General features: G+C 40.5%; 15 protein-coding genes across 20 annotated transcripts in view; 7 read left to right on the forward strand and 8 right to left on the reverse strand.

The window, feature by feature from the left end:
• Positions 1 to 37523: 37523 nt before the first annotated feature.
• On the reverse strand, positions 37524 to 38681 carry LOC128740339 (kinesin light chain-like). The gene has a single exon (XM_053835877.1). The coding sequence runs from the start codon at positions 38679 to 38681 to the stop codon at positions 37524 to 37526; it is 1158 nt and encodes a 385-aa protein (XP_053691852.1).
• A 519-nt stretch (positions 38682 to 39200) lies between these two features.
• On the reverse strand, positions 39201 to 40379 carry LOC128740340 (kinesin light chain-like). Its single transcript, XM_053835878.1, has one exon. It carries the CDS (start codon positions 40377 to 40379, stop codon positions 39201 to 39203), a length of 1179 nt encoding a protein of 392 aa, XP_053691853.1.
• A 33760-nt stretch (positions 40380 to 74139) lies between these two features.
• Positions 74140 to 100405, reverse strand: LOC128743656 (coiled-coil domain-containing protein 170). The gene is made up of 10 exons (XM_053840275.1): positions 100319 to 100405; positions 92283 to 92327; positions 84181 to 84922; positions 83932 to 84113; positions 83549 to 83719; positions 83311 to 83475; positions 83127 to 83237; positions 74988 to 75125; positions 74596 to 74901; positions 74140 to 74535 (listed from the first exon to the last, which is right to left on the reverse strand). The coding sequence occupies exons 1-10, from the start codon at positions 100403 to 100405 to the stop codon at positions 74140 to 74142; spliced, it is 2343 nt and encodes a 780-aa protein (XP_053696250.1).
• An 18842-nt stretch (positions 100406 to 119247) lies between these two features.
• Positions 119248 to 120934, forward strand: LOC128740341 (cytosol aminopeptidase-like). The gene is made up of 2 exons (XM_053835880.1): positions 119248 to 119463; positions 119528 to 120934. The coding sequence occupies exons 1-2, from the start codon at positions 119248 to 119250 to the stop codon at positions 120932 to 120934; spliced, it is 1623 nt and encodes a 540-aa protein (XP_053691855.1).
• A 69239-nt stretch (positions 120935 to 190173) lies between these two features.
• LOC128740342 (sialin-like) lies at positions 190174 to 192824 on the forward strand. Its single transcript, XM_053835881.1, has 5 exons — positions 190174 to 190239; positions 190309 to 191123; positions 191270 to 191684; positions 191755 to 191795; positions 192681 to 192824. Exons 1-5 carry the CDS (start codon positions 190206 to 190208, stop codon positions 192822 to 192824), a joined length of 1449 nt encoding a protein of 482 aa, XP_053691856.1. The 5' UTR covers positions 190174 to 190205.
• Positions 192825 to 204317: 11493 nt separating this feature from the next.
• LOC128742734 (zinc finger protein 182-like) lies at positions 204318 to 207270 on the forward strand. The gene is made up of 9 exons (XM_053839182.1): positions 204318 to 204541; positions 204602 to 205158; positions 205213 to 205471; positions 205527 to 205649; positions 205720 to 205847; positions 205910 to 206177; positions 206238 to 206523; positions 206581 to 206708; positions 206787 to 207270. The coding sequence occupies exons 1-9, from the start codon at positions 204407 to 204409 to the stop codon at positions 207222 to 207224; spliced, it is 2322 nt and encodes a 773-aa protein (XP_053695157.1). The 5' UTR covers positions 204318 to 204406; the 3' UTR covers positions 207225 to 207270.
• A 2590-nt stretch (positions 207271 to 209860) lies between these two features.
• On the forward strand, positions 209861 to 212830 carry LOC128743043 (zinc finger protein ZFP2-like). Its single transcript, XM_053839553.1, has 11 exons — positions 209861 to 209931; positions 209991 to 210114; positions 210180 to 210486; positions 210612 to 211078; positions 211133 to 211391; positions 211460 to 211546; positions 211606 to 211721; positions 211805 to 212075; positions 212138 to 212423; positions 212488 to 212615; positions 212669 to 212830. Exons 3-11 carry the CDS (start codon positions 210352 to 210354, stop codon positions 212819 to 212821), a joined length of 1902 nt encoding a protein of 633 aa, XP_053695528.1. The 5' UTR covers positions 209861 to 209931; positions 209991 to 210114; positions 210180 to 210351; the 3' UTR covers positions 212822 to 212830.
• Positions 212831 to 214967: 2137 nt separating this feature from the next.
• On the reverse strand, positions 214968 to 216938 carry LOC128743659 (uncharacterized). Its single transcript, XM_053840277.1, has 4 exons — positions 216890 to 216938; positions 216131 to 216825; positions 215707 to 216063; positions 214968 to 215642 (listed from the first exon to the last, which is right to left on the reverse strand). The coding sequence occupies exons 1-4, from the start codon at positions 216936 to 216938 to the stop codon at positions 214968 to 214970; spliced, it is 1776 nt and encodes a 591-aa protein (XP_053696252.1).
• Positions 216939 to 353148: 136210 nt separating this feature from the next.
• LOC128743483 (COP9 signalosome complex subunit 8) lies at positions 353149 to 354038 on the reverse strand. Its single transcript, XM_053840075.1, has 3 exons — positions 353874 to 354038; positions 353740 to 353810; positions 353149 to 353668 (listed from the first exon to the last, which is right to left on the reverse strand). The coding sequence occupies exons 1-3, from the start codon at positions 353928 to 353930 to the stop codon at positions 353233 to 353235; spliced, it is 564 nt and encodes a 187-aa protein (XP_053696050.1). The 5' UTR covers positions 353931 to 354038; the 3' UTR covers positions 353149 to 353232.
• Positions 354039 to 355672: 1634 nt separating this feature from the next.
• On the forward strand, positions 355673 to 360829 carry LOC128741341 (MPN domain-containing protein CG4751). The gene is made up of 7 exons (XM_053837102.1): positions 355673 to 355881; positions 355943 to 356050; positions 356127 to 356376; positions 356437 to 356539; positions 356599 to 357017; positions 357250 to 358749; positions 358810 to 360829. The coding sequence occupies exons 1-7, from the start codon at positions 355810 to 355812 to the stop codon at positions 360549 to 360551; spliced, it is 4194 nt and encodes a 1397-aa protein (XP_053693077.1). The 5' UTR covers positions 355673 to 355809; the 3' UTR covers positions 360552 to 360829.
• Positions 360830 to 373394: 12565 nt separating this feature from the next.
• On the reverse strand, positions 373395 to 834811 carry LOC128742338 (insulin receptor substrate 1). 2 transcript variants are annotated; one of them, XM_053838670.1, is made up of 10 exons: positions 833760 to 834811; positions 812914 to 813446; positions 695619 to 696477; positions 427521 to 427701; positions 427180 to 427305; positions 419852 to 420000; positions 395324 to 395660; positions 395114 to 395234; positions 394449 to 394615; positions 373395 to 387489 (listed from the first exon to the last, which is right to left on the reverse strand). In XM_053838670.1, the coding sequence occupies exons 3-10, from the start codon at positions 696388 to 696390 to the stop codon at positions 384474 to 384476; spliced, it is 4869 nt and encodes a 1622-aa protein (XP_053694645.1). In that variant the 5' UTR covers positions 696391 to 696477; positions 812914 to 813446; positions 833760 to 834811; the 3' UTR covers positions 373395 to 384473. The 2 variants fall into 2 exon arrangements, with proteins under 2 accessions (XP_053694645.1, XP_053694646.1); XM_053838671.1 differs by lacking the exons at positions 812914 to 813446; positions 833760 to 834811 and adding exons at positions 744852 to 745953; positions 755444 to 755603.
• LOC128742339 (trypsin 3A1-like) lies at positions 794382 to 795200 on the forward strand. Its single transcript, XM_053838672.1, has 2 exons — positions 794382 to 794433; positions 794497 to 795200. Exons 1-2 carry the CDS (start codon positions 794382 to 794384, stop codon positions 795198 to 795200), a joined length of 756 nt encoding a protein of 251 aa, XP_053694647.1.
• Positions 834812 to 841829: 7018 nt separating the features above from the next.
• Positions 841830 to 842138, forward strand: LOC128740343 (uncharacterized). Its single transcript, XM_053835882.1, has one exon. It carries the CDS (start codon positions 841830 to 841832, stop codon positions 842136 to 842138), a length of 309 nt encoding a protein of 102 aa, XP_053691857.1.
• Positions 842139 to 854001: 11863 nt separating this feature from the next.
• LOC128744322 (protein argonaute-3) lies at positions 854002 to 858208 on the reverse strand. The gene is made up of 7 exons (XM_053841217.1): positions 858066 to 858208; positions 857337 to 857927; positions 856699 to 857280; positions 855451 to 856642; positions 854991 to 855138; positions 854664 to 854915; positions 854002 to 854607 (listed from the first exon to the last, which is right to left on the reverse strand). The coding sequence occupies exons 2-7, from the start codon at positions 857914 to 857916 to the stop codon at positions 854521 to 854523; spliced, it is 2841 nt and encodes a 946-aa protein (XP_053697192.1). The 5' UTR covers positions 857917 to 857927; positions 858066 to 858208; the 3' UTR covers positions 854002 to 854520.
• Positions 858209 to 876340: 18132 nt separating this feature from the next.
• Positions 876341 to 1142345, reverse strand: part of LOC128744227 (cGMP-dependent protein kinase, isozyme 2 forms cD4/T1/T3A/T3B) — a 416751-nt gene continuing 150746 nt past the window's right edge. For 3 of the 5 annotated variants that reach the window (XM_053841072.1, XM_053841070.1, XM_053841071.1), the window contains exons 5-13: positions 1080008 to 1080174; positions 925754 to 925973; positions 896177 to 896413; positions 895963 to 896112; positions 895578 to 895782; positions 895219 to 895507; positions 895023 to 895148; positions 877545 to 877734; positions 876348 to 877468 (exon numbers count right to left, since the gene is read on the reverse strand). In XM_053841072.1, the coding sequence (XP_053697047.1) occupies positions 877303 to 877468; positions 877545 to 877734; positions 895023 to 895148; positions 895219 to 895507; positions 895578 to 895782; positions 895963 to 896112; positions 896177 to 896413; positions 925754 to 925973; positions 1080008 to 1080174 (1750 nt within the window). In that variant the 3' untranslated portion in view covers positions 876348 to 877302. Of the gene's footprint in view, positions 877469 to 877544; positions 877735 to 895022; positions 895149 to 895218; positions 895508 to 895577; positions 895783 to 895962; positions 896113 to 896176; positions 896414 to 925753; positions 925974 to 1020575; positions 1022436 to 1067839; positions 1068060 to 1080007; positions 1080175 to 1142345 lie in introns of those variants that run through there. The other 2 variants (XM_053841068.1, XM_053841069.1) reach the window with 2 other exon arrangements.

Consider the following 1142345-nt stretch of genomic DNA (forward strand, 5'->3'; position numbering starts at 1 on the left):
AAAACGTGGCAAAAGGGCAACCCTACACGCCCACGCGTATGCAGGTACTTCTTATAGCACCCATGACCTAACAAAAATTGAGTAAGGTAAAAATTTATCTCACCGTGTCTTCTGCCGATCCAGGAAGTTTTGGATCAGCCTATGCGTAACCTGCTATGTTCAGCGTGGTCCCATTCCACCTGCCACCTCCTAGTAGTGTCTGACCTAACTCTGTCCCGAATGCCCCTGACGTTCCTCTGCCTATGGCACACGATAACAGCACCTAGAAGTATGCATATGGGAATCATACCTGCAATGACCCCGATCGCATCCAGCGAACACGTTGTCCAGACATACTTGATTGCGCTTACTACCCAAAGCCGGGGCCCAAGCCGGTGCACCGTACCTCAGCACCGACATGGCAACGCTAGCCATCAGACGTCTCTTACTGCCATTCGGTATAATCTTGGACAACGCAGTAACTGCTGTTGACGTCTTACCACAAGTATAATCCACATGGCTGATTAAATTCAACCTGATGTCTGCCGTTACACCCATATACTTCAAATTACGCTTAGAGACAATCACTTGTTCCCCTACGACAGTTTTGGCCTCTAGGGCCGCCTTGCGGTTGCTAATCATTACCGCTTCTGTCTTGGGGTGTACCAATCGTAGGCTGACACCAGCCATCCATCCCTCTATTATTCTATTATGCTTGTGTCTGAAGCCGGCATTTCCACCTATTTGAGAAACTCGCCTACCACTGTTAGGACGATATCATCGATGAAGCCTGTCATCTCGATCCCAGCGGGTAGCTCAACGCCCCACCGCGTACATGACAATCCAAAGTGTCGGACCGAGAATCAAGCCCTATGGAACAACCGCTGTTGCTTTGTACTTCCTCGCCCCATCAGCTGTGTCATACAGTAGAGTTCAGTTTTCGAAGTACCGTAAAACGGGGTATCATTGATCATTGGCTTATCAGCTCAGAAAAGTTGGCAGAAGTTGTTTATTTCACATATTTATGCGAATGGTCCATTTGATTAATGTTACCCCGTTTTACGGTAGCTTTTAAGCAACCTGCATAGATGGTCCGGTTCCCTCAGCTTATGTAGCGCTAGGCAGCGTTTTAGACATCAATTGTGAAGCGTTTTAGACATCAATTGTGGCTGATAGGCTTCTCGTCCCTCTCTATCATGGATGAACTTGATGGCAACGACAGTAGATTTCCCCTTGCGAAATTCAATCTGCGTCCTTGCCAGCCCGGTATCACTTTACACAACAAGTGTTAGCCTGTTTAGGATTAACCCGTTCCAGTAACTCGTCCAACGTGTTATGTAGGCAAATCGGCCTGCACGATGAAGGATCCCCTGGTGGTTTTCCCGGATTTGGTAGCAGTTCCAGATTTTGGATTTTCCACTTATGCGTGATTCTAGGTAGTTCTGATTCTGAAGCGTCTCTCTAAATATATCAGGATATGCTTGGATCGCCGCTTCCAGGGCCTCGTTCGCTCGGAATCCCGTCAGGACCGGGCGCTTTCTTCGTTATTAGACCCCTGCTGGCAACCGCAGTGAGTTCCTCATTCGTGACCGGAGTGAGTATGTCATTCGCTTGACCGTAAAACCTGGATAAAAGTAAATTTGGACGGTAAGAACAATCTATAACTCGAGAATGGAGTATGCTATGTATAAACTTGATATCATTGTTGAGGAAGTGATAAAAGGCTCAGTCTTCAGTCCACATTCCTTGTCAGATCATGAATTTCTTTGCAAATTAATCCCCAAACACGAACTTATATGTCTAACACTTGACCACGTCCAGTTGCGTCAAAATTTTTGACCAGGAAGTTGCTTGAAATCCTGTCTCACGTAGGTTTCATCGTCAATTAAAATACATCCATTGAATTTCGTCAAAACTTGCTCGTACAAATGCCTAGCACGCTTCTTGGCTACCAAATTCTGCTTCAAGCGCCGACTCGGGTGTTTACTGGCACTGTAAGACTATTAGCCTTCTCGAGCGAGAAGATTCCGCGTGGTTTGATAGTTGGCATCATACCTTCTTGCGATACACCGGATGGAGATGCAACCATTGGACTAAACGCACCTCAATATCTTCTCCTCGGCTTTGGGCCCCTGGTTCAGATTTTCCTAAAAGTTCTTTGCCACCTTTCCACACCTAGGTAGGTTACGCACTGTTGCTTTTGGCATTTTCAGCACTTAAGCCAACTTTGATGCAGACAATTTCAAGGATTTTCAAGTGTTTGTGAACGATTTTTTTTACGTGGTTCAAGTTTCGTTCTGTACTGCTCCGCAACGTGGTGAAATATTTTGACGAAACTTACATCGGTTATTCTTCAGTAACATGTAAACAAAGTTATGTCAAATAGTTCCCGTTCTTACTACAAGGGGCGTGCCTGTAACGCACGATGGGCGTCCAAATTTACTTTTAACCAGGTTTTATGGGGTCGTAAGCCACACCACTGGATCGTGTTACTAGAATAATCCTTCTTCGATGACTTTCAGCTCGTGTGGATAGGTTTCCTACGGAGTAGATGCACCCGTTATCTTTTTCACCATCTGGTAAGCCTCACATCAGCGCACAGTGGTCCAAACAGCGAAATATGTGATCGTTTGATATAGCGCCGAAACGTGAAGTTTTTCGCATATAGTGTCTTTAGGAACAATTCTTGGTGTAACAAGCCCCTTCTTGTGAGAGAAATCTTCGAGTGATTAATTCCCTTAAAAGTGAGATGCAAAATTTATTTTCTCGTATATTTGAGATATAGGTTTGGTACTTTCGACAAAGTTTTAGTAAATATCAATACAAAAAGCTTTGTCAAAGACACCATACTTGTATCTCTTCATAGAAATTGTCTATGAAGCGTTATTCGTGCACAAACCCTTCAAAACAGTTTTTAAACGTTGACTTATTCTGGTCAACTTTTACGGTCGCGCAAAATTTTCTTTGAAGCAACTTTCGATTGCGGACTGTACAGTTTTTACCGTCATTTCCGATAACTTCATAATGCTGCTGAACAGCTGACTGTACGGTTTGCTTAACAAAATTTGTCCAAATATGATTTCAATTCCGCATAAGTAATGGTTCCTGAGCCGTCTAAAAGACAAAGAAAGTCCTATTAATTTCTTGTATTTCATGTGCAAGCCCAATTATATTACCTGTTATTTCGACGCTATCCAAAACTTCTTCGTGTACGGTTTTGGGGTTTTTGTCATAGTTTTCGTCATTGTTATTATAAATTTGTGCTGGCCATTGCTGTGAGAGGGGGAAATTCGTTGAAAAATCTGTAATGTTGATTAGAAAAAAAAAGTAAACTAATGGCATATTATCGCATGTACAAATACTGGATTGATGTGAGATCTGTGCAGTTTACTAGAATAATCATCAATTATGCAATAAATAGGATTGTCTGAAGAACATGGTTGCGTAGCACTCTGTCCTGGACTTGATTTGATAAGAACTGAAAATAGTTTGTATATATGTTTAGTTACTTTCCGCACTAAAAAAGGTAAAATAAGTGATGACATTTACCTTCACACATGCTGCCATAATCCGTTTGCGACTGTGGTTTCGGTCGTTTAAATGACTTTAACAAGTTTTTTTGTCGTCAACATCTGAAACATCTTTATTTTCCAATGCCTCGGCTGCTTCTTCTGCCGGTCGGAAATTGCGAAATTTTTTTGAAACGATTACCGGGATTTTTCTCATAGCTCCATTATATTGAGCACCAGCAATTCTCAGCTGTTCAATTTTTTCATTTTCCAGGTTTTTTGGCCACATCAGAATATTTTTATTCACCCACGACAAGGTACAGTTAAAACCTTGAATTTATTGTTCTCAAAAAATTGCACCACGTAGAACATCTGAAATGGAACTTATTAATAGCCAAATGAATTTTACAAGCTTTAATACTTACTTTGAAACGTAACGTAAGACAAAATAAACTGCCGGATAGAATATGTATTTCTGCAGATTGTTTACGTTTGTGCAGGGCTGCCATTTCGACTTTTTGACAAGAATTATCGACTTTTTCCGGTGCAGGATCGATAACGGACCGTCGCCAATAAAGTAAAGTTTGTAAGTCGCCCGAAAATTAATAATAGTAATAGAAATCTTTTTCTAAACTAATAGTGATTCAAATATTTCAGTGCAGCAGCATTAATAACAACAAAAAATAAAATATTTTCTTATATTAAATATTCAATTTAAACTGGCATCTTTTTATGCACTATGCACTTCGCTTTGTCCTCTATGTGATTTTTTATATCATCAGTTCTGACATAAATATGAACACATATGAAACCATTTATGACTGAATATGAACACATATGTGTAGCTTAAGTTGTAATTTTATCGCATATAGTTGAAATTCTCGTTATTATTCATTTTGTGTTATATAAATAAATTTTCAGCCGAATAAAATGCTATTTGTGACATTATATACAAGTAACTAATTCTCCACGCTAGTTTTGAAGTGAACTGTTTTGAGATGCATATGATGTATTATACGATATGGCGCAATGGATTTGTTGCGGACAGGCGATCTAGAAGTCAGGAGTTCAAAACCGGGTAGCAGCTGAGTTAATGTTAAGTATATTATAAGTCTAATTTTAATACATCAATATGCATTACTGAAAAATATCCAAGAGCCTAAATAAATGTAGATGGAATGATTAAATAAAGAGTAAAAACGATTTTTTTATATATTTGCTGTTTTTTGTAATTGTATATTATATTTAGTTAAGTCGTAATATGCGAAAAAGGCCATTGCTCTTCTGTTCGAACAGCATCATAAATGACGTTGTAAATGATGAAAAACCGAATCACTCGAAAGATTAAAAAAAGTCATATTTCGTTGACAAGAACATTGTAAACACGTTATTATGAGCGTTAGTAAAAATTGTAAAAATGTGTAATAGATTGATAAAAAAGTTATATATTTCTTGATTAAAATGAAAGGTGGTGCGTATATTGCCTCCACTTTGATACGTATATGGTTTTATAAGCCATGATATAAAACTTTTTCGTGTCGTATATTAGTTTGTATATCTTGATTGCAACTGTGATATATGGAATGAATTGTTAGCTGGGAACTTATACCTAGTCATGAACATGTAACTCAGAAAAATGATCTGTTCTACCACATAAATCATGGCATTCGATTCGTCATTTTGAATTCCAAAATGACAAGGTTTAATCCCGTAAACTAATTTTATGTCCAAAGCAAGAGCAGGCGTTCAACAAGTTCAACAACAAAATCTATGAAATATGCACTATGATCATTTTTTTATTCCTTAGGTATGATTTTCACAAATCTTCTAGGAAGAAGCAAAATAAATCAGTCTGTTTAAAAAGAAAATTTAGATCGAATTCCGAGATCCGATTGATCGAAAATCGTTCCGAGGAATTTCACACCAAAAACGCTAAAAATGTGTGTAAATTTTAAAATGCTTTCAGATTTCGTTTACAATGAAATAACGGAAGAACTAGTCCCAATTGTTGGCTACACTGCCACTCGGCGAGAATTCATTATACTGAGCAACAGCCGACTGCTCAGTCAACGAGCGATCAGGCACGAAGAAGCATAACAAAATAAAAAGATCAAAACAGAGAGAAATTATGCGTCGGTGCGTTGATATTGAAGTTACTGGTGCGTTGGGCATCGGATCGGCCAAACTCTCCGGCGAGGCCGGTCGGTGGGTGGTGAAAAGAGTGCAGTCGGTCACCGTATGATGACGTCATTGTTGTGCAGATTTGCTCCCCGTCGATGCTCACAGCACAGCAGCACTAGACAACGACGAGCTTTCGGTATGTTCTCTCTGCTATAACGAGAAATAGTTATGTCGAGAGAAGGGGTAATTGTAATGCTTACCGGCCACTATAGTGACCAGCCAACGGTCTAGTCCATTGTCACGAGATATAAAGCTAGAATATTTCATTGGAATCATGTTGTGCACTACTTGAACGAAAACGTGAGTTACGCTGGTTGATTAGGTATATTAACCTACACAAAAGATGTCTTTAACTCTATTTTACACAATGATGAAGTTAAAATAATTGTTTAAATCGCAACATCAATGGTCAACAAGATGAATTGAGAAATATCTTTGTATGCTATTACAAAGGTTGCTCCTATTAATCTCGTTTAAAAGGAGTTGTAATCGGATGGATCAGTATTGAATGAGCTCATGCTCGTACTTTTTTTTAATGATTAGCAAACCGTGAAAACTTTTTAACACAGTTTGCACAATTATCAGTTTAGTTTGCAGAGTGCAGCAGTTGAAGGAGGATTATCCTTTCATTGCAATAAAAGATAAACAGAGATAAACTAAAACAAAAATTCCTCATTCTGAAAATACCTAATAAGGTATAAAATTAGAAAGAATCGGCCAGAGGATTTCATTCGTCAATTTGAAATACAACCAACCCTTTTATTGGAATCATCAACTTTGTTTACTATGTATAAAGTAAAGCCCTTTTCAACACTGTTTCAGTTTGGCCGTGGCAAATATTTTATAAAGTGTTTTTCCTTGCGATGCTAGACAACTGAAGAGGAGAGGCGTCTTTAACGTTTTTGCTGAATTATCATTTCATCACTGGATTATTGTTATACAAGGCGCCTCCATCAAATCCAAAGGAAAAGCAAACGTATGATAATTTTCAACTTTCAACAATAACCACAACAATTTGTGTTCAAAAATCTGATGAGAAATGAGGAATCTGAATGAGAAAACACAAATCCAAACATTCTGATAAATATTAAAAGAGTAAAATAATAGTGGATAGAACTGTCATAACCTTTAGGCTCCAGTATTTTTTTATTAATAGCAAAGCAAACCAAAACAAAGCCTAGGTGCCACATTCCGTTAGCGAAACTTGACCTTGCTACGATCCTATTGACTCTAACAGCCTCTCTCAGCCGAGATTCGAACATACGACAACTGACTTATTAGACCAGCATCATACCTCGAGGCCAACTGGGAGGCTCATTTTTGTATTAACATTAACTTTAAATCTAATCGACCCGTTTCTCACAAATTCCTGCAATAACGTATTCATCACATGGCTCATTGTGCATTGCCCATTTCGCCGCTGCTAAACTACAACTACGTGACCGTAGAAGTTTTAGGAGATACAGTTTCCGGCGTACCTAGTTATGAAGATGCCGAAAGTACGCCACAAGTAGCTTTCTCACGCTTCCAAGACGCTACGAGTGGGTCCGTCGAGAATCGTCCCCGCCATCCATGTGTGTGCACTGCACAGCGCTAATGCAGGCTCGCTGCATGCAAATCTCGTGACTGCTCAACCAATTCAACTGCGTGATTGCGGATATTATGACAGAATGGCACGCTGTGGCAATGACAGTGTCGTGGCAACAATTTGTGCACCGCACAGTGGTCCGAAAGTCCAAAAAGCTGGCAGAAATGTCAAAACGATCTCCTAGAGGATAGGTGACTTCTGCGAAGTTGGTTGATATACTCAAGAGATCTATGTGATATCATTCAACTAGTGCTTAACCCTTAAATTATAAGTTAACTCTTTAATACACGTTATTACCATAATATAATATTAATTATTGGTTAAGTTTTTCAGTAATGGTTGAGTTGATTTGATAACTCTCAGTTGTCTTATAAGGCACTGAAAGGTTGGATAACATTACATTTTCATTTTATTGGATTGTTATCCAATAATTGCTTAAGTACTTTTTTATTGAAAGATTTTTTCACATTTCTGCGACTCATTCGATTTTCCCAGTACATTTGATTCAGCATTCTAATTGCACCCGAATGGTTTTATAGACAAGCTATTTATTATTAAATAAGTTTTCAAATAAAGAAATACAAATAAAGTTCAAATTCAAAACATACACTGATGAAGCCGGCAAGTCGTAGGCGAAATACGTATCGGTCTGACTAATGAAACAACAAATTAAAATTAACCAGAAAAACTTTCTTGTAATTGCTTTGTTTGCGACCTCTACTATGCCCTTGATTAATTAATATTAGACTTCTAGTTTCTTCCACTGAAAAGTATGAAACTATTTTTTTCATATTTTATTTATTGTATTAGATATATTGATAATAGTTACGAAATTAGACTGGAGCATACATTAATGTAATGTAACATACAGCGAACGATAATTATACATCCATGATTTGTTTCGCTGTTGTGTCACATTTTGAATACTTTTGATTACTTTTTGAATTAAACATTAGTTTTAGACCTTGTATATCCTTATCGTAAAGGGGTCTTCCATCTAAAATTCCATCTTAATGCTTGTCCCTTTCATTTCCACGATATCCTGGAATAATCGATGCAGAATAATCAATGCCTACTATCATATATTGAAACCATTGCAAGGATTATTCGTTAAAATCAAATTTGCTTACATGAATTCGTACATCCTCTCTAAGATTTGTCTTTACTTTCTTAGTTGCAGAAAGTTGCAGGCAAATTTAGATTTAATCGATTCCTTACAAGTATACCTGCAAACTAAAAGTAATATGGCAGCGGAACTCGACGGGTTCCATAAGTTACGACTGTCAATTCGAAAGAGTTTAGATATTCGTCCTCATTTTTATCATAATCAAGCCAGACTCGGTGAACCAATAATATTTTAAATTAGTGTAACCTTCTCAATAATATTGAAATAGATGTCTTTCAACTAAATATGTCATTGTTTACGATATTTATGCAACGTTTGCTTCATACCTATAAGAAACAACCATACGTGTTTTTGAAAAGATTTCACCGGCTTAAATGTTATTCAACAAGTTCAGAAGGCTATAACTTTTAGAAAACTAAGAAACGAACAACGAAAAACAAGGATTTAGGCTCATATGGGTATGTAGAAGAATACTTTTGAGTTATTTGATCAATTAAAAATACTTGCAAAATGGGGTTTCTGCCAACTATTTTGATTTTCGGACCACTGTGCACCGGTTCGCGAACATGTGCAGTACATGCTAACCGGGCGCGTCCCAGAGAACGCAGGCAGCCTGAACTTTTGGCGTATGGTGCGACATGTATGCATGATAATGATACGCCCTGGAAGATGCGCCGCGCTATTCTCATGATTTCCCCGAAAGCCACACGAGTGCCGTTACATGGTGCAGGGCTTCCTGATGGCTATTATAATAATTGCTAATGTAATATGGAACCTATTCATTTGGCAATACCGAGTTGCAAAAAAGTCACCTCGGTGATTATAGGCTATTATATTTCATTAAACGATATTTTACAGGGGGAATTAAACTCTGCACTGTTTAAACTTTCAGCTCACAAATGCATGAAGTGAACCTTCTGATGTGTGGAGGAAAGAGTAAAAACTCAAGAAAGGATAATCTGTATCCGATCAATTCAAATGAAAGCATTGAACTGAGCAACTTTGCAAAGTTTTTTTTCTAAAGTATGTCTTGGATACTATTTGGAAAGGGCCCACATTTTATTTTTTTTTGAAATCAAAATTAAGACTTTCTTTTGTGTATGCAGAACAAGGTCTGACTTTCTAGATTAAAGAAACAAGAACTGTAAAAACTAAAAATTTAAACCTAATCAAAAATTTAGACAGTTTCTTCAAACATATGCCATGCATTGATCACATGTTTAGTATGTTCCATCAGTTGTCATTTATATCCAATACTGCAAACCAGTTTAATTCTCCTACATAATGAAATTGTATTCTGGTAGTATACTGCAATAACTTGAGAACGGCTGGGTTTAAGAAAAAAGGTTTATATGTGTAAATTTGTTCAAAATTATGCGTAGAATTTGATTTTGTTTAAGTTTTTAAAAAAAAAATTGGATATTTTTGAAAAAATCCGAAAGGGTGTCCATCGATAGCTATTCATCAGATTTTAGGGGATAATTTGAGCTATTTAAAAAAAATAGGCAAATCGGAGAGGAAGGTTTTGAGATAATTGACACTTTATGATTTTTATCATGGTTTTGAATAGTTTTTTCTTTCAGTGTAATTTTTTCCTACACTTAATTTCATATAACTTTTCCTTTGACGTCATTTTGCTCAAAGCAGTTGACGCGGATGGTAGACCGAGTATCAGTTGTGCTGATTGTGGCGACCTTAACGCTTAACGCTCCGGTAACCTTAACGCGGTAGAGTGGGAAAATCGTCGCACGAACCATAGGGGTCGGACTCTGCTTGAAGCTCTGGCAAAGCTCAACGCAGATCTGGCCAACGTCGGCACCACAAGTACCTTCAGTAGGAACGGTGCGGAGTCTATCATCGACGTGACATTCGGCAATCCTCGTCTGATAGGAGACTGGAGGGTGGACAATGGCGGTCCGCTATGGTGTCGGTCAGATAACGAGGCGGCAGGCGGCGAGTAGAGCCAACACTCCAACCACCCATGGATAGAAGACATCATACTTCGATCCCGAAGTATTTGTGGAAGCGAACCGAAGAGAATGCGGTGATCGCGGTATGCCCGATCCGAACGCTGATCATTTGGTTTAGGTGCTGTCGCGAGCGTGTGACGCTACCATGCCTAGGAAAAGCCGACCTTGGTATGGGAGGTCACCGGCTTACTGGTGGACAGCTGAAATTGCGGAACTCCGGGGAGCGTGCTATCGTGCGAGGAGAATTATGCAAAGAGCTCGTTCGGACGAAGGCAGGGCTAAATGTCGAACAGCATTTGTTGTTGCACGCGCAGCGCTTTTTTTTTTTTTTTTTCATGTGTGGACTCATTACTGCGACCAGTATAGTTGATCTATTGTAATATCGCCCGGGTGTTTGCTGTATGACCTGCACTGCATTTCTTTTTGCTATAATCGCTATTGAGTGAGCGATATGCTTATTAAATTTATGCGTGCTTGTGTGTATTGGGGTTTACCCTTCCTTCTAAGCTTGATCTACTTTACCCACTTATTCCTCGCTGCCAGCACTATCCCATATTATAGCCGTCCCTGGCGAGGACTCATTCGTACCTCTGACCAGTACACTTAACTATAGGAGGGACATTTGCACTGTCAAGAGGCTTCAGAGAATAAATATAGAATTCAGCACGAAGGAAGGGTAAATGGAGGGGCCTGAGAATAAACCCATGCTAAAGTCACTTGACATCGAATGGCGCGCAGCGCTTAAGAGTGGGATAAAAGCTAGTAAACGAGCTTCCTTTGAAAGGTTATGTGCTAGTGCCAATGCGAACCCGTGGGGTGACGCCTACAGGGTCGTAATGGCAAATACCAAGGACGTGATGGCGCCTGCAGAGCGATCGCCAGAGTTGCTGGAGCGGTTCATCGAGGATCTCTTTCCGCGCCACGAGCCAAAGCCCTGACCTCAGGTCGCGGAGTCGTCTCACGGGACGGCCGACGTTCCAGTATCTCAGACTATAGCGTAAGATGGTCGGCCTCTCAGCCGTACATCCAAAGTAACGTGGGCGACGGCGGTTTAGAGGTCGAGGAGGAAGCGACAGTTACGAACGAGGAACTTATTGAGATCGCTAAGTCCCTAAAGGTGAGCAAGGCACCGGGACCAGACGGAATCCCGAATGTATGTATGTATGTATGTATGGGGGTAGCCACCATCACCTCAAGGGTTTCCCATTGTATGCAAGTAGAATTGCTGCAGAATCGAATTTATCTACCCAGCAACTTTCATGTCAATGCTGTTCGTGAAGGACCAAAAGGGGTTGGGTGGATCTATAAGCAATGTCGCTTATATGATCCCACGGGAATATAAGACACTTCTTCCAGCATAGACCTCCGGTTTCTAGATACATAACTTCGCCGTGCAAACTCATCTTGCGTGATGATTTGTGTGCTAGAAGGGCGCGTCAAAATCCTCTCCGAGCTTATATGACTTGGGCTGGTTACCACATCCCTCATCCAGTCTTCGATTCATTTGGTACCCTGATGCTCCCTCCCCTCCCTTTCAATGATGTATATGTAAATATAATAAATAATGAGTAATATGAATATATAATATAAGTAAAGAATATCTATTAGAGTAAGGCGGGGCATAAGTGCGATGTTTGAAGTTGTCATCAATTTTCGCGAGATATAAAGAAGGACAACAACCAAATATATTTTATAGTGATGCAGCTACTCAATGTCTTTACATTCAACTATAAATCATCTGGAATAATAGTGTTATTGAAAATAAATTCTTCATTCTTCTGATCAAGTGCCGATTCGCACTTTTACCCCACTAGCGGGGCAAAAGTTCGATTAGCGCGGGGCAAAAGTGCGAAGCTCGAATCCATGAAATTAACACAACAGTAGCTTACAAAACCATACTATGTTCAATCTGCGGTATGTTTCGGTAAGGAATATTCTCAATTTACACCTTTCCTATTTTGCGCTGGTGTATTGCAGCCTCCGTCAGATCGAAACTTTCCCAAACGTTTGTTTTTTGTTTCATCAGCGGAAAACATTTTTTTCCTTCGACCAACATCTGTAGAGCACACAGTTTTCTGCAGATCTTCCATTTCTAGTATCTGTAATATAGTGCCAAAAGCTGTATTTAATTAGCTATACATTTTTGCCTTGTTCATGAATCGCAATTTTGCCCCGCTAGGCGCTTAACAGGGTTTGATTTAATTATGGAAAAACGAAATATATTTTGTAAACTCTTTTCACCGGATTTTCAAAACAGATATGCGAGTGATGTAAAACACTGCTACAAATTTTCAACAAGTAAAATCAACCTGTTGATATCGTATTACCCGTATAACGAAAAATTACATCAAAACCGCCCTAAAATAAGATTTGCATATAACTCAGCAACTATGTTTCGTAAGCAACCAAAGTTTACGTTAGATTCAAGCTGTCAAAGTAGTCACCCATCCATGCCAATGTAGTCAATTTACTCGGAATCTGCACCGATAAATCATTAAATCGCAGTTTTACCTTCAGCGCACTTTTACCCTCCTCGCCCTGACTTTCGCTGACAGACGAACAGCGTCGCGCGCAGTACCATACAAGTCGCAAGGACTTGCATAGTGTCGTCGTCCCGTCAGTAAAATGAGTTAGATTCTCGATCCATGAATCGAACTTTTACCCCGTCAGTAAATCGAACTTTTGCCCCGCTAGGCGTTTGACGGGGTTTGATTAAATTATGGAAAAGCAAAATATATTTTGTAAATTCTTCTCACCGCAATTTCAAGAGAGATATCTGAGTGATGTAAAACGCTGCTACAATTTGTCAACAAGTAATATCTTCCTGTTGATATCGTATTTGCCGTACAACAAAATATTACATCAAAACCGTTCTAAAATAACATTTACCCATAACTCAGCAACTATGCTTCGTAAACAACAAATGTTTACGATAGATTTAAGCTGTCAAAGTACTCACTCATCCATGCCAATGTAGTCAATTTACTCGGAATCCGCACTGATAAATCATTGAATCGCACTTTTACCCTCATCGCACTTTTACCCCTCCTTACTCTATAGTTGCAATGATTCTACACTTGTTTATGTATCGCAGTCATATACTAATTATTAAACTATATTTTAAAAGTGCATCCAATTGTATAAAACTCTACACTGTATTATTAACCGAGGCCATCAGTCTGCGACTGTGTAAGGTTTAAAACGAACAGCACACAAGAAAATCATCGCCACACATCAGTCTTTAACCTAAAAAACAAACAGTCAAACCACTACTTATCTAAGCACTCGTCGGATCGGAACGTCCTCTGTCCCCTCTACAGTACACATCAGACCATACACATGCGGAGCATGGTACCCGTCTTGGTACCCGTACACACTAACTGCATAGTGATCTGTTATTCCCACCACTAGCAAGCGAAAACACGAAAAGACGAACGGCGATGATCCGGTTTATTCGTCAGCGGCTTCAACGGCAAGCACAGCGACATGCACACACGGAAAGCACGAAACTATGTGCTAGCAAAAAAATTAACAATCCCCAACTGCTTCACTAACACTTATGCACTTTGCATTCGAAACACATTATTACACGAATTGCCGAAACGGAATTTTCTTGCGCTCTGTAAAGATGCACATAACTGAGTGGGCAATGTCATTACTTGAATACACAGACATGCATAACCGACAAAGGAAAAAGCTGAAATAGCTTGCTTTGGAATCGCACTTTTCATCACATCACAATTAGCCCAAAACATCACTCATTCCGATCCGCGGAGTATAAACTCATCGTTAATCACTCTTGGGTATACGAATTCCAACTAAAGGCACTCGCGTATATTAAATCACAGCGAAAACTACTGATCTTTCGATTCTACGTCTCACAAAACGCACAAGCGTCCGATCTCTCTGCTTTCCCATACCGAACTGACCAGACGGAATCCCGAATGTAGCCACTTAAGCGGCTATTTTAGACGCCCCCGAATTATTTGGAGCAGTAATGAGTAGATGTCTGGAAAATGGCCACTTCCCGGACAGATGGAAGCGACAGAACCTGGTCCTATCGGCGAAGCCGGGAAAACCTCCGGGTATCCCCTCGTCATATAGGCCGATCTGTCTACTCGATACTGCCGGCAAGGTGCTGGAGAGGGTTATCCTTAACAGACTCGTACAGTACACTGAGGCTACAAACGGTCGAAAGGCAAATCTACGGTGGATGCCATCTTGTCTGTCACTAAGACAGCCGAGATGCAATCCAGCGCAAGAGGACAGGTATCCGCTAAATAGCAATGTTGCGCAATTGTCACGCTCGACGTGGGAAATACGTTTAATAGCGCTAGCTGGGACTTCATAGCCAACTCGCTTCGGAACGTCCAAGTGTCGCTGTACAGACACGGAGGAGGGTCAGAAGTGCGCTCCAATCACCGCAGGGGTTCCGTAAGGTTCCATACTGGGCCCGGTATTGTGAAACGTCATGTATGACGACGTGTTGAAGCTAAATTTCCTGGTAGGGATTGTGATTGTCGACTTTGCGGACGACATCACCTTGGAAGTCTACGATGAATCTGTCAGAGAGGTTGAGTTGACGGCTGCCCACTCTATAAGCATTGTTGAAGATTGGCTGCGATCCAGGAAACTGGAGCTAGCGCATCATAAAACAGAGGTTATCGTAGTGAACAACCGTAAGTCGGTGCAGCAAGCAAATATCAGCGTCTGGGACTGCACTATTTCGTCAACGCGGTCCTTAAAACTCCTGAGAGTCATGGTCGACGACAAGCTCAAGTTCGGGAGCCACGTCGACTATGCCTGCGAGAAGGCTTCCACAGCTATTTCGGCATTGTCTCGTATGATGTCTAATAGCTTGGGGGCTCCGTAGCCGCAAGGTTACCTAGTCTGCTTTGACATGCGAGTGGTCGTGGGTTCGAATCTTAGTAGAATCAAGCCATTCGATGTCAAGTGACTTTAGCATGGGTTTATTCTCAGGCCCCCTCATTTACCCTTCCTTCATGCTGAATTCTAAATTTACCCACTGAAGCATCTTGAAAGTGCAAAAGTCCCTCCTACAATTAAGTGTACTGGTCAGAGGAACGAATGAGTCCTTGCTAGGGACGGCTATAATATGGGATAGTACTGGCAGTGAGGAATAAGTGGATAAAGTAGATCAAGCTTTGAAGGAAGGGTAAACCCCAATGCACACAAGCGCGCATAAAATTTAATAAGCATGTCGCTCATTCAATAGCGATTATAGCAAAAAGAAATGCAGTGCAGGTCATACAACAAACACCCGGGCGATATCACAATAGATCAACTATACTGGTCGCAGTGATTAGTCCACACAGGAAAGAAAAGCGATTGCTTCTATTTTGACGACCTAATTACGTGTTTCTGGAGAAATAGTGGTTTTGATGTTTATTGAATAAAAATTAGCAAATTAGTTACATTTTATGAAAAGCCAACCCAAGCAGCACATATTTAGCACTTTTAGTTGCAGCGATTCATTTATGACAAAAATTAGTCACAAATCGGTTGCCACAACCGGTTTGTAACAACTGTGCTGCTAGGGCATGAGTGGAACATTCGTATCAGTATTGTTATATAGCGGCAAAGTATTTATTTGGGAGAGCGCAGCAAAAAAAGGGAATGTTTGACGTTGCGTGCTGAGAATACCCTCCGGTACACGGACAAACAAGACACAGTACTTATGGTTCTTACAAAACTTTAAAAGTACCTTTTACGCTAACCGGTTTCGGGTTTGATCCAACCCATCTACGGAGCGGTGGTTGACTGCATACGTATTGTGATTTGTTGTCTGCTACAGATTCAGTTTCGTCAGCTGGAAGAGAGGCGTTGAGATGAGGGCCTCATCTTCATTCATTAGAAGCCGGTCTGCGGTGCTGATGCACATCGATTCCCCACGCATTCAAATGAGAGGCCTTTCTCACATTTTTAGGAGCTCCCAATCAATTTTGTGTTGGAGGCACATAGATTAGTTTTCTGGATTTTTTGGCTTTCGGCTACAAAGTCCTCCCTCTCCATGGGTATATTGACCAGGTGGTGCGCCATGGTACCGCCTCCGGTACCCTACTTATTTCTCACTCCGTACCGCGTACTAGTCGTAATTACTTACATAATTCTGGCTAGTACTGTAAGTGCTCTTCACTGAATTCAATCCTGGGCTACTTATCGTTAATTTGTTGAGCGTCTCAATACACACAAATCGTGTCCAATCTGGTCAAGCCAATTAGCACGTAAGGTTCCTCTATTCCTGATACCAGTGAATATTTTGAAGAGAACAAATTTCACTGCATAATCGTGGTTCGTACGTCTCCGAAGCTCTTTGCTATCCGTTTTTACTCCGCAGCTCACCAGTCACTTCTCATTAATCACTATTCCCTACTATACTCCCTACCTACTCTCTACTCCCTACTCGCTACTTCCTACTCCCTACTCTCTTCTCACAACTCTCTTCTCACTATTCTCTTCTCAATATTTTCTTCTCAATACTTTTTGTTCGATAGCTAAGCGGAGGGCGAATGTGGACTGTATGATGACCGAAGCGAATTGTCCTAACACCTTGATCGAGAGGATCGTTTGATGCTTGTTGGATGGCTGGGTTGGGTAGTTGCAGGCAATTAAGGCCTGCGTAGTATTCCTGTTACACTCGAGGAATATCCTGTGCACCATGCACTCAGCTTTCCGGACGCGGGATGATACATTGCGGAGTTGTAGTGAAGTAACACGAACAATTTGACTGTATAATTGCTAACTAAACACTACTATATACAGAAAGAGTTCACATATTATACTAAAGACACTTAGAGGCTTCCATGCCGACTGTCTTAGCCATTGGTGACACGGGTTTTTATAACCTTGCAAGACAATATACCATTGTCGGTTGTATTTATTGAAGAGTTATTGTTGCGTAATAAGCGAGAGAGTCGATGTCGATTATGCATTTGGGCACTCACTGCGCTTACAGTAAGTCTTTCATAAATACTGGTTGCAGCGCAACTGAACACTTTCTTCTCGCTACTCTCTTCTCTTCTCTGTACTCTCTTCTCAATACTCTCTAGTCACTAGTTTCTTCTCTGATACTCTCTTCCCAGTATTCTCTTCTCAATACTCTCTTCTCAATACTATCTCCTCACTGCTCTCTTCTCACTATTCTCTTCTCAATACTCTCTTCTCAATACTTTCTTCTAAATATTCTCTTCTAAATATTTTCTTCTCACTATTCACTACTCTCTTCTCACTACTCTCTTCTCAATACTCTCTTCCCAATACTGTCTACTCACTACTCTTTTGACGTTTTCTAGTGAATCTACGCTCAAAATTATGGTAGCCCAAACATGACTATATTAGTTGCCCCACTCTGACAACAAAGGCTTTTGTAATATTTCATCTTACAATATGTAAATGGTAGCGTAGCACACTTATGATACTTTCATTTAAATCAACTTATATCCAGAACCAGATGAATCACTTAAGGTTCTGTTGTAATTACACTGGAAGTGGATAAGTTCCTGAATCTTTAGGTGGCAAGATTGTCCAAATCGGTCAAAAATTTTCAAAGTTATGAGCGTTTCAATTTGAGAGTACCCGGGTCGAGCACTTAAAGAGTAAAAAATTTCGAAGCCCCTTCGAAATTCTACCCCCTTAGGTGCTACATGTAAACTTATTTTATAAAAAGTTGTAATTTAACTACCTAGAGCTGAGAAGAAAACTTTAGAATTTCGTACTTTGAAATCTGAAAAGGTACCCGGGTACTCTGTCGAACAAGTGACAGATGATTAACCGACAACCGGAGTAGTTATATGTTTTTATCATAGTCACTTTGCCAACTTGGCTCATTCCCATTCGCGATTCCTGCATGACTGGGATTTGAACCCGAGTCCTCGACAATGCAGTCTGCACAAACCTTATCGAAATTTTTCTTGATTCTGTATCAATGCAGAAGTTAATAAATGTGTACCGAAACGTGATTCCTCCTCCTCGCTTACATCCTCAAAATAACAACCTTCCGCATGATCGAATCCTCTGAAAAACTAGAAAACCATCACTCAACGAGAGCAAGTGTGAATTTCCGCGTCGACTGGTTTGCCCCTAGGTCAACAAAGGCCGCTTCCCAGTCCGGTTGTTAGCCAGTACCGTACCCGGTCACGCGGCAAGTGTCAACCCCACAACCGTTCAGGTGTGTATTTAATATATTCCTGTGAGATCACTACCTGATGCGATGCGATGGTGTGACACGTGCACTGGCAGCGTAAATATGTTTATATCGCTTGTGTGAACAGCGAAAAGGTGTCGATTGTGGATTGTGTACAAAGACTGTGAAACGAATGCTGTGGAAAAGTTGTTTCAACGTGCTGCAAAGTTTGATAATGTCAAACCAAAAACAAAAGATACAACTGATTCGTTTTACGGGTGCACATTTCAAAACACATAGAAAGAGTTTTTTAGTTTGTGAAAGCACTCATTAATGAACTTACTGACAAGCTTTATTTTCCCTTTGAGCTGAAACCGCACCAATCTATTAAACTATTTATTTTAAAATTTTAGAGCCCGAACCAGTCAGCACAAGATAAATTTTACAATCAAAGTGAAACTTCCAGATCAAAATCTAATGAAAATTCTCTCCCATTTATTGCCGGTTGCGTCAATGGAACAGGGAGCGGAATCGAAAACAACAGACCCGTAAAAAGTTGAGAAAAACATCGTACTGTGATTCAGCACAAATCCGTAAACGAGGGATTTGGGATGCTTAGGACGCTTCTGCTGATGCGATGGCGTTGCCATGGCAGAAGCTATTTTTCTTTGCCTTTCCCATTACCAACTAACCTCGTAACAAAGCAAGCTTTTTAGTAGAACGAAGATAAATGAAATGCCACTATAAAATCGAATGCCATTGTAAAGTGATACCCACGGTTATCGATTCGATAGCAGTTTGTTCTTTCACGGTTCAAAACTTTCGCAACCTTCGATTTCCGTAAGAATTTATGGATTGGTGGCAGCGGTCAGCGACGATCTCCAGATAGTGTTACCCCTCCACCGGTAAAAGCAGTCCCATTTCATTTGGGGTTCTCAAATTACCTTCGTGATTAGCGTCGTTTAGGTTGTATTTGCTATCCGCATCAAAGTGTTAATCGAACAAACGAGCAGGCAATTGTAAATCGGCTAATTGTTTGACACGCCAAGTTGACTGACGTTTGTTGTCCGATGTGGTTATTAAAAACCCGATTTAATCCACCTAGTGGTGAAAGGAACCTTTGTTATACGGTCTTACTTGCTATTTGAGATAGAAATCGAAATCGTCTTCGGAACATAATTCATCTATTGGTTATCGTTGCGTTGGTTTACAAAGAATTTTTGAAAATTGAATAAGTTTACAAAATTTGAACAAAATGGGAACACTTTCAAATTTTGATAGATCCTTTTTTCATGAAGTTACTGAGTAAGGATAAGTAAGTTGTTATTAACCTGAGTAAGTGCAAATAAAAGTAAGTTGAAAGAGGAAATCTTATTCTTTAACATATACATTGTCTAGTAAAAGTCTAGTTTATAAGTTTTTGAGCTATGCATAGTTTCCTGTAATGCCATTCTATTTGAATCACATCATTAGAGTTTTCTTGAATAATTTTCATCAATTTTTATTAACCTTCGGTTACTCACGCTGTTGTATTTTGTACAACACGTGTAGGTTTTTCAACGCCATATTGTTATAAAGTTACAAATCGTTGTTTAACTAACGTATATTCTTCAACAAACTTATTGTGTGCAAAATGTCATAATTATTCAATCTATACCTATAAAGAAGGATTTCTGTCTGTCTGTCTGTCTGTCTGTCTGTCCGTATGTTCCTTATAGAATCGATAACTACTGAACCAATCGGCATGAAAATATATGCATGTAGAAGTTTTTTGGGACCAGGAAAGGTTTTAGTGATGGTTAGAAACCCCTCCCCCCACTAAGAGGGGGGCTCCCATACAAATGAAACACAAATTTCTGCATAACTCGACAACTAATCAAGCAAATAGAACAAAATTTGGCATGTGGGTGTTTTCGGTGACAAGAATTTATTCTATGGTAAATTGAGACCCCTCCCCTCTTTATAAGGGGAATTATAACTCCTCTCCTCTTTAAAAAGGGGGGGGGGGTTCCATACAAATTTCCTCATAACTCGAGAACTAATCAAGCAACTGGAACCAAATTTGGCATGTGAATGTTTTCGAGGGCAAGAATATTTTCTATAGTAAATTAGGACCCCACCCCACTTTAAGAGGGGGGGCTCATGTACCAAAGAAACACAATTTTCCTCATAACTCGAGAAGTAATTAAGCAAATAGAACCAAATTTGGCATGTGAAGGTTTTCGAGGGCAAGAATATTTTCTATAGTAAATTAGGACCCCACCCCACTTTAAGAGGGGGGGCTCATGTATCAAAGATACACAATTTTCCTCATAACTCGAGAAGTAATTAAGCAAATAGAGGGCAAATGTGAAGGTTTTCCAAATTTGGCATGTGAAGGTTTTCGAGGGCAAGAATATTTTCTATAGTAAATTAGGACCCCTCCCCACTTTAAGAGGGGGGGCTCATGTACCAAAGAAACACAATTTTCCTCATAACTCGAGAAGTAATTAAGCAAATAGAACCAAATTTGGCATGTGAAGGTTTTCGAGGGAAAGAATATTTTCTATAGTAAATTAGGACCCCACCCCACTTTAAGAGGGGGGGCTCATGTACCAAAGATACACAATTTTCCTCATAACTCGAGAAGTAATTAAGCAAATAGAACCAAATTTGGCATGTGAAAGTTTTCGAGGGCATGAATATTTTCTATGGTGAATTAGAACCCCTCCCCACTTTAAGAGGGGGGGCTCCTATACAAACGAAATACAAATTTCCTCATAACTCGAGAACTAATCAAGCAAATGGAACCAAATTTGACACGTGGGTGTTTTTGGAGACAAAATTTTTTTCTATGATGAACTGGGACCCCTCCTCACTTTAGGAGGGGGGGCTCCTATACAAATGAAATACAAATTTCCTCATAACTCGAGAGCTAATCAAGCAAATGAAACCAAATTTGGCATGTGAAAGTTTTCGAGGGCAAGAATATTTTCTATGGTGAATTAGGACCAGAGTTGCCATTTTCGCAGATTTTTCTGTAAAAACACAGATTTTTTCGCCATTTTAAAGCACAGAATCTATGATCACAGATGACAGATATTTTTGAAAATCACAGATTTTCACAGATATGCTACATGTTGAAGAAAAGTTTATCAATTTTATCACTGGAAGCGAAATGGCACAAAAAATCGGGAGGTAAAGTTACAAAACCGAAATTACTAAAAATATTTTCTATGGTGAATTAGGACCCCTCCCAACTTTAAGAGGGGGTGCTTCTACACAAATGAAATACAAATTTCCTCATAATTCGAGAACTAATCAAGCAAATGGAACCATATTTGGCATGTGGGTGTTTTTGGAGGCAACCATTTTTTCTATGATGAATTAGGACCCCTTACCTTTTTAAGAGTGGGGGCTCTCATACAAACGAAATACAAATTTCCTCATAACTCTAGAACTAATCAAGCAAATGGAACCAAATTTGACATGTAAGTGGTTTTGGATGCAAGATTTTTTTTCTATGGTGAATTGAGACCCCTCTCTTCTTTAGAAAGCGAGTTATGGCCCATCTCCCCTTTAAGAGGGTGGGTTTTCATACAAATGAAATGCAAATTTCCTCTTATCTCGAGAAGTAATCAATCAAATGGAACCAAATTTGGCATGTGGGAGTTTTATATGGCAGAAATTTTTTCTATGGTGAATTACGACCCCATCCCCTTTTAAGAGGGGAGCTCCCATACAAATGAAATTCAAATTTCCTTATAACTTGAGAACTAATCAAGCAAATGGAACCAAATTTGGCAGGTGGGAGATTTTGGAGTCTTGAATTTATTTTACGATAGTTAGAGACCTCTCACCCCTGTGGTAGGGGGATATGGACTCTCATACAAATAAAACAGAAATTTTTGCGAAACTCAAAAACTAATCGAACTCGAGAAATTCGAGACTCTTCCATAAAACATTAGTCAATACAAGACCACAAAAACTATCTATAGTAACACTAGATCATTCAGGACGAGACGGTCGCGAGTGTTGCCGGTGACCCGCCGTCGGAAGCGCCGCCCACTGGGGGGCTTGCAAAACTCGAGATTGTGACAAAGATCATCCGAGATTCATGATTTATGTACAACACAGGTTAATTTGTGGCAATACGAAGTTTGTCGGGTCAGCTAGTGCATTAATAATTTAAATTGTTGGGAAAGTATATGCAGCAAAACTATCAGCAAATGTAAAATGTTTGAAATGTATTCCTCTGCTGGTAGTCGAGTAATTCGGAGTCAAAAATAGGGTATTCTTTATAATCAAAGTTCTACAGTTCCTAAACAACCGTATGTTTGGTATACTATTTTCAGCAAAGTTGTGTATTTTTACTATTTGTACAATTTTGTAGCACATGAAAAGGTCATACAACAATTACAAAAAGAGCAAAAATATAAAAACTGATTTTACAAATTCATATACAATAAATAAGATTTTTCTATCTTCGCTGCAGAGATAGAAGGTTACTGTCTTCAGCAAAATATCTTGTAATAATATGCTCTATAACTTTGCAGAACACATCAATGTGTTATATTGACACTGAAGAAAAATATTTTATTTATTTCACTTTTAGGGGGATTAATCAAAATTTGAATTCCACCAAACGATAGAGCTATCAATTTCAAGAAACTCTTCCAAAGGTTTGATAAACCTAAAACCAAGTTTTCCCAGTCAAAACTCTGGTGCACACGTTTTCTTTGGTTTACGGCTATTGTGCGCGCGAGTAACTGCGTTACAAAAGTTGGCGCGAGTGTTCGAGGGTTAATATCTTTTGACCGGTAAAACCAATTCTTATGAAATTTTGCATATATATTCGTAGTGTCAAAACCTCTCGTTTGATATTAAAATAATTGAAATTAGGGTAATTATCTTGGTTAAAATCTGAATCAATTTTTGTTAATTTTTTTGTTAATGGTGTGCTGCATAGGTTGCTCGTAACTTTCAAATAAAACGTCCAATCAAAAAATCATTCAATAGTGATCTATAAGAATATATTATCTTTCAAATGAGACTAATAGCGCATGAATCGGTTTGGTCATCTCTAAGAAACAGACGATAATTATTACCTTGTCAAAACAGGCTTTTTAAGCATAACTTTTAAACTGCTTGTTTGTTTTCAATTAAAAATTCCTGAACAATTCAGTTTTAATAAGGGCTTTCATTTGATACTAAGATCGTTGAAATCGGTCATGTAGTTCCGGAGAAACCCGTGTCACGTATTTTTCACATTTTTGCTTATAACTTTTAAACGAAACTTCGTATCACGAAACAACTCAATAGTGATCTACTAGACAATAATACCTTTCAAACAAAAGTAATAGCGAACGATTCGGTTCAGCCATCTCTGAGAAACAGGCGATAGAAAAAATCATTTCATACATACATACACACACACACACACACACACACACACACACACACACACACACACACACACACACACACACACACACACACACACACACACACACACACACACACACACACACACACACACACACACACACACACACACACACACACACACACACACACACACACACACACACACACACACACACACACACACACACACACACACACACACACACACACACACACACACACACACACACACACACACACACACACACACACACACACACACACACACACACACACACACACACACACACATTGCTCAAATCGTCGAACCCTATCGATTGGTATATGTGACTTGGCCCTCCGGGCCTCGGATCAATTTCGTGTTTTTCGACCAATTTTTAAACCTTTGTTATAGTATAACAAAGGTAAAAAATATTTATATCCAATCGGATGAAAATAATCGACGCACTTGTGTGGTTTTGCACCGGTGTAAATTGAAATTTGATGAAATGGATGTTTGTTAGCACCAGTTAGTCTGTATTGCCATAGCTATTGCAGTTTGGCTTGGTGAATGGTAGAAATGTGATTCTACAATTTCGATTTAACGATGCACTTATTCAAAGCTCGGATTCAATTTCAGATTTTGATGAATGATACTGGTACTCGATAGGTATCGTTCAATAAAATAGGTATGTTGAACATGCATGTGTAGTTAGGATTAGACCTGTCTGATACGTTATCTTCTCCACTAAAGCACTTTGACCTGTTTAATTATCTGCCGTCATAAATTTAACAATTGACCTAAATCAATGAAAAAATGTCAATAATTTACTGCTGCCCATCCATAAATCACAATCGAGAGCTCACAGTCTACCAACAGTAATTGCAATCATGGTTGAGTTCCCTGTCGAATGCCACTAGATGCGATGACATCGACAGTCGATTTAATTTCTATCAAGTCTACTAGTTTGTCTGTCGAGTGCAGCTAATAAATCGTTTTGATGGCTTTATCATGATCTGCGTTAATAGTGCACGTGATAGTTGAATTTAGGTAGCGACGATACCCGTTTGAAAAGTGCGACAAGGGCACTAATAACTGCTAATGATAGAACTTATGACGAACGTTCTTGGACCGGTATTATTACAAACAGATTATCAGATATCATGCATCCAAGAGTTCTGCTTTTCAGCCGTCTTGTAACAATTTGCTCCCCTTTTGACGAAGAGTTCAAGAGTTATGAATTTTTGAGTTAAGCCTTGTCCGAAAAAATCGAAACGTTTCCATTCGAGTTTTCTAGAAAAATAGTTGTCGTCGTTGTCGCAGAACAAAGGTGTAAATTCAGATCAGGTTTCTATACTATCGATACTCACCTGCCGACAGGAGAGGTTCACATCTTCTTCTTCTTCTTCTTCTTCAGCATAGAGCCGGGGTGGCCCGTGCTGTTTCAAGCACTCGTCTGCATTCAACTCGGTCTTGGGCCACTCGTCGCCAATTACCTAGTCGTCTCAGAAGTCGCAAATCGCTTTCGACCTGGTCGAGCCATCGTGCACATTGGGCCCCCCTGTTCCTGGTGCCGGTGGGGTTATTGAAGAGGACTATTTTCGTCGCACTGTCGTCCGGCATCCTTACGACGTGTCCGGGCCACCGTAGCCTGCTAACTTTCGCTAGATGTACGATGGGAGTCTCCCCAAGAAGTGCCTGTAGCTCGTGATTCATACGCCTCCGCCACTCTCCGCTTTCAGTTTGTACTCAGCCAAATATCGTCCGCAGCACTTTCCGTTCGAACACGGCAAGGACGCATATGTCCACCGTGAGCAACGTCACGGCTTCAAGTACATAAAGAACTACCGGTCTAATAAGGGTTTTACACATTGTTAGCTTCGTGCGGCGGCGTATGCTTCCTGATCGTAGCGTTTTACGAAGGGCAAAGTAGGTCCGATTTCCCGCTTGGATGTGCCGTTGGATCTCCTTACTAGTGTTGTTGTTCGCGGTCACCAGCGATCCCAAATACACGAACTCCTCTACCACTTCTAGTTCGTCGCCGTCAACGGTTACCGTCCATGGGAGATGCGCGTTTGTTTCCTTTGAGTCTCTTCCTTTCATGTATTGGGTCTTCGACGCATTTATTTTTAGCCCAATTTTCCTAGACTCTGCTTTCAGTCTGGCGTAGATTGCCACCGACGTCGCAAAGTTCCTGGCTATGATATCGAAGTCATCTGCAAAGCCTAGAAGTTGGCTACCCTTGGTAAAAATCGTGCCTCTCATTTCGATGCCCGCTCGTCGGATCACCCCATCAAGAGCGATGTTGAACAGCATGCAGGATAAACCGTCACCTTGTCTCAACCCTCGCCGCGTCTCGAAGGGACTCGAGAGTGTTACATCACTCGATCCAATGTAGCTCTAATCAGTCGCGTCACCGAAAACCGTGTTCATGCATTATCTTCCAAAGCTTGTCTCGATCGACTATATCGTATGCTGCTTTGAAATCAATAAAGATGTGATGCGTGTGCACGTTGTACTCTCGACATTTCTGCAAGATCTGTCGGATAGTAAAAATCTGGTCCGTGTTTGCGCGAGCCCCCATGAAAACCGGCTGATAATTCCCTACGAAACCTTGTGCTATCGGTGACAACCGGCCGGCGTAACAGGATCTGGGAGAGTACCTTGTAGGAGGCGTTTACCAGTGTAATACCACGATAGTTGCAGCAGTCTAGCCGATCACCCTTTTTGTAGATGGGACAAACCACTCCTTCCATCCATTCCTCCGGTAGCTTTTCCTCCTCCCAAATCCTAGAAATAACCCAGTGTAGAGCCTTTGCTAGCGTTTCTCCGCCATGTTTATAAAGCTCTGCCGGTAGGTGGTCCTTTCCAGCGGCTTTATTGGTCTTCAGCAGCCTGATTTCTCGTTTGACTTCTTGGAGATCAGGTGCTAGGATATTACTATCTTCCATGGGCGCTCCTAGGTTAATTTCCGTTCCGCCTCCTTCTGCGACTTCGCCATTGAGGTGTTCATCGAAGATCTGCTTCCACCTATCAACCACCTCGCGCTCGTTTGTGATTAGATTCCCTTCCTCGTCCCTACACATGTCAGGTTTCGGTGTGTAGCCCTTCTGAGTTTGGTTCACCTTCTCATAAAACTTGCGCGTGTCATTAGCTCGGAATAGTTGTTCTAATTCTTCACGATCTCTGTCCTCCTTTTGGCGCTTTTTCCTCCTCAGGATCGTGGTCAACTGGTTGTCGGTATTTGGCCAGGTTATCTCTAGTGGCAATATTTAGATAATTTTTCCAAGCAGTTTTTTCCCCTCCACCGTTTGATGGCATTCCCCATCAAACCAATCATTTTGTGTACTCCGAAGCTCAATACCTAGTGCGGTAGCGGCCTCTCCGATGGCCGAGCGTATTCTGCCACAACCGTCTTCGAGGTATGAAGCACCTCCTCGGAAGAAGGCAGTACCTCAGTCAGTATTCGCGCGTAGTTCCCGGGTTATCTAGCTGCCTGGTGTTCAGCCGAGGAGGGCGGCTTTGACGTGTCCGGTATACGGTGGATAGCTTTGAGCGCACATGTACTGCTACTATGTGATGGTCAGAATCAATATCCGCACCCTGTCGGGAGCGTACGTTCGTGATGTTAGAGAAAAACCGGCCTTCTATAAAAACGTGGTCAATTTGGTTCATGGTACGTTGGTCAGGTGATCTCCAGGTGGCTTTGTGGATATCCTTGCGCGGGAAAAAGGTGCTTCGGATCACCAGGCCTCGGGAAGCTGCGAAGTTTATACATCGTTGGCCGTTATCGTTCGTGTCGGTGTGCAGGCTATACCACCGGTCTATACATTTCTTCCCTACCGACCTGGGAGTTCATATTCCCGATGACGATCTTGAGGTCTCGTGACGATCAGCTGTCGTACGTTGCCTCCAGCCTCGCGTAGAACGCTTCTTTCTCATCGTCGGGTCTACCTTCGTGCGGGCAGTGCACGTTAACGATGCTATAATCCATACCTTCCATACCTTCTCTCCTTTGAGACAGATTTCCTGCAGAGTTATGATGCCGAGTTTGCGGGGTTCAAGCTGTTCAATCAGCATCCGCTCGCAACCTGCGAAATTTAGCGATCTGCAGTTCCAAATACCGAGTCTCCATTCGTCGTCCTTGTTGGTCGATGCCGAATATTCCTCTCCGAATCTGCTTGAATTTTGTAAGTATGGTAAGTGAGATTCACATCTACAGTTGGAATATTGTTGCCCGGGGAACATCTCCAGGAGCCTCTGGGTCTGCCTTTTCTGCACTGTTCCGGCGGATTCTAGTTGAGTGCCTCATAGTAGATTTGTTCGCATCTCTTCTCAAGGTATATCCACCTACGCTCCCGAATCTCCTTTTGTATTGGGGCAGCCAAACCCGACTGAGGCGTCGTAGGTAACGGCTTACGAAGTTGTGCAGTTTCCACAATATCTCCGCCATCTCGCCCCACGGATTTCACGTTTGTATTTGTGTTTTGATGGCTGAGATGAACTGCTTCGAGCTCTGAATAATTCGAAGACCTGCAAAGACAGCCATAGCCTATCCGATCCGTGTTTCTATATCAGTCTTATCACGTACCACCATCTGAGAATACCTCAACTCAAAAAAATCGGCACGTCAAGCTTACGTGAAAAGATAAGTAATTCTCATTCATCACACTTTTCATGTAACATTCACGTGAATTGTTGGTAACTCGCACTCATACTAACCAGTTTACATGTGATCCCGGTAAATTTTATCAACTTTCCCATCAACTAGTACATGAAGTTCATGTGATTGCTGTACAGAAGTTTACATGATTTTTCACGTGGATGCGTCGATTCTTTAGAGTGTATCAGGTATCAGGTATCAGCATCTTTGGCTCGAGCAGCACGTTCCTCACAATCATGTGGAAGATTTGTGCCTTGCCCATCTTGCCGTGCCATCATTTACCTGATGAGGACGGGAAGGAAAACAGGAGGAATAGGAAGGGGTGGATGAGGAATTTGGACAAACTCAAACATATATATACCGAGAGATTTTTGTACCCCCGAGGGGATACTGCAATCCTTGGTAGTTAACTTATCAAAAGTACACCCCGTGGGGGGTATACTCATGATAAATAAGAGCTTATAGTTCAATACCGCTTTCGGTAAGAAACATCAAAATGTCTCGTAATTTTAGTTTCCTAAAATCCGATTCATTTAAGACGTAGGATCCAAAGATCCTATAACGCAATTGTGCTACTGCAGGACAGTTGCAAATTACGTGATATGGTGTACCGTAGTCGGATTCACATAAATTACAATGAAACGATTCAGCTCGCTGAATCGTAGCCATATGATAATCTAGTCTGCAGTGACCAGTCAGTGATCTGACAAGAATACTGCAATTTACCTTTGAGTGTTGCAAAAGAAATTTCGCAACCTTCTCACAAGGCTTAACAATGAAACTTTTCGTTTGACGACAAGTTTCAAGATTTTCCCAATAACGTACATGTTCAGATGAAAACCAAGATCGAATCTTTTGTTTTATCCAACATGCCGCAATTTGTAAAGCAGGTTCCGGTCCGAAAACCGACTTTTCTGCTCCAGATCTTGCTAGTTCATCAGCCCATTCATTTCCGGTTATACCAGAATGGCCAGGAACCCAAACCAGATGAACGGCATTTAGAATGCTTAGTTCTTCTAATTGGGTGTGGCAGGCGATGACTGTTTTAGATTTAGAATTAGCCGCACAAAGGGCTTTTATAGCGGCTTGACTGTCAGAACAGAAGTAGATAATCTTACCTATCAGTTCTTTCTGAAGTGCAAACTGAGCTCCGCACATAATTGCAAAGATTTCAGCTTGAAAAACGGTGCAGTAACTACCCAACGAATAGGATTCCTCCAATTCCAGCTCACGGCAGTAAACACCAGCACCCGCGCGACCTTCGTACAAGGAACCATCGGTATAACAGACCACATAGTCGGAAATTTTCCTTTCCATGTAGCCTGACATCCAATCCTCTCTAGGAGGAAAGTCACTTGAGAAAGTCCTATACGGGAAAGTACGCATGAGCGTTACATCGCTAGGAGCAAGGGCAAACTTGTCCTCAGCAACAATTTGCGACCACAGTCGAGTATGACCAGTGGAACCGTCCACAGACTGCCAAAGGCCAATCGCGTGTAGTCGATAAGCACATATTAGTGCCTCTTGCTTCAGGTGGAAGTGTAGAGGTTTAATATTGAAAATAGCTTCTAGGGCGGCAGTAGGAGTTGTAGTAAATGCACCAGACATTGCCATTAAACACATTCTTTGAAGATGGTTTAGCTTTGTCTGGACAGTCACAACTTCCCCTCTCTGCCACCATACAAGACAACCATACGCCAGTATTGGTCTGACAACGACCGTGTATAACCAGTGTATGTATTTGGGTTTAAGCCCCCAAGAGTTGCCAATTGCTCGTCTACATTGCCCAAAGGCCATGCACGCTTTTTTAATTACGGAAATCAATATTTGTGGACCAGTCAAGCTTGGAGTTGAGAATCAACCCCACGTACTTCACTTCGTTCACAACATCAACATCCGAATCATAAAAGCGCAGAGCGCGAGCTCCATTGCTATTTCTACGTCTTGAAAATAAGACGATAGATGTTTTGCTCGGATTTACCGAAAGTGCAGTTTCTTGGCACCATATTTCCACGACGCGTAGTGCCTGCTGCATTAAGTCAAATAATGTGCTTATGCACTTTCCAACTACTAGGATGAGATAGTCATCCGCAAAACCATATGACGGATAGCCTAGACCATTGAGTTTCCTCAATAGGCCGTCCGCCACAAGGTTCCATAAAAGAGGCGAGAGAACGCCACCTTGTGGACATCCACAAACACTTTGCTTCCAAATGCTTGCTTGCCGTAAGGACGAAAAAAGCAATCGGTTACTAAGCATTTGTTCTATCCACTTTATGATTATTGAAGGCACATTATGATAACGAGCAGCCTCCAAAATTGAAGCGAAAGATACGTTATCAAATGCGCCTTTAATATCCAAAAAAGTTCCTAAGCAAGATTCCTTTTGTGAAAAAGTAACCTCAATTTTATCCACCACATCATGTAATAAAGTGGTTGTAGACTTGCCACTTTGATAGGCATGCTGTGCTGAAAGAAGAGGAACTTCTACTAAGCTTGTTTCGCGGATGTGGTGATCAACAATCCGTTCAAGTGATTTAAGCAAGAAAGACGTTAGACTGATTGGTCTAAAACTTTTTGCTTGCTCGTATGTCGCGCGTCCACCTTTAGGAATAAACTTAATGGTTATTTCACGCCATTGAGTTGGGATGTACCCAATAGCAATACTACACATAAACATCCTTCTCAGAATGTGTAGAATACGCGTTTGCAGTAGAATAGGGTATATTCCATCTGTTCCAGGAGATGTGTATGGAGAGAAGCTGTTCACGGCCCACTCAATCGCTTCAGTTGTGACAAGTCTCCGAGCAAAAGCCCATGAGTCTAAGCCACCTAAAACGATTTCTGGATCGTTTCGAACTTCAGGTTCCACACAGCCCGGAAAGTGACTATAAAAGAGACATTCCAGGATTTCATTGTCATTCGAACAGTATTCACCGTTCGAACTTCGAATGTTATTAACCTGATAATCTTTCGATTTTGACAGTATTTTATTAAGTCGACTTGCCTCGCCGAAACTGGAAACGTTGCTACAGAACCTGTGCCAGCTCGTGCGTGCTGAAGATCGTAGAGCCTTTGCATAGGCTTTCCGGGCCTGCTTGAAAGGCTCCACGCCATCCCTTCGACGTCTATTCCAGGCTCTCCTGCATCGTTTCTTTATTTCCGCGAGATGAGATTTCCACCACGGTGTTCGTCTAGTCGTTTTAATAGTTTTTAGCGGGCAAGCTACTTCAAAAGCTTCCGCAATAAAAGATGTTGTGACATCTACAGCCACATCCAAGTCGATCGATGACTCAATGATGATTTTTCACGTGGATGCGTCGATTCTTTAGAGTGTACGAATGACGGAGATACAAGTGGTGAAATCACGAATAGCCGAAACAGAGTTGGCCTAAATGGAATAATAGACCTTACGATCGAATTACAAATGGCCAAAATACGAATAGGTGAAACATACATGGTCGCTCGTTAATAACCGAATGTCAGGAAATATTTACTGAAATAGAGGAATCCTTTTTTTCCTGTGTGGACTAATCACTGCGACCAATATAGTTGATCTATTGTGATATCGCCCGGGTGTTTGCTGTATAACCTGCACTGCATTTCTTTTTGCTATAATCGCTATTGAATGAGCGATATGCCTATTAAATTTTATGCGTGCTTGTGCGTATTGGGGTTCACCCTTCCTTCAACGATCGATCTACCTTACCCACATATTCCTCACTGCCAGTGCTATCCCATATTATAGCCGTCCCTGGCGAGGACTCAGTCGTTCCTCTGACTAGTACACTGAACTATAGGAGAGATTTTTGCACTGTCAAGAGGCTTCAGTGGGAAAATACAGAATTTAGCATGAAGGAAGGGTAAACGAGGGGGGCCTGAGAATAAACCCATGCTAAAGTCACTTGACATCGAATGGTTTGATTCTACTAAGATTCGAACCCATGACCACTCGCTTGTCAAAGCAGACTCGGTAACCTTGTGGCTACGGAGCCCCCTAGAGGAATCCTTATTCTTATCAATATTTTTTGAGTTAATAATTTGCGGGGAGATTCAGCCATGTAGTGTTTCAGTCTTTTGTGAATGAGTCAAACACTATTTCGGTTTTCTGTGACAGTTGCTGAAATTCGGCCGTGTGGATTTGGGGTATTTGTTATTCGGTCATTCGGTGTCAGCCCTATCGTCTGGTGTTGTCCGGCTTCCGAGATATTGGAAAGCTTTCACCTCCTCAACCTGGTATCCCGCTATTGTGAAGTTGGAGAGGTTGTCAGTGTTTACACCTGTCGACTTGGTTTTCGTTATCGAGTCTTTGGGATCTGCTTCTTAGAAGCGATTGGAAGAGCAAGAGAATGACGTCGGTTAAGTCGAAGTAATTAAGTTGTTTCATTGGTTTCAGGATAATCCTCGATTCGGTTTACGACCACTAACTGATTTAGGTGGCTTGCCGTGCTAAAACAAAGACCAGGAGGAGCGAGAACTGGCGGTGTTTGAGTACTCTCCGCCAGATCTCGCTCCACCTGGTCGTCTTGTTCAGACCAGGCAAACACCATCTTTGCAGGGTAGTTATCTGACATTCTTACAACATGCCCTACCCGTCGTATCCATCCAGCTTTAGCCACCTTTTGAACCTCCTCAAACATTGTCTTCGTTTCATGTCCGTAGAGAATAACCGGTCTAATGAGCGTCTTATACAGGGTACACTTTGTACGGAGATTCAGTCTGCTCGACAGCAATTGCTTGAGAAGCACATAGTAAGCATGACTTCCGCTGATACTACGCCTCCGAAACTCACGGCCTGTGTCATTGTCCGCTCTTACCAGCGTGCCAAGGTAGACAAATTTATCGACTACCTCAAACTTATCGTCGTCGATCATTATACTACTACCCAAGCGGCGTCGGTAGGCCTCGGTTCCGCTGGCCAGCATGTACATACTTAGTTTTAGACGTAGTTACTACCCAATCTTTTCTGTTTCGCGCTTTAGTCTAGTGTACTGCTCGGCTACCGCCTCATATGTTTTGCCGATAATGAATGAACTTGACAATCCACCAGAAATCCGAACACAGTCAGCACTCCGTACCATCCATCGAACTTTGAGTCAGTTTGATGAGCTTCCTGGGGAAGCTGTTCTCGTCCATGATTTTCCATAGCTCTTTCCATTCGACGGTAGCATATGCGGCTTTGAAGTCAACGAACAAATGGTGCGTGGGAAGGCTCAAAGCCTTTGCAGGATCCGTTCAGTTTCTGTGTAGAACTTTCGCGTTTCCTCAGAACGATGCAGCCGCTCCTATTCTGCATATTTCTGCACTTCCAGGTAGCGCTTTTTCTCACGAAAAATTTGATTTCGCTGCATCTTCTTCTGTTTGTGTCTTTCCACGTTCCGACGTGTGGCACTACCTATTTTGGCAGCTCGCGCAGCGTTTCCTTAGCCATCACCCTCCTTCTATCATCGCACGGTGGGCAGAACCGATCGAAAAAATGGAACTTTTTGTTGTCGCTGTTTCTAAGGGGTAAAAAGTTACTTTTCTTAGGTAAAAAATCACGAGAAATCGATTGGTGATTGTCTCAACGCGCGGAAATAAAGGAGAGTAGCTTGCTTTGCCCCATTCATCCTTATTTTCAAATAGTTTTGGAAGAATCAGGTACAAACTCTCTGTTTTGAGATTCTATGGTGAATGAAGAAGAATGTTATGAAAGAGGTATATGAACAATTTTATTTTAATACAGCATAATCTAGAAGTCTGTTTTGCCCCATTTTACTCAAAGTTTTTGTACTACAGGCGAAATGTCAATTAGATACTTTTACCAGAGATTTTCAAGAAGGCATGCTTGTTGTGCAAGTTGAAAAAGTCAGAAGATCGAACGACGATCAAGTTATTCACTAAAATATCACGTAAGAGAATATTTTGCCTTGTTTTACCCTACAATTTGTAATGAAATCCGAGTTTGTATTGATAGGAAAAGGAGCAACTGTAAAAGTGCTCCGATTTTGTTCAAATTTAGCGTTTGCTCCTGATCGGAAAAGTTTAGACCCATATTTTTTTATTGGACGCTTAGGGTGCCTCTTTCTGAGTTAACCGTGGCCGTCTCAAGGTTATAGCATAGTTAAAGAAAAAAGTAGGCATATCAACCTGAAATTAAATAAAAAGAAAACTGATCTAATTCAATTCTACTATGTATATTTATTCTTGACAGATACGTATTTCGCCTACGACTTGCAGGTTTCCCCAGTGTATGTTTTCGAATTCTGAGAATGGAAGTCGTAGGCGAAATACGTATCTGTCGAGAATAAATATACATAGTAGAATGAAATTGGATTAGTTTTCTTTTTATTTAATTCCAAGTTTCGTATTCTACTAAGACGCTCCAAAAACTTCAGTTAGTCATATCAAACCAAAAAGAATTAATTCTGAGTTTTTCATTATTTCTACACATTCTGTGCCTATTTCGGATCAAGTTCCGGATCCGACAACTTTTTAATCAGTTCACCTTTCGAATTATTTCAAAATAATACGAATAGTTAATTCTTTCGCATGTTTTCCAGACGCTTAGACATCATGTTAATAGTAATGAAAATTATTAAATCCTTGCAAAATATACATCTACTATAATCTACCAAGTAACGGTAGGTTAGTACGTACGTAACTTGTAGCATCAGCCAGAATAAAAGTTTATTTTTCATTGCTTGGATGAATTTCAACATACAGTGAAACATTCTCCTTTATAAATAACTTTCATAACAAACAACAAACTCCAGTCGTTACTGCCGTAAATCACCATTTCCTAAAATATCATGTTCTTCAGTTTTACTGTCATAAATTGGTCTCTTTTCATAACCAGAGTCCGCGCAGCACACCAAAGGAACGAATAACCACGTCGGCCCGAAACGTACGTTGACTTAGTTTTTGCTTCGTAAAGTACAGTCGTTTGTCGTGTTCCTATTCATATAGGTTTGACCTTCCGGTTTGAATTTAAACTATTCTTCCATTTTCCGTGGTATTGAGCAGGCAGTTCTACAGTGGAAATTGAGCAACGAACGGGCTAAACCCGGGTCGGAGGGCCTGACATGGTGCCCCAGATCGAGTGTCCCATTGCTGCGTACACAACCGTATACGTACCTACATACGTGCAAGTGGTGGATGGAAATGGCGCAGTGATAGTCTTATATCAATTGATGCAGAGCTCACATGCATAGTATTAGGGGAAACTGGTCAACAGTGCGGTAAAATTAGCCGTCAGTCGATAATGCCGTTGGGTTACACCAATTGTATTCGAAAATGGTTTGTTTAGTTATTCTTTAAGTCTTTAAGTTAAGATATTTGTCCTAGATTGCGAAGGATAAGACTATGAACTCAGAATTATACAAAAGTGAGTGCGTCATCAAACGGATTTCAGCCTACAGTAAGTCCCATAATGGACAAAGCAGTCAAATTCCCCAACAAAAAATAGACCCGTGATGGTCCTGTCACGTTTTGGCCAGATTTAGCCCGCTTTAAGACTATTGTATCGCACAAATAAAAAGGCTTTATTAATTACTAGCTGACCCGACAAACTTCGTATTGCCACAAATTAAACTGTGTTGTACATATATCGTGAATCTCGGAGGACCTTTGTCACAATCTTGAGTTTTGCAAGTTTCTGGGGAGTTCATGGATGTTTTAATATACAAATTTTCCTCACAGTAAAGTAGAAAACAACTCCCCCCATTGCTTAGCCTGATAAAATAAAGCGGATAGCATTTAAATATTCGCCATCATTACAAACCATTTCGCCGAACACCATTTTGCGGAATACCGGAACACGCGGTTGACCATAACGCGGAATATAGAGTTTCGCAGAATACCATTTCGCGAAAAACCTTACGCGGGATATACCATTTCACAAAAAATGTTTTCGTAGAAAGTACCACTCCGCAGGGGTGACCCAACTGAAGGAAAGTAATAGAGGTCAGTAGATCTAGGAAAATAAAAAAACCAAGATAGAGGTGAACTCTACGGGGGGCTGCCCCCCGCAGTGGCCGGCGCTTTCGACGGCAGGTCGCCGGCAATACTCGCAACCTGTGGCCGTCTCGCGCTGGATTATCTAATGTTACTATTGATAGTTTTTGGTGGTCTTGTTCTTAATTAATGTTTAATGAAAGAGTCTAAAATTTCTCAAGTTAGTTTTTGAGTTACGCAAAAAATTCTGTTTTATTTGTATGACAGTCCTTATCCCCCTACCACAGGGGTGAGGGGTCTCAAACCATCACTAAAAAAATTCCTGCCTCTAAAACCTTCCACATTCCAAATTTGGTTCCATTTGCTTGATTAGTTCTCATAAAGAGGGGAGGGGTCTCAATTCACCATAGCAAAAAAAATGCCTACAAAAACACCCACATGCTAAATGTGGTTGCATTTGCTTGATTAGTTCTCGAGTTATGAGAAAATTTCTATTTCATTTGTATGGGAGCTCCCCCTCCTTAAATGGTAAGGGGTCTGAATTCATTATAGAAACTCTCCTAAAGTGGGGAGGGGTCTCAATTCTCCATAAAAAATTCTTGTCTCCAAAAACACCCACATGTAAAATTTTGTTCCATTTGCTTGATTAGTTTTCGAGTTATGCAGAAATTTGTGTTTCATTTGTATGGGAGCCCCCCTCTTAGTGGGGGAGGGGTCTCTAACCAGCATAAGAACCTTCCCTGGTCCCAAAAACCCCTACATGCAAATTTTCACGCCGATCGGTTCAGTAGTTTTCGATTCTATAAGGAACATTCGGGCAGACAGACAGAAATCCATTTTTATAGGTATAGATTGGCTTTCAGCTGAAACAAAATTTATTATGGTGCTCGTATAATTACATCTATTATTACACTCCTGCATTATACAGGGTTTTCCACATCACTATGATTATGACTAAAGGAAACTACATCGAAACTATATTTAATTATATATTTATCTGATTCATTTAGTATTTAGTATAGGTAAATACAACAATTCAGAACCTATTTGTATTGTTTTTCACGTCTTAATCTATTGATTACCGGCGGTAAACCGTTCTTGGGACAACGGCATCTCTTTCGTGGAAATCTTGGGTTCGGTATACATGGGATGTGTTCGTCTGTCATTCGCATGACGCATTTTACCACTGTGCACGCTGCTATTTTTAGGCCTTTTTTGCCGTACAACCCAGCAAGGTATTGCAACGCTTGCTTTACCGTTGCGCAATTCACCACGTCGACCCGGTGCCAGTTGCCGTAAATGCTGTACGGCGTATTATCTCGTTTTATCCGATTGGCTTCGTGTTCTTCCGCAATCTGCCAGATCGGCTTGTTATTATCGTCGATAGGGCCAAACTTCCTCTCATGTACTCTCGTTAGGACCTGTTTGTACATTCTCTCTGCATCATCAAACTTTCCCTGCTCTATGTAGCAACTAGCTAAACCATTACTGGTTTTTGCGACGTTCAGGTCATGTGGACCGAATATCGATTCAAATATGTGCAATGCTTGCTTGCAATAGAACTCACATTTGTCATATTTATGCTGGTTTCTGTATATCGATGCCAAAGAATACATATGCCAGGCTACATCGGGATGATATTTACCCAATGTGCGTTTCCGAATTTCTAAAAGCCGCGTAGAGTGGCGCGCCGCTTCTGGCCATATGCGGCATTTTCCGTGCAACGCCGATAAGGTAGACAAAGTTGCCATGAACAGAGGATGATTATCTTTGTGCGTTTTCTCTCGAATAACCAGCACTTCATTTATCACGTCTTTAGCCTCCTCGTATCTGCCCAGATCGCGATATGTTAATCCTAGAATATTCAGCACGGTAGCGACGTTCCGGTGATTGCGGCCATGTTTCTTGGTCAAATCGTCTATAGCTTCCTCACAGAGGAGGATAACCATGGTATGGTTGCCTTCTACAGAATATTTAAGAATCAGATTGTGCATCTCTCGTCCCGAAAGCTTTTCACGGTATCCGGTATTTTTACTTCGGTGAGCGATTGACGACTGCTGCTGCGATTTTTCGGTTGGACGGCCCACGGTAGTCCAGTGATCAGCAAGCTCGTTACGCTCCTTCCCAGAATGCGGTCCACTACTATCGTCACACTTAATAGTCATTTCCTTGATTTTGTTAACGAACTCTTCTTGTGACATTTTCACACGATGATTACACGGTTGTACTGCTGTCAATCTGCGGTGATTTATGGTTTATCTACTTTTATATAGACCCTTTCCTGGTAAAACCTTACCTAAGGTTTAAGGTGACAAGGTAAAACCTTACCTAAGGTGGTAAGGTAAAACATTACCTAAGGTAATTACCTGCAGTGCAGTGGTGGTAGGCTAAAACCTTACTTAAAGTTTAAGATGGTAAGGTAAAACGTTACCTGGAAATATGGATAGCGATTATAGCAAAAAGAAATGCAGTGCAGGTCATACAGCAAACACCCGGGCGATATTACAATAGATCAACTATACTGGTCGCAGTAATGAGTCCACACATGGAAAAAAAAAAATTAGTGTGCAATAAAAGCTTTTAGGTTTTAATCAAAGAATGATTTTATTCGTCATGCAATTGTTCTAATTATATAAATTCGTTTGAACTACTTGAAATATGTGGCAAGATTAATAAAAAGGCATGCTATACAACAACTTAGTACAAGATCTGCAAACTTTCTATTTGTATTGTTTCTCACGCCTTAATCTATTAATCACAGGCAGATTATAATTTTTGTTTTTATGATTCTTTTTACTTTTTCGTGGCCTCGGTTCTGCCACAAATGTGACATTAGTGGCTTCCATCCGCTTGGCGCAGTTCTCCAGTATTCTCGAGGCTTCCATCTTGCCCTGTTTGTTGTATAACTTAGCAAGACGCTCCAACGTAGTCCAAACCGTCAATGTATTCACCAGGTCGATCCTGTGCCAGCTGCCGTAAATACTATACGGTGTGTTGTCACGTGGCTTTGTTCGGTCGTTCTCGCGTTCCTCGGCAATTTGCCAAATTGGCTTATTACTATCGTCAATAGGGCCAAATTTAATCTCATGTATCCTGGTCAATTCCTTTTTATACACGGTTTCTGCATCGTTGAACTTTCTTTGCTTTTGATAACACCTAGCTAAGCTATTTCTGATGGTTACAACAGTCATAGAATCTGGTCCCAACACCGTTTGGTAGATCTGTAATGCTCGCACGTGATAGGCTACCCCTAAGTCGTATTTTCGCTGCTTCTGGCACAGCAAAGCCAAGTTGTAAAATTGCTTGGCTACGTCCGGATGATTTGAACCCAATGTGCGTTCTCGAATGTCTAAGACTTTCCTACAGAATCGCTCCGCTTCCTGCCAGTTGCCACATTTTCCATTCACTTCAGCTAGGGCACTGAAAGTTGAGACCATAGCAGGATGTCGTCTTTCGAGAGTTTTCTTGCGAATTGCCATGGCTTCGTATAACAGATCTACAGACTCCTTGTTTCTACCCTGATCACGATAGACCAGCGCAAGAATCGTCAGCATCGTCGCAACGTTCGGGTGATAGTGGCCACATGTCTGCTCCAACTCTTCTACAGCTGCCTTACAGAGAGGGATAACCTTTTCGTATTGGCCTTTTGTAAAACATTTAAGGGCTTCAAAGTGGATGTCTTGCAACGAACGGCTGGAACTGTTGCAAGAGACAGTTTGCAGAGCGGTTAAATCTGGAAGCTCGCCATCGCACAAGCACGCCTTAGGTTTTTTCTCCTCTGGTATGTTCAGAAAGCTTATCTCGGACAATTGTAACCGTTGTTTGGGCTTTTCTAATTTTGCATTACCGAAGCTGGCAGCTTGCTGGCAAATTTGTTGCGAATTTTTTATAATTGTCATCTTTTCAGAATCCAATTCTGAGCTACTTGTCAGAGCGAGATGTTCACTGGATGATACGTTCTGGACTTGCGGTTCTGTCTTGATATTATTCATGACTATGTTCAAACGTAGATAGTTGCTAACTACCGTCGATCTGTCCATCTGTGCTGGTATTTATGGAGAATAAACTAACTTTGATACCTGACTATATGTATTTATCATCAATCATAAAATAATGATTGCTCTGAGTGTTAGGTGTGAATTCGATTGATTACCTAACTATGTTCTTCTGGGTATATGGTACCTGTTCTTATGTAGCAATAATAGGTAGCATAATTAGGTAGCAGATTTGTTTGTTTGAGAAACCTCACAAGTGCCATTTGACACGAGTCAATTTGTATGATTATTGAATTCTAGAAAGAGGTAATTCCACAAGCCCCCTTCCATTAGCGAGTGACAACTAAAATTTTGGAATTTTTTTCTTAAGCTTTCAAAAAAAGACAAAGATAAGGGTAGGCGGGGTAAGACCGCCCACTTAAGCAAAACCACCTGCGTAAAAAAAAGTTGTAGCACAATTTCTAATTTATCTGCTTTAAATGAACAATTGATCTATTACCTACATGTAAAAAATAAAAACATAAATATTTGTAATGACTTTCTATTTATTATTGCGATTTGAAAACACGTCCAAAAAATAGAATATTTTTTCCATGCGGGGTGAAACACGCCCACTAACGGGGTAAAACCGCCATAGCGTGTTACTTTAACAATATTCAATCGATTTGAACGAAACTAATGGCATTGGATTCGTGAATTTATCTAATTTAAACAAATTAAACCAGTTTGACATCAAGCAATACATGGTTCCCCGAGATTCGCAATTTCCAAAGAGTCTCCGGCAACCACTCGTATTGGAAGAATATCAGTAATATAGGTACCAACAGTTTTAAAATTAATACCGTGCAGTTTTCTTAGACAACGAGATGGATCGGGATTGGGCATCCATGAGTCAATCTTTAAGGACTAGAGAGGATCTAAGATAAAATATAACAATATGGGTATTAAAGTTCCTGAAATTGATCTGGGGGGTAATTTTTTGCATTTCAAATTGTTCTGATTGAAAAACCAGATATATATTATTTTTGCATTCCTAAGAAAATTTGATATATTTTCATAAAAAAAAGTTTATTCCATGATATTTGTGCCAAGAGGGAAGAATTATTAAAAAAAAGCTATATTCGAGAAAACAAAGAAATGTTCATAGCGCCCGCAGGGAAAATTGGCGATTTAGATTTTTTGAAACAGTCTACCAGCTACAAGTTAAGCACATTTACATTGTTTTATGTAAATCTGAGATTCTTTGGTCCAAACTATGCAATTATTTTAAAAATCTCCTTATTGCACTAGCATTATGAACGACGGTCTTGCGCCGTTCGTTGTGGGCGGTTTCACCCCCAAATGACCGATTTACAAATTTCACTATTTATTTCAACAAAACTGCACGAACAGCTACCTAATTTAGGTACTGTCGGATGAAGACAGGATCAGAGAGGCGATATGGGTTGGATTTACTAAAAGTTTTAACGTTTTGAATAAAATAAGCCCTAAGTTCTGCGGGAAAAAAGTTATAAAAAAACGAAACGATTGTAACGAAAAATCTGTTTTTATTTATTTCTCCGATAGTTTATACGATATTGCTGTACAAGGTATTGTAAATATTGCAAAGGTTAAGCAAAACATCGTTTTGTAGAGCAACGGCGTGTTTATTCCACGTGTTTCAACTTCTAGAAGACTGTGGGTTCTTTTTTACACTTGCTTCTGGTGAAATTTCCTAACAAATTCAATCCCGCTGTGATGCATTCTACCCCTGTTTTGTATTTTGAAGTTTTTTTGCAATATAAGTTGATGCCGTTTTTGTGATGAATCATCGAGTATGAGAGTATATCAATTAGATAGACTGTATTTATTGTGAAATTTGCATACCGACTAGTGGTAAAAGCTTAAGTTCTCTGATTTCTTACATGTGGAATGAGATCGCGGCAAATCGCTTGATTTTATTGGATGTGGCTATATTTGATGCTTTTACATTCTACACAATTATGAATTAGCTTGTTTTACACCAAAATAAAATGCGCATTCATAATTTTACCAAATATTTTCCGCGTTTTTAAACAATTAATAGCATGGGCCATTCTGCCCCCACGGTGCGTTCTGGGCAGTCTACCGTATACTTTTTGCCGAGATTTATGTGGCAGTTCGTAGAAGTGTACAACACGCTCTCGAAATGCTTCTTGTTTCGACGTCATTTTAAGTAAAACAAGGTAAGCATAAACAAAACAAAAAATATTGACAAAAAGAGGAGAGAGAGAGAGCTAACACATACATACTCTCATTTCTCTCTGAGCTCGTTTGTTGTGTAGTGTAGGGGCCTGAAAAAAATTCCAAAATTTTAGTTGTCACCCGTTAGAATCGAAAATTACTATGAAGTATTCCACCACGCACACATATAAAGATTTTTTGACATTAGCTGTGGACCTCGCTGAAGCTGTTTGCAGTAGGAATAATATCAAGAACATCAAATTCCAAACTCCCGGATCCTCTACTCCACTCTTTGCTCCCCTCTCACTCCTACATAATGTCATTCTCGTTAGCTAATGTCATTCTCGTTAGTGACGAAACCGCAAATTACTTCATATTGATCGGCGTGAAAACTTGCATGAGAGGGTTTTTGGGGCCGGGAAGGATTCTTATGACGGTTGAAGACCCCTCCCCCACTAAGAGGATCTCCCTCCTCTCACTAGGGGTGCTCCTGTACAAATGAAATACAAATTTCCTCATAACTAATCCAGTAAATGGAACCAAATTTGGAATGTGAGGGTTCTAGGAGGCAGAAATTTTTTCTATGGTGAATTAGGATTTTTGCGTAACTCAAAATCTAATCGAGCTCGAGAAATTTTGGAGTCTTCTATAAAACATAACAGTCAATAACAAGGCCATCAAAAACTATCTGCACACCTTTTATTTTTCTGTTCAATTTTTCCAATTTTTCTCCTTTTATCCCGTCTTATTTCTTTTTCCTCGTTTCCGTCGTTGATTTTCCTATTTGTCACTCGCTATTGTTTCTTTTCCCTTTTGATTCCTATTGTATCACTATTTTTCTATCTGGTTTTTTCCCGCCCACTGTTGCATTTTTCTTTTCCTTTTCTCTTCTTTTCCTGTTCCGTTCTTCGCTCTTTTCCAGAGTTCATATTTTCTCTATTCGCTGTTCCTCTGGCCAACGCTAGGCGGTATTGTCATTTTTCTATCCTGTTTCTACTTTTTTCTTTTCTTCGGTCCCGGTTTTCGTTTTTCTTTCCTGTTTTAACTTTACGAGTTCCATGAGTTTATTCTCAGGCTCCTCTACATATCCTTATGTTTTCCTACTGCATTCTGCATTTACCAACAATGAAGCCTCTCACCAGGGCAAGTTATATAAGAACGGTACTTGCTCGAAGTACGAATGAAGCATCTTGTCCAAGGGTAAATTATAACTAATCTCCATATTTCCTCGCTCTAGTGAGCGAGATTAATTGAAAAGTAGTAAAAACCATAAAAGAAAAAAGCGTGAAAACACTGACACTTAAGCACGGATAATAAACAGCCAAACAGTGAATGTGGGTGTCATCTCCGGATTGTCGTGACGATATTAGCAGCATTCATGAGCACGTGGACTCTACCGGTGCTGTTGTCTCCAACCTAAAACTCAGTGGTTATGCTCTGCAGTTTAGGGACTATGATCAGCCTCAAGTTTGGTGGTGTAAATCAAATGGCGGGACTGCTCATCTTGGATCTATCCAGAGTGGTCTCTTGCGTCAATTTTGCCCGAATTTGCATCACTATACCACAGACAAACAGACGAGACACTCATGTTAATTCCATCGTCCAATCAAAAACCACTCATTTTTCAAAAAAAGCATGTTTCGCAACATAACCACACCGCGGCGCGCGGGTATTGCTCCGAGTTTTCAGTATAAACATACAAATGTAAAAACACTGCAGTATAAAACCCTGCAAATGCAAGCTACTCCGCAATATGCATAACAGAGGGTGCTAGTGTGCAAGCAAAATGTGTATGACAACGGTTTTTAAGGGATTTTCTTCTATGTGTCATGTCAGTTCGTAAGTGACTATACGTTTGCCGTTTGACTTTGATGATGATATCTACACTGATCTCAAGGCAGCATTTGATCGTGTGGATTACGGAATTCTGTAAAGTAAACTAGAGAAACTAGGAGCCTATAGATCTTTAATTGCCTGGTTCAGATCCCATTTGATAAACCGATTGCTTTACGTTAAGATCAGAGCTTCTCGGTTTGAAGTGTTTACCAATGTTTCGGGCGTCCCTCAAGAGAGTAAACTTGGGGATTTGGCATCTTTTGTTCTCGTTATTTATCAACGAACTCTCTGTTGGTGTCCCACACGAAATTGCATCACGGAGAAAAACGCTTTAGAAAATTACATAGTTGACCAGTAAAAAAAAATTTTGGCGGCTATCTTGGATTTGGTCGCCATATTGGATTTTATCAAAAAATCGCCGTTTACACCAAGAGCCCCAACCGATTTTCGATTTAAGACCACCATTGGAAAGCTGAGCAAAAATACTATAAGGAACATTCATCAAATTACATGTGTAGTGGTATTGAATAAACGAAACAATTAATCATTAATCTGTATCAGCTCACAACTCTCATATAATGGAGTAGCTTCTACAGAAAGCTAATTGTTTTATTAAGTTAATGCCATTGCACATCTAACTTGATGAATGTTTCTTATAGCATTTTTCTCAGCTTTCCGACGATGGTCTTGAGATTAAAGTAGGTTTGAAAACGGCGATTTTTTGATAAAATCCAACATGGCGGCCAAATCCAAGATGGACGCCAATTTTTTTTTCACTTTGTTTATAAGCCCTACCTCTCCTCTTTACAAAACCGTGTCGTTTATAGTTTGTTTCATACCAAATTGTGCAAATAACACAATAATTATATGAAAATTGTGAACCTTGTTACAAATAACTGGATGTTTTATTTAGTTAGGACCATTAGAGATCTAATTTTATGAATGTTTCTTGTAGCATTTTTTCTCAGCTTTCCAATGGTGGTCTTAAAATGAAAATCGGTTGGGGGCTCATGGTGAAAATGGCGATTTTTTGATAAAATCCAATATGGCGACCAAATCCAAGATGACCGCCAAAAATTTTTTTACTCCATTTGAAAGCCCCGTTCTTCTTCTTTACAGAACCGGGCCAGGTGTGCATATCACGGGCAAATTTATGAAATATCACGTGATGTAGATCTCAAGGTTTGCTCAAAATTCAACTTTTTTTAAACTGTTAGGCCCCTTGGCGAACGAGGAATCCACTATTTCGAAGTATTAAAAGTGCAATTCTTATTTTTAGCTATTTCAACTAATTAAGTGCAAAAGTTCCAATTTTTGAAGACCTCGTGTCAGTGGTGGCCCCGTTTCAGCGAGAATTACTCAGCTTGTTTTATAAATCAACATTCTCAATAACTTGAAAAGGAAATCGTTTGGTGAAGGCGAAATTGAGACACTTGCGAGAAAATCTATTATTTTGCTTAAAAATCTTGTTGTTTTACAGGAAAAGGCGTCACGTTAGATGAATAATGGATAATTACCATAGTACAGCCGACGTCAAATTACATTTAACATAATAAACCGTCGAGAAAAGATACAAATACTATGAATTGAGCAATAATTGGCAAATTACCCTAGTTGTGATCGGGAAAGTGTGCTTAAGATTGGGGATCACAATTGAAATATGAAATCTTTGTACAATGCGACATCGTACACACTTGAAAAACTCGGCAAAATTTGCCGAGATTTGGACAGCTGACCGCTTGATAAAAATATCGGTGGTGCATATCGACGTTTACTGATCTTTACTAACGTTTGATATCATACAAAATTTTATCGAACGCTCGGCTGTTTAAATCTCGGCAAAATTTTGCCGACTTCGGTGTGTAGGACTTGCAGTTAATTTTCGGATCGGAGTCGGAGTAGTTAGATTGCAGTAAAACAAACAAACATTTTTGTTGTATATTAGCTTATCAAGCGTTTGCTTACTGGATACTAACTGTATTATGGTTGAATAAACTGCTCTTCAAATAAAATGTTTGTTGGGTAAATATTCTGTGTATTAAAGGTGCGTCAAACCGAAACTATTCCAGTTAAAATTAAATATGCTACAACTTTGTAGCTGCGAAATAAGCAACTGACAAATCGGTGTTTGAGTACAGAGAAACAGACAAGACGCCTGCGTTACTTTTATTGTCTAAACAAAAACCACTTATTCTTCGAAAAAGCATGTTTCGCAACATGGCCACACTGCTACAGTGTTCTAGTGTTGAGTATAAAATCGTACAACTGTGAAAATTTTACAGTATAAAACTCATAAAACAAATATGAGTTACTCCGCAACATGCATAACAGATGGTGCTAGTAAAACGCGTAGGACGATGTTTTTACAGGACTTTTTTCTATGTGGTATTTGACTATCGGAAATCACTGTGATATACGTAATATTTGTCTTGCATTTTCGACCAATTGAAAAACTCGGCTTGCAAACACAGAACAACGAACGGGTTCTTTCCTCTTTGGCTGCTGTCCTAAAAATTTTAAATTTTAAAGCCAAAAATATTATCTATCCAAAGTATGAACGAAATTGAAAGGCAAATTCCCGTCGCGACAACAATCTCCCCTAAATTCCGGTTGTTCCGGCGAATGCATCGGAAAATCTTCCCTACCGATGTTCCCGCGTTCTGAATTACGATTGTGCCTACAGTATACCATGGGCCAGACCATTGTATTGTCGGGTGTGGTATCCACTGCAATTCTCATCATTCCCTTTCTGCATCACCAGACCATTCCCGAGTGGACGACGAATTTGCATATAATGAAGTGGCTGCACTACTGTTCTCATCCGATTGGGGAACAGTGATGCATACACTGTTTGACACCCGGTCGGAACGGACTTAACATTACCCAAGAAAAGGTACCTTTGGTTGAAGTCTGACTTCGAAGCTTTGGTTCAGAATCAAATTTCAGATCTAATATATTTTCATTTTTTCCTCGTTCTTTTGTATTGTTAGCACTATTTATGTTGAATTACAATTTGGTTTGTACAGTTAATACCAACGATTTGGACTTCGACTGTAACGAGGCATTACATAATCCGACAGAACACGTGATTATGTTGTATCCTGGAAATAGTGACAATATCCACCATAAACTGCTTGCTTCTTGTTTCGTTTCACCCTACCACCCGTTTCGGTCAGTCATCAGACTATTTGGCAGCCTACGCTCGTATGACCATGTAGCAGTAAATGTGCATCATCGCATTGTTGTAAACTGCATAATATTTATGCGAACTTACTTTCGGAATCCAGCGAAGCCCAGTTGCCCAGGCCGCGCGACTGCGGACCTCTGGTGAAGTGAGTTTTATGCAGTTATCACATATCATGAAAATTTATGCTCACATTCACGAGCATTATTTTCTGCGGCTCTGACACTACCAGCCATGCGACACTTACCACCACTCTCCCTCGTGACCATTCACAGGACTCAGGTCCGTTATGGGTGTGCGAAAGTTATTTCCGCAAGCCTGTCACAAATTAGGCTACATTCAGTCCGTTTCAGTCCGTACGTTCAGTCGTCCGTTTAAGCGAAATATGTATGTACTTGGTACAGCATGTGTTCCTAACTTCTCACCATTTTATCATTTGTTTCGGATTAGTTTTCGGAAGCCACTGCACTGTGCTGAAATTGGTCCGGGCTGTCGTTAATGTAGATTTGGTGCCAGCGCTCAATGCATGAAGGCTAACTTTTTTTCCTGCGTGGACTCCACCATTGGAACTATTGTGGCACTGTCCGAATAAACTGCTATATTTCGCATTGTATTTTCTCATCCGTTATATCGCTGAATATTGAATAAACGATATGCGGAACGTTATTTGTGCTGGAGTTTTCCATACAATCTCAAAACATAACTTTTATTGAAAAGAAGGGACAGGAAAACTACTGTCATATGATGATAGTTTTAATATCTAATTTTAAATACCAGGATAGTAAAAATTTTACGTTCGAATTTTTGTTTTATTTCTTGATTTTTTTCCTCTTCTGTTGGGTATTGCACCACTGCGTCCATTATATTGAACTATAGTGGCATGTCCAGTTTTACCGTTACGTTTCAAGCCTACAGATATTGGCAAATTGTATTTCCTTTTAACCTTTCGTTACTCGCACGAACTTCGATTTATAGCCATGCCAAAGCCTAACAAAATTTACTCGAATACTAATGACACTTGGTGAAAAACTTATGAAACTTTGTCCACCGTTTGAAAGATCTTGGTCTGCGGATCAACTTTGCTTAAAACAGTAATTTTCTTTATTGCCAGTATCCCGAGATATACCGAGATGCCCGTTTTACAGGCATCGTACAAAATACAACAGCGCGAGTACCGAGGGTTAAAACACCCGTTTATGCATTCGCCATTCCCCGTCACGTCTGGTGTGCCCCAAGGCAGTCATCTAGGCCCGTATATATTCCTCCTCTACTTGAACGATATCAATTTTGCTTTGAAATGCATGAAATCATCGTATGCCGATGATTTTAAACTCTTTGCCGTTATCAGAAATAACACAGACACTGATTTTCTGCAAGCGCAGCTGGATAATTTCGCCGACTGGTGCACAACGAATAGAATGGTACTGAATGCCTCTAAGTGTTCGTGCATTTCTTTTACACGCAAGAAATCAATTGTGTGCTATGATTACAAAGTCTCTGGAACATCCTTGAAAAGGGAAACATGTGTAAAAGACTTGGGAATTCTGCTCGATTCAAAATTATCTTTTAAAGAACATGTGGCCTATATTTCTACCAAAGCCTCGAAGAATCTAGGCTTTTTATTTAGATTTACTAAGAGCTTTAACAATATTCAATGTTTAAAAACACTATATTGTTCTTTAGTGCGGTCAATAGTAGAATACGCTGCAGTTGTATGGGCACCATACTACCATAACAGCATCCAACGGATTGAGTCTATCCAGCGAAAATTTGTTCGATTCGCCTTACGCCTTCTCCCTTGGAATGACCCTTCAAATCTTCCTAGTTATGAACACCGCTGTAATCTGATCGGGCTTGACTCTTTAGCTATACGACGAGATATTGCTAGGGCTCTGTTCATCTCTGATATTCTAAACTCTCAAATTGACAGCCCAGATATACTCCAACAACTAAACATCAATACCCGTCGGCGATCCCTCCGATCTCACCCCTTTCTCAATCTTCCTGCTTCACGCATCAATTATGGCCAAAACGAGCCTCTCTCGAGTATGTCTCGCGTCTTCAACCGTTGTTTTAATGTGTTTGATTTCCATTTGTCCCGTTCTGTCCTTAAAAATAATTTTCTGCATGCTTTGAAGTAAATCACGTGCAAAATGTATAGTGTTAGTCATCAACTTATAGATAATAAGGAACTTTGTGTTATAATTTAAATCCTCATTATGTAACTGCTTATAATTGTATCATTTGGTGTAAACTGTTGGTGCAAAAATGAAGGTTTTGTGCCTACGGAAGAAGGAGCGTCGAACAAAGTTCCACTTCCGCGGGCTTTTCCCTTCTTGAAAAGAATGAAATAAATAAACATTACTGTATTATTGCAGATCTCTCTGTTTGGTAAACTGTCGGCTAGATACAGCTATATTTATATTTAAATACGTTATATTTAAAATATATTTTGGAATAATAGGTAGCTTACATTGAAATAGATTCCTCACTTACGGTTCAAAGATAGACCAGTACATAAAGTCACGTGGGTTCAGCCGCGACGGCTGAACAGAAAACCAAATCGACCACATCTGCATCAGCCGGAACGGAGCGAAGGAGCCTTCTAGATGTACGCAACAAACGCAGCGCTGATATTGCATCCAACCATCATCTTGTTATCGATGAGATACGTCTGCGCGTCGCACGTGTCCAACAACGGGAGGAGAAAGTTGGGTGCCGCTACGACGTCCGCCGATTGGAGAATCCTGAGGTGAAAAGGACCTTTGTCGAACAACTTGAATCTCGAGCCTCGGAGCTGTCACCTGGTGGAACCGTCGAAAAGCAATAGACCGGCATCAAGAACGCTTTCATCACAACCAGTGCAGTGATAAAACCCTCGACAAAGCGCGCAGCAGGCGGAGGGAGTGGATTTCGGATGAAACTTGGAGGAAGATCGACGAGCGAAGAGAGGCGAAAGCCGGCATTGAGTGAGCGCGGACCAGATCGGCTAAGACAGCTGCCCGTCAACGATACGCCAAACTGGAGAGGGCTGTTAAACGTGCTTGTAGGCGGGACAAGAGAGCCTGGACTAACTCCCTAGCCGAACAAGGAGAAACCGCCGCCGCCAATGGTGATATCCCTTTGTTGTACGATATTTCTCGCCGCCTTAATGGTGCCAGGACGAATACAAAGATGCCGCTAAAGGACAGAGCTGGTCAGCTACTGACTGACCGTACAGAACAGCTTAAGCGATGGACTGAACATTTTGAACAACTCTTCCGAGTTTCAAATGTCAGAGACCAACAAAACCAGCAGCGTATGACGCCTACAATTCGTCGAATTAATCGCATCAATTCGGAAGCGCCATCGCTGGATGAAATTGTAGCAGCCATCAAGCGTATGAAATCCAATAGAGCGCCAGGGATAGACTGTATTTCAGCCGAAATGCTCAAAGCTGACCAATCTTTGTCAGCCCAGATGATGCATCAGCTCTTCAGCAATATATGGGAAACCGCAACTTTTCCGCTGGACTGGATGCAGGGCATATTGGTCAAAGTCCCTAAGAAAGGAGACCAAACTGAATGCGATAACTGACGTGGCATCACGTTGCTCTGTATTACTCTCAAAGTAGGGTAACCAACTTATTTTGGACCCCTTCAGCAACTGTTCATAATTTGGACACTTCCATTTGATTTGGCTGTAAGTGTCCAATTTATGTACAGCTGCTGATGGGGTCCAAAATACGTTGGTTACCCTACTCTGTAAGGTAATCCTCAACCGGATCCAGGAGAAGATCGACGCTACTCTCCGGCGGTAGCAAGCTGGATTTCGTGCTGGCCGTTCATGTGTAGACCATATCACAATGCTCCGCATTATATTGGAGCAGATCAACGAATTCCAGTACTCTCTTCTACTGGTGTTCGTTGACTTCGAAAAGGCGTTCGACCGACTCAATCACGAAAACATCTGGGGCGCACTTAGGCGTAGAGGAGTTCCAGATAAGCTAGTCCATCTCATCGAGGCTCAGTACGAGGCGCTCGCGTGCAAGGTTTTACACGACGGCGTCTTGTCCGACCCCATAAGGGTTACTGCTGGCGTGAGACAGGGCTGCATTTTATCACCGCTTCTGTTTCTCATCGTTATGGATGAGATATTAGTTGGAGCAATTGACAGTAGACCAAATCGAGGATTGCCTTGGAATCCTCTAACGATGGTGCAGCTAAATGACCTCGACCTAGCCGACGACATTGTCTTGCTCGCACAACGCCGAAACGATATGCAGAGCAAGTTAGATGACCTCTCCGAGAGCTCCCAGGCAGCAGGTCTCACAGTCAATGTAGCGAAAACTAAGCCTATGATAGTGAGCACTGACAATTCCACCAACTTCACAGTAGCGGGACAACAAGTTGAGCAGGTAGACGCCTTTCAATATCTTGGTAGCCAAACAACGCCCAATGGTGGTACCAAGACTGATATAGCCACACGGATCAGGAAGGCCAGGGGTGCCTTTGCAGGCCTGCGAAACATTTGGCGCTCAAACCAGATCACTCTACGTACGAAAACCCGAATCTTTAATTCAAAAGTTAAATCCGTACTGCTGTATGCCTGCGTAACGTGTGTGTGTCTCAGCGGAGACAACGCAAAAACTGCAGGTATTCATTAACCGGTGCCTGCGATACAGGTTTGCAGAGAAGCACTCGACTGGAATCCACAAGGACAGCGTAGAAGAGGCAGACCCATAGGCTCATGGCGACGGAACTTAGCCAACGACATCCGGGCTGTAGACGAGAACCTGTCCTGGCGACAGGTAAAAGCCATGGCGGGTAACCGTCAGCAGTGAAGATCTCTGACTTCATCCCTTTGTTCTGCCGGATCGGCGGATATGGACACATAAGTAAGTAAGTAAGTATCAGCCGGCTGCGAAGTCTGCTGATAAAGAAGGCTGATGCCACAGAACAGAAGTGGAAGTCCGAACGATCCGGCGATCAAAACTGGTAACAGATTCTTTTTTGTTTTTCTTTTTCTTTGGGAAGATTTACGCATCGAAGCGAATAACAGCAATATAAGCAGAACGCTCGCTGCCAATCGCATAGCAGCTTTCACATGCTTTCGTGTGCATTCGTATGCGTTCGTATGTTTTCGCGGAAAAAAGTGACTCGCTACCGCCAGGTTCGCTAGTATCTGTAGAGAGTAGCAAGTACGTGTTTGGATTTCTACTTCCACTTCTGTTCTGTGCTAATGCCTTAAGACGGTATAAACCCAAGGCTTTGCTTTGCATCTAACGATCTTCAGCATGAGTAGTCAACTACTAGCCTTCGCAGATGACCACGACATCATTACCAGAAACCTTGGGTAGGCGGAGGGAATCTACGCTAGACTAAAAACGGTGGCTAGGAGGATAGGGTTACAAATCAACGCGTCGAGAACCAAATATATGCTAGGAAGACATTCCACAGAAAGTAATGTTTGCCACCCACGGACAGTGATTATTGATGGCGCTAAAATAGAAGTAGTTGATGAGTTCATATATTTGGGATCTCAGGTAACCACCGACAATATTACGAGTAGGGAGATTCAACGATGCATTCTATCTGGAAATCGAGCCTAGTATTTCCTCCGCAAGTTGTTTCGGTCAAGAAGCATACGCCGCCGCACAAAACTGACGTTGTACAAAACGCTATTCGAACCGGTAGACTTCTACGAACTTGAAACAGTAACTTTGCCTACGCAAGACATACGTGTACTTGCCGTATATGAACGAAAGGTGTTGCGGACTACTTTTGGCGGTATACAAACGGAAAGTGGCGGAAACGTATGAACCACAAGTTGGATGCACTACTTGGAGTGATTCCCATCATAAACTTGTCGAACGTTAGGAGACTACGGTGGGCCGGCCACGTCGCAAGGATGCTGGCTGATTGTGCAGTGAAATCCATTCTCTTCAAGAGCCCAGCCAGCATCAGAAATACATGCTAGATGGCTTGACCAGGATAAAGTCGACTTGCGTGTATCGAGACACGGCGCAATGCATTGGCGACGAGTAACCCGGGACCGAATACAGTGAAGATGAATTCTTGATATGGCAACCTAAGGCATTGCTTTGCTTTGTGGGACAGTGCTCTACATGTTCGTCCATTAAAATGCACTTAAGTTCACTTGTTTTAGAACTTGGATTATGGTCGAGGTTTTATTTAGATTGAACAACTAAAACATCTAACCGATGTTATTCTCTTTATATCAGTATGTTATTGTTACTTATAAATATACTATATCGTAATTTGCTCAGTTATGGCTTAGGCTTCAAGCCCGTTTGCCAATAAAAAAACTTAGTAACTATGAACATTAACTATTAAAAAAAACTCAAATGGGATGCAACTGTCCCCTAAAATACAAGCTAAGCCTATTTTTAATATTCGCTGGTGCGATCACTATATGCTGTAGATCGTTGAAAGCTTTCATGAAACGGCAAGTTGGCTCATGTTGGGAGTAATTCCTGTTTCGATGAGGTGGATTAAACACCCGGGTATTCCGAAGTGCAACTTGGCTGTGATTTAAGTGCAACCTTGAAGCAAGCATTTGACTGTCGGCTCGTCCAGATAGGATGTTTGTGAAGAACACTATGTCGGCAATCTTATGTCTGCAGTGGATTGTGTCAATGTTTACTAGAGAGCATAGGTCGTGATACGGCGGTAGTTCATCTCCATTGCACCTCAAGTTCCGCAACGCAAAACGAACAAACTTTTTTTGGACTGTCTCTATCCTTTGTATATAGGTTACATATTGCGGACGCCAAACTACACTTGCAAAGTCTAATTTACTTCGCACAAGCCCTACATATATTGCTAGTATTGCATATGGATCCTTAAGGTCACGACCGTATCGTCTCACAAGAGCGAATAGCTTTAAGCAGTCTTTAATAACGTTGTCTATGTGACTTGTAAACGAAAGTGAACGATCAAATATGATTCCTAGGTCACGAATGGTTTCCTTGCGTGGCAAAACGATTCCGTTGTAGGAGTATTGAAATTCGATTGGACGTAGTTTTCGGGAAAAAGTCATTACAGAGCATTTATCTGGGTTGATGTTCAAGCCGCTATTCGAACACAATATTCCAATGTTATCCACGTCAAGTTGTAGCTTAAGACAATCACTGTCAGTCTTGATAGGTAAAAAGATTTTTACATCATCTGCGTATATTAAGATTGTAGCATTGGACAACATATCTGGAAGCCTGTTCATCACTAGTACAAAAAGCAATGGCCCTAGATGACTACCCTGCGGTACTCCCGAATTAACAACAAATGAAGCAGAGACGTTTTCCTTAATTTTAACATACTGAACTCTGCGCGAAAGGTAAGTTCTTAGCCAGTTGTAAATCGGTCCGTCGATTCCGAAGTCTGTAATCGCTTGCATAATACTATCCGTCTTAACAGAGTCAAAGGCTTTACTCATGTCAGTGTATACACAGTCTACTTGAAACCCCCTTGAGACATAGTCGTTTACCAGAGACGTAAATTCACAAAGGTTCGTGGTTACAGATTTTTTCTTCAAAAATCCGTGTTGAGCAGAAGAGATACGATCAGCAACCATTTCATATAGATGTCTACTTGTTATCCTAATAATAGAATCTGGCGTTTCTTTTATCCTAGCGATTCTTTGTCTTTATAATAAAACAACCTTCTGCTGTTGTTTTTGTTGCTGTCAGACGAACCTCATGTTTTGTATGAGCAGCAAAATTATTACCAAGAAGCTTGTAAATTGCGGTTTATGAAGTCAAAAAACTTGACATCAATGCAAGTATCCAGACTATAGTATATCTTTTTCTACTTTGAACAGATTTATATTACTTTGCGCATCCTTGTGTTAGACTAACTTTACGATGGAGTTAACATATGTTCCTTCACATTGTATCGATAGGGATAACAGTTGGCAGCAGTGGTGTGGTGATAATTCACATGAAGCAAACCATAAAAATGCTGAAGTAATAAAAAGTTGTACATTTGCTTCTTCTGAAACTATCGATAAATTTAATATTAGTTTAATGTAAATCTACAAAATACTTCTCTCCAGTGGATGTTTTCATTTTCAGCGAAAGTGAAAGTAGAGCAGCATAAGTTATCGCACATCCAACATATCCTCTCACGTAACAGGTACTTTCTGCTTATCACAAATTACTGCAGGAGTGCCGCAGCATACCACACCACACCACACCATGCCAGCATAGTCTCCGGCGGAGCTCCTTGTTCAATACCAGTTTTACACAGCGACAGTGAACAGGCGAGCGAGTGGTCAGATTGCATGAATCGACAAAAAAGCAAAGAAATTCAGCTTCAGTGACCGGCAGACCGGCAGTGACCAGCCGGCACGGCATTCATTTATGGGCCGTCGTCAGCACATGAAGTCAACCTTTCTCTATCTTTGACCACTAGTCGTCTGAGTCAAGTGGGTAAGTAACCACATGCCGAAAGGTACTGGTTATGGCAATGTTACCACTTCATTATCATAGTGCAGAGCTGTACTGTTACGAAAATGTTGAATTAATATGCTTGTATCGTAATATGATTTTAAATTTTACATTTTAAACAAAGAATTCTTAATGAGGAATTTCAAATATCTTGGCATTGCAACGTTGAATTTTGACCATTGCATCAAGATATTTAAACTTTAAACATTTAAATAGGCTTGCAGATCCATTCCACCTTTTTAAATCAAACATTGTATAAAAGAAACATTCATCTGAAGTTTTTTAGAAGTTCCCTTGAAATTGTAATGGAAGTTTGTGATGACTTAGCTTTTGAAAGATAAACCAAATTTTGAGGCATCATAACGTCTTATGCACGAATGCCTCAGTAATGATCATGCTACACACAGCTTTCAGTATGGAGCCTACAATAGATCAATAATGTTGTGGTCAAAGTGATAAGCCCATATAAAAAAAAAATGGAGCCTAGTCTACCTTTGACCTATACAACATATAGTTCATTAAAAATGTTACAAAATACAATGCCATCATCTGCTTGTCGAGTGGCATCGAAGAAAGAATAAACATTTTAAATAACTCGAATTGAGTGAAAGTTTTTACCGAAAAGTTTTCCCTTCTCTGCTTGACGCTGATAGGATACATCTCCGACAGTTTGAAACATTAAACTAACCAAGCAGTCAGGTTGATTGCCGAACTATGGTTTGCCACTATCGGCACAAGAAGGCGAGCTTCGTCCCGAATGATGGGGTGAATACAGCAGTGTGTGTACCTGCTAGCAGTCTGGAGAGTTTTCCAACAGTTTTTCTCAAGAAAATGCTTGAGAAGTACAACCTCAGATTGGTGCTAGAGATGGCTGAAAAGTTTTGAGGGGTTGGTAAAGTTTTCTGTTACATGCACTATTGTAGAATTTGTTTACAAGAGCTGTTTTTTCATCACAAAAATGTTTTGACCACTACTGAAGATGATGATTGCTTGTGATTGCAGTGTCGACATTGTGAAGCAAAAAGTTATGGAAAATGTGAGGGGGCGATCGCACGAGCTGGTATCGAAACGAGAGCCACAATTTTCACCAAAGGCAAGCAACTCATAGGCTTCGCAGATGACTTTGACATTATAACCAGGAACTTCGAAGGCAATCTACGCCAGACTAAAAGCGCTAAAGGCGTAGTCTAGGAAAATTATGCTAATAGAGTAGGGCGGGCATAAGTGCGATGTTTGAAATTGTCAGCAATTTTCGTGAGAAGGACAGCAACATAATATATTTTATAGTGATGCAGTAACTCATTGTCTTCACATTCAACTATAAATCATCTACGGTAATAGCACAGACTAACAGACGTAACACTGAAGCCTCATTCCATCGCCAATAAAAACGATCATTTCAAATGTTCACTTAAGCCAAGACTCAAACAACACAGCGCCGCTCGGTTGCACTGGCGCTGTTGTCAGATAATATACAAATAAATTTATAGCATTGCTAAATTTATGACAAGCTGCTTTGCGTAGCGCGAAGACTGCACTAGGTGACGCTAGTGTTTTTTCCAAGTTTTAGGGGTGTCATTGAAACGATGTTTTGTTAGAAAATATGTTCGTAGTGTTACGTCTGTTAGTCTGTGGTAATAGTGTTTTGCAAAATAAATTCTTCTTTTTTCTGATCAAGTGCCGATTCGCACTTTTACCCCACTAGCGGGGCAAAAGTGCGAATGCCGCGGGGTAACAGTGCGAAGTTCGAATGCGTGAAATTAGCACAGTAGCTAACAAAACCATGTTATCTTCAATCTGCGGTATGTTTCGGTAAGGAAATTACGGAAAAGCGAAATATATTTTGTAAATTCTTTTCACCGTATTTTCAAAACAGATATGTGAGTGATGTAAAACGCTGTTACAAATTTTCAACAAGTAATATCCTCCTGTTGATATCGTATTTGCCGTATATCGAAAAATTACATCAAAACCTCCCTAAAATAACATTTGCACATATGTAACTCAGCAACTATGCTTCGTAAGCAACCAAAGTTAACGTTAGATTCGAGCTGTCAAAGTAGTCACCCATCCATGCCAATGTAGTCAATTTACTCGGAATCTGCACCGATGTATCACTAAATCTGCACCGATAAATAATTGAATCACACTTTTACTCCTCCTTACTCTAATTACACAGAACGACAAAATGAATCACACATTCGACGTAAACTGAAACGGATGTAGATTAATGAACACGTAACAAAAATCACGGGCTAGTATCGAATGGCCGAAATCCAAATGACCGAATTTCAACAACAGTCACAGAAGGCCGAATTACGAATGGTCGAATCATGAAAGGCCGAATTTTTCGAAATGCCTAAGTAAAAAGTGATGAATTGTCAAGTAGTTAACAAATAACTTTAATCAAACAAAAAATAAAATAAGCCACACAACCATTTACTATCGACTGTTGAAAATATATTACATTTTCTAATGGAAATATTTTTTCAACCTTAATATATTTAATTTTAATTTTGATTTCGAATGAATTTCGAAGCCTTCATCTTTGATATAATAAAACATCGCACAGACATGTTACTTAGTACTAATAACCGCTAATCCTTAATCTGAACACATTTTTTGACATGCCAAAATCAAACAAATAATAAACTTCATTGAAACGACTACAACAAACTTCCAGTGGGTTGTTTTTTCCGTAGACCGTGCGGTGAGTCGATCGTCGAAAGAACTCCGATTGGCGCAACACTCGTGACGGTGCGTTGAATCGTAGTTTCTCAAGAATAGCTGGACAGTCAATGCGATCTGCTAACACGTCAAATAATACGTCGGTAGGTTGATCAGCATACACCGGTTTACATATGGTGGCAGGTTTGTTCGGTCTCTCCAATTAAGATTCCGCAAAGCGTATCGGATGAACTGCTTTTGTACTCGTTCGAGTCTGTTGACGTGAACAGCGTGATATGGTGCCCAAACTTGCACTCCATATTCGAGAACACCGCGTACGAGCGAGCAGTAAAGTGTTCTGAGGCTATAAACATCAACAAAGAAATTGGTGTTCCTTTTCAGAATACCTAACATTGCATATGCCTTAGCCGTAACGGCATAGATATGTTCCAAATTTCAGTTTGCTGTCGATGAGACTCCTCAAATCCTTCACAACGCCTTTACGTTCTAAGCTTGTTGTCTCCATGATGTAATCAAAAACCATCGGCGCACGTACCCTCGTGAATGAGATTATGCAACATTTCTCGGGTAATTTTTCAAATAGACCTAAGTGACAATGAGAGATTCTCCTCGCGTCTCCTCTCTTCCGCTTTTTACGGCGATTCTAAAGCATTTTAACACATCAGCTTTGCATAAAACGGTAGCCGGCGTCACTAGTTAGCTAAATGTTTTGGAAATTTCCTTTTCTATGCATTTATGTAGCCATGAAAGACGGAAGAGAGGAGACGCGAAGAGAATCTCTCATTGTCACTTAGGTCTATTTGAAAATTTACCCGAGGTTTGTTGACGTAAGCTTTCATCCCATTCACTCTACACCATTCAATGAGCGCGTCAATGTCCATTTGGAGCGCACAGCAGTCTGTAAGTGTTATGATTACACGGTAAAATTTCAGGTCATCAGCGTATAACAGTTTCGGGGATTTCAATTTTCCACAAAGATCGTTGATGAAAAGAACGAACAGCAAAGGTCCCAAGACACTGCCTTGAGGAACTCCAGACTGAATCTGGAACGGAGTAGAGCACGCCCCGCCAACTCTCACCGTTGAGCTACGCCTCGTCAGATACGACAGAATCTATTCTGTCAGCCACTCAGGTAGTCCAATTCTCCTAAACTTCTCAACCGCTAGAGCATGTGGAACATTGTCAAACGCCTTGGCAAAATCAACATATACAGCGTTGATTTGTTGTCGTTTTTCGATTTTATCCACAATAGTCGATACATAGCTTAGCAAGTTTGTAGTGGTCGAACGGTTTTTCATGAAGCCGTGTTGTTCTACAGATATTATGGACTTGGCAGATTGGTAGAGCGAATTATGTACCATACTTTCAAGGGCCTTCGGCAGACAGCTAAGAATGGAGATCCTATGGTTTACCGTTCACGTACTATAATATACCCTAAAGCCCTATTTATAGGGCTTTAATAAGGCCAAATATATTAATATATGATAATGTTATGAAGTGTCTTATCCCTCGTTTACTATAGAGTATAGATGATTGAAAGTTCTTACTTCCCCTAAGCGCAAATGAATTTCATTCATATTTACTGTGTCAGAAGCAAATGTTTCATAGATCGTTCAGGGCGAGACGGTCGCAGGCCGCGAGTGCGCGCCGGAGACCCGCTGTTGGAAGCGCCGGCAACTGCGGGGGGGCAGCCCCCCGCAGAAACCACTTCTATTTGGGTGCAAGCATTTTCCTAGGTTTACTGACTAGTAGGGATAAACCCTCAGTTAAGTCCGAACGACAGTTAAGTGACACATACAGCAGGTAGGGATATACTACAAAAGTTCAATTCAATGGACAAAGTAATTTTGGTCCTCTCCAATAAAAAAGGCCGAAAGAGCGGCAGCGAGTAAGGACAGCATGCACACAACGTTTGTACAGGTTGAAGGCCGTGAATATTTTCGGCCGATTATGACGTTCGCTTATCTCCCGGTTGGCTTCGAAGTATGACGCTGGCCTAATAAGCCAGTCGTCGTATGTTTGAAGCTCAACTGGGAGAGGCTGTTAGAGTCAATAGGATCGTGACAACTGGCCATGCAATTGTCCTGCACTCTAACAGCTGGCTGCGAAGTCTGTCGTATAAACAGACAATAACAGAAGGTCAAGTTTCGGTGCGGAATGTAGCACCTAGGCTTTGCTTTGCTTTTGACGTTTGGCCATTCGTGATTCGATCATTAGATATATTATGCCGTGTGTAATTTCGGCCATTTGTGTTTCGGCCATTCGTTGGTAATCCAAAATCACATATATTTCCATTAAATAAAACGTAAATAGCCTAAACCGTTTTTAAAGATATATTTTTATATCAAGCGTAAGTAGTTGTCTCTTAAGAAAAAAAGTTACGGAGTGAAACTTGCGGGTACCCCCTTAATATTGTTTTTTATATAGCTCTTTTACTTTAAGTCTTATAAACATGAAATGTTGCACATTTTTGTAGAATGTGCAAAAACTCTACAACTGGCGGTTTTCAAGCTGTTTAAATTTTTTGCTTTTTGTATGCAAGCTTTAAGGGAGTGTTTCTTGTGCAGTAGCAGAATCTAGCAGCTGACTCATAATGTTTTTGCAACACCCACTCTTCATGTATAAGAATTTGTATAAATGACAGAGGGATCCCTAGGGCCATATGAGCCAACTGTTTTTAAGTTTATCATATCTAAAGAATAAAAAAAGTTTTAAGCCTCCAACGGAAAGACTGTCTGTGGACCTAGATCCTCAGACTCAGACAATTATATGAAATTTGGTTTGAAGAACAATACAAACATTTTCTTTAGAACAGAATTCTTGAGACGTTGGAAGCAAGATTATAACATTTTGACTATACGTTCGTGGGTTATCATCATTCAAAAACAAGAATTCATGAGAAGCGCGAAAAGATTACTCCATCATTTTTACTTAGAAAAGATCATCTAGAACAAAAATGTCGACTTCAACATTTTTCTGTGAGGTGTTCATATGCTGCCTCCCAGTTGGCCTCGAGGTATGATGCTGGCCTGTTAAGCCAGTTATCGTAGGTTCGAATCTCGGCTGGGAGAGGCTGTTGGAATCAATAGGATTGTAGCAACTGGCCCTGCAATTGTCCTGTATTCTAACAGCTGGCTGCGAAGTCTGTCGTATAAAAACAGAAGGTCAAGTTTCGAAAACGGAATGTAGCACCTAGGCTTTGCTTTTGTGCATATGCTTTATTTGAATTTTTTAATATAGGGATTATTTCTAATTTCCGCCGTAGTAAGTAAAGCCACTCTAATTTTCATTATTTCTTGGATGCTATACTATATACAGTTAAGAGGCTTAAAAAAGTGGGTTTTTCCAGAATTTTTTAGAGAAAACTCTTTAACTGATTAAAGTGAAAATTTGTATACATCTTACAATAGCTTTTGGCTATATTTTAACATATTTTGTTTTTGAAAAAAGTTATTTAAATAGCTGCTACAGTTAATCTCCTGGAACTCTTCTAAAATAGGGCGTCTTGCGGTGAGCACGATATCTTTGGACTGAATCGTCGAAAATGGAAAAACCAAAAAGAAATCGGTAATAAAATATATTATCTATAGATTGATCGAAGGATTTAGCAATATAATCATTTTTGACGAAATGGCAGCTTGTTAAACATAAAAAATCGATTTTTGGGGTAAATTTTGCTCTTAAATTGTCTATAAAATAAGAAATATTACCTAAAAATAAAAAATAAGAAAACTTATCCAATTTAATTCTACTATGTGTATTTTATTTTTTATTTTTAGGTTTCTACTAAGACGCTCCAAAAACTTCAGTCAAGATATATTAATCGGTGAGGAAAAACCTTCGATTAACCTGTAGAATACAGTAGACTCTCGGAAAAGTTAATCGATTGGGGAATCGGTCGATTAACTTTTCCGAACCATTAACTTTTCTGAGTAGTCCTAAAAGTCATTGAAAATGATAAATACAAAAGCTAAAAATGCATTCCGGGATATAGGGTACATATTTTTATGTACCTGGAAGTTGTAATGGAAAGAAATATGTAGCAATATCTTTATGAAATAATACTTAGTTTTATAGTTTTTTATAAAATAATACCTTGCACTAAGTTTAAAACAGTCGGTTACACTAGTTTACTTTTGTTTTTTCGTTGTCTACGTTTTGATTAAAAATAAGCGTTCGCGCTAATTTTTAGTTCCTTGCTGTTCCTTCTTTTGCATTTAAAATTCAATCTGAGTTTGCGCTTTTCCAGTATACCGTGGACTCTCGGAAAAGTTAATCGATTGGGGAATGGGTCGATTAACTTTTCCGAAATATTAACTTTTCTGAGTAGCCCTAAGAGTAATCAAAAATATTAAATACAAAAGTGAAAAATATATTCTCGGATATAGGATACACATTTTTAGGAATCTGGAAGTTGTGATGTAAAGAAATATGAAGCAAGATTCTTATGAAATGATACTTAGTTCCTTTCAGTAAATTTAAAACAGTCAGTTATTCTAGTTTACTTTTGATTTTTCGTAGTTTACGACAACGTTTTGACAATATTCGCGCTTATTTTTTGTTCCCTACTGTTCCTTCTTTTGCATTTAAAATTCAATCTGAGTTTGCGCTTTTCCAGTATACCGTGGACTCTCGGAAAAGTTAATCGATTGGGGAATGGGTCGATTAACTTTTCCGAAATATTAACTTTTCTGAGTAGCCCTAAGAGTAATCAAAAATATTAAATACAAAAGTGAAAAATATATTCTCGGATATAGGATACACATTTTTAGGAATCTGGAAGTTGTGATGTAAAGAAATATGAAGCAAGATTCTTATGAAATGATACTTAGTTCCTTTCAGTAAATTTAAAACAGTCAGTTATTCTAGTTTACTTTTGATTTTTCGTAGTTTACGACAACGTTTTGACAATATTCGCGCTTATTTTTTGTTCCCTACTGTTCCTTCTTTTGTATTTAAAATTCAATCTGAGTTTGCGCTTTTCCAGTTTGTTATCAAAAATCCTGAAGCAACTATGTGCCCGTATTGACCTATTACTACAACTGTCCGGTACAAGAGTTTAATTTAATCCCAGCTATGATGATACTCTGTATGAAGCTGTGGAAAGGCGGTAATAAACCGAAAAATGAGAAATAAAGATAAAAGGAAAACACACGTGTGTGAATAAATATTTTGGACAACCAATAAATTTAAACTCTCAGAAAAGTTAAGCCAAAAATTAACTTTTTAGAGCGTTGCATGAGAGCTAATATTCGCTTAACTTTTCTGAACAATTAACTTTTTAGAGAGTTAACTTTTCCGAGAGTCTACTGTATATCCTTAGAACGCTTGTGTCAAAATGTGAAGTAATTCGGTTCAGCCGTTTTCAAGAAATCTTGCTCACCGACTTTGAAAACACGGTTTTGAAAAATGCGCTTTCAATGTTTCGACGTTACAAATATGCGTTTAACTTCCTTAATATTTGCCGGATTGGCATGAAATTTTCTGTGTGCATACTTAAATATATGTACACTAGGATCATGGTATAAGCAGTAAATCGATTTTTCGAAAATTCTAACTGTATATGACCCCTTAATGAATATTCCAAAAGTTCTTGTGCTGATTTGACTCAAACACACTTATCTTCCGCTCCGTGCACTTTGAATTAGTGCGATAATTAAAGCATTATAGAAATTACGCAACTGATTTTATTTCTTAAATTCGTCGTACCGTTTTAAAATCCGTCCATCAAACTTTTTTCATCGTCCGAACTAAAAATCACAACAATATTTACGAAATCAGCGCGCATGGATTCGTGTAGGACGGCATGACAAATGTTATTCTGCAAAAATTTCTCTGGCCATGCAAGTTTTCCCGGCTGCAGAATAACGATAATGCGTTACGTGAATTATTTTCGTTCAATGAATGACGGAAATTGAAACGATTAGCCGACATTTCCTTTTTCGTCGCACCAAAAAACATAGGAAATTTAGTTGGTAGGAATTCTTTAATGTAAAAAAGCATTTAAAAAGATCTTAGCTCACTTTGATTGATCGCGTATGATAGTCAACAATCTAAAATATTAGGGAATAATTAATTTTGAATTGTGTGCCATAAAAAACGCTAATATTTTTAATAATTTGTGTTCCGAATCAATGTACACCACATTTTAGCATAATTTATAACCATTAGCGTTGTGATTTTGGATTTTTATCCAAAACAAATATTGAAATTCTAATATATATCTCCATTCTTTAAGATTTCCAAAAAGTAAATTGATATAGACCAGTCATTGCAATTATCTAGACTATATCACTAGGGTAGCAATATCACCACTGATTGGCTTTTTTGGTTTATTCCCCTATTAAATTAATACACACTATTGATCAGATGGAACAAAATCGTTTGGTCTCGAAGCTACTACAACCGATTGGCGAATGGCATGACAAAGGCATCAGGAATAACTTGACCGGAACATGTGACTGGTTTATGCGTATTCATATGGCCATATCCTTCCACCGGCCGGACCGGTCCCCACTGACCGGCAGGCAACTGAATCCGATAAATTGAGCTACTGGAAAATTCAGATTGTTGTTATCCCTTTTGTAATTTGCATAACGGACCTCGACTTGCTAACATAACAGGGCCCCTGCAGATGAATTATGGACGTGCTGGGACCGGGTTTCTGTTCTATTTGCATCGCCGGCTGTGGATGGTTACAATGTCGAAAAGGCCACTTTCAGAAAACATATACCTTTTCAGTTGGTGATTTTATTGAGTGCCACCAATCACACGGGGCGTCTCGGGATCCCTGGGTGGAAAACGATCCCGTTCACGTAGTAATCGTGTGCTGAACGATTGGGTTTCGTGAGGTAGAAGTTATCTCGAACAATCAGGAAAGAGATCAAATCATTGGAATGGAGAAGGAAGGGAATAAAATTTACTTCTTTACGGAATAACAGTTTTCTCACAAGGGAAGCTCCTCTGATCTGAAATCGTTTATTTCCGAATAGTCATAAACAAGACAAAATTGCGTCCTGCAGCATTCGCTGCAGTTTTCGCTGAACCATATTAAATTTGTTTTGACGCTATGGTTAAATAATGCAAATTAAATCGACGTCGCAAATAATCAGTCAACTGGCGGAAGAAAGTTAAATAGAGCATAGCACGGACGCAACAATAAACATTACATTACAATTTGCAAATTCCTTCATGCCGACAATCTGTTGTAACATAATCGATGTTTGGACCGTTGAACGTTTTGCCCATAAATCCTCTCGTCGCAGGGTTACATAACTGATTTTATTTTCTGATTGTTTTAGTCATTTTATGAATTTTTCATAGCTTTAATCAGCATAAACGTGGCAGCATGTGCTGCACGGCGCACATAGGAGTATTTGAGCCGAAAAGTTGGTCAAAAGTATTGTTAATTAGTTTTATTAGAGTAAACAAGCGGTAATGAGTGGAAAATAGTATCATTAGTTCTATTAAATATTTTTTTATAGAATTATGTTTGTATCTACCTAGTAGTGTAATATAACTTTTCTGATATTGCTTTTACTGTAGTTGAAGAATGTAAACTTTCTTAGAAATTGTGTGAATAAGAGAAAGAGATAGATAGATAGATAGATAGATAGATAGATAGAGAGAGAGAGAGAGAGACAGAGAGAGAGAGAGAGAGAGAGAGAGAGAGAGAGAGAGAGAGAGAGAGAGAGAGAGAGAGAGAGAGAGAGAGAGAGAGAGAGAGAGAGAGAGAGAGGGGAAGGGGGGGGTGAGATCTTAAACATTTGCCTTCGTATTTCTGCGCATGCTTCTCTCTCGGTTCATTACTGAATCCCTTCGATTGGTGACTCTCCGGAAATTATTACAGGAAAACCTAATACAAATCCAGCATGTACTTATTCTTCTTACAAAACAGGCCTTTTGATTGATAACACGCTTATTGAATAAATTGCGTAATGAAGAGACTCAAAGGTTGCGCAAATTTGATAGAAATTAAAAAAATTTGGCGAATTTTTCTTTCAATACCTAGAACTTCTTGTTCAATCACTTTATAGAGCATTCCTCTGGTGTCTCACAAGCACAATTTATCTTTCAAATGCTTGAAATTTCATGATAGTATAATTTATCGCAAGAAAAATGCTGCAATATTGAATATTTCATCGGTTAGTAAAAAGTTTTTATTTCATAAAATTGCAAAAAGTTGCAAAAATTTCACTCCCAGCGCTCTTCCTGGGACTCTAAGCTATCAAATGGCATCAAAGATTGTGATGAGAAAAGGTGAGAACATAAACAAATATCACTTTAAAGTAGCAACATATTTGTGCTTATTTGCTATAATAAATACTGCTCGCTTGTCTTCATTATATTCATTGAAATCTAAAGTCCATATCAACAAATAATTGTAAAATCTTTGAGCTTCAAAAGCCTTTTTACAGCTGGTCGATAGGATATATATAGCCTTAGAAATATGAAAGGCAACATCCTTACCTACATGAGCGAAAATATGTAGCCCATTTTTACTCGAAGTTTGACTGCTCTATGCACGATGTAAACAAAACAAATGGTTTCAAAATTAACGTTACATTGTGTGATAGGTATCTGGGAAGACAACAAGGTTTAATTGGAGAAGCTTGAACGAGTTTCAACTTTCCTCATTTTGGCCAGCTTTTTGGTCCAAATACTCCTCTGTGCGGCGCTTTTGCACTTCCATTTGTTTATTTAGATCTTCGAAAATATCGTAACAGGTATGTTTCGGTAATTTTCCTGTTTCTTGTGACATTGGCAATTTTTATGCAGTCAGTGGTGTGATGCAGTTATACATGCCGAATTTAATGTTACGATCTGACTTCTGGGAAAATGATATGTAAACTGTGAAAAATTAATTATTTTTCACAGTTTGCATATCAATTTTCCCAGTTCTTCCAATGTTCGTTCTTCACAAAAACACATTTACTCCCTAATAAGAAGTACGAATGCAATATAATTGCATCATTTGGGTTTCCATCAGTGCATGTAATATCCAATAATTAATTCAATTTTTCATTCTGATATCCATGTGCATTATTTAAACTTGTCACGGCCCAAATTTTCACTGTCCAGTAGGAGGTGCTTGATGAGCTAACACAAAACAAATTATTAGAATAATATATTAGGCTTCCCTGGCTGTATGGCTCAGATCGCAGTTTTGAAATCAGGCAGCCGGGAACCACGCAGCATCGCACCTCATAGCTACCTAGCATAACTACTCAATAGAGCATTACCGGGTACGGCGGCGTGGAGGCGCTAGGTAGGGGCTTGAGATGGCAAGAGGTCGGTCACTTTCTTGTTTGCTTTCCCCATTTGAAACCCATAATTGGAAAACTGATATAATCGAAAAAAAAATTTTTTTTTCGCCCAAAGTATGTCAAGTTTACTACACTCAAAAAAATCGACACGTCGCATCCACGTGAAAATTCATGTAAACTTCTGTACAGCAACTTACGTGAACTTCATGTACTAGTTAACGGGAAAATTGATAAAATTTACCGGGATCGCACGTAGACTGGTTAGTATGAGTGCGAGTTACCAACAATTCACGTGAATGTTACATGAAAAGTTTGATGGATGAGAATTACCTATGCTTTCACGTAAACTTGACGTGCGGATTTTTTTGAGTGATAATGAATCATATTCTTATTTTGTATTACTAGGGTGGTAATGTTTCTGCTTATTAGAGTGATTAATAAAAAAAAGTTTTAAATACGTTTCAAAAATACAATGTCTTTACAAAAGTTGTAGAACATACTAAAATAAGTAACTTTGACGAATGTAGTAGCTCTCTATCTCTTATGATTGTCGAAATATAATGATTTGTTTGTGAAAAGCACTTTTTAAAATAACTGTAACCTTTGATATAGTCAGATACGGACAGCTGATACTTGCTTTTACAGGTTTTTGTTTTTGTATTTTTATGTGTAAGTTGTTTGATCTGCCACTAATTACCACCTTGATAAATATTTGAGCTCACAGAAGTACAGCTTTTTATCGAAAGAGCTCAATATCTCGGAAAATTTAAAAAATAGCGTATGATGGTGTTCTACTAAAACGTAGATTTTAGTAAGATAAATAAATTTCTAGAACACTACGAACAAGTAAAAATTAACCGGAATAAGTTAGGGGCAAAAAAATGCTTATGCGGTTTGTCCACAAATAACGCTTCACAGCTAATTTCTATGAAGAGATACAGCTATAATATCTCTGACAAAGTTGTCTGTATTGATATTTACCACATCTTTGCTGGACGCATCAAACCTGTATCCCGATTATATGAGAAAATAAATTTCGTATTTTTTTAAGGAGATTAATCACAAAAGGGCTCCTGTCAAACGAAGTTTTTTACATTTTGCCAAAGACACCATAAGCAAAAAATCTTGCGTTTCGGCGTAATCTCACGCGATCACGTATTTATTTCGCTGTTTGGACCACTAACCGACCTGGTCCATAAAGGGTTAAAACGCCTAAAACACTCATTTAACTGTTCATATGACCCCAAAATAATCATTATATAACTTAAAAAGAATAAAAATATTCTTGAAGCTGATATAATCGGAAAAAGTTGATATCATCGGAGTAGATGTAATCAGGAATAGATTTAATCGGGGGCTGATAAAATCGGAACCATGGTGTACCATAATCGTATGCTCGCACCTTACGCTTAATTCTACTCATAAGGTTCTGTACAACATCCGGCTGCAGCTTCTTGTACTGGGTGGTGAAGAACAGTAGCTCTGGAAGCTGCCGGAAGTCCGCTTTGACGCAAGTCTCATCATCCATGATGAAACAATGAGGGCTCGTCAGCATCTGGGTGGACAGTTTCCGAGCCTGTGACTTTTCCACTGTATTTTTCCGTTCGTCACGATTTGAAGCCTTCTGCACTTTGCACGCATGCAGTCCCTTTCGATGCTTGACTCTCAGAACGAAAGACTTGGACAGATTTAACTTTTTGGCCATCTCTGACCGAAGCATTGGGATTTTGATTAAATACTTTCACGACACGACGGTAATAGAACATGTATTCTGAACGCATTTCTCCTTCATTTCTTCTCCACCACACGACTCACCGTTGATTGCACGATTCCGAGTTGTTTGCCTTTGCCGATGTCCCGAAGAGAGAGTTGAGAATTTTTCAGGTTTTCTTAGTTACTTAAGTGTCCATGTCCGCCGGTCCGGCAGAACAAAGGGATGAATTCAGATCTTTACTGCTGACGGTTACCCGCCATGGCTTTTACCTGTCGCCAGGACATGTTCTCGTCTACAGCCCGGATGTCGTTGGCTAAGCTCCGTCGCCATGAGCCTCTGGGTCTGCCTCTTCTACGCTGTCCTTGTGGATTCCAGTCGAGTGCTTCTCTGCAAACCTCGTTCGCTCCTTTCCTCAAGGTGTGTCCGATCCACTTCCACCTACGTTCACGAATTTCTGTGGCTATCGGGCGTTGATGACACTGACGATGGAGTTCCTCATTGGATATCCAGTTATCAGGCCACCAGACACGATGATGTATCGCAGGTACCGGTTAATGAATACCTGCAGTTTTTGCGTTGTCTCCGCTGAGACGCACCACGTAACGCAGGCATACAGCAGTACGAACTTAACGTTTGAATTAAAGATTCGGGGTTTCGTACGTGATCTGGTTTGAGCGCCAAAGGTTTCGCAGGCCTGCAAAGGCACCCCTGGCTTTCCTGATCCGTGCGGCTATATCAGTCTTGATACCACCATCGGGCGTTGTTTGGCTACCAAGATATTGAAAGGCGTCTACCTGCTCAACTTGTTGTCCCGCTACTGTGAAGTTGGTGGAATTGTCAGTGTTCACTACCATAGACTTAGTTTTCGCTACATTGACTGTGAGACCTGCTGTCTGGGATCTCTTGGAGAGGTCATCTAACTTGCTCTGCATATCGTTTCGGCGTTGTGCGAGCAAGACAATGTCGTCGGTTAGGTCGAGGTCATTTAGCTGCTCCATCGTTAGAGGATTCCAAGGCAATCCTCGATTTGGTCTACTGTCAATTGCTCCAACTAGTATCTCATCCATAACGATGAGAAACAGAAGCAGTGATAAAATGCAGCCCTGTCTCACGCCAGCAGTAACGCTTGTAAGGTCGGACAACACGCCGTCGTGCAAAACCCTGCACGAGAACGCCTCGGACTGAGCCTCGATGAGATGGACTAGCTTATCTGGAACTCCTCTACACCTAAGTGCGCCCCAGATGTTTTCGTGGTTGAATCGTTCGAACGCCTTTTCGATGTCAACGAAAACCACCAGAAGAGAGTCCTGGAATTCGTTGATCTGCTCCAATATAATGCGGAATTGCGGAGCGTTGTGATATGGTCTGCACATGATCGGCCAGCACGGGATCCAGCTTGCAGCCGCCGGAGAGTAGCGTCGATATTCTCCTGGATCCGGTTGAGGATTACCTTACAGAGTACCGCATTCAGTTAGGTTTCCTTTCTTAGGGTCTTTGACCAATATGCCCTGCATCCAGTCCAGCGGAAAAGTTGCGGTTTCCCAAATATTTCTGAAAAGCTGATGCATCATCTGGGCTGACAAAGATGGGTCAGCTTTGAGCATTTCGGCTGCAATACGATCTATCCCTGGCGCTCTGTTGGATTTTATACTCTTGATGGCTGCTACAATTTCATCCAGCGAGGGTGCCTCCGAGTTCACGCGGTTGATTCGACGAACTGTAGGCGTCATACGCTGCTGGTTTTGTTGGTTTCTGACATTTGAAACTCGGAAGAGTTGTTCACAATGTTCAGTCCATCGCTTAAGCTGTTCTGTACGGTCAGTCAATAGCTGACCAGCTCTGTCATTTAGCGGCATCTTTGTATTCATCCTGGCACCACTAAGGCGGCGAGAAATATCGTACAACAAACGGATATCACCATTGGCGGCGGCGGTTTCTCCTTGTTCGGCTAGGGAGTTAGTCCAAGCTCTCTTGCTCCGCCTACAAGCACGTTTAACAGTCCTCTCCAGTTCGGCGTATCGTTGACGGGCAGCTGTCTTAGCCGATCCCACCGGCTTTCGCCTCTCTCCGCTCGTCGATCTTCCTACAAGTTTCATCCGAAATCCACTCCCTCCGCCCGCTGCGTGCTTTGCCGAGTGTTTCATCACTGGTCGTGATGAAGGCGTTCTTGATACCGGTCCATTGCTCTTCGACGGTTCCACCAGGTGGCAACTCCGAGGCTCGAGATTCAAGTTGTTCGACAAAGGACCTTTTCACCTCAGGATTCTCCAATCGGCGGACGTCGTAGCGGCATCCAACTTTTTCCTCCCGTCGTTGGACACGTGCGACGCGCAGACGTATCTCAGCGATAACAAGATGATGGTCGGATGCAATATCAGCGCTACGTTTGTTGCGTACATCACTTCTCCATTTCCCGCTGATGCAGATGTGGTCGATTTGGTTTTCTGTTCGGCCGTCGCGGGAAACCCACGTGACTTTATATACTGGTCTATGGGGGAAGACCAGGTGTTCGCGCAAAATCAATTCGGGACGTTGCTTTCGGGCGACGCCATTTTTTCCAATTTTCGAAAAACTGACAGCGTTGGAAATGCAGTGTAAACAATACACACGGAAAGAAATCTGATTCCGATACAATGAATTAAGTCATGAAATCATGAAACTTGAATTGCTGTCAAATCATGACTGAACTGCCATATCAGGCAGCGCAAAATCATGAATAATAGTTCATGATCTTGCGTTGTGTTGTACTGTAAGAAGTTCGTGATATCATGATTATTATTCATGGTGTATTTTCATAAAACATAAGCTAGAAACCTGGAATCATGAGTCATTTTGCTCATTTTGGAGATAAATTTCTATCCGTGCACGCTAATTAAACCACTTCTACCCAAATATTCAAGAGAAAATATCCAATTCGTAATTTTATACAGCGTTTCGTCACTAAACGAGAATGACATTAGCTGAGGCTCGTATGTGTAGGGTTCAGAGGGGAGCAAAAAGTGGAGGAGAGGATCTGAAAGTTTGGAATTTAATCTTGTTGATATTATTCCTACTTCAGACAGCTTCAGCGAGGAACCCAGGTAATGTCAAAAATTTATCGTGTGGAATACTTCATTGAAAAATTGATCAGTTAAGTCTTTTCAATACAACACTGGCAAAAATTGTCATGATGAACAGCGACATGTGTGTGTGTCTTCGCGGATGAAAATGCTTACAACATATTATTCCGGTTAATCTCGTTGTCCCCAATCTCTGGCGGTAAGATTAAACAGATCTTACCATCGTTGATTATAGTTTACTTTACGTTCTCATCATCTTGCAGTGATAAAACTGCAAAAAGAATTCTAACTTCGAGCAATTAATAAATTAAGTGAATATGAATAACTTACACTTGTACACAGTCCTTGTGTTGATAATGTTCACGACTCGTCTTTCAAATTGCGTAATGCGGCTATGCGTGATTATTGAAGTAAATGATTAAATTTATGAGCTTCCTTTCTCGAAGAGCCGACATGAATCACATCACTTGCGTGTGGCCGGACAAATGCAACGCTCTCAGTAGTATCTCATTCCGGTTTTTCGTTTGCACTTTACCGGCCAAAAATCGCATCGATGGCAAATTTCTCCTTTATCCGATCCAGCCCGAACATACAGACTGGAAGAGAGTTGACCGAAAGGTCAACCTGCTTCATTCAACCACGATTATACCTAGTCCGGAAAATCTTGTTTTCTGTACAAGTTCCTCCCTGTCCCCGTGTGTAGAAACGCTTGGTTTCCACAAATGGAGTAAAATGTCTGGGAACTATACTCGGATTGACCATTTCTGTGCAAATGGTTTTAACGATAAATAACTGTAAATTACAACTATCTAATTGATTGGAATCTGTTTCAACAGCAATTTAGCTGTATCGGCAATTGAAACTTTTCTCAGTGGCATAATGAAGGTGATAAAATTTAGAAAGGTAATACAAAAGTGAAATAAAATAAAAACTTTTAAAGACAAATGCAAAATACGTTATCATAATGAACAGTGATAACCGCACAGGACCGGAAAATACACGTATTTACCACGACTTGGTGTGTTTTATACTAGTTAACATTTATTGCATACAACAATCAATCCGTTATGGAAGTAAAACGATCCCGCTTCTGCTATCTCCCTATAGGTGTCTCTAGTATGCTACCGTTTAGTTTGCTATGAAGTAAAAATGATTCTATTATGGTAAGCTTTAAAACGAACACTTTATCTTGCGACCGGTTTTTGTTTAATCGCTTCGCAGTGAAATGGGCAGTATTGAGTGTAGTTGTTTGATTCGCTTTCCAGCCGCTCAATATTTCTTTCCGAAATCAAAATCATCATCGAAATGATGATCATGGTCATTGAAACCTGAATCAATGTATCGCCGAGTGTGTACCGGGCTGGAACTTAGTGGTCTACAACCGACGGAAGACGACGCCGGTGCTGGTCCTTCATCGTACCGGGAGCAATGATGATCGCTTCCAGTCGTTCCCACCGGGGATGTTGACCCGTAATGACGACCCAAACAGGTACAATGGTGATGTGCGCTGCACATAGACTGCAACTTGTGCAGTAAATCGGATTCGGGGCTCTCATGCATGTGCAGCAGCTTTGCGACTGAGGTACGGAAGGCTTGTAACTGCGACAGACGGTGGCTCGTATCCGACAGTTGTGTTTTCAGCCGGGAGAGTTCCTCACGAAGATGCTGCAACAAAATCACAAAATAACTCAATAAAGTTGGATCCATATTTGACTCATAACATACAGAAATTGCGTGTTCATCGCGAACTCTTCGGTCGTGAGAGCTTTCAACGGCTGACCTGGCTCGGGATTTGTAGGCGGCGAGCTGACTGACCAGTCGTTCTCGCTCATTCTCCAGCTCACAGAGTCGTGCTTGTAATTCATCACATTTCCGGGCTCGTTCCAGGGCTGTTAGTTTATAGTCTGAAGCTTCGTTAAGTTGAGCTTTCACCTCAGCCAGTTGATGTTTTACTTCGGACAGCTGCTGCGAAGTACGTTCGGCGTTTTTGGAGTTTCGACGAGCTCTGTGAACAGCTTCATCACGTTCGGTCTGTAAAACAAAAACGAATGACCGTTAGAACTTTTTTCTGAACGTCAGAGTTCAGCAACGAATAAACGAATGAAATGGAAATCTACTTGTAGCATGACTTTCCCCCTGGCATTGTCTTCAAGAAGTGCTATTTTACGCCGAAGTAGTTCCAGGTGCAGATCCCTCCGTTGAACCTGTTCCCTAAGAACACGAACCCGCCGTTGCAAATTGTACAGTGCTGAGCTCTACAAAGTGAAAATGTGGTGAGTGAATAAGTGAGAAAATATGTGAGCAAACAATGTAAATAGGGCATTCCAGGCGGCTTTCATAAATTAATTCGACACAACATCTTCCGTTTCGCTAAGAAATTTAATATTTATTCAATGTGACTAAAGGTGATATTCATTTGTATGTATTGTATGTAATGGACTTATGGTGTTACTCAAACAAACCATTTATTATTATATACGTATTTCGTGGACGCTTAGGGGCACTAACGTGGCTAGGACCTTAAGAAAAGGTGGCGCACCAATTTGAAACCTAAGCTCAAATTAAACTGGAAATTGGAGTTTGAATTGAACTCAAAATTTGACTAGAATTTAGACTTCCAATTCAAATGAAATTTTGGTTTATATTGCAAGTCCCATTACAAGTCCCATTTTAAGTTTTGTTTCTACTTCTATTCAAAATCCAATTTTAAGTTCTTTTTCCACTTTAATTTTGGGTTTCAAGTTTCAATTTCTAAGTTAATTTTCAACATCAAATTTGTAAATTCAAGGAAAATTTGAACTTCAGCAGCATACCCAACGTCACGCCTAATGTCAAATTCAATCGAATTTGAAGGTATCCAAGGCAGTTTTCGTACCAAATTCTGGTCAAGAATTTTATATCTTGTTCGATCAGCAGAGTGCCTGCCCCGAAAGACTGCAAAATAAAACAACTTAATTGGCCTAACGTCTTACGACAAGTCCTGTGCAATATAATTTCTCCATCTGTTTCGGTCCATGGCAACTGATCTCTAGTTCCGCGGGCACCCAGTGCACGCCAGATCTCGCTCCACCTGTTCTTGCCACCTGTCTCGTTGTGCCCCTTTTCGTCTTTTTCTTACCGGATTCGTTGCGAAAACCATTTTTGCAGGATAGTTGAAGACTAATCTCAAGTTTTTTAGTCTTGACCTTGAAATGAGGTCATACATATATTAATATTTTTTTGAAACGATGGTTCTACAATTGACGAAGGGACGGTAGGGGAAAGAAATGAAAATTTTTGGTGAAGGAGGGGAAGAGCGGAAAGGAAGGGGGGGGGTATTGGTAGCTATGCTTGACAAGTAGTCATTTTGACTCCTACCTTTTGTCCAATGCTGGAAGATGCATGAGTCGAACCAAGCTGTAATCTGAGATTATAACCGGATTCGAACCCACAATGCCCACAGATGCCCTGGAGGGTGCATCTCATGCACCTTCCAGCATTGGACAAAAGGTAGGAGTCAAAATGACTACTTGTCAAGCATAGCTACCAATACCCCCCCCTTCCTTTCCGCTCTTTCCCTCCTTCACCAAAAATTTTCATTTCTTTCCCCTACCGTCCCTTCATCAATTGTAGAACCATCGTTTCAAAAAAATACAGGATAGTTGTCCGGCATTCTAGAAACATATCCTGCTTAACGTATCCGTCTAGCTTTAACCACTTTCTGAATACTTGGTTCGGCGTAGAGACGCGCGAGCTCGTGGTTCATTCTTCGCCTCCATACATCGTTCTCTTGCACTCCGCCAAAGATGGTTCTTAGCACCCGCCGTTCAAAAACTCCGAGTGATCGTAGGTCCTCTTCTAGCAGTGTCCACGTTTCATGCCCGTAGAGGACAACCGGTCTAATTAGCGTTTTGTACAGTGTGCACTTTGTACGGGGGCTCAGATTGTTCGACCGCAAGTGTTTATGGAGTCCGCAGTAGGCCCGACTTCCGCTGATAATACGTCTTTTAATCTCAAGGCTGGTATTGTTGTCCTCTTTTGCCAGTGAGTCAAGGTATACGAACTCGTGGACTACCTCGAACACATCTACGTCGATTACCACGGTACTGCCCAAGGTACTGCTCGGTCCCGACCCCAGCTTATACTTCGTTTTAGACGTATTTATCTCCAATCCAATCTTCTCTGCTTTGCGTTTTAGTCTGGTGTACTAATCTTCCACCGCCTCAAATGTTCTGCCGGCAGCATCCACGTCGTCAGCAAAGCAGATAAATTGACTGGATTTATTGAAAATCATGCCCCGCATTTCGATCGCCGCTCGTCTTATCACACAAATTCGAATGGGTCCGAGTCCGACAATCCACCCGAAATTCTCACACAGCACAGGATCCCATCCATCGTAGCCATGAAAAGTCTAGTAAGCTTACCCGGAAAGCCATTTTCGTCCAAAATTTTCCATAACTTTTGTCGGTTTACGCTATCATATGCGGCTGTGAAATCGATGAACAGGTGGTGCGTGGGGACTCGGAATACGCGGCACTTCTGGAGGATCTGCCGCAAGGTGAAGATTTGGTCCGTTGTACACCAACCCTTTATGATTTCCCACAAATCTATTAGCTATTGGCGATAGTCGATGAAAGATGACTTGGGACAGCACTTTCTAGGCGGCATTCAGAATAGTGATTGCTCGGTAGTTCTCACAATCCAGCTTATCACCTTTTTTGTAGATAGGGCAGATAACCCCGTCTTTTCACTCCTCCGGTAGTCGTTCCGTATCCCAAATCTTGACAATCAGTTGATGCAGACAGCCTGGCAACTTGTCCGGGCCCATTTTAATAAGTTCCGCTCCAATGTCATCCTTTCCCGCTGCTTTGTTGATCTTCAGCCGCTGGATGGCTTCTTTAACTTCCTTTATCGATGGGGGTGGCACATCTTCGTTGTTTGCTACTCAAATGTGGTCACTTCCTCCGCTATCATGGTCTTCCGCCTGTACGCCATTTGGGTGTTCATCGTAGTGCTGCTTCCACCTTTCTATCACCAAGATACCTCCAAGATTCCAAGATATTCTATCAGTCAAGATACCTCCATCTTTATCTCTGCACATTTCGGCCCGCGGCACGAAGCCTTTGCGAGTTCCGTCTCTGATAGAACTTCCGTGTGTCGTGAAAGCGGTACAGCTGTTCGAGTTCTTCGCACTCCTTCTCCTCTTGGTGGCGCTTCTTCTCCTTGAAGAGTCGGGTTTGCCGCCTTCGCTTCTGTTTGTATCGCTCCACATTCTGACGGGTGGCTCTACGCAGTATTTGTAACCGCGCTGCGTTCTTCTCAGCCAATATCTGCTGGCATTCTTCGTCAAACCATTCGTTACGTCGATTCGGTGCCACACGGCCTAGGACGTTCTCCGCTACACTGTTAATGACTGTTTTCACGGCATTCCAACAGTCCTCAAGAGGGGCTTCATCCAGCTCACCCTCTTCCGGCAGCGTAGTTTAGAGAGATAACGCGTAGCTTTCGGCGACATCCAGTTGCTTCAGTCGCGCTAGATTATACCGTGGCGGGCGCCGGTATCGTTGTTCACAACAGATAGTTTTTGACGTATCCTTACCATCACTAGTTAGTGATCCGAACCGATGTTAGCGCCCGGATGGGCTCTGACGTCGATAATGTCTGTGAAGTGCCGACATTCTATCGGAACGTGGTCGATTTGTGATTCTGTTTGGTTGGGTGGTCTCCAGGTGTACCGAAGGTAGAGGTTATGCTGGAAAAAGGTACTACGTATGGCCATGTTCTTGGAGGCGGCGAAGTCGACAAGTCTTATGCCGTTTTCGTTCGTTTGCGGGTGTGCGCTGAACCGTCCAATCACCGGTTTGAATTCTTCCTCCTAACCAACCTGAGCATTACAGTCCCCGATGACGCTCCAGCTGCGCGTAAAATTCGTCTTTGTCATCTTCGGTACTTCCGAGGTGAGAGCACGTTAACTATGCTAATATTAAAGAATCGGCTCTTGATTCTTAATCTGCACGTTCGGGTGCTGATCGGCCACCACCTGATCACCCGCTTCTACATCTCGCCCATCACTATAAAAGCTGTGCCCAGCTCGTGTGTATTGCCGCAGCTCTGGTAGATGGTATGACCATCTTTATACGTACGTGCCATCGTTCCTTTCCAGCATATCTCCTACAGCGCTACGATGTCGAACTTGCGACTCTTCACTTCTTTAGAAAGCACGTGGGACTTCCGAGGCAATTTAGAGACCGACAGTTTCAAGTTCCTAATCTCCAATCGTTAGTCCGCTTTCGTCGCCTGGGTCTTTGCCGATTGTTCCGATTACTTACTTACTTACTTAGGTGGCTTGCCGTCCTAAGACAAAGCCTGTTGAAAAAAATTTCTCCATGTAACTCGGTTGAGGGCTACCGCTCTCCAATTCCTCGGACACCGAGTTCTCTCCGACCTCGATCTCGCTCCACCTGGTCCAACCATCTTGCTCGTTGCGCTCCTGGTCGTTTTGTTCCTACCGGATTTGAGGCAAACACCATCTTTGCAGGGTAGTTGTCCGGCATTCTTGCAACATGCCCTGCCCATCGTATCCGTCCAGCTCATGCCCGTAGAGAACAACCGGTCTAATAAGCGTCTTGTACAGGGTGCACTTTGTACTGGGACTTAGTCTGCTCGACCGCAATTGCTTGTGGAGCCCATAGTAAGCACGACTTCCACTGATAATACGCCTCCGAATCTCACGGCTGGTATCATTGTCCGCCGTTACCAGTGAGCCAAGGTAGACAAATTCATCGACTACCTCAAACTCATCGCCGGCGATCAATATACTACTGCCCAAGCGGTGTCGTTCGGCCTCGGTTCCGCTGGCCAGCATGTACTTTGTTTTAGACGTATTTACCTTTAACCCAATCTTTTCTGCTTCGCGCTTTAGTCTGGTGTACTGTCCAGCCACCGCCACAGATGTTCTGCCGATAATATCCATGTCATCGGCGAAGCAGACGAATTGACTAGATTTGTTGCATATCGTGCTCCGCGTGTTGATATCCGCTCGGTTCATAACACCTTGTAGCGCTATGTTGAACAGCAGGCATGAAAGACCATCACCTTGACGAATCCCTCTGTGTGATTCGAATGAACTTGACAATCCACCCGAAATCCGACCACAGCACTGTGTACCATCCATCGTAGATTTAATCAGTTTGATGAGCTTCTTGGGGAAGCTGTTCTCGTACATGATTTTCCATAGCTCTTTCCGGTCGATGGTATCATATGCGGCTTTGAAGTCAACGAATAAATGATGCGTGGGAACTCTGTATTCACGGCCCTTTTGGAGGATTTGCCGCAGTGTAAATATTTGACCCGTTGTAGACCGACCTTCGACAAAGCCGGCTTGATAAGTTCCCACAAATCTATTCGCAATTGGTGATAGACGGCGGAAAATGATTTGGGACAGCACTTTATAGGCGGCATTAAGAACGGTGATCGCTCGATAGTTCTCACAGTCCAACTTGTCGCCCTTTTTGTAGATCGGGCAGATAACCCCATCTTTCCACTCCTCCGGTAGCTGTTCCGTATCCCAAATTCTAACAATTAGTTGTTGCAGACAAACGGCCAGCTTTTCTGGTCCCATTTTAATAAGCTCCGCTCCGATGCCATCTTTTCCAGCTGACTTGTTGTTCTTTAGCTGCATGATGGCCTCCTTAACTTCGCCTATCGTTGGGGCTGGCACCTCTTCCCCGTTTGTTGCACCGTCGAAATCGCTTTCCCCGCCGCCATGGCTCTCCGCCTGGGCGCCGTTCAGGTGTTCGTCGAAGTGCTGCTTTGTTCCGAAGTGCTGGTTGTTCCGATTAGAGTTATTATTACTTACGGAGTCCATTGCTTAGATTTTTTAGTGGTTCAGGCTTGCAAAGCGCGCAACCAACACCACAGTATCGCCGGAGGGCCAGCGTAGCTCGAAGGAGCCCCCCTCCCCTGTCAGCATACGACCTTGGTTTCCACCGGGGTTGGTTACCCGATCTCCACCGAGGTTGCTCGTATCCCGGCTGGTACCACGAGGAGGTAGCGGTAGGAGTTGTTGGGTAAGAGGCAGTGGACCACTGTGGGGTCTATTTTATGCCCAGTGCGCAATGCATCGATGGTACGCATTACCCAGCTGTTTACCAACCAAAATAAAACAAGAAATTTTCGAAAAAGTTACTCGTTTGGCAAGCGATCCCCAGTTACGGACTGAAAAGTTACTATCGAAATTTGTGGAACTAGGAAATTTATCAAAAGTAATGTTTTCAGAAAAAGTTGTCTATTCAGTTTTAGGTTACTCGTCACTCCACTTTAGGCTTATCGAATTCCCTCGTACGCTGTGCTCTCGACAGGAATCGTTGCAAAGAACAGTTTTCTCGACACGGTTGTCTGGTTATATACGCAGTATGTTCGGTACAGCTGTGTGAAACCGAATTGTGATTGTGATTCGAATTGTGCCCACAAATGATAGCAGCGTGCCGGCTCCCGATCTCGAAGAGATCTGGCAAGAAATTCGTCAGTTGAAGAATAATAGAACCGGAAAGGACTGTCTCCCGACAGAACTCTACAAAAATGATCAAAAACCGCTAGTAATGGCACTTCACTGGATAATTTCAAGGATTTGGGAGGAGGAGAAACTGGCGCAAGAGTGGATGGAAGGTGCAGTCTATCCCATCTACAAAAAGGGCGACCGGCTAAATTGTGACTACCGCGGTATTACGCTGGTTAACACCGCCTACACGGTTCTTTCCCAGATTCTGTTACGTCGTCTATCTCCAATAGACAGAGCGTTCGTAGGGTAGTACCACTGTGGGGTTTAATGAGAGCCCGTGCTACTACGGATCAAATTTTTACTCTCCGACAAATTCTCCAGAAATATCGAGAGTACAACGTGCACACGCATCATATTTTCGTGGATTTCAGAACAGCATACGATACATTTGAACACGAACAGTTATGGCAGATAATGCACGAGTACGGTTTTCCTCACAAACTGATTAAAGCTACCCTGGAGCGAGTGATGTGCTACGTGCGCGTTTCGGGGACATTCTCGAGCCCTTACAAATCGTGCAGAGGGTTGCGGCAAGGAGATGGACTGTCCAGCATCATCAAACTAGAGGTGCGATATTCAGGAATAGTAGCCAACGCCTAGCCTTCGCAGACGACCTCGATATCATTACTAGCAACCTTGGGATGGCGGAGGCAATCTACGCCAGACTAAAAACGGATAGGGTTACAAATCAATGCGTCGAAAACCAAATATATGGTAGGAAGAAGCTCCACAGAAAGCAACGTTTCCCTACCACGGACAGTGACTTTTGACGGCTATGAACTGGAAGTGGAAGATGAATTCGTATATTTGGGATCTCTGGCCACTGCCGACAATAATACGAGTAAGGAAATTCAACGACGTATTCAGGCTAGAAACCGCGCCTACGCCTACACAAAGCTAACGATAAACAAAACGCTAATCAGACCAGGAGTCCTCTACGGACTAGAGACAGTAACGGAAGACATACGTGCACTTACCGTATTTGAACGAAAGGTGTTGCGGACTACTTTTGGCGGAATACAAGCGGACAGCGGAGAGTTACGTATGCGTATAAACCACGAGCTGCAGGAATTACTTGGAGAGATTCCTATCATACACCTGGCAAAAGTTGGGTGACTAAGGTGGGCCGGTCACGTCGCAAGGATGCCGGACGACTGTGCAGTGAAATCCGTTCTCTTCAAGAACTGCACTGGCACCAGGAATAGAAGGTCCTAATGTGCTAGATGGCTCGACCAGGTTGAAGCCGACTTGCTTGTGTCAAGACGCGCAACGAATTGGCGACGAGTAGCCCAGGAACGAGTACAATGGAGAGGAATTCTTGATACGGCAAAAGCCACCTGGGTTCTCGGCTGGTAAAATAAGTAATAGCTTGGTTCAATCTGCGAATTTCTCAGTTTTGTGAGAAGTTACGACCTACGAGTCTAGTAAGTGTTGTTGCAATGACCCTGCCTGGCCCTACCTATAAAACACCTTTGATTTCATTACTTTCTTCTACCATTCTTTTTGTCTATTGGAAAGACTACCGTCATAAAAATTATGTAATGCTTGACCTCATTATAAATGTCAAGACAACAACCTGAGGTTGAACATATTAGGTTATAGTTCACACGATTAGGCAAATTTTCATCCAGGTTAGAGAAGATCGGTTATAAAAGTGAACGATTTTTGCAATTTGCCACGGAATGCCCCGGATATTGAAAACAATCATTTGCTTTACTTCTTTCATTGGCAGATCGGTACAGGAACGTTCCCGTCTCAGTTTCGGTTGGCCGCTGTGGTGATGATGAGAATGGGAGTGCGTATGATGGTGAGCCAATTCCCAGCAATTCTGAATGTGAAACATGCATCCTCAGCAATCGTATAACATATTTTGTTGAAAAAAGATTAGACATTTTCCTTACCTTATCACAAAGTCCGTGAACATGATGATCGTGGTGACTAGACAACCGTTCTGCTCTTTCCAGTAATGTTTCTCCTAGAATTGTGGTATCGCTTCCAGGAGCCGGAGGTTCCGTACATTCGCTCCAACATAGCGCACGAGCAAGTCGTACCAGGTATTCACTTAACTGTGATTTAGAAGAAAAAAAAACAATAACTGGCTAGTCGTTAGAATCATTCATGCAATCACTGTTATCATACCGTCGTATGTTCGGCTCTAAGATGCTGTAACTCATGACAAGCTTTTTCTAATCGCTGTTCGGCACTTATTCGATGTTGCTCTTCAGATTTTAGCCGGCATGTTGTACTTTCTTGATGCTCACCGTGACGGGCCGCTTCCTGATGAAGTTGTTCTTTGAGGTGAGCCACTTGCTGAAAAATAAATGTCATCTTAACTCTTTCAAGAAACGTGTTTTCAGTGTGGGATTGTACTCTCAAGCAAATATGCAAGTTTCGGTATACAATTATCCTAAATTTGTCCTAAATTTGAAACAATTTTCAAAACGACATAGAACCTACGTGATTCCAAAAAATATCTAAATGGAAAATTATATAGGTAATTTAGGAACGTTCCAGATACTTACATCATGAAGTGACTGATTGTGGTTTGTAATTTCGCGCACCTTATCTCGGATGTTATTTTCGCAGGGTTCATTGACTCCTACAATAGTAGCCACCGTCCTGAGGAACTGCGATCTCTCCGTGTGCAGTCTGTCGTTAGTATTTTGCAGTCTACAACTGCGCGATTCGAAACCTCTAAGTTCCTCTACAAAAGTTACCATTTAGTAGACAATTTTCCTCTAAATCAATTCTAATCTATACATCAAACATACCTCTAAGTTTATCACCGTTCACCTCACTCTCGGCCAGTCGATCACGGGTCACCTGCAGATCACGCTCCGCTTGACGACAGCGTGCTTCCAACCCTTGGGATAACGTCTGCAAACCGTCAATTTGGGTTTGCAGTCGAGTTTTTTCCGCACAGGCTGTTGTTTTCGTAGTGATGAGTTCCGCTTCGGTAGAGGTTAGGTGTTCGCAGGCCCCTGCTAGCTTCGATCGCAGACGTTGTAGCTCGGCAACCGTTTCCGCCGCTTTGCTCAGTACACACTCTGGTGTCAGATGAGTCCCATCACACACATCGATTCCCAAACAGAGGCATAACCTGCGCACCAAATCCTGCAGATGTGCTCTGGCCTGATCCCGGTTGGCTTCCTCTTTAGTCAAGTCACACTCTAGACGCCTTGTTTTTGCACATAACTCTTTTATTTTATCCTCCAGGTGCTTTTTATCGCGATTCAACGTACCAACGATGCTTTCACTGCGGGAGTGCAGGGTTTTCTCACGTGTTTCAGTAGCCGAAAGACGCTGCTGCAAGGAACTTATCAGAGACGTTTGACGGGCGCTTTGTGCCCGCAACGCCTCGCATTCGTTCTCTTTAGCGCACAGGGAACTTTTCGCATCGGACAGCTCGGCCATGAGGCGGTCCCGTTTGTAGGTGGAAGCGGCCAGCTCGCTCCGAAGCGTCGTGGCCAAATCTATCGAGTGCGCCAGGTGATCGTTGCATGATGGTTCCGGCTGAAAAGGTATCATCCATTAACAAATTTCGAAAATAATATATAATTATATAAGTAGTTATGCAGTCATGCCTCTGTAGTTGAAAGCTTGCTTTGTTCAGTCACATATGCCATTTTTTCAATTAATTTTAGACTCTTTACATCAGCAATGCATTCGTGTCTGTACCAAAAGAAAGTTTCTTCTTTCAAAAAGCACTTTCTAATGGTAAAAAAATATTTGGAAATTATGGTTTTCCTAAGGAGATACAAAAAGTATTTTCTTGATTTTAAGTTAAAAATGGGTGCTATCTTGAGAAAAAGTTCGTCACATTACAAAAGTTAGCGATTACTCTACAGGCTATGTATAAGAGTTAACGAATTTCCATATAACAAGCAAAAATATGGCGAATGACCAAATGGCTAAAACCACATTAAAAAATAAAATATATAAAAAAGCAAGAATAATTTGCAGACTGCCAACAACGTAAATAATCAATAATGGACCTGGAATAATATCATACATTGAATTGTTCATTTTATGTAGGGGGAGGATGTGGCATCCTGGTATAGCATAGGTAAAGGTATAGCATTTTAGAGGATTTTCCTTGAAAGTGATATGTGTTTTAATGACACATTATTTGGGTAGTTGCCGGTAGCGTTTAACTGCCACAGAGAGAAAGAGTCGCTTGATAGCTTAGCGCGTAAATAGTAGTTAGTTTGTGTTAGATGGTAAACCGCAGGACGTCACACCAACTAGTTTTATTATGATACTAGTTGAGCACGAACCTTACGATCCGGAAAATACAAATGTCTGTTCCGAAAACTGCGGATACATTCCATTGGCCAGTGTTAGCGAAGATGTTTAATCTTTGTTCTTTGAGTTCTTTGAGTTTGAGTTCTTCATATGGTCAGTGTTAAGTCAGGCAGAACCTAGTGACAAAATTGTGACTTCGAGAAAAACGTAATCAAAGTTTGCTGCTCTGTATGGTTTATAGCTATCAATCGTTCGAAATCATATTATAACTCTGGATATTTGCGACATTTATATAGTCTGAGTAGAGCAAAATGTTGCATAGAAAATTTTTGATCGTTTGCTTTCATTAACTCATTTTTTGAAATTTTGCGACTTGGTCCGGTCTGATTTAACACCGACCATATGATATCGCGACAAGCAATCGAGTTGAGCAGGCGAGTCGAGCAGTCGAACCAAGAGTCGAGTCAAGCAGTTGGGTCGAGCAATTGGGTCTAGCAATCGAGTCGAGCAGTTTAATCAAGCTGTTCAGTGAAGTAGTCCAGTCGAGCAGTTCGGTCGAGCAGCTAAGTCAAGCAGCTAAGTCGAGCAGCTAAGTCGAGCAGCTAAGTCGAGCAGTAGAATCGAGCAGTCAATTCGAGCAGTTTAATCTAGCAGTCCAGTCGAACAGTTTAATCGAGCAGTTGAGTCGAGTAGTCCAGTCGAGCAGTTGAATCGAGTAGTCTAGTCGAGCAGTTGAATCGAGCAATCCAGTACAGCAGTTGAGTCGTACAGCCGATTCGAATAGTCCAATCGAGTAGTTGAGTCGAGTAGTTAAGTCGAGCAGTTGAGTCGTGTAGTTCAGTCTATGATGATGATGATGGAGCCCACCTCATTCCCCTACAAAGGTTTGAGGTAGTCGATTTATCTAATAGATAATTAGTGAATATACATTTGAACCAGGTAAACAAACAAAACGATCTGGTTTTTAACACAGATATAAATTCCTTCGATAGTATTCAAATACAAGTTATAACTATTAAAAATATATAATTTTTCAAGTTATTGCCAAACCAAGAATCTTCAGTACCAATTTGCAGCCTACTGTCAGTTACCAAGATGTTCATATAATTTAGGTTAAGCCGATACCCAGTTTAGTCCGCTACTAAATCGAAGCAGTCCCGACGAGGCCATTCCCGCTGTAATCAGCAAGCAAAGCACAAGTCCAACCTTCAACTTAGTATGAGACTTATAAGAGCATCCCCACCCAGGGAAATCAAGAAAATTTCCAACCCGAAAAAATCCTTGACTGGCTAGGAAATTATACATCTAATAACAAGCAGAAGCATCCAAATCTTCCTGAACAATCACGAATTTGTCAACTACTAGTAGTTAAGTCAGATATTTCTAATAGCAAGAACAGTCAAATTTTTAAGTCAGTCCTCTATATCTGTTTATCGCGCGCGATTCTCAAACCTTTGAAGACTTCTCTTTTTTTTTTTAAAACTACATTAACAATTACAAAATCCATCATCACCATGATGACGAACATAATAGTTTCATTGTGCTTCATTAATCTCTAAAAAAAAATACTATAATAACAGGTGTCAAAATTAAATAATCAGTTGCAAGAACTTCGTCAAATATCATTTAAGCTCAAAATACAGCCTTTACGTGTGAAATGCATTGTCTCTTAAATTCTGATAGCGTCGTTGTACGTCTGATGTGCCTAGGTATCGAATTGTATATCTTAATTCCTTTAAAGAACAAAGAATTTTGAGAAGCACCAGTTATAAAATTAGGTGTTCTAATCTCTGCCGCATTTCTTGTATTATATCTATGGATGTCACTACCCCTTACAATTCGATCACACAAATATCGAGGTAGCAATCCGTTAACTACTTTAAATATGAACACCATTGTCAAGAAAACAATTCGTTGCTTCACCGACAACCATTGCAAAGCATCCAGCATCAGCGTTGAGGAAGTGAATCTATTGCAACGCAAAATTAAACGCATGATTTTATTTTGCAAACGCTGTAACCTCGATATTTGTGATTCATTCGCTAAAAATAATATGGAAGTGCAAAAGTCTAAGTGGGGAGAGATGATTGATTTATAGAGATGAATCTTACTGAAAGTATTCAGCTCTTTTTTCAAACGACAGAGAATCCCGTACTTCTTGGCAACCTTTTTGATGACATTGTCAATATGAGTATTGAACTTGAGTTTGTCATCAATAATAACACCAAGATATTTAATCTCGTGTACCCGTTCAATGATTTCGCCGTCAATCTCTACATCAACGTGATCATTCAAACGGTTGCGCGATATTACCATGAATTTGGTTTTACTAGTATTTAACTTCAATTGTTTGAATTTCAACCATCTACTCAGCGAGCGCAAATCTACATTCAAGTGTGTTATGGCATAATCGAGATTTTTAGCTGCTATGAACAACACAGTATCATCAGCGAAAAGATTGATGTCACAGAAACGTAAAACTCGTCTCATGTCATTAATGTACATAATGAATAATAGAGGCCCCAATACACTCCCCTGAGGTACACCTAGAGTATTCGTCACGGGATCTGAGATAAAATCATTAAAAATTGTCTTTTGAGTTCTGTCACATAAGTAGCTCTCAAACCATTTATATGCAGTACTCGTTATTCCGAAGCGCTTTATTGTTTGCAACAATAAGGGCCTAGAAATCGTTTCAAAAGCACGTTTCAAATCCAAAAACACCGCAACAATAGTATCTTTACGCTCGATATTCTCTTTCCATTTTGCTAACACCAAATTCAATGCAGTTTCACAAGAATGATCTTCCCGATATCCTGATTGCTCTGGTATTAGCAAATCGTTATTATTAATATAGTTCAACAGCTGGCCTTTCACAACAAGCTCTAAAATTTTCTCTAAAGTGTGCAACATATTGATAGGGCGAAACTCTTCGGCTTTAATCGTCCCAGCAATTTTTTGAATCGGAACCACTAACGATTCCTTCCAAACATGTGGCACGTGCCCAGTTTGCAATGATTCATTTATAAGGCTCAGCAGGTCGTGTCCAATGACATGAAAACAATCTTGTACGACTCTAGCGTTAACATTATCAATTCCAGTCGTTTTTTGTAACGAAAAACAAATATTTTTAAGTTCTACTAATGTTATTGGATGAAAATCGCTAAAACAACAGTTAGTGGCAATCGGTTGTTTTATTTCATCTGGTTCATCAACTAATTCAATAGATTGATTAATTGAAGAAACACTATCGATGAAATAATTATTAAACTTAGAAGCGATTGTTTGTTCAGATTGCTCTTCAGTGCCGTTAAAAGTTATGGACCGCGGCTTACAATCGCCAGGTTTTAACAAAGACTTTAGTATTCTCCATAACTCTTTGCTATTGTTTTTGTGTTGATCAATTTTCCTCTGTATATATTCACTCCGTGTCTTTTTTAGAGACTGTGAATACATATTCCGCGAAACGGTATAATTGTACCAATGATCACTTCTATTTGTTTTACAAAACTTTTTGTACCATTTGTCTCTTTTGCGTTTAAGACGCAATAAATCCAAATTGTACCAGCTATTCGAGTTCTGTATAACAACGAATTTTTGTTTGACTAACTGATTGGTACATGCTTTTAAGGTGTTATTAAGCACCGCCGTTTTCTGATCAAGGCTTCCTGTTAATGGAGAATCCAAGCTTCGTGCAACAAGTTCCGATACCTTTTGTTTTGAGTAATTTTTCCAGGTCTTTAATTCCACCAGATTACTACTACTGTTCATGCTACGATCAATATTTATTACTATCGTCTCATGATCAGTAATTTTTAACTCAGGGCACACCACTGCCAAAACAGAGTCAAAGTTAACGTAAACGTGGTCTATTAAAGTTCTACTGAACCTGGAAATACGCGTATATTCCTTAATTATTTGTTTTAAATTAAAGAATTCCGCTAATCGCTTCAAATGATTCGAATTATAGTTATCGCGCCAATTTATGTTGAAATCTCCCGTAATCATAGTAAATCTACTACAATCCACGAATATCTCAAACCAATTTTCTAAAATCTCTATAAATCGTTGGTCACTAGAACTGGGAGAGTGATAAATAATACCATAATTTCCCATCTTCATGCCGCTTTCCACTGTTATGCCTAAGAACCAATTACAATCGATTGCTTCGTTGTAGCGAAGAATAATTTGAACAGATTCTTTGACATAAATAGCAACCCCTCCAGTATGCCTTGAATGTGAACAACAGGCAGATATTTTGTATCCCGGTATAGAATATTGATCAAATGCATCAATATCTACAATATGTGTTTCTGACAAACATATCAAAGATGGACGTTTTTCCTCTACAATCTGTCGCAATGCAACGTAGTTTGTAGATAACCCAGCAATATTCAAATACATTATGTCAAATTGATTCACATTTCTCTTGGAGCTTGGTTGCTATTTATCGAAATGTAAACTGCCTTTTTTTTGCTCATACAATTTCTTGTAAACTAAGCATTCTGAACTAGATGCTGCGTGGTTAACGTCCAAATTCATTTTACGTTCTTTATTGAATTTAATACAATTAACACATTTCGAAACAGTGGACGTACAATCAGATGTTCTGTGTTTTTCACTGCACAAAGAGCACGTTTCGTCATTCTTACAATCCGTACTTTTGTGACCGAATTCTCCACATTTGAAGCATCTCAAAACATTAATTGCCGGAGCAATATGGCATCGATCCCAACCGACATTCACTTTTTTTGAAGTCAATAAACAGTTGTAAGTCTGTTTGTCAACTTCAATTATCGCATTGTACTTATTATACTTGAAACGTGGATTCTCGTACATATTAACAACCTTGACTTGATCTATGGAAATATCCTCATTTTGACTTCTTAAAAAGTCAATGAAGACATCAGAAGAATACTGATCACTCATGCCCATTACTTTTAACCTTGGCACCGGGGGAATGGGAACAACAGCAGTGTAACTCTCACCAAGATTACTTTCAATGCCTTTTTTCACGTGTTCCACAATATCTTTTGTTGCACACTCAACTATAACCGAGCCATCTTTCCCGTTTTTAAAGTTACTTATCTTGTGTGTTTTTGGATTTAATTTCGATTTTAAAAAATCCCGTGTAGCCTCACTACTCTGGGAGGACTCTTTTGGTTTAATCACAATAACTGGACCAGCTTTACGTTTCTTTACATTCCCTTTCAATACGCTAGCAAAGGTTACCTCTTCCTCTTCATTATTCGCGTTACTACCGCTATCATTCAATTTACGCTTTTTACTTTTCACGCTCAATTTTTCCGAATCTAAAACATGTTCGTTCATAACAACTAATTCCTGTTTACGTTGCATTTCAAAAAATGACCCAGCCATATTTTTCATTTTTTCAAGCATAGCTTTTTCAAAGCCGAGAAATCTATCATTTATAGCACCATTTACTTTTAATCCCAACTCTTCCATCCCGCTCTTAAACGCGTTGTCTATCTGAGCAGCAATGTTGTTTTGGATATCTGTGATGGAGTCTGAGTCTGGAGTCTAGCAGTTGAATCGAACAGTTGAGTCGAGTAGTTGAATCCAGCAGTCCAGTCGAATAGTTTAATCAAGCGGTTGAATCGAGTAATCTAGTCTGTAGAGCAGACATGTAGTAGACCAAAAAATATATACGTATAAGAAAAAAAATACATGGACGCTATGGACAGGCAGCAGCAATCGGCGGGTGCAGTTCGGTTTACGACATAGTCGAGCAGTTGAATCGAGCAATTGAGTCAAGCAGTTGAGTCGAGCAGTCGAAACATACAGTTTAGTCAAGCATTCCACTCGATCAGTCGGAACAAGCGGTTCGGTCGAGCAGTAAGTTTCACAGTGAAATCGAGCGATTAAGCGAAGCAGTAGAATCGAGCAGTCCAGTAGAGCAGTTGAATCAAGCAGTTGAGTGGAGCAGTCGATTCGAGCAGTAAAGTCAGTAAAGAGATCGAGTGGCTAAGTCGAGCAGTTAAGTCGAGCAAATTAGTCGAGCAGATGAAATAAGCTGTCCAGTCATCAGTTGAATCAAGTTGTCAGGTCTAGCAGTTAAATCGAGTAGTCTAGTCGAGTAGTTGCATCGAACAATCGAGTTGAGCAGTTGAGTCGAGCGGCCAATTCGAATAGTTCAATCGAGTAGTTGAGTTAAGCAGTTGAATCGAGTAGTTTCGTCGAACAGTTGAGTCGAGTAGTCCAGTCCAGCACTTGAATCGAGCAGTCGCATCGAACAGTTAAGTCAAGCAGTTGAGTCGAGCAGTCAGGTGGAGTGTTTAAGTCGAACAGTTAAGTCAAGCAGTGAAATCAAGCTGCCTAGTCAAGCAGTCCAGTCAAGCAGATAAGTCAAGCTGTTAAGTCGAGCAGTCGAATCGAACAGTCCAGTCGAGCAGTCTAGTCAACCAGTTGAGCAATCAAGCAGTCCAGCAGTCGACCAGTTAGGTGACTGAGAATAGAACGTCCTGTCAGGGGCCTGTTTTTAATTACCGATAAGCCTCTTATGACGTCATGTCAGAGACCTGGGTTTGGCTACAGACAAGCCTCTTATATAAATAGATTAAGATTATAAGCAACAGCAATAGAATTTGTAGATTATGAAAAAACTTACGTGGTGATGGTGATGTACAGGCGAGTGATGGTGCTTTGGCATAGTCTGAAATTAAAACATTTGACTGGGTTAAATTTTATGTCCATTTTTTCGACTGCATAAATCATTTGTAAATTACGTGCTGCATTGAATAGATATATGCATACATTTTTATTCACATATTTGTCCGCGCACTTTCTTCGTGTCTTTTCGAAACATTTTTTTGTTGTATTTATTACAGTTTACCTTTGTCGTGTACCTGAGCAAAGAAACTCAATAAGAAACAAAGAAAAGATTATTCCTTCATAAATAGGGTACCGGAGGATATTTTCAGCCCATTAAGCGGTAGCCGGAACAATATTCAGGAATTAGGTTGAAACTATATTTGAATCGTTTGTTTGAGAAACCCCACAAGTCCACTCGACACTATTGTTGGAAAACAACAAAAAACTGATTTTCTCAAAATTTTGACCAATCCTTATATTTTTTGGTATGAGGTTCTATGATAATATCTAAAATACATTATGTAGACTTATCTTTTGATCAAAATAATGATTCTAGCTGAAATTACAAGGCTTTAAAGTTGATGGATATTTGGGGTTTCTCAAACAAACGAGAAATTGACAGTGCACTTAAGTAGTTTTAGGCCGTTTTTATTCAAACTTGTGATCTTTCCATGCTCATAGTATGTAATTTGCTACCATATATCACTGAGGATGTTAAAAAACTACGTACCGCTAAGAAGAAAAAGAGGGGAGGGGCGCTAAATATTATTTATTAAAAATTTTGAAGTAGAATAATACAAGTTTTAGAAAAAGTTTTGTTCTTTTTCAATCCAAATTTTTATCATGGTTTGCATTTACCTATTAAAAAATAAAAGGTTAATGGAGTAACAGCGGTTTTTGAACTGCATAAATGGACCACAGTAACAAGAATTCACATCGAATAGAATACCTTGATACTTTGCTAGTAGTAATTAAAGATATTATAACCAGAAAATAAACATTTTAAATCTTGGATAATAATCGTACTATGATTATGGAACAGAATCTGAGAATAAGGGCCTGTTCTCAAATTACGTTATACCAAAAGGAAATGAAGATACGTGAACAGCATCTTAAATACTTCGAAATGATAAATTATTGATTTTACAGTTACTCGGGAGTGCTCGACGGATTATTTACATTAGGAAAAGCAACGAGTTAACAAAAAAGATAAATAGAAGATTAAGCCTTTTATTTATATATTGTGCTATTATTAACAGTGTATAGTAAATGGTGGGTTACTGCTTTTGTGAGAGACGCATGGATAGTTTAGTCTGTCGATTTCTGGAACGAGATTGCTACAGTTCTTACTATATCTAGAGTACAAGTACGGTTTATTTGCGTTTATCTTGTCGACTAACTAATCCAAGCTTATCTGCATTTGCAATCAGCTCGCACTTTTTCAGCTAAAACATCCTTTTCTTTTCGATTTTATACGCCGTTCTTTTACTTTTAATAACCTTCGCCTTGCATTCTTTAGTCCGCCGAACACTATGTTTCTTCTTTTTGACTGTGTCCAACTCGTAGTTTTTCGATTCCGAAGACATTTTTACACTATTGAATTGTGTTGCGAATACAACATTGCACGTAAATATTGAATGATAATTTTGTACCTATCGCAGCACCGCTCTAGGTGATTATCGGAAACATGGATATTTGGGGTTTCTCAAACAAACGGATATTTGCAACCCCAATTAAAAGGGGTTCGTGGAACTAACTTTTTCTGGAATTTTGAGGGAAGGTGTGGATCTCCTCAAGGATTCGAAAACTGTTAAAAAGTCCATTTTCATAAAAATGGCGTTTGTGGGGTTTCTCAAACAAACGATTCATTTATTTGAGACAAGACTTTTATACCAATTGACAGAATAACATTCACTGAATATCGGAGTGCATTTTGGTCTCAATGAAATGCTACTGAATTTGAGTTATAGTCGCGAGAAATGAACGTCATCATTAATAGCTGCGGCTATTTTGGGCCCATTTTCTATAGTGGTGTCTGTGTTGTTTGAATGTCCGGCAGGACGAAAAAACCTGCATGGCACAAACCATAACAGTTATAAAGCAGTCCACCGAATAACTCAATAGGTGATACTGCGCGAGTGCCCACCATAATTTCTTAGTTGCACAATTAACAATAATACTGATTTTTGGCATATTGTTGGGGTGGGGCTTATCAAAGGCTGATCGTCTATCAAAAACCAGCTGTATCCTTTTGAAGAAGCCTGAGAAATTACAATGAGTACCACCCAGGGGCCTATTCAGTAGATTACTGTCCTTCAAAAGCAGATTAAAAAAGAGACAGATGGATAACGTGATAACGGATAACGGATAACGGATAACGTGTCGGTATTGTCTACATACCGGCTCATTGAAGATAGCTAGTTTTGCAATTTGCAGTGACAACAGCTTGCTTCTGGCGCTAGTGTACATTAAATCGTGCATATACACTAGCACCAGAAGCAAGTGGTTGTCACTCAAAAACTAGCTATGTCAACATGATAGAAGAGTTTCAGGCGCATCTGCCTCGGATATTTGTAGTCGTGTAAATAGAGCATCATATGCTGAAATTAAAAACAAAATGCTAGTGAATGAAAATTTTTTTATACAGTGTTGCGAAGCCCACACACGCGTACTCATTCTAACGAACATGTTGGCATAAGCATCCCGTTCGAACTCCCACTCTATTTATTCATGCACTGCAACAAGTTTTTGCGAGTGTGTGTTTAGCTAACAGCTACAGTCGTGACTCGTCGTTTGTCGTTGCAGCCCGAGCTGCTGATGCCGATTACACGCGAGGGCTCGCACTCCCGCCCGTGAGTAGAATCGAGGGCAAAGATGAAGAAGAAAAGAAAAAGTAATGCAAAATTTGTATCCCAGTGCGTCACTAGCCCCACGGACAGTTAATTGCTCTGGATTTGACTCGGGATCGGAAATAAGCTATGCAGGAAGACGATGTAAGGATGTGCGTGCGCGAGTGTGTGGGTAGCAGAATGTCTGAAACACAGCAACGGTGTCTGTTTCTTTTACACCTGCGTGTGCGGTGTAAGCGTTGAATGCTATGTATCTCATACTCACTCGCGTGTGAGTAAGCAACGCTGATTTCTCGCTCAATTTGCAACATTGGAATAATTTATAAAAGAAGTAGAATTGTTCTGTGATACCGTATTCACAGCTGTTTAATTTCTAGAATAAGTAAACATGCTCATAATTGTGTGTTTTTCAAACCATCACCGAGAGCGGATACACGAAAGCGATTGCTTCTATTTTTTCGCCCTAATTACGCGCTAGTGCAGAAACAGTGGATTTAATGTTTATTGAATAAAAATTAGCAAATTACTTACTTTTTTTAATAGTTATATTAAAAAAACTAGTTATAACGCAGTCAATCCTATGAGTTGTACATTCGTTTCAGTATTGTTATATAGCGGCAAAGTTTTTATTTGAGAAAGCGCAGCAAAAAAAGGGAATGTATGCCGAATTTAGTAGCGTGCTGAAATACCCTCCGGTACCCTATATAGTAGAATCAAACAGAACTAAAGCCTTTAACTTAAATTTAAGATTCGATTAAGAATAAATGAGCAGTCATTAACTTTTCGTCGGAAAGCTCAATTTCGGAAGCAGCTTTTGTACCCAAAACAGGGGTTCTGTTTTTAAAAATGTATTCACTGCATTCTTCTTGCCAATCTGAATACAGAAAATACATTTTCATGAACAGAATTTTTGTTTCAAACAAAAAAACTGTTTTTAAAATTCATAGAATCAATGACGACTCATTTCTCCTAAAGGCACTCAAAAATAATTTTTGTTGTAGACATAGTTAAGTTGTGTTGTTTGAATATGTATAAGTTGTTGTTGCGAAATAAAATACATGGTACAGACCAAACAATAATCACCCTGCTTCTTTTCCTTTTTCCATTGGTAATAACTAATAGGCTTGAATGCATTTTCTTCCACTATGTAAACCGGATTCACATGTGTTGGTAACACCATAGAAAAGCACAACAAAAAATAGGTTAACCTGACGGTTGTGAGTGATTGAATTGAAATATAGGGCGAACTCATTTTGGGTTCCCCATTCAAATTCAGCCTTCTCAACGTCTGGTTAGAACTTTAGTAGAGGTACTCTACAGAAAACGTAAAAATTTCAGTGTTGGTATATGCAGAACTGGAATTGAGTATTCGATTGTTTATGGAGTCATAACAAAAATTACTCACATTCTGCCTAGGCATTTGAATTAAGTGCTTACGAGCACGAGTAATAATTTTTGTCATAAATTATATGATACAATATTTAATGCTGTAATGATGTAACGTCCCAGTAACGTATCCAAGAAAATCCTACAAAACTAAAAATGAAATGACTCGGTGTAAGTTTTTAATGTAGTTTTGAATATCACACTTTTTTCGATTGAAAACAGCTCTAGCTTTTTATCACTTTTTGTCACTAACAACTATGACCGATAATATTCCAAATAGTTTTCACTCATTCTCTGATCATTATTACATTCATCATTAAAAATTTATGCCATTTGAGAAATATTCTTCTAAAGCTCACCTCAACTTTAACACTTCACTTCACTGTTCATCATATTTCCTCCGAAGCTGAACTACCGAAAACGGGTCGTGTTCCAATGAAGGCTTCCAGCAACCTAATAATGCTTCCGAGTTTTCATTTAGGTAGTGTAATGGTATCCTTGCAAAACCACGACAAAGTTTGATTCACGATATCGGAATTTTTCGCCAACGAGCAACACCACTAACAAAGCAAACGAACGCATCGTTTCAGTTTGGTGGAAAACAGCCACCCCATCCCCTGCTTAATTTTCCCAGCCCTTTCGTACACATACCTGTGTATCTGTTAGTTGCTTATAATGCGCTTTGGTACAAGCACCAAACCTGGAAGCAAACAGATGGCAGGTTATTTCGGGTTTGTTTCGTGCGTCCTTAATATTAAACTAGTGGTTGCTGTACAAGTATTTGTTTACTACCAAACTGCACAGGTTCAGTACGAAGGTAATTGAGCAGTACTATAAAAATGAATCGATTTATAAACAAACTCAGCAGCAACTGGTAAGAATTGAATGCGATTCAAATCGAATATACAACTTAACAATCTATACAAATGTTGCTTGTGTAGAGGAGCTTTTTACCATCAGCTTTAAAGCAAATTCATTCAATGAAAACAAACCTGCCTAGAGGGTGGCGACTACATTTTCCAACCTGACGCAGAGGTAAACAAAGTTGTAATATCCATGGAAACGGCTCGGCGAGAACTTGCTGCAATTAGGACCTACAATACGATGGACGAGCGCGGTTTTATTTCTGAGCTTTTGTGCAGTGCTTGCGGAAAAGGACGACTTACATGATTGAATGGCTTTTCTAACAATGAACTTGCAATGTGTTTGATGACTTTAATTATAGAATAGACCTAGGGCAGAGTGGCATAACGGCGGTAAAATACGTTTTTCGACATTTTTGTTATCTTTTGTGGAAAGGCGGCAAGACAAATTGTGCGATAAAAATTAAGGTTCCTTTTTTATAATGGTAGTTTTTTTACAATCGAAGGTAGAATAGTAGAAGAAAGTAATGAAGCAAAGGTTTTAATAGTATCCAAACAGCACGGGACAAGGAGTAAAGGCGAAAGAGTGGAAAATTAGGGAGCGTCGTTGAAGCAATGTTTAAAAAGTTGTGTACCGCATCTTTTACCCAAGTTGGGGGATCCGCGGATCAAACCAAGCTATAATCGGAGCTAAAACCCAATTCTTTCAAGCCCTGTGCATTGGTTAACCTTTGAATCACTGCAGACTGCATAAAAGAAGACTCCACATCCCCCTTCAATAAGCGTGCGACGTACTTCAAACTCCACCAACAGTGACCCCTTCATTCCTTGTCCCGTACTGTTTCGATACTATCAACACCTTTGTTTCATTACCATTTAATTATATGCCTTACTTCATCATAATGACCAACCAAACAAGTGGTTGGTTTACGTTTCTAAAGTAATTACCTTACCAAATAATAGTAGGCAACACAGAACGAAAAAATGAATCTCACATTCGACGTAAACTGAAATGCATGTAAATAAATAAACACGTACTTTTGCATTAAGAAAAACGTAAACAGGAGGTAGGCACATTTCCGCTAATCCGCTAACAGCTAATTAGCTCAGCTAACATTTTGGTTAGCGGTTAGCGGTTTTGCTAATTTGTTTGCTAATGAAGTCGCTGCGGCTAAATTGAGCCCATTTTCTATAGTGGTGGCCGAAATAGCTAGCACAGCAATTAAATGCTTTTCAAAAACAGATCGAAAGAGACAAGAAAAGAGAGACCGATGGATAACTTCTCGCTATTGCCTACTGCCTTGCTGCTGGCGCTAGTGTATCATTGAATCGTTCATATACACTAACGCCAGTTGTCACTCAAATACCAGATATGTCAGCACATATATTGACAGTAGTGTAAATAACGCACCATATGCTGGAATTAAAAACAAAATGCTGGTAGGCTAGTGAATGAAAATTGATTTATATTTTCCTATCAGAGGGGAATTTTTGTGTTCTTCCGTGATAAAAAGAAGTAGAATTATTCTGTGACAGCATATTGACAGCTGTTTAGTTTCTAGAATAAGTAAACGTGATCATAATTGTGTTTTCTAAACCATCATCAAGCGCGGATACGCGTAAGCGATTGCTACTGATTTTTTCAGCCTGGTTACGTGCTAGTGGAAAAACAGTGGTTTTGATGTTTATAGAATAAAATTAAGCAAACTACTTACATTTTTATGAAAATAGTTATAACACATTAAAGCCTATGAGTGCTACATTCGTTTCAGTATTATTATATAGCGGCAAAGTTTTTATTTGGTAAAGTGTAGCCAAAAAAGGCAATGTATGCCGAAATTAGTAGCGTGATGGGAATACCCTCCCGTACCCAAATATCTATCAATATTATCGCACAGATTTGAGTCGAATCTCAAAGCTTCGTTAAGTTTTGTACGCCTGGAAAACAGTTTTTCACCACAGAAACAGATTTTCTACGGCTGCGGAATTCCAAAGCAAACTTTGAAAAACTCTATCTTATGGAAAATTTCCAAAATGTTTATTGTTTCTTGTTCTTGTACTTGTGTCATTCATTTATAAATGTGGTCATTGACTCATTGGCAAATTTCATCATTGACAATCCGGATAAAATATTATTTGGAAAAATCTTTTACAAAATGTTCCACAGCGATAGAAAACTGCAAAGAATAATCGAAAAAATCAAAGCCTGTCTCTTGGAAATATTTTCTATCTCTTCTATTTTCAATGTGAAAATGTTCTTCAAAACATTTTTTATGAACGCCTGTGATTTTTTTCATGATTTTTCCAGATATATACTTTATCTTAGACTTTTGCAACGAACATTTTCGTTTTTGCCAAAATTATCAAAGTATTGCCAAATTTGCGCTACCAACCAATTTAGCGGTTAGCGCTTAGCTTTAGCTTCCGCTAAATTTTTGGTTACTTTAGCGGTTAGCGGTTATCGAAGCTAACGTTTTGAATTAGCGGACTAGCTGTTAGCGAAGCTAAAATTTCGGTTAGCGGTGCCCACCTCTGGTAAACAGCCTAAACCGTTTCGAAAGGTACATTTTTATATAGCCAAATGTAATATATAAGCCTACATGTAGGCAACACACGCTACGATATTTTATATTGTGATTTTCGATGCTCCATTTATATGCATGTCAAAAGATGTAAATTTACAGGATTTTTTCGTAGAGTGTATATAATACTATGTTAGATGCACATTCTATATTAAGCACATTGACCATATTATTATGTTATGCTCTTCCCACTTATAAGAATTGCTTCAACGTGCTTTCATAAATACATACTGTCCATTAATCAAACGTTTTAAACGTTAGCGGTTACGAGTTGTGCAAAATTATTTATTCTGGCCGAAAATAAGATATGTTGCTTGGAGCAAATTACATGTTATTGATCAATCACAGCAAATTTAGAGTTTTTAATCTCACCTCTTCCCCACCGCACAAAATATCGAATATCTCCCAATCACTTTCACTATTTCCGGAGTTATCTTCACCGTTTTTCTTCTTTGACATACTTTTTAGCTTCAATATCTGAAAATAACTAGCTAAGATTTATTCAATAAATGTTTATCCTTGAAATCATCTACACAATCCCTGTAAACTTCGCAAAACTCTTCTAACGTATTTGAGCAGGTTCCTCGCGCTCACGGCCAGCATAATACTGATAAATCGATGATGAAGTTGGCACTGCTTGCTATAGCAGATGAAACAACAACTTCCGTTTTCACTCCAAGGACACTAAACTTCAACTGTAGTCTCGTTGGCGACCTACCCGTCGCTCATGATTCCTTCTAGTCTAGGATAGTAGAATTCCCCTTTTTAAAGAAATTTAGTTCCAAAGTCAACTTAATTAATCAAAACTGTGAACTGTCCTTGTGGCAGCCACAGTATGCAGAATAAAAATGTGTGCACATACACGGTCGCTTAACAATACTCACTTCAGTCGGGAGAGCCCTGCCGATAGTTAGGGAACCGTGCTTGCAGGATTCCGGCTGCTCGCGCGCACCCAGTCACACAGCCAGTCGGCAACAGGAGTGCGACTAACGACCTACAATGTTTAGCCGAAGCTCCAAGGAATTGTTTATTCCTCCGAGGGCGTTTCCAGGGGAATATTCGCAAATACTTCAGCCCACCCGTTGGTCGTTTTTCCGCTACAAAGTATTACTTGGCTTTTTCACAATATCGATTTGAAGCTATGTGGATGCGTTTATTCTTTACTTATAATATTGATGACAAATGTAAGATATTTTCTGGTTTACATTTTACAGTTTTCTGCTAATTCGAACAAATGGTAGTTCTATTTCATCGGATATCGTTAACAATTGAAACGTGATAAAAATTTCAATGCAATTACTCAGAACAAGGCGCAACAAGCCACTTGCATCCCATTCGATGAGCATTCAACTCCGAATAACAGCACAGGAGGAACTCAGGAAAATGTACCTCTTTCACAGTCTACCTCAACGTCAGGATGCAAGCGCTCCGTAAAAGGGCGAAGCGGTCAGTTATTGTACTTTGGTAAACACTTCTCGGCCACAAAATGACCACAACAACCGAAATCACTTGCACTTTACCAGCATCCCATGCGAACGAGCTTCGGAGGCGTGCATTGGAACGCGGCAGAGAAATACAAATTATGCGCTCGTTTTCTCCTTCTTCCATCGCCGGCTTCAGACCGCTAAAAGGAACAATAAAAAAAAAAAGCCGAAAAGGGCCCAAGCCCTTTCGTGTTGCATTCTCTGCATGTGATATAGGCCGGGGTCCGAAATAGGGCGTGTTTCAAAAGTGTATCATTCGAACAGGACTGCAGCTTGCACGGGATGCAGCATAAGGGCTCGCCGTGAAGTTCGAAGTGCTCGAAGGCCAAGTGATAAATCAACCCGAATGCACTTTCCGCATCGTCGCATGTCCTCTTTCCCGGTGCATGTTCTGGCCGTCGTGGCAGGGTTTTGCAATTGTTCGATAATTCTCTGCATCATGGGTGTGCTACCTGCGAAACGAATGCGTTTTAATCCTTCTCCGACCTTGAGTTTTGCATTTTACGTAATTTATTAATAAATAATGTAGTAATGTTTTAAGCGTATGCAGAAGGATGTCACTAAATAAAAGCTTACTTTATTTCACCTAGCAATAAATGGTACGCTGTCACATGTTCACTCATCTATGTTATGTTTAACACGGAACATACCGTGAAGGGGTTATTTGATCCTTTGCTTTCTGGCTCATTTTCAGAGTGTTATAACAATATTCCATTAACATTATTAGAAAACATATCCAAAACATAATGCAATGCTTGCTGCTCTACTATTTGATATTTGATATTTATTGAATAATTTCAACCGACTCATTGGTCTAAATGAAATGCTGGCTGGGAAAAGCCGCCTTGAGAATGCCCAAATCACGCATCCTCAAAGAGGCATAAAAACCCAGCATCTTTTCTTAACCATAAATACATTTTAGGACAATAGCAAATAACATATTACATTACATACCACACTAAATTCCATATATACATATACAATTACAATTGGTCAAGTATTAAAAGTCAAAAAGTAGTCTACTACGATTGTATTCTACTGCCAAATGTCGAATTGGCTCATGCAGGCCATAGTTGGTACGGTGTGTTCCTATACGTAAAAGCTGTTGATGTCGTTGAGGGCGCAAAGGGCAATACAGTTGGAATGAGGAAAGTACAGCAGGGCTATCGTATATCCCCACTAGTATCTTGTGTGCCATGGCACACTTAATTCCAAAATAAAGTCTCGGTAAAGTAAAATACCGAACTACACAAAAATAGGTCTGTTTTTCCGTGATATCGGTAAACATTTCTCGTTTTACCGTAACTTGGAATATTATTTTACTGAGATATCGGAAAAGAAGCTTATTTACTGAGATACTGCAATATTATTTGCCGAGAAGATCAGTAAAACAGTAAATCCCCGAGCTCAGTAAAATAAAGTGCCGAATCTAGGTACTTCAATATCGTTTTAACGAAATTTCGTTAAATACTACCGAAAAAAGCCCCAAACTGTTTTACCGAGATTTCGGAAAACAATGTCAAAAATTAACTGCGCGATCGACAGCAGTTTCGTTACCGGTGAAGTTAAAATTGTGAAAATGGATGTTTTTTTTCATAGATTGACATCGATTTTCGTAAAATACACAAGTGTACGACAGTATTTATAGATCAATGGCGGATGTGGCAGGAGAAAATTCTAACCGCGTATCGGCATCTCTTCAATGAAATTTCGGATGGTAAATGGAATGTTTATGAATGTGTGAATGTTTTAATTTTAATTTTAACGCATAAATTCTTGCAGATTTTTTTCGATCCCTGGCTACGTTCGGTCTAAGAACACCTACCAGAGGCTGTAAGCGCACGCGTGATGCAGCCGCAATACAGGAAAATCCTTTAAACGGGTTGGTGCAATGGATTGGAGTAAGCTTTTTTAATTACTATACTGAATTTTGGAAGATAAAATATGAAAAACATTTCTCTAGTTCGACGATTCCCTCCCAACCCATAACGTGAATCCAGTGCTAGTAATTCGTGGTGAGATGTTGCAGTGTGGAGGCCAATGGGTCATCTCATGGAAAGAATACAACATCCCCGTTGGCTGCAATGCAGTAATAGGCTTTTTTAGACAATGCGAATGCTACGATTAGAATAGTTTTATGGTTTTATTCAAAATTTTATTGATTTTCATAAACTTCAGCATATTAATACCGTAGTTCGGCATTTTCAGCTAGTGTTTTACAGAAAATCTCGTTAAAATTTGACAGTTTGGGTCGCTTACGCTTTACGAATTTTCGGCAATTTCAACCGAGTTTCAGTATTGATTACCAAATATCTTGGAAAAATAATACCGAGATTGTCGGTAAAGTTTGACAGTTGTTTGATGTTTTGGATTTCCAAGATCTCGGTGTTTCAATGTTTTACCGAGATTTTCACCGAGATCTCAGCTGTTGGGATCTCGGCAATTTATTTTACCGTGCTCGGTGATAAATTCTAAGTGACTAGCGATAATATCTGCGATGATAAGCGTTTCTGAACTCTTTCAATTCGTTGAGACTAGTAGCCATAGTGGGGGTCCCATACGGCGCAGCTTGTTTCTAAAATGGAACGAACCAGCGAACAGTATAAAGCGCGCAATGTTCCAGGGTCTTGAAATTCTTTGCCAATCCTTAGTACCATTCCCAGTTGTCAAGTTGCTTTGCTGATGACCATCTCGTAATGTTGTCTAAACGTTATTTGCTCATCCAAAATAACTCCGAGATCAGTAACCCTGTCACCACGTTGCAAGACTTGTTCATTGATGCGGTAGTCGTATACTATTGTATGTTTTTTTCCGGGAGAAACTGATGACGATACATTTTGGGATGCTTATAGTCATGCAATTGCAAGTGCACCATTCAGAAAACCGGTCAATCAGCTCTTGAAGTCTCAGACAATCGTCGGAGTTGCGAACGATCATGTAGATTTTGGCATCATCCGCATAAAGCAATCTACTTCCGCACGGTAATAGACGGGATATATCGTTTATAAACAAAGAAAACAGTAGTGGTCCTAACGTGCTACCCTGAGGTACTCCTGAATTGTTTTGGAACCAACAAGATAGAGACGCACCAAGTTTTATTGCCATCCTGCGGTCTCGTGAATAAGAATGGAGCCAGGCTCTTAAACCAGCAGACACACCCAGTTTATCAAGCTTAGCCAGCAGAATTTCATGGTCCACGCGATCAAATGCAGCCTTCAAGTCAGTGTAGACTGCATCAACTTGAAAACGCTGGTCCATTGCGCGCAAGCATAGAGAGGTGAACTCCAGCAGGTTAGTTGAAACAGATCTTCCAGGAAAAAAACCATGCTGTGACGTAGATATGTAGTTCTTAACATGTAACCAGAGATGCTTATAAACAATTGCCTCGAAAACTTTTGAGCAAGCGCACAGAGAAGTAATTCCTCGGTAGTGTTCCACATTCCGTTTGTCACCTTTCTTGAACACAGGAATCATAAAGGAGGACTTCCAAATACGAGGAAATTGCTGACATTGCATGGAGAGGTTGAATAATGAAGCGATTGGCGATATCAAAACTTCACAACATTTCTTCAACAGCACAGCAGGGATGCCATCAGTTCCCGGGCAATAGCACTGTTTCATTCTGCCAACGGCTTCAGCAACTTCAACACCAGTAATGTTGAACGTTTCAGCTACAATCTCATCACTCGGAACAAAACGTAGTGCTGATGCTATACTTTCAGATGAAGCGCACTCATTACTGAATACTCCCGAAAAATATTTAGCGAACAGATCACATTTACGGTTTACGGTAGAAGCTTCGTCGTTTTCAAGATACACACTAGAAGGTAAACCATCCTCCTTACGCTTTGAGTTCACAAACTTCCAATAACTTTTCGGATTAAGCCGAAGATTGCGCTCTGTTTTTTGTACATAGGTTCGGTAGAGTCTCCTGTTTAGGGTTTTATATTTTCGAGTGGCTGTTGTAAAGCGTAGACGCTTGGAAGAATTTTTGTTTCTATGATAGGCACGAAGAGCAGATTTTCGCAAATGATTAATGCTGGAAAGTTCAGTGTTGCTCCAGGCGGGCTTACGACGTGAGCGCATTCGAGGAACGAGTCGTTCGATTGCCTCATGAATTTTAGAAGTGAATTTGTCAACAGCTACATCTAAATCGGCGCAACTAATAATCAATGTCCAGTTAATTGTATACAGGTCTGCGTTCATCGCCGCGTCGAAAGTCGAATTCGGAATCGTCAATGAATACATGAATTAGGAGGGGGGGGTCCTATACAAATAAAAAACAAATTTCCTCATAACTCGAGAACTAATCAAGCAAATGGAACCAAATTTGGCATGTGGGTGTTTTTGGAGACAAAATTTTTTTCTATGATGAATTGGGACCCCTCCCCGCTTTAGGAGGGGGGATCCTTTAGAAATGAAATACAAATTTCCTCATAACTCGAAAATTAATCAAGCAAATGGAACAAAATTTGGCATGTGGAGGTTTTTGGAGGCAAAAATATTTTCTATGGTGAATTAGGACCCCTCCCCGCTTTAAGAGGGGGGGCTTCTACACAAATGAAATACAAATTTCCTCATAATTTGAGAACTAATCAAGCAAATGGAACCATATTTGGCATGTGGGTGTTTTTGGAGGCAACCATTTTTTCTATGATGAATTAGGACCCCTTACCTTTTTAGGAGGGGGTGCTCACATACAAACGAAATACAAATTTCATCATAACTCTAGAACTAATCAAGCAAATGGAACCAAATTTGACATGTAAGTGTTTTTGGAGGCAAGATTTTTTTCTATGGCGAATTGAGACCCCTCTCCTCTTTAGAAAGCGAGTTAGGACCCATCTCCCCTTTAAGAGGGTGGGCTTCTATACAAATGAAATGCAAATTTCCTCTTATCTTGAGAACTAATCAAGCAAATGGAACCAAATTTGGCATGTGGGAGTTTTAGATGGCAGAATTTTTTTCTTTGGTGAATTACGACCCCTTTCCCTTTTAAGAGGGGGGCTCCCATACAAATGGAACACAAATTTCCTTATAATTTGAGTACAAATCAAGCAAATGGAACCAAATTTGGCATGTGGGGTTTTTAGGGGGCAGAAATTTTTTCTGTGATGAATTAAGACCCCTCCCCTGTCTAGGAGGGGGGCTCCCATACAAATGAAATTCAAATTTCCTTATAACTTGAGAACTAATCATGCAAATGGAACCAAATTTGGCATGTGGGAGATTTTGGAGTCTTGAATTTATTTTATGATAGTTAGAGACCTCTCACCCCTGTGGTAGGGGGATATGGACTCTCATACAAATAAAACAGAAAGTTTTGCGAAACTCAAAAACTAATCGAACTCGAAAAATTCGAGACTCTTCCATAAAATATTAGTCAATAACAAGACCAAAAAACTATCTATAGTAACACTAGATCATTCAGGACGAGATGGCAGCGAGTGTTGCCGGTGACCCGCCGTCGGAAGCGCCGCCCACTGTGGGGAGGCAACTCCTCGCAGAAATCACTAGTGTCTAGGTTTATTTACTTTCCTATATCTACCTGGGTTTCCTGGAACGAGCGACAGCGAGTAAGGAGAGGATCGCGAAATGGTACTTTCCACAAAAAAGTTTTCCGTAAAATGGTACATTCCGCTTAAGGTTTTTCGCAAAATGATATTCGGCGTAATGTTGTACAATCATGGCGAATATTACTATCCGCTTTCTGGCTATGCAATGAGGGGACAGGGGAGTTGTTTTCTATTTTACTGTGAGGAAAAATTGAAAATTTGTATATTAAACTACCCATTCCAGGTAACTAATAAGCCTTAACGTAAGCAGCAAATCAGCGTATCTGGCATTTTATACTGCACGTTATTGTATGTTTGCTTTTTGACTGCATAGGTGTTGTAAATTGGCATCCAAAATTGTATTCAAATTCTTCGTGTCGGTAATTAGCTGTAAATTAGCATTGTCAGCACTATAAGAAGGTTATCAGTAAAGTAGCTGTATATTTTGCCAAAATAGCATTTAAGTAGCATTTAAGGCGACTTAAATGCTTATTGGCCTATATTTGAATAGCATTGGTGATGCTTATCGGTTACCTGGGATGCTTTCATATTTACGTAACTGCCAAAATGAATCATCTAAGGTTGAACTCCTCAGAAACTTGCAAAACTCAAGATTGTGACAAAGATCATCCGAAATTCATGATTTATGTACAACACAGGTTAATTTGTGGCAATTCGAAGTTTGTCGGGTCAGCTAGTTATTTATAAAAAAAAACTTGCTACATATTTCTATCCACTGTAATTTCCATTTATTTTAAAATGTGTATCCTAAATCCGCGAATCAATTTTTCACTTTTAGTACGGGTAAGGGATCTAGTTTTCGACCCTGTGCTAGTTTTCGCACCGTTGCTGAAACATTCATCAAATAAATTCCTAAGGAAAAGGTAGAGGAAAGCTATTATTTAGAATATTGTCCAGGTTGTTATTTTGCCAGAGATTTTTCAATACCCCACCAAAAATTGAGTATTTACATATATCCAAATAATCAAGTTATTTTTAAGCTGGAACTGGAGTTCGTGTTTTCTTTTCGTCTAGTGAAAACAGATACGGAATTAAAATTTCCACAAATTGTGTATATTAGGACACTGAATTCTTGCAATATGTTATTAAACAAAGAAAAGGCAATATTTCTGTTAATTTTTTTTGTTGCAGTGCATATTTGTTTTTCATGCTGTAATTAAAGACGTTTAAAAAAGCATGAAAATTGAAACGCGAAACTGTTTGTCTTTTTAGATTTCGACCGGTCGAAACTACAGAGACTGTAGATTACAGAGGCGCCGAGACACTCAAAATCCGGTAAATTTTGAAACAAAACGGAGAGTACCATCATAAATAAAGGTAACTCTCCGCTTTCGTTCAAAATTTAGCGGTTTTTGAGTGTCTCGGCGCCTCTGTAATCTATTTACAGTCACTGTAATCGAAACAGCCGGATGTAGGGTAATGTCGTTATCGTCGGGCCACTGTTATGGTCGGGCCAACACGATTTTACAGTTTTAGTAACTCATGATATCTATGATACAACCATTGTAAAACTTCTTACTGTGATAGCGAACTTTTCACAATATTGTGAGGTTCAATCGTGTACTCAAAACACCCGTACTGCATTCAGTGACTAAATCTTACAAAAAAAAGTTTTCCAGGCGCAATGAACTTTTCTTCAAGAAATGATTCATGAAATGCAATTAACGAGATAAATTTTGAAAATGTATTAAGTGTGTTGTACTGCACATGAAGACTATAGAAAAATCCCCTCCAGTAAGATGTTTGGAAAGGCTAAGGCGAAATACTAGAAAAGCGCTATTTGTAAAGGTCGGCCCACTTGAGTAGTCATGGTTGGGCCACCATAATTTTAAGCGCAGAAGCCCAATAATCGCTAGAGAATGTCATTCACGTAAAATGTGATGAAATAAAGCAAAATTAATACGATAGAAAAGCTAAATTTTTGTTGCTTTTTTTCATTGTGCACACTTCGGAAAAGACGATTGAAGCAATATTGATTTTACAAGATCGCCAAAATTTCGCAAAAATGCAATTAAAATTAGGGTATCTGTACCTATATGAGTCGTTGTTCACGGAATTCATTCTTTTCATGTCTCTATATAGAATTTCAATACGTATGTCTTAGATTTTCTGCGGTGGCCCAACCTGTACATCATGGCACGACTATGACAACATTTTTTGTCTTCGTGTAAATGCCTATAACTTTTTTATTTTTCAAACAATCAGTTCAAAACTTTCCGGAAATATACCTTATTCTTAGACCTTTACAACGATGTATTTAGATTTTCAAAATTCTTTTTGAAACGAAAGTTATGGGCGAATTCCAAAACGTGGCCAACCACGACGGCACTCCCCTATGCTTTCAAATCCGCTTGTTTCATTTTTCGACCCATCGTTCAAAAGCCATGGCAAGTAGCCAGATCCGAAAGTAGTTGTATGATTTCAGGCGTTTCCCGGGATTGCATTTCAAACATTTTCCATTTTTTCATTAGAAGGAGAAGGGTAATCGAAATAGTCTACAAAAAAAGTTTACGGTTTTGTCTAAAAAAATAGTACCAATGTGAATATAATATTATTACAGAAATACTGCAGTTATTTTTTTGCATTAAATTCATCAATTTAAACGACCCTCAACTTTGAAAATACATTACTTTGCACTTGGGTCGAATAATAGAACACGCAAGGGTTGAAAACAGGGGGTCGGAAATTAGCTCAATGGGATATTGAATTGAAACGAGAAAATGTGTAAAAAATATACATCGTACACTTATTTCCTTTTAAATGTTACCTGAATATACATTCTATCATATTTTCAGCGCTATTTGGACAATATATTGTAATTTGTTGGCCATGCGTTGGTTTTATAGGTCGAATTATACTGCCCATGGATGCATAGTTGACGTAAAAACCAAAATGAACAAAATGTACTTTTTCGGTCCTACGCACTCTTAACTATGTTGTTCATATGCCCAATACTCAAACAACATATGTTTGTTCGAAAATATTCGAGAAATTTAGGAAAATTGAGCTACTCTGCTATTGGTTTCACGTAATGCTAATGCTTGACGTAATTCCTCGCATAATCAATCAGCATAGTAACCTATTTGTTTTTGTAGCTTTACGCCAAGTTATGTGAATAATCGTTCAAAAAACAGTCTGTTTATTCGCATTAACTGGCGTTCGCATTTTTTAAACACAATAAATGAGGAATGAATCGTACCCCATCAGTCCTGTTTTGATTAATAAACCCTACTAAATTGACAGATTATTCGAACGAAAAAGTTTATAGCAAAGATTATATGGCTTTAAACGTTTTTCACGATAAAAATGCGTTTTCTCAACAATCATGGTGCTGGTCGTTACGTCGGCTATGCATCCATGGGCCCTTACCCTATTTGGTTTTACTACTCAGAAAAATTAATATTTCGATATAGTTAATCGACTAAATTTCATTTCGATTAACTTTTCCGAGAGTCCACTGTATTTATATTGTTTCATTACTGCTATGTGATGATTAAAATCTGGGTAACAGTTAATGAAGATAGCAACTGAAGTAGAAAAGGCAGTAAAGCTCTTTTACCGTGTTGCAAGAAGCCTTCAGTTCAACTAATCTATTTTGCGCAGAAATCTTGGGAGAGTTTGGTGGGAAGGAGCATGGAACGTGCTGCTCCAGCCACACTTACTGATTGATGAGTAGTGGTGATTGATGATTGTGGGTTACAATAAACATGTTTCGCAAAGAAAGGAAACCGTTAAAATGTCAAATGTCTCGTTTTGACTCGATCAGTACATCAATGTTTATCAACCGTTTAACAACCATCAAAATGTATATTATAAAAATGTGTGTGTCATCGAATATGACGGAACCATTAAACAATTGCCTTCTACCAACTTCTTACACTACCTAACATCAACATTCGTTCAAGTTCTGCCATGCCGAACTACCTGTGGCCTGTAGTACCAACCATTACGCATGTCTCCCTGATTGTTAGGGCATCGTATTGACGTCATTTTTGATATCACCGATATTTTTTAATCGAAATCATTTTCACTTGGTTGATTTACGTAGGAATATGACACCTGACATGCCTTGCTCGATGTCACGTACGTATTGTAGAGCGTTTCCCGATCTTTGTAACGTCCCGACTGTTCTGCTCGCCTTGTGAACAGAGGCAGAAGTCGGAATCGATTGCAACAAGGAACCGTTCGAGACATCGCTCGGTTCCAACTCTCACTTTTATTTTCAACAAATCACAAGGGTAAGGAATGTATTTGCAGTGTGTCTTGTAGTCATGCCACAAGGGACAGCAGCGTACATGACAATTTTCAATAAGCGGTAAAGGTTGTAAGAGAGTTATAAACGTGGTTGAATATCACACCGCATGACATCCTGGTTTGTCGTTTGATCCATTCGTGAAGAAAGAAACAAAAACCACGTGAGGTGTCGTCGCAATCTTGGCACATACAGTGAGTGAGATCCGTCTATCCTTCGTTTTCTGAGACAAATAGTGTAGTGGAACCAGTGGAACAAAGCGTTCTGTACATGTTTCCGTGCTGCAGGAATCGGTTTGAGTTTGGAATGAGAAAGAAGTAGCGCTTCTTTGTTTTTCCTCAAGCAAACGGCCGGCTGGGCGACATCAACGACGATGACTGTTGCTAGAATGGTTAGCGGCGCTTCTCACAATCCATACCTTTACACAGCGAAAGTAAAATTGCCGTTTTTGGTCTTCTGTGTATGCAGCTTTTTCCGCGGGTCGCATGCACCCGAAAAGGAGTTTTACGGTTCGGATGTGAAAACGGCACGTACATATGTGCCAGTACTTAAATGAGCAACTATCACCACGGTACTGCTTATCTTCGAGTAAAAAAAAATTCACTGAGTCAGGTCATGAACAGTTGTTAAAAAGAAATAAGGAAAAACTAATTCTAGTCGTACAGCGAGTCTGATGATATAACGAGAAATATCATCATTGCTCAGACTCAATTAGATCATACAGAGTATGAAGCGTCCTAATTCAAGCCAACAAATCATTATCAATACACATCGATAATATCGATATCGATATTACACGGTTTGGTTTTTCGGTTATTAGGAACGGAGAAATTTAGGGAACATTCATTTATTCCTCAATACATTTGGGAGAGGCTCGACATTAGTCACGTAGTTTGTAAATGGTCCCTAAGTTGCGCCCAAGGTTAGTCAAGAGCACCTATTTTAACTCACCTTGGTTGCACCGTTCTTGAGTAATCGAAAAAACAAACCGTGTAAAAAAGACTTGAGTGTAAAATTTAATTTATGGTAATTAACCATATTCTAAAATTTAGTTTCGTATACTCTAACGTCGCGGCTTTTGCACGTTCGGAGCCTATGATAATTGCTTGTTGTTTGATTGAAATGTATTTCCAACTTTCAAAGCGACGCTCACCGACTCGACGCTCATTCGACTGTTTATTGCCTCATAAAATCTGGAAAAATCATGTATGAAACATTCATGAAGTTGAGTCTAACCTACAAAGTTACATTGCTAAATTTATAATAAAACAGTGATGAGTACTCACATGATGGTGCATAGCAATAAATGAGCAAAGCAATACTTGGTTTATAGTGATTTTGTATAGAAATACCTACATGTAGCCTGACCAACTATTGGTTGTCGCACGCTAACAGGAAAGTGGGCACAGTGGCTCCCGCTCATATTAAGATGGCAGCCCCGTCAGCGGGACAAGGACCATAGGTTAACAGCCTACTGTACCGGAACACAAAAAGTGAATGAAAATGAAAGAAGAAATCTATCTGGATTATTGGCAACGACCTTTAGCATGAAAACACGGACACGTATCGGAACATGGAATATACTGACCCTTGCCCAGTAGGGCAAGCTGGCTCAACTTGCAAGGGAAGCTGGTCGCTTAGAGCTTGAAATTCTGGGGCTTAGGGAGGTCCGCTGGCCAGGTACTGGCGAACACAAGACATCACCCGGGCAAGTCTTGCTCTACTCTGGCATACGAGGTGAAAATGCTACTCGAGAAAGAGGAATTAGATTCCTACCGAGTCCAGGGGCACATGGGGCACTGATAAGGTGGGAACGAATAATCGTTGCCAGATTTAGAACATGGGTTAGAAATCTTACAGCTTTCCAGTGCTATGCGCCAACAGATGCTGCCGACCTGCAGGAGAAAGAGTGTTTTTACAGCCAACTGAAGAGCGTGGTTGAGAAAAACCCGAAGGAGGACATCCCGCTCCACTTGGGCAACTTCAATGCGAAGATTGGCGCAACAATGCGGACCTTGAACGGTAATTGGTGGATCGCTCGTCCCCCATAGACCAGTACATAAAGTCACGTGGGTTTCCCGCGACGGCCGAACAGAAAACCAAATCGACCACATCTGCATCAGTCGGAAATGGCGAAGAAGCCTTCTTGATGTACGCAGCACTGATATTGCATCCGACCATCAGCTTGTTATCGCTGAGATACGTCTGCGCGTCGCACGTGTCCAACGACGGGAGGAGAAAGTTGGGTGCCGCTACGACGGCCGCCTATTGGAGAATCCTGAGGTAAAAATGGCGTTTGTCGAACAACTTGAATCCCTAGCCTCGGAGTTGCCACCTGGTGGAACCGTCGAAGAGCAATGGACTGGCATCAAGAACGCCTTCATTACGACCGGCATTGAGCGAGCACGAACCAGATCGGCTAGGAAAGCTGCGATACACCGAACTGGAGAGGGCTGTTAAACGTGCTTGTAGGCGGGACTAGAGAGCCTAACTCCCTAGCCGAACAAGAAGAAACCGCCGCCGCCAATGGTGATATCCCTTTGTTGTACGCCGCCTTAGTGATGCCAGGATGAATACTAAGATGCCGCTAAAAGACAGAGCTGGTCAGTTACTGACTGACCGTACAGAACAGCTTAAGCGATGGACTGAACATTTTGAATAACTCTTCCGAGTTTCAAATGTTAGAGACCATCAAAACCAGCAGCGTATGACGCCTACAGTTCGTCGAATTAATCGCCTCAACTCGGAGGTGCCATTGTAGCAGCCATCAAGAGTATGAAATCCAATAGAGCGCCAAGGATAGACTGTATTTCTGCCGAGATGCTCAAAGCTGACCCATCTTTGTCAGCCCAGATGATGCATCAGCTTTTCAGCAATATATGGGAAACCGCAACTTTTCCGGTGGATTGGATTGAGGGCATATAGGTCAAAGTCCCTAAGAAAGGAGACCTAACTGAATGCGGTAACTGGCGTGGTATCACGTTGCTCTGTATTACTCTCAAAGTACTCTGTAAGGTAATCCTCAACCGGATCCTGGAGAAGATCGACGCTACTCTCAGGTGGCAGCAAGCTGGATTCCGTGCTGGCCGATCATGTGTAGACGCTCCGCATTATATTGGAGCAGATCAGCGAATTCCAGGGCTCTCTTCTGCTGGTGTTCGTTGACTTCAAAAAGGTGTTCGATTGACTCAACCACGAAAACATCTGAGGCGCACTTAGGGGTAGAGAAGTTCCAGATAAGCCAGTCCATCCCATCGAGGCTCAGTACGAGGCGTTCACGTCCAAGGTTTTGCACGACGGAGTCTTGTCGGACCCCATAAGTGTTACTGCTGGCGTGAGACAGGGTTACATTTTATCACCGCTTCTGTTTCTCATCGTTATGGATGAGATATTAGTTGCAGTAATTGACAATAGACCAAATGGATGATTGCCTTGGAATCCTCTAAACGATGGAGCAGCTAAATGATCTCGACCTAGCCGACGACATTGTCTTGCTCGCACAACGCAGCAACGATATGCAGAGCAAGTTAGATGACTTCTTCGAGAGCTCCCAGGCAGCAGGTCTCACAATCAATGTAGCAAAAACTAAGTCTGTGGTAGTGAACACTGACAATCCACCCAATTTCACAATAGCAGTACAACAAGTTGAGCAGGTAGACGCCTTTCAATACCATGGTAACCAGACATCGCCCGATGGTGGTACCAAGCCTGATATAGCCACACGGATCAGGAAGGCCAGGGGTGCCTTTGCAGGTATACGAAACATTTGGCGCTCAAACCAGATCACTGTACGTACGAAAACCCCAATCTTTAATTCAAACGTTAAATCCGTACTGCTGTATGCCTACGAAACGTGGTGCGTCTCAGCGGAGACAACGCAAAAACTGCAGGTGCAGGCGGTGCCTGCGACATATCATTCGTGCCTGGTGGCCTGACAACTGGATATCCAATGAGGAACTCCATCGTCGGTGTCATCAACGGCCGAAAGCCACAGAAATTCGTGAACGTAGGTGAAAGTGGATCGGACACACCTTGAGAAAAGGACCGAACGAGGTCTGCAGAGAAGCACTCGACTGGAATCCACAAGGACAGCATAGAAGAGGCAGGCTCAGAGGCTCATGGCGACACAACTTAGCCAACGACATCCGGGCAGTAGGCGAGAACCTGTCCTGGCGACAGGTAAAAGCTATGGCGGGATCCGTCAGCAGTGGTGATCTCTGATTTCATCCCTTTGCTCTGCCGGACCGGCGAACATGGACACCTAAGTAAAAAAGTAAGTACGCTTAATTGGAAATGCCATTCCCAGAATAAAAAGACCACTAGCGCGCCCAAATATAAACAAAAGGTGGAGCACCCGACTTTTCAGAAAGAAGTTGAGTACTTCATTTTAGGATGGCGAATCCATTTTTACTTAGCACTAAAATGCCGGTCGATCAGATTGAAAATCTTCTTCTTCTTCTTCAGCAGCATAGAGCCGGGGTGGCTCGTGCTGTTTCAAGCACTCGTCTCCATTCAACTCGGTCTTGGGCCACTCGTCGCCAATTTCCTAGTCGTCTCAGAAGTCGCAAATCGCTTTCGACCTGGTCGAGCCATCGTGCACGTTGGGCCCCCCTGTTCCTGGTGCCGGTGGGGTTGTTGAAGAGGACCGTTTTCGTCGCACTGTCGTCCGGCATCCTTACGACGTGTCCGGCCCACCGTAGCCTGCTAACTTTCGCTAGATGTACGATGGGAGTCTCCCCAAGCAGTGCCTGTAGCTCGTGATTCATACGCCTCCGCCACTCTCCGCTTTCAGTTTGTACTCCGCCAAATATCGTCCGCAGCACTTTCCGCTCAAACACGGCAAGAGCGCGTATGTCCTCCGTAAGCAGCGTCACGGCTTCAAGTCCATAAAGAACTACCGGTCTAATAATGGTTTTGTACATTGTTAGCTTCGTGCGGCGGCGTATGCTTCCTGATCGTAGCGTTTTACGAAGGGCAAAGTAGGCCCGATTTCCCGCTTGGATGCGCCGCTGGATCTCCTTACTAGTGTTGTTGTCCGCGGTCACCAGCGATCCCAAATACACGAACTCTTCTACCACTTCTAGTTCGTCGCCGTCAACGGTTACCGTCCGTGGGAGGCGCGCATTTGTTTCCTTTGAGCCTCTTCCTTTCATGTATTTGGTCTTCGACGCATTTATTTTTAGCCCAATTCTCCTAGACTCCGCTTTCAGTCTGGCGTAGATTGCCTCCGCCGTCGCAAAGTTCCTGGCAATGATATCGAAGTCATCTGCAAAGCCTAGAAGTTGGCTACTCTTGGTAAAAATCGTGCCTCTCGTTTCAATGCCCGCTCGTCGGATCACCCCCTCAAGAGCGATGTTGAACAGCATGCAGGATAGACCGTCACCTTGTCTCAACCCTCGTCGCGTCTCGAAGGGACTCGAGAGTGTCCCAGAGATGCGTACGAAACACATCACTCGATCCAATGTAGCTCTGATCAGTCGTGTCAGTTTGTCCGGAAAACCGTATTCGTGCATTATCTGCCATAGCTTGTCTCGATCGACTGTATCGTATGCTGCTTTGAAATCGATAAAGATGTGATGCGTGGGCACGTTGTACTCCCGACATTTCTGCAAGATCTGTCGGATAGTAAACATTTGAGATTCAGATTGAAAATACCTGGCTGAAAATTGAAATTACAATTAAAAACTAAAGTTGAAATTGGCCTAGAAATTAGGGCTAGAATTGTACTAGAAATTAGAGTTGAATTTGGACTTGAAATCGTACTTGACATGGGGCATTGAATTAGGCTTGAATTATGATTAATTTGAGTTTGAGAGTACCCAGTTAGCTTCGAGGTACGATGCTGGTTGTATGTTCGAATCTCGGCTGGCGGTATTACTAGATATGGTTTTGCACTAGCCCCGTAAATGTCCTCTACTCTAACAGCCGGCTGTAAAGCCTATCGATAAAGAAGGGTCAAGTATTTGTAAGACGTTTAAGCCCAAAGCTTTGCTCTTTTGGGCTTGAAGTTTTATTTCAAATTTAACTGGGAAGCAAAGCAAAACAAAGCAAATTGTTGATAAAATTAGAAAATGGACTTAAATGTAGAGTAATTTGGACTGGAAGTGTGACTTGGAATCAGACATGAAATCCAGACTTAAAATCGGACTCTAATGGAATTAGGCTTGGAATCGGACATGAAATTAGATTTGAAATTATACTCGAAATTGAACCTAAAATTAGAACCGAAATTAGACGTAAATTGGTATATTATTAGATTTGAGATTTGACTTGGGATTCCACTTGAAATTAGTCATGAAATTGGAATTCAGATTTTACAAGAAGTTTGCTTAAATTCAGAGTTTAAATTTGACTTAAAATTAAAACAAAAATGGGACTTGAAGTTGAGTTTATAATCGGATATGTAATTTGACTAGAAATTGAACGTGACATTGGACATTAGATTAGTCATGAATTTGGCTACGGACACTAAATTAGACACGAAGTTTTACATGAAATTAGGATCGACATATTTCGTCTTTCTTTCTCACATATTTTACCTTTTTCCTGTTTCTTTTTCTCTTTTCATCAGTCCTATTTTTCACCTTTTGTTTCGGTTTTTTCTTTGCTGTACCATTTTTTCTGTTACATTGTTCTTCGTTGTATTCCATTTTTTTTCGTATTTTCTGTTCTGTTTTTTCTTGTTTTTCACGAATTTTTTTGAAGTTTTTTGTTTTTTAATTTCTAATTTTTGTCTTTTATAACTCAACTCTTTTTTGTTTTAGATCTTCGTCTGTTCAGTTTTAGACCAAACTCGTGTTTTTAGTCTTTGACCTTGAAATGCGGTCAGGCATTAATATTAATTTGTTTTAGACACGGTGGTTCTACAATTGATGGAGGGACGGTAGGCGAATTAACAAGTTGTTAAGCGTAGCTACCAACCCCCCCCCCCCCCCCCACACCTTCCCGTTCTTTCCTGTCCACTCCAAAAAAAATTTATTACTTTCCCCTACCGTCCCTCCATCAATTATGTTCAGTTTTATTTTTATTTTGGTCAGTTTTTCTTGTTTTACTTTTCTTATTTTCCTGTCCCGTTTTCGCCCTCTTTAATCGTGAATTTTCTCTAATTTTACCTGTGTTTTTTTTCGTTTTTCATGTTTTTCTGCCATTTTCAGACTCATTTTTCCTTTCTCTTTCTATCTTTCTATTTTCTGTGCCGTTAACTCCTTTCCTAATTTTTTTTGTTTAAGTCTGTTCCGTTCTTTCTTTTATTTGGTCATGCTTTTCCTCCTATTCTAATGCGTTCTGTTTTTCGTTTTATCCCGTTTGTCTTCCGTTTTTATTTTTTCTTTTCATTTTTTCTTTTTCGGTTTTCGTTTCCTAATTTTTCTGCTTCCATTTTTTCACCTTCTGTTGTCCTTCTTTTCGAACCCGTTTTTTCCTTTTTTGTTCCGTTTTTTCTTTTTTTCTGTACAGTTTGTTCCCATTTTATTATTATTTTCTTTGTTTTTCCGTTTCTTTCTCATTTTTTTCTGCTGTTTTCTTTTTCCAAAGTTAAATTAGTATTGACAATGGGCATAAAATGAGACTTAAAATTAAACGGAGTAAGCAAGTAAAGTAAGAAATAAAATTTGACTTGAAATTAGTTTCAAATTGCACTTGAAAAATATATTTGGAATTGAATTTAAAACTTTACTGAAACTTGGACGTGAAACCTTTGTTTGAGTTGAAAGTTTGACTTGTGTTAAAATTGGACATGAAATTATAATTGAAATTGAACTTGAAATCAAACTTAAATCAGGCTTGAAAACAGAGAAATTGTCTTTACTCACCTTGTACATGTGCTAACCGTGCGAAAAGCTCTGAATTATTTTAACAAAGCAAGCTATTTCTCTCACAATCCCGTTTTTCATTCCTGTCAAGCGCACGGTTCAAATAAGCAGTCAAATTTTATTTTACTGAATTACGGTCTCTTCCGGATATTTTTTTTGCCGTGGAACCTACTCCAGCATGGCTGCCCCGCTAAAGCTCCAAACTTACGTACCTGCGATGAGGAAACAATTTCTTGCGTTGACATTACGAAGAAACGCTCACCAGAAGATTGTTACCGGACAAGAAAGTTGCACCAATCCTCCTTCGCGGGGTCTCGTTTTAGGTGTGTATAGCGATGAAAATGATCGGAATGATATTGGCCTGTTGACCCCAACTGCTGCTAAGTACAACGAGGTAAGTAAGATCGTCAGTAAAAGGAGTGATTTGACGGTGGATTAACGCCATTTTCTTCCTCCAGCACTACACCAATGGGTTACTGCTGGACTTGCTACACATTGCTGGTCCTATGCCAAGGAGAGGAGAAACGAGAATATTCTATAACCTTGAGCCGACCTACTCCGCTGTCGCCGTGTGCGGGCTTGGAAGCGAATGTCTCGGATATGATAAGGTGGAGAAGCAAGATATATCAAAGGAAGCCATCCGCATAGCAGCAGCTACCGGGTGTCAGGAGTTGCAGAAATTGGAAACTAATCGAATTTACGTAGAAGACATGGGTCACGCTGAATCAGCAGCGGAAGGGGCACACATGGGCCTGTGGGTAAATCAGGAATTGCGAAATCCCGACCGCCGTGTGTTCATCCCGCAGTTGCAGCTCTACTACGAACCGCAATTACCATGTGATTCTGATGGCTGGCGTATCGGATTAGCTAAAGCAGAAGCTCAAAACTTAGCGCGTCAATTGCAAGAGGCACCGGCAAATCACATGACTCCGACCACATTCGCTCAAAACGTGGTGCAAATCCTTTGCAACTCCGGAGTGAATGTAGAGGTAAAAGTTCGAAGTTGGGCTGAAAGTCAAGGTATGACTTCCTTTTTAACGGTTGCCAAAGGCTCCTGCGAGCCGCCAATATTTTTGGAGCTAAGCTATTATGGCACAAATCCGAAAGAGCGACCAATCGTTCTTATTGGCCAGGGAAATACCTATGATAGTGGTGGCATATGCGCCAAAAAATTACACGCTCTTCGTGATATGCGAGGTGATATGGCCGGTGCTGCCTGTATTGTGGCGACATGCCGAGCAATAGCAGCTTTGAAACTGCCGGTTAACATTCGTGCATTAATCCCACTGTGTGAGCATATGATCGGTTGTAATGCTATGAAACCTGGCGATGTTGTGATGGTAAAAAACGGAAAAAGCATTGAAATCGTCGATGCTGATTATGAAGGTCCGCTGGTTTTAGTGGATGCTCTACTCTATGCGGAAAGTTTTGGCCCAAAATACATTGTAGATGTGTCCACTATTTCTGATCACGTGCTGGAAGCTTTTGGAACGATTTGCAGTGCGGTCTTTACTAACTCGGAAGACCTCTGGCAACGCATCAAGAATGCTGGCATTCATACCGGGGACCGACTTTGGCGCCTTCCGCTGTGGGACTATTTTACGCAACAGATGTGTTCGGGCCAGCATGTGGACGTGCAAAACTTTGGCAGAGGAGTGGGCGGCGAATCCTGCAAAGCCGCCGCGTTTCTTAGAGAGTTTTTACCTTGTGGCCAATGGATGCATATCGATGCGTACAACGTGATGACAACAAAAGGAAACGATTTTCCATATTTGCGCAAGGGTATGGCGGGCCGTCCAACGAGAACTCTTATTGAGTTCATAGCTCAAGCCTGCTGTCCGAACAAATGTAGCCAGTATAAGTAGAGTAATTTCTGCCGGTGTATCGACCGGAATTAGCATGTATTTTGATACTATATTAAGCACTTGATATTGGCCTTAATAAATTATTTGTATGTTATAAAAGAGAAGCCTAAAAAGGGTTGAATAGATCTCTTTGAATTTAGTATCTGGGCAGATATGAAAAAGGTGACCGAAAAATTTAGAGGGATTGCAACCCCCAGAATAAATTATAAACAGGAACGCCATGATTAGTAATTATTTTCCTACAACTCTCCTTAGGTGTAACTTAGGAATAATCAATAGTTTTCGAGATGTAATACGCCCATGAAAATATATACGCCCTTTTTAAAAATGAGTCTTGAATCAAAAGGTTGCCAACCTCTGCGGAAGATGCACGTCTCTTTCTATCAAGCAAAGCAAAGGACCAAATCGTGTCATTTATCTATTTCACGTGGTATTGCTCTATTGCTTAAATTATTCTGTGATAAGATACAATTTCAAAGTTTTATTCTTTTCGTGCTGATTGATGAATGCAAATTAGTGCTGCAAATAACAATCCATTCTTGTACTTTTTCACGAATAATTATTTTCGGTTTATTCGACATAAAATATTGTTGATTGCAAGAAAAGTTTTACATTCAAAAGTGCGCAATCGCTCATTAAAATGTTGTTATAAATTGAATCGTTTTGGTAATTCCGGCGTGCATTTTCACTACCTATATTTCAACGATTTAAGCTCAAATAGCACATTTATAGGAATAGGAAAGGCACACTAAAAATGCTACAAAATGTGCGTCTCTCTTTTTTGTACATCTCTTTTAAGTCGCGATATTTTGAACTTTTCAACTGACTTACTTTTACTATTTACTCAATTCAATTACAACTTACAAGCAAGTACAAGCTCAGCAATTTCACGAAAAAGGATCTAATCAAAATTTAAAAGTGTTCCGATTTTGTTCAAATTTTGTAAATTTATTCATTTTCAGATTAAAAATCTTTTGGTGCTTCGGGTTTGGGGCCCAAAAATTATCATTCTGCCTGTTTTTGAAATCATAACTTTTTAACGACTGAATCGATTTGCATGATTTTATACTAAAAATGTATTATACTGACCATAAAAGGATTACCAGCTCTAAGTTGCCATATTAATTCTGCATGTTTTGCAATATTATTGAAATAAAAGTAACAAACTATTAAAGTAGTGCATCGTTTCTAATAAAAATGCAAAAGAATAATTTAACAGTGGTACCTATGAAACGTCTGTAACAGCCGAAATTGAATACATAGCCACTATAGATTTATAACTGAATAATATATAAAAATGAAACGATATATCTAAATCAAATAAATCGCCGGGCTGTTAACCAGGCAATCCTTTTATCCTAAAGTTACTGAAAACTCGATAGCGTGCTACGATGATAAATTTACCTAATTCCACCAGGTCGGCAGACACGTGGGATGGTAAACACAGGTACACGCAAGCTAAAACACCTGCCTGCCAATGCCAACACAGCCTACAGCAGTGCAGCGCAGCCCAAACGAACGACAGCCACTGAACACGGTGAGTACCACTTCGAACAGGTAAAAAGTGGAGCCCACCACAATCCCAGGCGGAGAGAGGAGCTAGGAGCTGAAACGTGAAGCCTTTTACCGTTTTTGGCCGAGCGATTATTGCACGTTGTTACCTGAGCTTTCGCCGCGGTTGAGCTCGAAGGAGGCATTTTAGGCTCGTCCGCTGTTGGTGGCTCTCTAGCAAGCGGCTACGAGGAAGGCTTTTCGACTGTTGCTAGCCAAGCCCTTCTCTGCTTCGGAGCCCAAAAAGTATCTTGTAACTCCTTCTGTCGATTCTTAATTCTTGGCCCAATTGTAAGCTCTAAACAAAAGGGTTAGCTTCGTTGGCTGCTCCTCGGCTTGCTGCTGATTGGTTGGGATCGGCAAGTTTGAGGTCTCTGGGGACCATTTGACCCGTTCTTCTCATTGCTATCATCATCATCGCATAACTATACGGGTAGGTAGAAGGCGTATCCTCATAAAAGACGACTTAATTTGGCTATTGAGTGCCCTAAAACTCTAACCCGTTCAGTCTTTTCGAGCATTTTGATCAGGAAAACAGGTTTCAGTCACAAGCAATCCTTGCAAGAAGGCTTGGCATTTCTTTCTCATTTTACCTCGAAAACATACATTTCAGATTACTCCTCTCTGTTTCACACACATGAACGGTAAAGCATATATCCTGCCTGTCCGTATCAGCCTAGGTCTGAAGGCATCCCGAGCTTCGCCGTAGGAGAGAATAGCAAATTTTTGTGTGTGTCGAAATACGTACCCTAAATTATCCGGGCACCAGACTAAGCAGGGGTAAATAGGAACATGGGCTGCTTGTGATAGTCCGGGCACACCCCCACTTGGCCACGGCTGGCACGTCGGACGAGGAGAAAAAAGCGCACAGTCGTGGTGTATGTTGTTCGACTGCAATAAGGAACAGGCAGCACCTACCTCCCTATAGAAAACACAAGTTTCGTTTTCAGATACGAGGACGAGTGGTTGCCTCTTTTTCATCCTTCAGAGATTTGAAATGCGTGGGCGTTCTGTTTCGAAGAAAAACAGGTTGATTGGACTGACGTAATACCAGAGTGGCAGGCTTCCCGAGGGAGTATGCTACGGAGCGTTTGGATTTGTTTTGGGAAGTAGAGTAAGACGGGGCATAAGTCAATTTTAATGAGATATACAGGAGCACAAATACGAAACGAAATATATTTCTCATTGATATCTGCACATTCAAATCATTCTAAATCATCTGTAGTAACAGTATCATGATAAAGAAACTTTTCATTTTTCTATTCAGATGCCAAATTGCACTTTTGCCCCACTAGCGGATGCATATCATACTGTTAATCCATATTGATGATACATCTATCAGGAGTTTATTAGTCATCATTTCATTTCTGATTAATCATTAAAAACTACAGAGCGTATACGCAAAAAATTAATTTGTGAGTACAAAAGGGTTTTTTGGCCGTAGTCCAGGAACAATAAGAAATATTATCATGAAAATGAAAAGTTGACAAACAAGAGAAAAATATTTTTTTTAATTCCATGTGACGGAACATAATATACCGTCATCCAAGGTGGAATTGTGCCAAATAACCACACGTTTTTGTTCTTGAGCTTATTGCGGAGATTCCACCTATTTAGCCTGCCACATGAAAATTATTAGCGTGGTTATTTTCCGCGTGTCGCACACATGTTTGCAATTTAGCAATTTGAACCATCAGTTTTTCGTTACGGCCTCCCTACTGCACCCCCTTTTGTATGACAAGCATATTTTCAATGTAATTGGTAAGTACAGGATAATTATTATTAAAATATGAATTTGCGTAGAGCTTGTAAAATTGCTGCAAGACACAATATTATGCACAGTAATTAAATTCGACACCATCTTTTGACTTTATCTAGCTTTTTACGATCCATAATGGCAGACGGCATAATCTGCGTGTTCAAATATCACGAACGCAGAATATGCCGTCCGCCATTATGGATCGTAAAAAGCTGGATAGAGTCAATATAGGATCTTTGCACTAGCCACACAATTTTCTTGTATTCTAATGACCGGCTGCGAAATCTGTCAGGTGTCAGCAAAGAAGGGTTAAGTTCTTAAAGACGTTTAGTCCTATGGCTTTGCTTTGCTTCATTTTTGTGGCACAATGTCACCCCTTAGAAAAGGTGAGATTGTGGCAAAGTTCGTGAACTTTTATTAAATTAGGTTTCATTCTAATTAAACCATCTCTGTGGCAGTTGTTACATGAATAATTTAGTATTTATTTACAGGTTTCAAATCAACTCGGCACCAACATTTCAAAGGGACCAATCTGCAAAATGTAAACAAACCGAATAATAGTTATTTTCTGCTGGACGAGCATAGGCAAAGAAAGTTTCACTCGATTTATTTACATTTTGCAGACTGTCCCTTTAAAAAAGTTAGTGCCGAACTAAATTGCTAAATTGTCTGCATAATAAGTTAAAGAACAAAAACATGTGATTTTTTGGCACAATCTCACCCCGGATGACGATACATTATGTTTTGTCACATGAAATTTTAAAAAAAATATTTTCTTCTTCTTCACGAGAGAAAAATAAGAAAAAATGCTATGATAAAACATGGGATGCAATCAGGGACATAAAAAGAAAAAAGTTAAATAACTGAAAATTTCAGGAATAACAACTGGACCGCAATTAAAGGAAAAAAGAAAACTTCTCCCAAATTATGTAATTCTATTATTTATATTTAGTCTCGACAGATACATATTTCGCCTACGACTTGCAGGCTTCATCAGTGTCTGTTTTCTTTAATTTCAGGTTTCGTATTCTACTAAGACGCTCGAAAAACTTCAGTCAGAAGAAAAGGGCAAACGGTGGAGCAAAAAAGAAAAGTAAGAGAAAACAAGCAAAAAAAAAGGAGAAACAAACTGGGAAGAAAAGGAGAAAAAGCGGAACAAAAGACGGGAAAACCGGATAGAAAAGGAGGAAAAGAAAACGAGAAAATATGGGAGCAGAAAAATTGAGAAACGCAAACAGAAAAGAAAACGGAAACGGGAAGAAAAACAGAATTTAAAAAAAAGAGGAAAACCAGGACTTAATAAGAGGCAGAACGGAACAGACGAAAACTATTTTTCCGTTCCGAAAAGGAGTTAAGGAGTCAAAAACTAGACAGGAAAAGAACGGGTAAGAAAATATGGTAAAACGCAACAAAAAATGAAAAACGTAACAAAACAATTCAAGACTAAAACGGACGATAAACGGAAACAAAAAGAAGAGAAAGAGATGAAACAACCGACAGATCAAAGAAAAACGGGAAAGAAAAAGCAAATAAGAAAAACAGCGAGAGAGAAAAAACTGATAGAGCAACAAATGAGAAAAGATATAGAAGAGAAAGAACGGATTAACAGGACAAGCGGACCAAAGAAAAAAGTAAAACGTGAGAAAAAACGAAATGCGGGAGATTAAAGAACAAAAGAAAAAGGGAGCCATAACAGAATAAAGCTGAAAAATTGGAAATTGGCTTGAAAAATCGGGGGGCAGAAAAATAATTTGTAGGATATGAGTCAAAATTTTTTTTATAAAATCAATTGTCTGTGGGCTCTACAGTCGGAAAACTTCGAAAAATGAGTGTACAAGTTGCGTTAACGCTTCTAGCACGTAACAGGAATGGAAATTCGAACAATGGAATTTCCGAAAATCGTCCCAAAGAATTTTCCTTCGTTTTTGTCTTTTTTTCGTAGATTTTTGCATAGAAAATAATAACGTAAGGGTAAGCGGGGCAAGACAGCCCACTTAAGCAAAACCACCTGTGTAAAAAAAAGTTGTGACTCAATTTCTAATTTATCTGCTTTAAATGAACAATTGATCTATTACCTACATGTAAAAAATATAAATATAAATATCTATAATGATTTTCTATTTTTTATTACGATTTGGAAACACGTCCAAAAAATAGAGTTTTTTTTCCATGCGGGGTGAAACACGCCCACTAACGGGGTAAAACCGCCATAGCGTATAACTTTAACAATATTCAACCGATTTGAACGAAACTGGTGGCATTGGAATCGTGAATTTATCATTGAATCAGTTTGCCATCAAACAATACATGGATCCCCGAGGTCCGCAATTTCGAAAGAGTGTCCGTCAACCACTCGTATTAGAAGAATATCAGTAATATAGGTACCAACAGTCTTGAAATTGATACCGTGTAGTTTCCTTAGACAACAAGGTGGATCAGGTTAAGCATCCTGGAGCCAATCTTTAAGGACTAGAGAGGATCTAAGATAAAATATAACAATATGGGTATTAAAGTTCCTGCAATTGATCCGGTGGGTAATTTTTTGACATTTAAAATTGTTCTGATTGATAAACCAGATACATATTATTTTTGCATTGCTAAGAAAATTTGCTATATATCCATAAAAAAAAATGTTTATTCCATGATATTTGTTCCAACAGGGAGGAATTATTGAAAAAAGCTATATGTATCCGAGAAAACAAGAAAATGTCCATAGCGCCCGCAGAGAAAATTGTCAATTTAAATTTTTTCAAACAGTCTACCAGCTACAAGCTAAGCACATTTACATTGTTTTATGTAAATCTGAGATTCTTTGATCCAAACTATGCAATTATTTTTAAAATCTCCTTATCGCACTTGCATTTTGCACGACGATCTTGCGCCGTTCGTTGTGGGCGGTTTTACCCCCAAATGATCGATTTACACATTTCACTATTTATTTCAACAAAACTGCATGAACAGTTACCTAATTTAGGTACTGTCGGATGAAGACAGGATCAGAGATGCGATATGGGCTGAATTTACTAAAAGTTTCAATGTTTTGAATAAAATGAACCCTAAGTTCTGCGGGAACAAAGTTATAAAAATCGAAACGATTATAACGAAAAATCTTTTTTTATTTACTTCTCCGATAGTTTATACGATATTGCTGTAAAAGGTATTGTAAAATATTGCGTACGCATTCAGTAATATGACTGTCATCAACATTTAACACCAATTTGAGCAAGGCCCTGTAAAACCATGGTGGGCGGTTTTACCCCGGCGGGCGTTGTTACCCCGTTTACCCTTATATATTATAAGCAAGAATAGATTCGGTTTTCACGTTTTCACGTTTAAACTTTAAATAAAAATGCTAAAACCCAAGTTTTTTTTGCTCGATTAAAAATTCACTTTGTTTTTTTTCGCCCCCCCCCCCTTCAGTGGCCGAACACCGGAAGGACAAAAACTTTATAAAATATTTGTAATGGCCTTATTGTCGCCTGGAAAAGCGCAAACGCAGTACGCAGATTGAATTTAAGGTTCAAACACGCATTATTCATTTGACGGATTTCGGAAGTAGTTTTTGTTTCCAAAATAATAGTTTTTTCATTAAACTATTCTTATATCATTTCTTCTGTCTATCACAATACATTGAATTTATTTTCGTCAATATAACTTTTATTTTGAGTACAAAAACTGCTTTTGAAATTTCAAAAATTAATAACGCGTGTTTGAATCTTAAATGTAAAAGAAGGAACAGCAGGGAGCAGAAAACACGCTCGAGCATTATCAAAACGTAGATTACGAAAGAACAAAAGCAAACTAGTACTAATTTAATTTTTTTACCTTTGTTATACTATAACAAAGGTTTAAAAATTGGTCGAAAAACACGAAATTGATCCGAGGCCCGGAGGGCCAAGTCACATATACCAATTGATAGGGTTCGACGATTTGAGCAATGTCTGTGTGTGTGTGTATGTATGTAATGATTTTTTCTATCGCCTGTTTCTCAGAGATGGCTGAACCGAATCGTTCGCTATTACTTTTGTTTGAAAGGTATTATTGTCTAGTAGATCACTATTGAGTTGCTTCGTGATACGACGTTTCGTTTAAAAGTTATAAGCAAAAATGTGAAAAATACGTGACACGGGTTTCTCCGGAACTACATGATCGATTTCAACGATCTTAGTATCAAATGAAAGCCCTTATTAAAGCTAAATTTTACAGGAATTTTTATTTGAAAACAAACAAGTAGTTCAAAAGTTATGCTTAAAAAACCTGTTTTGACAAGGTAATAATTATCGCCTGTTTCTTAGAGATGGCCAAACCGATTTATGCGCTATTAGTCTCATTTGAAAGATAATATATGCTAATAGATCACTATTGAATGGTTTTTTGATTGGACGTTTAATTTGAAAGTTATGAGCAACCGTATGCACCACACCAAAATTAACAATAATTTATAATGATTTTAACCAAGATAATTTACCTAATTTCAATTATTTTAATATCAAACGAGAGGTTTTGACACTACGAATATATATGCAAAATTTCATAAGAATTGGCTGTACCGGTCAAAAGATATTAACCCTCGAACACTCGCGCCAACTTTTGCAACACAGTTACTCGCGCGCACTATAACCCCAAACCAAAGAAAACGTGCGCACTAGAGGTTTGACTGGGAAAACTTGGTTTTAGGTTTATCAAACCTTTAGAATAGTTTCTTGAAATTAAAAGCTCTATCGTCTGGTGGAATCTAAATTTTGACTGATCCCCCTAAAAGTGAAATAAAAAAAATTATTTTTCTTCAGTGTCAATATAACACATTAATGTGTTCTGCAAAGTTATAGAGCATATTATTACAAGAAATTTTGCTAGAGACAGTAACCTTCCATCTCTACAGCTAAGATAGAAAAATCTTATTTATTGTATATGAATTTGTAAACTCAGTTTTTATATTTTTGCTCTTTTTGTAATTGTTGTATGACTTTTTCTTGTATTACAAAATTGTACAAATGATAAAAATACACAACTTTGCTGAATATAGTATACCTCTATGTTTGCTTGTTTAGGAACTGTAGAACTTTGATTATGTAAAATACCTTAATTGTGACTACGAATTACTCGACTACCAACAGACGGATAAGGTAATGTCGTTATCGTCGGGCCACTGTTATGGTCGGGCCACCACGATTTGTTCAGTTTTAGTAACTCGTGATACCTTTGTACAAGCATTGTAAAACTTCTTACTGTGACAGCTAACTTTTCACAATATTGTGAGTTTCAATCGTGTATTCAAAACACGCGTACTGAATTCACTGATAGAAACAATACAAAAAAAGTTTTGCAGGTGCAGTTAACTTTTCTTCAAGAAATGATTCATGAAATGTAATTATCGGGATAAATATTGAAAATTTATTAAGTGTGGTGTGCTCTTTTCGCAGGCTATTGAAAATCCCGTCCAGTTAGGTATTTGGGAAGGGTAAGGGGAAAATGCTACAAAAGCGCTTATTGTAAAGGTCGGGCCACTTGTGTAGCCATGGTTGGGCCACCATAATTTTAAGCACAGAAGCGCAATTTTCGCTAGAGAACGTCAGTCGCGTGAAATGTGATGAAATAAAGCCTAATTAGTACAATAAAAACCTAGATTGTTGTTGATTTTTCATTGCAGTAGTACACACCGGAAAACGCGATTGTAGTAAAATTGATTTTACAAGATCACCAAAAATTTCGCAAGGATGTTATTAAAAATAGGATATTTATACTTATATGGGCCGTTGCTCACGAAATTCATTCTTTTGATGTCTCCACATAGAGTTTCAATACGTATTTCTTGGATTAAGAGCGGTGGCCCAACCTGTACAACGTGGCCCGAGTAGGACAAAATTTTTTGTCTTCACGTAAATGCCTATAACTTTATTATTTTTTAAGCAATCAGTTCAAAATTTTCCAGAAGTATAGCTTATTCTTAGACCTTTCCAACGATTTATTTAGATTTTAAAAAATCTTTTTAAAACCGAAGTTATGGGCGAATGTCAAAAAGGCGGCCCAACCACGACGACATTCCCCTACATTTTAAACATTTTACATTGGCTAGTTTTGCTGCATACAGACACCATTTTTCCATATGAAGAAACGAGAGAAAATTCCACTTGGGGCAATTGCGGTACACCTCGCATGCTGATTGTTTCGTTTCTGTGATGGCGGTTTATGCTGATCTATTTTTCAAACAATTTAAATTATTGATGCATTGAATAATTATGACATTTTGCTCAGAATAAGTTTATTGAAGAATATTCGTTAGTTAAACAACGATTTGTAACTTTATAACAATATGGCGTTGAAAAACCTACACGTGTTGTACAAAATACAACGGCGTGAGTAACCGAAGGTTAATAAAAATTGATTAAAATTATTCAAGAAAACTCTATTGATGTGAATCAAATAGAATGACATTACAGGAAATTATGCATAGTTCAAAAACCTATAAACTAGACCTTTACTAGGCAATGCATATGTTAAAGAATAAGATTTCCTCTTACAACTTACTTTTATTTGCACTTACTCAAATTAATAACAACTTACTTATCCTTACTCAGCAATTACATGAAAAAAGGATCTATCAAAATTTAAAAGTTTTCCTATTTTGTTCAAAATTTGTAAACTTATTCAATTTTCAAAAATTTTATGTAAACCAACGCATTACGCAACGTTAACCAATAGATGAATTATGTTCCGAAAACGTGTCGATTTCTATCTCAAATACCAAGTAAGACCGTATAACAAAGGTTCCTTTCACCACTAGGTGGATTAAATCGGGTTTTTATTATTATTATTAAAGATCTAGAGCTACATATTTCGTTTTATTGCATCTTCCACATACATTAAGATGTGTTTCCTAAATCTGAAAATCAGAATAGTTTATTTCAGAAAAGTTAATATTTCGAAAAAGTTAATCGACCCGATCCCCAGTCGATTAACTTTTCCGAGAGTTCACCGTACCTACATCGTTAATAACAATTCGGAAAAAGAAAACTTCATTCTATACAAGTCTTTTCGGAGCCAACGCAGCTGGTGAGCTTTGATTCGTTTTTCAAGACAAAAAATCAGTCGTGAAATCGCGGAAAGCATTTCTAAAGGCTGCTCAGAAGGTGTCTCCGAAGAAGGACGGCAGACATCTAAAGACAGACCAAAAGTCACACACGCTCTTTCATACGATTTAAAACATGTTATTTTTTATGTTATAACATGATTTGAATAAAGTTCATTGAGTGAATTCGCTGCAAAAATGTATTTTTATTTTGATCCATATTATGACGAAAATTTTTTCATAATTGTGACCGCTCCCAAAAGTGATCCATAATTATGTATTCGACGAGTCATAATATAATCATAACTTCCGTGGAAAACTTGCACTAAATGGGAATAATAACTGAATCATCTGAAAGATTACATATTTCTGTAACTAAAAACATTTATAAACTGATTTTAAACAATAGTATCCGCTAGAATTGATTGTTTTAAACTCATACTTCTGCTTGAATGGTCCATAATTGTGGGGGAACTGTAATGAAAATAAAATAAAGTCTTAAGAAGTCCAAACCCATATACGAGTTTCCGAGCCAACAAATAATAATGAATATTTAGTTATCTCATACAGTCAACATACTATTTTTAACGAACAAACAGAACTACGAAATATGAAAAATGTTATATTTTTTATATTTTGATTTTATAATATTAAATGAAAAAATCTAAAATTCATCATTTTTACTTTGTCTTCCTTTTCCCAAAGCAATACAAAAATATAAGACTTTGTAAAATTAGATCACAGTCAATCATAAACACTCAAGTCCTCTTTTTACACGGTTTGTTTTGACGTAGGACTACGTCTTTGTTTACTATACTGGGACTGGGTAGCACTTTGTGAAAACGAAAATAGAAGTGTAACGTTTGAATGAAAGATTTCAAATGCTAATAACTATTAAACTACTGAACGAAACTGAACAATTCATAAGTCCCTGGATAGATAAAATGTTCAGCAATTTTATGGAGGGGGTAAGAGAGCAATTTTATGTGGGGCGTAAGAGGGTGGGGGGGCTCCTGTACAAATGAAACACTCATTTCCTCAAAACTCGAAAACTAATCAAGCAAATGGAACCAAATTTGGCATGTGGTGTTTTTGGAGGCATGAATTTATTTTATGATGGTTTGAGACCGCCACTCCTGTGGTAGGAGGATAAGGACTCTCATACAAATAAAACAGTAATTTTTGCGAAAGTACCATATTTTCTTCTATGTAACAAGCGGTAAGGTGTGAAAGTAAATTAGTAAAACCTTCTCGGAGCAAAAGACAGTGAATCAACGCCGCTAACTTACGTGCCTGTTGCCAGTAATGTCAAAAGAGAAGGACATTCGAATGGTACGTCATATTTACGATGAACGTACTTTGGCTTCAATGTTATTTGTAACTTTTAAAGGCCACAAGCGAGTTAAAGTAAGATTATTGAAACATGTCAAAATCATATTTAATACAATAATCTGTGGGCTGGACATTCATAGTAATAATGGTTCAACCTTTATGATGCACACAAGTGATTTTTAAAAGAAATCTCTATGTCTCAATGGTTGCAGGCGTTGTACTTATGAACCCCCGTCCACGTATTTTCTAAGCCGCCATCGCGTTTAATGAAAAATTGAATCTGAATATTTCGCTTTTCTCTTTCAAACATTCACTTAAACAATGGCACTCCCAGATTTTTATAAACATACATATCTAATGATCTGATAGAGTCCTACGTCACTCTTTCGTGCAACCCTTAGGGCTGTATACCTTGTAGTTTTTTCGAATATTGAGAACGGGGCTATTTAGGGACCATTCATTTATTTCTCAATAAGTTTGAGAGAGGCCCGACATTCGTCACGTATTTTGTAAATGGTCCCTGAATTGCAATTCTTGAGTAATCGAAAAAAAAACAAACCGTGTAAAAAAAGACTCGAGTGTAGGTACAAGAAAATCTATGATAATGTTAATTTTATGTCTAATCTATATATGCAGATATATGCATCATGCAGCTGTAAATCAGAAAAAAATCAACATTTTTTTGTCAGCTATAAAATTTATTATAAGTTAATCAATACACATTTTAACACACTGGTCGAGTTCGAACATTAAACTACATACATCAATGGCATCTTTATGCTGTTTATAAAAACAAAGAAAAATAGCACATGGTAAATGGCGTTTTCGGTCGAAGCAAACCAATGAATGTAAACATTTTTTGTTGTTATCTCTTGTTTCGCGTTTCCACGCGAACAAAAAAAAGACTTGTATCAATTTATGACAGCCTCATTAAAATGGCTTTCACACGCAGATGCAACGATGCCCGTCAGCGTGTACCGGCATACCACCGCATGGTAGTAGTAGCATTTATGACTTGTGACGCCAACCAACCGTCCATGCTGGCAACGTGGCATCCCAGTAAGTTGGCCGCTCAACCAGTATACAACGCCGGTCGGGTCGGTTGTGCTGTGAGCGCTCGATGCGACATTCGCGCCTGGCTCCCCAAAGGTTTTATAGTAGGTAGTAGAGTCGCAACAACCCTACTCAAATACCCAACCGTGCAGTGCGGGACACTAAAGACATAATATTTTAAACTCGCTCACCACATGATGCACGGTTGCGAAAGATTTAAAAAGACCTCGACAAGTGGAATTTAAGAGGTCTCGTTAATAGGCGTTCAGGAAAATCGAGAGTTACACCGACCGAGCAACCGACCGACCGACCGACCGAGTGGCAGCGTTTACCGGTACTCGACTCGGTGAAGTAGCAGAAGCGATTTAAAGAGCTCGCACCAACAACAACGTCTCGGTGCATGCTTGAGTGTTGATAAACGAGCATGTAATCGTACCTGCGCTGCGTACGTGCGGCACCCAAACAGCGAAGTCGGCTGTCGAAACGAGCTACAGTCATTGTAGCGTGCATGAGTAGTAGGGTGACAATAAATATGGGCATTTAGAATTCATACAAGAAATATGCCAAAGATATTCTTCGGCTTAATTTAGTCTGACAATTTACGGAGGTTAACAAACGGATGTGCCTCGTAATTGAACATCAAGTTAAGTAAAATCCACATTCTAAATCGTTGAACTTTATTCGTCTTTCAACCGTCGATAGCTACAAAACACTAAACACTTGCTATTAATATTTGTTTCTTGCTAAACTGGAACGGTAATTGATCCGCAAATTGATGACCAATTCAGTAAAAATTTTGTAATTTATTTTGTTTAATTGATGATCGGTTTTATGATTCCATATTATTTTTGTTCTACACAAAGCTTGTCGCCCTAATGAGATACTAATACTAGTGAATGGTGCAACGTAACCATCAGCTTAAGTGAGATATACGAGTGGACTTATCAAAGCCTATTTGGGGAGACCCTATTCTGGAAGGTCAAAAAAGTAATGGATTTTCGTGATATTTTTCTGCTGAGATTAAAGTTAAATGTTAGGGTATTTTTGTTCTTGGTTTAGGTATATTTGAAGATGTATTTCGTATTTCTTGGATGCAAAAATAGTAATAATTATGCTGTTGGCAGCTGGACGCGTGGATGCTCTCTAGCAAACAGTATCGTAGAATTTTTTTTAAACGGTGGTCAATTGATGAAGGGACGGTTGGGGAAAGTAATGAAGTTTTTTTTTGAATGGAGGGGAAAGAGTGGAAAGGTGAGTGGTTGGTAGCTACGCTTAATAAGTTGTCGTTGTGACTCCTACCTTTTGTCCAATGCTGGAAGGTGCATGGATCGAACCAAGCTATAATTTCACATTATTAGATTCGAACCCAGAACACCCGCCAGGGCAGTGTTCGTTATATGTATAAAAATTTGTAAAACTTGATAAAGATATTTAATTATTTCGTTTAGTTAATTTGACACACACCTAATTTGATGAATGCTTATTGTAGCATTTTTTCTCAGCTTTCCTCAGACCATCGATGGTGGTCTTAAAATTAAAATCGGTTGGGGGGATCATGGTGAAACCGATGATTTATTGATAAAATCCAATATGGCGACCAAATCCAAGATGGCCGCCAATTTTTTTTTTCATTTCATTTATAAACCCTATCTCTCCTCTTTACAAAACCGTATCGTTTGTAGTTGGTTTCATTGCAACTTTTGGAAATACAGCCCGAACTCGATTATCCGGGTGATCACTTTTATTTTCAGCCCGGATAAGCGAATCACTCGGATCATATTTTTGGCAGTTCGAAATTTTTTTTAGTTCGAAAACAGACACTGAGGAAGCCTGCAAGTCGTAGGCGAAATACGTATCTGTCGTGAATAAAATACGCATACCTAGTAACATTAAATTGGATAAGTTTTCTTATTTTTTATTTTTAGGTTTCGTATTCTACTAAGACGCTCCAAAAACTTCAGACAAAATTTTTTTTTGAGTGTCATGTTTTTTGACTTGTAGGTGTCATAAATCTATTTCTAGTATTGATTAATCTCCCCTAAAGTTACAAAATTCCTTTCTTACGAATTTTTTCACTGATGAATTTTATTTTTGGTACAAATTTTTTTTTTGTATGCCATATTTTTTTCTTTTAGGTATCAAAAATGTTTTCTATTATTGAATAATTTACCCTAAAGTGAGAAAATTCCTTTCTTTAATTTTTTCACTGATGATTTTTTTTTCATGTGTGGACTCATCAGTGATGATGATGATGATGATGATTATTATTTTGATGATGATCATGTTAAGCGTGATGATGATGATGGTTTCTTTTTGATGATGATCAAAATAAAGAAGATGATGTTTAAAATGAATATCACGATGAAGATGGTTTTGATGATGATGATGATTTTGTTGAGGATGATGATTAATTTGATGATGATGATGATGATAATGTTGATGATGATAATGATGTTGATGATAATGATGATGATGATGAATTATGAAACATACCACGCAACAATTTGAAAATTAAAAATTGATACTATTGTCTGCCTTACTCGCTGATAAAAATATATAGGAAAGGAATTTTATACCTTTAGGGAGGTGAATCAGTATTTGTCATGCTAGAATCATTATCTAACGTTGAAACTATGACTTTTTTGGGTAAAATAAATTATTTAAAAGAAATGTTTTTTTTCACCCGGATAGTCGAGTCTAAAAACCCGAATCGAATCCCCGGATAATCGAGTCCGAACTGTATCACAATAATTATATGAAAATTGTGAACCTTGCTACAGATAACCGATTGTTTTATTCAGTTAATGCTTTTGCAGACCTAATTTTATTAATGTTTCGTGTAGCATTTTTTCTCAGCTTCTTAATGGTGGTCTTAAAATGAAAATCGGTTGGGAGTTTAACTTAATTTATTGATTAACTTAATGAGCGCAAAAGTTCTAATATTTGAAAAATTCGTATCAGTACCCAGCCTGCATTTCCATATGTATCTATCATTAGATTGCAAATAAGAGTTACGTACTGAGGCGATATACGCACTGAGGAATAATTTTGTGCAATACACTTATATAGGTATTTCAATACGATAAGATCCGATTAAGCGCGACCAGCTACATACAGCAATACAACTTTGTGCTGAAAATCGTATGGTTGTCAGCTACTAGCAATATAAACGATAGAACATAAACTTGTGCACGCTTTATTGGGCTTTATTTACAAATCCGAATTTGTTAAGAGATATTTACGATATTGTTCGTACAATGATATACGAGTTGGTGCTGGCTGGGTAGTGCCCCGTTTCAACGAGAATTACTTAGTGGAGTTCAGCTCATTTTGTCGACAACATATGGAAGGTGGATAAAACCCTTCCTTGAAAATCGATATCGTTCTGTGTAACTGGAAAACACTGAGTCTTACGACTTTCGGTGTGCCTCAGGTGTTCCTCAAGGGAGCACCGTCGAATCTTTGCTATCCTCGCTGTCTGTATTACAACGAGGTCTGCATGATACTTTCTACAGGATGCAGAATCGTGACGCTGGTGACCTGGAAACCTATCTTGCAGTTTGCTCAGTTGCTGAATTTATCGAATTACGAGAACCGATCCATGATTTTTGCGTATGCGTATGTATAATCAGTTACAGCCGAAAGAAGACTCCAATTCAATAGGGTTATTTCATAAACAGCCAGAAGTTTGAGCGCGTAATGGTCGTCAAGGATTTTTTGGTTGTATAAGATATCGAACGAGCAGTTCATCATTTACAAAGTAAACCAAAGAACCTGGGCTTCATAATGAGAATTGCAAAAGAGTTTCGTGATCTGCACTGCTTGTAAGCTTTATATTACGCACTTTACGCTCAACACTGGAGATGGCAGCAGTTGTTTGGAGCCCTTACACTGGCCTTGCCTTTGTACTTCACGGATCGAATCAATACAAAAAAATGTTCACGGACACATTCGAAAAGAGAAGGGACGATATGCGTGCCGTATTTGGTGGGAAGCTACTAATGTGAATGATCAACGTGAATGCACTCGAACGTGAACGCAAATTATTCGCTCAACCGACATACGTGGAATTCTATTTCACCGAACGGTTTCTTACTTTACCAACCGAGAGCCGGGATGGCTCTTGCCGTATCAAAAACTCTTCTCCATTGCACTCGCTGGGTTACTCGTCGTCAACTCGTTGCGCGTCTCGACATACGCGAGTCGGCTTCAACCTGGTTGAATCATCCAGCATATTGGGCCCTTCTATTGCTGGTGCCAGTGGGGTTCTTGAAGAGAACGGATTTCACTGCACAGTCGTCCGGCATTCTTGCGACGTGGCCGGCCCAACGTAGTAGCCCAACTTTCGCCAGGTGTACGATGGGAATCTTTCCAAATAGTGCCTGCAAGTCGTGATTCTTTCACGCCACTACGCCACTCTCCGCTATCCGTTTGTACTCCGCTAAAAATAGCCCGGCGCTAAAAATACACCAAGTGCACGTATGTCTTCCGTAAGCAAAGTTACTGGTCTGATTAGCGTTTTTTACTCGTCTGTTTTGTGCGGCGGAAAACGCTCCTTGATCGAAGCGTCTTGAAGAGGAAAAAGTCGGTTCGATTTCCAGCTCGAATGCGTCGTTGAATCTCCTTACTCGTATTATTGTCGGCAGTGACCAGAGATCCCAGATATACGAATTCATTAACCATTCCCAGTGCTTCACCGTCAATAGTCACTGTCCGTGGAAGGCAAACGTTACTTTGTCCGGTGCCTCTTCCTACCATATATTTGGTTTTCCACGCTTTGATTTGTTGCTCTATCCTCCCAGCTTCCGTTTTTAGTCTGGCGTAGATTGCCTCCGCCATCCCAAGGTCTCTAGTAATGTTGTCGAGATCATCTGCGAAGGCTAGGAGTTGGCTATTCTGGCTGAAGATCGTATCTCTCGTTTCGATGCCCGCTCGCCGGATCACACGTTCAATAGCGATATTGAATAACATGCAGGACAGTCCATCCCCTTGCCGCAACCCTCTGCGTGATTCTAGTCGACTCGAGGGTGTCCCCGAAATGCGCACGTAGCACATCATTTGCTCCAGGGTAGCTTTGATCAGCCGCGTCAGTTTGTCCGAAAAACCGTACTCATGAATTATATGCCAAATCTGCTCGTGTTCAACTATATTGTATGATGCTCTGAAATCCACGAAAATATACTGCGTGGGCACGTTGCACTCTCGACATTTCTGGAGGATTTGTTGAAGAGGATAAATTTGATCCGTAGTAGCACGGGCCCCCTTACAGGCCGCCTGGGACTGCCCTACGAATTCTCTTGTTATTGGGGATAGTCGACGCAACAAAATCTGAGGGTGCACCTTGTAGGTGGCGTTGACCAGCGTAATGCCGCAGTAGTTACAGCAATCTAGTCGGTCGCCCTTTTTGGAGATGGGACAGTTTACACCTTCCATCTACTCCTCCGGTAGTTTCTTCTCCTCCTCCGAAATCCTTAAAATCATCTAGTGAAGTGCCGTTGCTAGCGGTTTTTGGCCATTTTTGTACAGTTCTGCCGGGAGTCGGTCCTTTACCGTTTCCTTTACCGTTACCTTGACCGAGAGTTCTCTGTAGTTACTCGGTTTTCACTATTTTCCTGCGATAAAAATTGACTTGTCCTGCGCAAAAATAAGACAAAACTGAAATAATTAATACTTAATTAAATAAAATCAAATGAAAATGGTAAAGGTAAGTAGGATGGTAAATGGTTGAATAATGCGCTCCAGAACTACCACGAAGCTCCACAGCCTCTTATTCAGCAACTTATCTCGACCTCCTCGTGGTACCATCCGGGATACGTTCCTTAGTGGAAATCGGTCAACCGGTGGAAACTAGGGTCGTATGCGGACAGAGAAGGGGGCACTCATGCGAAGGCTGAAGTGTAAACTCTCCGCCCGCAGGACGGTTCTTTTGACTCCCAGGAACCAAAGCAGAGCGTCCAAAGCCCCTAAAGGAGATAGTTGTAATAGCTGTTATCCATGGCTATTATGTAAAAATTTGAATAGATAAACCCATAATCCAAGGTGTAACGCGACCCGTGCCGAGGGATGAATGGTGGAGGAGGTTCTATAAATTCTCTCGCCGCAACGGAGCCTGTGGAGTACCAGGGCGCCCTCCGCAGCAATTTGCCCTTGCTGCATCAAGCCGGTCATTGATGCAGTGGACGATTTCTTACCGTGGATGCTCTCTCTGTCGAAAAACAAGGAAACGAATGAGGTGGAGAGGAGAATAGGGGAGGAGCAGGACTTGAACGATGCGCTAGCAGAGGTTCAGTCCTGATCCTCGTCTATCCTCAACAGGCCGACTCGTTGTGAGTCGACAAACGAAGATTTGGCTCCAACTCTCTACTCACGGGTCGAGATTCACTCGGCTTGATCTCTGACTGTGTGCTGGAGGGTGGACTGAAACAAAAGGATGGCTGTACAATCGCTCAAACAATCTAAAAATATATAACGTCGAATATGAGGGTTACTCAAAAGTCGCTGAGTCTCAATAAGACAGATCTCAGCAAGCTTTCCGGTCTTGCGACAGGACATTGTCCGAGTAAATATCATCTTCGGAATCTCAGTTTTGTACAAGATGATATCTAACTTCGGAACACTTGCTGTGCAATCGTGGAGCACAAATAGTACGCAGACTGCAGTATCTCAAAAAGGGGAGATCTGGTTGGCGTCGCCGATCAGGGTACTAGGTTCATGAACCTAGTCATCCCTGATTGGCACATGTCTTACTTCAGCTACCAGCCTGTCACTTCCTTAATAAGTGATAGGTAAGCTGTAAGCGTATAGTAAAGTAATAAAACGTGGCATACCACAATAGTTCAAAATACTGGACGCAGTGGTAAGAGTACCCAATAGAGGAGGAAAGGTACGTAAAACATGAAACGAACAGTATTTAGTTCAAATCGACAAACAAAGTTATATGTTCGAATCTCTACTGGGATAGACGGAAGTACTAGCTCCGCCATTGTTGTGTACTAACAATAGGTTGCGAAGTCAATCAAACAAAAAAATCAAAAAGTCAAATTACGAAAACGGAATAGTGTACGAGAGCGTATTTTCGGCCTATTAAGCTATTGCTTCTATTTTTTCGGCCTAGGCCTAGTCAGGAGGAAGAACAGCTGGTTTTGACGTTCTTCTAAGAAAAACAGCAGATTACTTACATTCTTGAGAAAATAGTTATAACACATTAAAGTTGTATATGTATTTTTATTGGCGAAAGAAAAGTATATTTTGCGAAATATCAATCCAGCATTATTCAAAAAATTGATTACTATCAAGGTTGTTATTCGCATTTGACGAACACTATCAACTAGTGTTTTACGTTATTTGATTTTAAAAGTAAAATTATGCACAAACGCCAGAATAAATTGTGTATTACACTCCAAACGTTAGTGACCTTTCTTTAATATATGTAATACTACTGCAAGCAGAATACTTCACAGACTCACAAGCCGCCATAGATCGCACACTGCATTTTCCCGAATAACTTTCACCGTCCGTTGGCGTAAAAGAAAGTGTAACTGCCCCTCTCTTGCGATGCAGCGAGTAATAACAACCCGTGTTGGTTTTCCCCTGCACAGAAATGTAAGAAACCTTACACTGGGCATCAGAGCCGCATGAACTGTGCACTTCCTTCTCGTGTAAGTACCGAAACACGCCCACCGTCGCGTCGCAAACAACGATAACGGTGCACGACGGTGTCGGTTTACCGCTGCGACCGGAAGAAAGTAAACGGAACACCTTTTGCTCACCGATGTTTGCCTGTTAACTTACAACGTTGTAATCTTTTGAAGTAAAGAAGAAACAGCACGGGTTTGCCCCTGTACTCAGTTGAGAAGGGCTGCTATTAGCGATGAGCGGTGCATTTGAGCCCTTCGTTAGAGATGAATCGAAGAGGGATTATGCACTGCTCTCGACCAGGGGAACGGATTTCGATTACAACTCTATTAGCGTAGCGAGGGCGAAGCGCCATCATGTAATCGGATTCAAATGCAATGTGAATCGACCGAATTATCTCGGCACACAGCTTCCGAACAGCTCACGGGTGTAAATCGCCGCTCTCGTTCATCTCGAGTACCATCGAAAATCGTTTCTAGTTCAGTAGAACACGAGATGAAGCCAAACAGCATCCAAGAGTGAAGTTGGCACCAGGGCATCATGAAGATGCACCGCGTCAGCGGAACTCTGGCACAAAGCCGCCAATGAGCAGCAGCATCAGCAGATGCGGAGGGAAAAACATTTGCTTAAACAGTGCGGATGCCCGCAGCAGAGCAGATCTGAACATCTCTTTTCCTCTTTCGCTTCGCGAAAGGCATTGGTATACTTTAAAGAAGCTGATTTGCTCCATTGGAAGTTTGTACTGGAATGAAAACTGTATGCGGAGTATGAGGCAATTTAAAGAAATCATAGTCAGACTACGTATCAAAATTTTATTTTTCAATTTGGTTAAAGCCACAATTTTGTATTGGTTTTTGAAAAAAAATCGGTCATAAATGACTGCTGTTTCACACTGCCCATATTTTACCAACAGTTTGACTATTGAAACTTCTGCATGTTTTCGACTTAGTCGGGCAGATTTGACTTCAGTGTTTTGGACTGTTGTTGTCTTCCAACAGCGCAGTGTGATGGAATTTTCATGTTTCGATACCCATATCTGTAACATTTTAAAATTTGTCCATCGTTCAAATACGAGTTGGTGTTGATGTCGGCTAGTGCTATTTATTGCCAAAAAATATTCTGGCGTTTCAAATCGAAATTGATATTCAATAGATGCATAAGTTAAAAATAGGCAAACGAACGTACTTTCTACGTAATTTGAATCTGTACAGCAGACTTTAAATTACTTTACCTTCTGGCAATGGAAGTGTTCACGTAGTTGCACACTTGAAGCACCCGCGACTGTAAGAGCCACACACACCGCGTGCTACGGGCGAAAAATGTTGTTCTTCCATGATGATGCTCTGTTACTTTCGTCGGTAGGGGAGTGAGAATGAGTCCCGACTTGTCGTGCTGACTACGCAGTTGGTAGCACCATCCTTATCGTCGTGTCGTCCTCGTCATTGTCGTCCATGCCATGTGTCGAAACAGAAACAACGTTCACCCGGTGCACTCTGTCGTGCTGGCATTAGCGATACTGCGAGGAATCGAGACAAACCGAACGATAGAACAGGGGAGAGAATTACGATTATTACTGTACGAATCGCGGTTTGTCTCAGATGATGCGAAAGGAAAGTGTTTCTTCTCCTCATCGCTTGTCGCAGCGTAACAGGACTGCATCTAAGTCCGAATGTAGCGAAGAAGTGCAAGTTAATCTTATTATCAGCTTCTTGTCTTGGTGTTCCCCGCGGAGGAGTGGTCTCAAGATTACGAAGCTATTTGTCACTGCAAATCAGTGAAACATATTTCTGGACGAGTGTGAAAAACTGTACCTCTTATTAAAAGGTAAAATTCGATTTTTTTTTCAATTTGAATTGCTTTGATTATATTGCTTAGTAATTTTGCATAGAATGGTAACATTTATATTTTGTAAAACAAAGTTTAACTAAAACAGATTTGAATGCATGACAATAATGATGCGTTCAATAATGCATAGATGCATTCCGTTGTGAGGAAGGAGTCCATAGAGTTTGAATTGGTCAAAAATGCAGTCAAAAACGTATTCGGACAGTAAACTGTTAGTTGAAATGATTATACTTTCTTGTTTAAACTATTCCTACTATTCCTGTATGAATTGCTGATCATTTTCCAGATGTCTGTTCAAGTTCTCTTATCCAGCAACTCCTATCCCTACCCCCTCGTAGTACCAACCGGGATAAAAGCAACCTTAGTGGAGATTGGGTAGCCAACCCCGGTGGAATTCAAGGTTGTATGCTGACAGGGAAGAATGGCTCCTTTGAGTTACGTTGACCTTCCGACGATGTGAGGTTGGTTGCGGGTTTTGCAAGCCTGAACCAATAAAACACTAAAGCAATGAACGACGGAAGTAATATTAACTATAATCGGAACAATCGGCAAAGATCCAGGTGACGAAAACGGACTAACCATTGCCATGCATTGGAAATCACAAGTTTGATATCGTAGCGCTTCAGGAGATATGGTGGCAAAGAACAATGGTACGTACGTCATTGGCGTAGCTAGGTAATTTCCCTGGAGGGGGCCTAGGGGGTGCTTTCCAAAAAAAAATTCATTATGATCCAGTTACGGCGGCTGTCACCGATAACACAGGGTTTGTAGGGAAATACCAGATGGGCTTCATGAGAGCCCGCGCAATTACGGACCAGATGTTTACCATCCGACAGATCTTGCAGAAATATCGGGAGTACAACGTGCCCTTGCACCACATCTTTAAATTTCAAAGCAGCATACGATGCACTCGATCGAGGCTAGCTATGACAGACAATGCACGAACTACATTGGATCGAGAGATGTATTTCGTGTGTAACTCGGGGACACTTGCGAATCCTTCTTGTATACTGTACAACATCGCTCTTGAGGGGGTGGTCCGATCTACGCCAATGACGTACGTATAGGGATGGTCACACCATTTATCAAAGCTGTGGCAATACACTGAGCACGGCTCTTAGACGAGATGCAGAAGCGGATGATCGGGTGGTGGCCGGTCAACCCCCGAATGTACAGATTAAGAATGAAGAGCCGATTCTTTAATATTAGCATAATTAACGTGCACAGCCCTCACCTCGGAAGCGCCGATGATGACAAAGACGAATTTCACGTGCAGTTGGAGCGCGATACGACCGTTGACCAAGACATAATGTCAAAATCATCATCGGGGACTATAATGCTCAGGCTGGTCAGGAGGAGGAATTTAAACTGGTGTTTGGACGGTTCGGCGCACACCCGCAAATGAACGAAAACGGCGTAAGACTTGTCAACCTCGCCGCCTCCAAGAATATGGCCATACGGCCTTTTTTCAGTATAACCTCCATCTTCGATACTCCGGAAGATCACCCAACCAGACGGAATCACAAATCGATCACTTTCTGATGGATGGTCGGCACTTTTAAGACATTATCGACGTCTGTTGTGAACAACATACGATACCGGCGCCCGCCACGGTATAATCTAACGCTGCTGAAGCAACCTTTCAGCCCCAAGCGTTTTTGGTCGTTTGTCAATGAGAAACGGAAAGAACGTGGTCTGCCGTCAACCATGTTTTGGACACTGACTCTTCGAGTTCTACCCAAGAAGTCTGCAACATGTTTGCCAAACGCTTTAGTAGTGTGTTTGCCGATGTGATGTCTAGCCAACAACAAATTGAAGACGCGCTAGGAGATGTCTCCACTGGCACGATGCCAATAAGAAGCTGTGAATTTGATAATGCAGACAGCCCATTAAGCGGTAGCCTGAACAATATTCAGGACCTACGTTGAAACTATATTTATTAGAGACAAGATTTTTATATCAGTTGACAGAATAATATTTACTGAATACCGGCGTGTATTTTGGTCTTAATAAAACGCTACTGAATTTGAGTTATAGTCACGAGAAATGATGAAGTCGCTGTGACTAAATTGAGCCCATTTTCTATAGTGGTGTCTGTGTTTTTTAAATCCGACAGGCCGAAATAGCTAGCACAGCGATTAAATGCTTTTCAAAAACAGATCAAAAGAGACAAGAAAAGAGAGACCGATGGATAACTTCTCACTATTGCCTACATTCCGGGCTCATTGAAGATAATTAGTTTTGCAGTGACAACAGCTTGCTGCTGGCGCTAGTGTATCACTGAATCGTTCATATACACTAGCGCCAGTTGTCACTCAAATACCAGCACATATATTGGTAGTAATGTAAATAACGCACCATTTGCTGGAATTAAAAACAAAATGCTGCTAATGGCTAGTGAATGAAAATTGATTTATATTTTCATATCAGAGGTGAATTTTTGTGTTCTCCCGTGATAAAAAGAAGTAGAATTGTTCTGTGATAGCATATTCACAACTGTTTATTTTCTAGAATAAGTAAACGTGATCATAATTGTGTGTTTTCCAAACCATCATCAAGGGCGGATGCACGTAAGCGATTGCTGCTAGTTTTTTCAGCCTGGTTACGTGCTAGTGGAAAAACAGTGGTTTTGATATTTATTGAATAAAATTAAGCAAACTACTTACTTTTTATGAAAATAGTTATAACACATTAAAGCCTATGAGTGCTACATTCGTTTCAGTATTGTTATATGGCGGCAAAGTTTTTATTTGGGAAAGTGTAGCCAAAAAAAGGTAATGTATGCCGAAATTAGTAGCGTGATGGGAATACCCTCCCGTACCCTATTTATTGCTGGTTTTAGAAAAATGAAGCCTTCAACCTCGCATGGACCTGACGGAATTCCTGCAATTGTTTTAATAAAGTGCACCGAAGTTCTCTACGCGCCTTTAAGAACAATTTTCAATCTGCCTCTCACTCGTTTTCTCGGAATGCTGAAAGAAATCAGTGGTGTTCCCGGTGCTGAAAACGGGTGATAAATGCAATATTTCCAACTACCGTACTATGGGCCAGAAATTGAAATTTCGGGACAAAAATATTTGCGGTTAAACAGCATGTCTCAGCTCAATGCGGTCTCCGGCAACTTTTTGAATAAAAAATTGATGCATATTTTGAAGGGGTCGTCCAATATTTACGTGTTACTTAAACAACAATTTAAGTAATAACTTTTTGAGTAAACTTTTTTTTCACCTTTTTGGTTTCAAAATATTAAAGATAAACCAATTTCAAGTAATTTTTGTGAAGATATCAAACTTCTACCTTTTACCCATTTTCAGCAATAGACCTTTGTTTATAAACGACCCCTCAAATCACATTTCTTCTTGTAACATGTTTATTTCAACAGACAGCTCAATGTGATGTTCTAGAAAATATTTTGCACATAAAAGAGGAATATTTTTGCCGAATACTGTTTTGCTTCATATGCATTAATTAATAAGATATAACTAATTTTAGATTAAAAACCGTCTGATGAAAAATCCGAATATCTTAGCCATCTGCAAGTATCAGCAATTAGTTTGCATACCAATTTGTAGGGAATTATTAAAGCTATCTGCCCAAATGTGTATTTCAGAGAATACCTGGGAATACTATGGCTGGGAATACCTGGGAATAGGGCGGATTTTTTTCATACATTTTATAACTTAATAAATATGCGTCCTAGCGTCAAACAGTCTTCACAGAAAATATGTATTTCAACATACTCAATAATTTTGTAGAACATTTGCAAGCAATAAAATAATGATGTGCAAAGTTATTGAGTGTAATCAATTTTTAAATGCTCTTTTTTAACACATCATTATATTTCGTAACCGGTGAGAGATAGATAGTTACTTTATTCAGCAAAGTTGCTTATTTTAGTATTTTCTGCAATTTTTGGAGAAAAAAACTTTTTTTTTAATTATTTAAGAAAACAAAAGTTTGTATCACCCTAATAGGTGAATTCATGGTCACCCTAATAGTGCAAGAAGATGCGCTATATTTTATTATTTTACTACTCCGAAGATACCACCCTTGAAAAAATACACATTTTTCATCAAACGGTGTTTAGCCCAAACAGTTATATCTTATTAATTAATGCAGAAAAAGCGAAACAGTCTCCAGCAAAAATATTCCTCTTTAATGTGCAAAATGTTGTCTAGAACATCACATTGAGCTGTCTGTTGAAATAAACATGTTACAAGAAGAAAAGTGATTTGAGGGGTCGTTTATAAACAAAGGTCTATTGCTGAAAATGGGTAAAAGGTAGAAGTTTGATATCTTCAGAAAAAATACTTAAAATTGGTTTATCTTTAATATTCGGAAACCAAAGAGGTAAAAAAAATCACTCAAAAAGTTATTACTTAAATTGTTGTTTAAGTAACACGTAAATATTGGATGACCCCTTCAAAAGATGCATCATTTTTTCATTCAAAAAGTTGCCGAAGACTACAGGCGAGACACGCCGTTTAACCGCAAATATATTTGTCCCGAAATTTCAATTTCTGGCCCATAGAGTACCGTGGATCTATCTATCTATCTATCTATCTATCTATCTATCTATCTATCTATCTATCTATCTATCTATCTATCTATCTATCTATCTATCTATCTATCTATCTATCTATCTATCTATCTATCTATCTATCTATCTATCTATCTATCTATCTATCTATCTATCTATCTATCTATCTATCTATCTATCTATCTATCTATCTATCTATCTATCTATCTATCTATCTATCTATCTATCTATCTATCTATCTATCTATCTATCTATCTATCTATCTATCTATCTATCTATCTATCTATCTATCTATCTATCTATCTATCTATCTATCTATCTATCTATCTATCTATCTATCTATCTATCTATCTATCTATCTATCTATCTATCTATCTATCTATCTATCTATCTATCTATCTATCTATCTATCTATCTATCTATCTATCTATCTATCTATCTATCTATCTATCTATCTATCTATCTATCTATCTATCTATCTATCTATCTATCTATCTATCTATCTATCTATCTATCTATCTATCTATCTATCTATCTATCTATCTATCTATCTATCTATCTATCTATCTATCTATCTATCTATCTATCTATCTATCTATCTATCTATCTATCTATCTATCTATCTATCTATCTATCTATCTATCTATCTATCTATCTATCTATCTATCTATCTATCTATCTATCTATCTATCTATCTATCTATCTATCTATCTATCTATCTATCTATCTATCTATCTATCTATCTATCTATCTATCTATCTATCTATCTATCTATCTATCTATCTATCTATCTATCTATCTATCTATCTATCTATCTATCTATCTATCTATCTATCTATCTATCTATCTATCTATCTATCTATCTATCTATCTATCTATCTATCTATCTATCTATCTATCTATCTATCTATCTATCTATCTATCTATCTATCTATCTATCTATCTATCTATCTATCTATCTATCTATCTATCTATCTATCTATCTATCTATCTATCTATCTATCTATCTATCTATCTATCTATCTATCTATCTATCTATCTATCTATCTATCTATCTATCTATCTATCTATCTATCTATCTATCTATCTATCTATCTATCTATCTATCTATCTATCTATCTATCTATCTATCTATCTATCTATCTATCTATCTATCTATCTATCTATCTATCTATCTATCTATCTATCTATCTATCTATCTATCTATCTATCTATCTATCTATCTATCTATCTATCTATCTATCTATCTATCTATCTATCTATCTATCTATCTATCTATCTATCTATCTATCTATCTATCTATCTATCTATCTATCTATCTATCTATCTATCTATCTATCTATCTATCTATCTATCTATCTATCTATCTATCTATCTATCTATCTATCTATCTATCTATCTATCTATCTATCTATCTATCTATCTATCTATCTATCTATCTATCTATCTATCTATCTATCTATCTATCTATCTATCTATCTATCTATCTATCTATCTATCTATCTATCTATCTATCTATCTATCTATCTATCTATCTATCTATCTATCTATCTATCTATCTATCTATCTATCTATCTATCTATCTATCTATCTATCTATCTATCTATCTATCTATCTATCTATCTATCTATCTATCTATCTATCTATCTATCTATCTATCTATCTATCTATCTATCTATCTATCTATCTATCGATCTCGAGAAATGTAGGAGGCGAAATTAAAATTACAGGATTATTAGCAATATTTGTCTGCATAGTAAATGGTAACCAAAATAAGACGCTTGCATAATTTTTAATTTTGAGTATAGAAAGCAAAGCCTTCCGTTATCGAGACTTGACCTTCTGTTTGAATACGACAGACTTCGCAGCCAGCTGTTATTTATTTATTTAGTCGTCAAATCATAGTAGACCTTTTACATTAGTTATTACATTATATTAGTTCTATCACTACAACACAGTCTACAAAGAAAACTGAACAGTGCAACTTTTAAATTACATAATATTGCTTACATTTTTTGCATCTAGCGCGTAGAATTAAAGTATTGTTTTAATTTTAATTTAGACATAGTAAAGTCAATATTTTCGCAATGTTGGTTATAGGCGATCATCATCTGATTTAAAGGCCCGAATTTGGCATAGTTTGTGCGACAGTGACTTATGCTAAATATATTTCGGTTCCGCAATTGACGGTTCGGTACATAAAAGCTGAGTTTGGATAAAATTTCCATAGAATCTATACGGTGTGAAACAATATCGTTTACAAATGACACTTTGGCGAACTCACGTCGCTGTTTTAGTGTCTGTATATTTATAAGCAAGCAGCGGGCTTCATAAGAGGGAAGAGGAAAGCTTGTCCAATTTAGTTTACGCAAAGCAAACAGCACGAATTGTTTTTGTACTGATTCTATTCGTTCCTGGTGTATTAATGAAAATGGTGACCAGACTATGCTACAGTATTCTAATATTGACCTCACATATGCAAGATATAGTGTTTTTATTGTGTATGGGTCACGGAAGTCGTAGCTAAATCTTTTTATGAATCCTAGCATACTGTTAGCTCTGTTGATAATTGTGTTATAATGTTCAATAAATGTTAGTTTTGAGTCTAATATAACTCCTAAATCTCTGATTTTTTCACACTTTTCAACCAAATTATTTCCTAGAGAAATTGTAATGTTTGGCATGTTTCTTTTTCTACTAAAGGCTATTGATCTACATTTATGAGTGTTAAGTTGAAGAAGACTTTTGTTACACCAAATATAGAAAACCTGTATTTCGAGCTGGAATACTCTGACGTCCTCCTCGTTTGTTATTTCTAAAAAGAGCTTCATATCATCGGCATATACTAATACCCTAACATTTCTCAGCAAGAAAGAGATATCGTTCACAAATAAAATGTGAACCTTGGGGAACTCCAGAGGTTACTTCTAGAGGGTTTGACTTTTTCCCTTCAAATTTGACTATTTGCTGACGATTAGTCAGATAGGATTCGATCCATTTAAGCAGATCTGATTGGACTCCTATTTTTTGTAATTTAAATAATAGCATGGGTATATCAACGCGATCAAATGCTTTGCTGAAATCAGTATATAATGCTTCTACATAGCTCCCTTTGTCCGTTGCATTCAGCGAATAACTAACGAATTCAATTAGATTTGTATTAGTTGAGCGGCCCTTAAAAAACCCATGTTGCATATTTGATATTCTATTTTTGACTTGATTGAACAACGATTCATTAATGATTGCTTCAAAAAGTTTGGGAATACAAGAAATAATAGCAATACCTCGATAGTTACTTATATCAGATTTTTTACCGCTTTTAAAAATTGGAATGAGGTATGAGGTTTTCCATGCCTTAGGGAAATTGCCGGATTCTAGTTAGAGTGCAGAACAATTGCAGGGCCAGTTGCTACGATCCTATTGACTCTAACAGCCTCTCCCAGTCGAGATTCTAACATACGACGACTGGCTTATTAGGCAAGCGTCATACCTCGGGTCATACCAACTGCGAGGCGAATTTTGAGTACGTTTCGTATGAACTATATCTGTTACATTTGTTTTAAATTAGTCCAATTCAAATGTTTCTCCCTTTGCTTTAATTACCATTCACAATCTTCGTTGAAAAGCGTTACAGCTGGCACCCAAGGTATCGTAAGGCATTTCATCCCAAATCTTCTTCAAACATTGCTCGAAAGCAGTGTTAGACACAATTTCGCTAATTCGCTAAATCGTTAGTTAGTGTCGCTCAATTCTCATCAAATAACATTAAAAGTAAATAAAAACAAATTTCTTCACAAAATTATCTCAAGGTCATATGGCTGAGCTGTGGTTAGCCATTGCTGAGATTGTAACGAAATAGTAACCGATTTTAATCGACGTATGTATGTGCTTATTGCCTATGCATGGCAGAGACTTATTTCTCATACAGAATCTCACAAATTAATACTGCCAATACAGAACAGTATTTTGTCCACAAAACTGCACCCCTATTAGCATATGGTTTGAATTTTTGTGCCACTTTTTTCCTGTCACTCTGTACACGGTTCTGCTACGGTGCGCTATGTACTCCTAGTAATTCGATCCCTCCCCGTATTGTGACACACAACTTAATTTGCATAATCGTACTTCGGTTGCTTCGGTTTGTACAGTGACTGTTAAACTGGGTTTAGGTCTTTTATTTTTGTTTACATTTTTCTTTTTCTTTTTCTTTTTCGTCACTCGCTGATTCACCCATGTGTGTCTCATGACTCGATAGTAATTTTAAACTCTAGTACAGGGATTTTCCGTTTTTGTGTAACGAGAACATAAAACGAAATGCTACCAAATTTAGAAATTGGTTTAGAAATCGTTAATTTTTTTTTATTTTTCTGAAAACCAACAAAACATTTGATTTATATTGTATATGAAAGTTATCATGGATTGTGACTGAAATGCGCTGATAGCTGTAACCAATGTATCAAATTCATATATTTTTATTATTTTAACCAACTTTACGGCAAAAAATGTTACCAAAAACAGACAAGCCCTGTATTGCTTTGTAACCTACATGTAGGGCTTGGCACGGACAGTTTGTTTACCATTCGACCGACAATTGGTACCGTACTGGTACTGCACCCACTGCAATTGCACCTCACCGGGTGCATGTGTTCTTGGTAACGCTACCTATTCGATTTACTCAATAACAAAAGAGGAGAATTTTTCTTGTCCTGAGCCTGACAAGGCCTGTGCGGTTGCATATTTTTGGGCAACGAAACATAACAAAAATCGAAAAGGATGTGCGCGTTTCCCGGAAGTGAGCATCCTACACCTCTGCCAGCGCTTGTATGATGTTCTAGTACATAAGTATTCCAAAAATGGAACTGAGTTCTGGAATTCCGGTTCATTCGTCCCCTACAGTGGAATTCCGACGTGGACCGGAACGCTACAGCAGATGATTCTTCTGAGATGACGGCAACGGCCACAGTTCCGGAAAGAACGAAACTCAAACACGGGAATCTTGGGCTCGTCTGGTTCGCTTTTATTCCACGATTCCGGAATTCTAAAGGGCAGAAGGAATTCCAAAACCTCCGGGTGAATTGCAATGCACCAAGACAACATGAATCTAACGGACACAGTTCCTTGTTCGCATTATTGATATCCTGCACACCATGGAAACGGTAAGGACGACATGTATAGCAAGTACATGCGTAATAGTTGTTTCTTTGCCATCAATATTGTGCTTCCTAGGAAAGAACGGCATTGATTTTCGCGCTTTTTATTCAACCGTTCCATTGTTGTGTTCTGCATTCCCAATCCGAGCGGGACAGCAAACGCATGCGCGACGATTTTTCACAGGATTTGGAAATTCTTGAATAGATTATAATAACACCAACAAACTATATATCAATCTCTACGAAAAATCATAGTTCTTGTATGTTATTCAATTCAAAAAACCAGCAAAACATTTTTGATTCCGTTATCTTTTAATGACTAAACATTCTATTTTGCTTTTGCTTTATAAGCACAATTTATAAGCAATACGACTATTTAATGAAAATGATAAAGGACAAGACACCACTAAACTCGTGGCACAGTGGTTAGCGACATCAGACACCTGGTTCTCACGGTAGTCGATCGGGTTCTATTCGTCACCAGGTAAAAGAACTTTTCTGGCTGCAAATTGTCTCGATTAGCCTCGTCGCATAGACTGTCCTTGTCCCACAACATCACTCAAATGTGGCAAAAAAACGATTTCGACATTCTCTCGACAATTTTCATTTCTTGCTAACAGGCTGCAGTCTCAAAAAGTCACCCAGCTAGCATTTTCATATGTATAAAAAAGCTAAAAATCAGCATTACGTTCAGATATACATGCTAAATAAATCGTATTTCATGCGCAAAATTGGCATATCCGTACTATTTTGGAGGCGATATACGTGATTACGAATAATTTAGAGCGTTACGACTATAGAAGTATTTATATACGATACTACCCGATTAAGTGCGAGTCGCTCCGTACTACTCTACGATTTTGTGCTGAAAATCGTATGTTTGTCAGTCATTATCATTATATACGACAAAAAATCAACTTGATCCCACTTTATCCAGCTTTAGTTCCGATTTCGAGTTTGTTAGGAGATATTTACGATAGTTTTCGTACATTGATATACGAGTTGGTGCTAGCTGGGCAATACCGGGATACCTCGATATAAGACAATCACGACATAAAAAACCTCGATATAAAACGTTATAACTTTCAAAAAAATCGAAAAATTGGATAAAATAATAAAAGCTCAAGCAATAGTAAATAATTCGAAGACCATAAATTCGCAACACAAGGCAAAATTGTCGATTGCAGACGCAATTTTTTTTTGAAAAAATCATGATTAGAGAATTTTCACATAAGACAACTTTTCGAAATGATAAATTGTCTAATATGAAGTATCTCTGTATTATTGTTCGTATATAATAAGAGACACTTGTTTTCAAATTTTCAGGAAACCATTAAGGTGATTTATCTATTTTGGACAAGCGTTACGCATACTCTATTTTGGACATTTTCCATTTGATTTTACCGTAAAAGTCCAAAATAGAGTACGCGTAACGCCTGTCCAAAATAAATAAATCACCCTACACAGAACAAATGTTACTAGATAAAAACGTTGACGTTGACAGCTACAAGACGATGCAAACAGTGAATACAACTCTTCTCACGAAAACAACATTATAAATTGCCATTGCTGTACAAAGTGATAGTCGATGTGTTTTTATTGAGAAAAATTATTCGTATTATTATGTATTTATCATGTGATTTAATTTACTTTTGGAATAGTTGTAGACACCTGCGATAAATATCTCAAATTTGTCGGATATTTTCATGATAGTTGGAAGACAACCAACAACCGCTTCAACAGTTTATTACATTGTATACGTCTATGACTTTTTAGGACTATCGAAATAAAAAATGGGTTGTTTTAATAAAAAAATTATAAATCGACAACCATAAATTTGATTCGGACGAACATGGATGCTTTTTGTGTAGAAGAAAAAGAAAGAGATGGAATCAAATTTTCATTCGAGAACAGACAGTTAATATTTAGTCGCACAAATGAGACCCAACTCTTTATCTTCATGAAACACAAAGAATGTTTCACCACATATTCAAACTGCAGTTTTTTACATTGGACAGACCGTCCCCATGTCGAAAAAAACTACCCTTATAAAAAATAAATTATATGCCTGACCTCATTAAATGCCAAGACAAAATTACCCACGAGGTAGGTCTATTAAACATTAAAATAGATTTGAATTGGTATTAGTTTGAACTTAAAGTTTTATTTCAAACCGCAAAAAGTAAAGCAAAGCCAAGCGTGTAGGGCGCTATATCTCTGCATATTAGCGTTGATAGGAGGAAATGCTTATCAACTTAGGAACTATATTGGCTTGTTTCATTATGCCTGATTTTTGTTTTCAGGTATAATAAATTCAAATTTGTCACGAGGTTTTCGAGTCACTTTAAATCTCGCATGTGCATAATATTTTTAGATATAAATTATCAAATTATGGTTGTATATGAGCACCAATGGCATTATATTAAATTTATTAAAAGGTATTTTTTAAAGGTATCTTAATTTTCGTAATTACTGGCTTTACCAGAAAATTTTTGAATAGTCAGGTTAGTCTCATATAACTCCCCCCACCTACTAACAACAATTCCTTTCCCGAAATACTTGTGAAGATGCAGAGGATTCCCTGGTCTTTAGTAGCAACAAGTATTGGACTAACATTCCTTCCCATCCCACCAGGACCCGCATTCGGACGTGACCGGCGTCGGTATTGATCAGCATGCAAGGACCTGATAAGGTTGCACAATGAGGAATAGCGTGCTGTCCCAAGTATGCTCTTTCCAGCCATCATTTTGCAATTTTCATCGGTCCTGGTCAATAACGGAGTAGCAGCACACGGGCGGTATCCTATGCTTATGCTAAACCGCAAAAAGTAAAGCAAAGCCTAGGTGCTACATTCCGTTATCGAAACTTGACCTGTTTTTGTACGACAGACTTCGCAGCCAGCTGTTAGAGCACAGGACAATTGCAATGCCAGTTTCTACGATCCTATTAATAGCATCTCCCAGCCGAGATTCGAACATTCGACAATTGGCTTATTAGGCTGGCATAATACGGCGATGCCAACTGGGAAGCTTCAATTTCAAACAGCACATGGATACGAAATTAGACACAAAGTTGTATTTATTAGAATTGACATTCTTTCATTACCGTTTTTCCACTTTTTGTTTCATTTTTTCTTCTTTTCTGTACCTTTTTCTTGGTTTTTGCTCTAATTTTCCTTTCGGTTTTTCCTCTTTTTCTATCGTTTTCCCTTTTTTTGTCCCAGTTTTCCTGCTTCATTGTACCGTCTTCTTCGTTTCCTGTCCCATTTTTTCTAATTTTCAGTCCTGTTTTTCCTCATATTATTCATGCGTTTTTTCTTATTATCATTCCAGTTTTCTGTCTTTTCTCTTCGTCTTTTTCTCCATTTTTTCTTATTTTAGTCTCTGTCTGTTCCGTTTGTGTTGGCTTCCTTGCTTCTTGCCTCTTTGGGTTTTCATTTTCATTTCCCGTTTTGTACCTTTTGTGTCCTATTATCCCGTTAATTTTTACATCTCTCTACTTTCATGGCTGTTGCACCTCTTTTTCCCATTTTCTTTATTTGCTTGTCTTTTTGCTCTGCCGCAATTCTTCTTTCTCCTTTGGGTCTCTCTCTCTCTCTCTCTCTCTCTCTCTCTCTCTCTCTCTCTCTCTCTCTCTCTCTCTCTCTCTCTCTCTCTCTCTCTCTCTCTCTCTCTCTCTCTCGGGGTTGGGATTTGAACCCTCGGCGTAAGAGGCGTGAATACTAACCACTACGCCGGGACCGACCCCGGTGTTCATCTTTAATGTGCGTGACGATTATTTTTCCTTCTGTTTATAGCAAATACGGTTTCGCGAGTTCCTACAACTCTGAAAATGGCTACAAAGTTTTCACTTAGCAAAACAAGCCAAAAGTTCTCTTATTGACGTTCCCTGCTGCAGATCAGTAACATCTTCATATGAACAACCGGAATCTTGTTCCACATGTCCTCGATTATAGTCAACTCCTTCTCCATATCATCAATGGAGCCGGAAAGATTCACTTCCAGTTGCTCTTCCAGTCCAAAAATTTAAATTAGTACACTCAAAATATATTTCAAGTCGAAGTTACCTGAAAAGTTATGTGAATATTTTCCACCCAGCTTTTCTGTACTATTTACGTGATTTTCAGGTAGTTCGCACGCATAGTAATGCGTTAACGTGAAAATCAGATAGATGTTATTATTTTTTCCAATAACAATCACCTGAAAGTCACGTTAATCACGTTAAATCGAAATTTTTTTTATTGATTATTTCGAAAGATTAACATTTTGACCATATGTGTTTCAAGTCATTTCGATGAATTCAAAAAATTGACAAAGTTACAGCTATTTGTACCGCGCATGTCTGGAGCGATACACAGCGAATAAAAACTTCAACGTCGTTTTTCTCGAAACCAGGTTTTGAAAGTCGGTACCATAAATATCTCAAGAACGGCTGAAGCAATTCTCATGATTCTTTTTTTGTTTCAAAGCTAACAAAATTATCTAGTGTTTGACCCATCCTTTTTTCGATATTACAATTTTTGTATTTTTAAGAAATGTTTAAAGTCAATTTTTTCGGCTAAAAACCTTACTTTTTTGTTTGAATGTCCGTCATTTTGTTATGCGTTCGAATTTTAAAAAAAGGATGGGTCAAACACGAGATAATTTAATATTCTTTCATGTCGTTTTGGAATTTTTCAACTCGGATAAACCCCCCAGCGCCAATCCATGGTACCGCAAATAATGTTTTTTTCGAATGATCATGTTCAAGGAGCCGTAGGAGAGAGGGGAAGAGGTTCACATATGCAAACAAAACTGCAAATATTTGTATAAAGTGCAATGTTTAGCAAGCGATAAACCCGAATCGATTCGCTTTTCGCGTTATCGAGAAAAAAATATTTGAAATAAGGCAAAAAATATGGTGTAAAAAGTACTATGCCTCCTTAATCCCTGTAGAGAAATTTACGTGATTTTTCACGTGGAAAGGACGTGTGGATTATTTTGAGTGTAGAGTAAGAAGGGGTAAAAGTGCGATTCAATGATTTATCGGTGCAGGTTCCGAGTAAATTGACTACATTGGCATGGATGGATGACTCTGTAGTAGTGCTACTGGGTAGTGGACGTCGCGCGAGTAACGAAAGAATATTTTTCGGTTTTTCGGCGAACATTGCGGAAATAAAATGATTTCCGCCTAGTACACTAGTTGCTAAGGACATTTGATGTCCTAAAAGTGCAAAGTGCAGTGTTTTACCGCGATATGTGTTGCTAAAACTTCAATTTTAGTTTACCGAAATCGTCGGGAAATGATCGCTTTCAAAGCGTTGTTACCTACATGTGAATGTGTTAGCTCATAGCTGCCAGTTGGTCGTTGTGTTGTTTCAACACATGAAACGGTGTGCTGTGATGACCGTGATAGTGTTCTGTTTTCAGATTATTTAGCTGTCGCTATGAAAATAATTTTTCCATCTTGCTGCATTTATTTGGAAATTTTCCGGAGCAGCTATAATTTCGTGATGTGCGGTATCTCGCCGTAAAACGCGCAAATCTGCAAATGTTAACTTTTGTATATGCGGTAGCGGCGTGTACTCTGTAGTGTTAAGTGCAAGGAAACACACGCACCAATCGCTTAACGTTTCATATAAAGAAGCTGTAAGTGACGAGATGATAGTGCTGGTACGAAAAATAGCAGTATTCCGACTGTTATAACGTTCCTCCAGCGTTCTCATGCAAGTCTGTGATAGTTGCCTCAGTATTCCTTCGTGTAGCTGTTCAACAAAAACCTGTCGGTGGATGCTGCAGGGGATGTAGGCTACAGAGGTGGCATGGAGCTCAGTATTTGAAGCTAAACGGTGAATTCGCATTATAAACAATGCAAAATTGCCGTTCTGGTTTTAGAATATTTGGGTTTTTTGTCGCCTCTGTGGTATATACCCTCTGTAAATTACTCACACCGAGTTGAGTGTATTGGATACACAACAATCCTTTAGATAGGGCTACCCTCTAAGGAAACGATAAGTATCAGTTTAAATTATATCCATTTATATTAAACATACATATATTTTTCCAATCGAGTAATGCGTAACAACCCAGTGAAAATTGTCGAACGGACGTCGTTAGACACATTTTCACTGGGTTAGTTTTGCTTGCGTCGGTCCGATGTCAGGTAACAAATTCCTACTGGGCATACGTTTGCTGCTTGCCGTGCTCATTGATTGGGTTTTTATTATCCGTCATGTAGAGCGACAATGCACGAAAATTGAAACAATAACGTTTTGTTTCTTTCGACTGGCAATGCACTAATGGTTCTGCTTCACACCGAGAAGTTTGAAACTTTGAGAGGGAGCTTCATCGGCAGTTTGACTGTGTAAAGCATACATTATCGTGGCTAAGGGAATGCCCTTTCCTCGGTGATGTAGATGACACATGGTTGGAAGCTGTTGGTGGATGTTTCTTTCGGGTATTTCAATTTTTCGGAAAGCAAAACGGTAGCTGTGCGATCATGCTGTTTCCGTTGTGCGATATTGGTTTAGTATACACAACATCCACTTAGCAGTTTAGCAGTGCATGTCGGGCGGTGATAAGATGTGACAGTGCTTTTTCTTTGCGTTTTTGCAAATATTCTTTGCTGGCGCGAGCATTATGCATGCACATTTTAACATCAATATCGATACACTGTGATACTGCGATTTCATGCGGATATGTTATAGTTTTAATGTTACTAATATAGTGAAGCATGGTTACGTGTTCTGTGATAGCACTTAACAGTTCTGTGGATAGTCATTCACAGGTATACCGAGATTATTCATCTAGTAGAAAAATCGGTCTACGGGTTTTTTCTTTTTCATGATGAACTCTTTTTACACTTACACAAGTATGAAAATACGAGTACAGTGCAAATGTGGTCAATCATAGAGTTAGTATAAAATATTATATATAATTATTTTATTCTAATACAGGCTTTTGCTGCGATTGTGACCTCGTAGCACTAGTTAAACAGGCAACGCGCTCTTCAACGTTTACCTTCTACAGCATTTTAAATAGATGCTCTTTGGAGTGACCTCTATGTGTCTCTATTTACCGTTTCTTCAAACTCCTTTGTGCCAACTTTCAACGGGCATAGATTGAGATTTTGGGTGACATGGTTTGTTGAGTATTCCGGTTTAACTGCAGTTTTCGGAAAATTTCGTCAACAGGGTTAAAAACGGGTTTGAAAATGGTCAAGTTTTCAAATAGAATGCTCGATCATTTTCCAATCCTTTTTATAACTGCAAACGGCGATATAAAGGCATTGTATATGCCACGTATCTTGTAGGATTCTAGCATAGCGGATTTCTTAAATGCTACATCTTAAATGAATCGGATTTCAGGAAACTGAAATTGCGTGACATTTTGATGTTTCCTACCGCCAGCGGTATAAAGCTATAAGCTCCTATTTATCATGTGTACACCTCCTAGGGGGTATACTATTGATAAGTTAACTACCAAGGATTACGCACCCCCTTGGGGGTGCAGAAATTACTTGGTATGTGTGTTTGTGTTGTCAAATTCCCTTATCCACCCCCTCCTATTCCCTCTGTTTTCCTTTCCCGTCCTCATCAGGTAAATGATGACACGGGCAAGATGGGCAAGGTACAAATCTTCCATACAATCGCGAAGAACGTGCTGCTCGAGCCACAAATGCTGATACCTGATACCTGATAACAAAATTATCTAGTGTTTGACCCATCCTTTTTTCGATATTACAATTTTTGTATTTTTAAGAAATGTTTAAAGTCAATTTTTTCGGCTAAAAACCTTACTTTTTTGTTTGAATGTCCGTCATTTTGTTATGCGTTCGAATTTTAAAAAAAGGATGGGTCAAACACGAGATAATTTAATATTCTTTCATGTCGTTTTGGAATTTTTCAACTCGGATAAACCCCCCAGCGCCAATCCATGGTACCGCAAATAATGTTTTTTTCGAATGATCATGTTCAAGGAGCCGTAGGAGAGAGGGGAAGAGGTTCACATATGCAAACAAAACTGCAAATATTTGTATAAAGTGCAATGTTTAGCAAGCGATAAACCCGAATCGATTCGCTTTTCGCGTTATCGAGAAAAAAATATTTGAAATAAGGCAAAAAATATGGTGTAAAAAGTACTATGCCTCCTTAATCCCTGTAGAGAAATTTACGTGATTTTTCACGTGGAAAGGACGTGTGGATTATTTTGAGTGTAGAGTAAGAAGGGGTAAAAGTGCGATTCAATGATTTATCGGTGCAGGTTCCGAGTAAATTGACTACATTGGCATGGATGGGTGACTACTTTGACTTAGATTTAACGTAAACTTTGGTTGCTTACGAAGCATAGTTGTGAGTTACGTGCGAATGTTATTTTAGGGCGGTTTTGACGTAATTTTTCGTTATACGGCAAATACGATATCAACAGGAGGATATTACTTGCTGAAAATTTGTAGCAGCGTTTTACATCACTCACATATCTTTTTTAAAAATACTGTGAAAAGAATTTACAAAATATATTTCGCTTTTCCATAATTTTATCAAACCCCGTCAAGCGCATAGCGGGGTAAAAGTGCGATTCACGGACGGGGCAAAAGTGCGAGGCAAAAATGTATAGCTAATTATATACAGCTTTGGGCACTATATTACAGATACTAGAAATGGAAGATCTGCAGAAAACTGTGTGCTCTACAGATGTTGGCCGAAGAAAAACAATGTTTTTTCGCTGATGCAATAAAAAACAAACGTTTGGAAAAGTTTCGATCTGACGGAGGCTGCAATAAACCAGCGCAAAATAGAAAAGGTGCTAATTGTGAATATTCCTTACCGAAACATACCGCAGATTGAAGATAATTTGGTTTTGTTAGCTACTGCTGTGCTAATTTCATGGATTCGAGCTTCGAACTTTTGCCCTGCGGTATTCGCACTTTTGCCCCGCTACTGGGGTAAAAGTGCAAATCGGCACTTGATCAGTAGAATGAAGAATTTATGTAGCCTAACACTATTATTCCAGATGATTTATAGTTGAATGTGAAGACATAGAGTTACTGCATCACTATAAAATGTATTTGGTTGTTGTCCTTCTTTATATCTCACGAAAATTGATGACAACTTCAAACATCGCACTTAGGCCCCGCCCTACTCTACTGTTATTTAGATTGACGATTGAATTACATACCCATACAATAGCTTGATATGTAATTAATTTAACAGACAACTTAAAAATTCACGCAGACTTAAAAACTTCTGCTCTTGTTTACTGTTTGTGTGCTTACACAAAATGCACAAAACTCATCTGTCAAAGTCGTCCGCAGCGGTGCTAGGTCTGCGCCAACGCGAACGATCGAAATCGTTTAGTGGTGGCAGAAATATGGCAAAGACATTGGGTTCTTGACTACTTTTTAAAATAAAGGGTGCGGCAGGAAAAAATGTGGAAATGTTCAAACTTTAATATTGGGTTGATTTTTGTAACTAATGACTTATTTCTGTTGACAGCGTATTCAAGTGTAATATCGAAATTGTGTTATTGCAAATTTCTGAAAATGTACGCCAAGTTTATCGCATCAAAAAGTCTCTATAGTATGGTCCTAAGCTGCGGAAGCCGATAAGTGAAGGTCCGTGGTTTGCACGTACGCAAAACGTGGTCAAATCGGTTTGTACAAAAATTGGTCGCAACCCGGTTTAATAAGAAAATTTACCAAGGAAGTCAATATTTCTGCAAAATCCATGAGAAGAATCATAAAAAAAACTTGCACGCATCTTCCCGGGCAAGAAGATCGAAATGCCGCTTGATTACGGGCCGGGTAATGGAACTACAAGTGACTCGTTCGAAAAGATTGAATTCGTTGTTGAAGAGGGAAAAATGATAATCATGTTCTCCGACGAAAAGCTGTTCAGCATTGATGATGCGTCCGACAGCCGCACAGACTGGTTCATTTGACCAAACAAATTTGAGGATTTCCCGGAAAAAATGAAGCTTACGTTCCAAACCATGATGTCATGATGTTTGGCTTGGTGGTTGTCCAACTATTTGAAATTGCTATCGCTATTGTTTGGATATAACGTATGTTTGGATATGTTTCGAACTAACGTTTAACTAAAGTGTTATTGTGAAGCCAAATAAAATGATAGATCATATTGGAAAATAATAACATTTGATTGTCTGTACTTCAATATTGAAACAAGTTTCATTAAAAAAACTTCGAGTTCAAACCACATACCTAACTATTACTGATAGGTGAATTCATTGGATTCATCGCTTGTTTCATTACAATAAAATACAGCGCATTGTTATGCAATTCCTAGTAGCATGATTACCCTAAAACAAATCTTGCATGTAAGTATGTATGTACCTATATCCTTTTCTCTGTATCCTATCGATTTCACCAGAAGGGAGAGCTCGCAGCACGCTTCGCTTTGAGCGTGCACGTGTTTGCGTTTAACATTCGAAAAGAACTAGAATGGTGAGAAAATTGTATGCGAAGGCGATGCTTACAGAAAGGTATACCGAATAACGCATCGTGTTGACGGAAAAACCGAGGGAAATACTTCGCTTTCCACTAAATATAACCTGTACCCTGCAGACCGCGATTTGCTTTTGTTGTGACGTAAATGAAAAGTTTCTAATACATTGCCTGCGGATATTTCTCTAAGACTATGAAAATTGTATTGTGAAGGTGGGTGGTTTTCCACGATTTTCCGCGGAACGGGAACAACTCTTGCCAGGCATGTCGGCTTGGCATCGAAGGAATCGAAGAAAATTCGATCCGTCGTCCGGCCGGACAGCCGAAAACTGCTCCATGCACGACCGTGAATGGAGAAATCGTAGCGATCCGGGAATTCACGAGTTTTCCACGACCATGATAAACCATTTTCCACGATTTTCCGGCATCGCGACGTCAGTTGCTTTCCGTTAAAACGTACCAACCGAACAGGATCGACAGGAGGCCAAAATCACGATACAGATTTTCCCGAGACAAACGGTCACGAGTGCGTCCCACGATAGCAAAAAACCATGAATTTCAAATAGATCAACAAGTGTCCTTTTAGGGGTAGTTTATATTTAGCCTAGCAGTGCACTCGCAGCCGAAAGGGAACGCACCGACATATGCGCAAGCGTCGTCTAACTCGCAAACGGGTGGGTTCGGAACTGTGTGTTGCGTGCGTGCGGTATGGGATGCGGAGAGCGGTAGCATTCGGTATCGGTTAGACACCACGCAACCAGATATCCTTGTTCATGCTACAATTCCCAAGTGCGCTGGTACTAGCAGCCGCTACGCGAAGTACATTTTTGAAACCATAAAACTTATTTAACGACCTAACGCGAATGTGTAAAAAGGACCGTTAAAACATATTTCAACGATCAAAAGTTTTATATAGACGCTTTTATGAATCCGTTTTTGATGTCTATCATAAATTGATTATGTTTATTATTAGCCGGATGAAGCGTTTAAGCACCGGCTTGATGGTATTTAAAAAATCTGATTTTTTTATATATTAACAATGTCAAGGAAGTTCGTTTTCCAGCAGCTCTATTTTTATCGCGTAATTAAAATAAACGGAAAAAGTGTCCGCTGCGAAAATTTTAGTTGTATCAATTAGGATCCCATGGCTAGCGAAAGGTACTATCACGGAAGGGGAGAGAGACACAGTCACAAATACATACACAGTCCGGGCGAGATAGACGGTACGTGCTGGCCCACGGGTGGATTTTCCCAGACCGGTGGAAAAATGACCCCACCCCAAATCGGGCATCGAGCGCGCCCTGCCAGCCAAGCTTGCTGCAGAACGAAGAAAAACATCCCCGGACTCATCGGCTGCTGGAAAAGGAAACAGCTACTTCTTTCCCTTGTTGTTGGCTGATGGCATTTCCCATGCTACAAGTTGTCACCACGCGCACATCCTCATATCTTTCACTCGCTACCAAAAGGACAGAAATTTGATTCGATGTGTTTGGTATGATTTTGCCTCTTCTGAGGAACACAAATTAAAAACATTCAACAGGGACCTACCATCTCGCATCTAATGTCTAAATTGTAACTAAATCAAATAGTCAGAATGCTTCTTGAGGAGGAATTCTTAAATTACAGCAATAAATATCTAATCTTCTGTATAATGTAGATTGGAATAGTAGTTTATTTTTGACTGGAACTATTTTTGTTGCACAGCAATAATTCTTAATCATCTAATTATTCTTGTTGAATATTAGAATAACTCAATCTCAATTGTAGTTCTCCGATTTAATATAGGCACATATAGGTAAACTTAGAAAAAAATCTTACATTCTTTCAGTAGTCACAACCAGAGATTGTCCGATCACTTTGACTCAATTTTGATTTATTTGACAATACCGTCTCGGCAGAAAAAAAATTGACAAAGTTATGTATGGGACATTAGTAGAACTAGTTATTATCTACAATTTTGCTGGAAAATGTTTTGCAGTATCTTTTGTAGTTAGGGAGCCGCAATGCTAGTACCTCTTTAGTAACTAAATGAAGGTTCACTTAGTTACTAATAAGGTACTAGCATTGTAGCATCGTAACTACAAAAGATACTGTAAAACTTTATTCAGTAAAACTGTAGATAATAACTAGTTCTACAAATGTTTCATATATAACATTATCTAATAAACCAAAATTGAGTCAAAGTAATTGGACCATCCCTGGTCACAACAACAAATATGGTTCCAAGTGGATCAACTGCTACTTATTCCGAGCTTGAACATATCGAATAAGATTGTCGAATAATAGTAAAAAATCTGTCTATGTCTAATAATTAACAATTGCTACATCCAACAGAGTCATGATAAAAAGTAAAGTTAACGCAAAAAATTGAATGAGTGACTTTTCCTGTGGTAATAATTTGATTCTTGTAAGTTGGTTTTCTATTTACATTGCTTTACTATCTGAAAGCAGTATTCCGTTCGACTCCTGTATAACAAAAATATACCCAATTCTTTGTTTATTAGTTTAATAAAATTTAGCAGAATAAAATTAAATATACTTTCTAACATTTAAATAATTACATGACTCATCGATCGAAAGGTTTAGAGAGGTACTCAATATATCCCCCAAAATGTTGTCCAACCGGAAAAACAACTTTACAAGTTGTTTGGACAGTCGCACATTTTTATTTGGAATGCCGTTTTACAAAAGCTCCTATCCTCCTATTGCTATGTGTTTCATTAAAATTTTTGTTGGGTACTCTTTTTGAACAACAACACTGCAAATTTTTCGCCGGGAGCAATTTACAGTCTTCAGTTTACTTTTACTATTTCCTACAAATAATGTCATAGTCATGTCAAGTCAAAAATATCATTTGATTCCTATAAACCGAAAAGTATAATTTAAACGAATAGAAAAGGATACATTTCTCCTAATTTTTCTCGTTTATTCGTCAATTCTATCAGTAAGATGATCGAAAACAATTTATATTTTTTTTTGTTAGATTATAGTTGGTGGTTAGCTTTGGTCATTCGTGACTTCTGCGGGATTGGGATTTGAGCCCGGGTGCTCGGCGTGAGAAATGTGAGTGCTAAACAACACCTGGACTGACCCCAATTTATAATTATTCTGAAAAACCGGAAGGTAATATGATCAAGAACTTTGTAGGCGATACACTGATGGTTTGAAGCGTATTTTTCTTCACAGGGAAATAACTCTTGGTTCAAATGGACCACAAAACCGAAGTCGGAAGATTACATAGAAACACTGGAGATAAGTTTATTGGAATATTATGAGGCGTTGATGGATCCGGATTTCGTTTTGCAACAAAATAATGCTGCAAAACACAACTCCAAACTAGGGTACGGGAGGGTATTTTCAGCCTGCTTCTGATTTCAGCTTACATTCCTTTTCTTTTGCTGCGCTTTCCCATATAACAATACAGAAAAGAATCTAGCACCCGTAGATTTTGATGTGTTATAACTATTTTCACAAAATTTCACATATTTCGCTGATTTTAATTGAATGAACATCAAACCTACTGTTGCTCTACTAGCACTTAATTAGGCTGAAGAAATAGAAACAATCGCTTACGTGTAACCGATCTTGATGCTGGTTTGAAAAACATATGTACACACTTAAATTTTTTTACCGAACTCTGAGCAGCCGAACGTTCGGTAAAATTCGATGGTGCCAATCGACGTTTACGGATCATTAGTAATGCTTGGCATCATAATTTTTTTTACCGAACGTTCTGCTGCTCAGTGTTCGGTAAAATTTACGATATTTTACCGAACTCGGTACTTTTTTTTAGGTGTGTACAATATTGTTCACATTTGCTGCTGCTAGAAATTAAACAACTTATAATACGGTATTGCAGAACAATTCTACTTGTTTTCATCAAGAAGGAACACAAAATTTACATTTTGACATGAAACAATAAATTAATTTTCTTTTATTGGTTGAAAATTCATCTCGTTTTTAAATCCAGCCTAAATAAAGAGGTGCATCATTTACACTACTACAAATGCGCAAAGCAGAGGCATATTGAATAAAAATTTATACTATATTAATCATAGAGTAGGGCATAAGTGTCACTTTTGAAGTTATCATCAATTTTCATGAGATATAAAGAACCAACAACTTAGAATATATTTTATCTTGATGTAATAACTCAATATCTTCACATTCAACTACAAATCATCTGGAGTAATAGTGTTATATATACAAAATAAATTCTTCATTTTTCTGATTACGTGCCGGATTGCACTTTTGCCCCACTAGCGGGGCAAAAGTTCGAAGCTTGAATTTATGAAATTAGCACAGTAGTAGCTAACAAAACATTAATATGTATCTTCAATCTACGATATGTTTCGGAAAGGAATATATTCAATTTGCATATTTCCGCTTTCCGTTATGCATTTTTGGCTCATTTATGAATCGCACTTTTGCCCCACTAGGCGCTTGACGGGGTATGATCAAATTATGGAAAAGCGAAATATATTTTGTAAATTCTTCTCACTGCATTTTTAAAAGAGATATATTAGTGATGTAAAACGCTGTTACAATTTTTCAGCAAGTAGTATCCTCCTGTTAATGCGCTTAATCGTATATTATCGTATATAAATACCTATATAGTCGTAACGCTTGTAATTATTCCTAATCACGTACATCGCCTCCAAAATAGTATGGATATGTCAATTACAGAAATACGATTTATTAGCATGTATATCTGTACGTAATGCTGATTTTTATCTTTTATATAGGTACATAAGAAAATGCTGGCTGGGGAGGAGAGAAACGAGCGCCATGTGGCCGACAGGTAGAAGCAGTTCTTTGATGGGCATCTCTGTAGCGATAAAATAGAAGGAGATGGAACGGAAGTTAATCTAGGAGTGACTACAAACGATAACAGCGTGACGGCTCCCGATTTCGAAAAGATCCGGCGAGAAATTGGTCAGCAGAAGAATAATAGAGCCGCCGGAAAGGACCGATTACGGCAAAACCACTAACAATGGCGCTTTACTGAATGATTTCAAGGCTTCATGAGGAGGAGAAACTACCGGAGGAGTGAATGGAAGATATGGTTTATCCCATCTACAAAAAAAGCGATCGCCTCGATTGTGGTAATTGCCGCGGCATTACGCTGATTAACGTCGCCTATAAGGGGCCCGTATAAGATTTATAAGCCGCCTATAAGATTTTGTAACGTTGTCTATCCCTAATAGCTAGAGATTTCGTAGAGCACTATCAAGCAGGCTTTAAGGGGGCCGTATTACTACGGATCAAAGTTTTACTCTCCGACAAATCCCCAGAAATACAACGTGCCCACACATTACAGTTTCGTGGATTTTAGAATAGCGTACGATACAGTCGAGCGCGAACAGCTATATTAGATAATATACGAGAACGGTTTTCCGGATAGGTAAACTGACGCGGCTGATCATTCAACTATTCTGAATCGAGTGATATGCTACGTGCGCATTTCGGGGGCACTCTCAAGTTCTTTTGAATAGCGTAGAAGGTTGGGCCAAGGGGATGGACGGCCATGTTATTTAACATCGCCATCGTCAACACCTTGAAATGTGATTTGGCAAGCGGGCATCGAAATGTAAGTAACGCCAAAAATAGCCAACTCTTAGCTTTTCCAGACGAGTTTGACATCATCACTGAAAACTTGGGGACAACGGATACAATCTACGCCAGATTAAAAAGATTAGGTTACAAATCAACGCGTCTAAAACCACACCTATGGTAGAAAGAGGCTGTAGAGAAAAAAGTATTTGCCTCCCATGGACTATTGACGGGATGAACTGAAGGGGCTGATGAGTTCATTTATTTGGGATCTCTGGTCACCGCCGACAATAATACGAGTAATGGAAAGCAGAGAGTGGTGTAGGCCTATGATGGGAATCTCTCCAGTTACTATTTGCAGCTGGTGGTTCATACACCTACGCCAATCTTGGCTTTCCATTTGTACTTCACCAAAAATAAGAGGGGTTGTGTACAAGACACGACCGATATATTGGTGACGCAGGACTACGTAAGTCTCATTGCAGTGATTGTAGCATGTATTCATGCTTGTAGTCATTCGATTCTTCATGTATACATGCTATATGCAACATATATACATGCTACATGCGTTGTATGTAACATTTATCAAAGTAGTAACATTGCATACGTTCAATTCTCAAAAGATAGTGCATTTGAAAACAATTTAACAAAATCAAGAACACAAACCATGCATTACTTTCCTGCTACCTTACTGAAATTAAAGATTGTTTTTATTATCCAAGGTTTCCCACGTTGAAGGAATTTTACCAATTCAATCGTATTTTATCAACAGCACATCTTTTCACTACACTTCTAATGAAACGGCAAGTATGCCTATTCATACAGAGCCGTATTATAACCGAACACTACAGCTGTAGCACATTTTTCCAACACAGATATCAAATTCGCCGAGGTTTAATCGTCACGCAGTAAAGAATTTGCGATCTGTTGGGATAACGAACTTGTATCATTTTTTCTGGCACACTTCCCTAACACAGACATCCGATTGGACTAGGTTTAATCGCGTTCGTAAGAAATCTGTTGGCACGAGGGGGCTTTGTTACTCTCTCTGGCGTACTTCCCAAGCAAGGACATCAAAATGGTCTAGGTTGAACCGCGGTGTTAAGAAATCTTGTTGAAATGAGGAAACTTTGTCACTTGTTTTGGCTTACTTCCCAAGCACAGATATCAAATTGGTATAGGTTTAGATCATCGTAAAGAATCTTCCAATCAATCACGAAGCGAGAATTCTGGTAAAACATAGGTTCATTATTTTCAATTTTTCAATAGTTCAACATCAAGAATCCATACTTTTTTTCATTTAGGTCAATTCTTAGAAGATTTTTAGATCGATTGGTGTAAGAATATTGAAAATCGATCGGAAAACCGCTGAGCTATTAGCGCTCAAAACCTTTCATTTTTCGTGACGCTCGCATTTTTCGATTTTTTGGAATGACACCCTATCTCAAAACTTGCCGTAAGACGTAGTCCTACGTCAAAAGTTCGTATTGCAGTGCTTCAAAATTTTAACCTGGCTTGGCATATTCCGTTTACGTCGTTTTTGCTCTTTTGACTACAGGGTCGCAGGCCAACCGAATTCGAAAAAGTGGTGTATTGGACCATTATAGAATTAATTATTGCCTACAAAATTGTTGGTCAAAGTAGTAGTTTAATCATTTTCATTTATGGCGCTATAGGAAAGAGATGCAAAGTCGTTACTAGCAAAAAGAGCGCTTTTTTCGCTACCAACAGAGTCTCACCCACATAAATACAAGAGATAATACGAAAGTGAAAGATAATACTATACTTTCTTCAGAAAGTTTATAAACAATAATTCTCTACAAATCGCCTATATAATTGGTGAATGGCCCTCTGGGCTAAAACCACTTTGATAATAATAAAAAATAACCTATACACTTCTTCTTCGTATTTAGTTTGGCTAAGGCTAAGGTGGCTAAGGTTTGCAACAAACCCTAAAGAATAAAATACTCAAATAAATCTGATGGGAGTCGTATTGTCGCTAAAAACATTTGGAAATTTTTCCGGAGATTTTCGAATGTCTATTTAAAATCAGTAACGATTCATCTTTCGATGACGCAGCGAGATATGTGGCAGAAGTTTATGTTTATGTTTGAGTTTATGTTATGTGTTTCGGAAGGTTTATCATTCTGGTAATGGGTCTGAGCAGGCTTGTCCTGCACTCAGTGAACTTATTTTGATTTTGTAACTGTAACACCTCACCCAAGCAAAATTCGAAAATATTATTTATGGGGCATTTATAGAGTAAAATATTATCCATAAGATTGCTGAACTAAGTATTGCTCTAGTATTTACGGCGCACTCCCAGTTCACACTGGGATTGCACCTTGGTGCACCATCCGGTGTGAACTGCGTGTGCGCCGTAAATACTAAAGATAGAGGAATACTTAGTTCAGCAATCTTATGAATAATAATTTACTCTATAAATGCCCCATATATAATATTTTCGAATTTTGCTTGGCTGAGGTGTAAGTTCACTGAGTGCAGGACAAGCCTGGGTCTGAGGAAAACATCGATGATGCAAGAGGAATGCCGATTAATTTGACTTTGATACTTCGTTCATCTTCGATTGAATCCGCTCCTGTCGCAAGAAGAAATATTTCTATTTATATGTAGTAGATAGACAATGAAAAATGTATTTAGAACAGATTTTTTGACATTTTGATATTAATATCACAAAATTCTCACCATGCGCTCAAAGGTTGTCATCTTTCAAAAACAGGAACTTAGGAAAATTCCAAAAAAAATTCTAGAAATCTAGAACAAAATGAGTGACTTCAAATATTTTCTATGGGTAATTTACAGCCTTTATTTCAATTTTGTAATATATCTGAATTGAAAAATCATCTGGGTAGAGCGTTAGACTTGAAAAACGAATAAAAGAAAATTGGACTATTTCTTACTTGGCTCTCTTTCAGATAATTATTTTTGCATGCAAATCAAAACTGGAGCTTCTTTTGAGTATACTTTCATAGAAAAATAATTATTAGCTTGATCGCATAATGTTAACGAGATTGCCCGTTAAAGGGTTTAGGATGTTTTGACGAATGTTAAGTATTCAACGGACGCGAAAATTAATTCAAAAACCGGGAGAGTTAATTATGAAGCGCAATTTTAAGAATTTGCATGGAGCGACAACTTGGCTAACGCCGGCCCCAGGGTACGTAGAACTACGAATGCAGGTTAACTCGACAATGCTTGTTTTTTATGCCAATTTATACTAATTACTTTAGCATAGCATAGCATAGCATAGGCAACCGTACACATCATGGGTGGCTGATATGATGTACCCGTAAGTACACCATACACCTGGCCATGTCCTTACGATTGTAGAAATGGAAACGTTAGTTGACCACCTACTTTAAGAGGATGCGCAAAAACTCACGCAATCTTCATAGGTGTTCTTGTACCCAGTAATATACGATATGAATAATGTACCGTGCAAGCACCACATTCAAAACAGTGCATAACTCCGAACAGTTGCAAATTCTTCACAAAAATTGACAAAACTCTAGCTATTTAAAAAATTTAATCACTACATCTGATGATTATTTCATAAAATTAAAATGGTTTAAACAGCTAGAGTCCCGTCAATATTCAAGAAAAACCTGCAACCGTTCAGAGTCAGGCACTGTTTTGAATATGGTGCTTGCACGGTATTAAAAATACAATGAAATGGAGCATATATGAGAAAAATAGAACAATCTCACCATCAATCCTTCGGAAGAAAAACAATTGCGTCAGTGTCCATCATCTAATATCCAATAAATAATTTAATTTTTCCTTACAATATCCATGTGCATTATTTAAGCTGGTTACGGTTAGGTCTTAATTGTACAATAGGAAGTGCTTGATGAGCTAAAACGAAACAAATAATTAAAATAACATATTATACTTACCTGCTACCAAGGCCGTGTAGCTCAGCCGTCTGCATCTGGGAACCACGCATCGCACCTCCTAGCTTAGCTACTTAATAGAGTATTACCGGGTATGGCCACGTGGAGGCGCTAGGTAGGAGCTTGGGCTGGCAAAAGCTATGTTGGTCGCTTTCTCGTTTGCCTTCCCCATTTCATACCCGCCAATTTGTACTAATTACTGTATTGAATAAATACCCAAAAACGTTCCTATACATTTGATAGAAGTCAAGTTTGAATTACCTAAATGCCCGTGCTCTGTATATCATTTTTATTCATTTCCTAGAGTTTGTATTATCATTAAGAGTAAAACCATCAGGCCACAGTCACACATCTTCTGGTTGTTGGCGACTGTTACCACTCAAAATTTGACCACTTTTCGCGATTAGATTTTTGGAATGACACCCTACCTTGCCGTAAGACGTAATACTAAGTCAAAAAAGCCAAGAGTTAAAAGTCAAAATTTTACTCAAACGTTAAAAGTGAAAGTATAAAGACGAAAATTAAATATCTAAAGTCAACAGTCTATGAATAAACAAAAAATCAGGGAGGTTGTGTACAAGACACGACTGCATGTTCAACGCTGAGAATCGCGGCTAACGCGCTGACAGACGAACAGCGTCACACGCAGTGCCTTGTAAGTTGCAAGGGCCTGCTTAGTGTCGTCGTCCCGCCAGTAAAAACAAGGTTAGATTAAAACTTTTCGGTCGGTGGTTTCTACAGTAAATGGAGGAAGAGGCAGAATTTGTGTCTAAAAATAACCCAACCCATGTCGCTAGCTTAATAAGGGAGGTTGCGCAGTCTTCTTTTGTCCAGCGCCTCTTTGGTTCAAAGGTACAAGTACCAGCGAACCACATGCCCTGGCGGGTGTTGTGGGTTCGAATCCGGTTATAATCTCAGATTATAGCTTGGCTCGACCCATGCACCTTCCAGCATTGGATAAAAGGTAGGAGTCACAACGACAACTTATTAAGCGTAGCTAACAATCTTTCGCTTTTCGCCATAGCTGAGGAATAACGAAAAATGCTATCGTGAAATTAACGAACAAAAAAATATTTTAAAATTTTTGCATAATTTTTCCTGTTTTTCATTGAAGTTTCCACTGCCATGGAAAATTTTGTAACATACATTTTCCAGAAAACATTTTTTTGTTCGTAAGCAAATTTTCTCGCTTACATTATTATAAAAAAATATTTGTTTTACGATCCATCCTTCATCCTTTGAAATAGGCGTTGAGATAATTAAAAAACACGCGGTTGTTAAACCATTTACACTGTCTCCAGGGTTCGTATCTGTAAATACCATTTATTAGACGGTCCCAATTACTACAAGTAATTGCTTACACTGCAAATGCAGCTATTTTTATGTCACATCTTTTAAACCAAATACACTAAGTTACATTTTTTAACATATCTTTTTACATCTTTTAAACCAAATAGGCTAATAGGTCTAAGTTCCAGGTTTTAACACTGTGAGTAATAATGACATCTACTTTAGATTTGACATATTGCAATGTGACCAACGTTAATCATGCTTTACACGAAAACATATAATCTATGAATCATGTCTTATATTGTTCCCATACCATAATCGAAATTAAGTTCAATATATCATTTTTGCCCTTTAGCGAGCATATTTGCCGTAAAATAGAAAACACCTTGTAAGCTTTACGTCACCTATTCGAATGCCATAGAAATACGCTGGGAACAACAAACTCTCTCCAGAATCACTCACGCCTCAAATTTTCCCATTTCCCCAGCAGAACACACCCATCATTTTTCGGTAACGAAAGTCGCTCAAGCCGCGACGGAGGTGTGAGTCGCTTGGGTTGGAACCGATACACGAGCGAACTCAGGCCAACATAGGCAAGCGAAGACGATGAGGATGGGTCTGCCTCCAGGCGGGATGGTGCTCACGTTTAAGGTCGTTGAAGCATTACAGAGCTGGCATAAAAATAGAACCGAGCATCGCATCGGCTAGCCGCCTGGCACTGGCACATCGCATATCGTCGTCATCGCAACTGAAGCCAAACCTTGTTTAGTCGGGGCGGAGAGAGAGTGAGAAATCGACTCAGTCTATCTTTAGGTAACCACGCCGTTTCGAACAGGATCGCAGCAGTGCCGGCCGGTAGCTCGTCTGCCGTTCGTCGGTTTCACCAGCTGCTCTTAGTGTCGATTCCGCTTTCGAATGGTCGGAAGGCGGCGCACACAGCTGATAGGGTAAACGAGTGTCGTAAAGGCGCACGGAGGAAAGTGGTCGTGTCAAAAGTGCGCGTATTCATCCAAAAGAGTTTCTTCACATTCTTACGGTCAGATCTAACTCATTGGTGCTTTTATAAAATATATGGTCTAGTCTATGGTATAGTTAGGGAAAATGCTATTGGTTTATTTCTCAGTGTCTATCAATTCGACACAGCAATAAACCCCACTGATCGCTCGCTTCCCGATACTGTTTGTTTGCAATGAAAAGACCGCTCACAAGGCCATACCCCTATTGTCGGTCGGCCGCTTAATGCGCTGTACCACGGGTGTGAGCGTCGCTCGTGGGCTGAGAAACGGGGCGGACCAGGGTGGGATTTTCACGCCACGCTTCTGCTGTGCTCGAATGACGTTAGCCACGCGACTGAACTCGACTATCGAAGCCGGCTGTGAGTGATTAAAATATGTGGGCGTGTATGGGATTCGGAAATGATTGAATTGAGGCAGTCCCACCTGACTTCTGCTGGGAACAGGACCGCAGGCCTAGTCGAACTTTTAACGGGGGTTTTTGTTTCGTACCGCGACCGGCATCATTGTTGCACGATATGACTGCGAAAAGTGAAACGTGCCGTCTAATTAAAGAAAACACTTTGGTGTATGCTTCATCGAATATGAACCTTTAAAACCAGAGTAAAACATTAGAAATTTGTTTTTCATGCTATGGATATTTACGTGAAATACATGTGTATTTGTAGAATAATACCATCAGATAGTTGTTATTATTTTATGCATATATTTTATTTCTGTCGTAAAGTTTTGATCGAAACTCAATCGTTTGATACAGTTTAAGAGTTGCACAGATTACATAGAGTTATCAGTACCAACTGCTGCTTACAAAAATAGCTTGTTGCCGACTAAAGTTGCATGGCTGTATTTTGGTTTGCAGCAAGTTACTTACAGCAAATCGGAATCATGTAGACCTCTTCCATCAATGCGACGTGGGTGAAAAGCTAGTGCCAAACTCCACAAAATAAACAAACACGGTACAGTAATGGTAGCTCTGTATCAAGGAAATGTGCACCCGACATCGACCCCTATCGAAAGCTGAAAAAGGGAGAAAAGACGCGCTAGATCTACGAGTCTGCCGGCTGCAGGCAAGCAAATGTACTTTCGTCTGTACTGATTTCCTGTTAGAAACACACCATGCGTCATTTTGACTGACGTAACGGAGACAAGCTGTCAGTTAGCCATCAAAGGCCGATGCTAGTCTAAAACTGGTAATGTCTTCTCATTGTATCAAACAGCAATCATCATTATGACCGTATATTGTATGGTTGGGAAAGGATCTCACAGTTTAATCATCACCTTTTGTCATTTTGGGACTGGTGGTAAAAATATATTAATACCGAATTGTACGTCGTTAGTTTCCATCCCTGTTATCGCATCATCGGAATCGATATCGAAAAAAGGAAATCGGATTAGCGATACTAACAGACCAGCCATAACTGCTAGGAGGTGCTACAACTTTCAGGCAAGTTGTACGCTGGAGAGTATGATTTGAAACAATTATTGACTGTTGATGGAGCTACTGAACTTTAGCATTTAAAGCCTGGGCAATTTGATTTGTTGACGGATATCCGGCTATATGACATAATTTATTAGAAGAATGATGAGTAAAATATTCTTGACTCACCATGATTGTACGAATCCGTTAAACGCAACATGAACTGCATCCTATGGTAAATCTCAAATTAACGTATAAAATTGCAGAAAAAGTGTTGGCTGCTTATGGCTGACTGTTGAAGTGTTAATTGGCCAGAAAAACCTCAAGACTTATTTTACGCAAAATAGTAAATGACTAACAATATTTCGATTGGCGGAGATCTAAACTCTTTCCAATTCCATGAATAAATTTAGTCGGAATTGAAAAGGCTATGGAAACGTGGTCGTAGGACTATTAGTTTATTTTAACCTATTTATTGCTGATTGCAAGGAAAATTGAACCATCCAAAGTGCGATATCGCTCATAAAAGTGCTATTTTAGCTTAAATCGTTTCGGTATCTTCGGCGCACTTTTTCGTTACATTCCAAGCAGTAAGTGCGAAGACTGAAACGATTTAAACAAAAATAGCACTCTTAAGAGCGATTTCGCACTTATCGATTGGACAATTTTTCTTGCAATTAGCAATAATTATGCGAAAAAGAGTTTTTGCCCAAAATAACTTTTGATTATTCAAGCGTGTATGGCGCTATATCTCTGCATATTAGCGTTGATAGGAGGAAATGCTTATCAACTTAGGAACTATATTGGCTTGTTTCATTATGCCTGATTTTTGTTTTCAGGTATAATAAATTCAAATTTGTCACGAGATTTTCGAGTCACTTTAAATCTCGCATGTGCATAATATTTTTAGATGTAAATTATCAAATTATGGTTGTATATGAGCACCAATGGCATTATATTAAATTTATTAAAAGGTATTTTTAAAGGTATCTTAATTTTCGTAATTACTGGCTTTACCAGAAAATTTTTGAATAGTCAGGTTAGTCTCATATAACTCCCCCCATCTACTAACAACAATTCCTTTCCCGAAATACTTGTGAAGATCCAGAGGATTCCCTGGTCTTTAGTAGCAACAAGTATCGGACTAACATTCCTTCCCTTCCCACCAGGACCCGCATTCGGTGGCCGGCGTCGGTATTGATCAGCATGCAGGGACCTGATAAGGTTGCACAATGAGGAATAGCGTGCTGTCCCAAGTATGCTCTTTCCAGCCATCACTTTGCAATTTTCATCGGTCCTGGTCAATAACGGAGTAGCAGCACACGGGCGGTATCCTATGCTTATGCTTATGCTAAAATAACTTTTGATTATTTGTTGCGTTAGTTTGCTTCATTACTTTGTTCTTTTGCAGGGTGAAAAATCTTATTCTATGAGCAAAAACCGATTTAATCCACTCAGTTATTGGCGTCTTTCGAACACAATCCAGCTATCTGTACATAAAACTGTATATAGAAGTTCGTTGAATAAGTGCATAAACAACTTGAACAAATTGTTCAGTGCATATCATTCCATAATATGCCGTTCCATGCTTAGTTCAGCGATCATACAAAAACAAAACATGCGAAGTGTTTGAAAAACGTTTAAATGTGAATCTCACAGTGTGCGTTTTCGCTAAACTAATTCTGGCAAAAATGCATTTTTTTCGAAAATATATAATTTAATAATCTATCTATTTTGGGAGCTCCGTAGCCGCAAGATTACCGAATCTGCTTTGACAAGCGAGTGGTCGTTGGTTCGAATCTTAGTGTATGAGTTTAAGCCCCCAAGAGTTGCCAATTGCTCGTCTACATTGCCCAAAGGCCATACACGCTTTTTTAATACGGAAATCAATATTTGTGGACCAGTCAAGCTTGGAGCTGAAAATCAACCCCACGTACTTTACCTCGTTCACAACATCAACATCCGAATCGTAAAAGCGCAGAGCGCGAGCTCCATTGGTATTTCTACGTCTTGAAAATAAGACGATAGATGTTTTGCTCGGATTAACCGAAAGTGCAGTTTCTCGGCGCCACGTTTCCACGACGCGTAGTGCCTGCTGTATTAAGTCAAATAATGTGCTTATGCACTTTCCAACTACTAGGATGAGGTAGTCATCCGCAAAACCATATGACGGATAGCCTAGACCATTGAGTTTCCTCAGTAGGCCGTCCGCCACAAGGTTCCATAAAAGAGGCGAGAGAACGCCACCTTGTGGACATCCACAAATGCTTTGCCTCCAAATGCTTGCTTGCCGTAAGGACGAAAAAAGCAATCGGTTACTACCCAGCTAGCACCAACTCGTATATCAATGTACGAAAACTATCGTAAATATCTCCTAACAAACTCGAAATCGTAACTAAAGCTGGATAAAGTGGGATCAAGTTGATTTTTTGTCGCATATAATGATAATGACTGACATACCTACGATTTTCAGCACAAAATCGTAGAGTAGTACGGAGCGACTCGCGCTTAATCGGATATTATCGTATATAAATACTTATATAGTCGTAACGCTCAAAATTATTCGTAATCACGTATATCGCCTCCAAACTAGTACGGATATGCCAATTTTGCGCATGAAATACGATTTATTTAGCATGTACATCTGTACGTAATGCTGATTTTTACCTTTTTGCCTTTCTACTATATAAATATATAGTATAAAGGTATAGAAATCACTCGAAAAACCGAAAATGGAAAGAACGTCCTGCGGGCCGAATGTCATATACCATTCGACTCCGTTTCGAAAACTGAGCATTTTCTGTGTGTGTGTATGTATGTGTGTGTGTGTGTGTGTGTGTGTGTGTGTGTATGTGTGTGTGTGTGTGTGTGTGTATGTGACGCTTTTCAATCTCACTCACTTTTCTCGGAGATGGCTGTACCGATTTTTATGATCTTAGTGTCAAATGAAAGGTCTAGGTGTCCCATCGGTCGCTATTGAATTTCATTTTGATCGGACTTTTAGTTCAAAAGTTATGTATAAAAATACGAAAAATATGGGACTTCATTATCTCATAGGTCCCTTAACCGATTTGAACCAAATTGATTGCATATGAAAGAGGAGCCTTGAAAACCCTTAACTTCCGAATTTCATGACGATTGGACTTGTAGTTTAAAAGTTACATAAAGAAATGTGAAAAAAATGTATTTAAAACATATTTTTGTAACATATAAGCATTAATTCAATGTAAAGCATCACCAGATTTATTATCATTTGAAAATTACTATTGAGATCTATCAAACGAAACCGAGTTATTGAAAATCGGACGGTTCATTCAAAAGTTATTCAAACTTTAACACTTAAGCACCGTATATTAAACCGTTCAAAATCAAAACATTTCAATCAAATGTTGATTGTATTCAATGTGTGTGATGTATGTGTGTATGTATGTATATATGTATGTGTGTGCGTATGTATGTATGTATGTATGTATGTATTTATGTATGTATGTATGTATGTATGTATGTATGTATGTATGTATGTATGTATGTATGTATGTATGTATGTATGTATGTATGTATGTATGTATGTATGTATGTATGTATGTATGTATGTATGTATGTATGTATGTATGTATGTATGTATGTATGTATGTATGTATGTGTGTATGTATGTATGTGTGTGTGTATGTGTGTATGTGTGTATGAATGTATATGTGTGTTTGTGATGACGATTTGCAATTTTGAAATTTGCATTGAAATTCAAGGAGAGTGTGAAACATGTCAATTGTCTGAAGTTTTCGAAGCCTCTTAGTGGAATGTGGAATACGAACTCTGAAATTAAAGAAAAGAAAAAACTTTTTCCGACTAAATTCCAATATTTAAAATTTATTCGCGACAGATATGTATACACTTCGAAATAAGACAATGATGATGCCTGCACGTTGTAGGCGAACTATGCATCTGTTGCAAATAAATATTAAATACAGTAGGATTTCGAATTTGGCGACAAATGCTAAAATCGAAACCGTGCCAAAATCGAGACCCTTTTTGATATGACAAAATTGAATGTAAATGCATTGGAAATTAACTAAATGTTATTAATCAACGATTGCAACCTTTTTCACAAAATCCGCCAAGACCTATCCATGCGGTGTAAGTAAGTTTTTGGTGACCTACGGTAAGACATAGTCCTACGGCAATAAAAATATTATTGTTCGAAATATTCTATGATCGCAAACGTTTTTTCATGAACACACTTAGGGCAATATTTTTTCGTCATTTAAAGTAATGCGGAAACTGACTGATATTTAAGCATACTTTTGGAAGTAAAATATTTTGTGTTGCCAAAAACGGATACTTTTGTTGCCAAAATCGAACCATGCCAAAGCCGAACCATGCCAAATTCGAAATCCCACTGTAGTGGGATTCAATCGGAAAAAGAATTTTCTTATCTTTAATTTCAGATTTCGATTGTCATTTTCTTCACTTGCTGTAACTCGCAATTAGACAAGAAAAGCAAAAAGCGAAGAAAAGCAGTTAATTTAAGCATTTAGATATAGTGGTGTATAGGATTTAATATACTAATGGATTGATTTTTCCAGATAAACTTATATAAATTGCAAACAATTTTTGCGCATCAATAGATGCTGTTTCCAATCAATAAATACTAGAGCTTAGAAATTTTATATAAAAATAGGAGCAAAACATTGTACGGTAGTAATTTTGTACGATTTGTTTTCGTTAGTGACACTTTAAAAGACAGAAATCTTATGTCATGCATCATATTTCAATAAATAAATCGAATTGACAAGCACTGGAAATCACATCGATCATATTTACCATTCTCAAGCATGTTTATGGCACAGCTTTTGCGCTATTCGATCTCATCTTTTCATCTTTATATATATATATACTAGCTGACCCGACAAACTTCGTATTGCCACAAATTAACCTGTGTTGTACATAAATCATGAATCTCGGATGATCTTTATCACTTCTCGAGTTTTGCAAGTCCCCCAGTGGGCGGCGCTTCCGACGGCGGGTCACCGGCAACACTCGCGACCGGCTCGTCCTGAATGATCTAGTGTTACTATAGATAGTTTTTGTGGTCTTGTTATTGATTAATGTTTTATGGAAGAGTCTCGAATTTCTCGAGTTGGATTAGTTTTTGAGTTTCGCCAAAATTTCTGTTTTATTTGTATGAGAGTCCATATCCGCCTACCACAGGGGTGAGAGGTCTCTAACTATCATAAAATAAATTCAAGACTCAAAAATCTCCTACATGCTAAATTTGGTTCCATTTGCTTGATTAGTACTCAAATTATAAGGAAATTTGTATTTCATTTGTATGGAAGCCCACCCTCTTAAAAGGGAAAGGGGTCGTAATACACCACAGAAAAAAAATTCTGCCATCTAAAACTCTCACATGCCAAATTTGGTTCCATTTACTTGATTAGTTCTAAAGTTATGAGCAAATTTGTATTTCGTTTGAATGGGAGCCCCCCCCCCCCTCCTAAAAAGGTAAGAAGTCCTAATTCATCATGGGAAAAATGGTTGCCTCCAAAAACACCCACATGCCAAATGTTGTTCTATTTGCTTGATTAGTTCTCGAGTTAGGAGGAAATTTGTATTTCATTTGTACAGGAGCCCTCCCTCTTAGAGTGGGGAGGGGTCCTAATTCACCGTAGAAAATTTTCTTGCCCTCGAAAACCTTCACATGCCAAAGTTGGTTCCATTTGCTTGATTAGTTCTCGAGTTATGGGGAAATTTGTATTTCATTTGTATTGGAGCCCCCCCTCCTAATGTGGGAAGAGGTCCTAATTCATCACAGAAAAAATTCTTGCCTCCAAAAACACCTACATGCCAAATTTGGTTCCATTTGCTGGATTAGTTCTCGAGTTATGAGGAAATTTGTATCTCGTTTGTACAGGACCCCCCCTCCTAAAGTGGGGAGGGGTCCCAATTCATCATTGAAAAAAAAATTGTCTCCAAAAACACACACATGCCAAATTTGGTTCAATTCGCTTGATTAGTTCTCGAGTTATGAGGAAATTGGTATTTCATTTGTACAGGAGCCCCTCCTCTTAAAGTGGGGAGGGGTCCTAATTCACCATAGAAAATTTTCTTGCTCTCGAAAACCTTCACATGCCAAATTTGGTTGCATTTGCTTGATTAGTTCTCGAGTTATGAGGAAATTTGTATGGAAGTCCCCCCTCTTAAAGGGGAGAGGAGTTATAATTCCTCTTATAAAGAGGGGAGGGGTCTCAATTCACCATAGAATAAATTCTTGTCACCAAAAAAAACACCCACATGCCAAATGTTGTTCTATTTGCTTGATTAGTTCTCAAGTTAGGAGGAAATTTGTATTTCATTTGTACAGGAGCCCCCCCTCTTAGAGTGGGGAGGGGTCCTAATTCACCGTAGAAAATTTTCTTGCCCTCGAAAACCTTCACATGCCAAAGTTGGTTCCATTTGCTTGATTAGTTCTCGAGTTATGAGGAAATTTGTATGGCAGCCCCCCCTCTTAAAGGAGAGAGGAGTTACAATTCCTCTTATAAAGAGGGAGGGGTCTCAATTTACCATAGAATAAATTCTTGTCACCGAAAACACCCACATGCCAAATTTGGTTCCATTTGCTTGATTAGTTCTCGAGTTATGAGGAAATTTGTATTTCATTTGTATAGGAGCCCCCCCTCCTAAAGTGGGGAGAGGTTCTTATTCATCATAGAAAACATTCTTGCCTCCAAAAACACCTACATGCCAAATTTGGTTCCATTTGCTGGATTAGCTCTCGAGTTATAAGGAAATTTGTATTTCGTTTGTATAGGAGCCGCCCCCCCCCCCCCCCTCTTAAAGTGGAGAGGGGTCCCAATTCATCATAGAAAAAAATTTTGTCTTCAAAAACACACACATGCCAAATTTGGTTCCATTTGCTTGATTAGTTCTCGAGTTATGAGGAAATTGGTATTTCATTTGTACAGGAGCCCCCCCTCTTAAAGTGAGGAGGGGTCCTAATTCAACATAGAAAATTTTCTTGCCCTCGAAAACCTTCACATGCCAAATTTGGTTCCATTTGCTTGATTAGTTCTCGAGTTATGAGGAAATTGGTATGGAAACCCCCCCTCTTAAAGGAGAGAGGAGTTATAATTCCCCTTATAAAGAGGGGAGGGGTCTCAAATTACCCTAGAATAAATTCTTGTCACCGAAAACACCCACATGCCAAATTTGGTTCTATTTGCTTAATTAGTTCTCGAATTATGCAGAAATTTGTGTTTCATTTGTATGGGAGCCCCCCCTCTTAGTTGGGGGAGAGGTCTCTAACCATCACTAAAACCTTTCCTGGCCCTAAAAACCTCTACATGCAAATTTTCACGCCGATTGGTTCAGTAGTTTTTGATTCTATAAGGAACACAAAACAGACAGACAGACAGACAGACAGACAGACAGACAGACAGAAATCCTTCTTTATAGGTATAGATATATATATATATATATATATATATATATATATATATATATATATATATATATTCAAGTCTGCAAAAATTATCTTTTGTGTTTATGTTTCTATAAATCACGTAAATGTTATAAAACTAAATAATATGTTCATCAAGTAACATAAATGACGCTTACAAGTATTTCTGCACCCAAGGAAAGAAAATATAATTATTGTACGCAATACGGTGTGAATTTGACTGGCAAATAAGAATTTTGAGAAATACAGAACGGATATTTCAAAATATAGTCAAGTTAATTATAGATGTTCCTGAGAAATTAAATAGTGATTATTGTGGCAGTAGAAAGGCTAGATCACGCCGCTAGGTGGATTAATTCGGGTTTTATACGTATGAAAATGCTAGCTGGGTAAGCATTTGTTCTATCCACTTTATGATTATTGAAGGCACATTATGATAACGAGCAGCCTCCAAAAGGAAAGCGAAAGATACGTTATCAAACGCGCCTTCAATATCCAAAAAAGTTCCTAAGCAAGATTCCTTTCGTGAAAAAGTAACGTCAATTTTATTCACCACATCATGTAATAAAGTGGTTGTAGACTTGCCACTTTGATAAGCATGTTGTGCTGAATGAAGAGGAACTTCTACTAAGTTTGTTTCGCGGATGTAGTGATCAACAATCCGCTCAAGTGATTTAAGCAAGAAAGACGCTAGACTGATTGGTCTAAAACTTTCTGCTTTCTCGTATGTCGCGCGTCCACCTTTAGGAATAATTCACACCAGGGCCCGACAACGTCACCTTCAATTGCATAGCGTCACTCAACACTGAAGCAGTGAAGCTTTGGTTTCAACAGAAGCAGCACCGTCTCAGTTTTAAACTGGCTCAGTCAGCGTCAGCGAAACGGATTTCACTTCATCATGACTATCGGTTTCAACTTTTAATTTGTACCTTTCTATCAAATATTCTGAAGAAGGCCAGCTACTTTGAATGCAAATGAATTGAATTTGAGTTATATTTCCTACAGTGAAACGCATATTATAGTTAACCTAGTCAATGTCGACAAATCGTGCCTGACTTTCTGCCGTTGTCAATTGAAACAGCCACCAACTTCAACTGAAGCTTGCTTGAAACGTTCTGTTCAACAAATGAAGCAAGTCACTTCATGTATGAAGCGAAGGTAAGAAAAAGTCAGTTTCATTTATTTGTTTCGACGATGCCGGGCCCTGATTAACACCATTGAGTTGGGATGCATCCAATAGCAATACTACGCACAAACATTCTTCTCAGAATATGTTTGAAGTACTTGAATTCTTTCTGCAGTAGAACAGGGTATATTCCATCTGTTCCAGGAAATTTGTATGGAGAGAAGTTGTTCACGGCCCACTCAATCGCTTCAGTTGTTACAAGTCTCCGAGCAAAAGCCCATAAGTCTAAGCCACCTAAAACGATTTCTGGATCGTTTCCTACTTCAGCTACCACACAGCCTGGAAAGTGACTATAAAAGAGACATTCCAGGATTTCATTGTCATTCGAACAGTATTCGCCGTTCGAACTTCGAATGTTATTAGCCTGATAATCTTTCGATTTTGACAGCAATGGTTCCCCCACGTTGAACAGATTTTGCCAAGTCAATCCCATTTTATCAACAGCACATCTTTTCACTACACCTCCCAATGAAACGACAAACATGCGTATCCATATAGTATAGAATAACATTAAAAGCGAACACTATTCGCGTTGACGGCATTAACCCATTATGACCCAGCGTATGATATATCATACCTCGTCTTCAAAACCTGTTTACTGCTGAATTTCAATAGTTAGCATTGTTAATATATCACTACAAGAGAGATAAGACATCAATCTGATGTGTGTGTGATATAATTTGTCAGTTATTGTCATTTCATCTGTATTTTCAACAGTGCAAAGTTGTGACAAATGGCGGAAAAAAAGTTGAAAAAATGGCGAAAAAATGTTTGTCTCCAAAACGCATGAAAAAGTCTACATTTAGTGACAAAACATTACCTGACATGTAAATTAGTATTTATATGTAAAGTCTATCACAAAATTCGATAAGAAATCTGTAAAAAACTTTGTGATTTGTTTGTTTGAAACTGAGCCTATAAAATATTTCACCTGCGATATTTTGGCCTTGAAAGCATTCCAAATGACGATTTTGCGTTTCCCGACACATTCGAGCCATAATATAATAGATTACAGAGTTTCACTTCATTTGGTCCAAATTTAGGTATACCCGGGTCATAATGGGTTAAACGATCTCTTGCACTCTCATAAAAATGCCCGTATGTACGAGTGGGTGAAAATCTGCCAAAATGTTTCGATCTCTTGCGCTCTTTAAGAAATTCCTATTTCGCTTCACCCCTACAGTAAACTTTTGGAGGTGCAGCAGCTTACGTTCGTCAACGCGAATAGTTGTAGCGCATTTTTCCGACACAAATGTCAAATTCGCCTAGGTTTAATCCAAAGTAAATTGATATATACCAGGTATATGACAATGCGAGCTGTCATATACACTTTGCACTAACACATCTACACTAGTTCTGAGATTTCGAGCATTTTGTATGGAAAATTAGTTAATTTTTTAAAAAAAATCGTTGGATACGCAAGATTTGTCTATTTTTTTCTCACAGTTTTTATGTTTATGCTTAGAACATTATTTCTAGTATGTATTTTCATGAATACAATGAAGTGCAACATTCCAAATTGCAAGCGGAAATTTTTTCGTCAAAACGGTATCAAGATGTCTCAAAGAAATGTCGTTATATCGCTTTCCTACAAGTAGTAAAACAAAAAAGAATTTTTTAAAAATGCTCGGACATGATTGTTCAATAAGCAGCATGAGCAACATTGTTATCCGCCCGCGATATTTTTCGTCTGATTTCTGGTAAGCTTTTAAAGTGTTAATTGTCTAAGACCGTTTTGTAGCAATCTAAGATTACTTTTTATGGTTTTCTACGTAGTGTTGAGACGGGTAAATTTATGATAAAAAGGTATCATCTTGGAACAGTGACTTCAACTTAAGCATTTTCAAGCAGTAGCACAAGCATCTATTCGAATAAAACTATTTTTTAAAAGTAGACAACAAAGGCAGATATTCAAGAGCATCATGCAAGCAAAATGTTGGATGGAACGTGTTTTAATTTAAGCAACCGTATACCGTATTGATCGTGAAGTATTAGAAACATTAATTCATTTTTCAATTGCACATCGAAATAGTTAGTCACCCATGTTCTCAAATTTTTTACGCATAATAAAGAAGGCTACAAGTGTAAATGACTTTAAATATATTCCTTACATTTCATTATAAATGTTCAAATATTTCTCTGGAATAATATAGCTGCATTTATTAATTACAATTAATTTAGTTTTAATTTTCATGCAAGTTCCACCATATTTCAGAACTATTTCTTCTTCTTTCTACACACACTAATGCAACCCTCGATGGTCACATACCTGGTATATATCAATTTACTTTGGGTTTAATCGTCTTGCCGTAAAGAATTTGCGATCTGTTGGGACAAAGGACTTGTAATTTTTCTGGCGCACTTTCCTAACACAGACATCAAATTGGACTATGTTTAATGGCGTTCGTAAGAAATCTGTTGGCACGAGGGGGCTTTGTCACTCTTCCTGGCGTACTTCCCAAGCAAGGACATCAAAATGGTCTGGGTTTGGGTCGATTTCCTCGGTGCTGCCCAAACGTTGCAAGTTCAGTGTTCAGTGTTGCAGGATTCATCCACTTGGCACATATTATTTGTTGGTAGTTTTACGGTTATTGCTTTGCTCTAGCGAGACAACTTGCAGCCGTGAGCAATACATGCTTAGTTCATCGTCAGCCGCAGTAGTGTCGTTGATTTTCAGCCAGCACTCGGATTATTTTTTTAAATTTAGCTTGTATACGGCAGACAATTTCATCTTCGAGATGGAATGAACTTCTGTAAAAATATTTTTAAGAAAAGTGCAAGGGCCATTATTGAAAGATTACTTAGTAAACATAAGAAACACTTACATGATCACGTCATTCGATGCCATTTGCGAGGTACTTTCACAAGTGTTGGTGCCATCCATGAACTGTTTATAGAAAACAATCCGCACTGATTTAAAATAGTTTTGACCTCGCACAGGACACAGGACGACCGCTTTCCTTTCTCTTTTTCTAGTAACTAAATCAGGAGTCCAGATGATAAAAAATGCCGTTCCCGATTTTTATCAACTTTGTTCAAGTAAGTCCTCAGTGAGTGCGCTAGGACTCACATTCATCAATCTTGTTGAAGTTTGTAGAACCTTTTCGGGCGTGGGAATCAGTACGTTTTCGACGTATGTGAGTACACCTCGATGGATTTTCACTCGAGTTTGGCGCGACGTTCTTCGAAAGCAGCAACTCCTTTTGCGGGAGTTCCTTCTCCTATATTCCGTTTCATTCCAACAATATCCAATAGATGTGTAGAATCATATACTTATCTGCAGCAGTGTATTGACAATCATCATATCTTTGTAATCATCCGCCTAACGTAGCACCGATCTGTACAATTTCCGTATCCCACTACCGCCCAAGGATGCATCTAAAAACAATGCATTAAACTCGCTCAAGAATATTAATACAATATTACGAACTTACCATGGTTTTAGTTTTTCTAAAACGAAAAAACATGCGGCAAGCGATACGTGTTTACAGTTGTCAATATAGCAGCAAAGCAATTGTTATAAACAATAACCAAAGCAACAAGAAAAAGCTGCAAACTTCCTACGTCACAGAACAACGTGTTTTCTCCTGCCCTGCACAACAAAAGCATATGCTCCACTTCGCCAACTGTTTCACATATCTGTTTCACCATGTCTAGATACACCATGGTTGAGAGGACGAGGAAAATTTGTCACATGTTTTGGCTTACTTCCCAAGGACAGATATCAAATTGGAATAGGTTTAGATCGTCGCAAAGAATCATCAACCAATCACGAAGCGAAGATTTCCAGTTGGACAATACTTCATTATTTTCAATTTTTCAATAGTACGTACTTTGAAATCAATAGGTTTCATGCTTGATGTAGATGCGTAGAAGATTTTCCGATCGATTGGCGTAAAAATATTTAAAATCGATCTGGAAACCGCTATGCGCTCAAAATCATTCATTTTTCGTGACGCTCGGATTTCTCGATTTTTTTTGAATGACACCTTATCCTAAACCTTGCCGTAAGACGTAGTCCGGTTAGCTACCATTAATAGCTTGGTTCAATCCACGGATCTCCCAGTTTAGTAAAAAGGAACAAACTACGAACCTGTAAGTGGTGGGCCCGTCCAGTTAACTTCGGGATACGATGCTAGCCTAACAAGCCAGTCGTCATATGTTCGAATCTCGCCTGGGAGGTGCTGCTAGAGTCAGTAGGATCGTTGCTCTAGTCCCGTAATTGTCCTGTATTCTAATAACCGGCTGCGAAATTTGACGATAAAGAAGGGTCAAGTTCTCATAGGACGTTTATATCCATGGCTTTGGCTTGGCTGTAAGTGTTGCTTCAATCACCCTCTCCTTATCTAATTTTTCTCTCTCTCCTTTCACCTCTTGTCTCGCCCTACGTCTCTAACATAAAACCTATGTTTCATTACTGTCGTTATAGACTATCGTTATAAAAAATTATATCACGGATTTTTTACATCGTATAATCCTATAGACTAACTCAATTCACTGGAAGTCAAAGTTTCATTTTGAAGTAGGTAGCGCTCAACACCGGCATTGTTTCGAACGATTGTATGGATATACTGTCCGAACATATTATTCAGAACTGAAGTCTTGTAAGTAAAAGTGCTGAAGGCGAAACCCAATGTTTTATACATAAAGTGTTAAAGCCCAATAGTCCCCAAAGTGCAGTGCATAGAATCTTATTTGAAATATTTAGAGATTTGTGGTGACTGGAAGACCCCTGAGATGTTGCGAATTTCCGAGATGTAGGTATATCTAATCTAAAACGTATTTTTTGCATGGCTTGTATTTTTTCTAGTATGAAAACTCATTTGCTTGCATATATTTCATGAAATCTACAATCCAAACGGATCCGATCCGACATTCGTTTGAGAAGCAATCTAGATATGGTCGTTTTTGGGAAATCAGTGTCACTAACAGTGTCAGTGTCTATCTTTATGACAATTTTGACTAGATTTTACGGAAATGAAGAATAAAATCGATTGTTGCAGTTTTCGGAAAACTAATGCACTCACCATGGCATAATAGTGTGCCATGCGAAATTTAAACCGGAAAAATGAATCCGAAACTGAAGGCTTTCTGTCAAGCAGGTAGCGAATTACAGATATCATAAAGTGTAATATTTTATGTTTAATCGTCACATATTCTTCTACTCGCAGTATGTTGCATCTCGCAGCAACACCTAATAGCCTTGCTGGCGTTCTTCGCAATTGTCAACCAATACACCATGCGAATCTGCCTAAACCTTGCAATAACCGAGATGGCTGCTCCAACTAAGGAACCCGAGTCGGAGGAACCTCTCGCGACATGTCAAGCGTTCAGGTTTAAACAATTTCAAAATTTGTACGGTGAAGCCGAGGCAGGGGAAACATTCGACTGGGATGAGCATACTCAGGGTATTATCCTGTCGGCCTTTTTCTGGGGCTACGTATTGTCCCACTTTGTCAGTGCATTCGTTGCGGATAAGCATCCTAGAATTCTGCTGGGACTCAGTGTGTTGATAACGGCCATCATGACTCTACTGACTCCGCTGGCAATAGATATCGGAGGAGCTCCGCTACTAATAGCGGTCAGAGCGATCGAAGGAATTGGTGAAGGAGCAACCTTTCCGGTCTTGAGTGCCATCGTCGGTCATTGGATTCCACCTCGACGACTCGGATTTCTCGGATCGTTCATTTTTAGTGGAGGTCAAATCGGATCTCTGGTCGGAGGCATCGCAACTGGTTATATTATTTCCGATCTGCATAGCTGGCGGTTGGTGTTTTACGTGTGGGGAACGCTGGGTGTAGTTTGGTATGTTTTTTGGGTTTTGCTTGGATTCGAAAGTCCGGAAAGTCATCCGTTTATAAAAGATAAGGAAAGAGATACACTATTGGAGCAGTTTGCTGAGGCCAAGAAAGAAACGACAGCTGGTCCGATCCCGTGGAAAAGGATTTTTACCAGTGTTCCAATTTGGGGGCTTATTGCTGGACAGGTAATTATTAAAATTATTTGGAACTGTAAATCAAACGAATATCAGAGGTTCATGCTCTAAACTACCATTTGGCATTCGCATATTCGTTTGATATAATATAAATAAATAGAACGGAACGTTTCTATCATAATTGAACATCGTTTCAGGTCGGCCATGATTGGGGCTTCTATTTGATAGTTACGGATCTTCCCAAGTACATGAAAAGTGTTCTCGGCGTGTCAGTAAAAGATAACGGTCTGCTCAGCTACTTTCCATTTTTATGCATGTGGATATTTTCGATTGTAACCGGATGGATATGTGACATTCAAATTCGGAAAAAATGCGTTTCAACAAGCACAGCCAGAAAACTGTGGACCACGGTTGGGTCATTAATTCCTGCGATTTCTTTAATGGCTGCGTCTTATAGCGGATGTAACAAAACTGCTGTCGTAATTTGCTTTGCCATTTGTGTTACTTTCATGGGAGGTTTTTATCCGGGAATTAAAGTGAACGCAAACGATTTGAGTCCAAACTATGCCGGATTCTTGATGGCTTTCGTCAATGGCATCGGCGCTATAACAGGTTGGTCATTCATTTGGATTATGAGTACTCTTGTTCATTTGTAGTTGTGTCTCTTTTATTTGCTTTTTAGGAGTGATAGTTCCTTATATCGCAGGAGTTTTAACACCAAACGTAAGTAAATGCAATAAAAACTATAATTTAATGTAGTGCAATGAGTAATTCTCGTTCAAATGGGGCCACTAGTGACACTAGGTCTTCAAATATTAAAATTTTTGTATTTGGCTAAAAGTGGTCAAACAATAAAAATTACACTTTACCTCGAAACAGTAAACGGTAAACCCCTCGTTCGCCAAGTGGCCGGACAGTTTCCAAAAAAGTTGTTTTTAGCAAACCTTGACAAAAAAATCTTTATCACATGATATAACCCTAAAATTGCTATGAAAGCAATAACAAATGATAGTTTATGGGTTAATGCTGTACAAGGTACTATAAAATACTGCGCTCATCATATAACTGAAAAAATAATGTAAAGAATTAATGCAAATAGCATTAAAAAATCATTATTTGTGATTAAATCACAATATAACATCCTTTTTTAATTTTTGTTACGCTTACATTAAAAAAGTTCTTTATTTTACAAAATGAACGTCAAACGTGCATAATTACTGCTTCATACATTGTCGAAAAAATGTGACAAAAATTAGGATATTTCTATAAATTACAAGTGCAATTGCAATCCAAATCTTAAAACAATTAACGGGAAATTAGCAGTCATTAACTTTTCGTCGGAGAGCCCAATTTTGAAAGCAGTTTGTGGGCCCAAAAGCGAGCTTCGGTTTAAAGAAATATATTCGCTGCATTCTTCTTGTCAATCTGAACACAGCGAATATATTTTCATTTTCATGAATAAAAGTTTCGTTTCAAACAAAATAAACTGCTTCTGAAATTTACAGAAGCGACGACAAATTTCACCTTAAGCCAAAATATTTTTCCGAATTATCGAGTCAAGCATAATCAAACATAAATCATTTCCTGTTCACTTTTTTGGCATTACAGCAATCAATCGAAGAGTGGCGCTACGTCTTTTGGCTCGCCTTTTGGATCCTCAACGTCACTAACGTCATCTTTATACTTTTTGCCTCCGGAAATATTCAGCCTTGGAACGATGTGAACAAGGAAGCAAATTCAGACACAAATTAGTCTTTTGCAAACATTTTATAAGGAAATATATAAATCTCTAGAGAAACCGTCCAAAGCAATGAATCAATTCAAAGCGCCTGAATTCACTTCGTCTTGCACAGGCTGAGCCGTACCGTACCGTACGTTGTTGCATTCCGGTAATCGTCTGCTCCAACTCAACGTTGAAGCCGAGCTGTTGGAAACTAAACAAAACCACCGATCCGTATGGTGCTTACTGCGTTCCTGTTCAATCGTTGTGTTTAAATTTCACATAAAGCACCGATCGCTATCACTTGAATTCGCACAGTTCGGTGGGTTTTAAAAATTTTCTTTGTGTGACAGAGCTGTGAACTGTGACATTCCTGCCATGGTCGTTGTCGATAATTCGTTCCGATTCGCTTTTCATCGAGAAACTCATTGGCTCTTAGTTGGAATTTCTCAGCCACCATGTGACTGACTGTGCTACCAGACAAACGCAACATACCGACCGTTGCCGCTTTGTTTCGTTGGTGTCATGTGTAGGTACGGTATTCCACTCGGTTCCAATTTCATGTTCCTTGTATTCCTTGTACACAGTCGAAAATCCACCCTTTCCCAGACGTGCATCTCAAACAGACGTGAAAGAAACGACGACAACGTCCTGTTGGAATTGGAACAGCCAACGAGGCCACATGGGAAATGTTCATGTGACTGCGGTAACAGGAGCGAAGCACAGCGTCTTTCCCACACGACTGTGGTACCTTACTGCACTGGCACTGGATGCGACTGGCTGGTTTGCCACTCGGTTGTAGGTACACAGTTGTACCGAATCGACGCAACGCATGGTAGAAGACGGTTGTTTCACATCTACCAGTATATTCAAAATGTAGAAAACTGTGGTAAGGTATAGTGTAAAGATATATCTGAGAGTATACATGATAGTCCATTTGAAAACAAACAGTTCGGTGGTTCGATATATTGAAGATCTTTACTGAACATAACTAAATAAATAAAAAAAAATCAGAGGGGTTGTGTATAAGACACGACCGCATAGGTGACGCAGGACTACGTAAGTCTCTTTGTAGTGATAGTAGCATGTATCCATGCATGTAAGAATACGATTCTTCATTATACATGCTACATGCAGCATTTGTTGAGACTAACTCACGGACTAACTGCAGATTGAGAAAATTCGATTATCTTTAAATGAATGTTAATAGAGTCTCAAATCCTAGTTCAACATCAAACACTATTTACATAAATAAGGTACCCCGGGGTAAGTGGGACCTAAAAAATGCATAGTTAGTGTTTATTTCACTGTGTTATTTATACCTAGGGTTGCCAAGTCCCAAAATTACAAAAACCAGCCGAGCGGTCCTGCCTTCAAACACGCGGGGGGTTGTGGCAGCATTATTTTTAGAGGATTTGCCTGGAATGTGTAATGTGCGTTAATGACATATTATTTGGGTAGGCGCCGGAAGTCAGTTGGCAGTTTCCCGTGTAAATGGGATGAACAGTCAGTTGTGGAGATAGCGAACGGTAGGAATCAGAGTAACAACTACTTGCTTCTGGCGCTAGTGGACAATGTAATGTATATTACCGCCAGAAGCAAAGTATTGTCACTGCAAAACGGGCTACCTTCAATAATTCACTGCTCAGGATTGCTAATAAATTTATTAGAAAATTTACAAATTAGACAAAAAGTACAAATCCGGCTTCGTGTGACGGAAAACCGGCCTTTTTGCAGAATTGACCGGCCACCGGCATTGCAAGTGAAAAACCGGTCGGGACGGCCAAAAACCGGCCACTTGGCAACCCTGTCTATACCTATGATTATTTCAAAAGTCTTTAAGCACAGAAACTCTTCAGTGGTATCACTTCGAAGGTTTAATTACGAAAAAGGCCTATCAATTTACATAAAATGAATCTGGAGGAGAATTTTCAAAAACATGGCGATAGGTCCCACTTGCCCCGGTAAATGGGGCAAGTGGGACCTATATTCAAATTTGATTAAAAAGCATAAAATAACAGAAAATTGTGTAAGTTAATATACAGCAATGTTAAAGCATTGCACGAAGCAATCAAAGACAATACTTGTACGAATGGTTCATCCAAAAATAACGAAACAAAATCAGATCACAACAGGCGACTTCATAATTTATATAAAACACAGATCGTGAGCAATTACGCTGTAATACATTGTTGTAATGAGATGTAGTTGAATATGTCGCTGTATCCAATTCTTGCGAGACATAATTTCGGATTAACCATTGTTTAATAGCTCGAAAATACGATTATGATCTGTTTGTGCTACCATGCCCAATTCGGTAGAGATACTCATAAGAGATAGTTACGCTATAATAACCACAACGCTTTATTGTTTCAATTCCAGTTGCAAATTTGCTTAATTATATCAAATTTGCCTTTCCAGGTACAATTAACATTGTTTAGGTGTAACCAAAATGTGACCAAACTGTTTGTTCCCTCATAAGCCGTGCTAAAGATCTTCTTTTCTGGGTGCCCTTAGTTTAGTCCTTTTTGGTTTTATTTTAAAGCTTTACTGATATAAATATTATGTAATTGAACTGAAAATGTTCGGTGGTACATCTAAAAAATGTATTAAGACAGGAAGTTTTGTGCTGAAACACTTTATTTTTAATAGGTCCCACTTGCCCCAGGTTTCTAGTGCCGATCTTTTTCCGATCCATTTTTTTATTGCCTTTTGTCAAATTCAACAACTAGTTTTCGGGTTTATTTTGTTAATACACTCATTATGTTTACTTACTGCCAGCAAAACATGTACTTTTACGAAAAGCATGTGGCCAAAATATCATTTATAGAAAGGTGCGTCAAACTTACAACGCAAATTTAAAATAATGCTCAATTTTAAAGTCCAATTTTGGTGTTTGGAATGCCTGTTATAAATAATCTATAATTTTAATACATGCGTTTGAGTTGTATCTTTCATTTCTAGAAAAGTTCGGTAGGATAAAATGAGGTTGAAGAGAGTTATGAGCTCCGTTCCCACTTACCCCGTGTTCCCACTTGCCCCGGGGTACTTTCTGTATTTTGATGACATCAAAAAATTATTATGTTAAAATGACTTCACTGTACTGCAGGTTGAAGAATTCAAATTTTTGCAAGTCGACAATTTTTTGCAGATCTATAAATTTTTTACTTGTTTTTACTGATTTTTACTCATTTTCATGATTGAAAGCTACTATATAAGCACTGATATATATAAGTTAAAGTTGTTTGGAAAATGTTTTGTACTTCACTACCTTATACAGCAAAGTTTCGTTAATTGGTGGTTCGTTAATTGGGCGGTTCGTTAATTGGGCGTTCGCTAATTGGGCTATGTGACAACTTGAATGTCAAAATTGTATGGAATTTTCGAGTTTAGAATTTTCTAACAACTGTCAGTCGGCCCAATTAGCGAATCAGCTGGAGTGCAGTCGTGGCCCAATTAACGAATTCAGGCTGTACTAAGTTGACGGTCAAATAAACATTGACATCACTACGGATCTCTCCTGCCTTGTCTTTTCCATTGTTTTTGAACGAAATTAATCTAAATGTAATGGTTGACTATTGAAGCTATGTAAAGAATTGCAGGCAACTAATTGAAGCAAAGCAGCAAATGAAATGTTCAAAACTATTCTCGGATAAGAGAGTCGCTGATTTTCCTCGCTTTGAGAATTGCTGCGTCACGTCAAATGCACAAATATCCTTTCAGCTAGTGATGTCCGTTAATCGTTCGATTAATTCAACTAATCGAATAACACATGGAATATTCGAATAATTTTTAATCGAATACTGCCAGCACGAGTAGTTGAATTAATCAAATAGTTCAATGAGTACGAATAATGCCCGAATAATGCTCGTTAATCGTTCATAATCGTTCGATTAATCGATATAATCAAAGAAATATTCGAATATTTTTAAGGGGGCATAATACTTTTTACACCATATTTTTGCCTTATTTCAAATATTTTTTTCTCGATAACGCGAAAAGCGAATCGATTCGGGTTTATTGCTTGCTAAACATTGCACTTTATACTAATATTTGCAGTTTTGTTTGCATATGTGAACCTCTTCCCCTCTCCCCTACGGCTCCTTGAACATGATCATTCGAAAAAAACATGATTTGCGGTACCATGGATTGGCGCTGGGGGGCTTATCCGAATTGAAAAATTCCAAAACGACATGAAAGAATATTAAATTATCTCGTGTTTGACCCATCCTTTTTTTAAAATTCGAACGCATAACAAAATGGCGGACATTCAAACATAAAAGTAAGGTTTTTTGCCGAAAAAATTGACTTTAAACATTTCTAAAAAATACAAAAATTGCAATATCGAAAAAAGGATGGGTCAAACACTAGATAATTTTGTTGGCTTTGAAACAAAAAAAGAATCATGAGAATTGCTTCAGCCGTTCTTGAGATATTTATGGTACCGACTTTCAAAACCTGGTTTCGAGAAAAACGACGTTGAAGTTTTTATTCGCTGTGTAATCGCTCCAGACATGCGCGGTACAAATAGCTGTAACTTTGTTAATTTTTGAAATTCATCGAAATGACTTGAAACACATATGGTCAAAATGTTAATCTTTCGAAATAATCAATAAAAAAAATTTCGATTTTTTTAAATTGAAAAAGTACTATGCCCCCTTAATCGAACACCACTGACACGACTAGTTGAATTAATCGATTAGTGCAGGTAACGCTCACCGATTAATCGCTAATCGAATAACTGAAAATTTCGGACATGACTACTTTCAGCCCTGATTCCGAGCAAGACAACAGTTCCGAACAAACTCTTGCATCATATGGATGCAATCTGGCAAAAGGAAAGGGTGACCGCTCACTGTTCTATGAAGTTTCACTTTCAGGACATCAAATTGGACTAGATTTAATGTTTAAAGGTGATAACGGTTGAAGGAAGGGGGTGGTTTTACATTTCAACAAAATTGTTTACGTTGAAGACATCGAATTGGACAAGGTTTAATGTTTAAACGCTAACACCGGTTGAAGAAGAGGGGTGGTTTCGCAGTCCGGCAGTTTTCCAAGCACAGATATCAAACTGGACTAGGTTTAATCGCGTTCGTAAGGAATTTTGTTGGGACGAGCGGACTATCACTCTTTCTGGCGTATTTCCCAAGATATCAAATTGGTCTAGGTTCAATCGTCGTAAAGAATCTTCGACTTGTTGGGACGGGGAGATTTCGTCACTTTTTTTTCTAAAAATACGTTAAAACTATGATGGCGTTTTTTGCAACCATTCACGAAGCGAGGATTTACAGTTGGACAATGCTTCATTATTTTCAATTTTTCAATAGTTCAACATCAAGAATCCATACTTTTCTTTATTTGGGTCAATTCTTAGAAGATTTTCCGATCGTTTGGTGTAAGAATATTAAAAATCAATCAAGAAACCGCTAAGCTATTAGCGTTCAAAACCTTATCACTTTTCGAGAAAGATTTTTTGGAATGACACCCTATCCCAAACCTCACCGTAAGACGTAGTCCTACGTCAAAATCAGTTAATAAAAATGTGATAGCATTTTTGATTTGCATAAAAATATATTTATCGGGACGAGGTTTTTTCCTTACATGTAGGTTTTAATCCCTACTATTAAATAGTCTTAATTGTCGTAACAAATCGTAAAGATGCGTTTAAACTGGGCAATTTTTTGGTAATATGTGGAATGTTACGAATCTAAACGCTCATTAAGAAATCATCATATTATAATAATAAGTAATGCAACACACAATATAATATAGGATAGTTACTCTTGAGTATTTTATGTAATCGAATATTTACCCCAATAAAAAGCGACGAATGCCAGGTAACCAATAGGTAATCGAAAATTTTATTTTGTTTGTTTTTTATGTTCAACGCTCTAACCAGTTATTTTCTCAAATCAAATTTATCACAAAATCCAAATGGAACTGCCCAAAATTACTCACAGAAATATTTTGAAGTCAATTATTTTGTTCTAGATGCCCTTTATTTTCAAAAATAAAAATGGTCAAAAATCGCCAATTTTTTTTCGCAATTTACCTGAATTTACCTGAATGATAACTCTGGAAATCATGATCAAAATGTTATAACATTAATGTCAACTAAAACGTCAAGATACCTGTTCGGAACATATTTTTATATGTTCCATTCAACACGAATGTCGCATGTGGTTCGGAGGCTCTAAAAGCGAAGGCTGTCTACAAAGGGTTCTTAGGTTTTTATACGACACACTTCGCAGCCAACTGAGTAATTCTCGTTGAAACGGGGCCACTACTGACTCAAATATTAGAACTTTTGCACTTAATTGGTTGAAAAGGGTTGAAAAATAAGAATTGCATTAACAGTTTAAAAAAAAGTTGAATTTTCAGCAAACCTTAAGATCTATATCATGTATATAATTCATAAATTTGCAATGAAATAATTAACAAAATGCTAAGGGTAAGTCGCTGAGAACATTCCGTTGACCTCATTCATAGAAATTTTGTTCAGTCTATGCCTTACAGTGCCGCTGAGGTGCTGATCGTGTGAAACCTGCCAAACTCGGCTGCGCCCAGCCAGACTCTTTTGATCGTTTTAACAAAAACAAACATTAGTAGGGCTGCCAATTTCTAACATTTCAAAATTTAAATGTCAAAAAGGTGGGCCACAGTGTGCCATAAACTGTGAAATGAATGTACCGCAATTGCAATCAATGAGGTAAGCTGTTCTCTAAACTGAGCCTACCACAATGTTCTAAGCGACGTAACCTTGCAAAATGCCCTATTCTGTAAAGAAGAACAGGGCTTTTAAATGGAGTAAAAATTTTTTGAGGGCCATCTTGGATTTGGTCGCCATATTAGATTTTAACAATAAATCGCCATTTTCGCCATGAGTCCCCCAACCGATTTTCGTTTTAAGACCACGATTAGAAAGCTGAGAAAAAAATACATAATCAACACATTCAGTTATCTATAGCAAGGTTCATGTAGGATAAATATGGGAATAAACAAATTTAAAATATATGCGTTTGCTTAAAATACTACTTGAGTTTTCGTCTCATTCATACAACATAGTCTTTTTCAGCGAAATGCGCTACTTTTCCCCTCCTGAGCATTCTCTCTTCTGTTAGGGGAAGTAAGAAGATCACCAACTATATAAGCTGGCGTACAAGCCAGCCTCGTTATTTCGGAATTTGATGCAGTACTGTACACATCTCTGGAGCCGCCACAAGCTGAGAGCCATTCGCTCATTAAATTCAACCGCTTGCACGACGCTGGGCGGAGCAGTCATAACGCGACAACCGCCATTAGCTGAGGACCATCTTTGGGGATAGCATTTGTTGCTGAGGACAAGCAGTTGCTCGCGTGACGCCGGATGGTGACGACAGGAATAGGCTTGCCCCGACAGACGCAAAATGATGCAAAATTACGACAATGGTGCAGACGGTAGCAGCGAACAACATTTGAACAAAAGGTGGGTACATAACGTTTGCGCTCTGGGAATCAGAGTATTTTCTCGACGAAGAGTAGAAAATGATTTTCTCACTGAAGAATTAGAATAAATTTTCTTGCGGAGGAGAAAATAATATATTTCTATTGAAAAGGGGAAAGTGTAAGGCAGTCGAGGACAGTGTGCGTTTTCCGATAGAAATGGCAGAGAATGCTGGAATAAGAATAGATTTTCTCATTGAAGAATTAGAATCGTTTTCTGTAAAGAGTCGATATGGTGAAATATAGTGTAAGTCTCTGATAGAAATGGCGGAGACATTGTGTAACCAAAAACTGAAATAGTTCTCCGATAGAAATGGCGGAGAATGCTAATGTGTTGGGTAAAGAGAAAGGCCTTTTGTTTCTCTGTTCTCCGATGGAAATGGCGGAGAATGCTGAAATAAGAATAGATTTTCTCGCTGAAGTATGAGAAAAGATTTTCACAATCTGCATAAAAAGCATTGTTCTCCGAGGGAAATGGCGAGCAATTCTAAACTTTTCACTTCTATTGAAAACAGAATTGGAAAGACTGTTTATCAAAGCTTAAATTTGTGAAATATTAAAATTAGTTTATATTTTTGTTTATAGGCACGTGAAGCGAACGAAAAGGAAGGAACTGAAATGTGAGATACTAAGGATGAAAGCAGAATTGGAAAAGACGTTGATGGAAAAGGAAGAGTTAAGTCGTCGTTTGGCTGAAATAGATGATGCGAACTTCGGTGAACCCAGATCTAGTACGATGTACGACCAGCAGAACAGCGAGAACGAGACTTTTTTACAACAATCATGAATCATTTTCATAATTATTATATTTCCAAATTTTGCTATGAAACAAACTACAAACGACACGGTTTTGTAAAGAGAAGAGATAGGGCTTATAAATGAAGTGAAACCCAAATTGGCGGCCATCTTGGTTTTAACCGTCATGTTGGATTTTATCAATAGATCGCCGTTGGCGCCATGATCCAAGATGGCCGCCAAAAAAATTTTACTCCAGTTGAAAGCCCTGTTCTTCTTCTTTGCAGAACAGGGAAATTTGTTAGTTGTTTCATTGCAAATTTATGAAATATCACATGATATAGATCTTAAGATTTGCTGGAAATTCAACTTTTTTTTGAAATTGTTAGGCTCCTTGGCGAACGAGGGGTCCACTATTTCGAGTGACTAAAAATGTAATTCTTATTTTTTAATCATTTTCAACCAATTAAGAGCCCAAGTTCCAATATTTGAAAACCTCGTGTCAGTAGTGGACCCGTTTCAACGAGAACTACTCAAATAAGCCTAATAGCGACCCTTTCTGCTGAACCTGAGCAATCCACTTCTAAAGTCTAAACATCAACTCACTTTACGGTAGGCTGACCAGACGTTCTAGATTATGCGGGACTGTCCCGGATTTGGATGGCTTGTCCCGGATTACTAAGTGTACCGGAAAGTGTCCCGCATTAATTTGTTTATCGAAACAGTTTCTGAGGATGAAACGTAGAAAATTATGTTACATTGCATGAAAAAACCAACTGCACACACCGCTCGTCAGCCGGTACACACCCTCCCCAGTCGCTGTCCCGAGCAGCCGGCACCACTAACTCTTCATCTGACCAATGTCGCTGGAGACTGTTCTCTTCATCTACAGCTTTCACTTCATTATCCTCCAATAGTTCAATACTGGACGATCCCGGGGACAATTTGGTGCGCTCAGCTGTTTTGAGATGAACTGAAGTTCATTCTCCATTGTAGCATGCATGCTGAAACTGCGGCAGGCTATCATAGAGCTACAAACCCTACCGCGAGCCAGAGCATGAAGAATTTAATCCCTGGGTTTGGCTGAAAGCGGCCTTCTCTGAAGCTCATTCATAATCGAGTCAGACATATGCGCCGCGTTTCATCATCACTCGGCCGCACAGCTCACGAGACCGGATTCTAGCCTTTATTTGTTGTTTGAGGCTTCTGTTGGGCTCCCACTTGCTCGGTAACACTTGTAGTCATTCCGAGAGAGATTCACCGCACAGTACAGCGGTCAAGATTCAGTTTTTTTCGCCAAAGTACAATCCGTGATGCTGAGATCAGCCTTGATTTTCCGAATGACCCTTAACCGCAGTTCGACGATCAAGAGTTCAACTCTAGCGTTTGGCCTGCTCCTTGCGGACAGCCCTGAGAGTTTCCTTGCACCTCTCAATTACTCACACTCACACCACAGCTCTTTTAGGATAATGGATGCTGATGGATTCTGTCACCCTATTGGCAGACAACCAATAGACCAAATCAAGGTGACGTCATCTGGCAGATACTGGCGCCCTTGTTTACAAACAGACCGCAGAGTCAAAAAATTTGAGGCTGTTTAAACGGCAAGTTTGTTGTTTAAACCGAGTTTAAACAGCATTAGGACTAAATTTTAAAGCCATTATGCCTGTGAAATGCTAAAAAACACGCTACATTCGCTATAAACGGAAAGGAAAGTTTTCCAAAATGTAAACAAGGGCGCCAGTATCTGCCAATTCACGGTATGATGATTTGATCTATAGGCAGGGGCTTGCGATGGGTGCCATGTTTTTGTTGCCAACATCTCAGCACATCTCGACAAAGGTTGGCAGCAAATCTACCTGTCAGACGGGCGCTATTTCTTGCATTTTTTGAAATAGCGCCCTTCGTTAAGTGGACTGTCAAACACCGTTCGTTAAGATACGGATAGCACCCCGCTGTCTATAGGCTGCCAACATGATAGCGTGAGCAGAAATGAGATAACACTTCGTTGCTACGTTTCACTCACCCCACTGTAACAAATGTCATTCCCATAAAATTTTCGTGTATCCCGCATCTCATCTATAGCCGACAACAAACAACAAACTTCGCCTCGGATAAATTAATGTGTATTGGTAAGCGCTCGAACAAAGTTGGTGTTTTGCTTTTTTCGTTTGTGTTGGGCATGTAGCAAACGTAAAAACGTGTTAGCAGCTTCTTTACCCTTCAGTTTCACACTCCTGTATTGGATGCATGAAGGTTGATTAGATGACTGGAAAACCATTGCAAAACTATATCACTATCTAAAACTATAATTGACAGCATTACACAAATCAGCTATCCAGCTTTCCACGAGCGATAATGGCGGATATTAGGCACAATCTTTTGACATTAATTGGCGAAGCGTCGAGTTCGCCCTGACGAAGTTACTATGGAAACATCCATGATTGTTTGTTGTTCGAGTGTAAAAATGTAAACATAACTGATCGAATTCAAACTTTTGCAGTGGTCTGCGGCCATAATTTCCTGCAAGCACCGGCTCAGGCATTTTCAATCGTGCTAATTAAACATTAGAGTGCACTCAGAGGCACACATTATAATATAACTGAAGTTATAACTTCATATTGGTCAAGCCCTTGCCAAGTTTGCTCTCGAAAAGCATCTCGACTTGATAAGAAACTTTCCGTTGCGTATTTGGACATTCTCCCTGAATTTTGCGAAAACTGCGAAGCCACAATCCATAAAACTTCTTGTCCGTTCAATTATGTTCCTCTTTAGCTGATCGGCAAAATTGAACAATGTTTACATTTTTACATTTTACATTTTACAATCATGAATGTATCCATAGTAACTCCGCCAGGACGAACTCGATGCTCCTGCAATGAAAGTCAAAAGATTGTGCACACTTGTGCTCAATATCCGCTATTATCGCTCGTGGAAAGCTGGATTCAAAAGCGCGGAAAAACCAAGAGAAAATCCTTTTTATAAGCTCTTTGCAGCTCCGAAACCAGTCGCTAAAAAGCTCCCAGGTAATCAGATATAAATGTTTCGAACTAACAAATGTTTTTATTTCTAATAACAAAACCTTGGTCCAGACAAAAGTTGAATAAAATCAGCTTCAAAAGTGATTGTCTGTCAGTAATTATTATTTGCGAATTCACTAAAAATAGATATTACTTAGTTTAGAGTAGAAATAAAACAACGTGCAGAGAAAACAAACTCATATCACAGGGTGATGCAATTCGATCACGGTAGGTCTGACATCTGACAGCGGCTTTCGCAAAAAAGTTTTATAAACATAAACATGGTCGCATCTAGTTGCGAGAAATTAATTAAAACCGAAAATGTTTGAGTATTTGAGATAAATAATTTCATTTCTACCGGTGCAAAACTGGTAAGCATGGATTACAAACCGAACTTTATTTGCTTTGATCAGGTGTGTAGGATTTGCATGAAAAGTAGTGATGGTTTGCAGTCTATATTTGAACAGCCACAGGATATTCCCGAGTTGGTCCGATTATTATCGAAAGTAGAGGTAACTGTTCACTTTTTTTGTAAATAAACGCATTTGTGAATATTGTTTATTTGTTTGTAGGTTTTGGAGAGTGACAATTTGCCAAAACAGATTTGCCCGGAATGCATTGTGTATGCAGGCAATGTGATAGAGTTCAAGGAACGATGCATACAGTCCGATCGGACGCTACGAGAGTATATGTCCGAAGGATGTGACGATCGTAGGCAAAGTTTTTTGAAACAAGAACACTCTCTACTAGGGCTAAACGATGACGGAATGCCATTGGGACCGGAATTCATCAAATGTGAAATCGATGAATCGGCAAGCGATAAGTCAGATGGTGGAGGACATGATTTTGAGATTGCAGATGGCAACGATAGTGACAGTGAGGAAGACGACGATGAGGACGATGGCAACGGAGAGGATGATGAACAGGAAAAAATCGAGCGACGAATACGAAGACGGCGTACTCGAACTTCCATGTTGCAGGATTCGGATGATGAGCCTTTGAGTGCAAAAAAATCTAAAGCAGAAACCCATGAGTGTACAATGTGCGAGGAAAAGTTCACGAACAAATCGCACGTCAAGTTCCACGTGAAAAGTGATCATGCAGATGAAAAAACTCTACCCCAGGATCGGTGAGCATAGTCTAGAAGATAACTAATTGCTAGGAATTAATCAATTTTTTACAGGATACGACGGTGCTTCTATTGTCCGAAGGCATACTCCAACTACGAGTTGTTGAAGATTCACCTGAATTTTCACCCCAGGAATGAGTGGACCTGTCCGATGTGTGCTAAGGAGCTGAAGAAAAAAGGCAAATTCATTGATCATTTACGTATGCACGCAAATGAACGACATTATAAGTGCGAAATCTGTGAAAAGGACTTCACCTCTCACAAATATATTTCTAATCACATGAAAATGCACAAGAAGAAGGGGGAAATAGAAGTAGGTATTTTCACGTAAGATCGGATAAGATATTGAAATGATAATTTCACTTTAGGGTAAATCAAAATCAGATGATTCCAGTGAAAGTGAGTATGATCCCGGAGAGGACGATAAAAACGGCGAAGTGGATGATGAGGATGAAGAATCAGGCTTTTCTGATCGGGAAGAGAAAACAAGGGTAACTATTACTTAATGTGTTTTACTATTTCCAGAATGGATCTTATCTTTACTATGTTGTATTATTCTAGAATTCTTATCAACCAAACCCCGATGCACCGAAAGATTGCCCAGTATGTGGAGAATCATTTGAAAAGGTGATCCATGTTAAGTTTCATCTAGAGAGTGAGCACATCCCAGTAGACGAATCTACTACAAAGTGAGTACAAATTGAATGAAGTCTACCTATTTATCAATTGAAATTCATCCCTTTTTTTCTAGAGTTCATCACTGCGCTACATGCAAAAAGAATTACATGACATTCGAGCAGTTGACAAATCACATGAAACTACATCCAAATAAAATTTGGAGTTGTCCCGAATGCAAGAAACAGTTTCGTCGGTTAGATAAATACAAGGATCATCAAAAGATACACCAGAATGACCGAACTTTCCTGTGTGCTCACTGTGGAAAAGACTTTCCCACAACAAAATACATGAATCGGCATCTTCAAACACATATTAAAGAAAAGGTACGGAAAGTTGAAGAGGTCTGTATTATACTTACTACGCTCGGTTTGTAAAAGTTTATAAAATGAGCTTAATTTTAGGAATTCGAGTGCGAAGTATGCGGTAAAAAGATGAAATACAAGTCCAATTACACTAATCACATGAAAACTCACGGACCAGAACATTCTAAACAGATTAAAGCGGATCCAGACTCACCACCGAAAAAAATTTATCTGTGCAGTATATGTGGTAGAAATTGCGGTTCTTCCAGTAACCTAACGGTACATATGCGACGACATAATGGACAAGCAATATGCTCCTGTTCGGTGTGCGGCAAAGGTTATCCAAGAAAAGCTGATTTGGTCATGCACATGAGAAGACACACAGGTTAAATAGGTGCTGTCGGCATTTGTGCCACCTTAAAATAATATACGTAACTTTCAGGTGAGAAACCGTACGAATGTCCTACTTGTGGACGTGGATTTGCGAGAAGAGATAAGCTTAGAATCCACATCCGAACACACACCGGAGAGAAGCCTTACGCGTGTCCTTGTGGGCGCGCCTACGCTCAGGTATGTTCGAACACTTGCTTGGTCTTTTACTTTCAGGTTGAATAAACAATCAATAATATCGTTGTCCATTATATTTAGAAAAATGATCTCAAAACTCATCAAAAGCGCAATACATGTGGTCAAAACTTTGACATCACGAAGCTTATGGCACCCTATCAGCCATCTATATGCGTTCGACCTCAAGTCCCTCCACAACCAATTCCCCAAAGGGAACTTCCACCACCTTCGGTGCCGGTCACCACGAGTGCTGTAACTGCCGTTCCTTCTAGCTCTCAAGCGTACAATAACACAAACTCCGCGTACACGATTGCTCAACCGACAATCGGCGGAGGTATTGGACAAAGCATTACTCCATCTCCTCATCACGATCTAGGCGGAATGTCCGATTCTGTTCCAAACAGTCCGGTCGATCTAATGACCCATCGGCATCAGTTTGGAGTTTTCTCGAACGCCATGGGAGTTCCGGTGTTTCCCAACTCGTACCAACAGTCTAAGGTAGACATGTGCAATCAGTGAGCGTACTTTAGCGTTAAGATCGTGCTGCGTTTTGATGGCAATTCGGTTTTCGTAATAAATATTTTTTAAATAAGCGGCAAAGTCTGATATTTTTAGTGTTAAGCATTCTGTTCGATGACAACCGCTTTGAATCAATATGCATGCTGACTAAAAGAAATTATTCCTTTATTTTAGGACAGTTAAAGTTATGTTGATTAAATTCTAGCTACCGTCGCAAAACCATGTTTTAACATCTGCCAGAGCTCGTTTCGTTAGACAGAATCGTACGCCGACTTAAAGTCCTCAAACTGAACTGCTGAAACTTGTCTAGTAACTGACGCAGGGTAAACAACTGATCCATCGTGGAGCGACCCTCACGAAAATCAGCTTGGTAATCGTCGACGAAGGACTCTGCTAACAGTCTCAGTCTACAGAACAGGATTCGGAAGGCAAAATTGAGCAATGTAATGCCTCGATAGTTTTTACACTCGAGTCTATGTTCTTTTTTGAAAATTGGGGTTTTTTAGATGTTTAGGGCAACCGGGATACCGCTCTTTCCAGCAACCTTACCATTTTTCAGCTCACTGACTACCTTCTTCACCTCCTCTTGTGATGGTGCTTCTATAGCTTGATCATCACTCACAATTCTTACCCGGTGCCTGCCTGTCAATCTCCTGGTCTAATATCTCTATACCTTTCCCTGCTCTAACATGTAGCCGCAGTGAGCATGCGACTCTTGGCCTGGTTCTTTCTTATTTGTCACTCTGGCATTCGGCATCAAATCAGCTGTCCCGCTGTCTTACACGCATCGTGGCTACAACCTCTCTCGTTCTCCGGAATTTGGGCACCGAACTTGTTAAATAGCAGCGATCTCCACTCCGGGTCGACGTAGTAAGCAAGCCAGCTCATGCCAGATCATGGAGAATTCAGACATTTCAATCGTTATCCATTAATCATTTCCTTATTCTTTACCTTACCCATGCCGATGGTTCCGTCCCGTATTTCCATTTTCGTTAGAGTTGTTTAATTATCCCGACATGCAGACCAGGACATTTGTCAACATGCTACATCGATATCAAAAAGATGTAAATCTTTTCATAGCACAAACCACGCAGCAGACGTTAGTAGGTGCCAGATATCGCAAAACTAGATAAGCTTGGAATCGGAGGCTCGTTGCTACGATGGTTTAATTCATTCCCCGATCGCGACCTAGAAGTAAGCATCAACGGTTTTATCTCCTTTATCACTACCCAACAAACATTTTATTTGATGAGCAGTTTATTCAACCATTATACAGCTAATATCCAGTAAACAAGCGCTTTTTTTCCATGTGTGGACTCATTACTGCGACCAGTATAGTTGATCTATTGTAATATCGCCCGAGTGTTTGCTGTATGACCTGCACTGCATTTCTTTTTGCTATAATCGCTATTGAGTGAGCGATATGCTTATTAAATTTTATGCGTGCTTGCGTGTATTGGGGTTTACCTTTCCTTCAAAGCTTACTCTACTTTACCCACTTATTCCTCGCTGCCAGCACTATCCCATATTATAGCCGTCCCTGGTGAGGACTCATTCGTACCTCTGACCAGTACACTTAACTATAGGAGGGACATTTGCACTGTCAAGAGGCTTCAGAGGGTAAATATAGAATTCAGCACGAAGGAAGGGTAAATGGAGGGGCCTGAGAATAAACCCATGCTAAAGTCACTTGACATCGAATGGCTTGATTCTACTAAGATTCGAACCCACGACCACTCGCTTGTCAAAGCAGACTCGGTAACCTTGCAGCTACGGAGCCCCCCAAACAAGCGCTTGATAAGCAGTTGTTCAACAAAAATGTTTGTTGGGTACTTACTCTGGAATTCCACAAGGTAGCCATCTTGTATCTTGGGTCTTCCTCGCCTACTTCAACGATGTCAATTTCCTGCTTAAAACTCCGCGACTCTCTTTTGCCGACGATCTTAAGCTATATGTCAAAGTTGATAGTTCGTCCGATGCAACGTTTCTGCAGGGAAGCTATCGATTTTTGCGAAATGGTGCACAGGTAACCATATGCCGCTGACCGGCGACAAATGGGAAATAATTATATACATTCTCCAGGAAATTAAACCCTCTCGTCTTCGGCTACATGCTGTCACACGTGCCTTTGCACCGCAAAAACTGTGTCAAGGACTTGGTAATACTGCTCAACTCTAAACTTGATTTCAAACAGCACATCGCATTTATTGTCTAGAAGGCCTGCAGGAGCCTGGGACTTATCATGCGGATCGCCAAAAACTTCTGCGGTATTTATTGTCTCAAAGCTCTTGTCTTGTCTTGTCTACTGCGCTCTTGTCCGAAAGAAGAAGACTAAGAGAGTTGCTATTAAAATAATAATTTTATCATCAGACAATAAATTTCTAATCCTTAAAAAACAAGTTTCAAAAAATATTTTAAAGATGCAGTAAATTCGTCAGTCGCAGCTGCAGCAGAAAATGTTCATCCATTTGCGTGAAGTGAACGACGGCAAATCTGGCATCCCGGTCAGTGTTTGTTCACATCTTTCAACGTCAGGCTTGCCACATATCAAGTTATTTTCAGACAGAGAGTTTTGGAAATTTTCCTTCTTTAATATTGGAATTAGTGCATTGATCGTTAATAAAAACTAATTTTATCGTTTATTATTGCCTATTTCAGTCATATCTGATTAAAATATTAAAAAATATATTATATGTGATTTCAGAAGGTGAGCCATACATTTTGAAAACTAATTAATGTCGACTATTGACTAATTGTAGATATTAGAATAGATTTAGCTCCGCATGGAAGAATTTAACCGGACTGCGATTATACGACAAGCCAATACAGAAATATTACACTTTTATAAACAACAATAAGGAAATCGGAACACCTTCAATTGCAAAGGATGGTAAATATAAATTTTGCAATATTTAGTGAATTTTGGAAGTAAAAAAAAGTTTTTTTAATTTGTAGGAACGAAATTAAGGGCGAATAAAATGGGCTATTAATGAAATGTGTGGTTTTGTCGGTCTTGTTGACTTTTTTTTTGAAACGCAGACACACTGATTCAATAATTCGACGTCTTCAAACAATATTAATTAAGTGCATCTGCTTGAAATTATCTACTTAAAGAGAAAATCTCGTAATGGACGCAGGATCTGAAGATATTTCAAATCAAGATTTATGCAGAATTTGTACGAAAAAAGCTACCCGTCTGCTACCAATATTTGACCAAACACAAAACATTCCGGACTTGGTTTGGTTACTCGCAAAAGTAAAGGTAAGTGTATTTCCAGCATTTCCATACATATTATGAAAATGATTGTTATCATTGGTTAAACTTACATTAATGTAAACTTCAAGCCACCAAAGGCGTCTAATTTAACGAAACATAATTTTTTTCAGATTGATAATAGTGATAAACTACCACAGAAAATTTGTTTGGAATGTATGACTTTCGCTGAACACGCATTCGAGTTCAAGCAACGTTGTTTGAACTCCGATCGAAATTGGGAAAATTATGTGCAAAAGCAAAGGAATAAAGATCAGAGATCAGTTGTCGCTAAATTTGAGATTTGCATGCTTGAAGAACCGGAAGTCGATTCTTCAACTCCTGAAATCAAAATTAAAGATGAACCTCTTGGTATACCATCCGAAAATGACGTAAATGAGTTAAACCAAGACAACGAAATTACCAAAAATGACGACAATAAACCCGTACAAAAACGGAAAGGTTCAGCGTTTGATAAAAAAGATAGATTCGCTCGAGAGGTGCAATGCACAAAATGCAATGAAATGTTTGCCAACCAATCATTTCTTAGATTACACATTAACAGCGATCACGCCGATGAGGATACTCCCAACGAGAAAAAGTATACGCCTGTGCGCAATACACTCACTACACGTTCTAACCGAATCTTTTTCAGATTACGAAAATGTTTCTTTTGTCCAAAAGAATACTCAACCTTCGAATATCTAGGAATCCATTTAGGTTTCCATAAACGGAAAATATGGGGTTGCGTTTTATGCGGCAGAGGAATCGAGAAAAAATGTTTATTCATTGATCACTTGCGAATGCATGCAAACGAACGACATTACAAATGTGACACTTGTTCGCGTGCATTTACCTCACAGTCACAACTTACGGCGCACAGAAAAACGCATATTGCAAATGAAGTGAAGAACGTGAGCATTTTTTCCTATTATTACCAAATATATATGATATACTATTTTGATACTATTTTATTTTTAAGAATGGGACACACGACGAAAGTGAATATATTGGTGTCGACGCTTTGACTCGCGATGAGAATACTTCAGATAGGCCGATTGCAACTGAGGCATGCTTGTGAAGATAAACCTAGAAATGATAAAAAATAACATTCTCAAATTATTCCAGAATTTGGATGGCAAGCCAGCTACCTGTTCGATCTGTAAAGAATCATTTTTATACTATAAAAAACTCCACTTTCACCTTAAAAGTGAGCACGTCCCTATAGATGACTCGTTACCCAGGTTAATATAAAAAAGAGATGGCCGAGCTCCCGATTTCTAAGTTACTGAAAACAATCTAAAGAATATTATTGTTTATTTTTCAGAATTCACCAGTGTGTTACATGTAACAGAGCATTTATGACCTTGGAGCATTTAGTATATCACATGAAGTTTCATAAAGAAAAATCCTGGAGCTGCCCGTCATGTAACAAACAGTTTAGGCATTTGTACTGGTATAAAATCCATCAATTAAAACACCAGAACGATCCAAACGTCCCCTGCCCATACTGTGGCAAATTCTTTCTGCATAAAAGTAATGTGAATATTCACATTAAACGTCACCATATGAAGCAGCAGGAGGAAGCTCCTAAAGAGGTGATTATTTATTGTCCCTTTTTTTCAAAGAAAACTTAATTTAATTGCTACTATTTTGTTAGGAATATGTTTGTGAAATCTGTGGTGTGAGAATAAAACGAAAGGCTTCTTATGGCAACCATATGAATACTCATGGTGTAAAAAAACTACAGAAATTATCAAAAACTACAAATTCTGCCGACAAAGGAAGATTCACATGCACTCTCTGTGGCAGGCAACATCGATCGTTGGTTAACCTAGAGATACATATGCGTCGACACAACGGAGTATCGATTTGCTCCTGTTTGGTATGCGGCAAAGGATTTCCCCGTAAACACGATTTGACTGTGCACATGAGGAATCATACTGGTATCAATACGAATCAAATTTCAATAGTGCTTATATGTTTTAAACTTATATTATTTCCCTGTAGGCGACAAACCCTTCCAATGTCCTACGTGCAATATGAAATTTGTCACCAGTCCAAAACTACGAATTCACATGCGAGTACATACCGGAGAAAAACCGTATGCTTGTCCTTGTGGTCGCGCTTACTCTCAGGTAAATACTTAGTTTCATTGAACTTCTTTCTGTATGCTAAAACCTGTATCCAGAAACAGGATCTGAAAGCGCACAAGAAACGAAATACATGCGGCCAAAATTTCGACCTAAATGAGTTGAACGCCAATTCGCAGTGGTCAATCCTTATTCAGCCAACGCAGCGAAAGAACGACAGCGCAGGTTTCACAAAGCAGCAGGTAACATAGGTAAACGTTTGCGTGTATTGATAAAATAAATGTTTATTACCACGCTAGATTCCAACTGATTAAGATGACTATGTCGGTTGTTTGTTGAAGTATGCTCACTCAACTTAGTAGATCAGAGCCCGGGAGGAAGTTCTCTGCAAGCAGGGCGTTTTCGCCGTTGTCTTTTATGTGTAGGTACTCAATCTGATCGTCTCAAACCCACAAAGAACAACCTGTCAAGTTTTGTACAGCTTAAACTCGTGTTGCGATGCCCTCGAGTCAATCGTCTTTCGAGGTGAAAAGTAAATCGAACTTACCATCGCCATCTACGGTAACACGTTGCTGGATGCTGATGTTTTCATGATGAAGTCTCTTCAACTTCCTCTTTTAGTGAGATGTAGGTATACTGCTCCAATGCAAGGTTTCGCTCTATGATATCAACATCGCCAGCAAAGCTAGAAAGATTCATCCTTGAGTAAATCGTACCGCTCATGTCGAAGTCCGTTCTCCGTATCCCACCCTTGAGCGCAATGTTGAACAGAAAACGCGAAAGTCCATCAGCTTTTCGCAATTCTGCGTTTCCTAGACGGACTCGAGAGTATTCTGATGATTCACGTATAACACATTCTAACGTTCACATTCTAACCGTCTCTGTCCCAAGGATATTTTGGTGGTTTACAATTCTTGTTCACCTGAAAAAACTTTTAATGAGCGATTCGTCAAGCACAAGTGTACGGCTTGTAAAGCTATGTTTTTACTACGTTCTGAAATCGAAAAATCCGTAATTAGATGCCTTAAACATTTGATATGCTGAATTTAGTATCGGAAGTCATGGATCATCTGTGGTACTATGAGACAGAGAGGGTTAATAATTGTGTGGAAGATTTGTTCCTCATGATTCTCACGATCTACCAGAGCTATGCTCCCGATAGCTATGTTTCACCAATCTTCGACTAGATCTCGTGGAGGTATGGGTCTGGTATCCAGTCATTTGAGAATCGGTACCGGTAAACCTTTAATCGCAGTTCGCTGAATTTCATGGCTGGTTAAAGAGAGCTGCCCCTAGTGGCACCTCAGAAGATCTGTTGCAAAGATGAAAATATGCAGATATGCGAAGTATCTGTGGCAGCAAAGCAGTTTTACTCTAGTACCTTGGGAACGATGTGAAGTAGTGGATAAATTTATATACCTTGGTACACTCGTGACATATGACAATGATGTAAGCTGTGAAATAAATAAATCGACGTATTGCAACTGCGAATCGAACTTTCTACGAATTCTGTAACCAGCTGAAGTCCCGTAGTTTCCAAATTCAAACAAAACTGGCATGACCCTTGGACTTAGTGTCTTAGGAAGCTTAGGAAGCTGATTGATAAGTACTTTGGGGGTTACAGGGTAAAATTCTGCATTCTATACTTGGTGGTAAAATGGAAAATTTTGTAAACATCATTGCTGATCGATCAAGAATACAAAAAGAGTTGGCTTTTTAAATAGTTTATTCTTCGTCTTATCATTTTGCATTATGCAAAAGTTTACTGTTTATGGTTGAGTTTACTTTTTTGCAGTTTTATCAATGGTTAGCCACTGTAACATACCTGAAACATTGAACAACAATATGTGAGTTTCTACACCAATTTTCAATCGATGTATTTTTTCTTTTGGTTTAGCGGCAAATTGTCTGTATGCTATTTAATAATGTATGATTGCAAACTCTTCATTCGTTTAAAATAATTACAATTTGCGTAAGTCTTGATTTCTTCTATGAAGTTTAATACCGCAGGATGCTCAAGCTGAATCTAGATAGCACTTTGGATCATGACCTATGCTTCTAGTGTAGGTATATGCATTTTTGCTTCGATCGTCAATACAGAGTTTCACTTGGTTACCGGTGCATAATCCAACTATTCTAAATTGTGAGTTGTAATGCTATCAGATTACGAATTGGCACATGTCTATATCAACATAGCATGTTCAGGGTGCGTAATCTGTACGGTTTGTGCATCTTTTTTCGCGGGTTTGGAATGTATAAAGCTTTTACGATTGACACTTCACTAAATGCTAGATCTAATCGTCTAACGACTACCAAATAGTACTTTAAATGATAAATTTCAAAAATATTGCACAATTCTAGAGCTATATACAATTTTTCTAACGTTCATTTTATGTTCTACCATGGTCGCCACATGCTGTCATCGCTGGAACCATCGTTATGGTGCTCGTGTGAAGTTCCCTCATTTGAGGAAATATTTTCATATGAGCTCCCTGCTGCAGCCGCAGCATCCAAATCATCTCCGGGTTTCTCCTCTGTACAATCACGCGACGATGATGCAACAGGACTAGATGGGTTTAGCTCTCTCTTGACACTGTGATTAGAGGAGTCATTTTCTGGTTCATCGACTTCGGTCGTCAAAGTGGGTTTCTCATCAATCGGTTCATCGACTTCCATTTTGCTAACAACTTGTGGAGATGGAGCTTTCGGAGCTGCTCTTGCCATTAGTGCGCGAACATCTTCCAACGTCATCTTGCTAATGGAATCCGGAATTCCGAGTGATTTTTTGTACAATTCCCAATAATTTTCGTCGACATTTTCTGGCAGACTGTGCAGATTAGCAAGGATATCAGCAGTCATTTTTTCATGCAATGCCGATTGCCGTCTATTCTGTTCGATTAGTGTCTCGAAATCTGTGGCAGGGTGCGAGCTCGGGTGCTCCAGGACAGGTTGAGTATTCAATCCAAGTGCCGTCGCTAGTTGAATATAGTGGTCTGGTATCAATAGAGCCATTTGGGTGTCGTTCATTCGTACTTGTGGTGGATACGACAAAGCAGAAATATGCTCGGAATGCTGTGGATGAATCCAATAGTTTAAATCTGTTTGAACTAAATTTATTATAACTAAACTAACTTACATTGGAAACTTCTTTATCTGATTCGATATGGCCAGCAGAAGGAGTTGGTGATGGCATGGCCGGTGAACTTGCCGTAAATCCGTTTGGAATAGCTCCGGGCTCTTGCTTAATCGCCAGTGAATCCATTCTACAGTTCTTCAAGTTCGATACATCGATCAACTTTTGCTGCTGAGACAGGATCATTTTGTTCAGCGAAACATGACTAGAAAATGGTGATATGTTGGAACTACTCCCAGGTTGCGCCGTCAATTCTGATCCATGCGCAACTTCCTCCAGATGGTGTGGAACTAATTGTTGAGGTGAGTGTAAACTTTTTGTTCGATGACTTCCGCGGTTGTTATTCTCATCTTGATGAAGCTGGAAACCCCACAAGAGTAACCGTCATAAAAACATTTTTCATTTTTAAATCTTATATTATACTTACTAGTTTCGGCGTTGCAGTTAGGAGAGCCAGATCAGAGGATGGGCTTCTGTAAGCAAACGGTGATCGGCCAATTTCACGATTTGTTTTACTAAAATCAAGTGGATTTGAGTCCTGGCCGCTGTAATCCATGATGTCTTTTGTCTTTTTTGCCCCGCCATGATTCTCGTAGATGTTTTCAATTTTTGGCGCTTCAACAGGTTTTCCATTCGGCAGAATGTTGGGACAAATTTCAGTGTCGATTTCTGCAATGCAATTATCCAGATGACGCAGCAAGCGAGCTTTCGATCCGGCATCTGTGAGTGTCGGAACGCTGGGCAGTGGTGGAGGTTCGGGGGTTGCCAAATACCTCGCCACTTCCCTGGCACAGTCCGTGTATCCTGCCCGGTACTTATCAACTGCCGGATTATCTAAATTTCGATGTCTTTGAAAATGCCGCACGGTAAGCTCCAGGATATCGGCCTTTTCCAGCTTTGAGTGTTTTGTTTGTCCGTCTCCCGATTTGGTTTTGACAGTTGATTCCAAAATCAAAGCTTTCAGAATAGCAAGACTCTGATTGATGCGTGCACGTCTTCGCTTCTCCATGAGTGGTTTATTCGTTCGTTTCAGTGGATCCTGAGATGTAATGAGACCAGTCGCTGTACTGCCGTTCTGTAGATGGGCGTCTAGTTTTGAAGTTAATGCTGTTGCGCTCAATTCTGGTGGATAGAAATTATTGTATTTTAACAAGATTGTGATTGAAGATGAAGGCTCATAACTTACCACTTCCGTGTTTGTGTCCCTTATAGTCTTTATCCTTTTTTGCCGTCATTGTACGTTCAATGATGATAAGAAGGAAAAGAAAAGTCTAATCTGTTTGAAAAACGCCAGCGTGCACGCTTTCAAAAACATTCATCTGGTTTCTTCCAGTTGGTGCCAGTATCAGTTTATTAGACAGTTTTGTTTCTTCTGCGTGCTGTAAGAAATAATAAAAATAAAAATATTTTTTTTACATTTTTTTTGCACTGAGGGATAAGATTTATCATTTGAAGTCATTAATTAATGTAAAAAACAGTTTCGTATTTATTAAGAATGTATCCGTGCGCCTCTTCTTAAATGGTTTATCAGAAAAAATAAATAGTTTAGGATAAAGCAACTAAATTGTTTCTTACTGTTATTGTTTTATTGTTAGCGTTTGCCAGTGTCCAGTTACCAGTTACCAGTGTCAAACAACCTCAATATAGTTCTCTATGGGCCGACTCATGTTTTAGGCAATAGAACCAGCGAGTGTGGTTTTGTCAAATCATGTTTTATTTCGCATTGGCAGAATTCCGAATACAGAATATATTTTCGCAGCTTTGCAATGCTGCAATGCTATGCAATTCTAAATGACGGGCAGGCTGCTGATGTTCGATGAAACAGAGCTAGTAAGGGTCGCTTTGTCTTTGTTGTCGCTCACCGGATAGCCGTTTCCGTCCATAATTTTCCAAGCTCTTGTCGGTTTACATTATCATATGCGGCTTTAATATAAATAAATAGCAGGTGATGCGTGGGGACTCGGAATTCGCGGCACATTTGGAGGTTCTGTTGCAGGGAAAAGCATTTTGCAGGTGGCATTCAGGATACCTGATCAAATGAAAATAACAAATTTATAACAGGATGAATTCTAAATAATAAGTTTTTATAACAAAATCTCCTTTGTGTTTTGTTATAAAGTTGGAGTCGCTAGTAGTTAAGATAACAAAAATTGTAACAAAATCCGCTCTAGGCATATCACAATTATATCAAATTATGATATAATTTGATCAAGTTTATTTCAAGATGAGTTACAAAAACCAGTATTCTGCTCTGCTTTATAACCATAATGTAACAAACTGTGTTATAAGTAGCAAAACGAGATAGATTCTTTGTAAAACATTTCCTGTGGCGTAAGTTTTGCTATCACATTTATAACACACTCCAATGTAGCCAATGTAGCTCGAAAGTGCCCTCCCTTCCTATCAGCATACGACCTTGGTTTCCACTGGTGCACTGGTTCCACTGCACTCCAACCAGGTTGCTCGTATCTCGGCTAGTACCACGAGAAGGTAAAGATAAATGTTGCTGGATAAGAAGCAATGGACCACTGTAGGGCCTATTTTATGCCCAGTGCGCAAGGCACCGATGGTCCGAGTCAGGTTGGGTAGCTGACCCGCTATGGTCACATAAGCTTTGAACCACCATCTTGAAATCGATAGATGTATCATGCCGCTTCGCCTTAAATGCTGAGGTCGACCGCATTTTATCCAGCGAGTTAGGGTTTGATGTAGAGCTCGTGGACTTTGAGCGCTAGGTATAACCCCGGGAGATTCTGCAGATTTAACATTGTTCAGTTTAGAGCTTCTTGGTCCTAAGTTATCAAACATCGCCCGGTTGAGCAGTAGTTTTGGCTTTCAGAAGGGAAATAATTGGTAACTCACTTGGAGACACAACGAGAGATTCAGAAAACTTCACCCCCTTCCTAAGCTATTGATGTTCTGGCGCAACCATTGGTGTAAGGATACGGCATCCTGCATGAGTATCCTGAATCTTCTACCTGTTAGTCCAGTTGCGGAAATGAACAATGATTGTATGGAACCTAGAACCAACTACGACATCCCAAACACGGTGAATGAACCCTCGCGTTCAGTATGGTAGGAGCGGGGATCGTTCGCAGTGGTTCAATCAAGTTCTATACCGACAGATCAAAAATAGGTATTGGAACAGGTGCTGGAGTATACAGCTTTCCAGGCAGAGAGAGTTGCTATAATAGAATGCACAAGCGTCTGTCTTAAAAGAATTACAGACTTGCACATATCTACATTTTCTCTGATAGCCAAGCAGCACTTAACCCTTAAAGCTTTAAGGTGGTCCTCAATAATAGTCTAGGACTGTATTTACTTACTTACTTATGTGTCCATGTCCACCGGTCCGGCAGAACAAAGGGATGAAATTAGAGATCTCCACTGCTGACACCATAGCTTTTACCTGTCGCCAGGGCAGGTTCTCGTCTACAGCCCGGATGTCGTTGGCTAAGCTGCGTCGTCTGGGTCTGCCTCTTCTACGCCTTCCTTGTGTTATCCAGTCGAGTGCTTCTCTGCAGACCTCGTTCGCTCCTTACCTCAAGGTGTGTACGATCCACCTCCACCTACGTTCACGAATTTCTGTGACCATTGGCCGTTGATGACACCGACGATGGAGTTCCTCATTGGACATCCAGTTGTCAGGCCACCATGCACGAATGATATATCACAGGCACCGGTTAATGAATACTTGCAGTTTTTGCGTTGTCTCCGCTGAGACGCACCACGTTTCGCAGGCATACAGCAGTACGGATTTAACGTTTGAATTAAAGATTCGGGTTTTCGTACGTAGAGTGATCTGGTTTGAGCTTCAAATGTTTCGCAGACCTGCAAAGGCACCCCTGGTCGTCCTGATCCGAGTGGCTATATCAGTCTTGGTACAACCATCGGGCGTTGTCTGGCTACCAAGATATTGAAAGACGTATACCTGCTCAACTTGTTGTCCCGCTACTGTGAAGTTGGGGGAATTGTCAGTGTTCACTACCATAGACTTAGTTTTCGCTACATTGATTGTGAGACCTGCTGCCTGGGAGCTCTCGGAGATGTCATCTAACTTGCTCTGCATATCGTTTCGGCGTTGTGCGAGCAAGACAATGTCGTCGGCTAGGTCGAGGTCATTTAGCTGCTCCATCGTTAGAGGATTCCAAGGCAATCCTCGATTTGGTCTACTGTCAATTGCTCCAACTAATATCTCATCCATAACGATAAGAAACAGAAACGGTGATAAAATGCAGCCCTGTCTCACGCCAGCAGTAACCCTTATGGGGTCGGACAAGACGCCGTCGTGCAAATCCGCCGTCGTGATCTTCTCCTGGATCCGGCTGAGGATTACCTTACAGAGTACTTTGAGAGTAATACAGAGCAACGTGATGCCACGCCAGTTACCGCATTCAGTTAAGTCTCCTTTCTTAGAGATTTTGACCAATATGCCCTGCATGCAGTCCACCGGAAAAGTTGCGGTTTCCCATATATTGCTGAAAAGCTGATGCATCATCTGGGCTGACAAAGATGGGTCAGCTTCGAGCATTTCGGCTGAAATACAGTCTATCCCTGGCGCTCTTTTGGATTTCATACTCTTGATGGCTGCTACAATTTCATCTAGCGATGGCGCCTCCGAGTTGACGCGATTAATTCGACGAACTGTAGGCGTCATACGCTGCTGGTTTTGTTGGTCTCTGACATTTGAAACTCGGAAGAGTTGTTCAAAATGTTCAGTCCATCGCTTAAGCTGTTCTGTACGGTCAGGCAGTAGCTGACCAGCTCTGTCCTTTAGCGGCATCTTTGTATTCATCCTGACACTACTAAGGTGGCGAGAAATATCGTACAACAAACAGATATCACCATTGGCGGCGGCGGCTTCTCCGTGTTCGGCTAGGGAGTTAGTCCAGGCTCTCTTGTCCCGCCTACAAGCACGTTTAACAGCCCTCTCCAGTTCGGCGTATCGTTGACGGGCAGCTGTCTTAGCCGATTTGGACCATGCTCGCTCAATGCCGGCTTTCGCCTCTCTCCGCTCGTCGATCTTTCTCCAAGTTTAATCCGAAATCCACTCCCTCCGCCCGCTGCGCGCTTTGCCGAAGGTTTCATCACTGGTCGTGATGAAGGCGTTCTTGATGCCGGTCCATTGCTCTTCGACGGTTCCACCAGGTGGCAGCTCCGAGTCTTGAGTTTCAAGTTGTTCGACAAAGGCCCTTTTCACCTCAGGATTCTCTAATCGGCGGACGTCGTAGCGGCACCCAACTTTCTCCTCCTGTCGTTGGACACGTGCGACGCGCAGACGTATCTCAGCGATAACAAAATGATGGTCGGATGCAATATCAGCGTTGCGTTTGTTGCGTACATCAAGAAGGCTCCTTCGCCATTTCCGGCTGATGCAGATGTGGTCGATTTGGTTTTCTGTTCGGCCGTCGCGGGAAACCCACGTGACTTTATGTACTGGTCTATAAGGGAAGAGCGATCCACCAATGACCATGTTGTTATTACCACAGAATTCTGTAAACAGCTCCCCGTTTTCGCTCATCTCTCCTAGGCCATGGCGCTCAAGGTCCGCGTTGTTTGAGCCAATCTTCACGTTGAAGTCGCCCATGTGAATTTGCATGTCCCCCTTCGGGATTTTTTCAACCACGCTGTTCAGCTGGCTGTAAAAACTCTCTTTCTCCTGCAGGTCGGCAGCATCTGTTGGTGCGTAGCACTGGATTGTTGTAAGGCTCCTAACCCGTGTTCTGAATCTGGCAACGATTATTTGCTCATTTATCGGTTCTCACTTCATCAGGGCCGCATGTTCCCCTGGGCTCAGTAGGAATCCAACTCTTCTTTCTCGAGCAGCATTTTCGCCTCGCATGCCAGAGTAGAGCAAGACTTGTCCGGATGTTGTCCTGTGTTCGCCAGTACCCGGCTAGCGGACCTCGCTCAGCTTCAAGATTTCAAGCGTCAGGCGGCTAGCTTCCCTTGCAAGTTGAGCCAGCTTGCCCTGCTGGGCAAGGGTCAGTATATTCTATGTTCCGATTTGTGTTCGTGTTTTCATGCTAAAAATCGTTGCCAGAGAGAGTTCTTCTTACATTTTCATTAACTTTTTGTGTTCCGGTACAGTAGGCTGTTAACCTAAGGTCCTTATCCCGCTGATAGGGCTGCCATCTAAATGTGGGCGGGAGCCACTGTGCCCCCTTTTCTGGTAGCGTACGACAACCGAGGTTACGTACCACAGCCGACACCACGTGGAGGTAGGGATAAGAGTTAATGAACAGAGGTTATGGAATGCACATGTTCACCCTTTGCCAGCCAGGACTGCCCAAGCAACCAAAAGTTCCGATAAAAGTGGATTTTTTAGCTTAATCAGCTATCCAAATTATCATGAATAGAATTCTATTCAGCTTAATTTTTAAGCAGCTAACTGTACTTTCAAGTTTCAAGTAGGAATGCTAAGCAACTTTAAAACAGAACTAGAAAGTTCGCAAAAAGTTTGCTTAAGTCGCTGCATAGAATGCTGTTCAGCTCGAAAAAAACTTTGATAATCTCAAAATTAAAAGGTAATTTTCCACTTTTCCCTGTTTTTTCTTTAACTAAACCATTTGTTTTGGTTATTAAGGATAAGCTTAGATCGAAAACCTAGATCAGAAGAATAATGATTGTTTATTAATATTAATTTATTTTCATAACTTGCCTCGAGTTTCGAACTCGAGTACTCCTCTTGATAACCTAGACACATACCACTGCTCCATTGTTGAAATATGAGATCTGCATAAATTTCACTCGATGTACTGATTTCTCATTTACTGTAACATCAAGAACAGCCCCTGGTTTCTTTTTGAACTTGAAAGTCATGATCTGAACTTAAAGTTCAGAAATAGTACGCGCAAAACTTCATCCGAACGTGAAAGTTTTGGAATAGTACGCGTGAAACTTTATCCGAACGTGACAGTTCAGAAAAAGTACGCGCGAAACATGTTTCGAACTGGATGGTTCGAAAAAAAATACGCGCGAAGCTTTATGTGAACTTGGGTTTGATAGTACACCAGTTTGTTTTGAATGTTTCAGCAGCAGCAAGCGGTAATTTTTTCTGCAGCAACATTTTTCGCAAAATCTAGATTAGTAATTATATACAATGCTAACAATATTGATTGACGCAAAATTAATTACAGCTTAATTGATTACAGATATGCCGTTTGTCGCAGTCGAGACTATGAACGCAAGGGCCACAATGAGCTTTCGGCGGTGCCAGAAAAATGGATCCGAAGCTCCAAATCCGGAAGCATTATGCTGTGGCCCAATTCACAGCGAGTTCAAGATGTGAAAAAAATGCTTCGGGATGCCAACATCATCCCTAAAAAAGCATGGCTAAAATATAAATGTACAATCAAGTGGAATGGCATCCGGTCCTACCATGACGCGATGGGCTTATGTCCTCATCAGATGCGCGGCCAGCCAACAGTCAACGCAAGAAAAAGGTTAACCAGAATCCTGTGAGCTTTCAAAACATGCTGGTTCTGGATAGTGCAGGTTTGCCTTTACCTCCAGTAATTGCAAAGCTGGAACCACCAGTCGCTCCACTACGACCAACCTTCGCACCATTGCAGCCACAACCCATACCAATGCAACCACCACTCGCTTTACCGCAGGCTTAGTTTCAGTGTCTGCGTCGAAGTTTCGCTTCAATTTCAAACTTTCAAATCGCATGTTAAACTTTCAAGTCGCATATTTAACTTTCAAGTCGCACGTTGTATTCTCAATTCACATGATGAACTTTCAAGTTGCTACAAATATTAACGGTACTTTATTAGAAATCAAGTTCGGTTTGGAAATGCAGTATCATGTTGTTCAGCAAGAAAGTCCTGCGGAACTAAATTTGAACCAAATATGAACTTCCGAGTTCATTCCTTAAGTGAAATCCGAACTTTTGGTTGCTTGGGTGTATATGCTTATGGTAATTAAACCAAGTAAACTCGGTAAACTTGTATTGGGTTCCTGGTCATTGCTGTACAGCAATGAAGGAGAATGAATTGGCGGACAAACTAGCCAGATGTGGCTTTAACTCTCCATTCTTTGGTCCGGATCCATTCTGCGGAATCTCTGACTGTGTGCTGAAACAATCGGAAAGCCGACAAGTCATGGCCAATTGGATGTACCATCCATCGCTTAACCAATCAAAAAAAAATTATAACACCAAGTACTATTAGAGCCTAGGGAGGTCTACTTTGTGTCGCTGATCAGAGTGACTAGGTTTTAAATCAAGTCATTCCTGATTGGCAACCTTCACGCTTTAGCTTCCAGCCTATCACTTCCTCATAAGTGATAGGTAAGCTTGTTCAAATTAATTGATACAGTGGTAAAAGTATCCAACAGAAGAAGAAGAAGGCACGGCACCATTCTGGGTATCGCAGCACTTCATTTCTTCGGGTTCAGGTTTCTTCACATTTATAACCCGTTTCCTTCGATGAGTTTGTCATTGCACAAAAAGTACCTAAAATGTATAGAAACAATTGAGTGTTTCGTATTTGCATGGCAAGAATCAACTGACGCTTACTATCTCAAGTTCTGGAAGAAAAAGTAACCTTTGAAAATTATGAAAATCAGCTAATTGTATGTAATCTTTTGCTAATTAGTTATTTAATATCATGAATTCATAATTTCGGTTGTGGTCAGACTCTTGATTATCTTAGAAATACTACTACTGTCGAGAAAAATTCGACTGCAGATGTTCGTAACAGAAACAGTAAATGGAAATCACCTGGAAAAGCACTGATTCAGGAGTGGTAACTGACATCTGCATTTTAGCTCTTTGCGAATAAAAATTTAAATAAAAATGTCCGTCACGAAATTAGACTTTTACTTTTGCACTGAAGTCAAATACTGTTTGAAATATTACGCATTTTAATAAGTGCTTTCATCAAGTCTCTTCAAGGAACGGAAACCAATACTTTTTCACAGTACGTATTTTCATTATATTTCATCACTTAAACGCCCTCGTCATCATACTGTCAACAATTTACGATTTTCAACGTGTAGTGCGTAAAAATACCTAAACCGTAAACAAAATTTCACACTGCAGAATGCTCGCCCTCACAAAGCTCGCGATTTAGCAGGTGCTACAGCGGTCGGCGGAGAGACGCTGGTCCAATCTTCGAAATAGCATCTCTATTTATGCGATAACCGTGTGCGAAAACGGAGGCCGCATTTGTCCTTTCAATCGAGTGCTCAGAGCAAGTGGCAAAAGTTCGCTGTAAGGCGTGGGCGACGATACGGAAAAAAATGGGAGAAAGCACGCGAGCGTGGTACCTACCATGCATAAAAAATGAACCACCCTCGGTACAATGCCACCACCACACTCGGCACCATTGCTGCCGTCATCATCGCGCCATGCCCAGCCAGCACCAGGCAGCGACACGGCGTGCGCCCATTCGAGATCCGATTCGACCCGACCGGCTATATGATAGTATTAATAATAAGAACAGTAGCATGCGCGAACACTGGGTAGTCTGATGGTGAAAATGGTGAAAATACACAGTGCTGACACTTTTTGGGACTATTGCGTAACTTAAAGTGCTGCCCAAGCAGCAATTTTGGTTTTATTACATACTTAAGGCGGCTTCTATGGCTAAAATTGGTCAATAAAACCAGCATAAGAGTACAATAAAATTATATTATAGTACCTCGGGTGATCTTTGCTCGATGCAGATGAAAATGTTCTGTTATGCTTCACTGCAAGACTATTAGCGAGATAAAAAACTTTATTATAACAGCTTTGTATATTTCACTTCCTCTTTATCTTTACAGTTGACTTGTGTTTGTGTTTTATCATACATCAACAAAATAGGTTAAACAATACTATATTGTAAGCCGTCAGACTTTCTATTAATTAACAAACTTTCCGCATTTGAACTATTACAACTTCATAACAGGCCAATCGAACATCGCATAATCGAACTTTGAATTATTTCTATGTCTAGCAAAAACAAGAAATCAGCAATTTGCCACTTTTTTCGCAGCACTGTGCCGCGCTGCAGCGCATTATGATTCGCTCACTCACCAAAGTTGACTATGGTTTGCACGCACGCCACGCTGCCACTTATCTGAATCATCACCTCGTGCTGGTGCTATTCCTCCTATTCACCGAAACCCCCACAGGACCAACTAAACCGCCGCCACCCCATTCAGTCGTTTGCTCGGTCACCCACTCACTCATCGCCAGTGCGCCTCAAATAACATTGGCAGTTGACGTCGTCGTCGTCGTCGTTGTCGACGTTGCCGGCTCTCGACACATTCCCGGTAATCGTTTTCGTGCACGCGCCATGCCAATCCAAACCAAACGTAACCATTACGCCTCTTGCTCCGTCTTCCTCCGGCATTGCCAGACCTTTCCGGCTGAACCCCACTGACTCCGACGATATGGCTATGGCTATAGCGCCTGACACAGCTTACCCCAATGGCAGGATTCCACAAACTTTTCCGAAAGCAGCAACTCACCCCACCCTCGAGGGAGCGACAAGTCTGCTGTTGCCGCTGCTTCTGTGCGGTAGGGAAGTGGCGCCAAACCGCCCTTCCTTTCGGTTCGCTTCTCTGATTTACGGCACCGCATATTTCACTCTTGCTGGCTGTTGTTCGCGTGCCGCCTGCTTGCCAGTTGCTGGTTTGCTGCGATGTATTCTGCTGCTATTGCCACTGTTCTGCGGGCGGTTTGCGAACCCCCGTTTCCCGTTCCATTCCGAAATAATAAAAAAAGTGAACCGAAACCACCACCTGTGACAGACACACGAATCTGACGGCCAGCAGGATCTGGCACGGGGGAAACGAAACGACCGGGCGGGACAGGAGGTAGGTCGAGGGTTACTGAACGAACGAACGGTGGGAAACGAAAACTCCTCGACTAACAGCACAGCGCGCACACAACAGGACGTCTGTAGCTCTACCTATTGCTATATCTGCTGCCATACGACCCCGCCACCGGCACCGGTACCGTTCCGTATCCGGCTCAACGAGATGCTCGCTCAGTCAGCCTGACGCGTACCGAGGGTTGGGGATGCGTACCGTTTCTGGAGGTTAGTTTGAGATTGTGATTTAATGTGAGTATATGAACTTAACAAAATTGTGCGCCAATTTAATTGGGTTTAGTTTATGTGCAGTGCAGTTTTTGTAAGGTGGGTGCAGGGATTAAAATACAGATCCTTGACCGGTTTTTACAGATCAGTACTACCTTTTTTTGCCGTCACCAGTATTTGTGAAAAGAGTAATTCTCGTTAAAACGGGGCCACTACTGACACGATGTCTTCAAATATTGGAACTTTTGCACTTAATTGGTTGAAAATAATTAAAAAATAAAAATTACATTTTTAATGCCTCGAAATAGTGGACCCCTCCCAAGTTACAAAAAGGGTTTTATTACACTCTTATGATGGTTTTCATGACCAAAATTGGTCACAAATACCATCATAAGAGTGCAATAAACTCAAATTGTTGCTTGGGCTCGTTCGCCAAGGGGCCTAACAGTTTCAAAAAAAGTTGAATTTTGAGCAAACCTTGAGATCTGTAGCATGTGATACCTATTTCATAAATTTTCCATGAAACAACTAACAAATGGCCCGGTTCTATAAAGAAGAACAGGGCTTCCACATGGAGTAAAAAAAATTTTTGCGGCCATCTTCGATTTAGTCGCCATATTGGATTTTATCAAAAAATTGCCGTTTTCACCATAAGCCCCCAACCGATTTTCATTTTAAAACCACTATTGGAAAACTGAGAAAAAATGCTACAAGAAACATTCATGAAATTAGGTGTGCAATGGCAATAACTGAATAATATCTACTATGTATATTTTATTCACGACAGATACGTATTTCGCCTATGACTTGCAGGCTTCCTCAGTGTCTGTTTTCGAAATCCGAAAACAGAAAAATTCATAGATGTGCAATGGCATTAACTAAATAAAACAATTAATTTTCTGTAGCAACATATTCCATTATATGAGAGTTGTCAACCTTGATACAGATAATTAATTGTTAATATATTTAATGCCACTACACATGTAATATGATGATTGTTCCTTATAGAATTTTTCCTCAGCTTTCCGATGATGATCTTAAAATTAAAATCGGTTGGGGGGATCATGGCGAAAACGGCGATTTTTTTATAAAATCCAACATGGCGGCCAAATCCAAGATGGCTGCCAATTTTTTTCACTTCCTTTATAAGCCCTATCTCTCTCCTCTTTACAAAACCGTGTCGTTTATAGTTTCTTTCGTAGCACATTTTGGAAATATCACAATAATTAAACGAAAGTTGTGAACCTTACTACAAATAACTGGTTATTTTATTCAGTTATTGCCATTGCACACCTAATTTTAACAATGTTTCGACCATTTTCAACCAATTAAGTGCAAAAGTTCCAAAATGTAAAGACCTCGTGTCAGTAGTGGCCCCGTTTCAACAGGAATTACACAAATTATAAATTTAAATTACGAAATTGTTGTCATTTCATATCATGTTAGAACTGTTATTTTTACCATTAGCGGCACGACTGCCGATTAATCAATAGTTTTGTAATAAACGGAATCTGAATTAAGTTTCAGAGTGTAACCAGTGACCGAATGGCAACCCAACAATGCCGAGATTAACGCGAATAGCTCGTATTAAATGAAAAAAAAAACACAAGAAAATAGTTGCCATTGGTCACAGGTATTGCCTCTAACAAATCCCACGAATGACACGACGAGAAGCAACTGCAGTACTTCTACCCACCGCCAGAGGACCCATGCGTCACAACGTACGGCTGAAGAAAAGCGGTGCAAACGACGGAAAATGGGGAGGAATTAGTGGGTGCACTGTTGGAGAGCGCGAAATGTTATCCGCCATCCTGAACGATCCAATAATCCGGCAAACCTGAAAGTGAAAGGTCACAAAGGTGACAGACTGCAGATAAACACAAAAGAAAGCAGTAGAGCCACAAAGATGAAAGAAAAGATGATGAAGAAAGTTTACACTGAAAAAATTGTTATGCTGAAAAAAGTAAAGCTGAGACGGTGAAAGAGTGAAAAAGAGTATCGTGCCGGATATACTGGCCGTTCAGGTAAAACTAAAAGCCGGAATTGAGCGGAATACAGCCTCCAAATGACGCCCACCCTCCATTTTCTATTTCCCCCCATTGTGCCCACTGGACCTCATTGTATAGTTTTTATACCTCGTATACTGAGGATCAACCCGATCCCGTGGCCCGGTCGCTACAATACCGGCCGTAAGTATGAGCACGTTGGCTTCAGGGACGGTGATCGACGCTCAAACGTATCCTCCCAATATCCAGAAGGGAAAGTGGCGGCGGTGTCCGGAAGGTGCGAAGCGGAAGTAGGCGATTGCGGACGGAAAGGGGCCCCGAAGTGAAAGAAGAAAAGTTAAAGAGGTAGGAGACAGACAGTAAGAAAGTAGGTTGAATAAAGGGTCGACAGAGAAGAATAAAAGAGAGTTTGCTTGAGACCGATTCCAAGTGTTTTCTTGTCCGGTAGCCAAGAGCGTATGCCGAGCCTGAGGCAGTGAAGAGGAGAGTCTCCGCATTGCTGCGTGTGTCCTCTACCCGCTAATTATAAGAGACAATAAAGACAGATTAAGAGCACACTTATTGCCACATTTATTCCAATGTCGGAGGGATGCAGAGAGGTGTGTCCAGCCCATTGCAGATTAATGTCTTTTGCGAAATTTACAATAGACTTCCTCTCAAGCAACACATGCAGCTCATGGCTCATGCTGCATATATCTCCGTCATCCCTCCAGGAAGCACTATAGGTCCTTTTTTCTTTCTGCTTCAATTCAACGACGTTAATAGGCTGCCCCGGCAATAGGCTGCCCCGCACTTTTGGAATACATTTCCTTACACGTACAACTACTATCACTATGTAACAACGTAATATTTAGATTACCACTTTGTCGCACTAATTGTAGCATGAACGGTGCGATCCATGGCCTGCAATGGGGTTTTACCCAAGTGTCATCTTCGATGTTCATTTGCCACAACGGAAATTGCGCCGAAGATTTGCTTACTTTCAGTAAACCACTAATGACACGCTTTTTAGAATTTTTCTCACGTAAATTTTTGATAATAATTTGGTCCACCTGCGTTAACTTTGATTTTGATTCTCCGTCTACTATCTGTACTTTACCGTATACAGTGGACCCCCGTTCGTTTGAACGATTCCTCATGCAAACTAACGGGGTTAGTTTTTAATTTGAACAACTGGTAACCCTAAATATGCTGGAACTTGTGTGAACTGGCTGCCCTGCTCTTTGTTATTGTTTTGGTGGTTTGATTCAGTTGGCAGTTGCAAGCAGCGAATATTTCATTCTCCGATCGGATTTCTACCATAATCGTTGGGAAAACGCAATGTGAAACAGTTTAAACACGGTAGATCAGCACAAACAAATCGTGTTTATGTGCATTGTCTGCATAAGCAAATGTTGTCATATTGAGAATGACGTTTGAACCATTTTTAATTTGCACGTCGTGCAAACCAACGGGGTTCAAATTAAAAAGTGTTCAGATTAAAAACGGTCAAACGAACGGGGGTCCACGGTATTGTCCGCGACAACTTTTACTCGAAAACTCTAGAGGATCCTACCTAAGTACCACGATTTTTGGTATTTTTAGTTGCAGCGACATATTTATAATCAGAATTAGTTATATAGTCAGTTGCCACAACAACTTTGTAACAACTGTGTCAGTAGGGCTCTCAGCTAATATATGGCGTGGTCTTCTGAAGCCCATAGAGTTGTTAACTTTATGTGGCTTGATCGCAACTTTTACTGGAGTAAAAAGTATTGAAAAGATTTTCAGATTAAATGCGATTCTGTATCTTCTTCGTCATCATGGTTATCGTCGGCATAGAACCGAATTGACTCGTGTTGTTTCAATCAGTCGTCTTCATCGAACTGGAGCTTGAGTCAAAAAAGCAAAGCCGTGGGCTTAAATCATCATTAGACATTACCCTTCTTTATCGACAGTCTTCGTAGCTGGCTGTTTAGAGTACAGGAAAATTACGGGGCCAGTGGCCGAGATTCGAACATGCGACGACTGGCTTGTTAGACCAGCATCGTACCTCGAAGCTAACTGGGCGGTAAGCTTGAGTCATTCGTAGCCAATTTTGCACGCGACCAATTCATCACTTTCAATTTGTTCTCCACCAAATATCGTCCGCAGAACCTCCCGCTAGAACATGGCAAGGGTGCGTATGTCCTCCGTGAGCGGCGTCACAGCCTTAAGTCCACAAAGAACTACTGGTCTAATGAGGGTTTGTACATTGTACAGCTTTGCACGGTGACGTATGCTTTTTGATCGTAGAATTTACGAAGGGTAAAGCAGGCCCGATTTCCCGCTTGAATTAGCTAATGGATCTCTTTACTAGTGCTGTTCGTGGTCACCACCGATCTCAACCGAATACAGCAACTTACCTACCATTTATAGTTCAGCGTCGTCAACGGTTAACATCCGTGAGAGGTGCGCGTATGTCTTATTTGAGCCTCTTCCTCTCATATATTTAGTCTTCCACGCATTTATTTGTAGGCCAATCTTCCTACAATCCCCTTTCAGTCTGGCGTAGATTACTTCCACCGTTGCAAAGTTGCTGGCTAATATCATAGTCATCTACCAAATTTAGGAGTTGTTTACCTGTGTTGAAAAGCGTACCTCTTGCTTTGATACCCACTTGTCGAATTACCCCCTCAATAGTGATGGTGAATAGGATGCAGAATAAGCCGACACCTTGGCAATCCTCGCCGCGTCTCGAAGGGATTCGAGAGTCTTGCTGAATTGCGCACAAAACAGATAACTCGATTCAATTGCGTCAGTTTGTCCGGAAAACCGTTTTCGTGCATTATTTGCTATCGCTGGTCTCGATCGACTATATCGTATGTTGCTTTAAAATTAATAAAGATGTGACGCGTGGGCAAGTTTTACTCCCGACTTTTCTGCAAGATCTTTCGGTTGATGAAAATTTGGTCCGCAGTGGAGCGAGCTTCCATAAAACTTACCTGATATTTTCCTACGAAACCTTGTGCTATCGGTGAAAGCTGGCGCAAAAGAATCTAGCAGAGTACCTTGTAGGCGACGTTCACCAGCGTTATGCGACGATAGTTGCAGTCGAACCGATCACTCTTTTTGTAAATGGGACAAACAACTCTTCCCATCTATTCCTCCGGATGGTGCTTGGAATAGCTGGATTATTATATCTTCACGATCTCTGTCCTCTTTCTGGCGCTTTTTACTACTTCTCAAGATCTGGCCAACTGGTGAAGTGGTTCTTTGCTCGTCAGTATTTGGCCTCCACCATTTTTACCCTAATAGCAATGCTCAGACAATTTTTGTATGCCATTTTTTTCTCTCCGCCACTTGTTGGCATTGCCCATAAAATCGTTCATTTCGTACATTCCAGTCCGGGATAGTTTATTTAGTACCGCGGTAGTGGTCTCTCCGATGGCCGAGCGTATTCTGCCTCAACCGTCTCGGAGGGTTGAAGCACCTAACTCCTTGGAAGACGGCAGTATCTCATCCAGTATTTACGCATAGTTCACGGCAGATTGTGGGTTGTCTATCTGGCTAATATTCAGCAGAAGAGGACGTCTTTGACGTGTTTGGTACACACTTGACAATTTTGAGCGCTCATTTACTGCTACTATGTGATGGTCAGAGTGAATATCTGGACCTCGTAGGGAACGTATGGTCGTGATGTTAAAGAAGAACCGGTCATCTATGGAAGCGTGGTCAATCTGGTGTTCCGTGAGTTGGCCAGGTAATCTCCAGGTAACTTTGCAGATATTTTTTCATAGGAAGAAGGTGCTTCGAATCTCAAAACCTCGGGAAGCTGCGAAGCTTATACATCATGTTCGTTATCGTTCGTGTCGGTGTCCAGGCTATGCGGCCGCATCACATGCATATCTTCCCTGCTAACCTGGACATTCATATCGCCGATGACGATCTGGATGACTTGTGGGGAACAGTTGCTGTACGGTGCAGTACTCCAGCGGCGTTGCAGTACTCCAACGGCGCATAGATCACTTCCTTCTCAACGTCGGGTCTACCTTCGTGCAATGCACGTTGATAATGCTGTATTAAATTTAAGAAACGGCCCTCTATCCTCAGCATTCTCTCATTGGTCGCGCCTCAATCTATCGCGCTATCCTGCATTCTGCTCAATACTACAAAGCCCGTTGGCAATTTGTTGGTAGTGCCACTGGTAAAACTGGACCTTGTCACCGCGGATCCTCCAAACCTTCTTTCCTTTGCGACTAGATCGATGCCGAATATTGCGATCCGTGTTTGCCTGCATGTTCGTAGTAATCGTTGGTTAGGTAGATTGCCTTACTAGGGCCACGCTACCGAGTCTCGTGATGGGGTTATCATCTTAATTTTAATACCGAGACATCACCTTTTTTAATTCAACAGTCCACTCCGGATTACACGCTGTCGTGAGTCGCTCTTCATTTGGAATGCAGACGCTCACTTAAATTGAGAAATGTAGAGCCGTCAAGAGCTGTCCCCGAAATGGGGACAGACGTTCCCGGTGCCGCTCAACAAGCCGTATGAGTACCTCCTTCGCTGTCCGTATACAATCTTAGTTTCTGCCTGGGTTGGTTACCTGATCTCCATAAGGAGTATTCTATCGACTGATATTTTTTTATCTTCATTTTTTCACGGCTTTTCAGTCTATTATAGTAATCAGAACAGTTTTTTAAATAATTTCCGACGTTTTGACTTCAATCCTTGAAAAAGATTTAAATACAAAGTCGAAACGTCGGAAAGAATTTAAAAAACTGTTCTGATTGCTGAAAAGCCGGGAAAACAGTAAAGATCTCCATAAGGATTGCTAGTACTCTGGTTGGTTCCAGGAGGAGGTATCCAACCATTTCAAGTACGTTTCTTGTTTCAGTAAAAGAGTAAAGGCAAGGTAGGACGACGATTTCTTTAGTTTTTATTTGTTTTTAGACTGTTATTTTATTTAATTCACAAAATGCTTATTGCGTAATATACACAACCTTGCCAACATCAACATCAACAACTGCTCAAACCGCAGCCTCCCGACGGTACGGCCATAATTTTTTCTTCACACTGTTTCCTTCCGCACCCAACGCAGCACAACGGCTGTGCAGTTGCCGCCGTGGTGTTCTGCTTTTGTCGGTTTGTCTGTCCGACTGTTTTCGTTTTGAGGTTCTCTCCCACCCACCGACCGCTCGGATCGCTATACTTCCACAGCACAGCACACAGCTTATTCCGGGACATACCTATACCCGCGGTGGCATGTGCACGTGCGAGCATTTTCAACGGCAACGGCGGGGGTGCCGGCGAGGCGTGAACAGTTCCACTCATCGCCAGTGGAACAGTCGGCCCGGGAAGCGAGGGAGGTGGGAAAGCGTACGAAAATTGCTATCGGAGCTTTCCCCGGAGAAGGGGTTTTCCCTGCATGTCATACTACAGCTACACTCCTTTGCTTTGCTGGCTGCTCCGTGCTTACGCCGCCGTTATGATGGTCATTGCGCTAGGAAACATTGTACGATTGGCGGAATTTTCGGTGGTCGTGCACGTGCTGGCTATGATTTTTTCATCCTCTCTAGTTTGTTTGACCGCTGATGTGATTTACGGATGTTTTTATTTTCAGAAATTGCACGATAAGGAAATAATTGTCGGTGAATTCGAGCCGAGAATGTTTCCACAGATCTTATCGACTCGCGTTGCTGCTCGTCGATTATGAAGACTAATGACTTCAAATTTGAGAAACTGATTTGGAATAGAGTTTCAAACCATGTGAAAATGATAAATTTCCTATCTTGATATGAAAAATGCACGTTTATAAAAAAAGAGCTTTGCAAACTGAATGCAGTCACAGTTATCAATAATCTACATCTACAAGAGCCTGTAGATAGTTCATTAACTCATGTGCATATTCCGTACTCAATCTTTGCATAGGAACTGTCGTTTTTCATACACAATCAAGAATTGTGGAAATCCTCAAATCATTCGACGTAAACCTTCAGACGAGCTGGTTATCAAAAAATGGATGTAAATAAGTACGCTGAAATTCGTCCTATTTTTTGTGCAGGTGGGTGCTGTTTTCGTTTCCAAAAATTCTACACCTGTATTTTTCATTTTGTCATTCGGGCGCAGTTTCAGAATTATGTATTTATACTTGAGTTTGGAGGAATTAGAAGTAGACTTCGGATTTTTTTTTCTAAGAAGAAAATACAGGAAATTTCGATGACCATCGTACTTTATTGAACATTTTATCACGAGTAGACCCCCCTGTTTGTTTCGTTTTTGCTCTTTTGACAAAAGCGCCAGAGTGATGTACGGAACCCTTGTAGAGTTGGTTATTATCTACAAGATTTCTGTAGTAAGCATTGCCTATGTTTTGAATTAAGCTTCTTATAAGAGCGTTTTTATTGCTTTTACCGGATGTGAAATCCAATAGTGCTATAAATACAAAGGGGTTAAAGCAGACGAAACCAAAATAATATTAATTATTTGAGTGTGCCAGTAAAATTTCCAAATTTGTGCGAAAAAAGTTTATTTCATGATTACAAAGACAGTAATGACTCGAATGACTGGCAAGAGTGCTGCCGAAGATGAAGGTCTAGGTTGCAGCCATCCAGGAAGTGCGATGGCCGAAGACGGGAGAACGCGAATTCCGCACAGTAGATCGTTTTGCGGGCGTGCGGACATTCCAGTATCACATCTACTACAGTGGCGGCAATAAAGCAGTAGCAGAGCATAGAATCGGATTCATATTACATGGAAAACAAACGAAGCATGTCATTAGGCGAAGGCCCATCAATGACCGTCTATGCGTGTTGAGGATTAAGGGCAAATTCTTTAACTACAGTCTGATAAATGTGTGCGCAACGACGAACGACAAACCCGATGACGTAAAAGAGGCGTTCTATGATCTTCTCGACAGGACATGTGAAGAGTGCCCAAAACATGACATAGAGATAGTCATCGGAGATACAAATACACAGGTCGGACGTGAAGAGTTATTTCGTCCCGTTATTGGCAGAGAAAGCCTCCATCCTACCACAAACGACAATGGGCTGAGACTAGTCAACTTCGCTACAGCCAGAGGTTATCTGTAGTACCCATTTTGCACGATGGAATATTCGGAAGTACACCTGGAAACACTCTAATGAAGAGGCCTGCTCTCGTATCGACCATGTTCTGGTTTATGGCCGGCACTTTTCCGATGTCGCAGACATGCGATCCTTCCGGCAACCAAACGTCGACTCGGACCACTATCTCGTTATAAGCAAGATCCACGCCTGGTTTTCCAACGTATTCAAATCGAAACCAACGAGGAAGATACGACCCAAGTAGCACACTTTTGTCATTTCTAGTTGCTGCAACCTATTTATGACTGAAATTAGTCATTAATCGGTTACCACAACTAGTTTATAACAACTGTGCTAGTAGGGGTATCAGAATTTGTGGCTCGAGCAGCACGTGTTAGTAGGGGACTGAACATTCGGCGGTTATCAACGAAAGAAGTTGTTGCAGAGTACTCTCGGAAGACTGGTGAGCGGATCGGTGAACAACTCGGAAAGAACCTGAACGAACAGTGGAGGCACATCCACGGCGCGATCAGTACTACAGTGCGGCAAGTGTTGGGTACTACTGCTGCAGCCACTTCCAGTGAGTGGTTTGACACAAAGTGCCAGCGAGTGACTGATGAGAAGAATCGAGCCAGAAGTCACATATTGACGGCAACTGTGACACTCCAGAGTAGAGAGAGATACCAAGATGCTAAAGCTGTCGAAAGGCGTACTTCACCGTGGTAAGAAACGCCAGCACTTGGAGCGCGTTCTTGCGGAGGAGGAGAAATGCTTTGAGAGGCACGATACTAGGAGCTTCTTCAATTCGATCAACGGAATCAGGAACTGAACCGTGCCAACACTGTTATGTGCAACGACAAGGAGGGGAACCTGATTACCGAAAAATCGGAGGTGAGGAGGCGTTGGAAACAACATTTCGATGCATTGTTGAATGGTCTACAAGATGGAGCGGTGAACAGAAACAGATTAACAATTGAGGATGATGGACAAGCTGTGGATCCTCCAACCTTGGACGAGGTTAGAAAAGTACCGAAAGAGCTGAAAAACGGCAAATCAGCTGGAAAGGACACAATCCCCACCGAACTTTTAAAAGTTGAGAGCGAACGGTGGAGGAATTACCTACGGACTGGTTGAAAAGTTTCATATGCCCTATTTACAAAAAGGGTCTTCGGCTCGAACTCAGCAATTATCGAGGCATTACCCCCCTCAATTGTGCAGACAAAACTCTCTCCTGTATCCTGTTTCTCAGGCTGAGGCCGTTGCAGGAAACCTTTGTTGGCGAACACCAGTGCGGTTTTCAAGAGGAATGCTCTACAATGGACCAAGTGTTCACCTTGCAACAGATCCTCGATGAATTCCGGGAATTCAACTTGCAGACTCATCGTTTGTTTATAGACTTCGAGGCGGCGTACGATTCTGTGAAACAAAATGAGCTGTGGCAGATTATGTTTGAACATGGTTTTCCAGCAAAAGTGATTAGGCTGATACGTACTACCCTTGATGGTTCAAAATCAAGCATCAGGATAGCGGGTGAAACATCGGACTCGTCTATCGAATTTGCTGTTCAATATTGCATTGGAAGGTGCTATTCGAAGGGCAGGCGTGCAGAAAGGCGGTACCATCATCACAAAATCTCATACAAAGTATATGGTGGCTGGTAGAGAGCGTGGTAGCCCTTCGGGAACTGCGGCGGTGATAGATGGAGATACTTTTGAAGTGGTCGACGAATTTTTTTACCTTGGTACGTTAGTGACATATGACAACGATGTGAGCAGTGAAGTAAAAAGGCGGATAGCGGATGCCAACAGGGCCTTCTACGAATTACGTAGCCAGCTCCCGTATGTCCCTTAGCCTACAACTCCGTACAAAACTCGCGCTCTATAAGACGCTAATTCTCCCGGTGGTACTCTACGTTCACGAAGTGTGGACGTTGAAAGAGAGCGATCGACGAGCTCTTGGCGTTTTTGAGCCTAAGATCCTGTGATCAATTCTTGGAGGCATATTAGACGATGAGCTGGCCACGTAGCAAGGATGCCGGATGAGAGACCAGCGGAAACAATATTTAGCAGAGAACCCAACAGAGGCCGACGGCTTCAAGACAGACTTCGTACCCGTTGGATGAGCGCTGTTGACGTGGATGCTTGAGCAGCGGGTGTCAGGGGCGACTGGAGAGCGACAGCCCAGACCGAGAATAGTGGAGACGGCTCCTGAATTCGGCATGGATTCGATAAGCGGATTGTTGCCGAAAAAGTAGTCATGATGAATTGATTGGTGACGGGGCAGTGACAAAAGTGTACAGGTAGTCCGCCTCTTGCTGCTGGTAGAGAAAAAATGGAAAAAAAGCACGAGCGAAAACGTGACAGAAAAAAAACAAACGAGAGGAAAAAGAGGAAAACGCAAAAAAGAAAAAATAAAAACACTGTTTTATTGTAAACCAAAAAATTAATGAAAAAACGTGAAACAATGTGAGGAAAGCAAAACGAAACAAAAAATGGAAAGAAAGAGAGGTAAAAAGGAAAAGATTGGACAGAAAAAGGAGACGAACGCAAGAGAAAAAAGGACGAAAAGCCAGAAAAAAGATAAGGATAGCGAAAAAACCGAGAAAAAAGAAAATAAGAGTAAACTGGATAGAAAAGTAGAAAAAACGGATTAAAAAACGGGACCGAAAAAGAGAAAATACGGGTGCAGGATAATTGAAAAACGAGAGCAGAAAAAGGGGCAAATGGAGAAAAAATAAAACGGTAGATAAAAGGGATAAAATGCAAAACAAAACGTGAAAGAAACTAGGGAAAACCAGGTCATATTAAAAGGAAGAACGGAACAAACGAAAATAAAAAATATACAGGAAGTTAAACGGACTGAAATCAAAAAACCAGACAGTAAAATAGGAAAAACGGAAGAAACAAAGACGGAAAAGGGAAGAGAAAAACGAAAAACAATATGGAAATCAGAACTGAAAAGGGCCAAAAACACGAATGAAAAAGAGGAGAAAGTGGAAACAACGGACAGAAAAAAAGAAAAAATAGCGAGAAAAGGTGGTAAACCGTGACAAGAAAGGGAAAATGGAACATAAAACAAGGGACAAAACAAATAGAGAGAGAAAAACGATAAAGGAACTGAAGAAATCGTGATATAAAAGGAGAAAAATAGAACAAAATGGGAATGGAATAAGAAAATGAAGAGAAGAAAAACCAAGGAAAAAAGGTAAAACTGTGGAGAAAGAGACGAAAACAGGAAGATAAAGGAAAACCGTAGAACAAAGGAAAAAAGAGCCAAAAACAGAATTAACGTGACAGAAAAGACAAAACGGGCGACTTAAAAAGAGGAAAAACGAAACAGATCGCGAGAAGCGAGAAGGAGAAAAGTAAGACTCCGGTACCAGCTGTTAGAATACAGGAAAAGTACGTGCTTCGATCCTATTGACTCTAACAGTTGCTCCAAGTCAGGATTCGAACATGCAACGACTGCGCTGTTAGATTTGTGTCGTGTCGTGTCGACCAAATATGAGGACGCACATTGCTATTACTAGTATTACTATTCTTTGGTTCTTCTGCTAGTACAAGCATGGTCTCGTTTACATCAAAATTTTGATTTTTTTTTTGAAGACTGTCTTAGTGGTAAAGTTATTTATTGATTATGAATTGTAACATTAGCTTGTGTAAAAGAGTACGTCACAATAATGTTTCTATTTGCCGAAACGCTCAACTAGAGTCATCTTTTCAACTCTAACACAAAATGCCAAAAATCCGAATTGAACAGTACTTTTGCATTGGTTACAATAACCAAGTGATCTTAAAGTTGCCGCATTCTGATTTTTCACACGACAGAATACCTTGCGACCCCACCGAAATTTACGCGTACTAGCTCTTGCCAACCGAATTACAAATGGTATATTTTCCATTAAAATTAAATCCATTCAGGTTGCCTTTTGCAGCCAGCATTTTGTCGTCCGTCCCGCCCCCAAATCGCAATCGGAACTGACGCGCGCCCGTTTATTCAATTGCCCCGCTTGACGTGGTGAGGTTAAACAAAAGACCGCAGCAAGCAGTAATTGCAATCATTCCAAGGAGTTAAACCTGAGATCCTATTTCCTGGAGGCGAAAATCCTCGTCCGTACACAGACAAGGGCAAGAATTACGTATCACATTCTCGGGTAAAGCGTGAGAAGAGCCGTAAAAAGATGCGAACATTATTCCCCACAGCAAACCGTGCCTGGTTGCAGCTTAAGGCTGCCAACGACGGCAGCCACCCATTCCCAGAGCGTCGAAACCCATAACTTATTCCGAGCAATTGCATGGCATGGGGGAGTAAAATGGCAAGCACATACTCCCATCACGCACCATCACGCCGTAGCCGCTGTCGCCGAAATCGTTAGCATAGCACCGCAATAAAACTTTGACGATGTCGGTCGCAACTCGCAAGCTGCCGGTACGAGTAGAAGTAGCAGAAGGTACGGCAAAGGATCGCCGTCGTCGTACTGGCTTGTATTGCCCGGAGGATGGTTGTAGTGTACACGGTAAGGCACGTTAGGATGCGATGGTAATGCCATCGAACCTTGTCGGACGGTACCGGATCTAAACCCAGTAGAAGGAACAGATGACAAATAACCGAGCCATGAACTTGTAAATTTTATTCCATGTATTTGCCCGCACCAGATTGCCGGGTTGCGCTTGTACACTGCTGGGTCGATCAGTCCTTGCCGTCCGTCGGTCGTCAGCGTGAGGAATTAATGTACGGCCTTCACCACCCGCTGTACCATAGTGGTTTTGTTGACTGCCCAAAAAGGACGGCCAGCACAAGCAAAATGGTGACTGATTAGAAAAATCACATTTTTGTTCGGAAAAATTCCAACCAACATGCTTGATAGCATATAAAATATAAGATCCAGACACACGTTTGAGTAGAATTAACCATAATGAGCGTGTTTACTTCAACAATTGAATAATAAATCGAATCTAGTAAAAATTTTGGCAGAAAAATATCTACAGAAAGTCTCCAGCGATGTTATTTCAATTCATAAAAGCTTTGGTATGGCATCCCAACAAAATTTGTTATTAGGCACTATTAATCACAGAACAAACCTCGAAAAAATGTTCTAGTCCATTTTACATTGCTTCCGGTGGTTTTTCGCGGGTGCGTCTTAAATTAGGACTGATGGTGGTAGGTATTTTGTGTCAATTTGTATTAATTATTGAGATTGGTTCAATAACACAGCAGCAGTTAACAATGATTTACATGCTTGAATATTTGTCATAAAATTCCAATGGCCGTACAACTAATTCGTTTGCCAACTAAGCCAGATATGCTTTTCTAAAACAAATTATTGTGTGAAATCATTGCAAAACTGAACTACAACTGAACAAAGTGAGTAATTTATACTCTTTGAAAGGAGTTAGGCTTCTGGAATTGGCGTTTTACTGTACAATGTCCAATCATAGGAAGCGCTCAATGATATGCAAATAACCCTACAAAGGATTATTGTTCAATGATCGCACAACATTACGGACGTTTTACTTTAACCACTTAGTTCCACGCGACGGCGACAAATGCAGCACAGTTTCAAGTCACACTTGAAATGTAAATCGGTATTTTGATGACATTTTTTCATGGTGGAGATTGAACTTTTTAACGAGCAGTTGAAGAAACTAAAATACAAATTAAAGAAACATGTGATTGAAACCAACATTTACTGTAACGGGACACAATACTTATAGTTCCAACAAAAACGGATAGGTTACGGATAGGAATTTAACGGCAATTTTCAGTGTAAAATTTTCTCAGCTTTCGAATAAATTGCCGGGTCGAAACTGTTGGAGTTGGCTTTTTCCCCAAACGCTCAATCAACACGAACCTTCTGCAGTTCTGTCCATTTTGTTTTCGTCAGGTTGAAGACGCTGCGCAAGTTGATACCATTTACACGGATCTTACAGCTGCATTTGATCGTATTGATCACCAAATTCTGCTTCGAAAACTGAGTTACTGAGTTAATACTGATCTCGGAGCTTCTGATGGCTTTGTCCGCTGGCTTAAGAGTTACTCAACAAATCGGAAACTCTCAGTAAAGTAGGGCTCTACTGAGTCGTACAGTTTTTGTAATCGATCAGGAGTTCCACAAGGAAGTAACTTGGGACCGTTACTATTCCTTATATTCTTTAACGATGTTTGCTTTGCGGTACCTCCTGGCTGCAAGCTGTTGTATGCCGATGATTTAGAAAAGTTCCTCACTGTGCGATCTGCTGAAAACTGCAAACAACTGCAAGATTATATTAATCTGTTTACAGAATGGTGTCACTTGAATAATCTTACCGTCAGTGTCAGGGGCGGACCGGGAGCCAAAGGGCCCACCGGGCCTTTGAGATTAGGGGCCTCAGTTTGCAATATTCTCATGATAGTAAATTAACACAAAAAACGACATCTGCGTTACAAGGACAGTAAATCGAATGAATATGGGCTCTATTTTGTAAGTCATGTCATGCAACTCGACTCAGGCACTGTCGAGTGTCAAATATCGGGAGAATAGGCAGCATAACGGCTCGATGCTCGAACTCAGTCGTTATTAGGACCGAGTCACCAGCTTTAGCATATGCGTCATATTACCGGTTCACGGTACTTTAGTTTGGACGCATTGATCTTCAACTCAATCTTCGCTACTTTGAGATTTAGTTTGTTCAGCCACCACCACGGATGTTGTTCTATCGACAATATCCATTTCATTGGCAAAGCAGACAAACTAACTAGATTTGCTGAAGATTGTGCATGTGTGTTGCTCCTTTCATAACAGTCTGTAGCGGCATGTTGAACAGCCCATATGAGGGACCATCACGTTGATAAAGTCCCCTGCGAGGTTAGAATGGCCATGATTTTACGGTCGATGGTATCATACGCAACTTTGAAATCAATGAAATAATTGTGCGTTGAATTCTGTATTCATAGACTTTTTGGAGGATCTGCTGCAGCGTGAATATTTGATTCTTTACTGACCGTCCTTCAGCGAACCCGGAAGAGCACTTTCCACATTCTGATGAGTGCCACTGTGCATCTTTGCCACCAATGCAACGTTTTCCTCATCTATCACCCATTTATATTTCTGCAGAATTTAAGTTATAGAGTTAATTACATGCAAAATTGCAAGCGTCAAATAAGCTGATTTTATAAACGATAGGATGTCAACAGTTCAATGTATATGAGTAGCTTACTGCGTTTACACGTCAGAACAGAACACTTCATAGTGCAGACGATTCCCGTGCAGAGTTATAGCTATCTCTGAGGTTTTCATGAGGGTCGCTTCACGATGGATCAGATATTTACCCTGCGTCTAGTAACTGGCGAGTTCCGGGAGTACAACTTGCAGACTCATCATATTTTTATGGATTTCAAGGCGGCATACTCTTCAGTCAAACGAAATGAGCTGTGACAGTTAACGCTAGGACATGGTTTTCCCATAGAACTAGTTACGTTGATTCATGTGACGCTGGATGAGTAAAAATTATGAGTCAGAATAGCAGATGAGACCTCACGTGCTTTTTGATTTTGCGGATGATGTCGATATCGCCGAAATCAAAAGTAGAGCAGGGAAAGAAGCCTTTAGGTCATTTATTGAGAAATTGGTACTTACCATTAACACCCCCAAAACGAAGTACATGGCGTGGAAATCCAAATGGTGAATCCAAAATTTTTTAACGTGAATCTATTTTTACAAATAGTTTTATACTATTTATCTTTCCTATCGGAATTTATTTATACTGACATGGCATATATATACATGGAGGGTAAAAAGCAACTGCAAAATAACAGAATCAACATAATCATTTAATGCAACATACCGCATTTTGCACTGTTAATTTGACACTAGAGTGACTTTTAGTTTAATCAACTTAATATGTGTTTGACCTGTTTTTCCTTCTTGCCCTTCTTTTTCACTTCATTTTCCTTGAGCGAAATCGTATGCAAGATTCGACTGTGATAATCGTGTAAATCGTCTAAATAGGGACAAATGTCGCAATAGTAAAAACAATCTGAATCAACCGAATTATAAATAACATTCGTATATGCATCATGCCTCCGTGGTTCTGTGGTTAGCGTTGTCGTTTAGTTATCCTTTATGGTGGCGATATCGGATTCAATTCCCAATCAGATCGAAGATTTTTTAGCACTGAAGCGGGGTGTATTGCAATGCTTACCACAGACACCCAAACACAAACTAATAAGCAATGAACAATAAACAAATAAATTCGGACTGGAACAATCGGAATAGACCCATGCAACGGAAAAAGAACCCTCGGAACGTAAAACTGCCGATCTCTCAACTTCCAAGGAAGCACACGAATGGTCTTTGACGTATTGAAGAGCAGCAAATGGACATACTCTACTAGAGATGGGCGGGATACGGATACGGGTAATTGGGTAGCCAATTGATCCTCGAATGCGTAGATTGAGAATCATGGACCAGTTCTTCAATATTAACATCATCAACGTGCACAGCCCTCCCGGCGCAGTTCGAGCGTGAATACGACCACTACCCAAAATATTTTTTTTTGTTTGATTATAGCCACTTTAACAGCTTAGGTCATTCGTGACTTCTGTGGGGTTGGGATTTGAACCCGGGTCCTCGGCGTGAGAGGCGTGAATGCTAACCACTACGCCCGGATTGACCCCGTCTACCCAAAATATGATATCAAGATCGTCGTCGGGGATTTCAATGCTCAAGTTGTCCAGGAGGAGTAACACAAAACGGTGATTGGATGGTTTAGGTTCAGCGGGCCAAGGAAATGGGCCACCTACAAGAACAAGGCGCAATATAGTACTATCCTCCAGCATAGACTCCTACATAAATCCTAGCTTCGGCTGGATATATACTAAAATTGGAACGATACAGCGACTTCTCCACTAGTACACTTAGTGGTCACCAAATCAAACAGAATCACGGATCGATGACATACTTCTGAGACATCATTGACGTCAGATCCTATTGAAGCAATATCGTTGAGTCGTACCACTACCAAGTGATGAAGAAGCTGCGTCCAAAGTGCTTCGTTTTAAACAACATTTGCTGTAGTGGAGTGCTTCATCGGAAATGTAGCACGGAATCAGCGGATCGACTGGACGATGAATGTAGGTGGGTGATGGATGAGGAGAACGCTGCGCTGGTTGCGAAGATACGCAGTGCCACACGTCAAAAGTGGAAAGTGGCAAACAGAAAAAGACGCAGCGAACCCCAATCTTCCAGGGATAAAAAGTGCTACCTAGAAGCGCAGGAGTATGCGGAGCTGGCACGGCAGCTCCGTTCTCAGGGAACGCGAAAGTTCACTGCGACAGATCCTCCAAAAAGGCCGCGAGTACAGAATTCCCACCCACCATTTGTTCGTTAACTTTAAAGCTATATTTGACACCATCGACCGAAAAGAGCTGTGCAAAATCATGGATGAGAACGGCTTCCCTAGAAAGCTTATCAAACTAACTCATTCTACGATGGATAGTACACAGTGTTGTGTTCGAACTTCGGGTGAATGGTCAAGTTTATTCGAATCGCTCAGAAGGCTTCATCGAGGTGATGGTCTTTCATATCAGCTGTTCAATCTAGCGCTAAAGGTGTTATGAACTGGAATCAACACGCCGGACATGATCTTCAACAAATCTAGTCAAGCCGTCTGTTTTTCCGACAAAATGGATATTATCGGCAAGGGGTTTCCAACAGCAGTGATTACTACGCACCATAGAAAAAAGTTACTTTTGATTACTTTACTGATTACCTCTGATTACCACTAATCAATCTCTTGTGATTACTAAAAATTAATTATGATTACCAATGATTACTTAAGATTATCATTGATTACTTTACTGATTACCTTAGATTATCTAATCAATTCGTAAATGATTACAAAAGTAATCTCTGGTTACTACGCACTAATACGCCTTGCTGGAAACCCCTTGATTATCAGCAGAATAGCTATGGCGGTGGCTGAACAGTACGCCAGACTAAAACGCGAAGTAACGGGTGACAATTAATATTTTGGAATTTTTTTCTCAAGCTGTAAAAAAAAGACAAAGATACATGAAGAAGATCTGATCTACCGAAATTAAATCCATTGTTGAAAAAAATTAGTGTACATTTGAAAACGGTCCGTAATCGGCTGTTCGGCGAAACTTTCGTTTGACGTCGAAACAAGTGCGTTGTACGGTCGTCATGTTAACTTTGCGAATGCATCTCTTGATTCTACCAATCAACTGTTTGCAATTCGTGGCTCTCCAGTTATTTTTGTACACCAAAGAACTCAAAATCCCGAAGAAATCTTCGATTGGGCGCACTGAGACAGATATTTTGGGTCGTGGTTTTTGGGTAAAAATGGGTTCGAGTGGGTATTCAGGAACGATTGTGTTTTTTTGACTTAATCCGATGATGTTCTATCCGGCCAAAACACGTATTATCCATCTGCATGATGTTTTTGTAGAAACGGGATCAAAATTTTCTTCAAACATTCGTCTGGTGCATCTTAATTGGAGAAACGAGAAAGAGAACGATATCCTTCTGCGTCCATAATTTTGGCTGGTCTTCCACTACCTTGCTTGCGAATAGTTGTTGGGCATCTTAGGATACGGTAAACATTAGAAGCCGCAATATATTTGCTTTTCAAATGTTGTACCGTATACTTTTGCCGAGATTTATGTTGCAGTTCGTAGAAGTGTACAACGTGCTCCCGAAATGCTTCTTGTTTCGACGCCATTTTTAGCAAAACTGGGCTAGCATAAACAAGACAAAAAATATTAACAAAAAGAGGAGAGAGAGAAAGATCTAACACACAATTATCCTCATTTCTCTCTGAGCTCGTTTGTTGTTGAGTACAGGGGCCTCGAAAAAATTCCAAAATTTTAGTTGTCACCCGTTAGAAATATTGGGTAACAGATAAATACGTCTAAATACGGCACTGGTAACAGCGGACAATAACACCAGCCGTGAGATTACGGTCGAACAATCTATGCCCCATACAAAGTGTACTCTGTACAAGATCCTCATTACACCGGTTGCTCCATGCGGACATAAAACGTGGACAATGCGCAAGGAGGGCCTTCAAATGCTCGGAATTTTCGAAAGACAAGTGTTAAGAACCATCCTCAACGGTGTACAGGAGAACGAAGTATGAACGCGGAGGGTGGACCATGAACTAGCACAGCTCTATGGCGAACCCAATATTCAAAAGGTTGCTAAAGCTGGACGGATACGATGGGCAGAGTATGTTGCAACTGCAAGAATGCCGGACAACTATCCTACAAGAATGATTTACGCTTCAAATCCAATAGGAACTAGACGACCAAGGGCTCAGGGAGCGAGACGGCTAGACAGGGTGAACAAGTTAAAAAAGTCGTTGTAAACGTGAAGTTTGTGATGCATGCCGAGGCTTCAGTTTCCGACATCGAAGACCCAGTTTTCACCATACCTGCGCCCCAGCTTCCGCCACCCCCAGAAGCATTATTTGCATCGTGTTCTAGTCTGGAAATTCATTCATATTTATGTTTTTTCGAAAAATAGAATCAATTTTCAGTTGAACAGAATGAATTTCTGTTAAGATACAACCGCATCATTGGTTCCTGTGATGAGCTCAGAACGGTCCATTGAAATTCGCCAACGATGAAAAGTAAATCACTTTCGCGAAAACAAAAATATCGCAATTTGAGGACACCAACCAAAAATAATACCAATTTGAGTTGAAGAACCATTGAGCTAAGCGTTGGAGTCGCGTTTCAATAGTTCAGTACATAACTATGTCTATGTAATGCTAATTTTATTGAGTCCGAAAAAAACCATTAAGCACGTGTAAATCTCTAGAGTGACGAAAATTGGTGCCGTTACCCTATAGGATCATAGTTGAATACTAAAACGATTAAACAAAAGTGTACTCTCATTGAACATTGCTCCTTTTATACGATGCTTCGGTTTTTAACATTTTTAAATCTATTTTTAAAATTTGGTCCAAAATCACTACACAAACCATACTATATCAACCTAACCTAACATTGCGGGTTTATGCTAAATTTCTGCAGTCGTACAGCTATAGTATTCAAGTTGCATATCAATATTTAATAACAAACTTTGATACGAATTACATTCAAATTATTACTTGGCATTACTGTTCATGGATAGCCTCGACGAAAAGATAATGTAAGAAAACCATTAGGTATATTTCCAAAAAACAAAAACCCTCTCGGTTTTTCTTGGTTTGCATAGAATATGACGAAGAGAATGCAATGCTGCGCGACTGTATCGCGCAGCAGAAGCTGAAGTTGAAGACAGAGAGCAGACAGTGACCTCGTCGTTCCGCGCCATGGGCCGAAAGGTCGAGGCCTCCGGTTGAACGGTGAAGAAGAACTTGGCCAAAATAGACATGTTTATGCGAAAGTGTCTGTCGAAGCTGGCTGTCTCTGAGTAGCAGGCAATCGCCCAGAGAATGGCCGGACCCAGCAAACAATTTGGTTTGTATATCTAGGTTGCAACTGAGAGATACGAATCATATCCGCACGAAAAAGTTATATTTCACGTCACATAAGAACACATACTTAAGTACCAAAGTGGAAGCAATATACGTGCAAAAATTTTGACAATCATTTGTAATTCTATCTTGCATTCTATACCACAGTTTTTAGAACACGCAACCTAATACTCCTCAATATGCAATCAAGATATAACTAAATGTTGCAATCAACTATACTGCTATATAATTCACAGCCATAAGTTGTATATGACGACACGCACGACTACAAAACAATTTATTGTACACTTCGATTTGACATACTCTAATCATTATGCAATTCCAATGTAAAACTAACTCGACTTAATGAGGATTTTCTATTACGATCTTGTGTTATCTGGGGACTTGGCTTTGGTCCATTATGCCAAGATATCACTTGGCGCGTTGAACCGGCTGTAAATAAACGTGGTACCGGCGACCACCAACTCTCCCAACGTCCTGCAACTGCAACAAATAAAAAATATTTGGGCCAAACTCAAACGGAGCATTTATTCCAACAATTTTGTGACCAAAAAAATTAAGGAGCTGAACGCCAAGGCCACGAAAGAGTTGAATAATATACCGACGTCTATCCTTTGATCGACCAAAGCGATGGTTCCGGTGAAGGCACTTGGCAGAGCGTCGAAGACTTTTTACAGGAACTTTAAAACGTTGGATTTAAGAACAATTTGTTGTTAGTTTATGATTGCAATTTGCAAAGTTAGTTCACTTTTCCAATACATACGTTAAGTAAGGCGAAGTATTAGATAAGGAGTGAATTGGAAAAACTGATAAACTTGGAGGAAACACTGATTTAAGGAACGAGGGGGCGTCGAATTGGGTTTCCGCCAAAGGCAGGAAAATCTTGTATATGACGAAATAAAGTTTCTGAATTTGTTTCAACGAAAATGTTTAGTTTAAATTAGTTTAGAATTTTTTTTATCTGTCTAATGTGTATCATGAACTTGCAAGAAGTATATGATATTTAATTTAATTTATTTATTTACAAGTCTTCGACTAATTCGTACAGACTGTCGCTACATATTACTTATTCTATGTTTAAAGGTTATTTTACTAATATTAAAATCATAGCACTCTGAGATATTGTCAAACTCTCTACAGCAAACATTAAACGGATTATTTTGGGCATATTGAGTACAATACACAGGAAGCCGAAGGAAATGAGGCTGGCGAGTAGGCCTTGGAGGCACGTTGATTGGAAAACGGCTCAGCAAGTCGGGGCAGTCGATATTATTTTATAAGGTCAAAAACAAAAAGCCGTTGCAACAGTGTCCTTCTAGTTGTCAGCGTCGGTGGATGGATAAACGCGCATCGGTTTTCGTAAAGCGGTAGATTAACTGGAAATGATTCATCTCATGTGAAAAACCTGAGCATTTACGGATACTTTTTTTTTTAACTCGAAATAAACTATGGATCGCGTTTAAGTATGACGAAGGAGGTCCTGCACCCTAATCTTCCAATTATTCTTTATTGATAAATTTTCAAATCCTAAATTTAATATCAATCCCAACCCTCTCACTATTTTTGTAATCCCTAAAAAATCGTATTATCACTGAACTCTATGAAATATAATTCACATGAAAATACAACGCAAAAAAAACCATTTTAATTAAAGAAAAAAAAAATTTGAAGCTACTATGATTTAAATGTACAAACATTCTGCCACGAAACATAGGTACCTATTTTTTTGTTTTGTTTTGTGGAAAAAAACCTAAACAACAAATAAATTATGAATGTATTTTAAATTCACTCAAAATCAAACAAAAACTTGTTATGCGCTTCTATCGGCTTTTCCAGCTAAACTCCTAAATATTCCTATACTCCTATACTATTGTAATTAGAAATGTCGCGACCGAGTTCGAGTATTAGTCCGGAGTATAAATTATAGTTCATTGCCCGCGTTTTACCAATGCATTTCTGTCGGTTATCTATACTTCCACCGTCTGGTCGATGTTCGATCGAAAAAAAATTGATTCATCATCATTTTGTTTTCATTATTAAATTTTATTGATATTTTTTGGGGAACTTTTAGCCAAGGTGCCTTCACGCAAAATAAATCTTTGCTTGATCGGTCCGCGCCCCGGTACCTGTATATTATTAATATGTACCTAGTGCCGTCGGTGAAATATAATTCCAAGCGGTTGAACTTATATTTGGACGCTTTACGCTAGATTTCGCCCGAGTGTGCGAGCGACCGACGACGTACGGGAGTGTCGGTGTCCCCTCGCATACCCACCGTGTCGGGCAAAGTTTGCCAACGGGGATGGGTGTAGCAGTAGTATCGAACAAGGACTTCACCTATATGAAGACATGTGGGTGGGTTGCGGTCGGTGACTGATTGCTTCAAGTGGTCGAACCAATATGGACCGCTAACCGGTCAGTCAGCAACGACAGGCATGGACAAGGACCGACCGACACACGGCCAAAGGATTACGATGTGAGTGACGGGTGTCGGAAAGGTTATGATTTTACGCTCATTTTCTTTTTATGGTTTGAGGGATTACTGCCCGGCTGGCTGTTGCCGTTCTTCGTTTTACGGTTAGAACCGACATGTCAGAGTGATGGTATTGCAAACCGAAAGGTGGGGATTAAAGAAAATCTACCTTTTTCACACCGACTCCAGATTAGCCCCGCCGGTCTGTGCTTTCTGTTGATTTAGTATCCTTGGGTGAGCTTTATATCCTGGAACAGTTACTAGCCACACCAGACTGCAGAAACAGCACTCAGAAACCACTAAATCTTATTTGTATCTTCTTACGATCACCACAGCCTACACGCTTAGAGTTATTATTTAGCAAAGGATAGCACCAATTCACACACGTGCTTTCGCTTAGATTTAACAAACGAAATCGAACCACACAATCGACTAATTTCGACAGCTCCGGTAGAATGCGTGCGAACGTTCCGACGTCGTGCCACAGACTGCTGTCTGTTATTATGCCACGCTTCTGGCTGGTTGGCTGACTGGCAAACGGCAGTCAGGAAATCCTTCGAATCGTACGACTCGTTGGGTGGCTGGCTGGCTGGCTGGCTGGTTGGCTGGCTGGCTGGCTGGCTGACTGGCTGGACGGCCAGGAAGAGAAAAATGAGAAATTGGCACGCGCACCCGAGAGAAGATTTATGTTACGTGAGAGAGTGCCAAAGCGATTATCAGACAGCAGGCAGGACCCATCGTACGTAGGAGAGTCCAAAAAGGTCCTCACACCAGATGCCCTTTGCCACCCACAAAAGCCTCGTTTTGATCGCACGTTGGCTTTCCTGCCCCGGATGGAGATGGCTGGCGATGACGACGATTGCGGCGCGACGGTCGGCGATGAGTGATGGATACAGAGCAGGCAGCCAACCAGCCCGGCAGGAAGAAGGATTTCACGCGTGGTGTAATGTTCAGGTGGCACGCGCGGTTGAACTGGAATCTGCCGGTAGAGGGATGACGGGTGGAGAGAGGATGCCGACTAAAGGGAGGAGGATTCGCGCTGATGATTTTATAATACAATTTCGTAACTTGACTCTCGCAGTCGCTGCCTAGAATATCTTTGACGACTATCGGAACAGGGATGCATAGGACGATTATTGTGCGGTAGGATGGTTTCCGAGTCAGAAATGGACGTTGATAAACACCATAGGAACATTCTTCTTGCCTTCGGTCCGGCAGTCAGAGTATTGAACGGACGTTGTAGGGCATCCGACATCAGTCAGTATGCTACGGTGAGAATCGACGAAGGATCAGACGGAGGTACGCCGGAAGAAAAACACGTGGGATGTCCAAGCCTGTTTCCGTGCATCCGTCTGTGTTACTTGTGCCACATTCGATAGCGGGTGAAGGATTTCGTTGGCACATCAGCCCGGAGCTTTATGGATGTCTCTTCTTTTTTGATTCCCACCGAACGACGGTCGACCGTAAATGCGGGGTTGTTATGTTGGGCATTGCTCGAAAACTTTACGGTATAAGCTGAACAAAGTTGGACGATACTTAGCCGCTTCCGTCATTGCTTCGGAAAAGTGATGTGGGTCGAATAGGTACCCATCGAGGTGCTACGATGGCGTTATATCCAAAAGTTACAAGCTACTGGCGCAGGATGTCTGGCTTAGATTTTGTCACGCAGCTTTAAAAATAAACAAAGTGGAGTTGCAAACAATATTTATACTTAATTGATAAAAACAAACGTACTTTTTTAATGTTATGTTCTGACAATGTTAGAGTTTCTAAATCACATCCTATTTTGAACAATTTATGCTTCATGTTGAACGTGACACTTACATAAACTGGCTTTTGTGCTTCTCATTTTTACTCGTTCTGCCTCTGCCTTTAATAATTAAATGTGGATGTTATTTATGAGCACCACAAAAATATATTATCATACAAACTTAAGCAATATTGGTTGATCTGATTTGATTAAAACTGTTTAATAACATATAGAAAAGAAATAAGTGTACTTTAAACAAAGATCACTTTTGTTCCAAAAGCAGCGAATATTTTATTTAAATTCCTCATTTTAAAATTCGTTTTAGTTTTTTGTTCCCTTGTTTGTGATACACAATCCATCCATTTACATTTCGAAACTTTGGGCACGTTTTATCACGAATCATTTCTTACTTTATGCACGAATTCTACATATTTTGTTTTAAGCTGTACACAGGGATTCCTCGATATAAAATAATCGAATATCGAAATTGTCTTATGTTGATTTAGGATTTTTTCGGATATTTTTTACATTGATTGTTATAATTTCTTCCTGAGTTGAATGTTTTCATTACATTTTTCATTAGATCTATTTATAAACGATGGTTCATGCTCCTATTTTTGTACGATGTTTGGCACTATCTCAAAATAATGAAGACGGACATGCAGCAGAATGATGAACGCAATTGTGAATTCTTTGCACCAGCAATTCTTCTCTGAATATTTATACATGTCAATTTAATTCACTTTACTGGATTTCTTATGATATTGTTACAGTAACGTGTTATGATAATTTGTATAATGTTCTGCTCTAAAGGCTGTATAATTGCCGTGATATTGTGAACCACTGGCGTGCCCCGCCTTCTGTACGTGAGAGTAATTAGTGAAAATGTGTTGCTACACATCTTGTTCGTTTAGTGTACTTCGGAGTACCACAAGATAGTCACTTTGGACCACTGTTGTTCGTGTTTCTGATGACCACAGTGCAAGAAGTTATCTCCCGTGCAAATATTCGGATCAACACAGAGGATGGGAAAATGTCTTCTCCCATTAAGTCTTTTAATGACTGTCAAAAATTGCAACTCGATTTAGGACATGTCGACAAATTCTGTGTAAAATGCAGAATTAAAATAAACACGAACAAGTGCTCAATTATTACATTCACCAGGAAAGCTAGTCCGGCGATGTTTGATTATGTTTATCGGGATAAAGTTGTGCCTCGTAGAATTTTTCCGGGACTTAGGGGTAACATTCGATCGCTCGCTTTCCAATTTCATATCCCATTTAATTTCGCTATACAAGTTCAATTCCAAATCTAATTTAGTCCGAAATTCACCACTATTCAATTTTATATCCCATTTTACGTTCAATTTAAATTGCCCAACTTCAATTCTGATTTGAAGTCCAACTTCAAATTCAATTTCAAGCGCAATTTAAAATCGGATTGAGGTTCAATTTCAAGTCCATTAAATGTCCAATTTCATGTCCAATCCAAATTTAATGTCCAATTTCAATTTCAACTCCGACTTAACACCCAATTTCAAGTCCAATTAAATGTTAAAGTCCACTTGTCTAAGTATAGTTTAAAGCCCAATTTCAAGTCTTATTTCAATTAAAATTACAACTGCAATTTTAATTCCAATTTCATGTCTAATATTTAGTCCAATTTTATGTTAAATTCCAATTTTGAGCTTAATTTTAAATTCATTTTTATGTCCGATCTAGCTCAATTACGTGTTTTAAGTCTCTTTTAGTCTATTCCATGTTTATTTTAATTCCAATTTCTACTTCGATTTGAAGTCAAATTTTTAGCCCAATTTCAAATCCAATTTAATGTCCCATTTTAAGTCTTATTTCAAGTCTAATTTAGTGCCAGTTTCAACTCCGATTGGATACAATTACACGTACAATTTCATGTCCAATTTAATGTCCCAAAACAAGACCAATTTCAAGTCTAATTCAATCCAAATTCCACTTTGACCTCAGGTCTAATTTAAAGTACAATTTTCTGCCCCAATTAAGTCCAATTTCAAGTTTAATTTCATGTCCCGCTTAACGTCCAATGTAATTTGTTTAAGTTCAAGTCAACCATGCCTACTCACACGCGAAAGAGTATGAGAAACATAGCATGCTTCAATTGTTTTGGTCACCGTATTCCTTTGTATTTTCTTTCGAATTGATATATATCGGTGAAACTTTTAAATTTTCCTCTACTTTTATTACGTTTCGGCTTACTTTTTTATATCTGTTCAGCCATCATCAGATTTCTTAAAACAAACAATCTTCAAATGTACATGTTTAAACAAAACACAAATAACTTATAAAAAAGTACAACACTTTTGTTGCCCGCTGTTATTCCTTACGGCGACGCTGCTCGTGCCGTGAGTGGTTGTCTTCTGCTCTGTTCAAACTTTCTTAGTTTGTGCAGGGCGCTGTCAAGAAATCTGATGATGGCTGAACAGATATAAAAAAGTAAGCCGAAACGTAATAAAAGTAGAGGAAAATTTAAAAGTTTCACCGATATACATCAATTCGAAAGAAAATACAAAAATAGAAATATAGCATTCAACGCCCACGCCGCACACGCAGGCGTAAAAGAAACAGCCGCCGCTGCTGTGTGCAGACATTCTGCTACCGACACACTCGCGCACGCACATCCTCACATCGTCTTGCTGCATAGCTTATTCTCGAGTCAAAAAAATTGTGAGGAATCAGCTGACCGTGACGCTTGTGGCGCACTGGGCTGAGATACAAATTTTGCATTACATTTTCTTCTTCTTCTTCTTCTTCATCTTTGCACTCGATTCTACTCACGGGCGGGAGTAAGAGCCGTTGTGAATAATCGGTATCAGCAAATCGGGCTGCAACGACGAACGACGAGCGACGACTGTACCTGTTAGCTAAGCAAAAACTCGTTGCAGTGCATGAAGAAATAAGTGCAGGAATTGTAAAGGGATCCCGGGTAGAAATGCATAACGAATATTAATGTAAAAACATTACGGTTACTATGAATTTTACTGTTTACAACACATTATGCTGTAACTTCACTGTACCGTTCTTAGAAAAATTTTCATGTTAATGTAAAAACTTTACGATTACAATGAATTTTACTGTTTACAACACTTTATGCTGTAACTTCACTGTACCGTTCTTGGAAATTTTTTCATATAATTCGGCAACAATGCAAATTGTTTCGAAGCAGGAAATAATCTATCTAAGGTCCAATCCTTGGCAGGTTGAGTTATTTGTACACACAAATTGTGTCTCTTCCTCCGTCTACTGTAGAAACCGACGAGCCAGAAGTTTAATCTAATTCGTTTTACTGACGGGACGACGACACTATGCAGGCGCTTGCGACTTACTTGATCGTCTGTCAACATATTAGCCGCGATTCTTAACGCGGGTGTTCGGGGAAAGACTCCGTTCCTATGGAATAGACCAACCTCGTTGTGTGTTCACCTTTATTCTTGTTTACGGCCGGATCCTGCATTCGTACGAATAGTTTGCTTCGAACGAATCGGGAAGCACTATTCTCATATTCGTATGAGCAAAAGGAAGGGGTGTTCGAACGTTCGAATTGATTCGAACGAAAGCAAGAATACGAATCGGTTTAACTTTCGAATGAATGTCATTCGAACGAAAACAAGAATAAGGGTGTTTACAATTGACAGAGGGAACGATAAAAGACAGTAATGAAATAAAGAGTCGATAGGATCTAACAGATAGAGATAAGGCGTAAATGGGAAAAAGCGGAATTTGTTTAAGTAGGTGTAGTGACCTCTAATACTTTCCTAATATGAGCGATGAATGCGGCTCGAAAATCATAATAGTTCGAAGCCTATCAAATTCATTGTCATCATACCTTTTCAAAAACATGAAATACCGTAATTAATCAGCCGGTTTTATTTTGTCCTAATAATCCGAAAGCCTACAATTTTTTTTTGCAGAACTTATCTTAAATTTCATTGTAACTTCGTTGTAAAACAGTGTAAAACTTATAGTGAATGTACCACAAATTTTACTGTTTTTGGTTTTTATTTGTATGGGAAAAAGCCGAAAAATTTAGTGTTACATCACTTAATCACCCCCTTATTCGCTGTAAAATTGGCGGTTTCCATTAAAATTTACTGTGAAAACAGTGATATTCATGGTAACTTCAGTGTAACTTTTACAAAGATTTTCACTGTTTCAATGTGGTTTTTCGAAGTTTTTCAATGTTTGTAACAGTGAAATTTAATGTTTTTTTGCTATACATTTTTATTCGGGATGCTATCCCGGATAAAGATGCATAACGAATATTAATGTAAAAACATTACGATTACTATGAATTTTACTGCTTACAATACTTTATGCTGTAACTTCACTGTAAAAGTTATTAAATTTTATATATTACAGTGAATGTATCACAAAGTTAACTGTTTTTGGGTTTTGTATGTATGGCAAAAAGTCGAAAAATTTACTATAACAGCACCTAATCACCCCCATATTCGTTGTAAAATCGGCCCATATTCGTTGTAAAATCGGCGGCGGTCATTAAAGTTTATTGTGAAAACATCAATATTCATGGTAACTTCAGTGTAACTTACAGAGCTTTTCACTGTTTCTGTAAGGTTCTCGATGTTTTGTATCAGTGAAATTCAATGTTTTTTCGCTGTACATGTTTATTCGGCATGCCGGCGTGATCGATAGAATGAGTACGCGTGTATGAGAAAATTAGGCAACACAAGAGTGGGCATCGCAACACTGATCTGTGATTTAGTCCAATTTTAAGTCAAATTTCATGTCTAACTAATTCCAATTTTAACTCCAATCTGAATCCCATTGTCAAATCTAATTTCAAGTTCCGGTTCAGCTCAAATTTAATGTCCCAATTTAAGTCCCTTTTCTAGCCTAATTTCTTTCAGTTTCATCTCCGATTCCAAGTCCAATTTCAAGTACGATTTTAAGTTCAATTTCACGCACCATATTACGTTCAATTTTAACTTCGATTTAAAGTCTATTTTCTAGTCTAATTTTAAGTGCTATTTGAATTTCGATTGTAGTTCAATTTCAAGTTCATTGTCCCATTTTAAAGCCAAATTTAAAACCATTTCAATTCCGACATAAAACCCAAATTAAGTCTTATTATACACTCAAGTCGCTTTTTACGCGAAGGATACGTCCCGCGTAAATCAAAACAGCGTAAAAAAAACCGCGTAAATTCCGAAAATCGCGTAAAAAACCGCGTAAATTCCTAGTTCGCGTGAAAAAACCGCGTAAATTCCGAAAATCGCGTAAAAAACCGCGTGAATTCCGAAAATCGCGTAAAAAACCGCGTAAATTCAAAAATCACTTAAAAAACCGCGTAAATTCCGAAATTCGCGTAAAAACAGCGGAAGTTCCAAAATTCGCGTAAAAAACCAAAATTTCGCGTAAAAAAAACTTTGTGGATTTCAACACTACGCGAAAAATAGACGTTTTGAGCACATCCGCGTAAATTTCGAAAATCGCGTAAAAAACCGCGTAAATTCCGAAATTCGCGTAAATTCCGAAAATCTCGTAAAAAAAACCGCGTAAATTCCGAAATTCGCGTAAAAAAAATCGCGTAAATTCCGAAAACCGCGTAAATTCCGAAATTCGCGTAAAAATAGTCGCGTAATAAACCGCGTAAAAAGCGACTTTAGTGTATATCCAATCGAATGATCAAGCCAAGCTGTCGACGTACATCTAGTTTGAAGCTAAATTACATATCTAAAGGGTGTCCAACATCAAATTACATCACGGAAAAAACGCTATAGAAAATTACCCAATAGGTATTTTCTTTTGAAAACATGAGTAGAAGTAGTTTAGAGTGTATTGTTTACAATGTATATTTATTGCTGTCAGTTTTTCGAAAATGGAAAAAATGGCGTCACCCAAAAAGTAACGTCGCGAATTGATTGTGCGCAAACATCTGGAAAATCCTCAACTATCTTATCAGAACATCGAAAAAAAACTCGGAATCGTGCACTCAACTGTGAGTCGACAGCTTCCAGCACAAGTTTGATGTTGCCAAGAAATGATGATTTGGCAAACGATCTGCTCATGTGGCAAACCGAGTGCGCCGTTCGTGACTACCGGGACTGTAAACGGGCAGACTTACCTCAAGGAGTTTCCTGTTGAAGCAACAGGAGGGCCCTACGAACTCCCCCCCAACGCACCGGAACTAAGGTCCATCGAAAAATACTGAACGAGATTATTTTCTACAGCGTTTTTTCGGTGATGAAATTTGATGTGTACACCCTTTATTTTTATTAAATACCAAATTTAATTTAGAGACCAAATGTTCGATGTTCGATTTCATGTCTGATTTTTAGTTCAATTTTATGTCAAATTTCTATTCCAATTTTAAGTTTAATTTCAACTGCAATTTTATGTTCGATGATGTTCAATTTCAAGTCCAATTTAAAATCAATTGCATGTCGCATTCTACCTCCGATGTACTCCAATCACCTCTGATTTGAAGTCCAGTTACAAATTTAATTTTAGGTCTAATTTAAAGCCCAATTTCAAGTCTAACTTCAAGTGAAATTTGACGTCTGGTTAAAGTCCATTTTCGGGTTCAATTTAATGTCTCATTTTAAACCCAATTTGAATTTCGATTTTACGTCCAATTTCAAACCCAATTGAATGTTTAATTCAAGTTGTCCAAGTATAACTTAAAGGCCAGTTTTATGTTTAATTTTAATTAACTTTTAAAATTCAATTTTAAGTCCAAATCAAAGTTTCAATTTCTCATTTTCAGACCAATTTTAAGCCAAATGTCAATTCCAATTTTAGGTTTAAATTTCTCGTCCGATTTCAGGCCCAATATCAAAAGCAATTTCGACCCCAACTTAAGGTAAAAATCAAGTCTACTTTCACGTCTTGTTTTAAGTCCAATTTGTAGTCTATTTTAATGCCAATTTATGCCCGACTCAAAATCCAATTTCAAGTCTAATTTAATTCAAATTTTTTGTCTAATTTCGAAGCAGAATTTTCCGTCTAATTTCAGGTCTTGCTTGATTTTCACAAGTCCAATTTTCAGTTCAATTTTAAATAAAATGTCAAGCATTAGTTCACGTCCGAATTCAAATTACAAGTCAATGCTAACTCTAACTTAATGTCAAGTCTAGCTTTAAGTTTAATTTCAAATCCAATTTGACGTCTACGAGTGTTTAGATTCACGAAATTTCTTTTGAAACGGGTGTTATTGGCTAATGCCAAAAGGTGGCTCAACCACGACGACGTTTACGTATAATGAATAATAATTTGCAAAATTTGCACAATGTAATCTCTTTAAAGTAGTCAGAATACCTGCCATCAATTTGAATAGAGTTGTTAGTATACGAATAGTGACTGCATATAATATTAAAATTCAAGAGAAAACTACGCTAATCGTTAGAATATGTGTAATTGTATCCGGCTGATTCAACTCTTGATGTACAACAACAAAAATTGCATCGAAAAGATACCCATCATCATTTTCAAAGTTTGGAAAAATCATCTGCAATTTCCTGACGAACTATTAAAAATGTTATTTGTATTGTATTGTTGTTTTACCATCTGTTTCAAATTTTCGCTTTCCATACTACCGATAATTTCAAAACAGAAAGAATAAAAAACTCAGTACAGGTACACAACTTCGAGCAAATACTTATGTGAGTAGTCGAATTTCCCCAACCAAGACGGCATGGTTTCGGACTCGTGAAATTATCCTTAAAAATGCAATACCTTCGTCCAGCACAGGACCGCTGCCAACGTTCAAGAGTGAAATATATCCACTGACTTTCTAAGTCACAGTCCTTCCTCCCTAGGAAAAGGTAAAATGGCAAACGAAAGAAGTGGAAAAACAAAATCCGTAAAACCTACATCCTTTCATACCCTTGAGCGTGACTCAGGCAAGCAAGTAAGCGAGCAAGCAAGCGGCAGCATCAGACTTGGTTCTTGGGAATCTAAATGCCGCCACCACCTCCATCGGCGAAGATTCCACTGGGGCAGGCATGAACACATGCCATCCGTTGCCGACAGGGGCTGTGGGAAAGTTCGAGTGAAACGAAGAGGAAGCACACCCAGCCAACGGCCGGAAGAAGCAGACGCCAAACGAGTAAGTACGATCAGATGGGAACACACCATAAGCACACAAAATTTACACTGCTTGCAGCATATATCAGTGCATGCCGTGTAGGTGGCATGACGAGTCCGGAACGGAACCGACTGGAGCTATCATCAGCACACGCTCACACAGGAAATTCTCCTCTTCCGACCAGCCACCGCACTGTTATGTACCTATGTAGCAGCCTTGCAGTGCCGCATTGAAGCGGCGACACGTCAGGGCCGTGTCAAATCGCCCTGCTCCTGTGCAACTGCCCTGTTGGGCTACGGTGAACCATCCATCGTGAACTTTTATGTAGCCATCGTCGATATCTGGTCCTGAAGCGGAAGCAGACTACACCACAGAATAAGGGGAACTGGAGAGTAGGTCTTTTTCGGAAGTTCGAATGAAAAGCTGGTGCTGGGCTTAAGCGCTTCATTACATGGGACTAATTCTGTGATGATACACAAAGGTCAGGGTCTGAAGCAGATTTTAAAGCATGTCGTACGACGTTCGTGCTGTGTGCCGGAAAAACCACATACATTTGACGAATACTTCTCAATGTCGTCTATGAAATTAGCCTTTGAGCAGAACAGCATGTCATTAGAATTATTTTGGAAAGTAGTAAAGCCTGCCTAGCAGTTATTGCAGTGTTTCTTTTCGAAGTTTGTCTATGTTAACGTGGCTTTCTTTCAGAACACGATCCTTTGGTATGTTGTTATTCTATTGACATTATATTTTGGGCCACTTTAAGGCTTTGGTCACTTAATATTTGTACAGGAATGTTCAAATCTTAGCCATTTTTCACCGGCCAGGTACACCGCCAGTAGACATGTTAATTCGTCCTATTTCACTATTTTGAATAAATCGCGCACGGTGGTGTAATAAAATATTGAGCATTGTTAATTTTTTTTAATTTAAAGAATGTTTTCAATTCAGATTTTATTTTACAATGAGAAAAAAAATCATATTCATTGAAAGTGCAGTAAATCAACAACAAAAGGCAGTCTGGATTGAGTGTTTTTGCTCTTCGAGACGTTACGAAGGATTTTTGTTACTTTTTCGACCGCCTTATTTTACCCCGATTGGAAAACTATTTAATGGACCTTTCAATGATCTCCATTGCACGTAAATGAAACGCAATCTTCTCGGAACTCAAAATTATCAAGCAAAAAATAAACAAATATTTGCAAAAAATATTCCTCGTCGTTTTTAATATTAATGGTAAATATTATCGCCTCCCAGTTGGCCTCGAGGTATGATGCTGGTCTAATAATCCAGTCATCCTATGTTCGAATCTAGACTGGGAAAGGCTGTTAGAGTCAATAGGATCGTAGCGATTGGCCCTCCAATTGTCCTGTACTCTAACAGCTGGCTGCGAAGTCTGTCGTATAAAAAGAGGATCAAGCTTCGATAACGGAATGTAGCACCTAGACTTTGCTTTTTTGGTAAATGTTATATTTTAAATTTTCAAAAATTCATTTCATAAAAAACTTATTTTAATTTACCAAGCAATTCGAGATTGACAGATAAAATTTCGATTTTTTTTTTCCTGTATGGACTCATCACTGCGACCATTATGGTTAGATCTATTGTGATATCGCCCGGGTGTTTGTTGTATAACCCGCACTGCATTTATTTTGGCTATAGTCGCTATTGAGTGAGCGATATGCTTATTGAATTTTTTTTTTTATGCGTGCTTGTGTGTAATTGGGTACCCTTCTTTCAATACTTTACTCTACTTTACCCACCTCGTTCCACATGACAGCGCACAGTCCCCAATTATAGTCATCCCTGGCGTAGCAAAACCAGTGCATTTTTACTATAAGGGTCTCATTTTTGCACTGTCAATAGGCCATATCGGGATAATATAGAACTCAGCATGAAGGAAGGGCGATGAGGGGCCTGAGAATAAACCCATGCTAAAGTCACTTTGACATCGAATGGCCTGATTCTACTAAGATTCGAACCCATGACCATTCGCTTGTCAAAGCAGACTCGGTAACCTTGCGGCTACAGAGCCCCTCTAATTTTCTAAAATTTCGATTGGTTGTTCAGTACATACGCTTTCTCTCATTATCTCTCGCTCTTTCTCACTCTGTCTCGCTCTCTCCCTCTCTCCCTCTTTCTTTCACTCATGTTCTCTCACTTTGATTTTCTACCTCCCTCTCTGTCATTTTGTCCATCCTCCACTCTGCTTGTTTTGTGCGCGTGCGCCCTTGTATGAGCACATCTATTTGTGTAAGATTAAAAAAAGAAAGCGTCTTAGTAGAATACGAAACCTAAGATTAACAATAAGAAAACTTATCCAATTTAATTCTACTCTGTGTATTTTATTCACGACAGATACGTATTTCGCCTACGACTTGCAGGCTTCTTCAGTGTCTGTTTTCGAACCAGACACTGAAGAAGCCTGCAAGTCGTAGGCGAAATACGTATCTGTCGTGAATAAAATACACATAGTAGAATTAAATTGGATAAGTTCTCTTCTTTTTAATCTTAGGTTTCGTATTCTACTAAGACGCTCCAAAACCTTCAGACAGCTATTTGTGTTGTGTGTGTGTGTGTGTGTGTGTGTGTGTGTGTGTGTGTGTGTGTGTGTGTGTGTGTGTGTGTGTGTGTGTGTGTGTGTGTGTGTGTGTGTGTGTGTGTGTGTGTGTGTGTGTGTGTGTGTGTGTGTGTGTGTGTGTGTGTGTGTGTGTGTGTGTGTGTGTGTGTGTGTGTGTGTGTGTGTGTGTGTGTGTGTGTGTGTGTGTGTGTGTGTGTGTATGTATGTGTGTGTGTGTGTTATGTGTGATGTGTTATGTGTGATGTGTTATGTGTGATGTGTTATGTGTGATGTGTTATGTGTGATGTGTTATGTGTGATGTGTTATGTGTGATGTGTGATGTGTGATGTGTGATGTGTGATGTGTGATGTGTGATGTGTGATGTGTGATGTGTGATGTGTGATGTGTGATCTGTGATGTGTGATGTGTGATGTGTGATTAGGGCTGTCTAACCGGTAGTACCAGTAGTACCGAAACCAGTAATACCGGCCAATTTTTGGATACCGAAATACCGGTTTTGGAAAGGCAAAAAACCGGTATTTCCGGTATTTTCTAATCTGCTTGTTGTTAAACTCCTTATTCGAATAAGAACTAAGTTTGATAAAAGATTATAAAACTCTTAGAAAAACAACTTGGTGTTAATGCCGACGAGATTCTTCGCTGTAAAAATGTTTCATTGTATGAGCCAGACGACGCGTTTCAATTTATTTTTGAACAACTTGATGTTCAAAAGCCACCAAATTATTCGAAGCATTCAAATAACGAATTTGGGAAACAAGATCAGGGCCCAGAAACGTCACTTACAATAGTAAATTGCAGTGTTGGGCACCGCTAATTCGCTAACCAATAACCGATAATAACCGATAATCGTGGAAATTTCGCTAATCACTAATCGCAAACTGCAAATTAACAGTCACAGTTTATTTTTGAACATATCACAACAACTTGCATTGTAATCTATCACTGTACAAATCATTACTAATTTATCTTTATTACATGGCTTTTCTTAATAAAACTAAGATTAAAACCTATAATAATGGATAAAATGCTCTACAGTTTATTAGTTTCAAAATTAACAGCGACACTTCATTTGGAATTACGGATCAGCAATTCGGCTAGTCTGAGTATAAATTATGAAGCCTAATTAGCGTTTCGCGATTGCTCGGTTAGCGAATTAGTGGTACCCAACACTGGTAAATTGTTTTTCAACAATGAAGTAATGAAGCTTCAGTTTTAACAGAAGCAGCGCCGCTTCGTTTCAAAACTGGCTTTAATCAGCGTCATTGAAACGATTTTCAGTTCATCATGACGACCGGTTTTAAAGTTTCATTTGTATTTCTCTATCAAATATTCAGAAAAAGGTCAGCCTAGACCTTGAATGCAATTGAATTGATTTTGAGTAACATTTCCTACATTAATCTACTCGACATCGTCAAATCGTGCATGACTGTCAATCGTCATCTTTTGACACAGTCAGTAGCTTCAGCTGAAGCTTGCTCGAAACGTTCTGTTCAACAAATGAAATAAGTCGCTTCATAAGCGAATGTAAGGGAAAGTTAGCTTCATTTATTTGTTTCGACGATGCCGGGTCTGATTAGAATACGGGGATCTTTGCGCGTTTTGACCATTCTTGCCAACAAAGGATCTGCCAGCAAAGAATTTAGAATATTTTTCAAGTCTTTCGAGTGATACATACAGGAGATGAAATCTGCATCCCACTATCTGGACCATCGGCCTGGATTGATAACAGAGAAGAGAAGGTATTTGTGAACGATGATGAAGAGGATGACTTTATGCAGGAGTTCCGGTTTGGGGATGTAGAAAAAAATGTTGAGAGGCTGTAGGAGACCGGGGCATTAATTATGCTGGAAACAACAATACAAGATATTTTGTAAATAATTAAAGGCGGGTCTCCTTACTATAAATTTAAAGAAATGAAAGGAAAGTTCCTGATGTGCTTAGGGCCGTTCGCTAGCCATCGATGAAAGCGGAAGTTTTTTCAATTGTTGGAAGTGTTTGCAATAAAATTCGTTCTATAGTAAGGGAATTAAATCGCTAAGTGTATTCTATCTGCTTCAATTCAATTTTGCTAAGCAACAATACTGAAGCTAATGTTTTAAAATAAAAAGATTTACTGAAAAACATCGATATTTCTATTGATTTCGAATAATCTGCCAATACCGGTATCTTACCGGTATTACCGGTATTTTCTACGCCAATACCGAAACACCGGTTTTCACCAAAAGCGCCCAATATCGACAGCCCTATGTGTGATGTGTGATGTGTGATGTGTGATGTGTGATGTGTGATGTGTGTCGGAAACCTGAGGACCATCCCTTAGTTTTCAATCGGAACGAACGATAGTGGGTAAGAACAGCATACGTCCCAATAACTATACAATCCTAAGACCGTGGGTATTTCTTCTTACACACTCCATCATTACCGGTATTTTGTTCTTCACCTCTCATTTCAGTGCATTTATTCTCATCCCATCAAATAATGTACCTACACTGAAATTGGTTTTTACGCAAAGGATACGTTCCGTATGAATCTAAGGCTCCTCCTTCTCCTCTAGCAGCATAAAGACGGGGCAATTGTGTCAACAACTTTCATGCAAATCAAGAACTTTCAAGTTTTTCGTACTAAAATAATTACATCAAGCCGAGTGGCGAGTAAGAACTAGTCTAAATTTGTTTTGTTTTTCCTGCCCTACGCTTTACTTAGATATTTTTTCAATCTTGATATATTATAAAAGTTAAACAAGGCATTCAAACTACTCATGAAAGCTTTCAGATTCATCAGTTTGTTGTTTACGGCTCTTTAATAAACCGTCTTTTAATATCCCTAATATTTAATATTTATTTAATTTTATTTATTTAATTTATTTATTAACATTGATCCATCTGACAACAGTGTCTACATGAATAAAACATACTAAATTGCTACTAACAGGCTAACTAGATTACATTCAAACTTTGCAAACGATTTCGAAAACAATTAGCAGAACAATTAAAATCAAAGTGACTATATACACGATTAAACATACAACACATAGCTCTGATTGGCTCATTTTGTCCGTAATCAGTTCTTCTAAAATCCAGCCGAAGAAAATCTGAGCTGCGAAGGGCACGTGGAGCAGCGTTTATGTTAATTTGAGCGAGGATATTTGGAGAGTCCAATTCGCCCAGCAAAACTTTCCTGATGAAGAGTATCCTATCAATATTTCTCCTTTTGGCGAGAGTTTCCATATCGAGTAATTTACAACGGTCTTGATACGGCGGGAGCACTGAAGGGTTTTGCCAGGGAAGGTGTCTCAATGCGTATCGTAAAAATTTCCGTTGAACTGCCTCAAGTCTGGAAGACCAAATTCCAGTGTAAGGGCTCCAAACTACAGCAGCGTATTCCAAGATCGACCGAACGATAGAATAGTACAAAGCGCGTAAACAGTACGGATCTCTGAACTCTTTGGACACTCGAAATATAAAACCCAAATTTTGATTGGCCTTGGATATAATATAGGAGTAGTGCTCCCGAAAGTTAAGATGCGAGTCGAGTATCACTCCTAGATCTTTAACAGCATATACCCTTTCCAAGCACTCGTTGCCGATGTGATAATTCCAAGTAATGGGTTCTTTTTTACGGTTAAAGGAAATAACCGAACACTTGCACACACTAATAGAAAGTTCATTCTTTCGACACCATTCCACAAAGATATCAATGAGCTTTTGCAATGTTTGGCAATCTTCAAATGATTTGACCAGTACGTAAATTTTCAGGTCATCAGCGTAGAGCAATCTACAGCCTCTTGGAAGCACAGTACACACGTCGTTGAAAAATAAGGAAAACAGAAGGGGCCCGAGATTGCTTCCTTGTGGTACGCCAGATCGATTGCAAAATTCGCTAGAAGATGCGTTACCTAGTTTTACTGAGAGGCGGCGATTCACTAAGTACGATTTCAACCAGTTAACAAAGCTCGACGCTGCACCCATACGCTCTATTTTAGCTACAAGCAGATTGTGATCCACACGGTCGAAGGCAGCTTTCAGGTCAGTGTACACTGTGTCAATTTGAGCACCATTTTCTATTTTTCGTACGCAATATGATGTAAATTCCGCTAGATTAGTGACAGTGGATCGTCCAGGGTAGAATCCGTGCTGATCACAAGAGATGTGTCGTTTTGCCTCGTACATCAGCTGTTTACTTATAAGGATTTCAAGCAGTTTTGAGCCACTGCTCAGAGATGTAATTCCACGGTAGTTGGCCACATCAGCACGATCTCCCTTCTTGTATACAGGAAATAAGATGGACTCCTTCCAGGCATCTGGGAACGTCGATTGCGATATGGACTGGTTACAAACAGCAGTGAGAGGTGCACAAAGAGCATCACAACATTTTTTAAAAATAATCGGTGGGATGCCATCCGGTCCAGGCCGCCACGATGATTTTAGTTTGTAAATCGCATTTTTAATGTCTGCTTCCGTAAACGTCACATTCCGCATTTCTAAAATCCCCTGTTCAACATTCAGAAGTGCCTCGTCGATTCGCTGTGCAGGAATAAATCCGTTTGTAATCCGTGTATATTGTACATTAAGTGCGGTTTAGAGTTGATTTTACTCTGCGTTGTGTTCGATTGTATTCCGTGTTTGTGGAATATCACGTCCTCGCGTTTATAGTTATTTGTTATCGTCTGTGGAATATCGCTTAATCGAGCTTACTGTTTACATTTGCCGATTTCACCACATCAACCAACGTAGATCGTATTAAGGTCGCCTACCGTCGCTGTCGCTGCTGTGTCCAAAGTAACTGGATCTGAAAGCCCAAACCGTTCAAGGGACTGATGAAACTATCACTTGTATGGGTTTTTGCGAGCAGGTCACTCATGCGAAATGTGTACTATTGAACTCGTGAAAGTGCTTCACGAACGAAAAAATCACATCCGTCGGCCAGGCATCTTCCGTCGGTCTCTACATCGCTAGCCCCTAGAATTGGCGTTGGCGAACATCCGATGAAACGTCGTCGTGATGTGTCAAGGGTTATCAAGCCGCTCCTGAGAGTTATGAAGCCACCGACTTCTGAAGCCGTAATAACTGTTCCTCCTCCTAAGGAATTCTTCTGGCTGTTTCTGTCTAGAACTCTAGCGTAAAGCTATTACTAACCTGGTAAAGGAATGTTTGCAGTGCGATGGACCGTTCAAGGTTATTCCTTGACAAAAAAGGGTGCAGACTTGTCTGCTATGAACTACATCTTGTTTAAAATCGGAAAGGATATACAACTGTGGGACTTTGCGCTGAATACGGGGACCTGCCCACAAGGGAGTTTGAAAGTATGTCTCGAAAAAATTTTGAGCACCATCAATCAAACCACCTCTCATCGCCTGTCCCTCCACGGATCACACTATCTCCTGCGACGACTTCGGATCCAGTTGTAGCTCCTAGAGCTTCGAGAATGTACTTGTTTCTGACTCTACGAGCACCACCGCCACTCCATTCTCAGACCGGATACTGGCACGCAACGTCTCCAGCATCAAGGAGGCTTCTGTTCCCCCTGCCAGAATCGAGCTCTTCTTACCAACGCATATCAGTCGTCCTGGCCCTGTGTACAGTTATACAGAACGAAGCCTCCGAAGGGGGGCCCTGTAGCCGCAAGATTACCGAGTCTTGGTTCGAATCTTAGTAGAATCAGGCCATTCGATGTTAAGTGACTTTAGCATGGGTTTATTCTCAGGCCCCTCTACATCCTTCCTACTGCATATTCTGCATTTACTAACAATGAAAGCCTCTTGCCAGGGCAAGTTATAAGAGTGGTACTTGCTTGAGGTGCGAATGAAGCAAATTATAGCTTGTTCTGCTTCCTGGTTCTAGGAACGAGATTGGTGATGCATAAGTAGTAAGGAACACATACATACACACATACACACCCTCACTCTTCGCTGAACTCTACTTTACCGACCACGAAGCCTTTAGCCGGGGCTGGTTATAAGAATGATACTTGCTCGAGGTGCGAATGAAGCCTCTTGTCCAAGGACAAATTATAGCTAGTCTCCGCACTTCCTGGCTCTAGAGCTAGATTGGTTGAAAAGTAGTAAGAAGCGTAGAGGGAAAACGGGGTGAAAACACACCGACACTTTAAGCACGGATAATAAGCAGTTCGCTCACTCTATAGCGATACTGCAATAACAACGAAGTGCGGAACAACACCTGGATAAGATCACAATAGATCAAAATGCTGGTCGTAGTAATAATATCCACATAACAAAAAAAGCCTCCGAAACGTAAGCTCTGACAAGTATTAGTGGGATTATTTTCTCACTACCGATGATATACACTCTGTTTCCAGTAACTGAAGCGTCTCCTCACACGTAGTATTCCACTCTAGGTAGCTCACCACATCTCTACTGACATTCAAGGCTATACAGGGATGCAAAGATTTCGGTATATGGTAGACCTCCTCACCGCAGTCGAGTCATTCCTGCTAGCGAACAACAGTCGTCCCGGTCCAGCGTGTGGGTGTACGGAGCGGGGTTCCCAGGCAAGTGCAACAATACTCCCGATGACGTAGTCCCCATTTCCACCTCTGTGCCTGACCCGCAGCAGAACTCTAATTCGCTGCTAATTTACTACCAGAACGTGCGCGGACTTCGGACCAAGAGTCGAACTATAATGTGATCGTTTTAACGGAAACCTTTCTTGACGAGAGGATTCATTTGCAACAGCTTTTTTTCGGGAACGCATTTTCCGTCTTTAGAAGTGATCGCAACCAGTAGAGCAGCAGAAAATCTTGCGGTGCTGGTGTGTAGATCGCGATCTCCAGTAATGTGAGTTGCTCCATTGACTCATCCCCAATTTACAAAACGCTTAAGCAACTGTGACCGGTCATACTCTGAGCATCGGTTTAATCTGTCTACCCACCAACCATAAGGATGATGCTAGGATTATCAATGAACATATCGAATCTGTTGGAAGTGTGTATTCTCGGTTAGCACCGAATGATCTAACGCTGCTCTTCGGTGATTACAACCAGTCCGGCTTAGTTTGGAATTTTCCTGTAAACGGCTGTCCTAGCATCGAATACCAACACTCTCACGCTTCCGCAGCTTTAACCACACTTTTAGACGGTTTCTGTTTCCACAGTATGACACAAATTAACCTAGTGTTAAGCAGGAATAATCACTTATTAGATCTAATACTTGTCAATGATCCCACCATACAACTTTGCTCGATTAACGAGGCGACGCTTATCACGCTCGATGTCGATTATCCTAATCTTGATGTTACATCGAGTTTGTCATTTTCCGTCGTGTTTGAGAATTTTGTAGACGGCAATGGTTAAGACTTCTACCGAACTGATTTTGACGACCAAACTATGGCAATTCCACAGCTCGGCTGGCGATCCTTGTTATCTTCTCCCGATGTTGACATCGCTGTTGATCAATTCATTCGCACATTGAATAGCTTGATTACCGATTACGTTCCCATACGACGACCTGCTCGCCAACTTCCATGGGGAAACGTGCATCTCCGTCTATTGAAACGTGCAAGATCTGCTGCTCTTCCCGCATTTCAAAGATCGCGCTGCAAAACCACCAGGCGACACTGTAATCGTGCTTGTAGTAATTTTCGAGCGTACAACAATCTTCTACATAAACAGTGTACTCTACGTATGAAGGAAACCTTCGCAGAAATCCGAAGAGGTTGTGGTCTGTTGTCAACTCTAAAAAAATTAAGAGAGCCTGCCTGTAGATCTGTTTCTGGACAATCGTAAAGCCAACGCAGCGCACGATAAATGCAACTTCCTTACAACACACTTCACGCAAGTTTTCAATCGATTTCATGCTTCCTTGGAACAAATTGCCTCCGCTGTTAGAAACACTCCTAACGAAGTCGTCAAACTCAATGTTTTGCGGGTAACTGAGGAGATTTTCGAGACTTCCATCGGAAAACTATAATATTCGTTAGTGGATGGACCTGATGGTATTTCATCTTGCATCATGAAAAAGTGTTCTACTGTTCTCGCTGGACCTGTTTCACCTGTTGTTCAATGTTTAATTCCTTGCCCAATGGAAAAATTCTATTATGTTCCCTGTTCATAAAAAGGGTGACAAGTGCAATAGTTGAAAAACTATCCAAGGATTACATCGTTGTGCTCCAGCTCTAAAGTATTCCAGATAATCGTGAACGCCGCTATGTGCGCTAACTGTGAACACTACAATTCTTCAGACTAGCATGTTTGTTTTTCTAAAACGTTCAGTCTCTATGAATCTCGTTGATTTTGTCTCGTTCTCAGGTCCGAGTTTTCCAACTCATTCTATAACATCTTTGGCGTACCACAGGGGAGCAACCTTGGACCACCGATATTCTTCATAAATGTTCGCCGCGTTGTCACACAACGCTCGGGTTATTTGTTATTTTATTTTACCTCTTCACTACTGGCACTGAGCTCTCCTACCACCTGGCTGTAGATCATTTAAGCCGACGATGTAAAAAACTTTAAGGTAATTAAAATGGATTCCGACTGCATTGAACTGCAACGCCTAGTGGACAAATTTGAAGACAGGTGCTCGAGTAACATGCTTACCTTCAGCATTTCAAAATGTTTCGCCATCTCTTTTCACCGTAACAATAAGCCTGTAGCTTTTAGGTACAACATAGCGGGACATGCGTTACATTCGTGATCTTGTTCTCGTCCTGGATAGCGCACTAACTTTCCGTATGCACTATAATGACATTATCACCAGAGCCAATAACACTTTGTATGTATTTTCTGTCGTATATGTATTGTAATTTTATTTTGTATCATAGAAACTACTATGAGTCCGATGATTTTTTTACAAATAAATAAAAGGTAAAAATGACCTACATTCGCCGAATAGTTTTTTACCTTTGTTATACTATATAACAAAGGTTTAGAAATTGGTCGAAAAACACGAAGTTGATCCGAGGCCCGGAGGGCCGAGTCACATATACCAATCGATAGAGCTCGACGAACTGAGCAATGTCTGTGTGTGTGTGTGTGCAGCTCATTTTCTATCGACTGTTTCTCGAAGGTGGCTAAACCGATTTGACCGCTTTTACTTTTGTTTAAAAGGTATTATTGCCTAGTATATCACTATTGAATTGCTTTGCTGTCCGACGTTTCGTTTAAAAGTTATAAGCAAAAACGTGAAAACTACGTGACACGCATTTCTCCGGAACTACGCAACCAATTTTAACGATCTTAGTACCAAAAGAAAGCTCTTGCTATTATTAAACTTTTCACTAAGTTTTATTGAAAACGGACAAGCAATTTAAAAGTTAGCCTTGAAAAACCTGTTTTGACTAGGTACAAATGATCGCCTGTTTCTCAGAGATGGCTAAACCGATTTGTGCGCTATTAAGATTTAGCTAGCAGTGCAATTTCTTTTTATTTCAATTTTTCATGGAAATTCCCACCAAAGTTACCGAAACTATGTTTTTCTTAGAGTATTAAATGAGCATTAAATTATTTTCATACTTGGGGAGCTCTATCTGCCCCGGAAGTGCCATTTCGGACATTGCACAGCTAGCTTAATCTTAAGCTAGCAGTGCATTGTTTTTTCCTATAAAACAATGGAGCATTAAATTCGCCGTTTGGAGCATTAATTAGCATTAATTGAGCATCAATTAACTGCATGGTTCAGCTAATGTTCTGCTAACTTTGTACTGCCAGCTTAAGCGACATGAAAGTTTTCACAATTTTGTTTATAACATCAGTAGGTGTATGTCTCAATATGTGTGCTGATATAGACGAATTTTAATTATTTATTTGGAGCATGATGAAATCTACGCAGAACTATAAATTTATCAATAAGCATTATTATGTGGCTGTCCAGAATTATATGTATGAAAAATTATAAATAATATAGAAATCTCTCTTTTTTCATTATAATTACGAGCACGTGCCTTACCGCTATGCAAGCGCTCGGTTGCCCTAAGGTGCTATCGCAAGCCATCATCACCGGCACCATCACCGTAGCCGTCGTCACCGTCGCCGTTGCCGTCGTCGTCGCAGCTAATAATCAACCAACCACCAGCCGCGCCACGGCTGCTAAAGTTTAACACCCAAACCGTACGGCCACCCATCACACCTTGTCTTCGCTAGGAATAAGGAAAGAATCTAGACGCATAAGGATGTAGCCTCACCTCGTGCAGAACGACCGACAACGACAAGCTAGGACGACTTATTTTATCAAGTCAACCGCAACTACCTTCCCACATTTTGCTGAAGCAGCCCGGTGCAAAATTTTCGCAATGTGACTCATTCCACGGCACTGTTGCGATGCTGCCGTGCCGTGTTCGCTTCGGTTCGCTTTTTTATCCCCACTTAGACTGCTGAACCGGCGGCGGTAGCAGTCAGTGAAGCAGCAGGTCAAAGTGTGGGGTAGAAATTGGGTGGCTTCGCAAAACTTTTCCTGCAGCTTCAGTCTCCGGAGGGACATGACTGCTGTGCACATTGCATACGATTGGCAGGTCGCGGTGGCCAGCGCTTTTGGCGTGGCATCCTATATGAGAACCAATTGCCAAAAATATCTTTGAGATGACACGAACTATAACTTGAGAAAAGTTCAATATACGCAACACTTGTATACATTCGTTCAAAAAAAAGTTTGACTCTTTAAGCCCACTGTTCAGTGCAAAGCTCAATGTCAGGCGTGGAAAGGTTCTTCTAAGTGGCACGAGGGTTGTGGAAAAGGAAAATCACCTCCAATAAAAAAGGCAAAAGCGAAAACGAACGAAACGTTATGATGGTACACTTTTTTGCCCTGAGGTTGGCCAGGCGAGGCGTGCCAAAGGCAAAGAGCGAGAAAATCTTCAATGAAGGACGACGTGATGCTAGTTCCTCCGTTCCGGAAAGGCTCTTGAGGAGGTCGATCTACCAGCGGTGGTGGTGGAAAGACGCGGGGAAGAAGATTGAGCCTGCATTCGGTGGCAGTGGATGCGGACGGAAAGTGAAAATACCCACGGCTGCTGTTTGTGCTACTCGTTGTTTCGTGTGATCCGTACCCGCACGTGTCTCATCTCTTCCTACACACTATGGAAACAATCCCAACCGTAACCGGTCCGTAAGGTTCAGGACTTGCTTCTTCTGCACGACACATTTGTGCTCTTTCCACAGCTTGAAACCACCCACACCACTTGGGCACCCGGCAATCGTATTGAAGCTGACGGCAAAGTGCGGCAGTGCCACTGCCAGAAGCAAGCAAACGAAGGCGATTATCATGCTGCTACTGGTTCTACGACTGCCTGGCTGCCTGCCTGCCATAGAGCAGCAGACGACCGAACGACACCGTTCTCTCTGTTGGCGCTTTGCCCGTTCCCTTTCGACACACAACTCAGTGGAAAACAAGCGAACCAGTAAAAACCACCCAACAACCAGCCGGCCAACCGAAGCGACCCATTGCTGCCCACCAATCCACCCACCATCAAAGGCTGCAGTGCACGAGAAGAGCTCTACCGTCCGGTCCAATGTACGCCAACCAACAACAGCAGCAAAAGCAGCAGCACTCGGCATAAACTTTTCCTTTTCCCATAGGAGGGTTACGGTACCGTCATCAAAACACGTTGGACGGATGTGTTGCCGGATTGTCTGTTCTGATTAGGTTTTCCGAATTACAGAATCGAAACTTCATCGATTACTGATTACATTTCTTTTTCATTGAAAGTTTTTGTCATTTTTGAGCTTTTAATTTATTTATTTAATACATCCATCCTTCCAGAATATAAATATATATCAAGGTTATATAAAAAGTCCGCTATTAAATATTTCGAAATAATCAGTACTTCACAAACTTGGCACAATAATTTCCACCACAGATTTCGAATTACCACTCTCAATCAGATTCAGTAGTTTTAGTTTTGTACAGGCCATCTGCTTCTCCCAGCATGTCCAAAACTTCGATACAAGTTCGAAGTTCGAGATAGGTACAACCTCGATACAAAATTTCATAAGTAAAATCCCCTGGACTATGTACCCTTCGTAGATCCACTGCCACGCGAAAAGCTTCTTTGGGCGAAATGGCCATTCACTATGACGTCTGAAGCTTCCGGATACTTATCAGTGTATCGTTCTTAATATATTGCGACCAGCGGAGCACGAGGAGCAGGCAGATCCAAAAAATGGCTACATCCGTTACAAATGTGGTCGGGCTTTCACCACTGTTTATAGAGCTTCGTCAAATTATGCAGATTTATTGCGTGAAGGGGCACACCGTCCGAAATCCATTTGGACCATTCGGACAACGATATAAGTTTCCAGCGAGCGCCAAAGGAATTGCACTAGCCCCGTAATTGTCCTATACTCTAAAAAGCCGGCTGTTAATGCATGCTATGTAGATGATGTATAGCAATGATGGATTAGAAAATATCTAGAGTAATCACAAGTTTTTAGTCTTGGCCTTGAAATGCGGTCATACATATATATTGATATTTTTTGAAACGATGGTTCTACAATTGATGAAGGGACGGTTGGGGAAAGAAATGAAAATTTTTTGGTGAAGGAGGGGAAGAGCGGAAAGGAGGGGGGAGGATATTGGTAGCTATGCTTGACAAGTAGTCATTTTGACTCCTACCTTTTGTCCAATGCTGGAAGGTGCATGAGTCGAACCAAGCTATAATCTGAGATTATAACCGGATTCGAACCCACAGCACCCGCCAGGGCATGTGGTTCGCTGGTACTTGTACCTTTGAACCATAGAGGCGCTGGACAAAAGGAGACCGCAAAATCCACTTCTCAATAATAGCGACGCTTTTGGTTGGGTTATCGACACATATTGTGCCTACATCCTACATCTGTTGATGTACAATCAACGAAGGAAAATCTGGTTCCAAGTTTTTAATCGTATATTATGGCGACGATAAAAACTTCCTATATTCGAATACAATATTTATATAGCTTATATAGGATTATTTTCAGTTTAGTTTTCTTCACTTACGTTTAGTGTTTCCAATTTAATTCTTCTTTCCTATGGTTCTTCCTCTTATCACTTCTCTTTTTCCTTTACTACAACCTTTGGCTATCTCTCGCATCTTCCTCTATCTTGCATTCTGTATTAATAATTTTAAGCTATTTATTAGAATCTTGCATGTTACTTTTCAAATTTCCTACCGGTACAAATTGCATACACAAGTTAGCTCGGTTAAACATCAGCATTAGCATACTGCACTCATTGCGTAGGATACGTAACCTAGAGAGCGATTTTTCATTAGGTTCGATTTAGTTTGCACGATAATTTAGTATATTTACCTAGCATTTAAGCACTAGTATGTAATTTAAGCTGCTAAGTAGTTTTAAGCACTTTGAGCCTTAATAGGTACGTAATTCTAGCATGTAGCCACCAAATATTAATTAGTTATAAGTAAATGATCTCACCGCATGTAAATCACTTTTCACTGTTTTGCCTGCCGACTGTTTACTTTTTCGCTGATGATGACACTTGCTACGCCTGAGTTGCCAGATAGCCGCTAGAAAAGGTGAGGTGCGCCGACCAGGGGTCGTCACATACATCAATTGCAGATTACCACCGAGCGAGTCAGGTGGAGTCTAACTTGGTTATACTGCTTTTCGTTTCTGAAGAAGTCCATGGGGTAGCACGGGCTATCCTAAATTGTGGTGACAGCGGTTGAATAAGTCAGAAATGGCGTAGGTTCGAATCCCACCGCTGTCACCACCGTGTACAGCCCAGGGCCTTAGGGGCGCCTGTAGCTGCCGAATTAAAACCCGGTGTTAAATTTGCCTTCCGACCTGAGGGATCGGTTGGTCAGTGAACGAGTTCTTTATTCTTCCATATTACAAGCAGTTTTGTCAAACTTACTTCTAAGAGGAGAAAACCCTCTCCTACTCTACTTTCCACACTAATGTCAACCTACTCTAACATGTATTAGTTCGTCCTCCGCAGGTGAGCTCCACCACCCTTCACATTCACTCAAGTATTCATCCGGCCGCTCCGGCGGTCCGCTGTGCAATACAACTCTTAGATACCCAAGCGGCTAGCGAAAACGACGAAACCGGCCATCTCGCCTAGCTCAGCATAAATAATATGGGTTTGCTTTTCCGGGCAAACGAAGGCACGCGGAACAGAAACGGTGTTGAAAAGCATTCTATGCGGCCTTAATTTTGCATTCTTTGGAATTTTATTTTATACCGGTGTTGATCGTTCTACGTTTTCCGAATCACCACGGCTGGTTTGAATTAGCTTAGCCTGACTTATCCAGGCAAGATAATCATAATCGGGATAGGTAGCGGGCATGGTCCCTACAATGTGACTAGTTGTTGTAAATTATATTGACAGCTTAACAGTAGCTTCCAATGCGTTTATTTGCTAGCTTCCTAAATATCGTTATACTCGAACCGTCCCGTAAAACTGGCTACACTGGCAACATCATAACCAAACGTGTGGCGGTATGCCTCTAGATATATATCAAAATAACACTGAGCTAGCCCCTTAGAGCAAGCGGCCGCCGTTAGGCAGGCCCGACCCGACCGACCGGGCTATATGAAGAGCATGTATAATAGCCAGCCGGGAATCGCGTGCTGTGCTATGGTTCGTTTCCATCCTACGCCAGCCGGCGAGAACAGAACACACAGACAGACCAGCAAGAAGAAGCCCGAGGACGGAAGTGCTACACGTGATGGCAAGAGGTGTGCTGTGGTCGGAAGTTGAGGCCAGGGAGCCATAAACGACATCGTCGAAAAGAAGGACTAAACCCGGACGGCCTTTCGGAGAACGACTGCTCGTTTCTGCCGCTGGCATCGCACACTTCTGTAGTCATGCTGTTATATATAAAGACATATATATGTATAGTCATCCAGCGGTTGCTAACAACTAGAGTTTTTCGTAAATTAAAACTTTCTTTGGAAAAAAATTCTTTTTCATAATTTCTTTATTTACGATTTCTCTAACTGCAAACAAACAAAAATTTGATCCACCGAAAAAAATCTCTAGACCAAGTCAAACTGACCACCCAGTGTCTCATAAAAAAAAGGTTGAAAATGACTGGCTTGAAACCGAGTAATCTTGAACCGACCGTGCTTGGCGCGATAGTCTACCCTCCGGCCCGATGATGTGGGGTTTTGTGTGGTGAACGATTCAACATTGGTGCCACGGAGGACACTCGACGTCTGCCAGGAGGAAAACTTATGGCACACATGTAGCGAGCACTAGGAAGGATGCACGCTCATGGAATGGAATGATTTTATTTTTATGCGGTTCTCGTCGGTTGTTACGAATGGCTGTGATCCGGAGGATTCGCAGATGATGACACTTTAGGGGGCAGTGCCACTGCACTTGGAGGTTGGCAATTATTGTTTCATAAAGGGTTCAAAATTTCGATGACCGCTTACCGCGGGAGCCAAAATTAGTAGCCCGGCTGATTTAGGAAACTTAGAATAAAGGCATTTCGTTTGTTATCGTGTTAAAGTATTAGCGGCGACGTGACGGGTGGGTTATGGAAAGCATTTTATGATACCATCGTTTATCGAGTTGGCAAAAAGCCAACTAATATGAAAAAAATTGAGCAAATTCAATAATTAACGGTCAGTGTGTAGTGTCTGTGACGGCGCAGAAAGTCGCATTTTTTCAGAATTTCATGTTACCTTATCGATAACAATTTGATAAAAAGTTTCAAACAAAACCAAAACAAAAAAATCATTTATTTATTACCGGAAAATATTTTTGTCTCCATTGCGCAGCCTTCGGAAAACAACACAACTCCAAATCATTCTCCATTCCCTTGTAAGTATATCACACTGTGAAATACTTTTCTTTTTCTTACCCAAACAACATCGAAGGTTCAATTTGGCAATAGATCGCCAATATGGTATTCCAAGACATGTGATATTTGTATTTCATTCCATTCCATTCCATTCCAAGTGATATTTGTATTTCTGTCCTACGCGACTGACTCACACTCCGTTTCCAAAGGAATCGGAGCTAAGACTCCTGTTACTTTTTCTGTATCAGTTACACGCTACGAGTAACTACTTAAATAAAGTGTAAATCATTCTTAAATGAATTTGTGTGTAAATTTGATTTGTTTGACCTAAAACTTGCTTAATACTACTTAAAATGTCCTTAAAGTGTAAAAATTCAGATTCTGAGTAGTTTTTCAGCCAAAAAGTTGGTACTAGAAAAACAAAACTGTATTATGTGTTATATCGAATAATCCTATTTTCAAATCAAAGTCTGAGTTTGTGCAGGGGCATTTTAGTTTTAACGAAGTTTAAGCTAAATTCAACCTATTTTCAATCTAAGAAACAATGAGGGTTGTATTATACTCTTATGATGATTTAAGTGACCAAAATTAGTCTCAAATACCACCATCAAATTGTTGCTTTTTTTCCATGTGTGGACTCATTACTGCGACCAGTGTAGTTGATCTATTGTATTATCGCCCGGGTGTTTGCTGTAAGACCTGCACTGTATTTCTTTTTGCTATAATCGCTATTGAGTGAGCGATATGCTTATTAAATTTATGCGTGCTTGTGTGTATTGGGGTTTACCCTTCCTTCAAAGCTTGATCTACTTTACCCACTTATTCCTCGCTGCCAGCACTATCCCATATTATAGCCGTCCCTGGCGAGGACTCATTCGTACCTCTGACCAGTACACTTAAATATAGGACTTCAGTGGGCTTCAGTGGGTAAATATGAAGAATCCAGCATGAAGGAAGGGTATATGGAGGGACCTGAGAATAAACCCATGCTAAAGTCTCGACATCGAATGGCTTGATTCTACTGAGATTCGAACCCACGACCACTCGCTTGTCAAAGCACACTCGGTAACCTTGCGGCTACGGAGCCCCGTAGGAAGCAAACTTATTTAATAGTGCTGGCAAATCCTGTAATATGATATAAATACTAGGATGCCATATTGACAATTAGTCTTTAACACAATGTGCTACAATTCAGATAAAGCCATAGCAAAGTTTGTTATGAATCAGATATTGACTAGAAGAAATTCAGTTATTAATGAACTATTGACTAGCAGAAATGCAGTTAGATTTTTTTAACAATTAGCAAAGCAAAGCAAAGAAGGGTATCGTAGCAATGTAGCAATCGTAGCAATACCAAGATGATACAAGTCAAAAACTGCATGTAGCTCGCTATAAAGACAAAATAAAACTGTTGAGAAAGCGAATTTATTAAGGTTACTTGTATTACAACGATAAAACTAGTTGGCTGCGCCACAACAGGTCGTTGCAACCCTGTGTGCAACAATGTGAGTTTTACTGTACTCTTATGGTGGTTTTTGTGACCGATTTTGGTCGTAAATGCTATCATAAGAGTATAATAAAACCGAAATTGTTGCTTGGGAATACAATATGATGCACCAATTAATATTGACCTTATTATGGTTGGTTGTCATACCGCAATAAATCTATTAGTTTTATAGAGTTATTAAAACAGTAACACTCTGACCAATCAGATTTATTGTATGATGTAGAATATTAAAGAGCCGCCGGAAAGGACCGACCCCCGGCAAAGCTCTACAAAAATGGCCAAGATCCGCTAGCAACGGTACTTCATTGGATAATTTCTAGGATTTGGGAGGATGAGAAACTACCGGAGGAGTGGATGGAAGGAGTAGTCTGTCCCATCTACAAAAAAGGCGACCGGCTAGGTTGCTGTAATTACCGCAGCATCAAGTTGGTCAACGCCCCCTACAAGGTGCTCTCCCAGATTTTGTTGCGTCGTCTATCCCCAATAGCAAGAAAATTCGTAGGGCAGTATCAGGCGGGCTTCATGGGGGCTCGTGCTACTACGGATCAAATCCTCCAGAAATGTCGAGAGTACAACGTGCCCACGCATCATATTTTCGTGGATTTCAGAGCAGCATACGATACCGTTGAACGCGAACAGCTATGGCAGATAATGCACGAGTACGGTTTTCCGTGCCTTTCGAATCGTGCAGAGGGTTGCGGCAAGGAGATGGGCTGTCCTGTATGTTATTCAATAACGCTATTGAAGGTGTGATCCGGCGAGTGGGCATCGACACGAGAGGTACGATCTTCAGCAAGAGTAGCCAACTCTTAGCCTTCGCAGACAACCTCGACATCATTAGTAGAAACCTTGGGACGAGGAAGGCGATCTACGTCAGACTAAAAACGGAGGCTAGGAGGATAGGTTTACAAATCAATGCGTCGAAAATCAAATATATGGTAGGAAGAGGCTCCAGAGAAAGCAACGTTTGCCTCCCACGGACAGTGACTATTGATGGTGATAACCTGGAAGTGGTTGGTGAGTTCGTATATTTGGGATCTCTGGTCACCGCCGACAATAATACGTGTAAGGAGATCCAACGACGCATTCAAACTGGAAATCGAGCCTATTTTTCCTTTCGCAAGATGCTTCGACCTAGGAGCATGCGCCGCCGCACAAAGCTGACGATGTACAAAACGCTAATCAGACCGGTAGTCCTCTACGGACTTGAGACAGTAACTTTGCTTATGGAGGACATAAGTGCATAAGACATAAGGCCGTATTTGAACGAAAAGTGTTACGGACTATTTTTGGCGGAATACAAATGGAAAATAGTGAGTACCGAAGGCGTACGAATCACGAGCTACATGCACTGCTTGGAGAGTTTACCATCGTTCACCTGGCGAAAGTTGGGAGACTACGGTGCACGCTATGTCCGAAGGCACTTATTATTTAACTTTCATGCACCTCAGATTTCTCTTCACAGGATGTTAGTATTGGTTAAAACGATTAATTTAAAAAAGGTCTTAAAATATTCTGCCTTGGGTTTTTCGAAAAATTCAATTTTGACGTAAAACTTCTTCTTTGATTTCTATTCTATCTATATGGGGGAGCACTTCAGAAAAACGAAAAGGGAACATGTAACGAAAAGTGGTTATAGTTTGCACGCTTATAACTCAGTCATCCGTCAATAGATTCTAGAGGTATTAGTATCAATCGATTGGAAATTTCAAAAAATCCAATACAACACAGTAGATTACATGTTTCCCTAACAGACGTTTAATAATTGAGAAAATATTAGACGACTATTCATCATTTCATTATTTTTATTTTTTCGTCTTCCCACGTTAATGCTTTCCTAGCACGGATGACAACAATATGTAGGAGATGGGCTATGGTTTAAGTTGCCTTATGATTGTATTTAATTTACGCCCTAGCTGTTGCAGCTTCCCCGGATAAGGGAACGAAGACATCCAAATTCACCAAGCGAGACGCCAACAAGCCAACAAACAAGAATCTATCGACTCATCCGCCAGCGAACGATATGGTTTTGGCTGCTATGCCTTTTACATTTTTATATTTTTCTAGTATGTTTGTTTCTGTAACATGCATAGTTTATGAAGTACTTTGATTATCAGACACATTGGTAGAACCAGACCTCACAGGAACTGACCATATTGGTGGGTCCCAAATTTATGGGTGTGAAAAAATCGGTGAAAATGGCTTCTATGCTTCTACTTACCTGCCTTTTGCTGTTCATCGTCATTCGGTCGCGACACATCGGCAGGAAAGGTTTTATTTGAAACATTGCTTCTGCTTGCCTGCCTTTTGCTGCTCATCGTTATTCGGTCGCGACACATCAGCAGGAAAGGTTGTAACATTGCTTATGCTTGCCTGCCTTTTGTTGCGCATCGTCATTCGGTTGCGACACATCGGCAGGAAAGGTTGTATTTGAAACATTCTTTCTGCTTACCTGCCTTTTGCTGCTCATCGTCATTTGGTCAGCGGCTTTGGTTGGCAACACATCGGGCAGGCAGCTTTCAAGTCGCATCCGTGGCATCATTTTAAAGGTTGTATTTGAAACATTGCTTGCCTTACGGAGCGCATCGTCATTCGGTCAGCGGCTTTGGTTGGCGACACATCGGCAAGCAACTAGCTTGCGACACATAACATTATCATAACACAACATTATAAACATAAAAGTCTATCTTGATTACAGATCCTACCAGTAGCGTTTGTCCAGTAAACAGTATTCCCACCATTAATCCACACACCAATAACCTATCTGATGGACGAAAGTAGACCATGAGTCGGAAATTTGAGAATTCGAGATTAACAAACGGACCTTTTCAGATCCACTATTTAAATTACCTGAAGAGTTGAAATTATGAATTTCTCACATGTAAGAACATAATACTTTAATGCGCAACTTGAGCATCTACGGTAAAGAACCGGTTTTAAGCACTCTAAGCGGGTCACTGATTGTTTGATTGCACGATGGGTTGACTAAGTGGGGGATATCAGCATTCCAATCTTCTTGCTACATTTAGTTCTTCAAGCTATTACCAATGGAAGACACTATTATTGATCCAAACATTTAATTTTTCGTTTTAAAAGTTGGAGCGATGGAACTAATTTTGATCAGACCGAACATATTTTCACCCTCAAAATGCTTTTTAGGCAGTCCTGAAATCTGAATTTGTATACGCCCCCATAAAAAATCCCTCGAATTTTTCCCCCTATTCAGTAAGTTCGCGTTCCTATCCGCGACCTACTAATCGGCATCTGCATTAATAGATTTGATATTTTTGGACGGAAGATGCGTAAAATGCCATCTGTCTAAATTGTTTATCGGGGCATACACTCACCGCACCGTTTGGCAAACGGTATTCGTCGTCTCTTTTATTCTCCAGTGTTCTTATGGGAAACTGCGAGTTTGACGTCTCACTTGCTGTTCATAAGGATGGATCTTTTTTGATATGTGACATATATCACTGATGTTGAAATGTCTTCTTGTGGGAACCGGCACCGGATTCGTAGTGTCCCCGGATGACGCATACCGCATTGCTCGTAACTGCACTAGACTAACTGACAAGACCACAATCGATAATTCCTTTGAAAAATTCAACGTGTTTCAAACGAATTTCAAAAATTGACAAAATTATCTCAAAAACGCATGTGCACGATCTGTAGGCATTATAAGATTATAAAAGATTTTTGGGAAAGTTTCAAATTTAGTGGAAATATATTGAAAGGCAAAATACGCAGTGAAACAAACAGTAAATTTTGTGACGCTAAAACTGATCTAGATTTTACAGAGCTTAATGCTCACATAGGTATCTAGTTAAAACGAGGAAGAAAGAAACTTATGAAAAATTTATTGCATAGACAGTATGATCTATCTAGCAGACTATTTGGATTTAATCTGGCTGGAGAATATACAGAAACACAATTATGGAGGCGCATGGTACCTTTCACATTTTTGTTCACCTTTCGACACAAAAAATATTCCAGGTTTCCATTAAAATCAGCCTTGAAGAGCTTAGTTTTATATAACTATATATCTAATATTGAATTTTTAATCAAATAGCGTTAAGAGCTATATTTTCTTAAAAAGAACTAACAGCTTTAAAGCAACAAATAGAGAATATATCGTTTTGATTGTATTTGAAGCATTACACTCCTCAATGTTAACTAAACGCAATGCTTCCTAGTTTTATTGATTTCCAATAATTTCAACACACTTTGGAAAACGACAAAATGAAGTTTCGACAGCTTGGCTCTAAATAGTTTAACGCAATAAACTTTCAAACCTTCGCTGTGAAAGTTACCAACTGCATTTTCGCATAACTTACACAAAGTATAGACCACCTGCTGGAAACAGTATCCCCTCGATCCGCTGCGACGATAGGGGAGCGCAAGGCAAGGATTTGCTTCAAAGTGCCCAATAAAATGTCCTTTCATCCCGAAACACTATCTCCAAGGCCGGTGTGTGGTGAACAGCGTAGCAAAAATTACCGCCATGTCACATATTGGATCCGAACCAGCGGCACTTGAACCGTGCATAAATTTCGGCGTGTGATTCTCCTGGCTACCGGGACGTGTAAAAAGGAGATAGATAGAGATGGAGGAACCCGCTGCGGAACTCGACAATGTTGCAATGGTGCAAATGATGAAATCATACTGTAGCAAATCTCGTCGCTGGATCATCATGCTCGCATCATCGTTCTCGACGTTCGTAGTCGTTGTCACCGTCATCATTTGGCTGGTTGGTTCTGATGGTCGGATGTCACCATGTGTATCTACCGCCCATTTCGACCCCGAGTGGAGTGGCAATTTCAAACTTTCAGCCTGTCACAGCGTCGGTACTTGCCCGGTATCTCAGTGTGATATGGCTGCTGCAGGCTGCCATCGACGTTAACTATGTTACCACAAAGCTCAAGGAGGCTCCAGCGAGGACTACGTGGCGGAGGTTCGGAACAGGACTTAGCGCAACTGTGCAATCATACTTCAATGCAATGTGGATGTTGCTGGCTGCCATGCCTTCTGGGCTCGGCCAACCGTTTGGTTAGGAAAGGATGGAGCTGTATGATGACTCTGACGGTCGGATGGTTTGGCCTGTGCTGCAGGATGAAATTCACACGAGAGAACTCTGACACACAAGGATAGTGTATTATACCGAGCTGACGTTCCCTAAGCGAGCACTGTTGGCTGTGCGAACAGATACAGACGTTGCCAGCATGGAACCCGCTTGGCTCGGTGGAAAGAAAAAGTCCTGATCTGGTTTGTATGTTGCGGAAAACGACGGAATTGGCACTACCGATGAGAGGATGGGAACGGAGGCTTAGGTCAGACACAGTATACCCACCGCACTTGTACTTTTGAGCTCTTGCTTGCTTCTGGGCCCCCATTTACAAAGTATTCTATAGTGGGTATGGTATATGTTCGTCTGCAGCACCATCGCATCGCTTCGGTACGATAAAACTGTACAGGTTGGTCTGACTACGGGCCGGGATGTTGATGGTACTTGAACTAGCAATGCCGAAGAAAAATAACACCAACGGTGGCAGTACGGCAGAAGCAGTACCATATTCGGCTCTATAGTCTGTACATGTACGGAGAAATAACGACGACGACTTTAACGGCGACGACCAACCGACACGAGCAAGTTTTCACCAGCAGCGGATGCGTGTTCGGCGTAGGGTTGGTTGGTTTAGCAAAGTGGCAAACGGATTGCTGGTTGTGGGAGGAAGGATGAACCACCAAACTGCACCCGGTCGGAAGTTGTGCTGATGGATGGATCCGAACACGATATAAGGTGGATAACGAAAAAAAAATTCTCTCGTGCTTCTTTTATTTTTGTCTTACCTGAATTAATTATAGTAGGAAATGAAACCGCAGACGCAGATTAAAATTAAGGAATAAAACAGAAATTGCAGGTGTAGGTTTCCGTTCGCCATGGTTAGCGAGTTCGGCTGTTTTCTTTGGTAGACTATTATGGCAGACTAAAAATGCCGTTGAAGATGTTACAAATTTAGTACCAAACATCACTTGAAGGCATTTTGAACTATCAGAAATATCATACTGAGTGAAAATTTACATATTCAATAAAGACAAATAACTTGGATTTATATACACACAATGTAGCATTCGTAGAACAGTTTGATTTATGAATTTGAGGAAGTTTTTCGAACAAAAATAACGTTAATTGTGAATAGACAAGTAGATTCTGCAACGTTCAAAGCTGCATATGACTCTGTAATTAAAAAAGTGTAAGTTAAGAATTTGTGCTTCTTATTAGGGTGTAAATGTGTTTTTGTGAAGAACGAACATTGGAAGAACTGGGAAAAATGATATGTGCAAACTGTGTAAAATATTTAACTGTTCAGGTGGGATTTCGGTAAATTTTAAAGAATTTTTTTAGTGTGTAAGCCCAAGGATACATTTTCCACCAATTAGATGGCATTACAATCAAAACAAGAGTGCTTGTAAATCAATTAAATTTTCTGTTTAAAACTAGGCTTTGATTTTGTATGAGATGCAGAACAAATATTCAGATAGGCATCTGGTTGACCGAATCCGAATTGCCCGGCCTTTCGTTTTACTCCTGCCATCAGATTATGTACAGCCACCACATCCAAGTTGTTGCCATGCCAGTTTGCCCCAAACTGCTTTTCGCTTCCAAGTTATTTGGATCTTCTTCAGGTTTCGCTTGACGATGGCCTAACATTTTTCGATAGGGAGGAAGATTCTTGCCTTTTGGCACCAACACGTTGTTGGTGGCATACCATTCCATGGCCGTTCTTCCATAATGGGAGAATGTCAAAATCGGCCAAAACAGCACGGAACTATCATGTGGCTTAAGAAATTAATTATGAGTTATAGTGGAGATTTGACGCACTATTACGTCTTTTTTTAAATTGTTTATGCAGGGAGAAAATCTTCATAGACAGCACCTTCACGTTGTCGAATAGGATTCGCAAGGTGCCAGCATGCGCCTACCTACTAAAAACTCTCCTGCTGCCCGTTCCTGAACCTCTCCCGGAACTACCGTTAGGTTTTACTTCAGGAGGGAGGACGTGCCTAAGCACTCCGACTTATCGGTTGCGTATGTGGATTCACACAACACCCTTGTCACTTCATACCGCCAGTACCCTTCACCTAGGGCCTGGGCTGCCCAATCAGCCCATTACTGACCCTAGCTAAGCTATGTCAAGCCCTGTCGTTGCAAACGTTCTAGCTGTTGCAACTCCGTTATCACATCCGTTGCCGCCCTATTGAAGGCACCCCATGCGCGCTGCTCAGCGCACATTCTCTGCACGATGTTGTCGGCGTTGGTGTCTTCCCCAACGACCGCAAGCATCACCCGCCGAGTGGTCGTGAAACGTGGGCAGTGAAACATCACATGCTCCGCCGTTTCCTCGACTACCGTGCAAATGGGGCAAAAGGGTGTGCCTACCTGCCCACGCGTATGTAGATACTTCTTAAAGCATCCATGTCCCGACAGAAACTGGGAAGAAAAAAGTTTACCTCACCATGTCTTCTACCGATCCAGGACGATATGTTCTGGATCAGCCTATGGGTCCACCTGGCGTGATCGGTGCGATCCCATTCCGCCTGCCAACGCCTAATAGAGTCCAGTTCAACTCTGTCCCTAGCGCCCCTGACGTTCCTCTGCCTATGGCACTCAATGTCCTCACCTAGAAGTATGCATATGGGAATCATGGCTGCAATAACCCCAATCGCATCCAATGATATGGTTCGGTAGCCGCACGCAACGCGCAATGCCAACAGCCTGAACACCTTGTTCAGACATACCTGATTGCGCTTACTCTGCAAAGCCGGTGCTCCGGCATGGGCGCACCATACCGTAGCACAGACATGGCAACGCTGGCCATCAGGCGTTTCTTACTGCTGCTAGGACCCTAGCTGTTCGGCATGATCTAGGACAGCGCAGTTACCGCCGTTGACGCTTTACCACAAGCATAATCCACATGGCTGGTGAAGTTCAGCCTGTTGTCTGTCATAACACCTAGGTACTTCACACTTCGTTTGGAGACAATCACCTGTCCTCCAACGATTATTTTGGCCTCTAAGGCCGACTTCCGGCTACTGATCATCACCGCTTCCGTCTTGTGGTGGGCCAATCGTAGATTGACGCCCGCCATCCAACCCTCTATTATGCTTATGGCGTCCGATGCCATTTCCACCTCCTCTAGAAACTCGCCTACCACTGTAAGGACGTTATCACCGGCGAAGCCAGTGACCTCGACCCCAGTGGGTAGTTCGAGCCTTAGCACCCCATCGTACATGGCATTCCAGAGCGTAGGGCCGAGGGCGACGCCTTAGTAGTGAAGCTGACAGGCAAGCTGTCGTATGCTGATCTACTGCGCAAGGTTCGTGTGGACCCCAAGTTGCAGGAGCTTGGGGCCAACGTTGTAAAGACCCGCCGAACCCAGGCAGGGGATATGCTTTTCGAACTTAGAAAGGACCCAACGGTCCAGAGTTCGAATTACCAGAAACTGGTTGAGCAGTCCCTGGGCGAAGCGGGCCAGGTCAAGGCGCTGTCGCAGCGTGTTCTGGTCGAGTGTAAAAACCTCGACGAGATTACGACGACAGTTGACCTGAGTGATGCTCTGCGGGATCAGCTTAAGGTTGATGTGGCACCCGCAGACATCCGCTTGCGGAAGGCATATGGAGATATGCAAACCGCGACCTTAAACGTGCCAGAGGCAATCGCCAACAAAATGTTGGCGTCTGGCAAAATTAAGGTAGGATGGTCAGTGTGTACACTGGTGTCGAAACGGCGTATCGAACGCTGTTTCAGGTGTATGGGCTTTGGCCATCGGGCGGCCAAGTGTAAGGCCCCCGATCGGTCCAAGCTGTGCAGGCGGTGCGGCGAAGATGGCCACTTCGCCAGGGGATGTAGCAAACCCCCCAGGTGCATGCTCTGCACAGTCGATGCGGGAAATAAGCATGCCACAGGTGGCCCACTGTGTGCGGCTTATAGGCGGGCATTGCAACGATAAGGGTGCAGGTTATACAGATTAACCTAAACCACTGTGAAACGGCACAGGAGTTGCTTTGGCAAACGGCAGCCGAGACGGGGTCCGATATTGCCATTATCGCGGATCCCTACCGGGTCCCCCGTGGAGGCGCTAACTGGGTTATCGATAAGGGTCGGATGGCAGCGATCGCCGTGATGGGTAGATACCCGATCCAGGAGGTGGTGTCGTCCGACCAAGAGGGGTTCGTGATCGCGGTGGTCGATGGCGTCTGCATCTGTAGCTGCTATGCTCCACCTAGGTGGTCGCCGGAGCAGTTTGACCGGATGCTGGACGTGCTCACCGACGAACTCACGGGCCGCAAGCCCGTTGTCATTGGAGGAGACTTCAATGCTTGGGCTGTCGAATGGGGTAGCAGGTGCACTACTCCGAGGGGACAAAGCTTGTTGGAAGCTCTGTCCAAGCTAGATGTAAGTCTGGCTAACGTGGGATCCGTCAGTACCTTTTGTAGGGGGGTACAACAATCGATCATCGACATCACCTTCTGCAGCCCAACGTTGCTTGACAACATGGGCTGGAGGGTGTCAGATGAGTACACGCATAGTGACCACCAAGCTATACGGTACACGATTGAACGACGGGCGCTACGGCCACGCGGGGCGAAGTCGACAGGGAGGAGGTGGAAAGTGAAGGCCTTCGACAAAAACCTGTTCGTTGAAGCACTCAGTGCAGAGAGCACCCGCCCGAACCTGAGTGCTCGTGAGCTGACCAACGTCCTAGTACGGGCATGTGATACCACTATGCCTAGGACGGGGCAGCCAATGAACGGTCGTCGCTCGGTATACTGGTGGAGTGATACCATTGCCCAGCTCTGTTCCAGGTGCCACAGAGCGAGAAGGCTAGCGCAGAGGGCCCGGACCGATGCAGATGCTGAAGCTCGGGGAGTTGATCTTAGAGCGGCAAGATCGGCGCTTAAGAAAGAGGTTAGGCGTAGCAAGAAATCCTGTTTCCAGGAGCTATGTCGCGATGCGGATTCAAACCCCTGGGGTGGTGCATACCAGGTGGTAATGAAAAAGATGAAGGGTACATCTGCGCCGCAGGAAACCTGCCCCCAAAAGCTGAAAGTCATCGTGGAAGGGCTCTTTCCGCAACACGATCCAGTTTGGTGGCCTCCGACCCCGTACGGTCAATCGAATGATGTCCTCACTCCGGTCACGAATGAGGAACTCATCGTAATTGCCAGGGGTTTGAAATCGAAGAAAGCGCCCGGTCCTGACGGGATTCCGAACGAGGCACTCAAAGCGGCGATCCAAGCGTATCCCGATATGTTTAGAGAGACGCTTCAGAGTTGCCTAGAGGTATGCGAATTTCCAGACAAATGGAAAGTCCAAAGATTGGTACTGCTGCCAAAGCCGGGGAAACCGCCTGGTGATCCCTCGTCGTACAGGCCAATTTGCCTATTGGACACGCTAGGCAAATTGCTAGAGCGGGTAATCCTAAACAGGCTGACGCCTGTAGTGGAAAGTGATGTCGGACTGGCAAACACGCAGTTTTGCTTCCGTAAGGGGAAGTCCACTGTAGATGCCATAAAGTCCGTAGTGGAGAGGGCCGAGAAGCCTATGAAACGGAAAAGGCGAGGCGACAGGTATTGTGCTATAGTCACAATCGATGTCAAAAACGCCTTTAACAGCGCTAACTGGGGTGCAATTGCGTTAGCGCTGCATAGGATGAGGGTACCGGATCATCTATGCAGGTTGCTTAAGAGTTACTTCGAGAACCGGACGCTAGTGTACGACACGGCGGATGGGGCGAAGAGGTACAAAGTGACAGCGGGTGTTCCACAGGGTTCGATTCTCGGCCCCACGCTTTGGAATGCCATGTACGATGGGGTGCTGAGGCTTGAACTACCCACCGGGGTCGATATTACTGGCTTCGCCGATGATATCGTCCTTACGGTGGTAGGCGAGTTTCTAGAAGAGGTGGAAATGCTGGCATCAGACGCCATAAGCATAATAGAGGGTTGGATGGCGGGCGTCAATCTGCGATTGGCCCACCATAAGACGGAAGCTGTGATGGTCAGCAACCGAAAGTCGGCCATAGAGGCAAAAATAATTGTGGGGGGACAGGTGATTGTCTCCAAACGAAGTGTGAAGTACCTGGGTGTCATGACAGACAACAGGCTGAACTTCACCAGTCATGTGGATTATGCTTGTGGTAAAGCGTCAACGGCGGTCACTGCTCTGTCTAAGATCATGCCGAACGGCTACGGTCCTAGCAGCAGTAAGAGACGCCTGATGGCCAGCGTTGCCATGTCGGTGCTACGATACGGTGCACCGGCGTGGGCCCCGGCTTTGGAGAGTAAGCGCAATCAGGCATGCCTGAACAAGGTGTTCAGGCTGTTAGCATTGCGCGTTGCGTGCGGCTACCGTACCATATCGTTGGATGCGATTGGGGTTATTGCAGCCATGATTCCAATATGCATACTCCTAGGTGAGGATATCGAGTGCCATAGGCAGAGGAACGTCAGGGGCGCTAGGGACAGAGTTAGGCTGGACTCTATTAGGCGTTGGCAGGCGGAATGGGATCGCACCGACCATGGTAGGTGGACCCATAGGCTGATCCAGAACAAATCGTCCTGGATCGGCAGAGGTCATGGTGAGGTAAACTTTTTCCTTACCCAGTTCCTGTCGGGTCATGGATGCTTTAAGAAGTATCTACATACGCGCGGGCGGGCAGATTCACCCTTTTGCCCCGTTTGCACGGTAGCCGAGGAAACGGCGGAGCATGTGATCTTTCACTGCCCGCGGTTTACGTCCACTCGGCAGGTGATGCTTGCGGTCGTTGGAGAAGACACCAACGCCGACAACATCGTGCAGAGAATGTGCGCTGAGCAGCGTGCATGGGGTGCCGTCGATAGGGCGGTAACCGCGGTGATAACGGAGTTGCAACGGCTAGAACGTTTGCAACGACAGGGCCGACATAGCTTGCTAGGGTCAGTAACGGGCTGATTGGGCAGCCCAGGCCCTAGGTGAAGGGTAGTGGCGGTATGAAATGGCAAGGGTGTTGTGTGGACCCACACACGCAACGGACAAGTCGGAGTGCTTCGGCACGTCCTCCCTCCTGAAGTAAAACCTAACGGTAGTTCCGGGAGGGGTTCAGGAACGGGCAGCAGGAGAGTTTTTAGTAGGTAGGCGCATGTTGGCACCATGTGAATCCTATTCGGCACCGCGAAGGTGCTGTCTATGAAGATTTTCTCCCTGCATAAACAATACAAAAAAAAAAAAGAGCGTAGGGCCGAGAATCTAACCCTGTGGAACACCCGCTGTCACTTTGTACTTCTTCGCCCCATCCGCCGTGTCGTACACTAGCCTCCGGTTCTCGAAGTAACTTTTAAGCAACCTGCATAGATGGTCCGGTACCCTCATTCTATGCAGCGCTAACGCGTTTGCACCCCAGTTAGCGCTGTTAGTGGCGCTTTGGACATCGATTGAGACTATGGCACAATACCTGTCGCCTCACCTTTTCCGTTTCATTGGCTTCTCGGCTCTCTCCACCACGGACTTTATGGCGTCTACAGTGGACTTCCCCTTACGGAAGCCAAACTGCGTGCTTATCAGTCCGACATCACTTTCCACCACAGGCGTCAGCCTGTTTAGGATTACCCGCTCTAGCAATTTGCCTAACGTGTCCAATAGGCAAATTGGCCTGTACGACGAGGGATCACCAGGCGGTTTCCCCGGTTTTGGCAGCAGTACCAATCTTTGGACTTTCCACTTGTCTGGAAATTCGAATACCTCTAGGCAATTCTGAGGCGTCTCTCTAAACACATCGGGATATGCTTGGATCGCCACTTTGAGTGCCTCGTTCGGAATCCCGTCAGGACCGGGCGCTTTCTTCGTTTTTAATCCCCTGGCAATTACGATGAGTTCCTCATTCGTGACCGGCATGAGGACATCATTCGATTGACCGTACGGGGTCGGAGGCCACCAAACTGGATCGTGTTGGATCGAAAGAGCCCTTCCACGATGACTTTCAGCTCTTGGGGGCAGGTTTCCTGCGGAGCGGATGTACCCTTCATCTTTTTCATCACCACCTGGTATGCACCGCTCCAGGGGTTCGAATCTGCTTCGCGGCATAGCTCCTAAAAACAGGATTTCTTGCTACGCCTAACCTCCTTGTTGAGCACCAACCTGGCTGCTCTAAGTTCGACCCCCCGAGCTTCAGCATCTGCATCGGTCCGGACCCTCTGTGCTAGCCTTCTCGCTCTGTGGCACCTGGAGCGGAGCTGGGCAATGATATCACTCCACCAGTATACCGAGCGACGACCGTTCGTTGGCTACCCCGTCCTGGGCATAGTGGTATCTCATGCCCGTACCAGGACGTTGGTCAGCTCACGGGCACTCAGGTTCGAGCGGTTGCTCTCTGCGCTAAGTGCTTCAACGAACAGGCCTTTGTCGCAGGACTTCACTTTCCACCTCCTCCCTGTCGACTATTACGACTATTACGCACTATTACGTCTGCTCCGACCGTCCGACAGTGCTGTTCGTTCTGGACGGCAACGACTGGCAAGAGACCGGGTATTTTACGCCCTTCATCAAGGAGGTGAGCGATGACGTCAAATATATCTCAAGCCAAGTTCCATTCGAAAAGTCTTCCGTGGTTGTCAATCAGCGAAAAGGAAATGTCCAATGTATTGTTCTCTCCTTCGGAGCTTAAGGTGAATGGAATGGAGTACGAAATGCATGCCGGAAGTCATCGCCTTCATCACGAAGTATCTCATCGACAGAGGATGTGGTCTATTGGTTGAACCGAGCCTCAGCCTGATATACCACGAAATCACTGAAGAAGATGCACCGACGGAAGATAACGATGTGCTACGTGCGCATCTCGGGGACACTCTCGAGTCATTTCGAAAGGTGTTGGACTGTTTTGTATGTTATCCAATATCACTATTGAAGGTGTTATCCGGCGAGCGGGCATCGAAACGAGAGGAACGATCTTCAGCAAGAGTAGCCAAGTTACCAGAGAGCCAGAGTTACAATTCAATGCGTCGAAAACCTAATACAGGATAAGAAGAGGCTCCAGAGAAAGCAACGTTTGCCTCCCACGGACAGTGACTATTGTCGGCGATGAACTGGAAATGGTTGATGAATTAGTATATTGGGATCTCTGGTCACCCACAACACTAATACGAGTAAAGAGATTGAACGACGCATTCGTGCTAGGAATCGAGCCTACTTTTCCCTCCGCAAGGCGCATCCATCAAGGAACATTCGCCGCCGCACAAAGCTGACGATGTACAAAACGCTAATCAGACCGATAGTCCTTTACGGACTTGAGACAGCAACTTTACTTACGGAAGACAGACGTGCTTACGAAAGCGGAGAGTGGCGTAAGCGTATGAACCACGAGTTGTAGGCATGGCTTGGAGAGATTCCCTTCGTACACCTGGTGAAAGTTGGGAGACTACGGTGGCCCGGCCACGTCGCTACGATGTCGGACAACTGTGCAGTGAAATCTGTTCTCTTCAAGAACCGCACCGGCACCAGCAATAGAGGGGCCCAACGTGCCAGACGGATCCACCAGGTTGAAGCCGACTTGCGTGTGTCGAGACGCGCAACGAATTGGCGACGAGTAGCCCAGGACCTAGTACAAAGGAGAGGATTTCTTGATACAGCAAGAGCCTCCCCGGTTCTTGGCTGACACCCACCCACTCCAATAACTTCGTGGCCAAAACGAAGAAGCAGTTAATCGCCAATGTCGCTAAAAAGCCAAAGAAAATGCTAACATTCATTCTCTTCATCGGACATGGTTAAGGCTTCGCCATCTTCCGTAAAGTCACTCGGCATAGCGTTGAAGCTTTTTGGAGAAGGTTTAATTAACCGCGGCTGGCAAAGAGCGAACATATGCAGATCTTGGCTCCCGCCCACTATTAAATGATAGAACTAAAGCTGACAAGCTTCTGTATCGAAAACCAAACACAAAAGTTCGAAAGCAGACACTGATGAAGCCTACACCTCGTAGGCGAAATACGTATCTGTCAAGAATAAATACACATAGTTGAATTTAATTAGAAAGTTTTCTTTTTAATTTAATTTCAAAAAAAAATACTGAAAATGGTACAAGAAATTGATCTGGATTATTAACAACAACCTTTAGCATGAAAACACGAACACGAATCGAAACATGAAATATGCTGACCCTGGTACAACAGGGTAAGCTGGCTCAATCTGCAACCGGATCTAGCCGCCTAAAGCTTGAAATCCTGTGGCTGAGCGAGGTTCATTGGCCGGATACTGGGAAACACAAGAAATCTTACGGGTAAGTCTGGCTCTACTCTGGCATGCGAGGTGAAAATGCTACTCGACAAAGAGCTCAAGCAACATTGTGAGTTTTATTGTACTCTTATAGTGGTCTTCAAGACCAATTTCGGTCTTAAATGCCATCATAAGAGTGTAATAAAACCCAAATTGTTACTTGGGAGGAGTTGCTTTCCTACTGAGCCCAGAGGCAGATTAGTTAAGGTATCTTGCCGTCCTAAGACAAAGCTTGTTGAAAAAAGTTTCTCCATGTAACTCGGTTGAGGGCTACCGTTCTCCAATTCCTCGGACACCGAGTACTCTCCCAGTGCCCAGGGCCAGATGCGGCCCAGATAAAGTGGGAACCGATAATCGAAAGAATTATTGTTGCAAGACTTAGAACATAGGTCAGAAACCTTACTCCAATCCAGTGCTATGCGCTAACTGATGCTGCCGACTTGTAGGAGATAGAGGAGAAAGAGAGCTCTTGCAGCCACCCGAACAGTGTGAAAACCCCGAAAAAGGCCATTCAGATCCACTTTGGCTATTAACAACATGACCATTGGTTGATCGGGCTTTTCCCATAGATCAGAATATAAAGTCGCGTGGGTTTCCCGCGACAACCGAACAGAAACCTTGGGTATCGTCACGATGTCCACCGATTGGAGAATCCCGAGATGAAAAGAACCATTCTCGGAAAATTTGAATCCCGAGTCTCGAAATTGCGCCACTTGGTGGAACCGTCAAGGAGTAATAGACGTTTATTGAACATCTTTTTCACGATCAGTGTCGAAACCCTCGGTAAATTGCGCATGCGAGGGCGGAGGGAGTGAATTTCGTATAAAATCTCGTAAGATCGAGAAGCGGAGAGATGCGAAAACCGGCATTGAGCGAACGCGAAACCAGAGCGGCTTAGACAGCTACCCGCCTGAGATACGCCGATCTGAAGAAGGCTGTTAAACAAGCTTGTATGCGGGGCAAGAGCCCGGATTAACTTCCAAACCGAAGAAGGGAAACCAGCCTCCACCAGTGGTGATGTACGTTTGTTGTACGATATTTCCTCCCATCGTCAAAAACACTACAAGAATGCACCATACTGCTTCCAACAAAATTCTGCACCGTCTCACCAGGCGATAGCTATACACAAGCTTAGTGTGAGGCTGAGGACTAATTTCCAGATTTTGTTTTTTCGAAAGAGTGGTCTGCCTCTTCGCCTGATTTAAATCGTCTCGACTTCTATGCATGAAATTACACGCTAGGCATATTAGGGAGCACCAAGAGATTGACGGTGGATACTTTCAAGCAACGTTTGGAGAAGATTATGGATATACTTTACATGAAATACCCTAAGGCTATGAACCATTTCGCGAAAATTTTAACTTTTTGGTTAAAATTTGACAGTTTGATAGTTATTTCCCGTCGAGTAGTTAAAATCAGTTCCGAATGCGAACCATTTCATATTTTGACAGACGAGTAGTTATTTTACCTTCAATGAGTGTAAATATCAACGTGCAGAAGATAATAATAATAATGTCAGTAGTATCGAATTTTGATATTCCATCGCACCTGCGTGCGTATTGCCAATGTCTGGAATAACTACCGAACTGTCAAGAATAATCATGCTTCAGAGCAGGGTTATTTTCGAGCCAAGGAGAAATAACTACTGATCTATCAAATTTTAACTAAAAAGTTAAAATTTTCGCCAAATGGTTCACAGCCTTAAAATTATAATTTTTATGCAAGCGTCTTACTTTATGACTATTTACTCTACTGACAGTTATTACTACTCACCCTGTAAACAAAGCAAAACCTAGGTAGATACTTTTCTCAGTTTTTAGAACCCAAACTTCCATTTATATTCCATATACTTCGCAGCTAGTGGTTAGCAACTCCAACAGTTACTTCCAATCGAGTTTCGAACATGGCACCTGAAGGGCACGCGGTAATCGTTTTCAACAGAATTTGATAAATACTAAAATATCACATAATTGAAAACCGTTCGATCAAATCATTTCCTATCACCAAATTTTGACGTGTCCAAACCTGTCGATCCATCTTCTTTCTGACCCTCGGTCATAAAATCCAACCCGGCTTCACTGCTGCAACCTGTGTCAGTTGCGCTGGGAGCGCGAGAACAGTAACTGATCATTTTTCCAGCTGCTTGTAGCAAATGTATCGTGCCGCCTCCATTACTCACTGTAATGTTGAGGCAGAGGTAGATGCTATCATATGAGTCATAGTCATGTACCCGTGACACTGGAGCTGCTCAGTGGGGTGAACCGGCAGAACCCAATCATCTTCCAGTTGGTTGAAGTAGCTAGAAAAGCTTTGGTTTACAGGACGATGCACCAGTAACGTCGTCGTCATTTCAACTCCGTTTTACGTGTGGGTGAGGTATGGGTTGAGAGCCGCCTAAGTGTAAGCGTTTAGTTAATTATGGGGGGGTCAAATAGCTAGAATATTGTTTCGAAATAGGATATGATATGATGTGTAGCATTCAGCCGAGCACGCGCAAGTATGAATCTTCCTGAACGGACGTGGAGCGCAATATAGACCGACACTGATGGAGGCAGAGCCGTTTGATGATTTCAATACTGACGACGGGCACGATGATGCGTTCTGTGCCGCAGTGGCACGTTCATCTGAACTGGGGACAAACATGCATGATAATGGTATGCCGGTACTGTTGGATGGTTAGGTTTACATTTCTATACTTAGTAACAACATTAATTTGTTAGAGCTACGTTTGTTGCTGAATGACAAATGAAAAATGTCAAATTTGCCATTTCATTGATCATATTCGGTCTCTTTTAAAAAGTACCAGCTAATCAGACTGAATGAACCAGATTCATAGTTCAATGAATCAATTCTTAGATTGTTATCATTCTGCTGTGCTATAAATCCTATGCTCGCAAGGATCGCTACATTCAAAAATACTAAAATCTCTATTTTAACCTACAACAAGATTCGTGAAGCTCATCAAATTACTAAGGTCATATTTCCATGAATTCTATCCAGTTATATTCAGCAAGAAGTAGCATTTGCAGTTCTGTTCACAATCTACATACAAAGCGTTTTCATTGAACATGAAATGATGCGGCCGCATAGTTACTGGTCATAAACAAAATACGAGACGAAATTTATTCCTCTGTGTTGATGTTTTTCGAACAACCGAAAAATTAAACTTTCGATCATTTTCTTAGAAATCGTTTGATTTTTCGTAAAATATCTTTAAAAACTTTAATGATCTAGCTATTTCTTGAATAACTTCTAATCTCCTGAACGAGTGAAAACTGTTATAAAATGAAAAATATCCACACAAACTTTTAACTTTAGTGTACAGGTAACAAGACAAATTGAAAAAAACGGCCTTATAACTTTTGCCGATGGATTATGTTTGCAAACGGCAAATAACTTCTGGCTATCAAATCTTACTAAATCATTCCAGTCATCATCTTATAGTTGAAGCTGCGTACTTCACAAAGCAAAAATGTCAAGCAAACAAACCGAAGCAGGACAATGGAGACAAACCACACCACGTTGGTTTGTAGTGACTTCCTGGCAGGGACCTCGAGCTCGTAATTTATCCACATCCGCTCTTTCAACGAAAATTTTATCATTGCTTCACCAAAATCTATCTCGTACCTATTTTATTTTCGGCTCAGTATCATGATTTTCCCACTAGCTGCCAGAAGGCATGCCAAACACTATATAGCTATTCATGCAGCATACACACAGCTCGGTCGCGTTCTTCCTGCTTCTCAGCTCGAGATGTTATTTGACCGAACGAATGCCAAATCCTCAACGTGACCCCTAGGCAATAGACTGTTGGAATATGGACAACGGAGCTGCAAATGCCAGCCACTAGAAGCCATAAGAGGAGCTGCACGGGAGTGAGAAGCGGAGATCAAAACCGAATCATCAACCCAAACCCTACTCGACAAGAAAATACTTTAACCTTTATTTCCACACAACCCACATACCGCTCTCTGTCTCTCTCTGACCGAACCGAAAGTCCTTCTGAGCTGAGGTTGAGTTGCCCGGGGAGGCACGGGCCACAAGGCATTCGGCCGTCGTCATCGTAGTCGTCGGGTGTTATAAAAGAATGAAGCTTGAGTTTTTTATACCCTTCCTCCTCCCCCCATCCACACACTTTGCCGGCGTCACCGCTCCCGCTTGCCGGCATCTGGACCCGTCTCCTGTGACCGTGCTTTTGCCACAAAAGTCAGCACGCGCGGGCGAAGTCGTTTCATCGCTTCGATATTTTTTACTGCTTCTGCAGCATTCCCGAGGATCTTCCGCACCGTCGAAACGGTACCCGTCGTCGTACTGAACCTGTGACACAGCGGGTTATTGTGATTTCGGTCAAATTTGGAAAAAAAGAAAGATGCGTCACATGTTATTGTATGGTGAAAATATTACATTTTATTGAAGTATAACGGATGGCAACTAAAATTTTGGAATTTTTTTCGCAAGTTGTCAAAAAAAACAAAGATACATGAAGAAGATCTGATTTACCGAAATTAAAGATACATTATCCAATGTTGAAAAAAAATTAGTGCACGTTTGAAAACGGTCCGTAATCGGCTGTTCGGCGAAGCTTTCATTTGACGTCGAAACAGGAGCGTTGTACGGCCGTCATGTCAACTTTGCGAATACATCTCTTGATTCTACCAATCAACAGTTTGCAATTTATGGCTCTCCAGTTATTTTTGTACACCAACGAACTCAAAATCCCGAAGAAATCTTTAATTGGGCGCACTGAGACAGATTTTTCGGGTCGTGGTCTTTGGGTAAAATTGGGATCGAACGGGATCGAATTCAGGAACGATTGTGTTTTTTTGGCGTAATGCGATGATGCTCTATCCGGCCAAAACACGTATTGTCCATCTGCTTGATGTTTTTGTAGAAACGGGATCAAAATTTTCTTCAAACATTCCACTGCTGCATCTTAATTGATAGCCAAACCGGAGGGCTTGTTGTTGAAGAAACGAGAAAGAGAACGATGTCCTTCTGCGTCCATAATTTTGGCAGGTCTTCCACTACCTTGCTTGCGAATAGTTGTTGGGCATCTTAGGATATGGTAAACAGTCGAAGCCGCAACATATTTGCTTTTTAAATGTTGTGCCGTATTCTTTTTGCCGAGATTTCTGTTGCAGTTTGTAGAAGTGTACAACGCGCTCCCGAAATGCTTCTTGTTTCGACGCCATTTTTAGCAAAACTGGGCAAGCATAAACAAAACAAAAAATATTAACAAAAAGAGGAGAGAGAGAGCTAACACATACATACTCGCATTTCTCTCTGAGCTCGTTTGTTGTTGAGCATAAGGGCCGCGAAAAAATTCCAAAATTTTAGTTGCCACCCGTTAAGTAAATCAATTATACTTCAAATGTATATTTCAACTGATGTTATTGTCAATTGCAAGGAAAATTGTTCCATCCAAAGTGCGATATCGCTCATAGAAGTGCTATTTTAGCTTAAATCGTTTCGGTATCTTCGGCGCACTTTTTTGTTATCTTCCAAGCAATAAGTGCGCCGAAGATACCGAAACGATTTAAGCTAAAATAGCACTTCTATGAGCGATATCGCACTTTGGATGGTACAATTTTCCTTGCAATTGACAATACTGACTGTTAATTTTCTACTATTTCACACTGATTTCGGTACATCGTTTCATTGTTATGTTTGTAACACCAATTTTGGACCCTATCTTTTTTGAGCCTACAAATCCAACCCCGGATAGGATGGTGTTCGTGAAGTACTCCGTAGGGGTAGCACAGGGTAAATTAATCGTTAGTGGACCAGTTAGTACTTAAGTAGTTTTCTTACACGATTTTTTTTAAACTGGTAACACTAAACACGCAACCGATGGCACTTACAATACGAGTAACTTTCGATTAAGATATCAATTTATATTGAAAATCTCTATATTTTGCACATTTTTTAAAACAGTTATTAACCTATAAAAAGATATCAATTTATATTGAAAATCTCTATATTTTGCACATTTTTTAAAACAGATTGGAATGTCCGTTTTCCTTTAATGGACCTTGTGGTTTACAATAGGATAGCGACCGGGTCCATTATAGAAATTCTAGTGTATTTTGCATGGAGAGGGTCCACTAATGGCGACATGTTTTGCATTATTAACCTATAATGGACCCACACTTGTTGAAAATATCGATTAATAATTGAATGCTGCTAAATCTTTATAAACTGGAATGTGTGGTATGTTTAGTACTTTCTGTTTCATGTCATATTTCCTCGGAAATAAGAAGCACAAGCTAATAAACGCCGAAACTGTACCTGAGGTCCATTATAGGTAAAGGGTCCACTATAGGATAAATAGTTTGGGTGCACGAGTATTAGTTTCAGCTTTGTGTAAAAATTTTGGGGAGTGAGCAGCGATGATTGGCACGACAGCATGTCATCTTGTCAGAGGTCTGGTTTTCTTTACAGACGAAATATTGCTTTTATTGTTATATTTGTATTTTTTAATATTTTCTGGAATATCTTTAATTAACAATTAAAATTTTATTGCACTCCTATTAGTCCTTTTCAAAAACGAGTTATAAAACTGCTAAAAATAAAGTCCACCACAAGCTTCTCCACGGGTACGGGTCACCAAAAGAATGACATTTAAACTGCTTTCAAGCTCTATGAAAACGATTTGCACGATGTAAAGAGTCAGAGAGAGTGAAAGAGATAGAAAGAAAGATAAAAAGAATATGAGAAAGAAAGGGAGAGTGAGATAGACAGAAAGAGAGTGTCAGAGAGAGAAAGAGAGATAGTACAAGAGTGAGAGAAGAAGGGAGTCAGAAAGAGAGACAGACACACAGCGCGAGAGGTCGTCGGACGAAGGCCAATAATTATTGCTAATGTTTGACTGTATTAGTGGTTTGTGTGCATCGTGAAAAATTTTTCGAAGCGAAAAAAAATTTGGAGATGCAAACAAACCGCGTATACGTATACGCGGCGAAGTGTGCGTGCGATAAGTATCAGCAATCTCTATTATCATTAGAGAAGACTTCAACGCCTTGGCTGTGGAGTGGTGTAGCAGATATACTAACGCCAGAGGGCTAAACCAGAAATTGTACTGTTCAACGAAGGTACCGTTAGCACTTTTCATAAAGATAGCCGTGACTCTACCATAGACGGCACCTTCGACAGCCCATGTTTGATGCTGAGCTGAACATGAACTGGAGGGTCTGTGAAAGATATACCCACAACGATCACCAAGTGATTAAATATACCATCCATCATGGCTGAATCCGGTTATAATGCACCTACGAGCGAAAGTGGAAGACGACGACCTTTGACAAGGGTATTTTCGTTGAAGCACTCCGGGTGGATAGTGAAAGATCAATCCTGAATGCCCACGAGTTGACGGATAGGTTAGTGAGGGCATGTGATGCTACCATGCTGAGAAAACTCAGTTCGCGAAACGTCCCGCTCCTAGCCTACTGGTGGAACGAGAGTCTTAGCAACTTCCGCGCAGGTTGTCTTAGAGCCAGAAGACGGGTTCAGAGAGCCAGAACTGCAGTAGACCGTAAAGAGTGTAGTGTGATTTTCAGATGTGCTATGGCTGCATTAAAACGGGAAATAAACCATAACAAACGCAACTGCTACGAGGAGCTGTACCGAGACAGATGTCAGCCGCTGGAGTGAAGCGTACCGAATCGTAATGGCGGATGGAATAGCTAACGTAGCTCTTAAGGCATTCCCGGATATGTTCGGATATCCCGGAATGCAATGGATTTTGAGCGCACTCGATAAGACATTGCAAATATTACGAGGGACGATTTATTCATATCATAAGACGTTTTATAGATATTTTAAATGCTGATTGCGAAAGCACTGTAGTTGTTGAAAATTCAGTGGATTTTCATTCACTGCTATTTTATTATATAACTAGCTGACCCGACAAACTTCGTATTGCCACAAATTAACCTGTGTTGTACATAAATCATGAATCTCGGATGATCTTTGTCACTTCTCGAGTTTTGCAAGCCCCCCAGTGGGCGGCGCTTCCGACGGCGGGTCACCGGCAACACTCGCGACCGGCTCGTCCTGAATGATCTAATGTTACTATAGATAGTTTTTGTGGTCTTGTTATTGATTAATGTTTTATGGAAGAGTCTCGAATTTCTCGAGTTGGATTAGTTTTTGAGTTTCGCAAAAATTTCTGTTTTATTTGTATGAGAGTCCATATCCCCCTACCACAGGGGTGAGAGGTCTCTATCATAAAATAAATTCAAGACTCAAAAATCTCCTACATGCTAAATTTGGTTCCATTTGCTTGATTAGTACTCAAATTATAAGGAAATTTGTATTTCATTTGTATGGGAGCCCACCCTCTTAAAAGGGAAAGGGGTCGTAATACACCACAGAAAAAAAAATTCCGTTATCTAAAACTCTCACATGCCAAATTTGGTTCCATTTGCTTGATTAGTTCTAAAGTTATGAGCAAATTTGTATTTCGTTTGAATGGGAGCCCCCCCCCCCCTCCTAAAAAGGTAAGAAGTCCTAATTCATCATGGGAAAAATGGTTGCCTCCAAAAACACCCACATGCCAAATATGGTTCCATTTGCTTGATTAGTTCTCGAATTATGAGGAAATTTGTATTTCATTTGTGTAGAAGCCCCCCCTCTTGAAGTGTGGAAGGATCCTAATTCACCGTAGAAAATATTTTTGCCTCCAAAAACCTCCACATGCCGAATTTGGTTCTATTTGCTTGATTAGTTCTCGAGTTATGGGGAAATTTGTATTTCATTTGTATTGGAGCCCCCCCTCCTAATGTGGGAAGAGGTCCTAATTCATCACAGAAAAAATTCTTGCCTCCAAAAACACCTACACGCCAAATTTGGTTCCATTTGCTGGATTAGTTCTCGAGTTATGAGGAAATTTGTATTTCGTTTGTATAGGACCCCCCCTCCTAAAGTGGGGAGGGGTCCCAATTCATCATTGAAAAAAAAATGTCTCCAAAAACACACACTTGCCAAATTTGGTTCAATTCGCTTGATTAGTTCTCGAGTTATGAGGAAATTTGTATTTCATTTGTACAGGAGCCCCTCCTCTTAAAGTGGGGAGGGGTCCTAATTCACCATAGAAAATTTTCTTGCTCTCGAAAACCTACACATGCCAAATTTGGTTGCATTTGCTTGATTAGTTCTCGAGTTATGAGGAAATTTGTATTTCATTTGTACAGGAGCCCCTCCTCTTAAAGTGGGGAGGGGTCCTAATTCACCATAGAAAATTTTCTTGCTCTCGAAAACCTTCACATGCCAAATTTGGTTGCATTTGCTTGATTAGTTCTCGAGTTATGAGGAAATTTGTATGGAAGTCCCCCCTCTTAAAGGGGAGAGGAGTTATAATTCCTCTTATAAAGAGGGGAGGGGTCTCAATTCACCATAGAATAAATTCTTGTCACCAAAAAAAACACCCACATGCCAAATGTTGTTCTATTTGCTTGATTAGTTCTCGAGTTAGGAGGAAATTTGTATTTCATTTGTACAGGAGCCCCCCCTCTTAGAGTGGGGAGGGGTCCTAATTCACCGTAGAAAATTTTCTTGCCCTCGAAAACCTTCACATGCCAAAGTTGGTTCCATTTGCTTGATTAGTTCTTGAGTTATGAGGAAATTTGTATGGAAGTCCCCCCTCTTAAAGGGGAGAGGAGTTATAATTCCCCTTATAAAGAGGGAGGGGTCTCAATTTACCATAGAATAAATTCTTGTCACCGAAAACACCCACATGCCGAATTTGGTTCTATTTGCTTGATTAGTTCTCGAGTTATGAGGAAATTTGTATTTCATTTGTATAGGAGCCCCCCCTCCTAAAGTGGGGAGAGGTTCTTATTCATCATAGAAAACATTCTTGCATCCAAAAACACCTACATGCCAAATTTGGTTCCATTTGCTGGATTAGCTCTCGAGTTATAAGGAAATTTGAATTTCGTTTGTATAGGAGCCCCCCCCCCCTCTTAAAGTGGGGAGGGGTCCCAATTCATCATAGAAAAAAAATTTGTCTTCAAAAACACACACATGCCAAATTTGGTTCCATTTGCTTGATTAGTTCTCGAGTTATGAGGAAATTGGTATTTCATTTGTACAGGAGCCCCCCCTCTTAGAGTGAGGAGGGGTCCTAATTCAACATAGAAAATTTTCTTGCCCTCGAAAACCTTCACATGCCAAATTTGGTTCCATTTGCTTGATTAGTTCTCGAGTTATGAGGAAATTTGTATGGAAACCCCCCCCCCCTCTTAAAGGGGAGAGGAGTTATAATTCCCCTTATAAAGAGGGGAGGGGTCTCAAATTACCCTAGAATAAATTCTTGTCACCGAAAACACTCACATGCCAAATTTGGTTCTATTTGCTTGATTAGTTCTCGAGTTATGCAGAAATTTGTGTTTCATTTGTATGGGAGCCCCCCCTCTTAGTGGGGGGAGGGGTCTCTAACCATCACTAAAACCTTTCCTGGCCCCAAAAACCTCTACATGCAAATTTTCACGCCGATTGGTTCAGTAATTTTTGATTCTATAAGGAACACAGGACAGACAGACAGAAATCCTTCTTTATAGGTATAGATTTTGGGCATTCGCGACATTCTCCATCGATAACGGAACGGTGAAGTTCTACAAATAGCTACTCCAAATAGTTTACACCAGCATTTATCAATCTAATGAATGAAAAGAGATCAGCTTTGAAACGGATGCGTCGACACCGTCAAGCAAAAACGTGACAAACTACAAACAAATCCTAAGATTGGTTTTGTTTAAAGCGGTTCACAGCGGTTTACATCGCGGATATACAAATTCCGACCCCCCGGCACATCGACATATTTCTATGACTCAAATCTAAACGTCAAAAGCACTGGGCGGGAAATCACTTCATAGAAATTCTATGGAGCGGCCATTGTTGTTTGGGGCCCAGCACCGAGGGGCCCATCAGTATGGGGGTACTGTCAAATCGTATGTGAGAGTGTATTGGTGACACCGGGCTGACAAATTCGCTTAAAGACTAACCCAAAATCATTCTGAAGATTCGTAAATGGTAGAAGACAAAGATCTGGCGTTCCGGATTGCGTGAATTACAATGGTGTCACGTTTCATCTAGGTGATTACGGATTACTTCGCAAGTGGTCTACAAATGGAGTAGTATGCAGAGAAAGGAGTCCAGTTTCTTCCGAAAGACCTTAACCCACCCAATTGCCCCCAGTTCCACCCTATTGAGAAATACTGGGCAATCATGAAGAGGAGGCTCAAGGCAAAGGCAAAAGTTGTCAAAGACATCAATCAGATGAAGACCTGGTGGAATAAGATAGCCAAAACGATGGACGAAGAAAGTGTGCGCTGCCTAATGAGCCATATTACAGGAAAAGTTCGAGAATTCTTTCGAAACCGTGATGAATAATTTTTGTCGTATTTTTTCTTAAAAGTATAAAGAAAATGCTACATTTGTGTAAGAAAAGATCTTGAATTCAATAATAAATAACTGAAATACACGCAATTATTTTTGTTCCAATACTATCTGCAGCAACTTTCAAAAGTTAATACGAATAAGTGTTCAGTGATGACATTTACTAGAAAAGTTAGCACCGTGATCTTCGACTACATTCACCGGAATAGTAGTATACCGCGTGTAGAATATGCATGTGATCTCGGGGTAACATTCGAGAGGTCACTTTCCTTCGTTAGACATATCGACAACGTGATTAACATGAGCCTGAAACTTTTGGCGCTTGCAAGGAGGTTTGGCCGTTACCTCAATGATCCGTATACAATACGACAATCTACAAAGGTGTCGTCAGAAGCAAACTGGATTGCGCTAGCGTTATTTAGCATCCGCAGTATGTAACGCATATTCAACGCATCGAGAGATCCCAGAAGGGATTTGTAAGGTTTGCTCTCAGGAATCTTGGATGGAACGCAGAAGAGCTACCACCGTGCCATGACCCCTGTTCTTTGGTGAACATTGACACGATACACTCGAGGCACAAGATAGCTGATATCGTCTTCACGAATATACTCTCAGAACGAATAGTTAGCCAACCATTGACCATTTTGACCTATTTTCAACAATACAGCCCAGTTACAATCCTGACGACGTAAAATCTTCGATCCACCGTTTTATTCTAGGAACTACTCACAGCATGAACCCACTTCCCGTTTCATGAACGCCTTTAAAGCGCTTTAGCATATTATAACCACTGACATCAACTCGAATACCATTAAACATAGGCTTGTAAATTAATCATGAGGAAGGATAAGGGGCTCATAGCCTATATTCAAATACAAACGCTCAGCACAGTCCTGCAGAAATACCTAGAATATGGTAGCTTCCCGGACAGATGGATGATCCAGAAGCTAGTGTTATTGCCGAAGGCAGGAAAGCCTTCGAAGAATCCGGCGTCATACTGGCCGATATGTCTGCTGGATACATGCGGAAAATTTCTGGAGAGGATAATTCCTAACAGACTTACGGGGCATACAGAAGGTGAATACGGTCTGTCAAATATGCAATTCGATTCGATGTTCCGGATTCCGAGTCCGGAAAGTGTAGTCCACATTGGATGCTATTCGGACAGTGGTCGAGCGAACCGAGCAGTCGTACAAACAGCAGCGAAGAGGAGATCACTTCTGCGTCATTATAACGAACGACGTGAATACGCCTTTAACAACGCCAGTTGGGAGACCATCGCCGAATCGCTGCATAGAATGCATGTCCCGAGATATCTATGCAAAATTCTGAGGCGTTACTTCAAGAGTCGGCCTGTTTACGAGACCACTAAGAGGTGCAAGGCGATGAACATTGGGTCAAGATTTTCACTAGGCTCCATCCCAATGCCCAACGCTTTGGAACGGGATGTACTACGGTGGCAAGATGATTGGTTGAAGTTGCCCAGAGGCCTGGTGATCGTCGGTTTTACGGATGTCATCGTGCTACCGGTTATAGGCGAGTCACTGGAGGAGGTAGAAATGCTGATCACAGAGGCGATTGGAACTATCGAGAGCTGGAACTGGGCTGGCAGAGGGCAAAGCAACAAATTGTCCACTGTAAAATGGATATCCTACTGGTTAGCAACTGTAAAGACGAACAACGCGCTGTCATCACTGTCGGAGAGCACGTTATTACTTCAACGCGTGCTGTAAAGCATCTGGGAGTAATGATAATGACGTCCGGTTAAACTTCCACCGTCACGTTGTCTACGCTTGCAAGAAGGTGGCGAAGACCATCAATAGCCAGGATTATGCCGAATAGTAACGGACCTAGTAGTAGCAAGCGGAGGCTGCTGGCTGGTTTACTGTTGGAAACAACTGGAATAGCGGCACAGAACAGAAGTGGAAGTAGAAATCTAAACACGTACATGCTACTTTCTACAGATACTAGCGAACCTGGCGGTAGCGAGTCACTTTTTTCCACGAAAACACACGAACGCATACGAATGCACACGAAAGCCTGTGAACGCTGCTGTGCGATTGGCAGCGAGCGTTCTGCTTATATTGCTGTTATTCGCTTCTATATGAAAACCTTCCCAAAGAAAAATAAAAACAAAAAAGACTCTGTCACCAGTTTTGATCGTCGAATCGTTTGGACTTCCACTTCTGTTCTGTGATAGCGGGGTACCTCCATTGCATTTGCACGCCGCTGGGCTCTTAGGCGGCAGCATAGCTGTCACCTATTGATGTCATCAATCAGTGCTATATACATATACGAGAGAAAGTTGTTATGTAGGTACTCATATTAAGAATAAATTTTACCACGTTAACACACGGTTTTATTCACTCGACAGATTGTCCGAAATTTCTATAAGTTTTATCTTGTGTCCGCGTCCCGGTACCGCGTATCGTAATCGGCTATCCGTGCCGGGTCGTGGGATGCATCATACTAATACGATATGGAGGTCCTGCCTGGATCGCAGCATTTCGTTCCAAGAGGAATTGCGAGAATTCGAATAACAGTACATTCCGACTCATGGCTGTTAGAGTCCCCACTCCCCAAAGCGTATAAGATAATATCATTGAAAGCAGTATGTGTCATCCCTGGAATGATCCCCATCGGCATCATACTTGTGGAAGATAATGACTGCTACGATCGAAGAAACTCCAGAGGAACCCGAAAGCTGGCGAGGGAAGAGTCGTTGGTCAAATGGCAGTAAGAGTAGATCACGGCAGAGAACGGTAGATGGACGCACCGACTCATACCGAATCTGTCAACCTGGTTGAATAGGAAACTTGGAGAAGTCGGGTTCCACTTGACCCAGTTTCTCTCCGGTCACGGTGGCTTCAGGCAATACCTGCATCGGTTCGGGCACGCCGAGATGTCAGCCTACACGGAATGCAGAAAGACGGTAGAAATACCACAGCACGTGGTCTTTAAATGTTCTTGATTTGCCTCGGTGCGAAGAGAGATGACTACCGTGTCCGTGAAGAACGTAGTAGGCGAAATGTATCGAGAGAAGAGCGTGGAATGCCGTCAATGGCGTTGTAGCACAGATTCTCGAAAGATGCAGAAAAAGTTGACGGTCAAGCAACATGGAGTAGCATCAAGTATGATAGAACCCTGCGAGGGTGATTAGTAATGAATGGATGTCAGGACGGTCGTCATATCCAAATCGACTCACGTCTCGACAGATAACACACCCTCCCCCGAAGTAATATTTAACGGTAGTTCCGGGAGGGCAGGTTAAAGTTAGGCGTCATCATTAGTGTGCCTGGCATTGAGCGTTTCCTCACGAAAAATTTACTAATCGCGGTGCCCGGATCCTAACAGTGGCCTGACTCCAACGACATCTATAATAGAATGTACTGTGGGGTGTACGATATTGTTGGTTTCTTGTACAAAGATCACGCCAGTCGGTAGTGGTGTTCAATCTCGTAAGTTAGAATTAGTGATGTTGTTTTAAATATTACGAACACAGAAAATATCGTCCGCCATTTATGACTTGTAAAAAGCTCGATGTTGTTTTTAGAAAGGGTAATATAATCTGCTTTTGGTCCAATTATTTACTAGGATTTCCTGCAAACTCTCAAAGTCGAAAATAGTAGGTATTGGGATGCTAAATGAAATAAGAGAAATCTACAGTTCTGATCGGTTTAATCTTGTTTCGGGTTTCTTGTTTGAAAGTCCTGACATTACTGGACTGGAACTGGAGCAAAACATTTTAGCCTGGCTTTAAAAAATTTGGGAGGAATCCCTATTATGTTTTATAAGTATTCTTCGCAAATAATATTTCCAATAAACTATACTCAGAAATCAAATAAATAATAATTTTAAAAACGATCCAAAATTTATATTTAGAGTCGCAGTTTTTCGAAAGTCGTTTAAAAATAATCGGTTTTAATTCAGCGATGTTAGTTAGCAGTAGACAAAAAAATTGAAAAGTGTCAAAAATTTCGACAGAACACTACAGACAAACAAGTTTAGTTAAAGCTGTCGAATTATTTCTCAAAATGAGAGACGTGTTCTGGTCTTAACAATAGAACCGTTTTGTTTTCGATACTTCCTCAATCTGTGCAAATTAAATTTTTATAATTTGATTTGTAATTTTCTTCAAAATTCCATCTTTTGCTTAAATCAGCATTAAGCAACCTAGAAAATAATCTCTAAAAAATTACATTTTTGGCCATCACCGTCTGCTGCCATCACTGTGACCTTTTCCAGGTACTCGGTCTTCTCATCCCGCCTGGGTTGGTGTGCGGTGCGCTGTGCATGGGAACCAAGCATCGAAACTCCGGTCTGCCGTAGCTGACGCTGGCGAAGAGAAGTGGCTGTGTACGGTCGTACGGTTCAGCACGGTTTCTTTTCGGTCGAGTTTGTTTTCTTCTCACCAGGCTGCAACTTATCTTCCTTTTCCGTTCGTTCGTTCGTACCGTGCCTTCCAACAGTGCCTTTTCGCCAAAGGATAACGACGACGGGTTTTGCCATGCTGCTATAGATCCTGCTTGACGTCCATGCCGTCGTCGGATGTGGCAGGACGTAAGGTTCGGGCTGGGATGCTATAGTCCTGCCGGCGAAAGTAGCACACGGACCTGCTCAACCAACTTGCGCTCCACCACTCACTGTCAGCCATCATAAGGAAGGATGATGTGAACCGACTGACGACTACGACGAAGTGATCTTAGCCTGTTAAGCTGTTGATGAGTGGGCTGTGCTACATGGGATGAGTTCGGTCGGTCGTTTTGGTCTTGTCACAGACTGCCATGGCAGCTGCCATGGTGCGCCGGGGTTCTTTGCTAAAGTTTTATGTGGTTTTCCCTCGGGGTGATTGCGGAAGGGTCGACTGGATGGAGAGATAGGGAAAGAGAGAAAGGTAGGGGACACGAAACATTGGCAAGGGAAAACAACGTCAGTGATGATGGCAGCAGACAAACACTTTGCCTTCCTACAGTATGGCTCAGAAGCCCCAGAGCAGCAGCACGTGGCAGCTTTTCGCCAAACCAGAGAGACTTTCGGGTCGTTTTGGTCCTTTGTGCCATCACCCGTATGCTGGTGTTTTTGCTCCAATTTTCTATTTTTTGTTGGTTGTTGGTCTTTTTTGTTTTGTTTTGAAGTAGACACGGGGAAGGTGGGGAATTTTTTGCTGTTGTTTCCTTCTGCACCTTTTACCGGGTCAGGACACCCTCGGTTTCATCCACCATAAATTTTGCTAAAAGAAGAAAAATCTCTGGCCTTTCTTGGCATGAATGCGGCTTTCCGATGAAACGGCAAATGGGTGGGTAAGAAAAATTGGCGCAGTTTTTCTTTCGTCTCTGGCTCGGTTTCCACTGCTAAACCACGTGCCGCCTGCTCTTCGCTTTGGCGAAGGTGGCTGCCGCTGATGTGCCACGGGAGATGTGTTTTTGTTTGTGTGTGGATACCTCAAATGGAAACAACCGGAACCGTTTTCAATTGTAGATATAAACTATGAGTCTGCACCAATGTTTTCCATTAAATTTTTTTGTGGAAAGTTGGCAACTTAAAGAGTCCATGTCGAACAACACCTGCGAGGATTGGTTTAAAACTTTATTTGTCTTGGTTTGATTATTTGTCTTGAAATCAATTACCGCATGTTGTATAGTTTGCAACATTCGTAGTTTGATTATTTAGCTCGTACAACAAACATGGTAACGTACTCTGTATTTTTATATAAATATTGCATATACTTCTAAATGATTGATAGAAATATTGCTTTAGTAACCGCAAAAATGCATGGGATTAGTTATCCGAAATAAATTTGATAGAATCAACAAACTATGTGAACTTTATACCGTTTTTGTTTTTGCTTGATCCTAGGTTCGCTCTAATTCCAATCAAACGGCTGTCAAAACGTTTATTTTTTCACTCAGGTTGAACTTAGTTTCGCACTGGTTTGCACTTTTTAGACGACTGGTTCGCTCTGGGTTTTTTCACAGTTTCAACAAATACACTGACAACCCAAAAACGTCTGATTATTCTCCCAAAATGCTTTTTTATTCAGTGGGCGGGTTGGAACTAACCCAGGTTGAAAGTTCTTCCATATCAATTTTCATGACAAATAAATAAATATATAAGCTGCGCTGTGACTTGATTTTTAAAAATATGATAGTTCTTACATCAAAGTTAATTCAGAAACTCTTATTTTATTTGTACTGAAAGACTGTACAATACAAAATTTTAACATCATAAAAATTATCATTAATGATTACACAATTGCCTACACAAGTCGATTGCTGGAAAACTGCTTCTCACTCTATGTATGTACAAATTTATTCTTACCAAGATTCTCGGTCAACAGTAGAACCCTAACAATTACCTCGTGTCACCCATAATGCTGTACAGATTTTATCCGAAGCCATCCGTTCATCCGCACCACCCTTCGAAACATTAATTCAATCATGTCGCAGGCAAACTATATGTAGGTATTATCCTCGCATTTCACCGAGGCTAGCCCGTAAGGTGCAACAATGGAAGAAGTTTGCGATAACTTTTATTGACAGAATAAATCACGATTATTAAATCGTTTTATTCGCTCAGTTGGGCTGGTCGAATAATTTCTTAGAAAATTGGTATGATATGAAAATGATTAGTTCACACATTGTAGCAATACAGCCAAAAGTATGTAAAGAATTGCAAGCAACTAACTGACGCAGATCTTTGAGCGATTCTTTCATCTTTATTCTGTATTTCGATCGAACAAATATTTATTTCGTTCGACTTGTTTCGAAAGAGTTGTTTTGCCCATTTGATTTTGCTGGCGGCATGAAAGAATACCATCCACTTTCGTTCGAAATAACAATCCGTTCGAAATACAGAATATGAGTGTTTGATTCTTTGCATCGAATTGCTGCGTCACATCACATGCATGAATATTGCTCGTTTTGATACAAGATCTCAGTTTCGAATATATTTTTAGAATTGGTGGATGTGTTACTCTTTTCTACGAGTTCATTTTACTCTCAGGACATCAATTTCGTCTAGCTTCAATGTTCAAATTTTAAAATTGACTGAAGAGAAAGGGTAGTTTTAAGCTTTCACAACATTGTTTACTTTCAGGGCATCAACTTGGTCTAGATTTAATCGAAACGAATATATCTTTACCTATTAGATAGGAAAGCCTTGTTGCTTTTTTCCAATGTCGAGGCACTTGAATTCACTAGTGTATAAACTTATCGTCGCGGGCCTGGAAAGTAAAATTATGCTTACATGTGATTGGTTGATTCGTTAATTCTTGCCAATGATTGATGTTTATGCTTCCGCCAAGTTAGCTTCGAGGTACGATGCTGGTCCAACAAGCCAGTCGTCGTATGTTCGAATCTCGGTTAGGCGGTGCTGTTAGATAGTCAGAAGGATTTCTTTGCTAGCCCCGTAACTGTCTTGTAACTAACAGCCGGTCGTGGAGTCCGTCGATAAAGAAGGGCCAAGACTCAGAAAGACGTTTAAGCCCAAGACTTTTTGACGTAGGGCTACGTCTTACGGCAAGGCTTGGCTAGATAGGCTGTCATTCCAAAAAATCTTTATCGAAAAGTGGTCGGGTTTTGAATGCTCATAGCTTAGCGATTTCCCGATCGATTTTCAATATTTTTACATCAATCGATCAGAACATCTTCTACGCGTTGGCCCAAATAAAGAACGCGATTAATTCGTATGTGTACACTATTTGAAAAATTGGAAATAATGAAGCATTGTCCAACTAGAAATCCTCGCATTCTGATTGGTTGCAAAAGACGTCATCAAAGTTTCAATACGTTTTTTGCAAAAAAGTAACAAAAACAATACCTCCCCGTCTCAACAGACCGAAGATTCTTTACGACGTTTTAACCTATACCAATTTGATATCTGTGCTCGGGAAGCACGTTAGAGTGCAAAACCACCCCTCTACTTCAACATTTAACCTAATCCAATTGGATTTCCTGAAAGTGAAACATCAAAGAAAAGGTGAGCGGCATCTATATTGACACTGCAAGAATTTGTTCGGAACTGTTGTCTTACATGGAAACAGGGCTGAAGGGATATTTGTGCATGTGACGTAACGCAGCAATTCTCAAAGCGAGGAAAATCAGTGACTCTCTTATCCGAGAATAGCTTTGAACGTTTCATTTGCTACTTTGCGTCAGTTGAATAGTTGAATAGTTGCCTTCAACTCTTTGCATAGTTTCAATAGTCAAGCATTATGATTAATTTCTTTCGAAAATGTTGGACAAAACAAGACAGAAGCAGGATCCTTAGTAAATTTAATTATTTGTTGTCGATTGAAAATGATTCAAGCCACTCGATGCCCCTCAATTCTAATCTTTATCAATTCCAAATTTGGCATGCAATCAATGCGATCAAATGCTTTGTTAAAATCCGTATAAAAAGCTTTTCCATTATCAATTGCAGTCAATGAATAGTCTGTGAACACCAATAAATTTGTCATGATCGACACTACTTGAAGAAGCCGTTTATTTTTGATTTGAAGGAATGATTTTGTGTTGATAATTGATTCGAATAATTTTGGCATCGAAGAGATAATTTTTTTTTAATTCTATATTAGAGAGGTTTTCAGCCTGCGGCTGGTTCGACTCTCAAGAAGAGATAATAGTAATACCAAGATAACTACGTACACCAGATTTCCGGCCCGATTTTTAAGATCTTTTGCTCAATTGCAACGAAATCTGATTTTAAATCAGATAACATTACTCAATTTTGCCTATAAGGTGCTATCCCGTATCCTGTTCTGTAGACTGAGACCGTTAGCGGAGTCCTTTGTCGGAGTCGGAACGATGTTCACCCTACGTCAATTACTAGACAAGTTCGGGAAATACAACTAACCGACTCATCATCTGTTATTGACTTTAAGGTTGGGCACGATTCAATCAAACGCAATGAGCTGTGGCACATAATGTTGAAATATGGTTTTCCGACGAAAATAGTTAGGCTGATTCGTAGGGCTGTAGCAAGGAGACGCTCTCTCTAACTATAAGTAAAGCAAGCGGTGAAAGGAATGGAACTATCATCACGGCATCTCACATGTTTCTTGATTTTGTGGATGACAGCATTTATATCGTCAGAATCTAGCGCAGAGTAGTGGAAGAGGTCTTTAGGCCTTTTAAATTAGAAGCAGCGCGATTGGGCCTTACCACTGACACTGCCAAAACGAAGCACATGGTTTCTGGCAGGGAACAGCTGGTACCGAGGTGGAGCTGGATGAGGAACGATTTGAAGTAGGGGAGGAAGTAACAATTTTAAATTTTATTACGTTCCACTAGTGGATTTCATGATCAATTCCATAAAACCGCTATAAAAACTATGAGCTCTACCAAAACTTTCTGATGACCGCTATAAAACTGCCTTCCGGCCAAGTGGCCCACTCTTCAGCAGGTTTTCAAAACCTCTATAAGAATCAGGTCATAAGCTGAAGTAGTCTTATCACGCTCTGCTGAAAGCACCAATAAAACCGATTATGCTTTTCGCTGCTTAACAGCTTCCGCCATAATTCAATAAAGCTTTTTGCTACAAAGCTATAAAGCATACAGCTTGCTCTGGTAAAAAGCTAAATCTGTCCGCCAACTTTGTTAACTTCAAAATATATTCGTTAGCAGAAAAGATAAACTTTGTCTGTCAGATCATCCTGATCGATTTGGTTTGCAGCGACCATAATAAAATATCCCATAGTATAATTAATAAATCTTAGCAGTTTACATTGGTTCGCAGTACATGCGCATAAAATTTTATCGTGCGTATTGACACGATAAGTGGATAATATCAACGCGCCATCAAAATTATGCAGTTTTTGAAAACCGGTTGTTTTAACAAAATAAATATATTCAGTTAGTCCATCTCAATTTCTAACAAAATCAATAGGACACTGCCTCTAACTTCTGAATAACAGAAGTTGACGCAAGTGTTTCATCATGCGCCATGCGTGAGAGTATACTTGAAACTATCAATGTTTCCCTGTTGAATACAACAGATGTCGTTACTTCGAAGCACATAGTGTGCATTTCCGTAACAGCTGAATTTTGCGCGACAATAAATTTACTGAACACAACACCCTTACTCTCTCATGCAGCTCAGTTTCTTTTGTGTTTATCGCTAATCGCAATATAACGTTTGACACCTGAACCATTGTTTTTGTTTATTGCGTTCATGTTGCGAAATTTAATTTTTTCGAATTAAAATGTCGCAAACAGGGCTTTTCATAAAGCCCTATAAATGTACCTTTATAGGGCTTTAGCTTTTTAGGGCTCTCGGATGACTGGTAGTAAGATGCTATGGAGAGGTATAGGAAATGTTTGTTGTTTATCAAAATTAGGCAGAAATCATGAAAATTAAGTATAACAGAGTAACTGTACCACAAATAAAATATGATTAGTGATTGTTTTTCAGGTAGGTAAACATAAATAAGTGAGAAATTTTGATTTTACTACCACTAGAAAAGCGCCATCTCTTGAAAAGCAACGGTTCGTATGGTGTCCTATTGGTGCTTCCTGTAACAGGAAAACCGACTGATAATAACTTTTTTTCTGCAAAACACTTTGTTTTGATAAATTTTTCTTTTCGAGCTGAGGGATTCCACGCCAAGTGACGAAAAATAACATATTTTTTAATTTATCATTTTTGATTTTGCTGAAACTTTGCATAGCTGTTCTCCTTAAAAAATGGTGTCATTTAATCATATCAGGTATTTTTTTAAGATGTCGACTTCTTTTTCAAAAGGGCCCTTTGGCTAGGCCTTTTTGAGAAAGCAGTCGATATCTTAAAAAAATAATTTTTTACAGTGTATAACTTTTTCTAAAGATGAGAATTATAATACCATACCATATATCTCGTACCATTTTTCTGAAAACGCTTGCTTTTTGAAAGTGCCGTGAAAAGAGCTATTTAAATTAACCATGATTCTTGTACAAGCAACATGTTCTCAGACATTTTACCACCTTTCACGGTAACGTATAGTAATTTGGACTACGATAACGGTAACGCCGAAAGTAAAGTATAGTAATTTTGACTAGAACAATGCTTAATCTAAACAGCAATCTTTTTAGCCTCAATTTACTAGTGTGTCCTCTTAATTTTACCCCCTAATATGGTAACAGTTACCATGGTCCTTGTTTCATTGTTTTTGAGAGTAGAATTCTGCGATTAACACTTGGCGGCAAAATGAAAAATGGAACCTAGCGCAGACGCATGAACCACGTGCCACATCATCGTCGTCGTCATCAGCAGCACAAAGGTGGGATGGCTCGTCCTGTCTCAAGCAGTCGTCTCCATTCAACTCGACCATGGCTCACTCGTCGCCAATTTCCCAGGCGTCACAGAAGTCACAAATCACTGGTCGATCTGGTCTAACCATCTTGCACGTTGAAGTCCTTTGTTCCTGGTATCAGTGGGGTTATTGAAGATAACCGTTTTCATTCCACTGTCGTCCGCCATCCTGAGACGCCATCGATAAAAACGAGTGAATAAATCTAAACTAGGTATTGGGCTACCTAATATAACGGGCGGCAGTAGTTTAGTGAGTAAAACATCCGGGTATCAGTCGAAACAGCTACCTGCCATTACACAACCCAATTAATTTTTGGTCTATTACGAATTGTTCCCAGTTCATCCTATTAATCATTCTTCGTTTCAGACACTTTCTCCTTTTCCAAAATAGTTTACGTCATGGGTAGATGTACCAATAATAGTGGAAATTCGAAACATTTCAAAATTTTGGCGGATTTTAGAATAATTTCGAAAGAATTTAAATTTTCTATTGTTAAATACATATTTGTTAACAGTTTTATCTAAGGTTGGCTGTTAAAATTTAGAATGTAGGTGCAAAAATTGCAATTTCTTTTTGAGTATACCAATAAAGTGCAAATTCGTAACAAACCATAGAGTTTTAATAAGCCCACACTGTTATTACCTGCTGCTATGGGCACCGCAAGTGATTTAAAGGCGGTAAACAAAATTCCACTATTGTAGAAACATTTTCCACTATTAGAGGAACATTACCACTAGGAGCACCACGAATGTCAGGAAAAGTAATATTTTAGATATATTAACGAACAGAATGGTATAATTTTGGTATGTATTTACAGCCAACATTATGGCGCACCATATTATTATATAGTTCAATTAGAATCTGATAAATTGAGCTTTCAAATTGTCTGAAGGTGCAATCCCCTGATATAATGCCACTATTACTGGAGCATCTACCCTAGAGTCTTAAAAGTGTAAATAAAAAGACTGTAAAAATATATTTCGGCACCAACTTTTCAAAAGAGTCTAACTGCATGATGTAAACAAACCGAGTGAGGGATACTTTCTGCTGGACTTGTATAAGAAAAGAAACCCTCACTTGGTTTTTTTACATTTTGCAGTTATGCCCTTTTGAAAAGTTGGTGTCGATTTTTTCAAATTTTATTCTTTATTTCCCCATGGAGAAATTGTAAATCTTGTACTGCCAAGTTTTGGATAGAACATACCTTGGAACATTGTTTGGTTACGCAAGAATCAAGATGTTTCTATAATTTTATGCATCATTTATATCTAAGTTTTAAGTGGTTTTAACCCCGGGCTTAGCTTGAGCATTTAGAAAACTTAGTCGGCAACTATCTAATCTTATTGGATTCCGCTCTAACCTAACTAATAAAATTTATCTTATCTGATCGTTTATCAATAATTAAACCCAATTTGGATAATTTTCATTTTCTATGCATGAATGGTAAACATGGTGGTCAGACAGGTAGTACACATCCAAGGCAAGATTCTAATAGTTACAGTAACACTTCTCCGGTGAATTGCACACTTTCCACTAAATCAGCGGCAGTTTAATTCAATCATACTCGAACCGACAGAAAGCAATTGATCAATAATCATTTCCACCGGGCAGTTTCGTGCCGTCGCCCTGATAATTGCGAACGCCACATCATTGTTATTACTGGCTTCTGTGTTGTTCCAGCTGGTTGCCTGAAAAGTCTGATACTTAATCGTTTTTATGTGCACGCGCCACGTCGGAATACCCCCGATGTCGCGCCCAGACTCGGGGATCTGTAGAGTGGGATATTCGAGGTGAATAAAAATTTTCGCCGTCATGCTCCAACTGATATCCCTGCTCCCCGGGGAAGACCAATTGAACCCAGCGCAATGGTAGCGCTGAGTTTCACTAGCGCTTGTTACTGCCTATTCATGTAAATATAACCACCACCCAGTCGTCCAGCCGCCCACTGAATAACTCAACCCTCCGCGGCGGTACGAACAGAGGGATGAAGGAATAAACCACCAACGCAGCGCGACGCTCCATAATTGCCGGTCCTGGTTTGGTGAATGTGTGAAACATTGGAAATGGAGTCCGCAGGTGGTAACGCGAAGAGCGAGCGGTCGGTTTTCCAGTCACTTTTTGTTACACTGCACACCACGTTGCGGCTCGTGCCGGTGGGTTGCGTCGCTTGGTAAAAGCAGACTCTCCGGTCGGTGGCGGCGGTGGTGGTATATACATTCTACGGCCTGTGTCGAACTACCACCGGAGCAGGTATAAATTGTTCTAGGGTAGCGGAAAATGTGAATTGTGTGTCAATAACAGAAGCGTGCTGGAGACAACCGTAACTAAAATCCACAACGATACCCCCTACACATGACGCGTCATGGTGCCCTCGTTTGGCGATCTTCCGGGAACCAATCCGTAAGCACCATACCATCGAATACCTAAAGAATAAGAAAGGATTATTATTAGGCGTTAACAATTCGTTCTTGTTCACAGTTTGGGCTGGTAATCAGATATACAGAAATTGATGTATTTAGAAATTAGAGGGCTCTAAATTTTCTCATTCACTGATTTTGCACTACCAAAAACAGACTTAGATAGACAAACAGCGAAGGACATATCTCCGCACACTCTTTGTGCAGTCAAAAGTTACAATTATTCTAAATATCAAAGCTCATTTTTTCAATCTATCATCGGTTCAATTAAAACAACTTTTTGATTTAAATTATGAAATGGTGAGAGCTGTTTAAGTATTTTACAATTACTAAATGGTGTTTCTGGTTTTAAGACTTCCAGGCTGTACCTAATCAGGGATGGAAGAAACCGCTTCTAGCGATCAAGAACATGAGAGCGATCAGATTCAGATTCGTTGACATCACTACTTGTAACCGTCAAATACTTTCTTGCGATCTGTACAGATTATGATAAACGTCTTATTGGATCATACTCATTGCTTGATTGCGTTGAGAAATAAAACAAATACAGACGATCTGTTGTGTGCAATGCGTGAATCTCACTAGCAATACAAATAACATGAGTAACCCTTTTTCTTGTAGCTAGGTAAAGTGTAACACTGTGATTGAAACATTGGATGATGCAGAAAGACGTATTACTTCTAACTAACCCATTAATAAGCATTCTCCTAAAAATTATATGTTGCTGTTAAAACTTGTGATCCTAGGTATGCACCATGTGACCATAGGTCACATGAACAGTGAAATTCATTCTACTTGCAAAGTATTCGAACCTAAGTCCCACTGTCCTCTCCAGAATCGACAGGGGCGATATAATCACTCTATTACAGGACAACGCACGAAGCAGATACGTTAGTCGTTTATTCCTACATATCAGCGGTAAAAGTTAGGAACCGGCTTCACAAACTACGTGTAAGACAACCTGCCCATCGTATTTCTGGTGACATCATTTAGGGTGCCCTGGTTTTTATTTTACTTACCGTACTACGCAGAGTCAGCTATCAGTATTATGGCTCGAGTGACGCGTCTTCTGTAGGTTTTTGGAGTTTTGCCCTATTTGAGACTTCTTGAACTTTGACATTGGCCTTGAACTCATCTAGTACATATTGCGAATTTTACAAATGGCCATGCGTTCTCATTATTTTCAAGCGATGTAGGATTTGAATATTTGATTCAGAAACTGTTAACTTTATGGTATTTATTTTAGCAGTTAACTCCCTTTTTTCAAATATTCTGTCAAAAAGACCAGCAGCCGCGAACTTGTGTAACTTTTGTTCAATACCGAATAGTGTAATGATTTAAGATTACATTATCATTACCTTTTGTATGTATTCCATACATAAAATTGAATATTTATTAATTAAAATGCTATTTCTCTCATCAGCATATACAGTCCCAGCAAACATTTTCGTACGTATATCAAAGTAACAAATTTGATGTATGTACCGATATATATCTAGAAAAATCGCATTCGATGCACGAAACCAGCATATGCGTACTATTTTGGAGGCGATATACGTACTGCAAATTATATGAGAACAATTCACATTCATAAGTATTTGTATACGATGAAATCCGACTCAACATGATTAGTTCCATAATGCTATACAATTCTGTGACGAAAATCGTTTGTGAATTAGTTACTATCATTTTGTACGAATAAATGTAAACTAGTGTGCGCTTTATTAAGCTTTATGTACGATTTTGAGTTTGTTTAGCGATATTTAAGATGATTTTCACACATTATTATACGATTTGTGGTTTGCTGGGGTCAGTCCACAATCATGGGTCACACACAATTGCGGGTCATTTTAGCTCTAGCTACTGATTAGCGGTTAAATATCAGCTAATGATTGATCAAATTATTAGTGCTACTTATGAGTAACAATTTTATCAATCACTTTGTATAATATTCCCGCATTATTCAGCAGAAAAAGCTAAAATGACCTATAATTGTGTGTGACCCATGATTGTGGACTGACTGTACACATGCTTGGTACAATTGGATTCCAATTAATTTGTGTTGCAGCCCAAAAAAAATTAATTTATTTTTAAGATAAGTATCAAAATTTTTAGCGTTTTCTACTACTATTTCTTGTAGAGCGCAACCAATGTTGGACATTCTATCGTTCATAATATCCAGTGTGTATGTTACCACCAGAACACACGACCGATGAAGGAAAAGCTCGAGGCATACCTAGAAACCGTAGTATTCCTCTATAGGTATGTATACATACGTACAGCTATCGAACAGCCACAGCACAGGATCCTACTTCTACTTCCTGTAGGGCGGTAGAATGCCGTTGTTTTTCATGCTGTTGCCATCAGTACGAGCCAAATGGCCCATCCAAGCCAAGCCAAGCCGAGCAAAGTAGCTTGCCACGTAACGTTGGCGCAAGTCGGGTCTCGGACCGTAAGAAGCAACCGTCGTCGGTAGGTACATGGGAATGGGTTGCACGTCCCAAAAGTCTGGCATGTCATCCGTTTCGCAAGCAGCCGTCGAGCACTGTGCTGTGCTGACTTGTCTGCTAGCATGTATACTGCTTTCGCTGTATTCTCTCGTCACATCGCCGAAGCTACAGCGTACCTACTCACAGTGTGAAGAGCTCGGCTGAAGATTTCTGGATGAAAATGTCATTCCACACCGGAAAAAATATCTTCGGATTTTCGATAATAATACATTTAAAATCGTGAAAAACTCTAAAATTTATTTTTGTTTTCTTTATTTTGTTTAATTTTTTTAATTTCTATTGCCACAGATGCATCTCAATTTGAACCGACTTTTTTTCCTTTCGCAATTTTGTGCAGTTCATCTCATTATTAATTGATTCAATTTAGTGATTTAATTATTTATTGATCATAGTGATCATAGTGATGTTATATTATTATGGGATCTATTTTTTCTGGATGGACAATATCACGGCGACCAGCATTTTGATCTATTGTGGTATCCCCCAGGTCTTTTTCCATATTATGTCTTACTACCTTTCAACCAATCGCGTTCTCTAGAACCAAAAAGTGCGGTTTCATTTGCACATCTGGCCAATATCACTCTTATAAGGCCTGGTACACAAGTTACGTAACGCAAAAATTCCGGTTTTTTGACCCCCTCCCTCCCCTATGTAACATTAAGTAACGCAGGGCATAAACCCCCCCCCATTAAATTACGTAACGTTACCCAAACCTCCCCTCCCCCCGTACCTCAATATTCAATAAAAATAACTTGAAGCGCATATTTTTTTCAATTTCTAAGAAATTCAACCAAATTAGCTAGATTAGCAAATTAGCAAGCTTCATATTAAAAACAACAATCAGGTATCTGCCCATGCTGAAATGGTAAAAAAGGCAAAGCCATCGGTATAAACGTCCTGTTGAGAACTTGACCCTTCTTTATCGACAGACTTCGCAGCCAGCTATTAGAGTACAGTACAATTACGGGGCTAGCGCAACGATCCTACTGGCTCTATAGCAGCACTTCCCAGCCGAGATTCGAACATAAGACGGCTTGTTTGGGCAGCATCGTACCCCGAAGCAAACTGGGCAACCTGAAATGGTCTTCAACCGCAATAACTGGAAATTTAGTTGGATTATCTTCATCAGCTACAAACCATAATTTTGTATCATAATTTTCATTAGTATAAACCGATTCACTGTTTTCCACCTCCAACACGTCCTTTCCTTTTTTGGCAACTGCCATTTTGGTATTCATAAATTTGTTATGTAACTATTCTCATGACTCCCCCTCCCCCATATGTAACAACAAGTAACGCTAACTCGACCTCCCTCCCTCCCCTATAAGCGTTACGTAATTTGTGTACGAAGCCTAACTAGCTCCGTCCAGAAGCTTCATGGTCGGTAAAGCAGAGTTTAGCACTAAGGGAGGTCCCATTGGAACTTAGGAACTGGAAAGAAATAAATGTACACACTAACTGGAACATTGCCTCGAATGCCCGGCAATCAAAACGTTTTATAAAGCCAAATGTTCTTCAAACACAAAAACTATTATCCTCTCAATGTCCGACTTGCACATAAACCGGTTTGATAACAGGAACATTGTCCTTGTATTAAATATCACCTAAAACTTATCGATAAATTTAATGAAGCTCACTGTCGCTTTTGTATACTTAAGATTGAAAGCTCCGAACATTTGTTGTTCAACTGTGTGTCCACTATTTCAAAAACGACGTAGTTATCTTGACATTTGATAAATTTCACACGGAATGCATCACCTGATTGGAATAAATGCCATGCCAACAGTAGTAGAGGTAATTAATCAAACTTTGATGGCTTACTGATGCGACATGACATAAAATAAAAGAGGACACACCACAATACATCAAAATAATGGTCTCGGTGGTAAGTTCCCAACACGGGAAAAAAAGGAAGTCCAAATTCATAAAACCAGGCAGTGGAACAAATTATAATTTACTCATGGCTAAGAGCTTCCATTATGCACCTCAAGCCAGTACCACTCTAATATGTTGTCTTGACAAAAGAGGCTTCGTCGTTGGTAAATGCAGAATTTAGTATGAAAGATACGGAGAGGCCTGAACAGGGAATCAAAATACATATCATTGTTCATATCCAGAAATAAATGACAAAAACGAAGAGCATTAAACTCGTTATTCTCTGCCTATAAAACAAACATACGTAGCAACCAGAATGTATCACGACAATAAAATAATAGGACAAACAAATGTTGTCTCACTGGTATGAGTAGGATAACTTTCGTTGAGAATATTTTGATACATACTCGCTCTCACAAGCGCTTGGTTTGGTGTAGCAGGTGTACAATAAGATATGTGTTTGTCGCAAGTCGGCTGGTTAAATACAATACTTTATCAGTTACTCAAGCAAAAGGGACGAACAGCAAAAATCTTAAGAAAAAGTTTAGCTTGCTTTGACCCAAAGTCTGGCGTACAATGCTTACCACCGGTAAGTTACCAACGTTACCTTGGTAACTACTAGACAGTGTCGCTGCCCGGCATAGTGCGACATGATTAGGTTTACCTTTGTTGCACACAATCGTACTTGAAGAGACAACTGGTTTGATGACAAATGCAAGCAAACCCTTGTTGTTACATTCCGTTATCGAAACTTAACCTTCTGTTTTTACACGACAGCCAGCTGTTGGAGTACATGATATTTGCGGGTACAGTACTACAATTTTATTGACTCTAACGACCTCTCCCAGCCCAGATTCGCACGTATGACGACTGGTTTATTAGACTAGCATCATACCTAGAGGCCAACTGGGAAACAAGCAGTTACTGGGGCAGAAAAATCTAGCATGTGCAGAAATGCTGCACCGTACGAGAGCAAATGTGAAACGGCACAGGCTCGGAACTGGCATCTGCTTGATGACACTCTGCATCCCTCTGTGGAGCTAGGTATTTCGATCATTGAATACAGATGGGGCAAATGAAAAAAAAAACAGATTGCACGAAATGTCTAGCTTGACGAAAAATGCCGACCAAGTATCGACGAATGTGGAATGAGTTGATCACAATCCAGAAGAGGCAAAACCAAAGGACAGAAGGATAGAGATCTTGAAGAATTACAACAGGCATTGCGGGTTAATGACGCGCAAGTTCTCTGAGGAGGCTACTCAATGTCGTAAGGGCTGCACACCAAAACCTATAGGGACGAAGGAGAAAATCTGATCACAAACGAACGCAATGTCATTTTTGGAAGCAGTTCTTTGATAAACACCTCAATGGAAAAGTTGCAGAAGGAGACGGAAAGAAAGTTAACCTTGGAGCTCCCATGTAATGTTTCAATAGACTAATCTCAAGTTTTTAGTCTTGACCTTGAAATGCGGTCATACATACATATTAATATTTTTTTGAAACGATGGTTCTACAATTGATGAAGGGACGGTAGGGGAAAGAAATGAAAATTTTTTGGTGAAGGTGGGGAAGAGCGGAAAGGAAGAGGGGGGGGGTATTGGTAGCTATGCTTGACAAGTAGTCATTTTGACTCCTACCCAGCATTGGACAAAAGGTAGGAGTCAAAATGACTACTTGTCAAGCATAGCTACCAATACCCCCCCCCCCTTCCTTTCCGCTCTTCCCCACCTTCACCAAAAAATTTTCATTTCTTTCCCCTACCGTCCCTTCATCAATTGTAGAACCATCGTTTCAAAAAAATATTAATGTTTCAATACATATTCTCCAAGAGGTCAAACAAAAAATCGGGTTGCTAAAGACTAACAAAGCCGTCGGTAAAGACCGCCTACCAAGAAACATTTATAAATATGGTCGAGTTGATAAACGTTGGCAACGGCTCTGCAGTGGGTTATTTTCAAGATTTGGGAGGAGGATAAGTTATCGGAGGAATGAATCGAAGGAGTTGTTTATCCCATCTACAAAAAGGGCGAGCGACTCGGTAAATGCCGCCTGCACGGTTCTCTCCCAGATCCTACACCGACTTTCACCGACAGCACAAAGTAGGCCTGCTTCATGGGTGTGAGCTCCCATACTCCCACTACAGACCAAATTTTCATCATCCGAAAAATCTTGCAGAAATATCATAAGTAAATTGTGCCCACGCATCACATTTTTGTTGGCTTCAAAGCAGCATACGATACAGTCGATCGAGACCAGCTATGGCAGATAATGCACAAACATGGCTTTTCGGATAAACTTCCGGATATCCTGCCGCACATTGAAGCGGGAAATCAGGCCTACTTGAACCTTCTCATAAAGCTACGATCACAAAACAAAGCAAAGCCTAGGTGCTACATTCCGCTATCGAAACTTGACCTTCTGTTTTTATACGACAGACTTCGCAGTCAGCTGTTAGAATGCAGGATAATTGCAGGGCCAGTTGCTACGATCCTATTGACTCTAGCAGCCTCTCCCAGTCGAGATTCGAACATACGACGATTGGCTTATTAGGCCAGCGTCATACCTCGAAGCTAACTGGGAAGCTAGCATATACCGCTCACGAAGCATATACCGACTTACAAATCTGACTATGTCATTATTAGACCAATTCTTTATATAGATGCTGCAGACGATATTTGGCGGAGTACAAACTGAAATCGGAGAATGGCATAGCCAGAGGCTTTGAATCACCGAGGCTTTGAAGGCAGAGATCCCCATCGTACATCTTGTGAAAGTCGGTAGACTACGTCGGGCCAGACACGTTGTAAGGATACCGGACGACAGTGCGACAAAAATTATTCTCTTCAATAACCCCACCGGCAAAGACAGAAACAGAGAGAACCAACGTGTGAGATGGCTTGACCATGTAGAATGCAACTTGCGATTTCTAAGACGCTAGGTAAATTGGCGAGTCCAAGATCGAGTTAAATCGAGAGAACTGTTTAAAACAGCACGAACTACCCTGGCTCTATGCTGGGGACAATGACGAGGAAAGGCTATGTATCGAAACGAGCACAAGATGGTCGACGGGTGGAAGCAGTGCTTCGCTGAGCATCCCATTGGTGATATAACGGCAGGAGGTGGAAGGAAAGTTAACCTGAGAGTGCTTGATACTAGTTTTTCGGCTCCCAATCTTAAGGAGATCTAACAAGAAGTCGGGCGACTGAAGACAAATAGAGCTACTTGTATGGAACTTAAACAGGCAGAACTCGACAAACATGGTAAAAAACACTAGTAAAGTACTTCATTGGATAATTTCCAGAATTTGGAAGTGGAGAAACTACCGGAGGAATGAACTGAAGAATTGGATTGTCGCATCCACAAAAAGAGCGATTGGTTATCGTCCAGGCTGGTAAATGGGTGAAAAATACGTATCGTCGGTGCCTTGCGCACCTGTAGACATAAAATAAATCATACACTGGTTCACAACCTCTTATCTAGCAACTCCTATCCTCCTCCTTGCCGGGATACCTTAGTGACCTAAGTGGAGATCGGTAATCGACCTCGGTGAAAACCAAGAGCGTACGTTGATAAAGAAGGGAGGCTCATTCGAGCTTCCACGGCCCTCCAGCGAAACAGGTTTTATACACGTTCCTCACAATCGTGTGGAAGACTTATGCCTGGAACATCTATGGTCAATAGTGCACGTATACGGATTTCTGGATAAACAGATGCGGTTGATAAATTAAGGAACATACGTCGCCGCACGAAGTTGAAGATCTACAACACGCTAATCAGACAGTCTGTCTGTCTGTTAAGTCTACTGACTTCAGGCTGTAACCTTTATTACAGAAAACACACAAGCACTTACCGTATTCGAACGAAAAGTGTTACGGATTATTTTTAGTAAAAAACAAACGAAAAGTGGAAAATGCGCAAACGTATGAACCACGAGCTGTAGCCAGTACTTGAAGAGATTTCCATCGTACACTTGGCGAAAGCCGAGAGATTACGGTGGGCCGGCGGGCCACGTTGCGACAGTGCCGGACGATAGAACGGCAAAACCTGTTATCTGCATCCGGAATAGAGGGGCCCAAAGTGCTAAATGGCTCGAGCAGATCGATGAATACTCTAAAGTGTTGAGACGCTTGCAGAATTGGCCACGAATATCCAGCCCAGCAAACCATTTGGTTTGTATATCTCGATTGCAACTGAGAAAAGCGACCTCATATCTGAACGAAAAAGTTATATTTCACGCCAGATAAGAACATATAAGTACCAAAATGGAGACAGTATCACGGTGCTCCCCCAGACCGTTATTATAAAATAAAAAGGTCCCTAGAAATCGGACCTCACCAGTCGATTCGTGAGGTTGTACTGCATCTCTGGTGAAATTTTCAAAATCCTCCTACGGTGGAAATTTGAGTTACGCCCTCTTAAGTGCCGTAAGTAGTAAAAACAATGTAAAACCGACGAAACACTTATTGCAAACCACGTGTTAAACCATCAGTTCACGAAAAAATCTGTAGAAAATGCTCTACACATTTCAGATACACCATTACATGATCTTTACAGCTGCTGGTAAGTCAAGTTTGAAAGTTTAAAGGGCGTAAGTGCATTTTATTGAATATCTAATATGTTAAACGTATAAATTCGACTACTATTAATGTTAGTTCCGTATAGAAAAGAACAATGCAATTTGTAAAATTTCACTTCTACTTTGCGTTTCCCTGCAAGATACATTCGAACTGCTCCCATCAGAACACGCGGAACTACCCAAACGTGCCGCACCCAAGTACGAAAGTTTCGTTATCCCGGTTAGTAAACGAGGTAGATTAAACTTCTAGGTCTTTGATTTGACTACAGTAACTACAATAACTAAATATAACTGAACCTGCCAGTGTTTGTGGTGTTTGAAGTACGTCGCAAGGTTAATAAAGGGGTTGTGGTTCAAAGGTTAACCAATACTAGCGATCCACAAAGGTCTGGGAGGAGAAGTGGGTTCGAATCCGGTTATAATTTGAGCTTCGATAAAAGTTGCGGTACACAAGCGTAACATCCAATGAGTCTTCTTTACCTAATTTTCCGCTCTTTTCTCCTTGTCACATTCTATTTGGACACTATCAACACCTTTGTTTTATTACTTTTTTCCACCATCCTGTCGTCAATTATAAAAAAAACTACCGTCATAAAAAAAACATTTATATGCCCGACCTTGTTAAAAAACCAAGACAAAAAACAATGAGCGCTACGTCGAATACTGGATATAAAAGCGTACAAATGTAAAAACTCTACAGGGTAAAACCCTTCAAATATAAGCTACTGCGCAACAAGCATAACAGAGGGTTTCAGTGTGCAACTACCCAACAAACATTTTTCTTGAATAGTAGTTTATTCAACCGTTGTATAGCTAATTACCGGTAACAAGCGCTTGATTAGCTGTAATTCAACAGAAATGTTTGTAGGGTAGAATGTGTAGGATGATGTTTTTAAAGGATTTTCTTTCACATGTGTCATGTCAGTTCGTCAGTGAGCAAACTATCCTTGAGATACCAGCAAAATTTCCACTGAAAATTTTCCAGTTCCATCCGCAGCCTCCATAAGCGTGTCAGACCAAAGCTGTACAACCCAGTCGCGGGCGAGTCGGCTTCGAGCAGCTGACGGAAGACAGGAGCGACCGTCATCATCATCACCGCCGGTCGTCGTCGAAAAACACCATCCCTGTTAGTGTGCCGTTCGAAGTGTGCCGAAGCGCTCGTATCCACCTATTCGAGGAGAATGGAGAGCAAAAACAGCAGCCGTAGGTATTTTGACGTCCCTCGCAAACCAACCGCATTCCAATTTCCACTTCACGATACTTTTCGGTACTCCACACAGATTCTCCGCTTGCGTCCGAGGAACGGGATACGCCGGGTAGTTAATGGTAGGGTAAAGAGGATATTTTCTCGCCTTCAACTTCAGCACCCGGGCAGTTAGTGAAAAGCAGAAGCCAAAGTCCGTAGCGTTTCATTCGTTTTACGCTTTAGCATTTTTTATTGGGCGAAGTTTGCTATTTCTGAGCATCGCCATCGCAGCACTCGTTCCATAAGATCTCGACAGATCCTGGGCCTGAGGGTAACCGTTCTCGTTGGGTCTTCTCCATTCTCTCTACCCGTCTTTTTCTTGTAACATAAAATATGTAATCACGCTAATTTTAGAGCAGTTCTGAAAAGCTAAACATATACTTTACATATTTTTGGGTAATTATTCTGAAGCTTTAAAAAACACACGATTTGATAATTTATCGATAATATATTTTATACTTTGGCTGCGCCAAAATCAGTGCTTTTCACCCTACCTGGTTACCGCAAAAGGTTACGACCATGTCGTCGACGGGCAAAGGAAATGAGGAACTAAGTTACAATGCACGAACTTTGGCTCCGAACGGATAGATCCCAACAGTTTTTCCGGCTGGTGGATCTTATGAGGACAGCAACGGCCAGGAAAGTGTATACACGCGTGTGTATGTGCTCTACGTGTATACCCAGTTCGTGTGTATGACTCGATAAAATACATACGGCGGGTAAGCTCAGGCTGACCTACTCCCTTCGACGAGTGAAACTCACACGAACGGTGGATGGCGGTGTATGCTCAAGAGCTTATGGTATTCTTGTTCTTTAACTCGAGTGGTGGACTATAATGTGGCAGGGTTCACATCAGCCGGAGCACACCCGCGTATGGGAAAATGGAAAACTATTTTTATGTTGAGGTGCTGAAATGACTAGCAACCAAATTTAAAGTTTAAAGCACGGAGCACTTGAGGCTGCCAGGCTGTTTTTGGATGTGTTTCAATTTTGTGTCAACTGCAAAATGTAGGATTCAAAATTCATAAATAAAATATCACTATCGCTATCACTAGGTACCTGTTTGTCAGTTGTTTTTTTTTCTTTCGATTATGGTGAAAGTTCGTCCAAAAATCATGCCAGTATTCAAACTCGATGCTCGCACAATGCATTTTACGCATCAATAAAAAAGACGAACTGCACACTTCAAGTGATTATTCCTTCTTACATTTTATTTATGGTAAGGATGATAAATTATGCGCAATAGGCGAAGCAACAAAAAATGTTACTTTCCTCGGCGTAATCAGGTTTTCAGAACTGGTTGTCAAACCTTGTTAGCCAACGGAATGGTTTCAATGTTGAAACCTGCCGCAGGAAATCAACGTTTCAGCATAACAATTTGAATACATTTGCTGACCAGCCGCCGATGGAAATTGCGCTTCTTGAGCGTGTTACTTTTGCACAAGAATTAAATTATACGAGCGAGATGCAGTCATCATCCACACCATCCTAAATTCCGAAACAGCATCCTTCAAACAAGGAACGCCGCCCTTAAAGTGGTTACGTCCCGCGGCGTCCAATTAGGACTCATTAGATGGCCGAAATTAATGCCCTAAACAGTCCGTTAGATACAGGGAATGATAAAAAAAACGCCTCACGCAACGCTTTCGAGAGGCACCAATAATGCCATGACAGGCCAAAGTTAGTGAGCTTGTTTGCGAATGAAGTATGAAGTAGAATGATGCGGAAAGTGAATATCAACTCCATTAAACATTAATTGAGCAGCGATTGTTCTTTACCCGGCACACTTTCCGACCTGTAACGTAGTTATATAAGAAGTCTTGTGTGGTTTGATCTCCAAATATAATTTCTGTGTTTTGTTTCAACTTGCGATTGTTTGAGAGACCATGTCTAATTCCTAATGTCGAGGGCCTGTACATTCTAAAATGAGCCTGAAAAAAGGAGTGAATTTTAAACATAAAAAAATATTTATATTTTTCTTAAATCTGGTATAGGAACTACATAGAAATTAACCAAATTACGCACAGTTTCTCTTTAAAGTGTATTGTTTACATGCTGTGAATTCCATAGCTTTGCATTTTATTTCGGCTAAGATAGGAACGAGTCACAGGGAGGCATGTGGACAAAAATTGTAAGCTCATATGAAAAATAGCTAACTGGGCGGTCTCAACTCTCACGTACAATATTATTCAGTAGGGGAATGCCGTCGTGGTTGGGCCGCCTTTTGGCATTCGCCTTCAACTTCCGTTTCAAAGCGGATTTCGGAAATCTAAATACATCTTTGGAATGGTCTAAGAATAAACTATTTTATGGAATAATTTATGGAAAATCTTAAACTGATTACTTAAAAAATAAAAAAATTTATAGGCGTTTTCGTGAAGACAAAAAATGTTGTTATAGTCGGGCCATATGGTATAGGTTAGGCCATCGCTAAAAATCCAAGAAATACGTATTGAAATTCTATATAGAGACATGAAAAGAATGAATTCCGTACACAACGGCCCATGTAAATACAAACCCCCTATTTTTAATTACATCTTTGCAAAATTTTTGGCGATCTTGCAAAACCAATATTACTACAATCGCCTTTTCCGAAGTGTATTTCTACAATGAAAAATCAACAAGAATCTAGGTTTTTATCGTATGAATTTTGCTTTATTTCATCACATTTTACGCGACTGACATTCTCTAGCGAATATTCCGCTTCTGTGCTAAAAATTATGGTGGCCCAACCATGACTACACAAGTGGCCCGACCTTTACAATAAGCGCCCTGCCCTACCCAAACACCTTACTGAGCGGGATTTTTCTATGGTCTTCGTATGGAGCACAACACATTTAATACATTTTCAACATTTATCTCGATAATTGCATTTCATGAATCATTTCTTGAAGAAAAGTTCATTGTACCTGCAAAACTTTTTTTGTAAGATTCAATCACTGAATTCAGTACGCGTGTTTTGAATACACGATTGAAACTCGAAATACTGTGAAAAGTTAGCTGTCACAGGAAGAAATATTGCCATGCTTGTACATAGATATCACGAGTTACTAAAACTGAAAAAATCGTGGCCATAACCATAACAGCGGCCCGACGCTAACGATATTACCCTTAACTTTTTCCTATAACGTACAATTTTGTTACTATCCGCAACTCTTATTAGGGTAAAGAACTAGTTTTAAGCAGTCTAAGCGGGTCACTGATTGTTTTACCTTATTACAAGCGATGGGTTGACTAAGTGGGGGATATCAGCATACCAATCTTCTTGCTATCTTTAGTTCTTCAAGCTGTTACCATTGGAAGACACTATTGTTGAGCTAAACTTTTGATTTTTCGCTTTAAAAGTTGGAGCGGCGGAACTAATTTTGAACACACCGAACCCATTTTCACCCGCAAGGTGCTATTTTAAGCAATCCTGAAATCTGATTTTTTTTACGTCCCGTTAAAAAATCCCTCGAACTTTTCCCCCTATTCAGTAAGTTCGCGTTCCTATCCGCGACCTACTAATCGGCATCTGATGCGTAATCGGCATAGCGTATCGGCATAGATGCGTAAAATGCCATCTGTCTAAATTGTTTATCGGGGGAAACACTCACCGCACCGTTCGGCAAACGGTATTCGTCGTCTCTTTTATTCTCTGGTGTTCTTATGGGAAACTGCGAGTTTGACGTCTCACTCGCTGTTCATAAGGATGGTGGGAGAACAAAAGAGGTAAACATATAGCAGTACAAACGATCAGAACAGTGTTGTCAAAGCAAATAACATTGAAACACATCGTTGCTTTATTAAATCACTGAGAAAATCTTCGAAAATTATTGAATTTTGTGTTGTTTTTAATAAAGAAAAATTAATTATGAACATACATTTCTCTTGAAAGTATTGAACCACGTTTTCAGGTAATTTCAAACTTAAAATTCTTATTTCCAGAACCGAAACAGTGTCTTGGCAACACGATAGTTCATCAGTTGTGCTGCAGCTGCTGCTAGTGGTGAACAGGTTCCGTCAATTCAGAATTTGTTTTCAGTTTTGTTAGAAAATAATAAAACTTTTGGCTAGTGACAAAGCCTTAGATAATAGAAAAAAAGAGACTGAATAATATGGTATGTGACAATTGAGTGCTTGACTTTCAGAGTGGTTGTAATCAGTGCTGAAAATTTGATGAATTCGTTAGTAGCGAGGTGGCGATTGCTGAAGAGCAGCTGAAAAATGTACGTTTTTGGACAACAATTTTTAATTCATCATATTTCTTGTCGGAAACCCAGTAAATTGTGTTTGTGTGAATCAAATGTATGGTTAAGTGATTTGTGAAGATGATCCTATCAAAAGATTTTGAAAATATGAATAAAAAAGTGCATTTTCGGATCATTTATGTTCAACTGATTAAAATAGGTAACACTGCTTAACTCGTTCCTTACCCTATTTTATAACAAAACTGAAAACAAAGTCTGAGTTGACGGAACCTGTTCAGCTGTAGCAGCAAGAAGTAGGAATTCTACGAGCGTAAATGCCCAACACATGACATCAAGATCGTTATCAGGAATTTTAATCCTTAAGCCGGCCAGGAAGAGGAATACCAGAAATATAAACCGATGGCTAGAAGGTTCAGTGCATACCTGCTGACTAACGAAAAGGCCGTAAGAATTATCGACTTTATGACCTCCAAGAACATGGCGTACGTAGTATCCTCCAGCATAAACTTCTACACAAGTACACCCGGATAACGGATTACCTACGAATGACCGAAACACAAATGGCCGAATCACAAATGGCCGAAACACAAATTGCCGAAATAACAAATGGCATAATATATCTAATGGCCGTATCACAAAAGGCTGATACACGAATGGCCGAACGTCATATTCGGCCGAAAATAATCACGGTACCTGCACAAATGTAGGGTATATGCTGGGATAATCCCTAGTAGTCAATAAACCTAGGAAAATGCATGCACCTAAATAGTAGTAGTTTCTACGGGGGGCTGCTCGAAGTGCTACGTCTGTTAGTCTGCGCTCAAACCGTATCTCAATGATAGATAGGAACCACGGAAACGGGACAAATACGAAGTACGAAACAGCTACCAGGTTACGGGTTTCTATAGGCTCGATGAGCAAATAGTTGATACGACACCCTAGAGAAAACCCACGACGTAGGGTGGCAATTCCACTTGTACGAAGAATGTAAAATTAGCGAATAATGTCGCTTTGGTAAAAACTCGTTACTTTAAATACAATTTTTTATTTTCCGTATCCCAACAATTCTTTTCGCACATACTAAACTGCTTGCGATTTCTACTTGCTGGTGTGTTTCTAGGTTTTTCTGCAACAGTCGCAACGATATCGTATGTAAGTTCACCACAGGATAGCGGGTCTGGCCAGGCCACCGTGGCTGGTGGTTGGTGATTAGTGGCTACACTGCAGCTCTGGGGCCTCACAACACTCGGTAATGGCAGGGCATGTATAGCGGTCTGGATCGGCAACCGTTGAGTAGTTTGTGGCTATAATACCTTTGCGGAATATCCGTTGCTTCGACGAAACTTTAGTAGTATAATGCGTCCTTCCAAAAGTTCACACCGGAAGCGGCAGGCGGTGGAATTATCTGGGAAGTAATGTCCAAAAATGAAAGGCCCCTCGAGGACCTGTTCGAGGGCCATTAAAGATTTACACCATTTACACCAGCTTCAATAGTCATAATTGCTAAAACAAATTTTACCTTTTTGTTTTCTGTATAATTATTCACACAGGGTTTCACTATTATTATCTATCAGTGGTCTTTAAATTGGTATTTAGTTGTTATTCTTACAGTATGAATGCCTCTGTTTGTTCACCTTTTTGTGGGGCACTATAGTTACATGCAACATTATACTGGACTTTTAACATTATTTTTTATTACTATTTTACACAATTAACAATTACCTAATACTTTTCCTCACAGCTAAACGACATGTACACTTATTTTACACCATAGAAAATTAAAATTTTTCAAATGTTTAAATCAACACGCACCTCCATTGCGTTGCGCTTTCACAACAAAATGAGTCTAATTATCGAATCTGAGCCGTTTTAAAACTTAGTTCTGTTAAAAATCGGGATCCTTTCCAGTTTTCCGATTTTTATCGAACTTTTGTTGTGGCAACAATTATCCTGGTTGACACCCTGTGGTATTGAATTCCTTGATCTTACGTTTCAGGTTACGTGTGAGCGATCACATATGGGTGACCCCTCCGTCACAGACATAAAGTGATAGACTTGGTGTGTTATCACGCATGTATCTGAGTCTTTGTGGCTTTGTGTAGTAGAAAAAGCCTTCCCATGGGAGTAACCCATCCGTCCCAGACGTAAAATCCAGACGTGCAGGGATATCACTGCCGCAGTCGACCGCATCACCGTTTCTCCTACAGATTCCAGAGAGAGCTTTCCCGTGTGAGAGACCCCTCCGTCCCAGACGCAATGCGACAAACTTGGAGGGATATTATTCACTCAGTAGACACCTGAGTCAGGTCAGTTTAGATATCGCAGAGCGTACTTTTCCGCGTGACTGACCCGTCCGTCCTAGACGCAAAGCGACAGACTTGGAGAGATATCACCCACTCAGTAGACAGCTGGCTCAGAGGTGTACTTAGGAAATTCTGGTAAGGAATATTCAGCAAGGTTGAAGACGCAATTGGAATTGACGGAGCTAAATCACACATTGTAATCGATGGTTGCAACTGTTTAAATACCATCGAAACAGTCATTAACGGTATAGCAGAGAGCAACATGGTGTACGTGGTATCTGGTATAGGGTCAGTGGAACAACTGGTATGACGATGAATGTCGAAGGGTGATGGATTAGGAGAACGCAGCGCGAGCTGTAAAGATACGCTGTGCCATTCGTGGAAATCCACAGGTAGAAGAAGATGTAAGAAACTCAAATCTGGAAGAAAAAGCGCAGCCTGGAAAAGCAGAAGTATGCGGAATTGAATTAGCTGCAACTTGCTCAGGAAATGCAAAAATTCTACCAGAAACTAAACGTATCCCACAAGGGCTTTGTGCCACGAAATATGTCGAGATAAGAATGACAATATCTTGACGGATGTTTGACGCAGCAGCACTTCGATGAATACCTGCATGGCGCCCAGATGTAGAACCTTGGCATTTTGACGGTGAAGTTATCTGCCGGATCCATAATAGGAAGGTTATTATTTTTTGAAACGGTGGTTCTACAATTGATGTAGGGACGGTATGGGAAAGTAATGAAAATTTTTTGGAATAGAGGGGAAAGACTCCGCCGTCGTTCGAAGGGAGACGTTTTCTCTCTGAGTTAGAACGAATTCTTGCAACCAATGCTAGTGGCCAAGCATGTATCTTTTTTTTTTTTTTTTTATTTGCTCAATTAAGGTTTAGGCTTGAAGCCCGTTTTCCAATAAAAAAGTACTTAGTAACTATGAACATTAACTATTAAAAACACTCAAATGGGATGCAACTGTCCCCTAAAATACAAGCTAAGCCTATTTTTAATATTCGCTGGTGCCATGGTAACATTAACTACCGTGCCGTATCGAAATCCGTACACCTAAGAGCTAGACAATTTTAAATGGTCAATATAAAATTATGATATTGTAATAAGCAATTCGTCATGTTTTCTTTTGACAATATAATGCTCATTTTAACGTTATTTGGAATAACAGGAAGCTAAAATTAATCCTAGTTATAAAAAAACGAGATCAAAATGTGCATCTCTTGATTCAAAATCCGTACACTTTTTTATGCCTGATTCAAAATCCGTACACCTGTGACTCAAAATCCGTACACTATGTTAAAAATCAATCAAGGTCCGCATAATTTTGAATCTAAATCCGTGTAAGTTTGATCGAAATGAGTTTAAAGTTTGTGGCTAAATTGTTTTTCTTTATTTGACTGATTGCTTTAAAAAATATGCTTTTCCCGATAATTGACGCATTGTATTTTAGTCCTGCTCATCTAAGAGTCGTTCACACGCACAGTAGGTACACTACAAGAAATCAATCTTTTTGTTTTTAAGCCAAATTATGGGTAATTGTTCATTTTCGGTCGGAAAGTTAAAATATCAGGTTTGGTACTGATTAAATATTGCCTCTATCCATCCCACTTGTAACAAAACCTCGTTTGTGTTAAATGTTCTTACATTCTTTTCCTTATGCCTCAGGAAATATTAGGCTTAGAAACAAACTTTTTTAACATTTTAGAGTAAATTAACTTCACTTATAAATAATATATAACATTTTTTCTTGATTTTTGTTGCAAATTATACGGAAAGCTGAAAAATTGCAGAAAAGACTCCGGTATTTCGAGAGTACCAATACAATATAGTAGCTCTTATCGCAGTGACTGGAACTTAAACTATCTCGATGCTTTTATTAAGGGATTATCCACCATGTATTATCGTAATTGCCATCTTCCAGTTTATCGACATATATTTAGTTTTAGTTATTTCCATTTTGTTTGGCAAAACATAGAATAGAGTTGGATCACTAAGGATACTGCACAGGTGTACGGATTTAGATTCAACTAGTAAAACTGAATCAAAATCCGTACAGTACTAATTATGATGAATAAATATTATTTCAATGCCATAATGAATGAAATTAAGCTGTAGAACGATAAACACCTTTAGTTCAAATTGATTTTCGGGATTTTAAATAGGAAAATCACTTCAAGTGCGCTTTACACTTCATTTTATTGGAAGTTATTTTCTTAGCAAATTGCTAACAACACAGCCAATTTAGAGGGAAATCTGATAGGCATTAACGTTTTAATTTTTATTACTTGTATTTGATGGCCTACTACCTATATTTTGACATTGACGTAATGCTAATAAACCACGGGTCTAGGCCTATTATTAATATTTTGCATTTAGACTTTTTAATACATATAATCAAGCAAATTGTATTAGGTGTACGGATTTCGAAGCTGTACGGATTTCGATACCGCATGGTATATGCTGTAGATCGTTGAAAGCTTTCATGAAACGGTACGTTGGCTCATGTTGGGAGTAATTCCTGTTTCGATGAGGTGGATTAAACACCCGGGTGTTCCGAAGTGCAACTTGGCTGTGATATGAATATACCTGTGAATGCGGTTGCTAACAACGTGGTGCGAGAGTACATTCGGATGCTGGCGTCTTATAATATGGTAGTCACTAACACTGCAGTAACGAGACCGGCCAGCAACAATATACTGGATCATATGGTCTGTAGTGAATTGCTGGCCAGTAAAATCGTCAATGAAACCATTTTCAACGACCTAAGTGATCACTGCCTGATTTCCTCAAGCTTTAAAATGCCGTGTCCCCCGGAAAAACGGAGTTTGGAAAAACAGATCGTAAATCATCAGCAGCTGAACATTAGATTTCTTGAATCCCTGTCAGGGCTGTCCCAACTTCCTCATGCCGATGCAAAGCTATCTTATGTGATCAGTTGCTACAATTCATTACGCGAGCAATGTACGCGAACTGTAACAATACGAGCGAGAGTAAAAGAACATTGCCCTTGGATGACATTTAATTTGTGGAAATTAATACAAATTAAGGAGAACACACTGAAATCCAAACGGCGCAATCCCAACAACCAACGATTACATGATCTCTTGACGCACATTTCCAAAAAAGTACAACACGAAAAAGCTGCTTGCAAAAGGAATTATTACGCCAATCTTCTGTCTAATGGAGATCAAAAGTCAGCCTGGAAACTTATAAATGGTGTTTTGGGAAAACAGCAGTCGCGCGTCTTCCCGAAAGAAATACACAGCAATGGAAACACCATCTCGAATAGCACTGAAATTTGCCAGGCTTTTAATGATTTTTTCTGCGGAATTGGGCCAACACTGGCAGCATCAATTGATAGTGATAGAAATGTTCGAAAATTTGGCACCCTCTCTCCCATTCAATCGTCCATCTTTCTTCGGCCTGCATCCGTGAATGAAACTACAATATTGATTAACGACCTCTCCTCCAAGAAATCTTCCGGCCCAGATAACATTCCTACAAGTTTTGTCAAACTACATCATAATGTATTTGCTCCTCTTCTAACCGACGTATTTAATGAAATTGTGCAAACAGGAATTTATCCTGACTGCTTAAAAATTGCTCGAGTGACTCCTGTGCATAAATCTGGGGATACGAAAAACCCTAGCAACTATCGCCCAATATCCTGCCTGTCCGTCCTTGATAAAATAATAGAAAAGCTTATCGTTAGTCGGATTATGAGCTTCATCGATTATCATGGCCTCATTTATAAACATCAGTATGGATTCAGGCAAGGCTTAAGCATATTGTCAGCCTCCTGTAACTTAGTGGAGAGCATCTATGACTCATTGGATAATAGAAAAATAGTAGGATCCCTGTTTATTGATTTGAAAAAGGCCTTTGATACAATAGACCATGAATTGCTAATTGATAAACTGGATGTTTATGGAATTAGAGGGGTCGCAAAATCGCTCATTAAAAGTTACCTCACAAACAGAACCCAGTTCGTGTCTGTAGGAGACTGTAAAAGTTCGCTAGGAACGGTGCCTACGGGTGTGCCCCAAGGTAGCAATCTGGGGCCTATATTGTTCCTAATATTTATCAACGATCTAGCCAAGCTGAACCTCCGTGGAAAATTGCGCCTCTTTGCCTTTGATGATACATCAATCTTCTACCAAGGAAATGATTGTGCTACAATACTGCTCCATATCAAACAAGATCTTATACTTCTCGACGATTTTTTTGCAACCAACCTGCTATCGATGAATCTAACGAAAACTAAATACATGCTGATTCATTCACCCCGCCGAAGTCTCCCGGATCGAGTTCCAATTGTAGTCAATGATGAAGTTATCGAGGAAGTACAGGATTTCCCGTTTCTTGGTTTAACGTTAGATAGCAAGATGAACTGGAACGCCCACGTCGAAAGCGGAAGTTATCGTCCTTGTGTGGAATTTTGAGGAAGGTTTCCTCCTTCCTGCCCATCACCACGTTGAAAACACTATATTTCTCGCTGATTTACTCCCGACTCCAATATCTGGTTGCCAATTGGGGACTTGCCTGTAAGTCATCACTACGAGAACTCCAGGTGATACAAAACAGATGCCTAAAAGCTGTTTTCAGAAAACCCGTTATGTACCCCACAAGGCTGCTATATCAGAATCCTGATGATTCAATGCTACCGATTCGGGCGCTACAAGAGTTCCAAATGTTGGTTTACTTGCGGAATACCCTTACTGAATCCTCTTCGATACCGAGTAGAATGCACGAAAGTCGCTCCAGCAGACAAATGGGTCACCTTTACCTGCTTAGATTCAATACCGAGTTCGGCCGCAAAAAAATTTGGTACATCGGCAGCAAACTATTTAACAACCTCCCTCCCTCGTGCAAGAATGCCCCATCAATCCATATTTTCAAACGTCGTCTGCGAGCCGTCATCAAAGCAAAAATTCCGCACTACCTCTCTTAAAGTTAGTCACCCTAATGCCACACTTTATTTTTATTTATTCTTTCCGCCATGCACTGCCTGCCACCACCAATGCCGCCACCAACCGCTGCACGTCGCCAAACATCACCATTCGTCGCCACCCACCGTCATCACCACACTTCGATAAGAAACCACCGCCCACATCACCCGTCATCAATTTCCACATGCTGTACAAAAACTGCGTAACACTTCCTTAAAAGAGCAAATGCTCACTGGAAGTGAAATCAATCAAACAGTTCTTTGTAAAATTATGGATAAAATATGGAAAAGAAGAGGAGGTTTTGTGCCTGTTGGAGAAGAAACCTGAAAGAGGTTTACTCCAACGGGCTTTTCCCTGCTCCCTAGAAAAAAGAAAAGGATAATAATAAAATAATAAATAAAATAAACGGAAAGGTGATGGGGGGGGGGGGGCTTTATTGGTACGCTTAACAAGTAGGTGCATGAGTCGAACCAAACTATAATCTGAGATTATAACTGGATTCGAACCCACATCACCCGCCAGGGCATGTGGCTCGCTGGTACCCATGTGCCTTTGAGTCACAGAGGCGCTGGACTATGCTTGACCGCATTTCAAGGTCAAGACTAAAAACACGAGGTTGGTCTAATTCTAATAGGAAGGTGACAAGTTGGACTGAGGCACTATTGTGCGATCATCGTTCTCAATGCCGCCCCGCCTATAAAGTACTGTTTCAAATCATTTTCCGTCGACTACACTCCCTCCATAATTATGGATCACCCACAATTATGGATCACTTTTGTGTTTCAAGTCAAATATACCCCATTAACTAGCTTTTAACACATAAAATATCCTTTAAATCCCGACATTGATGCATTGATGCTGATGAGCGTACAAAGTTGTTATCGAGAATCTATCAAAATGTATGTCGTTGTTTCAATCAGCATAAGCAGTACGTTCCTCATTCATAAGGTTGCTATGTGACAAAATCACCAATTTTCGAGCAGAAGATGTCTCGTACATAAAGATTAAGCTAAGTTCTTTACGATTCAGCGAAATATTGATATTGGTTGCCAATGGTTTTCCTGTAAAAATAAGTAATTTTCAAACTGATCCATAATAGGAACCAAAACAAGGTAATTTTTCACAATTATGGATCACTTTGATTCCAATGTAATTTTTACAAATTCAAACAGTTTAGCACCAATTACAAACATTTTTTAAGCAGAATCGAAAGCTGCACAGAGCTGAGTTTTTAGAAAATGCTGTTTCTGAACTACGCAGGACAAGAAAGCTGCGTAAGGCAGTAAAACGCTATGATGGTACATTTGAAACGGTTCATCGCAAATGTTAAGCGAATGCTAGCTTTCATGCAACAATCTAAAACGTTAATTTTTACCTTAACTTTTTAGAGAGTTTGAATTTACTGGTTTTTCGAGCTTTTGGACACATACAAGCTGGTGAGCCTAAGATTCTTTTTCCAGGACAAAAAATCAGTTGTGAAATCGCGAAAAGCATTCCAGAAGGCTGATCGGTGGGTGTCTTCGAAGAAGGACTGCAGGCATCTAAAGACAGACCAAAAGTCACATAAGGTCATACGATTTGAAACATGTTATTTTTATGTTATTACATGATTTGAATAAAGTTAATTGACTGAATTCGCTGCAAAAAGTGTATTTTTATTGTGATCCATAATATGATGAAAATTGTTTCATAATTGTGACCGCTTCCAAAATCCATTCCAGTGATCCATAATTGTGTATTTGATCAGTCATAATATAAGCTTAACTTCCGTGGAAAATTTGCACTAAATGGGTTTAATAACTGAATCAACTGAAAGATTACATATTTTTGTAACTAAAAACTTTTAAAAACTGCTTTTAAACAATAGTATGCGCTCCAAATGATTGTTTTAAAATCTCACTTCTGCTTTAATGGTCCATAATTGTGGGGGAACTGTATAACGATTAAAGGCGATGAGTTCGACATAGTTGATAAATTTGTCCATCTTGGCTCACTGATGGCAGACAATGACACCAGCCGTGAGATTCGGAGGCGTATTATCAGCGAATGTTGTGCTTACTATGACTTCACAAGCGATCCAAATTATGGTCGAACAGACTAAGCTTCCCTTCAAAGTGTACCCTGTACAGGTCATTTTTAGACCGGTTTTTCTGTACCGGCATAAAACGTGGTCAATATTCGCGCAGGACTTCAAAGTTCGGATTTTTTGAGACACTAGTACTGAGAACGACCTTCGACAGGAGAATGGAATATGGAGGCGGAGTATGAACCATGAATTCGCGCAGGTTTACGGCCACGGCAAACCTAGTATTCAGAAGTGGCTTTAGCATAAGAAAACCAGGAGCACAGCGAGCAGAATCTGGTTGAGCAAGATCTGGCGGCGAGTATACGCGGTGTCCGAGGAACTGGAGAACGGCAGCTCACAACCAAGTTAATTGGGTATTTTAGCGGTATATAAATTTTCACATATTTTGGTAACATATGATATCACTGTATCGTCACATGTAGACTTTTTCAAATATGACGAATGAAAGTAATAAAAAAAGCATTTTTTTAATTTAAAGAAATTTTTTGGGATAAGACGATAGCTTAAAAGCAAAAACATTCCATCAAGAAGACTGGCATCTCTTCCTCACACCCATACAAATGACAAGTAACAGAAGCAACAGCGCACCCCTCCCGACCAAAGTTGAATCTGTGTGTACATGTATTGGTGGGAAACGATGTGTGCGAGCGTGACAATGCATTGCATACGTGTTGGTTTGCTTCCATATTCTAATATACACACACTAGTATGTGGTAGTTCAACTTTAACTTGGCAGAGAGCATTGCTGTTACTGTCGCTCGACTTTTGACACAGTTGCCAGTCTTCTTGATGAAATGTTTTTGTTAAAAGTAAACCACTTTTCTTCTCAGCTCACCTCAGACAACACAGTGAATAGATAAACTATGGTCATCGGACGATACAGGTTTCATATAGGAGCTGTCAAAAGCTCGGTCAAAATGAAGAGCTCTATCAGAAAGATAGAAGAGAGGGAGAGAACTGCTGACATCATTTCAATCAATCAGCTTGGTTGTTATCTGTCAAACAGCAAATCATTCTATTTTTGATTTTTATTAATTTTTTCATTAAATATTGACTTAATTGAAATAAAAAAAGAACCTTTAGATTCAGGAAACGACGGGCTATCAAATGAGGTGAAAAAACTAACCTTTTTGGGGAAATTAAAATACCCAATTGCAGAACTTGTTTTAATCAGACTATATCTAGAACAGAACTCCAATTGGGTATTTTAGCGGTATATAAATTTTCACATATTATGGTAACATATGATGTCACTGTATCGTCACATGTAGACTTTTTCAAATATGACGAGTGAAAGTAATAAAAAAATCATTTTTTTAATTTAAAGAATTTTTTTGGGATAGGACGATAGCATAAAAGTAAACCACTTTTCTTCTTAGCTCACCTCAGACAACACAGTGAATAGATAAACTATGGTCATCGGACGAAACAGGTTTCATATGGGAGCTGTCAAAAGCTCGATCAAAATGAAGACCTCTATCAGAAAGATAGAAAAGAGGGAGAGAACTTCTGATATCATTTCAATCAATCAGCTTGGTTGATATCTGTCAAATAGCAAAACATTCTATTTTTGATTTTTATTAATTTTTTCATTAAATATTGACTTAATTGAAATAAAAAAAGAACCTTTAGATTGAGGAAACGACGGGCTATCAAATGAGGTGAAAAAACTCATCTTTTTGGGGAAATTAAAATAACCAATTAAAAAATTGTTATAGTCCAGGTTTCCTCCTGAATTCCGCACTTTGTTCTTTACAGTATTGCTACCGAGTAAGCGAACTACGTGTTATACGTGCTTGAATGTTGTCAGTGTTATCACCCTTTTTCCTTCATGTTTAGTTTTCAATACCAATCTTGCTCATAACACCAGGGAGTACGTCAATGATGTCAATGAGTTTTCAGTCAATGAGTAAGTCAGTGAAATTCTTGTAACTAGCCCCTACAAGGGGTTTCTTCATCAATAAAGTAGAGTTCACTCCAAAGGGGGTTGAAAAAAATCCTGAGAATAAACCCATGTATGTATTTTCCTTTTCTCTGAAACCTACTACATCCTTTCACCCATCACGTTACTCGTACGAAGAAGTTATAGTTTGACCTAGGAAAAGAGACTTCATTACGCATTTCGATTCAGTACCTTACTGTGACCCTTGCAAGAGGCTTTATTGGTAATGGTTGTTGGTCAAATTAGTACGAAGAAACAATATGGAGAAGCCTGAGAAAGAACCCATGCCTGCCACTTCAAACACGTTAAGAATGGGCGATTTATATTATTTATAATAGCTTTAATTGGTAGTAATTCTAAATACTTTATTTAATATCAAAGCACAAGATTGGCCTTATACCTTCTACTTCGTTAATCCTATGTAGTATTTCCTGTTTCCATTGTGCGCTATTTTTTTAACGTTTGACCTTTTCAAATCCACCATTTGATTTAGATTGGAAAGAGTCGATTCCATTTTACCATTTTATTGATTTCCACCCGAACACGCCACCATTCCAGTAAACAAGCAAACTTCCATGCTGCTCCGTACTGCATGTCTCCCTGTATTCCAATAGATTGAAATATTGCATAAAAATTGAAAATTTGATAAGCTTCACCCAGTCATACCCACGCAAAAAAAAATATACTTGACCGCTGCAGAGATGATATTTTCCGTTCACGTTTCAAAACCGATTTACCACATGGACTGACGCCGCCATTGCTGATGTTGCCAACGGCACGCCATCATGGGCCAGAGATAAAAATAAAAAAAAACAACTCAATCCAGCTGGCACCAGCCGACGCCAGCTTTGCTTGCCCTGACGATCCAGAACCCATCCGGAACACCCCGCCTCTTGCATTGGTGATTCTTCACTCGCATACAGACTATGCCATCGATTAAGTCCAATAAATCGGCATTGCCGGCAGCAAGCCGACCGGCTTTCGTCATTCGGGTGAAAACCCCGCTACGTTTACAGTGACGAACGCGCTAACTTGAGCACAGTAGCATTATCGGATGGGTGTAAATGGCGCCTAGCGATCCTAGATATTTCAGCTCTGAACTCTGAATATGAAAATTCTTAGGACAGCATTATTTTACATTGTCTTTGAAATAAAACATTATAAAAACATTATTCTTGTTTGTTAAGAAAAATCAAGATGCTGTAATGTTATATTTTCCATAGATATTCCTAGTTCCTATACTAAGGTCGAATGCGTATTTAGTTACTTACAAGTGGTTGGAGTTCGTTGGAAGCTGGATTCTGTCTCTGTTGCGATTTAAATAGGAAAAATACTACGGAACTGATTAATTAAACGTAAAGCTCAACTCAACTACCAACTTTCGCTGCGGACGAATGTCATTCGCTCACTACTGTAGTAGATATTGCCTGGATTGAACATGTTTCAAAGCACATACATACCTATATACTACGGATGGCCACGAAACAGGACATAAAAAATAGCCCACGCGCTTGACCCAGCAGCGATTCCGGAGGAATGATTAACACACGGTTTTCCGTTCACATGGGTTATTGGAATACTTTTTATTGAACCAAACTATAAGGCAAACGGAGGAAAATCGCGTAACTGGAATGGAAATGGTCCACTTGGACGCTTTGTTACGGCACAACCATTACTGCTGGTTTTTAGTAAGGCAACCTAATGAAATATTTCCCATTTTGTAATTGTTGGGTTAGTTAGGTACAGCGTTGGGAGTTATGATTCATTGAAAAATAATTATTACACGTTTAAACATTGATCATCTCTAGATATAAATTGAATATTGCAAAAACGAAGATACGAAATATTTTAGAAGATTTTTCTTAGAGTTCCAACTTAAAATTCATTCAATTCCCTCTAATGTAACGTCAATCACACTAACGGATCTCTACTTCCGGTGGGTAGGTTAATAATGACGCACACGTGCTACGTCCGTAAATACCAGTTTGCATTTAGACCACCCACTGCTGGACGTTTTATACATATTTATTTAAGGATGTATTGTATTGTATCGACTTAATAGTTTATTTAAGTTATTCAGAGAAGGTCAGCGCTAAGTCAGATCGTCAGACCAAGTGACAAACTTCTGATTTTGACATTTTTCACAGTTTAAATCCACAAATTAATGATAACTATTTGAATGCAGATGGGTCAAAAAACAGCATTCGTATCCCAGAGGCATCTATCAAGAATTGCTTGACTTGTATAAGCTTGTATTACCTCTGACTGACAGTGAAAACTATTTTAAAATCATATCCTTTGTAGCTTTCGTGGCACACCTCTTTTCCTTCCTGCATTATCGAGCCATAAATTGATTTTCAATTTTGTCTTTAGCCAAAGACAACGTACAGTAGAGTAAAACAAGCACTCGTCCAAGGAAATAGGAGTAACCAATCACCAGAAATTAATAACATAATGCTCTGAACTACTGATAGACTTCTTGCAAAAGTTGTCTCGAAATTGCAACATTACGGTAGTAGATGCACTAATGTTATATAGCATTTTCATTTTCTCTGTTTCGAAAGCATCAAGAAAAACTTGCCCGTTAGAGCTTGTTAATCAAATGTCAATTTACGTGGCAAGGATCGGAAGGCGCGAAAGTGAGAATACAGCGCAGTTCATCAACATTTCGGTTAGTTAGCGTCGAAACACTTTATCTCGCCGTTCGCCCTGGGGCATGAACATGTCGTTAAAGTTAAAAAACCATCCAAGAGCTAAGACAACAGAAAAGAACATGCAAGAACCGCATCTTGCCAAAGAAACTGTATATTACAACAGGTAATTATGCGGTAATATGCGATTTTGTAAAATGAAATTTTAACCAAATTGCATCGCTCACACTTGCATTGCAGCCGCATGCAAGACAGAGCAGCTCGTCAACTCGAGCGTTTTTGAAAATGCGACCGATTGACCGATAGATGGTCCTTATATTTACTGGCCACGAAAATAACGTTAAACACGTGCAGGCCCTCTGAGAAGCGCGTTGGAATATAAGTTATTCTAAAAACGTATAAAAAACACGTCAGCCAGAGGCTGCCATGTTCCTTAATAAATTAAACATTCTGCAATTTCGGTAAGGATATTGCGGTTTTTTGCTATTATTCAGTTTAAGATGAAATTAGTCGTCACTGATTTTGTGAATTTCAAAAGCAGTTTTTTTATTCGAAATAAAAATTCTGTTCATGAAAATATATTCTCTGTGTTCAGATTGGCAAGAAAAATGCAGTGAATACATTTTTTATAAAACAGACTCTGTTTTGGGCCCAAAAACTGCTTCCGAAATTGGGCTTTCTGACGAAAAGTTAATGACTTCTAATTTCTAGCTAAATTAAACTAAAACATTGTTAGCTGATATTTAGGAACCGTTGCAACTACAGTATGTATAGTATTTTCCAACTTCTATGAAAAATAGTTGACAGCAATGTAGGCAAACTAACGAGATTTAAAAATGTTCCTCCTGCTATAAAAGACAATCTCAATTCAATTCCATTTTCAGTTTAATATACTACATGACCAATTTAGCAAATAATCTTGCCAGCGTCGTCAGCATAGAGTTGAGCTAACGTGAGCTGTTTCCTTTCCAGCAGTCGCTTCCAATCAATTCGATCTTGGGCCACACGTCGGCAATTTTCCAGTCGTCTCAGAAGTCACAATTCGCTTCCGACCTGGTCAAGCCTACTCTTGAAGGGGGGAGAGGTCATAATTGCTCTTCTAAAGGGAGGAGGGGTTACAATTCATCATAGAAAAAAATCTTGGCTCCAAAAACACCCACATGACAGATTTGGTTCCATTTGCTTGATTAGTTCGCAAGTTATGAAGAAATTTGTATTTAATTTGTATGGGAGCCCCCTCCTAAACAGGGAAGGGATCCTCCCAGTAAACCGTTTGGTTTGTATATCTCGATTGCAACTGAGGTATACGAAATCATATCTGAACGAAAAAGTTATATTTCACGCCATATAAGAACATATATGTACCAAAGTGGAGGCGATATACGTGCGAAAATTTCGACAATTATTTGTAATTTTATTCTGCGAAGTTTTTATAACACACAACTAAATACTCCTGAATATATGATTAAAATATAATCAAATATTGCAATCGTCTATACTGCTTTATAATTCACAGTCATGAATTGTATATGAAGACACGCACGACTGCAAAACAACTTATTGTTCACTTCGATTTGACATTCTCTAATCATTATACAATTCCAATGTGGAATTGACATAAAAACGATTTAATGTGAACTTTCTATTACGATTTTGTGTTATCTGGGCTAATTCATCAAAAAAATTCTTGCCTCCAAAAACTCACAGATGCTAAATTTTGTTTTTTTATTTGCTTGATTAGTTCTCTCTCATTTGTATGGGAGCCCCCCTTTTAAAGGGGGGAGGGGCGTTAATTCCCCTCCTAAAGAGGGAAGAATTCTCAATTCATCATAGAAAAAAATCTTGCTTCCATAAACCCTCACATGCCAAATTTGGTTCCATTTGCTTGATTAGATCTCTAGTTATGCAGAAATTTGTGTTTCATTTGTATGGGAGCCCCCCCTCTTAAGGGGGGCAAGGTCTCTACCCTACTAGCACGGATGTTACAATGTAGTTGTAGTAACCGAATTATGACTAATTTCAGTCGTAATCCGGTTGCTTCAAATAAATGGACCTAAAGTGTGCTACTTGGGTAACTATCATAAGAATTTTCCATGGCCCCAGAAACCCCTGCATGCAAATTTTCACACCAATCAGTTCAGTAGTTTCTGAGTTCTTAAGGAACATACCGACACACAGACAGACAGACAGACAGACAGACAGACAGACAGACAGACAGACAGACAGACAGACAGACAGACAGACAGACAGACAGACAGACAGACAGACAGACAGACAGACAGACAGACAGACAGACAGACAGACAGACAGACAGACAGACAGACAGACAGACAGACAGACAGACAGACAGACAGACAGACAGACAGACAGACAGACAGACAGACAGACAGACAGACAGACAGACAGACAGACAGACAGACAGACAGACAGACAGACAGACAGACAGACAGACAGACAGACAGACAGACAGACAGACAGACAGACAGACAGACAGACAGACAGACAGACAGACAGACAGACAGACAGACAGACAGACAGACAGACAGACAGACAGACAGACAGACAGACAGACAGACAGACAGACAGACAGACAGACAGACAGACAGACAGACAGACAGACAGACAGACAGACAGACAGACAGACAGACAGACAGACAGACAGACAGACAGACAGACAGACAGACAGACAGACAGACAGACAGACAGACAGACAGACAGACAGACAGACAGACAGACAGACAGACAGACAGACAGACAGACAGACAGACAGACAGACAGACAGACAGACAGACAGACAGACAGACAGACAGACAGACAGACAGACAGACAGACAGACAGACAGACAGACAGACAGACAGACAGACAGACAGACAGACAGACAGACAGACAGACAGACAGACAGACAGACAGACAGACAGACAGACAGACAGACAGACAGACAGACAGACAGACAGACAGACAGACAGACAGACAGACAGACAGACAGACAGACAGACAGACAGACAGACAGACAGACAGACAGACAGACAGACAGACAGACAGACAGACAGACAGACAGACAGACAGACAGACAGACAGACAGACAGACAGACAGACAGACAGACAGACAGACAGACAGACAGACAGACAGACAGACAGACAGACAGACAGACAGACAGACAGACAGACAGACAGACAGACAGACAGACAGACAGACAGACAGACAGACAGACAGACAGACAGACAGACAGACAGACAGACAGACAGACAGACAGACAGACAGACAGACAGACAGACAGACAGACAGACAGATAGACAGACAGACAGACAGACAGACAGACAGACAGACAGACAGACAGACAGACAGACAGACAGACAGACAGACAGACAGACAGACAGACAGACAGACAGACAGACAGACAGACAGACAGACAGACAGACAGACAGACAGACAGACAGACAGACAGACAGACAGACAGACAGACAGACAGACAGACAGACAGACAGACAGACAGACAGACAGACAGACAGACAGACAGACAGACAGACAGACAGACAGACAGACAGACAGACAGACAGACAGACAGACAGACAGACAGACAGACAGACAGACAGACAGACAGACAGACAGACAGACAGACAGACAGACAGACAGACAGACAGACAGACAGACAGACAGACAGACAGACAGACAGACAGACAGACAGACAGACAGACAGACAGACAGACAGACAGACAGACAGACAGACAGACAGACAGACAGACAGACAGACAGACAGACAGACAGACAGACAGACAGACAGACAGACACACCGTCTTAATGATTGCATTCTACTTTAAACGTAATGTAATAAGCACACATTTTGCGCCTTTGCGCCAGGCTTCATTAAGCCTGTTGGTTGCATTACGAAAGGGTGAATATGTGCTAGCGTTTTAACCCATTATAACTCTCAGATTCTAACCCGCCGTATCATTGAAAGCACACTTTAAATTTCATTCGCTTGGACATAATGGTTTAACAATGGAATAACTGAGTCTTAATCGGTTCAAATCTTTAAAGATAAAACTACGCCCTTCACAAGCTAAACTCCAAGTGCTTTTATTTCAAATAGATTAATATACAGAATCTTATATGCTACATAATCGAGTTCAACTTGTAATGCAGCCAATTGCTAGTTTTCCAGAAACGAGACGAAATCGGTCAGTTTTTGCAACTGATCCTCCGAACTAACCACTAGTGGCTTATCCGCGGCTGGATGCTTTGGCACTATCAATCTCGGATGGGGACCGTCGATAATTTCCCAATTTTGCGACTTGCACAGCTCAGCAATCATATCCGGAGTTTGATTGGTCATTTCGGCGAATACATTCTCGAAAATCGAACTGTATGCTCGCCCAATTAGATTGATGGTTTCCTGCTGGATTTTGTCTTTTAATTCAAACATTAGCTCAGACACATGCTTAGACCAATCGTAATTGATAACTTTATAGAAACCAGCTGTATCGTTATTCCACAAGCATTGATAAACTTTATACATTTGCTCTAGCTCGGCGTGTCCAGCTTTAATGCTTGGCGGAATTCGTTTCCATAGGAATCGAGCATTAGATCTGTAATTTACAAAAAGAATCATATAGAAGATAGCACTGAGCAACTAGTAGAAACACAAAATGTATCTTACAGATCATTTCGATAAAGATATGCTGCAAACAACTCCGAATACAGCTGTACCGAAACGATCCCGTTCGGTGCCTGCAAAGAATCAAAAGCAGTACAGTGATGTAATGAATCTTACAATATGCAAATCTTTTTAACCTCCAGTTCCTGCTTTTCCAACAATAGTGTGAGCTGACGAATTTTTTCCGAAAACATTTTGAGATTAGAAGTACACAGTTTGTTTGAAGATCGCCAAACCCGTAACTTGCGAAGTAAAATCAAATAAATAACCAGCCGCTTTCCGAACTGAACTCAACGATCCTTTGTTTATATTTTTGTGCTAAATGTCTATACTACCTACATGTCAACGATGGCAACGCTGACATACAATATAACGGAACGGATGGAAAATGAACTGACCATGCACACGGAGAAAAATGATGATATGGAATTCCCATAATGGGAAAGAAAACTATAAATATTTTATTGTGTCGCCAGCACTAATTGGACTTCCGAAAAAACGGCAAACGCTTTTTCTTCGGTACCGTACATTAAACCTATAGTGTCGGAAGTAGTGTTCTGTATAGCAAATGAGACATGCTATACAGCGTACTACCGACACAGAGAACAGACTACCATGTAAGTAATTGACAAAAAGTGTGTAAAAGGTTTTTATGTAATCTACGAGTAATCCTTCAATAGAGCACCCCTCGAGCAGTAAGTGGCAAACTAAATCTTGATGTCGCTGCCATCGCTGCTATGTAAATCCAGCACAAAGAAATATTGATAAAGGTACATGGATATTTTTTGATGCGTTTGGCAAACTATTTCTGGAGGGCGCTGCCGACAGATTTTACACACAAAAAATCGATTACTTCCTTCGAGCCTGTTAATCTGTTCTCTGTGCTACCGACACAGTGGTTTAATTTACGGTACGGAAAAAATATCGTTTGCCGTTTTTTTGGTAGTCTAATTTAATGCTGGATACACAATATAAGGCTTGCTAGTGTGTGATAGTGTAGTGGTGGTTTGTGTGCATCGCGAAACGATTTCGCCAGTACCAGTTGTAGGAAAAGCAAATAGTATTTAATTTTTCATTTATTTCATATATGCTGCATATTTGTTCAAGTTGTGAATTATGCGTGGAATTATGTATTTGGAAACTATTTTAATATTATTCTTAGCGTCGATAACAACTGTACGTCAGCATTAGAATTCAAATAGGAGTCAACCAAGATTCATGGGTTTTTCCCACGAAATTTTGGCAACTTTTCTCACCTACAAAATGTGTGACTGAACAAGTGTGTTCAAAATCCAACTTTCAATGCAAAGAGCAATATAGAATGATATTTTGGTGGCAAACATGTTGCTGGTTTGTGTCTTGGATACGGGAATAACATTGTCAAATTGCCCAAAAGAAAATTTTCCTGCAGACGAAATACCCCGAAACGACCAAATCGGGTGATTTATCCTACGTGATTTACGGAAAAGCAAGTAGGATTTTTTATTCGGTTGCCTTTTCAGTTTGGCAATCAGATTCCCGTTTTGAATCGAGCACTCACACATATGCGCATGCAATGTAAATATATAATTTTCAAATGTGTGATGTTTACCACGAGCACTGCAGCGACAGTGGCATTTATATTTATTCTACTTACTGTCTGCATGTTTATTGCATTTCGCATTTTTGATGCAATTTGCAATGAATTTAAACATAAACGAATGCACAAACATAACTTGCATAACAACCTTTTGATTTTTTTACTGTGTCTGCAGTCCGGTTTCTATCCGTTTCATCGTTTCGGTTTCAAATATTTTTTGTCATTTGCTTTGTTGGGAAATTCCTCATCGAGGAGAAGAAGTTGAATGAAGAGTAAAGTACTCAAAAAGAAAAAGCGAAAATGTAAAATGTCACGATCGCTGTAACGGGTTGGGCTTTAGCCGCGTTTGTGATTTTCAGATAGTGAATTCCTAAGTAATTACCTACGTTAATCCAACAAATAGTGGTTACCCAATGAAATAGCTTTGTCTGCAATCAAGTTTTACTAAAATTGACGTGTTTTTGAATGATTCGAGGCCACAAACCGTCTTGAAAATGTCCACAAAAGCTAGCGAAGAAGAGTCGCATCATGACGAGAGTGACATTACCGATGAGTTTATTGATGATGTTTGTGTTATGGCTGCCGTCGCTGATTTCAGTTGAATCATTGAGTGTTTTTGTTTTGTAGGATGGCGATAAAACGGGATATTTTCCGGGAAAAACAATCACCCTGCAAATGCTGCTGGGATCAAATATTCTTCAACCTGGAAAAGCAGCGATGAGCATTGAATATTTGGTAAGTGGCAGTGCTATTTTCAATATCGGAAATGTTTATTTAGACAAGAGCATTTTCTTTGGTTTCCCACCTTTAGGGTCAAAAGTTTATCGGCGACTTGCTTCCGGATGGGAAAATTAAATCACACGAAACCGAAACTATCTTCTGCTCTCCTAGTGCTTGGGCTATCTATTGCAAGCGGATCATTAATCCGGACAAAAAATCCGGATGCGGTTGGGCCTCAGTCAAGTACAAAGGGCGAAAACTAGATGCTTACAAAGCAGCTTATCACCGGAAGCAGTTATTGAAAGAGAAAGACCACAAGGATGACATAGTTCCGAATGAAGGTTGGCAATATTATTTGCCTTGTAAGACCCTAATTATTTCTGAATTCTTTATGTTTACAGACTTGATTGAAGAAATTGAAGAAGATAAAACAGTAATGGAACCTCCACCGGTCCGCCGAAATGTTGTTCAGCACAACACAGTCAGTAACCGAAATATTCTTCAGTAAGTTTTATTTTTGCATGCTCATTGAAATCGGACTTAACATGTGCAATTATTTCCAGTGACGCCAACACGTTAATCGAGTCGATTCCGTTTGGTTCAATCGGTAAAATGCAACCATTTCTGGTTTCTGTTAGTACTTCAACGGTTCTATTGATGGACTTTCACTGTCACCTGACGAACAACGAAGTCTGCGGCTATCTCGGTGGAACGTGGGATATTAACGCACACAATCTGTCCATCACTCATGCATTCCCATGTCGTAACTCACGCTTTGATCGAGACAAGGCGGCGATGTGTGAGCTTCAAATTCAAAAACTGATGGTCAAGAAAAATCTTCACCTGGTCGGCTGGTATCATTCGCATCCAAGGTTTCCGGTGCAACCGACACTGCGAGACTGTGATGCACAGCTGGAGTACCAAATCAAGCTGAGGGGACCAACGGAGGCATCCTACACACCGTGCGTGGGATTTATTTGCTGTAAGTACTTCAGCAATGCCTTGTTACGCAAGAGCAACGTTAATAATAATCAATTTTTCCTCTACGAAACATTACAAAATGTGTGGGAAATATACTTTTTTGTGTTGTAAAAATTGGTTGGATAATGACCAGCGTAAAGTTTAAGTTTTATCTGTGTTCAATACGGGGGGCAGAACTTGTAGAAACGGCAATATTTCGGAACAAAATTCACTCATCCTTCTTTTTTCTTCAGCTCCATACAACGACGACAATCTTACAATGGAATCTAGCATTATGTCGTTTTGGGTTCTTCCCCCACCAGAAAATCGTCCGGCTGAATATGGACGTCCGATGCTTATGTCGTATAGTTTAGTGCCGGATGAAACTCTTTCGGAAGACATAAAGGAGGAAATGATGTTGACTGTCGACTACTATAAGCAATTTAAACGAGAACTGATCAACTTCCAAGCCATTTACAAGAATGAAATTACTTATATAGAAAAGTTGAAAAAAACTTTGGTGTCTAAATTTCCACTGGACTCGACCAATGGCCACTTTTGGAATTGGATCCGTGAATTACTTGGACTGGATCATGAAGAAATTATGGTAATTCCCGAACCGCCGCCACCGTCAGCAGTCCCAATAAACATACCCAAACTACCGGAACCGATTTCTGCCCCAATGGTTGTGAATTTAACCAACGCAGACGACGCGAGTATGACCATGGAGGCTAAAAACGATGACGATTTTGACGGGGTCTCTGAAATGGGCGATTCAGACGTTATCTCCCTTAAAGATGATGATCCAAAGGCTTCTTCATTAGCAATACCAAGCCTACAGGCACAATTGAAGCGACCTTCCGGCTTAAACATGACTCCTTCGCCCTTGTCTAGTTCTTTAGTCGTTTTGCCGCCGAATCTCAACCAGAACAATACTGTTGTAGGTCACAACAACAACAATAACAGCAACAACAACGTTAATAACAATCATGGAGGATCAATCACAACTAACACATCTCCAAGGGACAGTCCTATTACAATCCCGTCAAACTCAGCGAGCCCGGCCAAGTTTGAAATTCCAGTACGAGCAAGCCCTTCACCGGCGAAATCCGACACTTCGTCATGTCGTAGTCGTACTCGTAACTCACCAGCTCCCAGTCCAGGAAAGCTGTCAATTGGTGATATCCTCGGAACTGGTAATCGCAATAGTCCAACGTTGAGCTCTTTGATCGGAAATATGGGAGGAAATGCCTCCAATATTCATGATTTATATGCTGCAACGTTCAACTCTCTAGGTGGTTCAATACCATCCAATTTGCTCTCGCAAGATTACGCCTCTCTATTTCAAAACACCAAACGCGATGAGTACGGCCTTTCGGCTTTGAACGCTTTGGCACAGGTAGCAGCTGCATCAGGGATATCTAATTCGCAAATAAATGAGACCCTCTTGCACAGTCTGAATCGTAGCATTTCATCTAAATCCGGTCAAACATCAACCGTTACCACCGGTTCGACGACAATGACGTCTAGCACGGCATCAGCATCATCCTCAAATGCAGCTGCTGCTGCTAATTCTTCTGGACTACCTGCTATTCCCAATATGAAGGAGTTCATGCAGCAGCTCGAAAAAGGAAATCTCAGTTTACTCATGCAGTCACAGTATGCTAACCCGTTAGCCGGCATGACTGGTCTTTCGGGACAGGCTGCTTCTGGATCCGGATCTATGGGCGGCATGGGTTCAGGCGGTACAACAGGTAAATCACTGTAAAATATATTGGTTTAAAAATGACTGATTATTCATTCTTGTCCCATAGGAACTAGCGGAAAATCAAGTCGCTCATCTAGTAAATCTAGATCGAAATCTCAACAGCAGCAGCAATCTGTTCAACAGCAACTTCAGCAAGCTCAACAGAACCTTTTACAGCAACAGCAACAACAGCAGCATCAATCTCTGATGGACTATGCCGATTTTATGAGCAAAGCAGATCAAAACAAGCTTGCCGATTTGATGAAGTCTCCCGAGTATTCACAAATGTTGCTCCAACAAGCGCAAGCGCTGGGCAGTCTTGGAAGTGAAATATCCATTATCAAAAAACCATCCTCGAAGGGATCCTCCGGTGGATCAGCTAACAATAACATCAATAGTAGTAACAACAGCAACAACAATAGCAACAGTGCCCCGAGCGGTGGCAACAAGAAGGATTCGGCTAGTGATTTGATTTCAAAATTGCGCACTATTTTCTCCACGGATTCTTACTTGCCACCAATGCCCACCGCAGCTGATATAAATTTACTAGCCGATCAGTCACAAAAGGTTCCGGAGATTCAGCAGATCCTTAATTCAGGAAATTTAGACGACATCCAGGTTCTGCTGAAAGCGCAATCCTTGTCGAACAATACGTTAGATTTTGCTGCCTTCCTGCAAGGAACTTCTGGTATTGGATCTAACGTTGGTGCAGGTGAAGGCAGCAGCAAATCCAGCCGTAGTGCCGCTGCCAAAGAGGAACGTGAACGTGAAAAGGAAAGAGAACGCGAGCGGGAGCGCGAACGCGAACGCGAGCGTGAAAGGGAACGAGATAATGCGAATGCCGCCGCCGCGGCAGCAGCAGCTGCGGCCGCTGCTATGAACCCCTATCTTTCGGCTAGCAATTTGTCAGCACTGTTTGAACCAGTCCAACGGGCATCTGGTAAATCGAGCAGTAAATCAGACAAAAATAAGAACTCAGGCATTGATCGCAATAGCACCACTAACGCTGCATCCAATCCTGCAGAAATGTTGAACAGCCTTTTCACGTCGGCTGTTAGTGGTGCTGGAGCGGCTGACATGAATGCTCTATTATATGGACAGGGTAAAGTAGCCTCAGATTTAAGCATGCTTTTCGGTGCTGTGAGTTCTGCACCGACGTCTTCCGCTAGCTCAAGCACAACTTCAACCGCTGCTGCTGCAGCAGCCGCTAAGCAAAGTCTCGATTATCTCTCAATGTTTCCGAATTTCTCATCTGTTAAACTGCCGGAAATGTCATCACTCTTTCAGTCGGACAAATTCGAAATCCCAGATCCGCTCGCCAAGGCCACTCTGGAAGCAAACAATATGTACCTTGCACCCTCCGCAAGTTTATTGAAACTTCAGCAAGAAGCGTTCAATTCAATGATGATGAAACCACCGAAATCATCATCCTCGTCCACATCATCATCAAGCAAAATTGAAACTCCGCCTCCTATCGCAGCCTCTCCTGGCGCTCGATCTACGCCAACCAAGTCCGCTAGCCGCGACAGTCCTTCTCTCGGACCGAAATACAACTTCAGTGCCGTCGATTTAGCTGTATCTAGCGTGCCACTTGCTGCATCCTCACCGCTGGGCGCGGCCGATTTATCTCGTAAAACACCCCAAACACCACCGGTGGACATGTCTACTCAGCCGACAGGCTCATCCGGATCGTCATCACAGATCTTACCTCCGTATAAAAAACGCATGGAATTCTCATCAATAGCTGATCTCGTTGCTGCCCCACCCAGCAAGATGTCGAAATTGTCATCCGACAGCATGGATCAATAGACTGTCAGGACGGCTACAGGTCAGTTGACTCACTGAATGTTTCCCAGTTTTCCAATTTGTTTGTGATCGGCAAAATATTTTTATTTCTATTTAAGAGCCAGACGAAAGCCATTGAAAATCGGTTTTCCTAATTAGGTATGTTCCAATATTCCTTTGGCAAAAGGTACCTAAAGGTTGCTTTTTTTTTAAATTTGGCTGATCTGATTCTTTTAGATTTACAGTTCTCGACAGTAGCCAGCCAAAATTTTACTGATATTTCACCTATATAGCAATTATAATGGAAGTATTAGAAAATACAGCATTGTATTGAGTGTGATCACAGTATCAATCTCTCAATTGAAGAAAATATTGAGATATAATTGCCCAGATTATAGAGAATATTGGATCAAGAATTCAGGTGAACATTACGATTTGCTTTTTTACCGCTTTGTAGTCTCGGGTAACTCTCGCGTTTGGTAAATCATGGAATGCAAATGCAGGTATTCGTCTTAACACAATTACTCATTTTTAACAATTATTTCTGCTATTTTTGCAATAAATAGATAAGTGTTTTCACAAACTTTACTGTCAAGACGTCAAGTTTTTCGCACAGCAATCTTAGTCAATCTTATTTTTGTTTATTTAATTGAATTAGGTATCGTCAAGCATATGAAGCATATTGTCAAGCAATGAAACCAAATTCTTTGATCTGGTTAATTTCAGTCATTACTGCAGTTTTCCAATCTGCTTCAGAAACTAGTTATGTGAAAGGTCCTTCTGAACCACATATTTCGGTAGAAAATCGTTAGTCATTAAATTGCCAATTTGTTTTATGAGTCATTAGTAAGAAGGTACTAATCGTAACCATTAAATAGTCTCATTCAATAATGATTCAATAGCAGCTAATAAAAAATTATTTTTTTATATTTCTTCACTGTCTTAAAAGGCGTTTAGCAGTAATGCCTCGTATATATTATTTACAGTGGTTCGCCTTGAACCGGCGGCTTGTTAGCAGCCGGTTCCGGCTGTAATGCCAGCAGCCGGAATTGGCAACTACTGTATACCATCACCGAGCGTTGCTGCAACGCTTCCTCGATTCTGGCGAAAATTTGTAACATTTGCTATAGCTGTAAGGCCCACACCAATTGCTAATATTGTACTTGCTGTATAGTGTAGCTAAATTATTCCTCACCTGGCGGTGGCACGTTTTGCCGAGGACGGTTATTAGGCCAGCGCCAGCGGTGCGCCGTTCGGCCCCCGTCCTCGATGGCTGCCTCGCCAGCTCCAGTATCCATTTTCCATCTGCAGAAAATTGAAAAATGTAAAATATTAAGTTTATTGCTCTTATTACAATTTTCCTTGCAATTAACAATAATTTTTCTTAGCGATGATGCACCACTTACCTTACAAAAAAAAAGAACAAAACGAAAAAATAAGTGTTCACTGCTAAACAAACGTTCAACGTTGGTTGATTTAATTTTGAATATAAAACGGAAATCATCTCAAGGATGCCAACTTTTCGAAAACCGAGAAAAACATCTGAAAATCAAAAGACCAAAAGGGTTTCCATTTCCAGTAAGGCGTGTGCCTTAGATTATTAAAGAACATAGATACGCCACATCAGTATAATCAATATATTTATATCCCTTTAAGCACGGAGGGTTTTAGTTATAATATTTTTGGTTTCTGGATCTAGATAAAAAAAAATTATCTCAAGATAACAAAACCAATATATTCTACACATTGCAATAAATATTTGCTGAATTTAGCAACCTACACAATTGTGTAGGTTCAGCCTTATCTTATACCACAGGCTAACCTATAGTTGATTCGGCTGTACAGCTTGCCACCCGGATTGCCCTTTCTGGTTACGTAATACGTGTCCTGTTTTAAATAAAGTTAATAATTATTGTAGCCGTGATATTATCAACAGTAGATACCTTTTCTTCCTTGCGGAATAGGTTTACAATTACAGCCGCATATTTCGCAAGTTGCTGTGCCGAAGTTTTCCGTCCACTAGCGATGTGGTACTTTGCCACCATGTCAGTTACAAACTTCTGACCTTCGGAAGATAGCTTTAGAACAGCGGCCTTTTGGAGTAGCTTTGTGCCAAAGACAGACTGCTTCAGCCTGGCTTTCAACCCGTCCGGAGTCAATACTGAACTGCTGGTCTGTGCAAGGAAAAAATAATTAAAGCGCGTTTGTGTTACGTTTGTGTTGTTACTTACATTTTCGACGTCCGCTGCTGCCTCACCGTCACTAGTCTCAGTTCCGAATGATTCTATTGCTTCTGCTTCCATTTCTAATACTTCACTTTCGCTTTCTTGCTGATGAACATGAGAAACAGTTAATTCCATTTCGTTCTGCTGGGTTATCGGAACCGTGTTGGATGTTATAACTTTATTCAAATTCTGGAATTCAAAAACATAAAATGAATATGTGACATTTACCGGATTTCTTGTTATGCTTACGTTCCGCTCACGATTTTTGGATATCTACTGCTAAATGACGTCGAACTTCCAATCGACGTCCACACACGATATCGCTTGAATGATTACGTCCTTTGGCCAGGTGATCAACGCCGTTGTGTCTACACCACAATCTGAAACGATAGAATTTGTCGAAACGATGCAAAACTGTCAAGTTTTAAACGTTAGGGTATGTTGCTACATCGTCGTAATTGCCTATTCCCGTCCTATCCAACACAAATTATTAAAAATATCAGCATTTTTATGACACACAATGCAAAACTAGTTATTCCCTAATATTTTAGTTAGTTGTCTATCATACGCAATCAATCAAAGTGAGCTGAGATCTATTTAAATGCTTTTTATCATTAAAGAAGTCCTACCAGCCAAATTTCCTACGTTTTTTCGTGCGACGAAGAAGGCAATGTCGACTAATCGTGCTAATTTCCGTCATTCATAAATGAAAATAACTCACGCAAGGCATTGTCGTTATTCTACAGCCAGAAAAACTTGCCTGACCTGCAGAAATTTTGTAGAATAACATTTGTCATGCCGTCCTACACACATACATGCGCGTTAGCTTCGTAAACATTGTTGTGATTTTTAGTTCGGACGATGAAAAATTTTGTTGGACGGATTTTACGACGAATTTTAGTAATAAAGTCAGTTGCGTAATTTCAATAATATGCTTTAATAGTCGCTTTTCAGTGATTTCAAAGTTCACGGATCGGAAGGTAAGTGTGTTTTAGTCAAATCAGTACAAGAACTTTTGGAGTATTTACTAAATCCATCCAGCAAATGATAAAAATTAGAATGGCTTTCCTTATTACGACGGGAATTAGAAAAAGACCCTATTTTATATTTGAATTACCTGAAAACAATGCCAATGCTTCAGCTGGAACCTCCAGATCTGCTAGCAGCTTTCGTTCGCACGCCATCTTTTATGAGCAGCCGGTATACGCTCATTTCATAAGAGTGTCGTATGATTTTTTTCGCATTAAAGTTGGCAACGAAAACCCATAACATCTTCGTATGAAATTTGAACGTATGGTGAATGGTATTTAAAGTTAGTCCGTATGAATTTCTTACGACTGCTATGAAAATCATACGTTTCGTATGAAATAATTTTTGGAAAAGAATTTGGTTATTCATAGGAAACTAACTATGAAAATCATATACAGTAGAGATTTGTATAACACGGATTTGTAGAACGCGGATTTCTATAGCGCGGGTACCATGATATTTCTATAACGCGGTTTTCCGCGTATAACAAATACACGTAGCATATGGATATTGAGTTAATTGGGGCTAAACTCGAATTTTGAGCGATTTTGAACAGATATGACCGTGGTGTCTTTTAATAAGTTGTAGGGCATATAACAGTTGACTCTCTAAATGATATACGGAAACCTCAAAGTTACGGATTGGCCTGCTGGATATTCCGGAATATCCGTTGAAATTTTCGTATTGGTAAAGTGGGTTAAAATTGGTAAAATATTTTTGAAGTAATTAAAGTCGGGTAATTGATACGAATTAAAAAAAAGTAATAAATAAGCGACCTTAGAAAGCCATAAGGTGGTCTTCCGAAAAATTCAGAATATATCGTGAATATTTTGAGTGTAATTTGACTACACTAGAAGTATATTTCGACTATTTGTGACACAATTTGGCCATTGGATGGTTTACTGGGAGAAAATTCAAAGCTTACCTGAAATTGGTCACTGGAAATGCAAGTTTTTTTTTAATTTGTAACAGTTCAAAATGAAATGGAATATCAGCAACCCTCAACTAAATAGGCCGCTCGCGACTGGACATGGCCGCCAAAACGTTCACTGGAAAATTAGGATTTGCCGTCAAAGTGAACAATAAGTGAAAATTCATGTTGAAGTCCGCGCTGCAATTTGAAAAAGGTTTGATATAAAACATTTCGGAATACGGCAAATGTTCGCTGACAAATAAACGAGGTTATTTCGCAAGTTTGTTGAAATTAAGAATTTTGCTAGTGTAATTTGATAGACGTGGTATAGTAAACTGAACTTTCGGTAACAATTACTATACTTACAAATCTAATAGCAAATATATCAACTTTTGTATAAGCTCTTCACCAAATATTGTGCACTTCTGCGAAATTTTTTACAGAAATCTAACCATCGTAGTTAGCCATGGCCATTCCGAAATCCGCGTTGACGGTATCTAATATTTTTATGGGTTTTGCCTGAGAAAAAGTGATAGAGAAGTGTTATTGCTTTTGTTTTCACCATTTCCTGGACAATTCAGAATGGGGCTTCTTGTAAGAGCGAACAGGCTACGAAAACTTTGTTGCTTTTGTCAACGTGATAAGCAGTTCGATGCTCTTGATCATCAAATTTAATCATTTAATGTCGGATCTTTTAATGCATTTCATAATGGCCCGGTTGAGTCATAAACCGCTGAATTTATATTCCTTTTTCACATAGTTCAATTCGAGGTTGAATGAACATAATTCCAAACTCAAAGAACAATTTTCGCTCGTTGACCACTTTTACGGATATTCCGTATTTGTCGGAGAATCGCATGTTGGCTTCTCAATAGCACGTATTGTTTACTTTACTTATGTTATGCCACATAATAAGCCATACTTACTTACTTACTTACTTACTTACTTAGGTGGCTTGCCGTCCTAAGACGTGAAAACTAAACTAAAATCTGACAATTTTCCATCCATAATGCATCTTGATGAAAATGTTGGGGATAGCTAGGAAAATATTTGTAAGCTTTTTGCAAAATTTTTTCAAGAAATCTATACAACATTTTCTGAAGAAGATCGCGATCGCGACTATTTTGCATTTTTTCCGGATTCTTCAATGGATATTGGCGTTAACCAACTTCAGGCTCAGGATATTTTGCAGGCTTTGAAAAATGTGGATGCCTCAAAAGGTCCTGGGCCTGACGGAATCCCTCCAGTATTCATAAAAAATCTTGCAATAGAGTTCACTGCTCCTCTGTTTTGGCTTTTTAACTTATCACTAAAATCCGGAATCTTTCCAAAAATATGGAAAAGCTCATTTTTGGTGCCTATCTTTAAATCGGGCCGGAAATCTGACGTACGTAATTATCGTGGTATTGCCATTATCTCTTGCATTCCAAAACTTTTCGAAGCTATTATCAATGAAAAACTATTTTTTCAAATTAAAAACAGAATTACAGAAATGCAACACGGTTTCTTCAAAGGACGTTCGACTACGACAAATTTACTGGAATTCATAAACCACTCACTGAATGCCATGGATAATGGAAACCGTGTAGAAGCACTCTATACGGACTTTAGCAAGGCATTTGATCGCATTGACATACCAATGCTGCTTTTCAAATTGCAAAAAATTGGAATTGAGCCAGGGCTCCTGAAATGGCTTGAATGCATGCTTATAAATATACAATCATTAAAAGAGCGTCGTATTTTTGCAATGGTCTCATTTGTAAACGATATCGTTTCGCACCGTATTGACTCAGCAACACTTTTATCAAAACTGAACTTTTATACACCTACCCGGCAACATCGTAATCGAAATTTATTTGCCATAAGCCATTATCGTACTAATTATGCAAAATTCGGTCCACTAAATCGTATGATGGCAGCGTACAATCAATACTGCGAAACCATTGACTTTACAATGTCTCGGCATAGACTTAAACATCACTTTAATTCAATACGTAATCATAACGCGTAGATAACGAAACAAAGGAATAAGAACACTTTTTAATCACCATCTAATTATAAGACTTCTATATAAGAAACTGTATATGCATTATAGTAGTCTACATCGGTTGACGAAATAAATAAACAATAAACGATCACAAAGCCTGTTGAACAAAATTTCTCCATGTAACTCGGTTGAGGGCTACCGCTCTCCAATTCCTCGGACACCGAGTACTCTCCGCCAGATCTCGCTCCACCTGGTCTAACCATCTTGCTCGCTTCGGTCCTGGGCGAACACCATCTTTGCAGGGTAGTTGCCCGGCATTATTGCAACATGCCCTGCCCATCGCATCCGTCCAGCTTTAGCCACCTTCTGGATACTGGGTTCGCCATAGAGCTGTGCGAGTTCATGGTTCATCCTCCGCCTCCATACTCCGTTCTCCTGTACGCCGCCGAAGATCGTTCTTAGCACTCGTCGTTCGAAAACTCCGAGCACTCGCAGGTCCTCCTCGAGCATTGTCCATGTTTCATGCCCGCAGAGAACAACCGGTCTAATAAGCGTCTTGTACAGGGTGCACTTTGTACGGGGACTTAGTCTGCTCGACCGCAATTGCTTGTGGAGGCCATAGTAAGCACGACTTCCGCTGATAATACGCCTCCGAATCTCACGGCTGGTATCATTGTCCGCCGTTACCAGTGAGCCAAGGTAGACAAATTCATCGACTACCTCAAACTCATCGCCGTCAATCAATATACTACTGCCCAAGCGGTGTCGTTCGGCCTCGGTTCCGCTGGCCAGCATGTACTTTGTTTTAGACGTATTTATCTTTAACCCAATCTTTTCTGCTTCGCGCTTTAGTCTGGTGTACTGTTCAGCCACCGCCACAGATGTTCTGCCGATAATATCCATGTCATCGGCAAAGCAGACGAATTGACTAGATTTGTTGAATATCGTGCCCCGCGTGTTGATATCCGCTCGGTTCATAACACCTTGTAGCGCTATGTTGAACAGCAGGCATGAAAGACCATCACCTTGACGAAGCCCTCTGTGTGATTCGAATGAACTTGACAATCCACCCGAAATCCGAACACAGCACTGCGTACCATCCATCGTAGATTTAATCAGTTTGATGAGCTTCCTGGGGAAGCTGTTCTCGTCCATGATTTTCCATAGGTCTTTCCGGTCGATGGTATCATATGCGGCTTTGAAGTCAACGAATAAATGATGCGTGGGAACTCTATTCATGGCCCTTTTGGAGGATTTGCCGCAGTGTAAATATTTGATCCGTTGTAGACCGACCTTCGACGAAGCCGGCTTGATAAGTTCCCACAAATCTATTCGCAATTGGTGATAGACGGCGGAATATGATTTGGGACAGCACTTTATAAGCGGCATTGAGAACGGTGATCGCTCGATAGTTCTCACAGTCCAACTTGTCGCCCTTTTTGTAGATCGGGCAGATAACCCCATCTTTCCACTCCTCCGGTAGCTGTTTCGTATCCCAAATTCTAACAATTAGTCGGTGTAGACAAACGACCAGCTTTTCTGGTCCCATTTTAATACCATTTTAATAAGCTCCGCTCCGATACCATCTTTTCCAGCTGACTTGTTGTTCCTTAGCTGCATGATGGCCTCCTTAACTTCGCCTATCGTTGGGGTTGGCACCTTTTCCCCGTTTGTTGCACCGTCGAAATCGCTTTCCCCGCCGCCATGGTTTTCCGCTTGGGCGCCATTCAGGTGTTCGTCGAAGTGCTGCTTCCACCTATCCGTCACCTCACGATCGTCCGTCAGAATACTGCCAGTCTTATCCCGACACATTTCGGCTCGCGGCACAAAGCCTTTGCGGGCTCCGTTCAGTTTCTGGTAGAACTTTCGCGTTTCCTGAGAACGATGCAGCCGCTCCAACTCTGCATATTCCTGCTCTTCCAGGTTGCGCTTTTTCTCCCGAAAGATTTGGTTTCGCTGCATCTTCTTCTGTTTGTGTCTTTCCACGTTCTGACGTGTGGCACTGCGCATCTTGGCCGCCCGCGCAGCGTTCTCCTCATCCATCACCCTCCTACATTCATCGTCAAACCAATCGTTCCGCTGATCCGGGTCGGGCCACATGCCCGATGGAGCTCTCCGCTACACTGCTGATGGCTGTTTAGATAGTGTTCCAACAGTCCTCGAGAGGGGCTTCGTCCAGCTCGTCCTCTTCCGGCAGCGCAGTTTCGAGTGAATGCGCGTAGTTTGCGGCGACGTCTGGCTGCTTCAGCCGCGCGAGATCTAACCGAGGCTGGCGTCGGTACCGAATGTTGTTCACAACGGAGAGTCTTGGGCGCATTTCAACCATCACTAGGTAGTGGTCCGAGTCAACGTTAGCGCTTCGATAGGATCTGACGTCGATAATGTCTGAGAAGTGCCGACTGTCGATCAAAACGTGGTCGATCTGTGATTCTGTCTGATTTGGTGACCTCCAGGTGTACTTATGGTGGATTCTGTGCTGGAGAAAGGTACTACGTACGGCCATATTCTTGGAGGCGGCAAAGTCGATAAGTGTTAGGCCCATTTCATTGGTTCGCTGGTGTGCACTGAACCTTCCAATCACCGGTTTGTATTCCTCCTCCTGGCCGACCTGAGCATTCAAATCCCCGATGACGATCTTGATATCATGTTTTGGGCAGCGGTCGTATTCACTCTCCAACTGCGCGTAGAATTCATCCTTGTCGTCATCGGTACTTCTGAGTTGAGGGCTGTGCACGTTGATGATGCTTATGTTGAAGAATCGGCCCTTGATTCTCAACCTGCACATTCGAGGTTTGATTGGCCACCACCCAATTACCCGTTTCCGCATCTCGCCCATCACTATGAAAGCTGTACCCAGCTCGTGTGTGTTGCCGCAGCTCTGGTAGATGGTATGTCCATCTCTGAACGTACGTACCGTTGAGCTCTTCCAGCACACCTCCTGCAGCGCTACGACGTCGAACTTGCGGCTCTTCAATACGTCGGAGAGCACTCGAGTGCTCCCTTGGAAGTTGAGAGATCGGCAGTTCCACGTCCCGAGTTTCCAATCCATAGTCCTTTTTCGTCGCGTGGGTCTATTCCGATTGTTCCAGTAAGAATATATTTGTTCTTCGTTCCATGCTTTAGTATTTTTCGTGGTGACGGCTTGCAAAGCCTGCTACACCAACCCCCTGTTTCGCCGGAGGGCCAACGAAGCTCGAAAGAGCCCTCCTTTCCTGTCAGCATACGACCTTGGCTTCCGCCGGGGTTGGTTACCCGATCTCCACCAAAGTTGCTCGTATCCCGGCTGGTACCACGAGGCGGTAGGAATAGGAGTTGCTGAATAAGAGGCTATGAACAACTGTAGGGTCTATTTTATGCCTACACGTGCACAAGGCACCGACGGTACGCATTATTCAGCCGTTTACCAGCCCATAATAAGCCATAGGGACTTTAAAAAGAATTTAGAAGCTATGAGAAGACTTCACAGAAATGGAAATTTACCGGATGTTCCGGAAGCTCTAGAAGACCAAGAGGGGATTTTTTCTGTCTCGCCAAGCATCTGTAAGATGGAAAAATATATACTTAACATCTTTCCCAAAGGAACCATGGTCGTGTTGATTCAAAATTTCGTAAAATTGAGGTATAGCCCCTGTTCGGGAGTGAGCACGAACCGTACGAAGGGAGGCATTACTGTAGTACGTGCGTGAGTGACCAGCGGTTAAGCAGCGCCGGCTTAGCGCACTAACCTTCAATAGGGCTTTAGCTGGTATTGATTTCGAATATGATGCCCTGAATTTGAATATGCTTTTATGAAAGCGACAATGGGATATTGTCCGCTAAATTTATATAAGTCCGCTAAACGATGGGCTTAGTCAGTCCGCGCAATTAATCCGCCAGCAGCCGTCGTGCTGTCTGTGCATGTATATAAATGTTCAGTGTGTAAATATAGTTAGAATATAGTCTGTAGTGCAATGTGGTGTGTAATCGTGGAACAGTGTAAAATCCGAAGTTCCATAAAATAACGGATTATAAGCGGCACAGCTGCGCTCCAGCCAGAACGGCTTCGATTGCTTAGGATAAGCAAATCCCATCGCAAGGAAATTACACCCTTCCACCCCGATACCGTACGCTGATGTTAAGGTTTAATAATACAGTCCACCCACTCCCAACCGTGCTATCGAACAGCCCCAATTAACTCAATTTCAGGTATTCCAGCTCCAAGGTATAGCCCCAATTAAGCAATTCCAGGGAGCGAGTTCGTCGAAAAATGAACCGCTCGAGTCGGAAGACCGCTTTTGACCTGGATGTGTCGATCGGGACTGCCCACACCATCATGGCGAAGGACCTGGGATGTAAGCCGTACAAGAAACGCAAGGTTCACGGGGTAACGGAGGCTACAACGAAGAAGAGGCTGGACAGAGCAAAACTGATACTTTCGCGGCACGCTGGTCTGGAGTTCGTGTTTTCTGATGAGAAACTCTTCATCTTGCAACAACCGCGCAATGTCCAAAATGATTGGCTATGGGCGCCAACGTTGGCCAACATAAACATCTCGCGGTTCCAGAGCGCCGCGTCGGTGATGGTTTGGGGGACCGTTTCCAAGCGTGGGCGTGGTGTTTATCGAGAAAAACGTAAACATCAACGCCGCGTACTATAAGACCGAGGTTCTGGAGAAGATTGTGGCCCCGGGACTTCGTGACCTCTACGGGAAAGATCATTACGTCTTTCAACAAGACGGCGCACCGGCCCACACCGCGAATATCGTCCAAGCGTGCTGTCGGGAGAATTTTACTGATTTTCTCGATAAGACTTTGTGGCCTCCCAGCTCCCCGGATCCTAATTCCCTGGACATTTACGTATGGTCGAACATGCTCGCCAAGCAGAGCGAACATAAAGTGAGCACTATGGACCAATTTAAGAAGCTTATTTCCAAGATCTGGGACGAGATGCCCATGGACCAAGTGCGTGCCGCGTGTGATTCTTTTGAGAAACGTCTCAAATTCGTCATAAAGCACAAGGGTGGGGGGGGGGGGTGGTGTTGCTTCTACCAAATATGTCGTAGAGGCTCTCAATAAAGAAAAGAATATCTTGTATTTTCATTTTTTAAACACATTTTTAATTTTTTTTAATGGGCTTTAACCGGTGAACGGTCATTTCTGGCTTTAGTTTTCAAAAGGTCGCATAATCAACCCTTTTACATGCATTATGCGACCTTTTGAAAACTAAAGCCAGATTTGCCCAAAAACATTTTTAAAGTTTATTCGAACTTATTGAACACCCTGCATTCTTAGCGTTTTGTGCAAAAGTAGCTGTTTTTCATTATTTTACATTGCATTATTTGACCAATTTCCGAACGTTTACCTTAATATTTTTTGAAACGGTGGTTCTACAATTGATGGAAGGACGGCAGGGGAAAGTATTGAAAATTTTTTGGTGTGGAGGAGAAAGAGCGGCAAGGTGTGGTGTGGGGGGTGGGAGGTTATTGGTAGCTACGTTTAACAAGTAGTCGTTGTGACTCCTACCTTTTGTCCAATGCTGGAAGGTGCATGGGTCGAACCAAGCTATAATCTAAGATTATAACTGCATTTGAACCCACAACACCCGCCAGTTGATATATAGTACCATTTATTGCGACACGTTGATTTAAAATATAATTGCCTTTCAACTAACAACAACTAACTAACTAACTAACCTTCATATAAGACCATTGGCGGAATAGTCCCTCCTAGAAATGAGCGCTAGTTCCGTCAATGTATAAGACATCAGTTTTGAATAAATTCTTTCAGAATATGGATCCTATCGACCGAAAGATAGGGTTGGTCACTCACTTTTTTATAATTGTTCACTTTCAGGACATCAAAATTGACTAAGTTTATCGCGGTGCTAAGAAATCTTGCTGGGATGAGGAGACTTATCACTTTTTCTGAGGCACTTTCCTAACGCAGACATCAAATTAGTCTAGGTTTATAGCGGTCCCAAGAAATTTTGTTAGGACAAGGGGGCTTTATCACTCTTTCTGGCGCACTTCCCAAGCACAGGTATCAAATTAGTATAAGTGTGAACGTCGTTATGAACCTTCGACCTGTTAGGACGTGGGGATTTTGTCACTTTTTTTATAAAAATAAAGGAAAAATGTAACTTGAACCATTAAATGCAATTGTAAAAACTGGAATGAGTGTAGTTTTAAGTACGGTTGTATACAACCGTCCTGCTTTGTTATAGTATGGAAACATCATTATCGCAACGCAAATCAGCAGTACTTATTCCGACCAACCACAGAGCGTGGATTTTTAGTTAGACAAAGCCTTCAGATGTCTGCCATCCTTCTTCGAAGCACCTACCGACCAGGCTTCAGGAATGCTTTCCCCGCGATTTCATAATTGATTTTTTGTCCCGGAAAAAGAATCATACGCAGAGTCAGCTCACCAGCTGACTCCGAAAAGACTAGTGTACCTCTCTTTATCCGAATTTGTTAGTAACGATGTAGGCGTTTTGAACGTTACTATCGCAAAGGGCATTAAATGCTTTCGGTACCAGCCTAAATCCGGACTAATCGAAATTGAATATTCGGTTTTGGGAAATAAAAATCGAGGTGTCGATACCTTTACCTAAGTAAAGCTGTTTTGATAAAAACAACCATATTGGGCATCATTCTATTTATTATCTTTTCAAGTATCTATGAAAATAGACGCGTTTTTGTAATATATTTGAATTTTTATTTATTTTTACCTTCTGTTACAATAAAAAGTAAAGCTGATCAATATCAATGTATGAATTCAGAGTCGTAAATTGAACACAGTGTTTCCGGTTTAATTCTCTTCTTGTTTCTTTTTTTATTCATGTATTTAAATTTAGTGTTTAAGTGTTGTTTTTTTCTCTTGTTCACTGTTTTGCTGTTAGAATAAAGTTTCCACCGTTGTCCTGCAATACTTAAAGATACAATTTTCGTTAAACCTACTACTGCCTAGTTAGGACTATTCCGTAACAAGGTTTTTTTCTCAATGTTTGATTTCTCTTTTCTTGCCTTTTGCCAGTAATGAAAATACATTCCACTTTATGCCGGAGATAAAAAAAACATAGTAAAATAATTTTGCCAATTTACGTGTACACTTTTCCCAACTGTTGTTGTTGTCCTACAATCAAGATAGGCTCTTAAGATTAGTTTTTTTTCCTTTAATTTCTAATTTTGTTGCCAATTTACATTGACTCGAATCGTACGACCTAAGAAGATTTCTTCAGCATTTCGCGTACTAGAGGGAGGGGGAAATCTTTGTTTTATTATGCCGAAAATTTGCCTAAAATTAGCCTACTGTGTCTCTTGTGTTTTTTTTTTGTCTGCTGTTACTTTCTTCACACACGATTTTCTTTCTACACCATGAGTTCCATGAATGAAATGATAAAGTTGCCTTTTTGCGATGTGTTTTTCATCGTTTAGTCTACGTTTTTAGTGTACGGGGAGAACCGTACGCGCCATCATCATAGTGGTTTCTCATTGTAAATAAATTTAGAAAACAAAATAGAGCAGGGTGCACTCTGCCGCTGCAGTAGGGTACAATCTACACGGGTACAAAATCGAATTTGCGTTTGCAGTTTTAATCTGTCTGTTTTTAAGTTCAACAATTTGCTCAACTATGAGTTTACCTATTCTGTAGGCCACTGCAATGTAACAAAAAAAAATGGATCAATAATTTTGACTAATTTTCGGACAATGAGTCTTGAAAAAAGAGGAAAACAAAACTAACGAATGAACCAGCCGTAATTTAAGTTTTTGAGTGAAAAGCTTGACAGTGATAGTTGATTAATGTAGGAAACTGATAAAAAAGGTAATAAGCTAAGAGTAAACTGAAGATAAACAGAAAAATGGATGACATATAAACAGATGTTGGTTGCTATAACAATTTGAAGCGTGTTTGAAAACGTAACAAAAAAAAAAAAAGAAAATGGATCTATAACAAAACTAAGTCAACGTCGGCATCATTCTGCCTTCTTGTACTAGATATGAAATAATGATTGATTCGCTAATTGTCGTTGATTTGATGGAAGAACTTGACGTTTATTTCTGTTCTCTTTTAACGGGTTTCTGATAGGTACGTCAGAGCTTGTCCGTAACCAAACTTTGACTGGTTGCTGTTTGATTTTTGCAAACAAAGAAGTAAACTTCAGTAGCAAATAAACTTCATTTTTTGGTCTCATTAGCCATGGATTGCTTCGGTGCCCTGTTTTGTCAGGGCTTCATGACTGCCCTGCAATTGTGTTATAAAACAGAACTCAATAGCGAAATTCGACTCGTTCTTTGCTTTACTTTATTTACGAGAGAAAGAAATCTACTACGGGTTGGGAAGATCATTTTAATGTGAGGTAAGAAATAACAATCAAAAGAACACTTTAAATTGCACAAATATTTCCATGAACAGTATGAATACAATAAAAACGAAAATAGAAACAATTTAACGATATCGTTTGATAATTTAGCAAATCACTCAATGGGCTAGAATAGAGTGAGACATATCTACGCTATAGGTATTGTGGACAGTGGTCCTAGTTACGAAGATGTTACGGTTACTTCTAACTAGAACTAAATCATTTTTCGTTGGTAGAAAATACGCGTGCATACAATTGTTGTGCGAATTTTGCGCCATCGAAACATAGTTATTAAAGTTAGTTCGTTAATCGTTAATATCAAACGCAAGCGTATAAATAGAGACTTTCGGCGCAATGTTTTTCCTCCAATTGTCGTCCATGCAGAGCTAAATCATTTGAATAAATCACTTCGAAAGGTTTCATGAAACTTTTCACGCTACATAATGACATATAGCCAACATTCAATAACTAACACACACACAAGAGCGCATTAGTTAAGGCTTGAGGAGCCTCTATAAAAGGTGCTTTGTTTATCGTAGGACGTAATACGTAATATGCGTAATACATAGCTATTTGACAAAAAAAACACAGAATTTTGAAAGCATTACTCTTTTGGATAGGAAGAAAATGTCTTTTGTGAAGAATGATTAATTGAATGAACTGGAAGATTTCGATATAGACCAAAATATATGGGGTCGTACAGTGACGGGTAGGGCTAACATCCATTCTCTTTCGGTTGGCATCCGAGTGTTTCACTCACTTAACTACTGCCGCCCGCGCTAGTCTAATACCAAATTTTGTTTTATTCTCCCAATTTTATCATTCCCGTATACGCACCACATATTCCACCTATGGGACGATATTATTTTTGTATGACTACTTTTTGTTTCTATCGCCGGGAAGATAGACTGTTATCAAGTCGGTCAGTGTGATAGAAACAAGCAATGCGTTGCCGACAGTCCAGTCGTTCCGGCAAGTCTCGTGATTAGCCCCCACCGGAGGAGTACATGGGCGTACGAGTGTGTGGTGCGTATATGGGAAGGAGAAAATTGAGTGAATAAAACAAGACTAGGCATAAGAGTACCTCATATAACGGGCGGCAGAAGTTTACTTGCCATTGTACAACTCCATATATTTTTGGTCTATATCGAAATCTTCCAGTTCATCAAATTATTCATTCTTCGCATCAGACACTTCCTCCCTTTCCAAAATACTTTACGTCATGACCGCGTATAAAGTCATATACGAATAAATAAAAAGAAAAAAAGACATTATTTTTGTTTAAAACAACACAGCAAAGTAGTTGAAAAGTCGAAATTATTTCGAATTAAAAAAAGAACACACGTTGGCTATTTTGCAAAGAATAATAATTCATAAACAGATTCAAGAACGAATACCGTGAAAGCACCTAATTCCGATCACCTAAGACATGATTCATCTTTAAGCCCTCACTAAAAATAAAGCTGTGACATTTATTTACATGGTATGTGTCTTTAGCAAGTATTTTCAATTATGTTTCATGGAAAAATATTAAAATGCCTAAATTTTTTACCAAAAGAGTATTTCAGTATAGAAACCTGCCGCACGCATCCAGCTATTAACAAAGTTCTAGGAGAAAACTTAAGTCCTCAAAATAATATATTATTGTTACAATAAGAGAACAGACATTAATAAGATAGTCCATAACTGCACTGTCGCTGTCGCTTGTTTGTAGCGTTAGAAAAGCAAAAAGTCTGAGCCTTTCAGTTGGCCTCGTGGTGCGGCACTGGTAAAATAAACCCGACGTCACATGTTTGAATCTCGACTGAAAGAGGCTGTAAGAGTCAAAGGAATTGTAGCACTAGTCCTATAGTTGTCCCGTACTCTTACAGCTGGCTGCGAAGACTTGCTGTGCTTTGTAGTAAGCAAAAAAAAACACGCGAGTTTGTATTGCTCCTTTGTCTTCAAATAGGAGCAGCCAAAAGCTTGGTGTTTGTAATGGTCGTCCGTGCCTGGGAAACAGAGTTGTTGGTAGTAGGTAATAATCTGTTACGAACAATTATGAAACAATTAGAATCGCGTGTCTATTTTGGCTGTTGAACCAGATAATTCTATCTAAAATGTTGTTTACGGTGAATGTTATTATCAGTGAATTTTATAACTATATTATCGACACTCTACGACCTTTAATTTAATAGCGAAAATAATTGATCAATTTCATGCTCAAATGTTTACGTTGACAACGTATAACAACGACGATCGCGGATTCGGAATTGCAATCGAAACGAAGTGAAGTTTTTTCTATCAATTTAAGCGAACAATTTGAGCAAAATGGTTATAATATCTCTCTAAATAACTGTTCGGGTGGTAAATTAAAGTTTTGCGTGCCTCAAGTTAAGTCTCGAGAGTAATTTGACAACTGAAACAGCTGAAAAAATTAATGAAAAGTCGACGGCGAAAAAGTGAAAACATAGCGATGAATATTAATTGGTCATTAATCTCATAATTTAGTGTAATTAATGCCCGAAAAAGTAATAGAACTTATAGAATGCAATGTTTAGTGCTTCGAGTTGCAAGATCTTATTACGGCTAGCAGGTTAGTTGAACTAATTTTATATTTCTGTAATGGTTTCCCGAGTCTATGAGAGCATGTTGGTACACTAAAGAAGGGAAGGGAAGGATTATATTCGGTACCATAGATGGACTCTGACGACCTTGTCGTTAAAAGATTTGTTTACACTATATCGTTTAATTCATAGAAAGATTTCTGACCGACTGATATAAATACCATTCGAAATGGTTGAGAAATGAGCGGAGTTAAAGGGCGTCTCACATGAAATTGCATCATGGAAAAAACGCTGGAGAAAAATACCCATTGGGTATTTTTTCTCGAAAATTTGGATAGAAGTAGTTTAGAGTGTACTGTTTACACTTTATTTTTATCGCTGTTAGTTTTTCGAAAATAGAAAAAATGATGTCACCCGGAAAGCAATGTCCCGAATTGATTTTGCGCAAACATCTTGAAAATCCTCAACTCTCTCATCGGGACATCGAAAAACAATTCGGAATCGTGTAGGTCAACGGTGAATCGTGTGATTAAACGTTACTACAAATCTCTGAGCATCAAACAGAAAGAGAAGTGCGGTCAGAATGGATGTTCTATCAGTGATCAGGATCACAAGCGTGGCGTGAAAGAGTTTAAGCGGAACGCCAATGTTTCGGTCAATGATGTAGCCAAAAAGTTAAATCTGTCCAAGTGTTTCTTTTAAAGAGCCAAGGACTGGGAGGGACCGACTGCATACGTACAAAGTGCAGAAGGCTCCAAGTCGTGAAACTATACACCCAGATGCTGACGAAGCCTCATTGTCTCATCATGGATGATGAGACGTACATCAAAGTGGTGTTCCGGCAGCTTACAAAGTTTGCCAAGAAATACCTACATGATTTGGTGAGCGATCTACTTGTAAGATGAACAAAGTTCAAGAACAAAAATTGTTGGGTTTTTCGATTTTCGACGTCCGCTAGTGATCAAGTTGAATTCAGTTGAATTGAATTCGCATAGAACTCAAGTTGAAAACAGAGAAAAACCCTTTAAAATTTGCTCATTTTTTACTTACAAGATAGAACTCTGAATATGGGATGATCAAGTGGTTTTTAGAACTTAATGGTCATATTGAAACTATAATGAAAGTTTAGCATCGTATGTAGGTTGGTTGAATGGTTGAATAAGGTTGAAATGATTTCACCTAAGAATAAACGAAAGTAGGAGAAAATGATGGCTGTTCTGGAACCTTAACACTAAGTGACAGAGGATTTGAGCTGGGACAAAAATTCAACGCTTAGCCGTGTTATTCCAACGCCTATCCAAGGCCATTGAAGAAATCAATCCAAGAACAAGCATTGCGAAGGATCTAAAGTCTCGGCATTTGAAGAAAATCCAAAAGAGAAATTGATGGCCTTAGAGTGTTTGTATCAATTTATGCTCCGAGTACATTTCCTGCTGCACCTGACATTTAAGAACTTCAATTCCCATTTACACTTCAAACCCATATAGGACACCAAATTTGCCATCAGGTATCAGCATCTGTGGCACGAGCTGCACGTTCGTCGCAATCATGTCAATCAAGTTTTGTGCCTGAGGAAATTGAACAAAGATTAAAAATAGAAATATAGCTCACAAGAAACCGGCAACCCTGAGAAATGAGTTAACCATAGAATTTGACCAGTGGAATAGAACCAGTTAACTCAAATATTTTCCGGTACCGGGAGGAGAAAAAGAGAACATGTTTCCTTTAAGGACGTGACTTAAAAAGTCATATTGATCCTGAAAGAGTAAACAGAATTGCATTTCTACACAATTTGAGTGCAAAAGATTTCATGTTTGGCTTACCCGTCACTACTAACAGGTAAACCAAGTGCATTATTGGGATACCAGTAAGTATTTATTTCAACTTTTACCGTTACAGTAATTGGCGCTATTTACGAGTTCTACTATGAACTGAAACGGTCGTGTATGATGATTAGAGTTGTTGATAATTTTTAAAATACTTATACAAATAATCGAAATTAGGGTGGTGTGGCTGGTAGCACCGGTAGTACCGAAACCGGTAATACCGGACGATTTATTAATAGCGAAATACCGGTTTTGGAGAAAATTGATTTTGGATACGAATGGAGCGCTGAATTTTGCAGCTATTGAGCTTCGATTTCACCGTGAAATTCGAACCAGGAGAACATAATTTAGCTGATCCACTCTCTAGATTAACACAAGAGATTAAAATGTTCTTCGGAAGACCCGGATGTTTATAGCGTGGCGTTCTAAACAAGGAAGACCATTAGCGACCTTGAAAAAACGTGTCTCGATGATGACGATGATGAACTTCATAACGTGAAGGAAGCCATGTATTCAGGAAACTTCCAGCAATTGACAAGATGATAGATTCACACGTGCAAAAGTGTAAACTCTGCAAAATACCATCTCTTCCCGGCATACTCAATCCTATGTCCCGAAGAACTCCTAAACAGCCTTGGCAAAACCATGCTATAGATTTCAAGTTCTCCCATACAATTTGACAGATTATCTGCCAAAACTACGCAAACGCAACTATGAAGTACCAATTCTGCGCGGGCTTTTAAGGGTAGTTTACTATACTTCGCGGTTCATTATAATCGAAGCAATGAAACTAGCGACTACGCAACAAGTAATAGGAGGCCTTTTTAAAATGTTTAGTTCATTGGGAATTCCAAGGTTTGTTAGAGCTGATAACGGTCCTCAATTCAAGGCCATTGATTTCAAAAACTTTTGCCTCAATTGTGGAATACGCCGCAACATTTCCATCCCATATTGGCCCGATGCTGTAGAAAGACAGATCCGCAATATAGGAAAACGTGGAAAAGTCAGCTCCCTTCAAGGCATCAAGGCACTGACTGGAAAACTGACAAACAGGTACTTGATACTGTATCACTCAACTCCGCAAAAGACTACTGGCATTTTGCCTGATGGAATAACTTTTTGGAAGATAAACCTACAACGGAATACCATCAATCCAAAAGCCTACGACATTGTTTTTCGAAGCCAGCAAGGACAAGGACATGGCAATGAAGAAGTATCACAAGCAAAATGCAGATATTCATTGCCAGGCCAAACATCATAAGTTGGAGATAAGGGAGCTACTAAAGAGGCTGCCTACATAAAAATTCAACGCAACAGATAAAACTTACGTCTGAAACAGCACGCATCTTAAAAAGCTAGACAAGCAACTACAGATACTAGAGAGGGGTTAGAAGACCAGATCATGCGACCAGCTTATCCGTCAAAAACAACAAATGAGCCAGCGGAAGAGATGTCGACCAACACAACAGACATGTATATTGGCAACCAATAATCGTATTATGCTAGAAAGACACCGAAGAGCCCTAGTTGAGTCTTAAAATTGTCTGGTGTAGAATTTGTACAGTCCAATATAATATGTTTGGTCAGAGAATTATGTATGTTAATTAAATTCTGAAAAAGGGAGGGTTGTAACGATAGAGCAACACGCAGAGGGTTCTTCTATGTGTTCAGTGACGGGTTTGAGAGAAAAAGACGGTAACAAAAGAGAAAGAATAGACCAAACAGTCGAGAAATAGAATGTCTATAGAGTAAGAGAGAAGTTATTCAGAAACGGTCATGCGATATAAGGACACAAGACCAACGGTTCGAAAGTCTCAAGTTAAGCGTCGTCGTATCGATCGTAACAACCAGAACTTATCGGATCGTGTGATTTAGCGAAAACGTTCGGTACCGCCCGCAATGGAGGACAAATAATTCACCTCAGAAAGGTTTTAAGTTCTATCAAATAGTACAGTGTGGCCAGAATCCGTACTTGGAGATGAACGTAAAAGTGGGTTTTGGACAGATATCAGGGCGAAGTTTTTATCTAGTAATAGCCCAGGTTGAGGTTCTCACCAAAATTTATGTTTACTGATAAATTTACATGCCAATAAATAAGTTGGTATGACAAAGCAAAGCGGGGTTTCCGGGAACCAAGCGTCCACTTGGACTACTATCTGCTAGTAAGCAAGCTTCACGCCCGATTGTCCAACGTATTCTAATCGACATCAATGCGAAAGACACCACTGAACATTCGGCGGTTACTACTGAACAATTTGGCGAAAACCTGAACCCGAAGCAGTGAAAGCGCGTCCACGATGCGATCAGTACTACTGCGCGAGAAATGTTGAGTGCTCTTGTTGCAGCTACTTTCAGTGGTTCAGTGGTTCGACGCTCGACGGACGTTCGAGTGACTGACGAGAAGAATCGTGCCAGAGCTCACATGTTGACTGCAACTGTGACACGCCAGAGCAGAGAGAGATACCGAGAAGTTAGAGCTGCCTGAAAGAAACGTCACCGTCGTAAGAAACGCTAACACGCGGGTTTGCGGAGGTTGAGAACCGCCTTGAGAAGCACGATACGAGATACGATTCTTCAAAATGATCAACGAAATTAGGAACCGGACCATGCCAACTCCTGTTACGTTCAACGACAAAGAGGGGAACCTGATTGCCGAAAGATCGGAGGTGATCAAGCGTTGGAAGTGACATTTCGAAGTACTGGTGAACAAGATGGAGCTGTCAACAGAAATAGAGTTACGATTACAGATGATGGACAAACTGTAAACCCACTAACTTTGGACGATCTTCAAAAAGCAGCTGGAAAGCGCGGCATCCCGGCCGACATTTTGAAAGTCGGGAGCGAACGGCTGTATTGTGCAATCCATCAGCCTTTAGTATAAAAGGTCTGTTTGGAAGGTCTCATATGCCCTATTTACAAAAAGGATCATCGATTTAAATGCAGCAATTATCGATGTACCTGCTACTCTCCTCAATTTTGCATATAGAATTCTCTCCGGCATCCTATTTCACAGACGGAGGTCGGAAACCTTTGTTGACGAATACCAGAGCCGTATCGAGTAGAACGCTCCACGACGAACCAAATGTTCACATTGCGACAAATGCTCGATAAATTCCGAGAATTCAACTTGTAGACTCATCATTTGTTCATGGATTTTAAGGCGGCGTACGATTCAGTTAAATGATGGTTCAAAATCAAGCATCAGAATAGCGAGCGAGACATCGGACTCGTTTGTGACGTTAGATGGTTTGAAGCAAGGGGACGAGCTGTCGAATATGATGTTAATTATTAAACTCTGAGGTGCTTTTCGCCGAAAAAGTGAAACAAGTAAGTATTTCAAAAGTGGGAGCTAGTCTGAGAAGCACATCGTAATCGAAACTTAAGACAAGGTTTTGAGAGGGTCATTTTTGGACTCTGAAGAAATAGTAGTGAATCAATAAGTTAGTGATTGTTGCCACCGATATTACGCCTTTGCAGAATACTGCTTAAAACAAGTACCTGCCAGCAAAGGATACTAGAAAATAGTATTAATTGTTTCAGATAATTTAGTGAGCGCTGCGTCAAATTTCTAATTCCAACCGTAGTTACTTCGTTGTGCTAAAATTAATGTCACTAGTAAGAAAAATAGTAGTGTCTTTGTCTTGAACCCTTCCATGGGTTGGACATTATAAAGACATAAACATTTACATTTTTGTTTGACGCAATCCATAACATTATTTTGTTTGTGTTTTGACTGTATACTTTGTTGAAATTACAAAACTGTTCGAAAAAGAAAATAAAGACATTTAACAACAACTACAATAACAGCAACAACTGCAGATAGAAAACAAAAATAATTAAAAAAAAAGTGTTAAACAAAAAAGAACGTATTGCGCGCTGGTTCAATCAACTCTAGTTGAAGGCTGGTTTCGATTGGAAGAATACGAGAAAACAGAAACGAACGAACAAAAACATTGTACCTACACAATAAATATTGAAAACAACAATTGCATTAGCCTTAGTTTTGCCGACCGTGTTTGTTTGTTTTTTCTTCTTCTTCTTTCTTCTGTATGCGAGTATGTAAAATGTAGATGCATTTTTTCTTGGTTTTCTGTTTTTTTTTCACTGCTCTGTGTGTTTGTATATATGAATAGTTTTCATGTTTTGACCACTTACTGCTTACTTTTTCGCTTACACTATGTATATAGATATTTTTCTTTTAATTTTTCTTACCTTTTTCCTTACGCTTAAATATGTATAAGTTATATTTTTTCCAACTAAATCTAGTTTCCTCTTACCGGTTAAAAAGTTGATTTTTCTTAATAAAAAATAAAGTTTTCTATAGTTGCTTTCTCTCTTTCTAGATTTAATCTAAACTTACAGCATTACTCATTCCGAATTAATTTACTTACTCGCTAGGAATTCATCTGCGTATGTGTGTGTGTGTGTGTGTTTTTCATTACTTTTTGACGCTTAATAAATAGTCGTTTTGTGTAAGGTTACTTTTCTCTTCTATCCCTCTGATGAAAGTGAACAAAAAACAACAAAATCAAGTAAAGCTTATTTTGGCAATTGAATTTTCAGCTTATATTTCAAGGTTTCTGCTGTTGTTGCATTAGATTTTTGATTACACTATTTTTGGAATATTTTTCTTTTTTCTCTTTAAATTTTCTACGCTTAGCCACTAGGTTTCTATACTTATGAAGATGTTTTCTGTCTCTCTGTGTAGTACTACTGGAGAGAAATCTTCGACCCCGGAAAAATGGGGGATACTTATTCGTCTGTCTCTCGACGCCACAGACACTGCTGCTGCTGCTGCTGCACGCGCGCGCATTTATTTACATTCGTAGAAAGAAAGGTAACTATAAACTTTCCTAATCCGAAGATTTCGGGTATTTTTGGATACGCGGCCATTAGGTGAGTCGGTGTCTTTGCGCATTAGTGTGTATGTTTTTTCCCCTTTTTTGGGGGATGGAACAGCACAGGACTTAAACACTATTACTTACATTCAAAGGAGGGGCTGTTCTGTAGTTTCGGATTGGCAGTTTCAGTGTACCTGTGTATGTGTTTGTATGTATGTGTGTGTACTGCTGCTGCATTCCTACTGCTGGCTGCTTTTGCTTGACGACTGCTGCTGCTGCTGCTGTTGCTGTTGCTGATGGACTTGTTGTGCCAAGCGTTCAAAATCGATTTGAGCATAGGTGAAGGCAGAACCAGTCTGTTGTTGCGAGGTACATCCTGAGTTTGGACTAGGGCTGGAATTCATCGAGTCCGATCCTCCTACAGGGCGTCCAGCGGAATTTGCCGAAGGAGGAGCACTGCCATCGGAGTCAACTTCCATTCGACTGGTGGCACTTGCACTGGGAGGGGGATTTGTTCCGCAAGGTGGAAGATCGAGACTTGCGTAGTGTAGTTCACGTTCCGAACTGACTGACGGCGGTCGTGAAATAATGTGCGGGTCTGTATGCGAGGTAACTGAATCAGATCGCGGACCAATGGTAACCGCTGAGGGTGTTCCGCTAGCGGCAATCATCGTATTAGACGCTGTCGGACTCTGATTTTTGCTCTCGCACAGCGTTGATGTAGAGGAAGCCGATGATGAGGTAGCAGATATGGTAGGAAGTCGATCGCTATTGGCCGAATTAGGACGCGTTGATCCTGCCGAAGTCGACGGACATTTGCCACTGATCTTTTCACTGTTGACACTATTTGGTCGTGAGTAAGAACGATGAAGCATTTCGTAGGCTGATGCTTCGGTGGACGATGCTCCGGCTCGACGTTCCGAATACTGTCGGCAGAAGGTCGGTTTCGGGGAAGTGCCACTGCCTTTTTTCTGCAGAAGAGCTTCGTCCTGACTGGAAGTTATCGGTTTAAAACCGATCAGATTGGAGGATTTTCTCGTCAGCGGCGGAAGACCTACATCCGTGGTGGAAAGCAGCTCAGATTGCGAAGTACTGGACAGTTTTCGCAAGCTTGCAGGATTCATGATGGCGTAATCGCCAGCTTGATCGTCAACAGCCATTGGAGTTGCAGGCTTCGGAACAGCGATGGGAGTCGTTGCTGGACTGCAGTTGACGTAGTCTGGATATTCAACAGCTGTTTTCATGGTTGTTATCGTAGCCGTCGTCCTGGTGTTGGTAGACGTAGTCAAAATTAAACTCAGATTAGTTCGTTTGGTACTGCTGAAGGAACTTTGACGACTTTTATCAGTCTTGTGCTGCTGCTGTTGCTGCTGTTGTTGACCTAAACTCAACTCCGCATAGTTATGGCTTAGATCCTCTAGCTTACTGCTTTCCGGATCCTTTGACTGCGGTTGTTTATTTACGACCAGGAACTCGCTTCCGTCTTCCTCCATTTCACTAATGCGCAACGTTCCCGTTGTGCCATCCATGTAACATTTACGTTCCTCCGCGCTTGCTTCCGAATTAATCGTAAATGATTTAATGGGACTTCCGGGACTAAAGGGAAATATCGTAGCTTGACTACCAGAGGGAGTAACAATTCCGCTGTCTCTCGAATCGCATCTTGACCGAGAACTGTTCTGTTTCGGACTAAAGCCAATTTGAGCAACGACTGGATGTCGCTGAGCAACAGCAGCTGCCGCAGAATTCAAGGGAAGATAGTTTGGGATACCGGACGGCACACCGCCCATCTTTGGTTCCATTAGGTCTCCGGAGGAAGCGCGATTACCGTTGCCAGGTAGAATTGCTATGGGATGTGAACTCAAACGTATATCTGCACCCAATAACGAACCGCCTACTTCCCGGCGGGAGAAATCCATATTAATATACTCATCAGACGCAGTCGTTGTTGCATGACTTTCCGGCTTGAGACCTGATTTAGCCTGATTCCAGGACATTTCCATATAACCTTCGGGGGCACTGCTAGGAGCTACTAATTCATCATCTTCATGAGTCATTTTATCTTCATTACCACTGTCACCCCCACCTCCTCCACCACCGCCAGCAGCAGTGTCACTCATCATGAGTGGACTTATGTTCAGGTAATCTTCCGAGGGTACTTTGGTGCTACGATTTAAGGTAGATGATGATTTGGACGATGTTTCCATGGAACGAGACGACATATCGAGATAGTTGCTGTTGTTGTTGCTGCCTCCATTGAACTTTTTCGGTGAATTAATTTGAATAGGAGAGCTTGTGCTTTTTGTCGACAGGTTCGATTCGAGCCCGGCAGTTCCAGGTCTCATATCCAAGTAATCACTTTCTTCAATCGTACTCGCGTTTGCTGAACTGCTGAGAATATGACCAGGTTTCATTTCCACGTAACCGGCGGTATTTTGATTGCCACCTCCAGCAGTCATTTCCATGTAATCTTCCATGCCCATTCCCTTCTGTGGTGTACTGCTACTTACGTCTTGTTCTCCATGGAATGGCGTGCCAAAATCAATCTCCATGAGATCATCCATTGGATCGAAAGAACCGTGTTGCTTGATGGCCAGCACCGGTGCACTGGATGATTTCTTACCTGTCTTCACTCCTGGACTCACACCCGAGCACACAATATCGACTCCGATGGCCGAATTGGAAATGCTACCGGTGTTGCTACTGCTTTCCTGCATACTGCCAGAACTGCCCTTAGATAACAATGGTGCTGTGATCGGAGCTCCTTTGTATAAATCCGACCGAGGAACTTTCGCTCTAGAACCAACAGAGAATGCCCGAGCTCTCGAGTTTGAGGACGAAGCTTCGGAACTCAGCATATCGACGCGCAATTTACGTTTGTTATGCTCCAACCGGCTTCCCACGGAATACGTTCGCAACGGTCGATCCATTTCGTCATCCTCACTCGGCGTAAAGCGAGCGACCACCTTTTCGAGATGGTACTCGGAAAAGCGCATATCGGTCGACGGAGTGCCGGACGTTATGCTGCAGCTAGAAGCAGCCGAACTAATGTTACCACCGTTACCTGATCCACCCGCTCCCGCAACGGTAGGTACCGGGACCGTTCGATTACTGCTGCTACTGTTGTGTGACGGCTCCATGTCCACGTACTCTTCCGTCGTGTGAGATGGAGCTGCCATAGGAACGTAACCGTCGACGGTGTCTTCCGCCAGGCTGGAGGCGCGCGAATGTGCACTGGAACTACCCAGGTACAAGCTGAAATGAGTAATTTCACGGTTAGAGCTGGGGTTTTTTGTAAAACAAGCAGAATGGCCGCTATGAAATTAGTAAAACTCGGTGTTATCGTGCTTTCCAAATTATCGTTGCGCCTTACTTTTACTATTTAACCTGGTAATTTGAATTCAATACCTGACCGTCATTTCTGTAGTCGAATTATAGATAGGCAATTAGATAGGGTGGAATGTCATTTCTTCCCATTTAAAGAGGCTGGTTGTCACACAGTCTAATTTGGACCGATTTACAAATGTATCCAAAAGAATTTGCTGTAGGAAACTCACGCAGCAATCAATCATTAAATAGATTTAAAAACCATCATCATTAGTCTACCATCAGTTCCTAGAGCAGAGATAACGCAACGACGTTGAAGTATAACCACAAAAATGGTCTCAAGTGACTGCCATGTCTTGCAGCAAATTTATTTGTAAATGGGGACGATAACTTTCAGTCCAAACTTTTTCGTACAAAAATGATAATAACCATGTGGATATGACCAAATATTGCGAAACGTCTAGTCGTGAGGCTTTGTCAAACAACATGTAATGATCGATAAAATAGCCAGTGACAAACTGTTGCTTATGAACTATCTTGTGTGGCTCCTTTAGAAAAGAAAACAGGTGATCAGGATATTGAATCATCGAGCTGCCTTCCACTAGCCCGGATACAAGAGGACCAGACCCAGCTGATTAACACCATCGTAATGATTTTTTTTTCACGCAAGTAAAAATTGGATAACTAACAACCCTGAGACAGTGGGCCCTTTGCTTGATCCCCTGACTTTAAACTCACTTTCTGATTAGGGTAGAGAAATGGGAACACCATCCCATGCTTAGGCATTACCGATTTATCCATCCGGGGTACTTGCTTAGTTTGTGGTGAAAGCGGACAGTTAGCCCCGCCGAATTTCTATAAAATACCATAACGAGTGGCAACTATAGTTTTGGACTTTTTTCGCGGCCCTTATGCTCAACAACAAACGAGCTCAGAGAGAAATGAGAGTATGTATGTGTTAGCTCTCTCTCTCCTCTTTTTGTAAATATGTTTTGTTCTGTTTATGCTTGCTCAGTTTTGCTAAAAATGGCGTGGAAACAAGAAGCATTTTGGGAGCGCGTTGCACACTTCTACGAACTGCAACAGAAATCTCGGTAAAAAGTATACGGTACAACATTTAAAAAGCAAATATGTTGCGGCTTCGACTGTTTACCATATCCTAAGGGTACCGCCAGAGTGCAAGCGACATGCGACGCGACGCGACATTTCTTGCTGTAGTTATACGTGCAGCCCTTTTTCGCTCGAAGCAGGACTGTGCATTTAGCAACATAAGAGCGAAGTAATGGAAGACCAGCCAAAATTATGGACGCAGAAGGACATCGTTCTCTTTCTCGTTTCTTCAACAACAAGCCCTCTGGCTTGGCCCTCTGGTACCGCCCAGTTAGCTTCGAGGTACGATGCTGGTCTAACAAGCCAGTCGTCGCATGTTCGAGTCTCGGCTAGGCGGTGCTTGCTTGATAGAGTTAGTAGGATCGTTAGACTGGCCCCGTAATTTTCCTGTACTCTAAACAGCCGGCTGCAAAGTCTGTCGATGAAGAAGGGTAATGTCTAATGACGGTTTAAGCCCACGACTTTGCTTTTGTGGCTTGGCTATCAATTAAGATGCATCAGACGAATGTTTGAAGAAAATTTGGATCCCGTTTCTACAAAAACATCATGCAGATGGACAATACATGTTTTGGCCGGATAGAGCATCATCGCATTACCCAAACAAACACAATCGTTCCTGAATGCTCATTCGATCCCATTTTTACCCAAAAGCCACGACCCGAAAAATCTGTCTCAGAGCGCCCAATCGAAGATTTCTTCGGGACTTTGAGTTCCTTGGTGTACAAAAATAACTGGAGAACCACGAACTGCAAACAGTTGATTGGTAGAATCATGAGAAGCATTCACAAAGTTGACATGACGCTCCTGTTTCGACGTCAAATGAAAGCTTCGTCGAACAGCTGATTACGGACCGTTTTCAAATGTACACTAATTTTTTTTTCAACAATGGATAATGTATCTTCAATTTCGGTGAATCTCTTCTTCATGTATCTTTGTCTTTTTTTGACAGCTTGAGAAAAAATTCCAAAATTTTAGTTGCGATCCGTTAGTATCCCGAAGAAGTTCCGTGAAAGCGAGAAGAGCCGCTTAAAGAACAACAACGAACACATGCTTACATACCCTTCCTTAGCGCTGAACTCTGCTTTACCGACGATGAAGCTTCTAACCAGGGCTTTTTATAAGAATGGTACTGTCTCGAGGTGCGCAATGAAGCCTCTTATGCAAGGGCAAATTATAACTAGTCTTCACACTTCTTGGTCCTGGAGAGCGTGATTGGTTAAAAATAGTTAAAAAAAACCTGGAGGACAAAATGGTGAGAAACACCGATACTGAAGTATGAATAAAATTAGTTCGCTCAATCAACAGCGATACTGCAAAAGAACGAAGTGCGGAATACTGAAAAATACATCTGCCGATATCACAATAGATCAAAATGCTGGTCGCAGTAATACCGTGAAAGTACCAATCGCCGCGCCTGTTTAAGTCGCCCCGCACTAGGCCGTCACGCTTCGAGTGTCCTTAGTTGGAGGTTCATCCACGCTACTATATTCTACTATTTATTTACTAGAATTTCAAATAGTAGAATTGAAAGAGATAATCAAAATTTTTCAGTGTCAAATATTTGTGTTGAGGTTGGTAAACGAATGGATAATGCGTAAAAAAAACCAGCCTCTTATCCAGCAACAACTCCTTTGCCTACTTTCTCGTGGTACTAGCCGGGATACGAGCAACCTTAGTGAAGCTCGAATAACCAACCCCGGTAGAAACTAAGGTCGTATGCTGACAGCGAAGAGGATATCATTATCCTCGTGTCGGTGTGGAATGCTAAACAGTACTGTCACGATCCATCCATAAAAAATACTAGTACAAGAAGCAAATAATGTGATTACGAACCGGAACAATTGGTATAGACCAGCGCAACGGAAAAGGACTAACGATTGGAAACTTGAAACACACCTGCATACAAACTAAAACGGCCATCGACTTATTGACTTCGCCGCCTCCAAAAATATGGCCGTTGGAAGTATCTACTGCCGGCATAGCCTCCCATATCGGTACACCTGGAGATAACCACAACAGACCGATTCGCGAATCGACCATGTTTGAATTAATGGAGGGCACCACTCGAATGTCATCGACGTTAGAGCCTATCGCGGCGCAAATATCGATTCTGACCGTTACTTTTTAATGTTTAGTGCATCAGACTACCAACATTCGGTACCGTCGCCCGCCACGATACAATCTGGACTGAACTTACTTACTTAATCAGCTCCAGGCCGTGGTTTCCTCTACTGTACGAAGAAGTCGTCTCCATTCCATTCGGTCCATGGCCGCAATTCGCCAGCCACGTAGTCTGCGCAGGGTCCGCAGATCGCCTTCCACTAGATCGATCCATCTTGCTCGTTGCGTGCCCCGCCGTCTCGTTCCAGTCGGATCGTTATTGAGAACTTTTTTAACCGGGCTGTCGTCCGACATCATCACGACGTGCCCAGCCCATCGCAAGCGACCGATTTTTGCGGTGTAAGCGATGGGTGGTTCCCTAAGTAGCTGATACAATTCATGCAATTCGTTCGCCTCCTCCACGCTCTGTCTTCCATCTGCACTCCGCCGTAGATGGTGCGCAACACCTTCCGTACGAAAACACTGCGCGTTGGTCCTCCACGAGCATGGTCCATGCCTCATGGCCGTAAAGGACTACCGGTCTAATCAGCATCTTGTAGATTGTTAACTTCGTGCGGTGGCGAACTTTGTTTGATCGCAGCGTCCTATGGAGTCCAAAGTAGGCACGATTTCCTGCCATATTGCGTCTTTGTATTTCTCTGCTGGTGTCGTTGTCTGCGGTAACCAGTGAGCCCAGATGCATGAACTCTTCTACCACCTCGATTTCATCACCGTCTAAATGAATCCGGAGAGGGAGTCAGCATTCACTTCTCTAGAACCTCTTCCTTTCATGTATTTTGTTTTCGATACATTAATGATAAGTCCAATCCGTTTGGCTTCAGGTTTCAGTCCGATGTACGTTTCCGACATCCTCTCAAAGGTACGTGTAATGATGTCAACGTCGTCTGCGAAACCAAGAAGCTGGACGGACTTCGTGAATATCGTGCCACTCGTGTCTATCCCCGCTCTTCTTATCACACCCTCCAAAGCGATGTTGAATAGCAAACATGAAAGCTCTGGAAATCTGGACTGGAACCACTCAAATTACTTGAAGGGACTACTGAGTAAGCGCAAAGCCTTGAGGCAACGCTGCCGGGTGTGAGACAGCTAAACGAAGCCCTTCTCGAGTATTGCTGAAATAGCGTTAAAGTAGCCATCAATAACGTAGCGGAAAATGCCATTGGGTTCGCTGAAAGGAGTCGACGTAACGACTGGTTCGACGAGGAATGCCAGGGGACAGACGAAAAGACGAAAAGAATGCAGCGTAGTCGTCGATGCTGCAGCAGGAGACCCCTCAAAACGTAGAGGGATATAGACAGGAAAGGAAGACAGCAACCCCTGTTTTCCTGGCTCCCTATCGCGTAAATTCTACAAGAAATTGAAGGTTCCCGCAAAGGTTTTTTACCGCGAGCCGAAACATGTCGGGATAAAGACGATGGATCTGTGGTGGACGGAGGAAGCAGTGCTACAATGAGCACAGTGAATGGAGCAGACCTTTCCTAACGCCGCCTATAGATGAAAATGATTTTCCAGATCATTTTTTGCCGTCTATCCTCACCAGCATCCGTTCCTGTGTGAGGAACGTGCTGCTCGAGCCAAAGATGCTGATACCTGATCCCCACTAGTAGGTAGATTCGTGGGAAGTTATTAAGCCGGTATTGTGGACAGCCGATCGACAACGGACTAAATCTTTGTGTTGCAACAGATCTTTCAAAAGTGCCGGGAATACCTGGTCCAACCTCCTATTCATAAATTTCAAGGCCGCCTCCGACACTATCGACCGTGAAGAGCTATGGAAATTTATGGGCTGAAACAGCTTTCTAGGGAAGCTGACAAGACTGACTTAGGGCACGATGGATGGTGTACAATGCTGTGAGAGGATATCCGGCGCGTTATTAAGCCCATTTGAAACACGTAGGGAACTTCGACAATCTGATGGTATTTCCTGTTTCCTGTTCAACATAGCACTAGAAAGTGTTATGAACAACATGCGGGGAACGATCTTTGATAAACGTGAACATTGTCGGAAGGACGTTCCTGGTGGTGGCTGGGCGTAGTATACCATACTAAAACGTGAAGCAGTGAAGATTGGATTAGTGGTGAATACGTTTAAAACCAAGTACCTGTTAGCAAAGAGGAATCAGGAGGAAACAAGAGAAGCGCGATCGAACTAGCATAGGCAATAGTGCGCTAGTCGACGGGGACGAGTTCGAGGTGGTGGACGAATTTGTATATCTCGGGTCGTTGAGAAATACGTATTCTTGCCAGAAGTCGTGCGTACTACTGACTCCACAAATTACCCCCAGGGTCTGGTAATCTTCACCCCCGTACTAAATATATCATGTGCAAAACCCAAATAAGATGGACAATCAATGTTCGACGGAAACTTGAAAGTGCTGGCCGTTTTTGAACGTCGTGTGCTTAGAATCATTTTTGGCGGGGTTTGTGAAAACGGTATATGGAGGAAAATGATAGCCATGAACTGGCACAGATTTTCGACGAATCTACTATCCAGAGATTTATCGGACAGTCTCGCAACAATGGTGTTCGCCTCGAATCCGCTTGATACCAGACGTAGGGGTGCGAAGCATGCTAGATGTTTAGAACAAGTGAAGCAAGACCTGGAAAGTGTGGGGCACTTGAGAAATCGGAGACGGACAGCCATCGATCGAGTTTGTTGGCGAAACATTGTTATGCAAGTGAAATCCTAAGCGACATTGCACCTGAATAAGTAAGTAATATTTGTATTGAACGTACCTAGTGAGCGCCTGTACTTCATGTTAGGAACGGTTCACAATACCACCGGACCTGGAGCAAGCGACTGAATGAAGAAACGTATTATCCCGAACACTTAAACCAAGATGGCAGCCCCAACACAAAACTCGGTAATGTAGCTCTACTAAGGTAAGCTCGGAATACAATAACTATAAACAATCAAAACAAGGCACCATTCAGCGTGGACTCCGGAAATTATCTAAGTTATACTACAGTAGAAGCTTCCCTGCTCCTGATCTCGAGAAGATCCGACGGGAAAATGGATGGTTGAAGATTAATAGAGCCACCGGAAAGAACCGATTCTCAGTAAAACTCTACAAACGTGGTAAGGAACCACTAATAACGCTTCTCCGTTGCATAATTTTCAGGGAAACGGAGGAGAAGAAACTTCCGGAGGAATGGGTTACCCAACTTCAACGTTTTTACTAGAAGTTTCGGGACCACGAAAGCAATCTTACCAAACTAATTGCGTAGGATAGCATTATTGGGTTAAAAGTGCATTTCGGTCAGAGAACATACTACCGCACGTGGTTGAGCATGTACAAAACTAAAGTATGCAAAATTGTTTCACTGAAAAACGTAAGTTCCGAAATATTTTACTGCCTAAATGAATGAATGAAAACTCATGTCCAAAACTTGAGTACTTGCGGATATAATTCTTTTGTAATCTTAAAATAAAGTATAGATCATGTTTACGTATGACGAGGGGGGTCCGACACCCTTCGAGATAAAATCTTTCTATAATTAAAATTATTCTAACTTTGCTGTAATAAAATAAAACACCAAACCAATCACTAAAAGTAGTAGATCGATCAGCTAAAAACCAAAATTTATAAGAACACCGAGTTTTACTATAAATACGTTATTCTATTTTACGTGTTTAACCACTTTGTGACACTTACCTGCGCGGGAAATCCGCAATCGGGGACATCGGTATGTAGCCTCCATTGCCGGAAGGGTCTCCCGGTGAGCTACCGCATGGACTGCACATTTCCATGTAGTTGCTGCTGCCGCCCTCGACCGAACCGACCGCGTTGGCCGGCGGTGCGGGACTGTTCCTTCTGATCGCCTGCGATATTGGAAGCGATAGTGAGTTATAACTGTGCTTTAGCTATAGGTTGGGATGACGAATTTTATTCATTTTTTTTTATTTTTTTTTTATTTTGATGATTTGAATTTTGTTTTGTAGATTGAAGATGTAGCAGTTGTCACCATGCGGGCACAGCCAGAGTCGTGAGTGGTTTGAATTTTGGTTGTAAAATGGGACGAGTTGGTTTCGAATCGGGGGTTTGAAGCGCCAGATAGAAAGAAAAACAAAGCACATTTTGGAGCTTGTCAAAAACGTCGGTAACGAAAGCACGGTTGCAATGGAGACCGATAAGAGCGGTGTGTGAAATGGTTTATTTGATGGATTTTAGATAAGAAGTATGTACTGGACATGTCATTGTAAGGAATGTGCCTTCGGTCCCTATTGCAACTGGTGCAAAAAATTTTGAATTTGGAAACATAAAAAGTAAGTGTGATTTCAAAAGTGAAATTTGAAACTATTTTCCGACAAAATACTCACATGACTTCCGAATTCATCCATGGAGCGGTGCTGCGTAAATAGCCTCTGGTTGATTCTCCCGTAGTTGTGAATGTACTCGTCGGAGTTTTCCTCCGGAATCGAGCAACCCGAGCTGAGAGCGCTAGGGGTAGGACACATAGAATGAAAGTCATTTTATTAATACAAAAGACTGTAAGTTGAGCTACATAATGGGATCAAGAAGAGACTCACTTAATGACCTTGGAAAAGCCATTGCCTTCGTCCGGTGTTAGTGATCCGACGAAGCTGTCCGTTTCGTCGATGCTGAGCGAAGACCCGTCGCTTCCGGTAGAGCATGCACCGGTTGACGGTGGACTCAGCGGGGATGAGTGCACCGGCGGACTATGGCTGTGACTCTGACGACTGACGACCATCGAGTGCGGTCGGTTGAAGCTGGCAGACGGGATCGTCCTGGGCGGAGGCATTCCGCCACTATTCATAATCAACTGCTGCTGATGGGTACTGGTTTCGCTGGTCGTACGGTTCCGCGATGGAAGACTGTCGCAGCGTTCTCGTGCAATGGCGGCGCCTGCGAGTTGATTCGAAATGAAGATGAAAGAAATGGGGTGAAATTGAATATCGTTATTGTTAGAATTTCGGATCCTGCCATCGAAGGAAAAGGCGCTGCCGCGCCTGGTTGAAAGTTATTGGCTATTTTTGAATCGACTCGAAGCGGCAAACATACGTTGCATGAGCAAATAATAAATAAAGCATGAATTCAGTGATAAAATATAACGTAAAACATGGCGCAAGTAAATGGATTTCCAATGGTGGCCAATTCGAATGGGGTTAGTAGCACATCGGGTGTATTGGGCTGCTGTGGTGTGGTGACATGGTAAAGCTGAACAATTTGCATTGCATTTGAATATGGTTTATGTTTTTGATTTGAATGTAAATACTCCGCGGAAAGCGTTATTATATGAGGGGAAAAGATTTCGATTGTGCACAGAGTCAAGCTTATCTTTTGATACAAGTTATGTTCAGTAATTCGAACGGAGAACTTGACGACGATTTGCATCAGTATCGCAAATGACCGCAAGTTTTACAAGCTTTCGTGTAACTTTACGAAATTAATGGAAAATTTGAGTAGAGAGATTACTGCAATAAGAATACTTCATTGAATTCCTTTGCCATCAAATGTTATGCATCAGTACGTGTTATTTTAGACCCACATCGATGACATTTTAAAATAAGGACAGAAAAAGTGGTCCGTAACTGGACTGTCCCAATCAAACTGAGTCTTGCTGGTCATATGATCGTAGCTTAGCTTAACTTAGGTAGACTGCCCGTATTTGCACTCCGTGATTGGTGAGTCTCACTAATCATATGACCGTATTCAAAAATACTAAATACGATACCACCGCACCTAACAAAAAAACTTCAGGCAAAATTTGACTATTACAGTGTTATAGTTTTAAAAGAAATTCACTTCGTCATTACGGCCTAAAAACATCCTTCATATCGGAGGTATCATTTCTGTCAAGACTTCAGTTTCAAGTATGTATCTTAGATTGGCAATGTCCACGTGATTCGACAGGATTGATTATCGTCCTAAAGTACAAACGTGCGGCACAGACTTCCTGTTACATCCCCAGTACGCATTCATTTTTTTTATAGATTGTGGTATCCATATCCAATCAAGTCTTTCGATCTGTTGAGATGAACGAATGCATAAATATCTAAGCAAAGATGCGCTTTTTAGAGACGTGTTACAATATTTACTCCGAACATCAACAGCCTTTACCAGCTTATTTGAAAAATAACTCCAAGAACAATGTGCAGTGGTTCTAATATATTTGAAATTGCAGTAAATGTAACCGCACACAAGTAAATGTAATCAAGTAACAATCTTAAAGCCGCTTGGTTTTAATTTTATACAAGTGGAACGACAGCACTCAGTGAAAATCGCCCAATAAGTGATCGTGTAAACAACACTTGGCGCTGCCGTTTGCCACACTACGTGCGGAATTAACGCAAAAAGTTTTTAAACATTGAACAATTCATATGGTATATATTAAGTAAGTATGGATCAGGTGACGCAACAGTAAAATGCTTTTTTCAATCACACCCCTTCAATTGCCCCAGCGCACGGTATACAATCCATCCGCGCAGAGAGCGGCTCTTTGTGCGATAAAAGTACGCAGCAAATTTATCACACTGCGTATGCGCGGCTGCCTTTTCTTGGTGCGCGTAAAACACGAAAGAGCGTGTTCAGCAAAAAAGACGCAGGGAATTATTGGGAGAACACGCACAGCTTGGTGAGTTTTGTGTTGTGTGAGAATTTGTGTCAATCGGTCTTCGCTGCGGTGTATGCCACTCCTGGTTGTCAGTGATTTGGGTATTACGCAATACCAAGATGATACGAGTCAAAAATTGCTTATAGCTAGTTATATTAAACCATTACAAAACTGTAAATAAAGCAAGTTTATTGTGGTTGCCTATATTACCACGATAAGCTAGTTGATGGTGCCACATCTCTTATAAAACTATTTTAAGAATTTCTACGATAAACAGACATAACACTCATTTTCCATTTTTCGCACCAATTAAACCGTCATTTCAAATTTGGACTTAGTTGGGAATGTCTCCGTTTTGGTCAAAGTGGCGCTTTTTAACGAAAGAAGCAGAATGCCCCATAAAAAATACTTGCTAGTTCGAGGGATACTCCTGTTGCTATTTGATATTTGCGAATGTCGATCATAGATGGTGCTAGTGTTCAGGCAAAATGTGTGGTACTATAGTTTTTGTTAATTTTTCTTCCAAGTGTTATGTCTGTTTGTCTTTGGCAATACTGTGTACAGTGGTGTTTTTTTGCAAATAAAGTATGAAGGTCTGTGCTAGGGACACGGACGCGTTTACGTAGAACTACGAATGTAAATAACATTCCACAATACGTAGCATTTGACAAATGTTCAATGGTTTGTTTCACATATTTATAATTTACTATATTATTAACAAATGCCTTGAAATATCATTTTTATCAATTTGCACATCGTTTGTATCAACTGGTCCCAGAGTTTCCAGTTTCACTAATTAAACTGCTGCGTACTGCAGTTCTGCAGTTGACGAACATTATTTGTTTACTGGTTTGAGGAACTTTCTGAAAACATATAAAAGTTATTGGGCGTGCAACATTTGGTTAAACAAAAATAATGAAGAATTAATCTGATTTAGTATTTACAACATTTATTCGCATTCGTCGATTTCTTCGGAAATAGCTGAAACTACTTCTCAACTAACATCAGTTCAAAATTATGCCAGTTAAAAGATCAATTATTAACTAATGTTCTCTGTAGCTTTTTGGTTATTTTCATACATTATAGCAATACAGCCAAAAGTATGTAAAGAATTCCAAGAAACTAACCGACGCAGATCTTTGAGCGATTATTTGCTCTGAGCATTGCTACATCACATCACATGCATAAATAACTCGTTTTCATACAAGACTTCAGTGTCGAGTTAATTCTAGGAATTATCGATATAATCGGTTGAGGGGAAGAGATGGTTGCTCTTTTCTACGAACTCATTTTACGTTCAGGACACCAATTTGGTCTAGCTTCCATGTTCAAATTATTAAAAACTGACTGAAGCAAAAGGGTGGTTTTAAACTTTCACAACATTGGTTACTTTTAGGACATCAACTTGGTCTAGGGTTAATCGAAACGAAGAAATTTTTACTAATTGGACGGAAAAGGCTTGTCGCTTTTTGCCAATGTCGAAGTAGTTGAATTCACATGTGTATAAACTTACCGTTGCGGGCCTTACATGCTTACATGTGATTGGTTAATTCGTTAATTCTTGACAATGATTAATGTTTATACCTATTTGATCAATTCTTAGAAAAATTTTTGATCGATTGATGCAAATATCTTTAAAATCCATTGAAAAAAAGCTGAGTTATTAGCGTCCAAAGCATAACCACTTTTCGTTACATGTTCATTTCTCGTACTTTTAAAATGCACACTGAATATAGAAAACAAAAACGTAGTTCTACGTTAAAAGTCCATTATCTCAATATCTCCGAATGTCCCTGGGTTACACACTTAAAAAAAAGAGCCGAAGTCAGCAAAATTTTGCCGAGATTTGGACAGCCGAGCGTTCGGTAAATTTTTTTATGATGCCAAACGTTAGTAAAGTTCCGTAAACGTCGATTTGCAAAACTGAAATTTTCACCGAACGTTCGGCTGTCCAAATCTCTGCAAATTTTGCTGAGTTTTTTAAGTGTGTAAATTCGATCTTTTGATGTCAAAACAAAGATATTTTTATAGGAATTCAAGGCACGCATCTGTTTCTAACAGTTTTGGCTCTGCTTGCAGAGATGGATAAATAACTTTGGAACCTGCTGGGACACCGATCTTATCTCACCATTAGTAAGCTATCTAGACCATGTGGATTCCGATGGCAGGGTACACTAGTCTCTTTTTACGTCCATTCGTTTTACGTGATTTCGTTTAACGTTCACTTTTTTACATCCGAAATTTGAATTAACGTCCTCACGTTTTACGTCCAAAATTTGGATTAATATCCTCTTGTCTTACGACCGATTTTTTTTACGTCCCGCAAATAGTGGACGTAAAACGAGATTGCGGCAAAATTAGTAATTTACCTTAATTCTTTCTAGAGTAACGTGATCCTAAGAAATCCAAGTAACGAGTAACCTAAGAAAACTTCAAGAAATAAGCAGGTGCTGTAAATCAACACCAAACCTTTGGAATCCATATAAAAATCTTTTGGTAAGAAAAGATTGAATCTATCTTAACGGAATTCAGAAATATTCACTTTTACATCGATCAAATTAAAATAAAATGCCGTTTATTTGATCAAAACATCAAGACACAATCATGCACCGTAAACAAATACCTTGTCGACGGATTCTTCTTGAAAATAAGATATTTATGGTGAAAAAAGATCAATTTTATTCAAACTTTTTCATATCTTCTTATCCAGAAAACTAGGGTAAAATGCCCTCGTTTTGGTAAAAATGTGTGCAAGCACCGCACTATTGGAATCCTTAGAAAAAAATTTTTTTACATCAAAATTATGATTTGCATAATTCCCTCCTAAAAATCCCTCCTGTGCATGGGAGTACCAATACAAAACTGATCTTATAGTAGTTGCTTGTCAAGCCGCAATAAATCTGTTAGTTTTGTAGTGCTGTCGATTAAATAGATTTATTACTGCTAAGTATTATGAAGAATGCTCAACACCGAAAACATTTTTATGCTGGGCCATATTGCCGATTTCTAGCATTATAAAAATTCGCAAATAAAAATTCATCAATGCAAAGTTTGAGCTATAGAAAGAAAAAGAGATGAAAGGATGTTGACTAATCGAATAAATTTATTTCATTTAAATAAGGCCATTGCAAATAATTTTGAAAGCTTTTGTCAGCCACCCGCCCCCCCTTAAAAATTTGCTTGAAAAATAGGGGCGCAAAAAACTAAATTGTAGGATATGAGTAAATTTTTATTCATAAAATCAATTGTCTGTGGGTTCTTCAGCCTGAAAAACACGAAAAATGAGTGTACGAGTTGAGTTAATGCACGAAACAGAAATGGAAATTCGAACAACGGAATTTCCGAAAATCGGCCGAAAATTTTTTTTTTTCGTTTTTGTCTTTTTTCGTAGATTTTTGCACGGAAAATAATAACGTATATATTAAAAGCAAGAATAGATTTGGTTTTCACGTTTAAACTTCAAGTAAAAATGCTTAAAATAAATTTTTTTTGCTCAATTAAAAAAATCTCTTTGTTTTTTTCGCCCCCCCCCCCCCCTTCAGTGGTCCAACACCGGAAGGACAAAAACTTTATAAAATATTTGTAATGGCCTAACTCGTTTTCAATAATTGCAAAGTTTCGAAGGTGCGTTGATTTTAGCCGCCATCGTTTCAATATGCATGATAAAATTTAATGCGCACAACTGCTGCACAACTAAGGAAACTGCTGAAAATTTATTCATTTTGCCAAATATTATATTATGGTCGCAATAAACCAAATAGATCCGGATAATCTAACAGTAACACTTCAACTTTTTTGATGCGGTCATATATTTTCAAATTAACAAAGCTGGCTGGCTTATTTAGCTTTTTGTCGTAGCAAGCTTTAGGCTTTATAAAGGGTGTCCAGCATCAAATTGCACCACAGAAGAAACGAGTAGAAATTACCTAATTGACCGATCCTTTTCAAACTCTCAGACAACAAAATATAACCCATTAGTAAGCTTTTGGCATATTTGTTTCATTTAACTTTAATACCATAACCGTAGGCTCGTACCTTACGCTTAACTCCACTCAAAACGTTTTGTACAACCTGGCTGCAGTTTCATCTGTACGGAAACTCTTTCTCTCATGCCTCCCTCGGGTTCGATCTCCATGGGATGTTTCTGTAATGTCTGCTTGAAAATAGCCTAGTATTTTTCATTAGGCCTTAGTTCCGGTGCGTTGGAGGGGTTCATGTCCTTGGGTACGAAAGTGCTCCGTTAGCTTCGTACATCTCCAGGACATCTTTTGAACAGTGGCACGAAGCTAGATCCGGCCAGAAGATCATACACACTTAACAAAAAGCATCGAATTCGGCAAACTTTTACCGAAATGATCCGTAAACGTCGATATGCACCACCGAAATTTTTACCGATTGTTCGGCTGTTCGGACTTCGGTAAATTTTACCGAATATTTTGAGTGTGTAGGGCTCTCGTGTTGCATCAACAGAAGAAGCAGACGCTTCTGTAGAGACTCCTTGAGGTAGATCAGCCTGAAAGTTTCTGCATCTTTACTTCCTCCGAAACATCAAACTTGTGCTAGGTGGTGAAGTACAGTAGCCCCGAAAACTGCCGGAAGTCCACCTTGACGTAAGTCTCTTCATTCGTGTTGAGAGAGTTGAGGATTTTCCAGGCGCTTGCGCAAAATAAATTCGCGACGTTGCTTTTCGGGTGACGCCATTTTTTACAATTTTCGAAAAACCGACCGCTATAAAAATAGTGTGTAAACAATACATTGTAAACTATTTCTACTCAAATTTTCAAGAGAAAATACCCAATGAGTAATTATCTACAGCGTTTCTTCCGTGGTGCAATTTGATGTGGGACACCCTTTAGCTTTGATGAGCAGAGAGAAAAGCTGCTTTAAGAAGCAAAAAATAAATTGGTTTTATTGCTGCTTTCAGCAGGACGTACCAGCGCTACTTGAGTTTATGGCCTGATACCTATATGGTCGGTATTAAAGCAGACCGGACCAAGTCGCAATATTTAAAAACATGAGTTAATGACAGCAAACGATCAAGATATTTCTAAGTTACATTTGAGTGGCTCAGAAGGAAAGGGGTGTGAGTGACAAAAAGTAAATTTCGAGAAAATCGTATCCAAAGTTAACCCTCTAACGGGTAAGACCGTCTGTAGACGGTCTTCACTTTTGGAGCTCAAGAGCCGCATACGAGATTTGTTTTTAATTGGCAATATCGAAAATATGTTCTGTACAGATTTCTTGACATTTTGATACTAATATCATAACATTCAGACCATGCATTCAAAAGTTATCATCTTTCAAAAACAAAAATTCCGAAAAATTTCGAAAATAATTAATGCGCGAATTTTCCCTTTTTTACTTTTGTAGAAAAAGGATATCTAGAACAAAATGATTGACCTAAAAAGTTTTTCTAAAATTAAATTTCATGCATTATTTTAATTTTGTAATACATCTGAATTGAAAAATTATCTGGGCGGAGCGTTAGACATGAAAAAGGAAAAAGAGAAATTGGACTTTTTCTTACCTAGCGCTCCTCCAGATAATTATTTTCGCATGAAAATCAGAACTTAAGGTTTTTTCGTGTGTACTTTCATGACAAAACAGTCATTAGCTTGATCGCATCGTTTTTACGGTGTTGCCCGTTAGAGGGTTAACATCATCTAGAAAATTCGTCAGGTTATATAATACAAAACTAATGACGCACTATGGTTCTGTTATCTTCACTTTATTAATTTCTATTGAAATCTTGGAAAAGTATTTTGATTTTCGGGATTTATAAGACATTTTTGAAAATGTTATTTGCACTTACACCCCTTTCATTCTAAGTTATGCACTTGCATCCCCCCAGTGATTATAAGGAACTACTACTTGGAGTAAAAAAGGTGCAAGTGCATATCTTCGAATGATATTATCATCATCTTTATTGAAAGGTAGGTTAGCGGGCAGGCGATAGTAGTTCAGGATTTTCTCGCTACGTGGCGCTATTGCATATGTAATATTTTTGTATAGGCTGTATCTTACGCTACTGACTATTTAGAAAGTTGCAGTCTTCAGAAAGCTTGTTCAAATGATTGTCATCTCGAAGATGGCACTGAAAATAGTTCAGAGTATTCTCAACGTGCGGCGCTAGTGTATATGCTGCCTCGTTTTATTTGCTATAGCTCATAATCCGTGCAACATAAGATATCATTTTCTTAGGGAAAGTTGTTCGAGTAATATCAGCCTTGCAGATGGTATAGAAAAAAGAGCAGAATTGTCTCACTACGTGACGTTACCGTATAGGTAATATTACTGTACGGGCTGTAACTTACGCTAGTGATTACGTAGAAAGTAGTGATTTTCGAGAAGTTTACTCAAGTGACTATCACCTTCAAGATGTATGGAAAATAGTTCAGAATTCTCTCTTCGGTTGGCGCTAGCGTATATGTGTATATGTTATATATTATGATATATTATGATATATTATGATTAGTAGCCAGAATTGCAGCTTTGTAGATAGTATGGAAAATAATATAGAATTGCCTCACTACGTAGCGCCAGCATGTAGAATATTTGTGTGTGCTGTATATTGCGCTACTGACTCTCTAGAATGTTGCACTCTTCGATAATGTTGTTCAAGTGACTTGAATTTTTAACATGATTTAGAATATAGTTCGGAATTTTTATATATCTCCTTCTTGTAGTTGCCTTTCCAAGTAACAATTTGGGTTTTATTACAATCTTATGATGGCATTTAAGACCAAAATTGGTCATTAAAACCGCCATTACAGTATAATAAAACTCACATTGTTGCCTGGGTTATAGCTCATGATCTTATTACTTTTTTCGAAAACGGAAACGTTGTTAGACGTCGATTTATCTAGAATTTAAACTGTATGTAACCCCTAAAACGGTGTTTTGCTTGATTAAAGAAACCTCTTTGTTTATTTTTCTCTCACCTCCCTTCAATGGCCGCACACCGAAAGGCGGAAAACTTCATAAAATATTTGTCATGTGTTGCAATAATTCACGTTTTATGATAAAATATTTGATATGTGTTGCGATAATTCAAGTTTTATGATTTTTGTCTTGATTTTGCAAAGTTTTTTTTTCAGTGTATTATTTTTCGAAAATACACTTAATTTCCTACAACTTTTCCATTGACGTGATTTTTAAAAAATAAGTAGTTTTCGAGATACGATATTTTGAAAAAAAAAATCTGATTTAATGAATACACTCTTTTGAAAAGGTACTCTCGACGAAAATAATTATGTTTCATGGAAAATGAATCCTTGCAAGGCATTGAACATATCAGCAAAATTTCATTCCAATAAAAAATATTCGAGACAAACCGTTTTGTTAGTTGAGTTGGAATTGCTCATATAATGCACTTACACCCCTTTCCTTCCAAGCGAAACCCAACTTTTATATTGTTCTTTTTCTTCATGTTTCTAAAAAAGTCATTAAACGGTAAAATTTTGACATGCATTTTCTAGCATACATAAAATCATGCTCAAAGTATCGTTTCCTGTCATTATCTCGATTTTTTCAATTTTGTCACTTACACCCCTTTCCTTCTAACCCCCTCATTTTACCTTAATCAGACTACAAAAATGTTGCAAACAACCAGAGTTATGAGATGATTTTGAACGATTGATAGCTTTAAACCATACCAGAGCAGCAAACTTTGAACGCGTTTTTCTCGAAATCAGAGTTTTGTCACTTGGTTCGGTCTGACTTAACACCGACCATATAGGCTATATCACCCGTCTGAAGAGTGGATCACTTGATTGGAAGGCACGTTTATATAGATCATCAGAAGGTTGTAGTGGAGCTCATAGCTTTATGAAATTGGGCATGAAAACCACTAGAGGAACGTAATTTAAATTGCTGTTTGCGGTGCGACTAAACTTTCTTTGATTCTTTCACGATGCTTTTATGATATTCATTTCAGTACATATCGATAGTACTAGTCGATAGTCGATAGTGGTAGCACTCTAAGTTAAGTGACGCTACAAAAGCTTATAACTGTTTGTTGATGATATGCGGAATTCAAACACGACCGAATAACGACCGGAAACTCAAAGCGAACTATGCCGTTCAATTGAAGTGACTACGTCCACCAAAACTATTCAAAAAATTATGAAAAAAAGCTATGTCGGACCAAAAAGCAAAGTTGTAAAAGATAGCTGACATTTTAAAAAGATTAAAAGACACCGCGTTGATAATTGTAAGTGAAAATTTGGATATGAAAAACTTTTATCCAAGCGAATGTTACATTTACTCAAGGTGAAAAAATCAATAACGAATTAATTACCTATATTCTACATACCGATCGAGCCCGGATCCGATTAGAAATTTGGCTTCGAGCGGAATACAACGGATGCTATAACATATGTCGATCGAGATGTTTCTGATCGGAACGGGCCCTATCAGAATGTAGAATCGGGGCGAATAATTTGAAGCACAATTTAACGTTCTTAACGTGTGATAAACAGAACATGGATTCATCACTGTATGTCGCAGTCGAAAAGAGTGTTATTCGAGTGGAGAGCAGAGGTGAAATCCGACCAAATCATCTTAAGAAACAACAAACAGCGGCAAGGTGATGGCCTCCTTATTTTGGGACACATATGGAACTTTGCTCGTCGGCTTTCCACTGAAGGATGAGACGAACAAACTGTGGCAGTGGTACATTGTGTTATTGGATTGCGTTGATTGCGAAATTTTGGCCTAGGGAATATGATAGGAAACTGCTGCGGTAGTGTAACGGAAACATACTTGACCGGCAATCAAAAGTAGTGGGATGGAGTTTCATCTACCCTAAGCTAACAATTTTATGGTCTATATATTAATTTTTCACTTTGCACTCTTCCCCAAGAAAGAAAAAAGTTAAACCTTCTATTAGAGTCAATAAAAGGAAACAAATGAGTAGCTCTATAATTTCAAATTGGGTTCCAATGTTGTAGGTAGTGGGAATAAATGGAAAATTTTCCTCATTTCATCCCTCGATCGGCTCGGACCCATTACCCCTGTTTGACATGAGGTAGTTTAGGAAATAAAAATTATTTAGTCTTTATCTTTTGTTAAACCGCATTCAATTATATACGAATTTGTTGTTTCGGTTATTGGTATTGAGTAGTTATTTTATGGAACAACGAAGAACAGAACGTGGAATAAGTGCGCCGCTCTACGTGTTCAGCGGCAAGGAAGCACCGCTTCTGCTGAGCACTTCTCAAATTACTTATCACATATACAAACACAAAACAACCTTTAATAACATACAGTAAAATCACAGTTTAGTACACGAATTCTGCGCTGTCACAATTCAAAAATTAAAACCGTCTGTGTTTGGGATGAAAAAAGAATAAAAACAATCGGGATGATAATAACTTCAACATCTAAATGATCGTGCGAAGCATACATATGTGAAAATGTTTTACAAAAAAAAAAACAAAATAAATTCGCAATTATAACAAAACAACCAATGCAAGATCAATGCTAGAAGGAGATGAAGGATATGGGAGGAAACGTAAAACTACAATGTGCAAAATAATGATACATACTTCGCCTAGAGCTGGCACCGTTGCGGCCACTTCGGCGCCGCAGCGCGGCCGGCGGTGAACCGGGCGAACTGCCCTTCGGCATAGAGTTTGCGCTTGTGTTGCTACTACTACTGTTACTACTACCACAAAACGCATAGTTGCCGCTACCGCCAGTAGTGGTGCTTAGGCTATTGGTTGTACTTGAGCTACTACCGCTACTGTTGCTGCAAGAAGTGTTGCCAGCTGTGAACGGGATGTTTACAGTGGCCATTTTCAATGCTGCCAGTTTACTATTGTTAGCTGTCTGTAGATTTGTACTTCGTAATAGTCGGCTAATGAACTGCAGATTGGGGGTCGGGTCCTCCAGCTGGTTACTAATACTGTTTCCAGTGTTGCAGTGGGTTGGGGCCTTCTTCATGTCCATCGGGAGATACTTTTGATCCTCGATAATGCTTTCCATCGAACTGCGGGCCGGTGTTTGATTTTGGGAATTGTTATCGAACGAATGGCCTTCGAACGAGTGATTGCTGTAGTAATTCTGCGGCTCGTTTGTTGGATGATTTGTCGGTGGGGACATGGATGGTAGATAGGAGCATGATTTATTCATATTTTCATAGTTCTGCTTGGCCGATTGGCACGAGGCAGCGGCTACTGAAATTGGTGCCGCATTACCTGCAGCACCATGCAGCGGGCATAAATTATAGAGACTTGTCTTGTTACTCTGACCAACGGTGACGATGACAGGCTGTCCCGCTGGTGGACAGGTGCATCTAAGTGATGCTATCGATAAGCTGGAAAATTGCTGATGCCTGCGATTGCTGCCTGGCGGTAAATACTGATGATGAGCTCCACTGGGGAGCCCATTGCTAGTCACTCGTACTGCACTTTCCTCCGTCAAGGGAAGAGACCGGGTTCGCTGGTGGACGGGCTGTATAGAACTGACCAGGATACCGCCGGTGGCATTTTTGCCGAAGAATCCTCCATCTCCGCCGCTTCCGGTAGGCTGGCCGCTCAAAGTGGAAGGATTGCTACTAACATTGCTACTACTCTGGGAGGACTTTTGCGCTGCCATGTGGTGAGAAGTCGAATGACTATGAGGAGAATGGCTTAGCATGGGGGTGGCGCTTGGTAATGATAAAGCTCTTTGATGGAATATCACTGCGGATGTAACTGCGGATTAGAGATAAAAAAGAAAGAAAAAACGGAAAACGAAAAAAAACAATCACAGTGACACAATTCTGCAGGACATTTACTTGTGTGTAGAATAAGAAACCGTTTAGAAAAGGAGGTAGTAGTGTTAGGCGGAGAACTAAGAAGAGAAATTTTTGTTAGGTACGAAACCCCCAATGATTGGAAGAAATTGCGACAACAAGAAAGTTAGCCTGGTTTGGTCTGTGGAAATCGTCCCCTGCTGGTATTGTCTTTAAAATTATTCGGATTCATATGATGTACAATTCGACAGTTCGTGGTATTCCAAAAGGGCGACTCCGGTTGTGTCTGATATCGTAAATTTGACTTTCGTGAAGTACACCGTTGGGCATATCCGCGTCGTTCGCTAGTCTTCTACATATTATAAACCGACAATTCAGTGTTTTGCCATTCGTCATTATGTCATGATCCATTTGGGAACATTGATGGAGCAATCCGAATCTGCATTATGTATTTTATAGTTGATAACGATCGTTGTTTTGTCATTTGTCGAACATTTCGTTGATTGTTTGTCAGGTACTTCTGTGAGTGAGTTCGTATGTTGACAACAATGGGATTGCAGGATGAATTTGTTATAATTAAGGTGTTAAACAATGAGGAATGCTTTTTGACAAACAAAAAATAGGTTTCGATAAATAAAAATGACCAATCAAATATTAGAATGTTCAGTGAAAAGATGATGTTTTTGAGACGATTATTTACGAATCCAATTAAATAATGATATTTGAATATATTGGAACTTAAAAAAACTGCCTAAAATCAATACAAAACGATACTGTTACACAACTGGAGCGATTGGTTAAAAAGTATAAAAGTATAAAGTAGGAAGAAAAAAGAATCTGAAGTGTGGATTTGAACTTCACTGAAAGAAAGTCGTTATTTAGAGAAACTTCTCATAACCGGACATTCAATATTATCTACATAGAATGATATCACCTCACCATCATCATTGGTGGTTTGCTAATAACATCGTTCGCTGCGGTATTTTTTGTAAGAGAATTGACGAACGTTTTTAATTTGATAAAATGTTGAGCATGCCGAGTGGAGAAATTGATAGAAACGAATAGAAACAGGATACTAGCGAAAATATTCCATTTGATAGTACGAAACTAGGCTTCATCGGCATGATGCCAGAAGACGGCTAGGTAGATATGACATAAGAATAGCATCATTTATTGCTAGCATATGTAGTTACTGATAAACTTTGCGGAACTGATTCCAAGTAGTCGTACGCGGCGGTACAGGCAAACCGAGCACGGCGGGTTATTTAGCTGGTATAAACATATTAGTCACTGGGTAAATACTGCTACTTCGTGTTAATTAAACAGTTGCTAGTGGCTAACCTACCGAAGCAGGTTAGCATTATTTGCATTCAACGTGATATCATCTAACCGGTTAATGTTCGACATAAATATATTCATTTATTTATTTTTGTTTTGAGATAGATATTGTTATATCTGGGGATGCGTTAAAAAGTTATCACTAAAAGCTACATTAAATTAATCTGTTCAATACCTATTACTAAACCTATCATTTGTTATCGGTGAGTTGAGTTAAATTATTTACAATGAAGGTTTAATATGTAATGGCACTGGCGCTGTACTGACAAATATTTCTTTTGTCTGTTTGTATGTTCATCAAAAGTTGTTATAATTGTTAGAAATACTATACTTCTAATTATCGCTGAATACCATGTTCTAGATTATGATGTTGTTTTGAACAAAAAAATTTCGCACAATTTAATCAAAATACACCGTCAATAAAAGCAATGTGGCAGTGCTACATTTCGTTTTCGGAACTTTACCTTTGATTTGACAGTTTATTATGTCGTGAATTTGACAGAAGGAGAAAAGTGTTTCCCCTTGATTTTTGATTTTTACCTTTTTATGATAATGCATTCATCAGCTTTTGCAGCATTTCTGCTCAATGTCATGAAGTGAAAAGAGAAACTTTGAGCAAAATTTGAGCAATTGAGTAAGAAAATAAAATAACAAGCTTGGCACTGGCAAACTGATGTCTGTGCTAGTGAAACAACTGGTTTTCTTAGCAACTTTACTAAAAATCTATTTATATAATCTATTTATATAAGAGGCTTATGTCTGTACCGAAAACCAGGTCTCTGACAGGACGTCATAAGAGGTTTATCGGTAACTAACAACAGGTCCCTGAAAGGACGTCATGCTTTAGTAGCAACGGGTTGCATTCTCAGTCACCTCACGGGTCGACTGCTGGACTGCTCGATTGCTCAACTGGTTGACTAGACTGCTCGACTGGACTGATCGATTAGACTGCTCGGTTTGATTGCTCGACTGGACTGCTTAACTGAACTGCTCGACTGAACTGTTCGATTCGACTGCTCGACTCAACTGCTTGATTGGACAGATGGACTTGACTGGTTGACTGAACAGCTCGATTTAACAACTGCCCGAGTGGACTACTCGACTTAATTACTCGATTCGACTGCTTGACACATTTGCTTAACTTACTACTCGACCCGACTGCTCGACTTAACTGCACGATTGAACTGCTCGACTGGACTGTTCGATTCGACTGCTCGACTGGACTGCTTGACTGGACAGCATGATTCATCTGCTCGACTAGACTGCTCGACTCAACTGTTCGATTCGACGCTCGATTCAACTGCTCGATTCAACTGCTTGATTCCACTGCTCGACTGGACTACTCGACTCAACTGTTCGACTCGACTGCACGAATGAACTGCTTGACTCAACTACTCTATTGGACTACTTGAATCGGCTGCTAGACTCAACTGCTCCACCCGGTTGCGCGATTCAACTGCTCCACTAGACTACTCGATTTGATTGCTCGACTCAACTGACAGCTTCATTCAACAGCTCGACTTAGCCATTCAACCCGACTGCTCGACTCAACTGCTTGACTTAACTGTTTGATTCGACAGCTCGATTTAACTGCTCGACTTAACTGCTCGATTCAACTGCTCGACTGGACTACTCGACTGAACTACTCGACTCAACTGTTCAGTTTAACTGCTCGACTCGACTGCTCGGTTCAACTGCCCAACTCGACTCAACTGTTCGACTGGACTGCTTGACTGAACAGCTTGATTTAACTGCTCGAAGAGACTGCTCGATTTGACTGCTTGACTTCTGTTGAATTCGACAGCTTGTCTTAACTGCTCCATTTAACTGCTCGACTGGACTTCTCGACTAGACTACTCGACTCGACTGTTCGACTCAGCTGCTCAACTGGACTACTCGTCTCAACTGCTCGAATAAACTGTTCGACTAAACTACTCGACTCAACTGATCGATTCGACTGCTCACATGAACTGCTCGACTCAACTGTTCGACTTAACCGCTTAAACCGACTGCTTGACTAAACCATTTGATTCGACTGCTTGACTGAAGTGCTTGACTAGACTACTCGATTCAACTGATCGACTGGACTACTCGACTTAACAGCTCAATTAAACTGCTCGACTGGACTGCTCGATTTCACTGCTCGACTTGACTACTCGACTCGACCACTCGATTCAACTGCTCGACTCGACTGCTCGACTGGATTGCATGACTGAACAACTTGATTTAACTGCTCGACTAGACTGCTCGATTTGACTGCTCGAATTGATTGCTCGACTCGACTGCTTGACGTGGTCCGGTCTGGTCGGTTTGCGGCAAACAATAAACGGTTCAGAGCCACTCACACAAAAGTCATATTGCCAGCCTATAGAATCAGCACAGTGGATATTTTTATTCAGTTAAATAAAATCCAATACGACCATAAAAACTATTTGTTTCAGTTTCAGTTAATAACTTAAAGAACAAATTTTGTAAATCAATAGCTGTCCTGAGGATGAAGCCATGCCCTTCGAAACGTCGACATTAAACGAAATATAAACATTTTTGCACGAAACCCGTGACCAAAAGCCAGTATCATCTATCTATAACAAAACCAACGGTCGTTTTTATTATCATAAAAGAACAAAGATTAAACATCTTCGCAAACACTGGTCAATGGAATGTATCAGCAGTTTTCTGAATTCTGAACAGACATTTATAGTTTCCGGATCGTAAGATTCGGGCTCAACTAGTCAAATATTAGACATGGCAGTTTTTCAAAGCGCACACTTAAAAATCAATAGTTTTCTGAACGATTGATGCAAAAATATTGCAAAAAGATCTGGAATTCGCTTAGCTACCACTACTAGCTACTTGGTTCTATTCTATCAAGATGTTATACCATTGGAATCTTTATAAAAAATCTTGACGCCAAAAAATTGAACTAGCCCATCGGCATTTGAAGGCATTCATGAGTTGAAGGACTTTTTTCTGAACAATTCCTACTGTACACTGCCATAACAAAACAAAACTGATCGGATTGTGGTCAAACCGCAATAAATCTGTTAATTTTATAGTGCTATTGAAACGGTAAAATTCTGCCCAAATAGCTTCATTGCTGCTATTATGAATTATGAGCGTGATTTTTATGCTACACCATATTAATATTCTAGCATTTTTTTAGCCCTCAAAATAAGGCGTTCATATTACAGATTGCAGCTTGCTTTTGCTAGAAGTTGCGATTTACTTATCGAAAATATTTATTTTGTTTAAATAAATGGTTTTCTAAACTTGCTTTATCTCCATGGCGCGCTGATTTTAGGCACCTACCATTCCAATATGCACGATAAATTTTGATGCGCATATGCTGTAAACCTCCCAGCTGGCCTCGAGGTAAGACGCTGGTCTAATAAGCCAGTCATCGTATGTTTGAATCTCGGCTGGGAGAGGCTGTTAGAGTCAATAGGATCGTAGCACTAACCTCGCACTGTCCTGTATAGGGCTTGAAAAGGGATCGCAAGTTGAATGTGACTGCCGTGACTGCGAACTTTCCGGATTCAAACTCCGTTTTTTGAACGATCATTTGACTGTTTTTTGAATCCAGTCAATCTGCCGCTTGCGCTGCTGCCGTCTTACAATTCATGCGGCATCTCAGCAAAAGCAACCAGTCGATCTCCCGTTTTGCTTTGCGCTTTGAGAATATAAACTGCAAACTGACTGGAAGCATACGGTGACGTATTTTTTCGTTTCTCTTTTTGTCTCCAAATCGGCTGCTCACAGTAATAGTTTGTCACCCGGACGTCGATCCGACGCAAGCAAAATATTCGTTTGTATTGGACGGAGTCCGACCGACTTCTTCCATGTACATGTAGTGGTTGTTTTTTTCTGTAGTATTGAATCATACGATTGTGCGGTTGCTTTTCGTTAGCGTGGTGATTGCCAGTCATTTGACTGTTTTGCAGTCATTCGCTGCTCCAAAAGGTAAAGGCAACTTGATCGAAACGAAAATGTTAAAAAGCTTTAGAACGCGTTCATTCTACTGCGTGCAATCGGCGTTTGACTGAGCAAACTGCCAGTCGTGTTATGCATAGTGTTCGTATTCCACCACTAAACGGACAGTGTGAACTTGAATGCGCGTTGGTGTGACTGCGGTAGAAAACAAAGGATCGGTCGAAGCCCTGGACCTGTATTCTAACAGCTGGTTGCGAAGTCTGTCGTATAAAAACAGAAGGGTAAATTTCGATAACGGAATTAACACCCAGGCTTTGGTTTTGCTATATGCTGTAAAACTTCGGCTACCATGGAACCCAGCTAGCATTTTATATGTATATAAAAGGTAAAAATCAGCATTACGTCCATATATACATGCTAATAAATTGTATTTGATGCGCAAAATTGGCATATCCGTGCTATTTTGGAGGCGATATACGTGATAAGTAATAAATTTCGCGTTTCATCTATATATAATACGATAAAATCCGATTAAACCCTACCCGCTCTGTACTGCTATACAATTCTGTGCTGAATATCGTATTGTATGCCAGCTATTATCATTATATACGACTGAAATTCAGCTTGAGCGCACTTTAGTAAGCTTTAGTTACGATTTCGAATTTGTTACGATTTGGTGCTAGCTGGGTATTTTATTTATTTTCTTGACAATTGTTTTATGGTTGCCATAAACCAATTCGAACCGAATTATCAAACAATAAAACTAGAGCTTTACTGCTCCTGGTTATATATTTCCAAGTTAACAAAGCGGACTAGCTTATTTAGCTTTTGAGTACAACAAATTTTATGCTTTATCCACAGACTAACAGACGTAACATTTCGAACAAATTCTCTAACAAGACATCTGTGAAGTCCTGCTTGTTCACCGTCTCATGAATGACGCGCCCCGTTTGACGCGGGAAGCTGTCAACTCACTCTGACCCTTTCTCTCGGTCTCGTTACACGTTATCGACATAACTACCTAACTAATGTGTAAACAACACACATTACGCATTACAGGCAAATCCTCTAATATGGTATAAATACCAGGACGCCACATCCTCCCTATACGTGAAATGGACATTTCAATATTTCAGGTCAATTATAGATACTTTACATTGCTGCTGTAGTCGTCAAAATAGAGGGGTTTCCGGCCTTGCCCAATTTGAAAGATCTGCAGATCAGAAAATGCGAGAAAAGGTATTGACCGTCTTTTGCCAGAACGGCCCTACTGTGCAGTGCACTGCAGTGGGGTAATTCTTGGGAACTTAAACCCAATTATGTACACTATTCTACTGTATATTGTAAACGCTGTGAGGCTAATATTTGTTTCCGATTGCTTTAAAATTAATGAAAATAGAAGGGAAAGGTTGTAGTTCGTTGGACCTTGAGAGAAAACTGAATTAATAAATTGATGACATGTCTATTTGTAAAGCATTGACAGCGAGGCCTACTGCCGCTCTGAAAAATTCTACAGTTGTATTATTTTAAAAAAATTTTAAAATCTGTAATCTTTAGCTGAGCTAAGCTTGCATTCCCGGAAAGGTTCGTAGTTTGATAAGACAACAAATTTGAATTGCATTTTTTAAGATACTATGGATTTATTCATCGATAAGGCCCCATAAATAACGAAAGGTAACATAATCTCTCATTTACTTTTCAGCTCAAAATTTCAAAGCTTCAGCACTTTAGCTCGATATATTTAGTAATGGTTGTGACGGTACCTTCCACTTTGTAAAACATGACAAGACACAATGTTTTCAATGATTTCATTATATTAGAGTTAGTCTAAATATCAGTTTTGATGAAGCTGAGCTGGGAAATGTACCTGTAAACGGGCCAGTTAGTGCAATCGAAATCTGTGGAAATTAACTTTCTTCGTAAGCATGTAGTGGCAAACTTAGGAAACGACGCACGATTTAAAGGAGCCGGATTAGGTTTGACTTGCAAAAACAAACGGCGATGAAAATGGCAATACAGAAATAAAAAAATGCAAATGAAATCAAGCCTATGAGCTCGTTCATTCTTCGATCAATCCCCGCATGGGTTCTTTAGTTGCATATACCTGAAACAGAGTGCCGCCGCAGGGAGTTTCGCAGGCGCCGTAGCGGAATCGTCGACAGAAACAGCGGATTAGTGGCGGAATTATTACAGAAAGCGGTCCGCGTGTGCCGCGAAAGTGCGGCCAACGAAAGAGACGAACCGGACGATACCGGGCCGATTGTGGTGGTCAACTGCGGCGGCGGTACTGGAGGTGGTAACATTGCGTACAGCTGGGGCGGTGCCGGTGCACCAGCAGCAGTAGTGGATGAGGTAATGGCCGTCTGGATGCTGGCAGTGGATGAACAGCAGGACGAGGAATCGGAACCGCCGCTGCCGCCGCCGTTGGTCACCGACGACAGCGATATCGTCGAGGACCCCATCATCGGCGGCTGGTTGTGGTAGTCGCGGAATCTTCCCATCGAGGTCGACGGCGACGAAGGCAGCAGCATTGCCGTCGACGCACAAGAGGATTCTGTTGCTGATGGATTGGCGAGTATTGCATTTTTGGAATTTTAATTTTTTTATGATACGATGAGACAGTGGGCAGAGCAAAGAAAAAGAGAGACACAAATATTTGTTGGTCGTTATTGCTAACTTGTTTTTGAAAAAAAAAAGTGGTTTAAGGTTAGTGTTTTGTATACAAAATACCCGAAAACAATTCAGCCGACGGTTTGTCAACTTTCACTGTTTTAGGGGCTTGTGTACGTGTCATAAGGGTATTGAACTGTGCTCTTGTGTTATAAGCTCTGTTCAAGCGCACGCTATAGAACTAATAGTATACGAAATAGAATTTTGTTCAAGAATAAATACGATTTGCTAAAATTGCACTTATATTCATATGAAGATGAAGACGATGCGAACAAATTCCTTAAAATGTGATAATATAAAAATGCCAAAAATTAAATTCAATAAAAAGTATTAAAATTATTGATGACCACGTAAAACAAATGGCCTAAGAACTAAAGATGAAAGAGATGTAAGAAAGGACATTAAACACTGTCCCACTTTCACTCGACAAACTAATTCTGACGAGATTAACTGGCGAGACTACTTCCAGACTATAAATATCACTGAAGTTCTTAGTGATGCTCTGAATGAATACCATAATTCCAAAATGTGATGTACTCCTTGGTTTTTGAAACAATTTTTGTGACAGAAATCCCTTAAATTGTTAAAATAGATGAAAAAACAAACGGCCCAAAAGGACTACCTTGTGGAACGCTGTAAACAAGTTAAAAATACGTTTTACAGGCAATTTCACATGTTTTGGAGAATTTTTTTGGTAAAAGTATTTAGATTTATCTGTCACAATCTTTTTAAGTATTAGAGACATTGTTGACAATGATATTTGGGTTGCAGCATTAGTTTTGATCTCTGCTTCGGTCTATAACTAAATAATCTTCTTTCATAACTACGCTCAAAACAATGCGTGGGCATTAAAACCAGCATGAGTAATTGCAAATCAGATTGAGATGATGAATGATCGATGCAATCCAAGCTCCGACAAATTGAGCTTGTACAAACGGTGTTCAGCTCTACGGCGGTTATGTATGCATGCTTTAGTGATTTAAACAGCGCAGAATTGAATTAAGCAGCAAAAATCCATTGTTCCCCACAAGTAGCACAAAATACATCTAGAAATATAATACAGTAACTACAACTATTAGGGTTAGTAAACATGCAAACAAATATTGCGGGAAAATCATGCTACATCTGACGAGAAAATATCGAAATTAAAACAAAGCGAATCACATGCAGTAAGGGATAAATGTTGTTTTACCAAAAATAAAAGAAAACTAAACACACTCAAAATTACATCCAAAGCAACTTGGATTAATAATTTGGGATAATTGCATAGCTTTTCAGCCAAAAAGATATTGTTAGACTCCCCTTTTTTCATTGTGTCATTGTTGATCATCCAATCGTAAAAGAGACAAATCTTATCAACTAATATAAAGGACTTGCAAACAAAACGGTGGAATGAATGAAGAGACTGTTTATGTTGTTGTTTTTTTTTTTGTTTTTGCGAAGGCGCTTTGTGTCAGGTTTAGCGGGTGTGTTTCTTTTTATGGAATGGAGGATTAAGAGGAGTAAGAAACTGTTTGACATAGAACAGCGGCATACGAAAACGGTATTTTTCGTTATAAAACAAGAAAAAATACATGAACGAAGTTTCTGAACATGGGATAGACACAGGCAATAATAATGTACAGGTTTTGCGACTCGAGACTGAAGGAATGGTAAAAGCTTTTCTTGCCTAATCTTAGATGGTGTTGGAGCAAAATTGTTGCTTAGGTATGATTTAGACAAAGGTGTTAGGTATAAAATACTCTTCCTAGCTATAACTTGGAACGACGAAGTATCCGGAATATAAATTCAAAATAGCCTAATATTATGCTCGGTATATTTGGCATCGCTTGAACAGTAACTTAGGTTTTATTGTGCCCTTAAGATGGCTTTTATGAACAATTTTGGTCACAAAAACCATTATAAGAGTGTAATAAAACCCGTATCGCCACTTAAGCACTTATTACGAGCGTTTTTCAAGTAACTACTTTACTCCAAGCCATCGATTTACACAAACACTTTACTGTCCCATCGGTTCCGCGATGCAGGGGCCTAAACTGTTTTTTATTTGTTTAATTTTGAGCTACTTCACCGATAGTACTTTAATCGAATTTGGACTGATCAAATACAATGATAGAAAATAATAAAAAAAAACACAACAGAAAAGGCAAAAGATCGCTGATTTGTATATGTAGCAAGAAAGGCGAGAACGGAATTCGAACGAAAGAGCAAAGATAAAAAGTAAAAGATAGTGAGAATGAGAAATCATAACTGAAAAAGAGTAATATTGATAGAATTTTCGAAAATAACAGTAGCGTACCATGATCACTTGGAGGCGGAAAATCAGTGGTTGTGGTAGTGCTGCCACTGCACACACTGGCAGTGCTGGCGAATGATGGCGTGCCAGCAACACCAATACCACCAACAGGAGCTCCAGTGTGATGCTGGGTCAGCTGTGCAGCTGGCGAACTGGCCCCGGCCTGCGGTGGTTGGATGGAACTGTACATGGATAGGGATGAAGCGCTGCCCTCTTCCTCTTGGGGAGGGTCCAACTTGGGTTTCTTAATGGACGTTTTACAGCCGGATAGCGTCGGAGAGGAGTAGGAAAACAAGGGTGAGCCGGGAATAGGGAAACCGGGGGGTCCACCGATCGTCTGACCACTACCGACAGCAGCAACCTGATGGCTCGTACTGGCAGGGATAGAGGTAGTAGATGTGCATAGCTTGTCCGAATTCGGTTGATGGTTTTGATTGGCTTTCAAATTTTGACTGGAATTTGGATTTTGTGGGACCATAACTACTGTATTAGTGCTAGTAGCCGACGAAGAGGATTCGGAACCCTGTGCATAAGATGCATGTGAGGAGCTTTGATCTTCTGTAAGATGCAGCAAAATTGAATTAATTAACAATTATTGGTTCTGTTCCAAGACGGGACGGTATTAATTATTTGTTTAGTGTTGTGGTTGGATACCTAATCTGATCTGATCGTATTTTATTTACAAAAAAATATTACAAAAACAGAAAAATAACTCCACTGCCCCTTTAAACTGTGTCAATTTAATCTTTAAAACTATAAAATATTGTAACGAAAGATAAATTTAATTGAATTTCATTGAAAAAAAAACATCCAAACGCTTCAATGCACTGCTAGTAGGGCACGTACACTCGAATCGCTTCGAATAGTAGTCGCAAACAGACACAGAAGAAATGGATTGTGGAAGAAAATTAGTAAGAAATGAGTTCAAATCACTACTACTACTACCAAACAAATCGAATCTATTCACAGCAAAATGTAACACCAAAATAAACTTTTGTATTATAACAACAGCTACGTTTTAATTAAACAATAAGAAATAACTAGAGCACAAAACTTAAACTTTGTAACTTACTACGGTATGTGTTCGGGTAACGAATATAGAAATAGTAATTGCAGTAAAATATACAAAGAAATAAAAGAAATACGATGCACTTTAAAACAACACACATAAAAGTAACAAAAAAACCCTTTGTTCTGAGCTAGCGGAAAAATAAACAAAATACAAAACATAATAACAGATCAACTGATTGGTGAGAATCTATTCTAAACCTCCCTACTGGAGTGCAACGTGTGTAACTTCGTATCAAACGTATTTTCTACAGATAAATGAAGAAACATAGTGAAGACATCGAAGAAGGGAAAATTTTTCTAGAACAGAACTTTGTGGAGAAAACAGGACGGACGGACGGTAGGTGGTGGTGTGAGAAAATACTAACAGTGTGTTATTTTGTAAAAGTAAAACGTAAGTAATATAAATAGGAAAAGTCATAATCTCAACTCGCACTACTCACCACCAGAGGGAGAACAGTTGATCGGTTTCTGGCCCGCATGCGTCTGGCGGCGGATCTGCATCTGGGTCGGTTTCGAGGCTGCGTTAGCTGACGAGGAACGGTTCCGCTGAATCGGGTCGAGCGTGTCGCCGTCTTTGTTTTTTGCGGATCTGAAATGTGGAGGTGGCAACGATTTAGCGGTATGTCTTTCTAATGAGAAGAATTATGATATACTGTATGTCAGTTCCATCAGGACGTCACAAATAGGGGACGGTGAACGATTAATTATCGCATTAAGTACATACAATCGGTGGTTAAACCGAAAAAATAAATAACTATTCTGGACTATTATTCACAACACTGATTGGCATTCATCAATTTTCACGAAATTGTTGATAGCACCATTCATTATTGTGACAGATTGATTTGAAGTATAGCCGACCAGTTAGCGTCGAAGTACGATGCTGGTCCGACAAGCCAGTCGTCGTATGTTCGAATCTCGGCTTGGTGGTGGTGCTAGATAGAGTCAGTAGAATTTTTGCACTTGCCCTGTAACCTGTCAGTACTCTAATAGCCGGCCGCGAAGTCTGTCGATAAAGAAGGGTCAAGTCTTAGAAAGACGTTTATGCCCACAGCTTTATATTGATATTTTAAATAATGTCCTCCGCATCTTACTAGTTTCGACACTCTACTTTACAGCTGCAAAGAATTGCGAGCAACTAACTGAGCAGCAAATGAAACGGTCAAAAACTATTCTCGAATAAGACAGTCGCTGAGTTTCCTCGCTTTGAGAACTGCTGCGTCAAGTCACATACCCAAAAATCCCATCTGCCCTGTTTCCGTGCAAGACAACAGTTCCAAACAAATTCTATGATGTTTCATTTTCAGGATATCCCCTGGTGCCCTGGTGCTACATTCTGCCTTTTATTCGATAGATTTCGCTGCCAACAATTGTTGGATAATTGCTTCCACCCCATTGATTCTAACAGCCTCTCCCAGTCGATATTGAAACATATGGCCGCTGGTTTATTAGGCAAGTTTCGTTCCTCAAGCCCAATTAGAAGGCTACTTGTAAAATTACTGCGTCAAAATACATGCAATGTTGCATTCCGTCAATCACGTTTACATAGAACATTTCTGGTAATTAAATAAATTTTAATATATCGTCAAAATGATTGACCAAAAGGGAAGGAATCGCGCTTGAACAACATGGTTTACTTTTAGGACTTCAAATTGATGTAGGTTCAAGGAGACCAAATGATTTCTGTCCTATTGGGACGGGAAAATTTTGTCCATTCTTTCCGAAATGGAATTGAACGAAATCGTAGTAATAGCTAGCGTATAAAATCCTCTGTGCTTACGAGTTATGGTTGATTTATTAAATTTAATAAGCTGAAACCTATATATTTTTCAATAGTGAATTTTCAAGAACATTGCATTTTCTTCACAAGATTGAAGTCATAGAATAATTTGCAATGGTGCAAATATCTCTTGAATGTACTGAAGAATTATTAGCGATCAAAACCAATTTTTTCGAATAAAAGTCCTTTATCTCAAAATGTATCTCAAAATGTCGCTGAGCTAGGTTCAATTTCAGTGATGTGGTGAATGTTTACGGCACGCTTCTATTTCTAGCAGTTTTAACCAAAAGAAGGGCATTTTATCCAAGGGGTATGAAATGGAGAAGGTAACTAGCAAAAAGCGCCCAACATTGCTCTAGCCATACCAAGCCCCTACCTAGCGCCTCCACGTGCCCATATCTGGAAATACTTCAATTTGTATAACTAGTTGACTATCCGGAAAATATAAATGTCTGTTCAGAATTCAGAAAACTGCGGATACATTCCATTGACCAGTGTTTGCGAAGATGTTTAATCTTTGTATTAGTTCTTTCAGTTCTTATACTGCATAATTTTGCTCTAAGATGTTGTACATAAAAGAGTCATAGCCGGAAACTGAAACAAATAGTTTTTATGGTCGTATTGGATTTTATTTAACTGAATAAAAATTTCTGCCTGTTTATGTAACCTGTAACCCTGTAACATTTGTGTATTCTGATTAGAGTAAAATATTACTTAGAAAATTCTCGATCGTTTGCTATTATTAACTCACTTTTTAAAATTTTGCGACTTGGTCCGGTCTGATTTAACACCGACCATGCGATATCGCGAGAAGCAATCGAGTTGAGCAGGCGAGTCGAGCAGTCGAATTAAGCAATCGAGTCAAGCAGTTGGGTCGAGCAGTCGAGTCGAACAGTCAAATCAGTCAAGTTTAGTCGAGCAGTTAAATCAAGTTATTCAGTCAAGCAGCCCGGTTGAGCAGTTGAGTCGAGCAGTTAAATCAAGCTGTTCAGTCAAGTGGCCTGCCGAGCAGTTAAGTCGAGCAGTTTGATCGAGCAGTCCAGTCGAGCAGTTTAACCTTAAATTGATTGACCGAAAGTCCGGCAAAATTCGAGCAGTTCAAGCACCCGGCTTTAAATGTAAAAATTTTACTTAAACGTTTCAATTTACGTAAAATAATGTAGATAGCAAGTATTTGGAGTCTTACCGATATTTCAAAAGGAAAAGTCCGAAACTTGAAAATCTCGACAGGGGTACAGGTGTACCCGGTTGATCAATTGAGGGTTAATCGAGCAGTTAAGTCGAGTCCAGTCGAGTAGTTAAATCGAGCAGTTAAGTCGAGTTGTCGAATCAAGCAGTTAAGTCAAGCAATTGAATCGAACAGTCGGGTTGAGTGTCCAAGTCGAGCAGTCTAGTCGAGCTGTTGAATCAAGCTGTCAGTTGAGTTTAGCAATAAAATCAAGTAGTTTAGTCGAGCAATTGAATCGAGCAATCGTGTTGAGCAGTCAAGTCGAGCAGCCGATTCGAGTAGTCCAATCGAGTAGTTGAGTCAAGCAGTTCATTCGAGCAGTTGAGTCGAGTAGTCCAGTCTAGCAGTGGAATCAAGCAGTTGAATCGAGCAGTTGAGTCGAGCGTCGAATCGAACAGTTGAGTCGAGCAGATGAATCATTCTGTCCAGCCAAGCAGTTCAATCGTGCAGTTAAGTCGAGCAGTCGGGTCTAGCAGTAAGTCAAATAAATGTGTCAAGCAGTTGAATAGAGTAGTTAAGTCGAGTAGTCTACTAGAGCAGTTAAATCGAGCTGTTCAGTCAAGCGGTCAAGTCGATCTGTCCAATCAAGCAATTGAGTCGAGCAGTCGAATCGAACAGTTCAATCGAGCAGTTCAGTTAGGCAGTCCAGTTGAGCAATCAAATCGAGCAGTCTAGTCAACCAGTTGAACAATCGAGCAGTCCAGTAGTCGACCAGTTAGGTGACTGAGAATAGAACTCATTCCGACGAAAACATGATGTCCTGTCAGGGGCTTGTTTCTAATTACCGATAAGCCATTTATGACGTCCTGTCAGAGACCTGGTTTTCGGTACAGACATAAGCCTCTTATATGAATAGATAGATAGATTGTGTAGTCGAGCTAGGAGGTGCGGGGTCGTGTGGTTTTCAGTTTCTAACCTTACAGCTATAATTTTAGGCAACCATTGAACCACACGACTTCACTTGCATGAGTCATATTATATAAACTAATATTTTCGGTAGACTAATCTATTATCAGAGAGCGAAATTAGGTGCTATATCCTTGGCCAATTGCAGCGTGGCTTCTGGTCTATACGCCATTAGTTCATCCCCGAGGGTCCGGAGTATCACTTAACTTTTGTTAGCAAAGATACTCCCAACGACTGTAAATAAATCATTATTTATATGAGAAGCTTTTGGTACGGGAGGTCCACGCTTTCTTCCTTCACCTTGATTTCAAGGAGTTTAATGGAATTAGGTATTATTTCTGGTACCACTTTGTTCCTTGGAAATCGCTCTGCGGTACATGCTGCGCAGTTTGCCTAGCCGTTGACAAGAAAAATGATTGATTCAAGTAATCGCCATTTTGCAGGATGCTTTCAACAATTGGCTTTGTTAGTGTGAGACTAGATTAGATTAGAAAGAAGGGAATTTATCCTAGTTTTGTCGATATGAAGAGATGTAAAAGTTTAAATCGCCGGAATCCGCTGGGATAAAATTGATCTGTTTTCGCCATACGTGAGAAAATTTTGGTAAAATGACTAATTTTGCCGCAATCAAATACTCTACCATCGGAGTCCTCAGGAAAATAATTTTCATTTGGCGAAAAAACATTGGCTTTATCGCAGCAGGTTCCACAGTTATGGGTCGATACATCTTTGTACTTGTAGGAAAGTAAGAAAAAACCACTGCCTACTTGTAGGAAAGTAAGCCAAAACTGCTAGAAATAGACGCGTGCCGTGAGACCATCACACCGGTGGAAACTCCATTAAAATATCTTTCTTTTGAAATCAAAAGATTGAATGTAGCCCAGCGCCATTTGGCGATATCGAGATAAAGGAACTTTTTACAAAAACTTTGCAGTGGTTCATAAGTTATAATTTTTCAACGTTAAGTCTAGTATCCAGCTGAAAAGAAAACAGGTCAAGAAAAAATCCTGCTATTTACCAAAGAAATTTCGACAACTGCAAGCAACTGCCTGTCATTTTTTTTCTTGTTGTAATAACGCGGCGGATATTATTTCGTGCGGAAAAGTGACGTTTCAATTCACTTGCTTGTAAAACTGTGCCATCTGAAGGTGAAATAATATTTCTTGTGAGGTGCATACTGGTAAAGAAATCGCAAACGGAAAATCTTTTCTTTCGCATTTCTTGGCCTATCTTTTTGCCCATTTCTTTTCAGGTCTATACCAGGGCTTAAGAAGGTAGGTAAAATCCCATTTTTTTGGGATCGCTGGGACCACCAACTTAGAAAGGGCCACCCAAGGGGTCAAATAAGACCCAAAGGCCAAATCGGAAATTTTCTTTTTCGATAGCATTTTTTCTGTATAATTGCTGATATAGAGTCCTATTATGAAAGTCAAGACGGTTCGACTGAATATTTTGTAAAACTCGGCTCCACTCAGTGGCTGTCGAGTAGAATGAAATGATCGCATTATTTGAATTAAGTGCTACTCGGCATGACATACAAAATCGGGGCCATGATAAACTTTTGCTTAACAAAGTTACCAATTTTTCAGTTTTCCGTGTAATCGACAGTATTTTTCTAGTAATAATTGACAGTATTAGTCTGATGTGATTGAAATTGAAGGCGATGACCTTTCATTTCAACAAGATGGTGCAACATGCCGTGATCGTTCCGTAGAACTTATTGTGTTGAAAAGTCCGGCAAATCTATAATTTATCGAAATTGAACTTCCAATTGTTCATCAAGGTCGTGCGATCTGACATCGTTCCATTATTTTTTGTAGTGGTATATTGAATTTAAAATATACACCAATAAACCAGCTTCAATTGATGACTTCGGACACTACATTCAGACCATTATAGCGGTCATAGCAGCCGAAATGCTACCACAGAGTTATCGAAAATGGGAGCGTTAGAAGGCACCGGAGCAAAAACGTCCTGGCAATAATTTCAACGCTGAATCTTCCTTTGGCAGTTTTACATCATTGTGGAAAATTTTATGAAACACTTTTTCCAAATGATGTGTCTGGATTGCAGGGAAAATTAACTTACATTTTTATATTAAATGTAATAAATACCAAATACTTGGTTCCTGGAATATATAAAATCCGAGCACCTCCCTTAGCCTTAGAGTTTTCTGCGAAAATTGGATAGTTCGAATGTTTTAACTATTGTTATCATCAACAAGCATAACGACTGTGAATAATTCCCCTCTGTCACGCTTCTATTGAAAGATAGACAACTAACGCTTGGTTTCTTTACAGAGAGAGACATTGTATGTCAGGTGAGCCCATCGTATCTTACCTCACTCGCTCACTCCAGTTACCATAGGGCCAAGGGCCAACCCATTTCACCCAGAAGCAAGCAACCGTATAGTGAATTTCTTCTTCGTCTGATAACTTTCTGCCAGCAGCGCGACTTGAATTGTGATCATTAATAATAATAATAATCACGATAATATTAGTATTATTTTTACTGCTGTAAAGTATACTCTAAAAAGCTGGCTCTGCTTCCATCTGATTCTTCCACCGGAATTATTTTCTTGCGGTTATGTCTGTCATTCGGGTTGGTTTATGAATGCTTTGAAAATTGATTCGGTTTTGCACTTTAACATTCTGCCGAGGGGTGCCACAGTAAAAGGGAAGCTCGACGAGTAGCAAGCACGAGAGTGCCATCGGTCGGTACGGCTGGCTGCTACCAAGTTCCTGTGGCTAAAGTCGTAGCTGTTACTGCTCGAGCGTGAAGCCACTTGTTGCTCAATTATAATTATTACTGTTTTTATTCGGCTTCCACATTCGTTGTGACTACTTAAGCTCACTGTTAACTGCTTCGAAAATAATATACATTTCAGCATCGTGTAAACGCCGCGCGCGTCCGTTTTGAAAGGGAATGATAATTTAATTACCCTCATAACAAAAAACCAACATACTTTAGTTCGATTCGCACCATCGACGGTAGATGGAGTTGTTCGTGTGATATGAAAGCATTCGATTGTGGCAAGTGGAAAATCAAGAATGAGATCGCAGTTTTGTTCGCTGAAAAAAAAACCGGGGCATCGTTTATCAGTAACAGTGAGCTATTAGTTTACAACGAGCTTATTTAAGTAAAAGGCGAAACCGTGTGATAAAACCGTTGCAAAAAAATGCGTATATATTAGCTTCATGTTTACGTCGCGCGCCAAATGAAATGATAATTCAACGATGCCACTGCAAAAACCAACATTTTTCCGCTCGATTAATAAAGAGCGTCGCCGAAGGTTAGAGCAGCTCGTGCGATTTAAAAGCATTCTTCCATGATAATGCAGAAATTGGGATCAATTAGTCTGCAGTGTATTCGGGGGATAGAAAAAAAACGGTGCCCGCTGCAGACTGTTTTGCAGTTGCGCTATGAAGTTGAATCTGATTGACTTTTAATGGCTAGAATGTTAAATCGAGTGATTAATTATTATACAAAATAAATCGACAAAGGAATATGTTTTGTCGAAGAAGAAAAAAAGAACACAATAACGTTCCAATGGATGGCAAATCTGCCTTTTTCGCAGAGCTTTGTATTACATTCAGTCAGGACTATGTTTACCATCAACAGTGTTTCAAACATTTTCACGCAGAACCAAAATATGTCTTTGTTTGTTCACTTACAAAAGCGAATTGTAATAATTTAGTTTTCTATACTGTCTCGAGAACGATTAATCCCATCAAACAGTTTTTTCGGCAAGGATTAACAATTTGTAATTGTCCTGTTCCTGTATTCTAACAATTGGTTGCAACAGAAAAAAACAGAAGACTTTGCTTTGCCTACGGCTCTAAATTGACACTTACTTCATGATTGTTGTGTGCATATTTTGGGCAATAATAGTGTCCTGTGCTTCCATCCATATCTCGCCGGCGCCCGTCTTTGAACTCCTGCCGACCTCCAGATAGAAGTAGCGCTGGGAGGCACCGCATCTGGAACGAGAATTTGTTGCTATTAATAATGCGCCTCTTCAGAAGCGTATTTCCAATTAGCTTGAAATGTCCGGTGCAATTCGCATTCTGTTTGTCAAAGCTACTCAATCGAATCAACACACTATATCATGATTAAAAGTGTTTTGCTAGTATTCGGAACGGGCGGCAGCAGCAGGCAGCAATTCGCAAATCGTTATTTCTAAAGCTATGCTTACCTTCGTATCGATGCAAGTGAAAACTCGACCACCTCGACGCGGCTGTCTCCGGTCGCCGTGGTTGGGGGTCCTATCCGCACGAGGGACAGCGTTTTGTTCGTGATGCACAGGCGATAGTTGCCAAGTATGCCGCAACTGTCGCCCAAGCCTTTGCGCTGAACGAACACATCCCAAACGTGCTCTGCCGAACGAGGAAGCGAGAACGAGAGAAAAGGAGTAAAATTAAACAGTGGTTAGTATAGTTGGACGTCGGAATTAAAAACATCATAAATCAAAAGTTATTTTTTGTCATTTTTTTTTTCTTCACTAGCTTCCCGTTCGCTGTGTTGGGTTGTCGGAAAATTCTACTTCATTTGGTACGAGTAAAAATTTCATTAGAGGCTTCCATTCGGAAATTAAGGGAACTTTATGGGGATGTGGCGAGCCGTTTCGCTGGAAAACGTACGAGGAGACTTTTCGGTTTTGTATACGAGCTGAACAGAGAACGCGCAATTAGTGATCATTGCGTCCCGCGGATTTATTCTATTCAAGATTTTATGAATAGAATGCGGTGGTTTTTTTTCTTATTGTCTAGAAAGAAAGGCTTCACTGTATATTTCCTAAGAATGAATGTTCTTTTCAATTCTTAACCATGGGAGTACGCGGATTTAAATACGCTTCAAATACGTTTCAATTGTTAGATGATACTCAAAAATACACTCTGTATATTGAGGTTGAATATACATTATTTTTTGTTGAAATATGCATTACACTTTTATTATTGTCAAATAGGCATCATGTTGTTCCGCATTATTGACGTACGTCTACACAAGGCAAAAAGGGATTCACAAATATTTGTTCCCTTATATAGAAAAACAAAACACCATGCATCTTCCATTGCATTATGCAAAAAATTCTCAGTTTTCTAGAAATAATATTGAAAACGGAAAGGAAAATACAAAATAACGAATACTTAATGCTTGTGGGTGGCACAAGTTTTGATTTTTGGGACCACACTGATTAAAAAAGGAACAGCCTAAGCGCCAAATAAAAAGTACGGGTCTAAAATGTTCAAGGAAACAACAAGTACACAAAGCTTTGTAGTACACACAATATGCAATCGATTTAAGCTCTTACTTAATTTATAAAGGATGTAGTGTAGGTTAGACCCTCCCAGTTGGTTTCGAGGTATGACGCTGGCCTAATAAGCCAGTCGTCGTATGTTCAAATCTCGGCCGGGAGAGGCTGTTAGAGTCAATAGGATCGTAGCAACTGGCCCTGCAATTGTCCTGTACTTTAACAGCTGGCTGCGAAGTCTGTCGTATAAAAAACAGAAGGTCAAGTTTCGATAACGGAATGTAACACCTAGGCTTTGCTTTGCTTTTGTTAAGGTAAGAATGCACGGAACTGATTCCGATATGAACAACAATTTCAGCCAAGAAAATTACTAAATTTTCCGCAAGTCTTTACAAAGTCATAACCCCCCTTCCCCCCATTACAAAATAATTTACGCATACATCGACATCGGGCGACTAAATATCAATTCGAAGTAGGTAACAGTAGTCTATAATTTGTATTAATTTATGCAACAAAAAAAAATAAAAGAAAAGTAATAGCATTGGTCCCACGTAACTCCCTCGGGGTACACCCGAGACAATTTTATAAGATTCAAAAAAGCAGCATTAGTTTCCTATAGTGATCGCATCAGGTTTGTGCCTGACAACTTGACGCGCCACATGATAGGGTTTATGTTCGCTCGGTTCAACGAAATCTGAAGAGCGCATCAATTACTCGTTTTTGTTCGAGGACAGCATACATACAGCGAAGACAGCTCGGGCAGTCTTATGGAAGGTGAACGAATATGCAAAAATTTACAGCGCTTATAGTTTGTACATGTGTGGCCTCTCACGCTGTACTGGATGTAAGCATTTTTGTTTATGTTATTATGACTTGGGTTACGGTGTGCGACTCAAATAAGTGAGTACACTACACCATCCCCCTTAGGAGAGAATAATTTAATTAAAAATGGAATTATGTATTCAAAAAAGTGAAAGTTTGTTTCCAATCGCTTCTACAAAAATGTTGTTAATATAATATTTAAATTAAATTATTATCACATTTCTACTTCTTAAGACTAAAAATTTTGATGTACATTTTTAAGACTGTGAGTACACTACACAATACTGACTTACTTATAATTTTATTCATTTACTTATTTTGATAATCTCTATCATGAATCATGATAGAGATTATCAATGTCTATCATGAATACAAATCCCTTAAAATATTGCTATTTCGTAGTTTCTGAATAAATCTATGCGAAAGCTCTCCGAAGTAAATACTTCTTCCAGTATAGAAAATGTTCTTATGCAGGCAGTAATTGGGTCGTTACATCCAAAAGCAGTACGGTGAAATGGTGCATGCAATAAATGTGAAGCACAAAAATCCAAAAGTTACAAAAATAAAGGTGAATCGATTTCATCATTAAAGATTTTAGCCACTGACACAGCCTGGTGAATAAATGCATGCTAAAGTCACTTAACGTCGAATGGCTTGATTCTATTAAGATTGGAACCCACGACCACTCGCTTTGTCAAAGCAGCCTCGGTAACCTTGCGGCTACGGAGCCCCCCGGGATTCTAGTTAATCGAGGTCGACCAGACGGCAACGATCAGATTATGCCAACGAATTCCTCGGGATTACGCCATGGTAGATGCCGCAAAGCAAGTCGGATAAACTTTATTTGCACTCGTTCAATACACAGGGTCAACGTTAGTTGTTGAGGACACCAAACCTAGCTGCATTTCTCCAGCAGCGGAAAATTTCGAGATAGTAGGGGTTCTTGAAATCCCATCCGATTATCGAGATAAATCCGAGCTGACACGAAACTTTTGAAATAATTGATTCGCGTTGCGAGTTGAATGAGACATTAGCATTTAGTAAAATACCAAGGTCAGTAACATAGCCGACTCTGCGCAACTCAATCCTTAGTTCTCAGTCCAATTTCGTTTGCACCAAACAACAAAAATATCGTATAAAGCTAGTTAGCTTTTTCAGCTTCAGTTGCAATCGTTAACTTTTCTTAACGTTTCAGGTTATCAGCATACACAAGTCTGTATCCGGTAGTCAGTAGGAAGGTAACTGTGTATTTTTTAATTTCACTACCTATTAAGACCAACCAATTAGGCCCAATGATCGAATACGACTTACCTCGTCGGAAGTCCAATAATGAAAGAGGACGATTCTTCTCATGTATTGGTGGTTACTACGGCTACAAAATAAACAATTCAGCTCATGTCACCCAAATATATTTATATGCCACACAGTAACGTCTTTGAAAAAACAGTGAGAAGAGTAGCGACCCCATATTGCTGCCTTGCGGAACTCCAGATAAAAAGCACGGAATTGAAGAAGGGGAAGATATTAGTCGGGATTCACTACAAGTGGCATGATTACTATCATAAGTCTAACTAAATCTGTTACAGTCTTCGTCAAAGGTAGAGCTTAGAATATCTTTTCTTGGAGCTTTACAGACGTCTATAAACTAGTTCTAAATTTAAATGATTCCGAATTTATTAAGAGATATTTACGATAATTTTCATGCATTAATATACGATTTGGTGCTAGCTGGGAATCTTCTATTAACCACTGTAATTATTAGGTGAGTAAAATAATTGCAATGTTGAGAGTTTGAAAGCACCTACAAAATATTAACAGTTCATCTTGTATTATCCTGCAATTGATTTCAACCAAATTTTTCGCCGATAAAGAACTCTAAATACGCCAATAACCATTAAGGATGTAAAACGAGCTCGTCATCCTAATTGCTGGCAAACAAATGAAAGCGCAGTACACCACTACTGGTGCGGTGCGGTGCGGTTCTGCCAGCTAGACGCATGGCTTCCGATGCATTTGGTGTTCATTTATTATCCATTTTGTTTTGCACATCGTTTACGCGGTAAATTCACACCGCGTGCTTCGTCATCACGAGCTTCGTCCTCGGTGGTGGCGCCCCGGTGTGTGCCGGGCTATTTTTACGCTTGTCCACCATTAGTATTCAAAGTGGTACTTTTACGTACTTGTATTGGCGATTGCAAAACGATATCGAGTTACTAGTAAGGATTTGTACCTATGAAAACGTTTTGAATTTATCTATTGTAATCCGTTATGGTAATTCACTGTATGTTAGCTTATCATTGTTGCGATATTTAGACATTATATTTATTTTAATTCGCTTTGACGTTTGCGAAAATTTAGCTGAAAGATTCCAAAATCACAATAGATATTGTCTTATGTACTTCTGGCCATTTTTAGGTTGTTTTATCTAGCAACGACAACAAGAGTAACCAGTGCTTTCAAGCCGAACTCCAATCTCTCCGTCCGAGTTGTCGCAAACAAGATGGGAGTGACGTCTTCAATCGTGCATCGTGCATCAAATGATCCGGACGGTCGACTAATAAAAAAGTTGGTGATTCCAAATTGCGATGATAAACAATATAGGACGACCAAAACACGATCCTTACAAAGCTGTAAACGAGGATGCCAACGATATTTGATCACCTAGTGACGGACAACGAAACCTACGCCAGGATAGACCTCATATAGTTTCCTAAGATAGTTTTTATAGCAACCGGAAGGGAAAAGATGACAGACATTATCAAGCATATGAAAGTGTCCAAATATTTGCTTTGACAAATTATCCGAACTTGTAGTTTTAAAAGCGGCATTCTCATTGCAACCGGGACCGTCAACAGAAAATTTTCGTCACGTGAAATATTTGGAAAAACGACTGCTGCCTTTCCTGCAGCATCATGATTGTTCCATGCTGTTTTGGCCGGATGTGACGTTCTATCATTACAGAGCAAAGTACCTATATCAAAAGCCATGGATTGGTATGCGGTCAGTAATCTGCAGGAACCCTCCTAATATGCTCCAACCAATCGAGAAAATATGGGGCTGTTGTTAAATGGAACCCAAAGAATTGGAAGCGAGTAGCAGTTTATGTAAGCAAACTGGCGTTCTGCGGCGAACAAATTGGACGAGGAGGCTCTACAGAATCTGGTGGCAGAATTTAAACGACCGCCGGAAGTCTAACCATATTATTTTTTCTTTATTTCAGACTAAATTAGCTAATTCCAAAACAAGTATCATTTGACAAACAGTCGAGACACTCGCATTAATTCCATCATCTATGTAAAATTTATTTTTGCGAAACATTCGCAACATGTCTAAACTGCGGCGCACGAAGTTTCGATTTTTCAGTAAAACCGTACAAATGTAAGCTACTCCGCAACATTCATGCTAGTGTGCATGCAAAATATGTAGGACGATGTTTTCAACGGATTTTCTTCTGTGTGCCATGTCAGTTTATCTGTGCTTAAAGTATCGTGTGTTACTTGGGTCATCTGACCTGTAAAGGTCTTAATGAAGTTTGGGGATAAAGAATACTTCACTGGAAGTCGACCATCAAGTGCGCGTAAAAACCCCACCATCTTTCGACACGGTTTATAATTTGCTAACAATATATAATTCATGCCTACAAAATACATACACTTACGACGCAAATTCCACTAAACGTTAGCTTTAAACATCCAGACTTCTTTGTTTGACAGTAACATATTACATTTCTTAAAGCTACTTTTAAAAGTATCACTTGAAGTATTGAAATGAAATAGTTTATACGTGGTATTAAAGATGTCACACATCGTTGGATATTATAATATTGAATTTCTTTTACGTGTGAAAGAAATCACGAAACATTTCAACACACTAATAGACAGTAAATTGTGCAAGCAGCAGTCAGAGTAAAGCAATCGTTGCAACTCAATGCAGACCGTCATGCCGTTTATACGACAAGAAATAGTTTCAGATCATCAGCATAAATGAGTTTAAAACCAGGCAGGAGAATAAAGCAGATATAAACAAAAATAGTGAAAAAAGCAGTGGTCCTAGGATACTCCCTTGAGGTACACAGTAGTTTGATTCAGTATTGCCTAATTTGGCATAGAGCAAGCGGTTGGCATAGAGCAAGATTTCAGGCACTCAATAAAATGTGCTAAAGCTCAAACTTGTTCACTTTTAGCCAGAACGATTGATTGACCGACTCGGTCAAATGCAGCTTTCAAGTTAGTAAATGGTGTCCACTCTCACGCCATTTTCAATATTTCGATTGAAGTGAGATGTAAACTGAAGCAAGTTAGTGGTTGCTACGAAAGTTACGAATAGTTTAAAAGGCCAGAGGTAAGAAGGTGTTGGTATGGTTTTCAATGATTGCTGTTGGTAAATGGTTAAGTCCAGACTGAGTCGTAAGGCGCTGAAGGCCCATCGAATCAAGTTCCCAAAAAAAATGAAGCGATGATTCATCGTTCAAATAATTATAAGGTAGATAGGTGGACTAACTATCAGGGCTTATTACATATTGAAGTTAAAGCACCCAAAACAGTTTCCAGTTTCTCTCTAATTCTAAAGAATAAATTGTTCTCCACTAAAATGAAACAGGGCACAACTCCGATTTGAAGAAATTCCCTACATCCTAATACACAATTCACTGTAGTCAACAGAAGGCAGTCAATTAACTGCGTTATTCATCAATGTCAAATGATGCGACCAGGTTGGTGCTCAACAACCAACCAGTGTACCAATGCAGCTGTCATTTAGTGTCGGTCAGAGACAGCAGTGGCGTCAATTGCCTGGTCTGAAAAAAAAGACTGAGCGCCATTAGCGATTGGTGGTAGACATTTGCTGTCTTTGTGTAATACCTAGGGGTGAGCACGCGTACATGCCGAAACCTCACAAGTATGAGTTTATTTTTCCGGTTATTTGATCCTTAGTTGGACGCACATGTCGACACGACGAGAACTGTACGATATTCTTGGGCTTCCTATGGCGCTGATGGTCTCCAAGTTTGCAAGTACTTAGCATTGAGATTGACCCGAATCGTTTATGCAAATAAACACTAATGGTTGTTGGTTGCCGCCAGCCACGTAGTAAGCATCGGGTTTTTGTTCCAAATCGTGGCAAGGTTGCCATATAACCTCGGCGGACGACAAAAAGTTGCGGTAGCAACAGAGTGGAAAAAGGCGTAAAATCTGCATAGGATTGTTGGATTACTTACTGAAGGACTGGATGACCATCCTCCCGAAAATGGCATCCTTGACACTAGCATGCATTGCGTACCAAGCGCATTTTGTTCCACCGCGCAGTACGTAAATGAGCAGCGAGAACATTATCGCTTGAGGCAAATATAGATGAAATTAATGCAAATATTTGCGGCGAGTCCGGCCGGAGGCAGTAGTCAGGCGGGCAGGCAGTCAAACCGGTTCCTGAAGTGTTATCCGAAGCACCGACAATGATCCAGTTATAAAGTACATTTCAAGTCAGCCCAGAAGAGGGCTATCAAATTTCAGCAGCCCCGCCAGTAGCGTCAATTTGCGTACATATCCATTGACATTTTCTGCAAATCACTTAGGCAGCGTGTGATGCTCACACAAGCTCCCATTAAAAGCCACAATCGAGGCTTCACATTAACTGTCGAGATTGAGATCCTCGACGTTCTCTACACGTCTTTCAGACCACGAAGAAATAATTCAATTAGCTGCCACCCACCCAGAACCCACACAGCAGCGGCGCGGCCTAAGCATACATACAACAACCCATAAAATAACAACGCGGGAACGCGCTGCTCTGGCAAATTTGTAACGCGTGTGATAACGATCAATTTTGCGGACCCTAATCCTAGCTAATTGCAACACACTGGTTCCAGCTTTCGACTGATGTGGTGAGGTCGATTCACCAATACGATTAAATAGATTCAAATAAACAAACTTTGTCAATTTATTCAGCAAATGACGCTCTGAGGTGAAGCAAATCCAAAAGCAGAATTTCAAACATCCTCGAATGATCGAAGGCACGTGAAACTTGATACGCTCTATGATTTTTTTTTTTACTTTTCGTTGAAAGCATCCGCACGTTTGGGAAGGTTGCTCAATAGTTTAGCAGGAGGATGAGGACGACGACGACGACGCTTAGCGAAGTGCGGATCATTTTTCACTAGAATGACTCTTACTAAAGTTGTACATTTACATTACAATGTTATAGGGTCATCAGAGTTTTATTTTTCCTCTACACAGGCCTACCTTAAACTAGGTAGTGCTCAATTGGCTTATTTTAACGGCGTGATGATTGTGTTATACATAAAGACGTCAACCAGGGTTGGCTTGATTTTGGCATTGTTGACAATGAACGACGACGATGACGACGACTATCGAGACGATGGGGGTAAAGTGCAGACAACAAATAATTCTTTGTGCACGTTAGAGAGAAATAATGCGTTGCTAGAAAATAGATTTTTAGTGATTCGAAAAATACGGTGCGGCAGAGCCTATTTGTCTCGTTTGCAAACTTTTTAGATTGTTTGGCAAGAGGAAATTTCTGTGATAGCGCAATGGATTGGTCCTTTTTTCTTTCTTTTTTTGTTTTATATCCAAGATTTGGATGTTTTAGAATTTTTTTGTCTATTTGTTGCTCGCTCAAAAATGACAGTGGCTAAGCTGAAAATATTCCGATATTATGTGGCTTATTATTCAACAGATTCTAGAGCAGTCGTAGACAACTTCCAAGCTACGTGTTATATCCTACCCCAGTAACAATTTGAGTTTTATTACACTCTTATAATGGTATTTATGATCAATTTTAGTCACAAAAACCATCATAAGGCTGTGATAAAACCAGTTTTGTAACTTGGGTACTGATTCCAATATTTTCTCCCAGTCGACTCCTACTATTGAGAGAGTTTCATGTCTTAGCACCACTCCTATTGATGTTCCCCACTTGTGCAATCTCTAGATGATACCCCTTTTTTCTTTAAATATCTTACAAATCTTTTTATCGAAATCTGGATTAAACAGACTAACTTTTCGGCCTCGACCGGAAGGGAACCTGATTTCCGAAAGATCGGAGGTGGCTAGGCGTTGGAAACAACGATGAATTGTTGAATGGTGATCAAGATGGAGCGGTCAACAGAAACTTACTTACTTAGGTGGCTTGCCGTCCTAAGACAAAGCCTGTTGAACAAAATTTCTCCATGTAACTCGGTTGAGGGCTACCGCTCTCCAATTCCTCGGACACCGAGTACTCTCCGCCAGATCTCGCTCCACCTGGTCTAACCATCTTGCTCGCTGCGCTCCTGGTCGTCTTATTCCTACCGGATTTGAGGCGAACACCATCTTTGCAGGGCAGTTGTCCGGCATTCTTGCAACATGCCCTGCCCATCGCATCCGTCCAGCTTTAGCCACCTTCTGGATACTGGGTTCGCCATAGAGCTGTGCGAGTTCATGGTTCATCCTCCGGCTCCATACTCCGTTCTCTGTACGCCGCCGAAGATCGTTCTTAGCACTCGTCGTTCGAAAACTCCGAGCACTCGCAGGTCCTCCTCGAGCATTGTCCATGTTTCATGCCCGTAGAGAACAACCGGTCTAATAAGCGTCTTGTACAGGGTGCACTTTGTACGGGGACTTAGTCTGCTCGACCGCAATTGCTTGTGGAGCCCATAGTAAGCACGACTTCCGCTGATAATACGCCTCCGAATCTCACGGCTGGTATCATTGTCCGCCGTTACCAGTGAGCCAAGGTAGACAAATTCATCGACTACCTCAAACTCATCGCCGTCGATCAATATACTACTGCCCAAGCGGTGTCGTTCGGCCTCGGTTCCGCTGGCCAGCATGTACTTTGTTTTAGACGTATTTACCTTTAACCCAATCTTTTCTGCTTCGCGCTTTAGTCTGGTGTACTGTTCAGCCACCGCCACAGATGTTCTGCCGATAATATCCATGTCATCGGCAAAGCAGACGAATTGACTAGATTTGTTGAATATCGTGCCCCGCGTGTTGATATCCGCTCGGTTCATAACACCTTGTAGCGCTATGTTGAACAGCAGGCATGAAAGACCATCACCTTGACGAAGCCCTCTGTGTGATTCGAATGAACTTGACAATCCACCCGAAATCCGAACACAGCACTGCGTACCATCCATCGTAGATTTAATCAGTTTGATGAGCTTCCTGGGGAAGCTGTTCTCGTCCATGATTTTCCATAGCTCTTTCCGGTCGATGGTATCATATGCAGCTTTGAAGTCAACGAATAAATGATGCGTGGGAACTCTGTATTCACGGCCCTTTTGGAGGATTTGCCGCAGTGTAAATATTTGATCCGTTGTAGACCGACCTTCGACGAAGCCGGCTTGATAAGTTCCCACAAATCTATTCGCAATTGGTGATAGACGGCGGAAAATGATTTGGGTCAGCACTTTATAGGCGGCATTGAGAACGGTGATCGCTCGATAGTTCTCACATTCCAACTTGTCGCCCTTTTTGTAGATCGGGCAGATAACCCCATCTTTCCACTCCTCCGGTAGCTGTTCCGTATCCCAAATTCTAACAATTAGTCGGTGTAGACAAACGGCCAGCATTTCTGGTCCCATTTTAATAAGCTCCGCTCCGATGCCATCTTTTCCAGCTGACTTGTTGTTCTTTAGCTGCATGATGGCCTCCTTAACTTCGCCTATCGTTGGGGCTGGCACCTCTTCCCCGTTTGCTGCACCGTCGAAATCGCTTTCCCCGCCGCCATGGTTTTCCGCCTGGGCGCCATTCAGGTGTTCGTCGAAGTGCTGCTTCCACCTATCCGTCACCTCACGATCGTCCGTCAGAATACTGCCAGTCTTATCCCGACACATTTCGGCTCGCGGCACAAAGCCTTTGCGGGATCCGTTCAGTTTCTGGTAGAACTTCCGCGTTTCCTGAGAACGATGCAGCCGCTCCAACTCCGCATATTCCTGCTCTTCCAGGTTGCGCTTTTTCTCCCGAAAGATTTGGTTTCGCTGCATCTTCTTCTGTTTGTGTCTTTCCACGTTCTGACGTGTGGCACTGCGCATCTTGGCCGCCCGCGCAGCGTTCTCCTCATCCATCACCCTCCTACATTCATCGTCAAACCAATCGTTCCGCTGATTCCGGGCCACATGCCCGATGGAGCTCTCCGCTACACTGCTGATGGCTGTTTTGATAGTGTTCCAACAGTCCTCGAGAGGGGCTTCGTCCAGCTCGTCCTCTTCCGGCAGTGCAGCTTCGAGTGAATGCGCGTAGTTTGCGGCGACGTCTGGCTGCTTCAGCCGCGCGAGATCTAACCGAGGCTGGCGTCGGTACCGAATGTTGTTCACAACGGAGAGTCTTGGGCGCATCTTAACCATCACTAGGTAGTGGTCCGAGTCAACGTTAGCGCTTCGATAGGATCTGACGTCGATAATGTCTGAGAAGTGCCGACTGTCGATCAAAACGTGGTCGATCTGTGATTCTGTCTGATTTGGTGACCTCCAGGTGTACTTATGGTGGATTCTGTGTTGGAAAAAGGTACTACGTACGGCCATATTCTTGGAGGCGGTAAAGTCGATAAGTCTTAGGCCCATTTCATTGGTTCGCTGGTGTGCACTGAACCTTCCAATCACCGGTTTGTATTCCTCCTCCTGGCCGACCTGAGCATTGAAATCCCCGATGACGATCTTGATATCATGTTTTGGGCAGCGGTCGTATTCACTCTCCAACTGCGCGTAGAATTCATCCTTGTCGTCATCGGTACTTCTGAGGTGAGGGCTGTGCACGTTGATGATGCTTATGTTGAAGAATCGGCCCTTGATTCTCAACCTGCACATTCGAGGATTGATTGGCCACCACCCAATCACCCGTTTCCGCATCTCGCCCATCACTATGAAAGCTGTACCCAGCTCGTGTGTGTTGCCGCAGCTCTGGTAGATGGTATGTCCATCTCTGAACGTACGTACCGTTGAGCTCTTCCAACACACCTCCTGCAGCGCTACGACGTCGAACTTGCGGCTCTTCAATACGTCGGAGAGCACTCGAGTGCTCCCTTGGAAGTTGAGAGACCGGCAGTTCCACGTCCCGAGTTTCCAATCCATAGTCCTTTTTCGTCGCGTGGGTCTATTCCGATTGTTCCAGTAAGAATATATTTGTTCTTCGTTCCATGCTTTAATATTTTTCGTGGTGACGGCTTGCAAAGCCTGCTACACCAACCCCCTGTTTCGCCGGAGGGCCAACGAAGCTCGAAAGAGCCCTCCTTTCCTGTCAGCATACGACCTTGGCTTCCACCGGGGTTGGTTACCCGATCTCCACCAAAGTTGCTCGTATCCCTGCTGGTACCACGAGGCGGTAGGAATAGGAGTTGCTGAATAAGAGGCTATGAACCACTGTAGGGTCTATTTTATGCCTACACGTGCACAATGCACCGACGGTACGCATTATTCAGCCGGTCAACAGAAACAGGATAACGATTGAGGATGGACAAGCTGTGGACCCACCAACTTTGGACGAGGTTAGGAAAGCAACGAGGGAGATGAAAAACGGCAAAGTAGGTGGAAAGGACGGCATTCCCGCCGAACTTTTGAAAGACGTAGACGGCTGTAGAGTAGGGTGGGCATAAGTGCGATGTTTGAAGTTGTCATCATCATTGTGAGATATAAAGGACAACAACATAATATATTTTATAGTGATGCAGTAACTCAATGTCTTCACATTCAACTATAAATCATCTGCGGTAATAGTGTTTTGCAAAATAAGTTCTTCTTTCCTCTGATCCAGTGCCGATTCGCACTTTTACCCCACTAGCGGGGCAAAAGTACGAATACCGCGGGGCAAACGTGCGAAGTTCGAATCCTTGAAACTAGCACAACAGTAGCTAACAAAACCATATTATCTTCAATCTGCGTTATGTTTCGGTAATGAATATTCTCAATTTGCACCTTTCCTATTTTGCGCTGGTGTATTGCAGCCTCCGACAGATCAAAACTTTTCCAAACGTTTGTTTTTCGTTTCATCAGCGGAAAAACATTGTTTTCCTTCGGCCAACATCTGTAGAGCACACAGTTTTCTGCAGATCTTCCATTTCTAGTATCTGTAATCTAGTGCCTAAAGCTGTATTTAATTAGCTATACATTTTTGCCTTGTCAATGAATCGTACTTTTGCCCCGTCCGTGAATCGCACTTTTACCCCGCTAGGCGCTTGACGTGGTTTGATTAAATTACGGAAAAGCGAAATATGCTTTGTAAATTCTTTTCACCATATTTTCAAAACAGATATATGAGTGGTGTAAAACGCTGTTACAAATTTTCAAGAAGTAATATCCTCCTGTTGATATCGTATTTGCCGTATAACGAAAAATTACATCAAAACCACCCCAAAATAACATTTGCACATAACTCAGCAATTATGCTTCGTAAGCAACTAAAGTTTACTTTAGATTCCAGATGTCAAAGTAGTCGCTCATCCATGCCAATGTAGTCAATTTACTCGGAAGCTGCACCGATAAATCATTGAATCGCACTTTCACCCGCATCGCACTTTTACCCCTCCTTACTCTATTGTGAAATCCATCAGGTTATACTAAAGGTATGGACTGAGGAGGAATTACCTACGGACTGGTTGGTTGGACTTATATACCATATTTACAAAACGGCCATCGGCTCGAATGCAGCAATTATTGAGGCATTACTCTCCTCAATTCTGCATACAAAATTCTCTCCCGCATCCTGTTCCACAGATTGAGGCCGTTGCAGGAAACCTTTGTTTGCAAATACCAGTGCGGTTTTCGAGAGGGACGCTGCAAGAAGGACCAAATGTGTACCTTGCGACAGATCCGCGATAAATTCCGGGAATTCAACTTGCAGACTCACCAGACTATAGACATCAAGGCGGCGTACGATTCAGTTAAACGAAATGAGCTGTGGCAGATTATGCTTGAACATGGTTTTCCAACAAAACTGATTAGGCTGATACGTGCTACCATTGATGGTTCGAAATCAAGCGTCAGGATAGCGGGTGAAACATCGGACTTGTTTGTGACGTTAGATGGATTGGAGCAAGATGACGGGCTATCGAATTTGCTGTTCAACATTGCATTGGAAGATGCTAATCGCAGGGCAGGCGTGCAAAGAAGCGGTATCATCATCACGAAATCTCACATGCTCCTAGGGTTCGCGGACGACATCGATATCATGGGTGTTAACCGTAGAGCTGTGGAAGAAGGTACACGCATCTAAAAAAGGAAGCTGCGAGGATAGAGTTTATCATAAATTCTACCAAAACGACGTATATGGTGGCTGGTAGAGAGCATGGTAGCTTTTCGAGTGTTGGAACTGCAGTGGTGATAGATGAGGATACTTTTAAAGTGGTCGACGAATTGGTTTACCTTGGTATGTTAGTGACATGCAACAACGACGTGAGCCGTGAAGGAAAAAGGCGGATAGCGGCTGCCAACAGGGCCTTCTATAGATTACGTAACCAGCTGAGGTCCCGTAACCTACAACTTCGTACAAAACTCGCGCTCTATAAGAAGCTAATTCTCCCGGTGGTACTCTACGGCCACGAAGTGTGGACGTTGAAAGAGAGCGACCGACGAGCTCTTGGCGTTTTCGAGCGTGAGATCCTGCGATCAATTCTTGGCGGCATATTAGACGAAGGAGTGTGGCGCAGGCGCATGAACCATGAAATATACTAAGTATACAAAGATGCGGATATTGTGAAGCGATTAAAATACGGCAGGCTACAATGGGCAGGGCCATGACTTCACGAAGCCGACGACCTCGAGGCAGATCCCGTACCCGTTGGATGAGCGCTGTTTCTTGCATCCTCGCTAGAACAGCGGGTGTTAGGGGCGACTGGAGAGCGGCAGCCCACGACCGAGTAATGCGACGGCTCCTGAATTCGGCATGAATTCGACAAGCGGATTGTCGCCGAAAAAGTAAAATAGTAAAGTAAGTTATTCAGTTTCAGCACAGCATTTGGTCACAATCGATTTACGTTTCTCTTCTGTAAGTATTATCATTATTGCATTTGGCACGACAATCGAATTTTTTACGAAGCAATTTGTTTACTTACTGTATTGACAACATGTGAAAAATGAACAACTGTCAAAAAATGTCATAGTCTTTTTTGCACAGCGATTTAAAAATGTATTCATAATATTCATTATATCGAAAACGGCTTTTTCTATACTGCCTGACGTTTCGGCCTTCGGTTTTGGCCTTTTTCAAAGGTAATATAAGGCCGACACGTCAGGCAGTATAAAAAAGCCGTTTTCGATATAAAACTGACTGTAAAGCCGAAAATCCACAATACAATATATCTCAGTCAATATCAATAACATGTATTCATAATAAACGATACGATCCTTAAGGTAATACTTGGAAAGATTTCTATCGTACACATGTCGAAAATTGGGAGACTACGGAGGGCCGGTCACGTCACAAGCATGCCAGACGACGATGCAGTGAAATCGGTTCTCTTCAAGAACCCCAACGGCACCAGGGGCCCAACGTGCTAGATGGTTCGACTATCTCCGCATCAATACAGTTATTTTCACTATGCCTAACATTAATTATTTATGTGCTGCCGGCGATTGCTAATTCTAATAACTCCCTTTTCAAATCTTGGCCTTCTGTGTTTATTCAACGGACTTCGCAGCCAGCTGTAAGCATGCCGGACAATTGCGAGGTTAATGTTACGATCTTTTTGACTATAACCCCCTCCCCTATCGAGGCTCGAACATACGACGACTGGTTTGTTACACCAGCGTCTCGCCTCGAGGCCTACTGGGGGCTACAATTTAAATAATTTAAGTAACAACTTTTCAATTGAACCATTTTGTTGTAAACAGGAAAGTTTACTACTAAAACGTCAGTGGTACAAAGACAAGATAGGTCACCCAACAGTGCAATGTCTAATGGCGACACTATACTGTTCGTTTCGCATTTGACCGAAAATAATATATCCAATCTGATGGAAATCAAATGAAAATAGTCGTCGGTGTTAACCGATTTTTCGGTACTAAAATGGCGCTCTGTATCTTACCAGCAATACCAGCGTGGCTTTCTAAGTCGTAAAACTCCTTGTCATGCTTAACTACCGTATGCGCAAACATAGTCATTGATGGTTGATTACTGGTTGTTTTCGGTCACAACTAATCATTTTAATCCTCACACGTTATACGATCCAAACTGCATCTCATCCCAAGCAACATACTTGGAACGAACAACAACAAAAGTATTCATTCAAACAAAGTTAAAGTTGGACATGCACAATCATTGCCACTCCTCCGCGAATCCGTCATGACGTCAAAAGTCGTTTTTTTATTTGTGGAAATGAAATTAAAATTTCTGTTCACATAGGCCACACACAGAAAAAAAAGCAATCCGTTTACCATAAGTACCCCCGTTGTTTATTGTTTTCAGTGGGACCGTCTTTTTTTCCACACTCAAGCCACCCTGCGTGCGCCGTACCGCCCGCTCGCCCGCCTTATCGTTCTACCGGAGGCAGAAAATAAAACTTGTGAACCCATTAAAAATTTCCATTAGCCCAATCGTCTGTACCGGGCTGCCATGCATTGAAGCAGCAAAATTTTGCATTCAACATGTTGTGCAGCAATGTTGTTTGCGTTGCAAATTCGCTAAATATACGAAATAAAATTCGACAAACGGCTGCTCGGAGAATTGCCGAGAGAACTACACACCTCACCTCACCAGATGGAAGATTTTATACGCCCCAGTATGGGCTTGGTTGTTGCATTTCTTGCAGAACAGCAAAAAACAGCGATATCCCTGAGTGCAGCAACAACAACGACGATGGGCGGGGGTGGTGACGGGCGGCTTCAGTACACGCGCGCATACGGTTCTTCGTATGTACGACTGCGACAACAAGGGAGTAAGACATAATATTAAATTTATACACAAAATGCCATTAAGTGAGCATTAAAAATGATAAATTGTATCAAAAGTTGTACGAGCTGGCCAACAACTGGTCAGGACTTGATAGAGAAAACTGGACACAAAATGAATGTTGGCTGAGCTGTCGTCGCTGGCGGAGACCTCATGCGATAAAAAGAAGCTATTGTGTGTATGTTTGCCTGTGTGTGTTTGTGTGCGATCCGGCTGCGACTGGTAAAAGGAATAGGAGCTACAGTGTGGGGTCCACAATTCGCTCCGGGCAACGCAAAAGACGATCAGGATAAAAATATGGTATACAAGACATATGATGTCAGTATAATAAAAGCGGCTTTGGCATAATGGAGATAAATAAATTGCGAATCGTCAAACAAGTGGAGAAAGGGCTTCAACTAAAGACTGTAAATAAATCATTAAACGCTTATAAATTTCTTCACGCACCGCATACATATACATTCGGTCGCGGCAACGGAACCTACCGAAGGGAGAACCACTGCAACCATCGGCCCCGGCTGGCGGCTGCAGCGGAGTTCTGTATACATTGGACAGCATTAAAAAGTCAACATGTTGCGAAAGAAAGTGATATATGGGTTCATCATTCGGCGGCGGGGCAACGGAAGTAGATTCTTCACCCGATCTCACAACGTTATGAGCCTCTTACGAGGATGGCGACGACGACGATGACGATGGTGCCGCAGCAGCAAGAGCACCAGACGGTGATGGGTTTACGATAAGCGTTCAGCACAGGACAGATGGTAGAATGGCAGAATAGGACTCCTTGCTAGGAACTGTTATGCCCGGTCTTTCGGCCTTGTTTCTTGAAAGAGAGATGGAAAAAATGACATTTATTTTATATTTTTTTGTTTTAAAAATTATTGATTTTACCAGATCAATCAGAAACCAAAACTCTGAACGGAAGAAAAGCAACTGTGCCCATGAAGATTATTTCGGCAGGGAGCATAAAGAACGATTCATTGACTACGTACCGCAGTTATTTATTTTATTATCTCTTCCAATGGTGTGGGTGGCACGAGAGATATAGAAATGTCTTCGACATTAGTTAGAAATAAACAAAATCTACATCGAACGTAACTAATTATTACACATCGTTAAAACATTTCACTATTTTTTGACACTTAAAAAATAAAAATTACCTAATACAGCTGGTATAAGACATTGAAGTCCAAGAAGAGAATTATTTTTTAATTTTTTCATACAACGGTTGTTTTTTTTTTTGTTAAAAAAAGGCGACGTGACCGGCCCGCCGTGGTCTCCAAACTTTCGACAGGTGCACGATGGGAATCTCTTCAAGGGGCGCCTGCAGCTCGTCACTCCGCCAAAAATAGTCCGCAGCACCTTTTGTTTAAGTACAGCAAGTGCATGTATCTCTTTCGTGGGTATGAAATGGGGACGGCAAATGAGGAGCGTCCAATATAGCTGTAGCCATCCCAAGCCCCTACCTAGCGCCTCCACGTGGCCATACCTGGTAATGCTCTTTTGAGTAGCCAAGCTAGGAGGTGCGATGCTGAGTGGTTCCCGGCTACCTGATCTCAAAACCGGGGTTTTGGGCAAAAGGCGGAGCCACACGGCCTTGCTAATAGGTAAGCCTAATTTAGTTATTTTAATTATTTTTTTTCGTTTTAGCTTACGAAGCATCTCTTGCTATATAGTAAAAACTTTGGCCGAAACGAGTTTTAATACTGCACATGGATACCATAATGAAAAAAATTAAATTAAGTATTAGAAGCACTCATGGAACTTCAAAGGACGCTATTCTATTTCATACGAAGGACTGCTGGTGAGATTGTTCTATTATATACCACACTTCATTATATACCCATATATACCACATTTCCTCTTAATTTCATATTATTAATAGTATTATTGTTGATATCATAAATGTGGAAGGCTGGATGATGGAGTGGATTGCCAACCTGAATCCTTAAGGTCTGAAGCAAATATGGCACTTCTCAACTCAAAACAAACAAATCATCACGTGGGTTAAAGTTGGTACAGCGAAATTGATTATTACATGGGAGGATCCTAATGCTGGAAGGTGACTCTTATAACCCCGGAATGCGCACAAGTGCCTCTGCTTGTGGGTCCGCCCAATCCCTTTTGGCCCTTCTGTAACAGCATTAGTGTGAAATTCATTTGATAATCAAATTTGGATCTACTGTAATTCTACCTGCATACAATGGCAAGTCCTTGAAATGATAGTGGCTTTCCCCTACTACTACTACTAGCAAGTGCATATATCTCTTTCATAAGCAAAGTTACAGTTTCAAGTTCGTAGAGGGCTACCGGTCAGATGAGTGATTTATACATCGTTAGCTTTGTTCAATGGCGTGTGCTGCTGGATCGAAGCGTCTTGCGGAGGGAAAAGTAGTTAGACCTGACTTCCACCTTGAATGCGTCGATGAATCTTCTTACTCGTAGCATTGTCGGCGGTGCTCAGGACTCCTAAATCTATGAACTAACCAACCATCTCCACTTCATCGCTATCCATAGTCACTGTCCGTGGGAGGCGAAGGTTGTTTTTTCTTAAGCTTCTTCCTACCATATATTTGGTTTTCGACGCATTGACTTGGAACCCAATCCTCCTAGCCTCCGTTTGTAGTCTGGCATAAATGGCCTCGGCGTTCCAAGGTTTCTAGTAATGATGTTGAGATCACCCTAGCGAAGGCTAAGAGTTAGCTACTTTTACTGAAGATCGTTCCTCTCGTTGCGATACCCGCTCGCCGGATCATAGCGATGTTAAACAACATGCATTCGAAGGATTCGAAGGGACTCGAGAGTGCCTGCGAAACGCGCACATAGCACGTCACTCGCTCCGGGGTAGTTTTGTTCAGCCACGTCAATTTGTTCGGAGAACCGTTCTCGTGTATTATCTGCCATAGCTGTTCGCGCTCGACTGTATCGCCTGCTGCCCTGAAATCCGCGAAATTACGAAGCGTAGGCATGTTGTACTCCCGACATTTTTGGAGCAGATTAGTTCGATGGCTATCTATCTATCGTGCTTCCGAATCCGTTCGACTGACGACTGTCACATACATACATAATTAATTCGAGGCCTTGCCACTTGGTGCGTCGTGAACTGTATGATAGTTAAAATTTAATATTTGAACGGGTTTCGCGTGTCAAAGACTTAGATGTTATCTTAGATTTGTAATTAACGTACAAGTATCACAGCTTGTATGTTGTTGCCAAAGCGTCAAGGTCTTTAGGCTTTATCTTTAGGATTGATAAATACTGCCTTAACTAGCTATACTGTTCGCTGATGTGATCAGTTTTGAAATACCGTACGTCCATCTGGAATGCTAACTACTACAACAGAGCTAAAAGAATTGAGTCAGTTCAGAAACCCGTTTCGTCTTCCCAGCTATTTAGGTTCAGTAGGTCGAAAATTGAGTCGTGAAGATGTCGGACGACAGCCCGGTTAAAAAAATTCTCAATAACGATCCGACTGGAACGAGACGGCAGGGCGAGCAGCGAGCAAGATGGATCGATCAAGTGAAAGGCGACCTGCGGACCCTACGTAGACTACGTGGCTGGCGAATTGCGGCCATGGACCGAGTGGAATGGAGACGACTTCTTCGTACAGCACGGAAGGAGGAAACCACGGCCTGGAGCTGATTAAGTAAGTAAGTAAGGTCGAAAATCGATTCAGCAAAAGTTGTGTGTCCAGTTTGCAGTAGTTTGAGCATAACCAGTAGTTTAACTACTGCTTATCTTCAGCATTTAGCCGCAGATAAGTAAGCGGGTGCGAATTGACGATAGATGGCGCTTCTAAACGCCCAAGCAACAATGTGAGTTTTATTGTACTCTTATGGTGGTGTTCAAGACCAATTTTGGTCCGTCTTAAATGTCAAATTGTTACTTGGGCGTTGTATGATTGAGTTTCTTAAAAAGTGACAGGAACATAAATGCGGTTTAACGAAACTGACGATCCGCTCCCATGGTCCCCCTAATCGAAAGAGACTGGAGGATCTAAATACTACCCACGTTGTGCAGTGTTACGAACGGGTGAAAGTAGTCGATGCCGGTAATGTTATGTACAACTGTATGTCCAGGCAGCAAGGTATATTTGCATTCTTCACATTATCTGCGGTTAACGGTAACGATTAACCACTTGTAAAGAGTGTCCCAAATCAAATTGCATCACGGAAGAAACGTTGTAGAAAATTACCTAATTGACCGATCCTTTTCAAACTTTCAGACAATAAAATATAACCCATTAGTAAGTTTTTTTCATAATTATTTCATTCAACTTCAATACCATATACCTGTATGCTCGCACCTTACGCTTAACTACACTCATATGGTTCCATACAACAACTGGCCTGCAACTTCTTCTGTACCGAAACTCATTTTTCCTTCATGTCTTCCTCAGATTTGACCTCCTTCAGATGCTTTCGTAGTACCTGCTTCATAGCCTAGTATTTTTCGATGGGCCTTAGTACCGATGCGTTGAGGGGGTTCATGTCCTTGGGTACAAAAGCAACCCCGTTGACTTCGTACCACTCCAGGACGACCTTTGAATAGTAGCACGAAGCTATCCGGCCAGAAAATCGTAGGGCCCTCGTGTTACTTCAACAGAGAACGCGGACGCTTCTGTAGACACTCCTTGAGGTAGATCTGCCCGTTTACAGTCCCGATAGTCACGAACGGCGCATTCCGTTTGCTACATGAGCAGATCGCTTGCCAAATCATGTATTTCTGGGCAAACTTTTTTGCTTCCTTATTTCCTCCGGGACATCAAACTCGTGCTGGGCGGTGAAGAACAGTAGTCTTCGGAGACTGCCGGAGGTCCGCCTTGACGTAAGCCTCATCATCTGTGATGAGACAATAAGGCTTCATCAGGATCTGGGTGTAAAGATTTCGAGCCCGTGACTTTCCCACCTGATTTTACCGTTCAAGATTTGGAGCCTTCTGCACTTTGTACGTATGCAGTCCTTCCCGGTCCTTAGCTCTCTGAACGAAAGACTTGGACAGTTTCAACCTTTTGGCCACATCCTTGACTGAAGCATTGGGATTCTCTTTAAACGCTTTCACGACACGCTTGTGTCGTGCACATCCATTCTAACCGCATGTCTCCTTCCATTTGCTGCTCAGAGTTTCGTAGTAACGTTTAACCACACGAGACATGACTCACAGTTGAATGCACGACTCCGAGTAAGTTTTCCTATGTCCCGATGCGAGAATTGGGGATTTTCCAGGTGTTTGCGCAAAATCAATTCGCGACGTTCCTTTTCGGGCCAAATTTTTTCCAATTTTCAAAAAACTGACAGCAACAAAAATACAGTGTAACCAATACCTTCTAAACTACTTCTAGCCAAATTTTCAAGAGAAAATACCCATTGAGTAATTTTCTACAGCGTTTCTTTCGTGGTGCAATTTGATTTGTCGGTGAATCGATCTCTCCATTTAGGATCTTTGCTACACATATAGCTTGCTGAACTTGTAATATTGTTGAACAACAGCACAAACAGAATAAGTCCCAAGTTGCTGCCTTGAGGCACTCATAAACCAGAATGAGGAACAGTATAGTGGTGTAGTGAATGTTGAAATTAACAATCACCAGTTCAATAATTATCAAAATATTTAGTTATAAATTCGTAGTTTGCAGGATGTTATAGTTCAGCTGCAACAGTTTATTCCAAAAGAAATCAGAATTCATTTCCTCTGCAGTGAACTAGTTTTTTTTAATTTGTCGGCATTTGTCACGATTCACAGAGTGAAAATTAGCACTAATAAAACTATTCTAATATTAAAATGTATGCAATTAGTTCTTAGGTAGGTGGCAAAATTTTATTTACTTCTGAATTGATTTATTATGACTTAAATTTATACCATCAACCGGTGTCCGAAATAATTACACTAACTGCAAGCAACGGAAATTAAACGTAACCTTAACGTTCAGCTTAAATTGATTTCCTCCCCACAGTGAGCGGCCTGCTTTGAATTGCAGAATTCCTTTTTAGGGACAATGACGGGTAAGTGTGCAATGGTAAACAAACGTCGTACGGACGTGCCACTTCGTACCTCTCTCGTATCACACTTACCACTGACTGCCAGGCAAAGTGAGCGACAGAGAGCCCTTTAGCGCAATAATCGTGCCGCCACCCGCCACCACCGCCGCATCGAACCGAGAGCCGTGCAAAACAATTGCACATTTGATTCAATTCAATTAGTGCTAATTAGTAGTGATGCCAAAAACCGGTTGAAGTGAAATAACGCCCCTGTCAGTCAGTTAGCTATCCGGCAATAACAATTCGCAGCACCACAGTAATACAATATACCCGACGACGACCGGATGGGCGTGTAACATCAAAGCGGCGACGCGGCAATGGGGCCGGTCGGTAGGATTATCCTCCGAATTCATGAAGGGACGCGCCGGACGTGACGGCGAGGCGGGGTCTACTTGTGGCCGTTTGGAAAGTGATTGTTGATTAGGTTAATAGCCGCCGGACTGATTAGTGTCAATCAATTTTTTTTGCTACAGTAGGTTCTCGATTCATTGCAGTAGTTAGAGTTGACTTGCAAAGATACCATACAACGGACGGTAAACGTGAATTATAAACTACCATCAAATGGGGATTTCGTTGGAAAAAAAACTACTTGCGATTTCGGAGAAAACGACACTGCCCAATCGTGTTGGAGTTTTATGACTTAATTTTTTTCGTAGCATCAATAAAAAACAAGTAGAGTAGAGGAGAGTAAACTTCCTGCGAATTCCTGCGAAACCAATATTATATCTTTACTATATTACACTCATGATTTAAAAGATGTTAAGCTGATAACAATTGGCATTAAATGGATTTAGTTGGATTTACGACCCCTGCGAAATGAAAATTATTACAAAACTAGCATTCGGGATAGTTATTCCTACATTTTTATTTCATAACCAAACAGAATGAATAAGACCGAACGTGGCAAGCAAACAAATCGTCAAATTAGGACCAATTATTTAAACTATTCCGTCTAATACCAAGGGTGCAACGATAACGTAAAGGAAGACAACAACCATTTTACCTTTTATCGACTTTTTCTAATTAACTATTCGTGCGGCTAATGCCTCCGAAGCATGGTAAAATAATTAATTGCTAGGATAAGGGGCATGATGCTTTTAGTACCGAATTCATAGTTTTTCGCAACAAGTACATGAAATCAGACAACGCAAAATTTGTCATATAATTTTTGGTGAATTTTTTTATAAACCTCCTCTGCCGTAACCGAAAAGAGTGATAAAATATTGATAAACTGTTAACTGAGGTTCGATTTGGATCCCACAGAAGCCAGATGCACACACACCCTAGCTCTAAAGTTAGAAATCTACGACGGAGAACTTTACTACGATAACGAACAAATCAGAAACGGTATTCGATTCGGACCTGTTATATCGCCGCTTTCCGTGCTGGAAGGTACTTTGCGCTGTGGTTCCATGCATCAAACTAATGGAACTGTTTTTTTTGGCACTTGCCCTTTCCGAATGGAGTATTTTTAAGCCCACTAGCGGCAGCAGCAGCTGCAGGAATCAGGCGCCATAAAGTACCGCTTTAGTTCTGTTATACCAATTGGCGAAATGGCCGGAGCGAAAAGTTGAAGCGGAGCCAAGTAATAATTTGCATATCGCAGCTACATAAACTCATAATGACAGCGTGCGATTCGGTGGTGGATTGGATGGTGGGTTCATTTGCAGCGTTTTCGTTTTTTTTTTCGCACGGTGAAGTAACACACACACACACACACTGCAGCATGGCAGGAGAAATGAATTATTGCCAAACGGATTATGGGGTTCGTGATGAAAATTTTAATGCAGATCGGGTAATTGAAAATGACAGCTACGATATGGAAACAATGACTAATAATGACACAGCAACCGGAATTGGAAAGCACCTGTGGCTTTGAAGATAGGGAAACCAGATCCATTCGATATGAGCAACGGCAGAGAGAAATGGTGTTGAGTTATGCGATCTGTATGAGCCCGTTGAATTGCGGATAGAACTTGACATGAGCTAGAAATGATCTACACATGGGATTTCGCTGCTTTTGATGCGCAATTATAAAATTATGAAAGGTATTATAATCGGCATAGAAGAAAGAACAATAGAAGAAAGTTATGGTTTTTCAGGTTATAGTACTCAAAGGTATCTTCGGATTGAGAGTGCATTCACTATACCAGATCTAGATTGACTTTTTAGGTTTGGAAAACTTATGAAATGGGAATAATAAGGGATGACTCGCCCTAGAGGGCAATTTATCACTTGGACTTATATCTTGAAGAAACTGACTGCATTTGCTTGCAAGTTATTATTTTCACCCGTTGATATTGAGACGAACCAGCCCTAGGCTGAAAGTTTCAAAAATAAAGAAAATAATAATAATGATTCACTGGTTGACTAAAGGGATTTTATGAACGACCAATTCCATTCTTCAGCAGGTCCTTCACAGTCACACCCGACTCGATGATTGCACCATTAATTAGTTAGTACTCTACTATTATGGACTTCAAGTTTATTTGCAGCCGATCGTCATTTGATCTGGCGGAATCTTCATGCAAACCCGGATGAACTTTGCTTGGTAATCTGTTATGAAGATCGGCATTATTTTATGGAGTTACATTGCTTAATTCTGCCTACAAGGTGCTTTCCCGTATCCTGTTCTGCAGACTGAGACCGTTAGTGGAGTCCTTCGTCGGCGAATACCAAGCTGGTTTTCGTGAGGGTCGCTCCACGACGGATCAGATGTTTACCCTGCGTCAGTTGCTAGACAAGTTCCGGGAGTACAACTTGCAGACACACCATCTGTTTGCGGACTTTGAAGCGGTGTACTATTCAGTTAAACGAAATGAGCTGTGGCAGATAATGCTAGAACATGGTTTTCCGACGAAACTAGTTACGCTGATTCGTGCGACGCTGGACGGATCCAAGTCATGCGTTAGAATAGCGAGCTATTCAACATTGCCTTGGAAGGTGCATTACGAAGGGCAAACGTGGAAAGGAATGGAACTATCATCACGAAATCTCACATGCTTCTTGGTTTTGCGGATGACGTCGATATGCTGCGAGTACATGGTATATGTACATGGTTGCTGGTAGGGAACGTGGGAGCCCAAGTGGTGTTGGTGCCGAGGTGGAGTTAGATGGGGAACGATATGAAGTAGTGGAGGAATTTATATACCTTGGTACACTCGTGACATGTGACAACGATGTAAGCCGCGAAGTGAAACGACGAGTTGTAGCCGCGAATCGGGCTTTCTACGGATTACGTAGCCAGCTGAAGTCCCGTAGTTTGCAAATTCGCACAAAACTGGCGCTCTACAGCACACTTATCCTCCCGGTGGCCCGCTGAAGGAAGCTGATCGATGAGTGCTTGGGGTTTTTGAGCGTAAAATTTTGCGACCTATACTTGGTGGCAAAATGGAAAATGGAGTGTGGCGCAGACGCATGAGTCACGAGTTGCACCAAGCATACAAATATGCTGATATAGTGAAGGTAGCGCAATGTAGCAGGCTTCGGTGGGCTGGACACGTGGCCAGAATGCCCGATGAAAGAGTAGCCAAAACTATTTTCAGTAGAGAACCAGGAAGAGGCCGTAGACTCCGAGGCAGACCCCGCACCTGTCGTGCTGTCGAAGACGATGCACGCTCAGTTGGTGTTCGTGGGGATTGGAGAACGGCAGCCCAGGACCGACGGTACTGGAGGACCATAATTCGTTCGGCGCAGGATCGGTAACGGACCGTTGCCACTAAAGTAAAGTAAAATAAGTAACAGATGCTATTGAAGATGCTATTGAAACACGGTTTCATTGCTGGCCGCTCCGTGACTACAAATCTTTAGATTCACTTCTAATTGTATTATCGAAATGGAACGTAAGGCACAAGTGGATGTGATCTATACTGATTCAAGAGCGGCCTTCGACCGCATCAATCATCGACTACTGCTTGACAAAGTCTGGGTGCTTCGCAACAGTTTGTCACCTGGCTACGCCCAGGCTCATGCTCAATAGAGTCCTGCAAGTGAAACTTGAGTCTAAGTTGTCGTCGCCGTTTACAAAAAATCTGGAGTATCTCAAGGCAGTAAATTGGGTCCATTTATGTTTATTATATTCTTCAACGACGCTGCCTCTGTTCTAGAAACTGGGTGCAGACTGGTATATGCTGTTGGTCCTAAAATTTACTTGACGATTCGTTGCATCGAGGATTGTCGTCGTCCTCAGACACTTTTGAACACATTTGTGAATTGATATAAATTAAACTATTTGACTATCAGCACTCCTAAATGTGAGGTAATGACATTCCATCGTATTTAAATCGTCGATCATATTCGATTACAGAATCGATGATCAGATATTAAAAAGGGTCGATTGCGTTTGATCGGCATCGTGTAATGTTAGTTTCAAAAGCAACCCGTCAGCTGGAATTTATCACCAAAATTGGACGAGATTTCAATGATCCGCATTGTTTTAAAGCACTCTATTGCGCGTTAGTCCGTTGGTGAAAACGCTTGTCTAATTTGGACACCGCACCAGCTCTATTGGAACCTTCGAATTGAACGAGTGCAGAGAAGGTTTATACGATTGGCTCTACGAAATCTGCCTTGGCGTGATCCAATTAACTTACCTCTATATGCTGACCGCCGCCGTTCGCTTGGTCTCGATACACTTGAGTGTCGGCGTAGGGTGCAACAGGCGTTTTTCGTAGTCAAACCGCTGAATGGCGAGATTGACTGCCCAAAGTTGCTGTCGCTTCTAAATTTTCACTCACCCCAAAAGACTCTGAGACCGACGTCGCTGCTGACTAACCGATTTCATCGCACTGAATTTGGCCGCAATGAACCGGTTGCATTCCCAAGCAACAATGTTAGTTTTATTGTACTCTTATGGTGGTCTTCAAAACTAATTTTGGTTTTAAATGTCATCATAAGAGTGTAATTAAACCCAAATTATCACCTGGGTTGTGTATGAAAACATTCAACCAAGTAGAGGAATATTTTCAATTCGGTGAACCGTTGAATAAGTTCAAGCGTTTGGTGACAATACAACTATCGTAGATTATTATTAGTGTTTTGTAGTGAGATTAATAGTAGTTCATTTAGACTTTAAGTCAGATGAGTTGTAAAACAATAAAACAACAATAAAACAATAAAAACTATTCAACATTCTTCGAAACCAGCTAGTTTTTGCACAGAGTATATCTAAATATTTGAACATTACGAACTCAAGCTCGAATTTTTCTTCTCTTACGCCATGACCGTCCGAAACCATTTATTAAATGCATCGCAGCGTTGAATGATTTCTTGATGGCTTATCGTCCCAAACAATAAATCGAAAGTTACTTGAATGACTTCAAAATGTGCCCTTTTGTGCTTCCAATGGTAGTGAGCATGTGTCCTCATACAAAGTAATCCAAGGGATTGGGATGTGGTGATGAAGTAGTCCACCTTTGTGATGATGGGAAATGGAGTAAACTCTGACGAGACCACTCGTGTGTTTCTTATTTTATGCAATAGAATTGGTCATATTTCATCACAAATTTATTCCCTTTTTTAATTATATTTTGTTTTTCCGCCTTAAAAAATTACCATAAAAGGACGATAACTTTTACTGTAAATGAAAATTTTTGTTCGCGAAAAAGTAGATTTTTTTTATTGTTAAGATACTTAACAACCCGTCATTTTTATGGTAGAACCTCTCAAAACCATGCAAGTTATGGTGAACAACAATAAGTTTGATGGTTTCGTTATCTTTTCTGATGATAAATTTTATTGTTTTTACTGTATTTTGTATCCTACTGTTGCAATGATTTTTATTTTCGTGGTATGATTATTTTTTTCCGGGCTGCTTCTAGCTAAATGTCATCAAAACAAATGTGATGGAGTGATGGGATATACACTTTCATTACTTGCAATACAACATCGTTTGGCAATTGAATGTTGAAGTTCTTAAAACGATCAACTCCAAAATTCAGTAGATTCTTGACAGTCACCCTTCAACCGGTGATCGCATTGGATGCAATGTTATTGATCTAATAGAAATCTTAAAAACAGAAAACGAGAAAATGTTAGAATCAAGAAGGATATTGCACACAGTTGTGCGGTATATTATCAACGAGCGAAAGTGAAACGTCAATAAACGACGAAAAGGCATCAAAAATACCTCATAGAGGTCACAAAGAGACGACGACAACACAAAACGAGATGACAAAAAAACGGATAAAAGGCAACGATAATATGACGAATTAGCAACATCTTACTGACGAAAAGACGAATAAAGAACGATAAAAAGACAGAAAATAAACAACAAAAAGACGACTAACAGGTAGTGAATAGACAGCGAAAAGACGACGAAATAATGATGAAAAAGTGAGATAAGTAGGCGAAAAGACGATGGAGAAAAGACGAAACACACAGAACATGGCGAATATACGTCAGAAAACCGTCGAAAAACGCAAAAAAACGATAAAAAATGTCAAGAAGAAAACAATACAAAATGACGAAGAGACTATATATACTTGCAAAAGAGGCAATAAATGTCAAAAAAGACTACAAATGAAAATGTCCCCAAACCAAAGACGCTACAAAAGACAATAAAAAATGACAACTAATTGCTGAAATGAGACAACAAGCCAAAAAACGACTAACAAACGTTAAAAAGACAACAAACCGACGAGGGGTTAATCCCGGTGTGGTGGTTAGGATTCACACACCTCTCACGCCGAATACTCGGGATCAAATTCCAATCTCGCAAAAGTCGCGAGAGACCATAACTAAACTAACCTTGGAATCAGGGATGATTCCTCCTCAGAGGAAAAGAAGAAAAGAGAAAAATTCAAACTGTGTTCAGTCTTCAACGCGATGTATTCTTCTCCGTTTCATTTTGATTTCTCTCATTCTTGCTGAACGCGGTTGTATGAGCAACCGCACATTGCGCTACTCATTGAGGAGCAAAGCAACAGAATGTTAATACACTTTGAATACGTTGATGCGATGCGCTGACGTATGACAACTACTGGAAATTTTAAGATGGGTAGTGAGTTGAGAAAAAACGACGATTGTAAATAGCGGTCATTGCCATCAGAAAAATATTAATCCATTAATGCAGTTGAATCATGATTCTTACATTTAGTATATTCAGTTGAGTTTGGCTGCCCGTGAACGCAACTGCATCATACACTGAGAAAACTTTTCGTATAGTTTTTATGTGTCCCACATATAGATTTTTCCAATGTGCCCAGTAAATGATTTTTATGTGTCAAACAGTTATCATTTATGTGCAAGCGAAAAATTAGCACATACTATTCATATGCGTATAATTTTTATGTGTATAATTGCACATACTATTCATAAATTCACGTATTCACGTATTCATTCACGTATAAATTTTATGTGTATCTCTGGGAGGATTGTGTTTATATGCGGCTCATGATAATCATATGGGATTTCATATGGAAATTTACTATCAGTTGTGTGCAGAATATTTTGAGTGTATGGTTAGGCATGTCACAACGGTAACAGTGCGAAAAATGTTTTTTAGATATGGCAACATTGGAATTCCCATGCACTTGCTTTTTGACGCGCACCTACAGGAAAGTCCCATTATAAACAAAGGTAATTCTCTGCTAAGATTCAAAGTTTAACGACTTTTGATTGCCTTGATGCCTCTGAGTCTATAGTTTCTGTACGCGCACCGGTTGTTTCGTTTTCACGCTTACTACTGTAGCTACCGAGAGGACCGAGAGCGAAACCGAAAGTTTCTCATTTAAAGAGTGCAATAAGTTTTTCTGCACGTCAGTTTTTCTCTTTATGTTTAGTCCGTTTCTCCTTATGTGGAGTTATTTCTCATTTCTGACAGCAGTTCTGCTCACTGTGTTGAAAAAAAAGTTGCACTTTTTGCACAATGAGTCAGGAAATAACAAGCCTGCTTGGAATAAAGCACAAATTTCGGTTAAACGTTCATTTAGCTCAAAAATTCGAGGTCACTACCCAGCCAGCACCAACTCGTATATCAATGTACGAAAATTATCGTAAATATTCCTTAACAAACTCGGATTCGTAAATAAAGCCTAACAAAGTGCGCTCAAGTTGATATTCTATCGTTTATAATGCTAGTAGCTGACAAATATACGATTTTCAGTACAAAGTCGTATAGCTGTATGAAGTTTGTCACGCTTAATCGGATCTTATCGTATTGAAATGCCTATATAAGTGTATCGCTCAAGATTATTCCTCAATGCGTATATTGTGTCCAAAATGGTACGGATAAGCGGCTTTTGCGCGTCGAATACGATTTTGTTGAATACATATCAGTACGTAACTCTTATTTGCAATCAAATTATACATATGAAAATGCTGACTGGGTAACTGTATCTACTTTCCGGAGATGCTTCCGGCTTCAAGCAGTGTAGCCACGTCGTTGAAAAATAGAATAATTAGCAAAGAGAGGCGAATGCCAAATAGGCAGTCTCTTAAAAAAAAAATAATCAGCAAAAGTCCAATATTAATTCCTTGGAGAACACCTGCTTTATTGATAAATACACATTTGAAATAATTCTAGTAGATTCTAGTTTGACTTGCAAGACTCTATTGCATAAATATGAACCAACTCACTACAATAATGAGTTGTGAGGCACCCAGACGATGAAGTTTACGGTGGTCTAAAGTAGCATCTACCTCAGTGTAAACGAATGTAAAATCGAGTAGGTTAGCAGAGACCGACCACCCAAGCATGAACCCGGATATGGATAGGTATAAAATTCCTAGCACAATTGCTAGTGATAATATCCAAAACTTGGTGGCAAAAGACAAGCTTGTAATAGCTCTTCCTTATATTTTGGCGATCACCACTCTTACGGAAAGGGAACATGAAGGATTGTTTCCAGATGTCAGGGAATTTGACCTGCGTAAAGTACTTGTCTAAAATGCGACACACTGATGTGGATAATTGTGATTCGCAGCAGCGAAAAATAGCGCCAGCCAGTCCGTTTGGGCCCAGCGGAGAAGGAACGCTTAAATTTACGCGCTGCTCCAACTCAACAACCATCATTGGAGTAATTTCTAAGGTATCGATGTCGACTAGAAATAATAGAGAAGGTAACAAAGAAGAAGAACGATACAAACTTTTAACAGTAGTCTGCGATGGAGCTTGCCTGAGACCGGTCTAGGTTAACTTCAGCAGGATTTAGAAGCGCAGTTTCGTTTCTAGTTGACATCCCAAGTAACAATTCTAAAGCCAATTGGTTTTACTTAAATTTTATATGGGTTTTAATGCGGTATTAGTCATTACCTCTGGTTTTATTGTGGTATTGCGCAATATCAAGAGGATACGAGTCCAAACACACTTATAGCTACTTAGAAACCCGTAATAAAACTGTTAATAAAGCTAATTTATTGTCGTTGCTTTTATTACTACATTAAAATTTGTTGGCTACACCACGTCTCCTATAAACTTAAGTGCAGCGTAGCAATACAAAATGGCGCACTAATCAAAATTGATCTTATCGCGGCTGCTTGTCAAACTACAATAAATCTGTTAGTTTTATAGAGCTTATTAAAATGGTAACACTCTGACCAAACAGTTTTTTTGCTGCTATTATGAAGAATATTAAAATTCAACATCAAAACCATTTTTTATGCCAAGCCATATTGCCAATTGCCATATTCTAGTATTTTGTTTTAGCTCGCAAACAAAAATTCAGCAAAGCAAAGTGTTTTGCAGAAAGAAAGTTATTACCGATCGGTTTTCCTGTCACAGTAAGCAATTAAAATGATTTTGCTAGAAATTGAGATTGACTAACTGAATATTTTTAATTTGTTAAAGCAATCAGTTTTCGAAAATTGCAAAATTTCAGTGGCACGTTGATTTTATCCACCTATCATATCAATATGCACGACGAAATTAAATGCGCACATGTTGCAAACCGACGGAATGCTGAAAATTTATCAAATATCCTATGAGATATATTATTATGGTCGCTATACCTAAACCAAATCGATCTGCATAATCTGACAGTTAAACTTTAACTTTGCTGTTCACGGATGTATTTTCAAGTTGATAAAGCTGGCGAACTTATTTAGCTTTGGCCAGAGCGAAAAGCGTAAAGCTTTTTTAAATTATGGCGATGGCTGTCAAGCAGCGAAAGCTTTACCGGTTTTATTGCTGCTTTCAGCAGAGTGTGATACGACTACTTGAACTTATAACCTGATTCTTATAGCGGTTCTGAATACATTCTGAGGAGTGGACCACTTGGTCAGAAAGCAGTTTTATAGCGGTCATCAGAAAGTTCTGGTGCAGCGCATAGTTTTATTAGCGGTTTTATGAAATTGGTCATAAAAACCACTATACGAACGTAATAAACTTGGAATTGTTACTTGGGATACCTCGCAGAACTCGCGTTTGTAGACGCAGAACATAATAACTTGTACAAGGAAGCATTGAGCTAACGATACTTCCTACTAGTCCGTGTAAATTCAAGTTTCGATTCTGCGTTACCGAAGATTACGTAGACACTTTAGTTACTTGCAATGCAATATATCGTTGACAATTGAATGTTGAAGTTCTTAAAATGACCAACTCCATAATTCAGCAGATCCTTGACACTCAACCTTCACCTACACCTCCCTCCACCAAACGATAATCACATTTTTTCCATAGTTGTTGATTTAAAAGGAAGCATCCATTCTGTGATGAACTATTATAAACCGACGAGTCAGAAACTGACAGTTCACTTGAGGGACCTTCTTTTCTGGGGACTGGGACGGCTACCCAAATAAAGTAACTTAACATGTAGGACAGCGGTTCCCAACCTTTTTTTGGTTTGCGAACCCCGTGGCGGAATTTCCTATACTATACTACAGCGAAATAATTTTTTGACGAAACCCGGGGGTTCGCGAACCCCCATTTGGGAAACGCTGATATAGGATTTGAATTTTAAAGGAAATATGCTGGACTACAACGTAAGGAATCTAACCTCACGGAATGTGCAGATTGTTCGACACTAGTTTTAAAAATAGCATGTACCAGCAATTCTACTTTATTTAGTGGAACTAGCTAAGAAATATTCGAATACTAAAGGCTCACAGCAAAAACGGCGGTCGGTATCTGTGCGTAAAAAGTCCTACCGGGACCCGGAAACATCTTCAGCACTTCTCCACCATACAAAACAGACAGCCCGAAAAAAACCTCGCACCACCAACAACAACAAGCTGCTACTGTCATCAAAATTTATTCCACGGTTACATCATTAGTTATTCATGAGCTCTGACATTCACCGAAGGAAGAACGCTCCAGCTAGGACAGCGGAGAAAAAAATCCTTTCCGGAAGAATGCACTTTGCCCCGCCACGTCGCGCACGACTGGTGCAAGCTTGTTACGAACAACAACGCCGCGTCGTTCGCGTCGTCGGTCGGCAAGGAGGCCAGCGAGCAAGTAAGCGCTAGTCCTTGCCCAACCCCGAACTGGCGCTGCTGTGCTGGCTAGCTGGCTGCAAGAGATTTAATGTTGCCAGAACATGCTGCTGCTACACAGCACAGCGTTCCGGCATCATTCTTGGTTGACTTTTGCCTCTGCTGGGCTCCGGGGCCAAGAAGTAGCCTCTGGAAGTCACAAAATTACCCACTGCTTACATGTGTATAAATAAAAGAAAACGCTGGTAAACTGTACTTACGACTTGGCTTACACCACTCTGCACTGGCTGCTGCAAACCGAGGAAAGTCCTCTTTGGAGACTTCTGCATTGCATCCAGTATTCACGGGTTTTTTTTCCTCTTCCGGTAGCTGTAGCAATTCGCTGGCATGGAAATTGTTTCAGTTCGCGATTTTTAGAACCCGGTCAAGCATTTAGTGATTTCACTTTGAGCTCTGAGTTCTGTCCATTAACACGGGCCGTTCGATAAAGATCCGCACCATCTCAAACCCATAACGCTTTTGCTGTGAGCTACTGCTATTGCTACCAGCGCGTGAACTGGAAAGGATATTGAGCAGTCGGAAAGACGACAACTTCTTAACGTGAAAATGAGGAATACAAAAATTGTCATTCGGTGGGGGGCAGACAGACCGACGATAAAAACAAGCTAAACGAAGAATTTTATGCGCTGATGCTGATACGGAAGAAGAAAGTGTGTACAAGGGTATGTATGTGAGCCGACAGAAGTAAAAAGAACCGTTTTCCGGTAACGATACAAACGAAGGATAAAACCATTCCGATCCGTGTTCTCTCGAGCTTCCGCCGTGACAGTGCCCGACCTTCTTCGGCGAACGAAAAACGGCTTTGTCAGTGCTCAATCCTTCTGCCCAAGTGCCGCGTATACCCGGCCAGAAGGGGTCAAACGTGGGGTGGCGAAATATCGGACAGATTTGTTAAGGGAACAAAACTACAAAACATTACAGAACCGTAGCACCAAGAGAAACATGGATTCCCATTCAGCTACAGATTGGCTCCGGTTCAAGAAATGCAAGCGGCGGCGATTGTCGCATGGTATAGATTTACAGGGTTTTTTAAGTCTCCACTGTTGTTGTATTTCCGCCTCTGGGGAAACAAAAGTATCGCTAATGTTTGCATTTCCGCTTTTTGTTATGCGGGGATTAAGTGCTTTTTGAGAGGAATAATTTATGCCGTTCGGGTGCATTTATCTTGTATTAATTCTGGGGACAATCATGTATCTTTCTGAAGCATAAACTGTCGGAAGAAATATTGTTGGAAATGTTTTACGGTCCGGGCTGGTTAGTTAGCCAGTCCTTTCCTTGGATGGGAGGATGGGACAGGACATTTTTAAGATAATCGTTTGCCCAGTGACTAAGGTAGATTTAGCAATCGGGTGAATGAGATAGACTTCCGTTTCCGTTGGAGGCACTACTGCTGAAAATTTGCTGCTTGAAGTTATGATTTTCTTTTCTTTCTTTTGCATTGATTGCGCTGTGAAAGTCCAGTAAAATCAGTAATACGTTATTTTTGAAATTTTCGCCCACTTGTTGCACAATTCGATCAGATTCTTCTTCGCGTGTGGTAGTTAGTTTGCATGTCTCAGCGAACCCAGAGCTGATTCGTATTTTTTTCACATTTTAACTATTCGCCACGCTGCTCTCTGGCTGGTTAGCTGGCTGACTGGCAGAGGATTTAATGAGATCAGATCTTTGGCGGTGGTGGCGGCGGCGTCTATTTTTATACCGCTAACAACACAACCCAAGACACCCAACCCAGTCTGCCACGACAGAAAAGACCGACTACCACCGTGTGACAGAGTGTGCGGTACTTCGTGCGGAATTTTTCATTGATGAGATGTCCCGCCGCCTTCAGCATTGTTGACGCATAGTTTCTTGTTTGTTTATTTTTTGCAGCATCCTCCAAAACGCACTGCACAACCTGAGCAGATCGTTCCTATATGGGTCCTAAAACCCTGCTATTTAGCGTCTTGCATCTATCCGGAAAACCGCCAAATGTTTCAGGGGAGGGACACGGGAAGCAAAGTGCCTAGATTAGTGCTAATGCATTTAACATAGCTTCGCTTATCGTAGTAATTCGTGATTCCGTCAACTGTGGATGGCCGTTCTAATAAAAGAAACTAAAAGCCAATGCCAAAGCATTTGCATTTATAGAGTGAAACCAAGTCTAGACTGCTGCGCTGGCCGCTGGGTGGGGAAACTCATCGGACTTATCGAAAAACTCGAGCGGCAGAACGACTTGTCCCACAGTGTCCCATATTCTACAAAACATTTCGTGCATCGTTCGAATCTTTGGCAAAACGGTGTCTGACTGGGTGCATGTTTCACTTTCAGGTTGTAAACAAATTCTAATTTTGATACCGCGAGACGGCAAAAATCGCGTCGCGAAATACAAACCCTCTCGTCGAGACACGGATAGCGTGGTTAGCAGTTGGTCAGCAGCACATCTCCTGTTCACGCTAGTTGTAGCGCACCAGACGGTGGGCGGAGGAGGAGCGCTTGGGGTGGCTCCCTGAGGGAGAAGTGATAGTGGTGATGGTGATTTATTTTCGGCAGACTACACAGCACTGTCACAAGTTCTCTTGATTTGATGCGACGACGACGGTGTTGTTGTTTACTTGCGGCCAGGCATGAATTTGGTGCATCCCACGGTGTTTTTTTCTTTCTTCTGTGCACTGCCCGTTCTCGTATTTCTATGAAAGATAGAAAAGGAGACAGCAAAGCCAACCTCGGACACGAGTGGTGTCAGAAACGGTCGATTTCAGTTGCTAAAGCTTTGCTAGATGTTGCACGACGCGGCGTACCAAAACATATACTCACGAATGGGACGATTAGTCGGAATTTTGATTACCAGTGTTGAGGAAATTTATGTCCAAATAGTTGTTTATTTTGCCTGCCGTCTTAGTCACACTAACCAAGAATAGTTTTAGGAGCACAATGAAATTTTAGTAATAAAAGATTTTTTGCTCTACTATTGAAGAATAAATTTCAAACGGTAAACATTTTTTTACGATTACTATTATTGATGTAGAATTGAATTTTTGACGCGTGGTCAACCTATTCATAGGACAAGTAACAGAATTTAGCAAGATAAAAATATTTTAGTCACTTTTCATGATTTCGTTTGCTCCGACGCATACTCTATACGATTTTTTAGACACCATACTTTCTTATTCGAAAGCTCGTTATTTCATTGTTACGAACACGGTATGAAATTTCTCATTAGCTAGTTCAGGGATTTCACTAAACAACTTACTCACTACATGACATATTCCTATGGCCCGCATTTCGATCCCATTTTATTTAGGTACGAAACTGATGAGTAAAACGTTCAACACGACCAGAGCGTTGGTTCAGCGATTTCATTGAACAAGTATACACTCAAAAAAATCGGTACGTCAAGTTAACGTGAAAACATAGGTAATTCTCATCCACGGTACTTTTCATGTAACATACACGTAAATTGTCGGTAGCTTACACTCATACTACCCGATTTACGTGCGATCCCGGTAAATTTGAACAACTTTCCCATTAACTAGCACCTGAAGTTTGTGTAAGTTGCTGTACAGAAGTTTACATGATTTTTCATGTGGATGCGACGTGTCGATTTTTTAGAGTGGACTAACACATTGTCCGTGGTGCTAATTCAGTATATCAATGTAAAAGATAAAGCACGGTTGCCTTATCTGCATGCATCATTCACAAAATTTTCTCATTTGGGCAGTTTACTAGCATATATTAGTTGTGATGGTCTGTAACGTTATAATACGATTTGTGATCGTTTGCATACATCGCAGGAAGGTAATTGTTTTTGAATTTGGTTCAACAGGTTCATCGAACAAAAAGTTTTCGGTTCAAAGTAAAATTCAATTGCTATTTAATAAAAATTCTACATAGGTTCTGTGCCGTAATTAGGTGGAGCGATCCTTTTCTGCCTTCCGGTGACAGAAAAATTGCGTGAGGACATCTGAGTTTGGTGCTGATGGCAGTAAAGGGTGAGTTCCTTAAAAAAACAGACGAGAGTTCAGGTCGACAGGTCGAGCTTTAACCTTTACGTCCCCGACATCAAAAATGAAGGTACTTTCAGTTACACTTGTTGCTCTATCACCACTGACTTTCAATCGATTTTTATGCAACTAGTCTTACAAGAAGCACATTAGATTGGCCTTTAATGAAAAGATATGCTGGTGAATGATGGTTCCATTTTCCCAGAGAGAGGGTTTATTTCTAATTCCCGTCGTAGTAAGTAAAGCCACTCGAATTTTCATCATTTCTTGGATGGATTTAATGAATACTCCAGAAGTTCTTGTGCTGATTTAACTCAAACACACTTATCTTCCGATCCGTGCACTTTGAAATCACTAAACAGCGATTATTAAAGCATTTAATTGAAATTACGTAACTTACTTTGTTTCTTAAATTCGTCGTACCATTTTAAAATCCGTCCATCAAAATTTTTCATCGTCCGAACTAAAAATCATCATGTTTATGAAATTAGCGCGCATGTATTTGTGTAAGACGGCATGACAAATGTTATTCTGCAAAAGTTTGTGCTGTTCTGACAAGTTTTCCCAAAGGTAACTCAAAGTGCCTGCATTTTTGATGCCGGGGACGTAAAGGTTAAGCCTCAATAATTTTTTTCATAATAACTACAATCTTTTACCGACTGGTAATTCACTTAATGGAACTTTTTTCGGCTTCGCAGTCGTAGTAAATAAGCAGAAAAACGGTGTTTTTCTCTTCTACCAACGTTTCGAATAATATGTATTCTTTATCAAGGCTCGAGAATGGACCATTTCTTTGTCAAGTGGTTCATCATTGCACGGTCACTATATCATCGCATATACGCATAGGGTAGGCGTACCCTTAGTGGAGGTAGTACCAATAGTGGTGGCACTTGAATAAAATACGTCCTTTATGAGATAAAACGCAATTATGCTTCTAAATAACGTATATATAATCTGCACCTGGGTTATACAGGTTTATTTAAAATAATCGTCTCTTCTTTTAGTGGTAAAATTAAATTTGTGGAAATATTCCGCTGGTTTGTTAAGATTTTCTGATAAAATTTAATTTTGCATAGCTGCCAAAATAGGTTTTGAATTTTATCTTTTTCTGATATTACTTATTCATGAATTTAAGAAATTTAAATCTGTCGAGCATATAAGTGAGTACGTAATCTCATGCAAACCAGCAGATTCAGTTTGTATAAATTTTTACTGCAGTAATTGAATGTTTAATATGTTGCCTCCATTATGGGCTCACGATGCCTCCAATCTAGGGACCTCGGTAGGAACCATACCACCACTATAGGTGAACCGATGATGGTAGAAAAAATCTTTCTCTTTAACAAAATTTGAATTTTTAATGTTTACAACTGTCATTTTTAGTAAGATTAAGAATGCTTCAATCATATCGTGCGCGTGTGCATGTCTATTTGTTCTGATATCACTGTATTTTAGCTAAAAATTCGAAATTTCACTACTAAATGCTCCACTACTGGTACGCTTACCCTATATATTTTTACTACAGCAATCCTTTTGTTTTTTCGTTAGTTTTTTCAAAAAGTGCTACGAGTTCGAAGTTTTAGTTTTGAAGTGTGTTTGAAAATTATATTGCTAATATGTATATGCGATAATATAGTGACCGTGCAATGATGAACCACTTGACAAAGAAATGATCCATTCTCGAGCCTTGATAAAGAATACATATTATTCGAAACGTTGGTAGAAGAGAAAAACACCGTTTTTCTGCTTATTTACTACGACTGCGAAGCCGAAAAAAGTTCCATTAAATTTCATAATAACCTAAAAATATTGTTGTTTCAAAACGAAATTCTATTTGAATCAAGAAAATAGCAGTTTTGAAAATGTAAAGTATTTTCAAATTTGAATTTAACATTGATATAACAATAAACATTTTTATTTCAATCATATATTTCAGTTTGAAACAAAACCATAAACCATAAATATGGTTGAAACTACATTTTTATTCTCCGTGTTTACGTATAATGAACATTTCAAGGGACCAAGATTACTGCCTTGCGGGACTCGAGATGAGCTCGTAAAGCCTCGGAATTCGACACTTTTGCGTTTATCTCTAAGGAATTAGCTTCGAAATTTAAACCAATCCTATCAACTGCCGCTTTTAAATTCGTATAGGTAATCAATTTGTTAAAGTATTTAGCGGTAAACTCTGGTAGATTTGTATTGACCAAGCAACTGGCGTAAAAACTGTGGCGATTGAACGAGATATTTTGCTTACTTCTAAGGAAATGGTAGTCATAGACAATTTGAAAGCACCACATAGTGACGTTATTCTTCGATAATTTGCAATGTTTCGCTTTTAATCTTTTTTGAATACAGGGGACATGAAAGATTGTGCCCAAAGAGTAGGAAAACATCCACTGAACAAGGATTTGTTGCTACTTTTTCCGGATGGAATAGATGGTATGCCATCTCAACCAGCTACAAATGAGGCCACGATCATGTCTTCAGTTTTAGCGAAAACTGCTAAACCCACAGAGCCTCCCGGTACAAACAGCGTCGCTAATTGCTGTTTCCAGCTGGGAGGGAGGTGTAGCTGTATCAAATATACTTTCGAAATGAATGTTGAAGAGATTGGATATGTCTCCTGGAGTGCATGCAACAGTATCATGCAACTACATGGATAAAGGATAATCGTTTTCAGGTTTTGAGTCCACAAAATTCCAGAACGATTTTGGGCTTTGCCGTAGGTTTTCTTGCTGTCTATGATAGCAAACTTTGTTGTATTGTTGATATCTCCTAATCTGTGAAGATGTTAGATCTGTAAAACTATTGAAAAACATCTGTTTAATAATTATGCTCCCATAAAGAAAAATTAAAATTTTAATGCTTTCGTAACGTTTTGGACATGTTTCATTATCATTATCATCCATACGCTTCGTAAATTTGGATTTTGATATACAGTAATTTCCGTTTTGTAACTTTACCTCCCGATTTTTCGTGCCATTTCGCTTCCAGCGAAAAAATTGATAAACTATTCTTCAACATGCAGCGTATCTGTGAAAATCTGTGATTTTCAAAAATGTCTGTCATCTGTGATTACAGATTCTGTGACGAAAATGACGAAAAACCTGTGATTTTGCAGAAGAATCTGTGAAAATGTGACGAATATTTGAGAATCTAGGAAAATGTGTGAAAATTTGGCGTCGTCGGCGTATAATAGGCGGCAGCCAGATGGCAGTGAAACAAAAAGTTCATAGATAAATAGCGAACACAAAAGGGATCTAAGATTACTCCCCTGGGGGATGCCGGAAACATTCATAACCACTTCAGAACGAGAAGCTCCGATCTTAACGCAAAACGATCGCATTGTCAAATTGGATCTGAACCAGGTGATTAAGGTTACATGGACTTCGAGTTGTGACACGTCCGAGCACAACTTCAAAATGAACGCTGGAATGCCATCGGGACCAGCAATATACAAGAGCTTTAACTTGTGGAGAGCAGACATGACGATGTGTTCACTAATGAAAATGGGCGAAACACAAAAGCATCACTCGGACATTCGTTGATGGCAATGGTGACTTAATCAGGTGAAGCAGAGCTTTCGTTGAACAAATTCATAAAGTTTTGAGCAAAAAAAAATCGCACTTCACAAGTGCAGAGTTAGCAACTTGCTCAGCAAAAGTGCACTAACAATGGCAGACCAACTTCATTCTTCTTGAAATATACCTACGAAATACCAGAATTGTTTTGGATTTCTGCAGCAGGGCTTGTTCGTATATACAGCAAAACTTGATTCCGCCAAAATTGAAGATGATAACTACTTCTACAAATGTTCCATATACAACTTTGTCAAATTTTGTTCGGCTGAGACGGTACTGTCAAACAAGGATGGTTCGATCACTTTGACTCAATCTTGATTCATTTGACAGTACCGTTTCAGCCAAGCAAAATTTGTTGAAATGAAGTATTGGACATTTGTAGAACTAGTTATTATCTACAATTTTGCTGAACAAAGTTTTGCTGTATCTTTTGTAGTTATGGTTCTACAATGCTAGTACCTCTTTAGTAACTAAATGAACGTTCATTTAGTCACTAAAGAGTTACTAGCATTGTAGCGCTGTAACTACAAAAGATACAGCAAAACTTTATTCGGCAAAATTATAGATAATAACCAGTTTTACAAATGTCTCATTCATCACTTTGTCAAATTTGGCTCGGCTGAGGCGGAACTCTCTAATGAATTAAAATTCAGTTAAAGTAATCGAACCATCCCTGCTGTCAAATGAGTCAAAATTGAGTCAAAGTGAACGAACAAGCCCTGAGCAGAGAAGACAGCGTAAGGAGAAGATATCCCCGGTGCAGAAATCTGATCAATTCTTGTAGTCGTTATTTTGCAAGCCTTGTATATTTTAGTCGTGCACTGCCGTATGCAATACGTATTGTACGCAACAAAAGCCATCCTAATCATGTCACACTGTGTCGGCAGTGTTTGGTAGTTACCAAGGTTACATTGTACGCCAGACTTTAGATCAAAGCAAGCTAGTTATTTTCTTAAGGTTTTGTGCTGTTGGTTCAAGTTACTGATAAAGTATTGTCTTTAACCAGCCGGCTTGCGATGAAGACATATTTTATTGTATACCTACATCACCAACAACAAGCGCTTGTGAGTGCGAGTGTGTATCAAAATATATTCTCCCCGAAAGTTATCCTTCTCAGTGGTGTGAAAGGACATTCATTTGTCCTATTTTTTTCTTATCGTGATACATTCTGGTTGCTACGTATGTTTGTTTTATAGGCAGAGAATAACTGGTTTATCGCTCTTCTGTTTTGTCATTTATTTCTGCGTATGAACAATGATATTTTGTTTCCCTGGTAAGATGAGAACAATTCAAAAGTATTTTCATAGATCTAGCTCACAGCCATTTTAGTCTACGTAGATGATTGCTCGACCAAGAAGGCTTTGGCGGTGGGTGGCTACAAATTCAGTCATCACGTTCACGATTTTTTGCTGAAAATATTCGACAGCGTCGCCAAAACAATTACCTAGTAGAGTTCAGTGACTGCCAGTTAACGCGAGAGATAGAGAAATTGGTCTCGTCAAAATCAAAGTGTACCATCATTCCCGAAAGGATCCTCAAAAACAATCGACGCCGAGAGATGCTCTATTGAGCATCCAAAGCTGGGTGGCCAGCGTCAAGAGTAAACAAAGTCTCAAAGACTTCCCAAACGGTGCAGGCGGGTGTTGCGGCTGCGTTAGAAAAAACCAAATCATGAAACCGAGCGTTGTTGTATAACTTCTTGTATAACTTTTCGATCCAAGGGCATATGCCGCCGAACGAATTTAACGATGTGCAAAACGCCAATCAGAGCGGTAGTTCTGTGCGGACTTGAGACTATAACTTTGTTTACGAAAGTCGTATTTGAACCAAAGGTTGCGGAGTACAAAAAAGGAAACAGGAGAGTGACCCACGCGTATGAGTCCACAAATGCAGCCACTACTTGGAGAAATTCCTATCATATATCTGGCGGAAATCGGAGGATTACAGAGTGCCATCCACGTCGCAAGGATGGCAGACGACTGCACAGTGAAATCCGCTCTCTTCAATAAACCCATCGGCTGCAGAAATAGAGAGGCCCATCGAGCCAGATGGCTCAGCCAGATTGAAGCCGACTTGCGCGTTTTGAGACGTTCAACGATTTGGCGACGAGTAGCTTAGACCGAGTACAGTGGAGAGAATTTCTTGATACAGTACGAGCCAGCCCTGCTCGATGTTGCTAGAAGTGATAAGAAAGGTAAAAGTGAGCTTGGCCAGCAATTCATTGGATAATTTCTAGGCTTTGGGAGAAGAAGAAACCACTGGAGGATAGGAGAGGAGCTGTGGTTTATCCAATATACAAAAAGGGCGATCGACTCGATTTCTGTAATTGCCGTAATTGGACTGTAATTGGACGGCAAGCCTCTTAAGTAATCTTAAGTAAGTAATTAGGTAATCTCGTATAATTCCCTTCGGGGTGTCTTACAAACATAGATCAGGGGGCTTCCAGTTGATGCGATTTTCACAGACCTAAAGGCAGCCTTCGATAAGGTTAATCACCGTATCCTGCTAGCCAAACTTGATCGTTTGGGTGTGTCATCAAACGCTATCAATTGGTTCAACCCATATCTGACTGATCATCGACTGTGCGTAAGATTGGGCTCAATAGAATCAGAAGAATTGCTCAACCGTTCAGAGGTCCCACAAGGCAGTAATTTAGGGCCTTTACTATTTATCATATTTTTCAACGACGTGTGCTAATGTTTACCGAAAAGATGCAAACTTTTGTATTCCGACGACGTTAAAGTTTTTTGAGCAATCAAAACTTTCACAAGGAGTCATCGACAAATTTTATGACTACTGCCATTGCCACTTTTTGCGTAGCGCAATGCTCAGTAATCACATGTACAAGAAAAAAGCACCCGATTCATTGGACATACCGGATAGGAAACGAACACATAGATAGAATAAACGTAATACGTGACATTGCGGTTATACTAGACTCCGAATTGAATTTTCGCGAGTATTACAGTTATTATTGCCACATCTCGAAGAAATCTTGGGTTAATTCTCCGCGTTTCAGCTAAGTTCCGTGATCCATACTGCTCGCGTGCTTTGCACTTCAGCCTTGTTCGATCTATCTTGAAAACAGCAGATATTATATGGAGCCCGTTACGTAGCATTTAGGCAGCTATAATCGAAAAAATCTTAAAGAATTGAAGAATTGATCGTAAAGAATTGCGTCACTAGTCTTTGAATTCCGTTTTTCTCCCTGAAAATGTCTGCATCACGCCACATGCTCTAATATTCCTTCTATCACGTTTTCAGTTTCAAATAAATAATTTTTTTACAGTATATCGATATGTCGGTTAAAGGGGAGGGATGGTGTACTTTCAAGACATCAGGTTCGTCTAGGTTCAATGTTCAAATGATAAAAGCGAGCGAGGGAATCGTTAGTTTTACTTATTTACAAAATTGTAAATAATTCCTGACCTGTTGGGACGGAAAGATTCTGTCACTTTTCTAGAATCCAAGTAAACGAAAATGAACTTGTATAAGATTATCGTACCGGACCTGGGAAGCAAAAGCGTACTTACATGTGATTGGTTGCCTTTGGACTTGATTACCTTTAAATTATTTTTAAAATACGAAGTAAATATTGAACATTAATTACCAAATAAGTGCACTGTACTAATCAAATTCGTTTCCTTTCACAAGTATCGATGTAATGACAGCTAAACAAATGGCAGATCCATTTTGCAGAGTCTCTATCACCGCTTCACCGTAAAATAAACACTAATGCATACCAAAATGGGTCGAAGGACGCGTGAAATGCTCATGTATTGTTTCGAGCAATATACAAAATAGCTATGCAAATTTTATACAGCAACATTCCGATCAACCGAGATGGAAATAGTCTCGCAGAGCATTACATCTGTCACCCCTGTGTGTCATCCGACACATTCGGGCGAGCGACACAAATTGAAAATCGATTAACAAATTTATTCACGCATACATATTCACAGATTTTGCTCACCAAACCATCGGTTTTATCGGAAACCGAAAGTGCGCGAGTATGATTCGATCATCAGCTGAGCCATCCTTTGTCTGTTAGAAATATAGTTTATTTTTTGTCTTCTTCCATAGCGAATCATTTGGTATTCCACTTTGAGTCAGCTCTCGGGCGAGCATACCAAGCCAGCTATGACAATCTCATGAATTTTTATGTCTTATCTGATTCGTATCGAACTGCTGATTTTTGCTCGGTGCTAGCAGAAATAAACGGAGTGAACAGATGGGCACCGGTATTTGTTTTATCATTTTAGTTTTGAGTAACGCCAAATCGTAAGTATTTACGTGCTTTTCAAGCGTAGCTCTCTGCTATTCATATCCAATCATTGGACGGTCTCTCTAGTATTGAGAATATTCCATTTGGGACGTGCAGGATAAAGTAAATAAAACAGTAAATTAACCTTTGGACTGGCACATGTTGCCAAAAGTCATACTTAAATAACACATCATTAAAATACAATAGAAAATAGTTGTTCAACTGGTAGAAATTCCATTAGATCTGTATTCTAGACACGACATTACTGTCTGAGAATGGTGCTTAAAAAATCTTCTGAATAATTTATGATACATGATAAACATGATGATACATGATAAAAAATATGAGCGAAATATTATTGCCTTGAAACTAGATTCTAGCTCAGGCGACCACAGAATATGATTACTATTCGAATATTTGGCAGCATCCCTATTTTCCGTTCAGACATAGTTTTTTTTGCAACAAACAAATCCGTAAGCAAGTCAAAATACTTTTCTTTCAAAACATCTACGCTTCGTTGAATCACCGGGCCAAAATCCGCCTGTCCCGTGTGCCAAAAATATAAACATCAAAGCGCCGCCTTGCTCATCGACGATACTTAAATATAATCGGAGAAATTATTTTTATCCACCAGCAAAGGTTACGAATGTCGAAGCCATAATATTTCATCCTCTTTTCCTCCCGATGCGGTTTACAACCGTTGTTGATCATGCTAGTTATCCGTGTTTACGGGTGATTCATCTTTCTTCGACAGTTGCAATTTCGGTTTTCGAGGAATTTCGAATCGAAGCCGACGGATTGGGGCCCCAACCGGTCAACCGCACTGGTTTCTGGTTACCTATTCGCAATTTGGATACCGTAAATTTTCACTCGACGGCGCCACTAAGCTCTAATCTATGGACCTAGGCCAGACGGATGTCGTAACTTGTTGCTTGCAAAATTACGACAATTTCCCACCCACCAAAAATTTGCGATCACGGGCATGGCAGCGCAGTAAACTGAGAATCTCGAAATAAATTGTTTCGAGTATATGATTACGTCTTCCCGATTCGTTAGTACCGCCGCCGCGCCGCCGGCCGGTTCAAATCTTCTGACAGAGGAGTGTTGCAGCCACTGACTGTCGCTGTTTTCGGCGCGACACAGTAAATACTCGTTGCGAAGACAATTCCGCTGACAGTTGTCAACGATATTCTGCCGAACGCTTCAAGGTTGCGAAACAAACAAATTTATCTGCTGATCAAATGCAACAAATAACTAAATGAATTCATTATTTTAAATTTATTTTGTTGAGATAATCTGAATCTTTGATCAAGTGTAAAAAGAATAATTTTGTTTCTTAAACTACTGATTGATTGTTGATTGCAACTGCAAACTAGACGGTCTCTGGGCATCAACTGCATTGATGAAAACAGCCATTCATCTCAGAGGGGACGCATGGTTACGCTTCTCTTCAGTATGAGACAATCCCTCTGGTCGGATGCCGGGAAAAAAGCTTCGCTCACTTACTCTCTCTCGCTGCCGCAATTTATAAACTTCTAATTGCGTTGAACACTCAACGAGACTCTGTCTTGATAGTTTGTTATGGCCGACCCTTAAGCTTCGGGTAGGCACTGGAGAGCGACTCCGGAGGAGGTGTAAGGTCAGCAGTACTATCGTTATTGTAATAAATTTTGGCACACGAATGAATACACCCCGTTGCTCCTCTCGGTTCTCCACCGTTTTTTTTTTCGTTTCGGTTTTTGCTGCACGGACAAATTTCCACGGCAAACTTTTTCCGCTTCGTACCAGGCGCATTAATTATAACGTCGTTAATTTTGCTCGAGTGCTGCGAAAAAAAAGGCAACCAACGCTGATTCCGGTAGCAGTCTTGGAGCTGCCTTACTGGATGCGTTTTATGCCCAAAGCTCGAGTGAAGAAGTCTCTTCACAACGATTACAATAATGCTTTCGCAGGAAATCTAATCTTCCCTTGGTGGCTTCGAAGCGTGGAAGGAATTGTGGAACGATGGTCAACCCGGGTTGAGTCGGCTAACTGAAGCGCAACAACAAAGCAGAAGCCGATGATGGCACGACGGGGAAATTGGCGCTGGAATTACAACAACCAACCACACGCTCTGAAGGACCAGCATTCTTCGCTGGCTGTGCCAGTGCCAAATGAAAGTTTATTTTTCAAGTCCACACTAAACTATACACAAGACAGTACGCTACGGCAGCCGCTGCTGCAGTGGCTTTATATTCCAATCCGTTTGCGGCCATCCATGGCTGGCAATGGGTTCCGTCCGGTTCCGTTCCGACTATGAACAGTTTTTACCTTTTTGCGACATTCACACCCGACTTTTTTTTTCGTTTTTTGCTGCTGCCGCCATAACGGCTTTAGCTGAGTAAATTATATTTACTGCTCATTTCACTTAGTCGGCTCATTAATCTGAGCCCCGAATATAATAAAGTGCGTGTAAATTATCTACTGCATGCTTGGACGGTTGGGTGCACCCAGCGGCGGACACGTCGTCTGCAGATTAGGTGTTTTGGCACCATGTTTGAAGTTGTTTTGGATTACTACTGCTGCTTCCCGGGGATGGCCGGGGTTAGCGTGATTCGTACTCAGGAAGGCACAGGGAATGCGCAACTGTAATTATGCTTGCATTCATTTGTCAAAAGTTTTAACACAGAAGTCATACTATGTTTTTTTGCTATAATAATAAGTTGCAGAAGCCGGGAGGGCTTTTCCCAAGCAGTGACACAGTAAGTTGGACGGTAAAACTTTTCAAGTTGACCACCAAACTGCGCTTATTAATGGCATTACGCTACAGGAATTATTGAAAGTCGATGGCAAATTGACCAAGACGTTTGGCTTTGTAAATAGCTCAAGTCCTGTTAAATAAGAAATTTTCAGTTAATTTTGGAGAGTAAAGTGCTTACTCTGAACATGAAGATTGCTGTTTCTTCACCCAATACTCCCTTAACTTGAGTAAAAAAAACTTCAACCGCACTTAATCAAACTGTAGTACGATGACCGTCTGTACCGTGATAAGTTCGCGAAGCTTGGTGTTAAGAAGGCACCGAGTCGGCCACTGTATTATTTGAACAAGCTCGGAAAACTTAAAGTCTTGGTTCAAATATTTTATTAAAGCTATAGGTTTCTTCTTTTATGCAAATGTTCTATGTGTCCCCCAAGGAAATAATCTTGGACCTCTCTTGTATATGCTAAGGCGTCCCCTGGAAGTCCGCTTTTTACGTTTGATGCTGTCAAGACGTTTGGGATTAGTGATAGCTTCGTTAATTGCAACAACTTGCATCTGACTGCGAATCGTCTGCCTTACTCCCATCGAACCACTCGCTCAGATGTGTCGGATGACACACAGGGATGACAGATGTAATGCTCTGCGAGACTATTTCCACCTCGGTTGATCGGAATGTTGCTGTATAAAATTTGCATAGCTTTTTTGTATATTGCTCGAAACAATATATGAGCATTTCACGCGTCCTTCGACCCATTGTGGTATGCATTAGTGTTTATTTTACGGTGAAGCGGTGATAGAGTCTCCGGAAAATGGATCTGCCATTTGTTTAGCTGTCATTACATCGATACTTGTGAAAGGAAACCAATTTGATTAGTACAGGGCACTTATTTGGTAAGTAACGTTTAATATTTACTTCGTATTTTAAAAATAATTTAAAGACAATCAAATCCAAAGGCAGCCAATCACATCTAAGTACGCTTTTGCTTCCCAGGTTTGGTACGATAATCTTATACAAGTTCATTTTCGTTTACTTGGATTCTAGAAAAGTGACATAATCTTTCCGTCCCAACAGGTCAAGTATTATTTATTTCGATAAAACCTAGACCTAGTTGATGTCCCGAAAGTAAACAATTTTGTAAATGTGTAAAACTAGTATTCCCTCGACCGGGAGAGGAGGGGCACCACTAAAGCAGGAAATCGGGCACTCATGTTGCTGTTTTTACATGTTGTTCATTCAAAACGAATTTCATATTGCATGTAGCAATTTAAGTTTTATTGCCCTTTTATTGTGGTCTTCATCACCGTTTTTGTTCGTCAGGACCGTTGTAGGCGTGTAAGGTAGGCCTCAGCCTAATCTAATTTAGAAATCTAGCCTGGATCCGGAAGATTAGATCCCGGTCAACTCAAGGCAAATTAAAAATAACCGCGTTGGTCAAGAAGTAGAACGACCAACGCTTGCATAAAACAATTAAACATTTCCAATAATACGAGGTCCCGTTTTTCCAACGACGCGCACAGCGAAATTAAAATTAAACAAAGGCAAAACCTGTCACGGCGGGTTCTCTAGTTAGCCGCTTAGGCAATAAAGAACGCTCTTCACCTCACTGACTTTTTTTTACCAACCTCCCCCCAGGAAAGCTTAACCTCCTGTCTGTACATAGATATATAGATGGAATTCCGAATTTTCAAAAGTTTTAGAAAGGTAATTTAATGGACTAAATGATAAAGTTATGAATTGCGACTTGGCGGGGGGGGGACCTTTTACAACGAGGGGTTTTAGTAAAGAAAAGTCGGAAAATTTTGATTTTTTCAGATTTGTAACATTTATATCACAAAATCCTTACCACCTAGAGCGATGGTTCCTTCTACAAAAATATACGCGTACACGAGATCTTCAAAGTTACAAGTGGCATTTTACAAGATTTGCTCGCTAGGGGGTATTTATCTGGAAAAATCCATCTTTTTTGGTCGCAATTTTTTTGGGTCCTGAATCCCTACATGGCCGGATCGATGGCACCCATATCCTCATATGGACGCCATTTTTCCGGCCATGTTGGGATTCAGTACCGTTTAACCTTAAGCAAGTAGATGACGTGCGAGGTTCTTGTCTTCTGCAAGATTGGTCAGGTCATTCTATGAAAGACAGTTTAGCACAGTGTCTACCAGGTGGCACTAGTGTACTTTTTGTTTTGATTTATTTATTGTGTATGATATTGTTTAGACAAGAGGTCGTCGTCTTCGACATTAATTCGCAAAAAAACTAACAACATTTATTCGCAATACTACATAGCCAAGTAATGTACCGATTCAGCCAGTCTGTATGTTAAAACGATCACCTAAAATTGAACATAGAACTGGAAGAAAATAAATACATCACTAGCGTCACCTGGCGACTGAATTTTGTACCAAAATTTTCAAAATAGAGTGGTCTCGACTATTTGATTATTATGCCGTAGACAAAAAATCTTACATCTAGTCAGTCAGCTAGGATAAAAAAATAAAAACAATTGGAGCACCAATGCCACCTAGCGATCCAATTCTGAACTACACTGTCACAAGACCATGGGCCCTATTCTCACAGTCACCTCACTCACCTCACTTCTTTCACGCGCCCTATTTTTGCAGTCACCCTCACCTCACCTAACAGCTCCCCATTTGATTTGTACTTCAACCAGGTGACTGGAGTCGCCTAGATGACTCTGAGAATCGCAAATTGTGCTCTCACCTGAAAAGTGTAGGGGAGGTGACTGTGAGAATAGGGCCCCATGTTTACAGCAAATTTTATCTATCTGTCCAATTTTTCCGCAAGCAAGAACGATTTACACGAGTAGAATTAATAAATTCGAGACAGAAAAAGTTGACTATTCTCGCTTTAACGCCACCTAGCGAGTAAATCCTGTAAAACGCCATTTGTAACTTTGAAGATCTCGTGTACGCGTATAGTTTTGTAGAAGGAACCATCACTCTAGGCGGTAAGGATTTCGTGATATAAACGTTACAAATCTGAAAAAATCCTACTTTTCTTTACTAAAACCCCTTTTTTAAAAGGTGCCCACAACCAAATCGCCATGCATAATTTTATCATTCAGTCTATTAAATTTCCTTTCTGAAAAATCTAAAAATTCCGAAATCTGTCAAGTTTTCGCTGAGATATAGTAGTTTGAATTTTGGGGTCAAATTGACCCCAATGTACAGACAACGTAAGTCTTTCAATAAAATTGTCGCAAAACGTACGTTTTCAAAATTTTTTGATCAAATAACTTCCATAATTAAAGACTTCCGGGAGACACACCTAGTCGCGAAAGAAGTAGATTAATTCATTGTTTTCAATAAAAAAATTATAGCTTCTCAAATTGACCAAATTGTCAAATTGACCCCAGTGTACGGACAAAGGGTTAAGTATGAAGGGTGCAAACGGGATGGGCAGCGAGGATCTTACGCGTGGAAGACAATTTTACTGTTGGCGAAATGGAAGAAAACGATTCTTCTATGGAGAAATGGTTTCACAAAATAGGCGGGGGAATTCCCCTTTATTTTGGGCTAGCTTGAGACCGAATACTTTTGGAGTAAAATAAATGATTCGTGAGTCGCTAGGGGTCTCTAAGGTCGATGTGGTTTAAGTTAACCCGATTTTTAATTTTGTTGCTAAGATCGAAGGGGGTCTCCGCCCCCTTCAAGTGTATAATATACCCTGAATTATCAATTAGGATGTGGCTCTGACACTCTAAAAGTGAGCCTCACTTTTGTTGGTTTTGTTGGTTAAATATCATCAAACCGGCTACTGATGTTCACAGAGAAGAAACCAATATACGATATAGTCGATCAAGACCAGCTATGGCAGATAATGCACGAACTCGGATTTCCGCATAAACTGACGTGACTGATCAGGGCTACATTGGACCGAGTGATATGTTTCGTGTGTCTGTCTGGGACATTCTCGAGTCCCTTCGAGACGCGGCGAGGGTTGAGACAAAGTGACGGATTTCACCAAGGGTAACCAACTCCTAGGCTTTGCAGATGACTCTGAGATGAGGAACGTTGTGACGGCGGAGACAATCTAAGCCAGATTGAAAGCGGAGTCTGTGTTAAAAATAAATGCGTCGAAGACTAAATACACGCAAGGAAGAGGTTCAAAGGAAATACACGCATGCCTCTCACGGACGGTAATTGTTGACGGCGACGAACTAGAAGTGGTAGATGCGTTTGTGTATTTGGGATCGTTGATGATTGCAAACAACAACAATTGTAAGGAAATCTAACGGCGCATTCAAGCGGGAAATTAGGCCTACTTTGCATTTCGAAAAACGCTACGCCGCCGAACGAAGCTGACGATATACAAAACCCTTACAAGGTCTGTAGTTCTCTATGAACTTGAAGCCATAACGCTTGTCACGGAGGACATACGCGCCGTTTTCGTTTTCGAGCAGAAAGTACTGCGGGCGATATTTGACGGAGTACAAACTGAAAACGGAGAGTGGCAGAGACGTATGAAACACGAGCTACAGGCACTACTTGGAGAGATCCCCATCGTACATCTGGCGAAAGTCAGTGGGCTACGGTAGGTTGGACACGTTGTAAGGATGCCAGATGAGAGTGCGACGAAAACAACACTCTTCAATAAACCTACCGGCACCAGGAACACGGAGCTCAACGTCCAAGATGGCTCGACCAGGTCGAAAATGATTTGCGTCTTCTGTGGCGACTAGGAAATTGGCGACGAGTGGCCCAAGATGGAGTTGAATGGAGGCGACTGCTTGAAACAGCGCTAGTTATCCCGATTCTAGGCTGCTGACGACGACGACGACGATCTACATTAGTGGTGTCCAGGTATAGTCATGATGTGAGCCAAATCTGATCGTCCCATGAATGCCGCGGGCTGCAACGACCATTTGCTATTCCTGCGGATAACAAAATGTAAAAATATGGCAGCGAAAACCATTTTCTAGGAATTACCACCAGATTTAGACTAGAAAGCACTCAGATCCACAACATGCACGAGGCATTACGACTGAACTAAGTGACCCCTGTGTCATTTACTCATAAGTTCACCGTCCCTCAAATCAGTCCGCGGGCCGCACGAATTATCCAGAACTCCCGCGGGCCGCAGTTTGGTCACCAGCATCACTGATCGCATCGATCTCGAGATACATAGTTTTGAAGCCAGCAACTCCCAGTTTCTCATGCAGTAGCCGAGAATCGAGCGCGCCCAGCATATTGGTGGAATGAGACACTTACAACTTTCGCGCTAGTTATCTCTGGAGCTAGTTGCAGTGCTCAGAGTCGCTAGGGCTGCATTGAAACATGAGATAAAGGTGAGGAGACGTAACTGCTACAAAGAGCTGTGCCAAGAAGCTAACGCCAACCCCTAGGGTAAAGCGTACCGAATCGTGGTGGCGAAAGTCAACGGCCCTGCGAAAGCCAGGGAGTTCACCCGGGTAAGCTGAAGGCTAAACTTTTTCCGACGCACGAGCTTACGATGTAGCCACCAACAACACCGGTTGGTGCAGAAGAGAGGGATGAACGCTAACGGTCTGTAAGTCTCTAATGATGACTGAGAACCAAGAAGGTGCCTGGTTAGAATGGACTTCCTTACGTGGCCCTAAAAGCAAGGATACAAGCGTTCCCGGACATGTTCAGGACAGTGCTGCAGTAATACCTGGAAGATGGTAGCTTCCTCACCGCCCAGTTAGCTTCGTGGTGTGATGCTAGTCTAACAAGCCAGTCGCCGTATGTCCAAATTTCGGCTAAGCGGTGCTTGCTAGATAGAGTCAGCAGAACCATTGCGCTAGCGTAACGATCGACGTGAAGGACGTCTTTAACTGTGCCAGCTAGGCGGCCGTCGCAGCTGCAAAGAATGCATGTCCTGAAATATTTATGGCATACAATCTAGTACATGATGCAATCGGTTCATTGCGGTCAAATTCAGTTGTGGTGAAAGCGGTTGGTCAGCAGTGAGGATGGTCGTTATCGGTGACAGGCGTAACCTAGTCAACTCTCAAGCAGCACAATTTTAACACTTTTAGTTGCATCAACCTATTTATAACCAAAATTAGTCATATATCGGTTGTCACAACTACTTTGTAACAACTGTGTTAGTAGGGCTACCAAACACCTATGTTATTGGTTAATGGGAAGCTGAGATATCTCGATGGGCGCACAGCACCACCCATCGCCTTATTCGGGGGATTCCTGTAACAGCGCAGTAACAGTGATAAGCATAGAGAAGTCAGTTTCTTTCGGGTCACGGCTGCTTCAGGCAATACCTGCACCGCTTTGCAGACGCCACGACGTCAGTCTGCAGAAGGAATACCGAGGGACGGTAGAAACAACGGAGCACGTGGTCTTCGAATGTCAAAGATTTGCCGCGGTACGAGGCGAGATGTCGCCCCTGAGCGTGGATAGCACAGTGGATGAAATATGCTGAGAGGAGAGCACGTTAAGTGCCGTCAACAGCGTAGTAGCGCAGATTATGCTTCAGCTGCACCAAAAGTCCAGAGGGATGACCAGCGAGCTACCAACACCGCTTAGCACATCTCAAATTTGGATATAAACCCTTCGAGGATGACCGTGAAAGGATGAAAGTTATGTTAGTCGTCATCTGTGGATGGATTCACGTCCCGACAGGTTTTATACTGGAAGCGAAGTGACGAATACGACGAAGCAGCACCAAAGTTGGATAGAAACTTTGGGTGACTGTGAAAGATTCCTCCTGAAGTAATAATATTATTCAGAATATTCGAACAGATTAGCTTGATTATGAAGCTAGGATTCATGTATGAGAATCCTATAACCCGATAAAGAAATCACCTTTACTGAGAAATAGGAATTTTCGAGATACTAAAAGCAATAATTCTAGTGTGTTGGTGGTGAAGTTACTAATTTGAAACATTTTGTTCGAGATCGTTTTTAGGGTATCACAATTTTTTTACGGCAACCATCCGCCAGCTTCGGTGGCTGTTAGGGAACCTTTATACGCTTCTGGTGAATAGATTATTTGTTTCTACGTTCGGATGAATAGCTCTTGTGCACACGTTCAATTGGACGGACAATAATCTTTTGTGATTAGATTCGATTCGACAGTAGAAGCTGGCTGTGAGTGAATATTACAATGTGGCTTTTGGCCGCAACATACTCCCCCATCAAAACCGATAGTTTTTCATTACGACGTACGGATGAAAGAATCGGAACGGACCGGATGAACGATGAAATGTCAGCGGGTTAACTTCCTTCTGCCTCTAACGAGCGACGCGGGTGAACGAGTGAGTGTTACTGTGCCAACTTTTTTTTTCACGGCAAAACAATGCCGATGCAAAAAAATGCTTACCGTGAATAATTTTTATAGTTTATAAGCGCAATTTTTCCGATCACTTATACCCATTGGAAATGCGGTTCCTTTTTTGAAATCAAGTTATTATTTACACTAAAATCAAATCTCATTTAAATTGAAAAATGTTTTATTACTATGTTAGACCGTAAATTATCACAGCAGAACTTGAATCGAACATTTCTACTTAGGAAATGGCTTCGAAGTTTTGTGATCCTGGTCACAACGTTTTTCCTGACATTGACTAGAACTGGTAGCATATTCAATGGAAAAGAAGCGATGGCAAGAACAACTTGAAACGAAGGAAAAAGAACAACTTCAGTAAATGTTCAAATAAAAATGAGGCACACCATCGCAACGGAGGCAGCCTTCGGCAGGCGACTCTCCACCAATGCGGCTTTTTATTCCACTGCCATAATTTAACCCTATGACATCGGCTTCATAAATAGGGTGGCGGATTAAACATGATATGTGCGTCTCTAAATTAAGCTCCCAGTCAGTCAATACGGAAATTATGGTGGGTTAGTCCTTTTTATGAGTCATTTACATTAACTAAGCCGTAGCCGCGCCTAGCATGGTAAACTAATAGCGTTTGCCGGTACCCAGACACTGACTGACTGACTGACTGTTGGCTGGCTGGCGCGGCAGATTTCACGACCAATTCGCATGTTTGCGATGGTAGGTACTTGAAGCGACGATCTCCCTTCCCGGACAGTTTGGTGATTTACGACAAAAGTTGAAGTAAACTCAATTCTCGACTGGAAAAACGATGTCTAATAATACTTTTATGTGGTAATTCACGGTGCCAGCTTTGCAAAGTGTACATTTGAAGAGGTTGTTCGTATATGTTTGTTTGGATTTGTCCCTGGAGTATTACGACGGAGCTAACGTGAGCTATCGTCGAATGGATTGCATGAAATTGATATCTGCATTGTTATAATCACTTACTCGTAATTACCGTAAGAAATCCGACACACACAGACACAGGCCGAAACGGGGCGAATCTGCGGCGCATTATCTTATTCTGTGATCGAAACTCACCTGAAACGAAAGAAGAAAATAAATGCATGTTAGAGAGCCTACCAAAGCGATCCAGTGACGTGTCGTGCTGCCTCCGGGCGATAAACCAAATCGTATTAACACTCGACTTATATGCGACCAGCCAGCTATAGGGCGATGAAAGACCAGCCATCCAACCAACCGACGAAGGAACTACATATTATCTGATATAGAGTTATAGAATGGTTCAACTTCATTTCTGATTGCAAGTTTTGCATTATAGTTTTATTAGATTTTCTCTAATTTGGACACAAAACATTGAAATATTTGTTCCCAGTAGAAATCTTTCATCAGGAAACAAACTAACCACTATATAATATAATATATGCAATGGAGACGCATTGTATTTTATGTTTACTTGCAAGGAATTGGATGCCCGGAAAAAAATAATCATAACACGATGATAAAAATTATGGTAACAGTAGGATACAAAATGCAGAAAAAAATAAAATTTATCGTCCGAAAAGATAACCAAACTATTAAACTTATTGTTGTCGACCATAACTTTCATGGTTTTCAGAGACTCTATTATAAAAATGACGGGTTGTTAAGTATCTTAACAATAAAAAAATCTAGAAAAAATCTTCACAAATTTAAAAGTTATCGTTCTTTTATGGTAATTTTTTTAGGGGAAAAAATATAATTAAAAAAGGCAGTAAATTTATGATGAAATATGGCCAATTCTACAGCGTAAAATAAGAAACAAAAACATTAATAAAATTTGAATTTGAGGCACTTTTACAATAACTTTACCATAAGTTTCAATGTTAACAATAAAAACTGTTGTAGATGCATTGTTCCTACTACAAAATTTAATGCAAATCTTTTTTTCGGGTGTTTCTGACAAGAAAACAGTTTCTAGTTTAAATTATTCAAATGTACTTCACACAAAAGCAAAAGTCACTGAATAGTATTAAACTGAGCTAATATAACTGAGCCCGAATTTCAAATGTTTCGATGGAACTTCCCAAATTTTATCAAAAATCAAACTATTAAAATCTCGTAAACTTCTCAAGATGTTTTTCACAAATTTCCAATCTGTATCATCCTAACGCCAACATCACGGACCGTTTTCAGTTCTGGTGCCGTACGTAGAGACCTTAGTGCTGACTCGTGAGTACAGAAAACAAAAGAAACAACAGTCTAATTAGAAAGAAATTACGGTTGACGTTTGATGGGCTAAAAAGCGCAGAATTATAATTGTTTTTTTTTCGTGCTTCCCGACCCGTCGTACGATCGTCTCCGAAACCCATCGGAAAGCTGTGAGTGAACCTTGGGGAGGCTCTCAAGCTGGACGGCGAGAGCCGTTCTGTCTCGCATGTTGGCAACCCATTTAAAGCCACTTCCGGTTTGCATTTGTTACTGACGGCCTGATAGGGTTTATACTGCAGAACCAGCAGCAACATAGGTTTAATTTATAATGGGTCTTATCTGGTGAGGTATTTCTGATTGGTAAATTATCTTTCTGGTTCTGTCTTGAGGGTGTTAAAAGCTGGTTTCAAACCCGGAAAAATTATTTTCTAACCACTGAAAAACTGAATTTAAAATAAGTAAAAGTTGTAAAATCGCTCAATATTTGAACTATAAACTAAACATAAATTGTAAAACACGTAAGAAAACGTATATCGACATATCAATAAAACTAGCTAATGCTGACACGAACTCACAATCATAGAGAAGGGAAAAGAATTAAACTACGAACAGAATCAAAGCTGCAACATTGTTGCAATTGCGTTCTTAATTAACTCGTCGCCTTTTTACACACGCCGATCAACATCGGTGACGACGACGACGACTGGAAGACGGACTTTCGCATCAGTGAGCATGAAAATGTATATTAACTGCGCCTCTGTATGGAAAGTATGTAGCAGTAAAGGCAGCAGCAGCAGCAACAGCAGCAACAGCAGCTGGGAGGTTTCTTCAAATCACGAAACATGCTTTGCTTATGCGTTCTGATGATGATCCAGTAAATCAGCAGGTACTGCAGCAAATGGTCAAACTCGACTAGGCACGCCTGAGTATAAATAATGTAATTATAAAATGTTGCATTGGAAGCAAAAATGATGAATAATAGGCAGCTTGCATAGAAAATTATGCAGGAAAGACGGTGCGCAAAAGTTGACTAAATAAATCCATTTATTTATGCACTGCTTCTCAGTTTTAAACGGCAGTTATCATATTTGGTGTATAAGCGCCAAATATCTCATTCTATCGTCCCTAAAGAGAGCATATTTCTTGCGACCCTGTGCTAATTTGTTGTCCTGAAAGTAAAACAAGCAAGTGCGCTGAGAATCCATTTTTAATATTTTGTTTTTGTTTTCGACATGTTGTTAGAACAAAAATGGAAACGAAACAAAAAATTATAGCGATTTTGCTCCTTTAGTAGCGGGTTTGGTCACTTGTTTGTTATCTGTAATGCTTCTCGTATAGGCTCTTGATTTTTATCCTAGGCAATGAAGGTAGGCCTTCCCGAAAAAAAATTTACATTAAATTTTGTAGAAACAATGTAGATGCATTGTTTTTACTGTGAACATTGAAACTTATGGTAAATTTATGGTAAAACTGCCTCAAATTCAAATTTTATTTATATTTTTGTTTCTTATTTTATGCTATAGAATTGGCCATATTTCATCATAAATTTGCTGCCTTTTTTAATTATATTTTATTTTTTCGCCTAAAAAAATTACCATAAAAGGACAATAACTTTTACTGTAAATGAAAATTTTTGTTCGCGAAAAACTAGATTTATTTATTGTTAAGATGCTTAACCCGTCATTTTCATGGTAGAATCTCAGAAAACCATGAAAGTTATGGTGGACAACGATAAGTTTGATGACTTGGTTATCTTTTCTGACGATAATTTTTATTGTTTGAACTGTATTTTGTATCCTACTGCAACAATAATTTTTATCTTCGTGTTATATTTATTTTTTTCCGGGTTCGTTCTTCGTTGGAAACTCGTTGGTGAAAGTGTCAAAAAATTAAACAGTTCACTGAAAGTTACCACGGTGAAATTTCCCAGCGACAACTATAACCTTCCAGCTTTGTTCTCCCTGAAAGTTAACTGTAGCGGAGAGCAAGCGTTCTGTACGCATTCGACATAACAAAAGTGGCACTTCTGATGTTCTTTTTGGTTTACTGGGGAACCATAATTTTTCTTTCGGTAAACTTCCAAAAGCGGTGATCAGAACACCAAGAGAGCTTTTGAATTACGGGCCATTACTTGACGCGATACGTACGCATGTATCTTTTGGAGTAGTCAAAGGTGAAATGCAAAAAATCTTACTAAATTGTCTGTCTCGCTTCTGCAGTATAGTTGCCCGAAAAAAAATTTACATTAAATTTTGTAGTAGAAACAATGCATCTACAACAGTTTTTATAGTAAACATTGAAACTTATGGTAAATTTATTGTAAAAGTGCTTCAAATTCAAATTTTATTCATATTTTTGTTTATCATTTTATGCTATAGAATTGGCCATATTTCATCAATAAATTTACTGCCTTTTTAATTATAGTTTGTTTTTCTGCCTAAAAAAATTACCATCAAAGGACGATAACTTTTACTGCAAATGAAAGTTTTTGTTCGCGAAAAACGAGATTTTTTTATTGTTAAGATACTTAACAACCCGTCATTTTTATTGCAGAATCTTTGAAAACTCTGAAAGTTATGGTGGACAACAATAAGTTTGACGGTTTGGTTATCTTTTCTAATGATAATTTTTATTGGTTTTACTGTATTTTGTATCCTACTGTTACAATAATTTTTATCTTCGTGTTATGGGTAATTTTTGTTTATAGTTGGATAGAAATTGTGATCTATTCAATCCGTAACAGTTAAATATTACAGCTGTGTGAGGTATAAAATTAAATCTACCTGAATTAATATATAAACGAGCAGAAAAACTAAAAATACAAATATTTATGTGAATGATTATATACTAGTGAGTACTGTGTAACATTTATAAAATTGAATTGAGCGTTAACCATTTTCATGTAATAGATATAAATTTAAAATTTCGCACCACTCTCTGATCCAATATTGGCTAGCAATCTTCACCTCTTATACATCTCACCAGGGCTTTCAGCACGGAGGGAGACCTCTTCTAGCCATTTATCAACAACGACTTGTCTCGAAACGAAGATAATGCAGAAACCTTTCAGTTGATTTTATCCAAGTGACTGAGCACTTCCTTTCGTTTTATTTATAAACTCATTATTCACTACGCGAAAGCACATCCTGCTGCATTGCTAAAACGATGTCATCCTCTGCTGCTGCTGGTGCTACTGCTGTTGCTAGTGCTGCCCTGTGGGCTCCTCCATCGTCGTCCGGGAGCGGCTCCCAGTTCGAATTCAGCAATGGCAACGCACACCGCTCGCTCGCGAAACAGCAGCGGGCTTCCGGTTCAAGGAAACACAGCTTGCCGACCCCGTGTCACCAGAAATCGCAGGAATTTCCGTCAACTTCTCTCGACATCAAAGTTGTACAAGCAAAGCGTCGAAATCGGGGAAGAAAATGCGCACCCGTTTAGATTTATTGCATCCGATTTGTGAATTAAAATTTACTACTCTACAGCATCAACCACTCGGCGGCAGGCTGCTGACGAGCGCTTCGCGTTCGTAGCGTCCGCACTGCGGGCTGTCCTTATGCACCCGGCTGAGCGGAATCGTGCCGTATGTATTTCTTTATCCATTCCTGGTGCTGAATTAAGCGAAATTGAAAATTGGATAAGATGTTACGGAACATTACCCCCGTCGGCTTCTTTCGGCTTCGGTGATGCTGAAGGCAACACAATACTGCATTTTGTACTGCTGCTGTTGTCCTAGAGTATCGCAGCGTAAAATAATGTTGTTCTTCCGGAGGAATCCGATAGGATGACTTTCGTTATTGTTGAGATGTAAAGTGAAAACTCTAATTCTATCAAGATATCTGACATGTCTAATTTATACCATTCTCTAGTAACAAACTCTAGTAGTTTTTCAAACATTTATTTCCGACAGCTCGAACAACTTCCAAAACATTAATCATATCTGTGAAAAGTAAAAAATGCTCACTTTTTATTCAATCATTGAAAGAACGTAGCCGCCAGTGCTGACTAGAACCTAAAATTGTCGATCCGTCTCAAAAATTAGGATTTTCTTACTCGATTGTACGCAAGAATCCTTGGTTTAAACCCTATACAATGCAGCTTGTAAGGAACTGAAGCCGAACGATCTGCGACGAATGAACGGAATAAGTCAACAAGCAAAATTCTCGCATTTGATGTGACGCACAACCAAAAATGCAAGAACCGCATCTTTTCGACATCTGATTTCAAGAAGACGGCGCTACATGCCAAACAATATGCGAAAAAAGTAGTAGCGTTTGGTGAGCAATTAATTTTTAGTTTTCAACCTATTAATTGGCCGCCTAAATTGAGTGATTTGAGTCCTCCAGACTACTTTTTGTGAAGTTACGTATAGTCCAATATAGGTAAACCGACGTCGATTAAACCCTTGGAAGACAAAATAACATGGATATACGATATCAACCGAAACGCTTCAAAAAAGGGTGCAAATTGGACCACCTCAAATTATTTTTTCAAAATAAAAACGAACCTCTTAGTAAATAAATCATCTTTGTGAAGTTGAAAACATATAAACCAAATTCACCCCAAAAAAGATACGTTGGGAAGAAAATAGTTCAAGGAAAAGTTTGTAAACCAACCACAAGTATTGTTGTATTGACCTTTACAATGAAATCAGGCAATAATTAGTTTTTTTTACATAACGGTAGTCTTTCCAATAGACGGAGAGGACGGTCGAATAAAGTAATGAAACAAAGGGCGAGATAAGACACAATGGGGAAAGAGCGAAAAATTAGGCAAGGGAGGGTCATTGAGGCAACGCTTATTAAGTTTGTATAACGTTCCTCTTTACCCAAGCTGGCGAACCAGCGAACATCGAACATAGTTTGGTTATGCACCAAAAGTTATTTCAGCTAATGTCAAGTGTAGGGATCAGGGCTGGTAACGGTCAGTTTTGTCACTGACGCTAAACGAAAACCAAAAACAAAAAGTCACTCTGCAAAATAGTCAGTCCGAAGCGTTTTTTGTCAGTGACAAAAAATCACTGACTATAATCTGTTAGAATAAAATCAGGACGCATCCAGGGTAGGTGACGGTCAGTTTAGTAAGCGACGTTTGACTATAACCAAAAATAAATAGTCGCGCAGCAAAAATAGTCGTTTCCATGCGTCTTTGTCAGTGACAAAATAAAGTCCGATTATTTATTTGGAAGACGTAAAAAGGTTCCTAATTTGATGTTTTGGAACCGGGGATACTATTAGATGGATGGATGGATGGATTGTTTAATGCCATTTTACCATTTGTTCGAAATTGGAAGTTTGACGCCGTTTTGATATGCAAGATGGCGGTTTACAAATTAAGTTATTTTGGTAATTTTGCATGAAATCCTTTACAGTAATGACATTTTTGGAATGGGAAAATTGTCAGAGTTAAAAAATCAACATTAGACGCCATTTTGAAATCCAAGATGGCGGACTACTGATTAGCATTTTGCATGAAAACCCTTGCAATATATGCTTTTTTGGAATGCGGTTGACGGCTACAAGTCGAAAATCGATGTTAAACGCCATTTTGAAATCCAAGATGGCGGACTATTGATTAGCATTTTGCATGAAAACCCTTGCAAAATATACTTTTTTGGAATGCAGTTGACGGCTAGAAGTCGAAAATCGATGTTTGACGCCATTTTGGAATCCAAGATGGCGAACTATTGATTAGCATTTTGCATGAAAACCCTTGTAATATATACTTTTTTGGATTGCCGTTTACGACTAGAAGTCGAAAATCGATGTTTGACGCCATTTTGAAATCCAAGATGGCGGACTATTGATTAGCATTTTGCATGAAAACCCTTGCAATATATGCTTTTTTGGAATGCGGTTGACGGCTACAAGTCGAAAATCGATGTTTGACGCCATTTTGAAATCCAATATGGCGGACTATTGATTAGCATTTTGCATGAAAACCCTTGCAAAATATACTTTTTCGGAATGCGGTTGACGGCTAGAAGTCGAAAATCGATGTTTGACGCCATTTTGAAATCCAAGATGGCGGACTGTTGATTAGCATTTTGCATGAAAACCCTTGCAATATATACTTTTTTGGAATGCCGTTGACGGCTAGAAACCGAAAATCGATGTTTGACGCCATTTTGAAATCCAAGATGGCGACCTATTGATTAGCATTTTGCATGAAAACCCTTGCAATATATGCTTTTGTAGAATGGTAGTGACGGTTAGAAGTCGAAAATCGATGTTTGACGCCATTTTGAAATCCAAGATGGCAGACTATTGTTTAGCATTTTGCATGAAAAGCTTGACAATTTTTACTTTTTTAGAATCCGCGTCACGGCTAGAACCTAGAAGTTGAAAATCAATGTTTGACGCCATTTTGGAATTTAAGATGGCGGACTATTATTTAGCATTTTGCATGAAACCCTTGCAATGTATACTTTGTTGAAAAACGAGTGACGGCTAGAAGTGAAAAACTATGTTTGACTCGACTTGAATGCTCGATTGGAATTTTCGATTGGACTGCTCGACTCGACTACTCGACTGGACTGTGTGACTCGACTGCTCGACTCGAACTGCTCGACTTGACTACTCGAGTTGACTGCTCGAGTCGAGTGTTCGACTGGACTGCTCGGCTTCATTACTGGACTTTACTGCTTATCTGGACTGCTCGAGCTCAGCAGTTTAAATTCTGCTTACCTCGAACAATATCAAATTTTTGTCTTGAAAATATGTATCTATACATATACAGTCGGATTTAGAATTTGGCAACAAATGCGTGTCACTCATGTTGCCAAAATCCAATATAGGGCAACAACGTCAACAAAAATATTGCTCGAAATGTACCATACCCACATTTTTTGACCTAGGACTACGTCTTTCAGAAAGGTAGCTGTGATAAGGGTCATTCCAAAAAATCTATTTCTTAAAGTCGTCAGGTTTCGAACGTTTATAACTTGGTGATTTCCTAATTAAATCGAATAGTCAAGCCGAGTAGTTAAATAGAGCAGTTTAGTCTAGCAGTCGTGTCGAGTAGTTGAATCGAACAGTCCAGTCGAGTCGAATAATCGAGCCGAGCAGCCCAGTCGAACAGTAAAGTCGAGTCAAACATCGATTTTCCACTTCTAGCTATCACTCGGATTCTAAAAAAGTATATACAGTAGGATTTCGAATTTGGCATGATTCGATTTTGGCAACAAAGGTATCCGTTGTTGGCAACACAAAATATTTTACTTCCAAAAATACCCAGGTAACCAATAAGCATTAAAATAAGCAGTAGATCAGTCATTTATTTATTTATTAGCATCCCTGGCGTTTTATACTGCAGGTTGTTGTTTTTCAGCTTTTTGCAAACTGTTGTAAATTGGCATGCACAATTCTATTTAAATTCTTCTTGTTGGTAACTAGCTGCAAAAAAGCATTGTCAGCACTATAAGAGGGCTAGCAGTAAAGTAGCCGCATATTTTGCCAAAATAGCATTTAAATAGCATTTACAGGAACTTAAATGCTTATCAGCTTGCTTTTAAATTGCATTGGAAATGATTATTGGTTACCTGGGTATGCTTAAATATCAGTCAATTTCCGCATACATACTTTAAATGACGAAAAAGTTTTCGTATAAAGTTCGAAAACAGACACTGAGGAAGCCTGCAAGTCGTAAGCGAAATACGTATCTGTCGTGAATAAAATATACATAGTAGAATTAAATTGGATATCTTTTCTTCTTTTTTAATTTTAGAAAAAGTATTGCCCAAAGTGTGTTCATGAACAAAAGTTTGCGGTTATAGAATGTTTCAAACAATGATATTTTTATTGTCGTAAGATTACGTCTTACCGCAGGTCGCCAAAAACTTACTTGCACCGCATGGATAAAAAGTTGCAATCGTTGATTAATAACATATAGTCAATTTCTAACTTTTTTCTTTTTCATATTAAAAAAGAGTCTCGATTTGGCACGTTTTCGATTTTAGCAACATAAGCGACACGCATTTGTTGCCAATTTCGAAATCCTACTGTATTGCAAGGGTCTTCATGCAAAATGCTGAACAATAGTTCGTCATCTTTCGACACATTGATTTTTGACTTCTAGCCGTCAACCGCATTCCATAAAAGTATATATTGCAAGGGTTTTCATGCAAAATGCTAATCAATAGTCCGCCATCTTGGATTTCAAAATGGCGTCAAACATCGGTTTTCGATTTGTAGCCGTCAACCGCATTCCAAAAAAGCATATATTGCAAGGGTTTTCATGCAAAATGCTGATCAATAGTCCACCATCTTGGATTTCAAAATGGCGTCAAACATCGATTTTCGACTTCTAGTCGTCAACGGCATTCCAAAAAAGTATATATTGCAAGGGTTTTCATGCAAAATGCTAATCAATAGTCCGCCATCTTGGATTTCAAAATGGCGTCAAACATCGATTTTCGACTTGTCAACCGCATTCCAAAAAAGCATATATTGCAAGGGTTTTTATGCAAAATGCTAATCAATAATCCGCCATCTTGGATTTAAAAATGGCGTCAAACATCGGTTTTCGATTTGTAGCCGTCAACCGCATTCCAAAAAAGCATATATTGCAAGGGTTTTCATGCAAAATGCTAATCAATAGTCTGCCATCTTGGATTTCAAAATGGCGTCAAACATCGATTTTCGACTTGTAGCCGTCAACCGCATTCCAAAAAAGCATATATTGCAAGGGTTTTTATGCAAAATGCTAATCAATAGTCCGCCATATTGGATTTCAAAATGGCGTCAAACATCGATTTTCGACTTCTAGCCGTCAACGGCATTCCAAAAAAGTATACATTGCAAGGGTTTTAATGCAAAATGCTAATCAATAGTCCGCCATCTTGGATTTCAAAATGGCGTCAAACATCGATTTTCGACTTGTCAACCGCATTCCAAAAAAGTATATATTGCAAGGGTTTTTATGCAAAATGCTAATCAATAATCCGCCATCTTGGATTTAAAAATGGCGTCAAACATCGGTTTTCGATTTGTAGCCGTCAACCGCATTCCAAAAAAGCATATATTGCAAGGGTTTTCATGCAAAATGCTAATCAATAGTCCGCCATCTTGGATTTCAAAATGGCGTCAAACATCGATTTTCGACTTCTAGCCGTCAACCGCAATCCAAAAAAGTATATATTGCAAGGGTTTTCATGCAAAATGCTAATCAATAGTCCGCCATCTTGGATTTCAAAATGGCGTCAAACATCGATTTTCGACTTGTCAACCGCATTCCAAAAAAGCATATATTGCAAGGGTTTTTATGCAAAATGCTAATCAATAATCCGCCATCTTGGATTTCAAAATGGCGTCAAACATCGATTTTCGACTTCTAGTCGTCAACGGCATTCCAAAAAAGTATATATTACAAGGGTTTTCATGTAAAATGCTAATCAATAGTCCGCCATCTTGGATTTCAAAATGGCGTTTAACATCGATTTTCGACTTCTAGCCGTCAACCGCATTCCAAAAAAGTATATATTGCAAGGGTTTTCATGCAAAATGCTAATCAATAGTCCGCCATCTTGGATTTCAAAATGGCGTCAAACATCGATTTTCGACTTGTAGCCGTCAACCGCATTCCAAAAAAGTATACATTGCAAGGATTTTAATGCAAAATGCTAAATAATAGTCCGTCATCTTGGACTTCAAAATGGCGTTAAATATCGATTTTCGACTTCTAGTCGTCACCCGCATACTAAAAAAGTATATATTGCAAGGGTTATCACCCCATACTAAAAATATACATATTTACTAAATTTAATCGCAGGCAAAAAATTGTCCGACAATAAATTATTTTTCTTAGTCATTAACCATACTACGCGCGACGTTGACTAAATTATGCAGGTTTTGATCATTGACGGCCGACTAACCGACTTATCAAGAGAAAGTACGGTCAAAATATTTTTCGTCACTGCTTTGATAGAAGGTGACTATTTTTCTCCAGAAATAGTCAGTCGGTTTTTTGTCGTTGATGGAGACGGCAGTACTTTGGTTTTCGTCGCTGACTATGGTGTTTTGACGGTGATGCTAGACAGCCCTGGTAGGGATTGTAATCTAATCAAAGGCGAGGGTGAGGAGGTCGGCCGATTGTAGCAGTACTTTGACGGCAGGAAGGAAGCGGTTCGCTGGTCTTAAACAACGTGTAAATCAACCGGCAGTACCCCAACTTCCAATTTAAGAAAGATCTAGCAGGAAATAGGGACCGCCGGCACTGTTATAAAAATATGTCAAAGAGTCACACACAGTAGTACTTATGGTTATTTCTGGCAGATGAGGAAAACAGAAACTAAAAGGACATGCCTTTCTCTACTACAAAAGGGGGTTGCACAAATTCAAACGACGAAAAGAAACGCTAGCAATGGCCCTTTAAGGCCCTCATATACACTGGAAATGAACAAAATCTTGGCTGGGTCATTGCAGCTGTGCGCTGAGGCCAACATTTTCTGCCATCTTGATTCGCGGCTACCACACAGGTGAACAGCTAGCTGAGTGTGAACTTACCAACATGCTGATCTCAAACACGTACTCAGACCTTCGGAGTTATTTTCAGTAATTTGGAAACTTCCGGAGAAGTGGATGCACCAAGTTGATTTACGAAGTTCATTCTTTTAGGTTCTGTTAGGTCCTCTATCACTGCTTGTATGAGAATCTCCATCCAGTAACGTCGACAGTACAAAGAACCCAGTTACTCAAACCTCCCAATTGGTCTCAAAAAACAAAACTGGGAGCAACTTCCTTCCTTAACAGTTTAGAAACGGGGTTGCTCGTGTTTTATTGAGAGCTCCTCGCCATTCTACGCGTTCTTGGGCTACTCATCGCCAGTTTCTTTAGCGTCTCGCCACTCGTCAGTCAGCTTCGATCTGATCGAGCCATCTAGCACGCTGGTGCCGGCGGGGTTCTTGAAGAGATTCCACCGCATTGTCGTCCGGCATCCTCAAAACATGGCCAGCGCACCGTAGCCTCCCGACTTTCGTAGTGGTGCACAAAGGAAATCTCTGCGACGAGTGCCCCAGCTCGCGCGTCTACCGTAAGCTCTACCGTAAAGTAGCGCGTGTACCGTAAGGTCTACCGTAAAGTCTAGTATTTTGTACTTCGTCAGCTTCGTACAGCGGCGTATGCTTCTTGATCGACATGTCCTGTAGAGGGTAAAGTAGGTTCGATTTTAATCTTAAATAGGTATCCTTACTTATGTTGTTGTTGGCGGTGACCAAAGATCCCAAATATATGAAATAATTAACCACTTCAAGTTTATCGCCGTCAAAAGTCACTACCAGCATAGAGCTTGGGTGGCTCTTGCCGTTTCAAGAATTCCTCTCTACTGTACTCGGACCTGGGCTACTCTTCGAAAATTCGCTGAGCGTCTCGACACACGCAAGTCGTCTTGAACCTGGTCGTGCCATTTAGACGTTGGGCACTTCTATTCTTCGTGCCGGAGGGATTCTTTAAGAGAGCGAATTTCACTGGACAATCGTCCGGCATCCTGGCAACGTGGCCGGCCCACCGCAATCTCCCAGTTTTCGCCAGGTGTACGGTGTGGTGGCGTATGCTCCTTGATCGAATCGTCTTGTGGAGGGAAAAGTAGGCTCGACTTCCAGCTTGAATGCGAGCTCATCTTTTTTTACAATTCAACAGATTCTTCAGAATAGTCGATAATACGAAGAAACAGAGATTTCGTCGATTTCCAGACAACATACGATAGAGTTGTTCAAGACCAGCTGTGCAAATAATGCATGAGTACGAATTTCTGCATAGAATCGCAGTAGATGAAAGTTGTTTCAGGTACACTTTCGAGTTCTTTTGAATGGATTACCTACGAATGGCCTAAACACAAATGGCATAATATTTCCAATAGCCAAATCATGAAAGGCCGAACGTCATATTCGGTCGAAAATGGTCACGGTTTTCAACCTGCACAAATGTTGGATTCATGGTGTCCTTACTCACTGCCGCTCGTTCGGACTTAACTAAGGAATAATCCTTATTAGTCAGTAAACCTTGAAAAATACATGTACCTAAATAGAAATGGGTTTTGCGGGGAAGCTGCCGCTTATAATTTTTATTTATTTATTTATTATATATAATTCATCTGACTTTAAAATTGTCTACATGAATAAAATCTTATTCTAAATAAGCTCTACGCAATCTTTGTGCAAACAAGTGTGACGGTAAACCAAAGTCAAAAAGTTCCTCTACATTAGAAAAGGTCCTGATACATTCAGTTATCGGTTCGCTATATCCGAACGCCGTGCGATGAAACTGCGTTTGAACTAGTCCAGTTGATCGCAACGGTCGTTGTGATGCGCGAAAATTAATCATGGAAAGCAAGTTTGGAGAGTCGATTTCGCCATTGATTGTTTTTGCCACGAATATTGCTTGTTGTATCTTGCGTCGGTGTTCAAGGGTGTCCAAGTCGAGTAAACGGCACCTGTCTACGTAAGCAGGTAAGATATCCGGATGTTCCCAGGGCAAGTATCGCAATGCTAGTCGGATAAATCTCCGTTGCACACGTTCAATCCGAAGATTCCATGTTAGCTGTTTAGGAAACCAAACAAGACTACAATTCTCCAGTAGTGGACGTACTAGGGCGCAGTACAATGATTTAAGACAGTGTGGATCCTTAAAGTTCCGACCAATTTTAAAGATGAAGCCAAGCTGTCGAGATGCTTTAGAGATAATCAACTCACGATGTAGATTAAACGTCAGTTTGGTGTCCAGCAAGACGCCGAGGTCACTAACTCGGTCCACTCTGCGTAACTCAACACCATCGATAGTGTAACCAAAGGTGATCGGGTTTTTGATGCGGTGAAAACTCAGCACTTCACATTTAGCTATGCTTACAATGAGCCAGTTCCGTTTACACCAGTCAGTGAATAAATCAAGCAAATCTTGCAAGCGGCGGCAGTCGTCTATATTTTCTATCGAAGCAAACAATTTCAGGTCATCAGCGTACACTAACTTGCAGCCAACTCCCAGCAGCAACGCAATATCGTTGAAGAATAGCAAGAAAAGTAGAGGTCCCATGTTACTTCCTTAAGGGACTCCAGACTTATTGGTAAACACCGATGAAACACTACTACCCAGTTTCACACGAAGTACCCTACCACTGAGGTATGAGTTCAGCCATTCAACCATCTGTTGGGAGGCACCAAGTCGAGACAGTTTTCGTAATAGTATTGCATGGTCAATTCGATCGAAAGCTGCTTTCAAGTCAGTGTAGATAACATCAACTTGCTTCCTGTCCTCCATATGCGAGATACACATCGATGTAAACTCCAGCAAATTAGTGCAAACAGATCTACCAGGCATGAAACCGTGCTGCACCGTTGAAATATAGTTCTTAGTGCGGGACAGTATTACACCACTCACAATTATCTCAAACAATTTAGAAGCTGCAGAAAGGCTAGTGATTCCTCGATAATTCCTTACGTTGAGACGGTCGCCGGTTTTAAATACTGGAAACATAAACGATTCCTTCCAAACTTCGGGAAATCTTCCTTGTGCGAATGACTTATTGAATATGAAGCATAAAGGATTGGCCAACACCGCTATGCAACGGCTCAAAACTACAGCTGGAATCCCATCAGGTCCCGCAGAGAACGAACGCTTTAATTTTTTTGTGGCGGTTATAACCATGTCGGTTGTAATGCTGAACAAACCCAAATCCACCAAATCGGCTGGAACGTGCGCAGCCGCAATTTCAGCATCACTATTAGTAGCTTTTTCATCAGCAAAGACGGAAGCGAAGAATTTCGCAAACAGCTCACAAGAGTCAGAAGTTGAATTGGACTCAACACCATCGTAGCAAACGTTCAAAGGAATCGAAGAGGATTTTCGTTTGGAGTTGACAAAATTCCAAAAGTTTTTCGGTTGCCTCTTAAGATCAGTTTGCACTCGCAGTACATACGATTTTTACAATGATGCATTCAGGCGGCGATATTTATCACTAGCATGTTTGAAATTGAACTGAGTCAATGGCGTTCTCCGATGGCGACGAGCACGTTGAGCACGGTTACGTTCCCGCTTCAGTTGCCGTAGACGATAATGAACGTAACGTGCGGAGTGTCTTCTTTTTCTGAGACTAAGGTGCAGAATTTTACGAAATGCTTTTTTCCTTCATTTATTTGATTTTTTTTTCAAAACGGTAATCATGTTAATTAGTATACATATCCACTGATTTTAAAGTAAATTTATGTATATTTTTTAATAAATCCAAGTAAAATTCTTTCTATGTAGTATCAAGAAATATCATACAAGGAGAAAATTCGGCCTTTCCTGATTCGGCCATTCGCGATTCGTCCTTTCGTGATTCGGCCAAATGAAATTTCGACCTTCTGTGACTGTTGTTGAAATTCGGCCATTTGGATTTCGGCCTTACACTACCAGGCCTTTTGAGCCACACAGAGGAATACGACATTTGAATGGCTCCTTGAGAGTGTCACTGGGCGAGTGGACATCGAAATGAGATAAAAATGGTGGTTAAGCCCTCTACGGACACGAAGCGAGAACCCTGAAAAAGAACGACCGCTCAGTCCTTGGAGTCTACGAGACTAAGACCAACTTAAAGGATGGAATGTGATCCAGGCGCATGAACTACGAGTTATACCAGATGTATAAAGACGTGGATGTTTTTCAGCGAGTAAAACACGGCATGCTACGGCCGGCCACGTAGCGAGAATGCCAGATCAACAACTAGCTAAAACAATATCCAGCTAGGAATTCGAAAGAGGCCAACGACTTCAGGGCAAAACCCCAAGCATCCGTGGAAGTCCACTACCCACGAGGATGCTCTAGCAGTGGGTGTTCGAGGATTATAGAATTGCGGCCCAAGACAGATTGATAAGCAGACGACTTCTGGATTCGGCATAGGATTGACACGGATTGCACCATAAAAATAAAGCAGGTACAAGGACATTAATGTTATAGCATGATACATTACGATGGTCGAGGCAATTTATGCAAACCATATAGTGACGGCTAGGAGAATTGGTTTAAAAATAATGCTTCGAAGACCAAATACGAAAGCAATAATCGCATTCCGCTTTTGACGACGACAAACTTTAATGTAATAGTCGATGATCAACGACAGTGTAAGTAGCCTAGGTGCTACATTCCGTTATCGAAACTTGACCTTCTGTTTTTATAGGTACGACAGACTTCGCAGCCAGCTGTTAGTATACAGGGCAATTGCAGGGCCAGTTGCTACGATCCTATTAACTCTAACAGCCTCTCCCAGCCGAGATTCGAACATGCGACGACTGGCTTATTAGGCCAGTATCATATCTCAAGGCCAACTGGGAGGACAGTGTAAGTAATGAGACCTAATTTGTCCTTCACAGAACACTACGACCAAGAAGCATAATTTGCTGTGCAAAGTCGTCATCGCTATGCATAGAACCGGGTGGCTCGTGTTGTCTCAAGTCGACATTTCCATTCAACTCGATCTTGAACTACTCGGCGCCAATTTCCTAGGCATCTCGGAGGTCATAATCTCGCCGAAGACTAGATCGAGTCATTTGGCATGTTTAGCCCCTCTATTCCTAGTACCGGCGGAGCTGTCTAAGGCAATGGTGTTCAACGCATTATCGTCCAGCATTCCCAAGCAACATTTTTGTTGTATAATAGCTTATTTAACTATTGTACAGCTAATGCCCGTGGAACAAGTGCTTGATAAGCTATAATACAACAAAAATGTTACTTGGGTCCTTGCGATGTGTCTAGCCCCATGTAACTTTCCAACTATCGACTCGTTTACGATGGAATTCTGCCTGCTTCCACTCTTCAGTTTCAGATTGGCTTCACTAAATAGTGATCTAGTAAAGGATTTTTTCATTATTAGCTTCGTATGGCAGGATATATTTCTTGATCGTGGCGTCTTGTGAAGGACAAAGTAGGCCCAATTTTCTGCTTGGTTGCGCCATTAGACCTCTTCTAGTTCGTCGCCGTCAACGAACCGTCCTTCCGTGGGAGACGTTAGTTCATCTCTTTCGATCCTCTACCAAAGCTTCCGACCATAATGCCGAAATCATCTGTAAATCCTAAGATTTGGTTACACGGATGAACAAAAAAGATTCGCGGAGAGTCCCTGGGGCCCTTCGCAGAAAATTGGATTGAGGAATTTTGCAGAAGATTCGTACATAGTTAGAACCAGGGAATCTAAAGTTGGAGTTCCCAGGATACCTACAACTCGGAAAAGGAATCACCTTTACCATGAAACAGGAATACCCGGGATTCTGAAAGCAGCAATGCGGGTGTGTTAGTAACAGTATTGAGGTTGCTGAAAACCGTACCTCTCTTTTCTGGTCCCACTCATAGAATCACAGCATCACAGACGATGTCAAGTAGCATGGAGAATACGTCGCTACCTTGTCTTAATCCTCGCGTATCTCGAAGGGGTTGCCACTGAGACAACGTCCATGAAACATATCATTCTGGCCAATGCTGCTTTGGTCAGTCGCCAGCTTATTCAGAAATCCGTATTCCATAGTCTGTTAGCTTGCCTGGTTCGACTGAATCATACGCTGCTTTAAAGTCGATAAATATAAAAAGCACATTTTATTCAGACCTGTTGGATAGTGAAAGTTTGATCTGTAGTAGCGCGAGCTTCCATGAACCCTGCGTGGTAGTTCCCTTTGGGCTATCAGGACAGCTGACAATCTATGGGCGGTATTTATCAGTGTCATGCAGCGAAAGTTCAAGCAGTCAAGCCGATCACCATTTCTTCAGAAGGGCCAAACAACTCCCCAAACCGTCTACTTCCACTAGATCTTGGAAATTACCCAGCGTACTACCGTTGCCTGCATTACTTTCCCTTAGTCGATTTCTCGGGTGACCTTTTGGAGATCTGATGCTGGGTACTACTACTTCCATAAGCATTGCCAGGTTAACTTCCGTTACATCTCCTTCTGCAGCATCGTCATTAAGATGATGACAATCTTGGGCTTGTGATCACTAACAAGGTGATTTTGGGAAAAACAGTTTTTAGCCCAATAATGCGGATGCGGTGAGTTGGGTATGAAATGGGGAAGGCAAATGAGGAGCGTCCAATATAGCTCTAACCATCCCAAGCCCCTACCTAGCGCCTCCACGTGGCCATACCTGGTAATGCTCTATTGAGTAGCCAAGCTAGGAGGTGCGATGCTGGGTGGTTTCCGGCTGCCTGACTTCAAAACCGAGGTTTTGGGCAGACGGCGGAGCCACACGGCCTAGCTAATTGGTAAGCCTAATGAGTTATTTTAATTATTTTTTTCGTTTTAGCTTATGAAGCATCTACTGCTATACAGTAAAAACTTTGGCCAAAACGAGTTTTAATACTGCACATGGATACCAGAATGAAAAATTAAATTAACTATTAGAAGCTCTTATGGAACCTCAAAGGACGCTACTTTATTTCATACGAAGGACTGCTGGTGAGATTGTTCTATTTTTACCTATATATACCACATTTCATCTTAATATCATATTATTAACAGTATTATTATTGAAATCATAAATGTGGAAGGCTGGATGATGGAGTGGATTGCCAACCTGAATCCTTAAGGTCTGAAGCAAATATGGCACTTCTGAATTTAAAACAAACAAATCATCACGTGGGTTAAAGTTGGTACAGCGAAATTGATTATTACATGGAAGGATCCTAATGCTGGAAGGCGACTCTTATAACCCCGGAATGCGCGCAAGTGCCTCTGCTTGTGGGTCCGCCCAATCCCTTTTGGCCCTTCTGTAACAGCATTAGTGTGAAATTCATTTGATAATCAAATTCGGATCTACTGTAATTCTACCCACATATATTGGAAAGTCCTTGAAATGATGGTGGCTTTCCCCTACTACTACTACAATAATGCGGAGGCGGTGAGTTAAATGTTATACGTTAAGTTATATGGTTATGTGGGGATCCAGACAGTTGTCTGGATATAAAAAATAGTCGAAATAGTCTGTCGTATAAAATAGATGGTCAAGTTTCGAAATCAGATCGGTTTAAACAAACAAGTCCAGAAAATATTGTTAGCAAGCCATACTAAGAATTCTTTCAGCTTCAATGTTAATTTCTTTTCACTGCCACATGTCTTGGAGTACTTGCCATTAGAAGACCAATGCTGTTTTGATAAACATAAATGTTTTTTCGTTTCTGTCAACTGTCCGAACTGCACCAAAGTGGAAAACATCCTGACTCATGCACCGTAGAAGCGGTTTGCCGATTACACAGCTTGTTAGAAACACGTGTCTACCATTCTGGATGATTTTCGTGACTGTGACGGCACGGATTGTCTTCGGCGAAACTCCTAAATATTGATATTTATTTGTGGCGTTGCTGGTTGCTCTGTTAGTTCGAATCACTTGAGCTGAAGACGTCCTACAGTGCCACTGGGAACTGTTCACATTGTAGTTGATTTTCTGTACGGTACTCAACGGGCGATTTTGTCCTCCTTCAGGCGCCAGTTTCGATGCTTACGATGATGATGATGGTGATTGTACAGTTTGAATGTTAAATGAATCGATGAGAAGTCTGATTACTACTGACTGCAGTTGCATCGGTCAGCATGACTTGCACCCAACATCGACGATATAACCCAGTGGACTCGACTATGCGAGTATAGATTTTTAATTAAAAACTAATTAGATCTACTTATACCCGTAATTGTTGTTGTTTTTGTGTCACCATCGTCGCCGATGTTTAGGGTTTTTACATATATGCAAGTGTAGCTGCATTCCATGGCAGGTTCATTCTGTTGCGATGTAAATGTGGAAGCGGAATAGGCCAAATGCGTACTGCGAGCTGGAAATGTGACGGATCGCCGGCCTGAATGCGTCTAATCCGTAAATAATCGGCCTTAGCCGATGAACAAAACCGTAGGTAAAGTGGATATTCAATCTTGTTTATCAATTTATATGGGTAATTTAAAACCAGTACACAGATGTCAACATCGATTTACATGCTGCTCGAGGAGTAATCGAACATGTCGTAAGGTTGATACAATTTATAGGGCTTCTGATTTAATAATACTGTTTCTAAAAATAATTCAAATCTTGAATGAAATTGAAACATTTTCTGCCGACTCGTGAACACGTTAGACATCTGAAGATGCGTTTTAAAGTGCACTTATACTGACCTGCTAGTTCGATCGACAAACGACCACAACAAAGTTGCAAAACAAGTGGATGATTCAACACCAGACGCTTCGTTTTCTGTCGCTCGGGTATGTGTGGCACCTAAGCAATGATGCACCCGTGCAAAATGTAGCTGTTAATTGCACGTGAAAATTGTGCTTTTCTAGAAAATAAATTTATCGAAGACGCTCGTGTGGCTGTTTTCTCGACTTGAATCAACACAGCCAGCCAGCTCTCCAAAGTGTCCCGGCGAGAGTCTAATTTCTGCGTCACGAAAACAGACAACCGGAAAGGTGATAGTTTGCGCCATTAGGCACACGAGAAGATACAACGTCGCCACGGCACTACACTGCTGCTGCCGGGAGTTGCCAATGTGGTTTTAGATGGGATATCGGATCCTCGGAGTGTTCTAGAATCGCAGCGCGCAAAACACAGGCGCCCGACGGAGATGGTGGCGCGCACTGGAAACTGCAACAAAGTTTTTGATTTATGGGGTGTGCGCCTTTGCGAAAGTTTTTGTCTTATGGTGCGATGCTAATTTGGCAATTGTACGGCCTAATTGAGCACGGTAATTGATACTATGGAGAAATAGTGTGTGTCATCTCGAGGAAATTAACATGTAAAATAATGAGGCTCGAACGATTAGTCGTACATATGGAGTGTATTCTCGTCAGTTGTTTCTATCAATCAAACAGTGGCTGTCAAATGAACATAATTGTTTATTTCTATTTTTACGACTTATCCCTGTCAACACAGTGTCTGTCAGTAAAGTTTCAATTAACTTATAATTTATGGATTAGTTCATAGAGATATATAAACATTTGTTTTATGTGTTCCGAACGCGTACCCCAGGTTTTAAACGTGTAAAAGCAACTTAATGTTACATTCTCCTCTCGCTTCGCCTGTTAATATATATTAATCATGCTTTTTGCCTTATTAAAACCGAAGGTTTTGTGTCTATTTTGTTGGCAAAAAATTATCGCAAATTGCTTTTCAACAACATAATAACCAATTATGAATGTGAATTAATTACAGTATGAAGCACCATCTATCCAAGCACCGTATTACTCAGCAGAGAGCATGCTAGGGATCCGTTACAGGTTGCAATAAACGAATCGGACAACGTCGCTGATGCATAGGACGTAGAAGTAAAAAAACCTACTGAACTGTCAGCAACTTATTCCCTATTAGCATTTAGAATATCAGCGACAGTAAATAAACAATACAATACACATGAATATTTGAGGCCGATCTATAATTTGGTGCCATTCAGTTCTACCTTAAACATATAGTTAAAACCACAATTTAGAAATAATTTGCTCTTTAGAACATTTTAATACGTTTGTGTCCATATCCTGACCCTTCTAACTGTTACACTTGTACCGGGGCTTTCACAATATATGTAATAAGCTCGAGTTATAGTAGAATGACTGACTAGTGGTGAAAAAAATAACACCGAAGCAAACGGCTAAGAATTCAAAAAATTTAAATAAAAATGCACTCAACTGCATGCAATCTAATTCCACTGATAGAGACCTAAAAGAGTAGTGCTCTCTCAACGTACGTAAATAACGTTACGGTCGCCAGCAAGCCAGCCAGCCAGTTAGGGTGAAAAGCCCCTAGGGATCACGCGCGGCGCTAGGCACTAGGCTAACGCCCGCCCCTGCTGTGTGTATGTGTGTGTGCGTGTGTGGTGGCGGCTGTATGCCTTGTAAACGAGAAAGGCCGGTATCCTGTTCCGTTCTGCAGCGTTCCGTTCCGTATATGTTTTGATGTAATTACAATTCAATTATGTCTACTAGTGCGCTCCTTTATCGCTAGATTGGGCAGCTTTACGATGTGCCAGTTATGGTTTATTGTTGCCAAATGGGAGTGGAAATTTGATATACTTTCAAATAATGGATAGTAATTTATTGTCGAAATTAGCATAATGTGCATGCGGTTTGCAGCAAACGTGAACTCTTTGCAGCTTGATCGATGCAAAATGGAAGTTGTGTTTGTTGTCGTTCTCGATTCGTCCATGAGTTATGCGCCGGTTGAAGAAATTGCTCTTTTTCCTTTTCTATTTATAGGTAACACGAATATAATGTTGTTTTGAAAAGTAATTTTAATCACGCTCTATCATTAAGACCAAAGAACAGAAATCCGTAACAAGGTAAATTGAAAATCGAACAATTAAATGTCCACACCGTCTAAATCCCAACGTTAACATACATACATCAAATTTGAGCAGATGGTAGCTCTTGACAACTTAAACCTAAATGCCATCGCTGCTTATAAACGGTGAAACATCGCGGTGATACTAACATTCCTTGTTGTCTTCTACGGTGACAGGAGGTAAAATTTAGTGTCATTTATCAAACAATAAAGCCACTATACAGTTTGGTTAATCTCTAATTATACAGATTTTTCGTGTATTATTTCTACAGGTACAGATACACATTGCAGATCTTCTGAAAACGGAATTAACTCTGAATCTACAGAACTAAGCACCTCAAACCAATTTTCTTACTAATTTTCTCACACACACGTACTCGTTCTAACGAACACGCCGGCCTAAGCACCCCTTTCGAACTCTCGCTCTTATTTATTCATGCACTCCGACGAGTTTTTACGAGACTATATTCAGCTAACACGCCACGATCGTCAGTCTCGCTCGTCTAAGCAGAACAAGCAGCTGGTACCGATCACTCGCGTGTAGAATCGAGGGCGTAAGATTAAGAAGAAAAGAAAAAGTAATGGAAAATCTGTATTCTAGTGTGCCGCCTCATGGGTAGTTGGCTGCTCACAAGTTGTTTGCCTCCTGAGTGGAGTGAGTTATGCCGAAAGAAGCGACAAGGCTGTGTGTTCGCGAGTGCGTAGGTAGCAGAATGTTTGCACACAGCAGCGGCAGCTGTTTGTCGCACGTTTGCATTAGTGACGTAAGCGTTGGATGATGATTCTCACACTCGCTCACATGAAATTAGGCAGCGTTTGCTTCTGGCTCGATTTGCAACATTGCCTCAAACACTAAATGTAATACATTTTAGCATGTTTTGTTGGCTGGTTCATTTTACTAGTGCAGCGAATCAAAGGAAAAGCATGGTGTTTGATTGCGGCAATAATAATCATTTTATTCATCATTGATTTTATCCCAGTGGACGCTAGAGACAACTATAATATCGAGAAAACTGCCCTACTTTTGACATCAAAAGATTGAACCTGATATTGAAGCCACATCCCTGGCACGAACGTCATTCTCATACATTTTCATTGAAGCCGTTTGAGCCAGGCTTGCTGGCTCGATTTTACGTCAAATTTGACAGCAGCTGTAAGAATTACGCAATCATACGGTTTTATGCTTCGGAAAATTTGTTGCATGTGGGACGTAGATAGTGAAAGAAGTTCGTTTTTTCTGTTATCGGCAACGTAAGATAGGAAAAATTCTGACTTTAGATAGTGTATTTTTTTACGATACACGACAGAGGGGAAACAACACGCTGCATTCGTCATACTGCGCAGCATTAAATACATGCGTTGTCTCGTGTAAATTTTGTTTCAAAATTTGTTGTCTACCTCTATTACCACCACTACCGGAGGCGGCTTCAGCTGACAGCTGTCGTGCCAGGGATGTGATTGAAGCAGGACAAAATATACAATACAATAGGATTAAACGGTACCAACACAACGAGCGTTTCCAATGCGGAAAAATGTACGTTTAATAAAGAGCTTTTCGAATTTTCTTCACGGTTGAAATTCTGTTATGCTTACCTGAAATTCGTTTTGATACGAAAAATAAAGTTTTCTTTGGAGACATTTTCGTCTTCATTTCTCAACTTCCCAAACACAGACGACACATGCATTCATAGACGAGCTACTATGAGTCAATGTTTAAACGCTGATATTTGCTGTTCAGAAACAAGGCAGAACACGTTCGGATGGAACGAAAAATGATTAAGGGTAGCATCAAAAAGACGAGCTACATGGTAAAATACGGTAGAATGCAAATCATTTTTGCTACAGACGACAAGAAAACACGTTGACTGAAGGTCCTACTAGCCAAATTTCCTACGGTTTTTCGTGCGACGAAGAAGAAAATGTCGACTAATCGTTTTAATTTCCGTCATTCATGAATGAAAATAACTCACACAAGGCATTGTCGTTATTCTACAGCCAGGAAAACTTGCCTGACCTGCAGCAATTTTGCAGAATAACATTTGTCATGCCGTCCTACACAAATACATGCGCGTTAGCTTCGTGAACATCGTTGTGATTTTTAGTTCGGACGATGAAAAATTTTGATGGACGGATTTTAAAACGGTACGACGAATTTAAGATATAAAGTCAGTTGCGTAATTTCAATAAAATGCTTTAAAAATCGCTTTTCAGTGATTTCAAAGTTCACGGATCGGAAGGTAAGTGTGTTTTAGTCGAATCAGCACTAGAACTTTTGGAGTATTCATTAAATCCATCCAACAAATGATGAAAATTAGAATGGCTTTACTTACTACGACGGTAATTAGAAATAAACCCTATTTCTCCTTCGGCTTGCAGGGTTCACCAGGTCTATTTTCGAACTCTTCGAATTTAATTTAATTTCAAGAAAAATCATGATTTTATGGTAAACATAGACGAAAGTTAATAGCCCAAGTAACGTTAAAAGTTTCATGACGCTCTTATGATAGTTTTAATAAAAACCGCCATCAGAGCGTCATAAAACCTTCAATGTTACTTGGGAGTTTTGGTTGTTTTGAAAGATAATACTATTTCATAGTATTTTTTTGCTTTTTTTTTCTTTTACGCTGTTCTGACAGTCATTTCTGACTTCAATATAGCACCATTTATATATCACGGTTGATTATAGTTGAACATTTCAGAAAACTGTGCCTAAAATTTCCATTTCTGCAAGAATTTTTAGTTCGAAATAACGATGCAAAAAAATTATCAACAGCAAAAGTGTTCAGATGTGAACATATGAGATGAGCATCGAAGCATGAATATGTGATAGTTGACCTTTTTTAGTGTATAAACAAAGAAGGGCCTAGAGGAGATCCTTGAGGAACTTTAGAGATTACTTCACTATAATAGGAATTTCAATTCCAGCAAATTCGACTAGTTTCTGACGATACGCCCTCAGGATTTGAAATGGTTCGCAAGTTGACTGCGACTGCGTGAATGTGTACGCTTTCTGCATTCAATTTGCGGTTCGAAAACGGCCATTTCATTTTGAATCTAGTCAGTCTGCTGCTTGCAAAGATTACCGCCTACAATCTATGTGACTTCTTAATTTGAATAAATGAATCATATTGAAAAATGTGGCTACCCACAGTAAGTTTGTCGCACAGTGTCAGTCCGACGCAAGCAAAATGTTCGTTTGTGTCCGTCTTCTTCTATGCGCATGCAGTGGATATTTTTACGTCATACGATACGATCACATCATACGATCATACGATAGAATTTCGTTAGTGTAGTGACTGGCAATCAATCGATTGTCTTGAAGTAAATGAAATTTGATCGTCACAAAAATGTAAGAAAAGATCAGAGCGCATTCGTTCTACTGTACAATCGGAGGTATGACTGAGTGAGCTATCACACCACCGCGCATTCAAATTCACGCCGTCTGTTTAGTGGTGGAATACGAACGCTATGCATGCAGTCTTGCCTCCATTGTGAATGGTAGAACGACTGCGTTTTAAACCTTTTTAACATTTTCGTTTCGATCAAGTTGCCTTTACCGTTTGGAGCAGCGAATGACTGCAAAATAGTCAAATGACTGGCAGTTACCACGTTATCGAAAAGCAACCGCGCTATCGTATGATTCAATACTCCAAAAAAACAACCACTACATGTGCGTGGAAGAAGTCGGTTGGACTCCGTCCAATACAAACAAACATTTTGCTTGCGTCGGACCAATTCCGGGTGACAAACTATTACTTGGAGATTTGGAGACAAAAAGAGAAATGAAAATATACGTCACCTTATGCTTCCAGTCAGTTTGCAGTTTAGATTCTTCGAATGAACGAGCAAAGCGGGAGCACGACTGTTGACTTTTTCTGAGAGGCCGCATGAATTATAAGACGGCAGCAGCGCAAACGGCAGATTGACTGGATTCCAAAAACAGTCAAATGATCGTTCAAAAAGTGCAACTTGAATACGAAAAGCGTACGCATTAACGCAGTCACATTCAACTTGCGATCCCTTTTCAAGCCCTCCCAAGCAGTAATCTGAGTTTTTTTGTACTCTTATGGCGGTCTTCATGACCAATTTTGGTCTTAAATTCCATCGTAAGAGTATAATAAAACCCAAATTGTTACTTTGGCTGCCTATATCTCATATAAGGATATTGTAGAGCTGTTCCACGTGGAATAGGTAAATGACAAAACGTGTTTGATAGGAGGAAATATGCACCTTCCACAGGTTTTGGCGCCATTTTGATTCAAGACTCATTTTTAAACAGGGCATTTCATGTGTAGTATGTTTGAAAGATTGTATCTCGAAAACTATCGATTTTACAAAAATTATGAGTAAGCAAAAGTTATAGAAAATTGATTTCTGAACGTGAAAAAAATGTGCACTGAAAAAAATATTTTACCAATTTTTCAAAAATTTTAAAATAAAACTTCAAAGCAAGATATCAATAATGTACCATTTTTGAAAATTTTTAAATGTTTTTTGGTAAAAATAGAAGTAATTTGCAACCTTTTAAAAGTTATTCTGAGAAGGAGCAACTTTCATGGACGGACTTCGTAGAACAACGAGTTTCATGATTTTTTTCCAACTTGGGATTTTTCAAGTAATATCTGAATTTGTAATACAAATAACAATTCTTTATGTCATTTACAACAAAATTGGTTATAATAATTATTTTTCTAAATGTAGCCGTTTTCGAGATATTCGGAGAAAAACTTATTTTAATTTTTTATGTTGGACACGTCTTTTTCATATGTTACTCCAGTTGCTCCACTGTTTCTACAAAATCTATATATATCTGTAGCCAAAACGAGGGGCGCGATATGTATTTTCGTGGTAATAATCGCCCACATTAAGCAAAGACTCAAACCAATCATACCAGATTGCAATCAAGACGAGCAAAAGCAACGTAGTTGCACCTCATAGAGTTACATAGCGTTAACGTTACATAGCGTACCTCCAATTTGCTCTCAATTAGACGCGAGGACACGCGGGTTACAGCTAGTTTCTAATAACTACAGTTAATTTCCTACAACTTATCCGAATGCAGCTTATTGATTTAACCTTACCTAGTTGACCGATCCTTTTCAAAATTTCAGACAATAAAATATAACCCATTAGTAAGCTTTTGGCATATTTCTTTCATTCAACTTCAATACCATAATCGTATACTCGCACCTTACGCTTAGCTCCCTTCAAAGAGTTTGGTACAACATCTGACTGCAGCTGTACACTGCTGTCTGTACGGAAACCCACTTTTTTCATGTATTTCTCAGATTTGACATCCTTGGGATGCCTCTGTAATGCCTAGTTCATAATAGCTCAGTGTTTTTCGATGGGCCTTAGTTCCGGTACATTAGGGGGGTTCATATCCTTGGGTACGAAAGTAACCCCGTTAGCTTCGTACCACTTTGAATACTGGTACGAAGCTAGATCCGGCCAGAAGATCGTAGAGCCATCGTATTGCTAAGACAGAGGAAGTAGACGCTTCTGTAGACACTCCTTGAAGTAGATCTGTCCGTTTACAGTCCCGGTACCCAAGCAACAATGGGAGTTTTATTGTACTCTTATTGCGGGTTTCGTGACCAATTTTGGTCTTAAATGCCATCATAAGAGTGTAATAAAACCCAAACTGTTACTTGGATAGTCACAAACGGCGCACTCTGTTTGCCACATGTGCAGATCGCTTACCAAATCATGTATTTCTTGGCAAACTTTGAAAGTTTCTGCTTCCTTATTTTCTCCGGAAGATCAAATTTGTGCTGGACGGTGAAGAACAGTAGCCCCGGAAGCTGCCGGAAGTCCGCCTTGACGTAAGTCTCATCATCCATGATGAGAGAGTTGAGGATTGTTGGCGTTTGCATAAAATAAATTCGCGATGTAGCTGTTTGGGTGACGCCATTTTTCCAATTTTCTAAAAACTGACCGCGATAAAAATACAGTGTAAAGTGTAAACAATACACTCTAAACTACTTGAACTCAAATTTTCAAGAGAAAATACTTAATGGGTAATTTTCTACAACGTTTCTTCCGCGGTGCAATTTGATGGGACACCCTTTAGAAGTCTTGGAACGGCAGAGGCATCCCAGCTAACATTTTCATACGTATATCAAAGTAAAAAATGAGAAATATGTACCGTTATATATCTTGAAAAATCGCACTAGATGCACGAAACCAGCATATGCCTACTATTTTGGAGGCGATATACGTACTGCAGATTATTCGTAAACAATTACCATTTATAAGTATTTGTATACGATGAGATCCGACTCAACATGATTAGTGCCATAATCCTATACAATTCTGTGATGAAAATCGTATGTAATTCAGTCGTCATCATTTTGTACGATTGAATATAAACTAGGGTGCGATTTAATAAGCTTTGTGTACGATTTCGATTTTGTTTAAAGACATTTAAGATGATTTTCATATATTGATATACGATTTGTGGTTTGCTGGGATTCTACGTCAGAAAAGACTCTAGAGAAAATAAAGTTTGCCTCCCACGGACAGTGCCTATTGACGGCGATGAACTGGAAGTAATTGATGAGTTCGTATATTTGGGTTCCCTGGTCACCGTCGACAGTAATCCGAGTAAGGAGATTCAACGACGTATTCAAGCTGGAAATCGAGCCAACTTGTCCCTCTGCAAGACGGTTCGATCAAGGTACATACGCCGCCGTACAAAGCTGACAATGTACAACACGCTAATCAGACCGGTAGTCCTCTACGGACTTCAGATGGGAACTTTGCTTACAGAAGACATACATGCGCTTGCCGTATTTGAACGAAAGAAGTTGCGGACTATTTTTGGTGGAGTACAAACGGATAGCGGAGTGTGGCGTAGGTGTATGAACCAAGTGTTGCATGCATTACTTGGACAGATTCCCATCGTACACTTGGCGAAAGTTAGGAAACTACGGTGGGTTGACGAAGTCGCAAGGATGCCGCACGACTGTGCAGTGAAATCCGTATTCTTCAAGAACCCTACCGGAACGAGGAATAGAGGGGCCCAAAGTGCTAGATGGTTCGACCAGGTATGTCGAGACGCGCAACGAATTGTCGACGAATTGCCTAGGACCGAGTACAGTGGTGAGAAATTCTTGATACGGCAAAAGCCACCCCAGTCTCCTCGGCTGGTAGAAGTAAGAAGTATATGCTTTATAGCTTTGTAGAATAGAGCGAACAGCTTCAAATAAATCATGGCGGTTACTGTCAAGCAGCAAAAAACCTAATCAATTTTATTGCAATTATCTCCATATATAAGACTACTTGAACTGAACTCATAATATTACTTTTTGAGGTTATAAAAACCTTCTGAAGAATGGATCATTTGGCACTATAACGGTTTTATAGCTACTGTCATAAGGTCGTGGAGATCACTAAGTTTTCTTACAAGTTTTATAAACTTAGAGTTAAAGAAAATTTCCATTGGTTGTTCAAATTTTCATCTCTGCAAAATAATCCATACTTTCTTCTATCATCTTTCCACTTTTCGAACGGAGACTTTGCAAAAACCGCACCTACTGCCTACTATGACTCCAATAGTTTTTTATTTTGTTAGAAACGTGAATTTCCCTTAGATCAAACTGTGTCTTGGATGTCGTATTTGATACGTTATAACCAATCACACTTTTTTCTTAAATTTCCTTAGGACATCGCTTAGTTAGGAGAATAATGTAAATAATGTCCATGTAAATTGAAATAAAAACACACTTTGAATACACTCACTCAGAAGTGAAATTAAGATTACCTATCATTATTTATTGCAGACATGTCTACGCAGATACGCAGTAATTTACCATGAAATTAATTAAGCTTGGGTTGTTAACAAAAAGTAGCCCTCATATTAGTGAAACCCCTCAGGGACCCTTCGTTCGTTTGATCACTATTCGGTCTCTTGTTGTGCCACGAGAAAAAAAAACCGGCAACCGTAACTTACGTCTAACAAAACTGTAACAAACAATGCCAAACTAGAAGGAACGCAAGGAAGCCCCACGCTGCTTGTTCGGCCTGTCCGGACGCGTCAAATGGCGCTATCTTGCTCGACACGCTGATGAACACTTCAAGGTCGGTTCAAATTATTGTTTACTGTGTGTTTTATTTTTGCATTACATGCCTTCCCCCGCCCACCTCCTTTTACCATTTCAAACCTTCCCTGCTTCCACCAGGAAAACTTGCTTTGCCGCTGCTTACAAATATCTCAGTGAATGGGCGGTCTCCTCCTCCTATAGCTGATATTAGATAGGTAGATGGAACGACGATGACTGGGTCTATGCTGCCCCGGAATGCAGCTGTGGCTGGCACTGGCAGTGCAGTGGCGTTAATTGAAGGAATGCTGCACTCTTAATTGTTTGCGGCTGTTATGGAGCCGAGCTAAGAGTGTTGTAAAGGCAGTTCGCACTGTGCCTAATGGAATGAGAGCAAATACCTAGCTGGCGAATTTTCATTGTGTAGTGCAATCAGCCAACTGATAATTAAAAGTCAATCGTTATTCACCTTGCGGTGTGATATGACCGTTCTTAACCGATATTTTAAGATGGAATGATTTGTTTCAAGTTTTGTTGTGATTCAAACAATTAATTAACTGATCTATGCGGTTTTTGGCAACCAACAAGATTGTCCTGTGGCTTTATTCTAGTGATTCATTATTCCACAATTGGAATTAGAAAGGCTATTAAGGTAAATTTGTTGAAATATTTATCTGACGTGATATGCGCGAGAAATCCGGACCCTAATGATGCAACATTCGAACTTTGTAACCGGAATTTCACACTACCATATTATTACGAATGCATAATTTTCCAACTCAATAGAAGGTACGTGCTAATTCCAAGCGCCACTTGTGGCTACCTTGGCTTTAAAAAATGACGCAGCAGAGCGCTCCTTCCGAGTGTCCGTCGGTTTGTAAACTAATTAAGGCGAACCCTTACTCTCCACTCACTTTTCGTGTCCCTATTTCCACCGCACCCTACTGGGGGAGGGGGTCATCCGCAAACGAAATGAAAACCGAGAAAACCCGAACAGGAAATATTGACGAGCTGCGGCATTGCCTAGCAAATACACCCACCACCGCACCGTGGCTGGTGGCCTGGCAGCAGTAGTCAGTGCTGTTGCAGTGCTGGCAACCACAAAGCGGATTCCGGAAAGACGTTCACAAGTGAACTTGCTATTTTACTATTGTTGCCCACCTGCAAGTTAGTCGCAAATTTACTGCGCACTACTATTTGCAATGCGATGCAATTGAGCGGCACTCTAGCGGCAGCGGCAGCGGCAGCAGCAGCACAGGGCAGGGAGGCGGCTATAATGAATAGCAGAGGATTCACTGGTTTGGCACCATTGGTTATGCAGTAACAAAGTCAGGAAGAAGGGAAGGACCGCGGGAAATCACAGTACCACAGACAGGAAGTTGCCACCGCGGTGGGTGGTGTCGTAGTCGTTGTCGACTATTCGTACGAATCAGCGGGATAATTGTAAACAACGGTTATGACTTACTAACTACCGGTCGATTGGCCTGGTTTTTTGGTTGGTTGCGGCTTACCGGAGCAATCTTTCTTCGCCTGCTCTGGCCGGGCAATGGATTTGCGGGGGTGCTCTTACCTGCGGGACGAGAGAAAGATAGAGAAAACGGAGCAATTAGTAATGGACTGTGAAAGTTTCGGGGTTGATAATTGCCAGGTAATAGGGTTAATTTAAAATGTTTTCCGATTGTGCTACAAAGTAATGAAGGAAAAGTTTTTTTTATTGGTAAATGGTTTGTAATGAGTAAAAGAGATGCGTTGTGTTGTGTTGGGACTGTGGAAAAATCATTCGATCGGTTCAGAGGAAAGTGACATGCGAGTTATCATAGTAATATTTAATTTAAGGATGCCAATTAAATGTATTCATTATAAAACAACAAATAAAGATTTTTTCAACGCTAACAGAAAGTAGTCATCTTTTACTATCGGCAATAATCTGAGCAAACTTAATAGGTTCCTCGCCTCTATATAACAAATATGAACTTTACTCTTGTTTTTATTTCCGTGAACCACACTCGTTTAATTTAACATATAAAATCTCTCTAAAGGTAATATTTACCTAAACCTAATCGAGAGCAAACTTATGGCTTCGACAACGGCAGGTATTTCACTCGGAAATAAAACCGTACATCCGGGATCAGTTAGTATTTATATGCACTGACCGTGATGACAAACCTACGTCGTAATCTGACGAAGTCATAACAGAAGAATAGCACCGACAAAGGAACAGCTAACACACAGGAGGTTCCGCAACCAGAGCAGGACGTCCGATTTGGGTGATAATCTTCGTTGGTCAAGCGCAGTCCTCGGTCGGGAGCTCCTCTCCATTTCGGCCGTCCGGGGCAGCAGTGTAGTGCAGTGTGGGTATGTCACGTTTCTTTAGGGAAATAAATTTGAGGACATGCGGCTCCATAACTCTATTATGATGCTGCGCTGCCGGTGATGATGATGGTGTCTATTATGTTCAGAAATAACGAGCGCAATTTGTTTATAGTACTTCTGCCGGATGAATTATAAGTTTATCCTTGCCGGATTCCTAGCACGCGGTAGACGTGAGCTGACTCCGCTATAAAGGATACGAAGATGCGAAAGTAACCTGTTTTTCAAAATAGAGCGTGGTGTCTCGCCCGGGTCGCGTTCCGTACATTAAACAGTGGGATAATGAACACAATGAATATTGTAATGAAGGTTTAATGTTAATTCAAAAGATCATATATTTGTCGAAGTTTGAAAAATGAACTTGGCACTTGAATTGGTTACATTTTACTAGTTGAGCAAGGAAATATTTGAAGGTATTTAGATTTGGCATTAGATTTGTAGAGTCGAATCGCTCACTTTTCAGCCTTAATGTACAAAAATATTTAATCAAACCACGAGAAAACGTTAGAGTTACTCTGGCGAAAATGTGCGTTTGGTAATAATTTAACAAAATCAGGAACAAAACTACTGCTATCCTGTTACCTTACAAAAATCAAAGATTGTTCTTATTACCAACCCTTGCCCTACGTTGAAATTATTTTACCGATTCGCTTCCTCTTTATCAGTAGCACACCCTTACCACAACACAATACATTGCCTTTTCACTACTCTTTCAATGAAATTGCAAACATATGCATACATAGAATCATATTTATTACAACCGAACACTACAACTTTAGCGCACTTCCCAACACGGACATCAGAATGACCTAGAAATAATCGTCGTGTGTAAAAAATCTTCGACCTGATGAAACGAGGAGTTTTTGTTACTTTATCTGATGTACTTCCCAAGCAGAGACATCAAATTAGTGACCCCTGTTGGAACGAGGGGATCTTGTCATTCTTCCTGACGAGCTTCTCAAGCAGAGACGTCAAATCGGCCTAGGTTTAATATCGTCATACGTAAAGAATCTTCGACCTGTTGGGACGAGGAGGTTCCGTCAGTTTTTTGTAAAAATACGTTAAAACTTTAATGACGTCTTTTCTAACTAATCACGAAGCGAGGGTTTCTAGTTAAAGAACGCTTTATTATTATCATCAATTTTTCAATAGAGTGCACTTTAAAATCAATAGTTTTCTTTATTGGTGTGGATGCGCAGAAAATTTTTCGATCGATTGGCGCAAAAATATTAAATATCAATCAGACGGCAACTGGGTTGAATTACGCCAAGGAGTGCTCGAAAAAACTCACAGCCCTGTATGAAGACGAATATAAAACGCATTCAGCAAATACAGTTTTACTTCTGGTAGTATTCTTTTATCTGTCAACTCGTGGACATGACTACTGAACTGGTATCAGTGTTTGTCTTTCTCAGTTTTCTACCCTTCAAAACAATTTATTCACGAGTGCTGAATGATTTCAAGACTAACCTGTTAGTCATTTTTCTGGTTCTTGATTGATTTTAGATCTCAAAGTTTAGTTTTTTCGACTGTCTGCTCTTAAAAATCAACCAAAACCTGGCTGATGGAAGTTTATTAAAACTTCGGAGCTACCGCCATCCGGGGCGAGATTGTGCCAAAAAAGCATATGTTTTTGTCCTTTAGCTCAGTATACACACAATTTAGGAACTAAGTTGATTTCAAACCTGTCAATATATACTAAATTGTTCAATTAACAACTACCGTAGAGATGGTTTAGTTACAATGAAACCTAATTTTACTGGAAGTGCATGAACTTTGGCACAATCTCACCCCTTCTAGGGGGTGACATTGTGCCAAAAACATAAAGTTAGGCTAAAAACCTAAACACATAAATATCAGTATAAAGTAGTTCACATGGGGCCGTCCATGAGCGAAGTGGACTATTAGGGGCAATGGGTTGGTTACAAAAAACCCATCATACAAAAAGTATGAGCGAAAATAACTCGGAGAGGTCTGAAACTAAAAATGAGTTCGTAGTCAATGGACAGCCTTTACACAGCCAGTAGCGTTCCTAGGGTTAACAAGGGGGAGATATATGAAGGGGTGTGTACTAAGGGGGCATACCTATTTGATCATTTAACAAAAGTAACCATTACTTCGTTCGAGAACCCGCGGCCGCAGAACATGTGGCCTATCCCATCCCCTCCCCCTCCTTAAAATTGGCAGTTTATACACGGTATAATATATTCGTCTTATATTAAAGTGTTTATTCAAAGTATCTGAAATTTCCAGAGAAAAAGTAAAAATTAGTTTAAATTATTTAGCAGACCTATGATGCTGGTTGCTCCAAAATGGATGATGCAATCTAATCTGTCAAAATATTGTGCTCAATAGTAAAGAATGTGAGTGTGCTGGTGTATACTGACTTATTTTTGTTGTGTATGTGAAATCCACAAATTGGATCGATCATTATGGCTTGGCACAATCTCACGCCCGAGAAGCTCGAAAAGTACAAAGTTTCGAAAAATATTATTTTCGTAATCAAAACTTATCCAACTCATAAAAACCTTTCAAAACATTGTAAATGATTAGTTTATATACCTTCAAGATAGCAAGTTGATGCAATTTCTTGTTTGGGTTGGTTTATGCGGGACGTTTTTTACAAGCGTTATTTCTGCGTATTTTTGATCGCGAACTTTGAAACCCTGTTTAGGCCAAATAGTTTGCTAATATTATCTGTGTTCCATTCTAAGTTATGAATAAATATGTTATGTTAATCATCATTTTGAATTTAGGTCACCAGTTTCTATAGATATAATAAATTTTCACAAATTAACATTTTTGGTTTTTGGCACAATCTCACCCCGGATGGCGGTATGTTTATGTTTATTGTAATTTCGTTTGCCGTTGTACGCTGTTCAAAATGAATTAATGTTTCACATTAGATTTTATTCACTATTGTCAAGAATGAATGACACAAACGCAAGTGATTCGCTCGAATTGTGTGCTATGATATGCAAATAATGGTGCTTAAAAGAGAGTTCTGGATCTAATAATACTCCTAGTTCTTTGATTACTGGGTCTATTTCAAGTGTTTCTCCAGACACTGTGTAGTCGCATAATACATAATAATTTCTTACGTGTAAAAGAAATCACAAAATATTTCGACATACTAATAGTCAGTAAATTGTACAAGCACTAGTTAGAGCAAGAGTCCAACAATCGTTGTAGCTCAATGCAGTCCGTCATAGTTTGTACGGCAAGAAATAGTTTCAGATCATCAGTATAAATGAATTTGAAGCCAGGCGAGATAATGAAGCAGAAAATAGTGAAAATAGTAGCGGTCCTAGGTTACTCCCTTGAGGAACATGCTAACATACTAACGAAGCTGTTTGATTTAATGTTGCCCGATGACACAGAGTGAAGGGTCGATGAGGTAACATTTTAGCTACTCAGTAAAATGTGTTAAAGCACCAAGACGTTCGTTCAATTTTAGCCACAAAGGATGAAGTAGTCGACACGGTCAAACGCAGCTTTCAAGTCGGTATTTATAAATAGTACTTGCACGCCACTTCAATATTTTGAATGCTATATTATGTAAACTGAAGCAAATTTGTGGTTGAAGATCTACCAGGGTAGAAACCATACCGATCAATGGAGATGTATGACCTAAACTCGCATTGTAGGACATTACATTCCCTAACTAGAATTCCTCGGGATGTTCCTTATAAAATCAAAAACTACTGAACCAATCGGCGTGAAAATTTGCATATAGAGGTTTTTGGGGCCAGGAAAGGTTTTAGTGATGGTTAGAGACCCCTTCCCCGACTAAGAGGGGGGGGGGGGCTCCCATACAAATGAAACATAAATTTCTGCATAACTTGAGAACTAATCAAGCAAATAGAACAAAATTTGGCATGTGGGTGTTTTTGGTGACAAGAGTTTATTCTATGGTAAATTGACACCCCTCCCTTCTTTAACAGGAGAATTATTACTCTTCTCCCCTTTAAGAGGGGGGCTTCCATACAAATGAAATACAACTTTCCTCATAACTCGAGAACTAATCAAGCAAATGGAACCAAATTTGGCATGTGGGTGTTTTTGGAAGCAACCATTTTTTCTATGATGAATTGGGACCCCTCCCCACTTTATGAGGGGGGGCTCCTATACAAATGAAATACAAATTTTCTCATAACTCGAGAACTAATCAAGCAAATGGAACCAAATTTAACATGTAGGTGTTTTTGGAGGCAAGAATTTTTTCTATGATGAATTGGGACCCCTTCCCACTTTGAGAGGGGGGGGGGCTCCTATACAAATGATATACAAATTTCCTCATAACTCGAGAACTAATCAATCAAATGAAACCAAATTTGAAGTGGTTTTGGAGGCAAGATTTTTTTTCTGTGGTGAATTGAGACCCCTCTTCTCTTTAGAAAGCGAGTTATGACCCATCTCCCCTTTAAGAGGGTGGGCTTCCATACAAACGAAATTCAAATTTCCTCTTATCTCGAGAACTAATCAAGCAAATGGAACCAAATTTGCATGTGGGGGTTTTAGATGGCAAATTTTTTTTCTATGGTGAATTACGACCCCTCCACCTTTTAAGAGGGGGGGCTCCCATACAAATTAAATACAAATTTCCTTGTAACTTGAGTACTAATCAAGCAAATGGAACCAAATTTGGCATGTGGGACTTCTAGGGGTAGAAATTTTTTCTATGATGAGTTAAGACCCCTCCCTTGGTTAGGAGGGTGGCTCCCATACAAATGAAATTCAAATTTCCTTATAACTTGAGAACTAATCAAGCAAATGGAACCAAATTTGGCATGCGTAAATTTAGGAGTCTTGAATTTATTTTATGATAGTTGCAGACCTCTCACCCCTGTGGTAGGGGTATATGGACTCTCACACAAATAAAACAGAAATTTTTGCGAAACTCAAAAACTAATCGAACTCGAGAAATTCGAGACTCTTCCATAAAACATTAGTCAATAACAAGACCACAAAAACTATCTATAGTAACTTTAGATCATTCAGGACGAGACGACCGCGAGTGTTGCCGGCGACCCGCCGTCGGAAGGGCCGCCCACTGGGGGAAGGCAACTCTCCGCAGGAATCACTACTGTCTAGGTTAATTTGTTTTCCTAGGTCTACCTACGTTTCCTGGAACGAGCGACAGCGAGTAAGGAGAGGATCGCGAAATGGTACTTTCCACAAAAAAATTTTCCGTGAAATGGTACATTCCGCTTAAGGTTTTTCGCAAAATGATATTCGGCGAAATGTTGTACAATCATGGCGAATATTACTATCCGCTTTCTAGCTATGTAATGAGGGGACAGGGGAGTTGTTTTCTACTTTACTGTGAGGAAAAATTGCAAATTTGTATATTAAACTACCCATCCCTGGTAACTAATAAGTATTAACATAAGCAGCAACTCAGCGTATCTGGCATTTTATACTGCACGTTGTTGTATATTAGCTTTTTGACTGCATAGGTGTCGTAAATTGGCATCCAAAATTGTATTCAAATTCTCCGTGTCGGTAATTAGCTGTAAATTAGCATTGTCAGCACTATAAGAAGGTTATCAGTAAAGGAGCTGTATATTTTGCCAAAATAGCATTTAAGGCGACTTAAATGCTTATTGGCTTACAGTTGAATAGCATTGGAGATGCCTATTGGTTACCTGGGATGTTTTCATAGTTACGTAACTGCCAAAATGAATCATCTAAGGTTGAACTCCTCAGAAACTTGCAAAACTCGAGATTGTGACAAAGATCATCCGAGATTCATGATTTATGTACAACACAGGCTAATTTGTGGCAATACGAAGTTTGTCGGGTCAGCTAGTTTCAAATAATTTTGATCCAGAGAAGTTGTCCTTCGATAATTTACAATACCAAGTTTGCTTCTTTTTTTGAATACAGGAAAGAAAATCGACTTTTTCCAATAATCTTCTGTGGAATTCTTGCTGTAAAATTGGTTGAATTGCACAATTGAGAACATTATTCTTAGTTGTACATATAGCTCAGTCGCACGTTTTTTTAGTACAGTAGCAGGAATGCCGTCTGGACCAGTCGATGGTGACGGTTTCGACTTTTGACGTAGGACTACGTCGCTCCGGAAGGTAGCTGGTACAGGATGTAATTCCAAAAATCAGAAAATGTGAGCGTCCCGAAAAAATGAAAGATTTTGAACGCTAATAACTCTGCCAATTGTGAATGGATTTTGATGGTTGGAATACCAATCGATTCAAAATAGTTTATTTTCCTGTATGGACTCATCACTGCGACTAGTATCGTTGATTTATTGTGAAATCGCCCAAATGTTTGTATGCTGTATGACCCGCACCGCATTTCTTTTGATGAATGACATTTAGATTTGGTCTGATTGATTGACGATTTTCAAATTATCGGCGAAGTATAAACGGGGAACTTTAAAATTCACACCATTGACGTACAAAAAGAACATCAACAATCCTAGGTGACTGCCTTGAGGAATACCAGATGAAGCAGACAATTTATCACCAATTTTTACTGCCAACCGCCAATTTGCTCTAGTGGCTCATTTCATAGAGATGCATCTCGCAAACAAACAAACATTCCTCATTTTAAATTACATTCAAATTTCGGATCAAGATCAATGCCGACAATAAATTCATCATTTCAGAAAGCCCGCTGGGGTTTCACTGCATATGTTGTAAGTTTCATTTTTGAAGTTTCCAGCAAAAAAAGTGCTTGCAACGGGACTTGCCCTGGGCGTCCATCCAGATAAACAACAGTTTTCTCAGAAGAACTGAACGCCTTTTGTCAAATATGCTCCTGGCGGTCCTCCTCTCTTGATCCGGCACAAATGCAGAACAATAACCGGTAGGTACAACGAGCAACGAGATGGAGTAACCGCTTCCCTACTTTTATCAGCCTACCACCATACCATCCAGTCGATTTCCATGCGGGAAACTACTAAAACGGCTGCAGGAAATGTTGATCCTTTGTTGAATTTTGATAACGTCATACATTTCCAGCAGTGCAGCCGGTTTGCACCATGAAACAACTTGTTGTTGCAGCTGCAGATCGTATACGGAGTTGAAACAGGAAACAGTAAAAGGATTGTATGGAAGAAGGTGGCAGAAGGAGGAAGCGTTCGGCAGTAAGCGCTTCTGTTACTACGTCAGTATCCGGCGGTTCATTTTCCCGTATCTCTACACGACTGTTACCCACCAGGGGTATGGCAATCTAGGCGGATACGGAGCTCCTCTATGTGCTTAGGTATGTATATGTGTGCAAAGAGCTTGTTTGCTTTTTCATAAAATTAAATTTTCCATCCGCTTTGTCATTTTCCGCACTATGTGCACGTGCTTTTTCCTACGGTAGTGGGTAGGACGGGGAAATCATGACCAACGCAACTGTGTTCTCGCTTGTCGAGAATTTTTTTTGTACCTACCAAGTTTTAGTGACCGTCAAAGACAAACACGCTGTTGCAGACTCAGACTCGGGCTCGGGCTCGTTGACGAAAGCCATCCTGTCAGGACCCTTAGCCTCAGCACACACACACACTCACTGGGGGTGATGAATGGTTTGGTTACAGATTTGTTCACTGTTTGTTTGTTTTACTTAATGCGGTGGTGCTAGCTGCTCAATTTGGTCGAAGCGACGAAGTAATGGATCATGATGATGCACAGTCACCCAGCGCCGTAGCGGTACACTGTGGAGTAGTTTTCTCAGCAAAACTTTCTACTGTTTGGTGATAAGCATGCTCTACAAACTGATTACGCAAAATTTAGGGAAAACTCCAATCAGAAATATTTTTGTATTCGCTTGCTCGTACAAATAGTTTTTCAAATGAGTTTAAAATAAAATGTTCGAAAGCGTATTTTGCAACTTTATAGTAAGTCCGAATACCTCAAACCGTTGCCAGATACCATCATCGTGCTAGATGTTACTTTTCCGCCAATGTTTTTGCATCAAACTTTATAAACACTTACTGTGATTGCCGACTGGCTAGCATATCGCATATAACCATGTCCTTGTTCGTTTTCATCAAAGAGAGCAATATATGCTGCAGCAGGGCAGCCACTCGTGTTGGATAGTACTATTCAGCTAATGACTACTTTAACAGAGTGCATTTTTTGTTCACTCTTCACTTTGATGATGTCACACAAACGTGCACACACACACATACACCCGTTAACCGACCGAACGCCGAACGGAAGAGTTGAGTTGACTGTCAGCAGGATGATGTCTCTTGCTTGAGTTAGTAATAGTTCCCATCAGGACTGCATTATACCGCTGGGAAACGCTAATAGAGTAAATTGGTTACTGGAGATGCGGTTTGTTTGTGTGATTTTTTTTCGCATATGACTTTTGAGTGCAACTGCAAATATGTGCAGTTTGTTCAATGCGGATTTGAAATAGTTTTAAAAAGCTTCGGAACAATAGACAAATTGATTGCTTCATCACAGATGAAGTAACGATCGCGTTTTCTCGGATTAGTCATGAACGACAGCTTAGCCAAACAGGCTGAGAAACAAGCTACAAATCCAAAACAAGCTATGGAAAATATTTCTCTATAATAGGCACTTTCCTCTAATCGTCCATCACTTATCTGATCCAATTTACCAAGCATTCCGATGGAAACAAGTGATAATTTGTAATAACAAACCGGCAATAAAACGCATACTCGATTAAAGCGCTGCAAATTACTGAATCCAAAAACGATTTCCCTATAGCCAAACAACATTCCGGGCGGCGGCGAAACGGCTTTCGTGATATTAAGGAGGGTCAGGCGGCCAGGCCAAATGGTTGGCGAAGAAGTTGGTTGGCAAAGAAAGAAAGGAAAAATACGAGAGATTCCTCAAACACTGCATCGTAAGTGTACGGTTATTTTATTAGTCTCCCAATTTAGCATTTTTATCCGTGGCCATATCATCACGCGTGTGATGGCCGCGCGTGTGAATAACTATATAGACTAGCCCGGAATGTGCGGACGCACCTAATTAGTATAGGAGGGTCGTCATTCTGCTTCATTCATCGTTTTTGTGGCGCGCAAACAATGTGGTAATGTATTTGTACCTATGTTATACGATAAGAAGAGTATAAAAATCATCGGTCATAAAACGAGAAATTTATCTGAGGTCTGGGATTACCAAACATCCTACGCTATAAACTTAGCTGTGTGTGAATTGCAACGCCGCAATTTGCATCCTTTGGCATCGTTTAGGGGAAAGTCGATACAATAGACACACGAGAGTAAGACAACCATTAGTCCATATGGAGACACATTTTGAAATTGAATTTAAACTATATTTTTCTATGAAAGTTTTGTTTTGCCTGGAGTTGACTTAAAGTGAAAAAAATATTTAAATAGTGCAAAGTTTTTTCTAAAATATTTCATAACTCATCAAATATGGGTCTTAGCGACAAATAGTCTTCAGAGAAAATGTGTATTTTAACATACTGAATAACTTTATAGAACATTTTTGAAAGAAATAAAAAAAAATCATGTGCAAAGTTATTGAACATAATTGATTTTTAAGTGCTCTTTTTAAACACATCATCATATTTCGCAACCAGTAAGAGATAGATAGTTACTATATTCAGTAAAGTTGCTTATTTTAGTATGTTCTGCAACTTTTTGGAACAAAAATTTTTTTTGTAACTATTTAAAAAAAACTAAAGTTTTTGTCACTCTAATAGGTCACCCTGACAGTGCAGAAAGATGCACTATATTTTATTAACGAACTTTGCCAAAGACACCACCCTTGAAATATCACGCATTTTTTACCCAATTGCTAATGTCCGCTTTTTTGAGATTCTAAACCACTGTGCGATCCAGTATTGTGAAACGATTTTTCAGCAAGTGAAAACACTTCTGAAAAAATAAAATGAAATTAAATTAAAAAATCAGCCTAAAAAATTTCACGACTGTCTATGATTTCATTCGACACAAAATGGATCAGTCGCTTAGTGCAAATGCCCTGTTGTAATTTGCGACAAACAATATAGCACCTTGTAGGACAATATGAATATATAATAAGGCTGTAAGAGATCTCGCGAAATTTCGTCTTCATCTAAATCGATGGCGAGGGCCGATTGTCCATGGCTTCTCAGCCATATTAGTCTGCGAGCTACGAGCAGAATGTTCCTCCAAACACCGTTTCGAAGGACAAATTGGGCAGCAAACGTGACCAATGTCTGGCTACAACGAATTCTTAGCCAAGTGCCAACTGGGTCCGACTTTCAGCTTAATCATAGAACTATTCGTCAAAACTTTTTAAACATTCTTCGTTAGACTAAATTATCATTAGGACAACAATATGTCTGTTGGTAAATAAATAATAATAATAATAATATAGAAACCGGACGAAATTTACCATAGCATTAACGGTAGTTTAATGGTGATCAACCTTAAAATCTAAGGTAAATTTCGGTATGTATAATTCGGTAAACAGCCTTACGATATAAATGGTCATTAGTGTTGGTTGGCGGTTTTCGAAACTGAAAAATGAGTTTTTATTTTCGTTTTCCTGGTGGCTGCTTTGCTCGAATAATAGTGCATGAATGCGGGTTTGAGCAATGTCGTGTAGCAACTCGTCGTTTTGTTGTGTACGGAAATCTTTGTTGATAATAGATGAGGATCATTGCACGTTTAGATCGTTTAGTTTTCCTAATCCTAACGGAAATTACGGGCGAATGCCAAAAGTTAACCCAACCATAACGGCATTTGCCAGTTAGTCGTTTTCCGTTTTTTTGGCATCTTTAAATCGTCTCTTTGTCTCGTTTCTCTAAATTGTTGTATTTTTGGTTGTTCTCGCATAGTTTCATCGTCATCTTATTGTTTTTTGACGCATTTTCGCTGTCTTTTTTCGGAATCGCTATTTCATATTTGTATCATATTGGTGTAATGTATAAAAAACCAGTTCTGATAAAGCAAACATTTCCCTCCGGTTGCAGCTTATGTACCAACTACTATCCTCCATGACCGTAATATGTACACTCACTTAAATAGAACAAAAGACGTAAATGATATGGTCGGTGTTAAGTCAGACCGAACCAAGTGACAAAAATCTGATTTCGAGAAACACGAAATCAAAGTTTACTGCTGCTGTGTAGTTTAAAGCTGTCGATCGTTCGAAATAATTTCATATCTCTGGCTGTTTGCAACATTTATGTAATCTGATTAGAGTAAAATGTAGCTTATGAAATTCTTAATCGTTTGCTGTCATTAACTTACTTTTTTAAATTTTGCGACTTGGTCCGATCTGATTTAACACCGACCATATGTAATCAATGAAAATGAATGTAAGCAACTTGAAACACTAACATTAAAAATGCATTTTACCACAGTACCCCTTGAAAAAGACACCAACAAGGTGTCGAAACGTCGGGAAAACATCAAACCTATGCACAATGGGCAAAAACGAGCTCGTAATCCCAAGAATTAGAAGCCGCTGGTTTGGAATCTTACAAGATTATTTCTATGTAAAATTGGTGATTGGTGATAGTTTCATCCTGCGCAGACTTCGGGAAGTGGTCCATTTTGCCCTATTTTCCCCAAAAATCATGATAAAAGCTAATTAAACAGTATAAAAACTTATTTGCCGCCCGTGAAACGAACTCAAATAGCTCATTCCTTTAACATAGTTGGTTACGACACCAGAGCTAATTTTCCATTCGAAAAGCGGTGCCTTGAAGATGTTTATTATTTCAAATGCTAGAAATTGTAAAAAAACAAATAGCTCAAAAAATAATAAATAGTTCAAAAAACGTAAAGACACAACACAGAGCAAAATTGGCGACTGCTAATGCAATATTTTTTGAAAAAATCATGTTTCGATATAAGACAACTTTTTGAAATTTATAAATTGTAACTATTGATATTTGGCAGGACAGTCTTCAGAGAAATTTGTCAAAACATAGCACAATGGGCAATGGGCTCGTAGTCCCAAGAATTAGAAGCCGCTGGTTTGGAATCTTACAAGATACCTATTCTTATGTAAAAAAAATGCAGGAAAAAGGCGGCAGGCAGGCGAGGTAAAAATTGTCTGAAATCGAATTGTCTTATATTGAGTTTGTTTTATAACGGGGTTGTCTTATATGTAGTTATCTCTGTAGTCTTTTTGCCGTTTTTAATGGTACATTTTGACATTTTTCTGGCGTCTTTTCATGGTAGTCGACGGGAAAAGCTTTCTTTATTACTTTTCAATCGTCTTTTCGCCTACTTTTCATCCCTTTCTTGTCTTCATCCGTTGTCTTTTCGTCTCCTCTTCATCGTTTGTCGTTTTGTCGTCTATTTGTTATCTTTTTGTTGTTCATGCATCGTGTCTTTTCTGTATCTTACTTTTTGATCGACGCATTTTCGCTGTCTTTTTTTGTATTCGTTATCTTTTTGTTACCTCTCTATCAAGTTTGTCATCTTTTCACAGCATTTTTGCCATCTTTTCATAATATTTTTGTCATTTTTTGACGTCTGGTTTTAGCATTTTTGTCGCTTTTTTTCGGGGGCCGTTTTTTTCTTTTTTGTTACTGTTTTAGCGTCGTTTTGTCGTCATTTGCATTTGCGTACTTTCAATCTTTTTTGCCAATGTTTTCCTATTTTTTATCTTTTTATTGTCTTTTCGTTGTTCTTTCATTGTCCTTTTTGCATGTTTTGTCGCCTTTCTGACGCTTTTTAAATGTCTTTTTTGTAGATTTTTGATAAGCTCTTAATTTTTTTGTTGCGTACTTTCATCATGTTTTCATGGTCAATTTTTGTCGTCTTCTATCGTTTTTCTTTCGTAAACTTTTCACATTTTCGTCGTTTTTCGTCTTTTTTCGCTTCTATATCACATTCTCGTTGTCTTTACGCCGTACCTTCATTACCTTCACTTCGTATTTTAGCCATCTTTCCATCGACTTTGTGTTGTGCTTTCTGAAGGCTTAAATATTCAACAACTTTCAATCATCGCATAAAAAGAGTAAAGCTAATTAATGCAAAAAGGACAAAGACTCCTGCTAGCTGGTTATAAAAAACAATCTTAATCGCTTGATAGCGGTAAAGAATTTTGAAGTTCTATTGCACTACAAAATTATTTTGGAACTGTCAAAACGTGCGAGGAAATGTCGGCTCTCAAAGAATACAGTTATGCCTTTCGGAATATTATTCACTGCATGTGGCGCACTAGTGATTTTTCCAGATGAAAGAAATTTTCAACCATTGCTGTGGAGTTTATGAAAGTCCATAGATACGAGCAATTGATCCGTAGGTCTGGCATCACTGCATCGGAGATAGAGCAAAGTAGTGCAGCATTGCAAAGGCAATAAAATTATCCTCTTTTCCAAGGAAATAACATCCGACAAAGCGAGAAAATCAATCCCTTATCAGGGTCTATCCAGCCCCCTCAAAGCGTTACCACTTAGAATGTCCGGGAAATGTGAAATCAATGAACTTGCTGCCAACCTAGTGAAACAAGCCCAGCAATTTATTTGCCCTGAACCAATTCGAGGCACATCTGTACTTCTTTCTTCTAGCTGCATAAAATCGGGATGGCTCGTGCTGTAGCAAAAATTTCTCTCCACTGTACTCGGTCCTGGGCTACTCCGTAGTGTTCGAAAAAATTGACAATCCTGCATGAAGGCGAAAATAAAACGTATTCAGTGCATACAGTTTTACCCCTGGAAGTATTCTATTTTCTGACAGCCCATGAACATGACTACTGAACCACTGACAGTGTTCGTCTTTCTCAGTTTTTTTACCCTTCAAAACAATTCATTGCAGTGCAATTGCAGTGCACTGCACTGCAGTGTTAAATGATTGCTCGACTAACCTGTCAGTCAATTTTCTTACTCTTGACTGATATTAGTTTTTTAAACGACCTGCTTTTTAAAATCAACCAAAACCTGGCTGATTTCGGAGCAATGTTAACGTTTATTGTAATTCTGTTTGTCATCGTCGGAAGTTCAAAGTGAATGAATGCTTCACAATGATTTGATTTCATTCACTATTGTTGAGAATGAATGAATGTACAGAACAACACGAACATGAACGCAAGTGATTCGTTCAAATCGTTGATTTCAGGTTGGCAATGGTGGGTTCAATTCATCTGTACTAGAAACAACAAAGAATGAGCAACATATTGCATCAATTCAGGTATATTGCATAAATTCAATGTGCGATTTCTAAGCACTCGACACCAATTCGTCGAACACTTCGACACACGCAAGTCGGTTTCTACCAACCCCCGGGCATCTACTATGTTTCCCGAAACCGACACAAAATGAGGAGGCGCTACAGGCGTTTTGCTTTTAATACGCGGCATTCACACGGCAGTGAAGTGATGCGGTCAAGCCAACAAAACATAATTACGTAGAAGTGAAGTATTTTACTTGAATCTCAATAACAATTCATCGATAAAATTATCAACTAACAGAAAACGTTGCCTTTAGGACAAGAAATAAATGATAATGCAGCGAAAATCACGTGTGGCGCTGCAGAAATATCGTGTGAATCGTTCTTTTACACGCACACTAGTGATCCGATATGCATAAAAGTGATCCAGTGATCCAGCTATGTTGGCTTCACCTATTTTGTTCGCAAACGTCAAAGTTGCCACTGGGGTGGTTTATACTTGGTCAAGCCATATAGCACGTTGGACCCTCCTATTCCTGGAGCCGGATTTCACTGCACAATCGCCGGGCATCTTTGTGACGGGGCCGGCTCACCATAGTCTCCCGACTTTCACCAGATTTACTTACTTATGTGACCGAAAATAGTCCGCAAAACCTTTCGTTCGAATACGGCAAGTGATGCCTTCCGTAATCATAGTTAGAGTTTCGAGTCCAATTATCGATCTGATTATCGTTCGTTAGTTTTATGCGACGCCGTATGCGTCTTGATCGAAGCGTCTTGCGGAAAGAAAAATTGGACCAACTTCGGCAAAGGATCACACAACAGCTGCCGTTTTTGTAACTTTGAACCTAAAAGTTCAGCGCACTTGCAATTGCGGGGCTGGAAACTCGTGGAAACACGTGGAATTGTCGATAACTTAACTTCCAAGGACGAGCACTCGAGTATTCTCCGACATATTGAAGAGCCGTAAGTTCGACGTTGTAGCGCTGTAGGGGGTGTACCACGCCTCCAAGAAAGACGACAAACTGGAATGTGAGAACTATTGTACGATCACTGTTCTTAAGGGCGCCTACAAAATGCTGTTCGAAATCATTGCACCAATTGCGAACAAATTTGTGGGAATTTGTCAAGTCGGTTTTGTTGAAGAACGGTCAACGACGGATCAAATATATATAAGCTACCAGATCCTTCAACAAAGGTTGTGGAAAGAGAGTTCCTATTTATGCACCATTCGTTCATTGAATTCAAAGTTGCGTATGATACCATCGACCGAAAAAAGCCGAAGATAATTATAGACGAGGAGCGGAACTCGTGCTTACTATGGACTCCACAGGTCTCTGGTCGGACAGACTAAACGCCCGTACAAAGTATACTCTTATCGATTGTCCCCTACGGATATAAAACGTGACAATGTTCGAGGAGCACCTGCGAATAAAACTTTCCTCTTAGTTTCAATTTTCATTTTGGCATTCTGTGATTTGGGCCTATGGGTTTCAAACGTCTGAGTGACTTCGTCACAATATGCACTTTTACACCTTCGTCAATTCACCTAGAGAGTGTTAGAGACGGCAAACATACAATGCTGGAAAATTCTATGAATAAAAACAGGACGTAAACCAGTTTGGAAACTGCGGAGTGATTGGCCGATGATCAACTTTTGCTCAAGCATTGTTGGGCGGTATAAATAACTAGAAATGTCATCATCAAGATAATTATATAAGAAATAAAATAAAACTTTGTCTTTCTCGCAGTGTAAGTTATGTGTTATTGCAGGTTTTATCGTTTAAGTAGACGTATCAAATCAAAAATGATCAAACATAAAAAATCATTCACTTCCGTCGGTTTTGGAGCCGGTAAATTTTTGGACAGTCCACACACAAGAGCACTGGCCGCCGCGGGGAAGAACGCCAGTAATTCTCGGGATATGATGGTCGAGTTCCGACTGATGAGCATTACCAGAGCCGGCGGTTCCCGGTGCCTTCTGGTGCGAGTATTATTTGTGCAAATAATAGCAACTGCTGCACCGCTATTAATATTGACGAGAGAAGAAAATGAGTTGCGGCGAGGTATTTATGATCGATGATGATCGTCTTTCGGTGTCGTAAAGAATTACGAGCTTCGTACGGCCCATGGAGTGCGGGTAGGCGAGAAGGAAACCAGGACGGGACGGGACGAAATCGATACTTTAATGGCTATTGTTGCTCGGTTGAATCTTGGATGTGCGCCCGCCCGTCGGAAGGAATTCAATTCCTGTGGGAATCGAGGTTCGGATTTTCCCATGATTATTAGTAACAGTTAAACCACACCGTGCTGGTTGGTGGTCACGTTTTGGAGTTATTACTCCATAAATCTGTCGCTGGGAGCAGCGCTAATTGCATAAACTTTTACCAGCAAATTAGAATTTTAGTACATGTGTTTAATTAAGTGATCACGAGAATTGGTTTAAGAGGTGCACTCTGCAAAAACCAGTTACCAGATAGTTATTTTTAGAATCTCAGCTACGACTTTAGACTGATGGTCCACGGGCAAGCTTGTCTAAATATCGATTTTTTCTCAGCGATTAACCGAGTGACTATTGACTGTCTCACGTTCTACACCGCACGATACTTATAAGCAACATTGTTGCACTTGGTCTCAGTCATCGGTGCACTTGGTGTTTGGATTCGAATTAACTAATAATAACAATAATAATAACCGGCGCACACGAAGCCGATTTGTTTATCCTCGTGTATTGTGTTGTTATTATAAAGCAGCGCAGATATTTGCTTTTCCGTTTGTTCCCGTCACTATATGCAGCTGCATAAAATATTATGTCTCTGGCCAGTGAACAAGTGTGAAAAATTCTGCTTGTAAATGTTTACTATCTTCTCAACGGTCGAGTTCTGTCAATTCGGACTTCGCAACAGTGACAGTTTCCATAAAGCTTTTCAAATAAACTGTGTTGCGATTGTAGGCTTCAATACCCTGGCATAAGGCTTCAGAAAATAACACTAAAAAGTTATTGATTCATATTGCTTTAGTTTTCTTTACAATCTCTACAGCAAAATTAAAAATACACCCATCATACTTAAAAAAAGAAAATCAAGCTCAAGCAAATGAGGTATGTCACACAAACGAATTAGAAAAAATAAATAATTGAAGCCGTTATGTGCAAGAAATCGAACGTCTCCGGCGGACACTTTTAAGTGGGTACTTCGCACTTGTCACTCATTAAAATAACGACAACGACGCCGTCCGTCGCCACGACCAGGACAGGACGACCGACGATGCCAACGAAGATCAACCAACCACTGAACGAACACAGGCAATGTCTTTCAGTTCTGTTCAGAGCAACAATGTTGCATTTCCAGGACAGCGAAGGTAGCAGCAAAAAGTGACGCTTGGAATAGCTCTATTAGTCTGACAGGTCCTTTAGCTTGTATGAACACAGAGCGTTTTCCGCCTCCCGGCCCTACAGTACAGTCCGTGGTGTTCTGTTCATACTAAACCCTCGCCTTTGTTCACGTTATATCACATAAAGTACCAACATTTGCGTCGAGCAATTTCGTCCCACAGTTGGCGTTAGATGAATGAAACGAGGCTATTCAAAGGTTTTTGATGCGTTTTTTTTCGCCATTGTCCTGCGGTGCTTTCAATTTGATAAAGTATGTTGGAAGAAATCGTTTTATGCTGATAAGAAAGAACACACAAATTGACTGGAAAATTTTTATGCTCGTTTATTATTACTTCAATTGCTTCTTTGAAAGGTGTACTGAGATAAACTTAAATGCAATTAACCTTCAATGTTCATTTTTGAATCTTGCAACCTGCATCATTTAATAAAAGTGCGGTTTGGGTCAAATTAAACAATTTTTCTACCACATTTAAATTCAGAATGGCCAGAAGATTAAACGTATTTTCGCATAAAAATATAGTCTATTCATCTGTTTTGAATCCTCTTTTCTACATTTTGTTTGCATATTTCATTAACTTTCGCAACTCTGTCTTTTATATTCTTGTTGCCTTTACTAACTGTTTAACTTTACCATTTTCCTTTTTTTTTGTTCATTTCCCCTAGACTTGCCCATCAGCTTTCTTAATATCACTTTCATTTTGTTTTTCCTGCTTACTTTGCAGTATTTTTCTATATTCCTTTACCTTTTTTTGTTTTCCTTTCTAATTTTTTATTTGTGTTTTACTGTCATTTAATACCCGTTATTAATTTCCGTATTCTATTCCATTTCATATATCTGTATATAATACCTATTTTTTATTTTTATTCTCCATTTTCCTTGGTAGATCTTTTACTGACACTTTCATTTGAGTTTGTTCTCGTTCGAATGTATCTTTTCTTCTTTTTCTCCTTATTAGCACCCCTTACTTCGAATCCTATTCTCTTTTCTAGTTGTTTCGTGTACTCTCCCGAATATCTTTCTCTCATCTAGGTTATATCTCCTATTCTTATTTCTATTCTTTCCATTTCTTTGCTTTTAGTCTCTCACTTCTCTTTATCATTACTTTCATTGTTTCCCTTTCTTTTAATTTCTTTTCATCATAAAAATTTCTTCCTAATTTGCCCGTTTTCGTTTTGATTTTCCTTTCCTTTCTTCCATACAAACCGTCTTAATCATCGGTGGATCTGTCAATAGATTGCAGTAACCAATCCTTTATTAAAAAAAATATAATTCAAGCAAAAATTTGGGTTTTATTACATTTTTAAGATGGCTTTTATGATTAAAATTGGTCATGAATGCCGCAATAAGAGCAGGCTAAAACTTACATTGCATAAGAATACTGGATATTTAGCAGAGCCCTTGTGGATAAACTGGGTACGCGACGTTAGGCATACGGACGTTAAGCATACGGACGACAGGCATAATGGATAATAGGCATAATGCACGTTAGGGATAATGGACGGTAGGCATAAAAATTTATGCACGTGAGTCAATCATCGTTGCGTGTACAAACAATGAGACCCGGAGTCGCCCATTTAGCATAATAAAGTCTTTTGGCATAATGCTGTTCGGCATAATGCTGTTTGGCAATTCGGTATGAGATTTTCTATAAGTGTAAGCAGCCTAGGACATCTTCTTTATCGGTGGCATCACCAATATGCAATGCATTTTTAAACTGACTCGATTAGACCGCTTGCAAGCTAACGGCAGACTACCTAATGTCCGTTATGTCTAGCGTTACCAATTGGTTTTTACGAAAATCTGGACCTGGGACAAACAAATTTTGGAAAACACATTTTTTGTCTAATTAGGCATCAAACAAATCTGGAAGGTTGGCAACGCTGGTTATGCCTACCATACCCAATTGTCCATTATGCTAATCGTTCATTATGCGTATTGTCTACTATGCCTAATATCCAGGCTTCATTTTCAGTTTTTTGCTCAGCAGATGCTCATATAGCGCCTGCAGCTATATACGAGACATAATTCAAAAAAGTAGTGTAAAAGGCAATTGAAGAGTTAATTATTATCTACATAATTGCTGAAGAAAGTATAGTTCTATCTTTTGTATTCACGGCGCTATGGGGCTGCTACACCGTTGGTAGCAAAAAGAGCGCTCAATTGGCTACCAACGGGGTAGCAATCGCATAGCGTCGTAAATACAAAAGATAAAACTATACTTTCCTCAACAATAATGTAGATAATAATTAGCTCTACTATTGCCGTATTCACTACTTTTTCGAATTCTGTTTAGTTGAGGCACTGCAGTCAAATGAGCATCTACTGAGCAAAAACCGAGAATGAAGCCTGCTAACATCTATTATGTCTATCAACTATTAGGCCTAACGATCATTATGCCTAACGTATTTAGGTGCAATGTCCATTATGCCTAACGTTCGTATGCTTATCGTCCGTATGCTTAATGGGGCACACTCGGATAGATTGACCGGTGGTGTAATGGGAAACGCACTTGACGCGAGATTGAAAATTGTGGGTACCACTTGGGCACTCAACTATTTTTCACAGTTTGCATATCATTTTACCCACTGCATCCAGTGTTCATTCTTCACAAAAAACAGACTTACTCCCTCATAGTAAAGTACTTCACTTATTTATTTCTTCTTTTTCCTAGTCATTTAGCTTTCTTTCTATTTAATTTTCACTTTTTTTTACCAGCATCTAATTTTTTCGATATTATCGTTGTGTGTTGCTTTTCTACATTTTACGTTTTACTTACTCACTTTCACTTTTTTACTTTTACTTAACCATATCTGAATTTTCTAACCTGTTTCATTAGTATTACTTTTTTTTCTAAATTTCTGCTCTTAGCCCATTCTTTTTATGTGTCTATTTCCGGTATTGAGTTGACTCGTTTCATCCACCATTTTGATTTTTTTTTATTTTGCTCGCCTTTCCTGCTTGTCTGCTAATCTTTTAATTTTACGTTTAATTCCTCATTCCAATTCCCTTTTTTTAATTGCTTTTTTTACTGATTCATTTTGTTGCATGTACTTTTTCAAAATTTTCCCTCCACTCTCCATTTTTTCTTTCCTATTTCACGTTCTCGTGTCATCCCAACTCTTATTTATATTTCTATCTATCATTTTCAATTTTGATAGAAATTATTTTCTATTTACTTGAGTTGTGCATTTTTTTCTAATCTATTTATATTCCCACTACATCTATTTGCATTTCACTTCTTAGTTTTTCTTCAATTTTCAATTCAATTTCAAATGTTTAATTTTTTATTTGTTGGAGTTTGCTATTTCAGTTTTTCGTTGTTCTTTGCACACTACTTTCATTTTTCCTTCAGCGTTTCTCCTATCTTTATATTTCGATTTCATATGTTCTAGTTCTCTTCTCCGTTTTAGTTTCCTATTTAGCCTCCATTAGTTTTTCCGTTAATTTTCTAATTTATCTTCCTCTACATTCAACTTGTTATGTTGACTGCAGAATTTAATATTCTCGTTTTGATTGGCCGGCAGTCTATTAAAAGTAGAGCAGGTTTTGTAATCTTTTCAACGTATCGACCGTGTATTTTAGTCTTCTTCAGGGATTGAATGCAAGTCAGACGTTTAATTAAAATGAGGATATTTACATTCAATTTTCCTTTATCATCTCATTAGTTTTCGAATTCCATTTATTGCTCTCTTTGCACGAGTCATTTAATTACTTATTGATTGTTTCCATTTTCCGTTTCAGTAGTTTGGTTCTTCCATTTTTCCTCTAAATGTGCTTGCTTCCAGCTAAGTAATAAAGCAAATCCTACGTGCTATATACAACTTACCGAACAGGATCTCCTGATTTTGTTTAATAGACTTTGCAACCAGTTGTGGTGCTAGTGCTACAATCTTTGTCATTTTACAGCTTACCACATTTATATTTTCTTTTTTATCGTCAATTTATTTTTTTCCTATTTATGCTTCTCTCTGTCATTAAATTACTTCAATTTTATTTTTTTTTACATTTCAGTTTTAATTTCGCTTCATCATTCTTTTTTCACATTTTGCCTCTAGATGTTTCTCTACTTACTTTGACAAACGATTAGTCGTAGACTCGAATCTTAGTAGAATCAGGCCATTCGATGTCAAAATGATTTTAGCAAGGAGTCCTTCTCAGGCCCCTGATTATCCTTTCTCCACATTGAATACTATATTACCCCGAAAACACCCCTTTGACAATGCAAAAAATCACACTCTTCTTTCTTGTTTCTCACTTTGATTTTTCCATTTATTGTTATTGCCAATTATTTAAAAAGATATTAGCTCTTTTTTATGTTGTGCACACGTTCTAATACGTTTCTGCATTTTCCATGCATTATTTTCCTTATTCCGTTCATTCCCTCATTCTTGTTCCTTTCACGTTATCTAGTTTTCTTACATGCTCGTTTCTTACATACTATACCTATTTCTTACATACTATCTACATTCCTATTTCATTTCAAAAAGTTATTGTTTCTTTCAATTTTTGCTTTAGATGTGTTCCCAGCTGTTTTTGCAGAGAAGTAGCAAGATTTTATCCATTCAATTTTTTCTATTTCTTATCGCCCTCTTATTTTACAATATGTTTCTGCAAAATTTTATTTCTTCTTCTTTTTCCTCAATTTTTTCTCTCCATGATTCTCATGTTTTCCATTATGTTTTTCTTTTCTACATTTCCATCACCTATTTCCAGTTACTATTGATTTCCGTTTTCCATTTCTCTTTCCAATCTATTATGACTCAATTTATTAACCCTTTTCCAAATCTTTCTCCCCTAGAATATTGTCGGCCTACCATTTTCATATTTCACCATTTCCAATTATACAATCAAATTTCAACTCCAGACAATAGTCGACATTTTCCTAATCGAAAAGAATACGATAACGCCAACAATGTAGAAATTACCCCCGTCTGCTAGATTACATTTTCCCATCAACCTGCCACATCCAATTTGGTCAATATAATGGCTTCTCCCGTATGGCCGTACGACAAAACGAGCTGCATTCTTACACAGGCCCTTCCGAAATGCTTCCAGAATGGAGAACGAACAAACGAACGGACGGAACGAACCAACGAACCCCGAACGGCGCGCGGTAGGCAGGCAGACTGAACCGGATCTGGACTTTCTGAATGAGTGTAGTGCAAATAATTGGTTTGACTGCAGCAAAGTATGTAAATCAGTTTACAAACCTAAACTCGTTACTGGAAAACTCCCGGGCACAAACAGCACGTGGGATTCGTGAGTGGAGCCCAGCTTCCTGGGACCATGCATTTACATTGACCGAATGATAAATAACCGACGGTGAAGGGAAATATGGACGGGCAGCAGAAAGAGAATGGGATTTTTTGTGTTTATGCAAATTTAAGATCTAGATGCAATAGCGAAAACAGCAACGCTAACGTAAAGTGACCAAGTGTGAAATGACACACTCTCGTGCAGTAGCAACAACCGGCAACAACATTGTCGAAACGCTAAGACTGCATCCTCGATGCCGTGTGATTTCGACGCGTATGAAGCGGATCTGTTGAAGAAAATGTCACCTGGTCTGGATTACTGCCGGTCTTAACAAGCTTTAATCTATGATCTGGCCCCTCGGGGGCTGCAACAACCAGTGTATCCGGGTCTAGGAGTGCAAAACAGGTACTGCTGCTAAATGAAGTAACAGTCGATGCGGCTGTTGATTCGATGTTCATTTCATTAAGTTTTACAGCAAGTTTAATTATAGAGAAGAATGTTCGTAAAATTTAACTTTAATTATTTTTAACATTATTGCTTATTACTAAAGAGTATTGTAAAAATAAGTCAATTTATCGAACGTACAGTTAAAATTTCTCAATCCCGTGTGCAACTAGTAGTTTGGACGGCAAACCGTCAGGTTTCTTGCCTTCGCCACTTAACCTAACCAACTGCACACCGACCGTACGGAAAGGAGAAAGAGTGCATCGCAAAAGGAATTTATCGGACCCCATCCACAAATCATTACGATCCCCGCTCGCATACGCCACCTTCGTTCGAGCCTTTATTCAATTGCCCATCAGAAACACCTGATCCCCTGCCTGCCCAGTCCCACTTTTCCACATTCTCCGCCTCTCGCATCGACATTTTCTCACAGCAATAATGCATTTACAAGTTTCGAAGCCGCCGCTGCTGCTGCTGCTGCTGCTGCGGCAGTTGAACGACGACCCTTCTTCCTTACAGGCAATGTTCGTTGCAACAATGTTGCAACGCGCCACACCATTATTGAATTTATTTACTACCTGTATCCTCAATAACCGCAACCATTGCCCTCTCATCATCCACTAGTAAATATCAAAATGACTGGTTTAGTAAATCAACCGTCTTATGATGCACGCGAAACGGTCCCCTCTAGTTACATCCTGAACCGGCCTGGGCCATGCACAAATGAATGCATGCAGTTGTGTAGTGTTTTTTTCCTTCTTGCACATTATCTTATGCATACGCTCCCCCCACCGTATCCTTCGATACCGGAGGGGGCCTGCATGCCTGCCTACCTCTAAGCGTTTTGATGAAAGACCAACCGCGCGAAATTGGTTCGTTCGCAGCAGCAGAGCAAGCCGAATGTAACCGCAAAGCGGAAAGGGGCGGTTTTCCGCTTTTGTTTGCGCGATGTACACTTTTTGTTTCACTCTACTCCTTTGTTTCGGCTTTTGCACGCTTGCTGCTGCACTGTGGTGCGTTCGATCGCGGGAGGATGGCCAAAATTTCGGTTGTAAATCGACTGCTCGAGAAGCTCTCGTAATAAGTCAACCAAATCTCGTTTCAATGCCACTAATCTGACATTTTCGTGACAAAATCTTAGCAAACGGCGACCGATTTACGAAAACTATTTTCGTCATTCGGCATTGTGCTATCGTGAAGAGAGGTAGACACAGTAACGTTCGCGCTAGATTGCTTTGATCAGTGCTTAGACATCTCATATTCAATTTATGGAATACGCAATTACTGATGATGCAATATACTGCTTATTCTTTGCTGTTTCTAGTACAGATTAAATGAATTCAGCATTGCCAACCTAAAATGAACAATTCAAGCGAATCACTTGCGTTCATGTTCGTGTTGTTCTCTATATTCATTCATTCTTGACAATAGTAAATGAAATCAAAAGCAGACAGTTTAAAAAACTAAACTTTAAGATCTTAAATATCAGTCAAAAGCAAGAAAATTGACTGATTAGTTGAACAATCATTCAGCACTGCAATTCACGATTGAATTGTTTTCAAAGATAGAAAACTGAGAAAAACAAACACTGCTAGCAGTTCAGTAGTCATGTCCATGGGGTGACAGATAGAAAAAATACTGCCAGGGGTAAAAATGTATGCGCTGAATGCGTTTTACCGAGTATCTTACCGAGAGAACATCAGGTAGATCAAGATTGGGGTCTTGTCCAAAGATTTCAACACTACTGAATTGACTCACTAGAACCTCTAGAAGCAGAAAAACATGTCGGTCAGACCTAAACTCATCTACTGTTCATAAAAGCCTGGTTATCTGATCCTTCTCCTCCTGTCGAATTTTCAGGATTGTTCGTAGTAACTTTGTTTAGGTAGACTGCCTTCCGAGTCTCGTGATGTGGCTGCCATCTTAGCTGAAGTACTGAAACAACACATTTCTTAATTCACTAGTCTTCTAAGTGGAGCTAACTATCGACTGTTGATGATTTCCAAACTTTCTATTTTCGGCAGGACAGTCAATTGGCAAAGCAAAACGACACTTGATTTATACTAGCTAGGGCAAATAGAAAGTTTTTCTTAATTCAGCCGCTTTCGGAGCTTCGGATGAAACGCTGTCGTGAGCCGCTCCTAATCTGGAGTAGAACCGTTCTCTTCGGTGAGGAATCGTCAAGCCACCAAGAGCCGTCTCTGACACGGAAACAGACGTTTAAGGCTGACAAAGCTAGATGAGGTAAAAATAGGAGTTTTTTTCCATGTGTGGACTTCATTACTGCGACCAGTATAGCTGATCTATTGTAATATCGCCCGGGTGTTTGCTGTATGACCTGCACTGCATTTCTTTTTCGAGGACTCATTCGTACCTCTGACCAGTACACTTAACTATAGGAGGGACATTTGCACTGTCAGGAGGCTTCAGTGGATAAATATAAAGAATTCAGCATGAAGGAAGGGTATATGGAGGGGCCTGAGAATAAACCCATGCTAAAGTCACTTGACATTGAATGGCTTGATTCTACCAAGATTCGAACCCACGACCACTCGCTTGTCAAAGCAGACTCGGTAACCTTGCGGCTACGGAGCCCCCCGTAGGAGTTGCTGGATAATAGGCTATGGAGCACTGCACTATGGGCAGAAACGAGCAAAAAAAACGGATGCAATTAAGATACGGGCTGCAGGTTGATAAAATGTAGGTGATCTTATGTAAAATTTTCCGGAGAATCGCCTAGCGCCAACCCCTTTCCTGTTTGTCAGCGGAAAGGGTCCCATTTTGCTCATTTTCCCTTATTTTTAACATTTTTGCGCTTATTGGACACTACGGCTTTGAGAAAACAAATCTTAAAAACTCATTAGTTTTGCGTAAAAAAGTCCACGCAATCGAATTGGGTTTATTCCATTTAGTTTAGAGCACATTAATTTTATTGGTTGACTTCCCATTTGGTATCGTCGGTTTGGTAACCGGAACTCAACCAACAAAATGTGCTCTAAACTAAATCGGATAAACCCTATTCGATTCTACGGACTCTTTTACACAAATTCGACCAGCTGTCGGCCAATGATGACGGTCTGAGAGTCATACGTTTCGCGGTGATCAGAGGAATGACCATCTGTAGCCCCTACTTTCCGCGTCTGGATATTCGAAAACACATCCGAAGGCATCCAAATGCATATGCTGATTCACACGATCACACTTTTCGGATGACATCGATATACGTACGGTTTTTACGGTCTCGTCACTGCGTTGCAACATCCAGCGGTTGAAGGCAGATGGCGTGGCAGCGGAATACGCCAGAAAGCACGACTAGTGGAAGATAGCGTAACAGGATGATGGTATGATGCCAATTGTCAGAGAATGACAGATGAGCAGAACCAGGTCAGGAGTAACCGCTGTACACGCCAGAACAGAGAAAGGAATAGAGAGACTACAGTTGCATAAGAAAGAACCCATCCAGGTAACCAATAAGCATTGACATAAGCAGTAAATCAGCTGCTTATTAGCATATCTGACATTTTATACTGCGCGTTGTTGTTTGTTAGCTTTTCGACAGCCTATTCCCATTAATATGGCATCCGAAATTCAATTCAAATTCTTCTTGTCGGTAATCAGCTGCAAATAAGCATTGTCAGCACTATAAGAGCATAAGCAGTAAAGTAGCTATATATTTTGCCAATGTGTTATCAAGCAGCATTTAAGGCGGCTTAAATGCTTATTGGTTTGCATTTGAATAGCATTGGTAATGCTTATTGTTTACAAGGGCACCGTCTAATACAAAGCGAGTACCAGGAGCACGAGCTCACCTGCGCAGAGAAGAGATTCTCCAGCAACGATACACGGAATTTCTACAAACCGGTAAGGTGCAAGAATTGTGCCATACCTGTAATGTGCAATGGTAGTGCAAAATAAAACGGCAGTAGCAGCCAGATGGAAGGAGCACTTTAAAATTGAATGGAGACTTTATTAAATGGAGAAGAATGGAGAGGAGGAGGTGAAGAAGGAAATCAGTGAACTGAAAAGCTGCTGGGGAGGACAGTATCCCGGCTGAATTTCAGAAAGCAGGGAGCGAGCGGCTATACGAAGCAATCCATCAGATCATTGTCAGGATCTGGGAGGAAGAACAAATGCCGGTGGAGTCGTTGGATGGCCTCATTTGCTCTATTTTTTGATCGACTCGAGTGTAAAAAGTATCGCTTGTATTACATTGCTCCATTCTACCCATAAGGTGCTCTCCCATATCCTGTTCCGTAGTTTGAGACCGTTAGCGGAGTCCTTTCTCGGCGGGTATCAAGCTGGGTTTCACAAGAAGAATTACTCCACGACGGATCAGATGTTTACTCTGCGTCTGTTACTAGACAAGCTCCGAGAATACAACTTCATTGCATTGCAGATGCATCATCGTTTGTGGACTTTAAGGCGGCGTATGATTCAGTCATATGCTAGAACACGGCTTTCCGATGGAACTAGCTACGCTGATCCGTACGACGCTGGATGGGTCAAGATCATGCGTCAGAATAGCAGATGAGACCTCAGTCGGTTTCGCGATGTTGGATGGACTAAAGCAAGGAAATGCTGTCTGTAACCTGCTATTCAACATTGCCTTGAAAGGTACAACACGAAGAGCAAAAGTGGAAAAGAACAGGACTATCATCACGAAATCTCACATGTTTCTTGGTTTTGCGGATGACGTCGATATCCTCGGAATCGACCGTAGAGCAACGGAAGAGGCCCTTAGGCCTTTTAAATGGGAACCAGTGAGATTGGGCTTACCCGCCAAAACAAAGTATATGGTTGCTGCTAGGGAACGTGGGAGTCCAAATGGTATTAGTGTCGAGGTAGAGCTGGATGGGGAACGATATGAAGTTGTGGAGGAATTCAAATACCTTGGTACTCTCGTGATCGTGACCCTTTGCACCCGGTGGCCCTTTACAGACATAAATGAAATGGATGTTAATAGAAGCCGAGCGACGAGTACTTGGAATTTTAGAGCATAAAATTCCGCGATCAATGCTTGATGGCAAAATAGAAAATGGAGGGTGGCGCAGACGCATGCAAATTCAGACATGCTGATAAGTGAAGGTAGATAGCATAATGTGGAAGGCTGAGACGGGCTGAGCACACAACCAGAATATCCGACGAAAGAATAACCAAAACCATTTTCAGGAGAAAATCTAGATGTCATGTGTACTGTCGATGATGATGCACATTCAGCTGGTGCGCTTGAAGATCGGCAGCCCAGGATCGACAGTACTGGAGAACCGTTTAGCTCAGGATCGATTTTGGACCGCCGCCACGAAAAAATTAGCATCCACAAGTTGAGGCACTTACAGCAATTCTTTGTTGCACTTTTCGAGGATGCGCTCCTCAATGAACCACATATTTACCACAAAGCAAAAGCTAGGCGTTACATTCCGTTATCGAAACTTGACCTTCTGATTTTATACGATAGACTTCGCAGTCAGCTGTTAGAATACAAGACGATTGCGAGGCTAGTGCTACAATCCTGTTGACCCTAACAGCCTCTCCCAGCGAACAGCGATGCGAACATATAACGACTGACTTGTTAGACCAGCGTCGTACCTCGAGGCCAATTGGGAGATATATTTCTCACATACCCTGCGAGAGATTCTTGATAAATTTCGAGAATACAGCTTGCAGAGCCTTCATGCATTAATAGCCTTCAAGGCAGCGTATGATTCAATTAACCGAAATGAGTCATGGCAGGTTATGGTTGTACCCTTGAGGGTTCTATCGTCAACCCTCAGGATGGTAGGTGAAATATTTGTTAGTAGCCGATGACAGTACGTTAGACTTATCAAGAGAGAAATTTCGAGAATCGATTATAGTGACTTGCAGAAAAGAGTGCCAACCAGTCCGATTGTTGATGCTACGATTGACGGAGATATTTAGGCAACAATTTTGAGCAAAACCTGCATGACTGACGATGGCGAAACATACATAAACTCTGCCAGGAGTGCAGTTGTGTACCTCACCGAAGGGAAAGGATATTCCTAGATCAGTGAAGAAAGATATAAATCTCACGTCAACCAAATTAAAAGCCATATTTTGACCTCCTCATTAGCTCACTGTGCTCGCTTTTTCGAACACATTGCATCCAAACTGCATAGTGTTATTGTTTTGCGGGTAAGCTTTCGTTAATTGTCATTATTGTTATTGTTTCGCCCAAACGTCGTCTCCTTCCAGCAGGCAGCAGCAGCAGCAGTGTCGTTCGTCGAAGGGTTTGTTTATTTCGCGGTTAGCGCCCATCGCAATTGGTTCGTCCTCTTCCCTCCCACGTACCTGTATGCAGCCTGTCTCCCTCCATTACTTGCTGCCATCATCCGACCATAATGAGCATTACTTTCCAAACCATGCCGGGTCGGGTTTTTGCGGTCTGATCCGTTAAGTTAACACGACACCGACATGCAACCCAACCAAAATCGGAGGAACGGACCGAAAGGAATCTTATCTTGCGTTCTCTTCCGTGCTTCGCACGGTTCGGGCTTTGTGCATTATATGCATGTCCTCGATAGAGAGTGCATTGAAAATATTCAGCTGGTTAATTTGTTTGAATTTCTGTTATGAATAATAAAAAACACCAGAGATGATTTGTTTGAAAAGCACACTAATTTTAGTCACGATGATTGAATAAACCCTGGGCTTCAAACTTCTTTGATTTAATTAAATATTTATTCTGTCATTAGACGATTTTGATGAGAAATTTTGTTAATGTCATTCAGTTTGCAAGTTTCTAACGGAATTTGAGTTGGATAGGAAACAGCTTTCAATTATGATTAATTACCTGTGTGCAAATCATTACAGCCCAAACCAAAACACACTAATCATACTTAAATCGGTCCATCATAAATCTGCGTGAAACCTTTTTTAAAACGAAGACTCGTACGAAGCAAACACCACAAGCGATGTTTACAAAACTGGACAAACATTTGGCCGTCTCGAGCATCGCCAATTGGAATTAAGGCAACCGCCACCAAGCTATGTCTAGGTTTCGCTAGATACCCCCAAAGACAAGCAGACAACCTTTCCGGTAGCATAAAAAATGGGATTTTATGCAAATATGACGTACATTATTTTTTTCTACTCGGTGACGATGGCAAGATTCGATTTTGGTCTGCTTTTAGCCGCGCTGCGGCCAGACAGACAACCTTCCGCATTGGCCGAGGCCTTCGTCGGAAGGCGTGAGAAAGTCTGGACCAAGACCAATTGTCTGTATGTGTGTCTGTGTGTGATGGGGCGTTGAAATTTGATCACTCAGCAGTGCAGACAACATGAAAGAACCGGTATCGCGCAGACGTAAAAGAAGACTGCATGCGCGTTCATTGGTTACGGTTTTTTGTGTAGATGTTTTGGCAGTTTGGTTCCTTCCAAGAAGGATAGGCGGTTCCATGGGGCCGCCGTCGGACGGTGCAAAATAGGTCAATCGACGAGGTAAACATTTTCGGTGCTGTTTAGGAAACACACATAAATAGGTAATAGGATTTTTTGCGCTTAAATTGCAAGCTATCAGTCTGGCTGTGATGACGAAACCTGACCTTTTCGAGACGCTTTCAACTGACTGATCTTAGTTCGCGTGTTTTTTTTTGTTTTAGTAAAAAAAATATAATTTGAGATGATTCCATGGAGGTCATGTTTAGATTTAGGGACAAAAAAGCCATTAATTTCAAAGTTTAAGTCTCACTTTTTAAATAAATTTTCCTTTCGTCAGGGCTATAGGTAGTTAGACTGTAGATGGACAATCCACAGAAAATATCTTCTAAAGATTCATACAAACACTTTTCGATTGATGACGTACGGTCACAAAAATTACCATTTTGCCATCGTGACTTTAACCTACTCATAGCATCCAGAACAGAACATAAGTAAGTCTCGTAATCTTCCTTTACGACACACTATAACTAATAATAAGCAAATGATCTCGTTATTTCACGCTGGCATTTCAAGAATCAATTCATGTTCATGTGCTATGCGATAAATAAACTAAATACATTTTACTGACGGGCTGTGCAAATCACGTCTTCATTAGGTCAAGAAATTCAAACAAAACTATCAATCCGCAAACAAGATTTGCACATGGTTAAAAAAAAGTATTGGTCACTCTACCGTCAAGACCGATACAAGTAATAATAGCACAGATTTTTCTTTCCATTTGTACGTTCTCCTCTATATAGGTGCGAAAATTCAAACAAGATCTGTATCGGTCGTGGAGAAATGCACGACGACGACGCACCAGGGAGAAAAAAGTGAGTGGGAAGATGTATAAGCCTGCCGGGTGGGCGTTGCAGATCGACAGTATACAAATATAGAGCTTTATTCAAATCCGAAACGCAGCAACAGCAACCAACGGCAGGAAACAACACACCGAGCGTGGGCGAGGACGTAGGCTGATGATATGAACTGCGAAGTGGCCGACGCGTCTATGACTACGGACAAATATAGCTAACCAACAAACAACAGCCGAGCGATTGGAACAAATCTGCTCTGTTGATGCTGGGAGAAAAGATCATAAATTGCAGCTGCAGACGCCATTTGCAGCGATTAACATATATTTCGCACAACAAAGTTGCACTGGGAGCAACGGCGCTTTGCTGCTGACTGTCCTGTTGACGCATTTGTCACTGCATTCTTAGTAGCAGTGAGGCAGAATGTTTCCTTCCACTGGAATCCGAATGATAATGAATTCAAATGAATGTGATTACTCGTAAAGCCGACGATCTTATTTCATCGGCTGCACATGGTACCGCCGCCTGTAGCATCTCAATAACATAACTTGCCCGGTTTCGAACCAGTCCCAAGCATATTATCATAATAAACTCACCTGAAAGGTAAAAAGAGAAAAGAGAATAACAGGCATTAGTTAGCGAAATGATTGCTCAGCTCATCGTGAATATTTTACTATCCCCAAAACTTTTTAACTCTAACGCTGAGCTGTCCCGCGCAAATAAAATTCTGCTTAATCTTAATTAGCTTTCGAACCGGTTGGACCCGGTTCCTTGCGGCGGTCGATCTCTGGATACCGACGGTGATGATGGTATCAAATGTCATCGATTAACGAATTTTTATAAGCAAACGTCGGCGTCGCATCAGCCTCTACCACACGCGATACAAAACAAATATCCTAACAACATGTTGCAACAATGTATGGGGATCAAAATTTCGAAGCCAAACCAATCAGGCAGGATATCCAGAAAAGGAACGACCAAAGTCTTACGGCGATCTGCCGCGGATTGGTTGCATGAAGAGAAATGATTGTTAATTCAGAGTAAATATTCATTAAATTCATCTTTAATCGTTGATATCCATAATAGTGCAGCAAAATATTTGATTCTGCATTTTTCATCGAGAAAACACCATATTTTAGTTGATTGAGGGTTTTAGGGTTCGTTTTATGGCGATTCATCATCAGGTAGGGGAATTGTATATAACGTGCCCCCCCTGGCCAATGTGCCCCCCTTCGTTTCTCCCTAAACAAGCGAAATTAAAATGCAAAACCACCCAGAAACCATAGTATTTGATGGAACTAGCCTACTATGCAAGTATGACAGTTGTCACATGCAGTAAAAAAACAAAAATAAATTTGTTTTTGAGCAGCTTCCGCTGTAACTTTTGGCATCATTTCCCTAAGCTATTTTCTTGTCAAAATCTGTAAATAACCAGTTGCTGCGATTCGATTGTGTGAAGTGAACTTCAAAAAGACATCCCTGCTAAAAATGACGGTTTGAAACGCTTTATTTGCTTTAGCATTTAATATTTTTTCAAATAAGTAAAAGCAGGCCAAAATACCCCACTTGCGGTGGTGCAATTTGCCCCGCTTGCAAATGTGGCTATAAACATATGTAAACAGATCTAAGTTGAAGTCAATTGCCATTATTTAATTCAGTTAGTATTGTAGAGTAACCGTGGTGGGAATAATTTATTACCAACGTCCAAATTCCAGGTAATTCAACTACGCGGTGCGAAATGCCACAGCTGCGGTATAATGTGCCTCTCGCAGAAAAGAAAAAGTGCACCAGAAGGCCGAAACTAGGGTTATTTTATATAAAAATACGATATTTTTAAAACAAAGTAAATAGTTTTACTTTCTGCAAAGTAGAGTTGGTCTGTCACTGGTAGAAATACTCAAATTACCGCATTGGGCATATTATACCGCAGGTGGGGCATTTTACCCTGCGCAGACGAGAAACACAACATTTAGGTGCTTTTCTTAAATAATTCCTAGCATATTTATTCCACAATACTAAATGAAATAAACAATTGCAAATGGTTGTCAGCTTAAATACCAACATATACTCGTAGTTGTCACGTTAATTTGGGGAAGTATAACAGAGATATATCCATTTATTCTTAGGGGGGGGGCACATTATACACAATTCCCCTATCGGTCACTGGTGTTGAATTCAACCATGCAAAAATGAAATTTTGTGTTTACCAAAATTTAACGAAATGGTACGAAATTTACCTTAGTTTTTACGGTAGATCACTATTAAACTGCAGTTGAATCTATGGTAAATGCTGCTTGGGTTCACTCCGGTTTCAGATTTTTCAAAAAAAAATGGTTGAGCAGAATAGTGTTATAATGCTGTGAATGTAAGCCACAAGGCCTCTCCACAACCATTCTGGTGTTAAAGCAAAACTTGTATCGCTGAACCACCTTTTTAAAAACTTGTTTCGTAATCAAATCAGTGTTTCATTCTTTTTACTTCGTTATTCGCGTGTAGACTGCACCAAATCTTGCTCCTTTACCATACATTCTGGAGCACCACAAGGTAGTCACTTAGGACCGTTGTTGTTCGTGATTCTAAATGAACAAATTGCCTGATGATATCATCCACGCAATAAACGATACAAATGCGCAGATCGGGAGGGAGGAATTCTTCCGTCCAGTCATTGGAAGACATAGCCTTCATCTATCGACCAATGATGACGGTCTGAGGCTCATAAATTTTGCTGCGGCCAGAGGAATGGCCATCTGTAGCACCTACTTTCCACGGTTGAATATTCGGAAACACACCTGGAGGCATCCAAATGGAGACTCTAGCTCTCAGATCGATCATGTCTTGATTGACGGTCGACACTTTTCGGATGTTATCGATGTACGGTCTTTTCGGGGACTAAATATCGACTCTGACCACTATCTCGTAGTGAGTAAGATTCGCGCAAGGCTGTCGAACACGGCGAAAGCTCGCACTGAGAGGACGCTGCGTTTCAACATCCAGCGGTTAACGGCAGACGGCGTGGCAGTAGCGTACGCCAGGAAGCTTGACCAACGAATCGCAGAACAGCAGGTAGAAGGAGATGATATAAATGGGCTGTGGAGAAACATCCATGGTGCCATCGAAACAGCTGCGAGAGAGGCGGAAGGCACGACGCGTGGAAAACCGCGTAACAGCTGGTTTGATGCCGAATGCCAGAAAATGACAGACGAAAAGAACCAGGCCAGGAGTCGCATGCTCACTGCGGCAACGCGTCGAAACAGAGAGAGGTACAGAGAGGCTAGAGCTGCGGAAAAAAATCCATCGTCTAAAGAAACGCGAGTACGAGGAGCACGTGCTCGCCGGCGCAGAGGAGCGATACGCCAGTAACGACACACGGAGTCTCTATGCAACGGTGAGATGTAGGAATTTTGCCATGCCTGTGATGTGCAATGATAGTGCTGGCAGCCTGCTTACCGACAAAACGGCGGTAGCAGCCAGGTGGAAGGAGCACTTCCAGACACTGTTGAATGGAGAGGTAAACGCGGTGATCAGCAGGGACAGGATAGGAATTGTATGCGATGACCAAGCTGTGGAGCCACCAACACAGGAGGAGGTAAAGAAGGCCATCAGTGAGCGGAAAAACGGTAAGGAAAAACGAAAGGACGGTATCCCGGCTGAACTTCTAAAAGCGGGGAGCGAGCGGCTGTACGAAGTAATCCACCAGATCATTGTCGGGATCTGGGAGGAAGAACAAATGCCGGAGGAGTGGTTGGATGGCCTCATTTGACCAATTTTCAAAAACGGACAGGGACTGGAGTGTAAAAACTATCGAGGAATTACATTGCTCAATTCTGCCTACAAGGTGCTTTCCCGTATCCTGTTCTGCAGACTGAGACCGTTAGCGGAGTCCATCGTTGGCGAGTACCAAGCTAGTTTTCGTGAGGGTCGCTTTACGACGGATCAGATGTTTACCCTGCGTCAGTTGCTAGACAAGTTCCGGGAGTACAACTTGCAGACACACCGTTGTTTGTGGACTTTAAAGCGGCGTACGATTCAATCAAACGAAATGAGCTGTGGCAGATAATGCTAGAATATGGTTTTCCGACGAAACTAGTTATGCTGATTCGTGCGACGCTTGACGGATCCAAATCATGCGTTAGAATAACGGGTGAGACCTCAGCTACTTTTGTTACGTTGGATGGACTGAAGCAAGAGGATGCACTCTCTAACCTGCTATTCAACATTACCTACGAAGGGTAAACGTGGAAAGGAATGGAACTATCATCACGAAATCTCACATGCTTCTTGGTTTTGCGGATGACGTCGATATCATCGGAATCAACGGTAGAGCAGTGGAAGAGGCCTTCAGGCCTTTTAAAAATGAAGCGGCAAGATTGGGACTTACCATTAACACCGCCAAAACGAAGTACATGGTTACTGGTAGGGAACGTGGGAGCCCGAGTCGTGTAGGTGCTGTGCCGAGGTGGAGTTAGATGGGGAACGATATGAAGTAGTGGAGGAATTTATATACTTTGGTACACTCGTGACATGTGATAACGTTGTAAGCCGCGAAGTGAAACGACGAGTTGCAGCCTCGAATCGGGTTTTCTGAGGATTACGTAGTCAGCTGAAGCCCCGTAGTTTGCAAATTCGCACAAAACTGGCGCTCTACACAACACTAATCCTCCCGGTGGCCCTTTGCGGATACGAATCATGGACGCTAAAGGAAGCTGATCGGCGAGTGCTTAGGGTTTTTGAGCGTAAAATTCTGTAAAAGCTGTACCAAGTATACAAATATGCTGATATAGTGAAGGTAGTGCAATGTGGCAGGCTGCGGTGGGCTGGACACGTGACCAGAATGGCCGACGAAAGAGTAGCCAAAACTATTTTCAACAGAGAACCAGGAAAAGGCCGTAGACTCCGAGGCAGACTCCGCACCCGGTGGGTGTGTGCTGTCGAAGACGATGCACGTTCGCGGGGATTGGAGAGCGACAGCTCAGGACCGACGGTACTAGAGGACCATAATTCGTTCGGCGCAGAATCGGTAACGGACCGTTGCCACTAAAGTAAAGTAAGTATACGGGATTAAGAATAATTATAAGCGTAACAACTATATAAGTATTTATATACGATAATATCCGATTAAGCGCGACTCGCTTCGTAATGCTATACGATTTTGTGCTGAAAATCGTATGCATGTCAGTTATTATCATTAGATACGATAGAAAATCAACTTGGGCCTACTTTATCAAGCTTGAATTACGATTTAGAATTTGTTAAGATATAGAGTAAGGAGGGGTAAAAGTGCGATGGGGGAAAAGTACGATTCAAGGATTTATCGGTGGAGATTCCGAGTAAATTGACTACATTAGCATGGATGGGTGACTACTTTTTGACAGCTTGAATCTAACGTAGACTTTGGTTGCTTACGAAGCATAGTTGCTGAGTTATGAGCAAATGTTATTTTAGAGCGGTGTTGATGTAATTTTTCGTTATACGGCAAATACGATATCAACAGGATGATATTACTTGTTGAAAATTTGTAGCAGTATTTTACATCACTCACATATCTGATTTGAAAATACGGTAAAAAGAATTTACAAAATATATTTCGCTTTTCCAGAATTTAATCAAACCTCGTCAAGCGGGGTAAAAGTTCGATTCACCGACGGGGTAAAAATGCGGTTCATGAACGAGGCAAAAATGTATAGCATATTATATACAGATTTAGGCACTATATTACAGATACTAGAAATGGAAGATCTGCAGAAAACTGTATGCTCTACAGATGTTGGCCGAAGGAAAACAATGTTTTCCGCTGATGAAACAAAAAACAAACGCTTGAAAAGTTTCGTTCTGACGGAGGTTGCAATATACCAGCGCAAAATAGGAAAGGTGCAAATTGAGAATATTCCTTACCGAAACATACCGCAGATTGATGATAAAATGGGTTTGTTAGCTACTGCTGTGCTAATTTCATGAATTCGAGCTTCGCACTTTTGCCCCGAGGTATTCGTAATTTTGCCCCGCCAGTGGGGTAAAAGTGCGAATCGGCACTTGATCAGAAGAATGAAGAAGTTATTTTGCATAACACTATTATTCCAGATGAGAATGTGAAGATATTGAGTTACTGCATCACTACAAAATATATTTTGTTGTTGTCCTTCTTTATATCTCACGAAAATTGATGACAACTGCAAATATAGCACTTATGCCCCGCCCTACTCTATTTACAATAATTCTCAAACATTGATATACGAGTTGGTGCTAGCTGGGCAGTTATCTCTTAGAAGAAATAAATCTGCACATGCCTCGTTGAATTCTTCGGAATCGAACGTTTCTCTGGATTCCAGCTCATCGAACCCAATATGGCCAGAAAAATCCTTTACATTATTGCTGTAGATAATACAACGAGGTAGATCATGTGTTCGATTTTAATGTTAGCAAAACTATATTTAAAACTTTGAAACCAAAATAATCTAAAAATATAATTAGTCTGTACTACCTTGTGCCGAAGAACAATAAACAAAAGGCTGTCAAGTATAATTTTTGTGTCATTTTTTTATTATTTTCGAGTCATTCGATCGATGTCACATTACTCACTATTAGGGTATGTTACTACATCATCGTAATTGCCTATTCCCGTCCTATCCAACACAAATTATTAAAAATATCAGCATTTTTATGACACACAATGCAAAACTAGTTATTCCCTAATATTTTAGTTAGTTGTCAATCATACGCGATCAATCAAAGTGAGCTGAGATCTATTTAAATGCTTTTTATCATTAAAGAAGTGTTACCAGCCAAATTTCCTACGTTTTTCGTGCGACGAAGAAGAGAATGTCGACTAATCGTTTTGATTTCCGTCATTCATAAATGAAAATAACTCACGCAAGGCATTGTCGTTTTTCTACAGCCAGAAAAACTTGCCTGACCTGCAGAAATTTTTCAGAATAACATTTGTCATGCCGTCCTACACAAATACATGCGCGTTTGCTTCGTAAACATTGTTGTGATTTTTAGTTCGGACGATGAAAAATTTTGATGGACGGATTTTAAAATGGGAAGACGAATTTAAGAAATAAAGTCAGTTACGTAATTTCAACAATATGCTTTAATAGTCGCTTTTCAGTGATTTCAAAGTTCACGAATCGGCAGGGAAGTGTATTTTAGTCAAATCAGCACAAGAACTTTTGGAGTATTCATTAAATCCATCCAACAAATGATGAAAATTGGAATGGCTTTACTCATTACTATTCAATTTAAAAGGATTCAACCTAAGAACAGAAGAAAAAGTGATTCAATGAAACGTAGCATATCATCCGCGGAACATTATTTATGACATTAGACTTTAAATGGAAGGTGGCACACGTGCCCCAGTGTATCTCATACTAAGCACGTAAATGAACGTCTTGAACGAATTGATATATTCCTCGCTTTTTGAAACTTGACTCATGAACCATCAAGGGTAACACGTATTAGTTTTGCAGTCTTGTATAATAATTCGCACAACATATTTTGCTCAACTGAATCGTACGTCGCTTCGAAATCTATGAACGGATGATGTCTCCAAATTGAACTCTCAGAATTTTCCGGGGATATAACGCCAGGTGAACATTTGATCCGCTGTAGAGTGTTTCTCTGATCTTTCAGTTATCAGGTTCTCCTCCTTGCCCTTACGCTTAACAAGAGTTAGCACGCTCCTGTTCCCAATTCCGTTATACGTTTTTATCTAGTATCGTGCTTTAGGCCTGAGTTTTTCATTATCATGAATAATTTTGTGGAAAACTTTTTTTAGATCTGGATTGCTGTAAAAGTAAATTTGGTTTTTCTGGATTGCTGAGCAAATTTACTTGCATTTTGATGAACCAGTGTTATCTCTACGATGCGGTGTTTGTTTCCAGAGATATACATTTTTTAAACAGCAAAAAAAGCAGGAAAATCCATTTTTTAAAAAGACGCACCCTTCCTTCCAGAAACATAGAACCGGGATGGCTCGTGCCGTATCAAAAATTCTACTCCACTATACTACTGGTCCTGGCCTTCTTGTCGCCAATTTGTTGAGCGTCTCAGCACACGCAAGTTGGATTCAACCTGGTCGAACCATCTAGCACGTTGAGCCCCTCTACTCCTTGTGCCGACGAGGTTATTGAAGAGAACAGATTTCACAGTACAGTCGTCCAGTTTTCTCGTGACGTGGCCGACCCACCATAACCTCCCGACTTTTACCAGGTGTACGATGGGAGTCCCTCCAATTAGTGCCCGCATCTCGTGGTACATACGCCTGAGCCACTTTCGGCTCCTGGATCGAAACGTCTTGAGAAGGAAAAAGTGGGCCCGACTTCCAGCTTGAATGCGTCGTTGAATCTCCTTACTCGTATTACCCTAGGCAATACATGAACCCATCAACGTTGGAGAGCAAAGCGAAGGTTTTTTTTTCTCTGGAGCGTCTTTCTACCATTTTGGGTTTAAATGCCTTGATTTGGTTACAAAATCCTGCTAGCCTCCTTTTTTTCAGTATGGCGTAGACTACCTCCGCGGTCTCACGGATTCTAGTAAATAATGATTTAAAAGTCGTCTGCGTAGGCTAGGAGCTAGTTACTATTGCCGCAGACCGTTCCTCTCGTTTCGATACCCGCTCGCTGGACCATCCCTTTGATATTATGTTAAATAACATGCAGGACAGTTCAACCCCCTGCCGCAATCCTCAGCGATACTGGAGAGTATCTTCGAACTACGTACGCAGCACATCATTTGCTTTTGATCAGCTGTGTCAGTTTTTCCGGAAAGCTGCTATCGTGTATTATCCCCCATGACTGTTCTCGCTCAACTGTATCGTATGCTGCTTTGAAATCCGCAAAACTATGATGCGTTGCCATGTTGTACCCCCGACATTTCTGGAAGATCTCTACCAGAGTATGAAAATTCTTACTATAGTAGAAAGACGACGTAACAAGATCTGGGAAAGCACCTTGGTGTCGGCGTTGATCAGCGTCGTATTGCCGCGATTCAACGCTCAATTTACTTCCAGTAGTTTCTCCTTTCAAATACTTGAAATCTAGTAAAATGACATAATTAATTAATAATTAATTTTTTTTTGAGTTTAAATAATTAATTGGCAAAGAGAACAAAAGAATGTTTTTTTATTGTTAGATTATAGTCACTTTAACAGCTTGTGTCATCCGTGACAGTTATGCAGTTATGCAAATCGAAATAACCGGTATCCGAGAAAATCAGAAAAATTCCATTAAAGTTTTCTGGGAAAATGTGGCCCTCGAATTTTTTAAATATCCTTTTCTTCAATAGGTTTATCAATTATGCCCGTATTTCATGAGATTCGAGCCCCTTCTTGAACGATAAGTTAGAAAATGCCAACCTCTATTTGAGTTAACATTTTCGCAGTTAGAACTTTTGTTGACCCGCTATAATTGGAAAGTGCTGAAAAGCACCCTTACATTCTAGATGCACAACTTAAACTAGATCAACAGCACTGTTGTAATGCTAGTTGTCACGACTAAAACTTAGTTCCATCTATCAAAACTGCCTTCTACTGACTTACCACTGTACATGATGTAAACAGCACATTTAGCTTTTATTATCCTAATTTATTCGTTTCTACCTATTGCTCGTCAGCAGCACGCGTTCCGTCTACTTCTTCTATTTACGCCAAAGACGATTCAAATGTTTAGTCTATTTTCTTTGCTCGCCGCTGCTACTTCAGGCGAAAACCGTGTCGTCCTCGGGATCTACAATTTCTTCGTCGTCGAAATGATAGGCCATTAGTGTCGTAATAAAATTAATTAAAACATAATGGTCTGATTATGGCACATCGTCGGGGAGAAGCTGCCTCCCAGACACGTCTGCTGTTGCTGTCGGTATATGTTGCTGCTGCTGCTCCTGCTGCTGCTGCAGTATAGCGATACTGAAAGCGGATAAAACAAAGGATTCGAAGCGCTTTTTAGCTCTGATATGGCTACGACCGTCGCCGAAGGACACTGGAAACGGGCGGTGGTCCAATTAAAACACAACACCCCTTACGCGCGTACTGGTTTAACCGAAGGAAGAATACGAACTTTTAATTCGATACAGGTAGCCCGTCAGCCAAGGATGATTGACCTGCTAGCTAGAAAGATCTCGTTTTAGAGTGGCTCTTTTTTGGTCAATAATTGCATTCAATAAAACCTAGCGATAGTTTTCTGTCGGTAAACGTTCTGACTAGGTTAGGTATCTACAGCTGCATTATAAGGATAGCAGTGTCATTATTTTTACGTTCTGATCCGGTTATAGATCGATTATCAACAAGTTTTGCATAAAAAGTGGGTGTAATAAATACGCACCTGATTCATGAATCAAGCTGATTCATGTTATTCGGTACGTTGTTGAATAAAAATTAAATATACTTTTTTAGAAAACCCCTCGAACTAACATAAAATAGATGATTTCCCTACAATCGCTGAATAACAAATCATTTGTTACTCCCCAAAACATAAACGACCTTTCGCAGTGAAACCTGCAACTCTCTTCCAATTCCATTCAGGACAGCATTCAGAAACATTGTGTAATCAACTCACTCAAACCGGACTCTGGCTGGGTGTCTTGATAAGATCTCCTTCAGTCAACTAAAATAATCGCCTCGGACTCGGTCGTTTCCAGCCCGACCGCAGATTGTGGGAAAATTTCTTCGTTGAAGTAGTTGTTTATTTTTGAATATTCATAAACACCAAATCGAACTGAAAGCACTATCGTCCACACAGTCGTGCCCGGGAGATATCCCGGAGCACACAAACTAATGTGTGCACACAGCCAAACTCGCTTTGTAGTTGTATAGGTTTATTTGTGGCATAACTGCTGAAAAACAAACGATTGGTAAACACGCGAAAAGACTTGAATAAAAAAATATGCTGCAAATAAAAGTTCGTAAACAAAGTGAGAGACAAAGCGCGTGCGAGAGCGAAATAATGAGAGTGAGAAACATCCCGATGGCCAAGTTCAAGGTTAAACCTGCATAGGCATTCCACGTTCATTCTACGCCCAGTAGGGACGAGCGATCCTGCCTTTATTTTTATTACACGGCTTATGTTCGGAGGCCAATTCTGTCACACCAATAAATTACTTGTAACAGCTTTTTCCCACTCGCTTCATTGATGATGTTTCGAGCCGAAGCACTCGGGAGTCGACGAACCGTCGTCGTTCCGTAGGCTTATACGTACTTATCCTGTCCTTGACGGTGTTCCTTTTTTGTTGTTGGCGAAGTTCTCGGTCGCCGTTAAACTCGTGATGATTTGTACTGGAATACCGGTTTCAGCGCGGGTCAACGGAATCGCTTTATTTCAGTTTGTTTATACAGGGTAGGTACTATCGACAGGGTCCGCTCGTTTCCGCATGGTGAACGGCCAACGTCATCTTGCAAGGCTCGAAAGAACAGTGAGCAGCTCGCCAAACTGAGAGCTCTGCAGGATGTACTGATATATGGCGACAGGCAATGAAAATGCGAGACGACCGAAAGCAGTTCAATAGATGAAGTGAACTTCGAATTGCAATCAGTAGTAAATTTCGATTTGTGACGTTGAGAAAGGCACATCTCGACCAACGTTCGGTTTGTTGAGTTCATGAAAAATTTGCTCCAAAATTTACTTTCTCAAAAGCTATGTTCTTCTTCGTGGTTCTGTATATTATTTAAATAACTCAATAATATATTTCATAAATTTTAATTTATCTTATTAAAGATGCTTGTTTTTTTCGTTGGTAACCTTCAGAACTTGTGCCGAAAGCTGCTATTACGCTACAGACGTCTGAGAAGATATGAATTTTTCAAACAACAGTTAATTAGAACAGCTTAAGCTACTAGAATAATGGATTAAATCAATTTTCTTAATAAAAAGTTTTGCAATTTTCCATGATTGGGGCTCATATTTGAATTGATTAGCGTATGTTAATTAATCTTGGCCCGTGATCTAGGACTAGTTTGGCTAGGACATATGCAGTATTGCGAATTTTGCACTGTTGCGAAACCTGTTTTGATTGTAGAGCTTTGCTTCAACAGTCAACATCTCATTGTGGCAGCCGGGTAGTCGACCTGACGCGTGTTGAACACGATTGACAATCAACAACTTGAATTTGAATTTCAATATGCCATCCAAACCGATGCTTTAGCAGCCAATTGTGTAAATTAACAAAAAACGACACACAAAATCCGCACATTCCAGATTGCTAGAAAACGCCAACTTGAAAGGAAAGACACAACCGCGGGACGACCCCTCGAACTCCTCGAACCAGTGCAGTGCAGCTCAGTGTTGTTCACAATCGAAACCTATGGACCAACAAAAACATCCTGAATTATTCGTTCAACTCTTCCTCTAAGGTTTACCGCCGCCCACCATCCGGCCGGCACGGCGGCCTCCTGTTTCTCTAGCATTGAGCGCACTTCGCTCCGCACGAGCCCCGTTGAGCTATTGAGTTCCGAGCTGTCCACAAGAGACAGGCCAGTGTCAGTGTGCTGGAGCAGTCAAGCCAGCCAGCCAGCCAGCCGAGCCGAAGCGCACTGGCCCGGTAGATGGTAAGTGGGAAGACCGTAAAAAACCGCATTCCACAAGAAAACGATGCTCTTTGGTGATACATAAATGAGAAGAAATAAATAATAAAAAAAGAAAAAACAAGCTGCATAACATTTCCAAACTGGCAGACTCAGCTTCCTCCTGATTCTCCTCTCGATTCCTGAATGGCAAATATGCGGCGGGAAAGCGGAATGTTAAAGGAAGAGGCGGCTGCGATCCAAGCGACAAAACGACATGAGAATGCAAAATTGTCTTAGTTCGTTGTTGTATCCCCCGCCACCCGCCGATGCCAAGCCGCCCAGGCCAGCTTTCCCGAACATTTCCACTCCACTCCAGGTTATCGTGACGACGCCGTGAAAGGGTTAAGCGATGGAAATAAGGCTGAGAGTGAGAGACGGAAAACTTCGAGGCTTCTAAGGACTGGCAATCTAACTTGTCTAATAGCGTTTATATGGGACATTTCTGTGAACTGACAAATCTTATTTGAGCGCAGTATAGTGATCAAATATGTTTTTTTTTTGTGCTGAGACGATGACATCGTGCATCAGTATTATCAGTGGAAGTGGGTTTTCAATCTGTTTTTGCCCGACAAAAGTTAGCAAAACGAAGACAGAGAAAATCGCAGAGCATTTTTGACCTTACACGGTTGCATCGATTCTCACTGTGTCCGGCCGAGCAAGCCTTTTCTTCTTAGCTGCAATGCGAAAGCGAATTGGTGTGCATAATGCCCATATAAAAGCGACACACTATAAATAAATAAATATGAAAAAAACGTGAAAAAGCTCGGGACACCAACCGTACGATTATTGGAACCATGAACTTGTCGACTACTGCAGGCATCACGAGCATTTTCCTAAGCGAAACGGTTTTCTGGTAGCGCGGAGCTACGGCGGACTGCAGGACGATGGCATCAGCAAACTAATTCCAATGAGAAGCAGAGATGAAACTCAAGACGACAGACTATTTGTCAAATGTCAAGTTCTATTATAAACCTCTAGTAAGCACGAAATTTCACACAAAAATGATGACATTGAAGTCCACCGCCTTTTAGTGAGGATTTTTGATCTCAACAAAGAAATTAACAAACACATTAGGTTAATTTCACTTCAAAGTTACTTTTCGGTCAACCTCATTTAGGATCTTCGGTAACGAATGGCGGCCGGCGGCGCATCAAGTGCTCAAACAACTTTCGGAGACGATTGCGTCAGATTCGAGCTTTTCGGCTTCCATTAGAGCTGTGTCAATTGATCATATTGGCACACTGTTTATGCTTGCAAAAACTAGGTAAATAATAACGAGGTCCACCACCACTGCGAAGATCTTTCGAAGACTTGCGCATACCGAAAACCGTTTTTTCGTGCTTGAACAACAGTGACGCGTTTTAAGAAGGCTCAAACTGTGTTTAAATGATAATAAAATACATAAACAGAATAGAGAGAATTAACTGAGAGTTTAGTGACAAGGACTTTAGACCAACTTAATAATTACTTTTCTCCCGTAGATGATATCTTTTATCTGTTCTGTTTTATATTTTCAGATATTTAACTATGAGTAATTATCGTTAAAACGGGGCCACTACTGACACGAGCTCTTTAAATATTGTAACTTTTGTACTTGATTGGTTGAAAATGGTTGAAAAATGAGAATTACCGACAGTTTTAAAAAAGTTGAAATTTTAGCGAACCTTGCGATCTATACCGTGTGATATCTATAGAGTAGAGCGGGGCATAAGTGCGATGTTTGAAATTGTCATCAATTTTTTTGAGATATAATGAAGGACAACAACAAAATATATTTTATAGTGATGCAGTAACTCAATGTCTTCACATTCAACTATAAATCGTTTGGAATAATAGTGTTATGCAAAATAAATTTTTCATTATTCCCATTTTGCGCTGGTGTATTGCAGCTCCTGTCAGATCGAAACTTTTCCAAACGTTTGTTTTTTGTTTCATCAGCGGAAAAACATTGTTTTCCTTCGGCCAACATCTGTAGAGCACGCAGTATTCTGCAAATCTTCCATTTCTAGTATCTGTAATATAGTGCCTAAGGCTGTATGTAATTGGCTATACATTTTTGCCTTGTTCATGAATCGCACTTTTGCCCCGTCGGTGAATCGCACTTTTACTCCGCTAGGCGTTTGACGGGGTTTAATTAAATTGTGGAAAAGCGAAATATATCTTGTAAATTCTTTTCACCGTATTTTCAAAACAGATATGTGAGTGATGTAAAACGCTGCTACAAATTTTCAACAAGTTATATCTTCCTGTTGATATCGTATTTGCCGTACAACAAAATGTTACATCAAAACCGTTCTAAAATAACATTTACCCATAACTCAGAAACTATGCTTCGTAAGCATTCAAAGTTTACGTTAGATTCCAGCTGTCAAAGTAGTCATCCATCCATGCCAATGTAGTCAATTCACTCGGAATCTGCACCGATAAATCATTGAATAGCACTTATACCCGCATCGCACTTTTATCCCTCCTTACTCTATATATAAAAGTGAGCGTAAGTATGTATGTATGTTTGTATGGTCCACCAAAACTCCAGAAAGCCTTGACAGATCTCTACCAAACTTGGCACACATATTCCTTGATATAGAGGAACCAGCACCGGGGGGGTTGATAAAAGGGAGAGGTCATAACAGGGGGGTGGAGAGGTCCATAACTCCGAAATGCCTGGACGGTTCTTCATCAAACTTGACACACATGTCCTTTGACATAAGGATTCAGCACCGGGAGGTTGCCAAAAGAGGGGAGCCCTAACAAGGGGCTAAGTAAAAGGCGCTGCTTTTATTTTGCATTTAAACTGATTGCAAGTGACTTTGAGAAAAGACGAGGGTGCCACCGAAGAGGAATATATGGTAAAAAAAACCTTTGTTTCGTTTCCATTATACGGATTTTCATAGAGCAAACAAATACATAATTAGCTACGTGACAGAAGAGGGAGCTGACTGGGAAAGATCCGACAAGTAGGGGGACGAGGAACGTGTCCCTGAATGAATGTTAGTTAGGGTTCCGGAGCTTCTGAACTGTTCTGCATTAAACGTCGTTTGTCAAACACATGTATTCGGGCATAAAAGAATCAGCGCAGAGTCTCTTACATGAGGGGATAAAGTGTTGGTAGCGCAACGTCGACCAGCGAGTCCGTCCCTGTTAGAGTCGACTGCAGCATTCACTGAATGATGAAACTGTCATTTGAGATTGGACAATAGAACTCTCTGAGACATTGTAAGCGAGAACTCGTGTTCGCAATAGTGCGAGAATAATATATATATTTTTTGCTTTAAAAACTAAAATTTATATTAAATTACCTCATTTATACTTATACATTAGTGTCTAGTGCGTGTATATTCTATACATTTGGGTAAGAGTTAGATGAAAATACTTAAATGCTAAATTATTAATGCTAAATTATTAAAACTAAATGCTTAAAATAGAACTTACGACTAGTTCCACGCGACGGTGAATTAACCTAACTTAATTAGAAAGGTGTAAAAAAGAGGTAAAACTAATGTTTAAACATTTACTTAACATAAACATTGAAAGTAGTCGTTCATCCTAGGTTCCGGTATTCACTACAGATCAGCTAGTTGCATTGTTGCGCGCTAGTGAAGAGTACTATAGTAAGTAGAATGCACTAAAAATGCACTTGCACTTGAGCAAGCGAGTACAAACGTTCTTATTATAGGATTTTGTAAATCTTTCGGCCAATAAAGTTTTAACGAATTGTGGATCTTTTCGTTGTCTATCGCCAACATAAAGGTTCAAATAGGTAAAGGGGTGCGTTACTTTTGAAACGACAGCAGTTGTACAAGTTGCTGGATTTCTGAAAGGGAGAATAGGGTGGCCTTTAACGTAAAACGTAGGGTTCAAAAACGTAAAATTGGCTTTTTGCCGATTTATAGGGATTACCAAGACGAAGTCAGGTTTACAAGTGGCTGTGGGACAACATGGGGAACTGACAAAGGGAGTAGATACAATCAAATGAAAAAGGGTTTTGTTTCTTGCATTGTGAGAATTTTCGTTACAATAACAAATGTACAATTGACTGAGAAGCAAAGGGGCCCCGAGTAAATCGCCAATTAGCTAGTTTTCTGATAAAATCCAACCTGGCGGCCAAATCCAAGATAGCTGCCAATTGTTTTCCACTTCATTTGAAAGTTCTTCCTCCTTCCTCTTTACAAAACTATGTCGTTCGTAACTTATTTCATAGAAAATTTTGGAAATATCACAATAATTTTATGAAAATTGTGAACCTTGCTACAGATAATTGGTTGTTTCATTAGGTAATGCCAATACACACCTAATGTTATGAATATTTCTTAGAGCATTTTCTCTCAGCTTTCTAATGGTTATATTTAATAGTATCACGCATAACCTAAAAAAACTGTTCTAAAAATTACATCTGATTCAAGAATGGTGCAGGCTTCGGCGAATTCGTTACGACGGATCCGCATCCGGCAATAATAAACTCGAATTAAACTCTAAGAAACCAATCTTCAGCTTAATTATTTTTTCTACCATTTTCTTCGGTATGAACTGTGTTCAAAAATTTGACGATTGCAACGGAGTTTTTTTTATGATGGAGGGAACGATGCGGGGATGGAGGGAAAGAAAGTAACGAAATAATGGTGTTGATAGCAACTCAGGGCGAGACAAGACGTGAAGGGGAAAGAGCAGAAAATTAGGAAGAGAAAAAGTTTCAATGAAGCCTCTTTACTTCGTTACTAGATTGAGGTGCACCTTTGAGAGTGTCGAACTGAGCATTATCCCTCTCTCTCTTACTTCTCTCTCCTCATTCTTTCTTCTTTCTCTCCTCTTTGCTCTTTTTTTGTCCTCTTTATATTACCTTTTTTCTCTTTCTTCTCTCTCTCTCCCCTCTTTCTTTAACCATTCTCTCTCCTCTTTCCTTTTCCCTGTCTGCTATTTCTTTCTCTTTCTGACTCTCTTTCCCTCTCGCACTCTTTTTTCTGTGGTAATTTTTTGTAGCCTGTTTCGACATTTCTTGTCCCTGTTTTGCATACTCTTCATCGCATTTTCTTCCTCTATTTCTAGCTTTTTGTAATTTTTCATTGCTTATTTTGTCCCTTGTGTGGCGTTTAGTGGCGTCTTTTTGTCGTATATTTGTCACCTTTTCGCTTTCTTTTTGGTATCTCTTTGTTTTCATTTCTTCGTTTCTTTGATATCGTTTCATTGTATTTTCGTCGAGTGTTCGTTTTTTGTCATCTTTAGTTTTCTGTCATCGTTTAGCAGTTTTATGATGCTGCCTTTTCGTCACTATTTTGCTACGTTTTTATGGTAAAATTTGTTGTCAGAACAAGAAAACTGTAATCTTTTTATTGTCTTTTGATGGTTCTTACGTTATCTTTTTGTCTTTTTCTGTATGTTTTGTCGCCTTCTTAAGGATTTTTAAACGTCTTTTGGTCTAGACTAATCTCAAGTTTTTAGTCTTGGCCTTGAAATGAGGTCATACATATAAATTAAAATTTTTTTTGAAACGATGGTTCTACAATTGATGAAGGGACGGTAGGGAAAGAAATGAAAATTTTTTTTTTTTTTTTTGGTGAAGGAGGGGAAGAGCGGAAAGGAAGGGGGGGGAGGTATTGGTAGCTATGCTTGACAAGTAGTCATTTTGACTCCTACCTTTTGTCTCATGCACCTTCCAGCATTGGCCAAAGGGTAGGAGTCAAAATGACTACTTGTCAAGCATAGCTACCAATACCTCCCCCCCTTCCTTTCCGCTCTTCCCCTCCTTCACCAAAAAAAAAATTTCATTTTTTTCCCTACCGTCCCTTCATCAATTGTAGAACCATCGTTTCAAAAAAAAAGTCTTTTGGTCTGTTTTGTTGCTGGTTTGGCGTCTTTTCGTCAACTTTTCAACGTATTTTTTAACAATTTTTTCATCTTTTCAATCTCCCCTTCGCCGGCACACATGGCACTTTTTGCCATGTTATTGCTGTCTTTTCGTCGTATTTTTGTCGCCTTTTCTTTACATTCGTTGTTGTTTCATGGCTTTTTTACCGTATTTTTATCTTTTCAATGTATTTTTGTCGTCTCGTCTTTTGACATCTCTCTCTCCTCTCTCTCTCTCTCTATCTCCCTCTTCTCTGTCTTTTTCCTCTTTCCCTCCGTTCTTTCTTTCTTCTTTCTCCTTTTATCGCTCCTTCCTTCTCTTCTCCTATCTCTTCTCTCTCTTCTTTTTTTCTCTCTCCTCTTTCTTTCTACTCTCTCTGTTATTTCTTTCGCCTCAATTTCTCTCTCTCTCTCTCTCTCTGTGTGTGGTGAGCTTTTGATGAGATTTCGTAGTCTTTTTTGACATTTCTTGTCTCTGTTTTGCCGCCAATTTACCGTGTCATCGTCGCATTTTCTTTATTTATTACTAGCTTTTCGTCAGTTTTCATTGCTTGTTTTGTCCCTTCTTTGGCGTTTTATGGCATATTTTCATCGTATATTTGTTGCCCTTTCGCCATCTTTTTGTCATCTCTTTATTTTCATTTCTCCGTATCCGTCTTCGTGTCGTAGAGATCTTTCCATTGTATTTTCGCCGTGTGTTCGACGTTTTTCGACGTCTATTTTTGGCAGCTTTTGTCGTATTTCGGCGTTTTTTGAAGTTTTTGCCATAATTTTATCCTCTTTTTTTCTTTTTACCTTTGTTATACTATAATTACCTTTGTTATACTATAACAAAGGTTTAAAAATTGGTCGAAAAACACGAAATTGATCCGAGGCCCGGAGGGCCAAGTCACATATACCAATCGATAGGGTTCGACGATTTGAGCAATGTCTGTGTGTGTGTGTGTGTGTGTGTATGTATGTAATGATTTTTTCTATCGCCTGTTTCTCAGAGATGGCTGAACCGAATGGTTCGCTATTACTTTTGTTTGAAAGGTGTTATTGTCTAGTAGATCACTATTGAGTTGCTTCGTGATACGACGTTTCGTTTAAAAGTTATAAGCAAAAATGTGAAAAATACGTGACACGGGTTTCTTCGAAACTACATGACCGATTTCATCGATCTTAGTATCAAATGAAAGCTCTTATTAAACGTAAATTGTTCAGGAATTTTTAATTGAAAACAAACAAGTAGTTTAAAAGTTAGCCTTAAAAAACCTGTTTTGACAAGGTAATAATTATCGCCTGTTTCTTAGAGATGGCCAAACCGATTTATGCGCTATTAGTCTCATTCGAAAGATAATATATCCTAATAGATCACTATTGAATGGTTTTTTGATTGGACGTTTAATTTGAAAGTTATGAGCAACCGTATACACCCCACCAAAATTAACAATAGTTTATAATGATTTTAACCAAGATAATTTACCTAATTTCAATTATTTTAATATGAAACGAGAGGTTTTGACACTACGAATATATATGCAAAATTTCATAAGAATTGGTTTTACCGGTTAAAATATATTAACCGTCGAACACTCGCGCCAACTTTTGTAACACAGTTACTCGCGCGCACAATAGCCTCAAACCAAAGAAAACGTGTGCACTAAAGTTTTGACTGGGAAAACTTGGTTTTAGGTTTATCGAACCTTTGGAAGAGTTTCTTGAAATTGAAAGCTCTTTCGTCTGGTGGAATTTAAATTTTTATTAATCCCCCTAAAAGTAAAATAAAAAAAATATTTTTCTTCAGTGTCAATATAACACATTGATGTATTCTGCAAAGTTATAGAGCATATTAATACAAGAAATTTTGCTAAAGACAGTAACCTTCTATCTCTTTAGCGAAGATAGAAATATCTTATTTATTATTTATGAATTTGTAAAATCAGTTTTTCTATTTTTGCTCTTTTTGTAATTGTTGTATGACTTTTTCATGTACTACAAAATTATACAAATAGTAAAAATACACAACTTTGCTGAAAATAGTATACCTGTATGTTTGCTTGTTTAGGAACTGTAGAACTTTGATTATAAAGAATACCCTAATTTTGACTTCTAATTACTCGACTACCAGCAGACGGATACATTTTAAACATTTTATATTTGCTGATAGTTTTTCTGCATAAATTTTCCCAACAATTTAAATTATTAATGCATTGAATAATTATGATATTTTGCTCACAATAAGTTTGTTGAAGAATATACGTTAGTTAAACAACGATTTGTAACTTTATAACAATATGGCGTTAAAAAACCTGCACGTGTTGTATAAAATACAACAGCGTGAGTTAATAAAAATTGATGAAGATTATTCAAGAAAACTCTATTGATGTGATTCAAATAGAATGGCATTACAGGAAACTATGCATAGTCCAAAAACCTATAAACTAGACCTTTAATAGACTATGTATATGCTAAAGGATAAGATTTCCTCTTACAACTTACTTTTATTTGCACTTACTCAGATTAATAACAACTTACTTATCCTTACTCAGCAATTTCATGAAAAAAGGATCTATCAAAATTTAAAAGTGTTCCTATTTTGTTCAAATTTTGTAAACTTTTTCAATTTTCAAAAATTTTATGTATACCAACGCACTACGCAACGATAACCAATAGATGAATTATGTTCCGAAGACGTGTCGATTTCTATCTCAAATAGCAAGTAAGACCGTATAACAAAGGTTCCTTTCACCACTAGGTGGATTAAATCGGGTTTTTATCATCCTTTTATCGTTTTTGTCATCGTTTAGCCGTTTTTTGTTACTGCACTTTTGTAACTGTTTTGGCACGTGTTTATAGTCCTATTTGTTGTCAAGACAAGAAAAATGTTGTCATTTCCTGTCGTTTTATGTTTTATTATCTCACGTCATATTTTCGTCTTTTTCTGTACGTTTTGTCGCTTTCGTGAAGCTTTTCAAATACCTTTTTCTTTTTGTTGTTGTTGTTGTTGTTTAAGTGTTTCTTCTTTTCATCAACTGTTCATCGTATTTTCACCATCTTTATACAACTATTTTTTCATCTTTTTACTCTTTCGTCATGCCCGTCATCTCATCACCCCCTCTTCGTCCTCTTTTCGTCATATTGTTATTGATTTTTCTTCGTCTTCGTCGCCTTTTTGTCGTATTGATTGTGTTTTCATGGCTTTTTGCCGTATTTTTACGGCTTTTGATCGTATTCTCGTTGTCTTGTCCTTTGACTGTTGTTTCTGGCATTTTTTGTCGATTTTTCATGGTGATTTTTCTTGTCATTTTGATTGTTGTTTTGGCGTCTTTTCGTCGTATTTTGTCATCTTTCCATCGTCTTTTGTCATAGTTTCACCGTGTTTTTGTAGTCTTTATGTCACTTTTTTGCCCTTTTTCCGACGTCCTGATATATGTCAATACAACAAAATTGTTGTTTTTTCACTGTTTTTACAAGTTCTTTCGGCTTTTTGACGTTTTTTTTCTTAAGTTTTTTTGTCGTATTTTTTGTTTCTTTTTATCGCTGTCGGCATACTTTTGTCATTTTTGTCATCCTCCTCTTACGCGGCTACGCTGGTTCGACATGACTATTAAAATTTCCGCTTTTGCCAAATCCTCTTATTTTCTTTTGTTTGTATCTCTGGACACACTAAATTTAGAAAAAAATTACATTTTACAACAAAATTCTTCAAGGAATCAAAAAAAAATTTTACGGTGGCAATACTTAAGGGGACATGAACGACTAAAAATTTTGAAAAAAATCATTATTTTTATTTCAGATTTTGATTTTGCAGTCTTTTCCGCTTATTTTGATACCAAATTTGTTATAATCCGGCCACGGGAAGTGGGCGAAAAACGATCATGCACATAAGCATTCCAGTGCGGCGTGGAACAACTTCGGCGGAATAAACCGCCGCTCCTGGAAAACTACGCTTTTCAAACTTTATGTACCTTTTTCTCAGAAACTACGCAACGTATTGGAACAAACTTTTTTTGTTTTGTTGCTAGCAGCTTGGCAAAGACTTTTATAACTTTTGAGTTTCGTAAACAAAACACAGCTTGAGAAAAACGAAAAAGAAGAAGAAAAGATGCCTGAAAAAATAAAATTTTGTCTTCTTTTTCTTTTTTCTTTGGCTGTGTTTCGTTTACAAACCTCAAAAGTTATAAAAGTCTTTACCAAGCTACTACCAACAAAACAAAAAAAAATTTGTTCCAATATGTTGTGTAGTTTTTCGGATTCGGGTATGATCGTTTTTCGGACACTTCCCGTAGGATCATCACAAATTTAGTATCAAAATAAGCGGAAAAGATTGCAAAATCAAAATCTGAAATAAAAAATAACGATTTTTACAAAATTTTTAGTCGTTATGTCCCTTTAAGATCAATTTGAAGCAGAACTGCGAAAAATTAGATTTAGATTTTTTTGCCCCAAATGCAAGAATTGGATCTGGTCGACATGTGGTTTCATAAAGACGGCCCTACTTACCACACAACACGTAAAAGAAAAGATCAACTGAGAAGTGACTTTTATGAGCAATGAAACTTTCATTTTTGACCTGTAAATTCACCACCTACATCGTATGATTTCACACCTACAAAATAGTTTTGGGGGTTTCTTTCCTTAGGAATAAATCAGCAATGATTGAAGCCTTGGGGCGAATCAACCAACGGTTGAAAGATCCATCAAATAGTAAATAAATACATGATTGAGGCATATTAGAAGACAACATTGCGCGGATCATTGATGAGAAATTAGCCCAAATCCGTGAAAAAGTAAAGTAAAACTGGACTTTCTATGTAGATCATCTAAAGCATAGTTGCGGTAAATACAAAGTTAGGGGGCTCCGTAGCCGCAAGGTTACCGAGTCTGCTTTGACAAGCGAGTGGTCGTGGGTTCGAATCTTAGTAGAATCAAGCCATTCGATGTCAAGTGACTTTAGCATGGGTTTATTCTCAGGCCCCTCCATTTACGCTTCCTTCGTGCTGAATTCTATATTTACCCTCTGAAGCCTCTTGACAGTGCAAATGTCCCTCCTATAGTTAAGTGTACTGGTCAGAGGTACGAATGAGTCTTCGCCAGGGACGGCTATAATATGGGATAGTGCTGGCAGCGAGGAATAAGTGGGTAAAGTAGATCAAGCTTTTGAAGGAAGGGTGAACCCCAATACACGCAAGCACGCATACAATTTAAAAATAAGCATATCGCACACTCAATAGCGATTATAGCAAAAAGAAATGCAGTGCAGGTCATACAGCAAACACCCGGGCGATATTACAATAGATCAACTATACTGGTCGCAGTAATGAGTCCACACATGTAAAAAAACAAAGTTGCGGTAGCCGTTAGGGTTCAGGATAATTGCGGGCCTATTGCTACGATCCTATTTACTTTTACAGACTCTTCCAGTCGCGATTTGAATATGCGACTACTGGCCTGTTAGACCAGTGTCCTACTTCGAGGCCAACTGGGAGGTTTTTACAGATAAAAAATAAGACAAAACTAACCTCACTATTTACAAGTTTTGTGCATTGCAAATGAAAAACAAACCTTAAATCACCCTTTACAAATTGAAATCTGGAATTTATTATTTGTCTTACCAGAATATGATTTCGATTTAGATAACATAATGCTTACCTGGAAAGAAAAAAAGAAAAGAAATGGTTAATAATGCCACATTTAGAACGCTGCAGTGCGCATATTTTTATGAAGATTATAATAAGGGTAGATTTCGTTGAGGTAATCTCCAGAAAATATTTTAAACAAAAGTCTAATATTCTTTTCCAACGTTTCGACTCATCGTTGATGTCTTCTTCAAAGAGAAGAAATGAAATGAAATAAAAAAATGTTCTTTTAGTTTTGAGATTTTGTTTACTCAATCTTTGGCGCATTAAAAAGGTGTGGTGACATCTAGAGCAATCTAATCTTTCTGCACACTTGCAAAGCAACTGGATAGATAGCAATAGAAACTGGACCTTCTATTTCTATTCAACAGACTTCGCAACCAGCTATTAGAGTACAGTACACTTGCCGGACTAGTGCTACAATCCCATTGACAGCTTCTCCGAGCTGAGATTCGAAGATAAGACGACCTGTTTGACCAGCGTCGTACCTCAAGGCTATCTAGTAGGCAATTCTGTACACTTGATTACTACCAATTATTGTTCATGAATTAACAGTAAGTTGACGTGGAAATCACACCTCCAAGAGAATATCAGATGAAAACTCTCTAACATTAAGTACGATACGATCCCGTATCAAACTGGAGGAGATAGCTAATGAACGCTGGCAACCAGATTTCCTCTAATTAAATTGTCCACGGAAGGATCGCTGCAACTGGCATGACTTGCACACAAGTTGTCGGAGCGTTGCGTTGCGTTGGTGGAAAACACCGGCGGCGGTGTGGCCGGCGACCAAACACGAACGCAATAAAGACGATTGCGATAACAAACAACAATGATAGGTGACAACCGCAAAAATGACAATCTCTCACTTCACTCTCGCTTCCGCCAGTCAGTGGTGCCCGCCCGCCCGTCCGAGACCAGACCGCCAGGCCCCCAGTCAGATTTTTAACGACTGCAATATTGCTTTTCGTTTTGCATTTCGGGGAGGGGTTTGGTTGACTCTGCAACCGCGCTCGTGACGAAGATAGCTCGTGATTTAAACGAAACGCTAATAGAACGAGGGCGCCTATCATTAAGTAGTTGTGCATAAATCATTGCATCCTTTGGGGAATAAAAAACGATAGCGATTACGGTATTGAAAAAGATAATGTTCATGAAATTTTTAATTTTTGTAACTTTAAGGGATTGAATTGTTGTAGTAAATTATCGAATATTACCCAAAAAGGCTATCGGCTTCCCCAGCAGTCTTCCATCTGGCGATAATCCAATTGAACAATAAATTAAGACAAATCTACTGACATTTGTTAGTAAGTCGTCACAATAACTGTAGTCAACTAATGTGTCCGACCGGCATCACGTCGAGTGCCGTCGTCATTCGAGCAGAGTCTGCCGCAACCAACATAGGACATCCGTTTCCTCTTCCTCTCCATCTGTGGCTTCACGCAGCTTAACGCCAGGCAGCCCATTTTACGTACTGTTAATATGGGTGGCGACAATGTGATTAAGACTGACAACGAACCACACACTCCGACAGACGACGGGACAAACCAGGCGCCTGTCCCGGCAAACTTTCCCAAGCCACCGGTGTCCCGGAGGAGAAACTGTCCGGTGGGGGGGCGCACAAGGTTATCAACCAACGCCGGGCCTGACCCCTTACAGAGGCAGCCAACAAGTGACCCGTCGCATAGCACACTACAGACAGGCAGGCAGGCAGGCAGGCAGTGCTTAGACCATGTATGTAATCTAATAACAGCTTGCTCAAACGCCTTCTTTGGCACATCGTTCCTTCTTCCGGTACGAAAAAAGCACTATCACAAAACTGAAAGTGAAAGGGCTCAGGCGATATTTCACATGTGTACGTTACTTCGAACGAAAAACTTGAAACTGTTTTCACTAGTTTCATAGTAAAGTAAAACTAGGAGAGAAGGTTCAATTGTTGGACAGAAATCGGGGTGTTCAAAAACTGCTGTGGTTCTTCACAGCAAATTTACTATTTAGAGCTGCTTAAAAAAAACTTTTTAGCAGATTCGGAACAACCCTAAGGTAAACATTTACTACCCTGCCTCTTCTTTAGTCTCTGCCGGTTTTTTTGTTCGGAAAGTTACACTAGAAAGTTTAGCACCATTCTTGATTGCGGGAAAATAGCTTTTTCATTTACCAAAAAGTTCGTACGTTTTCGCGACGACGTTCTAGTAAGCTTTTTTCTTCCTGCAGGTCTACTGAGAGGGTGACATACCGAAACTTGATATCTAGGAGCAAAAAAAAAGAAAAACCTCACTGAAAATGGTGGCTTTTGTACATTTCCAAACGATTTTCTGCCTGAAACGATATGTGCACTCGAATGCAGGCACCGTATCGTGCTTTCACGCTTGCACCACGCGCCGCCCGTCCACCCGCTCGGCTCGGGCCAAGGCAGGTCACCGTGGCAGCAACAGAAAAAGAAACGACGATAGATAAATTCGTTGGGTCGGGACACCAATTTTGCGGTGTTATCAGCAATAAGTCGCTCCATTTTCGGTTTGCAAAAGACTTCGATATCGGTTGCCGCCCTCTAACGAAATGTACGGTTAGTGGATTGCGGTTCGATGTTCCTTTGCTCGCTGTGGGACGCGAAAGTGGATTACGTGTGTAAATATGACAGAGTAATTTGCAATGAATGTAGAAGTAGGATACCGCTAGCGCGACCTCGGTTCCAGTTTGCAACCGGATAAAGAAATTATTCCGCTGCTGGTCTCCGAATTTTCTTCGAGCAGGTTTATTGAGCCGTTTTACCGGTTATGGGTTTCGACTGAATCGACAACTTGCTAGAGTGTGAAACTGAATTTACATATTCTTCTAGCTTGTCAGCAAAAAAGACTAGCAATGAGTTCTGGAGAGTTTAGCTGATTATTAGTTCTTTCTTTAGAGAACGATTCTGTGTGACCTAGTTTTTGGGTTGAACAAAATAAAACATGAAATGATCCATAAGTTAAATGCTATATTTTTTACGTATATTGGTAGCGTAATTGGTGTTCAACATAACGTTTTTCGGAATCCTCGGCGAAAAAGAAGCAGAAATGTTCAGTACCTTGCAGATAAAAACTAAACACCATGCTTCTCCATTGCATTATCGCTATTTTATTTGTTTTATAAATTGTAGTTGACATTATGGAAGCCACAGTTCACAGTCTGCCACAGTCGTGCAATTCCTGCCCGCTGCAAGCAGTCCTCCCTGTTCTGTGTACTGGTGCGGTGACAGGGTCTTCCAACCCAACGATGCTGGTAAATGCAATTGTAATTCGATCTTTCTTTCCACTGATGTGCTTCCCGCTTCCAGTTTGGGATCTTCTCGTGCAGAGAGGTCTGTTTCGGAGCTTTCCAGACACGCCAATGGCGCGAACGATGTTTGCGCGTACCATCAGAATGTGCGAGGTTTAGGGACTTAAGTAGACGACCTGCTCGAAGTAGACGAACAATTCCCTACTTCGCTGGTCAATTTGAGGCATGGAAATTATCTCGAACAAGTCTATGTTGCTCCTTTTATCAAAGGCAAGAAGTTATTGCTAGCTGCAGTTTACATCCCACCTGATAAGAAGCAAGATTGTCAAGTTTATCGACGAGCATATCCTTTTAATTCGCGAATTTCGTGACAAGCGGTCTTCAAACGAAAGAATTCTCATTTACGGTGACTATAACAAACCGTAAATTTCATTGTTTAATGGGAAGGATGGAGTACAGTACGACAATTCCCTCCGGCTTCCTGCTGTTAGTGTTGTAGTGGCCGATGGACTTGCATTCCTTAACTTGAAACAAGTTAATTCACTGCGTAATAACTTCGGACGAACACCGAATCTCCTTTTCTGCCTTCTTGAAGAAAGAAATCGCTGTGCATCGGGCCATTTCTTCGCTACTTCCTGTTGATCAATCGCATCCTCCACTGGATTTATTCTTGCCTACACTGGTACGTTTCGTTCCAGCTTCGTTCAGTTCAGTTCAGTTGAACGAAAATCGTCCGAGAATTAGACCTGCTCAAAACCGCCTAGGAGTAATAATAAATTGTGCAGATTGAAACGCAAAACAGACACTTCTTCGTAAGCACACACGAACACCACACAATAAACGCGCTTTCAAATATGTTAGTGACGCCTACCGTAGGCTAAATAGTTCCCTCTACATATCGTACGTACTGCGAGTGAAATTCGATTTGCGAACTAATCCAAAAAGCTTTTAGACATTCGTAAACTTCAAAAGGAAAGATGAAGACTCTCCTTCTAGTGTGATCTTTGGCGGAAAGATAACACAGTAGATCATCGAATACTCTTGTGCAAGCTTTCTAAACTAGGTGTATCTGATAGACTGCCCGGAAAAAATAACCATAACACGAAGTTAAAAATTATTGTAACCGTAAGATACAAAGTACAGTAAAAACAATAAAATTTATTGTCAGAAAAGATAACCAAACCATCAAACTTAATGTTGTCCATCATAACTTTCGTGGTTTTGAGAGATTCTACCATAGAAATGACGGGTTGTTAAGTATCTTAACAATAACAAAGGTAAAAAAAATCTAGTTTTTCACGAACAAAAATTTTTATTTACCGTAAAAGTTATCGCCCTTTTATGGTAATTTTTTTAGGCGAAGAAACACAATATATTTAAAAAGGCAGTAAATTTATGATGAAATATGGCCAATTCTATGGCATAAAATAAGAAACAAAAAAAATTGTTGTAGTTGTTGTAAATTTTTTTTCGGGTGACCATAACTTTCAGAGCGCATTTTACATGTCAAGGTGGATTCCACTGCACTGTCCCACAAGGACACCTAGGGCCTTTGATGTTCGCCTTGTACTTCAACGACATTGCTGTTCTAGTCGGTTCCGGATGAGCACTGGTATATGCCAACGATCTAAAGATCTGGAAGCACTGTTGGCTACCTTTGCTGACTGGTGTAACAGTAAGAAGCTTCCAATAAACATTGCTAAATGTGTTGTTATAAGATTGCATCACTATCATGTGCTCATCTCATTTGACTACCGGATAGACGGAGCCATTCGCGGACGCGTTGATCAGGTCAGTGATCTTGGAGTACTGTTGGCTAATAAGCTTACGTTCAACCAACATTATACAGTAATGTTTCGATTTTGTCAGCTCCCGATTTTGTCTATCCCCAATTTTGTCTAGCCACGATTTTATCAGCTATTTATCCCGATTTTGTCAGCCTATAAATTTTGTGCCTTTAAACATAATTTATAAAACTTTTCAGCCGGCTTGAAACTATTCTGATTCTCTAGGGAGAGTTTTTGAATAAAATGATGCCTTCTTGCGAGTAATTCGGAGTCAAAATTAGGGTATTTTTATTGTAAAAGTTCTATAGTTCCTAAACAAGCAAAGATAGAGGTATACTATATTCAGCAATGTTGTATATTTTTACTATTTGTACAACTTTGTAAAACAGGAAAAAGTCATACATCAACTGCAAAAACAGCTGAAATAGAAAACTAATTTTACCGACTTTTCATTTATGAGAAATAGGATTTTTCTGTCTTTTCAGAAAAGATAGAAGGTTACTGTCTTCAGCAAAATTTCTTGTAATAATATGCTGTAAAACTTTGCAGAACACATCAATGTGTTATATTGAAACTGAAGAAAAATAAATCTTTTATTTCACTTTTAGGGGGATTAATGAAAATTTGAATTCCGCTGGACGATAGAACTTTTAATTTTAAGAAATTTTTCCAAAGGTTTCATAAACCTGAAATCAAGTTTTCCCGTTCAAAGCTAATGCGCACCAAACAAAGATTCTGGACCAGTGTGCTGTGCCCGCTCCATTGAGCTCTCGGTTGACCAATTGAGGGTTAAAATTTAATTTTTAGTAGAAGTCTTCGATATTGCAAGCTCTTTAGTCTTGAATTTTGAAAAAAAATCTAATTTTTTTTCCCGATTTGGTCAGTTTGACTATTTCGTCAGCCCAAAATTCAACATGGGGCCGACAAAATCGGAACATCACTGTACTACTGTCATCTCTTCTTTTGTGTGAGTGGCTCTGAACCGTTCGTTTTCTGCCGCGAACCGGTTCAAATGTGCGGCACGTTCACATCGCGGCGAGCAATCTAGTCGAGTAGGCGAGTCGAGCAGTCGAATCAAGCAGTCGAGTCAAGCAGTTGAGTGGAGCAGTCGAGTCGAGCAGTCGGGTCGAACAGTTGACTCGAGCAGTCAAATAGACCAGTTTAGTCAAGCAGTTGGATCAAGCTGTTCAGTCAAGCAGTCCAGTCGAGCAGTTTAGTCGAGCTGTCAAGTCGAGCAGTTGAATCGAGCAGTAAAATCGAGCAGTTGGGTCGAATAGTCCATTCGAGTAGCTGAATCGAATAGTCTAGTCGAGCTGTTGAATCGAGTAGTCGAATCAAACTGTTTAGTTAAGCAGTCTAGGCGAGCAGTGAAATCGAGCAGTTGAATCAAGCTATGCAGTCAAGCAGTCCAGTCGAGCAGTTCAATCGAGCAGTGGAATCAAGCTATCTAGTCAAGCAGTCCAATCGTTCAGTTGAGTCGAGCTGTAAAGTCGAGCAGTTAAGTTGAGCAGTCAGGTCGAGTAGTAAATCGAGCAGTCAGGTCAAGTATCAAATCGAGCAAATGAGTCGAGCAGTCGAATGGAGAAGTTGAGTCGAGCAGTTAAATCGAGCTGTTCAGACAAGCAGTCAAGTCAATCTGTTCAATCGAGCAGTCGAATCGAACAGTTCAGTTGAGTAGTCCAGGCGAACAGCCTAGTCGACCAGTTGAACAATCGAGCAGTCTAGCAGTCGAATGAGAATGAGAATACAACCCATTGCTACGAAAGCATGACTTCCTGTCAGGGGACTTTTTTCAGTTATCGATAAGCCTCTTATATGACATCCTGTCAGAGGCCTGATTTTGGACTCATATATAAAAGATAAATGAGGGAAAATTTTAATCACTGCTCTCTATTTTTGGCGCTTGTTTTTTCTCTTTCTCCAACCCTCCAAATAGGGGGCTGGAAACCCTATCCTACGCTCAGGTGTTCTCAGTTTAGCCTTCCAGCCACCTGAACCAAAAAAAATTCACACAGAATCTTTGAGATTCCTCGCATTAAAATCGTGTTGTGGAATTCTACATTAGATTCGTACAGAATGGCTTGCTTATAGAACCAGGATTCTAGTATGAGAATCCATCAGGCGTCCAATTCCCAGGATTCCTATAACTCGGTAAAGGAATACCCTTCACTATGAAATAGGAATCTTCGGGATTCCGTAAGCAGGAAACCTGTATTTGAAGGGTAACTTGCCTATACGATGCGGCGAAATCGGGCAGTGGTTCGTGCCTTTCAATGCACTTGTGGAACACCTCTTACTTTCATACTTTATTCTGCATTGACCAACAATGAAGCCTCTTGCTAGGGCCAGTTTATAACACTAGTACTGGCTCGAGGTGCGTAATGAAGCCTCTTGTCCAAAAACAAATTTTAGCATGGCTCGGCATTTCTTGACTTTAGAGGACGAGATTGGTTGAAAGTAGTAAAATACAAGTAGAAGAAAAAGGGTGAAAAACTCCGACACGCCATCACGAATAATAAGCATTTCACTCAACCAATAGCGGTACTGCAAACAAAAAAAACGAAGTGCGGAATAGAGAGAAATGAACCTACACCTATACCTAGAAATACACCTAAATTTATTGAATATATTGCTCATTCCAGTACAGATTGAATGAACTCAGCATTGCCAACCTGAAACCAACTATTCGAGCGAATCACTTGCGTTAATGTTCGTGTTGTTCTCAACATTTATTCATTATCGACAATAGTGAATGAATTAAATGTGAATCATTCATTCATTTTGAACTGCCGGTAACGGGAAACGAAATTACAATAAACGTAAACATTGCTTCGAAGTTTTAATTAATTTCCTTCAGCCAGATTTTGATTGATTTTAAAAAGCAAGCAGTTTAAAAAACTTAGCTTTGAGAAGTAAAATATCAGTCAAGAGCAAAAAATTGACTGAAAGGTTAGTCGAGCAATCATTCAGCATTGCAATTCATGAATAGATTGTTTTGAAGGGTAAAAAACTGAGAAAGACAAACACTGTCAGCAGTTCAGTAGCCATGTCCATGGGATGATAGATAAAAATATACTACCAAGGGTGAAACTGTATGCGCTTTATACGTTTTATATTCGATTTCATGCAGGGCTGTCAATTTTTTCAAGCACTGATCCATGGTTGCAATTAGATAAGATGAAACTGGATTTTGAAACATTTTTGATTGTGCGCCAGACAAACAGATGAAGCTCAAAATCTTCAGATTTTGCTTAATTTGCAAAAGTTGTTAGCAACTTTGAATACAAATGAAATAGTGTTGCATTCCCTACAATGTATTATATTATGACTAGTCTAATCAACATCACTAGAAACAATCACTAGCCTCAATTGAAGCTTGTTTAAAAGGCTCCGTTCAACAAATGAAGCAAGTCGCGGTAAGAGAAAATCATTTATTTGTTTCGACAATATCGGATTCTGAAAGTAACTATTTAGTTGTTTAGGATAAAGTCATGTTATGAATATCCCAAAACAAACATCTACACAGTTTATTAGCAAATCGCATGCCACAACAATCAATTGGCAAATCGACGCAATTACTGTCCGGTATGCTTTAATGGTCCTGGGAATCAATCAAATCATCATGCGTCAAATTCCCGTCGAATCGGGTTCAATTAATTTTCATTAAAAGCTCACTAATCTTCCAATTGGACACTGGAATTGATCCCCCTGTAATCAACTCCAAACCGTAAGCGTAATCTAATACCTACACAGCGGGATTTCACAATAACAGCAGTAGCAGCAGCAGCAGCAACCGATGATGACGATCTAATCTGGTATTAAAAATTCACACCGCACTTCGCAAGTTCCAGAAATCGCATTCACACGGTCAATTCCAAATAATCATTGATTTGTCCGCATGCGTTCCGGAATAACAACCCTCAAACTAGATTATATGATTGGTAACTGATGTTATTATCAGTTCATTGTGATTTTAAGCAAAATCCCAATTAGAAATACCTTTCAATTCGCTGCCCCTACAACGATGTACCGTTTTACCCCACACGTTCTCCATTATATGCGATTTCCCAATCGATCATAAATTATCGATGTCATTTGCGCTAGTTTTGAACAACAACAGAAGCACACACACACATACATACAGACAAAGTCGTGCCATGCCACAAATGCCCGCAGTACCGCACAAATGACACGTTTACCGACGGATAGCAGCAGCAGCTTGCTGTTGGCTGAAAAACAGGAAACAGGCGGGTACGGATTCAGGTCAATGGATTAGAAATTAATTGCCATTAGAAAACAACATCGAAAATATACGCACAGCCCCGGCTGACGCGACGGACGGACGGACGATGGACGATATTTTTGGATTGATCTCACCACGGTACATCTCAAGCGGCGGGTCCACTTGTTGTTCGATTGTCGATATCCTATACCAACGGTTAGGTATAGTTGGGTTAGTTTCAATTTGCTTTGCAAGGCATGGCCTTGCTCTAAGATATTGTATATACGTAGGATGTATATACAGACAGTCTGCGGGATCTGGGGAGAGTTACAATCACGACAGCACTTGTACCACGTGCCATCGATCTTAACTCGTTCTAGTGGAGTTGTAGCATGTCGTTATGCATGGCGCTAGCCAGCAACGAATGCATTGCACTAATCTCGGCAATTGCCGGCAAGTTCGGTTAAGTAATTATCTTCACACCCGGATGTTGTAGCTGGGGCGGCTCATTCACACATACTTAGACGCCTTCAAATGATGCAAAAAAGCTTGCTACAAAACGGCAAAAGTAAACTACGGGCTTTTGTTCCGATTGTAATGTGTACGGTTGCAATATAGAACTAACGAGGTAATCACACTTCGATATATAATTATTCCTCTGTACGAGAGAAGAAATGTAAATACCTAAAAATTAATTTACTACATTGCTTCATCGATTATAGGTACTGCAAAACTTTTGTAAAAATTTACGCATAGGTTACTAGAATAAGCGGAACTGGTTCTAAACAACGTTTTACGAATAAATCATGACTGTACTATAAACCTTCGAATGAACACCACGGACGACATTTTGGTGTGATTTATTATTTGGGTTTCTCGTCATTCCAGAACGGATGATACTGGTTGTCCCGGCATCTTTTACTATAAGTTTGAAAAACTATCATTAATCGCAAGATACTTATACTATATTAACACTTGTTGATGAGCAGTCTCCGTCACAAACGTTGACCAGTTTACTGATCAAATATTTAAATAATTCATTGTACAGTGTTACACGATATCCAAAAACAAAGATCACGTGAAGCCGGTTTCTGAATTGATAAAACCGTATTGAACATACTTTTGCACGTACATAACTTTTAAACCAAGTTCAACAACTACCAACGACTAAGCGCGGACTAGCATATTTTCCTGACGCAGCGTTTCTGAATCCTTTCAATTCGTTGAAACCAGTAGTCATAGATGGGTCTGGGTCCCTAACAGCGCAGTTCTAAACTGCGACCAGCGAATAGTGTACAAGCGCGCAATGTTTCGGGGTCCTGAAATTCTTTTGTAATATTCAGTATCAATTCCATTTGTCGAGCTGTTTTATTGATGAACAGTTCATAATGTTATCTATTCGTTAATTGTTCATCCAATACAGCCCCAAGATCACCCAGGTAATATTTTCGTACGTATATCAAAGTAACAAATGAGAAATATGTACTGATGTATATCTAGAAAAATCTAATCTAGAATAAAATCTAGAAACCAGCATATGCGTCCTATTTTGGAGGCGAGATACGTACTATAGATTATGCGTGAACAATTCACATTCATAAGTATTTGCATACGATGAGATCCGACTCAACATGATTAGTTCCATAATGCTATACAACTCTGTGATGAAAATCATATGTGAATCAGTTGTCATCATTTTGTACGATTAAATGTAATCTAGGGTGCGATTCAATAAGCTTTGTGTACGACTTCGATTTTATTTAGAGATATTTAAGAAGATTTTCATACATTCATATACGATTTGTGGTTTACTGGGCAGTAACCCTATCACAAAGTTGCAAAATTTGATCTTTGATGCGGTAATCGTAGACAAACATATGTTTTTTTCGGGTGAAACTGATGACAGTTTGGAATGCTTACAATCATACAGTGGCAAGTACACCACAGTGATTTTTTTTTTCCTGTATGGACTCATCACTACGACCAGTAACGTTTGATCTATTGTGATATCGCCCGGGTGTTTGCTGTATAATAACCCGCACAGCATTTATTTTTGCTATAATCGTTATTGATTGAGCGATATGCTTATTGAATTTATTATGCGTGCTTGTGTGTAATTGGGTACCCTTCCTTTAATGCTCTACTCTACTTTACCCACCTCGTTCCACATGACAGCGCGCAGTCCCCAATTATAGTCATCCCTGGCGTGGCAAAACCAGTGCATTTTTACTATAAGGGTCTCAGTTTTGCACTGTCAATAGGCCATATCGGGATAATATAGAACTCAGCATGAAGGAAGGGTGTTGAGGGGCCTGAGAATAAACCCGTGATAAAGTCACTTTGACATCGAATGGCCTGATTCTACTAAGATTCGAACCCATGACCATTCGCTTGTCAAAGCAGACTCGGTAACCTTGCGGCTACAGAGCCCTACACCACAGTGATGGTAAAAACACAAAATCTCAAAACAAATCATCAAAACATCAAAACTCACACATATTTCTTCCCGCTTGATCACATTCTGCTTTGCTTCAACTGCATCCCGGAGCAAAGCACATATACATACAAATTCCTTGCTGAATAGCACAGGCATTCTCTCGTGCGATACGTAGCTGTGCGTGAGCGTGAGAGAATGAATCTCTAAATAAATCGCAAAGTTAAACTAAAACACACATTTAAATTACATGTTTATCTAATTCTTATTAGGCTTTTTACTTTCCAGTTAAGAAAATGTCGATTCCCGCGAAGGAAAAATGTAAATTCCGCTAAAATGTTTGCCATCTTAATTCATGAATGTGCGCGGCATTCTTCGCTGCTGATGTTTTCTCTGGCGGTAAATTCTCTTTTGCTCTCTGGTTCGTTGTATGAAAAGCCAGCTGGGGAAGAACTAAGCAAAATGCTCACAGCTGAATTTGGTTCACACCGCATAGCTTGAAATTTCATTGAGTTTTTTGCTGCTATGCCGTTTTCGACGCTGGTGCACCTTTCAGAAAATCGGTCAGTACTTGAAGTCCCAGACAATCTGCGGAGTTGCAAACGATCATTTAGATTTTGGCACATCCGTATAAAGTAATCTTGTGCCGGACGGTAATAATCGGTATATGTTGTTTATAAATAAAGTAAACAGTAATCGCCCTAACGTGCTACCCTGAGGTACTCCCGAATTATTTTGGAACCAGCAAGATAGGACCTTGCCCTGAAAGTAATTGCGGTTAATAGAAATTCGCTTCTCCACATTTACTATTGACATAACTGACCAGGTACGGTAGCAGTCTGGGCCTGTGTATCTTCCATTCATAGCAGTGTTCCACTCTTGCTGCTATTTGGCTATTGATTCTGCTTTCGTCCGTTTACGTATTTCTCTAATACCATTCTGCCTATAACATTCGCTGTTTTCAGACAGTGCACTGTCAATAAGGGTTATTCCGGCGATAACGCAAGTTGCTTCCGAAGAGATGGTACGGTCGATTGGTGCGGTTGCACGTCATTCTATTCTGGCGATTTTCAAACGCTACAATTCATGATGGACCTGTGCAGTGCATAGGCATATTAGGAATAATAGACGTTACGCATAACGGATAATAGGTATAATGGAGGGTAGGCATAATTTACAAAATTTACAGTGAGAATCGAGGCCGCCCATTTAACATAAATTTATTTGGTACAATGCTGCTTGGCATAACGTCGTTTGCCATAAAAACATCGGCATATACTTAAGGGACAATTTGGCAGAAAACATTTGGCATAACGACCTTATGGTACAATTGCGTGAAAAATGTTTTATGACTTTTTATAGATTAAATGGCCGTGAGGTTTGCCGGCGGACACTGCGGAGGTAGTCCCCCTCCCCAGAAAACACATGTGTCTAGGTTTGTTCGCATTTCTAGGTCTACCGACTTATGTTAGTTTTCCCTAGTCTCTCGCATAGACTCACCGAGTTTTACCGAATGGTATAATAACAAATAGTCCAAATCTAAATGGTCGAATTTCAACAACTGTCATATGAGGCCGAAATTATATTTGACCGAATCATAAAAGGCTCGAAAGACCGCATCCCTACTTGGCTGAACCTTGCCGAATGTACAAAACGCTATACAGACCGGAAGTCAACTACGGACTTGAGACAGTAACTTTGCGGAGACTTACGGAAGACATACATGCACTCACCGTATTTGAACGAAAGGTGTTGCAGACTATTTTTGGCGGAATAAAAACGAATAGCGGAGGGCGGAGAGAGCGGAATAGAGAGGTGCGCAACGAATTGGCGATGAGTAGCCCAGGACCGAGTACAGTGGACAGGAATACTTGATACAGCAAGAGCCACCCGGCAAGGGCAGCAAGGGCCACCCCGGAAAAGGAGCATTCCTTAAGACACTTTTTCAGGATCGTTTTAAATCTGATTGGAAATCCATGTAATGCCGCTTTCGGCGCTCCATTGAAGACTACGTTTGGGCCGGGTGCTTTCTTAGTTTTTGAACATTTCGCTGCAACTATGAGTACCTCGCTGGAGATTCGTCTGTCTTCAACGTCAGCTTACTTAACTTCGCCGAAGGGAAAAGGTGGCCTGATCATTAGATTGTGCTCCGGAAAAAGCCTTTCAATGATGACCTTGATGAGCCAGTCTGGACACATTTTAGTGGGCGTCGTCGGCCTCTTATATTTGCCATATCAACACGATATGCACCACCCCAGAGGTCTCAGCATATTTCCATAAACCAGAGAAGCATTTCAGTGCAGCCTTAGCCACTCGGTGCACTCTTTTCCGTGCTTCTCTCTCGAAAATATTTTTTGCCCACTGAAAGCTAAGTCCTAAAACATTAAGCTCGAAGCTCCCCAAGTGCGTTGTTCCATCAATAAGCAGGGGTTTGTCTTTTTGTAAGCTCCGCTTTCTGGGTATTGTTATATCGTCTACCTTTGGTAGCGTTTCTGTCAGTTCATCCGCAGTCAGGTCCACATAGAGCCTCAACAAACAGTCGTTGTCGTTTTCCACTTCCGTCATACTCCGTCAGTGGTATATACTTTTAAGATTTTAAAGAAATAAAGTTGCAAAAATTCAATGAAAACGCTTGGAGTTTTATTTTTGTCGGCAATGAAATATTAACAAAGATACATTTTTTGGAGATTTTTGGCAAAGAGGAACCAGAAATATGTATTTGCAACTAGGTCTGTCGAACCGGTAGTACCGGTAGTACCGAAACCGGTAATACCGGCCAATTTTTGGATACCGAAATACCGGTTTTGGAAAGGCAAAAAACCGGTATTTCCGGTATTTTCTAATCTGAACTAAATTTGATAGAAGATTATAAAACTTTTATAAAAACAACTTGGTGTTAATGCAGACGAGATTCTTCGACCACTAACAGTGAAGAGAGTGAAATGGTGGGTCAAATAATTATAGCTCTTGAACCCGTTTAAGGCACAGCACATAGGAGTATTTGAGCCGAAAAGCTGGCCAAAAGTATTTTTACACATTTTTATTAGAATAAAAGGGCCGCATTGAATTAAAACCAGTATTATTAGTTGCAGGAAGTAAATTTTCAGTGGATTCATGTTTGTATCTACCTAGAAGTGCAAATAAAGCTCTCTGATATTACTTTTGCTGACGTTAAAGTATGAAACCTCGTGAAAACTCTCTCTGTGTGTGTGTGTGTGTGTGTGTGTGTGTGTGTGTGTGTGTGTGTGTGTGTGTGTGTGTGTGTGTGTGTGTGTGTGTGTGTGTGTGTGTGTGTGTGTGTGTGTGTGTGTGTGTGTGTGTGTGTGTGTGTGTGTGAGTGTGTGTGTGTGTGTGTGTGTGTGTGTGTGTGTGTGTGTGTGTGTGTGTGTGTGTGTGTGTGTGTGTGTGTGTGTGTGTGTGTGTGTGTGTGTGTGTGTGTGCGTGTGTCTGTGTGTGCGTGCGTGTGTGTATGCGTGTGAGTATGTGTGTGTGAAAATAAATACATTGTTGTTTTCTATCTGATTTGTTTTATTATGTTTTTCAGTTGCTTCAAATTGAATCGTAATCTTCGTTATCTGACGTCATGGATTCTTCATCTTCAATCACAGTTCTTGATTCCGGAACTAGAAGGCTAAGAGTTTCAGAACACAATTTAGATCTTTTCATCTGGGGGGTTTTCCTCATACTAGTTAAATAAGGATCAGAACTCAGGAGCAATCTGTTAATAACATCATGATTGCAGTGCAACCGTGATGTTTTTCTTGCAAAATGTTGCCTGTACTCGCGAAAGTGTTTATTTCGAGCTTCCGCTGCCTCTTCAGATAACTGCCCTATTGGTAATACCGCATACTGGATAATTTCTGCGCCGTGTATTAGAATTTTGTGCAAGGTAGGTGTCATGGGGTACCAGTCGTAATACTGCACATAAATTTCTGCGGTCTTGAGAGCATAAGCTGAAAACTTTTCCGGATCGACACTATATCCACTTGTTATGGCATTCAAAATGATCTTCAACCTCCGAATAAGATCCATGTTGATTCCAGTCAACTCGGAGGCTTTCTGGGGATCACTAAAAAACCGCCGCGCCGTGTTCCCATCATTGGTGTTTCCCCCTCTTGGGTTCGGCATATCGACCAACAGCCCTGTTTCAATCTTGAAGGCCTTCTGAACCTTTTTTTTTTTGTTCCTCTACACTTCGTTTTTCCAAATCTGTTCGTGCTTGCCAGTTTTTAATTGGCAGTTTATATGATATATGTAGCAGAGATTCAAAACAGCGAATCCTTGCATGAAGAGGTGAAATAGCGAATTTTAATGTTTCAGGATTTGAAGGCTTGGCTTTTGATAATTTGTTGAAGCTCTTTGAGGTTTCACCACAAATATAACATTTTTTTGTGTATTTGGTTCCTGTTGCAGCGTTACATACTTTACCATCCACCATGGTTGGCATTAAAGTATGTTTGATGAATACCGGATTTCCATTTGCAGTACTTAATTCCGTTTTGGTTAAGGTTTTTATTTGAGCTTCGATATAGTCCATTTCCGACTTGGTGATATAATCACTTTCACGAATGAATCTTATCCTTATCGGACGACAGTAACGAGGAGAAGAAGGTACTGGATTTTGCCACACAACTATCCTTTGTCCGTCCATAGTGCTCGTTAACCTAAGCGGAACAAGAGAGCTTTGAAAAATGTGGGAATCATTTGCGTCAACGTTTTCGAATTTCTGTTTGAACTGTATTTGCTGCGACCCATCACAACCCCACTTCGTGAAAAGCTCCAAACACTCGACTTCTTCTTTCCCCATTTGTCCTAAGACTTCTTTTAAATGCATACACAATCTCATTGCAGTGTGGTCCAAAAGCTCTTGGAGTTTTACTTCCGCGTACGTTTCGGTCACCTTAATAGATTTTGGGTAACACTCAGCTTTTGCTTTTTGCAAAATGGAATAACAAGGATAAAGATCTTTGTTAGCTCCTTGAATAATTTCCCATTGTCTTCTGCTCAAATCAGCTTCGACGAAAATGGCAAGTGCTTGTTGTGGTGACATTTGTACTCTTTGAGACCCAGGAGATGACAATACGTTTCGTATATTCGATGCTTTGGACGGATTGCTTGCTACTTCCTTCAGAATCACTGACACATCCACATTGCCAGCTTCTCGTTGACTCATCTGAGTTGCATACGTTAACTGATCTACTGTAGCATTTTCCCTAAGAACTCTAGTTTTCCTGCGTTTGCTTCTTTCGCTTAATTCTCGAAATTCTTTCGATGGGCGACCAATGGAAAAATGTCCACAAGGAAACGACACACTCATGCTCATCCACTTCTTATTTTTCTGACAAAACAGGACTTTCGATCGGTGGCACGCTTGCCACCTTTGAATAAATTGTGCCTTGAAGAGACTCAGCGTATGCTTTAGTCGACTGCGCAAGTTTGATGGGCATTTAAAACATTTGATAAGTCTTTCCTCCAGTAAATTGAATTTCTTGGTCAAAGACTTAGCCGAACACTCTTCTAATATTTCACAAAGTCGCTGACGAGAAATCTTCTTTTCAAATCCTGGAAATGTGAGAACGGTTTCAGGATAGTGTGGTAAATATATGAGAAAAATGCCGTGAAACTTAAAATATCATCATTTCATAAATCGACCTTAAATCAAAAAGTTGCAAAAAGTTGCAAAAAATTTATTCATAACGGTGTTCCTGGGACTCAAAGCTATCAAATGGTGTCGAAGTTTGTAATGAGAAATGGTGAGAACATAAACAAATATCATTTCAAAGTCGCACGATATTTAAGTTATTAGGGAATCACAAGTTTTGCTGGCTTTTCACTGCTATACACTTTGAAATCAACAGTCAATAACGGTAAATGTTTGTACATACCTTGAGTTAAAGAAGCCATTTTACAGCTAGTCGATAGGAATCACAGAACTTTAGAAATGTGAAAAACACCGCCAACACCTACGCTAATGAAAACAAATGGCGCATTCCTTACTCGAAGTTTGACAGCTCGTATAGAATGTAAACAAAACAAAGAGATTCAAAATAGCCGTCACAGTACGTGTTAGGTATCTGGGAATACAGTGATGTAGGATTAGAGGGGAATGAACGTGTTTTAACTTTCCTCATTTTGGCCAGCTTTTTGACCCAAATACTCCTCTGTGCACAGGAGAGCATCTTTGCTGTAAAATGTTTCATTGAAACGTCGCGTTTCAATTTATTTTTGAACAACTTGATATTTAAAAGCCACAAAATTATTTGAAGCTCTCAAATAACGAATTTAGGAAACATGATCAGGGCCCAGAAACGTCACTTACAATAGTAAATTGTTATTCAACTGAAGTAATGAAGCTTCAGTTTCAACTAAAGCAGCGCCTTCGTTTCGAAATTGGCTTCAATCAGCGTCATTGAAACTATTTTTAGTTCATCATGACCGATTTTAATTTTCCATTTCTCTATCAAATATTCAGAAGAAGGCCAGCAACTTTGAATGCAATTGAGTTGATTTTGAGTGACATTTCCTACCATTTAACGCATATTATGATTAACCTAAATAAAAAAAATAAAAGATAAGTAAAACCTACTCAACATCGACAAATCGCGTTTCACTGACGCGACTGACTGTCAATTGTTGTCATTTGACACAGTCGCTAGCTTCAGCTGAAGTTTGCTTGAAACGTTCTGTTCAACAAATGAAACAAGTCGCTTCATGTGTGAAGCGAAGGTAAAAGAAAGTCAGCTTCATTTATTTGTTTCGACAATGCCGGACCCTGATCAGAAGACGGGGATCTTTGCGCTTTTTGAGCATTCTTACCATCAAAGGATCTGCCAGGAAAGAATTTGGAATATCTTTCAAATCTTTCCAGTGATACATTGATTAAACAAGAGGATGAAATCTGCATCCCACTATCTTCGAATAGTGAGAATGATAACAGAGAAGAGAAGATATCTGTGAAGGATTATGAAGAGGATGACGCTATGCAAGAGTTCCGGTTTGGGAATGGAGGAAAAATTCGTGAAGAGACTGTAGGAGACCGGGGCATTAATTATGCTGTAAACTACAATACAAGATATTTGTAAATAAATAAAAGCGGGTTTCCCTACTTCAAATTTGAAGAAATGAAAGGAAAATTTCTGATGTGCTTAGAGCCGTTCGTCAGACATCGATGAAAGCGGAAGTTTTATCAATTGTCGGAAGCGTTGGTAATAAAATTCGTTCTAGTAAGAGAAATAAATCGCTTAAAGTATTATATCTGCTTAAATTCTACTTTAATAAGCAACAATACTGAAGCTAAAGTTTGAAAATAAAAAGATTTATTGAAAAACATCGACATTTCTATTGATTTCGAATAATTTGCGAATACCGGTATTTTACCGGTATTACCGGTATTTTCTACGCCAATACCGAAATACCGGTTTTCACCAAAAGCGCCCAATACCGACAGCCCTAGAACACAATTGTATCTCTGTTGAAGGTTTAAACTCTTATTTTATATGCTTGTGAATATAAGTTTTGTATAACAGCTGAACTAAGTTATGGTACTGAATATAATTTCCTTGCTATTTATTTATCAATCGTTACGTTACGTTACGCACCAACTACATCTTAAATCATAAATAAGAGGTTTTATCACCACGAAATGGTGGATTAAATCGGGGTTTTATGAAGTAACCATTGGTACTTAACAGATAATTAAACCGATCGAATGAAGTTGATCACCCTTAAATTACCCAGCATGACATGGCTAGTAATCTGAAATGGTACTAACTGAGTTTTACAGAACGCATCCTTCTGACTACTACTACCTACGTGATTATTTCTAAATTTTGATGGCATATTGATTGGCGAATCACTGAATTAGACTTGACTGTAAAATAGATGCCAAAAGAAAAAAAAAACAAACAAACCAACGCATTCGATTGACTATTCATGATTTCATCAAACCACTTGGATCCGTCAAGTCCTTACTTCTGAATGGGAAATGATGGCTTAAATGGGATAATTGGACTCGCTCCCTTTCCGCTTGGCTTCTGTGGCTGGTTAGTCAACCACCCAGGCAGGCAGCCGGGGGCTGATGTAATCCGGGTGATGGCATACGCTTACTTCACCCACTGTGGAATGTCAATGAGGAATAACAATCATCAGACACCATCGCCAGTGGAATTGATTCGCAAAGAACATCTGAATGAATATTGTGGCAGGCAGTTAAATTACTAGAATTGTAGGAACGTTCGGTGGGCGTGTCGAAACAAAGAAAGAAGTGTCAACCGATTTCTCACGCATTATTCGCAAGTACCATCCATCGGCGTTATTACGTCTGCGACCTTGAATGGAAATTTATACTTGCTGGAGTATGTCCAACGGTCGTGGGGGCGATTAATATTTCCTTCGCGCACAACCTAGCGTCTAGTTCTTTGCAGCTTTGCGATAAAATGTGCGCTGGTCGTCCTCCGATGGTGCTTAACTGACATATGGACTTGGCTTTCGCTCGGGGTAATGGCGTGGAAGCTATTGAAAAATGAGTCGTTTTTTGCCCAGTATCCACCCAGGTGGCAGGAGGAGGAGAACGAGAACGGGACGGGTCGCAGCAGTTTATAAATTGAAATATCTAGGACACCCGGCTAGACTGATCCGCTGGGCTGGGTGATTCTGTCTGTGTGCGTGATCCGGTTGCTCGCTATTTATTTGCAAAAAGGGTCTGATTTGAATATTAAGTTCGAATGTCTCAGCAGCAGCAGCGACTGAACTGAACTGATTTAGAATTTGTATGCCCCTTTCTTATGTATGCGGCGGGTGATAACTGTAAACTATTGCGTTGCTGCTGCCGCAAGGAGGTAGTTCAAGACTAGCTCTCTTCATGTACTTTTTCTATTATTTTTTGTGTCTTGCTTTTTTTTGCTAAAGACTAATGTCTGGACGTGAGGCGACACTATGATTGGTACACTACATACATTGACTAACGACAGTAGCTCTCTCCTTGGATTACCACGCTCTTAGTGTCGAAGATGTACACAATGGAATGCATCACTTTTCAAATAGGTCAAAATATTAGAATCTCACCCAATTTATCATATCTTTCGTTACTTTGACTTCGTTGCTAAGATAGCTTATACGTTTAGAGTTATAAATGGAATCCAAATTTAAAGAAATATCTTGTCTTATGATCTTAAAAATTGATAATTTACGACACGACAGAAGAAAAACTTAGTGTTAGAGAACAAACTTATCGAGTTATGCCCGCCCCATTTATCTCAAATAAATCGCGAAACGCAATTTACTAACTTCTGACCGGCAACCCTTCTACTGGGTGCCACAGTCAACCGCGCAGAACTCGACAAAGTCTCGCACTTGTTATCTATTTCAGAATATGGAAATTGGCGTGACGCGAAGACCGCTACTGCTGGTGCTGCCGCCGCTGCTGGTTTCTACTATGAATTAGTTCAATCTGTATGGAAATCACTTAGCTGCTTGTGTAAATTGTGACTTTGCAACTGACTGCTGTTCTGGCATTACTCTGTGCCTTCAGTTGATATAATATTTGAGCTTTCGTTCGGTAGGTTAAGACGCTCGCTGCCGACAGGGTGCGGCAGTGCGGTACGCTGGCTTGTAATCTCGAACTGTAATATTCTTTATTTGCTTGCTAGATAAACGAAAGGTAAAAGGCATACGAACAACAACATACTCCTAAACGGTTGAATATGTGTTTGTTATTGTTTTGAAATGCAAACTTTGTAGAATTTATTTTTTGCGAACGTTTCAAGTCCAAGTGACGAAAGATTCGCCGCCTGTCTGATGTGATCAACAACAAGAAAAGAAAATTGGTTTATTTTCGAAATCATTTTGCACGAGCCGGTTTGAACCGCATCAAAGCCGTACAATGTGAAGCAGATACCGCTTCTTCCCATATTGCCGGCTGCTGCAAGTGCAAGCAGCTTCAAGCGGGCGGAAATTCCTCATCTATGAGTAAATCGCACAACTGCACAATCGTCTGTCAACGGCGTAGTGTAGCGCAGCTCTACGCTCAGCCAGCAGTCATGTGAGGAAAAATATTTCAATTATTTTGTTTTGATTGCCTACTTTATTCTACTGCGCCATCCAGCGGTTGTTTTGCGGTGTTGCGTATTAGCCACATGCTCAACCTGATTTGTTGCCAGTCATCATCGTAGATGTTCGGATCTAAGCTCTCATTTTCCAACCACGGCTACCGCGGGACGCGGGGTGGGCTTTTCTGCACCGGGTGGCACGTAAAGCTGATAGCTTTATCATCCATCCGGTCGGTCGGTCGGTCGGTCGGTCGGCGTATTGGGCCTATGTAAACAACAATCACAATTTTTGCCAAGGTGTGGATCGCTGTTAAGTTATCTACAAACGATGTTTGACGGAGGTAGGATGACAGCCGACAGCAGCAAGTAACCGACCGAGATGAAAATAGAATTTATTATTAGTTTCGTGCCCAATGAAATGAGCGCTGTTGTAACATACTTTGCTCGATAGTAGAATTGTTTAGATAACGTGCGATGTGAAGGTTTTAGCTTTAAAAAGGTGTTTCGAAAGCCGGTTTCGCAGATCGGTATGTAAATATTGTTCTACTTGATTGACGTATTTTTTGCTTTAAATAGAAAATCAAGGTCCGTTCTCTTGCAGTAACTGAGATATTTTTATAATCTGTTTGTTTTGAATTGGAACAGCAATAACATTTTTAGACGAGGCTAGGTTTCTTGTAGACGTAACCAATAATTAAAATTAAACAGTCGGTTCGCGTTCGCTGGAATTCCCATGAATTTCAACGCTGAAAGGTAATATATTTACGCTTAGTATAATTTATCGTTTGCCTATAATCTTTTATTATGAGCCGTAAGAAGAACCGTTTGATGCTTATTAGTAAACCATGTAAATTTCTTATGATTACACCTGTTTTATTTTCTACCTGAACAACAAATATATGAATTTGAATGTAGTAGCCAATAAAATGGAGGAGAATGACAGATAATCTACGTAACGTATAACAGTTCTTTGCCATTCATTCATTAAATAATGGTTTTTACAACGGCCATTAGCATGTTTGCTAGCGAGTATACAAACTGATTTTCACGAAACAAAACATCCGGAACTCATAATTTTGCTTTAAGCTGTTTTCAAAGCATTATTCAAATCGTACGGTTGAAAACTCTGCGCAGTTCAAAATCTATTTATCGCACCTGTTCATCCATTCAAAAAACCATCTGATAAATAATAAGTCAGTTACCTTGATGCTTGTTTAGTTTCGCCAAGATAAAATATTTCAAATCGTGTTTTATATAAATACGAATGCCATCATTGAAACATTCGGTAATAGGTGAGAGCAGAAAGCATATTCTGTTAGATTATGTTCTTCTCTGTTACTAAATTAAAACAAAGACAGATCCGTGAAATGGTAATATGAGAGAATTTACAAGAAAGAAATATTGCAACGAAAACAATCCTCAATCTGAACGTATGTCTGTATGTATGTATGTCTGTATGCCATATAATTCCAGAACGACTTGACCGTTCTCCACCAAACTTGGCACACATGTTCCTTGACATAAGGGAATTGACAGAGGGGGGGGGTGGTCTGACAAAAATAAGGGGAGGTCTCAAGTGGGGAGGTCTCAATAAGCAAAAGGATTTGCGTTTCTCTTTCATTTAGACCGATTGCAGTTACGCAAGAGGTTGGCAGACAAAGGGTGGGGGATTTTTGAAAGGTGGAGTTAGAGAGAAGGGTTCCTGAGCAGAAGTATATGAAAAAAGGCTTTGTTTCTCTTTTGTATGGCGATTTTCAGAGAGTAATCAGATGCATAATTATCTATGTGACAGAAGTGGGACTGGGAGGGACTTAACAGGTACCTGGGCGGTTCTTCATCAAACCTGGCACACGTGCTCCTTGACATAAAAGAGTCAGCGCAGGGAGGGCGGGGGGTTTTATAAAATGGGGGTGGTGTTCCTAACAAAAGGGGGAGGGTCAAATAAGTAAAAAGGGTTGCTTTTCTGTGGAATTCAGGCCGATTGCAGTTGTGCAGTTGTCACTGGGAGAAAAGAGGGAGCAGGTAGGCGGTGTCCACTGATGAGGCATATATAAAAAAAAGCTTTGTAGAGCTTTCGTTATGGGGATTTTCATAGAGCATAGAGCTGACTGGGAAGGAACCAATGAACTGGCAAGGGGGGACGAAGAATGTGAGTATGAATTGAATGTGTATTCTGCTATAACTCTGGAACGCCTGGACGGTTCTTCATCAAACTTGGCACACATGTTTATTGACATTTATTTATTTACTAGCTGACCCGACAAACTTCGTATTGCCACAAATTAAACTGTGTTGTACATAAATCGTGAATCTCGGATGATCTTTGTCACAATCTTGAGTTTTGCAAATTTCTGAGGAGTTCATGTGTGTTTTAATACACAAATTTTCCTCACAGTAAAGTAGAAAACAACCCCCTCCCCCCCCCATTGCTTAGCCTGATAAAATAAAGCGGATAGCATTTAAATATTCGCCATCATTACAAACCATTTCGCCGAATATCATTTTGCGGAACACCAATTCTCGGTTGACACTAACGCGGAATAAAGACTTTCGCAGCATACCATTTCCATTCTCAAACCGTCATTAAAAAAATTCCTGCCTCCAAAACCCCCCACATGCCAAATTTGGTTACATTTGCTTGATTAGTTCTCAAGTTATGAGGAAGTTTGTGTTTCATTTGTATGAGAGCCCCTCTCCTAAAAAGGGAGAGGGGTCCTAATTCATCATAGAAAAAAATCATGCCTCCTAAAACACCCTCATGCCAAATAGGGTTCCATTCCATTAATTGGTTCTCGAGTTATGAGGAAATTTGTATTTCATTTGTATGGAAGTCCCCCCTCTTAAAAGAGAGAGGGGTCATTATTCCCCTCCTAAAGAGGGGAGGGGTCTCAATTCACCATAGAAAAAAATTGCCTACAAAAACACCAACATGCTAAATTTAGTTCCATTTGCTTGATTAGTTCTCGAGTTATGAGAAAATTTGTATTTCATTTGTATAGGAGCCCCTCCTCCTATAAAGGCAAGGGGTCCTAATTCATCATAGAAAAAAATCATGCCTCCAAAAAACACCACATGCCAAATATGGATCCATTTGATTAATTAGTTTTCGAGTTATGAGGAAATTTGTATTTCATTTGTATAGGAGCCCCCCTACTAAAGGGGAGAGGGGTCTCAATTCACACTAGAAAAAATTCTTGTCTCCAAATACACCCACATGTCAAATTTGGTTCCATTTGCTTGATTAGTTCTCGAGTTATGCAGAAATTTGTGTTTCATTTGTATGGGAGTCCCCCCTCTTAGTGGGAGGAGGGGTCTCTAACCAACATAAGAACCTTCCCTGGCCCCAAAAATTCCTATATGCAAATTTTCACTCGGATCGGTTCAGTAGTTTTCGATTCTATAAGGAACATACGGGCAAACAGACAGAAATCCCTTTTTATAGGTATAGATTTGTATGGGAGCCCTTCCGCTTAGAGGGGGAGGGATCTCTAACCATCATAAGAACCTTCCCTGGCACCGAAAACCCCTACATGCCAATTTTCACTCCGATCGGTTTAGTAGTTTTCGATTCTATAAGGAACATAAGGCAGACAGAAATCCATTTTCATAAGCATAGATTTGTATGGAAGCCCCCCCTCTTAGTGGGGGGAGGGGTTTTTTGCCATCGAGAGAACCTTCCGTAGCCCCAAAAACCCCTACATGCAAATTTTCTCGCCGATCGGTTCAGTAGTTATGGAATCTAAAAGGAACATAGGGACAGACAGACAGACAGACAGACAGACAGAAATCCTTTTTTATAGGTACAGATTTATTTATTTAACACAATCATCAGACAATGTCTTAATCTTTCGTTACTCGCGTCAACTTCTATTTATATGCATGCTAGAATCTAATAGAATTCACTCGAATACTAATGCTACTTGGTGAAAAACTTATGAAACTTTTGCCACCGTTTGAAAGATTTTGGTCTGCGGACCAAAACAGTAGTAGTTAAAAACAGTAATTTTCTTTATTGTTGGAATCCCGAGATATACCGAGACAAAGTTAACGGTTCACAGGCGTTGTACAAAATACAACAGCGCGAGTAACTGATGGTTAATGAAGGTCAAACAAACTCTTACAAAGTATCAGATCTTGACAATTTTTGAACAAAAATTCGAGTAGGCTCTCTAAATACGTACAGTTCTTCAACCCGAGTGAACATCCGGATGCATGAAGTCACCGGTTCGTGGTACCCAAACATGGTTCGGTGGAATTCCGTGTGCAATACAGCCGTAATTCGTAGAGATCTTTGCGATGCTCGAAAATTCACTTTCGAAAGCAGCGTCGGCGAATCAATGTCGTTGTTCCAAATTTTCGCTATAAGCGTTACCAGCTGAACTTTTCTGCGCCGTTCCAGTGTGTCCAAACCGAGCAGAAGACAACGTTCACGATAAGGAGAAAGATTCTTTGGGTCTTTCAAAGGTAAATCTCTGAGGGCAATCCGGATAAATCGTCTTTGGATGTGTTCGATTCTTAGAATTCATGTGAGCGAGTGTGGTTGCCGAATCACGCAGGCGTTTTCTAGCAAAGGACGGATTAATGCACAGTATGAAGATTTCAAGCAGTGAGGGTCCTTTCAATCTCTTACAATTTTGGAGATAAATCCTAGCTGTCGGAATGCTTTGGAAATAATAGCAGGACGATGAGCGCTGAACATAAGTTTAATGTAGAGTAAGGTGTCGAGGTCGCTAACTGGCTCTACCCTCCGGAGATTATTTCCGTTTATATTATAGTCAAAGATGATAAGGTTTTGATTGCGATGGAACGTTATTACCTCACATTTTGCTGTGCTCGCTATCAAGTAGTACAACTTGCACCAATGCACAAAGGCATCTAACAATCTTTGGAGTCGACGACAATCGTCGATAGAGCGTACGGTAAAAAACATTTTAAGATCGACTTATCTACGCAAGTGCGCATCCGGCTTCTAGTAGCATAACTACATCGTTGAAGAACAATATGAACAGCAAGGGCCCCATATTGCTCCCTTGAGGAACACCAGACTTATTGGTAAACACAGTCCCGCCCTCGTCGCCTGGGCTGGCAAATGAGTGAACATGTGCAAATATATCACCTCTGTTTTCTAACTCCTATCTCTACCTCCACGAGGTGCCGGCTGGGGTACGGTAGCCAAAGTTGCGCACCTGGTGGTACGCAACCTTGGTTGTCGTATGCAGACAGAGAAGGTGGAACACTCGCCGTGTGGTTTCCGGCTACCTAATCATGCAGTTCGGCGCAGGTTTTTCGGAGGGCGCGGCTGCGGGGTGTGGGCACCCCGGGAGAGTTATTTTCTCAGCTGGCTTAGCACAGAGAAAGAGAGACTCTAAATCGGTCTGTTTTACACAATCTGCAGTTAGGCCCTTTGGCGGTTGGTGCCGAATTGTACGTTTGGGCAAAAATTGAGCCACGGGACCTGATCCTGCCGGGAGTCGGCAAATCAGGAGCCCCTAAGTCAAGGTCTACCTCCGTGCCGATGACTGAATGGCTGGAGGGGTGAAAACATGCCAGTCGCGAACGGAGTGCTTTGGGCATCTTGCCCCTACTGTGCCATGCGGGGCTCTGGTACGGTCGATCTTTGTTGTCCCTTGCGTTTCGTGGGAACAGCATAGTAGTCCTGCCCAATTTCCCTTATGGGTTTTACGCCAAGTGCGTTCTGGCCAATATAATTGGCTTCGCTTACAATTTGCTGTCTGATCTGTGTTGGAGATTGTTTGTGCATATACTCCGCTAGTCAAATAGTTAGGGTCACACAAATAAATCTTCAACACAAACGGGCAGCAAATTTGTATTTATGCGAAAAACTTTTTAATGGCTCTGTCACCATCGCATTGGTTCAGGAGCCATATTTTCGCAAGGGGTACTTTCATTCGACGGATATTGGAAACCAGAACTTTGCTGCTTTCAGCAAAACTGGTATGACAAATCCTCGTTTGATGCCCAGGGCATGCATATTGTTGCATAGGTCAATAAGTGCATGCCTTATCTCTGAGTTGACTACTCGAGATATTTGTGCAGTCACAGTAGAACTCGTCGTGGATGATGTCCATAGGCGCTATGTCTACTGTTCTGCATACTTACCACACGATGAACCGTCTCCCAGCGACGATTTCAGAAATGTGGTGAGATACTGCCAGTCTAATGGGCTTCCGCTCATTGTAGGCAGTGATGCCAATGCCCATCACATCATTTGGGGCAGCTCGGATATCAATCCGAGAGGCTCTGATTTGATGGAATATTTGAGTAGTACCAACCTTGGAATACTCAACATTGGCAATTGTCCAACTTTCATACGAGCTGGTAGAGAAGAAGTGTTAGATATAACACTCTGCTCTAATAGGATCAGTCATGAGTTGGCACAATGGCATGTTTCAAATGAGACACCAATATCTGATCATTGCTTTATATATTTTGATCATTTGGGTGTCTCCTTGAACGCTGCAACCTTTCGCAATCCGAGATTTTCTGACTGGGAACTCTTTGAGGAGGAACTGGCGACGAAATTTCAAGGATTCGAACCGACGATTGAATCATCGATCGACTTGGATGTGGCTGTAGATGTCACAACATCTTTTATTGCGGAATCTTTTGAAGTAGCTTGCCCGCTAAAAACTATTAAAACGACTAGAGGAACACCGTGGTGGAACTCTCATCTCGCGGAACTAAAGAAACGATGCAGGAAAGCCTGGAATAGACGTCGGAGGGATGGCGTAGAGCCTTTCAAGCAGGCCCGGAAAGCCTATGCAAAGGCTCTACGATCTTCAGCACGCACGAGCTGGCACAGGTTCTGTAGCAACGTTTCCAGTTTCGGCGAGGCAAGTCGACTTAATAAAATACTGTCAAAATCGAAAGATTATCAGGTTAATAACATTCGAAGTTCGAACGGTGAATACTGTTCGAATGACAATGAAATCCTGGAATGTCTCTTTTATAGTCACTTTCCGGGCTGTGTGGAACCTGAAGTTCGAAACGATCCAGAAATCGTTTTAGGTGGCTTAGACTCATGGGCTTTTTCTCGGAGACTTGTCACAACTGAAGCGATTGAGTGGGCCGTGAACAGCTTCTCTCCATACAAATCTCCTGGAACAGATGGAATATACCCTATTCTACTGCAGAAAGGATTCAAGTACTTCAAACACATTCTGAGAAGGATGTTTGTATGTAGTATTGCTATTGGGTACATCCCAACTCAATGGCGTGAAATAACCATTAAGTTCATTCCTAAAGGTGGACGCGCGACATACGAGCAAGCAAAAAGTTTTAGACCAATCAGTCTAACGTCATTCTTGCTTAAATCACTTGAGCGGATTGTTGATCACCACATCCGCGAAACAAGCTTAGTAGAAGTTCCTCTTCATTCAGCACAACATGCTTATCAAAGTGGCAAATCTACAACCACTTTATTACATGATGTGGTGGATAAAATTGAGGTTGCTTTTTCACAAAAGGAATCTTGCTTAGGAACTTTTTTGGATATTGAAGGCGCGTTTGATAACGTATCTTTCGCTTCCATTTTGGAGGCTGCTCGTTATCATAATGTGCCTTCAATAATCATAAAGTGGATAGAACAAATGCTTAGTAACCGATTGCTTTTTTCGTCCTTACGGCAAGCAAGCATTTGGAAGCAAAGTGTTTGTGGATGTCCACAAGGTGGCGTTCTCTCGCCTCTTTTATGGAACCTTGTGGCGGACGGCCTATTGAGGAAACTCAATGGTCTAGGCTATCCGTCATATGGTTTTGCGGATGACTATCTCATCCTAGTAGTTGGAAAGTGCATAAGCACATTATTTGACTTAATGCAGCAGGCACTACGCGTCGTGGAAACGTGGTGCCGAGAAACTGCACTTTCGGTAAATCCGAGCAAAACATCTATCGTCTTATTTTCAAGACGTAGAAATACCAATGGAGCTCGCGCTCTGCGCTTTTACGATTCGGATGTTGATGTTGTGAACGAAGTAAAGTACGTGGGGTTGATTCTCAACTCCAAGCTTGACTGGTCCACAAATATTGATTTCCGAATTAAAAAAGCGTGCATGGCCTTTGGGCAATGTAGACGAGCAATTGGCAACTCTTGGGGGCTTAAACCCAAATACATACACTGGTTATACACGGTCGTTGTCAGACCAATACTGGCGTATGGTTGTCTTGTATGGTGGCAGAGAGGGGAAGTTGTGACTGTCCAGACAAAGCTAAACCATCTTCAAAGGATGTGTTTAATGGCAATGTCTGGTGCATTTACTACAACTCCTACTGCCGCCCTAGAAGCTATTTTCAATATTAAACCTCTACACTTCCACCTGAAGCAAGAGGCACTAATATGTGCTTATCGACTACACGCGATTGGCCTTTGGCAGTCTGTGGACGGTTCCACTGGTCATACTCGATTGTGGTCGCAAATTGTTGCTGAGGACAAGTTTGCCCTTGCTCCTAGCGATGTAACGCTCATGCGTACTTTCCCGTATAGGACTTTCTCAAGTGACTTTCCTCCTAGAGAGGATTGGATGTCAGGCTACATGGAAAGGAAAATTTCCGACTATGTGGTCTGTTATACCGATGGTTCCTTGTACGAAGGTCGCGCGGGTGCTGGTGTTTACTGCCGTGAGCTAGAATTGGAGGAATCCTATTCGTTGGGTAGTTACTGCACCGTTTTTCAAGCTGAAATCTTTGCAATTATGTGCGGAGCTCAGTTTGCACTTCAGAAAGAACTGATAGGCAAGATTATCTACTTCTGTTCTGACAGTCAAGCCGCTATAAAAGCCCTTTGTGCGGCTAATTCTAAATCTAAAACAGTCATCGCCTGCCACACCCAATTAGAAGAACTAAGCATTCTAAATGCCGTTCATCTGGTTTGGGTTCCTGGCCATTCTGGTATAACCGGAAATGAATGGGCTGATGAACTAGCAAGATCTGGAGCAGAAAAGTCGGTTTTCGGACCGGAACCTGCTTTACCAATTGCGGCATGTTGGATAAAACAAAAGATTCGATCTTGGTTTTCATCTGAACATGTACGTTATTGGGAAAAGCTTGAAACTTGTCGTCAAACGAAAAGTTTCATTGTTAAGCCTTGTGAAAAGGTTGCGAAATTTCTTTTGCAACACTCAAAGGTAAATTGCAGTATTCTTGTCAGATCACTGACTGGTCACTGCAGGCTAAATTATCATATGGCTACGATTCAGCGAGCTGAATCGTTTCATTGTAATTTATGTGAATCCGACTACGGTACACCATATCACGTAATTTGCAACTGTCCTGCAGTAGCACAATTGCGTCATAGGATCTTTGGATCCTACGTCTTAAATGAATCGGATTTTAGGAAACTAAAATTACGAGACATTTTGATGTTCCTTACCGAAAGCGGTATTGAGCTATAAGCTCTTATTTATCATGAGTATACCCCCCAGGGGGTGTACTTTTGATAAGTTAACTACCAAGGATTGCAGTATCCCTTCGGGGGTACAAAAATCTCTCGGTATATATATGTTTGTGTTTGTCCAAATTCCTCATCCACCCCTTCCTATTCCTCCTGTTTTCCTTCCCGTCCTCATCAGGTAAATGATGACACGGGCAAGATGGGCAAGGCACAAATCTTCCACATGATTGTGAGGAACGTGCTGCTCGAGCCAAAGATGCTGATACCTGATACCTGAAACACAGATGAAACAGCAGATTCTAACTTGACTTGGAAGCCTTGCGCGTAAATATGATTCAAGCTAAGTCAATAGTTGCCCTGAGGTTCCCAAACGATGCGATTTCCGGAGAATGATGCGATGATCGATCCGGTCGAATGGTCGACATAAAAGAATCAGCGCAGAAAGGTTGACAAAAGTGGGAGGCGGTCTCTTACAAGTAGAGAGGGTTAATGGGTAAAGGGGTGCGTTCCCCTGCCATTTGGAACGATAGCAGTTGAACAAGTGGCTGGACGACAAGAGGAGATTTCTGAAAGGGGGACATACGGTGGCCATTGATCAGTAAGAGGTTCAAAGACGTAAAGAAGGTGGTTTATAGGGATTACCGAAAAGAACACACCCAGCTAGCACCAACTCGTATATCAATGTACGAAAACTATCGTAAATATCTCCTAACAAACTCGAAATCGTAACTAAAGCTGGATAAAGTGGGATCAAGTTGTTTTCTGTCGTATATAATGATAATGACTGACATACATACGATTTTCAGTACAAAATCGTAGAGTAGTACGGAGCGACTCGCGCTTAATCGGGTATTATCGTATATAAATACTTATATAGTCGTAAAATTATTCGTAATCACGTATATCGCTTCCAAAATAGTACGGATATGCCAATTTTGCGCATAAAATACGATTTATTTAGCATGTATATCTGTACGTAATGCTGATTTTTACCCTTTTCATACATATGAAAATGCTAGCTGGGCAGATTTACAAGTGGCTGTGGTAAAACAGGAGAGGGGAACTGACAAAGAGTAATCACATTCAAATGAAGTAAACGGGGTTTGTTTCTGCATTGTGAGAATTTTCGTTAAAATACCAGATTTCCCACAAGTCGCTGAAAGACAAAGGGGCTTCGAAAAAGATCGAGTCCGTGCTATTATGGATCAAATTTTCACTCTTCGATAAACGCTCCAGGAAAGTCGGGAATACTACGTACCCACGCGTCATATTTTCTTGAATTTCAGGGCAGCATACGATATAGTCGAGGGCGAACAGCTATGGCAGATATTGCACAAGAACGGTTCTCCGGACAAACTGACGCGATTGATCAAAAGTACCCTGGTGCAGTGATGTTCTTCATGCGGATTTGAGGGCTTTCTCGAGTCCCATCGAATCGCGCCAGAGGGTGGCGGCAAGGGTTGGATTGTCCTGTAAGTTATTTAACAGCGCTATTAACGGTGGATCCAGCGGAAAGCCATCTCAGGCTTTATGCTTCTAGAAAGAGTCATGAAAAATCTGCTCTTCAAAAATTCAACTCAAAAATTTGTCCAACATTCCATAACAACAGTCTCAGCAGTACCGTGACAAACTATTATTCGTCCTGTTCAAATATAAGCATTTATAGAGGTAGAGGAATAAAACAATATTACATAATCTGTTTCCTTTCGGCGTAAATGCTGCCAGCGATATCCCACCGAACTGAAAATGCTATAAAATTTAATCAACCTCGAAGAGCAATCAAAGCATAGCTTGAAGCGTAAGCTTTTACTCACTATACCACTGAAAACAAAAAAAAAAATCTGAAACAGAGAACCAATAAACATTGAGAGATGTGATTTCCGAGGTGAACTTTTTGAATTAATACATTCTCCACTCAACGACGGGCGGCGAGGCGGTGGGTGCGGGTGGTTGTTTCGCAGTGCCGCAATGTTGCAAAGCGGCACAACTTTTCCGCCCGTGGAGACCCGGGTGGAAAGCAATGGCACGGCCCGGCGCGGCGGCGGCAAACAGGCAAAAAAGCAGTTTCAGCGGTTTCAACTTTTTTTTTTGTTGTTTTAAAGTGGCACTGAAAGTGTTCGAAATTCCAAATGGCGTGAAATTATCACGCAACTGAACTTGATCTTTCGAGCGGAATGGCTGGTACAAAAATAGCCGCTATAATCGGATGATCGGTTATTTTTAGCAATGATTAATGATAGCAGCCCACTTCGTGGGCTAGCCGCCTAGCGGAGAATTGGTTACGGTTTTTTTTGCTGTGATTTGTAGGATATGAGAAGATAATTGATTGAGTCTAAAAATATTTCCTCCGCATATTTTTGTTATACATATAGTATAACGTAAAAGGTTACCAAAATCGAAAGTTGTTATTGCGTGGAATGTACATTTTCGATCCAAAGCTATTAAAGTGATCGACGTAGAGGGTGCAGATCATTAAAAAAGCTATTTTTAGTGATTTCAGATGACATCGGATCAAGTTACGAACTTCAAAATACAAAGTTATTCGTCGAAAAAACAAGGTTCCAAACTAGCATGTTTGGTAACAACAGTACCAACTGTTCAATTTAAATTTATACAACTTGAAAACTCCGCCAATATAACAGATTTACACAATAAATCGACAACGGAGTGGCCTCTCATAGAATCCAGTATATTTTGATTGATACGTGCCAAGAAGTCCCATTCTTCGATGTAGTTTAGGTAAATTACAATAGTTTATGTATGATTGAAAACTATTGAACAAAAAAATCACTTCCAGTTGTGCAAGCAACACGACCTTTCATTATATTTTTCGTCGAACGCAACGGAAACTTTCCATTTAAGTCTCATCTTCCCAAGCGTATCGTCCGTTTCCGTGAAGGTTCACATCAGATCTTCACCGATTCGAAAGAATCGTAAATTGCGAAAAAAAAATGACCTGCAAGCGCTTACGTATGCCTAAAGACAGCGCGCTCTGTGGCGGTGGCAAAATAATGAATGAAAATACGAGAACAGGAAGTTTCAATGATTTCATCTTCCGAGCGGACAAATTACGAGCTGTCTGCCCACTTCCTACCGCGTGCGTTCGTCGTTCGTGAACGTTCGACTCGGCCGGCCGGTCCGCTGCTGACGGCTGAGAAGCTCATTCCCGGAGGTTTGTGCTACCGCTGCAGTGTGCAACTGTTGATAGAAGGTACCACTACTTGGAACGGATTGCCGCACCGGACGGACCGGGGCCAAATTGGTTTCCCAAACAATGCGGCGGTTTTGGGATGTTGATGTGGTGTGGCATGGCGCATAGGATTCATGATGAGCTGCCCGAGAAACGAGAGCGGGTGCCTTCGGCACTCCAAGCTAGGTTAGGTTCCTTCGCAATGATGTGCCTGTTCGTAGTAATCTTCGAGAAGACTGCAGACGAACGGGATGATGATGATGGTCAGGCTTGCAGGACATGCTAGCATTGTACGATAGGGATAGACCAGCTGAAGGGTGGATTTCAACATGTAAATGCTAAACATCGTTAGTCGGAGAGTTCCCGTATTACAAACAGATACAGGTGCTATGCAGAGCGTATGTGTTATACGGCGAAATATTTGCGGACAAGGATTAGCGAGTTTTATATTAAAAAGTTTAATAGCAATACAAATTTAATTTTATAAAATTGTGATTAGTCAACTTCATCAAACCGAATTAGAGTATTATCAGGCGGCCTTCATTGGAGCTCGCGCCATTAAATTTTTACCATCCAACCGATTTTGTAGATGAAATATCGAGAATACGACGTGCCCACGTATCACATCTTTATTGATTTCAAGGCAGCATACGATACAGTCAGTCGCGACCTGTATCGTGTGCTATTGGATAAACTGACGCGATTGATCAAAGCTACTTTGGATCGTGTGATGTGTTTTCTGCGCATTTCGGGAACATTCTCGAGTCTCTTAGCGGGGGTGTTGAGCCAAGGTGACGGCTTGTCCCGCATGCTATTCAACATCACCCTTAAAGGGGTGATCCGAAGAGCGAACGAGCGAAGGAAAGCACGATTTTTAGCAAAGCTAGTCTATTTGTAGGCTTCGTAGATGACTTTGATATCGTAGCAAGGAATTTGACGATGGCGGAGGCCAGGCTGAAAGCAGATTTTAAGAGAATATCTACTATGCATCGATTCCAACAAAGAATACTATTGATTTTCAGGTACGCGTTATTGAAAATTATATAAATGTCTTTAAGACTTGGTTCATCATTATCGGTAGACTTTGCAGTCGGCTATTAGAGTAGAGCACAATTATGGGGCTAATGCAACGATCCTACTGACTCTAGCAGCACTGCCTAGCTGAGATACGAACATACGGCGGCTCCCTTGCTAGACTAGCATCGTATATCGAGACTAGCTGGGCGGTCAATGTCATGTCAAATCGTATTTCTGCAATTTTCAGTAAATATATTTACGAAGTGTTTTACTAACACAGACATCAGTTTAATCATTGTCGGCACAACTGCAGACAAACGTGCACTTGATGAAGAGTTAGTTAGTTTTCTCTACCTTTTAACTTTTCTCGCGTAATTTTTCAAAAAGTCCAAACTAACAATGAGAGTTTCTCTTCAACGTACCTCTCTTCTGATTATTAGAGCGACAAATACGCATGCACAAAACATTAATTAATGATGTTAGCAATCGGTTCATGCAATAATGCAGATGCATTCAAGTGCATTTATATCTTCATAATGAACTCAAGAGAGTAGAGATGAAGAGAATCTCTCATTTTTCCGTTGGACCTGTTGCAAAGTAATGCAGTTATCAACTTTCCTAGCACGAATGACAACACTGTACACGGTCTGATTATTATTAAGCAATTAACTGGAATGATAAGTGTGTGTGCGCGAACGAATGGTTTCACTGACATGATCGAAACTAGATGTAAGACTTTCTAGTATAGGGTGTCGTGTGCTGGTAGTTTAACGGTCAAAACACTTGAGCGCAAACCGAGAGAGAGTCCCACTCAGCAATTGAACTACGCAATATGTTTTTGGCCCCATATCGAAGTTTCGGAGTTTTGTCCAGTCTACCAATTCTGTGCCTCGTTGATTGCATGAAACATCAACAATAAAAGTTTAATAAAAACAGGCCCTTCTCTGAAGGCCGAGTATCACTTTTTTTTGTAGTCACTTTAACAGTTTGGATCATTCGTGACTTCTGCGGGGTTGGAGATGGAACCCGGGTCCTCAGCGTGAGAGGCGTGAATACTGTGATTGACCCGGTATCCCCGAGGAAAATAAATGGAAAAAATCGCTGTTGCATTCTACATAGGATACGGGAGAGTATTTTCAGTTTACTTCTAAATTCAGCCTATTTTTCTTCTCTTTCGCTAAATATTAAAATACAATAATAAACGCTAAATAAATTATAAGAGTAAAACTCTTACAAAACTAGACAGATGAACCACCACAAGTACAGATGGTTCTACTCTTGAAGAACACTTACAAGACACCATAAATTTTCACAGACTTCATTTCTTGAGCCGTTTGCTTTGCCGAAACGTATCGAAAGTATCGAAAAGTTTTTTAGCTAAGTTCATTTATAGTTAGAATATTTTATAAAAAAGCTGATGGTTACCAATTTTTAAAAAAATTGAAGTAAGAAGCCTTTCCTATATACAAACATTTATTTAAAACAGGCACAACTCTTCCACACAATTGTGAGGAACGTACTGCTTGAGCCACGATATTTATAAACGCCCATATGTAATTAAGTGCCATATCGAAAGTAGTCAAATACAGCTTTGTTCGCTATTTTTTTAATGGGTTCTGGTGAATCCATCATAAAACACTAAGAAAACTACTATTTCTTGCACAAGATAGAGGTTTATTCCAAGAGGCGATAAGTTCATCCATACTTATTGTATTCTTGAAGAAGACAAGTTGGACTTGATTAAAATTTGTTTAAACTACTTAAGGCAACCAATTTTTTTTCAAGGTAGACATAAATCCTTCCATTCTAATTTAAACAGAGAAAACGTTAATACGTTAACATCAAGTCCATAGGATCAGCAGCTTGAGTCTTCACAACTATGCGTGACTATCCTGTGCATCTTCGTTGTTTGGAACCTTCACTGACTCAAATGAAGTGTTCCAAATAGGGATGGAAAAAAATCGCTTCTAGCGATCAAGATCATAGGAGCGATCAGATTCAGATTCATTGACATCACTACTTGGAAGTGACAAACACTTTGTAGCGATCTGTACAGATTATGATAAACCTCATGTTAGATCATGTTCATTGCATGATTGCGTTGAGAAATATAACAGATACAGACGATTGGTTGTGTGCAGCGTATGAATCTCAATACATACAACATGAGACGGATTTCACACCAACTCGACCAAAGGTTGGCAGGACCCTCTCATTTTGAGATGAAACTTTGTGTGTGTATAGAGTTCATGTAAATAAGCAACTTTGCATACTTAGTTTTTCAAAAACTGGTCTAGACTAACTTTTGAAAAGGCCTTAATTTTTTCTCTCTTTTTATTAAGGCCATTACAAATATTTTATAGTTTTTGTCCTTCCGGTGTTTGGCCACTGAAGGGGGGGAAACAAAGAGATTTTTTTAATCGAGCAAACAAAATATTGATTTGAGGCATTTTTACTTAAAGTTTAAACGTGAAAACCAAATCTATTCTTGCTTATACGTTATTATTTTCCATGCGAAAATCTACAAAAAAAGACAAAAACGAAAGAAAAAATTTTCGGCCGATTTTCGGAAATTCCGTTGTTCGAATTTTCATTTCTGTTTCGTGCTAGAGGCATTAACTCAACTAGTACACCCATTTTTCGAGTTTTTCAGGTTGTAGAACCCACAGACAATTGATTTTATGAAAAAAATTAACTCAAATCCTACAAATTATTTTTTGTCCCTCGATTTTTCAAGCCAATTTCCAAGCGGGGGGGGGGGGGGGGGGGGGGTGGTTGTCAAAAACTTTTGAAATTATTTGCAATGGCCTAATAAAAAAGTGGACTCGAAAATTTTAGTATTAACAAAAATATGATCTAATAAGTGACTTAGGAAAATTTCTGAATTTTCATAAAAAATACCGAAAAAAATAAAAATGAATTTCTACACCGAAAAAAGAGCACGATCCAACGCCTTCTCAGAAATTGATGAAAAAATTTTTCAAGATAGACAATTATGTGGCCTACAAATCCTTCATACATCGTAAGTTGGTTCAATTGAAGGGAAAAGAGTTTTTCTAACAAAAACTTTTTCAAGTCCTTACCGGAAAAAACGATATTTTAGTATTTCCGAAAATTATACTGCCGCTCTTCGCATAACAGTCCCATTTATATTGGAAACTCCATAGAAAATGTGACGGTTATGCGAATAGCGACAGTATAGCACCTACATAAAAATGAATTTTCAGAAAATATTCTAAATTTTCATAAAAAAAATAATGAAAAAAATAAAAATAAATTTCTCTCTGAAAAAAAAACATTTTATAAAATAAAAATCGATTTCTCAAAAAACGCCATCTCAGAAATTGTTGAAATTTTTTTAATTATATGGCCTACAAATCTTTCATACATCGCAAGATGGTCCAATTGAAGGGAAAAAAATTTTCCTAACAATATATTTTTAACGGAAAAAATAATATTTCAGTAGGGTAGATGCTCCAGTAATGGAGGGATTATGTCGGGGGATAGTGTTTAAAGACAATTCCAACGCTCAATTTATCACTTTCCAATTGAACTACATGATAATATGGTGTACCATAATGTTGGCTTTAAATACATACCAAACTTATACCATTCTACTGGTTTATATATCTAAAATATTGCTTTTCCTGACATTAGTCTGTGCTCCCAAAGTAGTGGTAATGTTCCTATAATAGTGTAAAATTTGCCTATAATAGTGGAATTTTGTTTACCGCCCTTTGTAACGCTTGCAGTGAGCATGGCAGCAGGTGGATAACAGCGTAGGCTTGTTAAAATGTTATGGATTGTTTCGAATTTCTTAAGCAATTGCACTTTATTGGTCTGCTCAAAAGGAATTTGTAATTTTTGCACCAACATCTTTAATTTTAACTGTGTATCTTAGATAAAACTGTTAAGAAATATATATTTAACAATAGAAAATTGAAATTATCTCGAAATCCACCATAATTACGATATATTTCGCGTTTCCATCACTACTGGTACTACCACAACTACTGGAGCATCTACCCTATTTCCGAAAATTATAGCACCAACAAAAAAAATATCTATGAGTAACTTATTAGAAATTTTCTGAATTTTCATAAAAAAATACTGAAAAAAATAAAAATGAATTTCTACACTGCAAGAAAAGCGCTTTAAAAATTAATAATTCGATTTCCCAAAACACTGCATCTCAGAAATTGATGAATTTTTTTCTGGAGATAAATAATAATGTGGCCTACAAGTCTTCCATACATTGCAAAATGGCCAAATTTTTAGGGGAAATAAGTTTTTCTAGTTAGTCTAGGCCAATTTTGGAAAGACTAAGTATGCAAAGTTGCTTATTTACATAATTTTATACACACACAGAGTTTCATTGAATTCTGAGAGGGTGCTGCAAACTCCATAGACGAGTTGGCGTGAAAGCCGTCACGAGTAACTTTTTTTTCTCGCGGCTAGGTAAGATATAACACTGTGATCGACTGCTGAGACTGTTTAGAGAACAAAATCTTGTGATCAATGCTAAAGATTCATGTAGTGTACGGATCGTGATCCGTGCGTGTGCGATAACTCAAAGATTTTATCAAAATCATTGATTTTCCATCCCTGGTTCCAAATATTGGACAGATTTTTGTCTAATTTTCGTTTAAAAGATCTAATTTTTCTCCTGGTATCGGAGTCCATTTTACCAAATTAATTGGTAATACTAGAATGTTCTTTTTAAAAGCATGTTTTTTTTTTTCAAGAATATATGATTTAAACGGAGTTTTATGGCAGCATTGTTAAGATAAATCCATCTTGCAAAAGAATGCTATAAAACTCTGTCATAGTTTTGACAAGTTTTTACTTGTTGACAAGTCAAGTTTTAAAGAAACTGTATATCGTTATTTCTAGATGGGAATGCTTTAACAAGTATTCTTTAAAACTGATTGTAAGGTGAATTACACTTATTGATAGTGCAGTTTTATAGATGTTTCTTCAAGTCTTCAGAACTTCAAATAAGACAAAATTCTCTTGTGAAAAATCATTATAAAACCTAATAGACCCTGTAATGTTTTGATAAAACTGCTGTAAAGAGTGAATAAAATCAATTTGCTATTAGATTGGATTGGAAATCACTCATACCATATTCTGGAATGAAGCTATCAGGATTTCGTTTTGGTTGAATTTTAGTAGCTTATCTATGAAACCAGTCGGAACGAAACGGGAGCCTGTGCACTTTCACGACACTGTTTACTTTCAGGACATCAATATAGTCTAGGTTCAATCGAATTGAATGATTCGTGACCCATTGGGACGAGGAGGTTCTGTCATTTCGGTTCAATGTTACATACAAAATTTATCTGTTAATATTCGGCAGGGCAGTCTTCGGAGAAATTTATCAAGACTGAAGTTTGATGTTTTCCCGACGTTTCGACACTTTGTTGGTGTCTTTTTCAAGGGGTAATATCATTTAGTCTTTTGTTCTGTTTTTTGGTTTGTACATATTACGGTCATGGAGGGTAGTAGTTGGTACATGAGCTGGAATTGGAATATTTAAAAATTCAAATAATTTTTCTTGCTTTGACCTGTACTGCGGAGCACTAAACGCTTCTTTTGAACCGTAATATGTACAAACCAAAAAACAGAACAAAAGACTAAATGATATTACCCCTTGAAAAAGACACCAACAAAGTGTCGAAACGTCGGGAAAACATCAAACTTCAGTCTTGATAAATTTCTCCGAAGACTGCCCTGCCGAATATTAACAGTTACAATTGAATCCAGTCGATAAAAAACACAACCTAACCCAAAATTTATCAATCAAAAGTTTTGTACACATAAACGTATCGAACGCAGCTCAATTAACTAAGCAAACGATGTTTGTTTTCCAAGCTTTGTTCTAAACACAAACAATATGTACTCAAAATTATTCTGAACAGGAGACACCGCTCACCCTCGACTTCAACCCTGACTGAGTGTATTCGTTTTAATAATATTTCTTACCGAAATTCATAGACCCCACTCCAGAACCAATGGTGCAGAACCAATAGAGTAAATATACAGTCGATAGCTGCCGAAAGTTCCATCAGTCGCTATAGTGTAAGGTTATGCAACATACTCTTTGGCTTCCGTTGAGAGGAGCTGCATCATACGGGGAATGCCGAAGAAGAAAGTGAATTCACAGATGCGCCAAACCTCATATTCCGGTGCCATTCGGTAAATCCTTACAATCCGAGAAAGTAATGACCGGGAGGCAGTTATATCATTGTAAGAAGCAAGGTTTTGATAATCTCGCCATCCAAGCAGAAATTATGAACCCACATTTGTTCGTGCAGTGGCACCGAGTTCTTCCAGCCCGTATGCATATGTACATATGCAAACGTATGTATACAGATGGTGTGGAAGAAAGGATGCACCAGCTGTGCAATTCTTCCTGAAGGAAATCACAATTTGCAATCAACCTCGTCTGGTTGAATAAGTTTTGAATAATCAAAATAACGACGTACTCAACCTTGAGTTATATTATGGAAAAGTATCCCGCAAATGACGCAGTGTAATGACTAACACTGGCAGCATTGGCTAGGAAAATTGTGGCACGTAACGAGTTCCAACCAAATCTTCCCGCAAGCACCACCGCTTCTAAAAGCAAGTTCCAAAAATGCGACAGTGCGTGGGACAATTTTGTTCCAATTTGCTATTTCATAGTACAAATCGCCCCTAAGCACATTGAATTAACACCTCGTCCCGCAGGCAACACTTCGGTAATTAAGCAATCATCTACGCCAGCCAACCCGCGTCGTGTTGCGCGTCAGACAGCCTAGCGAAAAAACGGATACCTATTATGATGACTATACTAAAGCCATTCTCTGAAGGGGAGGAGAAAAAGGTGCGGAATTAAAGCTTGCTCCGTGTAGAATCCGACCAGCGCCCCAGTGCACGATCCTGGACGATCGTGTCGGATTTTATTTGCCAGCCCGCCAGTAGTCGCGCTTTTGTTAAGTTTTGTGCACAATTTATACGATTACGCGAACGAGTGAAGAGTTAAGCTGATATTTTCACGCTCTCCGACGACGACAACCCAACGATGCCGACGACGACGACGACGACGGCGGATTCTGCCAATCATTGTGGCGCACATCATAGCTTAGAGACGAGACACGGCTAGTGGACATAATGAGAGCCCTGCCCCGCGCCACCGCCGCCGCCGCCGGTTTCCGGACCACGTCGGCCAAGGTGGTACCTTTTAATTTTGAGCTCCGTGCGTTGGAATGGAATGTCTACCTTGGAAAGGTTTCCCTTCTAACGTGAGTGTAAATGATTAACGTCAACGTTTGTCATGTCAACTGCGTTCTCGCAATTCCCAGGAGCAATATTTTACCGATATTTTTCCTAACGTGTAACATCAAGCAGGTGAGGCTTTACTTTAGTCTAACCGAGATTCTCCTAGAAGTACGAGTTATTTTTCAGCGCTGAGGAAAAACGGAAACATAATCCTAAGATGCAACGAAGTTTAAATACCGCATTCTTCTCATTGTATCAATCAACATTCATACATGTTGCACAAATTGCCACTTCCATCACAAAGTGTATTCACATTTTATTTCCCGCAGTAAACCTTGGCCCGACCCTGGCCTCCCCACATTGTGTAAAAATCTACGGAACCGTGTCGGGGCCCATTCAGAGTAGTTTGGTGGGTTCGTGCATTTTTTCATTCATAAAAACCGCTTATTGTGGTAGACACGGAAGCCACAGTTAGTAGCAGCAGCAGTGGTTCGGTGGTGAAGGCAGCAACAAATAGTGCCAGTGGCAGTAACTCGTATAGTTACTGTCTCCACCAAGTCAGTTGTTGGTTCATTCATTGTCGTGAACTGGCTGATGAATTGGTTCGCATTGTCTACGCAGACAAATCAGTTTCTCTATTCAGCGAGATCATTTGTGAGAAAGTAGGAATAAAATACGATAGGTTGCAATTATTTTAAAATCACGTTTCTTTCTTTGTGGTTATTTTTTTTTCACCTAACTCAATTCACTGGAAGAATTCAATTTTATGGATGTATTCAAGATGTTTTGATTATCCTGTCGCACGTCAGACAAAACAACTATAGCTTGGTTCGATCCGCGGATTCCCTAGGCTGGGTAAGGAAGAACGTTATACAAACTTAATAAGCGCTGCTTCAGTGTACCTCCCTTACCTAATTTCTCGCTCTTACTCCTGCACGCCTTGTCTCTCCTGAGATACTTTAAACAGCTTTGTTTCATTACCTTCTCCCACTGTTCTCACCATCGATTGTAAAAAAAAATAATTTCTGCTTGAGTTTTGATGAATTTGGTTTGCCGGCTCCGGCTAACCGATTTGCCAATAAACTTTGTTTTGGCAGGACCTCAGCGGTTGATCCCCGGAAGTTCTCTTAACTTCCATCACGAAGACGTGCCCTACGTCCAAGGAAAACATTCAAAATAGGGCACAGGTATGCGTAGATCTGCATCCAAACTCTAAACCCAGGGCGGTTTGGAAAGATGCCATCATTTTTCAAGCATCACCCTTGAATGAAACATAACAAACTTGTTCAGTTCGATTTCACCCGGTGCTTTTTTCGCCCAATAAATAATTGGCAATAGTTGAAAGAAGAACTTCAGGAAAACAAATCGTGATTTGAAGGCAACAAACAATTGGTTTGACCTTTCGGTGAAATTTTCCACATGTTGTTCAAATGTTTCAACAGTTTTCTGTCCGTTGTTCTAAACATGAATGCTTGTTGACGCATTCAATTATTATAAGGAACTTGGGCGTAGCGTAGGACTACTTCTTACGGGAAGCAACAAATATCAGAATCTTGAAATGCATGCGTTATGAAATGTGATCAGTTTTTGAACACTAAAAACTCGGATGCATCTCCACAAATTTGGAAAGTATTTATATCAATCGATCTGAAATTTTTCCACAAATATATTATTCAATTTGCGGCAATTTAGACACAATTTATTTTTGAAAATTTACTAGTCAAAAATGGATAAATGTCAAGCATTGTCATAAATTGTTTAATCAACAGCTACACACTTTACCAAATACACCAGCCCCGTGACAACAACTGTATACCCCAGGGGCGCTTTCATATATTTCCACATTAGAAAAAAGTGACACAATCTGCTCATCCCAACAAATCAGAAATTATTGCTCCTAAGGGGTGCCCCATATCCAATTGCATCACGGAAAAAATGCCATAGAAAATTACCCATAGGGTATTTTCTCTTGAAATTTGGGTAGAAGTAGTTTAGAGTGTATTGTTTACACTGTATTTTTTATCGCTATCAGTTTTTCGAAAATTGGAAAAAATGGCGTCACCGGGACCGGGTCTATGGGACATCGGAAAACAACTCGGAATCGTACAGTTAATGGTGAGTCGTGCGATTAAACGTGTGATTAACTCTCTAGTTCTCAACCCTGTCAATTGGCGGGCTTCAGGAAAATCGTTATAGATCTACTATGCTTATTAGTTTTATGTTGATATTCACCCATACCTTCTCATTATAGGCTAATCTAACTATTCGAGTGGTTTGTTAGTTTTATTACGTTAATTTGAAACAGATATTTCGTGCAAAACTTTAAAAATACCAGAAATCTGAGAAAAAATTATTTTGCTCTAAATTATATTGCTGTAAATTGCTTATTTCTGGGAATAAATGAACAAAAAACTTATTGGTGAGTAGGTGATAAGGAAATTTACCATAAAAAGTTTAAAAACTGGTCGATTTTTATCAAGGAACTGACCTCGCCAGTTGGGGCTCCAGAGTTGAGCTTCCAGTACGAACAAAGCAACGAACGTAGTTGCTTGATTGTTTTCGCCATGGCTGCCGCAAATCAACTATTAACGCTGTAAATGTTTTTCTGCACAAGCCTGATAAACGTCGAATTCAATAAAAATTTATTGCATTGAAATATCTTTTGTAGTTTTTTTTACGTTAGTGCATTGCAACACAGTAAGTGAGGAACTGCATACAAAATTTTGTAGCACTTTTTTCTCAGTCTAGGATGATTGGATTAAAAACAAATGCATCGAAAACCAAATAGAGTAAGGGGGGCATAAGTGCGATATTTGAAGTTGTCATCAAGTTTTATGAGATATAAAGAAGGACAACAACAAAATATATTTTATAGAAAGGCAGTAACTCCATGTCTTTACATTCCACTATAAATCGTCTGGAATAATGGTGGTATGCAAAATAAATTTTTCATTTTTCTGATCAAGTGCAGATTCGCACTTTTACCCCACTAGCGGGGCAAAAGTACGATTACCGCGGGGCAAAAGTGCGAAGCTCGAATCCATGAAATTAGCACAGCAGTAGCTAAAAAAACCATACCATTCAACCAAAACCATTCAGTATGCGTTATGTTTCGGTAAGAAATATTCTCAATTTGCACCTTTCCCATTTTGCGCTGGTATATTGAAGCCCCTGTCAGATCGAAACTTTTCCAAACGTTTGTTTTTTTTTCATCAGCGGAAAAACATTGTTTTCCTTCGGCCAACATCTGTAGAGCACGAAAATTTCTGCAGTCTACCATTTCTAGCATCTGTAAGATAGTGCCTAAAGCTGTATATAGTTAGCTATACATTTTTGCCTCGTCCATGAATCGCACTTTTGCCCCGTCCGTGAATCGCACTTTTACCTCGCTAGGCGCTTGACGGAGTTTGATTAAATTGTGGAAAAGCGAAATAAATTCTTTTCGCCGTTCCTGATGGCCGCCAATTTTTTTCCACTTTGTTTATAAGCCCTATCTCTCCTCTTTATATTACCGTGTCGTTTGTAGTTTATTTCATAGCAAATTTTGGACATATCACAATAAATATATGAAAATTGTGAACCTTGCTACAAATAACTGGTTGTTTTATTCAGTTAATGCCATTGCACACCTAGTCTTATGAATGTTTCTGGTAGCATTTTTTCTCAGCTTTCCAATAGTGGTCCTAAAATGAAAATCGGATGGGGGTTCATGGTAAAAACGGCGATTTTTTGATAAAATTCAATATGGCGACCAAATCCAAGATGACCGCCCAAATTTTTTTTTACTCCATTTGAAAGCCCTGTTTTTCTTCTTTACAGAACCGGGCCATTTGTTAGTTGTTTTATGGCCAATTTAAGAAATATCACATGATATAGATCTCAAGGTTTGCTCAAAATTCAACTTTTTTTGAACCTGTTAGACTCCTTGGCGCACGAGGGGTCCACTATTTCGAGGTATCAAAAGTGTAATTGTTATTTTTTAACCATTTTCAACCAATTAATCGCAAAAGTTCCAATATTTGAAGACCTCGTGTCAGTAGTGGCCCCGTTTCAGCGAGAATTACTCATATATAAATTTACTAGCCTTCGAATTCCGCACAGACAGTTCTTAGTAATTACTTATTCTATGTTTAAAAGTGGTCCGAGTAACATTAAAGTCATAATAGTCAGAAACAGTATTAAATTCACGGCAACATTCATCCATTGGGTTATTCTGAGTGAACTGAGTACGGTGCAAAGGAAGCCTGAAGAAATCCACTCGTCGAGTATGGTTTGGTGGTACGTTAAATCGAACTCGTCTCAGAAGCTCCGGGCTGTCGATATTACCTCCTAAAAGATCAAAGGTAAATAGTCGTTGTAAACGGCTGGATAATGCGGAATATAGACCCCATAGTGGTCGTTAGCCTCTTATCCAGCCACTCCGATCCCGACCTCCTCGTGGTACCAGCCGGAATACGAGCAACCTTAGCGAAGATCGGGTAACCAACCCCGGTGGAAACTAAGGTCGTATACTAACCGGGAGGAGGTATAGTGAGTCTCGGCACTATAAGATGGCAGCCCCATCACGAGACTCGGTAGTGTTGCCCCAGTACGGCTACACACCTAAACAACACAAACTAACAACATTCAAGCATGTTCGGAGCGGAATATTCGGCATCGACCTAGGCGACGGAATAAGGACGACGAATGGAGACTCGGGACTTGGAACTGCAGATCGCTAAATTTCGCAGGTTGCGAGCGGGTGCTTATTGAACAGCTGGAACCCCGCAAACTCGGCATCGTAGCTCTGCAGGAAATCTGTCGCAAAGGAGAGAAGGTATGGAAGATCCGTGGCGGAAAGGCCCAGTTTTACCAGAGCGGTGGCGCTACCAACGAACTGGGGACGGGCTTTGTAGTGCTGGGCGGAATGCAGGATCGCGTGATTGATTGGAAGGCGATCAACGAGAGAATGTGTGTATTGAGGATAAAGGGCCGTTTCTTCAATTATAGCATCATTAAAGTGCACTGCCCGCACGAAGGTAGACCCGACGATGAGAAAGAAGCGTTCTACGCGAGGCTGGAGGCAACGTACGACAGCTGCTCGTCACGGGACATCAAGATCGTCATCGGGGATATGAACGCCCAGGTCGGTAGGGAAGAAATGTATAGACCGGTGGTAGGACCCCATAGCCTGCACACCGACACAAATGATAACGGCCAACGATGTATAAACTTCGCAGCTTCCCGAGGCCTGGTGATCCGAAGTACCTTTTTCCCGCGCAAGGATATCCACAAAGCCACCTGGAGATCACCTGACCAACGTACAATGAACCAAATTGACCACCAAATTGAATTCTCATAGAGGGCCGGTTCTTCTCTAACATCACGAACGTACACTCCCGTCGGGGTGCGGATATCGATTCTGACCATTACCTAGTAGCAGTACATGTGCGCTCAAAGCTGTCCACCGTATACCGGACACGTCAAAGCCGCCCTCCTCGGCTGAACATCAGGCAGCTAGACAACCCACAAGCTGCCGAGAACTACGCGCGAGTACTGAATGAGGCACTGCCTTCTTCCGAGGAGTTAGGTGCTTCAAACCTCGAAGACGGTTGGGGCAGAATACGCTCGGCCATCGGAGAGGCCGCTACCGCGGCACTAGGTATTGAGCCTCAGAGTACACAAAATGATTGGTTTGATGGGGAATGCCAACAAGCGGTGGAAGAGAAAAAAAATGCTTGGAGAAATTATCTAAGTATTGCCACTAGAGAGAACCTGGCCAAGTACCGACGAGCTAGGAACCAGATGACCACGATCCTGAGGAGAAAAAAGCGCCAAAAGGAGGACAGAGATCGTGAAGAATTAGAACAACTATTCCGAGCTAATGACACGCGCAAGTTTTATGAGAAGGTGAACCAAACTCGAAAGGGCTACACACCGAAACCTGACATGTGTAGGGACGAGGGAGGGAATCTAATTACAAACGAGCGCGAGGTGGTCGACAGGTGGAAGCAGTTCTTCGATGAACACCTCAATGGCGAAGTCGCAGAAGGAGGCGGAACGGAAATTAACCTAGGAGCGCCCCTGGAAGATAGTGATGTCCTAGCACCTGATCTCCAAGAAGTCAAACGAGAAATCAGGCTGCTGAAGACCAATAAAGCCGCTGGGAAGGACCGCCTACCGGCAGAGCTTTATAAACATGGCGGAGAAACGCTAGCAAAGGCTCTACACTGGGTTATTTCTAGGATTTGGGAGGAGGAAAAGCTACCGGAGGAATGGATGGAAGGAGTGGTTTGTCCCATCTACAAAAAGGGTGATCGGCTAGACTGCTGCAACTATCGTGGTATAACGCTGGTAAACGCCGCCTACAAGGTACTCTCCCAGATCCTGTTACGCCGGCTGTCACCGATAGCACAAGGTTTCGTAGGGAATTATCAGGCGGGTTTCATGGGAGCTCGCGCAACTACGGACCAAATTTTTACTATCCGACAGATCTTGCAGAAATGTCGGGAATACAACGTGCCCACGCATCACATCTTTATTGATTTCAAAGCAGCATACGATACAGTCGATCGAGACAAGCTATGGCAGATAATGCACGAATACGGTTTTCCGGACAAACTGACGCGACTGATCAGAGCTACATTGGATCGAGTGATGTGTTTCGTACGCATCTCTGGGACACTCTCGAGTCCCTTCGAGACGCGACGAGGGTTGAGACAAGGTGACGGTCTATCCTGCATGCTGTTCAACATCGCTCTTGAGGGGGTGATCCGACGAGCGGGCATCGAAACGAGAGGCACGATTTTTACCAAGAGTAGCCAACTTCTAGGCTTTGCAGATGACTTCGATATCATTGCCAGGAACTTTGCGACGGCGGAGGCAATCTACGCCAGACTGAAAGTGGAGTCTAGGAGAATTGGGCTAAAAATAAATGCGTCGAAGACCAAATACATGAAAGAAAGAGGCTCAAAGGAAACAAATGTGTGCCTCCCACGGACGGTAACCGTTGACGGCGACGAACTAGAAGTGGTAGAGGAGTTCGTGTATTTGGGATCGCTGGTGACCGCGGACAACAACACTAGTAAGGAGATCCAGCGGCGCATCCAAGCGGGAAATCGGGCCTACTTTGCCCTTCGTAAAACGCTACGATCAGGAAGCATACGCCGCCGCACGAAGCTAACAATGTACAAAACCATTATTAGACCGGTAGTTCTTTATGGACTTGAAGCCGTGACGCTGCTTACGGAGAACATACGCGCCCTTGCCGTGTTTGAGCGGAAAGTGCTGCGGACGATATTTGGCGGAGTACAAACTGAAAGCGGAGAGTGGCGGAGGCGTATGAATCACGAGCTACAGGCACTGCTTGGGGAGACTCCCATCGTACATCTAGCGAAAGTTAGCAGGCTACGGTGGGCCGGACACGTCGTAAGGATGCCGGACGACAGTGCGACGAAAATAGTCCTCTTCAACAACCCCACCGGCACCAGGAACAGGGGGGCCCAACGTGAACGATGGCTCGACCAGGTCGAAAGCGATTTGCGACTTCTGAGACGACTAGGAAATTGGCGACGAGTGTCCCAAGACCGAGTTGAATGGAGACGAGTGCTTGAAACAGCACGAGCCACCCCGGCTCTATGCTGCTGAAGAAGAAGAAGAAGAAATAGTCGTTGTAGCAATACCCTCCTATTCGCCAACGTTGACAGACGTATCAAAGCACATTGATGTTCGTAAGGAGGCAGTCGAACTGGATCATCCCACGGTAACGGTCGTAGAGCGTACCGAACGAAGTGACGCTGGATTCGTTCGATCCGGTTGACATGAACAGTCTCCCAAAACTTCAGGCAGCATATCTCATAGTCAATGCCAAAGACTAAGTTTTTGATAGCAAACATTGGCAATCCCTCCAACATCATAGTAGCAGGACAGGTTGAACAGTCAAAGGCCTTCCAATATCTTGGTAGTTAAACCGCGAATGATGGTATTAAGACTGAAATAGCTCCACAGATCAGGAGGGCCAAGAGAGCCATTGCAGGTCTACGAAATATCTGGTTTAGAAAACTGATACTCTAAGTACCAACCAATCCTGAATTTGTATTTCAAACATTGATTGCTGTATTGCTGTAAATCTCCGAAACGTGGTGCCGTTGATATGACATGTGCATTGTGGAGGCCTCTCTATACTGGACATCTAATGAGGAACTCCCTCAGCGATGTCATCAGCGGCTGACAGAAAGCTGGTCGGATAAACCAAGGCGAACAAGACCTGCGAAGACGATGAAGAAAAGGCAAACCCAGAGGCTCATAAAGACGTGATTTAGTCAGTGACGTCTAGGCTGTTCATGGAAAATCGTTCATGGTCACAGGTGTAAGCCATAGCGGGCAATTTTCATCCATGGAGTTCTCTGTATTCATCTCTTTGCTCTGCTGAAACGACGGACATCTTCTTATATATAAAAATTGATTTCTGTCTGTCCGTATGTTCCTTATAGAATCAAAAATTACTGAACCGATCGGCGTGACATGCAGGGGTTTTTGGGGCAGAGAAAGCCCCTACCCAGCATAACTCAAGAACTAATCAAGCCAATGGAACCAAATTTGGCATGCAGGGGTTTTAAGAGGCACGAATTTTTTTATGGTGAATTGAGTCCCATCCCTACTTTAGGAGGGGGGACCTCCCATACAAATAACATCCAAACTTCCTCATAACTCGAGAACTAATCAAGAAAAAGGAGCCCAATTTGGAATGTGGGGGCTTTTAGAGGTAAGAATTTTTTCTAAGGTGTACTGAAACCTCGCCTCCTTCTAAGAGGGGGAGCTGCCATACAAATGAAATACAAATACAGTGAATTTACCCCGCTAACTTACGCGCCTGGTGCCATTCATGTCAAAACAGGAGAACATTTCAATGGCACATCATATTTGCGATAAACGTGCTTTCGCTTTAATGTTATTAATAACCAATGACCCTTTTAAAAGCCACAAACGAGTTAAAGTAAGATTTTTGAAGCATGTCAAGCTACGCATAATCATATTTAATACAATAATCTGTGGGCTGGTCATACATTACTATTTCAACCTTTATGATGCACACAATTGATTTTCAAAAGAAATCTCTATGTCTCAATGGTTGCAGGCGTTGTACTTATGAACCCCCGTCCACGTATTTTCGAAGCAACCATTGCATTCAATGAAGAATTGAATCTGAATACCCTTAGGGCTGTATACTTTGTAGTTTTTAATTTTGCGACTTGATCGGGTCTGGTTTAACATGGATCACATGTTCTTGGATATAAGGTAATCAACATAGAGAGGTTGAAAGAACGAGGGGAGAAAAGGGGAGTCCCTTTTAAGGGAAGAAATTCCAAAATTCAGAAAGAAAACAGAAATGCAAGTGCCTGAGAGAGATACAACAAGGGGGATGGTACCGTACGAGATCGTGCACTCAACTAGTTCTCAATAGGTATCTAATGGAACCGAAGGTATTTTAATGAGTTTTTCAAAATATTTGATTTCTCGAGTTTTCGTGGTTAGTGAACCAAAAAAACCTTGTTTTTGAATTTTTCTGGAGAACTAAGATTTCTATAAATCCATCTCGAAATTTCAGGAATATTTAACTTTTTGTTTTTGTAACACAATCTTTTAAAGAAATGAAGTATCGATAATGCAATGGAGATGCATGGTGTTTTGTTTTTTTACCTGCAATGAAATGGCTATTTACCAGTGTACAAGTACACGCGCTAAACAAGTTTTCTAAAAATAAAAATGTACAACAATTTCCCACCTTTCCAAGCAATAAAGTCACAGAATAATAATTTGCAAATTATACACCTCCATCCAGCAATCCAACATTGCTGAAGAGGGTTTGTTACAGACAATTATTGACATCTTAACCTCCTAAGCAAACAGGGTTTCACCCTGATCAATCCTCTTGAACCGAAGCTGTCAGCCAGGCGTACCCGGAGACCCGCCAGGCCAGACACAGCAGCCGGCCTACGACCGGGCGGGTGTGTGCGCCGGTGAGTGAACCGACAACCGAAAGATCCATTTCTTGCCCGCTTTTATGTTTCGTTCATTCATAATTTTGAAATTCGCCCCCGGTTTTCAGCGTCCGCCCTTCTTCGCCCAACTGAAACGCCGCATTTGTAAGACGCGAGAAGCAATTTTCTCCGAGTCTCTTGTGTCTATTTCGAAATGTTCGTAAAGTAAGGCAACACAAGCTCGAGCTGCTGCTGCTGCGGCGACAGCAGAAGTCGTTAGTTTTCTATTTAGCTGTTGGCAAGTGTTTGCGTCTGGTTGGTTGGCTGAACAAGCGACCTATCCGAGAGGCGCAAAACGGTACCGGCACTGGTGATGATTGAGGTGGGACTTCCGAATGCCACCGGGAGTCTTGCACCGCGCCCACTGCTCTCCCTCAACGCGCAGCCTCGTCGGACCATTCACCGCTCATTCGTCGGTTCGCCAGGGAGCTATTTCATGAATGAAAGTTTCAACTTGAATGCGGTACGGAATTAACGTGTGCTGTTGAGTTTAGGATAAATAATTAATTATTTTGCAGAAGGTGAGTTCTTTCGACGGAGGTACGATAGCGAATAAAGTTACGTAATACTTTTCCGGAGATGTGATTCATTATCCTTTTATCACGCTGAGCGCGCTAACAACCCGAATACCGTGGATGTTTGGATTAAGATTTGCTGGGATTGGTAATCGATTTGTGTCACGTCGTATAGAATTAAATCACGATTGATGAGACTATTTAGCTCAAATGTCTTTTCCTTCTTTACCTCAAATTTGCAACCTTTAAAAGAAAACATTTCTAGAGCCACTTTAAGCAACATTTCAATTGAGCAATTGTACCGATGGGAAAAGATTTGCTGTACACCTCGTTTCGGCAGCAGTCGACCCCTTCTTCTTCAAAGCCACCACACAACTGGGCAGAAATCAAAATCATTTCGCCTTTCCTTTGGAGGTGAAAGCAACCACCAACGGCGCAGCACCTCATGAAATTGGCGAAAACCGTGGGAAAGAGATTCCCGATTGGAACGCGCATTCCTTCGGCCAGCAGTACTGCAGGTGGGGTACGAAGTCTGACTGGCGATTCCTTTCATAAACGTCGTAACGGCAAGACAAACGTTCCACCGGAAGACTCACCACACCCAGGTTCTGTCGGCGTTTAACCTGACCAACGTGGAAGGCCGCCTGGGACTACCAGCGTATGCGATGCAACTTCATGTTTTCGATCAATGCTGGCTTATTACCTTAAATGGAGTCAATTTAGTTTGAAACGGTGAAAGGGCGGTGCCGTGTGCAGCATTTTTCCACGGTAATAATTATCAGATCGGCTTGATCGGAGCGCGTCGGCTTATTCCTTTATATTAAAAATGCAGTCCTTTAATTTGAACTGACGTGTAAACTTAAAATAATGCAGCCGCAGTGAAACACCATGACTAAAACATATGCTCACTAGTTCTCTGTCGACAGTCGCAGACAATATCATTAATAAACTTCCAACAAAAGCTATGTTTATGCACTTCAACTAACGATAATAAACACGTAAAATCACCATGTCTCGACGGATGATTCGACTTCTCATCAACTTCCGTGTCATTCAGTATCTCCTCGTACTTCGAAATGATGTTGTTATATTTATTTAATTTTACGCCCTTTTATCGCTAACAACGATGTTCTTTGGCGAAATTCGTTCCTCCTTTTCATGGCTCAAGGAAGCAGCAAGCAGTCGGCGGTTGGCGCGGAGCAGACAAACTTTTCCCTCGCACCGTTCGTTCGCGCAATCCGACCATGATGCGAGAGAGCACAAGTAACACCGCGCCAGTCACTTGACAGGTTTCCTCAAATCTCAGCGCCACCATCCGATCCGATCCAACCCCTATCTCACCCGCTCCAAATCCGCACGGTTTCCGGAGGCGTAATACTCAAAATATGTCAAACATAATAATCATATTAACCCTTCATAAAAACTGGCTCCGTCATCTGTACATCTTCCCAGAAACCGTCCGCAACATCCGTCTCGCGTTCATTGCCGGGGAACTTTGCATCCGATCCGGCTAGGGAAGCACGACCGGGACCGACCAGGAAAACGGAATCCCAGTCTCCTCCGTCGAGAGCGGATAAACGTTAAAATACACACCACCACTGCACAGTGCGACCGGGAAGCGTCATAATCGGGTCACAAACGGTGGATCAATTATGATAAATTAATGCATTTTTTCATTGTTACCTTTAGAAACATACAGGTCTATTTTTATTTAAACGATAGATAAAAACAAGTTAAATGGCCGTCACCTTTGCTCATGAATGTGCAACGACAGCAAAGAATTACTGTTTGGATTGCCGTTGATACATAAAAGTGGATCAAACGCATTCTAGAGTGATGAACGGGGGCTTCGAAATCTAAAAGAGTTTCATAGGACTGAAGGGGAAAGCCAGTCAAAATGTTCGTTGACAAAACAGTCAGGTATTTTGAGACACGCATGACATTTTATGTAGTAGCCCTTACTAGTCTTATAGTATTTTCAGTTACTGATCAGGCTGAGGATGGGTTTGGGTCTGAAATAACTCTAGCATCCTTTTACTTTAGCATTTTACTTATACAGCTTCGAAAATTTTCCAAGATAAGATGCTCTTCAAAATAAACGTAATCATATTACCTTTGAAAAAGGCCGAAACGTCAGGCAGTATAAAAAAGCCGTTTTCAATATAAAACTGACTGGAAAGCCGAAAATCCACAATACAACTTAAAAATAAGTTTGGTTTAGATGATGCAGTTATAGTCGCTCTTCGAGCCTGTTTTGAGCCAAAGACAAATTTATGCAAAGGTGCAATGTTGCAAATCGAGAGGTAAACGATGCCCTCTCACGCGCGAGCGAGTAGCATAGCATCCAACGCTAACACCACTAACGCAAGCGTACGAAAAACAACCGTCAGTGCTGTGAGCATACAATCTGCTACACACTCGCGAAAGCACAACCTCGTAGCGTCTTTCTGTACAGCTCACTCACGAGGCCAGCAACTTGTGAGTAGCCAGCAACCCATGAGACATACTAGGTTGTATGGACACAGATTTTGCATTGCTTTTACTTTGCTTCTTCATCTTGCGTCCCTTGTAACCTTGTTGTTATTTCTTTCTTTGCGAAAACTTCTTCAAAAGTAGATAAAATCGAAAGAAACTCTGTTACCACGTTTGGATTGTCGCGTTATTTGAACTTTCACTTCTGTTTTGTGCTTTTTATATTCAAGATTCAATGTAATGCACAAAATCCAGAACAAAAACAGTACAATAATGCACCAGTAGAACAGCCATATGCACTTACACTCCGCACATTGGCAAATATTCACATGAAATTCCATATAATCTACATGGCGAGGTAAGGAGGCGAGGGTGTTAAAATTCATTATGACCGTTCTCCTACTGTATAATCGCATTGTCTGTAACCAAAACCAAGCCCCTGGACAGGAGACCTTATAGTTACGTTAGACGTTACAGCCATTTAGGCGATTTAAACCTATTTCTCTCTGTTATAGTGAAACTGCAATTCGCTCTTAATTAGATGCGAGGTAACGCACGCCGGGTCAACTAGCAAAGAATAAAAAATGGGTTTCAAATAGCAATGGCTCCACACTCCGCGATTTGTATAACCTTTAGGTAATTTTGAAGTAGGACTACGTCTTTGTTTACTATACTGGAACTGGGTAGCACTTTGTGAATAGTGAAAAAAATAGTAGTGTAACGTTTGAATGAAAGATTTCAAATGCTAATAACTACTAAACTACTGAACGAAACTGAACAATTTATTTATCGTTGGATAGATAAAATGACCAGCAAGTTTATAGGGTGGTAAGAGAGCAATTTTAAGGAGGGCGTAAGAAGGGGGGCTTCTATACAAATGAAACACAAAATTCCTCTAAACTCGAGAACTAATCAAGCAAATGGAACCAAATTTGGCATGTACGGTTTCAGAAGGCATGATTTCTTTCTACGGTGTACTGAGACCTCTTTCCTTTCTAAGAGGGGGGGGGGCTCCCATACAAATGAAATACACATTTCCTCATAACTCTAGAACTAATCAAGCAAATGGAACCAAATTTGGAATGTGGGGATTTCAGAAGGTAAGAATTTTTTATATGGTAAATTGAGACCCACCCTCTTTAGGAGGGTGGGGGGCTCCTATTCAAGTGAAATACACATTTCCTAATAACTCTAGAACTAATCAAGAAAAAGGAACCAAATTTGGCATGGGGGGCTTTAGAAGGCAAGAATTTTTTTATGGTCAATTGAGACCTATTTTGGGAGGGGGGATCTCCCATATAAATAATAAACAAATTTCCTCATAACTCGAGAACTAATCAAGCAAAAGGAACCAAAATTGGCATGTGGGGGTTTTTGGAGGAAAGATGTTTTTCTATGGTGTACTGAGACTCCATCCCCCTTCTAAGAGGGGATGCTCTCATACAAATGAAATACAAATTTCTCCATAACTCGAGAACTAATCAAGTAAATGGAACCAAAATTGGCATGTGGAGGTTTTTGGAAGCAAGATGTGTTTCTATTGTGTACTGAGACTGCTTCTTCTAAAAGGGGGGAGGGGGGGGGGGCTCCCATTCAATCAAAACATAAATTTCCTCATAACTCGAGGACTAATTAAGCAAATAGAACCAAAATTTGGCATGTGGGTGTATTTGGAGGCAGGATTTTTTTCTATGGTGAATTTGGGCCATTGCTTTCTTTAAGAAGGGGAGACCCCAAACAAATGAAATACAAATTTCTTCATAATTCGAGAACTAATCAAGAAAATGGTACCAAATTTGGCATGTGGGGGTTTTTGGAGGCATGAATTTATTTATTTTATGATGGTTTGAGACCCCTCACCCCTGCGGTACGAGGATAAGGACTCTCAGACAAATAAAACAGACATTTTTACGTAAGTGCCATATTTTCTGCTATGTAACAAGCGGTAAGCTGTGAAAGTAAACTAGTAAAGCCTTCTCGGAGCAAAAGACAGTGAATCGACGCCGCTAACTTACGTGCCTGTTGCCATTTATGTCAAAAGCGAAGAACATTCGAATGGCACGACATATTTGCGATGAACGTGCTTTGGCTTTAATGTTATTTGTAACCAACGGCACTTTTAAAGGCCACATGCGAGTTAAAGTAAGATTATTGAAACATATCAAGCTACGCATAATCATATTCAATACAATAATCTGTGGTGACCAGTGATCATTACCATTTCAACCATTATGATGCGCACAAGTGATTTTTAAATTGAATCTCTGTGTCTGAAAGGTTGCAGGCGTTGTACTTATGAAACCCCGTCCACGTATTTTCAAAGCCACCATTGCATTCAATGAAGAATTGAATCTGAATATTTCGCTATTCTCTTTTAAACATTCACTTAAACAATGGCACTCACAGATTCTTATAAACAGACATATGCTAGAAATGCAGTTTACATAAGTCTTTGATCTGATGATCTGATATAGTCCTACGTCACCCTTCCGTACAACCCTTAGGGTTGTATACCTTGTAGTTTTTTTTTCTCAAGGCGAGGGATATCATATTTTCTTACCCCTGTCACAAATTCTTACAGAATTGATACATCCCTCAATCGATTGGTGTAAAAATATTAAAAATTAATAATACAAAAATATTTTATTAACAAGAACGTTTAGCTGTGTTATTTTTGTAAATTTTATTAAGTTCCAGCGCTGAATTAAAAATTTGAGCGTTTTCAATCGATCGGCAATCTTCTACGGAACGACTTCAGTGACAAACTGTCGAACTGTTGGTTACGCTATTGGAAAATGCCAAATGTTACGCCAAGTCTTGTTTTGGCGTAGGACTACGTCTTATCGTAGGGTGTCATGCTATTATTTAGATCCTAGCTACTGTCACGAAAATATGAAAGATTCTGAACGCTAACAGCCAATTGGGAATGGATTGTTTGGATTCACAATAGATGTAGTTTTTACTATAATTTTCTGTTTCAATCAATAAATAGTGAAAATTAGCGAAAAGTTTCAAGTTCCTTCAATTTCTCCGTACGTTTACTTCGTGATCGATTGATTTACACGCAGGGACGACACTTAAATTTATTTAGTGTGATTTTAATTACTTTCCTTTCAGAAAAACATTGACAGCCTCCTCGTCGCATCAGGTCGAAGATTCTTGACGACGATTAAACCTAGACGAATTTGATGCCTGTGCTTGGGAAGTACGCCAGAAAAAGCGACAAACCCTCCTTGTCCCAATAGCATTTCTTTAAGGAAAACTCTTTCGACTATTAACAGTAGAATTTTTTTGGAAAAGTTTTCTGTTTACTTCAATTTCAGGTTTCGTATTCCACTAAGATGCTCCAACAGCTTGAGTCAAGATTTTTTTCGACTACGATTAAACCTAGACCAGTTTGATGACTGTGTTAGAAAAGTGCACCAAAAAAGTGACACAATCCGCTCACCATAACAGGATTTCATATAACCGTGATTCAATCTAGACCAATTTGACGGCTGTGTTAGGGAAGTACGTCAGAAAAAGTGACAAAATCTCCTCATCCCATCAAGTCAAAGATGGAAAACAGGTATTGCCGTGAAAAGATATTTAATGTCTAACGGAGGCCGCCAAAAGGCGGCCGTGGGCACCAGAGGGTTAAGCACGGACGATACAACATCGCTTAATTTATTTAAAATATTTGAGTTTTCTAGATGGTTGTGATTGTGCTGATTTATGCAAATTGAGCAGAAGTGCAAGTGAAATTTCATATTCGGCATTTTCCGATTTTGGCTTTAGCCAAAGTATTCGTTTGTGGCAATACAAAATAACTCGCCTTCCAAAGCGATGTGTTCTAAAGGACATGGAAAGTCGTTCATACAATCGAAACGAAATGTGACATGGTATATACCAGCCCACCAACTGAAGGAAATTAACCAACGAATTGCATTTTATTTAACATTGAATGTGACGGTTGCCATATGTGTACTTACCGCGACATCATAATTATAGAGCTAGAGTACTTATTCACCGTAATTTGTGTAATGTAATTTCTTCAATACAGTTTTGAATATCAAAACAGCACTGTTTCTCTTTCATCAAGACCTATTCACCAAAAATATTAATCTCTGGGTTTCGTAGCCATAGAATGATGACTTTCTGAGCCACTCCAGGAGGTTCGTTCTGTTTTAAGTTAATCACAGCAATTTGCATATAGGATTTGTAACTATTTATTATGCCGGACGTCACAAGTAATCAGAAGCGAACTAATAGCTGCAAGCTATATCATTACTTTTACTTTTAAAAACTAAAGTGTTCCATTCAGTGCTACTAGTATTTTTACGATAAGCTTTTTCTCTCCTATTACTCCACTGAATATTATTTAAGAGACGCTTTTATTACTTCAAATAGCTTTCAATAATCCAACTTCTACTGCACGTTCAGAATAGTCTTCATTCGCCTGGTATAAAATGAAGTTTCCAGAATCGAATTTGTTAACCTTTATCTTATACGCACAAACGCCAACGCAAATTATACGATTTCATATCTACTGTCTACCTATGTCAACAAATATTCTGCAATAATATCTCGAAATGCAACTTTCATCAACACGATTATGATCACTCGTTCATCATTCATCATTCATTGATTTTGACTAAATTCCTGAGTCCCGTCACCCATCGTGCGGTGCGGCAACTGCACTGTCATCCATAGCGAGCAGCAAAATACGAACATAAACTCGCTGTAATGGAATGTGCATGGAGGTGAAAATTGCTGCCGTTACTTGCGGCGTTACCCCATGCCGACATAAGCTTCCTTTCGTCTCGGGAACCCCTGTCCACACCCGTCTACGGTTTCATAAAGATTTCCTCACGAAACTTAGTCCGAAAACTTTGCAGCCGACGATGAAAAGCGTACCGAAAAGTGATCTACGAGAGTGCACACAGCTTCATCCGGATGAAATGCCTTTTAGCGATGTTGCTTATATTGACACAAACAGATACACACACACATGTGTGTGTGTGTCCACACACACACACACGCACGCATACTCTTAAATCACACAAACAACAGCCCGGTAAAAGATAGCAACCATAAATCTCGACTTTAAAAAGAAATTGAGTTAAGAGCGAATTCGTTTTAACGTCCTTTGTGTTACCCCTTGACCAGCCGCCCCATCCATGAGTAAACAGAGGCAACATTTCACCGCACCTCTTCTTCCAGTGAGCGTGCTCCCAGAATCCACTTATGGTCCACTGGATTGAATACAAAGTCCCATATATTACCGTGATTAATATTTTAAGTGTTTTTCTACGTTTGTTGTTTGTTTGCGTCGAGTTTTTTTTTGTTCACGTCAAACTGTTAACTCCCACATCCTCCCACATAAGTACACCGACACAACAGGAATTACTGGCGCTTAGCTTTTGACCTACTGCCAGTCTGCCAGCCAGCCAGCCGGTCCCGGGTGCATGTTTTCGTCTCTCAACTTTTTATGTTGTGAGACCAAAGACTCGATTTGCACGGCAGCAGCGGCAGCACCAGCGTATTGAATATCTGTACCGCCGCTGCTGCTGGGAATGTTTGCAACCGGACGCACGGGGCGAGACTGAAATTTATGTTTATTGCTCGTTTGGCAAAGGTCTGCTGATGTTGGCCACCCGCTGAATGGCGACGTTAGAATGCAATTGAAGAGACTTTTAACTCGAACACGTTCGCAGGCGTCATTTTGCTGGAAGTTCGATCGGCATCATATTGAGATTCACTGGATAGATCCCATCCTGCATTGCGTTATGTCTGTAGTTTCGAATAACATTTTTTGGCAGGGGTTCTCTAGTGATAAAAAACACTTTCGTGAATTCGAACTCGAGTTATAAACAGGGGAAACTAAAAACTAATGGTTTCAAATGTTATTAAAGTTAAACCAAAATGAGTTAATATGAAAAAACTTACTGCTATGCGAAATTAATAAGGCTAATGGACGATTAGCAGTCCACTGCTCTGCACGAGCTTTCGGCAGGTGCGGTCCGGATCGTCGGTCAATTAGACTCTATATTTGGTCCAATTATAACCCAAAAATACTGTTTATTGGCGATGGTTGTTGGCCCACGTGTGCCGCTCCAATTATCCCGAAGCAAGGCATCCGATGTTCATTGAATAATTTTCAAACTTACCTAAAATGAGAGAAGAAAACAAGAAAAATTAGCAACATGAATTGGATAAACTTTCCAAACGCGAGGTGTGTATCGGTCCAGCGGTTTCTGAACCGCTCCAAAAACGGTGTACGAATAAGGAAGACCAATCTAATAACAGTTTAATTAAAAGATTCTTCTTGGTATTCGAGAGTTACTCTGTCGAGCGTACCGGTCGAACTTTTATACATTGTGGGTTACGGAAAAAAAGTGTGTGTGCACGTATTCATGGCAGTGCACTTGTACGTTTACTACAACGAAACAGACACAGCCGGATTCCAGTAACAGAAAACATGCTTAAATTCACCTAAAAGTGAACCGTCTTCTTTTGTCAAGTAAATGCACGACACACGCCAAAATAAGTTAAGAAAATATTAATGATGAAGAATGACAGCAGATCGTATTTTTTTATTGACATGAACCTGTATAAATTATGGCCTCAAAACATAAATTTAATCGCGCTTCTTAATACCCTTTCTTCCAAAAAAAAAACTGGCAAAACAAGAATACACGACTTCGAAACTACTATATACGAGGAGAAGCTATATGAATTTAGTCAGAACTTTTTTTTCGCACGTCCGCCGCATTCGGTTGCTAACTAGATAGAGTTTCTCCCGTCGAGAAACAACTGTGTGGCGTCGTGCAAGGATTCTGTTAGCTCGAAACTTTTTGCATTCGCCCGTATCCCTTGTACTCTTCAGGCAGGCACAGACCTTGTGCTTCAAGGCAAAGAAGAAAAAAAACTAGAAAAAAAATGTAGCGAAACTGCGAATTTAAACCAGCAGGTGAATTTCGCTAGAAGACGAATTGCTTTAGATACGCGTGCAAGCAAATTAGGAAAAACTATTGTTCTGGCACTGTCGGCTGAATCTGTATGCTGCGACCGGAATTTCTTCTCCCGTATCCAGGGGGTGACATTTATGTGTTGAATAAATCAAGAAAGGAAAGATTTCGCAGCCGTTGCATGGGGTAGAACCGACTAGGATACTTTTTTACTCTTTTGTGAAATTATAATTTATTGTTTTTTGAGCCATGCTTATTTAGCGTTGTAGCTTGAGATTTGCAATTACCTATGCATTTTCGACGAATTTTCGAGCTTAGCGAATTTTCATTACCTTCAGCGACTGAGACCGTACGATGGAAACTAACAGACCTGCTATACAAAAAAAAATTAAAATCGTACTACCAGATTTAGTTTCAGGTCGTTGTTAAACCGTAGCTTAAAACCGATATCCAGCAGTAACCAAAAATAATGTAAATAGCATTGAGCCCAAATTGCTGCCATGCGGAACACAATAAAAAATGTTTATTAAACACGGTACATGGTTTAAATCCAACCAGTAAATTATCCCAAACCATATCCTGATGAATAGAATTCCTCCAGTGTGGTTCCTGCCAGATTTATAGCAAATACTATTTTAGTAGGGTAGTTGTCTGGCATTCGTGCAACATGTCCAGCCCTCCGTATCCACCCAACTCTAGCCTACTGCATAATGGGTTCGTCGTAGAACTGGCGAGTTCATGTTTCAACCTTCGCCTCCATACTCCGTTCTCCTGTAGGCCACCGAAGATAACTCTTAGCATTTGTCTCTCGAACATTCCGAGCACTTGCAGGTTCTACAAATTGTGCACGGTTCGTGCTCGTAAAGAACAACCCGCCTATTAGCGTCTTGTAAACTAGTAAACTTTGTACGGGAACTGAGTCTGTTCAACGGCAATTGCTTGTGAAGCCTAGCGTAAGCACGACTTCTGCTGATCTCGGTTCCACCGGTCAGTCTATTTTGTTTTGGACGTATTTACCTGTAACCCAAACTTCCCTGCTTCGTGCTTTAGTCTGGTGTACTGTACATTTATCGTCACAGATGCTTTACCGACAATGTCTGTGTCATCGACGAAGTAGACGAATAGGCAAGATTTCTCACGATTTCTTGTAGATCGGGCAGATAACACGATTCTTCCACGTGTCCGCTAGATATTCAGTATCCTAAATTCTAGCGATCAACCGGTGCAGATAAGTGACCAATTTTTTCGCGTCCACCTTAATAAGTTCCGATCCGATGCCATCTTTCCGGCCGATTTATTATTTATTAGGTCCAAAAGGGCGAAAATCCGTAGAGTCCTTTAGAGGGCCTTTTTTCCTAGAGTCTTTTGCTTTCATTTTATCACTTATAGTCTTCAGCACTTTTGTTCGTATAAATATCCCCCTTAATCTAAAGCTGTCAAAAGTTAGTCATTGCTTACTATAATGAAAATGAAAAAATAACTTTCTTGTGTTGGGAAATATAGACATAGTTTCTTCGGCAAAGTTGTGAATGTTGTAAAAACAAGCAACTTTACTGAAGAAATGAAATTTCTATCTTTATCGAATGCTGAACTATAGGGCATATTCTTTGAAATTTATTTAAAATTAGTTATCCATGCTTAGCTTTCGTTAGTTGCCTTTTACAAGAATACAATATTCTAGGCAATTATCGAAGATCGCAAAACACACGTTTTTACAGAAGACCGCAAACCTTTGGGACTTTTATTTTCTAAGTTATCATAAATTCAAGCTTTAAATTTCCATAGCTACACGAGCCCATGGGGTAAAATGGGGCAAGCGGATTTATGACATCACCGCTTCATCTTAAAGCTTAAGTCGAGTACTATAAACTTGTATGGGTTTCGCTTGGCCCCAACAACCCAAATGAGAGTATGGCAAGCATACGTTTTATGTGTTTCGCGTTCGCTAAAGGCACAATCCATTTTTTTGTGTTAGTAAATACACACATGGTTTCTTCGGCAAAGTTATGGAAAACATAGAGGTAAACAACTTTGTTAAAGAAATGACATTTCTGTATCTATCGAATGCAGAGTTATAGAGCATTTTCCTTGGAAATTCTTTAAAAATAAGTTTTTCATACTTAGCTCATGTTGGTTGCATTTTACAGGAATATATGGTTCTAGGTGATTACTGAAGGACTCAAAACACACGTTTTTGCAGAAGATTGCAAATCTCTAGGACCTTTCCTTACAAAATTATCGCTTTTGGCTCGAGAAGTTAAGGAAAAATAAAGCTTAAATAAGCGATAACTTTGTACGGAAAGGTCCTAGAGATTTGCAACCTTCTGCAAAAACATGCGTTTCGAGTCCTTCAATAATCGCCTAGAACCATACACTCATGTAAAATGCAACCAACTTACGCTAAATATGAAAAACTTATTTTTACTGAATTTCCAAAGAAAATGATTTATAGCTCTGCACTCGAGAGATAGAAATGTCATTTCTTTAGCAAAATTATTAACCTTTATATTTTCTATGACTTTGCCGAAGAAACCATTTGTCTATCTACTAACACAAAAAAATTGACGTGTATCGAGCCTTTAGCGAACGCGAAACACATAAAACGTATGCTTGCCATATTCTCATTTGGGTGGTTGGGGACAAGCGGACCCCGTACAAGTTTATAGTACTCAACTTAAGTTTTAAAATGAATTTCATAAATCCCTCTTGCCCCATTTTACCCCATGGGTTCGTGAAGCTATAGAAATTTAAAGCTTGAATATGCGATAACTCAGCAAGTAAAGGTCCAAAAGATTTGCGGTTTTCTACAAAAACTTGTGTTTGAGAGCCTCGATAATTACCCAGCACATTGTATTCTTGTAAAATGCAACTAACAAAAACTAAGTATAACAACCAATTTTTAAAGAAGTTTTAAAGAATATGGCCTATAGTCCAGCACTCGATAAAGATTGAAATTTTATTTCTTCAGCAAAGTTGCTTATTTTTACTATATTTACAACTTTGCCGAAGAAACTCCATCTATATTTCCTAACACAAAGAAGTTATTTTTTTATTTTCATTATAGTAAGCGATGACTAACTTATGACAGTTTCCGCTTAAGGGGGATATTCATACAAACAAAAGTGCTGAAAACCATAAATGATAATTTTCATTTTATCACTCTAGACTCTAGGACTCAAAAGACTCTAGAAAAAAAGGTCCACTTTTCGCCCTTTTGGACTTCTGTGCGCCGGAAGTGGAAGTGTCATTGAAGATTTTTATTTAATTTATGTGAGCAATCTGTCTTTTCAAAATTCAAACGAACGTGACTCAAAAATTCGTCCAAAGATTTTTTTGAAAATTGGCTCAGAGGTGTAGAATGGCAATACAAACCAACTGTCATTTGCCGTTTACATGGATTATTCTATTTTTTAATAACGGTCTTTTGGCTAACCTGTATGCATGTTTCGCCATAACTCCTGAACACCTTCACCGTTCTTTACCAAACTTGGCATACATGTTTTTTGACATACGGGGATCAAAAGAAGGAGAGTCCCTAACACGGCGGAGGGCCGCCACTCAGAGGTAATTGGTCGGAAATGGAGGCTCGAAAAAGGAAAAACGGCTTTGGTTTCTTTTTCATTATTTTCGAAGAGTAATCTAATCTAATCGGAGGTACAATCTAAACACACATGTAAAAAAGTGATTGCACATGTTTTCAAATCAGACACTTCCTCTCTTTCCAAAATAGTTTTCGTTATGAGCGCGTATATTTATATACTAGGTAAAGTAAGTAAATAAAAATTAAAAACATCACGAGACTTGCCACAGCGACTGTCGGCAACGCACTGCTTGTTTCTATCGCACTGACCGAGTAGATAACATTCTATTTCATCGGCGGTAGAAACTAGGAGTAATCATACAAACAAATAATATCGTCGCATAGGAAGTGTGCGGTGCGATACGGTAAATGTAAGAATTGGTATAATGAAACAAAATTAGGTATTAGATTATCTAATACAACGGGCGGCAGTAGTTTAGTGAGAGAAAAACATTCGGGTACCAACTGAAAGAGCGTGGTTGCGAGAAACTTGGAGGGTTCTTCATAAAATTTGGCAGACATGTTCCTTGATATAAGGGAATCAGGATGGTTGATAAAAAGGGAGGTGATCTCTAACATGGAGAGAAGGCCCAATTAAGAAAAAAAGAGTTTCTGTATCTTACATTATGTGAATTGCCGGATTGATAACAGTAGATGTACAAGTGGCTCAGGCAAGAGGTGGGTTCAAAAAGGACGGTGATGAGATGGCCATTGACGAGGAGGAGGTTCAAGTAAGAAATAATACCTTTGTCACTCCATAGGGATTACAAAAAGGACGACAGATTTACAAGTGACTGGGTAACACGGGGTCGGAGAGCTGACAAGGGGAGTATAGACCTTCAAATGAAGAAAAAGAGTTGTGTTTCTTGCATTATAAGAATCTCCGTTACAATAACAAATGTACAAATGGCTGAAAGACAAAGGGGCGCTGAGTACGAGTAAGTTCTTAAGCTACCCGATCAGGAGGCCATAACAAGGTTATAACAGTTTTACAACACATTATGATATTTATAACATAATCTGTTACAAATTGATAACAAATTGATCAAGAAGCAATAACAAAAAAATAAATTTGTAACGGATTCGGAAAATGGTAACTCATTTAGATATTAGTTCTCGAGATAAGAGGAAATTTGCATTTCATTTGTATGGAAGCCCACCCTCTTAAAGGGGAGATGGGCCATAACTCGCTTTCTAAAGAAGAGAGGGGTCTCAATTCACCATAGAAAAAAAACTTGCGTCCAAAACCACTTACATGTCAAATTTGGTTCCATTTGCTTGATTAGTTCTCGAGTTATGAGGAAATTTGTATTTCGTTTGTATGGGAGCCCCCCCCCTCTTAAAGTAGGGAGGGGTTCTAATTCACCATATAAAATATTCTTGCCCTCGAAAACTTTCACATGCCAAATTTGGTTCCATTTGCTTGATTAGTTCTCGAGTTATGAGGAAATTTGTATGGAAGCCCCCCCTTTTAAAGAGGAGAGGAGTTATAATTCCCCTTATAAAGAGGGGAGGGGTCTCAATTTACCATAGAATAAATTCTTGTCACCGAAAACACCCACATGCCAAATTTTGTTCTATTTGCTGGATTAGTTGTCGAGTTATGCAGAAATTTGTGTTTCATTTGTATGGGACCCCCCCTCTTAGTGGGGGGAGGGGTTTCTAACCATCACTAAAACCTTTCCTGGCCCCAAAAAACCTCTACATGCATATTTTCATGCCGATTGGTTCAGTAGTTTTCGATTCTATAAGGAACATACGGACAGACAGACAGAAATCCTTCTTTATAGATTATGATATTCATAATATATTTTGTTACAAATTGGTAACAAATTGATCAAGAAGCAATAACAAAAAAAATTTAATTTGTAACAGATTCTGATAGTTGTAACTCATTTAGATATAAATGAGTAATATAGGTTTCGCTACTAAACATGCCAAATATCACCCTTATAACAAATTATGCTATTTGCGAAAAAAATTAGCCTCATTGATATGATTATTTCAATAATAAATTAATTTCGTCGCATAATATTTATTTACTGTCATATTTTTGAAATATCTGGAAATTTAAAAAAATAATTTTTAACAAAATGTGTTACAATTTAGATAAAATCATATCAAGGCCTGTTCCGAATCCGAGATTGACTTGAACAAATTTAGTTAGAAGTTTTGTTATTTTAACCACTAACCGTCGCTCATTTATAACAACATTTGCTATTTTTTATCTAATTTATAACAACCGTTGTTGGAAAAGTTGGTAATAAACTAGTCCATTGGTAACAAAACTTGTTATAATTTTGTTAGCTCCTCCTGATCGGGTAGTTCTGTATATTTAGTCGACTTGTGTAGCTGCGAAAAATTGTGCACAAATAGCGTTGGGAATCCCGATTGTCACCAAGAAAGTTAGCGAAAATGAAAGGTGTTGAGGTTGAGGATTCCCCGAAAACGAGTTGAAACAAAGGTCCTGCCAGCCCTCGTTTGGATAGTCCAATAATTTTAATAGAGGCTTTCGAACAAAAAAGGAGGTGTTAGTACGGGATGTAGTCAAATAGCCTAACACCGTAAAATCAAACGTACATTGCGTAAAAGAACGTTTAAATCAGCAAACTTATAAGAAGTAGAAGCAGCCAAAATGGACCCAAAAAAAAAGATGAATTGATCAGGCGCAGAGTGTGAAAGCTGTATAATACGATGCTTGCGGGGAATTCGAAAGGCATAAAAATAGACGACGAAATATACGTGAAATTCGCCAAAAAGAGGTCACGGGTAGTTTTCGCCTATATATCGAAATTTTCTAGTACATCTAGACAATTCCTGACTTTCCAAAAAAAGCGTTTTGACAGCGTAGAATCAAATCACAGAACAGAAGTGGAAGTGCGAACGATTCGGCGATTAAAACTGGTAACAGAGTCTTTCTTGTTTTTATTTTTCTTTAAGAAGGTTTTCGCATAGAAGCAAATAACAGCAATATAAGCAGAACGCGCACTGCCAATCGCAGAGCAACTTTCACATGCTTTCGTGGAAAAAAGTGACTCGCAACCGCCAGGTTCGCTAGTATGTGTAGAAAGTAGTATGTACATGTTTGGATTTCTACTTCCACTTGTTTTTTTGTTTAGATTATAGTTACTTTAACCAGTTTTGGGTCATTCGTGACTTCTGCGGGGTTGGGATTTGAACCCGGGTCCTCGGCGTGAGAGTCGTGAATGCTAACCACTACGCCGAGCACTACTTCCACTTCTGTTCTGTGGTCAAATACAAGCAAAAAAAAAAAGAAAACAACACACCGGGTGGTGGTGAATCAGTAAACTTGTCGTAGCTACGTTCGGCAACAGACTACCTGTTTCTATCGCACTGGCCGAGTAAATAATATTCTATCTTCTCGGCGGCCGAAACAAAGAGCAATGATACAAAAATAATTTTCGTCGCAGATGCAAATGGGTGGTGCTTTTGAACTGTCGCCTTTCACGACTATCGAGAACTTTTATAAATCTTAGGCTTATTAGAAATGAGCCTTCAGAGCGATTACTGCAATTAAAGCATCAAAACGGCAGTTGTTTTACTTTTTTCGGCTACTCTTTCCAGCTGCTGAAATCAAATGACGAATATTATATTTTAGCTCATTACCTACAGTTTTCCGTCTACCATCCGAGTGGTTATTAAATTTGTGCTAAAACAATCGGAAAAGTCCACAATTTTGGATGATTTTCGGAACTGACTGGTTGACTTTCTAGGTTCAAAAAACCATGTTTCACGTTTATATTTACCGCGCAGCATAGTTTAAAATTCAATGATTTATCTCTGCATGTTTTTCTTCTACGTTCACAACCCACCCTCCACCCATCGGAGCTTATGTGTCAAGCAAACATTACTGATTTATGTCTTTTAAGAACATATAAGATTTCTCACGTACTCATATATCAGCGTTAGTTCCATTCGACGGATTACTTTTATTTAGCGCATTATTTCTTGCGCGAGAGGAAGAAGTCAATAATAATAAATAATAAACAAAAGTCGGTGAAGCGATAATCAGCCGTGTGATTCCGCGACAGGATCTGAGCTGGCTTGTGTTGTGTATGTGTGCGGAGACGGAGAAATGGTAAACATAGTCCACAAAACACAAGAGGACACTTGCAGCCACTGCTGGCCTGGCACTGCGTTGATTTTGTTGCGAACCGTTAGACCGTGTGGTCGTGGTTGCGAATGCACCCGGCTGGAACCCCCGGCGGATGGCGAATACACACAGAAAGCGATAAAAGGACCGAGATTTATGATACTACGCGAAAGAGTATAATAAATAAATTGGGAAACACGCTTAGAAGGTGATGTCGCATCATGTAACGTCTGAACTTCTACGGATTTGTGCTGTAATTGGAATGCTTTACGATGTATACGTTGATTCCTTCCTTCGGTAAATAAGATGAAGCTCGTGTGCCAAGTTTTATCACTAAGCTTACTTTTTCGATCATATTTCATGATTTTAGCATTTTTTGGATATATCAAAATATTTTGAAATGAAATTATATAACTGCATGCACATTTGAAAAGTTCAGATGTTTGATTATCCATTCGAATAGCATGCTAATTGAAAAGTCCAGGGCCAAAAGGGGGTGGTCCAGCCAACAACGAAAAAAAAAACCCCTAATGAATCGTGATGTCAGGCTTGCGGTGTTCATTCTCCTCTGAGCACAGTCACGTCAGCAGGCAATGACACTGCCTGAAATGGGCGTGCGCGCCTACTGGAAATTCAACTTTTATTGCCACAATTAAGCCATAAATCAGCCGTCATCATCGATGGAGCATATTAAAATGAAAATTCGGAAACTTTATTGCCGTTTGCGTGTTTTTTCGAAAACAATACTTTTCAAAATACGCATAAAAATTAAATTCTGCCCGGCCCTACCTACCTACAGAGAGGACACGACCTGTCGGGGGGAGGCATTGACATTGCTGACGGTGGAGCATAAATTTCCGAAATGGATGTTAGAGAAAATGTGGAAAACTTTATACTTTCGGTTTATCATTTCCAACATGCCCGACATGTGCGCCTTTAAAATAAATTCTACTACCTACTACAAAAGGTAGGTTCCATCCCAAAATGATGTGGGAAGACCTATTTTTGGCATCATTCTGCCGTGAGTGAACGCCAGCGTCCGGCCGCCACGGGCAGGCAGGCAGGCAGGCTGGTAATCATTTGCATAAAACTCGTAAAATTCATTGCGTATTGAAGGGGCAACTGACGAGGGCAGTTATGATTCATAAGGGTTCTCCTGTTTTCCGCCAGTCTAGCAGTAGAGGAAGTAGGCAACAGCGATTAGTGGAGTGACTTGGTTTGAAATATTCAATGCTATTGAACTATTATAAATACGATCAATGTTTATGTTAGGCATTTATTGGTTCCCCAATTTGCTGCAAGTATTCATCCAAAGTTTTATATTCAATTAGTATGTTACAATGAATTTTACTTAATTCACCTAACATCCTAATAGGATGAAATGAATGCTATATTAAAGATCGTAGCTCGAGCACTCATGCGGTAATAATAATAGACGTAAAAACCACATTACCTGAGTGTTCCGTGGAGCACTCGCGTCAGAACGCGGAAATAATGGAGAAAAAAATCACACATAAATCGAACGCTAAAGGTATCCACATCAATCTCGCGTATTCCACATATCCGCAGAGCTGACAATACCTCGCTCGCAAGGCGGCTGGCTAATCCGTTCCTGGAGATGCTGCAACTGCTGCTGCGGATCGATTTGCCTATGCACGTCCTGCTCGCTGCGCTTACCAGCTGCCACCACCCTACACACACATCCTTGTTCTTTGCCGTGTGCCCGGCCGTGGCGATGCCGTGCGAGTTCACTTTTGCTGTTGCGCGATCCTCCTGGAGGGGATGGGCAAATTTATTGGCCAATAATGTCATTCTAAAGTGTACTTTATGAATTCCGGGACAGCCAGCATAAGCTCACGCCAATTTGCATGCTAATTTCTCCGGGGATTCCGATTCTTGGACCTATGCATCGTTGTCCATATGTGTGTGCTTGTATAGCAGTGGGAACTCACGAACAGCAGAACCCCAAGAAAATGGAGGATTTTATAACCCGTAAGGAATGTCGTAACTACCGGGAAAAGTGTCATCGCTTTCCTCTTTGGGGCATGGCGCAAGACAAACAATTTGATTTGTTGAACACTTTTATGGCCGATAATTTGGTACCGTGCCATCTGGCGAGTCCATTGGAGGGTGAGCGTATGACATAATCGTGGAAATTATGTAGAATGATATAAATTCCAGTCGGGTCGAGGTCGTAACGAGGCTTTCCAGTCGTTTCGTTTCATATAGTTCTTCTCCCGGTCGGAGCATAATCAATTTATGGCCTTTCTCCCCGACCGTAAGCGGTGTCGATTACGGTCGACTCGCAGGCAAATCAGAGCGAATAAACCTTGATTGTTTCCAACGACCCGCACACTCTCGCTACGTACGAACGTAAACGTGAAACAATTTGGTTCCGAAGAAAAAGATTCCACTGGCTGTTTCTGATACGAAACGAAAGCGAACCCAAACGAACGATACGTCTGGAAAACGTTAGATTTTTCACATCTTACTCGTTATGCTTTGCTCTTATCAGTCAGTCCGAAGGACCGTCCTCGGGATATGCTGACTTTTCCTGTAGATTTTCAACACTTTTTATCCTGCACTGCATTGCATTGGTCGCTCTCCAGCTATATTCCGTCTGATTCACCTGGGAAATCTGGCGAACGAACTAACAACGGCGATGCTGGTGCATGATTCCATTTTATTTGTCCACTTTATGTGTGATTTGTACGAACGTGCCGCTACCTGGACTGCATCGGTTCCATCATTGGTTGGGAATGCATTTTTGAGGATCTAAGAAAGATGTACCGTGTAAGAATAAACTGTGTCACCGTAGAGTTTAAGCGCGTGAACTAATTTTATTCATTTTCTATTCGAAACAAGTTTTTGTTTAAACTTCTCGCTCGGTGGTAATCTGCAATAGATGTAGGAAGAGGCACAATATGTGTCAATAACCCAACCAAACACGTCGCTATCTTGATATGTGGATTTTGCAGTCTCCTTTTGACCAGCGCCTCTATGGTTCAAAGGTACAAGTACCAGCGAACCACATGCCCTGGCGGGTGTTGTGGGTTCGAATCCGGTTATAATCTCAGATTATAGCTTGGTTCGACTCATGCACCTTCCAGCATTAGACAATATCCCCCCCCCTCCTTCCCTTTCCGCTCTTCCCCTCCTTCACCAAAAAATTTTCATTTCTTTCCCCTACCGTCCCTTCATCAATTGTAGAACCATCGTTTCAAAAAATATTAAGTTTTCGTTGTTAATACAACTGTTTTTCGGAACATTATTTCTGTGATTTTCATTATGGGAAAAGGTTGTGTTGATTTATTTTAATCAGAAAGGACGAGATTTGCTATAGCTCTAACCAATGAGTAACATTGTTACTAGGGAAGTGTGACGCTTGATAAATTCAAAATTATACGTATGTAATTATGACTCCAAAACGAAACGCGGATAATTGATCTACATCTCAAACGTGGAAAAATTTTGTCGTTGCGACTTCTAGAAAGAAACGAGTACCGAGAATCAAAACAGGAATTAGAGACTACCAGAGGACAGGAATTAGAGAGCAGACGTTATGCTCAAGCTCCTTTACTTGAGATATTTTCGATTCGCTCTCAGTTGGACACGAGAATGCACTCAGAGCTAGAATACTGTCAAATTGAATCTAAATTAAAGGTACATTATAACAATAATTTCATAAAACGGGTTTATTGTTGACAGGGTATGTTGCTGCTTCGTCGTAATTGCCTATTCCCGTCCTATCCAACACAAATTAATAAAAATATCAGCGATTCATGACACATGTGTGTGCGCGTGTGTGTGTGTGTGTGTGTGTGTGTGTGTGTGTGTGTGTGTGTGTGTGTGTGTGTGTGTGTGTGTGTGTGTGTGTGTGTGTGTGTGTGTGTGTGTGTGTGTGTGTGTGTGTGTGTGTGTGTGTGTGTGTGTGTGTGTGTGTGTGTGTGTGTGTGTGTGTGTGTGTGTGTGTGTGTGTGTGTGTGTGTGTGTGTGTGTGTGTAATACAATCTATCGCCTGCTGACCGGCAGCGCTTTTATGTAAAAAATCACTTGCATCTTTTAGTTAGAAAGTTTGTCTACCTTAATGCAAATAATTTTAGTCCTGGAGATAGAAGGTGATAGCTCTATTGTTCATCCAACGACCCATTTCTAGAATGCCTGGATATACACGCACATTCCGAAGTCACCTTCATAAACAATAAGCCCCGCATGGATACTTTTACATATCCACACTTCCAGAATAATTTTCATTATTCTGGCGCGTATTTAATTTGACAAAATCATAGTTATAATTTGAAACAAGCAGCATGCGAAGCTTATTTGAAATAGTTCTCTTCCATATAGGACCGTTTAAGTTCTATTTTGGAGATATTGCATTAAACACAAAATTTCATTCATTCAAATTATCCGCTTTTATAATTTTAATCAAAATACAGCCGAAGAGAACATTCCAGTTGCTCAGCTACACATTTCAAAACTCTGCTTAACTATTTTAATTTTGATGCATAACAGCATCATCTGTACCGTAGCGCCAACTACATGTCAAACGAAACCCATATTCGTCAATAAACATCGAAAACAATTGGCATCTCCAATTATTTTTTAAGGGGTTTCTATGACATGTCATCGGAAACTACTTTAAGTTTGAAAATATACTTATCCGTGCTTATTCTTTGTAAATCAGTGGGATTAGGAAGCCATCAGCACTAAACAACACACTCGCGTAAATTGCAGAAATAAATACTGAGTTTTAACACTAAAATTTCGAAAGCAGCGGAGTGATAAAATAAGAACAACAATTCTAAACCGTGCTGGCAGAACTCTCTATCAGCGATTTTTATGACACATAATGCAAAATTAGTTATTCCCTAATATTTTAGTTTGTTGACTCGATCAATCAAAGTGAGCTGAGATTTATTTAAATGCCATTTTTCATCAAAAAATTCCTAGCAGCCAAATTTCCTACCTTTTTTCGTGCGACGAAGAAGAAAATGTCGACTAATCGTTTCAATTTCCGTCATTCATAAATGAAAATAACTCACGCAACCGATTGTCGTTATTCTGCAGCCGGGAAAAATTGCACGACCTGCAGAAATTTTGCAGAATAACATTTGCCATGCCGTCCTACACAAATACAGGCGCGCTAGCTTCGTAAACATTATTGTGATTTTTAGTTCGGACGATGAAAATTTTTGATGGACGGATTTTAAAACGGTACGACGAGTTTAAGATATAAAGTCAATAGGGTAATTGGAATAAAATGCTTTAATAATCGCTTTTCAGTGAATTCAAAAGGCACGGATCGGAAGGTAAGTGTGTTTGAGTAAAATCAGCATCAGAACTTTTGGAGTATTCATTAAATCCACCTAAGAAATGATGAAAATTAGAGTGGCTTTCCTTACTACGACGGGAATTAGAAATAAACCCCAGTTAACATTTTGTCATACATCTTTTGTCAAAGTTGGAATACAACATCGGCGTGGGAACTCTGTATTCGCGGCCCCTTTGAAGGATCTGTCGCCATGTAAATATTTAATCTGTTGTAGACCGTTCTTCGACGAAGCCGTCTTGATAGGTTCCTCACAAATCTGTTCGCAATTTGGTGATAGTCAACGGAGAATGATTTGGGACAGCAATCCGTAGGCGGCTTTGACAACGGTGATCGCAGGCAGGAAAGACCATCTCCTTGTCGAAGTCCCCTGCGAGATTCGAATGGGTCCGACAATTCACCCGAGATTCTCACCCAGCACTGGGTCCTATCCATCGTAGCCATGATACGTCTAGTAAGCTTACACGGAAAGCCGTTTTCTTCCAAAATTTTCCATAGCTCTTGTCGGTTTACACTATCATATGCGGCTTTGAAATCGATAAACAGGTGAACGAAAGGATGCGTGGGGACTGGGGTTTCGCGAAACTTCTAGAGGATCTGCCGCAGGGTGAAGATTTGGTCCGTTGTAGACTAATCCTTCATGCAGCCGGCCTGATAATTTCCCATAAATCTATTGGCTATTGGCGATCGCGATAGTCGATCGTCGATAGTGATCGCTCGGTAGTTCTCACAATCCAGCTTATCGCCTTTCTTATAGATAGAGCAGATAACCCCGTCTTTCCACTCCTCCGGCAGTCGTTCCGTATCCCAAATCTTGACACACAGTTGATGCAGATAGCCGGCCGACTTGTCCGAGCCCATTTTGATAAGTTCCGCTCCAATGCCATCCTTTCCCGCTGCTTTGTGTTTCTTCAGCCGCTAGCCATCCATCTTTAACTTCTCTAATCGATGGGGGTGGCACATCTTCGTTGCTTGCTACACCAATGTGGTCACTTCCTCCGCTATCAAGGTCTTCCGCTTGCAAGCCATTCAGGAGTTCGTCGTAGTGCTGCTTCCACCTCTCGATCACCGCACGGTCATCAGTCAAAATACCTCCATATGTATCTCTGCACATTTCGGCACAAAGCCTTTGCGAGATTCGTTGAATCTCTGATAGAACTTCCGTGTGTCGTGAAAGCGGTACAGCTGCTCGAGTTCTTCGCACTCCCTCTTCTCCTGGTGGCACTTCTTCTCCTGGAAGAATCGGGTTTGCTGTCTCTGCTTCTGTTTGTTTCGTTCCACATTCTGACGGGTGGATCTACGTAGCATTTGTACCCGCGCTGCTTTCTTCTCAACCAACATCTGCTGGCATTCCTCGTCAAACCATTCGTTACGTCGATTCGGTGCCACACGGCTTAGGACGTTCTCCGCTACGATGTTAACCTTTACGTCTCCGACATAAAAAATGATGGTACTTGCAGTTACACTTTTGGCTCTATCTCCACTTATTTTCATTCAATTTTTATGCAATTAGTCTTAAAAGAACCACATTAGAATGGCCTTTAATGAAAAAAAAGTTGGTAAATTATGGTTCCATTTTTCTCGGAGATATTCCAGAGCACAGTGGAATTTTTTGACGTCACAAGTAGCATGTGAAATAAAATCTGCTTAAAGGAGTGCACAAAAGTTATCCATTTCATTTGTGGTCAATAAGAATGAATCTTTCACTATCATGTAGAGCGCAGGTTCCTGTCCCACACTCCGGAACATCCAGTATCGGTTCTACCGGAACTGAAAATTGGCCATTTTGAATTTTCATCAGAAATATGGCAAATGCGGTATCAAATCAAAGGATTTTTCAACGCAAGTTCTTGGGTAGACTTTTGGATGCATTTTGACCCGATCTGGAATATCCGTTGTCGGTTCTACCGGAACTGAAAATAGGCTATTTTGAATTTTCTTTGGAAATATGTATATCAAATCGCGGAATTTTCAACACGAGTTCTTGGATAGTTTCGGTGATTTGATACCCCATTTTCCACACTTTCGAAGAAAAATCGATATGACCAATTTTAGGTTCCGGTAGAACCGACAATGGATATTCCGGAATGGTCAAATCGGATCAAAATGCATCCAAAAGTCTACCCAAGAACTTGCGTTGAATAATCCTTTGATTTGATACCGCATTTGCCATATTTCTGATGAAAATTCAAAATGGCCAATTTTCAGTTCCGGTAGAACCGATAACGGATATTCCGGAATGTCCAGATTGGCTCAAAATGCATCCTAAAGTCCACCCAAAAACACGCGTTGAAAAATCTTTTGATTTGATACCCCATTTGCCATATTACTGAAGAGAATTAAAAATAGCCAATTTTCAGTTCCGGTAGAACCGACAACGGTTATAACCGGACCGTCAGAGATTATAACCGGATTCGAACCTACAATACCAGCCAGGGCGCTAAACAAAAGGAGACTGCGCGACCCCCTTATTAATGCAGCGACGTATCTGGTTTTGGGTTATTTTTAGATACACAAATTGTGCCTCTTCCTCCTTCTACTGTAGAAACCACCGACCGAGAAGTTTTAATCTAACTTGTTTTTACTTTCAGGACGACGACACTATGCAGGCCAATACGACTTGCAAGGTACTGCGCGTGAGGCAGTTCGTCTGTCAGCATGTTAGCCGCGATTCTCAGCGCGGGTTTTCGGAAAAAGGCTCCGTTCCTATGAAATTGACCAAACTCGTGTTTTTAGTCTTTGACCTTGAAATACGGTCAAACATTGTCGTTGTCCTGGAAGTAAAAACAAGTTAGATTAGAACTTCTCGGTCGGTGGTTTCTACAATAGAAGGAGGAAGAGGCACAATTTGTGTGTCTAAAAATAACCCAAAACCACATACGTCGCTACATTAACAAGGGGGGTGCGCAGTCTCCTTTTGTCTAGCGCCTCTATGGTTTAAAGGTACACGGGTACCAGCGAGCCACATGCCTTGGTGCGTGTTGTGGTGGGTCCGCATCCGGTTATAATCTCTGATTATAGCTTGGCTCGACCCATGCACCTTCAAGCATTGGACAAAAGATAGGAATCACAACGCCAACTTGTTAAGCGTGGCTACCAATTACCCCCCCCCCCCCCCCCCTTCCTTTCCACTCTTTCTCCTCCATTCCCAAAATTTTTATTACTTTCTCCTATTGTTCCTCCATCAATTGTAGAACCATCGTTTCAAAAAAATATTAAATTAATGTATGCTAGGAAGAGGCTCCAGGTCCAGAGAAAACGTTTACCTCCCACGGACAGTGTCTATTGACGGCGACGAACTAGAAGTGGTTGATGAATTTATATGTTTAGGATCTCTGGTGACCGCCTAGAATGATATGACAAGCGAGATTCTTGGACGACTTTCAAGCTGAAAGTCGGTCTTACTTTTCCTGCCGCAAGAGGATTCGACCAAGGAACATACCAAGTGACACAAAACTGACAAAATACAAAACGTGAATAAGACCAGTAGTCCTTTACGGACTCGAAATCTGTAACTTTGCTGACTGAACACTTGCCGTATTTAAGAAAAGTGTGACATAACTTTACTTTAGTACAAATATGAGCATTTGCCGACTTTAAATGTAAGGTGTTACGGATTTTTGGCAAACTACAACGGAGAGCATTAGCAGACGTATGAACCGCAAGTACAGGACAATTACAAGGCTAGTGCAACGATCCTACTGACTGTAGGAACACCGCCCAGTCGAGAATCAAAGATACAACCGAGCCGAGCATCGTACCTCGAAGGTAACTGAGCGGTTAGTCATGTTCATGTCGCAAGGATGCCGTACGAATTCCATCTGGTCCAGGAACGTAAGTTATTGGGCAATTCAACGCGAAATCATCGAAAAATGCTGGAATCTTGAGTGAACCTCTCTGATTCGGATTAAACCTTTTTTTTATTTATTTAATCAAGATAATGAGTAACGTGAGACTTCTGTCTTTATTAACTGTTACATTTAAGTTTATACAGAATAGTGCATAATATTTTTTGAAACGATGGTTCGCTACAATTGATGAAGGGATGGTAACGGAAAGTAATGGACTTTTTGAGAATGGAGCGGAAAGAGTGGAAAGGCAGGGGGTAATAGGTAGCTACGCTTAACAAGTTGTCGTTGTGACTCCTACCTTTTGTCCAATGCTGGAAGGTGCATGGGTCGAACCAAACTGTAATCTGATATTATTACCGGATTCGAACCTACAACACCCGCCAGGGCATGTGGCTCGCTGGTACCCGTGTACCTATGAACCAGAGAAGCGCTGGACAAAAGGAGACTGCACAATCCCCCTTATTAATGTAGCGACATGGGTTAGGCTATTTTTAGACACAAATTGTGGCTCTTCCTCCACCTACTGTAGAAACCACCGACCGAGAAGTTTAATCTAACTTTGTGTTTACTGGCGGGACGACGACACTATGCAGGCCCTTCCGACTTACAAGGTACTGCGTGTGAAGGCTGTTCGTCTGTCAGCGTGTTAGCCGCGATTCTCAGCGCGGGTTTTCGGGTTTTGTAGAACCATCGTTTCAAAACATATTGATATATGCCTGACCGCATTTCAAGGTCATGACTAAAATCACGGGGTTTGGTCTAGAATAATGCATCACTGAAGCTATCTATCCCGAAATTAGTACTTATCAAATTAACTAATTAAAGTGCTCTAAACATTTCCTCTTCAATACTAATTTTGAATGTTCTAACGTAAGATTATTAGGCAATGAATTCCAAATCGAAATGCCTCTCACGAAGAAAGAGTTACCGTACCTGGAAGTGAAGTGTCGTGGAATTCCATATTTTCCCGAACGAGAACTTCTCGAAATAATTAACTTTTGTGTAAATACCTTGGGAGTTTTGTTCTCGCAAGATTGAATACAAACAAACAACCTCGCATAGGTGCAAATTTATTGAATGGACAGCCTATCAGACGATATTGAAGGTGAATTATTGAACTTTACTTATGAGTTTGATAGGAGGAAACATGCATCTTCAACTAATATTGGCACCCTTTTGATTCAAGATTACATTTGTAAAATTGACTTACAATTTCAAAAGTTCCATGTAAGGAAAAGAAAATTAAAAGGAAAAGACATATTTTACTGACGCACAACACAACTATGAATGCAGACAGCAAATAATCGATAGACTCATATATTTCATCAATTTGTGCCATTTGGTGCGGACGACGATGCGATAATTCTAAGAAAAATGACCACTTGACAGCAGGCCTTTTATTTCCGAAAGTTTAACAATTTACCAAAACGAGGCCGCCCACTGCAGGAAATGGGGCGAGTTCCGCCGAGACAGGGTACGGCTTTTTTACAATGAAATATGCTTTCGTCTCGTTTCCCGCTAGAAGAAGCCTGGCACCCGCCGCCTCCGTTCACCCACCAACCAGCTAGCTTGCCAGCTAGCTACAGAGCAGTGTCTTATGAGATAACAAGAAAAAGCTTTTTCCGAAAAACAAGCAACAACACTTCCTGATGCTCGATGTCAGTCTATCAGTCTTTTTTTTTCCTGCGCAAATGGATGAAAGTTGAATGCACGAAAGTTTGACGCCAAACAATATATTGCTAAGCTGCACGCGGGAAGAGGAAAAGTGGTTCGAATCTATGCCGACAGACCGCGCCAGCCCCCTGCTAACTGAGTGGCGTTTAACAAGGCCGAAGCTACTTCCGGGGCCGGAACACACACACACATACCGACAGTGATGTACTAGACAGCTTCCTTGGAGATGGGTTAAACTTCGTTAGGTAACAAATTTAATAATAATTGATAATGACTTAACAAGGTTGTTGAAAAATTCCAAAATTCCATCAATTATAGCTGGTTGTATCCGTTATATACACCGGAAGTGCTTACCTGTAAGAATAAAAGAGAGAAAAAACATTGATTACAAACATGCTGCTTTGAGACTGTAGTGAATATCATCAGTTGATAATGACAGGAAGAAAGACACTCGATAGTAGGAAGGCAACTAAAGGGTTTCCCAATTCATTCACTAGTTTGCCCAAAATGGCACCTTGCTTCCTCGGTGGTGCTTCGCACCGCATCAGGTGTACGGTTGGTTACCCGGCGCGGCAGTTGTTGGCGGCAAACTTCGGCTAAGCCGTGCGAAATTAAAATTCTTCTTCCTTCATTTTCCATTTGCATAAGCGCCGACAACGCTGCCGGCGGACAGTGGCAACGACGATGACACGCCGACGAACGCGAAGTGCGTCAGAGTTAATGAAATTTCTTTTCCCTGATTGTTTGCAGATGATTTTTTTTTCTTTCTCGTTCGCTTGGCGGAAACGGTCTCGAAGCTTCCGCAGGGCATACCAAGTAAGTAGTGACGACGACGAACGAACAAGTTTAGCGATTCAAATTGAAAGAAATATTAGTTTGCTGTCAAAATATGTGAATTCTTTCGTGAATAGGGAGATCCTTAGTGTGAGGGGGTGGGGCAAGAAGCCGAATAGCTTACAAGAACATAATTTGTAAACTGACAAAACAAACCATCAAGACATCGGAAAATAGACTCTTATTTGTTTCAAAAATAACCATTACTTAATCTAAAAGCAAAGTCTTGGTGCTACATTAAGCATTGTGAGCTATCTTTAATTCACAGATTTCGAGTCAGCTGTTCTGTTAGCACTCGTAGGATGATTTCAGTGTTACGATTCCACTGATCATAACCACTGATCATAACCAATTGCGTGCCCATGTTGGGGTACATTGGAGCACGAGCCTTGCTTTCTCTGTAAAATTTAATGTACCTAAAACAAAATAATTTCTGTAACGTAGAAATCCACTGTCCTTGCGATAAGCAAATAAATTGCGGTATATTTAAGTTTCAAATTAAGTCCAGTTTCCAGTCTAATTTCAAATAGGGTTTCAAGTGTAATTTGTATTCAATTTATACCCGATTTAAATTGTTATAAGTTCAATTTCAAGTATAACTTCATATCCTTGCCAAGTCTAAGGCCAACTTCCACTTTGAATTTAAGTCCAACTTCAAGTATAATTTCAAATCCTATTTCAAAATGCAGAATTTCTTAAGTTTACTTGCCTATCAAATGATAATAAACAATCCCGCCCGCAAGCTCAAAATTAATCACCAATTCGCTTATTCGATTAATTTAGTCATTTTTGTTGCACTATTTCGCATGCACGCTAATACTGTCACAAACAAAGGTAAAAATGGTGCCACTAAAACTTACACACTTGCCGCTGGCAGCGCCACTTGTCATTTTGCACCAGTACTCGAAAATATTGACAGCCCTGCATGAGAGCGAATATAAAACGCTTCCAGTGCATACAGTTTTACTCCTGGTAGTATTCTTTTATCTGTCAGCCCGTGGACATGACTACTGAACCGCTGACAGCGTTTGTCTTTCTCAGTTTTTTACCCTTCAAAACAATTCATTCATGAATTGCAGTGCTGACTAACCTTTAGTCAATCTTTCTTGCTCTTGACTGATATTTTAGATCTCAAACTTTATTTTTTTAAACTACCTGCTTTTTAACGTAAACCGAAACCTAACTGAAGCAAATTAATTACAGCTTTGAAGTAATTTTTACGTTTATTGTAATTTTGTTTACCGTTGTCGGCAGTTCAAAATGAATTAGCGTTCGATTTTATTCACTGTTATCGAGAATGAATGAATATAGAGAACACCACGAACATGAACCCAAGTGATTTGTTCGAAACGTTGGTTTCAGGTGGCCAATGCTGTGTTCTTTTCATCTGTACTAGAAACAGCAAAGAATGAGCAGTTATGTTGTATCAATTCAGGTGTCTTGTTGGTTTATAAGCACTGTTCCAGATATGTGGTAATGTTCCAAATTTTTGCAAGATTTCCGTTTCTCCGTCATGCTAAAAGGTCATTACTTTCAATTTCAGACAAAATTCTACATGTTGAACAAAACTTGCAAGACGCTCCCCCGAAAAACTCCCCTCCATTGTTTTTTTGGAAAGAGAGGAAGTTTCTGATACGAAAAATGATTAATGAATTAGAAAATTTCGATATAGACCAAGAATATATTGGATTAGGAAATCGCAGGTGGGGCTCACTCCTACGCTCTTTCGGTTGGTACCCGAATGTTTTACTCACTAAACTACTACCGTCCGTTATATAAGGTCGTCTAATACCTAGTTTTGTTTTATTCTCCCAATTTTATCATTCTCGTATACGCACCACTTAGGAGTAGGTGGCCTCTGCATCGGTCGAATTGATCGCCAGATTTTTACCAATCACTAGTATTCATGTTTGCCAACCTTGGTTATGGCTGAAAAACTCGGTTTTCTAGGATATTTACCTAATACAAATACACTCAAGTCGCTTTTTACGCGAAGGATACGTCACGCGTAAATCAAAACCGCGTTAATTCCGAAAATCGCGTAAAAACAACCGCGTAAATTCCGAACTTCGCCTAAAAAAACCAAAATTTCGCGTAAAAAAAACTTTGTGGATTTCAACGCTACGCGAAAAAATAGACGTTTTGAGCACTCCGCGTAAATTCCGAAAATCGCGTAAGAAAACCGCGTAAATTCCGAAAATCGCGTAAAAAACCGCGTAAGTTCAGAAAATCGCGTCAAAAAACCGCGTAAATTCCGAAAACTGCGTAAAAAAAAACCGCGTAAATTCCGAAATTCGCGTAAAAATAGTCGCGTAAAAAAACCGCCTAAAAAGCGACTTCAGTGTATTGTTATTGAACGAAACAACGAAGACAAAATGAAAACGGAAGACAAAGGGCGGAAACAGGAAAGAAAAACAGAACGTGGCAGAAAGTACGAACAAAATGAAAACAGAAGACAAAAGGCGGAAACAGGAAAGAAAAACAGAACGTGGCAGAAAAGGAGAAAAGTAAGACATGAAAAGAGGAAGAACTGAACATACAAGAAATGGAATAGAAAAGAAGTTCAAAGGCGAAAAAAGGCAAAACCCGCATCGACAAAAATAAAAATAAGTCAAAACGGGATGGCAACTGACAAAAAGCGAGAACGGAAGCGAGAAAAACGGGCCTGAACACGGAAAAAACTAAAGAAAGAGAGGTAAAAATAGAGGAAAATCAAGACTCAAGAAATGGGCAAAAAATAGGACAAGAAAAGACTAGCAAAGGAACAAAGAAAGAGAAAACAACGGAACAGCGAAATATGGAAAAACGAGAGAGAAAAAGAGGGAAAACAATTCAAGGGAAGACGAAACAGAAAACAATAGAGACCAAAAAAAGGAAAAGGGGCAAAAACGGCAAAATGAGGCAGAAAAAGATAACCAAACCAGGAAAAATGAACTAAAGAAAAAGGTAAAAAGAGGAAGAACGGAACAAACAAAAACGGGATAGAGAAGAAGTTCAAAATCGAAAAAAGTCAAAAACCGAGCCGATAAAAATAAAAAAAGCCGCAACAGGATAGAAAATGACAAGAAACGAGACAAGAAAACAAGAAAAACGGTTCAGAAAACGAATAAAAACAGAAGAAAAAAGAAAAAAAACAGAACATAGGAAAATCAAACTCAGGAAATGGGCGAAAAACAGGACGAAAGAATGAGAAAAGTAAAATAATAAAGAACAAGGAAACAGTGGAACAGTGAAAAATGAAAAAATGTGATAGAAAAAGAAGGAAAACGAGACAAGGGAAGACAAAAGAGGAAACAAGAGGAACCAAAGGAGGAAAAATGAAACAAAAAAGGGAAAATGGGACAGAAATAGAAAAAAACGAAAAAAAGGAAAAGTGGACCAAAGAAAAATGTAAACCGGAAGACAAAAGGACAAAAAAAAGGAAACATTTGTTACTTCGCGTGTCGGAAGGACCACGACAATCGACCCCAGTCCCTGGTCGAACCACTGGGGACTATCCGGGGCTGGGCTCCGAAGGCCTCTTCTTATGGCGAGCTCGAGCGTGAGGTCCGGAGGCTCAAGATCGGCTCTGGGACAATGTGACGAATAAGAAAACTCGGAGAGGAAATCGAAAAAAGCGAGCTAAAAACAGACTATATGTGACAGAAAAGACAGGAAAAAGGGTTATCAAGAAGAGGAAAAACAGAACAAACGAAGACGAAAAACTAGAACAAATAGAGATAAATAAAGATAGAAAAAGACGAAAACTGGAAACGAAAAATAGGGAAAAAATGGAAAAAAGAAGAGATAAGACAAATAACGAGTGATAAAAATGAGGAAAAACAAGAATAAAAATAAGACAAAATGACAAAGCAAACGAAGAAAAACGGAATAATGAAACAGACACACTGGACAGAAGAAAAAGAAAAACGAGAGAAAAAGAGGGAAAATGAAAGGCAAGTGAGAGCAAAAACCAACAGAACGGTTCAGAAAAGAAAGAAAAACGAAGCAAGAAATAGAAAAACGGGACTGGAAAACGAAACAGAAAAGAGGCAAAATATGTGACAGATTCACACGAAAAATATCAACATTAATTTCAAGTAAAACTTCGTATTCATGACCAAACCAGTTATGTAGAAGTAAAACTTCAAGTTCAAACTCTAATCTAATACCCAATGTCAATGTCAGTTCAATTTCAATTACAATTTTTAGTTGAATTTCGAGCTTAATTTCCAATTTCGAGTCGAATTTCAACTCTAATTTCAATCTATATCTATGAAATGAATTTTTGTCTGCCTGTCTGTCTGTATGACCCTAATACACTCGAAAACTACTGAACAGATCGACGTCAAAACTTGTATGCAGGGGTTTTTGGGGCCGGGAATGGTTCTTATGATGGTTAGACATCCCTCCGCACTCTGGAAGAGGGGAAGGGGGGAGGGGGCTAACATATGAATGAAACACAAATTTCTGCAACGGTCGAGAACTAATCAAGCAAATAGAGCCAAATTTGGCATGTTGAAGTTTTTGGAGGCCGGATTTTTTCTATGATAGTTCGAGACCCCTCCTCTCTTTGGAAAGGGAGGTTCCCATACAAATGAAACACAAATTTCCTCATAACTCCAGAACTAATCAACCAAATAGAACCAAATTTGGTGTGTTGAGGTTTTTGAAGGCAAGAAATGTTTCCATGGTGGTTTAAGACCTCTCCCCCGTCTGGAAGGGAAGGCTCCCATAGAAATAAAACACAAATTTCTGCATAACTCGAAAACTAATCAACCAAATGGAACCAAATTTGGCATGTGGAGGTTTTTCAAGGCAAGGAATGGTTTCTATGGCGGTTCGAGAACCCTACTCCCCTTTGAAAGGGGGGCTCTCATCCAAATGAAACACAAATTTCAACCAAACATGAGAATTATCCAGGCAATTAAAGCACAAAATGTGCATTTCTCTGGTTAGAAGCATGTTGTGATAGAAGTTTGAAACCGTCTTTAGTTCAGAAAGGGGATACTTGAGCTACTCTCAATGCTACATTATGCACAAAAAATTAATCTAAGATTAACTAAGAGAAAATTTCGTTCAAACTAACAGGACTTGGCGTAGTTTGAAGATAAAATTTTTGTTTATGAAATGCATCTGACAAGTCTGATTTCAAGTCCAATTGTAACTGTAATTTCTAATCGAATTCCTAATCCAATCCCTAATGTTAAATTCGCCATCCTACGAATACTCCGTTTTTCCAGGCCAGAACATTCTTCTGAAAGGTCGGGTGCCCCACATTTGGTTCAGTCTGGGCACGCTAGTGATCATAACAGTCTCCCGCTGGCTTGTTAAACCAACCTAATTCCTTAAGACCAATTGGAAGGTGTTTTCTTAGTTTATTTGCCTCTACCATATTCAAAATGAAATATAATTTTTTTTACCGCTCGCTGTGTACTTTTCTAGTCAAATTGTCCCCTGCTGTAAATCAGTCTCCAAGCAATTGGCTAATAACGTCAAAATAAAATCATTTCGCTAAGAGCATTTCACTTAGCAGCAATTCACTTTTAAATAATAAATGAATCTGCACAGCGCCGGCCAGCAGCGAACTACCCGGGAATATTTTCTTCAAACTAAACAAAAAAAAATTCATCCAAAAGAAAAACGATTTTAGCGGCAGCGCCGCCCCGCCATCAATTGATATTCAAACTCGATCGGTATGCAAATCACGTTTATACTGTTCATTGTATATACTTTTTCCATAATTTTCTTTGATTCGAAAACTTGGCCTTCCCGTTTTCCGGGTTTTCCGCCTGCGTCCGCCGTTACTGGGGGTTACCCCGGGGACGAGATAAACATTGCCTGATAATGAGGATTATTTTAGCAGGACAAATGGTAGGATGGCTAACAATAAGAGGAAAAAAAATGCAAAGTGGACCGGGCCTTTGTCGCTGCTGGCAGTGAAAATTGCAAAAACTCAAAGCTTTCGAATGTGTTCGACTAGTCGTCGTCTAGATAGTTGAGAGTTTTGTTCGCGTTGGCGGAAGATCATCTTGTCTGTATGTGTGGAAGTGTGGAATAACTAGATCCGGATTTGAAATTGGCATTGATCGGTAGGACATTCGACCGGTTTGCTTACTCGCTCGTGGGCACAAGGGTATTTACTTGCTGCATACACGCCGCATGGAGTCGTAAATCTCCTTTCGACAAGTCGCAATAAATAACACCGGAAAATTCCCAACCGAAAACAGAACCGCAATGAACCGCCGCAGTACAGGCTGGGGACGACATGTAGCATTTTAATATTGCCTTTATTACAAGAGAGTTTTATTGAATATTTCCTGAAACGACATCCGCGGATCGTTCGTTGCGTGCCGCACCGGAATCATCGGCATCGGCGGTTGTAGTTGTTGTCGTCATCGGCGGCATCGTCGTCTCGAGCGACCGAAACACAAGGTTCAGAAGGTCGACAGGAGTTTTCAAGTTGCCTGCGGCGACACGTCCGACGCATCAATTCTGACCCTAAGACTACCCGATCACAAACGTTGAACATACAATGACAAAAACGCAGCGATTTCAATGTCAAAATTAATATTATAAAAATCGAGAAAATCAGCCGAAAAAACCCAACTGCGGTGATAGCGGTAGAACAAACTTCCGAATTTTGTTGTAATTTTGCCAGACTCTCATGGTCGGGTTACCGTACTCCGCGTGCCTTCAAGAAACGGTTACGGATGCCGTCTGAATCAAACAACAGTCAATGGAACCACCACCATGCGCTGGTTGTATGTTTTCCTTTATTTTTTTGTTGTTTCTTTTAATGCACAGCTACTTGGGTGGCTGATGAAGCATGAAATATGCCGAAACGCACTCGGTATAAATTTCGAAAACATCCCATAAACCTGCGCATCTTGGTTTGTTTGCAAAAACTGCGAACGCACAACCGACCAGACCAGCCTCACCAGTCAGTGAGTGAGTGTCCCGAGTCGGGGGGTTGCGCGGCGCCTGGATGAACCTGTTTGCGGGGGGTACACACAGTAAAATAACAATGAAACAAATAAAACCGGGGCTTTTTCCCTGTAGTATTTCGGGGATTCCAATTCCAGTCACGGTCCGATCGGTAAACTATTCGATACTGCTGCGGTGACATTTGTTGACGGGAGGGAGGAGCAGCGAGTTGGTGGGATTTCAATCGACAACCGACCGGTAGGTCAATAATACGGTTCACGTGAAGTAGTAAACTGTGCGGGATTTTCAGATTTTTTTTCGCTGAAAATACCCGGAAAGGTGACTGCATACTGACTGTATCGGTTTGGTTTGATTGATTTACTTGACCTTCTGTTTGCGAAGCATTTTGCAGGCGTGTTTTGTTATAGAGATCAATTGAAGTAATAATTGTTAGCGCCCAACCGCTCGATGTAGTACCTCACTTTTAAATCCAAGTGCCGTACGTTCCAGAACTACCATTAATTTAGTATTTAAACAATTATACATCAATCTTCTCGAAAAGAATAAAGAACTTAAAGCAACAGCCTATTGTGACAAAATAAATTGCACGATTGATATTTTTAAAATATCATGTGATCAAAATTGAAATGAGCATACAAATTTTCTTAAAAATGTACCCTTTCTTTGGCTGCTTTCAGACTTGTCTGTGATAGCTACGCAATTGAACGTGTGTAAAAAAATGCCAGCAACAAACAGATATGATGTCCCCTTCTGAAATGAAATTATCGATTCCTTTCAAGTGTAATTCCTCAGATTAAGAATTGGGCATTACGTTAAGCTACACAAATGCGCAAACCTTCATTTACTTGCAATCCTTAGTGCTGAAGAAAGATATGACCGTACATTTTTATAGCACGGTTTACTTTCGGGACATCAAATTGGTATAGCTTCCATGAAACGAAACACTTCCCGACCTGTTGGGACGAGGAAATTCTGCAAGTTTCTTGATGTAGGACTATGTATTACAAAAAGGTGTCATTTATCACAAATTTTTCGTTTGGGGTTTATTCAAATGTGTGTTTGCAAGTATGTTTTAAATTTTCATTCACGACTTTTAACGTGGTAATCATAGACGCAAAAAAGGAATTTGTGAACAGCCTGTTTTCGAAAAATTTTCGGCCGTGTGATATTTTAAAGAAGTTGAAGCCACTCGGAATAAACGAAAAATTCATCTTTTGTACCGTCAAGCGATACAAGGAAATCGGTTCTTGGAAAATACTCCCCAAGCCTTCCGTAATCACACTGTAAGGACACCGGAAGCCATCAAACGAATAACAGAGCGAATTTGACGCAAACCCAATCAGTTTGGACGCAATATGGCCAAGGAACAGGGAATTTCCCATTGTCAACCATGAAGATTATTTAGAAGGATAATCTTTGCTTGATTCCATACAAAAAACAACGAGTGCACGGTTTGACTGAAAAGCAGAAGATTACAAGGGTCAAAAGATGTCGACAACTGCTCAAGTGGCACGATGATTGTGAAATTCTGTATTCGGACGAAAAAATGTTTCTGCCACACTACAAGATCACCTCAACTAATTGATAGGATATAGGCAGCACATCTTTCTGATATTCCTCGGAACAAACTGACTGTTCGAAGGTTTCAGTTTGTTTCCAGGGTGGGATGTTTCTCCTCAAATTTGAAAATTCTATTGCTTTCCATTGGACCTGGTGTTAAAATCAACACTAAATATTACATCGATAATGTTTTGATGTTTTTTGTCCCATCGTCCACAAAAACCTCACAGGAATGCACCATGTACCACCTGCTACCAACAAGATTCTGCACCGTCTCACCAGGCGAATGCTACACAGACTTGGTGCGAGAATAATTTTACGAATTTTATTTCTTCGAAAGAGTGACCTGTCTCTTAGCCTGATCTGAATGCTCTCGACTTATATGCATGGAGTTATCATGATAGGCAAACTAGGAAGCACCAAAGCACAGAACAGAAGTGGAAGTAGAAATCCAAACACGTACATGCTACTTTCTACAGATACTTGCGAACCTGGCGGTAGCGAGTCACTTTTTTCCACGAAAACACACGAACGCATTCGAATGCACGAAAGCACGTGAAAGCTGTATGCGATTGGCAGCGAGCGTTCTGCTTATATTGCTGTTATTCGCTTCTATGCGAAAACCTTCCCAAAGAAAAATAAAAACAAAAAAGACTCTGTTACCAATTTTGATCGCCGAATCGTTCGGACTTCCACTTCTGTTCTGTGACCAAAGGATTGACTGTGAATACTTTCAAGTAACACAACAATTGGAGAAGATTTGGTATGAAATGCCTCAGGATATCGTGCGAGCCAGCTATAATGCTTTTCAACAACGATTGCGACAGGTAATTGAAGGAAAGGGAGACAGATTTGAATTGGACTAATTCAAGACTAATGTTACGGCAATGCTTTAGATGAAATACACTAAAGATTAAAATTTATGCAAGCGTCTTATTTTTGCGACTATTTTCTTTACTGTTATTACTACTCACCCTGTACTGTCAGTTACGACATTGGTTTTAATATCAAGTAAGTGTAGGTAATCTAGCTTGTTGAATAGTTTTTAAATTAAAAATAAGCTATTTTAATTCAGTTAAGCTTACCGGTTCAAACACAATTGAAGATATATTTTAAGTTTAGCAATAAATAGCTTTAAGATTACTCATAATTATCACTTAAACTTTCACTACAAACGTGAATTTTGAGTGTGTTTTTGTTTCAAACTTTCCATTCACTGATACAGATAGGTACCTGTCAATGATCGTATTTCTACTTCAGAAAGCTTATGACAGGCTTCGTCTGCTGGTTTTAAACATATTATATCATAAGATCAACTGCATCGAACAGCGTCTGCGATCACTTTGGAGTTTCACAGGAAAGTAACTTAGGACCGTTACTATTCCTCATATTTTTCATCAGCGTTTGGTTTGTGATACCCCCTGGCTGCTAGCTATATTCGTAGCTCTGCGATTCGCTGAATACTACAAGCAATTGCAAAACTAATTACCAATTTTAAACCAATTTTAGGCCGATTCGGCAATCAATCCAGTTGGTAAAATACGTGAAAAATACGATCCCAAATTCCATGGACGGCAACAAGGTGCAGCTCGATCAGTTTCTCGAAAGTACGGCATCGTGGCACCGCAGGAGATCTGTCGCAAAGACGAGAAGGTTGAAAGGATTCGTGGCGGCAAGGCTCAATTTTACCAGAGCGGTGGAGCTACCAACGAGCTGGGAACGGGCTTCGTAGTAATGGGACCCAAGTAACAATTTGGGTTTTATTAAACTCTTATGATGGCATTTAAGGCCAAAATTAGTCATGAAAACCGCCATAAGAGTAGAATAAAACTCACATTGTTGCTTGGGGAGGAATGCAGGGTCGCGTAATGGACTGCGATCAACGAAAAGACGTGTGTAGCGGAAAAAGAACCGTTTCTTCAACCACACCATCATTAGCGTGCATTGTCCAGACGACGATAGACTCGAAAACGAGAAGGAAGCGTTCTATGCACAACTGAAGACCACGTACGACAGCTGTTCGACACGGGACATCAAGATCGACATCGAGGCCTGGCCTGGTGATTGGAAGCACTTTCTTTCCCCGCAAAGATATCCACAAAGCCACCTGAAGATCATCTGAGTAACGAACATTGAACCAAATCGATCGTATTCTCATCGACGGCCGGGTTTTCTCGAAAATCACCAATGTACGCTCTCGACGGGGTGTGGAAGTCAACTCGGACCATTAACTAGTAGCAGGACATGTGCGCTCAAAACTACCCAGCTAGCACCAACTCGTATATTAATGTACGAAAATTATCGTAAATATCTCCTAACAAATTCGAAATCGTAACTAAAGCTGCATAAAGTGGGACCAAGTTGATTTTCTATCGTATATAATGATAATAACTGACATACATACGATTTTCAGCACAAAATCATGGAGTAGTACGGAGCGACTCGCGCTTAATCGGATATTATCGCATATAAATACTTATATAGTCGTAACGCTCAAAATTATTCATAATCATGTATATCGCCTCCAAAATAGTACGGATATGCCAATTTTGCGCATCAAATACGATTTATTAGCATGTATATCTGTACTTAATGCTGCTTTGCATCTTTTTTATACATATGAAAATGCTAGCTGGGTATCGACAAACCTCGTGGCAAAGCCCCGTGAGTTGTCGAGAACTACGCGTGCGTACTGAATGAAACTTTACCTTCCTCTGTGGAGCTAGGAACTTTGATCCACGAAGAGAGATCGAGCAGGATACGCGCTGCCATCAAGAGGTCGCAGCCGCAATGCTAGGTGAAGAAACGGCTAGATGCTAGGTGAAGGTTTGACGGGGAATGCTAACAAACGAGGGAGAGGAAAAAAGAGCTTGGAAAAGCTATCTAAGCATTGCCACGAGGAAAAATTTAACGTATCGACGAGCGCGGAATGAGTTGACTGACTACGATCTTGAGGAGGAACAAGCATACCAGGACAGAGATCGTGAAGAGCTAAAACAAGTATGAGAAGGGAAACCAATCTCGTAAAGGATACACACCGAAACCTGATATGTGTAGGCACGAGGAGGGAAACCTGGTCAAAAACGTCCGCGAGGTAGTCGGTAGGTGGAAGCAGTTCTTCGATGGGCATCTCAACGGCGATACAACAGAAGGAACAGACGGAACGGAATTTAACCTAGGAGGCCCTACAAATGACAACAGCGAAGAGATCCGACGAGAAATCGATCAGCTAAAGAACAACAGAGCTACCAGAGAGGACCGACTCCCGGACTCCCAGAATTCCACAAAAATGACGAAGAACTGCTAGCGACCGCACTCTACTGAATTTCAAGGATTTGAGAGGAGGAGAAATTACCGGAGGAGTGAATGGAAGGTGTGGTTTGGCCCATCTACAAAAAGGGAGATCGGCTAGATTGCTGTAATTACCGTGGTATTACGCTGGTCAATGTCGTCTACAAGGTGCTATCCCAGATTTTGTTACGTCGTAGCTAAAGAATTCATATGCCAGTATCAAGCGGGCTTTATGGCGACCCGTGCCATTGCGGGTAAAATTTTCACTCTGCTACAAATCCCCAAAAATGTCGAGAGTACAAAGTGCATACAAATCATATTTTCGTGGATTTTAAGGCAGCATACGATACAGTCGAGTGTGAACAGCTATGGCAGATAATGCACGAAAAAGGTTTTCCGGACAAATTGACGCGGTTGATCAAAGCTATCTTGGAGCGAGTGATGCGCTACGTGCGTGTTTCCGGGGAACTCACGAATTCCTTCGAATCGCGCAGAGGGTTGCAGCAGGACAGGACAATTTAATTTCGCTATTGAAGGTGTGATCAGGCGAGTGGACATCGAAACGAGAGGAACGATCTTCAGCCCAAGTAGCCAACTACTAGAAACCTTGGTACAGTGGAGGTAATCAATGCCAGACTGAAAGGAGGATTGGGTTACAAATCAACGCGTCGAAAACTAAATACATGGTAGGAGGAGACTCTAGATACAATAACGATCGTCTTCCACGGACAGTGACTATTGACGGCAATGAACTGGAAGTGGTTGATAAGTTCGTATATTAGGGATCTCTAGTCACTGCCGACAATGATACGAATAAGGTGATTAAACGACGCATTCAAGTTGGAAATCGAGCCTGCTTTTCCCTCTGCAAGATGTTTCGATCAAGGAGCATACGTCGACATACCAAAGCTGACGATGCACACAACGCTAATCAGATCTGTAGTCCTCTACAGACTTGAGACAGTAACTTTACTTACGGAGGACATACGTGCACTAGCCGTATTTGAACGAAAGGTGTTGCGGACTATTTTTGGCGGAGTACAAACGGAAAGCGGAGAGTGGCGGAGGCGCATGAATCACGAGCTGCAGGCTCTACTTGGGGAGATATCCATCGTACACCTGGCGAAAGTTGAGAGACTACGGTGCGGTGGGTCAAGCACGTCGCAAGGATGCCGGACGACTGTGCAGTGAAATCCGTTTTCTTCAGTGTGAAACAAACGAAGCAACGTTGTACTCTTTCAATCTATGCTGCAAGATAAGTCGCACAGATTTAAACGATTTCGGTGGCACAAGTCAGTCACGAACAGGATAAAAATTAAGAGACCTAAATGACTACCTTGTGGCACCTTGTGGATGGAAATGAAAAACAAGCAGGGCCGACCAACCTTAATTTCACGACGGCTGATCTTTCCATTACATATAATTTCAACCATACGATAAATCAATGAGGAAAACCTAACTTTTCAAACTTTCTCAGTATCAATTCGTAGGGCACTTTTATCAAACGATTGGCCGATTATGCTAACCTGAATATTCTGAACGTTTTAACAACAGCTCAATAACATTTTCGATAGTGAATTCGTTTGAAAGTTTTATTCAATTGAATGGTGCAAAGTGCTTTCCAAACTTCCCAATGACGTCTATGCAAAACCAGCAATTCAGCACGCCCCGGACAGTCTCACTGAAACACCCTGATCATTGTTGCATAATTATACCGAACGGATTCATTAACTTCCGGGCGATTGTGTGCCACCCGGTGTACTTTTCATTGACGTTAATAAAATCACAAAATCTGGTTGAACTGAAGTGCATGACGCTGCTTGAAAGCTTGAAAGTGGTACGGCCGCGGTATCAGTTACAGTTGCGGACGGACGAACGTCAATTTGCGAAGCAAAACACCTAATAGCTCGCCTGACAATGTATGTACCAATCAATTCTGCCCGCAGATGTGAGCACACACAACCGAACATGTGTATCAAGTATTAATAAACTCATCACTCTGAAGTGGCTGCCCCGATACGCCCCATTCAACGCCTATTAGTGTTGTCGTATTGCTGTGAACAAGCGGAAAATTTTTCACTCGAAATTTGCAGGCCAGTCGTCGGTTAATCTGCTGTAAACTGGTAACCATTTTTCTTCTTCCGAATACGAATAAGATGCCACTGCAAATCTGAAATGGTATGATTTTCTTGCCTTTCTTGCCAGCCAGCCATCATCCACTGAGGTCGTGCGTTTTCGGCAATTCTGTGTACCGTTTTACACCACGCGATACGGCGTTATCTGTCGGCGGCAACGACTACGACTACAACGACGACGACGACAACGACAGATGGCAACGATGAAAAGGCGTTCTGGCGGATGACAGCTGCTGTGACGCGTTAGTCAAATTGTTTCATCCGCAATGTGAGGACCTTGTCATTCGGCAAATTTTTTGATCGACTTGGCGGGCAGGCACAGCACAGCCACAGTACGACGACGGTAACCTGACGCCTCCGATTTGAAGTACTTGACAGGAAAATTTGATATTCTCGTCCGATGAAAATGAATTTGAGCGTGTCGTTTGAGCGTGGCTACAATTTGCCAAAATATAAAATCAGTTTCAATCTAGTGATTTGTTTTTGTTGCATTTTGAGTAACAAAAGAATTTCACGGTTTTCAGACAGTTCTTATTTTCTAACTGATTATTCAGTTAGACCTCTCTAGCTTCTGACCATATCAAAACAACAAAACGAAAGTTGCCGTCACCATTGTTTCTAGGACAAAACTGCTAGGAATAGAAAGGAATTCGATTGGACAAACAACACAGCACAGCAAAGATGAAACAATCCCGGCCTAGAATTCGTCATCAAAGTAAGCCTCTTTAACAGCACTGCAAAAAGCGACTTCAAGGGATCGCCCCACTTGAAAAGAAAATTAAATGCAAGTTGTCGTCCTTTTTTCCGGGCATCGCGCGCTGGCTGACTGTTCGTCGTTCGTTTATGATAATGACGATGATGAACACAACGTCGACAGCAGCGAGCGAGCGCGCGCGGCAAGCCCCGCCGGACCGGCAACAAGAAGAGCCTTTCCCAGTGTTTTTCTATATTTTGGTTCCCTATTCGTGCAGCTATTTTTCTTTTTCTTTTTTTTTTTTCAATGTCTCTTCCGACAACTTACTGGCAGCCCACTGGCGGTTTACTGCGTTCAAATTGAATTTAGCAGAAGTTTTCACAAGTTTTTATTCAATTTCGGCTTTAGTAGCAGCTCTTAAACGAATGAAAAAATAAATTAAATTGAGTGCGTTTTTATCGCGTCTTTTGGCTCGTGACCGAGCAAATTGTAAGTGCATAAAAATAATAGACTTTACACTGATTTCGATGTCGTCTGGATTATTGCTCGCCCGCAGAAGGAAGGAAAGGACCGCGCGTACTTCTTCGCCGAAAGAAAATTCTCGTTTTTTTTGGTTTCCAGCTGCTCTGCAACAAATCTATTTGCAGATTGCCCAGGAGACTTTGATAGCACATTGAGTTGAGGCGGGAAAATCCTAGAGTATTCAATTCTCAGTTTGAAATATTTAAAAAAGAATCAAAAGGGTTGTGTCATAGATACCGCACGGTTGATTTCGGACTACGTTGGGTAGATTTATGATCTCAAAGCTTGATTGAGTAATAGCCTAAAACGTTGACCCGGACTTAAAGCGGTACTTAAAGCGCCTAAAGAGTTCCTCAAAGATGGTCTAGGACTGAATTGGCTTCTTAAGGCAATTAAACCTGGTAAACTTAGTAAATGTGTGCTGGATTTCACGTCATTACGGTAGTTTTTAGCGGAATCCCAATATTGACTATCGACGAATAAAGCAGTAGTGTCTCCAAATAGCAATGAAATTATCAAAAAATGATCCCGGACGACGATGACGATTGACACAGATAGTACGGGGTGATGGGCGACGAAAAATATATCAAGGGAGACTCCAACAGCTTCGTGAGCAGAAGTTTTTTACCGCAACCGGGAGGGAGAGGGTGGCAGACTTTTTCAAGCATATGAAATTGTCGCGAAGGGCGAAGTTCGTTAAAAAATATCTGATTTCGCAGGCTAGAAAAGCGACATTTTCATTACAACCGGATCCATTACAGGCAGGAAATTTACGTCAGCCGGCGGATGCAAAAACGTCTGCTGCCTTTCCTGAAGCAACACAAGTATTCCGTGCAGGTTTGGCCGGATTCGGCATTTTGCAATTACGAGAAAATGACCATAAATGGAGTGTTATGCCGAGAACAAAGGGCGGGTGGCCCAAGGACGAGAACCCTCTCAACATCTCAGAGCTCCACTCAATCGAGAATTATTAATCCATTGTTAACCGTGGCCTGGAGAAGATACAAAAACAGTAGGAAGCGCGAAGCAGTTTAAGGTAAACTGCCGTTTCTATGGCGAACGAGATGGCAGTACACATCTAATGGTGAAGAAGTATCTGGTCGCAACAATGATAAACTGGATACACGAGAAAATTTCGATATGCAGTCTAATAGGTAGGTAGTCTAATATCGAATTTTGTTTTATTCTCTCAGTTCTATCCCTCTACGCACCACACACACATCAACGATGATAATTATTTTTTGTATGATTGCTCTTTATTTCTATCGCCAAGAAGATGGACTGTTATCTACTTGGTCAGTGCGATAGAAACAGGCAATCTGTTGCCGGACGTCGAGACGGCAAATCAAGTGTAATTTATTTTTACTTGTATGTGATTCTATACGCGACCATGGCGTAAACTCATTTTTTTTGTGGGAGTGAAAAATTGCCTGGTGCGAAGAGCAATCATACAAAAAATAATTATCGTCATCAAGGCGATTACCACACACACGTGGATTGACAAAATTGGGAGAATAAAACAAAATTAGACATTAGACTACCTAACCTAACTAGGTGTGACAGTAGTTTAGTTAGTAAAACAGTCGGGTACCAACCAAAAGAGCGTGTTTGCGATCCCCACCTGCCATTGAACGACCCAATATACTTTTGGCTAATTTATCGAAATTTTCTAGCTCAACCAGTTTATCATTCTTCGCATTAGACACTTCCCCGCTTCCCATAAAACAATTGACAGTGTCCAAGAGCGCTTACTTAAAAATGAGTAGTTAAACTAGCAAAAAAAGTTTGCTGGAGTCGACTCATAAAAGATTTTCCTATGGATTTGATGTGAAGGCCTAGGGAGGATTGCATTCCCAGCCAGCACCAACTTGTATATCAATGTACAAAAACTGTCGTAAATATCTCTTAACAAATTCGCATTCGTAAATAAAGCCTAATAAAGCACGCACAAGTTGATATTTTATCGTTTATAACGCTACTAACTGACAAACATACAATTTTCTGCACAAAGTCGTATAGCTGCATGCAGCCGGTCGCGCTTAATCGGATCTTATCGTATTGAAATACCTATATAAGTGTGTCGCACAAAATTATTCCTCAGTGCGTATATCGCCACCAAAAGGATACGGATAAGCAGCTTTTGCGCGCCGAATACGATTTTGTTGAATACATAACAGTACGTAACTCTTATTTGCAATCTAATTATGCGTATGAAAATGCTGACTGTGTTGAGACAATAAGAATCTTTCACAACCAAGTGGGTTCAGTCTTCGGTTCAGTTGAAAGTACGATGTTTTAAAGGCTTGTGGATCATTTTTTAATTTTGTCTTATAGTATTTATTACTTCACTATAAAATGTTTGTACTTTTTTCTTTACGGGAAGATTAAATATTTAATATAACAAATCAAAAATAAGATGGACTGAAAATCTTGATCTTAGACTTAAAATATCGACTAAGCGAGGGTGGAGGAATTTCCGAAAATCGGCAACAAATTTTGCTTTCGTTTTTGTCGTTCTTTTCGTAGGTTTTTGCATGGAAAATAATAACGTGTATATAAAAAGCAATAAAAGATTTGGTTTTTACGTTTAAACTTTAAGTAAAAATGCTTAAAATACAAAATTTTGTTAGCCGATAAAAAAATCTCTGTTTTTTTCGCCGCCCCCTCCCCTCCTTCAGTTGCCCAACACCGGAAGAAAAAACTTTATAGAATATTGGTAATGGCTTTATTACTTTTTATTTTATTCAACTTTTCCTTAATTTTTTTGTATTGTTGAAAGTTTCTCATTTGTTTTTATGTTTATTTTATCTGATATTTATTTTTATTTCATTTTAGTTTAAATTTGTGTTTCTTTGCAGATATGTTTTTTAAATATTTTTTGCTTGTTTGTCAATTTATAGTCTTTTGGTGATCAAACTTCCGTAGCAATTTTTGTTGTTGCAGAGTTATAGCTGGAAAACTCGATTTTCCTAAATATTGAAATACTTCAACATTTCATGCCCCATGATCCAAACAACGTAGAGCAAGAAGTTTCTTATGAACATGACAGTAAGTCTTTTCTGCATATTCACAGATAGATTATCGATGGATTTAGAGGTAAGTCCGTTTACTGTTACTCTCCAGAAAAATAAGCAAAAATGGGAAAATGAAATAGAAGGAGGACAGAACGAAAGAATACGAAGAAAAACGAAAAAAACGGGGAAACCAGTATGGAAAAAGAAAAAAACGCGAAAGAGAAAGAAAAAAAACTGTAGGCATGAAAAAAATTTAAAAAAAAATGCGACTGAATGGAAGAGAAAACCGGGCATAAAAAGATAAACAACCGGAAAATAAGAAAACTGTAGAGAAAAAGAGGCAAAAAACGAAGAGATTGGACAAAAAAGATCAAATGCGAAAGTGAGATAAAAGGATCAATCTTAAAGAAAACGAAGAAGAGGAGAAAAAAAAGAACGAGGATAAACTAAACAGAAGAAGAGAAAAACGGCATAGGAAAGAAAATTAGAAAATACGGAAACAGGAGAATGGAGAAAAGAGAACAGAAAAAGAGGAAAAACAGAACGAAAAAATGGAAAGAAAAAATTAAAATAGAAGACTAAAAAAGAAAAAGACTAGTAAAGGAAAAGAAAAACAACGTAACAAAAACTGACAAAAGGCAGGAGATAATAAGAACAGCCATAAAAAGCAGGACATAAAAAGAACGGAACAGACCAATTAAATAAAAAACGAACGGAAAATAAAATATAAAAAGAATTAAAAACGAAAACTGACGTAAACCGAACCGAAAAAAGGACAAAAAAATCGAAAACAGGTAGAAAATGATAAAGATCGAGACAGGAAGAGAGGAGAAATGGGACTAAAAATGAGAAGAACTGAAACGGAACAGAGGAAATTTTGCCAGAGTTCTAAATTTCCTCTCCTAAATTTCCTAAATTTCCCTAAAAAGGGCAAAAAACGGAACAAGAGAAGAAAAAGAAACAGAGTAAGTGGAAACAGCGAGCAGAAAAAGGAAAAACGAAAGAGAAAAACGGAAAACGAGACAAAAAGGGGGAATAAGGAACAGAATTCAAGAAATATCGAATGAGAAGAGAAGAGTAATGAAAGATAAAAAAACCCGAAAGCCGAAACGAGAGGAACGCTAAAAAGAGGCTTAATAAGACAGAAAAAGATAAAACGGACGAGAAAAAGACGAAAAACATGAGAGAAAAGAGGAACAATGGAGCCAAAAACATAATAAAAATACAGAAGACAGAAAAACAACAAAAACTGGAATTATTTGTTTCCAGTTGACTGGGAACAAGAGAAAAGACTGACATCGAGAAAGAAAATAACAAAAAAAACAAGTCAAAAGAATGAAAAACAGAATGACAGAACTGAAAATAAGGAGAAATGAACAGGAAACAAACAAAAACGAAACAATGATACAGGAAGTTTCATCAAACAAAAAAGAAAACGAGAGAAAAAGGGGAAAAAACGGATGGAAAGTGAGAGCAAGAACCAAGAAAACGGTACAGAAAAGGGTAAAAAATGGAACAAAAGTGGGAAAATAGGGCTGGAAAAGACAAAAAGCAGAGCATAAAAGACGTGTGAGAGGATAAGACGCAAAATGTCATTTTTAATTTCAAGTGAAATTACGTATCTAATTTCATTTTCATGTCCGGTTTGAAATAAAATTCCGCCAAGGGGCGTAAGACGATAAACATTACGTCGGGAGTTCCGCAAGGCTTCATCCGCGGGCCTAAGCACTGAAACGGGCTATACAATGTTGTACTTACTTTGAAGTTACCCAAAGCTGAGATAATCGTCGGTTTTGTGGACGACATCGTGTTATCGGTGGTCGCCGAATCACTGGAAGAGGTGGAAATGCTGGTGACAGTTCGGAGGAGTTCAGAAGCTGGTGAGGGAGGAATCGTTGGCCAAGTGGTAGCAAAACTGGGACACAGAACGGTACTTGGATGCACCGACTCATACCGGCTATGTCGACATGGTTGAAAAGGGAACATGGGGAAGTCGGCCTTACATGAGTTTCTGTCGGGTCACGGTTCAGGCAATATCTGGACCGGTTCGGGCACGCCGCAACACCAGTCTATCGGGAAAGCAGAGGGATAGTAGAAATACCACAGCACGTGATCGTTTGTTGCCCAAGATTTACCGCTGTGGGGAGCTAAATGCCACCTCTGAGTGTAGACAACATAGTGGATGAAATGTGTCGAGAGGAAAGTACCCTGGAATGCCACCAACAGCGTTGTTGCACAGAATGTTTTGCATCTGTAACTACCAACACTGGTTAGCACATCTCGATAGACACATCGAAGGCCGAGCGACAAGTACCAGGCTGTAGGCTTGGACAGAAATCCTGCGAGGCCGGCCATGAAAAGCTGGATATTGTGTTGGTCGCCAGCTCTGGATCGGTTCACGTCTCGACAGGTGTACTTAGAAGCAGAATGGAACACAATGGAGTATCAGCGAGCTTGCATAGAAACCCTACGAGGATGGCCGAGAAGGAATGGATGGCATGTTGGTCGCCATCCCTGGATCGATTCACGTCTCGATAGGTAACAATGAAGTACAAAGGCACATCCTCTTCCTGAAGAAATACTTGTCGGTAGTTCCAGTGGAAAATAGGTAGAGTGGAAAATGGATGGAGGAAGTAAGGAGTTTTTTAGTGGTTGAGCACAAAGTACAAATTTTGAATCCCACACAGTTCTCATCGGCGTAAAAATGTTTCGATCTTGGGTTTGGATCTTCAAATACAATCAACATATTTTAGAGATTATAGACGAACGAGTGAGTTCAAATATTAGCAATTATATCAAAATTAATCACATTTACAACATTTACCAGACCATTATCCATCCAAACTCAAAGACAGACTATAGGCTAAAAGTTACTTGGCAGAGACGGTTAAAACTTGTAAGTCACGCACAAATTACAAAATAGGTCTCATTAAACTAATAAAAGACATATTTTAGAAGCCCTGAAGAAGATCCAAACCTGAGATCGAAACGTTGGTGTAAAAGAGAACAAATCGTCTACTACATTTACAGATTGAACAGCCAGTTTCCCAATCTATTTTCATCAAATTACAGTCAAAGAAATTCCCTTTAAATTGTTCATTAATAAGCTTTCGTTCTACGATAATAGGTTCAAGAGTTATAAATTTTTTGGCAAACTAATAAACTTTGAATTTTTTTGTATACTGTTTGCGTTTATAAGTTGCTCACACACAAAATTTCGTAAAATTTTAGGATCATTTGCAGAAAATTTTTAAAAATGCACAGAACTCGCCTAAAATACTGATTTTTCCTCGCAAACACATCAGATCAACACATCAACAATGTGACTCTTTCCTCCATTAGATTACCAAATAAAAAACGCACTCCGCTTGCATCATAATTTGGTCAATTGATTTTTACTGACCGTATTGCTAATGGATCGTTACAAAACGATTGTGATGGTTGTACGATTCTAGCCAATCTTTCGTAACTGCTGATGATGGTCGGTCCACATCCATTCGTTCCAACCGTTCACACGCCCAAGAGAAAGAGCAAGTTTACTAGCAATTTTAGAGATAAAACACGGATCGTTTCTACTTTTATGACTTTCTGTATGTTTTCGATCAGTGAGTAGACAAGCGGGAACAATCCATCATGCGAAAGGTTTTGCCGCCTGCTGATGTTGTTGGTTCAACAGGCTAACCTGGCCGCGCTTCTTTTGTACCAAATCATACACCAGAGCAGGGGGAGGGTTGCCGTGAAAGTGTTTTATCCACTTTGCTCTCGACGTCCTCGGATTGGAGGCTGATTTCGGTATATTGGTTGGTTTTATTGGCTATAAATGATTAGCCAATCAACTTAATCCATTTTCCATTTGCTCGGGTCTCCTAGTCTGACACCGTTTCGATTGGATTCTCAAAGCATAAAATAAACCGGTCGAGGTGGTGCATCGTTTCGTGGCAAGGTCACGCCACCCCCAAGATTACCAGCGCAGTTTGATTATCATACACTTGAAATGGTTAATTGGGTTCAAAAGCATACCATTTCTTTTCGCAGTGTCGGCTTTCCACGGGCGGTAAAGCATCACGGAATGTAAATCAAGGATGGAAAAAAGTTTTTTTCGCTCGTTCCTAGAGGTTGCAGCAGAAGACTTGGAAACATAATTCCTCAGTATGATAGTTTGTGCGTATCCGTATATGTTATCGTAATATTAGACAAAAAGCAGGATAAGTAGTCGCGGGTACGAATTTGCGATAAATCTTTTTTCTGAGAACAACTCGTGAGAAGAGATAAACACGTTGAAAGGCGTCTTGCCGAGCTGTAATTTACTAAGTTTCATTTCCAATCGAAATTTTATATTATTTGTATCATAGATCAGGTGCCCTAAGGGATCATGTTGAGTTCATTTCTCTTTATATCATACATAAATAATTTCATTATATTTAATTACCAGAAATTTTCTTTTGCTATTTTTCTAGTTACATGTCTACATATTGTAAATAATCAACTGTGGTATAACGATTTATCTCTGTCCGGTTTTAAACCTGGGGCAAATCACCAATACATCATGACCTTAATTTGTATGCAAATTTATCTCGTTTCTCCTCAAATTTGAATGATAATCGCAAATCTTCTATGTGTACTTTCGTTCCGAAATCAAGAACTAATGTGATTATCATACACGCCTAGATTTATGCTAAATGAAATAATTTGAATGTAGAGTCTGACACCTGAGCCCAGAGCAAGACGTAACAACAATCATAAATATCTTCATCATAATCACGAAGTCTCTAGATCGGGCAGGAAGGCCAGGCACTATATTAGCGCTGCGGAAAAATTCGGTTCGTTTCATTCGCGTACCTCACGATATTAGAACACGTTTCTCATCAAAATCGTTGCGCAGAATGCCGCTTTATCCCGCGTGTTTGAACTAATGCTTCTGTGCTGAAGTATGCCACCGTCGCGTCGATGGCGCTTCAGCTGAACCGGAGAAGATCGGTTGAAAGAAATGCACTTGGAGCCTTGCCATTGCGTTGCAAACCAGCCTAGCTTCCATACAGTGCTTTCTTCGATAAGGTCATCCTAGCACCGGGTGGTGGGATTTCGCACTAATGAAATTGAACACTTTATAGTTATGAATAATCGGCATTTGTTGATGGTTGAAAAGCCCGTATGAAGTACAGTGCCGACGCGGGTCGCCGGAGAACTCCAAGCTCATTTCCGTACTTTTTCTGCTTTGCGTATTTTATAATATATTTTGTAGAGTAAGTGCCCCATCATGCTCTGCAAAACTCGAGCCCGCATCACGTTGTTGGTAAACGTCAGAACCAACTCGCCCCGCCTGGTGCTTTGGTTTCGAAACTCTTTCGGTGTTGATGCTGTGCTAAGACGAGCCACCAATATTTTTTTAGGTTTCCCAACTGCCGCGGCCTCGACGACTGGTTGTTGTGGCTTGTCCCGCGCACACACCGTCCGGGGAGATGTGAGAATATTCGGAGCACGAACGCGATTGATATTAATAAAACATTTGAAGTCACTAGCTTCTGTCGTTGCCTCACTGTGGGGGAGGGGAGAGACTGGGGGGTAGTAAAGAAGGGAACACTTTTTGCATGAATGACAAATAAACAATCTGCTTATGAGAAAAGCAGCAAATCTACATCACATACTGCAGGCGCTCGCCGGCAGTTATGTACATAAGCGGAAAATAGGATTCTTGAAAACTAGGAAAAATCTGAGCCAGTCAGAGACTTCGGCTACCCATATAAGAGATATGGAGCTTTTCGTTTGTGTAGAGCAAATCAAAAAATAATTGTAGAAAGCATAGAAAAGCAGCCGACAGTAATATGATATGTCTTACAAAGTTGTTTTGGCTGTAAGCTGTAACAATACCATCAAAAATAGTGTTTTGCCAAAACAATGTTTTGGATTAAACTTTTGATGTGGAAAACAAGAAGAAATTTTATTTTAGCCCTCATATTCGAACGCTAGAAGCGGGTTAATATTCTGCATAAACATTTATTGTTGTGCTATTTTTGCACTCTGATTAATACAATCTTGAAGCAAGTCAAACAGGATTCGTTTCTTTTACAGGTTAGCACGAAACATCAAGCGTCTCCATTGCATTATCGCAACTTTAGAAGAAAGTAATGAAACTAAAGGTGTTTTATAGTAGTATACCTAGACGTGAAGAGGAAAGAGCAAAAAGTTAGGTCTCTTATCATAACTGAAGTAACTCTTTCTAGTCTCGTTGTTCATTATCATTTACCAAACTAAGGGATCCATGTGCTGTAGCAGGTTATAATAGGAGCAAATAAGCAGGTTCCCCTAGGCTCCATGATTCGTCGGTTGTACCATAGAGAATTAGTAAAAGGTCTTCCCTATGACCTTCATACAAGCGTGCGACGTCTTTCAATCTTCATAATCATTAGTAAACATTTTCAGACACAAATTGTGCTTCGTCTCGGTATATTGAGTCAACGAGAAGTTTAATCAAACTGGTATTCTGAACCGGGATGACGTAACTGAACAGGCACTTGCAAGGCATTGCACATTGCATATCACGATCACGTTGATCGTCTAGGTTTGGGTGTTCGCAACGAACTGAACTGCTATGCTCTTATTAACCTTCACAGTTGTTCTTAGTCAAAATTTGACCCCAGCGCCAGTGGTTATGATAGTCTACCTATCAAACGTTTTAATGTTTTCGGAATCTTGGCCTCAAACTCACCTCAATCGTCATAGATGTTGTCCTTGGGCTTTTATCGACCCTAACAAATGTTGGGTATGAAATGGAGAGAGTTACCTGGAAGGAGCGTCAAACATAACTCTGGCTCTCTCAAGCTCCCACCTAGCGCCTCCACGCAGATCTAAGTCAAATGATGACTTCATGTACTTACTGAAGCAGCTAAGCTAGGAGGTGCGAACTAGAGCGCCTGTTCTCCAGGTGAGGGACGGCTCACACAGCGTCTGTCTCGTTACGGGCGGCTGAATATGAAATGCTGTATCCCGCAAGTTATACCTAAGATGGCAGACCCATCAGCGGGATGTAGGTATCGCGACCCCTGTGAGATAGTATACCGAAAACTCAATTATTACGAACAACGAACAAAGAAATTCAGGACGGAACAATCGGTATAGGACACGGCAAGGGACAAGGAAACGATTAAGGGATAATGATTGGAAACTTGGTACCTGGAATGTCCGAACTCTCCATGAACCGGCACGGGCTGGCTTGCTCGCTCGAGAGCTGCATCAACTCGGAGTGGAGATCGCTGCTATTCTGGAAGTTCGGTAGTCAAATTCCGGAGAAAGGGAGTTCCGTGCAGTAGACCCTATTGCAGGCACTTCTTTCAAGTACCACATCTACTACAGTGGCGATAAGAAAGCAGAACATGGAGTCGGTTTCGTAGTGTTGGGAAAACAAAAGCAACGAGTTATCCGGTGGAGGCCCGTAGATAACCGTATATGCGTGTTGAGGATTAAGGGCAAATTCTTCAACTATAGCCTAATCAACTTATACGCACCGACAAATGATAAATCCGATGATGCTAACGACGAGTTTTACGACAAGCTTGAGAGGACCTATGGAGAGTGCCCAAAACACGACGTGAAAATCAGCATCGGAGTTGCAAACGCGCAGATCGGGAGGGAGGAATTCTTCCGTCCAGTTATTGGAAGACATAGCCTGCATCTGACGACCAATGATAACGGTCTGAGGCTCATAAATTTTGCCGCGGCCTGAGGGATGGCCATCTGTAGCACCTACTTTCCGCGTTTGAATATTCGGAAACACACCTGGAGGCATCTAAATGGAGACTCTAGCTCTCAGATCGATCATGTCTTGATTGACGGTGGACCCTTTTCGGACGTTATCGATGTACGGTCTTTTCGTGGACCAAATATCGACTCTTACCACTATCTCGTAGTGAGTAAGATTCGCACAAGGCTGTCGAACACGGCGAAAGCTCGCACTGAGAGGACGCTGCGTTTCAACATCCAGCGGTTAACGGCAGACGGCGTAGCAGAGGAGTACGCCAGGAAGCTTGACCAGCGAATCGCAGAACAGCAGGTAGAAGAAGATATAAATGGGCTGTGGAGGAACATCCATGGTGCCATCCAAACAGCAGCGAGAGAGGTGGTAGGCACGACGCGTGGAAGGCAGCGTAACAGCTGGTTTGATGCCGAATGCCAGAGAGTGACAGATGAAAAGAACCAGGCTAGGTGTCGCATGCTCACTGCGGCAACGCGTCAAAACAGAGAGGGATACAGAGAAACTAGAGCTGCGGAAAAAAGAATCCATCGTCTAAAGAAACGCGAGTACGAGGAGCACGTGCTCGCCGGCACAGGGGAGCGATACGCCAGCAACGACACACGGAGTTTCTATAGAACGGTGAGAAGCAGGAATTTTGCCATGCCTGTGATGTGCAATGATAGTGCTGGCAACCTGCTTACCGACAAAACGGCGGTAGCAGCCAGGTAGAAGGAGCACTTTCAGACACTATTGAATGGAGAGGTAAATGCGGAGATCAGCAGGGACAGGATAGAAATTGTGAGCGATGGTCAAGCTGTGGAGCCACCAACACAGGAGGAGGTTAAGAAGGCAATCAGTGAGCTGAAAAACGGTAAGACTGCTGGGAAGGACGGTATCTCGGCTGAACTACTAAAAGCGGGGATCGAACGGCTGCACGAAGCAATCCACCGGATCATGGTCAGGATCTGGGAGGAAGAACAAATGCCGGAGGAGTGGTTGGATGGCCTCATTTGCCCAATTTTCAAAAAGGGACATCGAATGGAGTGTAAAAACTATCGAGGAATTGCATTGCTCAATTCTGCCTACAAGGTGCTTGCCCGTATCCTGTTCTGCAGACTGAAACCGTTAGCGGAGTCCTTCGTCGGCGAGTACCAAGCAGGTTTTCGTGAGGGTCGCTCCACGACGGATCAGATGTTTACCCTGCGCCAGTTGCTAGACAAGTTCCGGGAGCACAACTTGCAGACACACCATCTGTTTGTGGACTTTAAAGCGGCGTACGATTCAGTTAAACGAAATGAGCTGTGGCAGATAATGCTAGAACATGGTTTTCCGACGAAACTAGTTACGCTGATTCGTGCGACGCTGGACGGGTCCAAATCATGCGTTAGAATAGCGGGTGAGACCTCAGCTGCTTTCGTGACGTTGGATGGACTGAAGCAAGGGGATGCACTCTCTAACCTGCTATTCAACATTGCCTTGGAAGGTGCATTACGAAGAGCAAACGGGGAAAGGAATGGAACTATCATCACGAAATCTCACATGCTTCTTGGTTTTGCGGATGACGTCGATATCATCGGAATCAACCGTAGAGCAGTGGAAGAGGCCTTTAGGTCCTTTAAAAGGAAAGCTGCGAGATTGGGACTTACCATTAATACCGCCAAAACGAAGTACATGGTTGCTGGTAGGGAACGTGGAAGCTCAAGTGGTGTTGGTGCCGAGGTGGAGTTAGATGGGGAACGATATGAAGTAGTGGAGGAATTTATATACCTTGGTACAATCGTGACATGTAACAACGATGTAAGCCGCGAAGTGAAACGACGAGTTGCAGCCGCGAATCGGGCTTTCTACGGATTACGTAGCCAGCTGAAGTCCCGTAGTTTGCAAATTCGCACAAAACTGACGCTCTATAGAACGCTAATCCTCCCGGTGGCCCTTTACGGACACGAATCATGGACGCTATAGGAAGCTGATCGGCGAGTGCTTGGGGTTTTTGAGCGTAAAATTCTGCGATCTATACTTGGTGGCAAAATGGAAAATGGAGTGTGGCGCAGACGCATGAATCACGAGCTGTACCAAGTATACAAATATGCTGATATAGTGAAGGTAGTGCAATGTGGCAGGCAGCGGTGGGCTGGACACGTGGCCAGAATGCCCGACGAAAGAGTAACCAAAACTATTTTCAGCAGAGAACCAGGAAGAGGCCGTAGACTCCGAGGCAGACCCCGCACCCGGTGGGTGTGTGCTGTCGAAGACGATGCACGTTCAGCTGGTGTTCGTGGGGATTGGAGAACGGCAGCCCAGGACCGACACTACTGGAGGACCATAATTCGTTCGGCGCAGGATCGGTAACGGACCGTTGCCACTAAAGTAAGTAAGTAACAAATGTTGGCTATGGGCTTTTCCCGGCACAGCCATCTAACGTTGTAAAGTCCGAATGCGACATCTCTCTAATCTTCCTGATGAAAAGCAAACCATGTGCCATAACTCATTTTGCTTCACTGAATCGTACGCTGCTTTGAAGTCTATGGTGAATCTGCTAGTTGATTTCTCAGAATTTGTCAGAGATCTGTTGTAAGGCGACATTTCTTATACACCGTTTTCCTCGTTCAACAGCACATCAAAGTGTTGTTATTTGCAGCGCCTGGCCACCTCCGATCGCTCAGTAATCTGGTTTCTAACTCCGTTGATCGTTTCACAGAAGCTTTCGGTATCTTGTCTAGTGAAGCAATCATCCGCCCTCGCAAGAATACGTTTCAAATGCTGATGTTTCTTACAGCGGTGAAGTCTCTTTTCTAACTCTTGCTCTAACCCTTCTATATCGTTCCTCGCTCTGGTGCGTTGCAGTGCGAGTGTACGTGTGTTCAATAATTTTTACAAGAAATTAACGCTTCTCGGTTATCTTCAAAATGAACATTCTTCTTCTTCTTCTTCAGCAGCATAGAGCCGGGGTGGCTCGTGCTGTTTCAAGCACTCGTCTCCATTCAACTCGGTCTTGGGCCACTCGTCGCCAATTTCCTAGTCATCTCAGAAATCGCAAATCGCTTTCGACCTTGTCGAGCCATTGGGCACGTTGAACCCCCCTGTTCCTGGTGCAGGTGGGGTTGTTGAAGAGGACTATTTTCGTCGCACTGTCGTCCGGCATCCTTACGACGTGTCCGGCCCACCGTAGCCTGCTAACTTTCGCTAGATGTACGATGGGAGTCTCCCCAAGCAGTGCCTGTAGCTCGTGATTCATACGCCTCCGACACTCTCCGCTTTCAGTTTGTACTCCGCCAAATATCGTCCGCAGCACTTTCCGCTCAAACACGGCAAGGGCGCGTATGTCCTCCGTAAGCAGCGTCATGGCTTCAAGTCCATAAAGAATTACCGGTCTAATAATGGTTTTGTACATTGTTAGCTTCGTGCGGCGGCGTATGCTTCCTGATCGTAGCGTTTTACGAAGGGCAAACATACCTTCTCTCCTTTGCGACAGATTTCCTGCAGAGCTACGTTGCCGAGTTTGCGGGGTTCCAGCTATTCAATCAGCACCCGCTCGCAACCTGCGAAATTTAGCGATCTGCAGTTCCAAGTCCCGAGTCTCCATTCGTCGTCCTTGTTCCGTCGCCTAGGTCGATGCCGAATATTCCGCTCCGAATATGCTTGAATGTTGTTAGTTTAAATTTAATTTAGGTGTGTAGCCGTACTGGGGCAACACTACCGAGTCTCGCGATGGGGCTGCCATCTTGTAGTGCCGAGACCCACTATACCTCCTTCCCGGTTAGTATACGACCTTAGTTTCCACCGGGGTTGGTTACCCGATCTCCGCTAAGGTTGCTCGTATTCCGGCTGGTACCACGAGGAGGTCGGGATCGGAGTTGCTGGATAAGAGGCTAACGACCACTATGGGGTCTATATTCCGCATTATCAAGCCGTTTACCAACAAAATGAACATTATTTTTACTTAATTGTTTAAAAAACATAACAAGTATTATCTGATACGAGCGTGCAGATGTAAAAGAAGTCAAAAGTTTAATTTAAAAATTGAGATGAGTTTTTCCATTCCATCAAAGCACTTCGCACCAATCGCACAAAAAAAATTGAATTAGTTTTAACTGCGAATGTATCAGCATCTTACTGCTGAAAACGAATCATTCTACGTGGCTTCGCACTTAGAAGGGTGGGCTTCTATTTGTAAAAGCCACAAAATAAATAACACCCACCCATATCGTTCACAGAAATCCGGCCTTGAACTTGTGCTATAAAAATGTATGCAAACCGCTATTGATGTTATCACGTTCGCTGGTAGAGCTGCTTGAAGTTGTCATAAATTGCCCTTCCCACAATTTGCTCCTCCTCATCGCCGTCTCACTCCAACAACGGCGCCCTAACCGAAATGTACAATAACGGGGGGAGAGTTTACTGTATACAGTCGGTCCGAGAATTGATTTACGTTTCCGTTCCCACACCTTCCGTCCAGGGGTGGCATGGCGCACGATGCCTTCCAGTCAGTCATGCGGGGACCGCCGCGCGCGGACAGCTGTTCCGGCGACAGTTCGAAACGGGCGCGACGAAGACATTAATTAGGGCGAACTACATACACGACGACTGTCGACCCGGGAGGACTCCTTCTAAATATACAAATTTTACACCCGACGCTGGCTGGAACAATGAACTTTCCCTACCGCAAGCTGGCGGCGGTGGCGGCGGCGGCGGCGGCGCTACTGGCGGTGGCGGCTTCACACTATACTATTGTCGGCTCGGCTTCTGGCCTGCCACGAACGTTGCGCACGCTTTGCTTGATCGCACATCGTTTTGCTGGCAAATTTAATTACGAGGGAGACGGTCGACGCTTTCTGTTTGCGCTGGATACATTGTTGTGCTGCGTGAAATAGGCGGAGCGATCCGCGAGTGGTGCTCGGTGGGGTGATGCGTGGGGTGATGTATGAGTTGCTGAAAAGTGGTTTACGGTTGGTGGTGGTAATCCGTTGATTTGCGTTGGATTTTGCCATTTTTGTTGGAATGAAATGAATATTGCCCGTGCTCACGGGTTCCAGATGTTTGACACCAATGAGAATATCGAAGGTTCCGACAAAACTAATCATTAGTGATTGGGTACATCCAGACGTCGTAATGTCGTGTCCACAGATTAGTATTAGACTCCAACCGCAGAAAGAATAAACCGCCCAAAATGATAGGTACTCCCACCGAATCGGCCCAAGTGTGCTGTACACCAAAACCTCGAACTTGGCCGCTAATTTGCATAGGCAAGGGGTACACTGCTGGAAACAATATTCGACGCATGAACTGCCAAAGGCAGTAAACTTTGGGTTCATCGTTCGAAAAACGTGCCTCGTGCGGGTAGAATTGAACGGTCATAAATTTTAATTACCCTGCGACCAAGCCGGCCGTGGCCGACAACCGCGCGCGCGTTATCTAACACTTGAAGTAATAGCAAAATTGCATCATCCCGGAAACTGCATCGCACCGGCTGAAAGACCAAAAGGTTATTACACGGGCCTTGACTCCCTATCGGACAGCACGCACACAAACACACAGACACACGAAAGCACTTCACTCTCATTCCCGTCCCAGGTATCTTCTTGCTAACAACAGTGAACCTATCCTGTACGGTCGGCAGCGATAAGTATCAAATATCGAACTGAGTTAATTGTCTGTTCCGCCTGCTCACTTTCCGCCATCCCGTCCCGTTCGGACTCAGGTTAGCCGCAAATATTCGGTATGCTTGCAGTTATTGTGGCGAGGTTTTGTCCGAGTCAGGCATATCCGGATATGACACCTAATTACGAAAAATTAAACATCCACGATCGGATCTGCTCCTTCCGCTCCGTGTAATGCCACAAACAGGCTGCAGCAGAAGAACCGCAACCCCAATGACAACAATCGTCGGTTCTTCGTGCAGCATTTCTCTAGTTTTATTCGGCACGGAAGCTCGACCAGTGTAACGTTTATGATTCGGTCGGTTTGTGGATCCTACAGATGCAATTTATTGGATTGTGACAACCAATATAAGTCGGATTGGAATTGCTGGACCAGGTAGAAATACAACAAATCGAATGACAACTGCTACTGCTAGAGTGGCACAAGCATTCCGTAGTGCATCTCTTTCCGAATGGATTATAACTGCTGCAGCGAATCGATTGTGAGCTGTTGGTTCTTTCATTATTTGCTCAACACTGTGTTTTGATGCAGTACCTCAGACGTAAACAAACCCCACCGACCGTCAACAACAAAGGCGGCAACCAACCCGACAGGCCAACCGAACCGAAAACCGAAGCGTGTGTGGCTGCCAGTAATTGACCCCTAAAACCAATGCCGGCTGAGAGGGTGTGTACAATTTTCTGCAATTGGAACAGCCGTCAAGGTGTAAGGAAATAATAAACAAAAGAACCGGTGGCCGCAGACCAATTTTCGAAGTTGCGGTTTGTTTCGGTTGGTTGATAAGTAGAAATGAGGCGAAAAGCAATAAATATGACTAACCTTGTAATGACTGTGTCTTTTTGGGTAACTTTGCTGTCTGTTTTCTTATTGCATTTGGATCAAATATTTGTCCTTAAGTTGTTCAATTATTTTTCACGTAAGACTCCGTTTTTGTCCACTTTACCGGGCAGCACTTCGCTGAATTGGATACCGAACACTTTCAGAAAGAAAGTGACAAAGTCTCCTCGTCCCAACAGGTCGAGAGTTACTTGTTTCGATAGACTCTATTGCATGTTGATGTCTTGCAAGTAAACAGTGTTGCAAAAGTGCCACCTTTTTCTTCGACTGAAACTATCGATATACTACTGAGAAACGGAAGTCATGTGTGAATAAGTTTTAGCGTATTTTAACGCTGTAATTCTTACAATAATTCGAAAAAAGTAGCGATGATCGGTCATATAATGTTTAGGCCATAACTCAGGAACGCAAGCTAATGATATTGTAAATCTATTGTGATATCGCCCGGGTATTTGCTGTAACCTGCACAGCATTTCTTTTCTCTTTCCAGAGGGGGAAGGGTCTCGAACGGCCATGGAAAAGAATCCTACCTCCAAAAACACCCACAAACCAAATTTTGTTTCATTTTTTTGATAAGTTCTCGAGTTCTACAGACATTTCTGTTCCGTTTGTATGAAAGCCCTCCGTTCCAGAGACAGAAAGGGTTTCGAACTACCATAGAAAATACTCCTGCCTCCAAAAACATATGCCAAATTTAGTTCCACTTCCTAGATTAGTTCTAGAGTTATGCTGAAATTTGTCTTTGATTTGTATGGGAGCGGTCAAAAAAATCATTCTACAATTTCAGATTATTTTTAACAGTGTTGCGAAGCTCACACTCGTGTGGTCTAATTTTCTCACACACGTGTAGGGGAACTGTGGGTAAGACGAACAGGGTGGGTAAGACGGACAGGTGGTTGATTCTACCAGTTAAGCATTAAAATTCGTAAATATTTTGATGGGCATCTTTCAAATTTTGATAAAGTACAGAAAAACTGAAAATTGGAAGTGATTCTGCATTTGGATGCAACTTTTTTGCCATCGAAATTAAGCTTTTCGAGTGGTTTAATTCTTAAACGTTACCCATAACATGAAGTATTTCGATTTAATACCTTTTCAAGTAACGTCTGCATTTAAAAATTAGTAATTTTATTTGCATATGAAAAATTGTGAACGTTTTAAAAATATGTATAATGATGGGGTGAAATGGACAACTGCTAGTTGGGGTAAGATGGTCAGTGAACATATTATAATAAAATTGTTGATTTTGCTTCTTAGTGATATTTGTTTATTTGTTTATTTTATTGTGAAATTCAACTGACACAGTTGTCTTATTAAATAATATAGTCATAGTCATGCTTATAAAAAACTACTATTACATATTTTCTGTGCAAACTTATGTGAAGGTTCGCCGAACTCAAAGAGGGTTTCAACTGTAGAGAAAGTTCGAATGCAGGCAGTTATTGGTTCGTTGCATCCAAAAGTTGTTCGATGAAAACTCGGCTGCAGTAGTCCGGTTGATCGGAGGGAGCGTTGCGACGCACGGAAGCTCAAAGCAGATAGAATTGTCGGTGAATCGATCTCGCCATTTAGGATCTTTGCTACACATACAGCTTGCTGAACCTTCCTACGCCGCTCGAGTGTTTGAAGACCCAGAAGACGACAACGTTCGGGATATGGTGGTAGATTTGCTGGATCACGCCAAGGTAAGTCTCGTAGCGCAAGCCGGACAAAACGTTTCTGCACCCGTTCCATACGCAGATTCCACGCCAGTTGATAAGGACACCAAACTATGCACGCATTTTCGATCAGTGGACGTACCAGGGAACAGTATAGCGCCTTCAGACAGTGGGGATCACTGAAATCACGGGCAATCTTTGCGATGAAGCCAAGCTGTCGGGAAGCCTTCGATATTGCAGTGGTGCGATGTAAATTGAACGTCAGCTTGGCATCAAGCAGTACTCCGAGGTCATTGACTTGGTCGACTCTCGAAACTAGCTGTTCGTTTATTTGGTAGTTGAAGGAGATTGGACTAGCGATGCGATGGAAAGTCATTACTTGGCACTTCGGGATGCTGATAACCAGCCAGTTTTTCCTGCACCAGTCAGCGAACATATCCAAAAGCCCCTGAAGCCGCATACAATCATCTATAGAACGAACTGGTGAGTACAATTTCAAATCGTCAGCGTACATTAGCTTGCATCCAACTCCAAGCAGCGGGGCGATGTCGTTGATAAACAGTACAAACAGTAGAGGTCCCATGTTGCTGCCTTGGGGCACACCCGACAAATTAGTAAACCGGGAAGAGAAACAGGAGTTAAGCTGAACACGTAGAACTCTGCCGCATAAATAGGAACTGAGCCATTCGGTGAAATTCCGAGATGCGCCAAGCCGCGAGATTTTCTGCAGTAGTATTTTATGGTCAATACGATCGAACGCTGCTTTTAGATCAGTATAGATCACATCGATTTGCGCTTTTTGTTCCATGTGGGAAATACAGGTAGACGTAAAATCCATAAGGTTCGTGCTTACGGAACGACCAGGCGTAAATCCGTGTTGGTCGCTGGAAATATAACATTTTGTTCTAGCAACGATAAAACTACTCACTACAATTTCAAATAATTTCGACGCAGCAGAAAGATTCGTAATGCCCCGATAATTGCGAACATTCCGGCGATCGCCATTTGTAAAAACAGGAAACATGAGTGACTGCTTCCAGATCGTCGGAAAAATTCCATCCTCGAACGATTTGTTGAATATGAGACACAAAGGCTCCACTAATGCCATAGCACAACGGGCAAAGACTACCGCTGGGATACCGTCAGGTCCAGGTAAACACGAACGCTTCAGTTTTTTTGCAGCTGACAGTATCATATCGGGAGTTATTTCAAACGTACTTATATCCACTAAGTCAACAGGAACATCAGCAGCAGCGATAGTTGCCTCAGAATCAGAAGCCGATTGTTCAGCGAAAACGGAAACGAAAAATTTCGCGAACAACTCACATGATTCTAAAGTGGTTTTAGCTTCGGTTTCGTCGAGATAAACATTAGATATCTCAGGCATATAAATGAAAATTTAACCGGCAAACGTGAACTTTAAACAAATTAGCAGCGACCAGGCATGAAACAGTTTTTGGAATGCTTGTTCATATTGCCGCTGCCAAACAATTTTCTATTGGCTGCTTCTAGTGGGAGGGGGTGGACTGCCTTCTTCATTTTTTGCACACTACACCACCATAATTTACGTATTCAATTTGTTAATAGTTAAATATAATAATATGCTCTTAGTTGGGGCGATTTAGAATACCTGTCCATCTTACCCCCACACATTGTCCGTTTCACCCGCAGCAATAAAAAAGTTCACTTTTTCGGATCATGTTTAATACTCAAAATACATATTGAAAAACATTTTTTGTTAAATATTTCACAAGCCGCTTTTGAAAACAACATATCGAACTGAAGTAAACTGTATTTAAGTTTTATAAATCATTAGCTCTCTGTATTATATTAGACGTTCTTCTTAACCTGTTCGTCTTACCCACAGTTCCCCTACTCATTCTAACGAACACGCCGGCATAAGCATCCCTTTCGGACTCTTATTTATTCCTGCACTGCAACGAGTTTTTGCGAGTGTGTGTTTAGCTAACCGCTACAGTCGTCGCTCGTCGTTCGTCGTTGCAGCCTGAGCTGCTGATGTCGATTACTCGCGAGGGCTCACACGCCCGCCCGTGAGTAGAATCGAGGGCGAAGATGAAGAAGAAAAGAAAAAGTAATGCAAAATTTGTATCCTACTGCGCCACTAGCCTCACGGCAGCCGATTGCTCACGAGTTATTTGACTCGCAAATAAGCTATGCAGGAAGACGATGTGAGGATGTGCGTGCGCGAGTGTGTAGGTAGCAGAATATCTGCATACAGCAACGACGTTTCTTTTACGTCTGTGTGAACGGTGTAAACGTTGAATGCTATGCTTCTCATGCTCACTCGCGTGTGAGTAGGCAACGTTAACTTCTCGCTTGATTCGCAACATTGGTTTTATATAACTGGGTACTTATATACTGCGTGTCCTTTTGAACGGCTGCTTTCGTGCCTCGCTCGTTGCAAAAACATCTATATTTCAAAGGCGGTTGTCTTTGAAGAACTGGTGACTCATTTACAAGCCGAGATATTTTTATAAATAGCAGGGCATTTTCGCCCTTTGCGGAATATAGACCGACCGGTCGTTAGCCTCTTATCCAGCAACTCCGATCCCGACCTCCTCGTGGTACCAGCCGGAATACGAGCAACCTTAGCGGAGATCGGGTAACCAACCCCGGTGGAAACTAAGGTCGTATACTAACCGGGAAGGAGGTATAGTGAGTCTCGGCACTATAGGATGGCAGCCCCATCGCGAGACTCGGTAGTGTTGCCCCAGTACGGCTACACACCTAAATTAAACTTAAACTAACAACATTCAAGCATATTCGGAGCGGAATATTCGGCAACGACCTAGGCGACGGAACAAGGACGACGAATGGAGACTCGATACTTGGAACTGCAGATCGCTAAATTTTGCAGGTTGCGAGCGGGTGCTGATTGAACAGCTGGAACCCCGCAACCTCGGCACCGTAGCTCTGCAGGAAATCTGTCGCAAAGGAGAGAAGGTATGGAAGATCCGTGGCGGAAAGGCCCAGTTTTACCAGAGCGGTGGCGCTACCAACGAACTGGGAACGGGCCTTGTAGTGCTGGGCGAAATGCAGGATCGCGTGATAGATTGGAAGGCGATCAACGAGAGAATGTGTGTATTGAGGATAAAGGGCCGTTTTTTTTTTTCAAATATAGCATCATTAACGTGCACTGCCCGCACGAAGGTAGACCCGACGATGAGAAAGAAGCGTTCTACGCGAGGCTGGAGACTACGTACGACAGCTGCTCGTCACGGGACATCAAGATCGTCATCGGGGATATGAACGACCTGAGAGTAGGGAAGAAATGTATAGACCGGTGGTAGGACCCCATAGCCTGCACACCGACACAAACGATAACGGCCAACGATGTATAAACTTCGCAGCTTCGCGAGGCCTAGTGATCCGAAGCACCTTTTTCCCGGGCAAGGATATCCACAAAGCCACCTGGAGATCACCTGACCAACGTACAATGAACCAAATTGACCACGTTCTCATAGAGGGCCGGTTTTCCTCTAACATCACGAACGTACGCTCCCGTCGGGGTGCGGATATTGATTCTGACCATTCCCTAGTAGCAGTACATGTGCGCTCAAAGCTGTCCACCGAATACCGGACACGTCAAAGCCGCCCTCCTCGGCTGAACATCAGGCAGCCAGATAACCCATAAGCTGCCGAGAACTACGCGCGAGTACTGAATGAGGCACTGCCTTCTTCCGAGGAGTTAGGTGCTTCAAACCTCGAAGACGGTTGGGGCAGAAAAATTATCTAAGTATTGCCAATAGGGAGAACCTGGCCAAATACCTAGGAACCCGTTGACCACGATCCTGAGGAGAAAAAAGCGCCAATCGTGAAGAATTAGAGCAACTATTCCGAGCTAATGACACGCGCAAGTTTTATGAGAAGGTGAACCAAACTCGGAAGGGCTACACACCGAAACCTGACATGTGCAGGGACGAGGAAGGGAACCAAATTACAAACGAGCGCGAGGTGGTCGACAGGTGCAAGCAGTTCTTCGATGAACACGTCGATGGCGAAGTCGCAGAAGGAGGCGGAACGGAAACCTAGGAGCGCCCATGGAAGATAGTAATGTCGTAGCACCTGATCTCCAAGAAGTCAAACGAGAAATCGGGCTGCTGAAGACCAATAAAACCGCTGGGAAGGACCGCCTACCGGCAGAGCTTTATAAACATGGCGGAGAAACGCTAGCATAGGCTCTACACTGGGTTATTTCGAGGATTTGGGAGGAGGAAAAGCTACCGGAGGAATGGATGGAAGGAGTGGTTTGTCCCATCTACAAAAAGGGTGATCGGCTAGACTGCTGCAACTATCGTGGTATTACGCTGGTAAACGCCGCCTATAAGGTACTCTCCCAGATCCTGTTACGTCGGCTGTCACCGATAGCACAAGGTTTCGTAGGGAATTATCAGGCGGGTTTCATGGGGGCTTGCGCAACTACGGACCAAATTTTTACTATCCGACAGATCTTGCAGAAATTTCGGGAGTACAACGTGCCCACGCATCACATCTTTATTGATTTCAAAGCAGCATACGATACAGCCGATCGAGACAAGCTATGGCAGAAAATGCACGAATACGGTTTTCCGGACAAACTGACGCGACTGATCAGAGCTACATTGGATCGTGTGATGTGTTTCGTACGCATCTCTGGGACACTCTCGAGTCCCTTCGAGACGCTGCGAGGGTTGAGACAAGGTGACGGTCTATCCTGCATGCTGTTCAACATCGCTCTTGAGGGGGTGATCCGACGAGCGGGCATCGAAACGAGAGGCACGATTTTTACCAAGAGTAGCCAACTTCTAGGCTTTGCAGATGACTTCGATATCATTGCCAGGAACTTTGCGACGGCGGAGGCAATCTACGCCAGACTGAAAGCGGAGTCTAGGAGAATTGGGCTAAAAATAAATGTGTCGAAGACCAAATACACGAAAGGAAGAGGCTCAAAGGAAACAAACGCGCGCCTCCCACGGACGGTAACCGTTGACGGCGACGAACTAGAAGTGGTAGAGGAGTTCGTGTATTTGGGATCACTGGTGACCGCGGACAACAACACTAGTAAGGAGATCCAGCGGCGCATCCAAGCGGGAAATCGTGCCTACTTTGCCCTTCGTAAAACGCTACGATCAGGAAGCACACGCCACCGCACGAAGCTAACAATGTACAAAACCATTATTAGACCGGTAGTTCTTTATGGACTTGAAGCCGTGACGCTGCTTACGGAGGACACACGCGCCCTTGCCGTGTTTGAGCGGAAAGTGCTGCGGACGATATTTGGCGGAGTACAAACTGAAAGCGGAGAGTGGCGGAGGCGTATGAATCACGAGCTACAGGCACTGCTTGGGGAGACTCCCATTGTACATCTAGCGAAAGTTAGCAGGCTACGGTGGGCCGGACACGTCGTAAGGATGCCGAACGACAGTGCGACGAAAATAATCCTCTTCAACAACCACACCGGTACCAGGAACAGGGGGGCCCAGCGTGCACGATGGCTCGACCAGGTCGAAAGCGATTTACGACTTCTGAGACGACTAGGAAATTGGCGACGAGTGGCCCAAGACCGAGTAGAATGGAGACGAGTGCTTGAAACAGCACGAGCCACCCCGGCTCTATGCTGCTGAAGAAGAAGAAGGGCATTTTCGCGTGTTTGAAAGCGGGTCTATTTCTGATAACAGTATTGGGCTTAGAAAAAACTCTATTTGTTCAATCTATGTTATGAATGACAGCCGCGTGTTCAGAATCTAAGTGTTCAGCCTTACGAGTGCTAAGTTCTAGAGACGGGTTTCATCTGTACTCCTGTTTTCTAATACGACGACCTATATTGATCACTCTACCACTCGCAATATATCCAGATCAAAATGCTTCTACTAACATCAGCTCCTTTCTGAAAAACTTGTGGTTGATGCCGAGGATTCCTCGGCCTCTAGTAGCAACAAAGGCCGGACTAATATTCCATTCAATGCTATACCTGTTATGAAAATCGGCCAAGATAAAAAGTCACAAACTTGAGGACTTGAGACATCAAAAAACGCCCTAGATAATATGAAAGCATTGAATGAAAATACTCGTAACTGTTGGAATATAAGACAGATTCAGCAACGTCACTCTCTGTTCAAGAAAGCTTCGCAAACGAGTTTGATCCAAAAACGCTCAAAGAGAAATTCTGTTTTTAAGATGAATTAGAAGATGGCGTAAAAAGAACTGAATGAAAAAAAAAAAGAAAACATTCCATGACGTTGAAAAAAAAACAGAAACAACTGTTTTCATACCGCCGATTCAAATTTATGGCCGGTGTCCGGAATTGTGTCCGAATTGTTTTCGGTTGAATTTTATTGATTTCATGAAGCACTCAGCTGTTTGAAATTGAAATCACGTTTAAGTGCCTTTTCAAAGCAGAATATTCGGTACGCATTGCGCGTATGTAATATGCAAGGTTTGTTGTCTCTTAGCACGCATGATAAATTTCCATAACATGGACTGGTGGTTAGCATACGCAGTAAAGACGCGACGACGATTGACGCACGACATTACATTAACCGAAAAAGTCCTCTATTGAGAGCGACTCCGTACCAGTTAATGGTTAGATGAAACTAACGCTTCGAAAGGGGGTCAGGCTAGAGCGCCGAGTTAACCACGTCGCACCTAAGCAAGGCAAGGGCTTCCCATTTTACTAAAATAGATAGTTCTAGAAACTATCAAGTTTTGACAAACGTCTGAAAATCGAATCAATGGTACTCACCGAAAGTAGGTCTGGGGGGTTCGCCCTCCGACTCCTCGCCACGCTGCAGCGACAGCAGTGTCCGCAGCCAGCGGTTCAGTTCCTCTTCACTGTCAAACACAATGCAGAAACAGTCATCCTTAGTGTACAACGCAATCACATGCTTTTTAGTGTCGTGCCGTTTGTTGATGTTGAAGCAACTACGCAGAACTATGCTTCTCTTGGCTTGCACTGAACTGCTTTTCAGCCAGGACTGTTTAAATTTCTTCTCACTGTCAAAATATTCTAACCGAGCATTCTTCTCCGGTGTATCACCGTACACAACAAAGTATTTCTTCTTGTTGGTCTTCAACTTCCGGTGATACCCGTGCAGAACCACGTTCAGCTCGGTGGGAATCATGCCGCCGGACACCGACATACCGCTGGTTCCCACTGCTGCTGAGTTACTCATACCGGATCCACCAGAGCCGACTACACTAGCACCGGTTCCACCACCCCCGTTCGACGAGGACGACATACTACGGGGTAAAGGAAGTAATCTTTTAACGCTGCTAACACCGGAAGCAAGCGCGCTCTGGTAGTGATGTTGATGCGTCGTCGTTGTGCCGAAAGGTTGTGTTCCCGGGTGGTTATTGTTGTTAATGGCGTTGTTACTGTTGTTGTTGTTATTGTTGTTGTTGTTGCTGCTGCTGCTGCCACTACCGATTGCTGACGAACCTGTGACTGGTGTAGAGTAAGTGTTGATGATAAGATTGTTGTTGTTGCTGTTAGCGTTGCTGGTAAGTGTGGACATCGCGGCGGCAATTTTCCGCCACGGTGGCCCATGTGAACAGTTGGAATATGACCGAAAGGGCGGTTTTTCCGAAGACGTCTTGATGCCCTGGAATTGAAAATAGAAAGGAAAGAGAAAAAAACACAACAGTTAGTCATGGTTTCGGCCGTCTAATTTCATCATCTCTCTGTGCGAGTTTGCAGCTAAGCGGGTTCAAAACTAGAAAAAAAATGTCATTGACCTGAAAACAGTGCCGAAAACAGACTGTGTGAAAACGAGAAAATAACTTCTCGCAGCCACTAATAGCGAGGGTTGACTCAGACCTGGTTTACCACCTTCGTCTCGCACTGCACCAAAAAGAAAAACAAAAGTATAAATAAAACGTAATTGAATCATACCGCGCCATTACCGAAAAATAAGTTTCCACTTGAAACTACTACTGCTGGCAGACCTGCGCGTCGAGGTATTTGCGGCTTAGATATTGTGCGGCAAATGGTGGGTCGCGTTGCACTAGAAGGTGCATCGCACGAGGGTGGCGGTCAAAATTGGTGAATTGTTCACATTGAGTCTTACTGACTAAAACTATTAGGTTCATTAGTGCATTTAACTAAAACTAGTAGAGAAAAGGGATGCCAAGTGACAAAATATGCAATGCAATCCGGAAATAATTTCAATTCAGAAAGAACATCTTTCGAAATCACCTCAATCCCACAGTGCGGGGATCCAAAGGATCCCAAACTATCATTGTTCACTTTCCCGTCCCCACGCTAACGAGAAACCTTTGCCAATGGGAACAATTCTATACATATTACCAGAAGAGTAGTTCACTTGTTCGTTTCAACGAGTCATTTTTGTTGCGGAAAAAATAACCACCGTATTGAATCCCACAGACAGACACACACGTGCTCCTCCATCCCGCGAAACTGCGCGCCCGCCTAGCAACCAACTCCATAGCCATCTGATAGCTAATGTTGCTTTTGGCACCTCCGCCACGGCAACCACCTGTTCCACCACTCACTCACTGGCAGGGCAGGCACACTCTATTCGGTCTCGTCGACCCGACCATACACAATGGTGCGATTCAGGACACACTCGAAAAACAGATCCAACTTTTCCCATATAATTGTTACTATCGATGTTTTGCCAACTTTGAACAAAGGCGACCCGATCCAAGTAGAAAAGGGACCACCGCCGTTGTCGACGCCGACAGCGGAGACGACGACGACGACGACGACGACGACGATGATGCACACATTGCTATCTCCTGACTCGACCATCCGCGCCATTTACTTGGTCCTGCCGGTCGGTGGTGCGGTGGTCGATGTTTGTTGTAAGCCAGTTGAGCCTGGTCTTACCTTCGCCTGCCGACGACTGATGCGGCGGGTGCATAGCAAAAAACTGCGAACCAAGTATCGGAACCAAAACAACAGCCGGCGGACGGATGGACAGGCGAATGGACGGATGGACGGACGGACGGTTGTCGAGGTGATGGGGTCCTCATACCATCCTCGAATAACTTAACCGCTTGCCAGATTTACGCAAAGTTCGTCACACAGTAGTGGCTTGTTGAGACGGTGTCATTCTGGGCTACGTACGGTGCCCGAAACAACATCAGCAGAATCAGTTTCTGGCACAGTTGCGAAACTTAGGAAGAAACTTTTGTTTCGCCCCTGAATAGAGGGGGGAAACTGTCAACCACAAGGAAGAAGAGAGGATGCAATAGGGTGATCAATAATGTTTATTAATAGATGTATCTGATTGAACAGACGCAGTGAATGGTTTTGTTATATCAATATAAATACATTGATTCTTGGACGTATGCTTTTTCTACCAAAATTATGGAGTATGCTGAGAACTTGTAGAGGATTGATTTAGTTTGAAGTTTGATATAAAGGCAGAGCCAATTGATGATGAAAGGATTTTGATTTGATTTTAAAGCGACATGTCAAAAGTCATACCACAAATTTTACGAAATATTGTAAAAAAATATTAGGAATGTTCCGAGACAAATGAACTACAATTGCTTTAAATACAATAGACTGACATGTTAGATGAGTAATCATTCAGCACTGCAATTCATCATTTTGTGTCTTCTCTCGTAGGCATAAAACCTCTCATCTTTTCAACAAAAATTAATTAGGTAACAATTACAAAAAAATATTAATGAAGATTACTTAATTACTAAAACTATTAACATTCTAATTTGTATGAGTTTACAAAAAACAGGTATGGAGGTCTTGAATATGGTTTCTTGTAATTGTTTTCATACTTCAAGTTCTAGTCACATATGTGGGTTGTCTTATAATCCTTTTCTAAAAAGATAAAAGAAAGTGCTAAATGGGGATACGAATAGTTTTGAGAAAAATATAAATAAGAGATAATGAATTATATTGAATAGTAGAAAACCGACGAAGATAAACACTGTCAGTAACTCAGTAGTCATGTCCATGACAAATAAAAGAATACTACCAGGGGTAAAACTGTATTTGCTGAATGCGATTTATGTTCGCCTGCATGCAGGGCTGTCAATTTTTTCGAGCGCTGATCTTGATGGTCGTGACTACAGCTTGGGAATAAGACAGGAAGGAACACGTTAGGATGAGGAGGGAACAGGATTGAACTGGATTAAAACTGAGATCATGCGGGCAAATGGAGTTATTCGAATTTCCTAAAGATTTACTTGAAATTTTCTTCTCCGAAGACGGTTCTGGCGAACAGCAGAAAAATAACGCGGTCTTTTTCAGAACCACTATACATTTTGTTAGACTTATAAACTGAATTTTGGTTATGTGGTTAATACGAAAATTGAGAAGAGATCATACATAAATTGTAGAGTGAATCAAATTTAAACAGGAAGCACATTACGAGATCAGCATGAGTATTCGAGTATCATGGGAAAATGTGAAAAAAATTCTTTGCTATTCAAGGTTTTAAAGCAAAAATCCGCAACGCATAGTCCTACGAAACCATACGACCCATGCAAATTTTTTAAAGCTGAAATTACTCATCAACTTTTCAAAATTCTTTTTTGAAATTTTAAGGATACGTGCTTCTTGCCTTTCCAAATGCAATGATGGTGCTCCACCGCAAAGGCTATTAAAGTTTTAAATCGACTCTCAACGATTAGACAAAAATGAAATTTCGGCAAAAATGAAACATGTAAGATTTGAGGTTCGCCAAAGAAGATCTACGTTATTACCTCGTCGTTAGCTGCTTCTCTTTGGTCTAAGCTCCACCAGTGGAAATCCAGACCTTGAAATCCTTGTTGGAAAGACATCCGTACAGGCTACATGTTTGTTTCTGTAAGGTCAAGCACCTGAAAGGAAGGTGGTAGACCAGCAATCGCATAGCCGAGGCTGTGTCCGCATCATGATCTAAGTTCAAAACCAAATCCAAGTTCAAGTTGAAGTCCAATTGCAAGCCTAAGCCTGAAATCAAGACCAAGACAAAGACGAAGACCTAGACTAAGACTAAAAACGAAAACGAGCACCAAGACGAAGACCAAGACCAAGATCAAGTTAAGATCCAAGATCCAAGTATACATCCAAGATTCAAGTTAAAATCTAAATCAAAATCTACGCAATATCCAGCTTAAGATCTAAGATCCAAGTTAAAATCCAAGATCCACATTTAAATCCAATATCAAAGTTAAGAAACAAGATCCTAGTTAAGGTCCAAGTTAACAGCCAAGAATGAAGTTAAGATCCAAAATCCAAATTAAGATCAAAGCTTGAAGTGAATATCTATAAGCCAAATTTAAATCCAAGATCCAAGTAAAATTCAAATTAACATCCAAGATCCAAGTTAAGATCCATAATTCGAGTCAAGATCCAAAATCCAAGTTAAGGTCCATGATCCAAGTCAAGATCCAAGATTCCAGTTCAGATCCAAAATCCGAGTTAAGATCAAAGCTTGAAGTAAAGATCCAGATCCAGATCAAGATCGAGAATCCAAATTAAGATCCAAAATCCAAGTAAAGATCAAAGCTTGAAATTAAGATCTAAGAGCCAAGTTAAGATCCAAGAGCTAAGCTAAGATCCAAGATCCAAGATCCAAGTTAAGATCCATGATCCAAATCAAGATTCAAGATTACAGTTCAGATCCAAAATCCGAGTTGAGATCAAAGCTTGAAGCTAAGATCCAAGATCGAAGTAAAGATCCAAGGTCCAAGTTACGATCCATGATCTAAGTCAAGATCGAGAATCCAAATTAAGATCCAAAATCCAAGTAAAGATCAAAGCTTGAAATTAAGATCTAAGAGCCAAGTTAAGATCTAAGAGCTAAGCTAAGATCCAAGTCAAGATCCAAGATCCCAGTTCAGATCCAAAATCCAAGTTAAGGTCTAACAGCCAAGTTAAGATTGATGATCTAAGTTAAGATCCAAGTTACAATCCATAATCCAAGTCAAAATCCAAGTTAAAATCTTAGATTCAAGCTAAGATTCCTGATCCAAAATCCAAGTTAAGATCCAAAATCCAAGTTAACATCCAAGATGCAAGTTAAGATCCATGATCCAAGTCAAGATCCAAAATCCAAATCAAGATCGAAGATATAAGTTGAAAATCGAGATCCAAGTTAACATCCAAGATCCAAGATGCATGTTAAGATCTAAGAGTCAAAATAAGATCCAATCTCTAAGTTAAAATCCAAGATTCAAGTTAAGATCCATGATCAACGCCAAGATCCAAAATCCAAATTAGGATGCAAAATCCAAGTTAAGATCAAAGCATGAAGTTCTAAGAGATCTAAGAGCCAACCCAAGTAACAATTCCAAGTTTTATTACGTTCGTATAGTGGTTTTCATGGCCAAATGCATTAAACCGCTAATAAAACTATGAGCTCCACCAGAACTTTTTGATGGCCGCTATAAAACTGCTTTCTGACCAAGTGGCCTACTCTTCAAAATGTTTTCATAACATCTTTAAGAATCAGGTTACAAGCTCAAGTAGTCGTATCACGTTCTGCTGAAAGCAGCAATGAAACCGGTTAAGCTTGACAGCTAACGCCATAATTTAACAAAGCTTTTCGTTCTGGTAAAAGCTAAATAAGTTCGCCAACTTGAAAATACATCCGTGTGCAGCAAAGGGAAAGTTTTACTGTCAGATTATTCTAATCGATTTGGTTTCGAGCGACCATAATAAAATATCCCACAGACTATTTAATAAATTTTAAGTAATTCCGTTAGTTTGCAGCATGTGCGCATTTAATTTTATCGTGCATATTGATATGATAGGTGGATAAAATCAACGCGCCACTGAAATTTGATAATTTTCGAGAACTGGTTGTTTTAACAAATATATTCAGTTAGTCAATCTCAATTTCTAGCAAAATCATTTTAGTTGCTTCCTCTGACAGGAAAACCGACTGGTAATAACTTTCACTGATATTAACACTTTGCTTTGATGAATTGTTGTTTTCGAGCTAAAACAAAATACTAGAATATGGCAATATGACCTCGCATAAAAAATGATTTTGGTGTTGAACTTTAGTATTCTTTATTAAAGCAGCAAAAAGCTGTTTGGTCAGAGTGTTATTGTTTTAATAGCTCTATAAAACAACTCTATAAAACACATTTATTGAGGATTGACAAGCAACCGCAATAAGATCAATTTTGATTAGTGCGCCATTTTGTATTCCTACGCCACACTTCTGGTAAGTTTATATGAGACGTGGTGCAGCTAACAAGCTTCAACGTGGTAATATAAGCAACCACAATAAATTTGCTTTACTAACAGTTTTATTATGGTTTTCTAGCTAGCTATAAGTGTGTTTGGACTCGTATCCTCTTGGTATTGCGCAATACCTAAATAAAACTAGAGGTAATGATTAATACCGCAATAAAACCTTTATAAAATTCAAGTAAAACCAAGTGGCTTTAGAATTGTTACTTGGGAAGTTAAGATCCAAACGCTAAGTTAAAATCCATCCAAGTTAAGATCCATGATCCAAGTAAAGATCCAAAATCTAAGTGGAGATCCATGATCCAAGTCAAGATCCAAGATCCCAGTTCAGCTCTAAAATCCAAGATAAAGTCAAAGCTTGAAGTTAAGATCTAAGAACCAAAGATCCAAGTTATCTGAGATCCAAGTTAAGATCCAAGATCCGCGAACCAAGTTAAGGTCCAAGATCCAAATCAAGATACCAAATCCAGTATAAGATCGACCAGATCGACGTTAAAACCAAAGCTTGAAGTTAAGATCTAAGAGCCAAATTAGGATCCTAGATACAAGTTAAGATCCAAATTAAGATATTAGATAAAAGTTAAGATTCATGATCTAATATCCAAATTAAAATCCGAGATATAACCCTCTAACGGGTAAGACCGTTTATAGACGGCCTTCGCTTTTGGAGCTCTAGAGTCGTATACAAAATTTGTTTTTAATTGGCAATACGCAAATTGTGTTCAGAACAGATTTCTTAACATTTTGATACTAATATCATAACATTCTGACCATGCATTCAAAAGTTATCATCTTTCAAAAACAAAAATTCCGAAAAATACGAGAAATAATTAATGCGCGACTATTCCCTTTTTTACTTTTGAAGGAAAAGGACATCTAGAACAAAATGATTGACCTAAAAAAAATTCTATGAGTAAATTTCATGCATTATTTTAATTTTGTAATATATCTGAATTGAAAAAATATCTGGGCAGAGCGTTAGACATAAAAAAAGAAGACGAGAAATTAGACTTTTTCTTACCTGGCTCTCCTCCAGATAATCCAGAAGAACTTAAGGTTTTTTGTGTTTATTTTTATGATAAAATAACCATTAGCTTGATCGCATCGTTTTTACGGTGTTGCCCGTTAGAGGGATAAGTTAAGATTCACGCCAACAAGCAAGATTCAAATTAAGAGCCAAGATCCAAGTCAGTATCCAAGATCCCAGTTCGGATCCAAAATACAAGTTAAGATCAAAGCTTTGAATAACGTTTTATATTTGGTCGAGCAATTTTTTGTTTGTAATTTGGCAAAAAATGTTCTTGTTTACGTTTGATTGCAAAATACATTCTCCGCTTGTTGACAGCAATGAACAATGAGTGTGAGACAGAGATACCGAGCGAGTATTTGCGAGCGTAATCATATTTTCATATTTTTCTCACCAGCTTTTGCGTCGGCGATTCATCGCGAGCGAATAAGATAAGAAAATGTTACCAGCTGACGAAATTTAAATCGCTGATGAGCTGGCAATGAGCTATCATCGTGATGAAAATTAGCAACATGGTTGTGGAATTTATCTGATTACGTTGACCCCAGTTTGACGCACAGTCGGCGATTAGTTAAATACGAATCGAACTATCAGATACGGGTTGATAATACACCCAGATGGTTGCGTTTGGAAAGCAGTATATGGTGGTTGACTCTATAGAAGGCTGTTTTAAGATCAGCGTATATCGTGTTGATTTGTAGTCCCTGATGCATGGAGGTAAGACATAACGATGAGATAAACTGGACTGGATTGGTAACGGTAGCTCTACCAGGAAATGTATGATTTCGCAGAGCGCTAAAAAGTTCTTAAGTTTTGATCCGGTACATATATTGATCTCTCTTTTTCAGTATTGGGAACATTACTGATTGTTTATCAAAGCCTGCAAAGAAATTCCATTAGTTTCGGGCGTAGTTAAAGACTTCATTTTCCAAAGCCAGTTAGAACATCTGGGCCAGTTAGAACATCGTTTAAAATCACGTAATTTCATAATTGCAGTAGGATAGGATAGGAGATTTCAGTATTAGTTATATAGAGATCACCTTTTACCAGGCTTCCATGTTTCAACTTTCAAGCCTGACGTAATATTGGCGAATCATGGAAGCCTATCAGTAAAGTGGATACAAATCCGGTTGAAATTAGCTCCCTTCATAACCAATCTGGTCCAACCCGTGGGTCCCCTAGCATGGTAAAAGGTAACGAACAACGAACCTGGACAGTGCTGCATCAATGACCCTTTATTATCTAATTTTTCGCTCTTTCCTCTTCAAGTCTTGTCCCACTCTAGGGATACTATAAAACATCCTTGGTTTCATTACTTTACTTCTACTCCTCTTGAATTCCCTTCGTTTGTTAGAAAGACTACCATTATAAAAAATTATCAATGTTTGACTTTACTACAAATCAAAACAAAACCATGAAGTTGAATCGTTCGACCGTTTCGAATCGTTTTCTTCATATAAACTGATAATTAATAAAAAGTTAAGGAATACTTTTTATTAGTCACTGACGATTGTGGGTGACAAAAAAATCTACTTTTTTTTGCTACTAGCATTATTATGCACAGTCGGATACCAATATTAACGGGTCACACTTCACATAGGTAGATATGACCTAAACCTGCGGACTCACACTGTACAATAGAATCGGCAAAACTAATCACAGAAAAAGAACGCTCAAAACTAAATTGAAAACTAAGTTTTGTACCACACACACACGCACACACATTTTAAAGTGTGGTACCTATCCTGCAGTGGTACCTGCCAGCACTGATTACTGGAGGCAGGGAACTGCGGTTTGCGCCTGGTTTGCTGCTATGCTGCTGCTGTTTCGAAACTGTTTACTGTTGCAGAAACCTGTGCTGAATTCTGATCGTGTCGGCGTCGTCGACGACTGCTGCAATCGGCAGCGGTAATCCGTTTAGGTTCTGTTCTATGTCTCTTCTGACTGAAGGCTCTTCTTGCCCACGCCGGAAGAGACGGAAAAAGATGATTGGGGTTCCACCATCCGGGCAACGGGTGTGCTAGCTAAAATATTCAATGCTCTCAATAAGGATCATAACGAAAACGGCATCCCTTGGCTGGAGCTGGGGCTAGGGCTGGGACCGGTTGTTGGGGCAAAGTTTTTAGAATGCAAAACGGTGTTCCACCTAATTCACACAGAATTTGGTGCAATCAATTTACATAATTGAATTATTTTTCATTGGACTAGTGAGTGGCGTTGGGGAAAAAGAGGTAAATTATAGTTTAGGAACGAGATGGAGGTCAACCATGGGCAATTAGAGTAGAATTTTCACAATATTGTCGTGTTGAAGATTGCGAAAATTTTTAGTCGATAACTTAGTTTTGTGATTGACGTAGGACTACGTCTTACAGGAAGAAAGCATGTCATTCTCAAACATCTAAACATGCGAGAGACACAAAAAGTTATTTGGGTTTAAGCGCTAATAATTTAGTGATTTTCAAATCGAATTTCAATATTTTTGAAACATTCGATTAGAAAATCTTACACAGTCAGTCCGCAATCATTGATCATACACAATTGTGGGCCATTCAGCCAGGAAGTGTGGGCTTCATTACGCACTTCCAGCCAGTACAATTCTTATAACTAACCCTAGCTTGGGGCTTCATCATCGATAATGTAAAGTTCACCGCAAATGGGAGGTGTATAAGCCCGTAACAAGTATATGATAAAACTAACACTTGGCTTTCGTCATTAATTCTAAGTAGAACTTAAAAGGAAACAAAAATTTGAAAAACTTCTGTCAACCGGTCACCATAATTGGCTGAAGTTTTTGGAGCGTCTTAGTAGAATACAAAACCTGGAAATTAAATAAAAAGAAAACTTATCCAATTTAATTTTACTATGTATATTTTATTCTTGACAGATACGTATTTCGCCTACGACTTCCAGGCTACCTCAGTGTCTGTTTTCGAACCCGGTCGCCATGAGATAAACTCGAATATTTCACACATATTTACTCACGCAGAAGAAGTATCGATAACAATAACCCATAAGGAGTCGGCGATTTGTTTCTGGGTGTGGGGCGAATACATAAACGAGACTTGCAGAAGTTTTTAGGCATCTGGCCACCGTGAGACGTTGTACGAAAGCTACATTTGCAACGTCTCTGAGCACCCGGTCGCCATGAAGCTAACTGGAATATTTGACCACTTTCTAACCCAGATAACGTGCAACCTGCTCATTTTACACAGATTCACGTGGATTTTTAAAACTAAATATTTTTTTCTTAAAACACAAATGGATCGGTAATGTTTTTGAAGTTTTTCAGCCAGCCAAAAATTACGCCCCCAAAGTTTCAACGAACTCGGAGCGGCTGCTGCACAAATCCCACAGACGGGTTGGCGCGACACTCGTCTGCATGCTCAAGCCAATCCAACCAGTAGTACGTTTTTTGTTGGTTACCTCGAAGAGAATGCGATCACCACCAATTAGCCGGTTCCTGTGTAGTAGCGACTCAGATGGATTTTTTTTTCTGTGGGAATTCTTTTTTTTTGTGCTTGCTGAATCGAGTGTTGTGTTGAGTCTTTCGTATGCAGACATTTGCTTTTTTTTTTGTTTATTTGCGGGAACAGAGCAGTGCACGCGAAGTCGCATCCGATTAACCTGAAGTGAACCCTTCTTGCCGCACTCGTCAAACGTGTTGTTCACGGACGAGAGTCACTAACCGAATGCAAATCCCAATCATTTCCTCTTTCCGGTCGCGAAGCAGGAATTCGCATGATGCCCCTTGTGCACAAGAAGTTAATCAAGAATTTGATGTCCACTTGAAAAAGATGTTTTACGACGGTGACTAAAAAATCCAATTGAGTTGTATGCATTTCATTAACCAAAAAACGCCAAACAGTTGTTTTAAGCAGAAGCCTAGTTGCTAGTTTGGTCCGAACCTACTTAAATTACTAAGGACTGCCGTGTATGCCTGCGCATAATGAAACGTTGTAATCTGGACGGCGGGCAGGCGTGGCCAGGCCAGTTCGGTTGCCATAATTCGATTTTCGCGTGGCCAGTTATTTGGTTCGAAAACGGTGCAGCAGCGGTCTGATTTTATCCTCCTGCAGTAACTCAGCAACTCGTGAAATTAATCACGAAAGTCGTCGTTTTTGTAGTCATATTAGCAGTCGAAATTTACATATCGGCAACCAGTAATCGGTTTGGCTTGATTTGGAAGTTATTACAACCGGGTGGTGGTGAATGTTGTTTTAATGACTGTTTCAGCGTGGCTGGTGATGTTGCACTTTTTGTTGTTGTTGTTGTTGCTTGTGCAATTGAATGAAGCCAATCAAAATCGGTTGAACAAGGATTATTATTTTATGGTCGTTAAAAAATAGCTACCCGACTGCACTGCCAATGTAACAGCTGGGATTTAGAAAAAGGCTACCTGAACCTTAGCGAATCGATAAGAAAATTAGGGCACCAGCGACGTGCTAACTAAAAGAGAAAATGCTATTTTACTTGATGTAAATTAGTTTTTTTTAACACAGTAGTTATTTCACAGGCAGGAACACTATAAAGATAAGACCAACATCGCGTAAACCTATTATGCCATTGTTGAGAAAACCAAGCGAGCTAATTTTAGAAGCCTTACATGGCAATTGATAAAAAATAGTAAATTTTCCATCAAAAGTTCTACGGATTTAGATGGCAACTTTAACAATATTATCTGTTTTTTATTTATTTTTATTTTTCTAAATATATTTCAATTTTACATACTCATTTATTGGTAAATTAGGACCATGAGCTTGCACTCTGAAATTATAGTTAATAAACAGTTCCATAAATATACCCAAAATCGTTTTTTAACGGCAAACATCCGCCTCAAAACATTTTATTTCCATGTTTATTACTCGAAAATATGCGAACAAATTAACGATACAAGCTAACAAACGATACACAAACACAAAATAATCAAAAGCATATGGGAAAAACTTAGAACACAGGCAGGCAGCCAAGCAGCCTGTGGCACTCCCTAGAAGCCGCCTGAACCCGAATTGCAAGCCAACCTATTCCGCGTGCCGACTGATTAGAGAGAGCCCCTTCTTTGCCATTCCGTGGTAGGTACCATGGTGCCGTGCTCGGCTCGACTAATAGAATATAAAGTACGGGGGAGATTTTATGAACCATAACCGAATTAAAATTGTTTATCACAAATCTTGAACAAGCCGTTAACGCGGCGGCGACCGACTCATGCCCTCCTCCTGTTTCGGGAGGCTCTTTCGGTTCCGCTTGCGTTCGGATTCGGTTGGAAAGTTTTCCACCGGCCGGAACCATCGTCGCCTGTTTCCTTGCAATCCCCCTCCTGCACACACACGTCGTACAGAGAGGTATCCCGAAAATAGAACCCACTTCGGTCGGTTTCGACTATTTGGTAATCGTCTTTATCGAATTAAATCATTTCAGTTCTGTGCGTTTCTTGGCTTTGCCGAACGTTCATTAGCCACCTTAAATTGCGGGAGCTGCGCTCAAAAGTTTGCTGTTTTAAGAAACCGAAATGAAGAACCGCAGTTCCCGGGGGCTGCTAATTGACGACCAATTTTGCCCCCTCAAGCCATTGAACTGGTCGGCAACCGAGCGATGAACATTCCTTTTTTTTCTTCTCTGAGATATACAATATATTTCGACTATTGCTCGAACTGCCTCGGAAAAGCTGCAAACTAATGCATGTGAGACCGAGCATGAACTCGGGACAAAGTGATTCATGAGAAGCTACAAAACGTTAGATTAGGAATTGTGATAGGTAATAATTATAGAAGCGCAGTTTGACGCTGTTGAAAAGTGGATAATGGCGAATGGTTTCATTGCATTTGTTCCACTTGGTTACCGTGACCGTACATAACCCAAAGGGGGCGTGATTCGCTTTGATTGCTGGCAAAAAACCGGAAGGTTAACACAGAATATCAACTTTGTCAAACAGCATTTTTCTAAAGACTCTTATTGTCATTATGCCATTGCAAAAACTCTACCTAAAAAAAATATTCTAAAGTCAAATATAATTCGTTTCACACATACGATTTGGAAAAGTTGGAAACACCTTAGAATGATGGTTTCACAGTTGAAGAAGAGATGATGATAGATAAAGAGCTCAACGATGTGTTATAAACCCATTAAAGAATCTTATTTACTTATCTCATTATCTTATTTAGCTTTCAAACATAAAACTGGTGTAAAAACTTTAATCCATATATTAATTACTACCGTGCATTATTTGCTCTACTGGCTCTCCTTCGCCCGCTATGAATCCAGAACAAAACCACTTACAATGCATTTTGAATTACATTTCGTTTTGCAGTTCTCTAATGCTTATTTTTTTTCTTGAAAAGTGGAACACGTTTTGCTATTCCTAACAAAGTACGGGGCTTTTACGGTGAAATAATCTTAGAAGAGTTTGATTAGCGTGCCTGGAACTATAACTGTTCATCGGATTTTAAGGTTTATTTAAGGTAAATCTAGGGTTTACTTGAGCTTACAAACTTTCGAGGCATTACATTGCTCAATTCTGAATTCCTATAAAGTGCTCTCCCGTATCATGTTCTATAGACTGAGACCGTTAGCGGAGTCCTTCGCCGGCGAGTACCAAGCTGGTTTTCGTGAAGATCACTTCACGACGGATCAGATGTTTACCCTGCGTCTATTACTAGACAAATTCCGGGTGTACAACGTGCAGATTCATCATCTGTATGTGAACTTTAAGGCGACGTACGATTCAGTCAAACGAAATGAGCTGTGAGAAATAACGCTAGGGCCTGATTTTCCGACGAAACTAGTTACGCAGATTCGTGCGACGCTGAATGCATCAAAATCATGCGGCTGAATAGTGGTAAGGCCTCAGCCTGACGTTGGATGAACAAAAGCAAGGGGTGCACTCTCTAACTGCAGCTATTCAACATTGCCTTGGAAGGCGCAATACGAAGAGCAAACGTGGAAAGGAACGGGACTATCATCACGAAACCTCACATGCTTCTTCGCAGTGATGTTAAAAACTCAAAATCTAAAAATTCATCAAAAATCAAAATTAACTGTGAATCATGTCAGCTTGATCCTATGCATAAAAAATCACGCGTGAGTTTTTCTGTTTTCATAGCAAGAAGCACAAAACTCACACGTATTTCTTCCTGCTTGATCAAATTCTGCTTTGCTTCAAATGCTACCTGGAGCTATGCACATATACATACAAATTCCTTGTTGAACAGCATAGGCATTCTCTCGTGCGATACGTAGCTGTGTATGAGGGAATAAATCTCTAAATAAATCGCAAACTTAAATTAAAACGCACATTTAAATTACATGTTTATCTAATTCTTATTAGGCTTGTTACTTTCTAGTTAACAAAATGTCGATTCCCGCGATGGAAAAACGTAAATTCCGCCAATATGTTTGCCATCTTAATTCATGAATGTGTGCTGCATTTCTCGTTGCTGATGTTACGGTAGATTCTCTTTTGCTCTCTGGTTCGTTGCATGAAATGCCAGCTGTGGAAGAATTAAACAAAATGCTCACAGCTGAATTTGGTTCACATCTCATAGCAACAGAAACATCACGTATAATAGCGAAAGAAATTCATATGTGAGTTTCTCGCTTGTGATAAAGGTTGAAATTTCATGTGCTTGAAATCTCATTGAGTTTTTTGCCGCTATGAACTTTTCAACACTGCTTCTTGGTTTTAGGAATGACGTCGATATCATCGGAATCAACCGTAGAGTAGTGGAAGAAACCTTTAAATGGGAAGCAGCCAGATTGGGACTTACCATTAACACCGCCATACGAAGTACATGGTTGCTGGCAGGGAACGTGGGAGTCCAAATGGTATTGGTGAGGCGAGGTGGAGTAGGATGGAGAACGATATGAAATAGTGAAGGAATTCATATACCTTATGACGTTCGTGACATCTGACAACGATGTAAACCGGAAAATAGAACGACGAACTGCAGCCGCGAATTGAGCTTTTTACGGATTATACAGCTAGCAGAAGTTAAGTAGTTTGAAAATTCGCGCAAAACTGGCTCAACCGAACAATAATCCTCCCGATGCACAGTAGTCCAAAAGGGCGAAAAGTGGAACTTTTTCCTAGTATCTTTTGTTTTCATTTTATCATTTATGGTCTTCAGCACTTTTGTTCGTATGAACATCCCTCTTAATCTAAAACTGTCAAAAGTTAGTCATCGCTTACTAAAATGCAAATGAAAAAATAACTTTTTTGTGTTAGGAAATACAGACATAGTTTCTTCGGCAAAGTTGTAAATATTGTAAAAAAAGCAACTTTCCTGAAGAAATAAAATTTCTATCTTTATCGAGTGCTGAACTATAGCGCATATTTTTTCAAACTTCTTTAAAAGTTGATTTTTCATGCTTAGCTTTTCTCAGTTGCATTTTACAAGAATACATTGTTCTAGGTAATTATCGAAGCTCTCAAAATACACGTTTTTGCAGAAGATCGCAAATCTCTGGGACTTTTACTTTCTAAGTTATCATATATTCAAGCTTTAAATTTTCGTAGCTTCACGAGCCTATGGGGTAAAATGGTCAAGCGGATTTATGAAATCAAGCTAAAAAGTCGAGTACTATAAACTTGTATGGGTTCCGCTTGCCCCCAACCACCCAAATGAGAGTACGGCAAGCATACGTTTTATGTGTTTCGCGTTCGCTAAAGGCTCGATACACGTCCATTTTTTGTGTTAGTAGATAGACACATGATTTCTTTGGCGAAGTTATGGAAAATATAAAGGCAAACAACTTTGCTAAAGAAATGATATTTCTATCTCTATCGAAAGCAGAGCTATCCCTTGGAAATTATTTAAAAATTAATTTTTCATACTTAACTTATGCTGGTTGCCTTTTACAGGAATATATGGTTCTAGGCGATTATTGAAGGATTCAAAATACACGTTTTTGTAGAAGATTGTAAATCTCTAGGACTTTTTCTTACAAAGTTATCGCCTTTGGCTCGTGAAGTTAGGGAAAAATAAAACTTAAATAAAATTAAACTAAATTATTTAATATAGCTTAATTAAATTAAATTATTCATTCGAACAAAAGTGCTGAAGACCTTAAATGATAAAATGAAAACAAAAGATACTAGGAGAAAAGTTCCACTTTTCGCGCTTTTGAACTACTGTGCGGTGGCCCTTAACGAACATGAATCGTGGATACTAAAGGAAACGGATCGACGTGTGCTAGGCGTTTTTGAAAAAAAACATGTAAAACTCTGCAATCAATGTGCAAAAGGTGGCAAAATGAAAAACGGAGTGTGGCGCAGATGCATGAGCCACGAGTTGTATCAGGTATACAAATATGCTGATACAGTGAAGGTTGTACAATGTGGCAGGCTGCAATGGGCTGGGCACGTGGCTAGAATGCCCGACGAAGAGTAGCAAATCAATTTTTAGCAGAGAATCATGAAGAGGTCGTAGACTTCGAGGTAGACCTCGCACCCATTCTTCGTTCTGCTGGTGTTCGAGGGGATTGGAAAACGGTAGCCAGACAATACTGGTGAACCGTAATTCGTTCTGGGCAGGATCGATAACGGACCGTCGCCACTAAAGTACAGTAAGTTGAACTCAAAATTGTCAGCTTCTTCATGAAACCTACACTTTCAGACGTACTGTTCAAATCTTTAATTATTCATCGGAAAATAGCAAATAACCGAGATTTCACCTCAAGTGGCCAGTTTAAAACAAGTCATCCTAATGAACTAGGCAATCATTCGGAGTATCTTTCTGACGTCTGTGTTTGTAAAATTACGAACGGTTTCCTATTTTGCTGGTTAGCAATGAAAACTGATGTGTGTAAACAAACGGGTAGAGCGGGTAGTCAAGCAAATGAAGCTGAACAGTACTTGAGAGGGGATTGCAAATCGACTGTGACTGCGTGAATGCGTACGCTTTTTATATTCCCATTGTGCAATAAACGCAGGCGTGTGAATGGCAAAACGGCGCATTAATTCTGCCGTTTGTCGATCATGGAAGCGCATAGAAGCATAGAAGCGAATAACAGCAATATAAGCAGAACGCTCGCTGCCAATCGCATAGCAGATTTCACATGCTTTCGTGTGCATTCGTATGCGTTCGTGTGTTATCGTGGGAAAAAGTGACTCGCTACCGCCAGGTTCGCTAGTATGTATCTGTAGAGAGTAGCATGTACGTGTTTGGATTTCTACTTCAACTTCTGTTCTGTGGCCCAGTTCTTGACGGTGATTCTAGTGCAAAGCTGAACTTTGTTTCATAAATCTAGTCAGCGTCGGCAATCCATGTTTTAGGAGCGGCTCACGACAGCGACTGAACCACAGTAGACGACTGAATTAAGGAACGACGTTGTTTCGAATACTAAATCCTAGCTAGCAGTCCCATCATGAGACTCGATAGTATAGTAAAGTAACCCACTGAAGTACAACTACCACGAACAAACAGACAAAGAAACACTGGCAAAAGCACAATTGGAAAGTTTGAGAGATCTAGACCTTGAAGGAGTGGATGGAAGAAGTTCTTTATTCCATAATACGCCACCGTTCTACGGTGATAATGTACAAATCCCTGATTAAACCAGTAGTTCCTTATGAACTTGAAGTTATGCCACAGCCCACGGAGCACATGCCCGCCATTGTCGTGTTCGAGGGGAAGGTGTTCCAGACGATCTTTAGTGGTGAAGGTGTATGAATCACGAGCTACAGGCAGAGATGGCCAGAAGTTGGTAGGTTACGGTGGACCAGATACATTGAAAAGAGCTGAATGACAGTGCGAGCAGAATGCATGAAAAAATGCATTCTGCCATACATCAAAGTACACAAGGGTCCTGGGAAGTTTTGGGCAAATATAGCTAGCTGTTACTACAGCCAAGAGACACGCCAGCGGCACCTTTACGACGGGGTAGATTTAGTCCCCATAGTCCCCAAATTTCGCCCTAACGACAAATATTGGGCGATTGTTAAGCGGAAACTGAACGAAAGTTGCCAGGTGATTCGGAACGCTGCAACGATGACGAGATGGTAGAATAAAATAGCTGCTCAGGATGACCAACAGTATGTCCAGGAGATGTTGGGAGGTTTTCGAGGAAAAGTTTATAACTTCAACTGAATAAAAAAAATTAGTCTCTAAACGTAGTTTAATGTAATGTGAACAGAATTACGCTATAGTCCTGCAACTATTCTGGTCAGCAATAATCGGTCCTGAAATGAGTTTTAACAGAAAGGTGAATATAATATTATAAGCGTTTAATTTGGTCTGTAACCAAAACCAGGCCCCTGACAGTACGCCACATTTTTATAATAAATATTAATTTATTCTTTTCGGATTTAAATTGATTTTTCTCGATGAAACCATTAAATTACACGGTGTTACACGGAAAAAATACTTCTCAAATGACCTAGTGTACGTTGTTAGTCACACCTAGTAGATCATAAAAACACATTTGAAATCTTCTTAACTCCCTCAAAATTTCAAGTTATTGCAAAAAAACGTTTTTGGCTAGGTGTACACATACTAACATGAATAACTCAATAATTTTCCTGGCAATTCAAAGTTTTTTATGCATTTTTGGAAAGCTTAGAGGATAAGATTTCAGGATATATATACATTTACTATGTTAGACGAGATTTTTTCAATTAAATATGAAATTTAACTAAAAAATTAAAATTTTTCTCATTTTAGGGGTCCTTAAAGTGACCTTAAAAATGATCCACATTCCTAAGCTCAACATCACTTGTTTTATATTCAATCCTAAGACTTTGGTCAAAATTTCAGCTCAATCGGTCACATTTGCAAATTTGAGACCTTTTCTAAGAGTTGTAGAATTGGTTGCTTCCCATATATCACCCGCCTAAACTTGCAACGGAGCATCTTGTACACGATGTAAGATTAGGCGGGTGATATATGAGAAGCAACCAATTCTACAACTCTTAAAAATGGTCTCAAATTTGCAAATGTTGACCGATTTGGCTGAAATTTTGACCGTTTTCGCCGTTTTCACCATGAGCCCCCCAATCGATTTTCATTTTAAGACCACCATTGGAAAACTGAGAAAAATGCTACAAGAAACATTCATAAAATTAGCAGTGCAAGGGCATTTACTGAATAATTTGTTATTTGTAGCAAGGTTTACAATTTTCAAATCATTATTGTGATATTTCCAAAATTTGCTATGAAACCAACTACAAACGATACAATTTTGTAAAGAGGAGAGACAGGGTTTATAAACGAAGTGAAAAAAAAATCGACGGCCATCTTGGATTTGGCGGCCATTTTGGATTTTATGGAAAAATTGCCGTTTTCACCATGAGCCCCACAACCGATTTTCATTTTTAGACCACCATTGGAAAGTTGATAAAAAAGGCTATAAGGAACATTCATTAAATTTCACGAGTAGTGGCATTAAATAAACGAAACAACTAATTATCTGTATCAAGGTTTACGACTCTCATGTAATGGAATATCTTGCTACAGATAATTAATTTAGTTTAGTTAATTTAGCACTAGCTATTTAGTTAATGCCATTGCACACCTAATTTAATGAATGTTTCATATAGCATTTTTTCTCAGCTTTCCGATGGTAGTTTTCACATTAAAATCGGTTGGGGGATCATGGCAAAAACGACGATTTTTTCATAAAATCCAACATGGCCGCCAAATCCAAGATGGCCGCCAATTTTTTTTACTTTGTTTATAAGTCCTGTCTCTCCTCTTTACATAACCGTGTCGTTTATAGTTTGTTTCATAGCAAATTATGGAAATATCACAATAATTATTTGAAAAAATTGTGAACCTTGCTACAAATAACTGGTTGTTTTATTCAGTAAATGCCATTGCACACCTAATTTTATTTCTTGTAGCATTTTTTCTCAGCTTTCCAATGGTGGTCTTAAAATGAAAATCGGTTGGGGGGCTCATGGTGAAAACGGCGATTTTTTGATAAAATCTAATATGGCGACCAAATCCAAGATGGTCGCCAAAATTTTTTTACTCTATTTGAAAGCCCTCTTCTTTTTCTTTACAAAACCGGGCCATTTGTTAGTTGTTTCATGGCAAATTTATGAAATATCACATGATATAGAACTCAAAGTTTGCTTAAAATTCAACTTTTTTTGAACCTGTTAGGCCCCTCGGCGAACGAGGGGTCTACTATTTTAAGGTATCAAAAGTGTAATTCCTATTTTTTAACCATTTTCAACCAATTAAGCGTAAAACTTCCAATATTAGAACACCACGTGTCAGTAGTGGCTCCGTTTCAGCGAGAATTACTCATATGGTCTATCTTAATCGCATGAACCGACTTTACAGAAATTAGGAGAAGGCTGAGGTAGAAAACAGAAAGGTATAAAAATAGAACTTAAAGCACTATTTTATAAATTTTTGACAAAGTTTCTTTCGAAGTTGCTTAGCGCTCTTTGCAGCGAAGTCAATGCAACTCTGAAGTTCGGTTGATTATAGGTGAAGCTGCTGAGCAAGCTATAGATCCATAGACATAAAGCTTATTAACCTTCCTTAGACACCATTATCCGAACTTTTAGTTACTTTAAAGTTGCATGTTGAACTTTCAAACTGCATATTGAACTTTCAAGTTGCTGCAGATATTACCGGCACTTTATAGAGAATGAAGTTCGGTTTACAAATATAGTGTCTGGTTGTTCAGCAAGAAAGTCCTGCGGAACTAAATTTGAACCAAATTTGAACTTCCAAGTTCGTTCCTTAAGTGAAATTCGAACTTTTAGTTGCTTGAGAAATACCTCAGATGAACTTTTTCCATTCCAAGTAGATCACATTAAGAAGTGCCACACTCCTCTCAAAGAGTTCTTACGGTGCCTTCATAAAGAACTTCAATATTAAACGCTTTCAAGTGAGTTTCGCTTTCCTGAAGTTTTCAATCCCACAGCCAACGTCCTTCATATGCTAAATTGGCATTGGCATCGGCAGGGTACCTTGAAGCTTCGACGTCGCGGCGATGATGTAAGTGTTTGCTGTAAACCGACAGCCCATCATAATAGCCAAAATGAGATTAACGCTGAAATAATGCCTACTGGAGAGGAGCGTGAAAAAAAACTAGAACAATACGAATAGCGCAAATGAAATATCATTGACCAGCCGAACATGGCCGGTTGGTGGTGGTGTTGTTGCTCCAATTCTCCACGGCACGCAAATCAAAACATTCGACTCGAATCGAAACCGCGCGCGCGGTGGTGGTGACCTTTTCCGTCGACGAGGAATTCGCTGACCGACGCAATCCAGGGCTGCACGGTATGCGCAATACTGCGAATCTACTATACATTTGAATTTTCACGAACAAAGCAAAGACAGACACCGCACCGGGGATTGCGTGTGTGTTGTTTTTAGGGGGCTTCGTTCGGGGGGCCACTAGACTAGTACCCCTCAAGGCTAACGGGCTACTGGAGAGTACGGGCACCTGGTGGCTAGCAGTATGCGTGAGTTTGCTTGCCATCAGCGGAGATGGTTTGATGATCATGGACGAACTGAGAAACGTGGTAGCTTCTTGAGAAGTAATTTTAAACTATTTTGATTGGTTTCACAAGTTTACCGTTATTTCTCTTTGGTTATACAAGTTGGTGTGAATTTTAGGAAGAGTCCAACCAAAAACTATGATTGATGATTCAGATCAAAATGATTCAGTCTCCAAACAACAAGCGTAATGCTTCAATTACAATAAACCTTAGCTTGTTATGAATGGCGATTCACATTTATGATTAATTGTTTGTGTGTCAATTGTTAATTCAAATAATCGACAAAATGCTTTGCCACCAATTGCTGCGGAACATGTGAAATTGTAAATATTGTCAACACATAAAATACATAGCACTGAAAAGCAAACATACATGCGCTGGTAAACACCCTACCGGCACGGTCGATGCTGAGTCGAGCACCATTCTAGCAAGTGTTAATGATAGCAGTGTGCTCCTATCACATGACAGCCGGTCTTATCGGTATTAGAGCAGAGCGTTGAAAAACAAACTGCAATCAGCTGCTTCACGCTGATAATCACCTACTTATTTCATCGTAAACAAAGACAAAAAGCAACTCAGGATGTCACTTTTGCACCGTCCGGTCCGTCGTCTCGGGGTAATCCCGCTCTCGCTGGCACGAGGCGATTTCATGCACCTACATGAATCCTGTCGAGCGGGTGGAATCCAAATGCCAAAAGACGGTAATCCTAATCGGTGCTCCCCACCCGCAAATCGTCGGCCATAGTAACGAAGAGGTGCGATAAGCACACGGCTTTGCACCGATAGAGAAGCCGTCGCAAATCGTCGTCAGACGATTCGGTCAGCCAGGTTTGGTGGCGCCTACGAATCAAGCTAATCAACCAAGCTCAGGTGAATTGTTTTGACCGTGCCCAAATGTGGAAAGCGAATCGAATCATGCTTATCGCACTAAGAACTCTACGGTGCGGCGGCAGCTATCACAGCGGCGAATGTTTGCAGCTTTTATCAGCCAGAGGTAGCAAATTTTAGGTGCTGATCATTGCGAACACACCTAGGCTAGGAATCCTGAGCAGCTCAGCGAAAAAAAACCTTATCAGTCAAACCATAGCGCTGTATGCTGGCACTTTGAACCTTTGTCGTGCATTCCGTGGTCCGATTTTCGAAATGTTTTTGAACTTGATATTCCCGGAAAAGCGTTCAAAAACAGTTAATAGAAATGCAGACACTAAATAGAAAGAGGACGCCAAAAACGACTCGTTCGAACTCACCTTAAGAGCGACCTTAGCTATCCATCAATTTGTAACAAATTTTAATATTATGTTGTCCGGTCGTGTTCGAAATTATGGCATCTCATTGACGGAATCGGGTCGTCTTGAAACCTGCCCGGAAAGGTGATTCGATGGAGTCATTGTGTCGAGCACCTTTTGTACCTTACCTACTTCTGTTTGACCATCGTCATCTTCTAACAACTGTCTCGCGCCGCCTTAGTCGTCCGTGCGTCATCAACGCGCGGCGGGGCTAAACATGCGCGCGTCATAACAACGAACGCAGCGGGCAAGGTGGCACTTTTGGTTATGGACATACTTCGGAACGAAACATGTTTGTTCAGTTTCAGTTCATCGGAAAAAATGTAGCAATTCTGTTTTTGTTGGTTTACCTTTGGATGCACGTAAATATGCTTTTACCGTTGGACTTTGTGGATCGATTTAACAATCGTGTTTACTGCCATCGGCACTGTGAACTGTTGCGAATGTAAATCTTAAGTTTTTTTTTTAATTCCACAGACGTTTACCGATTATTGTATTTGCCTTTGAGATGAATACAATCCAAACGCTGCTTACTGCGAACAATCTTTAGTGAGAAACAACAACTAATGGTCGTGCGCCATTGTAAAGGAATCGATTCTCCTAAACATTTACTTGCTTTAAAAATTCGCAATCTTCTGAACCAAGCATGGATGTCATTCCAAAAAATCTAAAATTGTAACTGTGACATGCCAGAGCAGAGAGAGAAACCGAGATGCTGCCGAAAAGAGACTTTACCGTCGTAAGAAATGCCACTATTGGGCATTCACCTTGCGTCAAATCCTCGAAAAACTCCAGGAATTGCAAAACTTTTTTTTATAGATTGCAAGGCGGCGTGCGAATCGGTTAAGCGAAATGAGCTGTGACGGCTTATGCTTGAGCATGGGTTTCCAACAAAACTAATCAGTCTGCTACATGCTTACTTACTTACTTAATTGGCCTAACGTCTTATGACAAGGCCTGCGCAGAATAATTTCTCCATCTGTTTCGGTCCATGGCAACTGAACTCCAGTTCCGCGGGCACCCAGTGCTCGCCAGATCTCGCTCCACCTGGTCTTGCCACCTCGCTCGCTGTGCCCCTCTTCGTCTTGTTCCTACCGGATTTGATGCGAAAACCATTTTTGCAGGATAGTTGTCCGACATTCTAGCAACATGTCCTGCCCAACGTATCCGTCCAGCTTTAATCACTTTCTGAATATTTGGTTCGCCGTAGAGACGCGCGAGCTCGTGGTTCATTCTTCGCCTCCATACACCGTTCTCTTGCACACCGCCAAAGATGGTTCTTAGCACCCGCCGTTCGAAAACTCCGAGTGCTCGTAGGTCCTCTTCTAGCAATGTCCACGTTTCGTGCCCGTAGAGGACAACCGGTCTAATTAGAGTTTTGTACAGTGTGCACTTTGTACGGGGGCTCAAATTGTTCGATCGCAAGTGTTTGTGGAGTCCGTAGTAGGCCAGACTTCCGCTGATAATACGTCTTTTAATCTCACGGCTGGTATTGTTGTCCTCTGTTGCCAGTGAGCCAAGGTATACGAACTTGTCGACTACCTCGAACTCATCCCCGTCGATTACCACGGTACTGCCCAAGCGAGCCCTGTCGCGCTCGGTCCCGCCCGCCAGCATATACTTCGTTTTAGACGTATTTATCTTCAATCCAATCTTCTCTGCTTCGCGTTTCAGTCTGGTGTACTGATCTTCCACCGCCTCAAATGTTCTGCCGACAGCATCCACGTCGTCAGCAAAGCAGATAAATTGACTGGATTTATTGAAAATCCTGCCCCGCATATCGATCGCCGCTCGCCTTATAACACCTGCAAGCGCAATGTTGAATAGCAGGCAGGAAAGACCATCTCCTTGTCGAAGTCCCCTGCGAGATTCGAATGGGTCCGACAATCCACCCGAGATTCTCACACAGCACTGGATCCCATCCATCGTAGCCATGATAAGTCTAGTAAGCTTACCCGGAAAGCCGTTTTCGTCCAAAGTTTTCCATAGCTCTTATCGGTTTACGCTATCATATGCGGCTTTGAAATTGATGAACAAGTGGTGCGTGGGTACTCGGAACTCGCGGCACTTCTGGAGGATCTGCCGCAGGGTGAAGATTTGGTTCGTTGTAGACCGACCCTCCATGAAGCCGGCCTGGTAACTTCCCACAAATCTATTGGCTATTGGCGATAGTCGATGAAAGAGGACTTGGGACAGCACTTTGTAGACGGCATTCAAGATAGTGATGGCTCGGTAGTTCTCACAATCCAGCTTATCACCTTTCTTGATAGGGCAGATAACCCCGTCTTTCCACTCCTCCGGTAGTCGTTCCGTATCCCAAATCTTGACAATCAGTTGATGCAGACAGCCGGCCAATTTGTCCGGGCCCACTTTAATAAGTTCCGCTCCAATGCCATCCTTTCCCGCTGCTTTGTTGTTCTTCAGCCGCTGGGTGGCTTCTTTAACTTCCCTTATCGATTGGGGTGGCACATCTTCGTCGCTTGCTGCACCAATGTGGTCACTTCCTCCGCTATCTTGGTCTTCCGCCTGCACGCCATTCAGGTGTTCATCGTAGTGCTGCTTCCACCTTTCGATCACCGCACGGTCGTCAGTCAAGATACCTCCTTCTTTATCTCTGCACATTTCGGCCCGCGGCACGAAGCCTTTGCGAGATCCGAACTTCCGTGTGTCGTGAAAGCGGTACAGCTGTTCGAGTTCTTCGCACTCCTTCTCCTCTTGGTGGCGCTTCTTCTCCTTGAAGAGTCGGGTTTGCTGCCTCCGCTTCTGTTTGTATCGCTCCACATTCTGACGGGTGGCTCTACGCAGCATTTGTACCCGCGCTGCGTTCTTCTCAGCAGATATGTCTGCTGGCATTCCTCGTCAAACCATTCGTTACGTCGATTCGGTGCCACACTGCCTAGGACGTTCGCCGCTACGCTGTTAATGGCTGTTTTCACGGCATTCCAACAGTCCTCAACAGGGGCTTCATCCAGCTCACCCTCTTCCGGCAGCGCGGTTTCGAGAGATAACGCGTAGTTTTCGGCGACCTCCGGTTGCTTCAGTCGCGCTAGATTATACCGTGGCGGGCGGCGGTATCGTATTCACAACAGATAGTTTTTGACGTATCCTTACCATCAATCAATGTTAGCGCCCGGATAGGTTCTGACGTCGATAATGTCTGAAAAGTGCCGACCATCTATCAGAACGTGGTCGATTTGTGATTCTGTCTGGTTGGGTGATCTCCAGGTGTACCGATGGTAGAGTTATGCTGGAAGAAGGTACTACGTATGGCCATGTTCTTGGAGGCGGCGAAGTCGACAAGTCTTAGGCCGTTTGCGTTCGTTTGCGGGTGGGCGCTGAACCGTCCAATCACCGGTTTGAATTCCTCCTCCTGACCAACCTGAGCATTACAGTCCCCGATGATAATTTTGACATCATGTCTTGGGCAGCGGTCGTATTCACGCTCCAGCTGCGCGTAGAATTCTTCTTTGTCATCATCGGTACTTCCGAGGTGAGGGCTGTGCACGTTAATTATGCTTATATTGAAGAATCGGCCCTTGATTCTTAATCTGCACATTCGGGGGTTGATCGGCCACCACCCGATCACCCGCTTCTGCATCTCGCCCATCACTATAAAATCTGTGCCCAGCTCGTGTGTATTGCCGCAGCTCTGGTAGATGGTATGACCCTCTCTATACGTACGTACCATCGTTCCTTTCCAGCATACCTCCTTTTTTTTTTTTTTTTTTTTTAACGAGTAGGGAAATCTGCTATCAGACACCTGAGAAGACAGCTCAGGGTGTGGGGTTTGGTATCTCGTGAAGATCGTGAAGATCCAGACCCACTAAAACCCTACTCGAGTCTCCAGCCTCAATCCCCCCTGGAACCACCTTATCGGTATTACTTCAGGGAGGGGCTATTGTGCTTAACGCACCCTCTTAGATAACTACTGGACTATGGTAGTTAGGCTGTTTATTCGCCGTTGATCGGCTTTCCAGCGGTTTTGTAGCTCAAGTACGATCTGAGTAGCAGCCGCATTGACCGCACCCCAGACGTCCGAGCTAGAACACATCCTTTGGACTAAGTTATCCGGAGTAGTGTCCTGTCCGCTAACTGCCATCATGTTGCTTCTCACGCCCGCGAAACGAGGGCACATGAAGAAAGCATGTTCTGCAGTTTCCTCGACGTCCGCGCATTCCGGACACTCGGGGGACTCCGCATGCCCAAACTTGTGCAGATACTGTCTAAAACAACCATGCCCTGACAGAATCTGTGTCAGGTGGAAGTTGACTTCGCCATGGCGCCTGTTGACCCATCCGGATAGTTCCGGGATAAGTCGATGTGTCCACCGGCCTTTTGTGGAATCAGACCATGCCCGCTGCCATGTGATCATCGAGGCCGATCTCGTGGTACTCCGTATGCCTCTAGTTCCACGTTGGTTGAAGCATTCTACGTCCTCGCTGATGATGATACCAATAGGCATCATACCCGCTAAGACGCAGATTGCGTCATGTGAAACTGTGCGATACGCACTCGCCACTCTTAAGCACATGAGACGATAGGTGCTTTCCAGCTTGGCTAGATAGCTTTTGGTACCTAACGCCGATGACCACACCGGCCCGCCATACCTGAGTATGGACTGGACCACGTTGGCTAAAAGCCTTCGCTTGCTGCCATATACCGCAGAGCTATTAGACATCATACGAGACAATGCCGAAATAGCTGTGGAAGCCTTCTTGCAGGCATAGTCGACGTGGCTCCCGAACTTGAGCTTGTCGTCGACCATGACTCCAAGGAGTTTTAAGGACCGCGTTGACGAAATAGTGCAGTCCCCGACGCTGATATTTGCTTGCTGCACCGACTTGCGGTTGTTCACCACAATAACCTCCGTTTTATGATGCGCTAGGTCCAGTTTCCTGGATCGCATCCAATCTTCAACAATGCTTATAGAGTGGGCAGCCGTCAACTCAACCTCTCTGATAGATTCGCCGTAGACTTCCAAGGTGATATCGTCCGCAAAGCCGACAATCACCACCCCTACCGGGAGCTTTAGCCTCAACACCTCGTCATACATGACGTTCCACAACACCGGGCCCAGTATGGAACCTTGCGGAACCCCTGAGGTGATTGGAACGCATTTCTGACCCTCCTCCGTGTTGTAGCATAGCACACGATTCTGGAAATAATTTTCCAGAATTCTGTACAGCGACACCGGCACTTGGACGCTCCGAAGCGAGCTGGCTATGGAGTCCCAGCTAGCGCTATTAAACGCATTTCTCACGTCGAGCGTGACAACTGCGCAATAACGAATACCTGTCCTCTTGGGCTGGATTGCCACCTCAGCTGTCTTAGTGACAGACAAGATGGCATCCACCGTAGATTTGCCTTTTCGGAAGCCGAATTGGTTCCTTGACAGCCCGTTTGTACCCTCCGTGTACTGTACGAGTCTGTTAAGGATAACCCTCTCCAGCACCTTGCCGGCAGTATCGAGTAGACAGATCGGCCTATATGACGAGGGGACACCCGGAGGTTTTCCCGGCTTCGGCAATAGGACCAGGTTCTGTCGCTTCCATCTGTCCGGGAAGTGGCCAGCTTCCAGGCATCTATTCATTACTGCCCCGAATAATTCGGGAGCCTCCAGAATAGCCGCTTTAATGGCCATATTCGGGATACCGTCTGGCCCCGGTGCCTTGCTCACCTTTAGGGATTTAGCGATATCGATGAGTTCCTCGTTCGTAACCGTCACTTCCTCCCCGACTTCCAAACCGCCGTCGCCCACGTTACTTTGGATGTTCGGCTGGGAGGCCGACCATCCTACGCTATGGTCTGAGATACTGGAACGTCGGCCGTGGGACGACTCAGCGGCCTGGGGCCAGGGCCTTGGCTCGTGGCGCGGAAAGAGGCCCTCGATGATTCGCTCCAGCATCTCTGGTGATTGCTCAGCGGGCGCCATCACGCCCTTGGTCTTTGCCATTACGACCCTGTAGGCATCACCCCACGGGTTCGCATTGGCACTAGCACATAACCTTTCAAAGCAGTCTCGTTTACTAGCTTTTATCCCACTCTTAAGCGCTGCGCGTGCAGCAACAAGTGCTACTCGACATTCAACCCTGCCTTCGTCCGAACGAGCTCTTTGCATAATTCTCCTCGCACGAAAGCAGGCTCCGCGGAGTTCCGCAATTTCATCTGTCCACCACTAAGCCGGTGACCTGCCATACCTAGGTCGACCTTTCCTAGGCATGGTAGCGTCACACGATCGCGACAGTACCTCAACCAAATGATCAGCGTTCGGATCGGGCATACCGCGATCACCGCACTCTCTCCGGATCGCTTCCACAAATACTTCGGGATCGAAGTATGATGTCTTCCATCCACGGGTGGTTGGAGTGTTGGCTCTACTCGCCACCTGCCGCCTCGTTATCTGACCGACACCATAGCGGACCGCCTGATGGTATTGTATTGTATGTATTTGAATATAGGCTTTGAGCCCGTTACCCAATCTTAACCTAGTTACAAAACATAAACATAAAACACACTTCTTAAAATGAATAATACATATAAACAATAAAGACACTAATACAATTGTTCTCTAAAATATAATCTAAGCTTATGTCTAATTGTATCTGGGGTCATATCAATGGTAACAATTTCCTGCAGGGTGTTGTAGGCATTCATGAAGCGGGACGTTGGCTCATTCTGTGTGTAGTTCCTGGTTCGCAACGGTGGCTCGAAGGTTCTCCTTCGCCGTAGCGAGACTGGACTATCGTTCAGTATTAGTCGGTTGGCAAGAGGATGGTCACTGTGAGTGTAGCCATTATCTACCCTCCAGTCTCCTATCAGACCAGGACTGCCAAATGTCACGTCGATGATAGACTCCGCACCGTTCCTACTGAAGGTACTTGTGGTGCCGACGTTGGCCAAATCTACGTTGAGCTTTGCCAGAGCCTCAAGCAGAATCCGACCCCTATGGTTCGTGCGACGACTTCCCCACTCTACCGCCCAAGCGTTAAAGTCTCCCGCCACAACCACCGGCCTTAGACCAGTCAGCACAACTGATACTCGGTCTACCATCCGCGTAAACTGCTCGATAGACCATCTCGGCGGAGCATAACAGCTGCAGTAGAACACTCCACCCACTTTGGCAACCGCAAATCCCTCGTCTGCGGTTGACACAACCTCTTGAACCGGAAACCTGCTTGTCGTCCATATAGCCGCCGTCCCGGACCCATCCGACACCCAGTTGCCGTTTCCGGCAGGGACGCGATATGGGTCCGAGATGATGGCAACGTCCGTTGCCGACTCGGAAACTGCTTGGTGTAACAGCTGCTGAGCCGTGCTGCAGTGGTTCAGGTTGAGTTGTGTCACTTGCACTATGATTGTGGCTTGGTCGCCGGCACACCAGCCGGGCACCTTGGACCTCCCGTTACGTGCTTTGCGTCCCTTTTACCGGTACAGATCAAGCACTGGGGAGGCTCCGCGCAGTCCCTTGCTTTATGGCCAGCACTGCCACATCTTCTGCACAATTGGCTCCTATCTGGCCCTTTGCAGTTCCAGGCCTTATGCCCGTGCTCGAAGCATCGGAAGCAAGCCTCCGATTGCTTCAGCACGCTTAGTGGGCATACCGACCACCCCACTTTTAGCCTAGCAGCTTTCAGGGCTTCATTTCCGTCCGCCAGCGGAAGTCGTATGGTGGCTACCTGGGTCCCGACAGGACCCTTACGCAGGCGAACCGCCTCAGTTGCCACCACCACTCCACTTTGCTCTTTGAGGGCCTGTACGACCTCACACACATCGGTGATCTCATCCAGGTTTTTAAGCTGGAGAGTCATTTCTGGTGTGAGAGCACGTACCTGCACTCCCTCCCCGAGCACTTCTTCCGCTATCGACTTATATGCGGAACTCTTCTTGGTGGCGTCCTTCTTCAACTCAAGGATCATTTCGCCCGTGCGTGAGCGGCGGATGCTCCGCACGTCCGCGCCCAGGTCCTTGAGTAGGGCATCTCCTCTCATGGCCTTCAGAACCTCCGAGTATTTCGACCCGTCGGTTTTCAGGATAAGAGCGTCGCCCTTCTTCGCTCGCTTCCCTGTCGGTTTAGGTGAAGCTTTCTTTTTGGCGGAGCTTCTTCTTTTCTTCCGCTTGGCCGTGACCTCGATCCACGGGCCACCCGTCTTGGTGTTTCCCGCTGCTTGGTCGGTTGGCTCCACCAACTCGCTAGCCTGAGGGCTTTTACCGATCAGGCGCTTTTTTGGTCCACCAGGGGTGCCATCCCCCGGGGACTGTCTCAGACGCTTAGCAGATGCCTTACCGCTGTTGGTAGCGCTCTCCGTGGCTTCCAGGGCCACGTTGCGACACGCCGTCAACGAGCAGGCATCCGTTTGTACCGACTTCGACGCCTTCACGGTCTTCACCTCTCCTACATGCGCCACGAGGTCGTTATGCACTTTGGTCGCAGCACACAAGGTTCTCCGAAGCATGAGCAAGCTCTGCTTCAGGTCCTTGGAGAAATTGCCGCGACCTGACGTGAACTCGATGATTAAATCGAGCTGCTGTGACGCGGCTACCACTTTGGGTAGTTCCTCTCTATTCTTTCCCATCGCCTTGATTAGCGATGGGCCGTTCATCGCTGTGTCTGGCGTGGCAGGCGTACCGCTGCCCTTGCCACCCACACTAGCACTTCGGGTTGCATCCTTCTCCACCCTTGGTGGAGAACGTTGGATGCCTCCCCTCGCGAACGGGTTTTCCACCGTATCCGCACTTGCTGTAAATTTGTTTAGAAGACTCATTCTGATTCTAAAGGGTCCCCCTTCAAGCCGCTATCCAAACCCATTTGAAGTAGTCGCTTTAATGATCCCATGGCGATCTATGGAACAGGGAGAACCATGCGAGGGTTGGGGCAGCGCCTTATGGGCAACTGCACCTCAGAGCCAGATCGGCGTAAATCAGGAAAAAGCATCTGAACCTACTCCCGCCCGGTGGTCGCCGGTCGATAGATTTGGAACGTACTTGAAGGCCTGCCAGGTTTTACGGGACGGAGACACATGCACCGTTTGCCACCTCGCCGTTTCAAGTCGCTATCACGTGACTTTACTAGGGGAGCTCGTCGCAAATGCCAGCCCTAAGTCGTGTTGTATATCGTGTCCGAATCATGTCCAATAACATAGCCGCCAGTTTACCGAAGTTGAAACCTTACTGGCATCGGCCCCAATGGGTCCCAACGGACCGTTCAGACACCTGGTAGACCAGAAGTTTAAGGTCTAGGTGTCCCTCTCTCCCTGTCTGTTTACAACCACGGGTCCAACCAGAGGGGAGTTTCTGGTTTTTCCCGGGACTTGGTTGTATTACCAGCTGGCACCACGAGGAGGTAGGGGTAAGAGTTGCTATAACTGAAAGTGGTCAGGTTACACTGTTATAGCCATTCACCAGCCCCAGCATACCTCCTGTAACGCTACGATGTCGAACTTGCGGCTCTTCACTTCTTTAGAAAGCACGTGAGTACTTCCGAGGAAATTTAGAGACCGACAGTTCCATGTTCCTAATTTCCAATCGTTAGTCCGTTTTCGTCGCCTGGGTCTTTGCCGATTGTTCCGATTAGAGTTATTATTATTACTTACGGAGTCCATTGCTTTGATCTTTTTTTAGTGGTTCAGCCTTGCAAAGCCCGCAATCAACCCCACAGTATCGACGGAGGGCCAACGTAGCTCGAAGGAGCCCTCCTCCCCTGTCGGCATACGACCGTGGTTTCCACCGGGGTTGGTTACCCGATCTCCACCGAGGTAGCTCGTATCCCGGCTGGTACCACGAGGAGGTAGGGGTAGGAGTTGCTAGGTAAGAGGCTGTGAACCACTGTGGGGTCTATTTTATGCCCAGTGCATAAGGCCCTGCTACATGCTACCCTTGGTGGTTCAAAATCAAGCGTCAGGATAGCGGGTTATTTTTTGTTTATATTATAGCCACTTTAAGAGCTGGGTCATTCGTGACTTCTGCGAGGTTAAGATTCGACCCCGAGTCCTCGGTGTTAGAGGCATCAATGGTAACCGCTACAAAAAAAAATCAGAGGGGTTGTGTACAAGACACGACCGCATATATAGGTGACGCAGGACTACGTAATAGTAGCATGTATTCATGCTTGTAATCATTCGATTCTTCATGTATACATGCTATATGCAACATATAACATCAAATATGCTACATGCGTTGTATGTAACATTTATCAAAGTAGTAACATAGCATACGTTCAATTCTCAAAAGATTGTGCATTTGAAAACAATTTAACAAAATCAAGAAAAAAACTACTGCTTTCCTGCCACCTTACTGAAATTATTATTGTTTTTATTATCCATGGTTTCCCACGTTGAAGGGATTTTACCAATTCAATCCTATTTTATCAACAGCACATCTTTTCACTACACTTCTAATGAAACGACAAGCATGCGTATTCATACAGAGTCGTATTATAACCGAACACTACAGCTGTAGCACATTTTTCCAACACAGATCTCAAATTCGCCGAGGTTTAATCGTCTCGCAGTAAAGAATTTGCGATCTGTACGGACAACGAACTTGTGTCATTTTTTCTGGCACACTTCCCTAACACAGACATCAAATTGGACTAGGTTTAATCGCGTTCGTAAAAAATCTGTTGGCACGAGGGGGCTTTGTCACTCTCCCTGGCGTACTTCCCAAGCAAGGACATAAAAATGGTCTAGGTTGAACAGCGGTGTTAAGAAATCTTGTTGAAATGAGGAAACTTTGTCACTTGTTTTGGCTTACTTCCCAAGCACAGATATCAAATTGGAATAGGTTTAGATCATCGTAACGAATCTTCCAACCAAACACGAAGCGAGAATTCTGGTAAAACATAGGTTCATTATTTTCAATTTTTCAATAGTTCAGCATCAAGAATCCATACTTTTCTTCATTTGGGTCAATTTTTAGAAGATTTTCCGATCGATTGGTGTAAGAATATTGAAAATCGATCGGTAAACCGCTGAGGTATTAGCGCTCAAAACCTACCATTTTTCGTGACGCTCGCATTTTTCGATTTTTTGGAATGACATCCTATCTCAAAACTTGCCGTAAGACGTAGTCCTACATCAAAAACACAACAATCGTAGTCCCTGTACGTGGTGCATTCCGATAAAAAAGCACCCCCATAAAGCCACCTGATGTATAACCATATCAAAAACAACTTCTGAAACGCCCAAAACACTAATCACTTTGGTCGAACTGCAGTATGATCCAATCACAAAAAAATAAATCTATGTATACTTGAAAAAAATCTGCTTCTGTCTCAATCACACATCCATCCAAACAACATCAAATTCCTCAAGTTATGTGTTCCCCGCAAGCCAGACACAACATCGACCGCAACCAGCCAGCCAGACAGCTGTCATCTATACGTAGTAGTAATCAACAATGTGGCCCCACCTGCTTCGATGCATCGTCCATCGTCTTGGTCGTCGCGATGTCTAACCCGGTGGAGGTCGCTCGCGGACAGTTTCGGTGCAACACGACCCAGTCGAGTCCAACCAACCAAACAACCAACCGACCAACCGTCTACCGGGCGGCCACTAATCGCTCTCGTAGCTCCAGCCATCGAGAGACATGATGAAGTTGCAGATTTGCATAAGTAATCAGATGCCGTTGCATCGAATAAAGTTGTCGGTTTATGATTGCCAGCCAGGAGCAGCAACGGCGGATCATAAGTTCGCGGTTGCCTGTGAAAAGGTGTTGTGCCGCGGCCGCCATTCGACCGTAAATATGTGACGAAGTGACGGATATATGAGTATCAAATCTTCCTCCCCTCCAACGCGCGACCAGACTCAAAAAATGCAAAAACACCCAGTCTGGCCCGGTAAGCGCCAAAATGAATTAGATTATACCACACACACAAACACACGCACACTCGAATGAAACAACGCCCGGCACACACGGGTAGTGTACGGTACCCGCCTAGTAGAACATCGAACACTAAAACTACTACGCCGATGCGCGCGAATTTAGACAAAAATGTCAATGAACGCCGTCAAGGTTAGAGCGCGCCGTGGCTGCAGCAGCTGCTTGATAAACAAATTGATAGTCATTCTAAAAACAAAAATTCAACCGTCCTAACCTTGAAGCCAGGCAGCCAGTGCCAATGGGCAATCAAACACGCGCTCGGAAGGCGCGCACCAACACACGACCGCACACTGCTGCTGCCGAACAGCACACCGCGCGCTGTTCCACACACCGATTCGCAGCGGCACGTACGCCGCGGCGGCGTTCGCTCTATAACAGGCAGGAGCCGATCGTACGGAAGGAAGCCGGTCACTACTGTGACTGTGACTATTACTACTATTGCTGCCTCTGCGCTGCTCTGCCAGTAGTCGTTCTATGCTGCTCGTAGCGTAGGTAAATTTACGTGTTTAACCTTCGCGGACTCTTCGGATACGCACTTTAAAGCCGCGATTCAATCAATACCTGGACAGTGCAATCCTTGTTGTAAAGGTTCAACAGGGCAAAGTTCGATAATTATGATTCGGGGGCCATTGTCAGTAGAGTTGGTTGATCCGAGACTAAAGGCTGTCAAATTGCCGTAAAATGTTCAAATTCGTATGCACTGTGTTTGAGCCTTAAGGTTGTAATACACTTAAAATAATTTTCATTTACTGCTACAACTATTATGATAAGTGACTCGATTTTTCTCCACTTAACTTTTTTCAGAATGTCAACGTAAATTTAAAGTAGTTTTTTTCGTTATTGAATGTTATTAAACAGAGTCTGGGCTGATTCAGTTGTGAATTTGCACAACAATGACCATAGGAATACAAAAATACATAACTTATTGAGTAGATTTACCTAACTGTTTAATCGGTAATCCAAAGCTGCAATTCACATCGCTTACTAGACTTACCTGTAAGAAAACGAAGAAAAATATCATGAATATTCAACAGTAGGAATCATGGTATTGAAAATTAGACACTTAAAACTTAAAACAGACTTCCTAGTCAGCATTTTCATATGTATAAGTAGATTGTAAATAAGAGTTACGTACTGATATGTATCCAACAAAATCGTATTCGACGCGCAAAAGCCGCTTATCCGTACCATTTTGGAGGCGATATACGCACTGAGAAATAATTTTAAGCGATACACTTATATAGGTATTTCAATACGATAAGATCCGATCAGCTGCATGCAGCTATACGGAATTGTGCTGAAAATCGTATGTTTGTCTGTTACTACACGGAGCGAAATAGCTCCAGTTTGTTTCAAACAAAATGATTGTTGCTTTAAGCCACAATAAAATATTTTTATAACAACCTGAAAATATTGTTGTTTCAAAACGAGATTCTGTTTGAATCAAGAAAATAACAGTTTTGAATTAAATGTAAAGTATTTTTAAATTTGAAGTTAACATTGATATAACAATAAATATTTTCATTTGAATCATGCACTTCAGTTTGAAACAAATCGAAATTTTTGTTTGTGCGTAAAACAACCATAAATATGGTTGAAACTACATTTTTATTCTCCGTGTAGCATTATAAACGATATAATATCACCTTGAGCGCGCTTTATTAGGCTTTATTTACGAATCCGAATTTGTTAGGAGATATTTACGATAGTTTTCGTAGATTGAAACACGAGTTGGTGCTGGCTGGGTTCGCAGCCAGTTATTAGAGTACAGGACAATTACGGGGCGAGTGTTAATAATCCTACTGACTCTTTAGCAGAACCATTCAGCCGAGATTCGAACATACGATGCACAATGAGCAAAAACCAGCTCGTAATCCCAAGAATTAGAATCCGCTGGTTTGGAATCTTACAAGATACCTAGGGTTTATTTCCAATTCCCGTCGTAGTAAGTAAAGCCATTCTAATTTTTATCATTTGTTGGATGGATTTAATGAATACTCCAAAAGTTCTTGTGCTTATTTGACTAAAACACACTTACCTTCCGATCCGTGAACTTTGAAATCACTGAAAAGCGATTATTAAAGCAAAGTGTCTTCGGCAAAGATTTTTCAAATTTTATTTTCTACAAGTTTGTAGAAGAAGCCATATTGTTTTATCAAATCGTTGAAAAAATAAAATTTTTATCTCCTCTTTAGGTGGATTAATCAAAAATTCATTCATGCCAAAAACATTTATTTACGTTTTTCCTCTTAACCCTTTATAAGGCCGTGGCAATTATATTGCCACCAAAGAAAAATATTTGTTTTGCTTCTATAATGACATCAATATAATTATAGAAGCAAAATAAAAAACTTTTGTTGGTGGCAATATAGTTGCCACTGCCTTATAAGGGGTTAAAACGTTAGGTTCGCCTTTATCGTTTTTTAAACCACTGTGATATGGCCCTATTATGTAAGTTACGCCGACCAACTCGACTCGACTCAGTCACTGTCGAGTGTCGAGTGCGGAATGAACGGGCAGCATAACGGCTTGATGAATAACCAAAACAAAACAAGCTCAGACATCACTTGCTGACAATTGAGTTACTAGCTTTTTAGCGATTAACTCAGTCGAGTTACTCGAGAAAATCGTATCGCGTGTCACTTACAGAATACCAAAAGTAAACTAGTCGAGGATAATAACAGTCGACGTGACTTACAGAATAGGGTCCATAGTTTATGGTTATTGGTTTAGGTTTGATCGCGGCCGAAAGAAATCTGATAGGGACGCGGGGATTTTGTCACTTTTTCCGGCGTACTTCCCAAGCATAGACATCAAATTGGTTTCGCTTTAATCGTCGTAAAGAATCTTCGACCTGTTGAGACGAAGAGGTTTTGTCACTTTCTTTCTGAAAAAAAAAGTAATCGAAATCACAGTAAACAGATGGTGTCTTCAACTGTCGTCCCTGCCTGTGAAGCAAGGTCATTACGAAGAAATGTATCGGGATATTTGATCTCGGAACTTTTCGTCAAGTTACATTAGAAATCATATAATTACTACATTTTCGTGACGGTCTAAATTGTCGAATAGACTGACATTCTGCAAGAAGAAGTAGTTCTACGAAAACGGCAGAACAGGCCCGATTTCCCACTTGAATATGGCGCTGGATGTGCTTACCAGTTTAGTTGCCCTCGGTCACCAGCGTTCTCAAATACACGAACTCTACCACTTCTAGTTCTTCGTCGTCGACGGTTACTGTTCATGAGAAGCGAGCGTTTGTCTTCTTTGAGTCTTTTCCTTTCACGTGTTTGGTCGTTGACACATTTATCTTCAGCCCAATCCTCCTAGACTTCGCTTTCAGTCCGGTGTAGATTGTTTCCGCCGTCGCAAAGTTCCTGGCTGTGATCTCTAAAGTCATCTCTAAAGTCTAAAAGTTGGCTGTCTTTGGTGAAAATCGTGCCTCCCGTTTCCGTGTTGAATAGCGTGCTGGACAAGCTGTCACCTTGTCTCAACCCTCGCCACGTCTCAAAGGGACTCGAGAGTGTCCCCGAGATGTGCACGAAAAACGTCACTTGATCCAATGTTTCTGATCTGATCAGTCGCGTCAGTTTGTCCGGCATACCGTGTTCGTGCACTATCTTCCATAGCTAATCTCGAACGACAGTATCGTATGCTGCTTTGAAATCAACAAAGATGTGATGCGTAAAATTTTTTAAATCGCCTGATTTCATTATAAGTCATGACAAAAACATGAAGTTGAGTCTATGATTTAGTTTTTGTTAGTTTTTGACGTAGGACTACGTTTTTGTTTACTATACTGAATAGCACTTTGTAAAAACGAAAACGGAACTGTAACGTTTGAATGAAAGATTTCAAACATCAATAGCTTTTTGTAAGTTAGCGCTTAGTACGGTAACTATAATTGAGATAGTATGCAGGACATTCACGCGTCTGGTGCAAAAATCCTATTGACCCTAATCGTATTTTTTAGTTGAGATTCGAACGAACAACAAATAGCTCACTCTTTACAGCCAATCATGAGTTCAAACCATCAATGGTGTGCGCGGCCCGCCATTCCCGTTGGCATCTTGTTTTCAAAGGCGATAATTTTCCCCTCGTGTGATGCTAGATCATGCATAGCGCAAAACAATCACCAAAGTCGAAGCGAAATCGTGCCGTTTTTCTTTTCGGTAGGGGTAGGTATTGGTTGCTTTTCTCACTTCAAGATGGTGAAGATGACCGGCAGTGAAAAAAAAAAATTGTGCAACACCGGCAAGCAAACCAAACAAGCAAAAATGTAAATTTATGTCTGCCTGTTTCCTGAAATTATTTTTAAATTTTTTTTCTCTCCTGTCTGATCTTGCGTGCACACACAGTAACAAAATTACGCACACACTGCCAGTACTCACGGTTCTACCACGTACTAACTAGTTGCGGTGGCATATGTTTGACCTACAGGCGGGGTTGATCGGGGTGTGTGCGTGTGTATGTGCTTGTGGCGAGAAGGTGGGAGTACCGAGAAGGTTTGTTTACTTTCACGAAACTTTTGTTTTCGATAAAAATAAAAACCTGACTCGTGCAGGAGATTACTGCATGCATTCGTTTACCTGCCTTCGTTCGGTCGAACGCAAAGAGGTTGCAAAAATTGTTTGATTTATGTTCTTGTGAGCGGGCGAAAACAGGCCCACGGACCCACGGTGCGGCAAACGATACAACCAGTTTCGAAACTGCTAATCTAATACATGATATGCCGCCCATGGATTGATTGGTTGGTGCTGGGAGTTACGGAAAATTTGGTCGGATATTCAGAGAGGCAAGGCAGTCGCAGTTGAGTCAACCATTTTTTTTCTGCGATAGTTCAATAAACCCTCTCATTCATATTTTAAGGAACGCTGGTAAATAGTTGCTGTATCAAATTATAAAATTCAATAACCTCAGAGGTTCGTGAGGGTGTTCTGATCATTGCGTGTTTTTTAGAATGACACTTCCGGGTGAACTATTTTTTTCCTTAAGCGATTAGCTTTATTACCCAATTAATCAACTACCTTAACAAGTCGTGAGCGCCTATACGATTGCGGGTTTCGAATTATTTTCTCGCACCATTTCTTGGTCAAATACCTCTCTGTGGTCTCTCCGGTATGGTATATATCCACCGCCGCGGACTACCTGCGGGAAAGGGAGTGTCAAAAGCCTGAGATTGAATTAGGTTTTTATGTGCACAAGCTCATTCGTCCGACCGCCCGGTTTTTCGGTTCGTGGCTTCGAAAATGTTCCACTCGAAAAGAGTTATTTCCCTTTAATTGTCGAGCAATATGTTTTCGTTTGAATTTCGTCGCTTGCACGTGGAAGCCCAATGCTTCGCCGCCAGGACGGACTGTGGAAAGGGGGAATCAAGGAAGATAAAAAATCTAGAAAGTGGCATGCACTGGTAGAAAAAAATCTGAAAATACATGAGTAACAATGCAATGTAGCAAAGTCGTCACTTAAATTAAGTGCATTGTGAGTACAATGTAATTTTTTCGATCAAAACTGCAACGAAAAATTTGCTATTCATGACCTCGCTTGTGAAAGTGTTCAACAAAACTCGTAAACTGTGCCCCAGATTAGCCGCAGATTACATCAATTAAGAATTCACTTTGAATTTTGGTGTGCAGCAATCGAAGGAAAACGCTGAAGTGGAAATTTGGAAGAGGAAAAGAAATCAACAATTTGCAATGTATTTAGGTTTTCATTTTTCACTCGGAATCGTCGTCGTCGTTGTACCACCGGTCGCTGCGGTTCAGTGCTTGCAAGGACAGTGATGCGGAACTTCTGAAATGTGTTTTATTTGTGCGATAGCACTGTTTGTATCTTGATCAATGCCAGTGATTTTTTTCATCTCCCATAATAGTATGATTTATTTCGCTCTTACGAACTTTCGAGCAAACTCACTTTCCACAGCGCTGTAGTACCGATATGTTTATCCTTAGTTTCGTTGTTTGCTGGATACATTTAACAACTCTATTGACGTGTGTTTTGTGAGCAAGAGACAGCTTTCTGATAAAAAAAATGTTCGCACACAAAATTGAACAATATTTGTATAGTTCGGTCACTGTTGGCTTATTTCCCCGAAGGTTTGCTTTGATTTAATTTTTCGTCTGTATGCTGTGAATAGCTTAGGTATTTATAATGTTATAAAGCCATTCCTTTGCGACCTGTCGACTAGCAACTGTCGACTAGAGTACGATAGTGCAATTCAAAGAAATATTTTATTGCATTTTCTCTAGAAGCTGATTTATAGAAAATTCTGTTATATGGACCCGCTGGCTCCAAAAACCTCCACTCAGTTGACAGTTGGACGTAGCTATCAGTTGTAAGGGCGTGGTAGACATCCACGTTAAGTAAAAAGGTGTATTTTTTGTATAATGAGGATTTCTGGCAAGATTAACAAATATTTTTAGCAACTACAAACCTAACCAGATATATCTGTTTTATTGCAGTAAAAATAAAACATCATGCGTCTCAATAGCATTCTCGTAGCCTTATTTTTAAAACGAGTATTTTCAGTATTTTTACGATTACAAAAACTTTAAGCTCTATAATTACAATAGACCGCTCTATGTTAATTAAAAGTTGTGGCTTTTCGGTTTGGCCTTTCTTACAAAAATTTTACGTTTGTGGCTAACGTTTCGAAGATCTATGTCTTCATCGTCGGAGCAAAACGTTAACAATTGCTTTCTTAGTCAACTGTTGGGATGTAAACATTAAAATTACAATTTGGTTGAACCTTATACAACTCTAAGCTTCCACGCACATCACAACCACATTGAGGTCTCAGTTTTGTTGTTTCAAAACTTGCATGAAAACTGAAAAACTGCTATTAAAGCAAAAATTAGTTTTTCTTTGGGCTTTCAATGCCAAACTGTATAAAAACATGTGGAGAATGAAAATATACAACTACAAAGGAAAAATGGGAAGCCTCTGACAGTCGCAAGGTTACCGAGTCTGTTTTGACAAGAGACTGATCGTGGGTCCAAATCTTAGTAGAATCGGACCACTCGATGTTAAGGGGGCATAGTACTTTTTACACCATATTTTTGCCTTATTTCAAATTTTTTTTTTCGATAATGCAAAAAGCGAATTGATTCGGGTTTGTTGCATTCTAAACATTGCATTTTATACTAATATTTACAATTTTGTTTCCTTATGGGAACGTCTTCCCCCCTCCCTTACGGCTCTTTGAAGATCATTAAAAAAACATCTTTTCCAAAATATCCAATCCAAAATGAAAAATTTTATACCGACATGAGAATATATTAAATTATCTTGTCTTTGACCCATCCTTTTTTAAAATTCGAACCCATAAAAAGATGGCGGACATTCAATCATAAAAGTCAGTTTTTTAGTCGAAAAATTGACTTTACACGTTTCTAAAAATACATAAATTGCAATATCGGAAAAAAGGTGGGTTAACGACAAGATGATTTTATAAAGCACACAAAAAATAAAAGCAAGTGAATTGATTGAGCCGTTCTTGAGATATTTATGGTACCGACTTTGAACCCCTGATTTCATCGTAAATTGAATCGGTTTGATAAGCTTCCTGCCGGGAAACCGTTCTCGTCCATGATTTTCCATAGCTTTTTTCGATCGATAGTATCATATGCAGCTTTGAAGTTAACGAGGAAGTGCGTAGGAATGCTGTATTCAAGGCCTTTTTGAAGGATCTGCCGCCGTGTACACATTTGTTCTGTTGTTGGCTGACCTTCAACGAAACCGGTTTGGTAAACTCCCACAAATTTGTTCGTAATTGGTGGTAGCTCCCACGTTTCGATCACCTCTCGATCGTCAGTCAAAATACTACCATTCTTATCTTGACACATTTCGACTCGCGGCACAGTTCGATCTCTGGTAGAACTTTCGCGTTTCCTGAGAACAATGCAGCCGTTCCAATTCCGCATACTCCTGCTCTTCCAAGCAGCTCATCAAATCAGTCCGCGAGATTCAACCGAGGCTGGTGTCGGTACCGAATATTGTTCACAATGGAGAGTTTTGAGCGCATCTTAACTATCAGTGGGTGGTGGTCCGAATCGGACGTCAATGGTGTCTGAGAAGTCCCGACAATTGATCCAAAGGTGGTCGATGTACGATTCTGCCTGATTTGGTGACCTCCAAGTGTATTTGTGTAGGAGTCTATGTTGGATGAAGGTGCTGCGAATGGCCACATTCTCGGAACCAGCAAAGTCGATAAGTCTTAGGCCCATTTCGTGGACGGGTCTGCGCTGAACCCTCCCATCACTGGTTTGTATTTCTTTTTCTGGGCGGTCTGAGTATTGAAATGACCCACCCTAAGCAACAATTTAAGTTTTATTGTATTCTTATGGCGGTCTTCATGAATAATTTTGGACTTAAATGCCATCATAAGAGTAATAAAACCCAAAATGTTACTTGGGAATGATCTTGATATCATGTTTAAGCCGCGGGTCGCATTCACGCTCTAACTGCGCGTAGAATTTTAAACCTGCACCACCCAATGAACCGTTTCCGCACCTCGCCCATTAATACGAAAGCTATACCCAGCTCATGTGTGTTGCCGCAGCTCTGGTAGATGGTATGTTCATCCCTAAAGGTTCGTACAGTTGAGCCCTTTCAGCTCTTGTAGCGCTACGACGCACTATGGCGCAAAGCTGGCCAAAAGTCAAAAATCCAACGTTAAGCTTTTTCCATTATTATATTTTTATCATTTTTTGGAATACTTTGAGAGGTTACCCTGAAAATTCTAGCCAGTTTGAAGTTAAAATGAATTTTTTCTTCCATACAAAATGTATGGGAAACTCAACACCAATATTCAGCGATCAAGAAAGTATGGCGGGAAACGTCAGAAAACGATCACGTTAAATGCATCTTATAGGAAATTTTCTCTTCTTTTTGGAAATCTAGGTGCCTTTCTGCGCTTTGCTGCGCTAAGGAAGTAATATCGACTTTTTGGCGGATATATTAGAAGTGATTTCTTCTTCTTACATGAAGGAATGATTTTCTCTTCCATAGGAGAATTCCACGAAAGTCCTAATTAAAAACGCTCGGGTTTGTTCAAATTTTGTGTAGTTGTTTCTTTTCGAAAAACTTTAGACCCCTGACTTTTTACTTGGCGCTTAGGGTGTCTTTTTCTGAGTTAGGGTGATGCCAAAAATCATCATTTTTGACCAATTTTCTTTCTTTAAAAATTCGTAACTGTTGAATTACTGAACCGATTTGAATTTATTTTTATATAGTAAAGATACCTTACGATGGCGCTTCGAAGAGCTAATTGCATAGTTCGAACGAGCTTAGTGGAAATCAAAATTTACTAAAGTTTTTTTTGCAATAATTTTTTTTAAGGTTTGTGAACCACCCTAATGCATCATGATACAAGTTTTTTATGCTTTCAACGGCAAATACAAAATTGGCCATCTCAAAAACAAAAACCACAATAAAACAAGTAAAAAAGAGAAACTATTTTTTTTAAATTTTGTGAACCATGAGCGATTAGTTTTTTTGATTTCTGATTCCAAATTTGAAATCAGTGACCCAAAATTAGTTAAAGATGTTATATTCAGCCGATTTGAAGTAACTTTTGACTTCTGGCCAAACTTTGTATGGAGGAGCGCCACTGTGCGACGTTGAACTTGCGACTCTTTAATACGTCGGAGAGCCCTCGAGGGCTCCCTTGGACGTTCCGAGTTTCCAATCCATAGTGTATTCCGATTCTTGCAGTGCGGATTTCTGTGTTCCTCATTCATTGCTTATTAGTTTTTTTATGGTGACGGCCTGTAAGGCCGGCGGAATCAACCCCCTGTCTCGTTAAAGGACCAAGGAAGCTTAAATGAGCTCTACTTTCCTGTCAGCATACGACTAGACTTTCAACGGGGTTGGTATTCCGATTTCCACCAAGGTTGCTCAAGGCACCAACGGTACGCTTTACTCAACTGGTTACCAACCAACTCGCATTATAGCATGGTTCTAATCGCACAGTTTGCTTCGAGGTACGATGCTGGTCTAACAAGCCAGCCATCGCAAAATACAACAAAAACAAAAACAACAACAAACAAGTTCGGCAAAAACGAGCTCGTAATCCCAAGAATTAGAAGCCGCTGGTTTGGAATCTTACAAGATACCTATTCTTATGTAAAAAAGGCAGGAAATCGTTTGGTGATGGTTTCATCCAAGTGGTCCATTTTGCCCTAATTTCCCCGAAAATCATGTTAAAAGCTAATTAAACAGTATAAAAACTTATTTGCCGCGCGCGAAACGAACACAAATAGCTCTCAAAATTTGTCAAAACATCAGAAGAAATCAAATCCCATCCATTTTATACTGTACGAAATGCAAGTATAGTCCATTTTGCCCAATTCAGCCCTAAATATATAGTAAAACCTAATTAGAACGTTTAAAACCACTTCAAAGACAGAGGAATAAACTCGAACAGTTCCAATTTACTCGAAAGACATCAGGAGAGTTGAGTGTCATCGATTTAGTACCGTGATGAATTCACAATCGGTTCGTTTTGCCTGATTCTCTCCTTCTACAAAAACACGTTCATTTGCTATTGCGTAAAAAAATCGTAATTTTTCAACGATTGGTATCTTTGGAGAAGTTTATCAATGAAATACAGCGCATCTTTTCAAACTATCAAGATGATCTTATATTCATCTGTCAGGGTCATACAAACTTTTGTTTTTTTGTATTCGTGAAAAAAATCTTTTTCTTCAGAAAAATTATAGAACACACTAAAATGAGCAACTTTGCTGAATATAGTAACTATAGATATATCTATCTTTTGATAGTTGCGGTATATAAGTTATTTAAAAAGTACACTTAAAAATCAATTCTGCACAATAACTCCGCATCCAATCATTTTATTGCTTTCAACTGTTCTCCAAAGTTATTCTATATGATAAAATTCACATTTTTTTGAAGACTGTTTTTACCTTTGAGTTAGTTTTAATCGCTTTAATTAGGTTATCTATGTATACATATGGGCGTGAATTGGGCAAAATGGACTATTCTTGCATTTCGCACAGTATGGATGGAATTTAATTCTTCTGATATTTTGGCAAAATTTGGAAGCTAAATGAATTCGTTTCACGGTCGATAAATAAGTTTTTATACTGTTTAATTAGCTTTTTTCATGATTTTTGAGGAAAATAGGGCAAATGGACCACTTTCCGAAGTCTGCGAAACCACCACCAATCGATTTCCTGCATTTTTTTACATATAAATAGGGTATGTTGCTGCTTCGTCGTAATTGCCTATTCCCGTCCTATCCAACACAAATTATTGAAAATATCAGCTTTGTTATGACACACAATGCAAAACTAGTTATACCCTAATGTTTTAGTTTGTTGTCTATCATACGTGATCAATCAAAGTGAGCTGAGATCTATTTAAATGCTTCTTATCATTAAAGAAGTCCTACCGGCCAAATTTCCTACGTTTTTTCGTGCGACCAACAAGATTTCTTTCGACCGCGATTAAAGCTAGACCATTTTGATGTTAGGAAAGTGCACCAGAAAAAGTGACAAAACTTCCTCGAAAATTACCGGAGATGCTAAGCAACGTGAAACAACATAGACGTTATCTACTTGACGGGAAACCAAAACCTTCTAGGACGCTGAATTGAAAGCAACGCTTGATGAGGTAATTACTGTCAGTGTTCTTGGACGTGTTTAATTAAAAATGGGTTAATCAAAGATGTGTCTGCATATTTTTCGTTTAGAGTGTATTCAAATTTCAACACAGGTCGGATGTTTGTTTTGAATTTTTTTTCCTTTAAGAGTTTCGTAGTAATCAAGGACGGAAAAAGCTTTATTGCTATTTAATGTGGTTTTAACCAATTGGTCATTCACCAGATAGGACGGAAAAAGGGAACTTGTGATAGGTGTGTTTTTTTGAAAAATTTCGACCGTGGGATATTTTAAAGAAGCTGAAGCTACTTGGAATAGACGGAAGGATAGTCTTTCGTACCATTAAGCGCTACAAGGAAACCGATACTCCCCAAACCTGATCGTAAACGCACTATAACACGGGTAGAAATTTGATCTCCAAAACGAGCAAAATGACTCATGATTCCCGGTTTTTAGCTCACGATTTATGAAAATACACCATGAATAAAAATCATGATATCACGAGCTTCTTGCAGTACAAGACAACGCAAAATCATGAACTATTATTCATGATTTTGTGCTGTCTTATATGGCAGTTCAGTCATGATTTGACATGAACTCACATTTCATGATTTTATGATTTCATTCATGGCATCAGAATCAAATTTCTTTCCGTGAAGGACATGGGAAGCGTATTCGACGGAAACCAGATCAGTATGGACGTACGATGGCCAAGGAACTGTGAGTTTCGCAGCCAACCATGAAGAATATTTTGAGAGATTATCTTCGATTGATTCCATATGAAAAACAACGGGTGCTCGACTGGACTGAATGTTGCAAGAATCGAAAGATGTCGGTAGCTGCTCATGTGGCACGATGGCTGTAAAGTTCTGAATATTTTCAGGATGATGGTATGGGGATGTTTCTCTAAAAATTCTACGTTCCATTGTTGTTTATTGAACCAGGTGTTAAAATCAACACTAAATATTACATCGATAATGTGAATGATAATGTTTTGATGAACCACTTGCTTCCCATTGGCAAAAAACGCTACAAGAATGCACCATACTGCTTCCAACAAGATTTTGCACCGTCTCACCAGGCAAAAGTTACACAGGCCTGATGTAAGGACAATTTTCTAGACTTAATTTCTTCAAAAAAGTGGCCTGTCTCTTCGCCTGACTTGCATCCTTTGGCTTCTATGCATGAGGCTACATGCTAGGTAAACTAGGGAGCACCAAAGGATTTACTGTGGATACTTTTAAGCAACGTTTGGAGAAGATTTAAGATGAAATGCCTCAGGCTATCATGCGTGCCAGCTGTAACGCTTTTCAACAATGATTGCAACTGCTAATTAAAGCAATGGAAGAAAGATTTCAATTTGGACGAATTTAAGACAAGTTTTATGAATATACTTTATACGAAATACACTCAAAATTAAACTTTATGCAAGCGCCTTATTTTTGTGACCATTTACTTTACTGGCAGTTATTACTACTCATCCTGTAGTGGGACCAAGTCGGAGTAATTTATTAAGAACTGTTGAAACCGAATGAAATTATCACTGGGGAACGGTATCGAATTCAAGTGATGCGATTAAGCCGATCATTAGGAAAAGTCCTAAATACGCACTGAGGAACGAAAAAGTGCTTCTACAGTATGACAACACACGGTCTCACGCTGCCAAACCTGTTAAAAGCTACACAGAACGAAAAAATGAATCTCACATTCGACGTAAACTGAAATCCGATATATTTTCCCATTAAATAAACCGTAAATGGCCTAAACCGTTTTTAAAGATACAGTTTCACATCAAGCCAAACGTAATAAATAAGACCATTAGTGAAAGAGCACGTAATTGTATGATTAGCGATGTTCCATTTATGGATATGTCAGAAGACGTAAAATTACAAGATTTTTTCGAAGTGTATACTCCGAAACACTCAAATGAGAGTCCTACTAACACGTTATATTCCCCAGATACTGTGTATCTGTAATAAAATTGTACAGAACTATACTGTGGACCATCGCAAATATCTAATTCATAAAGAAATCAGTTTGAAAAATTAATGGTAAAATTTCCAAAACTATTTTTTTGAGCTTATTTTTTTCTCAGAGTAATCTAATTGGTAACCAAAGGTTTTGATAATGATTAAATAAATAAAATTAAAACCTGTGACAAAATGGTGGTAACAAATTCACTTTTTAATACAAATATAAGTTTCTTTTCTTATCAAATTATTTACATGTCATAGTTTTTATGCTATTTTTGGTACGCATTGGTAGCTTGCAATTCAACTAGTGAATGCCGGGAAAGCAACACATTTCTCGCAAAAGATTTGCCATTACGGGCATAAAAAAAAAGCTTTTCATTTCTTATCGACAGCTGTCAAATAAGCATACACCGGCCGGTGTGTTTGGTTAATTGAGTAAACGACATGTTGGCTGGGGCAAAACCACCGAACTAATAATCGATAAGCTATTCCTCCTCCCCCTTCCCCAGGTCCCTAGGGACCGACAACAACCAATTATAAGCCAGTTTAGAAGCACACTCACGTAATGTTTAAGCCGGGGCTGAATCGATACACACGCGTCGAACGTCCTCAGCGGTCAAAGCAGGCAATTTTTTTTTCGGGGCGTAGTCTGCTGCACAGCTTATCGCCGTCGCCGTCGCCGACGCCTAGGTAATACAGAATTTTACTGCCACTTTGGATTTTTCCGAGCCGGCCCAACAACTGCGGACAGTTTTTATGCCATGCAAAACACTCCCCCAGTGCACACACACATACAACACTACACGACTGCTGCTGCTGCTCCAGTTGGAATGCCCGACGGCGGGTGGGCGCTGAATCAATTAAATCACTTTTTATTGTACCCACTTGATTAGGTTTTTTGCCTCTCACTCAGCTTCCAATTTATTAACCTTGATCACGTAATGAGCTTCCTTTTTTTCCACGAACCACACGTTTCACCGCTTCTTTCTAGCACCGCACTCGGAAAATGGTTGGAGTATTTTCGTTTTGGCACAGCGCAAAGAACACGCACCGAACTTATGATGAACAGGATACTTTCTTCCACGTTTTCTGCACACTACCGGAGCAGCTGGGTTTTATGATTTTTGATGTGTATATTTATTTATTTGGTGTAGGAAAATAAAACCGAATTTATTATGCCGTTTTTTTTTCATACAAACTGGAGATATTATCGAATACTGACGCGTCGTTTAGCTTCAAATACCAAGTCTTAATTTTGGCTGACCACTTTTTTTTCACTCGCCTTTTGATGTATCCGAAAACTCTGCAACTTCGGATGAGGTGTGCCCCCCAAAATAGGCGTTATTGTCCGATTCGTTGTTTTTATTATTATCAACTTTTTCGCTCACTGCAACCCCTGATACGCAACGTTACGCAAAACTGGATTTTGAAAGCACTTTAAAAAGTAGCACGTATCACAAATAAAACACATGAACATTCCTGCGCTATTTTCAACTTTTACAATATTTGTTTTCAGGTTTTTTTTTATTAATTGGTACTCGATGCTTGCGCCTTTCACTTTCGGCTATCTTTTGACAGTAACTGGTTCGATGCCTGGTAGCTTTATTTTGAATTTTGTTTACCGCTCAGTTATCACTGCTGCTGCCATTATCACCCAGAGGAGCCTGTCGAGTAATGAACAACACAACGTTCACTGCGGATTGTTGGTGCTAGCCATGGGAAAATGAGGACAAAATTTTGCAAAATGCGGTTGAGTAATCCACCGTCCTGTCCAATTGAACAGTTTGATTAAATTAAAAATAAAACAATTATAAAGCCCTTCCGATGTTTCAGCTTTCACTTTTACATGTTGATTAATCAAAATATTAAAATCATTATTAAAATCATCATTTATCCCCATAGTACCAGTCCTAGTCAGCTACCGATAAAAGTAAAACTGCAGCATGGCGATACAATTAATACGAAACTACTTTTAAGCCAGTCTAAACTGCAACATTCAGGTATGCAGCACTGTCGAACGGATTTTTGCGGAAAAGCTTGCTGCACCGCGGCGGTAAAGGTAGGGTAAATTAACCATTAGTGGACCAGTTAGTGCTTGAGTAGTTTTCTTCCACTAATTGTTTTAAACTGGTAACGCTAAACACGCAACCGATGTCACTTACAATACGAGTAACTTTCGATTGAGCCTAAAAAACATCAATTTATGTTGCAAATTTCCATATTATACACATTTTTTAAAACAGATTGGAATGTCCTTGTAGTTTACAATAGGATGGTGACCGGGTCCATTACAGGAATTCTAGTGTATTTTGCATGAAGAGGGTCCATTAATGGCGACATTTCGCATTGTTAACCTTAAAATGGACCATAGCTTGTTGAAAATGTCGCTTTTAAGGCATTAATCATTAAATTCAGCAAAAACTGTGTGTATTGTTTGGTACTTTGCGTTTCATGTCATATACCCTCGGAAATAAGAAGCACAAGCGAATAAACGCCGAAACTGTACCCGAGGTCCATTATAGATAAAGGATCCACTATAGGTTAACTTGCCCTAGTTCGCACCTAAACTCAAATACTCAAACTTTACTGTTGTTATCCGTTTCGATTGATAATCAACTTCAGATACAATATCTCATATTAGTTGGTTTGTTAATTTCGATCTGTAGCAGGAAGGTGGGATATTACTAATCAATTTACATAATAAATCGATTGTAATATTATTATAGAGCTAGCGCTCTGATCTTTCTTAAGAACTTACTATTGTATTCCATTACCCATAAACATAAAAATTAAGCAAATTGCAACATGGTTCCAGTATTTTTTACGGTTTTTAGATACGGAAAATTGAATATCGACATGTTAAATCCATTTACTGCTTTTAAAATTACAAAAATCTTCAGATCCTTCAAATTAATAATGACTTAGTTGGTTAAAAAGCGGTAATATTTATTACCAGTAAAGGAATAACTTGTTACATTTAGTTAATATATTCTGACGTAGGATTACATCTTACAGAAAGGTAATGCGATAATTATAATTATAGAAAACTGTTACGTTTCCATCGCTAATAACTCAACGATTTTCTAACCGATTTTCAATAGTTTTGCACAAAAACTTTTTGTCAATTTTTGTCATGTTCAATACCATTGTTGGGAAAACAATACATTTTACTAGCACAGACATCGGTTCGATAATCGTCAGTGCAGCTGCAAAACAACGTGCGCTAAATAAAGAGTCAGTTTTTCCTCACTTTCGAAAATTTGGTTGAAATCTTCTTTGGAGACATCTTCTTCCACGATTTATGAACTTCTCAAACACGAATGACATGACTGTGTGCGGTTTGACTACTGTGAATCATTTTTTGTACCTTAACGGTACAGGAAGCAATCTATACCTATCAAAAAGGATTTCTGTCTGTCTGTCTGTCTGTCCCTATGTTCCTTTTAGAATCGAAAACTACTGAACCGATCGGCATGAAAATTTGCATGTAGGGGTTTTTGGGGCTACGGAAGGTTCTCTCGAAGGCAAAAGTCCCCTCCCCTCACTAAGAGGGGGGGCTCCCATACAAATCTATACCTATAAAAATGGATTTCTGTCTGTGTGCCTGAATGTTCCTTATAGAATCGAAAACTACTGAGCCGATCGGCGTAAAAATTTGCATATAGGGGTTTTTGGGGCCACGGAAGGTTCTTATGATGGTAAGAGACTCCTCCTCCCACTAAGAGGGGGGGCTCCCATAAAAATGAAACACAAAGTTCTGCATAACTCGAGAATTAATCAAGCAAATAGAACAAAATTTTACATGTGAGTGTTTTTGGAGATAAGAATTTTTTCTATGGTGAATTGAGACCCCTCCCCACTTTAGGAGGGGGCTCTTATACAAATGAAATACAAATTTCCTTATAACTCGAGAACTAATCAAGCAAATGGAACCAAATTTGGGTGTTTTTGCAGGCATTTTTTTTTCTATGGTGAATTGAGACCCCTCCTCTCTTTAGGAGGGGAATAATGACCCCTGTCGCTTTGAAGAGGGGGGGTTCCACACACATGAAATACAAATTTCCTCATAACTCGAGAACCTATCAAGCAAATTGAACAAAGTTTGATATGTGGGTGTTTTAGGAGACAAGAATTTTTTCTATGGTGAATTAAACCTCTCCCCACTTTAGGAGGGGGGGCTCCTATACAAATGAAATACAAATTTCCTAATAACTCGAGAACTAATTAATCAAATGGAACCATATTTGGCATGTGGGTGTTTTTGGAGGCATGAATTTTTTCTATGATTAATTAGGACCCCTTACCTTTTTAGGAGGGGGCTCCCATACAAATGAAATACAAATTTCCTCATAACTCCAGCACTAATCAAGCAAATGGAACAAAATATGACATGTGGGTGGTTTTGTAGACAAGAATGTTTACTATGGTGAATTGAAACCTCTCCCCGCTTCAGGAGGGGGGGGGGGGGCAATACAAATTTCTTCATAACTCGAGGACTAATTAATCAAATGGAACCATATTTGGCATGTGGGTGTTTTTGGAGGCATGAATTTTTTCTAGGATGAATTAGGACCCCTTACCTTTTTAGGAAGGGGGGCTCCCATACAAACTTTCTCGTAACTCCGGATCTAATCAAGCAAATGGAACCAAATTTAACATGTGGGTGTTTTTGTAGGCAAATTTTTTTCTATGGTGAATTGAGACCCCTGCCCTCTTTAGGAGAATTATAACCCCTCCCCCTTCAATAGTGGGTGAGGCTCCTATACAAATGAAATACAAATATCCTCATAACTAGAGAACTAATCAAGCAAATGGAACCAAATTTGGCATGTGGGGGGTTTTGGAGGCAGGATTTTAATGATGGATTGAGACCCCTCACCCAGGGTGATAAGGACTCTCATACATATAAAACAGAAATTTTTGCGTAACTAAAAAACTAATCGAACTCGAGAAATTTTTAACTCTTTCATAAAACATTGATCAATAACAAAACCACCAAAAACTAGCAATAGTTACATTAAATATTTCAGCGCGAGACCGCGCCACTGGCCGCGAGTGTTGCCGGCAACTTGCCGTCGGAAGCGCCGGTCACTGCAGGGGCAGCCCCCGTAGAGATCACCTCTATCTAGGTTTATTTATTTTCCTAGATCTACTGACCTCTATTACTTTCCTTCAGTTGGGTCTCCCCTGCGAAATGGTACTTGCTACGAAAAGATTTTCCATGAAATGATACATCTCGCGTAAGGTTTTTCGCGAAATGGTATTCTGGGAAACTCTATACTCCGCCTTATGGTCAACCGAGAATTGGTGTTCCGCAAAATGGTATTCGGCGAAATGGTTTGTAATGATGGCGAATGTTTAAATGCTTTCCGCTTTATTTTATCAGACTAAGCAATGGGAGGAGTTGTTTTCTATTTTACTATGAGGAAAATTTGTATATTAAAACACCCATGAACTCTTCAGAAAATTGCAAAACTCGAGATGGCGATAAAGGTCATCCGAAATTCAGGATTTATGTACAACACAGTTTAATTTGTGGCAATATGAAGTTTGTCGGGTCGGCTAGTATGAAATAAAAAAGTTTTTGGGTACGGGGAGTGTTTCTGTCCCATCGGGTTCACTCTGTCTCAGTGAAGTGGTCAAAGGGGAAAATGATTTTCATTTTTAATGAGCGCAGAAGTCATAATTTCTGTAACATATGTATGTAAGTATATATGTTTTAAGTTATGAGTAGTATCCTTGTACGATCAGTTTTGTTAAGTGGCGTGGTTAAGGAGGGAGGAGTTATTTGCAGCCTTTCTGACCCCAAAAAGTGGCAATTTACATGTAATGGTTTTGCGTGTACTGATTGTTTCCGTGGATTGTATCTCAATGGAATAGTTAAAGAGGAGGAGTGCGTTCAACTTAACAGAAAAGAAAAATCCGCTTGCTTATTGGTTACCGTCATCCGGGGATACTTGCAACACTTTTGAACTTTGACTTAGTATAACTTTCGAAGTATACCGTTTAGGTTCAAGTGTAAGTAGCCAAAACTTGTATAGTGGTAAGTACTTTTGATTTATGATTATGAGAAAAAATATAAACTAAATGAATCTGTAAAATGAACCGAAAATAGGGGTGTTGCAAATTACCCAGTAAACGGGGTTACTTGCAACACTTTTCTGATTTTGCGTTTCTTATGATTTTATATCTGATTTAAAACCGCGAATGACTATTTTGAGATATTTTGAACGTATTTGTAGTAAAACAAGAGATATTGGAGGCGTGTTTTGTTCCCCAATTACGTCTATCGCTTTTTTAAAGATATTCGGTGAAAATGCAGCATGTCGGCAAACTCCAAATTGCCGTTTCAAGGCACGTGGAATTTTTCACAATTTTAATTTTTCTGGAGATGGTGGTAGACAAAATAACATCGTACAGATGCAAACTTACTTTGTACATACCGTCTATTACCATAATTTTCATTTTTACAAGTGCTGCAAGCCGCGCCATATTGGAAGTAACAACACGAATTCATCGTTTCTTCTCCAAGTTCAAAATATAAACAAAGCTCAAAGTTACTATTTGTTAGCTTATATGATGCACTTATTGTGTACAGGAACCAAACAATAAAAAATAATTCCATGTCAATGAACTGACGCAACTTTGCACATCCATTTTTCCTACTCTGAAAGTGAAATTACTTAGAGCTGTCAAAAGCGCGATGCGCCAAAGTGTTGCAAGTAACCCCGGTGTTGCAAGTATCCCCGGATGACGGTATCTGCTTTCCGAGTCATGTCTTTTTTTTATTGAAAAGAGAAAATGCGTCTTTTGATTTTGAGCTTTTCGAGACCCACCCAAATAGGGGTTCGGCCTTGCGTAATTCGGCAAAATATTATTTCAGCGTTCTGTGACAGTTGTTAAAATTCGGCCATTTGGATTTTGGCTATTTGTGTTTCGGCCATTCGATACCAGCCCGCATTAACACAAGCAGTATATCAACCATATATTGGCATCTCGAGCATTTTTACTGCACGCTGCAGCTCTATGTTAGCTTTCTGATTGTATAGCTGTTGTAAATTAGCATCCAAAATTCTATTGAAATTCTTTAACTTATCGCATTATAATCAGCTGCAAACAGGCATGGTTTTAAAGCAGCATTTAAAGTGAGCCTAATGCTTCTTGGCTTGCATTTGAATTGCATTGGTATGCAGTCATGTGCCGTCGGTAATCGTTAATTTTTCGCTCATAACTCAGAAAAATAGCGCCATGGTGAAATTTTTGTCATTAAAAGATTGTGAATTGGTAAATGAAAATAGTATTTTATTAATTTTCCATCAACGACACCACTGCGAATAAATTTGGGGAAAACTTTTTACAGATATGTAATATTTTTCCTGGATAACTAAAACAATTTACTAACTTTTTTTTGTTAGATTATAGTCACTTTAACAGCTTGCGTCATTTGTGACTTCTGCGGGATTGCGACTTGAAGCCCGGTCCTCGGCGTGAGAGGCATTAATGTTAACCATTACAACGGGACTGACCCGAATTTACTACCTTGTTCAGAAAATAATATTTACACCGTGATGCTTGATTTCCTAAATGTGAATATTTGATGTAAGAAATATATGATGGTGAATATATGGTGTATTGGAATATATTGAATATATTTATATGGTGAATATAAATGTTTAAGAAAATCGAGATTTTTGGCCATAACTCGAGAATAACAAATAACGCTATCGTGAAATTGAAACAAGAAAAAATATTTTAAAAATTCACTAGAATTTGACCATGCTTTTTTAATTTTTTAAATGCTTTTTAAATTTTGTGTTAAACCTTGTTCAACTGATATTTTTACTATATTGCTGAATTTTCTCACATTTTTTTCTTACGTTTTTATTCAAATATTTTCGCTGTACGGTACTTGGTTCAAGAGTTATGAGCTTTTGAATTAAAAACGATATCCGAGAAAATCGAAAAACTTCCATTAGGCGACATCCATTTAGTACGTCACGCAAATTTGGACCAAAATCAACCCCCCCTCCCCCCATTGTCACGTTTGGTCACACATTCATGACCCCCCCTGAGAAAGTACGTCACGTCACGGCAACCCCCCTCCCCCTTCACAACAAAAAAATTAAATATACATTCCAGCCTTTTAATTTCAAGCTATCAATTTAATTCATTTCAATCAATTCATCAAATAACAAAAATGAATTTCAGCAAATAAAAGAAGGAAAATGTTCGAGCTAATAAGTCATCGATTGATGGATTTTGAAGATGATCTCCATATGCTGCGATCGGAAACGCTTCAGAAATCGCTGATGTGTCGTCGATTAATGTTTCACGCATATCCACGTCCTTTACATCCATCCACTCAAATTCGTCTGATCTATACTATAGTTGAAAAAATCAGGACTTCCTGCTGACGTCTTGCAGCAACACGCCTTCGAAGAACTTTTCTGACGGATTTTGTCATTTTGTGTATTCATTCAATCGTGCAATCATTCAACACTACCTTAGATGCGAAATTTAATCTGCAAGTGGCATAAACTATATCCTTTTGAGTGAGGAACAATATAAATTATACCGAAAAACCTTAAAAGCAGCAGTGGAACTTCGGTATGAGTTATTGTTCATCGATTGAGTTCAGCACGAATATCAAGGGAAAACATTGCCATGGGTCTCGGGTAGCAGCCCGTTGCCCTACAGGAGTTTGTGCGCCTGCTATTTGCAGTTGCAAAAATCTTTTAGGCAGGACGATACTCAAGCAGCTCTTCAGCGGTGTACTGCATATTCTGTAAAACCTTAATGGAGAGTTCATACTACATAGAATAAATGAGTCTTGTTTGAACAAATATGTTAAAAAAATCCATCAGTACGTTAATTTTATAGAAGCATTCAATAGTTTTATCTCAAAATGAAGAAGTCTTTTTATAAATCCCCGAATAAATTTTTACATTTGACTTTTTTTTCTTGTGACGTCACATAACTTTATACCCCCCTCCCCCCTACGTCACAAATCGTCACGTTTAGGTCAACCCCCCGTCCCCCCTATAAGCGTGACGTACTTTATGGATGGCCCCTTAAAGTTTTCTGATAAAGTAAGAGACCTGATAAAGTACCAATTTTTGATCACCTAATTTTGGTGATGATTTCATGTCACTGTTATTTTTTGTTGTCAATTAATGACCGAAAAATGGTTAACGACGGCACATGCAAGATCGGTCATTAATTTTATAGTTTTGTTTTGTAGCAGATGAATAATTAAAAGGATGTTTTTTGCAACATTTAATTGGCATTAAACTAGCATTTTGTTTAACACCGTTCTCTTTGCGGTAAACGCCATTTTATAAGTAATGCTTACCTAAGCTAGCGGAACAGTGTTTAATGAAGTAGCGTTGCATTTTGATCACAATTTGCGCATTTAAATAGCACATTTTGTTTCAGTTTTCAACCATTTTTTGCAAATAATAAAAACACGTCGTAAAAATAATTTAACGCTGAATACTTTCGAATGCAAAGTAAAGGCATTAGTATTAATTTTGGATAATGAGAAAAATTAGTTTGACTCAAGCGCTTTGCAGCATGACCGTTTATATTTATTTATTGAGTTTATATTTTGAATATGTATTCAGTTCGAATCCTTTGAAAAATGATAACTATAGACTGGAATCAAGTTACTATGCGTGACAATTTTCGTAGATACAATAATCAGTGAAAAAGCCAAATATTAGAGTTTGTCTCTCGGCGGTCGACTGCCCAAAAACTACATTTCCGTAATTTTAGATGAAATTACATTATCTCTAAACATAATTTCTGCACTTTTTCTCCTTCTACTAACAAAATTTTTTCTTCTTAAGAATAGTTTTTGGCAGTAATCAAAGACATACCAAATGCGAAAATATTTTTGGTAATGTAATAGCAATTTTATTTATAATTTTTTTTTTTAATTTTCAAGAGAACAAAATCAGCATAACTATTTTATCAAATATTTCACATGGCAAAATTATTTATTTTCATTTGTCAATTTAGTAACACAATCCATCAAATTAAATGTGGAATTGAGACTTATCAATTTGGGTCCAAGTATCGGAAGCCATTTTGTTAGTGATAATTACATACCACCCCTGTCCCCTCGACATCACATGACAGATCTATTCACCGCTACTCGATCATCATCAAATTTGCGAAACATTCCGTTCGAAAATTTATGCATATTTTCGAACGCAATAGATTCGTGCAGAAAACCAAACCTAAATTATTCAACGATGCAGCCAATTAGGAAATAAAACTCCATCTTGCAACTGTTAACATATTCCCCATGATTAGCACACAACTCACTGTACCGCTCACTTCCAACCTACAAAATAATGTTGCATCCACCACTGAAGCAACCGAAGCAAAATAAATATCCGCAATTTTTTTTTCACCGCAATCAATAGCCGCACTTATTCTACCACCGTGGCCTTTTTTATTCGATTATCGGAACGCTCTCTATCGGGCTGACCGGTCCCGCACACACTCACGCGAAGACAGGAAAAAAACTGTACCGATCGTGGTTCGTCTACTTGCGCTGCTGCTGTTGGTATTGTGCTGTGTGATATCCCGCATGCAAGTATCTTCCACGATCCACTAGCTTTCATTTCTTCTTGAACACCACCTCGTCGTCGTGCTTTTTCACGTTCACACTTCGTGGCACATTACCAACCGCACTGGGTACGCATGTAGCATTTTTGATTCACCAGATGCGTATATATGTACATGAAAATTCGCCGAAAAATCATCGCGTCTCGCACAATTGCCGATAATGTGTGGCCACCGAGCGACGACCGGTCAGCGTGCAAATTTCTGTATGTGTGTCTGTCTGTCTGTATGTACGTACGATCAGGCCGCCAAATTACACATTCCACGCACTTTCGCGATCGTTGGCGGTGGCGGCGGCTACGGCGGGTCTTGCGAAACACTGATTCACCATGATCAGCTCAGGCGATGTCCGTGGGCTAATAATTCCACCTCCTTTCACCTATTTCATTCTATCGTGTACACGCAACCGAGAGCCTGTTGCCAATATTGACACTCAATCGGATCAGGATCAGAGTAGCGAACAACGAACTTAACCACTCGTTAAAGTCGTACCATTACGATCACTAATTTTTCTTTTCTTACCGAAAGCGAGCAGTAGGCGGAAAAGCCAAAATCACAACAACCACAGAACGCACCAATAATAATACAATTATAAGCTGTAGCAATCACAATAACAACAGCAGGATATCCGGAAAATGTGGAAAGAACAGACGCGCGAACGTACACACCGTACTAGCGAAAAACGCTCACTTCGAACGGAGAGACGACAACTAACTAAAAACAAGAACTAAACTTGTTATGAATTAGAGGGGTTCCTGAGACTTTCGTAGCCGAATCGGTTTGCCGAAACCGCACTCGCACACCGAGAGCGCGCGAGAGTTCCGCCGATTCCGCAAAACTTGCGGAGCGCGAGCGAGGCGCAAGTGGTGAGCTGAGCTCTTTTGTATGATGTATGCTCTGCTCAATGAGCGAGAGCACTTTAATTAAATAACATTGCGATTCGGTTCCTCCAGCGCAGTGGCGGCGGCAGCGGCAGCGGCACCGGCAGCCTGCGCGCGGTAGCGGCGGCAGTCTCCCCTTCAAAAGCGCAAAACGAAGCAACCGAGACGATCAACGTAAAATTACACCGAGCCGAGCACGACCACTACCCACCGGCCACAGGCCACTAACCAACCACCAGCACCACACCACAGCGAGTGCAAAGCAGCAATCAAAACAAACAGCGCATCCACGCCGCACAGTGAGATTTGGTGGTTATATAGATCAACCGATTCATTTGTTAAAAAATACAATAAAAATTTATCGAGTCACTATTAAAATAAGCATAAATATTAGACACTGTCAGAAATGAACAGCAGCCAATCACAGTTTAATACGCTTTTACTTTTCAGGCCCGGAAGCACAATCTTACATATCTGCAATTTCGTTTACTTCGATAAAAGAAAAAGTAACAGAATCTCACTATCCCCATAGGTCAGTAATTAGATATTACGATGAAACCGAGACTAAGTTGATGTCCTGAAAGTAAACCCTTTTGTAAGAGTATAAAACTAACTATCCCTTTCTTTCAATCGAATTTGTTCATTTTAACATTGAACTTAGGCAAAATTGATGTCCTTAAAGTAAACTGTTGAAGAAAAGAGCACAACCATCCCTTCTATACCAACAGGCTATTGCTATCTATTATTGGGTATATTCCCGAATAAAGTTTATTGTTTTATTGAGAGTACTGGTATTGGGTTGTATTAAACCTTCACCAAAGAATTTACGCCTTCTATGATAAAGTGCTACGCAGCTTTGAAGCAAATGTTCCACATTTTCGCTCTCTAGGTTACAAAAGCGACAAGAGTTACCTTCCGGATTACCTAGCTGTTTTAAGTGATAATTGCTTGAGCAGCGACCAGTTACTAGGCCGTAGAAAACACGTAGATCTGTTTTTATATAGACTAAGAAGTCTTTTAGTTATTGTTTTGTCAGGTGATATAAATCGCTATGATTGGCAAGCTCTTGAATTATTTTTCCACATGTCATTCATTATTGATTTTTCCCAGTTATTAAATTCGATTCTGAGGCTACATCTTAAGGCCCCACAGAACGGTTCTGGTCAATCAAAGGCTTTATCGATCCAGCTTTTGCCAATTGATTCGCTTTTTCATTGTCTTCAATTCCATACTGCCCAGGCACCCCAAAAAGCCTTACTGTGCCTTTTTGAGCGACCTGCTGTAGCAATTGAATGCATTCCCAAACCAGCTTAGATGAACACGAAACTGACTTCAGTGCTTTTTTTGTTAGGTTATAGCCACTTTAACAGCTGGAATCATTCGTGGCTTCTGCGGGGTTGGGATTTGATCCCGGGTCCTCGGCGTGAGAGGCGTGAATGCTAACCACTACTCCGAGACTGACCCCTTCAGTGCTTTTAAAATAGCCTGGCTGTCAGAAAATATGCATAGGTATCTGCTAGTCTATAATTTCTCTGTAGACAAACTGTAGCATTTTCAATTATTGCTTGATGTAATTCTGCATGAAATACAGTCGGCTATTAGCGCAAGGATATTCATATGTTGACTCCGGGGCCCGTTACCCCAGTTACTCCGACTCTGTTGTTAAATTTAGAACCGTAAGTGTAGAAGATAATAGATCCTTGTTGAATATTAGGCCCACCATTCCTACTCCGTGCGACTTGTTTCTGTCACAGAATAGTCGTTCAAAGGTATATTGCCGATCCATCTACGTCTTGCTGGGTTAATAAAGGATTAATTTTGGAATCTCTGCGATGGCTCCTAAGTCACTCTTAGTAAATCGATTTCAAAAAATCAGAAGAATTCTCCCCTACCAAAATTGATATGCTTTGCAAACCAAGAGCCAAAGAGAAATACAAAACATCCATGGAAAAATGGCACATTTGAAGGAGATAATAAAAAGACTTCTTCTTGTAGTAAATCTTTGCAACTTCTCCAGTCTCTTCTGTGCATGTTTAATTTTTGTTTTTGGCCACCATACTAAAGCTGCCTATGTTATTCTGGTCTTAAAATGAGCGTATAGAGCTAATGAATCATTTTTGGTTTCAGTCCCCATTTATTTCCAAAAGTTTTCCTGTTTATCTATAAGGTATTCGTAGCCTTATTCATTACTTGATCCGAAAGCAAATTCCAATTTAATTTACTGTCATGAATTACTACTAAATAATGCATTATCAAATGCTCCTTCACTTGAACAGTGAAGCAGCAAACAAAATCTGCTTGTACTCAAAAATCTTTTCAATTTCTCATACTAGTGCATGAAGCGCTGTTATTGTTGATTTTCCATGTTGGTATGGAAAATGGATTTTATTTACAGAGATTGGTTCTAAGTAGGGTAAATTGCTAATTGTTGCATAGCTAAGCACTCGTCTACAGCAATTTGATGATTTTGAACAAATGAAAGCAAATTTTATTTGGCAAAACCGCTTACTATGCCGATAAACTAATATAAAATAGGTTCCCATAGCCATCTGTGTGGAATTCGTGTAAAATGCGTTTTTTGCATAGCAACTCTGCATCCAATTATTGCACACCAAAATAACCTTCAAATATTATTATTGCATACCTTACACTCAACTGTTGCACAGCTTGTTCTATTTGTGGACAAAGCCACTTACATATACTCAGTGTTATTCATAGCAGCAAAAAACTCAATGAGATTTCAAGCACCATGAAATTTCAACCTTGATCAGAAGCGCCAAACTCACATATGAATTTCTCTCGCTATTATATGCGATGTCTCTGTTGCTATGCGATGTGAACCAAATTCAGCTGTGAGCATTCTGCTTACTTCTTCCACAGCTGGCATTTCATACAACGAACCAGAGAGTCAAAGAGAATTAATCGCCAGAGAAAATATCAGCAGCTAAAAAAGCTAACACATATTCATGATTTAAGATGGCAAACAAATTGGAGGAATTTACATTTTTCGCGGGAATCGACATTGTCTTAACTAGAAAGTAAAAAGCCTAATACTGCCACAAAAGACGATCATTAAGACTGTCGCAGTGGCCTTTTAACCCAATGTCCTTCTGCCATACAAAAAAAAGCCTAATAAGAATTAGATAAACATGTAGTTTAAATGTGTGTTTTAGTTTAACTTTATGATTTATTTAGAGATTCATTCTCTTACGCTCACTCACAGTTACGTATCGCACGAGTGAGTGCCTATGCTGATCAACAACGAATTTGTATGTATATGTGTATAGCACCGGGTAGCAGTTGAAGCAAAGCAGAATGTGATCAATCGGGAAGAAATATGTGTGAGTTTTGTGCTTCTTGCTATGAAAACAGAAAAACTTACGCGTGTTTCCCAAACTATACAGTCACTATTGCCTGCTTGGAGATTGATTTACTCATGTACTCATGTTTTTCCTGAGTCCTGGCCGCCGCTAGTTCCTGGGATATTTTATTAGTGGTGTTGCCATCCATTTTAACGTCTCCAATTCCATCACAGGTCCTTTTTATACTGTTGGATTTACTAGTTTTATTTGGAGTCCTTACCATTTTCGGACGCCGCTCGCTCCTGGGACATTATGGTCAGTGTTGATCCTACAGAGACTATAGATTACAGAGGCGACAAGGCGCTCAAAGTCCGCTAAATTTTGAATCAGAACGGAGAGTACCATCATAAATAAAGGTAACTTATTTACTACTACTCTATAATCTATAGTCTCTGTAGGATCAACACTGACCATAATGTCCCAGGATTTCGTTCCCTCCGCTTTCGTTCAAAATTTAGCGGTTCGTGAGTGCCTTGTCGCCTCTGTAATCTATAGTTTCTATAGTTGATATAAACCATTTCGTCGTCTCCAGTTTCGCAGGTCTTTCCACCATAACAGTTATCCTCCGAGTTGTGATCAATATCCATTTTTTCTATTTTTATTTTCCTGGGATTTTTCTTCTTAATAGAAGCACTCCCAAATTTAAAATCTAGAACGAAATCGCACTCCTTTAACCGTTATGTGTGCGACAAAAAAAACACCTTTAGCAGGGCAACAAGGGTACCCGGATACCCACAATTGATATTGTTATAACATCAACAATTTTAAACCGATTTTGATGAAATAGGTGTCATTTGATTCGTTAATTTATCTAGTTTTGAATCATTCGGCCGTTTGACCATTAAAAGACATACGGGGCCCGAAAATCCGGAATTCCGACAGAGTGTCCGCTGTGAGGTAGAGAACTGATTGTATTGCAGGAAAATCAGTCATGCGGATTTTAAAACTCTAAAAATTCATACAATGAACTATTTCATGTAATGATATGAATCAGGTTGGCCATTCCGGAGTAGGTTCCTGTGGGGTCATGGGTGACCAGTCTAGGATTGGAAGTAAAACCTAGCAATATGGGTATCAAAGTTCTTGGAATTAGTTTGGTAGGTGATATTTTTTACATTTCGATGTATTTTGATTGGTTATTTCGAAAATGGTTTCTACGGGGTCACAGATGATACCGCAGGATTCAAGATAATGCTTAGCATTATCAGATCAGTTCAAAACGTAGAACCATCCGTTATACATTTGGAATCAATTCCGAAATTATTAATAAGTACTAAACTGGCCATATCAGTTCAAAACATCTAAGAGATCCGCTAAACCAATTCTAGTATTGGGTTATGTACCCAACTGGCCATCTATAACCCTACAGGAACCCAATTCTGGAATGGCCAATGCGATCTAAAGTCACCAATTTATATAATAAGATGAAAAAAGGGTCCACAATGTCAAGTTCAAAGCTTATAGATTCGCTGAAAGCTGATATTCTTTCAAAACAAGCGGCTTCCTACGTTTTACCGGACGTTGCTCCGGAATTATCGATTCCCGGGAACTACATGTCATTTGATGACCAAATGCTTTATCTAATAAAAACTAGATAAATGTACGAATCAAATGCCACTGGTTTCATCCAAATCGGTTCAAGATAGCCAAAGTTATGAACATAGCAAATCATGGGTACCCGGGTACCCTTGTCGCCCTCCTACGTAATAAAAAAATTCAAGTGCCTCTCATTGCTAATCCCCTTTATGGATATGCACCAAAAAAACCGCAATAACTTAAGATCAACGAGTTTTACAATGTCGCAAAATTTCAATGACGTATGTTTTAAATTGAATGAGTTATAACTATTTTAAAACTGAAAAGGTACCCGGGTACCCTGTTGCACACATAACGGTTAAAGACTTCATAGATACCCTTCCAGCTATCTACAGTTAACCTTTCATTATGTGCATCTAAAAGAGCAAGAATGGTGTCAATGTTGTTTTCTGCACTCACTGGAAAGATTCCTGCCTGACTGACCCCGCAATCAGTTATACGTCTAAAACGCTTTTTCCCGGCCCCACTTAGAGGTTTCATTAGTTGTGTCCTCAGTATAGTACCTGTTTGGTCCTGACTGGACACAATAGTTTTAATTTCTATTGGTGGTTTCGAGAGTGAAGTGACATTGATATCATCACCAGCGTCGTTATCATCCGTATGCCCCTTTTTTCGACGGGTTTTCAAAATAGACGAGGAGCAAGAATGTACATCCTCGTTCAGATTTTGTTCTTCTATGTCCATCAATTTATTATTTAGCAACGTATAACTATTCGATTCTTTTAGAAAATAAAATTAAATAATAAAATAGTTACATAATACTTCTTTATTTCTGTTTTATTTTTTGATCTTTTTAAGAAAATGATGTGATGAAAGAAAGTGATGTTCTCTAGTGACAAAAAATTATATTAAAAAAATATTTTTAAAATGTAAGTTATTATCGATAGCATCTATCCCACTGTGTCACCGCGCCGAGACGTTCTAATGTTGTGTTGGTTTTCCTCGAATTGATTATTACGGCGATTCCGCGTATAGTGTAAACACACGACACAAAGATTGTATGTACAGTTCTCGTGGGTATCGTTGTGGAATACAGTCTGCGCCAGCGCCGTGCGTCACAATGTGAAATATTTTTCACTGCCATCCCCCCCAGGTGGGTGGGGGGATGGGGGAGGGGGGTAAGGTGGTTTCGCGTGGGGCTGTGACAACGGTCGGTGTAGAGTGGCGGTTTCGCACTATGAAGCGTGTGGAGAATGTAGCAATAAAAACAAACTACGTAATACATGCTCCGGTTGAGAGTGAAATAAGAGACGGATTTTTCTCTCTGGCAACGAACAAACGACGCAGCAGCGGCGACAACGACGTTGGTTGGACACGTTGCGTAAATTTTTCTGCAGCCGAGAGAATGCTCCCATTTTGAGCCACACGAGCCGAGACTGAGACCACGGCCCAACCCGAGCAGAGTGGAACTATTTCCGACGAGCAAAGTGGTAGCGAACGCTGCTACACATTGCGAGCGAACTTGAGAAAGCTATCGATGGCAATATTATGTTGTTTACCAGGTCGCTCTGAAACTGTCTAGTAAAAATGCAACGCAGATTTTGCCATCCGACGACGTAGGATTACGTCTTCGTGGAATATAGATACTGGGGTGTCATACTAAAATTTAGAAGAGCACGAGCGTAACTGTCAGTGCAGCAGAAACGAATCAGATTTCGCTCTTCCTGAACTTGTTGTCAACCCACGGGTTATTGAATTTTGCTTTATTTGAACATTATTAATGTGTTGATCGACGTTAAAAATTAGTAAAAGTAAATGGTTAATCTGAGAATTGTGGGTTATAGCCAAATTAACACCATGCGTCAACTGTCATTATTTTAATTTTATACGTCCCAGTTGCTCTCGAAGTACGACAATGGCCTAACAAGTCAATCGTCGTAGATACCAATATCGACTGGGACAGGCTGTAGAAATGAATACAATAAGATCCTCTTTTTATTGAAGTACAATTTTTTTTGTATTGTGTATATGAAACACTAACAAAAAAATGGATTAATCCAAGAAGATATTTTCTTCCATTAAATTTTTAAAGAAAAAATATGATTGAAACGGCAGCGAGGATTGCGAATCGGTCAAAAAAAATTCGGTGATTGTAATCACCGCATCAATGTATCTGTTCCATGTGGGTCATCCTCTGCTACTCCTCACCAGAATAGGATATAATCAGAGAAAAAAGACACTCAAGGGCAGCAAGCGTGAAACTTGATGGATGTTCCCAAAAAGCACCCCTTCTGTCTCAATGCAATTAAAATCCAATTTTTGAAATGACCAAAGAACGCTAGTCAACAGCTACCCTCGTTTCAGGAGCTAGCAAAGACCGGTCGCTTTACGGCTTCAAGCTGAATCGTAAAATAAAACCCGCTTGAGTCGATTGTAACAATAAACAGTATAGTTATTCTTTTGTTTCGGTTCTGTGGAAACTAGGAGAGACTTGCCAGAAGCGCAAAGAAAAACCACCCTTAAACTTTGCCCAGACTAAAGCGCTGTTACTATTTACAGGACAATACGAGTAGATTTTTTTTCTGCTACAAAACCAGAATATAGTTATACACACGGTATATAGTGGAAAGTAAGATTTGATAATTACTACATAATTGCCATTGTTAATTCGTCTAATATTCAGAAAATTTCATAATGCACAACACATATATTAATCCTTTTTGAAAGAGTATGCTCCAAAGAACCCCTCCTTTGTATGTACTGCATTGTACAATGAAGATTCTACGCCTCAATTTGCCACAAAGGCGGAAGTTGTATCCTACGGACACGTCCCTCCCCTTCCCCTTTCCCCTCTGGCGGAAAAAGTGACAACAAAAGAAATGTTTGCTTTCCTTTTTGAAAAAAAAAGAACAAAAAAACATTCAGCAACACGAGCAAAAAATATGATTACTACAAGAGCAAACTTTTCCCTCGCCTCGGTGCAGTGTCTGCCGGCGGCACTTCTCTCTCACTCTGTCGCTGTCCCTTCCAGCCAGTCTTTCGCAGAAAGGCAAACAATAAATTGCGCTTCAGGTCCGACGATTCCTTACGGTTTCTTGCTCGCCTGTTTCCACTGAAAGCACTTTATGCGGTGCTGCCCTCGCGGAAAGATAGGAGAATAAGCTCAAACAAAAGCCGTCGCTGTCTCAAGGTCAACAGCGAATCCTTTCCCGTTCCCGTACCAAGCCACGAGCAAGGATTGATTCTCTCGCCGTATGTAGACAGACAGAGCATGCAACAACCTCGCACCGAACCAGGACGTAAAATTTAATTGCGTTTTCATGCTCACGAGGTTGTAAAACGTTGTGACGCAATCGAAGCACGAATAACCGGAAGGATGTTTCATTTTTTAATAAAAATTCTGAATACTTCATATCCTACCTTTTCACGGTCCCTCTGATACGAAGGAAATAAATCCTTCTAGAATGTATCCTCTTCTACAACGCACAGAATCACTAGCTTATGCCGAAAGGAAACAACCGTAAGCGGGTAAACCTAATCGGTAACTTATGTCAAAGGACATTCCCAAAGAGTCTTCTGTTGCCCTGATCCCGTCGTTTCAACGTAGCCGTCATCGCGCACGAATCGTCGCGTTCACGAAGGGAAGCTACTCCACACATTCCAGCTCCAGGATGCATCGTCTGTGGTCATGGATTGATGTAAATGCTCGGCCATGTAATAGCCAGCAATCGGTACCTTCCCTGTCCACCGTCCCTAGCATACCAAGCGGACGGAACCCCGAAAGCAACGCCAGACAGAACGAGTGAGTGCGCCAGTGAGAGAGTGAGTGTACGTGCGCATCGGTGCAAGCTCAATACCACTGCACTGTGAAAACGAGTTGCATTTATCCGAAGTCAGACCGAGGATTACATTGCCATTTTACAACGCAATAAAAAAAATCTCAATAGGCAAAGGGGAGATTTTTTCTCGGTCGGGTCCGGAAAAGAAGGGATTCCCGCTTTTCGCTGTGGCATTCATTAGTATGCATCCGGAAGAGCACAACAGGGAAGACCGCGGTGGATTTAAATTACGTTTCGTAAAAAGTCCCATTGATTAGTTTTGTGCAACAATGCACTATGTACCTACTTGTGTGCATGAATTTTGTTACTAATGAGTAATTGAGGTATCTCAGTTTTGTACGATCGACCAATTATACTGCAATTCCATAAAATAATGTTACTTGTAAATTTGTTCCTCCATTTTTGCCCGATCTTGCCTTTAGATATATTATTAAACTAACTTTGTAACTACTGAACCGATTTTATATAATAGATTCAAACTTAATATGAGATTTGTTTACATTGATTAAGTTACGACAATGTAATGGAGACGCATGGTGCTTTTCCTTGACTACGAGTATTTCTGCTAGAAATATAAATTCCTTGCAGTTCGCTTTTCTGCTTTAACCTAATGTCTGAAGGATTTCAATGGTTATTTGGCTACTATTGCAGTGGCCCCTCAACGACAAGCCTACCTGCTCGGTTGCGACTTATCACCGGAAATTTTCCCACAGAGGGCCTTCATTGGCTGCCCCAGTTTGTTCTACTCTGTGATTTAATAAAGAGATGAGCACTTATCGTTGCGCCTTCCGCCTACGACAGTTGACCCGGGAAGCAAGAAGGTTTTTTCAATTGGCCTCCCGGTGATCCTGGCACCAAAACCAGCTTCACAGGTTGGCACAAAATGTGAATTTTCAACCGTTCACGAAAACATGGCTCACGGAAACTTGAAATTTACGCAGTATTTTTTTACGCAAACCAAGTACGAGGTGGTTGACTGGTTGACGCAGTTCTTTGATTGGCATCTTAATGGTGATATAACAGAAGCAGGCGGATAGATAATAGTGGCCTCCGAATTCGAAGAAATCCTGGGAGAGATCGGACAACTGAAGACTAGTAGATTCACCAGTAAGGATTGACTTTCAGGATTTAGGATGAAGAGAACCTATCGGCGGAGTAAATGGAAAGTTACGCTGAACAACACCGCCTACAAGGTGCTCTCCAAGATTTTGTAACGTCATCTGTCAAGCCAGTAGCAAGAGATTTCGCAATCCATCAGCCCTTTCGAGCTTTATGGGGACCCGTGATACTAAGGATCAAATTTTCGGTCTCTTATAAATTCTTCAGAAACCTCGGAAGGGGTACAACGTACTCATGCATGATATTTTCATGGATTTCAGGGCAGTGTACGATACAGTCGGGCACGAAGAGCTATGGGAGATAATGCACAAGAACGGTTTTCTGGACAAATTGACACGGCTGATCAAAGCTATCCTGAAGCGAGTGTCGTATTACCTGCGTGTTACGGGGGTATTTTGGGGTCTTTTTAAATCGCCCAGAGTATTGCGACAGGGGAATGAACTGCCCTGTATGATCATAATTAACATCGCTATTGAAGGTGTTCAGAGATTTGACCTGTAGTGAACTTCCGACGACACTTGATTTAGGCCACCGAGGCCCAAAGCGGACACCGTCGCGACAACTCGACAACTCGATATATTACAGGTTTGGTAATTTCGGATTGCGATCTGTGGATAGATAAAACGAGCGTCTGCTTTTAATAAAAGTTATAATTGAACTGATTTCGGTGAGATACAAAGTCATTTTATATGTTCGGTTTTGCATTAATTGTGGTAGTAGATTGTAGTAGTAAAGGGTAGATGAACTACTTATATAGAACTCAGAGAGAAAATCCACTATTTAGGCATATTTAGTGTTAAATTACAAAGCTGCAAAGAAATAAATTTAGAAAAATGTCAAATGAACCTGGAAGGTTTTGCCTTCATAATTTGCATGTAATAATTCGCTCAACTCCAAACATAAGGTACGATCCGGCGAGTGGACATCGAAACGGGGGGAACGGTCCCTAACAAAATTAGCCCCACTTCTAGCCATCAAAGAGGACCTTGACAACAATACTAGAAATCTTGTGACGGCGAAGGCAATCTATGCCAGACTAAAAACGGAGGTTAGGACGATCGGGATGAAGATCAATGCGTCCAAAACTGAATATATGATAGCATGAGGCTCCAGAGAAAACAAAGTTCGTCTTCCACGGACAGTAACTATTGACGACGATGAACAAATACTTGATACAGGACGAGCCACCCCAATTCTAAGTTCCTTGAGGGGGGGAGGAGGAGGAGAAAGATTAACAGGAAGAGGAAGATCAAGATGAGAAGCAGAAGGAAGAGGAATAGAAGAATGAGAGAAGGAGGAAGAGGTGCTTAACAATTGGAGCTGTGTCCATCTACTTTATGGAAAGTTTTGTATAAATATTTGGGTTTGCAAAAAAACCACTGGAAGTCGCGCCCAGAGCTGAACGGGCTCATAACAAACTTAGTTGTTGATTCCGAATTTCACATTTTTTTGGCTGATGGATACGTCCATATGCTTTTGCCGCATTTGGAGTGAAAAGAATCCTTGTGCCACATTTTGTACCACAGTGCCACCAAGCACTAGCCTTTAATACGGGAGTGCTGTGGTTTCAACAAGGTGGTGCAACATGCCATATTTTATTTACTATAAAAGACGTTCGGCGTACGAATAAATTTACCTCCAACATCATGCGATTTAACGGTGTTTAATCACTAAACACACTAAATTCAATGATGCTCGAGTTCGAGGATGAGTTCTATGACAGCCTCGAGAGGACCCATGGAGAGTGTACAAAACATGACGTAAACATCACCATCGGAGATGCAAATGCGCAGATCGCGAGGGAGCATGTCTTCAATTCTGTCAATGATAACGGTCTTGACTAACGTTGGCCGTGGCCAGAAGAGGAACGGCCGTCTGTAGTACCTACTTTCCACTTCATAATATTCGAACTTGGAGGGGTCCAAATGGAGACTCTAGCTCTCCTCAGATCCATCATGTCCTTATTAACTCCAGTAGTTTTTCGGCAGATGCCGAGGAAGCCAAATACACCAGAAAAACTTGGTTAACGAATCGCTGAACAGCAAAGAGAAAATAAAAAAGATATAAGTGAGCTGTGGAAGAACTTAATTGAAACAGCTGCGAGAGAGGTGGTAGGCACGACGCGTAGAAGACAGCGTAACAACCGGTTTAGTGCCGCATACCAGGGGTCGCCACATGTCCGAACAGAAAAAGATATAGAGAGACTAGAGCTGCGGAAAAATAAACCCACTATCTGAAAAAATGCGACTAACGGGTGACAACTAAAATTTTGGAATTTTTTTCTCAAGCTGTCAAAACAAGACAAAGATACATGAAGAAGATCTGATTTACCGAAATTAAAGATACATTATCCATTGTTGAAAAAAAATTAGTGTACATTTGAAAACGGTCCGTAATCCGTTTGATGTCCGAACAGGAGCGTTGTACGGCCGTCCTGTCAACTTTGCGAATGCATCTCTTGATTCTACCAAACAACTGTTTGCAGTTCGTGGTTCTCCAGTTATTTTTGTATACCAAGGAACTCAAAATCCCGAAGAAACCTTCGATTGGGCACACTGAGCCAGATTTGTCGGGTCGTGGTTTTTGGGTACAAATGGGATCGAGTGGGTATTCCGGAACGATTGTGTTTTTTGGCGTAATGTAATAATTGTACATCTGCATGATGTTTTTGTAGAAACGGGATCAAAATTTTCTTCAAACATTCGTCTGCTGCATCTAAATTGAAAGTCAAACCAGAGGCAAAGAAAGGAATATCATCTTCGATTTGAAAACTGGATACAACTCAGTTCATTTTTGACTGCCATCTAGTGGTAACAGGAACGATTTTTACACGGAAAAAATTATACCACTTTCAATAGACCTGTCGAATATTCTGGTATAAATTAACGATGTGCGAGATAACAGGTTCACCCTTGTAAAGCGGCTTGTGTTTTGTGTGAAATTTTTTTTGTAGATGTTTATAATTTTTTTCCACAATCCACAATTCAATCCTACCAGAAGCATAATGAATATACCTTGTGTTCGCACTTAAAACCGATCCGATACAAATCGTTATTAGCGACGGTCCCTCGCATAATTTTAAACTGTGAAAATAACGTACATAAATGTTACATTTAAAGTGACAGTAGTACGCAATGATTTGTTAATGAGTCAAAGTGTCAAATTGCGGTGAGCAAAGTTACCATAAGCATGTAAATATTTTCAAACACACATACTTCTATATGTTGGAACCAATTAAGTCAGTCCGGTATCACCAATACTCTCTCACATATGATTTGACAATAGCCCCATACTGATGGGCCCATCGATGCTGGCCCCGAAACAACAATGGCCGCTCCATAGAATTTCTATGAAATGATTTCCCGCCCAGTGCTTTTGACGTCTAGATTTCAACCACAGAAAAATGGCTATGTACCGGGAGTCAAATTATGTCTATTTAATAGGCTAAGGCGAACCAGCCGCAGAGCGTTACAGCCGTTACCAGCCGTTAAAGCGGTCCGTCTTAGCGTTCTTATCGGAGAATTGTTCTTCGAACAAAGAGGCTCTATTGGTGTCAAATTTCATACACGTGTGCGTTAATATAGATGCTGACTGGTCTAAACACATGAAGTGATAAACCAAAAACGATCGGTGCCAAAAATGAAACGAACTGATCTATTGAACTTTGGGAAAAACAAGCAGGTTCCATTTTGCTAAACGTCTAACATGTGCAATTTTGACAGGTAGCAGGTAGAGGAACAACCTGTATTCGAAAATCCTTCCACTAAGATCATTTTATCTATTAACGGCTTCCAAGTTCCAAACCATCTTCGTTCTAAAGAACTGAATTCTTCAGTTTCAATTACTGATATGTGCCAAGCCGATATTTTATTTTAGATTTCAAAACAGTAAAATCTTTATTATACTGCATCACTTTTCTACTCCGATTATAACTTTTCAATAATATCTTCTTCAAGTTGTCATTAATAACAACAATCCTTATTAACCAGGTAGAACTGCAGAGCTAACGGTCAATTCAAAGCATAGAAAAATATTATACCACTTTATACCACAGTGAAAGTGGCATAAATGTGCACGATCTGAGAAACTTACTCGAAGTAAGAAAAAATCGTTGCTGATTTTTGCATTCCTTTTGTGGCCAGTTTTTGAATTCACTTTTACTTGAAGTTGATCTTCCGTTCTGTGCCAGAGGGCTTGTTGTTGAAGAAACGAGAAAAAGAACGATGTCCTTCTGCGTCCATAATTTTGGCTGGTCTTCCACTACCTTGCTTGCGAATAGTTTTTGGGCATCTTAGGATATGGTAAACAGTCGAAGCCGCAACATATTCGCTTTTTTAATGTTGTACCGTATACTTATTGCCGAGATTTCTATCGCAGTTCGTAGAAGTGTACAACGCGCTCCCGAAATGCTTCTTGTTTCGACGTCATTTTTAGCCAAACTGAGCAAGCATAAACAAAACAAAAAATATTAACAAAAAGAAGAGAGAGAGAGCTTACACATACATACTCTCATTTCTCTCTGAGCTCGTTTGTTGTTGAGTATAGGGGCCTCAAAAAAAAATCCAAAATTTTAGTTGTCACCCGTTACGAGAAGCACGTGCTCACCGGCGAAGAGAAACAATTAGCCAGTAACGATATATGTACAGAGTTTCAACAAAACGGTAAGGTGTAGAAATTTCCTGGGAGTCTGCTTACTGACAAAATGGCGGTAACAACCAAGTGAAAGGAACACTTCCGGATGCTGTTGAATAGAGGTAAACATAGAGAGTAGCAGAAACAGGATAGGAATCATGAACAGTGGTCAAGATGTGGAGCCACTTACACAAAAATAGATATAAAAAAACATTTGATAAGCCAAAAAACAGCAATGCTGCTAGGAAGGACGATATACCGACTAAATTTTCAAGAGGATGAAGTGGGAGCGGCTGGGAGGAAGAACAAATATCAGAAGATTGGTTGGATGGTCTCATTTGTCATATTTTTAAAATAGGATATCGACTTGAGTGTAAAAACTATCGAAGCATTCATTACATTACTCAATCCTTTCTATAAGGGGCTCTTCCATATTTTATTCTCTAAACCGAAACCGGTAGCGGAGTCCTTCATCGGCCAGTACCAAGCTGGTTTTCGTGAAGGTCTCTCCCTGACGCACTGGATGTTTTCCCTGCGTCAGTTACTAGACTAGTTCCGGGAGTACAGCTTGCAGACTCACCATCTATTTATGCACTTTAAGGCGGCGTACGATTCAGTCAAACGAAATGAGCCGTAGCAATGTTCGACAGGGACTTGCAAGCACTGGTCGTTTTCGAACGTCGTATGCTTAGGACTATTAAGGAGACTCTGAATGAAATAATTTGGGAAAAGTCACCTGGAGTTGCATAAACTATGCATTCTTCAAGTGGCTTAAAAACCCAACATCTTTTCTTCTGTACAATATACATAAAACATAAACACAATACAAATCCAATTAACATTGGTTAAGTGTCAAAAATTAAAATTCTGCTTTCGACGGTTGTATTCAGTACCCAAATGCCGGATCGGTTCATGCAGGCGTGCGGTGTGTTACCACATGTAAAACTGTTTATGTAGTTAAGGACGCAGTGGGCAGTGTAGTAGGAGTGATGAGAGTATAGCAGGACTGTCGAGTATCCCCAATAGTATTTTGTGTGTCATATCAGCGACGATATCTTTCCGCCAATGCGGAAGCGGAGCAACATCAACAAACAAGTTCTCGTACAATGGCAGATTATTAGGATTCCTCCAAGGTAACATACGGCATTTTTTTCGGACGAAAAGTTTCTGGATTCTTTCAATACGGAGAGACCAACTCTCAAATTGGGGGTCCCAAACAGCGCAGCTTGTTTCCAAAACCAAGCGTACCAGCGAGCAATATAAAGCACGTAATGTCCCAAGGTCCTGAAACTCGTTACCAATCCTAAATATCGTTCCTAGCTATCGCGATGCTGTATTGATAACAGTTCACAGTCTAAACGTTATTTGTCTATCCAATACAACTCCAAGATCGGTAACATTATCACTACGTTGCCCAATTTGACCATTGATGCGGTAATCATACAACAGCGTATGTTTTTTTTTTTCGAGAGAAACTGTTAACTGCACAATTTGGGACGCTTATAGTCACACAGTTGTAATCACACTACTCTGCAAATCAGGTGATCAATTCTTGAAGTCTCAGGCAATCGTCGTTTTTACAAACAAACATGTAGTTCTTGGCATCATCCGCGTACAGTAATCTCGTGCCCGGTGGTAATAGACGGGAAATGTCGTTTACAAACAAAGAAAACAATAGCGGTCCTAAAGTGTTACCCTGAGGTACTCCAGTATTGTTTTGGAACCAACATGACAGTGATGCACCCAATTCAACAGCCATTCTGTGGTCTCGCAAATAAGATTCAAACCAAGCAGTTAAACCAGCGGATTTCACCCAATTTATTGAGTTCAGCGCGTAAAATTCCGCGGTCGACGCGATCAAATGCTGCCTGTAAGTCTATATAAATTGCGTCAACCTGATGTATCGCAGCATTTTTTCAGCAACACAGCAGGAATGCCATCCAGTCCGGCAATAGCTTTGTTTTAGTCTACCAACGGCTTCAGCAACTTCACTTCAGTAGCTGTGAATGTTTGAGCTGCAATCTCGTCACTTGAAATTAGATTTGGAATTGAATGGCTCTGAAATTGGATATAAATTGGACTTGAAATAGTATTCTAAACTTCCCAAGTAACATTCTAAACTTTACAAATGCCTACAAGAGCGCTATAAAACAATTTACTTAAAAGCATGGTCAAAGCATTATCGGCTTCATTGTTTCCACAGTAACGTCATTAAGAGCAAAATCTGCCTAGTAGGCCCACCCTTAAAAAGGTTCTGGAGAGCATATTTTCGAGGTACTTTAAGAATAAATTAAAACGTAAAGGTAGTATTATAGAGGCATTTAAAGTGAGTTGAAAACGATACGCACACTATAATAAAAGCAAAATGGTATGTATAAAAGTCTCTTTCATACCAATTTCCTTAGGCGCTTGCTAAATTTACTAGAGAAGCCTTTATTGAGATTAAAAATAAACATTTTTAAATTTCGTTGTGCCTCAATAAATTCTTTTTAGCAGAATCAACTACAACAATTTCACAAACAAATTCAATTGAAAAGTTTCCATGTATAGATGGAGATGGAGTTTTCACCAGATTTCGAGGGTCTCGCAGTAATACATTAGGAAGATGGATGTTGAGTATGCTTAGTGGTTTTTTCAATGCGTTGTGCTTGATATTAAAAGTAACTGCACAAGCTAAGAGTGCAGTTAGTAAACGGATATTGTTAACCATTTCGCTATCTCCACAAAGGAAATCGTTCCCTAGCAACAATGTGAGTTTTATTGTACTCTTATGGTGGTCTTCTAGACCAATTTTGGTCTTAAATGCCATCATAAGAGTGCAATAAAACCCAAATTGTTACTTGGGTGTTCATCTATCTCAGCGCTACTTGTTCTTCATCACTAAATATGAGAATTAAGTTCAAGTTGGTTTCCTTAATTTTCAGAAAATGGTTCATTCACAGATTCATTATGCTTAGTAACCGTGTTACTCCGTTGAGGAGATTCTTCGTTAGTTTCCAAGTCAAGTAATTCTGCGGTTTCAAGTGATTCAACCGGCGTTGGAAAGATACGGCAACTTCGGCTGGCCGATGTTCGAGAGGATTGAATGTTTTCATTTGACTTTATAAGGTATGTATTAAAAACAGCTTAAAGTAAAAATATGAACTACCTATGCTTTGCTTTATATAAATTAGTTTGTAAACTAAGAAGCATGCTAATTGCCGCTATAAAACCGTTATAAATGATCATGAATGCTAAAAAGCTGTTGTATTGTTACTTGGGTTGGCTTGACAGTGAATATTTAAATTGGACTTGAAATTAAACTCAAGTTTGACATGCAATTGAGCTTAAATACTTTAATTAACTAAAAAATTTAGGTGAAGTGACTGTGAGAATAGGGCCCTTTACTTTACATAGTAGAATCTCACATATGAGTAATACTACTACCTTAGAATTCACAAATTATTCACTTCACAAATATCTCGCACATAAAAATAATTCTGTGTAAGGCGAAATTGGGTTCCTTATGGGCACTCCTTTCTTTTGCTTATAAAAATTACCCTCATATGCGAAATCATTTTCTACCATATGTATAAAGTTTAATACTCTACAATTATTTGTTGACTTTGTGTTTCCAATCATTGCCACCGTGTTGGGAAAGTAACCTGTCTTTTAAAATAGTTTTCATTCTGGAAGACAATCTCGCCATGTCGAATGAAATCAAACTTGTTTCTCGATATCTCCTTTAAACTTTCCACAAAATCTCCAGTGCTCGTAACTGATTGACCCTGAAATTTCGTTGGAGTTCTTTTACGTGCCCTTTTGCCAAATTTTCAGTTAGTGACCTCACTAGTTATTGAGTCACTACTGATATAATTTATTTTAAGTTGTGTTGAGCCTTCCGACCTAAAATTACCTGTCCATAATAATATTAATTGCTAAATTTCATTTGTTGGAAAAAATAGTACAACAATTAAAATTACTCACGAAAATATTTAATACGTTGAAGTACGCTTATTGTAGAAAAAAGCATCATACCTGAAAAGAGAGAAAAAACCGTTTAATTAGGCGGTGGGATTACACGTAATACTCATGATTTAGTAATGTTAACAGCCTGTAACGTTAAATCATGTGATTGCAGTATTGACACAACATTTAGCAACGAGTACAAATAAGGCAAGCCGAAAGAAGATTTCCGATTTCGATACCGCTTTAGGAGGCCCATTGCCGCACCGGTCGGTCCATTATATGCTCCGAAATGTGTACCAAATATGTACCAAACTACGCAGTTCGTACTGAATGTGTGTCGTTCGGACGTACTAGTTACACCGACCACCGACACCGGGCCACGAGTCTACAACAGGAGCCGAAGAGGAGTGAAAAAAAATGTTAAAATGGAGCAACCGTAGCAGCAGAGTCCATCCAAGAATCGAGGTCAGTTGCCGCCGCCTCCACTCGCTGCCATCACCACCATCACCACCACCCACCCACGCATAAATGACATCAGCGGCCAAAACCACCCCATCCATCCAGCCAGCCAGCCCGACCAGGCAGGCCAGACCAACCACCAGCAGCAGCAGCAGCAGCATGGCGAATGTACTCGTGAGCATGACTGGTTGTGCACCAGATAATGAACGCATGCGTTATAATTTATGCTTTTTTCTCGCGCCGCAGACTGTTTATAGTCATCATCAGGGGGTAAAAATACTGACAGGACATTGCGGCAGGGTTTTCCACAGTGAGAAGGAAGCTACGGTTCCGCTTAAAACTGATGCTCATTACGTTGGACAGTTTTTTACTGTTCGTAGAAATTGTTTAGCACCGTACATTTTTCTGAATGCTGCCACGAAATTTTGGCTTATTTTAGTACACATTTCAAATGAAATGCAGACGGGTTAGAAAAAAACTCGTTCTAGAATTTGCCTTGTTAAATTAGTACTTTTGAAGAAATTGTAGCAATTGTTCTCGAACCTTACACAATTCTTGAAAAACCCAAATAGAATCGAAAAGCACGGAAGTAGATGCGTACATAGTGAACCATTTAGGGGGTTTGTCAACGCGTATCTATTCAACAAAAGCCATTTTAGTTATCTTACAAAATTAGTATTGAGTTCATGCTAAAGTAAAAGTTCTAGATGCAATCAGTAAATTCAATATAATAATAGAGACATAAAACTAAGTTTCGTACTGAATAATGTAAAACACGGGAACAATTCAAATCATTGCAACCCTTCACTTTTAGAATTCCAGTACCAGATCTATTCTAATTCAAACAACAGAAATCAACAACACAATAACAATTTTGCCCAGGTCCGGCTATGGTTTACTCCACCGTGCTTGATTGCTTTCAAAGGAACGAGGGCAAGAAATTGCGCATTAAGAAACATTTTCTCCGAAAAAGAGCAAAAACTAAGACGTTTCACGTTTCCACAGAACATAATCATTCCGACCCTAACCAAATCTTCTGAACGATTATTGTTTCGAATTGAATTGGACTATTTTGTAAAATCGAATCAAACGCTGAATCGCCCTAACCAAACGAACTAGAAGCGAATCTACGACCGGCTCTAAGTGCCGTGCATTTTGCTAGGACAAGGTAACATGTGTGCGTTCATGTCTTTTTCAATCAGAAGGGTAGGTATCATACACGAAACGATCGGAAGGGACAATCAGCGAAATAAAAAAAAAACTATGAATCTCGCGAATTAGACATTACGCTCTCGCAGCAAGGTGGGAAGCTGTTGCGTGCAAGAAATATTCGTGACTTGCCTTTTGTCGAGCACTCGGATGTGGTCATTCTACTACCGCCACCCGCTCGCGGCAGGTTCCTAGACCTACCTAGTGATCGTTGTTCTGCTTTGATTTCGCTAGTGCTAAACTATAAGGTCTACACGTCTAGCCGGCTTGTGCGCGCTGTCAATTACGACGATGATTGGACGGCTCAAGAATGCGCGATAAACTATGAGCAATTCTCTGCCAAATGAGTAAATGGCTCAATTTGCACCCCTCCGATTAGAAAAAAAGTTTTAATATGACTTCAGCATATATTAGTTTTTTAGTTTTATGGCCTATGTAAATGAATGAAAATATAACCGTGATTTTTTTTATATTTTCAGAAACATAAAAATAAAGCTTTTAGCTTCGTTTTCAAAAGCTGATGTGATTTAACATTTCACATCATAGGGGGCCGTGCACTAATTACGTAAGGCATAATGGGGGGAGGGGGGGTTTCGCAAAATCTTACAAAATCTTATTTGAGGGGGAGGGGGGTTTAATAATTTCTGACGTAAGATTTTCATACACGGAAAAATTATGAAAAATTCTCATTTTTTAACTGACTCACTCATGTAATTTGTTACAAAAAATTGTAAATTGATTAGTTAAGTTGTGAAGTGTCGAAATCCTTCATGCTGCAAGGAAATGCATAGCAACCTGCTCAGTATTTAAGCCATGCCCACTCAAGAAAACAGCAATTGGCATACTTGTTCCAGAGCCATCGGATGTCATCGGTTTACGCTATCATTCCAACATATTTCGTTGCAATTGCCTATCGCAATCCCGCAAGGCAGAACATTTTTGTTTAAAAGTAGCTTATTCAACTATCAACTATCAACAAACTGTAGCAATGGAACAAGCGCTTAATAAGCTGCTATACAACAAAAATGTTTCTTGTAATTGTATTGTTCTTCTGTTCCCAAAGATCTTGCCTGCCGTGTGTGACCAGAGTGGGGTCAGTATTTTGCTTCAAAGGATGGTCATTACAGATCTGTATATAAGACGCAACGCAGTGCCAATACCAAGATAAGACCATGTCTCGTGTCATCTAGAAGAGGCAAACAAGTTCTTTATATACTCCTTGACAAGCACACGTGTTCAGAAGATGTAGAGTGGATCAACGCGAATTATGCGAACGCTAGTGAGTTTCTGAGCATATACCAACATCTATTGACAACCTCAATGCTGAAATACGTTCGGTTCGTGAGTGGGTTATGAAGGGATTTACAGTAGATTATTGATTTAGTTTTTTTTTATGAACTTGTTTGAACTTGTTGACTGTTTCAATATTTTTTCAATGTCTAAATTTTCAAATAAAACTTGCATTTTGATATTTCAAAAAATCTTACTAAGATTTTTTACGGGGGGGAGGAGGAATTGGCTAGAATCTTACAAAATCTTATATAGGGGGGAGGGGGGGTTCAAAAATGAAGAAAAAGCCCTTACGTAATTATTGCACGGCCCCTAGGTGTTAATTTCTGTTCTTTGATCAGAACATGCATGCATTTCAAAAGAAATTGTACGGGATCTGGAATACTTCTGGCATACAAAAAACCCGAATTAATCCACCTAGCGGTGTGACCTAGCCTTTCTACTGCCGCAATAATTATTTTTTAATTTCTCAGGAACATCTATAATTAACTTGACTATATTTTTAAATATCCGTTCCCTATTTTTCAAAATCGTTATCCAAAAAGAATATCTGAATATGAAAAAATAACTGAGTAGAGCATTAGATATGAAAAACGAAAAAGAGAAATTGGACTTTTTCTTAGTTGGCGCTCTTTCACTAAATTATTTTTGCATGAAAATCAAAACTTGGGCTTCTTTTGACTAAACTTTAATGAAAAAATAGCTTGATCGTACAGTCATCCCAGTATTATGGGCCAGTTAAGCATGATGATGCTACAAAATTATTGGTAGAAACACAGATTTAAGTAATTTACAGTTGATTTTTAACTTAATTGATTATAAATATATCATAATTCGATGTCCTGTAGGCAATCTTGTTCCAAAATTACATACTTTTTTGCAAAACAACAAAATGTAAGCATATTCCATTCCCAGTATTATGAGTCACTTTTAAACCTGGTCAGAATTATGGGTCAATGTTCCCAGTATTATGAGTCAGTGGAATCTATGATGGATGATACTCAATGCTGTGTTCGGATTTCGATTGGATTATCAAGTTCATTCGAATCACACAGAGGGCTTCATCAACGTGATGGTCTCTATATCAAACCAAGTATACAAAAAGCGACTTATGCTAAACGGATACGATAGGCAGGACAAGTTGTAAGAATGCCGGACAACTATCCTGTAATGATGGTTTTTTCTTCAAATCCGGTAGGACTAACATGACCAGGAGCGCAGCGAGCAAGATGGTCAGAATAAGTGGAGCGAGATCTGGCGGAGAGTACATGGTGTCCGAGGAATTGGAGAGCATTGGCCCTCAACCGAATGCATAAAAGAAACTTTGTTCATCAGGCTTTGTCTTAGTACGGCTAGCCAACTAAGTAAAGTAAGTAAGTTCAGGAAGAGGAAAAGTATTTGATCCTGGCTTACTAGTTTTGGGTGGTTTCCAAAAATAACGCGGGACTGTACTGTATGGTAGATTGTGATCCTTTGCAATATCCTGAACTTTTTCGGTTTGTCTTGCTAGATCAAGAGCGTGATGCAATATATCAGGATCATAGTGCTTCGATTTCTGTAAATTGATTTTCCTTGCACGTTTTATTGTTTTACTAAAAACAAATTACAATTTTAGTCAAAAACAGCAAGTACTGTTGATCTATATGCTTGACCCATAATACTGGGAAAAGTTAATTTTGCTCCCAGTATTATGGGCCATTGTTTAACTTCGTATATTAAAGCGGGAAATAAATTTTTCTAGGTGGTTTCACCATAATTCAATGAATACATGCCTATTCCCTCGATTTCCATCCATTTTGCGCCCAGATACAAAAATTTACGCCGCTATTCAGCTTATAATTCACAAACGACTTTTTATAACAACCGCAAAAATAACAACAAATCGAAAGTCGATTGGAGCCTACTGACAACTATCGGAAAACTAGGAATATTAGCGCATTGGAACTAAGTGTGTTGCTGTCAAGCATGCAGCGGAATGTTACTTCTGTCAATTAAACTCGTACTCGATGGTTAAATATTAGTTTTCTATGTATAAAACTAACGTAAAGTATAGAGTGGCCCATAATACTGGGTGGCCCATAATACTGGGGTGACTGTATCGTTTATACGATATTGCCCGTTAGATGTTTTAGGAAACGATGAGATCAAAGAAACAAAAGCAGCGCCATAAACATGCTTGAGGATGGGAAATATGATCGATATAATTTTCGGCGCTTGTTATTGTTGCTGGTATGAGTGGACCCATATTTATTTAAGTGTCTAAGTGTCACTCTCACGAAAACATGCATACATACATACACGCATGCATGCATACATATACATACATAACAAATTCATTGAATACAATCGACCCTTGATTATTTATTTCGATTTTATACATTTTAACGGTTTAATATACGGCGCTTTAGTGTTAAAATTTGAATAACTTTTGAATAAATCGTCCGATTTTCAGTAACTTGGTTTCGTTTGATAGATCTCAACAGTAACTTTCAAATGATAATAAATTGTAGGATGTTTCCCTTTGAATTAATGCTTATATGCAACAAAAAACTGTTTTAAATACATTTTTTTCGCATTTCTTTATGTAACTTTCAAACCACAAGCCCATTCGTCATGAAATCTGGAAGTTGAGGTTCTGAATGACTTCCCTTTCATATGCAATCAATTTTGTTCAAATCGGTTAAGGGACCTATGAGATAATGAAGTCCCATATTTTTCGTATTTTTAAACATAACTTTTGAACTAAAAGTCCGATCAGTATGAAATTAAATAGCGAACAATGGGACACCTAGACCTTTCATTTGACACTAAGATCATTAAAATCGGTCCAGCCATCTCCGAGAAATGTTGGCTCAATCAAAGGCGTTCCACACACACACCCACACACACACACACACACACACACACACACACACACACACACACACACACACACACACACACACACACATACACACACATACACACACACATACACACACACACACACATACACACACACATACACACATACACACACATACACACACATACACACACACATACACACACACACACACATACACACACATACACACACACATACACACACACATACACACACATACACACACATACACACACACATACACACACACATACACACACACACGACACAGTTCGAGACCCTCCGCCTCTGTCTGTTTGTCTGTCCCTATGTTCCTTATAGAATCGAAAACTGGCAAAAGACCCCTCCCCCCACTAAGAGGGGGGGCTCCCATACAAATCTATACCTATAAAAATGGATTTCTGTCTGTCTGCCCGAATGTTCCTTATAAAATCGAAAACTACTGAACCGATCGGCGTGAAAATTTGCATATAGCGGTTTTTGGGGTCAGGGAAGGATGGTTAGAGCCCCTCTCCCTTTTAAGAGGGGGGGGGAGAGGCTCCCATACAAATGTAATACAAATTTCCTTATACGTCGAGAACTAATCAAGCAAATGGAACCAAATTTAACATGTGGGAGTGTTTGTAAGCATTTTTTTTTCTATGGTGAATTGAGACTCCTCCCCTCTTTAGGAGAGGAATAATGACCCTCTCTCTTTTAAGAGGGGGGATCCCATACAAATGAAATACAAATTTCCTCATAACTCGAGAAGTAATCAAGCAAATGGAATCACATTTGGCATGTGAGTGTTTTTGGAGACAAGAATGTTTTCTATGGTGAATTGAAACCTCTCCCCGCTTCAGGAGGGGGGGCTCCTATACAAATGAAATAGAAATTTGCTAATAACTCGAGAATTAATTAATCAAATGGAACCATATTTGGCATGTGGGTGTTTTTGGAGGCATGAATTTTTTCTATGATGAATTAGGACCCCTTACCTTTTTAGGAGGAGAGGCTCCCATACAAATGAAATACAAATTTCCTCATAACTCGAGAAGTAATCAAGCAAATGGAACCACATTTGGCATGTGGGGGGTTTTGGAGGCAGGGTTTTTTTTAATGGTGGTTTGAGACTCCTCGCCCCTGTAGTAGAGGGATAAGGACTCCCATACAATTAAAACAAAAATTTTTGCGTAACTCAAAACTCAGAACTCGAGAAACTTTAGACTCTTTTATAAAACATTAATCAATACCAAGACCACCAAAAACTATCAATAGTAGCATTAGATAATTCAGTGCGAGACGGCAACAGGCCGCGAGTGTTGCCGGCGACCTGCCGTCGGAAGCGCCGGTCACTGCGCCGGTCAGCCCCTCGTAGAGATCATCTCTATCTAGGTTTATTTATTTTCCTAGATCTACTGACCTCTATTACTTTCCTTCAGTTGGGTCACCCCTGCGAAATGGTACTTTCTACGAAAAGATTTTCCGTGAAATGGTACATCCCGCGTAAGGTTTTTCGCGAAATGGTATTCTGTGAAACTCTATATTCCGCGTTATGGTCAACCGAGAACTGATGTTCCGCAAAATGGTATTCGACGAAATGGTTTGTATTGATGGCGAATATTTAAATGCAATTCGCTTTATATTATCAGGCTAAGCAATGGGGGGAGTTGTTTTCTATTTTACTGTGAGGAAAATTTGTATGTTAAAACACTTGCAAAACTCGAGATTGTGACAAAGGTCATCCGAGATTCACGATTTATGTACAACACAGTTTAATTTGTGGCAATACGAAGTTTGTCGGGTCAGCTAGTATCTAATAAAAATTAAATTTCCAACATTTTTGTTTTATTTTTACTTAAAACAGGGTGCATCCATACTTTCTGGGACGATCTTTAGCACGCATAACATAGCATTTGACCTATGGTAGGTCCACTGCAGAAATGTCGAGCTTTATACAAGGGCGTTATCGTCTTAGACATGCTGAAAATGACGAAAAAAGTAGTAGTAGTTTTGTTTAAAAGCAATATATATAAAATATTCTTCAGATTTTGGTATAGAGATATCTATGATTCAAATAACTTTGATTACCCTAAATTTTTCCATTATTGTATTGAAGAGTTGAAAACATTACAATTGTTTAACTTTTATCTCAATTAAATTACAATAGTAACGAGCTAATAATCATTCTTCACGCCCAAATTGTGCTACGTAAACCCAACGCGATAATCTCGCCTGAGCCTGAGCTCATTTTGAAAAGACTCGAAATACAATAATCCAATGTGCGATCAGGCCACTTTCGCGTCATTAATTTCACACACAATACAGCAGCGAGCAATATACATCCAATTGATGCAACAAATTTGTCCATTCAGTTTGCTCAGTACACCGCAATCGAATTTACTGCGAACCAACGCAACGCAACGTTTCTCCTATCAACACGATATGGTCATCAGTATGGAAGCCACTACGAACAGCGCTGCTTTAATGCCGACGATCCTCGACGACCTCCGGCTAGACGATGAGCGCCCCCCACCATCGCATCATCGCACATCTAACTATCCGGTTAGGTCACTCGCGATAATTTTCAGTGACACTATCTCAACTAGGCAGCGTAAAATAACACTGCCGGAACATCGCCAATATAGCCTGTACCTATACAAAGTAAAATTCATTCATAATTACTGAGCCGGAAGTTGCTCTTACGTTTGCGGCGGCCGCCCTGTTACTGCGTACTGCGACGCTGGCCTGAGATACGGCATCATGCGGTGTACGAATTGTTGTGATCGCTTCGAGCCATCCCGCAGCCGTGTGTAAGTTCGGCTCTGTCTTCCTGTTTTGTTCGGTCCGCAGCCCAGTGAGAGAACCGGAGCGAACTCACCCTGCCTGTGCCTGGTGCGGTTTATTGTGTGACGCAAGTTAGCAAAAATCTCGTCTCGGGTCTCGCATACCAACCCCGAGCTGAGCTCCCCTTTTCGCTTGTGTAACTACTACTGTTACAGCCCAAGCAAGCATTCACAAATGCTGCTACAGTATGTGTCAGTGGAGCATATAGGAGCAAATACGCACACCTTGCCGAACCCGACCTAGTCAAAACAAGAAATTCTACGCGGGATCGATGTCTGCCTCCATTCCGAACCAGTAAACATGGATGGGGGAGCAGAGAGGGAGTTTGAGATGCCCGCCGTAGAAAGCAAAACAACGTAGTACTACCGACAGCTACTGTGTGGCCAGGTATTAGTACTGGTGGAGAAGAACATACACCGAAGCTGGGAACGCGGATCCATATACAGCTCATGAGTTGCACGTACATACAGCTATACGTACATACATAGTAGATAGTGTGCAAAAATACTTGCCCAAGCACCAGACTCGTGGCGCGGCAAGTACACTATGGGTACAGGTGAAAAACAAACCACCACCCTTCCGTCGCGTTGTTGGCTTCACTATGGAGCAGAAAACAGACGCTCTGAACCGACCACCAGCTCTAGACGCCCTCCCAGCCGCTCACCAGCCACCAGTGCAGTGCAACATTGGCATATTTGCAGAGTGCTCCACCCAAACAGTGCAGTTTATTGGAAAGAAGTGCTCGAACACGGTGGGTTGCAGCGGTAAAATGTTGCTTATTATTGGAGTTTTATGGCGGCATTGATGCTAACCTCTGGTTTTGTTATGGTATTAAGTAATACCAAGATGATGGAAGTCAAAAAATACTTACAGTTCGCGATAAAATCGTAATAAAACTGTGATTGTTACATGATGATTTGATTAAATGATTTGTTGCTTTTTGTGGTTGCTTATATTACCACGATAAAACTAGTTGGCTATGCTATATCTCTTATAAACTTACTAGAAGTGTTTGCTCGAGCAGGCGTAGCAATACAATAGCGTACCAATACAAAATTGATCCAATTGTAGTTGCTCGTAAGACTGAAATAAATCTGTTAGTGTTATAGTACTATTAACATGGTAACACCCTGACCTAACAGATTTAATTCTGCTATCATGAAGAATAATAGAGTTCAACACCGAAAACATTTTTTATGCAAGTATTCTAGTGTTTTTTAGCCCGCAAACAAAAGTTCATCAAAGCAAAGTGTAAGTTGTACAAAGATAGGTATTATCAACCGTATTTCATGTCACTGGAAGCAACTAGACTGTATTTTGGTATAAATTGAGACTACCTAATTGAATACATTTATTTTGTTTTTAAAATAGGTTTTGAAAATTTGCAAAATATCGATAGCGCATTGATTTTATCCACCTGCCATTCCCACGATAAAATTTAAAGCGCATATGCTGCAAAACTACCGAAACTGCTGAAAATCTATTTTTGATTCTTTTGGATATCTTATTATAGTTGCTATAAAGCAAATCGATCTGGATCTGACAGTAAAACAAGGTAACAAGGTTACAAAACTAGCTGACTGATTTTGCTTTTTTACAACAGCAAGCTTTATGCTTCTTTGGATAATTTCAAGGATTTGATAGGAAGAGAAACTACCGGAGGACTGGACGGAAGGTGTAGTCGGACCCATGTACGAGAAGGACGATTGGCTAGATTGCTGTAACTACCGCGGCACTACGCTGGTCAATGCCGCCTACAAGGTGCTCTCCCAGATTTTGTAGCGTCATCTATCCCAAATAGTAAGAGAATTCATAGGGCAATATCAGGCGGGTTTTGTAGGGGCCCGTGCTGCTACGGATCAAATTTTTACTCTCCGATAAATCCTCCAGAAACGTCGGTAGTACAACATGTCAACGCATCATATTTTCGTGGATTTCAGAGCAGTATACGATACAGTTGAACGCAAACAGCTATGGCAGATAATGCACGAGTACGATTTTTCGGATAAACTGACGCGGCTGATCAAAGCGACACTGGAGCGAGTGACGTGCTACGTGTGCGTTTCGGGGACACTCTCGAGTCCTTTCGAATCGCGCAGAGGGTTGCGGCAAGGAAATGGACTGTCCTGTATGTTATTCAATATCGCTATTGAAGGTGTGATCCGGCGAACGGGCACCGAAACGAGAAGAAAGATCTTCAGCAAGAGAGCAAGAAAGTTGTTGCGGACTATTTTTGGCGGAGTACAAACGGATAGGGGAGAGCACGGTGTTCAAAAAACCGTTATTAAAAAATAAAATAGGCCATTTAAACGGAAAATGCCAGTTGGTTTGTATTGCCATCCTGCACCTCTGAGCCAATTTTTAAAAAAATCGATCGATGAATCTTTGAGTTACGCCCCTTTGAAGTTTTAAAGGGCAGATTGCTCATATAAAGTAAATAAAAATCTTCAATGACACTTCCAAAATGAACGTAAATCACAGACGGTATTGATTTTTTATGCAACATATGCCTATTGCCGACCATTTTAGGAGTTTTACGCTGTATTGGGACTAACCGGAAATGTTCCGGATTAAGTTATCGCTGTGGGAAATGGCCAGTATAGAACATAAACAAATACTTATCATGCGACACCTCGAATTACGCCAGAATTTAATAACTAGATCACTGACAGTCAAATCAACTACCTAGCATCCTGTTGATTATATCTGTACAAGTTCCGGAGACTTCCGGGAACACCTAGACAAGTGGCCAATTTCGCCCATGAACAAAAACCTATCGTGCGATACTTTAAATGACACTAGCATTCAATAACTAGATCAATGGAAGCCAAATCTGCTATCTAGGGTTAGATTTGGTCATATTTGGATATATTTGGGGTACCCCGGGAACACCTGGGAAGTCAATAACATAATGTGGTACATTTTTGATAATAAAGACATGTTCGGAATTGGCCATTGTGGTTCTTGATACTCAATTTGGCTTACTTGGATCTATTTTAAAAGTTTTGGTGTGATTTAAGGTGTCGTATGATGAGCTTTTGTTCATATTCGAAATTGGTCATTTCCTAGGGTTTTCCGGAGTCCCCCAAACATGTCCAGATATGACCAAACTTGAGCCTAGATAGTAAATTTGGCTTTCATTGATCTAGTTATTGAATTCTAGTGTGATTTAAGGTGCCACACGATAAGTTTTTGTTTATGAACATAACTAGCCACTGGTCTGGGTGCTCCCGGAAGTGCCCGGAACTTGTCCATATATAATCAACGTGGCGCTAGGTAGTTGATCTGACTGTCAGTGATATAGTTTTTAAATTCTGGCGTAATTTGAGGTGCCGCATGATAAGTACTTGTTCATGTTTGATACTGGCTATTTCCCACAGTGATAACTTTATCCGGAACATTTCCGGTTAGTCCCAACACAGCGTAAAACTCCTAAAATGGTCGGCAATGGGCATATGTTCCATAAAAAATCAATACCGGCTGTGATTTACGTTCATTTTGAAAGTGTCATTGAAGATTTTTATTTACTTTATATGAGCAATCTGCCCTTTAAAACTTCAAAAGGGCGTAACTCAAAAATTCATCGATATATTTTTCTTTAAAATTGGCTCAGAGATGTAGGATGATAATAGAAACCAACTGGCATTTTCCGTTGAAATGGCCTATTTTATTTTTTAATAACGGTATTTTGAACACCGTGAAGAGTGGTGTAGGCGTATGAACTACAAGTTGCATGCGCTACTTGGACAGATTCCCATCATACACCTACCGAAAGTTGGGAGACTACGGTGGGCCGACCACGTCGCAAGGATGCCGGACGACTGTGGAGTGAAATCCGTTCTTTTCAAAAACCCCACCGGCTCCAGGAATAGAGGGACCCAACGCACAGTGGGACCATTCTGGAAAAAGGCGGTCAAAAGTCTTTTCTCGCTTTTCCTGACGTTTTCGAGCTTAGGTGTCTTAGGAGAAGTTTCATAGAAAAGTATTCTGCAACTAATGACATTTTGATATAATTATATATTAAGGGGATAACAAATTTGAAAAAATTAATTTTTTATAGAAACTAGATAGCATGGTCATGTGTTCGGCAAACTTGTAGAACTTTGAATTTCATTAAACTTTGCCGAAGATACTATGTATTTGCATCATATGGTTTGCGAGATATAATTGACTTTCTTTCGTGACCCCCTTAGAATCAGTTTTTTAAACTTCTTGTACACAAAACCTCATCTAACAGGTTCGACATGTTCTTCAAACTTTTGGATACTATCAAAATACGTAGCTTTCTAGAAGGTGTATATATCATACGTTGCTTTATTTGCTTTAAAAATGGATTTGAAGCATAAATTTTACCGTTTTTACAACTAATTTTTTCCGTAAATAAGCAGCTACTGGCATCTAAAGTTAGCATCGCTTGAACTGCCATAGAATGTAGTATAAGTGTGCCAAAAAATTTTGGCCGGGTCTGACCGGGCATTTTGGTTATTTCAATTATGAATTACATACATATATGCTGGTTTTAGTAAGTTATCAGGATTTTTTTATTCGTACATGTTCATAATAATTTCACAGGACCTCGTCCACGTCTGTTTCGCTATCTGTTGCAGAATTATTTTCGTTCTGGGATTTTTGTAAAAGTTTGTATGCTGTTGGTAACAACCGCATTGATTTTTTTACTGTTGGTCTTCTTAAAGTCGAAAACAATGGATCCGACGTCATTAACAATTTTTTGAAAACATTTTCGTTTGACGATATTCTGTTCAGAAATCAGATTATTTCAATAATTACATAAAATCATGATTAATTACTGTTAACATACCTTGAACATTTACGTGCACGCTTTATGTCTTTGATACGGCACTCTTGCGGTTCTTCCGAAAGACGACCGACTGGTAGAACAGCTGCATCTATTATTTTTTCTATTACCGTGAATTAACGACAATATCGACAAACGAAGATGTTTTCAGAATATTTTTAATGACGTCGGATCCATTGATTTCGACTTTAAGAAGACCAACAGTAAAAAAAATCAATGCGGTTGTTACCAACAGCATACAAACTTTTACAATAATCCCAGAACGAAAATAATTCTGCAACAGATAGCGAAACAGACGTGGACGAGGTCCTGTGAAATTATTATGAACATGTACGAATAATAAAACCCTGATAACTTACTAAAACCAGCATATATGTATGTAATTCATAAATGAAATAACCAAAATGCCCGGCCAGACCCGGCCAAAATTTTTTGGCACACTTATACTACATTCTATGGCGGTTCAAGCGATGCTAACTTTAGTTGCCAGTAGCTGCCTATTTACGGAAAAAATTACTTGTAAAAACGGTAAAATTTATGCCTCAAATCCATTTTTAAAGCAAATAAAGCAACATATGATATATACACCTTCCAGAAAGTTACGTATTTTGATAGTATCCAAAAGTTTGTAGAACATGTCGAACCTGTTAGATGAGGTTTTGTGTACAGGAAGTTTAAAAAACTGATTTTAAGAGGGTCACGACAGAAAGTCAATTATATCTCGCAAACCATATGATGCAGATACTTAGTATCTACGGCAAAGTTTAATGAAATTCAAAGTTCTACAACTTTGCCGAACACATGACCATGCTATCTAGTTTCTATAAAAAATTAATTTTTTCAAATTTGTTATCCCTTTGATATCCAATTATATGAAAATGTCATTAGATGCAGAATACTTTTTTATGAAACTTCTCCTAAGACACCTAAGCTCGAAAACGTCAGGAAAAGCGAGAAAAGACTTTTGACCGCCTTTTTCCAGAATAGTCCCACTGTGCAACGTTGAAGCCGACTTGCGTGTGTCGAGACGCGCAACGAATCGGCGACGAGTAGCCCAGAACCGAGAAAAATGGAAAGGAACTCTTGATACGACAAGAGCCACTCCGGTTCTCGAGTGGGAAAGTAGTAGTAACCTTAATGTATGTATGAAAAATGGACCGATTTTAGCGATTTTTTATGCACATACGATTGTCCTGTCGCCTGATGAATGGCCAATCGTAGCAACTTTGTTGTGAACAGAAAAAGTTGACAACGTTGTCAGTTGATTTACAACAGTGATGGCGAAAACAGTCAAATAACTACGCTCGATGCTTTGTTCGTATTGCCAGCCCCATTCCAGAGCGAAGAATCCACCTCGTGAGGCACTTCGTGTCTGCCAGATATTAATATGCCGTTCCGGTATTTACAATATCTTCTCTCTTCTGCTGGAGAAAGACGAGAGCATTTAACGGAAACTTAGATCCAGCTACCCAATGAAGCTGCACGACTGTAATTTGCAGCAGAAGCAGAAGAGGAAGACCGAGAGCAAGGAGGCCCCATCGTTTCGCGCCTTGGACCGGGAGGTCGGAGCAACCAGTACCTGGCCAAAATGAACCATTTTTCTGCGGAAACGTCAGTCGAAACTGGTCAACTGGCCCTGTCTGAGTTGTAAGGAATTATCCCGAAGGGTCGACTCAAGGTACTGGTGAACAGGGACGTAAAATGTACTGGTTGGTGACCAAAATCTGAAGACATTTGACATTATTTCTTGCGACCAGTCATTCGGCAGATTTCTAGTACACACGCATCAAGAAGAAATACCAGAATAACGATTACATCGCTTGCTCGTCGTGTCGTACACACTTTGGAGCGGCAAGGACACGCTTCAATATTCTAGCACCATGCATGACAAAAGGTGTACAGGTTTTTGATATTCTCGTTTGCTGCTTCTTTCGTATGTCTACAGCTTGTCCCCAAAATTCAAAGAAGAATGTTTCCAAAATTGAAAACCAACTCTACTGCATCTATTCTTACAAGATCTTTAAAGTAGTGGTCAGCCACAAGACCGTACCATAATGCAACAATTTTCATTACATAAAGTTCAGGTGAAAAACGCATCAATAATTACACATTATTCTCTATCCAGCTTGTCCATACTATTCCAGCTAGTACTGTAAGTAAAAAGCGGCGAATGCCTGTCATTTCTATACTGTGACACTTTCTGCGACTGGTCACAGTGCAAATAAGAATGTTTGCTTATTATCATGTACGTAAGAGGGGCTCTGTAGCCGCAAGGTTACCGAGTCTGCTTTGACAAGCGAATGGTCATGGGTTCGAATCTTAGTAGAATCAGGCCATTCGATGTCAAAGTGACTTTAGCATGGGTTTATTCTCAGGCCCCTCATCGCTCTTCCTTCATGCTGAGTTCTATATTATCCCGATATGGCCTATTGACAGTGCAAAAATGAGACCCTTATAGTAAAAATGCACTGGTTTGCTACGCCAGGGATGACTATAATTGGGGACTGTGCGCTGTCATGTGGAACGAGGTGGGTAAAGTAGAGTAAAGTATTGATAGAAGGGTACCCAATTACACACAAGCACGCATAAAAAAATTCAATAAGCATATCGCTCACTCAATAGCGACTATAGCCAAAATAAATGCAGTGCGGGTTATACAACAAACACCCGGGCGATATCACAATAGATCTAATCATAATGGTCGCAGTGATGAGTCCATACAGGAAAAAAAATCATGTACGTATTCGAGCTAGTTTCAACGCATCAAGAGATAGGCTCTCTCGATACAGAAACAATCCGAAGCGACAGTATTGGCTGGGATTCTTACATGACACTGCATACTGGCAAATAAAAAATGTAACCATTTCGGTCCCTGCTGGTGAAAAACAACTTCCGGCGAAAAACGATGCCGTGGTTAATTATAAGGGATGACGAGACCTACTTGTCGCTGGACGGTAACGAACGACAGGAGTCTAGGTATTTTACGTAAGCGAAAACATCAAATATATCTCCCTCACCAAGTTCCCGAAGAAGGTCCCTTCTATGACTAATGATCAGCGAAAAGGGAATGTCCAAGTCATTGTCAAGTCATTGTCCAAGTCAGAGCGTGTGGTGAACGGGAAGGTATTCATTACGAAGTGCCTGCCGGAAGTTACCACCTTCATCAAGAAGTATCACGCGAAGTAGGATGCCGTCTTTTGGTCAAACCCGACCCCAGCCCAGTATACCAAGAAATCACTAGACCGGCTGAAGATAAACATTGTATCGAAGACCACCGACCCTGCCAACGTCCCCCAGCTGCGACCGATATAATTTTTCGATTTTGAGCGAACCTTAAACGAAAGATCTACTCAAATATTTTTGTGACCAAAACAGAAAGCAGCTGATCGCCACGGTTACGATAGAGCTGAAGAACATGCTGATATCTATCGACTGTGGGTAAGATTCCGGCCAACTTCCCTTTTATAAAAGGCTTATTAAAGGTACGATAAAAGGAGAATTTGTTCTAATGAATTATCTTTTATAGTTTTTTTGTCATCAGAAATAAGTCCATTTTTTATACATGCGTTATTCGGGCGATTTTTGAAAGTTAGAAATGCTAGCGTAAATCCGTATATTTAGCTTACCTACTTCGACTAGGAATAGAGCGAGGAATAGGACTATGGTAAGGGCTTAAGTCATTGCTTGAGTTAGGACTAGAGGCTAGGGATTCGGAACTACGGGCTAAAAGCTAAAAACTGCGGGCTAGGGCTAGGGTTAGCGCTAGGGCATGGGCTTGCACTAGGTCCAACTAGAACCAGGATTTTGGATTGGGCCTGAGATTAAACCTGGGATTGGTTTTTGATTTGGATGTGGGATTGGGCTTAGGGTTAAGCCTAGGCATTGGGCTTACGATTGGGATTCGGGATGGAATTAAGCTCCAGATTGAGGTTAGGCTTGAGCATGAACTTTATGAACATGGATTTAGCTTTAGACTTAGTCGTGGACATAGCTTTAGCAATGCAACGACTGGTCGGAGCATAATGTAGTAGAATCCAATGTACGGATGTCTTCCCAGCAACAACATCTAAGTCGGGTTATTACTGGTGGGGCTAAGCCGACTCAGAGCAAGGCGGGACAACTAACGACTAGACAAGACAATAACCAAAATCTACTTCGTCGAATAGCAAATTCTGAATGTTTCATTCTTATCGAAATATACCCTTCATATGAACATTTTTACGAAATTTCGCGAACGATATTTGGCGGAGTACAAACTGAAAGCGGCGATCGGTGGAGGCGTATGAATTACGAGCTACAGGCACTGCTTAGATTTCCACCGTATAACTGGCGAAAGTCGGTGCGCTACAATAGGCAGATCACGTCGTAAGGATGCCGGACGACAGTGCGACGAAAACGGTGCTTTTCAACAACTCCGCCGGCACTAGGAACAAAATGGCCCAACGAGCAGGACAGGAGACTACTGGTTGAAATAGTACGAACAACTATACTGACGGTGACGACGATGGATTCCCAGTATGCTAGTAGAATCGAGTGAAACTCGGTATTGCAGAAGTCTAGTCAGTTTTCCTTACTGAATAGTCCACTCTACCGAGTTGCTTGACAAAATCGTGTAGAACTCGACTTCTATAACACAATGAAATAGTAATCAAGAAAAATGACACTCGATTCGACTTACACACTGTCGAGTCGAGCAAAATTCCTCATTATAGGGCTCGACTCAGTTTTGTTTTCAGTGGCAACCGGTGGACTTAGTCGAGTTAAGCGACAGAAACGTATCGAGTCCAAATTCTATAGTCAAACTAGTCGAGCAAAGTGACACCTGGAGAAGGTCCCTTCTATGACTAATGATCAGCGAAAAGGAAACGTCCAAGTCGTTGTTCTTTTCTTCGGGACATACGGTGAACGGGGAGGTATTCAGTACGAAGTGCCTGCTGGAAGTTACCACCTTCATCAAGAAGTATTACGCGAAGTAGGATGCCGTCTTTTGGTCAAACCCGACCTCAGCCCAGTATGCCAAGAGATCACTAGAAGAGATGGACCGGCTGAAGATAAACGTTGTATCGTAGACCACCGACCCTGCCAACGTCTCATTGACAGCATCCTAAGAGCTCGGCTTCTATATTACCAAAGTAAACAAGTCGAGCAGATATACCCTACACAACTTTCATAGTAGAGCTTCTTGTTCCTCCAAATATGGTTACACTGGAAAAATTCTGGTTAATTAGCTTGACGCAACAAACTAAATACTAGAGTTCCTGAAGTATGCGTAGAATGATACATCGAGGCCTGTCTAAAATTGCCAAAATCGACAATCAACAACCGAAATCTTGTGATCCAAACTAAAATATCTTCCTGTAAGGACGATAGAGCCATGATAGCCATCAATTCCTAATGATAATGGCTAATTGCTGATTTTGAATCAACTTACTTCCCCGAGCCCACCGTGCAACCGCAAAAAGCGGATAAAAATTCTACATACCAGAGCAGGAACGTTAATGGAACATTCTCAGTGCTTGAAGAGTACATACATTCTGACGTTCGTCAATTGCACTAGGAAAGACTGGAAAATTTCCATTGTACGCTGCCATCATTGTATTTCACGACGAGCTGCTACTGCTGCTGCTCCTGCTGAATCTAGGTCCGAGAAAAGCTCATGCATCCACCATCGCCATAATATCCAGCAGAACATAAACTACTTTGTGTAGGTCGGTAGAAGGCAGAGATGCATGAAGAGGAAAGCAGGATACAGAAACACTCGGAAATTGGGTCAGGATCACATATTTACATAAGCCATGTGCTGGTGCAGCTCTAGCTAGGTACGGCGGTATGCATCACACCGCCCACCATCGCTATGGCGTTTATAATCAACGAATAATGGATCATGAAGCATCAAAGCAAGACCCAAAGATTTCGATTGCATTCCACCTTAGAGAGAAATTCTATTTTAGCTTATCTAAAACGCCACAACGAGAGGGCACCCCGAAGAGTATGTCATCAATTCGTAAAATATGTTGTTGCATAAATTAAAACTGTCATGTCTACCACTTATTTGGGAAAACTTATGCAAACTTTCAAGTTTGATGTGCATTTTATCAGGTGGTTAGTCCTAAATCTTCATATTTTCCCAAAAATAAATTTTATTGTATGTTATTGGGAATAATTTCTACTAGATCTACTAGAAACATCCGAAATGTCTCAGATAACTACAGAGACTCACATCACACTCAGATCAGATGATAAAAATAAAGCGAATAGAGCTGCGCGTGAAACTATTCCACTGAAACTATATGTTTAGACAGTAAAAGTAGGTATACAAATATCAAAACAATCACAAAAGAATAAGATTTTTATTGCGTTTCCCATCGAGTGCTAGGTATTGTTCGTAGCGGATGACGGGAAATCATACACGAGTTAGATAGTGGAAGATTATCCTAACGCAAAGGAAAAACCCCAAGTGTGTATATTGGAAAGTATGACAACATTTGGAGTATCACTACTGTTCAAGTACGCACATGCGACCATTGTTAAACGTGACAAACAGAAGTACCACTTCACAAAATCTAGTATAAAACCATCGCGAGCCGAACTCTCTTCCGTCAGAATTATCGATTGTTTCAAAGCTTTGGTTCACTAGAAATTAAACCTGTACGAATATGATGAAAACACTTTTTGTCACTTTCATCGCCTTTCTTGGGACGATCAACGGTTAATCTATATTATTTACTATTGAAACAATAACTAAAAAAAATATTACTTATCAATTGACAGCCGCATCGCTTTCGACCGGGAAAATCGTCGGAGGATTCCGGGTCGACATCGCTGACGTTCCCTACCAAGTCTCACTTCAGATCAATGGCCGACACATTTGCGGAGGATCCATTATCGCATCCCGGTGGGTTCTAACTGCTGCTCACTGTACAACCAGAACTTCGTTGCCTTACACTGTACGGATCGGTTCTACCGTTCGTTCCGTTGGCGGTGTAGTCGTCAAAGTTCAGTCTGTGACTCCCCATCCGCAGTACAACAAGGAAACAACAGACTACGATTATTCTCTGCTGGAACTAGCCGAAAGTATAGGTTACACACGTCGAATTCAAAAAATTGCCCTTCCGGAGACAGGGGAAGTTCTTGAGGACGGTTCAATGTGCACTATTTCCGGTTGGGGTGATACCAGAAGCTTCGAGGAGAGTTCACAGCTACTGCGGGCAGTTAATGTACCGTCAGTTAACCAGTTGAAATGTAAGACTGCATATGCTTCATCAAACCCCGTGACGGAACGAATGATCTGTGCCGGGTACGCCGCTGGAGGTAAGGATTCCTGTCAGGGAGATTCCGGTGGTCCACTGGTTGTAAACGGTAAATTGGTCGGAGTGGTTTCCTGGGGGAAAGGATGCGCTCAACCAAAGTTTCCCGGAGTATATGCTCGTGTTTCAGCCGTGCGCGAATGGATTACCCAAGTTTCTGGGGTATGATGCAGAAATTTGAATAAACCCATCTAAAATTAGTTTTGTCTGGTTTTCTTACTCGAAATCCTCTATGAGAAATTTACTTTACAATTCCGGTCGTTAAGGAGAAACCGAAAGTGGCTAACGTTATTGTGTTAGTGCACTGTACAAACACTGTACTATACATCTCATGTGTTCGTTAAAAACCAAAACGTTTATTTGAATGTTGCATAAGTATTGGTAATACATGTCAAATAGCGGAGCTTGCAAACATAAACACAGCTGATCCGCAGCCAACCGCACCGACTACGAACATCCCGAAATATAGTTTGTTTTCTTTATCAAGACATTCCGATGCATTTAGGATTACCAGCAGCAACTGAATAATGCATAGGTTCAATAGGATAGTTAATTAATCCGTTTGCATTGAAGGCCAGTTTTTGATTCCTGGTCAACTGATCGTTTGTTTACATCACTCTAAGCTTATCGATGCGGCAAAAGTTGAAAGCTCTTTAAAAGCTCATTGATGTGGCGAAACTTTGAGACCGTGGTGCTGTTTTTCGGGGATTTTCCATTAGCAATTATGTTTTGCTGAGCGTTTGTTGATATATAGCGGATCGATAAATGGAATTTCAAGTTTTAGGAAATTATAACAGCACTGGAAGCACTGATTACGTGGTAAAAGCATGCGAGGCCAATACAGATGCATTTTTAAGGCACAAAACAATACATGCATCGAAAGACAGCCATTTATCCAGCCATCTTTGAGCCATTTTCGGGTTCCCATTAAAATGAGTCAAAATGACCGTTTTTCAGATCAGTTTTTGGTCCCATTTAATGGTAAACCCAAACTCTTGACTGAAGTAAGTACGGTTCTTGAATGTGTCCAAGTTGCAATAATTAGAACATTTATGTTCGAATTTAATGTATTTATTTACTAATACTGCCAGTCAGGGCTGTCCTGCACTCAGTGCATCTATTTTGCTTTTTTAGCTGTAACACCTCAGTCAAACAAAATTCGAAAATGTTATGTATGGGGCATTTATAGAGTCGCTTATTATCCATAAGATTGCTTAACTAAGTATTGCTCTATCTTAAGTATTTACGGCGCGCTCCCAGTTTACACTGAGCGGTACACCCAGAGCGCTCTCTGCGCACTACCCAGTCCCGGTAGTCACGAAAGGCGCACTCCGTTTGCCACAGGAGCAGATCGCTTGCCAAATCATGTATTTCTTGGCAAACTTTGAAAGTTACTGCATCCTTACTTCCTCCGGAACATCAAACTTGTGCTGGGCGGTGAAGTACAGTAGCCCCAGAAGCTGCCGGAAGTCCGCCTTGACGTAAATTCGTGACGTTGCTTTTCTGGTGACGCCATTTTTTCCAATTTTCGAAATACTGACCGCGATAAAAATAGAGTGTAAACAACACAGTACTACAAAGTATGCACATTTAGGCATTTAGAATGCTGTATGTATTTAGGTAGGATGCCTCATTAGGGCCACTTGTTAGTAAGATTCTTGATGGAAGCAGACACATATGCAAGGCATCATTCTTGGGCCAACATTCTGAAATCAGGTGTCAACGATGAACTTAAACTGAAGTTCGCGGACGATATTGCTTTTACGATAAATTTCATAAAAATAAAGCATCTTCTTCTTCTTCATAGCGCTGGGATGGCTCTTGCCGTATCAACAATTCCTCTCCATTGTACTTGATTGCTCTAGCAAGTCGGCTTCACCCTGATCGAACCATCTAGTACGCTGAGCTCCTCTACTCCTGGTGCCGGTGGGGTTCTTGAAGAGAACGGATTTCACTTCACAGTCGTCAGGCCTCCGGCATCCTTGCGACATGGCCGACCCACCGTAGGCATATACTCCTTGATCAAAGCGTATTTCAGAGCGAAAAGTAGGCTCGACTTCTAACTTGCATGCAGCGTTCTCCTTACTCGTATTATTTATTACTGGCGGTGAAGAACAATAAAGCGGCTGGGGCTGATCAGCTACCCGGCGAGCTGCTGAAATACGGTGGTGACGCACTGGCTAGAGCGCTGCACTGGGTCATTGTCAAGATTTGGGAGGATGAGCTACTACCGGAGGAGTGGACGGAAGGCATCGTGTGTCCGAACTACAAAAAGGACGACAAGTTGGATTGTTGCAATTACCGCGCAATCACACTGTTGAACGCCGCCTACAAGGTACTCTCCCAACTTTTATGTCGTCGATTATCACCATTTGCAAAGGAGTTCGTGGGGCAATATCAAGCGGGATTCATGGGTGCCCGTGCCACCACGGACCAGATTTTCGCGCTTCGGCAAGTGTTGCAGAAATGTCGCGAATACAACGTGCCCACGCATCATTTATTCATCGACTTCAAATCGGCGTACGACACGATCGATCGAGATCAGCTATGGCAGATTATGCACTACTACGGATTTCCGGATAAACTAACGCGATTGGTCAAGGCGACGATGGATCGAGTAATGTGTGTTGTTCGAGTATCAGTTGCAGTCTCGAGTCCCTTTGGATCTCGAAGAGGGTTACGGCAAGGTGATGGGCTTTCATGTTTGCTGTTTAACATCGCTTTGGAGGGTGTGATAAGAAGAGCGGGTATAGACACGAGTGGCACGATATTCACGAAGTCCGTCCAGCTTCTTGGTTTCGCTGACGACGTTGACATCATTACACGTACCTTTGAGAGGATGGTGGAAACGTACATCGGACTGGTAGCTGAAGCCAAACGGATTGGACTTCATTAATGTATCGAAAACAAAATACATGAAAGGAAGAGGTTCTAGAGAAGTGAATGCTGACCTCCCTCCCCGGATTCATTTAGACGGTATGGCATCGAGGTGGTAGAAGAGTTCGTGTATCTGGGCTCACTGGTTACCGCAGACAACGACACCAGCAGAGAAATACAAAGACGCATTATGGCAGGAAATCGTGCCTACTTTGGACTCCGTAGGACGCTGCGATCGAACAAAACTCGCCACCGTACGAAGTTAACAATCTACAAGATGCTGATTAGACTGGTAGTCCTTTACGGCCACGAGACATGGACTATGCTCGTGGAGGACCAACGCGCCCTTACTGTTTTCGAACGGAAGGTTGCGCACCATCTACGGCGAAGTGCAGATGGAAGACGGAACGTGGAGGAGGCGAATGAACCATGAATTGCATCAGCTGCTTAGGGAACCACCCATCGCTCACACCGCAAAAATCGGTCGCCTGCGATGGGCTGGGCATGTCGTGAGGATGTCGGACGACTGCCCGGTTAAAAAGTTCTCAATAACGATCCGACTGGAACGAGACGGCTGGGCGCGCAGCGAGCAAGATGGATCGATCAAGTGGAAGGCGATCAGCGGACCCTACGTAGACTACGTGGCTGGCGAATTGCGGCCATGGACCGAGTGGAATGGAGACGACTTCTTCGTACAGCAGAGGAAACCACGGCCTGGAGCTGATTAAGATTGCTGGCGATGACCAAAAATCCCAAATATTCAAACTCATCAACCACTTACAGTTAATAGTCGCTGTCCGTGGGAGGCAAACGTAAACTTAACACTCAACAATAGGCCACATCTTTGTGTTGCGGCAGATCTTCCAACAGTGTCGCGAATACTCAGTCCCTACGCATCAACTATTCATAGATTTCAAGGCCGCATTTGATACTATCAACCGTGAAGAGTTATCGAAAATAATGTACAAAAATGACCTTCCGGGAAATCGACAAGACTGTATAAGGCAACTATGGATCAAGCCCATTTTTAACTCGCAGAGAGGACTTCGACAAGTTGATGATATTTCCTACTTAATGTTCAACATCGTGCTAGAAGATGTTATGAAACGTGCGGGCATGATCTTCAATAAATCCAGCAAATTTGTCTGTTTCGCTGTTAACCAAGTACTTATTAATAGGAGAACCGATAAAGAACCAGCTTGCGTAGGTAATAGTGTGGTAATCGATGGGGACGAATTCGGGATGGTGGACGAATTTGTATAGCTCGGGTCGTTGATGACGTCGGATAACAATTGCAGCTGAGAAATACGCAGAAGGAAGTCGTGCTTATTCCGGGGTTCAGAAGACCTTCTGGTAAGCTTTGTCCTTGTACTAAATGTATCATGTACAAAACGTTAATAAGAATGGTAGTCACCTACGGGGCTGAAGCGTAGACAATGCTCAACGAGAACTTAAACGTGCTGGCCGTTTTTGCACGTCCTGCGACCATTTTTGGCGGGGTATGTGAGAACGGTGTACGAGCAGGTGCAGCAGGTGTCGCTAAGGCTGGGTACAATGGGTGGCACATGTTGTGTGAATACCGAACAACAGCTCCTAAAAATGGTGTTCAAGCAAGCATCTGGGTCTATTGATTTATAACAAATAAATAAACAAATAAACAAAGTCAAATTAAACAATCTACCATTAAATAATTTGCCGCATTTTGAGTGAAGAGAATGTTCGCTCGATTGCCAATCACCGTGTTTGTTACATTCTGAAAATGTCACTGTTTGGTGCACTTTAAAGACCGGTAGAATCATTAGTCCGTTTTTCTTCAAAAATGTTGCCAGCTAGAACGTAACAGTTTCCTCTTCTGTTGGGTATTGAAGCATTTCGTCCGTTATGTTGAATTTGTTGCGACGTAACGGTGAACAGCGTAATGATCAATGTTTTTTTATACCATAATTGAGTGCCCTTAATGTGGAGTCGCTGCGGTTTCAACAACACGGCGCGACATGCCGCGTCTGTCGCAACGAATGTTTTCGCGTAATGGGCTTGTGAATCAGCCAATCGTGCGATCATACGATTCAACGCTATTGGATTATTTTTTGTAATGCCATGATAATTGTTGGGCATATGCCGATTAACGTCTTGGAAGGCAATATTCGCCACATTAATACTAACATACAGCCACTAATGCTGCTGTAAAAGTGCTGAAAGTTGGACCAAGCCAACAAATCGTGCCTCGAATGAGAGAGTGTTCGTGAGGCGCGCACAGCATCTGTAGTTTAAGGTGCACAGGTATAAGTTTCAGCTTTCTGTAAAGCATGTAAGGAGCAAGCTACGACACCAGCCACGAAAACATGATAAACTATCATGGGAATGTTTTTACCTACCATCCAAACAAGGATGTTATATAGTAGATAGTAGCGTATTATAATAAAATACTTGCAACTTTTCTCAAAGATTTGATATACTTATAATCTCTAATATGTTGGTAAATATTTTTTCAGATAGTGTTAAGAGTCATTCTAGTTCTTACGTTAGCACGACTACGTAATTGAAGTGTTACACAAATTTTAACAAAAGCGAGAAAATTTTAGCTCTTAGTAAATGAAATTCTGCTTACATCATTAACATTATAAAGAAATTCTTATCGCCGTAAATTTTTTATTGTTTGCTATTTGAATAAAATTGCAACAAACGAATGATTCCCTCCTCTCTAAGATGATTTAATCAAAATTTTGTTGCTTAAATAAATCCATACATATACATATACGTTTGCCCAACTAGTGTCCTGTATCACTAAAAATCTACCCTGCCTTTTGTCATATTAACAACCACATACCGCCATATATCCGGCTCTCTAGATCACGATTAACAGAGGAGATAGCATAGCCTTTTCTCTACGTGAAAAACGAGGAAAAATAATCCTTCCGCAGCGTAACCCTCCCAGCCCCCAGTGGGAAATGGGAAATAAAGCCTGTATGGATATAGCTACCGCAACATCCAAATAATTGAATCCAACCCGCAAACGATGCTCTTACAAAGAGTGAAAAAAAAAACAACTTCGCTCGGGGGTAGTACGACTGTCTGTGTACGACGGAATATTTTCCGCCCTAAAATCACTAATTGAAAGTCCACCCTTTTTCACAGGACCGTCGTCGGACGAACGCTGATACCGGTACAAAACCGAGCCGCAATTAGATCTGCAGCAGCAGGCCATTCTCAACCTCATATCCTTCGGTATGCCTGGGCCATCGCCATCGTCATACTATTTGAGGCTAGCGTAAATGTCAGCGGTATAATGGACTCCTGATTTAATTTTATCGATCAAATGGAGCGTAAACGGAAAATGACGACTGCAAAAGCACGGCAAAGAACGTCCTTCACTACCACCTACTCTAGGCTTGGCAGCGCAAACGCCAAAAACACGCAAGGAGCAAATTATGACTTCTCAGGTAAGCTCGGCTCGGCTAACGGGCAACACCAGTATAGTAGTTGTGTGTTCAAGCTGTGCGAAAACCTGCACCAGATTGACCACAGGAAAATCGAGCGGCATTTTCAGCGCGTCGACCCTCGTCAAACTAATATGCGCGCCAGGAGCCATCGGACGGACGGAGGCGGGCGCGGCGTGTGGAAGTCACATCGAGCAAAGCCCCAAAATCCGTGCCATCGCATCGTTCCGGTCGGCTCCGGTACGACTGACTGCGGAAAGAGTTTAGTGGTCTGAGTGGTATGAGATGATGTTGTGTAAGGATCCCATCACCGCAGCGCAGAGCAGCGCGACGGCCGGGGTGGGGGGGTACAGGGCAGGGCACAGAAGGATTATCGATTCTAAATAGCGAAATCATGAGGCCCTTCACCGAAGATGGGTCAGAGTGTCAATTCGATTGACTTCTGTGAAGCTGTATTCCAGTACATATGTTAGGGGTGAACTTTCTCGGAAGGCAGAAATGTATGGCTCTTGGAAGACTATATCAACGCTACTGTGAATTTAAAATGTCTTGAGGGATAGTTGGAAAAACAAATATGCTTGATAGTATGTCAAATATGAATCAGAAGAAAACAATTCCAATCAAACCAACTGTTAAAACTCAAAAGAGCATAGCATTGATTATTATAATTATTCTGGTTGTTATTAGCCATTTTTAATATATATTATAAATAAATTGATAGAGTTTCTAAAGTAGAGCAAATGCCGGATAAAGACTGACCAGTTCTCGCACATAAATTCAGGGTTCGCATACATCGGCGAATTACATAGGTCTAGGCGGAGTTTGTTGGGATCGATATTTTCCTTAATTTCTTCTGCCATTTCTCCATCATAAATATTATTAAAATAATATCTAACCTCATGAGTCAAAATAAAACCACGTGAGGATAAGTGCACATATATTAGTTCGATACACACTTTTGGTGGATTAATTCAAGACTAAATACAGAAAGTTCACTCTGAAGTGTGTAATTTCTTCGTACACCTTCCAAGGAGACTCGTTCGGGATCAATACCAAATTAACATTAGTCTAAAAGCTAATCTTCAAAAACCACTCAAAATCTAAATACTTCATTGCTCACGAGTTTCGCAAAAACCAGACGAAAATCACCATCTATAATAGTCCTCTTTTTCCAACAATTAGAACGAAATCTCCCAATGACCAAACAATACCACCTAACGAAGGATAACGTGTTACAAGCCCGAAACATGAAATTGCACTCGTTCTTAATTTGCTAAAAAAGGCTTCACACAAAAGGAACACAAGGAACGATCACTGCTCGTTAGAGGCCTTTCTTGTGCCATTAGATTGACTCATTCGTCGACCAGCGGCAGTTGTTCTTTCGTAGAATGACAGGAGACACAGCAGCTTTTGAAAATTCCAAACCATCCAAAAAGTGAACATTCAACATCCTTTAGCTCTTCGCTTTCGGACACCCGAACACTTACGGTGGTCGAATGTGTTTAGTCGTAATGTGGTGGTGGTCTAGCAGACCCGTAAAGTATGCGGGACCCACTAGTAAAATTCGGACTTTATTTCAAATGAGTTTTCTCGTGAACGGTCGTACATTTTATTACGTATTAGTTGGATTGTTTATTTCCCTTCAACTTAGCAAAATATCGAGAGCTAGCAGTGAGCAGTAAGGTTTTTTTTTCAACCATCAAATTGGAAAACCTATCCTCAGCCAATGAAAAAGTCTGACACAATAATAGGAAAAACCCGAAACTCACAGAAACAATTTTACGCTTCATCTGAGTAATTTTAATTCACCAAAGGAGCAGAGGAATGATTTTATCGAGCTCTTCAGTAATGGATACACAGTCTCCGGTGAAACCTGTATGTTGGTCCATATAAAACCGAATATATGGAGAAAGGTTTAGATTAGAACCGTACGAGTCGGCAACATAAAAGACAGAAGCAAGGACAGATGCAAGAAGCAAACAACATGTCGATCGGTGGGGTGAGGGTGCTACAAACTTTTCTCCATTCATTTCATTTTATTTTCAGCATGCATGGGGCAATCGAAAAAGATACCTGCTTCCTATCGGCGACAGCTTTGCAGGAAAAGAACTGCTAGGTACTGGGTTTCGCATACGCTGGCAGATGCAGTTCCGATTTTTTTTCTCCGGAAAACACTCTTTCCCCCCAGACGTGGATAACTTGTGATGATAATGAAAACGATGATAAAACGGGGCACCAGTTGCAAGTTTCCCCGGTATCGCCATTGCTCGAGGTGAAAAAGAAATGACGAGGAAGCCTTGCAGTGGATGGTACTTCTAGGAGCGGGAGGACCCCACCATCGGAACGGCTAACAGGATCGTTGAGTTTTAACCACGCTTTAGATGTTGAAAAAATGTGTTTCCCGAGTATGAAGTTCTCTCTTCCGTGCTGTTTTTCAGGATTTAGAACAACTTTAAACAGAATGGGTGTTTTGGAATAAAACTAGCGGAAACTGTTTACTTTCAAGACATCAATTTGGTTTAGGTGCTAGCGACGCTTATAAACTCTGACCTATTGGAACGTGGAGACTTTGTCATATTTTTCTGAAATCGAAGTAATCAAAATGACAGGTGCGTACAATCATCGTCGTGGGCTGGGAAAGCAAACAGTGTGTCTACATCTCATTAGTTGATACGTTCATTCTTGACAATTTAGGATATCAATGCATTCCTCAACAGTAAATTTTCAAAAATCTATTATATTCCATATATTAATCAATCTTTAGAAATCAATCGAACGATTGATGCAAATATTTCTTAAATCTATTGAGATTGACAACCATAAAGTTTTACCAATGTTTTCGACCACCGAAAAGGGTACACTTGTGGGAGTCGGCAGAAGATAGCAACCCGTTTTGGGCAAAAATCCTGACCAAAGGATAACTGTTCTCGGAATGCTGAGCCAACGCTCTCCTGCAAACGGAACAAAAACAACATTTTGATGATTCACAGCGTTGTTGTTTGGCGTCGTGTTTGGGTTGCAGCAAAAATGATATTTTACGTTTAGGTGGAAGTTTTTTGGTGTTGTGGAATGCACGTGGCATAATATTTATCATAAAATTCACGCTGATAGAGGAAAACCGTTTATACTATACGTACTTTTATGCTTTGTTATTGTACCGACTAACCGACGGGGGTGGAATAGTTTGGAACTCTTTGGAGTGAACGTAATTGCAACATAACTTAGTACTACGAGGATAATTGGTCGTTATTTTCGTTTCTGCTGCTTTTCCATGAAAAATTTTAAACACATTTTTATATCGGTCATAAGAAATCAATAAGTCGAACATGTTTGCCAAATTTTCATTAACTATAAATTTAAAACATTAATCAATAGCACGTTTTCGTTATACGTTATAAGATATATGTTATATATCTTTTCTCTCAAACGGTCACACGAACTTATCCATTGCTGTTTCTTTTACAATAAAGCCATTGCGATCCAGAGGGCCACTGTCCCATTAGATTTGATGTGTCGACTCCTGGTCCAATAACCCCAGTTCTGTACATTTGCCAATTTGAGAACCATCGATGTAAAATAAGAGGGAACCCGGACGAGTTTTAGGACCAATTTCTTCCCATATACTGCGGTCGATTTCGACTACTTTGAAAGGTATATCGAAGTTCGTCCTAGACTCCATCCAGTCTTCATTCAAGATTATTAGGTTGTTCAGTTGAAAATCTCGGAGGATTCGTAAGTGTCCACTGAGATCTCCATCTTGAAAATGTTTAACATGCCATAGCCTAAGAGAACCTTTTTCTGCTTCAAGTTGTACGAATTGCTGCAATGGTATTCTTATGTATAAAAATGGATTTCTGTCTGTCGAGATGTGCCTTATAGAATCAAAAACTATTGAACCAATCGGCGTGAAAATTTGCATATAGCGGTTTTTGGGGCCAGGAAAGGTTTTAGTGATGGTTCGAGACCCCTCCCTCCACTAAGAGGGGGGGCTCCCATACAAATGAAACACAAATTTCTGCATAACTCGAGAACTAATCAAGCAAATAGAACAAAATTTGGCATGTGGGTGTTTTTGGTGACAAAAATTTATTCTACGGTAAATTAGGACCCCTCCCCTCTTTACAAGAGGAATTATGACTCCTCTCCCCTTTAAGAGGGGGGGCTTCCATACAAATGAAATACAAGTTTCCTCATAACTCGAGAACTAATCAAGCAAATGGAACAAAATTTAGCATGTGGGTGCTTTTGTAGGCGAGAATATTTTCTATGGTGAATTAGGACCCCTCCCCACTTTATGAGGGGGGGGGGGCTCCTATATAAATGAAATACAAATTTCCTCATAACTCGAGAATTATTCAATCAAATGGAACCAAATTTGGCATGTTGGAGATTTTGGAGTCTTGAATTTATTTTATGATAGTTAGAGACCTCTCACCCCTGTGGTAGGGGGATATGGACTCTCATACAAATAAAACAGAAATTTTTGCGAAGCTCAAAAACTAATCGAACTCGAGAAATTCGAGACTCTTTCATAAAACATTAGTCAATAACAAAAACTAACTATAGTAACACTAGATCATTCAGGACGAGACGGTCGCGAGTGTTGCCGGCGACCCGCCGTCGGAAGCGCCGCCCACTGGGAGGAGGCAACTCCCCGCAGAAATCACTACTGTCTGGGTTTATTTGTTTTCCTAGGTCTACCTGGGTTTCCTGGAACGAGCGACAGCGAGTAAGGAGAGGATCGCGAAATGGTACTTTCCACAAAAAAGATTTTCGTGAAATGGTACAATCCGCTTAAGGTTTTTCGCAAAATGATACTCTGCGAAATTTTATACAATCATGGCGAATATTACTATCCGTTTTCTGGCTATGCAATGAGGGGACAGGGGAGTTGTTTTCTACTTTACTGTGAGGAAAAATTGCAAATTTGTATATTGAACTGCCAATTCCTGGTAACTAATAAGCATTAACATAAGCAGCAAATCAGCGTATCTGGCATTTTATACTGCACGTTGTTGTGTATTAGCTTTTTGACTGCATAGGTGTTGTAAATTGGCATCCAAAATTGTATTCAAATTCTTCGTGTCGGTTATTAGCTGTAAATTAGCATTGTCAGCACTATAAGAAGGTTATCAGTAAAGTAGCTGTATATTTTGCCAAAATAGCATTTAAGGCGACTTAAATGCTTATTGGCCTACATTTGAATAGAATTGGTGATGCTTATTGGTTACCTGGGATGCTTTCATAGTTACGCAACTGCCAAAATGAATCATCTAAGGTTGAACTCCTCAGAAACTTGCAAAACTCGAGATTGTGACAAAGATCATCCGAGATTCATGATTTATGTACAACACAGGTTAATTTGTGGCAATACGAAGTTTGTCGGGTCAGCTAGTAAAATATAAAAACACACCTAGAGCTGTGGAGGGTATGCTGGTCATTGCTCCAGTTATTGACGAGCACGCCATACTTTGTAGTATGGCCAGGCTTTTTTGAGCGGTTATTTGTATAGTTTCAGGCCACCACACTAGCGAAGCATATGCTAATCTGGGTCTCACAATTGACGAATAGATCCAGTGAACCATCCTCGGCTTAAGTCCCCACTTTAACTTTACCATACTTTACCAAAAGTATTGCTGCAGGCCCAAAGCGCACTGTTTGCATTTGAGATTGTATACTCTAGATGATCGATCCCATTTAGCTTATGGTCAAGCATAACACCCAAGTATTTAGTATGCTTGGACAGTAGAGTGTCCCAAAATAGCAGTATGTCAGAAAACCCGGGGGCTCACCCCTCAAATGATAGCTTAGGGTGTCACAACAAAACTTTTATATGACGTCAACATTGGTTGCCGCGATTTAGGGGTCGCACATTTGAGTTTTATGAAAAACTGGTTTTTTCATTTACCTCTTTCACCTTCTTGATTTTTTTTTTTTTTTTCATTTACCTCTTTCACATGAAGGCTGGCAAAGGGTGAACATGTGCATTCCATAACCTCTGTTCATTAACTCCTATTCCTACCTCCACGAGGTGCCGGCTGGGGTACGCAACTTCGGTTGTCGTATGCTAACAGGAAAGGGGGCACAGTGGCTCCCGCCCACATTAAGATGGCAGCCCCATCAGCGGGATAAGGACCTTAGGTTAACAGCCTACTGTACCAGAACACACAAAAAGTTAATGAAAATGAAAGAAGAAATCTCTCCGGATTATTGGCAACGACCTTTAGCATGAAAACACGGACACGAATCGGAACATGGAATATACTGACCCTTGCCCAGCAGGGCAAGCTGGCTCAACTTGCAAGGGAAGCTAGCCGCCTGAAGCTTGAAATCCTGGGGCTGAGCGAGGTCCGCTGGTCGGGTACTGGCGAACACAGGACATCATCCGGGCAAGTCTTGCTCTACTCTGGCATACGAGGTGGAAATGCTACTCGAGAAAGAGGAGTTGGATTCCTACTGAGCCCAGGGGCACATGCGGCCCTGATGAAGTGGGAACCAATAAATGAGCGAATAATCGTTGCCAGATTTAGAACACGGGTTAGGAACCTTACGGCAATCCAGTGCTATGCGCCAACAGATGCTGCCGACCTGCAGGAGAAAGAGAGCTTTTACAGCCAGCTGAACAGCGTGGTTGAGAAAATCCCGAAGGGGGACATCCAAATTCACATGGGCGACTTCAACGCGAAGATTGGCTCAAACAACGCGGACCTTGAACGCGTCATGGGACGCCATGGCCTAGGAGAGATGAGCGAAAACGGGGAGCTGTTTACAGAATTCTGTGGTAATAACGACATGGTCATTGGTGGATCGCTCTTCCCCCATAGACCAGTACATAAAGTCACGTGGGTTTCTCGCGACGGCCGAACAGAAAACCAAATCGACCACATCTGCATCAGCCGGAAATGGAGAAGGAGCCTTCTTGATGTACGCAACAAACGCAGCGCTGACATTGCATCCGACCATCATCTTGTTATCGCTGAGATACGTCTGCGCGTCGCACGTGTCCAACGACGGGAGGAGAAAGTTGGGTGCCGCTACGACGTCCGCCGATTGGAGAATCCTGAGGTGAAAAGGGCCTTTGTTGAACAACTGGAATCTCGAGCCTCGGAGTTGCCATCTGGTGGTACCGTCGAAGAGCAATGGACCGGCATCAAGAACGCCTTCATCACGACCAGTGATGAAACCCTCGGCAAAGCGCGCAGTGGGCGGAGGGAGTGGATTTCGGATGAAACTTGGAGGAAGATCGACGAGCGGAGAGAGGCGAAAGCCGGCATTGAGCGAGCGCGGACCAGATCGGCTAAGACAGCTGCCCGTCAACGATACGCCGAACTGGAGAGGGCTGTTAAACGTGCTTGTAGGCGGGACAAGAGAGCCTGGACTAACTCCCTAGCCGAACAAGGAGAAACCGCCGCCGCCAATGGTGATATCCGTTTGTTGTACGATATTTCTCGCCGCCTTAGTGGTGCTAGGATGAATACAAAGATGCCGCTAAAGGACAGAGCTGGTCAGTTATTGACTGACCATACAGAACAGCTTAAGCGATGGACTGAACATTTTGAACAACTCTTCCGAGTTTCAAATGTCAGAGACCAACAAAACCAGCAGCGTACGACGCCTACAGTTCGTCGAATAAATCGCGTGAACTCGGAGGCGCCATCGCTGGATGAAATTGTAGCAGCCATCAAGAGTATGAAATCCAATAGAGCGCCAGGGATAGATCGTATTTCAGCCGAAATGCTCAAAGCTGACCCATCTTTGTCAGCCCAGATGATGCATCAGCTTTTCAGCAATATTTGGGAAACCGCAACTTTTCCGGTGGACTGGATGCAGGGCATATTGGTCAAAGTCCCTAAGAAAGGAGACCTAACGGAATGCGGTAACTGGCGTGGCATCACGTTGCTCTGTATTACTCTCAAAGTACTCTGTAAGGTAATCCTCAACCGGATTCAGGAGAAGATCGACGCTACTCTCCGGCGGCAGCAAGCTGGATTCCGTGCTGGCCGATCATGTGTAGACCATATCACAACGCTCCGCATTATATTGGAGCAGATCAACGAATTCCAGGACTCTCTTCTGCTGGTGTTCGTTGACTTCGAAAAGGCGTTCGACCGACTCAACCACGAAAACATCTGGGGCGCACTTAGGCGTAGAGGAGTTCCAGATAAGCTAGTCCATCTCATCGAGGCTCAGTACGAGGCGTTCTCGTGCAAGGTTTTGCACGACGGCGTCTTGTCCGACCCCATAAGGGTTACTGCTGGCGTGAGACAGGGCTGCATTTTATCACCGCTTCTGTTTCTCATCGTTATGGATGAGATATTAGTTGGAGCAATTGACAGTAGACCAAATCGAGGATTGCCTTGGAATCCTCTAACGATGGAGCAGCTAAATGACCTCGACCTAGCCGACGACATTGTCTTGCTCGCACAACGCCGAAACGATATGCAGAGCAAGTTAGACGACCTCTCCGAGAGCTCCCAGGCAGCAGGTCTCACAGTCAATGTAGCGAAAACTAAGTCTATGGTAGTGAACACTGACAATTCCACCAACTTTACAGTAGCGGGACAACAAGTTGAGCAGGTAGCCGTCTTTCAATATCTTGGTAGCCAAACAACGCCCGATGGTGGTACCAAGACTGATATAGCCACACGGATCAGGAAGGCCAGGGGTGCCTTTGCAGGTCTGCGAAACATTTGGCGCTCAAACCAGATCACTCTACGTACGAAAACCCGAATCTTTAATTCAAACGTTAAATCCGTACTGCTGTATGCCTGCGAAACGTGGTGCGTCTCAGCGGAGACAACGCAAAAACTGCAGGTATTCATTAACCGGTGCCTGCGATATATTATTCGTGCCTGGTGGCCTGATAATTGGATATCCAATGAGGAACTCCATCGTCGGTGTCATCAACGGCCGATAGCCACAGAAATTCGTGAGCGTAGGTGGAAGTGGATCGGACACACCTTGAGGAAAGGAGCGAACGAGGTTTGCAGAGCAGCACTCGACTGGAATCCACAAGGACAGCGTAGAAGAGGCAGACCCAGAGGCTCATGGAGACGGAGCTTAGCCAACGACATCCGGGCTGTAGACGAGAACCTGTCCTGGCGACAGGTAAAAGCCATGGCGGGTAACCGTCAGCAGTGGAGATCTCTGATTTCATCCCTTTGTTCTGCCGGACCGGCGGACATGGACACATAAGTAAGTAAGTAAGTCTTTCACATGAAACTGCTAAAATTTAAAAATTACAGAAATGTGTTTTGTTCCGCCTTCAGAAAACGGTAAATATCTCAGCGAGATTTAAAGATACGTCCTTACTTTCTTCGGCAAAGTTGTTCGTCATAAAATTTCCCATCTATACAGTATAGCTACGTTGCTCTGAAAGACTGTTCGATACCCTGTTTTGACATTTATTTAAATGAAATTTCGAAAATTTTACGACGCCTTAGTGGTGCCAGGATGAATACAAAGATGCCGCTAAAGGACAGAGCTGGTCAGCTATTGACTGACCGTACAGAACAGCTTAAGCGATGGACTGAACATTTTGAACAACTCTTCCGAGTTTCAAATGTCAGAGACCAACAAAACCAGCAGCGTATGACGCCTACAGTTCGTCGAATTAATCACGTCAACTCGGAGGCGCCATCGCTGGATGAAATTGTAGCAGCCATCAAGAGTATGAAATCCAATAGAGCGCCAGGGATAGATCGTATTTCAGCCGAAATGCTCAAAGCTGACCCATCTTTGTCAGCCCAGATGATGCATCAGCTTTTCAGCAATATTTGGGAAACCGCAACTTTTCCGGTGGACTGGATGCAGGGCATATTGGTCAAAGTCCCTAAGAAAGGAGACCTAACGGAATGCGGTAACTGGCGTGGCATCACGTTGCTCTGTATTACTCTCAAAGTACTCTGTAAGGTAATCCTCAACCGGCTCCAGGAGAAGATCGACGCTACTCTCCGGCGGCAGCAAGCTGGATTCCGTGCTGGCCGATCATGTGTAGACCATATCACAACGCTCCGCATTATATTGGAGCAGCTCAACGAATTCCAGGACTCTCTTCTACTGGTGTTCGTTGATTTCGAAAAGGCGTTCGACCGACTCAACCACGAAAACATCTGGGGCGCACTTAGGCGTAGAGGAGTTCCAGATAAGCTAGTCCATCTCATCGAGGCTCAGTACGAGGCGTTCTCGTGCAAGGTTTTGCGCGACGGCGTCTTGTCCGACCCCATAAGGGTTACTACTGGCGTGAGACAGGGCTGCATTTTATCGCCGCTTTTGTTTCTCATCGTTATGGATGAGATATTAGTTGGAGCAATTGACAGTAGACCAAATCGAGGATTGCCTTGGAATCCTCTAAGGATGGAGCAGCTAAATGACCTCGACCTAGCCGACGACATTGTCTTGCTCGCACAACGCCGAAACGAAATGCAGAGCAAGTTAGATGACCTCTCCGAGAGCTCCCAGGCAGCAGGTCTCACAGTCAATGTAGCGAAAACTAAGTCTATGGTAGTGAACACTGACAATTCCACCAACTTCACAGTAGCGGGACAACAAGTTGAGCAGGTAGACGCCTTTCAATATCTTGGTAGCCAAAAAACGCCCGATGGTGGTACCAAGACTGATATAGCCACACGGATCATGAAGGCCAGGGGTGCCTTTGCAGGTCTGCGAAACATTTGGCGCTCAAACCAGATCACTCTACGTACGAAAACCCGAATCTTTAATTCAAACGTTAAATCCGTACTGCTGTATGCCTGCGAAACGTGGTGCGTCTCAGCGGAGACAACGCAAAAACTGCAGGTATTCATTAACCGGTGCCTGCGATACATTATTCGTGCCTGGTGGCCTGATAATTGGATATTCAATTAGGAACTCCATCATCGGTGTCATCAACGGCCGATAGCCACAGAAATTCGTGAACGTAGGTGGAAGTGGATCGGACACACCTTGAGGAAAGGAGCGAACGAGGTTTGCAGAGCAGCACTCGACTGGAATCCACAAGGACAGAGTAGAAGAGGCAGACCCAGAGGCTCATGGCGACGGAGCTCAGCCAACGACATCCGGGCTGTTGACGAGAACCTGCCCTGGCGACAGGTAAAAGCCATGGCGGGTAACCGTCAGCAGTGGAGATCTCTGATTTCATCCCTTTGTTCTGCCGGACCGGCGGACATGGACACTAAATGAGTAAGTAAGTAAATATGACTCCAGACATGCCACCATAACTTTTTTATGAATGTATCAGATCCCAATGATTGTGAAAAATTAGTTAAGTACCTTTTTTCACCTACTTTAACATTTCTAAAAATGTTTTTTTTTTTGAATTTACACCTGAAAAATGCCATTTTTTCATAAAACTCAAATGTGCGACCCCTAAATCGCGGCAACCAATGTTGACGTCATATAAAAGTTTTGTTGTGACACCCTAAGCTATCATTTGAGGGGTGAGCCCCCGAGTTTTCTGACATAGTGCTATTTTGGGACACTCTATTGGATAGCACCAATGGAACTCCTCTGATTAATTCAACCCCAGATCAGATACGTAAATCGATCACAACACAACCACAACTTACCTTTCTGAACAATTCGATGCTTGCCCCGGATGACACACACCAAACCTTTTAGTTGCTCCTTTGAAAAAAACTGCTTCCTGCCATAATTACTAGCCTCTTTAGCATCGAAAAACTAGCATTTCGTTCTCTTCAGTATAAATAACACTGATTACACAGACTATATACCTTGATTTAACACAAAATTGTTACCCTTTTATGTTTCACGATAAGTTTCCTTTCACACAGTGTTTGACATTACGATGACATTTCACACACTTATTTACTCTGCAGTGTAACAGCAACGATTCATGGGTTTCTTAATATAAATTTTCTAATCGCTTCTAATAATTTTACTTCGTATACTATCCGGTGCACACTCAATTTTGCTAACGAGATTTGATTACACTTCGATGCTCGAGGTTACAGAATGTTTTTTCAATTCATCTATTACATCTAAATTGATTGATTTTTGCAAATCAACTGTACGCCGACGAAGGGCAGACCCGATCACCGATCTGCGGTGAACCGTTTGCGATCATTGTTTGGAGCTCTACCTGAAAGTGAAACAAAATAGACTTTGTTAATCTCAACTGTTTTGTGATACGTATGTGAATTTATGCATCATTAGAAAGCTTTATCTTAAGCGAACAATTTAGGTTTTTATTTACCTATTGTTTCACACAAATGATTGAGAACCGCTTAATGTCACCTTTAGTTCTAAATGACAAAGGAATTTTTAGCACCCTTTCTGATTGAATAGCAAAAAAGCAGACACCACTTTGCGATGCAAATATTTGTTTTCGTATCGCCAAATGCATTTATTGTTCACCGCCTACCGAAGAACAGCGAACGACCGCAGTTCGGTACCTTATAAAAGCTTTACGCGACCTATCTCAATATGTAATGCATTAGAATCGCTGCTGTTGGGATTGAATGCATTACTGCGAACTGCATGCTATTCACCTTTCCTGTTAGTACTTCAGTTTGAGTGCCACTGTGTAGAACTGTATAGAAAGGTAGAGAAAAGACGGCGCAATAATAATCAACAGTCGCACTTGCTGAAACATGTAACCTTATGAATGCAGTGTAAGTATTGTATAGCTAAGAATGCAGTGTGTAAATATTTTTTCCACGCACAGTAAACAGTTCCTTCCTCCTTCCATGGTTTTACCAACCCAACCAAGCCGTGCCTGACTTTCAGGGAATTCACCAACCAAATAAACCACTGTACATATACACATAGAAAGTGTACAGAACTAACCACATATGTAAATAAAATTATCACAACACTGCATTGTTTCCGTAGTACGATTATTGGACTCTGCCACCCAAAACAAACTACCATATATAGAAGCAGTGGTAGTGAGCTCTTGAATACAATTGCATCGTTCTTCCGTGCAGTATGCACTCACTTTCTGCCTGGTTGGATGCTTGCCATCATTGCAACGCCATTCCGCTGCAACTACCCCTTTCGCACCCGCCGACGCCGACGATGGACGACTCAGACTATGGTGACGTCAAACTATCGGCTTCGACTGGATTCGTGTAACGTAAAACTACGCATTTGTAGCCGTCGTCGCAAGCCGCATAAGAGCAAGGCCAGGTGTGTTTACGACAGCTTGTTCGAAAACTTGGGGAACCGCGCGTTTACTATGTACCTATACCTACAACCTACCGACCGACCGACAATTGGTTACTATTACTTCGCCCCGCCGTTGCAGCTCAGCAGTCAATGGCAGTCAACAAAACGCGGGCGATGCAAAAAGGGAGTGAAGCAGACAACTGGTAAACAAACCCTAGTCTTAAAAAGAGCTGCAAGTAACGTTGCAAAGCGCTTCTTCAACCGCATTGCGATCAATGGCATGTTGGAGTGCAGCATAGTGTTTGTAAGCGAAAATACTTTTTTCTAGACGAATGACGTATCGCTGCAAGTGTATTTTTTTAAGGAGGTTAGAAGAAAAAAAGCAACGAACATCAATAATGCTTGTATGCGTTTGTTTTAAAACCTAAATCTGATTCATGCAGCGAAAAAATTATAGTTGAATGAATTCAACTGATTCAGAACATATATTGTAACTGTGTAGATTTCTTAACGGATTAACGGGATTTTTGCATCAATCGTTGAGAAATTCTTCAACGATTTGATTCGTATGGATAAAGACTAAAGGACTGGTCCTAGACACGTGCGCTAAATTGATGTACAACTACTAATGTAGATACAATTCGATAATGCTGGACATCTTTTAAATGTTCGACGGTTCGTTATACTGAGAACTTATATATGTAGCTGATAAAAGAAATCATGCCATTTAAAAAATTCGTTCGTAGACTTGTTTTCTACCGCAAATGTTATTATTACGAATGGTTCGTCGTTGGTACGAGAACACATTCGTAGCACAATTTACACCAGAACGCATTTGATGCACGACTGACAATAACTGGCATCGTAATCAGGCGAAATCGAGCTGCGAAGATGTAAGAGAAAATATACTTCTGCAATTATGACCTACGCACCATGCAGTCGTTGTGATTCTGTGGTTTGCAGCGCCGCCGGCTATTCCTACGTTATAGCAAATATAAATAAGGAAGCAAAAGTGATGTTTCAAATTACCGTCACTTCACTATGTGCAGGATCTAAAGTGTTTGAAATACTCATAAGTGAGCTATTACAATGTAATACCGCCTGTAATTACTTGCTATATTTCATCTGATCAGCATGGGTTCTATCCTGGTCGTTCGATTAACACAAATGTGGTCGAATTCACTTCAATTTGGATCCAGCATGTCGAAAACGGAGCTCAGGTGGATACACCGATATTAAAGTTGCGTTTGATCGCGTCAACCATCATCTGCTTTTAACAAAATTGAAACGTCTGAGAGTCTCTGGTTCATTCGTGCGTTGGTTGGCAAGGTTTCTCTCCAACCGCTTTCTATAGGTAAAACTGGAAAACTTCCGATCTTACTTACTTAATTGGCCTAACGTCTTACGACAAGGCCTGCGCAGTATAATTTCTCCATCTGTTTCGGTCCATGGCAACTGATCTCCAGTTCCGCGGGTACCCAGTGCTCGCCAGATCTCGCTCTACCTGGTCTTGCCACCTCGTTCGCTGTGCTCCTCTTCGTCTTGTTCCTCCCGGATTTGATGCGAAAACCATTTTTGCAGGATAGTTGACCGGCATTCTAGCAACATGTCCTGCCCAACGTATCCGTCCAGCTTTAACCACTCTCTGAATACTTGGTTCGTCGTAGAGACGCGCGAGCTCGTGGTTCATTCTTCGCCTCCATACACCGTTCTCTTGCACTCCGCCAAAGATGGTTCTTAGCACCCGCCGTTCGAAAACTCCGAGTGCTCGTAGGTCCTTTTCTAGCAGTGTCCACGTTTCATGCCCGTAGAGGACAAGCGGTCTAATTAGCGTACAGTGTGCACTTTGTACGAGGGCTCAAATTGTTCGACCACAAGTGTTTGTGGAGTCCGTAGTAGACTCGACTTACGCTGATAATACGTCTTTTAATCTCACGGCTGGTATTTATTGAAAATCGTACCCCGCATTTCGATCGCCGCTCGTCTTATAACACCTTCAAGCGCAATGTTGAATAGCAGGCAGGAAAGACCATCTCCTTGTCGAAGTCCCCTACGAGATTCGAATGGGTCCGACAATCCACCCGAGATTCTCACACAGCACTGGATCCCATCCATCGTAGCCATGATAAATCTAGTAAGTTTACTCGGAAAGCCGTTTTCGTCCAAAATTTTCCATAGCTCTTGTCGGTTTACGCTATCATATGCGGCTTTGAAATCGATGAACAGGTGTTGCGTGGGGACTCGGAATTCGTGGCACTTCTGGACGATCTGCCGCAGGGTGAAGATTTGGTCCGTTGTAGACCGACGATAGTCGGCGATAGTCGATGAAAGATGACTTGGGACAGCACTTTGTAGGCGGCATTCAGGATAGTTCTCACAATCCAGCTTATCACCTTTCTTGTAGATAGGGCAGATAACTCCGTCTTTCCACTCCTCCGGTAGTCGTTCCGTATCCCAAATCTTGACAACGCTCCAATGCCATCCTTTACCGATGCTTTGTTGTTCTTCAGCCGCTGGATGGCTTCTTTAACTTCCCTTGTCGATGGGGGTGGCACATATTCGTTGCTTGCTACAGCAATGTGGTCACTTCCTCCGCTATCATGGTCTTCCGCCTGCACGCCATTCAGGTGTTCATCGTAGTGCTGCTTCCACCTTTCGATCACCGCACGGTCGTCAGTCAAGATGCACATTTCGGCCCGCGGCACGAAGCCTTTGCGAGATCCGTTGAGTCTCTGATAGAACTTTCGTGTGACGTGAAAGCGATACAGCTGTTCGAGTTCTTTGCACTCCTTCTCCTCTTGGTGGCGCTTCTTCTCCTTGAAGAGTCGGGTTTGCTACCTCCGCTTCTGTTTGTATCGCTTCACATTCTGATGGGTGGCTCTACGCAGCATTTGTACCCGCACTGCGTTCTTCTCAGCCAATATCTGCTGGAATTACTCGTCAAACCATTCGTTACGTCGATTCGGTGCCACACGGCCTAGGACGTTCTCCGCTACGCTGTTAATGGCTGTTTTCACTGCATTCCAACAGTCCGCAAGAGGGGTTTCATCCAGCTCACCTTCTTCCGGCAGCGCGGTTTCGAGAGATAACGCGTAGTTTTCGCGACCTCCGGTTGCCTCAGTCGCGCTAAATTATACCGTGGCGGGCGCTGGTATCGTATGTATTTTACAACAGATAGTTTTTGTCGTATCCTTACCATCACTAGGTAGTGATCCGAATCAATGTTAGCGCCCGGATAGGTTCTGACGTCGATAATGTCTGAAAAGTGCCGACCATCTATCAGAACGTGGTCGAATTGTGATTCTATCTGGTTGAGTGATCTCCAGGTGTACCGATGGTTATGCTGGAAAAAGGTACTACGTATGGCCATGTTCTTGGAGGTGGCGAAGTCGACAAGTCTTAAGCCGTTTTCGTTCGTTTGCGGGTGAGCGCTGAACCGTCCAATCACCGGTTTGAATTCCTTCTCCTGACCAACCTGAGCATTACAGTCCCCGATGATAATTTTGACAACATGCCTTGGGCAGCGGTATGTCGCCCATCACTATAAAAGCTGTGCCCAGCTCGTGTGTATTGCCGCAGCTCTGACAGATGGTATAACCATCTCTATACGTACGTACCATCATTCCTCTCCAGCATACCTCCTACAGCGCTACGATGTCGAACTTTCGGCTCTTCACTTCTTTAGAAAGCACGTGAGTACTTCCGAGAAAATTTAGAGATCGACAGTTACATGTTCCTAATTTCGAATCGTTAGTTCGTTTTCGTCGCCTGGGTCTTTGCCGATTGTTCCGATTAGAGTTATTATTATTACTTACAGAGTCCATTGCTTTGATTTTTTAGTGGTTCAGGCTTGCAAAGCCCGCAACCAACCCCACAGTATCGCCGGAGGGCCAACGTAACTCGAAGGAGCCCTCCTCCCATGTCAGCATACGACCTTGATTACCCGATCTCCACCGAGGTTGCTCGTATCCCGGCTGGTACCACGAGGAGGTAGGAGTAGGAGTTGCTAGGTAAGAGGCTGTGGGCCACTGTGGGGTCTATTTTATGTCCAGTGCACGAGGCACCGATGGTACGCATTACCAAGCCGTTTACCAGCCAACTTCCGATCTTGGGAGTTCCTAATAAGCTCTGGCGCGCCGCAAGGTAGCAATTTAGGACCACTGTTATTTTCGCTTTTCTCCAATGGCGTCTGCCTAGCGCTGCCGGTGGGATGCCGGATTATGTATGCTGACAATTTGAAAATCTTTCTCGTCGTACGATCGAAAGAGAACTGCAAGCGGCTTCCACAGTTAGTTGAATTGTTTTTTGAATGGTGTTCGTGCAACAGACTTACTATCAGCGTAGCAAAATGTATAGTGATTACGTTTACCAGGAAAAAATCACCTTTGGACTAATGCTACACTATTAATTACCAGCCAATTCAGCAAGAAACAGTAGTGAAGGACCGCATTGACTTTTCAGTGACACTATAATGACATTGCCGCAAAAGCGAACAAAAACCTGGCATTCATTATGCGGGTTCGAAAGGATTTCCATGACCCTTACTGTTTGAGATCTGTCTACTACTCATTAGTGCTGTCTGTCCTTGAAACCGCTGCAGTGGTTTGGAGTCGTCATATTGCAGCGTGGTCCACGAGGATTGAACCTGTGCAAAGAAGGTTCATCAGATCGAGATCAGCATTGTGGTTCCTTCCGTGGACGAACCCGCTTGAGTAGACTATTAAATATGGATACCTTGTGGAGAAGAAGAGACTGTATGCGTGCTGAATTTACTGCAAAATTATTTTATGGCGAAATAGACGCACCGAATATTCTGATGCAAGTGAACATAAACGCAGATTCAAGGTCTCTACGATCCAATAACTTTCTTTGTTTGGCATTCTAAAGGACGACTTACAGTCAAAATGAACCGATTCGAGCAATGTGTGATATATTTAATGACGTGTACTATTTGCTTGACTTTTGTATTACTAGTAACTGTTTTAAGAATCGTATTTGTGTTTATAATTTTTAATAATTTCGACTGACGTTTGTTAAGTTTTGTTCATGTAGACCGTGTGTCCGATAATACAAATCTATACCTATAAAAATGGATTTCTGTCTGTCTGTGCCTATGTTCCTTACAGAATCGAAAACTACTGATCCGATCGGCGTGAAAATTTGCATGTAGGGGTTTCTGGGGCCAGGGAAGGTTCTCTCGATGGCAAAAGACCCCTCCCCCCAGTAAGAGGGGGGGGGCTCCCCCACTAAGAGGGGGGGGGCATACAAATCTATGCCTATAAAATGGATTTCTGTCTGTCCTATGTTCCTTATAGAATCGAAAACTACTGAACCGATCGGAGTGAAATTTGCATGTAGGGGTTTTTGGTGCCAGGGAAGGTTCTTATGATGGTTAGAGATCCCTTCCCCAACTAAGAGGGGGGGCTCCCATACAAATCTATACCTATAAAAATGAATTTCTGGTTGGTTACCCGATCTCCACCGTCTGTCTGCCCGAATGTTTCTTATAGAATCGAAAACTACTTAACTGATCGGTGTGAAAATTTACATATGGGGATTTTTAGGGTCAGGAAGGTTCTAATGATGGTTAGAGACTCCTCCCCCCACTAAGAAGGGGGGTTCCCATACAAATGAAACACAAATTTCTGCATAACTCGAGAACTAATCAAGCAAATGGAACAAAATTTTACAAGTGGGTGTTTTTGGAGACAAGATTTTTTTCTATGGGGAATTAAACCCCTCCCCACTTTAGGAGGGGGGCTCCTATACAAATGAAATACAAATTTCCTCAACTCGAAAATTAATTAATCAAATGGAACCATATTTGGCATGTGGGTGTTTCTGAAAGCATGATTTTTTTCTATGATGAATTGAGACCCCTTACCTTTTTAGGAGTGGAATAATGAATTCTCTCCCTTTTAAGAGGGGGGGCTTCCATTTAAATGAAATACAAATTTCCTCATAACTCGAGAACTAATCAAGCAAAAGGAACAAAATTTGACATGTGGGTGTTTTTGGAGACAAGAATGTTTTCTACGGTAAATTGAAACATCTCCTCGCTTCAGGAGGGGGGCTCCTATACAAATCGAATACAAATTTCGTCATACCTCGAAAACTAATTAAATAAATGGAACCATATTTGGCATGTGGGTGTTTTTGGAGGCATGAATTTTTGCTATGATGAATTAGGACCCTTTACCTTTTTAGGAGGGGGGCTCCCATACAAATGAAATACAAATTTCCTCATAACACGAGAACTAATCAAGCAAATGGAACAAAATTTGGCATGTGGGGGGTTTTGAAGGAAGAATTTTTTTTATGATGGTTTGAGACCCCTCATCCTTGTGGTAGGGGGATAAGGACTCTCATACAAATAAAACAGAAGTTTTTTCGCAACTCAAAAACTAATCGAACTCGAGAAATTTTAGACTCTTTCATAAAACATTAATCAATAACAAGACTTTTACTTTCCTTCAGTTGGGTCACCCCTGCGAAATGGTACTTTCTACGAAAAATTTTTCGTGAAATAGAATATTTCGCGTAAGGTTTTTTGCGAAATGGTATTCTGCGAAACTCTGTATTCCGCGTTATGGTCAACCGAGAATTGGTGTTCCGCAAAATGGTATTCGGCGAAATGGTTTGTAATGATGGCGAATATTTAAATGCTATCCGCTTTATTATATCAGGCTAAGCAATGGGGGGAGTTATTTTCTACTTTACTGTGAGGAAAAGGAGGTGGGGTTTACCCCATCTATAAAAAGAAGTGACCGGCTCGATTGCTGCAATTACATCGGCATTACGCTGTACAACGCCGCCTACAAGATTCTCTCCCGGATTTTGCTACGTGCGTCGTCTATCCTTAATGGTATGAGAATCCGTAAGAATCAAAGTTTTACTCATCCCCAAAAACCTCCAGAAATATTGGGAGAACAACGTGCTCACGCAATATATTTTTGTGGATTTCAGGGCAGCATACGATACAGTCAAGCGCGAACAGTTGACAGATAATGCACGAGAACGGTTTTCCGGTCAAGCTGATGCGGCTAATCAAAACTATCCTGATGTGCGACGTGCGTGTTTCAAGAACACTCTCGAGACCCTTCGAATCGCGCAGGGTTACGGTAATGGGATGGACTCTTCTGTATGTTATTCAACATCTTTATTGAAGGTTTAATGCGGTGAGCGGGCATCGAAACGAGTGGAACGATCTTTGGCAAAAGTAGCCAATTGCTAGCTGTCGCAGATGACCTCGACATCATTACTGGAAATCTTACGATGGTGGAGGTAATCTACGCCAAAGTAAAAACGGAGACTAGGAGGTGTAACCAATCCGTTAAAAACCAGATATACAGTAGGAAGAAACTGCAGAAAAAACAACGTTCGCCTCCCACGTAAAGTGACTATGGACTGCAGTGAACTGGAAGTCGATGATGAGTTCATATATTTGGGTTCATATCTCTGGTCATCTCTAGGTAATAATACAAGTAAGGAGATTCAACGTCGCATTCAAGCTGGAAGTCAAGCCTACTTTTCCTTTCGCAAGACGATGTAGAAGACAGTGATCAGACCGGTAGTCCTCACCAGATATGAGACAGTAACTTTGTTTACGGAAGGCATACATACATATGCCGTATTAGAACGACAGGTGTTGCGGACTATTTTGGTGGAGTACAAACGAAAAGCGTAGAGTGGCATAGGCGTATGAACCGCTAGATGCAGACGCTACATGGGGAGATTCCCATGATGGAGAGGTGAAAGTTGCGAGACTACGGTGGGCCAGCTACATCGCAAGGCTACCGGACGACTGTACAGTAAAATTCGTTCTCTCAAAAACGGCACCAGGAAAAAAAGGGCTCAACGTGCTAAATTGCTCGACCAGGTTGAAGCCGACTTGCCTGTGTCGAAATACTCAACGAATTGGCGACGAGTATCCCAGGACCGAGGACAGTGGAGAGGAATTCTTGGCACCGCAAGAGCCATCCCGGTTCTATGCTGCTAAAAATAAGTCCATAAAAAGTTAAACCACCAAGTCACTATCTCAAATCCTTTGGAGATTGGCTACGATATCGCAATTTGAAGATTTTTGCGTGAGTTTGCCGCACCAGATAACTTTAGAGAACTGGTTGAAAACGACACACCAGTTTACAAACGATATTCTTCTTCAAAGCATAAACCGGCTTCTAGTAATATAACTTCATCGTTGAAGAATAATTTGAAGAGAAAAAATTAATCATATGATCCCATTTTGCTTCCTTGAAGAGCACCAGACTAATTTGTAAACAAAGATGAAGTTAGACCAACCTCGTGTTTTGTCTTGGCCTGTGTAATGAATTCAGGCATTTAATTAATTTTTATAACGGTAGTTTTTACAATCGACAAAGGGGTTGGTAGAAGAAAGTAATTAGCGGAAGATTAGGTATCTGGTATCTGGTATGGTATTAGGTATCTGTACCGTCCTCTTTACTCAAGCTGGATGATCCGCGGTTCACCATGTCTGCGATCGACATCCGTAGTTTTATCATCTGTATTTTTATCATTTAAGGTTTGTTATTATAAAATGTTTATTAGTTTTAGCGTATTTCATCTTTCATTTATCGTCGTTTGGTTTTTTTGTCTTTTGTCTTTTTCGTTTTTTTTGCCATGTGTAATCCGTTGCCTTTCCCTGTAGTCTTGTTTTTTTTTATTTTAATTTGAATATAGTCACTTTAGCTGCTTGGGTCATTCGTGGTTTCTGCGCGGCTGGGATTTGAACCCGAGCCCTCGACGTGAGAGGTGTGAATGCTAACCACTACACCGTGTTGACCCCTCATTTTTATTGTCTTTTTTACGTTAGTAAGGCGGTTTTCATTTGTCTAACTTCTGGCTTACTGGCTGCGTCTTTTTGTTTCTTTTCAGCCATTTTTTATCGTCTTTTGTGACATTTTGGGTTTGATGATGTAGTCAGTCAGGTCTTTTTTGGCATTTACTTGTTGTTCCATCGTCATATTTTCTTGCTGGTTTTTCCACTACCTGTTCGTCTTCATTTTGTCGTTTGATTGCTGTCTTTTCGTCAATCTTTCGTCGCCTTTCTGTCACCTTATTATTGTCTATTCGTCATTTTATCGTTACTTTTACGGGATCATTTCGTTGTTGTTTTTCCTCTCTCGAAGAAAAGACAACAATTCTACGTATTCATCGTCTCATTGTCATCTCTCTGAACTATTTTTCGTAACTTGCAATGGTCTTTTTCTCACCTTTTCATTCTATTTTCGTCGTTTTTGACACTTGTTTACGGCGGCTTCTTGCCGTGTTTTGTTGCTGTGTTAGCGTCTGTTCATCGTGATAATGTTTTTTTTTTTCAATCTTTTCATCATCTTTCATCCTGTTTGTTGTTTAGTCAATAAAAATGTTGGTTTGCTCGTCTTTTATGTATGTTTAATCGTTTGTTTGATACTTTTTAAATGTCTCCGCGAATTGGAGTAATCTTTTTAACGCTTTCTAAGGCTTAAATGTCCAAGAGTTTTCTATTTATCGCGTTAAAACTTCATGTAGAACTTTCGCTATTTGGTTAAAAAAAACCCTTCTTTATTGACCCTTCTTTATCGACAGACTTCGCAGCCAGCTGTTAGAGTACAGGAAAATTACGGGGCCAGTGTAACGATCCCACTGACTCTATCTAGCAAGCACCACCTAGCCGAGATTCGAACATACGACGACTGGCTTGTTAGTCCAGCATCGTACATCGAAGCTAGCTGGGCGGTGGCATTTGGCAGTAAAGAACAACCTCATTCACTTGATTTTGAAGTTCTATCACACTACAGAAATCATATTAGGAACTCAAAATGTGGGAAGAAATAGAAATAGAAATGAAAATATTTTGCCTTTATGCCTTACTCTAATATCGCCGTATGTAAATATCGTTAGATGAAATTTTCTTCCATCTTTCTCGTTGAATAACAGAGTTTAATTCTTTTCATTTAGGTAATTACTTCTTTGTAGTAGAATTCAATGGAAAAAAAACTCGTAATGAATAGCATTTCTGACGCAGAACCAAATATGTATCACACCTTCGCGCTCCCACCAATTTACTGTGACACGAATAAATTTATCAAGTTATGGTGTGCTGGATCATTCTCCTTAAATAGCAACACGCAAAGGCGGTCTACCATAGGCCACCACATAATACACGTTTCTTAGATTCTGTGAGTTTTACGAATCCGAACATCATGTTGTTCTTTGTAGTCGCTATTGTAGTAAATCGAACCCTTAGTAATTCTGTTGATTGTATAATAATAATTATGTAAATCATACCATTTGCTCTTATAGTTCACGTTACCGTTGGGAGTTACTATTAATATAAAAAAATTGAAAAACATATAGTAATTATTGGAAAACATCAACGCTTGCCAACCGTTCAACATAAAGGACATCGTCCCCCATAATTGCGGGTAAAATCGGCCAAGGTTTACACACCTCTTACCGTGCATACATGTAGTATGTGCATGCTTTTTGAAGATCAGTTTCATGCAGTGCCTGCCAGGCTTTAGCACATTTGCGAACTACACTCTACATTAGTTTCGTTTCCCTTCTCACATATACACACACGTGAATCGTAAGAAATGGGCTACCATGTCGAGCATAATCATTATCATCATCATTATCGTCAACATCATCATCATCATCATCATCATCATCATCATCATCATCATCATCATCGGAGATGATGAGGTAGCGTGCAACCACGATGCAGATGTAGGCTATTTATGAATGGTATGGCCTCTCATTCGTTATATGTAATAACCTTTCTCCTGCCTTTCTTAGTTCCGTCGTTTTCTTAACACCCTACCCTGATGCATTCTGTATTACGCATCGCTGAGTGCTGTTTACTATCCTGTTTGTTTTTTTTTACAATCGTTTCCCCGATATCATGCAATCTGTACATCACGACAACTGAACGTACACTCATTAAAGAATATTGCATGCATGTCGAATAAAAACTTGTAACTATAAAACTCAGACAGAGAGCCAGACAGAGTAAAGTAGTTCAGTTTTGGTTCTTTGAACTAACCCACCTCGATGTCTGTTGTTTAACATGTCTATTGCGTTTGGATGCATTAAGTAACATATTTTCTTTTATTTATCGTTACATATCAATTTATCTAAATGATATCTTAGTTCATTGCGCTCCTCAAAGCAATTAAGTGCAAAATTTTAAATTAAAGAATTGCTTTCAAACTGCCTAACATAACGATTCGTTCTAAAAATACATTCTAATACGACCGTAAACCACACGCCCTTGAATATGCCTAATCTTAACGTAACGTTTCTGCAAGGCACAACATATAGTACCTTGATACCTTCTTCGGTTCTTTTACCGAAGACGTAATACTACTCGTTCTGCACCGTGAAAATTGCCTACCCAACCAAAACCAGGGTGGCGGAAGATACCGGTCAGCGCGGTGAGTTCCTGAATCAAAATGCTTGCTGGCTGGCTGGATGGAACTGGAACCTCTGCCATCACGATGCCGTATTTACGGTGTTTGCGGGGCTGCTAGCTGCTGGCTGCTGGCGGCTGGTGGTATAATGCGTCCATAACTTTCACTACTACACAGCACAGCACCGTCGTCACTAGTTTGTGAGTTCCGAACGCGCAAACCAACACTGCGAAACGGGTAGGCAGCGCGCACTCGCATTTCCAGTTTGTTTTCTTGGGCAAGGCAAGTGGTGCGATCGATTCCGCTAGCAGCATTATCTGCACTGCATTATCCTTTCTGTTTACGATGGAGTTGCGAAAAATTAAACCAACTAGCTAGTGAACCCTACCCAGGTAACCAATAAGCATTTCCAATGCAATTTAAATGCAAGCCAATAAGCATTTAAGGTGCCTTAAGTGCTACGTAAATGTTATTTTGGCAAAATATGCGGCTACTTTACTGCTAGCCCTCTTATAGTGCTGACAATGCTTATTTGCAGCTAGTTACCGACAAGAAGAATTGAAATAGAATTGTGGATGCCAATTTACAACAGTTATGCAGTCAAAAGGCTATGAGGTATAAAACGCCAGGGATGCCAATAAACGATTGATTTACTGCTTATACTGCTTATTGGTTACCTGGGTAGTTATGATGAATGTTAGCTTAGAGTACCTTAAAGTAGGCTGAGTAGTGTATGAAAATGTTTATTGATGTTTATTTATTTATTTATTATTAATTACATCTAACTAACACAGTCCTAATGACTAATAAAGACCACTAGTCAACAAATTAAAATTACATTCAGTCAGATCTCTACAATCGTTGCACAAATTTTCCGGTTGACCCTCCAAATTCGAACAATCCGTCGCTTGGCTTTACTTGGAGCCGCCGTTTCAGAGTGTCCAAGCCTAGTAGGCAACAACTTTCTTGATACGAAGGAAGAGTATCTGCCATACGGATGAATTTCCTTTGAATACGTTCGATTATTAAAATCCAGGCAAGCTGATAGCGCTGCCATATCGCACTTACAGCTTCAAACACAGGATGAACTAACGCATAGTACAAAGAAATTAGGCAGTGAGGATCCTTGAAATTTCTACCCATTTTCAGCAATAGAAATAGACTCAAGCTGTCGGGATGCTTTCGAAATAATTGTAGAAGAGTAAATGTTAAACGTTAGTTTGGAATCGAGTACAATGCCAACGTCGCTAACTTAATGTACCCTCCGCGGAGAGTATTCTCCCGTCTATGTTTTAGTCAAAGATAATAGATCAATAAAGATAACCAGTTTTGCAGTGACTGCAACTTGCTTCTGGCACTAGACACTAACTCGTCCATGTACACAAACGTTGTTGGCCATTGGGCTCAACGCTCAAAATGCAATGAAATGTGATTACCGTGGACGCACTAAATTTGACGCAAGTTCAGAGTTGAGGCACTTTCCAGCAATTTCCGATAATATTATATCTTGACTTTTAGTTTTTCACCAAAAATGTGCTTTTGACTCGGGTATGAAAGGGGGAAGGCAATGAAAATGCGTCCAACATCGCTCTAGCCAACCCAAGTTCCTATCTAGTACCTGCACGTGATCATACCCGGTAATGCTCTTTCCTTAAGATTGAGTAGCTAAACTAGGAGGTGCGATGCTGCATGGATCCCGGCTGCCTGATACCAAAATCGTAGTTTTGGGCAGACGGCTGATCCACCCGGCCCCATTGATAGGTAAGCCCCAACATATTTTCTAATAGTAAAACTTGCTTATAATGTGCATGAATACCCAACGTTGTACATGTAGGAGTGATGGAAACTCAAATGATGGCATCATTATGATGCAAGGGTGTCGACTCAAATCCAAAAATAAAATTCCCTGACTTTCCCTGATTTTCCCTGATGCTTCAAATATTTTCCCTGACCCTCAAAACTCGAATATCAAGCTTATTTGGGTGATTTCTGGCTTAAGTTTTTAATCCTTTAGCATGGCTTATGCGAGCTGCTGAAAACTAAAGCTAGATTTCTTCATGTTTTACGAACACATATCAAAGATTCTTAACCTATTTCTTACCAACGTTTCGAAAACGCCCTCTTCTATCGAGTATCGAGGGACAGTTATGTTTGAGGTATCAACTTGAATCCAAAAAAACAAAGATTGAGAAATAATCTAATCGACCTGTTTTTGCACAAAGCTTAGATGTTACATACAAAAAAATTACAGCCGTGTAAACATAACAAATCTTGCTAATTTTCAGTCAGCTCAAACTAGTAACTTTACCGCTGCAAGGTGGACACATTTCTGCGAGTTTTCAGTTAAACTAAAACAAAACTTTCCTGGAAGTTCCAGCTTGTTATCTTTGCTGCAAAAAGCATGGGGTTAAGGAGATGATTCCCCAAAGATTTTTGGTACAAAAATGTGCGTTTTGCTGGCTTCGAGGTACGGCAAAACTTTAACTAGATATATTATTGGAAAATGTCCAAATAAAGCTGTGTGTCACGATTTCGGATTGCAACTATCGAGGCTTGAAAGCAACATTGACTCGAAGGTAGTTCGGTGGCCGGCCGTTCGGTCCGATGACCGTATATGGGTGTTGAGAATTAAGGCAAATTCTTCAACTACAGCTTAATCAACGTATAGTCACCAACAAATCATAAATTCGATGGTACTAGGGACGAATTGAACCGCCCAGTTAGCTTCGAGGTACGATGCTGTTCTAACAAGCCAGTTGTGTTCGAATCTCGGCTAGCTGGTTTTTGTTAGACGGAATCGTAGGATCGTTGCACTGACCCCGTAATTTTCCTGTACTTTAACAGTAGGCTGCGAAGTCTGTCGATAAAGAAGGATAATGTCTAGTGACGGTTAATGCTCAAGACTTTGCTTTGCTTTGCTAGGGACGAATTCTATGACAGGTTCGAAATGATTTATGGGGTGCGCACAACTTGAAAATTCAAGACTCTAGCTCCCAGATCGATCGTGTTTAACGGTCAAAACTTTTTGGAAGTCGCAATATACAGTCTTTTCTTAGCGACTTTGAGCACTATCTCGACGTAAGATCCACGCAAGGTTATCGAAATCGGCGAAGGCTCGCACTGAGAGGATGTTGCATTTCAACATCTAGTGGTTTACGGCATATGACGATGCAGTGGAGTACACCAGAAAGCTTGATCAACGAATCGCAGAACAGCAGGACGAAAGGGAATAAGACGTAAGTAGGCTGTGGAGGATCCGCCATAGCGCCAACAACTACGAGGGAAGTGATAGGCACGACGTGGGGAAGACAATCACCCTTATTCCGCGAGTCACGTGACTCAATACGACAATTGTCATTCGCCGTGACTCGCCACGGCGAGTCGAATTGAGTGCTGTCACCTAGGTGACAACCGTGTCACCTAGATATCAACCCCGTGTCACCTAAGTGACAAACCGTGTCACCTAGGCGACAATTGTCACCTCATTCGCGATGACTCCAAATTAGTTACGTCACTCGCCTCGCAGAATAAGGGTGAGTGTAACAGCTTGTTTGATGTCGAATGCCAGAAAATGACAAATGAGAAGAACCAGGCCAAGAGTCGCATGCTCACTGCGGATCACGTCAGAACAGAGAAACATGTAAGCTTTCTGCGTATTACGTAACCAGCTGAACCAGTCCCGAAGGTTGCCAACTCGCATAAACGCAAATTCTACAGGACGTTAATGCTCCCGGTAACCCTTAACGGACATGAATCATGGACACTGAAGGAAGATGATCAATGCTTGGGACTTCTGAGTGTAAAATTCTGCAATTGGTGAAAACGCTGTAGATCGCGTGTAAATAACAGTATGTATCCCGCTTTGTGCTCTTGATGTCTGCACCGTGAAGTGCGTGAGACCTGCCATTGCCGATTTCGAGCACTACAGCGAGTGAAGTCTGACAATTGTACGGCGCAAAACAAATAAAAAATTTACGGCAAACTGAAAGATAATCGAATCGCTACTAGACATGTAACAAGTTTTAATTCAACCGATCAATATTTTACACGTATATTTTACACGAAAATTGATTTGATTCGAAAGTTGATCAACAATATTGCCGGGTAAACAAAATTTCCCTGATTGAATTTCGAAATTCCCTGATATTCCCTGATTTCCCTGATCCAAAAATGAATTCCCTGATATTCCCTGATTTTCCAGGTTTTTCCAGGAAATCGACACCCTGTGCAACTATATCTGATGCAAAGGACTGCTGGTGAGCTCGTTCTATTTTTATCTATATTAATTTCATTTCATTATATATCATGTGATAAATTCATTATATGCATTATATGATAAATTTATGAATACAGAGGCATCATATGAGGGGAAGACTGGAGGATGGAGTGAGAAGTCAGCCGGAATCACTAGGAGGAAACTCCTGAAGGTCTGAAACAATATTTATGTTGCCCTCTTCGAACAAACAAACCATCACGTGGGTTAAAGCTGGAGCAGCGAAATTGGTTGTTACATGGAAGGATCCTAATGCTGGAAGGAAATTCTTATAATCCTGTGATGCGCACAAGTGTCTCTGCTTGTGGATCCGCCCAATCCCTTTTGGTCCTTCTACAACAGCTTGAGTGTGAAATTCATTTGACAATCAAATTTGGATGTACTGTAAGTCTACCCACAAACATTAGCCGGACCTTGAACTGATGGTGGATTCCCCTCATACATACATACATACCATACATACAAAAATGTGCTTTTGACTCTTTGCTAACTCTTATAAAACGCATTCGTCACAAAAAAAGCTTTTATAACCATAAACAAAAATAAACAGAAAGAGTGTTTGTCAAATGCGTCATGTTTTTCCTACCGCAGCACAGACGCTAAAAAAACACTCCACTAGATTTTGAATTTTTACCTGCAAAAGTGCTTCTTTGTTATAATATTATCGAAAACTATTAGAATATAAGTATTATTAGTATACTGTACCCTTCATTCGAATTCTAACATATTTCTGACCGAAAATGTTTTGCGCCAAATTAGGATCACAGTGTTCCTTATTATTTACAGCAGCCAGCATAAGGGACACAAATAAAAAGTATGTCATCTATTCCGAGAAATATAAGGAAATTTGTATTTCATTTGCATGGGAGCCCCCCCCCCCCCCCCTCTTAAAAACACTTCTTGGCGAACATATAGCTTTAACGCAGGAGGAAAGACTTGTAAACTGTAACCGGCTTTTTTACTTATTGGCAAAATTGGGTTCCCCAATCGGGCAAAACAATTAAAAATATTGGTTTAGGATTAAGATTACATTGGGATACTTTTTCGCTTGTCTAGCTGATCTAACGGTTTCATCGATGGAATTTCCGGTAATAAGCGACAAATGTTATTTCTCCGCCAATACCCTAAAACTTCTTGTCGATTTCGTAGTGGTCTGCCATAGCAACGTACAGCTGCTTCAGAAAAGGCATTTCCAGAACTTTCATTAATAAATACAAATTATGGCAGATTTTTGATAATCCTGATTGTGTTCGCAATATGAGCAAATCGTCTGTTTCGATTCCCGCAACGTTTTTGCAAAAACTGGAATGAAATACGTCCACACAAAATACGAAACCTCGCATAATTATCTGAAATTAATGCGCAATTATCTAAAATATAAAGGAATTTCTCGTTTTTGCTAATATTAAACTAATTTTTCAAGTGCGTCAAATAAGGAACACACTGCGTCGAATAAGGTACATTGCAAAATTCATGCGTCAATTCAGGAACCTCAAGCGTCTCACAAAAACTTGATATAATATAAATAATTCAATGTATATTTACTTTTTGTTTATTTTTTTATATATTCTATAATACTAGTCTTACTATTACTGTGCATAATCTTAACTTTATTATTAAAACAAGTTGAATTATTTTGTAATCAATGTTTAAAGTTAACACTTCTTAACCACGGCAAATTTGGTGCTTCCACTATAACTCACATTTTTAACTCCGCCTGCAAAAGACGGATCTCTATAGAGGCATGTTCGAACGAACCTGAAACTACTGAGAACCAGAGCAGAGCGTCCAAAGCCCCTAAAAGGAGGATGGGTTTAACAGCTGCTATCCATGGCTATTCCGTAAAGAGCTGAATGGGTAAACCCCTAATCCAAGGTGTGATGCGACTCGTGCCGAGGGATGAACGTTGGAGGGGGTTCTATAAATACTCAGCCGCAACAGAGCCTGTGGAGTACCAGGGCGCCCTTCACAGTAATGAAGGACGATGGGCCACTTCTACCGAGCAGCCGCTCTCTGCCGGAAAACATAGAAACAAATTGGGATGAGAATAGGAGAGGAACAGGACCTGAATGATGCGCTAGCAGAAGTTCGGTCCTGTTCATTGTCTATCCTCAACACGCCGACTCGTAGTGAGTCGACAGACGAAGATGAGGCTCCAACTCTCCATTCACGGGTCCAGATCCAGATTCATTCTGCCTAATCTCTGACTGTGTGTTGAAGGGTGAGCTGAAACAATGAGAGAGCCGTACAGTCGTGGCCAATTAGATGGCTGTACAATCGCTCAATCAAAAAAAAAATTATAGCGCCGAGTATTAACGTTACTCAAAAGTAGCTGAGTCTCAATAAGAGAGATCTCAGCACGCTTACCGGTCTTGTGACAGGACATTGTCCGAGTAAATATCATCTTCGGGATCTCGGTTTCGTACAAGATGATATTTAGCCTCGGAACACTTGCTCTGCAATTGTGGAGCACTAATAGGATGCAGATTGCAGTATTTCAAATAGGGCCTACTAGAGCTTAGGGAGATTTGGTTTACGTCGGCGATCAGGGTAACAAGGTTCATAAACCAAGTCATCCCTGATTGGCACCTGTCGCGCTCCAACTACCAGCCTATTACTTCCTCAATAAGTGATAGGCAAGCTTAAAGCGTACAGTAAAAGAAATTAACGGGGCATACCGCAATAGTTCAAAATACTGGACGCAGTGGTAAGAGTACCCAACAGAAGAGGAGGAGCACCTCACATTTTACTGTGCTCACAATCAAATAGTTCAACTTGCATCAGTTCACGAAGACATCTATGAATTCTTGCAGTCGGCGACAATCATTGATGAAACGCACGGCTAGAAACAACTGTAGATCGTCAGCGAAGATACGTGCGCCTCCGGCGTCAAGCAGTGCAGTCAGGTCGTTAAAAAAATAAAAATAGAAAAGAGCAGTGATCCCGGTTTTCCGGACAAACTGACGCTGCTGATCAAAGCTACCCTGGAGCGAATGATGTGCTGCGTGCGCGTTTCGGGGACACTCTCGAATCCTTTCGAATCACGCAGAGAGTTGCGGCAAGGGGATGAACTGTCCTGTATGTTATTTTTTATCGCTATTGAAGGTGTGTTCGAATCCCGGCAGGGAGAGGCTGTTGGAATAAATAGGATCGTAGCAACTGGCCCTGCAATTGTCCCGTATTCTAACAGCTGGCTGCGAAGTCAGTTGTATAAAAACAGGGCAAGTTTCGATAACGGAACGTAGCACCTATGCTTTACTTTGCTTTACCCTAACTAATAAAAATTCTGAATGTTTCACTCTAAACAAATGCAAAATAAAGATGAATAAGTTTCTTTGCTGTTCTGTTTTCCCCAAGAACAGTAAAAACTACGAAGCGCACACAGTAAGAAACCGTGATAACTCCGATATCTTACGGTTTCTACTTTAAGGTTGAATAAAGAACCAATGAGAAATAGTATGTAACACTAAATAGCCAGACTCTCAAGCCCTTATAGTGAATGCAAATCTAAATGCGTGCTAAATCAAAGATTCGTAGTTCCTTTCTACTAGTTTCATTGCGTAATTATTTTCCAAACATTTCATAAAAATAGCCTTACCTCCAATGTCTTGCATCCAGAATCCAACTTGTTTTGGAATATGTTATACGTTTCAAGCATAAAGTATGTCTTTGAGAAACTCGAAAGGACCACTCTCACTGGCTAGTCCAGATTGTTCGGTTTTGACGCATTGCTTAATTAACTCGCCACAATAATAACACGCACTTACTGTTTGCTTTTTGCTCTATCCTTTTCGTTCGACACAAAAATTAAATGCTTGAATCAAAACAATTCTACACACAATCTAGCGAAGCGACATCGTCGACAATGTCGACCAGCTATAGTAATGGTGAAGGCATAGCAAAACAAAAACACACCTTGGCCACGAATAGTGCTAGTCTGATATTGTATGCCTCCATTTCTGTTCGCTTCATATTTCGTTTGTCATTGGCTACAATGGTTATAAGCATGATTTTCGAAAACGAATGTATATTTTCACATTTTTATCTGGCGCTTTCTGTTCCTGGAAAACAGGGCGAAGCACGGACGAATCTTCAACACAAATAGTGAGAATTTCTACTTTTCAGTGTGATGCCAAATTTAATGCTTCTGTTCGCTATTTGTCATTTGTCGATTAAGCACAAATTTAAAATTGCACAAGCAGCAAAAACGATCTTTTCTATTCGAAAGCGACAATCTTTAATAATTTATACTGACACGAGCAACATTAGAGTTTATCAACGTTCAATCGACAGCTTATCAGCAGTAGAGAAATAGAATGTTAAATTTTACTATCCACTTCATTTCGTCTCACAAAAATAAATACACGTAAAACTGGTTAAACCTTGGCCACCGATCTGCCAACACTGTAGGAGGTAATGAGAGCACCCAGCACAGGAGCATGAAAATATTCCACCCCGTACAAATTCTGGTATTTTGTTCTTTTCCGCCCAGAAACTACCAACGATAACGAGATTCTCGTAAGAAAATTGACACAAAATAAACACAAAACGCACTAATCACACAATCCGTACACGATTCCGTCTAATTCGGAACGATTTGTTGTCAATCCGACCGAAAAGTTTCTTGAAAAACCATGTGTTTTGATAAATCCACGAGCAGTACGAGTTTTCACCTACGTAGTAAACGCGTCCATCTTGGCATTTTTGAGTACCTCGAACGCATACCAGCACCTCCGATGGCGACTGGCACCAATACCATAACGAGCTGAATCAAAATAAGAGCCTCAGCTAACAGCAGTACAGAGACTACCGTCAATAGTCTCTGGTATAAGCAGAACGGACGAACGCCGAACTCTATAGATAACGGGAATGGAGAAATAACATCAAAACAAACGAACGGAGCTGGCTGAGTTACCCGACGGACGAACGAGAGTTATGTTGCATGTGGGCATGTGGGTTAAAGTAAGCAAGCATGCAAACACGCCGTGCCAACGATGTATACACTGACGATACGAATAAGGCGAAAAAAAGAGAGCGGTTTTCATTCATGCGCCATTCACGGTGCGCATTCTGTTTCGATAATGATTATGAGAACGATCTAATTGGTAAACGGGGGGCTACCTGATGTTATGGGATTGCGTTTGCCATGAGAATATTTAAACTGTGATAAAAAGTTTTTCGACTCCTTGTTTCTAATATTAATGATAATTTTGAACAAAAAATTGTTGTTAGTAAGTAGGGTACGGGAGGTTATTTTCAGCAGGTTTTTAAATTCAGCCTATTTGCCTTTTCTTTCGCCAATAAAAATATTTTGCCGATATACAATTTTAATATGTTATAACTATTTTCTCAAGACTACTATTTTTTTATTCAAAAAACGTCAAAACCACCCGTTCTTGCACTAGAACTAGGCAACAGGCCGAAAAAATAGATGCAATCGCTTAATGGGCCAAAATACAGTAGAGTCTCGGAAAAGTTAACTCTCTGAAAAGTTAATTGTTCAGAAAAGTTAAGCGAATATCAGCTCTCATGCAACGCTCTAAAAAGTTAATTTTTGCCTTAACTTTTCTGAGAGTTTAAATTTGTTGGAAGTCCAAGCGTTCGTCTACACACGTGTGTTTACCTTCCTTTATTTACCTTTATTTCTCATTTTTCGTTTCCATAATTTCATACAGAGTCGCATCATAACTGGGATTAAATATTGTACCGGACAGTTATAACAATAGTTCAATACAGGCACATGGTTACTTCAGGATTACAGTTGGATTTCGAATTTGGCATGGTTCGATTTTGGCATGCCTCGATTTTGGCAACAAAAGTATCCGTTTTTGGCAACACAAGATATTTCTCTTCGAAAAATATGCTTAAATATCAATCAGTTTCCGCATATATGCTTTAAATGACGAAAAAATGATGCCCTGAGTATGTTCATGAAAAAAAGTTATGTGGTTTCGAACAATAATATTTTTATTGCCGTAGAACTACGTCTTACCGCAGGGAGTCAATAACTTATTTGCACCGGACGGATAGCTCTTGTCGGACTTTTTAAACATAAAATGGTTGCAATCGGTGATTAATGATATTTAGTCAACTTCTAAAGCATTTACATTAAATTTTTTCATATCGAAAAAAGGTCTCGATTTTGGCACGGTTTCAATTTTGGCAACATAGGCGACACGCATTTGTTGCCAAAATCGAAATCCAACTGTATTGATAACATACTGGAAAAGCGCAAATGAATTTAAAATGCAAAAGAAGGACCAGCAACGAACTAAAAATAAGCGCGAACATTATCAAAACGTAGTCGCAGACTACGAAAAAGAAAAGTAATGTAACCGACTATTTTAAACTTACTAAAAGGAACTAAGTATTATTTCATAAAGATCTTGCTACATATTTCTTTCCATAACAACTTCCAAATACCCTATATCCCGAAATGCATTTTTCGCTTTTGTATTTATCATTTTCAATGATTTTTAGGACTACTCGGAAGAGTTAATATTTCGGAAAAGTTAATCGACCCATTCCCCAATCGATTAACTTTTCCGAGAGTTCATTGTACCCTCCCGTGCCTTATAACTTCAGATATTTTCTAAATTGCGAAATTAGTTTCTGTATGAAAACTTACAGTAGGAGTAGGTACAGTGGGATTGTGATTTTGACATGGTTCAATTTTGGCCCGGACCGATTTTGGCAACAAAAATATTCGTTTTATGGCAACACAAAACATTTCGCTTCCGAAAACATGCTTAAACAAGAGCTTTCGCATATTTGCATATTTCACTACTTATTTCAACAAAACACTTACCTAATTTAAGTATTGTTGGATGAAGACTACTGGTACCTGATACCTGTATGAAGACAGGACCAGAGATGCTATATAGCTTGGGTTTACTAAAAAGTTTACCGTTTTGAATAAAATAAACCCTAAATTCTACGCAAGTAAAGTTATAACACCCAATGATAATGAAAAGTATGTTTCTATTTATTTTTCCGATAGTTTATGCGTTACCGTACTACAAAGTACTGTAAAATATTGCGTAAAGATTTTGTAACATGTCTATCATAGAAACTCAAAACTAATTCAAAAAAATTGCTGTAAAACCATGGTGGGCAGTTTTACCCTGGCGGGCGCTCTTACCCCGTGTACCCTACTGGTAAGAACCACATTTTTATTCTCCATGAAGCTTGTTTGAAACATGCAAGGATTTTCGATAAGGCGATGGATTTTTTTTCCTGCTGCTGAAATGTGAAACGAGAAAATTAGATAAATGGTAGCGTAGATACGTTAAAGATCAAGGAGGAACCGGGTGCTATCGAGATCACATAGACAAATAGTGTTTAATCGATGATGGAGACGAGCTTGCGTTGATGAGTTTTTATACCTTGGATCAACAGTGCGTCGAATAACAACTGCAGTAGAGAATATCGCGGACTACGGGCTTCAAGCTCGCGTACAATGCAAGACGGAGACTTTCAAGCTCTTGTTGTGAATCAAGCGCTTGATTACCGAATATTAGCTGTATAATGGTTGAATAAACTGAAATTCAAATAAAATGTTTGTTGGGTTAGCAAGTCATCGTATTCGTTTCACTCGACAATATTGACAGCAAATTTATCTGTCAGACGAGCGCTTTTCCTGAAATAGCGCCCTTTGGTCGACTGTCAAACATTGTTCATTAAGGTAGGGACCCCTCCGTAAATTCTTAATTGCGCAATAAACGATAAAGCTGATTTTTGGCATATTGTTGGGGCTTATCAAAGGCTTATCGTCTACCAAAAACCAGCTGTATCTATTTGAATAAGCCTGAGAAATTACAATGAGCAAATAATACCATCCAAGGGCCAATTCGGTGGATTACTGTGTTTCAAAAACTACAAGATATTCAGCCCTAAGGGTTGTACGAATGGGTGACGTAGGACTATATCAGATCATTAGATCAAAGACTAATGAAAACTGCATTTCTGGAATATGTATGCTCATAAGAAACACAGCAAAAAAGGGAATGCCGAATTTAGTAGCGTGCTGGAAATATCCTCCGGTACCCTACCTGTAGTTTTTGCGTTGTCTCCGCTGAGACACATCGCGTTTCGTAGGCGTATAGCAATACAGATTTAATTCAAGTTTCGGTATATGGAGTGATCTAGTTTGAGCGCCAAATGTTTTTCAGACCTGCAAAGCAACCCCTGGTCTTAATGATCCGAGTGGCTGTAACACTCTTGGTACCACCATCGGGCGTTGTCTGGCTACAAAGATATTAATAGCACAGACAAACAGACGGGACACTCGCGTTAATTCCATCGTCCAATCAAAAACTACTCCTTTTTCATAAAAGCATGTTTCGCAACATGGCCACACCGCGGCCCGCGAGTGTTGCTTCGAGTTTTCAGTATAAAACCATACAAATGTAAAAACCCTACATCATGAAACCCTGCAAACGCAAGCTGCTCCGCAACATGCATAACAGAGGGTGCTAGTGTGCAAGCAAAATGTGTAGGACGATGGTTTTTAAAGGATTTTCTTCTATGTGTGATGTCAGTTCGTCAGTGTTAATAGGTTTCCGTACTGACGGTCGGTGAGATAGATTCCTCTAAAGCTAAGCCTAAGTGCGTTCCAGTCTCCAGACGTTTTCGTGGTTGAGTTGGTTATAGACTTTTTCAATCTCAGTGCACCCCAGTAGAAGAGAGTCCGGGAATTCGTTGAACTGCTCCAAATATAATGCGAAGCGTTGTGATATGGTTTACACATGATCGGCCAGCACGGAATCCAGCTTGCTGCCGCCGGAGGGTCGCGTTAATCTTCTCTTATATCCGTTTAAGAATCATACCTTACAGAGTACTTTGAAAGTAATGCAGAGCAACGCGATACCACTCCGATATGCCGTGCATCCAGTCCACCCGAAAAATTGCAGTTACCCACATGTTGCCGAATTAGCTGGGCTGACAAAGATGGGTCAGCTTTGAACATCTCGGCTGCAGTGCAATGCATCCTGACGCTCTGTTGGATTTCATACTTTTGATGGCTGCTTCAATTTAATTCAGTGATGATGCCTCAGAGTTGACGCGATAAATGCGACGAACTATTGGCGTCATACGCTGCTGGTTTTGTTGGTCTGTGACATTTGACACTCGAAATAGTTGATCAAAATGTTCAGTCCATCACTTAGGCTCTTCGCGTTGAAGTCGCCCAAGTGGATTGAGTGTCTACCCTTGTGCTTTTTCAGCATGCTCAACTAGTTTAGATGGCTGTAAAAACTCTCATTCTCCTACATGTCAGCAGAATCAATCTGTTGGCGCATAGCACTGGATCTCAGTACGGTTTCTAACAAAAGCAAGGCAAAACCACGGGTATAAATAAACGTCCTGTTGAGAACTTGACCCTTCTTTATCGAAGCCGGCTATTAGAGTACAGCACAGGGCTAGTGCAACGATCCTACTTACTCTATCTAGCAGCACCGCCTAGCCGAGATTCGAACATACGTCAACTGGCTTGTTAGACCAGCAGCGTACCTCGAAAACAACTAAGCGGCTACGGTTTCTAACCCGTATTCTAAATTAGGCAATTACAAATATTTTTTAAAGTTTTTGTCCTTCCGATGCTAGATAACTGAAAGAGGCGAGGGGTCGGGGGCGAAAAAAAAAACAAAGTGATTTTTTTAATCACGCAAAAAAGAAATTGAGATTTTTAGGAATTTCTGCTAGAAGTTTAATCATGAAACCCGAACTTATTCTTGCTGTTGATATATATGTTGTTATTTTCTTTGCAAAAACCTTCCAAAATAAAGTCAAAATCGAAAAAAAATTGACGGTTTTTGGAAGCTACATTATTTGTACTTCCATTTTTGTTTCGTGCTAAAAGCGTTAACACTCGTACACTCTTTTTTCAAGTTCTTTAGACTGTAAAACCCAGATAATTGATTTTATACAAAAAAATTTTACTCAAGTTTAACAAATTTTTTTTGCCTCCCGATTTTTAAAGCGAATTTTGAAGGACGGGAGGACAAAAATTTTAAAAATAATTTGCAATGGCCTTATTCTTTCGTTTATCGGTTTCCTCTTAATTAGGACTGCATGTAACCTTAGGCTCAGTAGGAATCAAACTACTCTCCTTCGAGTAGCATTTCCACTTCGTATGCCTAGTATGGTAGAGCAAGACTTGCCTGACGTCTTGTGTTCGCCAGTATCCGGCTAATGATCCTCGCTCAGCCTTATGATTTCAGCCTTCAGGGGGCTAGCTTCCCCTGTAAATTGTGCCAGTTTGCCTTTGTGGGCAAAGATCAGTAAATTCCATACTCGGCGAACCAATAACTGTTGGTTCAATAACCATCCCGTTTTTTATTTTCCATTATTTCTTCTTCATGTTTTGTCCCGCCTTGGAGATACTATAAAACGTCTATGCTTCGTTATTTTCTTCTACCGATTTCTTCGTCTTTTGGAAAGACTGTCGTTATAAATATAATGATTCGAAAGTCTAACTTTAGGTTAACATACACACACACAGACCAGACAGACAGACACACACACACGCACATACACACACACACACACACACACGCGCGCGCGCGCACACACGCACACCGCGCGCGTATTTAGGACGTTGTGTCCGAAAGAGCTGAAGGCTATCGTGGAGCGACTTTTTCCGACGCACGCCCCTACGATGTGGCCAACAACACCGTACGGTCCAGAAGAGAGAGCTAGCGCTGACGGTATGCAAGTCTACATCGATGAAATAGTGGCAGTGGCAAGACTGCCAAAATGAAGAAGACCCCTGGTCCTGATGGGATTCCTAACGTGGCTCTGAAGGTAGCAATACAAGCATTCCCGGATTTGTTCAGGACCGTTCTGCAGAAATGCTTAGAAGAAGGTAGCTTCCCGGACAGATGGAACATCCAGAAGCTAGTGCTGTTGCCGAAGTCAAGCAAGCCTGCGGGAGATCCAGCGTCATATAGGCCGATATGTCTGCTGGATACATGCGGAAAACTCCTGGAGAGGATAATGCTGAATAGGCTTACGATGCATGCATAAGGTGAACACGGTCTGTCAAACATGCAGTTTGAGATCCGGAAAGGGAAGTCCACGGTAGATGCAATTCGGACAGTGAACGAGCGAGCTGAAAAGTCGTCCAAACAGAGGTGAAGAGGAGATCGTTTTTGCACCGTTGCAACGATCTACGTAAAAAAACGCCATTAACAGTGCCAGCTGGGAGTCTATCGCCGAGTCGCTGCATAGAATGCATGTCCCGGAATATCTATGCAGAATACTGAGGTGTTCCTTCAGGTATCGGACGCTTGTTTACGAGACCGCTGAGAGGCGCAAGACGATGAACATTACGTCTGGAATCCCACAGCATTCCATCCTTGGCCCAACGCTCTGGAACAGGATGTACAACGGTGTACTGTCTCTGAAACTGCCTAGAGGCGCGGTGATCGTCCGCTTTCCCAATGACATCGTGCTATCGGTGACAGGCGAGTCACTGGAGGAGGTAGAAATGCTAGTGACAGAGGCGATTAGAACTATCGAGAACTGGATGCATGGTGCAAAGCTATAAATCACACACTATAAAACGGAAGTCCTGCTGTTTAGCAACTGTTAAGCCGTACAACATGCAGTCGTCACTGTTGGAGAGCACATTATTACTTCAACGCGCACAATCAAGCATCTGGGAGTCATGATAGACGACCGGTTGAACTTCAACTGCCACGTCGACTACGCTTGCGAGAAGAATTATGCAGAATTATGCCGAATTGTTACGGGCCGAGTAGTAGCAAGCGGAGACTGCTGGCTGGTGTGTATCGTAACGTCGTGTAGTGTAACGTCGGAGGCAGTATGTGTTATCGCTGGAATGATCCTCAGTAGCATAATGCTCGTGGAAGATAACGACTGCTACGAACGAAGAAACACCAAAGGAGCCCGGAAGCTGACGAGAGAAGAGACGCTGAGCAAATGGCAAATGGTAGATGGACGTACCGACTCATAGTGGTTCTGTCAACCTGGTTGAACAGCAAACATGGAGAAGTCGGGTTCCACTTGACTCAGTTTCTCGGGTCACGGTTGCTTCAGGCAATACCTGCACCGGTTCGGGCACGCAGCAACACCAGTCTGCCCGTAATGCAGAGAGACGGTAGAAACACCACAGCATGTGGATTTTGAATGTCCTCGATTTACCGCGAAACGGTGGAGAATATAGTGGACGAAATGTGTCGGGAGGAAAGCGTGTGGAATGCCGTCACCGGCGTTGTAGCACAGATTATGTTGCAATTGCTGCGACAGTGGAGAAATGACCAGCGAACTACCAATCCCGATTAGCATTGTCTCGACAGACGCATCGGTGGAGTGACGAGCGCAACGGAGCAAGGCAAGACGAGTACCATGTAACATGAGATCAAATCAATAGGGTAACCAACGTATTTCGGGCCCCATCAGCAGCTGTACATAATTTGGCCACTTACAGCAAAATCAAATGGAAGTGTCCAAATTATGTACAGCTGCTGATGGGGTCCAAAATAGGCTGATTACCCTAGATGATTCGAAAAAGTTTTCTTTTATTTCCGAGAACTTCAACCGTGGGTTTGAAAAAGTTTGTGACCAATCCGCTTTAAGGACCATTTTTCGATTTGACGTTATTTTTCTAAGATAGTTTTATACGATTAATATTTACATTAATTCAATGCAGACAGATAATGACGCTGGAAATAAGCGGTGACGAAGTGAGAACGTGCTCTTCAAAATGCAAAAGTTGCATTATATCCCCAATTCTGGTATGTAATCTTACTAATGAAAAATAGAGGATATTGTCCTGGACCACACGAAATAAATACCTAAACAGCTTAACACAATTCGATAATATGGTTTCATAGTCCTCAGTAGTTGGGCCTTCTTATTTTCAAATCGCAGACAACTCAAAATATTATCATAAAATTCAATTACAAATGATACAAAACATCACTGGCAATTAAATGGTACCTACATTGAATTTCGCTACCACTAACGCTATCAGCTAGCAGTTCTCATTGCATCTAAGCGATGTCAGCAACACGCATGTCACTTCACTCGCAAAGTGTATAGAAAACGCGCCCAAATTTATGCTACTATGTTCTCTCGTAGTATCGGTGTAAGCGCACAAACAGTAACTCATTTTCCTACCACATCGCCGGCTGCACTTTCTAAACAATGCACAACCATTTTTCATTTTCATTTAATTTCACGTTGTCGCCTCCGCTTCGGAGCAACGTTAATGCTTCAAGGAAATAGCTGTAGCTGCAAATAAAAAAAATACTCGTACATGAGTTTCCGCACGTACAACGCCCATTTTACGCCGCAATGTTTACTTCGTGCGCTGAATTACCCCATGCCGGTCGCTCACGCTGCCGTACATACAACGGCTCTACCAAGGCTGCATAAATATGTATGTGCAAGAAGATCATGAAGTTGATATGTTGAAGAAAGAGGTCTGCAATGAAATTGGGTCAAAAGGATACGATGCAATGACAATAGTGATCTCATGTGCATGAAGCATAGACCAAGCGGTAAAGGGGGAGAGGAGGCGGATAGTCGTTGCATAATGATGATAATGTTAAAAATGGTGGTTCTTAGACACGCGGAAATGATTCAGTTATATTCTAGCCGAAGTTATGTAGCTTGTAAAGTTTCTTTATATTTGTTTATGCAGTTCCTGAAGCTATTCAGAAACAAAGTTTTCTGTACCTATAATAATATCTAATTGCTATTTGTTTTGATAAGCTGTATTGGCAGAAAAAGGGCATTTCACGAACTTAACGAGAAATAAGCAATCATTAACTTTTCATCGGAAAGCCCAATTTCGGAAGCAGTTTTTAATATTTATTTTGAAACGATGATTCTACAATTGATGAAGGGACGGTAAGGGAAAGTAATGAAGAAGGATTTTTTTCGGGAATGAACGGGAAGGGTGGAAAGGAAGGGGGGGGGGGGGGTAATAGGTAGCTATGGTTAACAAGTTGTCGTTGTGACTCCTATCTTTTGTCCAATGCTGGAAGGTGCATGGGTCGAACCAAGTTGTAATCAGAGATTATAACCGGATTTGAACCCACAACACCTGCCAGGGCGTGTCGCTCACTGGTACCCGTGTACCTTTGAACCACAGAGGCGCTGGTCCAGCGCCTCTGTGGTTCAAAGGTACACGGGTACCAGTGAGCGACACGCCCTGGCAGGTGTTGTGGGTTCAAATCCGGTTATAATCTCTGATTACAACTTGGTTCGACCCATGCACCTTCCAGCATTGGACAAAAGATAGGAGTCACAACGACAACTTGTTAACCATAGCTACCTATTACCCCCCCCCCCCCCCCCCTTCCTTTCCACCCTTCCCGTTCATTCCCGAAAAAAATCCTTCTTCATTACTTTCCCTTACCGTCCCTTCATCAATTGTAGAATCATCGTTTCAAAATAAATATTAATATATGCCTGACCGCATTTCAAGGTCATGACTAAAGTCACGAGTTTGGTCAAAGCAGTTTTTAGCCACAAAACAGGGACTCTGTTTTTAAAATAGTATTCACAGCATTCTTCTTGCCAATCTGAACACAGAGTATAAACTTGCTCTTATAGTGTGTATAGTATCTATACCTATAAAAATTGATTTCTGTCTGTCTGTCTATCTGTCGGGATGTTCTTTATAGAATCGAAAAATACTGAACCAATCGGCGTAAAAATTTGCATGTAGAGGTTTTAGGGGCCAGGGAAGGTTCTTATGATGGTTAGAGACCCCTCTCCTCACTAAGCGGGGGGGCTCCCATACAAACGAAACACAAATTTCTGCATAACTCGAAAACTAATCAAGCAAATGGAACCAAATTTGGCATGTGGGGGTTTGTGGAGGCAAGAATTTTTTCTATGATAAATTAGGACCCCTTACCTTTTTAGGAGGGGGGGGGGGGGGCTCCCATGCAAATGAAATACAAATTTCCTCATAACGCCAGAACTAATCCAGCAAATGGAACCAAATTTGGCATGTGGGGGTTTGTGGAAGCAAGAATATTTTCTATGGTGAATTAGGACTCCACCCCACTTTAGGAGGATGGGCTCCTTTACAAATGAAATACAAATTTCCTCATAACGCCAGAACTAATCAAGCAAATGGAACCAAATTTAGCATATGGGTGTTTTTGTAAGCATTTTTTTTATTCTATGATGAATTGAGACCCCTCCCCTCTTTAGGAGGCGATTTAATGGTTATAATGTACCCGAGAGTGCTGGAAAGTGTCCTAAATAGTATTACCGTGAATAGAGAATAGCTAAAAGTAGCGTTAGTGGCTTTTGAAGCAACAAAACGTTTGATTTCACCACGGGTAAATTACTTTCTGCATAAATATTCAATATGTGATAAATATTGATAAATATATTTACTATTTTAAATGTGTCCACCTCTTCATAACAACTCTTGCCACATACTGTTATGGGACTTGACAGCTCAAGATCGTATGAAAAAGGTGGAAACTTTCGTAAAATATTCATCAATGCCGGTAAATATATTTAGCACCCGGATAAAAGTATGTAAATATGCATAAATATATTTAATATGTTTATTAAATTTGAAGTGATTCACCCCGCGGATTTCACACTTTTGCGTTGTGTACGATAATCGTATATTCAGCGGTGCTATGAAGCGTGAATGTATGTGGCTCATTCGATGTGGCGAATTGAACCATTCATTTTGGTCAATACTCGTGATAAAGTTGCTTGCCGATGTTTGGTGTATAGATTTAATTTGCGAATTCTCCAACCTCTGCTCAACATACACATTTGCTCGTTGATTGTCTTCAATCTATCACGCGTCCACATCACTCGTCTCCAACTCAAGTAAAATTGGGCCTTGCCACCACGATTCCTCCGCACCTTCTCGCCAGATCTGCTTCATGGCCACGAAGTCGAAATTTCGGAATTCTAACTAATAAAGCAGCACCCTGTCGCCACTCATGAAATTCAGCGATGCAGTTCCAGCCCAGGTACCAACCATTCTTATTTCGTCGCTTTTGTCGATGCAGAATGTTCCGAGTCGAATTTCCTCGACTGTTCATAGTAGAAAGATTGAGGTAGGTTGCCTTTCTAGGCCTACGCTACCAAGGCTCGTAATGTGACTGTCATCTTAGGTGTAGTGCCGAGACAACACATTTCATATTTCAGCCGACTACTTCGGATCAGACGCTGTCGTGAGCCGCTCCTAACCTGGAGTACAGCTCCTGATAGACGCTTTCTACCGGCAGTAAATGTGGAATGCTTCGAACTCCTAATGTTGACGCAGCGAAATGAAAGATGTAGCTACCGCTATCGAAACTATATTGAAGTAGGACTACTTCTTTGATTTCTATATTGGGGTGCACTTTAAAAAAACGAAAAGGGAACATGTAACGAAAAGTGGTTATGGTTTGCACGCTTATAACTCAGTCATCCGTCAACAGATTCTAGAGATATTGGTATCAATCGATTGGAAATTTTTCAAAAAATCCATAACAATACAATAGATTCCATGTTTCCCAAACAGACGTTTAATAATTGAGAAAATATTAGACGTATGTTCATTATTTCATTATTTTCATGTTTTTGCCTTCCCACGCCAATGCTTCCCTAGCACAGATGACAGAAATATATACGAGATGAGCTATGGGTTAAGCTGACCTTTGATTGTATTTAATTTACGCTCTATAGAATCCGCTCGAAAGTTGTTGAGCTTCAGTGGGTGCTGGGTGCTGCTTGCACGGAATAAGGCATCGAAGACAGTCAAATTCACCAAGCAAGACGCCAACAAACCGAAGAAGCCACCGACTCGCCCGCCAGCGAACGATATGGTTTTTGCTGCTATCAATACCCAGTAAAATCAATGGATCCTCGCTGCAAGCCGTTAGAAGTAAATCGCCGCTAGCCACAATTGTGACGTTCCAAGCTTGGACACATTTGTGAAAAAGGTTTTGAAATTAGCTGTCGAAAAGCTGGTCCAAACAAAAAGAACAGGCGCTTCCGATTTGTTCAAGGTTGATAAAACAGACGAAAACAATATCTTTGCCAACTGCTGCAAAGGCGGCTCCGATTAAAGCTGTACTACTGGAGTAAATATGCGGGTGCCCCCGAACAAAAATCTACTAAGCCAATGGAAACCGTAGCAAAGGCACCGAAAGCCCCAGTCAAAGGAAGTCGTTCCAGCGGAGAAGGTGCCCGAAAAAAACTGTTGCCTAGTTGCCTAAATTTCCTTGATTTGCATTACTAATATCTGGTAGAAAACAATCAGTTCTTTTAAGAACTACTGAATAAAAGTATACGAAGCAGCTAAATTGATTTTTCTCACATTTTAAAGTGGTGTTGGCAGTTTAGTATGAGCGTTCGAAGTATGAGCCCGTCAGAAATTACATGTTTAAACTGTATTAAGACAAACCTTCCGAAGAATATTTCTGAACATAATTGTTCATATACCTACACATGCAAAATAATACGAATTTAAGATTCTTTCTAAAAACATGAAACGAGTAAGCCATTATCTGGCAAAAGAAAACTGCGCCACTTCGTAATTCGAGACTAGGCGTTTAGTGAGAAAATCGAATTGCATCTTCATTTATATATTAGGCCCTAAAAAGGGCTAATTGTTGTATAGTTACAGAAGCCTGACCAGATACATTTACTATAGGCCGGTATAATTTGGTACCTTCCGAGACGGCGCGCTTGGCAAACTCACCCGGCACAACCACACACAACTGTGAGTGCACGTCTGCCATGCCCGTTGCCGTGCCATCCCTGTCGGCATTAAATGAAAGAAAATAGCGTTGCTCTCCTAGTGGCGTGGCTTCTTCTTCTTTTTCCTATCGCGCTTTGCGGCCTTTCCACTGGTTTTCGGTGGCATGAAGACGATGCTTCATATTAGGTTGCTCTGCAGAAACTGGTAGCTCTTCATTAAGGAAGCACCGGACACCGGTTTTGTTCAAACAATGTACGGAGTACGGTTTCGCTGTACCGCCTTTCTTTCGTGTCTATGATTCTCTGCCCTACGTTGATCCGCCTTTGTTACAACTTGCTGCCGTTTGCTCTGGTATATAATCAGAAGTAAGCCGGCGAACGGCATCATTTTCGCATTGGCATCGGTACGGTACGGAACAGACAGCAGAGAGTTGCCATTATGTCTCCCTCACTGGACTCGGCAAACTGGTAAAACGCAGCGCAGCGGCAGCAGCAGCGGATCGTTGTTTGGTGTAGAGTGCGCCGAACGCGTTGGTACCGGAGCATCGATGTATTGTCAGTTATATTAGAATATTTGGTTGCGGGAGCGGAAGAGCTTGAATCAATGGAAAATGCTCTGTCCGGTAACCATTGTCACCATTGCCCTGGAAGGTGTTGTTTCAAACATTCAAGCCACTCTGCTGGCCGGATTTTCAACCACATAATTTACCACAACCCGTCCTTTTTAGGACGAACTAATTTGTTTATGAAGAGATAAAAATTTTCTGTATACTAAATTTCCAAATGTCGCTGATTCTTTAAATCATGAAGAATTTCTTCTGATTTTATCTATAAAACGTTAAATATGTGGTGACTCACCATGCGGTCTTCTAACTCGTTGCTTTAATTTTATTTTTGCCTTCCCACGCCAATGCTTCCCTAACACGGATGAAAGAAATATATAGGAGAAGAGCTATGGATTAAATTCCCTTTGAATTGAATCAAAGTTTGATTGTATTTAATTTACGCTCTATAGAATCCGCTCGAAAATCGTTGAGTTTCAGCTGTTGCTACTTCCCCGGAATAAGGCAACGAAGACATACAAATTCAATAAGCGAGACGCCAATAAACCGAAGAGTCAACGGATCTTCGTTGCAAGCCGTCTAGAAGTATATCGCCGCCAGCTACAATTGTGACGTTTCAAGGTTGGGCACATTCGTGAAAAAGGCTTTGAAGTTAGTTTTCAACAAGAGAAAGCTGGTCCAAACAAAGAACTGGCGCTTCCGGTTCCTTCGTCTATCAAACTTGCTAGCGAGAAGCAAGATTACTAAGTCAAAGAAGACCATAACAAAGGCACCGAAAACTCCAAAGCCAAAAGAAGTTGTTCTAACGGAGAATGCGGTCCGAAAAAAGCTGCTGCCAAGCAGTAAATTTCTTCGATTTGTATTATTAACAGCTGGTAGAAAACAATCAGTTCTTTTAAGAACTACTGAATAAGTATATGAAGCAGTTGAATTGATTTTGCGAACGGCATCATTTTCGCATTGTTTGAGTTACAAATAATAATGAGAGTTACGATTTTATCTCCCTGTCCGGATCCGGACGCGGCAAAGGTGGTAAAACTCGGCAGCAGCCGATTATTGTTTGGTGTGGAGTGGAAATTACGCCGACCGTGTTGGATTCGAAACATCGATCTATTATTGTCAATTGCAAGGAAAATTGTCCAATCAATAAGTGCGCAATCGCTCATAAAAGTGCTATTTTAGCTTAAATCGTTTCGGTCTCTTCGGCGCACTTATTGCTTGGAAGATAACGAAAAAGTGCGCCGAAGATCGAACGATTTAATGCAAAATAGCACTTTATGAGCGATATAGCACTTTGGATGGTACAATTTTACTTGCAATTGACAATAAGCTGCTATATAGAATATTAAATGAGCTAGAAAACCCAAATTTTGGTCGCGGAAGCAGAAGGGTTTAAATTGGTGGGAGCCCATCTGAAGGACGAAAGTTAACAATAGATACTACGAGTCAGAAATTTGAGAATTAGAGATTAACAAACGGACCTTTTCAGGTCCACCATATAAATTAGCTGAAGAGTTGAAATTATGAATTTCTCACATGTAAGAACACAATTCTTTAATGCGCAACTTGAGCATCTATATATGAAATTCATACAAAAATCACCGGCTTTAGCATTGGGAGACGAATTGCGCTACATTCGTAGTCCTACTTCAAGCCTGCGCCCGTGCCACTAGGCATGGACCCTTGTACTTTTTTTACAGGTGTTTCAATCTATAAATATGGCAGGCTTTCAAATGTAATTTTAACAATTTCGAATTAGATACTCACAATTCAGTGGTTTTTATTCTTTTGGTAGCCTTCCTTCCAACTGCCCGACTCAGGTTAGCTTTCAAGTACTTTTTTTACACGGTTTGTTTTTTCGATTATTTAGAACGGGGAAACTTAGAGACCCTTCGTTTATTTCTCAATACATTTCGGTGGGGCCCGACATTCGTCACGTAGTTTGTAAATACTCCCTAAGTTGCACCGTCCTTGAGTAATCGAAAAAACAAACCGTGTAAAAAAAGACTTGAGTGTATAATGTTATGCTGTTAGCTGGTAATTTAAGTTTAAGTAGTAAGTAACGTTAGACAATAAGTAATATTTTAATATAAATTTAACGAGACAATAGTTTTAATAATTTGCTCCGCACTATCACTTTCAACACGTGTTTTTCAATTGATCGTTGCTGACAGATTGACTATAGCGCATTCAACTGTGTGCCCAGATCGGCAGGTCTACGATCGACTATCGAGCGATAGGGTGCCCATTGTGCTACGGTTGCTCCACGCTTCTGTGCAACATTCTCCCCCGGGTGCGGTCCCATGGTTCCAAGGGACGATTAACTCCTTCGTCGAGTACTGCTAACCTAGACTGGCCGCCTAAGAACTCCTCCCTATGTTTTGATCACAGCTTGACAAACGCGACCATCCGCCGCACTGATTGTTTCGATGATACGCCCGCGGATCCAGGTATTCCTTTTGCCTTCGTCTGTTATAAACACTACGTCTCCGGTTTCTACACGACGAGATTCATCGAACCACTTAGTTTGCTTTCTGATTACCGGCAAATACTCCTTGAGCCAGCGCTGCCAAAACCAATCCAAGTGCCTTCGGATTTGGTTCCATAATTCATGAGAAGTTCCATTTTGGTGGTCAATGTTTGCTAGGGGTTGCTTAGCACCGCTTGAGCTGCACGTAAGAAAATGGGTTGGGAATCGAGCGGTAGGTACGTTAGAGGTCTACGGTTAACCATGCCCTCCGCCTCCACAATCAAGGTATGTAAGTCTTAATCATAAACTGATCATAAACGGCTAGACATGCATGCGGCAACGGCGTCATTGGCGGCACTACAGGCTGCGCTCGGCGAATTTTGCACCATTTGCAATTTCGTAAAACTTCTCTCACTAGCGTCTGAAGCTTCGGAATGATAAAGAGTAGACGGATCTCGTTCACAACCGTCTCTGCGTTCGCATGGCGGGAAACACGATGATATTTCGCTACAAGGAGCATTGTACAGCGGTGTTTCCGCGGCAGGATTATTGGGTAACGTGTGGTATGTTGAATATGCTTCGCAGATGCAATACGACTACATTGTCGCATCAATCCTCGTTCATTAAGCGTGGGTACAAGCTGATACAAGGAACTGCATCTGTCGATTGACTTTCGCTTCTCTTCTGGTAACTCCAGGTTCTTCTGCAGTGTCGTCACTTCATCTGGATAGACTTCCATTTGAATCTGCTTCAATATTTCGATTTCGGCAGCCTCCAACTCGAATAGCAATAGCTGACCTTCGCGTCTGTTTCCCTTACTTCTTACGTTGTGCAGAAATCGCAACGTGTAAGACATGCATCGCTGTAGCCTTTCCCATTTCGAAAACCGGTGACTAATGGTTCCCATGCAACGTGGAATAGAATTGACGCTCGAAGCTCTTTTGTTGTGCTCACAATCGTATCCATAAAGTTCGGCCAGGTTTTTCCGGTTGGCGCAAAAACTCTGGTCAGTTGTACCACATACTATTGCCGAAGTATGGCCCACTTCCCCACTTTGTGGTTTCGTCTGCCAGGTTGGATTCGGTGGGGACCCATCTCCATTCATCCACTGTTGTTGTTTCTAGGATTTCGCCGACCCGATTTGCCACGAATAGCCGATAGTTTCTAGGATTCGCGTGAATCCACGAGAGTGCGACTAAGCTGTCTGTCCCAATGATTCTTCTACTACTAGAAATGGAGTGGTTGGCCTGCACACATTTCGCCATTCTAGTGCCCAATATACAACCTTGCAGTTCAAGCTCCGGTATCGTCATGGGCTTGAGGGGGCTACTTTTGCCTTCGCGGCGATTAAAGAACATTGCAACGTGTCGTCAGAGTAAGTGGTTAGTAGGTATAAAGGGCAAGCGTATGCGAGGGGACTGGCGTCTTCGTCTGCGGGGAAATTACAGCGAGGGATACGCATTCTTGCGATGAATGTAATCATCTTAATCCACCTACACCAGTCTCTGTATTGGTTTTCGGCCACTTCCTCGTCCCATCCAGTGCCTGCACGCCACAGGTCCTGAACGAGGATCTTTCCGTGGATCAGAAAGGTTGCCAATAATCCTAGGGGATCGAAGAGCGTCATGACGCAGCGTAACACTTGTCTTTTTGCTGGTTTGTCGTCATTCTTCAGAAGAGTAGAAGAGTTTAAACTTCGTCGCTCATACGAGTGCTGAACGAGAGTTCATCTGTTAGCGGGTTCCACAGCATTCCAAGCACGCGCTCACAGTTCATGCTTGTCGTGATTAGATTTTTACTGATTGCAGCTTGTTTTTCTCCAAGGCGCTTCAATATGCCGTCATTATTGGAGATCCAATTTCTCAGTATGAATCCGCCACTGCGGAAAATCAGTCTAACTTCTGCTGCGACACGACTAGCTTCCTCCTCTAATCCAAAACTATCCAAATAGTCGTCGTTATATGTACTTTGCAGTATCCCTTCTGCCGTTCTAGGGTATTCCTTACCGTGCTCTCGTGCGTTCTTATTTTTAACAAATTGCGTCGACGCGGGTGACCATGTCAACCCAAACGTCGCCACATCTACCAGTAAAATGTCTGGGCACTCCTTCATTGATATCTGCAGAAACATTTCCTTTACGTCATAACATACCGCAACCTTAAACTGGCGGAAACGGAACAGCACAACCAACAGTGATACCAACTGGTCTGGACCTTTTAGCAGCATGCTATTTAGCGACACGCCATCCGTTTTGGCCGCCGCATCCCACACCAATAGAAAGATACCATATTCTACGAGGGTCAACGGCATCAAGTTCTTCTTTCTTGGCTTTGTGGATATAGCCCTTGTCAATAAATTCCTGCATTAGACGGTGAACGTTCTCTTTCAGTATTGTATCCCGAGACATCTTACGTTCTAGACATTCTAACCTGCGAAGTGCCATGATGTAGCTGTCTGGTAGTTCCACATGATCGTCTTTCCACAGTAATGCAGTTTCGAATTTCTGCCCGACGCGTACCGTTGTTTGCTCGAGTAGGTCTAATGCTCGCCTTGCTGCTAAGCAGCGTTGCGCTTCCCGTTCCGGTTTCTTCTAGATCGTAGAACCGCTTAACAGTGTCATGCAGCTCTCTATCATAATTGCATTCACAGACGTGAAGATTACATAATCTTCGTTCGCCCGGTTGCTGTCGCCCATAAACGCACCAGCCGAGCCTGGTTTTAACTGCAATCGGTCCGTTTTCCGTTAGGTACCTTCCCTGACTTTCAGCGGAACAGCCAAATGTAAATGTTTAACCCCAATAAGTAACTTGGGAACAGCATTCTTATAACTCTGCAAGGGTAGCTGCCAAATTGCTCAGCAGCAATTCGATACTATGGAATGTACCTGTCAATCAATTTGTGCTCTTACCCAAAAAAAAGTAGATGAGGTGACTGTGTGAATAGGGCCCTTTATTTTGTCCAAAAGTAAAAGGGCTTGAATAGATTTTTTAATTTAGCAATGTTTGACTAGGTAAAAGATGCTAAGCAAATAAATAGTATAATGCAATACACAGAAAGGATTTCAAAAACTTGTTCTACAGTTTAAAACCAGTGCGTTGTAACGATACAGATCGATTCTGTTTGATTCCTCTTTTATTCCATATAAATCACATCAGAAAAGTTATAAACTATAGAATGATTAACATCAGATTGAGATCCCTCCTGTTGGAAGCTCTGGTCTAAACATTTAACACCTTCATTTTCAGTATAGGATTTTGAAAATAGTGCATTGTATATTGCTACTAGTCGTAAGTTTGTTTAGAATCAAGTATCTCTTTCATAAATATAGTTGCCCTGTTAAGGGACCAAATAAATCCTTCTACGTTGATGCGCTATAAAGAGGCGCAATCGCAAATAACATGGGAACATAGGATAAAACCTGTTTTCTGCTGTCGGAGACATCCTCTCGTTTTGGTATTATAAGATCAGTAATGTGAGGGAAAGCTATGCTCTAATAAACTAAAACATAAAAACTAGTTTCAATATTATAGCTTTGAATGTTGTACATTCTAAAAAGACCATCAAACGACAAAATCGATAATTTGGCTGAAGGCAAAGAAGAGCTATAGGAAACAAAAGTTTTCCTTTTACAGATAGAACAGTTTATCGTTGAGACTCTCGTCGGGATTCCGTTTTACTGATTGTCCGATCAAATAGGCCATTTTGTGAGCGTACTGAAAGAAAAGATACGAATATTAATTAGATTAGATAGAAGACATGTAAAGCTTACCTGACAACAGGCCGGGACGCGCACGCTTCCTGGCCAATTGTAATAGAGATAGCACAGTTTGTAGCTTAGCCGTTGCAAAATATCTGGGCTGTAATCCGGTTGATTGCACACCACGATATAATGCGTGGGAGAGACGCTGCCCTGTCGAACTGATTGCGGAACGAGGAAATAGTCGAAGTGGTGTCGTCTAGTGACGGTATGATCCAGCACAGTACCCGGGTTCGGATTGTCCAGATTGGTTTGTCCGTCAATCTACAAGAAAAAAGAAACAGGTTATTTGGCAAGCTCTTCAGATTTTAACCATTACAAGATGCTTTTCTAACTTACACGAAACATGCGCGTATTTATGCGCTTCTGAACGACAACGAATGCTATCTGCGGACAGTAATCGGGAGCAAGAAGTTTGCACGCCTCCTGAAGCTGAGGTATTTCGTATTCCGAACACATACGCAGCTGGCCGTCACCGACACCGTCCCTGAGGAATAGTAAATATTGCATTGTGGAGTCAATAACACAGAAAACCTAAGGATAAAATTGGTTGAGAATAACGAAAAGCTGCGATCTATAAAAGATCCCTGAGCAGTCGATTCAACCTGTATTAATAAACGTTGTTTTGCATATTGAATAAAACTCGAATTTTCAATCATGATAATTAGAACGTGTATCAAGTTCTGGATGTTAGAAAATGGCAGTTGACTTTTAGCAAAGTTTGGCAGCTAAGTTTGTTAAGAAAATGCTCAAAATAGCAGGGTGGAATTAACCAAACGCAAAAAGTTTTGTTGCTCACCTGAAAATGATTACTTTATCAGGAAGCACACAATTAAGCTTCTGATATGCTTTCAGTGATTTTTCCAACGACGCACACAGCCCGTTCATGAACTCTTCCTTTTTGTTCTGAATGCAGGCTCGCGAATACCAGCGGGTGTAATCTCCGTTGAGCGAAGCCACAAATGCCGAAACAGAGCTACTCTTCTGCTTCGGGTCATGGTAGGTATCGATTCCGGCGATCATAACATTGGTGAACGGGATCTTGATGCTCCAGAGCGTTCCACCAAGTTTGCAGTTCATCTGAAGAATGATCTTCTGCACAATGGCACGATTCTTCGACTCGTTGCTCAGCGTCCGTGCGTTGATGACCTGCGACGGCACTGGAATTTCCGAACAACAGATTCGTTTTATTGCCGCGTAGCGGTCGTCGCGAGAGGTCGGACAAATGATAACTACGATCTGCGTGTCTTGGCGAATTTTCGAACGCAGTACCTGTACGTACTGTTCGGTTCTATCGGCATTTAAAACCTCAATCTGTGGTGGAGCGATCTGTATGCCCATAGGGCGGCAGCTTCGGTCGACACAGTCCATAAACGATCTGGCGACTTTAGCATCCTTTCCGGTGTGAATAAGCAACCAGCTGCGAATGTTGACCACTTGCAGCATATGATTGCTGGTTACTGCCCGATTAAAATCGCCAGCTCTGCCCACTCCGATTTCGGCGCCATTGCCAAACCTGACTTTTTCCTCATCGAAACAGCGTCCTTTCATTATAATGGGTTCCATATCAAGTTTTAGACCCCAAACTTCCAGGATCTCTCGGGCTTCGCGGTTATCATTTACATTGCGACAAAACTGACGCATACTATTCAGTCGCTGATTCGGAGAAACACGAGTGAATGCGGCAATATCACGCATCACTTTGAAATCGCTGCGCATTTCATCGGTTAGTCCCGTCAGATAGCAAATCTCCGGAATAAGGCACATCATCATTTCCTGCATTTTATCTTGTCCAGCTACCCGGCGCTCCCGGCGGTGGATCAGCAGCGGCTGCTTCATATCGGTGATGTCAATGTTGTACTGCTGTTTGTAGTACTGAATGTAAGAAATCTCTTTTCCACTGGCCTGGAAGGTCATCATGGGATTCTGGTCAAATAAAATATCATCGATGCGATACGTTTTGTTGTTATAACGCGTTAAAATGACGGCACCTGATAAAAAGGAAACATTTAACGCTAATTAATGTTACATTCCAAAACACGCTTACCTAGGAGAGACTTTGTAGACAAGTTTTTATAATCCTGTGGATTTGATCGAGCCAATATTTTGATATGATCGAGAACGGTCGTCTGCAACAGCACACGATGTGAAACGTCCAGATTCAACATCAGTCCACCCTCGTACTCGTCGACGGCGCTGACATAGCCGGGCCAAATTTCCAACCTATGCTGCGGAATCAGCTTCGGAGCGGATGGATCAAAATTTTTCCGTGCCATTTCGACCATTTTTAGCACCTTCATGATCCGTTGGAACAGAATATTGTAGAACTGTACATTTTCACTCATTCGTTGTTTTCTCTTGAATATAATCTTTATCGTCACCTCGTGGCCATCAACCGGATTCTTCGAATAGAGAATTGTTTCCGGGTTTGGAAGTTTTTTTGGTAAATAAAGCTTAACGCCGTCAAAAGTTTTAGCATTCCCAATGACATCAGCATGCTGCGCAATGTAACGTGAGCGAACAGCTTTGGAATCTACTTCCGGAGAAAAACGAACTTCGTACTCATAGATTCCGCGATCGGGATTGCATGCAATTCTTATGTAATTGGTCATCAACTCCACAGGAGTTCCTAAAATTTTAATGCAAATGTAACGTCATATATTTTTGTCCCTCCCAAATACTAACCTCTTGTTCCAGTCTTAACAACCGGCGCCTTTTCAACTTCAATCGTTTCAACGACACTTATTGTTGCTTGCGACATCTTGTCCGACAAATCGGAATCTTTCTTGCTGCCATTGGTCGGTGGGGAGATCGTTCCCGGGGCTGTGTTCAGCAATTGCTGAATAAATCTCCCACGTCCTCCACCGATGGTAGAAATTCTGGCAGAAGTGACGGAGCTGGCATCATCGGATGTGACCGAGCGAGCTGGCTCAACCGGTTGCTGTATCAGTGCCGCAATAAACTGAGCACGACCACGGCCTACGTACGACGGAGCTCCGGAAACGATACTGGACTGCTGGTCCGATTCTGACGAACCTGCTCCGGATGTTCCCGTTCCTGCAATAGTAGCCGCACCCGCTACGAGCTGGCCACGACCGATAATTTTACGCTGGGTCGTAGGCGTACTTTCCGGTGTGCGTGTTTGAAAGCCGCTATCTACTCCTTCGCTGGGAGTGCCACCAGACAAGGGAAGCGATCGGTCTCCATCGCCGGAAGAACTGGACTGACTCAAAAAAGTTCGCACCAAGTTTAATCTGGAGGACATTCTTACGTGTGCTAGAAACAATGAAAAACAGTTGAAACGTTTTTTTGGGACCACTGATTCTGATAAATTTTAGCAACGTAGTTTTTAACTGACTCAGGTTTCTTTGTAGCAGAGCAATGCGTCATTATACACAGAAACATGTAACTTACCGGTTCAACACGTTTAAATGGCACCTTATTTTTAGAGCAAAAGCTAATCTGTCTTACTTTGATGCAATTTTTAAATTGTCCGGTAGCCGCACTTTTAAAATACCTTAAAAACTGCAGTAGCTTCTAAAAAGTTGTATTGTAACTCAACTCAAGGAAGGCAAACGCAAAAGACAGAAAATGGAACTGCTTGTGCTTGTACGTGTGTGTAACAAACTGGAACTGCTCAATTTACAAGAAGGGTTTTCAGATGTACATGTTTATCCACATATTGCATACTTTTATATCCTGGTGTGGTAGACTTTAGTAATATGCAGAGATTTGCAGTTTTTATCGTTTTTAAAAATTTCGTGCGGATTTGTTCTATGATTTTCTAAGGCTATATTTCTTAAGCCTCGAACTGTTTTTTCGGATTTAGAGCATTTTTCATTTCGGTTTTCTAGTAATTGGAATTTTCAGAAAAATCTGGCATCTTTGCGCAAAAGTGCCGCGGTCGCAGTGAGTGACGTGAGTGACCACCATGATGCCAGATTTACAAACATTTGTGCATGCTTAAATTTGGGATTCACCAATGTTTTAGCTTCGCCACCAGTATTCCAAACAAGCAACGACTGGAAATCATTAAAGAATGTAAAGGCCCAGCCACAATGCATACGGATTTAACTATGTTGCGGAAATTTGACAGAAAACCCATGGAAAAACTGCCAAATTGCAGCAACGTAGTAAAATCCGTATGCATTGTGTTTGGGGCTTAAGAAACAAAATGATTTTTGACTATAATTTTTTATTCACTCACATATCTAGATAGAATTAACAAAAGGGCAAATGTCGCAGGTGTAAAAAAACTGATGAGAGTTTGTTGCGGCAGAAAGTCGCATTGTAATCCATCGCAGTTAGCGTCTATTGTCCAGCCGAAGCCAGTAACAAAACGCTATTGTCCGTTCAACTGAACGTGATGCACAAAGGCTATTATTCTGACCATGAAATAAATCTACCGCAAGTGTATAAAAGGCGAATAATAAATAGCAATCAACACAGTGCACTAGCAACCACCGCTGTTTGCGGATGGTTGCCGTAAGATAAATCTAGCGTTTTATTTTAGTGTGAAGACGTCCAGTCCCGTTGGTAATCGGCCCCCCTAACGACGATCCGGAACAGAGTTATTTTTTGCTGGAGTAGCATAAGAAAATCAATTCTCACCCGGTTTGTTTACGCTTGCGATATTCACTTTTTTGTTGATTCTGTCTTCATATGAGCAATTCCATGAGTGTAAAAGGGATGAAGGAGCTTTGTAATCGCGAATTGAAGTAAGAACGAACAAAACGGCGAATGTTGCAACCACGAAAAAACCGAGCGTAAGCTGATTTTCTTATGCTGATCCAGCCGAAACCCAAAAATTTATAACCAGAATTAGTCATATATCGGTTGCCACAACTAATTTATATAAACTTTGTTAAGTTGGAATTACACTACGACCGTCAGCGAACATCAACGGCAACGTATCGTAACGGAACGTCAGTGAGGGCGCATTCAGCGCATTCACTTACTTACTTACTTACTTAGGTGGCTTGCCGTCCTAAGACAAAGCCTGTTGAACAAAGTTTCTCCATGTAACTCGGTTGAGGGCTACCGCTCTCCAATTCCAAGTACTCTCCGCCAGATCTCGCTCCACCTGGTCTACCCATCTTGCTCGCTGCGCTCCTGGTCGTCTTGTTCCTACCGGATTTGAGGCGAACACCATCTTTGCAGGGTAGTTGTCCGGCATTCTTGCAACATGCCCTGCCCATCGTATCCGTCCAGCTTTAGCCACCTTCTGGATCCTAGGTTCGCCATAGAGCTGTGCGAGTTCATGGTTCATCATCCGCCTCCATACTCCGTTTTCCTGACGCCGCCGAAGATGGTTCTTAGAACTCGTCGTTCGAAAACTCCGAGCACTCGTAGGTCCTCCTCGAGCAGTGTCCATGTTTCATACCCGTAGAGAACAACCAGTCTAATAAGCGTCCTGTACAGGGTGCACTTTGTACGGGGACTTAGTCTGCTCGACCGCAATTGCATGTGGAGCCCATAGTAAGCACGACTTCCGCTGATAATACGCCTCCGAATGTCACGGCTGGTATCATTGTCCGCCGTTATCAGTGAGCCAAGGTAGACAAACTCATCGACTACCTCAAACTCATCGCCATCGATCAATATACTACTGCCCAAGCGGTGTCGTTCGGCCTCGGTTCCGCTGGCCAGCATGTACTTTGTTTTAAACGTATTTACCTTTAACCCAATCTTTTCTGCTTCGCGCTTTAATCTGGTGTACTGTTCAGCCACCGCCACAGATGTTCTGCCGATAATATCCATGTCATCGGCAAAGCAGACGAATTGACTAGATTTGTTGAATATCGTGCCCCGCGTGTTGATATCCGCTCGGTTCATGACACCTTGTAGCGCTATGTTGAACAGCAGGCATGAAAGACCATCACCTTGCCGAAGCCCTCTGTGTGATTCGAATGAACTTGACAATCCACCCGAAATCCGAACACAGCACTGTATACCATCCATCGTAGATTTAATCAGTTTGATGAGCTTCCTGGGGAAGCTGTTCTCGTCCATGATTTTCCATAGCTCTTTGCGAGCGATGGTATCATATGCGGCTTTGAAATCAACGAATAAATGATGCGTGGGAATTCTGTATTCACGGCCCTTTTGGATGATTTGCCGCAGTGTAAATATTTGATCCGCTGTAGATCGACCTTCGACGAAGCCGGCTTGATAAGTTCCCACAAATCTATTCGCAATTGGTGATAGACGGCGGAAAATGATTTGGGACAGCACTTTATAGGCGGCATTGAGAACGGTGATCGCTCGATAGTTCTCACAGTCCAACTAGTCGCCCTTTTTATAGATCGAGCAGATAACCCCATCTTTCCACTCCTCCCCCAAGCAACCAACAGTTCGAATTTCACTTAAGGAACGAACTTGCAAGCTCATATTTGGTTCAAATTTAGTTCCACAGAACTTTCTTGTTGAACAACCAGACACTACATTTGTAAACCGAACTTCATTCTCAATAAAGTACCGTTAATATATGCAGCAACTTAAAAGTTCAACATGCAGCTTGAAAGTTCAAGATGCAACTTGAAAGTAACTAAGAGTTCGGATAATGGTGTCTAAGGAAGGCTAATAAGCTTTATGTTTATGGATCTACAGCTTGCTAAACAGCTCTATTTTAATTAACCAAACTTCAAAGTAGTCTTGAGTCCGCTGCATAGAGCGCTAAGCAGCTTCTAAAGAAACTTTGTCAAAAATTCATAAAATAACATTTTAAGTTCTATTTTTATACTTTTCTATTTTTTACCTCCGCTTCCTCCTAACTTCTGTCGGTTCATGCGAATAAGATAGACCATATAAAAAAAATCTAACTAACACCGATCGCTGCTGGATTTGTACCCGAGCATTCCGCGTTGCAAGCCTATCCTGATGCATTGCGCCATCTCTGACGCCGCTAGAGAGCTTTCCAGTTATGTGTGTATTGGTGCTTGAAAATGAGGCAAACAACAACAGTAAACAAAAGAGATGCATTCCTTTGTCACCAAGGTACAGAATGAATTTCGTCTTCCGCTGGCTTAAATACCAGCAAATTTTCAAAATATGTGCTTGAATTTGGAACAGGATGGAAAATTTGACCGAAATATGTGCTCTGCAGTGTGGCAAACGGAGAAATACAACTATAGTAATTGCTATTTTTCGGTTCCTCCAGCATCAGCTGTTCCCCAAAATGAGGTAAACATCATGTATATACACGCGTATTTCGTGTTCGCTAGTGTGGGTGCTTGAGCTGTCAGAAAGCTCTAGTGACATAAATTTTGCCGATGAGTTGTTCTTGAGTGTAAGGTAGTGTCGGTAGTGCCATTAAATGGGGGCAACTGCAGTGTTTCATTTTCCTCAATGATTGGAAGTAAGATACATTCATTTTCAGAGTCCGGAATGAAGTCTGCATGGCGTTGATTGAAGTCTCCATAGATGTTCGGCAATTTGGAAAAATGCTTCGTAAGACGATTTATGAGCATGGTCTGGAGGAAAATACACTGAGGCAAATACAGTGGACCCCCGTTCGTTTGAACGATTCCTCATGCAAACTAACGGGGTTAGTTTTTAATTTGAACAACTGGCAACTCTACATATGCTGGAACTTGTGTGATCTGGTCGCCCTACTCTTTGTTATTGTTTTGGTGGTTTGATTCAGTTGGAAGTTGGAAGCAGCGAATATTTCATTCTCCGATCGGATTTCTATCATAATCGTTGGGAAAACGCAATGTGAAACAGATTAAACACGCTAGATCAGGACAAACAAATCGCGTTTATGCGCATTGTCTGCATAAGCAAATGATGTCATGTTGAGAATGACATTTGAACCATTTTTAATTTGCACGTTGTGCAAACCAACGGGGTGCAAATTAAAAAGTGTTCAGATTAAAAGCGGTCAAACGAACGGGGGTCCACGGTACATGTGTTTCACCTGCTATCAGGGTTGCCACATGCACAGATTATTCTGTGTTTAACAGATATTTGAAAGAAATCGCCTGTACAGAATCTGTATGCATAGAATACAGATTTTCGCCAATTACACAGATTTAACAGATTTTTGAGCTTTTACATAAGAGTGAAAGAGACGGAAATAGTCAGCAAAATGACTCTCCGTCTCTCTCACGCTTATTGTTTTGCATTGGACAGATTTTTTCATAGATATTTTTCCTCGCTGTACAGATGGCCAGATTTTTCCAATAAAAAACACAGAATTATATGTGGCATCCCTGCCTGCTATACGTGATTTCACTCAGACCTGCGCAAATTCTTTAAATTTTGTTGTGATTATAATTTCAGAATTGAAATTAGACGACAAAGCTATGAGGACCCCGCCACCCGACTTCTTTTGAGACTCAAGAAAATTTCTGTCGTCTCTGAATACGTTAAAGGCACTTCCGAAAATGTCTTCACTTTTTACGCTTGCGTCCCAGCTTGTTTCAGTTGCCGGAATAATAGAAAAGAATGAACTTTGTAAATTTTTATAGATATCCTTCATTTTTGCTGGACTTTTCATCCTGTCCATCCTGTCGATTTCATCCATCCATCCAGTCACATCCTGTCTTAGTGAAGAAATTAATGGAAGTGGGTCTGGGTCGGTTGAAGAAATAATCAAATTAGTCCTTTCTCATCGAAAGGAGTCGTTACTTCCGAAAATTCTGACTGAACATTCATACCGGATTGTTGAATTTGTCGGCGCTTTCCCTTGCGCGTTGCAGATACTGAATTCGCTGGTTCTGGAGATGCCGCCGGTAAGATTCCAAGTCGTCAGATGCCGCCTGTTTCGGTACTCCAAGTTCCTCATGTACCTCTATAAAGATTTTCAGGAGATCCTGCGCTGCGACGGGTAGTCCTTCAGATGCTTTTTTTCTTTTATGCTGGTGTTGGGTGCGCTTGCAAAGCTGGCGCAGTGCTATTTCCCGCTGGTGATGACTCAGTTTCAGTGTGTAATGTGTGGTGGCCTGTGCGACAAGGGTTTAGGGTTTCACCCTTTTGAAAGTTAATGAACTTTTGTACTGAAAGGCCTGCGATTGGGTGGTCTGTGCACACTTAAATTTTATCGCCGAGTACGGTAAAACAAATTACCGAGATCCCAACAGCTGAGATCTCGGAAATAATCTCGGTAAAATATCAAATTGCTGAGATCTCGGAAATCCATCAACTGTCAAACTTTACCGAGAATCTCGGTTTTTCTTTTGTCGAGATTTTCGGTAAACAATTACGAAACTGCCGAATCTCCGAAAAGTCGATTGTCAAATTTTAACGAGGACTTCGGAAAAACATTAAAGTGAAATACGGTAGAAACTTTTTCTAGATTCTTTTTTATTGTGAACAACAAAAAAATATTTTAAATTTACTTATAAAAGTTACTCCTATTCACCTATTACCATACCCCTTCCTGCAGTTGCCTCTCAGGTGCGGTCAAGGGTACGGTTAGATTCTTTCACGTGGATTAAGTTTGGGCATGAGACCGGTAATCTACAAGAATGAACTTCAATTATAAATGTGAAAAATTTTCAATCTGTACCGTTAACTTACCATCCCAAAATATGTCGCAGTTAGGGTCGTTTTCGTTAACACAGTTAAAGTCTTGTTCGCCAACGTTAACACACTTTGAGCACATGAGCCGAGAACGTATAGTGAAAGCGCAAGTTATTTTTGACAATTGTGTTTTCCGGAATCTCGGTGAAAGAGTATTAAAGCTCCGAGATTCGGCACTTTATTATACTGACTTCGGGGATTTGTTCTTTTACAGATTTTTTCGGTGAAGTAGTTTGCAGTATCTCGGTAAATACGCTTCTTTTCCGATATTTCAGTAATTTTTTTTCCAAAACTACGGTAAACGAGAAATATTTACTGATAACACGGGAAAATCCACATGCTTTTAAGTAATTCGGTATTGTATTTTGAATTTAAGTGTGGGTTGATGGTGGACCAGTCAATTGTAATTTCGCGGTGGCCAGTAACTGTTTATCCGAACCGCTCGAACGTATTTGTTCATTGATTTGTTGATTGTTCTTATTATTGTTGTTTTGGTTGATGCGCTGTTGTTTCCTGCGTTTTCTGTTACTTTTGGCTTTTTTCGCAGCCCTTTCCTGAAGCCTACGAGTCCGTTGTTTACGATCATACATTGACCAATCCTGCATCCAGCGCCATTTATCGCCTAAAAATCGCCATCCTGGAGATAAATGGTCAATTTTAGGTTGAAGATTTTTATTTTGCTGATTGTTTTGCTCCGGGGTTTCTGCCAGTTCTTCCTGTAGTGTCTTCGTTGGCGACGAAACAGCTGTTGCATTCGTTTGAACTGTAGAAACAGCTGTAGAGACAAAGTTTACTTCGTCCAGAATTTCTCGAAGAGTTGACTCGCAATTGATTTGAGGTGCATCGGTGCCAGTTACAGTCGCGTGTGCTTGTGAGTCACACGACTTGATGTGCCGACCGATTACGCTGCACATATTTTTAATATTTGTGTTTATAACTACTAGTGTATCTTTTACGTCGCTAAGCAGTTGTTCGATATTATCGAAAAGTTCTGATACTAAGCAGAATTTTTTCAGGTCAGCAACACGATGGTTAGCGTCGGTCTGAGAGTTAATGGCTTCTATGAGTTGTGCTTGTTGAAGTAGCTTCCTCACATCGGCTTCGTTGTGTAAAATCTCCTGACAATCAGCGCACTTAGGGACCATGAACGCCGTGATAAAGTGCTCACGCTGCGTTGCACTCCGATGCATGCTGCATGATATTTTTTGTTGCAGTACTCGCACTTCCATAGGAAGCGGTCGTCACAACTGCTACACGATTTTACACCGCACTGCATGATTGATATTAAAAACTAATAAACTTAAAACACTTAAAAGTGAGAAGCGCGCGATTAAAACAAATGTATTTACTATGTCACTATGTTATTGTTAAAAACGCTTACACGACGGTTTAAGCGGTAAAATGAAATTTATTTAGAGCGCGCGCAGCAGCGATTCGAAAACACGACCGTCCGGTGTGACTGCCACTTCGCCCCTTGTGGATTTAAATACTACATAATAGTTCGTACTAGAAACACTCACAGTAAGAGATACGCGGAAACTAAAGCCAACGATTCAGTGTACAAAAACTTCCAGCACTTGCTGCGGAGCAAAATGCTGTAGCAGTGTGATTTGATTATTTTCAACATGATCCGTTTCTGTTTTGTTTACAACAATTTTGCACAATAGAGCGATATATCTTTCAACTTAATCAGTGTAAAATGCATTGCAAAGCTTTATACACACTGTGTCCGAGTATAATATTCAAGGTACGTGACAATAGCTTAAGTAGATTTCATAACTATTTCAATACATGTTAATCAAACATTTAAGCAAAAGGTATGCGTGTTCGATTGGCTCCCTTGGTGGTGTTGTGTAGGATTCGCAAGGTCCCAGCTCGCGCATACCGACTCTCCTGCTTCTTCCTGAACCCCTCCCGGAACTGCCGTTAGGTTTCACTGTTAGACCTGGGACAGAAAGAACGCACTGAGGTCTGCGTGCAATGATTTAATCGATACCCGACGAAAACAGATTAGGTTCCCAATGCGTCGGCCGTCGGGCGAGGGAGACAGCAAAGTTGATATCTTAGGCATGCTATTTCGTCTGTTAAAGTTTTTTATGGGAATTTTTTTGAAAAGTATCCATACTTGCGCACGAAGATTTCCTATATGTTTTACTATATAAAATTATTGCTTATGAAATATTGTAAGCATCCGTCGTATTGAAATCGTTGCAACCGAAACCTAAACTTTCTTCAGCAGATTTCGCACAGAAAAAAAGTTATTCACAATCAACAAGTTTTAATTAGCTAATACATTGATGTAACGAAAACTAAAAATCGCTACTTGCCTGAATATCGTATTTATTAATAGGTATGCAGAATGTTTAAATAAAATTCTACATTTATCTTTCGGTAATTAACACAACGCGAGAACAATTCAAACAAACAAGTCCTACACTGAGCGAGCTATAGTTGAATACTACTTCGCAGTTTATAAGGTATACTGATGGAAGACAAACCAAACAAACAAAAGCGAATATCAATCCAAGTAAGACTAATCGAGAAAACAAAAACAATTAAATCTATTGTAATTACGCCAGAGACAATAAAAACACACAGACTGAAGACACCACAGTTCATTGCTCTCTCATGCATGTTGTCAAAAAAGTTATCTCAACAAATCGTCTTTTGTCTTTGTGATAGTTTTTCAAATTCAGCAGCGGAATATCTATTAGGTATTGGTTGAATGCGACTGCGAAGATAAAGGTGTGCATTGTTCAAACAATAAAGCAATATCTAGTCAGTCGTTGGCAGCCATTGTTGGTGAGTGCATGATTTAAAGACTTGGTGCCGTGACCCGTGACTAGGAAGAAGCAAGAGCATGCTTCAGAAGTGCACTTCTGAGCTACAAGTGTCAAAAGTGAGTTTACGTTTACCAAAATGGCAAAAACAACTGCTCGGTCACCGGAGTCGGTGCCTGCGGAACAGTGTAAATCGTATAAATAAACGGATCCCTTTTATAAAACACTCGACCGTGTTTAAATAATTCATATTCATTTCGAAATCGCTGAAGATACCGGCTATCACGCCGAAATAGGGCGTAGAGCAGCGAAGTTATTATCATTTCGGATATTTTCGTGTTAAAATCTGATCCAGCCAGTGTATCGGGTTGCGGCCAAAAGAAAGTACTAGTCGGCACTCATTGTGGATAGTTTCACCAATTCGCTTAATGATGAAAAAAAAGAAACAGCAGCATGAAGTTGGACATGAACAATGATAATGCTTTATTATCATTGGAAGTTGGAGGCAGTTCGTCCTGTTTGAAATTATGTATCAACTAACACTAACGTTATCGACTCAACACTCAATACAAACGGGCTTGTAAAACGATACCGCCGAACCCGCTTACCGTTCAGATGATCAGCGACCACGTCAGCAGCACATCCCTGGCACGAACGTCATTCTCTATGTAACTATAGTTACATCCTACATGTAACAAATTTTCCGTAACAAAACCGTAAAATCGAACCAGCCTGGCTCAAACCGCTCAAACGGTTTCAAGAAAAATGTATATGAGAATGACGTTCGTGCCAGGGATGTGCTGCTGTTTAGTATACTAAACTACTGAACGAAACTGAACAATTTATATGTCGTTCGATAGATAAAATGGCCAATGAGCAATTTTATGGAAGGGGTAAGAGAGCAATTTTGCGGAGGGTGAAAGAAGGGGGGCTCCTATACAAATGAAATATAAACTTCCTCAACTCGAGAACTAAACAAGCAAAATAAACCAAATTTGGCATGTGCGGATTTTTGGAGGTAAGAATTTTGTCTATGGTGTACTGAGACCCCTTCCCCTTCTAAGAGGAGGGGGGAAGCTCCCATGCAAATTAAATTCAAATTTCCTCATAACTCTAGAACAAATCAAGCAAATAGTACCAAATTTGGCATGTGGGTGTTTAGAAGGCAAGATTTTTTTGGTTTACTGAGACCCATCCGTCTAAACCCATTTCCTCCCAGCGTTGCGAAAACGCAACGCACTTTCATTCGATTCTAGAGAAGGCCCTGTTTAAGATATCAACTTGGACCCTGAGAAACAAAGAAAGATTGGAAAAAAATCTAATCGACCTGTTTTTACTCAAAGATCAGATGTTACATGTAACATAATTACAGCTGTGACAAAACAACAGGTTTTGCTATTTTTCAGACAGTTAAGGAAAAATGCTCATATAACTCGATTTTAACTCTATTTACGCCTGACCTATTACTCAGTGTTAGTAAGAATGGGTTGCTTGCCAATAAACACTTTGTTTCATAATTTTGATTACTTTTGTAATTTTAAGAAGGGTTCTAAGCCTTGCGTTGCGAAAACGCAACGCTAGGAAGAAACGATATTCATAATTTGCAACGGGAACGTTTGTTTTCGTTCGTTCGCTGCAGATGTTTCATTTGAAGTCGTTGCTTTTTAGTAAACAAATGAATGTAAATCTTATTATTCGCTTGTTCAAAATATTCCGGAAACATTATAAAAATCCCAAGTTGGATTTAACCGTAAAAAAGTATGAAGTATTTATATGCATAACAATGAAGGTATGCAAAAACGGTATACCCTTAACGCCCAGCGTTGCGTTTTCGCAACGTAGCGTTGCGGGACACAGGGTCAAAATTAAAAATACATGTCAGCGGCTTTTTCTTAGTTGACCTGAAAGAGAATTTTCCTGAAAGTTTCAACTTTCTAACCCTGCTGGGAAAAGTGTGGGGCTTAATGGGTTAACTAGGGGGCTCCTACACAGGGCTGCAAGTTGGTCACTTTTTAGTAACTTGGTTACTTTTTTTCAAGCTAGTCTCTTAAAAGTCATTTTTTTGATCAAAAAGTTACTAAAGTCACTATTCTCATAGGGCCTGATTCTGTAAATCACGTCGAGTGTCACTTTGCTCGCATAGTCCATTTTTGATATTTTGTAAGTCACACGCGATACCATTTTGTCCAGTAACTTGACCGAGTCGAACTAAAACTAGTGACGCCTGCCTGAGCTTGCTGAAAATAAAAAGAAAACTTATCCAATTTAATTTTACTATGTATGTACGCTCCCGTAGGGGTGCGGATATTGATTCTGACCATTACCTACTAGCAGTACATGTGCGCTCAAAGCTGTCCACCGTATACCGGACACGTCAAAGCCGCCCTCCTCGGCTGAACATCACGCAGCTAGATAACCCACAAGCTGCCGAGAACTACGCGCGAGTACTGAATGAGGCACTGCCTTCTTCCGAGGAGTTAGGTGCTTCAAACCTCGAAGACGGTTGGGGCAGAATACGCTCGGCCATCGGAGAGGCCGCTACCGCGGCACTAGGTATTGAGCCTCGGAGTACACAAAATGATTGGTTTGATGGGGAATGCCAACAAGCGGTGGAGGAGAAAAAAGTGCTTGGAAAAATTATCTAAGTATTGCCACTAGAGAGAACCTGGCCAAATACCGGCGAGCTAGGAACCAGTTGACCACGATCCTGAGGAGAAAAAAGCGCTAAAAGGAGGACAGAGATCGTGAAGAATTAGAGCAACTATTCCGAGCTAATGACACGCGCAAGTTTTATGAGAAGATGAACCAAACTCGGAAGGGCTACACACCGAAACCTGACATGTGTAGGGACGGGGGAGGGAATCTAATCACAAACGAGCGCGAGGTGGTCGACTGGTGGAAGCGGTTCTTCGATGAACACCTCAATGGCGAAGTCGCAGAAGGAGGTGGAACGGAAATTAACCTAGGAGCGCCCATGGAAGATAGTAATGTCCTAGCACCTGATCTCCAAGAAGTCAAACGAGAAATCAGGCTGCTGAAGACCAATAAAGCCGCTGGGAAGGACCGCCTACCGGCAGAGCTTTATAAACATGGCGGAGAAACGCTAGCAAAGGCTCTACACTGGGTTATTTCGAGGATTTGGGAGGAGGAACCGCCCAGCTAGCTTCGAGGTACGATGCTGGTCTAACAAAGCCAGTCGTCGTATGTTCGAATCTCGGCTAGGCGGTGCTTGCTAGTTAGAGTCAGTAGGATTGTTGCACTGGCCCCGTAATTTTCCTGTACTCTAACAGCCGGCTGCGAAGTCTGTCGATAAAGAAGGGTAATGTCTAAAGACGGTATAAACCCATGGCTTTGCTTTTTTTTGGGAGGAGGAAAAGCTACCGGAGGAATGGATGGAAGGAGTGGTTTGTTCCATCTACAAAAAGGGTGATCGGCTAGACTGCTGCAACTATCGTGGTATTACGCTGGTAGACGCCGCCTACAAGGTACTCTCCCTGATCCTGTTACGCCGGCTGTCACCGATAGCACAAGGTTTCGTAGGGAATTATCAGGCGGGTTTCATGGGGGCTCGCGCAACTACGGACCAAATTTTTACTATCCGACAGATCTTGCAGAAATGTCGGGTGTACAACGTGCCCACGCATTACATCTTTATTGATTTCAAAACAGCATACGATACAGTCGATCGAGACAAGCTATGGCAGATAATGCACGAACACGGTTTTCCGGACAAACTGACGCGACTGATCAGAGCTACATTGGATCGAGTGATGTGTTTCGTACGCATCTCTGGGACACTCTCGAGACGCGACGAGGGTTGAGACAAGGTGACGGTCTATCCTGAATGCTGTTCAACATCGTTCTTGAGGGGGTGATCCGACGAGCGGGCATCGAAACGAGAGGCACGATTTTTACCAAGAGTAGCCAACTTCTAGGCCTTGCAGATGACTTCGATATCATTGCCAGGAACTTTGCGACAGCGGAGGCAATCTACGCCAGACTGAAAGCGGAGTCCAGGAGAATTGGGCTAAAAATAAATGCGTCGAAGACCAAATACATGAAAGGAAGAGGCTCAAAGGAAACAAACACGTGCCTCCCACGGACGGTAACCGTTGACGGCGACGAACTAGAAGTGGAAGAGGAGTTCGTGTATTTGGGATCGCTGGTGACCGCGGACAACAACACTAGTAAGGAGATGCAGCGGCGCATCCAAGCGGGAAATCGGGCCTACTTTGCCGTTCGTAAAACGCTACGATCAGGAAGCATACGCCGCCGTACGAAGCTTACAATGTACAAAAACATTATTAGACCGGTAGTTCTTTATGGATTTGATGCTGTGACGCTGCTTACGGAGGACGTACGCGCCCTTGCCGTGTTTGAGCGGAAAGTGCTGCGGACGATATTTGGCGGAGTACAAACTGAAAGCGGAGAGTGGCGGAGGCGTATGAATCACGAGCTACAGGCACTGCTTGGGGGAGGGCTACGGTGGGCCGGACACGTCGTAAGGATGCCGGACGACAGTGCGACGAAAATAGTCCTCTTCAACAACCCCACCAGCACCAGGAACAGGGTGTAAGCTGCTGCACGTTGTGTTCGCGGACTGCAGAACCACTTTACCTAAAAAATAGCAAGAAACAAAAAGATTAGTGTTTCAATATTAGTATTTAGAAGAATGGGGTTAAATAAAAAGCAAATAAAATTTAGGAATGAGGAAATACAGAAATTGAAAGTTAACAGCTACTTACCTGAAAGCATGCCACTGATGTCGTAAACAACTTGTAAAGCCGAGTACTAATGTTTGAAATTCAAATTGGAAGGAGAGTGAAGTGAAACAAAGGTGGAGTTAGTAGTACTATTCGAAGATCGACCCGCCTGGAGTTTTGTCGTGGCTGATCGTCCTGTTTCCCGCTTGGTTGGTGTTGGATCTACGATTGCTGTTTGGCCTACTGTTTCCTGGGTTCAATTAAGCTGATTGGACCTAGACGTGCTGTTGCTGTCGATCTGTTGACCTGGAGTTTCCTGGTGTTGTCTGGCCTGGTTTGTAGACGATGGTTGGTGAGTCAAGCTTGACCCAATAAAGAAGTTTGTGTACACGTGTTATGAAGAAGATTGTAAATTGGAGTGGTGTAACGTAGCAGAAGAATTGAACAAACAGGACTGACGAATTTGATTAAAGGACACCTTTTATTCTTTCTTTGTTCACAGTTATTTAAAGAATTCCCCATTCTTATAAGTGTTTCTGCAAATTCGATTAAAATTCTCTGCGCACCGAATCCTTGAGATTCAAAGGGGGAGTCTCATTCTCGCAACCTTATAAGGGAGGCCCAACGTGCACGATGGCTTGACCAGGTCGAAAGCGATTTGTGACTTCTGAGACGACTAGGAAATTGGCGACGAGTGGCCCAAGACCGAGTTGAATGGAAACGAGTGCTTGAAACAGCACGAGCCACCACGGCTCTGTGCTGCTGAAGAAGAAGGATTTCTGTCGGGATGTTCCTTATAGAATCAAAAACTACTGAACCAATCGGCGTGAAAATTTGCATGTAGAGGTTTTTGGGGCCAGGAAAGGTTTTAGTGATGGTTAGAGACCCCTCCCCCCACTAAGAGGGGGGGCTTCCATGCAAATGAAATACAAATTTCCTCATAACTCGAGAACTAATCAAGCAAATGGAACCAAATTTGGCATGTGAAGGTTTTCGAGGACAAGAATATTTTCTATGGTGAATTAGGACCCCTACCCACTTTACGAGGGGGGGGGGGGAGGGGACTCCTATACAAACGAAATACAAATTTCCTCTTAACTCAAGAACTAATCAAGCAAATGGAACCAAATTTGGCGAATTTATTTTATGATAGAGACCTCTCACCCCTGTGGTAGGGGGATATGGACTCTCATACAAATAAAACAGAATTTTTTGCGAAACTCAAAAACTAATCGAACTCGAGAAATTTAAGACTCTCCCATAAAACATTAGTCAATAAGAAGATCACAAAAACTCTCTATTGTAACACTAGATCACTCAGGACGAGACGGCCGCGAGTGTTGCCGGCGACCCGCCGTCGGAAGCGCCGCCCACTAGGGGGAGGCACCTCCTCGCAGAAATCACTACTGTCTAGGTTTATTTGTTTTCCTAGGTCTACCTGGGTTTCCTGGAATGAGCGACAGCGAGTAAGGAGAGGATCGCGAAATGATACTAAAAAAATTTTCCGGGAAATGGAACATTTCGCTTAAGGTTTTTCGCAAAATGATATTCAGCGAAATGTTGTACAATCATGGCGAATATTACTATCCGCTTTCTGGCTATGCAATGAGGGAACAGGGGAGTTGTTTTTTTCTTTAGTGTGAGGGAAAATTGCAAATTTGTATTAATATTTTTTGAAACGATGGTTCAACAATTGATGAAGGGACTGTAGGGGAAAGAAATGAAAATTTTTGGTGGAGGAGGGGAAGAGCGGAAGGGAAGGGGGGGGGGGTATTGGTAGCTACGCTTGATAAGTAGTCATTTTGACTCCTACCTTTCGTCCAATGTTGGAAGGTGCATGAGTCGAACCAAGCTATAATCTGAAATTATAACCGGATTCGAACCCACAACACAACCACAACCCACAACCCGCCAAGGTATGTGGTTCGCTGGTACCTGTACCTTTGAACCATAGATGCGCTGGACAAAAGGGGACTGCAAAATCCACTTATCAACAAAGCGACGCGTTTGGTTGGCTTATCGACACATATTGTGCCGCTTCCTACATCAATTGCAGATTACCACCGAGCGAGAAGTTTAAATGTAACTAGTTTTTACTTTCAGGACGACGACACTATGCCGGCCTTTACGACTTGCAAGGTACTGCACGTGACGTTGTTCGGCTGTCAGCGTGTGTTTGTATATTATTTGTATATTAAACTAACCATTGCAGGTAACTAATAAGCATTAACATAAGCAGCAAATCAGCGTATCTGGAATTTTATAATGCACGTTGTTGTATATTACCTTTTTGACTGCATAGACGTTGTAAATTGGCATCCAAAATTCTATACAAATTCTTCGTGTCGGTAATTAGCTGTAAATTAGCATTGTCAGCACTATAAGAAGGTTATCAGTAAAGTAGCTGAAAAAGAAGAAGAAAAGATGGCTAAAAAATAAAATTTTGTCTTCTTTTTCTTTTTTATCAAGCTGTATTTCGTTTACAAAACTCAGAAGTTATAAAAATCTTTCCCAAGCTCCTACCAACAAAACAAAAATAAGTTTGTTCCAATACGTTGTGTAGTTTCTGAGAAAAAGTTACATGAAGTTTGAAAATAGTGGTTTTTCAGGAGTGGCGTTTTATTCCGTCGAGGTTGTTCCACGCTGCACTGGAATGCTTATGTGTATGATCGTTTTTCGGCCACTTCCCGTGGTCGGATCATTTCAAAATTAGTATCAAAATAAGCGTAAAAGATTGCAGAATCAAAATCTGAAATAAAAAAATAATGGAATTTTCAAAAGTTTAAGAGGTTTATGTCCCCTTAATCAAAAGTGGGAGAAGGGATTGAAGAAAATGCTTGACCATATGTTTAGCGCGCTTGGAAGTTGGAACCAGTCATCAAATTTCGATGGAAGCGGAAAAGCTTTATCAGTTGCTGGAATTTTTTCCAATAAAATCTGTTCTGGGATGAGAGATGAATTGCTAAGCATAATGTGACCCTTGAAATTCAGCTTTGCTAAGCTGCAATCTGAAAGTTACAGGGTAAAGAACCGGTTTTAAGCAGTCTAAGCGGGTCACTGAGTGTTTTACCTGATTACAAGCGATGGGTTAACTAAGTGGGGGATATCAGCACACCAATCTTCTTGCTACCTTTAGTTCTTCAAGCTGTTACCACTGGAAGACACTATTACAAGCCGGACTCGATTATCCGGGGATTCGATTAACCGGGGACTCGATTATCCGGGTTTTTAGACTCGATTGATTGATAACATTTTTTTGTTTTGTAGCTGAAATCGTTTGTTTTGTTACTGAAGATTTTGTTTTTTATTTTGTCCCTAGGTTTTGTAGCAACTATTAAATTATTCTTTCTTAAAGTTTTTGATATTTTTTCACTTAGGCCTGGTACATAGAGTGTGGACATATATTTTAATTCTACATCATTTTTAGCTTCATTCTCCATTGTGTTATAGTGTTTGTGTACGCGCTGTTTTAAAAATTTTCGTGTGAACACTGTGAACCAATCCTGATAACTGTTGCCTTCTAAAATGTTTGTGGCTGTCTGTATTGCTACCGGACGATCATTTATGTTTGTTAATTTAATTGCCCTATCATATAATGCAATTGCTGTGTTACATTTATGTTGTAACGGATTTTCTGACGTATAATCCAGGTATCTTCCATTGGCTGCCCAAACAGCCAATTTGTCCGAATCATTCCATTTTCCCGAGTTAGCATCATATCCAGAAACTTGATCCTACCTTGCGAACATTTCTACGATAAACTCAAGCCGTTCATGAAAAGCATTATGCGTATCCAAGATTGTTTGGATATGCTCTTCCTTCGCAACGCACAAAAGGCCCAGGCACAATGCATACGGATTTTACTATGTTGCGGATGACAGAAAACCCATGGAAAAACTGTCAAATGGCCGCAACGTAGTAAAATCCGAATGCATTGTGTTTGGACCTAAACAGTCATCCACATTGCGGCGGTAGTATAGAAGCGGAACCTGCTTTCCTTGTAGCGAGTGCGTACTCTGCTGTTCTAACCTTTCCATTACTACGTTAGCAATCACAGGCGAGAGGGGACTCCCCATTGGTACCCCATAGTGCTGCTGGTGGCAGTGTCCATCATATACGAATACGAAGTAAGTAGATTCCAACACTAGCTTTACCGCTGCCAAGAAGCTCGCTCTGTCGATGTTTGTATTTTTGTTTATCGCATTCCATTTTTCGTCTAAGCCACTAACACACCGATCCCACCGTGCCTGTAGAACGAATCTTAATGCTTGGCCCAACCAAACTTCAATATACAGGACAAGCAGAACACTCCATACATAGAGGTAGCGTCAGAAATTGAAAAAAAGCATAAGATTCAAGTAGAATACGGACGAAATAAGAGCGGAAATCTCGAACATCATGGTTAACCACATTAACTACCAAATGCAACCGCGAAATCATGAAAATTATTGGATTCGCAAAGACGTACTACAACATAGCAAGGGATTTCTCAAACAGCACCCAGAATTGCTAACATCGAAAGCAGACAAGGGTACCCAAACCATCATCCTGTCTGCACAAGAATATCGGGCATTGCACATTGTTTCGTATGTTTCAGAAAGGACATTGACCAATGTTGCTGTACTCATACTCAACCAAATTTCGCCAAATTGTGATATTTCTATCTATCAAATCAAAAACCCGCCGTGTTGACTAACGACAACACACTGTTAAAATTTGTTGGTGTTTTATTCGTAATCATTGTATGTTTCATGTGTCTGGTTTGCAACCAAGCTGTTGAAATTTAGTTAGCTGATTTTGCTCGCGGGTTCGCAATTTTCTTTGAATCTTGCCGATCCGGATCTAATAGGAAGCAATAGTTTATGTACAATTTTTACAAATGTCAAATTACATTATAACAAAACAAAAAAAAAAACGGTAAACATGTTTCTACACGAGGGCAAGAGAGATTTGAATTCGAACTACAAGTTGCATACTTCAATCTAAATGATGAGGATTTTGATTTACAGAACGGTACAAGTGCATCATTTTGGAATATGTTTCTCATTTGTTAGAAAATTGCAATAAAAGAATACATAGCACGGATGCCGCTGCTTGGGCTTCGAAGGGTACATATTTGTTTTTAAAAGTTTGCACATTAAAATTAGAATTAGGAAGACATTCTGCTCGCTATCGTACTCTTTCATTCGACTACCAACCGTCTCCAGTGATCTATCTTTCTGTTATTATTGTTCACTTTGAGATTGTGTTCTTTTCCGTAGCATGATACGAATATGGCTTCAAGAATTGTTTGCGTGCTCGCTCATCATTCATCAGCTATCAATTCGACCTTCCTTCGCTAACAGTAGCTATAACAGTAATAGTGATACAATATTCTTTTCACTAGCGTAATGGTTCTTTGCAATATTCGAATCGTCGATAGATTTCGGTACTGCAGACGTGTACACTCGTACGAACGAATGCTAAAATCTACATAGTCACAATAATCGGGCTTGCCCTCTCCGCTCGGTTCCCTGCGTTTGAGGGGCAATCCTTTCCGGAGCCGGCACTAACCCTTATACACTTTTTTGTCCTAACAAATAAAATAACATGAAACCTGGGAAGAAATCCAACGCCCTTCGTCTGTCGACCAAGCCCCATACCCTAGAAGTCTTCATCCCATCCGGAAAGATCATCCGGTGGTGGACCGTCCGGATCCGCCGGGTAGTCGTCGAAGTTGGTGGTGTCGACCACGCTCTGCACCTTGGGCAGGATTGGCGGCGGTAGGGTGCGATTCCGCAGTCCTTCCCAGTAGAAACCGTCGAACCATCTGAAGATTGAACATTAAAGGTGCAACTTGTTAGTGCTGGAAGAAAAGTTTCTGATAATGGGGGTTTTGTGTTTACTTGTGTTTCTGTATTTCGCTGATTCCGCCTCGTTGGTAGCCCAATCGTTCGGTTGGATTGTCTCGGCATAGTTTCTTGATCAGGGCGCTGGCATTCCGGGTGATGTTACGGGGGAATTCGATGGCATCGATTCCCTTCAGAATGATGTTGTACGTGCGCATCGGATCGGCTCCGGTAAATGGAGGTGTTCCTGAAGAAAATGAACAAATTAATTGTATTTTATTTATTTACACTCTACATGAGATAGTTATGGTTAGATGAATTTAATATATAGGTAAATAGACAAATACATAAACAGAAATGCCACAAACGGCAGTTGAACAGCAGTTTTGTTCCAGTTTACGCCGTGTAAGTAGCTCTCGTCATGTTCGAAATGTTCGAGGAATCATTATTTGCGTATTACCTACGGATGGCAACAACACAAATTGCCGAATCACGAATGGCCGAAACACAAATTGCCGAAATTACAAATGGCATAATCTTTCTAATGGCCGAAACACGAATGGCCGAATCACAAAAGGTCGAATCACAAAAGGCCGAACGTCATATTCGGCGGAATATATTCACGGCCTTCAACCTGCAAAAACGTGGGGTACATGCTGTCCTTACTCACTGTCGCTCGTTCGGATTTAACTAAGGATAATCCCTACTAGTCAGTAAACCTAGGAAAATGCATGCACCTAAATAGAAGTGGTTTCTGGAGGGGAGCTGCCCCCCCGCAGTGGTTGGCGCTTCCGTCGGCGGGTCACCGGCGCACACTCGCGGCCTGCGGCCGTCTCTCCCTGAATCACATAGGAAACATTTGATATTAGCACTGTAGATAGGTCTCACACATAATAATGAACGAAGTTCATTTGCGCTTAGAGGAACAAAGAATTATCAATCATCTATACTCTATAGTAAATAGTTGTGTTGCTTATTTTGTTTTTTGTTTGATTAAAGTTATTTGTTAACTACTTGCCAATTCATGTTTTTTATTGAATAGTTATTTAGGCATTCCGAAAAAATTGGGCCTTGATTCGGCCATTCGTGATTCGGCTATTCATGATTCGGCCTTCTGTGACTGCTGTTGAAATTCGGTCATTCGGATTTCGGCCATTCGTGATTCGGACATTCGGTACCAGCCCTTATTTGCGGCTGCGTTCCTACTGGGACATGGCTCGGTGATGACGTTAATGTAGAGCGCAGCTGTTCACCCTAAAACCCGCGGAGGAGGTAATCTGAAAGTTATTTCGACACGCTGAAATATTTTACAAAACCTACGCCTCATTCTGATATTCTAAAGCAACAGTGGGCAAAAAAACGTTGTCTCATGAGCTTTTATATCATCTAATCATGATATTAACTGCATTCAAGAACATGTGATATCACCTCTTTATGCTGTTGCTTCAGTTTCCGAAATCATTGTCAGAGATGATTCCGAGATTCATCATCAATGAGGTACTTCTCAGTTTTCAGGTGAAAATTGGGATACAATTGACCAAATTTGTGTTTGCACAGGGGACATTAGCGGAAAAAATGAGCAATAGGATCGTAGCAATAGGCCCGCCATTGTTGTTATTGCTTCTCGGCCTAAAGGCTAATATCAAGCTCTGCCATTGTTCTATACACTAACGGTTGACTGCGGAGTTTGCCAAACAAAAATCAAACGGTCAAATTCCGTCGGAATGTATAGTCAAACCTTTGCTTTGCTGTCTTGACTAATTTCAAAGCAGTATTCGCTCAAGAGGATTATGGCACTCTTAAAAAAACTAGGAATCTCTAGCTTCTCCTAGTTCTCCTGGTTCTAACTGACCGATCTTTCTGCATCAATATTGGAGTTCCTCATTCGAACAAACGTTTTCAGCGTACCCCAGAGGATTAATCTGGGACCATTTTATATGCCAAGTTAAAGAATCCATACTACTTTAAAGTTACAAGAAGATATTTGCAAGCTACCAGTAACTTAAATTAGGTTGAAAGTAAAGTATGCTATATTTCCGATCTAGAGATTACATACATAAATTGTTGAATTATACTACTGTAGCAGCAGTAATGGGAGGGGGCGGTCCCCCTCGGTTTTATTACTAAAGAGATGAAATAAACGACAAAATACCAGCCCCCGATCTCCAGGAGTTAGCAGAAGAGATCCGGTCGGCTAAAGAACAATAAAGCGGCTGAGGTTGACCAGCTGCCCGGCGAGCTGCTGAAATACGGTGCTGACGCACTGGCTAGTGCGCTGCACTGGGTCATTATCAAGATTTGGGAGGAGGAACTACTACCGGAGGCGTGGACGGAAGGCATCGTGTGTCCGATCTACAAAAAGGGCGACAAGTTGGATTGTTGTAATTGCCGCGCAATCACACTGTTGAACGCCGCCTACAAGGTACTCTCCCAACTTTTATGTCGTCGATGATCACCATTTGCAAAGGAGTTCATGGGGCAATATCAAGCGGAGTGCCCGTCCAACCATGGATCAGATTTTCGCACTTCGGCAAGTGTTGCAGAAATGTTGCGAATACAACGTGCCCACGCATCATTTATTCATCGACTTCAAATCGGCGTATGACACGATCGATCGAGATCAGCTATGGCAGATTATGCACTATTACGGATTTCCGGATAAACTAACGCGATTGGTCAAGGCGACGATGGATCGAGTAATGTGTGTTGTTTGAGTATCAGCGGCAGTCTCGAGTCCCTATGAATCTCGAAGAGGGTTACGGCCTGGAATGGAGACGACTTTTTCGTACAGCAGAACAAACTACGGCCTGGAGCTGATTTAGTAAGTAAGTGAACGCTGTTTTGTTAGACAATTTGTTCGAAGTGTTACGTCTGTTAGTCTGTGGATTTACTTAACTTAATTTTTTTCGCCAAATCTCTAATTGAACTGTTTGAATTCCTTCCTTGAACTATCCGTTTGAGATTCTTTACACCATAAAGAGATCCATTTTGGCCACTTTTTCCATTCCTATCGACGGTCAAATGCTCCTTGTGCCAATTTATAACACAGCTTACCGTAAATTGTACCATTCCCAGTACCCATTTGGTACGTTGAGAAAGATTTGGATTTTCGAGCTACATGCGCAAAATTTGTTTGCGTACCCGATCAGGAAGAGGTAACAAAATTATAACAAGTTATGTTACCAATGGACTAGTTTGTTACTAACTTTTCTAACAACGGTTGTTATAAATTAGATAAATAATATCAACCGTTGTTATAAATGAGCGACGGTTTGTGGTTAAAATAACAAAAATTCTAGCTGAATATATACTAGTCAATATCTGATTCTGAACAGGCCTTGATATGGTTATATCTAAATTGCATCACATTTAGTTAAGAATTATTTTTCAAAATTTCCAGATATTTCAAAAATATGACAGTAAATAAAAATATTTTAAGAAATACAATAAATGTTATGCTACGAAATGAATTTACTCTTGAAATAATCATATTATTTAGACTAATTTTTTTGCAAATAACATATTTTGTTATAAGGGTGATATTTAGCATGTTTAGTAGCGAAACCTATATTACTCATTTATATCTAAATGAGTTACAACTATCAGAATCTGTTACAAATAAAATTTTTTTTTTATTGCTTCTTGATCAATTTATTACCAATTTGTAACAAAATATATTATGAATATCATCTATACCTATAAAGAAGGATTTCTGTCTGTCTGTCTGTCTGTCTGTCTGTCTGTCTGTCTGTCTGTCTGTCTGTCTGTCTGTCTGTCTGTCTGTCTGTCCTGTGTTCCTTATAGAATCAAAAACTACTGAACCAATCGGCGTGAAAATTTGCATGTAGAGGTTTTTGGGGCCAGGAAAGGTTTTAGTGATGGTTAGAGACCCCTCCCCCCACTAAGAGGGGGGGCTCCCATACAAATGAAACACAAATTTCTGCATAACTCGAGAACTAATCAAGCAAATAGAACCAAATTTGGTATGTGGGTGTTTTCGGTGACAAGAATTTATTCTAGGGTAATTTGAGACCCCTCCCCTCTTTATAAGGGGAATTATAACTCCTCTCCCCTTTAAGAGGGGGAGGTTTCCATACAAATTTCCTCATAACTCGAGAACTAATCAAGCAAATGGAACCAAATATGGCATGTGAAAGTTTTCGAGGGCAAGAAAATTTTCTATGTTGAATTAGGACCCCTCCTCACTTTAAGAGGGGGGGCTCCTGTACAAATGAAATACCAATTTCCTCATAACTCGAGAACTAATCAAGCAAATAAAACCAAATTTGGCATGTGTGTGTTTTTGGAGACAAAATTTTTTTCTATGATGAATTGGGACCCCTCCCCACTTTAAGTGGGGGGGGGCTCCTATACACACGAAATACAAATTTCCTTATAACTCGAGAGCTAATCCAGCAAATGGAACCAAATTTGGCATGTAGGTGTTTTTGGAGGCAAGAATTTTTCTATGATGAATAAGAACCTCTCCCCACTTTAGGAGGGGGGCTCCTATACAAATGAAATACAAATTTCCTCATAACTCGAGAACTAATCAAGCAAATAGAACCAAATTTGGCATGTGGGTGTTTTCGGTGACAAGAATTTATTCTATGGTAAATTGAGACCCCTCCCTCTTTATAAGGGGAATTGTAACTCCTCTCCCCTTTAAGAGGGGGGGCTTCCATACAAATTTCCTCATAACTCGAGAACTAATCCAGCAAATGGAACCAAATTTGGCATGTAGGTGGTTTTGGAGGCAAGAATTTTTTCTATGATGAATAAGAACCTCTCCCCACTTTAGGAGGGGGGGCTCCTATACAAATGAAATACAAATTTCCTCATAACTCGAGAACTAATCAAGCAAATGGAACCAAATTTGGCATGTGAAGGTTTTCGAGAGCAAGAAAATTTTCTATGTTGAATTAGGACCCCTCCCCACTTTAAGAGGAGGGGCTCCTGTACAAATGAAATACAAATTTCCTCATAACTCGAGAACTAATCAAGCGAATTGAACCAAATTTGGCATATGTGTGTTTTTGGAGACAATTTTTTTTCAATGATGAATTGGGACCCCTCCCCACTTTAGGAGGGGGGGGTCCTATACAAACGAAATACAAATTTCCTCATAACTCGAGAACTAATCCAGCAAATGGAACCAAATTTGGCGTGTAGGTGTTTTTGGAGGCAAGAATTTTTTCTGTGATGAATTAGGACCTCTTCCCATATTAGGAGGGGGGGCTCCAATACAAATGAAATACAAATTTCCCCATAACTCGAGAACTAATCTAGCAAATAGAACCAAATTCGGCATGTGGAGGTTTTTGGAGGCAAAAATATTTTCTACGGTGAATTAGGATCCTTCCACACTTCAAGAGGGGGGGCTTCTACACAAATGAAATACAAATTTCCTCATAATTCGAGAACTAATCAAGCAAATGGAACCATATTTGGCATGTGGGTGTTTTTGGAGGCAACCATTTTTCCCATTATGAATTAGGACTTCTTATCTTTTTAGGAGGGGGGGGGGCTCCCATTCAAACGAAATACAAATGTGCTCATAACTTTAGAACTAATCAAGCAAATGGAACCAAATTTGGCATGTGAGAGTTTTAGATGGCAGAATTTTTTTGCTGTGGTGTATTACGACCCCTTTCCCTTTTAAGAGGGTGGGCTCCCATACAAATGAAATACAAATTTCCTTATAATTTGAGTACTAATCAAGCAAATGGAACCAAATTTAGCATGTAGGAGATTTTTGAGTCTTGAATTTATTTTATGATAGTTAGAGACCTCTCACCCCTGTGGTAGGGGGATATGGACTCTCATACAAATAAAACAGAAATTTTTGCGAAACTCAAAAACTAATCCAACTCGAGAAATTCGAGATTCTTCCATAAAACATTAATCAATAACAAGACCACAAAAGCTATCTATAGTAACACTAGATCATTCAGGACGAGCCGGTCACGAGTGTTGCCGGTGACCCGCTGTCGGAAGCGCCGCCCACTGGGGGGCTTGCAAAACTCGAGATAGTGACAAAGATCATCCGAGATTCATGATTTATGTACAACACAGGTTAATTTGTGGCAATACGAAGTTTGTCGGGTCAGCTAGTCTATACCTATAAAGAAGGATTTCTGTCTGTCTGTCTGTCTGTCTGTCTGTCTGTCTGTCTGTCTGTCTGTCTGTCTGTCTGTCTGTCTGTCTGTCTGTATTTTGTTCCTTATAGAATCGAAAACTACTGAACCAATCGGCGTGAAAATTTGCATGTAGAGGTTTTTGGGGCCAGGGAAGGTTTTAGTGATGGTTAGAGACCCCTCCCCCCACTAAGAGGGGGGGCTCCCATACAAATGAAACACAAATTTCTGCATAACTCGAGAACTAATCAAGCAAATAGAACCAAATTTGGCATGTGGGTGTTTTCGGTGACAAGAATTTATTCTAGGGTAATTTGAGACCCCTCCCCTCTTTATAAGGGGAATTATAACTCCTCTCCCCTTTAAGAGGGGGGGCTTCCATACAAATTTCCTCATAACTCGAGAACTAATCAAGCAAATGTAACCAAATTTGGCATGTGTGTGTTTTTGGAGACCAAAATTTTTTCTATGATGAATTGGGACCCCTCCCCACTTTAGGAGGGGGGGCTCCTATACAAGCGAAATACAAATTTCCTCATAACTCGAGAACTAATCAAGCAAATGGAACCAAATTTGGCATGTGAAAGTTTTCGAGGGCAAGAAAATTTTCTATGCTGAATTAGGACCCCTCCTCACTTTAAGAGGGGGGGCTCCTGTACAAATGAAATACCAATTTCCTCATAACTCGAGAACTAATCAAGCAAATGGAACCAAATTTGGCATGTGTGTGTTTTTGGAGACAAAATTTTTTTCTATGATGAATTGGGACCCCTCCCCACTTTAAGTGGGGGGGGGGGGCTCCTATACAAACGAAATACAAATTTCCTTATAACTCGAGAGCTAATCCAGCAAATGGAACCAAATTTGGCATGTAGGTGTTTTTGGAGGCAAGAATTTTTTCTATGATGAATAAGAACCTCTCCCTACTTTAGGAGGGGGGGCTCCTATACAAATGAAATACAAATTTCCTCATAACTCGAGAACTAATCAAGCAAGTTTTCGGTGACAAGAATTTATTCTATGGTAAATTGAGACCCCTCCCTCTTTATAAGGGGAATTGTAACTCCTCTCCCCTTTAAGAGGGGGGGCTTCCATACAAATTTCCTCATAACTCGAGAACTAATCAAGCAAATGGAACCAAATTTGGCATGTGAAGGTTTTCGAGGGCAGGAAAATTTTCTACGGTAAATTAGGACCCCTCCCCACTCTAAGAGGGGGGGGCTCCTGTACAAATGAAATACAAATTTCCTCCTAACTCGAGAACTAATCAAGCAAATAGAACAACATTTGGCATGTGGGTGTTTTTTTTGGTGACAAGAATTTATGCTATGGTGAATTGAGACCCCTCCCCTCTTTATAAGAGGAATTATAACTCCTCTCCCCTTTAAGAGGGGGGGCTTCCATACAAATTTCCTCATAACTCGAGAACTAATCAAGCAAATGCAACCAAATTTGGCATGTGAAGGTTTTCAAGAGCAAGAAAATTTTCTATGGTGAATTAGGACCCCTCCCCACTTTGGGAGGAGGGGCTCCTGTACAAATGAAATACAAATTTCCTCATAACTCGAGAACTAATCAAGCGAATTGAACCAAATTTGGCATATGTGTGTTTTTGGAGACAATTTTTTTTTTCAATGATGAATTGGGACCCCTCCCCACTTTAGGAGGGGGGGTCCTATACAAACGAAATACAAATTTCCTCATAACTCGAGAACTAATCCAGCAAATGGAACCAAATTTGGCGTGTAGGTGTTTTTGGAGGCAAGAATTTTTTCTGTGATGAATTAGGACCTCTTCCCACATTAGGAGGGGGGGCTCCAATACAAATGAAATGCAAATTTCCCCATAACTCGAGAACTAATCAAGCAAATAGAACCAAATTCGGCATGTGGAGGTTTTTGGAGGCAAAAATATTTTCTACGGTGAATTAGGATCCTTCCACACTTCAACAGGGGGGGCTTCTACACAAATGAAATACAAATTTCCTCATAATTCGAGAACTAACCAAGCAAATGGAACCAAATTTGGCATGTGAGAGTTTTAGATGGCAGGATTTTTTTTTGTGGTGTATTACGACCCCTTTCCCTTTTAAGAGGGTGGGCTCCCATACAAATGAAATACAAATTTCCTTATAATTTGAGTACTAATCAAGCAAATGGAACCAAATTTAGCATGTAGGAGATTTTTGAGTCTTGAATTTATTTTATGATAGTTAGAGACCTCTCACCCCTGTGGTAGGGGGATATGGACTCTCATACAAATAAAACAGAAATTTTTGCGAAACTCAAAAACTAATCCAACTCGAGAAATTCGAGACTCTTCCATAAAACATTAATCAATAACAAGACCACAAAAACTATCTATAGTAACACTAGATCATTCAGGACGAGCCGGTCGCGAGTGTTGCCAGTGACCCGCCGTCGGAAGCGCCGCCCACTGGGGGGCTTGCAAAACTCGAGATAGTGACAAAGATCATCCGAGATTCATGATTTATGTACAACACAGGTTAATTTGTGGCAATACGAAGTTTGTCGGGTCAGCTAGTAATCTATAAAGAAGGATTTCTGTCTGTCTGTCCGTATGTTCCTTATAGAATCGAAAACTACTGAACCAATCGGCATGAAAATATGCATGTAGAGGTTTTTTGGGGCCAGGAAAGGTTTTAGTGATGGTTAGAAACCCCTCCCCCCATTAAGAGGGGGGGCTCCCATACAAATGAAACACAAATTTCTGCATAACTCGACAACTAATCAAGCAAATAGAACAAAATTTGGCATGTGGGTGTTTTCGGTGACAAGAATTTATTCTATGGTAAATTGAGACCCCTCCCCTCTTTATAAGGGGAATTATAACTCCTCTCCTCTTTAAAAGGGGGGGCTTCCACACAAATTTCCTCATAACCCGAGAACTAATCAAGCAAATGGAACCAAATTTGGCATGTGAAGGTTTTCGAGGGCAAGAATATTTTCTATAGTAAATTAGGACCCCTCCCCACTTTAAGAGGGGGGGGCTCCTGTACCAAAGAAACACAATTTTCCTCATAATTCGAGAAGTAATTAAGCAAATGGAACCAAATTTGGCATGTGGGTGTTTTTGGAGACAAAAATTTTTTCTATGATAAATTGGGACCCCTCCCCACTTTAGGAAGGGGGGTTTCCATACAAATGAAATGCAAATTTCCTCATAACTCGAGAATTAATCAAGCAAATGGAACCAAATTTGGCATGTGAAAGTTTTCGAGGGCAAGAATATTTTATATGGTGAATTAGAACCCCTCCCTACTTTAAGAGGGAGGGGCTCCCACACAAACGAAATACAAATTTCCTCATAACTCGAGAACTAATCAAGCAAATGGAACCAAATTTGACACGTGGGTGTTTTTGTAGACAAAAATTTTTTCTATGATGAACTGGGACCCTTCCTCACTTTAGGAGGGGGGGCTCCTATACAAATGAAATACAAATTTCCTCATAACTCGAGAGCTTATCAAGCAAATGAAACCAAATTTGGCATGTGAAAGTTTTCGAGGGCAAGAATATTTTCTATGGTGAATTAGAACCCCTCCCAACTTTAAGAGGGGGGGGGCTCTTATACAAACGAAATACAAATTTCCTCATAACTCGAGAACTAATCAAGCAAATAGAACCAAATTTGGCATGTGGAGGTTTCTGGAGGCAAAAATATTTTCTATGGTGAATTAGGACCCCTCCCAACTTTAAGAGGGGGTGTTTCTACACAAATGAAATACAAATTTCCTCATAATTCGAGAACTAATCAAGCAAATGGAACCATATTTGGCATGTGGGTGTTTTTGGAGGCAACCATTTTTTCTATGATGAATTAGGACTTCTTACCTTTTTAAGAGGGGGGCTCTCATACAAACGAAATACAAATTTCATCATAACTCTAGAACTAATCAAGCAAATGGAACCAAATTTATCATGTGGGTGTTTTTGTAGGCAAGAATATTTTCTATGGTATATTTTCTATGGATTTCCCCACTTTAAGAGGGGGGGGGGCTCCTATACAAATGAAAAACAAATTTCCTCTTATCTCGAGAACTAATCAATCAAATGGAACCAAATTTGGCATGTGGGAGTTTTAGATGGCAGAAATTTTTTCTATGGTGAATTACGACCCCGTCCCCTTTTAAGAGGGGAGATCCATACAAATGAAATTCAAATTTCCTTATAACTTGAGAACTAATCAAGCAAATGGAACCAAATTTGGCATGTGGGAGATTTTGGAGTCTTGAATTTATTTTACGATAGTTAGAGACCTCTCACCCCTGTGGTAGGGGGATATGGACTCTCATACAAATAAAACAGAAATTTTTGCGAAACTCAAAAACTAATCGAACTCAAGAAATTCGAGACTCTTCCATAAAACATTAGTCAATACAAGACCACAAAAACTATCTATAGTAACACTAGATCATTCAGGACGAGACGGTCGCGAGTGTTGCCGGTGACCCGCCGTCGGAAGCGCCGCCCACTGGGGGGCTTGCAAAACTCGAGATTGTGACAAAGATCATCCGAGATTCATGATTTATGTACAACACAGGTTAATTTGTGGCAATACGAAGTTTGTCGGGTCAGCTAGTGTATTATAAAACTGACATAACATTGTTATGGTCCTGATCGGGTAGCTGCTGTTCTACTGAGTCCATCTTCACAGCGATTGCGATATATGATTGAGATATATGGTCCTGATCGGGTAGCTGCTGTTCTACTGAGTCCATCTTCACAGCGATTGCACAGCTGCTAGTGCAACATACTTAGTGTAAAAAAGACACATTGAGCTACTTTCACTTAAAATTTTAACAGAAAACACCTATATCAACGGGGCTTTCGCCAGAGTAAAGTAGAGTAGAGATTTAGCTGTCAGCAAGTGGATTCGTTCTTAGCTTCCATCGCAGTAGTATGAACACTCTCGATCAGTCTACAAAATGCTTCATTGTTCCTAGTTATTCTTTTGAAAGATTTGTCAATTATTTCGTAAATCAAATTAGTCCTAATTAATCCAAAATAATCCTAATTACACCAACGGAAAGCAAATTGAAAAGCATGGTGGATCACACTATTTCTTCCTGCGTTCAGTTGTTCTGTTTCTGTGCTTGGTTGTAACTATGACGGCTTTCAGCTTGTTCGCCTGAGCAAATATAATTTCAGTGCTCTTTGAAGTATTTTTTATCCGCAATAATAATCTCTATGATGACATCCTTCCTTGTGGAATTCCGACACACTCGTATGCCACTATCTGTTATCTTTAACGTTAACTATAACTTCATCGTTGACCAGCGGTTCTCCTTCGGTTTACACCGCGGAAGTAGGTCACGTCATGTGTTTATACTATCAGAATGTACGAGGAACCATTATTTGTAGGAGAGTTCGATTGTGATGCTATTGTGCTTAATGGGACATGGTTTGGCGACGACGTTTAAATAGAGCGTAACTGATCAGAAATGACTTCACCGTTCATCGCGATCCCTCGAACACCGTAAAACCCGCGAAGAAAGTAATTTGGATGCTATTTCAGCTCATTGGAATAATTTGCTCATAGTCTTTGATAACATCTGATCACCTCTTCATAGCAATCATAGCAATAATCCCGCAACTGTTCTGTACACTAACAGTTGACTGCGAAGTCTGTCTAAAAAAAATCAGTCGGTTAAATTCCATCAAAATTTAAAGTCAATACTATGCTTTGTTTTCGGACAAGGTGACGCCGTCTACACTAACTTTAAAGCATCATTCGCTCGAGTGGATTATGGCGTTCTTTTAAACAAACTCCGAGTCTCTAGCTTCTCCTAGTTCTCACTAGTTATCTAAGCGTTTCTCTGTATTCCACGCCTCTTTTCAGTTCTCCACCATATGGAGTAAAAGATATTCTTGCTATCTGTGCTTTTTTGTTAGATTATAGTCACTTTAACAGCTTGGGTCATTCGTGATTTCTGCGGGGTTGGGATATGAACCCGGGTTCTCGGCGTGAGAGGCGTGAATGCTAACCACTACACCGGGACTGACCCCTCTATCCATGCTTGCAGTGTAGTGCTTTGCAGTACCAATCTTCCTCCTAAAGTCAGGAAGCCCGCAAGCTTTTACTCTACACAAATAGTCCTTTAGATTTCGTTGCTAGTATTTATATCCTACTTTAGGTAAATCCATTTCACCGTGCGTTATCACTAAATAATCCGACGCTGGCTTACAAAAATGGCTTATTTTTCTTGAATTTCTGCGTTTTGGGCTGCTGTTGTTCTAATATGATGCCAGTAAATGTTTTTTTATCAACTCCTTCAGTAAAAACGATCATCGTATGCGGGCATTCGATACTCTTAACTTGATACTCGAGCAGAGCGCAAAAACAGACTTGATTTTTTCTCGTGAGTTTCGAGGTTGAAGCCACGGGTAATTTTAGAACAGCCGCGAGTGCCGCATACTTGTGGGATTACTCGGTGATAGATCGCGGTATTTCTTCTGTAGGAGCTTGGAGTCTGGATGGCTCGTGCCGTATCAAGAACTTGTCCCTATTCCACGCGATTCCGGGCTACTTATCGCTTGACTTGACTTGACACTTGCGAGTCGACTTGAATCTGGTCGAGCACGTTGGACCCCTTTATTCCTGGTAACTGTGCGGTCCTTGAAGAGAACAGATTTCACTACACTGGTGTACGGCATCCTCGCCACGTGGCCGACACACTGTAACGTCCCTTTTGCCAGACGTATGAGAGGAATCTATCTAATTACAATTCGCGATTCATATGCCTGCTGCCGCTGCACAATCCGTTTTCTACGTACTCTGTCAAAAATAGGCTGCAACACCTTTTGTTCAAAATCGGAAAGTGTACGTATGTCCTCCGTTAGCAAGGTTACAGCCTAAAGTCTATTTTTTTACAAATTTGGTGCACCTAGCAACCGCAGTGCTAAGTGAAGAAACCTTAAGTGCCCTGGTAAAGATTTCGATGTGAAGAAACTTTGAAATGGTTGGTTTGACGGGGAATGCGATGACACAAGCGATGCAGAGGAAAAAACAGCTTAGGAAAACTATCTACGTATTGGCACGAGGATGAATTTGGCCATATATCGATGAGCGCGGAAAAAGTTGATCACAATCATGAGGAGGAAAAAGCGTCAGAAGGAGAACAGATATCGTGAAGAGCTAAAACAACTATTCCGGGCTAATGAGACGCGCAAGTTCTATGAGAAGGCGATCCAATCTCGTAAATGATACATACTGGAGACTGATATGTGTAGCAACGAGGAGGAAAACCTGGTCACATACGAGCGTTTGGTGGTCGACTGCTGGAAGCAAGTCTTCGATGGGCATCTCAATGGTGATGTAACTGAAGGAGACGGAACGGAAGTTAACCTAGGAGTGCCTACAAACGATAACAGCGTTGAAGAGATCCGGCAAAAATTCGGTTAGCTGAAGAATAACAGATCCGCCTGAATGGACCGACTCACGGCAGAACTCTGCAAAAAAGCCAAAGAAGCACTAGTAACGGCACTTCACTGAATAATTTCAAGGATTTAGGAAGAGGAAAAAAAAACTAAGAGGAGTGGATGGAAGGTTAGTCCCATTTATAAAAAGGGCAATCGGCTCAATTGCTGTAAATATTGAGGCATTATACTGATCAATGCCGCGTGCAAGGTGCTCTCCCAGATTTTGTTCCGTCGTTTATCCCTAATAGCAAGAGCATTAGTAGGAGAGTGTTAGGCGGGCTTTATTAAGGCCCATACTACTAGCGATCATATTTTCACTCTCCGATAATTCCTTTAGAATGATCGGGAGTACAACGTGCCCTTACTCTTTACTTTTTCGGATATAATCCGCTTATCGAATCCATGCCGAATTCAGCAGTCGTCTCCGTGGTTCTCGGTCTTGGGCTGCCGCTCTCCAGTCGCCCCTAACATCCGCTGCTCTAACATCCACGTCAACGGCGCTCATCTAACGGGTACGGGGTCTGCCTCGAAGTCATCTGCCTCTATCGGGTTCTCTGCTAAATATTTTTTCACTGGTCTCTCATTCGGCATCCTTGCTACGGGGCAAGCCCATTGTAGCGACTTGCAGGATCTTACGCCCAAAAACGCCAAGAGCTCGTCGGCTGCTCTTTTTCAACATCCACGCTTCGTGGCCATATAGTACCGTCGGGAGAGTTAGTGTCTTTTAGAGCGGAGTTGTGTCTTTTAGAGTTTTGTACGGAGTTGCAAGTTACGGCACCTCCACTGGATACGTAATCCGTAGAAGGCCGTGTTGGCAGCCGCTATTTGCCTTTTTGCTTCACGACTCACAACATTATCACCACTTCAGAAGCATCTCCATCTATCATCACCGCAGCTCCAATACTCGAAGGCAGGTTTGTTATTTCCTCACTCATTGTGCAAAAAGTGCAACTTTTTTGTTCAACACAATGAGCAGAACTGCTTTCAGAAATGAGAAATAAATCCACACAATGAGAAACAGACTAAACACAATGAGAAAAACTGACGCGCAGAAAAACTTCTTAATGCGCTCTTTAAATGAGCAATTTTCGGTTTTGCTTCCGGTCCTCTCGGTAGCTACAGCAGTAAACGTAGAAACAAAACAACCGGTGCGCGTACAGCAACTATAGACTCAGAGGCGTCAAGACAATCAAAAGTCGTTAAATTTTGAATCATAGCGGAGAATTACCTTTGTTTATAATGGGACTTTCCTGTTGGTGCGCGTCAAGAAGCAAATGTATGGGAATTCAAATGTTGCCATATCTAAATAACATTTTTCGCACTGTTGCCGTTGTGACATGCCTAACCATATGATGCAGTTGCGTTCACGGGCAGCCAAACTCAACTGAATATACTAAATGTAAGAATCATGATTCAACTGCATTAATGGATTAATATTTTTCTGATGGCAACGACCGCTACTGACAATCGTCGTTTTTTCTCAACGCACTACCCATGTTAAAACTACTCGCAGTTGTCATACGTCAGCGCATCGCATCAACGTATTCAAAGTGTATTAACATTCTCCTCAATGAGTAGCACAGTGTGCGGTTGCTCATACAACTGCGTTCAGCAAGAAAGAGAAAAGTTAAAATGAAACGGAGCAGAATAAATCGCGTTGAAGACTGAGCACAGTTTGAATTTTTCTCTTCTCTTTTTTTCTTCTGAGGAGGTGCCATCCCTGCTCGAAGGGCTACTACGGTCTCTATTAGGCACCATATACTTTATTTGGTAGAATTTATGATAAGCCCTATACCCACAGCTTCCTCCTAAAGATGTGTGTACGTCTCTTTCACAATTCTACGGTTAACACCGATGATATCGGTGAAAGGAAGAGCATATAAGATTTCCTGATGATGGTACCGCTTCTCCGCACGCCTACCCATTGAATAGCACCTTTCAGTGCAATGTCAAATTCGATAGCCCGACACCTTGCTTCAAACCATCTAACGTTACAAACGAGTCTGATGTCTCACCCGCTATCCTAACATTTGATTTTGATCCATCAAGGGCAGCACATATCAACCTAATCAGTTTTGTTGAAAACCCATGTTTGAATACAATGAATGACTGAATCGTACGCCGCCTTGAAGCATGTAAACAAATTGTGAGTCTACAAGTTCAGTCGAATTCTCGAAATTTATCGATTTTGTCCATCGTCGAGTGTCCCTCTCGAAAACCGCACTGGTATTCGCCAACAAAGGTTTCTTGCAAGGGCCTCAGTCTGAGAAACAGGATGCGGGAGAGAATTTTGTATGCAGAATAGAGGACAGTATCATGTACTGCCTTGAGATCGACTAAAATATGATGTGTACACACGCTGTATTTTCATAATTTCTGAAGGATTTATGAGAGTGATGCAATGTGACTATATAAGGCAGTAAACATAGAATAATAGATTTTGCGCTATTACGGTAAGTACCATTCCATTGCCCCAACTTCCTATACCTTACACTTAACACTTAATTGGCCTAACGTCTTATGACAAGGCCTGCGCAGTATAATTTCTCCATCTGTTTCGGTCCATGGCAACTGATCTCCAGTTCCGCGGGCACCCAGTGCTCGCCAGATCTCGCTCCACCTGGTCTTGCCACCTCGCTCGCTGTGCCCCTCTTCGTCTTGTTCCTACCGGATTTGATGCGAAGACCATTTTTGCAGGATAGTTGTCCGGCATTCTAGCAACATGTCCTGCCCAACGTATCCGTCCAGCTTTAACCACTTTCTGAATACTTGGTTCGCCGTAGAGACGCGCGAGCTCGTGGTTCATTCTTCGCCTCCATACACCGTTCTCTTGCACTCCGCCAAAGATGGTTCTTAGCACCCGCCGTTCGAAAACTCCGAGTGCTCGTAGGTCCTCTTCTAGCAATGTCCACGTTTCGTGCCCGTAGAGGACAACCGGTCTAATTAGCGTTTTGTACAATGTGCACTTTGTACGGGGGCTCAGATTGTTCGACCGCAAGTGTTTGTGGAGTCCGTAGTAGGCCCGACTTCCGCTGATAATACGTCTTTTAATCTCACGGCTGGTATTGTTGTCCTCTGTTGCCAGCGAGCCAAGGTATACGAACTCGTCGACTACCTCGAACTCATCCCCGTCGATTACCACGGTGCTGCCCAAGCGAGCCCTGTCGCGCTCGGTCCCGCCCGCCAGCATATACTTCGTTTTAGACGTATTTATCTGCAATCCAATCTTCTCTGCTTCGCGTTTCAGTCTGGTGTACTGATCTTCCACCGCCTCAAATGTTCTGCCGACAGCATCCACGTCGTCAGCAAAGCAGATAAATTGACTGGATTTATTGAAAATCGTGCCCCGCATTTCGATCGCCGCTCGCCTTATAACACTTTCAAGCGCAATGTTGAATAGCAGGCAGGAAAGACCATCTCCTTGTCGAAGTCCCCTGCGAGATTCGAATGGGTCCGACAATCCACCCGAGATTCTCACACAGCACTGGATCCCATCCATCGTAGCCATGATAAGTCTAGTAAGCTTACCCGGAAAGCCGTTTTCGTCCAAAATTTTCCATAGCTCTTGTCGGTTTACGCTATCATATGCGGCTTTGAAATCGATGAACAGGTGGTGCGTGGGGACTCGGAATTCGCGGCACTTCTGGAGGATCTGCCGCAGGGTGAAGATTTGGTCTGTTGTAGACCGACCCTCCATGAAGCCGGCCTGGTAACTTCCCACAAATCTATTGGCTATTGGCGATAGTCGATGAAAGAGGACTTGGGACAGCACTTTGTAGGCGGCATTCAGGATAGTGATGGCTCGGTAGTTCTCACAATCCAGCTTATCACCTTTCTTGTAGATAGGGCAGATAACCCCGTCTTTCCACTCCTCCGGTAGTCGTTTCGTATCCCAAATTCCTATACTTCCTATACCATGCTATTCTTTAAAGATGTATGCGACATAATATGCTTACCAGTTAGCAACTCGAACATTAGCACTCCCAGCGACCAGTAGTCGGCGCTGATGTCATGGCCTCGGTTGAGAATCACCTCCGGTGCTACATACTCTGGAGTTCCGCAGAAAGTCCAAGTTTTGCGTCCTACGAACCAAGAATAGTCGCAGTCAATATCAAATAACCTATTTTCAAACTAGGTATAGGAAAGCATTACCTGATTGGAGCTTCTTGGCGAACCCAAAGTCCACCAGTTTGACATAACCGGCCACGTCCAGCAGTAGATTCTCCGGCTTCAGATCCCGATAGATGATGTTGCGCGAGTGTAGATAATCGAACGCTTCCACCACGCAAGCCGTGTAGAAGCGTGTGGTGGGATCGTCGAAGTGTCCACGGTCACGCAGAATCGTCCAGAGCTCTCCGCCCAGGCAGCTCTCCATTAGCATGTACAAATATTTGCGATCCTTGAAGGTCTTGTACAGTTTTACGATGAAATCGCTGTTTGCCTGTTGGGAATTGGAATGTTGGTCATTAGTAAAATGGACATACATGGGTTTGCAGATGTCAGTTTTATACTTCGCTCATGATTTCTTTTTCGGACATTATGTGCTGCTGTTGACGAGTTTCAACGATCTGAGCTTTCTTCATCTGTTTCAGCGCAAACGAGCGGGCTTTATCCTGGGCTAGCTGAACTAGCTCGACACGGCCAAAACCACCAACGCCCAAGGTTGCCAGTACACGCAGATCCGAAAGTCGTACGTCGCGGAACTCTTCGTAGATTCTGGAAATTATAGTTATAGTTAGGTTATGTACGGTGCCTTAAATCTGTTTTAATTGAAATGGTACAACATACTTACAAGTCCTCAAATGAAAATGCTTTCGATAGAATGAATACGATAGTGACTAATGTTTTCAAACTGCTATCCAAATGATGGAACAATATAATTTCTAGTATACTTACTTCTTTTTCTGGATCACCGCATCATCGTTGTAGCGATTCTTGATTTCGTCCAAGTTCGAGATCAACTGGTTGAACGTATCTCGATCTATGACCAAACAAGTGACGCCTTCCGGAGAGTCGCAAATAATGTTGGCCGTTCGAAGATCATCCCTGAAGCGAGCAAGAATAAATTTCAGCAATTCGGAAATTTTCTGAAAAGGTTTCTGTAACAAACCCTTGCAACGCCTTTTCGCCGAAGAAATCGCCTTTACCGAGCGTGCGGATGAATTTTTCCTCCTGTGTTTCCGGCTGCCGGATGGTAACACGCACCTGACCCTTGGAGATGATGAAGAACGTGTCGCCACGAGCTCCCTGGCGGATGATATAGTCACCTTTCTGGTAGTAGCACTCTTCCAGCACGTCCGATATCTTGCACAGGGTGTCTTCCGGGAGGTTCTTGAAGATGGGAACACTGCAAAGTGAGAACATTAAAATGTGTGAGTTGTATCAGTCTGCTACCAACTGTTTCTATAATTTAAATTTCAAGTAGAAAACATCTTTCATTAGTTTTTATTTAGCTAGGTTAACAACTTTACTGTGCATCGCACCATCAGTTTCTGTTGGATTACGGTCATAAATATGCATACTCAAAACCTTCTTATGAATGACTCGACGATTGTCGGGGAAGCCTTGACCGCGAGATCTTGAGACAACATAGATAGCTGAGAAGCAGCGTACTTTTGAACCATGCCATTCCCATAGATTTGTGCGGGGTAAACATTCAGTGTCTTGTCTTATGGGTAAGTAACTCTTTAACGTAATGGTGACCTTTACATTATTTCCGTCAGTTTTAGCTTGCGTGTTTGAGCTGTCCGTTTTTATTGCAGGCAAATGAATTACACCACTGGTTTCAATGGAAGACTCCTAGCAGTCAGGTCTGATAATTTTAATTATAGACAAAGAAGTAATCAATTGAAAAGCTGTCGACTTTGTTTAGAAATCAGCTTGTTAACAGATTTACAACATCAACGTCATCGGCTATTAGACAACAGTGATTAATCTAATGTTGAACTGCCATTAACAAGTAATTTCACACAAGACATACTAGATGAAAACATTATTAGTCATGTCCACAGCCTCGAGGCCACTCAATCTCATCAATGAGTAAAATAGCAGTAAAGATCTTACATGTTGATTGAAACCCAATAAATATTGATATCCGGACTATTCCGGATTATGCGAATTTGCACGCAACTCACCATCAGCGGTGTTTTCTTCTGTTACAATGATGTCTATGAATATGTCCCACGGCAGACAGAGTATTATAAGTTAAAAGCAATTAGAGCATATCCGTTATATTTAAAAAAGCAACGGTCCGTACAAAACAGACGAATGAATAATTTATCAAAACAGACATCACAACCAGAAAAGCCAACTAATGCGTACATATGATGATTGGTATCAAAAGCTCACACTTTCGCCTTTAATAATAACCTGTTATTACTCAAGCCTTTAATTCAGCTCACTTATTCAGCAATGAAATGCTCGCTTACTTAATTTTGGATGGTTGGGAATCACATACAAACAACCCAAAATGGAAGCCACACACTGGTTAAACCACAATAAGCACCCAAATTCGGGCTGAAAGACGAAACATTAATAAAACATGCTGCGGTGACGAATCGGCCGCGGACTTAAAAGCAGTCTCCATGACATGACAGCGCACAGTGAGTGGTTGGTAGTGCATACGAAAAACGGAGGCCGGTCTTCGGTCCGAGCGGGTCCCTAACTAAATACCGATGAGTAAATTAAAGCGCGACTTTCATTCATAGATTGACCGGTTATCTCACTTTCTGTCGTTGCCCCGGCCGGTCGGTGCGCGGTGGTGGTGTCATGCGTAGAGCGAAACGAGCGCGAACTCGTTTGGTTGTCCGTTGCCAGTTTCGTAATAATTGACACCTTCGGGTAGCTCAATATGCCTGAGGGTGCCCAACTACTACGGCCAGCCGGGAAATGGAATATGTATTGAATAATGGCGAGGGTTTCCCATCCAATTTTATCGACCGGAGAAGCGGTAGTTGATTTCAAATTTGGATAAATGCAGTTTATGTGCGTTTTATTTTTAATTGTGTAAATTTAGTAATGTTTGCTACAATTATGTATGTACAATTTGCTACAAGAGATGTATGTACCGAAAGTTGTAAATTTCAGACCACTCTGCGCCTCCACATACATACATCGTCGTCGTCGTTAGCATAGAGTCAGCGTGCTGTTTTAAGAAACCGTCTCCATTTGTCGCCAATTTCTTAGGTATTTCAGAAGCCGCAAGTCGCTTTCGGTTTGGTCGAATCATTTTGCACGTTGGGCCCTCTGTTCCAGATGTCGGTTGGGTTGTTGAAGAGAACTTTTACCGCCGCACTGTCGTCTGGTATCCTCACGACGTGTCCGGCCCACCGTAGTCTACCGACTTTTGCCAGATGTACGACGTGTGTCTCTCCAAGTAATGCCTCTAGCTTGTCGTTCATAAACCTCCGCCACTCTTAGCTATCACTTTGTGCTCCAGCAAATATTGTCCGCAGCACCTTGAACACGGCAAGGGTGGGTATGTCCAGTGGCGGACTGGCCCACCGGGCAACCGGGCAAATACCCGGTGGGCCCCAGTAAAAATTTCGTCGTTACACAAAATAAAATTTTCCAAAATTTTTATTTCAGTTAAACTCTTTCTACGAGTCACGAATGTTCAATTGATGGGGCCCCATGATTCATGAAATCAACGGATTTGATGATTGAAAATTCAGCCCCGAACTTTAAACCAAAATTTCTATTTCAATTAAACTTTTTCTGCGACTCACGAATGTTAAATTGCTGGGGCCCCATGATTCATGAAATCATTTAAGTTAAGCTGTTGAGGTCAAGCTCCGAAAATCTTACACCAGCTTCAATTCTGAGTATTTGTAAGTAGAATTAGTATTTCATCCGCAGTCATTTTACTACTCATAAATATTGAACTGTCGGCTTAAGCTCAATATTTAGTTTACTTTAGTGGTGACGGTCCGTTATCGATCCTGCGCCGTATGAATTATGGTCCTCCAGTACTCAATCCTGGGCTACCTTTCTTCAAACCCCTCGGACACCAGCTAAGCGTGCATCATCCTCGATAGCGCACATCTATCAGTGCGATGTCTACTGTGAAGTCTACGGTCTCTTCTTGATTCTCTGCTTAAAATAATTTTGGCTACTCTTTCGTCGGGCATTCTAGCCACGTGACCAGCCCAGCGCAGACTGCCACACTGTACTATCTTCATTATAAAAGCATATTTGCATTCTTAATATAGTTCGTGGCTCATGCGTCTGCGCGACACTCCATTTTGGATTTTGCCAAATTTTACGCTAAGCCCCAAGCATTCGTCGATCAGCTTCCTTTAGCGTCCATGATTCATATCCGTAAAGGGCCACCGAGAGGATTAGTGTTCTCTAGAGCGTCAGTTTTATGCGAATTTGCAAGCTACGGGACTCCAGCTACAAAATGTAATACCTGCGTAAAGGCCAATTCGCAGCTGCAATATTAGTCGTTTCATTTTGCGACTTACATCGCTGTCACATGTCACGAGCATACCAAAATATATGAATTCATCTACTACTTCATATCATTCCTCATTCAGTTGCGCTTCGGCACCAATGCCATTTGGATTTTCACGCCATGTACTTCGTTTTGGCGGTGTTAATGGTAAGTCCCAATTTCCCAATTGAATGACCTAATGGCTTCTTGCCCTGCTCTACTTTTGATTTCAGTGATATCGACGTCATCCGTAAAATCAAAACCATGTGAGGTCTCATCCGCTATTCTGACTTATAATTTTTACTCATCCAGCGTCACACGAACCAACGTAACTAGTTCTGTGGGAAAACCATGTCCTAGCGTTAACTGTCACAGCTCATTTCGTTTGACTGAATCGTATGCCGCCTTAAAATCCATAAAAAGATGATGAGTCTGCAAGTTGTACTCCCGGAACTCGTCAGTTACTAGACGCAGGGTAAATATCTGATCCATCGTGAAGCGACCCTCATGAAAACCAGCTTGATACTCGCCGACGAAGAACTCCACTAACGGTTTAGGTCTACAACACAGAATAGGGAGAACACCTTATAGGCAAAATTGAGTAACGTAATGTCTCGATAGTTTTTACTCTCAAGTCGATGTCCGTTTTTAAAATTATGGGAAATGAGGTCAATCAACCACTCCTCCGATATTTATTTTCCACCCATATCCTGTTCCTGACAATGAGGCGGCGAATTGTTTCGTACAGCTGCTCGCCCCCCGCTTTCAGAAGTTCAGCCAGGATACCATCCTTTACAGTAACCTTGCCGTCTTTCAGCTCACTGATTGGCCTCTTAACCTCCTCCTGTGTTGCTGGCTCCACAGTTTGACCGTCGCTCAAAATTCTTATCCTGAACCTGCTGATATTCGTGTTTACTTCTCTATTCAACAGCGTTTGGAAATACTCTTCCACTTGGCTGCTACCGTCGTTTTGTCAGTAAGCAGGTTGCCAGCAGGGTTGCCACATGCACAGATTATTCTGTGTTTAACAGACATTCGAAAGAAATCGCCTGTACAGAATCGGTATACACAGAATATAGATTTTTGCCAATTACACAGATTTTTGAGCTTTTACAATGAGAGTGAAAGAGACGGAAATAGTCCGCAAACTGACTATCCGTCTCTTTCACTCTCATTGTTTTGTATTAGCCAGATTTTTGCACAGATATTTTTCCTCGTTGTACAGATGGCCAGATTTTTCCAACAAAAACACAGAATTATATGTGGCATCCCTGGTTGCCAGCACTATCATTGCACATCAAAGGCATGGCAAAATTCGGGCACATGACCGTTTTGTAGGAACTCCGTGTGTCGTTTCTGGTGGGTTCTTTTTTCCGCAGCTCTACCAGGACGAACCAAAATGGGATTCGTCACATTGGAATCGTGTAATCATTGGAAGAAATTCTGCAGAGGATTCGCACAGAATACCTTGCTTATAGAAGCAGGATTCTTATAGGAGAATCCAAGAGTTTAATCCCAGGGATAGCTATAACTCGGCACGGGAATCGCCTGCACCTTGGAATAAGAATCCTGATCGTTCGATTCTTTTCTCTGTTCTGCCGTGTAGACGCAGTAAGCTACTCATATATATTGAACTGTTGACATCTTATCATTTATAAAATCAGCTTATTTGATACTTGCAATTTTGCATGTCATTAACCCTATAACTCAAAATCTGCAGAAATATAAATAGGTGACAGATGAGGAAAACGCTGCATTGGTGGCAAAGATGCACAGTGAAACTCATCAGAACGTGAAAAGTGCTTTTCCGGGTTCGCTGAAGTCAGACGGTCAGTAAAGAATCAAATATGCACGCTGCGGCAGATCCTCCAAAAAGTCCATGAATACAGAATTTAACGCACAATTATTTAATTGATTTCAAAGTTGCGTATGATACCATCGACCGTAAAATCATGGCCATTCTAACCTCGCAGGGGACTTTATCAACGTGATGGTATAGATATTGTCGATAGAACAACATCTGTGGTGGTGGCTGAACAAACTAAAACTCGAAGTAGCGAATATTGGGTTGAAGCAAAATGCGTCCAAACTAAAGTACCGCGAACCGCTAATATGACAGCTGGTGGCTCGTTCCTAATAACGACAGAGTTTGTTTTGTTTCAAGCGTGTATCGAGCCGCTATGCTGCCCGTTTTCCCCGTACTAGACACTCGACAGTGCCTGAGTCGAGTCGAGTTGCACGACCTGACTTACAAAATAGAGCCCATATTTATTCGATGTACTGTCCTTGTAATGCTGATGTCTTTTTAGTAGATGTCGTTTTTTGTGTTAATTTACTATCATGAGAATATTGCAAACTGGAGCCCCTAATCTCAAAAGCCCGGTGGGGCCTTTGGCTCCCAGTCCGTCCCTGGGTATGTCCTCCTTCAGCAATGCCACAGCTTCAAGTCTATGAAGGACTACCGGTCTAACGAGGTTTTTATACATTGGCAGTTTCTACGGCGGCGTATAGTTCTTGATTGTAGAAGGCAAGGGCAAGGTATGCCCGATTTTCTCCTTGAATGAACCGCAGTATCTCCTTATTAATGTTGTTGCCCGTGGTCAATAGCGATCTCAAGGACACAAATTTATCTACTTCTATTTTGTCGCTACCATCGGCTACCGTCAGTGGGAGGCGCGTGTTTATCTCGTTGTGTCGATTCCTTTCATGATATTTGTCGAGAAACATTCTCATTGCGTCTCCTCTCTTACGCTTACCACGGTGACATAAATGCACTTGAATATGTCTATTTTGCATGAAAAGGTTTCTGGCGTTATTGGCTAGCTAATAAGCCGCCGTAATAAGCATAAAAGAGGGTACCCAAAGAGAAGCTCTCTTTTGCAGATTGGACCTTTTGACATGTTTTCGACTGTATCGTATGCTGCTTTGAAGTCGACACGTATGTATACTATGGACGCGGTGACCTGGACCGGACGATGACAGGTCGTCCACATTGGAGAGCACTACCGAATTGGAGTTTGGTGCTGGTATCAACGAAATTATGTCATAAAGTTTCGTATAACTTTAGACTCTGTCGACTGTTAGTTTCGTAATTTTTACCGTACTTTTTTGACCTTTCCAGTCTTTTATGGAATTTAGAACTGGCTTTTTCAGTTCATTCCGACGTTTCGACTATTTATTTTAGTCTTTTTCAAGGATAGCTACGATATTTTGTCATGTTAGTTTTAGTTATAAATGTCTTTTGTTTAGATTGTACCTACAGTTGTCTCAGTTCGGTGTTAAAAATCTTTAATTTTAGGAATGCAAACTATACCAACGCTCAAAAATACTCAATCACACCTAAAACGGAATGACTACCGAATCAAGCTGATCAACCGATGTTGGAACCGCTGCGTCAACCAAAACAGCCTGAGCTCCGAGGAACAACTACTACCAAGCCCACCACCGCCACCACCACCGCTACCACCGCCGAATACACCGTCTAAATCCAGCAATACAACAACATCCAGCCAACAGCCAGCCAGCCATAGACCATCCAAACAGCCGACATCCAGCCATAGACCAAGGTCTACCCAGACAGCATCCCCAGCTAGCACCAACTCGTATATCAATGTACGAAAACTATCATAAATATCTCCTAACAAACTCGAAATCGTAACTAAAGCTGGATAAAGTGGGATCAAGTTGATTTTTTGTCGTCTTTAATGATAATGACTGACATACATATGATTTTCAGCACAAAATCGTAGAGTAGTACGGAACGACTCGCGCTTAATCGGATATTATCGTATATAAATACTTATATAGTCGTAATGCTCAAAATTGTTCGTAATCACGTATATCGCCTCCAAAAAAAGTACGGATATGCCAATTTTGCGCATGAAATACGATTTATTTAGCATGTATATCTGTACGCAATGCTGATTTTTACCTTTTTTATACATATGAAAATGCTAGCTGGGTCATCACCAGAAGACCGAGAAAGCCAAATATTATCCAACCAGCAGCAATCGCAACCCAACCCACACAACTTTACAGATCAATCCCACACGAAACGTCGGAGTGAATTGAAAAAGCCAGTTCTAAATTCCGTAAAAGACTGAAAAGGCCAAAAAAAGCACGGTAAAAGTTTTGTATAACGAAAAATTATAGAGAGACTTGAATTACTTATGTTTGTGCTAACATGGCCATAAAAGAGAAAGCACTTCTTGATTGCAGGAACGAATAATATTGTATGTAATATTTACTAAAGAAAAAGATTTGCTAAAAAAAGATTTACTAAAAAAAGCTAGGATAATAAGATTAAACACATGAGATCTTGTTTTTCTACAATTTGAAACGTAAAACTCGTAAAGAGATTTGTATTGAAGCTGTTCTTAAAGTCGGATAACGCAAATGAAAACTTGTTAATTATGATACAAGTCATATTGAGATTTTTATATCTGAATTAAAGGGTAATGAAAACGCAATGAAAATAGTTAATAATACAGAGCTTCAATAATCTATTTCACATTCCCTGGGTTGAAATTCTGAAGGTCAGTCTCGGTGTAGTGGTTAGCATTCACGCCTCTCACGCCGAATACCCGGGTTCAAATCCCTACCCCGCAGAAGTCACGAATGACCCAAGCTGTTAAAGTAACTATAATCTAAACATAAAAATATATAACGGGTGGCAACTAAAATTTTGGAATTTTTTCGCGGCCCTTGTGCTCAACAACAAATGAGCTCAGAGAAAAATGAGAGCATGTATGTGTTAGCTCCTTCTCTCTTCTCTTTTCATTAATATTTTTTGTTTTGTTTATGCCTGCGCAGTTTTGCTAAAAATGGCTTCGAAACAAGAAGCATTTCGGGAGCGCGTTGTACACTTCTACGAACTGCAACAGAAATCTCGGCAAAAAGTATACGGTACAACATTTAAAAAGCAAATATGTTGCGGCTTGGACTGTTTACCATATCCTAAGATGCCCAATAACTATTCGCATGCAAGGTAGTGGAAGACCAGCCAAAATTATGGACGCAGAAGGACATCGTTCTCATTCTCGTTTCTTCAACAACAAGCTCTCTGGTTTGACTATCAATTAAGATGCACCAGACGAATGTTTGGAGAAAATTTTGATCCCGTTTCTACAAAAACATCATGCAGATGGACAATACGTGTTTTAGCCGGATAAAGCATCATCGCATTACGCCAAAAAAACACAATCGTTCCTGAATACCCATTCGATCCCATTTTTACCCAAAAACCACGACCCAAAAAATCTGTCTCAGTGCGCCCAATCGAAGATTTCTTCGGGATTTTGAGTTCCTTACCAGGTAACCAATAAGCATTTCCAATGCAATTTAAAAGCAAGCCAATAAGCATTTAAGTTGCCTTAAATGCTACTTAAATGCTATTTTGGCAAAATATGCGGCTACTTTACTGCTAGCTCTCTTATAGTGCTGACAATGCTTATTTGCAGCTAGTTACCAACAAGAAGAATTTAAATAGAATTGTGCATGCCAATTTACAACAGTTATGCAGTCAAAAAGCTGATAAACAACAACCTGCAGTATAAAACACCAGGGATGCTAATAAATGACTGATTTACTGCTTATTTTAATGCTTATTGGTTACCTGGGTTGATGTACAAAAATAACTGGAGAGCTACGAATTGCAAACAGTTGATTGGTAGAATCAAGAGATGCATTCGCAAAGTCGACATGACGGCCGTACAACGCTCCTGTTTCAACGTCAAACGAAAGTTTCGCCGAACAGTCGAATACGGACCGTTTTCAAATGAACACTAATCAACAATGGATAACGTATCTTTAATTTCGATAAATCAGATCTTCTTTATGTATCTTTGTCTTTTTTCACAGCTTGTAAAATTCCAAAATTTTAGTTGCCACCCGTTACATGAAGAAGAAAAAACAGTTAATGCACATATTAGGGGAATTGTGTATAATGTGCCCCCCCTAAGAATAAATGGATTTATCTCTGTTATGCTTCCTCAAATTAACATGACAACTACGAGTATATGTTGGTATTTAAGCTGACAACCAATTGCAATTGTTTATTTCATTTAGTATTGTGGAATAAACATGCTAGGAATTATTTAATAAAAGCACCTAAATGTTGTGTTTCTCGTCTGCGCGGGGTAAAATGCCCCACCTGCTGTATAATATGCCCAATGCGGTAATTTGAGTATTTCTACCGGTGACAGACCAACTCTATTTTGTAGAAAGTAAAACTATTTCCTTTGTTTTGCAAAATATCGTTATCTATACCTATAAAGAAGGATTTCTGTCTGTCTGTCTGTCTGTCTGTCTGTCTGTCTGTCTGTCTGTCTGTCTGTCCTGTGTTCCTTATAGAATCAAAAACTACTGAACCAATCGGCGTGAAAATTTGCATGTAGAGGTTTTTGGGGCCAGGAAAGGTTTTAGTGATGGTTAGAGACCCCTCCCCCCACAAATGAAACACAAATTTCTGCATAACTCGAGAACTAATCAAGCAAATAGAACCAAATTTGGCATGTGGGTGTTTTCGGTGACCAGAATTTATTCTAGGGTAATTTGAGACCCCTCCCCTCTTTATAAGGGGAATTATAACTCCTCTCCCCTTTAAGAGGGGGGGTTTCCATACAAATTTCCTCATAACTCGAGAACTAATCAAGCAAATGGAACCAAATTTGGCATGTGAAAGTTTTCGAGGGCAAGAAAATTTTCCATGTTGAATTAGGACCCCTCCTCACTTTAAGAGGGGGGGCTCCTGTACAAATGAAATACCAATTTCCTCATAACTCGAGAACTAATCAAGCAAATGGAACCAAATTCGGCATGTGTGTTTTTGGAGACAAAATTTTTTTCTATGATGAATTGGGACCCCTCCCCACTTTAAGTGGGGGGGGCGCTCCTATACAAACGAAATACAAATTTCCTTATAACTCGAGAGCTAATCCAGCAAATGGAACCAAATTTGGCATGTAGGTGTTTTTGGAGGCAAGAATTTTTTCTATGATGAATAAGAACCTCTCCCCACTTTAGGAGGGGGGGCTCCTATACAAATGAAATACAAATTTCCACATAAATCGAGAACTAATCTAGCAAATAGAACCAAATTTGGCATGTGGGTGTTTTCGGTGACAAGAATTTATTCTATGGTAAATTGAGACCCCTCCCTCTTTATAAGGGGAATTGTAACTCCTCTCCCCTTTAAGAGGGGGGGCTTCCATACAAATTTCCTCATAACTCGAGAACTAATCAAGCAAATGGAACCAAATTTGGCATGTGAAGGTTTTCGAGGGCAGGAAAATTTTCTACGGTGAATTAGGACCCCTCCCCACTCTAAGAGGGGGGGCTCCTGTACAAATGAAATACAAATTTCCTCCTAACTCGAGAACTAATCAAGCAAATAGAACAACATTTGGCATGTGGGTGTTTATTTTGGTGACAAGAATTTATTCTATGGTGAATTGAGACCCCTCCCCTCTTTATAAGAGGAATTATAACTCCTCTCCCCTTTAAGAGGGGGGGCTTCCATACAAATTTCCTCATAACTCGAGAACTAATCAAGCAAATGCAACCAAATTTGGCATGTGAAGGTTTTCGAGAGCAAGAAAATTTTCTATGGTGAATTAGGACCCCTCCCCACTTTAAGAGGAGGGGCTCCTGTACAAATGAAATACAAATTTCCTCATAACTCGAGAACTAATCAAGCGAATTGAACCAAATTTGGCAAGTGTGTGTTTTTGGAGACAATTTTTTTTTCAATGATGAATTGGGACCCCTCCCCACTTTAGGAGGGGGGGTCCTATACAAACGAAATACAAATTTCCTCATAACTCGAGATCTAATCCAGCAAATGGAACCAAATTTGGCGTGTAGGTGTTTTTGGAGGCAAGAATTTTTTCTGTGATGAATTAGGACCTCTTCCCACATTAGGGGGGGGGGCTCCAATACAAATGAAATACAAATTTCCCCATAACTCGAGAACTAATCAAGCAAATAGAACCAAATTCGGCATGTGGAGGTTTTTGGAGGCAAAAATATTTTCTACGGTGAATTATGATCCTTCCACACTTCAAGAGGGGGGGCTTCTACACAAATGAAATACAAATTTCCTCATAATTCAAGAACTAATCAAGCAAATGGAACCATATTTGGCATGTGGGTGTTTTTGGAGGCAAGCATTTTTCCCATGATGAATTAGGACTTCTTACCTTTTTAGGAGGGGGGGGGGGGCTCCCATTCAAACGAAATACAAATTTGCTCATAACTTTAGAACTAATCAAGCAAATGGAACCAAATTTGGCATGTGAGAGTTTTAGATGGCAGAATTTTTTTTCTGTGGTGTATTACGACCCCTTTCCCTTTTAAGAGGGTGGGCTCCCATACAAATGAAATACAAATTTCCTTATAATTTGAGTACTAATCAAGCAAATGGAACCAAATTTAGCATGTAGGAGATTTTTGAGTCTTGAATTTATTTTATGATAGTTAGAGACCTCTCACCCCTGTGGTAGGGGGATATGGACTCTCATACAAATAAAACAGAAATTTTTGCGAAACTCAAAAACTAACCCAACTCGAGAAATTCGAGACTCTTCCATAAAACATTAATCAATAACAAGACCACAAAAACTATCTAAAGTAACACTAGATCATTCAGGACGAGCCGGTCGCGAGTGTTGCCGGTGACCCGCCGTCGGAAGCGCCGCCCACTGGGGGGTTTGCAAAACTCGAGAAGTGACAAAGATCATCCGAGATTCATGATTTATGTACAACACAGGTTAATTTGTGGCAATACGAAGTTTGTCGGGTCAGCTAGTTTTATATAAAATAAACCTAGTTTTGGCCTTCTGGTGCACTTTTTCTTTTCTGCATGGGGCACATTATACTGCAGCTGTGGCATTTTGTACCGGGTAGTTGAATTACTTAGAATTTGGACGTTGGTAATAAATTATTCCATCCACGGTTACTCTACAATACTAATTCAATTAAATAATGGCAATTGGCTTCAACTTAGATCTGTTTACCTATGTTTATAGCCACATTTGCAAGGGGGGCAAATTGCACCACCGCAAGTGGGGCATATTGGCCTGCTTTTACTTATTTGAAAAAATATTAAATCTAAAGCTTAAAAAACATTAAAATTAAACTTCTTTGGGAAATGGCGTATGTAGTCAAACCAAAATCGTAACAGGTTTTCAGTTACTCTCCGACGTTTCGCTTTTTATTTTTAAAGCTTTTTCAAGGAATCGCTATAAGCGTTGATATTTTACATATTTTGAAACAATTTTTAGTATTTATTTGCTACTCACTAACTAGCCTGTCCGTTGTCTGTATGATTTTGTCTGAAAATGTCTAAAATTGTCGCTGTTGTCGTATATTTCCACTTTAGGTTCCTGCATATGATAATTCTGATTGTAGATTTTGTTGTTGTATTCGTCTATTGCTAACCTGTAGTTTGTCATTTGTCGTGGATTTTTAGTATCTTTCGTCACAATTATTTTTTGGATTTCGTTCTGTTTCCGCACTATCGCACATCCCACATATAGACAATCTGCCCCCCCGCATTGCACAACTCCTAAAAACAGATTACCCTGAAATTCACTTAGCATATAGTACCAGATACAACGTCGGCATGCTACTCCCGCCGATAAAAGACACAATCCCAAATAAATTAAAACATAATGTTATTTATCAAATAAGCTGCCAGGACTGCACAGCCTCATACATCGGAATGACAACCACGCATTTAAAAACCAGACTATCAGGACATCAAACAACCATAAACAAACTGAACAAACTAATAGAAACAGGACACACATACACAGACAGAGAAATACAAGATCTCAGGGAAAAAACAGCCTTAATCGCCTACTGCATAGACGCAAAACATAGATTCGACCTCACATCCACAAAAATACTAGACCAAAGCTACAAACGATCATCATTAGCCATACTAGAGATGTGTCACATATACAATAATCCAAATGCAATAAACAAAAGAACAGACGTAGAAGGATTAAATAGTATTTATGCCGGAATACTATTCTCTGTAAAAAGTAAAATCAATAACACCCCTATAACCCAACTGCCTAACCAAACATATCAACACACATAAACATAATTGTAAAATTAGGTGCCTCTTAGCCCGATAGTGCGGAAACAGAACGAAATCCAAAAAATAATTGTGACGAAAGATACTAAAAATCCACGACAAATGACAAACTACAGGTTAGCAATAGACGAATACAACAACAAAATCTACAATCAGAATTATCATATGCAGGAACCTAAAGTGGAAATATACGACAACAGCGACAATTTTAGACATTTTCAGACAAAATCATACAGACAACGGACAGGCTAGTTAGTGAGTAGCAAATAAATACTAAAAATTGTTTCAAAATATGTAAAATATCAACGATTATAGCGATTCCTTGAAAAATCTTTAAAAATAAAAAGCGAAACGTCGGAGAGTAACTGAAAACCTGTTACGATTTTGGTTTGACTACATACGCCATTTCCCAAAGAAGTTACAAACAATAAGTCGAGACCATACTATATTAAAATTAAAGCTAAAGCAAATCAAGCGTTTCATACCGTTATTTTTGGCAGGGATGTCTTTTTGAAGTTCACTTTACGCAATCGAATCGCAACAACCGATTATTTACAGATTTTGACAAGAAAATAGCTTATGGAAATGACGCCAAAAGTTACATCGGGAGCTGCTCAAAAACTAATTTATTTTTGTTTTGTTTCTACAGTATGTGACAACTGTCATACTTGCATAGTAGGCTAGTTCCATCAAATACTATGGTTTCTGGGTGGTTTTGCATTTTAATTTCGCTTGTTTAGCGAAAAACGAAGGGGGGTACATTGGCCAGGGGGGCACGTTATACACAATTCCCCTATCAGATATTATCAGTAGGAAGAACGAATATTGTCGCGGTGGTTCCCTATTATTCCTACTCTAGCGGCTGCTCACAATTGTCTTTCGAAATAACTTGTTGGTTTGTAAAGGGGGGGGGGAGATGTAGCGCCACTACCTTTCTTCCTAATTTAACACGATATTGACTTGGCTTTTGCATGGATATAAACGTCCTTAAGAACTTGATCCTTCTTTATCGACAGACTACGTGGAAAATGAGTTCTTGCGTGGTATCAGGAAAATTTCATTCCAATCAAAAATAGTCTAGTCAAAAATGGCCTTTTTTAGCGTTTTGAGCTGGAATTGCTCTAAATCGTCTGTCACTAACACTTGTGTAGAATGAGAAGGGAGGCGATACAAAGCTTATGATAGTCTATTAAACCCTGCTTCCAGTAGATAGAGTTGATGGCATACTCTTTCCCTATGTATGAGAAAATCGAAGACTGTTATATCTAGTTTCTTTAATAATCTAAGCCTGAAATCTAGAGGATTAAAGAACATCAAAGCGACTAGGTGTAAATCTCTAATTACAGATACAATTGCAAAAAGCTTGCGAATATTCAAAATAATTTAGGTAGGTATAGAAAAATGATTTGTTTTTATTGTCGTTATATGTTACTATTGTGCTGGCTGTCTTCAAATATATGAAAGAACAAAACTGTTACGTCTAGTTTGTAAGAATTATAGTTTGTACAATCCAGCATAAAGATCGCATTTTAATACTTGTCTGCATGGTGTTGGTCTTTGGCAATGAGGTTATAAAATGCAAAACATAACCTAATTGTAGGTACGATCTAATTCATACTAGTGTTGAGAAATACTGAGAATTATTGATCACCTTTCTGTGTTGAATTTTTAACGGGTGCAATTTCCACTAATGTTCTTTGATGTAAGTGGGATAGGTGTGCAAAAGACCTATAAACTAGCTCGGTAATAATCGAAGCTTTAACTTACTTCAGAGTTTCACACGTTAAGTTATTACAACACAAAAAGATCAGATGCTCTTTCAACATATGAGAAATGTACGGGTTAATGTCAAATGAATTGCTGCAACCACTATAAAAAGTTTATTACTTGTGGTATAGTTCATTCAGTCCGTGCATGTCTTACATCACCTCCTAAAGAGGTTTTGCTTAAAAACATCCCAGTAACGTTTTTTTTTTCAATTTGAGGAAATAAACGGAAAAGACGAAAATGTTCAAAATCGATTTTTTCATGTCTCGCAATCGTTGGACTTTTCACTATTGTATGTGACACATTTCACGGTCAATGATCAATTGATTGCAATCGCAAACTCTTTTCATGGAGACGTTGACACCGTTTTCAGTTTAACCTATTCAGCACCATAAAAACTTTATTAACTGTGATGTTTAATCTAACAGCATTAGCTCACTTACGAGTGAAGAATGTCATTACGAAATTGGAACCATAAAGCAGGTGGTAAGACACCATCGTAATTCGTAAATAAAATATCAAGCTGCAGCTCCTCTTATGCCAAAACGGTCATTGTCGCGCTTAGCAAATTGAACTAGGTAGGTATCTACCTACCAATCGATCACAGCTCATCTGTGTCGTCGTAGCGGATGACCGAGATTTGGGCACTTCATTCATTGCGCTTAAAGAGCCGCTGCAAATGCCTCATTGCGGCAAGCACAACAAACGAATGGCATTTCAACAACACTGCGGCCACCGCCCGTCGCCCACTTCAGATGGATGGTCCTAGTAATCGGTTCGGAACTAGATGACCATTATTTGAAATCGATACTTGTTTCAAAGTGGCTTTTTAACGGTGTCGAAATTGCGAATCGCAAACGCAGGCGCAGGCGCAGGCGGGTGTGCGTGTCACTGCTGCAATCGATCGGCTTCGATCAGATGTTTTTCGGCACGCGAAACCGTAAACCAATTTAAACCCAGATAATTGACGGTTGCAATCGTATATCGCGAAAGTGCAGCCAAATGAACCGAGCACCGTTTGAGGATCATGTTGTACAGCCAATTGAGTGTGCCGACGAGAAACGGTTGATTGGAGGGTTGTTAATGGTTTAATTTAATTGATACGTATGTCGATTAATATATGTCGATGCTGAACAATGAACGGTTGTTGTAGTGTAACATACAATCATAATTGAAAGTCAACTTAATTTGAGGATAAAGTAAATTGGATTTAAATAGGCACATATTGGATAATATGTGGTGTTATACATCAAACCGTTCCCGGAATTGTGTTCCCAAGCGGCTATTCATAGAACTTGTTTATTCCAAGCGCAGCATAATAAATCATTTTTATTGTGGGACATCGTGAGCAGTTTAACTTTCTGCGTCATATGTCTCGTGTGAAAATATGTGCAAATATGCGAGATTATTCTGTTATGCAAATGCAATTGCACAACATCATCACAGAGCAGCAAAGCGTTAGTTCTGTAGAAGAGCAGTTCCCGCTATCTTTTGGGTTCCCGTGGATCGGAGAGAGAAGGCCTAATAAGATTGGCATGACGAGCAAAACCAATGCGATAACTTTCACACGGTTATTTATCTAGCATTGTTCACAATTGTTACGACGCGAAATGCGGTTTGAGGAAAACTATTTTCTTTTGCTGCGTATGTTTCAACGTTACGATGCAACTACTGATATTAGTCATTTTTCGTGATATCTTTTCGAGTGCCAACAATGCCATCATAGAACAAACAGTTTGGAGAAACTGTTGCATGTTGAGATAATTGGTTTATTATTATTATTTTGTTATTTATTCGTACAATTCATCGGACAGTTCGGGTCTAAATAGCAGACAAATAAAGATTGCGGAACCTGTCTACGTCGACTTAGTGTGCTGAAACCCAACAGACGACAGCGGTCTTCGTATGGCGTTAAGTATTGCTGATGCTTCCCGGGAAGGAAGAAGTGCATATCGAACTAATTTTCGCTGTACGTTTTCTAGTCTGACGGACCAGATAGACTCGTGGGGGTTCCAAACGATGCTCGCAAATTCCAATAAAGCAATGGAGAGTTTTGAAGCAAAGCGGATCATTGAATTTACCAGCGAACTTAATTATGAACTCAAGACTAAGATTGGACTTGCCAATGATAGCAGAAATATGGGACTTCATGGTGAGTTTCTCGTCAAGTAATACTCCAATATCCTCCACCTGTTTTACCCTGTTCAGTTTGCCTCTTGAAATTTCGTAATCAAACTCTATTGCGCTTCTAGTGCGATGAGAGCTGATGACGCAACATTTCTCCACACTGAATAACAATTGATTCCTTACGCACCAGTCACTAAACAAGTCAGGAAGCTTCAGTAATATTCTGCAGTCCTTGATTCGTCTAACCACAAGACAGATTTGCAAATCAACAGCGAAGATAAGCCTTCCATCTTCATTGAGTAGTAACGCTGCATCGTTTATGTAGATACAGAATAGCAGTGGTCCCAAATTGCTACCATGCGGTACACACGGAACGACTACTGGCGGAGTGGAAAGACCCTACCTGCCCTGTCTACGTACGTACGTTATGGAGGATCGGTCTACAACGGACCAAATCTTTACCCTGCGGCAGATCCTCCAGAAGTGCTGCGAATTCCGAGTCCCCACGCATCACCTGTTCATCGATTTCAAAGCCGCATAAGATAGTGTAACCCGACAAGAGCTATGGAAAATTCTAGACGAAAACGGCTTTCCGGATAAGCCTACTAGACTTATCATGGCTACGAGTGCTGAGTGGGGATGCTGTACTCCAGGCTTGGGCAAAACAAAGCACCGAGCTTAAACGGTGGGTACCATCGCCCACAACAACTCATCAAACTTAATTACGTTTTGCACGCCGTTTGCGTACATGCAAACAAACACGAAGTGTAGGAAGCATTATACCATTAGCGTTGAATTTGAAATATTTTTAGCAACAGTTATCAATGCTTTCGGTTAGCACATTTCCGAGTGTTAACTCATATCGGCATCCACCGTAGAAGAGTATTTTCAAGCTTGCAAAAACACGCGTGGAGGCGCTTCATACTTATATCAATTGGCCGTGCGAGTAAATGAAATATAAAAAGGAATACGAAAACCTAACGCTAGCAAAAAGACACGAGTTCACGCTGCGCTGATCGTCTAGCATATATCCGAGAAACTTATACGAAGTATAATTGCACGCAATCCCGAGTGTTGCCAAAGTGTTAAAACCCGGTGCATAAAAGACAACAGAGAAACGGCTTGTGGTTGCTTTTTTTCACAGCGTGCGGGTTATTTCATTAGGCATGGAACAGAGTGCCGTCTCAAATGAACTTCGAAGGAGTTTTGGGGCCTGCTGTATTCCTAACATTTCTGCAAGATCTGTCCGATGGTAAAAGCTTGGTCCGTAGTTGCGCGAGTCCCCATAAAGCCCGCCTGATAATTCCCTACGATATCTTGTGTTGTGCTATCGGTGACAGCCAGCGTAACAGGTTCTGAGAGAGTACCTTGTAGGCGGCGTTTACCAGCGTTATGCCGCGATAGTTGCAGCAGTCGAGTCAATCACCATTTTTGTAGATAGGACAAACTAGTCCTTCCATCCAATTCTCCGGTAGCTTATCCTCCTCTCAAATCTTGGAAATAATTGAATGCAAAGCCGTTACTTCTTACACCAGTTTGACTTCTTGGAAATCAGATGCTGGGTTATTACTATCTTCCATGGGCATGCCTAGCTTAACTTCCTCCTTCTGTAACTTCGTCGTTGAGTTGTACATCGACCTGCCGACCAACCTCGCGCTCGTTCTATCCCACGTCTCTCACACGTGCGCGTGGTTGTTCCAATTCTTCATGATCTCTAGCCTCTTTCTGGCATTTTTTACTCCTCAGGATCGTAGTCAACTGGTTCCGGGCTTGTCGGTATTTGGCATAGTTCTCCCTAGTGTAGCACCTAGGGTTTGCTTTTTTGCCGAATTAGAACGGACCTTGCGTCCTCACAGACTGGCGCTGAGTGGCCGGATTATCAAACGAAACCGTGCGTCCTCACAGACTGGCGCTAAGTAGTCAGATTCCTTGAACCAAGAATGGAAATAGCTGGCTTAAACATAAGACAAATCATCGGGTAATCAATCAATCAATCGGGTCAGTGAACATCGACTGACTTCAGGTCCCATTGACAGCAACGTGGTGGCCATTTTGATTTTTGAAAAAATACGGACCAGTGATTCCGCCGGCACAGCTGAAAGCAATATACAGCAGCTGCTCACAACATGACATCAAGATCACTATCGGGGACATGAACTCCCATGTTAGTAAACGGTGTCCACGGTAAAATTGCAACACACTCAAATTACTCTAACAGAGGTTAATCCCGGTATAGTAATTAGCATTTACGTCTCTCACACCGAGGACCCGGATTCAAATCCCAACCCCGCAGAAGTCACGAATGACCCAAGCTGTCAAAGTGACTAAAATCAAACAAAAAAATTGCTCTAACTTTTAAACCGTTTTATAAAATAATTTAAATTTTGCATGGACAAAGTACAAAGTACCGTTCTGATTCAAATTTAGAACAGTCTCAAACTTCGAACACTTCAGAATAAAATGCTCGTAGTATCGCAAATATGATAAAATATTATGCTTATTGTACACCACCGTGTTCGTTAGAATGTCCTCTATCCGGTGAGGCATGACATTGAACTGTAGGACTCCTTGTAAGAAATCAGCAGGCGCTGGAAAAAAATGGGAACTCAGATTTTAACTTCGTTCGCATACTCTTAGCGTTTCGTGCAAAAGTAGCTGTTTTTTCGTTTGCATTATTTTACCAATTTTAGAATATTTACCTTCCCACTTCGCGATTATTAGGCAAGTGCAAGATATATACGTACTAAAGCATAGTTAAAATACTATATTTCATGCATTATTTCAAAGATATTAGATAAATAAAAAGTGTTCGAAGTTTGAATCACGTTTTGAGGTGTGATTCAAACTCCGAACACCCACGAATAATATCCGGTTTTTCTGGATTTCCCTTCGGGAACATGAATTATCTGCATTGTAAAGCTGTACAAAGTTAACCTGCTTTAGATGTTGTACATAGAGTTTGAAAATATTAGTAAATGACTGCAGAAGTACGGATTGAATCTAATTATTGTGTGAAAAATTTAAATCATACTGTTAGGTGGATTTAAAAAGACAGTGTTTAGAAAAAGGATGAAATTTCACTCATTTAAGTTGAATGACACTAAAAACATTAATACTTTTCAAAGTAATACAAGTGTTCGATGTCTGAGACTGAAATATTCGAGCTTTGAATGTGGACCATGAAAGTGTTCGAAGTTTGAATCAAAACCGAACAGCAGTTTTTAAGTGTTTTTCAATGTAAATTAACATTTTATTCTCATTATTTAAATTTTAATACGAAAATAATTAAATTGTCATGCTATTAAACCATTTACGGGAGTACTATAAAGATGTTTTTGAACATTTTTCTTTGAAGAAAGTTTCAGCATAGCTTAAGTGTTCGAAGTTTGAATCAGAACGTTACATTGTTTACGTTGTGTGAGTGTTTTCATCAGGTGTGCAAAGATCTGAAAAATGGCGTCGAAAGGACAACTCTTTCGCGATAAAAATTTGCACAAATACATCGAAAATCAGAATATCTCACATTGTGCTATCGGTAAAAAGTTGGAAATCCTGAACTCTACGGTTTCTCGTGTTATAAAATGGTTCGAAGAACATCTGACTGTCGATCGTGAGTCAAGATGTGGAGAAAAAAGGCGTCCGTATATTATTAAGGAACGTACCCGCGTTGTTTATTTAATTTAATTTAAGTTAATTTTCGTAAGCGGCATCTTCACTAGAATAATTAAAATCAAAAAGACTATAGGTATAGTATATACACACGATTTACCAAGCTCTAATATAAAGTGACCAGATTTTTTTTGGATGAATGCGGGACATATTGAATGGAATGGCTTATTTGCCAAATCGGTTCGGTAGTAAAGATGGGATCATTTAGGAATTGGGCAATTCATTTTGGTGATAGCGACGCTCCCAGTGGCCGTGAATGCTAGCTTTTGGTAGCGTTGTGTTATTTGTAAACAATTATGCTCGGTATATATTTTTCGCAGTTTTATGGTAACATGGTTTCGAGATATTCATCATGTAGGAGGAGAAATGAAAGTAATTATGTACGGTCACCTGCAGATTCCATCAGCGTAGGCTCAGGAGCTAGCGGGACTGACGGATTATCCTAAAAGAGCTGTGATGTGAGTAATTGAAGGGTGTAAGGAAACTCTCGTCAACTGCGGTGACGGTCATTCGGAAAGTCAAGGTTGATCTCAGCGTCACGGTTTGTGCTTTAACAAAAAAACTGAATACTGACCGCTGTACTGTACGGCGAATCCGTCTCGGAATGGCTACAAGTGTTACCGAGCAAGTGGGGATCCCAACAAAAGCCTCAAACAATAAACAAAGGCTAGAATCCAGTCACGTGGGCCGTGCGGCCGGGTGGTGACGAAACGCGATGCATGTGTCTGACTCGATGATGAATAAGCTTCAGAGAAGGCCGATTTCAGCCAAAATCCAGGGGTTAAATTCTTTATGCTCTGGATCGCGGTAGGGTTTGTAGTAGTTTCGCGATTGGTTTTTGGGATCGGTTCGTAATAAAAGCGTGATCATGACTTGGCACAGACTTGTTTCATTGGCATCCGAATGAAAAACCAGTATTTTATGAAGAATAAGAATTTGGAGATACACAGGGCTAGGTGCCTCACCAGGCGGATTTTGCCCTTCATCAAGTCACCGCAGTTTCTGCCGCAGTTTCAGCATGTATGGTACAATGGACAATGGACTTCAGTGCATCTCAAAAGAGCTGCGTGCACCAAATTGTCCCCGGGTTCGTCAAATATTAAAATATTGGGGGATAATGAAACGAAAGCTCAAGATTAAGAGAACAGTTACCAGCGATATTGGTCAGATGAGGAGTTCGAGGTGCTGCTGGGCGGGCCGTGACTGGGGAGGGTGTGCACCGGCTAATGAGCGGTGTCAGCAGTAGGTTTTTTCAAGCAATGTAACATAATTTCCTATGTTTCATCTTTAGATTTTTTTACGTTTAAAAAATTAATAAATGCGGGACATTTTCCGGGACACTCAGTAATCCGGGACAAGCCATCCAAATCCGGGACAGTCCCGCATAATTCGGGACGTCTGGTCAGCCTACTCTAATAGCTCTACATAACTCCAATTAGCGCATTTTAGCCGCATTTACTTCGTTAGAAGTCCGGGAATAGAAATTCTACGCTTCGAAGGACACGTGGAGTGTCATTAAAATTGATTTAAGCCTAAATATGAAGCCCAAATTTTGATTGGCATTCAAAATAATATATGAGTAGAATTCCCAAAAACAGAGGCTAGTAGCAAAAAGAACTCCCAAGTCTTTAATTGCGTAGGGTAAAGTGGTGCAGAATGCACCGCTTAAGCAAAACATCATTTTGCAGAGCAACGGCGTGTTTGTTCCACGTTTATCAACTTCTAGAAGACTTTGGGATCTTTTTTACACTTACTACTGGTGAAATTTCCTAACAAAAAGCAGTATTTTTTGTTATTTTTGACGATTTTTGGCAAGAGTCAAAATCATTATGTGAGGCAGAACGCCAAAGCCCGTGTACAAAACGCACCAAGTTTGCCCAGCTAGGCGTTAAACGCAACCAAAAAATTACATTCAATAACGTGTTGTATAAACTCCTAGAACTAGGCTGCCGCAATGGCGGAAGCGTTCGTTATAGCGTTTGTTACAAACGCTTGTTTGCTGGGATACAATGGGTTCATATCTCAACATAATTGGCAATAAAATTTAATCATCTACTTTTCTCCAACTGATGTGTGATGAAATATTGTAAGTTAAACAATGTACAATTAGGTTTAAGGCAAATTCTAAGTCCTATACAATACATAATATTGCTACATTTTTAATAAATAATCCGAAACAAAAGATGTACTGCAAATTAAAAATATTTTATAACTGTTCGATCCCGCTGTGATGCATTCTACCCCTGTTTTGTATTTTGAAGTTTTTTGCAATATATGGGAAAAATATGCATAGTTAATGCCGTTTTTGTGATGAATCATCGAGTATGACAGTATATCAATTAGATAGACTGTATTTATTATGAAATTTGAATACCGACTAGTGGTAAAAGCTTAAGAGAAAACCGTGATTTCTTACATGTGGAATGAGATCGCGGATAATCGCTTGATTTTATTGGATGTGGCTATCCTTTTACATTCTACACAGTTATGGATTAGCGTGTTTTACACCAAAATAAAATGCGCATTCATACTTACTTACTTAATTGGCCTAACGTCTTATGACAAGGCCTGCGCAGTATAATTTCTCCATCTGTTTCGGTCCATGGCAACTGATCTCCAGTTCCGCGGGCACCCAGTGCTCGCCAGATCTCGCTCCACCTGGTCTTGCCACCTCGCTCGCTGTGCCCCTCTTCGTCTTGTTCCTACCGGATTTGATGCGAAGACCATTTTTGCAGGATAGTTGTCCGGCATTCTAGCAACATGTCCTGCCCAACGTATCCGTCCAGCTTTAACCACTTTCTGAATACTTGGTTCGCCGTAGAGACGCGTGAGCTCGTGGTTCATTCTTCGCCTTCATACACCGTTCTCTTGCACTCCGCCAAAGATGGTTCTTAGCACCCGCCGTTCGAAAACTCCGAGTGCTCGTAGGTCCTCTTCTAGCAATGTCCACGTTTCGTGCCCGTAGAGGACAGCCGGTCTAATTAGCGTTTTGTACAATGTGCACTTTGTACGGGGGCTCAGATTGTTCGACCGCAAGTGTTTGTGGAGTCCGTAGTAGGCCCGACTTCCGCTGATAATACGTCTTTTAATCTCACGGCTGGTATTGTTGTCCTCTGTTGCCAGCGAGCCAAGGTATACGAACTCGTCGACTACCTCGAACTCATCCCCGTCGATTACCACGGTGCTGCCCAAGCGAGCCCTGTCGCGCTCGGTCCCGCCCGCCAGCATATACTTCGTTTTAGACGTATTTATCTGCAATCCAATCTTCTCTGCTTCGCGTTTCAGTCTGGTGTACTGATCTTCCACCGCCTCAAATGTTCTGCCGACAGCATCCACGTCGTCAGCAAAGCAGATAAATTGACTGGATTTATTGAAAATCGTGCCCCGCATTTCGATCGCCGCTCGCCTTATAACACCTTCAAGCGCAATGTTGAATAGCAGGCAGGAAAGACCATCTCCTTGTCGAAGTCCCCTGCGAGATTCGAATGGGTCCGACAATCCACCCGAGATTCTCACACAGCACTGGATCCCATCCATCGTAGCCATGATAAGTCTAGTAAGCTTACCCGGAAAGCCGTTTTCGTCCAAAATTTTCCATAGCTCTTGTCGGTTTACGCTATCATATGCGGCTTTGAAATCGATGAACAGGTGGTGCGTGGGGACTCGGAATTCGCGGCACTTCTGGAGGATCTGCCGCAGGGTGAAGATTTGGTCTGTTGTAGACCGACCCTCCATGAAGCCGGCCTGGTAACTTTCCACAAATCTATTGGCTATTGGCGATAGTCGATGAAAGAGGACTTGGGACAGCACTTTGTAGGCGGCATTCAGGATAGTGATGGCTCGGTAGTTCTCACAATCCAGCTTATCACCTTTCTTGTAGATAGGGCAGATAACCCCGTCTTTCCACTCCTCCGGTAGTCGTTCCGTATCCCAAATCTTGACAATCAATTGATGCAGACAGCCGGCCAACTTGTCCGGGCCCATTTTAATAAGTTCCGCTCCAATGCCATCCTTTCCCGCTGCTTTGTTGTTCTTCAGCCGCTGGATGGCTTCTTTAACTTCCCTTATCGATGGGGGTGGCACATCTTCGTCGCTTGCTGCACCAATGTGGTCACTTCCTCCGCTATCATGGTCTTCCGCCTGCACGCCATTCAGGTGTTCATCGTAGTGCTGCTTCCACCTTTCAATCACCGCACGGTCATCAGTCAAGATACCTCCATCTTTATCTCTGCACATTTCGGCCCGCGGCACGAAGCCTTTACGAGATCCGTTGAGTTTCTGATAGAACTTCCGTGTGTCGTGAAAGCGGTACAGCTGTTCGAGTTCTTCGCACTCCTTCTCCTCTTGGTGGCGCTTCTTTTCCTTGAAGAGTCGGGTTTGCTGCCTCCGCTTCTGTTTGTATCGCTCCACATTCTGACGGGTGGCTCTACGCAGCATTTGTACCCGCGCTGCGTTCTTCTCATCCAATATCTGCTGGCATTCCTCGTCAAACCATTCGTTACGTCGATTCGGTGCCACACTGCCTAGGACGTTCTCCGCTACGCTGTTAATGGCTGTTTTCACGGCATTCCAACAGTCTTCAAGAGGGGCTTCATCCAGCTCTCCCTCTTCCGGCAGCGCGGTTTCGAGAGATAACGCGTAGTTTTCGGCGACCTCTGGTTGCTTCAGTCGCGCTAGATTATACCGTGGCGGGCGGCGGTATCGTATGTTGTTCACAACAGATAGTTTTTGACGTATCCTTACCATCACTAGGTAGTGGTCCGAATCAATGTTAGCGCCCGGATAGGTTCTGACGTCGATAATGTCTGAAAAGTGCCGACCATCTATCAGAACGTGGTCGATTTGTGATTCTGTCTGGTTGGGTGATCTCCAGGTGTACCGATGGTAGAGGTTATGCTGGAAGAAGGTACTACGTATGGCCATGTTCTTGGAGGCGGCGAAGTCGACAAGTCTTAGGCCGTTTTCGTTCGTTTGCGGGTGAGCGCTGAACCGTCCAATCACCGGTTTGAATTCCTCCTCCTGACCAACCTGAGCATTACAGTCCCCGATGATAATTTTGACATCATGTCTTGGGCAGCGGTCGTATTCACGCTCCAACTGCGCGTAGAATTCGTCTTTGTCATCATCGGTACTTCCGAGGTGAGGGCTGTGCACGTTAATTATGCTTATATTGAAGAATCGGCCCTTGATTCTTAATCTGCACATTCGGGGGTTGATCGGCCACCACCCGATCACCCGCTTCTGCATCTCGCCCATCACTATAAAAGCTGTGCCCAGCTCGTGTGTATTGCCGCAGCTCTGGTAGATGGCATGACCATCTCTATACGTACGTACCATCGTTCCTTTCCAGCATACCTCCTGCAGCGCTACGATGTCGAACTTGCGGCTCTTCACTTCTTTAGAAAGCACGTGGGTACTTCCGAGGAAATTTAGAGACCGACAGTTCCATGTTCCTAATTTCCAATCGTTAGTCCGTTTTCGTCGCCTGGGTCTTTGCCGATTGTTCCGATTAGAGTTATTATTATTACTTACGGAGTCCATTGCTTTGGTTTTTTTTAGTGGATCAGGCTTGCAAAGCCCGCAACCAACCCCACAGTATCGCCGGAGGGCCAACGCTGCTCGAAGGAGCCCTCCCCCCCTGTCAGCATACGACCTTGGTTTCCACCGGGGTTGGTTACCCGATCTCCACCCGAGGTTGCTCGTATCCCGGCTGGTACCACGAGGAGGTTGGGGTAGGAGTTGCTAGGTAAGAGGCTATGAACCACTGTGGGGTCTATTTTATGCCCAGTGCACAAGGCACCGATGGTACGCATTACCAAGCCATTTACCAGCCATTCATAATTTTACCAAATAGTTTCCGCGTTTTTGAGCAATGGGCATTCGCCCCCCCCCGGTGCGTTCTGGACAGTCTTACCCTGATGTATTCCAGCCGAGATATTCAAAGCTGACTCATCTTTGTCAGCTCAGATGATGCATCACATTGCTCTGTATTACTCTCAAAGTACTCTGTAAGGTAATCCTCAACCAGATCCAGGAGAAGAGCGACGTTACTCTCCGGTGGCAGCAAGCTGGATTCCGTGCTGACCGATCATGTGTAGACCATATCAAAACGCTCCGCATTATATTGGAGCAGATCAACGAATTCCAGAACTCTCTTCTGCTGGTGTTCGTTGACTTCGAAAAGGCGTTCGACCGACTCAACCACGAAAACATCTGGGGCGCGCTAAGGCGTAGAGGAGTTCCAGATGCATTAGTCCATCGCATCGAGGCTCAGTACGAGGCGCTCTCGGGCAAGGGTTTCTACAACGGAGTCTTGTCCGACCCTTTAAGGGTTACTGATGGTGTGAGACAAGGCTTATCACCTTATCACCGCTGCTGTTTTCCATCGTTATGGATGAGATATTAGTTGAACCAATTGACGGTACAGCAAATCGAGGATTGCTTTGGAATCCTCTAACAATGGAGCAACTAAATGCCGTCGATTTAGCTGACGATATTGCCTTGCTCGCACGACGCCGAATCGATATGCAGAGCAATTTAGATGACCTCTCCGAGAGCACCAGGTAACAGGTGACACAGTCAATGTAGCAAAGATTAAATTTATTGTAGTGAACACTGACAACCCCATCAATTTTTACCGAAGCGGCACAAAAGGTTGAGTACGTGGAAGCCTTTCAATATCTTGGAAGCTAGACAACGCTCGACGGTGGAATCAAGACTGATATTGTCAAACTGATCAGAAAGGCCAGGGGTGTCTTTGCAGGTCTGCGAAACATTTGGCCCTCAAACTATATCACTCTACACATAAAGCCCGAATTTTCAACCCAATCGTGGAATCCGTATTGCTGGACGCCTACGAAACGTGCTGCATCTCTCTATATCATTCATGTCTGGTTTCCTGACAACTGTATATCCAACTGGATGGAGTTCCCCGTCATCGTTGTCATCACCGGCCAATAGCAACAGAAATTCGAGATCGTGGTGGTAGGTGGAAGTGGATCGGACACAGCTTGTGGAAAGGAGCGAACGAGATCTGCAGAGAAGCACTGGATTGGAATCCACTAGAACAACGAAGAAGATGCAGACCCAGAGGTCAACATGCCGACGATACCCGGGCTGTTGACGAGAACCTGTCCTGGTGACAGGTAAAAGCCATGACGGGTAACCGTCGGCAGTGAAGATCCCTGATTTCATACTTTTGTTCTGCCGGTACGGCGAACATGGAGCAGTAAGTAAGTACACTCGAAAAAATCGACACGTCAAGTTTACGTGAAAACGTAGGTAATTCTCATCCGCCGCACTTTTCATGTAACCAACTGAATCAGCCATTCTTTTGTTCGCGAAGTGGTTCATATCGCTATTTTCCAGTAATGTTTCTATTTAGCAAGAGATTAGATGTGTTTACGTAGCACTCAGTTCCATTTTTATTTCTTTTGAGAATTACTCTTGCACAACTAGTAATTACCTACTAGAGATGCCTGTTACGGATACAGCCTTGTGCAAAGAAGTCTGCCATTCTGACGGGGAGGGAATGGAAATAGTATCGATTGTAAAGTTAATGAGTGTATTGATGAAAGAGTAATTGTTAAGCAGCCTTCGATTGCAACGTAATTTATGTTAGTAGCAAATGTAAAATTGGTATCCGGACAGTTTCAATATTTTATTCAAACACGAGCGCCCCTGTTTTCCTAGGAAGCATGTTGTTTACTACAGGTTCCATGAGTTTAAAAAGTGCGGTGAGTGACTGCGATTTCAACGGTGTTATTTATGAAAAAATCCATCGACGACTTCCCACTAAAGTAATTGTAGCATATTGAAAATTTCATACGAACATTTTAGTTTTATGGAACTTAAACGCTTCACACCGAAGCGCCTGGCTAATTTTAAAAATAATAATCTCTTTAAAACTACTTCGCATGTCGGTCGGAACATTAAGAATGCGAATGCTTTTTTTGTTACCATTAATTCCTATTATAAGGCCCATTAGCCGGTGAGAACATCTCTAACACCGTAGCAAGCAATTCTTTACAATCATAAAGGTGTGGGGAAATGCTAAAGAACTCGGCTGCCGTCTACACTCTACATAGCATGTCGGATAGGTGAGCATATTCACTATCTGCAAAGTGATGGGAAATCGCCTTTTCATGCTTTTATTTTCATCATCATTACTATTGCAAGGTGTGAAATGTGAAGAAACTGCAATAGCAGCAGCAACCACCACTACTTATGCCAAGCATTCGAAGATGCATAAATTAGAGGCAATTATTGTAATTATTAACCAAAATTTTCCAATCGAACAGAATACCTTCATATCTGTTTTTTTTTCAACGTCATTCGAACTTTTCTCTTCACAGTTCCGCGCAGCTCGAAAACGCAACCGGATGGGATTAATTACGCCAATACACCACACAGCGAACATGCAAATTCGATTATGTGATTTCCAAAAAAAAACGAAAGCGAACGGTCAATGGCACCTTCCGATGACCTTCGATTCGATTCCGATCGGCTTACCACCGCGCACCGTCCGGCGTGGAATCTATTACAACGGAGCAAGAAAGAAAGAAACTAAAGTAGTACACCACACTCACCTCTTGAGAAAATCGGAATATTCGGCCTGCCGGATCAGACCGGTGCGCATCATGATCGTCTGGAAGCATTGCCGTTCGACAGCCCAAAGTTTACAGTCGGTAGCCGCGGTGATCGTCGCCGTTCGCTGACAGTGGTAGAGGATGGCCAGCTCACCCAGAACCTTGGCTCCGGACAGCGTCGACAGGTATTTACCCTCGCGGGATACTTCGACGCGACCCTCTGGAATGAAGAACGGGAGATGATAGAAAAAAATGTTAAAGAACTGTGAAATTGGGTTAGATTAATGATGTGCCAATTAAAGGAAATAATTTCGGGTTTTTTTTTGCTAAGAAAATATTTAATTTTGCTCGTTGGTGGATTATGCACCAACCTGTTTGCGGTATGCACTACCTGAAACTTTTTTCTTGATGTTTTTTGTCGGCGGTCTTTATTATGTCTGCCAGTTGGCCTCGACGCTAGTCTAACAGGTCATTGGATATAAGTTCGAATCTCGTTTGGAAGAGCCTGTAAGAATCAACAGAATCGTAGCATTGGTCTCACCATTGCACAATGGGCAAAAACAAGCTCGTAATAAAATACAGTGCATCTTTTTAGACTATTAGGGTGATCTTATATTCATCTATCAGGGTGATATAAACTTTTGTTTTCTTGAATACGTTTAAAAAAATTTTTTTTCTTCAGAAAGATTGTAGAAGATACTAAAATGAGCAACTTTGCTGAAAATAGTAACTATATATCTCTTACTAGTTGCGAGATATGATTTATTTAAAAATACACTTAAAAATCAATTCTGCACAGTAACTTAGCATCCAACTTATTTATTGCTTTCCACTGTTCTCCAAAGTTATTCAGTTTTTGCCTTTGTGTTAGTTAGTTAGTAATCGCTTTTATTAGGTTATCTATGTACAATTGGGCAAAATGGACTATTCTTGCATTTCGCATAGCATGGAATGGCTGGGATTTGTTTCTTATGATATTTTGACAACATTTGGAATTTATTTGAGTTCAATTCACGGGTGGCACATACGATTTTATACTGTTTAATTAGCTTTTACCATGGTTTTTGGGGAAAATAGGGCAAAATGGACCACTTCCCGAAGTGCAGGCTGAAACCATCACCAATCGATTTCCTCCATTTTTTACATAAGAATAGGTATCTGGTAAGATTCCAAACCAGCGGCTTCTAATTCTTGGGATTACGAGCTCGTTTTCGCCCATTTGTGCATTGCCTGGTACAGTTGGTAGCGAAGTTTTGCGAACAAAAATCATAATTTATAACCAGGTATTCAACCAATAAACAGGATAAATTTCATTTGTTAAGTTATAGCTATCTGTTGATTAAAATATTTTCTCATTTAAAATCACCTCGCACTGATTTAATTTCAACTTTAATATCCGTGTCAATTAGTCCAGAACCTATAGAAGGAAGGAAATTGAAACAGAATAAGGAGAACAGTGCATAAACTGATATATCATTAATTATACGTGAAACCCACGGTCGATTGCTCTTGCTCACCCACATTCATTGGATCGTGACAGTTTTCTTCTCGTAAACGGAACGATAGTATCTTTGCATGATTATACAATATGCAACCTGCTTCACATATATATATATTTTTTAAAATCATCTCTGTCCCAGATTTTAAATCAACCGGTAGGAAACTATTACGGCGTTAAAACAAAAAAGTCGTTACGTTGTCATGGACGATAAACTGTTGACACCGTGACGTGCTTCCCTATCTAATATATATCGTTAGTTATGTGTTGTTTTGTTCCATTTTCACATAGTATTTGCTTAGTAGTAGTTGCAAATTTACACTGTAAATAAAGCACGGGGTTTGCTGCACCTAGACTAGTTTCTCTAATAAACTTTTCTTACTCAAATCAATCAATCCCCTCGATTGGAACCAGATAGAACTTCAGTTTCTCAATAAATATATATGAGTATGGTTGCCTAAAAGTACCTCATCCTCACCGGACGGTGACGCGAGGTTACAAAACCGCGACCAAAAGTCTCACCATGCCGTCCGTGTCCAGTAAGCCATAACTCACCAGCTGAGGAGACGTGCAAATTATCGAGCAGTTACGCCACAAAGGTAACCGGCCCTCTCACGTCAACTAAATATCTACTATATTCTTCCACTTCGAACGAGCCCATATACGTTTTATGGCATTGTGGCAATTTTACTGATCCCATCAACAATCGAACTCCGATGGCGGAAGGTTTTGCCTCATAAGCAAAAATTTGCACTCATTAGGGTCCAAGCGGATAGCGAGCGACGTACCAACGGAACGGACGCGGTTCGGCCTCATGAGGCGCTAATTTTATTTCATTTTCCTGCACTACGGGGTGAAACTTGGCCAAACCCCAGCGTGATCGTGTTAAGCAAGCTTATGTTTATGTTTGTTTGGTCTTCAAAGCTAGTAGCTACCAGCTACCGCACACCGACCGGTGTCCGGTCCGGTGTGGCATCGCGAAATTAGGAACGTGAAGCGAAGCCTAAAACGCCGCCGAAACGGAGGAGAAACTACCGCCCATCGGATCTACTCTGTTACTCTGTTTAGGATTGGGCGGTGCTCAAGCGGAATTATGAAAAGTATGTACACGGTCGTCGGCGAAAGGAGGCTTTTTGTAATTTGTTCATTTCTTTATAAACAGAGCAAATTGACTGTTGATTGTAAACAATTGCCTACAAGCCGTGGGCGCGCGCTGCTGACCGGTAGAAGCAGGTGTTGAGTGATTAATTGGAGATTCGAAAAAATCGAACGAACCGGTTGCAAAAGTTTGCGTAGTTACGTAGGTTTACCTGTTCACTGTTTACACATTCTCGTAATTAGCGAAAAGGCGATTTTGCTTGCAAATGGATACACGATAAATGCGGAAAACGACGCTAATTGTTTTGCAAAACCATAACATTTGTTTCATTCCGAAACACTGCTTACAACGGTTCATTTCATCTTACCCATGGCATTTGCAGTATTTTCACCGAAATCAATAGAATTTTGTGAGAGTAAAATTTAATATCGTCTATGCAACTTTCTAATTACACTATATTACAGTATATGGATATGAATACAGTTAATTTCAATTTTTTTAATAATTCATTATAATTTTAAAAATGATAAAAGTGTCTCACTAATGACGTCTCTCCCCTACTTACAAAGAAGTGACAAATGGCGAACCTCAAAAAAATTAATTTACGTTCATAATATTTATATAGACCAACCTCAGGTTTTGTTGCCTTGCCCTTAATAATGGCACTAATCAGGTATCAGGAATTAATTAATTTTTTAAAACGGTTGTCTTTCCAATAAACGGAGGGAACAGCAGAAGAAAGTAATGAAATCAAAGGTGTTTATAGTATCCAAACAGAATGGGACAAGACGTGAAGGGAAAGAGCGGACCATAAGGTAAGGAGGGGTCATTTAAGCAACGCTTGCTAGGTAGGTTAATACCCAGTTTTGTTTTATGCTCCCCATTCTATCATTCCCGTATACGCACCACACACTTCTATTCGTTGATATTATTTTTGTATGCCTGCAGAAAAAACACACCCGGTGGTTGTTAATCACAAAGCTTACTGGAGCGACTGTCGGCAACGTATTGCTTGTTTCTATCGCAAAAACCGAGAATATAACAGTATATCTTTAGACTTGGGTTTTATCGGCTCATCAGTCAGAAAAAACAAACGAAATTTAACTTTGCCCTAACGTTTCAACATTATATTATGTCTTTTTCAAAGGGCTGTAAGGTAAAGGGGTACACAAAATATATATGGTTTTACATTAATCGGAAACATTTCTTACAAACAGACTTTTCTTAGTGTACTTACATAGCTATTCGTTTAGTCGTATTATTGTTTATGTAGATATCGTTATTGTGCGTCGTCCTGTTATATGAATTGTCAAAGGTTTCTTAATATATAAACGTATAGTGTAGACGACAAAACTCACATGCATATAAATAAAAACAAAAACGTACACTAACGTCACACACTAAACTATTCTGCTCATACCGCCATCACATCATTCATGCAGCGATTTGTCCTGCGTTCTGTTTGTTATTGTTGACAATGCAATGGTGTGAAAGATGCCAGCGTATGTTGTACTAAGGCCTGCGATGTCACTTCTCTTGTTGACTGTGTTGGTGTTTGTCGCTATGTGGCACATCTCGAGAATCGGCAGTGCTGCCATATTCTGGTGTTGATCGAGTATTGTTGTGTCGTGAAGATTGAAGGTGTGTTTTGTTTTTATACAATGTGCCAACAATGCTGTTTTTTCACTGAGTGTTGTAAATTGTGAATCATCGAAATTAGTATCTGAGCTAATCAATTTTTGTAACGCATTTATGTTTGATTTGTGTCCACTAATTCTAGTTTTTAATTTGTTCGTTGTCATACCTATATACTGTGACTTACAATCATTACAGGGGATGCCATAAATTACATTGCAGTGTTTGTCTTTTGCTATTTTATCTTTTGTTTGTGTATAATATTGTTTAGCTAAGTTTGTGTTTCGTGTGGCTAATTTTACGCTAGAGTAGTCTTTTTTCAGGTATTTGCCTATTTTGTCAGTGAGGTAGGGAATGTATAATATTGTCCGGTAAGTAGTATCAGCGTTGTCTTGGTCCGGTTGGTTGACAATATTTTGTCGGGTGTTTCTTCAGTTGATGAGGCGGTTGCGTAGTTTTTTCGGATAATCATTCAGCTTCAAATGTCGGTGCATTATCTCCAATTTCGACGCTTCTGACAGAGCGGGATACAGTTTGTCGACTCTATTGATGATCTTTATTTTTTGATGTGGGGGATGCGCTGACAGATAATTTAGGCAAAGGCCACTCGCAATGGGTTTCTGATACCATTCGGTGGAGATGTGTTGGTCGTCGTGCCTCACTAACAGCATGTCCAAAAAGGGTAACCGGTTGTTCTCCTCAATCTCACAAGTGAATTGGATATTGGGATTGTAACTGTTGAAAGTGTCGACTACATGATCCAGTTTATCCAGTGGAATAGCTGTAACCAAATCGTCCACATACTTTTTGATGAACGGTAGTTTTACATTCAGTTGTTTTAAAACGCAGTCTAATAGAGTTTCTGTGGCAAGGTCCTCTATTGTAGGTGATAGCGGGTTGCCCATAGCTGTACCAAAAGTCTGTTTGTAAAACCGACCGTCGAATTTGAAGAAACTGGCGTCGATGCAGAATTCTACTAGCTCAAGAAACAAATCTAAACAAATGTTTTTGGCGTGTGGTTTAATTTGTTCCCAACAACATATCACGTCTTGGCATACTAGGTCTTTTAGAATACAGGTAAATAATGACACTACATCTAGTGAAATCAACGAGTATGCGGGCGGTAGTGTAACACTGTTGATAAAATCACAAAATTCGAAGCAATCCTTAATATTGTACGAACTGTCGATTGAATTTTGAATCATTTTTCCCACAAACTTTGAAAGTTCGTAAGTCACATTAGGTACCACTGGTCTCAAAGGCAAGCCGGGTTTATGTGCTTTCGGAAGTCCGTAGATTCTTGGGCATGATGCATTTTGTGATTTTAAAGTGGAAGCTGTTTTTCGGTCTATAAGTTTCAGATTGTGTAGCCGCTCGATAAGAGAGTTGGTGTTACGCTGAAAACCTGATGTGGGGTCTCGTGTCAACAGTTTGTATGTTTTGGAATCCTCAAGAAGCGTTGACATCTTTTGCTTATAGTCTGACGCACATAACTACGGTTTTGTTGCCTTTGTCTGATTGTACCACAATAACGTCTGGATTGGACTTCAAGAATGTTTTGGTTACTCTTTCCCCCGTTCACATGTTAGGGCAAGCGGTTCCCACTGTTTGCTGCGATTGGATGACTGGTAAAGATGATTTTGTATAATGTTTGCTAATCCACAGCGGTTTCTATCTTAACGGCGGTAGAAGTAAAGAACAGTCGACCAATGCACCTTCCAGCATTGGACAAAAGGTAGGAGTTACAACGACAACTTGTTAAGCATAGCTACCTATTACCCCCCCCCCTCCCTTTCCTTTCCACTCGTTCCCCTCCATTCCCCAAAAATCCTTCTTCATTACTTTCCCTTACCGTCCCTTCATCAATTGTAGAATCATCGTTTCAAAAAATATTAATACATGCCTGACCGCATTTCAAGGTCATGACTAAAATCACAAGGTTTGGTCTAACGCAAAATATTTTACTTCCAAAAATATGCTTAACTAACTGATATAGTTTCCACATACACACTTCAAATGACGAAAAACGTTAAACGTCAAAAAAAGTTTGCGGTTATAGAATGTTTCGGACAATAATATTTTTTTGCCGTAGGACTACGTCTTATGGTAGGTCGCCAAAAACTTACCGCACGGATAACTCTTGTCGGATTTCGTAAACATAAAATATTGATAAAAAATAATTGATTAAAAATAAACATTGACATCACTACGGAATCCTACCTTATCTTGTCCATCATTTTCGAAAGAAATTAATCTAAATGTAATGTTAGAATATTGAAACTATGTAAAAAATTGCAGGCAACTAACTGACCCAAAGCAGCAAATGAAACGTTCATAGTTATTCTCGGATAAAAGAGTCGCTGATTTTGCTCGCTTTGAGAATTATTGCGTTTCGTCACATGCACTTTTCTATGACATTGCACTTTCAGGACATCAATTTGCACTCGATTTAATGTTTAAAGATAAACTCGGTTGAAAGTAACCGGTGGTTTTATACTGTAACAAAATTGTTTACTTTCAGGACATCAAATTGGACTAGGTTAAATGTGCAAACGATAACATCGGTTGAAGAAGAGGGATGGTATCTGTGCTTGGGAAGTACGTCAGAGTGCAATGACGTACTTCCCAAGCACAGATATCAATTCGAACTAGGTTTAATCGCGTTCGTAAGAAATTTTGTTGGGACGAGGAGACTTTGTTATTCTTTCCCCGGTCAACACTGAATGTAGCACAATGTTGCTGTTATGTAACACAGAAGTAATATTGTAATGTAACAAAGTTGTTACATAGCATATAGCTAACATTTAAAGTAACAATGCTACCATTTTTCATTTAAATGTTACATCAAATTTTGATAATTTTGTAACATTACAATGTTACTTCTGTGCTACTTAACAGCAACATTGTGTTACATTCAGTTTTGACCACCGTGTGTTTTACAAACGCTGTACTCCAAAAGTGACGTTTATAGAGCGATTGATTTGTGTATGTATATTAAGCATAGAAATTGTCTTGTTCGCGCACAGTACGACCCACTTCGCGCGAAGATGTGATGGTAACAAAAAAGCAGTTTTAAAGATATCAATTTATTTTAAATCTCGATTACAATATTTAATTATGAAACAGCGGAATAACAATAAATTTCTCATTTTCAATAGGCAAACGCACACATTTTTTCTTAATACTATCAATTGATAACCCATATGCATTTTGTAATTTATTATCTTGAAATGTACCTATATTTAGAACTTTTGAATCAAACGGTTCCTCAAGAAGAGATTCCTATGTTACGACTTTTTTGCCATCGAAAAAATATACAATATCACGCAAATAAAATTTTTCGACTATAACTATAACATTATCTTTTGTCAAGCAACAATTATTTTGGTTACAAACAGATATTTTGAATGCTTTAAAAACGATAGCCTTAAAGGGGCATAGTAGCTTTTCAATTTTTAAAAATCGATTTTGACCATGTGTGTTTGAAGCCGTTTGGATGAATTCCAAAATTGGACCAAGTTATAGCTATTTGTTCCGCGCATGTCTGGAGCGATTACACGGCGAATAAAAACTTCAACGCTGTTTTTCTCGAACCAGGTTTTCAAAGTCGGTACCATAAATATCTCAAGAACGGCCCAAGCAATTGTCATGATTCTTTTTTCGATATTGCAATTTTTGTATTTTTTAGAAATGTTTAAAGTCAATTTTGTCGACTAAAAACCTTACTTTTATGTCTAAACTAGCTGACCCGACAAACTTCGTATTGCCACAAATTAAACTGTGTTGTACATAAATCGTGAATCTCGAATGACCTTTGTCGCAATCTGGAGTTTTGCAATTTTCTGGGGAGTTCATGGGTGTTTTAATATACAAATTTTCCTCCCAGTAAAGTACAAAACAACGCCTTCCATTGCTTAGCCTGATAAAATAAAGCGGATAGCATTTAAATATTCGCCATCATTTCAAACCATTTCGCCGAATACCATTTTGCGGAACACAAATTCTCGGTTGAACATAACGCGAAATACAGAGTTTCGCAGAATACCATTTCGCGAAAAACCTTACGCGGGATGTACCATTTCACGGAAAATCTATTCGTAGAAAGTACCATTTCGCAGGGGTGACCCAACTGAAGGAAAGTAATAGAGGTCAGTAGATTTAGGAAAATAAATAAACCTAGATATAGGTGATCTCTACGGGGGGCTGCCTCCCCACAGTGGCCGGCGCTTCCGACGGCAGGTTGCCGGCAACACTCGCGGTTGAATGACTATCTTCAAGTAGCCGAAGGGGAAAGGGGAAGAGGTTCCCATATAAAAACAAAATTGTAAATATTAGTGTAAAAGCAATGTTTTGAACACAAAAAACCCGATTCGATTCGCCTTTCGCGTTATTGAGAAAAAAATATTTGAAATAAGGCAAAAAATATGGTATAAAAGGAGCTATGCCCCCTTAAGGAGAAACCGAAAATGGCTAACGTTATTGTGTTAGTGCGACGAACACTGTACTATACATCTCATGTGTTCGTTAAAAACCTAAACGTTTATTTGAATGTTGCATGAGTATTGGTAATACATGTCAAATAGCGGAGCTTGCAAACATAAACACAGCTGATCCGCAGCCAACCGCACCGAATACGAACATCCCAAAATATAGTTTGTTTTCTTTATCAAGACATTTCGATGCATTTAGGATTGCCAGCAGCAACTGAATAATGCATAGGTTCAATAGAATGGTTCATTAATCCGTTTGCATTGAAGGCCAGTTTTTGATTCCTGGTCAGCTGATCGTTTGTTGACATCATTCTAAGCTTATCGATGCGGCAAAAGTTGAAAGCTCTTTAAAAGCTCATTGATGTGGCGAAACTTTGAGACCGTGGTGCTGTTTTTTCGGAAATCGCTAGTGCAACGAAATATGTGCGCAACCAAATATTTTTTAACTAATTCCAGATTATACGTTTTACGAACACGTAATGATCTGTCTATATAATCAGTTAAATTTGCATTTTTAAGGCACAAAACAATACACGTATCGAAAGGTAGCCATTTATCCAGCCATCTTTGAACCATTTTCGGGTTCCCCTTAATTTATGACTTTGACCAGACGGCATAAGGATAATTTACATTCGGTCGTATGAAAAAATAGTTAGAGTAAAAGCTCCCATAAGATTTACACGGTAAAATCAAAGCAAATTGTTTTATTTTACAACATAATGTTGCTTCCTTTGTTCATGTATCCGATTAGTGAAAAATTAATAAAAGCTCTCGAAGGTGAGAGAAACTTCAATAAGATTTTGCGCTAACTTATTTTATTTTTTATTTTTCTACATTGTCTTAAAATTATGCCCGAAGCTCAATAAAGCGAATATAAGCGGGGTTTGCGCATATTGGTTTCGCTTTGCAAAGCAGCGAAGAATTCGAGCTACTACATGAATTAAAAGGAGTCGAATAATAAATCAATTTGGAATCTAAATGTACTTTTCATTTAACGGCCATTTAAAGAGCAAAGATTGGTGACGCAGGCATGAATGTATGTAAAGTCTCGAAAATACTAGGCGAGTTCACTATGTAGCTGCTAGCAAATGAGCTTGCAAGCTGATCGTAAACTGCGTGATTTTATGACCAGCTCTTAAATGCAGCTGCTAGCAGTTAGTCAATTCGCATAGTATTATCGAAGCTGTACATACATTCTGGTGAAAAGTATTATCGAGGTGTTACGGTTAAGTATTTTTTGCGATGTTATAAAAACATTTATATTCCCAGCTAGCACCAACTCGTATATCAATGTACGAAAACTATCGTAAATATCTCCTAACAAACTCGAAGTCGTAACTAAAGCTGGATAAAGTGGGATCAAGTTGACTTTTTGTCGTATATAATGATAATGACTGACATACATACGATTTTCAGCACAAAATCGTAGAGTAGTACGGAGCGACTAGCGCTTAATCGGATATTATCGTATATAAATACTTATAAAGTCGTAACGCTCTAAGTTATTCGTAATCACGTATATCGCCTCCAAAATAGCACGGATATGCCAATTTTGCGCATGAAATACGATTTATTTAGAATGTACATCTGTACGTAATGCTGATTTTTACTTTTTTTATACGTATGAAAATGCTAGCTGGGTTGTTACACAACAGAAATAATGGGATTGTTACATAACAATGGCAATTATGTAACGTAACGTTATATTGCTATAATGTTATCGCAATGTTTCACTGTAATGTAACAATGTTATGTAAAAAAGTGGGAAATTTCAACCATCCTGTTACTCTCAGGTTACGTAACTACAACCTCACATCATAACACAGTTACATAACAATCTGCTTAATGTTATGTAACAATGTTGACCGGGTCTGGCGTACTTTCGAAGTACAGATATTAAATTGTTCTAGGTTTAAACGTCGGGAAGAAACTTTGACCGGTTGGGACAGAGATTTTGCTACTTTTTACCTTTGTTATACTATATTTTCTAAAAATACGTTAAAACTATGATGGCGTCTTTTGCAACCAATCACCAGTTGGACAGTGCTCCATTGTTTTCAATTTTTCAATAGTGTGTATTTTTATCAATAGGTTTCTTTATTGGGTTGATGCGTAGAAGATTTTCCGATCGATTGGCTCAAAAATAATATAAATCGATCTGGAAGCCGCTAGGCTGTAAGCGCTCAAAATCTTTCATTTTTTTTCATGACGCTAGCATATTTTGATTTTTTGGAATCACACCCTATCCCAACCCTTGCCATAACACGTAGTCCTACGTCAAAAATGAATTTCCTAATTGGCTAACACTGTCGAATCTTAGTGAAAGTGTTTCGCACGTACGTATAGATGGAAATGATTGGTTTTCGTTTGAGATTGAATTTGGTGTGCCTCATGGAAGCTATCTAGGCCCACTTACTGTTTGTTTTGTTCGAGAATAATTTGCGCCTAAACACACAATGTCCTAAAAAATATTTGCAAGTGATTATTCAAGTCACATGTGCTTTTCTTTTAATTTAGTTTGGTTATTTCAAAATTGTCACGAATCACGATGCTTAGTTTTTCTGAAAATGCTAGTATTAAACGTTATTTAGGTCAGTTTTTGGTTACATGATTATCGCGTATATATTTCGTCACGTTACATGAAAATCTGGCATTTGCTGCTCTGTTTCGGCATATCTTCATACCTTTAATAAACATTGTAAACCGTAATATTCAGGTATATATCATTGTGTTCAACAAGATCTAGAAATTGGGTAATACGGTAACCTTTAACAGAGCTGCAGCTATAACAGCTGTGAGTTTTTAATTACTACCCATATGATAGGTTACTGCAAAACCATCACTGATTGAACAGGCTCACTGTCATTTAGACGGCAGGCAAGTGAAACCAACAGCTCCAGTGAAATGATTATCAATTTGGATGCGAAATGACGTACGACGTTCAACTGGAAAATGAAAGTTTACGCTAATTAATACGGATGCATTTGCTGGCATCTGAACGAGTTAACGGGCATTTATCAAAAGACTTCGGTCGGTGGTCCAAGATGCAAAAAAGTTAGTTCAACCTAACAACGTTCGTTGTGTGACTACCTATAGCAATCCATTTGCAATGCGCAAGATCATCATAATTAGGCCACCTTGTCGGGGGAAATGCTTACTCGTCCCCTTTACTGCCATCGCTGGCGACATGCAGCTGATGGGCACCAATGTTACGCAATCTAGCTAGACTCAACGTTGCACTGTCGACCATTCGAAGAGGCAATTAGATGACACTTGGATTAATTTGCATATCGACCCGTTTGCGAGGAAAACTGCCATTATTCAAGCAAGCGATATTGCAGCATGCAGCGTCGTTGACGGGTGGCATTTGTTTCAGCGACCGACCGGCCGGCAAAACCAATGTTGCATTTCATTATGGCGTCGTTAAGTTCAGTTTTATGTGCTTAAAGGTCATCAATAGTGAGCAAAGGTTGTGTACTGGAGAATTTCTCCGCAAAAGGTGATGCAAAAAACCTGAAATGCATTGCATTGCATGGTCGGTATTCCATACCGAACTAGTGCAGAAAACTTTTGTGTAAAATACAAACTTTAGACTTGGGTTTTATCGGCTCATCAGTCAGAAAAAAAATAAACGAAATTTAGCTTTGCCCTAACGTTTCAACATTATATTATGTCTTTTTCAAAGAGCTGTAAGGGAAAGGGGTACACAAAATATATATGGTTTTACATTAATCGGAAACATTTCTTACAAACAAATTTTTCTCAGTGTACTTACATAGCTATTCGTTTTGTCGTATTATTGTTTATATAGGTATCGTCATTGTGCGTCAAATGTATCGTCCTGTTATATGAATTGTCAAAGGTTTCTTTGACACGGTTTCTTTGAGGTCTACACGTATAGTGTAGACGAAAAAAAACTCACATGCATATAAATAAAAACAAAAATAAAAACAGAAACGTACACTGTTAGTGTAGCTATATAAACAATAATACGACAAAACGAATAGCTATGTAAGTACACTGAGAAAAATTTGTTTGTAAGAAATGTTTCCGATTAATGTAAAACCATATATATTTTGTGTACCCCTTTCCCTTACAGCTCTTTGAAAAAGACATAATATAATGTTGAAACGTTAGGGCAAAGCTAAATTTCGTTTATTTTTTTTCTGACTGATGAGCCGATAAAACCCAAGTCTAAAGAATTATTGAATACAGTCGATAACCACGTCAAATAAAATACAAACATTATGCCTATATGACCGTAAGTATCTAAATATTAATAAAACTCTGTTCTATTTCCTGTATATCCTTGTCATTACGTTAGGATAAAAGACTAAAAGTTCCGTTTACTTTTGCTACATGCTACAGCAAACTATTGGAAAAAATGTGAAAATTTATTTCGGTTTAATCACCAAATAGTTTCAAAACTGCGTGTGACAAGTTATCTAGAAAATTTTCTTTTCACCAAAAGCTATGTTGTTGTAAAGGTAGAAAAAAACTAAAAGGATACGTATTTTCTATGAGTTATGTCAAAAGCTTTTCGAGTGAAAACCACGTTGAGAAGTGCTACTCTAGTGCGCATGTATAGGTCACTGACATGACGACATTTATGAAAATGCACGAAATTCTATTAAAAACGGATAGATAAAAGGGAAGGTAAGTAGTAACACTAATATTGATTGTACGTTGTAAAATAAATTTCTCACATACTGTCTGTACTGTACCTTTTAGACACTGTATTTTTATGTGTATTAAATTATGTAAGATATCATGTTTTTAATGACAAACATGTTATCTTTTACCCTTTATCTAGAATGCTTTGTGTGCATGTAATTTACATCCTATTTCATGGTCTAATGAGACATGAGACATGAGACGGGACATGACTAAAAAGTATATATTTATTCTTGATCTAAAGTAACTACGCATGTAATATAAAATAGAATAAAATAAAAAATAAATATGAAAATTTGAGAAAGCATGAAGCTTAGATGAAGTTTCCAGTTAAAAAAATAATTATCAAACTACAAAACAATAAATACTAGTTCCTCAAAATAATAGTTTTGAAATAAAAAAAAAAATGAATGAAAAAATTGAGAAATTGAAAAAGAGTAAAGAAAAGTACAGCCGAACTTCAAACTAGAAATTGATAGACAAAATGAAAAATTCTCGTTCAAACGGGGCCACTACTGACACGGCACAAGATCTCTTCAAATATTAGAACTTTTAGACTTTATTGGTTGAAAATGGTTAAAAAAAATGAGAATTACACTTTTAATACCTCGAAACAATGGACTGCTCGTTCGCTAAGGGGTCCAAAAGTTTAGAAACATGTGGAATTTTCAGCAAACTTTGAGATCTATATCATATATTTAGTAAATCTGCAATGAAACAACTAACAAATGGCACAGCTCTGTAAAGAAGAAGAACTGGACTTTCAAATGGAGTATGAAAATTTTTAGCGGTCATCTTGGACCTGGTTGCAATATTGGATTTTATCAAAAAATCGTCATTTTCGCCATGATCCCTCTAACCGATTTTAATTTGAAAACCACCATTGGAAAGCTGAGAAAAAACGCTATAAGAAACGGTGATCAAATTAGGTGTGCAGTGGCATTAAATAAATTAGTTATCTGTCGCAAGATTTATAATTCTCATGTAATGTTAAACCTTGCTACAGAAAGTTAATTGTTTAACCGGGTTAATTCGACTGCACACCAATTTGATGTATGTTTTTTATATCATTTTTTTCAGCTTTCCAATTGGGATCTTAAAATTAAAATCGATTAGGGGAATAATGGCGAAGAGGGAGATTTTTTGACAAAATCCAACATGGCGGTCAAATCCAAGGTGGTCGCCAATTTGATTTTTCATTCCATTTGAAAGTCCTATCCTTCCCCTTTACAAAATCGTGTCGTTTGTAGTTTATTTCATAGCAAATTTGGAAATATCACTACAATTATTTGAAAACTGTGTATACCTAAGTAGTATTATATTTATTGATAACAAGCTAACAACATTATCAAGAGTCTTAATGATGAAATTGTGATAAGGTTAAGAGACTAAACTAGAATCTCTTTTTACGTCCATTCATTTTACGTGATTTCGTTTTACGTCACTTTTCATACCTCCGAATTGTGAATTAACGTTCTCTCGTTTTACGTCCAAAATTTGGATTAACGTCCTCTCATTATACGTCCAAAATTTGAATTAACGTCGTCGTCAAAAATCATTAGGTGGTTTTCGAAAATTCGAAATAACGTCTTTTCTTTTTACGTCCAAAATTTGAATTAACGTCCTCTCGTTTTCGTCTAAAATTTGAATTAACGTCCTCTTTGAGCGTAAATCGAAATCGATTAAAAAAGTTTGGTGCAGTTCAAGACAAAACAAAAGTGACTTAAGAAGATTCAACCGAAGTCAAAATTTAATAATGCCGAAACAAATTATAAAAACTGAGAACAAAATATTCTATTAAGGAGCATATAGTCACGGCAGATTAAGAATACAGAAGAGAGAAAATTGAGTCTAAAAACCAAACTTTGGATACTAAGTAGAACAATTGAGAACACGAAATCAACAAACAATCAAAAGACCATTAGAAAAAGTAGACAATAAATACAATGACTCGAGGTAATATTAGCAGAAAACTAACTTGCATCAACAGAATGCTCAACCATTTACATATTTTTGAAAGTGTGCGAATTTTAAGCAGTGTACTGTAAAGCGCAATTTGCTCTTGGTACAGGTTCTAGGTCTTGATCCAGCTCTTGGTCCGGGTCATGGTTCAGGTCCAGGTCCAGGTTCAGGACAAGTCCAAGTCCCTGCTAAGTCCAAGTCCAAGTCCAAGTCCTAGTTCAAGTCCAACTCCAAGTCCAAGTCCAAGTCCAAGTCCAAGTCGTAGTCTAAGTCCAACTCCAAATCCAAGTCCAAGTCCAAGTCCAAGTCCAAGTCCAAGTCCAAGTCCAAGTCCAAGTCCAAGTCCAAGTCCAAGTCCAAGTCCAAGTCCAAGTCCAAGTCCAAGTCCAAGTCCAAGTCCAAGCCCAAGTCCTAGTTCAAGTCCAATTCCAACTCCAACTCCAAGACCAAGTCCAAGTCCTGGTCCAAGTCCCAGTCCAAGTCCAAGTCCAAGTCCAACTCGAAGTCCAAGTCCAAGTCCAAGTCAAGGCCAAGTCCAAGTTCAAGTCCTAGCCCTAGGCCAAATCCAAGTCCAAGTCCAAGTCCAAGTCAAGACCAAGTCCAAGTCCAAGTCCAAGTCCAAGTCCAAATCCAAGTTCAAGTTCAAGTCCAAGTCCAAGTTCAAGTCCAAGTCCAAGTCCAAGTCCAAGTCCAAGTCCAAGTCCAACTCCATCTCCAAGTCCAAGTCCAAGTCCAAGTCCAAGTCCAAGTCCAAGTCCAAGTCCAAGTCCAAGTCCAAGTCCAAGTCCAAGTCCAAGTCCAAGTCCAAGTCCAAGTCCAAGTCCAAGTCCAAGTCCAAGTCCAAGTCCAAGTCCAAGTCCAAGTCCAAGTCCAAGTCCAAGTCCAAGTCCAAGTCCAAGTCCAAGTCCTAGTCCTAGTCCAAGTTCAAGTCCAAGTCCAAGTCCAAGTCCAAGTGCAAGTCCTAGACCAAGTCCAAGTCCAAGTCCTAGTCCAAGTCCAAGTTGAAGCCCAAGTCCAAGTCCTAGTCCTAGTCCTAGTCCAAGTCCAAGTCCAAGTCCTAGTCCAAGTCTAAATCCAAGTTCAAGTCCAAGTCCAAGTCCAAGTCTAAGTCCAAGTCCAAGTCCAAGTCCAAGTCCAAGTCCTAGTCCAAGTCCAAGTTCAAGTCCAAGTTCAGGTCCAGATCCAGCTCGCGGTCCAGATCCAAATTCCGGACCAGGTTCAGGTTCAGGTCCAAGTCCAAGTCTAAGTGCAACTCTCAGTCCAAGTCCTAGTCTAAGTCTAAGTCCAAGTCTAGGACCAGATCCAGGTCCAAGTCTAAGTCCAGGTCCTCGTTCAGGTCCAGGTTCAGGGCCAGGTCCAAATCGAAGTCCAGGTTTAGGTTTATGTCCAGATCCAAGTCCAAGTCCAAGTCCAAGTGCAAGTCCTAGTCCAAGTCCAAGTCCTAGTCCAAGTCCTAGTTCAAGTCCAAGTTGAAGTCCAAGTCCAAGTCCTAGTCCTAGTCCTAGTCCAAGTTCAAGTCCAAGTCCAAGTCCAAGTTCAAGTCCAAGTTCAGGTCCAGATCCAGATCGCGGTCCAGATCCAAATCCAGGACCAGGTCCAGGTTCAGGTCCAAGTCCAAGTCTAAGTGCAACTCTCAGTCCAAGTCCTAGTCTAAGTCTAAGTCCAAGTCTAGGGCCAGATCCAGGTCCAAGTCTAAGTCCAGGTCCAGGTTCAGGTCCAGGTCCAAATCGAAGTCCAGGTTTAGGTTTATGTCCAGATCCAAGTCCAAGTCCAATTCCAAGTCCTAGTCCAAGTCCAAGTCCAAGATCAAGTACAAGTCCAAGTCCAAGTCCAAGTCCAAGTCCAAGTCCAAGTCCAAGTTCAAGTCCAAGCCCAAGTCCAAGTTCAAGTCCAAGTCCAAGTCCAAGTCCAAGTACAAGTTCAAGTCCAAGTCCAAGTCCAAGTCCAAATCCAAGTCCAAGTCCAAGTCCAAGTCCAAGTCCAGGTCCAGGTCCAAGTCCAAGTGCAAGTCCAAGTTCAAGTCCAAGTCCAAGTCCAAGTCCAAGTCCAAGTCCAAGTCCAAGTCCAAGTCCAAGTCCAAGTCCAAGTCCAAGTCCAAGTCCAAGTCCAAGTCCAAGTCCAAGTCCAAGTCCAAGTCCAAGTCCAAGTCCAAGTCCAAGTCCAAGTCCAAGTTCAAGTTCAAGTCCAAGTCCAAGTCCAAGTCCAAATCCAAGTCCAAGTCCAAGTCCAAGTTCAAGTCCAGGCCCAAGTCCAATTCCAAGTCCAAGCCCAAGTCCAATTCCAAGTCCAAGTCCAAGTCTAAGTCCAAGTCTAGGACCAGATCCAGGTCCAAGTCTAAGTCCAGGTCCAGGTTCAGGTCCAGGTCCAAATCGAAGTCCAGGTTTAGGTTTATGTCCAGATCCAAGTCCAAGTCCAATTCCAAGTCCTAGTCCTAGTCCAAGTCCAAGTCCAAGTCCAAGTCCAAGTCCAAGTCCAAGTTCAAGTCCAAGTCCAAGTCCAAGTCCAAGTCCAAGTCCAAGTCCAAGTTCAAGTCCAAGCCCAAGTCCAAGTTCAAGTCCAAGTCCAAGTCCAAGTCCAAGTCCAAGTCCAAGTCCAAGTCCAAGTCCAAGTCCAAGTCCAAGTCCAAGTCCAAGTCCAAGTCCAAGTCCAAGTTCAAGTCCAAGTCCAAGTCCAAGTCCAAGTCCAAGTCCAAGTCCAAGTCCAAGTCCAAATCCAAGTCCAAGTCCAAGTCCAAGTCCAAGTCCAAGTGCAAGTCCAAGCCCAAGTCCAATTCCAAGTCCTAGTCCAAGTCCAAGTCCAAGTCCAAGTCCAAGTCCAAGTCCAAGTCCAAGTCCAAGTCCAAGTTCAAGTCCAAGTCCAAGTCCAAGTCCAAGTCCAAGTCCAAGTCCAAGTCCAAGCCCAAGTTCAAGTCCAAGTTCAAGTCCAAGCCCAAGTCCAATTCCAAGTCCTAGTCCAAATCCAAGTCCAAGTCCAAGTCCTAGTTCAAGTCCAAGTCCAAGTCCAAGACCAAGTTCAAGTCCAAGCCCAAGTCCAATTCCAAGTCCAAGTTCAAGTCCAAGTCCAAGTCCAAGTCCAAGTCCAAGTCCAAGTCCAAGTCCAAGTCCAAATCCAAGTCCAAGTCCAAGTCCAAGTCCAAGTCCAAGTGCAAGTCCAAGCCCAAGTCCAATTCCAAGTCCTAGTCCAAGTCCAAGTCCAAGTCCAAGTCCAAGTCCAAGTCCAAGTCCAAGTTCAAGTCCAAGTCCAAGTCCAAGTCCAAGTCCAAGTCCAAGTCCAAGTCCAAGTCCAAGCCCAAGTTCAAGTCCAAGTTCAAGTCCAAGCCCAAGTCCAATTCCAAGTCCTAGTCCAAATCCAAGTCCAAGTCCAAGTCCTAGTTCAAGTCCAAGTCCAAGTCCAAGACCAAGTTCAAGTCCAAGCCCAAGTCCAATTCCAAGTCCAAGTTCAAGTCCAAGCCCAAGCCCAAGTCCAAGTTCAAGTCCAAGTCCAAGTCCAAGTCCAAGTCCAAGTCCAAGTCCAAGTCCAAGTCCAAGTCCAAGTCCAAATCCAAGTCCAAGTCCAAGTCCAAGTCCAAGTCCAGGTCCAGGTCCAAGTCCAAGTGCAAGTCCAAGTCCAAGTTCAAGTCCAAGTCCAAGTCCAAGTCCAAGTCCAAGTCCAAGTCCAAGTCCAAGTCCAAGTCCAAGTCCAAGTCCAAGTCCAAGTCCAAGTCCAAGTCCAAGTCCAAGTCCAAGTCCAAGTCCAAGTCCAAGTCCAAGTCCAAGTCCAAGTCCAAGTCCAAGTTCAAGTCCAAGTCCAAGCCCAAGTTCAAGTCCAAGTCCAAGTTCAAGTCCAAGCCCAAGTCCAAGTCCAAGTCCAAGTCCAAGTCCAAGTCCAAGTCCAAGCCCAAGTTCAAGTCCAAGTCCAAGTTCAAGTCCAAGTTCAAGTCCAAGCCCAAGTCCAATTCCAAGTCCTAGTCCAAATCCAAGTCCAAGTCCAAGTCCTAGTTCAAGTCCAAGTCCAAGTCCAAGACCAAGTTCAAGTCCAAGCCCAAGTCCAATTCCAAGTCCTAGTCCAAGTCCAAGCCCAAGTCCAAGTCCAAGTCCAAGTCCAAGTCCTAGTTCAAGTCCAAGTCCAAGTCCAAGTCCTAGTTCAAGTCCAAGTCCAAGTTCAAGTCCAAGCCCAAGTCCAATTCCAAGTCCTAGTCCAAGTCCAAGCCCAAGCCCAAGTCCAAGTCCAAGTCCAAGTCCTAGTTCAAGTCCAAGTCCAAGTCCAAGTCCTAGTTCAAGTCCAAGCCCAAGTCCAAGTCCAAGTCCAAGTCCAAGTCCAAGTCCAAGTCCAAGCCCAAGTTCAAGTCCAAGTCCAAGTTCAAGTCCAAGCCCAAGTCCAATTCCAAGTCCTAGTCCAAATCCAAGTCCAAGTCCAAGTCCTAGTTCAAGTCCAAGTCCAAGTCCAAGACCAAGTTCAAGTCCAAGCCCAAGTCCAATTCCAAGTCCTAGTCCAAGTCCAAGCCCAAGTCCAAGTCCAAGTCCAAGTCCAAGTCCTAGTTCAAGTCCAAGTCCAAGTCCAAGTCCTAGTTCAAGTCCAAGTCCAAGTTCAAGTCCAAGCCCAAGTCCAATTCCAAGTCCTAGTCCAAGTCCAAGCCCAAGCCCAAGTCCAAGTCCAAGTCCAAGTCCTAGTTCAAGTCCAAGTCCAAGTCCAAGTCCTAGTTCAAGTCCAAGTCCTAGTCCAATTCCAGGTCCAGGTTTACCAAGATTGTGTTGCTTGGATGGAAACATAATTTGTTGATAATTTGTTGTCGTAGATTTTGATTGCAGGGAATCATTTTGAGCACAAATTTCAATCTTTGACATTTCAATCAGCTGTGCCATACTACTTTTGCTACGGAAAATTAAAATGTAATGAAAGCGACCTTCGAGTATGATTTTGACATGATTACAAAATATAATTTCAATTTGATTTCCGAGGCAAAATATTTGTCTCCTCATAATATTCCCAACTAGGGTAGGTAGGTTTTGGTGAAATAATGAAAATTCATCGCGTATGGTTCAAGAGTTTGAAGGAAATCATCAATGTTCTTAGTCCCATATTAGATTATTATGGACTAGCGCGTTGAAATGCGATAAAACGCATGAAATATGTTTTTATGTACTGAAGACCAAATTAACGTTAAATAATAAACCCTGGATAGGTTAGGGCTCTCCTTTCTCATCATTTCACCTAGCGGAGAAGCGTACTTTTCCAAGTTTGTAATTTTTATTAAACATTTTGTCGGCTTTGGACATTGTAAATGTTTCTAGAAGCAGAAGGAATCACAAACTTTCATATGTCAACGGTTGCATACGACAGTCGAAAGAATTGATGGAAATTTGTTTAGAACTTCTTATACCATCTTTTGCCGTGACATCCCATCTTGCTGGTCATCAGTTAATGTGATAAATTACATCATACGAACATTTTCAATGTCTAGTGCAGTCGACCGGAAAAATGCACCATGCACGATCGCTGTGTCAGTTATCGCCATCAGTTGTAAGTACAGCTGACAATATTGACGAGAGCTAGGTAATACTGAAGAGATCGCACCAACATCGGGCGCCGCACCGTCGTCCGTGGACTGGACATGCACATGACTCGTCAATTGCCCGACTGGTGAAGTGCAGCAGGTTAGCATTAACACACGTGGTTGAATAGATGTTATGTTTCGTATGCACAGTGCACCTCGGACGGTATAGTTAATAGCAGTCACATTACATGATGTGCCTTGAGAGTCAATTAATCATAAAGCGGTGAAGCAACGGTTTTGTTGCTTTGGTGCTGTCAAGAAAGCTAATGCGCAAGAAAAATGCATACTATTAATATTTTTTATCACTACCATAAACCTGTATATTAAAAAAACCTTCAACATTTTTGAAATTATTATGCGATTGGTTGGTACTTAATTCATATTAAAATGTTGAATAATAATAATCCATATATTATTTTTTTGTTGAAAACAATAGCCTCTTGCAATACTTTACTAATAATCACCGCTTTGATTGCGTGAATTAATTGACATAAACTAACACCCTAGTCAATTTAATACCATCTCTAATCAATTGGTCATCTCTAGCAACGAAACGTGGACTGATTTTATTTCACAGACGTTTTTTTGTTACTTGACTACCATATCTAAAAAACTGCCCCAAATTAATTGCTAAAACAAATCGCAATCGTAGCACTGTGGTTTAGAGACTATGCCCAGCAGCGGTGCAGCAACAATAACGGTAGCCACGCTTACGCAATCATCGGCAAAAGCCACTTTAGCGCTAGGAGGTTTCCTTCGTCTGAAACTGTCCATCAATCACAAGTGGTTTTGATCTGTTTGTCTGAATAGTTTAAGCACAGAGTTGTTTGCACCGTATCGGATGCCAATCCGATGTTTGGTGTTCCGCTAGACCAGTATTTATTATTGGTTTCTGCAAACAGATGTGTGAATTAGACATCGTACTGATTAATCTCGTTATTGGCTCAAAATAGGACAAGCAACGGATCAATTACCCTAAACTAGACGGAAGAAGATGTAGTGCAGTAGAAAATATTTCGCTCCATATTTGCGGTTGTTTCCCCTGACAGTTGGTATAATCTGATCGAGTGGTTCGTATTTGTCACCGCAACTAATTTATGACTGGTTCCGCAGCCTTTTGTGGTTTACATTTATTTTACAGTTTCTTCCTATAAATGTGACTCTATCGAAGCTACTGCTGATCTGGATGTAGGTACGGCTTACGCGTAGATTTTCTTTTCCTGTTTACGATAGCTGGAATGCCAACCGAGGACGGTGGTTTTGTGCACAAATCAACTAACTTTACGCACGAACCATGTTTATGATACACATTGGAATTCATTCCACTTAAGAAGTGATAAAAGTCCAGCTTCGAGCGTATGAAGAGTTGATAAATAAACTGAAACCAGAAGTATGATCGACCAATGAGAAACAAGTGACACAAGATGAAATTTTTCCATTAATGTTCCATAGCTTAATGAAAATTTTTTATCAATGCACGAAAAGCTGATGTAATCCAAAGCATAAATTTTTTACTATTAACGGTAACCACTTTACGATCACCATCATCTAACGTCAATGATCTGAACTGCTTTTTCGGTAATTATAGCTCGTACAGCATGTTCCTCACGATGATGGATTGTATTTGGATTAAGTTATGATCGCCGGTCAACTAAATTTGACGACGCCGTATGTCTTCAGCAAAAGTTAATAAGCTACTAGCTGCCTCTATTAGGTGAAATTCCTCGAATAAAACGGTTACTCATGCCAAATGGGCAGTGCAAAGTTTCACAATATTTTGCCAACCATTTACTCCAACAGCCGACCCCTATTTTCTCGTTACCATCTCATGGCACCAATTGAAAAATGAACGAAACCGTGGGTGGTGATGATGGTTGTCTACAACAGCAAGATATATACTCTGCAGGATGCGTACCGCATTATTACTGCAGGGTGCGATAGCTAATTAAAATACCCATTAGTGCCACCGTTGCTCTCCCTAATCGCTGATCGCAGATTGACGCGCGATCGTGACGTCAATTTGGTTGAATTCAAGAAAGAAAAAGAAAGAAAAAACGTTTTTGAATCACTGTCACTACGACCCGGGCTTTACAATGACCAGTTTCGCTTTTACCGACGATGCGATGCTGGGTGGGATGCTACCAAAGCGGAACTGGATGGCTGTTTGACCGATTTCAGTAACACTAATCTACAAAGCATAAAGTAGAAAGATTTTCACTCACTTGAGCCAAATTTTAGAACCTAATATTTCTAATACAGGATTCTAAAAAGTTCTTTTTCATTTAGAATCGATTAAGCGACTTTATTAGTAACTGGTTTTGTTTATCTCAATTTATTTTTGGAACCAATGAAAGTATCAATTTCACCACGAAAGCAGGGGATACAAAATAAGTGGAAATGAAAAATGAAACTGCAAACTAGTTCAATGTTTTAATTATTAAACTAAGTAATTTCTACGTTGCAGACGTTTTGTGCGTCCACACACGCTACTGTTAACACATTGTTGATTGCTGATATATAAAACACCTCTAATGAATCCGAAGAAAAAGGAGACGCATGATTGTTTTGCATCCTGTAAAACAAAAACATCTTCAAGAAGAACTGAACTTTGAAACCTTCAGTTTCTCGAAACTGAGTTCAGAATCGAAAAACTTTGTTGACAAGTGTTACAATGGCTGGTGCTTCCAGTGAATGCATTTCTGGTGGCGGACGTAATGGTTTCTAGTTTCGTGGGAGGATTTCCTGCATCCTATGGTTGCTGGTGTATACTTACGAGCTCAACCACTCTGTCTTTTTGTTTTTGTTTGCGTGGTTTTGAATTGTAAATTGTGCCACAAGCAGTTACCTGTAATAAAAGGAGAAATGACTTGTTAGTATGATCGGGATAACGGGATTTTTAACACAATAATATCAACTACGAAAAATTAATGACACTCTCCGATTCCAATGAAATATATTTGATACAACATATTGTATAAACAAAATATAAAACTGATTTGCGAACCGAAAACTTACATTCTACCTCCACAATGGACATTAATAGTATAGAGTGATAGACAAAAAGACGTTTTAGGTTGCTACTGTTGATATGTCAGAAACGATCGCCAAACTTTAAATATCACAACACAAAATTGGGTTTCCAATTATCGCATCGTTCTTAGAATTTTCCATGAAATATCAGCCTCCTGAAGAGCTCGTGTCCGTTGTATTCGGTTCTGGGCTGATCGTCACCAATTCATTTAGCCTCTTGACATCCACAAGTCAGCTTAAACTCAGTCGAGCTATCTAGGGTATTGAATGGTAGTTTTGGTATGCTTCTAATTATTGGACCTAATCAAACCACATCAAATTGCATCACGTAAGAAACGCTGTAGAAAATTACCCATTGGGTATTTTCTCTTGACTATTCGGGTAGAAGTAGTTTAGAGTGTATTGTTTACACTTTATTTTTATCGCGGGCAGTTTTTCGAAAATTGGAAAAAATGGCGTCACCCGAAAAGTAACGTGGCGAATTTATTTTGCGTAAGTACCTGGAAAATTCTTAACTCTCGTTTCGTGATCGTCTTTACTTTACCTAACGGGACTGTGATCTTCACTAGCAATGATGAAACAGGACGAGTGTCATGCACTCCACCGCCAGCCACCGAACTGACTGAACTGTAGACTCTACGTTTATTACCCTATTTATACAACGTTCGATAATAGCTTATTGTTATAACATCTAGTGAGAACAACAATAGCGCTTTGTCTACATCTTCGTCCGAGTACACTGATTGTTGTCTGCTAGATGTGAAGGGCAACGCGGTCATACTGCGGCTTTGTGCCGCAACACATTCTTAAAAATGCAAAAAAAAACTCTTAACTCAACTGCCGGCAGCTTCCGGGACAACTGTACTTCACCGTTCAGCATAAGTTTGATGTTTCGGAGGAAGTAAGGATGCAGAAATTTTCAGTTTGTCAACAAATACATGATTTGGCAAGCGACCTGTCCATGTGGACGCGTGCGCCGCCCGTGGCTAGCGGGACTGCAAACGGGCAGATCTACTTCAAGGAGTGTTTACAGAAGCGTCTGCTTCCTTTGTTGAAGCTGGCAGGATCTAGGTTCGTGCCACTATTCAAAGGATATCATGGAGTGGTACGAAGCCAACGGGATTACTTTCGTACCCAAGGACATGAACCCCGCCAACGAACCGGAACTAAGGCCCAATGAAAAATACTGGCCTATTATGAAGCAGGTAGTACGGAAGCATCCTAAGGAGGTCAAATCTGAGGAAGACATGAAGAAAAAGTGGGTTTCCGTACAGAAGAAGCTGCAGCGAGATGTTGTGCAAAACTTTTTGAGTGGAGTTAGGCTTAAGGTGAAAGCATACGGTTGAATTGATAAGAATTATTGTTGATACGGCAGGCATACGGTATATTGATAAGAATCATTGTTGATTTTCTCCCTAGGTTGCGGAGAACAGAGGGTAGCCCCAAAATAGAAATCGGTTGAAGAACTAGTACCGCACCCCTAGCACGTTGGACTTCTGTATTTCTGGTGCCGGCATGGTTAAGAGACCAGATTTCTTGGAAAAATTCCTACTAGAAGGGGAATACAATCTATAAAAATCACGTTATTTGCAGCTAATCAGAATTATAAAAGCACACTACAACATACATTCGCTTCTGCACGATTCGTAGAATCAAATTGGGTGAGCTGTGCATCGTTCTGCATAATAAATAACATGACTGTCAAAGTTCTCAAGTTGATACAGTTTTTATTGACTTGAAAGCAGCTTTTGATACCGTTAATCTGCTATTCTTTTGAGCAAGCTGGAGAAACTTGGGTGTAACACATGATTTCGTAGATGGTTGAAAGCATACCTTACGGACAGGCAACTTTTTACACGGCTTGGAACTGCCGCCGGTCTATCGTGTTTACAAATAGTTCTGATGTACTACAAAGTAGCAATTTGGGGCAACTGGTTTTCTGTATCTAAATAAACGACGCAGCGTTACTACGCAATAGAAATGAAAGGCTTTTCTTTGCTGACGAGTTGTATACACTCAAGTCTTTTTTTACACGGTTTGTTTTTTCCGATTACTCAAGAACGGTGCAACTTAGGGACCATTTACAAACTATGCGACGAAAGTCGGGCCTCTCCCAAATGTATTGAGAAATAAATGAATGGTCCCTGAGTTGCCCGGCTCTTAATAATCGAAAAAACAAACCGTGTAAAAAAAGTACTTGAGTGTCTAACTAATTGAGTCTATCTTGTAGTTAGACGAATCGAGGATTGCAGAATGTTACAGGAGCTTCTGGAATCAATAGTCATTGAATGTGGAGAAATTTTGCGTCATCGGCTCATCATTGCGCTAGAAGCTTTGTTTGAGCTAGTAGAGTTTGATTACGAAATTCCTTGAGGTAAAGTGAGTAAAGTAGACCAGATGCAGGATATTAGAGTAATATACGACGAGAAACTCACTGCGAAGTCCCACATTTCTGTCATAATTGGCAGTCGAATCGTAGTCTTGGGTTCATATTTATGATCGCTGGTGATTTCAATGACCCACTTTGCTTCAAAGCATCGTTGGGACTCCGTACGACTCTACCTGGGCCGGTAGACTAAAACATGTGCAGCAAAAACTTGTTCGTTATGCTCTTTGTAAAGTTCTCTGAATAGATGGGCAGAAAATCTTCATAGACAACACCTCTACGGGGCCGAGTAGGATTCGCAAGGATGTTGTTGTTATTAGTTTACTAGGACTTATTAAACGCAAGGCGTTCATTCGAGTCCTGGATTCGCAAGGTGCCAACTTGAGCCTACCTATTAAAAACTCTCCTGCTCCACGTTTGCTGAACCTCTTCCGGAACTACCGTTAGTTTTAGTTCATGAGGGAGGACGTGCATAAGCACTGCATCGTCCCCATTGTTTGGTGTAGGTTCAAACAACACCCCTTGTCACGCCATACTACCATTACTTCTCACCTAGGGCATGGGCTGACCACTCAGCCCTTTATGACCCTAGCTAAGCTATGTCAGGCCCTATCGTTGCAAACGTTTCAGCCGTTGCAACTCCGCCATCGCGCCCGTTACCGCCCTATCGACGGCGACCCATGCGCACTGCTCCGCGCACATTCTCTGCACGATGTTGTCGGCGTTAGTGTCTTCTCCAACGACCGCAAGCATGTCACGCCGATTGATTCCGAAACGCGGACAGTGAAACATCACATTCTCCGTCGTTTCCTCGGAAACCGTACATACGGGGCAAAAGGGCTACCCTACCCGCCCACACATATGTAGATACTTCTTAAAGCATCCATGCCCTGATAAAAATTGAGTGAGATAGAAGTTTACTTCACCGTATCTTTTATCGATTCAGCATGAAATGTTCTGGTCCACCTTCCGTGTTCACCATGGTCCCATTCCGCCTGCCACTGCCTAATGGAGTCCAGCCTAACTCTGGCCCGAGCAACCCGGACATATGGGGATTATGGCTGCAATGACGCCGATCGCATCCAACGATACGGTACGATACCCGCACGCTACGCGCAGAGCCATCAGCCTGAATTTGTTCAGGCCTGCCTAATTGCGCTTACTGCCCAAAGCAGGGGCCCATGCCGGTGCACCATACTTCAGCACCGACATAGCAACGCTGGCTCATAGGTTTCTCGATGACGGACTTGATGGCGTCGAATGTAGACTTCCCTATACGGAAGCCAAACTGCATCCTTGCCAGCCCGACATCACTTACCACAAGAGGCGCCAGCCTGTATTGGATTACCCGCTCTAGTAACTAGTGTCAAGTAGGCAAATCGGCCTGTACGACAAGGGTCGCATACTTCTAGGCAGTTCTGAAGCGTCTCTCCAAGCACATCAGGGAATGCTTGGATTGCCGCTTTGAGCGACTCATTCGGAATCCCGTCAGGACCAGGCGCACTCTTCGGTTTTAAACCCAGGGCAATCGCAATGGGGTCCTCATTCCTGACTGGAACGAGGATATCATTCGATTGGCCGTACGGGGTCGGAGGCCTCCACACCGGATCGTGTTGCACGAACAGCCCTCTCACTATGATGCACCTAGATGCACCCGTCATCTTTTTCATCACCTGGTAAGCACCACCCCAGGGGCTCGAATCCGCATCACGGCATAGCTCCTGAAAACAGGATTTCGTGCTACTCTCTGTTGAGCGCCAAATTGGCCGCTCTAAGCTCAACCCTACGCGCTTTAACATCCGCCTCGGTTCGAGCCCTCTGCATGTGCCTTCTCGCTCTGTGGCATCTGGAACGGAGGAGAGCGATGGTCTCGCTCCGCCAGTATACCAAGCGACGATCGATCATTGGCTGCCTCGTCCTAGGCATGGTGGTATCACATGCCCCTATTAGGACATTGGTCAGCTCACGGGCACTCAGGTTCAAGCGGTTGTTCTCCGCACTGAGTGCTTCAACGAACAGGTCTTTATCAAAGGACTTCACTTTCCACCTCCACCCGATCGACTTCAACCCGCATGACCGTGCGGAAATGTATGCCATTCTATCGTGTGTTGCTTAGCTTGGTGGTCGCCATGCTTGTACTCATCGAACATCCTCTAACCTATGTTAGCTAGCAACGTTGGGCTGCAGAAGGTGCTATCGATGATCGATTGTTATACCCCCCTGCAGAAGGTGCTGACGGAGTCCACGTTTGCCAGAATTACGTCCAGCTTGGAAAAAGCTTCCAATAAGCTTTGCCCTCTAGGGTAGTGCACCTGCTACCCCGCTCGACTGCCCAAGCTCGTCGATGAGCATATTTAGCATCTGGTCAAACTATTCCGGTGACCACCTAGATGGAATGTAGCAGCTGCAGATGTAGACGCCATCGACCACAGCAATCACGAACCCCTCTTGGTCGGTCGATACTACCTCTTGGATGGAGTATCTGCCCATAATAGCAATCACTGCCATCCGACGCTTATCCGTTACCCAATTTGCGTTGCCCCGAGAGACCCGGTAGAGATCTGCAATGTTGGCAATATCGCACCTCGTCCCGACTGCCATTTGCCAGAGCAACTGTTGCGCCGTGTCGCAGTGGTTGAGGTTAATCTGTGTAACCTACACCAGTATCGTTTCTGGGTACGCCTAAAGGCCGCACATAGTGGACCCCTTGCTGCGTGCATGTTACCTGCTTCCGCTGTAAGAGCAAACATTTGGGTGGTTTACTGCACCCCTTGGCGAAGTGACCTTCTTCATTTTGGACCGAATCGGGGGCATCTAAAATAGCGCTCCACGCGCTGCTTGGTCAGGAATGAGCACGCTGACCAACCCACTTTAATTTTGCCAGGCGCCAACTTTTTGTTGGCGATGGCCTCTGGTACATTTATAGTTGCGGTTTGCATATCACCGTATGCCTTCCGCAGCCTGATGTCTGTGGGTGCCACCTCCACCTTGAGCTGCTCCCATAGAGAATCCTTCAGGTCGTCTGCTGTCGTAATCTCGTCGAGGTTTTTGCACTCGACTAAAGTACGTTGCGACAGAGCCTTGACCTAACCCGCCTCGCCCAGGAACTGCTCTACCAGTTCCCTGTAATTCGAGTTCTGGACCGTCCAATCCTTTTCGAGTTTTAAGAGCATATCCCCGGCCTGAGTTCAGCGGGTCTTTACCACATTGGCCCCAAGTTTTTCTCACCTCACCTCACATTGCGAAGTAGATCGGCGTACGACAGTTGACCTGTCAGCTTCACTACTAAGGCATTGCTCTTATGGACCCGCCTCGGCTTTGGCTTTGCAGCCGCAGCCTTCCTTGACTTCTGCTTAGGAGATTTGCGTCTAACCACCCGCCAATCATCTTCGATCCCGGTTGCACCATCCGAGACTGTCTCCGCATGTTTGCTGGTAGAGGTGCGGTCAGTCCGCTGCCTCTTTGCAACCAGTGTCGGTCCATGGTCAAGCGTCGCCGCTTTGCGCTTGGCAAGTGGTGTAAGTCTGATTAGGCGTGGCCACAGGCTTAGCGGCCATGGCCTGAGCTTCGGCAATCTCGCATCGCTGCAGCAGCTAATGCCTCTCCATCTCGGCACCTATGACAGTCGAGCGGAGGTTCAGCGCTAGCTTCTTAATGTCGACATAATTGGACCGCGAGTTTATGAACCCAGGTGTGGAAAGGCAACAAAGAACTTTCAAGAAAACCGGGACTAGGGACCGAGAGCTAAGGAGGAAAGTATTGAGGTGCATTAAGTTCAATTCTGGCATCTCCATCCGGGATATGGCTAAAAGGTACGGTGCCAACTATTAAACTACGCGGAATATAGTGTCGAATCGGGACTTGAAGCAGAATTTACGAGTACGAGTTTTAAAGAAATTCAACGGATTTATTTTGATGAACGACGAAACCTACCTGGAAAATAAAGGCAACGTTATATTCTAACTTGATTTAACTAGCTGTTACTACTCTAGAATGGTGCTACAGTAATATGCATCTAATAATGTCGAATCCGTGCTTACACCCATTGAAAAACTTTGGACAATTATCAAACAACGACTACAACGAAGCAGGGTATCAACAGTGCAAAAGAAATGCGTTCAAAGAGGAAGAAACACGCTGATGCAATCGCATCTTCAATTGTGCAGGGTATGATGATTTCTATTGAGAAAAAAGTTCGAGTTTTTATCCAGAACTAGAGAAATGCAACGATGTAATACTGCAAAACTTAAAGCTGAATAAATATACTGCAATCCAGCCATTTATGGGTATTTGCGAATTTCCAGTCCCAAATTACAGGTTGTTCTATGCGTCCAGATTAACTTTTAGCCAGGCTTTACATCTGTTTGATATAAAGCAAAAGGTTTGATTCTAAACATGTTGTTATTTTTTCTAAAACATTTCTTCTATGTTAGAATTTTACGCCAGGTAGCAATAAAAACAATTATAATTAGATTTTCATGACAATAAAATTAACTTCCAGTAAATGTATAACCAGTGTTAGCCATGTTCAAATCACTTGCCAAAAGTAACCCACGAACATTCGGAACAACCAACAGGAAGCCAGTGTTTCAAGTGGTTCAGCGGGCTAACTTCCACCGAAGGAGCAACTTGCTTTAGTCCGAAGGCACTCCATTTCGAGCACATGTTTCGGGGGCATGTTTACATTAGCAACATGATTGCGTTGAAAGTTACACGCGCCGAGGGGGTGTTGCTTAGTCAGAGCTGTACTGTGGATTTGTTACAAATGGAAATGGCGTCGCAATTTAGTATGCCAGTCAAGCGGTACAATCATGCTGTAACAGAAACCGCACTATTCAATTAGAAGTTGTTCGGAAATTCCTTCGATGTGTTCTTCCCGTACCATTTAAGTTTCATTTATAAATCAAGTCCTGAAAAATTTTGTGTCCGTTTTAGTTGCTATCCATTTTTAAGCCGTGTTAGTTTGATTATTACAGTAATATTTTAAACACCAACGCATTTGCATTCACTCGTTCATAATCGGGGTCAAACATATGCTTTGAACTGGATTTGCTTCTCTACAAGACAGCAAACGAAAGCGAAACTTCTATCGTACTTGCGCACATGGCGTATGTCTGTATGTTCAATGTATGCACACATGATTACAGAGGCACACTCTGTTGGATCATCGCTTGTTATACTCAACGAATCAAAAAGCTGTTTCCACTAGTTGTAGGTGATTTGAGTGATTGCCGCGATTGATTGCAGAAAAAGGCACGGAAAAGTGATGTACAATGCTTGGGCAAGGTCAGACCTTGATTCAATTGAGTCATGTCGTAATTTTGAGATATGTGGTAAATACTCATATTTGTCCTAAAAAGGTGGAGCAATTTCATTGATTCCATGCGAAAATTGATGTTCAGATATCTGCATAACAAATTGTGCAACCCCCTAAGCGTTTGCACTGTACGCAACTGAAGTCACTATGACTACTAATTACTGCTTACGGGTACTTATGAATACTTACACCACATTAAATCGCCGTAGGCGCAAAGTGTAGTGTTTTTTACGGTCAGACTAGAATCTAACACAAATACGTGTGTTGCTCGACATGTGCTGTCCTTCGCATGTTTGCTCCAGTTTTAAAGAGGTTTTTCGTATCCATTCTTGTCAGTTTGCATCTATGAACCACACCAAACCACTATGCATGTTTCCAATCAAACACTTTACAGTATTATTAACTCTACCGTACGCCTATCATTATTTCTACCCTATACTTCAGTGTAGGCAATGTTTTGCACCCTTCAAAACCGAATGACAGCACCAAAAAAGTTCCATGCGCTCAACGCAGATCAGAAAGTCTGTTCTCTTAAGCCCGGCAATGTAAGGGTTACAATTGCATCTATATATAGGATAGGTACACGATCAACCAGCCAAGCTATTAGAAAATCATAAGCAAAAAGTCAAGGTTCTCCCAGCTGCGAACCGTTCGGAAATCGATTCACTTTTTTTTCTCTCTCCCCATAAACTTAAACATGTTATGAACTTCGCAATAACGACATCCGGCTTTTGAGACGCAGATTTGCAAACAAACTGAAATAAAAAGAACGTACCTATAACGGCCGAATGGTCACCTTGAGCGGAAGTGTGTGCAGGGCAGGCAGAACCTGCTGTAAGCCCAAGCCAATGAATGCAATGCAATGGAGCGACGCGACCCTTTCGTCGTGGAAAAAGCGGTCCAAGATCGGTCGTCCAAGATCGTTGACTGACAGACGGTAGTTATATCGACCGCGTTCGGTTGTTTCGCCCATGGGCAAGCGGCGATTTGCATTCGCGTGTCGCGTGTGCATGCACACAGCAGTGTCACAGACGATTGCATAAAAATGGAACCAACTTTCCCTTTTCCGCGTCTCGAGCAACAACGCCGACTACTCTCTGACTCTGAAGATGATTTCCTTGTTTTTAATCCAGCGAGATGGTCGTCTTGAAACGTTTTAATTGGTTCTATTTTATGGCTGTACTTGGAATAATTGGTGAAAATTTCCGGTTGAATTTGCCTGCTTTGAACTGCTGCATTGAATGCAATATTAAAAGTGCATTAATTAGGAATGTGAACAAAAAATCTATTAAGGTCCACGTTTTTACCGGAATGATAATTGAATTCAATTAATTAAGTTTCACCGAAGAGTACTTCCAAGTGAAACCTACTGTTGAAAAATAAAAAAATTTGCATGACCATCTCCGATTTGAATGAAACTATCAACATGGCTTCGGTGAACGAAACCATGTTTTTTTACAGGTCAATTGACTATTGCGATTCAAGACTAATATTTAAGTGATCATTAAATAATGAAAATAATGGGGGAAGAGGAGGTATTAATTTGGTGACGGGGCCAAGAAAAATTTGATGTCACTCAAAAAAAATCAGAGGGGTTGTGTACAAGACACGACCGCATATATAGGTGACGCAGGACTACGTAAGTCTCTTTGGAGTGACAGTAGCATGTATTCATGCTTGTAATCATTCGATTCTTCATGTATACATGCTATATGCAACATATATACATGCTACATGCGTTGTATGTAACATTTATCAAAGTAGTAACATTGCATACGTTCAATTCTCAAAAGATTGTGCATTTGAAAACTATTTAACAAAATCAAGAACACAAACTATTACTTTCCTGCTACCTTACTGAAACTAAAGATTGTTTTTATTATGCATGGTTTCCCACGTTGAAAGGATTTTACCAATTCAATCCTTTTTTATCAACAGCACATCTTTTCACTACACTTTTAATGAAACGGCAAGCATGCGTATTCATACAGAGCCGTATTATAACCGAACACTACAGCTGTAGCACATTTTTCCAAGACAGATATCGAATTCCCCGAGGTTTAAACGTCTCGCAGTAAAGAATTTGCGATCTGTTGGGACAACGAACTTGTGTCATTTTTTCTGGCACACTTCCCTAACACAGACATCAGATTGGACTAGGTTTAATCGCGTTCGTAAGAAATCTGTTGGCACGAGGGGGCTTTGTTACTCTCTCTGGTGTGCTTCCCAAGCAAGGACATCAAAATGGTCTAGGTTGAACCGCGGTGTTAAGAAATCTTGTTGAAATGAGGAGACTTTGTCACTTGTTTTGGCTTACTTCCCAAGCACAGATATCAAATTGGTATAGGTTTAGATCATCGTAAAGAATCTTCCAACCAATCACGAAGCGAGAATTCTGGTAAAACAAAGGTTCATTATTTTCAATTTTTCAATAGTTCAGCATCAAGAATCCATACTTTTCTTCATTTGGGTCAATTCTTAGAAGATTTTCCAATCGATTGGTGTAAGAATATTGAAAATCGATCAGAAAACCGCTGAGCTATTAGCGCTCAAAACCTTTCATTTTTCGTGACGCTAGCATATTTTGATTTTTTGGAATGACACCCTATCTTAAAACTTGCCGTAAGACGTAGTCCTACGTCAAAAAAGATTACAGGATCACGCTTGAAAGGTCACGAGTCACTTCAGTTGCTAACCTTTGCTTACGAGAATAATGAGAGGTGAATAGTGATAAATAGGGTATGTTGCTGCTTCGTTGTAATTGCCTATTCCCGTCCTATCCAACACAAATTATTAAAAATATCAGCGATTTTTATGACACACAATGCAAAATTAGTTATTTCCTAATATTTTAGCTTGTTGTCTCTCAGAAACCTACAGAAATTTTGCAGAATAAAATATGCCATGCTGTCCTACACAAATACATGCGCACTAGCTTCGTAAACATTATTGTGATGTTTAGTTCGGACGATGAAAAATTTTGATGGACGGATATTAAAACGATACGACGAATTTAAGATATAAAGTCAGTTGCGTAATTTCAATCAAATGCTTTATTAATCGCTTTTTAGTGGATTCTAAGGGGACGGATCGGAAGATAAGTGTGTTTGAGTCAAATCAGCAGCAGAGCTTTTAGAGTAGAGTAAGGAGGGGTAAAAGTGCGATGCGGGTAAAAGTGCGATTCAATGATTTATCGGTGCAGATTCCGAGTAAATTTTTTACATTGGCATGGATGGGTGACTACTTTGACAGCTTGAATCTAACGTAAACTTTGGTTGCTTACGAAGCATAGTTGCTGAGTTATGTTGCAAATGTTATTATAGGGCGGATTTGCTGTAATTTTTCGTTATACGGCAAATACGACATCAATAGGAGGATATTACATGTTGAAAATTTATAGCAGCGTTCTACATCACTCACATATCTGTTTTGAAACTACGGCGAAAATAATTGACAAAATATATTTCGCTTTTCCGTAATTTAATTAAACCCCGTCAAACGCCTAGCGGGGTAAAAGTTCGATTCACGGACGGGGCAAAAGTGCGATTCATGGACGAGGCAAAAATGTATAGCTAATTATATACAGCTTTAGGCACTATATTACAGATACTAGAAATGAAAGATCTGTAGAAAACTGTGTGCTCTACAGATATTGGCCGAAGAAAAACAATGTGTTTCCGCTGATGAAACAAAAAACAAACGTTTGGAAAAGTTTCAATCTAACGGAGGCTGCCATACACCAGCGCAAAATAGAAAAGGTACAAATTGAGAATATTCCTTACCGAAACATAACGCATATTGAAGATAATATGGTTTTTTTAGCTACTGCTGGACTAATTTCATGGATTCTAGCTTCGAACTTTTGCCCCGCTAGTGGGGTAAAAGTGCGAATCTGCACTTGGTCAGAAGAAAGAAGAATTTATTTTGCAAAACACTATTACCGCAGATGATTTATAGTTGAATGTGAAGACATTGAGTTACTGCATCACTATAAAATATATTATGTTGTTGTCCTTCTTTATATCTCACGAAAATTGATGACAACTTCAAACATCGCACTAATGCCCCGCCCTACTCTATTCATTAAATCCACCTAAGAAATGATGAAAATTAGAGTGGCTTTCCTTACTACGACGGGAATTAGAAATAAACCCTAGGTAGTGACAGGTGATTTTTCAACTATTTCATCCTTTGAATTCGAATTAAACTTCTGTAATATGAGAAGTGATTAGTGAGAAAATAATGGAACAGTCCTAAGTTTCCTCAAAAACGAGGAAAGCAGTTTTTTGTTAGTAAGCAAATGAGTGCAAATGACTATTAGTGTTTCTACCGCATAGATTGATAATCATTCAGCTTGTGTTGGGATAGTCATGAAAATATACTCTCGATGAGTAAATGTGGCGAATGACAGAATTAGAAGAGCACAACAAAACTTAATATTAAACTATAGGCATAAAAGACTTGGTGGTGCAATTAGACAACACTTATTTTTTGCTTCTAACAACATAAAGTTGGGATGGCTCTTGTCGTTTCAAGACTTTCTCTCCACTGTACGCGGTCCTGGGTTACTCGTCGCCAATCCACACGCAACACACGCAAGTCGGTTTCAACCTGTTCGAGCCATCTATCACGTTGGGCCCCTCTATTACTGATACCGTTGGGGTTCTTGAAGAGAACAGATTTCATTGCACAGTCATCCGACATCCTTGCGGTGTGGCCGGCCCGCCGCACAGTGGGGAATCGCTGGACAGCAGCCAAAAAATGAAAGTTCATTTGAACTCTCCGTTGTATTTTTCCTGTGATTTTATACTATTGAAGTGTTTAAATCCAAAATTTTAGATCAATATGATAAAATTTGAATTTTCTATGAATCTTGAAAGTATGCTATCTCAGTATGTTTTAGCGTTTTTTTGAAAAATAACCCAATATTTCAAAACATGCTAGAGGTCTAATGGTAGCTCGGATTTCAACGGTGTCTAAGGAAAAGTTCTTCAAAAAATAGTGCTGAATAAAGCCCATTAATTGAGTATGCAGTAATTTTATCATAGTATGCCACAATTTTAATTTTCATTAAAAAAGTGCCATATTTTCGCGTAAAACACGCTTAAAGGTTTTGAAGCCAAGGTTCGCCACTATTGACACTACCGGTAAAAGTTCCCGTAAAATATGAGCTTTCAAATGGATATAGTCTCATTTAGCGCAGAGTAGCGCAGAGCACAGATGTTACGCTTGTAAGGCTACTATATCAGAATTCAACAATATGGACAAAATGCAAACACTCAAAGTAAACGGTGGATATTTTAATTATGGCATATCTCCTTTACATTGTTGGATAGGCTGCTTCGAATGTATGGTCCATATTGCATATTGACCAGATTTTAGAGGCTGGAGGAAATCTCGAGGATACAGCGATAGTAATGACGGAAATTCAGCTCGAAGATCTTATGCCAATCCTGGTATTAGTTCTGAAATCACGGGTATTGATATGAAATTAATTAAAAGGTTGAGAATTTTTTTTATAGCAAGTTCTTGAACAGATTATTTCAGAAAAATTCGAAACTTATTGTTTGTATACCAAAAACCTTTACGTCAGGGTATAGTCCTCATATAATACGTCCACTGCAATGCAAAGAATTTGAATTCGCGGTCATAAATGAATCTAGACAACTATATTGCTGATAGGACGAATGACAGAAGAAGCACAAAAATAAGTTTTTTTGTTTAATTATAGTCACTTTAACAACTCGGGTCACTCGTAACTTCTGCGGGGTTGGGAATTGAACCACGGTCGTCGGTGTGAGAGGCGTGAATGCTAGCCACTGCACCGGTATTGACCCTCACGAAAATAAGGTTATTGCCTTATAAGACAATATTTTACATGCAAAAATAAGTGTGAAAATACAAATCGTGATAGAATTATTCGTCTTCTTATTTCTCCGGATAAAGCTTATAGCTTCTTCGAAACGGGAAAATGTAATTAGAAAAATCTTTCTGAGAACGCTATATTACTATTGAAGAAGAAACGTAAAACTAGTGATTCTGTAGATGGAGAAGAAGAAGAAGAAGAAGAAGAAAAAAAGAAGAAGATGGAGATAAAAAAGATTAAGAAAACTAGTAAGGAGAAAAGTTTTGATTTTTGATTAATATTAACTTATATGGATTTTGTGTTGATTATTAAAGCTCATACTTGCTTTGAATTGTTTTATATAATTAAATATTAAAAGATGTGGCTTTTCGGTCTCGGGTTTCTTGCGAAAACATTATTTTACGTTTTCGGCTGATGTTTCGAAGGTCTATGCCTTCATCCTCGGAGCAACTATTGTTATAAAACATTACAATTATTTAAACAATCTTCGTCATTACACATACAATTACTCGGTCTGGTTGTGATGTGCGTGGAAGGTTATAGTCTAAGTTAGAATTTTAAATTATCTTATACAATAGTTAGTTGTAAAAAGTCCGTTTCCGTTCATTTTGTTATGCTTTCAGTATAGAGGGTTAAACAAAATCAACATCCTCATGTTTAAATGCAAACAATTGACTAAGAAAACATTTGTTAACGTTGTAAGTAATTGTATGTGTAATGACGAAGATTGTTTAAATAATTGTAATGTTTTATAACAATAGTTGCTCCGAGGATGGAGGCATAGACCTTCGACACATCAGCCGAAAACGTAAAATAAAGTTTTCGTAAAAACCCGAGACCGAAAAGCCACATCTTTTAATACAAATACAACGGTCTACTATAGTTTTATATAATGTTTTATCCTATAAAAATCCATCTGCAATAGTTTTCCAAATGACCCTCATTTCTTATACGTCATTATACTTAAAAAATACTTAAAAAATAGTTAAAAATTCTCCCTAACACAAAATATATACGTTCTAATGCAAAATAAACCTGAAATTCGGGCTTAGCACCCCGAAATTACTTAAGAACCACATATTATCCTTGATTTAAAGAGATTTTTTTGCTTGGCCAGCGTTTGTATGGAGTCGCCCCACTGTGCGCCGTAGTCTCCCACTTTTCGCCAGGTGTACGATGGAAATCTCTCCAAGTAGTGCCTGCGCCTAGTAGTTTATACGCCTGCGCTACTCTCCGTAATGCTTTTGTACTCCGCCAAAAATAGTCGGTAACATCTTTTCTTTTAAACACGGCAACTGCGCGTATATCTTCCGTAAGCAAAGTTACAGTCTCAAGACCGTAGAGGACTATCAGTCTGTTGAATCTTCTTAGTCGTATTATTTTCGGCGGTGACCAGAGATCCCAAATATACGAATTCATTAACCAACCCCTGTACATCGCCGTCAATAGTCACTCTCCGTGGGAGGTGAAAGTTATTTTCTCGGAAGTCTCCTACCGTATATTTGGTTTTAGACGCATGGATTTGTAGCCCAATCCTCTTAGCCACCGCTTTTAATCTGACGTAGATTACCTCTGCCGTCTCAAGGTATTTAGTAATGATGTTCCTCGTGGGTCGATGCCCGCTGGCCAGGTGACACCTTCAATAGCGATATTGAATAACACACAGGACAGTCCATCCCCTTGCCGCAACCTTCTGCGCGATTTGAAGAAACTCGAGAGTGCCCTCGAAACACGAACGTAACATATCACTCGCTCCAGGGTAGCTTTGATCAGCCGCGTCAGTTCGTTTGGAAAACCACTCTCGTGTATTATTTGCCATAGCTGTTCGCGCTCGACTGTATCGTATGCTGCCATGAAATTCACGAAAACTACAAGCGTGGGAATGTTGTACTCCCAACATTGGTGGAGGATCAGTCAAAGAGTAAAAATTTGATTCATAGTAGCACGAGCTCTCATAAAGCTCGCCTATCACTACCCTGCGTATTCTATTGCAATTGAGGATAGACGACATTACAAAATCTGGGTGAGCGCCTTGTAGGCGGCGTTGACCAGCGTAATGCCGTGGTAATTACAGCTATCTAGCCGATCGCCCTTTTGTAGATGGGACAAACCACGCCTTCCATCAACTCCTGCGGTAGTTTCTTCTTTTCCTAAATCCTTGAAATTGTTCAGTGAAGTGTCGTTGCTAGCGGTTCTTGGCCATTTTTGTAGAGATCTGCCTGGGTTGGTCCTTTCCCGCGGATCGCAGAGATCCGGTGAGAAATCTGTTACCTGAAGAATAATATTCAGCTAACAGATTTCTCACCGGATCTGTGCGATCCGACACGCTGTTAACGTTTACAGGCATTCGTAGGTTAACTTCCATTCCATCTAGCACAACACACTCTACCGAAAACTGATAGTTTTGGGTTTAAGTATGGGCTGACTTTTCATGCCAGTCGATACCGACCGCAATTCGCAGCTTCGTACCCATTCGCCTTCACGTCCATTCGGTCTTATGATCATTGGCTCTCACGTCCATTCCGCCTCATATCCATTCGATCTTCCGTTCATTTGAACCAATCTATCTTGTGACCGTTTGGCCTTGCGTCTGTTCGTTGGCTCGGTTCCATTTGGCCGCGTCCATTCAACCTCGCGTCCATTCGACCTCACGTATATCATGTCTCACTCTCACACCGATTGTATCGTTGGCTTCTCTGTACAAATCATACGCTTTCCGTGGAGCATCGTCAACTCGAAACGGAAACGCACTACTATCTCGACCAACGTTTATCATGACGGGTTAGAATCGCGCTCCATCGCAGATTCCTGTGAAATGTTTGCATCTTTCTTCTCTTCTGTGGTCACGAATGCGTTCACTTCTTGGCTGCTAAGAACTTTCCCGAAGGACCACTCGACTTCGATACCTTTGAAATTACTTCAATGACATTTGTCGCAGCAGCACGTCCCGGGTCTTCAATAAGTTCGAATACACTTTTAAAAATGTGTAATGAAAATACAAGATATTATTTTCTGAGCCGATTTTTATTGAATCAATGTTGACTGAGAACCTTTACGACATATTTGGTGGAAGCAACCCCCCTTGCGAGCTTGCGACATTCCTCAAAAGAATATCACACGCAGCACGCACCTGGTCCATGGGCATCTCGTCCCAGATCTTGGAAGTGAGGTTCTTAAATTGATCCATAGGGCTCACTTTATGTTCGCTGTGCTTGGCCAGCATGTACGACCATACATTAAAGGCAAGGGGATTAAGATCCGGGGAGCTGGGAGGCCACAAAGTCTTATCGTGAGCCCGTCCCCCGGTACCGACGGATGAAATTTCGCTTCACCCCGTGGGATTCCAACCGCCGAAATATGTCGCCGGGTCGCTCACCACTCGTAAACAACTTTACTACGACGTTGCGGTACTCCTTCATCGCGCACTAAACAAATAACAAATGATATCAAGTCGACACCTTGCGCGTCGGTTAGCTTATATATAAGGCTAAAGCTGACACCAATACCAATACACAGAATGCACATGATGCGCGCTTACACAAGAATGAAAAGTTGTATTCGAACTTACTGAACATCCTATAGTATAAAATTCTCTGGTATTGTTATTGCTAAAGTTGAAGAATGGAAGCTTTAATGAAAATTGTGTGGAAGAGTTGAAGTTAGTGAAAGAGAGTGTGTGTGAGAGAGAGTGAGGTCATGAAAGAAGTGAAAGCGAGCGAGAGAGAGATAGTGAAAGAGAGATAAGAGGGAGACAGCGGTTCTGTATGCCGTTCATTGTTTTATGAAAAGCATATGTTAATCATGTTTTATGTTGTAGAACCGCTTGAGAAAGATATGAAACACACCGAAACGTCGGCTATAGAAGAGAAAAATGTCGCTTTGCTTTGCCGATTGACTATCCTGCCGAAAGGCAAAATTAGTAAGAGAGTAAAACGTGAGACATGACGCTTTGTGTCAAATCAGTGCAATAACTTTCGGATTATTCGTTCAAATCAATCCAAGAAATGATGAAAATTGAAGCGGCTTTCCTTACTACGACGGAAATTAGTACTAAACGCTACATCCTTATGAACTTGCAAGAAAGCTTATAATCCATCAAGGTATTTCCAGCTACGGACAGAAATCCTGGTTTTCGTGACAAACAAGGCCAGAGATTCCAAACTATGCGGACAGGAACGCCTGAAAAAACAGTGGTATCGAAATAACGGGTTCGATTTCTTCGAAAAGAACATCAATCCATCCAACTGTTTACAATTTTACACAATTGAGAAAAATTTGTCAATTGTCAAACAGAAGTAGAAGAAGACTGAGTGTTGGAACAAAATGGCCGCTCAGGCAACCAACAGAGTGTCCAAATCATGACGAATGGTATATGAAGAAAAAATAAAATTTCATCAGTATCGAAAACGGAATAATTTTTTCGCTATTTTTCTTTAAAGTGCAATGAAAGACCTTCTGAACATTTTTATTTCACTAACATAGTTCAGAGATAGACCCATTATTTGTGTCCAGATATTAATTGACTTAAGCTGAAATTTGAATCTCCTCTTTCAAAAGTTTTGCAGTTTTTCAAGCCAAGTTGAACATAATTGCAAGTCCACATTGACGATGTTTTCTCATTACGTTAGTCTAAAAGTAGGAGAAACTTTTTGTGCTACGTGAGCAAATAATAAGTCTTAAAAACGGGCGATCTAAGCCGAGAAAAAAAATCTTTATAGGTCACGTTTATTGGAACTGAGAAATTGGAAATATCGTACAGATCACTATGCAGAGGAATTTCCGCATAATTAGAAAAATAATAATCGGAAACGGTAGGTAAGTAATAATTTAAGTACGACTATCTGATATGTATTAGTATAGGGAATTTTGTGTTTTATAGAGGCAATATGCTCTGGTAACCTAATTTTGTTGCTGTAGTTGAAAAAAGGTCTAACATAAAATGTGCATAAAATCAAACACCAAGTCTATGCAGCAGATTTGATCAATGAATCCTATGCTCAGTTGAGGTATGCAGCGATGCCCAGTTTCAAGTTGCAAATAAGCTAAACCCCTAAATCGTCCTTCTGCTTCTGTTTACCGGAAAAATATTATTACCCTATTAACAAGCAGTAACAATGATGTTAGCATATTTATGACTTTGATTCGATGGAAGTAGTTGGATTTCATTTCTAGGGGAAATTTAGCCTGAACGCTTTTCAACGAATATAAAATAAAATATGCAGTTTTACAAGAAGCTGTAAAGACGACGAATTAGCGGTGTACCAGAGGGGAGGCATTAATAGCCCACGAACCTTTTTAAACATGAGACAGATTTATGTAACGTTCAAAGGCTGATCAATTAACCAGTTCCATTGCCATACTCTTTTGTCACTGACTGTAACCATGAATCAAATTTAATGCTACCTATAAATTCACAGATTCCTCTAAGTGAAAACATGTGCTTGAATTGCGATGCTTTTGCAGGTATCGATCAAAAGCTAAACCTTGGGAATAACTACAAAGCAAACAAGAAACAAGGGTTTAATAGTGACCGACTCTATTCATCGTAAACGCCTACATTTTTATTAGACCAATTACCTAGCCATTAAAAAACATTCAATTCCGATTTCCACTGCTAGCTAACTTTCGTACTACAACTTTTGCCCGTTTCACTATGTATACGGTTCCATTTTTCTACACACCGTAGTTCTGAACTTCCATTTTCAATTTTCAATTTGCATATACGTATTAGCAATCAACAAGAAAAGCAAAAGTGCGTTCGAACCAATTACTGCACATTAACTTATTACCATTCAAACACATACAAACTTTTCTCATATGCGTTGCCAAGCCGGTACAAACATATAATTATTCCTGAATAAAATTGCATAATTTCAGTACTGCAGCTTTCGCGTGGCATCATCGCTTGCATGCAGTTCACTTCCCCGCTTACTTTCCTGAACACAATGAAGCTGTACAAACGAGTGGTGCTGCATGCAGATTGATCCGCTTTTGTTTCCTAAGTGTGATAATCAAATTCAATATAATTTGAAAATTATACCTCATCTGCCCGGCCGGCGGGGATGGCGAGGGGATCCACCAATGAAAACTACCCTGCCTGCTGTCGCCGGTCTGATAATTTCGCCTGGTTTAAGTAGGTAGGTACCTACGTCATAAGCCCAGAAATTGGTGATTTACGGTTGCGTACAAAAACAACATGTTCGTCCGCATTATTGGTTTACCCCAACCTAGGGGAGGGGGGGGCAGTTTGAGGGAACCAATTGGAAGTGATTTTTGCTAATTATGACGTTCGAGTTTGATGAGCAGCTTGCTCTGCATGCATGCTTCCATTCTGTGTTTTGGGTTTTGGGTGTTATTACCGTCAGCTGCATGCAAAATTAGCAGTTAGGTTGTTTGAATTTTTACTGAGTTGTTTTCAAAAGGAATCGCTCAAGGAATTGTTTTCTTTTGCTATTTTTTTATATTGTGTGAATGAATAAAGCGCTTACCATTGTAAATCAATCGCTGTACAAATCTATTGAATATTGTTAGTTTGAATTGAGAAAAATACTAAATGGAGTAAAGTACCTCGGGGCAAGTGAGAATACGTGGTAAGTGGGAACGGAGCTCACAACTCTCTTCAACCTCATTTTCTCCAACCGAACCTTTCTAGAAATGAAAGATACAACTCAAACGTATGTATTAAAATTATAGATTATTTATAACAGGCATACCAAACATCAAAATTGGACTTTCAATTTGAGCGTTATTTTCAATTTGCGTTGTAAGTTTGACGCACCTTTCTATAAATGATATTTTGGCCACTGGCTTTACGTAAAAGTACATGTTTTTCTGACAGTAGGTAAACATAATGAGTGTATTAACAAATTACACCCGAAAACTAGTTGTTTAATTTGACAAACGGCATTAAAAAAATGGGTCGAAATAAGGTCGGCACTTGAAAGCACCCGGGGCAAGTGGGACCTATTAAAAATAAAGTGTTTCAGCACCACACTTCCTGTCCTAATACATTTTTTAGATGAACTATCGAACATTTTCAGTTCAATTACATAATATTTATACCAGTAAAGCTTTAAAATAAAACCAAAAAGCACTAAACCAAGGGGCCCCAAAAAGAAGCCCATATGCACAGTTTGTGAGGGAACAAACAGTTTGGTCACATTTTGGTTACACCTAAACGATGTTAATTGAATTTGGAAAGTCAAATTTGATATAATTAAGCGAATCTGCAACTGGAATTGAAACAATAAAGTGTTGTGGTTATTATAACGTAACTATCACATATGAGTAGCTCTACCGAATTGGGCATGGTAGAACAAACAGATCATAATCGTATTTTCGAGCTTTTAAACAATGGTCATTCTTAAATTACGTCTCGCAAGAATTGGATACAACGACATATTCAGCTACATTTCATTACAATAATGCTTTACAGCGTAATTGCTCACGATCTGTGGTTTATATATTATAATTCGCCCGTTGTGATCTGATTTTGTTACGCTATTTTTGAATGAACCCTTCTTACAAATATTGTTTTTGATTGCTTCTTGCAATGCTTTAACATTGCTGTATATTAACTTACACAATTTACTATTATTTTATGCTTTTTAATCAAATTTGAAAATAGGTCCCACTTGCCCCGGTAAATGGGGTAAGTGGGACCTATCGCCATAATTTTGAAAATTCTTCTCCAGATTCATTTCATGTAAATTCATAGGCCTTTTTCGTAATTAATCCTTCGAAGTGATACCACTGAAGAGTTTCTGTGCTGAAAGAATTTTGAAATAATCATAGGTATAGAAAACACAGTGGAATAAACCCAAACCATGCATTTTTTAGGTCCCACTTGCCCCGGTGTACCTTATTACAATACTGCTTAACGAACCAAATAAGGTTTATATGAACGGCTGCTCCTGAATACCTACCTATTATAAAATTCAGCTAACGAAGTATTTATTTGCGAGAAAGTTTATGACTTCAACAAAGTTTTCTGCAAAATATAAATTTAGAATGGTTCAGCAATACAGTCCTACGTCATTATTTTGAACAAATCACAGAGGTGCACACTCTGCTATGTCTTATGGGAAGTTAGGTTTGCATACGAAAAAAAAATCTAAATATCCGAGCACAGTCGTTAGGTTTTCTGCGCAATAACTCGGCGATTTTCTGATCGATATTCAATATTCTTGAACCAATCAATCAATCAATTTTCCACGCTGCGCATGCGTACTATTAAAATACGTAAATACGTACTATTGAAAAATGGCATTCAGTAATTTGTTCAGACATCCGTTTGATCAGTGCCAGTTCAGCAGCAGATAAACGTGCGCTTCATGAAGAGTGAACCCATGAACTAGGTTTTTCTTCCGTTTTGAAAATTTAGTTTAAATTTTCGGAGTCATGTTTTTTCACAATTTCTTAACTTCCCAAGCACAGACGATATGACTGCACGTAGGCTGACTACTGTTATCGATTTTCGTGCTTTGACGGTTGTTGATCAATAAACAAGACAAAACATGTACGGATAGAGAGTACTTTTAATGAATTTTACTGCAATCTCATTTAGGTTATGCTTGTTTCGTTTATTAATTAGGTTTTGTCTTTATTTGGTATGACTTTTACTCAATGTACATGTACAAGTGTCCAAGTTGTGCCGCGTTTCCTACCGCTGTCATCATTTCGTTTGGTAGTCTGATGCTTCTTGAACGTCTAATTACTTGGGATATGGTTAAGTGTTCGATTCTGAGTTGTTTACTGCTCCGTCGATGAGAAGCATTTGGCTTTTCGAAGAAAGTACCCAAAGTTTTTTGCGTACTTTCTCTTGTTCCAAAAATATCACTGTAATCTCTTTATCTACTTTGTTAAAACTCTACCGACATAAACAACATACTTTCAATTATTTTAGTCAAAATTTCTGTTATGTTTACTTACGCGGTAAAAAGTTACTAACTAATCAGTGTGTCCAGTTTTTTCGAATACAGTTTTCAATATACCCACAACTCAAAAACGAAAGGTTGAATCAATAAGGTGTGTTCGGATAAGTTGTAGGAAATTAAATGTAATTATTAGAAATTTTATAAAAACAGTGGAGCAGTTGGAGTAACATATGAAAAAGGCGTGTTTAACATAAAAAATAAAAATAAATCCAACTTTTTCTCCGAATATCTCGAAAACGGTAACATTTAGAAAAATAATTATTATGACCAATTTTGTTGTAAATGACATAAAGAAATGTTATTTGTATAGTAAATCCATATTATATTACTTGAAAAATCCTAAGTTGGAAAAAAATCATGAAAGTCGTTGTTCTGCGAAGTCCGCCCATGAAAGTTGCTCCATCTCAGAATAACTTTTAAAAGGTTGCAATTACATTTATTTTTTCAAAAAAAAAAAAAAAAAAAAAAAGATTTCAAACATGTTACATAGGTATTTGATATCTTGATTTTAAGTATTATTTTCAAATTTTTGAAAATCTGCTAAAAAGTTTTTTCCAGTGCATATTTTTTTCATGTTCAGAAATCAATTTTCTACAACTTTTGCATAAACATAATTTTTGTAAAATCGATAGTTTGCGAGATACAAACTTTCAAACATATTACTAATATTTTTTGAAACGATGGTTCTACAATTGATGAAGGGACGGTAGGGGAAAGAAATGAAAATTTTTGGTGAAGGAGGGGAAGAGCGGAAAGGAAGGGGGGGGGTATTGGTAGCTACGCTTGACAAGTAGTCATTTTGACTCCTACCTTTTGTCCAATGCCGGAAGGTGCATGGGTCGAACCAAGCTATAATCTGAGATTATAACCGGATTCGAACCCACAACACCCGCCAGGGCATGTGGTTCGCTGCTACTTGTACCTTTGAACTGTAGAGGCGCTCCAGGCTTGTCCAGCGCCTCTGTGGTTCAAAGGTACACGGGTACCAGTGAGCGACACGCCCTGGCAGGTGTTGTGGGTTCAAATCCGGTTATAATCTCTGATTACAGCATGGTTCGACCCATGCACCTTCCAGCATTGGACAAAAGATAGGAGTCACAACGACAACTTGTTAACCATAGCTACCTATTACCCCCCCTTCCTTTCCACCCTTCCCCTTCATTCCCGAAAAAATCCTTCTTCATTACTTTCCCTTACCGTCCCTTCATCAATTGTAGAATCATCGTTTCAAAAAAATATTAATATATGCCTGACCGCATTTCAAGGTCATGACTAAAGTCACGAGTTTGGTCAATTTAAATATTATTCCATTTTATTTTAACTTGTTTTAAAAGAACCGAATTAGATTGAGGCATCAATAAACTAAACAATATATTAGTGAAATTTGGTACCGCTTTTGACGGATATATTCCGAATTGCAGGAGGGTTATTTTATGCTGTCATCGGTAGTAGATAGATTAAAATAGAAATACAACAAATTAGACACTCCGGAATATCAGCTTTCGGGGCATTCGGGGCTCCATCTTCTTCTTCTTCTTCAGCAGCATAGACCCGGGGTGGCTCGTGCTGTTTCAAGCACTCGTCTCCATTGAACTCGGTCTTGGGCTACTCGTGCACGTTGCCCCCCCCCCCTGTTCCTGGTGCCGGTGGGGTTGTTGAAGAGGACTATTTTCGTCGCACTGCCGTCCGGCATCCTTACGACGTGTCCGGCCCACCGTAGCCTGCTAACTTTCGCTAGATGTACGATGGGAGTTTCCCCAAGCAGTGCCTGTAGCTCGTGATTCATACGCCTCCGCCAATCTTCGCTTTCAGTTTGTACTCCGCCAAGTATCGTCCGCAGCTTTTTCCACTCAAACACGGCAAGGGCGCGTGTGTCCTCCGTAAGCAGCGTCACGGCTTCAAGTCCATAAAGAACTATCGGTCTAATAATGGTTTTGTACATTGTTAGCTTCGTGCGGCGGCGTATGCTTCCTGATCGTAGCGTTTTACGAAGGGCAAAGTAGGCCCGATTTCCCGCTTGGATGCGCCGCTGGATCTCCTTACTAGTGTTGTTGTCCGCGGTCACCAGCGATCCCAAATACACGAACTCCTCTACCACTTCTAGTTCGTCGCCGTCAACGGTTACCGTCCGTGGGAGACGCGCATTTGTTTCCTTTGAGCCTCTTCCTTTCATGTATTTGGTCTTCGACGCATTTATTTTTAGCCCAATTCTCCTAGACTCCGCTTTCAGTCTGGCGTAGATTGCCTCCGCCGTCGCAAAGTTCCTGGCAATGATATCGAAGTCATCTGCAAAGCCTAGAAGTTGGCTACTCTTGGTCAAAATAGTACCTCTCGTTTCGATGCCCGCTCGTCGGATCACCCCCTCAAGAGCGATGTTGAACAGCATACAGGATAGACCGTCACCTTGCCTCAACCCGCGTCGCGTCTCGAAGGGACTCGAGAGTGTCCCAGAGATGCGTACGAAACACATCACTCGATCCAATGTAGCTCTGATCAGTCGCGTCAGTTTGTCCGGAAAACCGTATTCGTGTATTATCTGCCATAGCTTGTCTCGATCGACTGTATCGTATGCTGCTTTGAAATCAATAAAGATGTAATGCGTGGGCACGTTGTACTCCCGACATTTCTGCAAGATCTGTCGGATAGTAAAAATTTGGTCCGTAGTTGCGCGAGCCCCCATGAAACCCGCCTGATAATTCCCTACGAATTCATAGCTATTTCAACCTTTTTGATGCACACAAGTGATTTTTAATAGAAATCCCTGTCTTATGTCTTATGTTATGTCTAAACATTGCGATTTTGCAATTAGGAAGATTAAATGTTTTTCTGTACCATTTTAATGATATTTTTGAAACATTTTCTATTGATTTTGTATCATTTGGGGGCCATTTTTTACTATTGTTGTTCCGCTTACATATCATTTTTATTTTATTACTAGCTGACCCGACAAACTTCGTATTGCCACAAATTAACCTGGGTTGTACAAATTAACCTGTGTCATGAATCTCGGATGATCTTTGTCACAATCTCGAGTTTTGCAAGCCCCCCAGTGGGCGGCGCTTCCGACGGCGGGTCACCGGCAACACTCGCGACCGTCTCGTCCTGAATGATCTAGTGTTACTATAGATAGTTTTTGTGGTCTTGTATTGACTAATGTTTTATGGAAGAGTCTCGAATTTCTCGAGTTCGATTAGTTTTTGAGTTTCGCAAAAATTTCTGTTTTATTTGTATGAGAGTCCATATCCCCCTACCACAGGGGTGAGAGATCTCTAACTATCATAAAATAAATTCAAGATTCCAAAATCTCCCACATGCCAAATTTGGCTCCATTTGCTTGATTAGTTCTCAAGTTATAGGGAAATTTGTTTTTCATTTGTATAGGAGCCCCCCCCTCTTAAAGTGGGGAAATCCATAGAAAATATACCATAGAAAATATTCTTGTCTACAAAAACACCCACATGATAAATTTGGTTCCATTTGCTTGATTAGTTCTAGAGTTATGAGGAAATTTGTATTTCGTTTGTATGAGAGCCCCCCCTCTTGAAAAGGTAAGGGGTCCTAATTCATCATAGAAAAAATGGTTGCCTCCAAAAACACCCACATGCCAAATATGGTTCCATTTGCTTGATTAGTTCTCGAATTATGAGGAAATTTGTATTTCATTTGTGTAGAAGCACCCCTTCTTAAAGTTGGGAGGGGTCCTAATTCACCATAGAAAATATTTTTGCCTCCAGAAACCACCACATGCCAAATTTGGTTCTATTTGCTTGATTAGTTCTCGAGTTATGAGGAAATTTGATTTTCATTTGTATAGGAGCCCCCTCCTAAAGTGGGTAGGGGTCCCAATTCCTCATAGAAAAAATTTTTGTCTCCAAAAACACCCACGTGCCAAATTTGGTTCCATTTGCTTGATTAGTTCTCGAGTTATGAGGAAATTTGTATTTCGTTTGTATAGGAGCCCCCCCTCTTAAAGTGGGGAGGGGTCTTTATTTACCATAGAAAATATTCTTGCCCTCGAAAACTTTCACATGCCAAATTTTGTTCCATTTGCTTGATTAGTTCTTCAGTTATGAGGAAATTTGTATTTCATGTGTATGGGAGCCCCCCCTCCTAAAACGGGGAGGGGTCCCAATTCATCATAGAAAAAATTTTTGTCTCCAAAAACACCCACATGCCAAATTTGGTTCCATTTGCTTAATTACTTCTCGAGTTATGAGGAAAATTGTGTTTCTTTGGTATAGGAACCCCCCTCTTAAAGTGGGGAGGGGTCCTAATTTACTATAGAAAATATTCTTGCCCTCGAAAACCTTCACATGCCAAATTTGGTTCCATTTGCTTGATTAGTTCTCGAGTTATGAGGAAATTTGTATGGAAGCCCCCCCCTTTTAAAGAGGAGAGGAGTTATAATTCCCCTTATAAAGAGGGGAGGGGTCTCAATTTACCATAGAATAAATTCTTGTCACCGAAAACACCCACATGCCAAATTTTGTTCTATTTGCTTGATTAGTTGTCGAGTTATGCAGAAATTTGTGTTTCATTTGTATGGGAGCCCCCCCTCTTAGTGGAAGGAGGGGTTTCTAACCATCACTAAACCCTTTCCTGGTCCCAAAAAACCTCTACATGCATATTTTCATGCCGATTGGTTCAGTAGTTTTCGATTCTATAAGGAACATACGGACAGACAGACAGACAGACAGACAGAAATCCTTCTTTATAGGTATAGATTAGGTTACATTATGGCATACATTTTTTGGGTGTTTTTTGTGTCATTTCTGCGTTGTTTTTGTGTTATTTTTATTAGATTTCTATGTTATTTTGACTAATTGTTCCGTTCATGAGTCGAATCCGTAGGCTTCTATTAGATAGTTTGATACCTAGTTTTACTAATAATGTAATGTATATACTGGACACTATCACTTATTGTTCTTACAAAATAATTGTAAGAACAATAAGTGATAGTGTCCAATATATACATTACATTATTAGTTCAATAGTTCTTGCGTTGCACGAAGATACGAGAGTGAAAATACCTAGTTTTGTTTCAATTTCTCGATTCTATCATTCCACATAGCACTGTACTGCTGACTGCTCTTTGTTTCTGCCGAAGACAAGACAGACTGTTATCTACTCAGTATGTGCGATTGAAATAGGCAGTGCGTTGCAGACTGGTGCTACGGCAAGTCTAGTGATTTCCCACCACCGAGTGTTTTTCCTTTTTTACTTGTAAATGCCTCTATACGGGGTCATGATGTAAACTCTTCACATTAGACATGTCTTCACTTTCCAACACAAGAGTTTGCGTCACGACTGCGTGTAGAGTCATATACAAGTGAAAAAGAAGAATCCGTAGATTGTGGAAGATGTCACCTCTTCTCCATTAAATCCATTACAGGTATACCTCCATAGTACGTACCCTCGTTAGTACGTACCCTCGATAATACGTACCCTCCATAATACGTACATTTTGCCTCGATAGTACGTACATTTTCCAGCAATGATTTTTTTTTATTTTCTATATAAAGCAGAAACTTTTTCTGTTATATAGCAGAAATTTCTGTTATATAAAACCCATTATTTTAAAATTAAAAACAGTTCTTAAATAGTAAATTAATAAAATATACGTTCTAAATAACAGTTATTTTAGCATTCTGATTTTGCAGATTTTTGCTCAGGGAATTAACCTTTTCTGCGATTCACAATCTTTCCAATTGCGATGGGGGGAATAACAGGCAATGTTATATTCGTTTGTTTGCAGATACTGGTGTTCGTCAAATACGTCTAATACAATTACTACTAATAAAATCATAACTGGCCCATATGGACAAAAGTGAAGTGTGGAAAAATGAGACTGCAAGCAACCGACTAATTTATAAATATATATGTTGTGCGTCATTATACAAGAATTATTTTACTTTCTTCGGAGGAAAAATCACGTTGCGCTAGTAATTAAACTATCCACACTAATTTGGTTGTAAAGTTAGACACAAATGCATTTTTTTCAAAATTTCGAAGATTGGTCAGTTATGCTTTTATTTACAAGCGCACGTTGCTAAATAAAAACATGTCTGTCCCATAAAGCATAGCCTTGGGCTTAAACATCTTTCTAAGACTTGAACCTTCTTTACCGACAGACTTCGCAGCCGGTTGTTAGAGTACAGAACAGTTACGGGGCTATTGCAACAATCCTACTGACTCTATCTAGCAGCACCCTCTAGTCGAGAATCGAATATTTCAGCTTATATTGACAACTATGTACCAAACCTTTATCTAGATTTATTCGATCAAAATATGTAAATTTTCAATTTGAGAGAGAATTTTGCAAAAAATTAAATGTTTTTAGATTCCTTTTGCTTTACTTTTCAACTATTTTTTAACATTTGTAGTGTTTTTTCTAAAATAATTTTACCAAGATAATTATTTATTTTATAATTAGCTTAGCTTAGGTAGATTGCCCTTAGTTGCACCTCGCACTCCGTGATTGGCCGAACCAGTAAGATTGCACAAAGAACCAGTTGAATGGTGCTTGGGAGTAGCATGACATTCTCGTTGTGCAACTTCTACTGATTCAATACACTCAATCCCCGCTAATATGAAAAACAGCTCGTTCAGATTGGGCGAGTTCATTTTTAATCTGAATATTTGGTATGTAACTCTATTCATTTTCACACACGCGCAAGACGCGCACCCTATGAACTTGTTGTTTTGATTTGACGAAAACAAACGTTTCGAAAACATTTCAAACATGCGCGAATTCTAAAGGTTCGGTTTGTATAAGACGAAATTGGCTCGGCAGTTTCGACTAAAATGGTCTACCTTGAGTGCTGGAGAGAGGTAAGTTGCATATGAGCTATATTGCCAAAGCTCCTGAGCAAGAAGAAACGCATTAAGATTTTGTTGCTTTTTTTTAATTTACCGGTCAACTTTAACGCCAATTGTGTGTGACGCTTGATCGGTTTTTAATGTGAACGCATTCATACCACCGGGGTACAGATTAAAGATGTTCAGATTAAAGAAGGTTATACCAACGGGGGTACACGGTACTTTGAAAATTGACTAATAACGACGCCGGCCACGACCAAAAGGCTGTACTAGTCCGATACTTATTGTTGCTAGAGACCGCGGGCACCACTGCATCTCCACAAATATCACGGGATAGGATTTATGTTAGTAGGGGAAGGTACAGATCAGGGTTCATCTTGGTAGATGATATGATCCAACGAAACAACGCGTCAGCGATTACATTTCATCTCAACTTTTCACGATCACCATTGTAAATAAATAGTCGTTTAGAGAGCGTGTGCGACGTATTTGGGCCTGAATTCGTTTCAATGATATGAATATTATACCTTGAACATTTATTTCCGTAAGCAAAACATAACCTAGTCCGGCGCGAATCCACTGTGTGGGCGAATAATATTGCGTCCATCTTATTAGATGAGGATGAGGTTTCTCGCAAAATCAAGATAACGATATCGAGGTGGTTATCAAAATCACGAGTTCTAATTCGTTTACAAACCGTTACATATAAAAATTTGCTGCTCTGCGACCTCGGCCCTTCACCTTAGTCAAATATTATCGTAAATTACAATGCAAACTACTATTCCAAAGTTCAAACTACCGGCTCGAACTTAAAACTGGGTAATTGTCCCGGCTCCGAAAAAATTTTGTTGTCAAAGTTTTTGCAACGAACGAGACACGAAAGCAAGCGATGCTGATCCCTTGCAATAAAATATTCCGAACTTGAACACCCCACTATTAACGAAAACTAAGAATAAAAATTTGCTTCAATAATCATTAGAATTAAATTAGGAACATTGACTATTGCGAAACCATTTCAAATCAGGAACAGTGAAACCAATAAACCATTTCTTGAAGCAATTGGTCCCTAAGTCGTTAAGCATTTCTTCTTACCAACGCAAATATGTAGAGATATAGCGCTCTACACGCTCCCAAGATAATTATTTATTTTATAATATATTAAAATTTTGTAATTTTAGACAATATTTAGCATAATAAAAATAATACTTTACATTAAAAATTGTGATTCGATATTACGTACGTTTCGATAGTACGTACGCTAAACGATGCACGAGTGTACGTACTATCGAGGTATACCTGTATTTATTTATTATTTTGACCGATACATGTTTCTTTTCTGCTTCGCTTCATCATGATCTATTTGTTTTTTAGGTTCAAGAGTTATGAATTGTTAAAATAAACGATGCCCGAGAAAGTTGGAAAATTTCCATTAGAGTTTTCTAAAGAATTTGGTGACCTAGACGATGGGCCGCACACAACGTAAGGATGCCGGACGACTCTGGCGAAATCCTCTTCAAAAATCCCACCGACACCAGGAACAGAGGGGCGCCACATGCAAGATGACTTGACCAGATCGAACGTGATTTGTAACTTCTGAGATGCCTGAGGCAACGATTGGTCCAAGATCGAAGGAGACGAACGCTTGAAACAGCACGTGCCATCTCGGCTCTATGCTGCTGATGACGACGACGACGATTTTTTTTAAATATTATTTTCTTCTCAAACAATCATCAACTATGCCCGTATATAATATTTCATAAGGGGGGCCCCGTAGCCGCAAGGTTACCGAGTCTGCTTTGACAAGCGAGTGGTCGTGGGTTCGAATCTTAGTAGAATCAAGCCATTCGATGTCAAGTGACTTTAGCATGGGTTTATTCTCAAGCCCCTCCGAATACCCTTCCTTCATGCTGAATTCTATATATTTACCCACTGAAGCCTCCTGACAGTGCAAATATCCCTCCTATAGTTAAGTGTACTGGTCAGAGGTACGAATGAGTCCTCGCCAGGGATGGCTATAATATGGGATAGTGCTGGCAGCTAGGAATAAGTGAGTAAAGTAGATCAAGCTTTGAAGGAAGGGTAAACCCCAATACACACAAGCACGCATAAATTTAATAAGGATATCGCTCACTCAATAGCGATTATAGCAAAAAGAAATACAGTGCAGGTCATACAGCAAACACCCCTGGCGATATTACAATAGATCAACTATACTGGTCGCAGTAATGAGTCCACACATGGAAAAAAATATTTCATAAGATTCTAAGATTCCAGTTCGTAGCCTTTCAAAAGAGCGGGGCATATATGTCGGTTTAAAAGAACTTTACCTAAGAACAGTGAATTGTATGTAATTGAATGAAACGTTGAATATCTTTAAGCAGATGGAGGGGCACGTATCCCAGTGCGCCCCATCCTAGGTCCCCCAGTGACTGACAAATTCGCATGAATTACTGTTGCTTAACATTGATATCCGCCGGTTTTACCATAATAAGTAGGTAATTGGTGAATCAAAACAAAAGGTCATATGAATTACTTTCGAAGTGCTTCACTGCACCAGCAGATATGACTTCGAAAGAATCTTAGGCATTCATCAGAGCCGACAAAAAAGAACGGTGTGCCTTTCAGTAGCGTCAAACTACGTTGTTGCTGACAGGCAGCACAGAATTCCAACAACGAACAACAATGTTCAACCCACCAATAGCAGGAGGTGTGTGCACCCACGAAGCAGCATTTTGTCATTCTTTATAAATGCTATCGCGGGTCTTTCAATGTTGCTAGATGGGGGATGGTTGAGGAAACGGACGATCAAGGTGAGGTACTAGATGCCGTCTCCTCATGAAATTAATTAGAGAGTAAGTTGCCGTGTACCTGCTTCGACGTCTTACACTTTGTTTAGTGTTTTTCTAACTGTACCTTCGAGTTTATTACTAAGTGTCGCGAGCAAGATTAAAAGTAAAAGATGTCTTCCAATTAACAATATTTAAACTTGATTTAAGAATATCCCCTATCTGCCCATGTTACGAGGAATTCAGAGAACCTCCCAATCCCAATCTCATCGGTTTATCAAAGTCAGTTTTGTAAAAAGTGTAAACCTCTGAAAGGTTACTCCGCAGGAACAAAGGCAACAAATCGTTTCGCTTTGACTGCTTAATCGTTGGTTGCTGGCGCGGCAGGCACCTGGGCCTACTTTCAAGATTAGCACGGCTCGATCCTACCGGGCCGAAGCAGAATTTATGAATAGTTGAAGGGCAGGCATTTAGCGTTCGCTACCTACAACAACGGCAGCACGAAGCTGCGATCGGAACGAGATTGCTATTTATTTTCATCAGCCAAGCGATGGCAATTAGCGGCGGTGGTGGCGGCTTGGAAAATAATCGATTCCAAGGGAGTGTTCCGTTTTTCACGCCCATTTGACATACAGCCTTACACTTTCGTAGAGCGCTCTCTGGTGACACACAAAGGCGGATATCGGATTTCTTAAGCTCCAGCAGTCGGTCTAAATCTAAATCGTGATCGCGAATCCGACACACCACGGCACAGTAGTGCGGCTGGCTGCAAATGAAAAGTTATTTTAATGACCATGTCTGACTACTTTCTTTACGGTTGGCGTTTAGAGGGCTAAGTTGGATCGCTTTGATCAATGTTGATTATCTTGTATACCTTGTACCTTGATGACGAAGGTTTTCTTTCCCTAATGAACGCCGCTTAAGATTGCCCCACGTAAAATTACAAAGGATTTAAATTAATTTATAGCAACCTTTGTCTGTTGAACGAAACGCTTGGCTCTAAGGTTTTACTTGAAAAATATCGATATTGGTCCCCGATTCCAATATACAACGCGTAATTATTTACATCATGATTTCGTGCTGACATAAAAACATTATTCGTTGAAGTTCGTACTGAACTCGTCTACTTAATATCGGATTGTTGTCTGCAATCGCATAAAAATCCGAGTCTAAGAGTTCCAATAAAAATCCTATCTTTAAATGTTTTAGGAGAAATTGTTGCAAGATTAGTAATATTTTTGCGTAGTCCTACTATATTCTATGATTGGGAAAAAATGTAATGTAACAATACAATCTCTAAAACACTCATTCTTGAAACTTTTGGTACATATTGCCAAGAAAGTTTCAACATATTATGTGACTGGCGCCAATAACTTGGAAACAACCGTTTGATTTACGTTCCACTGCTCGATTCCGTTCATTCCAAGCTGTAAACTATTTAAATGCAATAAAATACCTCAAATACCGCCATTGACATACAGCTACGGCTTACCTGAAAAAAAAGGAGAAAAGAAAAAAACACCGTCAGTAAACTGCAACTGAAATATAAACGCAGAGTAATGATACATAATGAATAGTTTCACGCGCCGTCGCCTCTCATAAACAAACAGATGTAAATCTTCATTAGCTCTGCATGAGTTAAAGCGAGGAGCTGCTGCCAATGCAATGTATGCTTACGACCGGCGATCAACCGCCCACCCAACTGGAAGCTGCATGTAGGGACAATTATAGGGTAAGGTAAGTAGTAAATCAACCGATTAAACAGCAGGTTTTCTTTTCGGCGAAAGACACCCAAAATGTTCAACGAAACATTGGCCCACGTGCAGTAAATTCGGTTTACACTGCTCGAACAAAATGGAAATTTTTGAGGAGATTAAGTTTTGTAACAAGTTCCCTTTGTTACTTTCTTTAAATGTCAAAAAAGAAGTTGAAAATCTGGTTGTAAATCAACTTGAACAATACTTTAAGATGTTTCCATTAAAAATTTGCCTGCATCGGAAAAGATAACTGTATAGATTTTCGCCACAAATCTTCAAGAATGTTCACTCTCGTTGTTAATCCCTTTGTATATAACCTTTTAAGCGCAAATGGTTTTACTTTCAAACCCCGATCGAAGTCATCGTAACGTGAAAAAAGCCTTTTACTGCAGTACCATAGTACTTTTCAATCAGACTGGAATTTATTGATCTTTATATTTAGACCAGAGTTAAGTTATCTATATAACAATCTGAGTTTTATTGCCCACTTAAAAGGGCCTTAACGACCAAAATTGTTAATAGAAACTGAAATAAGAGTGCAATAAAACTCACCTAGTTGTTGCCAGGGATGCTATGGAGTTCATCGTGTTCGGTTTTCATTATTTCATTAAAAAATAGCAATCAATGGCTACCAAAGGGTACCCTGAATGAAGTGCCCAGGACATTAAAGTTCAATAAAATAAAATTCGATTCAACTAGCCGTGACTATTCAGAGATGTACGCTTTTTTGCTTGGAGCGTGAGAATGAAGAGATGAGTTTGGTGCGGTATAAATAAGTGAGACTTTCTTCGATTTATTTTTCAAATTACGCAAGCTATAAAGTAGCACAGCAATAAAATCTATTTAATTTTGGGTAGAGTACTCAACATTCTTACAGTTGACTATAAAGCACATGCAGCAATGGTGTTTTGTAAAGCAAACCATAAATGACTGTATTGCAGTATTTTTATTCATCTTCAAGTTTCACAGTATCAAAGTGCACAGTGCACAGTGCAGTTTCCTAGATTTGATAAAATCTCGAACTTTTCCCTTAATAGAACTCATCATATCCTGCACAGTTGAATGCGCGATTCTTCCACTTTTAACGCATTTCTGTAGCACTTTTGGCTGTCCCCCCGCTTCGTCGTAGCCGTTGGTTGACAATTCCCCAAAATTATTTGCATTCTATCACTTGATGTCATTGGTAGGGAAGTGATAAAAGGCTCAGTCTTTAGTCCACAGCTCCATATTCCTTGCTAGATTGTGGTCTGCTTTGCAAATTTACCAGCAAACACGAACTTATATTTGCGCACACATCGCTACGTTCAGATGTAAAGTAAAATTTCTAGAAGTCCATTTTCATGTAAGTTTCGTCATCCATCAAAATGAAATTCGTCTTGAAGCAGAATTTGGTTCGTACAAACGCATAACATGCTTTTTGGCTACCAAATTCTGCTTCAAGTGCCGATTTGGATATTTGGAGTCTTCTAGAGCGAGGATATTCCACGTGATTTGATAGTTGGTATCGTACCTTCTAGTCATAGGTATCCAGGATGGAGATGCCTGGATTGGACTCAACGCACCTCAATGTCTTTCTCTTCAGGAAGAGGTCCCTATTTTCGGTTTATTTGAAACTTTTTTGCCACCTTTCCACCTTCAGAACATTACACATTGTTTATTTTGGTATTTTTAGTACTTTAACCAAATTTGATCCAGACAGTTTCCAAGTTTTTATGGAAGATTTTTTACGTCGGGAAAGTTCCCTTCTGTACTATTCCGCTACGTGGTGGAATATTTTGACTAAACTTGCACCAGTTGTGCTCCATAAACATGTAAATAAAGCTATGTTAAAATATTCCAGTTCCTGTCACAACAGGCGGTGCCGGTGATGCACGAGGGGCATTCAGATTTACTCTTCGTCAGACTTTATGCGACAGAACTTAAATAAGTTCTTGGAGTATAACCAGCAGCTTTTCGCAGATTTCAAGGCGGGGTACGATTCTGTCATCTTAAATGAGATACGACCGATACACTGAGCCTGCCTGTCGTAGGTGAAATACGTATCTGTCGAGAATAAAATATACATAGTAGAATTAAATCGGACTAATACACATACCCGCTCGAACATACTTTTCCGTCAAAACTGATTGGAATGATGCTGGAAAGCAAAGCAAAGTCTAGGTGCTACATTCCGTTATCGAAACTTCACCTTCTGTTTTTATACGACAGACTTCGCAGCCAGTCGTTAGAATACGAGACAATTGCAGGGCCAGTGGCTACGATCCTATTGATTCCAACAGCCTCTCCCAGCCGAAATTCCAACATACGACGACTGTCTTATTAGGCAAGCATCATACCCCGAGGCTAACTGGAGGGCATGCTGGGGGATGCTGGAGAGATCTATCCTAAATAAAGGGCCATACCGTCGAGTTGCGTGCAGCTTTCATAATGGTGGGCAGGGTGGTTGGGTGGTGACCAAATGGTGCAGCTCTGAAGACGACAAGGAATTTTACCCGCATGTTGAGTAATACGACAACTTCCCAAAACATAACATCATGATCGTCATCGGGGTTTTCAATGCTCATGTCAGCCGGGTGGTGCCCGATTGGCACACTTTTGTCATTTCTGGTTGCTGCAACTTATTTATGACTGAAATTAGTTATTAATCGGTTACCACAACTAGTTTATAACAACTGTGCTAGTAGGGTGACATACAAACTGGTGGTTAGAGGGTTCAGCGCACATCAACTAACCAACAAAATCAGCCTAAGACTTTCAATTTCAACGTCTCTAAGAATATGAACGTATGTAGAAGTTTGTTCTGGCATAAAATATACAAGTACACTTTTTTTGATCCTTTTTGGAAACGGTCCTATGTATATAATTCACAGGTACAATTGCAGGTCACCAAATCGAACAGTAAGAGATGCAGTGCACCCAAATCTTCCGAGAGAAAAAGCGTTGTAAGGATGAGGAGGAGTATGCTAGGTTTGAGCAGTTACCAGGTAGCACACTTCCACCACATTTAGTGGCAGCAACGTAGTTACGACTAATTATAGTTTAAATGGGTTGCGGTAACTCAATGTGACGAAAGTGTGTTACTTGAGTTGTTTCGTTCTCAAGAAACGCAAAAGTTCTACCAGAAATTCAACGCATCCCGCAAGGATTTTGTACTGCGAGACTAAATGTTTCAGGATAAAAATGGTAGAGTTCTGACGGACGATCGTGAGATGATTGAAAGGTGAAAGAAGCACTTCGACGACCAGCTGAATGGAGTTCAGACAGATGATCAAGCATCAAGTAACTATTTGAGTTGATTATTGCAGTCTTATAATGACCTGTTTTGCTGATAAAATCCGTTATAAATCTGCAATAAAACTTGCATTGTTACATGGCGCAATGAGCATTGGGCGATGAGGAAAGTAATGTCGTCGGTGGGTCCGAAAATTTATCTGCACAGGCTGATAAAGTGCCCTCGCAAATCATTTTCTCACCAATTGCGAATAGATTTGTGGGAAGTTTTCAAATCGGCTTTGTTAAGTAACGGTAAATAATGAATACGATCATAAACTGCGGCAGATCCACCAAAATGACCATGAATACAGCATCCATCCATCGCAACACCTGTTCATCAATTTTAAAGCTGCATATGATACTATCGATCGCAGGATGTTAGAAAAAATCATGGACGAGAATCCCGAGATTCTCGAGAATTTAGTTTTAATGATTAAAGTTGCGATGGATGATATGTAGTGCACTTATCGCCCAGCCTGGCTTCGAGGTACGATGCTGGTCTAACAAGCCAGTCGTCATATGTTCGAATCTCGGCTAGGCGGTGCTTGCTAGTTAGAGACAGTAGGATTGTTGCACTGGCCCCGTAATTTTCATGTACTCTAACAGCCGGCTGCGAAGTCTGTCGATAAAGAAGGCCCAGCTAGCATTTTCATATGTATAAACAAGGTAAAAATCAGCATTACGTACAGATATACATGCTAAATAAATCGTATTTCACGCGCAAAATTGGCATATCCGTACTATTCTGGAGGCGATATACGTTATTACGAATAATTTTGAGCGTTACGACTATATAAGTATTCATATACGATAATATCCGATTAAGCGCGAGTCGCTCCGTACTACTCTACGATTCTGTGCTGAAAATCGTATGTATGTCAGTCATTATCATTATATACGTCAAAAAATCAACTTGATCCCACTTATTCCAGCTTTAGTTACGATTTCGAGTGTGTTAGGGGATATTTACGATAGTTTTCGTACATTGATATACGAGTTGGTGCTATCTGGGGGGTAATGTTTAAAGACGGTATAAACCCATGACTTTGCTTTGTAGTGCACTTTGTGGATTTCGGGTGGATTGTCGTGGTTACTGAAGTGTCGTAATGTGATTTCGACAAGGTGATGGTTTCTAATGGCTGAAAAGCAATTCTTTTGACGTAACTACCCAATAGGAGCATATATATTAAACTGCTCCCGTAGCGAAGGACAGTCCACGTGATTTGATAGCAGCTTCGCAGCGAAATCAGCTTGAGCAATTCGTTGTCTCAACTCCAAAGACTGAATTCCAAGGAGTCGGCAGCGATCTTCGTATGATGGCAGGTTCAGCGGGTTACTCGAAGGATAAATGGATAAATTTATTCTGTACTGTTTCTATTCTGTTACACCAGTTGGCGTGAAATGGGTACAAAACAACGGAATTAGTTTCTAGGATCGATCTCACAAGAAAGCAATACAGCGATTTAAGGCAGAGAAGATCGCGAAACTCATAGGTAATTTTTGAAAATAAATCCTACTTAGCTCTTGAGATGTTACTTTCATAGTGGTTCATGAATGTTAGCTCGTTGTCTAGCAGCTTGTTCTTGTTTCGACGCCATTTTTAGCAAAACTAGACAAGCATTAAAAAGTACAAGGGTTCATGCCTAGTGGCACGGGCGTAGGCTTGAAGTAGGACTACGAATGTAGAGCAATTCGTCTCCCAATGCCGGTGATTTTTGAACGAATTTCATATAATAGATTCCCCAGTTGCGCAGTAACGGAAGGTTTACTCACGCTGTTGTATTTTGTACAACGCCTGTGAACCGTTGACTTTATCTCGGTATATCTCGGGAATCCAGCAATAAATAAAATTACTGTTTTCAGTAAAGTTAATCCGCAGACAAAGTACTTTCAAATGGTGGAAAAAGTTCCATAAGTTTTTCATCAAGTGGCATTAGTATTCGAGTGAATTCTGTTACGTTCTAGCATGCCTATAAATTGGAGTTGGCGCGAGTAGCGAAGGGTAAAGGATTGTGAGAAATTCATAATTTCAACTCTTCAGCTAATTTAAATGGTGGACCTGAAAAGGTCCGTTTGGTAATCTCGAGTTCTCAAATTTCTGACTCGCGGTGTCCATTGTCTACTTTTGTCCATCAGATAGGTTATTGGTGTGTGGATTAATGGTGGGAATACTGTATCGGAGAAACGCTACCGGTAGGATCTGTAATCAAGATAGACTCTTATGTTTATGATGTTATGAGTCGCAAGCTAGCTGCTTGCCGATGCGTTTCCAACGAAAGCCGGTGACCGACTGATGACGCGCACCGTAAGGCAAAGGCAAACAATGTTTCAAATACATCCTTTAAAATTATGCCACGGATGTGACTCGAAAACTGGCTGCCCGATGTGTCGCAAGCTAGCTGCTTGCCGGTGTGTGATGTTTCGCCAATGCCAACGAAAGCCGCTGATCGAATGACGTGACGTTCTGACGATGCGCAGTAAAAGGCATAGCAGCCAAAATGAATTTGGAAGTCTTCGTTGCCTTATCCCGAGAAGCAGAAACAGCTGAAGCTCAATAATTTTGGATCGGATTGTATAGGGCGTAAATTAAATACAATCATAAGGAAGACTAACCCATAGCTCATCTCGTATATATTTCTGTCATCCGTGCTAGGGAAGCACTGACGTGCGAAGAATAATGCAAATATGCAGAATATTCAAATAATGAAATATTAAATATTCGACTCATATTTTCTCAATTATTAAACGTCTGTTAGGGAAACAGGTAATCTGCAGTGTTGTAATGGATTTTTTGAAAATTTTTCAATCGATTGATGCCAATATCTCTAGAATCTATTGACGGATGACTGATAAGCGTGCAAACTATAACCACTTTTCGTGGTTTCTTTATATTATATTTTCTTTATATGTTTCCTTTTCGTTTTTCTAAAGTGCACCCCAATATAGAAATCAAAGAAGTAGTCCTACTTCAAAAAACAAAAAATATTAACAAAAAGAGGAGAGAGAGAGCTAACACATATATACTCTCATTTCTCTCTGAGCTCGTTTGTTGTTGAGCATAAGGGTCGCGAAAAAATCCAAAATTTTAGTTTGCCACCCGTTATATAGCAACATATAAGAGGCTTATGTCTGTACCGAAAACCAGGTCTCTGACAGTACGTCATTGGTAACTAAAACAGGTCCCTGACAGGACGTCATGCTTTTTGCTCAACTGGTTGACTAAACTGCTTGACTGGACTGGTCGATTAGACTGCTCGATTTGATTGCTCGACTGGACTGCTCAACTGAACTGCTCGACTGAACTGTTCGATTCGACTGCTCGGCTCAACTGCTTGATTGAACAGATCAACTTGATTGCTTGACTGAACAGCTCGATTTACCTGGATTACTCGACTTAACTACTCGATTCGACTGCTTGACACATTTGCTTGACCAACAACTCGACCCGACTACTCGACTTAACTGCACGTTTGAACTGCTCGACTGCACTGCTCGATTCCACTACTCGTCTGGACTACTCGACTCAACTGCTTGACTCGACTGCTCGAATGAACTTCTTGACTCAACTACCCGATTAGACTATTCGAATCGGCTGCTCGATTCAACAGCTCGACTAGACTGCTCGACTTAGCCACTCAACCCGACTGCTCGACTCAACTGCTTGACTTCATTGTTTGATTCGACAGCTCGTCTTAACTGCCCGACTAGGCTGCTCGACTCAACTGCTCGACTAGACTACTCGATTCAACTGCTTGACTAGACTGCTCGACTGGACTACTCGACTTAACAGCTCTATTAAACTGCTCGAGTGGACTGCACGATTAAACTGCTCGGTTTAACAGCCCAACTCGACTGCTCGACTCAACTGCTCGGCTGAACTGCTTGACTGAACAGCTTGATTTAACTGCTCGACTCAACTACTTGACTTGTTTGATTCGACAGCTCGTCCTAACTGCTCGACTCTACTGCTCCACTGGACTACTGGACTCGAATGCACGACTTGACTGCTCGACTCAACTGTTCGACCTAACCGCTTGACCCGACTGCTTGACTAAACCATTCGATTCGACTGCTTGACTCAATTGCTCGACTATACTACTCGATTCAACTGCTCGGCTGGACTGCTCGATTTAACTGCTCGATTTGACTGCTCGACTCAGCCTCTCGATTCAACTGCTCGACTGGACTACTCGACTCGAATGCACGACTTGACTGTTCGAATGAACTGCTCGATTCAACTGTTCGACTTAACCGCTTGACCCGACTGCTTGACTAAACCATTCAATTCGACTGCTTGACTCAATTGCTCGACTAGACTACTCGATTCAACTGCTCGGCTGGACTGCTCGATTTGACTGCTCGACTCAGCCTCTCGATTCAACTGCTCGACTTGACTGCTCGACCTGAATGCTTGACTGAACAGCTTGATTTAACTGCTCGATTTGACTGCTTGACTCGATTTCTTGATTCGACTGCTCGACTCGACTGCTTAACTCGATTGCTTGTCGCGATATCATATGGTCGGTGTTAAATCAGACCGGACCAAGTCGCAACATTTCAAAAAATGAGTTAATGATAGCAAACGATCAAGAATTTTCTAAGCAACATTTTACTCTACTCAGACTACATAAATGTTGCAAACTGCCAGAAGTTTTTATTCAGTTGAATAAAATCGAATACGCCCATAAAAACTATTTGTTTCAGTGTCCGGCTATGACTCTTTTATGTACAACATCTCAGAGCTATATTATGCAATATAAGAACTCAAAGAACTAATACAAAGTACAAAGATTAAACATCTTCGCAAACACTGGCCAATGGAATGTATCCGCAGTTTTCTGTATTCGGAACAGACATTTATATTTTCCGGATCGTAAGATTCGGGCTCAACTAGTATGTAATAACTACACTGAGAATATAATTTCGTATTGTTTTTGAAAAAACATTCGTAAAACTATATTCGTAGCTGGTACAAATAATTTCATACCATTTAAAAACTTTCGTAGGCTTATTGTCTACCGCAAATGTTGTTATTACGAATGGTTCGTATTTTTTACGAGAGCACATTCGTAGCTGTCTTGCATCAAGACCCGTTTGATCCACGGTTGTTGTCTGGCATCATTATCGACGAAAACGGGATGCGAAGATTGTATGAAGAGAAAATAGACTTGTGCAATTATGACCTTCTTGGTATGCAGTAGCTGTGGTTCTGTGGTTTGCGGCGTCGTCGGCTGTTCGTAAAGAAGTATGACAAACGAGCTCAGTTCGATTCTCGATAAAATCAGCTTTTTTTTCAGAGATAATAGAGATTTCGATATTTTTCGATAGGTGTCGGTAATGTAGCATACTGATACCTATCGGAAAATAGTGAAATCTAGTATTATTTTTAGCGACAGCCTTTTCGTGAATTCGCAAAATCTACGAACCATTTTGTAAAATACAATAATTCGTACGGATATAGCTTTGTTAATATGTACAAAACATTCAGGATTGATTTACGAATCTACTTCGTGGTAGAAAACAACGAAAGAATTCGTAAAGCAAACGCTCGTTTTCGTACTATAAACCAAGTTTTATTATCATCAGTGTATGTTCAACAGATGCTTTTAAAGAATAGACGCGTTAGTATAAAAACAAATCCCTACAGAAAACTTTGAAAGGTATGTTTGCCTGATCCATGACAAATGGAAAGCTAAATAATCATGAGTCCCTTCACAAGAAACGTCACCGTGCCTCAAGTCAACCAGGAAATCCCACAGATCTGCTACACATACGTATATTGATCCATCCTTGACTAGAGCGAATGGCGCAATCGCACCTCTCACACTGTACGAACATTCGTAAGCCCCTTTCAGTGCGCTTCCAGTAACTGCCGGGTTGCTGGTCAACTGACCGTGGTGCGTTACTTAAAATAAAGCAAAGCTAGATGAATCGCAAAAAAACAACAACAAAATTGCAAGCTGTTGTTCGTCTAGGCTGCAGTAGCTTTACTCGGAATGACATTTAACCATATGCACACAAGCTTATTTCCACTGCTAGTCCCGTGTGGGGTGGTCTATTATAGTCTTACAGTAAGTGGGTACATATTTTCTTAGTTTCAATGCATTCGTGAAATGGTAAGTGCTTGGGTCCGATCATATCACCACCGGCAAAGCAACAATAGTGCACTCCACTCCACGATGCGTGCGGAAGGCGTTATTTTTCGCGAGAAAACCAATGTACGTTAGTAGAGAGGTTCATGTTTCGATGATGATTTGTCTTGTTTTATGATTGAACTTTCCTTTTTAATATTTCAGTGTCACCCCTATAGCCTGCCTGGCGCCCGAGGTGGTCTTTTTCTGCTGCGATCATACAATTTATGCAGTGCAAGCAATTGAGTGTGCATTGCATTGCAAGTATATACCTACAGTCAAGTAAGAATTCCTTCACCCCTATGAGAGGCAAGATTTTGAAGTGCACTCGCGAGTGTAGATATTGAAAATTGAAAGTAAAAGTGATATTGATTCAGTAGGTGTACTTGCTTGTTGAACATGATGCTTTGCATACGTTGCACGAGTAGTATAAAAGTGCGCAACCGTTATGGATGGAACGCACGTGCCGCATCCGAAACATGGCTGCTGAAATACTTGTTATGAGATTCGTTTCATTGATAGAAAATGGCCACTTTTTAATCCTCACAGCATACAAGTGGATGTTGCCGTTAATGGTTGAACAATGCATAGAAAATCGATGGCTTTCTTTAGCGAATACACTATTTTTTATCATCACTTTTTGAACAATAACGAAACTCCGAAAAGTTTACTAACAAAGAAGTCGCGTTCACAGCATGTCATAAACCGGTAAAAAATAGGCAGGTAGGTACTTACTTTATTTTTCCATACATTGTAACTATAAAACGATCAGACACCAGGCTTGTTTGGGATGGCTTTACCAGCTTTTATAATCAAAAAGTAATGTCTACGAATAGGGTTATAAAAGTTAGCCTGTGCACTTGAGCTTACTACGTAAGAAAATGTCAGCTTTGGAATCTACGGCTCGCTTCTAACAGCCTCAGAGGTTCATTCAATCGTGCTAATTGTTTTGGGATATAAATTTTGTGACTTCTGCTGCTCGTTATCTGCCCGTCGCTATCTCTCTCTCTCTCTGTCTACCACTTGCTCAATAAAAGTGAAAGTAGTTATGTTTCCTGCCACGGTTCGTCTTCGTTCGCCGTCGTCGCGTCATTGATGCGCAACTTTTGTCACGACATAGCCTTCCCGGAACGATGCGCATGTCAGCTGTTACGAAACATCGTTTGACCACATGATAACATCTTGTTTTGTTTTGATTGAAGCACGGTACATGGTTCTCCCTGGCAAAGATCCGCTCTATTCGGAAAACCGGTTCAGTGACATAATGGTGCGAAATTATTGCTTTGATAGTATTCCGATCCGGGGAGGATGTCAAAAAGTTAATTGAAAAATTAAAAACAAAAACTTTGGGTATCTTCTTATTTGTCAAATGGATAGTTCCTACCATTTGGTGTATAGCATGTTTCGCATTTTCAACTTCCTTGGTCGGAGCGAAGTGGACTCGGTTACAAGTGTCGTAAAATAGTATTTCCGCCAGTTTGTCAAGAGGCGCAACAAGGAGATAAGAAAACGTGTTTCGCTTCCTAATGTGGCCGTGTACTGATAGCACTCACTAGGGCGTTGAAAAACTCGAGACTTTTTGACAAACATCCGATGTCACCCAAGCACACAGCCAGCCGGTGAAAATTCCGTACACGCGGATGTTATTTTTTGTACGCCACGCCGTGATTAAAACGGCTACATTGCACGCTGTAGGTAGGTAGCTTGTGCCATAGGTGGTTGACAAGATTTTAGTATCCGTAATGAAAGTACCTACCAGCGTGCAGTAAATCCATTACCGCGCAGCTATTAACTACTACTTTTGATGGATGTTCCGGCTTACACTCGTTTGTTAAGCTCTAATGTCATGGAATAGGTTATTGCAATAGGCCAACCTTAACTTCCTTGGTAATTTTGTAGAAAGTTTCATGAGTAAGTTTTTTACCCATTTCGCAAAAAAATAAAACTAATAAATATAATAAAATTTGATGTTAATAAGCAATTGATATTGATTTGATGTTTGGTAAATTACATTCTGTGATTCACACAAATTCGAATGAAATGACTTTTACGCTTTACACGAAGTGATTCGTCCTGGAAAAACCACATTATAAAACACTTCCCTTTTGAGGCATATTAATTTGCACTCAACTTGACTGTCCTATCATACAATGCTAGCTGCAACTGCTTTCGTTTCAAGGTAATGAGACGGCAAACTATTGCTGCTTCCATTACTGGGTCTTAAAACGTGCCGTAAACCACTGTTTTAACAGCACCATAAAGTGCAGAGGTTAAGGAATGACGCCGTCAGTCTTTGAAATATTAAAAAGTAACGGAAATGCTTATATTTAATGAGTTTAAACTTTATGTATTATAAATTGATAAATATTTTTTAATCAGTCATCAAACCAAACGCCTCACTCAAAATTATTTTCTTAAGTATTACTTCCTTACTACTTACTTTTAGCAGCATAGAGCCGGGGTGGCTCTTAATGAAACAAGAGTTTCTCTCTACTGTACTCGATCCTGCGCTACTTGTGGCGTACTTCAACCTGGTCAAGCTATTCTGCACGTTGGATCTCTCTATTCCTGGTGCCGGCGGAATGCCTGAAGAGAGAAGCTTTCCCTGTACAATCATCCAGCATTCTTGCAACGTGGTCCACTCACCATAGTCTCCCAATTTTCGCCAGGTGTACGATGGGAATCTCTCCAAGTAGTGCCTTCAGCACATTTCGTTCAAATACGGCAAGTGCACGTACATCTTCCGGAAGCAAAGTGACAGTTGACATTTGAGAGTCTGTGGGGGCCGAATGCCCCCTGACACAGAATATCATTTATCTCAGCATTAGAGCATGTTTCACGCAATACACTCTCTCGGCAGTGTTACGGTGCGCTACCGTCGTCGCGAGAAACGGCATGAACAGTTTGCTGTATCATCGTCGTATCGGCAATCATCGGTATTGTTCGGATATGAACCAGTTTTTGTAGCAACCGATTATTTTTCGGTAATGCTCAAACTAGAATATTATATTTGCGTTAGATTAATTATGGAAAATATACATTCGAATTACAAGAAGTGGTTTTACTGTCTATCCTTTACACCTTCTTCCTATACAACGCCGATCGCAGTATACGGTTTGGTAAGTACGTTTCTGTCTAAGGCCAACTTAGGGTGTGCTACCCTACTTTATCTTTCGCGGTTGTAGATAAACAGATTTACGGTTGGCTACGTTAATTATTCTTTACAGGTAAGTATCCCAGGCTACTAGTATTTCGACGGTTGCTGTATCGCTCAAAACACTAACTTCTACCACTTATCAGGCGATGTTTCGCAAACCCGGTGCTATTTCGCACGTTGAAAATGGTAAATAGTCGATATTATTCAGACTTAGCTTTGAAACACTTTCTATTTGTTTTTCAGAACACTTTTGCGATGGCGTTTTTTTATTTATCTTCGCTCTTCTTTTACCCTCTAACCAATATAAACGTCATAAGCGATGTTGGCAGTGTTGCCATATATGCGGTATCGTAACAGGTATCGTCTAGATTCCGACCCCGTTCAACGACCTGACTGCTGAAAACAATCAATCTTCAGTAGTTGGTTAACAAGTAAGACTTGAGCGATTCTTTGTGGCTGTAAAATGGACTCCGCACAAATGGCGACCGTGACAGAACAGTACATGTTTAAACCGAATGAATCAGATTCGTTGTTCAGCTTGTTTGTTTAGGTTTACGTGAAAGAATCGCTCAAGAAAACCGGGCCTGTGGGTAAAAAAGTGTTACGTTGATAATAAGGTCGTGTATTTTCTCAGTTAGTAGAAATTTTCGACCCTTCCGATGAAACACTTGGTCCACATGGGCAAGGGAAACTCAGGTGCTCCGAACTGCGAATATAACTCACCATGATAACCAAAATATCAAAAAATTCATTGAAACGATGGAACATAAATCTAATTGGCTCATAAGCTCCAAATAAACCGTTCCGCTGCTCCAGGTGCAAACAATTAAGTTGACGTAACGGTCTGATTGGAGCGTATATGTTAAGCTACTGGAATAGCGACGGGCAATCGACGTGGTTATATAATAACTTCGCAGCAAAAATCACTTGGGCATTGCGTCGTCTGGATTCTAAATGCAGGGTACCAAGAAGTCGGTAGCGGTCTTCATACGACGGCAGGTTCAGTGGATCTCTTCAGGGCAGATGACGAAGCGCGTAGCGGATGAATTTTTTCTGCACAATTTCGATTCTATTTATCCAATTAGCATGATATGGACACCACACAACGGGATTCGTTTCGAGGATTGATCTGATAAGGAAACAATAAAGCGACGTCAGGCATAGAGGATCACAAGACTCATCAGCAATTTTAAAAATGAGTCCTATTTGGCGGTTAGCCTGGGATAAGATGCTGTCATAGTGGTTCCTGTTGGTGAAGTATATGGTTCGGACCATAGATGAATTAAATGGTTCGGTACGACCATAGATGAATAAAATGGTTCAGTACGACCAATGATAAGTAAAATGATTCGGTACGATCATTTCCGATCCAAGTAACAATTCTAAGTTTTATTACGTTCCATTAGTGGTTTTCATGACGAATTTCATAAAACCGGTAATAAAACTATGGACTCCACCAGAACATTTCGATAACCGCTATAAAATTGCTCTCTGACCAAGTGGCCAACTTCTCAGAATGTTTTCATAACCTCTATAAGAATCAGGTCATAGGCTCAAGCAGTCGTATCACGCTCTACTGAAAGTAGCAATAAAACCGCTTAAGCTTTCGCTGCTGGACAGCCACAATTTAATAAAGCTTTTCGCTTTTCGCTCTGGTAAAAGATAAATCAGTTCGACAGCTTTGTCAACTTGAAAACAAATCCGTGAGCAGAAAAGTTAAAGTTTTACTGTCAGATCATCCTGTTCGATTGAGTTTACAGAGACCATAATCAAATATAGAATAATGAATCTATTTTGGGCAATCTCGTTGGTTTGCAGCATGTGCGCATTACATTTTATAGTGCATATTGATATGATAGGTGGATAAAATCAACGCGCCATTGAAATTTAGCAATATTCGAGTATTAGTTGTTTTAACAAAATACAGTAGTGACCCGGTTTTGTAATCCCCATGATGAATTTAGGGGTGACAAAAACGGGACAGTGAAAAAATCGGGTATTTTTTCAATTTTTATTTTTTTGCAGATAACTTAGATATATTTCATTTTGATCACTTTTGGGACATCTGTTACTTTTTCACAGCACAGGTCCCGAAGGTATAAAAACACGCGTTTTTAATTGCGACGAAATGGTTAATTATGCGGGTTTACTATGTTCAGAGAAATTTCACAGCGTAAAAAGCTCTTTCTTACGGTATGAACGATTCTTTGATTAACCCCCCTAAAAGAATAGATAGAAAATTTAGTTTTCAAGCAGTAAGAGATAGAGCAAAACAATGTTCTACAAAATTTTTGAGAAGATTATTATAAAGAACTTTGCCAAAGAAAGTAACCTTCTAACAAAGCTATTATAGTGGTGGAGATAAGAAACAACTTTTATGAAAACTCCACGATAATCAACTTGTTGGACACAGTTCTTTTCAGTGTTTTAACACATTTGATACGTTTGAAAATGATTTTCATACTAAGCTTTTGATAAATCAAAAGCGTGATAAAATCGGGTAAAAAACGTGACAAAATCGTGGGTGACAAAATCGGGGAGTGACAAAATCGGGTTACCACTGTAAATGTATTCAGTTAATCAATTTCAATTTCTAGCAAAACCATTTTAGTTGCTACCTGTGGCAGGAAACTGATTGGTAATAACTTTTTTCTTGCAAAACGCTTTGCTTTGATGAATTTTTGTTTGCGAGCTAAAACAAAATACTGGAATATGGCAATATGGCCACACATAAAAAATGATGTTGGTGTTGAACTTTAGTATTCTCCATAATTACAGCAATAAATCTGTTTGGTCAAGGTGTTACCGTTTTAATAGTTCTAAAGCTTGCTTCAGATAGTGTTGGAACAAAAATAATTGCGTGTATTTCAGTTATTTATTATTGAATTCAAGATGTTTTCTTACACAAAGATAGCATTTTCTTCATACGTTTAAGAAAAAAATGCGGATAAAATTATTCTTCGCGGATTTGAAGGAATTCTCGAACTTTTCCTGTAATATGGTTCATTAGGTGGCGCAACTTTCTTCGTCCATTGTTTTGGCTATCTTATTCCACCAGGTCTTCGTCTGATTGATGTCTTTGACAACTTTTCCCTTTGCATTGAGTCTCCTCTTCATGATTGCCCAGCATTTCCCAATAGGGCGGAAATGGGAGCAATTGGGTGTGTTAAGATCTTTCGGAACAAACTGGGACCCTTTCTCTGCATACCATTCTTGAACGACTTTGCTGTAATGACAGCTTGCCAAATCTGGCCAAAGCAACGGCAAAACTTGTTTTTGGAGACATTCCTTTTGGTACAGTTCCGACGTCATTGTCTTATTTGTAACGAAAACTCTCGCTTTTCTGCCACAGCTGCAAATGCCCTGCCAAATCATAAATTTTCGTGCAAATTTGTCGGTAAAAACCAATTTAAATTTGATTGGAACATTCCTCCGAGTCGTTGTCTAGTAAAATTTTTGACCTGGTATTTGGCACAAGTCAGCCTTGGCATAGGTTTCATCGTCCAACACAAGACACCCGTCGAACTTGGTTAGCACCCGGTCGTATAGCTTTCGAGCACGGATTTTGGCCACACTATTTTGTTTTATGGTTCGGTTTGGCTGTTTGCTAGCTCGATACGACTTGATTCCTTCCCGAAGTCGAATTCTCCTTACGGTTCTATGGGCAGCACCGAATTTTCTGGCCAAATCACGGTCCGACAGATTGGGATTCCTCTTGATGATCTTCCAAATCTTACCACGCAGTTTCTGGCCGAAAGTTTCACTCCGATGCTTAGCTTGAGGCTTCCGAATCGTCGTCAATGTTTTCTTATACCGCATGATAACGCTCCATACGGTATTTCTGGGCAATTTCAGATGTTTAGCTAGCCTGGATTCAGACCACTATGGATTTTCCAAATAATTGTGCTCAATTTTTTCCCTTCTTTCGGCTTCCATGTTGTTTGTTTACAAAATACGGTCATTTTGCGGAATATCAAAAATACATAAGTGAAGCTAACAATATTTTCGACACGTGGGCGCCAAGAACTTCCAAATCCGTCCACCAAGAGCACCACAATATGAGCAAAAGTAAGCAATAAAACCAGAGGTAATGATCAATACCGCAATGAAACCTTCATAAAATTCAAGTGAAACCAACTGGCTTTAGAATTATCGCTTTGGATTGTTAAATGAAATATATGGATCGGTACGACCATAGATGGATGAAATGGTTCGGTACGACCATTGGTAAATAAAGTGATTCTGTTTGACAGAGAATTGTGTAGTTCGGTTCGACCTTAGACAAACGTAATGACACATTCCAGCGTTACGGGACACAATTAGCACCCATTGTTACCGTGTGAGTCCCCTCCTGTTTCGCCAATGTTTTGGCAACTATCTTGTGAAATAGTTGTTTAAAAAGTACTTCATTTTTCACTAGAATGCTAGGTATTTGATGAAACAGGAACTGATCTGCATAATAGGGATAGTGTCCCGTAACGCTGGAATGTGTCAATGTTTTGGGACGTCTATTGTTGAATATAGTAAATATCAGATAATGACCGAATAAAACACAAACAGTAAGCCGAAACGTAATCAACAAAGCTTAATAGTGACGATTAGAAAGAACCACTACAGCCACGTTGCTTGCTGCCATCCACGACGTCTCGGTCCTGAGATCGGGGTTGAAACAGGGATCTCCGAGCCTACATTTTTAGGCAAGTATGCGTGGTTTTGAGATCTTTCCCTCTCTGAAGGTTTTCAACTTCTAGCACTACGTCGAGCTCATCAACCTACTTCGCATCACCGGTGTTTTCCCTTCGTCAAAAAAAAACAGCCATCCCTGAGTAAAAATTTGAGCTTGTACACTTTAAAGGCCTTTTGAGTAGTTTCAAGCAAGTTTTAGCTAAACCTAGCCGATTGCCCTTTTTGTAGATGGGACAAACCACCCCTTCCACTCGTCCAGTAGTCTCTCTTTTTTGATAGTTGAAGGTAAATGTTAGAACAAAGTAATGAAGTCATAAGTGTAATTAGTATGTACCCTGAGATCAAGAAAATCGCGCAAAATTTGTTAATAAGTAGGAGAAATTGCTAGTGCTTTTGGATTCATAGCAATTTACCAAAAAATTTCTCGAAAGAAAGTGTACCACTTCGTTTAAAGTAGATTGTTAGGTTACAATTCGTTAAAGTTCGAAAATAAAAAGTTGACGTAACGGTAGCACGATAGGACGTAAATTTAACGAACATTACAGCGCCGTTATATTACATAATATTGTTTATTTTACAGTGCTTAGTTCTTAATGGTTTGATTGGTTTCCTCAAAGGCAAATAACTTTCACTTTTTGATTTCACTGAAATATGCGCATAGTTGTAATACTTTTCAGTCTCAGTTACAATGACTGTTCCTCTATTAACGTTTTGTCTTTCGACCATATAACAACAATAGACTTTTTTATTCTCCTTCATACACTGTTATAGTGCTTAAATAGTAATACATAACATGCAACGTTTATCGTATGTCGTTTTACTATGACGTGAGAGAACAACAGTTTAATGTCTTCATTTTTGTTCACCGAAATCGTCTATAAAAGTGATTGCTTGTGTAACGACCTTTCTTAGTTTCGTCGACAGTAGGTAGTTAGGTATCAACTCATCTGGAATATGACTGGGTAACACTGCAGGCATTCGAAACGGCAACATCTTAAATGCATCCATTCTTTCTTTTACGACACGATTGCGTAATTTATCGATTGTTAATTGTGCCAATAGTTTCAGCGGAAACCACTTTCACTGGTTGACCGGTACATTATGTCAGCCTCAACCAGTCCCCCTGGAATCTGCTGGTTCTATTCGGTATCGAGTCGAAACAGAAATAACACGTTACTTTTTTGCCCTGAAAATTGTAGTCATAATTTTTTCCAAGCTATTAGCGTTTCTTTTTTCAAAGTTTGAGAATCAAGATGATTAGGATACCCCTAATAAATTAAAAATACTTTAGATTTTTAAATGTCATGTACCGAGAAAATGAACAGAAATATTATACATCGTCATAAGAAGTCTAATCACATTCCAGCGTTACGTGACACAATCAGAAACCATTTTACTGGTTCTGTTAAACCATATTTTTGGTAGATATCTTGCCAAATGGGTGACTAAAGACCCTACTTTTCAGTGGTTTTCCATGGATCTAGGAAATAGAAACTGATTTGCCTAGTAAGCATTGGTGTGATCAGGCTGAGGCACACTGAGTCACGTGCCCAACCTTTTCTGTAAAACTAAATTATTTCTGTAACCCACCAGTCCGCAGTTCGGCCACTATTTTGCGATAAATAAATTAATTGCGTAAAAACTTAAGCTTAATTTCAAGTTCGAATTCATTTCTAATTTAATACCATATTTAATACCCATTTCAGATCCAATTTTAAGTCTAGTTTCAAGTTCAATTCCAAATATAATTATAAGTGCAATTTAAAACCACTTTATATCCATTTTCAATTCCAACTTTAAGTTGAATTTTCAAATCTTATTTCATGTTCATACCCTGTCTAAATTAAACTTTGATTGTAAATCCGTGATTCAAGCATAATTTCAATTCCGATTCCAAATCCAATTTCAAGTCTATTTCTATTTTAAATCCAATTTGAAGGTAGGGTATGTTGCTGCTTCGTCGTAATTGCCTATTCCCGTCCTATCCAACACAAATTATTAAAAATGTCAGCGTTTTTAATGACACTCAACACAAAATTAGCTATTCCCCAATATTTTAGTTTGTTGACTATCATACGCGATCAATCAAATTGAGCTGAGATCTATTTAAATGCTTTTTTTTCATTAACAATTATACTAGCAGCCAAATTTGCTACGTATTTTCGTGCGACGAAGAAGAAAATGTCGGCCAATTGTTTCAATTTCCGTCATTGATAAAATGAAAATAACTCACGCAACGCATTGTCGTTATTCTACAGCCGGGAAACTTGCATGACCAGCAGAATTTTTTGCAGAATAATATTGGTCATGTCGTCCTCCACTAATACAGGCCCGCTAATTTCGTAAACGTTGTTGTGATTTTTGGTTAGGCCGATGAAAAATGTTAATGGACGGATTTCAAAACAGTACGACGAATTTAAGAAATAAAATCAGTTGCGTAATTTCAATAAAATGCTTTAATATTCGCTTTTTAGTGAATTCAAAGTACACGGATCGGAAAAGTGTTTGAGGTAAATCAACACAAGTACTTTTGGAGTATTCATTATATCCATCTAAGAAATGATGAAGATTAGATTGGCTTTACTTACTACGACGAGAATTAGAAATAAACCCTAAATAATGGTCTAAAAATACAAAGAAAAGACAAAAAAATGGTGTCACCGAATATTTTTTTCTTGTTTGTTCGTTTTTTAGTATTCCTGAGTAATAACTGAAAAACTCGGGTTTTCTGAATATTTATCTAATTCAAAAGTTCATATCTCATGAACCAAACAACGTAGAGCAAACAGTTTTCTATAAACTAGTATATTTTCCAAGTAAAATTCACAAATGAATGACTGATGTATCTAGAAGTAGTCCGCCATCTGGTGCTCTCCAGAGAAAAAAGCAAAAAAAGGGAAAAAACGAAAAAGAGGTGGAAGAAAACAAAAACTGGACAAACAGAACAAAAAAAAACGCAAGAGAAAAAAATCTGGCATGAAAAAAACACAAAAACGTGAAAGAATAGGAGGGAAAACAGGACAAAAAATGAAAAAACTGGAAAGAAGCAAACGGGAGAGAAAACCGAAGAGACTGAAAAGAAATCGAAAGTAAAGAAAATGAAAGAAAAAAGGTTAAGGTAGAAAATGAGGATAAACTAGACGGAAAAGGAGAAACAACGAGACAAACAGGAGAAAAAAGGGGTAGAAAAGGAGAAAAAGAGAAAAAACTGGAGTAGGAAAATGAAAAAACAAAAACAGAAAAAGAGGAAAAACGGCACAGAAAAAGAAAAAACTGACGAGAAAAAACGAAAACGGAAGAAAAAAGGAATGAAACGACAAAAAATAACAAAACGTGATAGAAAAGGAGGAAAATCAGGACCTGATAAGAGGTAGAACGGAACCGAACGGAACGACAACGAATAACGGGATATAAAAGGGTTTTAAAAGCGAAAAGTAAAACAAGAACCGGGAAGGAAAAGCACACCGGGATAGAAAGTGGCAAAAACGAGACAGAAAAAGGGGCATGAAAACGGGCATGAAAACGAGGAAAAATGGAAGAAAAAAGACGAGCAACGGAACAGAGGAAAACCAGATCTCAGGTAAAGGACGAAAAACGGGACAGAAAAAGAAGAGAAAAAGGACCGGAAAAAAATAAGAGACAGCTGACAGAAAGTAAAATAAAAAAGGAAGAATGAAATGATTTACTGCATGTCAATCAGGTTCCGAAACCATCGAGAGAGCCTATCTCTTGATGTGCTGAAACTAGCTGGAATACGTACATGATAGTAAGCAAACATTTCACTGTGACCAGTCGAAAAAAATGTCACAATATAGAAGTGACAGGCGTTCGCTGCTTTTTGCTTACAGTTCTAGCTGGAATAGTATGGACAAGCGATAGAGAATAAGGCGTAATTATTGTTGCGTTTTTCACCTGACATTTATGTAATGAAAATTTTTGAATTTTTGCACGGTTTTTTGGTTCATCACTACTTTAAAGATCTCGTAAGAATAGATGCAGTAGAGTTTATTTTCAATTTTGGGAACGTTCTTCTTTGAATCCGCATTATTTGGGGAAAAGCTGTAGGCATACGAATGAAGCAGCAAACGAGAATACCAAAAACCACTACACCTTTTGTCATGCATGGTGCTACAATGTTGAAGCGTGTCTCTGCCGCTGCGAAGTGTGTGTGACACGACGAGCAAGCGATGTTATCGTTATTCTGGTATTTCTTCTCGGTGCGTGTGTACTAGAAATCTGCCGCATGATTGGTCGCAAGAAATAATGTTAAATGTCTTCAGATTTTGGTCACCAATCAGTACATTTTACGTCCCCGATGTCAACAATCAAAGTACAACTTTCTATTTTTCTGGATAGATTTGTTTTGCATAAACAATGCAGATGTTTATATATAGATCGTAAAATTGCAAACCCCGATTATTTTAGGATTTTGGGAATTCTCCTTCTGGAAACGAAGAAAACGAGGGGAAAAAGAGGGAAAACATGACAAGCAAGGAAACACGCAACAGAAAACAAGAGACACCAAAAGGGAAAAGAAGAATAGCGAATGAGGAAAAAGAAAATCGATAGGGTAAAACCGGAAAAAGAGGTTAAACGGGATATAAAAGGAAAAAGATGGTGCAATAATTGAGAAAATGGTATATAAAAAGGAGAGAAAAAGAAAAATAGACTAAATCGAACGGTAAAACGTAAGAGAAAAAGAAAAAAAAACGAGATATTAAAAAGCAAACTCATAGAGGATAAGAAAAAGGGAGCCAAAAACAGAAGAAATGAGGAAGAAATCAAGGAAAAAGGGGACATAAAGAAAAGAAAAACGGATTGAACGAACACGAGAAACGAGAAGAAACAAAGATAAAGAGAAAAAACGAAAATTAGAAACGAAAAAAGGGGAAAGGGAAGAGAAAAGACGGAAAACGGGAAAGGAACTGAAGGGGTAACAAACACGTGGGAAAACAGGACTGAAAGTGAGGGCCAAAATCAAGAAAACGGTACAGGGACCAAGGAAAAACGAAACAAAAAGTGGAAAAACAAGACTGGAAAAGAGAAAAAAAATATAACAGAAAAGAGGTAAAAAATGTGAGAGAACAAGACGGAAAAAGTCAATTTTAATTTCAAGTAAATCCAGTTCCAATCCGGTTTGCAGTAAAACTTCAAGTTCAGATTAGTCAAATTTCAAGTCTAATTTAATGTTCAATCAAAAGTTCAAAAGTCATCGTATGTTTGCGTCTCGGCTTTGCGGTGCTGCTAAAGTTAGCAGGATCGTTGCACTAACCCCGTAAGTGCCCTGTACTGTACTAACCGGTAGCGCAGTCTGTGTCGGCAAAGAAGAGTCAAGTCTTATAGAAGTTTATGACCCATGGTTTTGCTTTTTTTTCAATGTTCAATGTCGATTTTAAGCCCAATTTCAAGCCTAGTTCAGTTGCAATTTTAGGTTCAACTTTATGTCAAATCTCAACAAATCCAATGTAATTGTTAGAGTCAATGACTGAAGGATAGTAAGTCGAAACGTCCGCTGAAAGCATCATAGTCTTTATTTTCACCGAAAAAATCAACTAAAGTGAGATATAGAAGTCCAATTTAAATCCAATTTATGTCCAATTTTTAGTTTAATTTCGCGCTTAATTTCAAATCAAATTTCAAGTCGAATTTTAACTTTAATTTCAGATCCAAATCCAAGTCCAATTTCAAATGAAAACTTCAAATTCTGATTTAATCTCATGTCTAATTCCAAGTACAGCGTTGAAGAGGCAGACCCAGAGGCTCAAGGCGACGCAGCTTAGCCAACGACACCCGGGCTGTAGACGAAAACCTGTCCTGACGACAGGTAAAAGCCATGGCGGGTAAACGTCAGCAGTGGAGATCTCTGATTTCATCCCGTTGTTCTGCCGGACAGGCGAACATGCACACATAAGTAAGTAAGTAAGTAATTCCAAGTAAAATTGCCAATACGAATTACTCTAAATTTTAGTCAAATTTTAAGTACAATTTTAATTACAATTTTCAGTTCAATAGGAAGTAAAATTTAGGACCCAAATTAGTCAAAATTCAAGTCTTATTTAATGTCCTACGTCAAGTCCGGTTTCAAGTCCAATTTCAACTCTAATTTCTATTCCAGTTCAATAAGTAATAAATTTGATATAGACCAATACTATATCGGGGTAAAGGCAGGTGGAGTTCGCACACACGCTCTCTCGGTTGGTACCCGAGTGTTTTACTAATTAAACTACCGCCAAGTAGTCTAATATCTTCACACACTTCCCCATGCGACGATATTGTTTGTAAGATTGCTCTTTGTTACTACCTCCGAGTAGATCAACTGTTGTCTAGACTAGATTCACCATCCTACGATTACTATTTTATAGGCCGAAAAATTCTTCTGAAAGGTCATTTGCTCCAGCTTTGGTTTATGTCTGGGCTCGCTAGTGGTAGTAAGACTGGTGTCCCGTAACGCTGGAATGTGTCATATCCGTATTACGACTCTTTAAAACTCGCATTGGAGCTTCTGTACATCAGTAAACCGCTTCAAAACCAACAAAATTCATCAGCAACACTGTTGGTTGCACAACAAACACATTCTACTATAAAGATCTGCATCTGGCCATGCAATGCATACTTCATTAACAACCTACTAGCGCGTGGCTTCGGGGCGCATGATAGTTTCATCTCTCGAAATTAATCAAAATTGATGTACGATTTTCTTCTACTCATCATTATCAACCAAAACGCAGCACGGCACCAACAACTGGGCGATGCGAAAAACAAAACATTCAACTCTCGCCGAGCGAAGGATTTCTATCTGCGATGGGAAATCGATTTCCATTTGGCTTTCTTACACCGCACCGCTCCGCACCACTCTGCCGTTCTGCTGCTGGTGGGTGCGCTAAACAATCATACGATCGATGATGACGTGATCCTCCAGAGGTAACCTCAACCGGCCATCCAATAGTAACCTAAGCAATGAACGAAAGTAAAAGTTTCCAAACCGGTGGTGACGAGCCTACCAATTGATCGGCTGTGCATCTCGCCACGTTCAGGGACATTGCTGGGTCTAGGCGGAAAAGTAAAAGGATCCATTGTATTATTGGTTTCATGCGCGTAAACTGGTTTCTAGCTGCATTCAAGAAGCTAAATCAAGCGCTCCGCAGGCACCGGCAAGTTATTGCTCACGATGAGGTAAGAAGTCGGTAAGCATCTTCATTATGATTACCGCATATGAATTTACATGCATGCGCTTGCCAAGTTCGCCAAGAGAAAGACCAGATCTCGTTCGTGGGTCGGAGTTTGCACGTATGCACTTTCGCTCCACCGCCCGGCCGCCCGGTAGGCAACTCGTTTCGTGATGCGCTTTGATAAAGATGTTGCATAATCGATCGCGCGTGATTCTGGTTAAGGTTTACGATGCAACACATGGTCTCGGTTGCAAATTTCGGCAGTTCCATTTGCATTATCAAGTATTATCTTGGTGAAAGCAGCTCCCGTGTTGATCCGATGGCGACAAACGGACGCTTTGCATACTGAAAGGGGACACTTTTTTATGTTTCGTCCGACTATAACAGGGTAATGATTCGTTATGTTCACTACTTCAACGGTTTTATTGTTGAAACGTCCGAATCGAACCGTCCAGCAAAGGTGCAGAATCATCCGTTTGCACTTTGTCAGTTTATAGCGACCGTTAAGTACTTGTTGATGGTAATACGAAATACCCGGAGCGAAACGTTTTGATTGTGACTGCAGTTCGGTATTTGCGCCACCGTACCCCGTTCGCGAATGTCCGCTAAGCGTACTGCCGGAAAGCCATTGAGCCGTGACATTTGCCTCGGGTGCAAATCCAACATGCTTCTGACGCTGCGTGAATTGACAGTTCACCTGCGCGATTGCGCTATTTAACAAAAATGGAAACCAGAATAAAAGGCGTTTAGCGACGGGTAAATTGTGTCCCCGAGCCAAACTGGCATCGACGAGTAGGATTGCATAAACTGCTATTGGCTGTACTCTACATATATCAGGTGACTTGGTATAGGAAATTAGTAAATTTGAAAACATGGAAAAGCCATACATACAAGCTTGCACAACGATTAGTGGTGAGTATTCATGAAAAATGAATATTTGAATGGGTATTCATCCCCTTTGAGCTTAAACTTTTGTGGCCTTCACCAATAATGCGCAGCTATCGGCTTTTGCTTTCATCATGAACAAAGCTGACGATGAACATCGAAAATCGTACATATGTAAATTGAACCTTCAACGCTGAACGTTGCAAATTTATAGGCTGTAAGACACCCAGAGGTGTTCAAAACAGCGTCAACATGAAGAAAGGATAGTTTGAAGTAGTGTTAGTTACTTCTGAAGGTGCCAAAAGTTTCCCTTTGTATTCAACGATGTTATGGCTTGTGAACGTTTATGAACGTATGATCGTGAATCGCAGAATTGAACTGGTCGTTTAAGTTAGTGTGGATGGACATATGGCTTGCTGTACGTTCGATTGATATCCAAACGGTGAATTTTTCAACCCCTGGTTAACATGTCGCTTACACTCAAAATAAAATGAAGAGTGGAATACAGAAAACAGATGGATACATATTTCCATAGTTCTAGTGATAATATACATAATAGAACAAAGGCACAAAGAGTGACGACGAAAAATAAAAATAAGCAATAGCTGGCTACAGTACAAATGTTCTTTCTGACCAATAAAATGAAGAGTTTTAATTTCATATAAAGAACCTCATGTAATGCCGAACGAACAGTAGGTGTGGGAAAATCTGATTCAGATCTAACGTCTAGATCTAAACACTAACATACTGTCAAGTGAAAGGTAATTTTTCATATAACCTGTTGGGACCGAATTAGGTATTACAAGTAACAATTAGAGTTTTATTGTAAGTATCTATTCTATTAGCGAGTTTTATAATCAAGTTTCTAAAACAAGCTGTACAAAACATGTTGTAACAACCGACAATAAAAAAAAACATCGTCATGAAACTATATCGAATTACTCTTGATGATGGTAATCGAGTGGCGACAGGAGAAAGTATATAAGGAAGTACTATGTTTAATGCCAATATTTTGTAATTGTAGTCTGCTAAAACAGAAAATTAGACCTCCGCTAGTTGCATTTCCAAAAATGGCTGGGAATAGAAACATGAGTACCCAACAAATAATTAAAGTTTTACTGCAGTTGCAAACTGTTTTTATCAGTCTGATGACCTACATTCCCTGCGGGTATTAACGTGATGTTGATAACAATAAAAAAACTGTTTTAAACCTATCTTTAAGTCAGAATAATAATACGTCCGAATAATAAATAAATAGTGAAATTATCCAGAAAATGCAGGTTTTCTCCACAGTGTTGTTTATTTAATGTTTGAAACTTTTTAAACAATCTTTGAGATGAACCAGTCTCTGGTTGAAAACCTCATTAGTAAATAAAATAAATTCATTCATTTTAAGCAATCAATGACCAACATTTATGACAATCACTTATCTGCAGAAAAGTGAAGCAAAGTACGCTTTATCACTAGGGTGCCTAGAACTTGCTGGAAGGTGGGACACCAAACTTTTGCAATACACAATAAACTCTTTTTGTTAAATGTATCGATACCCAGGACCCACAATAAAGCTTGCTTCATTTAGAATTGAAACAAACTTTTGCTCATATTGTGGCGCTTTTGGTGGACGGATTTGGAAGTTCCAGGCGCCCACGTGTTGGAAATTTTGTTAGCTTCACCTATGTATTTTTGACATTCCTCGAAACGACTATATTTTGTAAACAAACAACATGGAAGCCGAAAGAAAGGAAAAATTGTGCACATTTATTTGGAAAATACATTGTGGTCTGCATCTAGGCTTGCTAAACAGCTGAAATTGCCCAGAAATACCGACTGTATGGCGCGTTATCAAACGGTATAAGGAAACATTGACGACGGTTCGGAAGCCTCAAGTTAAGCATCGGAGTGAAACTGTCGACCGGAAACTGCGTGGTAAGATTTTGAAGGCCATCAAGAGGAATTCTAATCTGTCGGACCGTGATTTGGCCAGAAAACTCGGTGCTGCCCATAGTGCCGTGAGGAGAATTCGACACCGGGAAGGAATCAAATCGTATCGAGCTAGCAAACAGCCAAACCGAACCATAAAACAGAATAGTGCTGCCAAAATCCGTCCTGGAAAGCTATACGACCGGGTGCTAACCAAGTTCGACGAGTGTCTGAAGAACGATGAAACCTACACACTTAAAAAAAGTACCGAAGTCGGCAAAATGTTGCCGAGATTTGGACAGCCGAGCGTTCGGTAAAATTTTTTATGATACCAAACGTTAGTAAAGATCCGGAAACGTCGAAATGTACTACCGAAATTTTTACCGAACGCTCTGCTGTCAAAATCTCGACAAATTTTGCCGAGTTTTTTAAGTGTGTATGTCAAGGCTAATTTCGGGCAAATGCCACACTCAAAAAAATCGATACGTCGCATCCACGTGAAAAATCATGTAAACTTCTGCACAGCAACTTACATGAACTTCATGTACTAGTTAATGGGAAAGTTGGAAAAATTTACCGGGATCACACGTAAACTGGTTAGTATGAGTGCGAGTTAGCAATAATTCACTTGAATCTTACATGAAAAGTGTGATGAATGAGAATTACCTTTGTTTTCACGTAAACTTTACGTGCCGATTTTTTTGAGTGCAGGTCAATAATTTTACTTGGCAACGGCTCGGGGGGATGTTTCAAGAAAATTTAAATTGGGTTTTGCCGACAATTTTGCACGAACATTTATGATTTGGCAGGGCATTTGCAGCTGTGGCAGAAAAACGAAAGTTTTCCAAGCACGTTTTCATAAGGGTCGGTGCACGACGGATCCGATTTTTAGCCTACGTCAAGTTCCGGGAATACAACTTGCAGACTCATAATCTGCTTGTGGACTTTAAGGCGGCGTACGATTCAGTCAAAGGAAATGAACTGTGCCAGTTAAGGCTAAATATGGTTTTCCAACTAGTTGATTCGTGTGACGCTGGTTGGGTCAAAATCAAGTGTCAAAATAGTGGATGAGATTTCAGCCGCCTTCGTGACGTTGGATGGTTTCAGTCCAGGGGATGCAGTCTCTAGCCTGCTATTCAACATTAATTTGGAAGGTGTAATGCGTAGGGCGAACGTGTAAATAAACGGGGCCATCATTACGACATCTTTTGCTTCTTGGTTTTGCGGATGACGATGGTATCATCGGAATCAACCGTAGAACAGTGGAAGAGGCCTTGTTGATTGGAAGCAGTGAAATTGGGACTTACCATTATCACCACCAGAACTAAGTACATGATTACTGGATGGGAACGTGTCAGAGTGGAGCTGGATGGGGAACGATATAACGTAGTGGAAGAGTGCATGTACCTTGGTATGCTCGCGACTTGCGACAACGATGTAAGTCGCGAAGTAAAACGACCAATTGCTGCCGCGAATCGGGCTTTCTTCGAATTACGCAGTTGATGTCCCGCATTTTGAAATGAAAACTGGCACAAAACTGGCGCTCTACAGAACACTAATCCTCCCAGTGGCTCTTAGCGGACATGAATCATGGAAGCTGATCTGATCGACGAGTACTTGGTGTTTGTGAGTGTAAAATTTTGCGATGTATACTTTGTGACAAAATGGAAAATGGAGTGTGGCGCAAACGCGTGAACCACGAGCTGTATCAGGTACACAAATATGCTGATATAGTGAAGCTTGTACAAAGTCGTAGACTGCGGTAGACTAGGCACGTGGCCTGAATGCCCAATGAAAGAGTAGCCAAAACTGTTTTCCGCAGAGAACCGGCAAGAGGCCGTATACTTCGAAGCAGACCCCGCACCCGATGGATGTGCATTGTCGAGGACGATACACGGTCAACCGATGTTCGAGGAGTTTTAATTATGGTAAATTGAAAATAGAAAACATTTAAACTAAACACATGTCTACGATACGAATACACCTTTAAAGTGCATCTTGCTGGACATTTCAAAATTTCAGGTTGCTGGACGTATTCAAAAAATTCAAGGTCTCCAATTTTTTCAAAAAGTTTTTCAAGACGATAGAAAACTCTGAAGCACAATGTTGCAATTCGAGCGAGAAGTAAATGATGCCCAGTCTTACGCGAGCGAGAGTGAGAAGCACAGCATTCACCGGTTACACCACTGACGCAAGTGTACGACAAACAACCGGTCTGGTGCTGTGTGTATACATTCTGATACCTACACGCTCCTGAGCATACAGCCTCGTAGCATCTTTCTGCACAACCCGCTCACGAAGACAACAGCTCGGGAGCTGCCAACAGCCCATATGGCTACAGACTTTGATTTATTTCTCCTTTTTCACTTCATCTTACGTCCTCGCGGGTAAGATACTTATACGCGCGGATAAGAGTGCGGGCCTTGGGACGAATCGGTTAATTAACTACTCGGGTTGCACTGACGAGCAAGAGCGATGACTGTGGCTGATAACTAAAAAGACACTCGCAAACTCGTCAAAGTGCATGAACAAATAAGAAAGGAAGTCCGACAGAGATGCTCATGTTAGTCTGTTCGTTAAAACGTGATTGCGCGTGCGAGAATATTAGATCACATGTATGCGGGATTCACAGTACTACTGAAGAATGGTGATATGTTTTGCTCCTGAGTTATGGCCAAAAATCTGGTTATGAGCCGTCGTTAATCACTAGTAGTTTTTACTATGCTTTTTCTCGCCTTTTCAGAATGTTACAGAAATTAGAACTGGCTTTTTCAATTAGCTCCGACGTTTCGACTATTTATTTTTGACTTTTTCAACGATAGAGTTGTCTCAGTTCTTCGTTAAAAATCTTTAATTTAAAAGATGAAATGTCTTCGTCAGTAATATCATTTTTTAAAGCTGATTTTTCAAACTTAACACACTCACTGTTAGTGTCAGGTTTAAACAGTGCACAGTGTGCAAAATCGTTCGAAATAACGAAACTTTTAGTTGCCGCTGTATTTATGGGGTAAAAAGTGACTTTTAATATGTAAAAAATCACGAGAAATCGATTAGTGATGGTCTCAACGCGCGGAAATGACGAAAAGTAGCCCATTTTGCCCCATTTACCTTTATTTTCTAATAGTTTTGAAAGAATCATGTACAAACTTTGGGCGAACCAACCAACGGTTGAAAGCCCCATCAAATCTATACCTATAAAGAAGGATTTCTGTCTGTCTGTCTGTCTGTCTGTCTGTCTGTCCGTATGTTCCTTATAGAATCGAAAACTACTGAAGCAATCGGCATGAAAATATGCATGTAGTGGTTTTTTGGGGCCAGGAAAGGTTTTAGTGATGGTTAGAAACCCCTCCCCCCACTAAGAGGGGGGGCTCCCATGCAAATGAAACACAAATTTCTGCATAACTCGACAACTAATCAAGCAAATAGAACAAAATTTGGCATGTGGGTGTTTTCGGTGACAAGAATTTATTCTATGGTAAATTGAGACCCCTCCCCTCTTTATAAGGGGAATTATAACTCCTCCTCTCTTTAAAAAGGGGGGCTTCCATACAAATTTCCTCATAACTCGAGAACTAATCAAGCAAATGGAACCAAATTTGGCATGTGAAGGTTTTCGAGGGCAAGAATATTTTCTATAGTAAATTAGGACCCCTCCCCACTTTAAGAGGGGGGGCTCCTGTACCAAAGAAACAAAATTTTCCTCATAACTCGAGAAGTAATTAAGCAAATGGAACCAAATTTGGCATGTGGGTGTTTTTGGAGACAAAATTTTTTTCTATGATGAATTGGGACCCCTACCCGTTTTAGGAGGGGGGGGCTCCTATACAAATGAAATTCAAATTTCCTCATAACTCGAGAACTAAACAAGCAAATAGAACCAAATTTGGCATGTGGAGGTTTCTGGAGGCAAAAATATTTTCTATGGTGAATTAGGACCCCTCCCAACTTTAAGAGGGGGTGCTTCTACACAAATGAAATACAAATTTCCTCATAATTCGAGAACTAATCAAGCAAATGGAACCAAATTTGACATGTAAGTGGTTTTGGACGCAAGATTTTTTTCTATGGTGAATTGAGACCCCTCTCTTCTTTAGAAAGCGAGTTATGGCCCATCTCCCCTTTAAGAGGGTGGGCTTCCATACAAAGGAAATGCAAATTTCCTCTTATCTCGAGAACTAATCAATCAAATGGAACCAAATTTGGCATGTGGGAGTTTTAGATGGCAGAAATTTTTTCTATGGTGAATTACGACCCCTTCCCCTTTTAAGAGGGGAGCTCCCATACAAAAGAAATTCAAATTTCCTTATAACTTGAGAACTAATCAAGCAAATGGAATCAAATTTGGCATGTGGGAGATTTTGGAGTCTTGAATTTATTTTACGATAGTTAGAGACCTCTCACCCCTATGGTAGGGGGATATGGAGAAATTTTTGCGAAACTCAAAAACTAATCGAACTCGAGAAATTCGAGACTCTTCCATAAAACATTAAGCGCAAACCGAATAGCTATATGTCTATCAATCTGTGCGGTTGCAACACATACAGTCAACAAAAATATATTCGCGCTGGATAAATGTGCGAATGAATGATAGAATCAGGCAAGCGTCATAACAAAACCTTGATATAAGACCACAGAGTATAGACGGCTTAGTGGTGTAATTGGTTAAACAACACGCTCAACTAGAGATTGGGAGCTGTGAGTTCGACTCTCACCTTCGCTAAGTCTATATTTTTGGCCTAATATCAAGAATTTTCAGTTTGCCTGAATCTTCATTTCTCGCATTAAGCATTTATTCTTCCCAACAGAAAAGTAAAAAGCCGACTGCTATACGTCGTTGAAAAGAGAAAAAAAAAAAAAAATAAAACATTAATCAATAACAAGACCACAAAAACTATCTATAGTAACACTAAATCATTCAGGACGAGACGGTCGCGAGTGTTGCCAGTGACCCGCCGTCGGCAGCGCCGCCCGCTTGGGGGCTTGCAAAACTCGAGATTGTGACAAAAATCATCCGAGATTCATGATTTATGTACAACACAGGTTAATTTGTGGCAATACGAAGTTTGTCGGGTCAGCTAGTAATAAATAAATAAAAATGTACAAGCCCTCTCCAATTTGAGATTCTGTGGTAAGGAAAGAAGAAGAACGTTGGGAAATAGGTACATGAACAATTTTATTTTAACATAACATAATCTAGAAGTCTGTTTTGCCCCATTTTCCCCAAGGATTTTGTACTACAGGCAAAATACCAGATTCGATACTTTTATCAGAGATTTTCAAGAAGGCATGCCTGTTGTGCAGGTTGAAACAGTCAAAATATCGAATGACGACCAAGTTTTTCACAAAAATGTCGTGTAAGAGAATGTTTTGCCTTGTTTTACCCTACAACTTGCACTGAAATCTGAGAAAGTATTGATCGCAAAACGAGCAACTGTAAAAGTGTTCCGATTTCGTTTAAATTTGGTGTGTTTGTTCCTAGACGAAAAATTTTAGACACGTATTTTTTATTGGACGCTTAGGGTGCCCTTTTCTGAGTTAGACTTGTCACCAAAATCGTCATACTTTCCGATTGTACTTCATTCAAAACTTCATAACTTTTGAACCACTGAACCGATTTTAATAATTTTTGCTCCAAATAAAATGCTCCAAATTTCAATCAACTTTTCAGAAAATATATCTGACTCTTGCTCAAAGCATTCCGGACAACAAATATATTGAAACTTTGAAGAAAGAAAAAATGGCAAACATGATGGATTTTGAAGCCACCCTAATTCAGAAAAGGGCACCCTAAGCGTCCATTAAAAAAATATGAGTCTAAAATTTTTTGATTAGGAACAAGCACTCCAAATTTGAACGAAATCGGAACACTTTTACAGTTGCTCGTTTTCCTATCAATACTTTCTCAGATTTCAGTACAAGTTGTAGGGTAAAACAAGGCAAAACATTCCCTTACACGACATTTTTGCGAAAAGTTGACCGTCATTCGATATTATGACTGTTTCTACATGCGCAACAGGCATGCCTTCCTGAAAATCTCTGATAAAAGTATCGAATTGGTATTTTGTCTACAGTACAAATAATCTACAGAATAAAATGGGGCAAAACAGACTTCTAGATTATGTTATGTTAAAATAAAATTGATCATATACCTATTTCCCAACGTTCTTCTTCTTTCCTTGAAATAGAATCTCAAATTGGAGAGAGTTTGTACATGATTCAAAAATAGTGCTGTCCTTAAAGCTCTCAATGGATACAAATGATTTCAAAACTATTAGGAAATAGGGGTAAATGGGGCAAAACCTCAAATTTCACTATTTTCATCTCTATTGAAAATTTTATAAGATTTTTTGTCCGGGTAATATTTTTCTTGGATAGTTAGAAAATTTACTTATATTTTCATAAAATAATATTTACACTAAGATGATTACATATGATTATTTGAAATAAATAAATGTATAGGGAAATTGAATTTTGTGACCATAACTTTAGAATAACAAAAAACACTATCGTAAAGAAAACAAATATTTTAAAGAGTATCTAAAAATTGAAATTGAATTGAACCGCAGTGCCGCGGGCTAAAAATAGCCGCAGCAACCTCATCACTTATGGCGACTATAACATAAATTTAAAAGCGTTTTATTGGTACCAAAATGCACTCCGAATATTTGAGTGAGAATGTTATCCCACCATTTGTGTATGAAAAACTTATCTATACCTATAAAAATGGATTTCTGTCTGTCTGTCGGTATGTTCCTTATAGAATCGAAAACTACTGAACCGATCGGCGTGAAAATTTGCATGTAGGGGTTTTTGGGGCCAAGGAAAGTTCTTATGATGGTTAGAGACCCCTCCACCCACTAAGAGGGGGGGCTCCCATACAAATGAAACACAAATTTCTGCAAAACTCGAGAACTAATCAAGCAAATGGAACAAAATTTGACATGTGGGTGTTTTTGGACACAAGAATTTTTTCTATGGTGAATTGAAACCCCTCCCCTCTTTAGAAGGGGAATTAGGACCCCTCTCCCCTTCAAGAGGGGGGGGATTCCATACAAAAGAAATATAAATTTTCTCATAATTCCAGAACTAATCAAGCAAATGGAACCAAATTTACCATGTGGATGTTTTTGTAGGCAATTTTTTTTCTCTGGTGAATTAAGACCCATCCCCTCTTTAGGAGGGGAAGTATGACCGCTCTCCCCTTTAAGAGTGGGGGGGGCTTCCATACAAATGAAATGCAATTTCCTTATAACTCGAGAACTAATCAATCAAATGGGCGCATATTTGCCATGTGGGTGGTTTTGGAGGCAAATTTTTTTCTATGATGAATTAGGACCCCTTACCTTTTTAGGAGATGGGCTTCCACACAAATGAAATACAAATTTCCTCATAACTCCAGAACTAATCAAGTAAATAGAACCAAATTTGGCATGGGGCATGGGGGATTTTGGAGGAAGGAAATTTATTATGATGGTTTGAGACCCTTCACCCCTGTGGTAGGGGGATAAGTACTTATACAAATAAAACAGAAATTTTTGGGTAACTCAAAAACTAATCGAACTCGAGAAATTTTAGACTCGCCACAGCCCACGAGTGTTGCCGGCGACCTGCCATCGTTAGCGCCGGCCACTGCGGAGGAGAGGGGGGGGGGCAGCCCCCCGTAGAGATCACCTCTATCTAGGTTGTACAACAAAATGGTATTCGGCGAAATGGTTTGTAATGATGGCGAATATTTAAATGCTATCCGGTTTATTTTATTAGAGTAAGCAATTGTTTTGTACTTTACTGTGAGGAAAATTTGTATATTAAAACACCCATGAACTCCTCAGAAACTTGGAAAACTCGAGATTGTGACAAAGGTCATCCGAGATTCACGATTTATTTACAACACAGTTTAATTTGTGGCAACAGCAAGCTTGTCGGGTCAGCTGGTTTGGAATAAATAGATCTTCACCATAATTCTTGAATATTGTTCAGGCTACCGCATAATAGGCTGAAAATACCCTCCTCTACTCTAGATATAGATCATTTTTGTTGAGAAACATTTCTCATCGAAAAATTAAATTTTTATTTTATTTATTAACTTGTTTTTATTGGGGCTTTCAACCAGTGGTTGGTTCGCCCCGAGGAAAAATTAAATAAAAGTGACATATCGAAACTCCAACATTAAAAAAATCCTTCTCTAGTTTTGATACACCTGAACTAGAACTTTCCCAAAAGTTGTAAAGTTAACTGGACGTCTAATGATAAACAACAAAATAAATCATAATCTGTGTTCGATGTGCCCGGGTAAAACCTGTTGTAGAATAACAAGCTTTCCACAGTGCAATGACACAATCCACTTGACAAAAAAATATTTGTATACGTTCTGTCCTGAAGATGAGGGGATATCCCTCGAAACGTCGACTGTAAACGGAAAATAAACATTTTCGCACGCAACCCGTGACCGAAAGCCAACCAAGAATTTTAAACAAAAAAACAAACGGTCGTTTTTTCATTATAATCAACAAAATAAAACATATAAACATGAAACATTTAAATCAAGAGTAATACCATATTCTAGTGCAAAACGACTTTGTGAAAAATAATATCCGTGTCAAGGTTTAATTTTAATCTTTTTTTTTTTGTTATTTTTGACTTCGATTTTCAGTTTTCAATCTGGCAAAATATTGCAAGAATTCAAATCCTTATAAAATTAGTCGAAACCTGAAAATAACATATAATCCGTATTGCAAAAAACATCAAAAATATAACCTGAGCTGCAAAAAATATAAAAAAGCTCAGCCATAAGAAACAGTATCCAAAAAAATTTCGAGGTCATAAATAAGAGTAAGAAAAATACACACCACGAATGATGTGGCCATTCGGGAGGCACAAGATATCTACATTACCAACAACAAATTCGCAAGATCACGTCAGTGCAACGGGAAGAGATTAATCATCAACGGTGTCCGTTTTGCACCACCTTCTTCGTGAGCCTGGCATCCGAAGTTTGTGATCTTTGTTTTGCATGCGGATTTTGTATTTCAATGACATCGTCGCCAGCCACACGCGAAACGCTATACTTCGATCGGATCAGTAACCTTTTGGTGTTTGGATGCTGTTCGATTTTTTGTAAGCTTGTTAGTCGCCCGGATGCTAAAAGTTCCTAAATGCAGATGCGATAAGTCACCTTTCGAATTTACCACCAATTACGACATCGCACAAAGCGAAGGTGATATTTTAATTTACGATCGGTATTAGGTTACGAACGAGGATAGAGTAACATTTAAATTAGGTACCTCGCAATAATGTGTCGAATTGGCTGTTAAACCTTGGACCTGTCCATTGTGTGCGTAACATACGACAGCACAATAACGACTAAGCCGTTACGTAATGTTACATGCCAAAAGATCGTCCATGAAAAGCGCAATTGGACTCATTTGACAGTTGAAATTTAACGGCCCACCATGCTTCGAAAGCTTCAAGACCAATTTTGGAGCATAAACGCCGCGGGTTGGCGGCACACGTTTGGCATCCCAACCTAGTTTTAACGATCACTAAATTCGCTTTTAGCTCTGTTGCATAAGACTATGAATCAAAACAAAAAAAAGCTTAAAACGATGCAATTTTTTTTATTGCTAACGGGAAGAAACTACATTGGATGCAGATAATTTGTCTTCAGTTAGCTGTCTTCATTGCATGCCGTTAGCAATGCAATCATAAAAAAAACACATAACAAAGCATCAGCACAACAAAAAAAAAACAGCACGCAGGTCACGCCTGTCCAATTTACAAACAACAATTAAAAGGCAGGAAAATAAGCGCACTTACCTTCACTGTTTCCGTGGACGTCCTCCAGATTGCCGTAGATAGGTTCGGCGTTCAGAACGCCAGTGCGCCGCTTACGTGCGTACGTATGAACCGGAACGATGTTTTGACGGTAGGTGGTCAACGGTACGCGAGGTGCCGGCAACGGCGGCGGAATGGGCCGCTCTTCCGGGGTCGGCAGCAGGAAAGAATCGGCTGAATCGGCCGAACTGGACGAACTGCTCGGCTGGCGCCGGTTGGCGCGGGAACGGGTGCGAAACAGTTTTTTAAAGGATGACGCAGTTGAAGAGGAAGAACTGGACTTCGATGACGAAGGTGACACTAACGGAGGTGTTTGCTGCAATGGAGAGGACCCTGTCGATGGTCCTTTCATCCATTGATCGGGGTTGCGATAGTCAAAGTTGTCGAACTCCGATGTTTCGTTGACGTCTTTACTGAAGTGGTTTTTGAGTAAAGCTCGAGGAAATTTACTGCCGGCGGATATGGTATTGTACAGCATTTTGCCAAAGCCAACCTTTTTGGTTTTCTTGAAGCTTTCGGAATCCGAACGGGGCAACAAGTCAGCTGGGATATCATCCAAAATTGGCCGACCTTTGACGCTTTTATTGCGAGACAACGTTGCAGTCGCTTTTGGGATGTTGCGGAGGGTTTTTCCGGTATCGTCGCGGTACACTCGTGAGCAAAGATCGCTCGAAGAGCGATAACCGGTCATTCGATCTCCTATCGAAAGATTACTTTCGCTGTCGTCACTTCCGCGGTGGTAGTCCGGAAGAGCTGTTATTGACTCGAGAGACTTAGAACTTTTAGTATCACAGTTTTTGCTAGGCCTATATCTAGTATTGCTACGTTCGATTAGTTCGGTGTTGGCAGGAAATCCATAACTTCGTTGATGGTCGGAAAACTCATCGATTGGCTTTTGCTGGCGAACTTTTTCTTTCAATCGCTGAAAGACGTCCCGACGATCCAGCGTCCGGGGTCGACAGGCATCCAAGTTGCCAGTTTGGATAGCCACCGTGTTGGATCGTTTCAGAGCTGTATTCTTTCCGCCGGCGAATGGAGTACGAAAACTCTCTGACGAGGCGAGATTTACGTACATCCGGTACTCCTTGGATGGCGATTGTCGATCCCATTGACGATAACCATTCGGCAGTCGAGCGTGAGCATTTGCAAACGGTTTCAGCGAATTTTGGGGTCGTATCACGTCTAAGTTCTCCTCCGAATAGCTGGATTCCTTCAACTCATCCCACTCCGGAAATTGCCGCAGTCGGTGGCGGCGTATCGTGGAGGGTTTGTATCCATTGAGAGCCTTTAGGACAGTACTATTCCGTTTCAGACCCTGCGTCACGTCTTCATCCTCATCGGGTAAGCCTTCATCTTCATCCAACTCACGAATGGGCGTGGTTTTGCCGTCGTCTTCTCGTCCCAGTTCGTGGTGACTTTCGATTAGGGAATTCATACTGGACTGAACCTTATCCCAATTGGCTTCGTACAGGGCACCCATTGCATTGTGCTGCTCCAGCGATAAGCTGGCTTCGATCGCCCTGCCCGGATGATGTTTGATGCGCATTTTTCACTTTCTTCCTATATTCTTTCTCACTTACACTTACGGTACGAAATGTGTACAAGCACACTTTAACGCACTGGTCAATTCATGGTAAACTTTTTTGTTTGCAGATGCTAATACACACGTAAAGCCACCTGCTGTCAGGTTGGCGTTTTTCACTGCTGTCTGTTTCGTGCCATCATCGTCTTCGTTGTTCGGAAAACCTTTTCGGTTGCACTCCGTCGTTATACTAACTGAGCGTGCCGCTGCTGCTAGTTTATGCGGGTTGCTGTAACACTGGAACAATTTTCACGCTCCGTCTAAATTCAACAACAATGGAATTAGAAGCGATCGTACACACAAATACACAATCAGTAAACACTTGCGTGGTTCAGTCCAGTTTGGTTCGATAGTTGTATATTAGTAACTAATTAATCAATTCCACGCGATTGTGAGAGGGCAGAATATCTAATGAATTCGGATGAAGTTTCGCTCCCTTCCCCGACGCGTCGGTCGAACATCCTCCCGCACGAAAGCAAGCAATAAAAAATCCCCTCGCTGTTTGTTTGTAGGCAGGTAATTCACTATGAAATCAATCGATCGAAACGGTATTTCTTTTTTGTTTGCTAATTGATTGATCCGTAACGGCGGAGTGATTTTCGTCTATTAGCTGTTTGAATTGAACTGAAAAAGTCCGAAGTGGTTTGCGCCGTGGCGCGCAAATTCTGAAAGGCTCCTTGCAGTGCTCTAGAATAGACGCGGCCGTCCGACACCAGAAGCGTCTTGCGTAGCGACGCAATGAACGCAACACGGCGACGATGGGTAATCGATTGTGACGCGACGTTGTTTTGATAGCTCAATGAGTACGATGACCTTATTGGATTCGATTGGATTGAAGAATTACCACCCACAAAAGTGTTTGAACAGAAATGTTTATGATTTATGAGGAAACTGTTGAGCAGAAATCAAATGGACGTTGAGTAAGTCGGTTGTGTTGAATACAATATGTTTTCGTTCGAACCGAACCGGTAATGGTTGTACAATATGCTGAGTGCGGCAATAACTACTTGGTTTTTTGAAATAGTTTGCATGTTGCTGATAATTGGTTAACTAGATTGAGTAAAAAAACTTAAACAGCGTCAATTTTAAAGAAAATTTAATTACACCTCGTGTTTGTATTAGGTTAAGCATGTAAGTTATCTAACCCACAACGTAGAAAAGAAATGTAATAGAATCTACCTAATGATAGAAGGAATATTTTTTGTACAGCTGACAAATACAACAGTTACAACAAAGTTTCATACGGCAATATTATGTATAACAACTAGCTCTATAAATACTCCGTACATATGTATTGTAAACTTTTATTATTATAGTTCTTCACCGTGAATATTATCACAAAAACTATGATGTTTACAGCGGATGTTTTGACTTTCTCAATGACTGAAGCAGAGTAAGTCGAAACGTCCGCCAAAAACATGGTAGTTCTCATCGAATCATCGAAAAAATCATCGAAAAAATCTACAATTGTGATATATTTCAAACTTTGCTTGGCCGAGACAGTACAGTCAAATGAATCCGTATCGAAACAAAGTGATCGTTTCGTGCCCGAACATGGATGAGAGCAGTATAGCAGTGTCTCAACATAGGGTTTATTTCTAATTCCCGTCGTAGTAAGTAAAGGCATTCTAATTTTCTGGATTTAATGAATGCTCCAAAAAATGTTGTGCTGATTTGACTAAAACACATTTACCTTCCGATCCTTGAACTTTGAAATCACTGAAAAGCCATTAATTAAGCATATTATTGAAATTACGCAACTGACTTTATTTCCTAAATTCGTCATAGCGTTTTAAAATCCGTCCGTCAAAATTTTTCATCGTCCGAACTAAAAATCACAGCAATATTTACAAAGTTAACGCGCATGTATTTGTGTAGGATGGCATGACAAATGTTATTCTGCAAAATTTCTCCAGGTCAGGCAAGTTTTCCTGGCTGTAGAATAAAGACAATGCCTTGCGTGAGTTATTTTCATTTATGAATGACGGAAATTAGAACGATTAGTCGACATTTTCTTCTTCGTCGCACGAAAAACCGTTGGAAATTTGGCTGGTAGGATTTCTTTAATGATAAAAAGCATTTAAAAAGATCTCAGCTCACTGTGATTGATCGCATATGATAGACTACAAACAAAAATATTAGGAAATAACTAGTTTTGCATTGTGTGCCATAAAAATGCTGATATTTTTAATAATTTGTGTTGGATAGGACGGGAATAGGCAATTACTACGAAGTAGCAACATACCCTATAACCAAACTTATTTCTTAAGCATAAAATAATATAAAGTTGGCCCAGTTTGGGGGGGACCAATTTAAAGTTGGACCAGTTTGGAGTTGGACTAATTTAAGTTGGACCAATTTAGATTTCCATTGCGACCAATTGGGTTGTTGTTTAACGGGATGTAGATTTTCATGACATTACATTAGGGCAGGACAAATGGTCATGAAAATATTTGTGTTTTGGTTTCTATTGATGTAGTTTTGTGTAAAAAAGCATTGTTCCGTCTTTCGAGTGACAAGTCAACATTAAAACCTACATGATATCGAGAACCTGTATAAACGCCTCAAAACGCTATATCGTAAACGACGACAACCTAAGTATCCAAAGTCAAACACCCCAATTTAGATTTGAACTCGAAATAATTGAGTTTGCCTAGGAATAATTTTCAGTTGGATTGGGACCAATTTGGACTTGAACCAATTTGAAGTTGGACCAATTTGAAGTTGGATCAACTTGAAATTAGCCCAACTTAGAGCCAGCTCAGTTCAAAGTTAGCCCAATTTTAAGTTGTATCAATTTGGAGTTGGACCAGGTTGAAGTTGGACCAAGTTGTAGTGGGACCGATTTGGTGTTGGACCAGTTTAGAGCTGAGATAATTTAGAGCATAACCAATTTGCAGGTAAATCAATTTGAAATTGGGCCGATTTGTAGTTGAATCGATTTGGAGTTAGATCAATATAGATTTAGACCAATTTGGAGCGGGGTTAATTTGGATTTGGTCTTGGACCAATTTCGATTTAAACTCGAACTGATTTGCATTTGAACTCGCATTAAATTTAGTTTTAGCTCCGATCAATTTCAACGTGGACTCGGACCAAATTGGAGTTGAAATCGAACCAATATGGAGGTGAATTCGGAGCAATTGGGAATTGGATTCAGACCAATCAGGATTTAGATTGGAACCAATTTCGAGTTGTACTCGGATCAATTTGAACTAAAACTCCATTTAATTGGGTCTTGGACGAATTTAGACATAAGCACGAACTACTTCGTCCTTAAACTCGTGCCAAGTTGGCCTTGAATTCGTACGAACTGGGAGTTACACTTTGGTCAATTCAGAATTGAAATCGGACCTCCTAATTGGACTGAAAGTCCGATCAATTTGGGTTTGGAGAGGGACCAATTTGAAGTTTAACTTGGACCTGAACTCGGACTTATTAAGAAATGGACATGGTTCCATTTAGTATTGGACTCGGGTCAATTTGGGCTCGGATTCAATTTAGACTTGGACTAGAATTAATTTTAGAGTTGGATTCGGGCCAATTTGGAGTTTGACTTGGACGAATTTGGATTTGGACTTTAACTTAGACACAAACCAATCTGTCCTTGAACTTGAACCAACTTGGTCTTCAAATCGGACAAATTTGGCATTGGACTCGGATGAATTTGGAGTTAGACTCGGACCAATTTTAGTTTGGACTCAGATTAATTTGAACTTATATTTGAACTAATTAGGACTCGGACTCGGACTAATCTAACACTGTGATCGACTGCTGAGAATTTATTAGAGAATTATCTTGTGATTAAAACTAAAGAGTAACTGTTGAATTGTATAGATGATCAGTGCGTGAGGCGATAACTTGGACTTGGTCTTGAAATCGAACTAACTTGGCCTTGGATGCGGACCAATCTGCATTTGAACTCGGACCAATTTGGAGTCAGCTCAATTAGACCAATTTGAAGTTGCACGGATTTGGAGCTGGATCAGCTGAGCTGAGATAACTTAGAGTTGGACCAATTTCAAATCAAACCAATTTAAGTTGGGCCAATTTATAGTTAAAACGACATGGAGTCAGACCAATGTAGTGTTAGACTAATTTAAAGCGAGGTTAATTTGGATTTGATCTCGGACCCTCTAGAAGTTAAACTGGGACTAATTTGGAGTTGGAATCAGACCGATTTGGAAGGACACGGACCATTTCGGAGTTGGACTGGAATCAATTTGGAGACAGACTTGAACCATTTGGAGCTAGACTCGAACCAATATAATGTTGTACTCGGACTTATTTGGACTTAAACTCGAACCATTTTGAATTTAGCCAACTTAGAGTTGAACTCGGACTTCTTAAGAATTTTACTCGCATTAATTTGGAGTTGGATTCGGACCAATTTGGAGTCAGACGTGGACCAATTTGGATTTGGACTGGAATAAAATTAAAATTTGGAACTATTTAGAGTTGGTCTCGGACTTCTTAAGAATTTGAGTCGGGTTAATTTGGTGTTGGATTCGAACCAATTTGGAGGTAGACTCGGACCAATTTGGAGCTGGTTTTGGACGCATTTGGACATAAACATGAACTACTTCGTCCTTGGACTCGTATCAACTTGACCTTGGACTCTTGCAAACTCTAAACTTAGATCCTTCTATGAACCCAAGTTGGACTTGTTGGAGTTGGAGTCCAAGTTAGAGTTGGGGCAATTCAGAATTGGAATCGGATCTCCTATTTGGACTTAAACTTGGACCAATTTGGAGCTGGACTGGGACACATTTGAAGTTTAACTTGGACCTGGATATGGGTCCGGACTTATTAAGAAATAGACTCGGATCAATTTAGAGTTGGAATTGGACCGGGATTAATTCTGGAATTTGATTCGAACCAATTTAGAGTTAGACTTGGATCAATTTGGAGTTTCACTTGAACGAATTTGGACTTAAACACAAGCCAATTTATGCTCGGACTTGGACCAACTTAATCTTGAAATCGGACTAACCTGGCCTTGGACTCGGACCAATATAAAGTTGTGCTCGGACTTATCTGGACTTAAACTCGGACTGCTTTGAAATTTAACGTGGACCAATTTAGCATTGGACTCGGATTAATTTGGAGTTCGATTCGGACCAAATTGAACTAACATTCGGACCAATTTGGAGATGGATTCAAGTTAATTAGGAGTTGGACACAGACCAATTTGGAGTTAGACTTGGACCAATTTGTATTTGGACTCGGATTAAATTAAACCTAGAGTTGGGTCAATTTCGATCTGGGCTCGGATTAATTTGGAATTGTGTTCGAACTCATTGGGAGTAAGACTCGGACCAATTTGAAGTTGGTCTGTAGCAATTGGACGCATTTGGACATGGAAACGTACTATTTCGTCCTAGGACTCGTACCAATTTGGCCTTGAACTCGTACGAATTGGGAGTTGAACTCGGAGTAATTCAGAATTGGAATTGGACCACCTATTTGGACTAAAACTCGGACCAATTTGGAATTAGACTGGGACCAATTTGGACTCGGACCAACTCAAAGTTAGACCCGGGTCAATTTGGAGTTGCACTTGGTCGAATTTGGACTCAGACACAAACCAATCTGTCCTTGGACTTGGACCAACTTGGTCTTGAAATCGAATTAACCTGACCTTAGACTCGGACCAATTTGGAGTTAAACTTAAACTAATTTCGAGTTGGACTTGAGCCAATTTGAGTTTGGACTCAGACTAATTTGAACTTGTATTTGAACCAATTTGGACTTGGACTCGGACCAATCTAACACTGTGAGCGACAGCTGCGAATTTATTAGAGAACAAAATCTTGTAAATAAAACTAACGAGTAATGGTTTGCCATGAATTGAACAGATCATGATCTGTGCGTGCGGCGATAACTTACAGATTTGATCGAAATCACTGATTTTCCATCTCTGATTGCGGCTATAATTATCATCAATTATTTGACCCGTATCGAATTAGTTTATAGGGCAAACTTGGTATAACTGCTCATTTTGGCCCCACATTCAATTTCCCAATGTTTTATATCGATTGATGATCAATTACCCTTGGTTCTATAGTTGCGCTACCTCGTTTTTTCAGCTAGTAAGGCCATTGCAAATTATTTTTAAAGTTTTTGTCACACCCCCCCCCCTCCCATCCCTTCGAAATTTACTTAAAAAATCGGGGTTAAAAAATAATTTGTAGGATATACGGTAAATTTTTTTTATAAAATTAATTGCCTATGAGCTCTATCACCTACAAAATTTGTGTTTACGAATGGAGTTAACAGAAACACGAAACAGAAATGGCAATTCGAACAATAGAATTTCTGAAAATCGGCAAAAAAAATTCTACCTAAGTTGAGATTAAAGGTGAAGAACGGACACCATTTGATCCATGAAAAAGGTCGTATAAACAATCGAAACGTAGGAGAGATTCTAATTTTTATAAAAGACTGGAAAAGTCGGAAAAAGCAAAAGATATTTAAATCAAATTTAATCAAACTTTGTTTTTGATCTGGTATCCGTGCCATCAACTAGAAAAAAATTGGAAATTGTAACAAATTTTGAAATTTTGTGAATTCCAAGCGACAAAAATCATCTCTTCAAATGTTTGCGTCGATTGTGTTGAACTAAGCATGGATTTTGGATTCGTACGAATTGTTTGTAAAGTTCTTTATTTCAGTTTTTTCCAACAGCACTGCTTCTGAGGTAGAAGCCGAGATAGCTTCTGCGTATGTACTGCTTGACTTGAGTGATTTGAGCACTTTTGAAATCGCTAGGGATCAAGGCTTGAAAAGGAATCGCAAGTTGACTGTGATCGCGTGAATGCGTACGCATTCTGCATTCAACTTGCGCTTCGAAAACGATCATCTGACGGGTTTTCGAATCCAGTCAAACTGCCGCTTGCGAAGACTGCCGCCTACAATTATGTGACCTCTCAAGAGAAGCCAACAGTCGTTCACCCCGCTTTGCATTCATATTGAAGAGTGTAAACTGCAAACTGACTGGGAGCATAAGGTGACGTATTTTCCATTTCTCTTTTTACCTGCATATTGGCTACCCACAGTAAAAATTTGTCGCCCGGTATCGATCCGACGAAAGCCAATTATTCGTTTGTGTCAAACGGCATCCGACGGACTTGTCCCATGCACATATAGTGGTTGTTTTTTTGTAGTATTGAACCATAATCATAGCACGGTTGCTTTTCGTTAGTGTGGTGTGGTTACTGCCAGTCAATTGACAGTTCTGCGGTTATTCGCAGCTCCAGACGGTAAAGGAGATTTGATCGAAACGAAAATGTAGAAAAAGATCAGAACGCATTCGTTCTGCTGTACAATCGGAGGTATGACTGAGCGACGACTGCTTGTTTTGGCAGAAGCGTTATGTCGTATATTCAACAGAACGCTTGAACACAGAATGTTTTCGGCAATTTGGAAGCAACCTTATATGCTTCCAGTTTTCAAAAGCGGTGATCGGCAAAATATCAGAAATTATCCTGGCATAACTAGCTTCTCTGCTTTGTGTAAGCTATTTGAACTAATTTCAAGCCCTGTTGTTCTTACCTTACAACTAGATATCCAACGAGAAACTCCATCGTCGATTTCGTCAACGGCTGTAGAAAAAACTTCGATGGTGTCCAAAAGAAACCCAAAGATATTGACTTTTACAACTTCTAATATCGAAAAATTAAGGTAAAATCGCGTCATTTGGTTATAACAGCTAGAAACAGTTGTCTGCCGTAAGTATACACCATATCTTTAGAATCCTCATAAAAATATCTATATGGACGACAGAAGATTAAATCTTGCCCACCGGCATTTGGAGATATTGAGATAAAGAGCTTTTTTGCGGAAAACCCCACAGTGCACACTGGTATTTAATTTTTATCGAATAGTTATCAGTGGCAGTGCTTAGAAACTTAGATTGGATCATTAAATCCCATGTATCGAGAAACAACAGTCTGTCCTGCGAATGTATTTGGCAGATACTAAAATGTTTTTTTTTGTATTACGATGCCATAATTAAAGGTTGAAATAGCCTAATTTTACTGGTTCCACTCTATCGAGTGTCAGTTAGCAATACGGTGATTGTGATTAGAAGCAGCCATTTTAATGTTTTTGGCATTGAAAAGAATTTAACGGTGACTTTTACTAGCTAGTCAGACTTTTGTCGAGCTTTGAAAATAATCACCAGGGTCAATGTTTGACTGCAAATTGCAGAAGAGAAACTTATTTGTCTTCTTTCTGTCAGATGTTATCTCCTCTGGAAAGTGAAGAAAATGTTTTCTTTTGCAATGCTTTGTTCTGTCTCCAAATGAACGTCAATTTGATGCCGGAGGATTTCCGAATGCATGCACCCGAAGGTCACGGAGGAGGTCAGTCCCGCTGTAGTGTTTAGCATTCACGCCGCTCACCAGACGTTCCCGGGTTCGGTTCGAATCCCAAGCCCGCAGATGTCACGAATGACCCAAGCTGTTAAAGTGACTATAATCAAAACAAAAAAAAAAAGGTCACGGAGCAAATCGTACGTATAATTGTGTGTCCGACATTCTCTTTAGCATGCGGACGAAAGCACTTGTTCGCTATGAAAAGTAGATTTCTCTGTCCTTTTTTTATTAAGATGAGCAAAATCAAGCCTACTACCATAGTTCTTTGAATCGGCTTCATGAACATAATTAAATACTACAAAAACTGCTTTCTGCATTCGGTATTGTGCTGCCGTAAAGAGAAGGGACGACACCGCAAATTTATTATTTTCGCTTTTGTGTCACCGTAACGTTCCGCCTGGCAACACAAGCGCTAAAATTTATTTTGTAACAATCAACGTCGTCAACGATATCTACTGAATGAATAAATTTAACATATTTAAAAGTTTCGAACTGACACCCCGCCTAACTTTATGAGCGCATTTAATAATCAAATATGTATAGACCATCGGAATGTTGTTTCGAACCGGAAATTATATTTGATCTATTTTTGATTTGTTAGCGCATAGGTTATCATATCATTTGGTTCGCATCATATTGGTCGTTTTTCCGGCATAACCAGCAATAACTAGTGCCAGTATTTGATTAAGTTCTTTTTACGCACCCATAATTAAGTGTGATAATGCCCCACTTAGTAAATTCAACTTCAGATCGTAACGCACCCAAAATTCAACTGGTCAACCTCGACAAAAAGTCAGTTTAATTGACGGCCAGCTGACCGGTGTTTTCATTGCCTGTCCAGAAAGCCTGCGCATCAAAGTGCCGTTGTCGGCTTATTATGTTTAAACATTTTTGAAGAACCGCACTGTAACATTAGAAGCTCGGCGCACCGGTGTGGATTGGTGGAGTGGTGAATTTTTTGCTCTCGTCTAGTCATGGTTTCAAACAGAAGTGACATTTAAACCCCCTCGTTTCGCGTAGCCAAAAGCCTTGATGGAGCTAAAACGTAGCAGTTAGGTAGTTGTGCTGTATGTTTGCCAATCGTTTATCGGATCCTGTTTTGCGATTGGTGAAAAATGTTTTCAGTCACTTTGATCTTATTGGGCTGCGATGTTAGTGGCAAAAACTCAAATGATTTTCCAATTTGTAGACACTGCAGAGCTGTTTATGGTGCCAGCTCTAAGTAATAGACTCGTTTGTATGGTAGACTGATGGTATTTGGAGCGAAACTCGTTCATTGTTTGCGAGAAAACGTACGAGCCGGGCTCTCGAGCGATCCTCTTATGGAACGAAACGGATACGCGGAATGAATGGAACGTCAAGGTAAAGTATGCGTTACGATTTTAACGAATGGGACTTTCTTTGAGGCAGATAATGAATTGCTTCCCAACTGCCACTAACTTTCCAGCTGTTAAATTCCGATCATTCCCATTGACACTGATTTCCAAATCAAACTCCAAACGTGGTTCATCTTCAAAGTTTAGCATTCACTGTATTCGGATGGTGCAATTCTCTTTTTATTGAACTTGTTAAGCATTCACAAAATCGACTGCTGCCTGAACGGGGAAATAATTATAGTCATGGTACCCAAAAAGATCGTGATCGAACTAACCCCATCTACCACCGCAGTCGAGTTGAGGTCCACAAGCAGAGCTGGAGGTTTATGGCCCGGAATGAATTGGCGGAAAAATACGAAACCAAAACTCACGGCCTTGCTGAGCGGTAGCATTATTTGCATCGATGACTTTCAACAAACCTGCACGGGCAGACAAGCGTTCAATAATAGTGATCGACGAATCAGAAAATGCCCGCAGAAAATTTTTGTTAATCAGATTTCAGTTCAAGGGTAACAAACTACGAAGAAGCTAATTTATGCATTTATGAAGAAGCCGCAACCGGAAATTTGCGATTTCATTTATCATTTTAAACTAAATTTTGAATTATTCTCTTTTTTTATAACGCTAACAAACAACGTACATAAACCGCTCCTGAAAGTTTATTGACAATCAATTCACCTAGTACCCCTAAGAAGCCGCTAATAATGATGTTAAAATCGAATTTTAGGCTTTCATTCCATCGATTGTCAGTTTAAAATGATCGTGATGATGGATTGTCCGTGTGGGCTTGAAAGGAACATGCTTTCAAAAGACCCATCAAAGCAATTCCGACATGCTGCTCATTGTATGTGTTGATCGATCAACCAACAAAAAAAAAAATGGTATCTCACGAGTATTGATTGATTGATCGCTGCCACCATCGAAACAGCATTTTATGTCGGTGACAAGCGATGATGCGCTAAATTGTCCGCAACGCATCTGGCCGGCGGCCACGGACGGTTCGTTCGCGCTTTCTAGGCTACTCTTACCATGTATTTACAAAGTATATTTTTAGACGATGCATCATACACCCGAGCAAGCATACGGTGCGTAATTTGATACACTTTTTTTGTTATACTTGCCCCTTTTATTTAGGATCAGCGAATAAATTGACACAAAACACTTTCTGTCTCCAACACAAAGCCGACAATATGCCTGGATTACTCCACTAAGTGTTTGTAATGCCGGTGAACCAGTCTGAGCAGCACAGCCAGCAGCGCAGTGGTTGGGTAGTTTGGAAACCAGAAACCTGTTTACTCACGAGAACATTCCTGTGCCTGTGCTTGGCAAACTGGATTCGTGTTTGATTGTGCGGCACTGCAAATGTCAGCAGCACCATAATCGAACTCACGAAATCCTGCCCAGAAAAATCTGCGCGGCTTATGCAAATGCGCCGCTGCAAACCTTAGCGGGCAAGTGGCGCCTTTTCGAGCATCGAATTCTAATAGAATTGTTAGATATTGAATGAATTGTTTCGTCCATATTTTATCGGAATGAGAAGTGTTCTGGGCAATGAATGGGTGGAAAAATGAAACGCAGGCAACTTAACACGTGACGTGGGAATGGAGTTGATTGAAAAATGATTACCAGCTTGGTGACAGATCAAACTTGAATCGAAAGATATTTATATCTGTCAATCAGAAAGCTTTTTACGAATTGAAAACAATATTTTTTTAAAGAAATTCACTATTGATAAATACATAAGCAATGCATAATTGACAAATCAATCACTCTGAAATCAGGTCTATATCCACCTGCGAATTCATTCGTTTCCATTTTTGAAAACAGTGACAAGGTCTTCCCATCTCAACAGGTCACGTATCATTTCTCGTATGACAACCTAAACGAATTTGATGTCCTGAAAGTAAAATCTGTTCATAACATTGGCAACCATTCTTCACGTTCAACAGTTTGCATCGATACACTATTAGAATCTAATCAAAATTGATGTCTCGTGCGAAAACTTCGGTGTGGAATATAAAATTTGTTCGTCGTCACATTAATGCAGCAGAGCAGAGGAAACACACATGATGTCCACTAACGGTTTTATCCCAGAATTGATCATGGACGTTCCATTTATTTAGTCGCATCAGTTACTGTTGGTGTTGGTTCTTTACACCACCGATTGCATGTTGTCGCAATCCTACAAGATGCGGCGAGATGATCGTTGGACTGGTAGGCCACTGACTGCCGCTGATTAGTTGAAAGGCTGCTATTGTTAAAACTGTTCGGTCACAAAAGACGGCGCTCTCAAACGGATTAATGCTGATTTTCAGCCTGATTAATGACTGAAAATAAAGGATGAAAATGATGAAGTATTGATAATCAATGCTGCCAATCTAGCGAGAAGTCAACGTTGGCTGCTCACACGCAAGTGAGTATGCGAAACACAGCTTTCAACGCTTACGCCGCACACGCGAGCAGGAAACAAACAGCCACCGTTGCTGTGTGCAAACATTCTGCTACCTACACACTCGCGCACGCACATCCTCACATCGTCTTCCTGCATAGCTTATTCCCGAGTCAAATAACTCTTGAGCAATCAGCTGCCCGTGAGGCAAAGTGGCGCACTGGGATACAGGTTTCGCTTTAATTTTTCTTTTCTTCTTCATCGTCGCCCCCAATTTTACTCACGGGCTGAAGTGCGAGTGCCCGCGAGAAATCGATATCAACAGCTCGGGCAGCAACGAAGAACGAGAGCGACGACCGTAGCTGTTAGCAAAACACACACTTGCAAAAACTCGTCGCAATGCATGAATAAGTACGAGCGAGAGTCCGAAAGGGACGCTTACGCGCGCCGGCGCGTTCTTTAGGATGAGTACGCGTACGAGTAAGATGGGGCTGTATGCAGCGTGAAAAGTCACGCGAAAACTTTCGATATGCTATATCACTGTTATAACTAAGCGTGTAGGGGGGTTGCATGCCCTTGGTACAGATTATCGCTTATTCCAGCATCAGAACATGTCTCGCGCAATATACCACCTCGGCAGCAATACGTTGTGCTATCGTCGCGATAAATGAGAATAGACTCAGAAGAGTTAAGTCATCGTGTTGGTAATCATCGGTATCATCTAGATTGCGACCGCGTTCAAAAACCGGACTACTGAGCCGAGTCAGTCGTCTACAGCTGGTTAAACGAGTAAGACTTGGTCCATATTCCGAATACAAAAGTTGAACGGTTCGATACGACCATAACGGGTGGCAACTAAAATTTTGGATTTTTTTCGCGTCCCTTATGCTCAACAACAAACGAGCTCAGAGAGAAATGAGAGTATGTATGTGTTAGCTCTCTCTCTCTCCTCTTTTTGTTAATATTTTTTGTTTTGTTTATGCTTGCCCAGTTTTGCTAAAAATGGCGTCGAAACAAGAAGCATTTCGGGAGCACGCTGTACACTTCTACGAACTGCAACAGAAATCTCGGTAAAAAGTATACGGTACAACATTTAAAAAGCAAATATGTTGCGGTTTCGATTGTTTACCATATCCTAAGATCCAACAACTATTCGCAAGCAAGGTAGTGGAAGACCAGCCAAAATTATGGACGCAGAAGGAAATCGTTCTCTTTCTTGTTTCTTCAACAAGCCCTCTGGTTTGACTATCAATTAAGATGCACCAGACGAAAGTTTGTAGAAAATTTTGATCCCATTTCTACAAAAACATCATGCAGATGGACAATACGTCTTTTGGCCGGATAGAGCACCATCGCATTACGCCAAAAAACACAATCGTTCCTGAATACCCATTTGATCCCCTTTTTAGCCAAAAACCACGACAGAAAAATCTGTTTCAGTGCGCCCAATCGAAGATTTCTTCGGGATTTTGAGTTCCTTGGTGAACAAAAATAACTGGAGAGCCACAAATTGCAAACAGTTGATTGGTAGAATCAAGAGATACATTCGTAAAGTTGACATGAAGGCCGTACAATGCTCCTGTTTCCACGTCAAACGAAAGCTTCGCCGAACAGCCGGTTACGGACCGTTTTCAAATGTACACTAATTTTTTTTCAATAATGGATAATGTATCTTTAATTTCGGTAAAGAAGATCTTCTTCATGTATCTTTGTCTTTTTTTGACAGCTTGAGAAAAAAATTCCAAAATTTTAGTTGCCACCCGTTAGTTAAATAAATGATACAATACGACCTTTACTAACTAAAATATTTCTGTGTGATCATAAACCGAAATGATTCGGTACGATCATTGTTGGTGAAGTATCAGGTCCGGTACGACCATAGATGAATTAAATGATTTGGTACAATCATTGTTGTATGATGTATACGGTTCGGTACGACCATAGACGAATAAAATTACTTGAAATACGACCATTTATTAAAAATAAAATGATTTTGTACAATCATTGTCGAAAAGATGACTTTATTCAGTGTAAATCAAGTACCAGATTATACGTATATGTTGTTATACAGCATAAAACTATTGATTTATTTGGATTTTTGTCAGATGAAATGGCTGATCTATTTCAAATAGATTTTTAAAGGTTGAAGAGACGTTGATTAAGCGGCTAAAAATGCATTGCAAAATTATTTCATATTCTGAAAATAGAATGGACAGTATTAGGCAAAAGCGGGTATTTAAAAGCCCGGAAAACTTCTGTTAGGCTTCATTATAGCAACCATTAAGAAGCCCAAAGCTTGATAAATTCAGCAGATTTAGATGTTTAAGAGCTGAACAAAGGTTTCCATTTGTATTAAGAGACCTTCGCCCAGACAAAGGTTGAATATCAATCAGTTTTAAAAACGTTTGATCAGCCTGAAATTGTTACTTGGGATACGTTGCGATGCACGGAAGTTCAACATGGACAGAAGCTTCCGCGAATCATTTCGCCAATTGAACACTTTATCCTTGAGTAATACCTGTAGCTTGCGATGCAGTTCAAGCGTGTTTATTTCAGGAAGACGACAGAGATTCGAATAAGGAGGAACATTGTTGGGATATCGTCAAATCCTTAATGACAAACGTAAAAGCCTTCTCTAGACCGCCCAGCTAGCTTCGAGGTACGTGGCTAGTCTAACAAGCCAGTCGTCGTATGTTCGAATTTCGGCTAGGCGGTGCTTGCTAGATAGAATCAGTAGGATCGTTACCCTGGCCCCGTAATTTTCCTGTATTCTAAACAACCGGCTGCGAACTCTGTCGATAAAGAAGGGTAATGTCTAAGGACGGTTTAAACCTACGGCTTTGCTAAAAGCCTTCTCTGCACGTGCTCGATTCACAAGTATCAAACCTCGCAAACATTTTCAAGTAGGGAATGTGCAACGGAGCAGTACAACGTTTTCATACAATGAGGATCCTTGAAACCCCGTCGGATTTTTGCGATGAACATAAGTTGCCTACTTGCTTCAGAAACGATTTCCGTGTGGTTACATGCCAAACGTCCAGATTATGCCAAGATTGTTAACGTTGTCGACTCTGTTCAGTGTTTGCCCATCAATACTAAAGAGTGTCCCACATCAAATTGTACCACAGAAGAAAGGCTGTAGAAAATTACCCATTGGGTATTTTCTCTTGAAAATTTGAGTAGAAGTAGTTTAAAGTATATTGTTTACATTCCATTTTTGTCGCGATCAGTTTTTCGAAAATTGGAAAAAATGGCGTCACCTGAGAAGCAACGTCGCGAATTTATTTTGCGCAAACACCTGGAAAATCCTCCATTTTCTCATCATGATTGATGAGACTTACGTCAAGGCGAACTTCCAGCAGCTTCCGGGGCTACTGTACTTTACCGCCCCGCCCAGAGTTCGCCGTTCGTGACTACCGGGACTGTAAACGGACAGATCCACCTCAAGGTGTTTACAGAAGCATCTGCCTTCTCTGTCGAAGCAACACGAGGGCTGTACGATCTTCTGGCCGGATCTATTTTCGTGCCAATATTCAAAGGATGTATTGGAGTGGTACGAAGCCAACGGAGTCACTTTCGTACCTAAGGACATGAACGCCTCGAACGCACCGGAACTAAGTCCCATCGAAAAGTACTAGGCTATTATAAAGCAGGAACTACGGAGGCATCCCAAGGAGGTCAAGCCTGAGGAAGACATGAAGAAAAAGTGGATTTCCGTACAGATGAAGCTGCAGCTAGGTTGTGCAAAACTTTTTGAGTGGAGTTAAGCGTAAGGGGCGAGTATACGGTTATGGTATTGAAGTTGAATGAAACAAATATGCCAAAAGCTTACTAATGGGTTATATTTTGTTGTCTGGAAGTTTGGAAAAGGATCGATCAATTAGGTAATTTTCTACAGCATTTCTTCCGTGATGCAATTTGATGTGGGCCACCCTTTATATGTACTCAAAATAACTGACGTTTGCATTCGGTGAAATGTTATCACTTGATACTTAGCAGTGCTTATTATTAAAGAATTTACGGTGTAAAGTAAACGTCACGAATTTATTTAATAAAATCTGGTGACAATAACAATCCTCGAAGCAACGAATTGTTAGATAGATCTTCAAGTCATCGACGTAAACTAGTCGGCACCCAGTTCTTATGGCATTTGCTGCGTCATTGAAAGAATGATGAAAAGGAGAGGGCCTAGTGTGCTACCCTGCGGTACCCTATCAGAAAAAAGTGAATGATATAGGGGGAATGCGCTAGAACATCCGTTTGTTTTCATCAGGTACACTAGTACAGGTCCAGTAAAGCAATGTAAGTACTGGTATTTGCCGCAAACTGTGACTTCAGGGCGATCAGTTATGGGGACTAATCTCTGCCACAAACTCACTTCCAATTTCGTTAGGAGGAGCTATCTAAAGGATTTCGTTCGACAGTTGAATGCATGACAAAGCCGGCTTTTATCTTCAAATATATTCATTTCGAATTCATTTATTCATTTTAAATTCAAATTCGTCCATAAAAATAATTTTGAAATGAACGTTCCCTTAGCTACTAATGAGCTATGAGCATTGTAACGCCGTAACTACAAAAGATACAGCAAAGCTTTTTTCAGCAAAATTGCAGATAACAACTAGTACTACAAATGTCCCATAGCAACTTGTCAAATTATACTTGGCTGAGACGGTACTGTCGAATGAATCAAAATTGAGTTAAAGTGATCGAGCCATCCATGTCTGTAACCAGAACCTGGCCCCAGATACGACGCCATATTTTTGTGGTACAAATTGCAACTATACGCTTTGTTCATGAGCCATCTAAGATACAGCTGGTGCAAGCACCTCATGAACACTTTGTCATCCGGGGTAGGATTTGTTGTGGACCTGAATAATAATGGTAGTTAAAAATCCGTAATGCCAGTACCCTAGTGTTTACATTTTTACATTCGAACAACAAACAATCATGAATGTATCCATAGTAACTCCGTCAGGGCGAACTCGACGCTCCTCCAATGAATGTCAAAAGATTGTGCCCACTTGTGCTCAATATCCGCCATTATCGCTCGTGGAAAGCTGGATAGTAATCAGATGCAATCAAGAAAGTATTTATAGATAACTTTTCTCGAAGGTGCGTTGTAATCATAGCTGTTGGAAACCCCTTTAGTGATGCGTATGTATGCGTACAGTAACTATCAGCGCTCAGAACTTTGATATAGAGTATTCCTGGGCGAATCTAACCTAACTTTTTGACGCTTGTCGGCGGTTTATTTACAGTGCCTTAGTAGTAGAATTAAAATCACAGACAAACAGACGAGACACTAACGTTGATTCCATCGTCTACGCTTAAGTCGCTCATTTGTCAAATGGCATGTTTCGCAACGTGGCGCCATCGCGGCGGTTGAGGGTTGCTTCGAGTGTTGAATTTAAAGCCTTACAAATGTGAAAAAACCCACAAATATAAGTTACTTCGAGTGTTGAATTTAAAACCTTATAAATGTGAAAAACCCTACAAATATAAGTTAGTTCGAGTGTTGAATTTAAAACCTTACAAATGTGAAAAACCCTACAAATATAAGTTAATCCGCAACATGCATAACAGAGAGGCTAGTGTGCAAACGACATGTGTAGTACTGTTTTTTAAAGGATTTTCTTCGATGTGTCATGTCAGTTTGTCGAGTGGTAGAGATGTTTTTATTAGTTAAACTAGCTGACCCGACAAACTTCGTATTGCCACAAATTAAACTACGTTGTACATAAAGCGTGAATCTCGGATGACCTTTGTCACAATCTCGAGCATTTAAATATTCGCCATCATTACAAACCATTCCGCCGATTACCATTTTGCGGAACACCAACTCTCGGTTGACCATAACGCGGAATATAGAGTTTCGCAGAATACCATTTCGCGAAAAACGTTACGCGGGATGTACCATTTCACGGAAAATCTTTTCGTAGAAAATACCATTTCGCAGGGGTGACCCAACTGAAGGAAAGTAATAGAGGTCAGTACATCTAGGAAAATAAATAAACCTAGATAGAGGTGATCTCTACGGGGGGCTGCCCCCCGCAGTGGCCGGCGCTTCCGCGGCAGGTCGCCGGCAACACTCGCGGCCTATGGTCGACTTGCGCTGAATTATCTAATGTTACTATTGATAGTTTTTGGTGGTCTTGTTATTGATTAATGTTTTATGAGTCTAAAATTTCTCGAGTTTGATTAGGTTTTGAGTTACGCAAAAATTGCTGTTTTATTTGTATGAGAGTCCTTATCCCCTTTCCACAGGGGTGATGGGTCTCAAACCATCGGTAAAAAAATTGCTGCCTCCAAAACCCCCCACATGCCAAATTTTGTTCATTTGTATAGAAGCCCCCCCCCCTCTTAAAAGGGAGAGAGGTCATTATTCCCCTCCTAAAGCGGGAAGGGGTCCTAATTCACCATAGAAAAAATTCTTGCCTCCAAAAACACCCACTTGTAAAATTTTGTTCCATTTGCTTGATTAGTTCTCGCGTTATGCAGAAATTTGTGTTTCTTTTGTTTGGAGCCCCCCCCCCTTTAGTGGGGGTAGGGGTCTCTAACCATCATAAGAACCTTCCCTGGCACCAAAAACCCCTACATGCCAATTTTCACGCCGATCGGTTCAATAGTTTTCGATTCTATAAGGAACATACGGACAGACAGAGAGACAGACAGACAGAAATCCTTTTTTATAGGTATAGATCAATAATACAACATCTTACATAATCGTAAAATCTTCGTATGCTTTGATTCAAATAAAACTAATTTAAAGTTCAAAGTACTAATACAAAGTTTAAATAGTACTGAAAATTCATGCACAAATGGAATGTATCAGCAGTTTTCTTGACATTTATATTTTCCGGATCGTAACATTCGGACTCAACTAGTAAAATTACAGACCCATAAAATTACCAAACGACTTGATTGCGATTTGATTTATTTGAAAATGCTTTAGCTATTACCTTTTAGAGTAAGTCTAAAAGTGGGGTATCTGAATCATTAGGGCATTATTGCTGGCACGAACAACGAGTTTGTGCCGTTATCTGTGCTACGCCAAGTTAAGCTGTGTCATTTTGTAGTTCGATCCTTAATTTTATGTTTGCTTTAATTCGTTATTAAATGTCAAGAATTGCAAATATTTTGAAATATAAAATTTCAATGAAATAGAAAACAGAGATGGCTTGGGTGCATGTTAGTAACATATCAATGAAATCTAAATTAAGCCAAACACTGGACTGCATTTATGTTTTACAAGAAGTAAGCCAACAACAACCAAGACAACAGTTTTAAACACATTATAATAGTATATGCATACAAAGTGAAGGTACCATTGCGCCATCGATTTACTTTCAGAACATCATATTTAGTTAGGTTCAAATTCAAATAATGGTCGCAGTGGTCAAATCTTCCGACAAAAAAAAAGTTAGGTTCAAGCGATAAAATAATCTCCGTCCTATTGGAATGGGGAAACCCTGTCACTCTTCGTAAATGGAAATAACCGTAATTCTAAAAGTTAGTATGTGTGTCTAATTATCATCTGTGCCCGGGAAGTAAGATGATCACACTGAAAATGTATCAGTTGAATTATCAATTGAAAAACAATGTTATGCTAATTACCATACAAATGTTACATCTTTTATGAATCGATTGGCATAGAAACCATTGAAAACCAGAAATCAGAACATGCGGAGTTATAAGTGTACTAAATTTTTCGTAGCTTCAAAATGCATTGAAAAATACCTAAAGTCCCTTCGCAAAAAGGCATTTTACTTAATTTAAATTTCTTCTGATATTTAGGGTATGTTGCTGCTTCGTCGTAATTGCCTATTCCCGTCCTATCCAACACAAATTATTAAAAATATTAGCATTTTTATGACACACAATGCAAAACTAGTTATTCCCAAATATTTTAGTTTGTTGTCTATCATACGCGATCAATCAGAGTGAGCTGAGATCTATTTAAATGCTTTTTATCATTAAAGAAGTCCTACCAGCCAAATTCCCAACGTTTTTTCGTGCGACGAAGAAGAAAATGTCGACTAATCGTTTTAATTTCCGTCATTCATAAATGAAAATAAACCACGCAACGCATTGTCGTTATTCTACAGCCAGGAAAACTTGCCAGACCTGCAGAAATTTTGCAGAATAACATTTTTCATGTCGTCCTACACAAATACATGCGCGCTAGCTTCGTAAACATTGTTGTGATTTTTAGTTCGGACGATGAAAAATTTTGATGGACGGATTTTAAAACGGTACGACGAATTTAAGAAATAAAGTCAGTTGCGTAATTTCAATAATATGCTTTAATAATCGATTTTCAGTGATTTCAAAGTTCACGGATCGGAAGGTAAGTGTGTTTTAGTCAAATCAGCACAAGAACATTTGGAGTATTCATTAAATCCATCCAACAAATGATGAAAATTAGAATGGCTTTACTTACTGCGACGGGAATTAGAAATAAACCCTATATAGATAAACAAATGATGTGCAGACAAACATACATTCTCGGTTAATGAGTCTGAATGCACTGAATGTAAGTTTGTATTTAACCACACACAATCACAGTCCATAACATTTTTAATAGAAAAATATCTTTCTCGAAAAGGCATTTATATAAAAGAAAACCTATTCAGGTCGTGCCGCAAAAGATACCAATCGAGAAACCCTAGTTATAGAAAGGGAAACAAACATTTAAACAACTGGAACTAGTTCAAACAGCGCAGCGTCGCGTCGGGAGATGAAAACAAGAGTGTTTGAGCAAATTGCAATCGATGATGATGACGATGATGCACTTGAGGAATCAACGGCATCAAAAAGTGGCTCGCCGCAGCAGCCGGTTTGCAGCAGTGCAGTAAAATGCTAATAACGTGAGGTACTGAGAGCTCCACAGTCAGTCAGTGCTGAAATACAAAAGCAGGCACCCGAGCCGCACACATGTTGTTGGCAAACTGGATTAACGACGACGGAATGCAATTGTTTGCCATCGCTTCAAGATGTTCTTTATGACTTTTGGTGCTGTTTTCATTAGCTGCCTCAGTTGTGGCAATCGAATAGAAAAACAGATGACCACGTGCGTCGAGTGTTTGAGACACCGAGCGACGGCTCAAAAGCACTTGTGATTCGAGAGCCTCTCGGGTGGTTGGGATCAAACATTTTAATAGCCCAACAATTCAATTCGGTGAGTGGAAATTTTGCGCGAAGGCTTCGGGAAATGTAGCCTCAATATCGGGAAGGTTTCCTTAGCGTTCAACACTTTTACGCGTGCGCTCCATCTCGATAAACTGATAGTTTAATGGATTCGTCCATAATGCATTGGAAAGCGGCCCCTGTCCGTGTGTTTGTGAAGTGAACCTCTTTCAATCAAGCTATCTGACCATGAAAGACTGCTTTGCGCTGATCAAACTTAATCTAATTAACAAGATAACCAAGCGAAGTAAACGGGAATTGTTCAACCTTCCGATGCAATAATGGCGTGGTTTTAGTAGGTTATCGATCCTACTCGGCTGATTGACGGCTTACAAATCATTGCATTGGTTGCAGGGTGTACGCGTTTGAAACTAGAAACATTACTTAGACACACAGAGAGAGAGATGAAATCGTAAACTTAACCACGGTTGCATCGCGTGAACACAAAGCAGTAACAACAAAAAATCGCATTCTGCATTCAATCGATCCATCGATCGAACGTTTATGTCAGTGTTGCGGATTTGCGCCTTAAGTAGGCAGGCTTTAGCGTGTCAGGAAGGCGGGCGCGCAATGCAACACCCCACTCGGTGCTCGGTGCTTTGATACCTTCCTCAGCTCAGCTCAGCTTGAACTCGACATCGTGACAGCGATGATTTTGCCCCGTGCACACAGAATGAAGGATATTTGCGCTATCTGGGTTTATCTGAAATGCACCGAATTGCTCAACTGACTGAATGGGGGAGTTGTTGCACAGACGTGCAAAAATTTGCGCGCTGATTTGCTAAAGGTGAAAACGATCTCTGTGCCAAGCTACTTGGCACGAGCTATGAAGTTTTAAAATTCATTATTTTGCGATTTTTGCATCAATAAGTCATAAGAGTAGTTGTAAGGCTAAAATTGCTATTTTATATTAGCTTGAAGTGCAAAGATTTTTAGATAAATACAGAACATATAAAAAAATGCGTCTATTATAATGTACAAATTTTTTAGGAGACAATTGAATACAAAATTAGATGTATTTATATGTACTTAATTTAAAAATTCTTCATTAGTAGAGCTTTTCTCATAAACAGTCTGTCTCACGGGTAGCATTTCTCTAAATGTTTCTATATTCAACTGACACGAAAAAAAACAATCAATGCGGAACCCTTGGTCGTCCGGAAAAGTAAATAAATCCGGGATGCCTAGTCAGCTTATATTAAATAGATTTCTTACAGCGGTTATTCATCGAATAAACTTACAAAACTATTAAATTAAGGAACGCCGTGAACTTGCAATGCTTGGTTTCATAATTTTAATGACATTATTTCCCAACGGGTACTATCTAGCGAAATACTATCTAAATTAAACTCTTATGTACCCAGTCGTAGCTTAAGATCTCGGAAAAACTGTGTAAACATTCACGTCTCTCACACTGAGAACTCGGGCACAAATTCCAACCCCGCAAAAGTCACAAATGACCCAGATTGTTTACTTTAACATAATCAAACAAGGTCTACGGTAAAACCACCAAAGACCAAAGTTAAAAGTTTAAAATCTAAACGAGATCTAAAGACTGCAGTCATCAGTCGCGTGTTCAAAATCAGTCGTGTAAAGTCAAAAAGACTAAAGTTTAGGTCAAACATCCAAAGTTTAAAGGTTATAGTGAAAAGCGTCTTAGTGCTAAAGTCAAAATTCAAACTCCAAAATCAAAATTTTAAGGTTTAAGTGTAAAATCTAAAATGTAAAGTCAAAGCCCTTCGTCTACTAAACTAAACTGAAGTCTCAAGACCAAAAGATTAAAAGGCTAAAAGTCAAAAGGATAAAGTTTAACGTATAAAGTAATAAGATAAAGTTTAAAGTATATAGTATACAGTGTAAAGTATAAAGTATAAAGTATAAAGTATAAAGTATAAAGTATAAAGTATAAAGTATAAAGCATAAAGTGTAAAGTATAAAGTATAAAGTATAAAGTATAAAGTATAAAGTATAAAGTATAAAGTATAAAGTATAAAAAAGTATAAAGTATAAAGTATAAAGTATAAAGTATAAAGTATAAAGTATAAAGTATAAAGTATAAAGTATAAAGTATAAAGTATAAAGTATAAAGTATAAAGTATAAAGTATAAAGTATAAAGTATAAAGTATAAAGTATAAAGTATAAAGTATAAAGTATAAAGTATAAAGTATAAAGTATAAAGTATAAAGTATAAAGTATAAAGTATAAAGTATAAAGTATAAAGTATAAAGTATAAAGTATAAAGTATAAAGTATAAAGTATAAAGTATAAAGTATAAAGTATAAAGTATAAAGTATAAAGTATAAAGTATAAAGTATAAAGTATAAAGTATAAAGTATAAAGTATAAAGTATAAAGTATAAAGTATAAAGTATAAAGTATAAAGTATAAAGTATAAAGTATAAAGTATAAAGTATAAAGTATAAAGTATAAAGTGTAAAGTATAAAGTATAAAGTATAAAATATAAAGTATAAAGTATAAAGTATAAAGTATAAAAAAGTATAAAGTATAAAGTATAAAGTATAAAGTATAAAGTATAAAGTATAAAGTATAAAGTATAAAGTATAAAGTATAAAGTATAAAGTATAAAGTATAAAGTATAAAGTATAAAGTATAAAGTATAAAGTATAAAGTATAAAGTATAAAGTATAAAGTATAAAGTATAAAGTATAAAGTATAAAGTATAAAGTATAAAGTATAAAGTATAAAGTATAAAGTATAAAGTATAAAGTATAAAGTATAAAGTATAAAGTATAAAGTATAAAGTATAAAGTATAAAGTATAAAGTATAGAGTATAAAGTATAAAGTATAAAGTATAAAGTATAAAGTATAAAGTATAAAGTATAAAGTATAAAATATAAAGTTTAAAATTTAAAATTTAAAGCCTTCAGTCAAATGCCGAAGGTCTGCAGATTGAAAGCTTTAAGGAAATTCTAAACTCTAAAATTTAAGGTGTAAAGTCTAAAATCTAATAACCGAAGCCTAAAGTCCAAAGTTGAAAATCAAAACTAAAAGGTTAAGAGTCAGAAAACTAAGGTATAAAGTCAAAAGCCTAAAGTCTAATGTTCAAAGTCAAAAGTGTTAAATGAGAAGTCTAAAGTCAAAAGTCAGAAGTCAAAAGCTAAAAATCAAGCGTAAAAAATCAAAAGTTTTAAACATGAAGTGTGAAGTATACAGTCAGAAGTATAAAGTTTAAGGTCTAAAAACCAAGTCCAAAGTCAATTGGTTTAAGTACTAAAGTAAAAGTATAAAATCTAAAGTATAAAGCCTAAAGTGAAAAACATAAGGTCTAAAAACTAATACCTAAGCTCTAAGACAAAGGTCTAAAGACCGAAGTTTAAAGTCTAAAGTAAAAGTCAAACGTCAAAAGACTAAATTCCAAAGTCAAAGACTGAAGTCTAAAGTGTTAAATCTAAAGACTGAAGTCTAAATTTTATAGTTTAAATTTCAAAAGTAAAAGTCAAAAGTTCAAAGCGGGAAGTCTAAAGTTTTAAGTTCAAAGTCTATAGTCGCGAGAGCAAAGCTCAACGCTAAAAATCTTAAGTTGATTGACCAAAGTTTGAAATTTTTTAATTTTTAAAATATTTAAAATCTGTAGAAGATTATTTAATGTACTTTCTTCTTTAATATATTAGTTCTGAGGATGGCTGAATAAAGTAAGCGGAAACGTTAACAATACTAAGTTAATTTAATAATTCACCAAAAAGAGTCAATTTAAATCTAATAAGAAAGTTTGAAATGTAAAGTCTCAAATACTAGCAAGCGAGTTTGCGAGTTGATTGTAAACTCGCCTACTGTCATCATGTTTACTCGCTAATTGACTAGCTAGCCAGCAATGTCCAAAGTCAAATGCTAATGTTCAAAAGCAAAAGTAAAAGTCTCGAATCTGAACTCAAAAGTCTAAAATCTAAAAGCAAAAGTCTAAGGTCTAAAGTATAAAATCTGAAATATAAAGTCCAACGTCCAACATCGAGAGTCTAAAATATGAACCCTAAAGTCTAAAGTCAAAAGACAAAAGTCTAAAATCATAAGCCCAAAAGTCAAAAAACGAAAGCCAAAAGTCAGAAATTAAAAATCAGAAGTCAACAGCTGAAAATTAAAAATCAAAAATTGGAAGCCGTAATTCAAAACCCGAAAAATGGAAAAATCGAAAAGTATCATGAAAAATTCTAATTTCAAAAATAGTGTTAATAGTAAAAAAAGCAATGATTTAAAAATAAAGAATTAAAAATGTAAAAAAGGGACAGAAATGAAATGTACAACGTCAAAATTAAACAGTAAAAGAAAAAATGTAAACGGCCAAATAAGAATAATCATTGAAGTTTATAAGTCACTAGCTGACCCGACAAACTTCGTATTGCCACAAATTAACCTGTGTTGTACATAAATCATGAATCTCGGATGATCTTTGTCACTATCTCGAGTTTTGCAAGCCCCCCAGTGGGCGGCGCTTCCGACGGCGGGTCACCGGCAACACTCGCGACCGGCTCGTCCTGAATGATCTAGTGTTACTATAGATAGTTTTTGTGGTCTTGTTATTGATTAATGTTTTATGGAAGAGTCTCGAATTTCTCGAGTTGGATTAGTTTTTGAGTTTCGCAAAAATGTCTGTTATATTTGTATGAGAGTCCATATCCCCCTACCACAGGGGTGAGAGGTCTCTAACTATCATAAAATAAATTCAAGACTCAAAAATCTCCTACATGCTAAATTTGGTTCCATTTGCTTGATTAGTACTCAAATTATAAGGAAATTTGTATTTCATTTGTATGGGAGCCCACCCTCTTAAAAGGGAAAGGGGTCGTAATACACCACAGAAAACAAATTCTGCCATCTAAAACTCTCACATGCCAAATTTGGTTCCATTTGCTTGATTAGTTCTAAAGTTATGAGCAAATTTGTATTTCGTTTGAATGGGAGCCCCCCCCCCTCCTAAAAAGGTAAGAAGTCCTAATTCATAATGGGAAAAATGGTTGCCTCCAAAAACACCCACATGCCAAATATGAATCCATTTGCTTGATTAGTTCTCGAATTATGAGGAAATTTGTATTTCATTTGTGTAGAAGCCCCTCCTCTTGAAGTGTGGAAGGATCCTAATTCACCGTAGAAAATATTCTTGCCTCCAAAAACCTCCACATGCCGAATTTGGTTCTATTTGCTTGATTAGTTCTCGAGTATGGGGAAATTTGTATTTCATTTGTATTGGAGCCCCCCCTCCTAATGTGGGAAAAGGTCCTAATTCATCACAGAAAAAATTCTTGCCTCCAAAAACACCTACACGCCAAATTTGGTTCCATTTGCTGGATTTGTTCTCGAGTTATGAGGAAATTTGTATTTCGTTTGTATAGGACCCCCCCTCCCAAAGTGGGGAGGGGTCCCAATTCATCATTGAAAAAAAAATTGTCTCCAAAAACACACATATGCCAAATTTGGTTCAATTCGCTTGATTAGTTCTCGAGTTATGAGGAAATTTGTATTTCATTTGTACAGGAGCCCCTCCTCTTAAAGTGGGGAGGGGTCCTAATTCACCATAGAAAATTTTCTTGCTCTCGAAAACCTTCACATGCCAAATTTGGTTGCATTTGCTTGATTAGTTCTCGAGTTATGAGGAAATTTGTATGGAAGCCCCCCCTCTTAAAGGGGAGAGGAGTTATAATTCCTCTTATAAAGAGGGGAGGGGTCTCAATTCACCATAGAATAAATTCTTGTCACCAAAAAACACACCCACATGCCAAATGTTGTTCTATTTGCTTGATTAGTTCTCGAGTTATGAGGAAATTTGTATGGAAGCCCCCCCTCTTAAAGGGGAGAGGAGTTACAATTCCCCTTATAAAGAGGGAGGGGTCTCAATTTACCATAGAATAAATTCTCGTCACCGAAAACACCCACATGCCAAATTTGGTTCTATTTGCTTGATTAGTTCTCGAGTTATGAGGAAATTGGTATTTCATTTGTACCGGAGCCCCCCCTCTTAAAGTGAGGAGGGGTCCTAATTCAACATAGAAAATTTTCTTGCCCTCAAAAACCTTCACATGCCAAATTTGGTTCTATTTGCTTGATTAGTTCTCGAGTTATGAGGAAATTTGTATTTCATTTGTATAGGAGCCCCCCCTCTTAAAGTGGGGAGAGGTTCTTATTCATCATAGAAAAAATTCTTGCCTCCAAAAACACCTGCATGCCAAATTTGGTTCCATTTGCTGGATTAGCTCTCGAGTTATAAGGAAATTTGTATTTCGTTTGTATAGGAGCCCCCCCCCCCCACTTAAAATGGGGAGGGGTCCCAATTCATCATAGAAAAAAAATTTGTCTCCAAAAACACACACATGCCAAATTCCATTTGTTCCATTTGTTAAAGTCAGAAGCGAAATATTTAAAGTCATATCAAATGTCAAGTCACAATTTCAAAAGTCTAAATAGTAATTAGTAAATGACACAAGTTCAGATAAATAAAACCAGAAGCGTTAAGAAAAATGGATAAGTATATATAAAAGATATAAAGATAATAAAATACAAAAAGGGAAAAGTAAAGGTAACGATGAAAAAGATAGAAGTAAAAATTAATAAAAAACAAATAAGAAAAAAGTGAATAGTGGAAAATGAATGACGCGCAAAAGTAAAAAGTAAAAGTTTAAAAAAACTAAAATTTATTTTCTATCATCTTAATCAAATTACCGAATTAATATGAATATGAGAAAATTGATTAGTTTTCGTAATCTATATACAGTGGGATCTCGAATTTGGAAACACATGCGTGTCGCCTATGTTGCCAAAATCAAAACCGTGCCAAAATCGAGACCCTTTTTTAATATAAAAAAATTGAAAGTAAGTGCGTTAGAAACTGACTAAATGTTATTAATCAACGACTGTAACCTTTTTATGTTTACCAAGAGCTATCCGTGCGGTGCAAGTAAGTTTTTGGCGACCTGCGGTAAGACGTATTCCTACGACAATAAAAATATTATTATTCGAAACAATCTATAACCGCAAACTTTTTTTCATGAACACACTTAGGGCAATATTTTTTCGTCATTTAAAGTATGTATGCGGAAACTGATTCATTTTTAAGCATATGTTTGGAAGATAAATATTTTCTGTTGCCAAAAACGGATACTTTTGTTGCCAAAATCGAACCATGCCAAATTCGGAATCCTACTGTATATATATATATATAAGTTTGAGTTTTTTTATGTTTGTATGTTCCACCATAACTCCAGAACACCTTGACCGATCTCCACGAAACTTGGCATACATATTTTTCGATATAAGGGGGGCCCTGGGGGTTTAATAAAAGGGGGGAGGTCGTAACAGCAGGGGAGGAGTCATTAACTCCGAAATGCCTGGACGGATCATTACCAAACTTGGCATACATGTTCCTTGACATAAGGCTGAAGGGTTGACAAGAAGAGGAGGGGGGCGAACCATAACTGCAAAACCCCTGGACGGTTCTTCATCAAACTTGGCACGTATGTCCCTTGGCATAAGGCAATCAAAACTCAGGGGATTGACAAAAAAGGGTCATAACAGGGGGGGTTCATAACAGGGGGAGGCCATAGCTCCGAAATGCCTGGACAATTCTGCATCAAACTTGGCACAAATGTTCCTTGACATTAGGGAATCAGCACTGGGAAGTTGGCAAAAGGGGGGAACCCCTAACAAGGGGGGAAAGATCTAAATAAGTAAAAGGGGCTGCCTTTCTCTGGCATTTAAACCGATTGTAGTTGTGCAGCTGACTTTGAGAAAAGAGGGGGTTTCCACAGAGAAGTAATATATCCCAAGTAACAATTTGGGTTTCATTGCACTTTTATGATGGCATTCCAGACCAAAATTGGTCTTGAAGACCAGCATAAGAGTACAATAAAGCTCACGTTGTTGCTTGGGATGGGAAATAAACCTTTGTTTCGTTTCCATTATAGCGATTTTCATTGAGCAAACTGATGCATAATTAGCTACGTGACAGAAGGCGGAGCTGACTGGGAAGGAACTGACATGTAGGGGAATGAAGAACGTGAGTATGAATGTATGTTCCGCCATAGCTCCGGAACTTTTGGACTGGCATAAAAGAGTCAGCACCGGGGGTTGACAAAAAAGGGAGACGGTCTCTTACAAGGGGAGAGAAAGATTCAAATGGGTAAAGGGGTGTGCTTCTCTTGTATTTGGAACGATAGCAGTTGTACAAGTTGTTTTATTTCTGAAAGGGGGAATAGGGTGGCCGTTAAAAAGGGTTCAAAAGCAGTTGTACAAGTTGTTTTATTTCTGAAAGGGGGAATAGAGTGGCCGTTAAAAAAGGTTCAAAAAAAGAGGTTCAAAAATGTAAAAAAGGCTTTGTGTCGATTTATAGGGATTACCGAGAAGAAGGCAGATTTACAAGTAGTTGCGGGACAGCGTGAAAGGAATTGACAAAGGCAGTAGACTTATTCAAATGAAAAAAGGGTTTTTTTTGCATTATGAGAGTTTTCGTTACAAAAACAGATGTACAAGTGACTGAGTGACAACGGCCCCGAGAGAGATCGGACAATCAGCTAGTTGGATATAGTTAAATTAATAGTTAAATATATTACAAGTAGAAACAGTGATACGAAATCTTGTATTCTTGTTCTTTTTCGGAAAATTTAAAACCCTTATTGTTTTACCGCTTAGTTGGTTTCGAGGTACGATGCTTGTCTAACAAGACAGCCGTCGTATGTTCGAATCTCGACTAGGCGGTGCTGCCAGATAGTCAGTAGGATTGTTGCGCTCGCCTGTACTAGCCTGTAGTAACTGTCCTGTACTCTAATAGCCGGCTGTGAATTCTGTCGACAAAAAAGGGTTAAGTCTGAGAAACGACGTTTAAGCCCAAGCCTTTGCTTTTTATTTTAGAGGGCTTAGGGTGCTCCTTTCTGAGTTAGGGTGGGCCCAAATATCGTTATTTTCATTTAGAACTTTTTTAAAAATTCGTAACATTCGAACCACTGAACCGATTTTAATCATTTTGGTATCAAAGGAAAGGTAGAGGAATAAATTTCTCGAAAGAAAATTTTGGATTGAAGCGTACGCTTTTTATAATTGTAAAAACATCAAAAATATTCGTTTTCTTCGTGTCTTCATGATTGTGTATCAAAGAGATACCGGTCATTCATATTTTTTAGAAAGCTTAAAATATTGTACATAACATTCCATAAAAACAATAATGCATCATTTTCAGTTTTTGAGACACAACTATTTAAAGCAAATCAAGCGAGAAGCCAACGATGCCCACTCTCACGGGAGCGGTAAGAGAAGTATAGCATTCAACGCTTACGCCACTCACGCAAGCATCAGACAAACATCCCCCGTTGCTGTGTGCAGACATTCTGCTACTTACACACTCACGCTACAACGCACAGCTTCATAACGTCTTTCTGTATAATCCACTCGCGAGGCAAACAACTCGTGAGTACCAACAAGCTGCCCGTGAGGCCTAGCGGCGTACTGGGATATAGATTTTACATTCTTTTTTTTATTATTTATTAGGAAAAGGAAAACTCCTGGGAGTGAAGCTCCTTAGCCTCTTCTCCCACAGGCACAAAACCTTCCTTTATTTTCAGTCATTTACAATGGATTTCACTTCCAGTGAAAAGAGTTTTCATTTAAGGAAGTGCATAATTATCACATTTAACAAAAAAAAGCAATTACTTAACCCTTAAATGCGCTCGCCGAAAAAATTCATTTAAAAAAAACTTATCTAAATAATAATCTAAATAATTATAAAACTTATCTAAAGGCGGTACAAATAATTTACTTGTTTTTCACTATGTTGATTTAAAGCAACATTGCGTATTTAAGGCTTAATTGCATAACTACCGGATGAAATACACGATACGGTACAGCTGTGGTGATTCGTTCTGAGGGTTACGGCTGGATCAGAGCCAACAAGGGCTCGCATAGTGTCTTATTGTGTGCGTCTCGGTTGAACTTGAACAGCTTTTTCATTTCTTCTTCTTCACGACAAGAGCTCGTGCTGCAATGACGGACGAGAGCGACGACAGTGACTGTTAGCTAAATACACACTCCCAAAAACTCGTCGCAATCCATGAATAAATAAGAGCGAGAGTCAGAAAGTGATGCTTATGCCGGCGCGTTTGTTAGAACGAGTACGCGAGTGTGAGAAAATTAGACTACATAAGAGTGGGCTTCGCAACACTGATTAAAAGCAATGAAGTTGCGAAAATGCAATGGAGTCGTATGGTATTTTGTTTTTGCCAAAACACGATACCGGAAGCTGTATACGACGGTGCTGACGAAGTTTGATTACGTGGTGATGGATGACGAAATCTACGTCAAGGCAGACTGGAGATAACTTCCTGAACAGAAGTTTTGAAGAATAGATGCAACCGTGGCTGTCATCCAGGCAACTTATAACAAGGAGTGTCTGGAAAAACATCTGCTGGATTTCCTGAAACAACATGATTATTCCACACTGTTTTGGCCGGTTTTGGCATTCTACCATAAGACGAAACATAGGTTAATGGGTGAGATATGCCTCCAACTGCTTCCAGGTGGTGCTGAATGAAAAAAACCCTTACAACACGTCAGAGCTCCACTCAATCGTAAACTATTGCGGTATAGCCAAATGAAACCTATAGAAGACCCCAAAAAATTGTTGTAAACGAGACACAATTTAAGGTAAACTATCGTTCTGCAGCGAACAAGATGGACGAGTTAGCTGTACAGATGGCAGGAGAACCGTCTAAGCTATGAGATCTGTCAAGCTAATGACCATTTTTGCATGAAAATACATGTAGAAAGAGTTCAATTTATGTTTTTCAAACAAAAATAACTATCTGGACGAGCGCTAGAGTAAAAACGAAGGCCCTATCCGTTAAAGGATTAATCGCTAACTGTCTCTAATTTCCGACAACGGTAGTTATAATTTATTTACATAATTAACAACAACCGTTGTTCGAAAAGTGCTGTTAGGTCTTCCTGATCGGGAAACTAGTTGAACGAAGAGCACATTGCGAAGTACAGAAGTTCAGGAGGGATAACAGCGTCGGTGAGTATTCTGACTATTAATCAGTTCCGCTATCAAACTTGTCTAATGCATTTTACAGACCGCGCACGAGCCTGTCGACACCGATGCAACGATCAGGATACGATGGAAGGTTAGCAGGATCACGCCAAGGGCTGGCAATTCAAATTCGCTCTACCATAACCTTAGTTGAATATTTTTTCTATTTGTCAAACTGGACAATTAAACTGTAAGTCATCATAATAGCAAAAAGCTTAATTTCCAAAATCTGCTAGCAATACTGTTGCTAGCTGTAGATATTTGTAAAGTTCGTGCCATTTCGTGCTTGTTTCTTTCCAACTGTGATACTACGGTCAGGAGATAGAGGAATGTATGGAAAGATTTATCCAGTTTTCCGCTGCCTGGCAGGCGGTTGTTCAATCGAATTAAGCTAGCATGAAAACATTTGCCCGGCACGAACCAACCGACGATACGTTCTGCAGCTCGACGACCGACGCGACGGCGCACGTAACTTCTCCTTTTCCGCCCGGCAGCTTCGAAATAGAAATCGAGCGTTAGCGAATGGCTTCTCGATTTCACTGGAGGCCACAAGACAAACCAAGGCACACCCCGTCCTTCCCGCTTCTCGCGACCGGTAATGAAACGCACCACACGTGTGTTGCACTTTTGCTTTCCATCGCATATCGCCACCGCCCGTGGACTGGCTATTTTTGCGAGTGCTACCTATAGGTAAGGCGAATGCCATCGGAGGCGTAAACATGAATGATCCTAAAATAGCGTCGGAGGGTAATTCCTTTCCATTGAATTCGCCCATTCGTTAACCGCTACATAAATTGACTAACTTCATTGCGTTACATCCTCAACGAACTAAACCCTACACTAATTGGCCGGCTCGTTTGCAAAAGCGAAGTCAAATGTGGATAGCTGCGCCATACGTGCACGAAAATGTGCATATTGTTGAGTGAAAATTGAGGAAGGTTACGTTAATTTATGCAGACAGTGTTTAGCAGCAGCACTTTGAAGCTATTTGTTTTGACCTAATTCACGGCATGGGTAACTCACGATCGAGCAAATTGCAGCGAAAACGAGAAACGACCTTCCGGAATTATTTTTACCCGGTCGACAACCGTACTTTTCACCAGTGCAAATTCGCCACGCGCACGGCTAAAGCCCAGCCACAGATGACATTGAGCTAGCCGTTCACTTCCGCTGTTCCGGCACCGCTCACCGGTCGGTTGACGCGACTGTAGGAAAATCAAAATCTTCAACTCAACTCAGGCTTCTATCCATCTACGCGACTGCGGTGCGTCTTTCTCATCAGCCAAAAAAGTTACTTTAAAGTAAATTAAACAACTGGAGACCATATATAAAAGTAATTTTTAAGCACTTGTACCGAAAAAAAAGGTCAAAACGAATTGCTGAAAACATTCTTGTAAGAAAAATATCTTTAGATTTTAATGGTTTTCAATTTTTTTTATATTTACCTATCGAGATAAAACCACTTGTTTTAATTATCTGTCAAGTATGAACTGCGAGTTCTATCATACACATGAATGATAATTTTCCTCCCGCGGAAAAGATACATCACCTCCCACGGCAGTGAAGGCCTGCGAGATACCTTGTCGTGTAGGATTTGCCTTTTTTTGCAGCCAGCCGCCGCGGTTTGTTCATGCGGGATCGTTCAAAATGGAGAACGAAATCAGACGAAATCTTTCATGACTCACAGCCAGCCAGCCAGCCAGCCAGCAAGCAGCAGTGCGACAGCCGAATGACTTTTGAACACTAGGTATTTGTGTTCCAATCCAAACTACACTCCGGTTCGAGCGGATGACTTCACGGAGTTACTCACTTCGTACTACTACAGTTATTCGTACTTGACTGACTGAGTAATAGGTACCTACCAGTGCAGTGGTTGGAGTCATGCTGAACATACAAATGCCCGCATGTAAATTATATGGACCCTCGAGTGCCGATTTATCGATGCAGATGTAATCGGAATGCATGGCCAGTCACATCATAATGCACCGTTAAAATGTGTACAAATTTCAAATTTATCTACCGTTCTTGCGGAGTGGAGTAAGTGTTATTACTTAATGCTGGCATTCAGTGGAATATCAATGGAGTTACTTCTTAGCTAGAAATCATTAGAGGGTGTTCCACCCAGGGCTTCGACCGATCCTTTTTTTCTACCGCAGTCCCACCAACGCGCATTCACGTTCACACCGTCCGTTTAGTGATGGAATACGAACGCTATGCATAACACAACTGGCAGTTTGCTCAGTCAAACGCCGATGGCACGCAGTAGTATGAACGGATTCTAAAGCTGTTTAACATTTTCGTTTCGATCAAGTTGCCTTTACCGTTTGGAGCAGCGAATGACTGCAAAACAGTCAAATGACTGGCAGTCACCACGCTTACGAAAAGCAACCGCACAATCGTATGATTCAATACTACAAAAAAAAACAACCACTACATGTGCATGGAAGAAGTCGGTCGGACTCCGTCCAATACAAACGAATATTTTGCTTGCGTCGGACCGACGTCCGGGTGACAAACTATTACTGTGAGCAGCCGATTTGGAGACAAAAAGAGAAACGAAAAAATACGTCACCGTATGCTTCCAGTCAGTTTGCAGTTTATATTCTCAAAGCGCAAAGCAAAACGGGAGATCGACTGTTTGCTTTTGCAGAGATGCCGCATGAATTGTAAGACAGCAGCAGCGCAAGCGGCAGCTTGACTGCATTGAAAAAACAGTCAAATGATCGTTCAAAAAGCGGAGTTTGAATGCGGAAAGTTCGCATTCACGGCAGTCACATTCAACTTGCGATCCCTTTTCAAGCCCTGGTTCCACCACAAAAAATTACTATTCGCCTTTGAAATTCGGTCACCATGTGTTAGCCAAACGTAAAATTTCTTATGTAGAAATATTCATAATTTGCAAATTACTAACCAGGAATTTAGCCACTGAGAGCAGGTTTGGCTGTTAATATGAAACGAATGTCAGCTTCCTAAATTGTGACAGAATAAAATCTCGACGTTGCAAGGAATTTGTCACCGGTTTGCCATGGTAGAGGTCGATGATATTCGATGAGGAGAATAGCAATGTTAAATGACGCGTCGTATTGCAGAAATGTGGCGTATAGAGGCAAATAACCTTGAAACATACATTATTTACAAACCATATTCGAAGCTACTTTCTACACAGATTTTTTTCCAAATTTTAGATTACTATGTACAGTAGACTCTCGGAAAAGTTAACTCTCTGAAAAGTTAATTGTTCAGAAAAGTTAAGCGAATATCAGCTCCCATGCAACGCTCTAAAAAGTTAATTTTTGCCTTAACTTTTCTGAGAGTTCGAATTTATTGGTTGTCCAAACGTTCGTCTACACACGTGTGTTTTCATTCTATCTTTATTTCTCATTTTTCGGTTTATTGTCGCCTTTTCACAGTTTCATACAGAGTCGCATCATAACTGCGATTAAATTAAATTCTTGTACCGGACAGTTGCAACAATAGCACAACGCGGGCACATAGTTACTTCAAGATTATTGATAACTCAGATTGAATTTTAAATGCAAAAGAAGGAATAGCAAGGAACTATTATTTGTCGGAAGATTTGACCACTGCGACCATTATTTTGATCTATTGTGGTAATCTATTGTAGCAAGGAACTAAAAATAAACGCGAACATTATCAAAACAAAAAACAAAAGTAAGCTAGTGTAACCGACTATTTTAAACTTACTTAAAGGAACTAAGTATTATTTCTTGCTACATTTTTCTTTCCATTACAATAAAAATGTGTACCTTATGTCCCGAAATGCATTTTTCGCTTTGGTATTTATCATTTTCACTGATTTTTCGGACTACTCGGAAAAGTTAATCTTTCGGAAAAGTTAATCGACCCATTCCCCAATCGATTAACTTTTCCGAGAGTCTACTGTACTATGTAATTGTTAGGGATATGCATAGATGAACGTACCATGAATGCTACTCACATTTATATTCTCCTTGTGTGACGAAAAAACAATGAGACTTTTTTAAAAAAAGTGTAAATATTTAAACGTATTAGGCGTTTTCTCCTAAATTTTTAATATTGAAAGCGTGAATATATAAATTAATCATTGTTATTCATATATACCTTATTGATTTCCATGCGAATACCTATCAAAAGAAAGGCAATATCAAAAGAAAATTTTATTCACCGCTTTTTCGATCATTGAATCGAAATCGAGAATCACTTCCACTTCTGTTTTGGGCCCTATAGAGCCCCCGTTGGCCTCGAGGTAAAACGCTGGTCTAATAAGCCAGTCGTCGTATGTTCGAATCTCGGCTGGGAGAGGCTGTTAGAGTCAATAGGATCGTGGCACTGACCCCGCAGTGTCCTGTATTCTAACAGCTGGTTGCGAAGTCTGTCGTATAAAAAACAGAAGGTCAAATTTCGATAACGGAATTAGCACCCAGGCTTTGCTTTTAGAGCCCTATAGAGCCCACAGGCAATTGATTTGACACATATCGGAAGACGAGAATTCAATCAGTTGAAGATTTATAGAGCCGCCGGAAACGACCGACTCCCGGCAGAACTCTACAAAAGTGGCCAAGAACCGCTAGTAACGGCACTTCACTGGATAATTTCAAGGTTTTAGAAAAAGAAGAATCTACCGGAGGAGTGGAAGAAAGGAGTAGTCTGTCCCATCTGCAAAAAGGGTGACCGGCTAGATTGCTGTAATTACCGCGGCGTTATGCGTAATGTCCGTATGCCTAAAGTCCTTATGTCTAAAGTCCGTATGTCTAACGTCCCGCACCCTGTTTTATCAAAGGACTGGTAACCCTGGTGGTGTTTGACAGTAACGAGTACGGGTATTATTTGCTCAGATCAGGCTAAGATTTGAAACATATCCACTAGGATGAGTGAAACGTATAAAACTTATACCGGTGTTATGCGGCTTCATTTGCCCTTAGATGTTGACTTCAAAAACTTAGCTGTCTAGCAGTCCTGTGTGATTTATAGCATCGCCAGGACGTGATAGGACTTGAAGGGGACTAAGCCAAAAATAAGTTAAGAGGAAGGTCATTGAAACAGTACTTATTAGTTATGTAGTTCGTTCCTTTTTTACCAAACTAGGCAATCCAGGTGGAACCTTGAAGTTATAACCGGATTAGAGCCCAATTTTTCTCTTAGGACCCGTGGTTCACATATATTGCGTAATCATTGAACCACAGAAGTGGTCAGATGATACCCAGGTAACAAATAAGCATTTCCAATGCAATTTAAATGCAAGCCTATAAGCATTTAAGTAGCCTTAAATGCTACTCAAATGCTACTTTGGCAAAATATGCGGCTACTTTACAGCTAGCTCTCTTATAATGCTGAAAATGTTTATTTGCAGCTAGTTACCGACAAGAAGAATTTAAATAGAATTTGGGAAGCCAATTTAATCTCTAGCACGAATAATGGCAGCCCCATGTTGCTTCCTTGGGGAACTTCTGACTTGTTAGTAAATTGCGTAAAATTGTGCCCTTTTTGCTACCAACGACATTGCAGCTCAATAGCGCCATAAAAATAAAAGATAAATTTACTTTCTCCAACAGCATTGTCGATACACTCTCAAATCTCGATCGTAAAAAACGTTAAATCAAATTCCGGACGTAAAGCGAGAGGACGTTAATTCAAATTTCGAACGTAAAACGAAATCACGTAAAATAAATTGACGTAAAAAGAGACCCTAGTGTAATTAACTAATAAAAGTTCTATACACCATTTTTTCCAACTTTGTTTCGTTGAAGCGCTTATACTGAGCAAAAAACAGCAAATGATATTTGAATTAAGGTGAAATTAGCAGTCATCGGTTCTGCCAATTTCAAAAGCAGTTTTTTTGTTTGAAACAAAAATTCTGTTCATGAAACTATAGCCGCTGTGTTGCGATTGGCAAGAAGAATGCAAAATCCAAAAACTTCTTCCAAAATTGAGCTCTCCGACGAAAACTTAATGACTGCTAGTTCCCCATACATTTAGTGTACAGTAAACAACTCAAGCAACAATGTGGGTTTTATTGTACTTTTATGGCGGTTTTCATGACCAATTTTGGTCTTAAATGCCGTCATAAGAGTGTGATAAAGCCGAAATTGTCAATTTGGCTCTTAAAGTTCTCACAAAACAGTTTCTTATAATAGAGTACCATCTCATCATTCAGATTTCGGCCAGCGCACAGTGGGATTAAATTGCGAAAACGCGATGATTTATTGTAGGGTAAACATTATTTCGAGCATGTTTATGATGTCTTAGGAGAAGTTAATTAACAATAGTTAATTTAAAAAAAAAATCGATGTTAAACGCTAATAACCCTACCAACCCTGATCGGATTTCGATGGTTTGCAAAATAATCTATACCTATAAAAATGGATTTATGTCTGTCTGTCCGTATGTTTCTTACAAAATCGAAAACTACTGAACCGATAGGCGTGAAAATTTGCATGTAGGGGTTTTTTGGGGCCGGGGAAGGTTCTTATGATGGTTAGAGACCTTTCGCCCCACTAAGAGGGGTGGCTCCCATACAAATGAAATACAAATTTCTGCATAACTCGAGAACTAACCAAGCAAATGGAACAAACCCCTGTAGGGGGCTCTGTAGCCGCAAGGTTACCGAGTCTGCTTTGACAAGCGAATGGTCATGGGTTCGAATCTTAGTAGAATCAGGCCATTCGATGTCAAAGTGACTTTAGCATGGGTTTATTCTCAGGCCCCTCATCGCCCTTCCTTCATGCTGAGTTCTATATTATCCCGATATGGCCTATTGACAGTGCAAAAATGAGACCCTTGTAGTAAAAATGCACTGGTTTGCTACGCCAGGGATGACTATAATTGGGGACTGTGCGCTGTCATGTGGAACGAGGTGGATAAAGTAGAGTAAAGCAGGTACCCAATTACACACAAGCACGCATAAAAAAAAAAGAAATTCAATAAGCATATCGCTCACTCAATAGCGACTATAGCTAAAATAAATGCAGTGCGGGTTATACAACAAACACCCGGGCGATATCACAATAGATCTAACTTACTGGTCGCAGTGATGAGTCCATACAGGAAAAAAAAAAAAAAAAAATGGAACAAAATTTGGCATGTGGGGGTTTTTGGAGTAAAGATTTTTTTCTATGATGGATTAGGACTGCTCCCCTTTTTAGGGGGGGTGCTCCCATACGAATGAAACACAAATTTTCTGATAACTCTAGAACTAATCAAGCAAATGGAATCAAATTTGGCATGTCAGGGGTTTTGGAAGAGGAATTTTTTCCCCTGTGGTAGGGGGATAAGGATTCTCATACAAATAAACCAGAAATTTTTGCGTAACTTAGACCAACTCCCCCCCCCCCCCCCCCGCAGAGATCCCGTTTATATAGGTTTATTTATTTTCCTAGGTCTACTGCCCTCTATTACTTTCCATCAATTGGGTCCGAACGAGCGATAGCTAGTAAGGAGAGGATATCCCCTGCGAAATGGTACTTTCCACGAAAATATTTTCCGTGAAATGGTACATCCTGCGTAAGGTTTTTCGCGAAATGGTGTTCCGCGAAAATCTATATTCCGCGTTATGGTCAACCGAGAAGTGGTATTCCGCAAAATGGTATTCGGTGAAATGTTATATAATCATGGCGAATATTTTAAAGCTATCCGCTTTATTTTATCAGACTAAGCAATGGGGGGAGTTGTTTTCTACTTTACTGTGAGGAAAATTTGTATATTAAACCACCCATGAACTCCTCAGAAGCTTGCAAAGCACGAGATTGTGACAGAGGTCATCCGAGATTCACGATTTATGTACAACACGGTTTGATTTGTGGCAATACGAAGTTTGTCGGGTCAGCTAGTTAATTCATAAAACATGTAAAAGATATGTCTAAAAATAAAAAATAAGAAAACTTATCCAATTTAATTCTACTATGTGTATTTTATTCACGACAGATACGTATTTCGCCTACGACTTGCAGGCTTCCTCAGTGTCTGTTTTCGAACTAGAAACAGGTTTTTAGGTTTCGTATTCTACTAAGACGCTCCAAAAACTTCAGTAAAAGATATGTTTTCGTGGTGTAAGGATTAAAAAGAACCCAGCTCTTTAGTGGTTTTTTTTTCTGCATAACTGATTTTTTTTTACTCAAATAAGAAATTCAAATCACAAAGCTATAATAATTGGTTGTTCCTGAGATGCAATTCAGAAAAATTAAATTTCGATAATGTAATGAAGACGCATGGTGTTTTTCTTAATAACGAGAACAATATTTACCAAATGTAAACAAGAAATGGCTATTTCCTTACTTACTTACAATGAAATTTTAAATCGGTTTTCCAGTAATTGGAAAATATACCATGCGTCTCCATTGTATTATCGTATTTCTTTTTAAAGTATCTTAAAAACATAAAAAAAATGTAGGAGAGAGGAGTCTGCAGTGAGACACTTTTTTTTAAAAAAAATTAATTTTTTTTGATGATAACTACCAACGAGTTTTTCAATCCATTTGAAAGGTGTATGAGTAATTCTCGCTGAAACGGGGCCACTACTGACACGAGGTCTTCAAATAGAGTAAGGAGGGGTAAAAATGCGATGCGGGTAAAAGTGCGATTCAGTGATTTATCGGTGCAGATTCCGAGTAAATTTTCTACATTGGCATAAATGGGTGACTACTTTGAAAGCTTGAATCTAACGTAAACTTTGGTTACTTACGAAGCATAGTTGCTAAGTTATGTGCAAATGTTATTTTAGGGTGGTTTTGATGTAATTTTTTTTGTATATGGCAAATACGATATCAACAGGAAGATATGACCTGTTGAAAATTTGTAGCAGCGTTTTACATAACTCACATATCTGTTTTGAAAATACGGTGAAAATAATTTACAAATATATTTCGCTTTTCCGTAATTTAATCTAAACCCGTCAAGCGCCTAGCGGGGTAAAAGTTCGATTCACGGACGGGGCAAAAGTACGATTCATGGACGAGGCAAAAATATATAGCTAATTATATACAGCTTTAGGCACTATATTACAGATACTAGAAATGAAAGATCTGCAGAAAACTGTGTGCTCTACAGATGCCGGCCGAAGAAAAACAATGTTTTTCCACTGACGAAACAAAAAACAAACGTTTTGAAAAGTTTCGATCTAACGGAGGCTGCAATACACCAACGCAAAATAGGAAAGGTGCCAATTGAGAATATTCCTTACCGAAACATAACGCAGATTGAAGATAATATGGTTTTGTTAACTACTGCTGGGCTAATTTCATGGATTCTAGCGTCGAACTTTTGCCCCGCTAGTGGGGTAAAAGTGCGAATCAGCATTTGATCAGAAGAAAGAAGAATTTATTTTGCAAAACACTATTACCGCAGATGATTTATAGTTGAATGTGAAGACATTGAGTTACTGCATCACTATAAAATATATTATGTTGTTGTCCTTCTTTAGATCTCACGAAAATTGATGACAACTCCAAACATCGCACTTATGCCCCGCCCTACTCTATTGGAACTTTTGCGCTTAATTGGTTGAAAATGGTTAAAAAATAAGAATTACACTTTTGATACCTCGAAATAGTAGACCTCTCGTTTGCCAAGGGGTCTAACAGGTTCGAAAAAAGTTGAATTTTGAGCAAACCTATATCATGTGATATTTCATAAATTTGCCATGAAACAACTAACAAATGGCCCGGTTTTACAAGGAGAACAGGGCTTTCAAATGGAGTGAATTTTTTTTGGCGGCCATCTTGAATTTGGTCGCCATATTGAATTTTATCAAGCAATCGTCGTTTTCACCATGAGCCCCCCAACCGATTTTCATTTTAACACCACCGTTAGAAAGCTCAGGAAAAATCTACAATAAATATTTATAGAATAAGGTGTGCAAGCGCATTAACTAAATAAAACAACCAGTTATTTGTAGCAAGGTTCACAATTTTCATTTAATTATTGTGATATTTCCAAAATTTGCTATGAAACAAACTACAAACGACACGGTTATGTAAAGAAGAGAGATATAAGGCTTATAAACAAAGTGAAAAAAGATTGGCGGCCATCTTGGATTTGGCAGCCATTTGGGATTTTATCAAATTATCGCCGTTTTCGCATTTAGCTCTTGATACTATGTGATGCCATGCAGTAATATTACTTTTGATTTATTATGTATTTTGTTGTTGAAAATCACTTGAAAATGATTGCAAAAACAATTACTTTTAGACTCCCAAAACTGATTTTTATTGAAAAATACATTGAAAAATCAACAAATTTTCTACATTATGCGATGTAGGCTCACAAACTTCACTTTCCATGAAAATATTATGGATCTTAAATGTTTTATTACGTAGCTATTCCCGGTGACTCACTGTTCATGTTGTCTCACTGTTAACTACTTTCCCCTACCTTACTGAATGTTTGCTATGTACTGTAGAAATATCTCAGCTTTTTAGAAAAATAGATAAGAAAACTCGTGTCTCTTCGGCCCTTATATCATGAAATTTGCAATTTATAAGGAACTTTAAGCTTCAATTCAGTATTGTTCGGAAAGCTTATTAAAAGACTTATTATTTGATACCAAAATCAATCGGTTTAGTGGTTCAAAAGTAATGAATTTGTTCGAAAAGAATGAGTACCACAAGGCTGCCATACAGGGTCCCTTATATTTCCGATTTCTAGGACGATCTAAATGTTAATTTGACTACTTATCCGGCTGTGAATCAAATACAATGTTGTTAAATGTAGTGCAATGTCAAAAGGTTTTACAATAATTTTCCATTAGAATGTCCAGCATGAATAGGACAGCACACGAACCGTTGCTTCTCAAGAGATGGCGCTTTTCTGGTGGTATTAAAATCAAAATTTCTCACTTATCTATGTATATCTACCTAAAAAACAATCACTAATCACATATTATTTGTGGTACAGTTACTCTGTTATGCTTAATTTTCATAACTTCTGCCTAATTTTGATGCGAACCAACTTTTCCTATACCTCTCTTAACTATTTATTAGTTCAGATGTCAAACGTTATATTGCGATTAGCGATCAACACAAAAGAAACTGAAATGTATGAGAGAGTACTGTTGTTGCGCTGAGTAAATTTTTTGTCGCACAAAATTGGGCTGTTTCCAATATGTACAATATGCATTACAAAGTAACGACATCTGTTGTATTCAACAGGAAAACAATGATAGTTTCTAACAGCTCTCACGCATGGTGCATGATGAAACACTAGTGCCAACTTCTGTTCTTTATTATCGGAAACATGAGACGGTATCCTATTGATCAACTAAAATATGTTTCGCAAAAGATTTTCTTCGAAAACTGCATCTGATAAGTATTTAAATAACTCTCATGTGAGTATATCATAGAAGTAAGTTATATGAATGATATTTTTTTTAAAGTTAAGAGGCTGCAATAAAGACTATACATGCATCAAAACATAATTAAAGACTCTATTCGAAACAAAATGGACGCATTCACATGTTTGTAACTTTTATCTGAGTGAGTAAAAATTACTGAAAGCAATTGGGAGTCTCTTGACAGAGTTTTATCAAAATCAATCAAATGGTTACAGTGATGGCTTCGGAATAGGTGCAAAAAAATTTGGCCTCCTACCTCGAAAATTCAAACGCTTTTCATCTATGGATGTGTAAATAGCTTGGAATCGCACGTTTAACCATATCCCAGTTATCAAACAAGTTCAAGGAGCATTAGTCTATCAAGCGGAACTGTGGCGCCACAGATCCGAAGTAGGACAAGATGGTAGTTAATCAATGCAACCGTCAACCCAATATTTCGATTCTAGGGCAAAAAGGCGAAAGTTTCTGTTTGCTTTGTGCACAAACTCATGCAAGGAAGCTCGAGAAATGTTGGCCCATCATGAATGGAAACCTTCATAAAAGTCCAAGAGTGCTGGAAAATGAATTTGAATTAAAGAAAGCGTAGTAAAAAGTGTCTAAACAAGTCGGTGCTACTACTGAACAAACTCTATTGAAAGGGTTGAAGGCAAAGGTGCGGGAATTGGGTTGGTAGAAGCGGGAGAAAAATTGCAGCCTGTTTTGTGCCCTCAATTTATTCGAATACAATTTTTCTGTTGGTTTTTATCAATACAAATATGAAGCAGTTTTTTTCTAGAAGATTTGATTTGATTTGAAAAATTTGATTTTTTAATTGATCAATTGATCTGTTGTAAGAATTATTTGCTAGTTCGGTGCATCACAGGGTGAACGACCCTGCCACACGGATTAGTCAACCAGTGAAAAAATTTTAATGGTTTATCCTGAGGGCCAATGGTGGCTGCTGATTGTTGCCAATATAGAGAAAAACATTTATTGGTAATTAGTAAAAGATAAGCGGTTGTTAAACGATTAAAACTGTTCAATACAACTATGGGTTTCATTAGTAATGTATGCTCCGACAAACCAAGCAGTTTTCAATGGCCAGCAGTCAGTCTTCCGTTTGTAACCACAAATAAAAATAAAAACATAAACTGCCTGGCGCGTAGCGCGTAAATCCCTAAACGGACAGACTGCACAGCACTTCCAACGCCAACATCAACCAATTGCCCGTACCCGACCTGACCGCGTATGTGTTTGTCGGTCCATGATACAACCGTCCAGCGAAGGGAACTCTTGCTTTCGCACCTGGGGCTACCACTACCGATCGGTCCGGTCTCCCGTTTGCCCGTATAGACCGAGCCGCATAGACGCCTAGTTCAATGGACAGCAAAGTCTTTCTTGTTTACTGCCACCGTTTTTGTCTCGTGGAACTCGATCGACAGCTTTAAAGGTTTCACTACGCTACACGTTGATTACTGTTTCAATAATTGCGGATTAACTTTCACTCAACGTGTCGTTTTAGCCAACTTTGGCGCAAACTCATCACCATTCTGGCTGTGGATTCACAATCCAAACCGCACACAATCGGGGTTCGCTCATGCATCTTTTCCCGACTAGGATGACACAGTTTTCATTTGTTGCACTACCCCGCTTATCAGTATTCGGTGCTCTGCACCTTTGGGAGAGAAACTTCATCGAACTCTTCATCGATCACCAACTTTCGAACTGCCACGCAAAATAAAACACCACGTTTTCAACGAATCTCTTAATTTCCATAATAAACGATCGAACGGTAAGCAAAATAAGTCACCGATGGGTTGCTTGGTGAAATTGGAGAACAATTTGCATAATAAGACGTTTTCGAGAAATTCACAAATTCCGGACACACACTGCTCCCGCCGAAAGGCCTTGAAGGTCCATTTACAATACACAGAGTCTGGCCTAGTGGCAGACAAAGCCCAATCAAAAACCAGATCTACAATATCGGCCGCGAAACCACACTCACCACCGATATCGCCCTTAGTAAGCACTTAAGTTAAACCAGCCTTGGATGGCTGCGCGACAGCGCACCAAATCACTGCAGTCAGTCTCCAATATATAAATGTATATAATAATAAACAGGAATCACGCACGTCGTCTGTTTGAGTTGTGGTTTTTTTTTTTGTTTTCAACCAGTGGTTCGCAAACAAAACAAAGCTCGCCACAAAGTTGGCTGATCGCAAGAATCATTCACGGACTCACAGACACTCGCGGAGGACCTGATCCGACGAAACACCAAACATAACTGAAGCGGCATGTACGCCGCTCGCAAGGAAAGATCAACATACAGTCTTGGTTAGCAGCGCTGGTCTATGCTGGCCGCCACCGACCGCGGAGAGTTAGCAATCAGAAGAAGGTGGTGAGAGTCGCAGTTGAAATCGAAAGGGCGAGCGAAACACGCTAAAGTTTGTGCAATTTGCTGAAACAGCTGTTTGGCTGCATGCACTTTTGAAGAGTGTTGCAAAGAGAAAGAGATTGATGCGAGAGAACTGGTCGGTTGAGCGATCTCAAAGCACAGAAAATGGTGCTTTTGCCCATGGGAATTTCGTTGATTCTTCGCACCACCCTAAGTGGTGTGTAGTAGATTGATTATCAAAGTTGTAGCTGTTTTTGCAACCGATAACGTTGAACCGGTAGCTCCTCCAGTGGAGATCGCAACCGAGAAGCTCCATCTTTTAATTAAAATACTGCGATTAACTCTTCTACCCGCGTTATACTTATACTGCATTGGCAGACGAGCGGAGCAGGTGCTAAAAAGTGGAATTTTGGTGAAGATTTAAATTATTCTTGTAGTAAAATCAACGAATATCATCATTAATTTGATACGAATAGGAAGGTTGGGAAACATTTAACAAAAATTAAAAATGCTAGCGTCACTAAAAGTGAATAGATTTTGAGCGCTAATAACTCAACAATTTACAAATCGATTTTTAATATTTTTGATCGATCGGAAAATCTTCTGTACACATCGGCTCTAATAACGAAAAATACTGATTTTAAAGCATACACAATTGATAAATTGCTGTCATGCCATGTCCACTCAGTTTGCTTCGTGGTACGATCCTAGTCTAACAAGCCAGTTATCGTATGCTTGAATCTCGGTTGGGCGGTGCTTCTGAAGTTAGTAGGATCGTTGCATTAGCCCCGTAATTGTCCTGTACTAACCGACTGTACTGTAACGACCGGCTGCGATGTCGAAGCCTTAAAGACTTTTATTCCTAATTCCACCCTATTAGCACGGTTGTTACAAAGTAGTTGTGGTAACCGAATTATGACTAATTTCAGTCGTAATCCGGTTGCTTCAACTAAATGGACCTAAAGTGTGCTACTTGGGCAGTATTACTTTTTTCTCAAGTATTAAAAATTAGTGGAATTTGTGGAAAAGTGGTTATGATTTGCACGGTTATAACTCAGCCATTTTTCAGTGAATTTTAGAGATATTTGCATCAATCGATCAGAATTTTTTCGAAAAATTGATTAATATAGCAAATATAGAAAAATTTGTTCAATCACTATTGAAAAAAGCATAAAAAGTAAGCGTTGTCTAAAACGAACGAATCAGTCAATCACATGGAAGCACTCTTTTGCTTCCCAGGCCCGGTACGACAATCTTTTACACTTGCGGTTTCATTTACTTCGATTCTAAACAAAGTGACCGAGCCCTTGCTTTCCAACAGGACAGAAATTATTCATTACCAGTAAACCTGGACCAAATTAAAGTCCTGAAAGTAAAAAAAAGCAAAACCTTGGGCTTTAACGTCTTTCTTAGACTTGACCCTTCTTTATCGACTTCACATCAGGCTATTAGAGTATAGGACGGTTATAGGGCTAGTACAGTAAACCTACTGACTCTATCTAACAGCCGCCTAACCGAGATTCGAACCAAAGTATTTATTTTCTACAAGTTTCCTTAAGAGCATATTAAAGAAATCATTTTTTATCTCTCTTTAAGGTAGATTGATCAAAAATTTATTTCTGTCAAAAGTTGGTTTAAATGGCATACAACAACTTTGATAATGAACGTGCAGCGTGTTTTCACGTTTTCCCTTTGAAAATGCTGATGAGTGATGATCGCCTTTTTCGCATTTTAAACCGCTGTGCACTGGCACGGCAATGCCGAGTGGAATACGACTATTACACGGCAGTGCCGTGTGATTTCTGCACACTTCACGTAGTGGAGATTGAAGATGAGTCAGCGATTCTAGTCTGATCGACAAGGACCTGCTGGACTTTCAACCTGGCCGTTATAAAAATTCTAATGTTAGGCCGGCAAAGATACTAAACTGCAATAATGGCATAAAGTATCGCTTGATAACCATATTACAGATCATCGGAATGAAAGAAAAACCCAAGAGCCGCTAAGGGCACGCAGAGCTTGAAATTAGGTTTAAATGCTTGGTTTGAGCGAAGAAACACAGGTGACGAAGGCGAAATCAAAATGTAGTCAATGAATGGGAAGAGTCTTCCATGCCCATCCAATTGAATTCATGAAAGTCTAGATGGCAAAAAAGGATGAATGAAAATAAAAAATAAAAAGAAGTTGGCTCCAGGCCACGGATTCACCATTTTTATGGCTAATTTTTCTGTTACTCTCCTCTCCTGCAACAAAAATGCTCCAAAACTGACCGGAATCAAATTCAGCTGGGTTAGATCTGTCAAGCCCTTGTAGGAGTGACTTGTGACAAGTTTTTTATGCTGAACTTTGGTTAATCACCACCCAAGAAGCAGGGTAAAACTAGATTCTAACTACTACTCATACAGACCCACTATTGAAAAAATGATACTCTAACGCAAAGACCACATGGCATGACATGTTGCCGCATCTTGCGAAAACTACAGGTCATTCGAGTTGATGTTCTTTCATTTTTAATGTAAAAAATTGCTTGTGAGGTATGTTAATACTCTCTGCTGACCAAAAGGGCGTTTTCAGTTAAATTTTTGAAGAAATATATTCAAACAGAGATACAATTTACTTGAAAGTATTACAATTGATTATTTTTTAGAATATTTTTTAGGTTTAATTGAAAGTTACTAATATTGTAAGTGTAATGGGTGGTTTGCAATACCAGTTTAAAATAATTCATAGAAGAAAACAACTCAATCACTAAACGGTCTACTAATAGTTAATTTACCCTATTTATTTCACTACAGAATCAATCTCATTTTCAAACTGTGTGCGATATAAAAAAAACATCTTTAGCAGGCCATTAAAAGACATATCATATGGTGCCCGAAAATCTGGAATTCCGACAAAGTGTCCACTATGAAGTAGAGAACAGGTAGTATTGCAGGTTTATCAGTCATTCGGATATCAAAACACTAGAAATTCATATACTGAACTATTTCATACAATGAGATGAATCAGGTTGGCCATTCCGAAGTGGGGTCCTGCGGGGTCATAGGTGGTCAGTCTAGGAATTACCCAACAAACAATTTCGTTTGTATATTTTGGTTGCAACTGAGAGATACGATATTATATCCACACGAAAAAGTTATATTTCACACCATATAACAACATAAAATTATCAAAGTGGAGGCAATATACGTGCAAAAATTTTGATAATGCTATCTTGCGTTCTATACAATTTTTGGAACATGCAACTTAATTATCCTCAATATACGATTAAGATATAATAAAATGTTACAATCATCTATACTGCTTTATAATTCACAGCCATAAGTTGTTGTACACTTCGCTTTGACACGTTATAATCATTATGCAATTCCAATGTAAAATTGACATGCATATGACTTAATGTGAACTTTCTATTACGATCTTGTGTTATCTGGGTAAAGTAAATTCTAGCATCTGGGTATTAAAGTTCTTGGAATTGGTTCGGTCGGAGATATTTTTCACATTTCATAGTACAGTGGGATTTCGAATTTGGCATGGTTCGATTTGGGCATGCCTCGATTTTGGAAACAAAAGTATCCGTTTTTGGCAAAACAATATATTTCCCTTACAAAAATATGCTTAAATATCAGTCAGTTTCTGAATACATGCTTTAAATGATGCCCTCAGTGTGTTCATGAAAAAAATTTGCTTCTATAGATTGTGTCGAACAATAATATTTCTATTGCCGTAGAACTACGTCTTACCGCAGGATGTCAAAAACTTACTTGCACCGGACGGATAGCTCTTGGCGGACTTTACAAATATAAAATGGTTGCAATCGTTGGTTAATAATATTTCCTCAATTTCTAACGTATTTACATTAAATTTTTTCATATCAAAAAAGGATCTCGATTTTGACAACATAAGCGACACGCATTTGTTTCCAAATTCGAAATCTCACTGTATTTTGATTTGTTATTTCGAAAATGGCTTCTAGAGGGTCACTGATGATTCAAGATAATGCTTAGCATTATCGGAACGGTTCAAAACGTAGAACCATCCGTCATAGATTTGAAACCAGTTCCGAAATGATCAATCAGTAATTCAGTACTAAACTGGGCATATCAGTTTAAAATATCTATAAGATCTGCAAAACCAATTCTAATATTGGGTTAGGCACCCAACTGACCATCTATAGCCCCACAGGCACCCAATTCTAGAATGACCAATGCGATCTAATGTGACCAGTTTACATCATTAAGTGAAAAAATCAGAAGGGTTGTGTACAAGACACGACCGCATATATAGGTGACGCAGGACTACGTAAGTCTCTTTGTAGTGATAGTAGCATGTATTCATGCTTGTAATCATTCGATTCTTCATATATACATGCTATATGCAACATATATACATGCTACATGCGTTGTATGTAACATTTATCAAAGTAGTAACATTGCATACATTCAATTCTCAAAGGATTGTGCATTTGGAAACAATTTAACAAAATCAAGAACACAAGCATTACTTTCCTGCTACCTTACTGAAATTAAAGATTGTTTTTATTATCCATGGTTTCCCACGTTAAAGGGATTTTACCAATCCAATCCTATTTTATCAACAGCACATCTTTTCACTACACTTCTAATGAAACGGCAAGCATGCGTATTCATACAGAGCCGTATTATAACCGAACACTACAGCTGTAGCACATTTTTCCAACACAGATATCACATTCGCCGAGGTTTAATCGTCACGCAGTAAAGAATTTGCGATCTGTTGGGACAACGAACTTGTGTCATTTTTTCTGGCACACTTCCCTAACACAGACATCAGATTTATTTATTTATTGATTAACTGATTGATAGGCTTCGCCCGTTATCATCATTAAAACTAATTAATTATCACATAAAATTTACATAAAACAATCTAAAACTACACTTAATTTGCTGCTTTGTCATTTGAACATTAACAATATCTCGATAATTATTAAATATGGACATCATTCTGTATACTGGTTCGTTTCTAGCATAGTTTTGGACTCTATTTGTCAGTTGAAAAGGCCTAACCCGCCTCAACGAAGAACGTCCGTCGTACACGGTTATCTGACTCAATAGATATGGCGAGTTATACCTGCCGCTGAGTAGATCCTTTAAGAAAAGAGCATCTGTGGTACGTCGTCTGCTCTCTAAGCTTTCCGTTCCAATCAACATGCATAACGACTTGTAATCGGGCATCTCTCCAGACCATCCTAAATTCCGAAGGGCATAGCGTATGATTTTTTTCTGAATTCGTTCGACTCGTTTCTTATGAACTTCATAGCATGGTTGCCAAATTATGCTCGCGTATTCAATACCACTGCGTACTACGGAATTGTATAGAGTAATGATAGTATACGGGTCGTTCAGATCTCCACTAAGGCGTTTGATAAAACCGAACAGCGAATTTGCCTTTGCTACTATCTTTTCCACATGACGAACAAAGTTGAGCTCATTATCTATTTCTACTCCAAGATCACATACACAATCCTTTCTAGGAATTACGTCACCTTCTATTAAATACTCAGACAACAATTTGTTTGGTTTTCGAGTGAACGAAACCACGCTGCACTTCGTTGTATTCACTTTGAGACCAAACATTTCGCAAAAGCCGACGAACCGATCGACGCTATCTTGAAGTATGCGACAATCTTTCATGCATTTTACTGGGAGAAAAATCTTAACATCGTCGGCATAAATTAGGACGTAAACATCGGGAAGTAGTTCCGGAAGCTCGTTCATGATAGTTACGAATAGTAAAGGTCCAAGATGACTCCCTTGGGGTACACCAGACCAAACGGGATACGACATTGATTTGCTTTTATCAATCTTGACATATTGCGATCGGTTTCTTAAATAATCGTTTATCCACTGCAGATTCATTCCGCCTATTCCATATTTTGGTAACACAGCTGTAAGCAGATTGGACTACGTTTAATCGCGTTCGTAAGAAATCTGTTGGCACGAGGGGGCTTTGTCACTCTCTCTGGCGTACTTCCCAAGCAAGGACATCAAAATGGTCTAGGTTGAACCGCGGTGTTAAGAAAACTTGTTGAAATGAGGAAACTTTGTCACTTGTTTTGGCTTACTTCCCAAGCACAGATATCAAATTTGTATAGGTTTAGATCATCGTCAAGAATCTTCCAACCAATCACGAAGCGAGAATTCTGGTTAAACATTGGTTCATTATGTTCAATTTTTCAATAGTTCAACATCAAGAATCCATACTTTTCTTCATTTGGGTCAATTCTTAGAAGATTTTCCGATCGATTGGTGTAAGAATATTGAAAATCGATCGGAAAACCGCAGAGCTATTAACGCTCAAAACCTTTCATTTTTCGTGACGCTCGCATTTTTCGATTTTTTGGAATGATACCCTATCTCAAAACTTGCCGTAAGACGTAGTCCTACGTCAAAAGGGTTCACAATGTCAAGTTCAAATCAAATGCCAGATGCCACTGGTTTCATCCAAAATGGTTCAAGATAGCCAAAATTATGAACATAGTACAACATAGGTTCCCTGTCGCCCTCTTATGTAATAAAAAAATTCAAGTGTCTCTCATTGCTAATCCCCTTATTGGATATGTACCAAATTACCTCAATTACTTAAGACCAACGAGTTTTACGATGACGTATTTTTCAAATTGAATGTGCTATAACTATTTTAAAACTGAAAAGGTATCCTGTCGCACACATAAGGCGTAGTACACAGATTACATAACACAAAAATTTTGAAAAAAATCGCGTAAACCGTATAGTTTTTACCTTTGTTATACTATATCCCGGAGGCCCAAGTACCAATCGATAGGGTTCGACGAATTGAGCAATGTCTGTATGTGTGTGTGTATCAGAGCAGGAGCGAAAAGCAAAATAATATAAAAACAATATCAAACTGAGTTATAATGGTATATTTTGTTATTGAATAGATATGGAGATGCATTGATAACACATTTTGTTATTGAGTAGATATCTAAAACAGTGGTTGTAAGATGAGTTTAATAACTTATTTTGTTATCATATTGTATTATGACACATTCGATATGTATCATAAAATTTTATTTTATTAATTAAAGAGATTTTAAATAATAAAATTACATAATTTATTTTTAGTATCTCATATGCTACTGCATGTGTTATTCTATACTTTAATAATACTAAAAAATGTTATTCCAAACTCTGAATACAGTCATGTTATTTCTTTGTTATACAAATAACACAAGTAGTTATTCTTTTGACCTTAGAGCCCAAAACTATGATATTATTTTTTGTTATTTTACCAACTATGTTAGCCAAGACAAGACCAAATTTTGATATGAGTTATTCGATTTGCATAACACATTTTGATATTACACTCAAGTCTTTTTTTACACGGTTTGTTTTTTTCGATTACTCAAAGACGGTGCAACTTAGGGAGCATTTACAAACTACGTGACATCTCTAAGTTTCACTGTTCTAAATAATCGAAAAAACAAACCGTGTAAAAAAAAGTACTTGAGTGTATTTTGCTCTTCGCTCCTGTTCGGGTATGTATGTGTGTGCAACTCATTTTCAACCGCCAGTTTCTCGGAGATGGCTAAACCGATTCGAACGCTATTACTTTTGTTTGAAAGGTAATTATGCCTAGTATATAACAATTAAGTTGTTTCGTGGTACGACGTTTCGTTTAAAAGTTATAAGCAAAAATGTGAAAACTACGTAATGCGGTTTTCTCCGGAACCACCCACCAATTTTAACGATTTTAGTACCAAACGAAAGCTCTTGCTATCACTAAACTTTTTACCAAGTTACATTAAAAACAAAAAAGCTGTTTAAAAGTTAGCCTTAAAAAACCTGTTTTGACTAGGTTCAAATGATCGCCTGTTTCTCAGAAATGGTCAAACCGATTTATGCGGTATTAGTCTCATTTGAATGGTAATATAGCCGAATAGATCACTATTGAATTGTTTTATGAATGAACAATCAAACAATCTCTACTAAATTGACAGATTATTTGATTGAAAAAGTATACAGTTAAGATAATATGGCTTAACCGTTTTTATCGATAAAATGCGCTTTCTCAATAATGATGGTGTTGGTCGCTATATCAACCATGAAACCATGGGCAGTTTATTGCTAGGATGCATATGGATGCTACAAATAATAATTTTGTGTCTGAATTTCCATTAGTATAACCCGATTTACTGTTTTCCACCTGTAACACGTCCTTTCTTCGGTTGGCAACTGCTTTTTTGGTATGCATAAATTTGTTACTTAACTATTCTCATCACTCCTCCTCCCCCCTATGCAACAACAAGTAACGCAAACTCGATCCCCCTCCCACCCCTTCGAGCGTTACGTAATTTGTGTACGAAGCCTAACGGTTAACTCTCCGAAATTATACTGAATTACTCCGAAACTATTGAATTTCCGCGCGTCACAAAGGGCTCCAGCATTGCGTCCAGCGTTGTAATCTTCTTTTTTACTTGCATAAGCGGTTAAGACGTAAACTCTTCTTAGGAAAGTGAGGAAGTGTCTGGTGCGAAGCATGATAAATTGGATGAACTGGAAAATGTCGGTATATAGGTCAAAAATATTTTGGGTCGTTCAATGGCAGGTGGGGCTCACACCCACGCTCTTTCGGTTCGTACCCGAATCTTTTACAGAATAAACTACTGCCGCAGCCTTATATTAGGTAGTCTAACACCCAATTCTATTATTCCACACACACACCACACATTCGCCTCGGAAACGATGATTATTTTTGTATAATTTCTCTTTGTTTCTGCCACCGAGAAGATAAACTGTTATCTACTCAGTCAGTGCGACAGAAACAAGCAGTCTGTTGCCGGACGTCGCTAAGGTAAGTTTAGTGATTGTTCCGCCACCAGGTATTTTTTTACTTGTATCTGACTTTGTACGTAGTCGTAAACTCTTAAAGTGCTATAAAAAATCCTTTCATTTGGTATGAAATTAAATCATTGACATCAGTTTAGTGGTTCAAAAGTTATTTTAGTTTTTTTTTAAGTTACACCACTTGCTTAAGCAGTTCTACGACTAAGCCTAGAACAGCAAACTAAATATATTTCTTTCAACACAACACAACAGAGCTTCGCTACCCCACCCCGTTGCGTTGTGGGATTAAATTAAGGCAGCTAAATGCAAATTACAAAATTTAGGGTAATCGTATGTGATGACGACTGTAAATTACGTTGCATAAACATTTTTCATTTTGCATGCAATTTACAGTTTGAGTTCAGTTTAGCATTCTATTACCATTATTGTGGCTTCATTTTCCATCATCATCACGCATGGATGGAACCAATAGCTGTTTTGATTCCCTGATTACATGCATGAAATTTAGCTCGTTACACGAGCTTAACTGTGCATATCAATAGTTGATGAACCGTTTTATCGATTTTGTGGTTGATCTTTTCTGATAGAGTAGAATATGTTACTTTTATTATTATTTCTTCGACCACATCTACTAACTAGCTGCATAAAAATCATCCACCAATTTGCATTATGCATTGTTAACCATCACAATTGTTTGTAGTGACTTGTTTCGGTCCGACAGACAGACCGGAGAACAAAATATACTCGTTAGCATTGCCTGAAGGCTACCACGCAGCTTTTAGAACTTGGCCTTGGAAGGTTATGCGGGCATCGGTCGGTGTCTTGCATGGTTCCGCTGTGCTATACATGCATTTACAATGGTGATACTGTTGTGACCATAAACGCAGCCGTAATTGACTTGGTTTGCTTGCTTTTCCAGCTTCCACTTAGTGGTTCATCGCTTGCATCCGCATTGAAATCATCATTGGATCATTGGCTAAGAGCAAAATGTCGAATAGGACTTTTGTTTTATTTCAAAGTTTTAAGTTACCACTTGATTTGCTGCGTTTCCGCACAATAAGATAGGAGTGTGTTTCGGAAATAAACATCAAACTAGGAATAAGGCATGAATACTGCATTGAAACTGAAAACCATTAATTCGCGACCGCACCGGTAACTGTTTTCTTCCTGGTGCCATTCGGTGTCCTCAGCGATGCATATGCAATCAATATCCACTGCTCGCTGGTGGCCGACTCAAGTTCATAGAAAGCGAAAAGAGGTGTATGTAAAAAATGGTTCTATCCGTGTATTTCATCATGTACATTCGTCACCTTCCTCTCACTAGTGGGGGCCCGTTACGTACACCGACAGCAACAACAACAACAAGCAAGAAATCATCTCCACGATTCTTCCGCGCGCGATCGTGTGTACGATAAGTAACCTCCGAGTAGTCATTCATCACACTAATTTATATAGTCAAACTTTCTTGGCTTGTCTTCCCGTTGCGAGTGCAACCCAGCCAGCCAGCAGTAAGCAGCAAGCAACTGCAGCCGAAACCGGTTGTCCCGCCTGTGAGCGAACGGTCCAACTTTTAAAGCAAACGAGAAAATAATAATCCGCCATTAACAGCGATACTAATCGCCAGTGTTACCAGGTCGATTACCCATTTTCCCGCTGCCCAGAGGATGATTTCCCGCTGAAATCCCGCTGTCTAGAGTCTATTTCCCGCTAGAAATCCCGCTGAACCAAAAGTCATATTATTCCTTCGTTTCTGGTGCAGAATATTCATTTCAGTAAGGCTTGCATTTGAAATCAAGATGATCTGCTGAAATTGAGAGGTTGCAATTAAATGAACATTATGCAAATTTGCTGCATTAATGCTCATATAATGACAATTTACTACGACATTTTGCAAGAATAATCTTATCTTTAATCTTATCTTTCCTTAATCTTATAATTAAGGAGTCTAAGAACACATGCGAAAACTTCGAAAAAAGCTTTAGCACAAATTCTCTTTCTGTGTCTAGCTATGATAAAAATAATGCAAAATTTCAGCAAAGCTGGCAAATGGTTATGGTTTTTGGTGACAAAAGAAGATATGTTTCAATCTTTATAAGCAGCCCAAATTCAAAAATATCTTAAAAGCGCATCGGCTCTTTGTGCTCGCTGATATTTTGTTTTTGCAAAAAATGTACCGATTTGTCTTTTAGACTTAGGGTTTATCGGCTCATCAGCCGATTTTTTTTGGTTTTGTTATCATACAAATGCTGCGGTATATAGCGAATTATGATGTATATAGATACATAAGTTGTTTGTGTTGTTTTGTTTGCAATTCATGAATCAGTTGGATTTTGCCATTGGCAACGAATTAGTTTGTGGAAAAATTAGGAATACGCAAAACGGATTGGTTTGGTGGTCTTCTTGTTCAGTAAGTTCTAATGAGTATTTGTCAGAACTGATCCCATTCTAGGCAAAAACCACGGAGTTTTCTAATCAGCAGGATATACTGAACCATCTGCCAATGCATGAGCAGACATTAGACTGTCAATAAACGAAGTTTTTTGCTGTCAACCTCTCTGTCAGCACTCTTCTTGCCTACCAAATATCGCTAAATCGAGATCCCGCTAAAATCCCGCTGAGTTATTTAAGAAAACCGCTAGATTCCCGCTAGCCGCCGTTTGGTTATTAAGTCCCGCTATCCGGCTTGAAATCCCGCTAAATCTAGCGGGAAAACCGCTGATCTGGCATCGCTGCTAATCGCCACCATTATTTATTGCGCTGAGAGGGAAATGTCTCGTTTAATTCACCGCGAAACGCTAGAGCAAAATACCCTCCTTACCAGTCGGAAACTCCTGAATGTAGCCTAACAACGACGCTAGAAGCTATGGCAAAAAGCAAGCTTGCGATGAAATAGCCGCACCCGTCCGTGTGGCGAAAAGCTTTTGACACTTACCTTCCATCACGTACACTATGCTGCCTACATCGCCCTCCTTGATGATCAGGCTGCCCGCTCCGTACTGCACCGGATACATGCAGTCCACGATTTCGCGGATCTGCGTCATCTCCAGGTTCTTCATGAAGTCATTGTCCAGGATGGCAGATTTGATGATTTCACGTGATCTGCGGAAGAAAAAACACAAACGAAACAAACGTTTTGAAATGAGCCTGAAGCAACAAAGGGGAGTGAAAAAGATAGAGCTTTTTTCGAAGCTTTACAGTAAGTAGCTTGATTCTGATGGAGGCGCCTGGTGGTTCAGATGCTGGTGAACGTCGTTTTGATTGTTGATACAGTTTAGAAACATCGCACGCCTGATTCAATGCTTCACCAAACCGTTTACAAAAATGAAAAAATTTGAGAGATTTTCATAATTTATTAAACTCTGTAGGTAATATCAAATGCTAATGGCTATTGAATGTATAAGGTATGGTAACAATATCCGCCTTTCACACCTCGGACATCTGTTTTCTATATTCTTATGCAAAATTATCGTATTTTCTAGTGACACATAATAATTTCATGGTGATAAATTAGTAGATTTACGAAGCAAGAAGCACAGAGAAAAGTCTGCACTGCCCGCATCCTAACATAGGGTTCAATTAATTTACTGCAACAAACACTCTAGCGTAGTCCATCTACTATGATGGAAGACAATTCGGTTGAAAGTACTGTTTCGTCGATTTAACTACAAAAACACCTGCAATGTTCCGTAGCTTGTCGTTACGATGCTTGAAGCAACATATTTCGGTAGGCAGTCATGAGTCATTTATGCAAAACATACAATATGTAGCGATAAAACTAATAACTTTTATCCTAATGACTTGGGCGAAACCATTAACGCAATACCCGCGCTTGCTGGTTGCACCATCCATTGACTGCGATGACAATTTCTAATTACGACGCGTCGTTAGTATTCTGCGTTGCGAAGAAAGATGAAAGGTTGAGGCCTATCATTAGTCAGACGCTTTACAAATCAGAACGATTGAAAACTTATAGCAATTGAATAGAATTGGTTGTATAAATACAGCTCTATCGAGTTTAATTCGACTAGCACCGATAATTATCCAGAGAACAACCATTACAATTAGCTCATATTGCCTGACTGTGCCAGTGCAGTGCCAGCGGGGACAAGTGACAAGTTCAAACAAGTAGGGTTGTGTAGGACGGCTCAATTTGTCGTGTGCGTCGCCTCTCAAGTTTTTCAGCACTACATATTTACTTGTGGGATGAGGGTAAAATGCAAATCTATCAGCCCACTAGCCAGCACCTCATATGCAAACTATACATAACAAATCAATTAAAAAACGATTATCTGCTTGGTAGGATCATTTTAAAGGCCGATGAAATCTCTGCTCAACAGTTGTCCGTTAACATTCACAATGGGCACTGCAGAATATCATATCCAGCGATTAGCCTTGATATTTTTCAACCGCGTTTAATTTAACAAATATGAAATAAACCAGCCTGCGGCTGAAAATCTCCAAATCAAAGAAAAACTATTATGTTTCGAAGTAAAGGATGCTGTTAGAAATCAAAAACTCCTATTGTAGCGTTTTTATTGCAAAATATTGAATAAGCATCTGCTCCGCGATATTTTTGGTAGTGAAATAGGTACTGTATGAGCATCAGTTTTACTCACGGGACTTCAAGTTCATCGAATGTGTAGCTGCACTGCTACAGGAATGTGGTACATTCGGTGCCCAGATATTGGGTAACATCGTAATGACGGCGCAAACGGTAAACATGGCAGACCCGATCACTTGGGCACTGCGCCGTGTTGCGTCGAGGGCAGCAACAAATGTAACAACAACAACGGTTAAATGAGGCTTCGATCCAGTTGATGGTTGCCGGCATGTAATCCAAATCGTGATGCGCAATGGTGCGCAGATCCATTTCACCGATTAGGTTGCCGGCCAACCGACACTTTTCCACATACTCGCGTGACGTTTTATTATGGAAACAAACTATTAACTAGAATAACAACTACTACTAGCACCACCGCCGGGGTTACTAGCGAAAGAAAAAAAAGGTGTCTCGATTGATGCTTAGAACTACGCACTTCACTACACTACTTCGGGATAACTGAACGACTACTACTAGCAAAAAATGCACAAAAAAAATCTTTTGCCCCGCTGTACGTTACCGGATTGCAGTAAAGGAAGTTGATGTCCCATAAGTAAACAGCGCGCTTGATTGGGGCAGTATACCACATTGGAAGGGAGTGAACGTTCGATGTACGGTTCGTTAGAATTCAAAGTGATGATAACTCACTGGAGATGCGTTTTCTTCGCACAGGCGCACAATGGCCTGGCAAAGGGTGAACAAGTGTAAATATATCACCTCTGTTCACTTACTCCTATCCCTACCTCCACGTGGCACCGGCTGGGGTACGCAACTTCGTTTGCCGATGGCAGCCCCGTTGGCCGGATAAGGACCTTAGACTAGCATCTTACTGTACTCCAAAATTCAACGTTATAAAAAGTGAAAGAAGAAATCGATCTAGATTACTGGCAACGACCTTCAGCGACACAAATTATGGAATATACTAACCCTGAGCCAGTAGGGCAAGCTGGCTCAACTTGCAAGTTGCAAGCGAAACTAGCTGCCTGAAACTTGAAATCTTGGGTCTGAGTGAGGTCCGCTGACCCGGGTACTGGCGAACACTAGACATCATCCGAGTTAGTCTTGCTCTACTCTAGCATATGAGCTTAAAATGCTACTCGAGAAAGAGGAGTTGGATTCCTACCAAACCCAGGCCCAAATGCGGCCCTGATGAAGTGGGAACCGATAAATGAAAGAATAATCGTTGCCAGGTTCAGAACACGGGTTAGAAACCTTACAGTAATTCAGTGCTATGCGCCAACAGTTGTTGCCGACCTCAGGAGAAAAAGAGTTTCTACAGCCAGCTGAACAGCGTGGTTGAGAAAATTTCGAAGGAAGACATTCAAATCCATTAGAGCGACTAGAATGCGAAGGTTGGCTGAAGCAACACGGATCTTAAATGCGTCATGGGACGCCATGGCCTAGGAGTGATGAGCGAAAACGGGGAGCTGTTTACAGAATTTTATGGTAATAACAATATGGTCATTGGTGGATCGCTCTTTTCCTATGGACCAGCAAATAAAGTCACGTGGGTTTTCCGCGACGGTCGAACATAAAACCAAACCGACCATATCTGCATCAGCCGAAAATGGCGAAGAACCTTCTTGATGTACGCAACAAACGCAGCGCTGATATTGCATCCGACCTTCATCTTGTTATCGCAGAGATACGTTTGCGCGTCGCACGTGTCCAACGACGGGACGAGAAGGTTGGGTGCCATGTTGCCTGAAATCAAAAGGGCCTTTGTCGAACAACTTGAATCCCGAACCTCGGAGTTTTGAACAACTCTTTCTAGTTACAAATGTCAGAGACCAACAAAACCAGCAGCGTGCGACGTCAATAGTTCGTCGTATTAATCGCGCCAACTCTGCAACGCCATCGCTGGATAAATTTGAAGCAGCTATGAAAAGTATGAAATCCAATAGAGCGCTAGGGAAACACTATTTCAGCCGAGATGTTCAAAGCTGACCCATCTTTGTCATCCCAGACGATGCAGCAGCTTTTCAGCAATATATGGGAATTTGCAACTTTTCCGGTAGATTGGATGCAGGGCATATGGATTAAAGACCATAAAAAGGAGACCTAACTGAATGCGGTAACTGGCGTGGCATCACGTTGCCCTATATTACTCTCAAAGTACTCTGTAAGGTAATCCTCAACTGGATCCAGGAGAAGATCGACTGCTGCTTTCAGGTTACAGCAAGCTGGAGTCCGTGATGATCGATCACGCCCATATAACAAAGCTCCGCATTATATTGGGGAAGATCTACGAATTCCCGAACATTCTTCTACTAGTGCTCGTTGACTTCGAAAAGACGTTCGACCGACTCGACCACGAAAATATCTGGGGCTCATTTAGGTGTAGTGGAGTTGTAGGTGGAGTGGAGTTAGTGTGAGACAGGGCTGCATATATCAACGTTGCTTTTTCTTATCGTTATGGATGAGATATTAGTTTGAGCGATTGACAGCAGACCAAATCGAAAATTACCTTGAAATCCTCTAACAGTGGAGTAGCTAAATGATCTCGATCTAACCGACGACTTTATCTTGCTCGTACAAAGCCGAATATATATGCAGAGCAAGTAAGATAACCTTCCAAGAAGTCAAATGAGAAATTGGGTTACAGAAGACCAATAAAACCACTAGTAAGGACCGCCTTCCGGCAGAGTTTTATAAACACGGTCGGTCGAGAAACGCTGGCAATGCCTCTACACTGGGTAATTTTCAAGATTTGGGAGGAGGAGAAGCTACCGGAGGACTGGATGGAAGTGGTTTGTCCCATCTATAAAAAGGTTGATCGGCACGACTGCTGCAATTAGCGGGGCATAACGCTGGAAAACGCCGCCTAGGAAAACGCCGTTTTGTAGGAAATTATCAGACAGGCTTCATGGGGACTCGCGCTATTGCGCACCAAATTTTCACAATTCGACAGATCTTGTAGAAATGTCGGGAGTACAACGTGCGCACGCATCACATTTTAATTGTTTTCAAAGCAGCATTAGATACAGTCGATCAAGGCAAGCTATGGCAGATAATGCATGAACACGCATTTTGCGGATAAACTGACGCGACTGATCAGAGCTACATTGGATCGAGTGTTTCGTGCGCATCTCAGGGAAGCTCTCAAGTCTCTTTGACTTGAGACGCGGCGAGGATTGAGACAAACTGACGGACGGCTTATCATGCCAGCTGTTCTACAACACGCTGACTCTTATATCATAGCCAGGAACTTTGCGACGGCGCATGCAATCTACCCCAGACTTACAGCGACGCCTAGGAGGATAGGGTTAAAAATAAATGCGTCAAAGACCAAATACATCTAAGGAAATAAACGCGCGCTTTCCACGGACGGCAACCGTGAAAGGCGATGAACTATAAGTGGTAGATGAATTCGTGTATTTGGGATCGCTGGTGACCGCAGACAACAACACTAGTAAGGAAATCCAGCGGAGCATTCAAGTGGGAAATCGGGCCTACTTTGCCCTTCGCTAAACGCTACTATCACGAATGACTCTGGGGCAGCACTGGGTGGGTGCTGCGGACGATATTTAGTGGAGTACAAACGAAAAGCGGAGTGACAAAGGCGCATGAATCACGAGCTACACGCTTAGAGATATCCTCATCGTACATCTGGCGAAAGTCGGTAGGCGGCGGTGGGCTGGACACGACGTAAGGATGCTGGACGACCAATCGACGAAAACAGTTCTCTTCAGCATCTCTACCGGTACTAGGAAGAGAGGGCTCGACTAGGTCGAAAGTGATAAGACTTCTGAGACGACTAGGAAATTGGCGACGAGTGGCCCAAGATCGAGTTGAATGGAGACGGCTGCTCGAAACAGCACGAGCCACCCGCCTCTATGCTACTGATGACGAAAAAGTTAGAAGACTTCTCCGAGAGCTCCGAGGTAGCAGGTCTCACAGTCAATGTAGCAAAAACTAAGTCTAAGGTAGTGCACACTACCAATCCCACCAACTTCACAATAGCGGGATAACAAGTTGAGCAGGTGGACGCCTTTCAATATTTTGGTAGCCGAACAACGCCCGATGGTGGTTCCAAGGCTGATGTAACCACACGGGTCGGAAGGTCAGGGATTTCTTTCCGGGTCTAAGAAACATTTGGCGTTCAAACCAGATCACTCTACATACGAAAACCCGAATTTTCAATTCAAATGTTAAATCCGTACTGCTGTATGCCTGTGAAACGTGGTGCATCTCAGCGGAGACAACGCACAAACTGCAAGTATTTATTAACTGGTACCTGCGATATATTAATCGGGCCTGGTGGCCTGACAACTGGATATTAAACGATAAACTCCATCGACGATGTCATGAACGGCGGATAGCAACAGAAATTCGTGAACGTAGGTGGAAGTGGATTGGTCATACCTTGAGGAAAGGAGCGAACGAGATCTGCAGAGAAGCACTCAACTGGAATCCGCAAGGAGAGCGTGGAAGAGGCAGACCTAAAGGTTCATGGTGACGCAGCTTAGCCAGCGACATTCGGGCTGTAGACGGGAACCTGTCCTAGCGATAGATGCAAGCCAAGGCGGGTAACCGCCGGCAGTGGAGATCTCTGATTTTATCCCTTTGTTTTGCCGGACCGGCAAACATGAATACACTAGTAAGTAAGTAAAACTACTAAACTAGATAATCGGCTTGACAAACTCTGCTTACATCGGTTGTTTCCGATTGTTACGTCTGGTATTTCCGATGACCCAAACAACACCAGGCTTCACTGAAGCCGCGCCACTAAGGATCAAGTTTTCAACATCTGGCAGTTATTGTTGACATGTTAGAAATACGATGTGCCCACGGATCACATACTTATCGACTTCAAAGCAGCATACGATACAGTCGGTCGAGACCACCTATGGTATACAATGAGAATACGAATTTCCGGACAAACTGAGAAGATTCAGCAAAGTAACTAAGGGGCCATCCATAAGTACGGCAAGCTTCAGATGTAACCAACGTGATACGAGGTAATTGGTTTGACTTCGATTGATCTAGTTTTCAATTTTTAGCGTAACTTGAGGTGTCGCATGATAAGTTTTTGTTCCTGTTCGATACTGGGCATTTCCCATAGCGATAACTTAATCCGGAACATTTCCGGTTAGTCCCAAAACAAAGTAAAACTCCTAAAATGGTCGCCAATTGGCATACGTTGCAGAAAAAATCCATGCCGGCTGAATTTGAATTTATGACACTTTTGTAATAAGCATATCAAAACTTTTAATGTCCGTAATAAAAAATACTATTGAAGAGACATTGTTTATTGCCTTAAAGTTAAATTTAATGTAATTCTTTTCCGAGTTGGCCATGGCCTTTCGCCGGCTCAACTTTAATATGAATTTGCAAAACCTGTTTTACCACTTATTTTTGTGGTATACAAAACATATCAAACACGTGCGATTGCAATAGTAATAGTAAATCAATTTTTAGAAAATGAACGAAATTACTATTCCAATTGCGATTCCGGTTTATTCAATCAATCGTCTCCGAGATTCCTCCAAAGTTGTATTCGAAAATTAAATTTGTTCTAATACTGAAGTATTGTACCTTGTATTATTTCGCTTACTTTAACATCAGTTTTAATATTGTTGTGTTGTTGTTTTGATTATAGTCACTTTAACAGCTTAGGTCATTCGTGACTTCTACGGGGTTGGGATTTGAACCCGGGTCCTCGCCATGAGAGGCGTTAATGCTAACCACTACGCCGTGATTGACCGCTATCTTAATATTGTGAGTTCAGAGAAAAATTAGCATTCTGCGCTCATTTTGACAACCGCAACTGATAACCGAAAATGACAGTTCTTATAAAACAGTGATAAAAATTCATTTTAACGAGTGTTTGAAAACATTATGCGTACACTCGGAATTATTTTTGGTCAAAACCCGGATTTAATCGCCGTTGCAACGATGCAGAAACATATTCTTTTATAGTTAGCAATGTAAATACGAATTATTGACATGGAAAAGGTTAGAAAAAGCATCTCATGAGAATCAAACTTACCGCCTCACTACAGACTGACTCTCATCCCATTTATGCGGGAAACTATCAACCGACTCCGACACTTTCTCTCTATGCCGGTTACACGCTACTGACAACTACCCAAATAATGTGTCATTAACACACAATACACACTATAGGCAAATCCTCTAATATCATATAAATACCAGGGGTGACATTGCGCATCTCGTTTCGAGTGATTTTGGTTCGTTTCGACCACGAAACAAATGGGTGTCTCGAACGAAAATCACTCGAAACGAGATGCGCAATGTCACCCCAGGATGCCACAAACAGGAGCAGAGCAATTGCTCTCTACTTTCTAGTACTGAGTTGCAAAAGCGGCAAATGTCAGTTAAGACCTACCCAATTCTCATTAAACGATAAAGAGAGGTATTATGTCCATTGAGCAGTCTCGAGATGAAGTCGAGTCTACTTTATCTTTCACACCAAACTACGATCAAGAAACGTTCGCCGCCATACGGAGCTGACAATAAAGCATATACCGGTCGGTCGGATCGGTAGTTCTTTATGGACTGGAGGACGTACGCGCCCTTGGCGCATTCGAGCGGAAGGTGCTGTGGACAATCTTTGGTGTAGTACAAACTGAAAACGGGGAGTGACGGAGGTGAATGAATCAGCTACATTGCTTGAGGAGAACTCCATCGTACAACTGTCGAAATTCTGTTAGGTACGGTGGGTCGGATAACGTTGTTAGTACGATGTTCTGAAAAGCAGATTTTTTTTTGTTAGATTATAGTCACTTTAACAGCTTGGGTCATTCGTGACTTCTGCGGGGTTGGGATTTAAACCCGGGTCCTCGGCGTGAGTGGCGTGAATGCTAACCACTATGCCGGGACTGACCCCTGATAAGCAGATTGAGCTCGATGATGTAACTCCTCAGCAGATACCTCTGATATCAACATTGGCAACACAAAAACTATGAACGTTAAAACGGCTCGTCTTCCAGCTATACAGTAGCTAGGTAGGCGATGGAAAGCGTCCAAAATCTCCAATATTTTGCAGAAAACATCAGATAACGGAACTAACGGGACCAATGCACGCGGAACAAGAAGGCAAAGACTATTTTTGCGAGCTCGAGTCCGAACCTCAATAATGAAATTAGTGGAGTTGACTCACATTTGACATGGACACAGACCAAGTAGTCTGCTGCTCAGAATAGAAGCTTTTATCAACCACAAAAAGATTTCTATATTCTAATGCCTTCTATTTATGACGGTAAGCTGATATAAAAATGCCAAAAAGGGATTTCCCATGGGCGAGTTTTTTATTTGTTTATAAAAGTTGCTCCGAAATGTAAAATAAATTCAATTTGTTTAAATTAGTCAAATAATTATGGAATTTAATTTTCCAAGCGTTATTACTACATTGATAAAGTGGCCTGTTTTCACGTAGATTACCGGATTTCTTCCACAAAACATTCAGATAAAAAATTATCTTAACTTCAAATATTTCAATGCTCCCTTTTGAACTACTTCACCGACACGCAGTTCGCATGCAACTATCAATCATAAAATTAACAATTATTAGCACCTCGCGAACAGCGCCTACCATAAGACTTTGTTCCGAACATATTTATATACAACACAGCTCAACATCATCATTTCACACCGTCCGTCTACGGTAATTCATCGGACCGCGTTCCGACCGCTGTCTGTCTGTCTGGAAACCCCACGCGATCCCATTCTTCATCTTTTTATGGACTTGCTACTCACGTGTGTCGGCCCTCGCGAAATTTGCAACACACGAAGGCACGAGTCTGCGCAATAAATCCGGTGACCCTCAGCGATGATAGGCTGCCGGAACAGTGGGAAAAATCCAGGCCGTCGCACAAACGGCAATCAACGATTCCGAGGTTTCATGTTCTTCCCGTGCGGGCTCAAGTGTGCGCTCCGCTCGGTGTTGTATCATCAATGACGGACGATGGCTGCCAAGGCACATGAACCGTCGTGTCTTTTTTGCACCTCCCCTAATTCATATTCAAAGCCAACGCGCAGCACCTCGGAGGTTGTCACCGTGTTGTAAAATAACTAACATTTTCATTGCAGATACAAATCTGTCATCACAATGTGCTACGCGGCTAACTTGGACCTCAGAGCGCAAACGGTGTGTCGTTTGTTGGCATTAGTTCTAGAAATTCCAACTGCATTCTGCATACAATTACTCTAGTTTTTCGCCTTATCGATGAAGTTCACTTGATCGAGGTTTGAAGCCGGAGCAAAGTTCCCGCACACATGTCATAATTACGCATGTAGGCGAATAAACACTGTTATTCAACACCTCTGGCGTTGTTCAACGCCCCGAAAACATAAAGCAATCAAGTCAAAACTGTTGAATACTCTAAAAGTAATTTCACAGATGATTTATCTCTCTCTGGGTAAGTTTTCATCGATTATCGTTAAAAAGTCGTAAAAAAATTACAGAACTGCTGTTGAATAGTCTATCGTTCGAGCAACCGTGAATTGGAGCTTTCTCGTCGTTATTCAAAAATATCCCGCATCCTGCATTGACTGTGTTTGACATTTACCTCCGTGCACGGTGGTGTGGTCCTACGGCACTGCACTGGGAAAACTGTTTGGAGAATTTATGAATCGTTACATGGTGAATGACTCTTGTGACAGCGTTGGGTGGGTCGAGCTGGCTGCCGTTCGACATGTGGGTGCACATCGCGGTGGGATGTCGAGCAAACAGATTCAGAATCAATTTTCAGCTTCAAGACAAATTGCGAGCGATATTTTTGCAAAAGTCAGCCAACTGCCTCCGGGCTGATTGATTGCAACTCCCTTGCCGACTCTGCGACCGACGACGACGACGACGAGACGACGATATGCTAATCGAATCGGTAATAAAAGCCTGGTTGGCAAACGAATGCAATCTATTTCGCTTAATGGATTGCAATTAATGATGCATGGTCGATGGATTCTAATGCTCCTTTCGTCGTGCTATGCTTATGCGAAAAAGCGCTACAAGACGCAAGCAACTGTTTGCATAGGCGGCATAAATCTACGGTGAATGTATTAATTTGCCAGCATTTATAATTTCTGCGATAAGGTTAGAAAGTTGAGACAAGCCATTAGACTTCTTTGAGTTCTTGGAAATATGGGGCATGTGTTGTACAAAACTAGTATTAACAATATAAGGAAGCAGACGGAGCGAAATATAAATGCAAACAAACAAATTTCGTGAAAAATTTCAATATGCCTCGCAAAACACTTCTTAAAATAAGCAGCTAAAATTGGCCAACGAAGTGAAAATTAAGCATCCAGAAACGACAACGCTCATGACCTTAAATCCAGCGTTTAAAGTTCCCGAATGAGTCTCGCTAAAATCTATCTTGCCAGTAGTGGTATCGTCGTGCCAGTTTGGCGACATCTAAATCTGTAGCAGAAGCATCTGTGTGCGATGACGGAACATTGATCAAATGAAATTATGCTTACAGTGACGTCTTGGGAATCTTGATCAGATCGCCCTGCATTCCCGCCAGCGACGAAAGCGGTTCCGCACTGATGGCCTGTCGCTTCATGCGCGGTTCCTGGTTTACTGGCAGCACCCGGGTGTTCTCGATGCCCGGCGTCCAGCCATCATAGCTCTCCTCCGAACAGCGTTTCTCTATCATTGCTTTGGTGATTGGCCGAACCTGTGAATTTACATACAAGTTAAAAAAAAGAATTTTCACACAATTTAACTGATGAACACGATTAATGAACTCACCACCTGTCGGAACTTGTCTATTTCATTTTGGTACTCGTCGATTCGATCATCCTTGCTGAGGGACTCTTTCTGCACGTAGATCAGATTATTCGACAAACGAATCACCTTTTGGTTTAGCTCCCGGATGTGAAGCTCTTTTTCTTTCAACTCTTTTTGCAGCTTCTGCAGTAAGTCCTCCAAATTTCCGGAACCACCACCATCTTCCTTGCTACTGCCATTCAGACTAAAATTCGGCGGAATACTGAGGTCACTTTTGTTGCTCTGATAGTACTCCTTAAGCTTGCGGTACTCGTTCTTCAGATAGCGAATACTGATATCGCGATCACGTACGTCCTTCTCCAGGTCCACCAACTGTTCATTCTTCTCACGTAACGTTTCGTACACTTCACGCAGTTCGCGCCTCAGCGAGAGCACCGTGTCCTCGATGCTTTTGTCGTGCTGTTGAGCTTTACCACCGGCAGCATTGCTTCGTTGAGTCACGTTTGGGGTAGTTCCATTTTTACTACCGGGGGACAGCACCCCAGCCGCGGAACCGGTGACCGTCGGCGGTGACGATTTTGAAGATGCCATTACACGATTTAACACTGCGTTGTGTACAATAACCTATTTACTGGCGTGTTTTTTGTTATTGTTGAATTTAATTGTCACTACACTACAGTTTTACTTCAGACTGGGGTGGTTTGCTTTCTCATCACTACTCGTTTCATATTTACTTTTCCATTAGCGTCACTCACTATATTGTTTATTTACATTTTATTGTCACTTGTGTTGTGTGTCGTTTATTTATCCGATTTTTATTGGTTTTTTATTGATTGGAATGTCAAACTTTTAATGTTGCTTTCCTTTTCACTGTTATATGTAGCTGACATCTGAGATCGATCGAAATAGATTTTACAATAAGACTTAACGTAATTGTATGTTGAACACAGATAGTATTGGAAAAGTGTAATTACTATGAAACTATCTGAAGTAAATTAAATCAATTGAGGTAAAATTGTCTTGTTCAAAAACAATATCATAGTGTTATGAATAACACTACCAAGCCTTAGGGAAAATATTTTTTCTGTACTACCTCCTCAAGTCAAGATTATGATATCTCAAAATATTCAAACAAAAAGAGCAGTTCCAAAACACATAAATAGGGTACGGGAGGGTATTCCCAGCACGCTACTAATTTCGGCATGCATTACCTTTTTTGGCTACACTTTCCCAAATAGCAACTTTGCCGCTATATAACAATACTGAAACGAATGTAGCACTCATAGGCTTTAATGTGTTATAACTATTTTCATAAAAATGTAAGTAATTTGCTAAATTTTATTCAATAAACATCAAAACCACTGTTTCCACTAGCACGTAACCAGGCTGAAAAAACCAGCAGCAATCGCTTACGCGTATCCGCTCTTGATGATGGTTTGGAAAACACACAACGTGATCATAACGTTTACTTATTCTAGAAACAGCTGTGAATATGCAATCACAGAACAATTCTACTTCTTTTTATCACGGAAGAATACAAAAATTTCCCTCTGATATGAAAATGTAAAGTAATTTTTATCCACTAGCCATTAGCAGCATTTTGTTTTTAATTCCAGCATATGGTGCGTTATTTACACTACTACCAATATGTGAGACCTGAAACGTCTGAAACGCTTCTAACGTGTTGACATAGCTAGTATTTGAGTGACAACCACTAGCTTCTGGTGCTAATGTATATGAACGATTCAATGATACACTAGCGCCAGCAGCAAGCTGTTGTCACTGCAAAACTAATTATCTTCAATGAGCCCGGAATGTAGGCAATAGCGACACGTTATCCATCGGTCTCTCTTTTGATCTGTTTTTAACCCTGTGCAGGCTATTTCGGCCGGTCGGATTTAAAAAACACAGACACCACTACAGAAAAGGGGCCCAATTAAGCCGCAGCGACTTCATCATTACTCGCGACTATAACTCAAATTCAGTAGCGTTTCATTAAGACCAAAATACACGCCGCTATTCAGTTGATAATATTCTATCAACTGGTATAAAAATCTTGTCACGAATAAATATAGTTTAAAAGTAATTCCTGAATATTGTTCAGGCTACCGCTTAATGGAAATACCCTCCCGTACTCTATGCAGCAATAGCAGTAGCCCAAGTGCGTCGACTCGCATCTAATTGAGAGCGAATCGGTGGTACTCAACCAAATTTTCTATAACTTTGACGAAAAAACTCCATTTTTTTAATGGAGATAACCAAAATGTATGACCAAAACGCCTAAATGTACCTCTAAAGCTAGATGCAACTACGTTACTGATGCATGTCTTCACTGTAATCTGGCATAAGTGGTTTGAGTATTTGCTTACTCTGCGCTGGGGTTTTGACCAGGGTACTGACATCTGTACATTCAGGAATGTTGTTATGTTTATAACTTCTTTTTCGGGCCTGCAGTTTAAGTGGCACATGCATTAGTGTCAGCTTTTTACAAAATTTTTAGAGAGCGAGCTGCGGTTCTTTCCGCGAAAATATGGCGTTCTGCCAGAGACCTGGCTTTGGTTTCAGACAGGGCTCTTATATACTGACCAAACTCGTGTTTTTAGTCTTTGACCTTCAAATGCGGTCAGGCATTAATATTAATATATTTTTTGAAACGATGGTTCTACAATTGATGGAGAGACGATAGGGGAAAGTAATGAAATTTTTTTAGGAAAGGAGGGGAAAGAGTGGAAAGGAATGGGGGGCGGGGGGTTAATAGGTAACTACGCTTAACAAGTTGGCGTTGTGACTCCTGCCTTTTGTCCAATGCTGGAAGGTAGGAGTCACAACGACAACTTGTTAAGCGTAGCTACCTATTACCCCCCGCCCCTTCCTTTCCACTCTTTCCCCTCCTTTCCCAAAAAATTTTCATTGTTTTCCCCTACCGTCCCTTCATCTTATATATAAAAGTGGAGTTCTGTCTGTCTGTCTGTCGGGATGTTTCTTATAGAATCGAAAACTACTGAACCAATCGGCGTGAAAATTTGCATGTAAAGGTTTTTGGGGCCAGGAAAGGTTCTTATGATGGTTAGAGACCCCTACCCTCACTAAGAGGGGAGGGGGGGGGGGTCCCATACAAATGAAACACAAATTTCTGCATAATTCGAGAACTAATTAAGCAAATGGAACAAAATTTGGCGTGTAAAGGTTTTTGGAGGCAAGAATTTCTTCTATGATGAATTAGGACCGCTTCGCGCTTTAGGAGGGGGGGCTCCTGTGCAAATGAAATACACATTTCCCCATAATCCAAGAAGTAATCAATCAATTGGAACCATATTTGGCATGTTGGTGTTTTTGGAGGCAAGAATTTTCTCTATGATGAATTAGGACCCCTCCCCTTTTTAGGAGGGGGCTCCCATACAAATGAAATACATATTTCCTCATAATTTTAGAACTAATCAAGCAAATGAAACTAAACTTGGTATGTGGATGTTTTGGGAGGCAAATTCTTTTTCTAAGGTGCATTGAGACCTCTCCCGTCTTCAGGAGGTAAATTATGACCACTCCCTCCTATAAAAGGGAACACTCCCATACAAATGAAATATGTACAAATTTCCTAATAACTCGAGAACTAATCAACCAAATGGAACCAAATTTGGCATGTGGGGGGTTTTGGAGGCAGGATTTTTTTATGATGGTTTTTGTCGCCTCATCCCTGTGGTAGGGGGATAAGGACTCTCATACAAATGAAACAGAAATTTTTGCGTAACTTAAAAACTAAGACTAAGCTAAACTAAACTAAACTAAACTAAGAGAAATTTTATACTCTTCTATAAAACATTAGTCAAAAACAAGATCACCAAAAACTATCAATTAGGTTTATTTATTTTCCTAGATCTACTGACTTCTATTACTTTCTTTCAGTTGGGTCCGAACGTGCGACAGCGAGTAAGGAGAGAATAACCCCTGGGAAATTGTACTTTCCAAGAAAACATTTCCCGTGAAATGATACATCCCGCGTAAGGTTTTTCGCGAAATGGTATTCCGCGTGAAGTGGTGTTCCACAAAACGGTATGCGGCGGAATGTTATACAATCATGGCGAATATTAATGCTATCCGCTTTATTTTATCAGGCTAAGCAATGGGGGGAGTTGTTTTCTACTTTACTGCGAGGAAAATTTGTATATTAAACCACCCATGAACTCCTCAGAAACTTGCAAAACTCGAGATTGTGACAAAGGTCATCCGAGATTCACGACTTATAAACAACACAGTTTATTTGTGGCAATACGAAGTTTGTCGGGTCAGCTAGTCTCTTATATATTAGTAAAAAGTAGAAGGGCTAGCACCAAAAGTAGAAGGGCTCTCTAGCTGGCTAGAGAGTGAGAGAGAGAGAGAAAGAAAGAAAGAGAGAAAGAGAGCAAAAATATGACAGAGAGATGAAAAATAAAAGACGTATATGTAAAAAGGCAACAAGGCAATGACGAAAAAGCGGCGAAAAGACAATGATAAGATCACAAAAAGGCAGTAAATAAACGAGAAAAAGACGCTAAACAGCCAGTGAAAAGACAACGTAGCGACGAGGAGAATATGACGAAGAAGTGAATACTAGTGAAGAAAAAAATACGATAAAAAGACTCCAAAGCCAGACGAACATGTCAGAAAAACGGCGAAAATACCATAAACAGATGTAGAAAAAGCAATGAAGTGACAATAAAAAGTCTTTAAAAAACAGCGGTAAAAATGGCAAAAGACTACAAATGATGACGTCATCAAACCAAAACCGCCAGAAAAGTTAATAAAAAAATTACAAGTCGTTAAAAAGAGATAAAAAGATGATGTAAAGATGTCAGAAAGGCAAATGTTAAAACGTAAAACGACTAAAAAACACTAAAAAAAGACCTTACGCCGCAAAAATTACAAATGACCCTAGCTGTTAAAGTAACTATAATCAATTTATAAAAACATAAAAACGACAAGAAGACATCAAAAGCCGACGGAGTACACTTAGCAAAAAAAGACGAAAAATTAAAGATAAAAGACGAAAAGTCAAACGACGAAAAGTGAAAGATGAAATACGAAAAAACAAAGACAACAGGCGATAAAAAAGTATTAATTGCTTTCAAATACAATGCGAACTATGCGATAAAAAATGATCACACGTCAAGATGGAATGCAGCGGGGTTCATTTGTATAAATGGAAGCTCTGGTTTATCACAAAATAATAATAATTGACACTTTTCATTCATGCGTTACAGGTCTATTTTAGTTTTCACACAACGCTACCCAGAATAGTAAACAAAGACGTAGTCCTACGTAAAAAACGGTAAACCCCTTATACGGTGGTTATCTCGACATGTAAACCATTTTTTTCCGTTCAAAAGTTAATAAAATTAGTCGCGATATTTTATTCCAACAAGATGGTGTAACATGCCAAACTGTGGCCGTTACAATAGACTAATTGCGTTGTACCATAAGACTCTGCTATCCTATTTAAATCTTGAATGGCCTAAAATTTCATATCAAATTAAGGTAATGAGCAAAAAATCGACCAAATTTGCTTTAGCCCAACCTCGAATCCCGACCTTTGTAATGAGTTCGGGCACTTAATTATTTTTTATAACGGCACTTTTTTTTTAAATCGAAGGAGGTAAAGGCAGAAGAAAATAGTGAGACACAAGTGTTTATAGCACCTCAGGAAATCTCACGTAGGTGAAGGGTAAAAACGGAAAATTGTGTAAGGGAGGGTTATTGAAGCAACGCTTATTATGTTTGTATAACCTTTCTCTTTACCCATGCTGGGAAATCCACGGATCGAAGCAGAAAAAATTGTTTGATCGCTAAATGAATAGATATACTCTAGCTTTGTAAAAATGTAAATAAAAGGCCTCTTAAAAACAGCCCATATAAAGCTAGCAACACTGTTGAGAAAAACTTTATTATATGCTGCATAAATACTTTCACGATACGGCAAAGTATTTTTACATTGCATAAAGACTCACTGCTTCAAGAAAAAGCCATTTTGCGCTTTGTTTTGCATAAAAATAGCGAATTTCTTGCTTTAAAACGCTATATCCCGGGATCGGCAAAGAGCACCTTGGGGCGATGAGTGATTCTTATGTAAAAAATCGGCGAAATACAGTGAAGTTGGAATTTTTTGAGTTCAAATTGTACTCATTGAGAGAAAAATGTAAATTTAGTTTTCAAATCGAGTTAAAAAATATTTGGCAACACTGGTGCGCAAAAATAACATCTTTTTCGAATTCCTTGGGTAATTTCCTTAGAAAATGTGAAAATAGTGTCTTTCTAAAACTAATATTTCCGGAGATATAAGTAAAAGAAAATAAGAGGGTTTAACAAAAACGAGTATTTTCCCTCAAAATGGACGTGCTCCCATTAATCGAAGGAATGTCCAACCGACACCAAATTTTAGATTTTTACTATCTAACCGAAAACGAACAATCTGACGAAGTGTGGTTCAAATTCGTGAAGGTCGATTACATGGCACTCGGACACTTGACATGGAATGACCCACTTAGAATTGGACTTGGGCTTGCATATGGGCGTGGCCTTGGGTTTGAGTCTCGGTTTGGGTTTAGGTTTGGGGCGGAACTTGGTCTTGAATTTGGCAATTTGCCATTAATAATCAAAAAATTTGACATAAATAAGAGGTTTGAAACCCCCTCTCTTTGGCTACGTCCATGCTTTATGTTGGTGCTTACAATAAAAATAACGCACCCTGGACCTGGCTTGTCTTTCTGTAGCAGTCCAGTTTAAGCCATATAAAATTTTTCCGCTTTTTGTTTCATTTGTCAACCCTTGCAGTTATCTATGACGGATTTCCGCCAACTCGTCTATGGTGATGGCAACACCCTCTCGGAATTCAACGAAACTCTGTGTGTGTAAAAAGTTCATGTAAATAAGCAACTTTGCATACTTAGTTTTTTCAAAATTGGTCAAGACTAACTTTTGGAAAGGGCTTAATTTTTTTTCTCTTTATTTGAATATAAAATGTAATTCGAAAGCTATAGGACCTACAAACAATGATCTCTGACCTATGGGTAACTTAAAAAATATTTCCGAAAAATATAGCACCCTCAAAAAATTAAAAACTTTTTTCCCTTAGATTAGACCATTTTGCGATGAATGGAAGACTTGCAGGCCATATAATTATCTATCTTTAGAAATTTGTTTTTATCAATTTCTGAGATTGCTTTTTTGGGAAATCGATTATTGATTTTTAAAATGCTTTTTCTCAGTGTAGGAAATATTTTTTTTAATGAAAATTCAGAATATTTCCCAAAAGTTACTCATGGATTAAATTATATAGATCATTTGAGTGACAATAATCACTGAGTACAATCTATATTTTTAACGAATTGATTATCTTTGTGGCAAAATGAACTATGGAGTTTGGAAAAATTTAATGAAATATATTAAAACAAACAGACATAAAATTTTTATATATGATAAACGAAATTTTATCTTACCGAATAATGCTGTGAAGCTGATCCGAAAATTAACCGAAACATAACAACTCGATCGGCGGTAGATAAAAACAAACAAATCTTTCCCCTACTTTGTTGGATTATTTTCAACTGAATGCTAAAGGATTACTAAAATCTGTCAAAACCTTGTTATTTTTAAATTCCCTGCACAAGAGAGAACATCTCAATAATGGCTTCCCAATTGGTTCCAGTTTAATTACATACTCAAGCAAAACATATTAAACAATCGTGACACTTTTGCGTTTAAATTAAAACGTAAAACCTCACGATACTCATTTTAATCAGCCGGCACCGATAATAATAGCGCCTGCGACACCTAATAACAATAAAAGTACACCTTTTAATCTACATTTAACTGTTAATTACACGCTTCGATTCCACCCAAGGGTGATTTATAGCGTGCAAACCCAACCGACCAGAGACCAAACCGGACCAATCGACGACGGACCGGGCACCGCCGGCCGGTGGGCTGCAAAATGCAATTTAATAATCACCGTGAAGACAAATTCGTACAACGACCAAAAATGTTGTTAATCCTTTCGTTTTTTTTTCGCGCACCGGCCAACCGAATCGCATCCTTGGAGTAAGCGAAACGCATGCGTGTGTGCTTGCGAGGGTCGCAGAGTACGTTCATCGCAGCCCATTTGGAGAAAGAAAGAATACTGTCAGCGGCACCCACCCGCCAAAAGCAATTATTGTCAACTTTCAAAAGCCGACACACTAAACACCGTTCACACTGTATCGCGGGCTTGACCCATGCGCATGCTGGATCAAAGATTTATTTGCACTAAACCCCATCTCGCGTCGACCTTTGGATGAATGACATAATTTGTGGATTACTGCTTTCGTGAAGGTTGATTTACGGTCTACGAATTCGATGGTTTCCTTTGGAGGAAACTGTCCATCATAAAAATGTCACTGGCTCACCGGTTCACGGATTTGAAGGTTGCGCCTCCCGAAATAATCTTTAGCTTCAGATTCATTTAATTTTTTAACTTATTGACGATTTTACTAATAATCTAATAAGACAGGCTATAGTTTTGATCTCGATGAATCAATATTATACCTGTACCATCACGTCGGATGGTCAACTTTTTGCAGAAATCGTTAGAGTTCACACTCGCCGGGTGACTGGATTAATGGCATCGTTAACAGATTTAATCGCTGTAATTATTCAACAGCCGGTTTTGACCTGATCAGCGGGGCACATTAGAAAGAAGAGTCAGCTCTAGCCAGGACAACTCGGACTCGAAAGATTAATTACCATTTATACGGTCTATCTGTTGTTCGGTGCACGAAACAAACAGGGATGCGTCTGAGCATGCAAATGTGCGCTATTTGCACCCGCCGTTGTTTGTATGTATGATACATAAAATGGAATACGCGAAAGAGAATTGGCACTAAGCCGACACGTTTGAATGATTTCGTTAAATTGAATTGCAACGCCGATTTACTTGTTTGTACCTGGCCGTCTTGAAGATGATATATGAGTAGACTTCTCGGTCATAACTTATGTTTCGTTGTGTCCAAACGACTGTCACGTTGCTTTTCTCATCATAAATTGAAATCTAAATAAATTAGAAACAAACCAAATCTAACTACACTTCACAATGGCTTTTAGTTGAACATAGATAGCATTCTAAAATGGAGTGTACCATTGATGTATTCACACAATCCACGCAGATTTACTAACACACTTTATGAAATCGTAACCATCAGACAATTAAGTGGGCATTGGTCAATTCACAGTGCCCACATAATTTAGTGCAATGTGTCCCAAAAGATGATAATTCTATGGAGTTGCCTGTTTAATGATGAGGCCTAAAATAGCTTCGGTAATTTGCTTGTTTGTACTGTACTCAATTGTACTCAATTTGTGTACTCAATTTTGTTGGCTAATTTACTGTGTCCGAGCGACGCCCATTTTTGACCCTGAAAAAAGACGTAGAAGGCGACTCACAGTTACAGTGTTGTTGGAATAGAACTGTTTCACCCATTTACTCATTTTGCCCTGAGTATACATATAATTCCTAAAATTATTGCAAAGGTTTTAGCATACGCAGTATAGTCGCATATATAGACGGATGAAGTAGGTGAATGAATAATACAGGGTGAGTAGTAATAACTGTCAGTGTTTTTGGACATGTTTAATTAAAAATCCGTAATTCTTCGGGACAAGCTGACTGTCCAAAGGTTCCAGAATGATGCCAGGGTGATGGTATGGGGATGTTTCTCCAAAAATTTGAAGGTTCCATTGCTGTTCATTGAATCTGGTGTTAAAACTAACACTAAATATTACATTGATAATGTTTTGAAGAACCATTTGCCTTCCATCGTCAAAAAAACACTACAAGAATGCACCATACTAGTTCCAACAAGACTCACCAGGCGAAAATCTGGTACCAAAGAATCTCTAGTACCAAAGAATTGATTGTGGGTACTTTCAAGTAACGTTTGGAGAAGATTTGGGATGAAATACCTCAGGATATCGTGCGTCACAGCTGTAATATTTTTCAACAACGATTGCGACTGGTAATAAAAGCAAAGGGATTAAGATTTGAATTGGACTAATTCAAGACAAATGTCACGGATATACTTTACACAAAGTACGCTCAAAATTTAAATTTATAGAAACGTTTTTCCAAACTATCGAGGCATAACTTTGCTCAATTATTACTTCTATTTATAAAGTGCTCTCCCGTATCCTGTCCTGTAGACTGAGAACGGAGTCCTTCGTCGGCGATTACCAAACTGGTTTTCATGACGGATCTGATCTTTACCCTGCGTCAGATACATGGTCCGACTCATCAACTGTGTGTGGACTTTAAGGTGGCGTACGATTCAGTCAAACGAAATGAGCTGTGGCTGTGGCACATAATGTAGAACATGGCTTTCCAACTGATTCGTGCGATGCTGAATGGATTAAACTCATGCGTTAGAATAGCGCGTGTGACCTCAGCCGCTTTCGTGACGTTGCACAGTGGGCAAAATCGACCGAAAAAACAGAACTTTTTGTTACCGCTGTTTTTAAGGGGGGAAAGTGACTTTTCCTATGCAAAAAATCACGAGAAATCGATCTCAACGCGCGGAAATGACGAGAAGAAGCTCATTTTGCCCCATTCACCCATGTTTTCTAATAGTCTTGAAAGGAATATGTACGAACTCTCACTAATGTGAGATTTTATGGTAAGGAAAGAAGAAGTTTAGTATAAAGGTATATGAACAATTATATTTTAATACAACATAATCTAGAATTGACTGAAGTTTTTGGAGCATCTTAGTAGAACACGAAACCTTAAATTAAAAATAAAACTTTCCAATTTAATTCTGTTCGAAAACAGACACTGATGAAGCCAGTCATAGACGAAATACGTATCTGTCAAGAATATTTTTTTAATTTTTTTATTTGCAGTCAATCGTGTGAAAACCGTGTATACATCGTAGAATTTAATTGGAAAGTTTTCTTTTTAAATTAATTTAATTTTTCAATATATATATATATATATATATATATACCTAAAAAATGGATTTCTGTCTGTCTGTCTGTCCCTATGTCCCTTTTAGAATCGAAAACTACTGAACCGATCGACGTGAAAATTTGCATGTAGGGGTTTTTGGTGCCAGAGAAGGTTCTTATGATGGTTAGAGATCCCTCCCCCCACTAAGAGGGGGGGCTCCCATACAAATCTATACATATAAAAATGGATTTCTGTCTATCTGCCCAAATGTTCCTTATAGAATCGAAAACTACTGAACCGTTCGGCGTGAAAATTTGCATATAGGGGTTTTTGGGGCCAGGGAAGGTTCTCTCGATGGCAAAAAACCCCTTCCCTCACTAAGAGGGGGGGGGGGGCTCCCATACAAATCCCAGCTAGCATTTTCATATGTATAAAAAAGGTAAAAATCAGCTTTACCTACAGATATACATGCTAAATAAATCGTATTTCATGCGCAAAATTGGCATATCCGTACTATTTTGGAGGTGATATACGGGACTACGAATAATTTTGAGCGTTACGACTATATAAGTATCTATATACGATAATATCCGATTAGGCGCGAGTCGCTCCGTACTACTCTACGATTTTGTGCTGAAAATCGTATGTATATAACTCATTATCATTATATACGACAGAAAATCAACTTGATCCCACTTTATCCAGCTTTAGTTACGAGTTCGAGTTTGTAAGGAGATATTTACGATAGTTTTCGTACATTGATATACGAGTTGGTGCTAGCTGGGATCTATGCCTATAAAAATGGATTTCTGTCTACTTTATGTTCCTTATAGAATCGAAAACTACTGCACCGATGGGAGTGAAAATTTGCATGTAGGGGTTTTTGGTGCCAGAGAAGGTTCTTATGATGGTTAGAGATCCCTCCCCCCACTAAGAGGGGGGGCTCCCATACAAATCTATACCTATAAAAATGGATTTCTGTCTGTCTGCCCAAATGTTCCTTATAGAATCGAAAACTACTGAACCAATCGGCGTGAAAATTTGCATATAGGGATTTTGGGGCCAGGGAAGGTTCTTATGATGGTTAGAGACCCCTCCCCCCACCAAGAGGGGAGGCTCCCATACAAATAAAACACAAATTTGTGCATAACTCGAGAACTAATCAAGCAAATGGAACAAAATTTTACATGTGGGTCAAGAGTAGTCAAGAGTAGTCAAGAAAATGGAACCAACTCTCATACAAATAAAACAGAAATTTTGGCGTAACTCAGAAACTAATCGAATTCCAGAAATTTTAGACTCTTTCATAAAACGTTAATCAACACCAATCAATCAAACAATCAATAACAAGACCACCAAAAACTATCAATAGTAACATTAGATAATTCAGCGCGTGACGGCCACAGGCCGCGAGTGTTGCCGGCGACTTCCCGTTGGAAGCGCCGGCCACTGCGGGGGACAGCCCCCCGCAGAGATCATCTCTATCTAGGTTTATTTATTTTTCTGGATTTACTGACCTCTATTACTTTCCTTCAGTTGGGTCACCCCTGCGAAATGGCACTTTCTACGAAAAGATTTTCCGTGAAATGATACATCCCGTGTAAGGTTTTTCGCGAAATGGTATTCTGTGAAACTCTATATTCCGCGTTATGCTCAACCGAGAATTAGTGTTCCGCAAAATGGTATTCGGCGAAATGGTTTGTAATGATGGCGAATATTTAAATGCTATCCGCTTTATTTTATCAAGCTAAACAATGGGGGGCGAGGAAAATTTGTATATTAAAACACCCAGAAACTTGCAAAACTCAAAACTTGGTAACTACGCTTGACAAGTAGTCATTATGACTCACACCCGTCCTTTCCTTCCCGTCCTCATCAGGTAAATGATGACACGGGCAAGATGAGCAAGGTACAAATCTTCCTAACGATTGTGAAGAACGTGCTGCTCGAACCACAAATGCTGATACCTGATAATCTTTAGGTTAAGCAATTCTAAGTAATATCGCCATTTATTTGCTTGCTACTATACATCACGTGTTTCCAATCGAAACAGTTTGGATCTTAAACTCGATAAATTGTTTTCAAGAAGTTTTAGCATCCAATAGCGTTCAAAATTGAACTGCAATTAATATATCAACAGAATATCTATGAGCTAAAATCCGCCTCTCAGTTTTTACCGTCCAAAATATCACGTCATTCGCGCAGGTTAACCCAATTGATTAATCGTGGCCGCCAAACTTTGACATTTCTGTCGATTTTTATCAGTGCAGTTGACAGGACTGGTGGACATACAGCGGCATATATAGCGGCAATGGCTAATTGCAAAACGAGTTTCTCTGCACTGATTTTGTCACACACGTTAGATGTCCTCGCCGTGGTGTTCGATACCAGATCAATCTAGGATTTGTGTAAGCGCCCCACTTTATCGCTGGATGATTTATTGCTCAACAGCTGGGATTGTCAAACAGTGCCGGATGCTATTAATTTTGGACGAGCATCGTTATCTATGTATGAGGCATTAGTGATTACTGCTTCACTTTGCGGTTTACTGGATCAGTAAAGAGGATTTGCAAAGTATACTTATATGAATCGTGAAGAACGATAGAGTTCAAGGGGTATTGACTTTATCTTCAGTTCTTACATCGATGAATGATATTCTTTCGACAAACGAGCTAAAACATAGCTGCCTTCAGCTGATAACTCCACCTTAACTAGTTTAAAATGAGCACATTTCTGCTTAGCAGTTTTTTCGCAAACCGCTAATTTGTTTTAAACTTATGATTTAACTACTTTAAACAAAATCGTATTAAGGCACCGTAAACGTAAACATAAATCAAAATAAGCAACTTTATTAATCGTAATTATATAGGTACGATTATGGCGCAAGTACGGCGCGGAAGATTAGATTCAAATAATTTATGGCACAATCTAAAACAAAAAGCTATTTCCGATTGGGTCACAAACTGTGAGCAAGGTTGCACCCTAATGCCGTTCGATGGCAGTAAGTTGAACGCGAATAAAAATGGCAATAGAAAAACGTACGTTTTTTTTCCATTAGCCCGTACTGTGTAACAATTATTGATGATTTATGAATCACGCACAGTTTCCTATCCGCTGCGAAACTAACAACTGGTTTCGATTGTGTCACGGATGGAGGCAACGAAAGTGACTTAATTTATGTTAATTTATTTCTTTCGCTTGCCATTTTTTCGCCTTTAATTGTTATTTGTCTTGCGTGTAAAGTGTATTCACCCTTCCCGGTGACAGACAGCATCAATTGGCCGTGGAGGTGGTGGCGATGCAATCGTTCCAATTTGGCGTATTTCCAAAACAAATAACATCCCCGGGTGACACATGCATAAATTAGAGAGGCTTCCATCCACGCGAAGTTGTCTCTCGAAGGCGCACAAGTTGTGCGCCCGGCACCATGTCATAAAAGACATTTTGTGTATCAATCAATTTTCTTTCACTGGATCACTTTGGGTTGCCTTTTTGGGAAAACAATCAATAGTCATTGATCCGATAAAAAATACAGGTTTTATGAGATCATTTCAATCGCAACACGGGCGACGGATGACTCAACAACACACACAACACGTGTCACGTGTGCGATAGGTTTTTTGCACAAATCAAAATAAATTATCGAAACGCGAACAAAAGCTTTCAATCCCTATCATTAATTTGGCTCGCGTAGATTGTCAGTAGCGGCATAAGCTGTCAGTGGCTCTATCAATCTTGCGACTTTGCTCGGACAATAAAGTAGCGTTTGTTAAAAAGTTTTTAATCCGATTAAGAGAAAGTAAAAATGCATTTAGTCTTCAGGATTTTTTTGTTCATTTAAAATTTGTCATTAACATAATTTTTGATATCATATTTTACTTTTAACAACCAGTGGTTGTTACCAACCTCCCAGTTAGCTTCGAGATATGATGCTGGTGTAAAAAGCCAGTCGTCGTATGTTCGAATCTCGGCTGGGAGAAGCTGTTAGAGTTAATAGGATCGTAGCAACTAGCCCTGCAATTGTCCTGTACTCTAATAGCTGGCTGCGAAGTCTGCCGTATAAAAGCAGAAGATCAAGTTTCGATATCAAAATGTAGCACCTAGGCTTTGCTTTGCTTTGGTTGTTACCAAAACTATTGATTTCATTAGTTGTTCCATTCAGTATGTTCTGCACTAAAATTGCAATCAAAACTAATAGTTAGAGCGCATATAATAAATCACTTCAAATGTCCTTCGCAGTTTTACCTCAAGAAAACAGCACCTTCCTACGCCACGGCACGGTAGAGAACATAAATCAGGTAAAAACCTTGAAACAGTGTATGGAATTTTTTGCACAATCTCCTATACTGAGACGAACAAGTTAACAACACCCAACGTGTCAACTTCAAACGTGTAATTTTCTCATCTAAAACGGTAACCCCCCCGGAACTTGACAGGGCAATTCACTGCTAGGTATGGCTTGTAAAATAATAATCTTCGGCACGCCAAGCCAAGTGTCAAGTCAATCAACCTTGCACTTTCCAGTCGAAAATCGGATGTCTCTGATGTCACGGTTGCTTTGGATATCAATTACCATTTTACCAAGGAGTTGCCCCAGCCTTCCCCCCAACTTTTTTTAAAATTAAAACGTTTGAGCTCCGTTACCGCTCTGTTGGATATTGATCGTTTTTTTGGCAGTTTTTTGTTCTGTCGCTATTTTTTGCAGTTGCCAATTTATTGACATTTTCCGCTCGTTTGTTTATTTTGCACGAGACCAAAACCAAAATAAATATTTTGCCAGTGAGACAGACCGTCTTCGAGACTAGTTTATTTTAACCTGGTTTCCTATCCGGTCGATGGGACTATATATTTAAAATTCAATGTTGGTTGAACGCGGATATAGATAAATATGTGCAGATTTTTCCCGGAAATATTAGGTACGTTTGCGTCAGATTGACTTTCAATTAGAAATCGTCACGCGACAATTAAATCAAATTAAAGTGACTTAAGCTTATATCGGCTTTAGTGAAGTGGATTTCCATTCAACTTCGGTCGATGCTCGAGAGTACAATCCTTTAGATCGTATGAAAATACGCTGACTAATTAAAAGCTATAGATAGCGAAACCGCTGAATTCGTTGACGTTTGAAAATAGCACGTTAGTCATTTTTCATTTAACAGAGTTATCCTTTTAATAAATAAATATTATAGTGGATCCCTCGTTCGCCAAGAGGTCGGGCAGTGGTCGTAAAAGTTGTTTTTAGCAGACCTTGATATATTTATCATTCTGTTATAATCTTATTGAATATTCTAGTAGAAAATCTAGTACTAGACAATATATGAGCAAGCTTATGTGACGGTTCGCCAAACTCGAAGAAGCTTTTAACTGCGAAGAAAATTCAAATCGTTGGTTTCAAATCGGTCGTTGAATCCAAACACATACATACAGCTTGCTGAGTTTTAATGCGGCGCTCGAGCTGCTTGAAAATCCAGAAGACGACAATGATCTCGTTCGGCACATAGGTCCCATCTTACTAACCAACCCCGGTGGAAACTAATGTCGTATACCAACAGGAAACTGTGCTTCTCAGTGTTGAACCGACACCAAAAGAAGGCAGCCGCATAACGAAACTCGGTAGCGTACGCCCTTGTAGGGCAACCTATCTAAAACTAACTAAGATAATCAAGAAAATGCTACTCGACATGGACAAAGGCAATGAAATAAGTACATGGAATGGAAACTTGATACCTGAAACTGCAGATCGCTTAATTTCGTTAGTGGCGATCAATTAGAACCCCGAAAGTTTGGTATCGTGGCACTGCAGGAGATCTTGGCGGCAAAGTCCAATTTTACCAGAGCGGTGGAGCGACCAACGAGTGATGGGTAAAATGCAGGATCGCGTATTGGACTGGGAAGCGATCAACGATAGGATGTGCATGTTGAGGATAAAAGGCCATTTCTTCAATTACAACATCATAAACGTGCATTGTCCACACGAAGGTAGACCCGACGACGAGCAACGACGACGAGCAAACGTTCTATGCGCAGCTGGAGGCAACGTACGACAGCTGCTCACAACGGGACATCAAGATCCTTGGGGTTAAGAATGCCCAGGTCGGCAAGGAAGCAATATATAGACCGGTGATCGGGTCCCATAGCCTGCACACCGACAACGATAACGGCCAGCGATACATCAACTTTGCAGCTTCCCGAGGCTTGGTGATTAGAAACACTTTCTCTCCTGACAAAGAAATCCATAAAGCCACCTGGAAGGTCCCCAAAACAGACAGAATCACAGATCGACCACGTTTTGATCGACAGTCGGCACTTCTCAGACATTATCGACGTCAGATCCTATCGAAGCGCTAACGTTGACTCGGACCACTACCTAGTGATGGTTAAGATGCGCCCAAGACTCTCCGTTGTGAACAACATTCGGTACCGACGCCAGCCTCGGTTAGATCTCGCGCGGCTGAAGCAGCCAGACGTCACCGCAAACTACGCGCATTCACTCGAAGCTGCGCTGCCGGAAGAGGACGAGCTGAACGAAGCCCCTCTCGAGGACTGTTGGAACACTATCAAAACAGCCATCAGCAGTGTAGCGGAGAGCTCCATCGGGCATGTGGCCCGGAATCAGCGGAACGATTGGTTTGACGATGAATGTAGGAGGGTGATGGATGAGGAAAACGCTGCGCGGGCGGCCAAGATACGCAGTGCCACACGTCAGAACGTGGAAAGACACAAACAGAAGAAGATGCAGCGAAACCAAATCTTTCGGGAGAAAAAGCGTAACCTGGAAGAGCAGGAATATGCAGAGTTGAAGCGGCTGCATCGTTCTCAGGAAACGCGGAAGTTCTACCAGAAACTGAACGGATCCCGCAAAGAGTTTGTGCCGCGAGCCGAAATGTGTCGGGATAAGACTGACAGTATTCTGACGGACGATCGTGAGGTGACAGATAGGTGGAAGCAGCACTTCGACGAACACCTGAATGGTGCCCAGGCGGAAAACCATGGCGGCGGGGAAAGCGATTTCGACGGTGCAGCAAACGGGGAAGAGGTGCCAGCCCCAACGATAGGCGAAGTTAAGGAGGCCATCATGCAGCTAAAGAACAACAAGTCAGCTGGAAAAGATGGCATCGGAGCGGAGCTTACTAAAATGGGACCAGAAAAGCTGGCCGTTTGTCTGCACCGACTAATTGTTAGAATTTGGGATACGGAACAGCTATCGGAGGAGTGGAAAGATGGGGTTATCTGCCCGATCTACAAAAAGGGCGACAAGTTGGACTGTGAGAACTATCGAGCGATCACCGTTCTCAATGCCGCTTATAAAGTGCTGTCCCAAATCATTTTCCGCCGTCTATCACCAATTGCGAATAGATTTGTGGGAACTTATCAAACCGGCTTCGTCGAAGGTCGGTCTACAACGGATCAAATATTTACACTGCGGCAAATCCTCCAAAAGGGCCGTGAATACAGAGTTCCCACGCATCATTTATTCGTTGACTTCAAAGTCGCATATGATACCATCGACCGGAAAGAGCTATGGAAAATCATGGACGAGAACAGCTTCCCCAGGAAGCTCATCAAACTGATTAAATCTACGATGGATGATACACAGTGCTGTGTTCGGATTTCTGGTGGATTGTCAAGTTCATTCGAATCACACAGAGGGCCTCGTCAAGGTGATGGTCTTTCATGCCTGCTGTTCGACATAGCGCTACAAGGTGTTATGAACCGAGCGGATATCAACACGCGGGGCACGATATTCAACAAATCTAGTCAATTCGTCTGCTTTGCCGATGACATGGATATTATCGGCAGAACATCTGTGGCGGTGGCTGAACAGTACACCAGACTAAAGCGCGAAGCAGAAAAGATTGGGTTAAAGGTAAATGCGTCTAAAACAAAGTACATGCTGGCCAGTGGAACCGAGGCCGAACGACACCACTTGGGCAGTAGTATATTGATCGACGGCGATGAGTTTGAGGTAGTCGGTGAATTTGTCTACCTTGGCTCACTGGTAACGGCGGACAATGATACCAGCCGTGAGATTCGGAGGCGTATTATCCGCGGAAGTCGTGCTTACTATGGGCTCCACAAGCAATTGCGGTCGAGCAGACTAAGTCCCCGTACAAAATGCACCCTGTACAAGACGCTTATTAGACCGGTTGTTCTCTACGGGCATGAAACATGGACAATGCTCGAGGAGGACCTGCGAGTGCTCGGAGTTTTCGAACGACGAGTGCTAAGAACGATCTTCGGCGGCGTACAGGAGAACGGAGTAGGGAGGCGGAGGATGAACCATGAACTCGCACAGATCTATGGCGAACCCAGTATCCAGAAGGTAGCTACAGCTGGACGGATGCGATGGGCAGGGCATGTTGCAAGAATGCCGAACAGCTACCCTGCAAAGATGGTGTTCGCCTCAAATCCGGTAGGAACAAGACGACCAGGAGCGCAGCGAGCAAGATGCTTAGATCAGGTGGAGCGATATCTGGCGGAGAGTACTCGGTGTCCGAGGAATTGGAGAGCGGTAGCCCTCAACCGAGTTACATGGAGAAATTTTGTTCAACAGGCTTTGTCTTAAGACGGCAAGCCACCTAAGTAAAGCCACCTGATCAACGAACTTAGAACAAAATCGACGACGGTTTTTCTCGAACAGCACCAACGTATGCTCCTTACGAGGTGCGGATATGGAATCGGACCATTACCTAGTAGCAGTACATGTGCGCTCAAAACTATCGACGGTTTATACCTCGCGACAACGACTTCCTCGGTTAAACACTCGGCAATTAAACTTCCTTCCTCTGTGGAGCTAGACGCTTCGACCATCGAAAATGGATGGAGTATGATACGCTCGGCCGTCAACAAGATCGCAACCGTGGTGCTAGGTGAGGAAACCTCGAGCATACGAAATGATTGGTTTAACGGTGAATGCCCACAAGCGACAGAAAGGAAAAAAAGCTTGGAAAAACTATTTGAGCATATCCACGAGAGGGAATTTGGCCAAGTATCGACGAGCGCGGAATGATTTGACCACGTCATTTGGCTGATTTGATCCTGAGAAGGAAAAGCGCCAGAAGAACGCCAGAGAACGTGAGGAGCTGGAACAACTATTACGGGCTAGTAATACGCGCAAGTGTTACGAGAAGGTGAACCAAACTCGTAAGGGTTACACACCTAAACATGTGCACGGACAAGGGAGGGGATCTAATCACAAACGAGCGCGAAATGGTCGACAGGTGGAATCAGTTCTTCGATAAGCATTCGATCAACGGTAATATAGCAGAAGAATATGCAACGGAAGTTAATCTAGGAGTGGCTACAAACGCCAACAGCGTGCCGGCTCCCGATCTCGAAGAGACCCGACGAGAAATCGGCATGTTGAAGAATAATAGGGCCGCCGGGAAGGACCGACTCCCGGCAGAACTATACAAAAATGGCCAAGAACCGCTACCAACGGCACTGCATTGGATAATTTCTAGGATTTGGGAGGAGAAAAAACTACCGGAGGAGTGGATGGAAGGTATAGTCTGTTCCATCTACAAAAAGGTAACTGCCTAGATTGCTGTAATTACCACGGCATCACGTTGGTCAACGCCGCCTCAAGGTACTCTCCCAGGTTTTGTTGCGTCGTCTATCTCCAATATATGGGGATTTATGGGGGCTACTACCAATCAAATTTTTACTCTCCGACAAATCTTCCAGAAATGCTGAGAGTACAACGTGCCCACGCATTATATTTTTATTTATTTATTTATTTATTTATACTAGTCTTCGAAATTTTCGTGGATTTCAGAGCAGCATATGATACAGTTAAATGCGAATAGCTATGGCAGATAATGCACGAGTACGGGTTTCCGGATAAACTGACGCAGCTGATCAAAACTACTCTGGAGAGAATGACGTGCTACGTTCGCGTTTCGAGGATACTCTCGAGTCCTTTCGAATCGCGCAGAGGGTCGCGGCAAGGGGATGGACTGTCCTGTATATTATTCAATATCGCTATTGAAGGTGTGATCCGGCGAGCAGGCATCGAAACGAGAGGAACGATCTTCAGCAAGAGTAGCCAACTCCTAGCCTTCGTAGAAGACCTCGACATCATTCGTAGAAACCTTGGGACGGCGGAGGCCACCTACGCCAGACTAAAAACGGAGGCTAGGAGGATAGGGCTGCAAATCAATGCGTTGAAAACCAAATATATGGTACGAAGAGGCTCCAGAGAAAGTAACGTCTGCTTCCAACGGACAGTGACTATTGACGGCGAGGAGCTCGTATATTTGGGATCTATGATCACCGACGACAATAATACGAGTAAGGAGATCCAACGACGCATTCAAGCTGGAAATCGAGCCTACTTTTCCCTCCGCAAAACGCTTCGATCTAGGAGCATACACCGCCGCACAGAGCTGACGGTGTACAAAACGCTAATCAGACCGGTAGTCTTCTACGGATTTGAAACTGTAATTTTACTTACGGAAGTAAATGGAGCACGGAACAAATGGTATTGCGAACTATTTTTGGCGGAGTACAAACGGATAGCGAAGAGTGGCGTACGAGTTACAGGCATTACTTGAAGAGATTCGCATCGTACATCTGGCAAAAGTTGGGAGACTACGATGGGCCGGTCACGTCGCAAGGATGCCGAACGACTGTGCAGTGAAATCCGTTCTCTTCAAGAACCCAACCGGCACCAGGAGGGGCCCAACGTGCTAGATGGCTCGACCAGGTTGAAGCCGACTTGCGTGTGTCAAGACGCACAACGACTTGGCGACGAGTAGCCCAGGACCGAGTACAATGGAGAAGAATACTTGATACGGCAAGAATCACCCTGGCTCTCGGCTGATAAAGTAGTAAATAAGTTAGTAAGTCCCGAAAATCAGTGGAAATATAGCACTTATGTTACAAAATTTAGCATCATTCGTGGGGTAAACAATTGAACAGAAAGCGGTAAGTGCCATCTCTCTGTCTTTTTATGATTGAAATGAGTAAAACGAGGTCTACCCACAGGTTGTACCCAAAGGTAAGTATTATGCAAGCTTCACCAATCGGGTTTAAACTTTTAGCTGTAAATTATTTCATCATTAAGTCGTGTAATGTGAAGTGAGTGGTACGACTTTAATCCCTTAGTTCGGAGCTCAGAATCATTCGTCAAGGTCGAGAAACGCACTAAGCATCCTGAGCTTATCGAAGTACCGGGTGGTCGCTGCCAGAAACTGATTAACTAGTTTCAACATAATTGGTCATTTTCAACTTTCATAAACCATATTGTCAATCAACTCATCGCACTGTGTCCATCAACTGGTCAAGTTAGCCCGGCGGCGTAACATAAATCTGGAGCAAAACCTGATTTAGTAGTGGTTGGTATATAACAACAAAAAAACTGGTGCTGAACCATTTTTTATCAAGCATTCTAGCGCCCTTCGTTCGTTCGTTCGTTCGTTCGTTTGTGGCCTATGCCAGAGCAGAGCAAATACATTTACAACTGTTGATGCCTTTTTGGTTGAAGATTAAATCGAAGTCGCGCGCTCGCGCGAAAACTAGTTCCATGCTTCATTACTAATCCATTTAAGGATCAAAGTTCTTGCGTTGCAATCGTAATGTTACTATCGCACACTATGTGGCAGTGGGCAGACCACTGAATGTTTGTTGAAATTTTGATGTTTATGGATGGTAGAAAAACGTCAGCACCACCTGCTAAACGATCAACCGGTTCGTTGTGAGAGTTGTGTCGCCGTCTCGTCACTACTCAACTGCCAGCGCCGTGCAGCGCCGGCCGCGGGATGTAATTAAAGATCACCGCTCCTAGCTATCTAACGGGTGGAAACTAAAATTTTGGAATTTTTTTCTCAAGCCGTTAAAAAAAGACAAAGATACATGAAGAAGATCTGATTTACCGAAATAAAAGGTGCATTATCCATTGTTGAAAAAAATTAGTATACATTTAAAAACGGTCCGTAATCGGCTGTTCGGCGAAACTTCCGTTTGATGTCGGAACAGGAGCGTTGTACCGCTCTGGCCGTCATGCCAACTTTGCGAATGCACCTCTTGCTTCTACCAATCAGTTGTTTGCAATTCGTGGCTCTCCAGTTGTTTTTGTACACCAATGAACTCAAAATCTTGAAGGAATCTTCGATTGGGCGAGACTGGAGCAGATTTGTCCCGAAAAATGGTTCCCGACTGTGGTTTTTGGGGTACAAATGGGATCGAATGGGTATTCATGAGCGTTTGTGTTTTTGTAGAAACGGGATCAAAATTTTCTTCAAACATTCGTCTGGTGCATCTTAATTGATAGTCAAACCAGAGGGCTTGTTGTTAAAGGCACGAAAAAAAGAACGATGTTTTTCTGTGTCCATAATTTTGGCTGGTCTTCCATTACCTTGCTAGCGAATAGTTGTTGGGCATCTTAGGATATGGTAAACAGTCGAAGCCGCAACATATTTGCTTTTTAAATGTTGTACCTATACTTTTTGTCGAGATTTCTGCGGCAGTTCATAGAAGTGTACAACGCGCTCCCGACACGCTTCTTGTTTCGACGCCATTTTAAGCAAAACTGGGCAAGCATGAACAAAACAAAATATATTGACAAAAAGAGGGGAGAGAGAGAGCTAACACATACATACTCTCATTTCTCGTTGAGCTCGTTTGTTGTTGAGTATAGTGGCCGCGAAAAAAATCCAAAATTTTAGTTGCCACCCGTTACTAGCGTGGCAGCTGCAATAATCGGTATCGCACCCGTGTCTGTTTGTGTGTGACTGACAGATTTCGCGACTGCCACCGGCAGTAGTAGTGCCGTGAACTAGATGGACAAATATTGTTGGTTCACTTGGTAGTGTGAAAGAGTTTTTTCAACATTCACTCTGGAATGTTATTCTTAAAAAAAATTATGGGTTTTGCGAAGCTGGATAAATATTTTCATATTTTATTCTATTGTTATTAATAAAAAGTAAATATTTGCTCGTCGTACAGTGTGAATAAATGTGATCATCCCATTGCAAACACCCGACTGTCGAATTAAACAAGATTAGCTATCACCATTTTTGCCAAAAACAAACCAATTAAAATGAAAACAAAACTGATTAGCGCTAGCTTCGGTATCCGCAGCCAAACATTCCTTATTATTAGACAATCAAAAACCTTTGCACTGCACATTTCTGTTGGTTTCACGTTAAAGCACAGCTTCAAATATTCGCAGGTACCATAAACTCTAGATAAAATGCATATTACTTAATATAGTGCAAATCATATGTAGAATAACGATTCCATCAGACACTCTTTAATGTATACATTAATTTTAATGCTAATTAGCTTAGCTCCAAATTGAATGAGAACAATTCTAATAAATCAAACCGTAAACTCCTTCTTCCTTAAGATAGATCCTGCTTAAAATAGTTGTCGATTCGGTTCGTAAAATTTTACGACTATTTTTACGTTTGCAGCGTCTCCAAATCACGAGAACATTTACAGTCCCGTCTTTTTTATCTCGTCCACAATTAGCGCACTAACGGAGGCATATTTTTCGTTTGACTGTCTGTTAGGTCATGGCTCAATTACTTTCCGAAGCAGATGTGTAGGAAGCTGTATCCTGTGTAGTGCCGGACTAAATACCCGGACTGTTTTTTCTCACATAAAATAAAAACGTTTATGGGCCCCCGGCAAAATAAAAAACATTAACCTAACGCGGTTTTGGTTATTTGTTGCCAAATTCAGCCGCGTTTCAATTGATGGTGCCAAACAGGCCCGCGGCCGCCGCCGCCGCTCCGTGTAGGTAGTTGCCGGGGATGATCCATTCAGTCATTCGTAATCATACTGTGGTCACGAGCGAGCGAGTCCATGTCCATTGGATGGCCCTTGCCGTTCGTCAGCGAGATTAAAAATGCCATTCGAGAATCGTGCCGGTCCTGACTGAAGCCACGAGCGTGAGAAATTATTGCAGCAAATTAGATTACGTTAATTATATATGGTGCTAATAGTTGCTAGTGTCGTATGCAATTAGCAATTCGTAATGGGTTCTTGGCGCTCAGTCAGTGGGATGGGCAGCTGTAGACATATTTCATGTCTTTATTTGCCGGCTCGAAAATGACGGAAATGTTGCTTTGCGATTAATATTTTAATCGAATCGCATCTGCGAAGTGTTCTGATTGAACTTTTGAGTTATTTTATTTAATTTTTTGGCAAAATTAGAAGCAATGTCTGCAATGAAAGTAATATTTTTAGTTATGGGCTATTAGTGCCGATGATCTGTTGGCAAGTATTCTCTATCCATCATCCCACCAAATGTTCTCGTCATCAGCCACATTTGTTTGCGGAAAGAATGATTGCTCTTCCGTATAGATTGATATGACATTACTGGAAGATAAAGTTTCCATCCTTGAAGAAGCGACTGGGAATCCTCCGTTGAAACTGGTTTACCCTGGTCTTTACTTGACTATAAAAACAGCTCAAGTATTTTTTAAATAAACTCATTGTTCAATATCTCGAACTAAATTGTGACAGCCGAGGAATATTTTGTCACCATCTATCAAAGCGTGGCCTATTTCCCCGATCCAGAAAAAAACAAGCAATTCATTCACAGACGATAATGATAAGATAACTGTCATATTCTCAAGGTACTTACATTGCCAAAATAACCCACATTCATTCCAAACAAATGCAACTAATTAGCATATTTTCCACTGTGCCTACATGACGACAGGCGCGCTCCTTCGCCGCCGCCGCCGAGCTGACAGTCGTAGGCCGAAATGCACTGCCTGCATGTACCACTCAATTTAGCGCGCGGTGCGCGTATGATTATCCTCGCCCGTTTATTTTCCGCATTCGTCAGCCAGCCACAACCGACGACAGTGGAAAACGTGTGTCATCGTTATTTTAATCATCTTCAGCAAATCACTGAATGTGCGAACTTCACAGTAGGTATGCGTTGTTACGAGAGGGAGCCGTAGTGGGGTAATTTCCTTTTGCAAGAAAACATAAATAAATTAGATTAAACGATCCCGAATCTCTGATGTTTCTACCAATTTTTTGACGCTGGCTGCAGTAGTGAATGGAGGAGGCGCATGGTGAATGTTTACCGTTTTACGTGGAGGTGTGTATGTTTACCTACTCATCACGCTTTATCATGGTTGTGATGAAAATGATCACAAGAAGTCGTAAAACAAAAGTGAAACTATGTACCTACATACACAATTTTTGTTTTTCGGATCGACCGAAACCGACAGCCCGGGTCGTTGACTGCTCGCTCGACGGGGACCGTGCGCCAATCCCCCGTGCCACGGATTCTGCCAACTATTCGATTCGTTACAGGATTCGGACAGTTAGACGTTGTCATCTTCCTTTGCTGGCTGCTTGAGACCTAAGCGTATACACGCTTTAATTATCACGAGTCGTTTCAGTTTGTGTCGCATGTTAAATCGTTCCCATAATTAGGAACAGGTTCGGACCGCTGCGAACCGAAAGTGTTGAAAGCAGTTGTTGCTGAGTAATGCGATTCTCCTGTGCTGATGTGGTTCGGTGTGGTGTGATGTCCGTGTCGTGTAGTTTGCATGTTATTATTGAGATCACATTCGGGCGCATTCGAGCAACCAAGATCAAAGCGCGGAACCACTGACAGCCGATCCCGAAACTCGTCATCCGACTGTTGTGTTTTTAACGATTCTGTCATTAGAGATGCTGATTAGCTGTGTCTTAAATCTCGAGATGAATTCATCGTGACAAAAGTTAGTGATTATCTTCGTTTTGAGTTTGTTTTGAGTTTTGATTTATCAAACCGGCTTCGTTGAAGAACCATCAACAACGGATCAAATATTTATATTGCGACAGATCCTCCCAATGGTCTTGTATACCGAACCCCAACGCGCCATTTATTTGTTGACTTCAAAGTGGCATATGATACCATCTACCGAAAAGAGTTATTGAAAATCGTGAACGAGAACGAGCTGATCAAAATGATTCAATCTGTGAGGGATGAAGCACAGTGCTGTGCTTGGATTTCAAATGATTTCTCCAATTCATTCGAATCTCACAGACTCTTACAGGTCTCTCATGTCTGCTTTTCAGCATAGCACAACAAAATGTTACGAGCCGAGTAGATATCAACACCCCGGGCACGATATCGACTGCTTTGCCGATGACATGGGTATTATTGACAGAATATCCGAGGCAGTTGCTGAACAGTGAAAGTGCAAAGCGGAAAAAATTGGGGTTAAATGGAAATACGTTTAAAATCAATAACATGCTGGACGGCGGAACCGAGACTGACAGACGCCGGTTGGGCACTATTGCCGGCGATCGACGGCGCAAAGTTTGAAGTAGTTGACGAATTTGTCTAAAGCCGTGAGATTCAGAGGCGTATTATCTGCGGAAGTCGTGCTCACTATGGGTTTCACAAGCAATTCTTCATTAGACCGGTTGTTCTCTACGGGCATGAAAAATGGACAATGCTCAAGGAGGACCTGCGAGTGCTCGGAGTTTTAGAAAGACGAGTGTCAAAAACGATCTTCGGTGGCCTACTGGAGAACGGAGTATGGAGGCGAAGAATATATCATGATCATGAACAATACACAACTCTAGATCCCAGTACTCAAAAGGAGGCTAAAGCTAGGCAGATACGATGGGCATGGCACGTAGCAAGAATACCGTACAACTACCCTGCAAAAATGGCGTTTGCTTCAAATCCTCCAGAAACAAGATGACCGGGGGTGTAGCGAGCAAAATAGGTAGAACAGGTGGAGTGAGAGTAGGTCTCCAAAGAAATCGAGACCGGTAGCTCACAACCGAGAGAATGGCAGGTCTTAGAACGGCAAGCCAAGCATTACTGGAAGAGAATAAACTGGATGAGCTCTTTTCGAGGACTGTTGGAACACCATCAAAATAGTCATCAACAGCGTAGTAGAGAGTATCAACGAACGGCTAATGGGGGCATTAGTGGAACGAATAGTATGATGATAAATATAAAAGAGAGATCAATGCACAGTGGTCCAAACAGCCAAATACGTGATCGTGTGATATTGCGCCAAAACGTGAAGTTTTTCGTATATAGTGTCTTTAGCGACATTTCTTGGTATAATAAGCCCCTTCTTGTGAGAGAAATCTTTGGGTGATTAATTCCCTTAAAAGCGAGATACGAAATTTATTTTCTCGTGATTCGAGATACAGATTTGGTACTTTCGGCAAAGTTGTAGTAAAGATCAATGTAAGCAACTTTGTCAAAGACACCATACTGGTATCTCTTCATGGAATTTATCTATGACTGCCATGACTGGGATGGCTTTTTAAAAACAACTATAACTTTTGAGGATACAAACAGATACAGATACAGACAATTGACACTTGCTTTTAAAGGTTTTATGTTGTACTCTTAAGCAGGAGTTGTTTGATCTGCCACCATTTGCCACCTTGGGAAATATATAAGCTCAAAGTAGTACTATTTTTCATTAAAAATGCTCAAAATCTCCGAAACTGCAGAAAATGGCGTATAATAATGTTCTACAAAAACGTTGATTTTAGCAAGATAAACAACTTTCTAGAACACTATGAACACGTAAAACTTGACTATAATAAGTCAGGGTTTAGAAACTGTTTTGAAGAGTATGTCCACGAATAACGCTTCATAGACAATTTTCATGAAGAGATACAAGTATGGTGTCTTTGACAAAGTTGTTTGTATTGATATTTACCACAACTTTGCGAAAGTACCAAACCTGTATCTCGAATATACGAGAAAATAAATTTCGTATCTGACTTTTAAGGGAATTAATCACCCAAAGATTTCTCTCACAAGAAGGGGTTTATTATATCAAGAAATGTTGCTAAAGACACTATATGCGAAAACCTTCACGTTTTGGCGCTATATCAAACGATCACGTATTTCGCAGTTTGGACCACTGTGTAATGAGGAGAACATAGCGCAAGTGCCAAAGCTACCACCACACGTTAAGACGTAGACACAGATAGAAACAGAAGTGATGTCAGGAAATGGGAAAGTTCTAACAGGAACTCAACGCATCCCGCCAAGGGTTTGTGCCGCGAGCTAAAATGTGTCGGAATAAGAATGGTAGTATCTTGACAGATGAGGATAATTGTGAGGTTACCGAAGGGTAAAAGAAGAACTTCGACAGACACCTGAATGGCATTAATCTCTTTTCCGTTATGTTACAAACTTGGTCTCGTAAGTAGTTAAAATAACAAAATTTTAAGAAAAGTTACTTTGGGTATATCAAACATATGTTAAATTATGTTATAATTTGATCTAGGTTATTACATAATTTGTTACAAAAACCAACATTATGTCCGGCCTAATAACCAAAATATTAAAAAAACGTGCTGTAGGTAACAGAACCAGATATAATTTTGTGAAGCATTTTGTGTGTCAAAAATTTTTCTATCGCATTTGTAACAGACGTTGATAAAAATATCAACCGAATTTTTCGAAAGATCTGATCGGGTAGCTTCCCAAGCAACAATGTGAGTTTTATTGTACTCTTATTGCGGTTTTCACGGCTAATTTTCGACTTAAATGCCATCATACGAGTATAATAAAACCCAAATTGTTACTTGGGTTGTTGCTTAGGGAACGTTAAGGCCGTCATAAATCAGAATAAGAACAATAAATGGGGCTGGAAAGAATATAATGGGCCCATAAAAGTTAGCCACTTGTCTATCAAAGACTAATTTAAGGAATTTGGGATACAAAAATACAGCTATTGGCGGAGTACAACGATGGGTTAAGCTTTGCTTTGCTAACGTATGCATTAAAAATGGACTGATTTTAGCGATTTTTATGTGATTACCACTGGTGGGGAATCCAGCTATCAATTGATTTGCAGCAGTCATTGCGAAAACAGCCGATCAGCTGCGCTCGGTGCTTAGTTCATACTGCCAGTTCCACTCCGGAGTGAAGAAGTTGGACGTCGTAAGACACTTTTCTGATGTCTGATAGTCGGCATACAGCCTGTCCGGCATTTACAACATCCTCTCGCTTCTGAAGGAGGCCGAGTACGTTGAACCGACGCATCGGTGTTGTGCGACCATAAAATGCAACAGATACAGCAGTGGAAGACCGAGAGCAAGGTGCCTCATCGTTCCCGATCGAAGGCCTAAGTAAGGGAGGGTCATTGAAGCAACGCCTAAAAAGTTGTGTACCGCTCCTTTTTATCCAAGCTGGGGGATCCGCGGATCGACCAAGCCATAATCGGAGACGGTTATAATTGGATTCGAAACCACTTCTCCTCCCAGGCCCTGTGCAAGTAGTAATGAACCTTTGAATCCCAGCGGACTAGACAAAATCGAGACTCCACAACCCCCTGATAAAGCGGGCGACGTACTTCAACTACTTACTTTTAGACACAAATTGTGCTTCTTCCTTTGTCTATTGAAGTCAAGCCCCCAACTAAGAAGTTTGATCTAGATCTAATTCGTTTTCCGGGACGACTGAACTGTATAGGCTCTTGCAACTTACGAGGACCTGCACGTGACGTTGTTCGTCCATCAGTGTGCTAGCCGTGATGTTCGGGGGAAGGCTCCGTTCTTATGCGTTGCTTCAACTGATTACCTAATTTTCCACTCTTTCCCGTTTACGCCTGGTTCCATTCTGCTTGGATTCCATCAACATCTTTGTTTCATTACTTTCTTCTACTTTCCCCTCCGTTAATTTTGAACAACTACCGTTATATAAAATTAAAAATGAATATTAAAAAAAAGAAAAAAACAAGTTCTCTTTATTGGAGTTATTAGTATTTCAATTGCCATTGTTTTTCGTTGCCATATACAGTCAGTCCACAATCATGGGTCACACCCTATTATGGGTCATTATAGCTTTTTCTGCCGATTAATGTGTGAATATTATACTAATTGATTGATGAAATTGTTTCTTCTAAGTAGCGTTAACAGTTTGATCAATCATTAGGTGATATTCAAACAGAAATTGGCAGAAAAAGCTAAAATGACCCATAATTGTGTGTGATCCATGATTGTGGACTGACTGTATTATGTTAAAATTTACTTAAATATGAGTAAGAAGTGAGGAATAAAATAGATCATCTCTTTTCGTCATTTTAAAAATGATTATAAATGAGATTTTTACCTTCATCAGTTTAAGTAGCATTTTCGAACTCGTCATTTACAATGCAACTCACTTTTGGCAGAAAAAGAGTAAAAGCAGTCAAAGAACTGCGTTTTACGACACTGTCATGCAGTGATCTAAGAGATGGCAGTGATCTAAGAGAACAACAAAGTTCTCTAAACAATTTCGTTGTTCGAAACCGGCTCAGTTACAATAGCTTTTAGACTGCTTTATTTTTGCATGCGTGCGGGTGGAAAGGCGTCGAGAAAACTGCAAGTTAGTAGTGTATAGTAACACCCTTTGACAGCGTAAATCTCGCAGGCACCCACACTGCGGGGTTTCATGCATATACAAAAACACTTAACCCGCACGGCCATTATCACGCCAGACTTTCTGTCGCACCGCCACAGACCGTTGCGTTGGTTTGATGTTGGCGGCGGAGTGCATTCTCACAAACTCATGGGACTGCTTGTTGCGTTGCTCGATGGTGTGGGTCGATTGATTGGTCTGCCAGCAGCCACGCAGAAATGCTAATTTATGGAGTCAGTCAGTAGGTGTGTTTTGCTCTACGATGATAAGAGGGCAAATTATTAGCTGTTTAGTAGCGTCTAGCAGACTCGACGTCACCAACGGGTTCAGCATCGCACACTTGTGCGTGTGTGTGCGGCGCGCGAATATGTAACCCCGGCTGATTGTACGCTATCGGGGTGTGGGTATGCGACATCGCAGGCGCAGCTCAGCAAATAAAGATATAATTAATCAAAATTCAAGGAAACCTTGTCGCACGTACCGACCGGCAGCAAGATAGCACGAAAAAGCTGAATCCGTTTCGCGTTGTGGTAGGCCTTTCAAGAACCACGACTTCCTTTGCATACTAATGGCGCATTGGCCCGTTGAAGTTCGGCTAAATCGGTGAATCGAGTGGCACAAATTAGTGAATAGCTACTATGTACTTATTTACTAGACTATGTTGTGTTGGGTAAAAAAAGCCATTAAGCAAGCTAGAGCAGACAGGCGAGCAGTCTGTTTTGTATAGTTATTGTTAGAATAACGCCCCCTGCAGACTGAAGGCTACTTTGAGTAAAAAGACAATCTGACATGTTTACTGATAATTTTCACGTGCCATTATTATTGGACAGTGAGAGATGGTCAGCAAGTGGCATATTTCAAAGTCGTCTGATCGTTACGTGAAGCAGCAGTTCGAAGCGGTAATATTTGCAAAACACTTAGTGATGGTAGTATTTGGCACAACAAATAGACCTGCTGTGGTACAATTTTATTGATGTCACAAAAACAAATTTGATTCGATTTAAAGCATATTCTAAAACTCTAAATCTTTATGCAGAAAAAATTTATTTTTTGAGGCGAACTTTTCTCCATAAATATTACATTTTCGAAAATAGTTTTCCGTACAAGCTTTTAGTTTCCAAGCATTTAAAAGCGTTGATGCTCATCCAAATGGTAACGAAGCTAACATGCCCCCGTAAAACCGGTTCAAAAAATTTAAAAAATGGTGATTTAACGTGAAAGACAAAGAGTGTGGAAAACCTCCGAAAAAACTCATGGACAGTGATCTGAAATCTGCAGCGCAGTGCATTGAATCTGCGGTTCAATTAAATGTGACTCGAAAAGCCATCGTCATACGTTTGAAGATTGTGAGAAAAATTCAAAAGATTAGAAATTGGGTTCCGCATGAGCTGAACGAAAGACAGTAGGCGAACCGAAAAATCACATTTGAAATGCTATTAATCAGATACCTACACAAGAATGTTATTTTTCTACCGGATTGTGACTGTGCCATGAAAAGCAGATTATTTCGACAGCCCTATAAGCGTTCAAAATCTTGGACAAGCTCCGGTTGCACGGCCACTATGAAGTGATTTTGTAACATGATAATGCTCCTTCACACACTGCAAACCCAGTCAAGTCATTTAGTTGGGAACTTATTTCACATGAAGCTTAATAACCTGGCTTGGCTCCTTCCGACTATCACCTGTGCAGCAATGGAACACGCACTTACTGAGCAGTTCTACCATTTTTACGAAAAGGTGGGAAATCGGCAATTGACTAAATGGTTTGCTTCTAAAGACGAACAGTTAAGGAGACATAAACGACTAAAAATTTTTATTTGTTTATTTGTTTATTTGTTTCATCACACATCAGTTGGAGAAAAATAAATGAATAAATTTTATTGCCAATTATGTTGAGATATGAACCCATTATTGCGTTCATCCCATCCCAGCAAACGAACGCTATAACAAACGCTTCCGTCATTTTTGAAGCCTAGTTTCAGGATTTTATACAACACGTGATTATATGTAAATTTGCTGGTTGCGTTTAACGCCGGGCTGGGCAAACTTGGTGCGTTTTGGCCACGGGTTTTGGCGTTTTGCCCCACATAATAATTTTGACTCTTACTAAAAATCGTCAAAAATAACAAAAAATACCGGTTTTTGTTAAGAAATTTCACCAGGAGAGTGTAAAAAAGATCCCAAAGTCTTTTAGAAGTTGAAAAACGTGGAACAAACACACCGTTGCTCTGCAAAATGATGTTTTGCTTAAGCGGTGCATTCTGCTACTTTACCCTACCAACAAAACAAAAAAAAAGTTTGTTCCAAAACGTTGTGTAGTTTTTGAGAACAAGGTACATAAAGTTTGAAAATCGGGGTTTCCAGGAGCGGCTGTTTAGTCCACCGAAGTTGTTCCACGCCGCACTGGAATGCTTATGTGTATGATCGTTTTTTGGCCACTTCCCGTGGTCGGATCATTACAAATTTGGTATCAAAATAAGCGGAAAAGACTGCAGAATCAAAATCTAAAATAAAAAAATAATGATTTTTTCAAAAATTTTGGTCGTTCATGTCCCCTTAATTTGGCATGTCATACAAAAATTGGCAGAGATTAGAAAAATGTATAGCTATCGATGGAAAATTCTTGAATATGTTTTTAAATGTTTGAATATGTTTTACTGTGTGATACATATATATTCGAACAAAAATCATTTTATGCTTGCAACGGCATATACAATTAATACAATCAAACTAATACTATGTGTGTGTGTCATCATGACTTAAGTCTTACTTGACGTAGTTTCATCTTCGTATTGTGTCTCGTTCGGTCTACACGTACCAATGTTCGAGCTACGGTCGTTGATAATAAATAAATTCCGAAAGGGTGCTGCATGTAGACATCTCGGCATAAAAAAAGGATTTTCATACCATACAGTAAAAATATTTGTCGAGACAGGATCTGTTGAAAACCATAAAAAAATCCAGAAGAAAACAAACGGTAGAACTGCAGAGGTCAAAAAGAACGTTCGAGAGCGAATTTGTCGTAATTGTGACTGTTTTTTTGTAAGTTCAAGAAAAAAGTTTATATGTGTAAATTTGTTCAAAATTATGCGTAAAATTAATTTTGTTTGAGTTCTACAAAAAAAATAAAAATTGCATGTTTTTGAAAAATTTGTCTCAATTCAAAATTAAAAAAAAATATTCGAAAGAGTGTCCATCGATAGCTCTTCACCAGATTTTAGGGCACAAATTACGCTATCTTTAAAAAAATAGACAAATCATAGAGCATATTTTTGAGACAATTGACATTTTATGATTTTTATCATGGTTTTTTCTTTTACGATTTTGAATTTGCAATAACTTAAGAACGGCTGGGCCTAAGAAAAAAGTTTATATGACATAATTTGTTCAAAATTATGCGTAAAATTTAATTTCGTTTGAGTTTTACCAAAAACTGCTTTTAGGGCATAATTTAGGCTATCTTCAAAAATAATTATGCAAATTGGAAGGGATGGTTTTGAGATAATAGGACACCATACGAACCGTTGCTTTTCAAGAGATGGCGCTTTTCTAGCGGTAGTAAAATCAGAATTTCTAACTTATTCATGTTTACCTACCTGAAAAACAATCACTAATCATATTTTATTTGAAGTACAGTTACTCTGTTATACTTAATTTTCATGATTTCTGAGAAATTTTGATAAAAAAAACAAACATTTCCTATACCTCTCCATAGCATCTTACTACCAGTCATCCGAGAGCCCTAAAAAGCTAAAGCCCTATAAAGGTACATTTATAGGGCTTTATGAAAAGCCCTGTTTGCGACATTTCAATTCGAAAAAATTAAATTTCGCAACATGAACGCAATAATTAAAAACAATGTTTACCAACTATTTATTGGTTCAGGTGTCAAACGTTATATTGCGATTAGCGATAAACACAAAAGAAACTGAGATGCATGAGAGAGTAAGGGTGTTGTGTTCAGCAAACTTATTGTCGCGCAAAATTCAGTTGTTACGGAAATGCACACTATGCGCTACAAAGTAACGACATCTGCTGTATTCAACAGGGAAATATTGATAGTTTTAAGCATACTCTCACGCATGGCGCATGATGAAACACTTGCGCCAACTTCTGTTATTTATTATCAGAAGTTAGAGGCAGTGTCCTATTGACATTTTATAATTTTTGTCATGGTTTTGAAAAGTTTTTTCTTTCAGTGTATTTTTTTCTAATAATAGACTTAATTTCCTACAACTTTTTCTTTGACGTCATTTTGATCAAATAAGTAGTTTTCAACATATGATGTTTTGAAAAAATGTGATCTCATTTTTAACCCTTAAATGTGCAATGTTGCTTTAAAACAATATAGTGAAAAACATCCCCAAAGTAAATTATGGTTACTGCCTTCAGATAAGTAAGTTTTTTTAAAATGATTTTTTTCAGCGTGCGTATTTATAGGTTAAATATGCCATATTGAAAAGTTGCTCTTGGCGAAAAAAATCAAAATTAGTGGAAAATGAGTTCTTACGTGGTATCCAACACGTTAGGTAAATTTCATTCCAATCAAAAATAGTCGAGGCAAATCGTAAGAGCTGGAATTGCTCTTTTAAAAAAGAATGATTTTCCCGGTCAAAGATTATTTAATAAAAATTTCTATGAAAAAATCATAGAAAATTTTATTGATATGAATGAAATAGAATGGCATCACAGACATTTAATAATTGTTTAATCACAGACAGATAGACATAACTCTTTGAAGAAACTCCAACAAGAAGTATTCTCACGCACATTTTGCCTACTCACTAGCACCATCTATGATCAACATTCGCCAATATTAACTCACAACAGGAGTATCGGGTAAGCAATTTTTTTGCAAGTGGCGTTCGCAAAAAAGCGCCGCTCTGGCATATATGGAAACATGTCCACCCAAAACCAAATTTGAAATGACTGGTACAACATGCGAAAAATGTAATAGTGGGTGATCTGATATGTATGTTTGTTTGTGGTTTAATATCACTGAAATCCTGTGAACTAAACCTTTAAGAGGGTATACTATAGTTACTAGTTCGGCGGGAAGAAAACCAAACAAATTGACATCGCTGATTTTTGGAATTCAATTTAGCACCATGGACAAATGTACAGGTTATTACGGAGAATAATCATTAGCGGGTGTTGAAAATAAAGAATTCTATTTAAATAAAATGTGCTTTTTAAGATAGCTCCTTTGTTTCGAATCCTAAAAAATGATTGGCTCCCCTTTTGACTTTTAAATTAATTCCCGATTTTGCATCCGCAAGAGTACATATATAGTGATTATAGGCTATACATATGTTAAAGATTCTTGTTTTTTTGCAATTTCGGACGTACTTTTCTGAGTTAGGATCCAAAAATTGCCGTGTTTAAAAACCCTTCATTTTTTTAAAAGTTTACAACTTTAGAACCACTGAACCGATTTTAATATCAAATGAAAGGTGTTATTATCGTTTCAAAGATGTGTCAATTTCTATCTCATATGCCAAATAAGTTGGTATAACAAAAGTTGCTTTGAGTTTCACCTATAGGTGGAATAAATCACATTTTTGGTTAAAAGTGCTAGAACTTTTAACGCATAAAGGTTGTATGTTACGTAGACTTTGTCCTCAGGAATTAATTCTAAGGCGAAATTATAAAAAGGTTTTTTCAGTTTCAATAAAAATAATAATAAATAATGCACAAATCATATAATTTGGATATCAAGAACGAATGGTTTCAGAGGATTGTCACCTGCTTTTTTGATGAGATCCAAATGCGATAAGAGCGCACGAGAACAACTAGGCAGAGGAGTTTATTGAAAAACAAATCGTTTTTACGTGCGACCTTCAAACTTAAATTCTATTCTCTTTAAATCAATAACACCTGTTTAGAACTAAATCTAAATATGCAAATTGCTGAAGAAGCCAAATTGAGATGCAAATTGTTAGCCATTTTAGCGGGTAATAACAGCATTTGTAAACAGAGTTTGCAGACACCTGCTGTTAACGTGAATTGTGTGAATTGGGCTAGGCACAACGGGGTAAGTCAAAACAAATATTTTATCACTTCTGTTGATAACTTAGAAGTAGTTTTAAATCCATAAGGATCTAAAGAAAACATCTAAATACGCACTAAAAATTATAAGGAATGGTTTTCCAAATAACTTTAAACTATTTTCCAGTGTCTTAGGACACATTCCACGCACTTGTGCACCAAGAAATCGGCATTTAAAACTGCATATTTCAACTCATATTATACTGGATATGAACCAGTGATTGTTGAACGACAAAGAAAACGTAGTTCTCAACACAATCAACATACATACAAAAATTAACCCATTATGTCCAAGCGTATGATATATCATACCTCGTCTTCAAAACCTGTTTACTGCTCAATTTCAATAGTTAGCACTGTTAATATATCACTACCAGAGAGATAAGACATCAACCTGATGTGTGTGTGATATAATTTGTCAGTTTTTGTCATTTCATCTGTATTTTCAACAGTGCAAAGTTGTGATAAATGGCGGAAAAAAGTTGAAAAAATGGCGAAAAAACCTTTGTCTCCAAAACGCATGAAAAAGTCTACATTTAGTGACGAAACATTACCTGACACGTAAATTGGTATTTATATGTAAAGTTTATCACAAAATTCGATAAGAAATCTGTAAACAACTTTGTAATTTGTTTGATTGAAACTGAGCCTATGAAATATTAAACCTGCGATATTTTGGCCTTGAAAGCATTCCAAATGACGATTTTGCATTTCCCGACACATTCGAGCCATAATATAACAGATTACAGAGTTTCACTTCATTTGGTCCAAATTCAGGTATACCCGGGTCATAATGGGTTAAAACATGGTGGAAAAGGTGGTATCTCTGCGATGGTGTCCCGTTATGAAATGTAACTTGTTATACTTACCTAAATAACAATCTAAATCAAAAAGTAAATACTACGTTAGAAGGTACATTTAACAGACATAATTTAAAACTTGTTCAATAACTTAGTCACAAACGTATTTTTTACTATCGGGAGCAAAATGTCAATGAAAGTCGGGTCCTCGTCGTAACGGGACACGCTGGAATTAAAGCCCAATAAATGTAGTCTGGACGACTGTTATCAGGTAGTTCCAATCGATCTGTCAAAAGTCGTTCCAATCGAACATGGAACAATATTATCGTTTCTTATTAGCCCTCTCAACGAAAAGTATTAGAACTTATTTTATATAATTTAAAAAGTTACATTGTTTTGACTAACTTCTTTTGTGACTAAATAAGCTCACACAATACAGGGGGCTAGTACCGAATGGCCGAAACACAAATGGCCGAATCACGAATGGCCGAAATCTAAATGGCCGAATTCCAACAACAGTCACAGAAGGCCGAATCACGAAAGGCCGCATCGCGAAAGGCAGCATCACGAATGGCCGGATCACGAAAGACCGAATCACGAATGGCCGAATCACGAAAGGCCAAATTTTCCCGGAATGCCCAGATCAACAACATTTTTATTGCTCATGTTGTGAGACCTTACACATTTTGAATAAATTTTGTCATCTATTTCTCTCAGCGAATTTGAAACATCCCCCTGAAAAACATTTAAAGTTTTCCCTTCTATTGCCTTTTGTTCCACTCGCACCTCTGTGATGATTCGTGTCATTGATGGGTGAAGGAGAAAAGCTTTTCGTAGAATTGTGTACCTTAGTATCAGTAAAACAAGACACACTCTGCGTCTTATATTTTATTTTGGTAGATGGAGTATAGATGATTGAATATTCTTTGTTCCCCTAAGCGCGAATTATTTACGTTTATTATAGGATGCGAGGCCTATTGATCGTGTCAATAGCAAATGTTTCCTATATGTTTCAGGGCGAGACGGCCGCAGGCCACGAGTGTGCGCCGGTGACCCGCCGTCGGAAACGCCGGCCACTGCGAGGGGACTACTATTTAGGTGCATGCATTTTCCTAGGTTTACTGACTAGTAGGGATTATCCCTTAGTTAAGTCTGAACGAGCGGCAGCGAAATCTACCGAAATCTAAGTAGCTGCAAGTTCGGTACAAATTTCGGTGGTGCATATTGACGTTTACGGATCTTTACTAATAGTTGGTATCATAAAAACTTTTACCGAACGCCCAGCTGCTTAGATTTCGGTAAAATGTTACAGAATTTGGTGCTTTTTAAAGTGTGTAGGATTTTTGGGATATTAGACATTAGGGTTTCAAAGAGGCACACCAAAATTTCCGCCCTACCTTTTCAATGGTTTAAGAAATTATAATAAATATAGCTTCAAATGAAGCTTATGCGTACTTCCAAAAGATTAGATAAGAATGATAAGATAGATAAGCATTATTTTGATGTCTTATTATTGACCCGGATTTCAGCGGCCCATCAAACGATAAGATAATGTACACTACATTAGGGAAGTCACTAAATTACACAACGACTAAGAAATATAAATGATATTAACTATCATTTGAACTGCACTTAATCGAAAAAAAGTTAATCTACTAAATAGGCTGTCTCCTAAGATGATTTTTTTGTGGTATGATATTCGATCGGATTGCGAATGCCGTCTAGGAATATCATTTGACAAACTAGTTCGATTCTAGTATACCATGTAGCAGCAATAACATAGAATACTGCTCTAACGTATAGCTAAACCGGCACAGAGAAAAAGCCAAAATCGCTACAATTTGATTCGCAGTTTTCTACCAAAGTAACCAACAACAATCTAACTTCGTGTGTCGCGTTTCTGTTTTCGCGATCCCAGATGTCAGTTTTCTTAGCTCGGTGCTACACGGCTCTGGCAGAAGACATTAGCGGCGTGGTTGGTAGCACTAGGGCACTAGCACTGTTGGATAGCTGTCATGCCGAACCGTGCGGGTTTGACGCATACAAACTACTTAGCACAGCACAGCAGAGAGATACGCAGCCGAAGTTGATGCCGCAGGCAGGTACACCGAAGCAGCCTCACACATCAAAACGGCTGCTGGTGCTGTTGCTGCTGTACACAGACACTCAACACGCGGTTGAAGATCATTGTTCACAACGGACAACCTTGGCCTCCGTCCGCTACGCTCGAGAATTCAATTGATCTAGTTAACTTCACCGTTGCACTTATCACTGATCCCAGGTAACCTCACCTACTTCTAACCGAGAAATCACTATCAAATTTTCGTTTTTTCACTTATAATTTCACTATCAAATGAATCCAACAACCAACCCAAGTTGTGAGGTGGCTATTCGCAGGACCTCACCGACTGGCGAACGGTTGAACGATCGCGCTCGTGCACTGCAACCAACGGTACCGAATAAAATGCGTGTGTTCTCGAGACGAAACCTTGTTTTGAACTGATGCCTGTCGACGTCGTCGTAGTTTTCGTCTTGGCTGTCTGTCCATTCGCGAGCGACGAGCTCGCGAGTAAGTACAAGTTTAAGAAAAACAAAAATCGAACACAGCGGCGGCGCGGTGGCGGTGCGCAAGCCGCATGAATATTGAACGAAAATAAAAACAAAACCGGAATTATGTCACGCGAGAGAAGGAGAACATGTATGCGCGAGACTGCAGCAGCCACCACAACATCGCGATCGGATCGTGGCGGTCGGTCGCTAATCGTCTCGAGGGAAAAGCAACGAACGAGAGAGAACGAGCAGCGGCAGCCAAACCTGTTCAATTGAAAACGCCGAGAGCCGCACCGCAGCAGTTTGGCGGCTCGCGGTCCACTCGATCCGATGCTGTGTGCGGCTGATGCTGACTGACTAAGCTGGCTGATTGACATGAACGGATCAGGCAGGAGGCAGGACCAGCACCCGGTCTATGACCGAACCAATAGCGGACGGAAAAATTTACACAGATCAAGGGCAGAAACTGCGAAATGATGTATTATCAAACGATCAATACAATTTGGGGTTACGTCACATGAATTTGGATCACAATTTGGATCCTAATCACTAGTTGATGGTTCTATACTAATGGGTCATGGTAGATCAGTTTTAAGGTGATATGATAATTCTAATGTGAAATTGAGCTTTTTAGTTCTAGAAATAAATAAAAATAACGGTAGATAGAACTGTCACAATAAAAATGTATTAACGTGGTTTTTTAATAACGAGTGTATTATAAATCAATGAGGTGTTAAAAACAAAAGTATTGTTTCGTATGTCAAAACTTTGTTACCAATTTAGATATCTTTTTTGTAAAAGAGAATCAGAACATTGAGGCCAAAAGTCGCGTTCAGAAGTTGTACCGGGGGTTGACAAACGTACCTATGTAAAGATGAATTTTAGGCAGATCCCCATCAAAATTTTATGGTGCCATGCCTCGAAGAGATGTTTTAAGCAAATCAGGTTAGTTTTGTTGATAACTGTACTAGAAAACTCATAACCTGACAAGGAATCTGCAGCTGCGGGCAGACAACCAAGGATTTCGTTACAAATCAGACTATGAACTCGAATTTCCATAAGGAAGAGTGTCCAAGCACACAAGGGCCCTGTGAAGTTTTGGACAGATTTAACTAACTGCCACTGCAGCCGATAGACGCTTCCATGACTACGGGATAGATGTAGTCTAAAACCACTTCAACCCGATTTATTGTCCCCAATTTCACCCGCCACCCATCAATTTTGAGAAATATTAGGGCATATTCATGGTTCCCACCCAGTTAGCTTCGAGGTACGATGCTGGTTTGACAAGCCAGTCGTCGTATGTTCGTACCTCGGCTAGGCGATGCTCAGTAGGATTTTGGCACTAGCCCCGTAACTGTCGGCCGCGAAGTCTGTCGATAAACAAGGGCCAAGTCTTAGAAAGACGTTTAAGCCCACAGTCACAGGAATTGACAGCAAATTTTAATTCACTGCTGTTCGCGTTTCGGTGGATATTAGTGGAGTCGAATCGAATGACGTGCGAGTTTCAAAAGAATACGCACTTGAGTCAATCATCGCTTCATCACAACACAATGAGAACTGAAGCCGCCCATCTATTTACGTAAGAGGCTTATGTCTGTACCGAAAACCAGGTCTCTGACAGGACGTCATAAGAGGCTTATCGGTAACTAAAAACAGATCCCTGACAGGACGTCATGCTTTCGTAGCAATGGGTTGTATTTTCAGTTACTCACTGGTCGACTACTGGATTGTTCGATTGCTCAACAGGTTGACTAGACTGCTCGACTGAACTGGTAGATTAGACTGCTCGATTTGATTGCTTGACTGGACTGCTTAACTGAACTGCTTGACTGGACTGTTCGATTCGATTGCTCGACTCAACTGCTTGATTGGACAGTGCGACTTGACTGCTTGACTGAACAGCTCGATTTAACTGCTCGACTGGACTACTCGACTTAACTACTCGATTCGACTGCTTGACACATTTGCTTGACTCAACTACTCGACTCGACTTAACTGCACGACTGAACTGCTCGACTGGACTGTTCGATTCGACTGCTCGACTGGACTGCTTGACTGGACAGCATGATTCATTTGCTCGACTAGACTACTTGACTCAACTGCTCGATTCGACTGGTTGATTCCACTGCTCGACTGAACTACTCGACGCAACTGCTCGACTCTACTGCTCGAATGAACTGCTTGACTGGACTACTCGACTTAACTGCTCGATTAAACTGCTCGACTGGACTGCTCGATTAAACTGAACGGTTCAACTGTCCAACTAAACTGGTCGACTCAACTGCTCGGCTGGACTGCTTAACAGAACAGCTTGGTTTAACTGCTCGACTGGACTGCTCAATTTCACTGCTTGACTTCTGTTTGATTCGCCAGGTCGACTTATCTGCTCGATTCAACCGCTCGACTGAACTGATCGACTCAACTGCTCGACTCGACTGCTCGACTCAGCGGCTCAATTGGACTACTCGACTCAACTGCTCGAATAAACTGTTCGACTGGACTACTCGACTCCGTTGCTCGAATGAACTGCTCGACTCAATTGTTCGACTTAACCGCTTGACCCGACTGCTTGACTAAACCATTCGATTCGACTGCTCGACTCAAGTGCTTGACTAGACTATGCGATTCAACTGCTCGACTGCATTGCTCGATTTAACTGCTAGACTTGACTGTTCAACTCGATCACTCAATTCAACTACTCGACTCGACTTCTCGACTCAACTGTTCGACTCGACTGCTCGACTCAACTGCTCGACCGGACTGCTTAACTGAACAGCTTAATTTAATTTCTCGACTAGACTGCTCGATTTGACTGCTGGACTTGACTGCTCGACTTGACTACTCGACCCAACTGCTTAACTCGATTGCTTGATTCGACTGCTCGACTCGTCTGCTCAACTCGATTGCTTGTCGCGATATCATATGGTCGGTGTTAAATCAGACCGACACAAGTCGCTAGATTTTAAAAAATGAATTAATGACAGCAAACGATCAAGAATTTTCACTAGTTTTAATTTGCCAAATAAGAGGCTTCTTTGCAATTTGATCATGAACAATAAGCTTTATTATGCTCCTCAAGTCAGTACTACTATTATAAAATTGTTCTGGCAAGAGGTTTCACTGTTAATATGCCGAATTCACAATGAAGGAAGGGTGTGACATATGTCACTACGGCTGTAACACTGTGAACTCGAGGATCTAAGTCCATTCGCTCAAGTGGCACCTATCGGGATACGGAGGAACCTCTTTGGAGATCAGGTAATTAACCCCAGTGGAAAGCAAGGTAATATAGTTTTTTTTAACGAGTAGGGAAATCTGCTATCAGACACCTGAGAAGACAACTCAGGGAGTGGGGTTTGGTATCCCGACCCCCCTACTGGGGCGTGAGGATCCAGACCCACTAAAACCCTACTCGAGTCTCCAGCCTCGATCCCCCCTGGAACCACCTTATCGGTATTACTTCAGGGAGGGGCTATTGTGCTTAAAACACACTCTTAGATAACTACTTGACTATGGTAGTTAGGCTGTTTATTCGCCGTTGATCGGCTTTCCAGCGGTTTTGTAGCTCAAGTACGATCTGGGTAGCAGCCGCATTGACCGCACCCCAGACGTCCGAGCTAGAACACATCCTTTGGACTAAGTTATCCGGAGTAGTGCTGTCCGCTAACTGCCATCATGTTGCTTCTCACGCCCGCGAAACGAGGGCATATAAAGAAAGCATGTTCTGCAGTTTCCTCAACGTCCGCGCATTCGGGACACTCGGGGGACTCCGCATGCCCAAACTTGTGCAGATACTGTCTAAAACAACCATGCCCTGACAGAATCTGTGTCAGGTGGCAGCTGACTTCGCCATGGCGCCTATTGACCCATCCGGATAGTTCCGGAATAAGTCTATGTGTCCACCGGCCTTTTGTGGAATCAGACCATGCCCGCTGCCATGTGATCATCGAGGCCGATCTTGTGGTACTCCGTATGCCTCTAGTTCCACGTTGGTTGAAGCACTCTACGTCCTCGCTGATGATGATACTAATAGGCATCATACCCGCTAAGACGCAGATTGCGTCATGTGAAACTGTACGATACGCACTCGTCACTCTTAAGCACATGAGACGATAGGTGCTTTCCAGCTTGGCTAGATAGCTTTTGGTACCTAACGCCGATGACCACACCGGCCCGCCATACCTGAGTATGGACTGGACCACGTTGGCTAAAAGCCTTCGCTTGCTGCCATATACCGCAGAGCTATTAGACATCATACGAGACAATGCCGAAATAGCTGTGGAAGCCTTCTTGCAGGCATAGTCGACGTGGCTCCCGAACTTGAGTTTGTCGTCGACTCCCATGACTTCCAGGAGTTTTAAGGACCGCGTTGACGAAATAGTGCAGTCCCCGACGCTGATATTTGCTGCACCGACTTGCGGTTGTTCACCACGATAACCTCCGTTTTATGATGCGCTAGGTCCAGTTTCCTGGATCGCATCCAATCTTCAACAATGCTTATAGAGTGGGCAGCCGTCAACTCAACCTCTCTGATAGATTCACCGTAGACTTCCAAGGTGATATCGTCCGCAAAGCCGACAATCACCACCCCTACCGGGAACTTTAGCTTCAACACCTCGTCATACATGACGTTCCACAACACCGGGCCCAGTATGGAACCTTGCGGAACCTCTGAGGTGATTGGAACGCATTTCTGACCCTCCTCCGTGTTGTAGCATAGCACACGATTCTGGAAACAATTTTCCAGAATTCTGTACAGCGACACCGGCACTTGGACGTTCCGAAGCGAGCTTGCTATGAAGTCCCAGCTAGCGCTATTAAACGCATTTCTCACGTCGAGCGTGACAACTGCGCAATAACGAATACCTGTCCTCTTGGGCTGGATTGCCACCTCGGTTGTCTTAGTGACAGACAAGATGGCATCCACCGTAGATTTGCCTTTTCGGAAGCCGAATTGGTTCCTTGACAGACCGTTTGTACCCTCCGTGTACTGTACGAGTCTGTTAAGGATAACCCTCTCCAGCACCTTGCCGGCAGTATCGAGTAGACAGATCGGCCTATATGACGAGAAGACACCCGGAGGTTTTCTTGGCTTCGGCAATAGGACCAGGTTCTGTCGCTTCCATCTGTCCGGGAAGTGGCCAGCTTCCAGGCATATATTCATTACTGCCCCGAATAATTCGGGAGCCTCTAGAATAGCCGCTTTAATGGCCATATTCGGGATACCGTCTGGCCCCGGTGCCTTGCTCACCTTTAGGGTTTTAGCGATATCAATGAGTTCCTCGTTCGTAACCGTCACTTCCTCCCCGACCTCCAAACCGCCGTCGCCCACGTTACTTTGGATGTTCGGCTGGGAGGCCGACCATCCTACGCTATGGTCTGAGATACTGGAACGTCGTCCGTGGGACGACTCAGCGGGCTGGGGCCAGGGCCTTGGCTTGTGGCGCGGAAAGAGGCCCTCGATGATCCGCTCCAGCATCTCTGGCGATTGCTCTGCGGGCGCCATCACGCCCTTGGTCTTTGCCATTACGCACGGCATCACCCCACGGATTCGCATTGGCACTAGCACATAACCTTTCAAAGCAGGCTCGTTTACTAGCTTTTATCCCACTCTTAAGCGCTGTGCGTGCAGCAACAAGTGCTACTCGACATTCAACCCTGCCTTCGCCCGAACGAGCTCTTTGCATAAGCAAGGTAATATGCTGACAGGGAAGGGGACAATCATACGGTAAATCGATATTGCCAGCATTCAACATCTGTTCCTATTCCAAAGTAGGCTATTTGCGGTAATACCACTGATTCCAAGACTAAACATTGTTTCCTCCGTCTGCCTGAATTCTATGTTGGGATCGGCTCACGATAGCGTCTGATCCGGAGAGGTCCAATAAACAACGAACTTCGGCATGGAACATTCAGGATTAACCCAGGTAACGAAATGAGGATTTGGAATGAAAGTTTTATAGCTGGAACTGCAAATCACTTAATTTCGTGTGTGACAACAGAGTGCTGCTCGAGCGACTAGAACTCCAAAAGTTCGGCCACTAAAGATATTATGGTTATGATAGCTGCCACGCAAAAAACGGTTATTGCACTGGTGTAGAGGAATTTTGAACCAAATAATGCTCTTTTGGCATACAAAAAAGGCGGGCAGGCATGGAAGATCCGCGATGGCAAGGCTCAACTTTACCTAGTGGTTAGAAACCATTTTTCTTCCGAAAAACTATTTACAAGGCCATTTAGTTTACTGGGCGTGACCAACGAGCAATAAACCGTTCTCCTCTCAGTTAGACAACTCACCAGGTGTCGATCAGGTGAACTACGCACGCCTAGATGAGACGCTAACCACCTTTGTGACGCCACAGGTGCTTTAACACTCGAAGACGGATGGAGGAGGATGCGTTCGGCCGTAAGAGAGGACGTCACCCTTGCGCTAGGTGAAGAAACAACGAAGCGAGTCTTCAAAAAGACTGGTCCAATTCGAAGCACCAGCGAACAATGGAGAGAAAAAAAAAACCTGGAAAAACTATCTAAGCATCGCTACGAGGGGGAATTTGGGTAAGTATCCACAAGCGCGCAATGAATTGACCATGACCCTCGTGATCGTGATCGTGAAGAGTAACTATTCCAGGCTAATGTAAAAGTATCCCGTAAAGGATCGATGAGAACGGCAGCGCTTCAATCACAGACAAACAGACATAACTCTTGGAAGAAAAATCAACAAAAATTATTGTACCTCACATTTAGCCTGAACACTAGCACCATCTATGATCGACATTCCCAAATAGCAAATTGTAACATGGGTGTCCCTTGAAGTAGCAAGTTTTTACCTTTGTTATACTATAACAAAGGTTTAAAAATTGGTCGAAAAACACGAAATTGATCCGAGGCCCGGAGGGCCAAGTCACATATACCAATCGATAGGGTTCGACGATTTGAGCAATGTCTGTGTGTGTGTGTGTGTGTGTGTGTGTGTGTGTGTGTATGTATGTAATGATTTTTTCTATCGCCTGTTTCTCAGAGATGGCTGAACCGAATCGTTCGCTATTACTTTTGTTTGAAAGGTATTATTGTCTAGTAGATCACTATTGAGTTGTTTCGTGATACGACGTTTCGTTTAAAAGTTATAAGCAAAAATGTGAAAAATACGTGACACGGGTTTCTCCGGAACTACATGACCGATTTCAACGATCTTAGTATCAAATGAAAGCCCTTATTAAAGTTAAATTGTTCAGGATTTTTTTATTGAAAACAAACAAGTAGTTTAGAAGTTAGCCTTAAAAAACCTGTTTTGACAAGGTAATAATTATCGCCTGTTTCTTAGAGACGGCCAAACCGATTTATGCGCTATTAGTCTCATTTGAAAGATAATATAACCTAATAGATCACTATTGAATGATTTTTTGATTGGACGTTTAATTTGAAAGTTATGAGCAACCGTATACACCACACCAAAATTAACAATAATTTAGAATGATTTTAACGAAGAAAATTTACCTAATTTCAATTATTTTAATATCAAACGAGAGGTTTTCACACTACGAATATATATGCAAAATTTCATAAGAATTGGTTTTACCGGTCAAAAGATATTAACCCTCGAACACTCGCGCCAACTTTTGTAATACAGTTACTCGCGCGCAAAATAGTCCCAAACCAAAGAAAACGTGTGCAAGGGAGTTTTGACTGGGAAAACTTGGTTTTAAGTTTATTAAACCATTGTAAGAGTTTCTTGAAATTGAAAGCTCTATCGTCTGGTAGAATTTAAATTTTGATTAATCCCCCTAAAAGTGAAATAAAAAATTTATTTTTCTTCAGTGTCAATATAACACATTGATGTGTTCTGCAAAGTTATAGAACATATTATTACAAGAAATTTTGTTGAAGACTGTAACCTTCTATCTCTGCAGCGAAGATAGAAAAATCTTATTTATTGTATATGAATTTGTAAAATCAGTTTTTCTATTTTTGCTCTTTTTGTAATTGTTGTATAACTTTTATATGTACTACAAAATTATACAAATAATAAAAATACACAACTTTGCTGAACATAGTATACCTGTATGTTTGCTTGTTTAGGAACTGTAGAACTTTGATTATAAAGAATGCCCCAATTTTGACTCCGAATTACTCGACTACCAGCAGACGGATACATTTTAAACATTTTACATTTGCTGATAGTTTTGCTGCATACATTTTCCCAACAGTTTAAATTATTAATGCATTGAATAATTATGACATTTTGCGCACAATAAATTTGTTGAAGAATATACGTTAGTTAAACAACGTTTTGTAACTTTATAACAATATGGCGTTGGAAAACCTACACGTGTTGTATCAAATACAACAGCGTGAGTAACCGAAGGTTAATAAAAATTGATGAAAATTATACAAGAAAACTCTACTGATGTGATTCAAATAGAATAGCCACAGAGAACAGACATCCAAGCAAAAGGTCCCCACTTGGATAAAACTTATGTCAAATTAGTTGGGAAACTATAGTGATGATGTCGCTGAAGGCGCATAAAATTCTACACTAAACTCACAACAGCTAGCTTCTGGCGCTAGCATAACGCTTATAGTCCATATAAACTAGCGCCAGAGGAGCCAAAGGTTGTCAGTGTGCAAATCAAAAGAATCATTTAGGTGGGAAACTATAGTGGTGGTGACGCTAGCATATTAGGTGATTTTAATTTGAAATTTTATCCAACAATTCCCAAAAAATTTGTTCGTAAATGGATGTCTGTTCTCTGTGGAATAGCATTACAGGAAACTATGCATAGTTCAAAAACCTATAAACTAGACCTTTACTAAACAATGTATATGTTAAAGAATAAGATTTCCTCTTACAACTTACTTTTATTTGCACTTGCTCAGATTAATAACAACAGATTAATAATAACTTACTTATCCTTACTCAGCAATTTCATGAAAAAAGGATCTATCAAAATTTAAAAGTGTTCTTATTTTGATCAAATTTTGTAAACTTATTCAATTTTCAAAAATTTTATGTAAACCAACGCACTGCGTAACGATAACCAATAGATGAATTATGTTCCGAAGCCGTGTCGATTTCTATCTCAAATAGCAAGTAAGACCGTATAACAAGAGTTCCTTTCACCACTAGGTGGATTAAATCGGGTTTTTTTTATGGGGAATTCACCTTCTTTCGTCAAAAAGCGCCACTTTGACCAAAACGGAGACATTCCCAACTAAGCCCAAATTTGAAATGACGGTTTAATCGGTACGTAGAATGGAAAACAAATGTTATGTCTGTTTGTCTGTGCTTCAATTTTCGTATGATTAACAGGAAATTTTCCATTTTTTCTCATTTATTCCCCGTTTTTTCTTTCTTAGTTCAATCGTTGCTCTAATTGCATTCCGTTGTATGTTCCGTTGTTTTACCAGACTTTACCTAAAACTGTAAATATACGTTCGAAATTTAGAACCACATATCGCCACTAGAAAACAATCAAACAAATCAATCAATTAAATAAATCAAAAATCATCGTTCCCGTTTCGAAACAATACCAGCCAACCAACGATCGTTAAAAAACGCATCATTAGAATGCGACTCGCACCGCACGCCATGGGATGCGGCACACAATTCCTTAAGGGGCAACTTCAACTTCCCGAGGCAAATAAACAACCAATTGGTCTGATGACCTTTTCACCATCCATTGAACAGATGCACGCAGCGAGTATGTCACAAGTAAATATTGGAATTTGGTGGTTGATTGGTGGTCCGTTTGATTTAATACACTGATTTTTCATCCGAATTTATTGCCAACGAGACCTCGTTGCCCAAAAATGAGCGCTCGAATGTGTTGAGTAAAGTGAAGAGACTACAGAAAATAAATTTTTCCATACCTCATCTACGCCATATATTGCACGCTTAACGGAAGTGTTTTTTCATATGTACAGTCCTGTTATGGTAACGAATTCCTTTCCCGTAGCCCGACTAATTTAGAGGATTTTGAATACTTTATTCGCGACACGAATATTAACTTTCCTTTTCAACCAAATTCTTACATCACTAAATAACTTCAGGCTTAACCTCTCTGGAACAGTTGAACAAAACAGGTTAACTGATTAGAACGATTAGATTATAAAAATTGGAAAACCTATTTTGTATTTGGAACATTTTTCTGTCACTTTTTCTCATGTTTACGTTGAAAGTATTTTGTGCGCATGGATCTGTGATACCGTCAATCGGAGTGAACGTAAATTCTTAACAAATAAACCTGAACAAATACAAGCATGTTTAACGATCGCACTGTC

The sequence above is a fragment of the Sabethes cyaneus genome, chromosome 3 (assembly GCF_943734655.1).
Source record: "Sabethes cyaneus chromosome 3, idSabCyanKW18_F2, whole genome shotgun sequence".
In the NCBI taxonomy this organism is placed as follows: domain Eukaryota; kingdom Metazoa; phylum Arthropoda; class Insecta; order Diptera; family Culicidae; genus Sabethes; species Sabethes cyaneus.

What these genes read in the sequence shown, in the direction of transcription:
- LOC128740339 (XM_053835877.1), bottom strand. Translation starts at nt 38,681, where the DNA reads ATGTCACAAGAAGAGTTCGTTAACAAAATCAAGGAAATGACTATTAAG.
- LOC128740340 (XM_053835878.1), bottom strand. Translation starts at nt 40,379, where the DNA reads ATGACAATTATAAAAAATTCGCAACAAATTTGCCAGCAAGCTGCCAGC.
- LOC128743656 (XM_053840275.1), bottom strand. Translation starts at nt 100,405, where the DNA reads ATGTCAAAGAAGAAAAACGGTGAAGATAACTCCGGAAATAGTGAAAGT. An exon ending in ACAATCAGTCACTTCATGAT is followed by an intron (nt 83,720 to 83,931) that starts GTAAGTATCTGG and finishes TTTATTTTTCAG; the next exon opens with CAAGTGGCTCACCTCAAAGA. An exon ending in CCGATCTGCCAATGAAAGAA is followed by an intron (nt 75,126 to 83,126) that starts GTAAAGCAAATG and finishes TTCACTTTGTAG; the next exon opens with AGCTCAGCACTGTACAATTT.
- LOC128740341 (XM_053835880.1), top strand. Translation starts at nt 119,248, where the DNA reads ATGGCTGCCCCGCTAAAGCTCCAAACTTACGTACCTGCGATGAGGAAA. An exon ending in CTGCTGCTAAGTACAACGAG is followed by an intron (nt 119,464 to 119,527) that starts GTAAGTAAGATC and finishes TTCTTCCTCCAG; the next exon opens with CACTACACCAATGGGTTACT.
- LOC128740342 (XM_053835881.1), top strand. Translation starts at nt 190,206, where the DNA reads ATGAATCCGAAACTGAAGGCTTTCTGTCAAGCAG. An exon ending in GAAGGCTTTCTGTCAAGCAG is followed by an intron (nt 190,240 to 190,308) that starts GTAGCGAATTAC and finishes TTCTACTCGCAG; the next exon opens with TATGTTGCATCTCGCAGCAA. An exon ending in CAGGAGTTTTAACACCAAAC is followed by an intron (nt 191,796 to 192,680) that starts GTAAGTAAATGC and finishes TTGGCATTACAG; the next exon opens with CAATCAATCGAAGAGTGGCG.
- LOC128742734 (XM_053839182.1), top strand. Translation starts at nt 204,407, where the DNA reads ATGGATTACAAACCGAACTTTATTTGCTTTGATCAGGTGTGTAGGATT. An exon ending in AAAACTCTACCCCAGGATCG is followed by an intron (nt 205,159 to 205,212) that starts GTGAGCATAGTC and finishes AATTTTTTACAG; the next exon opens with GATACGACGGTGCTTCTATT. An exon ending in AGAAGAAGGGGGAAATAGAA is followed by an intron (nt 205,472 to 205,526) that starts GTAGGTATTTTC and finishes ATTTCACTTTAG; the next exon opens with GGTAAATCAAAATCAGATGA.
- LOC128743043 (XM_053839553.1), top strand. Translation starts at nt 210,352, where the DNA reads ATGGACGCAGGATCTGAAGATATTTCAAATCAAGATTTATGCAGAATT. An exon ending in GATACTCCCAACGAGAAAAA is followed by an intron (nt 211,079 to 211,132) that starts GTATACGCCTGT and finishes AATCTTTTTCAG; the next exon opens with ATTACGAAAATGTTTCTTTT. An exon ending in GTGGTCGCGCTTACTCTCAG is followed by an intron (nt 212,616 to 212,668) that starts GTAAATACTTAG and finishes ACCTGTATCCAG; the next exon opens with AAACAGGATCTGAAAGCGCA.
- LOC128743659 (XM_053840277.1), bottom strand. Translation starts at nt 216,938, where the DNA reads ATGACGGCAAAAAAGGATAAAGACTATAAGGGACACAAACACGGAAGT. An exon ending in GGGACACAAACACGGAAGTG is followed by an intron (nt 216,826 to 216,889) that starts GTAAGTTATGAG and finishes TCTATCCACCAG; the next exon opens with AATTGAGCGCAACAGCATTA. An exon ending in CAGATAAAGAAGTTTCCAAT is followed by an intron (nt 215,643 to 215,706) that starts GTAAGTTAGTTT and finishes ATTCATCCACAG; the next exon opens with CATTCCGAGCATATTTCTGC.
- LOC128743483 (XM_053840075.1), bottom strand. Translation starts at nt 353,930, where the DNA reads ATGTTTTCGGAAAAAATTCGTCAGCTCACACTATTGTTGGAAAAGCAG. An exon ending in TGGAAAAGCAGGAACTGGAG is followed by an intron (nt 353,811 to 353,873) that starts GTTAAAAAGATT and finishes GATTCTTTGCAG; the next exon opens with GCACCGAACGGGATCGTTTC. An exon ending in TATCTTTATCGAAATGATCT is followed by an intron (nt 353,669 to 353,739) that starts GTAAGATACATT and finishes TGTAAATTACAG; the next exon opens with ATCTAATGCTCGATTCCTAT.
- LOC128741341 (XM_053837102.1), top strand. Translation starts at nt 355,810, where the DNA reads ATGTCCACAAAAGCTAGCGAAGAAGAGTCGCATCATGACGAGAGTGAC. An exon ending in TGACATAGTTCCGAATGAAG is followed by an intron (nt 356,377 to 356,436) that starts GTTGGCAATATT and finishes TTATGTTTACAG; the next exon opens with ACTTGATTGAAGAAATTGAA. An exon ending in AGTAACCGAAATATTCTTCA is followed by an intron (nt 356,540 to 356,598) that starts GTAAGTTTTATT and finishes AATTATTTCCAG; the next exon opens with TGACGCCAACACGTTAATCG.
- LOC128742338 (XM_053838670.1), bottom strand. Translation starts at nt 696,390, where the DNA reads ATGTCCACACTTACCAGCAACGCTAACAGCAACAACAACAATCTTATC. An exon ending in CAACTGTTCTCCCTCTGGTG is followed by an intron (nt 395,661 to 419,851) that starts GTGAGTAGTGCG and finishes ATCAACTCGCAG; the next exon opens with GCGCCGCCATTGCACGAGAA. An exon ending in TGGATGAATTCGGAAGTCAT is followed by an intron (nt 394,616 to 395,113) that starts GTGAGTATTTTG and finishes CCAATATCGCAG; the next exon opens with GCGATCAGAAGGAACAGTCC.
- LOC128742339 (XM_053838672.1), top strand. Translation starts at nt 794,382, where the DNA reads ATGATGAAAACACTTTTTGTCACTTTCATCGCCTTTCTTGGGACGATC. An exon ending in CTTTCTTGGGACGATCAACG is followed by an intron (nt 794,434 to 794,496) that starts GTTAATCTATAT and finishes ATCAATTGACAG; the next exon opens with CCGCATCGCTTTCGACCGGG.
- LOC128740343 (XM_053835882.1), top strand. Translation starts at nt 841,830, where the DNA reads ATGATAGACGACCGGTTGAACTTCAACTGCCACGTCGACTACGCTTGC.
- LOC128744322 (XM_053841217.1), bottom strand. Translation starts at nt 857,916, where the DNA reads ATGTCCTCCAGATTAAACTTGGTGCGAACTTTTTTGAGTCAGTCCAGT. An exon ending in TGTTAAGACTGGAACAAGAG is followed by an intron (nt 857,281 to 857,336) that starts GTTAGTATTTGG and finishes TTAAAATTTTAG; the next exon opens with GAACTCCTGTGGAGTTGATG. An exon ending in TAAATACGCGCATGTTTCGT is followed by an intron (nt 854,916 to 854,990) that starts GTAAGTTAGAAA and finishes TTTTTCTTGTAG; the next exon opens with ATTGACGGACAAACCAATCT.